At 44.0% G+C, this 1,152,757-nt stretch overlaps 18 protein-coding genes, 8 long non-coding RNA genes, 3 other non-coding genes and 1 pseudogene across 95 annotated transcripts; 15 read left to right on the top strand and 15 right to left on the bottom strand.

The window, feature by feature from the left end:
• Nucleotides 1–40,005: 40,005 nt before the first annotated feature.
• On the bottom strand, nt 40,006–46,795 carry LOC144302983 (uncharacterized). Its single transcript, XR_013370029.1, has 4 exons — nt 46,648–46,795; nt 46,049–46,156; nt 44,234–44,363; nt 40,006–41,456 (listed from the first exon to the last, which is right to left on the bottom strand). It is a non-coding gene; the product is annotated as an uncharacterized LOC144302983 (long non-coding RNA).
• A 10,357-nt stretch (nt 46,796–57,152) lies between these two features.
• Nucleotides 57,153–202,635, bottom strand: LOC144302980 (uncharacterized). 6 transcript variants are annotated; one of them, XR_013370019.1, is made up of 6 exons: nt 202,286–202,635; nt 202,011–202,155; nt 165,116–165,220; nt 135,608–138,056; nt 128,123–128,229; nt 121,722–121,811 (listed from the first exon to the last, which is right to left on the bottom strand). It is a non-coding gene; the product is annotated as an uncharacterized LOC144302980 (long non-coding RNA). The 6 variants fall into 6 exon arrangements; XR_013370018.1 differs by lacking the exon at nt 121,722–121,811 and having other exon boundaries at nt 128,042–128,229; XR_013370021.1 differs by lacking the exons at nt 121,722–121,811; nt 128,123–128,229; nt 135,608–138,056 and adding an exon at nt 57,153–57,936.
• On the top strand, nt 197,437–197,543 carry LOC144303681 (U6 spliceosomal RNA). The gene has a single exon (XR_013370661.1). It is a non-coding gene; the product is annotated as a U6 spliceosomal RNA (small nuclear RNA).
• Nucleotides 202,636–245,770: 43,135 nt separating the features above from the next.
• LOC144302984 (uncharacterized) lies at nt 245,771–252,099 on the bottom strand. The gene is made up of 3 exons (XR_013370030.1): nt 251,989–252,099; nt 251,314–251,545; nt 245,771–248,407 (listed from the first exon to the last, which is right to left on the bottom strand). It is a non-coding gene; the product is annotated as an uncharacterized LOC144302984 (long non-coding RNA).
• A 269-nt stretch (nt 252,100–252,368) lies between these two features.
• THBS1 (thrombospondin 1) lies at nt 252,369–269,113 on the top strand. Its single transcript, XM_077880573.1, has 22 exons — nt 252,369–252,482; nt 252,974–253,069; nt 253,324–253,883; nt 254,793–254,868; nt 255,176–255,375; nt 255,496–255,618; nt 256,772–256,865; nt 258,193–258,366; nt 258,667–258,843; nt 259,176–259,349; nt 259,615–259,742; nt 259,855–260,007; nt 260,580–260,798; nt 261,437–261,544; nt 262,017–262,176; nt 262,326–262,444; nt 264,412–264,646; nt 264,825–265,052; nt 265,251–265,522; nt 265,901–265,998; nt 266,102–266,241; nt 267,036–269,113. Exons 2-22 carry the CDS (start codon nt 253,003–253,005, stop codon nt 267,041–267,043), a joined length of 3,513 nt encoding a protein of 1,170 aa, XP_077736699.1. The 5' UTR covers nt 252,369–252,482; nt 252,974–253,002; the 3' UTR covers nt 267,044–269,113.
• Nucleotides 266,064–459,177, bottom strand: FSIP1 (fibrous sheath interacting protein 1). 12 transcript variants are annotated; one of them, XR_013370034.1, is made up of 17 exons: nt 458,995–459,176; nt 453,503–453,635; nt 446,941–447,118; nt 441,631–441,785; nt 440,198–440,291; nt 418,341–418,439; nt 415,235–415,359; nt 412,236–412,346; nt 407,272–407,430; nt 396,096–396,236; nt 279,709–280,213; nt 273,075–273,148; nt 270,816–270,898; nt 269,312–269,446; nt 269,119–269,178; nt 268,077–268,162; nt 266,064–266,222 (listed from the first exon to the last, which is right to left on the bottom strand). XR_013370034.1 is itself a non-coding variant. In XM_077880574.1 (12 exons), the coding sequence occupies exons 2-12, from the start codon at nt 453,626–453,628 to the stop codon at nt 273,141–273,143; spliced, it is 1,701 nt and encodes a 566-aa protein (XP_077736700.1). In that variant the 5' UTR covers nt 453,629–453,635; nt 458,995–459,176; the 3' UTR covers nt 271,184–273,140. The 12 variants fall into 12 exon arrangements, 2 of the variants coding, with proteins under 2 accessions (XP_077736700.1, XP_077736701.1); XR_013370033.1 differs by having other exon boundaries at nt 269,312–269,557; XR_013370032.1 differs by having other exon boundaries at nt 273,071–273,148.
• A 10,132-nt stretch (nt 459,178–469,309) lies between these two features.
• GPR176 (G protein-coupled receptor 176) lies at nt 469,310–601,969 on the bottom strand. Its single transcript, XM_077880582.1, has 3 exons — nt 600,947–601,969; nt 480,345–480,597; nt 469,310–475,027 (listed from the first exon to the last, which is right to left on the bottom strand). The coding sequence occupies exons 1-3, from the start codon at nt 601,116–601,118 to the stop codon at nt 473,905–473,907; spliced, it is 1,548 nt and encodes a 515-aa protein (XP_077736708.1). The 5' UTR covers nt 601,119–601,969; the 3' UTR covers nt 469,310–473,904.
• LOC144303682 (U6 spliceosomal RNA) lies at nt 505,485–505,591 on the bottom strand. The gene has a single exon (XR_013370662.1). It is a non-coding gene; the product is annotated as a U6 spliceosomal RNA (small nuclear RNA).
• LOC144302994 (uncharacterized) lies at nt 574,237–600,909 on the bottom strand. Its single transcript, XR_013370044.1, has 2 exons — nt 600,428–600,909; nt 574,237–576,579 (listed from the first exon to the last, which is right to left on the bottom strand). It is a non-coding gene; the product is annotated as an uncharacterized LOC144302994 (long non-coding RNA).
• Nucleotides 601,970–601,988: 19 nt separating the features above from the next.
• LOC144302993 (uncharacterized) lies at nt 601,989–618,846 on the top strand. The gene is made up of 3 exons (XR_013370043.1): nt 601,989–602,139; nt 602,379–610,530; nt 610,933–618,846. It is a non-coding gene; the product is annotated as an uncharacterized LOC144302993 (long non-coding RNA).
• On the top strand, nt 610,728–610,834 carry LOC144303685 (U6 spliceosomal RNA). The gene has a single exon (XR_013370665.1). It is a non-coding gene; the product is annotated as a U6 spliceosomal RNA (small nuclear RNA).
• A 16-nt stretch (nt 618,847–618,862) lies between the features above and the next one.
• LOC144302991 (ETS translocation variant 5 pseudogene) lies at nt 618,863–622,910 on the bottom strand (annotated as a pseudogene).
• A 2,800-nt stretch (nt 622,911–625,710) lies between these two features.
• EIF2AK4 (eukaryotic translation initiation factor 2 alpha kinase 4) lies at nt 625,711–729,163 on the top strand. 6 transcript variants are annotated; one of them, XM_077880576.1, is made up of 39 exons: nt 625,713–625,917; nt 641,207–641,319; nt 645,144–645,246; nt 648,266–648,418; nt 650,146–650,226; nt 651,418–651,566; nt 657,782–657,897; nt 661,358–661,515; nt 663,919–664,454; nt 670,092–670,198; nt 670,832–670,989; nt 674,493–674,941; nt 675,614–675,677; nt 677,695–677,778; nt 679,728–679,850; nt 681,877–681,981; nt 683,837–683,891; nt 684,957–685,036; nt 688,246–688,347; nt 690,237–690,290; nt 693,346–693,582; nt 694,868–694,940; nt 695,394–695,515; nt 698,030–698,079; nt 699,197–699,365; nt 700,685–700,801; nt 703,447–703,512; nt 705,986–706,156; nt 706,658–706,792; nt 710,513–710,620; nt 711,224–711,352; nt 712,776–712,862; nt 719,201–719,313; nt 722,637–722,695; nt 723,616–723,713; nt 725,087–725,155; nt 725,683–725,727; nt 728,321–728,439; nt 728,949–729,163. In XM_077880576.1, exons 1-39 carry the CDS (start codon nt 625,774–625,776, stop codon nt 729,004–729,006), a joined length of 4,959 nt encoding a protein of 1,652 aa, XP_077736702.1. In that variant the 5' UTR covers nt 625,713–625,773; the 3' UTR covers nt 729,007–729,163. The 6 variants fall into 6 exon arrangements, 5 of the variants coding, with proteins under 5 accessions (XP_077736704.1, XP_077736702.1, XP_077736703.1 ...); XM_077880577.1 differs by lacking the exon at nt 648,266–648,418; XR_013370042.1 differs by lacking the exons at nt 722,637–722,695; nt 725,683–725,727; nt 728,321–728,439; nt 728,949–729,163 and having other exon boundaries at nt 625,711–625,917; nt 725,087–725,138.
• A 6,662-nt stretch (nt 729,164–735,825) lies between these two features.
• Nucleotides 735,826–740,398, bottom strand: SRP14 (signal recognition particle 14). Of its 2 annotated transcripts, none has more exons than XM_077880583.1 (5): nt 740,246–740,397; nt 740,038–740,110; nt 739,420–739,532; nt 738,207–738,239; nt 735,826–737,745 (listed from the first exon to the last, which is right to left on the bottom strand). In XM_077880583.1, exons 1-5 carry the CDS (start codon nt 740,267–740,269, stop codon nt 737,656–737,658), a joined length of 333 nt encoding a protein of 110 aa, XP_077736709.1. In that variant the 5' UTR covers nt 740,270–740,397; the 3' UTR covers nt 735,826–737,655. The 2 variants fall into 2 exon arrangements, with proteins under 2 accessions (XP_077736709.1, XP_077736710.1); XM_077880584.1 differs by having other exon boundaries at nt 737,640–737,745; nt 739,343–739,532; nt 740,246–740,398.
• Nucleotides 740,399–782,322: 41,924 nt separating this feature from the next.
• Nucleotides 782,323–803,311, bottom strand: BMF (Bcl2 modifying factor). 6 transcript variants are annotated; one of them, XM_077880591.1, is made up of 6 exons: nt 803,202–803,311; nt 802,689–802,816; nt 800,757–800,863; nt 800,224–800,520; nt 798,580–798,740; nt 782,323–786,289 (listed from the first exon to the last, which is right to left on the bottom strand). In XM_077880591.1, exons 4-6 carry the CDS (start codon nt 800,513–800,515, stop codon nt 786,188–786,190), a joined length of 555 nt encoding a protein of 184 aa, XP_077736717.1. In that variant the 5' UTR covers nt 800,516–800,520; nt 800,757–800,863; nt 802,689–802,816; nt 803,202–803,311; the 3' UTR covers nt 782,323–786,187. The 6 variants fall into 6 exon arrangements, with proteins under 6 accessions (XP_077736717.1, XP_077736716.1, XP_077736712.1 ...); XM_077880590.1 differs by having other exon boundaries at nt 800,723–800,863; XM_077880586.1 differs by lacking the exon at nt 800,757–800,863.
• Nucleotides 803,312–803,479: 168 nt separating this feature from the next.
• On the top strand, nt 803,480–830,603 carry LOC144302996 (uncharacterized). 7 transcript variants are annotated; one of them, XR_013370049.1, is made up of 5 exons: nt 803,480–803,705; nt 804,219–804,340; nt 821,745–821,839; nt 825,387–825,522; nt 826,845–830,603. XR_013370049.1 is itself a non-coding variant. In XM_077880592.1 (3 exons), exons 1-3 carry the CDS (start codon nt 803,643–803,645, stop codon nt 807,797–807,799), a joined length of 309 nt encoding a protein of 102 aa, XP_077736718.1. In that variant the 5' UTR covers nt 803,480–803,642; the 3' UTR covers nt 807,800–812,960. The 7 variants fall into 7 exon arrangements, 1 of the variants encoding a protein (XP_077736718.1); XR_013370047.1 differs by having other exon boundaries at nt 803,480–804,340; XR_013370048.1 differs by lacking the exon at nt 821,745–821,839 and having other exon boundaries at nt 803,480–803,911.
• A 12,966-nt stretch (nt 830,604–843,569) lies between these two features.
• Nucleotides 843,570–891,680, top strand: BUB1B (BUB1 mitotic checkpoint serine/threonine kinase B). Of its 2 annotated transcripts, none has more exons than XM_077880593.1 (23): nt 843,570–843,835; nt 847,136–847,282; nt 851,877–851,936; nt 852,360–852,504; nt 855,410–855,606; nt 861,767–861,936; nt 863,445–863,659; nt 863,832–863,923; nt 870,313–870,542; nt 872,778–872,890; nt 874,465–874,580; nt 875,931–875,980; nt 877,100–877,160; nt 877,282–877,387; nt 879,084–879,358; nt 881,350–881,483; nt 881,773–881,916; nt 882,503–882,600; nt 884,504–884,653; nt 886,046–886,188; nt 888,148–888,319; nt 889,211–889,317; nt 891,131–891,680. In XM_077880593.1, exons 1-23 carry the CDS (start codon nt 843,801–843,803, stop codon nt 891,360–891,362), a joined length of 3,192 nt encoding a protein of 1,063 aa, XP_077736719.1. In that variant the 5' UTR covers nt 843,570–843,800; the 3' UTR covers nt 891,363–891,680. The 2 variants fall into 2 exon arrangements, with proteins under 2 accessions (XP_077736719.1, XP_077736721.1); XM_077880595.1 differs by having other exon boundaries at nt 881,776–881,916.
• An 8,280-nt stretch (nt 891,681–899,960) lies between these two features.
• LOC144302999 (uncharacterized) lies at nt 899,961–906,904 on the bottom strand. Its single transcript, XR_013370051.1, has 3 exons — nt 906,764–906,904; nt 903,886–903,961; nt 899,961–903,497 (listed from the first exon to the last, which is right to left on the bottom strand). It is a non-coding gene; the product is annotated as an uncharacterized LOC144302999 (long non-coding RNA).
• On the top strand, nt 905,645–943,041 carry PAK6 (p21 (RAC1) activated kinase 6). 7 transcript variants are annotated; one of them, XM_077880602.1, is made up of 11 exons: nt 905,645–906,382; nt 907,163–907,246; nt 918,694–918,808; nt 930,451–930,659; nt 931,512–932,165; nt 937,982–938,455; nt 938,558–938,691; nt 939,044–939,170; nt 939,266–939,391; nt 939,893–940,027; nt 941,420–943,041. In XM_077880602.1, the coding sequence occupies exons 4-11, from the start codon at nt 930,456–930,458 to the stop codon at nt 941,585–941,587; spliced, it is 2,022 nt and encodes a 673-aa protein (XP_077736728.1). In that variant the 5' UTR covers nt 905,645–906,382; nt 907,163–907,246; nt 918,694–918,808; nt 930,451–930,455; the 3' UTR covers nt 941,588–943,041. The 7 variants fall into 7 exon arrangements, with proteins under 7 accessions (XP_077736728.1, XP_077736726.1, XP_077736722.1 ...); XM_077880600.1 differs by having other exon boundaries at nt 905,648–906,382; nt 918,694–918,872; nt 937,958–938,455; XM_077880596.1 differs by having other exon boundaries at nt 905,650–906,382; nt 937,958–938,455.
• Nucleotides 943,042–943,947: 906 nt separating this feature from the next.
• ANKRD63 (ankyrin repeat domain 63) lies at nt 943,948–949,215 on the bottom strand. Its single transcript, XM_077880603.1, has one exon. It carries the CDS (start codon nt 948,005–948,007, stop codon nt 946,859–946,861), a length of 1,149 nt encoding a protein of 382 aa, XP_077736729.1. The 5' UTR covers nt 948,008–949,215; the 3' UTR covers nt 943,948–946,858.
• Nucleotides 949,216–952,987: 3,772 nt separating this feature from the next.
• PLCB2 (phospholipase C beta 2) lies at nt 952,988–973,909 on the bottom strand. Of its 7 annotated transcripts, none has more exons than XM_077880606.1 (33): nt 973,517–973,906; nt 969,811–969,888; nt 969,151–969,219; nt 968,367–968,507; nt 968,153–968,232; nt 968,013–968,066; nt 967,831–967,906; nt 964,825–964,925; nt 964,507–964,673; nt 964,274–964,420; nt 963,940–964,097; nt 963,396–963,478; nt 963,071–963,155; nt 962,329–962,491; nt 962,094–962,206; nt 961,889–961,985; nt 960,762–960,846; nt 960,499–960,623; nt 959,827–959,981; nt 959,115–959,279; nt 958,403–958,502; nt 957,778–957,882; nt 957,513–957,607; nt 957,305–957,380; nt 956,997–957,038; nt 956,652–956,874; nt 956,400–956,574; nt 956,170–956,246; nt 955,980–956,075; nt 955,411–955,468; nt 954,408–954,494; nt 953,880–954,056; nt 952,988–953,343 (listed from the first exon to the last, which is right to left on the bottom strand). In XM_077880606.1, the coding sequence occupies exons 1-33, from the start codon at nt 973,598–973,600 to the stop codon at nt 953,197–953,199; spliced, it is 3,684 nt and encodes a 1,227-aa protein (XP_077736732.1). In that variant the 5' UTR covers nt 973,601–973,906; the 3' UTR covers nt 952,988–953,196. The 7 variants fall into 7 exon arrangements, 6 of the variants coding, with proteins under 6 accessions (XP_077736732.1, XP_077736731.1, XP_077736730.1 ...); XM_077880605.1 differs by having other exon boundaries at nt 956,997–957,041; XM_077880604.1 differs by having other exon boundaries at nt 956,997–957,062.
• A 12,870-nt stretch (nt 973,910–986,779) lies between these two features.
• INAFM2 (InaF motif containing 2) lies at nt 986,780–990,359 on the top strand. The gene has a single exon (XM_077880616.1). The coding sequence runs from the start codon at nt 987,710–987,712 to the stop codon at nt 988,166–988,168; it is 459 nt and encodes a 152-aa protein (XP_077736742.1). The 5' UTR covers nt 986,780–987,709; the 3' UTR covers nt 988,169–990,359.
• A 4,620-nt stretch (nt 990,360–994,979) lies between these two features.
• On the bottom strand, nt 994,980–1,004,037 carry CCDC9B (coiled-coil domain containing 9B). 5 transcript variants are annotated; one of them, XM_077880615.1, is made up of 12 exons: nt 1,003,863–1,003,877; nt 1,002,941–1,003,054; nt 1,002,564–1,002,729; nt 1,002,340–1,002,458; nt 1,001,801–1,001,953; nt 1,001,585–1,001,710; nt 1,000,762–1,000,940; nt 1,000,405–1,000,487; nt 999,774–999,827; nt 999,573–999,672; nt 998,925–998,967; nt 994,980–998,841 (listed from the first exon to the last, which is right to left on the bottom strand). In XM_077880615.1, the coding sequence occupies exons 5-12, from the start codon at nt 1,001,891–1,001,893 to the stop codon at nt 998,302–998,304; spliced, it is 1,218 nt and encodes a 405-aa protein (XP_077736741.1). In that variant the 5' UTR covers nt 1,001,894–1,001,953; nt 1,002,340–1,002,458; nt 1,002,564–1,002,729; nt 1,002,941–1,003,054; nt 1,003,863–1,003,877; the 3' UTR covers nt 994,980–998,301. The 5 variants fall into 5 exon arrangements, with proteins under 5 accessions (XP_077736741.1, XP_077736737.1, XP_077736738.1 ...); XM_077880611.1 differs by lacking the exon at nt 1,002,340–1,002,458 and having other exon boundaries at nt 1,002,564–1,002,671; nt 1,003,863–1,004,037; XM_077880612.1 differs by lacking the exon at nt 1,002,340–1,002,458 and having other exon boundaries at nt 1,000,405–1,000,463; nt 1,002,564–1,002,671; nt 1,003,863–1,004,036.
• Nucleotides 1,004,038–1,013,284: 9,247 nt separating this feature from the next.
• Nucleotides 1,013,285–1,018,769, top strand: LOC144303007 (uncharacterized). The gene is made up of 3 exons (XR_013370057.1): nt 1,013,285–1,013,306; nt 1,015,434–1,015,481; nt 1,016,607–1,018,769. It is a non-coding gene; the product is annotated as an uncharacterized LOC144303007 (long non-coding RNA).
• Nucleotides 1,018,770–1,019,863: 1,094 nt separating this feature from the next.
• Nucleotides 1,019,864–1,037,140, top strand: DISP2 (dispatched RND transporter family member 2). Of its 3 annotated transcripts, none has more exons than XR_013370054.1 (10): nt 1,019,864–1,020,018; nt 1,020,177–1,020,678; nt 1,026,380–1,026,709; nt 1,026,992–1,027,021; nt 1,027,170–1,027,293; nt 1,027,579–1,027,694; nt 1,027,873–1,028,000; nt 1,028,329–1,028,426; nt 1,029,934–1,035,654; nt 1,035,987–1,037,140. XR_013370054.1 is itself a non-coding variant. In XM_077880617.1 (9 exons), exons 2-9 carry the CDS (start codon nt 1,020,554–1,020,556, stop codon nt 1,033,192–1,033,194), a joined length of 4,212 nt encoding a protein of 1,403 aa, XP_077736743.1. In that variant the 5' UTR covers nt 1,019,864–1,020,018; nt 1,020,177–1,020,553; the 3' UTR covers nt 1,033,195–1,037,140. The 3 variants fall into 3 exon arrangements, 1 of the variants encoding a protein (XP_077736743.1); XR_013370055.1 differs by having other exon boundaries at nt 1,029,934–1,033,488; XM_077880617.1 differs by having other exon boundaries at nt 1,029,934–1,037,140.
• A 6,932-nt stretch (nt 1,037,141–1,044,072) lies between these two features.
• KNSTRN (kinetochore localized astrin (SPAG5) binding protein) lies at nt 1,044,073–1,054,862 on the top strand. Of its 3 annotated transcripts, XM_077880618.1 has the most exons (9): nt 1,044,076–1,044,434; nt 1,044,623–1,044,717; nt 1,047,928–1,048,057; nt 1,048,980–1,049,027; nt 1,050,315–1,050,420; nt 1,050,637–1,050,730; nt 1,052,534–1,052,595; nt 1,053,351–1,053,425; nt 1,054,134–1,054,862. In XM_077880618.1, the coding sequence occupies exons 1-9, from the start codon at nt 1,044,226–1,044,228 to the stop codon at nt 1,054,263–1,054,265; spliced, it is 951 nt and encodes a 316-aa protein (XP_077736744.1). In that variant the 5' UTR covers nt 1,044,076–1,044,225; the 3' UTR covers nt 1,054,266–1,054,862. The 3 variants fall into 3 exon arrangements, with proteins under 3 accessions (XP_077736746.1, XP_077736745.1, XP_077736744.1); XM_077880619.1 differs by lacking the exon at nt 1,048,980–1,049,027 and having other exon boundaries at nt 1,044,075–1,044,434; XM_077880620.1 differs by lacking the exons at nt 1,052,534–1,052,595; nt 1,053,351–1,053,425; nt 1,054,134–1,054,862 and adding an exon at nt 1,051,677–1,051,837 and having other exon boundaries at nt 1,044,073–1,044,434.
• A 10,717-nt stretch (nt 1,054,863–1,065,579) lies between these two features.
• On the top strand, nt 1,065,580–1,076,100 carry IVD (isovaleryl-CoA dehydrogenase). 2 transcript variants are annotated; one of them, XM_077880621.1, is made up of 12 exons: nt 1,065,581–1,065,778; nt 1,066,816–1,066,905; nt 1,067,165–1,067,216; nt 1,069,240–1,069,409; nt 1,069,976–1,070,069; nt 1,070,289–1,070,425; nt 1,071,562–1,071,658; nt 1,073,456–1,073,549; nt 1,074,031–1,074,112; nt 1,074,547–1,074,651; nt 1,074,729–1,074,801; nt 1,075,459–1,076,100. In XM_077880621.1, the coding sequence occupies exons 1-12, from the start codon at nt 1,065,635–1,065,637 to the stop codon at nt 1,075,590–1,075,592; spliced, it is 1,272 nt and encodes a 423-aa protein (XP_077736747.1). In that variant the 5' UTR covers nt 1,065,581–1,065,634; the 3' UTR covers nt 1,075,593–1,076,100. The 2 variants fall into 2 exon arrangements, with proteins under 2 accessions (XP_077736748.1, XP_077736747.1); XM_077880622.1 differs by lacking the exons at nt 1,069,976–1,070,069; nt 1,070,289–1,070,425 and having other exon boundaries at nt 1,065,580–1,065,778.
• An 18,433-nt stretch (nt 1,076,101–1,094,533) lies between these two features.
• Nucleotides 1,094,534–1,120,031, top strand: BAHD1 (bromo adjacent homology domain containing 1). Of its 12 annotated transcripts, none has more exons than XM_077880626.1 (11): nt 1,095,881–1,096,034; nt 1,100,441–1,100,532; nt 1,102,476–1,102,516; nt 1,110,064–1,110,147; nt 1,110,475–1,110,707; nt 1,111,437–1,112,879; nt 1,114,639–1,115,021; nt 1,115,987–1,116,146; nt 1,116,545–1,116,621; nt 1,117,236–1,117,336; nt 1,117,763–1,120,031. In XM_077880626.1, exons 5-11 carry the CDS (start codon nt 1,110,635–1,110,637, stop codon nt 1,117,950–1,117,952), a joined length of 2,427 nt encoding a protein of 808 aa, XP_077736752.1. In that variant the 5' UTR covers nt 1,095,881–1,096,034; nt 1,100,441–1,100,532; nt 1,102,476–1,102,516; nt 1,110,064–1,110,147; nt 1,110,475–1,110,634; the 3' UTR covers nt 1,117,953–1,120,031. The 12 variants fall into 12 exon arrangements, with proteins under 12 accessions (XP_077736760.1, XP_077736751.1, XP_077736756.1 ...); XM_077880627.1 differs by having other exon boundaries at nt 1,110,491–1,110,707; XM_077880629.1 differs by having other exon boundaries at nt 1,110,523–1,110,707.
• A 707-nt stretch (nt 1,120,032–1,120,738) lies between these two features.
• Nucleotides 1,120,739–1,134,277, bottom strand: LOC144303013 (uncharacterized). The gene is made up of 4 exons (XR_013370060.1): nt 1,133,460–1,134,277; nt 1,126,402–1,126,511; nt 1,125,723–1,125,988; nt 1,120,739–1,121,698 (listed from the first exon to the last, which is right to left on the bottom strand). It is a non-coding gene; the product is annotated as an uncharacterized LOC144303013 (long non-coding RNA).
• Nucleotides 1,122,776–1,124,752, top strand: CHST14 (carbohydrate sulfotransferase 14). The gene has a single exon (XM_077880635.1). The coding sequence runs from the start codon at nt 1,122,824–1,122,826 to the stop codon at nt 1,123,952–1,123,954; it is 1,131 nt and encodes a 376-aa protein (XP_077736761.1). The 5' UTR covers nt 1,122,776–1,122,823; the 3' UTR covers nt 1,123,955–1,124,752.
• Nucleotides 1,134,278–1,152,757: the final 18,480 nt, after the last annotated feature.

The following is a 1,152,757-nucleotide window of genomic DNA, read 5'->3' on the forward strand; positions in this document are numbered from 1 at the left end:
TATTTCCAGGTTAAAAACAAAAACAGGACTCTATTTCCCAATCCTGCCCACCCCCTCCAATTTTCTAGGATAATGAAAAAGAGAAAAGCAAGGAATGAGTCAATTCTTGAGACCAATCAGGAAAAACCCTGATATCAGGCACTGTTTAGAGTTACTCAAGTACCTTTTACAGGTGGTCCTGAACAAAGACATGTGGAAAAGTCTCAGGAGACATGAGATCCTTTTTAGCTGCCAGCACAAGCTGGTTTCTGAAGGAGACAAGGCATATAACCAGGTAATGCTGAGTCGGCTGTGTCCAGGTGCCACAGTCCCTGGAAGAGGGTTCTCTAAGAATCCTGGGATTCTGAGGAGAGTTGTACCACAGCAAGAGGTAATTGGGGTGCAAGAGGTATAAACCGTAAGGTTCACAACCAGACCGACTTGACTCACTTTACTTCCTGTTGTCTCCTTCCCATTTCCTTCTTTTTTTTTTTTTTCCCATTTCCTTCTTCTTAAGCATGTGTCAGGACACCACTAGAACTGAAAATGCAGTACTTTCTATAGCTTCTCCTGCAGGGATAAATCTGTTATCCTATAAACTATGCTAATTTTTTAAGTCTTTTTCTGATGTCCCTGGGAATGCATGTTTCACTTTGTTACCTGTCTGGGAATTTTTGTTGTTGTTATTGTTGTTGTTGTTGTTGTTGTTGATGTTTTTGAATTTTTGTTGTTAAAGTGTTTGCAATTATCAGAAGAACAAAGGTCCCTTCCCCCTTAAAAAACCAGGTGATTAACAGTTGCACCTTTCATTCAGGCATATCAATCAGGAATGAAAGACTTAGGGACAGTAGAAGATACATAAAGTGGTGTTCTGAATATCCCCTTTAGAGAGCAATTCAGTGTCAAGGAAAAAGGAAATGAAGGGCCCCTAAAACCTGAGGCTCCAGATGGCAGGAGGAATAAATTGAGGGGAGAAATCTTAAAATTACTTAAGACTTTTTTACAGTTTCAAGGCTGCCTGGGTGGCTCAGTGGTTAGGGTTCAGACTCTTGATTTTGGCTCAGATCATGATCTCAGGGTCATGAGATCAAGCTCCACATCAGGTTCTGCACTCAGTGTAGAGTCTGCTTGAGATTCTTCCTCCCTCACCTTCTGTCCTTCCTCCCCTAAAATGAAATAAATACACCTTTTTCAAAAATGTATTTACAGCTTCCACTAAATATCAGAAGAAATTAATCTTTATTTTCTAAATAATAGTTAAGGATAAAAATTGTTGTCCCAAAAGCTAGTTCAGAAAATAGCCAGGGGGAACCCATAGTAGTGTGTGTGTGTGTGTGTGTGTGTGTGTGTGTGTGTGTGTGTGTAAAAGAAAAAAAGAAAGAGAGTGAAAAGCAAAGACCAGCATAAATCAGTAATTTATTTCCATGTCTAGTGTTTCACGCAACCCCCATTCCAAAGCGCCTTTTAAACATTTATGTAACTGACGAACCCATGATTAATTAGGAGTAAAGTTAACAAGCAGATTATTTATAGTCAAAAATCATTCATTACGGTGCCGCCACTTTCATTGCCCACCTAACTACACACAGAATTCGGCACAGTGAGAAAAGGAGGAGAGGGAGAGGAAGGAGCCAAGGAAGGAGTCTGAGAGGGCCTGAGCCTCCTGCTCAGCTCATTCCCCACTCCCATCTTTGAGAGCACAGTGCCTGTTACCCTGAGACAGCAGCTCAATCCCACAACAGCCTTTGTCATCTCCAGGAGTCTTTACGACCTAAATTATATTATTCATGGTTCTGGGAAATTTACCTCCTACTCTATGGTAATTTATTTCTCCACCAACTAAAGAAGGGATTTAAAAAAAATCACCTTCTCTCTCCTACCATTGATCAAGCTCCTCTTCCTCCTCTTCCTAACCCTTTGCTTAATTAACTTCAAATCTGCAGCTTGAAAGCGAAGCTGCATAGTGGCACGGGCTGGCAGGTGCGTGCCCGAGTGAGGTTAGATACTCAGCTTTGCCAAAGGGGCCACACTGCTGCTTAGGCATGCCGATGTTTAGGCGGCCTCTAAGGATAATTGTGTGGTGGATAGAACATTTGGTATCTATACCTTGTGGAGAATTAATTAAAAATATCTGATACAGTTTCAGAAAGTGTCCGGAGAGGATAAGGTCACTTCACAAATAAAGAGCCTGAGTTAAGACTACTGAAAAGTTGTCAGAGCTTATACATTAAATTCAATTGCCAAAAAAAAAAAAAAAAAAAAAAAAATTCAATTGCCAATAAATAAATACATGAATACATAAATAAGTAAATTTTTCAATTGCCATTTTAATCGAAATACTAATGGGACATTTATCTGTTTTTAAGAGCTGATTTGACAAAACTATTCTAAACTATACCTGGGAGAGTGAACTATCAAAGTATCCAAGAAATGATTTATTATTTTTTTAAATAATAAAATAAAGGTGGAAAATAGTATCAAGCAGAGAGAATTTATTTGTGTTATTAAACCATACTATAAAACAAATAATTAAAACAGTGTGGTGGAAATCTGAGAATAAACAGATAAATAGAACAAATATGAAGTTCAGAAACAAACACGGGTGCATATAAAACATGGTAAATGAAAGGGTCTCATATCAAATCAGAACAATGAATTATTTGAATGCTAGGCTAAATAATAAAAGGAAGGTATTAACTTGTTCCCTCATAAAAGATACCAGCTTAATTCCAGAAGTATTCAAGAACTAAGTACGAACAATAACACCATTTTTTAAATCTAGTAGAAAAAGATTATCAACATTTTTCTGATCTTGGGGCATAGAAGTTATGAATAAATAAATATTGTAAGGGTAAAACCAATAAAAGACAATACTGATAGATTTAACTACCTATAAAGCAAATTTCTTAATGTCAAAAATACCATCAACAAAATTAAAAACTTAATTAAAATTAAAACATGATTAAAAAATTAAAAATGGAAAATTCACTCACACACAAATAGTAACATAAAAGATATTCATGGCAGGAAAAAAAGATTTTCTTCAATTATACACCACTTAGAAATCAACAAAAAATATAATTAAAACCAAAAAATATGTTCAAAAGATATAATAAATAATATAATAAGCAGATAATTCGAAAAGAAAAACAGGACTGAATAACATATGAATTTTTACCCTTCTTAATAACAGATTTAAATTTAAGTAACAAAATACTGTATTTTCTCTACCACTTTGGCAATCATTGAAAGAAAGTATGCCAGTTAGTGTGCAAGGAAGTGGTGGCTTTAATCTACTGCTGGTAAAAAGTAAATATTTCCTACTTTCTAGAGGAATATAATGACAGAATGTATCCAAAGCCTTAAAAATGTGCATACTCTTTTAATCATAAAGTCCATCAGAGATATTTTCTAAGATTTATTTCAAGGATATTAATAGCATGTTATTTATGCTTCAAAAAATATAAAACAAAAAAAAGATTAAAGTAAATATTATAAAGTTACTTAAAATGATGCCACAGAATAACAGTGATATGAAAAAAAAGTTCATAAGATATGACTAAGTGTTAAGGCATATTTTAAAATAATACAGTTTTGGGGCACCTGGATGGCTCAGTGGTTGAGGATCTGCCTTCAGCTCAGGGCGTGGTCCGGGGTCCTGGGATCAAGTCCTACGTCAGGCTCCCCACAGGAAACCTGCTTCTCCCTCTGTCTATGTCTCTGCCTCTCTCTCTGTGTCTTTCATGAATAAATAAAATCTTTAGGAAATAATAAAATAAAATAATGCAGTTTTGATTTTGTAAACTCACACACACATACGTGTATACACATATGCAAACACAAACACATGACTAACTAGAAGGCTATCTCTCAAAATGCTACCAGTTGTTATCATTGAATGGTGGGATTACAGTAATTTTTATTTTCTTTCCCAAGCTTTTATGTGTTTATAAAAGCCAACAAATTGTATGTAAATTTAAGATGATGATTTTTTTATTGAAGAAAATGTTACTAAAATAGTAAAGACAAGGAGTAAAGTGATTAAAGTGGAATGAAGTACTTTATATCTCTGAGGAGATGTTTCTTTTCAAGACTAAAAATTATTCTTACAGTTTTTTAACTACATCCTTCTTAAATTCAAGCACCAAGACACAACTGGTTAGAAACAGTCACTGGCAATCTCTGATTTGAATTTAGTTGCTGGAAATACACACTTTAACACCTGGGAAAATAGGCAACTGTATTAGTGGATTTACTTTGTCTTATGGACTATGCCTAAATTGCTTGTTTAGCTCTTGGAAAGTTACTGGTAGGAGCAGAGGGAGGTTTAGAATTTAACAATGTGAATAGTATTTTTAAAAATTCTCTGGTTTATCTTCCCCCAAGGAGATGAGGAGAAAAAAAAACAAAACCGAAATCTTGGCGGCTCCAGGGCATTTTCTATAACGAGACACATATAACTCTCCTGGAATGAAATGGATATTTAATCCATTTTCCTTTCCTGTGCTTTTAGCCTACTGTAGCATCCAACTCTTAAAGCATTTCTACAGCCAGTTGTCAGCAATGGCACCAGACTTACCCTGGCCTGGAATGGCCTAAGGGGTGGCAAAGCAAAGGCCCTCAACTCCCAACCACTCCTCCACTTAGAAACAGATCAAGAAATATCCCCCAGAGATCCCAGGATTCTTTGAGAGCCATGTACCCTGGGGCAGGCCACTTCACATCCCCAGTCCTCAATTCCTCATCTGAAAAATAGGGATGATAAAGCCAAATTTATGGAGTTTCCATAAGGAATAAGTTTTACCAAAAGGATACAAATGGCTTGGGGAGAAGGCCCTACAAATGTACTGCTATTTCAGTGCTATGCTGAAAAAGCCATTGGTTTCAGCAGAATGAGAGTTGAGTCTTCACTGGGGCCGGGTATTGCCAGCACTCTCACGGGTCAGAGACTTGTGGGGGCACCTTTCTGCTTGACCATTGCAGCCACTAGATGGTGTTGACAAAGGGGACAAATAGGAAAAGAATGCTTCTTACCAAAACCAAAATCTAATGTAAATTGAGAAGGAGAGCAATCCATGCCTCCTCTGGTCTAAGTCCTTCGAAATCCCCTCTCAGAGAAATCATTGATGGCAGAAAGGTTTAAGTCCCTTATGTTATTCAAACTTGTACCACAAGCAGAATGTATTTTTCCATCAGCTGTTTCGTGGTAATTCTTCCTCCTCCTCTTGCACTTGCCCTCTCCTTGTGGGTGATACCTGAAATCCTGCCCTCCCTCCTCCTTCTCCATGCCCACTTCACTATTAACTTACTCCACTGCTTTCTACTTCTGCAGAGGAGCCTGCAAGACTAGTTAAAATGAGACGCTTAGAAACTAGCATAATCATCTCCACCGAAAAAAAAAAAATGAGAAAAGAAGGGAGAGGGTGCTCTTGGAAGATGTTTTGGGGAGTTTTCTGTCTGGGGGACTATCTTTACCACTTTAGGGGGTTTATAGAAATGTCTGATCAATGAATCTAAAATACTAAATCTCCGAGATTATGATTGTTTGCTATTTATGTAATCAAAAGGAAAATCTTACAGGAACATGTTCACAATGTTCCAAATGGCCACCACCAAAAAATACAGCTGTTCTTACTCCAAAGACTTTCTTTCACTACCACTTTTCCAAAGAAATGAGAAGAGTCAAAAGTTAACTATCTGCTTTTTTCAAATAAATTTAAATCCAGCAACATTTATTAAATCTTGATTAGACACATAGCATTTAGTCTAGCCAATACAGTGAAGACATAAGGAATAGGGCTCAAAATATAGGTTTTGGTGTTTGGTTTCCAATGTTGTTCCCATCATTTACTAGCTGTTTTAGTTTCTTAGGGTTGCAATAACACATGATCACAAACTGGGTGGCTTAAAACAGCAAATTATTTTCTCACGGTTCTGGAGACCAGAAATCAAGGTGTTGGCAAGGTTGGTTGCTTCTGGAGGCTAAGGAGAAATCTATTCCATGCCTTTCTCCTAGCTTCTGGTAGAGCCCAGCAATCTTTGACGTTGCTTGTTTTGTAAAGGTGTCACTCCAATCTCTGCCATATGGTCATGTCTGTGTGTCACAAATCTTCCTCTCCTTTCTTCCTTAAGGAGACCTATCATTGGATTTAGGGCCGACCCTAAATCCAGGATGATCTCATTTCAAAATCCTTACCTTAATGACACCTGCAAAGACCTTATTTCTAAATAAGGTCATATTCACAAGTACTGGGGATTAGGACTTGAACATACCTTTTGGGGACCACTATTCAACCCTCTATACCAGCTCTGTGACTTTGGGCAAGTTATATAAACTTTAAAAGTAAATTCTCCTGTTATTAAGGTGTTATTATTATTAATAATACTAATAATAACTATAGAATCATAATCAAGATTAAGTAAAGTATGTTTATAAAGTGCTTAGTGTATTGCTTGGTTCATATTGAACACTCGGTAATTATTAACTGCCAATGTTACAAGTAGGGCCATTATTTCACTATTAAGCACTCTGCAGGATTCAGTAGTGACAAAGCACAAATCTTTCTCCCACGAGTCTTATCATCCAGGAAAGGATGGATCAATGTGCATACATTGATTCCAGACTTGGCTCTTAACTTCTGTAAACCACAAAGTCCTCGATATTATTAAATACATGGTTGCCTCAGCCCTCTGAGATTGCAGGGGACAGGCTACAGGTTGATGCCTAGGTGATGATATAAAGACTGACCTCTTTTCCTTTCTAAATCAGCATGGTCTCCTATCTCATCTTCTAGAACCTATCAAGGGAACAGCAAGTAAAAGAAAAAAATGCTGTTGTTCTGGGAATTCTGAAAGGGTGCTCATTCTGAAGTTTTCTACACTGATGAATGAAGGATCGCTTAAAACCCCTGGTCAGAAAGGCCACCTGTGTGACACTCTGCAGACTCTGCGGGTACGGCAGAAGGCAAAAACTCTCCAATAATCTTCCTTCCTTGCCATGGTTTCCTTTTTTTTTTTTAATAAATTTATTTTTTATTGGTGTTCAAATTGCCAACATACAGAATAACACCCAGTGCTCATCCCGTCAAGTGCTCCCCTCAGTGCCCGCCACCCAGTCACCCCCACCCCACGCCCTCCTCCGCTTCCACCACCCCTAGTTCATTTCCCAGAGTGAGGAGTCTTCCATGTTCTGTCTCCCTTTCTGATATTTCCTACCCATTTCTTCTCCCTTCCCCTCTATTCCCTTTCACTATTATTTATATTCCCCAAATGAATGAGACCAAATAATGTTTATCCTTCTCTGATTGACTTATTTCACTTAGCATAATACCCTCCAGTTCCATCCATGTTGAAGCAAATGGTGGGTATTTGTCATTTCTAATGGCTGAGGAATATTCCATTGTCTACATAAACCACATCTTCTTTATCCATTCATCTTTCGATGGACTCCGAGGCTCCTTCCACAGTTTGGCTATTGTGGACATTGCTGCTATAAATATCGGGGTGCAGGTGTCCTGGTGTTTCACCGCATCTGTATCTTTGGGGTAAATCCCCAGCATTGCAATTGCTGGGTCGTAGGGCAGATCTATTTTTAACTCATTGAGGAACCTCCACACAGTTTTCCAGAGTGGCTGCACCAGTTCACATTCCCACCAACAGTGTAAGAGGGTTCCCTTTTCTCCGCATCCTCTCCAACATTTGTGGTTTCCTGCCTTGTTAATTTGCCCCATTCTCACCGGTGTGAGGTGGTATCTCATTGTGGTTTTGATTTGTATTTCCCTGATGGCAAGTGATGCAGAGCATTTTCTCATGTGCATGTTGGCCATGTCTATGTCTTCCTCTGTGAGATTTCTCTTCATGTCTTTTGCCCATTTCATGATTGGATTGTTTGTTTCTTTGGTGTTGAGTTTAAGAAGTTCTTTATAGATCTTGGAAACTAGCCCTTTATCTGATACGTCATTTGCAAATATCTTCTCCCATTCTGTAGGTTGTCTTTGAGTTTTGTTGACTGTATCCTTTGCTGTGCAAAAGCTTCTTATCTTGATGAAGTCCCAATAGTTCATTTTTGCTTTTGTTTCTTTTGCCTTCGTGGATGTATCTTACAGTAAGTTACTGTGGCCAAGTTCTAAAAGGGTGTTGCCTGTGTTCTCCTCTAGGATTTTGATGGAATCTTGTCTCACATTTAGATCTTTCATCCATTTTGAGTTTATCTTTGTGTATGGTGCAAGAGAGTGGTCTAGTTTCATTCTTCTGCATGTGGATGTCCAATTTTCCCAGCACCATTTATTGAAGAGACTGTCTTTCTTCCAGTGGATAGTCTTTCCTCCTTTATCGAATATTAGTTGACCATAAAGTTCAGGGTCCACTTCTGGGTTCTCTATCCTGTTCCATTGATCTATGTGTCTGTTTCTGTGCCAGTACCACACTGTCTTGATGACCACAGCTTTGTAGTACAACCTGAAATCTGGCATTGTGATGCCCCCAGATATGGTTTTCTTTTTTAAAATTCCCCTGGCTATTCGGGGTCTTTTCTGATTCTACACAAATCTTAAAATAATTTGTTCTAACTCTCTGATGAAAGTCCATGGTATTTTGATAGGGATTGCATTAAACGTGTAAATTGCCCTGGGTAACATTGACATTTTCACAATATTAATTCTGCCAATCCATGAGCATGGAATATTTTTCCATCTCTTTGTGTCTTCCTCAATTTCTTTCAGAAGTGTTCTATAGTTTTTAGGGTATAGATCCTTTACCTCTTTGGTGAGGTTTATTCCTAGGTATCTTATGCTTTGGGGTGCAATTGTAAATGGGATTGACTCCTTAATTTCTCTTTCTTCAGTCTCATTGTTAGTGTATAGAAATGCCACTGATTTCTGGGCATTGATTTTGTATCCTGCCACGCCACCAAATTGCTGTATGAGTTCTAGCAATCTTGGGGTGGAGACTTTTGGGTTTTCTATGTAGAGTATCATGTCATTGGCGAAGAGGGAGAGTTTGACTTCTTCTTTGCCAATTTGAATGCCTTTAATGTCTTTTTGTTGCCTGATTGCTGAGGCTAGGACTTCCAATACTATGTTGAATAGCAGTGGTGAGAGTGGACATCCCTGTCTGGTTCCTGATCTTAGGGGAAAGGCTCCCAGTGCTTCCCCATTGAGAATTAATATTGCTGTGTTGCCATGGTTTCCTATCACTCTTTCATACTTTGGGACAATAGAATGTATGAAGGTATAATCTAAAGCCTATATGCACAATTTATTCTTTCCACAATGTCAGCCACCACAAGTGGAAGTCAGCATTATCACAAAATAAGAAGGAATGTCAAAGGAATCAATTAACAACAAGTGGAGTATTAATGGATAGAATATCCACCGAGGTAATGGATTAGGCATACAGAAACACACGTATATACAAATGAGAAGAACTGTGTACAACAAAAAATTCTCACAATACCATGATTCTCAGTCGCTGAAAAAAAATGTGGAATTATTCTCAGTTGAATTTCCTTCTTAGTCTTAAATTTGTTCACTTATCTGTGGGACACAAATACCTAGCAGAAAAGTACAAGTTTCACCCAAATTAGTTAATGAGATATACACCCCAAATAACCGGTTGGTAAGAAAGTCCCAAATTTTCATTCCATTTATCAAGTAGTTTCATATATTTAGTAAAAATAATCAGATTTTATATAGACATGACCTTTAACATCTATATGTTAGTTAATTGTATGCCAAACCTTTGAGGATTAATTTAAATGAATCCTAATGAAAAGGGTAACAACACAAGCTTAACAAAATAAGGGGTTCGAACTGGGTGGGGAGGAAGTTTTTTGTTTGTTTAATTCTTAAACAACAACAACAACAAAAGCAAACAAATATATAAGAACAATAGGCTGACACGTTGTGAGCTTTTAAATTTTTTTAAGTAAAAGATCTTGGGAGGCAAAGAAAAGAAGTATTTTAATGCCTAAAATCCAAGGATGTGAAGAGAAGAGCATAAACCATTTCTTTGTTCAGATTTAGCTACACATTTTTTTGTGAAGGCTGCTCTATTTGGAGCTGACAGGGTGAATGAGAGGGCCTATTGGCCTGGTGGTTACATGATCCTATGCAAAATGCAGATGGCAATAGAAATCATTCCCCATATGCCCTGACTTGGATCATCCCCTGTGCTCTCTGCAGAAAAGGATTATTCTATCCAACTCTGTGGTCAGTGGTAAAACTATTTGTTGAACTATCCCAAAGTACAGAGTCTGTTCTATTGATGAATTGATGACTCAAGGGGTTAAACAAATGATTTGGTGTTTTCTTCCCATGAAAAAGAAAATGAATGATGAATTCAGATGAGGCCATTATGGAAATTGAAATCTGAGATGGTAATAGAATGAGGGACTCCAACCCTGGAGCGACAGAATCATGAAATCCAAAAGGAAATGATATTCTGGGATCCAATGACACAGCCAGAGATGGACTTGTCACAACTCATAGGTATGATGCCAAGCTTTGCCCTGGTGCTTAAGGAGAAAGAAAACCTTGGCTCTATGTTCCCTTTTGGAAAGTCACCCCAGCTGCACAGACATAGTTGTCAACTACTAAATCTTGTAGAAAATAAAACAGAAAAGGATCACTCCATTGATCTCCAATTAAATGCCACATGCATACCCAGAACCAACCTAAGTTGCGTGCAGCACTCTAAATATTCAAAAACTAAACACTAAAGCTATTTAACATACTTTTAAGGTGTTGGCCTCTTGGAAATCTTAGGGAATGTTATTACAAGAATCAAAATCAGAAACATATGTAGCATCCATCTTTTTTTTTTACCAGACTCAGAAGATTCCCAGAATCGTTGAAGAGCAGTAGCAGAGATGTGCAATGGAAAGCAAAATGAAGTAGCTCTGTTCATTTGTAGGTCTGGGATCTCTAAGAAGGGCAGAAGATCATAGATGATCAAGGCATAGATTTTCTCTCATCACACTCAACTGTCTTGCTAGGTTTTGAGTCTGGAGTACAAACATGAATTTCCATCAGTATCCATGAGATACTGTCATCAGGAGTATCCATGCCTCCACATAGAACTTCAGAGGATCACAGGCTTGCCACAGATCCCCTTTTATCCTAAAAAGTATAATGTCTTAGTAAGTGCAATGTCTAGGTCACCATGTATCAGTCTATTTCTCATACCCATTCTCACCAGAGAGTCCTTTTGACCTTTCCCTCATTTCTTCTAAGAGGGGTAAAGTTATAGAAATGTCTTTCCTTGGAGACTCTGGAAAATTAAGGGAAAAAAATAATTAGAAGTTAAATTAAATTAGAGAATATCCTTAGAAAGGATAAAGGACATGAAATACTTCACTACCAGGGATTTAAATGTCTCCAGGGATCAGTGAATCCCCAAATGAAATTTAAATCCAAGGCTACTTGACAATTCCATTTTTAAAATGTGATGATAGTTTACATCTTCGTCCACACTGAACATATGCCTTTTCGCTTCAAGGACTTTTTGGAAGAGAAGAGTGACACAAAATGCAACACGAACAAGGAATGAAAATTGCTTTGGACATTGTACTTTGGACATCCAAACCCAGGAGATGCCAGGCTCTGACACTCCATATTTCTTTCTTTGATCTGACTCTTCAAACACAATCCATGTCCTGGCAAATTTCCCTAGTGTCCCTGGTAAGCTTCAAAGTAAACCGCTGGTTGGCCCCAGTACCTCTACATTGGCTTTCCCTCATTGTTTTTATGTACAAAAAAGAAAGGAAAAAAGAAAAGAAAACTCAGTGGGCATTTTACATGTGTTTTTCATATTGTCCCTTAATCATTCAGTTTGAAAGTAAATGGAAGAGGAATGAGAAGTTGAAGTACTTGGGTTGGGGTGAGAGCTTCAGACTCTTAGAAGCCAACGTTAATGTGTAGGGCATTTAATATAGTTCTGGAACATCTGCAGGGCAGCTGTCTTATGTAGACCAGGTTCACAATAACCTTTCATTACATGTCACCACAGAATGAGAAACAGGCTTGTGGCTGTGAGTAGTGTGTATATGTGTGTATGTGTGCGTGTGCACACACACACGTGTGTGTAATTTGTAGGAAATCTAACTGATGTGGTTTAAATTGAAAACAATGACAAATAATTTGAACCTGTTTTAAAAATATGATTATGAACACCCCCCAGGGATATGCCAGGTAATTATTGAATTAATGACTCAGGAATGTTGTTTTTCTCTATATATGTTGAAAAACAGAAACTTAGTCAATTGTCTTCAAGACAACATAAAACAACTACATGATTCAAATATCCAACCAAGTTGGAATTGCTTGTCTTACCAGAAAGATGAGCCTTTCTGCATGCCTGCCCAGGGTCACATGGAACAACTCAGCAACTTTTATCTCCCTCAGTCTTGTTCTCATTGTGGGCAGAGGCTCTCCACTAAAGATCATATCTTGTGCTTTCATCCCTAGGTTCCTGCTGGGAGCCATAGAACTTGGATGCTTCTCCTAGTTCTCTCTTGCTGATCACATAGCAAAGACAGTGCCCCGTATACCTATCCTGTTTCAGAATGATCAGAACCTTTCTTTAACTGTGTTCTGTGGACATTTTCTATGAAAGTTAATTCTTATTCTGTGAGAAGATAATCTCATAGTCTGATAAGTGTGAGAAATACCAAATTAAACAAGATTCCTTACTATAGGACTTCTCAAAGCCTTTAATTTGCCAGTGTGTATTATGTATCCAGAAGGGATAAAGTAGGTTTGGTCCCATTGGATCTTTCCCTGGGGTTCAGAGAACACTTTTAAAATTCACAAAATTATCTTGTGTCTATTTTTTTTCCTACCACTCAAAATATTTGAAAGTTTGAGTCAGCCCTCCATAATGATAGGCAGTGAATTTTATTTGCCTCTATAAAGCATCCTTCATCCTCTACTTAAAGGACACTATGGAAAAAATGAGAAGAAAACAATTCACCTACTTTTGAGGAATCAGAAATATTAATACCTAACCTATTTCTGAAAATTTGCAACTCATTGCTATTTGTTCATGATGATTCTTTTTTTTTTTAAGATTCTATTTATTTATTCATGAGAGACACAGAGAGAGAGAGGCAGAGACACAGGCAGAGGGAGAAGCAGGCTCCATCACGGAGCCCGATGTGGGACTCCATCCCAGGACTCCAGGATCACGCCCTGAGCTGAAGGCAGGTGCCAAACCGCTGAGCCACCCAGGGATCCCCAATGATGATTCTTTTTGAAATTATTTTTATTCTTTCTTTCTCTTTTTTTCAAATGCTATAACTTGCTGTAATTAAAAAGTTCGAAAAATGTTTTTTGAAGGCTTTCCATTATCAGCTATGTCAAGAATGGCAGGGCATACCTAAGCAATGTCACCAAAATAAAAAGAAAAGATACAAATCTACTAAATACCTAGACTGTGAGTCAACTGGGATCTGAATGCCTTGAGTTGAACCAAGCAAGGGTGGAAATGACTAAAATAAAGGACATCCAGGCTACTGATAGTAAATTACAGCTGGGAATGAAATTAAACTCTTAAATTTAAGGAAAATTTGTTTTGGGATATGTTTCTGCGTGTGTGTGTGTGTGTGTGTTATTGTGTAAAGGGCATAGTCTTGGAGGTAAGATTTTCAATGGATAAAGATCCAAACAAGCTGGAAAATTTTAGTAAAATAAATGATGAGTGGAAAGTGCATCCAGATGGAAAAATAGAAAATTAAAATTAAATTTAAAAACAACCTAAGGGATCCAAAGGTCTGCAAAAGGAATATTCTATGACTGGAGAACATGTTTAAGACATACGTAACTTCATCACTATGCAGATTGTACAATATTTCTTATGCAGCCCCATAAATGTGCCCAAAGATAGCATTTTAAGCTACACAGAAAATACCAAAGCCCAGACATATTTCAATGCCAGTCCCTGGGCAGGCTGGCCTAAGGCAAGATATTCTGGAATACCTGGTTAGCTGGCAGACTTTCCTTGACTGCAGCATTTTGGGTCCAAACAAGCATTTATTTCAGCCTCTCTGATCCTTTCATATGGTAAAGAAGCAATTAAAGAATACTGGCTTTATTTTTTGAGGCATTGGTTTTGATAGACCTCAAAGGAAATGGAGGGGGATGAGAGGAGGGAAGGGGAGTAATGTGTTTCACAGCTTCAAATCAAACTGTTGGAAAAATGTCCAGAAAGCAATTCAAAGTGAAAATATTTGCTTTCTGGCTAAACAGCCAGTAGCTTTTTATTGCAAAATGGAAATAAACAGTGATGCTCATTTATACCAAAAAAGGGCAATCTACAAATAACCCAAATCCCAAAATAAAGGTATTGCCTAACAGACTAGGATATGATTCACTAAGGTCTTAACTTCAGTTTCCTAAATGGTTACAGCACATAGATTGGAGTGGGCTAGGGTTGTGATTAATAAAAAGTCTCAAACATTCTCTTCTGAGTCTAAACCCTAGAAGGCCATGGCCAATATGATCTGTGCTTTTCATTTTATTTATTGGACAAATGCTTTTTCTCCCTTACAGTACTCTGGGATGCCAAAACCTATGTCAAGGCCATATACACTGACAATAACAGTAGAAAGTCACACTGAAATGACCTTAAGTGAGAGATGTTCCTATGAAACTGTTCTATCTAATGGCCAATAACTTACAAAAAAGAGAGAGTGAAAAACAACTACAAAATTAATAAGGCTCCCAATAAGGAGATAGGAGTTGACCAAGAAAAAGAAAGGAATAATAATAGTATTCACTTATTCATTCATTTGATAATGTATTGACTACATACTGCACTGAGTATTGCAGATACAAAAAGAAGTAAAAAGTGATCACCTGGTGAGGAAGACAGGGGTCAACAGATAGATCACTGAAGATGCTCATGTGTAAACACAGATACTTACACCCAAATAGCAATTTCAAGGTTTCAGAGCATTCCAGCCACATTATCTCACTTGGTCCTCATCACATCCTTTCTATTAAAAGTCAGGCAGGCAATATATGAGAATACAAAGTAAGAAAGGTTGAGTTTTTTTCCAACCTAGTGCCAGTGAGGGTGAGAATTGAGACTTGAGCTCTGATCTTTTGTGACACCCTCTATCTATATAGAAAACTAGAAGTAAGTAAGAAGTCTTTCAGGTTTAATCACTCCAGCAATAACCGTCTCTCTCTATTCCATTCTCTTTAAGTTATCACTTGTCCATAAAGCTAAACTATGATGAGTGGAATGATCCCAGACTATCTTACCTATACGTTAGATGAAAGACTCTCAGAGCAAGCATATCCCTGTGAAGAATTAGTAACAATGACCAGTAGTAAAAACCCCATGAAGAATTTGGAAACCCAAATCTCAAACACTGCCTACAAATCCATCCACTGTAACCACATTTACTAAAAAGCTGTTATACTCCAAGTGCTCTTTTAGGCACAAGTGCTATAAGGCAGTGAAGACAGTCAAGCTGTGTACTTCCATGACGAGGAAACAATAATCAAGATGACAAATGAGTAAGACAATTGCGGTAACTATAAGTGCTTTCAAAAACAATAAAATGAAGGGATACGATGGAAAGTGAGGAGGGCAGGACAGGATGTTAGATCAGATGGTGAGGCAAGGCCTCACTGAGAAAACGACATTTGAGCTGAGATATGAAGCTTCCAGCTTATAATCTTGGACAGAGCACTTTAGCCAGAAGGAGTAGCAAAGGCAGAGGCTTGGGGTAGGAATGAGCCAGAAGCACAGCGTGGCAATCAAGGGGAAGCTGGCCTAAGGGGAGGTTAGAGGCCAGCTCTTGTAGGGCCCTGATGACTATGGTAAAAAGATGGGATTTCTTTTTTCTTAAATGCAATGGGAATCCACTAGAGAATTATAATTAGGGAAATAAAGTTATCTTTATTTCAGCAAGCTAATCAATGCAGTGAATCCCAGAACCTCCCAAAATAGGAAAAGATGCTCGTCAAGAAGCAGCTGGCATAGTATCTACGTGATAAATGGAAATGTGTCTGAATAACTTGCACAAGCAAGGTGGGATGCTCACAGGTGCCACTCTAATTACAGGGCCTTGCTATTTACTTCTGGATCCTGGAGGTTTACAATATGGTCCTTGTGTAAAAGACTTCAGGCAACCGTGAAGAGTAGGTCCAGGGGTGGCCGTCTTGGGTTTCGTCTGGCATTTATCACAGCCACAGTTACAGAGGCAAGCTTCTGAAGCTGAGTTAACACACAGCAGGAGCATCCAGGCATTGTGGCTGGAATTGCTTCTTCCATGTTGTCTCCCGGGAAACAGACTCGGTGACCCAGTCCTTTTCTTCATTTCTAATTTCCACGATCAATGGCCAGTGATTATCTAAATGGGATTTCTCAAGTATGTCTTCAGTGTATTGAGGATGAAATAGCAAGGATAAAGCATTTTTGAAGCATGAACTACCTTCCGTATGATAATCAACTATCTCACTTATTCAGCCTGTCATCTGTTACCCATAAGCAGTTCCATATGCATTGGTTTGTATTTGAGATACAAGACTGTTCAGCCGTAGCATCCATTTGGTAACAGCAGGCACATGTTTTAAACATGCTTAATGTTATTGCCCTATAATGTCTTGCCACAGAGCATTCCTTTCTAAGAGTACAATGCTCTTTGTGAATACCACCTCATTAATCCTGGGAGAGGCAGCGACAACCACTCGCCCCACATTTTACCAATAAGAAAACAGAACCACTGAGCAATTCAGAGTGAGCCAAGATGATGCGCAACTACTTAATGGCAGGACGGTGGATGAATTCCTGGTTCTACTTAAGCCAGTGCCTTTACATCCTGCCCCACCCACCCTAGACCAACATGTCAAGTACTAACAGATTAACTACCTAACATCCATCCTTAAACTTTATATCCTGGAGCCTTTCAATCCAGAATCTGTTCAGGGCACCACATTTACAGAAGCTACTTTCTTTATCAGGTAGGTTTCATTCCAATGAGGCTTGAGCTCTAGTTTCCAACCACATTCACAAACAATAGGCACAGTCATAAGGCTCTGAATTCAAGGCTATGGCCTCTCTTCAGCATTTTTGTGGCTGTCTTGGACACTCATAGGGCTCTGGATGGACCAGGCATGTTGACTTAGCATAAGTCTCAGCTTTTAAACTATTCAAAACAGCCCTGTAAAACTTAGAACTGGCCCATGACTTGGGTTGTTTTAATTAATGTTGGGTTTTTAATAAGTTCTGTTTGTTAGCATTTTGCAATTCCTGAATTCTGTTACTTTATGTCTCAAAATGAAGTTAAATTCTAAGAGATTCTTTCCAGCCTTGAATATCCTAAATATTACTGGGTTTTTTTTTTAAGATTTTATTTATTTAATCATGAGAGACACACAGAGAGGCAGAGACATAGACAGAAAGGGAAGCAGGCTCCCTGAGAGGAGCTTAATGTGGGACTCTATCCCAGGATCCCGGATAATGACTTGAGCCAAAGGCAGATGCTCAACCACTGAGCCACCACTGTGCTCCCTAAATATTATTGTTGATGCCTATGGTGCCACATTGTTAGTATGACTTTTTTCAGGTTTTAATCTCATAATGACAGCTATCTTTCATAGCTTGTGGAAAAGCAAAAGAAATTGCATGCAGAAGACATCTGATCTGAAATTATTTGGTGGGTTACTGTGAATCTGATATCTATGAGAAGCAAGCCACTTTCATGCATATTCCAATTATATGCAGGTTGTTTTTTCCATCATTTTGCAGCATTACCATATCTTTAACATAACTGTTATTTTTTCTTTTCAGTAAGAGGAACAAAGAATTAGAAATCCCTATGTTGGATAAAAGTGATGAAAACCAGTCAATTGGTCAAATAAATCTCCCTCTTGTTCTTCTCTTGTCCTCAAGAAATTAATATCTACAACATTTCTCAGTCTATCTAACCATTTGGGCCTATGAACAGACAAAAAAATTCATTAGTCCCTTATCACAGAAGTCCTATTAACATTGTTCCAAAGCCACAGGCATATCCTTATTTGAGTATTCCCTTTTTTGTGGTATTAATCATTAAACTTCAAAAGAACCACTTGATGCTAGTGCCTAAATTCTAGTACCTTAAGGCTGTGCACAAATGCTTACAAATGTTCAACCTTTTGCATGTACATACTCTTTGAAAATACTTAGGATTATCCTAAGCTAGGGAGACAGTAGACAGAATTGAGATGACCTTGATATAGTCTATATACATGTACTTCCTTACAGTAAAATTGAAGCAATAAAATTGGACTCTATACCGTGGTCTTCTTTCTTCAAAAGTCTTCGAATTTGTCAGTCCCAGAAGTACTACCTGCCTGTCATGTTGCCTAGAACACGGAATGATCATGACCAATATATGTTGACCTCAGAAGTCTCTTCATGGGAGGCCAGCTAACTGCGTTTGGGAAAAAGATTCATTTGAGGATGCAGGAATCCTCCTTCTGTCCTAACATTTTCCTCTTCCTATTCTACTTTCCACAAAACATTCAGGGTGTTCAGAGAGCTGAGTGTTAAAGGTGGTCATGCTCAGGTCTAGATTTACTCCCAGACAAAAGAGGGGTTTCCTAAAAACATTATAGATAAGAGCAGACCAAAATCTTATATCCACAATGGGTTATGAGTCTTACAATGTGACTTCCTGGGAAATCTATGATTTAAAGTCAGTCAAATATGTAAACAGCTGATATTAGAGACAATGGGAATTACGGTGAAAAAAACAGGGGTTAAGTCTCAATTCTACCACTTTCTAAATGTATGAATCTGGACAGGGCATGCATCTTGAATCTTACTTTCTTTGTGAAAAATACAAAGGAGTTACCTTCACAGAAATTTTACAAGAATTAAAGAGGATGAAATTCATGCACTAATCTAATCAATATTGCTAAACTCAATGATCAATTTTTAGTTTTCATCTACTTCATCTATTATCAGAATCTGATCTCATTGGCCCCCTCCTCATTCTTGAAATACTTTACTTTACCTCCTGAAAACCCCAGTGTCCTGGGTTATTGTTTTACTTTAGTTGGTTGATTCTTCTTAATCCTCTTTGCTGCTTCCTTCTCATCTTTCTGGTATTTTAATATTTAAGTGTTCCAGGGCTAAGGAGGAGGGATGCCCAGCACAAGTAGGTTTCCAGAGGATTAAAGTCAAGCTCCTCAAGCACTCAGAACAAGAAATGGGTCAAAATCAGCTCAGGTGTAGGTGAAAGGGTTGGCTGTCCTGTGTAGAGGATGAGACTCTGCCCATAGGTAGATGCATGCTGAGCTCCAAAGGTGAAAGGAGTGGGATGTGTCCATATGGTTTAAATTATAATTCTCACTCTAGACAATTTGACCTGCATGGATAAGTATCCTAGATCTGACCTCCATTCAATTAGGAAGTCTTAGATGCATGTTACTGCTCCAACCTGGAACCAACAATAACAACAACAAATATCTCAAAGATTCTCTCAGTGAAAGGATTTATGTCGAATTTACAGACCAAAAATTTGGGAACTGAGTTTGGAATTGGAGTGGTGGCCTGGGCAAGAGGGTAAGGCAGTTCAGTCTGAGGGCTCCTAAACTACATGTTCCTTGATGTGGAGCAATAAAGCTTGAACTCAAATGTGTTTTGGGCAGCAGAAATGGGGGTGAGGGGGAAGTAACTGGTTTGGGTACTAGATTTCTAATCAAAACATATTAATTCTTCTGACATACTATCCTTCTACTCTGACTTCCAGGAAGAACTCAGCTCTACAGGTTTTAAAACATTCCTGGAAAGCATTATCTCCATTTTAAATTCCAGATAAATAAAGTGCAAGAAAGTAACAGGTCCAACAATAATAAAGAAACTAATATTCCACTTACTTTATGCCTAACACTTGTGTGTGATTTACACATGCTGTCTCCATTGATTCCTATCATAATTGGAATACATTAGTAGGACTCCCATTTTATAATTAAGCAATCTGGGGTCAGAGAATAGTTAAGTCATTTGTCCAAGGTTGCTTGGCAAGTGGGTAGAACCAAAATGCCAACAGGCAACCTGATTCCATGAACCACAGACTTGCTTAATACAATGCTGCCTTGTGTCCTCAATAGCTAAAGCCCTGTGATCCCTGACAACCACTCTTGCCATTGCAATGATGATTAGTATGCTTCATTTAAATATATATATACACACTACAAAGAGACAGATATATCATTCCGTTAAAGATGTGTCCGCTATGACACAGTTGTCAGCCCTTTAAGATTTTCACACCACAAATCACACATTATATAACTATTACCAACCTAATCCCATAAAAGCCTGTTAAAGACCTGGCATTTCATCACTAAGCTGTCTCCAAGGATATCTCCAACAACTTACACCTTGTTCTAGGGCTGCATTTAACAACTGAAGTTATAAAAAATGGATAGCATGCAAACTATCCTTAAGTCTCTTTGTAATGCAACCAAACAAACATCGACTTGAGGGCTCCAGGACATTGGTTGAGAGCTATCGCCATTTGTTTTTGAGCTTCAAAGATTAATAGCTAAAGTGCTCACCATCGCAAGAGAACAAAAATACACACCAGCTGCTCAGCTTTGCCTAAGTCTATGGGCTCAAGATGAATAGAATTAGACTATTACAGTAATTAGGCCTCAGGCAAGCAAAAACCTAGCTCAACATTAAGAAGGTCCTACTAAAGGGCAGTACACCACCATGGACTTTTGGTATGGAAACATTTTGTAAGAGAGTAGTAGTATGTCACCAGCTGGGAAATGTTGACTGTCTTTTGGCTAGGTTTGAATTTCACTGCTCGATCTTGCCTCTGAATTTACTCTCCTTTCCACTAAGCATTTCTTGTTCCCTCCCCTCCATATTCAAAAATATGGATCTAATTTATCCTCCTCTAAGGCTTCTGCAAGTTAATATTCACCACCCCCTAATATAACAGAATACACTCACTCACACACATGCTCATTCACACACAGACACCCACACACTCATAAACCCATGCTTGCACTCAGATCTCATCTTGCCTTGAGGCTCCTCCTACAGACAAAATGATATATTCTCAGAGTGAGAAGATGCTGTGAGAAGGTTATCTAGACCAATTATCAGTGCGAGAAATGAATTTGCCTGTATCTCCATCCTTAAGTGTTCTTGGTATGCAGCCAACGTGGTCTACCTCCCCACCAAGCACAAGCTCTCAACAGATGAATATTCTTACATTCCCGTCATCTTAATTTTTCATGATCTTGTAAGCATCCAGCACAAAATAAATATTGCTTTTTTAAAGATGTTTTATTTATTTATTTGAGAGAGAGAACACTAGCAAGGGGAGGGGCAGAGGGAAAGGGAAAAGCAGGCTCCCCACCGAGTGTGGAGCCCCACTTAGGCTTGATTCCAGGACCCTGAGATCATGACCTGAGCCGAAGGCAAACACTTAACCAACGGAGCCACGCAGGTGTCCCCCAAATAAATATTTCTGCCTGACTGTTGATAAATGAAGGGAAGGATGACCAAGCCAAAGGTTTTGCTTGGTCGTCCTCCCCTGTTCCCCTGTGACCACCAAAGCCTCTCTCTGTACTTCCACTGAGCCATGCTTCGGCTAACCAGAACCACAGCTCTAAGTCCATCTATAAGAAAGTTGACATTAAAACATAAAAATGACAATAGGTTACACTGTTTCATGTTGGCCTAAACCCATGGTGAGGCAGTAGAGGGCACTAAGGATTTGTGCCTCTGACATTCTCAAATAAACACACAGGAAAGAGGAAGTGGTTAAGTCTTTCAGGTTTCCACTTTGTAGTGGGTATCTTCTCCATTCCTATTGCTGCCATAGTTCCCTCTTTAAATAGTCTCTCCACGGGTTTTGATTTTTTTAGTTAGTTTTTTTGTTTTACTACATCAAAGCTTTTCAAAAGCTAATAGTAATTATTGCAATTGTTGCAAAGGATTCAATAAATCAGATATTATTTTAAAAACAATGGTCATCAAAGCCAGAAGCTGGGAGCAGTCCTTGACCTCTAGGTTTAATTAGCTACCAGGTCCCAAAAATTATATTCCCACATTGTCTCTCAGATTCATTGCTTCTTATTCAGGACGGAAACCTACTCAGGAGCAAGAGTGCCCAGCTGAGGAAACTGATGAGGCTAACACCAGTTAATCCCTGAGGGCCAGAACAGGTGCCTCTGCATCTGCCCACAGGAAGGGGTGTTTTTCTCTACTATGCAAAATTGTCCTGCATGGAACAGCACAGACCTGCTCTAACCATCCTGACTATAACTGCCTTGTACCCAGCTCAGTTTTCACATGACCACTGTGATAGTCTCCTAACGCCTCTGGGATTGATTTGAATTGAGTATACACGTGCACTCACACACACACATATTCATAACAGGACAAATTATACACAAATTTACAAATATATCATCACCAAAATTCAAAGTAACCACATTACTTGAATGTAACCAGAATGCTTTTGCCCTGAAATTGAACCTCTTCTATTCTAACTAGGATACAGAATTAACATCTATGTTTAGGATCTCTCTAGTTTGGTACTAATCGGACCATGCCTCCATGCATTATGTGATGATTCAATATCCAACCACTTTTCCTCTATTAAAAGACCTCAAAAGTGTAATCCCTTGGCCTTTATTAAATTTACATTTATCCTTGCCTCATGCTGTGGCAACAGTTAATACTACTGAGAACCAATATGTCCAAATGTCTACTTGGACTTAAATAAATATTGTGACAGTACTCAGGTAATAAAATAATCATCCAAATAATACAAAATGTGCTTATATTTTTGAAATATAAGCAAAACTCACATTTGCCAATTTTAAAAATAAGAGTCCAAAGGGACAGACCACCATCACTTTTGAATTTTTATGTCAAATGACACCAAGTTAAAGTTAACTCTGTCCTTACAGATTTTAATATTAGCTGGTTACAAAAGGACTCAAGTTTGGAAAATACTACTTCTCATACCATGGCTTTGGGCTCTCCTATCAGTACCTAAGGGAGGGGATATATTCTCAATGGGAAATAAGTAACTATTATTTTTCATACTGTACAATATGTACTATTAGAAAATATCAAATGTCATGTAAAAACAAAACAATCTTACTGCTATTGTTGGGATATTCAAGAGGAAGTTCAGAAAACTATAGCCTGGGGGCTAAATCCATTCCATGCCTCTTTTTGTTTCTTTTATACTGCCAGAGAGCTAAGAATAGTTTTCAGATTATTTACGGATCATAAAAACGAAAAAATCATCTCTGTTGTTTATTCAACAGAGATGGTATTGTAGTTCACAAAGCCTAAAATATTTGCAATCTAGTGCTGCAGAGAAAAGGTTTTCCACCTCATGAACTAGATAACACCGTAATAAAGAAGATTGCTAATGAGATTGGATAGAACCAATTATTCAGGATTTCTCTGTTAATTCGTTGTTAAGAAGTTGTCATCAGAGGGATCCCTGGGTGGCGCAGTGGTTTAGCGCCTGCCTTTGGCCCAGGGCGCGATCCTGGAGATCCGGGATCGAATCCCACGTCAGGCTCCCGGTGCATGGAGCCTGCTTCTCCCTCTGCCTGTGTCTCTGCCTCTCTCTCTCTCACTGTGTGCCTATCATAAAAAAAAAAAAAAAAAAAAAAAAAAAAAAAAAAATTTGTCATCAGAAATAAGATGAAGGGAGAAATTTTACCATCTGTAAGTGTTTCTTTTTCTGGACCTCTACATAGTAAGTGTTCATCAGTGACTGTCTATATAGAACATCTGTGTCCAGACAAGTCTAGTGTGTGTAACTGGCCAGCATCTGATCAGACCAAAGACTTCATTTTCCCACAGCCTCCCTCCTTAACTGTTTGCCTCCATCCAATTCAAATTCTATCACTCAGACTGTTACTGAGGTCCAGTCCTATGAGACCTTGATTGACCTTCTGTTGACAATGTTACCTTGCTCCAGATCTGCTGCTCAGCACCGCTTCTCTGGCTCTGATCTCAACTCCCATTTGCAATCATTCTTGATTATGCTGTTTCAGAGCAAGGCACGCATGCATGGTATCACTGAGACTAGCCCATTCTTATGTGATAGTTCTTGCACTGTACAAAGCAGCTGATGAGCACCCATACTTGTAGAAAGCCAGAACTCTCTGAAATTGAACAATGAATGGGTGACCCAGGCTAGGAACACAGGCAAACTGGCAGTCTGCACAAAATCTTATTTACTTTGTATTTGGTTTTTGTTCCAGTTTGGCTAATTCATTTGATGGGAGACTTGGGTTTCTTTTTAGGTTGAAACTGAAAAAGATGATATGGATTTTGGGAATGTATTCAGGAACACTGGAGTTTGTTTTTTTTTTTTTTTTTAAATTTTTTTTTTTATTTATTTATGATAGGCACACAGTGAGAGAGAGAGAGGCAGAGACACAGGCAGAGGGAGAAGCAGGCTCCATGCACCGGGAGCCCGATGTGGGATTCGATCCCGGGTCTCCAGGATCGCGCCCTGGGCCAAAGGCAGGCGCCAAACCGCTGCGCCACCCAGGGATCCCCTTTTCTTTTCTTTTACAGAGAGACAGAATGTGTGTGCATGGTGGTAGGGGGTGGGCAGTGGGAGAGGGAGAGAGAGAATTTTAAGCAGGCCCCATACCAGCACATAGCTCTGCAAAGGGCTCAAACCCACAATCCTGAGATCAACAACATGAGCCAAAATCAAGAGTTGGATGTTTAACTGACTGAACCACCCAGGTGTCCCAGGGACACTGGAGTTGTAAGGCAATCTAAGGCAGTATCTCTTAACTGAGACCCAGGGATTCCCATCACAGAGTTCTCAGTATTTAGTCCAGTTCATTGAATCAGAATTATCTTGGGTGCTTGCTAAAATTCAGAATCTTAGGACCAATTCCCTAACATCTAATGAATCAGAATTTCTGAGAATGGGGTCCCAGGATTATTCCCATGTGTACTTAAGCTTCAGAACCAACCAATCCATGGCCAATGCATGGCATTCAGGGAATTTTTTTTAACCCACTGAAATTATCTGCAACGGTTTTCTGTGATGGTTCATATTACATTTTTGTAAAACTATCATATTACCCATAATAAAATTCTCAAAGCAGTTCATGGCTCAAAATGATTTTTAAAAAAAGAGTTTTAAATGGAAGTCTGGTTGATTTAGAATATCAAGCTGAAATTTCCCATAGACCCTTTCTTAGGCAACTGAAAAATCTTAGAAGGACAATTTTTGTCCTTGCTCATAGGCCAGGCAGCCCTTCACAGATGCAAGCAGCTCAGAGCCTCCAATATTTCTATTTTGTCCAATATTTCTATAAATAGGTAATTATGAAAGCAGCTTCAGTAAATTTTCTTTGAAATCAGATTTCCTCTGGGATACACCTGGGTCTGACCCTACTATTCTCTATTCTAGAATCATCTGCATTCAGTGAAAGTTTGTCCACATCTGGGAACCACAGAGTTCCTCAGAATACATAACAGGCCCCATCAGCTACTAATACATACAGAAAAACAGAGCTAGGTGGGGAAAATGTTTGATAGCTCAGCTCTCATCCAAGGTAATCAGGCCACCCACTACTTCCTTGCTCCAGTTCCTCTTTAGTGGAAAGGAATTTTTTTTTTAACATTTTTTTTTATTTGATAGAGAGCACACTAGGGGAAAGGGGTAGCAGAGGGAAGAGGGAGAGAGAGAATCTTAAGCAGACTTCACACTGAGCACCGAGCCCCCTGTGGGACTTGATCCCATGACCCTGAGATCACAAACTGGGCCAAAAACAAAAGGCAAATACCCAACCATCTTCACCACCCAAGTGCCCCAGGAATATTTTATTTTATTTTATTTATTTTATTTTATTTTTTTATTTATTTTATTTTATTTATTTTATTTTATTATTTCATTTCATTTCATTTCATTTCATTTCATTTCATTTCATTTCATTTCATTTCATTTCATTTTACCATCTTGGGATTCTGCACCCAACTCCAATGTATGGGCTTTTTTCTACACCATCAACCAATTCTTGGACACCAGCTGGGTATCCTACAATTCAACCCAATTCTGACACTATCTCCCTGGAGATAGCATCAGATCCCACAGATTAAGGGCTCAGTCCCACAAGACTGCTCCTCCTCTCCCACTTCAGAGGCCAGTCACTGTTACCTGTGCTTCTGACCAAAAGGCTATGAATCAAAGGCTCCAACACCCCTCCATGGGTTTGATTAATTTGCTAGAGTGGCTCACAGAACTCAGTTTACTTACTAGATTACAGGTTTATTAAGAAGAATGTAACTCAGGAACAGCCAGAGGGAAGAGCTGCACAGAGCAAGGTATGGGGGAAGGAAAAGCTTCCATGCTCTCTCCAGGCATCCTGCTCTCCCAGCATCTCCATGTATTTAACAACCTAGAAGGTCTAGGAACTCCTGTCCTTTTGGGTTTTTATGGAGGCTTCATTACATAGGCATGACTGGTTAAATCCTTAGCTATTGGTGATTGAATTCAATCTCTAGCCCCTTGCCCCTAGCTAGAAGTGGGATGGGGGTGGTAACGAAAGTTCCAACCCTCTAAACCCACTGTTGGTTTCCCTGGCAACTGGCACCCCTCCAGAGGATGTCACTTCGTTAACATAACAATAGACACCTTTATCACTCTCCTCACTGGAAAACTCCAGGGTCTTAGGAGCTCTGTGCCAGAACGAGGAGGGAGACTACGTATATATTCCTTATTTTAAATCACAATCACATGTCCTTACTCTACTAACCTACCAAAATTTAACAAAAATAACAGTATGAAAGTGAGAAGTTAGTAGCCACCTAAGTCCTTCATTTTATTAAGGAAGATAGTGAGGCTCAGAATGCTAAAGGGACCTGTGAAAAAAGTTCTTAGCTTGATAAAACTGCAAGGACTGTCAATCACATTATCTCACTGACCCTTCAAGATAAGATTCGCCAGGGAGAGACAGGCCGGCTGGTTTTAGTAGATTCTTTGGCTCTTAATCCGGTGTTTTTTTCCTTGGCTCAAAAAACTTGGCTCAAAAAAAGAGTGATAAATATGAAATTTCTTTGGGGGGAGAAAGGGAATTACAAATATAATGCACTGTTATGACTATCTCACCCATGATTCTGAATATGATTTTTGTTTACAAATGGAAGCAAAGAATCAGCCACATGGTGTAATAAACAGAACAACCAGGCTAATATTCGGAACTGCCCTACAGGTACCCATTTCTCAACAGGAAAGGACCTTTTCGTAGGCCCACCCTAAATGGAAATTGATTCAGTCATTCACGCACACAATTATCTAATCCAAGCAATTATCTAATCTTTTAAAACTTGATTTTTCATAACCAGTCTTCCTGTCCACAAACTTGCCTTAGAGAGAGAGCTTTTTATGATATTTGCTTGAGGTAATACTGAACTTTTTTCCAGAGTACTTTCACTGGGCAATGTCTATTGGTTGGAGAAGAATTGAGGCTGGGCTGGCATATAAAATAGTCCAAAAATTAAGAAATGCAGATAAATAAAATCTGACCTTACACATTCAAGAAAAACCTCTCATTCATTGAGAAGCTGAGAAGTTTATATTCTGGATTTAACATGTATATCAAAGGAACCATCTCTTTAAAGTCAAACAAGTCTGTTTTGAAGCCAAACAAAACTGAAAAAGGAAGAAAAGCCCTTGGCAAAATTCAAAATTCCAGCTACTCAAAATAGGATATTAACTTACTAGTGATGTGGGAAGCACTGAATATATTTACTTCTATCATCTTCCCATAAGGCTTTTCCACAAGTTGAGACTGGGGAATGTACATAGAAAAGAATAAAGCAAAATAAGCATAGAGACTATTGTCAGGTTTAATCCGATCCGTAGTGAAATGAAATAGAGAGGCCAGGCAAAAGTTGGTTGAACCAGGCTTTTAATGGGGTGCGCTCTCCGGGGAGGTTCCGTGGCCGCAGGGGAGCGCAAGCGGGCTTTTTAAGGGGGGAGGGGTAAGGGGTTGTGTGTGTGTATGGGGTGATAGGTATTAGGGCATATTACTGGTGGAATCGGTATGCTTATGCCCTTAATGGGGTCTGGGCATAGTACGGTTCAGGTTCCCTGCATAGGTCCTGTCTCCCCCTGATGACTGTCCCCAGGCGGTCTGCTGGTGATGGGAAACTTCTGAGGTGGGGGCAACAAGGTGGGGGGTCCGCTGCCGTTTTGTTGGTGCCTATGGATCCCCCTTGATCCCGCAGGCCCAACAACTATTAGTTGTATAAGCTCCATGAAGTTCTCAAACAGAGGCTGTAGGCCCTGCTTTCCAAGCCAGAGTGTGTCACTAGAGACAGTTACTATTAAAATGAAGTTGAATATTTGAGTTATTGAAAGGGTCCACTGTATATATTCTTCACTAATATCCTTAAAAATCTATACTTGTTTTGAGATGATTATGAGAAATCACTCCATTTCCCCATCCTCCTACTCTTCTTACAAATCTTCTTAAAATATACTTCACAAGACAAGCAAAATAAGATTTTGCTTATTTGAAAAGACAAAGATTTGAATGTCTCCCCTCTTCTGATATACCTGAGTTAAATATATCATTATGAAAAGTCAAAACTAATAACAGATTTGTGTGGCTCACAAATTTAATCCAAATCTAATCTATCCCTGAAAGCCTGCTCGTGAATTTATATAGTAGGATCACCCTACCTATGTTTCATTAATTTAAATAGGAAAATGCAGCTCACTTTGTTCTCAACTCTTCCAAAATCTAACCAATTTCCCCAAACATCACAAAAAACACTGTGTGATATCTACCTATAATTTGCCAATTGTCTAATTATTTGACACTTACTCTACTCCTTGATGGGTATTTTAATATGCCAGACCCAATAGTTCTGCATAGTTTTAGATATTATTAGATTTTCCTTCAACAATGCAACAAGCATGCACTCTGATATGAAGAAATTATCAAGCAACATAGTGAAGAAGGACAATGAATATAAATAACATTAGCAAGAGGAATTTTAAAAGCAAAGCAGTTTTAAAAATATCTGCTTCCCAACCAAAGAGTAGCCTGAGACAAGTTTGGCTAAGACGAGCTGCCCGATGGCAGGCAAAGGTGAGCAAGAACGTGCTGGTAAAAGAGAGAAACATGCGCGTTCCAGGTTGATCTGGATTCAAGAAACTTGGGGACTTCCCACTTCTCTAGGCACTCAGGTCTCCAGGAGTGGTGGCTGAAGACCATTGTCTGAAGGTCCAGATGCAGTAACGCATGATCCTTTCTGACCTTCCTAATGCATGCTGTTAGGTTTTTCCCAAATGAACGGCGGAGAAATTAGACAGCAGAGTCAGGCAGTAGGTTCGAGCGTGCTTTAATGGGGAGCGCTCCCAGCTGAGGTTCCGTGACTCGGAGGGGCTGGAGTCAGGGAAGTCATGTCCAGGCAAACCGCAGGGGGGTCTATAAAGAGTTTTCAGGGGGAAGATGGGGGCAGGGTGGCATTCTGATTAGGGCTAGGGTTACAGGTCTTTGTGTGCTAACTTAGGGTAGGGCGGCAAGGCGGCCTTATTGGGAGGTTGCTGGCCTGGGGTCGGCTGTTTTGAGGTCCCCCGTCTCACCAGCCCAACACATGCTCTTTTCTGGGGCTTTCAGGCTCAATACTTTCTTCCCAGGTTTGTCCATCTCCTTTTTAAAGGACATACTATTCAATAATATGAGAAGGTTGAAGGGGGCTCAGAACTATAGTATTCCATGTGTTTACAAACAGAGAAGAAATAAATACTGGTAAAACCAATCAATAAAATGTAAAAAGGGCTCCTGGGTGTCTCAGTCCCTTAAGAAGTGTCTGCCTTCCACTCGGGTCACGATTCCAGGGTCCTGGGATTGAGTCCCTTCATCAGGCTCCCTGTTCAGCAGGGAGTCTGCTTCTCCCTCTGCCCTTACCCTCTGCTTGTGATATCTCTCTCTCAAATAAATAAATAAATAAATAATAAAGGTTAAAAATAGGATAATGGATAAATATGCACATGTGTAAATAATCAGAAGTAAGTTGCTATACACTCTAGGAAAAAAGATTAACCCCAGAGACATCCATGTTTTTTCTAGACTAGTGAAGAGAATAGCCCCTCAAACCAGAAGGAGGACTCAGTCAATTAAATTTGACCCAGGTAACCAGAACACAAATGGTCTAAATGGCCCCCTTAAAACAACACAATAGGGGCACCTGGGTGGCTCAGTGGTTAAGTATCTGCCTTTGGCTCAGGTCATGATCCCAGAGTCCTGGGATCAAGTCCCACATCGGGCTCCCTGCAAGGATCCTGCTTTTCCCTCCACCTGTGTCTCTGTCTCAGTGTCTGTCATGAATAAATAGATTTTTTAAATACACACACACACACACACACACACACACACACAAAATAATGTAAGTAGGTATTATGGGCTGAATTGTGTCCCCTCACAATACTTATGTTGAAGTTCTAACCCCCACTACCTCAGAATATGACTGTATTTGTTGATAGGGTCTATAAAGGGGTAATTATGGTTAAATGAGGTCATTGGGTGAACTTTAATCCAATATGACCAGTGTCCTCATAAGGAGACTGGGACACAGACACAGAGGCATATGACCATGGGAAGACACAGCAATAAGGCAAACATCTATAAGCCAAAGAGAGAAGCATCAAAAAAAACACGACCTGTCAACACTTTGATCTCAGACTTCTAGCCTTCAGAAATATGAGAAACTAAATTTCTGTTGTTTAAACCACATAGTCTGTAGTATTTTGTTATGGCAGCCTAGCAAACTAATGCAGGAGGACAGTCAGTATTTCAACTATTGTAAATATAAAAATATTAGAGATTCCGAAAAATTGAAAGACTTGTCCAAGTTGATATAACATTTCAATGCAACAAATAGGATTAGGATACCAGTCTCAGTTCCTGGCTTTGTATTCTTTTCCCTACACCAGGACAAGGACACGTTACTTGCCTATGGCAGCTGTACAAATCAAATGTCTTAAAGAGTGGGTTCCACATTTATTTTCCAAGGTGAGAAATATTGAGCCATATATATTTCAGTTCTGTATCTGCCTATGGCAGGTTTATCTCTGGCATCAAGTGGCCTCTGAACTTGATTCAGTAGCAAAAGTCTGAAGGATCAAAAAGAGAGAGGATAAGGTTCCCTGTTACCTATAGCACCCCAGTGTTGTCAACAATAATTTTAATTAGTGCCTCATTAGTATAAAAAAGAGTTTAGGAAATCATATTAGAAAGGCTATTTTTAAATTTTGTTGCAGTGAGTCTCCACAGTTTTTATATCCCTTTCAGTTTTGGGACAGCATGAAAGGTGGGGCCAGATGTACCTTCTGGTCTTTTCTACCTTGAAAATCAATGATGGCAAGTCAGCAATAGAAATTGCAATTGTGAGGGGGCCTGAGTGGCACAGTTGGTTAAAGCTTCAACTCTTGGTTTCAGCTCAGCTCTTATCTCAGGGTCATAAGATTGAACCCCATATGAGGCTCTGAACTCAGCTCAGAGTCTGCTTGAGTTTCTATCTCCCTCTCTCTTCCCCTCACTCCTGCTCACTTGCTCTCTCTCTCAAATGAATAAATAAGTCTTTAATTAAAAAAAAGAAATTGTAATCATGGTTACATAATTTTCCTACTTAAAAGCCCACAGTGACTATCCACTGCCTGGAAGATGAAGTTCACAATTCCAAGTATGGGTACAGACAGCCTGCACAATCTGGCTCCCCCTGACACTCTGATCTCCATCTAGTCCCTGTATACTTCAAGCTGTTTGATATTTGAGAGTTCTCATTTCTCTGAGGATTCCAGGCACATCATATGTGCCTTCATTCATGATCTCCCCTCTGCCAGAAATGTGCCTTCATTATATTATGTGTCTGTCAGGGCCCTATTTATCTTTTATCTTTTTATTATTATTTTTTTTTATTGGTGTTCAATTTACTAACATACAGAATAACCCCCAGTGCCCGTCACCCATTCACTCCCACCCCCCGCCCTCCTCCCCTTCCAACACCCCTAGTTCGTTTCCCAGAGTTAGCAGTCTTTACGTTCTGTCTCCCTTTCTGATATTTCCCACACATTTCTTCCCCCTTCCCTTATATTCCCTTTCACTATTATTTATATTCCCCAAATGAATGAGAACATATAATGTTTGTCCTTCTCCGACTGGCTTACTTCACTCAGCATAATACCCTCCAGCCTATTTATCTTTTAAAAGCCCACTTCTTGGTCACCTCTTGGTCTTCCCCAAATTCCCCCTCTTCTTCCTACATAATTGATCCCCATCTCAGATAACCATACTTCTATTTTGAGACTTATCCCTTTACCCTGGGATTAATTTTTTATCTATATGGCTCAACCCACAATGCTGCTTCATGTAGACTATGATCTTTATGAAATGTGGGAGCACAGCTTATTCTTTTTTATATCCTCAACCCCACCACAGAACCTATGCTGCTTTTTTCCCTGAAATGCAGAGGCTCTAAAGCTCTTTTATTTGATTTTCAGTTCCTTCCATAATTGTTTTGAGAAGGAATTCCATTGGGATCCACAATTGGGGACCTTCACATATTGGTTCAACAAAAGTAGTCATTATTTAACCGTATCTCAAAAAATCAGAACAGTGGAAAACCAAAGTCATTCTGAGAGCTCCAGCTGAGTGAAGCACCAGTTAATATTAGTCAACTGGACCATGATAGGGAAAAGAAGCTCCTCCAGGCACTGAATATGAAGAAGGATGGCTAAGACTAAACTCTAGTCCAAGGGAACACTTGAATGTGTATCATGTGAGATCGCTAAGAAAGAATAGATACAGACAATTTTGTCTTCTGTGTTGACAGACTACAAAATATAAACAAATACAGAACTCCTGATTGCCAAGACAACCTCTAACCTATCCCTAAAGATCATGCCAGAGATACCCAAACCCTGAAGCAAGGAATTCAGCTGGGGGCCAAAGCTAAGCCAGAAATTAGGTGCCATTTGAATTCATGAGTGAAAAATGCAATGCTTTCTCCAGAGCATTTTTCACATAGTTTGTGACATGGTTCCTTAGCTTATGTTTTGCTTGTGTGACACAAACTTAGGGAAGAGCTCACCAGGGGCTTAATCATGGAGGGACACTTAGGAACATGCCTGCATATTTACTAACTTCCTGCCAAGTTGGGATTCCCAGCACCAAAAACAGGGCTCCAAGTGACTCATTCATCTAAAATAGAGCTCTTGGGATTTCCCATCAGATCACAGAGCCCCCAGCACTGCAGAGTTTAAGGATCGACCCTGATAGCATCACAGCTCTGACCCCAATCCCTTCCATGTGAAAAGCACTAATCAGGCTTTTTATGTCTCTCTCACTGGAATCTATTCCTATCTGTCCTCTCTCATCTAGTCTTTGAGAAGATACCAGAAAGGCAGCTGCATTTGCCCTGAGAAGAAGACATGCATAAATGTCAACTGAACGTTTGATAGAAGAGCTGAATTAAGGAGTCCTGGTATAGATGCAGAAAGACAGCTGGAAGGTGAAAGATACAGTCATCCAAGAGATTTGTAAAGACAAACTACTTACATTACAAAAAGTTACCAGAGCCTGGCATGGTCTATGGAGAGAGACATAACCCTGCCTAAATGGAGAACAGGTAAAGAGAAATCCCTTCTAAACCTTTTTCACTAAACACAGATGAACCGTAAGCTTGTCTATATTTTAAGTAACTCAGGTCATGGATATACAAAGCAGCTACCCCATACTGCCCATGTCTATAGCAGGGAACGGATTATTACTACTCTGAGGAGCCTAATTTTGATCGTAGTGGTGTTTGTATTACGTGAGTATACTCAAAAATTGTCCCGGAGAAAAAAGAAAATGTTTTCCATGTTTCTGATGCTGTGCTTTGCTCTTTTGGAATGAGTTTTATCAGCTGCTTTATAGCTGTGAGGAGACTAGTGTACTGCTTGCTATTCCAATATTAGCCGGTCCCCTCTCTTTGTTCTGAGTTGAGGAGATTCTGCATTCCACTGTTACTACTTATAAACAGCACGTCTCAACTCATATTCTGGGGGTGTCATTTAGGACAGAGCATCAGACCCATGGCCAATGCTGTAGGAACACATGATGTGGGATCCCTGGGTAGCTCAGCTGTTTAGCACCTACCTTTGGCCCAGGGTGTGATTCTGGAATCCTGGGATCAAGTCCTACATCAGACTCCCTGCATGGAGCCTGCTTCTCCCTCTGCCTGTATCTCTGCCTCTCTCTCTGTGTGTCTCTACGAATAAATAAATAAAAATCTTTAAAAAAAAAAAAAAAGAAACACATGATGTGTGCCAGTTATTCATGATATGAACATTATTATGAAACCCAAGAGAGACTATGTGTGTGCATGCACATGTGTGCACGGGTGTGTATGCATGCATGTGTATGCATGTGTTTGACCATTCCGAACAAGTAGCAGGTTTTGTTGTTGTTGCAATGAGTGTCTTAAACAAGGAAAAGGCTTTGGATGAAAACTAGCTATGTAGCCTTAGGCAAATTTCCTAACTTCTGTATGTTTGGTGCTTTCTTATATATGAAATGGCAATAACACCTTCTACCTTACAGGAATTGTGTTAAATTTAGGGATACTATATACATACAAAGTGTGGGGAACTTCAGAGAAGTTCAAAAAGTTAATTTTATTTTTATTATGCTTATTAAGTTATAAAACAACTGTTCTACACACTGGCTTTTTAAACCAATGTATGTCTTTAGAAACATCACAAGGAAACCATTCCTGATCTCAGGTTCTCTCCCATTCCTTGAGGAATTCTTTGATCAAAGGTTCAGGGAATCTCATTGTGAAGAGCAGAGGTAGGCTTCCAACAGCAAGGTGTCCCTGAGCCATTTATCGGTCAATGAGGTTTATAGTAATGAGATTTTTCTCAGGAAATAAAAACCAAAGGCTGGGTCTAGCAATACCTCTCCTTAAAAGGCAAAAGTAAACTCCTATAGACTTTCAATTATATAAAACTCTGAGGAGCGACTGGGTGGCTCAATGGGTTAAGAGTCTGATTTTTGGTTTCTGCTCAGGTCATGATCTCAGGGTCTTGAGATCAAGCCCTGAATTGGGCTCTATGCTCAATGAGGAGTCTGCTTGAGATTCTTTTCCCCTCCCTCTCCCTCTGCTCCTCTTCCCGACTTGTGCTTTCTCTCTCTCTCTGTTTTTCCCTCTCAGATACATACATACATACATACATACATATTTAAAATAAAATTAAAATTAAAGAGATGATATGTGTGTATTAGTAAGGGTTCTCCAGTGCAACAAAACTAATAGTATATGGACAGATACAAAAGAGGAGATTCTTTATGGGAATTGACTCATGTTATTATGGAGGCCAAGATGCCTACAATATCTGGTCTGTAAGCTGGCGAACCAGGAAAGCCTGTGGCATAATTCAGTCCCTGTCTGAAGGCCTGAGAACCAGGGGAATGATGCTAAAGACCCAAGAACCAGGAGTTTCCATGTGCAAGGATGGGAGAAGGTAGATGTCCCTGCTCAAAAAGAGAGAATTTTCCCTTCTTCTGCTGTGTTGTCCTATTTGGGCCCTCAATGGATTAGATGATGCCAGTCCACATTTGTGAGGGTGGATCTTCTTTATTCAATCAACTGACTCAAATGCTAATCTCTTTCAGAAACATCCTCACAGACAAACTCAGAAATAATGTTTTACCAGCTATCTGGCTATCACTTAGCCCAGTCAAGTTGGCACATAAAAATTAACCTTCATGACAGGAATACACTTAGCACCAATTGCATAATAAATGCTCATAATAAAAACAATTACTGACTATCATAATTGTTCGTAGAGCCATCTTTAGCCTCCAGTTCCAAACAGTTCAGTTTGTTGGCTACAAATTCCCAGCTGCTACCCTGGGTCTGACTGCAGATAAAGATCTCTTCTTTGGTTTCATTCTCTCTCTCTCTCTCTCTCTCTCTCTCTCTCTCTCTCTCTCTCTAAAGGTTAACGTAGGCTCTTGCTAAGATAAATAGCTCTTAGTGATCATAATACATCCAAGGAGCAGTAGACATAGGTGTCCAGATTAGGAAGGAAGCTTTTAAAAAGCCTTGAAAGACTTGATTAGATTATAATAAGGCAGGATGCCTGGGTGGCTCAGTGGTTGAATGTCTGCCTTCAGCTTGGGTCATGATCCCGGGGTCATGGGATCGAGTCCCACATCAGGCTCCCCATGGGGAGCCTGCTTCTCCCTCTGCCTATGTCTCTGCCTCTCTCTGTGTCTCTCATGAATAAATAAATCTTAAAAAAAAAAAAGATTATAATAAGGCAAAAACATTATTCAAAACTGAAATCTAAGTTTCTCTACCCCACTGGCTCCCCAGTCTTCAAACATTACTACATGTATAAACATTGTAGACTGACTGATGAATATGTTAAAATATCTGCCTCTACTTATACTGTTTAAGCTGTTGAATTATTTTGCTAATGCTTCAGAATAAAGCATTGATCCATGAAATTCTGTTTGATAATCTGAATATGACCAATGTTATAACCCCAAATCCAACAAGATATATCTGCTTTGTTCCTGAGGATGTATTCCCACATCAAAATGCCCAGTATTCACTTCTCACTTTTGTCTTCCTAAAATTCCTTCTTTGGTGGGCACAGCTGCTTTTCTGCATGCCCAAACCAGACTTTAAAGGACTGCTCTGTCTCTCAAAAAGCCAGCCTGGCTTCTCTTACTCCTCTCCCCTCATGCTTTGCATCTGCCTCCCATCAGGTGTATCCTTCCAGGAGAGCGGCTTGGAAAACTGTAGAGAATAAATGCCTTTGGTTGTATTACCTGCCAAGACAATCTGAATTTTACATTTGGAATACCTTTTCCAGACCCACCTTTTTTATGTACCACAAGGAATAATAATCGTTTTTGAGTCATGCAAAGAGTAATAATGTGAGAAATTTTTAAAATTTTATAAACAGAAAATTTTGTTAATGGGTGAATGTGTTCACAATCTTCCCCTCCTTTCCAGGTGGTGGTGATTTTTTTCCTCTAGCATTTTTTTTACTACACTTAATTCTACCTAACTTAAGTTAATTGGCCTTAGTCCACTGACAATAAGTTATTAAATAAAAATATTTTTATAAACTTTCATAAGTAATTTTTAAAAGCATGTTAAGCCCTGGTTCCCCTTTTGAAAATTCCGCTCCTCTCCTTTTTTCCTACCCATCTCATCAATGCCATTTCTATACTACATCGAAGGCTGCTTTCTTATTTACCTCCTTCCTCAAGAGAAGGGCAACCCCTCCTTACTGGAAGTCATACTAAATCTCTTCTTAGATCTTCAAGAATGAAATCAAATTCACTTACGAATGTTTCCTAAAGCTCCTTAGAGGAAAATTGTTTAATAAAATCACAACAATAATCTTGAAGTTCTATTTTTTAATCTTTCTTGAGGTTTGCACACTACTGGATTTCTCTCAGATGATGTCTTATCATGCTCTCTTCCCACATGCTGTATTATTTTGAAAGAACTCAGTTATTTAAAAAGAGAGAATGATAGGCAAGAGGACTGGATTTGAGCAAAGCACAAATCTAACCTCAGCCCTGAATCAACGAGTTATTGTCTCTGTTAGACTTAACTCATGCATCATTGCTAGGTGTTGGGGTGCTTTCATCCCCAGTCCCAGGGCAGCAGTTCATAATAAAAATATCTCTGCCAAGTAATATTGGTACACAGGGAAAAGTCAGGACAAGATGGGCATAGCCCCTACCTGGTGAGCAAAGTACTTTTTTGGCTTTGGTCTTACTGTATACAAAGTATGTCAAGAAAGTTATACCAACTTTCAAAACAGAAAAGAAAATATGTTGACATGGGTTTATGACATGACTACCAACTGCTGTGGAGGGGAGAAGTAACATTTCCAAGTTTAAATTTTTAACTGGTCCCCCTAGGAGATGTCAGATGACCAAGGACTGGAAAGGAACACAGGGAAAAGACAGTCTGTTCTGGCAGAAGAAAGAGAAAGGAGAATTCTAGGTACTCGCTCCAGATTTGGAAAAACAAGTCTTTAATACAGGGAGACAAAGGCATTTTAGTTTGCAACAGGGATTCATTCTCTCTTCCTCTCCCTCCCCACCTCACCATCAATGGGGGCTGTATACAGTTTCCCTCGCCTCAATCTGAGAACTCGCTTACAGTAAGTCACCTCATTTGACAATATAGTTACCTGGACGACTGAGGTATGGAAAACAGAGTTGAAGTTCAGATAAAGTTCCAACAGAGGTTCCCATTGTTCGCTCATTTAGTGTCCACCAGCATGCATGCAGCAGTTCAGATTACATACAGATTTCCATTCTAAATAAGCCCCTAATTAAAAATAAAACCTTCCTTCCATCTGCTCATAACTCTCACAAACTCCTTTTTCCCTTTGGGCTCAACCTTCTCGAGCTTGGTCCGTGCTCAAACGTAGATTACCCTGGGGTAAGGGTGGGAGAATGCACTTCTTTTACCACTGTGATTCTTTTTTTTAAAAAAATAGACTTTGAAAATGGGTAAAGTGAAAATAATAATAATAATTTCAGGTGCCTACTTGTTCACATTGAATGTTACCAGTTCAAAGGAACAAACAGCTGAAGAGCTGCACAAAACTCAAACAGGAAGACTCAAAACAGAGCTTGACGCAGATTCTATTGCATTCGTAATTGCAAAATGACAAGCAGGACTCAAAAGTGTGAAAAGGTCATTGCTCAATCTTACAGGGCTGCAGACCCCGTGTTTGATGTGGAATGGGGGAGTGGGTGAAAATTGTGGGGCAACTCAAAAAGGTGTAGGAGAAGCAGTTTTGTCCCATACTTAGAAGACTGTCTTTTAAATGGCCCTGAGATTGCAGAAATACAAATTTGCACAATACCACAATGACACATCTTGGTCTAGAGGGGTTTCCCCATTCCTTCTCTGCAATTTGTCAACTTTCTATGCAACTTGTTTAAAAAATATGAAAAACAACCTTTAAGATACAATTTCTAAAATCCTCTACTTTTCTCCTCTGTCCTCTCTACCCTAGCTCATCCCCAGAGTAGAACAAGACAAATATTCACAGTACAGGTAACTTCCTTTGTGGACATGTGACACCATACATATAAGCACAGAACAACTGGCCACAAAAATATTTCCACAGCATGGCATACACCTGCTTCTCCTTTTGTACTTCTCTCCCCAAGTTCAACCAGTTCACCTTTCCTCCTGGGAAAGTCCTACACATTCTGAGGATCCGGCAAGCTATCTTTTTATGCACTTAATTCGACAGTATGCTTAAGGTAATCTATGAGAGCAGTCCTCTGAGGAAGGGGATAAAGCAGGATTCCCTTAACTCAGTCCCTCAGACTCTCAGGGGCCAATGTTGGGCTCAGCATTGGATTCACTTTTAAGAGTAAAGCAACCATGTGTACTGGATGGAATGGCACCAGTTTCAGATGCCCCTGTCCCTGCAGGCCTCACTGGAGGTGACACTGCACTCTAACTTCCTGGAGTATGGCCCTTGATTTGGGACAAGGCTTAAACAGTGACATAGGATTTGTACATTACCAACCTGTGGCTAAAATGTCAATCCATTAAAACCAGTCTCGTCTTGGCCCCAAAGACCGTGAACCCGAACAGACTAGAGAAGATATATCCCTCATCTCTGAAAGTTTAGAATCTATCCCTTCTCTAGCATCAGCTGATCAAAAATAGTCACTGTACCCTCAAGAGAATAGATTGCAAGTACAAAGTATCTTTTGGGAAAAGCACTGATCTCCCCCACCTTGCGTTCTTGAAGTTGGTAATGCAATTATAGCATAGAGTCCTAGCTCATCCCAACCTCACTCAAGGATAGCAGATGAGTGTGAATGCTGCTTCCACTGCTTAGAGCAACCTGCACATCCAAACAGGTTCCATGGTAGACATGGTCAATGCCATAGTGAGGGAAAATGTGACAGCCAGGACTTCTCAACACATGCTTACTTTTGAAAGATAGTTTAAAAAGATAGTTAAAAAGATACTTAAAAGACACAGCTTACAGACCTATGGACTTATTAAACCAGAACCAAAGAGTAATGGCCCCAGAAAAGTCTTTATTTTTCAGTCATTCCATCAAAGAGTTGAGTTTTCAAAGGTCTTTGTGGGAAACTTACAATCTTTCAGTGGTTGGATTGGGATAAGTCTGTGTATGTGTGGGGAAAGGTGTTCTACATGAATGTTTAATGAAATGGATGTTGCTTAGATGAAATGGAGTTGATATTTATGTGTACCTATTATTTTCATTCAAATAAAAGAGATATAAGTACCAATTATCAAATATAATCTTTGAGTCTTTGCTAATCTATCTGACCTTCTTTTGGGCCAACTTGCCAACAGCCCTTTAGTCAAACTGGGCCTCAGTCATGCTGAGACTACTATAGCTATGCATAGCAGCCTTTGCTGACTCTTAGCTTTGGTATACACAGCATCCTGCTCCAAGACTTTATCCCTCATACCAGATCTAATCCTTTCTGCAAAACCCTGTTCAAGTCGAATTGTGGCAGGATCACTTCCCTAACTTTATAAGGTACAGATTAATAACAGTTACATGTGTTTCCTCCTATGGGATTTACAAAGTGGTTTCCCATGAAGGTCTGGCAAAGCAGTATGGCCCACTCACAACATATTTCACGTGTGAACTGTGTGACTATGCAACTCATTCTTGTTGTGATAATAGGTTAGAAGTTGAGGCATGAAATCATCCTTTTCTTTCCTTAGCAGTTGCTAATATAAATATGGTTACCATGGAGGGAAATATGGATGGGTGAAAGGCCACAGACTGAGGCTCCGTGCTTGCTGATTCCTTTTCTGGAATTAACTAGTTTTTGGACCTTGGACAAGTCACTTCCTCTCTGTGAGCTTTCATTTCTTTGTTATAACATGACATCAGGAATGTATGATGCCTCAGTCCCTACCAGCTCTAAAGTTCTATGGAGACATTTATTCATTCAGTCAGTCAGCCATTCCAGAAGCATTTACTGAGGACCATTGGAATGTCTGCTCCTGTGCTAGCATTCTGGAAATACAGCTAGGAAAAGACCAATACAGCAGTCTCTCTGATATTATGCTGCTTACAATCTAGGTGGCATCTAGTGGTTGCTAGCACACATGTAACAGATAATGACTCAAGCACAGCAGGCAGCCATTAAAATTCTCACTCATGTCAACTAGGAACCAGGAGGTTCTGAGCAGAGACAGCTCTCCCCCAAGTATGCATGCAAGATTCCAAGATTCTTCTACTTCGTGGCCCTGCCATATTCAATGCTCAGCTGTCCAGGTTGCCATGGTTATCTGCATGGAGCCATTGGATGAAGAAAGGCAAGTTGCCACAGGGAGCAGCGCTTCCTGCAGGAGGTACTTTGGGTCAGTTCGTGCAAATGTCACTGGTCACACAGTCACATGGTCTTCCCCTGCAGGGAAAACAGGGAAATGGGCCCTGGAATCTAGAAATCCAGTCATGTGCCTAGGAAGAAGAATAAACCATTTTCATAAACAGCTAACCAATGTCTGCTGGGAGGTAAGGAGAGAGGATAAAAGGAGAAGAAAAGGAGATTCTACAGCAGAATTCATGGAAGTCAGAATTCACAAAAAAGCAGAGAGAAAGGAAGAGAAAACAAAAACAAGAACAACTCAAAGCAATGACAGGACTCTGAGGGCTTTGTGGAGGCATCTCATGAGGCCCGCATCGCATGAATGGCAACAAAACAGGTGAATCTTTAGGAGGATAATGGATCCCCTGAGAATAGACAGTGACATACGGAAGCTGAGGACTGCAGGCCTCATGAGATGAATTAAAACCCATGAAATTAGCCCACATGATTTCCAACTGAGCTAAAATTTTCATAAAGAACTCTGCATTTCGGGATCCCTGGGTGGCGCAGCGGTTTGGCGCCTGCCTTTGGCCCAGGGCACGATCCTGGAGACCCGGGATCGAATCCCACATCAGGCTCCCGGTGCATGGAGCCTGCTTCTCCTTCTGCCTGTGTCTCTGCCTCTCTCTCTCTCTCTGTGACTATCATAAATAAATAAAAATTAAAAAAAAAAATTAAAAAAAAAAAAAGAACTCTGCATTTCTGCAGTCTTGCAAATTGGTGACTATATATGAGCTATATTCAGAGCTAGGCTGGATTTTTTTTTTCCCAATAGCATGATTTAAATGTTGGGAAATGCTGCATGAGAAATCTAGGTCGCCATGTTACTTCTAAACAATCAAAAGATATGGCAATAGTGGTTTTTCATTTTGAGTAGCAATAATCAGACAATTTTTGGTAAGTCACTGACCTCTTTAGACTAGTATGCTCTCTCCAAAGTCCTACAGCTTATTTCATTTTTGACCTGGTTATTTCATGACTGGAGTTATGCAGGCAATTGATTTCACAACCCCTAATGTAGAGTTAAACTCTTGCCAGTCAGAAATACAACGAGAAGAACTAATTTGAGGACTTGGTTATTTTCAGGGTCTAACAACAGCCCCTACAGAACATCGTATACATACCTTTACATGTATGTAGAATAGAAACATTAGAGTTTGTTTTGCTTTATGTTTACTTGCTTAAGCATCTATTTTCCTCAATGCATTGTGAGTCATTTTGAAAGCAAGGTTCAGAGTATCAGACCCATAGAATGTGCCCTGTTGAGGCTTTTGAAAGAGATCACAGTAAATTTATAACAAAAGGAATCATTTGAAATGAATTATAAAAAGGAAATACTGAGTGAGGGATTGAGGTGGCATCCCTGACTCGGGACAGACTCTACCATGATCCCAAAACCCCAGGGTAACTGATATCTCCGGATGTGTCCATGTGTGCCTTACAGAGAAGGGAAAAACGTATGAGGACTGGAGACAAGAAGTAGGAGAGAAATGGGGAAGAGAAGGGACGCTAAAAAGATTCAAGAGGCCATTGGCTCAAATGACCTTCCTTGGGCGATGTCCTGTCAGAACTGATCACTGTGGAAGCTGCAGTGAACAAGCCATGCCAGCATCACTCCTCCCATCGAGGTCCAGAGACCTAGAGAGTGGAGCAGCCAATGAAGTACCCCATGAGACCAGCCAACTGCACTGCCACCTGTTGGAAGAAGTCCCTCAAATGGTTTAGTGAACAGCTTCATTAGCCAGCATTTAATCTATATTGTAGGAGTTCAGGAAAGGTTGGACTGGGTTGAATGGAACTGAAAGGAACTGAATTGACATCACTGAGAGCACCTCAGGTAGCAGGACAGGGAAACATCCTGGCCCTCCTCAAGCACTACGCAGAGGGCTGCCCCCGCTGAAGGCTCCAGAACTATCAAAATCAATGGAGCACATAAACAAGTCTCATGGGGATGATTAATGCTTGCTGTGAGGATGCCAGGGGATAAATGAGGTGCCAACAATTCTTTAGTCAATTCTAATAGTTAACCATAAAGGGAGACAGGGGCTTCTGGCACAAGTTGCCCAGCCAGGCAGAGTGGGAAATGTTGGCAAGTTGGCTGGTAGGGGCAGACATGTCTGGGCACAAGGGTGTTAGCTTAGCCTACTAATATTTTTCTTGGACAGCAATGAAAGTCTTGCTGGAAATATCTTGCTATTCCCTCTTATGCTCACTCTTCTCTCTACTCTCCTAATTTAGGGGGAGAGTGGCAAAGTTGTTTTCTGAACTTTTCTGGGAAAACTAAAGTAGGGTTCTGGGCATTTTCAGGGGCTGAGAGTAACCTCATTCATCCGTTCAACCACTATAGATTTATTGACAATCTACTGTGTGCAAAGTGCCAGATGTAATGCAAGGAATAACAGAGACCTGGTAGTTTACTCTCTATTTGGAGGGAAAAGCAGTAAACAAGCAAATGTGTACATCATAACTAATTGTGGTAAGTGGTTCAAAGAATATGAACACAGTGCTCCAGTAGAAAATTGCAGACAGAACAATGACAGCTTAGTCAAAGAAAGCCTCTCAGAAGAAGATGAGTCCTAAAGGAAAAGAAGGATCTGGCCATGGGATGGAGAGCTAGGAAATATTGTTCCAGGTGAAGGGAATAGCATGAAAATTGTTCAGGTCTCTGAATGTCTAACGGGAGAAGTTAGAGCCAGGGTCAGATGTGCACATGTGAGAGGCACACAGACTGGCCTGAAAGAAATAGAAAGAAAATTAACTTGAGGCCTTTCTGTAGTTCTCAGGTGTGGGGGTCCACATGGGGTTCTAAGACTTACATAGAAACATAGAGCACACCAGAAGCATGATCGGCTCGAGTCTTGCTCACATAGGAAAGCTGCAGTGCTTGCCAAGCTGGACTCATGAACATCCATCCTGCATCAACCATCCATCCTACTCACATCATCCCTGTGAACCAGAGGATCAACACGGGTCAGAACCAGCCCCGCCAGAGGCAGCTGGGTGTAGGATTTTCTCTCTGCTCTTCACCATCCACATGCCAGCCAGGGAGTTTAAGATACCATCAGAAGAGCGCTTGCAGTGCCCTAGAACCAAGGTTCAAAGCTGGGGGAGGAAGCAGGCTTGGGCCGCGAGCAGAGGCACACCTATTCACAGCAGACCTAGGCGAGAGGCCTAGGATAAGAAGTTGGCTTAATAGCCAGGTAGTTTGTTATTGAGTCACAAGTTCACATAAGAAAAATATATGATTCCTAACAAAAACAGACATCCAGACAGGGAGGATGTTCTTTTCACAATGGACAAGATTCATCCTTTTGGTCTGGCAGCCTTCAGAGACATTGTTCTCACCATTTCCTTTACAGTCCAGAGTTGCTAAAGGGGGAGATTAATTTTTATTGCTATGATTATCTGCTAAGTGGATGCCCTCAGGCCCTGGATGTATGTTCCATTTTGTTCTGTTAAAAGTAAATAAATTTCCTGAAGGAAAATATACTGTGGCCAAAGTACCCCTATGTGGTAACTGTAGGCCAATAAATAACATCAGATGTATTGAAAAAGTGTCCAGGAAGCCCTTCTGAAGCAGGGGGTGGAGGGAAGGCAAGGGTGGGGGTTGCCTGACGAACACTCAATCATGTGTTTGTTTTGTTTGGCATTTCCTGAAAAAAGCACTGACTCTCTGGCAAATTTTGGCCATGAATTCAGCGTTATTCGTTTATCTAGCCCAAGTCCGGTCCTTAAACTTCTTCAACCTAGAGCTTTCAGTTCTTTCTGGTGCAACAGGTTTTGTTGCAGGAGACAAGGCTCCTCCCATGAGCCAGGTCTCACACACTTATGTCCACTCTATGTGGTTGCAAAGATGAGTTAAATCCAACCAGAACTCAATAGAAGCTCTCGGGCTGGGTCCGAACTGATTTGGCCCAGGTTATAACTCCAGTTATAACTCCAACTGTTCTGAGTCTACATATCTGTTTGACTATTTATTTATTTTTAGGAGTTATTCCTGCATAAGGGAGACCTTCTGACAATATTTCTGCATCTCAGTCAGAGTCAGTCAGAGTCATCTCAGTTGCCCCCACTCCTACCATCTCCGTGTGTGTCTGTGTGTGTCTGTGTGTGTGTGTGTGTGTTTATTTAAGCTAAAGGAAACCTTACCACCCAGGCCCAGCAGTGATGAGGTTGTGAAGCATGCATCTTTCATCCATAAAAAGCCTCCACACAGACTCAGGCAGAAATTTACCAAATGTTTGGCTAGGTCTCCCTGAGGTGGTGAAAACATGATTTTTCACAAACTTTAAGAGCAGTGCAAGACTTTCCACGAAGCGGTAACATAGCCCTGAACATGTCGGCATATGCAACTTTTCAAGCCCGAGCACCTGTTCTCTGCAATTCTAGACAGGACTAGAATGCAGCAGCGGGAGGACTCCGCAGTAAACGAAAGGGCCTCGAGCTCCTGGAGCCTTTCCTTCGTGGCAGGCAGCAACGGAGAAGTCCGACGCAGAAGGCGAAGCTTGAATCCACCCTTTGTGTCCATGGCTACATTAACTGGACTCACTAAAGAAGCTAGCTCCACAAAAACATTTAGATCAAAGCCCACTCTGTCACACTTTGACATGTTGCACATTACCCTCTCTTACCTAACCACGCTCAATTCTGGCGAAGGTCATGGGGAAGATGGTGATGGGCAAAGGCAATGGCCGAAACATTGGCTTGGCCTTTATGTTTGAGAGTTTCCGTGGTAATGGCTGCCAAGAAAAGGGCAAGTCTGTTATTCATTCCCTTTCCCTCAGGAAACTTCTTTGGTGAGTCCCGTGCAATTACTCATCCAATCAACAAACATTCGTTAACATGCCAGGCACCAAGCGTGAGGAGGACAGGATATGCCATGTCAGCAGCTGGGAATTTGGCCGTGGTGGTTTTCAAGCAGCCCCTTGAGCCAAGACTTGACACGGTTCTTCACTTCTCACATTTGGCCGTGACTGCCACCCTAGCCCAACACAAAAGTTGGGTCATCAACCTCCAGGGAGGAACCACACCATTTGCCCAACGGTGCAAGTGCAGTGAAGGACACACATGAAGACTGGATGGCATTTCATCATGGATGAAATGAAGGATGGCAACCTTCAGCTTGCCCCTTTCCATTGCCTTGGAAGAGGGGTGCTGCTTGCCCCCCTACTTCTCCCCACAGCCCCATCACTATACCCATTCACTACCCACGCAGGTTCTTGCCACTCACCTTTGCATATCTATTCCCTGTCTAAGCCTTCTTCCAGTAAGCTTCATGTCCAATGGTATTTCCCCTTTTCAACAAAAATGAAGGACACAGTGATTGTGACATGTTCTGAAGAGGCTTGCTTTACCAAGAAAATGGTGCAAACTGGGCACCCATGAGGAAATCAGAGTGAGTCACGCAGGGCTCTTAGCCTTTGCCTTGTGGGCTGTCGAAGTCAGCATTTTGCACAAGCCCAGGTGGCCCAGCTGAGGGCCCGACAGGGTCATTCCCTAAACATTAGCCAGAACAGGGTCAAACTGAATCCCACTGTCTTTGTTGGTATGACTTGAGGAAAATGACCAAATACTGACAGGATAAAGAATAAAGCCTATCATATCTTGTTTGACTATAGCAGGAAAGTAAACAATTCTTAGGAAAATAACTCCAACTCCTCTGCTTCAGCAAACATAAGAGAGAGAGAAGGAAATGGACCTTAGCAGCTCTCATCATTTTCGATATAATGCAAAGACTCACGACACCAATATCTACCCGATGGTACATGGCTGGATTGAAAATTTGGAAAATGAATAAGAAACAAACGAGAGTCACTGTCAACAACCTGGGAGTAACTTCAGGGGAGAGAAGCTAGTAGAAACTTCTGTTTCCACCTCGCACTAGATTGATCATGTTTTAAATACAGTTGTTAGTGATAAAGCAAAAGCAAAGAAACAGAGGTGAAGTTGGACCCTGCCAGGGAGTGAGGTGTGAGCCTTCAATGATGCTGTGACTCTGCCAGGACACAGCTTCCTCTCTTCTATAAGGCTAGTAAAAGCTCCCCCTCCTCCACGAAGCCCTCAAGGACTTCACTCACCCACACCCCCTCTTCTGAATTCCTACACCTAGTTTTTTTTACACCTCACACCATGAAGCATTTTCAGATTTTCTTTGACACTGTTCTCTAGATTTGACAGGTATATTTTCCTCTATCTCGTGACTTAAAACACAAAATCTACTTCATTTTATTTTTATCTTTTGGCTCTCCCACACAGCCTGGTTTGGAGCTGAACATATCAAAAGCATCTAGTGTTTTCTGGGTAGGTAATTTGGATAAGAGTTTTCCTAAGAACCACCACCCATGGAAGAACAAGAACAGTTGATGGCTTATTTCCATTAAATTGGGTGGGGAGGACGCAGGTAAGCACATCTGCTTGGACAGAGTTTTCTTTTAAGTTGAAGTCTTGAATAATATATCAAATCTGGCATTTCTTGGTGTTCTTCTTATGTCTCTTCTGTCACTCACCCATTACCAAAGCTCATGGTCTAAGCAGGTGACACATACAACAAATGGAGAGCACCCAAAAGTGAAGAGCCCATTTTCATCAAGCTCATAAATTCACACATCCAAATATGAATGGTTTTTCACCACACATTTGGTGCGTCCATTTTTCACCAAAGCTGGAGCCCATTTTGCTACTCTCAGGGATGAACACCGGCCCTTAGGGGGCAAATGTGGTCAGCCTCATCTAAGCAAAACCTTGTCTTTCGGACACGTGCCAGAGCTGCCAAGTCGTGGTTGCTTTTCTCATGCACATTTGCCTCAGCAGAAAAGGTTTGATCCTTTGGTAAGAAAGGGGAAAAAGTTATTTTTGCTGGAATTTTATGGCAGGGGCTCTAATCACTGAGGCTAGACATAGAGAGAGTGAGTGACTGTCCCATGTGACTGAGATTGATGGAGTTTCCAGAAACTTGGGAACTTCCACTCTACAACCAGGAAATTCCTCAGCAACTGGGGCTGAATACTGCCTAGATTCCAAAAGTCAACCTTCTCTGCTTCTAGATCCACTTCTTCCAATTCCACTGACCTGCTTAGTTACATGCAAACCTGAGACCAGGCGTGCCCAGCAAATTCTTGAATCCCTACCCCAATTTCCTTGGGATTGCCATCAGTATGTGCTCCTGGCCCAGTTGCTCTCTAGAGTCTATCCTTGGGCAACCTATCATTGCCTGGGGCTTCCTTCTGTCTCCCTAGACTTCATCCTCAAATGTGCATCTCAGTCGTGACCTTCACCCTCAGCTCTCTTCCACTCCAACTGTCCATCTCATGTCTTCATCCCCTACTCTGTTGGCTTCATAAGTTCCACAAAAACTACAGCAAACTCCATGTAACCTCTTCATCTACTTTTTTTCTTCCTTTGGCATCTCACATTTATGAAAATGGCTCTGCTTTCCTTCCAGACTTTCACCTAGACTTCAGATCCCCCTTTTCACAGCCTTCTTCCTCCAGGATGCCTCCCAAGACTAGCTGTATTCCAAAGCCTGTGAGTCGGCAGTTCTCCAGCCGACAGCCAGTCCTTTAATCACCGGGACCCCAGCCAGTGGAACTGTCTCCCCTTGCACTACATTTCTCCCCCCCTCCCAACTTAAACCCACCCAGTGCACTACCGTCACAGCTCCGATCAAGTCTCTCCTTTGTCATAATATGCTCAAGCCACACACACTCTACAGACCCCAAAGGGTACCCTGCTCATGGATCATCACCTGCCCCTGCAGAAAGTAATGTCTCTTGTGTCTGAACTCCTCGAGCACTTGACTCTTCCATATTCAATATGATTATCTCTATACATTTTTATCTCCCCTCTTAAACCAAAATCCCTGTGAGCAAAAATTTATCCCCATTTACAATAATAAATAAATAGATAAATAAAATCCAAGTAAGGTTTAACCTGAGGCTTAACTCCCTTGCATGGTTGCTCTTGTTTGACTTCCAAATACTTCACTTCCATCCATGTGTCGTATGGCCACTAGTCACCCAGAGGCAAAGCCATGAGAGCTGGGAGCAGCCACTCCCTTGCCTTACTCTCTTGCTTTACCATCAGAGCCTTATCGGGGCAGGCCAGCAGGGCTCAGCTAAAGGGACTTTACCCCTCACAGGATTGTGAAACAGAGATTCCTTTGAGGTGCAGCCTGAATTTTTTCCCTGCCTTCTGTCTTCACCTTCATAATTAGCACACTTTTCCAATGCAGGCCTGACACCACACTTCATCTTGCCCTCTCTCCACATCCCCTGGTTAGCTATGGCCCTGAGTTTGCCTGTTTCCCAAGAAACAAAGAAATGTGTTAAATTGTCTCAACATTTAATTATTTTATATAGGGAAATAAAAGAGTTGGCCTAAGGCATTGCTGCCTGGAGGAGGCATTTTTCCTTATTCTTGTCAATTCGCCCATCACAGAGTAAACATTCAGAGGTTCAGAGGAAGGGAGAATCTGAACCTGTCCTTGGCTCTTTGTTTTTCCCTCCTCAGCCCCTCTCCTCCCACACACTCCTGTTGTAGCATTTCCGAGTTTTGAATCTGAAGCCTCCAAACCCAGACATTATACGGCTGGTCTGCTTGGTCAGAAGAAATGCCTCTGCTGAGACGCCCCCAGGACCCTTTAAACAAAGGAACAGAGCTGCAGCCCTTACCACAGCTGCAGGGCAAGCTTAAGCCCACTCTGCAGCCATGCCCAGGTCTCCTTGCAGTAATCATACACTTCACTCTACATGTTGATCGAGCACTTACCACGTAGCTGCTCTGTGGCTACTGGCAATAACAGAGAGTGATATTCAAAACAACAGTCAGGAATGAGAGAGGCAGGGGCACGGTGTGGGCCCCAGGCAGAGTGCTGGAGCAGGGCTTTGAGAGGCACTGTTGTTGCTAGATTACTCCATTTGTTGCTAAATTGCAGGGATGTCCGAGGCTTAGGTGAGTGACCACAGCACCTGGGGGTGGGGTGGGGTGGTGAGGAGGGCCAGTTATTTATCTACTGGTATGGAATTATTCCAGCGGTTTAGTACCAGTGTAAGCCCACTGAATATGAGTCTTTGATACAGTAAAGTACAAAATAGAAGGGGACCTTTTTACCTCATGGATCTCACAGTAGAATGCAGGAAATGGATGGTACTGTGGTCTGAATGTTTGTATCATCCCAAAATTCATACACTGGGGCCCTAACCAAAGTTTCTGGTATTAGGAGGTAGGGTATTTGGGAGGTCATGAGAGGAGAACCCTTAGGGATGGGATTAGTGCTCCTATAAAAGAGACCTCACAGACTCCCTAGAACTTTCTACCATGTGAGGACACAGCCGGAAGTGTCTGACCAGGAAGAGGGCCCTAACCATGCCGGCAGGCTGATCTTGGACTTCTAGTCCAGAACTGTGAGCTATAAATGTATGTTGTTTATAAGAAACTCAGTCCGTGATATTTTGTTATAGCAGCCCAAATGGATTGAGACATTTAGTAATCAAATACGTACCAAAAAAATGTAAGAATCCAGTTGGGTTAAAAAGTACCAAATATAAAATTGTGTCTGTAAATAACATTACAAAGATAGGTATTCAATGCAGTGAGAGCATACAGTCGGAGAATTTGACCATTTCACATGGATCTGGGAAGGCTTCTCTGAGAAAGCAAGTGAATGAGGGAATATGAGAGGGTTCTGAACAGAGGGACAACATATCCAAAAGTCCTGTGGTGAGGATAATGGGAAGAAGGCAGATGTGGCTAAAGGCAAGAGAAGAAAAGAGACTAATTGAAGAGGAAGAAGGAAGGTAGATAGGTACCAATGTGGGCCTTGAGTTCCATCTACCCAAGAAAAATGGCATATAGAGATGCCTGGGTGGCTTAGTGGTTGAGCATCTGCCTTCAGCTCAGGGTGTGATCCCAGGGTCCTGGGATAGTGTCCTGCATCGGGCTCCCTGCAGGGAGCCTACTCCTCCCTCTGCCTGTGTCTCTGCCTCTTTCTGCATGTCTCTCATGAATGAATCAATAAAATCTTAAAAAAGAGAAAAGAATGGCATGTCAGTAAATGATTTAAAGCAGTGGGGTTTTCACGCTGACTGCTGCCTAGAAACTGGCTGGGCCTGGAGTAGGAGGTTGGCAGTAAACACCTCACTGGTTGACCCCAAGGACCTCAAAGGTCCTACATATGCAGGGTTTTCTGAGGGGCTCTCATCTCTCATCCCAGGAAGAAAGGACTTCTTTCTCTAAGGCAAGATTTCTAAAGACAGGTTTCCAAAGTGGTTACGCAGCTGAGAGAAAAGCACACGGTGATGTTAAAAAGACATGCTCTCACCTTTTCCTTAATGGTTATCAACTATACTTTATTAGTACACACCCTGACTGCCAAGTACCTGGCTAACCCTTGCTGCCCACTGCCGCCTCACCGTTCAGAATGAGTCAGTGAGGGAAGCATTATCATCTCCGTTGTACATCTGAGTGCATCCACACTCCTCGCCAAGGAATCAACAGCCCAGGATATAAGCCCAGGCCCTCCTGACTCCTGCACTTTGGCTCTTAACCCAGTAATGGTAATTAAATGTGAACCCATGGTTGGCTCCATGACATGTGTCAGGACTTCGGATCTTAACTACGATGCCATCTCGCCCAGAAGGAATACAATCTAATGGAAGAGAGGGTCATGCATTTACGTAGCCTAAGTAAGACAGCATGATGTGGGCTTTGACAACACACATTAAAACTTTCTGTGATATTTTTCTTCATGAGGGAGCAGTGATTTTCTGTTTCATATTGCATTCGGCCCAGCATCCTTAGGAGGCTCTTTCCTGACTGGCTTGTGTGTGCCAGGCGTTGTGCTAAGTGCCTTAACCACATTTGTGTAATGTAACCCGCAAAGCAAGTTCACCAGGAAGCTAACAATATTGTACTCGTTGTATAGGCTGAAAAACTGAGGCTCACATCAGCCAAGAAAAAAATCCCCGGGATCATAAAGAACTAAAATAGGACAAAGAACTCACGAAAGGGGAGCAGACTAATACCAAAGATTGGTAACTTTAGATCTCCACGAAACCAGAGCTAAGTTCTGAAATGGAAAACCAGCCCCAAGCTGATGCAAGACAGTGTTAAAACTAACCCTAAACACCCCAACCACAGGAGTCTGACTGCAAAACAGGTTAGCTTCCCAGAGGCAGGCTCTAGGGGCAAACTGTTCCTATTTCTTGGAGTTGTTTTGACATTAAAATGTGAAAGTTCTTAAAGTAAGGGGGGGGGGGTTAAGAGACTCCAAGGAATGTTAAAATAATCTGTGGCAAAACAGAGAAAGTTTAATATTCATTAAGGGGTTTTCATTTCAAATGATCGTTTTACCATACTGATGTCTGAATTGGGAGCAGAGAGAAGAGGAAGAAAGTCTTACTTAATCCCTTTCCTGAATTTGCCACGAAAATGCACAGCAAAGGTCCCCGGGGGTTTCAGGCTCCTTCTGTGAAAACTGGGGTCTGTGGCTGCGGAGACCCTCCCTGGGTCTTCCACCCACACCCCCGGGGGGGCCAAGCCGGCTTTGCCAGAAGTCAGTGCACCAACCCTTCCGTCTCTAGCTCTTACTTAGGGATCCCGTGCTTCTATCTTCTCCCAGAAGCCGAGTTTTGCCTGGATTATATCTTCATCATTGCATCTTTAAATCCAAAGAACAAATGTTGAACTTCAAAATCCTGGGAAATATCTGAAACCCAACCCAGCAAATCTCCACAAATTAAATAATGTTCAGGCTCAACTGTAAACTGCCATTTCCAAAAGTCAGAAGGGAGTGTGTGTCCAGGGAGCAGTCTGGAATGGACACTCTGTGTTCTGGCTTCCAGGATATACCTTGTTAGCAGGAGCCTTCAGGGCCCTTGGCCTTGGTGTGGGGGCGGGGCGGGCACTGGGAGCTTCTAAGCTGAAATCAATCTTTTCCTTCACTACCTTCAGAGCAGACTTTCTACTGGGTTCTTGGGAGGACACTCAACATGCTCAAAGGCTTGCCTGCCCTAAAATTTATTTATTCATTCATACACTTAATCATGAATTCTTCAACTATTTTTTTTACACACATATGCCAGCCATGAAGCTAGACACAGTGGTGGTACATCAGTGAACATGCAGTCTCCAGAACTTTAGCCTTCAGACTTATTCATTATGTCATTATTGCATCTGTACACATTGCCTAGGGGAAGGCTCATTAGCATACACTGCATCGCATCAGCGGATGTAACAGTGCCCCGGAAGCACTCCCTGGTTGACTGGTTTCACTGGGGGAGAACACTTGCAGAAGAGTTTTTGGAGAAGAGAAGAAAGGAGGAGAGAGAGGAGAGGCTCAACAGCCTAGAACAGGCCAGGACAGACTCAGCTAAGTCTGGCAAGGTTCTGGGACACCTGAGACCACTGTCACCAGGAAGGTGACGTCACCAAATCCAAGATGGGAAAAGAGAAATGAGGAGGAACTAGAGAATCCAGAAAACATATACGCCCTTAAAATTTTGCTGAAATGGAGAGGCCATATCCCTTGTTCACTCAAAAACACCAACTATGGAATGACAGGGTCCACGCTGGGCTCTGGAGGCTATAAAACACCCAAAGTAGGGGCGTGTGGGGGGTGCAGTCAGTTAAGCATCCAACTGAAGGTCCTGAGATCAAGCTCCAGGTGAGGCTCCACACTCAGCAGGAAGTTTGCTTGAGATTCTCTCTCTCTCCCGTCTGCCTCTCCTCCCCCCACCCTGGCAGGCATGTGCACACACTCCCTCTCTCTCAAATAATAAATAAAAATAAAAAGGGGGGATGGTTAGTTTCCAATACCCAGGGTGTTCACCACAAAGCAAGCTATCAGAGCCAGAAAAATGTAAATTACAAGAGAAGCAATTGATTAAAGTCTTCTTGCACTTGAGATAGTGCAATTCTTTTTCCTTTTTTTGCCTCAGATTCCCCCTGCTGCCCCCTCAACCCTCATGTGAACTCAATCTCCACACCTGTGCTGTTTTATTTGTAAAACATCTGCTTGGAAAACTGCCTGCAAGGGTTGTGTTCAAACTGACATTCATTCGTTTGTTTGTTTGTTTGTTTTTCTTATACTATCTTTGTCAAGTTTTGATAATCAAGTTTTGCTGGACTCATGGAAAAGGCTGACAAGTGTTCTGCGTTTTCTACTCTGGGAAGATTGTGATTCCATTACTCTCCCTTTTAGCCAGAAACGGATGTTCCTTTCTTTTCTTTTCCCATGCACACCTTACCTCTGACAGGAAAACATACTAAACTCTAAGAGGGGAAGGTAGCTGAGATAATACCAACTTCAAGGACCTAGAACACCCTCAAAATTTTAACACTTAACTTAGTAAAATGTGTACTCACTTTGCATTGTAAACCCTGCTTCCCTATTATTTATGTGTGAGCACACTTTTCCCTTTATATTAATGTGTGAACAGACTTAAAATATAACATTGTACTTTATTACAAGTATTGTTATATAGCTTTGCCAGACTTACCACCGTCTTTGACCAGTATACATGCCCTGGAGTTATGTGAGTTACACACACTATATTTAATCCTGCTCTAACGTATTCAAGCAGACCTTCAAAGTAAGCTAAGGGTATCCTGATTTATGTGTAGGAGCCAAAGTTTAATGCTGTATTCAGTATAAATGCTGGCTGATGCTCAGTTTCTAATGCAAATTAATCCTTTCGGGTACTGTTTCCATTGTTAATTTGCTTGGCAAGGACGTTTTCCTGGTTCTCTTCTATTAAAACAAAGTAAAGTTTAGGATACAGTTAATCACAGTACATGGCAGTGAATAAGTGACCAACAAACACTTGTTGAATTTATCAATAAAATAATGAATGACTGGATGGGGTGCCTGAGTGGCTCAGTCGGTTAAAGCATCTGACTCTTGATTTCGGCTCAAGTCATGATCTCAGGGTCATGAGATTGAGCCCTGCTTTCATCTTTACTAAGATTCTTTCTCTCCTTCTCCATCTTCCCCTCCTTCCTCTCTCTCTCTCTCTCTCTCTCTCTTTCTCTCTCAAATAAAATAAAATTAAATTAAATTAAAACAAAGAATGACTGGAAAGTTACCCATCCTCTAAAAGAAGAGTTGGCAAACTACAGTCCATGGACCATATCCAGCTCACTCTGATTGTCGAAGGAAATGTGTATTGGACACAACTACACCCATTTGTTTACATCTATTCTCTTTCAAAGTTCAATGTCTTCTGCTTTCAGGGTAGAATAGCTGCAACAGAAACCATATGGCCCCCACAAGCCTAAAATATTTACTATCTGGTCTTTTACAGGAAAAGTGTGCCAACCTCTGCTCTCACACACAATATTCACTAAATAATTAGAGAAGAGCCAGAATGCAATCTCCCTCCCCACCCCAGGAAGCTCTATGCACATGAGATCTCCTCCAGTTTACTGCCATAGGAATAAAGGATATGCCAGAGGTGAAGATGCTGGTGACAAAAATGACCCTGAATTTTCTCTTGAGGAGGTATAATCAAGTCTATTGTCAAAAGTCACAATGTGAAGGGCCAAGTCTCTGCAGCTGACACTCTTTTCTGAATCACCTGTATGGTTCAGCTTTTCTGTGTTTCCCCAGGGGTTTTGGTTAAGTCTTTTCCTGTATTTCCGGATTTTCACTGTCACTTTTTTTCAGTAATAAGATTTCACTGAACTCAAATAAAAGAGTGATTCAGCAAAGCAGATTAAGATGATAGTGACAATTCAATAGATGCCTGGACCATACGAAAGAGCTTCTTCTATGCAGCCATCCTAACTTCTCTCTTCTTAAAATGAAGAATCCCTGACTTTTGAGCCAAATTGGTCAGCAGTTCAAATGCAGCAGTGTGGAAATTCTACAATAGTGTAAGATGCTTCCAGAACATTTGTTTTCAATGCCCATTATACTTTCTCTCTATTAAGAAAGATACTCTTTTTAGTAAGAATTCTATTGTCCCTACTTTTTCATAACACTAAAGTATAATTTCCAGAAAGCCAGAAGTTACTATTTAAATATAAATGTGTAACAATGATATCCATTCTCTTCACATGATGTGGTACACACAGGATATCAAGATGTCATAAAAATCAAATTGTAAAATCTGAGTCTATTCTGAAAAAAAAGAAACAAAACAAAACAAAATAGTCTTGACAGATGATAACATATCACTCTCTGGTACATAACAAAACTTCCCAATTAACAAATCCCCTTTTTTGGGTTTGGCAAATGGTGTGGGTTTTTTTTTTTTTCCTGGTAATTCAATATAATGTTTTCCTAATCATCATGCTAAACTGAATGACAGATTTTTAGTAATATACTATATCATCGCAAAAGCCAATATACATAGGAGCCCAAAAATAGGGAATAACTAGGCATATGAATAGAGAATAATTGACAAAAAAATAATCCAGAGTCAGACAATATTATATATTAAGTATTCATTGTTTTCTAAAGACTATCTATTGGTGACCTAAGAAAAATCGCACAAATAAAGACTAACTAGCATATTTCATTTCAAGCAAACATGTATTATAATTCAGAGTTGTACAGATAAAGCAGTTTTATTTTTCTTTGAAAACCATTTCTTTTTAAAATGATTTACTATATTCTTTGTTGAGAAAAATAAACAACACTTATATATTTCTTTTTTATTCAATTCATAAAACTTTTCCTTTCACCTTTTTTGGATATTTTATGCATTAGGAAAAGTATACTTTAAAATTTCTTTGAACCCGCAGTTTCAGAGAAAGGAAAAAGAAAAAAATTAGAAAGAGTATTTACTTTTGCATATCGCAAGTCTGGCTCTTAGAACAAAAGGGAGTAATGGAAGAAACAGGGAGCCCTGATATAAGAGAAGGACTTCCTGGTTCCTGGACCTGGTGATCTTGAATAAATCTATTAAAATCTAAGCCTCAGGTGCTTGATCTGGACAAAAGAAATCATGACGCTGCCTATTTCACAGAACTCCCAAAGGTTTCATCTCCAAACACCATCATGATGGGGATTGGGATCTTAACATATGCATTTTGGGGAAACGAGGAATGAAAACATTCAGGCCATAGAAAATATTAAGAGGAAAAATTACCAAGTAGGCCTCCTGGGCCTTTCGAATCATACTTTACACTGTGATTTATTTCATTTATTATGCCTGAGGCTAACTCCAGCCTTAGGTAAAATGTCCAACATTGCTTAAATGCAAATACTCAGCTTATTTGACAATGTCCCTGTTTATTCTACAAAATTGACTTTATACAGAAACTTTGTAGTTCGGCTTCTTTGTGTTATAAAATTGGCCACAATGCAAAGGAACATTTTTATACATCAGTGGAAACGACAGAGTATAAACACGGAGGAAACAATTTAGTACACATGGAGAACAATTCAGGATTTTCCACAAAGATTTTAAATGCCCTCACCACTAGAGCCAGAGAGACACTTCTGGCAATTTCTCTTCTGGTACAATTTCTCTTCTGGCACAAGTATACTGCTTTCATTTTTCTCTTGGTCATCTTTCTGAATACAAAAATATTAATTGCAACATTATTTTAATAGCCAGGACTAGAAACAACATAATGATCTTCAGTAAATTAATAAGTACATTTTAATTTATTAATCATGGGTTAAATAAATTATATATGTTCAAACAACAGAATGCTCTGCAGCTTTTTAAAAATAATGTTGTACACTCAACACATACAGGGAATAGCCTCTAAGCTACTGGTAAGTGAAAGACAATACAGAATGTTGCACAGTATTCCACTATTTGGGGGAAAAAGATAATATGTGCACATGTGTTTGTGTATATGTATGTACTTATACACTAAGACCATCTCTGGAAGATTTACATAAGTAAGGGGTAATTAGATAAGCATATATAAATAAATAGTATACTAATTATAGAAGATGGATGGTCTGAGGCAGGCAACTGGGATGTGAGATCATATTTTACCATATACCCTTCTATTTATCTTGAATTTTGGTTCAGAAGCATATATTACTCAAAGAATGGCTTTCTGAAAATAAAATTGGCAAATGAGTCTTCCTATTACAGTTTCAGGTAACTTTATAGATTGTTAATGACTGGAACACTTGGAAAATTTCACAAATAATTAAAAAATTATATTACACCTTCTTTTTCAGAAAATCTAAATCGTAGCAGTTCTTGGTTTCCATGATGATTCTCTTTGTTTCCATTCTGGAACACTGATTACTTTAGAATATTTGAGCTTCCAGATTAGATTCCAAATTAGAATAGTTAAGCTTCCAGTTCATCTGCAATAGGCATTCGTGAACTTTCCAATGGTCATAAACCATTGAAAGGGATGGGCAAAATTTTGCCAAAGCTTGCACTAGTTCCAGGATGTGCAAGGACATCATAGAAAGGGGGTTCTCCCCAAAACTTGCTGAGATGACTACACAAAACAAATGAAGTTCAAATAATCTGGACAGACTCACAGAACCCGGTTAGGACTCAGTTCTCACTAAGACCAGAGGAAGGTCATGGCAAGAATTATGCATTCCCCATTTTGCCCCAGCCATGGAGGTATGCCAGCATTTTAATTGGGGACTAATGAGGAAAGAGGCAAAAGATAAATGCAGGATAGGTCAGAGTTAGGGATACTAACATCCTTGGGGCAAGAGACAGGGTGCCAAATCTCTGGGTCCCAGCCTCTGAGTCAAGACCACCTGGTTTGATGAGCAAAGAAAAACAGCAGAAATCTCTAGGTAATGGAGAATGAAATACAGGTCTCTGGGATAGACCATATCTGAAGCCATTTGTGGGGAGAGAATTTCAACCTAATTTAAATTCAGATCCTACCTATAGCTAAGTGACCCTGGGACAGGGTCCAGCTGCTGGAAAGAAGAGGATGCAGGGCACAGGCTGAGGTTAAGCTGCTTGCATGTAAACTTTGTTGACAGCTGCAGCTGCAGCATAGAGGAGGCAACTGTAAAAGGTGGAGGGGAGAAGCTGAACTTGGTGAGCTCAACCCAGACACGTGGCATGGAGAAGTCAAGTAGCAAGACTGAGCCCAGCCCTCAGTTATTAGGAGAGCAGTGTGAGTAATTACTAAGTCATGATCCCTAACTCTCTGCTCTTTTTTATAGTTTTATTTTTGTTTCTCAGAGAACTCAGTCTGATGTACTCCATCATTATTACTTGACTAATTACTCCAAACGAGTATCTCCAAACCTGTCCTTACACGCATTCTGCAGTACTTCTTTCCAAGGCTTGTTTGCTTTATCCTCAAACTATAAACTAGACATTGGCTATGGGATGTTCCACTGTCCTTTTATTTTTATATATATTTTTATTGAAGTTTGATTTGCCAACATATAGTATAACACCCAGTGCCCATCCCGTCAAGTGCCCCCCTCAGTGCCCATCACGCAGTCACCCCATCCCCCGCCCACCTCCCTTCCACCACCCTTGTTCGTTTCCCAGAGTTAGGAGTCTCTCATGTTTTGTCACCCTCTCTAATTCAATGTGTCTTAAGCCAAATGTGCTGTCTTACTTTCCCTCCCTGTCCTATCAACCACCCTGCTTCCCTTCTCCCCCAACTCCTCCGTTCTGTCACCTGCATCTCCATTCTAGCACGCAAGTTAAAAATCAGACAGCTGGTTTTTCTGCCATCATCTTAAAAACCCAGAATCACAAAGTTCACTTATTCATTCTGATATTATCTTGTATGTAACCTAGTGCCAAAGAATGTTGCGGGTACTATCTCTCCTTAGAAATACACATTCTCTGTCCATTCCTTCTTATTTCCACCACCACACACTCAAGATATTCATAACTTATATACTCATTTATTATAACAGCTCCATATCAGGCCTCCATGATTCTGATTTTACTCCTTCTAATCTCTTTTTATCTTTTTTTTAATAATAAATTTATTTTTTATTGGTGTTCATTTTGCCAACATACAGAATAACACCCAATGCCCATCCCGTCAAGTGCCCCCCTCAGTGCCCGTCACCAAGTCACCCCCACCCGCCCGCCCTCCTCCCCTTCCACCACCCCTAGTTCGTTTCCCAGAGTGAGGAGTCTTCATGTTCTGTCTCCCTTTCTGATATTTCCTACCCATTTCTTCGCCCTTCCCTTCTATTCCCTTTCACTATTATTCATATTCCCCAAATGAATGAGACCATATAATGTTTGTCCTTCTCCTAATCTCTTTTTATCTTTACATAAATTTTTAACCTGCCATTTCATGTAGCAAGTGAATTTTAATTGCCTCCCTCACTAGGCTGTAAGCTCTTTAAGGGCAGGCTCACCTACTATGGTATCCCCAGAGCCTATTTTGGTATCTGAAGTATAATAGCAACCAAAAAAATGTGTTCAATAAATTCTCAAAAATTCAATGTCTCCCTGTAATGGGTATAGCTCTGCTTTGTGTTCATTTGGCCAAAATTTGTCTCTTTCATCCTATTGTCCCATTTTGCCACTTGTTCTTCTGCATTCCTCAGACCCTTTTCCTCCTGGAGGAAACACCCATACTAACTCCCATCTTCACATGCTTCTCTCCAGTGTCTTTTGCCTGAAATGTCCCCCTTCCCTCTCACTCAGTAGGCCTTGACTCTGCACCTGGCTGTGGCAGCTTTTCCAAACAAAGAGAAGGAGTAGCAGAAGAATGATCACCATTCCCCACTCTGTCTCCCTGGAAGAGCATTCACTGACCCCTCTGTGCTCCCAGGGTCCATGAAAGAACATTCTCTTTTAGTCCTAAGGTTTTGGCAAGCAAGTCCAAGTCATCACCGATGTGAATGGAGTCACATGGCAGAAAGTAAAACCTGTCAGAGGCTATAAAGAGGTCCCTCGTTTAGCAAGGCCCCTGCAACACCCAAGTCCAGCAGGGCGGCTGGGGAAAGAGAGCAAGGAGGTTCACAGACTGTCAGATTTGCCAGAGGTTAATGAAAGGACACAAGCATTCAAGTGCTTCCTGCTTCCCCCAGCTGACATGCTCCAGGGGTAAAAATTGAGCATTTGGCAAACCTGATTTCTTGTCCTCAATGGCCTTTCAATTTCCTCTGTATTGTTACTTTCTGAAAAATAAAAAGGCTGAAACAGCCCTTTAGGGATAATACAGCCAAAGCTTCTGAGGTGAGTGAAACAGAGGGTAGAGGCAACCAGGCATTCTCAACATCCTTTACTTAAGGTCCAAGGGGGCAGTAGCCACATGCTGAATGGTTGCCTGTGTCCTGATTCCTTCAGCATCCCATGAATTCAGCTACAAGCCCACAGAATGTTCCCCTCTAGCATATTTGCCTTTCTGGTTCTCACTGGAATCCACCTGCTTCGAGCTCATTTCAGGCCCTTTTTATAAAGATCTAGATTTTCTTTTTTTTTTTTTTTTAAGATTTTATTTATTTATTCATGAGAGACTGAGAGAGAAAGAGAGAGACAGAGAGACAGAGACAGAGACAGAGACAGAGAGAGACACAGAGAGAGAGACAGGCAGAGACGCAGGCTCCATGCAGGGAGCCCGACGTGGGACTTGATCCGGGGACTCCAGGATCACGCCCTGGGCCAAAGGCGCTGAGCCACCCAGGGATCCCCAGATCTAGATTTTCTTATGCACCACCTGCCTCTGTAGACTTGGTCTTTTACATTTTTCATTTCTTTTTTAATAGCCAGTACTCTCTTTGACCTCATACCCTTACTTTCCTTTCCTTCTGGCATCTCCCACGCTCAGATCTGGCTACAAAAATTCCACATCTGGTGAAGACTACACAACAATGCAAATATATTTAATGCCACCAAACTGTACACTTAAAAATAGCTAACATGGAGGGAAAAAGACAAATACAAATATATGATCTCACTTACGTGTGAACTCTAAGAAAAACTAAACTCAGAGAGAGAATAGATTGGCAGTTACCAGATTCATGGAGTAGGGGGTGGGCAAAATACGTGAAAATGGTCAAGAGGCATAAACTTCTAAAAACAAGATACATAAGTCCCGGGATGTAATGAACAGTATGATGACTATAGTTAACAATACTGGATTATATATTTGAAAGTACTAAGATAGTAGATCTTAAAAGTTCTCATCCCACAAGCAAAAATTTTATAACTATGCAAAATGGTAGATACTCACAAAACTTATTGTCGTGATCATTTTGTAGCACATACATACATCAAATCATTATGTTGTACACCTAAAAAGTCAACGTTATACATCAAATTTATCTCAATTTAAATAAATAAGTAAAATTTTAAGTGTGCACAAAGAATAGTTAATGTGGTAAATTTTACAATTTTTTTTAGTTTTACAATTAAAAAAATAATCATCCCAAGTCCAGCCAATGCCTGCCCCCCCACCCCCACCCCAGCCCTGGAAGCAGAGGTCGCAGGCTGTGAAAGAATTCAGACTCTGGTAGAGAAGTCCACTAATTCAGTGGATATTCATTGACTGTCTACAACACGCTAAACAACACACTGAGAGCTAAGGATTCAGAGAAGACCGTGAAAGACATAGTAGTATCTTCATAAAGTTTCTATTCTAGCCTACCATACATTTTTGATGAAGCACAGAGAGGATGAGGAGGGAAATGAGGATAGATGGGAAGACAGAGGAATATTAAACAGAGTCCTCAGGCAGGACAACTGGTCCTAAAACAGTGGATGCAAGTGTCCCACCCATTGTCTCTCAGGCTCCCACCTATCTTCTCTCATCACAGGTTGATGACCCAGCAAACCAGATCTCTAGCTCTCAAGCATTTGCAACAAGGTGATGCCATCTGCACCCAATAGAAACTGCTGAGTCCCTGGTCTCAGGCCATAGCGCCAGAGAGAGCCAGCCCTCCCCTGTGGATGAGCAGTTTGCAAGCAGTACTATAATCAGCCATGGAGCTCAGCTGATGAGAGGCTAGAGGGTTGGGCCTTAGTACAGCACCAGAGTGTAGACACCCACCAACCACACAGCTTCTTTTAGCTGTGGATGGGAGGCAGTGAGTTAGGATTTGCTAGGTGGACAAATTCCCAGTAGCAACAGATGGACCCTGCCTTGACAATGGAATTCTAAAAGGCTTTGCCTTTTCCCATATTGTGTTTAACTCTGGCTCCAAGAGACTCTTCTCATGGCTATTTTCTGTAAACACACTCTCTGGACATCAGATTACTCACTTGTCCAGATGGAGGGTTGAGGGTGAACATATAAGAATACTATTAGCCTGTTTTGCCTGATAACAACAAAGACTGCTTCCCTAGAAGAGTGCTGTTGGAGGTCAGCCTGTCAGGATGGAAGAGAAAAACACATCCAATCTCCTGTATCATCAGTATCCATCAATATGAAACAACCACCCATGGGATAAGCACACGGGAAATTTAATTTGCAATGCCAAACAAGAGGCCAACATTACCTTTAATCACCTATTCAGCTTTTCATCCACTACTTCCACCTTTAAGACATGTGACAGAGGTCAAAGGTGAAAGGTACTGTCTCTCTTAAATTTCCTCTGACCCTCAAAACCTGTTTCTGAGTCTCAAATAGAAAATTTCTGGTTATAAAACAGAAAATTTCAAATGGAATGAGGTTCTAATTTCCAAACTAGCCTTCTTGAGATAGGAACATGTGGTGTGCTCTTCTGACATTGTTTTCTGACCCATTTTCCTTCAACTACAGAAATAAGCCAGAGACAAGACAAGCCCAGCCTTCCTGCTCTGTGTTTGGCCAGGGAACTGGTCATGCTGCTCCTGGTTGGATGGAGTTTGACAGATATTCAAACCAATTCACTCAACACTCGTAAGAAACTATCTTAAATGGAACTCAGAAAAGCCTTTCTAAAATCTATTATGTCCAAATGATTAATGCAGCAATGATTTTTAACACATAAGGTCACCAAACCTCTTGGCCCTCTATAAAAGTCGTGACAAAAAAATAATTATTATGGGTCTCCACCTACTTCAAGCAGATAATTTAGATATGGGAATTTTTCTATTGGCCTGGACTAGCATTCTTTTGTTAGCATAGTTGTAATAGGAAATTAAACTAAATGCAGAATCCTAAATAGCGTTTCATATGACAGGCAATCAGACACATAGAACAGTGAAAGGATAATGCACTTGAATCCAAGCCCTGCTTGCCCATTTCCCAGTTCCATAACCTTGGGCAAGTATTTCAACATCTCTATGCTTCAGCTTCTTTGCCTGTGGACCAATAACATCTTCCCAATACAGATTGGTCTTAAAGACACAACCACCAGATGCTATAAGTGAAAGCAATTTGGAAAACCTTAAAGCTCCATCCTAGTTTAAATATTATTACCATATGAAATGAATCCAAATGAATACATTCCTTAGTTGGCATACAATCTATCTGAGGTGGCATGAGTGAGGAAGACAAATTTATACAGATGTTTATCTCTATTTTGAGGCTCCTCGGCCTATACCTCTGCATCTAGATGATATTCACTGAAGCCCCATGCCACCAGCACTCTGGACGACACCAGCAAGATCTCAGGTTTTACCTGAAAAGTCAGCCAATCTCACCTGGAACCCACAGTGTGTCCCCCTTTAATCCTGCGATAGCATCTTACCTAACTACAGCCAACCTGACTTCTCCATTCCTCCTGCTTAGAAAGGGGCTGTGACTTTCTAAATGTCTTACGTCCTATACTACAGCTGGTACATGGTGTCTACTTTTTATGTTTTATGTTTGTGCTTTCATGATGACTAGGCATTGTTTCTCTCACCTAGCTCAGTGTCCTGATTTTTAATCGATTTTTATGTTTTTGCTTGTCTTGTCTTTTGGTCTCTTCACCGCTTTGTCTCTGTTTCTTAGTCTATCTCTCTATATCCATCTCTTTGTCTTTCTCTCGTGTAAACAAATAAATACACATGCTCATACACATGCACACACATGTTGATCCAATCCTTCAGTGTCCTGATCTTGTGTCTATGTTTTCCATGTAAAATTTCTGGCTTAACATCTGCCGAGCCACCATTCTCAATATGACATTCTTCAGTTCTTCCCACGTTTCAACTGAAGGCTCGGGGTTATCTTGATTGTTGTGTTATCTGCACAGAGTCACCACAAAGAAATTACTCACTTCTGGAAAGAGATGCCAAAACCCTAATTCAAAACCATCAAATGAGTAATTCCCAAAGCATCATTTCTCCTCCAAACCCAGAACATTTTAATTACCTTGAAATAAACAAAGAGCCTTGCAAGGCTAACTCAGATTATTTATTCAGAATCCTCCCTCTCCTATATGCTACAAATTTCCTCCTGCCTCCAGTTCTTCACAATCCCAGCCTTTGTTCACCCTACCCCTCCATGTGGTAAAGAACCTGTTGGCAAGGGGAGGTAAACTGTGCACTCATTACTATACCTAAATTGCCACGAGGGCCAATGTGAGCACAGAAATGAGCAATGACCCATCTCTTGCTTTAATTGTGCATTGGCTGGCCCCAAATGGTCAGGTTTCCTGCCTTAATTACACATTTAGTTATGATAAGGAGCAAAGAAAAGCAAACTGCTTAAAGGACTACAGCCGTACTCTCTCTACCAAGCAGTTTCTGCTGTCAGCATTGTAGTCCCACAAGCAAAACACACCTCCCTTGCCAGAGGAGGCAGATGACAACAGAGGCACAGGGGGCTGAAAACATCTCCATAGGCAGCAGCGAGGAAGGAAGACCTGCGGTTGGAGTGGTTCCCAAACAGGTATCCAGCTTAACTCCAAACTACCAGTTGCACACAGAAGACTTGCCCCTCCCACGGTGAGTGATGGGACCGTCCAGTCCCTATTGAGCCCTACTGCTCAGAAGCAAGTGAATATGGGAAGGTGACTGTGGAATGTCCACCAGTCAGATATGTACAAGTGAGGACATAACCCCTCTGTGCCATCGCAGTCCTCCTAACGTGCCAATGCCCTGAGATCAAATACACTTTTCCCATCCCCATTAAACTGGTCTGGCTCAGGGGACAATCAGGAATTTGGGCCCTTCATATTTCCAGCAATCAATAAGAAACTGTTCCAAATCTCATTTATAAAGACAAAACTCTCTCAACCAAAAGATTATCTTCAGTTTTGAAAATTTTTCTCAAGTTATCTCTCTTAATATTTCTTTCCTGGTCATCTTCTGATTCTTTCGGGATACATAGCTCTCTTAAGACATGTGGGGTGGGAGGGGGTGCTTTTCTCCACATCTCTCCATTTCCCTTCTCATATTGTAAATTTCTGTATCTCCCTTCCAGGACCTTCCTTCAGTTGTATCTTCTAACTCTTAACTTGCTTGTCACTCCTGTCTACCAGAACTGGGACAAGAGGGAGGCAAGCATGGTACCCTCGGGCACACAGTTTAAGTAAGGAGGTGCTCACTCTCCCAGGCTCCTGCAAGTTCAAGGTCTGCATCTGACAGTGCGTGCCTCTATAAACTGCCAAACTGTGCCGCACTCCCTCTCACCACCACACCCCATGTCCTCCCTTGAATTATCCCAGTCTTGGCCCAGATATCTAGTTTACAGTTTACCTTATCAGCTACAGTGTTGATTTCAAGGAGTATACTTTCCACTTTCAAGGTTTCTAGACTAATCTTAATACCTTACTATTCTTGATTAACACTCCTTTGTTCTCACTTCCTCTTTGCCTTACTTAATGATTACAAAGTACTTATTTAAATATTTTTATATAATAACCATTATTTTTATTCCTTATGTGTGAAATCTATAGATTACACAGAACTCTGTTTCTAGTGTGTAGAGTCAATATAGATTGTTGAGTCTAACTATCCTCATGACAGAAATTTTCCTTGTGTATCTTGTCATTTTTGTTTGGAAGCTTATCTTGCTTTGGAGTTTTTTCTGGTAGACTCCCCTGCACGTCCAGTGGTTTTAGGGTTGATGGACCCCGGCACTCCAGGTCAAGACGTATTTACCTTATTCCCAGCGTTTTGTTTGTTTGTTTGTTTTCTTTTTCAGGGGTTAGTTTTGGTTGCTGACTCATAAAGGAAAGAAGAAACCAGATAAAGAAGTCTCAAGCAATAGTATGGAAGAAAGGCAGAGTTAGGACAACATTTTTTTTTTTTAGGACAACATTTATAGAGGATCAGATGATCCTCTGATATTCCTTCCCGGTCTTGAATATTATCCATGACAGGGATCCCTGGGTGGCGCAGCGGTTTAGCGCCTGCCTTTGGCCCAGGGCGCGATCCTGGAGACCCGGGATCGAATCCCACGTCAGGCTCCCGGTGCATGGAGCCTGCTTCTCCCTCTGCCTGTGTCTCTGCCTCTCTCTCTCTCTCTCTGTATGACTATCATAAATAAATTTAAAAAAAAAAAAAATTAAAAAAAATATTATCCATGACAAATTCAGAGTTCAGGGTTAGGCAGCAGATTGTGGGATTAATGAAAGTGAAAATACTAGATTTGATTTTCACATTGGAAAGCAGGGGCCATAATTACATTAAATGTTGGCAAAAGTAAAACAGGTGTTAACACCCATTCTCCTGGATTCCATCATTTAGGAGCTTATAGAATTCAATGTTGTTAACTTTAAGAGGCAGGGACAGTTTTACGATTATGTTCCTCTCAGTGTGCTAAGAAATGACAGCGTAAGTGAAAGAAAGTTCATTACTTAATGTTGCGTACTGGTAATGCCACATTGAGGGCTATGGTTAGATGCAGCAGGGCCTGGTTCTCATCAAGATGTCTATTCTCCATCCCAGAATCACAAGCAAGCAGGATTGAGCAGTAGTTAGTAGAATTTTTTTCATGTCTACTGACTTAGATGAGCTGTAAACACTGATCTCAACTTTATCTGGGAAGTCTAGCTCAGATGTTCTGCCTTTTGTGGGATGAGAAAAGTCTTCATCATCAAATGACCTTTGAAGCTCAGCCTCCACTGTTTGTATATAGTATCTGTTTCTTAGGAGACAATTGCCTCTAGCCTCTGTTCCCCACTATAGGTTTCTGTTAGTTCCAAATCACTGGATCTTATCCTTTTATTTTTTAATGTGACTGTGTTTATCAAAAATAAAAGTAAAGAAACATAAATTTTTGTTTTTCTTTCTCTTTTTAAAAATGAGAAACAGGGGATGCCTGGGTGGCTCAGCGGTTGAGCTTCTGCCTTTGGCTCAGGGCATGATCCTGGAGTCCCGGGATCGAGTCCCACGTCGGGCTCCCTGCGTGGAGCCTGCTCCTCCCTCTGCTTATGTCTCTGCCTCTCTCTTTCTGTGTCTCTCATGAATAAATAAATAAAATCTTTTTTTAAAAATGAGAAATAGGGTAATTTTTCATAGGTGAGAGAGCAGATAATATCAACATGACAAGGAAAACTCTAGTTTATTGTGAGTGCTAACTTGTCATTGTAGGAGTAACTGAGTCCCAATCAAGTGTTTTGGTACAGCTATAGTCACAATCATGAAGGCTGATCCATCTGGACTCAGAGTATATAAACCTGAGTTTTTATCACTCTACTCTGTTAAGAGCCAAGGAGATTATGTATGTGCTCATTTTACCATCTTGATAAATCTAAATGCAAATGTTAACGTACAGATTTTATCTCAGGGAAAAATCTAAATTTTAGTTGGAAAGTTCTAGACTAATTTTGGTCTTAGAAATAAAGTCCTGCCTTCTTTCTGGAAGCCTGATGTAAGCCTTGCGATTCTAAGTTTGGGCTTTCTACAGGGGTAGGACCCACCTGTTCTCCTTTTCCATTACCATGCTCTATGTGATTTATAGTTGTTTTCACTCTTCCTCTGATTTATTGGCTGTGAAACTAGAGTATATTGGCCCATAGAGCTGAGCCGTGTTTGGCACTTGTAATTTTGTCAGGACCACGGTGTACCTATGTCAATTTCCTGCTTTTGATATTGGTTATCAATTTTCTCATGAAAGACTGTCATAAAAGTGAGTACCTTATCTAACAAAACATGTACAGACTCTATAAGCTGAAATCTATAAAATTCTGATGAAAGAAATCAAAGATCTAAATAAATGGAAAAATACATTGTGATCATGGATTAGACGATTCATTATAGTAAAGAGATCGATTCTCCCAAAATTATTTTATAGGTTTAATTCAATTCCTATCAAAATCCCAGCAAGATTTTTGTAGGAAAACTTATTCTGAAATTTATATGGGAAGGAAAAGAAACTAGAATGGCTAACTCAATTCTGAAAAAAAAAAAAAGAAATCATTGTACCTGATTTTAAAACTGTAGAAGTTAGAGTAATCTTTAATAGTTACATAGCTTAATAATAGCTGTTAATAATAATTAACATAAACATGGATAATTGAACAATATAGAGAACCAAGAAATTTGGTTGATTTTCTTTCCAATGATTCCCAGTGGTTAGCTTTTTTACAATGGTGCAAAAGCAGGTCAATGAAGGCTGGATAGTTTTTTCAACAAACTGTTGGGACCAATGAAAGCTAAAAATGAACCTTTTACAATAATTGATTCAAAATGGGTCATAGATTTAAATGAATAACATAAAACTATAAGCCTTTTTGAGGAAAACAATAAGATCTTCAGAAGCTAGGACTAGGTAAAGAGTTTCTACATGTAACATCAAAAGCACAATAAATAAAAGAAAAATTAATAAATTGGATGTCATCAAAATTCAAGCCATCTGTACTGTAAGAGACTCTAATTGGATAAGAAGACAAGCTAATGGGGGTCCCTGGATTGCTCAGCGGTTTGGCGCCTGCCTCTGGATCCTGGAGTCCGGGGATCGAGTCCCGCATCCTGCGTCGGGCTCCTGGCATGGAGCCTGCTTCTCCCTCTGCCTGTCTCTGCCTCTCTCTCTCTCTCTCTCGCTATGTCTATCATAAATAATAAATAAATATTTTTTAAAAAAAGAAGACAAGCTAACAACTGAGAGAAATATTTACAAACCATATAGCCATCAGAGAGCTAGTTTCTAGGACAAACTTGGTACACACAAACAACGGAATACTACTTAACAATAAAAAGGAACTCCTGATTCACAACTTGGATGGACCTCAAAGAGATACACAGAGCATGATTCAATTTGCATGACATTCTTGAAATTACAAAACTATAGAAATAGCAAACAGATTAGTGGTTGCCAGGGGGCATGGAGAGGACTCAAGGTGGGGGGGGGGGGGTTGCAAATACAAAGAAGAACTCCTTCTGTGGACATGGGAAGCTTATACAAATCTATCTGTGCAATAAAATGTCATAGAGCTACGTATGTACATGGACACACATATAAATGAGTGCAGATGTTTTAAAATGTGAAAACTGAGTACGTTTAGTCTAGTTAGCAGTAATGGACCTCTATCAATTTCATGCTTTTGATATCGTACTGGAGCTCTTTATGATGTGGCCATTAGATGACTGAAGGGTACACCAGGCTTTATTACATTTGTAGCTTTTGAGTCAAAATTAGGAGTTCAAAAAAATGAGTGGCTTAAAGCTACAATCATTATTTCTAGCACACCATTCTTACCAGCTGGCAGTTCAGGCTGGGATCAACTGAGCAGTTCTTCAGCTAGCCTCAGCTCCTGTTATTTATGTCTTGCAGTTAGCTGCCAGTCAGCTAAGCATGTCTGTTTCTGGGGTGTAGCTGGCTGGGTCGATGGTAGATATCTGTCATCCATCTGTCATTCATCTGTCTGTCATTCATCTCTCTTGTTGAGCGGGACAGCCTTGGCTTGCTTACATCGTGGTGGTACAGGGTTCCAAAAGCAGCAAGAGAGTAAGGTTCAGCGTGCAAGCTCCTTATACATCTCTGCATCTAGATGCTACAGTCCCATTCCGCAAAACAAATCCAACCCAAATTTCAAGGGTGGGGAACCAGACTCCAGCCATTGTGGGAGGAGATGTAAAATATTGTAGCTATTGTTCTTTGAACTTACTTTATACTTCAAAGGATCAGAGAGAGAAATTGACTCAGAAGGTCAACACTTCCGTTCTCCAATTTGCCAGAGACCGCTTCTCATATACATTCCCAATCCTTCTGAATAATAGTAAGTGCATGAAGAATAGAAATATTTTCTTAAAGCATCTTCAAGATGGAGCAGAAAATTTCCCAACCTCAGAGACTTAGTCCATAGATTCAAAACATGCTAGACTAAAACTATCTAGGTCAAGCCTAATCAAAGTGAGGCTAAGGAGAAGTGACTAAAAGGTCCTGGGAGAATAGGACTGTGTCTGATGTTTCTTGATACTTCTCATGGGCCCAAAGATCGACCGTGAATGTTCCTTCGATGTGGTTATTAAGACTGAAAAACACCAGTTATTAAGTCTGGCCCAATCACCATTGCCTCTCTACCAGGTAAACTTGTACAGGGCATTGTGTGGGGTGGGCAGGTCAGAGAACAGGAATCTTTTCCACAGGTGGGAATGTTGTTTGGGTTTTTCCTACTTTGTATTTCCTGTAATACATCAAAATATCTACCTGAGTAAGTCCCTGGCTTAGGCAAATTGTGAAACTGATGGCCTGTTGTAAATAGGGCTCAGGCCTCTCCAACTTGAGCCCAGAACCTAGAAATCCAGCAGCAAGCTGACCTGACAGCCAACAAGGCTGGGCCATCACCAGGCCTTTTCCCCTTGGGTCTTCAGGTTTGTCCAGAACTCAAAGTTCAACTCAGATGATATGAGACAAATTCTTAGCTGTACTAGGACCCTCCCCCCCCAAAAATAGGGGAAGATTCTTTTTTCAAGATTTTATGTATTTATTCATGAGAGACACACAGAGAGAGAGGCAAAAACACAGACAGAGGGAGAAGCGGGCTCCATGCAGGAAGCCCAATGTGGGACTCGATCCCAGGACTCCAGGATCACGCCCTGAGCCAAAGGCAGACACTCATCGGCTGAGCCACCCAGGCAACCCAGGGGAATATTTCTGATGGTGATGTATCACTTATTTTAAAAATTCCCTTTTCCGAATAAAGGGGAAAGGAGAAAAAATGAGTGGGAAATATCAGAAAGGGAGACAGAACATGAGACTCCTAACTCTGGGAAACGAACTAGGGGTGGTAGAAAGGGAGGTGGGCGGGGGTGGAGGTGACTGGGTGACAGGCACTGAGGGGGGGCACTTGATGGGATGAGCACTGGGTGTTATTCTATATATTGGCAAATTGAACACCAATAAAAAATAAATTTATTAAAAAAATAAAAAATAAAAAATAAAGGTGTATAATAATAACTGTAAAAAAAAATTCCCTTTTCCTTGGTAATTGTGTAAATGCTTTCACCCAAGTAAATGACTGTTTTATTCATTGGATACTAAGTTAGCCCAAGACTCTTTAAGAAAAAGCTTAAGTTTTAAGAAGAAATCCCTCTTCCTCAGAGCTGCAAAAATTCCAGGAATTTTCTGAGACTATAGAACAAGGTCTACACTAAAAACAAACAAAGAACCAACAAAAAATGTCTCCTATTAGGAGAAGAGTCTCTTCTGAGCAGCCCAATTTGTACTACGGTCTTCTTGGGCCTTCCAGACTTTACAGAATAAATGAGACTGATCTAGCCAGTGTGCACGAATGCCTTTCTAATGAATTGCACATCAGGCAGATCCCAATGTATAAATGACAGGCAGGGAGCCACTAAAAGAATAATACTCTACAAAGACAATTCCATGCCTCGTGACTTGAGATTTCATCAAAGGAATGAAAACAGTGCATATGAAGTTACTCTGGAAGATGGAGCTGGTCTGAAAGACTTTATTATAATATCCAACTCCTCGCTATTTATCAAATGTGTTGCTGTTTCTGAACAATTGCCCATTGCCTCATCCAAAGCATTTGTTACTAACATAAGTTTTATATCATCATTATAAAAGCATTATGATGATGATAATAATAATAATCTTATATAGAATTGAAGCTTTATGGCTTGTCTAGCATTTCTTATGCAATATTTTACTTGCTATCCCACAACAACCCAGTTCAATAGTCAGGATACTATTGTTAGCTGCATTTTATAAACAAGCAAACTGATGCTCAAACGTTGAAGGTTAGACACCTGCCAATGGTAGAGCCTGATCTGCCTCCTTTGTCTGATCTCCCACCATGCTGGAATTCAAGCAAAGGGGATATGTGTTGAAAAGCTATCTCAGATACCGAAATGGATAGCAACTACTCAAAACTGAGAATCAGAGGACCCAAGAGCCAACCTGAAGGAAATCCTACAGGCCAAATTTGGCACAATCTGAACACGAAAATAAATGATAGTGATAGATTATGACACAACGAACAAAATTAGAATCCATGTGTCCATTAATTAATCAAGTGGGGGGTTCAAAATTAGAATCCATGTGTCCATACTTTAATTAATCAAGTGGGGGGTTCAAGAGCTTTCAAGAGAAAGCTCTTCCTGACCATAGATTTCCAAGTAAGAACTTTGGAGGGATGATAGGGTGAAAAAAAAAAAACAAACAAAAAAAAAAAACAAATAAAAAGCATTAGTGTACTCTGAAACTAAGCAAGAGAAAGTTTTATGAGAAATAGGATATTTACATAGTACCAAAACATTTTTCCCACAAGTTACTTATTAATTACAACGGAAAAATAGTCACTTTACAGTTACTGGCAAGATACCACCCTTAAGCATGTGATCAAAGTTAATATCCCAGGACTGGGACACACTGACATCACTTTTCTCCTGATGTGTTGTACTGGGAAAGACATATCACTTCTATGGCATGCTGGTCAACAAAGTAAAACCTGAATCTAATCTGGACAAAAAATTAGCAAACTCAAGTTGAGGAGCACTTTCCAAATAGCTTGGGTACTCTTTAAAAATGTCAAGGTCAAGAATGACTGAGGAAATGTTCTGGAGCAAGAGTAACTAAAGACACATAACAATAAATGGCATGTGGAATCCTGGATTGAATCCTGGCTGGCTGGAAAAATTAGCTACTAAAGACATTATTGAGACAACTGATAATCTTGAATATGGATGATGGATTTTAGATTATAATATTGTGTCCATGTATTAAGTTTCCAGATTTTTATATTTATATTTTGCTTATGCAAAAGGCTGTCCTTTGTCTTAGGAAATAAATACTGAAGTATTCAGGGGAAAACACAATGTCTCCAACTTATTCTCAAATGGTACAGAATATGTGAGTATAAGTAAGCATTGGTTCTTGGAGAGCATAAAATTCTTAGATATTACGATGGTATAAACAGATATACAGTTTATCTATGGTCTTAAGATTTCATGATTAGAAAAGAAAATGTCTAAAATTTCTCCTGAGAGAATGATAATGAAAAAGAAAGGATTTGAGAAACACAGGAAGAGAGAGAGCAGCAGGGGGAAAGAGGGAGAGAAAGCAAAACAAATGTGGATCAGTGTAAAGGAAAGAGGAATAAGACTCCCTTTCTCTTAAGTTTAAAAATCTTCAAACTGAAAAGTTACAAGAAAAAAATATGTATTTTTAGAAATAAAGCATCAACAAAAAAGGTAGGAATAACATGCTGGCCCAAGGAAAGATCCACATAGCCATGCAAATGATTTTCACCATTGCTTCTCTATGACAATACATTGCATACTTGTCATTTACTCCCTCTGTTTCACGTGGTTTGGTGACTGTTTTATGTACCGTGATCTTGTCTTCTCACTGCTTGGAGACAATAGTGGCTTAACAAGGCCATTTGTTTTTTTTTAAGGAAAGGATTTTATATGGAAGAAGGTAACGTGCTTCATGAAGGAAAGAACAAAATAAAAGTTTCAACAATAGCAGGTAGGAGCCAAATTAGAATGCAAAAAATAAAATTTGAGAATAAAATAGTTGGGAATGTAAGTTTCTGAGTTGGTTGTGGAATATTCACTCACATAGACCTTGAATATATGAATAATATTTAAGAATATTAGCAGGCACACATCTATAGAAAGATAGTTCAAGGGTGTCTTAATCCACTAGAGCTGCTATAAATGAACAGTGCAGACTGGGTGGCTTATGAACAACAGAACTCTCTTTCTCACATTTCTGGGGGCTGAGAAGAGCAAGATTAAGGTCCTGGCAGATTCATCCTCTAGGGACAGCCTGACTTCACATTAATGGTGATGATGATCTTCTTGGGATGCCTGAGTGGCTCAGCTGTTGAGTGTCTGCCTTTGGCTCAGGGCATAATCCCAGGGTCTGGGATGGAGTCCTGAATCTTCAAGCTCCTTGCAGGGAGCCTGCTTCTCCCTCTGCCTATGTCTCTGCCTCTCTCTCTCTTTGTCTCTCATGAATAAATAAATAAAATCTTTTTAAAAAATGGTGTGCCTTCTTGCTGTGTCCTCACATAATAGAAGAGACAAGCTAACTCTGTGGGGCCTCTTTTATAAAAGTGCAGATCCCATGCACAAAGGGTCCACCCTCATAACCCAATCACCCCCAAAGGCCCCACCTCCCAACAACATCACTTTAGGAGTCAGAATTTCAACATATGAATTGGGGTTGGGGGGACACAGACATTCAAGCTATAGCAAAGGGCAAGAAGTTAGGTTGGAAGAGTCATTCATTTGTTGATACCCAGTGGGCTGGGCAGTTTGTTGTTTCAAAACTAAGCAAGACACAACTTCTGCCTTTAGTGAACTTGCCAACTAACGGAACGATTATTTTAGGATTTGCCTAAATCCTAGTATTTGTCAAATCCAGTATAATAGTACACTATCTTATATCACCTGTCCAGTCTTTACAACTTTACCTTAACAAACTGCTGTCATCACTGTAAAGACACCTGTATTTCCGTCCTTCTGCAGCTGTCACTCTACAGCTATCTTTGCAAACTATTTTCTAACCACTGGTGACAGCACAACACAAAAACAGGTAAGGAAGTTTGCATTCTTTCAGCAACTGGGATGCGAGGGTATGCTGAGATGGCAAACAGCCCCCCGCATCCCAGACCACACAACAGTCATATTACTAGTATCATCAGAGGACCTGCCTGAAGGCCCAAAGTGCAAACCTGACTCCATTGCTGCCATTTCCTGGCCATTGGATTCCCTCACTTGATTAATTAACTTAAAATTGCCTCTCGGTGGCAAGCCAGACTTCTGTTTCTAATTTCCTCCTGTGTTGAAAAGTAAATAGGTCCAACCACATTTTCAAGCCGTGCATGGGTCTTTTGTGCTTATAATAAACTAGTGTCCACTGGAAGGCATCTGGGCCACTGCCAAGGTGGGTATTCGATTTCTTTGTTGTCTCTCTGTATAACCTAGCTAACCACAATCCCTTTCCACTCTTCCTCAGCAATGTGCTTGAACTAGAGCCAAGAGCCCATCCTACAAAATGAATGAGTAGAAAAAAAAAAAAAAAAGAGGAAATAAAGAGGGAGCCACGGAAAAAAATGGGGTTTGTGACTGTTACCCATACATCACATTTTCTTTTTACATCTTTCTTTCACGACTACACAAAAACATGCAGATCCTGAATGCATAGTCATATGTAGGAATAGTTCACTCCAAGTGTTTCTCATTCTTTCCTCCCCACTCAAAAAGATTGTAGGATTATAAACACGAGGTAAATTTCTGGGATCCTATTCCTTGGGGTATAGGCCCTGAGTTTTGACTTTGGGGTTGGGGAGCTGGGGGCAAATGCCTAAAAGATTTGAATGACTACCCAAAGAAAAGCAGATGGCATCAGCAGGCCTGTGCCCAACACATGATTTGTTTAACTCCATGCCACTCACTTTCTCTCACAGCCCAGAAAAAAAGAATTAAAAATGAGCCTCTGCTCATTCAAGAGGTAAATTTTCCAGGACAAGTCTTCCCATATGGAAAGGATAATTGCACCAGGCCAGAGCATGTACGATGTAGAAGGGCTCAGGCTGTTTCACATTTTCTCTTCCAACAAGTTCCAAATGTTCTGGTGGACACTCTTCTCATCCTTCTCCCCATAAAATCCCTACTCTACTCCACACTGCAGATATTAATGCACTTTCTTCAAACCTCCAAATAGTGAAAATAGCATGAACATAGGCACAAAGGCAAAAAATATGAGGCCTGTCCTGGGAAGAGTAAGTAGTTCAAATAAAGAAACAATACAGAGGACTAGTATTAGCAAGTGAGAATGACCAGGAGCTTGGGGTCAGATATGTAAGCCATGAGCATGAGGCCAAAGAGTCTAAATTTTATTTGGTAATTGGAAAATATTAAAGATTAAAAGATAAAACCTTGGAAAATTAAACAGTTTAGAAGACAGTGCCACATCAAAAAAGAGATAGCCAAACAGGAGAATTAGTAGAATATAAATGCTTCACCTCAGGAATGAATTCCTGTGATTGTGATTGAACAATGGGAGCCAATCCATTGTGATTGAACAATGGGAGCCAAGCATAAGAGGACAAATTAGAAGCTTGTATGAATCTTTATCTGAGACAAAGATGCTCTTTAGTTCTTGGAAAGAGAGCAAACATTCTAAGAAAAATCATGTGACATGCCATTAAATAACAAAATGGGAAACATTTTCCACATTTTTTTTAAAGATTTTATTTATTTACTCATGAGAGACAGAGAGAGAGGTAGAGACATAGGCAGAGGAAGAAGCAGGCTCCTCACAGGGAGCTCGATGCAGAACTCAATCCTGCAACCCCGGGATCATGCCCTGAGTCAAAGACAGATGCTCAACCACTGAGCCACCCAGATGTCCCATCTTCCACATTTTAAAATCACAAACACAGATGAAAGGTCACATGGCTGCACAGTTCTTTCGTGTACATTTAATGCATACTCAGAATGGTAAAGCATAATTTAAAGAAGGTAGTTCTGTTGGGGACTCAGCTAATATGACTTACATATGTGATTTCTGATCTTCCTGTTCATCATAAAATGAACCTGAAATACCTGGAAGAGTGAACGAATAACATGTCTTTCAGACTCGTTCTATCTAATACCACTTGTTAGCCATCCATTAAGAAAAACGGTTAGAGTTTCTCCTTGGTGAGGGTTCCAAATTGGGTAATACACATCATTGATTCAGAGAACAACTCTGGTTTCGGATAGGGTGCCCATATATAAAATAAGTTTTCTCTAGGTTTACTCATGCTACACAATTATAATTATACATACCTCTTTCTTTCATTCCAAACTACCCCCAATTTAGGTGATAAATTATATGGTCAACCCTAGTTTTAAATATCTGATGAGGAGAAGGTAGATTGCCACATAACTATGTAAATTCAGAAGTGAAATTATCTTCTGACTTGGAATGCAATCCACCTTCATGAGCAATTTCTAAGATTTACTGAGGCTAAATTCATTAGAGTATCATATCTGTGAGCTCAGTGCTATGATTTATTGGACTCTGTCCTCATCCCCTAGCATAGCCCCATCACATCACAAGCATTGACTGAATGAATTAGTTGCTTATCGATAGACATGACATGGGACATAACTCTCCCTTCTTAGACAGCAACTAATACGACCACCACATCATATAAATTATTACACACATTTATAGTTTAGATGCTCTTCTTCTTTCTTTCCCCATTTCTACCCCAAAAATTAAGTAATGTCCAGCAATTTATAACCTCCTCTTCTAGCACACCTACTGGTGTCTACCAAAGCCATTCAACCTCCATAATTCAGTCCAACTCACCAAACTTAGAAGTTAAGCCTAGAGGATGTCACAGTGAACCCATTGAGAGTGTTATTTCCCAGAAAGCCAAAGCCTTCTATTTTTCATCCTGCCAAACCAGCAATATTTCCAACATGAAACATCCATAATGCAGGAAATTCCAGTTCTAGGACTCAGACATGAATAGCCCCAGCAATTATTGTTAAATAGCATGTGTCAAGAAGTAGTTTTTTTCCTGTTGGAGGTAAACAGTACAGCATGTACATTGTGGTCCACAGAGGCAATGAAAGCGTACTGTGTTATTAGGTCCTAAAGTGAAGTGCAAATCTAAAAACAGTCCTTTAAAAGGATTTTTTTAATCTCTGATTTTCCATGCAATTTAGAATCATATGAATGATTACTATGCTCATACTTCAGGAATTATTGAAGAAAGTTTGTCAATTACCTCTTTGGGACAAATTGTTTAAGGAGGGCTCAAGTCATTTAAGTTTAATATTTGGTACACTTTTTGAGGAAAAAATGAATTATCAGTCTGTGTTATCATCAAACAACCCTAAATTATCAGGATTACCATATGATTTCTATCCTTATCCATCTGAAAGGGCACTTTCAAGCCTGTGAAGATGCAACTATATTACAAGTAGCCAGCGACGTTATCAATGGAAATAGAATTACCTTGCAAGTAGCCAATAATATCATGTTTAAATTTCCTTGGTTAGGGACGCCTGGGTGGCTCAGCGGTTGAGCACCTGCCTTCCGCCCAGGGTGTGATCCTGGAGACCCGCATTGAGTCCCACGTCGGGCTCCCTGCATGGAGCCTGCTTCTCTCCCTCTGCCTTTGTCTCTGCCTCTCTCTGTGTGTGTCTTTCATGAATAAAAAATAAAATTTTTTTAAATGTCCTTGGTTAGAGACGAGTCGTTCTGAGTTAAAGAGGAAAATTTTGGGGGGAGGGGCAAGACGGCGGAAGAGTAGGGTCCCCAAATCACCTGTCCCCACCAAATTACCTAGAAAACCTTCAAATCATCCTGAAAATCTACGAATTCGGCCTGAGATTTAAAGAGAGAACAGCTGGAATGCTACAGTGAGAGGAGTTCGCGCTTCTATCAGGTAGGAAGACGGGGGAAAAGAAATAAAGAAACAAAAGGCCTCCAAGGGGGAGGGGCCCGCGAGGAGCCGGGCTGAGGCCGGGGCGAGAGTCCCCAGGACAGGAGAGCCCCGTCCCGGAGACGCAGGAGCTGCACCGACCTTCCCGGGCAGAAAGGGGCTCGCGGGGAGGTGGAGCAGGACCCAGGAGGGCGGGGGTGCCCTCGGGCTCCCGGGGACACTAACAGACACCTGCGCCCCGGGAGATGCGCCGAGCTCCCTAAGGGCTGCAGCGCGCACGGGGGACCCGGAGCAGCTCGGGGGGCTCGGGGGCGGCTCCGCGGAGGGGGCTGCGGGGGGAGCAGCTCGGGGTGGCTCGGGGGCGGCTCTGCGGAGGGGGCTGCGGGGTGGGAGCAGCTCGGGGGGGGGGCTCGGGGGCGGCTCCGCGGAGGGGGCTGCGCGGGGAGCAGCTCCGGGGGGCTCGGGGGCGGCTCCGCGGAGGGGGCTGCGGGGCGGGAGCAGCTCGGGGGGGCTCGGGGGCGGCTCACCGGTGGGGGCTGCGGGGCGGGAGCAGCTGGGGGGGCTCGGGGGCGGCTCCGCGGAGGGGGCTGCGGGGCGGGAGCAGCTCGGGGGGGCTCGGGGGCGGCTCCGCGGAGGGGGCTGCGGGGCGGGAGCAGCTCGGGGGGCTCGGGGGCGGCTCCGCGGAGGGGGCTGCGGGGCGGGAGCGCGAATCCACCAGCGCAGGCCCCGGAGCACAGGGCGCCGGGACACACCCAGGATCCGGCCTCCCCCGGGACAGGCAGAGGCCGGGAGGGCCCAGGACAGCGAGGACGCTCCTGCCCGGAGCTGAGCAGATCAGCGGCCCCGCCCCGGAGCCTCCAGGCCCTGCAGACAGAGTAGTTCTTGCAGGAGCTGAATCCAGGTTTCCAGAGCTGTGGGGTTGTTGCTCCTGGGGCCTCACCGGGTAAACAACCCCCACGGACCGCTGCACCAGGCAGGGGGCAGAGCAGCTCCCCCAAGTGCTAACACCTGAAAATCAGCACAACAGGCCCCTCCCCCAGAAGACCAGCTAGACGGACCAGTTCCAGGGGAAGTCAAGGGACTTAAAGTACACAGAATCAGAAGATACTCCCCAATGGGTTTTTTGTTTTTTTTTTTTTTTATAAATTTTTATTTATTTATGATAGTCACAGAGAGAGAGAGAGAGGCAGAGACACAGGCAGAGGGAGAAGCAGGCTCCATGCCCCGGGAGCCTGACGTGGGATTCGATACCGGGTCTCCAGGATCGCGCCCTGGGCCAAAGGCAGGCGCCAAACCGCTGCGCCACCCAGGGATCCCTCCAATGGGTTTTTTGTTTTTTGTTTTTTTGTTTTCTTTGTTTTGCTTTTTGATTTGTTTGCTTCCCCCACCCTTTTTTTCCCCCTTTCTTTTTCTTTCTCTTTTTCTTCTTTTTTTTCTTTTTTTCTTCCTTTTTTTTTTTCTCTTTCTCTTTTCTTTCCTTCTTTCTCTCCTCTCTTTTTCTCCTTTTCCCAATACAACTTGCTTTTTGGCCACTCTGCAGAGCAAAATGACTAGAAGGAAAACCTCACCTCAAAAGAAAGAATCAGAAGCAGTCCTCTCTCCCACAGAGTTACAAAATCTGGATTACAATTCAATGTCAGGAAGCCAATTCGGAAGCACTATTATACAGCTACTGGTGGCTCTAGAAAAAAGCATAAAGGACTCAAGAGACTTCATGACTGCAGAATTTAGAGCTAATCAGGCAGAAATTAAAAATCAATGGAATGAGATGCAATCCAAACTAGAAGTCCTAACGACGAGGGTTAACGAGGTGGAAGAATGAGTGACTGACATAGAAGACAAGTTGATAGCAAAGAGGGAAACTGAGGAAAAAAGAGACAAACAATTAAAAGACCATGAAGATAGATTAAGGGAAATAAATGACAGCCTGAGGAAGAAAAACCTACATTTAATTAGTGTTCCTGAGGGCGCCGAAAGGGACAGAGGGCCTGAATATGTATTTGAACAAATTCTAGCTGAAAACTTTCCTAATCTGGGAAGGGAAACAGGCATTCAGATCCAGGAAATAGAGAGATCCCCCCCTAAAATCAATAAAAACCGTTCAACACCTCGACATTTAATAGTGAAGCTTGCAAATTCCAAATATAAAGAGAAGATCCTTAAAGCAGCAAGAGACAAGAAATCCCTGACTTTTATGGGGAGGAGTATTAGGGTAACAGCAGACCTCTCCACAGAGACCTGGCAGGCCAGAAAGGGCTGGCAGGATATATTCAGGGTCCTAAATGAGAAGAACATGCAGCCAAGAATACTTTATCCAGCAAGGCTCTCATTCAAAATGGAAGGAGAGATAAAGAGCTCCAAGACAGGGAGGAACTGAAAGAATATGTGACCTCCAAACCAGCTCTGCAAGAAATTTTAAGGGGGACTCTTAAAATTCCCCTTTAAGAAGAAGTTCAGTGGAACAATCCACAAAAACAAGGACTGAATAGATATCATGATGACACTAAACTCATATCTCTCAATAGTAACTCTGAACGTGAATGGGCTTAATGACCCCATCAAAAGGCGCAGGGTTTCAGACTGGATAAAAAAGCAAGACCCATCTATTTGCTGTCTACAAGAGACTCATTTTAGACAGAAGGACACCTACAGCCTGAAAATAAAAGGTTGGAGAACCATTTACCATTCAAATGGTCCTCAAAAGAAAGCAGGGGTAGCCATACTTATATCGGATAAACTAAAATTTACCCTGAAGACTGTAGTGAGAGATGAAGAGGGACACTATCTCATACTTAAAGGATCTATCCAACAAGAGGACTCAACAATCCTCAATATATATGCCCCGAATGTGGGAGCTGCCAAATATATCAATTAATAACCAAAGTGAAGAAATACTTAGATAATAATACACTTACATTGGTGACTTCAATCTAGCTCTTTCTATACTTGATAGGTCTTCTAAGCACAACATCTCCAAAGAAACGAGAGCTTTAAATGATACACTGGACCAGATGGATTTCACAGATATCTACAGAACTTTACATCCAAACTCAACTGAATACACATTCTTCTCAAGTGCACATGGAACCTTCTCCAGAATAGACCACATACTGGGTCACAAATCAGTCTGAACCGATACCAAAAGATTGGGATCGTCCCCTGCATATTCTCAGACCATAACGCCTTGAAATTAGAACTAAATCACAACAAGAAGTTTGGAAGGACCTCAAACACGTGGAGGTTAAGGACCATCCTGCTAAAAGCTGAAAGGGTCAACCAGGAAATTAAGGAAGAATTAAAAAGATTCATGGAAACTAATGAGAATGAAGATACAACCATTCAAAATCTTTGGGATGCAGCAAAAGCAGTCCTGGGGGGGAAATACATCGCAATACAAGCATCCATTCAAAAACTGGAAAGAACTCAAATACAAAAGCTAACCTTACACATAAAGGAGCTAGGGAAAAAACAGCAGATAGATCCTACACCCAGGAGAAGAAGAGAGTTAATAAAGATTCGAGCAGAACTCAATGAAATCGAGACCAGAAGAACTGTGGAACAGATCAACAGAACCAGGAGTTGGTTCTTTGAAAGAATTAATAAGATAGATAAACCATTAGCCAGCCTTATTAAAAAGAAGAGAGAGAAGACTCAAATTAATAAAATCGTGAATGAGAAAGGAGAGATCACTACCAACACCAAGGAAATACAAATTTTTTAAAAACATATTATGAACAGCTATACGCCAATAAATTAGGCAATCTAGAAGAAATGGACGCATTCCTGGAAAGCCACAAACTACCAAAACTGGAACAGGAAGAAATAGAAAACCTGAACAGGCCAATAACCAGGGAGGAAATTGAAGCAGTCATCAAAAACCTCCCAAAACACAAGAGTCCAGGGCCAGATGGCTTCCCTGGGGAATTCTATCAAACGTTTAAAGAAGAAACCATACCTATTCTACTAAAGCTGTTTGGAAAGATAGAAAGAGATGGAGTACTTCCAAATTCGTTCTATGAGGCCAGCATCACCTTAATTCCAAAACCAGACAAAGACCCCACCAAAAAGGAGAATTACAGACCAATATCCCTGATGAACATGGATGCAAAAATTCTCAACAAGATACTAGCCAATAGGATCCAACAGCACATTAAGAAAATTATTCACCACGACCAAGTAGGATTTATCCCCGGGACACAAGGCTGGTTCAACACTCGTAAAACAATCAATGTGATTCATCATATCAGCAAGAGAAAAACCAAGAACCATATGATCCTTTCATTAGATGCAGAGAAAGCATTTGACAGAATACAGCATCCATTTCTGATCAAAACTCTTCAGAGTGCAGGGATAGAGGGAACATTCCTCAACATCTTAAAAGCCATCTACGAAAAGCCCACAGCAAATATCATTCTCAATGGGGAAGCACTGGGAGCCTTTCCCCTAAGATCAGGAACAAGACAGGGGTGTCCACTCTCACCACTGCTATTCAACATAGTACTGAAAGTCCTAGCCTCAGCAATCAGACAACAAAAAGACATTAAAGGCATTCAAATTGGCAAAGAAGAAGTCAAACTCTCCCTCTTCGCCGATGACATGATACTCTACATAGAAAACCCAAAAGTCTCCACCCCAAGATTGCTAGAACTCATACAGCAATTCGGTAGCGTGGCAGGATACAAAATCAATGCCCAGAAATCAGTGGCATTTCTATACACTAACAATGAGACTGAAGAAAGAGAAATTAAGGAGTCAATCCCATTTACAATTGCACCCCAAAGCATAAGATACCTAGGAATAAACCTCACCAAAGAGGTAAAGGATCTATACCCTAAAAACTATAGAACACTTCTGAAAGAAATTGAGGAAGACACAAAGAGATGGAAAAATATTCCATGCTCATGGATTGGAAGAATTAATATTGTGAAAATGTCAATGTTACCCAGGGCAATTTACACGTTTAATGCAATCCCTATCAAAATACCATGGACTTTCTTCAAAGAGTTAGAACAAATCATTTTAAGATTTGTGTGGAATCAGAAAAGACCCCGAATAGCCAGGGGAATTTTACAAAAGAAAACCATATCTGGGGGCATCACAATGCCAGATTTCAGGTTGTACTACAAAGCTGTGGTCATCAAGACAGTGTGGTACTGGCACAAAAACAGACACATAGATCAATGGAACAGGATAGAGAACCCAGAAGTGGACCCTGAACTTTATGGTCAACTAATATTCGATAAAGGAGGAAAGACTATCCATTGGAAGAAAGACAGTCTCTTCAATAAATGGTGCTGGGAAAATTGGACATCCACATGCAGAAGAATGAAACTAGACCACTGTCTTGCACCATACACAAAGTTAAACTCAAAATGGATGAAAGATCTAAATGTGAGACAAGATTCCATCAAAATCCTAGAGGAGAACACAGGCAACACCCTTTTTGAACTCAGCCAAAGTAACTTCTTGCAAGACATCCACGAAGGCAAAAGAAACAAAAGCAAAAATGAACTATTGGGACTTCATCAAGATAAGAAGCTTTTGCACAGCAAAGGATACAGTCAACAAAACTCAAAGACAACCTACAGAATGGGAGAAGATATTTGCAAATGACGTATCAGATAAAGGGCTAGTTTCCAAGATCTATAAAGAACTTCTTAAACTCAACACCAAAGAAACAAACAATCCAATCGTGAAATGGGCAAAAGACATGAACAGAAATCTCACAGAGGAAGACATAGACATGGCCAACATGCACATGAGAAAATGCTCTGCATCACTTGCCATCAGGGAAATACAAATCAAAACCACAATGAGATACCACCTCACACCAGTGAGAATGGGGAAAATTAAGAAGGCAGGAAACCACAAATGTTGGAGAGGATGCGGAGAAAAGGGAACCCTCTTACACTGTTGGTGGGAATGTGAACTGGTGCAGCCACTCTGGAGAACTGTGTGGAGGTTCCTCAAAGAGTTAAAAATAGACCTGCCCTACGACCCAGCAATTGCACTGCTGGGGATTTACCCCAAAGATACAGATGCAATGAAATGCAGGGACACTTGCACCCCGATGTTTATAGCAGCAATGGCCACAATAGCCAAGCTGTGGAAGGAGCCTCGGTGTCCATCGAAAGATGAGTGGATAAAGAAGATGTGGTTTATGTATACAAGGGAATATTCCTCAGCCATTAGAAATGACAAATACCCGCCATTTGCTTCAAAGTGGATGGAACTGGAGGGTATTATGCTGAGTGAAGTAAGTCAATCGGAGAAGGACAAACATTACATGGTCTCATTCATTTGGGGAATATAAATAATAGTGAAAGGGAATATAAGGGAAGGGAGAAGAAATGTGTGGGAAATATCAGAAAGGGAGACAGAACGTAAAGACTGCTAACTCTGGGAAACGAACTAGGGGTGGTAGAAGGGGAGGAGGGCGGGGGGTGGGAGTGAATGGGTGACGGGCACTGGGGGTTATTCTGTATGTTGGTAAATTGAACACCAATAAAAAATAAATTAAAAAAATAAAAAATAAAAAAAGGAAAATTTTTGGTAAAGCAAAAGAAGAAAAACCCCTTTGAATAGTGACTCTTTTTTTTTTTTTGCCCTTAATGCCTTGTATATAGTAAATACTAAGCATATGTTACAATGAATTTAAATTGATATTGGGTCATTCTTGCACTGGCCAGAAAGGGCGGGAGGGAGGGAGAGAGGGAGAGAGAGAGAGGGGTTGGGGGAGAGAATATGCTTGGTTTAGTGTCTGCCTGCTTTGCTTCATCACCATTTATGAGCTGATACATATTAAAGTTGCCTCTTCTATTGACTTTAGAGCCCACAGTAAATGAAAGGTTTTTTAAAGCAACTCTCATTTTAATAGCTTTTGTAGTAAACATGGTAGCTCTTTTGTGGGGTTGTCTTCTGCTTTTCCAATAGAGATAGGTTTTGCTAGCTGGGTTTGGGATAGATAGAATATTCATGCACACCTCTTTTTCTTTCAAGGAGTATTCATTGAAAGCCTAACATTTCACAGTACTATATTAAGTTTATTCGGGGTTCAGTGAAGAAACAAGTCACACCCTAAATTATGTAGGAAGATCGACATGTGTATACACATACCTAAAGAGTGGCAATCATATTTTATCTATTAAGAGGGATATTTATTAAAAGAAAAGTAGGAAAATTCCAAATAAGAAACGATTCATTCCATTAAGGGATATTGAAAGAGACTTACAGAATTGTCACTTTTGGAGGTAGCTCTTGAAAAATGACTGATCTTTTACTGGAATTTCAAATGGATTTCAAGCACCATGTGCAAAGCAGAGGAATACAACTACTTGTTGAATATTTAATTGGATTTCCTTGGTAATTATACATGCATGAGTGGTGAAGGAAAGTGAAACATTAAAAAAGCTAAGATTTCTAGTTTAGCCAAATAGATGTAAAATGGCAAAATTATGACTTGTCTTTTGTACAGTGAATTGAAATTATCTGTGGGATGGCCTGATGGAATTAAGTAGGTAATTAGAAACATGAGCCTAAAGAAATGAGAGAAATATACAGAGGTAAGATCTTAGAATTAGTTCAGTGCGATCCAATAAGATGATTCATGGAAAACTATAAAATCTCAGATTATGCCAAAATTTAATGGCTGAGGATATGGTGTGGGGAGAGAGGTGACGGAAAAGAGGCAGACAGAAAGATAGGAGAGCCAGGGAAGTTTCCTATCACAGAAACCAAGGGAGAGATGAATGTCTTTAGTGAGCTGGTCCTGGCAAATTACCAAATGTTGTAAAAATTTAATAAAAGGAGATACATATGATTCAATGTCATTAATGGAATACTGAACTAAACTTTCTAAGTGGTTCTGATATAATGAAGGATTTTTGTTGTTGTTCTAATTAGCCAGAAAGAAATAGGGCAAACATAAATAGTATCATTAGACTCACCAATATTATTTTGATGTCTTTTCAGACTTAATGAATATCTCACACTGTCTTCATTTAGGTCAAAAGCTGATCTGTAAATTGGGTGAAAATCTTTCCTAATATTAGGGATTTATTTATTTATTTTTGCTATAACTATAGGCTTGAACATTTTATTACTCTGCCATAAATGGAAATGAACTCTAAGTGTAGCAGTCTTTGGAGATTGAGAGTAGACACTCGTTTTGGAGTAAGCCTATCCTGAGTCATTAAGTCATAAAAGGAGAAGATTGGTACATCTAATCTCTGAGTGGCTTGGTCATCTTTTAGATGACGTTGCTAATATCTTGTCCTTTCTTGGCTGTAACAAGTTTTCATATTTGGAATATTATGTAGATGTTGGGATTTCACTCCTTAATTGATTAAATATGGAAAAAAATTGGAAAGCCTGTGTTCAACTGGAATTTATAAGACCTAAAGCTGCTTCGCAATGAGATGAGACCATATAGCAGAGGGAGGATACTTTTCCAAGCTTGTTAGCCATCTCCCTTTCAGTGTCTTCTTTAATTGTATTATTTATGTTCATTTTAGAGTTTGTGGTCTGAACTCAAAAACCATTTTAATAGTCAGTTAAAAATTAAAATGTGAAAGAATTCATGGAAAACAAATTTTTGCACAATCCTGTCAGCATCTAGAGAAAATATTTGGTTTTGTTAACTTTCTCCAACCTATGAAGTTGTCCCAAGAGACAAAAGAACAGTTGGGACTTGAATAGGAACTTTCTCCTGTCCAACTGACTGTGTGCTTGAATTCTTAATGGTTAAATTCATGATATTACCTCTGATACAAGCAAGTCTTGGGTGCTATGAGAAGGCTCCATAACCATTGGAATCATTTATCCCCCTATATTTCAATGTGTTTTTTGACATACAAATTATTTAAATTTTTTTTTCAAAAGAGAGTTAACTTTTGGGGTTTTGTTTTTAATTTTATTATATTGTAGTGAGAATATGTGGCCTGTTTAACATTGACTTTTGGAATTTTTTGAGATTTGCTTTGTGATCTAGAATATATTTGAGCTTTCTAAATGTTTTATGCCTACTTGAAAAGCGTATCTATTTTCTAAGTGTTGGAGGCTGTGTGTTCTAAATATATATGATAGATTTATCTTTCTAATTATGTTGTTTAATTCTTTTGTATCCTTACTATAATAGTGAGGATGGTTTAAGTTGTAGGAAAGGGCCTCACAATTAAAGTTTACTTCTGGCTCATGTTCATATCATCTTTATTGATGAATCAGGCTGACAGAGGATCCAACTCTGTACTTCCATGATTGCTACAGCAGAACAAAGAACTTCTGCAGTGTTTCACGCTAGCCTGGAAGCAATACATATTAACTTCTGAGCACACTGCATTGGCCAAGGCAAGTCAAATGACCAAAAAAGCCACACACAATTTCAAGGAGTTGGGAAAACATCTTCCTATAATGTACTATAAAGGGGGAAAATCAGATTTTGGTGAACAGCACTAATGACTATCACACTTTCTGATTTATTTTATCTGCTTTATTGATTACTGGGGAAAAAAAGGTTTAGATCTCCTATTATAATGATGGACCCATAAATATATCCCTTATGTTTTGACAGTATTTTGTTTATATAGTTGAAAGCTATGTTCTGAGGTGGCTATGTTAGAATTCTAATGTTTTCGAGGGAATTATGTAGGGGTCATCTTTGCCTTTTTTTAAAGATTTATTTATTGGAGAGAGAGAGAGAGAGAGCTCATGCATGCTTGCATGCATGAGGGGGATGGGTTGTAGGAGAGGGAGAGCATCTTAATCAGACTCCACACCGAAACCAAGAGTCCAAGGCTTAACCAACTGAGCCACCCAAGCACCCCTCATCTTTGCCTTTAAAAATGTTGTCTTAAATCCCATCTTATTTGTTATTAATAGTCACTCTTTGGAAAGCTTAGTAGTTGCCTGGTGTAGAGTTTCCTTCTCTTTATTTTCAATATTTTAAATTTTTGTCTTAGGTGTGTCTCGTAGTTAAAATTTTAATTTTAATTTTAAAAAATAGGAACACCTAGGCGGTTCAGTCAGTTCAGCAGCTGCCTTCAGCTCAGCTCATGATCTCGGGGTCCTGGGATTGAGCTCCACATTAGGCTCCCTGCTCAATGGGGAGTCTGCTTCTCCCTCTGTGCCTGCTCCCTGCACATGCCTTCCCTCTCTCCCTCTCAAATAAATAAATAAAATCTTTAAAAATATAAATTAAAAAAATTTTTAAGTGAATTTAAAAAATACAATATAGCTGGATTGTTTTACTGTCTTGACTTCTGCCTGAATTTCCAAAGAAATTCCCTCCCTCCCTTCCGCCCTTCTTCCCCTTCTGCCTTCCTATCTTTTTCTTCTTTGTCATGTTTTAGATTGAGATTTTTTTTTTCCTCTACAAATTCTTTTTTTTTTTTTTTTTTTTTTTTTTACACGTTGGGAAGTTATGTAGTATCTTAATCTTTTAGGGCTTACTCATTTTAACATACATATATGTTAACAAATACGAACTTAATTAGTCTCTTACCCTACTCTTGAATAAGGATCTCAAAATCTTACTAATCAAAGTTTAATTCAACAACCAGCAAAACTGACATATCTGGGAACTTGGAAAAAAATGAAAATTTCTGCCCCCACCCACTGATTTAAGAGCTGGATTTTTAGCAAGATCCTCCAGTGACTGGGTCATATTAGAGATTGAGAAGCTTTGCCTTAAAACATTAAATTCAAGTATAACCTTCCTAATTTATACACTTTTGATACCCAGAATTTAACTCCGTCTAGGTTTTTTTGTTTAATTTTTATTTATTTATGATAGTCACACACAGAGAGAGAGAGAGGCAGAGACATAGGCAGAGGGAGAAGCAGTCCATGCACTGGGAGCCCGACGTGGGATTCGATCCCGGGTCTCCAAGATCGCGCCCTGGGCCAAAGGCAGGCGCCAAACCGCTGCGCCACCCAGAGATCCCCTCTGTCTAGGTTTTTAACTCTACAAATCAGACTTCGCTGTAACTATTTTGTGCAGTTAATGCTTGCTTAGAGATACCCACAAATCTATCATTTTCTTTATTTAGCCATTCCTGCTTGTACATCAGACCTTTCTCAGATCCTTTCCTTCTTTCTTATATAGGTCTTTTAGAAGTTCCTTTTGTAAGCTACTATTGATAGTAAATTCAGCTTTTGTTCATTGGAAAATTTCTTTATTTTGCTTATGTTTAAAAAAATACCTTTAATAGATAACATTTTAAGGTCAGTATTTTTAATATATTGCTACTGTCATTTAACTCCTTTATTGTTGAGAAGTCAGCTAGAAGCTAATTGTCTTCCCTTGGTAGCAATCTCTCTGTCACTATGTCCCTCTCCTCTCTCTTTTCTCTTTCTCCTTTGAAAACCTTGTAATTTTATATATCTATACTAATGAAATATTTGAATCCCAAGGTTCAAGGAGCCTAATAGATTGTGTTCAGCATAGAACTAAATTATAATAAAAATACTACTTAATAAAACACATTGAATGCAACTAAAATACCTAGAGGCCTTCATTTTTTAAATCATTCTTAAAAACATATATATGAAAATAACACAGGCTAAAAATTAATGAGATAAAAATAAAACTTAGGTTGTAAAAATAACAGTAGAATAAAGTCCTTAGTTATTATTTATTATATCTCTGAACATGATCTTTCTTCCATTTTTTTGTTTCTGCAACTTCATTATATATGTGTATATTGACTATTCTAATCACTGTACCTCTTAAACTTTCAAATTCAAATCTTCCATCTTTTTGTTTGTGTGTATTTGCCTTCTAGGTTATCTTTCATATATGTCTTCTAGTTCACTAATTCTCTCCTCACTTATTTCTCCTGAATGGAATCTGTGGAGCACTGAAATTTTCAAATGCCCTTACAAAAAATATTAGCTCCAGAACTGGCCTGTTCTTCTGGTTCTTCATACTCCCATGTCATTTCTGTGCTATGTCTTCCTTTTATTTATGTCCCAATTAGCTATGATTTTGAGGAAAAAATTTTATTTTATCCAGATTTTTCTATTTCTATCCTGGGATAGATTTCTCTATAAATCTATTTCACTGTATTTCCAGAAATGGAAATCTGAATTTCTTTTACTTTATTTTACCTAGTATTTTGGGTATTTTTATACTTACTATGATATATTTTTGTTAGGTTTCCTCTCCTTGTGGGCAAAATTTATATCTGATTCATTTTGAAATCTCCAAATTAACTCATGTCCTTAAACAATGCTTGTTAAGTACTGCTTAATAAAACATATTGGATGCAACTAAAATGATATCCACGGAGCTTCATTGTTTTAAAATAACCTTTAAAAACATATATAATAAGATAGGTTAAAAATTAACGAGATAAGAATAAAACAAGTTATAAAGAATACAGTAGGATAAACTTGAAGAAAGTAGAAAGAGAATATGATAAACAGAAAATAATATAATAAAAACTAAACAGAAGAAACAGAGCCAAAAGTCACTTTTCAAAAAGAGTAAGATTGACAAACCTTTAACAAAACTAATCTAGTAAAATATAATGCAGAAATAAAATAAAATGGAAACCTAACTACTGATACCACATTGATTAAAAAGAAAAATACTGAGGTTCTTGTGCGGCTCAGTTGGTTAAGCTTCCACCTCTTGGTTTCAGCTCAGGTCATGATCTCATGGGTCATGAGAGCAAGCCCTTCAATGGGCTCCACACTCAGTGGGGAGTCTGCTTAAAGATTCTCTCTCTGCCCATCATAATTCTCTCTCTCTTAAATAAATAAATCTTTAAAAAAATAAAAAATAATTTGAGTAAGTACACACTCACATATTTGAAAACTGAGATGAACAAAAATACATTTTTAGAATATATATTATAAAAAGAAAATAAGAAATATGATAACTCCATAGCTTTTAAAGAAATTTATGAGTCTGAAAACATCTTGACTTATACATACTATAGAATTCCAATCATATAAAATTGAAAAACAGGCAGAACTAGTAATACATGGTGTTAGACATCAAGTATTTCTGACTTGAAATCTTGCTGTGAGAGGAATGGTGGGAACAGGCATGTCAGGGGCTTCCATGGCACTGGCAATGTTTTGTTTCTTGATCTGGGTGCTAAAGGATGGGTTCAGTTTGTGATCATTCATCAGCTCTATGCCTCCCTGCATGTATGTTATATTTGAGTAAACGGCACAAAACAAAATATTTACAAAAACAAAGTATTAGACCCACAGGATTTTAGAGAATTCTAGCAAATAGGAAGGAAAATGTAATTCTTATCCATACAAACATTTTCACGGAGTAGGAAAAGAGAGGCTACTCTCCCAAAATATTTTGTGAAGTGAGTAAAACCTTGATACCAACACAAGATAGGAGAGTAAAAGGAAGAAAAATTATATGCTAGTATTACCCACTAAAATAAATGTAAATATATCCTGAACTATAACATTAGAAAACCAAATGCTGGGTGCCTGGGTGGCTAAGCAGTGTCTGCCTTTGGCTCAGGGTGTGATCCCGGAGTCCCAGGTCCAGTCCCACATTGGGCTCCCTGTGGGGAGCCTGCTTCTCCCCCTGCCTATGTCTCTGCCTCTTTCATGAATAAATAAATAAAATCTTGGAAAAAAAAAAAGAAAAGAAAACCAAATGTTCAGAGTAAAAATAAGAATATGAATCACAACCAGTGGGGACGGCAAAGTTGAGTCAATGTTAGAAAATCTTTTAATAGGGGATCCCTGGGTGGCGCAGCGGTTTGGCGCCTGCCTTTGGCCCAGGGCGTGATCCTGGAGACCCGGGATCGAATCCCACATCGGGCTCCCGGTGCATGGAGCCTGCTTCTCCCTCTGCCTGTGTCTCTGCCTCTCTCTCTCTCTGTGACTATCATAAATAAATAAAAATTAAAAAAAAAAAAAAAAAAAGAAAATCTTTTAATATAGTTCACCATATTAATGGACTACAAAAGGGGGGGAAATTAAATAACTATTTTAATACAGACAGAAATTGCAATTGATAAAATTGATAAAATTGAATAGCAACTGTTCAAACTAAATTTCTTAGCTAATGATGAAAAGAAGGGAACTGTTTCAGTCCACTCAAAATTAGCACAAAAAGAAAGGAAACAAAATAGAACAAAAATCCTACCACAAAAAGATTACTCAATGATAAAATGTCTGAAATATCAGTACTTTTAAAATGGAGAACAAGGCAAGGATGCTCACTACCACCAATTCTGTACAACTTGGTATTCTATTAAGTAATAAGGCACACACATACAGTAAAAAGATTAGAAAAAAAATTGTTTACAAATAATATAGTTGTTTACATAGAAAATTCAAAATAATCTATGAAATAGTTAAAACTAATAAAAGAATTTAGGTAGGGTACCAGACATAAGATTAACATACAGAAATCAATTTCATTTCTACATACAGATACCAATATTTATGAAATGCCACTAAAAAGTATAGATAATATTTAAAACAACAAAACGTAAGGGATCCAGAAAATAAATCCAATAAAAATTTTGTAAGGACTTTATGTAGAGAAATATGAAACTTTATTGGAAGATGTTAAAGAAACCCAAAACAGGGCAGCCCGGGTGGCTTAGCGGTTCGGCGCCTGCCTTTGGCCCAGGGCCTGGTCCTGGAGACCCGGCATCGAGTCCCACGTCAGGCTCCCTGCATGGAGCCTGCTTCTCCCTCTGCCTGTGTCTCTGCCTCTCTCTCTCTCTCTCTGTGTGTGAGTGTATGTCTCTCGCGAATAAATAAAACCTTAAAAAAAAAAAAAAAACCCAAAACAGAAAGAATACAATCTTCACTAATTGTAAGGGTCACAATGATATAGATCCTTAAGTTGATATAAAGATTAAATGCATTTCTAGTTAAAATTCTAGCAAGCCTTTCATGATAGCTGACAAGTCTATCTAGTCATTGAAGTGCACAGCACCAAGAAGAGCCAAGATGCTCCTGGAGAAAAACCAAGTAGGAGACTTGCCCAGTCATGTATCGTGACTGATCATAATCTATAATTATTAAACAATGAGGCATTGGCTCATAGCTGTTTTTATAACACACATATAGGTAAGATAGCTCAGAAATAGACCCATGTATTTTTCCAACATAGATATGTAAACAAGGCTGGCAAGGCAGTTTAGGAGAGAAAGGATGGGTTAAATAGTAAATGATAGTAGACAATTGTTTATACATAAGGAAAATAAGTGAAAACAAATATCTGCTTCAAAGCATTGATTTTTAAAATTTGAGATAGATTAAGTATCTAAACATGAAAGACAAAAGTTTAAAACATTTTTTTTAAGAGTTTATTTATTCATTCATGAGAGACACAGAGAGAGAGAGAGGCAGAGACACAGGCAGAGGGAGAAGCAGGCTCCATGCAGGAAGCCCGATGTGGGACTCAATCCCAGAACTCCAGGATCATGCCCTGGGTCAAAGGCAGGCGCTAAACTGCTGAGCCACCCAGGGATCCCCAGTTTAAAATATTTAGAAGAAAGTACAAAAAAGAAGAAGAAGAGAGTACAGGAGAATATCTTTTGGACTTTTGGTATACAGAAGATTTCTCAAAAGGGATATAAAAAACACAAACCCTAACAGAAAAGAGAGGAAAATTCAATGACATAAAAGAACTTCTGTTAGTCAAAACATTCCCTAAAGAAAATAAAAAGAAAAACCAAAAAGTAGAAGGAATGCAGTTCCTTCATATGCAAGTGACAAGGAATTAGCATCCAGAATACATAAAGAATGACTACAAATCAATAAAAAGACAATCCAGTAGGAAAGAAAATTGCAGAAGATACAAATAGGCATTTTTCACAGAAAATATTAATGCTCTTTAAACATATAAAAAATGTTCAGGGATCCCTGGGTGGCGCAGCGGTTTGGCGCCTGCCTTTGGCCCAGGGCACGATCCTGGAGACCCGGGATCGAATCCCACGTCGGGCTCCCAGTGCATGGAGCCTGCTTCTCCCTCTGCCTATGTCTCTGCCTCTCTCTCTCTCTCTCTCTGTGTGTGTGTGTGTGTGACTATCATAAATAAATAAAAATTTAAAAAAATTTAAAAAAAATGTTCAGCCCCACTATTAATCAAATAAACACAAATGAAAATTATAATAAGATGCCTACCTCTTACCTATAAAAGTGGTAACAATTAAAAAGCCAAATAATACAAGATTTGGTGAAGATTTGGAGCAACAAGAGAACTCATAAAAACCTGGTGGGAGCAAAAATCAGGCAACCATTTTGGAAAAGCAATTTGAGTTCATTTAGTAAAATTTTGAAAACCTGTACCGTATGATGTGCCAATCCCACTCTGACTTATTCTTACTTATTTAGCCAGTAGCCATAGCAATCAACTCTGGCAACCCTGTAGAATCACCTGGCCACATCCTAAATAATTATGATTTAATCATTCTGAGGTAGGGCTCAGCCATTGGTAGCTTTTTAAAGCTCACTGGGTGGTTATGCTGTGTTTGATAATCACCTGAAGAACTTATTAAAACCCAGATCACTTGTTCCCACCCACAGAAACTCTTAACTCAGCAAGTCAGGAATGGAGACAAAATTCCTTGTCTGAGGGTCACAATTTGAGAACCAATACCCTCGAGAAATCCTTGACTATGTGCCCCAGGAGACATGCATGAAATGTTTCTAAGTAAAAATAGAAAAAGAAAGAAAGAAAGAAAGGAAAAGAGAAGAGAAGAGAAGAGAAGAGAAGAGAAGAGAAGAGAAGAGAAGAGAAGAGAAGAGAAGAGAAGAGAAGAGAAGAGAAGAAAAGAAGAAAGAAAAAGAAAAGAAAAGAAAGAAAAAGAAGAGAAAAGAAAAGAAAGAAAAAGAAAAGAAAAAGAAAAGAGAGAAAGAAAGAAAGGAAAGAGGGAGGGAGGGAGGGAGGGAGGAAGGAAGGAAGGCAGGAAGAAAGAAAAGAAATGATCCAAATGCCCATCAGAAGGTGAACAGACTAAAAAAGGTGTAATATTCAAGCAATAAAATATTCTATAGCAGGGGAAGTTGCACAAGTTTTCATGGCATAGCCCCATTCACTATTTTACCCCCCTCCACTAAGGAAACATTAATTACAGGAAAATGGAAGCATATTTTAGTGAATTAATAAGACATCAGGTTTTACAATGGCAAATTAAAAGTAAGTCCAGTCTTAAATTTTTATGAATTCATGGGAAAGCTTGAGATTTCAGCCATCATCAGCATGAGCTTTGATTTCTTACAAACATAATCTAAACTACTCCAGCCAGCCAGTTAGTGGGATTGCTATCATTTGAGTCACACAACAGATAACCATTGAAACTTGCTCTGTGCCCATCACTGTTTGAGGTCCTTTGGACACAGCAGAAAACAAGACTGGCTGCATTCTGGCAGAGGTCCCAGATAGTAATAGACAAGGAAAATATAGAATTGTAAGAAATGCTATGAGACGATGACATAAAAGGATTTGTTGGAGTGGATATTTGGTGGCTACTCTAGATACGGTGGTCAAGGAAGGCCTTTCATTGGAGGATGATTTTCCAACTCATTATCTCCTAAAGGCTATCTGTTCTAAAGCAACATTTAATAGGAGTAACTGAAGTATAGCCACCATGCCTCTGGGAACTAAAGTGGGTGAAAAAAGGAGAAAGGAGAGACATGTAAGTGTCTAGACATGTAAGTGTTAAGACATGTATGTTAAGACATGTAAGTGTTAAGAATGTAAGTGTATGAGATATCTTGCATTTTACATGGCTCCCCTCAAGCTTTGAATCTGTGCTAGAGGTATATCTCCATGCTAAACATTGTGACTACTGTGTCATTTTTTATTAAATAATATAAAGTTACTAGCACAGTACCAAACATAGAGAAAACATTCAATAAATGTTAACTGCCTTCCATGTAGCTTATAACTATTTTCCTTCTAATATTACTATAATGCTCTAAGTAAGTTGTAAGTTTCAAGAACATCCTATATTCTAAGTCAAGAAACAATGAATCGTGACAAAGGTTGGCATATTCCAGAAATGTAAGGTTAGAAAATATCCTTCAATGCTCTAATGTTCTAACTTAACTATCATTCAAACCATCAAATACTCTCTCAATTGTTACCCTAGAGACCTAATTCCCAATTCCCAACCCTCTGTGAGTCTTTGCGTGACCACAGTGCTAAGGCAGGTTAAAAATAGAGCTATGTATGAGTACATCAATTTCAGATTGAAGGTCAATGTCAATCCAGGTAATGACTAAAAAAGCTACCTAGAGACCCATTGTCTCTACTCAGCAGATTAAGATAATTCTAGTATCTCTTTACCAAATTGAAGGACTAGGCAGGGACTAAATGCTTGCCTGGCTCTTTGGGAAATTGTCCTTGGGTCTCCAAAGTTCTCTTCCAAAAGGAAGCTGTTTCTTTGCTAAAAGGAACACAGGGGGAGGATAAGAATAAAGGAGAGGCAGCCCTGAATAATGTTTTCAAGTTTGACTTATATTATGCAGGTTTCTCCCAGGCTCCCAGGCTCTATTCTGTATGCCTCTGTATGGCCTCTGCTGCCAAAACATGGCCTTAAAAGATACTCTCATGAAATGTCAAAGTTTTATTTTCTAAATCTATCTGGAAAATTGAGACTGCTTCTAAGTCCCCATTGTCCTAACAGATTATTGAATTGATGAATGCATGGCCAGCTGGGTGGGCGTTTAGAAGCTCCCACTCACACAGGCTTGGCAGGTTCATAAAAGATGAAGGAAAAACAAGGAGGGAGGAATATCCTGTTGATTGCTCCTGTTTTCAATGGAGAACTGACCTTGAGTTTGCCTTTTCATCAATGAGCGCAATGAGAGTAGTGTTCTGAGCCTTCAGTGTATCTATACTCCTGTTAACTGCCAGTGGAACCTGGTGGAGCTGCCTTCCATTCTTTGTCCAAGGAGGATTACCCTTACGGACTCATTATCATACTCAAAAGTATCCAAACTCTCCAAGACTATAACTCTATCCTATTATTCCCGTGAAATACTGTAATGGGATGAACTATGTCCCCCTAAAACTTATATGTTGAAGTCCTAAACCCTACTACCCTAGAGTGTGACTATATTTGGAGATAGAGCCTTTAAGGAGATAAATTAAAATGGGTCATTAGGATGAGCCTCACTCCCATGTGACTGGTGTCCTTAAGAAGAAGAGATTAGGACCCTGACAACACAGAGAGATGACCATGTGATGGATACAGTGAGAAGGTGGCCATCTACCAGTCAAAGGGAGAGACTGCTAACACATTGCTCTCAGATGTCTGGCCTCCAGAATTGTGAGAAAATAAATTTCTGTTGCTCAAGCTACCAGTCTGTGGCATTTTGTTGTAACAGCCTGAGCATACTAATACAGATATCCTCCGTTGTTTCTAGTACCCAAAGTATAAAATCCCTAGAAATCCCCTTCTGGCCTCAAGAGGAAAAGCAATGACATCAGAAAATCCAGAACCAGTGATACGTGCTGACTCTTGATTTTCAATAAGTGCTGATCCTTTTATTAGACAGGTTTTTGACTTGGGGTCCAAGTGAAACAGTCCACAGATACTTATTGAGCATCTAGGACACCACCAGGACACAAGTTCTATTCCTTTGGTAAGCCTCATGCATCGTAAAGTACACAGGCTTAGAGTCCAAATGACCCTCTTTTAAATTCCATTTCTGACACTTTACAGCTGTGTCAACTTGGGTAAGTTACTTCTCTGAATCTCAGTTTTCTCATCTGTAAATTTGGGATAATAATTCTTTGGATAGTACTTGAAGTTTTGTGAGGATTAAAAATGTTAACTCTAAAAATTTATCTAGTTCTTGGCAGAGGAGTTGGTATTCAATAAATGGTAGTTGTTATACTATTTATTATTATTTTAAGAGAACAATCCAGCACTAAGCTTGTCACCTGCAAAGGCCCAACATATATTAACCCTTAAACTCCTCTTTCCTTCAAGTAAGTTACATTTGAGAGTTCAAGAATCTTAATATACCTGACATGCAACCATAAACTTTGTAGACTCTTTTTGCTTTCATGCAAAATGACATTTTTGTTCCTTTTTTCCCAATCATTATACATTTGCTATTTTTTTCTTGCTTTACCATTTGCTTTGAAGCAGTTACCAGGCATTTTTGTCTTGTTCTCGATTTTAAACAGAATGGTGTTTTTAACATTTTGCCATTAAGTATCAAATGTTTTTTGCAGCCACTCTTAAACGGGTTCAGGAAATTTGCTTTCTTAGCTATACATTTTATCACGAATGGTTGTTGGATTTTATCAGATGTTTTTCTTACATGAAGGTGACCATATTTTTGTTTACTCTAAATTATACAATAGTGAATTACAATAATATTTTTTCTAATGTTCAATTCACCTTGTATCTAACTTGGTTATGATTTATTATATTTTGTTAATATATTTCCAGATTAAGCTTGCTAACATTTTCACTTAGCATTTTTATATCTATGTCCATGAGTGAAACTGCCATGTAATTTTTCCTTTCTTATCTGTCCTTATCTAGTTTTAACAACAGGTTTTTAGTCACTTCATGAAATAGAGAGTTTATTCCCCCTTTTACGCAACCTGAAATAAATGACCTATTCCTGGGATAATTGATAGAACTCACCTCTAAAATTATTGGGGCTGATGTTTTCTTTGTAGATTTTAAATAACTCATTCAATTCCTTTAATAGTTACAAGATCATTTAGACTGTGTAATCTCTTCTTAAGTCAGTTTTAATATACTATTCTTTTCTAGAAATTTATATATTCCATCTAATTTTTCTAATTTGATGTCATACAAGTCTACAGAATATTATCTTTTTAATAAATACAGAATCTGTGGTTATATTTCTTTTTTCATTCCATTTATTCTTTCTTTCTTCTATTCATCACATCTGTCAAAAGTTTGTCAATTTCATTAAGCTACACAACCCTTGTCTCCTGCCCTGGTAGGAATACATTGGTTCATTGTGGCATTCCTAGCACCTAGAATCATACCTGCCATTCAGTAAGTATTTGTTGAATGAAAAAAGTAATGCATAGAAAAAGCATAAAAGAGAATGTGGATAAAGACCAAGTTTTAACAAATCTCTGTAGCAGAAAACAGTGACAACAAAATGCATGGGTCTTTCTTTTAAGAAGGAAAAGTAAATAAGAGCTTAAGAGAATGTCCTTTATACTCTGTTTTATATCAGTTCTCAGTGTTTGCCTAATTCTGAACCCCTAGAGAGAAATATAGATCTTTAAAGATCTCAAACTCACAATAATTTCCTTACAAGTCCTAGTAGTTTTAGTGAAGGTAGCCTTATTTTAAACAATACATGGTAGGTTCTGGCATTAGAAACTTATGTAAGATCCTAAGTTTGCCAATTTTGTTTCACTGGTATAGACATTGGTCCTTATTTGATCTCATAATAAAACAGATGAACAAACAAAGAAAAAAGAGACAAATAAAGAGACCCCTAAGTATAGAGAACAAACAGATAGCTGCCAGAGGGAAAGTGGGAGAATGGGTGAAATAGATAAAGGGGATTACGAGTACACTTCTCTCGATGAGCACTGAGGGATGTATAGAATTGTTGAATAACTACATTGTACACCTGGAACTAATAAAATACTGCAGGTTAATTATACTGGGATAAAAAATATTAATATTATGACATGTAGTACTGATCCATCACTATTTTTCATTTGCTAAACTGACGTTGCTGACGTGCTGGAAATACAGGGGCCTCATAAATGCAAAGATGCAGAGGAAATGTTGAAAGAACAATGAGTTTTGCACACATTGCTTAATGTAGTCCTCATATCCTGGGTCATCAAATAGAGAAGTGTATGCCGCTCTTCTTATGTTCAGGAAGAACTCTCTAGTGATCATCTAACCTCTAACCTCTGCACCTCTGCTTCGAAACCACATTGGATAAGGAGCAATGAGAAAAGAAATCACAGTTTCCTGAACTTACCCCCCTACTCATTTAATCTTTATATTTAGTAGGAGTTTTCTAGCGCTGAGCAATCTAAGAATCTGATAGATAGCATGTTCCCATAGCTGTAGACAGGGTAACTTTGGAGGTTAGGTTGAGTATGTGCTGGTCCAAGTCAGGCTCTACAAATCCTAATAAATCTTTAGTCAAATTCTTTTACATTATTTACAAATCTCCCCCAAAGTACAATACTGAGAACAAACTTCAGGTAACAGTCCTTTAGCACTGGTATTAAGGCACCAAACTTAAAGGGTCCTTGTAAAGACTATGCCAGGTAATTTGACAGAGTGACTGTGAGGCAGCCTTGTGTGAGCACTTAGATTGAGGGAAATGAGCTAGAAGCAGCCCCATCGGTGCTAACAGTCTGAACCTGGCCCAGGGGGTGGCTTAAGTTGAAAGCCCTGACTCAGGTCAGACGTATAATGCAAGGTAGATGTGCATGGGCTATGAGTGGTAGCTGAAGATTCTATAGAAGAAAGTATAATATCCTGAAAAGATTTAGAGATTGAGTGCATTTTGGGGTGCCTGGATAGCTCAGTTGGTTAAGTGTCTGCCCTCGGCTCAGGTCATGATCCCAGAGTCCTGACTCCCAGGATCAAACCCTATGTCTGGCTCCCGCTCAGCAGGGAGTCTGCTGCTCCCTCTGCCTCTTCCCCAACTCATGCTCTTTCTCTCTCTCTCTCTCTCAAATAAATAAACAAAATATTTTTAAAAGATTGAGTGTATTTTTAAGTAGACTAAAAGGAATAATTTTTAAAAGTGTAAGTGCTAGAGACAAGTGTTCTGTGTTTGGAATGGTAGCTACACAAGGCTGTTTTGAGATACAACTATAGGCCAAACAAAACAGCTGCTCCAGTAACAGTTTTAGAAGGATAAGTGGTATAATGGTGTAAAGGGCAGTGGTCTGGAGTCCCAAAACCTGGATTCTAATCCTGACTCTATCATTAACTGGCTGTGTCTGGCCTGGGCTGTGGCCTATATTACCTTCTTTGGGTCTCAGGGGTTTTTGTCTGTAAAGTAGAAGACAAACTGAATGATCATAAGATGATTTCCTATTTGAAATGTCTATGTCTCCATTATCGGTGCTCCACCAAGACCAGGTCCCTGCACTCCAATGAGAACATCCTCTCAGGGAATCACAGAGCAGAATGACAAAGGCAGGGAAGGGAATGGGGGTTTTAGTGAATGGCAACTAGTTTAACAGGCTGGAGAACTGCACTGTAGCAAGACAAGACTGGAAAGGAGAATGTGGCCAGATCTGAAAATACTCAGTGTGAGCGGCAAACACCTGTGGCAAAAGATGGATCAGAGGATTTGAGCTCATCCTTTCAGACAAATGAAGTCTCTATATTGTGAATAGTGATATCATCCTATGTTTTTATACGGCAGTGGATTTCTACCCTTGTTGCCCATACTTAGTTGAATATATATATATATGTATACACATATATTCATTCATTCACTCATTCATTTAAATAGAGTGCCCAGGCCCCACTACTAGACACCGTGATCCAGTAGAACTGGGGGGAGGCTTGATATCAGAGTTTTTTGTAACCTCCGTGGTGATGCAGGTGCCTGATGAAAACCATTTGTACGGTGCTTTACAGTTTCCGCACCATTCAAAGAAAGACTTTCATCTTCACAGCCAATAAGGAAAGGGGGCCGGCCGGGTAAGTAGAATGATCACCATTCCACATGTGAGAAAACTGGGTCTCAAAGAAATTGTGGCTATCCAAATGACAAGTAGCAGAAATGAGATTCTCAGCCAACTCCCCGAGCCCAGGACCTTTTTCACTATAGCTCACCTGCCTAAAATGAGAGCAGGGGTAACTAAGAATGTATCCCCTAATCCAAGAAAATATCAGATCCAAGAAGAATGATGCGAGGTTAGTGAAAAGGTAAGTTCAGATCTGAAAGAAAAGTATTTCTTTGAATGTCATTAGGACATTCATGGACCTATTAACCTGAAAATGTGGTAGATGGTCATCAAGGGTTCTAAAGAGATCCCAATAAATGTGTAGATGAAGGATCCGCCCTCTTCACTATTTGAGAGCACCACAGCATCTTTTCATGCATTTGTTAGAGACCAAATGCCAGACTGGCTATCTTAGGTTCCTGACAGTCTACAAATTAGAGTCATATATTCAGAGTTTATGGGCTTATCTGCTTCATCCTCCAACTGAAAATTCAATGATCTGTGCCCTCAGAAAGAAGGTATAGCACACATTAGTGAAATACCCACAAGTCAGCTACAAAATATGAGGATGCAGGTTGATCCCATTACCACAGAACAGGGGCCCCTGAGTGACATCAAGCAAGCTACTTATTACACAGTTCACATAGGGAAGGAAACACAGTTACCAGAAGCCTGCAGTGTGGGAGGCCCTGCATGGGGCACTTTGCCTCTACCATGACAGCTTGTCCTCGCAGGAATCCCAAGAGGCTAATATTAAATACGCCCCTTTTCAGAGGTGAGGGAAGTCGGGCTCTGAGAGGCTAACCAAGGTGCGGGAGGTTACAGAGCTCCCCACGGCACAATCAAGATGTACCTATCTTCAAAGCTTGCCGTCTTCCCATTCTGTTATGTTTCTTCCAGCCTCCCAAAAGCTCAGAAACCCAATGCAGCATAACAAGCAACTAAGGAAGAAGACTTGCCCACGTAGGCTGGCTCCATCTTTAGGAAGCTGCATCTCAGTAGCTGCAGAGCTGCGTGGCTCACATCATTAGCAGCAGCACCCAGAGCTCTGGCAGGAAGACAGGGCACCTGATTTGCAGAGTCTGGGTGCATCTGATCCTGAAATTCACATTTAGGATGTTCATCAGGAAGCTGGGAGATTCCCTTTGCGTGGGGAATCCTGCCTCATTTAGTCACCCTGCTATTGCATAACAGGGCATTTCAAATAGCATGGCATGCTAACCGTCAAAATAATCAGAGTAAGAATGTTGGCAGCCAGATGGCTTTTAAATAATCAAAACTTCACTGCCTATTACAAAAGCCAGAGCTCATAGAACTTGCTGCCTTAAATTCTGCAGGGTGCTAAGGTCTAAGGAAATATGTAGCATTATACATACTATCCTGAAATACATCCCAAATGAGAGAGATGTAGTTGGCTCAGGGGATTGGGAGCCAAACCTTTCACGCCTTCACCTAAACACTGAGAAACCACCCATGAATGCACAGACTCGATAGCACCGCTTAATCCTGAATGAGCACCCCAAAGGAAGTAGACACATAAAGGATCAAATCACACAGAAACCACAACCACCTTTCCTAGTTCCTGCTGTGGAAATTGCCTTATTCTCACATTCCCCAGATTCTTCACCATCTTTCAACCCACTTATTTCCAGAAGGCAGTCCCTCTTCTTGGAATACATACCTGTCTCATTGTTTTGTGCCCTTGCTCAAAACCTTTGCATTGTTCTTAGACTAAAGTTAAACTCAGGACCATAACCAGCAACCCTCCTTCAGCCTGATGGAACCCACTAAGCTCTATTTTGTCCTTTTATGTTCCTGACCACACCTGCCTGCCTTGGGATCTTAACACATGCTATAGCTTCACCTGAATCACAACTTTCCTCCCACTCCGAGCCCACCACTTTCACTGGGCTAATTTCTTTTTGTTCATCAGTTCCACCTAAATGTCACTTTTTTAGATGTCCAAATTAAGCGTCCCTGTTATATTTTCTCACAGTACCCTATTGTTCTACCTGCAAAATAATGATAATTAGAATGTAATGATTAAATGTTTAGGTCTTTATGTTAAAGTCTGTTTTCCCTATAGAATGTCAGCTCCATAGCAACAGGAGAAAATGACCATCTGGTTCATCTGTCTATTCCTAAGTGCCTTCTACATTAATGTGTTCATTTGAGTTTGTTGAACAAATGAATGAACGTGGTTACCCATTCCCTGAAAGACTGTTTTCTAATAATCTAAGGATAATCCAAAGAAGTTTTCCTTCCAAACTGAGAGGGTGTCTCTGTGTGTCAAATTATCACTCCTAGGTCACAGGATGACCTATTGCATCTGAGCAGATCCTCCTTACCACTGCCAGTAAAGGCAAAGAAACTCTTCTGTGGTCATAGCAACTCCTCTGCAAGAGAACTCTCATGACACTAGCAGCAGGCTGGGTTATAAGCACAACATTCATGTCCTCAGCAAAGGACACTACATCACAAGTGGCGATGCCAAAATCCACTATTTCATAAATATTTGTTGCATTGGAATATGAGAGTTGAATAAGTCTTATGAAAAAGCCTCACACTTTATACTTCAGTTTAGTTCATAATGGAAATATGAACTATTTAAGAAAACAAGAAATCAAGAAAGTGATATTTCAAACTAAAATGTGATTTTTGTAATATGATGTCTTAAATGTTTGTGTTACAAAATTAATGAATATAATATCATAAATATGAATTACTCTTTTTTGTTCCATGTATAAGATTCTACATCAGGTTGGCTAAAAATGTTTAAACCATATTCTTGTTGGGGAGATGGATTTTCTTCCTTAAATTTGAGATTGCAACATATTTGTGCATGGCAGTTCTCAACCTAGAAATCAATAGCCATCCGAGTTACTATTTAAGGGAAGAGAAAAATTAAGATATTTGTACACATGAAAAAAGAAAGGTTTAGTTTATGATTTCAAATTTTGAAAACTGTTTTTCACATGGGTATGTGTATCTTTACCAAAGCATGTTTCATTTGTTGGTTAAGAGAATATCTTAGAATCTACCTCTAAACTCCTAAATCAAGAAACAGCACTCTGAGAGTTTTAGCCTCTTTTTATGGAGCAAAGAATTCTATTTCTGTCCCAGGAATCTAAAAAACTAGAGTATGATATAAGGGTGGGCAGTGTTACAAATAGGCTCCTAGCCCACAGATCTTTGCTCCGCCCACATTTCTAGGGATAACTGACAGAGTCTACAGATAAGATCACTGCCATGCAAACATGAAGAAACATCACTGAAATGTGAAAATAGCAAAAGCAAAGTTACCACTTTCTTCTTAGTATATATAGCAAAAGTATTTTCCAACCTGCAGTTAGTTGCCAGATGCTGAAACAATGAATAAAATGACAGGGAAAATGCAAGTAAGTGAAGAACAAGCACCAAAAGGAATTTAGACAGTGACCAAGCTGGGTATGTGAAAAACACCATCGCCCCAATCTTTAGTATATTCTAGTACCCAATGATCTAAGTGCAGATGAAGTAAAAAAAAATAAGATCAGTGCTTGTAACAATCCCAGAGTTAGAATTCATGCAGGAGACCATTAAATATATTAAGGGTGGGGGAAGAATAGGTTAAGCGACAAAAGAAAAAGATACATATGCCCACGTGCCCTGGCACACAGATATATACACACGCGTGGAGCAAACACACATGGGTGCCCAACACCTGCCTATAAACCTCCCCTGTTCAGCCCCCTCAGCACAGGTAGTTCAGACTCCCCTGTCCTCCCCAGGCAGCAATCATGCCTGAGTGTCTGCTACTCCAGGAAAGACGCCAGAGCCCCCTCCATCAGTATTCATGGAGGCATCATCCTTGTTAAGAACCTGCTGAGCACACACGTGCCTAACAGGGTCAGCTGTCAGACCCATCGAAATGACAGCAGTGATCAACACTTCAGGGGAGAGACCAGAAAGATACTGATCAGCACAGCTCTTTCTTCTCTCTCCCTTTCTCTCCCTCTCTCTCTGTCCCTATTGGATATATACATTTGAAGACCTGAAAAGTTTCGTTGTCTTTACTGGAATAATATATAACCCACTACAGTTTCTGGACTTACCAGAACAAGTTTTTATCAAATTCCTTATCTCTGGGCTTGTCTTCCACATAAAATATGAGTCACTCTTGGGATCAGACTCTTTAAGTTATACTTTTACCACAGTTTTCCTTCTACGAAACCATGCTTCTCATCCCCTCCAAGTTTGTCAGTCCAGGTGTCTTTGCTAGGTCTTGGATAGCCCTCACTTTACTTTGGTTGTCATGTCAGAGCTCTTGTATATATAAAGAAAAATTGACAATCCAGGGTGGAACCTGGCATCAACACCCCATTGGATGCGAAGAATTCAGAGCACAGGGGAAGCTGAGGTCTTATCCTTAGATGAGCCTGTTTTTTTCACTCTCAGTATAAACAACTGGTTGCTGCCCAAATTACTAATGGGATTATCTGCCATTCTACCACTGTGACTCAACATTTTTTAGCTCTAGAGTTTTTTCAATCTTAAAGGTACACTTTAAAAATGCAGTTTGTCTTAGGATGGACCACAGCTTTATTAGATCATAATTCAATGTTTACGGTGCAGAAAGGCCTGATACTGAAATAAGTAGGTCAAGACATAAATTGTGCTTCCCATTTTCTCCCAGTTGTGGTCAAAATTATGCCACCATTCATTGTGACAACTTGACTGAATTGCTTAACTATACCAAGCTCAATTTGGCCTTCTTACAGAAATGGAGATTTCAATCTCTTTACAATGTCACAGGATGATAAAATCTGTTCACTATACACATATAAAGTACCAAAGGTGATTTCAGAAAATATAAAACACGATTTTACTCTCTTTACCTTTTAAGTGTCATAAAAATAAAGGGTAATGATTACATTTACATTTACAGCAGAAGAGATGAATGTGAGGAAGAAAATGTTGGAGAAGATGTCCTTTATGTAGCATTTTAACTAAACATCTCGATTTCATAAGTAGTGAATATATTCTTATAAGCATAGCTCTCATACACTTAGAATCAGGCAGTCTTGGGGTCAAATTCCAGCACAAATCTGCTAGGAATGTGACCTTGGGCAAGTCTTTACTCTGTGACTCAGTTTCCTCACCTATCAAATGGGAATTAAACTAGCTTTTGGCAAGTCATAGGTGTTCCACCAACAGTAATAACATCTCCAAGAGTAAAATGTGTTGACCTTCTGAGAGTGGCTGGGAGTTACTGTGGCAGGATAGAGGGGAAAGCAAGCAGCCTCAAATGAAGATCCAGTCCTTAATACTCTTTGTTCAATTGCTCATCAAGCATTTATTAAGACCTACTGTGTGATAGGAATCATGCTGGAATATGAGTGCTCATCTTTAAGTAGAGGAGCACAACATGTACAATGAGTTAAGTGCCAGAAAGAGGGAGTCTGGGCTGTCTCTCAGAAAAAGCGGCACAAGAGCTGAACTGTGACTGTTGGACAAGAGCTGGCCAGGAGAGTCACAGAGATGAATTACATTCCAAGGATAAGGAATAGCCAGTACTAAGGAGTGGCTGCAGAAAGGGCACAGACACTGACACGATCTTACTCACATTTGGAAATTCTGGACTGAGTGCATTATCCAGTGTATAATAGGTGCTTGGTAATATGTGTGACGGAGAAGAGGAAGGAAAGGAAAGCTGTTCCAGGTGTGGAAGTAAGGTGAAGGAGGCAAAAGAACTGAAAGACTGATATGAATAATAATGAGGAGTGGAGGAATGAGCTGAGAGAAAAAGATCAACTATGCTCACCCAGAGCTGGTGGTGGTGTGGACGTAGCACTTGCCATGGAACCCAGATGCCTTCTCCGGGATCCTCATTTAGCCACTAGCTGTTAACATGGCCTTGAGTACGTCACCTCCACATCTCTCAATTCCAATATCTTCAGCAATAAAGCCAAGGATCTGAACCCACTGAGCTCTGAGATCTCTTCCAGTTCTGTGCCATTTAAAAAACACCTGTTGGGGCACCTAGGTGGCTCCATTAGTTAAGCATTCAACTCTTGATTTCAGCTCAGGTCATGATCTCAGAGTTGTGGGATCAAGCCCCATGTCAAGCTCCACACTTCCCATGGAGTCTGCTTGTCCCTCTCCCTCTGCTCTTCCCCTCTCTCTTTCTTTCTCTCTCTCTCTCTCTCTCAAATAAATAAATAAACAAACAAACAAATAAATAAATAAATAAATAAATAAATAAATAAATAAATAAATAAATAAAATCTTAAAGTTTTTTAACCTGTTAACTTTCTACTCAGTGCTGAGCCCTATACAATCCATTGAGTACTTAGATATTATACTGGTTTTCCTCCATTTGCTACTCCCTCATACTCAGATCTATCCTGTCACCTTTTTGCCCTACTCTGTACTCCAGAAATATAACTCCTACTGTGTGGCTAGGCACCCTTGTCTCTGGTTGTCCATGGCTCTCACTGTGTGAGAGGGAGGTTTCTAACCTTGTGGGAGGTTAGAAAGGGCAGAAGAGGGACACATGGGTGGTTAAGCATCTGCCTTTGGATCCCGGAATCCTGGGATCAAGTCTCGCATTGGGCTTCCCGCAGGGAGCCTGCTTCTCCCTCTGCTGGTGTCTCTGCCTCTCTCTGTGTGTCTCTCATGAATAAATAAATAATATCTTAAGAAGAAAAAAAAGGAAAGAAAGGGCAGGAGAAAGTTTGGGGCATTTCACCTCCTGCTCTCTCCTTATTTCCTCTCTGAGGGATGGCTATGATCACTTTTCTTCACTATTATAGCTCCTGTCTGGCAGTTCATCTTCTATGACTCCAGTCTGCTCTGAATTTCAGGAACACTATTTCTCCCCTTACTCCTCTTGGCCCAGAGATGCCAATGGCTTCTCAGATTTTTTAGTGCCTGAGTATCTCAAACTTCTTTAAACCTGCCTTCAATTACTCTGCATAGTCTCTTCACTAAGATTTCTTCGGTTAAACCACATGAGTAAAATTCTATTTGCAGTGAGCCCCTAACTGACACAAAGCTTAGAATGCAATTGAGGAGATGGATTATTAATATATCATTTGTACCAATATAAAGTACCATGGGAAAACTAAGGAGGAGGCAGTATGCAAAGCTGAAGAACAGAGGCTCGAGGGCTCAATGTCTGTAGAGTGACAGCTTCAGAGTTTGGATGCAAGAACTAACCATGGACACAGACATGGAAGGATGGACCAGAGGGATTTTATCATTGTTGTTGGCACTACTCCTATTGTATAGTAAGAATGATTTTCCAGACGTCTAGCCCAAAGGGAAGTAAAATCTATCATACTAGAATAAACAGCAGCACTGGGAATTTAAACATTTTGATTTTTGCTATTTTATGTAAGCTGATAATTTTCAGTGTATCAGCTAAGTGTGCAGATTCAGGAACTTGAAATATATGCAAGCTCTGTACAAAAAGATAAATTCTTTATTAAAAAGTTAGCTGGGAACCAGAGAGTAACCAAACCGACAGCTTCTACACCAAATACAATGAAATAACATCATGATTCCCCAGGGCGGGACGGCTCCTATCTCTCTCCACTGCCACTTAACACTATCACAGAGAAGACAGTAGCTTCCCTTGTGGTCTTCAAAGGACAGATGTTTTGCTGCCCTGCTATTGATATCACCAAGTTATAAGGAGAGTAAGAAGATGGACATTGCATCACAGAGCCAGCTGTAGCAAGCTAGCATACAAGGAGGGCTGGCAATGTGGAAATGAGGCCTCTGTTCTGCGTCATATTGGAGCAATCAGTCCAAGACCTTGTGGCCCTGTGACCTTTTTTCACTAAGACAGAATAGAGAACCTTATCAGAAATTCATTCACTTAAGTGAAATCATAGGTCATGAAAGAATCAAGACATTGTATAATAGAAATGCATTATATCAGAAATTCCTGATTTTAGATTTCAGTCAGGTTACTTACTCACTCTGAGCCTCAGTTTCTTCATCCATAAATCAGAGTTAGTAATACTTCATGTGCTAATCGAAAAGATTAAAGGGAAGTCATGTAAGCAAAAGAGTGCAGGATACGATGGAGTCGGCCTGCCATATGGTAGCTGTTATTCTGCTGGTATTACTACAATGTACTGGCCTCGGGCAATGTCTTAGAGGGCTAATTGGGGCTATGTCCAAGACATTTGAAATGGTCCAACATGATCCTCTCCATTTTCAATCTGGAGAACATTCAGGTAGCCTCACACTTCAGAACGCTTCAAGGAGTATTTTGAGGGAGCTGCAAAGTTGTAAGTATTCTAAAATCACATCTCACCCAGCAGGGCAAGTCAACAAGCTCCCCTCTTTTCTAGCTTGAAATGTCCATCATTAGTCATTCTTTGGGGCTAGGACAAATAGATGAGCAGTGATCAGACATCTTATACCTTTTCTACTAGCTAACTAGTGATTTCTCTCTCTCTCTCTCTCACTCTCTCACACACACACACACACACACACACACCATCCAGCTACCTGTTTACCCGTTTGTACAGAAATGATTAGGTGACAAATTCCACTTTCCCCAGACATTGTTCGGCCCTTGATATTGTTCCCAACCCTTTCACCCTCAGCTGTTCTCAGCACCTACGCAGCACCCACCTCACTGCTAGAGACTACCATGGCTCTTATGTCTCTGTGACGGAGTCCACACTCTCTCTCCTTCCACTGCGAATTCAGGAAGCCCATCCACTACCCCTAGCATTTGTTCTCTTACATAGCAGAAAGTATGCCAGCCTAGAGGCATCTGGGTGGTCAGTCAGTCAAAGCATGTAACTCTTGATCTTGGCTCAGGTCATGATCTCAGCATTGTAAGATTAAGCTGCATGTCAAGCTCCATGCTGGGCAGACAGTCTGCTTGAGGAGTCTCTTTCTCTCGTCCCTTGCCCCTCCCCCCTCTTTCTCTCTCTAAAAAATTTTTTAAAATTAAACAAAATTTTAAAAAGAAATAAAGTAGGAGCCTAAGGGAAGTAGAACCACAGGATAGGAATTAAAAAAAGAAGAAAACTGCTCCAGACTCAAAAAGGAAAGTCCTAGAGCTTCACAGTGAAATTAAACTGATGCAGTGGTTTGATCTGTCATTTTAATATGCTTAATGAGTTTACCACTCCAAAACAAAAAAAAAAAAAAAAAAAACCTGTACAATTAGACATCTTTATTGTCTGAAATGGAAAGTGAAAAATATTTTGAGAACTTGGGGGTGAAAGGAGACACTTTTGGGGAAAGGGTTTTTCATCAATGATATACATCCTCTCTCTATCAGGGGAGTTCCTTGTTTAACCTCTCCATAAAGTTGACCTTACCATGTGTAGAGTATTAATAGATACCTAAATCCATTGGTCTGTAGCTCATGCTAAAAATTATAAAATGCTATCCTGATTGGACTTTAAAAGCAGTTTAGTACTAAGTCATAATTCCTTGAATCTAACACCTGTGACTTATTTGTCTTTAACAGCATTGCCAGCCTGGTATATAACAGGTATTCAAGAGAGATTCATTAACTGAATGATGTGGTGGAGGAAGAGGCAAGCCACACCTAGGTGTCTTGAGACCCTCAGTCTCCTCCTCCATTGAGCTAGGTGTGCTACAGAAATCCAGGGACCTTGACATAAACAATTCTACATAAGCTCTTGCAAGCTGTATCTTGTTCCGGATAGGGAATCAGACCCATTCCAAAGTCACTGGGGGGAAACCCAGATACTCTAAGCAAGATAACCATGGAACTGCATGGAGCCTTCTCTAATTAGGTGAGCGTTAACCATTTGGGCAAACAGTTGGAAATAGGAGCTTCTTGAAAACTCAGAACAGATACCACATTGTGTTACTTACTTTGGGGTACCATATGCAAAGTGATATAAGTGCAAAGCCTGAAGATAGATAAAATGACACAGCAAGCCTTGAGCGTAGAGGAAGAAGAGCTTAAGAAGAGAAGGCAGTGGGGAACCTGGGTGGCTCAGTGGTTGAGCGTCTGCCTTTGGCTCAGGGCGTGATCCCGGAGTTCCGGGATGGACTCCCATATCGGGCTCCCTGTGAGAAGCCTGCTTCTCCCTCTGCCTATGTTTCTGCCTCTCTCTATGTGTCTCTCATGAATAAATAAATAAAATCTTTAAAAAAAAAAAAAAAGAAGAAGAGAAGGCAGTGGTAGAAGGAGGAAGAGATGGATAGGGCACTTCAGTGGAAAGAGTTTCAAAAAGGAATGAAGGAGCAATGACACAAAATGCAGCTAAAAAGTCAAAAACAATGTATACTCACAAGGAGTGACAAGATTTTTAATTTTTTTGGAGAATCTCAGGAAGTATTCAGAACTGAATTTGAGATCAAAAGACTTAGGCTCAAGATACACATAAAGTAATTTCTCTCTACATCATGCTTTCTGCTTACTTTTTTCTTCTCCCTTCTTCTTCTTGCTGTGTCCTTTTTGGCTCTTCTCTCCAGCATGACCCTTCAGTTCTTGCCCCTCCTGCCAAACACTTCATATTCTTGGTATTCCCAAAGAGAGTACATTTTCTTGTCACAATGCCCCCAGAAGTCCAGTCATCTCTAGCCAAGGAAGGTGGGCTCACAACATATGTAATTGGCTTCCCAACCACTCACTCATTCATGTGTATTTAGAAGGGAATATGAGCATAACAAGCCCAAGCCTAACTTTTACGGTGAAGACTCAACAAAACTTGACAGCATGATTTGGTAACAGGCTTCACTAGCATGGTTTCAGTTTTTTCCCTAGCAATTCTATAGAAAGCACTGAAGAAGAGAACATACAGATTAGAATGACACGTTTATGGACTAGTAAGCTGCCCCCTCCAGAAATTTAAGCATTCTAGAGAAGATATTATCCACTGTACTAAGTTTAAACCACTTAGACTGTAATTCAAAACCCTACACAATCTGATAACAGCCTACTTCTCCAGCATTTTCTCTCCCTAAGCATTCAGTCAATAATTCAACAAACATTTATCAAGCACTTACTCCATTCAGGCATTGTGCCAATCATTGCACCAAGCACCCACCAGCCAGGCCTTTTCCACTTAAACTTAATGCTTCCACTCCTTTGCTGACCCAGGTCCCCTCATCAGGAATGCCTGTGCCCTTCTGTGCAAGTATCTAAATCCTTCCATCAGAGCCAGTATGTTTGGCACACAGAAGCAGGGGCTTTGCAGTCTGCATTTGATTTAAATTCAGCTCCACCACTAACTATGTGATTTTGGGCAAGTTTATTCAACTCCCTATGCCTGTTTCCTCCTCTGTCTTATAGTGTTAATGTGATGAGTAAACATGTAAAAAGCACTAGGAGAAGGATGTAAAGGTATTTAGAACCATACCAGGAATTTGGTAAGTGTTCAACAAATGTTAAAAAGTTGTAGTAGTAGTTGTTGTATTTTAATGCCCAGATGAAGATGTACCTCCTTCATAGTACTTTCCATGATAACCCTAGTTCATGATCCAGACTCACGTGGTTCTTATCACATGTAATCTTGCACATGTCTTATATTTTTAAATAGATTAAAATCTCTTTAGATGCAGACTCTTACACATTTTTTAAAAGATTTTATTTATCTATTCGTGAGAGACACAGAGAGAGAGGCAGAGACACAGGCAGAGGGAGAAGGAGGATCCCCACAGGGAACCTAATGCAGGACTCAATCCCAGGGCACTGGGATCACGACCTGAGCCAAAAGCAGATGCTCAACCACTCAGCCACCTAGATGCTCCAGACTGTAACACATTTTTATATTCCCCCAACACACACAAGATATGATACATATCCTATATATGATATATATGGTAAGGGATATATACTTCTTATATCTATCATATCTATATATACACATATCATATCTATATATATATCATATGATGTATATATCCCATACTATTACTAGTATGTAATGATATATATATATGTATGTTAATCATTAATATATAAAGGATTAATTTAATGGACCTTAAAGAAAATTCTATGGAGAATGGCAAACCTTAGTTTTTCATTACCACTACATACTTATCTAAGCGTGTAGCTACCAAAATGGGAGGAAGGTAACCATAGAATCTCCTGTTTCTTTTTCGTTTTTCTTTTTTTAATTTAGAAAAAAATAAATGCAAGACTTGAACTCTGGACCCTGAGATTAAGACCTGAGCTGAAATCAAGTGTTGAACACTCAATTTACTGAGCCACCCAAGTGCCCCCAGAGTCTCCTTTTCAAAGGACCACCAATAATATCTCTGTTTTTTGTCAGTCTGGACTGGCTTAGATTCATTCCTTCCACAGGCTGGGGAATGGACTTAAATATTTATAATTCCACCAGTTCACCCCATCATAACACCTCCCGATCATCATGCCTCCAAAATGTGCTTTGTTAAGCCTAGCTGGGAGCCAGGCCAGGACCTTGTATCCCCAAACTTCACCCTCAGGCTTGTTGCTGGGACCAGCCGGGACTGGCCGGTTTCTGGTGAGACAATGTGCCATCGGCTGATGTGTTGACCATGCAATGAAGTGATCACCACTGCTTCCGAGGTAATCAGCAAAGAATGTCAGGAGGAAATGGCCCAAGGGAGTAGAAATGTTTTTGCTCTCTTCTATGGTAGTTTCGCAAGCCAGTGGACAAATGACAAGCTGGAAATAGCACACACTGAATATTAGTGATAGTACTGGGAAATGCTTTATTCTGCAAGCTGGACCATGTATCTGCCACCCTTGCTTGAGAGGAACCAATTCCTGAAACAGATAAGTTTCCCAGCATGGCTAACTAATTGAGTGACTATCTTTTTGCCTGCTTTTCCCCTCTTGCTGTTGGGAAATGAGGCATGCATGAACACAAAGGTGTGAGGAAGCCCTACTGATGTGAGGCACATCCTCTGTGGGGCAAAGACCCTGGGGTGGTAGTAGACACTGGACTCAACATAGTGGGCTTACCATTGTTTCTGCATCCACAGAACTAAAGGGGATAGACCTAACACCTCCATTCACTTGCGAGCTCTGTACCAACTCCAGGTGGACTGACATTAAAAAATAATATGCAGAATTTTATAAATTACATATTTCGTTTTGATAAACCGAACTACTGCAAAGCTAGTCCTACAACATCACATCGCCCCGCTTTGTGTCTATCTGTCACTGTCTCAAGTCTGTTTCTACAGAATAGTAGTTACACAAATTATTAATAGGAAATCACTGAAAGAAAGGGTTCAGAACTCAGATGAGTTTGGGAAACTCATATGAGTATGCTTCCTTCAGTGGGAGAGAAAGGAGGGGAAAGACAGTGCCATCCAGTGGTGACATGAACTCTGGGCTCACCCATAGGAGTGGGATGCATATACAGGCAAAGGCCACTAGTGGAATGTGCTGGAGTGGACTCCAAGAAGGATACTTCTTTTTGGTAACCTTGGGCACCCTGCAGGAATAACCCCCAACCCTCCATACTAAAATGCATTTCCAGTGCTATATGAAGCAAATCTAAAAGCTCCCAATAAACTCTTAAAACTATTTCCCAGGAAAACCCCAGGAATACAGGCCTTTCTAGAAGGCAATCTTAAAAGGAGGCTTAAAATTGTCTGCAAAAGCCTTGCAAAGAACAGTAACAGATGCAATATGATTGTATTGGGTGATGATTCAAAACCATCACCTACTTTTCTCCTCTAAGGTAGTTTTGTAAGTGAGAAGTTGGTCCCTAAATCCATCGGTTGAGAATGTCTTCATTGATTCCAGACACAACTGCATTATAGGTTCCCCTCCATTGAGTAATAACTCGGGGTATAAAGAATTCATTATCCAGGGAAAGTGCTGACTCTTTTGAATGGTATTGGGACATGCTCCCTTCCTCTTACCTTTTTAATTATCACTTTAATAAGAATCCAGTAGTCGGCCAAACTCCTCTGCTCAGGCAGGCCCAGAAATGCTCTAAAGAGCTGGGAGAAGAGTAGGAAAGGAGGGGGAGAAGACAACTTTTTCCCAAAGTGAATAATGATTCATGGCTCTGCTTCTTCATCATACCCCAACATACTCAAATGTCATGAACAAAATTCACCCCAATATTTAAGTCACTGTTGGGGCATTCATGAGACTTAAGGAAGGGCAGGGACCCTTCCAAGCAATTGGGAACTATCTGATGGATCGCTGCCACAACGCCCGTGGGCCTATGCTAACTCACTTGGTTAGTTTAACTAGAGATTTGGGCTGGAAGCTTCAAGAGTCAAGTTACAGTTCTTGCTCTGCCACTACCCAGCTGTGATAAAGGGCAATTTCCTTCATTCTTGGGTACTTCCATTTTCCAATCTATAAAATAAGAAGGTTTATACCAGATGATCTCATGGAGTCTTTTGGCTCTACTCCTAGCCACCAGACCATGCTCTGTGTAAAGAGGAACCACATCTTTCTTGTTTACCACTGTAAATCCAGCTCTGAGTACAGTTTCTAGAACATAATGGATGCTGAGTATTTTTGTTTTATTAAGGTGTAATTGACTGACAATATTGTATTAGTTTCAGGTGTATAACATAGTGACAATATTTACATACATTAGGAAATGTTCATCACAAAAAGTCGAGTTGCCATGTGTCACCACCATGCAAAGTTGTTATGATATTATTGACTATATTCCCTATGTTGTACTTTTTATCTCCATGTCTTATTGTTTTATAACTGGAAGTTTATACCTCCTGATCTCCTTCACCTAGTTTGTCCATCTCTTTACCCTCTCCCCTCTGGCAACCACAATTTTGTTCTCTGTACCTGAGAGTGTTTCTGTTTGTTCATTTGCTTTTTCAGACTCCACAAAAAGTGAAATCATATGGCATTTGTCTTCCTATGTCTGAATTTTCATTTAGCATAATACCACCTAGGTCCATCTATGTTGTCACAGATGACAAGATTTCATTATATATATATATATATATATATATATATATATATATATTTATAAAACGTAGATATTACATCTACTTTATTCACATATCAATATGTATGTATATATCATATATCAATATCATATCTATATCAATAGACAATAGGTTGCTTCCATATCTTGGCTATTGTGAATAAAGCTGTGATAAACATAGGGGTGTGTATGTCTTTTAAAATTAGTGTTTGCATTTTCTTCTAATAAACACCTATAAGTGGAATTGTTGGATCAAATCGTAGTTCTACTTTTCATTTTTTGAGGACCCTCCATACTGTTTTCCACTGGGGCTATACCAATTTATATTCCTACCAACAGTGCACAAGGATTCCCTTTTCTCCACATCTTTACCAACACTTATTATTTCTTGTCTTTTTGAAGACAGCCATTCTGACAGGTTTGAGGTGGTATCTCATTGTGATTTGCATTTCCCTGATGATGTTGAGCACCTTCTCACATGCCTGTTGGCCATCTGTGTGTCTTTGGGAAAATGTTTATTCAGGTCCTCTGCCCATTTCTTAATCAAATTGGGGGGGGGGGTGATACTGAATTGTAGGAATTCTTTATATATTTTGAATATCAACCCCTTATCAGATATATCATTTCCAAATATCTTCACCCATTCAGTAGGTTGTTTTTCATTTTGATGACAGTTTCTTACACCTTGCAAAAGTTTTTAGTCTGATATACTCCTGGATTTTTGGTTTGGGTTTTTTTTTGTTGTTTTGTTTTGGTTTTTTGCTTCTGTTGCCCTTACCTGAGGAGATGGATACCAAAAAAAAAAAAAAAAAAAAAATCACTAAGACTGATGTCAGAGAACTTACTGCCTATGTTTTCTTCTAGAAGTTTTAATTTTTTTTTAATTTATTTATGATAGTCACACGGAGAGAGAGAGAGAGAGGCAGAGACATAGGCAGAGGGAGAAGCAGGCTCCATGCACCGGGAGCCCAATGTGGGATTCGATCCCGGGTCTTCAGGATCGCGCCCTGGGCCAAAGGCAGGCGCCAAACCGCTGCGCCACCCAGGGATCCCTTCTAGAAGTTTTATAGCTTCAGGTATTCCACTGAAGTCCTCAATTCATTTCGAGTTTATTTTTGTGTATAGTATAAAAAAGAGGTCCAGTCTCATTCTTTTGCATATGGCTGTCCAGTTTCCCAGCACCATTAATTGAAGAGACTGTCTTTTCCTCAGTGTATATTCTTGCTTCCTTGCTTCTGTTCTACTGATCTATGTGTTGTTTTCGTGCCAGTACCACACTGATTTGATTACTACAGCTTTGTAGTATAGTTTGCAATCCAGGAGCATTATACCTTCACCTTTGTTCTTTCTTAAGATTGTTTGGGCTATTCAGGGTTTTGTGGTTCCATAAAAAGCTTAAGATTATTTGTTCTAGTTCTAGGCATTTAGAAAAATGCCATTGGTATTTTGATAGGAATTGCATTTAATCTATAGACTGCTTTGGAGTATAAATTTGCTGAATGTGTGAACACTCAAATAAAATGTGAAGTTCAATCCAAAATATGCAGCTCATTCATAAAATTCAAGACAATGCTCCTCTTTTCCCCCAATGACTAAGATCCCTTTCATTTTTGTCTCAATTTTTTAGATAAGATCTCAAATTGCCCTCATGCTAGATTTACTTAGCTGGTACATTAAAAACCACTGTGACCTACCAGAGGTAACATAAATCCTCCAACAAGGACTTTTAAAAAGAATCTAGTTAGGATCCCTGGGTGGCTCAATGGTTTGGCCCCTGCCTTTGGCCCAGGGCGTGATCCTGGAGTCCCGGGATCAAGTCCCGGATCGGGCTCCCTGCATGGAGCCTGCTTCTCCCTCTGCCTATGTCTGCCTCTCTCTCTGTGTGTCTCACATGAATGGATAAATAAAATCTTTTAAAAAAATACAGAATCTGGTTATAGTCTAATGTGCTAGACTTATTCACTGATGACAACATAAGTCACTGTGTGGAAAACACTGTCTAGTAATGACTTGTGATTAGAGTTTCACAGCATGAAGAATCATTCCATTAAAAAAAAAAAAAAAAAAAAAAACGTTACACAAAGGTTCTCAGCAGGATAAAAATAGACAGGGCTGGCCCAAGGAAAATTGTGAAGGTCAGGCATTTTTTCTATATTTCTAAAGTCCCCTTTCTAACCCCTTCTTTGAATTCAACAAAGGATTCATCATTTACCGTATTTGCAACTGCAAGCCTTTAATCTTTTATTGTGCAATTAAAGACATATGTTTAAAAGAATTTCAGCAATAGAAAACAGATGGAGAGATCTTTGGCAGAAGGGTTTGGTGGAAGTCAAGGAAGCACCTCTCATGCTCCACTACACCTAAAATTCATCTTCAACCTAAACTTTTGCTGTAGGAACTTGTCCACTGCATTGTGTTCTGGTATTGAAGTAGAATGGGAGGCAGAACACTTAACGAAAAGGAACAAGAAGATATCTTGTCTATTCCCATTTTCCTGCCACATCTGCCCAGAGTGATGGTCCAGGACGCACTCTGACTCAGCCCTCTCCCCTTCCTGAGGCCAGTACAATAGGGACAACCTTGTACCCTCATAAGAAGTCATGAGCTACTTTTCTCCTAACCTTGCCCCTGAAGCAACCTCAGTTTCTAGAGGTTCTTGGTCACTCAGTTCTTTTGAACTAACCACAATATGGTATAGGGACTCTGTTTTTCTGAACAAGATCCATGGACTGACTCATAATCTGAAAAGAACAAAAGAGACCTGCATCATAATATCAGAGATGCCCCAACAGGGAAGAATGCCAGGACACTTGGTGCATTAGGCTAGGGCACTGAACACAGGGCATTAAGATCGAGAACAAGAGAACCTGTTCTCCTTGTAAGACCTAGGGTCCATCTGAGTGTGATTATATTCATGGTAATGATGGTAACAATGAAAAAAAATATAGCACCAGAAAAAAACTATTCATAATAAGACCAATTCTTAATACTAGGGAACTAAACAATGGGAGAAGACAAGTTTTATTTTTACTATAAAATCCACACTAAAGGTAATCATTTTAATATTAAATATAACCATATATCCATGAAAGTATGGCCAAATACCAAGCAAATACAACAGAAGTCATATGTATCTTAATGTGATCAAATTTTATTATAATCCAATTAAGTGACAATGCTTAGCTGAACTGTTTAGTCTTCTTTGCTTGTGACTCATGGTTGTCAAATCTTACCTAAAGTAATAAAAGACAACCTTGTCTAAGAAACCTTGATATTATTTGATTTGTCTAAATCAACCTCCATATCCATACCCCCCCCCCGAGATATTCTATAAAACATACACTGCTTTATTTTAAATCTCTATTATTTTATGACTTGGTACTATATCCATATTTTAAAATAAAATTAAATGTATTGCTTCAGAATTTTTGAGGGGTTACAGTTTTCTTTGGTATGGGCAGTATAATGTAGTATTTCAGGAAATTAACAATATCATCAAGTCAACCTGAGTGTGAATACCACTTATAAAATGTGTGAACTTGTGCTAAGAGGTTACTTTACCTCTCCATGTCAGTGTGCTCTTCTATAAAATGGCTACAATAATTGCTATGACTCAATATTACCAACCCAGGGTATATAAGGTCTGAGGCTCATAGATTTTCACTCATCTGAGTGAAATCTCCTGTACAACTCTCTGACCACAGTTGTACAGATCATTCCTGCTTATTCTGACTTTTTGAAAATCAAAATGTGAGCGATAATGCTAAGGGAAGTCTAAATGTGTAACCAGGATATCAGATACAAGGAGTGTTTAAAAGGGAACAAAATTGTTCAAACTGCTTTACCTACGCTGGTCCAAACATGTGAAGACCAATTCTATTTCTGAAGATCTTAGTCTATCTAGGAGTTCTTTTAATTTATACAAAGTTAAGGAGTGTGCTCATTGATGTAGGTAAACTGTATCTCAGTTATTACAGTTTTTTTCCAGTTCTATTTATAATTATAGCTAATGATTCCAGTTCATGAGACTTGAAAGACTAGAAACTATGCATATATCAGTCAATTTTAAAAAAAATATCTGACATAATTATTATTTTTCCCCACTTTACCAATGTTGAAAATGGGGTTCAGAGATGCTAAATGATGTACCCAGGCTCACAAAGTAAGTAAGAGATTTCAGGCAATAGCAAACAAGTGCAATGCTATTTTGCAGAACAGTGGGACTGTCATATCAGTTCTGTATGACTATAATGGATTATCATTCCTATCAATGAAATTTGAATTACCAGTCTCCTTTGAAACAAAACTAGCAATTCATTAACTTACCCTATGGCAAAGGGTACTCATTAACAGAATGGGAAGAAAAATAACTAAAGATCACTACAAACAATAAAAGAAGTAAAATAGCAATGGTGATGGTGATGATGATGATGATGATGATGTAATGATAACAAGAAGAATAAGGAAAAATAAAGAAAAGCTAGTATTTCCTTAGACTTTTTCCAAGTGATTTTGTGGAATATCCTTCACTTAGAGTCCTCCAAAAAAGATAGATAAATGTGAAATATAAGATACTCATCTCCCAAGAATGGCAGCTGAAATATTCTGCTAGACAGTGAGCTCTCACAGGCTTCACAAATACAGGAGCAAACCATGTTCACTAATATGTTTCTCAATTTTGGCAAGCATGCAAATGTTTTATGGATGTGGTCATCAAAAAGTCATTGTTAATACAAGACCAAAATCCTGTGACCACTACAGCTTTGGTAACAAATCTCCTTCAGGACAATATCCTTTGCTGTCCAGTTTATGGAAAGTGATTGGTTTATGACTACTAAGTCTATCCTGAGATAAATTTAAAAGATGTTTTTCATACTGACCTTGAAATGAACTCATACTTTAATAAGCAAGGGCCAGGACCTGAAGCTCCTCCAAGATACTTCCAGTTCCATGAAATGCAATTACAACATATTCATTCAATAAACAATGATTATGTGCTGATGATTTGCCTAGGACTGTGCTCTTACTGGGCTCTATGCTGTCAAAGGTGCCAGTAAGTGAAAACATGGTCCCTGTCTACAAGGCAATTAAACATCATGGACTTCGAGCCATATGTTACTTATTGCCAACCCTCTCTGGACTCTCTGAGCCAAAGAGGACCCTCCAAAGCCTCACAGCGTCCTGGTAATGGTATTCATAGATGATAACCACTACTCTCGAATCTCTTCCACTCATCAGTTCTCCAACCCTAGTCCATTTGTATGAGCTCCCACCCCAGTAGGTACAAAGCTATATCATTCAGAGTTTTTTCTGAACTTCTCCTTTTAAGTTGGTTGTTCTGCCTCAAACCAGAACCCAGCTTTTCCCAGTGAACTATAGGGCAGGCACCAGGTTTTTGGCACATTTCTGAGCAGGAAATAGAAAAACAGAAAGGGATACAAAATAGTTGAACACCGTGGCTTATATCCCAGCACCACAGAACATTCTGTAGACTGTTCATAGCCATAGTCTGAGCTTCAAACAAAGGCTCTTCTGTGCTCTGTGAACACACCAGGCTTCCTTCTCAGGATCTTTGCATCTTTGCTCCCCTCTGCCTGGGACATTTCTTCTACTGCTTTCAATTCACTGTTCAAATTCCACCTTTTCAGAAATGCCTCCCTATCTAAAAGATTAAAACCTTCCCATCACCCTTTCTTCTCTACCATAATTTATTTTTTGTATAACCTATCATCACCAAAAAACAGACACAAACATTTGTTTGCTTATGGTCTGTCTCCTCCCACTGGACTATAACCTCCATGACGATAGGAGCTTCATATGCCTTTTGTTTTCTGTTTATTGCCTAGTTCCTGGCACTTAGGAAGCACTTAATCAGTATATATTGAGCTAAACCAAAGCAATGTATAAGACAAATCAAGACGTTTTTAAGCCCAAAGATCAATTACCTAAGCAAGGTGGCAAAATTATTTCTAAAAGCTGGCTTTGACCAACTAGATTATTCAAGACTTCTCTTTTCTTCTTGGCATCTTGCACCTTGCAACCCACCAGCAGAGTGTCAGGAAGAATTTGAGAGGGCTTATTGAAGGCTACAATTTGGATCCATATATCCAGGCTCAAGGTCAGACTGTGGTAAAACCACAGTCAGGCTGAGTGGCTGTTGACTCCACCACATTCCACAATTTTATCATAACCTAGAAATGGAGATTAACTGAGGGAGAGCCAATTAGCCAGGACACTCAATCGCTCTGACCACAACCTATTTTGAAAGTTAAATGTCTTATGGAATCTTGTTTTCTTGCTCTCAATTATCTAAAGCAGGGGCACAGGGAAGTTAAATGGTTTGCCCAACATCCCACAGTGTATCAGCCCAGTGTACTGGGCTTGGAAACCACTAGGTTTCCGTATTTCCTGCTTACCACCACTCTGAAACAGGGCACCATGCTGAAGCACACAGTAAGTTCAAGTCCTAATGCTGTAAGGCAGGACAAAGGAACCACACATATGTACACACACACACACACACACACACACATACACCCTGCATACTACAAGATGGATGCAGAGTTGACCTTCTCAAGTTTTCTACAAAGATGGCTGAATTTATAATTGGAAAGCTTTTTTAAGAACATCTTTTCAATGTTTACCGGTCTGGAAATACCACCAGGGAGCCCTGAGGGGACTAAATCTCTTGCTCTCCAATATCCCATGGTCCCAAAACAACCCACATAATTGTACACTTTTCACCCTTCACCCCCCCGCCAAGGCAGAAATGTCCCTTAAGAAATCTACTTCACCGATAACATAGAAATGATTGAAGTTGGTTTTATAACATTCCATAGCATCTTCCCTCAGAGAGCAAATTTCAGCCATTAGCACAACAGTCAGAAGATTAAAATGAACAGATAGTTGGAAAAGACTTGGAAACAACTGGGAAAAGGTAGGTGAATAATATATTTATACCATCTTCCTTCCCCCTCCATCTTCCTCCCATGACCTAGCAAATCTCTGATTACCAATTCTCCATTAGAGACCTCTCTATCACCCTCTCAACATCTTCAAACATCCATGTGACACACAAGCCAAACATCTCAATCCCATGGTTGATACTGATGCGCCCTTTATGTCCAATTAAAATCAGTACTTTTTACTTGGGTGGTTAAGAGTCCCTACAGTCTGGTCTTCCTCTATCATGGTGGTCCTCAAGAGGGGCCACTGTGTCTTCCAGGGTACATTTGGCCCTGTCTGGAGACATTTTTATTTGTCATAACTGGGGACATGCTACTGCTGAGGTTCAGGGTAGGCCATCCAAGAATGCCCCACTTCAGCATATAAATTATTTTGACTGAAGATAATTAAGGCCAAACAAACTCAAGAAAAGCTTTTTTACCTCACCTTTAACTGCCTAAAAGAATTTATATATCAGAAACAGGTAATCTATTTTTTACATGAAAAAAATTTTTCGGGGATCCCTGGGTGGTGCAGCGGTTTAGCGCCTGCCTTTGGCCCAGGGCGCGATCCTGGAGACCCGGGATCGAATCCCACGTCGGGCTCCCGGTGCATGGAGCCTGCTTCTCCCTCTGCCTATGTCTCTGCCTCTCTCTCTCTCCCTCCCTCTCTGTCGATCATGAATAAATAAATAAAAATATAAAAAAAAAAAAAAATTTTCTGGTTGCATGCAAACATTTGTTCTGCTCGTCTTCCTATAAATCATCTTCCCTGTTTTGAAGTCTCAGGCCCTTGACTTTTTCTCCTTAGCTCAGGATGGCATATGAACCTCAATTGCCTCCTGAGAACCTCTTATTTCTTTGTGGAGCTACTGTATGTATGTAATTAAATTTGGTTTTCTCCTGTTAAGCTATTTTATGTCAATTTAATTATTAGACCATCCAAAGAACCTATAAGGGATGAAGGGAAAAGTTTTCCTTTCCTATACTACCTTCTGTTATCTAATGAATCAGAGGCCAGGATGCTGCTGAACACCCTACAAAGCCCAGACCAGCTCGTTCAACAGAGTTATCCAGCCCAGTGTATCAGTAATACTGAGCTTGAAAAGCCTTGTGTAGCTCTATGGAGAAACTTCTACAACTTTCTCTCCACTTATTTTTTCACAGCCAACTCTTCAATAGATGACTTGCAATTCCCTAAACATTGCTCGTGTGCTCAAACCCTCAAGACCCCATGATGTTGTGATTTATAAGAAATATACTTTTGGTCTCTGATTCATTTCTGGCACAGAGTTCCTAAAACCCTTGGAATTTTCCACGTGGAGAGAGTGATAAAGGTTAATAGTGACTTTTGAAAAACACCTAAGGGGGGGGGGGGGTGTTGCTGGAACTGACCCTATGATTAGAGGTCCCACCTCTGACCTCCAGGAAGTGAGAGGGACTAAAGTTTGAATCAATCATCAATGGCCAATGATTTAATCAATCATGCCTATGTAATGAAGCTTTCATTAAAGCCCAGAATGAAGGGGTACAGAGAATTTCCAGGTTGGTGAACCAGAACACTTCTACTTGCTACCATGCCAAGCTCCAAACTCCTAGAGGACAGAAGTTCTTTTGCCCCATGTAGCAATTTATCTGGCTGTTGATTCTTATCTTTTAATATCTTTTGTAATCAATCAGTAATCTAGTGAGTGAATGGGTTTCTAAGTTCTGTGAGTTGCTAAGCAAATTAACTGAACCCAAGGAGGGGATCATGGGAAACTCTGATTTATAACCAGTTTGTCAGAAGTACAGGTAACAATTTGGACTTGAGATTGGCATCTGAAGTGGAGACAGTCTTATAGAACGGTGCCCTCATCTGTGGGATCTGATGCTGTCTCTGGGTAGATAGTGTCAGAATTGTGTGGAATTGTAGGACATTTAAGTGGTGTTACAGAGAATTGCTTAGCTGGGGAATGGGGAACCCTACACACACTGGAATTGGGAATCAGAATTTCACCCTCTCTGTGCTCTCTCTTCCCCTGTAAACCCTGGGGTCTTTTATTCAGCCACCACATTTCTATTTTTTCTCTAAGGTCCAGCTCCTCCTTGAAAATTTCCTGAATGGATATATTCTTTTCTTTTCAAACAATGGGTGTATTCTTGAGTGCTTTGGTATTCCTCTTTTACAAAACTTATCATATGTAATCTGGAATTATATACTGTAGGCTCCAAAAAATTAAAAACTTTGTCTTGTTTATTCAAGACTCTATCACCAGTGCCTACAGTGGTGCCTGGAGCATAGCAAGTGCTAAATAGCCTTTGATCATGTGAGGAATTACCTCTGCTCTAGACACTTCACTCCTGTCAGAATGAGGCTTTCTAGAATTAGAAACATCTCCAGTTCTTTTCTGAATCCTTACATTACCCTTTCTACCTAGAAGATGCTTAATAAATATTTGTTAAATGTCTGAATAAATACACATATAATAGGGTAGAAACATTAAATATTTAAATGCAAAAATAAATACAATGCAGATATTACTTAAATAGACAACTAATAAATAGGCAAAAATAAAACGGGGTTCAGGCTGTAGAAATTAAGTTTTGTGGGGAGGGACCTGAGTGGCATAGTTGGTTAAGCATCTGACTCTTGATTTTCACTCAAGTCTTGATCTCAGGGTTGTGATTTCAAGCCCCATGTTGGGCTCCATGCTGGATGTGGAGCCTACTTAAAAAAAAAAAAAAAAATTAAGTCCTAGGCGACAATTCACCATCTCAGCTTTTAATTATGTCAGAGAATTCATGTCACAAGTATGTCCCATTGTCTTACATTTCCTCATCTTTCAAAAGCACTGAAATGCACATTTAAATGTTAATTGCTCATCTGGAGAGCATATGTCAAAGAAAACACGCAAAGACAGGATGTGCCTTGGCTGACTATGCCCGAATAGAAATTAATACATTGCCTGAAACACGGATTTCAGCTTCTAGTGACACACCATAAACCTTTTGCAACACAGAGATGCTAACGTGTAGACTATGACCAAATTATCACAACGATAGTTAAGAATAGAAAAAACGATGGGAGACAGCAGTAAATTTGTGTCCCCTTAATAGAAATTTTACATTATAACTAACATATATAATGTGCTCATGTTTGTCAAAATTTTCACATATCCCATATCGAGTGAAGATGGAGAAGGACCCATTATAATTTCCTAGGGACTACTTTTTTTTTTTTTTTAAGATTTATTTATCTATTTTAGAGAGAGAGAGTGCATGTGCACTTGAGTGGGGTAGGGACAGAGAGAGAGACTCTCAAGTAGACTCCCTGCTGAGCGCGGAGGCTGATTTATGGCTCCATCTCCTGACACTGAGAGCATGACCCAAGCTGAAACCAAGAGTCATATGTCCAACCAACTGAACCACCCAGGTGCCCCTGGATCACATCTTTTTATTCTTGGTGTGGCATTTCAGAATTCCTTGTCTTTCTTTTTTTTCCAGACATACTGATTCCCTCATTTTTGCCGTTCTCATAAATTTTGACTTTTACCTCTTCCTCATCCTTCTATGGAATCCCTAGTTCTCTCCCAAACTGTGTAGATGGAAAGAAAGAAACTCAACAATTAGGACTTTCTATGTGTCAGACACCTTGCTAAGCACTTCACCTGCAATATCTTGTTCACTTCTTAAGAGAGCCCTAAAACCTAAGAGCTGTTATCAGCCCCATTGCCACGTTGGGAAATTGATGCTCAGAGAGTTCTAGGAAATTGTCCAAATCACACAGCTTAAGTGATTCTGAGTTTTTGAATTATTGTTATGCGGAGCCTCTGTGACAATTTTAAAATTCTTTGAATTCATTTGGTTTCTAGCAAGTATTAACTGGACACCAGGAATGAGCCTGGCTTTGTGATGATTTTGGAGAGAAAATGGAACTGACTAAGGCAAGTGGCCATTCCTTTTAAGCTTATAGTCTTTTGAAGGTAAATGTTAATCAAATTATCATAATAATGCATTCAAATTTACAAACCAGGAAAGGCTGCCCTGGTGAGATTTTTCCAGCTGATCTGAAGGATATATAGGAGTTAATCGGGAATGAGGAGCTGGGATGGAGAATGGAGTGGGAAGCATTTCAGAAAGAAAAAAGAGCCCCTACAGACGCTATAGGGGGAAGGAGCATGGCAAGGTCCACAACTCAAAGGGGCAGTGAGAGGGAGCACAGTGCAGGATGAGGCTACAGGGCAGATGGGGCCAGGTTTAGTTTGGGTGTCCCCACAAGCAGACTCTGAGATGAGGGTTGGGTTCAGGTAGTTTAGCAAGGAGGCATTCCAGAGAGCTCCTTGAGGAAGGGGGAGAAGGAGAAGGAAGAGAGGAATGCAAATAGGAGGGCAGTGATGAGCAGGTTTCTGCTGTGAGCTCTGTCCAACCAGGGACCTCAGAAAGACCATGTAGAACATACCTCAGATTTGTCCCTCTAAGGGGAAAGAAAGGTGGACCATTGATCCCCCAACTCCCACTGTTTCAAGGGGTGCTCCTGGAACCCTTACAGTGGCCCCCTGGAAAAGATAAAGCTGTTTGCATGCAGAGGAACTACCTTCCAGTGTAGAACATAGGTGGAGCGCAGTCAGCATCTGCTACAGGCCTTAGGGGACTTCACCTTGTAACCAATGGGGAGCTCTCAGCAGCCCTCACTGGAGGGAGGCAGGAACCTAATCAGATTTTGGTTTGGAGCATCAAGTCTGTCTGCAATGTGAACTGGTGGGAAGAAAGCGAAGGCGGTGCCAAGAGACAGCTAGGAAGGTTATTGAAGTGGCCCAGGGCAAGCTGCATAATTTGTAGGGACCCGTGTAAACTGATACTGTGAGGCTCCTTGTTCACAAAGCAGGATAAAAGTGCTTAGGCATTAAAATATTGAGCTATTTCTTTTTTCCTGCTCTCTACTTGTCCTGGTGTTGTGCTTTGCACTTGCTATTTATTAGCTGATGTTAGTGTTTATTGATTAAAACAGAGCAGAACTATGTACTATACCTGGTACATTTAGAAAGCAATTAAAAGAAAAAAGGTAGAATCACTAAGCTATTCAGAAATGCGCCCACCCCCCCCCACCCCCCCAGAACTCTTCTCTATTTGTCTCCTGAGGCTGGCACACAGAGGGGACATTCACCAGGGCAGGGGCCCCCATCTAAAGCTTAGCTCTACAAGGGCCGGGGTGGGGGGAGTTGATCTTGAGAAGGAGCCTATTACATTTTCCTCTAAGCAGCCTGGCAGCTGCACTTCTCCACACATGTCTTGCCTAGCCAGGGGACAGTATATATCTGAAAGGACCAAATCTTGACCCCACCCCCTAGTGAATAGGGTGAGGTTCAGGGAAAAGGAAAGCTGTCAGTCTCTGGATCTTCATTCTCACCTGTGTTTCCCTCTGAGAGATGAAGGAAAACAGGTAGATGTGAGGAGAGCATGAGATAGACCAACCAGCCCCTGAGAAAATCCAAACTGCTGAAGACTCTGATGGATATATCAAAAGAAAATTGCAAATCACAATCACATGCAGAATTGTTAGAGAATCTGCATTTGTAAGATAGCATTACTGTAAACCCCATTGGAATTTATTTTTCTAAGCCTAACAAGAGGAAGAATAGGCATGTGGATTCAAAGTCTCTCTCTTGTTATTTCTAATAATTGGCATCTGGCACTTTAGTCTGATTCAGGCCGGTGCCATAGGCTCCCACCAGAGTCTACATAAGTCAGATTCTAAAGCTGAATGAGGGCAGTCCCAGGAATTCTAGCAACTGTTCCTGAGTAACAATTCTTCTCACAGAAAGGGCACACCATACTATACAAAGCCCTCTTCCCATTCCGTATATCCTCTTCCAACCCCCAGCCACATTCTCATAAATTTAGACCTACCTTGCCCAAGAGACATAAGAAGGAAAGAATCAGATCACTTGCTAGATGAGTCTGAAAGTCACCAGAGTGGTTACAGGAGGTCACTGTGCCAAGAGGGCTCTGGGGAGGCAGACACTCACACTAGGAGGCAGGGTATCGGATGAGGAGATGGTACACTCTGTGGTGAGCTAACAAGTACCATCATGGCAATCAATCCTCCACTTTCTTTTCACAAAGAAATTGAAACCTAAAGATGTAATAGGGCTTGCACAGTCACAGAGCAGAGCCCTAGCTAGAGCTTGGGTAGCTTGTTTCAGGCCTGTTCTTTCCAATCCTACTTGCTGAGGGACCTACCAAAGATGCCACTGGAATCTAAGAAAAGCCACTGTGGGAAAGTCTGCTTTCAGGACCATGACACAGACAGCGGGACCCCCCCATTCTCTGGAGCAGGGCTCTAAATGCCTCTGTCCTCATTTCCATCACTCCCATAACCAATGCCAAATAACTCCCCTCGTGAACTCACTTTCTAATGCCAAGCTTGGACAAAAACCCAACTCCATTTGGCATGCTAACATGTAGGAGAAGTGGAGAAAAACTCACCTATAAAAACATGCTATGTGCATAGCAGTGATGGTGGAAGAGAAGTAAAAATAGTAACCAAAAAAAAATAAAATAGCTTTTCAGTTCAGCAAACATTGACCAAGCACCTAGAATAATCCAAGTGTGCTAGACACTGTGTGTGGAATGTTGGGAGGGTGGCATTTAAGATGGACTTATCTGGCTCTTGCCCTCAAGGAGCTCACCATTGTGGGGGGTGGAGATGAGACCATCTCTCTAAAAACTGTGCTATAGCTCATGGTGTGGAACTTGCTCAAATTGAAGCAAGAGGTCAAAGTGGCCTGGAACTCACTTTCATTACTTACACAAGCCAGCCACAAGAAAAAGTGCATTTCAGAAGCAAACCCCAAACACAAAAAAAATGTAAAAATGTCATGGGTGTGGTAATTGCTGGTGTTCTTTGATTTTTTTTTTCTGACTCTACTACACAGAATTTTGCTTCTTTCAGTTTGTTCAGTCCTGCTTGTAAATAACATCTGTCAACCATATGCCTTTCTGCATCATCAGCAACAGAGCTCTAATGCAGAGCCATATGCATGCGGCTGTAGTAGCTTTCTCAAGTCCTCCAGGCTCCCCCTCTTCCTTGCCCATTCTGGTCACTGTCCATGACTTGACCCAAATCATTCCTGTCACTTGGCAACAGGTGGCCTGCAGAGATCTGGCTTTCTGACATTGAGCTAGAGACCACCCTGAATCATCTAAGGAGGGAAACGAACAAGTGAAGGGACTGCCCCCCACCCAAGCTTTCCTGTGGTTAACCAAAACCTCAGTTATTTTTAAGTAACTACCAAAGTCTGCCCCATGTGTCATCATGATTTTGACACGTGCCACCACCTTTGACAAAGGCAGTGAATATGCAGCATGTTCTTTGGGAAGTGCTGTCTGCTCCTTTGACACTTGTCCCCCAATAAGAATCATGTAAGAGTAATAAGCATTTTAGGAGCTCACACAGAGATGGGCTTTCCCATAAGCAAGCAGACACAGAAGTGTCTTCCTTGTCATGTGCTATACTAAACCAGGAATTCCCGAATTCCAACCAGTCTCTACTTGGGACCAAAGAGCATTCCTAGCCACAGGCTGAGGAAAGACTTAGCAGAGCTATCCATCTTCATGGTCAAAACATAGGTTGACCCAGCTCATAAAACCATGATCCTAGAGATCCAGGCAGAGGAAAGATGGATCCTCTGTATGTTGAAACAGGAGCTACTTTTTCATGGCATTTGTAGTCAGCCTGACTCCCTGCCCCAGCCGCAAGAGAACCCCTGGAGCCGTGGATGTGCAGGTCTGCCAGGGGAAAAGGCAGACAATGTGATCCCCTCCAGAGTGCCCTAACCCTCATGCCCTAATCCCAGCTTGGCCTGCAGTTGCCGATGTCCTTCCCTGGGCTACTTATAGTTTTGACATATTTTCTGAGGACTTTTATCTCTCTGCTTTAGCATGAGTACACTTGTTTAAATGATATTATCTATTAAGTAAATGTTTATTCACATCTACCATGTTCCAGGCACTATTATAGGCACAAAAGATGATGTAACTGACCTTCTAGAGTTTATATTCTAATAGAGTGGCAGAGGATAAATAATTGCATAATAAAATAAATAATATAATAAAGAGTCCTCTGTGCAACATTTGACCCTTATTCACACATTTAAATCCTCAGGAAAATCGTCTGAGATAGGTATTATTAGTTTCACTTGACCAATAAAAAAAATTAAAGTTAAGATCACACAAGCCTAGAAGCGATAGCACTCAATTTTGAACCCATGTCTGTTTGACTCCAAAATCCATTATTGTTCCACTTCCTGTCTCTCCTCCTGCAGTAAGGGAGCACAGGACAAACCTCTAAACTTTATGGAGGGAGTTTATCTGAGTTCCAGTTGCTCAGCATTTTTAAACATCCAGCAGTGTTCCCAGCATGAAGGCAGTGATGCAAGATGATCATACTAGGTCTTAGGATAAGGAATGTGAATCTTCATTATGCTTTACATTATTTTTTTTTTCATTATGCTTTACATTATGTTCCCCTCTTTCATCCCAAATACCTACCTCCACCCACCTAAACATAGAACTGGAGACCAAGTTCTGATCTAAGCCCTTTTAGGATCTTCATGGCATGCATCAAATTCCCAGCCAATAGATGAAAATCCAGGAGCTCCTTTATAGGACCTGAGTTGCCCTCCTGGATACTAAATGGGAAAAAATAATCTTGCTTTTCCAATACTGCTGGCTTCCAAAACATACCAGGATGCCATAATGAATCATAGCAGACGCCCTCCATTGACTGGGTTGTTTACTAGTCCAGGGCATGGGTCCTTGGGTCCAGAGGCAGTAAATAAAATAGAAACATCACTGGACCTAAAATCAAAACATCTAGGTCAAAACCTATCTCTGCCACCTGCCACCGCTCGTGACATGGTCTTGAAAAAGCCTCCACGTTATAATGTGTTTTTTTTTAAAGTTAGATGTGGCTTTATATTTGAAATTTGTCTCATTAAAATTGAGACAAAGTATGTCTTATGGCTATTAATTAAACCTCTCTTATTTCTGGAAGGAAAACAAAAAGCCCTGCAAGATTGCTAGTGTGTTGGTGGTCCCCCAGAGTGAAGTCCCTTAAGTCCACATAAGGTAACAACTCCACCATGGATAATAGTCACCCAGAGATACTAGAAAATAATAAAGGAATCTTCCTCTTTAATGTCCAACTTTCCATGTAATTTACAATCTGTTGTTTAAGCGCTCTGTCCTTGTGGTGACATCATAGGCTCATCTTTACAATCATTTTATAAATGAACACACCGAGATTGAAAGGGTTAAAAAAAAAGTAGCAGGGGGACCGTGGACTGAATAGTCTCCATTTCTACAGATTGTGGAATCTAGACATTTAATACAACTTAAGAGGCATAGTATTTACCTCCTCAAAACCACAGAGTGTATGGAGCAGGAGGTGCAGGGAATGGAGACCCGTGGGAGAGGCAGGAAAGTGTTAAAGTACCAGTCGTGGAGAGGAAATGAAATAACCTGTCTACCTCCCTGACGCTTTCAAGAGCCTGTCTGGGGCCAGCGGCCTCAGGAAATGCCAAGGCTGTTTCGTGCCTTCACCTTTGGGCTGTTTTTTACTGCCATTCATTAAGGAGATCTTTTCCGTCAGCCTTATCATCTCCCTCTTGGCTCTTGGTCAGGTTGAGTCAGACCTGGAACACTTACTTTCACAAAGACTAACCAATCTTTTGTTTAGACACATATGTCTTCTACCAAAGCCATGCTGACCAGGGTCAAGGAAAAGGTCTGTAAAATCCCTGGTGTCTTGTACAGCCAGCAGGACATGACAGGCAGAGAGGGCTTGAGAGCAGGGAGACAGAATTGTGGGGAGCTGGGAAGAAGTTGACAGTATATAATGTGAGCAATTGGAAGCATTTTGAACCCTCTTTGTTTGAAAACTCTTAAGGGGACCAGTCTGGAGAGCATCCCTGAAAGTGTTGACAAATACAGACGTTGTTCATCCTGTTCCCTCTACCTGGATCACTTTCTGTTCTTCATCTCTGCTTCCTTTTCTCCTGGTCAATTTTCATTCATTCTTCAAATCTTATGCTACAACTCACCTCCTCAGGAAAGCCTTCTCCGGTCCTGCAGGCGAGGGCAGGTGGCCTCTATACACTCTTTATCACATCCCATCTCTTGCCAGTGTAGCACTCGCCAGCATCATAATGAAATCATAATGTGCATGGCTTTTGGAAAATGACCATACTCATTAGTCACTGGGCATTTTGTAAATTATCTCATAATTAACCTAATTGTAATTTTTAGACAGCAATATTACACAATGAAAATAATGTATGAAATTATTGTTAAATTAATAATGTGACCCTCACTAGTGTTTAAGCTCTTTGGGGGCAGGGACTGTTGGGGCCTGTATATCATTGGATTCCCAGAGCCTTACACTGTGACTGACACATAGGTGGGGGTCAAAATATGTGCTGAATACATAAATAAGTAAATGCATGAGATCATACCAAAGGCTCTGGTAATAAGTGAGAAAGCTCAAAGAGTAAAACATTCAGACAGAGAACAGTTTATCCCAGTGCAGGCAGGGCAAGCAATATCCTGATGCCTCTGTTTCAGCTGCTCAAGGGTTCCTGGGGTGGAATCTGCTGCCCATGTCATGTGTCCTCCCTGCACATAGAACTCCTCTTAAGCCTTATTCCATTCTTGCCTTTATGAGCAAGGAAAAAAGAAACTGGGAAGCCAGAGCCTTGGTTGTGCTGTACATTTCCCTTTTGAAAACAAAAAATGGTCTTTGCTCATTTCAGAGAAATTTGAAATTCATTTACATTTGAAAAATAGCTCATTGTGAGAGAAAAAGACTGTCAACCAGTGAATCAGACTATGGTTTTGGCAGTCTGATTCATCCTTCACAGAGTGCATGCTCTAATGCATTAGCTGTCTTTCCATGACGTTCATCACCAAACAAGTAAGATGATGTGTGTGTCTGTGTAGATCTGGTCCCCTCAGAGATGGCATTGGCTCAGGGAAGGGAGAGGTAGCCTCACTTTGTAATCCCAGTACCTATCATGGTGTCACAATAAATGCTGTTGAGATGACTAGATGCATCAAGTCAAGAGGTCCTGGAAGGGTCCTTTATTAAACCTAAAGTATCCTCCATCTGTCCCCCTCACGGGGCATAAATTCTTCCTTGGGGAGACACTTGCCAAAATGGCTTTCAGTAGCTCACTCTCTCGACATTCATTTTATCACAGCCCGGGTTCTCCCCAGCTTCCTCCCATGCTGCCTACCAGCTCAATAAGTCTGCTCTGTACTGCTCAGCACTATTTAGCCCTCTCACACTCTCCCTCTCCCCACTTGCTTTTCAGAAGGGTCTTGAAAGGAACATCTCCTCCAGACGGTGCTCCCTGCCACAGTTGTCTCAGATGACTGCATTTTCCTGGTCACAAAACATCCCCCATGTACAACATCTTCCTGGGCAAGCATTTATATAAAGATAGCAAACATGTTATGTGCACATTTCCATTAATAGATTGTCAAGAGTCAGCCTCTGGCGATCTTTCATGAGCTCAGTGGAAGTATTTAGTAGAATCTACATTAGAAGATGCTTTTTAAAATCTGTCAGTTTAATCAACATTCTTAGCCCATGCATCAATGTCATAGTAAGGAGATAGCCAAAAGCCTTGAGCACTGGTGACCTTAACCAATATCCTCCTGGTGCTGTGGTGATGTCCTTCCATTTTCAATACATCTTCACTTGATTCCAGCTCCATTTCTCTTGAATAGCCTCACTTATTTTAAGTCCTGGGTCTTTGGTATTTTGCACTGTTAATTATGTTTCCAAATAAATAGGCAAGCTGGGATTACTTAGACCAGTATCTGCAACCATTTGGAGTTATAGTTCAAAGATCAAGAAATGTAGAGGGGATCTTAGAAGAAATATATCAAGTTAGCCAAATATAGGCCAGATTCTATGAATAAACTCCTCTGGGAATACCACTCAGCACAGCGGCAGGACAGGGGCTAGTAGCTTACTAGCTGAAACCCTCCTTCTCTGGAAGAGTAACAACATGAAAAAGAAAAAGTATTCATCATGTGAACGGTCTGTGGCAGGAGTGGCCATCAGCATTAGAAGAGAAGTTTCTACTTTCCTTTATCAACACAACTCCTTTTAATGCCAACAATGTGCTCATCAGCTCTATTAACAAACCACCCTAGTACTCTACTTACCCACGTCATACCAGGCTTACCCTCCTCAAATATGATCACACTGAATGTTCAGAGGGAATCAGTTAAGTTCCTGTAATCTGGCCTCCCACCTCTAGAGAACATTGTGTGTGTTATCATTTCTCCCACCCTTTAAGGATGGAAAGTCAAGAGAATAGGTGGCCCCTCAGACAGATGACCTTCTGTGTACATTCCACAGTGTTCACCACATCATAAGGGGCAGGTGTTGTCCTTCATTCTTGTGATGTGTGCGGCAGCCAAGCACCTCCCAGCCAAAACAACTCATATGGTAGTGTCTCCATCTCGGTCTGGCTGTTGATTCTGAGGATGAATGAAAGGCGAAAAGGTGCATGGTGCATAAGAGAGCTCAGTAAAGGTGAGTTTGACTTTCCTGCCTTCAGCACATAGAGTCTCAGCAGCCCCCTTCCCACATAGGGACTAGTACAGAGTGATGCACTAGCTTGGCCATCGTCCACATACCCACAAGGAGGGGAGCCAATAGACAGGCATCAAGGGATTCAGGGAGGAGAACTGAGCAAACATCTCTTATGCACCATTATCGGACTGATATTGGCCATTTTATAGACACAAACACAATATTTAGAAGGATCTCAAGCAGGTTATATCTGCATTTTGCACATGAGGAAATCGTGATTTAGAGGAAGCAAGTTAACTTTTCATACAGATAGAATGTGAGTCTTTTTTTGTCAAAGTCTTTGTTTTTGCCCCTAAAACCTTACTGAAAAAAAAAAAAAAAAAGACTTTTTTTAACCTGTGTTCCAAACTCAAGGGCCTGGAGAACAACCAGATTGGAAGTTGATCGTTGACCCAAAACGTCTTCCAGACATTCTGACAGGCCATCAATATGTCACCACAAATGTCTAGGCTCCAGAAACTAATTTTAAAGTCCAAAGAAAAAATTGTCTTAGAAATATGCTAGTGATACAAAGGCAAAATAAAAACTAAAATCCTTTTCTTGATGCATTCTTAAAGTCTTTTTCTTTAATACAGAGTATGGGGGTAGTGAGAGAGAGAGAGAGAGAGAGAGAGAAGGAGGGAGGGAAGGGAAGAGAGTAAAGGGGAGAGAGAGAGAGAATGAGACAGAGAGAATGTTGAAAGGGACTTGAAATGTCAACATTCTCGGTAGTGTTGGGAACCCAAACACAACAGACTTAGGTCAGTGCCTAAGAACCAGAAAGGCCAACTGACGAGACAATAACCATAAACATGACCTCTTTTAAAATTGATGTTGCTCGTGTCCCTGGGAGAATACAAAACATAAAATCAAACAAAAACTATGGCTTGGCAATGATTCTGACTTTTAAGAGGATTAAATAAACGAGAGTTTGGGTCACAGAAAGCAATGGTCGTTCTTGGAGTTTCAGGAGCGGCAGGACACATTTTGAGATACTTTAGCAGGACTCAAGGAGAGCTGAAAGCTCATAAATTAAGTAGAAGAAAGTAGTTGACCTTGAACCAGTGAATACTTTGGGAGTGGAAACAAACACAAAAATAATCAGCATTCCTCTTTACTGGTGGAAAAGAAGCCAACCAACAGTGCTAGGTAGCTAGAGCATCGGGGTAAGAGTTTTATGCATATGCTCCCATTCTCCAAGTCCCTACTTGGAAGATGATGCCACTGGTTAGCAGCCTATGTAGAGGGTAGGTCCCTGCTGTGTGGGCTTAACTTCCCAGTTCACATCAGAGAATATCTTACCAGGACCGGGAACTCAGGGCCACAGAAGTGCCGCTGAGAAGCCATCCAAAGGCAACTTATGTTCCCTCACAGACTTGGCAAACTCTGAAGGTCACATCTCGATGTGACCTAAGGACTACAGCTTCCCCCATGAACTTTAATTCCCCTTTCCCCTGACTTCCTCCCACCAGTCTCAGCCCAGTTCAGTCCCCCACTTCAAAGAATTTCTTTTTTTAAAAGCAGCAAGGCTGATCCTTGTGGCCCCTCTGCCATATAAGGCTTAGGAGAGGAAAGGCGGGAAGAAAAGCACCTCAAGTATTTGCTGTGTTCACTTTCAAAGGGCACCCTGTTTGCAGAAGGGGTTATCTTGTGTCCACATACTTTGTTTTCCCTTGGTCTGAAGCAGGAATTTGATGAGGCGAGTCTGGGTCCCTTTCAGTACCACAGAGAGATGCTTTTCTGTGGGGACTTGTGACGAAATTAATTTTTTTAAAAATCATGTGCCCACAAGACTCATCTGTGAGAAGGGGGATGTCCAGAAGCACCCAGCTATTTTGGGTGGATTGAGGGATCAGAGAGTTCCAATTTTCTCTTCTAGGTACCAATGTAAAACAACAGAGAAAACCATGACAGTTCTCCTATATGATTAGGATACTGATCTACACAAACAATAGGAATAAGGCATCAAATCAAAAACCATGAGCCTCTTTTCTGTGAGGAAAATTCAGGACCTTCCATTCTTGTCCCCTTTTAACATACATGGAACAAGCACATAGAAAGCATTCAACGAAGACATTGAATTTCAATGAGCTGAAATCAAAGCACAGGCACACATTTTCAAGAGGAAAATAAACACTTCATTTCTCATTTGAAAACCACAGGGACACTTTACTACAAAGTATCTCAGAAAGGGCATACATAAATCCCCCAATATTATGGCACAGCTCTCTGGTTTTGCTAAATTCTCAATGGGTGTGCCTCTTTCCTGTCAGGACTTCTTAAATAAAAATGAAAGCACAAAAATGCCCAATCATCTCTGATTCTTCCCTTGTGAGGAAAAAGACCAACAAATAATCTTGAGCCCCTACTTTGAAGGGCATGTACTAACACTGTGATCTTAAAGGCACAGAAGATGCACACATCTTTGAACTCTTTCCTAGGTTTCGTGTCTTCTACACAACTACTAGAAGTGATCTTAAAATTAAAAATATAATTCTGTAAGAAAGAAATAAACCTAGGGGGTATGTGGGTGACTCTGTTGGTTAAGCAGCCTACTTCTCAATTTTGGCTCAGGTCATGATTTCATGGTTGTGAGATCGAGCCCTGAGTCAGGCTCCATGCTCAGCACAGAGTCTGCTTAAGACTCTCTCTCCCTCTCCTACTCCCTCCCTGCTTTCAAATAAATAAATATTTGAAAAAGAAAAAAAGAAAGAAATTTGTAATACAGGGGTTTCTTTGCCTTGAGCAAATCTAACATTCTTCCAAAATACTTCCACAGCACCTAGGATCCAAGATTCTCAGCCTATTCCCTTTCCTTGCTGGGACCTGTGAGCATTTACCTCACAGGGTCAGTATGGAGAGTTTACCTATTGGTAGACAAGACTTCTAATTTAATAGTAGTATCATTCCTGTTCAAGCAAAGAGCCAACTGAAATGTTAATATACGTTTAATAAGATTATTATCAATGCAACTGTCAACTAGTTTCGATTCAAAATAAGCAGAATACAAAAAGCAGTTAACCCTTTCAACAATCTTAGATACAACTTTCCTGAAAAGTGAACAATTTTAAAAGACCCTAAATCAGGGATCAACCAAGCTGCAGTCCACAGGCTAAATTCAGTCCACTACATTTTTTTGTGAATAAAGTTTCACTGGCGCACAGCCATGGCCATTCATTTACATATTTGTTGTCTATGGCTGCTTTCAACCTATAATAGCACAGCCAAGTAGCCGCAACAGAGACATTCCGGCCCCACAAAGCCAAAAACATTTACTGTCTGAACCTTTACAGTAATAGTTTGCCAACCTTTACCCTAAACTCTTTCACACAACTTTTTTCTTTTTTTTTTTTTTTAAGATTTATTTATTGATTTGAGAGAGAGAGAGAGAGAAAGCAGGTGCTCACAAGCAGGAGGAGAGGGGAGAGAGGATCTCAGGCAGACTCCCTGCTGAGCATAGAGCCCAACACAGGGCTTGATCCCCTGACCCCAAGATCACGACCTGAGCTGAAACCAAAAGTTGGATGCTTAACTGAGTGGGCCACCCAGGCACCCCTTACACAACTTATTCTCTAAGAAGTGGTCTCCACTTATTCATTTTTACCTGATATATCTTGTGCCAGAGGAGGGCTTAAATTACAACTGCTTTTTATAGAAACACAGAGAACATTTGATTTTCATACTCAAGAAAGACTTCTTATCTATTCTAATATCAGTATAGAGAACAATTTTAAAGGACAGCCTAAAATGTTTGCTCAGAAAGCATGACAAACTTTCTCCTGCCTACATATACTGTGTTGGATAAGGACCAGAGGGAGCTCAGAAGTAGCAAACATACGTGGAAAGACCATCATTGTTGACTACCAAATAGGCCCCTGGGCACAAGTGTGATCAGGTGTATGACAAGCCCCTGGAACAGCTAGCTACATAGAGCCAGATACCAGCCTTTACTGATTCCCTCTCACAGAACAGGTGCTACTTTGCTACTCAGACCCCAGCAACTGACATCTCATGGGCATGATTAGGATCAGGCTCACCTGCTGGAACAGAACCTAAACCACAAGGACTAAGTATAAGCTGGGCTCAAGGTATAAGCCCCTCCATGTCTGAGATCCAGACACCATCCATCCTGTTGCTCTGCCAGCCTTTGTCTATTGTCCTTTTTCCTGTGATCCCAGATGACCCTCGGCACACCGACATTCCACTCCCGGGTGTGGGCAGGGAAGAGGTGGAAGAGGCCAGAACTTAGTTACTTGGCCGTGAAGAGCTGCAAGAGAGGCTAGCATATCTAGTCTTTCATTCTGAGCTGCCACAGGCCCTGATGACATTCAAGCATTCCAGTGCCTGAAAGATGTGCAATCAGGGGACAATGAGCACTCTCTTCCACAATAGAGAAGTACTGCCCCAGGACGGATGAGTCTACCAAATCATTTCTTGAGGACAGATGTGAATTGGAAGAAGAAATAACAAATTCTCTAAAGGGAGAAAGAAGGCATGACCATATTTGGAAGAAATACTTAAAAGGAAGAGAATGGACCTAATGATAAATTTCCCCAAACCTCTCCTGGGACCAATGCTATCACACAGAGTTCGTTTCAAAATTCATACAGCCCCTAGGCTGGCTTCAAATCAAAGGTTGTGACCTTACTACTAAAATCCAGGTGTGTCTGGCCAGGGCTGTCAGCCATCATGTGATGTCCTGCTATGAGTCTGTAGTACAGAAGTGCCGGTTCAAGGCTGAACGACCAGGAAGCTCAATTCCAAAACCATCATATGGGGTAAAGCAAAGCTACTACCTCAGCCAAAACTCTCTGAGAGGCCCATCCAACCTGCAAACGGAAAACAACAGGAAAGAGGTAGGCAGACACCCCTCCACAGACCCAGGACTCAGTAAGTCTGCCCCAGATGAAAGAAAGGGGAAAAATGAATGCCAACATCTGTGACGAAGAGAGAGGTACAGGCTGACCCTGTCTTCCATTTATTTCAGGCCTCCTCCAAGCCACTGCTTGTCAGTTTGAAGGTTCACTTGTCAAGCCAAACACAGGCAGTGCTTAAACTGTACCAAAAAGAGAAAAGAAAACAGGAAAAAAAATCCAAATATGAAGTCCATCTTTGCCAAAGGGAGTTGCTCTGTCATTTGTGGCAAAAGGCACTGGTGCTACTGGTGCTATCCAAGTAGAAAAGAGAAAACAAACAATCCCATTAAAAAATGGGCAGAGGACGTGAATAGACATTTCTCCAAAGAAGGCATCCAGATGGCCGGCAGGTATATGAAAAGATGATCAACACCACTCACCATCAGGGAAATGCAAATCAAAACCACAATGAGATACCACCTCATACCTGTCAGATTGGCTATCTTGAAAAAGACAAGAAATAACAAGTGTTGGCAAAGATGTCAAGAAAAGAGTACCCCCATGCACTGTTGGTGGGAATGTAAACTGGTGCAGCCACTGTGGAAAACAGTATGGAGGTTCCTCAAAAAAGCTAAAAATAGAATTATCATCTGATCCATCACTTCCACTTCTGGGTATTTGTCTGAAGGAAGCAAAACCGCTATCTCAGATAAATCTGCACTCCTGTGTTCAATGTCACATTATTTATAATATCCAAGATATGGCAACAACCTGACCATCCATCAACGGATGAATAAATAAAGAATATGTGGTGTATATACACAATGGAACATTATTCAGCCATTAAAAAAGAAGAAAATCCTTCCATTTACAACAACATGGATGGACCTGGAGGGTATTATGCTAAGCAAAATAAGTCAAAGAAATACAAATACTGTATGATTTCTCTTATATGAGGAATTCCTATAAATCAAGAACATACTGAGAGTTGTCAGAGGCAGGGTGTCTGGGGTGGGAAGGGAAATGAGTGAAGGGGGTCAAATGTACAAAATGTTACAAGAGGAATGAGTTCTGGGGATATAATGTACCGCATGGTGACTACAGTTAACAATACTCTGTTGTATATTTTAAAGTTGCTAAGAGAGTAACTGTGTGAGGTGATGGACATTAACTAAACATGTGACCATCATTTCACAATATTTACATGCAGCTAATCACATATGCCTTAGGCTAATATAATGTTATATGTCAAGTATATCTCAATAAATCTGGGGGGAAGTTGAAGGAATAAAGGTAATATGGATTGAAAAAAATAAAAGAGAAAGAAATTTATCATCCAGCTATTCCCACCTTTTGCCACTTACAGAGAAGAGGCAAAGTTCATAGTTCCTGAAAGGAGATCCCTGCAGGTGGGAAAAGAAGAGGATGTAGTTAAGGCCTCTTCTTCTCAGGTGGCCTACACACCTTGCCTTGTCATGCTGGCTGCCTGAGTGGCTGCCATAGCTCACTGAGTGTGAGAGATGGTTGCATGAATCTTCATGACGCCCACAGCACTCATCAGCTGCTAAGCCAGAGAAGATGTTCAAGCCAGAGGAGGACTGCATTCATCAGCCAACAATCACAGAGAGGTCAGAACCAAGACTAGCCCTTTGTTAAGTCTTGAAGTTTGCTTTTAATTCCCTCTCAAGACTCCTTGGACCATCCTCTGCCCTCTGCATCCTTCACTGAGGAACCCCCAGACTGCTTATCAAGCACCCTGCCCACGCTGCCTGTACCAGCACTGTCCCAGTCTAGACTTCCCTCAACATCTCCTGCTTAAGATGTACTCTCTGTGCCTTTCATTTTACCACAAGAAAATTATCAGTGTTAGAAAGGAGCTGATAAAACATTTCTCTGAGTAACTCTTGGGTCAAAGAGGAAGTAAAATTTGCAGTTTTAGAGTTTTTAGGGAAAAAATGATATTGACAAAACAACATATTAAATGCATTAGTGTGCAGCCAAAGTTTATTTAGAGAAAACTGTGGTTTCATAAATGCCTTAAGCATTAAACAAGAAAGAATAAAAATAAATAAGCTGAGCAGAAAATGGGAGAAATATTAATAATCAACTCTAGGAAAGAGAAAAGGAACATAACTGTAGCTAAGAAAGATTAATATTACAAGGAAATACTGCAAACAATTTTAGGCTAACACATTTAAAAATGTCAATATATTAGAAAATTTTCTAGAACATTTGAATGGAAAGAAAATGACTCATCAAGTTATACTCAATTATATGCTAATTGATATTGGAAAAGAAAAAAAAAAGACAAAAAGAATACCTTGAAAAAAATCACCAGCCCTAAATGGTATATAATTCCTAAACTTGGGGGATTATCTCAGAAAATTGCAAAAGATGGAAGGCTTCTAATTTTAAAGTTAGTAGAAGCCTCTATTATTGTTCAGGAAATTCTCAGTTTCCTTTAGAGGTAATTTTGTTAAATTTGTTACAAGACTTCTCAGAAAAAGTAATTTTATATTATCTCAAGTTAATTTTTCTCCCTACACCTAAAGGTGTACTTTTGTCATTTCTAATGAATACTAGCCAGATTATAAAACTAAGAAATGTTTGTTTTACTCTTAAAAAGAAAAGTTGGTAGAAGCCTCATATCCAAAACCTGACACACACGGGCACACAGACACACTTATAGAGGTATAAACACAATGGCTATCCTATGCTACAGCTAAGTATTAAAAGAATAATTCAAAATGGCCAAGTAAATTAAACATTTAAGAATATATGAATTATTTAGTATTAGGAACTATATTAGTATCATTCATTAGTAAATCAAAGAAAGCAGATAACCATCTCAAGAGATGCCTTAAAGGACATTGGATTAAAAAAAAAACAAAAACAAAAACAAAAACAAAAACATACCTTTCATTCCTTCATTTAAAAATAATCGTAGTGAAGTCAGAAAGAAATATTTGGCTGGGGCACCTGCGTGGCACAGTCAGTTAGTTAATTGATAAGCTATCGATTCTTGGTTTCAGCTCCGGTCATAATCTCAGGACCTTGATCTCAGGGCCATGAGACTGAGCCTTCCATCAGACTCTATGTTCAGCACTGTGTCTTCTTGGCCTTCTCATGCTCTCTGCCCCTACCCATTGTGCACTCTCACTCTCTCTCTTATCTAAAATAAATAAATCTTTTTAAAAATATGTTGTTAAAATGATAATGATCATATCTATTGACAACCAATAATCACCTTTATACTTAAGGTTCAGAGACTGGAGACACTCACCTCAAGAATACGATAACCATGTCTTCTACCACCACTATTATTCTACTTTGTTATCAAAGCTGTGTTCTATGTAACTTGACAAAAAGAAATTATTGTAAAATAAGATACTAACGATACTACACGAGAAAGAAGAGAAAAGTAACATTTTTAGCAAAAGCTGTGATGATCCATTTGGAATATTCATGATAACCAACTGAAAGGACATTTGAACCAATGAGATTTCCTGAATTTGTCCTGTTAAAAAATAGAACAAATGAAATAGCCCCCTGATATAAGATAAAACTTAGGCAAGTCCATTAAAATAGTCATAAACTAAGAATAAATGCATCAGGAAACGTAAAGCATCTGTATTTCAAAGAAACAAAACTGTAAATTACCGAAGAGAATGAGCATGCATAAGCATGCATTATTCACAGATGGAGCAACTTAATGTCAAAGTCGTGCCAATTATTTATAAGCTGGTCTATAAATATTACACAATTCCACCCAAACCCTACCAAGTTTCTTCTTGCTGTTATTGTTTTTGAATTGTTCTTTGCTGCTTCTACTGTGGTTATTGTGTTGAATTTTAGTGAAAATGAAGTTCACTTGGGAAAAATACATGTGGTAACTAAGATAATTATGAAAGAAGAGCAATGAGGAAGAACCTCCACATGGTACAAACTACAGTTGTAATATTAAGGCAACATGAAGGTGCTACAGAGTGCAAGGTGCACAATATTGTTTAAGATACTGTTTTTATTCCCAAGGAGATTCCCATAGACATCAACAGGGAAATAGATGGAAAAATTCATGGGAAATAGGCATAGAAATGAATATTTGCTGAAATACTACTTATAATAAAAATATGAATACAAAGTGCTCCAGGGATGCAGGATGCAGTTTCCTACTCTCCCTCTGGGAGGTGGGGAAGTCCTGTGTAAGCTGGTCTATATTGGGGGCTTGGATGAAGAAGGGTGGCAGGGCTCAACCAAGCACATGGTGGGTGTGGTCTGAAAATAGGTCGCTTTGAAGAAAAAGCAGTAGGACTGTTAAGCGAGAACATAGCTCCCAGAGGGGACTCTGAAGGATATGGGGTGAGAATGGGAATCTGCAGTCAGATTGTGAAGGGATTTGAATATCCTTAGGATACAGGGATCCAAGGGTCTAAAATATTTTTTAGCAAATTTAGAGTCCCAAGCTCCATGCTCAGAAATTGTGATTTGCTTTGCTGTTGATTCAGAGTCACACCCAGGGTTTGAAAGCCACTATTGTAGGCCACGAGTAGCTACTGAAGAAAGAGCTGATGTGATTCTGGCTGTTTCAGAAAACTTACTCTGGCAGTTGTGTGAGAGTGTAAGACACTGGAAAACAATGGGAGAAACTAAGTCCCAGAGAGGGAAACATGCTTGTTTAAGCTGGCACCACAAGCTAATGTCGGAGTCCATCTTGTAGCATGAGTTCCCCAACTCCCAGTTTAGGAAGGGCCATATGGAATTTCTAAACGATCACAGGCAGCGTCTGAGGTTTGTCACATCCAGTAGGCAATGGTTACCTACTGACCTGGTAGGCAGAGCCTAACCACCTCTCACTGCAAAATAATCTTCATAAATATTTGAGATAGTAAACCATTTCTATAAAGAGGACAAGAAAGGGGGGAAAAGTTCAACATGAAAACACCTGGAGATTCTATTTGGCAGAATCATAATACACAGGATGCACAAAACAGGATTCCACAAAGTGATATAAAGAATTCACCTGTGTATTTTCACATAGGGCATGGGGTAAGAGGGATACAAATCTCCAAATTTGCTTTTTCCTTCCTTCTTCCTAGGACTTGGATCATTCAAATATTTGTGTGTGGGTGTGTGAGGGTGTGTGCACACGCATACACTTCACACACCTTTGAGATTCCTGATGTGATGAGAAAAGTGCTTCAGGTATCCAACACACCCTATTATCTTGGGCCTCCAACCTATACCCACTAATGATAATGGAGTGGAGATCACTACGATCTACTGCATTCAGTACTCAGTTTCATCCCAGGTATGCAGGACCTAAGGGAGATGTCACAATATTGAGAAGATGGTTTCTTTTCATTTGTTTTTAAATTTCTCTCAGATGAATCAGAAATGAAACTAAAAAGAAACTGTTTCATTGCTGACAAACTTGATATCCAGCTGCCTTGTCAAAAGTCAAGATTATGGCATGAAACTGTAGGAAAATAACAGTTAATATCATTTTTTTGGCAGAGGGGGAAATGGGAGAAGGAAAGAAAAGATAGGAAAGAGGGAGGAGAAAACAGGCTGCCTCTTTTGATAGCTCCCCCTTTACTATTCAACATTTAATAACTAAGCATTTCCCAAAATGATATCGATGGCAACAAAAAACAGGGCCAGAGAAAATATAAAGAACAGTGATCCCAAAATGACCCTAGACTTCAGCCCAAACTTGATCCCCCAAGCTCAGGTTCTCACTCCAGTGTGGTGGTTAATAACTCTACTCAGGATGTAGGATTAATGCCAATCTAGGTCTAGAAAAAAATGAAACCTCAAACATGCCACAAATCCCAGTCACTGGGAATCTGGGCCTATAATATCATGACAGGGAAGTGTCTCAAAAACACAGGATATGAGGGCCTCTGGGTTTGTGGAGACCCTAGTGAATAATACTCAGCTGAGTATTATTCTGACACGCAGATAGGCTCACACTCAGCTGAGGCTCTGTTACCCCATTTATCCAGTGGGGTCCCTGGTCTCCTCACCCTCTTCCTCAGAGATCCCCAAGGCCAGAAAGTATCAGGCATTCTTCTGCACACGGCCAGCCAGGCACATGATGCCACCATGACGATTTTAGTTCAACTAGAAAAAAGTAACTGAATAAGGTCCTTGACTTTTTAAAACCATTTCATAAAGGCAGAGCACCTGTCCCACTGTGCATGTCTTTCGCTCTTTCCTCAAAGTCTGCTTATTTGGACTCACTTTGGCTTTCCACACTTGGCTGTCATGCTCTTTAATGTTTCTGCTAATGATGCAATGTTTTCTGGATGGCAGGAGATGTGGGTTCAAATTCTGCCTCTACCACTTCCAAGTGTGTGACCCAGCTAGAATGAGTTACACAACCTCTTTAGGCATCCGTGTCCTCGTTTACAAAATAATAGCTGCCACACATGATCTTTTCCGAGGCTCAGATGAGATCACATGGGAAGCACTTCCATGCCTAACACCTGACAAGCGCTCACCTGTGAGTGTTATGAACATATACAAACGGTTTCCAAATCCTAACAGAATAATCACCTAGACTTTGTTGAAATGCAGATTCCTGGGTGTCAAACCCAAACACCTGATTCATTAGGTATGAGAGGCTCAGGCATCTTCCTTTTGAAGAACTATATCGGATGGTGCAGGCAGTCTATAGATAATATTCTGAAAACCCCTTTTGCAAGTGTTGCTTCCAACACAAATACCTCCCCACTGGCCCAAGCCCTGTGAGACCCTAAAGTATCCCTCTGAGGGAAGACAGCTTCCAACCTCAAAAAAATTGCTGAAGAGGTAAGAGCCCAGGAATTTTTGAGACTTTTTCTCCAAAGCCATCAGTGGCAGCTGGGAAAATGGCATCAGTTTTGTCCTCTTATCTCTCTTTACTTATTGAAGTTATTTTGTTCTGTTGCAGCTACTGGTTGCCAGGAGCCCAGCTTCATCCCAATCTGCCCATCATGTTGACATTTCAGGTCTCAGTGGAGAGGACGGTTCCTGCTTTCCCAGAGGACAGTGAGCCAAGAGCAGAGTGCCTTGTTCCAGCACTGGATGCACATTCCAATGGGAGCACCAAACTCCATTAAGACAGATCCTGAAAAAAAAAATAAAAATAAAAAAAAAATAATAAAAGGGAGCCTGGGTGGCTCAGTGGTTTAGCGCCGCCTTCTGCCCAGGGCATGATCCTGGAGACCGGGGATCGAGTCCCACGTCGGGCTCCTTGCATGGAGCCTGCTTCTCCCTCTGCCTGTGTCTCTGCCTTTCTCTCTCTCTCTGTCTCTCAAGAATAAATAAATAAAATAACTCTAAGGAGTTACTCAGGACCTATGCCTATGGAGATGGGCCTGATAACTCTACAGCCCAGGAAGTCTTCTGGAAATAGGAAGAATCCCAAGTACTTTTAATAATTAACAACCTTACAATGAGAGAGAACACACACCAAGAAGTAGGACATTTAACAGAAATATCAGAGAGGTTTTTCTGGTCATGTACATTCCACTGGAGAGTCAACTACTCTCTCACTAAGAAGGAATTCTCCCATCACTTCCTAATAGATAATACTTGACGGTCACTGTCATGATGAGCAACTGGAACTGATAAAAGTGGGTTGGAATGGGAAAGTATGAGAAATTACCAGACTCAAAGGAAAACTGAAAACAAAATCTCTTCTTTCTTTCTTAACACACACACACACACACACACACACACATGTCCTATGCTTCATGGACCTCTGCATCACTAATATATTTGATATCCTCCCCCCAAGAAGAACAAAGGGGTCCCAGCAATCTTTTTCTGCTCACAATCAAGTCAGGTCTTCTGCCATGAGACATGTCCTAATTTTCTTCTACTTCTTTTCCACTCAGGCCCATCTGTTGGGTTCTTCTGTATGTTCTTTGGCTCTTTGGTTTCCACAGAACACTGCAGCCACTTCTCTGGAAGACCACCTCCTCACTCTGAGCTCTGTTGGGGCCAAAATGTTGACATTCTAAAGTTTCCAAAGTGTGTCCTCTAGAGTCCTCAGTCCACCAAAGCCACTGTGTTCCATGCAGAAGAGGGACCTATACCTCTGTTCTGGACTCTCCTTACCCAGCTGATACCATCACAATATGGTTATGCAAAAATGTCTTACAGAGTTTCATGAAAGATTCAGTTTTCACCCTCCATCCCATTCTCCTGGACACAGACAGCACTCCATGAGAGGGTGGCCCAGGGGAAAAAAAAAAACAAAAAAACACATGATATGAATTGCCCAAAAGTCTCCTTCTCCCCTCTGATGGCCAATAGACTAAATCAAATGCTGTTTCTTCCTTTAGGATGAGTTTTCTCCCAGGACGTTCTTTCCGGCATTCATGCAAATACATTTCTGCAGGTTCTCCCCCACCAAGAATCCCAACATGTCCCTAAGGAGTAAACACAGCTTAAGATCAAGCTGGGATCTCCTCACACACAAACACAAATTTTTCCAGCTCCCTTGTTTCTCATCTGTTTTCTAAAGTTCTGCATCTGATCTCCATAAGTAAGAAAAAAATAAAAATATCTCTGATGTCTCCAAAGCCCATCATTTTAAAAGTGTGAATTAGTCAATGAAAGTCCAGGTGTTTAGAAATATGCTTTCTCATTTAAGTATTGAATATAAAGCTACCTTGATACAAAATTATGTTTGCCTTTGACCGTCCCCATCTCACCATTTTTGTGCCTTACTACTCACCCTGCCCTCGGCTCTCTGCCCATTAGATGGACCCTGTCCTGGCCTTCCTCTGCCCTAACCCAACAGTGACCTGGTCTCCAAATTTCCTGCCCCTAAAGACTCTTCAAAATGTACCTGTCTTGGATTCAACTCCCACAGGCCCTGAACTCCTACACTACACAGTCAATCCCTCACTGTGATCATCTATTGATGAACTAACCTTCTCAGTTTCCACAACTGAAGAGTGTTTTAGGAGCAACAGCTTAATCTCAAGGTCCTGGAGAGTGCAGCCTGACCAGAAGAGGGGATGGGGTGGAAGCTAAATCAGGAATGCTTTCCCTCTTGACTACCACTCTCCAAATAGTGATTGCCTGCCCTATTTTAATTTGATAACTTCCTTCTTATCCAGCAGTCTTTTATTAGAAGACAAGAAAAATAACCACTAAAACAAGCATTATATCATTGATCTCTCCAGAGAGCCCACAGAAATGGAGCTTTGTCCTCCTTTCTCCCCTGGCTCCAATATTTTCACTTTCATGGTCATTATGAAACAAAAAAATATTTAGCTCTGGCTTCCTGGAATCTTCTGTGTAACCAAATCTGTAGGTACGTGGGAGATGAAGGACCTTAGGGGAGTCTATATAAGCATATTCTCCAAAGAAGAGACATAAACTTCCTTATCCTTAACCCTAGAGCCAGGATTTTTTCCCCTCCACTAGACAAAGCCCATCACATCTGTCAGAGGTTTTCTGAGCTTTCCAGAGGAAGGCCTACACCAGCTAATGCTGACTCATTAGTGAGCCAAGCACCACACGTGGAAAACAGGGCTCATTTGTGACATGACAACACATAGAGGCAAAAGAAGAGAGTCCTGATTTTATAATAATGAGATAATTCTCATTAACATGCTTTCTTTCCATTTTTCAGTGACCAAGCATGCATGTCCTTCAACAACAGAATTATAGAATTTTTCAACCAGTATCACCCAAAAGAGCTTCTTAAGAACTCTTTAATAATATAACCAGAAAACATCTTCTTTATTTTCATGCCTCCTTTTCAAGAAACCGTGTAAAAAAAAAAAAAGTGATTTCTGTGGAACTTTAAGGCAATTCAGGACGGGGTGGAGATGCTTAAGGTTTTGAGCTATAGTAAGTTCTGACTGACTCTGTCTAAGCCTTCCGATCACTTGATTTATCTATCAAATGATGTGCCCAAAGTTCACAAGGGTCCTATCAAACCAAAACTGGAAGTTTCTTTAAGATGTCTAAAATTCTGAATAGGATGAGAGAAACCTCTAATTTATATCTCTGACCAATACCCTCCTTTTGCCCTACAGTCTTCATCTCATTTTTCCAACATATTAGCTCAGATGCAGTTTGTGAATAGCAAAAAATCCTAAATAAGAATGTATTAAACAAACAAAAAAAAAAGAATGTATTAAACAATATAAAAGTTGATTTATGTCTCAGTATAAGAGGTCTGGGGCAGAGCTATTTCTCCACAAGCTTAGACTCAAGTCCCTACTACATTGTTGCTCCTCTGTGCCTGGCCTCAACCTCATGGACCAAGATGGTGGCTGGTACATTCCAGGCAGGAGGGTGGAAGAAAGGATAATGAAGAGGTAGAGGCAAAGGGCTTCCACACTATCTCTTAAGTTTATCAGAAGCTTCTACGGGACATTTCTGCATATATCCCACCGAAAAGAATTTAGTAACATGGCCAAATCTAGATATGAGGGAGTCTAGGAAATGACATCACTATCCTAAAGGCCATGTATAGTCAAAAGTCAGAGGTTCTCTCACCATGGAAAAGAGAAGGGACTAGATATCAAGGATTACTAGCAGAGTCTTTGCCATTACCAATTAATATTATAATATTCAAATCACAATGAATTTTGGATTCAAAGATGAGGCTGGCTGAAATGCTGGCAGTAGATCAGAGGAGCCAGTAACAGACTCCATGATCAGAAAAAAATAGTACTCAAACACAGACCAAAATTGAAGCAGAGGTAAGACAGCACATGAGGGAAGGAAAAAAGCTCAGGATAATTAAGGATTGTTTAGAACCTACCAGATATTAAAATCTAAGTTCATGGGAATCAAAAGTTTGATAATAGTGTAGAGAAAGACAAATGAATCAATGGAACAGAATAGAGTCCAGAAATAGTGCCAGGTGTGTGTATATGAGGAAAGATGGATTATTCAGTAAATAGTATTGAAGACAAAGGGCTATCCATTTAAGAAAAATAGATCACCTCCTCCCATAACTTGGGTATTCTAGAAACAGTACCTGAAGCAAGACTTAGGTGGCTAATGGTTTTTGGAAGATGCAATTCTAAGAGAGTAAGGATGGAGGGAAAGAGAAGTGAGATATGGAAGAGTGGAAAGCCATTACAAGGTAATGGGTGCTGAGCTGGCTACTGCTTCATGAACAGACACAATCATACAGCCATGCAGGACATCCACAGACATGCTATATAAAAAACAGTGCCTCTGACCTGTCCATCAGAAGAACAAATAGAGTAAACACCTGCTGATTCCCTTCTGTCTCCTATTTCCAACTGGTCACAGTGTTCACGGATTTCCAATATCATGCCTCGTCTATTAGATGTCACAGTTTCTACTGAACAGATCCCAAATAATGATCCTATAAGCAGGACAATGTGTTGTTTTCAAGTTTACTTCTTTAGAGATTCGTAATGGAGTTTGACTGGCAGCCTTGAAAAAGAAAGTTGTTTGTATTGAATTTTACTTTGAATAACAATGGTAACTGGCCAAATGCAGTAAGAGATGCTAGAATTCACAAGGTTTGCCAAAGGACCCATTCCTTCACCTTCAATATCATGAAATTGAGCCAGTGAATGTTTTCTGGATATTCATTTCCATAGTAATTTTCTTCTCATTCCAGAAGCTGGGGGAGGGAGAGAGGGCAAAAGAGTTTTCCTCCCCCCAGGGCAGGATCACTCTCATCTTCTATTGAGAAATCCAGCTTCAGATCAGAAATATCCATCATCCTATGCTTATTGAGCAACAAGAGTGCGGAGGGTCTTATGCCAAACTCCAGGCACCAGGCACTGTTGAGTCTCGTGGTGAGATTCTAAATTCACCCAGCCTAGACATGCTTGTCTTCCAATTCTGGTCATGACTGACAAAAAGGAAAATAACTAGAGGAGCCAGAAATATGAAAATAATTTAGCACTTCTGAAAACTATTAGTTTGGGTTTGATTTCTATTTGAGACAAAAAGTCAGAATTTTATTTGATCTGAACATTATACCTAATAGTCCCTAGGTCCCAATAATAATGGCTAAGAAGAGTCCCCTTTAGGTTTCTCCCCTCTGCATGGGAGCTTCAAGAGGGAAGAGATTTTCTGTTTTGTTGACTGATCCATCCCAAGTGCCTAGAACAGTACCTATTACATAGTAAGTCAAAACAAGTAATTTAATAAGTAAACAAAACTGTGGTAAAATGTTCCCTTCTCTTCTCACTTGAACCTTCGGTGAACAAAATAATGATCTCTGATATGCTATCATTTTTTATATCTAGTTACCTTTTTGTGCGTTTGGGGCTACTGCAACAAAATTCTCCATTTGGAGAAAGGAGAAATCTATTGAATTAATTGATCCAGGTGTCTTTGATTTGCTAATATTTGGAATGCATCTCATGATTATTTTTCTACAGGAAGGTTTTAAACTGTGTCTTTACTTTTTAACAAGGTTCAATTTAAGAGCAAAACACAGTTTACATTTCTTAAATAAGCAAAGAAAGAATTCTGGCTAACTTGGGCAAGAAAAAAAGGAAATATATTGGAAAACTGCATGTAGCCTCCAAAATTAAAGGAAAAATTAAAAGAATAGAAATTAAGACAGCTCTGGAGATATAAGGAAAAGAATTAATGAATAGCATTTCAGGGTACATCTGCTTGAGGACAGTCGGCTACAACAGTCACACTATTCAATACTTGAACTCCAGGGAAAATGACTATGGAAGTGTGAAGCCCCTTAAGAGTTTCCTACCTAGGAGTGACTGGGTGGCTCAGTCGGTTGAGCATTTGCCTTCAGCTCAGGTCACGATCCCAGGGTCCTGGGATGGAGCCCTGTGTCGAGCTTAGGAATGGACCCCGAGAATATAAATAATAGTGAAAGGGAATATAAGGGAAGGGAGAAGAAGTGTGTGGGAAATATCAGAAAGGGAGACAGAACATAAAGACTCCTAACTCTGGGAAACGAACTAGGGGTGGTGGAAGAGGAGGAGTGCAGGAGGTGGGGGTGAATGGGTGACGGGCACTGAGGGGGGCACTTGACGGGATGAGCACTGGATGTTATTCTGTATGTTGGCAAATTGAACACCAATAAAAAATAAGTTTATTAAAAAAAAAAAAAGAAATGGACCCCAAGCAGGCAAAAGCTGATGTTTCTTACTACAGCCTTCACTAACCTGGTGACCCCATCAGTACATGGCCTACGATTAAAAAGCAAATTTCATTGTGAACTTTCCTCTACTCAAAGGGCACAACATAACTGCCTTTCATGAAGGTGAACTCTGATATCAGGTCTAAATAGCAACTAGGATAGTCTTTAGGAGACCAGAAAGATTAAAACAGTCCATGCTACAAAATGCACATACATTAATTCTAGTGTTGCATTCAAGAAGCTCCTTCCTGCCACAAAATGAAAACATTCTGAAATGTGAAAGCAAAGCACCTTATTTAAACAGCTAGAAGGTTCATTTTAAGAATGGATTTGACAATAGGAGCAGATTCATACATTCCCTTGCCAAAGACTTCTACTGGCCCATAGGAGTGTCTTCGGTATTTTCAAAGTACAGGAAGTTCCTGCTTTCTGTGGTGGCAACGAACTATAAAAATGGCTACGCAAGCTGAAACCATGCAAAGTGGTCTGAGTAATCAATGGGGAAAATTACAATTATTCCATGGCCTTTAAAAATTTCTCTCAAAACTTGAAAAGATTTGTTGGTTATAAATGTATAGAAAAATGGGGGAAATAGCAAAACTAATATTTATTAAATATATCATAACTTAGGGACGCCTGGGTGGCTCAGTGGTTGAGCATCTGCCTTTGGCTCAGGTTGTGATCCCGGGGTCCTGGGACAGAGTCCCACATCGGGTTCCCCACAGGGAGCCTGCTTCTCCCTCTGCCTATGTCTTTCCCGGTCTCTCACAAATGAATAAATAAAATCTTTAAAATATATATATCAGTGCAGCCCTGGTGGCGCAGTGGTTTAGCGCCACATGCAGCCCAGGGCGTGATCCTGGAGACCCTGGATCGAGTCCCACGTCAGGCTCCCTGCATGGAGCCTGCTTCTCTCTCTGCCTGTGTCTCTGCCTCTCTCTCTCTCTCTCTGTTTCTATGAATAAATAAATAAAATCTTTAAATAAATAAATAAATAAATAAATAAATAAATAAATAAATAAATAAATAAAATAGATTTATCATAACTTTAAAATTAGAAACATTGAAAATTAAAATATTTTCTTTACTTGTAAGAAGCAACTTATCAACAGGAGTTTGAACAGGAGTTTGAACAGGAGTTTGAACAGGTCTTGCTTTCTTTTTCCTCATAGTATAACTACAAAGTAAGGGTCTTATCTGTGCTTTGAAGTTGTCACACTCTTTTCTAATTTTGAGTCATCTTCCAACATTTTACCCTTTGTGCTTTGGTTTCAGTGTTGCAAAATACCTCCAAGAGTTCCTTTAACGTGAAGATTTTTTGCTGGCATCACTTCCTGTAGGTCATCTTCATGCTTTTTGTCTCAAATACTTTGTTCCTTTATGTTTGCAAGTTCATCTTCACTAAGTTCCTCTGGCTGCATTTCTAGAGTGTCTTAGAGGCAGGCTCAACAATCCATAGCCAGCTGTTCTTCTGTAACTCCATTATGGATACACATTTCACTTGCAGCATTATTGAATTTTGTTCTTTTCTGTCTTTTTATCTTTGTTAGCCAACAGTCTCCCTTCAGTGATTGATTTTTGTAAAGTGTCATTTCATGACCAAGTGACAAGGAGGCAACATGATTGGTCACTTATTGTGAAGTGCATCTGTTATTTACATAGTCCTCTATAAACTGAAAAGGTGGCAGCAACATTTGTACTTTATGCAAATACTCAATTAATACTATAACTGAAATTTGAACTGTGTGGTTGGGGGACTGGTGTGATTTAAGTAAACCATCATATCTGAAATCCATACATATCACAGTCATGCAGTGATGACTGCCTGTTCTGCAGAATATTCTGCTAAAAGCCATTTCGCAGGTCCTGAAATCTAGCATGTCGTCTTTGTTATCCTATTTTGGGTGAATTCTTAGGTGGGTAACCAAATATCATGTCCTATCAGTATTTGCTTATAACTATAATGAAGAGAGTTTATATCTGACAACTGAATTAGAAGTACCCAATAAATATGATTTTTTGGTCCTCTGCCAAATACATTAGATTTTTTTTTGATATGTTGATTTATTTTGTCTACAATGAAACAAGGTAATCCTTTGCTTGTATCTATAAGGTTGAAACTAGGGAAATACTTATTTATCCTTTAAGACTCAACTCAAATGTTAACCTCCTCCATGAGCCTTTCCTAGCACCATCTTACTTGTAAATCCCCAGGACATCCCATCCAGACCCATGTATGGCTCTCTCCACACTGTACTCTCAACTCTTGGGAGCATACAGGAGGCTCTTGAAAAATAAAGATTTCTTCTTTTTTATCATTATATCCCTGTACTTACTAGACATATTAGACACATAAATGTTTCTTAAATAAAGAAATATCTCAAACTCTTCCTCTAAAAACCATTTTTTGGGGGGGGCAGCCCCAATGGCCTAGTGGTTTGGCACTGCCTTCGGCCCGGGGTATGATCCTGGAGACTCGGGATAGAGTTCCACATTGGGCTCCCTGCGTGGAGCCTGCTTTTCCCTCTGCCTGTGTCTCTGCCTCTCTCTCTCTCTCTCTCTGTGTGTGTGTGTGTGTGTCTGTCATGAATAAATAAATAAAATCTTTAAAAAATAAAAATAAAAATAAATAAAAAGTTTTTTTTCCTAGTCAATAAAAGGATGCCCACTAATATGAGATCCTAATAGAAAGGCCCTAAAGGAATAGCTAGGAGATGCAGTCTAAAGTCCTAGCGTTTATAACCAGGAGCACCAGAACCCTGTCCCAGATTGGTTAGGATGAGTTGAAGGAAGCCCCAAAGATAGAATAACTCAAACAACCTACTATCTGCAAATGGCCTCTGCTGACTCAACATCGGCTTTGGTGTTTTCAGCCTTCTGAATCCATAATGGGTAACACATGTGGTGACAGAGTTATGAAAAAATATATCAGTCATATGGTTCAGTGTATAAATCTGAAGAAAATGCCTTTTAAATGAAATTGAGACAAACATGTCTTGCTCCTTTTGCAAAGTACAGAATGTTCCACATGGACTAATCAAACTTTATAGCACTACTATGCAACCTTCTACATTTCCTAACACAATGTCTCTCCCAGAATTGTTGCTTGTTGGAAAGTTGTCACATTTCTGAACCCTGCAGTTCTGTATTGTGTAGAATAGAATGTAAATACCACAGAATACATTTGACTGAGCTTCTAGGAAAGCATGACACAACGTACATAAATTCCACATTAGGCCTTTCTCTTCCAGACACACATGCAAATACACATAAATCAGAATCAAATGCAAGAAAGGATTTGGCTCATTGGTCATGTTACACAAAACTCTTCCCATTGAAGTGATTCTTTAATCTGAAGATTCCCACAAATATTTAATAAACTTCATCTGACAAAAGGGATCATTGTTGTTTTACAATAAAAAAAACTTAGTGAGGCTCTTGATCCAATTGTGGGATGGAACTAAGAACAAAATTAGGTCTCCTGAACCCCCAAATTTACTCTGATGTAAAAGTTACAAGAGAATCACAAAAAGCTACTCTAGGTCTTTATTGATAGTTGAGGGGAGTATACACATGTGTGTGTGCACATGCAGGCACATGTGTGGAGATGGAGGAAGAGGTATATACTACCACTTTGACATGACAGCCTCAGCTGAGCCACAGAGATGGCAGGGCGTGATGTGTGTGAGTGCGGGTGCAGTCCCCCAAGCCAAACTGAGCTAATGGGGGAGTGGCAGGCTTTATTGCTAGGCAATAAAGTTAACTAGTATTGTGAAGAGCTTCATATGTCTCATCTCAAGTATACAACCTAGATTTTACTTTATAAACAGTAGGACCTGCATCTCCAGATTTTGAAGGGGAAGTCATCTCAAGGTCTTGCTTTTTATTTGAAAGAGCACCATTCTGTAACAATAGGGCATGTACTTGGAATTCCTTGGTGGTGGTCTGGTTTGTTTGTTCGGTTTTTGTTTGTTTGTTTTTTGCTGGCAGAAGACTATGGTTCTGATCTGCCCTGCTGGCCTTGCACTCATAGACCTAGCCATGCAGCACACAAATGCAAGCCCAGGAGGTTAGAAAGGCAGGAATGCATCAATGGAAATAACTTTATACTAGATTCTTAACCTCATTTGGACTCAGTGGTTCTTATAGAAAGAGCAAAACTACCCAGGACTCCATCTATCCCACTAATTTCCATTTATCATTGCAAAGATCTCAACAGAAAAAAAAAAAAAAAAGATAAACGAAAAAATCAAAATGATAACAATATAAAAACTGCAAGACATAAACATATGTCCTTAAACCTTTTAATGTAATCATTAATACTAGAAGAGCAATACCTGGAAACCATGACCAATCAACTCAAAGTATCAAAGTATCACTGATAATGCACTGAGAACAAGGCAGCCTTTCCAAAAAACTGGAAATTTCAACTCCTTGTGGGTAGGTCCAGTGGAAGCTTTGCAAAATGTCAAATGTTCCATGTCAACAAGAATTCTTACATAATAGCATTTTGAATAGAAAATATCAGCAGCCCGTAACAGCTTGATTAATGTATAATTAGTAAAGAAGCCCTGAGACATAGGTAAAAATGAAAGGATTCTTAGTATATATGACCAATATAACATTTGTCAACAATTTTGGAAGAAAAAACTTGCATCTCTGTGTTAACCCATCAGGATAACCGGGCCAAACTTGAACACTATTTTAAACAACTGAGGGAAAGACTCCAACGGCAGCCTCCCCAAAACCACACAACAGGACTTCTGTCCTCACAGCTCTGAAAATTCAAGGGTGGTGGTGACTAGCTCTCAACACTTAGACTTCAGGCCAGCCTGGAAATGGAGGGCCTTGAATTGAACCCTGGAGCACTCAATCCTATCCTGTTGTTTGCCTTGATCCATAGTGAACTCATCATTGAATTCTTCTAGTATCTTCCTGAAGGGATGGACTGTGCCCCAAAAGCCCACTGCTCTGCACACCCCAGACAGAGAGGGAACGCGTAGGTGGAAGATAGGAAGTCACCAAGAATCTTACCTTGATAAGAAATGTGAGGTTTGAATTACCTTAAGCATATCAATGCCTTTTTTTTTCTATAGAAGCAAGGACTTAATTAAGGCTCCTTGGGATCTCTTTCAGGCTTCCTGTTTTATTGGTGATCATTTCAGTTGGTGTGGAATTTGTTACATCAGATCATCAATATCGAGCAAGATCTTTTTTTTCTCTCAATTTGTTTTCAAGTTAAGTCTGTTTAGTGGACAGTTTTTCTAGGTAACCAAAATAACCAAAGTACAATTCACTATGCTACAGCCATGGAAAGAACACAAAAGTAACACCAGGAGTGAAGACTCTGCCATCTTTCCCTGGAACACAGAGCTAGTGACATTGACAACACTGATCATACTAGCACTAATGACATGCAGGTGCCCTTCCAAGCCATCAGTTATTGCTGCACCCATTCTAACAGTCTTAAGATCAAACAGACTTCCTTGATAACCTAGAACTTCTGAGAATTAATTCTTGCAGCTTCTTGTGTGGGGTAGGGGTGGTGGGGGAGTTATGTGTATGGGAAGGTGATTGACAGCATGGGCTCTAGATCCAAATGGCCTAGATCCAATCAAGGCCAAGGTACTTAATACATCTGAGCCTCACACACTTGATCTCTAAAATAAAAGTATATACCTGGAGTTAACATGGGGGCTAAAAAGGCATTAAAATGATTGAAGTACTTGAAACAGGGCCAGGCATATAGTGTTTAGTAAACATTAACTACAGTGATGATAGTAAGACCGCACAATAGGCCTCATCACCAAGTACCTCTACCAACACACAGAATCGTGATAGAATTATGCAAATGAGAATGAAGGATCACTTATACCACTATATTGTGCAGTTCAGTATAAAGGGAATGGAGGTTATCACTTTTCCTTGCATATTTGTTGCTTTTGACCCCACAAAGAAAAGGCTTACAGACAGATGAGGGGTTCAGAAAGAACCATACCCCACAATGGTGTGTTCTCTCTCTCCCTCTCTCCCTCTCCCATTTCTTCTCCTCAGAATCCACTTGCTCACCCCCTATTCCTGCACTTATACCCAGGGAAACTCCAACCTTCCCCACAGGATGGGGATTTCCAGACTCAAGCCCTCAAGCTTGATCAGGAGGCAAATGGAGGCTTATCTCTGCCCACATATTGCCAAACCCAAAGGCAAAGGAGTATTCTGCTCCCAGGAGTGGGAAGAGAGCAGGTGCTCTCATTCCTGTCCACCCTTCCACTGAAAAGAGCTATGGTGAACTTCTCACTGGTTGTCTAAGAAGTATGCTGCCATGCTAAGGTAGGCAGTCTTTCTGGAGACCTCCTTCACCACTATTTCCCATCCCATATCATGAACGTAACTGTGAACATGATTCTGACCCTGATCTCTTAATGAACACTGGCTGACCATGACTCTCCCAGCCCTTTCAAAGTGAGGGAGGGAGGGAGGGAGAGGAAGAAGGAGAGAAGGTGGGAGAACAGTTCATTCTCAATTTATTCTTCCTCATCTCTGATCTCCAAAAAAACCTTCTATCCCAGAAAAGAAATGGAGCTCACAGAAGGTAAGTAACTGGCACAAGGTCACAAGCCTTGTAAACTGGTAAGCTTGAGGCTAAACCCTTTGTTCTCTCCTGTCTGACATTTAAGAGTGAAAGCAGAACCCATCAACTCTTACAAAAATGACTAAAATCTAATTGCCCCCAAATAGTTGGTTTCTCTTTGCAGACAGCCTTTAGGCATTGAATTGCTAGCACAGAAGACAGACATGGAGAAAGGCCCAAGCTGGGAAATTCTTCCAGCAGCTTTTCAAATCTCTTGGCCAAACACCATGAGCCCTGATCTGCATTATTCTTTCCCGGCGAGGTAACGCCAAAATATTTAGTCCCGGCATCATTCTGAGAATACCAATTTGTCCACTTCAACACAGCTGCCCTTTCCCAAGATTTATCTCTATTTCTACTTCCTTGAGTCAAACCTTAGGGCTCTTGCATCCTGAAAATGGCCATGTTCTGCCCACAGCCTGTCCACACCAAGAGTTTGGCGAAAGCCAGTGGAATATGCAGTAGCGAGTAAAATGTCCCCTTGTGACCTCAAGCTCCCTTCTTGGCTCTGAAATAAGCTCTGTTCCAGCCAGCAGCTACTCTTTTTTTATTTGCTCTTATAATTTCAAATTTTACATACAGTGAATTAACTCTTTACAATTGTGAGTTTTGGCAAATGCCTTCAGTCATGTAACCAGCACCAAAAACAGGATACCCCTAAAAAAAACTCCCTAGGAACACCCATTTGTGGCCACATCTTCCCCTTACCCTTAATCTGGCAACTACCAACTGCTCTCTGGCCCTATTTTACCTGTTCCAGATGTCACATAATTCAGCTACTAAAGGTCCACACCAAAAAAAAAGTTAACCCATTGATTAGAGTGATATATGGATTTATTTACCTCTAACCCTCACCACTGGGCCATTACTCTCCACTGGTAGCGTCAAACCTACTTCTGACTAAAAAAACTTCATTCTCATTTGCATAATTCTATCATGATTCTGTGTGTTGGTAGAGGTACTTGGTGATGAGGCCTATTGTGCGGTCTTACTATCATCACTGTAGTTAATGTTTACTAAACACTATATGCCTGGCCCTGTTTCAAGCACTTCAATCATTTTAATGCCTTTTTAGCCCCCATGTTAACTCCAGGTATATACTTTTACTTTTACTCTTTTTATTGCTGTACCAATCCAATCTATGAATGCCACACTATTTATCAGATTCACAAGTTGAAAAACATTTGGATGGTTTGCATTTTTTCAGGCTATTATGAATAAAGCTTCAATACAAATTAGCATACAGGTTTAATGTAAACCTGTTTTCATTTCCATTGTGTAATCACCTAGGAGTGATGACCATGTGATGCACATATGTTCAATTTTATAAGAAACTGACAAACTTTTTTCAGAGTGGCTATATTGTTTGGCATTTCTATAAGCAAATGTACGAGAGTTCCAGTTACTCCATATCTTCATCAGCACTTGGTATTGTCATGTTGGTTTTTTTTCTTTTTTCTCTCTCTCCTTTCTCTCCCAGTTCTCTCCTGAGAGCAGACCCATTTATGAGGCTGCCTATACAAAGATACTCCCATGAAAATGGTGGAGCTCCATGGACCCACATGAGACCACAGGCTTGGCAAGCTCATGGCAGTTCACAGGGTCAGGAACAACAGAGCTATCTGTTTGGCCTTAGCTAAAAAGAGGCAGGACACACCACAGGTTATGAAACTCGAAAATATCTAGGTTTGAAGCTCTCCCAACATATGAGGTTAGGGATATTCTCTTAAGCATCCTTATACTTGTCTATACCTAACACCATGCCATATTCCTAACATACACCTAAATAAATGCCTTCACTTTGGTCTCTATATTTATATATTTTTTATTTATAATGTTATATTTTATTTTCCACATTTTTCAGAGCATGTGGGCAGCCCCAGTCATGACTGCTGCATAAATGTACAATTTCAGTTGTAGGTATGGGCAGTAGTCCTTAGGTATACTCTATGTCCAGCTGGAGCCAAAGTAGAAAAGACCAGAATATACAACAAATTCTAAAATGGTGGTTACAAACTCTTGAGAAGTCATACATTTTTGAGAATCTTGTGGAAGTTCTAGACCTTATTGCTAGAAAAATGAAGAAATAATACACACACAAGAGAGAAAGAATCCTTGAAGTGTATCCATAGATCCTACTTAAGAACCACTAGCCAAAAAGATCCATTGTTCTAACAAATAGGAGGTCATTTCTCCCATTTTCCTGATCTTCTGGACTGAGGAAAGGGACCTGAGGACTGCTTAGTAGTGAAACCATGAGGATAACACTTAAATGTTATTATCAATCATATCAATTTCCTAAGGCCACCATAACAAAATACCAGATGAGGTGGCTTAAACAACAGAAATTTATTTTCTTACAATTCTAGGAGTCCAGGATCAAGCTGTTGGTGGGGCTTCTTCTAAGGCTTCCTCCTTTGCTTGTAGATGGCCACCTTTCTCCAGTGTCTTTACATTGTCTTCCCTCTGTGAATGCATGAAACATTCAAACAGTTTAAACATATAAGCATCACATCACAATTGCTACAGAGGTCTCAAAATATCATTTTTATGCATCCCTATTTTGAAATTATTAATCCAATGGTAGGTCATGTTATTTAATACATTAACAAAGGGCAAATATATGGCTATATTATATTTTTTAACAACTGTATTTCAATGAAAAAAGTCTCCCTTGCAATTCTACATAGTTTAAATTTTTTTTTATATTTTCCTGAGGACACTATAGGCTTCTTCAGCTACTAAAGGTCCACACCAAAAAAAAAGTTAACCCATTGATTAGAGTGATATATGGATTTATTTACCTCTAACCCTCACCACTGGGCCATTACTCTCCACTGGTAGCGTCAAACCTACTTCTGACTCTCAGTTCAAACGCTCTCTAAAGGGAAAATGAGAAGTTCAAGAGTTCATCAGCTTAACACAAGTTGATCTTAGTGCAAGTTCTGTTCTTGCCTTGAATTATGGGTTTCCTATAGCTAGATTACTGCCTGATCCCACAGTTCCTCTGTGACTCAAATCTTGCCTCGTACCACTGTCACTGAGCCTCTGCTGTGAAAAATCCAAAAGGCTTCCTGTAAACTCTGATAGCCAATGTTTCTAGCTTAATGAGTTTGAGAGACGTGTTTTGAGTATATTTTCTTCTATCAAAAGCTCTAATGTTGAATGGCTGCCAGGAGACAGCTCATGAGGCATCTTGGGTTGAATCATGAAATGCCAGCCAACTTTTCCCAATCTCCTTTACATCAGGAAATTTTCTAGTTGACCACATTCACGACAACACTGGCCCTTAATCACGTTCAGTACAAGTCTTCCAAAGAAGCTAAAGTTGTATGAAGGAGAGGTTCTAAAGAACCGCCATGTTTTCCATCTCAGGGTTTTTGAGGGACAGACTAATGTAACTCCTAGAAGGCAAGAGTGAGATGAGCTGTAAAATGACCTCCTAACTTCTGAAAAATTGTTAATGTGGCTCTGCATAATCAACACTAAGAAAATTACAATATTGCAATTTTGGCATAAACATGCCAGAGAAAAAATGAAAATAAATAACTCAGTTACCAGATAAAAAACCTGGAACTTAAAGCAAAAAAATGGAATGTCCACAAGGTCCTGATTTCCATATATAAAGACTTTTTTCAAACCACCAATTCTGAAGCTCTTCTTATCTATGAAAAGACTCTTTCTCAATAACATTTTAGTAAATCTTTGAAAGGTCCTGAGAAAATATGGTGCCAGGATGAAAACAAAGGGAGAGAATTTAGTATTGTGATCATAACAAAACCTGTTTGAGTCACAAAGAAGGCTTTTTGGACTTTAGTCCTCTCCAATAACCTCTCAAGGAACCAGAGTGTCACTAGATTAATATCTTGGATTATTGACTATTAAGAAGATGTGTCTGGGTTTTATATGTTTCCCCTTAAAAAATTCATATTTGGTTCCAAGAGAAATGACTACTATGTTCTTTTCTATAGAGTTCACGTAAATTTTAAAGATAAGAGTCATGCTAATAAATAAAATCTGCCCTATTGCAGAGTTAACTTGGCCCATTTCCATGAGGCATGCTAGAATTAGGCAGTATAGAATTTGAACATACAGCCCTTCATGTTTAGGGTTTACAAAGAGTCCTGCTTTTGCTTCCAGCTCCTTGGGAATTCTGATTCTACAAAGAAACCATTTCTAAATTTACCATTAAACAAGGTTATCAAGTAATACTGAAATGAAGTTCATTTTACTCACAATAGTACCTTTCCTTAGTTTCTAACTTCCTCACGAAGGCTACTCACATGCAAACCACACTGTTTCCCCTAGATAGACCCTTTTCTTTTGTTCAAGTACCACACTGGTAAATATGCTTGGAGTGAGCCATGGTAATGAATGAACTTTGTCCTGAAGTATTTCCAAGAAATAAACATGAATGCAGCCCTGAACAAACATATATACAGTAGAAAATTGCATCATCCACTGCCCCAGTTGAGGCCACCAACATCTCTTACACCGACCACAGCAACAAATTCCAAATATCCTCCCTCCCAGCGTCCAGACTGAAGTCCTTTTAACCCAACCTCTACATTATCACTAGATTGATCTCTCTAAAAATTCTGACCTTCCTTCCACATAACACATACTTAAAACTCTTTGTAGATTCCCCCAGTGCCTCAGAGAAGAATCACTCTCTCTGAGATCTGATTATCTGGCCCTGCCTCCTCTCTATAGCCTCACCCATGTCCGCTTGCTCCTTTGCACTCAGGACTCATCCACACTAAATCACTCTCAGATCCCAACGGATGCTTTGCTTTCTCTCTCTACAACTCTAGAAGCAATGTCTTTCCCCTGTCTTCTTACAGTGCCCTATACTTCTTTCCCCCTAGGGCTTTGCATCTTGATTCTTAACTCATGGACTGCAATAACAATAAAAGACAATAATTTTCTTTGTCATGTCCATCATTATATTCCCAGCACTTTGATTTAACCCACTAAAATGCAGTGGGTTATTAATAAATATTTTATTTAATCAATTGGCTGAGGAAATGAAAACAAAGCTCAATATACCAAGAGCTAAATGACAAGTCAAGTTTGTTGCAGGCAGGAGTTATCTTTTTTTTTTTTTAATTTTCCAATATATTGCTTGAGCTTCCATTTCATAATATAAGACAACAAGCCATTTACTAAATGTTCTAAGAAGCCAGTGACCAATATTTTGACATAGAGACCTCATAAGGGAAAGGACTGTATCTTTTCTCACTGTGCCAAAAGGCCTATCATAAAGTCTATTTGGAAAGAACATGAATGCTGCAATGACAGGGAAGTGTTCCAAGAGCTGGAGGGAAATATTTCCCTCTTTTCCAAATACCCTAATCCGGGATTCAGAATGATTTATGTCCTCAGATCTTAGATAGTAGTGAAGAAGTTAGCAACAATTTGTCATCTTTTGATTGTACCTGCTACCAGTTGATGGCTAAAATGAAAAGTTGAGGACTGTCTCTATGGATATCAGCACAGAATCCAGTTCAAACATTCCCAGACAGTTTGGGGGTTTGAGGAATAACTCACAGACACATAGTCTGGCCCAACCTCAGAAGCAAATTATTTATCAAAAGTAGAGGTTTCCAAGGAATATGCGTGTGTGTGGGCATGACTGTGGCATTGTTTATGTGTGCATGCAAGTATGTTGTGTACATCTGGGAGTATGTGTGTGATTTATTGAAGGCTTAAAAGTGACCTGAGATTCCTTAAACATACAATCAGGTTATACCACTCACAACTACACTAGGATGACTACTACACACACACACACACACACACACACACACACGCACCCCACATATATATATTTATACAGAAAATGGGGAGTCCATTTCATTAACTTTTAAATGACCTCTAACAACAACCCTGCAAGGTTGACACTATTTTCTCCATTTTACAGAAGATTAATCTGAACCCCTGAAAGCCTAAGATTCTTCAAAAAAGGAAGACAGGACTTGAAACTTGGTTATCCATTAGCTAAGATAGCTCTCCTTCTACCACACCTTACTTTCTCCTAAGATTATCACTCTCCTCTTACTGGTTACCAGAAATGTCGGTGAACGTCACTCTGCTTTACGATAAACCACTCTGATAAAAATGCTTCAATGATTATTTTTGAGACATCTGAGCTGAAAATGTACATATTTCACAGGACAAGGAATGTGCCAAAGTGTTATTGCACAATCAGAGTACTGCAAGCAACCAAGGAGGCCAAATGTGTGTTGGAAAAACTACAGATGTCATCTGGGAATGCTCAGAGCTTTGGGTTTTCTAGCTGAGACAGTCTGCTTCCACCGGAAACACAGACTTATAAGGCTAAACCAAGGCCATGACTTCCTCAGCTGAATCAACCTGACACACTGCCTGTTCCCTGAGCTCATGGGATTCCACTGGCTGAATGTCAGCCCCGTCATGGAAAGAACACCAGAGGCAGGGGGGACTGGATTGGTCCCCATCCTGAAATGGATCACAAACACCCACCTTGTCATAAAGCAGCTATGAGCCCTACAGTGGGAAGACAAGGGAGGTGACACACTGGGGTCAGGAGTGGGGATATTTAGGTTCCCTAGAGAAATTAGTCACCAAGTCTTATCCCTTCATCTCCATTTACAGGCACTTATTTGGGAGCAACAAGCTCTAAAAGGGTGAAAAACAAAGCCCCCATGCCCCTCCCCCCAGCATGTGCTTCAAGTTCACAGGAAGGATTCTTCTCATTTGCTTTGGGGCACACATGCTGCCTGTTACAGCTGCATCTTCCCATGGACAAATCACATGGTGAATGTTCCACAGAAGAACAGGGCTCCAGGGAACAAAATCAGCCATTTACGTGACTCGCTTCACTAGACCTGGTCCCATTATACCAAAACCCTAGGAAAAGAAAAGAAACTCAGTAGAAACCAGCTACATAAATCTGCACAGAGAAGACCTCTTGGTTCTGAAAAGTCACAATAACCAGTGGTTGTGAAATATTGAAAAGGCATGAGACTGCAAAGTTGAGCACGCAGGAATGCTTCAGAAAATGGAATGTTGACACTGTCGCCAAGTAACTTTCCCTCCAAGTATTGATTACTCTCTACAGATTATGGAAAATATTTGTCGGAGATGTTATTTCAACTGCTCTCATTCTCAGCTAGTGAGTATAGTAGAGCTATAGTGAACCATGTGTTCCTAATTTTCCCCCAGAAGTAAGTTATTGATATAGGAATGTTAAAGTGCTAGGGAGAGAACGAGGAAATTTTCATAAGGAGCCCAAATGACATTCTGAGGGTGAGAGGACTGCAAGCCCAACTCCTTGAGAGTCTCTGTAGAGGAGAATCGTCCGGATAGACTTGGGTAATCCCAACCAAGGCCCAGGACAAGAAGGAGATACTCCATTAATAGAAAATATCATGGTGGAAAGAGATTAAATAAGTGGACAGGTCTATACACCAAGATTGACCTCTTGAAGTAGTGGTTCTGGTTCTTTAAGGCTGTAACTATGAGAACTGATATAATGGGACCAGATCTAGCCCCACTAAGCACAAGCTGTATCCTAGGAAAGATGGATATAGGGGATTCTAAGAGAGCACAGACCAACTTTTGAGTGGAATGTTCTTGGGTCGGGAATATCAAAGAACCACTATGTCTGGGATAGCTGCTGGAAGAAGGAAATTTACCCCCTCCATTATCTTGCCTGCGTTAACTCATTTAGTTTGTATTTTCCTAAGGCAGAGGCCCAACACCATCTCTCCCCACTTGGTTGCCTGGTACCATATCATAGAACTACCAGCTTTAGGGGTTGGTTATGGTATCATGTAGCTTTCATGGTAGCCATGAAAATCTGCCTTGCACACCTCCTTCTATATAGAATGGAACTGAACCAGGGCCCTAACTTCTGCACTTTTAAGTCCCCTGCTGTTTGCATGATGACCCCACTTTCCAAGGGCTTCTCACTGCCAAGAATAGGGTGTGATGGGAGGACTACATCCTAGACTCCTTTGTTGGCTGACTCAAGCACAAAGACTTCCCAGGGGCTTTGCTGATGCTTCCTTAGGTTGCCTGGCAGTCTAGCCTGCTCCCTCTTAGCCTTCTCTCCTTATCCCCTTCACCGAGTTAGGCCTACATTGTGATCTGACTGCTAACCCAACCTTGTCTGGCTCCCTCTCTTGGTCCTTTCACATAGCATTTCCTTTAAGAAAATCCCTGCAACATTTAACACTATCTTGGTGTCTCTTCTCAAAGACTATGACTAACACAGGAGGAACGTCTGAATTGCACCTGCAGGAACAAAGTGGAAGGAGCTAGGATTGTCCCCCGGATATAAATCAGCACCCTGAAGATTTCTTGAGATAACCATAAGTATGGAAGCCAGGGAACTCTCTAAAGAGGTTCAAGATGATAAATTGTATCTGTGATGTTACCTTGTATGCAGCACTTTAAAATAAATACACACCCATTTTATACATTTATGCCAGAAGGGAAGCATCAAAGAAAAGGCCATTCCCTATTTCCATAACTGAAGACAAACCGGGAGCAGATATTGTGTACCATGTGATCACCTCCCAAAGGAACATTCAGAGTCTCCAGTTGTGACCTCCAAACACTGCTGGGTTTCCATGTGTGGGGAGTTCTGGACCTTCCTCCAGGTCTTATTGGCTGGACCCTATATCACCAAAGGCCTGATAATGTTCTCTAGGTGGTGCTACATCCAATACCAACCTGTAGGCCCTCCACATTCTGTCTGGCCTCATCAGGAGTAGAACGAGACCACTCTTTTCAGACGAGAGCTTTCTACCCAGTGCTAATCCACATATAATCGGTAGCAGAAATTTCATTCTTTCAAGTACTCATCATATGCCAGCCACTGTGCAAAGCATTTTACAGTTTATCTCATCCATTCATTTATTCATCCAACACATTTACTGAGTATACCTTCTATGTGCTATCACTCCCCAAAGAGAGAGCAAAACCTAAAAAGTCCCAGCCACATAAAACAGACATTCTAGTGAGGGAGAGAGACACAGTATAAAAAGAAAGCCAACATGGACATATGTTTTGAGCAATGATAACTACTGTAAAGAAAGCTAAAGCAGAGTGAGGTGCTAGGGAGGCATGGGCAAAAGGGTTGGGTGTGTATTACACAGAGTCAAAAGGAAAGCCCTTCTGAGGAAGCAATATAACACCAGAGACTGAAAAGAATTGGGAGCATTAGCTGGGTAATTGAGCAAAGAAGAATCCATCTCATCTCTTTCCATCCACACCACAAACCCATAAAACACAAGGCATTATCCCCCTATGAGAATAACCACCTTAGAGAGGTGATAGACTCAGCTAGATCTCTCTCCAAACCACTGTGGTTAACCTTATGCCACCATCAAGTGAATTCCAGAATCTTCCTGCTTATATTCTAACATCAGAGAGAAAGTCCAGGCTTTATGTCTAGCCTATACTCTCTGACACCATTTGTTATCTTTCCAATCTAACTGTTTGGGTACAGAGGAGCCACCTAAGAGACTACGCGAAGTAATGGCCATGCTGATTATGATCATCATCATCGTTATCATAATAGCTTTTTCTACCCAAAGGCCCAGTGGCTGGGGAAAGGGACAGTAACAGAGACCCCAAGAAGTTGCATTTCCTTACAATGCTTAAGCAGTGCTTAAGCACTCCCCTCCTGCGGGGAGGTTCTAAAATCAGCCTTCAGCAAGAAAAATTGTGACTCACTAGACACATTTATGTTGGTCTTGCTGCAGAGAAAATCCATCTCTCCTGGGTAATAATGGAGCCCCATAAATAGATTCTAAATTTCTGTGCATTCTCCAAAAATAAACCGGTAGAACTGGTAGTACTTTTACAATATCATAGAGAGACACATCATTATCTCTATTAGTCATTTGATTTTACCTTCTTCCCATTGCCTGCTTTATTTGCATCCCCAAGGAATCCAGAAGCCCATGTGATAATAAAGATTCAAGCCTATGTATCCATGGTTTCCCCAGCCCTGAGCAACCAGGATCCTCTTATTCTATTACCAGTAGACTTTGGAGGGCTTTCCTTAGTTTTTTCATGAGCAGACACTGTCACCAGTTTCATTTCTTGCAGATGATCAAAATATGTTTCACTAAGCTCTGTAATAATACAGTTGTTCACAGGGTGTGTCTATAAGATAATGAGCATTTCTGCCTAAGTCTTTTAGGCTAAGAGCTGACATAACCCTGAAGGCAGGGATCCTCTTGATTAACTTAATTCATATTGAACTGAACACAGCACTATCTTTAATAAAACCTTACTGCGAGTATTTTGACAGTTGGTGATTTTAAGCTCAACATGGTTTGGAAGTAGTATTTTTCCACTCAACAAATGGGGTATTTTTAATATACAAATTGAGATCCACATTCTGATAGACTTTCTATACTTTGGAAGCTTCATTTTCTTCCCAGTTCTCTGCTGCTGATAGTCAACCAAGTGATCAAGTTGAAAGCCTAACAAACATGGAGCATTATCACACATGAATGTGGGCAATTTATTTAATTAAAAAAGGGACAACTGTCCTTCAAGTCTCTGTCTCTTTGAGGCCTGATGAGCCTAGTAAACTCTGAGAGAAGGTTGAAGAAGCTGTAACACCTTTCCCTGTGCATAGATCTATTTCTCCTACTTTCAGGCTGATGGATTTTGATTGACCAGGTATTCTTAGATGTGCACTATGTTTGATATGGGCTTACAAAGTGGCCAGGCACTGATAAGAAATCCTCCTAGAGTTTCAAAGATAGACTGTATCTGATAAGGTAAAATAATGATTTGTCAGGCCAAATACAGTGTTTTTAGAATATACTTTATTAGATTCTATTGCATTTTTCCCTTTTTGAAAAAAAAATTGATAAACCAGACAAGCAAGAATTAACCTGTGAACAGGAACAGAAGAAATCCATATAGAGCAACCATTTTTTCCCTTGGTGGTCTCCTACTATTCTCAGTAGCCCAAACTGTGATGTTTCCCACTTTCTCCTGACTCCTGGTGTTTCTGACCTTGTCTTAGAAATCTCTGCTTAGCCCATGACCTCAGAATTGTCTCTCACAATTAGGAGGGAGAATAAAAGACAAATGGCATTGCATTCCCACCAAGCATCCACTGCTCAGTGTGGAGTTTGGAACGTGACAGCATCTTTGTGGGCAACTCTCTGGGTACTCCGTAAGCTGTCAATATCTTAAATGATGCCCATGACTGTGGGTGATAATCTGGATATGGTCTTAACGTGTAAAATACAGTGGGATTTCGAGACAATACCACTTAGTCTATATCTATATCCCAGGAAAGGAACAAATAGTTTACTAAGTTTCAATGCCAACTGACAATGGGAAATGTAATGAATTCTCCTAAACTTTGTTTCCACAAGCATTCCTATTAAGCAAACTCTTTCCTCTATTAATGGTTGTTTATAACTGGCTTATGATGATTTATGATTCCATGGCAGTAATATGCCTTTTAAAGCAAAAATAACAAGAGTTTAAAAAAAAAAAAAAAAGTTCTATGAGGAGGAAGTTCACTGTGTCTCTTATCATTTCAACTATGTAGTCATATAAATGTTTGTTCTTAGGGGCTTTCCAGAACACGGCCTTAGCTTCTGGTCTCCTTTTCCAATCCCAGGTACACTACTTGGCTCTGCTAAGGATCTGTAAGACAGTAGATGTGAATACAAGGAAACAAAATGTGGGTGAAATCAGGGTGAGTCACTGCCCAGAGAATCAGAAGACCTGGATTCTAATCTCAGCTCTGCTGTTCACTAGCTGCAAGGCTTGAGGCTACCTATTCAGTCATTATGAGCATTGGTTTCCCAATTTATAAAAAGAGGAGCCTGGTTTAGATGATCAGCTTGATTCTATACCAATGATAGAAGTGTTTGGGACATGTATCCACTTAAACAACTATTGCTCCTGGGTGGGCCTGTTGAGAACCCCATGGTGGAGCTACTGCTCACTGGATGGGGAGATGAGAAGCCCTGGAATTCCACTCTAAAGTAAATATTCTCAGCTCAGAGACCACTTCTGCACCTGTCCAGAGGGAAGAAACCAAACCCTTCTCTTAGGTTCTTGATAAAGCCTGTTTATCCCAAAAAGAGGGCATGTGTGGCAGTCTATTTCTGTACCCTTACTACCCGTCAAGTACTTTGCATATATTAAAGCCTTTCCCTTACTCTCAGGGCTATCTAGTTCTCAAACTCATGTGCACACTAAAGCAAGAACAGTAACCCAAGACTACTTCTTACTGCTGCTTCTTACATTAAAAAATCATCTGGTTTTGAGGTGTGCCTGAGTAGTTCCATTGGTTAACATTCAACTCTTGGTTTCAGCTCAGGTCATGATCTCATGGGTCATGAGGTCAAGCCCTGTTTCAGGCTCCACACTCAAAGGGGAGTCTGCTTGAGATTCTCTTCCTCTCTCAAATAAATAAATAAATAAATAAATAAATAAATAAATAAATAAATAAATATTTAAAAAATAATAACCTGCCTTTATCACATAACAAATATACATTTGTTAAAATACAGGTAGAAAAGAAATTTGTAATTCATTAACCCACCAGTCAGAGATAATCAGATTTTGTGTCTATTATTTCACAATTATGTGACTATAACAGATCCATATACATTTTTTTAAATGGGAGATTTCACCAATGGGATATCATTTAAACTGGATGTCCACATGCAAAACAATGACTTTGCACCTTCACATTATACATACAAGTTTGCAGAGACTGAAATTACAGATGCATGAAACATTTTCTCACTCTTTACTGGCCCACCCATCCTACCCAAACTACCAGGAATGTCACCTTCTCAATAAAGCCTCCCTTATTCCTGCCACATTCTGAAGTCTAATGGTAACTCCCTCCTTGATTGCTTCATTGTAGCTTGCACATACTTAACATCAATTACCTCACAGATTTAAATTTAAGATGGGAATATTTCCCAACAGCTTTTCCAGAATTTCTGCTACTTAGGCATTTTCTTTACATAAAATAAGTCATAAGTTTGTAGGAGGCCGTATTTACTTTATTCTTTTTCCCATCTAGTCACCACAATAGAATTTTTCACTCATCCTGGTAACACTATTCAGGCTCTGAATGACTACAGCAAATACTCATTTCACCACAGTATCAGAACAGTCAAACCATTGATCCTTTCCTTTAGCTTTAAACAGAATAATATTTGTCTACCAATTAGCTCTGATCGGCATCACAGTCATCACTACTTTTACTCTCTGGGCTCAGTAGAGCACCAGTTGTATCCAACAAGTATCCAACAAATGTAACAACAGTGGCTTCCAGCCAAGTGTGTAACTAAGATTTTTGTTAAGAATAGATTCCCTGGGGCACCTGGGTGGCTAATAGGATATTGTATGTCAATTTATACTTCAATCAAAAAAAATTTAAAATTTCTCCCCATGCACTGTATGCTCTGGCCTCCCCAGAAAGCTCATAGTCTCCTTAAGATAAGGCATATTTTCATTATCTGTGATTTTTCTTTTCACTATTTAACTTACCTAAAAGCTATCCCCACCTCACTTAGTCCACCTAACAAATTGCCAATGTTTTTCTGATAAAATATCTCAAGTGTTACTACTCACCCCTCTGATACTTTTTCCATCTATCCAAGGTCAAATGAAGCAGCCTTTCCTTCTGTGCCCCTGTATATTGCCTTAAGCTTATTTTCCTAAATCAATCGGTGGCCAAGACTCAAACCAAGTCTTCTGATTCCAAATCTTAAGATCTCTTTGCCACGCTATATTACTGGTAGAATCATGCTTTAGTTCAGAATTCTTAGTGGCTGGCCAGTGGTAGGTACTCGGTGAGTGTGCATTCCATAAATGAATGACAACGTATAGGTACCTTCTACTGTCCTCTTCACATTCCATTCTCCAAAGAAGAATTTACCAAGGAAGCTTGCCTTCTTAGATCCATCCAACTCAAGGGGTACTATGTACCATGTAATCATGCCCCAATTTAGGAATACCACAACTATGTTCCATGTAATTATGCTGGTCCTCCAATGAAGCTCATGATGCCTGTTTGGCCAGAGACAAGGGAAAGAAGAAAAAGAGAGTAGTATGTAATGTCCAGGGAGAAGCCTGGCCCAAAGAAACATTTCCATTTCAACTCCCTCTGAGTTTTCGAGCCCTACAGGGACCAGCAGCCAAGTCTGAGCTGAAAGCGTCACGTGTTTAGAAGACAGAAGCCAGGGTGCCATAGAAATATTAATACAGGGACAGATAGGACAAGCTGGCCCTAAGGAGAATTGCCAAGCCCAAGCTTTGGACCATGAGTCTACTCTCTGTCAAAGAAAAAAAAAAAGGAGAGAACAAAAAGAAAAAACAACTTCTTAATTTCAACTTTATAAAAAAAATAAAAATAAAAAACACTTCAAGAAGCAGAAAAAAAATCCTCCCAACTCACTGAATGCTGAGTAGAACATTGAGATACCAAACCTTCAGGAAAGAATGAATAAGCAATTCAAAAATGGGGTTTCCTGCCCTCAGCTTAGAGCCTGAAATTGTCCATTCTGCCAGCAGCATTCTGTCTGCCAAACTACCTGCACAGAAAGGTGCCATTTACGACTTCACATCCACCCAGGATGGCTACGGTACAAAACCCACACTCACAAGCTCCCCTCAAAGCCTAGATGGAAGAAGGAAAAAGCAAAGGAAATACTGTGGCAAGTCTTCTGGACTTTCGGAATTCTTCAAGCAAAGACATTGCCAAGATCTACTTGACAGGATGTATAGAGTTAATAAAGTGAGTGTTTGCAGAAATTCCAAATAGTTAAAAAAAAACTCACAGTTTCAAAAATCAGTATAGTTCGAATGTAGGGATAATCATGGTCTGCTGGAGCTGTGATATTATAGAATCTTGGGCTATTCTCACACTTGTGCATTTGGAATAGCGACTCTTAAGACTGGTTTGTTTAATGCAATATTGTTGTTCCATGATGGAAGATGCCAGCCAACAAGGACACAGAATGCTGCAGCCCAGGAAACAAGGTCAGAACTAGCTTTCATAGAATCCATTGTTGCTTTGATTATAAACTGTCTAGGACAGGACTAAGTGTCTTTAGGTCCCACACAATACCAGGCACACTGTAAATATTTTACAAGTTTGCTGTTGAGTTTCTTTTTTGTTAAGAAAAAAGGAACACTGGTGCTTAATTTGTTCCTTTCCACTAAAAAACATTCCACAAATCAAAGATGCACTAACATCTTGCTCATCCTTTTTCATATGACAGGAAAAAGTGGCATACATAGAAGTCAATGAATCCTCAATGTTAAAAGGAAAATTGTATCCCCTGTTCTAATATCATCATATGCCCAGTAAAGACCTCAAATGTGCACTCTCCTGAGTTTCCTGGATTGCCATGAATTAATACAGCATGGGCAGGAATTGCATTCTTTTAGCAAGTTTTTGAGCATGCCTACTGTGAGCTAGCCATGGTGCTTCATTGCAGCACCACAAATAGATAATGCTCCCTACTTTCAAAGGAATCATTAGGTGAACTTCATCCAGGTTGACCACTACTACCCTCATTCTGGCCCCCCAGGATTCTTGCCTTCTGCTCATTTCTATCTGATCTTACATATGCTTGATCTTCCCCTCCATGTTAATGTTTCTTGGATTTCTAAATCCAACCCTGATGTCTAACCTCTCACACCTTGTAGAAACCCAACCATTACAAATGGTTGTCCTACCATTGCTTCAAGCATGAACTGATCCAGGAATCCTTCTTCCCCAAGCAGCCCACCCAACCAAACTGGTTCACCTTCCTAATTGACCCCATTCCCTTCAATACTAGTTCCACTCTTTGTCTCTCAGACCTTCTTCCTACTTCTTCTTCAGCCCTTTATTCCTATCCTGTCACTGGGTCCTAGCACGTATTCTTTAGAATGGTTTTCTGTCTTTCTCAGCTTTCACCGTGTAGGTTTATGCTTCATTAGCTAACAAAGTGACTGGCCTCTCTGCTCATTCCAACTCATTTTTGTATAACCTTGCAAGATGTTTTTCAAGCATTAATCATTTTCCTATTCATAAAATTTGGTGGCTCTCTTTTGCCTGTCTTTTTTTTTTTTTTTATGATAATCACAGAGAGAGAGAGAGAGAGAGAGGCAGAGACACAGGCAGAGAGAGAAGCAGGCTCCATGACACAGGCAGAGAGAGAAGCAGGCTCCATGCACCGGGAGCCCGACGTGGGATTCGATCCCGGGTCTCCAGGATCGCGCCCTGGGCCAAAGGCAGGCGCCAAACCGCTGCAGCACCCAGGGATCCCTCTTTTGCCTGTCTTACCAAACTTACATTCCTTCATAACTTCCTATAGGCTGACCTTCCCCTAGCTATACCATCTTATTTTCAACAATCCTCCTTACCTTTGACTCTATTCTCATAAGGCTAATTCCCATCTTGATGCTTTTATTGAACCTGTCCTTCATTTCACCAAATCACAGCCATCATCCATGCACAATTCACTTAGTCAAATATTCACCAAGTACCTACTGTGTAATATACACTATGCTGGGCCCTATAAAGAGCAGAACTTAACAGTCACATTTCTTATATTCATGGACCTTACATCTACAGTTGGAACAATTAACCAACCTCCTGAGAAAATGCTTGATACTTTTCTCACACTTTATTCTGTTAAAAAAAAATAAACAAAAACAAAACCACTATGGTAAATAATTTTTAAGTATTTTTAAAAACAATGAAGTATTATAAATTTAATGTAGATTTTGTATCTAATCTGATTGAGAATGGATTTCTAAAAATTGGTAATATAAAAGATATGATAAAATATAAAACTTATTTTATATAGTCTCATTACCTCCCTCCATGAAAACTGATAAAACAAATCTGTTTAAAGATTTATCCATTACAGAATTTTCCTTTAAATATCTATGGTATTAGTATTAGGAGTTCAGTACTTAACTTAGGATTTTTTGTTTTGTGTGTGACAGCTTTGGTGCTCTGGACACTAATAGTCTTAACAGGGACATACAGCTTTTTCTTGTGTTTCTCCTGTAGTCCTCAGACTAAGCAGGGAGGAAGTCTCACAGGTATACCAGAGTAGATGAAACAGCATCCAGACTCAAAGGTTTATGCTTAAAAATAGATCTATATAATTTTGAATCTCATCCTCAATTATCTGAAAATTCTATCGGTAAGCTTTAACACAACACCCATCAACATTTTCAACTAAAAGAACATCTGACTCTTGAGATTGGCCTCCTTTTCAGGTCTTTCCTGCCCAGAGTCATGAACACAGCCAAAAAGAGCAGAAAGGCAATAGGTAATTAATATGTGAGCTAGATTATAGAGCATCATTTCTTTATATCTACAAACATTTTTATCATTTGGACCTCCAAAGAACTTGTCACCAGACATCATGTGGGCTTTTGGAGCCAAAATCTCCAGAAGTTTTTGACATGACTCTTAGTTTCTGACAACTATTTTTAGTGAAATAACATTGCCTTTACTTCTGTGACATTTCCCAGAACAGCAGTAAATCTGAGCTCAGACAGAAGGGAATTTTATTTTTATTTAAACTTTTTCCCAATGAGAGCCAACAGATGGCCCTATTATGTGCATACAAGTCCCAAGAAAAGGGATTGAGAGGGAGTCAGGTCATAATATGTTCTTCCTTAGGACAAAAGCTCACCTGGACTGGAAAATGGAAGCCAAAAAATATAAACAGGCTTGATTCTTAATTTCTAACTTTTTCTCAAAGAAATGGAAAGCCACCAATCCACTCTAAATGAAACAGAACATTACAAAAAGCCAGTTTCACCTCAACTACAGCCCCTGTATTTCTGATCCTTTCTTATAGCTACCAAGTACATTCTGGAAGGGCTGTTTAGATCCAAGCTAAAGTTACAAGGGCGTGAAAACTCTGGGAATTCTGACCATCCAAAATTCTGACACTATTCAAAATTTTCTCACATTTGTTCATTTGTTGCTCTTTAGTCATTTGCATACCTCTAGTTCCACAACCCTGAGGAACTGTTGTTTATAATGGAGTAAGCCACAGTGCAAACTGGTTTCAAACATTTCCTCAATAATCCAGAATTACAATCATGAAGTTGTTTTCTACAAATGTTGTCTATTAAACTCTGAGCTGAGTCTAGGAGTGATCGCTTTGAAATATAAATTGGGAAACTAAAACACAGAATCAGTGAGCTCTAGGGAAAGAGCAGAGGGTGAGCTCACTTGGGCCCAAGGGGCCATTATAGATTATGGACAAGCTGAAGCCATGGGAACCTGGGGTGGCAGAAGGAGGACAAGATGTACAGAGAAAACCAAGAACATCACAAATGAAAGACCTTCATTCCATGAAGCTGGCTGTACTTCAATGCTTACTCTTGGATTCCCAAAAGGACACTCTATGTCCTATAATCCCCCTACAATCTGTCCTATAAATCCTCCTTTCCATGGATTAAATGAGTATATCTGTTTAAAGCCAAAGAGCTAAAGCCAAAAATCATTGGTGTGTGACAGCTTTTGTGCTTCTATAAAGGAGACTTAAACACCCTTTGGAATAACGAAGGGGAACCCATTTCCCAATCCTGTATGGGACTAAACAGGTTTAGTACAACAAAAATGATTCTAAAAATTACTTGGCATGTTAAAAATAGATTACCAGGCACCTTCCCTGAGGATTCATTCTGACTCAGGCCCCAGAACATGCAGGTGACTCTCATGATCAGGCAAGTGTGGGTCACAGCAGATAAGGTGAATTCTGAGATCCTTTTCATCACAAAGACAACAAATTGGAACTAACCATTCCTTTACAGACAGCAGTAGTTTTAAGTGAACAGATGTGGAATCAAACACATATTTCTTGTCTTCAAGAAAAAGTCCTTTTCTGGAAGACACTAGACTAGGCCAATCAACAGAGGAAGCCTTAGAGACTGAGAAATAAAGCCAAAACATGTGTGTGTGTATGTGTGTGTGCACTTTCATCTAAATTTAGAGATTAGAACAAATTCTCTCAAAAAACATTCGAACTATGTCTGCAGTATATAATTAAATCCATATATCTCAGTAAATATATGGGTTCTACTCCCAATACACAAAACTGTATATTGCATAGTTAACAGGTTGCAGGGAGGTGCATAATTTATTTTAAATTAGACCAAGAAGAAAACAGAGCAACTATGGTCAGGAAGAGGATTTGAAAGTTAAGATACTGAAAGAGCAGTACAGACCATATTTAAGGAGTTCAATTCTACAAAGTTGCTGTGAAAAGTACTAAATCCACTTTCCAGGCACAGTGTGATCCAAATCCATAAGAAAGGCCTTGTGGGTCTTTGGAAGAACAGACCTAAGCTTCAGGTTTGATTTGGGCTTTTGCTCTGTTCAGCTTCTAGTTCTAATAGAAGCTACACACAATATGACTCCTTCTTAGAGGGCTAGCTCTCTTCTGAAAGTAATCTAACCCCTGCTTAGAATATAGGCCTGCAAGCCCCAGAAGCCCTGAGACAAGCAATGTTCCAATACAAGAGCTTCATACTTGAATCAGATGGTTATTAGTTGTGTGACCTTAGTGGGCACAGTCTGTTTTCATCTGAGAGTCATTTTTCTAATCTAAAGAGACTAAATGACATGAGATACTTTTTTTTTTTTTTTTGAGATACCTTTTAAAAGTGCCAGAAGAACCAAATCAGATAATATATGGAAAGCATTGCAGTATCTGACACAATAAATGTAGCCATCTGCATATTTAGGAGATTGTGCCAGAAGGGCCCACAGTGATCAATCAACCCAATGCTCTCATTGTGCAGATGAAGAAACCAAAATGGCTGGGCCAATAATTTGCCAACTCCTGAGTGACCAAATTTGGGCAAGACAGACTATCCAGTTAGTGTTCTAAGAAAACCACTCAGTTGTATTTGTTTGAGAACACTGTAACTCCAATAAGAATTAAATCAAAATTACAGCCTTTAAGATACTCATCTGAGATTGGAATTTATCATATTTTTGCGGAGTATTTTTTAAGGATATTCTCAGTTTTACATATTAGGGACAGCAAACTGCAAGTAGGTGCTCTTTAAAAACCTTTTCTTGGATGCCTAGGTGGCTTAGCGGTCGAGCATCTACCTTTGGCTCAGGGCATGATCCCGGGGTCCTGGGATCAAGTTCCACATCAAGTCCCACAGGGAGCCTGCTTCTCCCTCTGCCTATGTCTCTGACTCTCTCTCTGTGTCTCTCATGAATAAATAAATAAAATCTAAAAAAAAAAAAAAAAAAAACTCTTTTCCTTTTGTAAATAAAATTTGCTTTAAAAAAAGAAAACAACATAATACAAATATTGCTTAACCCCAGATGACAGGATAGAGAATGGTTGGCTATGGGAGTGGCAGCTACTTGACTGGAAGTAGTTAGAGCTCAGCTCACTGGAAAGTGACAGTAGGGCAGAGGTATGCCCGGTATGAAGAAGGCAACTACCATGCACACACATGGGTAGATGGGACAACAAGTGCGAGGTCAGGGAGGGTCAGAAAAGCACGACATATTTCAAGAGTCGTGAAGTATTCCAATATGGTCAAAACCAGCTGGAAATGGAAGAAAGGGGTGGGGTGATCCAGTATCACTAGGAACGTGAGAAGAGCTGCACCCAGTGTCTACACAAATGCATAATAGATGACCAAGATCAGAAATATTCTTTCAAAAGTCAGAGCCAAGGTTTGCAAGTCATCAGGTACAGCTCCCAGCAGGTGGTAGACCCTCAATAAATGGTGGTGGTTATTATATAATAAAAGTAATCTGTGTAAAATTCTTATCATAGTGCTTGGCACATGGTAAGCATTCGAAACCACCTTTAAAAAAAACACAAAATGTCACTATTAATAATATGTTTAATAGATAACTGTGCCTTTGTTAAATGAATGAGCAAACACACAACATAGTAACAAGCAGACTGAGCCAAGGAAAACCTTAGGTCCTATTTTTGCCTATTCCTCACACTTAACTATGGCAAAGTATTTTTCTGGAGTGGCAAAGGGAGGTTTTTGGAGAAATAATAGTTACTCTGTATTGAGGCACTCTGAGTAGTAGGGCCAAAATAGGGACAGGAAGCTGTGTGATTAAACTTTGCGCTATTCCAACTCTTGATTTTGGCTCAGGTCATGATCTCAGGGTGGTGAGATCAAACCCCATGTTGGGCTTGCACTCAGCACTGAGCCTGCTTAAATAAATAAATCTTAAAAATATATTAAAAAAAAAAAAAAAAGCTTTGTGCTCTTTGCTTAGTGCTTGATGGCTACATCCAACATTTCTTTCTCTTTTTTCTTTTAATTTAAATTCAATTAGGCAACAAATAGTACATCATTAGTTCTAGATTTAATTTTGTCGGGATCCCTGGGTGGCGCAGGGGTTTAGTGCCTGCCTTTGGCCCAGGGCGCGATCCTGGAGACCCGGGATCGAATCCCACGTCGGGCTCCCGGTGCATGGAGCCTATGTCTCTGCCTCTCTCTCTGTGACTATCATAAATAAATAAAAATTAAAAAAAAAAAGATTTAATTTTGTCTTAGGTGTGTCTCTTATTTAAAAAAAGAATGTCTGGGTGGCTCAGCAGGTTAAGTGAGCCTTTGGTTCAGGTCATGATCTCAGGATCCTGGGATCAAGCTCTGCATTAGACTCCCTGCTCAGGCGATCCTGCTTCTGCTCCTCCTCCCTGCTCATATATGCTCATGCGTGTTGGTGTGCACTCTCTCTCTCTCTAATAAATAAAAATCTTTAAAAAAAGAAAAAGAAAGACAAACCTCAAACTCAATGAGAAACCCCATTAGTTCTCAATGAGGGAACTAATGCTGGTTGTTGAACACCCATGTGTCACCACGTGCCACCCATGATCTCTGTCTTCTCACTTATTGCCAACAACTTTCAAAGGCAGACATTATCATCATTAGCGATTATATATGTGAGGAAACCACCACCCAAAGACAGGAAATCATTCTCCTGGAATCACACAATCAGTAGGTGACAAGGCAGGAATTTGAGGCTAGGCCTCTTATCGGTTCCGTGTCAGTGCCCTGAAAGCCAATCGTGGCTGCAGCACTGTCGGAGGGGATCCTAACACACCAGCCTCGTGCTTGTGCACTGGCAAAATTCTCACCCAGGAGCAGGCTGCCAGAGATCCCACAACTGCAGGGAAAAGCCTGGCCCTCTGGATACGATCAAAAGACAAACTCCATTTTCAAATTTCAGATTACAGGGTAAAAAATATTTTAATGACTTTAGCCCTGCAATATTTCAAGGATCCCTCTTCATCTCCAGAAAAACACAGACACTTCCAAATGTCTCCCTACGGAGAAAATAAACCTCTCACTCTTATTTCTCCCAAAAGAAACTCAATTTATTTTGGGGGCTGAGGGGGAATAATCTCTTTCATCAAAAGATTAGATTTAACTAATAGCCTTTGCTTTTTCCAGGTATTCTGTTAGTTAGTTAGGTTCCCAAGCAAGCAGGGAACACGGCCTCCCCCGAGGCACCATCCCAGAAGACTACTCTCCTCCAGATGGGGTCTATGCAGCCCCATCCAGCAAGCCCTGCTCTGGAGCAGGTGAGCCAGGGATCTCCCATCTGATGGAGAAGACAAACCAGCAGCTCTTATAATCTCACTTGAGGCCAGATGAAAAGAGGGCAGAAGACACAAGGATTCCAAAATCATAGCATGAGGCTCTTACTCAAAAGTCCAGTTTTAGCTAGATATAGTGGTTGCCAGGAGAGGCCCAGAAGGCTTAGACACATTACAAGTGGGAAGAGCAAAGGAAGACATAAGCCAGGCAAGGCCTGGTACCTCAGCCTAGAAGGTTTTATTTTCACTCAGGCTCATCAACAGAGTTGCAATTCTTCTCGAAGGCTTCTCAAGGGTCCTAGGTGTTACCTAAGAACAAATATCATGGCAACTTTACAAAGAGACTGAGATAAGAAAGAGACAGGCTCAGCACTTCTGGAGAGTTTTCTCAGGAAATAGGAAAAGAACTTAGTTTGAACCAATTCATTCGGTCTGGAGTCAGGAACTCGTGTTGGAAACTACTACTACTTATTGACCAGTAAAATGGGGTGAATGAAAATACCTACCTCATAAAGACATCGTTAGGATTAAATAAGGGAGTTTGGTAAGAGGGTACAGTCATCAGGGTCCCATCACGGGACAGAAACCAGACAACAGGGCTATGAGAAAAAGGAGCTTTAATATAAAGAATTAGCTATTTATAGGAGATCGGCTACTAAGAGAGAATAAAAGAGAACGCTAAAGAACATGCTAGTTCTACACAAGAGACCCTACAGAATTTAAGACCCAATTCCAACATGGGCTGGGAGGTGTTTCTCCACCACAAAGCAATTGATTCTTAATGAGTCCCCTGATTCAAATCAATTCTGACACTACCTATTTGGAGACAGCATGCAAATCCACAGGTCCGGGGCTCAGTCCTACAGGACTGTCACTCTCCCACTTCAGAGGCCAGTCAGAAGCCCAGGTTGTGACTTGTACTTCCAACCCCCTGGTTACAAATCAGAAGTTCTCACAACCCCCTTTTTGGGTTCAAATCATTTGTTAGAGTGACTCCTACAGCTCGGAGAAACATTTTACTTACCACATCACGAGTCCATCATAAAGGAAGGAACTCAGGAATAGCCAGAGAGAAGAGATGCAGTGGGCGAGGTATGAGGGCAGTGGATGGAGCTGCCATGCCCTCTGCAGGCACCCCACTCTCCCCTCTCCATGTCACCAGACCTGAGGCACTGTGAACCCCACACTTTTGGGGTTTTGCGGAGGCTTCATTACATAGGCACACTTGATTACCTCATCAGCCATCAGCTATCAATTCAGCTTCTCTCTCCACCCCAGGAACCAGGGAGTGGGGCTGAAAGTTCCAACTTATAGTCAATGTTGGTTGCCCTGGCAATCAGCCCCCTTCAAAAGTCTCCTTATTTTACCATAAACCCAGCTGTGGTGGAAAGAGGCTTGTGATGAGTAATAAGACTCCCACTTCACCTCTATGGTTGCAAATGAAGCGTTTTCAGGACCTGAGGACAAGAAAAGACCAAATACTCTGACAAAAGATGCTTCACTGCTCTTATCACTTGGGAAATTCCAAGAGTGTGGAGAGCTATGAGCCAGGAACCAGGGGTGATGACAAAATATAAATGAGTAACATATTTCAGTCGCCTGAATAACCCAACATACGTTTCTCATAAATCGTCATATTGCAGGATACAAGGAACAATCTTGGAAGAGAAGATGCTTTCCCCAGGCTGGGATACAGACTGCAGCCCACGGATGGCGAGGGCCGAGAAGCTGCCAGTCAGGACTGGTCAACAGACAGCAAACTCCAAGACAAGCACCTCCCTCCTGCCAAGGCGCCAACCACAGGCTGGAAGGTGAGCACCAAGGGGTGTCCAGGCTTTACTGGCCACTGCATTTCCTAGGAGTAGGCCCAAAATAGCATACCAGAACCAGGGGGGAAGGCCTCTGTGTCCCCTCTAGAGTTCTCTGACCAGCTGGAAAGGTAGACAGGCTCCAACATCATGGGCAGAACCATGAAGAATGGATTTGGAACTCAGGGGTAATAAACTGATAACTGGCACAGGGGTCTAGTTAGCACCCCTCTAATTACGTCACTCCCCCCAGAGACTCATTCGCCAAAGTAGGAAGGGCACACGGAGCAGATGAACACAATAGGCATCACCTAGACTTGTGGCGAGTTGCGCTCAGCGGCCCACCTTGCAGACAGATGCAGAGGGTTTAGAAAAGGCACTGATGCCCCTGGGAAGCTAGAACTTTCTGCCCCACATGCCAAGATCTGTGGGGCTCTCTCTCTCTCTTTCCCTGCTAAGCTCACACACACACTCAGGGAAAAGTTCCACAATGGTGTGGATCACCCTGGATCCTCTCCTAGGAGGCACCCAGGGCCAGGGCTGCAGGAGTGATGCTACTTTTAATCCCAGACCCAGAAGAGCATGGGCAGAAAAAGATGGGCTAAAGCACAATCTACTATCTGACCACCCCCCTCCCACCCCTGGCTGCCGGAGAGGATGCGGGAAGATGACTGAAGGACAGCTTTACACCATCCTTCCCCGGGCACAGAGAAGAGAACATGGACTCTCCTTGCAACCAGACAGAAAGGGAAATGCCCACAACTGTGTGAGGATCATATTAGGTGTGATAACATCTCAGAACAGCTGCAGAGGCTTCTTTTTAAAACAAGGTGAATTCTGATGATGTCAGCATCATCCAGCTTGCAACCCTCTCAAGGAGCTTTTGTGCTCCCCCCAGCTCCCACAGGGGGGGTGATGGAGTGTGTGACATGGCTTGGACAAAATCAAAGGAGGGATTGTACAGAGAAGGCCTTGGGGGGTCTCCTGTTCCCATTCCCAGTTGTGCCAAGGACAAGCCTGGGGGAGGCAGCAGCACCGGTGTGGGCCTTGAGTGGGAAGCCAAGTGGGGTGACATGGGAAGCAGCAATGACCCACCACCATTGGATGAACAGCCCAAGGACCAGAAGAGCTGGGAAAGGGTGATGTTTTGAAATAAAGCAGTGGGTCCTGTGTCCAGGAACTTCAAGGAAAAAACAAGGGGCCTCCTAGGTAGCAGGGTGACTGGCAGAGAAAGACCAGCACATTGTGGCTCTGTCTGTATGGCTGTCCTTTGGCCTGGAGGCCACCATTTCTCAGCTATGTTTCTGAGGCACTTCCAATTTTTTCCAAATGAACATTTCCCAAATATCCTGCCTGAAAGCTGCCCCTTGTCATGCAGCACATGGTTTCATTTCTCCGAGATGAGGCCACCGGAGAGCTGCCCAGGCCCATGGTGCCCACCTAACCTGGGAGAACCTGTCCTAACATTTGGTTGGAGTTTTTCAGAACTGCAAGTCTTCACGGCAAGATGGGCTGGGTCTTCCAGAGCCCGTGCCTTGCACTTACAAATGAGCAGCTCTAATCCAAATGAGGGGCCCAGAGCTCGGCGTGGTGACCGGACCCTTCCGAGCGCACACAGTGCTTCAGGGGGAAGAAGTGGCTCTGGCATGCCACCCTCCCTCCCCTCAGGCCTGGGCTTTCTCTGCATCTGACTCCAGATGCCAAACAAAACTTCCAGATATTAGTGCCCAGGTCACATTGGTTTTGTTTGTTTGTTTGTTTGTTTGTTTGTTTTGCACATCTGTTGAGTCAGTCCAACCAGGCGCTTAAGAAATGACTTCAGTTGGATGGGGCACAGGACAGGGGGTGTTAGGGTCATGTCCAGGGACAGGGTAAGGGATTAGAAAGAAGGTTAGGAGAGTAGCTCTTCAGTCTCACAGAACCAAAGCCAGTGTGTAGCTGTTTTCTATTTCTGTGTCACAAACTACCCTAAAAATGCTTACAATAATAACCACTTGATTCCATGCCTTTGCACCTAGGCAGGGAGTTTGGGCAAGGCTCAGTAGGTTTAACTCATCTCGGCCCCACGAGACTTTGGCTGATGCAGCTCAGTTGGAGCTGGAGGACCTACAATGGTCTCACTCTTGTGTCTGGGCCCCTGGTGCTGGCTGTTAGCTGGGGTGCCTCTTCTCTTTCTCTCTCTGGCAAAATAGCCTGGACTTCTACACTGGGTGGCTGGGTTCTGAGAGAAAAAGTGGGACCTGCAAGTGTTTCTAATATGGGCATTAATAGCTCATTCTTTCTGATTGCTCTTTCATCCATTCAAAGCACGAGTTTATGCCAAACTATAGAAAAATTAAATAGAAGGACAGCTGGCAATAACAAGCAGAACAGATTTGGTGTCAGACCTGGGATCAAATTCAGATTCACAGTTTATTACCCAGACGCCATGGAAAAGTCCTGAACCTCTCTGACCTTCACTTCCCTCACCTGGGCAGTACAACCACAGAGGGTTACTCTGAAGACCAACACGATAATGTAAGGAACACACCTGGGACATTGCCAAGCACAGCACTCAACAAACACGGAAGTGAGGGTAGGAGAGAAATGTTCTTACTTTATTGAAATCCACGGACACCAACTTAAGATTTACAAAGTCCATTCAGCAGTAATTCCAAGGATCTCCTGAAATCTGAGGGGAATCCTCACCCACCTTCAGAGCCACTCCTGCCAGAGTTATCAGCTGCAACATGGAGTTCTGGTGCAGATTTTAACACGTCTTTATATAGACTTGCTCCCCAAAGGCCAACTTTGGTGCCAGGTTTTATATGCAGGTCACCAGAATTTACATTACATCCCCTGATTCCGTGAAGTTTTCTTTTCTTTTTCTTTTCCTTAAAGAGAGAACATGAGCAGGCAAAGTGTAGAGGGAGAAGGAGAGGGAGAAACCCAAGCAGCTCCCCACCGAGGGCTCAATGTCACAACCCTGAGATCATGACCTGAGCCAAAATCAAGAATCAGACACAACAGAGTGAGCCACCCAGGTGCCCCAGTGAAGTTTCTCTTTAAACTTCCTTATTAAGGGGGGGCATCTGGGTGGCCTGCTTGAGGATTCTCTTTCCCTCTGCCCCTCTCAGCTTGCATAGTCTCTCTCTCTCTCTCTCTCTCTCTCACTAAAATAAATAAATAAAGGAGTGCCTGGGTGGCTCAGTCAGTTTAGCATCCGACTCTTGGTGTTGGCTCAGGTCATGATCTCAAGGTCACTGATCGAGCCCCACGCTGGGCTCTGCACTCAGTGCTGAGTCTACTTCAGATTCTCTTTCCCTCTCCCTTTCTCTCTCTCTCTCTCTCTCGTGAATAAATATTTTAAAACAGAAAAACATTTAAAAAATCATAAATAAATCTTTTTTAAAAATAAATAAACTTACTAATTAAGGAAGGAAGGAGGGTAGAGTAGGGCAGGGTTCAAAGAAAAATTTGTCGTGCAGCAGAATCAGGATTCAAACCAGATCTGTCTGATTTTATGGTTCACGCTCTTAAATACCAGACCATTTGCTTCTAGAGTCATATTCCCAAACAATTTACACATTTGTTTATACTTTGTGAACCAAAGTTTCCTCCCAACAACTCATTCACTGCCACTTTCCCCTCACCCAGTCACCCCCTTCCCCACCCCACCCCCAACACACACACAAATACAACACCAGTCCTCTCTCTCCCTGCCCAGGGAGGTAATTCAGCGCCTCACCATGTTGCTCAGAGCCCAGACTGGCTCTAATGGTAAGGATGCTTCCTTCTGCCTTCGGACTCTTCTCCCTTTCTCCAACCATGAGTGTGTTTGTTTCTGGAGTTCCATCTTTGACCCAGTCTTCTTCCCACTCTGTTGTCCCACCACTTGCATCTCTTGGCTCACACCTCCCCAGATTGATGGCCCAGGCGAGATCTGTCTCCTGGGCTTCAGGTTCTCCATCTTCAGCTGCTTTATCTCCACTGGTGGCCTCGGTCTAGTCACTGGATTGTTAGGTCCTCCAGGAGAAGAACCATGCCCCGTTTACCATCATGGATCCCTCAAGGCTTGCCATGATGAGAGGCATTTCATAGATTTTTTTTTTTTAATATGGTGTGTGGATAAGTGAGTGAATGAATAAATGTATTCAACTAAGGTCTGTTTAATGATTCACAAATTAAGGTGAAAAAGATCTTTAAAAGGAGAAGCCAAAAAAAATTTTTAAATAAATAAAAGGAGAAGCCATGCTGGCTTTATCTTCTCACCTAGAATAGAACATGCTGTATTCTGTAGGATAAAACAGATGTGCTAGAAAGTGGCATGGTCAAGTATGTTTGACAGACACCTGATTTTTAAAACTTAAGCAGGACATTTTAATCCTCTAATATGCTAAGTACAGTTCAAATGTCCAAAGGGAAATACTTTGCAGCATCTGTTAAGTGTACTTGGGTATATTTCTGTTTTGGGTCTGTTTAACACACACCAACTGTTCTGCCGACTGAGATTGCGTGGATAGCCAACTGGGGAAAATGATACCCTAGAACATTGGATTTTTTATTTAGTCACTGCTTATAAGAAAGTAATTTTAAAAACGAAACACTTTAATCCTAACCCGGTCCTAGTACTTAGGAGCTTTTGACCTTTTCTAAGAACAACTCAGTAGGTCTATTTAGACTGCTTGGACACAAAAGAGACTCAAGCTTAGCCTGGGATGGGTCACACCCCAGAGGGCTGGGGAAGAAACATGGATCTGCTTTAAGGTCACATGGGTTCTCTATCAACCCACTTGCTATGTGGAATATGGTTTCTTTTCCCTACTTCCCCAACCACAGTGACATTTTGGTCCTGAAGCCCACACACACTGGCTCTCAAGTATAGCTCCTCTCTGGGGCCTTGGGGTGGGAGCAACTCCTCACGCTTTAGCAGCTGCAGGAAACACTGAGTGACATCACCTCCCCCTACGCCAACAAGCCTCTACAAGGTCAAGCTTGGAGCAGCCATTTTAGACAGAAAACACACAGATAATCTCCCTTCTTTCCGCCCTGCAGAATGAGCTCACAACTCCGGGGAGTGCAGCTCTACATGTGTGCCAGGTGATGTCAGGATTAGTGTCCTGGCACTCCTGACACTCTGCAGGTGCTTTATTCATAGGACACCACCCAGCCCGTACCAGATGGCAGCGTGGGAGATGTACATCCAGCTATAGACCTTCCCTCACTTCAAGTTATAAGGCCTTTGGGGAACAGACTCGCCTATTTTCTTGGACTGGGTTGTATGGATGTTGGGCCAATCAGAATAGAATAGATACTGGAATAGGGTGGGGATGCATAAGAGCTTCTCTAGAGATTTCCCTAAAAAATAAAAATTCCTGGCAATTGCCTCTCACTTCTATCATCGACTATTATTCTCTGGGTCATGAAAATCCTGTGTTATGGGTCATATATAAGGATGGAGTGGGGCTTAAAGAAAGCTCCTTGGTTCACTGAAAGGTAAGCAGAGCTCTGTCAAACAGGAGAAAAGCCCCTGCAATGAGTCAGACCACCTGACTCCTAGCCTGAGCTCCCTGTTCCCCTCCTCTTCTAAAACCAAGAGGCAAAGAGGTTTCAAAATCAGCCTGTACTTTAGTTCCATAAAAAATGAGTTTTTCTGCTATGACTATTCTTCAGGCGCTGATACAGCTTGGCCTGACTATACCCCACTTGCTTATCAGAGATGGGAAATGGGCATGAATAAAACCAACATGTCTCTTTGGGTTCCTCAAAAGACAAAGTTCTAGTTTGATGCCCACATTTCCATTCCGTTCCATCATTTCCTCATTTGAATCTTTTTAGGGTTGAGCTTCTTCTATGTCAAGAGCCATATGTTTATCTGCCTGAAGCGTTGGGACACCCACGTGGGTACCACAGAAAGAGGTAAATGAAGGAGTCACATACACTTTGAATAGCAGTGCTTAATCTGATGACTGGAGCTGAAGTAGCTCATTCAAGAAAGAAAGGATACAGGGAAGAAAGGAAGGGTGAGAGAGAGAAGGCAAAGTGGAGGAAGAAAGGGAAGGAGAGACCCTGGGCTCGTCAGGAGCCCATTGGATTTTACTACTCAGTCAAGAAATATGAAACCTGGTTCCTCTGCCAATGAAAGAAAATGAAATGGGACACCTGGGTGGCTCAGCAGTTGAGCATCTGCCTTTGGCTCAGGGCATGATCCCGGGATTGAGTCCCACCTTGGGCTCCCTGCATGGAGCCTGCTTCTCCCTCTGCCTGTGTCTCTGCCTCTCTCTGTGTGTCTCTCATGAATAAATAAATAAAATCTAAAAGAGAGAGAGAGAAAAAGAATGAAACAAGCCTTCCTGTCACCCCCCACCCCACCCTGTGTCCTGCCCCACCAAGCCTCAAAACCAAGAACCAGGCAGCCATCTGGGCCTCAGCCAGATGGTCTGGGACGCAGGGGCCCTGCTCCCCATGTGGCTGCTCGTAGAGGTGCTCAGAGGATCCACTGTGGGCGTTCAGGCCATTCCTGCCTCTGGTCAGGACTGGCCCGCAGGAAACTGGTTCACTCCAAGGTCATTCTCTTCAGAATTCGATGAGCAATCCTCAGAAAAATGGAGGGGGATCCAAATATTGAGTCTTGACTCCAAAAACATGCCAGCAATTCATTTTCCTCTTGGGACTTAACATGTCCTTCAGGAAACTGCAAAGGAACAGAACTCCTAGTGACAGTTCCTACACGTGTGACCCTGTCCCCTCATGGCGAGCAAATGCCTGGGGGGGTGCAGAGGGAAGTGCCTGGACCTGAACAAAAGAGCTACAACTACCTGCTGTCAGCAGATGGCTCTTGGAAAACTGGGAAGAGCCAAAGTGAGAGTCTGAAGGCCTCACCCCCAGGTGTCATCATCTATCAGGACCCATCACACACAACCCTCCACCGGCCCATCCATGATGCAGATGTCCTGAAGCAAGTACAGCCCATGGCCTCATCTCATGAAGGCTCCAGGCTTCTCCCATACTTTTCTTGTCCCCAAGCAGAACTAACCGGCTCCATTCCTGGGAATTCATCCAACTGCTCACTTGAGAGGGCACTTGAGCAACCATTGCTGCCATGGAGTAAGTAGAGTATGGGCTTTGGAATCAGATGGCAAAGGTTCAAATCCCAGCTCTGCACTTGCTTGCTGGTAACCTTAGAAAAGTAACTTAAGTCCTCTGAGACTCAGCTTACCCGTGTTTGAAGTAGTGACAGCAATAACAAAGCTGTTATGAGAATCCAGTCGTGCTATCTCCTTGAGAGCAGAATCTGTGTTACCCAAGTGTTCAGCCTATAGTAAGCACTGAGTAAATATTTATTGAATACCTGCAAAACACTTGGCACAGCGTTTAGTGCATAGAAAGCTTCCATAATTGGATAGCAGTATCGTGCTTATTATTATTTTCTGCCTTTCCTCACTTAGAGGAGCTTATTTTGGCCACTGTATCAGTCAGGGTCCTGACAGGAAACAGATGGTGCATTCCAGTTGAGGAGAGCTTAATGAAGAAACCACTTGGAGGGGTAGGTGCAGGATTAAGGGAACCAGCAGGGAATGGTTAAGCATTTCAGAACTAGCAACCGCAGAAAGAATGCCATCTCCACTAAACCTGAAGGGTCAAGGAGGGGAGCTGCTACCAGAACCTTGAGAGAGCCATAGTTGAGAGGGCAGCTCCAGAGAAGCAAAAATCCTTCAGTGGAGGGGTGCGGCTCAAAGGGAGATAGGAGAATGAAAACCCCACCCTCTGCTCTCCTGCTGATGCCTCCCAATGGCCAAACCCAATGCTCCCTGATGAAGTCCACGCAGGCCAGCTTCCACAGAGCAGGGTGGCGTGAGGAGGGGGGGCAGGAATTGGTCCAGTGGTGTCAATGGAAGGCATCCAGTACACCCATGAAATCTCAAAAAGATTTATTCACTTCCATCTTTCCTAATCTACATAGGTTCTACAGCCGATTTATACTCTAAAAGACAAAATCTTTTCCCCCCAAAAAACTGAGGCCAACAGGAGAGTTTGAAATGTCACCTTGTATCTTTTCCTGTTTGGGGGAGTCTTGACATCTGGGGCCCACCTGTTCCATGGAGTTGACTCCACAGCTGTATCATGCTTTTGCTGTCCTTCCTCATACTATAAATTTCTGCATGTAAAATCTAGCAATGGGCTCACTGGGCTTTGAAAAAAAAATAATAAAGTGAAAAGCAAATTCAGGCATAAATAACCTAAGGTAAATTTATTTTTTAATGTTTGTAATACTTGGGTAATTTTTAAATTAAAACTAACTCCATTAATATATAACTATTTTTCATCTCACATTTAGAACAAATCCCAAATTTGCACTGCATACTGTATTTGTAACAAGACTTAAACATATCCTAGGCTGGAAGAACTAAAGTAGCTCACTTTTGAAAGGCTGATATATCCATGGCAGGGAATAAGTTGTGTGAACTTCTCAGAAGCCAGCTCTACAGAGACCACCCAGTCTTTCAGAGCCAACAGCATCCACTCTCCCAATACTGCACAGTTAGTGGGTGGAGGACATCCTGCTAACTGGCATCCAGTCCCTCTATCCAGCTGCTGCCAGGGGGGCCAAGGCCTTTACTGAACATGGAATACAGTGCTGGTATGTGAACACATGCTAGCCCTCTTCAGGGTGGGCTTCATCTGTTAAGTATAATGCAAAGATGCATACAGTGAGACACTAACAATCATACTAAAATGAAAGCACAAAAAAAAAAAAAAAAAGAAATGAAAGCACACCCACAGTGAGATTTGGCTAGTTCTTCATGGACCCTACTCCAATCTACTCACCTGGCCCTAACAAAACAGCAGTGTTTGCATATAATGGTGGCAATGAAGGTAACGATGGGGAGAACCAAGAATTATGTGGCATGTATTGTGTTGTAGAGACTACACAAAGTGCCTCACATAGGTTATCTCAACCCACCAAACCAGCATATGTTGTAGATTTTATTCTATAGACATGGGAAACAAAGCCAACTAATATTAAGTTACTTGCCCAAGATAACAAAGCTCGTGAGTGGAAGAGCTGGAATTGGAATTTAAGTAATCTAACTCCAGATTGTACTTTGAACCTTGGAGCCATTCTGCCTCTGATTCTGTCCCTTAATATTCACAGAAGGGAAAAAAAATTTGGAAGAACATGCACTTTTCAAGTTAAGAGTGGCTTTCTTCAGAGAGTGAAATAATGAGTGGATTTTTTCCCCCCACTTCCTACGTGTTTGCTCCTTTCCTGATTTTATTCAGGAATCAATACATTAATTTCTTAATGGTAAATATAAACTTTCTTTCAAAAGGCCAAATTAGATGTCTGGCTCCAGTATGAAAGGATGAGTCCCATATAGCCCATTGTCCCTTCAGGGTACTATTACAAACCCTGTGCAGAATAGAGACCCAAAAAAAGCCCACATATATATGGTCAACTGATTTTCAACAGAGGTGCCAAGGCAATTCAGTGAGGGAAGGATAGCCCTTCCAACAAATGGTACTGCATCAACCAGACACCTGCGGGAGAAAAAAAAGAAGACTGACCCTTAGCTCTCACTACACACATATAGTATCTTGGGATGGCTCATGGAGTTCCACGTAAAACCAAAAATTATAAAACTTCTAAGAGATGATAAAGGAGAATAACTTTGTGACCTTAGGGTAGACAAAGTTTTCCTAGATGGACAACTAAAAGAATGGGCCATTTAAAAAAAGTGTTTTGGGATCAATTCTACTTCATCACAATTAAAAACTTTTATTCTTTGAAAAGCACCATTAAGAAAACATACAAGTGGGGTACCTGCGTGGCTCAATTGGTTCAGTGGCTGCCTTTGGCTCAAGTCATGATCCCAGGGTCATGGGATCGAGTCCTGCATCAGGCTCCCTGCTCCATTGGCAGCCTGCTCCTCTCTCTCCACCACTTGTGCTCTCTCACACATGCTCTCTCTTTCTCTCTCCCTCAAATAAGGGAAAGAAAAGGAAAAGGAAAAAAGGAAAAGGAAAAGGAAAAGGAAAGGTACAAGCAAGCCACAAGCCAGGAGAAAATTTTCAAAGCATTTGTACCCAGAACGTATACAGGATTCTTAGAGCTCAGGATCCTCAGAGCTCAATAAAAAGAAGACAATCTATTTTCCTTCATGGGCAAAAATAAAATAGATACTTCAAAAGAGAGAAATATGAAAAACCAAAATCAAATACAGAAGATGCTCAGAATCATTAATCATCATGGAACTGTGAGTTAAAACCACAATGAGTGCTCGCTTTGGCAGCACATATACTAAAATTGGAATGATACAGAGAAGATTAGCATGGCCCCTGCGCAAGGATGACACGCAAATTCGTGAAGCATTCGATATTTAAAAAAAAAAAAAACAATGAGAGGTCACCACATACCCACTAGAATGGCTTACATTAAAAAGATTGACCATACCAAGTATTGGTGAGGATTAAAAGTAACTGGGACTCAAACTACCCATGGAAATATAAAATAATACTATGTTTTCTTCAAGGGCTAAATGTAAACCTACCATACCACACAGGTCTTCCACACCTAGGTACTGACCCAAGATAAGTGAGAATGTGCATGCACCTGAGGACTCGTACATGAATGTTCAGAGCTGCTTTATGTGCAATGACCAAAACTGGAAACAGTCCATCAACAGGTAAACTGAGAAATCATGGCCTATATATCCAATGAAATACTACTCAGCAATAAAATGGAGAATACTGACACACACAAAATATGGACAAATCCCAAACCACTTATGCTATGTAAAAGATAACAAACCCCCTCAAAGAAGAATAGGTGCCATATTGTTCCATTTACATAAATCCTAGAAGACCCAAATGAATCTGCAGTGACACAAAGCAGAGCAGGGGTTGCCTGGGAATGAGGGTGGAAGGAGGGAGGGATGATGGAAGGGCCAAGAGAACTTTTGGAACTGATAGAAATGTTTGTTGTCTTGACTGTGGTGACGGTTTCATGAACATATGTTTGTCAACAATCATCAAATTGCATGCCAGATACATGCAGTTTATCATACGTCTACAAAGCAGCTTTTTTTAAAAAATGCACCTTTTCTGCTGAGCTCCTGCTCATAAGATGGAGACAGCAGCGCCCTTCCTCCACAGCAGCCCCTGAACGGAATAGCACCATCTTGGCGCACCTCGCGGGCAGCCCCTTTTCATCTTGCTCTTTACCTTACAACTTGCCTTTCACGTTCGTAGAGCCCTTTGAATTTTTTTTTCTGAAGGTTTTACTGCAGTGTAGTTCCATATGTTCATTTAACTTACAAGAATTCAATCACAAACGTGAGGCAATAAAGAAAAGCAATTATGGTTTTTACAAGTAAGGAAACTGTGTACACAGCACAAGTGATTCCCTCCACCTTTCCATTCCATTAGTCTGAGAGGGGTGAAGAGGCAGTGCTCTTTCTCCAGATCGCCCGTACGTCTCTCATTTTAGGAGAATCTCCTCACTTGCAGTGAAATTCTGGCGTTTACAACACAGGTTTCTGTACAACACAGCCTCAAAATGCCAACCAACTGCTCCAGCTTACACTCAATGACCTGTCCCATAACTGGAGGGAATTCTAATTGTGTTGGCATGTCCCCAGTCATGAGGATAATCGCGCTATCCTTGACTTCCACCATAGGTGCTGACTTTTGAACCTCATGTAAGATGAAGCTTTGCTGTATCTTTTCCAGTTTTCAGAACAACCTCATGAAGTAGCTGGGGCAAGTATTATTATCACCATATGACAGAAGAGGAAACAGAGCCTGGGTGAGATTGTGACTTGCTAGTTACCCAGCCGATAAGGGACAGCCTCATTCCAAAAACCCACATCTTCAGACAGCAAGTGTGGGACTCCTTGAACCATATCACTCCTCCACATGTTACCATTGTGCTTATCAGGCAAAACTTATGGCCTAGATTTGCCCTTAGTCTCAAGAATTCTCACAGCAACTTAAGCTACTTTCACAGCATGAACAGAAGTTCCTGCTAATAGCTTCTAACTCTTTCTTAGTAGTGTCTTCCCTCTTAATTAAAAAGGAAATTATGTTCATCCGAGCACGGTGGCCTTGTGACTCTTACCTGCCTCTCATCATCAAAATTTAATTCACAACCAAGCTGTCAGCCAAGCTTTAGGAAGAAGAGACACAGATAAGACCAAACTCTGGTGATATGATTCCACAGACTCAGAGAGGCCATCATCCTGGCGGGCTCCCCAGTGTGCCCAGAGTTCAAGAGACAAGTTTACACTTGCCACTTGCCAGGCACTCCTTGGACATCAACATACATTTTGCCATCTGTACCCACACCAGCTGCAACACTTACCTTGCAAAGTGTGGCAAAGGTGACAGAGAATCTAGATGCCACCCAAATCTCCACTGATAGGGACATGGCACCAAACAAATCCAATTTAATTCCCAGGTGTCACCCAGATGAGAAGCTAAGAGACAGATTACCCCCAGACAGGATACACACACTGGAGGAAAAGAGAACATGCCGCGAGAGCTATACCTGCCATAGGGATGTGTTTCCTGCCATAATGGGTTTCCATCCTATAAAAAACAAACACAGGAGTGTAGCATGGCCAATTCACACACATGGCTTTGTGGGTTTGGTAACAGCCTCAATTACCCTGGCCTGAGGCCAGAGAGTTTCCATGAACCCCGATGTTTGGGTTGTGGTACTGATGCTCATACTCTCCCTCACTAAATGCAGCCGCAGCATGGAGGCTTCAAGAATCAGGGGAGATCAGGGTGCCTAAGCTCTCCCAGGTCATTGGACAGAAACACAAGGAGATGTGATGGTTAGGAGAGATGCAAGACACAGAATGCTAATTTCCCTTGTCAGCTCGCATACACAGCTCAGACGGAGAGAAGCTCAGTAACCTCAGGGTACAGGCAGTTTGGGTCCTTGCTTATAGAGTCTTGCCCACTAAGCACCAGGCCTGAGGCTCAGTCTGTGGATTTTGTTTGGTTGCATTGTTGTATCTTTAAATCAAGGAATCTTTTGGCCTATACCCCCAATGTCCTCCCTTCTGGCCCAGTAGCTAACCAGGACCATAACCAACAGGCCACTAATGTTCTGCAGATGAAGGAATGTCAGGAAACTAAACAAATTTGCTTTTCCCATTGCGTTCCTTCCCTTAAGGGAAGAAAGTAAGAGAGGAAGACTTAGAACTAAACTCAAAAATTTCCCAACAATGCGTATCTCACCAGCTCCTGCCAAGGATCTCCAGCTCTAAAAACGCTCCTCAGATCCCGAGTTCAGTACAGCTGTCTGTAGCTCCACTCTGTGCAGAGCTGCCGCTGCATTTTTCAGCTGTTTTTCAGGTGCCCAAAAGAGGCATGGAATAAAATGCAAAGCAGTCCCCCCTTGGTCAGGGGGGAAGAGCAGAGAAATGGAACACTGCTGTTTTTTTCTCAAAAGTGTTTAAAAAAAAAAAAAAAAAAAAAAAAGCCTTTCCCTAGAGCATAGACTGCTGAATTTCTTATGGGGCCTTGGATGCAGAAACTTTGGAGTGGTTCTCTGAATGGGGGTGATTGGCACCAGATCTGAACTGCTGAAGGCTATGCATCACTAAGAACTCCAGCCACTGGTAAAAGTAGTTCATGGTTAACTTCATTTTACCAAGAGCACTGCATTCTCCAAAGCTGAAAGCACTAAGTGTGTAGATGGAGAAAGTGAGGCACATAGCACAGCTTGGAGCCTGTTCCTTGCGATGTCAATCCCAGAGTCGAGACAAGACTCCCCGCCTTTCAGGCAGCCAAGCGAGGCTAACTCTCGAGCATCTTATCCCCAGCATCAGATTGAGAGGGAAAATATTCTATAACGGAACTTCTTGGTATTGGAGAGGTAAACTATTCATGATCCATTGCCTTGATCCGTTTTTATTTTAGTCCTCCTTTGCCACTTGCTAAGGCACACAGTTCAGTCCTGCTCCCTGATCCGAGACCCATCAACATGGGCTCTGTGAGGAGAGAGAGGCTGTCCCCCCAAGAGCAGCCTCACCTCCATGAGGCTTTATCAATCCCCATTCATCCTCATGTGGTAAATCAACTTGGAAGTGTGGCAGTCGGAGGGCTCATGAGTGTCGTAGAGCTGCCCGGTCAATTGCTTTCATTAGGTTTCATTATACTCTAGTTAGAAGTTCACATCTTCCTCATTATGGGTCCAGGCTAGACCAGTGTGGCACTTAGAAGGTGGGAGAGGCCCCAGGTGTCTCTCCGCAGCCTCTCCTACCAGCCAATAGCAGCAGTCAGAATTCCTCTCCCCGTGTCCACCTGCCGTTAGTGGCAGCAGTGATGAGCAGTTCCTCTTCCCCGGTGGCACTGTTCTTTGTCTTTCATCTGTCTGCTGTCTCAGGATACTCATTTAAAATTAGGGATTTTTGTCTTTCATCTGTCTGCTGTCTCAAGATACTCATTTAAAATTAGGGATAATTGGCAGGCATCGTTAAGTATGTGCACGTGTGTGTATACACGTGTTCAGTTTAATTTAGATCTTTAATTCTTGAGGAAAAAGGAATTTTTTGTAATTATAATCTGCAATTTATAAGTGGCACTTGGATTGTAGAAGGAATAGGTATAAGTCCAGGCACTTTGTACATTTATACCTGAGTCCCTGGGCCCCAAATACCTGAAAACTTTGGCCTCCCTTGGAGTTGGTCTCATAAGTAAATTGCCTTCATTTGATGAAATTATTCATATGTGACTATGGTGCAAGCCCAGATAGCTCAGTTGGTAGAGCGTCAGGCTTTTTTTAAAATGTGACGATGACCACATTGGTGAAAACAAACAAGAAAAAGAGCTACTTACCAATCCTCTCTGTGAGGAGGAGTCTAGTGCCTTTGAAGCAATAGCATTTCTTGCCGGGTTACAAAACCGCTTTTTGGCAAATTAGCTGCCATTCCAAATTATTTTAGATGGGTTCAATATTCACCTCCATGTCTGTTTCCAATGCCTAAATGAAAAGACATTTTGGTTCATGAGCCAGTGATTATAACAGCTAGAACGCTAAGTCAGGAAGAAAAAAATGGTATTATTACAGAGGTGGAGTATCTGACTTTTTCACGTCTTTAATTAATGCTTACATGTGTTTGGAGGCAAGAAACGGGCTTCTAGTCCGATTCCAGGGCCCACGCACACAGCCACTCCCCCTAACACATTCTTGCCTCATCAGGTTCTTCAAAAGCTGGTATCTGGTGAGGGGCAGGAAGGCGGAGGAGTAGGGAGCGCACCGCCCGGCCCCACCGGCTCACCGGGGGACTCGCAGGGCGCCCTGAGCCGCTACCAAGTCGACCTGGGGTCTGAAGAGAGAACGCCCGGGCCGCGGCGGAGAGGACGTCTGGCTGCTAACGGGACGGAAAGGCCGACAGCACGGAGGGCCCGGGCGGGGGAAGCCCCGAGGCCCCGAGGCCCGGAGGCGCTGGGCGGCGGCGAGCGCGAGCGCGGGGCCTGCGCGGGAAAGCCCCGCCCCGGAAGCGGAACTCGAAGCTCGGCGCCGGGACTTCCGGGCGGGAAAGCGCTGAGCAGGGGCCGCGGGCGGGAGCGCGGGCGGGACCTCGGGCGGGCGGGGAGCCTCCGGGCCTGGGGCCGCCCTGCGGGGAGGGCGCCCGCCCGGGGTCGGGGTCAAGGGCCGGAGCGCACAGCCCGCGGGGCCTGGGGAGACGCCGCTCGGGGATCCCGTGGTCCCCAGGCCGGGCGGGGAGGCCACGGGACACGGGGCCGGGGCCAGGCAGGGAGGGCGCGGGACGGGGAGGCCTCTCCCGCCGCGGGGACGGGGGGAGGCAGGAAGGGCCCTGGGCGCCGGGCCGCGGCCCCCCAGGCTGTGCAGAGCAGCACCCCCGTGCCGCCCCGGGAGCCCCTAGGCCCGTGGGGCCGGGAGCTGTGCTAGTTCCCCGGGCGGAGCTGACTCCAGAGCCGGAGACCTGGCCGCGGTGGGGCTGTTCCTCCTGGTTCCCCTGGTCACCGGGAGCGGCGGGGCCTCCGGGGAGGAGGCCTCAGGGGCAACAGCTCACCTGAGCCCGGCACCTGGGGCGGGGGGGCATCTCCCCAGGTGGACACACCTGAGAGTCAGCACAGCAGACCCTCCCCCAGAAGACCCGCTGGAAGGACGGGGAAGAGCAAGTTCTTGACCCCGCAGCACTGGAAAGCTCCAGGACCGAGGGAATGCCAAGGGAATATAGTATATAGAACTAGAGGGTCCTTTTTTCTTTTCTTTTTCTTTTTCCATTATGACTAGTTTTTATATCAAACTAAAAAATTCCAGTAAATTTTCTCTTTTCCCACCTTAACAATATTTCACACCTCTTCGTTTTTGTTTTGTTTTGTTTTGTTTCCTTTTTGACTTTCGTATTTCTACAATTACATGTCTTAGATATAGTTTTCACTTCCGGATTCCCTTCAATGTATTCAATTTAATTTGGGGAGATATACAAGATATGGGTATTTGTTTTGGGGGGGGTTTAGGCCTCATTTCCTTCCACAGTGGTGGAAATTGCTACCTTCTAAAACATGACCAACATGCACCCAGAACCAAGTGGAATACCGCACTCGTTCATTCTGTGAGATTCTATTCTCTCTTCATTCCCATTCTGCCCCCTGCTTTTATCTTATTTATGTTTTGGTGGTCAATGTTGGGGACTTCTACAAGTATTTCCGGTTTATATAAATTTAGAATTGGGCATCCTCTAACATACAGAACAAAATACACTCAGAAACAAGAGGCTCACCCTCTAGGACCCCTCAGGTAGACTACATTCTCCCTCCACTACAACTTTGTCACCACTACCATCTCTGATGCCTCCCCCTTTTTTCTTCTCCTTTTTTTCTTTTTTCTTCTTTTTTCCTCTTTACTTTTTCTTTTTTCTTTTTTTATTCTTCTTTGGGATTCTTGGCCTCTTAGTTTTTACTACTTTGTTTTAAAATTGGTTTTTACCTTTAGCGGTCTTTTATTTTGTTCTGATCTTTCTTTTCAATTTCTGGTCTCTGACCTCATCAGAATCATCTAAGGTGAAATTTACTTAGGTAGTGGTTGATATTCTGGACTCAGCCCACTCATACAGCCACTCTGCACTGAGCAAAATGACTAGAAGGAAGAACTCACCGCACAAAAAAAAAAGAATCAGAAACAGTTCTCTCTGCCACACAGTTACAGAATTTGGATTACAATTCGATGTCAGAAAGCCAATTCAGAAGCACAATTATAAAGCTACAGGTGGCTCTGGAAAAAAGCCTAAAGGATTCAAGAGACTTCATGACTGCAGAATTTAGATCTAATCAGGCCAAAATTAAAAATCAATTAAGGGGCACACCCGGTGGCGCAGTGGTTTAGCGCTGCCTGCAGCCCAGGGCATGATCCTGGAGACCCTGGATCGAGTCCCACGTCAGGCTCTCTGCATGGAGCCTGCTTCTCCCTCTGCCTGTGTCTCTGCCTCTCATTCTCTCTCTGTGTCTCTATAAATAAATAAATAAATAAAATCTTTTAAAAAAATAAAAATCAATTAAATGAGATGCAATCCAAACTGGAGGTCCTAACGATGAGGGTTAATGAGGTGAAAGAAACAGTGAGCGACATAGAAAACAAGTTGATGGCAAGGAAGGAAGCTAAGGAAAAAAGAGAAAAACAAAAGACCATGAGGAAAGGTTAAAGGAAATAAATGATAGCCTCAGAAGGAAAAATCTACATATAATTGGGGTTCCAGAGAGTGACAAGAGGGCACAGAGGACCAGAAAGCATATTTGAACAAATCATAGCTGAGACTTCCCTAATTTGGGGAAGGAAACAGGCATTCAGATCCAGGAGATAGAGAGGTCTCCCCCCAGAAATTAATAAAAACCATGCAACACCTCGACAATTAATAGTGAAACTTGCAAGTTCCAAAGATAAAGAGAAAATCCCCTTAAAGCAGTGAGAAACAAGAGATCCCTAGATTATATGGAGAGAAATACTAGATTAACAGCAGACCTCTCTACAGTGGCCTGACAGGCCAGAAAGGGCTGGCAGGATATATGCAGGGTCCTAAATGAGAAGAGCATGCAGCCAAGAATACTCTATCCAGCAAGGCTCTCATTCAGAATAGAAGGAGAGATAAAGAGCTTCCAGGATAGGCAGAAACTGAAAGAACATGTGACCACCAAACCAGCTCTGCAATAAATATTAAGGGGGACCCTGTAAAAGAAAGAGTAAGTCCAAAGAAATAATCCACAAAAACAGGGACTGAATAGGTATTATGATGACACTAAATCCATATCTTTCAATAGTTATTCTGAACATGAATGGGCTAAATGATCCCATCAAAAGACGCATGGTTTCAGACTGGATAAAAAAGCAAGACCCATCTATTTGCTGTCTACAAGAGACTCATTTTAGACCTAAAGACACTTCCAGCCTGAAATAAAAGGTTGAAGAACAATTTACCATTCAAATGGTCCTCAAAAGAAAGCTGAGGTAACAATCCTCATATCAGATAAATTAAAACTTATCCCAAAGACTGTACTAAGAGATGAAGAGGGACACTATATCATACTTAAAGGGTCTATCCAACCCAACAAGAATACCTAACAATCATGAATATTTATGCCCCTAATGTGGGAGCTGCAAAATATATCAATCAATTAATAACCAAAGTAAAGACATACTTAGATAATAATACACTAATAGTAGGAGACCTCAACATGGCACTTTCTGCAAATGACAGATCTTCTAAGCACAACATCACCAAAGAAACAAGAGCTTTAAATGATACACTGGACCAGATGGATTTCACAGATATATACAGAAATTTGCATCTGAATGCAACTGAATACATATTCTTCTCAAGTGCATATGAAACTTTCTCCAGAATAGACCACATACTGGGTCACAAATCAGGTCTCAACCGACACCAAAAGATTGGGATTGTCCCCTGCATATTTTCAGACCACAATTGAAACTGGAAACTTGAAACTGGAGCTTTGAAACTGGAACTCCATCACAAAAAGAAATTTGGAAGAAACTCAAACACGTGGAGGTTAAAGAGCATCCTGCTAAAAGATGAATGGGGGGATCCCTGGGTGGCACAGCAGCTTAGCGCCTGCCTTTGGCCCAGGGCGTGATCCTGGAGACCCGGGATCGAATCCCACATCAGGCTCCCGGTGCATGGAGCCTGCTTCTCCCTCTGCCTGTGTCTCTGCCTCTCTCTCTCTCTCTCTCTCTCTCTGTGTGTGACTATCATAAATAAATTTAAAAAAAAAAAAAATTAAAAAAAATTAAAAAATAAAAATAAAAATAAAAGATGAATGGGTCAACCAGGATATTAGAAAAGAATTAAAAAGATTCACGGAAACTAATGAAAATGAAGATACAACCATTCAAAATCTTTGGGATACAGCAAAAGCAGTTCTAAGAGGGAAATACATCGTAATACAAGCCTCCCTCAAAAACTTGGAAAAAAACCAAATACACAAGCTAACCCTACACCTAAAGGAACAGGAGAAAGAACAGCAAATAAAATCTACACCAAGCAGAAGAGACTTAATAAAGATTCGAGCAAAACTCAATAAAATAGAGACCAGAAGAACTGTAGAACAGATCAACAACACCAGAAGTTGGTTCTTTGAAAGAATAAGATAGATAAACCATTACCCACCCTTTTTAAAAAGAAAAGAGAAAAGACTCAAATTAATAAAATCACGAATGAAAGAGGAGAGATCATAACCAATACCAAGGAAATACAAACAATTTTGAAAACATATTATGAACATCTACATGCCAATAAATTAGGCAATCTAGAAGAAATGGATGCATTTCTGGAAAACCACAAACTACCAAAACTAGAACAGGAATAAATAGAAAACCTGAATAGGCCAATAACCAGGGAGGAAATTGAAGCAGTCATCAAAAACCTCCCAAGACGTAAAAGTCCAGGGCCAGACGGCTTCCCAGGGGAATTCTATCAAATGTTTAAAAAAGAAACAATACCTATTCTACTAAAGCTGTTCCGAAAGATAGAAAGGGATAGAATACTTCCAAACTCATTTTATGAGGCCAGCATCACCTTGATTCCAAAACCAGACAAAAATCTCACCAAAAAGGAGAATTATAGACCAATATCCCTGATGAACACAGATGCAAAAATTCTCAACAAGATACTAGCCAATAGGATCCAACAATACATTAAGAAGATTATTCACCATGACCAAGTGGGATTTATCCCCGGGATGCAAGGTTGGTTCAACATTCATAAAACAATCAACGTGCTAGATCATATCAACGAGAGAAAAAACAAGAACTATATTTTCCTCTCAATAGATGCAGAGAAAGCATTTGACAAAATACAGCATCCATTCCTGATCAAAAACTCTTCAGAGTAGGGATAGAGGGAACGTCCCTCAGCATCTTGAAAGCCACTTATGGGGCATCCCCGGTAGCTCAGCGGTTTAGCGCCGCCTTTGGCCCAGGGTGGGATCCTGGAGACCCGGGATCGAGTCCCACATTGGGCTCCCTGCATGGAGCCTGCTTCTCCCTCTGCCTGTGTCTCTGCCTCTCTTTCTCTTTCTCTTTCTCTTTCTCTTTCTCTCTCTCTCTCTCAGGAATAAATAAAATCTTTAAATAAAAATTTAAAAGCCATCTACAAAAAGCTCACAGCTAATATCATTCTCCATGGGGAAACACTGGGAGCCTTTCCCCTAAGATCAGGAACACAACAGTGATGTCCACTCTCACCACTGCTATTCGACATAGTACTAGAAGTGCTTGCCTCAGCAATCAGATGACAAAAAGAAATAAAAGGCATTCGAATTGGCAAAGAAGAAGTCAAACTCTCCCTCTTCACAGAGGACATGATACTGTACGTAGAAAATCCAAACGACTCCACCCTAAGATTGCCAGAATTTATACAACAATTCAGCAGTGTGGCAGGATACAAAATCAATGCCCAGAAATCAGTGGCATTTCTCTACACTAACAATGAGACTGAAGAAAGAGAAATTAAGGAGTCAATCCCATTTACAATTGCACCCAAAAGCATAGGATACCTAGGAATAAATCTAACCAAAGAGGTAAAGGATCTATACCCTAAAAACTACAGAACACTTCTGAAAGAAATTGAGGAAGACACAGAGAGATGGAAAAATATTCCATGCTCATGGATTGGAAGAATTAATATTGTGAAAGTGTCTATGCTACTCAGGGCAATTTACACATTCAATGCAATCCCTATCAAAATTCCATGGACTTTATTCAGAGAGTTGGAACATATCATCTTAAGATTTGTGTGGATTCAGAAAAGACCCCAAATAGCCAGGGGAATATTAAAAAAGAAAACCAGAGCCGGGGCATCACAATGCCGGATTTCAGGCTGTATTACAAAGCTGTGATCATCAACACGGTGTGGTACTGGCACAAAAACAGACACATAGATCAATGGAACCGAACAGAGAACCCAGAAATGGGCGTCAATTTTATGGTGAACTAATATTCGACAAAGCAGGAAAGACTATCCACTGGAAAAAGGACAGTGTCTTCATTAAATGATGCTGGGAAAATTGGACATCCACATGCAGAAGAATGAAACTAGACCATTCTCTTACACCAGACACAAAGATAAACTCAAAATGGATTAAAGATCTAAATGTGAGACAAGAATCCATCAAAATCCTAGAGAAGGACACAGGCAACACCTTTTTTTAACTTGGCCACAGCAACTTCTTGCAAGATACATCCATAAAGGCAAGAGAAACAAAAGCAAAAATGAACTACTGGGACTTAATCAGGATAAAAAGCTTCTGCACAGAAAAAAAAAAAAAAAAAAAGTCAACAAAAGTAAAAGACAACCTACAGAATGGAAGAAGATATTTGCAAATGACCTATCAGATAAAGTGCTAGTATTCAAGATCTATAAAAAACTTCTTAAACTCAACACCAAAGAAACAAACAATCCAATCGTGAAATGGGCAAAAGACATGAACAGAAATCTCACAGAGGAAGACATAGACATGGCCAACAAGCACATGAGAAAATGCTCTGCATCACTTGCCATCAGGGAAATACAAATCAAACCCACAATGAGATACCATCTCACAACAGTGAGAATGGGGATAATTAACAAGGCAGGAAACAACAAATGTTGGAGAGGATGTGGAGAAAGGGGAACCCTCTTGCACTGTTGGTGGGAATGTGAACTGGTGCAGCCACTCTGGAAAACTGTGTGGAGGTTCCTCAAAGAGTTAAAAATAGATCTGCCCTATGACCCAGCAATTATACTGCTGGGGATTTACCCCAAAGATACAAATGTAGTGAAATGCCGGGACACCTGCACCCCGATGTTTATAGCAGCAATGGCCACAATAGCCAAACTGTGGAAGGAGCCTCGGTGTCCATCGAAAGATGAATGGATAAAGAAGATGTGGTTTATGTATACAATGGAATATTCCTCAGCCATTAGAAATGACAAATACCCACCAATTGCTTCAACGTGGATGGAACTGGAGGGTATTATGCTGAGTGAAATGAGTCAATCGGAGAAGGACAAACATTATATGTTCTCATTCATTTGGGGAATATAAATAATAGTGAAAGGGAATAGAAGGGAAGGGAGAAGAAATGGGTAGGAAATATCAGAAAGGGAGACAGAACATAAAGACTCCTAACTCTGGAAAACAAACTAGGGGTGGTGGAAGGGGAGGAGGGCGGGGGGTGGGGGTGACTGGGTGACAGGCACTGAGGGGGGCACTTGACGGGATGAGCACTGGGTGTTATTCTGTATGTTGGCAAATTGAATACCAATAAAAAATAAATTTATTATTAAAAAAAAGAAGTTGTGGTCTATGTATACAATGGAATATTCCTCAGCCATTAGAAACAACAAATACCCACCATTTGCTTTGACATGGATGGAACTGGAAGGTATTATGCTGAGTGAAGTAAGTCAATTGGAGAAAGACAAACATTATATGGTTTCATTCATTCGGGGAATATAAAAAATAGTGAAAGGGAATAAAGGGGAAAGGAGAGAAAAGGAGTGGGAAACATCAGAGAGGGTGACAGAACATGAGAGACTCCTGACTCTGGGAAATGAACTATGGGTAGTGGAAAGGGAGGTGGGTGGGGGGGATGGGATGACTGGGTGACGGGCACTGAGGGAGGCACTTGATGGGATGAGCACATACACTATATGTTGACAAATTGAATTCCAATAAAAAAAAAATACCAAAAAATTTTAAAATTAAAAAATGGAATGGAAAGATTAAAAAAGTGGTATCCATCACTGTTTACTCTTTCTCATCATGGGAGACTATCATTTCAGAACCTCTATCAACAATAATAAATAATGCTTGTGCTCTCCTGTTTGCAGGACCTGCACTTAGACCCTGGAATGCAGGAGGAAGAAGACAGTCATGAGGGCCTTGGAGTCTTGGAGTCTATAAAACAGCTGTCCAAATAGGCAATGTGCAACACGAGGTAGGCTAAGCCCAGGGCACATGCATGGTTCAGGCAGAGGTCCTCCAAAGAGTACTGATGCCTCTAGAAGGCTTTCCAGAGGAAGCTTGTACTCTTAAAGCAGAAAGGGGCAGCGTTGGTGACAGTACAGCAGAGGACACCCATGATTGGGGCTGGTGGTTTGCTGATGTGAATAAAGGCAGTGGTTGGACAGTGCACAATGGATAGGGAAAGTCATGCAGACCCTTTCACTAGATTAGAGAATTTACAAAGGATGGACCCAGGAGGTGAAGGCAAGTGAAGTCACAGGCCACAGAAGTCTTGAAAGCCAGGTTTGTGGGCCCCAAGGATAAATCAGATGCCACTTTTATTAAACTTCCTTTGACCTTCTATCAACATTAATTCAGGAAGTCTTGGTAGACTGTTCCATGTCTTTGATTTTTTGTTTATTTTTGGTGTTTTTCACTGCCCAGAAGCTTTAACTTTAGGTCCCTACAGTTTGAGCTTGATATGGCTGACAAAGAGAAAAAGAAGAGATTACAGGTTGTGTAGTTGCTACTAAAGATTAGAACAGGAATTCCAGGGATCCCTGGGTGGCGCAGCGGTTTGGCGCCTGCCTTTGGCCCAGGGCGCGATCCTGGAGACCCAGGATCGAATCCCACATCGGGCTCCCGGTGCATGGAGCCTGCTTCTCCCTCTGCCTGTGTCTCTGCCTCTCTCTCTCTCTCTGTGTGACTATCATAAATAAATTAAAAAAAAAAAAATTAAAAAAAAAAAAAAAAAAAGAACAGGAATTCCAAAGCCTTACTCACATGATATAGCAATACTACAACTCTGAGAAACAGACAAATAAAGGACAGTAATTGAATACTTTTCTGGACCACATGAGACACTGATCCATCTCTGGCTCTATTTTTGGTCAGTGTTTTTCCTGAAAATCTGCTTTTTAATTGGTCCCTTTATTCTGATCCTGAGAGAAATATCCATGGATTAGGCACCTGCATTTTTGGTGCAAAAACAACTTATGTATATTTCCCAAAAATTGATAATTCACAAAATGCTTAGGTGTATCCCAATGGTGCCATTGATTGGCACCACAATCTCACAGGTAGGTAAGGACAGTCATTATTATCATCTCCATTTTATGGGTGAGATAGTTGAGCTTCAGATAGACCAAATGACTTGCTCAAGTCACCTACCTAGAATCAGGCTTACGTCTCAACCTCCTGGATCTAATGTCTCAATCAAAATCCCACTCTTTTCTCTATATAGCCTCTTGCTTCATATTTTGGCATTCATTTCTTTAAACTTCAAGAGTTTTGTGATCTTCCCCACATCACTTTTTAAGACCAGACCTACGCCAAAGAAGAAAATTTTATGCCCTATTCTTTGAGACGACCAATGATCAGAACTACTGTTTACTACTCTGAACATTGTGTTTTTAATTTTCCATGACACCCTTAGAATATAGGAACTGGTATCCATTCAACAAATGTTGAGTGACCAAGCTCAAATGAGCTAGTAATTGGCAAGGTGGGAATTCCAAAGACCTCAATTACACAAGCAGAAAACTGCCCCCAGTGGAGGTGGGAGATTGTGAGATAGTGAGTGTTAAGGTGTGATTTCTGGCTCGCCTGCATCAGAATCACAGAGAATGCCTGTGAAAACTTCAGATCCAGAATATCTGAAGGCTGACACGTAGGCCAGGGAATCTACATCTTCAAGGCTTTCTGGAAAATCTTTGCCAGTGCTAAAAGCTGGGAAACACTAGCAGGAGGCATGGTCAGGGAATGGTGTAGTATGACACAACGAATCAGGGAGGATGGAATATATGCAGGAGGTTGGGGAGACTCTGAAAGAGGTGGGAAGGAAAGAAGGAGCCTCAAGGTTTTCATGTATCAGGAAGAAAGACAAGCTTTGGTAGAGGAAAAAGATCATTAAATTGAGAGGCAATTGAGCTTTCAATCAACAAGCTCAATGCCTCATCTCATTTCTTCTGTCAAGGAAGGAGCCCCAGCTGGGAAGGCAGATCCTCTAACTCACTCTGTGACCCTGGGCTACTCACTACTCACTTGACATCTCATTTTGGCATCAGTAAAATTGAGTGGTGGGGCCACATGATTGCTAACACATCATCCGATGTCAAATTAGCTTTTCTGGAGGCCCATCCATCACTGGTCTTAGCATCATCCCCTTCTCCTCCAACAAGATTTGGCAGGAATGTTTTTGAAAGACTCAAAAGCCACAAAAGTCCTGTGAAGAGAACTAGCCTAAGGCCAGGTCTTAGTCGAAGAACCAGGGCTCTAACAGAATGGGCACCCCCTTAGATGGCCAGATGTGGCCACACGGTTGTCACATCTAAGGGCACCCAATGTCTGTCAGCCATTCCTGGAGAGAGTATTTCCAAAGTCCAGATTTCAATGGTACCCTGACTTTGATAAAGGCCTGAACACCCATTATGATAGGGAAGCTGATGTGTTATCACACTGTCACTTAGTATCCGTTAGGCCAGCTGCAGAAAGCTGGAGAAGTATTCCTTCAGCTGTAGAGACAAGCTGAGGCCAGGCCTGTGGGCCCGTCATCCTGCTTTAGAAATGAGAGAGGCCTGATCTGATAAAGCAAAACCTGGATTAAGTAGAAATGCTTTCTAAGCCAAAGCAATGATAATAATTTTCACTTTCATGGAGGAGCCTGGAACCATACAACCTCCTTGAAATGGAAAGAGAAATTGCCTTCCTAATCCCTTTGATATTACTTCATCCAACACACATGAAAGGCATCAATCTCAACCAGCAGGGTTTCCAAGGAGGTTTTATGATTCAGTATCCAGAGCACCCAGTACCGACAGGAGAGCAGACTACTAGAATTTGAAGAACTACTTTACTCACTTGGGATTAAAAAAAATAAAATAAAAAGGTTGATTCCTCCCAGATTAGTTCCTGAAGGCCACCATAACGAAATGCCACAAACTGGGTGGCTTAAACAACAGAAATTGATTTTTTTTTTTTCACAGTCTGGAAGTGAGAAGTCTGAGATCAAGGTGTCAGCAGTTTGGTTCTTTCTGAGGGAGGGGCTGTGAGGGGAAGATCTGTTCCAGGCCCCTCTGCCTGACTGCCAGATGGCTGCCTTCCCCCATGATGTCATGCCATCTCCCCTCTATATGTGTCTCTGTTCCAGATTTCCCACTCTTTATCCTTTTTCATCAGGACACCAGTCATATTGGATTAGGGTCCATCCCAGTGACCTCATTTTAACTTGATTACCTGTAAAGACCCAATCTCCAAATAAGGTGACAGGCTGAGGTACTGGGGAGCAGGACTCCAAAATATCTTTTTTGGCGGCAGATACAACTAAACCCGTAACACCTCTCACTTCACAAAAGATAGCTCCATGGTTCCACAGGAAGGAGAAGAACAGCAGGATTAATGTCCTTTCATGGACATGGCATCTGGGTTTAGGGTGCTGGGGGAGGAGCAAAAATCAAAGAGAGTAGGGTAGGCTCTGGGGGAAAAAAAAATCCAGTCAAGAAAGAAGGTCCTGTATAACCTAGTGAGGGAATGGAAGGTGCTGGGTTCTCAACAGAGTGTGATTTAATTAGCAAACTGCCAGAGCAATGAGCTTCATCAGCCGGCGATCCTAAAATGCTGGAAGGGTCAGCTGCAGTGCAGGCTATGCCCAAGGACCCCAGGACCAGACCCATCTATGATCTGGCTGCAGAAGGCAGAAGGGACCCAGGGGTCAGTGCAAGCCTACCTGCAGCTGAGGCATCCTCCTGATCCCTGTGAGGCCCACAGCCACCTTTCTGGAAAGGAGAAAAAGTAGGAGTAGAAATCTGAAAGACTGAGATTTTACCCAGAAGAAGTGTTTCCCCAAAGGTTACTGCTTTGATTTTTTTAAAGATGTTATTTATTTATTTATTTAAGACAGAGAGAGAGAGAGAGAGAGAGAGAGAGAGAGAATGATAGGGAGAAGCCAACTCCTTGCTGAGCAGGGAGCCCAATGTGGGGCTAGATCCCAGGACTCTAGGATCACGACCTGAGCTGAAGGCAAATGGTTAACCAACTGAGCCACCCAGGCACCCCAAAGGTGATTGTTTTAAACTAAAAGACATTTTTAAACCACAAGAGTCTTGGATGCTTTAATTGCCAAGTTGAAATACTAGGAAAGTTTTTTTTTTCACCAGCTGGATGAAGGTGCTGGAGCAAGATTAGATCCATTACAAAAAAATTAGAAACTGCGTTTTCTTTGCACATCCAATTAATAATATAAAATTGCTGGCTCCCATTCTTACTACAGAGGGGAAAGCAGTTACAGACTAAGTGAGGAAATTTGTGAGGAGCAGTTGAAAATCTAGCCCCCAAGCAGAGGTGAGGATGAAATCAAGAATGAGATAAGCACCCACAACAGGGAGATGAGCATGTAGGGCCTGGGAACATCTGCGCAGATGTTAGACATTGCTTCAGTGCACAGGAGACCACACCTTCCCTACATATTGTCTCAACTACTCTTCTGTGACTATATCAGCCCATCTCCCCCACCCCACCTCTCCTGTGAAATCCCAAGTCCACTGTGGGATTTCCTCCCCTCTCCTCCTACCTCCCAACCTGCCTTTGGATTTTCAGCATTCCCCATTAATCTGCATTCACCCTTTTTAAGAATACAATCCTAATTCATGCAAAACATCCATGTATTAAAGGCTTTCTCCAAAAGACTTTTTGGGACCAGTCCGTTGCTCTGGAAGGGAACTTTCTTTTAGCACGAGAGCTAAGCAGGCAATAGCTTTTGGGGAAATTATATTATCACGCTCTGATGATGGAGCTCATGCCAGGGTTCGGCAGAGAGCCCCAGGGGCCTGAAAAGCAAATGGAAGCCCACGGGCAAGTGGGCCAAGCGAACTGGGAGGCAGTCGTGAGTATCTAAGCTCCGCTCTGAAGACAGCGCCCAAGGGCACTCACCTCCCTGGACACTCACCTCCAAGGCGATGGAGCACAAAAAGCACCAACTCTCTCTACTTTGTTCTGTCTGATAATTTTCCCTCCCCTTCCTACTGAAGGCTGAAAATCGCCCTTAGCTAGTTCTGTGTCTGGCTTGCTCCTTTACAGCCTGCACTGTGTGGGCCTCCCCTATTTACAGGTGGAACCCGGGAGCCGAGGAGGATAGCCCCTGCCCGCGCTCCTGCCTCCTCCAGAGCACACAACCCTCCTCCCTCCAGACAGGGTCCTGCTGCGGGCTCCTCGGAGCAATGACTGACCGTCTGCAGCTTGGAGTCTTCTCTCCCTGCCAAAGCCCGCTGGTCTCTCGGGTAAACTGCACGGGGCTGGAGGGGCAGGGGGACGCGTCCGTGGGGTCAGCGTGTATCCGGCTAAGGCCCACCACCTCCCACCAGGCCTGAACTCAGGGCAGGAAAGTAGGAGGCGGGCATGTGCGTGAGAGCACCAGAGAGCCAGAGGACTGGAGGAGTGGAAGCCAAGGAGGGGCCCGGGGACAGTTTGCAGACAGCCTAGCCCCCCGTGTTGGATCTCAGTGTAGATGCCGCCACATTCATCCATCCCCTCCCTGGCCCGGAGGAGCAGCTCAAAGGGGGACAGCGGGCTTGTTCATCTCTGGCTCTCCGAGGCCTCGCCTTGCGCCGGGTGCTCCTCACCGCCAGGCGCCCTGCGCAGGGCCAATGCGCTCTGCCGACCAAGCAGCCAGCTCGGATGCCTCCGCCGCTGCGTGACCCCTCTCCACCTCGCCACCCCACCCCTACCTCATCTTACGCTTCACCTTGATTAGTGGGCTCTGCGGCTGAGGCCACCCGGGCTGAGGGAGCCCAGGGTTCTCACCCACAACATAAAGGATGGGGTCGAACCAGATTAGCACTCCAGGGCCTTCCAACACTGAAGTCCTAAGGTTGTAATGCTGAGAAAAGAGATTTGTCATCATCTATCCGCTTTCTTCAGGGTTTCTACTGAGTAAGCCGATGTGTTTTATGTTCCAGGGCCTCAAACACCCAGACCTGAGCGGTGGCAGAGGAAGCTTCCTCTCTTTCTCTCTCTCTCCCTCTCCCTCTCCCTCCTCCCCCTCACCCATACCCCCCCCCCCCCACCTCCCTGGGTTCTGCCTTTCCTTCAGGGCCCAGCAGAGGGACTGAGTCCTTCCAGAAGCTCTCAAGGCTCTTTCCACCTCTGCCTCTCCTACACCACTCAGCAGCAAGCACCTTAGCTTATTGCTACTGAGCCTTTAGCATCTTGCTATTCAAAGTATAGACCAGCAGCCTCAGTAAAACCAGGGAGTTGGTCAGAATAGAAATATAGGCTGTACCTCAGAACCACTAAATCAGAAGCCATAGTTCAATGGGACCAATTGCTCTGTATAGGAAAGTTTGAGAAGCACTGATTTATCAGACTGATTGTCAAAGTGGGTATAAATGGAATCACCTGGGGAGTCTTAACCAAAAAGTGACCCCAGGTCCCACTTCTCAAAATTCTGATTTAATTGGTGTGGGTGTGATGTGGGCACTGAGGGTCTCAGAGATCCCCCAGATGACTCTAAGGGAAGCACAGCTTGAGAACCACTGCTTTAGCATCTCTCCAGTTCCTTCATTCAATATCCAGCTATTGAACAAAACAGAAATCCCTCCTCATAATTAAGTTATAAACTGATTTTAAATTAATATTTGGTGCTCCTAATTCTAATGAGCCCCAAGATTATACCTCACATTATCTATGGCCATGGAGGATTAGGCAAGGGGACTCAGACACAGACTCAGCCCAGGAATGGACAGCTTTTCAACCACAGCCTGGAATCCTTTCAGAAGACAGAGTGAGGACTTGTCCTTTCATATCTGAACAGAAGGAGAATCAAGGGATGAATCAGGCCAATGACTAGCCTAAAGGGCTCATTGTTGTTCCTGGTTAATCTATAACTCCTTGCAAGAGGATCTGAGCTCTTTCCCTCCCCTTGGATCTAAGCCCAGTAGGTGATGCTCTTTGGATGAACACCCTTACCACCAGCAAACTCTAATCACCTGAGCATTGTCCAACCTGGGCCCCCTCCAAGAATGACAACACCAACTGGCAGGAGGTACAGATAGCTAGCCACCATCTTGAAGGAATAAGCCTGCAGAAGCTGGCCAGATGGACTCTGTTTACATCACATAAAAGTGCGAGGAGGAGGACATCTTGGGATTTTCTGAATGTGAATTTATTACTAGGCCAGAGGATTCCTCTCTTTTCTCAAGGAATGGGCTGCCTGACTAGGGCCTTTCCAGATTTTTAGACTTTAGTAGGCTTAATCCTTCGTATGGAAAACTGGCTTACATTGCAATCTGAGTAGTTTATAAAGAGAATTTGATGATCCCAAAATGGGTATCCAAAGGAAATAGAAATAAGAGATCTATCCCCTGTAATCTTTTAATCAGAGGCACCTGGGTGGCTCAGTCTGTAGAGCATCTGACTCTTGGTTTCAGTTCAGGTCATTATCTCAGGGTCCTGGGATTGAGCCCTGAGTGGTCAGGCTCTACACTCAGCAGGGAGTCTGCTTGAAAATTGTCTCCATCTGCCCCTCCCCATGAGCACCGCCCCCCCCCACACCCCCCCACACACACACACTCTCTCTCTCTTCTCTCAAATAAATAAATAAGTCTTTAAAAAAAATGTAGAGACACTCATCTGCCAGGTACACTTGGGTGGAAGAGACGCAATGCTTCGGAGCAGCTGTGTAACCATAAATAAGTTACCTCCAGGATTTGGGCCTCAATTTCCCCCATGCGTAGAATAGAAGGACTCAATTTGGATGACCTCTAACTTCCTATATATAAACATTTTATGTTCTTCTAAAGCCTAAAGCTTTCATTCCAAAGCCTTGCCATAACTGCTATGATCTCAAAATTTGATGACACAGTTCCTGATGGTTGGAGCTTTGTGCATATTCCCACTAACTAGAAAATTCTAGGTAAGCTATAAGAAGAGATAATGCAGGCAGGGTGAATTACTACCTGTCCTGATCAGAGATTTTTTAAGTTCTTGATTTATTCCATTTTATTAAGCAGCAAGGATGAATTAACTCTTTGAGCCCACTCCAATCAAGTTGTCACTTCCATCTCTCCACCAAAAATGCCCTTTTAAAGGTCACCAATAACTTGACATCGTAGAATGACTGACAGAGCTTATCTTCTTTCTACACCACTCAGTGGTATTCCTTGAAGTTGACCACTCCCTCATCCTTGAAATCTATTCTTCTGGCTTCCAGGACAATCCCCAACACGCATGCCTACTTTTCCTCCTGTCTCTCTGGCTGCTCCTACTTGGTCTCCTTCACTGGTTTCTCCCTGTCTCCCCAACCATTTGATGTTACAGTGCCCTTGCTCTTTCAGTCTCTTCTCTTTTTGTTCTATATCCACTCCCCTGGTGATCTCACCAGTCTTGTGACTTTAATACCACTAATGATTCCCAACATTACATCTCCAGCCCTGACCTCTCCCTGCTGTAGGATGCCAAGTAAGACTGCATGACCAGAAATGCTCTAGAGGAAGGGATTTATTTTTCTAATACAATGGGGGTAGAAGCCATCTTGAGGCTGGTTGTTTTTTGTTTTGTTTTGTTTTTAATTTCTAATTTATTTATTAGTGAGAGAGCACAAGCGGGGGGGAGTGGCAGAGGGAGAGGGAGAAGCAGGGTCCCAACTGAGCAGGGAGCCCCACTCGGAGCTCAACCCCAAGACCCTGGAATTATCGCCTGAGCAGAAGGCAGACACTTAACCAACTGAGCCACTCAGGCACCCTGAGGCTAGTTGGGTTTTTTAAGGCTTTCCTTTCAGAGAAAGATGGATACTTGCAGCTCATTTAAATAGGAAGTATGTTTTTCAAAGTCCTAGAAACTTATGAGGAACAAGACAATGGTCTAGAGAAAGTTGGTCTTGTCTCAGGCGCATTCATTCATTCATTCATTCAGTGCACAGGAAAAACATGCTCGTGAACCTAAGGGAACCATCCTTTTGGGAAGACGCCAAGAGACCTTGTCCTTGGGGTACCTCTGACTCAGCATTACAAAGAGGAAAGAATAGGATGCCTACCAACCAGTATTTCATGTTTGCCAAATGAGTGAATGAATGAAACAAAGAGGGCATAGTTCCATGCTGGCAAACAAACCAAAAAGCCCAGTAAAAGGCAGATGTTCAGCAATTACAATTTGAGCACCAAGCAAATGTAATCATCATGGTGCATTTGCATGGGATGCAAAGCTAAGGTCACATCCTTCCCCAGGCTGTGTCACAGAGGCCCTAAAATCCCTGCCCAAGAGTCCAAGTTTCTAGGGTCCATGGGCCAGGCTACCACACTCTGAGAGGCCGGAGCCAGCCCTCATTCTGTGCTACCTTCCCATTCCTCACCATGGGTGGCCCTTCAAACACACAGGCTTATTTGTCCCTTCTTGTCTGTATCTATATGATTTTTTTTTTTCATTTTCATTTGCAGCCTCTGAAAAACAAGGACAAGAGTGAGTGATCACAGAGCAAAGAGTCTGGGGACTCTTTCTCAGAAGCCCCTTTATGAAAGCGTTTCTAGTTCTTGCTTTCACAAGACTGGAGGAAGACAGGCAACCAGATATAACAGAGGGGCCACATTCTCAACAAGGCCAACCTTAGATTTGATGGCACTCCAATAAAGCTGTGGAGGCCGAGAAAATTAAGGCCATTCCACTTTGAGTTCAGCGTTATCACAAGTGCAGCCATCCCAGGCCCCTGTGAATAAGAGCTGAACTTTACCTTACTTCAGTTACAGGAAGTAAACAGCTTGCAGCTTAACGTCCTAGAAAGCCCCTATTAGAATGAGAACAGGGCCCAAGCCAAGGGCAGGAAGCCCCTATTAGAATGAGAACAGAGCTCAATGCCCTTGAAGGCCCCATATCAAAGTGTAAACAGAACTTGAGGAATTGCTGCAGCCCTTCTGGAGGTCTCCTAGACCAGCCCTTAAAACTAAGCTGAAACCGACCTCGGGGTCCAAGTCCCTGCTTGGTATACTTGGACCCAGGCTCGAGCTTGCAAATAAACCCTCGTGTGTTTGCATCGGTGTGGGCTCCTTGGTGGTTTCTTGGATTCACGATCTTGGGCACAACAAAGCCACAAAGCCATCACCTTTGGGTGGGTTTCTGAAACATGGAACTACCAGGATTTCAGTCAGTGGGCCTCCCAGTGCCCTGTCACCTGCCAAGCCACACGGTACAAAAAGGTGAAGAAGATGTCCAGTGAGACATATGTTCCCTCCAGTCAGTGCCTGAGCAGGTGTCTGCCCCCCCCACCCCCAGGCTGCCCTACTGTCGGCAGGAATTCGCAGAGGGCCTGCTCTCCCTTCTCTAGGCGGGCAGCACAGGGGAGCTCCCCACCCTGACCCGGCAGCTACACCAGGCCTTCCTCGCCTCCTGCTCCCCATGCTAAGATCCCATCAGAATAAAAGATGGTAAAGGCCCTTTCCAAATGGGACTGGCAAAGTTTGCCTTGATTTTTTTTTGTTTGTTTGTGTATCTGTTCTGTTTAACAACTGGGCTGCTGCATTTCCAGTTCCCCCTACTCCTATTTGGAAGTGGACACTAGACATTTTTCCCACTTGTGACCAAAGCTGCAGAAATATCAACCTGTTTTCAATTACCCTGTTGAATGTCGCATGGTTACCTCCCTTTTTGCATGGAAGGAAACAATAGCTAATGCTTTCCAAGTCTAGTGTGGCTCTTAGGCCCTCTGAAAGCAGCTGACATACATTCCAGCATGGGGTGGGTCCCCCCACAAAGGGTAATTGGGGATAGAGTGTGGGACCAGAGACAAGGGAGCAAACTAACAAGGCACCCACAGGGTTAGGATCCCTCCTTACAGGTGGGGATCACGGGTATCTGACATACCATGATGAAGGCATTCCAATCCTGAGTCCTCAGTGGCTGAAGAACAAAATGAGCCAGAGGGGCAAAGACTTCAAGCCATAACAAATAGCAGGGCAAACAAGTGGTTATGCAAACCTTTAGTATGTATAAACCTACCTGGAGGCTTATTAAAGCAAAGATCCCTGGGCTCAACTGCCTGCCTAGAGAAGGGAGCTAGTAGTTGACCACAATCTAGAGTGCAGAGGGTGCCAAGGAGACCAAGAAGAAGCTCCTAACGCAGGCAGAGCATCAGGGCTGAGTGATTTAAGGTCCTCATTATCTTTCCTGTTGGGCTCCTACTTCCAGCAGACCTGATCCTATATGAAAGCAGATGCTGGCACCCTGCTTGGTCTCATCACATCAGCTCTCACCTGCTTACACATTTTGGTACCTACATCTGGCTTCTTTCCCTGTTCTGACTCTTCTTGGCTTCTAACAGTCCATCCTCCCCAGTAAGGTCTTGCCAAGCTCTTGAATCTGACAATAGACACCACCCCAATGACGTTTGCTGCCCTCTCTCCCCACCCTCAATACAGTGGTGATTTGCAAACTCCCTTCAGCCATCCTGCCTTCGGCGAGCCTGGATAGGTAAACGTTCCCTGGCCCAGGTCGGCCCAGATCCTCGCATTCTTAGACCTTGCCATAGATTCCAGGAGCTCCACGGGATTTTTTCAGCTCCAGGGGAGAATTCACAGACTCCTGAAGGAATAGAGAAAGTGGATTGTGTATAGAAGGACAAAGGTGAGATGGCAGATAAGGGGTAGGTTTTAGACAGAAGGACCCACATTTTAAGGTCAGTGATAACATCCTGCCTTTCCATCAGAATATTTCCTAATCCCAACTACTTTGTTGGGAAGGGGAGACTGATTGTTTCCGGAGTCAAAGAAAGGCTTTGGTGTCAAGCACATTCTCCTGGCCAAGGAGATTCTCCTACATCTTGATGGAACTACTCCGGAAGGCACAACTGCAGCACAACTGAAATCGCAAGTCAAGCTGACGAAGTTGACCGTTAGTGGAAGAGCTTCATTTCCCTGAAAGGGCCAGAGATGGGCTGCAGGAGTCTTACTCTGACTGAGCTGCACTGGTAGCTCCAACACCTTTGGCATTTAGAACCAGTAGGAACTCTGAGGGATAGCCTCCACCCTCCCCCACATGATCCCCAACTGGCTTTGTGACCAAAGAACAAATCATGTCCCATGTAAAAACCTATCTACTAAACACTCCACTGCAGTACCACTGATATAAAACAAATTTGAAAAAAAAAAATGATGCTTTAGGGAATTTTGTAATTTATTTACTCTTATTCTCAATCTCCCTCTCTCTCTCTCTCTCTGTCTCTTGTTCTCTGTGTCTTTCTCTGTGTGTGTGTGTGTGTCTCTTTCTCTGCCCTCCCCCCCCTCTCTCACACACACACACACACACACACACACACACACATGCAACTCTAAACTGCTTAAGAGCAAGAACTCTTCCTGACCCAACATACGGTATGTTCTACAATGCCTGGAGAATACTTTGCACACAGTAGGCCTTCAAAACCTGTGCTAGTGAGCAGGATTCACTACATTAAAATAAGGACTGATATTGATCATCTTCCCCATAGGAGAATCCATGAAGGATGCTAAGTACAAGTATCTCCAGAGACCCTCTCATAAGAATGTCCATCTATCTTCACAGGCTCAAATTAATCACACAAAGGAACCGAAAAAGACTTTTCAAACCTTGTATCCCCCAATCATGCCTTTTCCTAAGTTTACATGGTAGTGGGCATCTATAGCCAATCAGTAGTCACTGGTCATAGTCTAACCACTGAAGATTTGGAGATTTGTAACCTAGACCTATAGTTTGATCGGAGAGGATGGTAGTAGTCAGACAAGTAAGGGTAAGCAAGAATTATCTGTTTTACCTATTCTATCAAACTGTAGAGAAGTTGTTCTTTGTTTTGCCAAGAACTTCTTAATTGGTAAAGACTTGCAGAGAGTGTTGATTTAGGGCCCCTTGCTATTTTACCATTCATGAGTCAAACAGCAGGTTCCCCCCCTCACTGAATATCAGCAAAGACTCTAGGAGAAGACTCACAGGTCTATGGCTCTGTCTTCTTTACATAAGGATGAGTGATCCCTGGAGACATTTTTCATCAGGGCTTGTCCACAGTTTGGGCCAATCCCATTGCATTCCAGATTCCTAAGGCTTAGCTGAAAATCTTATGGGAACAGAAAGCCCTCTAAGCAGGAGAGAACCAACATCCTCACCCTAAAATGTTATTGTCTTTCCTGGTAAATTATTCTTTGGTAGTTTGTTTTTTGCAAATAGAGAAATAGATTACTTTTCCCCGAAAAAAAATCATTTATTCAAAGTGTGTTGGAGTTTTAAAAAAAAGTTGTAAAGCCAGTCCTCTGATTCCTTCATTTTTTTGTGTCCCATAATCAAGTTGAGGAAACCAAATATCACATTTTCCCAGGGAGAAAAGTGCCTGCCATTTTGGTAAATCAGGTGTGATATGACCTCAGAGAGAGGAAAAAGTTGCCTTGTCTTGGGTTAAAGGCCACAGGGCCAAACATAAAAGAAACAAAGATTCTGCATTGTTGAGCTGAATGGCCACCCAAAAATCCCAAAAAATGAACTTTTAACTTTCTCAATGGAAAGACAATCACAAGAAGTTTGGCAGCTCATGGAGAAAGTTCCTTCGTGAATGTCTGACCTTAATGGCATTTCATCTTTATACAGAATTAACCCAGGAACTGAAAGATATGTGTCTTTTCCTGTTTTGTTTTAATGGCAGGCTCAGAATAGAGGGTACAGTTTTGCTTCTGTCTCTAGAGCTGTCCTTGCCTTGCCCTCCAAGGCCTACAGCCAGCCGAGCATTTTTGGCCAGACAGAAACATTCTCCAATCCCAAGAATGCCCAGGAACCAACAGACCTAGGTGGTTCCTAAGCTTATTTCCTGTATTCAGATTCTGGAGTGGAATCCCAGTTTGGCCTTGCTACAGACTGGAAGGTAGGAAAGGTGAGAAATTCTCTAAAATGTTTCCAAGTTTTCTACTTACTGGATAGACAACAAACCAATAACTTTGGAGGAGCTAGACTGCTGGCAGCTATTTTCCAAGAATTTCCAAAGAACTATGCGTGGCCTAAGGGAAGGAGGTAGCAGGGACAGAGCAATAAGGGAGGCACAGTAAAGAAATGATTTATTGGTGCCCTTGGCAATTTAAGGTCAGAGTGGACAGCACAGCTAAAATCTATCTTGCTACTGCACTAGGGAAATGAGCTGAGGATGGTGTCAATGAGAACTGCAAAGGACGGCAATCTCACTGGAGAAGCTGACTCTAGACAAAGGATATTGGTGCTGAGAAACTGCTCCAGCAGTTTGCCAGGTTATACGCTGTTTGTTTTCACCAGGACTGTGTGTGTGTGTGTGTGTGTGTGTGTGTGTGTGTACGCGCCTGCACGTGTGCATGTGTGCCTGCACATGAGAGAGTGAGAGAATGAGTAAGAGAGAGACAATGAGAGTAAGTAAGCTATCCTATTGGAGAAGAAGTGAAAGGGTTGAGGGGCGTGCCTGGATGGCTCGGTGGTAGGACATCATTTGCCTTTGGCTCAGGGCATGATCCTGGGGTCCTGAGATCAAGTCCTGCATCAGGCTCCTCATGGGGAGCCTGCTTTTCCCTCTGCCTGTGTCTCTGCCTCTCTCTGTGTGTGTCTCTCATGAATAAATAATTTTGGGGGGGGCAGCCTGGTTGGCTCAGTGGTTTAGTGCTGCCTTCGGCTCAGGTCGTGATCCTGGGGTCCCGGGATCAAGTTCCGCATCAGGCTCCCTGCATGGAGCCTGCTTCTCCTTCTGCCTGTGTCTCTGCCTCTCTCTCTCTGTCTCTCATGAATAAATAAATACAATCTTTAAAAAATAATAATAATAATTTTTTTTTAAATAAAAGGGGGTTGAGAGAGTTCTCTGTTCTAACTTAATTAAAGGAGGAAGACTCACTATAATATATCAGGAAAACAAGAAGTCAAACTTTTGAGAAGGCAAGGGGGAATCAAAACCAGAGATGAGACAGTGATGAATGAAAGCACAGAAGTAAAGTTCTTTCTTAGAGATACACAACTGACCTGAGCCCTATTCCCACTAAAGCTAATGTTCCTCCCTCACTTGAAGTCAATGCAAGAGTCTCTGCCTGGCAAGATAGCATGCTCTCTGTCAGGATCTAGCCCATCTCTCCTCCTGGCCACCAAAGAGTCAAGTTGCAACCTAACCTGGCCAGGAAAGGGCTAAATCTGCAATAGGAGGAAAAAGGCCAACCCCCCCAAAGGGGCTGCAGGTCCCAGACAACCCGTGGCAGCAGGAGTCAGTAAACTCTAACAGAGACTGGATCCTGAGAGAGTGGCATCAAGGAGAATGGAATATGAATTTGAACAAGAGAAAGCTACGAAAGCACTGTCTTTGACACAGGATTTATGAACCCTGGTGAGCGCCCATGCTGATGGGGTTGACAATCTGCTAGAATGGTTCTTGGAAACTAGATGAAAGCAAGAGGTCACAAGAAAGTAAAAGAGAATAGCCAGGCTACCATGATCTACTGGGGAAGAAGAGATCTAGGGCTCAAAGAGGCGGGCATGAGGTAGAGCACACAATGAGGCTGGAAAACCTCAGAGTGGATTATGTTCTGGTGGCCAGGAGGACACTGTATTCACCAGAGTGATGAGAAATGTACTGGGGGCAACGGCAGCAAGAAGCTTAACGGTGACTGTCCTCTGTAAGCTGGGCTGACCAGAGCAGATGCTGCTACGGAACTGGGCTCTCTGAAAGCAAGGGAGATGATAGGAAATAATAAACATAATAGAGGCCAAATAATAGCACTCACCTGACAGAAACGAGATGAGTTCAGTGATTGTCTGGAGCAGTAAAACGGGAGTGGCAGCCGGGATGCCAGGCACGGAGGGAGCTATGGAATGGTTGCTAGAACACGGAATCCCTAAGGGCAAGAAAGATGGGCTGTTGATGCAAATATTTCTCAAGCTGTATTGTTGAAAGAAACCAGGACTGGATGATCAGAAGGTGAAGGGCAACTGCCTAATAAAAGGCTATGATCTCTTGCCCAGTTTCCAGAGCTAAACCAGTTTTCAGATCTTCTACCGTTTGGCTGCAGGAAAGGCCAGGTACCCAAACAGAATACTCCTGCAATGCCACAGTGTGTGAGGTGCTAATGGCCTCAGTCTTCCCTAAGGGATCTTATGGCCATTTACTTAAGCCACCATGAAGCAAGGAAGAGGGAATGACTTAACATTTTGAAGCCTGATGGATAGAGTCATTCACCACTGTGACCATACCTATGTGGGGACCCCTGATGTCCAGTTGATCGGGGGAAGGAGGGAAAAAAGCCGAAATTTGTTCACAGATGGGTGGGCCTGATGATAAATGCACACCAGAAATGGACTTTAGTGTTCTAGGTCCCACTCACTATTAACCCTGAGAAAGAGTCGTGAGAGGACATCCTCCCAGTGAACTTCAGGAGATGTACCTGGTTACTCACTTTGTGAAACACATAAAGGCCTGTGAGCAGAGGTCAATAACTTGGCTGGTTGGTTAGTGACCTGAAAGGAGAAAGATTAAAAGATGAGGGACCGGGCAGTCTGGAGAAGAAGAATATGGAACCGGACATGAAGCACAGAGATTTCTGTATCTCATGTTAACGCCCACTGAAAAGCATTCACCGGGGATGAGGCACTTTGCAGTCAAGCAGACAGAATTGCTGGCCAGTAGATACCAGATAGCCTCCCTCTCTCATTAGCCACCCAGTGTTGGTACAACAGGCATATGCACAGAGTGGTCATGGTGACAGGGATGGAGGCTATGCATAAATCCAGCTTACAATAGAAGTTGACCTATCAACTGTTGGCTGCTGAATGTTCAGCTAGATGGACAGAGGTCATTGTCAAGCTCCTGGTACATAGAACCATTTTTCAAAGAGACCATCCAGCTACTTTGTGATGCACTAATTACACTGAACACTTTTCTACATGAGAGGGTCAGCAATCTATCTTAAATGAAATCAGCACATACTCAGGGTATGGATTTGCCTTTCCTGTCCATAGACCCTCAGTCAGGGTTTGCCTCACATTTAGTTCACTAACACAGGATCCCCCACAATATCCCATCATACCAAGGAGCTTACTTAAAACAAAGGAGGAACAGCAATGAGATCATGGGATCCAAAGGTCTTGTCACATACTATACTGCCCAGAAGCTTTAGATTGTATAGGGTGAAGATACAGACTTTTGAGGGTAAGACTGAAGCACATGACAGTTTATGCTTAAGGATGGGATATAATCCTTCAAGATGCAGTGAGCCCCCTTCATCAATGAGTAGTATATTAGTATTGTGTCCTCTCTGTATAGAATACGTGGTTCAGGATAAAAGTATGGTGGTCCCACTTAGCATACCACCCAATAATCTGCCCAGGGAATATATGTCCTCCATAAATTCCTGGCTCTGAGTATATAGAGATTCTGTCCCCAAGAACATAAATACTTCCACCAGGGGCACTGCAGGAATCCCACCAAACTTTAAGCTAAAGCTGCTACCTGGGTACTTTGGACTTCTTGTGCCAAGAGATCAACAGGTAAGGAAAGACACTGTCATCCTTGCAGGGGCAACTGACCCTGGTCATCAGAAGAAGGTTGGACTGTTGTTACACAATGAAGATAGAGAAGACTGTGTTTGGTAATGAGAGGGACCTCTGGGGCATCTCTTGGTAATCCCCTAAGCAACTGTAATGGTAAAAGGACAAGAGCATGAGTCATGGCTTGAGAAGAGCATGATGACCAGGAGCTCATCTCATTAGAGGACGAGGATCTGGGTCACCCACCAGGTTTCCCCCTGGACCAGCAGAACTTCTAGCTAAGGGGTGAGTCTACAATGGGTTGTAGAGGAAGGATTTGATGGAGTGCCAGGTGTCCCCAAGAACAGGTGCACCGATGAGCACTATAATTTCTCCCATTAAACTTCCTTTTGTTCATTTCCCTGGGAAAAGAGGTTGACCAGAATTCTAGAGCATCTGTTTCCAGATAGGCTGAATTCTTTATGAGAAACTGTAGATCCAAGAGATTCAAGGAGTGACTTCAGTGGAAGCTGTGATACACTTCCTGATTCCCCTCTTGGTGCTGAGGATTCATTCTCCCAGCTGCCAGAATCATCAGCTGCTGAAAGCTAGCAGTTGGGTCCTTCTCCAGGAATTGCCCTTGGCTAGAGGGAGATGCCTCACCTAAGGCCATGCCTGCTACCTCCCTGCAGGAGGCACCTGCAGCCATTGAATAATCAGCCCCTGTGCCTCAGTTTGGGACAATTCTAAAGGGACTTCCAAACTCAGATCTCCCCAGGATCAGCTGAGGTCATTGTTGTAATACATCATAGCTCAACTTCCTCTGCCCGGCCCTTCCCCTCACTCTTCCACAGATGTTGAGGGCACTCCCTAGTAAATTTCCTACACACAAATCTCTAGCTCAGAGTCTATTTCCTTGGAGCATGATCTGAAATACAATAGGCAAAAAAAAATCCTAAAAAACATTCACACACATTGACCCTGCGGCCTCACATCCAAGACAATCTAAGGAAATAATGAAACCAGAGTTTTGAGTTTGCTGTTGTGGCATTACTCTTTTAAAAACTCTGAAGCATATCAGTGTTCCATAAGAGGAGATAACTAAAATAATGATACAGAATTCTTCACAACCATGATAATTCATTTTTGAAACATATGTAGTGATGTGGGAAAGTATTCACAATATAACTTAAGTGAAAACAGCAGCATACAGAACTGTAAAACTATAAATGTCCACAAACATATCACTTAAAGAACTATAAAGTGTAAGAGAAATTCAATGACCCAGAGGTGACTGTATGCGGAAAATCCAAGAAAACAGTCAAATTTTGTTTGAGTAAAATTCTATCTCATAGCCAGACCGATTTTTAGATAAAATAAAATACAGTGAGATCTCTAGCACTGGATATTTCAAGAATGGCATAAATGACCGCTTGGCAAGCTCGATGTGGAGTGGAATTTAGTATTAATTTAAAATGTTAAGGTACCTTTCAGCCATCTGGAATTCCATTCCACAGCGGGTAAGTGTCTTGGAGATGTGTGGTTTTCGTCGGCTTTCCTTTGCTTTCTCTCGGTTTGCTTTGCTTTGCTTTGCTTGGTTTTTCTTAGTTAACAGCTTAACTCTCGAAGATGTCTGGTTTCTTTGGCTTACTTTGACAATTCAGGAGGAAGGAATTTACTTGTTCATTCCCACCTCAAAATCCTAAAATCCTCAGGCCTTTATCACAAGCATTAGAGAAAAAGAATTCAAATAAAGGAAACTCGCTAGATGACACCACCAAGAATTTCTAGGCAGCAGGAAGGAGTAACCCGGTCCTAATACTAAGGCGGAGGGAACGCTTTTTAAAAATAAGATTTTATATTTGGATTAACTAATGGTGATGCAAAGTTACACTCCATGTTCAGATCATCCCCTGTGCATATGCTCTGACTTTCAGCAGAGCCCAACCACCCACCAAAGCAGTTCAAAGAATCTGACCCTGTTCCACCGCCAAGCCCCCGATGTTTTCTAGGTCTGAAAAAAAAATCAAATGTTCCCATTTTCCCCGTTGCCTTACCCCCCACCCCAAGATAGTTCAAACACTTTAATGGACAATTTGAAGGCTTTTAAGGGGTGAGATTTAAGGCAGACACATCATGCCCCACCACTACTCCACACTTTTGTGAGGACAGACTCCATCCATGCTCCAAGAACAGATGTGCCCTTTGAGTGTCTTCTTTATGCCCTCAGTTCAGGGAGAAGTGCAGTGCCTGTTGCTGCCCTGCCCTTTCCAACCAAGGAGGTCCTCCTGGCCTGGCCATGGGTGAGGGGTCCCTCAAAACAAACAGGACCCACGATTCTGTGTTTTCAGTAAGACACCAAGGTGTACGGATGGACTCTCCTTCCCTCTTTACCTAGTGTTTCTCTGTAATGTGATTACAAGTCAAGAATATACCAAGGGGAACTTAAAAGGGACAAAGGGATCCTAAAGAGCCTGCATGATGACGCAAGAAAACTAACAGTAAGCAGTAAGGGTAGTACCAAGGATCTAATCCCTCTCCATTCTGTCTGTAGAACCAGGAAGATCTCTTTGCTGTAGGACCGTTAATCGCAGACAAGTCCATGTGGAACCAGAACATCTGTGTTTATTCAATAACTATTTTTAAAGCTCTTGCTCTACGTCAGGCGCTCTATTAGGTGCTAAAGATATGTAGACCTAGACGCTGCCCTCATGGAAATTATATTCTAGAGGCTCGGAAATGTATTAGGAGGTATCCTCCAAACCTGGCTGACCCAACTCTACTGTCAGACAGAGCAGTGCTACAGTTGATCCGTCCCTCAGATGTTCCCAGGAGTGCAGAGAAAGGGAAATCCCAGCCAGAAGCATCCTGAGGAAAGGATTACCCAGAGCAAGTCAGGAAAAATCTTCAAAGCTGTACCTGTTTCCCTCTCCATCGCCACCACCGCCACCAAGCAGGAAAAAAAAAAAAAAGATTCAACTGGAGAGAGATGTTCAATGTTCAGCCAGAGAAGTGCCGAAGCCTCAGCTGGAGCTAGGACAGCCCTGGGCCAAACTGCACAAGAGGCAAAGTTGTAACCGTCCCAACTTAACCTCATTATCGATCTCCCAGACGCTACGTCCACTGTCAGCTGCCTTCGAGATGCCCCACATCCTCCAATAAGCCCAGACATGCCATGAGACGGGTGTCTGATTAAAAATGCAAATGAGGTTTAACCTCACCAGGGATGCCTCAACAGCCTCTGGCCAATCTTCCACCCAGACCGGGCAGAAGTGGTGTAATGGAAAAAGCAAGGCTTCGGGGCCAGAGAGACTTGGTTCTCCGCCCTAGCTCCTCCACTTACTATCTGGTGACTGCAGGCAGGTTACTTAACCTCTTTGCAGCCTCCATGTTTGTGGCCATAAAAGGTAGATAACAATGCCTGTCCAAATACATTTGGGGACAAATTAAAATATAAACATGCTCTTCGCTCCTTATCCTATCCTCCCTCATCTTGTACAGGAAATCTATAGATCTCAGCAAAAATAAAAGAAAATACGTTTGAAAGAAATAGATTAAAAATAAAATCGGCATTGGCAGAAATCCCCCATCCTGAATAGGGCGTCCCATCTTTGGTTTGCCTTGGCTGGGAAGGGGGCAGTGCCCCGGTGCAAAGATCCAGGGGATTACCCTAGCAGGAGCCAGGCTTCTGGCCAAAACGTGTGCAAGAGGCCTATCAAGATTCTAATCCCACTAAGAAAGAGCATGAAAAACAAAGTGTATTCTAAATTGCTTCAAGAACTTCTTGGTTCAAATGGTCTGTCCTGGACATAATGAAGAGAGGAAAGATAGGACTTGGCTTTATTTGCAGAGGTGAGGTCATTGGGATTTGCTGCCTGTTACCTGGAAATACCTCCGGGCTGGCCTCCTCAGCCTGTGCTCGGTCCTGTCCGCTGGCTCTTCCCCGCACCACCGCCCGGCTTCTGTTGTCCTGCCTCTGCGCCACTCATGCTGCTCTTCCCTCCACCTGAAAAAGCCCTCGTTTCCTGTTGGCCCCTCATCTCCCCCTTATACACACTCTCCAGCTCAGACGGACCCTTCTGCAGTCAGGACAAGGTAATAGAAGCTAGAGCCCAGGGTGCATGTCTATGGACCAGGCAGGGGTCGCTAGAGCCAAACAAGGTGGTGCTGCGCACACTGCAGAGCTGGGACTTACTCTGGAATGTGGCTTTCAATTGCCCTTACAACCAATTCAGGAGCTTTAAAAAACATATAGGCAGCCAGAGCCCACCCCAAACCTACTAAATCAGAATATCCTGTGGGGAGGGGTGCCGGGGCATCTGTATCTTTAAAGGCCTCCACTTTAGATTCTAATGTGCAGCTCCGGCTAAAAACCACCGCTCTCAGATAAGGACTTTGCTATTTAAAAGAAATTGGATGCCCTGGTATCACTTCAAAGACTCTACAAATGGAGCTGATGGAAAATAACACAAAAAGCAGGTGTTGGACAACCTGAACATCTACAAATCAAAGAGGCAGAGTAATAGTTTGGCATGTTCAGAGACCCAGGTAAGAATTCAGTGGGAAAGGTCTCATGATGTCTCAGGGTCTATTGGCCAGCAGAGGGGTGGAAAGCAGTGGAAACTGAAAGTGTCTGGTCATTTGTCCTGAAATTAACCAGCACCTGTAGGTCTGAAATTAGCAAGGTAAAAAAGTCATTGCAAAAATGTAATTTGTAAATTTATCTAGGACAGTAGAATTCTCAGGCAATAAGCAAAAAGGCTTGCTTAAGGACAAAGAATGCAACAACCCGACAGCTCTTTTGTTGTTGTTGTTGTTGTTTTGGAAAGGGCAACCATATGATAGGAGGAAGGAAACACAGGCCTTTTGCAACATTTTATATATCAACTCCCACAATTTCAATTGCTGAAAGTGTTCAAATGGGCAGAGAGAACAATTCCCCTGCCTTGAATATTAACAAAAGATTCTGAAAGAAAGGTGAGAGTTTCTGGCAAGTCTCCAGAAAGAGCAGAGGTGACGAGCAGGGTGTCCTGGGATCAGTGCTTGCTCACTTTAGATTTCATTTTACCTTCTAGTCAGCACTGTAGACAAAAGAACGAAAGACCCCTGAAAGATAGCTGAAAACTTGTAAGTGAAGAAGTTGGCAAACCCAGGGAGAAGAGCAAATTGAGATTGATGATGAGCCCACAAGTTTCCACCTATGCACAAAACAGCAGAGAGCTGAGATTATTTATAAAAAGGCTAAACTGCTCATTGATCAGAGGGACATTAATCAGAACCCCTTCCTACCGCTGAAACGGAAGTACCCAGGCCACAGAAAATGTCTAAGCCGACAGAGGTAAGGGGGGCCAGCACCCTGGTGAGGGAGGCTCAGGCTGTAGGGAAGCCAGCAAGCCACCCCTGCCCACCCTTCTGACCCATCCTTCAGGGGTGCTTCAGCCACAGCCACGGCACGGACCAAGGCAAAGCACGCTGACTGTATTGATTGCCAGCCATGGATGGCTTCTTTCTAGAAAAATAAAAGATTACAAGAAAGGTCGAATAACCAAATGATCCACTGCAAGATCTTCCCAACCGTTGCCATACCTTGAACAGCGTGTGCCAACGGCCGAACTCTAGGAAGCTTTCGTACTTCTGCAGCAGCCTGATCTAAGAAGACCAAAGGGAGGGGGGATTGGCTAGGGAGAAGGGGACCTCAACAGCCAGCGTGTGCCGAAAGCCCTGCATCAGCCATGTGATTCACGTTGCTCCCATTTAACATGAACGCAGAGCTGTGAGGCAGGTGGGGAGGTTAAGCAGCTGCATGCAAAGACTCACAGGGCGAGGGCAACAAGCTGTGTGGAAGCGTGTCCTCTGAGCCCCAGCTCTGTGCCCTTTCCCTCTGCTGCCCGGTCACCCACGTTGTCTTTGAGAGGGCTCCTCCCCCATTTTATTCCTGGCCTCAATTCCACCTGCCTGCCTCTGCTTCTAGAGCCAAGCGCACTGACACGCAGCCAATGAGCATGCCTCTCCCTTATGGATCTATGTGGGGTTCCCACCAATCTCATGGCCGCTTGGCTCATTACCAAGCAAAGGAGGACAAAGGTCCCCTTCTTCTGGGAGTGCCTCTACTCCTTGGAAATGTTTCATGTGGAATTCAGTGGTTTCTGACTTCAGGTGAGCCAACTTCTGGCCCAAAGGGTCGAGAATCAGGCAGAAGGAAATGAAAAGCAGTCGTAGGGCAGTCAGGCATTTAAAAGGACATGGAGGGAAATGTAGGATCCCCCAGAAGGGCAGATGGCAGGGCAGTTAAGAGTGCAGACACTGGAGCATGGGTGTCTGGGTGTGAATCCTGGCTCCAGCATTTTTCTATGTGGGTTTGAGCGATTCTTTCTGCCTCAGTTTCCTCATCGGTAAAATGGGTTGTAAGGAGCATTCAGGGTGAAGCATTTAGAAATGCTCCATAGAGGCTGGAGAAACAAAAGTGGAGCAAAGACAAAGATGCTAGAAGTCTCAAAATACATTTGCAATATCCCTAGATGAAGAATTTTCATATACTTGCTCCCCTTGTTTACTTCTCCAGGGACTATGTCGTGTTCCTCCTGTTTTGTGTAGACCAATACATCACTCAAGTTGTTCTTGCAACTATTTATCCCAAGCGAAATATGAAATAACAAGCAGACAAAGCAGGCACTGCAGCTGGACGGCTGCTGGTGATGGGCCTCCTTGGACGGAAAGAAGAAAGGTGTTATGGCTGGGATGAAGGAGAGATTATCATGAAGCTGGATCCCAAAAAGTCCAATCAACATTTCTAGCAATTAAAGATGTTTCTTGCTGACTTTATATGAGTCTTTTCTATTTCGGACCACCAGGGCGAACTGAGAAGCAGCTGAGATATTGAAATTTTCTAACTAAACACGGGGTGCCTGCACCCAGGCCAAAAAACAGAAGAACAAATTCACATGAGCCCACCAGTCCCTCTTCTTAGCACACCCCCCATCATTCAAAAACCCTCTGTGGTGACAACGTTGCTGTTTCTGCCACCAAGGAGTGAGGACTGGAGGAGGGCCTGGCTTTCTGAAAGGGTTTCCCAGCACTCAGTTTCCAATATGAGCAATCAAAAAGGCAGGGAACAGGGAAATGATAATATGCACTGTTTTACTGCAGCCACTGGCCCCAAAGGCAGCATTGGATGCCATCTTTGGATTTCTTGAGATTTTCCAATATCTAGAACATAGTAGGTTCTCAAAACATATCTGCAGAATGAGAAAAAAAAATCAAAGAATGCATGGCTGGATCATTGAAACCTACTCCCAGAGGAAATGGTGGGAAAAAGCATTTGCTAAACAGAGCATGCAATGATGAGAGCCATCCCAGCATGGGAAAGAGAGAACCAGACTTGGCATCCAGCCTCTAAACTAGCGTATGAAAGGATTCCCCAAGGCTCTGGTTTAAAATGCAAATCCTAGAGCTCTACTCCCCAGGAATGGAGATTCTAGGATGGGGCCCAGGAATTTGCTTTTTTTTAAACAAGTTCCACAAGTGACGTCAATCCAGGCGGTCTGTGGTCTGTGTTCCTGAAGGAACAACTGCTCTGAGTCCCACTTCACTAATAGCCTTACTTTGAGCTTCTAAGGTGATCAGAGCGCTGGCCACCTTCTCCCCAGGAGAGATCCTTAGCCTCTCAAAAATGAGTGGATGCCACAGCCTCTAAGACCCAAATGCAGATAGAAATCTTCAGGCTGGGATGGCATGCAAACCCACTCATCAGCAAACAAGTCTCAGGTCAACTGGAAGAGGAGTTTCTGGTAGGGATGAGCGGGAAGAGAAGGAGAGTGACATTATTCGAACCACAGCCCCTGCCCCACTAACATTCCGGTCACATGAAGTAAGAGACTTCTGCATGAAAGCATGCGTCCCTGGGAGGGGAAATTCCTGGAAAACATAGAGGTTTTTATTGCTTCGTTTTAGAAAGACGACAGGGTCAATCCCTCCATTATTATAAAATATGGGTAAATTGAGAGCTCGATATCTTACAAAACACCATAAAAGTTTAATCTTATGTTATTAAAATTTTTTTAAATAAAAATTTTTAAAATAATTTTATGTTATTACTGGCTTAATTCTTAATGGCAGACTTTTTAAGAGGAGCAAAGTAATAAGAGGCATTCCTCTGAGTATAACTCTGACAGAGAGAGAGGGACTGTCAAGCTGAGAGATGTTCCACTGAAAAGCCGGCTGGTCTTGGAGGGTGTGTCTTTGCAGGCTCAAGTCTCAGACACACAAAACTCAGAGCTCAGGAACCAGCCCCTCCTTCACAGGACCAGGAGTTCAATGTCACCCCAGGTGTGTGTGAGGGAGAGAACCCAAACAGGACTGAGGAGGAACTGGTGAGCTAAACTCCCAACCTTAATCCTCTGAAGTGAAATGCAATCTGCTTACTGATCCAGGTGAAAAGACCAGAAGACAATGCCAAGGCCCTCACCTGGAAGCTGCTGGAATGCGGTCTGTCGGCATAGGGCTGTCCTCTCTGCAGCAACTCAATGCCCTTATTCCAGACCAAGACTCTTTTCTATTCTGCTCTACTAGCATTTGTTGAGTGCCTAACATATTCTGGGAAGTGTGGAGAACCAATCCCTTCAGCACAGTGTGTGTATATATACCCGAGCCGTGGTCAGCATCCTGCTTGAGATAAGAAAACACCCTTAAAGTAAATGATCGGAAATTCAAATAACAAGATCTGAAAGCACTAGTTACTTCAAAGGGAATTATATCCCAAAGTGTTTTTTGTTTTTTGTTGTTGTTGTTGTTGCTGTTTAGAGGTCCAACACATTTGTCCAAAGTTATCCGTCCTCGCCAGGTATGCAGTCCCCACATCATGAATTCATAGTGCAGGTAAAATTATACATATACAAAGAAAACGGGGAAAACATTTCTGCTGCCTGATTATAATTGACTTAACAACTAGGTATTGTAACTTCATAAAGTAGTTGTTTAAAACATCTGAAAGCTATCTTTAATGATGACAGACTCAGGAAATCATATTTCAGTAGAATTTGTGGTGAAAAAGAGGAGATTTTTTATTAAAAGGTAAGAGGAAACCTAGATTCAGAGGGACTTTAGATTATCTCGCATCCTTTAAAAAAATGACACTTTCTCTTGATAAAAAAAAAAAATAGTGCAGGTTGTAGAAACTTTGAAAATTTTGAAAAACACATTAAATACTAAAAGTATGGAAATCAGGGTGGCTCAGCAGTTGAGCATCTGCCTTTAGCTCAGGGCGTGATCCTGGTCTTGGGATTGAGTCCCACAGCAGGCTCCCTGCGAGGAGCCTGCTTCTCCCTCTGCCTGTGTCTCTGTCTTGCTCTGTGTCTCTCCTGAATAAATAAATAAAATCTTTAAAATAAAAAATGTAAAAGTAAAAAATATAGATTATGCATGGCCAACAGCATGCAACTGCTATTAACACTCCACTGTATTTCTGTGTTTTTTTATTCTAAACATATATGCATGTATTTTTTTTAGTAGATTTTTAGTTTTTATTTACAGAGAGAGAGAGAGAGGCAGAGACACAGGCAGAGGGAGAAGCAGGCTCCATGCACCGGGAGCCTGATGTGGGATTTGATCCCGGGTCTCCAGGATCGCGCCCTAGGCCAAAGGCAGGCGCCAAACCGCTGCGCCACCCAGGGATCCCTTGCATGTATTTTTTAATTGGAAGATACAAACATCTGCTTTTTCATTTTTTTACTATAACATTGTCCATTTTATCACAGCATCATCAACACCATATTTATTAGCTTTCTTCTTAAACCTAACAAGCTGATAAACAAAAAATTTTCTCATCTTAATGTTTACTTATTTGATGACTAGTGGGATTGGCCTTTGCTTTCCTTTGAATTAATGACTTGTATTTTTTCATATATAAATTATCTTCTGTGTCTTCTGCCGACTTTTCCTTTTCTTTTTTTTTTTTTAAGATTTATTTCAGAGAGAAATAAAGAGAGAAAGAGAAAAAGAGAGCATGCTCTCCACTGGTGAGGAGAGGCAGAGGGAGAGGAAGAGAATGTCAAGCAAACTCTCTAATGAGTGCAGAGAGCCTGATATGGAGCTCGATCCCACCACCCTGAGATCATGACCTGAGCCAAAATCAAGAGTAAAAATGCTTAACAGACTAAGCCACCCAGGCACCCTGGCCTACTTTCCTGCTAGAGTATTCATAGTTTTCTTGGAGTTGAAAAGATTATGAAGACATAATATCTCCTTGGTCATATATATGTTATATATTTATAATATATTTATTTATTATTTTTTCATTATCATTTAATTTTGACTTGGTTCATGGTGTTATTTCGTACTCAGAATCTTTTAATTGTGTGTAGTCAAAACTCCATATTTTCCTTTCCATTATCTCCCTGTTTTTACATACAGAAATTATTTCCCTACATGATATAACATCTAGGTTCATTTTTTTCAAATAAGTATTATTCAGTTTTTAGGGTTTGAAAAAAATAATGCACTTACATGATCACAGAGCCAAATTTATACATTTATGTCTGTACATACAAAGGTCTTGCCTCTACCTCTACCTTCCTCACCCCACCCACCCCCATTCTCTGTGGATATTCATTTTTACCAGTGTCCTATTTACATTTCCAGTGCTTCTTCTTGCACATTTTAAAACAATTATCTATTTAATCCTTCTGGAATTACTAAAGGGTATTGCATATTGAAAAAGATAGGGGTTTTTTCCAATAAAGTTTCTAACTGGTTATGATTGATGCCAAAATGTTGATTTCTGAACATTTATATTTTGAATATATTTATGTTGTTGAATTTTTAATAATTTTCAGTTTGTCCTCTTGGGTTTGTAGATAGGCAATCATACTGATAATGCCATCCTCTACTTCCAAATAGTATATTCTTATTCTAGTTCTTATTTGTTATATCAAAATAAATCACCACTTTTCTTTATAATAAATTTATAATTATAAATTACAACACTGCCTATGGTTTTTAATTTTAAGAATCGTTTCCAGCTCTCAAAGATAATGGCCAATGCCACGTCTGGAGTTTCTGTTATCATTTATATTAGGTAGGATGAGCTACATTATGTTGCGCTGTTGTATTAGTAATCAACCATGAAATCTTAGAAGCTTAGAACCATGAAAGTTTTTTTCTCACTGAGAGAAATCATCACCATGTATCATGAGAAGCTCAGTTCCATGAGAGCCAGACTCCAGGGCCCATTCCACTGGAAATCATACAATCAAATGTTGTCAGCTATTATTGCCCAGGCTAGGAAAAGGACAGGTGGAAAATTATGTGCTGGCTCCCACAGCCATCTGTCTGAAGGCACACACATCATTTCCAATCACTTTTTATTGGCCAAATTAAGTCATATAGCCATGGCTGTCTTCAAAAGAACATAGAAATTCTATCCTACCACTTGCCTAAAGGAAATCAACTTGGAAATATGAGCGGACAGCACCAAGAAACTACTATGTCAAGCTAAACACACACATCAATATACACATCCACAAATGTACATGAATAGGTTCTTCACCGTTGATGATAGTTTTTAACACATCTTGGGGTTTTGACAATGAAAAAAGTGACCCTTGTTGATTGTACTAACTAGATGATTTCTTTTAAGAGAGAGAATGTGAGTGGGGAGGAGCAGAGGGAGGAGAGAGAATCTTAAAGCAGGCTCTACACAGAGCCTGACACGGGACTAGATCTCACAACCCTGACATCATGATTGGAGTTGAAATCAAGAGCCGGATGCTCAACTGACTGAGCCACCCAGGTACCCCCTAACTACATGATTATTAATAGACTCTGTAATTCAATAATGCTATCCTTCCAATTCAGAGATTGAATTTTTTAAACTAATGAATTGTTGGGGCTTTGACTTCTTCCCTTTTCCTTAGTCTAAATTAATTAAAGTTTACTATGATTTTCTGATGGCTGATTTCCAGATTAGCTTCATAATCATGCACAGCATAGCTAGTAATTTAATTATAAATGCAAGTAACCCCTAAAAGACCATACTTTACTTTCAAATCTTACTGATTACAGAAAATTTGGGTAATCCATGCTCTAGGAAAGTCCTTACCTTATGACACTGATCAATAAAGAGATGGCCACATATTCATAAATATCAAGTAATTACTAAATATTTTGGCCTGGTAAATTATTTCTAATTGTGTCTAAAGTCAAAGGTATCATCAAATCTTTCCTCATTTGGGGCTAATTGCATTGCTTATATAAAACAACTGGTTACCAGGAAGAAAGTGGAGTCATTCAATCCTCACCACCCCAAACTGAACAGGATCTTTCATTTCCATGGCCTCCATCATGCCCATGTGGTTGGCATGCCTAAGACGTGAAATCACATAGAAATTCTCTTGTGAATCCCCAAAATATGTCAGTGAACCAAGAGCCTGCAAATATACAATTATAGTATTAAATCACTGATTAGGGACACAGAAAAACCGAGTATTTTTATAGCATACACTCCTTAAGGGATTTATCTATTGACATTAAAATCCCCAGTGGAGGGCAGCCCAGGTGGCTCAGCAGTTTAGCTCTGCCTTCAGCCCAGGGTGTGATCCTGAAGGCTCGGGATCCTGTCCCACATCAGGCTCCCTGCATGGAACTTGCTTCTCCCTCTGCTTATGTCTGTGCCTCTCTGTGTGTGTGTGTGTGTGTGTGTGTGTGTGTCTGTGTGTCTCATGAATAAATAAGTAATATCTTAAAAAAAGAAAAGAAAAAAGAAAATCCCAGTGGAAGTTCTTGTTCATGTGGAAGGTAGCAGCTGTGCTGGTAACATTTGTTAAGAACTTGCCATAACCCATACATTATGCTAAGCAAGTACTGTCCCCATCTTCTCATTTAAATTTCTCATCTGTCTTCTGAAATAGGAACTATTACCTTTATTTTAGCAGAAATAAGAGAGTAAATGTTCCAACCAAAGTCATATGGCAGGAAAACCTGTTGGGAGGGATTCCAATGTCATAAATAAAGTGTTGGTAGCTTGGACAAAGTCATGATACTGGAAATAAGGAGGGAATTTGAGATACACTTTGCAGCAACAGCCTTGCTGGTAGACTGAGTGTGACAGATGAAGAAGCAGCAGCAAATAAGAATGACTGCCAGGATGCTGGCTGGAGTACTATGATGATGGCACTTATTTACATGAGGAAGACCAGGAGAGAAATATGTGCTCCCCCACCCCCAGAAAACTTTGTAATCATACTTATAGCAATACATATAACACACACACATATCCATATTTACCTTTTTTAAACATGATCCTGGAGGAGAATGTTCTTTCACTTGCTGTTCTTCATAGTGTTCTATCACAGAAGACCCTCAATCAGGATTTTAAAGTTTGTTTGTGGTTGATGTTTTGATCCATTAAAGGAAAGCACACAGTGCAGAGGGAAAATTTAGCACCAAACCACCCTCAAGTGGCCCCACCCCTCCTCTGGTTTAGATTAGCCTTAGCTAAGTTAGCATTGTTTAAAATTGGCTATTCTTTGTTCTCCCTTGGAGCACATTTCTCACTTGCAACCAAGAACTACTCTTTGCCAGCCCAGAATTTGACTAAATCTGAACAAGTGGCCCATTTTGGATGACAATTCTGAGTGCATACTCCTCACTGTCATACGGTGTCTTTACTGATTTTTTTTCCTTCATTGTTTTCCTTCATTGGTGCTTTTGACTTGAGTCCAGAAATGTCTGGTTCATACCATTTTAATTTTATACCTTTTTATTTCATTTAATTTAAATTTTAGGAAATAATAGATATTTAAAAGAACAAGCATTTACAGGCAAACAATTAGAGGGCGGAATTGAACAGAGTATGGGATGACCATTTGAGAGTCATAACAAAAAGGGCCTAGAAAAGCCTTCCCAGTACGCTCTGCAGGGATGTTTGCCTGGGTTCCAATACATCATTTTGCTACTCATTTGCTACATCATTTCTTGACCACTCAAAATAAACCACCAAATCTGAGGGTATGATATATAATTAGTTGATATATAATTAATATATAACGGTATGTAATTATTTGATGCACCATAGATGTAAAACTATGCCCTGCCTTAATTTTCATGCATTTAAGATAGAATTAAGCAAAAGATAGAATTCTCTCTGGTATGTGAAGAAAAAAAGGAGCCAATCTAATCACAGGCATTAATAGCCTTCTAGAACCACACTTTAGATAGTATGTTTCCCAGGCAGCACAGGTGGCTCAGCAGTTTAGCGCTGCCTTCAGCCCAGGGCCTGATCCTGGAGACCTGGGACTGAGTCCCATGTCAGGTTCCCTGCATAGAGCCTGCTTCTCCCTCTGCCTGTGTCTCTGCCTCTCTCTCTGTGTCTCTCATGAATAAATAAATAAAATCTTTAAAAAAAAAAATAGATAGTATGTTCCCTGGAACAACAGTTCCTTGAGATATTAACAAGCATCCCAAAAGGGAAAAATGATCTGTGGTCCTGTGGGTAATGCCGGACTAAATAAATTTAAACAATATTCTTTACGTAGACTTCATATCTTTTACATGATGTTAATATGTATTCTGAATTTCCAATGTGATCTCAAACATGCATTTAGCTGTTTCCCAAATTTATTTAATTGTAGAATCTACGATTTGAGAAATGTTCTGTGGCACATATTTTGGGAATCTCTAATGAAAAAAAAAACATAAATAAGTGTTTTGTTGAAAAGACAACCTCATTTAAAATTAGTCAAAGGGAAGGCCACTATTTGGATCACAGGAAACTAAGACTCCATTTCGTCACTAATGTAAAGATTTGTCCTTGGAAGGGATTCTCAGTACCCATGAACACCTGTAGTAAATTGACCCTTCTACACTATCTCACTACCAACTATAATGAAACCAAGTCTTGAACCAAATTCTGCTTCACGTACAGATATTTATTAGGTGAATAGTTATCAATAGCCCTTACAGCGTGTTTGGTAATCTCAGAGAAGTCTCAGTTTTCTGCCTTTTAATTTTTTAAAAGATTTATTTATTTATTTTAGAGGTAGGGGTGGGGAGATGAGCAGAGGGAGAGAGAGAACCTCTGGCACACCCCCTGCTGAGCACAGAGCCCACAGTTCATGATCTCAGGGTCATGAGATTGATCCCTGAGTCTGGCTCTGCCCTCAGCCCAGAGTCTGCTTAAGATTCTCTCCCTGTCCTTCCCAATCTACCCCTACCCCTAATCATGTCTGCACATACTCTCTCTCTCAAATAAATAAAATATTTTTTAAAAAAAGAAAAGAAAATAAAAGAAAACACAGCTGGGTCTTTACTAGAGACACACCAGAGCCAAGATGTGCTACCTATACAACCTTTCACCTTGGCAGGGATCCCCCAGCCTCGGCAGTGATTCATCACAGGGTCATCTGGGCATGTCTTGCTCTGTCAATCTCTGTTTCAGACACACTCAGCTACACTTTAGATCAGCATCATAGTAGGTGACAGTGGAAACTTCCTTGGTTGGGGGCCCAAGAGAGGAACAAGATCCTCATGCCTGAACCTGGCCCACAAGTCTTCCCCAACCAGACCAGGCTGGCTGGGAGGAGGGCTGTCATTTTTTTTATGGATGTGATCTGGTAATTCACTCCTCTGTGTTTGCCATTTAGCCATAACTATGGCTGGAGGTTTTTTTTTCTTTGAGTTTTGTGTGTGTGTTTTAAACCTAAACTGTTCAAAGAAAATATGTGTTGTTCTTGGACCTCTGCAAAGCATGTTTTCTGAATTAGATGCATTTTCACAGAGAATTAGTCTTAAAACCCCTGTGAGCTTAAAAATAGACTAAGAACTAACTATTTCCTCTCTCTTTGGAATTTAAAGTGTTTTTGTGAGTGGGTATTGATTTGATTTTACTTTTGGGGGGTGGTGCAGAGGAGTAGCATAATTAAGATCAAGAAAAGAAAGAAAATAATTTTACTATTCCCCATACTGCCCAAACTTTGAGACTTACTTATGTTGATTAATAAAGCTTATTTGGAAATTCGTTCATTTATTCATCCACTCTTTCATTCACAAAAGTTGACTGTGTACCTACCAAGTTCAAGGCATTGTGGTAAGAGAAATATGCAGGAAGGAGCCTGGAGCATTTAAGAGCAGGATATTGATATACATACAAATTAAAGGTACCATGATTTGCGCTTCTGAGATATTTGACTAATTAAAGCTCAGGAAAAGTGGCATCTATGTTGGCAAAACTGCCAACAAAGAAGTTATCAGATAAAACAATCTGCAGTAATTTCATCAGCCAAGAAACTTCAATTCATTATACCCATCCAAGAAGAAAGTTAATTACGGCTTTGGCTGATTGCTCCCCTGGCTCTTTGTGTTATCTTAACACAGAAGGCAAGAGAAGGCAAGAAGGAGTTGAAAGAACAATCCTTTCAAAATACACTGGGGAAAATAAAAAATGCAGATGTTCCTCTCTGGGACCCTTGTGACTGGTCAGATCCTCTTACCCAGATCCTAAAAGGGCTTAGTGAAAGCAAAAATGTTAACTGTGAGTGTTGACACATTAATTGGCATTTCTTCTATATGGATCCAAGCCTTTCTGAACAGAGTCCTTCAAGATTCAGCTTTCACCCTGTAACCTCTGTACCCCTCAAGCCCCCACACACAACCAAGTCAGCAGGCACACTCACACATCATGCTTGTTCTCACAGCTCACCCCTCGCTATCAGCATGTATGTCTGTGGATCCCTCTTTCTCACAGGCCTGGTAGATATGCGGTGGATCTTTGGCACATAGTGGCACTCAAAAAATGACATATAATACATAGGTTATGAAATTTTCAGAGCATATATTTAAAGGAAAACATAAAAAAATACTCATTGTGCACATTAGAATAATAAACACTACATTAAAGGTGGTTTACAACTATAAACAGAAAAAAATCTGGCCAACAGTAAAAAGAAAAACATGATCTGTCTCACAGGGTACATGCAACCCACCACATCTTCCAAGAGGTCATTAGCCTAAAGATAACTCTAACCACTAAAAGTGTGGAGTCTATTTATTTTTAATAGTGGGGAGCATTTTAGAACAGGATGTTGACACGTATGCACACATGTCCATTGAAGGCACTGTGATTTGACATACTAAAATCTTGGGTCAATCGAAGCTTCAGTTGTTGGAGCTCACTCTTCAAATTTTGTAACACTGTCACATGTAGAAAATATGTGAGGTTATAATCAAAACTTGGTCAAGTTAATCTGAAACATTAGCTAGTATACATAATTATTATTGTGCTATACTGTAATGAGGTATCCGTTGTAAGCAATTCGTGTAGATTATTATAACAATTAGCATAGCTTTCCTTTCCCCCTTCTGGCTTCATTTTTTTCTCCACAGTCTGCAGAAGTGTCAATGTCTACAGGGTTCCTGACACTGTGCACTTAGCAATGCCTACCTCACATACACATAAGCATGGGCACCAAAGGACGAAAATCCTATGCCCCTTCCCCTAATGCTCTTTCACATGCCTGTCTCTGTTGTCACCTTGGAGAGTGCTCCCCACACTCTCTTCTTCTTCAGTTTCCCTCTTAAGCATCTCCTCCAGGGGCAGAGTCAAGATAGGTTGGACCTAAATTGTATATAGTGTAGGGAGTCTTATTTAAGAAAAATATTACAAAACCATGAGTTCAAAATTAGGTAAAAATGAATGTTTATTTGAAATGAGAACAGACACAGCAAACTGAAAAACACTTCAAGTAACAAATACCACAAACCACAAAATCCAGAAAAATTAACAGACTGTTTGTATTCCACACTTCTGTAACATTTTCCCACAGACTACCTTCTGGCTCCATACATTTAAAACTTTGTTTCTGCTCCACTACACACGTGTGTGCAGGGTCAGACACTATGGGACACATACCATGATGCCACCTCTAGCCCTATGCCTTCCTGTGAGGACACAGGTAGGCAATAGGAGTACTCATGCCACAATGGCTAGCAATTACTTCCCTACGTGGAGAAGTGACTGTGAACCATCCAAATATATCTTTCTACCGTGTCCCTTTAGCCAGATCCCCCCAAAAATGCCTGTGGTCACTTTAACTCTCCAACATGAGGAAAAGTATGACAGGGGCAAGTTGGAATGAAAAAGCCAGTGGAGTTATGGTTAAAGTATCTTACTTTTGTACATGTTACTGAACATTTGACCATGTGAACATATTGCTAGGGCCTCTCTAGGGCCTTGGAAAGAGGCTGGCACAGAAGGAGCTCCCGAAACTAAAGTTCCCTCAGCTTGTTAGTAAATCCATGTCTACCCTCCTCTCACGCCTCCTCCCATGGGTTCAACCCCCCACCGACCAGGGCCGACAAGACCCATGAGGCTTCAGGTGCTGAACACCATGACTTAGGGCAGGATGGACATACTGACAAGGGAAACAGAAAAAGGAAGCCATACAGATGCCCTCTGTCTTCAAATCTTGGGACAAGGAGTGATGGGGGCAGTGGTTAGGATTCTGATGAAAGTCGGGACTTCGAACTCAGGCAAGTGAACTTGAGGTCATTGAATAATGAACACTTAGCTCATAAAGAGAAGAAGAAGAGAAAATGAAAGAGGAGAAGGGAAGGGGAAGGAAGCAAAGAAGAAAGGGAGGAAGAGAAGAGAAAAACTAGAAGTTTCCTCCGTGTATATCTCTTCTCTGGGAAGCAGCCCTGTTTATCTTTGTGTCATAATACCATTTACAAACTTTCTTCAGCCTATACACTCATCCTCTTAAATTAGAGAGAGTGACAGTTCTCTTGGCTCCATTCTGCAAAATGCTGGTTGTCATGATCTCACTATTAAAAAAGGGAAAAGGGGGGGGGGACCACCTCCCAAGAGATTGTTATCACAACAAATGCCCAGTGGCCTGGCCATCTGGTCACTGTCCACATTCCCCGGTGGCATATGAGTTTTTCATCCAGACCTAAATTCGATGCCAATCTCCATGTCATCGTCGATCTTCAAAATTCTTCACACAATAGCTGGAGTTTTCTTTACATTTGCTTGCCTTACTTTGTTAAACGACTCTCGTAATTTTCTTCCAGAGAAAAAAAATAACAGAAAACTTGGAACAATTATCATTTATAAATGGGGGGCTTGAAGTAGCATGTTGAACCTCAGAAAAGTTGAATTCTTTAAGAAGAATGTATTTAATCAGCATCAGAAACAAACTCCCTCATGGAAATCCTGGAAACTCCGTTGTTTCAAAGCTTTGCAGTGTCATGGACTTCCTTACTGACAGGGACCCCTGAAGGTCACCTGATTCCAGAGTAACTACCATCATGCCACTGGTGAAGACAATCAGGAGACATTTCTCAACCCATCTCAGTAACATTCCAACATCATAATCCCCACTTTTAGGAAATCATGATTTCCAAAGATACTGCCATTCTTCCACATACTTTGTGAAAATAAATAGATCAACACCTTTACAGTCTCAACAAGAAAAACAAGGTACAGAATTAAGGCACATTCTATACCTCTGCAAGCTAACTTGTCTATACTTTTTCCAGCCCTTGAACCACCTGTTCAAAACTCCCATATCTAACCCAGGTAGTCCCTGGGCCTTTAAGTTGTGGGCGGAACAAACCAGCCATACTTATGAGTGCTCCTGAAGGACACTGAGATTGATAAAGTCTAAAAGTTGAATAGAAAATAAGGTCTGAGGACTAGTGCAAAACATGGTGACTACAGTGGATAATACCGTAAGACCTAACTGGCATTTGCTAAGAGACTGGAATATAAATGTTCTTACACACACAAGAAATGTTACTATGGAGACGCCTGGGTGACTTAGTGGCTGAGCGTCTGCCTTCGGCCCAAGGCGTGACCCCAGGGTCCTGGGATCCAGTCCCACATCTGGCTCCTGCGAGGAGTTTACTTCTCCCTCTGCCTGTGTCTCTGCCTCTCTCTGTGTCTCTCATGAACAAATAAAGTTAATCCTTTAAAAAAAAAAAAAAAAGAAAAGGAGAGGAAAGAAATGTTACCATGTGAGCTTACGGAGGGAACCCTTTCCCATTGTACATGTATATCAAATCAGCACACTGCACGTATATTTTCAACATCTGATGATCATCAACACCTTTCTTGCTAACTCTCCCCACTTCCATCTCTGGCAGGGCCCAGGCTGAGATCTCATTATCTCCTTTATCCTTCTGCTTGCCCCATGTCCTCGATTTCCAGGCAGGTCCATTTCCCAACTCCTTCACTGGGCATCAGCTACTCCTGGATAGGCCTTTCCTCTGTGAGGGCCCTGGGACTACATCTCAGCATCAAGTAGTGTTTGCTGCTGGAAAAAGGCACAGGAAGAGAGAAAATGGCTCAACTTCCCCAGAAAGCATTTGAATAACATATGTGAAGAGTTTTTAGTATATTTTATCCTACAGCCTAGTCTTCTTCCTCTTACCCTAAAAAAAGTCAGAAGAGGTTCCAGCAGAGTATGAGTGAAAAGGCAATCCAGGCAGATGAAAAAGAGCTGCATGAGTTGTGAGGTTTGTGGCTGGGAGTAACATGAAACAGCAACAAACTGGCTTAAATAATCAGCACAGATCCAGAGAAATCTGGAGGCATGATAGCCTTCAGGGTTGGTAGATTTAGCAACTTAAAAAAAAAAAAAAAAAAAAAAGTAGTCTCACATTCAGGTTGTTTCCAGGTCTCTGTTTTTCCTTCCTCCATATTGGTCTCTTGCTAAGTTTGGCTCCCCTAGTGGCCGACAGCACTTGTCAGCATTCTTGTTCACATCTGAATGGAGCCAGAGCGAGCCTGATTTCACAAGGCTTTTGCTTAAAAATAAGAAATTTTCCCAGAAGCCTTCGGCAAACTTCTCATTGGCCAGAATTGGATCACATGGCTATTTCAAATCAACCACTGTCTGGGAAGGAGGCGATAGTAGTGGAGAAAGTAGTTACCCTGAAGCCAACAGCTAGCTCTACCCCTTCTTACGGAGATGAATTTCCGGAGTGTACTTCTTCAGTCCTGTGGGGGAAGGGTGCACTGCTTGGGAGTCAGTCGCCCCGTGCACCCCAAGAGCTAAGGCATATACACATGAAATGGTATAGCTGGTTAGGGAAATAGTGAGTAGACTGATTCCTTTGCACCATAAATTCACTTGAGCATAATGGGACTTGGAAATTCAACTGGTAGAGCCAAGCTCTTCCCAAACCCAAACCTTTGGGACTTACAATATAGTCCTTATACATAACATAAAATTTGTTTTGAAGGGGGCACCTGGGTGGCTCAGTGCTTGAACATCTGCCTTTGGCTAGGGTTGTGATCCCAGAGTCCTGGGATGGAGCCCCCCCCATTGGGCTCCTCGCAGGGAGCCTGCTTCTCCCTCTGCTTCTCTGTGTCTGTCATGAATAAATAAAGAAAATCTTTTTTTTAAATTTCATTTTTAAAAACTAAATAAGAAAAAATGTAAGCTGGTGAGTTATATGGTAGAGACAAGCCATGTTTCAAGGTTTCACAGAAAGAAGAAACAATGCAACATAAAGCCCCTGGAGAACATCTCAGGAAGGAGAGGGATTGGTGTCCCATTGAAGGATGAGAGAAATCTACTGGTAACTTTCCTCTGGCTTTGCCCATCAAGGGAGCTGGACTGAAACAACACTGAGCTATGAGCTAGGGGAAATATTCAGAGGGAATGAATTTGTGATGTCTTCATTTTACAGATGCTATGATTTTGGTCTATTCTAAAATTTAACGATTTTTCGGTGCTGCTCACTTCGAAGAAATTTTCCACTGCTGACCATTTCCAATATATATTTTTTAAAATCCCTACACAAAATCACAGCCCACCTTGCTATTCTTTGCCAGATAAACAAAATTTTGTCTCAATTATCCTCCTCTCCTTAATCACATGTAATTTTCAAACTAGCTGTTACTGACAGTCCTTTCTTTCCTCCTATTTACTATCTCACATCCAATTAGGGGAACTCGGCAAAAGGAAATCCTATAGCAAAATGCCATATACCTTACAATTTAAATACATACTCCTTGAGGATAGCAACTTGGCAAAGAGAGAACTGGACCCTTTCCCTAGAAGACCCATCATTCGGGTCTGTGGCAGATCATTGGCCTGAAATCCCAGCATTTGTAAATACACACCCAAGAGGGACAAGATCCCTCCAATGAAAGGTATAGGTTTTCTTTCCCCCTTTTTTTCCATTCCTGCTTCTCTCATAGTTTCCCAGAGGTACTCAGGTTTCTGGGGGAATATTTTCAGCACACATTGAACTGACCAGCAGGTTTCTATCCCTGCCCCAATAGTCCCTCCACTGTGATCAGGCCTTTCGGCCCGAAAAACGGGAGTGCTATCACTTGGGGAAGGCCTTTGTGCTTGAGATAAATAACTCCTATGCCTCTGTCAGCTTTCTTTGACAAGATAGCTCTTCCCTGCCACCATACAGATCACCCTTCTATCTGTAAAGCACGTCAGAGGATAAAATTCTTTTCCTTGTTTCGTTAAAAGAAGCCAAGTTCCAAGAAAATCCAGAGGGATTCCCACAGTCCCTTTTTACCAAAAATAGGCGTATCCTGCTTTTTCGTGGGCCTCTTTGAAACCTTCCACCAGAGCTGATCCGTGTAAAACTAGCAAATTGGGTGAACGAGTAGGGAGCCATCAGCTGGCCGTCCCTCCAAAAACTGTTCCTAAGTACTTCATATTATGAAGAATTAAGAGCAAGTGGAAAGGAAAAAAATTGCCTTTCAAGGAGCACACAGGATGCTAGGGAAGAAGGAAGGAGTGGGACTTGTATGGCTGCTGACTCTGGAATCTTCAGATCTGTTTGGATGAGTCATTACCCATGACTTCTACAATAGGAATCTGATTTGACTAATCATTCGATAGAAACTTTTATTTCTGTCTCAGCATGTGAAATCTATCCGACTGTCAGGTTTCCTTATTGCTTGAGCAACAAAGCAACAAGTGTCCCAGGAACATACTTGTCATCTTCCAGAAGTACTCGGTGTATGTTGAGTAACTAGAAAGCGTTCATGCTGTAACCCACACACGTGCACCTTGTCACACAACACTCCCACACAAGAAGAGTGAAACTGCCCTTTGATGAAGGCAAACTCGTGGGTGTTTCCAGCAGTTAGGAGTCCTGCCAGGTGTGAGCTCAAAGAAGGAAGGTGAACCCGAGGGCTTCCCCTGCCCTGCCTGTGGCTGAGCTCCTTATTTGGTAAAGCTCCTACCTGCGTCCTGTGTCTCCGTCGGGGCCAGCCCGATGGCGCAGGACACAGCGGGGGAAGTGTGGCTGCTGACATCCCAGCCCTAAGAGATGAATGGAATTCCAGGCAGCTGGAGTCATGCTGGCTTGAGACAGTGGTTTGGAGACCAGACTTCCAATGACAGAAGCATTGAGCCGCCGCGCTCGTGGTAGTTGGTGCACCCACAGAAATGTAACCCACCCCTCGGTTTCGGGAGCTAAAAAAATGAAAAGAACGTTGAGGGAGGCAAAAAGGAAATAAGATGATAGGTGGAGGGTAATTTATTACTTGATGGGCCTGTTCTGTGAATAGTCTAAGACCCCAGAGCCAGATGCTTCCGCAAGTCCTCCAACCAGGAGTCACGTTAAGAAGCACGAGTGGGCACAGAAACTGTTTTTCAAGCCGCAAAGCCCGTTTTGGCTGCAGGGAGGTTCTAGGAGGCCGTTCCCTCCGGGGTCGCGGCCAGCAGGCGGCGGCCGGCGCGGGCCCCTCCATCCGAGTGCAAGACCGCCCCCAAGCGGCCAGCCGCGGAGGCGCCGTGCAGCGCGGGGGGCGGCGGCGGGGCCCTGGGCGCCGGGCGGCGGGGCCGCGAGCGGCGATCGCCCGCCGGGCGGAGGGAGGAGGGTCGCCCCGGCCGGAGCCCCAGCGGGTCCCATTTACCCCCGACGGGATCGTTGGGCTTCACCGACGGGCTCGGTCCCCGAGCGTCAGCCGCGGCCCAGGTGTTCCGGGAGACGGCTCTGCCCCAAAGTCCCGCCCCCGCCCCCGCCCCCGCCCGGGGGCTAAGGCCGGTGCCGGCTCCCGGGGCTCCCTCCCGCCTCCCGCGGCCCGAGCGCCGAGCGCCCGCGCGTCCAGGCGGCGTGGGCGGGCTCCTGGGGCAGGGACTCCGCCGCCCCCGCCCCCGCCCCCGCCCGCTCGCGCTACTCCGGCTGGAAAGGGAGGCTGCGGCGGCGGGGGGCGGAGACAGGGGCCCAGCCTGCCCCCCTCCCGCGGGCCCCGCCGCCTCCCATTGGCCGGAGGCAACCCCAGGAATGTGCGCGCGCCCTTAAAGGCGCACCGCCCCGCCGCCCCGCCAGCCACTGCCTCGAGCGGCCTCCCGCCCCGCGCCTCTCCGGACTCGGCGCCGCCCCGGCCCGCTGCACCCGAGCGCACAGGTGAGGCGCCCCGCTCAGCCGCCCTGAGCCGAGGCTTCGGCCCTCGGGGAGCCCGGGTCTCCCGGTGCCCGCCGCCCCGCGCCCCCGGGCTCCCCCCTCCGGCCGTGGGGTTCACACACCAGCTCGTCAGGAGCCCCCAGGACTTTCTTTCTCCCCACACCTCTCTCTGAGCGGTCGGGAGGGGAGTCTCGACTTCCCCGTGCCTCCCCGCGCCCCCAGACCGCGTCTCCTGCCCCCCCTCGACTTCCCCAGCCAGAGCCCCCAGTTGCTGGTCTTTGCCCCAGCGCCACCCGCCCCCGACTTTAAAACCCGTCCCCCCCCTCACTCTTTCTTCCTGATGCCCCGTCCAAAGTGAGTACCGTTGTCCCTCGTTCCGGCAGACGTGAGGCCAGAGGGGGATCCGCCAGGGCCCTGGCCCCAAGCCCGGCGCCCGGTTGTGCCCGCTCTCCCTGCGCGGCCGCTCTGACCCCGGGGTCTGCTTCCCGCTACAGGCTCCCGGCTGGGCACAAGCGGCTCCACCATGGGGCTGGCCTGGGCACTCGGCGTCCTGTTCCTGTTGCGTGTGTGCGCCTCCAGCCGCCTTCCAGGTGAGTCTAGGTAACACCTTCTGAGCGGGGAGGGCAGATGAGGAGGTGCCGGTTACCCCGAGGACACCCCCTCCCGTGCTCTCTTGTGCCAGCCTTCCCCCGGCGCCCTCGGGGACCATCAGCAGGCAGCTTCCCCCGACCACAGTGCGGATTCAGTTCTTCCAGTGGTTGCCCAGTTCTTGCCCTGCCCTTTTGCCCCGCACCCCCGGCCTCAGCCTAGTTGGCTCACTGTGTGCCCTGCTCCTGTTGAACAGAGTCTGGGGGAGACAACAGCGTGTTCGACATCTTTGAACTCACGGGGGCTGCCCGGAGGGGCTCTGGGCGCCGGCTGGTGAAGGGTCCTGACCCCTCCAGCCCAGCTTTCCGCATCGAGGATGCCAACCTGATCCCCCCCGTGCCTGATGACAAGTTCCAAGACCTAGTGGATGCTGTGCGCGCAGAGAAAGGCTTCCTTCTCCTGGCCTCCCTGAGGCAGATGAAGAAGACCCGAGGCACGCTGCTGGCCATAGAACGGAAAGACCACTCTGGCCAGGTCTTCAGCGTGGTCTCCAACGGCAGAGCCGGCACCCTGGACCTGAGCCTGACCGTGCAGGGCATGCAACACGTGGTGTCGGTGGAAGAAGCGCTGCTGGCCACCGGCCAGTGGAAGAGCATCACCCTGTTCGTGCAGGAGGACAGGGCCCAGCTGTACATTGACTGTGAGAAGATGGAGAACGCCGAGCTGGATGTCCCCATCCAGAGCATCTTCACCAGGGACCTGGCCAGCGTGGCCAGACTCCGCATCGCGAAAGGAGGGGTCAACGACAACTTCCAGGTGAGGCCTCTCCTCCCGTTCGTGGGTTCGTGGGGTCGGCTGCTGACCTGTCAGGAGGGCTGTAGCGGGGGAGGCAGGGATTTCCAGTACAGGAGATCCCGCCTTTGGACCAGAGCCGTGCTTCCCACGCCTCCAGGGGCACCAGAATCACCTGCAGGGCTTGGTGAAACGCGCGCTGCACCGCATCCCCAGAGGTTCAGATTCCGTGCCCCTGGGATGGGGCCTGATCATTTGCGTTTCTAACAAATTCCAGGTGAAGCTGCGGCTTCACAAGCTGCTGGGGCCTGTGTTCTGGGCGTGCCGTACTTTGAAGACCACTAAAGGAAACAAGTAGTTTTCCTATAAGCACCTGTTCAAGTCCTAAATACTCCTTATGCTCTCCTCAAGAAAAGAGCTTTTTTCAGATCGTTCTGCGAATTGTGATGTAGCTTGAAATGGATACGGAGAGCAGAATAAATACCACTTTGCCATTTGATTCCTCATGGGGTTGGAGCCAGTCTCAGGAGCCGGTCCCCAAAGGTTAAAATAGTGGCTATTTGCGGCTGCAGCTTCCTCCTTGCCTGGATGTCTAGGTTTTTGCCACTGTGGCTTTGAAACTCCCACATCTAGCTCTTTGACACTGGAGAGTGTCATTAAATCCTCTGTCCTTAGTATCCGATCCCATTTCCTGTGTACCCAAGTAGGCGGATAACGGATTTCTTTGTAAAGTACTCAAGACTTGGCGGACAACCCAATTAAGATTGTGAAGTTGTTTGGCAGTTGACGTTGGTGTGTTATTTTGACGTGGTGATCTTCAAAGGGAGCTCTTTTAAAATTTTAGAACTTCTGTTGTGCGCTTTTCCTGGAATAAACTGCACCCCCACCCCCACCCCCACCACTCTACAAGTAATGTGTGTCCTCTGCCCCCAGGGGGTGCTGCAGAACGTGAGGTTTGTCTTTGGAACCACACCAGAAGCCATTCTCAGAAACAAAGGCTGTTCCAGTTGTGAGTACTCTTCTATTTTTTTTTTGGGGGGGGGGGGTGTCATATGAGGACATTCAGGAGAGTCCACCTAAAACAAGCTGAGAACCTTAGGGAGTGGTAGTCATGCATAAATTACCCCAGGTAACCCCAAGTGACTTCAGAGTAATCCACACACATGCACCTGCTCCTTGTGTATCCTTCACCCCAGGTGTCCTATCTTTACAATTAGGAACTGTGGGGGCGGGGGAGGGAGAGACTGGCTTGTGAGAGCAGCTGTGTGAAGATCTGCCAATACTTTTCTCATCGTACTCCCTTTCTTTCTTGGCAGCGACCAACGTCCTCCTCACCCTCGATAACAATGTGGTAAATGGCTCCAGCCCCGCCATCCGCACTAACTACATCGGCCACAAGACTAAGGATCTGCAAGCCATCTGCGGCATCTCTTGTGATGAGCTATCCAGCATGGTTCTGGAGTTGAGGGGCCTGCGCACCATTGTGACCACACTTCAGGACAGCATCCGCAAAGTGGTCAGTGGCCTCGGCTCCCAGCCCTTGGGCACGAGCACCTGAAGGGGCATCACAGATGCCCCCCTGCCCCCAATGACAAAAAATGAAGACAGACACTAATGACCTTTCTCCCCCTTCCAGACTGAAGAGAACAAAGAACTGGCCATTGAGCTGAGGCGGCCTCCCCTCTGCTACCACAATGGAGTTCAGTACAGGAACAATGAGGAGTGGACCGTCGATAGTTGTACCGAGTGCCGCTGTCAGGTAAGGGCTCATTCCAGACTGAAATAGGAAGCGATGGCATGTGTTCAAAGCCCAACTCTATGGGCTAGACCCAGATGGCCGCACCAGCTCTTTCTATGCTCCATGGCCAAATACTGAAGTGGGGTTTGTTTTGTTTTCAAGATGTAATTGTGACGTCCATAGAATCTTGAGTTTTTCAAAGTCTTAATTATACCCTAGGCTAAGTATCTAAAGGAAAAAAATCTAAGACATTGGAGTCATTTACCCACTTTCGTTCAAAGGCTAAGTGTTGAATGTCAGTGAAATAAAACCTGGTCAGAACATTCCTTTTATCTCCCCAACCCTGACTCGTATTTAGCAATGACACTGGGATTCCCTTAATACAGTCGTGATTGTTCAAATCACTTAGCCCAACAGTGGTAGGACATTAACTGTCTACTTAGCTCAGATGGCACTGCTTGCAGTGTGTGTGTCCCTAGCACCCCAAAACCAGTGCCGGGAGACTGGGCAGTTTGCCTGATGTGCTGAACAAAGTCCAGTTTAAATGTAAAGCACAGATTGCTAGATTGGGGAGCCAATTTTATTTCCATTCTTCAACATGGTATAAAACCAGATCTATACACAAAGAAATGCTCACTGATCATTTCTCTATAGAGAACATTGTATTTTTTTTTTTAAAGACTTTATTTATTCATGAGAGAGAGAGGCAGAGACACAGGCAGAGGGAAAAGCAGGCTCCATACAGGGAGCCTGATGTGGGACTCGATCCCGGAACTCGGGGATCACGCCCTGAACCAAAGACAGACTCTCAATCAACTGCTGAGCCACCCAGGCATCCCTATAGACAACATTATAAAATTTAAAAGTCCCATGTAAGTTTTGAATTCATTTTCAGACACAGACTAAAAGATTTGACTCATGGTATTTGGTGGTTCCCTAGGGATAAATTCTTCATGTTGTCACTTCTACCACTTGGTAGCAATTAAAGAACTCTCCGAGGAAGGGAATGATGACTAGCACTAGAACTGTCTGCACAATATGGTGGCTGCACATAAGACGTATTAAACTCCTTCCACTGGAGCATTTACAGCCCGACTCGGTTTTATCTTGTAATTAAAATATTAGTCTATAAACTTCTGCTTGCAACATGCTTTGTAACCCCTTTCTCCTGCAGAACTCCGTTACCATCTGCAAGAAGGTGTCCTGCCCCATCATGCCCTGCTCCAACGCCACAGTTCCTGACGGAGAATGCTGCCCACGGTGTTGGCGTAAGTTCTTAAAACTGCATGACCATTCTTTAGTGACAAGGGTCAGTTCTCCATGAACACAAGACCGCTGGAACCCCACCCCCATTTCCATGGTGTGTTTTAACTCAGTTTCCTGCTGCAGCATCTGGTTAACTGATGACTTGGCTGCTCTATATAGGCAATAAAGATCTCACCCTAGCTTATCGATTTTGACTTGATGCTCAGAGGAAAGGAGAGACGAATTTGTAGCAGCAATAGCTCTAAATTGACTTTTAGAATTTGATGTCATGGCCTAGAGTTAAGAAAAATCTGCTCACCAGATAAATTGATGGTCCAACATGCAAGTGCTGCACTTAATTTAGGGCCTGAAAGTTGTATCCATTTTATCTGCATGAGCAAGAGGCCTAAGAATAACTGCAGTTTCAGGTATGGGGCACTGGCAGAAATAAGGCACTGTATTGTTCCATGGCACCCTATCCCCCGGTTTCTGTTGCCAGTATATAAATTCATCACTCTGCTGAGACGATAATGTAGTATATACAAGTCCTAAAAATGATTCAGCACAATTGAGATAAGAAATGAAGTGGGGAAGTAGCACTTCCCCTACCCCTCCACCCACCCCGACCCTTCCACGTAGCTGGTCACCAGCTCAGAATAAGCCGTCTCCTCCAGGGATCGTGTTGGTGATCTTGGCACTGTGATTATTGTGCACCTATTTGCTTCTCTTCAGCTTTCACTTCAGGTGTGGGCTAAAGAGAACAAAGCTAGGTGGAGACTAGTGGCGTCTTAAACTTGAATCGGGACTGTTAGGAAAACTTCCAGCTGCTGGCCAGAGAAACCAGTTCTCTGTCTTTGTCTGATACAGCTACATGTGATTGTAGTCCTGGGACCTAGGCAGATGGTAAACAAACCCCTTCTCTTGTGAAAATATGTACAGAGAAGGCCCCACATGCTAGGGTAAGAGGAGCTGCACACTGATTAACCTGATGACAGAGTTGGAGGCAGGGCCAACAGCAGCCTCGCTGCCTTCAGGCTTGTCTGCCAAACACGTGGTCTGGCTCCCTTGACAGTCCAAAGTGACTCCGAGCTGCCTACACATCTAGTACTCTTGGAAGCCTGAGACTGGAAATGCCTAGCAAGATCTCTTAGGTCAGGAAAGAGCACCTCATTGAAACACTGAGAAAGCCCTGGCCTGGTATTCCGTTACCCGGTGAGGGGATAAACCTGCGCTGGTGGCCTGAGACAGACATGGCTTTTAGCCCTCTGGCAAAGGAAGAAGGTCCTAGAGAGCACTAGCTAACCAACAGCTTGTCTTGATCACACACTAATGAACCCACTTCCTCTGCAGCCAGCGACTCTGCGGATGATGGCTGGTCCCCATGGTCCGAGTGGACCTCCTGCTCTGCGACATGTGGCAATGGAATCCAGCAGCGCGGGCGCTCCTGTGATAGTCTCAACAACCGATGCGAGGGCTCCTCTGTCCAGACGCGGACTTGCCACATTCAGGAGTGCGACAAGAGATGTGAGCACCCTGGCCGCATGGCAGTGTGGAGCACAGGCTTGTCCTCATCCAGACAGCATAGTGGCCAAGGATACGGTTTCTAGACTGCCAGAGTCTGAACCCCAGTTCTGCTCACCTGGGCACCCTTGAACCCAGTTTACCCCCCGCCCCCTGAGGCTCTTTCCTCAATTGCAAATTGGGGATGATAATAACTCTTCATAGGGCTCTTTTAAGGATTTCATTTAGGCAATGCATTTAAAGCAGTTAGCACAGAGTTTGACATGTGGCCAGCGCCCTATAACCGTCAGCTTTGTATTTTAGTTAAACAGGATGGCGGCTGGAGCCACTGGTCCCCGTGGTCATCTTGTTCCGTGACGTGTGGTGATGGTGTGATCACTAGAATTCGACTCTGCAATTCTCCTAGCCCCCAGATGAACGGGAAACCATGTGAAGGCGAAGCCCGGGAGACCAAGGCCTGCAAGAAAGACGCCTGCCCCAGTAAGTGAGAGCGTGCCACACTACCCGGGGCTGAGCAGCAGCTCCGCCCCGCCGGATGCCTGGCATCTGCGGCCTCTGGTTGGGTGGGTCATAAACGGGGGAAAGGTTACTTCCTAGGGAACAAGTAGAGGCCAAGTTCTGCATGCTCAGCAGCTTCTTTTAATAAAAAACAGAAAGGAAACCATCTTAACCTCTCCCTCCTCCCAGACCACCTCTTCGTGTGTCCGAGGAGCAGAGGTTTTCTTGAACAAATTTAGGAGTGTCTTCTAGGACAGATTGGAGTGTTTTGAAAATTGACCTTCACTTTTTACATGTGGTTCACTTGCTTGCAGTCAATGGAGGCTGGGGTCCCTGGTCACTGTGGGACATCTGTTCCGTTACCTGTGGAGGAGGGGTGCAGAAACGTAGCCGGCTCTGCAACAACCCCACACCCCAGTTTGGAGGCAAGGACTGTGTCGGTGATGCGACCGAAAACCAGATTTGCAACAAGCAGGACTGTCCAATTGGTGAGTCATGCAGCCCCAGGATAAAAGCACCCTTGGGAGTTTGTTTTTTCTTTGTTTAACTGAAATCCATGGTCAGCATTCAAGGCAGAAGCGCTCTGGCTCTGAATGGTCCTGAGTATTTGGGGTGCATTGTCCCTCTGGTATTTCCAAGTAGTCTCAACAAGTGACAGGTCCCATATATCCTATAAGGTTTCCCACTGTATTTTGTGATGTGTGCCAACAACAGCCACTTACACCAACCATTTGCCCGTCTCCCCGATCTCAGATGGATGCCTGTCCAATCCCTGCTTTGCTGGGGTCAAGTGTACTAGTTACCGTGATGGCAGCTGGAAATGTGGAACTTGCCCCCCGGGCTACAGCGGGAATGGCATCCAGTGCAAAGACGTGGATGAGGTAAGGAAGTGCTAGCTGAGTTACTGGGTCTTGGAAAGCAGTTCAGCTGTCCCTGTCACCTCCCAGGGTCCACGTATCTGATCATGGGGCCAACTGTTGTTTCTTCCCCCAGTGCAAAGAAGTCCCTGACGCCTGCTTCAACCACAACGGAGAGCACAGGTGCGAGAACACGGACCCCGGCTACAACTGCCTGCCCTGCCCACCACGCTTCACAGGCCCGCAGCCCTTCGGCCGCGGTGTAGAACATGCCACCGCCCACAAACAGGTAGACTGGCCTAGGCTGCCGGCCCAGAGTAGAGGGGGTGCCTCAGCTGAAACAGCCAGGAAAGGGAAACCTGTCCTTTCACAGCCTTCACAAAAACGGGGAGAGGGCTGAGCAGACAGCCTAGATTTTAGAATTGTTGTTTGTGTGTGTGTGTGTGTGTGTGTGTGTGTGTGTGTGTGTTAAGATTTTATTTATTCATGAAAGAGAGAGAGAGGCAGAGACACAGGCAGAGGGAGAAGCAGGCTCCATGCAGGGAGCCTGATGTGGGACTCAATCCTGGGACTCCAGGATCACACCCTGGGCCGAAGGCAGGTGCTCAACCACTGAGCCACCCAGGCGTCCCTGGGTTTTAGAATTGAATGAATCTGGGAGGGGGACAATAGCCTATCGTATTTGAAACTGCTGCTCTGGAATAAATCCTGAGCAGATGGGCTTGTTGTACATCCACAAGGGGAGAAGAGGGACAGAGGTACCCCACACTCCTTCTCATGGAGCCTCTGTCTTCTTGGGGATGAGTGGGACACAGGGACTCTTGAAGGCTCTACGTTAACATCAGGACATTGTGCCCTCAGGTGTGTAAGCCCCGGAACCCCTGCACAGATGGGACACATGACTGCAACAAGAATGCCAAGTGCAGCTACCTGGGCCACTACAGCGACCCTATGTATCGCTGCGAGTGTAAGCCCGGCTATGCGGGCAATGGCATCATCTGTGGGGAGGACACAGACCTGGACGGCTGGCCCAATGAGGACCTGGTGTGCGTGGCCAATGCCACCTACCACTGCAAAAAGGTAGAGCTGGCTTCCCTTCCATGCCTTCTGAGAGAAGGAACATAGCCCTAACCCCAGGAAGAGGCTGAGGAATTTATGCTTAAAATTAGGAAATGAATCAAAGATGAAATCACACAAAGGCAGAAAAAGGTTTTTTTTTTAAAAAAGACTATTTATTCATGAGAGACACAGGCAGAGGGAGAAGCAGGCTCCCTGCAGGGAGCCCGAGGTGGGACTTGATCCCAGGACCCCGGAATCATGACCTGAGCCAGAGGCAGACCCTCAACCACTGAGCCTCCAGGTGCCCCAAAAGAGCACAAAGTCTTAACATTAAATCCCTCGGTGCTACAAACAAGAATAGGGCAGGCCCTTTTGGCCGGTATGCTCCAGAGCTGGTTCTTTTCTCTGGAAAAATGTTCCTGGCTCTTCCAGATACCCACAGGGCAGGACTTATGCTCCCAGCAAGTACAAAGCACAGGGCATTCTTACAAATGACACATCCCCCAAGAAAATGCTTAATTTCTTGTCCTCCCATTAAAAACAATAAGGTGCTAGCAGGGAGTGCAGCATTCCTGGTCTGGATGCGGCGTCTGGGGGCCTGGGCTGAGCAAAGGACACACAGATAGCAGCCATCATGCATGCGCATCCTCTCTTTCCAGGATAACTGCCCCAACCTTCCCAACTCTGGGCAGGAAGACTATGACAAGGACGGGATTGGCGACGCCTGTGATGACGATGATGACAATGATAAAATCCCAGACGACAGGGTAAGGATGTGTCCTGGCCTCTTTCCTTCACCTCCTCTATGTAGCAGCAGGCTACAAGACTCCAAGACTCTGTCCAACTCAGAGCTACTTGGGGGTAGCTTGAACACCTAGATGCTACCGAGAGAAGATCTCAAATGAGGGTTTTGGTTTCCCATCACAACCTTCCCTCCCCCCAGGTTGACCAAGAAATTACAACATGTAAACAGATGATACTCTCTGCTCCCCAGATTGGTTTCATGTTCTAACCTAAATGGCAGTAAAATTCATTTTGAGCCTATGGAAAACTGGGGCGGTGCCCTTATTTACATTTCACTGACTTGTAAGCAACAGGAATCTATTTTTCATCCATCAGGGCCCTGGCTTTTAACTGGTACAGCGAGGATGAAGTAGAAAATGTTTTATATAACACAGATGCTTCGAGGCTTGAGCTGGTTTCATGGGCAGTATCCTAAAATGCTCCATTGCTTTGCAGGACAACTGTCCTTTCCATTACAACCCAGCCCAGTATGACTATGACAGAGATGATGTCGGAGACCGCTGTGACAACTGCCCCTACAACCACAACCCAGATCAGGCTGACACGGACAACAACGGGGAAGGAGATGCCTGCGCCGCAGACATCGATGGGGACGGTAAGGCGTTCCCTGACAGCATGGACCTGGTGGTGGTGACCACACTCTGCTCTCACCTGACCTTTCTCCAGCCCTGGCTATGGGGTGTGGTTTGTTGACACCCCAGAGGCTGGAGATTCCAGCCCTTACTAGTCACTTGTTCTCTGTAGGTATCCTCAATGAACGTGACAACTGTCAGTATGTCTACAACGTGGACCAGAGGGACACTGATATGGATGGGGTTGGAGATCAGTGTGACAACTGCCCCCTGGAACATAATCCAGATCAGGTAGGTGGACTCCATTGAGAATCTTCCAGTGGGTTACTGGAATAGCTCTTTCTAGGTCTTTTTTTTTTTTTTTTTTTTAAAGTTCAAATTATTTCATGACCAGGGCTCTCAGAGGTCTCAAAGCCAATTGCAGTATTTTCATGAGCATGAAATATATCATGGGAGCTCTTTGCATGAGAGCATCCCCTAGATAATTTCAGTCCTATAAGGGCTTACTCTGTGTGATCTGCCAAATTATATAATGCAGAAATCTGATAACTCTAGTAATATTAACCATTTCTAAGACTAAGATGAAAGGGAAATATCCTTAAGGAAAATCAATAACCATTTTCACAGCTAATGATAAAATCTGGTTGTAAGAAAACCTCAACTTAAGAATACCTCCAAAACCTAAAGAAACCTCCAAAACCTGTTTGTCATTCTTCAAAATTACTTGGCATTGCAAATCAATCGTTCTGTGTGAGGGAGTGCTACAAATAGACATTAGCCAGAACAGTTTCTGTGTCTGGAGCTATTTCTTTTCACATGTAATTGGCCATCATATTCCAGCAGTGTAAGTTAAGGCATTTCTTCTCTAAAATGCTTTGCTGTAAAAATTTGGGAGACCAGCTTTTTAAAAATGGAAGCTTTATAAGATCACAGAAATGATAAATACAGCTTTTTCCTCCTAACACTTGTTTTTGAGGTCTTGTTCTCATGAGGTCCTGGAAGACCAAAGGCAACAGGGTAACTAGCTGTGAGGCCATAATAGGAAAGTGTAATGCTCTGGGATAGCTTTGCTGAGCAGATGGCATCGAGGCCTCTATTTTCAGTTTGGGTCTTATCATAAATTTATTTAATATCATTCAGTCTCCATGGAGGTTTTGTTTCTCCGATTCTAATATTTATAACCAGGCATTATGTAAATCTTACTGGGAAGAAAAATTCCAATATGCATAAATAATCTCTGAGCATCCCATGCTCACTAAATATGAAAGTAGCAAGAAATAGTTTTGAAAAAACTTAGAATTTTGACTTTACCTGAACCAGCAAATAACCCTCACAGACTAGAGGTATAAAACTACCAAAAAAGTTTTATTATTTTTTTTTTATTTTTTATTTTTTTTAAGATTTTTTTTTTATTTTTTATTTATTCATGAGAGACACAGAGCGAGAGAGAGAGAGAGGGGGGCAGAGACACAGGCAGAGGGAAAGCAGGCCCCATGCAGGGAGCCTGATGTGGGACTCGATCCCGGGTCTCCAGGATCACACCCCGGGCTGCAGGCGGCACTAAACTGCTGCGCCACCAGGGCTGCCCACCAAAAAAGTTTTAATAAAAATCCTTGATCCCTGCCATACACGTGACCCAGGATATACAAAAAGCAGTGCCATGTTTTTCCATGATTCAATAACCTAGAGCAGAAGTGGACCTGTCAACAATTTTATAATTGAAACTTGCAATGGAAAATAAGAAAATGACCCAAAGAACTACATTTAATGTTTCAAAGCAAGCAGTTAACAGACTGAAATCTTAAAGTTTTGGTCTGTTAAAGTAAGGCACCTTAGTGATTAATTTAGAAAGCTTTATATTTAAAAACTCTGAATCTCTTTAAAAACTTAACATGAAAATCAAGGATCAAGAGAATTTTTTTTAAGATTTATTTTGGGGGGGGGGTGGGAAGGGAGTGGAAGGGGAAGAGGAAAAGGAAAGAATCCCAAAAAGACCACACACTGAGTGTGGAACCCAATGGGGGTTCAAGCCCAACACCCTGAGATCATGACCTGAACTGAAATTCAGAGCCAGGTGCTTAACTGACTGAGCCACCCAGGCACCCCAAGGATTAAGGAAATTTTACTACTACTCTTTCGGCAGGCGCCTACAGACCTGAAACCCCAGTGGCCATATCAAACACTGGAGAATCTTCCATAAGTCATCTTTAACATTAATGACCTATACTTCAGTTCATCTTCTTTTCTGTCTCTTTCAGCTTGACTCTGACTCAGACCGCATTGGAGATACCTGTGACAACAATCAGGATATTGATGAAGACGGCCACCAAAACAACCTGGACAACTGTCCCTATGTGCCCAATGCCAACCAAGCTGACCATGACAAAGATGGCAAGGGAGATGCCTGTGACCATGATGATGACAATGATGGCATTCCTGATGACAGGGACAACTGCAGACTTGTGCCCAATCCTGACCAGAAGGATTCCGATGGTGAGTCAGTGGAGCTACTTTTTAAGTGACTAACACCATGGCTCTCTGGATTGAGAATAAAAGCAAAACTAATCGTATTTGAGAAGATGAAGAGACTAGCTGCCAACTTTTAAAGATAGTGAATTTCTGACACCAAGAAGTTTTCAGAATTTCACTGAACTTACTTTTTTGACCTTAGGTGATGGTCGAGGGGATGCTTGCAAAGACGATTTTGACCATGACAATGTGCCAGACATTGATGACATCTGTCCTGAAAACATTGATATCAGCGAGACTGATTTCCGCAGATTCCAGATGATTCCTCTAGATCCCAAAGGGACATCCCAAAATGACCCTAACTGGGTGGTACGTCATCAGGGTAAAGAACTCGTCCAGACCGTCAACTGTGATCCTGGACTTGCTGTAGGTGAGTTAGCGAGTTCTCCATATGTGAAAGAGGCAAATCTAAAACCGAGCATTTACATGTATCCCTGAGGTACTAAGGATGTCTGGGAATGTGACAGAAGCTTCTAAAGGCTGCAGCTTAAAAAAAAAAAAAAAAAAAAAAAAAAAAAAAAAAATAAAGGCTGCAGCTTTTAACCTGGCTCTGGTCTCCTTTTCCTAGGTTATGATGAGTTCAATGCTGTGGACTTTAGTGGCACCTTCTTCATCAACACAGAGAGGGATGATGACTATGCTGGATTTGTGTTTGGCTACCAGTCTAGCAGCCGATTCTATGTGGTGATGTGGAAGCAAGTCACACAGTCCTACTGGGACACCAACCCCACTCGGGCTCAGGGATACTCTGGCCTTTCCGTGAAAGTCGTGAACTCTACCACCGGGCCAGGCGAGCACCTGCGGAATGCCCTGTGGCACACAGGAAACACCCCTGGCCAGGTAAGAACAAGGCCCCAAGAAAGGAAGAGTGGATAGGTGCTTGGCCAGCACTCCCAACTGGTGGTGGGGTTGAGGAGGTCTTAGGTCTCAAATGCCCAGCACCACCAACTACAGCAGTAAGTTCTGCATCTGAGAGGGGAGCTTGCTGTAACTTAGTTACCTTCAGCTCCGAAGACCACCTCAGCCTCTTCAAACACAATTTGCCCTCTTTCTGCCTTATGTGGACATTCAAGGGCACACTCAAATGAAAGCCCTTAGAAAAAAATGCAACATCACAGCCCTCTAATTGAGGTCCACTTGGTACCTTTCAAGTACTAGTTCTCCTAGAACAAAATCGAAATCTAGCTGGAGCCACGTTTCAACTTTTTCTTCCTTTAGGTGCGCACTCTGTGGCATGACCCTCGACACATAGGCTGGAAAGATTTCACTGCCTACAGATGGCGTCTCAGCCACCGGCCCAAGACGGGTTTCATTCGGTAAGATCACCCAGATTAGGTTTCACTTAGTCACACCAATGGGGAAGAAAGAGGAGACAAAAAAGCAGGGGTGTCATTAACAAGATTTTTCTTTCTCCTGCAGCGTGGTGATGTATGAAGGGAAGAAAATCATGGCTGATTCAGGACCCATCTATGACAAAACTTATGCTGGTGGTAGGCTAGGGTTGTTCGTCTTCTCTCAAGAAATGGTGTTCTTCTCTGACCTGAAATACGAATGCAGAGGTAGGAGCAACATTACTGTGAATGCACAGTTGACATCTCTCATTCAGTCATATTGAGTGTGCCAATAATGGAAGCACATCTGTTTAAAAGATGGTTTTAGAGACCAGGGTTATCAGTACTTTGCTATTGAAGACCATGAGAAGAACAAGGCCCATGAACTGTGGCTTACGAAATTCTCCCCCCTTGTTAACCTCAATTGGCTTAGCAGTCTCTCTGCCCGCATTCACAGTAGAAAGACAATCTACAGACCTAGTCCTGTACAGTTTGGACCACATGAAAACTACTTCAGGTTGACCTGATTCTGTGTCTTACATGCCACTTTAGCTCTATTCACACCACTAGCCCAAGAAGTCTTTCCCAGCATTTCCCTGTGTAGGAGGAGAAAGGAGTACTGCCTTCATTTTGGTGTGCTCAATTTGCACTACCAACCTTAGCTGCTTTTTGTTTTCTCTCTCTGTGGTTACATGAGCACTGAATCTAGCACAGACCTGATCTCCAATAAGTGCTTCATGTTTACCAGGCCAAGGACTGATGCCTTTAGGATGGTGGATTTCACTTAAGATTTAAATTATGATGTCATCTTTGTGAATTTTTTTTAACCTTGAAGCCTATAGAAAGCACAGTGTAAGCTCTGGAAGGTCAGGCTATAAACACATTAATATTTAATAAGTTGATCATCTTAAATTATACTTTGGGCACAATGAAAGTAGAGCTATATACTAAGGTTGATTTATTAACTGATAAAGCCAGTACTTTCATGAATTAATTGGCTTATATGTTTGTTTATTGAACAGATTCCTAATCAAACTGTTGATCAAAAGACTGATCCTAACTAATGCTGGTGTTGCACCTTCTGGAACCACGGGCTTAAGAAAACCCCCAGGATCACTCCTCCCTGCCTTTTCTCTGCTTGCATATCATTGTGGACACCTAGAATACGGGACTTGCCTCGAGACCATGCCATTTTCCAAATCAGACTCGGCAGGCAGCCTCTGAACGCGAAGAGAATCTTCCAAGAGCATGAACAGCTACCATGGTGTGCTTTTCAAAAAGCAAAAAAAAAAAAAAAAAAAAAGCATCCACTTGCTTGGGCTGGCAAGTGGCTATCCACTCCGTTCCTGTCAGAGTAGAGCGCTCTTGTGAGGCCCTCTTTGAGACGTGGACTCAAAAGCATTTTCAGGCATGTGAGAGAAGGGAGGACTCATTAGAATTGGCCAAACACCACCCTTGACAGACTCCCTCAGAAAGAGGGGGAGCAGGGGCCTGAGCCCGAAGTGGGGGGCGTGTCCCCAAAAGATGATTGTATGAAGAAAAGATGGAGGAGCTGTTACGTGTTCGGTACTAAATCATTTTCAGGGGATTGAAAGACTCTTGCTGGATTTCATGATGCTGACCCACGTTAGCTGACTAACCCACGTACATAGGCACTTAACTAGAAACAGGGAAGGGAGGGAAAGACTGGCTTCTGGACTTCCTCCTGGATCCCCATCCCTTACATGCCACCAGTAATGACCACAATAGGGAGTGAGAATTGAGCCAGTGGAAGTATGTGCTGGCTGCCCCTGCCTGGTTGTCAGGAAATTGTTGGTTTTATTCCACACGTAGCTCGTGCAGATGTAGCAGGAAAATCCGAAAACCTACCATCTCAGTGAGCACCAGGCTGCCTCCAAAGGGATAGGCAGCTGTGCTCATATTTTTATGGTTAGAAAGGCACAAAATTATCAACTAAAACATTCCTGATCTTTTTCCTGAGTGTCATGGAGTTTTCCAACTCTAAGACTTTTTTTTTTTTTTTTTTAACAATTAACAATATAAAATATTTATTTTTTACTTACTCTGGAGGATCTGTCTGAAAGACTATTCATGGAACAGGAAGAAGCGTAAGGACTATCCATATCAGCTTTGTTAGGAGTCTTCATGACTGTAAGATTGTAAATACAGATTATTTATTAACTCTGTTCTACCTGGAATCTAGGTTTCATATGGAAAATGTCTGACAGCAGGTAGTGGAGATTTATCAACCAATGTCTCATGAACGGCACAAGGAACATCAGAGCAAGATGCTCTTCACTTTGTGCTCAGAGTGAATGATTTGGGATCTTCTTTCTTTGTCAAGTGGAATGAGTTGTCTGTTTGCTAGTGTCTTTAAGTTTCAAAGAAAGCCACGAGGCCTTTCATAACTGTTTTACCCCATCTCTTGTGCCTATTTCCAGGGAGAAGAAAAGTATCTACACTTTTTTGTTTTTCCAAAAGAGAAAAAAAAAATAACAAAAGGTGAAACTTCTATACAAATATTACCTCATTTGTTGTGTGACTGAGTAAAGAATTTTTGGATCAAGCAGAAAGAGTTTAAGTGTCTTACAAACTTAAAGCTACTGTAGTACTTTAAAAAAAAAAAAAAAGTCAATGTTGTACATAGTATAAAAATTCTTTGCAGAAAAGTATTCCCAATAAGAAAATAGCATGGAAATGTTAAATACATTTTCTGAAAGTTGTTTTTTTCTATCTTATATACCATTGCTTTATTTTTATAAATTATTTTCTCATTGCCCTTGGAATAGATCTCAGATTGTGTAGATATGCTATTTAAATAATTTATCAGGAAATACTGCCTGTAGAGTTAGTATTTCTATTTTTATAAAATGTTTGCACACTGAATTGAAGAATTGTTGGGGTTTTTGTTTTTTGATTTGTTTTTTGCTTGTTACCCCCTCCCCCCAGTTTTTACTATTTGCCAATACCTTTTTCTAGGAATGTGCTTTTTTTTGTACACATTTTTATCCATTTTACATTCTAAAGCAGTGTAAGTTGTATATTACTGTTTCTTATGTACAAGGAACAACAATAAATCATATGGAAATTTATATTTATACTTACCGTATCCATGTTTATTTGTTCTCTGCTGGCTTTGTTAGGAGGTGTGGGTAAAGTCTATTCCTAAATCAATAAGAGCATACACAAGAACACATTACAAGAACTAGTAGTAACATTCCCAGTTCCTATATAATTGAAGACTGATTTGTTTAGGAAACACATTTGCTGGATTTGTGGAATAAGAACAAAACATTACCTGCCAGATGGGATGCCTGAGTGGCTCTCAGTAGGTTAGCCGTCTGACTCTTGATCTCGGCTCTGGTCTTAATCTGGGGGTCTTGGGTTCAAGCCCCTCGTGCTCCATGCTGGGTGTGGAGCCTCCTGAAGAGTCCTTTCCAAGATTTTTTTTTTTTTAAGATGTGGACCCCCCACCAGGATATTTTGTATTTTACTAAGGTAATCAAATGTCCTACTGAATCCTTTCCAAAGTACAGTTCTGTTTCTAAAAAGAACAGTGAAAATGGGAAAAAACACAGGAAGTGCACGCAATTCTCACAGCTACATTTTCTGACCCATGAATTACAGCGCTGGATGGGCAACACAGCTGCATGTTGTGGAGAAGCATGAGAAGTACTTGCTAAGGAGGGAGGAACCGTCCTTACAAAGTTGGGCCAAACTCTATAGACCTCACCTTTTAGAGAATGAATTCACCTTTGGTCAAAAACAGGACTAAAAAAGAATTCATAAGAAATCCCAAAGATACATATAAAGTATCAAATCAGTTTTTGCAGAGCAGACTAAAGCAGACCTTGAATTCTGGGTGAGCTAACAATGACTGTTGAATACTGACAGATTAATTTCCAGCTTTGATAACCGGTAGAATCAGAAATCCTAGGAGTAGGCTAAAGGTCAGGCTTTGGGGTCTAGTAAACACTAGAAATGACTGGTTAACAGACTCTTCTCGTTGATTTTTGTCTCTCATTCTAAAAATACTTCTCCATCTAAGGGAACATAACCACATATAAATATAAGTTTCCAAATCATTCCATGGTGCCCAGGTGAAGAAGCAAGAACTAGAAGGTATCAGAAAGGGTTACAGAGTTTGGAACACTGATTTGAAAGGCAACTCTTTGAAACAGAACCTCATTCTTTCTCAGAGGAGCACAACCAAAGCAAGTCTTGGGAGAGAATTCTAATTCACTTTGAAGTAGCAAACCTACAGTAACTGAGAAGATCCTGATTGGACCAAAAAAGTGTATAGAAACAGGAGCTTCTTTCCTAGGCATGTTCCAAGTTTACTCGGAGACTGACCTTCAAATCAGTAGGTTGAATTGAAATAAAGGGCTTGTTAAAAATGAAAATTATGCCATCAGGGTGATAGCTTTTTCCTGCTCCAAGAGTTTATTTACATGTGTTTGAGATTTGGACTGAAGGACAATAAACCTCAGGTCCTATGGGAATTTACAATAAAGCTGGTGCCAGTAGGTTTCTTGAGAAGTGATTAGCAGAAAAATCTCAAATTTTAAGATCCTGAAGATACTCTTTCCTACTTTTCTTTATCTTGTTCTGGGGCAAAGACTCAGGTCTAGAGGAAATCTTAAAAACAATGATTTTTAATAACACTTTCTCTCCCTTTCAGGGTTAAAAAAAACAACTCTGGAGCCTCCATGTTGAGTTATATTATACCCCTGAATTCACCCGATCTTGTCTGAATTATATGTATAACTTACCAATCCTTGTTAGAGGAACTTTCAATTTACCTGCTATGAAATGGTGTCCCCTCTTTCAATGGCAAAATCCATTACTCAAGATCATTCTGTCTTCCTCCCCTTCTCTTAAAATCCTATAACATAAAGGCTCACTATACCCCAAATACCATTTGCAGAAACACATTATAAAGCCATCTCTCTCATCTCCCACCCCCCACACACATACTTAAACACCGACTCCCCCCCACCCACCCACCCACACACACACACTCATATACCAGAAGCACACAAGTTTAGAAAGCTGACCTTCTTGAAAAGGGTGATGGGCCAAAATTGGCTCCTCTCTGTCATCGTTCCAAGTTCCCACCCAGGTCACCTCTCCCTTGACTCAAACCTTATAATGCACATGTCACTCCTAGGAGAGTCTAAAAGCATGACTTTAATTTCTGCCAGTACCCACACAACAAAATTCTTAGCATCAAGATAAGTTACAGTCACACATGGACATCAACATGAACCACAATTACTTTAATGTAAACTGAAAGGGGAGGCTCAAAAAAGAAATTGCCTGTTGATTCCTCTGAAAATAGTAAAAAATTCATTTTTTAAAGTCAAGGAAATGTGATATAAGCGATCATTAACATCATCCACTATCAGTAGATGAAAACATGTGAGCAAAAAATAATCATCTACATTCCTATCACTCCAAACTTCATTAAAGGCAGAACAATACAGCTCATTTCTTTTTCATCAGAAATAAATTGGACTTCTAGCTCTAGCCACCAATTCACTGGGGGGAAAAAGTGCTGACATAAAATTTTCTTGTGAATCCAATGAACTCGACAAAACTTTTAAAATAGAAATTTTCTTAAATAGCCAATCTTTATTTGCTGCATTCTAAGTTTCAGGGCACTCTGGAAAAAAATATCAGTATCTTCCCTTTGCCCCCTCTTTATGATATTTATGGCATTTTGATTAATGACCATGTATTTAAGGGTATCGTCCATCTATTACCAGTGTAGCATAAGCATGGCCAAAAAGAAGATTTAGAAGACTTCTTTATATGGTTCTTTCATAATAGTTGTATATTAAATTATTAACTAGAAGGTGGTTGTCTCTATGACATCTGTAAGTCTAATGTGGAGGAGCAGCAACAAATTATTTAATATTTTAATAATTATTTATTATTTATCCCCTCCAGCCTTCATGCTATTTAAAATTAGAGGGTTCACCATAGTATTCTCATTGGGAGACAGTAGGAGGTTTGTAACTGCAGTAGATATGTTTGCTTCCTCCTAAGCACTCCTTGCAACCGCTTACTTTTTACTATTATCCCTAGTTTCTACATGCTATTCCAGGGAGATTGACCCAACTCCCATCTAGGAAAGTAAGCATGACTCCTTGACTACACCAATCATCATAGTCCATCCTCTGGCCACAGAATTTGCGTCAGAGATGTGAATGTGATTAAACTGGTTCAATCAAAGTGAAGCATTGAACCTCTGCTCAAAATTCTGATGTATATATACTCTCTCCAATAGGATGATATATTTGCTGCATTCTGAAAGATGATAACTGATGATAAAAAAAAAATCAAGTAATTCAAACTCCTGTTTAAGCAAAGTATCATTGCTAATAAGAAAGCAGGGATCCCTGGGTGGCGCAGCGGTTTAGCGCCTGCCTTTGGCCCAGGGCGTGATCCTGGAGACCCGGGATCGAATCCCACGTCGGGCTCCCGGTGCATGGAGCCTGCTTCTCCCTCTGCCTGTGTCTCTGCCTCTCTCTCTCTCTCTCTCGCTCTCTCTCTGTGTGTGACTATCATGAATAAATAAAAATTAAAAAAAAAAAAAGAAAGCAAAGCCTATGCTAACATTGCTTTGTTGAGAAAATTATTTTTTTTCTATGGCAAGTTGTACTTACCAGGCATTAGAGAGGAGGAAAGCTAGAACATCAGGGCCCAAATAAGAATTCAGTGATTAAATCTGGAGTCCCAATGAAGTTGTAACACATAAAATCAAATACAAAGCCATAATAGCACTTCAACTAATTTTAACATAGCACACACATACATAAAATGGTGATTTCTGTAATGTATCCCTGATGTTACAAGATAAGCAATAAAACACAATTTTACCAGGAATTTCAATGGAGAAAGCCATTGACCAATTGTACCCCAAGTCTCAAAAATATCAAAGAAATATAATCCAGGAAGAGAATCCAAATATTAAAGTCAGTATTTGACCAGTGGTCTCCATAAATGCAGTCACTGAATATAAGGATTCAAAAAAAAATGAAATTTAATTTACCAACTTTCTTAAAAGCACACCCAGCAAATCTTTAAGATTCTTTCCATTCTTCCATCACATCTTCAGTCTCCTATTCATCTGCACATTGAAAACAATAACCAAAGTTGTAAAGCAATCAGAAATGTATGCATAATTAAGAAAAATTATTCAACCTACAGAACAGTAAGTCATTTTACACATGAGACAATAGCTGTTCTCATTTAATATTTGTTGGACACTCACCATGAGCTGTATACAAAGTTCACAAGAAAAAAACAAAAGAGAAGGGACCCACCTTCATTTAGCTTACAGCCAAGAAAGAACTTGCTAGGTTTTAAGAGCTAAAATAATTACGGATTTGGAGATGACACCAACCTGTGTTGGTCTCTGGCAAACTGGGATGATTGGTCACTGTAAATTGAAACTAAGAACAAAAAAGCCAAAGGGCAAATTAATTACCTAAAGCTTGCAGTAGTCTGGGTAAGTAGCAGGAGCCTGGAGCTAGAGGAGCCTGGAGCCTAGAGGAGCAGAGGGATGTTGGGTGTGCCTACTCACCAGCATTATCTGGTCTAGTGGTTGGGAGCATGGGCTTTGGCTGAGCCAGATCTGGCTTTGAATCCTTTGCTATTAGCAATGATCTGAGGCAAATTACTTAATCTCTGTCCTCCTCACCTTGGTTTCCTTATTGGTAAAATAAGATGGCTTTATTACTTCAATAAGGATCAAATGATATAAAAATGATTATGTCTGTGACTGGGTATGGTTGGCAGTAGTCCCTCCTTATCTGCTATTTCAGCCACCTGTGTTCTGCAGCCTTCCAGAAGCAGGTGATTCTCCTTTTGACTTGGGAGGTTAATAGTAGGCTAACACTATGTCACAATGCCTATGTCCTTCACCTTCATCCCCTCATGTAAGCGTTTTATCCCCTCACATCATCACAATGAGAAGTGTGAGTGTAGTACAAGACATTTTGAGAGAGACCAGGCTCACATAACTTTTATTACAGTAAATTATAATTGTTCTATTTTTTTTAGTATTTTTAATCTTTTACTGGATGCAATTTATATATATTATATATAACAATATATAAAAATTTATTTTGGGTCCTAATTTATAAAAATTAAACTTTGCCATAAGTATGCATGTATGGGAAAAATCATAGTATATATGGGGTTTGGTACTCTCCATGGTCTCAGGCATCCACTGAGGGTCTTGGAACATATTCCTTTTGGATGAGAGTGACTACTGTATTTAAGGTTAATCAGGAAATTTTCCATAAAAGCCTGGACTTCTGACTTTTCTGACAAATCAGCAGGTTCTTCCATCAGTGAGGAGAGCTGAGTAGCAGACATTCCCTTTGGAAGGGGCAGGTACCTCCAGGAGGACACAACCCCTGTCTGTTCCTCTCTGCTTCATGTGCCTGGCTCTTTGGAGCCATAGGATTTCCATCCCATGTTATAAGCCTTTGCTGCTTGGAGTGTGGCCCAAACACGGGCAGCTTGTTAGAAAACCTACTGACTCAGAGTTCGCACTTTAATAAAATCCCCCCAATGACACTTACTATGAACTTTGAGAAGCACTGTTACAAACCACAGAGTGTTATTCCTAACCAGAGAGAGCATCAGGATCATCTGGTGAGTTTTCTGCTTGTTTTTTTATACCTATATCTAAGGCCCTAGCCTGACTTACTGAAATTAGAATCCCTGGTGTGGAGCATTCAGTCTGATTAATACAAGCTACAAGATTGTGTTATACATATTTGAGAAGTATGGATTTCAGTATAGATGTGAGAAAGCTAACTATGTTATTCCATTGGGGTCCTCAGATGGAACAAGTTGTACCAACAATGACCACTGTATAATCTGAAAATACTTCAAGTTGAGATGCTACCCACCAAAACTTTATTTGCTTGTAACTTTTTCCGTTATTTTTAAATTTTAATTACAGTATAGTTAAACTGTTAAATTAGGTTCAGGTGTACAATACAGTGATTCACCATTGACTGTAACTTGAGGTGGTTGTAGGTGGATTAGCTTTTGTGAAGGACATAGCAGTTTTGAAGGGCTGTGTGTTAGTATAGGTCCTTCCTCGGACCACTTGAATAGTTTCAAAGGCACTAGATTGTTTTGAGAATGTTTTCTTTGTTGTAGTATAGACTTCCTGGTTTGTAGTGGAGTGCTGAGATTCTAAAATAGTAACACTATTAGCTACCTTTTCTTTCTTTCTTTCTTTCTTTCTTTCTTTCTTTCTTTCTTTCTTTCTTTCTTTCTTTCTTTCTTTCTTCTTTCTTTCTTTTTCTTTTCTTTTCCTTTCTTTCTTTTTTCCATTAAAAAATATGTTGGCTTGCTCTTAGGGAAATACTTAACTCATCATTGCTTTAATGGAGTTCTGTTTCCCTCAAACTGTGTGTGCCTTCAGGCTTCCTAGTTGTTATTTGTTAAATTACTTTTTCAAGGCTACTCATTGCTTTTCAGATGCTCCTTGTAACTAAACACCTCTCCAAATTTATTTGATCAAAATATCAGAGCTGCTATATGAGAAATTGCCAGTGTTCATTACCTCTTAATATAAAACTTTAGTATATAGTATGTTGATATTCAATGAACTTATCTTTTCAAGTTACTTTCAGCTAATTTTCTTCCATTTTGATTTGAGGTGGACTTTTCATGTAAATATGTGCCACTGATGGCACTCCCTAAAAAATACTACTTTATCATTTTGTTTAGTAGTGTGGACAATAGCATGTTGGAGAGTTTTGGTATTGCAATACATTATCTTTTTATCAGTTAATAAGAACTTATGATTCTATTGCTTCATTCAAATTGGGTAAAATGAGATCATGGCTCCTCCATTCCTCCATGCTATTGGTTCTACATGGATGGGTCTCCACAGGTGAGACCCGAAGATTTAAACCTCGGCCAGTGACTGGGTGTATCAGTTCACCTGGAGGACGCAGTATTGAGAAGACCATGTAACTGCCTACACAGTTCACAACTCCCTACATTTCATCAGCAATGAAGCCAACCTACTCGTTCTGCATTCGTCAGAATCCATCTATCTTTACATGGGTTCTGATCTGGGTGGGGAAGAGAAGACAGTATTTACCAATCCCCTAAAGCCCCAACAGTGAGTACAACACTGAATTTACTGGACCTTGGAGTTTTTTTGTTTTTTTTTGTTTTTTAAGGTTTTATTTGAGAGAGCTTGAGTGCATGAGCAGAGGGAGGGGCAAAGGGAGAGGGAGAAATAGACTCCCTACTGAGCAGGGTGCCTACGCAGGGCTCCATCCCAGGACCCTGAGATCATGACCTGAGCTGAAGGCAGACGCTTAACCAACTGAGCCCGTAAATTTACTGGACCTTGTATCCAGAAAGTCAAATATCAGTAGTTACCACTAAGCCTAAAGCACAAACTTTAATACAGCTGTGAGGCAGATCCTCCTTTTCCAATGCCACAATTTAGAACGGCCCTCAATATCATTCAGCTGGGTCCTCTTTTTGAAGTTTTATCTGACTCTGCCTTTTAAAAGTATTTTCATACTTGTAACAGACCTCAATTCATCAAGAAAAAGAAAAGTATGTATCAATAATATTTTCTATTGAAAGAGAAAATAACTGGTCTTTCTTAGTTCATTCCTGTCTACAGAAATCTACTCTGAATCACATTTACATGTATCTGCTTCCTAAGAAAGACCTAAATATAATGTAACGGCTGAACACACTGCAACTCCTCATTAAAGTTACATTTGTGAAGGGCTTTTTGCCAAGAAAGCTGGCTTGGCATTCCGTTTTAGTGTTCACTTTCGTAGAAAGCACATAATTACAATTTGTATTCAGAATAAAATTGATTAGCCAAGGATTTTCATCGTAAACACCGAGGTTAGTAAAATTAGAAACTCCAACCTCAGGTATGCTAACATGCACTCAAAACGAGATTGTAGAACCTGTTCCTTATAGTTTGTTATGCAATAATCAGAAAACAAAATCTAGCTCCCATATTCACTCTATGCCATCTTAGTCCACCACACTCACAAGGGTTGTTACACATTAGGGACTCCTGGTGCTTTCAAAGGCATGTTCTTCTGAAGTGATAGATAAGCTACACAGCTGCTTTCCATCAAGCCACAAGAAGTTCTAGTTCATTCCATCTTGTCATGTTCTACTCAGAGACAGATATACATCAGTGTGACACAAGGTCACATAGAAATAAAGTCATATTTTAGTGAAGTACTATTCTAAACCTCCGTACACACAGACTCCACTGGAATGAGCTCGCATATACAACAAATGGTCACATCCAATGTAAGTCTGCTTAGAGTAGACAAAAAGGAGATGCAGATACCTTCTCTGATAAAAATTCTTTAGCTACAAAGAAAATACACTGCGATTTTAGAGCAGAACAAAGTTTTCACAGTTTATTTTTTAAATGAAGATCCTTAGTGGGGGGAGGCAAAATGCACCCATCTAATCGAATTGCATGTTGTAAAAATGAACTCTGCTGGATACAAACTTCATAGCTTGTAAAATTTCATTTGAAAAAAGAAGAAAAGTTCCAAATCTTTATATAGCATGTGAGCCTTGAATAATTCTTAAGCAATACCACCTGCTTTCATTCATGATGTGAAGAATAAATGTGAACCACATTTTCAGCATATTATTTGAAAACTGGGTAAATTTTCATTTACTAAACAGGCACTTGGTTTAAGGCAGCACTTTGGGCATCACAGGAGATGCAATAACAAATCAAAAGATAGGATCTTTGTCCTTAAAAAAAAAATTACACAAGTATAAGGAAGAGAAGGGGCGCATGTGCACAACAACTTCAAGACAGGGTATGTGAAATGATCTGATGGGAGACCAATGTTCTAGGACATTCAGAGGAGAAATCAAGATTTTTAAAAAGGGAAGCGTGGAAGGTTACATTCAGAGAGATAGGGTTGGGAATCCAACTGCCACTGAAGGGGCACCTGAACATTCTTCAGGGAAAGAGGGTCAGGGCTGTCCAGGGGCAGAGGAAAGCACTGGAAATCCTGAGACCAGATTAGCTAACCTGAATAACATATAGAGGCTTAGTTAGAGAGCAATTAGGAAGATCGAACTCTGATTGTGGAGGCCTTGAATGGCCAGGGAAAGAATGTAGATCATATTCAGTAGGCAGTGGAGAGCGTCAGAAGTTTCTGAGGTGCAAGGTGTGGTCACCAAAGCTGTACTTTGGTGGAATTAGTTTAGCCGTGATCAGCAATGGCCGGAGGAGAGGAGAACCCAGTGGTGAGGAGGCCTGGTCCGAGGGCTATCACAGTGTCCAGCTGAGGCAGCAGGAAGAGCAAGGAAGGGATGGGCATGGGAGGCGCTGCAGGAGCACAGCAAACAATACCGAAGGGCGAAGGTGGGAAGCAAAAGAGGGAGAAGATACAAAGATGACTCAAATTTTGAGCCCAGGGTGACTGAAGAAACAGAAGGGAGAGGAAAATCTGAGTTAAAAGGAAAGATGAGGAAAACAGTTTGAGGCCATAACCACATGGAGCTAGCTATCTGGGAGGCAGTGAAAAATATGGGACTGAGGAGTTAGTTCAGAATTAATAGATTCTAGGTTTAATAAGTAGCATGGAGATAGTAATAGATCGACATAAATTTAGTAGACAATATAGAAAATAATCAATAGATCATTCAATAGAGTAATCTACCTTAGAGGAAAAGGTTCAGTCTACTTAAATAGACTTCTAACATAGGTAATTGAATATTTATGTCAAAAACTGTCCACAGTATGTCAAAAAATGTCCACCTGTACCATTGTACCACTGTAAAATGCAACACTGTATCCAGACAAAATACCGAGCATATACACACAGCTGGGATGAGAAGTTTGTATAGAAACTAATAAAATGGAGGGCAGCCCTGGTGGCTCAGCGGTTTAGCGCCGCCTTCAGTCCAGGGTGTGATCTTGGAGACCCGGGATCGGGTCCCACGTCTGGCTCCCTGCATGGAGCCTGCTTCTCCCTCTGCCTGTGTCTCTGCCTCTCTCTCTCTCTATGTCTCTCATGAATAAATAAGTAAAATCTTTAAAAATAATAATAATAAAATGTATTTCACATTTTACAAATTCATCCCATGGAATAAATGTCCATCCCTGAAATGTGGAAGTTAAAAGACTAAGCAAATCTATTCAAATTATTTGCATCTGTTGAAACTAATTTGTTTTATTCTGAAATCATAACTGTTTTCTGTATAACCATCAAGAATACGTATTAATTGGGATCCCTGGGTGGCGCAGCGGTTTAGCGCCTGCCTTTGGCCCAGGGCGTGATCCTGGAGACCCGGGATCGAATCCCACGTCGGGCTCCCGGTGCGTGGAGCCTGCTTCTCCCTCTGCCTGTGTCTCTGCCTCTCTCTCTCTGTGTGTGTGTGTGACTATCATAAATAAATAAAAATTAAAAAAAAGAATACGTATTAATTACCATTAGGAATAATGTATCTCATAAAAGTACTAATTTCAATCTTGCTCTCATACAAACACGGATAAATTGTCATGCTGCATGCTACTGACACCATCTGTGACCTACAAACATACCTCTTATCCTGCTCTACCTTAAACTATAACACATTTATATTGAGAGGCTGAGTAATAATTACACACCAACATATATATTCTCCAAGCCTTACCCATTTCTGGTTTCTCTGGAGGGCTGACTTTCAGATGTTGGTCTTCGGATGAAAGGCTCACATTTTTGCCATACAGTGGATCATCCAAGAAAGAGGGCCTTTTCAGTCTTCCAATGCCAAGGGTCTTCGACATAAAATAGTCTTTTGTGTCACAAATAACTTTGTCCTCAGAAAGTTGGAGGCATTTCAAATTCTCTGCTTCGATGACAAGAGTCCGGGATGTGAAATGCCCAGTCAAGGCTTTGGTGAGATAGTAGCCTGTACGTGTTTCACATTCCACATTCTCCAGCACATCTGCATCTTTCACCTCTGTGAATTTTGTTTCTAACCCATTTAGGAGCTCAGAAAGGATAGATCTGGAAAGACAGGGGACCTCCGGTGTTATATCCTCAATGTCTTCCTTTTCTCTTTCTGAAGAAAGTCTAGTCACAGACTTCTGTTTGAGTATGCATTCATCCAGAAGACACCTTAACTGTTCCTCAGAGAGAAGTGATGCTGAATCTAACTGATGAAACAAACCAAATGTTTCCATAGTCAATTGATGGAGTAAACACATATATTGTTGATAAGCTGCCAGTAATACAGTATAAATGCAAGTGCCAGGAAATCCCTTACACAAAATACCCAAATAGCAAAATCATTCATTTTAAAGGATCCAAAATGTCAGGAGAAATGCACAGAATCCCTAGAGAATCGCTTTAGAATCTACCATCCATACTGAAATTCTGGGGAAAGCCCCTTAGCACTGATGGAAATAAATTACTGCACCAAATCAATCACTAGTTAACTATACACGTGCAAGTGACATGAAATGGAGATAACAGAAAACCACCTTCAACTTTATAAGTCTTGGGAAATCAAGCAGGGAAGTAGGCAAACAGCCCATTGATAAATAGCTAGAAATCCTGCCATAATCTCCAGTAGGTGTTTCCCTGTTTTCCACCACTCCTCAGTGTGAACCCCATCACCCAGCAATTTCTTAAAAATCTGGAAAAATAAATCTCAGGCAAACAAGTCAGCCTACACCTGCCCCTGGGGATTTACCTCCCCTATGTCTGTCCACAGCTTTCAGTGGACAATACAACTGAAGACAGAAAAGGAAGGGCAAAGGGGTGGTGCATCCTGAGATGTGTAGTTACTTCAAAACTACAGATCTAGACAGACGCCAGGGGCATTCCAATAACGGTGCATTCTGGGAGGAGGACTTGATCACAGACATTTAATCTCTGCTTGTAGAGGCTAACAGGATTGAGCATTTCAACCAAGATCTTAAGGATTCAAAAACATTGTTTTCTTCCAGTGATGTCTCAGGAAATAAATCAAATGAAGGTATAGAGCTATGTTCCACAAGAACTCAACTGAATAGCATGCAACTTGAATTGCATCAATCTCAAAAGGAATGGAATTAAAATATATTGGAAAACACTGAAAATAATTTTTCCTTCTCTAAAGAATCAGCACCATTCCCGATTTATATAGTGGATCATTTAGGAAAACACTAATCCTCCTTTACAGGGGAATGCATTATCTAAGAACAAAAAGTCTCCATAAGAAAACCTAATCATGAATTGCTGCAAAGGCCTTAATTTCTACTTCAGTAAAGTAAAACAATGTGTTGTCCTACTTAGTAGGACCCAGTAAGAATTCACCAAAAATGTTCTGCATGTCTAAGGTATCAGGGAGGGAAGGTGTTATTGGAACAAGTATAGTTAATTCCTTATTATTGTGTAATGCTTCTAATGCAGCTAACAAAAAATAGTATGTAAAACAAATTTTTAAAATATAATTTGTTTTAAAACTATATTTAACTTCCATATATTAAAAACTAGTTTTCATGGTGGCAAGTGCCATTATGAGTTTGAGAATAAAGAGAAATTGGGAATATATTCTTAATAATTATCTAGGATTCAAACTTTAGGTAATTCACCCTGAGGTTAATATACATGCCAAAAAATAGGACTTGAATTAGATAGTAGCAAATCCTACTTTTAATCACATTTCAGGCATCCAGATGTGGCACTTTATCCACTATTAGGAGAACTCCCTTCAAAAACCTTGTCAACTAGAAAATGAAGGCAATCCTTGTACAGTAGTATTTAAAACACACTTTCAAAATCTGCTTTTTTTTTTTTTTTTAATTTTTATTTATTTATGATAGTCACACAGAGAGAGAGAGGCAGAGACACAGGCAGAGGGAGAAGCAGGCTCCATGCACCGGGAGCCCGACGTGGGATTCGATCCCGGGTCTCCAGGATCGCGCCCTGGGCCAAAGGCAGGCGCCAAACTGCTGCGCCACCCAGGGATCCCTCAAAATCTGCTTATATAAAACTGTTACATAAAAGTGCTTATAATGATTAGATAATCCCCTGAAACTTCAAAAGGATCCACTGAGTGTCATCTTCACAAAACATTCTCACCAAAGGCTTATCATATAAATTTCCAGACACTAGAAAAAATATTACTTCATACTGCAGAAGGAGGATGAAGGAGGTCTGGGGGAGAGGTTGGAGAGGAAGAGGATGTGGAAGATTGGTAGATTATCTGGTATATTTGACCACTTCCACAAACAATACTGATAAAATAGATGCTTTGTAGTTCTGATGATCTATTTGGCTACATACAGAAAATTAAATAAAAGGAAAAACAAAGCAATTACAGACTCTGGGGAAAACAAAAAGCTATACAAAAAGAAAGGAGTGGTAGTGTTTCAGAGAGGTAACAGAAAATTAAGCAAAAGAAAATAAGATAATTATTAACTTTAAACAAAAAGTTGTACAAGAAAGAATACCATAGCTGGCATTTGGGTGGCTCAGTCAGTTGAGCATCTGACTCTTGATTTTGGCTCAGGTCATAATCTCAGGGCTGTAGGATCAAGCCTCATATCAAGCTCAAGCACCGGGTGTGGAGCTTACTTGAGATTCTCTCTCTCCTTCTCCCTTTGTCCCAACCCCCACCCCTCTCTTAAAAGAATAATACCATAGGATTCTACTTTCTTTTGTTGTATATATATTTAAATGGTCATCATAATATAAATAGTGATGATGGAGGTAACCAAAAATTGTGATTTGACTATTGTGGAGAAATAAGAACAGAGAGAAGGGATGTTCAGAGTTAAAGCTAAATCTATTACAGGAAGCCAACATACAACTAAATAATAATACCACACTATTGTATTATTGTAAATTGATATAAAACAAATCAATTAAGATGGCAAGATATTAAACAATATAAAGGTAAAAAGTGAGAGAAAAGAGCTAAAGGAATTAAAAATGCTTGATTCTGGAGAGCAAAACTAAGGGGTGGGGAAGGATGGGACAAGGAGCTACCATTTTTGTTTAAAACCTTTTAACGCAACTTTTTCTTTATTACTATAGCAAAGGTTAAAATTAAAATATAAAAATAACTTAAATGTATTCAAGTTATTAAATAAAAATTAATTCAAAAATCAAAATCTGAAATAGTAAAATGAAATTTCTAACTGATTATATCTTTGGGCATCAGAAGCAAACTGAGGTTTTATAGAACCTGAAACTTTTAATCTTGCAGCAGGAAGAGAACACTTTTCTGTAAGAAAAAGAATACAGCATTACAAGTAGGAAATAGGTACACAAGTGAGTTTCTTTTTCTTAGAATGTGAGAAAGATCACAATAAATTACTGGAGCCTTGGAAAGTCAGGTCCATCTCTTACATTCTCTCTTTAGGTCATTTACCAGAAATGTTTATATAGAAATGTTTCCTGATTACAACCTAGCTTCCTCTCCTCGCTCAAGGCTCATACAAGTGAGGGGCCTGACGCCTAAGCTTCACTGGCTTCACAGTAAATCGAAGCCAATTTGGCTTCTGGGTGCTCCAAGATAAAACATAACACATTTGAGTCTGGGTGCTCCAAGATAAAACATAACACATTTGAGTCTGTGTGTACACGGAAATAAGCTCAACTACAATCACCCTGATCCTCTGGGGGAAGCAGCCTGATGGGAAAGAAAACACAGATGACTAGAACTTGGGCTTTGGTCCAAGCTTGTGTATGTCACCCAGGACCCATCTCCTTCAGCGCTGAAAGGAGGAATTGAGGAAGATGGTCTCCAAATTAACCTCTAGCCCTAAAATTGATTTTTGTGAAAAATAAAAGAAAGAATAAACGTTCTATTGACATTCAAGCATCCTTGACAGAATTTAGGAGAGCAATACAATAACAAAAAGACAACTTTTTTAAAGATTTTATTTATTTATTCATGAGAAACACAGAGAGAAGCAGAGACATAGGCAGAAGGAGAAGCAGGCTCCCTGCGGGGAGTCTGATGTGGGACTGGATCCCAAGACCCCAAGATCACGACCTGAGCCCAAGGCAGACACTCAACCACTGAGCTCAATTTCATGAGCCCCACAGCTGCCCTACAGAAAGAAACTTTTATTTCCTTAACTTCTTCACAATACTAATCCCAAACTCAAAAAATAACCAAAAATTGCCTGGTGTCAAGACATTATAAGTAAAAATGAACCAACTATATTAAACCTCCAAATTAAGTTAATTTAGCCACAGTGTTTTCTGGGTGGCAACACAGATCAGAGCCTTCACCATGAGCCGTCTTTCTCATCTTTTGATTCTCTGCAGAGACTTGCCCATGGTATAAACTCAGGAACTCACTGGTATGGGAATCGAGTGAATTAAGGTTGCTGGGTGGTTTGCAACTGCAAATACTACATTAACAGAATTTACAAATGCTTCACTAGACCAAACTAGGGTTCTATCCCAAACACCCCTAATGATCATTGATAGTTAAAGGACCATAACCCATACCCTTCATCCAAATTGCTTTGAAACTCCTGAGCTAATGAGCTCTGTAACTAAACGACTCACAGCAAGTACAGTCAAGTAACCATCTGTTCAAGTATTCACCTCAAAGTATTCATCTTTCATGCCAGTTCTAATTTTCCAGTATTTCATAAACAAGTTATTATTCATGCTATTCCTGTCTTTCACAAAATTCATCACAGTGCATCTCAGTCTTCATTTTTCCAGACCAGAACCCAATCTATTTACCCTCCTTCTATGAAAGCCCCTCTCTTCTCATCCTGATTTTACTAGCCCTTTTATGCACCTTCTTTCTTGTTTTAGCCAAAGCACACATATTCCATAGCCAGAGAGTAAATATATTGGATTTTCTCGATAGAACAAGAAGATACATATTGGATTTTCTCGATAAAACAAGAAGATAGAATACTTGTGGTGTTAGTTCTCACACACCTTGCTGGTCTTGTTGACACACCTGGTGAAGTCTTACAAAACAGTAACAGTTAGCAATTATTAGGCACCTACTCCGGGCCAGACACCACTCTATGAGTACAACATGTAGCATCTCTTTTCATCTTCACAACAAATCCAGGAGGTAGGTACTATAGTTATTCCTGTTTTATAGATGAAGAAAGTGAAGCACCAAGAAATTCAGTAACCTGTCCATGGTCACACAGCCAACTAAGTGGTAGACCCAGGATTTGAATCCACGTGGTCCAGGTCCAGAGCCCACGTGCCTCACTATTAGGCTACATAGCCTCTCACTGTAAATGAGTTCTCCCTCTACCACTCTCTAAGTATCCTTTTCCAAATGACATTCATTTTTCTGCCCATTCCCTCAGACATGAAAATTCTTCCCATAGAATATTTTACCTTACTTTGAATTTATTACCCAGACCAGCATAGTATCTTATACAAACTTACATAGTGACCTCTCTTTCAGCTAGGGAAAAAAAAAAAATGACAACCCTCAACTCCATTCCCAGAGTGCCCACTATTTACACTTCTCCACCCAGGTAAACACCAACTTGGTGTAGGAGCTAAATCTGATGAGGAGTGCAGCTTGTAATTGTGGGAGATGGATCATAGACTGAATTACCTCACCTTCACCCCTGCCTCTCCTCTGATGCTATATATATGGAGTTTCCCCAGCCATAAAAACTCCAGCTATTTGGACACTGAGTTTGTTGACAAGGCAATCAAGATTATGTCTCTGGGGCAGATCATTCGAAAGTCCACTATTCTAAATAAGCAGAACCAATCCTGCCTACTTTGATGTAAGCTTATGTCTGATATTGGGTTTTTGTGGAGGGTTTTTTTCCCTACAAATGCTGAGTTCCTAAGGACACACCCTCTAAAGCCAACATGATTATCACAAGTGAGAAAAGAGTGAAAAGTCAGAATGTCCGAAATGATTAACAACAAGAATATGGATGTAAATAGCTTTTTGATGACATCAAATTCTACTTCAAAATAAGTAAGTAGGAAATATTCCACCCTTTCCTTAATTGCCAAGATAAAAGTTTACAACTCTCTGTTGCAGCCACTGCTGGCAACACCTAAGTAGCAGTTTATTTTAATCAAGGTTTTTTTAGCCATGAGGAACAGAAATCCTTATCTAAAGAAAAGTCAGGCGATGATCTACTCCTTTAGCTTTCTCTTGTCTGGAAAACTCTCTCAGGCAGTAGAGACGATTTGGTCTTGGATCTAAGAAGTCATCTCATGGACACCAGCAAGCAAGAGATGAAGGATGGACAGAGATTTGGGGGTCTGGAGCTGGGAAGCCATGAGAACCTAAGTCATGTGCTCCACCTCTTACTGAGTCCCTGTGGTCTTAACTCCCTGCTGTCTGATGCATCCTTCCCTCAGCAAATGAGCTGTCTCTGCTTACTAATGCTTTCTTTCTGCTCCCCTTACCACCCCTGATTGCCTATGCATGAATTGACTCTGCTTCTAGCCAACATCACCTTAAAAGTCTAGCACCCACCAATGACTAGCAATGATCTCTACATCTGTGAGCTCATGTTTTCAAGCAAGATGACCTGGTTGGTCATTGACACAATGAAGGACCATCAGGATTAGTTTCAAGTGTTCATCACTGGTCCAGTCACCTATGGTGAGCATCACATGGTATGAACATGGTTGACGGGATATTTTTGGCAGGGCTGTGGGTAAGGGGGATTTCTCAAAGAAGGCGTGAGCAGAGCAGGAACCCCAAAATAAATCTACCACATGCACAGCATCAGAAAGGGACCTGACAAAAAAAAAAAAAAGAAAAGAAAGGGACCTGACACTGAATCAATGTGAGGTCATATGGCCAACTTCATTGATTAGCCATCCAAACTTCACCGATCCCATTTACTCTGAGTACTCACTGAATAATTAATTGAGAAGTAAAAGTAGGTAGCAGTACTTGTTGGAAAATATTCACCTGGGGATAGAATGGTAGGTTGGACTTCTACTTGGAATACAGAGTGGCACTCTCAAGCACTATCTACATACTCCCAACAGGCTCATGTGGCCTCAAAAGGTTCACATCACTTGCTGGGGCCCTTTGAGATTGAGCAAATCTAGAACTCATGGGGGTAAAATGATTGATGTTCCCTTTAATGTCTACATCCATAGTGCTAAATTTTCACAGAAGGAAAGGGCTTATTTGTCCTTCCTAGGTCCTTCCCTCCCTATTCTATTCTCCTACCTTCCTCTCTGACACTGAGGCTACCCCAGCCATATACAGGCCAGTCTGGCAGGTACAATGCTTTTAGGAGGCCACAGAAGGGACCACGGGTACAGAGAGCCAGGTAAGATCTGGCATATTTTTACCCAGAACAGTCAGAGGCTGTCTGGCCAGAGGAGAATCTGAACCCTAGTCAAAAGGGAAGCAAAGGTCATTGCCAGAGAAACTATGTAAAACATTAGGAATGAGGAGGGTTGAGGCAAGGCTGTAAACAGGAAAGTGAGTCAGCCCCCAGGTCAGAAGCTGGGAGGCTCTGTGGATAGAATAATACAGAGTGTGAAATAGGTCAAGGCAAGTGGCTCTGAGGTGAGAGTGTGAGTGATGGGGTGGTGTTGGAAGTCTGCTTTTATGTGGGGCCTGGCATATCAAAGTGGTCATGCAGAATAGGACATCGCCCTTGCTCAAGCCACTGATCATCCCCGAACAGCTGGGAGAGGCAGAGCCTGGAAGGTTTTGCCCAATGCGTTTGCCTGATGAAAGGCTGTTGTGCCCCAGAACATTCCGTAATGGTTCTTCTTAGCCCAGGTGCCAGAGCAGGTCTCCCTGGCATCAGGATTCCAGACTTCCAGTTTCCATCTCTGAGGATGAGACGGGTGGAATGCCAGCATGATCCCAGTGCATAAGGAAAGGGTGAGCACAGATGGGAAGAGCTAGACGCAGGAAATGGGATTCTCAATTCCTGCCATTTGTGAGGGGGCCAGGAACTGAGCTTTAGTTGGTGACCTAGTCAGAAGGGTGCAGATGTGCTCAAAGGAAAGCCAGACCAATTTCACTCCTCTGATTTCTAACAGGATGACTTGAAAAGGGGCTCTAATTTTTCTATTTGGTGGAAATGTTTCATCTGAGGGTTGCTGGCACTTGCTGTTTTACAGCAGTAGAGACAGTAAATCCGCTTGGATCAGATTCCCCCTGTTCTGAGCAAGTTGCTGGAATGGCCCTTTTGTCACATATCTACATCCTTGTCAGAAACAAGGCTGAGGTTCAAGGTCTGCAGCTGGATGGAAGGAGCCAGGTACCCCTGCACCCCATACTCCCAGCTTGGCCAGGAGGCTGCTGAAGACAAACACAGCAAGTTGGTACACAAAGAACTTTTTCTGATCACTTTTTCTGGTGGGCTGGACCACCTGCCCACCCTCCACCCTCTGGGGAGGTATATTCAGTACCTTCCTTAGAGTGCAACTAACTCCCCCTCTCAACTACGAAACATTGATGGTTTACTGGATAGTAACAATTATTAAAATCATTTACATGGTCTTCCCTACTCTCAATTTGAAAGGCTATTTTTATTATGTAGAGATTAGCTGGGTCAAGGGAGGCCATGATGGGGTCAGAAGTCAAAGAAGGCCATTAGCTATTTAAATGTTTTAACCCGGCCAGAGTCCAGATCAAGTCTCATCTTGATTTTGTAGGTCACCTGAAAGATGAATCAAGTTCGAAAAATTCAGTATAGGGGATCCCTGGGTGGCGCAGCGGTTTAGCGCCTGCCTTTGGCCCAGGGCGCGATCCTGGAGACCCGGGATCGAATCCCACGTCAGGCTCCCGGTGCATGGAGCCTGCTTCTCCCTCTGCCTGTGTCTCTGCCTCTCTCTCTCTCTCTCTGTGACTATCATAAATAAATGAAAAAAAATTTTTAAAAAATTAAAAAAACAATTCAGTATAATCAAAACCTAAAGAACCTCTGTATGCCCACAGGATTGCCCCTCTAGAAATTTAAGTACTTTTCTTGCCATCATCTTAGCTTGCCAATTGAAGACAAGGTGACCTTAGAACTCCGTCTCTGGTATCTTCAACAGGCATTTACTGGGCTGTGGTCACTATAGGACCACCCCCAACAGGGGCTCACTAAGGCCAGGTCAGAGGAAGATATCCAACAGGTGTTAAGGAAGATAAATGATCACCCAGTGCAGAAGGGCATGGAGGAGGCAATCTATTAGAGCTGAAACAAGGTAGAGATATGTCATGACCTAGAAGGTAGTATTTGGCCTCACAAGGCCTATTGATGGGTTGGCTAAGATCTCCAGCCTCTGACAGTGAGCACTTCTGGAGACATGGGCCCTCAGTACATGATCAATGCCACATTCATCAGCTGTTCCAAGGACAGCTCTTCCTCCTGCTGAGAGAAATGTCCCTCTGTTGTGGCATTATCTAGATCCTGTACCTCACCCCCAACCAGAGAGAACACTCAGCTGGATCCCACTCCCCCACATAAGAGATTACCCTCTGAGACATGCTCCACTCTAGGAACTGGAAAGGGAAACTGAATATTTCCTTTAGTAGACAAGAAGGCTCCTAGTAGCACAGACAAGCCCAGGAGCCAAGCTGCACTGACATTAAAATGTTCCAATGTGACAGGATCCAGTTTAACCATCACCCAGATCTGTGCACTTGCCTGCTGCTGGGCCAAGGGGACCTAACACAGCTCGTCCTGCCCCCACAGCTGCGGATCCAGATATCACCGCTGATGTCTATACCTCGGCCCCTGTGTCACTGATAAGCACATCACGCCCACCCCCCTCCCCCCGGCCTGCCATCCTTTCTGTTGCTGCTGAGGTGTGGGTTGGTAACCAGGTATGATGTGGTCAGCTGGTCACTCCTGGGCTTGTGCAAACTAGATGTACAAGTTGGCCCTTGAAGCAGACTTTGACCAAGAGGGGAGGGAAGCCAGTGAGCAGTGAGCCAGTGAGCAAGCCCTGTCTCCTCCTTCCTGGGAAGAATGGCTGTAAAATGTAGTCACCGTCAGGGATTTTCCCTGAAGATGTCCCATAAGATCAGACAAGAAATTATACTTGCTAGCAAACAGTAGCCAGATCAACCCTACACCTTCCATATTTATTTTCCCGCCTTCTTTGTCTCACCCCTTTCCCCCACTTCTTCTCTGGTGTTGCTCTCACGAGCTAAGTGACAGCAAAGAAGCTTTTGCCTCAGATTTTGCTGTTCCAGACTGAGACAGCCACAATGAGCAACAGCTCCAAGACCTGGTAGGGCTTCAGACACAGCAGCTGGAGCTGTCCCGGGCCAGGGGGCACAGGGCCAAGAGCTCCACCCCCAGCCTCTGCAAATTGGTCAAAGGCCCACAGGGCAATGCTAGCTGGGTAGAGGGACTGCAGAGCTAGGGCAAGCACTGGTAAGGCCGAAGGAGGGAAAGGGCTGCCTCAGGAGCCTTAGGGCTCAGGGCTTCGCAGAACAGCGGAGCACCCCCCACTTGCCCACCTCCCACCCCACCCCCACCCCCTGCCAAGAGGCAGGATCAACACAGAAAATCCCTTAGAGTCCTAGGGGGAAGGACATTTGCCCAGGGCAGCCAGAGGTAGCAGAGCTGGAGGGAGAATACGAACTGGAGCCACAGAGAGAAAGCCAAGGTCATGGCTTAGGTTTGAGTGTCAAGATAAACAGGAAAAAAAAAAAAAAAAACAAAGACAAAGACAAACACCGGATATAAAAGACGTGATGGTATGGCGTTCTGTACTAAGGCACGTCTATTACCAAAGCAAAGGGAGGCCTGCCTTGGTTCTGGGTGGGCAGAGAACAAGAGCACGCCTGGGACCTAAGGGAGTCAGACAGCAGCAGACCCCACTACATCAGCACCCACCAAGGGACCAAAGCAAAGGGCTAGGCCAGCAAACACAGGACGTGCCTCCGCAGCATAGCGGCCTCAGCAGCCTTTCTCCCTGTTGTTCCCCCACAGCCATCTGTGCTCTGGCTGGAAAAGTTCCCCACGTTAAGTGTTCTGTAGGCTAAATGCTATCATTTTAGGGGGAAAAAGACAGAGAGAGAGAGAAGCCTCCAGATGAAGAAGAACTAGTCTTAGCCACAGCATGTAGTAGTAGAGGGAGGCTGATGTGTCTAAGTTGGAATCCCAGGTCTCTCACCCCTTTGGACAAATCACTTAGCCTCCCAAAGCCTAGAATTTCTAAACTGTGAAAGGGAAACACTAAGGACTGGCTGGCTCCTCACCAGAGGTGAGGAATACCAACTAGCAACCTGCAGTGCATGTGAGAAACACGGGTGGGGCTGCTAGCGCCCTGCTGGTGCCCCATAAGCAGAAGTGCACGGCGTGCCAGGCCATCACCAGCAGCACCAGGCTGCAAGTGGGAAGCTGCTGGTAGCGGTGGCTGGATGGTGCCCCCAGGAGGTTAGAGCCTGGGGCCCACACATTCCAAGCTTGGAGGGTCCCCCTGGCCTGTGGGGAGCGGGGCATTGCAAATGATTGGACAACTAAAACCTGCGGGCAGTTGGCAAATCACCCTAGGCGCTGCAGGGGTTGGTGTGGGGGCTCCAGAGGCCATCAGGTGTGGGAGGGGGCCCCCAGGAAGGAAAGGTGGAACATGCATCTTCAGTCATCAGGGCAAGCAGGAAAGTTTACACTTCCAGGCAGACACTATTAAGTCATCAGTACAGGAAGGTACTGTGGTGACCAGAACAGTACCCAGAAAGGGGCTGGTTTCCAGACATGTTTATCTTTGCTTAAAATAATTAATGTCGGGGGGGGGGCACCTGGGTGGCTCAGTGGCTGTCTGCCTTTGGGTCAGGTCATGATCCCAGGTGCTGGGGTCAAGCCCCGCATCAGGATCCTTCTCCTTCTGCCTATGTCTCTGCCTCTCTCTGTTTCTCTCATGAATAAATTAAAAAATAATAATAATAAATAATGTCAGGGCTCAAGATGAGTCGTGAAGCCCAGGGAGGTAGGTGAACCAGGTTTGTCCCTTGCTTTGTGTGCAGGCACACACAGGACACTTGCCTTTTGCCAACCCCGGCTTTTTCTGCTCTCTTCCCTTGAGTACCCTAAGACCTCATGGTGCCCCATCAGCCCTCTCCACTTGAGCACACCTTCCTCAAAAAATATCCTCAATTCAAACCTTTTCAAAAGTCCTATTGCCCTCACATCCAAACTTACCTATCCTAAGATGCATTTCCTCATTCTTCTCCCTAAGACCAAGCAATGCAAGGGCACCATGTAACCCTCCCAAGGGACAAGCTCGCATTTTACAGGTGGGGCCTCTTCAAATCAGAATGACTTAATCAAAGGGGTGATTCTTAGAACGGGCATCTGGGCCTGTAGCAGGATGGTAGAAAGATATTTGAGAGATGCCGTTTGGAGCACCCTCAAGTCAGGTCACAAAGTTAGGCCTAGTCGAGTCCTACAAATGATGGGTCCTGTCAAATCTCATCAGATCTAATTTCCCTCTTGGGTGTGAATCTAGCGCCAGAGAGCTAACTCCACATTTAACTTGTTAATCAAGGAGAGCTTTTTCTGGTCACAAACAGGCGACCTGTAGCTTTTCCCAGGGTTGAGCAAGTGCTCCTGCAGCTTTATCCTGTCTAGACATGTATCTGAAACATCTAATTACCGCTGTACATTCTGTACAGCACACAAAGCCCAACGTTATTACATAAACATGAAGCTCTCTCTTTATATTGCTGCTCAGTGAACTGTCCTTTTACATTTGTCATTCTGAAAGTGAAGTCATGCTACCACCGACAATAAGGATCATATACTGTGGACAGTAACTTCCAAGTTTTGCTCTGACCCAAACTGTGGGAAGTTACATTCTCTAAAAGTCAAACAAAAAAGCCATTTAGTAAGTTGGATCCAAACTCAGAAAGATCTAAATAGTTTGATGCATCGTCTCTCTTGAATGATAAAACATTTAATTTTGCCTTCCACAGGGCAAGGGGCTTTCCTTTGGGAAAACAAAGGGATAACACTTTCCACTTCCTCTGCTGGTTATCAGCCCCGTGTCAGACAGGTGTACAGACCAGCCTTTGGTCCTTGGTCAGTGGCACTGGGGCCATGGAGTGGACAGGGTTTATAGTCCTCGACTATCCACCATATACCAGGAATGCCGACGTACATTATCCCATTTCATTCTCCCAGTTACCCAATGGGAGAAACTGGGAAATCACTCTTTACATTCAACAGATGAGGAAAATAAGGCTCAGAGAAATTAAATGTCTTTAGTGCAAGGCCCAGAGCTAATCAAAAAATTAAGCCAGAATATAAAGCTAGGGTTTTTCATACCCCTGTCTTCACGCAGCTGCCTAGAAGAGCTGACCATCTTCCATCTTCCAGGGGGAGCACTCTGGTGGCAGCATGGTACTGGGACATGCCCTCTCACACTCTATTCTACATCTGAAAATGCCATACAGCAGAGCAGCCTAATAGAACCACTTTCACTTCATAAACTCAAGGCAGGAGTGTGAACAAGAGGCCCTTTCCTGGGGGTCACAGCTGCCTTCTGCACCCCCAAACCTGGACTGCCAGGTCACATCAGCACAGCACCCTCTGTGTCTGCCTTCCCTGATGGATATAAGGTTTCTCGAGGCTGGGACCAGGTCTCCTCATCTCTGTGCCCCATGCCTATGGCACAAGATGGACACAGGCACAGGTTTGTTGGCTACATGAAACCTTCTTTCCGTGCTCCTCCACCTTCTACAGTGGCAACATGCTCCTGTAAATTCAACTCAGTGGTCTCACTCTGTCCCCTTAGTAGCCAGTGCTCCCAAAATATAGGCCAGTCCACTTCTCTCCCATGCATCCTATGCCCCCTGGACCCTGATCTCCCCATACAGCTTTGGAAGATAATGGTTTAATCAACTGATGGCTCTTCATTTATGATTTGGGCACACCAGAGAACAATTCTTTAACTCCTGAGAGTTTCTTAACCTTTCAGATTCCCAACAAGGATAGACAGACAAATTGGCTGAAGGGAAAAGATACTTCTTCTCCATATTGCTCTCCACAGGCAACAACTCACTGGTCCCAGAGGCAAAGACAATGCCAACAAGGATTGGTCCCTCCAAGCCTCCACCAACTTTGTGCCTACTGACTGAGGAAAAATGCTTCAGATTCACAAAAATTCCTGAGGGCAATAAAAAGCCTATATTCTAGGCTTTCTAAAAAGCCCTCCTATATTCTAGGCCTATCACTGTGACATTCACTGTAAGTCTGACACAGAGGTTTAATTTGGTCTGCCATGAAAATAGAACAAATAATCACAGCCGTTGATTGTGGTTAGGCTTAATTATGGAAACCAACTCGTGCACTTATATAGAGAGCTTCATAAGCATGCAGAAAACTATTTCTTTTCATAAGTATTTATAGGGAAAGAGCCTTCTCAAAAGATTCGTTAAATAGGTTTATTTCTTTGAGAAAGATAAAGAGAGCAAGGGTTAGAGGGTGGGGGCAGGGGCAGAGGGAGAAGGGGAGAGAATCACAAGCAGGGTCTCATGACCCTGAGATGATGACCTGAGCTGAAATCAAGAGTCAGATGCTTAAACTGCATGAGCCACCCAGGAGCCCCAAAAGGTTCTTTATTCATAGATAAATACTTCAAGTGAACAAGCCAAAATAGGGTCTCTACCTTTTCTGGGGCATGAATCATGGTCATGTCACATTAACATTGCCCCTTTTCATTTTCAGTGATGGCATAGAAGGAGCTCCAGCCTGTGCACCAGGTGGGGTGCTGAGTCACTTACTTATAATGGAATGTGGATGGTATCGAGACCAACAAGTACAGTCGGTGTTCAGCGCAGTGCATTGGAAACATCGTCTCATTGACTATGCTAAGATAGCTTGGATGAAGAAATTAGGGGAAAAAAAGCAGTAAAAACTTTAAATCTCTGTACTCTCTGATTTTATAATATAGCAAACACTATTTCTGGAAGTCAGACAGAATAATGAACAGCCTTTGTTTCCTTTTAATCAAATTTCAAATTAATGTTTTAACTTCAAGTATGCAAGGCACAAACACAACTTCCCCTAAATCACTTAATAATAATTTAAAGAGGACGGGCTGAAAAATACAAAATGCATAAAAATAGGAACACAGAGAGAAACAGAGTCAGATAAGCACTTCCATTTGCTGGATGTAAACTCCCTTACTAATGTCTGAAATCTTCCCTACCCAGACAACCCTCGTAAAATACCAAAACAATAGATTACACTTAATCCGGGTTTTTATAGTTACCAAAATGTGTTATTTAGCTGAATCCACTAATGAACCGAGCCAGTTGACATTGTCATCACTAACTTGTTACAATTAATGGTGCATTTAGAAATTACCATGCGTCTGTCATTCCACAGCATAATTAGTTATAACTAACTCATCATATTAAAATGAACAATTTATAACTGTGACGCCAGTGCAGATGAACATCTTTAAATGGTAGTAACTCTAATAAATATGTGAAATGGAAGGTTCATTGGGGATTTTAATACTGCTTCAAAACTGAAACCATAACACATGTACCTTCTAATTTACCTTAGCATGTGTTTCATATCTGAGTGCTAGGTATGAACATGTCAGATGCCAGGAGATCGCCTTCATATCTGCCGCAACTCTCAAGTTCATTGCCGCACACACCCTCTCCATTTCTCTCATTTTCTTTCCAATGCAATTTCTTAAAATGGTCTTCCTGTCATCAGATCCATCTGCTCCTATTGTCTTTTAAACCCACTCCAGACAGGACTTAGCCACTCAGCTGCACCAAAATTGCTCTTGTCCCAAGAACCCATGTCCTCCCCAGGCCTGCTTCCCCATCTCACAGGTCCCTAGCGACTTATCACAGATAGAGCTGACAACTCCTCACTGAGTTCCCAGATCACTGCCCCCTCCTGATTCTCTTTTTTCCTTCTTTTTTTAAAAAAAAAATTTATTTATTTATTCATGAGACACAGAAAGAGAGGTAGAGACACAGGAAGAGGGAGAAGCAGACATCCCACGGGACTTGAACCCAGGACCCAAGCCAAAGGCAGATACTCAACCACTGAGCCACCCAGGGGTCCCTCCCTCCTGATTTTCTCCCTTCCTCACTGGTTGCTACTTCAGAGGCTCCTCGGCCAATTTTTCCTCATTTCCCCAATTCCCCTACCTTGTGGAATGCCCCAGGGCCCAGTCCTTGAATCCATTCTCTCTTCTGCTTCTTGGTGATCTCACGTCCCTACAGAGTGTTGACTCCCAAACATATGGCTCCGGCTTGGACACCTCCTCGAACTTTAAACTCATATCCCACTTCCTATTTAACATGTCTACTCAGGTATGCAACATGCACCGGAAATTTAACACATCCAAAATCAAACCCATGATCTTACCCTTAACCCTGCTCCTCCCACGATCTTCATTTCAGTTAATAGCAACTCCAACTTTCCAGTTGCTTGGGGTGAGAAAGCTTGGAGTCATCCCTGCTTCCTTTCCTTCTCTCTCCCACCATATAGACACTGTATCTGAAAACCTTTTTTGTTCTACCTCAACATATATCCAGAATCTAATTCATTCCCCCTTCCTCCTTGCTTCCACCCTAATACATTCTCATTGTTCACCAGATTGCTGCGGGGCCTCTAAACTGTTCTTTCTGCCTCCCTTTGCTGCCCTACTGAGTTTCCTCCACCCAGGGTGATTTTATCAAAAATGGAAGTCCAATCATTGGCGGCTTTCCTGCTTAGAATCCTCCAGTGGTCCCCACCTCCCTTGGAGTAAAAGTCAAGCTCCTTTAGGAGTTGGGCTCCCCTACCACCTTCTGGTCCTTATCACCTACCTCCCTCATCATTTGCTCCCTCCCACCTTGCCTGCTGTCTTGCTGTCCCTTGAAGACAATGGGCATGCACCTGTCTTAAGGCCTTTGCCCTAGCTGTCCATCTTCCCGAAACACTCCAACTCAGATGTCTTGAGGACTCATTCTCTCTTTCAAGCATTGGTTCAAACGTCAGCTCACTGAGCCCTTCCCTGACCACAGCGTCCACTCAGATCTGCACTCCACATGTCCCTTCCCTGCTTGATTTCTCTCCCTACAGAGATTGCACTTGCGCCTTTCACATACTCCCTAATTCACTAATTCATTTGTTGCCTACCTCCTCCCATTAGAATGTAAGCTCCATGGGGCAGAGATTTTGACTAATCATTTCACTACTCCATCCCTGGAGCCTAAAAAAGCATTTTGACATAGCAGGAACTTAACAAAATACTTGTTCATGAATGAAATAAATACCTTTTCTCAGGGAGGTATGTGCTGCACGTGTATGCGTTCACGCCGTGGCTTAACATCCTTTTTTATCCTATGGTACAGTTTTATCTCCCATTTGGTGAGTAAAGTTTACACCATATGGGATCACTCTGTCTTGCTTTTGTCATAATAGCATCACCAACCAATATTCTTCTTTTGGACAGTCTAGTGTTTTAAAATTCCCTTTAAATGCCTTAGAGAAGGGATCCCTGGGTGGCACAGCAGTTTGGCGCCTGCCTTTGGCCCAGGGTGCGATCCTGGAGACCCAGGATCGAATCCCACGTCGGGCTCCCGGTGCATGAGCCTGCTTCTCCCTCTGCCTGTGCCTTTGCCTCTCTCTCTCTCTCTGTGACTATCATAAATAAATTTAAAAAAATTAAAAAAAATAAATGCCTTAGAGAAGAATATGTACATTCTTTAATCACCCAGGACAAGCCTTCTCTTTTTTGTCTTACTCTCATCCATTTCATACATTTTATGTACCCTTCCTGATCTCCGAAGGAATTTCACTTGGCGACACCTACATAGAGCATATTACAGATTTCATCAACTAGCCCCGTGTCCAAAATGCAACCTTCTACTTTAATTTATCCAGCAATTCCATTTTTTGCCCAGGAACCATGAATTTCTTAAGCTACTTTTCCCTTTATTCATTTTCATCACATTAGCATGTGACCCTTCAGGACTACTTCTCACGACAAAATAAATTATCTGCAACATGGTGAGCATTACTGTGTCAGAGGGAGGGACAGAGAATGGAACTTCGCTGTTGCATGGATGCCAGACCATCCAGACTGTCTCCTTCCTGCTAGCACACCGGTATCTTAAACCAGGACATCGGAGGTACCTGCTATATCCTACTCTCTGGATCCTATCAGCATGTCACAATACATGGGACTAGCATAGTGTCCTGAGTGATGGTCAACAAACCTATAGAAAAAATGGTGACATAGCGATGAAGTTATTCTGCTGCTCCTATCAGATAAAAGCAAACTGTATTCTCTGATTTGCCTAAGGGGGGTAAAGCATTTGTTGGATTTAAAAAATGCATAGCAAGTATCAAGGCATGTTTTGAGTTGCTCCAGTAAAGAGACTGTATCCTGAACAGAACAAGTGTCTACTAATTTCTGTGAGGTCTTAATATTCCCTTTTCCTCAGATACTCTAATAAATATGCTCAGGGCTCTTTTGCAAGGCTTTATCTAGCAAGTTCTTGACCTTGCTCCCATTTAAAAGATACTGGGCGTATGAACTAATCCTTGTCTGGGAATTAAATGAGGGGTTATGATTTCCTATTGTAATAGATAAAATCAAGCCTGTTTGCCAGAGGTAAAAATCAAGTAGCATAGCTAAGTGCCTATCTATTTCAATCACAGGGATCCCATTATCAATTGCTACTTCCCAAGACACCTGCTGGTCGTCCCAATTAAAATGGCCATCCTTCTGCCTATTATGGTAGCCATGCTGACTACCTTACCTTCTGATGGTAAGATGCTGCAACATAAATTCCATCATCCCAGGATCCTAATATCCCTAGCAAAATCAGAGAGCCCTGCTTCAACTTGAACATCTTCTATCAACACCACTGGCCTACAGAAATGGCCCCTTATCTTTTCCCAAAGATGTTATTGGGCCCTTCATCACTGTATCTCTCAAGCTTTTGTTGAGGAAATTTTCATCAAGAGTCTCTCAAGGGATGTAGTTAAAACATGGGGTTCAATACCCAAAGTACATCCCCTCCAACAATCTTATCTTCCTGAGTGTTTGAATTCCTTGCTCCTACAGTCTATAAAGGAATTTCTAGCATCTCCATGGGGCTTAAGTCCAAGTTTTGGTTCACCAATCAAGGAAACAAGTAGAATCAGTGTCACTTAGTCACACCTGTACAGTGAATCCATAACCTCTGATTAAGTGCTCCCATAAGAATAAATTCAACCCATCTAAAAATTTTATTTTTCTTTTTGGATATAGGATCTTCAAAGTCCATTCTCATGTGTTTCTGGATTTTTTTCAATATTAGTTGGCAAAATCTTGCAATTTTTTAGCACTTCCTAGCTCTGACTTTGTCATTGGCATTTTGAGGTATGCTGGCATGCTAGTTTAGTATTAGATCTGGGAAGGCGGCATATGGGGCCTAAAGAAAACTAACTTTGTCATGTAACTTCTTCAGGTAACACAAAATTCAGCCAAGACAAGAGTAACCTCATCAGAAAAGGCAAAGAGATTAGCAAGGGTGGCTTGATAATCCTGGGGACCGAGGGCACCCTAAATTTATCAAACCCTATCATACCCCTGCTCTAGATCTTGGGGTCCTACCCTTTGTCTCCAAATACCCAAACTTAAATATAAGGGACCTAGCTGTGAAGGTCCCTTATATTTAAGGGACTGACACTAATTTGGCAACCTACATTTGGCTTTTGATCTTTTCAACTCTGAATGACAATAGAGCTTTTTTTTTTTTTTTTTTTTTTAGTGCAGTCACAGCAAAGTCCCAAGTTTTTAATCCATGCTTAGAGAAAAAAAAATAGGGATCTGAGCTCACATTCTCTTTCTTGAAGCTGTCCAACACTGTCACATGCAGCTACCACATCATCCCAGTCCTTCAGATGCTCATCCTTTCACATTAATTATGGAAGCTCCCATTTAGTTCCCAAAATCCTCTTTCCTTCAATAAGCATTCATTCTAAAAGTTCACAGATGATTTATTCGCTTATTTGCCATTGGATGTTAATGGTATACAAGAGTCTCATCCTTTGCGTGACTGTATTTCTCACTACCTTCAGCTCCAACTAAGCCAGACAACCAATCCCAGACCCCCACCCCCCATTTCTCTATGTTTCCATTTCCTACAACCATTTCTGGTGCCAAGTTTCACACCAGTCAGTGTTCTTAGTTGCAAATAAATAGAAATCACAAAACCGAGACTGGCCACTTTAAGCAGAAATGAAATTAACTGAAATAATCTTGACTATTCTCATATAATCACTAAGAAAGCTAGAGAAGAACTTTGGAAAACAATCAGGAACAAGAGGAGGCTACCAACCATAACCAAATTCATGCTGCATGCATGGTTCAAGGCTGCAACTTCCCCTGGATCACTCAGCTACTGAGCTGAGGTACCTGACCAACATCACAGCACCAGAGACAGGATGCCATTGCTGGAACTGCTGCGTCAGGACACTGACATTTCTATCACCACTGCTCACACTGAGTGGATTCTCTACTCTCCGTGCTTCATTCCTTGGTTCAAAGTGGGTATGCCTGCTAGGCTAGCTCTAACAGGCATCCTGTGGCAAAGGCTGCTGGGAAACTGAAGACTGGGACTTCCCAGATCCCATGACGAGACAAGATCTGAATCCCACTAAGATTCACAAAGTCAGAAATTTCCCAAACAAAGGAAAAGGAATCATATGCGAAATAGATTAAAACAAACCAATAAAAAAATAACCCACATAGAAGTATCCCTGATAGGTATATTCTGTGTATCATTAGGAAACGTCATTACAATAAAAGAAAGGTAAATTTTTAAGTGATCCAAAGTTGGAAATTTCCCATGCTGAGGGGAAAGTAGTGTTGCAAAAGTTTCATTTGTTTGTGGGTGTTTGGCATCTATGAAGGAGAGGAATGCCTGATAACGAAGAAAAAGAAAGTTGGCAAAAAAGTCAAAGTTCCCTTGAGTTTAAGTATGCAAATTAGAGAATCTGGAAATAATACCCTTGATCCTTCATCCTTTTTACAGCTCTCAATAAGGCTGATTCATAAAAAGTATTTAAAATATCTGCTAGTATTTTCTCAAGAATGTTTTAAAAATTCCACAGGGAGCTACAGGAGAACATTTGCTATCAATTAGAATGGATTTGAACATCAAAGAAGAGAAAAATTCTTATAATATCTTGATTCCATACTTCCCTTTAAATGTGTCTACAGCACATTATAGCAGAGCACATTCAAGCAATTTGCCCTCCAAGAAGTGCAACTAAGAGGAGAAACAATGGAATACAACAAAGCAAAAATGGAGAAGCAGAAACCTAATGGTAGAAGGAGAAGAGGAAATATGCAACAGGGCAAACAAATTAGTGAGTACTTACATATTTCGCCACTGATGAGGAATAGCGGATTTCTTCTCCATATTAAGAAAACAAAAGATACAGAGGCTACAGAAATACACAGTGATCTCTCATCTTGAGCAGGAATGTATTCCTCCCTCTTGTTATAATCGCCTGAGCACTAAATAAGCACTTTAATTTATCTGCTCGTTAACATTTAAGTTATTTCACCCATTCAACTATGTGTGTTTAGATTACACATGTCATATAGCAGACAAAACATTTTATAAAAATGTAGTTAGATGGACCACAAGAAGAAGTGAAAGAGAAAAAAGGAGGCAGCAAGGAGACAAAGAGGGGAGTGAAAAGACTATACTTTTTACTATTTCCTCTGTAAGAGTGTGTGTGTGTGTGTGTGTGTGTGTGGTTTTGACCAGCAAATTTACTTCATTTCAATAGAGACCTTAAGCAACATAATTCTGTTATTTTTTTCTTATTTCTAAATATAAAAGTTAATGTCAGTTATTCACAACAGCCAAGATAGGGAAACAACCTAAGTATCCATAGATAGATGAATAGATAAAGAAAATATGGTATACAATGGGCTACTATTAAGCCAATAAAAAAAAAAAGGAAATCCTACCATTTGCAATAGTATGGATGCACCATGATGGCATTACGTTAAAGTGAAATCAGTCAGACAGAGGAACACAAATAGGGTGTGATCTCACTTAGATATGGAATCTAGAAAAGCCAAACCCATTGTTGGAGGAGGTAATCACAAGGACATGGCCACCAGTTGACCCTCGGGCTGGACCCAGGCAATATGTGGCCCTCACCCCCTTCCTACCTCCCCTCTTCTTGGAATGTATACTCTGTTCACTGTTCCCACAGTGGAGGCTGTTCAAGAACATAGCCTGGAGAGAGTAAGGTGTTATTGAGACCATCTGGACAGTATATGTGACTGAGCATAGTTAAGGCCTCTGTACAAATCTTAAAATTCTGAGAGATGGGCACAGATGACTTGTGGCTGCCCAAAACAAGCTTTGTACGTAAGTTCCCTTGCTTGTTAAAACTGGCACTCGCCAAACTAGAGTGACCTGCCTCTTTCTTTGCTCTCTCCCTGCCCTCTGGGTATGGGGCCCGGTTGCAGATCACACCCAGGGAGCTCCCAAGGTTACAAACCAACATTTACATGAAGAGTACAGTGGTGGTTGCCATGGGTCAGAAGGTTCGGAAGGGGTGAGGTGAATCTGGTCAAAGGGTACAAACTTTCAATTATAAGACAAATAAGTTCTGGGGCACCTGGGTGGCTCAGTGGTTGAACATCTGCCTTTGGCTCAGGTCATGATCCCCGGGGTCCTGGGATTGAGTCCCACATCAGGCTCCCTAGAGGGAGCCTGCTTCTCCCTCTGCCTCTATCTCAGCCCCCCTTTCTGTGTCTCTCATGAATAAATAAATAAAATCTTAAACAAAAAGAAAAATAAGTTCTTGGGATCCAATGTGCAGCGTTGTGACTATAGTTAGCAACACTATTAATACATACTTCAAAGTTGCTAAAAGAAGATCTAACTATGCAAGGTGAGGAACGCCTGGGTGGCTCAATCTGTTAAGTGTCTGCCTTCAGCTCAGGTCACGATCTCAGGGTCATGGGATTGAGCCCCACTTCGGGCTTCCCATTCAGCAGGAAGACTGTTTCTCCCTCTCCCTCCACCCCCACCTATTGTTCTCTCTCTCAGTCTCTCTCAAATAAATAAATAAAATCTTTTTTTAAAGATTTTTTATTTACTTATTCATAAGAGAGACACACACACACACACAGAGAGAGAGAGAGAGAGAGAGAGGCAGAGACACAGGCAAAGGGAGAAACAGGTTCCATGCAGGAGCCCGGGACTCCAGGATCATGACCTGGGCCGAAGGCAGGCTCTAAACCACTGAGCCACCCAGGCATCCCAAAATCTTTTTTTTAATGTAAAAAAATAATAATAGTAATCATGTGAGGTGGTAGTGATGCTAACTTTATTGTCATAATCATTGTACAATATACACATATATCAAATGATCACACTGCACACCTTAAACATACACATTATTGTGTGTCAATCATATGTCAAAAAAACTGCAGGGGGAGCTAATATCAGGGTAAGACCCAAAGCTACGTGTTGAGCAAAATGTAAAGATGTACCTTTAGATTTTATTTTTTTTTAATTTATTTTTTATTGGTGTTCAATTTACTAACATACAAAATAACCCCCAGTGCCGTCACCCATTAACTCCCACCCCCCGCCCTCCTCCCCTTCCACCACCCCTAGTTCGTTTCCCAGAGTTAGCAGTCTTTACGTTCTGTCTCCCTTTCTGATATTTCCCACACATTTCTTCTCCCTTCCCTTATATTCCCTTTCACTATTAGTCTCTAAAGTCAGAAAGATACTGTGAGGCAATACTGAAGAGAAAAAAAAAGAAGGGAAAGAAAAAGAAAAAAAAAAAAAGCAAATGCGTTCAGAATAGGAAGTTAAAAATCTACCAAATTTTCTTGGTTCCCAACTGATACCCAAGACCAAAGGGCACCACTTTGCTTTCTTCTGCAGCTGAAGCTGTCGTGGTTATTGCCAAAGCTTCAGACCTGTGGGGGCCCAGAGGGCTTGAAGAGGAATGACTCTCAGCACTGCAGGTGATAAAGCAGAGAAAGTGTTTTCCTTATTCCTCTGACAACAATATTTTCATGTTTTTGACACAGCCGTCCTAGATCCACTAGCAAGTGAAAAGAAATCAGGAAGACTACAGCTTCGTCTGTAACTAAACAAAGTTTCCATTAAAGGCAATGGACAAAAATGAATTCAAAGTTAGTACACAAAACTCTACAATTATGCTTTCCAGAAGGCTGGAGTCGGGCCCTGGGCACATATATTCTATACCAGAACTCTGCAACACCTTGAATATGCCAGGGTTTCTCATGGGCCTATGATTTTCTAATGTGTTTTCCTCCTACTAATCCTTCTGACACTTAGAGTATACAGCAGGGTGAGAGCACCTCTCCTGTTCGAAATCACAAATGCAAATAAGGACACATTGCAAAACGTTGTATATTCAACAGCATACTCTGGATACCAAGAGTGTCCTAAGGGATACACGGGGACTATTTTTTAATATAATTTCTCAGTTATTTATAAAGGGGGAAAAATAAGAAAGTTTGCAAGGAAGTAAAGACCAACTTCATTTAGTTATAAAGCAGTAGCTCCTAATTCTTCTCAAAATTAAAACAATGAACTGTTTTTTTCTCTCACTGGACTATAAAATACCACGTGGGCAACAGCCAAGTGTGCATTTTCATTATTGTAATTCTAGCACCCAGTAGGGTGTCCAACACAGAGAAGAGCTCCAAAAATATATGTTGATTGAATAAATGGATACTGAACATAAAAAATAATAATATTAATATTTAAGCATTGACTTCATCTACCTGCATTATGTATACTACAATATACTTAGTCCCCAGGTAATGTCAATTAAGAAATAGGCAGAGGTGAGAAACATGAGAAAATAAAAGAGACAAAAAGCAAAAAATGGACAGAAAGAAAAGTATCATTTGCCTTTGGAAAATCCTTCTGGCAGTTTATCCATTGATTGTGGTGCCTAGAAAACTTTAACTCATAGGTGCTCCTCCTTAAATGGAATAGCTACAGGAGACTCCAAGGAGATAATATAGTTCTGGACATAATCAATGGTCCCCTCCTCTGGCCTGTGATGCCCAATAACATTAAATGAAGTCTCATCTGGCTATGCAATTATTTTTCAGGACTGTGGTAATGACCTAGAATCAGAGAACCTCAGAGCCAGAAGGAAACACATGAACCATCTAATTCGACCCATTAATTCACAGATGAGGAATTTCCCAGGGGGTCTGAGTGTCTTGCCCCCATGCCCTGGCAGCAATGAAAACCGGAACCTTTGCTCTGTAGTGCAGCATCCTGAAGTCTTGCACAGACATGTTAGCTCACACTGGCCACAGTTTTAGTCATTCATTAAGAATTCAAGGCTTTTCAAACCACTTCTTGGTCTGAACCTGCCTCAATTTCCACTCTAATAGCAACCATTACCCAGTCATTCTCTACAGAACTCATGCTTTGATGGAGTCTCATTGCAATACCAGAATGCACACAGGATAGGTGGAAATAGTTCAACGGCAAATATTTAGATTTCCAGTCTCTCGTTTCCCACTCATGAGTTAGGCCATTTCCCCCTCTCCGGCATACTTTTTATCCTACAATTAGGCAAAATGTAATAGGTAAACTCATTAACTGTCTAAATGGTGATACCAGGCCCCCTTAAATTCAGCCAGTAGTGGCAGGAACCAAACGCTTGGAAGAAGAACAAGTGGCCAATTCCCACAACAGATGCTCATAGGAGTCTTTAAAAAATGGTACGAAATGAAAGCTACATGAGAGGAAATAAAGTTAGGAGAGCCTATGTATAAAACATTATCCTCCAAAATTCCTCTTTCTACCTGGCATTATAGAGAACCATTTGGATGTCATCCACTGGGGTACTGCAAAGAACACTAAATTGCACAGCGCTTTGAGTTTCTTAACCCCAAAAAGGCTTATGGATACAAATGATTCATTACTACAAATAAAGATCTATGAGACACCGGGAAATCCCTGGAGACAAAGATGTTTTCAATAGCCATAGAAAGTGTTATCAGCAAAGAAGAGAACACAAGTTACATACACAAAATTTTTCTAATTCAAACTGAAAATTTTGTAAATGCTTTTTAATTACCATTATTTTCCAGGGGTGCCTGGGTGGTTCAGTGGTTGAGTGTCTGCCTTTGGCTCAGGTCATGATCCTGTGGTCCTGAGATGGAGTCCCACACTGGGCTCCCCACAGGGAGCCTGCTTCTCTCTCTGCCTGTGTCTCTGCCTCTCTCTCTCTCTCTTTCTCTCTCTCTCTCTCTCTGTCTCTCATGAATAAATAAAATCTTTTAAAAAATAATAATTCATATTATTCTCCAGACAGAGGAAATCAGGAGCCTCTCTCCACAGTACACATCTCAACCGTCTAAGTTGTAGTATCAACATATTGCCCACCACCAGAACACAAAAGCAAAGTTCAAGCCCTCATTTTAGAATCAACACAGGTTGCTGATGACTGTCAATTGTACCAGTAGGTAAACACACAACTCCCCAGATGCCTGTCACCTGCCTCTCAATCATGTCATATATAGTTACCAGCTGTATAGCAGACAAAAAAAGTCCTCAAAACTCTTTATTGACTATAATAACCAGGGTTTATGGTATTTGAAATCAAATAAGCACTATGACTAATACCATAAAATATGATGTATAGAGATGATAGAAAACCATTGTGTTGTTCTATTTGACTTTCCAATGGAAGAACTATGAGTCATGGCTTCCAGTCTGTTTGCCACTACCATTTACATGATTGAGGACCGAGATCAGCTCTCCCTCCTACATTATGACAAAGGATTAAAACGGGAGCCCCACCACCCTTGTTCTAGGGCATACTGCAGCCAGCGAATGTAAAATAGGAAAAATCCAGAACTCTAAATAGATTGCCCAGCTGCTAGTGTAAATTTACAGCAGTCTGTAAGCCTTAATAATAGTCACCAAATTATTGAGCAGTCCTTTGATTACAGGGTGCTATAAAAATGCAAACTGCAGTCACAAGAAGAAGTTGTGGGTTGGGGCCTTTGAAATCAGCCTTCCTTTTTTGACTTCCCATTTGATATTTTGCTATACAGCCTCCAATTTTCATGTTATACTTGTCAGAGTTAGTGAAACTGAAAAGAGCATTAGGTACTATGACTCCATTAATATAATATCATCATTATCTAATATTGTAAGTACTCATGGTGCAGAAGCTGAATGCCATAGGACCAAATAACTTAGCTGCTGATCCCCCCTGCTCATTAAAATGAATACAGCAGGGATCCCTGGGTGGCGCAGCAGTTTGGCACCTGCCTTTGGCCCAGGGCACGATCCTGGAGACCCGGGATCAAATCCCACGTCGGGCTCCCGGTGCATGGAGCCTGCTTCTCCCTCTGCCTATGTCTCTGCCTCTCTCTCTCTCTCTCTCTCTGTGACTATCATAAATAAATAACAAATTAAAAAAACAAAAAACAAAAAAATGAATACAGCAATAAGCATTCTCACTAATTTTAATGAGACAGCTTAAAGCAGGCTCCCCTCCCCCAAACTCCATTTTTTATTTATTTTATGATTTTTAATTTTTTTTTTTTTTATTTATTTATGATAGTCACAGAGAGACAGAGAGAGAGGCAGAGACACAGGCAGAGGGAGAAGCAGGCTCCATGCACCGGGAACCCGATGTGGGATTTGATCCCGGGTCTCCGGGATCGCGCCCTGGGCCAAAGGCAGGCGCCAAACCGCTGCGCCACCCAGGGATCCCTATTTTATGATTTTTAATCTGCCTGTGGTCCAAGAAACCTATCCCTAGCCCAGAGTAACAGGCATTTCTTAATGACCTCTCCAGCAGGGCTCGTCCACATGAGTGGCTTCCTCCAGCTTGCTCATGGACTCGCAGACGGGGTGGCTTTCAACAGCCTCCTTCTACCTGAGGGTCTTTGTATTTCAGTGAATTCCTTAGTGACAGTGATCTAGGGAATCAAGAATGCTGCTTGGGGTAGGAATGCACACACATGTTTTCAGCTATTTTACATGCAGGCTTGCTGTGACTCAGCTTGCAAGTTCAAAGTTATAAAGCCATTTTTCATTTCTTGGGGGAAAATATCTCATTAAAAGTAAGAAAACTTTTAAAAAATCTAAAACTCCCTTTTTTAAGGGAGATATGAAATAAATGTTCAAAATGATTTAGATTTTTCTAACCCGTGGTAACAATCATGAAATGACACCCACTAAGATCCTCTGAGTGAATCTAAAATAAATAACATACAGGTTTATTCCTTTGATAAAATGCATAAATTGGTTGTATATTTTCATTGCACTTGTCAACCTTCACTGAGTCTATCTCTAAAATAACTCTGTACTATAATTTTTTTTTTTTGCAGATGTCTGGGAGAGAAAATAAAATTCCTCTAGTGGAGACGATTTCTTTACATAATTGATTTAGTCCTTAAAGTAGTTCATTTTTAGGTGGCAGTCATAAAGTTAAATCTATACATTAATATTTACACTTCTTGCCTTTGGAGAAAATGCTGGCAGTATAATTAATCCTTCACACCTGGGGTCAGAAATGTGGCAAAATAAGGTATCATTTTAGGCCCTGGCAGAAAAAGTTCAATTATAACATGGGAAAGAGAAGATGGGGGGGGGGGGAAAGACCAATATATGAAGTGACGGCTATTTTATTAGAGCAGTGGTTGTATGTGTAAAAAAATATTTAAAAAGCAAGTTGACAACAATGAAATCATAAGAATTTTGCTTTCTTCTTATGGATTTCAAAACTGAAGTCATTAGAAAATATCAAAACGATTCATTTATTTGTTTTGAGTATGGTTGAAATATGTTACATTAGTTTCAGGTGTACAACTTAGAATTTCAGCAAGTTTATACGTTACGCTATGTTCATCACAAATATAGCTATCATCTGTCCTATTATAGTATCACAGACTATAATATTCCTTATTCTCTGCTTTTTATTCCAGTGACCTACTCATTCCATAACTAGAGGCCTTAAAACTTTGAGTCCTTAAGTGTTGAAGGTAATTCTGGAAAATATTTGGCCACACAAACCCTAACTGGGCTTATTGTAGATGATATTCCAAAGTGGAGATGTCCAACTGGATTAATTTGGGCATTATCAAATACTGAGGTACCCAAAAGGAATGGTTTGAAAAAAGCTGATGCAAAAAGAAAAAAGAAAAAAAAAGGATAAGGAAACAGATAAACAAATAAATGACATAGCCTATTTTCTGATCAGAAACCAGCCTGCCCACTACCCGTGAGAGACTAAGTGATGCTTATCAGTCTCAAATTTGCCTGAATTTATTCTCGGACTTCTGGATGTATCTTGAAAAATCTGGACAATACTGCTTCTCACCTTTTATAAGACATTGTAGATGTTACCTACAAAAGTGGGAACACCAAGCCCAGCCCTTATTTCTGGATTTGCCTGCAATTGACTACATAATTCACAAAAGTGCTTTTGCAATTTACTCTTCCACATGAATACTCTTACATATGCAAGTTATTTAACTTGGATCTAAGCTCCAAAAACCAATGGTAGATTTTTCAACCTTCCAGTTTCACTTGGTATGATTGGAAAATTCTGCAGAGATAAGAAGTGTGCCATAAATTAAAATAAAGCCTGAAGGAGTAGAATGTAACTACATGGTTTACAAGCCTACAAAGGATCTAATGGCATGAAGTTTATGAGTAACCAACCTTGGTGACAGTGATCTTCCTCAGCTTAAACTCTCTATCACCTAGAATAATCTGCAAGCCATCCGATTACATCTGTAGACTTCTCAGCAGGCTGTTAGTACTTGAAAAACTCAATTTCTGAAATCTCCCTTTACACTTGACCCCTCCAAAGGCACCTCCTCCTAGATTTCATGCTTATCACTACTGAACTCGTTGGGAATGTCCGAAACACTTCCCCTCACTACAGAAAAGTACATTAACCTCCAGCCGCCCCGCCGGGCCTACCGTGCAGTGTCCCTATCAGTTAGGCTTGAGGGTTTAAAGCAACTGTTCCAGAGGTGATTAATGACTGGAAATGCGTAGCCCTTTTGTTTCCCTGAGGACAGGTCACCCCAGGCCCTCTGTTATTGCCACCAGTCAAAATGTCCTGCTGAACCAGCATATCACACATCCTCTTTCTAACAAGTACTCATTTATCAGTCATATCTGCCAAAATGATTCTTTTCGGGTGTGCATCTGAGACACAGGAAGAGAGACGTTTGTTTTCATTGCTTATGACTTGCTTTATGGCCTCCAAGAACTCCAGAGATATTTCGCAAAGTAGTTTCAAATTCAGAAACTGAGAAGAGTATTTCTACTGGAGCTGAAAAGCAGCATCTAGATCCAGAACCAAGAGTGTTCAAACCACTCGGAAAGGCACTGTGATTTACAAGCAAGCCCTGGAAAATGAACTCAGTGGAGAGGATGTTTTGAATATGTAACTAAAGGTATGACTATCTTATGTTAGCTTCTCTTTGGTCAGGAAACTCCTTTTAAAGGTCTGCCACCCTCAAAAGTTGAGAAAAATAAAATTATTTAATTCAAGTTTTTAAATTGCTTGTGTAAAATGGTATAATTCCACTTCTCATCCAGGCACCAGCGAGATGCATAATTATCAGGCAGATATATGCAAAAGAAGCTTTTCAGAACAAAGCTGCTGTTACAAGGTATGAGAACTGCCCTGTGGATGCATAATTTGGGATTTATTCTACATTGGATATGTGGTTTTGTCTCCCGGTAAGGGGTTTCAGATGTCTATCCCACCCCTTCCTGCCCTGGGCACACTACACCTTTACCCTTTCCACACCTTTCCACAGAACCCATTACTCCACTGGTCTGGGTTTTGGTGGTGTTTTCCAACAGTCTTAGCCATGGGACAATAATTTATAACTAAAATTTCAGAACAGTTGCTCAAAAACAATTATCACTTAAAGGCTGAAAATACACAAACACACCAGGAATGAAGTGAGATATATATATTTTTTTATTTTTTAAATAATGTTTTAAAAAGACTTTTTCTTTTTAATGTTTTAAATTTCAATTTTAAAATACACGTTTAAATGTCCTACCAATATCTACTACATAAGACATACAAAGACTGAACGAGTATATTGATTAAAAAATAATAATAATAATGAATGACATATAAAGTCTGAAATCCAAAAGTGAATTTATCATTACTGTATTTTACCCTTGAGTCAATTAAAAGTAAAAAGTCACTCCCATTAAATGCACACGAGAATCTATATAAACTTTTTATCCAAAACAAAAGGAGAGAAACTTGGCATTGTACCAAGCAGCCTGAAATTTCCTAGACAATTTTTATTGCCTTAATATAAAACATTTGCCATATGTTCACAGAGTTGATGGGTTCGTAATCCTCACTACAGTAGAGTGTTTTCATAATTTAGGTTTGATGTAGATCAGTGACTCTACAAATTAAATAATAGTCTTAGAGGGTGAGGTCTATATATACATCAAAAATTTTTAAGACTTTCCAGATGATTCTCATCTTCACTGGTTGCAAAGCACTGATACAGGCCAATGACTTCCAAGACTTTACCCTCTTAGGAAAAGACATGTGCAATGATTAAGAACCCAGGAGAAGTAAGCTCACAAATAGGAAATACTAATCATGTAAATACAATACACATATCTGCACACAAAAGTAAAAGTAGATGGAAAAGCACGGAATATACGATGTAGTAGGTGGTTTGGGTGGTTCGAGGAGACTTCCTAGGAAAGATACATTAGAAATTGAATTATAAAGGTCAATGGTCGGGTAGCCCCGGTGGCTCAGCGGTTTAGCGCTGCCTGCAGCCCAGGGTGTGATCCTGGAAACCCGGGATCGAGTCCCACATCAGGCTTCCTGCATGGAGCCTGCTTCTCCCTCTGCCTGTGTCTCTGCTTCTCTCTCTCCTCTCTCTGTGTATTCTCATGAATAAATAAATAAAATCTTAAAAAAAAAACTTTTTTTTTTTAATTTTTATTTATTTATGATAGTCACAGAGAGAGAGAGAGAGAGAGGCAGAGACACAGGCAGAGGGAGAAGCAGGCTCCATGCAACGGGAGCCTGACGTGGGATTCGATCCCGGGTCTCCAGAATCGTGCCCTGGGCCAAAGGCAGGCGCTAAACCAGTGCGCCACCCAGGGATCCCAAAAAAAAAACTTTAAAAAAATAAAAATAAAGGTCAATGGACAATGAACCACAGAATAAAGAGGCAGACATTTCAAGAAAAACCCTGAATACAATCTGAGGATTCAAGCCACAGAGCAATAGTGGCTAGAAGGTGTCTTACCTTTACATAATTGTTTTAAAAAGGAAGGCTATTTAAGACTGGAATTTTTCTGTAGGAAGTGTTTTTATTTTGGTTGACTTGGATAACTGTTTATAACTTGAAAATATTTCACCCCAGAGAGAACTGACCCCCCCTGCCTACCTTAAAAGTGAATGAAAGAGAACTAAGCAGAAAATAACCAATAACTCAACTATAAAATTCAGACAAGCACCGAAGCATCTGACTCAACACTATTTGTCTTTTTTTAAGAAGACGAATTATGTTACAAGCCCCAAGAGTTTTTAGCAGCAATACAATGTATAAAGAGAAATCACAAGCTCATTTATACAAACAGATTTCCAAGGGGAGAACACCAAAAACACGTGGAAAGCCAGCATCTAACCCCCTGCAGGAACTCTAGCTGGTGACATTTGCCCGACAGAATAATTTATCCTAAATTTCACAACCTGCAGAGCATAATAAAGGACAAATCTATCTTCGCAATAGACCATAGGTTTCTGAGTAAAACATAACTCCAGTTTCCTGTCTCCAAGTACATTTTTTCTACTTATAATATCCCTTTGTTTTTCAAGATGGTTGTGATGAATACTATAGCTTATTACTTATATTTTATTTTTTTAAGATTTTATAATTATTTATTCATGAGAGACACAGAGAGAGAGGCAGAGACATAGGCAAAGGGAGAAGCAGGCTCCCTATGGGGAGCCTGATGCGGGACTCAATCCCAGGACCTCAGGACCCCGGAATCACGACCTGAGCCAAAGGCAGGCGCTCAACCACTGAGCCACGCAGGCATCCCTATTACTTGTATTTTAAAAGGTCTGTTTTGGCTTTTACTTAGGCATGTGTAAAAACCGGAATGTGACTTACTTTCTACCCAGGGAGATTAGCGTTGCTTTCTGGGGCTCTTTGCTTCTCATTGTATTTTTGGTCTTTTCCATCCCAACCTGGCTCCACACTACTCTCAGCTTATTCTTCCAGGAAGAGAGTTACTACCACAGATAATTACATATTATGTGAACTACGTATGGCAGATAAGAAAGAGTTTAGCAAAAATCTGTTTGCTGAAATTCCTCTCTATGTCCTATTACTTCTGTATAGCCCAGCAAATATGGGTTTGCCAAAAATTTTTTCTCTTTCTTCAAATTGCTTTCCTTCCCTTTGAAATTCCCTTCTTGCCCTATCTTTGGAATCTCATGCACATGTGTATTCCCTGTATGTAATTACATTCGATTTTCTCTTTTTAATCTGTCTCATGTCAATTTAATTATAGACCAGCTGGAAGAACACTGAAGGGTATAGTAAAGGTGTTCCTCCTAATAGCTTCTTCAACTATGTTTCCATCTCTCCCAAGTTTTTCATTCCAATCAAGCCAGTATCCTAACTACCTTCCCTAGAAAGCATGTTATCACTCATACATTCATCTAAAAAACATTTACTGAGCCTCAAATGAGTGCCAGGTCTGGTGCTCATTCTTGGCCTCACACTTTAGTATATTCCTATTTCTATCTCTATATCCACAACTCACTCGCTTTAAAAGGCTGATTCAAGGGCCCCTCCTACACAAAGCTTTCCTCAGCTATGTGAACCGACCCCTGAGCTGCTTTATCCTCAGGAGCCCTAAATCAGCATCTTTCAATCTAAGTTCACATACCACTGTCTGAGGATACTTTCAGAGATTCCATTCCTCAAATCAAATTTGGAAACTCTGGTTTACACAAAGTTCACTTTGTTTCTCTACTATAGGGGGACGCCTGGGTGGCTTGAGCAGTTGAGCACCTGCCTATGGCCCGGGGCGTGATCCTGGAGTCCCAGGATCGAGTCCCACATTGGGCTCCCTGCATGGAGCCTGCTTCTGTCTCTGCCTCTCTGTGTCTCTCATAAATAAATAAATAAAATCTCAAAAAAAAAACAAAAAACTTAAAAAAAAAAAGGAATTCTCAGAGTGTTTAAAAAGCTAACATTAGTGGAGCACCTGGGTGGCTCAGTCTGTTGAGCATCAGACTCTTGATTTCAGCTCAGGTCATGGTCTCAGGGTCAGAGATCAAGCCATGCCTGGGGCTCCATGCTCAGCAGGGAGCCTGCTGGAGATTCTCTCTCTGCCTCTCCCTCCACTCCTTCCCCCACTTGCACACACTCTCTCTCCCCCTAATAAATAAATAAATCTTAAGAAAAAAAAAAACTAACATGAGTTGTGAATTCCTAAGAGGGGTATATAGTAATTAGCACTTCACAAACTTACTTGGGCATGGAGGATATTTTTTTACAGCTTAACTACTGATACCACAGGGAAATCTTCTTTGGGAGATGTTCACTGTTATCTAAAATTGGTACCACATGATTGTATTGGCTCTATAGTAGTCTCCTATTATCCTTCTGCCTTTTCTATATGTATTAATCCTTTTCTGGTATCCAAAATATTACATCCTTCTCCCTCATGACTAACAGCAAAAGGTTAAAGCATAAAATACTGTTTGTCTCAACTCTTGGTAAAAGTTTTCCAAGATGCATTAATTTATCTCCCTGAGTAAGTAACTAAATGAATAAATGAATATGGAATGACTGAGGAGATATGAAACAATAAAAAAAGACAACAGCACCACTCTTAAAAATGACCTGACACAGATGACCTCCCTGGGCCTTGCTGTCCTCATCTAAATAATAAGGAGAACATCACAGTTCTAATGGTTTAACTTCCATCTGTGTCATGATACCTTAAATAAGTATTCACTGTACAACTCTGTAAAAATAAGAGCAAAAATAATCAGATGTTAGACTGAATTCATCATTCCCACAACATTCTTAAGAAATCTTGTACTGCACTTCACTTTCTTTTAATTCTAATATTAACTTGTTTTCTTATTATTTCTCTCCTTTGAATAAAAACACTGTTAATTTAGGTTTCTTGTGATTTAGATTTGAGTTAACAGAAGTTTCACTGGACAAGGAATGGAATGTCTTGCAGCTGTAACAGTAAGAACACTCTTATGATCTTTAATTTATAATATACATTTCTGGCAATTGGTCAGATGGAGTTGTACAGGGCACTGGCCACGGGGAGAGGAACTCATTTAAGGGGGAGAGTGGGAATGTACCCATGAGAAACACTATAGTAACTCTCCATGTCTACTTATAGTTCAGGTTCTAGTATTTTAACAACTAAACAAACAGTTAATTTTAGAATTTAGGGGTTTCTAAATTAATGGATGTTAAATTTCTTATGCTTCAAGAGCCCATTTAAAAAAATCTCACCATGAATCTAAGATTCCAGAAATAATAACTGTTAAAACAATCTCTATTCCATTACTCTAATGAATTTTGCAATACTGATATAGTTTTCTCACAATGTTTAATGCAAAACGATAAACAACTCAAAATTTCATATTTTTCTTTCAACCATCTGTTAAAAATTAGGGATAAATATTACATTTAGTTTAAACCCTTATGAATGGAAAATGCATTCTTTCTTTCAAGAAGCTTTAATAATTCGACTTTGGGCAAGTTAACTTCTTTATACCTCAGTTTTTTTAATCTGTAAAGTGAGAATTATAATACTGCCTAACTCATAGGGTTGTCATGAATATTCAAGAAAATGATGTATTCAAAACACCTGATCAACATTGTTGTATTGTTATTGTTGTTTTTTAGTATGATTGCTATTATTGTTGCTTGATTCTTTTATGGAAGTATAGTTGGCATCTAATGTTACATTAGTTTCAGGTGTACAACTTAGTAATTTGACAACTCCATGTGTTATGCTATGCCCATCACATTTATTTTTGTTTGGTTGTGGTATTATTATTATTATTACTACTACTACTACTACTACTACCACCATTACAAAAAGAACAGTTAGAAAGGATTCTATAAGCTTCTTGAGATTTTATTACTTTGATTTGAAAGCCAAAATCCTTTTGCACTGTTCAAAATCAACCTATAAAAATAGATCCAATTTGGAAAAGCTCAGAAAATCTCTTTTGCCTTCAACAGTTTCCACCTCTCAACCAATCTGTCTCCCCTGGTCCATGTCATCCAAGAAGCTTAATACAATTAAATGGGGAAAGTAGAATGAAGTTGGATGATATGGGATTGAAACATTCAGCTCAATTCTTGATACACAGGATGGAGGATGAATTAAGGGGTGAAAGGGATCCTTTTCCTCTCCAGACAGGAGGCATCAATTGTACTCCCATAATGTGAATAAGCAGCTGTGTGACTGTGAGCAGGTCAAGACACTGCTAGACTAGATGACCTCCATGGTTTCTTTTCAACTCAGAGTCAGCCTCAAAGGCCACACTGTTGCTTTCAATAAAATAAAGTCAAGCCTAAAGGGGGGAAATCAACCTAAATATTTTTTTTAAAAAAAGAAGCACAGTCCTATTCAAGGAAGTATAACTCCATCTTGAAATGTACAATCTCAATTTGTTTGCTCAGAAAACTGCCTAATGGGGGCAGATTAAAATGCCACAAACTCACGCATTGGTTAAAAATTAATTCTTCACATTCACTGCACTGGGAGTTACAAACAAAGTGTTAGTTATATATGTTGAGCTGCCTCTACGTTTATGGAAGCAAATTCTACTCATAGAGGACCAAGGAATATTGAAATAGAAATTTGTTGTAGATTTTGCACATGCAGGTTAACAATCAAAAGATTTCATTTACCTAACCCTTTCTTCTCATTTTTTTTTCTTCTCATTTTTTAAAAAAATCTTGGATCCTACTTCTCTAAAAAGTCTCCCTTTCCACTGGATTTAATTTCAATAACTTCAGAAACCAAAGGAAAAATAAACTCTTCTATGAAACTGGTCACATATATTTTTTTCTAAGTCTTCAGCACATTTCATTTGTTATAACATCTAATAATTATTAACTAATGGAAGTTCCTCAAGCAGACACTATTCTCTTTTGGATTGGCTCAAACATAACTAACTTATTAACAACAAGAATTTATTAATCATTAAATGCATTTTTACTAGATATTTGGGGGGAACAAGTTTCCTTAGAGTCCCCACTCCCCATGATTTATAATAATTTAAGTAACCTGAATATAATATAGACTACAAATGCAATGGAGCTCAATATATTCCATTCTTTTTAACTTGATATGAAAAGCAGCATCCTAGGGGTTACTAAAAATGTTACAGAATTGAAAGTACAGTTTCTGGTCTCCAGAAGCTCACCTAGTAGAGGGTTCTAAATTTCACATTCTGAATATGAGGAATTGTACTTTTTCAATAATGTATTTTTATTTTTCTGTGTTTGGCGTATAGCTATCTCCATTTTTCCAATTTTCCCACTTCTGATTCAAATTGAATCTGGATATGTAGATTAATAAGATCACACTTATAAAACACTTGAAGATTCTTGAAAGGCATTTTAGAAGTCCAAGAATATATTTGGGAATGTCAAGAATGAATGTGCCTAGCGACCAGTAAATAAGGTATGTGTTTCCTATTGCTTTTTCCTCTCACTCATATTCATAAGAGGTTAAGTCTAACTAATGCTAAAGATTCCTATCACTAGAAGAGAGATTATAGAAACCAGTAAACTAATTAGTGTACTAGATAAGATCATCTGCCCTCCCTCAGCTGTTTAAGCCAAACTTCATAAGCATCCTGAGAAAGGAAAAGCTGTTCTCTCACATGCCCATGGGCCCAAGAAATGTTCTCAGAGTCACATAAATTGTCTGGAAGACATGTTTCTTAAGGTTAAACCAGAAGGACTGGTCTTGTCATTCATTAGATTAGAAAAATCATGACTTTGTCTTGTATTTGCTGCCCATGAAGGACAGAAAATTTCAAAAGAACATTAAATGAGAATACTGAATGCTTGAATTCCTACAACTGAAGAGAAACTTTAAATACATCATCTACAGAGAAAAACTGCTAGAGCCCCTTGAGATAAAATAAATCCAGTACAGTCTGCCCAGTTAGAGCTTCTTCAGAAGACAGCCCCTTCAGAAGCTATAAAAGAGGAGGCCAAAGCACATATTCTCTCAGATGTACAAGCATATTAATTTCCTCACCAGTCTCAGGAACTACAGGCTCACTGGGGCTAGTCCAAGAGGACCCCACATCAGTCAAGAAGATCTGTGACCAATTGCTCTCATGACTAATGGCCTAAACAGGGAACAAAATTCCATGGCCCGCAAGTATGGTAAATGATGAATGACAAGGAAAAAACTTGCCTATTCTGACCATGTAAATTCCTTTCCTTTAAAGGGAGGCTGAAAAAAAAAAAAAAAAAAAGGAGGCTGTTGGTCCAAAGGCTTAAAGGTGAATCACACTCACGTTCTGGAAAAAGACACGCTAGCTGATAAAAAGATGGTTTTTCTGACAATAAGTAAAAAACATCAAGACATTTATAATCATGTGCTATTACTTTAAGCTAACATTCTCTATTTCTCATCAGTTTAATCAATCAAAGTATATCAGGTACGGGAGTTTATAAAACTTAAAATACAGAAAAATCCCAAGGAAATTTCACTTCATCTGTGTTCCTCAAACTGAAGTTTTCCCTGCACCTGTTTTTCCTTGTTAGCAATATAAGAAGGAATACTATGTAAAAAGAGATTTAAGACATATATCACTGATTCTGTTATATGAGAACTTGCCCTTCTGGAAAAGAAATTTAAATTTACAGGGAATCTTTTTTTAAAGGTCTTCATGGATATATACCATATCCCTGCCCCAGCAGTCATTGACTTTTGGACTCCAAAATATTGAACTAGAAACATATTATATCAAAAGGGCATTTCTCTCCTAGAAATTTCTTCAGAAAAACATACCTCAAAATGTAACTCTTCTGCTCAGATACAATCACCCAACTAATTCTCCTGCTGCACTAACATCCCAACAAGACTGACAATTCATTCGTTCATCTCATTCATTCATTCATTCATTCAACAAACATTTGTTGAATGGCCACTACAAAACTCATGTTGTAAACATTTTATGGACTCTAAAAATCCTGTATTTGAAACTTAAAACCTGTGCAACCTCAAATAATTTTCTTAAGCTCTCAAGTTTCGGTCTCTTTGTCTCTAAAATACTAGTTGGTGGTATGTAATTACTTAAGAGCCAAGCTAGAAAAGCACCATCCTCCTTACTCAGATGGGAGGGGTGGTGGGCCAACCTAAAGGAAGGTTGATATATATGATAGATATGATACATATATATATCATAGTGGATATGGATCTTGCTGTGGATCTTTCCGCTGGTCCAAGAATATGATCACTCACTGGGACAATAAAAGCAACCATTTCTATTGCATATGGATATATGTAGGCCTAGACAGCGGCTGGCCTGATAGCCAGATGAAGAGGCCTCTGAAAGCATCAATCACAGCCAGTGTCCAGGTGAACCACACTCTGTTGCTGGAAGTTGTTCAAGAAGACAGTAAGACACAGAAATTGAGTATAATATGATAGGAGTGCCTAAAAAATCCCAGCCAGTTGTGGGAGTGAGTAGAAGATGGGGCTGTGGGGTTCTGTCCTCTTGGGCTATTGCTGCCGACATACTCCCAATTGGAAAAGTCATGTAATGTGGTACGCACTTAACCTCTGTATCAAAGGCAGAATTGTCGGGCAGCCTGGGTGGCTCAGCGGTTGAGTGTCTGCCTTTGGCCCAGGGCATGATCCCGGGGTCCAGGGATCAAGTCCCACATCAGGCTCCCTATATGGAGCCTGCTTCCTCCTCTGCCTGTGTCCCAATAAAAAATAAATTTAAAAAAACTTTCCCTATGAAGCCTCCCTTACTTACACAATTTTATAGCATGTAATTTTTAAAGGTCCTGTACCATTGTTAGACTGTATGCTAAAGCAAAAAACTATGTCTTATTTGTCTTCATGACTTCAGAAAGTATCCATGCCTACCATCTTGGAGGTATTCGATTTTCTACAGTGCTTAAGTAGTCCTGTTGAAGAATCCCCAGTGTGAAATCAGGGAATGTAGAGCCAATAGTGCTTGAGCTGCATTCAGAGGTAGTCCCTGATAATTCTCCTGCAGAAGCAGACTGAACCAACAAGGCTCAGTGTCACTTTTTATCTGGACTGCTCAAAATTTCTGGGGAAGCAGCATCCAGAACTTCCAAATTAAATAATTCATACTGCCTAGACAGCTAGACAGCTAGATCTCCTCTTTAGAAACCTAATATGTGATATTATGATTGGATAATAGGGAGCAAAAATGGGGGGGGGGGGCGGTGATGCATATGGGATGGATATTCTCCATTTGCCTTGAGAGATCCACTCTGCACCCTTCTCTATCTGCTACGTGCCCTGGGAGGCTGACTTAGATGGGTCTCCTTGACCTCTAGCTTCCTGTCAGATTAATCCAATAAAAGGTATCAGCAGGAGACTAAAGGGAAAGAAGAGTGAGATCATCTCCTCCCTACCAGGTCACCAGAGGTTGGCAGCATACTTCAGTAAAGGCTAGGGTCTTGCTGCGAAGTTCCTACCTTCTGGTTTCTGGTAGTTTCTCCCTCCCCTTATCCCTTCCTGGGAAACTGGGAAAACAGGAAGGTAACAGCTTCTCACAGTTGTTATCCCAGGCTGTGGCACCACCCTTTGCTGGTTTCACTCTGCTCCCCTAATATCTTGGTAAACAGTCCCCTTATTAAACTCTCTTCAATTATCTCATTTGAGAACTCATCTATTTCCTATAGGGACTCTACCTTTACCAACACTGAAAATGGAAATGCCTGTCTGGAAAGGGTTTAAGTGATTCAACTTCCTTCAACATTCACAAATGACAAATAATTACCTGTTAGTCTTACTTCCAATCCTTATCGTTTTCAAGTGTTTTAAGGTGGTGTGTGTGTGTGTGTGTGTGGCCAATATCTGACCACAAAATAAAACCCTAAAACATTTGAAAATGCAGAAAACATTAGCACTCCTCTTAGAATGAAGAATTACTTATTTCCCCCAATAAATTTATCTTCTATCATTTTGCTTCAAATTAAATTATTTAAAAGACCTAAGTATATAGACCAAATAGTGATGGGATGGAAACCAAGAAAGAATGTTAAACATGACTGGACAGTAGGTAAAATTTTATAATTTGTCACTGATAACCTGCATGCAATGGACACTAGCCAAAATATGCACAAGCACCTCTTCTCCTTAGTTGCTAAATACTCCTCCTAACACAAATGTAGTGCATATGAGGAAAATGAATTCAACACCATTGTCATGGGGACTCATGCATTAGAAAATATACAATCTATTAAAAAAGAAAATCAAGAAGACAATATAATTAAAAGATGATTCAGCCAACTCTAAATTTTTAAGTAATTTTTAATTTATATGAAGTCCAAATCCTAAATTTGCAGCAAACATACTAATATTAGAGAACAAAACAATTCCATTTAACTCAGTTGAAGTAATCTGACAGCATTCGAGAATACTTGTAAATGCCTATTACTCCTAATGTTTATTTAAAGATTTTGGTTTTTTGTTTATTTATTGGGGGGAGGGGCAGAGGGAGAAGGACAAGCAGACCCCCTACTGTGCATGGAGCCCCAACACAGGGCTCCATCTCACGACCCTGAGATCATGACCTGAGCCAAAATCAAGAGTCAGATGATTAACCCACTGAGCCACCCAGGTGCCCTTCCTAATATTTAAAAGGTAGTTGCCATGGAAAAAAGCAAAGGGGCTCAAGGATATTTCAGGAGCACAACTTATCATTTCTTTACTAAAACTTCAAGAATTTAGTTCATTAATCTTGCCATTCGCAATGACATGGGTGAAACTGGATGATATTATGCTAAGGGAAATAAGTTGATCGGAGAAAGATAATTATCATATGATTTCATTCATATTTAACAAAACAAAGGAGCATAGGGAAAGGGAGGGAAAAATAAAACAAGATGTAATGAGAGAGGGAGACAAACCCTAAGAGACTCTTAATCATAGGAAACAAACTGAGGGTTGCTGAAGAGAAGGGGGTTGGGGGGCTGGGGTAACTGGGTGATGACCATTAAGATAGGGACATAATGGAATGAGCACTGGGTATTATATAAGACTGATGAATCACTGAACTCTACCTCTGAGACTAATAATACTCTATATGTCAATTAATTGAGTATAAATTTTTTAAAATGGGAAAAAAAGAAAGTTCACAACTACATGAAAAATTCCTAAAACCATTAAATGTAGAATTACCATATAATCTAGCAGCTCCACTTCTAGGAATATGCCCAAAAGAACTGAAAGCAGAGATTCAACCAGACATTCATACACTCATGTTAATAGCACTATTATTCACAAAAGCTTAAAGGTGGAAGCAACCCAAGTGTCCATTACCTATCTATATACATACACACACATACATATATCATGTATATACACCCTACACATGTACGTATGTGTGTATCTACAGGATATATATACACTCCACACATATATATGCATACACACATGGGGTATAATACAATAGGGTATTATTCAGCCTTAAAAAAGAAGGAAATTCTGACACCTGCTATAACATGAATGAACCTTGGGTACATTAAAGACACTAAAGAAGTCAGACACAAAACAAATGTAATACACATTCACACTTATATGGGATACCTAGAGTAGTCAAATTCATAGAGATAGAAAAGAGAATGATGATTGCCAGGATCTGAAAGGAAGGGGATCTGGGGAGTTATGGTTTCATGGGTACTCGGTTTCAATTTGGGAAGAAGAAAAAGTTCCTAGATGGAGAGTGGTGATCACACAATAATGTGACTGTGTAATACCACGGAACCATACACTTCAAAAGGGCTAAATAAAATGTGAGATATTTAAAGTGTGCATCACGTTGATTGATATACGTTGTGAATGGATTCCCATCATCTGGTTAATTAATACACCCATCACCTCACATACCTTAAGATCTTATTCGTCAATTAGACCTCAATAAAGCTAAAAAATGTTTAAAATGCTAAATATTATGTATATTTTTAGCACTATAAAAAAAAGAAAAACAATGGGGGAGAGAATTTCTGTGTGAAGGGAAGGCTTGACATAGAGGAAGTATGCTAACCTGGCTATAAAGGTTGGGGGGCACTGGATAAACAGAAGTAGGAAAGGGGGAAGAGAGAAGGTGCCACAAGAGGCAGTGGGTCATTAGTCAGTGACTATCTTCGGGGACTCAGGACAGAATTATGTGATCACAGTAAGAAGTACAGAGACATGAGGCCGAAAGGGCGGCTGTGCACCTGCCCAGGGCTGTGAATGCCTGGCAAGAACATCTGCACCCAGAGGAAAGGAGGACATGAACAGGTTTGAACCCTAAACAGATGCCCTGTGAGCACCAAGTAGAAGAGCCTGGAACTCTGAGCAGGTGGAGGCTGAGAAGCCTGGGAAGAGTTTGTCACAACAGCTCAGGTAAGAGTACAGGGAAACCAGGGGCTTTAATAGCAGAATGTTGGACTTACCACCATGCTCCTCGGCCTCAAGTCTACTACATGGGCTGCTTGTAAATGATTCTTGAAATTTAATGATCATGATTGTCACGTTACTTAAATGTGTATGACGCAGAAGTAGGTCTAAATTCCCTATACCTACAGCTCCTTATGAAACTAAAAGCCAACACAAAGTAACAAACCTAGACAGTCTAGTTCTAAGGCTTATCTTCTTTCTGCCACTGGACACCTGAGAGTGCCCACATCCTCCCTGTGAACTTGCCTTAGGGCATGGCACATGGAGCAGAGGACCTGGTTCAGACTGGGACTCCGCTACTTCCTTAGCTGGGGACTTGGGCAGACTGCTTCATCACTGGGAACCTCAATTTCTCCATCTAGAAAGTATGCAAATTAACCTACTCACACGGTTTTTTTGAGAATCCAAAGAGAGATGTGGAAAGCACTCTGTTACCAAAGTATCTTTTAAATAAGTTCTCACTGTCACCATCCCGTGGATTTGTTTTAGTATGCAAAAAACGACCAAGATTTGCAGAATTAAGTGATACTTTTGTAAGTGCTGTGAACTATTAGGAGAAAATAATCAAAACTGACATTTTTCTGAGAAAGAGGTAATTACTTATTTGTAACTACCTATATTCAAGGGGTCATGTACTCATCCCTCTTATGCCCTCACTTACAAGGGAGAAGAAGCAGACAGGTTAAGGGCCCACTTGTATTAGGGACAAGGGCAAACCAAGCCCAGGCCTCCCGGATCCCAGATCTGTTCACCAGGACAGCACATGAATAATGCTGAGAAAAAGCAAACACGTGATCATAAAGAGTGTCACCTAGGACCCTTCCACAAACATCCCCTTCCCCACTCCACAATGGGTTAAAGTTGGGAAGGGTGGGGGGGGGTCAGAGAAGATTCCGCAATTTCCAGGGAAGGCAGAGAGAGTCACTGCACCTCAGGACCCTCTCTAATGATTTGAGTCACAGCTGATTCTTCATCCCAAAACCAAATGCAGAAGACAAAGAGTACCCTAACCAGGCCTGAATGCCAACTCATGCCTCTCACATTCCGATCTGCTACGCAGCATGATACGATGCCTGCCCACAAGTTCCCATTAACTCTCTTTTCCAGAACAATCTCACAAAGTTTATCATATTTATAACTCCATAAACACTGGCTTTGTCCCCCACTCTTTTTCAAAGATAATTCCTTTGAGAGCAGAGTTATGAGACCAACAAAATTGTGTAATTTCCAGAATCCTGTGAACTACTAGATGGTATGTTCCTCCATAGGGAGGAGGAGGAAGAGGAGGAGGAGGAGGAGGAGGAGGAGGAGGAGGAGGAAGAAGGAGGTGGGAGCGGTTGCGGGAGGAGGCGGGAGCAGTTGCGGGAGGAGGCGGGAGCGGCTGCGGGAGGAGGGACTGCGGCAGGGGCGCGCGGGTGCTGCGCGGCGGCTGTGTTTGGGGGGCGGTGGCATCCCATTGTCCTTGGGTCCTTGGGAGCAGACTGTTTCGTGGAGAAGAAAGAAGGAAAGACAGCGAATGTCTGAAGGCCCGGGAGGCAGGCCGCTCTCCGAGCTCAGTAAGCCTGAAGGCGTCCCGAGGCCATCCCGAGGCCATCCCGAGGCCATCCCGAGGCCACCCCGCAGTTTCCCGGCAGAGCTCGGCTGCAGAGGCCTTCCGGAGGGAAAGCCGTCCTCGCGCAGGAGGTAACTAGTCACAACGAAGAAGATCGGTCTTAACCCAACTCTGGGAAGCGGACGAGGGCGGGGGGAGGGGAGGAGGGCGAGGGCGGGGGGAGGGGAGGAGGGCGGGGGCGGGGGCAGCACGTGGCGGGCGGGACGAGCCCTGGGCGTCCTGCTCTATGTCGGCAAACAGAACTCCGATTAAAAAATCAAAGAAAAAAATAAAAATTAAAAAAAAAAGATCAGTCTTAAAACCTTTCGAAAATCTTGCAACTTAAAGAAGAAACGGATGCCATGGCCGTACAGCCAGCGTCGCTCGGCGTTGATTTCGGAAAAGAAGGTCCTCGTGTGGTGGCGGCCGCGGGAAGGACACGGCGGGCGGGACGGCAAAGGCGCGGGAGCAGCCGCCAGCGAGGGCCCAGCGCGCAGGCTCCAGCGACGGCGGGCGGGTCCCGGCCCCCGCAGCCCCGTCCGCCCCCGGCCCCGGCAGCCCCGTCCGCCCCCGGCCCCCGCGATGGCTCCGCAGCGCCGCGGCCTCTGCGCCCCCCAGACTCCGAGGAGACGCGCGGTGGGGGCCGGAAGGATTCTCGCGACCTCCACGACACGGTGGGCCGGGCCCGGAGCTCGGCGAGAGCCCGGCAGCTTCCCCCGGACGGACTGCGCCTGTGGCCCCCGCCGCCGCCCCCGCCCCCGCCCCCGCCGGGCCCCGGCGAGACCCGAGCGCCCCTGCGAGGACGGTCCTGCCCCGGGGAGGCCCTGCCCGCGCGAGTCGGCCCACGCCGCCCGCCTTCCCGTCGCCACCTCCAGCGCGGGCCGGTCGGGTGCCAAGGATCCGCGGCGGGCTCGGCGGCCCGGAGGACGCGCTGTCGCTTGGACTTTGGCCCCAGCCCCGCCGCTGGGGTCGCTAGAGCGGAGGACTCGGGCAGAGCAGCGGGCCCGGGCCGCGGGGGGACAAGCCTTGCAGAGGCGCTGCGGCCCCGGGACGCGGGAGGCTACTGGGGGCCGACCCCACGCTGCGAGGCAGGAGGGAGCGAATGCGCCCGAGGGCTCTTTCCTTGCTCGGGATAGTTCTGACGACCGTTACCTTGTAGGCTCGAGCTTCCGCTCCCACGGCCGGACCCTCCGCACGAGAACCGGACCCTCACATGGCAGGTTCAGCCTTTATGAGCCCCCAGATGGGGAAGGACACACGTCTGCAGTCGCTCTAACCGGGCATTCTATCCCGGACTCTGAAAACGGAGCGTTTGGTCACCCAGGATCCCGGGTGCCCGGATCTGCGCCCTCCCCGGTGCGGCCGGCCCGTCGGGTACCACGTTAGGCTGCTGCGTTCGCTGCAGCTCCTGCGCCGGGTGGTTCGGCGTCAGTACCGCAGGAGACACTCGGTTCAGAAACTGCCTTCGCCAAACAAAATGAGGATCACTTGCAGGAGAAGCACCACTGAGAGCTTAGGAGAACCCTGCATCTAGCACTTTGGGATTTAGAAAAAGACCTTGAAATACAGTCCACAAACTTTCATTGCTCTCAAAATCTTTTGCTGCCATACTTTCAGTCTTATGTGTAAAAGTAATCAATTTGTCTAGGGTCTAGGGGTGGGGAAACGTGTCAGCAAGGTGTCCTGGGTTTATTTTGGTTCTTTGAAAAGGAAAGTCTTGAGGTTTTGGAAGTGTGAATTATCTTTCATAAATGTGCAGAATAAATCACAATGTGAATTATCAGATTCTTCTTAAACACCCCCCCAAGTCCTTTGCTGCTATCCACTGTGATTTTTATGCATAAAGCACATTTCATGTGTATTCAACCCTAAGTTGAATGAAACTTACAGAATGAAGTTATGTCTCTTTAAACGGCCTATTTTCAAAGATCGTGTTGAATAAACACATACCCATATGATAAAATGCAGAATTTACACATACACTGAAAATGATTTTTAATCTCATACTTTAGAAAGATTTATTTAGAATTATGATTTGACATAATCTTGGGTATTGGAATGCAGATCTGCAACATATCTTTTAGGACGCTTATCTCTAAATTGTCTTTGCGGTTGTACTGTTTTTTGGTAGTGAAAGGTTGAAATTTTCTGTTGCCTTCATTTTCATCTTGTGGTTTGTCTCTTTAAAAATGGCCTTACATTTAAAAAAAAAAAAACATAAAGAAGTGTATACTACCCAAATTAATTAATTAATTTAAAAAATAAAAATACTAGGGTTTTTTTTTCCCTGTTTTGTACTTAAAAGCCAACTCTGAAAGACCATGAAAAAAAAAGCCTAAATAAAAGTACAGCTCTTTTATCTATGTATTTACTTAATGAAACCGTCTCTAAGAGGAGTCACCAGGTTTGGGCTTCCGGCTTCACTGGCCCCTCCCACAGACCTCACACTGATGGGGGACCAAATGGATCTTCCAGGCCCTGTAAAAAAGCCACTGCACTGATACTCAGAGTAGTGGCCGTGCCCTCTGGGGGGGCCTGAAAACACACATGATGGCTCTCACATCCGGCATCCAGGAGTGCCACGTGTTAAGTAGTAACAATTAGGGCCAGCTATGCCATCCCTGTTCACCAGTCACTCCATTCTCTTCTTCAACAGTGTGGCTGGTACAGTAATCCCTCAGTTAGCAGCTCTTCTCAGTGGAGAATCAGGTAGCATACTCTAGCAGTGGGGTGAGACCTGCAATAACTGGCATGGGTGCTAAATCCAAGAATGGGTTCTCTGCAATCTAGTGTAAGGGAGAGCACAGGGTATCTGCCAGAAGGAAGATGTAAAAGTGGTCTCTGAGACAACTGAAATGGAGCCGGTGGGAAATGAGAGGAGCTTAACACAAAATGCATTTCTTGATTTTTCTCAGCCACAAGGAAAAAAAGGAGAGTAAGTGGCAAAGCTTTCAAATACAACAGCAAACTTGAGAAAAATCAGTATCCCCTAGAAAGGATCAATTAATTGCATGTATAAACATAATTCCACCAACCTCTGAGAGCTCTTGTTACATATTTAAAGAATTCTTGTACTAAGATTAAGTAAAAGAAATTATACTTTGATAGAAGTACAATAACAAAACTATAATCCTTGGTTCTCCTGGGATGAGAAGTAACAAAAGAGATTCTTGGTAATAAAATCAAAAAGTAAAAAACCTGGATTTTCAAATCCAGAGTCAGTCCAGAAGTTCACAAGATGTTTATCGTGTGAGAAAGCTCACCTTTTTTCTTTAAAGATTTTATTTATTTATTCATGAGAGACACACGGGGAGAGAGAGAGAGAGAGAGAGGCAGAGGGAGAGGCAGGCTCCTCGCAGGGAGCCTGATGCGGGACTGGATCCCCGGACTCCAGGACTACACCCTGAGCCAGAGACAGACGGTCAACCACTGAGCCACCCAGGCAACCCGAGAAAGCTCATCTTAAGTGAAGAAACAGGGAGCAGTCACCTGAATCAGGATCAACTTCTTGGATGATCAACCAAGAAGTCTTCTATGTAGGTCAATCTCACATGAAGGATCTCATTGTCTTCAACTCAAAGAAGGGTGGTTTTGCAAAAGTGTTTTCACACACATCACAGTTGATCTACATTGTTACTATGTTGAGTTGATATTATGAGCAAAAAAGTATCAACAAAAGTAACTTATTTTTATTGTGTTAACTTCTGGCAAAAAAATCTTACCCTATTTTTTTCTGTTCTTGGAGAAAAATGTGCACACCTTTAATCTGGTAGCGAACTTCCTGTGTTTTGGGAGGCTTAAGTCATGGCTATAAAAATAGCAAATAAACTTTTACTCCACCATTCCTCCTTCTTGAAAGTAAAATAGCACAGTACTAAATTCCATTAATTCTTTCCTTTACTCATAAAACAAACACTTTGGGAGCACCAACAATGTGCCAGCAGTATGTTAATCCTAGGGGACATAAAAGTGAAGACAACCAAAGTCTCTGCCCTTTGATCATAAAATTAATACTAATACAAAATCATAGCCAGTAGACATTAGCTGAAGTGATTTTATCCAAGAGTATAAGAAAGTGCCAAAATTAAAGAATGTGGGGAAAAAGAAAGTTATCATTGAAAGAGATGACTAACTAAATTCACAAGAAAGACATTAGCAACAAAAAATTCTGAAAATGTCTATTAGGGTTTTGGCCACTCATCCAAGAATAGTGTATTTGTTTAGTAGAACTAATGATAGCACAAAAACCCTGGGACATAGATTAACTTAATTTGATAGTTGGCAAAAGAATATTGACTATGTACTTTGACATAAAATAAGATGTGTGGATACATTTCTACTCTTTGAATATTTAGGCTATGTTCTTCTGCTCCATTATTCAAAAAAAATGAGGAATCTGTTAACATTAGTTACCAAGATGCCTTTTAGGCAATGAGATCAATGCAAATTAACCAGTATTCTACTAGGGAATTTGATTCTTCTTTCAGCCTCATAGATGTCTATTCCTTTAATTGACAATAACTTATACAACCAAATGAATCTCCCTAAATTTATCTCTAATTCCAAAACAGGAATATCGCATTAAAATAAGTTTTAAGTTAGATATAGCAATACTGAGCTCATCCCAAATAATACTCAGCTCATCCCCCCCCAAAAAATCTTGCTTATATTTGACTGCTTCCTATTCAAAAGTTATATTAAAAGTCAACGAATTTGGGATCCCTGGGTGGCGCAGCGGTTTGGCGCCTGCCTTTGGCCCAGGGCGCGATCCTGGAGACCCAGGATTGAATCCCACGTCAGGCTCCCGGTGCATGGAGCCTGCTTCTCCCTCTGCCTGTGTCTCTGCCTCTCTCTCTCTCTCTCTCTCTGTGTGTGACTGTCATAAATAAATTAAAAAAATATTTAAAAAAAAGTCAACGAATTCCTCAAAAAGCTGAACACAAACTTGTCATATGACCCAGAAATTATATCTCTACATATACATAACAAAAGAACTGAAAATAAGTCCAAGCAAAAAAACAATGTTTATAGTGGCATTACTCAGGATAGCCAAAAAGTAGAAACAATCCAAATATCCATCACCTGATGAATAGCAAGATGTAGTACATCCATACAACAGAATATTATTTGGCCATAAAAAGGAATGGAGTCCTGACACATGCTACGAAATGGATGAACTGTGGAAACATTACACAAAGTGAAAGAAACCAAACACAAAAGACCACATATAATCTGATTCCATTTATATAAAATATCCCAACTATGTAAATCAATCCACAGAGACAGAAAGAGGAGTACTTGGGCAGGGAATGGTTGCTGACTGGTAATGTATATGAAATAAGAGAAATCTCTAGGTACCTGATGATGCTGAAGGATGCACAACTCTGAATATACTACAGACTACTGGATTGTACACTTTAAAAAGGTGAACTTTACGGTCTATGAATTAGAACTCAAAGCTGTTATTTTTTTTAAGCCAATGGCCTTCCAAATGCTTCCTGAAATTTGGTCTCAGTTTGCCTTATTTGCCACTAGTTCATTTCCTCCTATATGATAGATAAAAAATCACTTCATGAATAAATCTGAATGCTTTGTCAGTATATATAACACTATAACATTCTGATTCTGGAATTTTTACTGCAAGTTTACTTCCAAACTTGGAATGCCATAATGTATAAAAATTCATTGTCATTGGGTCCCGTTATTACAGCAAGAATCTAATCATGATTCTGGAATGTGTTCCAAATATGCAGTTTCTCTAAGACCAAAAATTATTTCAAAACATGTAATAAACATAATTTTACGTGTGACCTCCTGCTTCCATCTTCCCTCACCATCCCCACAGAACCTTCACGCATCTATGGGGGAAAAGAAAATTGGCCAACCCCCAACCAACTGCAAAGGGAAGAATGACCAGGCAGCTCCAAAATCAGGAGAGGAAAGGGAAAGAGAGAAGGCAAGCTTATTGTTTCTGCCTTGGCAACACAGCAGCAAGTAAATACCAGCACACTTTAATCCTCAGCTTTGGCCAATTAAATTGCAGCCCACCCTCCTTTGGGAAAACTGAAGAGAGAGTGAGATGGGGACAAAATTTCCTTAAGTTCCCTCCCTATCACTCAGCAGGAGAGAAAGGAAGAATAATCTGCCCCCCTGACAGAAGAAAACATGCAGTAAATAGCAGACATTTTTATATTTTCTTCACCCCATCCAACAAGCAAATGGAGCTCACTGTGGCCCTTTTAGTAACTTTCAAGAAATGTTAGTTGAACTCAGTGAAAAAAATCAACTCAGAAGAAGAAGAAGGAAGAGGAGGAGGAGAGAAGGAGGAGGAGGAGGAGGAGGAGAAGAAGAAGAAGAAAGTGAGAGGGGGGATAAAGGGACCATTGGGTATTTGTAATGTTATAATAGTTTTGATTGAATATAAGCCATGGTTTGATTTCTTGATTATAAGACTTAAAATCAGATTTCTTTTAGCAAAAAGTAACTTTTGGTATATTTTAGTAAAATTAATAGACTATCTAGTCTAAATGAAAAATGACTGATTGGGATGCCTGGGTGATGCAGTCCATTAAATGCCCAAGTCTTGATTGCGGTTCAGGTCATGATCTCAGACAGGCTCATGGAATCGAGCCCCACATCAGGCTCTGAGCTGGGCATGGAGTCTGCTTAAGATTCTCTCACTCCCTCTTCACTGCTTCCTACCCAGCTCATGCATGTGAGTTCTCTCTCTTTAAAAAAAAAAAGAAAAAAAAAAAGGGGGGGATGATAAAAGTCTTTAAAAGATACACTACATGAGTAACAACTGACTAGTTTAAAACAAAAGATTATTTAACTTAGAATAAAATTTTATTTATTCGAAATAAGAAAACTGAAAATTAGTCATATAGAAATTTTTAACAGCTGTCTCCTAAATCTCAGTGAATTTTCCTATGAGTAGACACCTTAATCCAGAAGCAATAATTAAGAAGATGAAGCACCTGGAGACCTACTGGCTTCTCTAGTGAAAAACATTCTAGATTGTTGGTATGCAGACTAGGGACCTCAGAATACTAAGGAGCTAACCGTTCGCCTTGGAATTTTTTCCTCCCATTTATTTTCTTAACAAACTTTCTTTCAACATGTAGAACAGGGGTACACTTCTAGTTAGGCTAGATCTCAGTGATGAGGTAGCTTTCTTTATACAATGGGTCTGGATAAATAACAGGGAAACTGAGCTTCTGCTACAAATTCTGAGTCTTCTGAGCTTAGTTTAGTTTATATAAAAATCGTCCACTGAAATCAATCACGTATTCTTTTACACAGTCTCATTACTTGGATATTTATCATTCCGGGATCTAATTACAAGATTACTCTGAGAACAATCTGAAAACATCCTTGCTAAACTCAAGCAAGCTCTCTTGTTAAAAATTTTTGATAAAATTAATTCTGCTCCAAACTTGGAAGATTCATAATGTGAAACAGAGATTCTTTACAGGCCTACTCTGGGTTGTCAAATCCCCTAAATACTATATAATATTAGAATATAATTCCGAATGGATTTTGTTCCCTCGCCTGAAGCTCCAAAGTGGTCTCTCTTTTTTTTTTTTTTTTCTGGGCAATGTTGGTGAAATTCATTTTTCCCAAGTTGCTGAAAATGTGACAATCTAGACTCCAAGTACTACGGGTTTGGTTACAAATGCCAGAACTAATTAACTTATTACCTCAGTCTTTCCCTCAAGTCACACACCAGAGAAAATTTGACTCTGTAAGAGATACAGCTTCCTAACCACAAATATTAATTTTTAGGTCATATCTATTAGAGTTCTGCCAGCTGGGAATCAATCTTTTTTTCCACTCAAATGCCTGGTTTTAACATTACTTAAGGATACAAAAATATTATTCAATCAGTCATTCAGGAGCCAGCTCTCCTGCATTCCATTAACACCTTCTAATACAGCATAAGCATTGTAAAGGTTATATTCTTGGACAAGCCAGAATGTCTTTGAAAAATTATTAGATCGCCCCCCAAAGGATACTGTAACCCAAATGAATGAGTCACAGGTCTACCTGGAAGAAGGGCAGTATCCTGTCTTCAGAAACATATTAAAAGGCTTTTTATTTAATGTTCAACTGCTTAACTCTCTTTTTGGCTAAAGTAGAGGGGGACAACAGTATTGTGAGAGGGATTGAAGGTCATTATTAAAAAGTCCTCAAGCAAAAAATTTAGCCATGTTGTGTCATTTTTATATTTTAATGAAGTTATACTGGCTAAAAGGACTCTAGATGTGTCATGCCCAGAAATAAGCTAATTAAGCCTAAAAAATTTAAGCTATGAATACAAAATTTAGAAGAATTGAGAACCCAGGACCTAAAAGGTTCTTTAGAAGATGAATTATCATGAGTATCTACCCAAAAAGGAGAAAAGATTTAGCAGGTAAGATATTCTGAAATAACAGATATTTTGGAAATTAAGGATATGCAGTCACATACCTTACAACTCTTTTCCCAATTAATTTGCATAATATTACTCAAAGATGAATAATGAGTTGGAGGCAGTGAAGTGTTCTCCAGCCTTCTACACTGAACAGTACTGGGAAATTAAATCAATTTCCTCAATTAGATGGGGATGATTATCTTAACATCCAGCACTAGGTTATAAGGTTAAGAAAAATTCATTAAGTGGTAGGAAAAATAAAATATAATTAATGCTTTGTATTTATTGACTTTCTTTAAAAGGTCCATTAATTGGTAATAAAATGCAAGTACTATGAAACAGCACTTAGAAAAGCAAAATAGGGATGCCTGGGTGGCTCAGTTGGTTAAGCACCTGACTCTTAATTTTAGCTCACATCATGAGTTCAGGGTTGTCAGATCTAGCCCCAGGTCTGACTCCACACAATGCAAGATGTGGAGCTGGTTTAGGATTTTTCTCCCTAGACCTCTTCCCCTCTCCCTCTCTAAAAAAAAAAACAATTCCTTGCTAACTGCAAATATAAACAAATCTGCTTAATGGCACTAAACAAGATACTATAAATCAAAATACAACCAAGAATTACTGTTTCATGTACTCTGTCCATTTTCTCACTAGTAAAAATAAACTTGTCCAGCAAAAATAAAAAATGACATCTTTAAAACATAATCTTAGAAGACATCCTTGTTAAACTCAAGCAAGCTCTCTTGTTAAAAATTTTTGATAAAATTAATTCTGCCCCAAACCTGAAAGATTCATGATGTGTAAAATAGACATTCCTTACAGGCCTACTCTGGGTTGTCAAATCCCCTAAATACTGTATAATAGTAGCTAAATTTAATCCAGCTCTGTCCCATTTGAAAATAAGTAAATCATGGAGCACCTCGGTGCCTCAGTCAGTTAAGCATCTGCCTTCAGCTCAGATCATGATCTCAGGATCCTGAGATCTGAACCCTGAGTAGCGTTCCCTGCTCAGTAGGAAATTCACTTCTCTCTCTCCCTCTGCCCCTACCCTGCCCCCTGGCTTCTGTGCTCTCTGTCTCTCTCTCTCTCTCTTTCTCAAATAAATAAAATATTAGGGCAGCCCTGGTGGCTCAGCGGTTTAGCGCCGCCTTCAGTCCAGGGCATGATCTTGGAGACCCGGGATCAGGTCCCACGTCTGGCTCCCTGCATGGAGCCTGCTTCTCCCTCTGCCTGTGTCTCTGCCTCTCTCTCTCTCTGTCTTTCATGAATAAATAAATAAAATCTTTTTAAAAATAAATAAATAAATAAATAAAATCTTTTAAAAAAAGAAAAGAAGTAATTATCACATTACTACAGCCATTAACATTCGTGCATAGTTTTTCAATAAGACTTCTACGTCCACTAACACACTGAATTTCTAAAGACACTACGAATAATTGATATCCCAACAGAAGCAATTTTTTCCTCAGGGAATATAATATGTATAAATTTAACTTATCATAGATACAAATAATCTCTATATCTATCTATGTGTTCATACCTAGGACAAATATATCCAACTCAATGCAATCAAATTGATATAGAGTAAAGGGAGGGTAATGAAAATGCACACTTAGGTCTCTATGGTAGCAGCAGTTATATTCAAACCAAACAATAGGAACTGTACTTGGCACACTCATAATACATCTTTATAATATAAGGTTAGGAATGAAAATGGACTAAACCATTTTCATTGAAGGTAACTTGAGCAGAAGTAACAATGTGCAATGTATTGGAAAAATAAGGTATAAAACAAAAGGGGTTGCAGAATTAATTTCCAGAATAAAACATTATCCAAAGGGAGATAAAAAGGAAGTAGGCAAAAGTCTTAAAGGGATAACTAGGTTTTAAGAATGTTTCTTCAGGCATTATTCAGTGATCCTACGCTCTATTTAGACTCTACTTCGCTGGCAAGAAAGGAATTTTATGGAGATAGATATTGTGCAATGGAATGTAACAAAGCATTGTTCAAAGGTATCGTCTATTAATTTCTGTCACTGATTTTGGATCCATTCCTACTGGTAACTAAAAGCTTTTTGAACTGAAAACATTAAAGGACTGTTAAAAGAAATAAATGCAAAAAAAAAAGAAAGAAAGAAAAGAAATGCAGAAGAGAGGCAGCCCTGAAATAAACATGCAGGGAGTGGGGGAGTCCCTTCACATTTAGACAGCATGGGCAGAAAGCAGATTTTTTTCATATTCCTAAAATTATATTATGCTTCAAAGTCTAAAAAACATTCAGCAATAACAGTCTTACCTAATGCCATTTGTCCCAATTAGAAAAGCTGGCTAATTAATTGACAATGTCATTGAAAAAGGGTGAGGCATAATTGTAATGCCAGCTTGCCGCCAAAGTCTTTACCCTTAAAAGGAATTAGAATTAAGAAATCTGTTCTAATTTTGGCTAAAGGAGAACATTTTGAAAGACTTATAAAACATTTGGGTTCCATCAGACCTATATAAAACTAGTCAAGAATCCATTGATTCAGCAAATTTATTTGCAATAAATCAAACCTTCAGTCCTAAGAGAACCCAGACATCAACCTGCAGCAAAGGAGCCAAATAGTAGTAGACTATGACTACAGGAAAATTTATTTTAGATTCATGATCGTTCACCCCAACACTGGCCAGAAATCTGGCTCTATGTCTCATATGTGTGCACTCTCATCCCAAACAACTATTTCACACCTGCTCTTCTCGCCTTCAGCCATTCCGGCACACAACTGACCCCAACCTCAGCTGATGACCTCACTCAATTTTGCAGGGGAAACAAAAGCCTTTAGATAAGAGCCCCCCTTTTTTTTTCTTTTGAGCATCGTTGGCACACGTTATATTAGTTTTAGGTGTGCAGCATAGTGATTTGACAAGTTTATACATTATGCTATGCTCACCCCAAGTGTGGCTACCATCTGTCACCATGCTATGCTATTTTACAGACCATTGACTGTATTCCCTATGCTGTGCCTTTTAATCTTCGTGACTTCATTCTCTAACTGGAAGCCTGTATCTCCCACTCCCTGTCACCCATTTTGCCCAGCCTCCCTACTTCCTTCCACTCTGGCAACCAATAGTTTGTTTTCTATATTTATAGGTCTGATTCTGCTTCTTGTTCGTTTATTTGTTTGGTTGTTTTTGTTTTCAGATTCCAGAGAAGAACTTTTGAAAGTCCCACCATCAGGTTACAAACCCTTGCACTGATTCCCATTGTTCTTTTCTCTCTCCTGTTACTAGGGAGAGAAGCCCTTCCTCCAACCAAGGATAAGCCCCCCACATGTGCTCTTGACCCTCCATGTGGCATCACTGACCCATCCAAGGAGAGAAAGTGCAGAGACAGCCAGAAATAACTTCCCTCCACTCTACCTTTAAAAATACTATTTGTCACAAGACACTACTTCCTATCACTAGTATATAAGTTCCATGGGAACAGAGATGTTGTCTTAGTTCACACTGGTTCTCCAACACATGATACAGTGCTGTCATGCAATAGGTGGGCAAAAAGAAATCCCCTGAAAATTACATCCTCTTCTCCTGACACTCCCATTGCCAGCACTATCAAGTAGCAAGATTCCCAATTATATCCAGGGAAAATTAACCACTCTCATAACATTTGTATCAATACAGGAGGAACTTGCAAAAAAATCTATTCTCCCTCATTTTGATTGTCATTCCAACACTATAAGACAGAGAGGAGACTGTCAAGAGCTATTAAGGGGAGAGAATGTGCCTTATTATTTACCACTTGAATTCTAAATCAATGCCTGAATGAATTCAGTAAGTTTCTTCAACTAATTTGGGGGAAAAGTCCAAAACTGCTTTATGGATTAATCCAATCATCTCATTTTTTCCACAAGAAATATATACAATAAAATATCTATTTAATGAATAACCAACAAATACTCTTTTTTTTTTTTCCTAAGTCATTTAGACATAAAGTTGACAAGTTCCACTTAATCTAATGGAAAGGTAATCTCAGGGCAGCCCAGGGGTGGCTCAGCGGTTTAGGCTGCCTTAGCCCAGGGTGTGATTCTGGAGATTGATTCCCCGTCGGCTCCCTGCATGGAACCTGCTTCTCCCTCTGCCTGTGTCTCTGCCTCTCTCTCTCTCTCTCTCTCTCTCTGTCTCTCATGAATAAATAAAATCTTTAAAAAAAAAAAAAAAAAAAGATAATCTCAGCCTGTATTGAAAACACCAAAAACTGAAAATGTTTCTCCCCCCAACATCATAGACCAAGGCCATAGTGAAGTCAATGAACTAACCTTTATCCTACTAACACCAAGAACTTTTATTTTCCACCAATCCATATCCTTAGATTTCAAGAGTTTTGCTATTATGGAGGTCATTGATCATTTTATTTTGTCTATAAACAAAAGCTAAGTAAAGTTTTAATTAATCAATTGCACTACATAAAACACGGGGTGGGGGAGGGAAGCAATTAACAAGAACAAACAAGACATTTTTCTGGGTCATACCACACAGGACTAAACAAAAGCCATTCTTAAAAACTAACCCCTTCGCAATACAATAGCTACTTTTCTGTGTTGATTCCTTCAAGATAATGATCATGAAAGAAAAACACCTAATTTCCTTTTTTCTTAAATTCTTGTGTTTCCCCAGAGAGGTTCCACTCACAACGTGGAAATTGATGCTCTTAGAAGAATCTCACATACTTATTAACCAGTAACTTAAAGATTAAATAAAATATCAGCAATTTGGAGCTTCTGGTTAATCATGAAAGGAATAAACAGTGAAGCAAGAAACACCATGTTAGTCAACTCTATCAATCTATTTTCTCCAAGTAAAAATCGTACACTGGGGACACCTGGGTGGCTCAGCGTTTGAGCATCTGCCTTCAGCTCAGGACATGATCCTGGGGTCCTGGGATCGGGTCCCACATCGGGCTGGAGTTGCATGGAGTTGATTCTCCCTCTGCCTCTATCTCTGCCTCTCTGGGTGTGTCTCTCATGAATAAATAAATAAAATCTTTTTTTAAAAATCATACACGGTATTGAAAAATAAAATAAGGTAAAGCAATGTCTCTGTGACTAAAAATCCAGCCAGCCTCATTTCTGGTACAGCTGACATATTGCAGAAGAACATGCCCAAAACTCAGACTAACATTATCTTACCATCTACAAGCCTGCAGTTCACAAGTAGTTTTAATATTGATAAAAAAGATAAGAAGAGGTTCCAAATAAAGTTACTCCTATTATGATTTCAATATTGTTATCTGCATGAAGAATTAGGAACTATTTTTTCAGTCCACGAGTCCTGGCATTCATATACAGGAACCACTGAGATGTCAAAGACACAACAATTAAGTGAAATTACCATTTGTTTTCTCTTATTCAAAGTGAAAATATGGAGAGCTTTATAAAGTAAATGTCTTTGAAATAAAACACAAAGAAAATGGCCATTTGGATCACACTATCAAAGTGAATGAAACACAAATATTCAAATTTTTCAAATCAAATATATAGTCCTCATTTTCAGTTCAAGATGCAATACTGAACTTCAGTCAATCATGTCTGATTTTTAGGATGCCTTTAGAATTGAAATCTAAGGCCACAACTAACAAAAAGCAAGTTACTTTGCTGCTTCGCAGCAGGATGCAGATTCTTTTTTCTAAGAAGAATTCCAGACATTCCATGTGTTTCCTATAAAAATAGAAGATGTCCATTTTAAAGTAGCCTGGCCTGAATTCATACCAGCATAAAATGGCCAAGAAATGCACTTATTATGAGAAGGTTTACATTTGCTCTCTCATAAGCAAACTACATATTTCCACTCTCCCTCCAGTCTCTTACTTATAAGACACTAGGCACTGTAAAAAGAGCTTTTGGTCCAAAGAAAAACATGAGATTAGGAGAGTTGATAGGAGAAAAAGTGGATGAAGGGCTTGATTCTCCCTCCCCCACAAATCAAGTCCTTGAAAAAAACAATTTGAGGGGAGCCCTGGTGGCTCAGTGGTTTAGCACCAACTTCAGTCCAGGGCATGATCTTGGAGACCCGGGATTGGGTCCCACATCAGGCTCCCTGCATGGGGAGCCTCTCTCTCTCTCTCTCTCTCTCTCTCTGTGTGTCTCTCATGAATAAATAAATAAATAAATCTTTAAAAAAAAAAACAATTTGAGTAATAATATCTGAAGACATCACATCTCGTAATTCAATGACTTGATAAAGAAAAATAATCTTTTAAATAAATCAAAGTACCATGATTTTTTTAACATTGAAACAATGGCATGCACTAAAATATAAAGCACATTAGGTTTAAAATAAAATAAAGTATATTACGTTTAAGCAATGGTAAGATTTGTTTTTAATTGTAGACATCAAGAGTAAAGGCCTCATTCCTAGTCTTTGTGGTAGCAAATGTATAGTTTAATTTAAGTGGAATTTACACTGGACCTATGTCCAAACTTAGATGGCTCTAACAGTGAGGTGGGAAATACAGGCTGAACAAAGGAGAATTATGGGAGGCTTTTAAGTCCTTTGTTCAAAAGGATTCAGTTCTACTCCATGGCAGGACGTGCTTGGCAGATGTGAGGCCAAACAGACCCAGTCATGGCCCTGCAGAGCTGCAGTCTGATGCAGGAAACAGACAATCACACACACTCAACATGTAATTACCTCTTGTGATCAATTCTAAGAGGGAGTATGAGAAGAAAGTAAGAGGGGGACCCAATCTTTTTTTTTTTAATTGGAGTTCAATTTGCCAACATATAGCATAACACCCAGTGCTCATCCCATCAAGTACCCCCCTCAGTGCCCATCACCCAGTCACCCCCACTCCCTGCCCACCTCCCTTTCCACCACCCCTTGTTCGTTTAGGGGGACCCAATCTAGTCTAGGGTTAGCAAAAGCTTTTCCAAAGGAAGTAAAATAGACACCAATGGCAGTTAACCAGTATAGAAGCAAAGAGGAAGAGCATTACAAGATGCGGAACCAGTGTGGGCAAAGGTCTGAATCTAGAGGTCCAAAGCCCACTGGGGGAGCTAGTGAAATAGAAAGGGAGTGGGGGAGGGGTATGGGTTTTGGAGTTGGGTTTGGAAATGTAAATAGTGAGAGATGAGATTGGCAGGCTCCAGGCAATAGTCAATGCCAAGTATTTTGGATTTTATGAAAGCCATGAGAAGTAGGAAAAAACAGAATTGAATTTCCATAAAGAATGGGTTGAAGGTAGGCCTACAGTAGACAGGTGGAAAATTGTTGCCAGCCTACAGCAATAACCCTAAGAAAATAATGGAGACTAACCCAAGAGGGTAGGAGTGGGAAACAGAGAAGTGCTGTCTTCAATGAGCTTGGATCTGGTACTTTCATTGACTGTCTATATTGAACCACATCATTAAAATTCAGAAAAGGCCTGGCCCATAAGCATTCCATGAATATTTGTTGATTTAGTCAATCTTTTTCATTCCATGCTCCTTCCTCAACTTTTTTTAAAAAGTTCCCATATCTGTTCAGAATGGCCCCGCATCACAGAAGCAACTTCTCTAGAAAAGTCTGTCAGTCATTTCCTAATATATTACTACAAAAAGTATAAGAGAGATACAAAAGGAAAATATAAGGGAGAAAAGCTCTCTCTGCCTTCAAGTTCAAATATTCATTTTTCTATCAACATTTTACAGTTTGACTTATTTTTATTTTAGTATTTAACATATTAGCATGTATGGTGTGTCCTGCTATGAACACCGTGTACTATGGGTTTTCATCCACACTGTTTAGTCAATGCATCAACTTTATTCCTCTCAAAAAAACAAAAAAAAAAAACAAAAAAAAACCTTCATTCCTCTCATTGACCAATGAGAACACTGAAGGTCAGAATGAATGAGAGACTTACCTGTCACAGAGCCAGAGAGAACACAAACTAAGAAGCCACGCCAGGTGGAATCTAAAACCTGTGCCTTGGGGCATGTGGGTGGTTCAGTGGTTGAGGGTCTGCCTTCAGCTCCGGGTGTGATCCCGGGGTCCCAAGATCGAGTCCCACATTGGGCTCCCCACAGGGACCCTGCTTCTCCCTCTGCCTATGTCTCTGCCCCTCTCTCTCTGTCTCTCTCATGAATAAAAAATAATAAATAAAACCTACACGCTTTATGGTAGTTTACCAAACTAATTGTTTTTTTAAGATTTTATTTCTTTATTCATGAGACACAGAGAGAAAGAGAGGCAGAGACACAGGCAGAGGGAGAAGCAAGCTTCCTGCAGGGAGCCCAATGTGGGACTCAATCCTGGGACCCCAGGATCACACCTTGAGCCAAAGGCAGATGCTCAACCACTGAGCTACCCAAGGCATCCCACCATACAAGTCTTGAACTATAATACCTTCCCCCTCACTTCTTCACATACACTGACACCCATTTAAGAATAATATAGCCATGGCAGCATGATGTCAGTTTGCCAAAGGCTGAGATAATAGGACACATAAGTTATTCTTCTTAACTTTGCTCAGAATTAACCACGAGATCTTAAGCAAACTATTTTGGCTCCATTTTTCATTGGTCAGATGAAGATAATGATATGAATATATAAGTATTATTGTTAGTAAGGATTAGGAGAGTCCCATGTGGTAGAGCTCAGTCCCCCCACCAAGAAAGACCTTCGGCCAGTGGACAGTCTCTAGCAGGCAGCTCTTCCATGGGCCTCAGCCACTGAGAGCCTCTTGCCTGAGGTCACATGTTCTCCAGGTTGACCTGCTTTGGTGACTGAGCAAGGTGGGGTGGAAAGGCCAGTTATTACAGCCAACATTGGACACCACTGCCTGGAAACCCTTGCTCCATACTTCCCTGTTGGGTCTGCAGAGGCTCACCAGGTCTGCAGGCAGTTCAGCTTCTCCCTCCACCCAAACATGCCTCCCCTTTTCCCTTTTATAGGTAATCGTTCCTAATAAACGTCTTGGATCCCAAACTCCATCTCCACACTACTTCTAGAGAATCCAAATTGCCTCAGTCTACTTACTTACTCTGGGAATGTTAACTGGGCCAATATAAAAGTTAACTTCATATTTGAAATGCCAAGAACTCAAGTCACTGTTGAGTAACTCGATTTGAAATTGTTCTAGTAATTAATAGAAGTATTCTTTATTTCACATTTTAAAGAAATCAAGTCCTAGTTGATACTTAAAAAAAAAAAATCTCAAGTGAATTTAAACGCCATGATTGAACATTTGACTTTTTATTCCAAATAACTTTGGAAGAACGTTACAAAGCTAAAAATAAAAGGACAAAGTTAAAGGACCATATCTAATAAGATGATCGTGTCATGCAGGGCCACAGCTGTAGCACCACTGTATGTACGTATGGCAGGGATTGACTATGTTACAAATAGATATTATTCTTTCCGAAACCAATAAAGAAGAGACCTTACAGCCTCTCTACTGTCTGCAAATCCAACTTACATATTTAAGACTTTAGAAGAAACATTTCCCTTCATGTCATATACGACATCAAAAAAGCAATAAAACATGTATTCTCATTATAGTAGGTTATTATTTCAGGTCATCATTCAAAGGACTTATCATTCTACACTTACAGAGCACGAACTTTCAACCTTATCCTGAAAAAAAGAAATCCAAATTTTAAAACAAAAATTAATAACATCAATAGGGTCACTGTTGTATATGCAATTAAAAGAATACCAGGGGATCCCAGGGTGGCACAGCGGTTTGGCGCCTGCCTTTGGCCCGGGGCGTGATCCTGGAGACCCGGGATCGAATCCCACGTCGGGCTCCCTGCATGGAGCCTGCTTCTCCCTCTGCCTGTGTCTCTGCCTCTCTGTCTCTCTGTGTGTGACTATCATGAATAAATTTAAAAAAAATCTTTAAAAAAAATAAATAAATAATAAAAGAATACCAAAAAAATACAATACTCAAGACATGTGTGATATCCTTCAGTTTAGTTTTCAATACATTACATAAAGCGGGTTCTATATAGTTGTTTGTCATCAATAAATAAACAACGCATTTTTGCCAGCAAAGCACATATATAAAACCAACAAGGGACAGAAGATCCGCTCATGAGTTACTGCCAAGGCTTTATGCAATTAGAGACATTTAATTTTAGTGCTCCTATTAGAGTGAAATCATCTCATTCTAGAAAAGTCATTTTTTCCAACCTTCCTGGAAACTGGAAATTCATACATTTCCCTGCTTGCTTGACTACAGCCAATGCTACAATTTTACTTTTACCTAAATTTGAAGCTAATGTTTAAACCCTGGAATTTTAAACCATCCAGGTAAAGTTAATTCTTACAACATTACATAGACGGCAGTGATATGAATGGAAATCAAACCTCTAAATATATGACCACTTAATTAGATATGCAGAGAAGCCAAAAGGTCCCCATATTCACTGCCCAGCATTTATTCATTCAAACACTATTTACTGAGCACTTATTATGTGCCAATCAGTGTCTAAGTGAGTAAATCTATTGCAATAGTAATTACCTTGCTTGGTAAACAAAAACAGAAACTCATGAAACAAATTTGACCCAAAAGCCCACATGTGAAAATGGCAGAAAATGTACTCCCATGTATGAGGAGTAAATTAAGGAACCATATATTAGATATAAACAAAAGAGTAGTGATTATTCTTCTCTTAATGGTGTACAAAGGTTAACTAACTGGTCAATTGGTTCAACTGGAATGTTGAACCCAACTTCTTTCATAGGCAGAAATAGCTGCCAGTTCTTGGTCAGCTGCTATGTTAGAAAGGCTGTCTGAATGGAAAGCCTAGTAGGGCTGACGTGTCACACTGCATGTTATTCAGTATGACCAATAAATTAAATACACCATAAATGCTGAATATTGAGGGGCACCTGGGTGGCTCAGTGGCTGAGCATCTGCCCCAGGTCGTGATCCCGGGGTCCTGGGATCGAGTCTTTGCATCAGTATCCCCACAAGGAAGCCTGCCTCTCCCTCTGCCTATGTCTCTGCCTCTCTCTATGTCTCTAATGAATAAATAAATAAAATCTTTTTTTAAAAAAAATACTGAATATCGAGAGATGCCAGAGAAATTCTTGGGATTCACAGGCTTCCAATTGTAAGCACTTCTGCGACATTTTTATAAACAGAATCTGAGAAGTTTGGTACTCTTTTTTTCATTTCAGACCTCAGTCATCCTCTTTACTAAATTCAAAACCAAGCCAAATACACACCACTTGAGCAAAAGGGAGTCTGCCAAAATAACACATTGACAAACTGACAGAAAAATGTCCCCTCCTGCAGAGAAATTTAGGTGTTGAAACAAATCAGGTTGATTCTTGTTTTTATTAATGTTTAATCATTTATAGGGCATACTTCATTTGCAATGAAAATACTTGTTCATCAAGTTGAAAGATGAATGATAATTGCTCTCTGAGCATTTTAATATTAACTGGATCAAAGTAAGGAACTAGTAAAAGGGCAAAAAATAAAATTTAACAATTCTGCCTAAAACTCGGGTCACTTTTTGGATGTACTAGAGAAGGAAAGAATTTTAAACAGGAACCTTTATTCTCTCACCATTTGATTAATTGTGTTTAATTAAATACTTGGTAAAAGTAGAAGAGTAAACTAACTTTTTAAGTTGAATTTCTTTTTCAAAAAATCAACTGTCTGTGTGGGATGAGGGAATCTGGGGTTCATTCTGTAAAGACTATGTTAATGTTTAATTTGGTTGTGTTTTAAAGAACCTGAAGGCTCCTGCAGACTGTTTTCATTCTATGCCACTACCCCACTCTTGGGCACAGCTACCAAATTTTAGTGCCACCTCCATAAAAGCCAAGGGAGTAAGTTTATTTTTCCCAAGGTTCAACAGAGATCTCTTGTGCTTAGTGTGAGGGCAGTGGATTCCTGCATTAATGCATATTTTTATTAAGCTCTCACTTTATTTCAGCATACTAGAGATATTTTCCAAAGTTTTCCAAACCCTCCAGTTTTCTGACTCAAAAATCCAGAATATAATCATGAATGCCACAGATCTAAATATTCCTTACCTAAAGTGAATAATGTAAAAATCTCTCAAACCTACCAATCTGAGCAATAAATCATCAATTCAACTTTTAATAGAAAATGGCCAGATAGCACCCAAAGTTTCCAGAGCATCGCTTGCATCTGTAGGGATCTGGCTTCCCCACGGGGCACAGAGAATCCAATTATTCAATCACCCAGCAGGTCCCACTGAGTTCTGGGCTCCACATACTTCCAAGTCCACACTCCAGAAAAATAGGAAGATGTAGAGACTCTCCAGAGAACAGCATCTGCACAGGAAGTGGTTTTGAGGGTTCTGGAGTCAAAGAGCCCAGGGAGCGCTCCTGGTCTGGCCAGTTACTAAACTGTGTGATATTGGACTAGTTATTGAACTTCTCTGAACCCCAGCTTCTTTGAAGGTCAAAGATCTGCTCTGCAAAATTGGGCTAGTCTCTAGTGAGATGCTGAGGGTAAGGCATTGTAGACTGCAGCCACTGCAGAGATGCTCCCCATACAGGCGTGATCACTGTTAATATTGTTCTCAGCGTTGAGATCGGCCCAAACACCTGCATCTACTACCTACTTGGAAAGGGTCTGGTTCTGAATAACAGGACTGCCTGTCTCTCCCCTCCTCCCTCCAGAAATAGTACAGACAGAATAGAAAATTCACTGGTTAGGGCGCCTGGGGGGCTCAGTCATTTAAGCATCTGCCTTTGGCTCAAGTCATGATCCCAGAGAACTGGGATCAAGTCCCACTTCAGGCCTCCTGCTGGGCAAAGAGTCTGCTTCTCCCTCTCCCTCTCCCTCTCCCTGGGCCCTCCCCTCCCCTCTTCTCTCCTCTGCTCCTGCGCACTCTCTCTCTCAAATAAATAAAATCTTTAAAATTCAATAAAAAGATAAACAAAATGCCAGTTCTTGGGTGCTACTAAAAAAAAAAATTGGTTAAAAAGTAAAGGCAAGGATATATTTATTGGTACTGTGGTTTTTTTCAGAACTTTGGGAATAAAACAACTGGTTTTAGCACACTCAAGGGAAAAATCCAGATCAGCAGTTTGACATTCCATCCAGTTACATAGAGATACAAGAATTAATTATATATGATGGTGATATGACAATCATGGTAATAATAATAGATGCATTATAACATAACCTGGGAGAAAATATGAGGCAAGTATTTCAGGTAACTGATGCTCCTCAAAGCTACAAACCTCATGCCACAACACTACTTGATAGGAAGAAATGGATGGGATGGGGTGGGATGGAAATTCATGGCATGTTCAACACAGAAGGGTGTGGTCTAAGGACCTAAAAGAAAGGGTGGGGCCCTCCAAACACTACAGAACATTCCACACAAAGTGTCAACCTAAAATGAGGGCCATTTAATCATCTAGTAACCTGGGAACTAAACAATGGAAAGCACAAAAGCACAAGATAATCACAAAACTTTTTACTCTTAGGGTGTGCAGACCCTATAGCACCTGCACCCCAATGTTTATAGTAGCCATGTCCACAATAACCAAAATATGGAAAGAGCCCAGATGTCCATCGACAGATGGATAAAGAAGATGTGGTGTATATATACAATGGAATATTACTCAGCCATCAAAAAATGAAATCTTGCCATTTACAACAATGTGGATGGAACTAGAAGGTATTATGCTAAGTGAAATAAGTCAACCAGAGAAAGACAATTATCATATGATTTCATTCATATGTGTAATCTAAGAAACAAAACAGAAGCACAGGGGAAGTGAGGGAAAAATAAAAGACAGAGTTGAGAGGGAGACAAACCATAAGAAACTCTTAATCATAGAAAACAAACTGGAGAGGAGGTGAATGGGGGGGATGGGGTAACTGGGTGATGGGCATTAAGGAGGGCAGATGATATAATAAGACTGATGAATCGCTAACCTCTACCTCTTAAATTAATAATACTCTATACGTTAACTAATTGAATTTAAATAAATTTTTTAAAAAATAAAAAATAAATTCTGAAACTTGAAAAAGAAGAACATCTGATAAAATCTGATGGAAATTCTTGATTAAAAAAAAACACTTAGGGATCCCTGGGTGGCACAGCGGTTTGGCGCCTGCCTTTGGCCCGGGGCACGATCCTGGAGACCCGGGATCGAATCCCACGTCGGGCTCCTGGCATGGAGCCTGGTTCTCCCTCTGCCTGTGTCTCTGCCTCTCTCTCTCTCTCTCTCTCTCTCTGTGTGTGACTATCATAAATAAATAAAAATCTTAAAAAATAAAAATAAAAAAAAAACACTTAGTAGATCAGGGATAGAGAAGGGAATATCCTTAACTTGATTTAATTTAAAAAAAAATAACCCTATAACTCCCATTACACTTAATGGGAAAACATTAAAAGCCTTTAAAATTAAGAACAAGAAAAGAATGCCCATTAACATCAATCCTAGTCAACATTGTCGTGGGGTTCTAAACAGTACAAGGAAAAAAATGAAAAATGATGGAAAAGAAGAAAATAAAAATGTCAACCATGGCTCTATACCTAGAGAGCACAAAAGAATCTACAAATAAGTTATTATTTCTTAAAAAGAGAGTTTAGCAAGATAGCCAGGTATAAGATCAATACACAAAAACTAATCACATTTCTATACACCAGCAGTAAGCAGCTAGAATATATTATTTAAAAGACATGATTTATAATAGCATTAAAAATGTCAAGCAACTAGGAATAAGTATTTTTTAAACAGATGCAAAATTCAAATATGGGACTTGTTTAAACTTTATTAAAAGATATTTAAAATTACCTGAATAGACTGAGAGATATACTGAGTTCATAACTAGGAAGACCTAATATCATAAAGATGACATTGTCTCCAAATCAATCTAAAAATTCAATACAATGCTAATCCAAATCCCAAAAGGGTTGTTTATGGAACTAAACAAGCTGATTTTTAAGTTCACGAGGAAGAACAAAGAGCAAAGAGCCAAGACATTCCTGAAAGAGGAGCAACAAGGGGAGCTGTGCCCTCTTGGATACCAGAACTGTTCCTGAAGTTGACTAGCAGACATTCAGGGCAGGGATAAACATACTGACCCACGGACTAGGAGAGGGCTCAGGAAAAAATCGCACACACATTATGACTTTAATACGTGACAGAGGTAGTACACTATATGATAAAAATGAAAAGTGAACCTCTATTTCACATCACACAAAAACTAATTCCAGATGCATCAGGACTTAAAATGCTAGAAGCAAAACATTAAAACTTTTCATGGAAAATATATTTTTTAATTCTTTCTGATCTTGACAGGAAAGGTTTTCTTTAAAAGTGTTCATTATAAAATATTAATAAATTTGACTCCATTTAAAGCAAGGACATCCTATAGTTAAAAGTAAGTCTAGAGAAGGTGAAAAAAGTTACAAACTGGGAGAGGATATTTCCCGTTCATATAAATGCCAAGGCATTAGTATCAAGAATATATATATTTCTTACAACTCCAAAAATTTAAAAATTTTAAATTTTAAAAACTAAAAGCTCCTATAATAGAAAGAAAAGCTAAATCAATGCAAGTTTTAAAACCAGGCCAAAAACATGAACAAGTCTCTTTTTTTTCTAAAGAAGAACTACATATGGCAGTAAGTATTGAATAAATATTTAACCTCATTCAGTGATCAGAGAAATGCAAATGAAGACCACTATAAACCCACATAATTAGCAACATTCAAAAGTCTGATAATATCAAGTGTTTAGAGAGAATATGGATGACAAGATTTCAAAATTTTGCTGGTAGGAATGTAAACTGGTACAATTGCTCTGGAAGACAGGACTGAATTATCTTACAAAGCTGAGCATTCCAGATACCCTATGACCTATCAATTCCACTCCAAAGTAGAAACCAGAGGAACTGTTATAGTATAGGAATGTTCATGGTAACAGCATTCATAAAAACAAGTGTCTGGAAATAACCCTCATGTCTACTTACAAGAAAATATGTAAATAAATTTAGGTCTATTCCCACTACAGAATGTTACATTGCCCTCAAAGAGTGCATTATTGATGCATACAAAAATATAGATAAACCTTGACAACATAATACTGGCTGAAGAATTAAGTGCCAAAAGACTACCAATACTAAGATATCCTTTTACCAAATATAAATTCAAATATAAAATTTAAGGATATATTGAACCAGGAGTCCACATTTTTCCATATCCACAAACCAAAACCACCCCTCTCTCAAAAAATGTATCCTAAAAGTATAAATTTTCAGAATTTCCATGGTATAATATGTAAAATGCTTCATTTATTTCATTTGACCAGTTAAAATTGTGAACTTCATCAAGATCAAATGAAATACAAATGTATAAACTTAAAAGTGTACAGTGGCGGGTATCACAACATCTCCCCCTTTTTTTTTTTTTAAGAGAGGAATTTTTTTTAAGATTTTTTATTTATTTATTCATGAGAGAGAGAGAGAGGCAGAGACACAGGCAGAGGGAGAAGCAGGCCCCCCGCAGGGAGCCCAACATGGGACTTGATCCTGGGACCCCAGGGTCACACCCTGGGCTGAAGGCGGCGCTATACCGCTGAGCCACCTGGGCTGCCCTCCCATTATTTTTTTTTCCTCCCATTATTTTTAGGAGTAGTTTGTTTGCTTATTTAAGTATGGAGATCATATTAGTAATGCATAAGCCAGAAAAATACTAGATATTTTATTGTGAAAAGGTATGTTTTGGAAAACACCTCAGTCACATAATTCATCTTGCCACACTTGGTACAGTGTCTATCTGTGGCCATTTTTGAGTGAAGAAGGAAGGCCATACATTTGCGTAGAGTTCATTTTTGAGCTCAGTAAGGAAATCTTTTTTAGCTCCCATATTAGAAGCCAGAGAAGCCTGGCAGCCCTCACATGTGGGAAACCTATTGAGCAGTGAATAGAATAATTATTCCCAAGGACTGAGTGTTCAGGGCATGGAAATGCAGCTCAGTACTCCATGAAAGCCACATCTGCCCTCCCAACCAACTTTCAAACAGACTAAAACTAGGCTTTTTCTTTTACACACCTTAATGTCATTAGTCTATTCTGATAAAAATAATTGCTTTTGATTGCCAGATATTTAATATACTAGTTACATGAATACAATCAATTAACCAAGGCTGTCCTGAAAACTGGAAAATCTGCTATTTCTGTCCGAATATTAAGCCAGTGCTTAATAGGTATTGGAGAATCTGCAAATTAAATTTAAGAGCATTACCATGAGTTTTTATCACCCAGGTTTTTAGGTTCCACTATTATATAGTGGAACCTAAAGGAATACACATAAAGTAAGGGTCTTTCTCCTTTAAAAAGGAGAACAAAATAGTGGTAAAATAGTTTTAAGCAATATGAGTTCAGTGTTCTTTATCAACTATTTCAAGTGTCAGGGTAGTGCTCTATTTGTCAGTGGCAGAAAGTAGCAAGATACTGGGAGAACACAGTAGGAAAGCCCCTCATAAAAGTACGGAAAAGAGAATGTTTGCAGCATTCTTTCTAGTAGTACAAAATCGAAATATTCAACAAAAAGGAAATTGGTAAAATGTGACATATCACACAATGTAACGTAGTACTAGGCAATTATTCTAGGCAATTATTTAAAAGCATATTTACAGGGACACCTGGGTGGCTCAGCAGGTTGAGCGTCTGCCTTTGGCTCAGGGTGTGATCTCAGAGTCCAGGGATCAAGTCCCGCATCGGGCTCCCTGCATGGAGCTTGCTTCTCCCTCTGCCTGTGTCTCTGCCTCTGTCTCTGTGTTCCTCATGAATAAATAAATAAAATCTTTAAAAAATAAAAATAAATAAAAATAAAAGCATATTTACAAAGTGTAATTACTGACAAGGGTAATTTTCATAATTTAACATATATAATGTTATGTACAATCAAAATAATCTAAACAAACAAAAACATATATATATATATATATACACATATATACCCAGATTCTGATTTATTACATAGGGATGCATGAGCACATTCATATACACAGAAAAAGAAATTGTAGAAAGAAAACACACCAAAATGTTAAAAGTAATTAACACAAGGGCACCTGGGTGGCTCAGTGGGTTAAGCATCTGACACTTGATCTCAGCTCAGGTCTTGATCTCAGGGTTGTGAGTTCAAGCCTGCCACTGGGCTTCATGCTGGGCATGGAGCCTACTTAAAAAAAAATAATAAAAAAGGAAAACATTTTAGAAAGTAGTTAACACATTTTGCTAATGAATACAATTTAGTAGTCTTTATATTTAAAAACTTACAAAAATAACTAAAATTATACTTAGCAAATGAATGTTAATAATTTAGTTAATAATAACATACTTTTTCTTGTGTGTGTTCTATCTGAAAGTTATCCAATAACCACCAAAAAGAAGCATTTGGTATTTAGTCTTATAAATCAGAAACAAGACATTCATAAGGAAGAGGAAAATATGTAAATACAGGTTAAACCCCACAAGAGCAACTCCACCAAAATGAACACATGCTTTAAAAATAACCATGCAAATAAAATATCTCATCGGAAAGGTAAATATTGGTGACCGTTTTGTTTGAAATATAGAATTCATATTTAAACTAATGATAACAGTGAAACACACTTTACAAAAATGCTCTAAAATCTTTAAAAATAATAAATATAGTTGTTTCCAAGTTTTGCTTTCTAAAAATATAAATTCTGCTACCAATTCTTATCAAGGGTGTGGGATTTTCCCTCTTTAATATTGTTTTATGTTATTGCTGCCCAAAGGCATTGACTACATCAGAACTCTGGACTCATCCAGTGGAAAGACTGCATCCTCACAGGAAGGCAATCTGAAATCATATAGCTGGGTCTGTCAACCTGTATAATCTGTCCACACCAGGCCATAAAAGCTATTAAAATTAAACAGTGGAGACCAGATTTGCTGGTAGGCTTTTAGGTTTTTCAATTCTTTTGTTGTTGTTGTTGTCTTTTTATATATATATACATTTAGAAGTCCTCAGTTTTATAAAGGTCTCAAAATAAATCAAAAGTGAGGATGGCTAGATCTTGTCTGGGTGTGAGACTATCCACATGCACAGATTCATTCCTCAGCCCAGGGTACTATGTCGTTCAGTGTCTTTGAATCTGTTTTTCTCCTTATAAAGTTAAAACAAGCTAAATAGACTGTCAGGAAATTTTAGGAAGTTCCACACTCAGCCAATATGAGGGCTTTAAGAAAGATGTAGAACACTTCAGCATAATTATTGCAGTAGCCTGGGAATCTAGGTAGGCTAAAAGCTAAGCAGCCAGGATCCCTGAATACCCTAAATCAAGTTTTAGAAACCAAATAGATCTGGACAAATATTGCAAGGCCTTGTACATTTTTCTGAACTAACATGGAGGAAAGAATGTCTGCCCCAAGTCACACCCAAATTTTGGCCATAGTCTCACCTACTATTCAGCTGGCACAACCATGAAATCTAATTTTAAAATAAGAGTTCCTCTATATCTGAGATGACACAGAGTTTGGTATAAAGATAACCTAATCAGACAGGCTACTTTACCACCATATGCAAGAATAACAGAAATCCCAAAAAGAACATTTATGTTAAAGCATTTTGACGATTAGTCAATGCTAAGAAATATTAATCTATTGAAGAGAACTAACCCAACAATGTCATCACAGGCAATGCCATCACAGGTGTTTCTCTGGCTATAAAATTTTCCATTTGTCACTGGCACAGCTTTTAACATTAATATTTGTAATAGGCACAAGTTACCAAAGCCATTACTTATCATAATGAACATTCAGCTTTTCCAAGTCTGAATCTTTCAGCATTCATCTGAATGTTTATAATCACGTAACTGAAGTCTACAGCACAGTAATCTGAAATAGTAAAACTCTTAAGCAAGTTTCCGTGGTACTCAACTAATTTCAATGAATACAGTGTACTTCTTCAAACAGGAAACTGGGGAATGTTAATAAAGCCCAGAATCCTAGATAATCAGGGGGTCTTAAACCATAAAAAAGCAATTTTAGTATAAAAGGAGTATAAATTTTTAGTATAGAATTTCAGTTCTTTATACAAAAGCTAATAAATATCTCGCAATCACTATCCCAAAGAATGAGTAAAAGATAGGGGCTCAGTGATTGAGCATCTGCCTCTGGCTCAAGTCCTGATCCCAGGGTCCCGGGATCAAGTCTTGCATCCGGCTCCCCACAAGGAGTCTGCTGCTCCTTCTGCCTATGTCTCTGCCTCTCTCTCATAAATAAATAAATAAATAATTAAATAAATAAATAAATAAATAAATCTTTTTTAAAAAATGAACGAGTAAAAGATAAAAATATAAAAAAATTTACAAAAGTGTCTGATAAATGCCCATATAAGAGGGCAGGAGGTACTTCTGAAAGAGGACATATGCAGGGACACCTGGGTGGTTCAGCCAGTTAAGCATCCAACTCTTGGTTTCGGCTCAGGCCATGATTTCATGGTTATGAGATTGAGTACTACACAGGACTCCTCGCTCAGTGTAGAGTCTGCTTGAGATTCTCTCCCTCTGCCTCCCCCTCTGCCTCTTTCTAAAGAAAACATGTATTTTTTTTTTTAAAGAGGACATATGCAGAATACCCGCCTTCCTCAGAGATAATGCTGTAGCTGCCATGACAGGGTGTAAGTCACCTCTCAATGTCTTTGACATGGTATCAATATTTTAGTGGGCCATATGGCCACTCAGCTAAAGGCTCATTTTCCAGCCTCCCTTACTGCTAGGAATGGCTATATAACTAAGTTTGGGCCAATAGGATGTGAGTATATATGCTATAATGCAAATTCTAGGTCATGATCTTCCCCTTGGCTTGAATACAGCTGAGATGGTGAGAGCTGCAGCAGCCATAATAAACCAGGAGATGGAAAATACATGAGCATCAAGATACAAAGAACCTGTGTCTCTGGTAACTATGGAACAACAGTCAGCCCTGGACCTTCCATCTAGACATACCTATGGTAGAGAAATAATAAACTCTATCTTGTTTGCACCATGATTTTTCAGGGTTTCGCTATAAACAGCCATCAATCATGAGTCAAAATAATTTAACAGCTAATATTTATTTAGCATTTACTATATATCAAATGCCATGCTAAGTGCTCTACATAATCTTTTATTTGCTCAAAACAACACTTTAAAGCAATTATTACTATCCCCAGAAACCCAGGCTTTAGCTGATGCCATGGCCAGATTGTGACCTACCATCCTCTACACTCTAAATTCCATTTGCCTGATATGAAGAGTGACCACGATCCTCTCCTACAAAGCATTCCAATAACACTGAGTTGTATGTCCCTTGCATTTGACTGGCATATCTTCAAGACTATGCAGAAGCAAAAATATATAATATTCTTATTGGTCTTGATAATGTTTTTTAATATGATACCTAAAGCATAAGCAACAAAATCAAAAATAAAACAAGTCAGACTACATCAAACTAAAAAGTTTCTGGGATGCCTGGGTGGCTCAGTGGTTTAGCACCTGCCTTCAGCCCAGGGCGTGATCCTGGAGTCCCAGGATCGAGTCCCACATCAGGCTCCCTGCATGGAGCCTGCTTCTCCCTCGGCCTGTGTCTCAGCCCCCCTCTCTCTCTCTCTCTCTCTGTGTGTGTCTCTCGTGAATAAATAAATAAAATCTTTTTTTAAAAAAGTTTCTGCACAGCAAAATAAACCACCCACAAAATAAAAGGACAATCTGCAGAATGGGAAGAAATATTTGCAAGCCACATGTGTGATAAGGGGTTAATATCCAAAATATACAAAAAATTCATACAACTCAATAGCAAAAAAAAAAAAAAAAAAAAAAAAAAAAACCAAATAACCCATTTTTTTTAAAAGTGGGCATTTTGGAGAATAGACAATTCTCCAAAGAAGGTATACAAAGAAAAAAAAAAGAAGAAGAAGGTATACAAAGGGCCAACAGGCACATGAAAAGATGCTCAACATCACTAGTCATTAGGGAAATGCAAATTTAAACCACAATGACCACAATGAGCTATCACCTCACACCGGTAAGAATGGCCATCATCAAAAAAGACAAGAGATAATAATTCTGGTGAGGATGTGGAGAAAAGGGAGCCACTGTGGAAAACAGTACAGAGGATCGTCAAAATTTAAAAATAGAGAACTATCATACCATCCAGCAACTCTACTTCTGAGAATATACCCAAAGGTAATGAAAACACTTCAGAAAGATATCTGCACTCCCATGTTCATAGCAGCATTATTTACAGTAGCTAAGATGTGGAAACAACCTAAATGCCCATCAATGGATGTATGGATAAATGTATATTATATTCCTGAAGTATATATAATAGATATATAATGGAATATATATAATATATATTCATTTATTCGTGGAATATTATTCAGCCATAAGAAATGAGGAAATCCTACCATTTGCCATAACACGGATGGACTTTGAAGGCCTTATGCTAAGAGAAGTAAGTCAGACACAGAAAAAACAAATACTCTATGATCTCACCTTTACGTGCAATCTAAAACAACAAACTCACAGAAACAAAGATCAGGTTTGTAGTTACCAGAAGTGGTGATGGAAAGGAGGAATTTGAGGAAGGTGGTCAAAAGGTACAAACTTCCAGATGAAAGATAAATAGGTACTAAGGTTGTAATATATAACATGATGACTGTGGCTAACACTGCTGTATAATATATAAGAGACTCATTAAGAAAGTAAATCCTAGGAGTTCTCATCACAAGGAAATTTTTGCTTTATTTTTTTCTTCTTTCTTCTCTTTTTATTGTAACTATATGAGAATATAGGATGTTAGATGAACCTAGTTTGGTAATCATTTCACAATGTAAGTCAAACCATCACACTGTACACCAGAAATTTATACAGCAATGTATGTCGATTATTTCTCAACAAAACTGGAAAAAGAAAACTATACGTGAAATGGTTAACAGTTTTTTGGGTTTTGGTTTCTGACTTTTGGGTTGCTTTTTTGTTTATTTGTTTTGGAAAGAGAACATTATGGAGGATCTTTGTTTTTCTACATTATATATTTTTTAAAAGTTTGAAAATTCTATAATGTTTTTTATAACCAGATAGTATTAGTACTACTTTTATTACCTGAAAAGACAGTAAAGATTTTTTTTAAAACATCCCAGGAATTTTCCTGTTTGGAATTTTATCATTTAAGAATATGTAATTTTGGGCAGCCCCGGTGGCCCAGCGGTTTAGTGCCGCCTTCAGCCAGGGTCGTGATCCTGGGGACCTGGAATCAAGTCCCACGTCAAGCTCCCTGCATGGAGCCTGCTTCTCCCTCTGCCTGTGTCTCTGCCTCTCTCTCTCTCTGTGTCCCTATGAATAAATAAATAAATAAAATCTTTAAAAAAAAAAAAAAAGAATATGTAATTTTAAGTTACAAAGAAAAAGGGCCAAAGTGCTAAAGAAAATATAATGATATTGACAAAATGATCAGACTTGTTAAAAATCTATTTTCAACCATATTATTTTAATATGGAACTACAGTAGTCTATAACACTAACTACAGTATAACATGGGAAGAGACTCAAGTGAAAGAAATCAGGCAAAAGAAAAATCAAGGTAAAAGAAATCAAATGAAAAGGATTCTAGATGTGTGCTCAGTGTACAAAATGCATGGATTAGAGATGGACTTAAAAAATTTTTCTGAGTTTCCTAGCAGACAGGGCAAAAAGGTGCTCATAATGTCCATCAGATCATAGGAAGTGAGCCATTAGAAGGAAGCACAGCTCATTTTAGTTCCAGAACCTACTGAGATGTTTCTCTGGTAAGTCCATAGCAGGAAGGTACTCTTTCATGTAATGAATTGTGTCTCCAAACACATAAAAGATTCTTAAACTTTGGGGCCCAGTTTCAAACACAAAAGTTTAATAATTTTAAGGCCAAAATTTAAATAACTTAGAAAGCTGAAAGACATGCATATTGCACAGAAGCTGAGTTAAAGTGGTCTCAATACAGTTGCTGGACTACTTTCCAACTACCTTCTCCTTTACATAAATGATATAGTGTAATTTACTTTCCATAATTTACTTTCATTGCAGATACTAATATCTTAAATATTAGTGACCCATTTTTAAATATGCAGCACTAAAATCATTATGGTCTGACATTTTTATATGCTTATAAAACACATTTTGTTCCAACTGTTTTTATTAGAAGAAATGTGGCCTGCTGAAAACCAAAACCCGCATATTTCACTTTGAAAAAAAAAAGGCAGCTGGAAATATAAAACCCCACACATTTGCTTTTAACACTGCTTAGGAACTAAAACCTAGAATGTGAACTTGACATCTATTAATGGTTTGTTCAAAGAAATTGAGACTATGTTTTAACACAAAGCAGCACTCTGAGCTCATGCCACAACCCATGGCATTCTCACTGCTCCACAGCAAGGGGGTGAGTGGGGTGGCCATGCATGCTGAGGCTCCCAGGATGAGGGCTTGCTTTCACAGGCATCTCTGTACTGTTGTGTCTTCAGACTCAAGAATACAGAAAGAACTTCTTTGGAATTTAGCCTCTGGGGAGGCAAGCGAATTATGTTAACCACATGCAAACATTTATATTACTCTCTGGTTTATTTCCATTACTTTCCCCAAAAAATTGCAATTTAAAAATCAGATCTTAGAAGACTACATATGACAAGAAATCCGTGGTATTTTTTTCTCTTTAAACCTCATGAAAGGACATAATTTGTGAAAACAATTATTTCACATTATTTAAATTATAGCACGCTAATCATAGATATATTTAAGTCAACATTTCTTTAAAAACAACGCATCCCCAACTCTCTTACTATAAATTAAATATGCCAAACACAAATGAAGGAAGATGTTCAGGAGTAACTCCAACATTTAGAAATCCCTGGTCAGGGACTTAGCTGCGGAAAAGGAATGAAGCTAAATATAAGTAGTAGATAAGAGGGCGTAGAGACAACATATAGTGGCAGCAAGGCATGATTGGTCTGAGTGGTTTCTTGGAAAACAGGTCAGCAGAAGCTAAAGGTTGGTTAACAGCCCAATCAGCCAACTGATTTCCAACACACGAGCCCAAACACAAGTCTATAAGTTATTTGCTAGTTGATCCCTTAGTACATGTTTCCAGTTGGAACTTCAAAACCTTACATGAACCACAACCAAGTGAGGTTTATTAGAAGAATGCAAGACTAGTTCAATATACAAAAACCAACCAATGTAATCTACCAGACTGGCATTATAAAGGGGGGAAAAACTCATAATCCTCTCAATTGATGCAGAAAAGCATTTCACAAAATTCAGCATTTATTCACAATAAAAACTCTGCAACATGGGAATAGAAGGGAACTTCTTCAACCTAATAACCTGCAGCTGACATCACATTTAACGGTGAAAAATTGAATGTTTTCCTCCCAAGATCAGACACAAAGCAAAAATGTCCACATCACCCCTACTCAACATTGTACTGGAAGTTCTAGCCAGTACAAGAAAAAAGGCAAAGAAAAGAAATAAAAGGCATACAGATTGGTAATAAATTAATAAAGCTAATCCCACCCACAGAAATACAAATGGCTATGGAGAAAATCCCAAGGAATCAGGAGGGAGAAAAAACTCCTAGAACATATAAGTGATTTCAGCAAGTTCATAGGATGAGTCAATATCTAAAAATTAATCCTATTTTGGGACGCCTGGGTGGCTCAGTGGTTGAGCGTCTGCCTTTGGCTCAGGGTGTGATCCCAGGGTCCCAGGAACGAGTCCCATATTGGGCTCCCTGCATGGAGCCTGCCTCTCTCTGTCTCTCATTAATAAGTTAATAAAATCTTTAAAAATTAAAAAAAAAGACCTAAATAAACAGAAAGGCATGCCAAGTTGATGGACTGGAAGATACAACATAATAAGATTCATAGGACCTTATGCAAAAAAAGTCATTTTTCTGTCTAATTAAAAACAAAATATCTTTAAAGACATATTTGACATAATTTATTATTAAGAAACTATTGCTAATTTTGTTAGGTGGATAATGGCATGGTGGTTACACTTCTAAAAATTGCTTATCAATTAGGATTTATACTAAAGTATTTATAGGGGCACCTGGGTAGTTCAGTGGTTGAATGTCTGCCTTTGGCTCAGGTGGTGACCCCAGGGTCCTTGGATCCAGTCCTGTATTAGGTTCCCCGCGGGGAGCCTGCTTCTCCCTCTGCCTGTGTCTCTGCCTCTCTCTTTCTGTGTCTCTCATGAATAAATAAATAAAATCTTTTTTAAAATTTTTAAAAATTCAGTATTTATGGGTGAAATGACTTTAGGTCTTAGATCTGCTTTAAAATAACCCTTATTGGGGTAGGGCCAGGAAGAAGAAGACTTGATAATTGTTGTAGTTAAAGATGGGTGACAGGTACTGGGTTTTCATTATAGTTTTCTGACTACATTGTTGTATGTGTCTGAAATGTTCTAAATAAATACTTTTTTAAAGTAAACTAAATAATAAGGTAAAAAATAATAACTAAATAATAATAATAAATTTAAAAATAAACCAAATATGATACAGACAGGATATTAAGGCACATGAAGAACACTATTTAAAAATTTGGGAATGGGCAGTCCGGGTGGCTCAATGGTTTAGCGCCACGTCCAGCCCAGGGTCTGACCTGGAGACCCAGGATCAAGTCCCACATCGGGCTCCCTGCATGGAGCCTGCTTCTTCCTCTGCCTGTGTCTTTGCCTCTCTCTCTCTCTCTTTCTCTCTCTCTCTCATGAATAAATGAAATCTTTTTTAAAAATAAATAAATAAATAAATAAAAGTTAGGGAACAGGGGCACCTGGGTAGCTCAGACAGTTAAAGTAGTCTCTCTTCAGCTCAGGTCATGATCCCAGAGACCTGGGATCCAGCCCAGCATTGGGCTCCCACTTGGTAGGAGCCTGCTTATACTCTCCCTCACACACACTCTCTCTCTCAAATAAATAAAATATTTTTAATAAATAAATAAATGTTAGAGAACAGAAACTATAGCTGTGCTTCTTGTCTGCCTCACTCACCACTGTAGCCCTAGAGCCAAACACAATGCCTGGCACACAGAACATGGGACGTGGTTCACAGATTGTTGGTGAATGAGAAACAAATGGTCAGCAAACAAAGGGTCAGCTTATTCTTTGTCCTCACCCCTACAGAAGTACAGAGCACCAAGAATCACAATGAATTATTTTCCTTAACTGAAATAGGGAAAGCTGGCTTAAATTTCTTTTTTGAAATGTTCAAAATCCAGATCTATCACTCATTCCTTCCTTTCCAAAATATCCCAGCCCGCACTGGTTTCTGTTTTGTGAACCCCTGTCATAAGTAGTCTTAATAATTTCTCGCTAAGTAAAAGACAGCGTTGAACTGTCCTCTTATGTATGGTGTCTAACCTCCAGCTCCCTCACCAGATGATGGGAATGAAAATGGCTCCTACGGACAGAGTCCTCACCACATATCCAAACACAGTTCTCAATGCTTTCCATTCAATCCTGCTGGGTCAGTTATCCTTACCTCCACTCACAGATGAAGGAACTAAGGCACAGAGAGGTCAAGTAACTTCTCCAAGGTCATACTACTAGTAAGAAACAGAGCAGAGGGGGGCGCCTGGGTGGCTCAGTGGGTAAAGCATCTGCCCTTGGCTCAGGTCATGATCTCAGAGTCATGATCACAGGGTCCTGGGATTGAGTCCCACCTCTGGCTTCCTGCTCAACAGGGAGTCTGCTTCTCCTTCTGCTCCCCACCCTTCCCTTTTCCCTAAGCCCCTTCCCCTCTCCCCTCCCCTCTGCTAGGGGCATGCTCTCTCTCAAATAAGTAAGTAAAATCTTAAGGAAAAAAAAGGAAAAGAAACAAAGCAGAAACTCAAACACAGGCAATTTATCTTCATAGTTGTCTCAACAGTGCCTCTTACAAGGGCCATGAAAACCCAGACTCCACCATACATATTTTTTTATTCTTCTTAGCAACTATCATCTGGCACAGTATTGGGCAGGCAGTTAGACACTTTACAATCTAAATGAGTGATGTGTTACCTGGGCTGTCTGCAAATTCAAAGAACACTTTAGGGAAAGTTTTTAGCTAAAGACTGCATTATTCTAAGGAGCGCTCCTGTAGTTTCTTCTTAATTTTACCATGAGAGTTTCCTAGACAAAAAAAATTATATATATATACACATATATATATTATATATATATAATATGTATGTGCACAATAAAAATGTTAGTACTTAGTCAAATGTGGAGATTCTTTATGTAATATTGCCCATAATGAACCCCAAAACAATACTAATAAAAATTCTCCTGTAGAAATGTATTTCATATTCTAGTTAAAGTCTAGTTAGTCTTTTCGTACTAAAGTTCCCCCATTCTTACCCCCTACACATACACACACACACACACACACACACATACATTCACACACACATAGGGGAAGCTTCAAAGACTTCTTGTCACTGAAGAGACAAAGTATACAATTCCCTCTGAGAATTTTGATCATTCTTAATATCTTTATGACTAAGTTTGTTTTGTAAAACGTCAACACTTGACACAATTCTGGATTACATGTGGTTTAAGGATTAAGAAATGATTATAGTCAGCTGTCTATGGCTCTGTCTAATTAAGGGTATGCTTGCTGAACATAGCTCACCTGAAAAAAAATTTTTGCCCGAAATATGCCCAAAATTTTGCTTTCCTATTGATCTTTTTCTTCGACACTGTCCTCCTAAAGAAAAATTAATCTTAAAAGAACAAGAAAAGCTTGTCATGAAATTTCACTGCACCTGGCCATCATCCAGACTTTAGACAGGTTCCACGATACACTCCAGATACTCTGCATGTCTTCTGTGTATTTACATGTGAACTCATTTCAGTGGAACAGTAAACTCGTAGCAAGATATGATTTTTAAGTTTAATTCAAATCCTTGCTGACATAATTAGCTAAAAATATTAGCAAAAAGGGATAACAAAAACCATCCAGCTAATAAAACTAATTTCAAATAACGAATATAAAGCAGAATGATTTTAGTGACCCTGAAGCAGAAGTAAAAACATTATCCTACCAATGACAACAATATGCTAATCACATTCCCCACTCATAGCTTACAAGGATCCTGCAGGAAGCCCCAATACTGCACGCAATCCACCACTGGTACCCAATTGCCACTGGCGAGAAAGAGAATAGGATGGGACCATGTGACCACTAGGTGGCATGTCCACACCATTTCTTTCATCTCTAAACCTTATCTCCTTTATTAGGGCTTTCTCAAAGCATTAGTAGTATAAAATTCAAAATGTAGGGGCCTCACTTTAACAACAAAACAAATTTAGAAAACATATTTTTAATAAAAAATGCTTCTTGTAACTTTCTCCATGAAATACTTTGGTATATAATCATCAAAGACTATCTCATCAAAACGTACCTATAAATTGGTCTTCTGTCTCCCTTTCTCTTTGGCAGTGTTATCAGTCCAATATGACAATAGAGACTTGGGATGAATGTATTTTCATTCTTTTCTGTCATAAATACCTTCTACACATGCACAACCAGAATCCCTTCTGACCCTCTCCCATGGAAGGTGGTTAACATATAAAGCTGTGTCTAACTGAAAAAATAAATAAATAAAACTCAATGGTAACCTCTAAAACTTCTCGAATCCCAGGGGATGATGGTAAATGCCAAGTAACCTTGCAGACAAGGTATAATGTGCATCATTTCTCCATCCATTTTAAATAAACAGTGTTAAGGGTTTTGCTTGTTTCTTTTAAGATTTATTTATTGTCTTGAGAGAGAGAGAGAGACAACAAGCAGAGGGAAAGGCAGAGGAACAGGGAGAGAGATAATCACAAGCAAACTCCTCACTGAACACAGAGCCCAACTCGGGCTTGATCTCATGACCTTGAGATCATGACTCTGAGATCATGACCTGAGCAGAAACCAAGAGTCAGATGCCCAACTGACTGAGCCACTCAGGCACCTTAACAGTATTAAGGTTTTTACAAACATTTTTAAACAGGCCTAGGCTATGACTTTGAAGCATTTACCAAAAAATTAGCAAATTTCCCAAGACTTGAGGGGCACCATTAGATTTAAAGGGGAAGTCTGGGTAATGGCCATTTTATTTGAAATTTTTAAAATTTTATTTGTTGTTGGCATGGTACAATTTACTTGTATTTATTTGCAAAATAATCACCTCAGTTCTGTCTATTTATTTAAAAAATACCACCTCAGTTTTGGATGCCTACTAGTAGGCTGGAACCCAAGGTAAGTCAAAAGGTATGTGTGGTTTCTCCTTGGAAATCGCAGTCTCTGCTTTGCCTACCCAACCTGTGTTCTTCTCTACTTTTCAGTCTCTTGCTCAATAACACCTCTTGCTACTGGCATTCAGTGCCCTTTCTCCTGTCTAAACAAATCAAAGCAAAGACCTAAAATCAGCCATTTCTGTTCTGAAGCAAATATGTGGTCTTTTGCAGAGTCAAGCCCTCCTTCCCATGTGGTCCCCTGAAACTTTGTTACTTGCCTCTCTTTTCACCCTTAATTCCTCTCACTGTCACTGTCTATACAAGAGGATCTCCTCCACCAGGATAAAAGTTTGTCATGAGAGAATACCAGGTCTTAATCTGCATCCCCATAACCTACTATGGTGTTTGTAAATAATAAGTTTTCCCCAAAATGCTTGTTTAATGGATGTATCCTCTTGCCTTGCCCGATTTGCATTTTAAGCCTCTTCTCTGTGGAAAGAAAACATTTACCTCCATTTGATGCAGGAGTTCTTAACTGGAGAGTTCAAGAGCAAGTTTCTATGTACATATATGCAAGCATTTTTCTAGGAAAAAGATTCACAGCTTTCATCAGATTCTTAAAGGGTCTCTAATTGCAAACATTTGGAATCAAACTCTGCTAAAGAACTTTAGGTATGAGGAATCAGAAAGCAGGTGAATTACTGGGCACAGGGAACCTTCCAGCATCCCCAGAACCATTTCCATAGGCAGCTACATACTCTGCTCATAGGTAATGTCTCCTAAATTGTCCATACTAAGAAAACTAGACCAGTTTGTTTCCAGGTTGTTGCAAACATTATTCAACAAGTAAGTACTTTAAAGAAACCACAGTATAGGGACTCCTGGATGGCTCAGTGGTTGAGCATCTACCTTTGGCTCAAGTCATGATCCTAAGGTCCTGAGATAGAGTCCTGCACTGGGCTCCCTGCAGGGAGCCTGCTTCTCCCTCTGTCTGTGTCTCTGCCTTTCTCTCTGTGTCTCTCATGAACAAATAAATAAGATCTTGAAAAGAAAAGAAGAAAAGAAGAGAAGAGAAGAGAAGAGAAGAAAAGAAAAAAAAAGAAAAGAAAAGAAACACACTATAGGCAGAAGATAAGGATTAGAACATACAGACCGCAAACTCATCAGAAAGATAAAGCCATACTGAAATCACATTATTTATAATAATAATAATAAAAAGATTAGTTCCTTAAATGTCCAAACAAATGGAATAAATCACCAATGCCCTCCAAGAGAAAAGGCTGGAAGGAAATGAAGCATCATTTGGGCACATTATAATTTTATTCCCACCATTTGTCTTCCAGGATGGGTTTTCTTAAGTCAATCATTTCTCATGTCTGAAATATTCTCTTCCACTCTCCCTTTAACAACACCTAAACCATCAGGCAAAACCAGCCTCATGGGTAGGAGGTCAGCCAGATGTCCTAGGCTTTAGGGTTCAATTCTGATGGTTTGGAATGCTGTCTCAGACAGTGTCAGAGACTCTTAAGGAAATGTTAGCTAAGAATTGAAGGGACCCATCAAAAAGACCTTTTGCCAACCAACACAAGGCACAAAGCCGGCGCACACCCAAATCCAAGCCTCAGAGAAACCTACCACGGCCTGGCGATGACAGGGCATGCTCATCACAGGAAAGGAAAAGGCAGCATAAAGCCAGACCACAAGAAAAGAGAAGAGTTACCCAAATCCTATGGGCACTTATTCCAGACCATCTCTGGCCAGAGCCCGGCCCCTGAATCTACCCACCTCTGGATAAGAAAGAGGAATGAAACAGAGAGAAAAAGAAATGGGGAGGGACATGGCCAGGCCCCTTCCCATTTCAGAGAAGTCACTTCGCCCACCTCCAGCCAGTAGAAGAAAGAAAGAGAAAATGGCATATATTCACATGTAATATCTTCACCCCTAGAAGATGTGGTCAAGTCAGCGTTTCAAAGTAGAAGCACATTCCTCCTTTTTGGAAATGGATTGTTAGATGGACCAGGGAAGAAGCCTTGGACTTAGGCTGGAGGACAAATCTAACTGGTGTGCTTTACAAGGTACTTGTGGTACTCGCCACAGACTTGGTTTCCACATCTCTTCTTGACTTCACAAAGCTAACAGAGCTTGCCATTTCCAGGCATGGGCCAGGTATCAGGTGTATTCATTCTCAAATGAATGAGACATAGTCCCTGTCCATAGCCTTATAGGAAAAACAGACATGTGGCTGAACAAGATGCACAAAGGCTGTGGCATTTGAATAAGTCTAGAAGGGTGAAAAGGTAAAATATGGGGGAGGAATATATATGCAAAGACTTGGCTGCCATGAAGAAGCTTTGTATGTTTGAGGAACAGCAGGTTGTTCGTGATGGTGGTGCATGGGCAGACTGGGAGCTGTTACAAGAAGTGGATTGGAAGAGAGGCTTTTACTAAGGAATGAAGGCCCATACATACCCAGCCAAGGAATGTGGATATTATTCTAAAGGTTGCAGGGCCATTATAACTGTGTAAAAAGGAGAGTGATATATCATATGCGGGGATCCCTGGGTGGCGCAGTGGTTTAGCGCCTGCCTTTGGCCCAGGGCGCGATCCTGGAGACCCGGGATCGAATCCCACGTCAGGCTCCCGGTGCATGGAGCCTGCTTCTCCCTCTGCCTGTGTCTCTGCCTCTCTCTCTCTCTCTGTGACTATCATAAATAAATAAAAATTAAAAAAAAAAAAAAAAAGATATATCATATGCGCATTCTAGAAAGACCACATTCTTGTAGCAGTGTGGAAATGGACTAGAGAGAGGGCTATAGGAGGGCCTGCTAGTTCGGGGAGGCAGGAAAGGCTGTGAAAGATACTGAAGAAGAATCTCCTGATAGGACTCCAATCATAACTGTGGAGTAAAAATAACAGTCCCATCTCTTATTTTTCCAATTTATGGTTTTTGAGGCCCCATTAGCCTATACTATTAGAAGCAATTCCAGTATCTTCCCCAGAAGCTACTTCCCCATCCCTACCCCAGACTGTTCAAAAACTTTGTGGTCTGTCTTACTTCCAAACACCAGGCTGAAAGAGAATGGAAAGTCTGATTCGTCTACAATGGGTCCACACTTCTGGCTGCCAACTCCTGCCACAGAGTTGCCATTTGTGTCCGCTGCTGCCATGAATCCTAGTGTACCAGATTCCCGCAGAGATTACAGCAGCACCTCACACCAGGGACCCTACTGTATTGCTGTTTTACCTTCACTTATGTATCTGTTAAAGGACCAGAGCTGTACCAGGGACCCAGGCACCATCAGCAGAACCTCCTCCATGGGCCTCCAGAGGCCCTAATGGTAAGCTTGGGTCACCAATTCAACTTCCCCCTTCCTCCATGATGAGTTTTCCTTTGGGGCCCTCAGAATTTTTCCTTCCAAGGGACCTCAGCTGGGGAAAAATCAATCCTTCAGGAAGGTTCTGGTAAAAGTGAGCCGAGAGAGACAAAAGGGTTATAGTCTGGTTTCCCTTTCCTCTCAGGGGGTTCCTTGGCTCCTCTACTGACCATCAGCAGTGCACACCAATGGATACTAACAGCAATGATTTTGTGCTACCACCAATTTCCTGTTGCTTTCCTACCAGAATAGAGGTTATTTATTTGCCTTATATTTGCATCATTAATAGGGTCCAGTCAAGTATTTAGGAAAAACACTTTTCCTAAATGTGACTTTCCACATCCATCTAAAGAGCAACGCACCTAGACATTTTACTCAACTTAAAAAAGAAAAGAGGAGATGCCAAATGTCTGCCCCTGCTCTGAGCCCATCAACAGGGCAGCACCTACATATAGGATGCCTTTGGACAAATTGGAAAAGGTGCTGGTCTCGGTGGAAGCAACCTCATTGAAGATGGTGGCCAGCAGAGCCATTTAGGTAAAAAGAACATTTCCCCTTCCTCAAGGTGAACTCAGCAGCCTGCCAGGGAGCACGACTCACCAAATGAGCACGGTGGATTTCAGCCCCTTCTCACCCCTTTGCCGGACACCTCTGGGCAGTTTACAATGACCCAGAAGCCCTGCCTGAAATTGCCAGGGCTGGGTATCCTTCTTCTGAGGTGAAGTGGCAGGATGAGTCTCTGACTTTGGCAAGGGGAGGTCCTTTCTACCAAGTCTCATCTATTAAAAGGAAGAAATCTCAGTGAAGTAAGATAAGGGGGCAGAAGGGATCATGGATCCACAGTATTTTCATGAGGGACTGGAAGTGGATGTGTCTCCCACCTGATTTGATGCTTACCAGCTCTACTTTGGAAAGAGAAAGTCTCTATAGTGCTCTCACCCACCCTGAATAGTTGGTTCTCAAGGAGAAGGGACGGCTGTCAGACTATCTTCCTCACAATTCTTTGAACAGGCTTAAAGCCCTGTGATATAGAGATATAGACATAGAGACATAGATATGGACATAAATATATAGATACACACACACACATATATATATATTATCGGCACGTTGGATATTTTTTGTTTTAAAGATTTATTTATTTATTTTAAATAGCAAGAGCGCACACAGGTGGGAAGGGCAGAGGGAGGAGAGAGAATCTGAAGCAGACTCCCAGCTGAGTGGGATCCCATCAAGGGCTCCATCCCAGGACCCTGAAATCATGACCGGAATTGAAACCAAGCGTCTCATGCTCAACCGACCTTGCCACCCAGGTGCCCTAAAGGCATGTTGTTTCAAGGAACTGGGATAGCAACTATTTGCCAGAGAGTGAAAAAAGAGGGTCTTCTTGTATGCTGTCAGTAAAATGTAAAATTTTGCAGAATGCTCATAAGTGGTCCTCTGTAAGTGCTTTAAATTATAGTGATTTTCTACAAAGTCTAATAAAAATATGACTAAAGAATGCTGACAGGAAAAGATAATTTAATCAAGAACTTCCTAAGTAGGTATGCTTAAATTAAGGATGAGGGGAAACTCCAGTCAATAAGCAACATGAAGTGTTGCTCCCTTAAAGGAAGATGAGACTTTCCTTCCAACACCAGCTGTGCTACCAACTGTGTGGCCTGCAGCAACCACCTCGTATTAATCTCTAAATTACCCATGTTGAGGGTTATTTAAACACAAAGTTTATATGGAAAATGCTTTGCAACTATAAACCACTATTCATCTGTATTATAATTACGTCCCTACAAATTGTGCTTATTAGTTCACATCCCAAATCTACCTAAGCATTAAACACTGTTTTACAAATTTTAAAAGGACATTATAAAGTTTTGAATTACACTTTGGCTAGAAAAAAAAAAGAGAGAGAGAGAGAGAGAGAGCTTTTGAGGAAAAAAAAATAATGCATCATCTACATCTTCAATTCCACATCCTAAATAAAAGGTTTAATCCCATCACATAATACAGCAAAGCCTGTTAACCTATAAAAGGAAAGCACTAAACCCTTAATTTAAGGACTAGTTACAACTGATTAAAGTAAGGATACTTATAATTTAGTGTGTAAGAATGTATGCTGAAATATAATTAGTGCCTATGAATTAAAGCAGGATGGCTTAGGCTAATTCATGGAAAGCTATTGGAGAGAAGACCCTGGGTTTAAAAAAAGAAAGAAAAAGAAAAGAATGATCCTTGTGTTTGCACAGCAGCTAAGCAGCTTAATGTTCCTCTAATCAATGTGAATGGAAAGAAAGGGGAGTTGGAGCCCTCTCCATCACTGGGGGGGCCCACCATGCCTGCCGGGCACCGCAGCCCTGGGGACAAGGGTGCGAGCAGAAGGGGCTGGGCTTTGTGCCTTCCGCTCACTTCCCAGCTTAATTGATATGGTAATTAGAGCTCTGCTGCCAGAAGGGAGAGCATCTGCCAAAAGTAAAGTCCTCACAATAACAAAACTGACATATGCTGTGATATTGCCCAAGTGCTGACTAAGGAAATTCTTTTATCTCCTTTTGAAGCCAGAAAGTACTATTCGTGTTATTACTAGCCGGGAATTTTTAACAGTCTTGCACCGACAGCAATTATTTAACACATGCACAAAACAATAGGGTTTCACATCACTTAATAAACCTTTGAGCTCGGTGCCTTCCAACACCCTCACTGGCTGGATTTTATGGTCTAGTAGCTCCCAAACAGCCAAGTACACATGCCACAAAAACAGTATAAAAATGATTTGAAACAACCTTTCTTTGTGCCCTTGCAGATCTATTAAATGAATGAGGCAAGCTCCGTGATCATGGGCTAATTAAAAGATTTGTCTGTCCCCTTTACTCTGTGCTGAGCTGCCGCAGTAAATCTCTGTGAAGGAATCAAGCTGAGTGCATGGCTGTTGACCCATCGCTACACCTAATTATTTTTTCAAAACATCTGCCAGAGTAAGACTTAAGTATTTTAGCAATCTATTTAAGATAGGGCTGTATGATTACCTTTTTAAGGAAAAAGAATGCATTCGTTCTAGTATTTCCATACCAACTCTGCTAAGCCGGAAACAGTATGGCACATACAAAGAAAATCAGAAGCACTGCCTTCCACTATTATCTAATTGTGGAGCTATGATCATGTAATGAGGGTAGAAGCCATATATGTTAAAATACTCTCCTGGAAGTCCGGAAATCTGGGTTACGGGCAAACCACCTAAGTTCCACCCATGTCTTGGGTATCCTAACAAAAGAGGTAGTGATGGTTACACCACCTACTCCCAAGGTTATCATGAGGTTCAGATGGATAGTCCAACTGCAGACATGAGCACTTTGCAAACTATGATCCACTATAAAAATAAAAGGAATGATGATGTTCTACAAATGATAGACTATGTGATCTTTTCATTTTGCACCCTGATTTAAGGATTGTAATATGTAGCCATCCTGGCCACTGAGCCCTTGTGACCTCACTCCATTGACTGTGAGTTATCATGGGGAGTTCCTTAACTCTGGGCCAAAAATACAGAAATCAGAATACCAAAGTTTTAAAAATTATGAAATTTGTATAAATATATGGCTTAAAATCGATGACTAAAAATCAGCAAGCATTATGAAACAAAGTCAACTTGTAAAAGATCCAAATTATACACACAAAATTTTTAATGCCTACATAAGCTCATGTCTTAATACATATTTAATGTGTGCAAGGTTTAAATTACACTCTGACCCATTTTTCAAAGGCATTTTTATTCAACTAATCAAAGAGTAATGTGAGTTAGGTACCATAGAAAATATTGTAATAAATATCTATTTTCTTAGACTATTTTGTAATAGAGACACACACTGTCAATGGGATTTACATTTTCCATACAAAATCATAGAACCATCGTGTTTAGAGCTCTTCATCTTGCTTTCATGTAGGTTATGCTTCTTCAACTTTTGAGAACCTCGGCTTCTGAAACTGCAAACAATGGCATTCCCACCCACTATTTGAAAAGGCTCTAGCTGCCTACTTGGAGTTAGTCCTTGGCCTCTACCTTAGGATACATTGTACTGGTTACATGTTTGGTATTCTCTGCCAACCGACCCTCCTGGCTACCAATTCCCCATTTGCATGTTTCCTTGTGGCATCCGGTACCCAACTGCTCCTCCTCTGCTGGTCTCACTCCACTCCTCTCTCTGAATACCAAAAGCTTTACCTGTTATGTTTTCTTTCCTATCCGCCAAACTATCAAATACCACCCTATATACTTTATCTTTTACAATCTGTAAATTATTGTTCCTGTACTCCCACTAGTCATATATTTATTTGTCTTGTGTCCCTACTTAAATTCTTAGAGACATGAATTTAACGTTACTATATTTCATAGTCAATATTACCACATTATTTTCATACCCAAGAGTATGACAGAGAGTGAAAACAATACTCGGTGGGTAGGTACACTTTTCCACATCATGGAAAGCCCTATTTTGAACAGATACTTCAAATCTTTTTTCCATCCTCAACTTTATTGAGATACGGGATCCCTGGATGGTGCAGCGGTTTAGCGTCTGCCTTTGGCCCAGGGCGTGATCCTGGAGACCTGGGATCGAATCCCACATCAGGCTCCCGGTGCATGGAGCCTGCTTATCCCTCTGCCTGTGTCTCTGCCTCTCTCTCTCTCTCTCTGTGTCTATCATAAATAAATAAAAATTAAAAAAAAACTTTATTGAGATACAATCGACATATAACATTATGTAATTGTAAGGTGTACAGCACATCAATTTGATATGCTTATGGTGTTCCAAAATGATTACCACCATAGCTCTAGTTGCCACTTGAAGCCCACCATATCACTCCATTGCTTTTTTGTAGTGAGAACACTCAACATTCAAGTACATGATACTGTATCCATATTGGGTAGAAAATATTTGAAACCTTAATACCTGTTAAAAGTCCAATGACTGCTAGATGTTGCTTTGAGTAACTCTCACAATTTTCCAAAGGATAATGTTAGAACATTGATGTTGATTTTGTGTGTTTTCATATAATGTAGGAACAGATTGAATAAAAATAAAAACTGAGTTTAATTCTCAGTTGTTAATATTAAATTAAAATATTAAAAGCAGACTCCCTCAAGAAAGTACAATCTTCTACGTTGTCATTGCTTATCTAAACCATAGATCAAAAGAAGTGTAGCTAAAAGAGATTAGCAGAAAACTTCAAAGCTAGTACCAGGCACTTTAGCAAGAACATAATTAGATGGTGATTTCCTTGACATTACTTACTCAAAACATACTCTAGAGATGATGCAGGGCTTAGACATGAAAGGATATAAATACTTTTGATGGATCATTTCAAGAAAAGAAAAGCAAGTTGCAACAGCCAACGTGTATTTCTCACAAATGATTCCATATGATAATAAGTTAAAAAAAACAGCACCTTGGAAATTTTTTAAATACTGGAAAACAGTAGGCAGAATTAACATTTTAGAAACAGTTAAATCTGCAACATATGTAACAAAGAGCATATCTTCTAAATATTTAAAGACAGCTTTTCAATTAAAACACCTTAATAAAAAAGTAAACAAGATACAAATAGACAATTCACCAATGAAGGAATATAAATCACCAATAATCACTTATTTAAAAACATGCCCAAATTCACTAGTAATAAAAAAATGCAAATTAGAGCAACAATATCATTTTTAAACTATGAGATTGGCAAACATTTTTAAATGATAATAATACTGATAGCACTCTGGAACAGTTGGTACAAGTATAACTTAAATATCTTTGGAAGGTAATCTGCCAATATATCGCTAAATTCTTTACACATACACTCTGACTTGGCAATTCCACTTAGGAATTTATCCAAAGAAAATAAAGTCAGCAAATGCATGGACAAGGATGCTCAATGCATTTTGCTTTACAATGAAAAAAACAGTAAACATAAGTAGAAACTCTTGAGTTCAGCTCAGGTAGTGATCTCAGGGTCATGAGATGGAGCCCCACATGGGGCTCTACGGTCAGTGAGGAGTCTGCTTGTCCCTCTCCCTCCCCTCTCCTACACTCTGGTGCTCTCTCTCTCAAATAAATAAATAAATACTTTTTTTAATGATGAGGTTGGGAAAAAAATTTTTAATAAAATGATGAGGTTGGTTACATACTTTATTAACATGAGGATTTGTGCATAATGTATTGTTAAACGAAAGAGCAGGCTATACAATGTATGTAGAATATGATCACAGTTTTATAAAAAAGACAAATAGAAGGGAAGGGTTGTGTATTGTAGTAGGAGGTATGAGTGTGTGGGGAGTGTGAATAGGAAAAATGTCAGGCAGAATAATGGACATGGGTTGACTATGGTTGTATTACAGGTCAACTTTCTTTTTTTTTAAGGTTTTATTTATTTATTCATGAGAGACACAGAGAGAGAGGCAGAGACATAGGCGGAGGGAGAAGCAGGCTCCATGCAGGAGCCCAATGCAGGACTCCAGGATCACAACCTGAGCCAAAGCTCAACCCCTGACCACCCAGGAGTCCCACACATCAACTTTCTAAGAAGTAACATTATGAGTGATTTTTCCTTTCTTCTTTATATTTTTCAGATTGCCTGAATACTCTAAAAAAGCCATTTTCACTATGAAACTAAATTTAAATCATAACCAAATATGCATAATTATTTCATAATCAGAGAAACCTTTAAACAAATTCTCCTTTATCTTCAGAGGCAGTCATATATTATTTCTAATTGGGCACAGGAGACCCCTCTGTCTTTTTGGTCTCTCTAGATAGACCAAAACAGCTAAAATTCCTGTAGCCAGGGCCAGACCCTTTAAAAATGTTCTCTAGTACTTCCAGTGAAGGTGGGAAGTGAAACATCAGACTGTTGCAACTGGTAAATAGAATATCTGATGCTGGCTTGCCAAAAATAAAGAATTAGATATCCTTCAGAATAACATCATTCATTAAATGAACTGGGATTAATAATAATCACATTAGCAAGTAACACCCAAAGAAAGATCGCTGAGATATTCTAATTCTAGAATCAAATGTAAACTGAGTTGGTATTAAGCTCAACAGCTATGCAAAATGAAGTAATAAAGTCCTTCCTGTGTTCCCCAAATTTGTCTTCACTCATTTTTCCCAATTTAAGGAAGAAAAAAGCCTGCAACAGCAGAATGGTAAAACAGGTTAACTAAATCCCCACCATCTTAGATAGACATCATGGGTAATTCCAAAAAGACACAAATAGTTTCCTACCCCTTAAAATACCCAAGAGGTAAAATTGAGAGTATTAGGTCTGTTTCCAAGATTACACATGTGGTTTCAATAAATCTTTTATTTCAATTTTCATTTCTTGGCCATCATTATTTTAGACACTATCTAACAACCCAGGTCGGACTCCCTTTAAAAATACAGTTGGACACTTTCCATAAGACTTTTTTCCTCCCAGTTGGAGTCTCCTAGAAATTTAGGAGACTATTTCTTCTACACTCTAAAAAATTAAAAAAAAAAATTAGAATTTTGATGAAAATTTTTACCTTTATTTTTCAGAATAAACCAATAGGGGCACCTGGGTGGCTCAGTGGGTTAAGCATCTATCTTCAACTCAGGTCATGATCTCAGGGTCCTGGGATCAAGCCTCATGTCTTGGTTCCCTGCTCAGTGGGGAGCCTGCTTCTCCTTCTCCCTCTGCCTCTGCCCCTGCTCATTCTCTCTCTCTTTCTCTCTCCCTCTCAGATAAATAAATCTTTAAAAACTAGAATAAACCAATATATCAGCACATAAATTACTCTGTTCTTTTCTGGAACTGCCCTGTCCCATACAGTAGTCATCAGCCACATAAACACCTCAACTAGCTAGTCTGGATCATAATTGTGCTCTAAGAGTAAAACACACATAGTATTTCAAAACTTATAATGTTTCATTAATAATTTTATATTGATTACACATAAAGGCTACAATATTTTGGATATATTGGGTTAAATATAATTTTGCTTGTTTCTTGTTACCTTTTTTAAATGACTATGATAAAATCCAAGTTACACAACTGGTTTGCATTGTATTTCTTTTACAGGGCTGGTCTACAATGTTAGTTCATCATTTCAGGATCCTTATTACAATTTCTATAACTCTGTACACACTCAATATTCTCTTTAAGTAATGGGTCTTCATCAGTGGCATTTTGCAGAAAGTTTGCCCCCTTCACCCACATTCTGTAAAATGCCTGTTGCTAATTACTCATTTTCCTGAAAAAAAAAAAAAATGACTTCTATGTTTACTGGAGGCTCCCCTGCTACATGAATCTGAGCATTCTGTACTCCTTACAGTCAGTGTCCTCCTCCCTTATGTCTGCCATGTACACGTTAGCAATGGGGAGGGGTGATAGTCTGCCTCTATAGATGCAAAGTATAACTTTCTTTGAGATGCAGACTCAACATCAAACAAGGCAGACAGACACATTAAAGTGCCAGGACAATTCCCAGCAAAACTCATTAATCTCCCCAGGGCAAATGTTAACCATTTAACACCTGACTGGAAGCTGGCTGCTGTATCAGTTAAAATTGCTTTCATAAAAAATTTTAAAACAAGAAACATATGACCTTCCTTACATGACCAACTTTAGTTTGTTACCCTAACTTAAGAAACAGGTCGAGGGGATCCCTGGGTGGCTCAGCGGTTTAGCGCCTGCCTTTGGCCCAGGCCCAGGGCGCAATCCTGGAGTCCCGGGATCGAGTCCCACATCAGGCTCCCAGCATGGAGCCTGCTTCTCCCTCTGCCTGTGTCTCTGCCTCTCTCTCTCTCTATGTCTATCATTAATTAATTAATTAATTAATTAATCTTTAAAAAAAAAGAAACAGGTCAGGAAAAATGCACAACATCACTAAGCATCAGGAAAACACAAATCAAAACCACATTATTTTTTTTTAATTTTTATTTATTTATGATAGCCACAGAGAGAGAGAGAGAGGCACAGAGACACAGGCAGAGGGATAAGCAGGCTCCATGCACCGGGAGCCCGATGTGGGATTCGATCCCGGGTCTCCAGGATCGCGCCCTGGGCCAAAGGCAGGCACCAAACCGCTGCGCCACCCAGGAATCCCCAAAACCACATTAGATGTCATCTTACACCTGTCAGGATGGCTAGTGTCAAAGGACAAAGAATAACAAGTGTGGTGAGGATGTGGAGAAAAGGTATCCCTCGTGCCCTGTAGGTGAAAATGCAAATTGGTGTAGCCACTGTGGAAAACAGTATGGAGGTTCCTCAAAAAATTAAAAATAAGGACACCTGGGGTGGTTCAGCAGTTAAGTATCTGCCTTCAGCTCGGGGCAGGATCCTGAGGTCCTGGGATCAAGTCCCGCATCGGGTTCCCTACATGGAGCCTGCTTCTCCCTCTGCCTATACCTCTGCCTCTCTCTGTGTGTTTCTCATGAATAAATAAATAAAATATTTTTAAAAAAATTAAAAATAGAATCACCATATGATTCAATAATGCCACTTCTGATTATTTTCCCAAAGACAGTGAAAACAATTTGAAAAGATATATATACTTCTATGTTTATTACAGTATTATTTACAATAGCCAAGATATAGAAGCAACCCAAGTGTCCAGTGATAGACAAATGAATAAAGAAGATGTGGTATATTGGGGTGTGTGTGTGTGTGTGTGTGTGTGTATATGGTATATTGATGTGTGTGTGTGTGTGTATATATAGTATATACATATGTGGTATATTGGTATGTGTGTATATATATATATATATATTTTTTTTTTTTACTCAACCATTAAAAAAATGAAATCTTACCATTTGTGACAATATGGATGGACCTAGAAGGTACTATGCTAAGTTAAATAAGTCAGACAAAGACAAATATCATGTGATCTTACTTATATGTGAAATCTAAAAAACAAAACAAATGAACAAGCAAGCAAACAAACAACCGGAAATAAACCTTTAATACAGAGAACAAATTGGTGGTTGCCAAAGGGTACGTGGAGGAAGGGATGGGCAAAATGGGCAAAGGGGAGTAGGAGGTACAGGTTTTTTCAATTGTGAAATGAGTAATCACAGGGATGAAAGGCATAGCATAGGGAATATAGCCAATGGTATTGTAATAGCATCATATGGTGACAGAGGGTAGCTACACTTAGTGTGGTGAACATAGCATGATATGTAGAGTTGCTGAATTGCTATGTCATACATCTGAAACTAACATTGTGTGTCAACTATACTTCACTCAAAGAAAGAAAAAGTAACAAACACACAAAGACATCAAAGGTAAGCAGACAAGGATGAGGTGGTGACTTTAGGATGGTATTACTGCCCCAGCTCCCTGAATCTCCTGCTTTGCCCTATGATCTCAAGATGTCTTCTACAGTGTCAGGCAACATTTCTTTACTACAACCAAGAAGAAGGTAAAGGATTAAGGCAAAAGGCATATGTAAGCATCTTTCTCTCTCTTTTCATAAGGACATGTCTGCTTCTATCCCACTGACCAGAATTGGTTCAGAGAGCCACCTCTTTGAAATAAGGATCTGGGATGGCAAGTATTCTTAACTAGGCACTCAGCTGTCCCAGAGTTTCATCAGTAAGGAAGATGGGTAAATAGATTTGGGGTAGGCCATTGGTAATGTTTACCATAGCTATATCTTCTATAACAAGTACAATTGCAATTCTTATACAGAGATTGAAAAAATACTAAAAAGATTGAGATTACAGAAAAATCCAACACAATCCACAATCTCAATGTAGGGTACAAAACTAGAAAAACAGAAGCCTTGAGAATATAATTTCTATTACATGAATCATCTCATTTTACTGAACTCTTACTTGTTTGGACAATCCTTATAAGCAACTTTCAGCATTATCTTTGTTGATAGTAAAAGTTTAGTCAATATACCAATAAAAACTTTTCTAAAAGCTCAGTTCAGGGAAGCCTGGGTGGTGACACAGTCAGCTGAACGTCCAACTCTTGGTTTCATTTGGGGTTGTGATCTCGGCATCTTGGGATAGAGCCCTGCTTCAGCCTCTGTGCTCAGTGTGGAGTCTCCTTGGGATTCTCTCTCTCCCTCTCCCTCTGCCCTTCCCACTCATCCTCTCTCTCTAAAGATAAATAACTCTTTAAACAAACAAACAAACAAACAAACATAAATAAATAAGCTCAGTTCATATCAAACAACTTCTCAGAAAACCTTATCAGTCTGCAGTAGCTTGCTATTAAATAGGAACATATTCTAATTTTACAATTTTATTTGCCTCTGTTTCCTTTTAGTCAAACTAGATAAAAGTGGGCTCTTGATAATAGAGCTTTGTCCTAAGTCACTTGTAAAATTCCAAACTCCCATCAGAATCTGATATTTATATCTCTATCTGAAGTGCTGTTACTGTGGTCACTGAACACCACTGTCTTTTTCCTCTTTACCACTAGAAAAGGTTTTTTAAAAATCAACATAGAAATGGTTTTTAACATCACCTAAGTGTTAAGGTCCATGTGATGCCAGGTTGAAACAAACAGAGCTATGTTGACTGTGGATGCTCAGCCAGCATCTAGAGGCACACACTAAGTGACACACTCCCAAACAAGAGCACTGCAGAAAGCCTGGTTCAAATTCTTGCTTCAGCAAAATTCAAGTTTCTAACATGTCATGTATCTTTGCGTGATTTGCATACAGTCAAAACTTTATATGATTTAGCCCTTAAATGCTGATTTTGTTTACTGTTCCCTAAAATGGTCCAAGCTTTCCCACATCTGGCCATCTTCCACAAAGTATCCTCTTTCTATAATGTCCTCTCCCACTACACAGAGTGAAGCCCTCCTCATTCCCCAAGCTTCAACTCAGCTTTCACATTTTCCACAAAGCCTTTCTGGATCCCTTCGCTACAATCATTCTCTACTTTGAACAAATATAGTACTTTCTCTGCACTTCTTGTCACCTGTCACTGGTTTTATTCTGCTTTATATTATCATATTTGTTTACTAGCCCTATACTCTCCAACAGATCAAAGGCTTAACTCTATACCCTACCTTTGAGAGAGAATTTTATAAATACTAAATACACAGAAATGTGTTTGCATTTAATTAAATCTGGATTTGTTTTTTCTATTTGACAAAAAGATTTAATATTGCAACATCAGAGACCACCATGGTTTTTTAAATCTGATTGTGAATTATGACCCTCAAAATAATAATTAGCCCATTGTTTTCCATTTGGACGTTCAGAGAAAACTATTAAAATATATCTGAATGGATGGCTTTGAGCAGGGAAGAGATTGCCCACAAATGTCCACACAAGGCATTCACTATTCTACTATGCAGCCCCTTGGCCCCCCTAAATTTAAGCAGCAGAATTCTGTAAAGCAAACTTTCTTGAGCTTCAGGAAAGAATCAACAGATTTCCTGAAACAAAGATTAGGACACAAGAATTCAGTGCCATTTCCAGGTGAGTTCCCATTTAAAATTTAGCTTTAAGCAGCAAGAAGTCTTAGAATAACTGGGATATTTCAGTGCTTGCTGATCAGAGCAATTGAAATGAAAGCTACCTTTGAAAATTGAAGCTGTGTGATTATAATATCTACATCTGCTTTGATTCTAATATGAGCTTAATTTCTGCCTAGAATCATCCCAAAGACATAATAATGGTTTGCTGGTGATGGGCAGTACACACACAGAGCACTATGGAGAGAAAGCTTTGGCTTCTATTAAATTGCCAACACCCTATTGTTTTTGACCGATGAAAAGTGACATTACATACAGTTCAAACTACTATTTTTTAAACTCTAGTATTTCATATTACTTTTAAATTATATTCTAGAAATGTTTGATTTGTAACAAAAAGAATATATAGTCCTTAAGGCAGTGAAAAAAATGGATCAGGGATTAAACGAACGAAAAGACAAGCCATGGAAGAAAATACTTAGAAATATATATCTCATAATGCACTTGTATCTAAAATGTACAAAGAACTCTTAAAAGTCAACAATGAGAAAACAATCCAACTTCCAAATGGGCAAAAGATCTAAACAGAAACCTTCGTAAAGAAAATATATGTATGTTAAATAAGCATTATATTCAACTTCATTTGTCAGTAGGCAATTGCAAATTAAAAAAACAATGAGTCATCACTATGAACCTATTAGAATGGCTAAAATCCAAAACAATGACAATGCCAAATGCTGACAAGGATGCAGACAACAGGACCTGTCATTTATTACTGGTGGGAATGCAAATAGCACAGCCACTTTGCAAGACAATTTGGCAATTTCTTACAAAGTTAAGCATAGGTTACCATCGGATTCAACAATCACACTCCTGGATATTTACCCAAATAAGCTGAAAATTTACATCCACATGAAAACCTGCACCCAAATGTTTATAGCAGCTTTATTCATAATTGCTAAAACCTAGAAGCAACTAAGATGAGCTTTAGTAGATATACATAGTACATCCATACAATGGAATATTTTTCAGCAATAAAAATAAATGGCTTATTAAGCCACAAAAAAATATGAATAAATCCTAAATACATTCTGCTGAGTATTGAAAGAAGCCAATCTGAAAATTCTGCATACAATATGATTTCAATTATGTGACATTCTGGAAATAATGAAAACAGCAAAAATATAGCATTCTGGAAAACTATGAAGATAGTTTTAAAAAAAATCAGTCATTGCCAGCAATTTATGGAAAGGAAGAAAGGAATGAATAGGGTGGAGCACAGAGGATTTTTAGAGAAATGAAAATATTATTCTGTATGATATGGTAATTATGGGTACTTGTCATACCTTTGTCAAAAGCCATAGAATGTACAATATAAAGAGTGAGCCCTAATGTAAACTATGGGCTTTAGTTAATAATAATGTATCAATATTGGTTCATGAGGTATAACAAAAGTACCAGGCAAAATGCTAATAACAGGGGAAATGGGAAAGTTAATGATGAGAGGGTATATGGAAATTCTCTGTACTTTTCGCTTAATTTTTTCTGTAAACCTAAAACTGCCCAAAAAATAATCTATTAAATTTTTAAAGGCTACACACCATACAATTCCAACTATATAACATTCTGGAAAAAGCAAAACCAAAGAGAAAAGACTGCTGGTTGGTAGGGGTTCAGAAGGATAAGAGGAGGAACGAAAGGTAGAACACAGGATTTGTAGGAAATGAAACTATTCTGTCTGCTGCTGTAATAGCAGAAATGTGACATCACATATTTGTTAAAATCTACAGAACTAGACGACACAAGAAGTGAACTCTAAAGTATAGGCATTAGTTCATGGTGTCGATAATGGTCATCAGTTGTAGCAAATGTACCACACTAATGCAAAATGTTATACTAGGGGTAACTGGGATAGATGTATAGAAATTCTGTACTTCTTGCACATTTTTTCCTGTAATCCTAGTACTCCCCTAAAAATTAAAGCCTATTTTTAAATTTTTTAATGTATCAGGGGCTTCTTTATTAAGTCTGGTATGTGTTTCAATTAAGAAACCGTTCAATGTAAAAATTTCAAGTCATAAGAGCTAACACTTTAAAAAGCTCCAGTTAAGAGAAGGCAGATAAACAGAAAAAAAAAAAAAAAAAAAAAAAGTCTGTCTTACTTGGAGAAAGATAACAGATATATTCTTGCAAATGTAGGCTCTATGTGATTATACTATATCTCTTTTTCTTTCATCTACCCTAAGGTTTGGAGGCAGACATGCTGTTCTAGAAAAGCCACATCACAATTTTTCTCTAGCTGATTTGAAGCTATTGATGATGTTCTCATTATAGGGTTGATGGAAAGCTTTAGAAAAGTTACAGAAAAATGAGAAGGGAAAATAAGGGTAAATGCCAAAATCCTGTACAGGGATCAGAGAAGGCCTAACTCCAAGAATTTCCACTTTCATTATATTTTCATTTCATTGGTTCCATTTCAAATCTTCCTTTGCCATCCTTTCAAAAGCGCCTTTTATTTCTTTAAATATGTTAAGCAGACTTATTTTACATTCTGAAAGTCTGTTCCAAACTGCAGTCTGTGGGGAACTGATTCTATAGTGTGTTTTTTCTATTAACTCTTGCCAGCGGTGGCTTATTTCCTTAGGCATTTGGGGAGAGGGGAGTTCTTTGCTGTGAATTTGTGGTGCTTATGCTCTATTTGTGGGAACTCTTTACTATCTAGATTTAAACCGTGTTCTTCCAGAGAGGTTTCTGTTTCCTCCGACCAGAAACCAGGAGTGCTGCCAACCTAAGACCACGGCCAACTACACTTTCAACTTTGAGGTTTTTTCAGACCCTGTAAGTAGTGTGAATTCAAATTCAAAACCTGCCTTCAAGGAGGCTTATCGTTAGGAATTTTCATGGGAGACCTTTTTTTCCATTCCACTCCTAACCAAAAGCAAAGACACCATCCCCTCTCCACAGGTTTCTTCTAGTTCATTCACTAAATTTTTAATAATTTGGTGAACCGACTCCATGTGGGAGTTCTGCTTTGACCTCCTCAGCCTCAGGCCCTGTCTCCTCAGCCCCCTACACAGGGTCTGTTGAGATCCAGGCTCTAGCCACTGAAGATCAACAGATACCTCAGGGACAGATGTGGGCTTTAGGGGTCACTTACCCCTCACTATCTTCTCATTTCTGTCCTTTTCCTGCCATACTTTATTACTTCAAAAACAAATACATCATCTGCCATATTTAGGTTTACTTTGCTAAGATGAGCTTCTCTAAATATCTAGGGTTTTTTGTTTTGTTTTGTTTTGTTTTTTACCCTAAAATTTGACTTTAATAAGGGAAAGAGGTTAGATACAACATTTGGAAAAGTTTAGGGCAACAGTGTTTGGAGGGCTCTGATGTGGAAATCATTGCATGTAAATTTTAGGCGATTGTGCTGATGCCCTCTGGCTGACTTTCCTGGGAAAGCCTTTGCCTCGTCCTTAGGTGGAGAAAAGAAGGGAGTGGGGTTTTGCTTTTTGGTATGAGGAAGGGAGCCCAGGAAGAGAAAAGTGGTCTGTCATTCCCTCCCCCCCCCCACCCCCCCCCCGCCAATACTCTAAGTATGAAACTATATATAATGTACAATCTCCGGCAGTATTTCTGTTTGTTTCAGCCTTTTCAGACTTGATGCCATGGCCATGGAAACACCAGTTCCACACAATAAATCTGGTTCTGGTCCCTGGCCTCCACACAGATCCCTTTGATCTCACATACATCAAACTCTCAGCTCCAGGTCCTTTTGTGTTTCTATTGCCTTGCACGTGTGTTCTTTGGCATGCCACAGAAAGATACATCTTGCTTTATTATATTATGCTGTTTTCTTAAATTTTCTATATGGTTGGAGCCAAGGTAAGTACAAACTTAGGTGAATACATGAACTTGACCAGAAATCAACATTGAATATGTTTTTAAAATAGAACTTTCAAGGGTGCCTGTGTGGCTTAGTCAGTTAAGTGTCTGCCTTCAGCTCAGGTCATGATTCTAGGGTTCTGGGATGCAGCTGCACCTTGGGCTACCTGCCCATTGAGGAGTCTGCCTCTCCCTTTGCCCTTCCCTCTGCTCAAGCTCTCTCTCTCTCTTTCTCTTCCACTCTCAAATAAATAATTCTTTTTAAAAAAATAAACAATAAAAATGAAATAGAATTTTCAGGTCAATTTTATAGACAGTTTTAGGAATCATATGTGTTTTTTTGTAAAACATTAGCATCTTGAGTCAGTGGCCAATGGTATCCTGTTAATAAGACAGAATGTTGACATGAGTTTTTTTAATTTTAGTATAATTAACATATAGCATAGTTTCATGTGTAAATATAGTGATTCTACAATTCTACACATTACTCAGTGCTCATCATGCTAAATGTACTCTTAATCCCCTTTATATATTTCACCCATTCCCCCACTCACCTCCCCTCTAGCAACCACCAGTTTGTTCTCCAGTTAAGAGTCTGTCTTTTTTATTGTCTCTTTTTCCATTGTTCATGTCTTGTTTCTTAAATTCTACATATGAGTGAAATCACATGGTATGTTTTTTTCTCACTGACTTACTTCACTTAGCATTACATCCTCTAGATCCATCCACGTTGTCACAAATTTGAGAGATCTCATTTTTCTTTAAGACCGAGTAATATTCCAGTGTGTGTGTGTGTGTGTGTGTGTGTGTGTGTGTGTGTGTATATATCTCTATGGACGAACACTTGGGTTGCTTCCATATCTTGGTACTGTAAATAATGCTGTAATAAACAGGGGAGCACATATCTTTTTGAATTAGTGTTTTCATTTTCTCTAAGTAAATACCTAGCAGTGGAATTACTGGATCATATGGTAGTTCTATTTTTAGTTTTTTGAGGAACCTCCATGCTATTTTCCACAGTAGCTACACCAATTTGCATTCCCACCAATAGTGCACAAGGGTTCAATTTTCTTTACTTCACCAATACTTGTTATTTCTTATGTTTTTTACTTTAGCCAACCTGATAGGTGTATAGAGAACAATAATTTAATAGATAAAGATCATCTTTATCCAGTTTACTAGAGATGGAGGTCTCTATAGTTCCCCATGATATACAGGAGCCAAAGAGCTAGAAACCAAAGACCAGGGCAGAACCCAGTGATGATATCAAGACATCACTATCTAGTAAGAACGTGGGTCCAGAAGCTACAAAGTAAAGGCAAAGAAGGGAGAAAACAGCCACATCTTGGTGACTGAGATCCAGGAGGTAGGGTGCTCAGATCCATGGGCTCAACATCAGCGATCAGAAACAGGCCTGCACTCAGCGCTCCTCCAAGTGTGGTCTGCTGGCCAGTGCTGGTCCTCAAACTGTCACAGGTCTGCTATGCAGTAAGAAGTTATGCCAGAGTTTAAATCAACTATTTCACCAAGCAAGCTTTTCCTGATGAAATAAGGAGTACATGCACTTACATTCTGGTAAAATTTCCTTACCCCCCCCCCCCCCCCCCCCCCCCCCGCCAATAACAAACAGTTGTTTGACTATCCACATTGAAATCACTGCTTTAGATAATCCCTGCTTTGGCCAGAGATGGCCTTAGATGGTAACAAGAAGTAGATCTAGGATCCTGAAGATCTGGGAAAAAACCAAAAACCTGACTGTAGCTTGTTAAGAAGAAACGAAAGGACTAAAGACTACATATGAACACAAGTAACATTCCCACTGGAATAAATTCAAGAATTTATTATACTAAACAATACTAAAAATGACCTTAAGTATTAGAAAAGAAATCAAACAGTATTACTACCACATGTTAACAACCAAATAATAGGCAATTTCAACCTCTAAAATTGTCAGAAGTTTTAATTATTTCTGCATTCTAATTTTATGTCAGTACACACTATACTGGCTAAATGTAGGGGGGGCATATTATAATCTTTACAATACTTACTTAACTTTATATAATTATACTTAAGTATATCCTTTAGTAAGATATTACTTATTTCTTGATATATGTACATGCTTTTGTTCCATGTAACCACATCCATGGCACATGGCTTCAACCAATGAACTTTGAAAATCAATTCAGAATGCAAAAGGTGAGGGATCCCTGGGTGGCGCAGCAGTTTGGCGCCTGCCTTTGGCCCAGGGCGCGATCCTGGAGACCCGGGATCGAATCCCACGTCGGGCTCCCCGGTGCATGGAGCCTGCTTCTCCCTCTGCCTATGTCTCTGCCTCTCTCTCTCTCTCTCTCTCTCTCTCTCTCTGTGACTATCATAAATAAATAAGAATTAAAAAATAAAATCTTAAAAAAAAAAAAAAAAAAGAATGCAAAAGGTGAGCTATGCTAAAGTCAAACTAGCCTCATTATCTATTACTAGAGACTCTGCTCAACAATAAAGGTTTTTAAAATCAGGAAATATTCTAGAACAGGTTTGCCACCAAAATTTTCATTTTTAAGATGATGTTCAAGACTTGCACAATACCCACAGCTCTGTAACAATATCAAGTCTTCATTATTATAGTACGTGTGCAGAATCATAGTCCAGAAGAAAATATCCTTAATAATTTTTATAATGTTTTTTATGCAGGCAGAATACAAGGTATATATACATATAACCTCTCATTCCAAAATATATTTGAGACTGAAATCTATTAATGCATTTTGTGTTTTTAAAGTGATGGTTGAAACAAAATAAGTTAATAAAAACACATCCAATTACCTTCAATATTTTATTTCCAAAGCAATAAAGCTAATTGTGCTTTTAATTTATTCTATAATATATTTTAATACAATACATAGTTGATAGCTTTAAAATAGTTACTAGCTCATTTACTCATTCTAGAATAATTCTCAAACACCAGCCATGTACCTGTAACTGCCACATACTATTTCACAACCATTAAATAGTACTATCCAGTTGCAAAAAATTTTATCAAGATTTCTGCATCAGATGATACAGAAATAGGTGCTTCCAAAAATTCTATGCTCAACTTTTTTCAAAATGTGTTTCTTTTTTATCTGATTTTGAGAATGGATAGTTCAAGGTTTGCTCCACTGTCAATATGCAACCCCCACTATCAAAATTTCACAACCAAATATCTTGCATCATTATTGCACACACCTGCCAACACCTACAGAAGGAAAAGTAAAGGCTGTAAACTCTACAGAAATAGCAATAATTTATGTGCCAATGTTATCATTATTATCATCCATCTTCCCAAAAGCTGTTACAAATGACAAAGAAAGACTAAGTAATTTCTGCAGTTCTGAACAATGACACCAAAGAGCGAGTATAATTACTTTTCCTTAGTAAGGAAAAGCCTTAGTTAATGCATAAATACCAAAAACACACATCTTCCAAGCCTTAGTTAATGCATAAATACCAAAAACACATATCTTCCGGTTTAACCACAAACATATCAGGTTTGTTTGGAGTTCCACTGTATTTGGGAAAGATGCGTAAATGGTTGGTAACAGTTTAAAGGCTTTAGAATGAAGCCCATGTTTGTCTGTGGCCCCAAACCTTCACTGAAAATTGGCTGATCAGAGCAGGTGTGCCTTAGAGCAGCTGGATGTAATGGAAAGCTCAAGTGTCAAGAGTTGGGGATTGGTACAAGTCTATCATTAACTAACTGTGAGTCTTGGAAAAATCATTTAGCTATTCAAGACTTTGGTTTCTAATCCATAGGACTGGCCCACGTGACCTGTAAGGACCCTTCAGCTCTCACATTCTATAATTCTGATTCTATGGCATGTTTAGTAATTGAAGGTAGACCCTCCACCATTCACTGAGCAGAAGAAACCCTCTAGTCTTCTGATTAGGGTCCATGTATTCTTATACTAGGTTAAACGGCAAGAGCATGTCGAAATAAGAATCAGAACACAAGGATTTATCATCTTTTGTGAACCACATTCTTATCCACAATGCTCAGCAACAAGGCTTAGAGTGCTAAACATTTTGATGCAATAATGACAATGCAGTTCACCAAACAAGGCCAAGCTCAGTGGTTTCCAGGAAACCGAAAAGAGAAAGAATGTGGAAAGAAATAGCAGAGACTTCAAATGATGAAAAAAATGAATGAAGTTCAAACTGAGAATCAAAAGAGACACAATAAAGACCTAAAAAGGGTGGTCAATGCATTTAGAATGATTGGAACCATGGAAAGCTTCTGCTAACAATACTAACAAAACATCTTTGAGAATATTTTATCACTAAAGCAGTTCATGAGATGAGATCAAATTGATGATTCTTTCTTGGAAAATGAAAAAACTAAAATTGAATTCTTCTGATTTGTGAAATCTAGATTATTATGCAACTTCATTAAAAGCATTTTTACCTAATTCTAGTAGTTAAAGATGTTCTTTATTTGAAAAATAATTCCCTTAGTCTTATTACCACAATGGAACACTCAATACCTCTGAAAAATTAAACTGAAAATGAATTATTACTTTATTTAAATTAGTCAAAAAGACTATTGCTACATTAAAGGGTTAAATTATATATAAATAAAACAATGAAATAATAAAATTACTTCAATTATGAATTTCTTTCTTTAGGAATAAAGGCAATTCAATAGAAAGTAAAAAATAATAGAACAAATAATAGAACTAAGCTATTAATATTTATAATCTATTTCCCCTCAGATTTTGTCAGTATATATACATATATATGTATATATGTATGTATGTGTTACATAGTTAGAGTTGATACTTACAATCTATCTAGAATTTTTATTTTTTGTTTTGGATCACACATTTCCAACTAAAAGTCCTTTATTGACAAAATCCATATACTTGTCATTTTTATTATCCTACCATAGTATGAAATGGGTAAGACTGTATAAATTGCTTTGACATTCTATTTGAGAGCATTTAAGTTCTTTCTTACTTTGTTCAGTTTGGTTTTCCTTGGCTGTTATTTCTTCATAAATATTCCTAGAAGTGGAATTATGCAGGTCAAAATAAAAATAATGTCACAGCCATGGCTATAACAATTGACCAATTGCTTTTCAGGGGAAAAATAACCAATTTAAAAAACTGCCAATATCGGGGATCCCTGGGTGGCGCAGCGGTTTGGCGCCTGCCTTTGGCCCAGGGCGCGATCCTGGGGACCCGGGATCGAGTCCCACGTCGGGCTCCCGGTGCATGGAGCCTGCTTCTCCCTCTGCCTGTGTCTCTGCCTCTCTCTCTCTCTCTCTGACTATCATAAATTAAAAAAAAAAAAAAAAAAAAAACTGCCAATATCTAGTTATTTACCCAAAAAATAAAAAAACACTAATTCAAAGGGATACATGCACCTCTATGTTTAAAGCAGCATTATTCACAACAGCCAAATTATGGAAACAGCCCAAGTGTCTACCAATAGAGGGATGGATAAAGAAGATGTGGTATGTATATATATGTATATGTATATGTATATGTATACACACACACACACACTGGGATATTATTCAGTCATAAAATAAAGAATGAAATCTTGCCATTTACAACAACATGGATGGATCTAGAGGGTATAATGCTAAGTGAAATAAGTCAGTCAGAGAAAGACAAATACCATATGATTTCACTCATATGTGGCATTTAAGAAACAAAACAAATAAACAAGAAAAAGAGAGAGAGAGAGAGAGAGAGAGAGAGAAACCAAGAAACAGGGTCTTAATTATTAAGAACAAACTGGTGGTTACTAGAGGGGTGGGGGGTGGAGTGATGGGCGAAATAGCTGATGGGGATTAAGGAGGATACTTGTGATGAACACCAGTTGTTGTATGAAAGTGTTAAATTACTACATTGCACACTTGAAACGAATACTTCACTGTATGTTAACTACACTGGAATTTAAATTTTTAAAAATTTTTTAACTAAAAAAATTTCTTCATCATAAAAATAAATAGCTAATAATTTGATAATGTTCAAATATTGCTGTCTCCACTTTCACACCACTCCCAATAGCATATAATTATATTGTATTTATCATTATCTTTGTTGGTCTGAATGTATATTGTGCCTAAAGATTATTTGAATATTAATTTTATTTTATTGTTTTTTAAAGATTTTATTTATTTATTTATTTATTTATTTATTTATTTATTTATTTATTTATTTATTTGAGACAGAGAAAGAGAGAGAGCACAGGTGGAGGGGAGGGCCAAAAGGAGAGGGAGAAGCAGACTCCTCACAGAGCAGGGAGCCTGAGTAGGGGCTCAATTCCAGGAATCAGGGATCACAACCCAGTTGGAAGGTAGATACAACCAACTGAGCCACCCATGTGCCCCTAACTATGAATTTTAATCTCTGGTAAGATTGAACATAATTCTTTATGATGACTCACTCTATTTTTGTAAGTGAATGAAGACAGTAATGATCCTTCATCTATATCAATGGTTTCCATATTTTGAAACATTGGTTCTACTTACAAATGCAACAACATGTATTTTATAGAAAGTCTGGATATAGAGAACAGTTATAAAAAGTGAATTTCCTTTTTTTGCTTCCCTATCCACGCCATCCCTACTAAAAGTAATCACTGTTTAAGATTTGTTATATATTGCCCCTGGATTTTTCTATAACTTGTTTTAAAAATAAAAATGGAATCCTATTGACTATTATCTTAAGCAACAGGATCTTTTCCCTGAATACTGTATCACAGACATCTTTCCAAGATATATAGATCTACCTCATTCTTTTAATAGCTGTCTGCTATTCTATTCTATTCTATGTTTATAATAATAAGTTGAGAAACCAGATTGAAAAAGGGCAAGGAGGTCCCTGCTAATACCTGAGGCAGCCATGTTATGTTTGTCTCCTTTCTCCATTTCAAGTATGGTCTCACAGTTACCACCAATTCTCTTGTTTCCATGGTCCTGCATTGCAATCACCCGACCTCTCCACACCCCTGTTTCAACTCTGGACCCATTTCCTCCATTCTTGGTGGACTGCCAAGGGAGGTTAGAGGAGACCCAAGCCCCACTGGCTGGCTCCGGGTCACAGCTAGGGTTTCCAACCTTAGCGGGGCTGTCTTCACTGTTCACCATTGCTTTTCTCTCCCCACTGTGTCTATTCCAATCCTTCCCCATCCTGTTTCAAGGCCCATCCCCATTCTGCCCTCTCATTCCAATCATATGGTTTGATCTCTAATCAAATGACTAGTTAGAGAACATGAAGGTATGACCTCTCTCACCTTCTCTTCAGCTCCAAACCTGCCTTTCTAGGCCTATACTTCTCTCCTTTCAACCATAATCAGTAAAAGGGCATCTTGATTCTTTTCTAAGCTTACCCCTCCATCTTCAATCTCATCCTCTCTGTTATATCCTTCCCTTGTTATCATAGAAACAACCATATGTAAGTTCCATCTTAATAATGTTAATAATAAAAATAACAATTATAAACATTTGTATAGCATTTAAAATGTGCCAAACTCTGTTCAATGCACTTTACATATATGTTAACTAATTTAATCTTCATAACAGGCTGTAAGGTAGGTAACTATAACTATCCCATTCTACCAATCAAAGAACTAAAGCAGAGAGGTCAAGAGACCTGTCTAAGGTCACACAGCTAGGAAGTACAGAGTTGAGATTCAAACCCAAGCAGGCTACTCCAGTGTCTGGCTCTTAACCACTATGTCCCATGTATAGAAGTTTACTTAACAGAACTACAACCCAGGGAGGTAATACAAGGCAGAGTAGGTTTCAAAGAGTGAATGGGCAGAGAAGCCTGTAGAGCACCTAAAACAACAGAAAGTGACTCTCTGAGCTAGACAGGAAAATCAGGGGATAAGTACCAGGGACATCATATGGCAAATGATGGAGAGGTCTGTGGGGTTTGTCTTGTGCTGTCTATTCTATGAATACAGCTATTTTTATTTTCTCTTGATTCTATCATCTCAAATTCTCTCCATACAAGTAGTTAGCTGGACAGAGGAACTCTTATAGTCAAAGCCAAAACTGCTAACCCCATGGGAACCAACCAGGCAAGAGATGAGTGACTCAGCACAATTCCTAACATGTGTGAAGAGCTCAAAGTGCAGCACCTTCACACATCTGCCGTACACAAGCTGCCTGCCTGTGCTGGAGGTGACCGAAACTATCCAGCCACTCTTTTGATACTTAAACCCTCTCTATTCACTCCAGCCTGGAAGATCTTGTCCCACACACACCAATCCCACTCAGATAATTTTAACTCTTCCTTAGTATTTACCATAAATTGTCTCTTCATGGCCTCCCAATCACCATGCTTTTCCTAAGCTAGCAAAGATTAAACTAATACTTCAAATGATAGTCCTTTAAATATCTTTGGAAAGGGAACATGGTGTGATTTTTCTGCCAAACCATCCCCTTCTTCCCCACAACACACACACACACACACCCCTCTTCTTTATCAAGCTAAATCAATACACTCAGTCCCACCAACAATCCTTCATATGACCTGGTTTTTTTTTTTTTTTTTTTTTTTTTTATTTATTTATGATACGCACACAGTGAGAGAGATAGGCAGAGACACAGGCAGAGGAAGAAGCAGGCTCCATGCACCGGGAGTCCGACGTGGGATTCGATCCCGGGTCTCCAGGATCGCGCCCTGGGCCAAAGGCAGGCGCCGAACCGCTGCGCCACCCAGGGATCCCCATATGACCTGGTTTTAAATCTCTTCCTCATTCTTGTCTCTCTACTATTCACATGAGATCCACTCTACTATCCAAATAAGATCTACTATCCATACAAGATCCTTACCTCTCCCATAATATATAGTATAGCAGATACATTATATTGCTGACTCATAGTGAGCAAATCCTAAAGATCTGTTTCACATATGCTACTTCTAGCAGCCATGGCTCATCTTTCCTCTATTTATGCAGTTGGTATTCATGACTCCTGTCTGCCCACTAAAGTTCATACTACTTTTGTGAGCCTCAATCTCATTTCATTATGTTACTCTCCCAAGCTCCTAATAGCTGGATCCACTGACACCAGCAATACCATTACCACCTTCAGACTAATCCAGATCCCACTTCCTCAATCAATCTTGAGCAAGGCAAATGTGCATTCACAGCCTCAGCCTACATCTGAAACACAGAATTAGGTCACTTTTCCAGGGGTACTTGGGTTGCTCAGTCAGTTAAGCATCTGCCTTTGGCTCAGGTCATGAGCTCCCATCGCATCAGTCTCCCTGCTTAGCAAGGAGTCTGCTTCTCCCTCAGCCCCTCACCACCCACCCCCACCCCACTTATGCTCACTCTCTCAAATAAATAAAATCTTTTTCTTAAAAAAGTCACTTTTCCAGCTTTTACTGACAAAAATCAACCCTGAATTCAGGTGGTTCCAGGACTAACCCTAAGGGCTCTTACATTGCCCCTTCCCCCACTCTTTCCCTAGTGCATCCCTAAAATTGAGTATGAATTTTATCCCTAAATCACCAATTCAAAGGCCACAGATTATTGCTTTCACCCAAATCATTGACCTTGAAACAATGTTCCATTGTAATAGGAAGAGTAAGACAAAACTGCAAAATTACCCATTTTCCGAGATATCATTCAGAAAACATATTCTTTGGTCTAAAGGTAGCAGGCTAATTTTTTTCTATATGTGAAAGACAATCTCACATTCTCCTAAAAAGTGTTACTGAACTTCCAAAAGTAACTTTCAATAGAATATTTAAATCAATTAATACCAAACAGATGGTAAGCACACATACTATGCTTCAGATACTACAAATAACATCATTTTTTACCAAAAATATGCCAACAATCACAGGCAAAAGTACAGAGGCCATCTAGCCCCTTCCTTGATTTCAAATAAGAAAACCAAGTCTCTAAGAGACTAAGTGACTTATTAAAGGTGACAGATCGGGATCCCTGGGTGGTGCAGCGGTTTGGCGCCTGCCTTTGGCCCAGGGCGTGATCCTGGAGACCCTGGATCGAATCCCACGTTGGGCTCCCGGTGCATGGAGCCTGCTTCTCCCTCTGCCTGTGTCTCTGCCTCTCTCTCTCTCTCTCTCTCTCTGTGACTATCATAAATAAATTTTTTTAAAAATTAAAAAAAATAAATAAATAAAGGTGACAGATCAGGCCACTGATAAGCTTGAAACAAGGACTCAGTCTTCCAGATTCCCAATCCATAGAAATCTTTAAGGTACAATGGGCTTTACAAAGTTTGAAACAGACACAGTATCTACCCTAAGAAGTACACACATATAGTAAGTACACCATGTGATCCATAGAACATTATGAAATGCTAAGCAATTAAGACATAAAGATGATACAGATCAACACTCATATGCCTTTACCAGTTTCTCCAAGTGTTGACTATAAAACAAAAAAGTTGTTAAAAGCTAATCATTTAATCCTCTCTCTTCTACTTAATAGCTACATAAGCTTGAGGAAGTTACTCAACCTTTATTTCTTCATCTGGCAAATAAGGATAGTAGTGTTTACCTCACACAGTGCTTACAAAGACTACATAAATTAGTAAATTACGAAGTACTTGGAATAGTACCTGCCACTGCAGGCACACACTGCTCTTCTTTACTTATGTGTTATTCTTTTCCACTTAGATAACAATCAACTCTTGATATTTATCATATCTCTGTAAGTCTAGCCAACTTTCACATGACACTGGAAAAAAAATATGAGATTTCCTAAAGGTTTTGAGTCAAAAATTAAATAACAGTAGAGACATGGGAGAAAATAATGGATACATGTCCAAGGCATAAGACAAATGTTCAGAAATCAGGAGAACTTGACACCTGGGTGGCTCAGTGGTTGAGCATCTGCCTTCAGCTCAGGTCATGATCCCGGGGTCCTGGGATCAAGTCCCACATCAGGCTCCCCACAGGGAGCCTGCTTCTCCCTCTGCCTGTGTCTCTGCCTCTCTCTGTGTGTCTCTAATGAATAAATAAATAAAATCTTAAAAAAAAATCATGAGAACTGAATATGGAGAATGACAGGCTTTGCCTGCTTTGGATGGACAGTTATGGGGCGAGAAATGTAACGGTTTTCAAAACCAGTCAAGCCACAGATATTTTATTTATCACATCAAGTTTGCAACACCCCATCACCACCACCACAACTATCACCAAGAGCCTCTTTACACTCCCTAACCATTCTTACTTCCTCTACTTCTTCCCCGTATTAACAGATTCAAGGAGAAAAAAAAAAAACCCAGAAAACAAAAATGTAGGTTTCCCTGAAATATAATCCCCATTTAATCTCCCATGAATTATAAAGAGAAGCACAATGCATTATTCCCCTTCCATCTGCTGCCTGACAAGCTTTAGGTAGACCTGGCTTATCTGGCTTATCTACACTCTGAGTCAGTGCTGCTATCCATGGCTGGCAAATGGTTAAGAGCAATTCAGCTGCACATGATCAGAAGGGGTGAAAAATCTTAGTGGGGATCAGTGTGCACTTTTGGAGAGCTCTAAAGGAGATCAGAATTTAATCAAAGTCACTTACCTGATGCTTACACCCATGCAACATCATATAAAATGGAATAATGAGAGAAGAGACTGACCAGGTTTAAGTGGCTAGACAGGAGGTGACAGGAGGGTGATAGAAGCAAGGACAAAAAGGAGAAGATTTTCAGAGCCATAAAGAACTGTGGCAAGATATGACAGCAAATTAGACATACTGGTTAAAACTTAATGAGGCTTGAAGATCACCCAAGATAATAGGATTTAGTAGGAGACAGAAAGTAGATACTGCTGGCAATTATGACAAGACCAGCCCTGGGAGAGAGGATGTAGGTAGAATCACAAGTTTAGCCTTGTCATATTTAATTTTAGGTAAAAGCCAAGAATCCAGTTGGAAGCATCCTCTGGGTAGCTGGAAAATCATAACATTATGGAGCATTTCTAGTAGGTTCAGAATATCAGCCAGCTCACAATTTCATTGATTTAAGAGCTTTCTCTCATTAGCAATAATATGTCTTTAAATGACAAGCACTTAAAAACATGAAATAGGCACAAGGAGGATTTAGAATGTATTAAAATTGAGTAACATTATATTATGAATTATGAACAAAAAGTGGGAGCATTTAAGCTGTAAGTTCAACATACAAAGATGATTTTACTGAGAATAACTACCAATTTTTTCCATTAAAAAAAAAAACATTGATGTCACTGTCAGGCAGTGAATATTAGGAGTATGGATCATTATTCTGACCTCAGGTAGTATTTCACGGGTTTATTATATAACATAAAGAAAGTACAATACTACTTTAAGTTCTATGAATCAAATTTTTAGCTTTTATTCAAATTCTCACTGACAAATCCCCATGTCAGTTTTCTTGACGGACTTAAATATAGAAGCAGTCATAAAACAGTCAAAGGAAACTGGAAACATTTTTTTAAGACAATCACTGCTTATAAAGTTGAAATAAAAAGACATACCACACTCTCCTTCAGCTTCCTTAGTTTATCATCTATCTCTCTCAGCCGGTTTTGCTGATCCCGTTGCTCTTTGGTGTTCCGAAGCACCTTTTCTCCTGGTGTTATTTCCATATTTCTATCATCAACATTAAGGTCAGGTTCCTAATTAAAAAAAAAAAATTCATGCACAGGCTGAAAATGTAGTATCCTACACCACTGCAAAGCGATTGAGCTTTGAAGACTGGTTTTGTTTCTCAAACAGTATTTCTTCCCTTCTGAATGACATTCATAATTCTCCAGATTCCTCCTGTTTGAGGGGGAAAGGTCCAACTGTACACGAAACAAGTAGGAAAATAAACTCAGTCATCCAGAAAGCAAGACATTAGAGTGAAAAGAACAGTGGCCAGGAAGCAGCATCTGGGCTCTGGTCGCCGCTCTGGACTTAAAGCTTAAGATCTTGGGCAAATCACGCTTTCTCTGGACTCCAAGTCTATCATATATAAATGACAAGAAAAAAGTCCTGCCTGTCCCTGCTATAAGAGACCAAGGTTTAATAGCAAACCGTACTTGGTAAAGTCAGGAGTTTTGAATCCTGGCTTTACCAGGTTCCTGACTAAGATAGCCATAGGGAAATCAGACCCTGTCTGAGTTTCAGTTTCATCATCTGCAAAATGATAATGATATCTAGTGCCTAACACATGTGAAAAGAATAAGAACTACAGGGGTGCCTGGGTAGCTCAGTGATTGAGCATCTGCCTTCAGCTTGGGGCATGGTCCCAGGGCCCTGGGATCAAGTCCCGCATCAGGCTCCCCTCAAGGAGCCTGTTTCTCCCTCAGCCTGGGTCTCTGCCTCTCTCTCTTTGTGTCTCTCATGAATAAATAAATAAAATCTTAAAAAGAAAAAAAAAAAGAATAAAAACTACATAGCGAAAGTTTATCAGCAATATTTGAAAGGACAGAACCATAATCTCCCAAAGTTAATATTATTTCTAAGTGATAAAAATGAGTATTTCTTGACAATTAAGTTGGCCTTATATCTCTAACTAAACTTCCCACTTCTCTCCCACAGATCTCCTACTCTGTGTTGCCAAGCAGGGGCCTGACACAAATGTCATGTTTGAAGTTGCTCAAACCAGAATCCTCCCCCATTCTCACACCTTACAGATGACTGGTTGCCAAGAAGAGTCACCATCTCATCTTCTAATAGCTCTTCATCGAGGCCCTCCTCTTTGTCACTCCCTCGTCATTCCCCTGAACCAGTGGTTTCCAAAGCCCCATGTGCTTCAGACTTAGCCACAGAGCCTGGGAACATCTTCAAAGGCCCCACCCCCACATTGGACATTCTGACTCAATGGGGGACCACCATTGAGTCAGACGGACCACCAGATGGACCAACCATCTGACCACCAGATGGACAACTACTTGAAAATTGGAGAACTGTCATCTTCAGCGACTGCTCAGGCCTCGTGACTGATCTGAGGACCACCAGCATCCCCATTCACTCCATCCTTTGCAAAGAAGCCACAGAGCAAGGTTCAAAGTCCTCAACCCCTCCTGCTCTGTGCCCTGGCTAGCTCTCCAGTCTTGTGTCCCATTGCTTGGGTCTCAGACCCAAAGGCACAGTGATATTCACTACTCCTAGTTTTCCCTGCCACTCCTTGCCTCTTTCCTCCAGCTCCTCCTGAAGACTCCTACTCTTTTATTTATTTTTTTTTTGACTCCTACTCTTTTAGAGCACAAGTTTATTTCCTATATAAAACATTCCCTAACATACTTAGGAAGGGCAATTTTTCTCTTGATCATGCCACATGTTCTCTTAGGGCATTGACCACACTGTCACTGCTCAGACAGGGATCATGGCTGATCCCATTCTGTATCACCATACAAACCATAATCCTGAAGCTGTATGGACACGGCTCAATGGACTATATGGCTGATCCTTAAGCAACATGAGTGTGTAATGCTTGGTCCACTTTCATGTGGATTATTTTTCAACAAATATAGTGCAGTACCATCAATGTATTTTCTCTTCCTTATGATTTCCTTTCCTCTATCTCACTTTAGTATAAGAATGCAGTATAAAAAACATAGGGCACCCGGGTAGCTCAGTGGTTGAGCATCTGCCTTTGGCTCAGGTCGTGATCCTGGGATCCGGAGATCGAATCCTGTATCAGGTTCCCCACAGGGAGCCTGCCTCTCCCTCTGCCTGTGTCTCTGCCTCTCTCTGTGTGTCCCTCATGAATAAATAAATAAAATATTTTTTTAAAAAAACTCTAAAAATTTTTTTTAAAAACAGCATTCAAAATATGTGTTAATTGGCTCTTTATGTTATTGGTGAGGCTTCCAGTCAATGGTAAACTATGGGTAATTAAGCTTATGAGAAGTCAAAAGTAACATACAGATCTTCAATTGCACAGGGGGTCGGTGCCCCTCACCCCTACATTATTCAAAGGTAAACTGTCATTTGGTTCTCAATTCTGATCACACTACTGTTTCGATGAAATTTATATAGTATCACATTCTAATGAGGAGACTATTAAAAGAGTATTTCAATTTCAAGAAATAATTCTTTTACATTTTGTACTCCCCAAAAGGGGACTCATTTCTGGTAGCTTCAATCTCTAGAAGCACCCAGAGGGTGAGTTATTATCAGAAATATTTTTAAGAAGGAAACCTAATGTTAGGCATTTGGAAAAGATGGCATGAAGGTCCTTCTGCAGCTTTCAGCATTTAGTATTTCATGAACTTTCATAGAGATATCCCTACTATGAAGTAGGATACACAGTGTCTTAGTCTGCCTGAGTTGCTAGTACAGAAGACCACACACTGGGGGGCTTATAAACAACAGAAACATAGTTCTGGGGGCTTGGAAATCTGGTATCAAGGCACTGGTAGACTTGGTGTCTGGTAAAGGCCTGCTTCCTGGTTCCTAGATGACCATCTTCTTGGCTATACCCTCACGTGGCAAGAAGGGACAGGGGAGCTCTTTGGGTCTCTTTTATAAGAGCACTAATCTCATTCATGAGTGCTCCCCCCTCATGACCTAATCACATTCCACAGTCCTGACCTCCAAATACCATCACATTGGGGATTAGATTTCAACATATTAATTTTGAGAGGACATAAACATTCACTCTATAAAATACAGAGAGATGAAAAATATCCAAACTGGATTTCATTTTAAAAGGAAATTTTTTTTAAAGGACAGCATTTTAATAATCTACAACTACGATTTTTTTTAATCTTCAAGTAGGCAAAAAAAAAAAAGGCACAGAAAGAAAATTTTTTCTAAATCAAACTTCATCAATATATTAAATTTTGCTTATTCAAACCACCATTAAGGCAATCCACAAACTGAGAGTAAAATATTATAACACACAAACCTATCAAAGGACTTGTATCCATAATATGTAAAGAACTCACAATAAAAATAAAATAAAGAAAAATAAAGAAATAAAATAAGGAAATAAATAAAATTTATTTTATAGTAATAAAATAAAGAAAAATAAATTCTAAAAAAACCCAACTAGCTTGAAAATTACTTGAGTAGATACTTCATAAAAGATATGTGAATGACAAGCACATGAAGAAGTCCTCAACATCATTAAATCATCAGGGAAATGTAAATTAAAATAGCAATCAGATAGCACTACACAGCCACAGAAATGGCCCAGGAAAAATTTTGTTAACACCAAATGTTGGAAAGGTGTGGACCAAGAGGGAATTCTCAGGTATTATTGGTGAAAGTATACAAAATGGTACAACCACTTTGGAAAATTGTTTGACAGTTTCTTAAAAAGTTCAATGTTGTCTACCCTGTGACCTGGCAATTCCACTTCTGTGAATCCATCTAAGAGAAATGAAAATATATGACTGAAGCCTTGTACACAAATGTTCATAGCAGCGTTATGCATATAGGCGAATGTCCATCAAGACAAGAATGATAAACTAACAAACTATGGACAGCACCTGACTCAAGCTAGGACAATTGGACTCTTTCTCCTTGACCTTTGCCTGTGGTTAGCTTTTTTTTTTTTTTTAAGATTTTATCTATATTTCATCAGAGACACAGAGAAAGAGGCAGAGACATAGGCAGAGGGAGAAGCAGGCTCCCTGCAGGACTCAATTCCAGGACCCTGGGATCATGCCCTGAGCTGAAGGCAGATGCACAACCACTGAGCCACCCAGGCATCCCAGTGATTAGCTTTAATCAATGTGAGGAGAAACTGGAAGGTGGGAGAAAAGAGGGCTTGCAGTATTTTTCCCCTTCTCCTCTCTGCTTTGGCATTATAGTTTGGGCAGCAATGTATCCCCAAGGTGGCCATCAGAAGAGTTTTCTTAGATTCAAGTGAGTATTCAAGCTCAAAGACAAAGGCCACACATGGAGAGAGTCTATTCAGAAGAATATAATACAGGAAACACGGCAGGGCAGTGTCAGGTATCCCTCTTCAATGAGAGTTTTTACTGCAGTCATGCCATGACAGTAGATGCGCAAGGGGCGAGGAAGCTACCCTGCTTAAAAGCTTCATATTTCATAAGAACATCATCTCTTGAAAATGGTCCCACAGGCATGCCCCCACAGGGTCCTGGCCAGTCTCAAGAATCACTGCACTTAGGAGACCCAAGGTATGGCTTCCCCACCACGCCTTTATTTATGATTCCCCCAATCCCGGGGTCATTTTGCTTTCTGACATCGTTAACATTGCGACTTTCATCAGATTGCCAGGGAAACAGGTAGTTAACCAGAGCTCAAATTCTCATGCTGAAGGGGGAAAGCTCGGTCAATGCTTTGCCCAGACCTTCTATGATTACAATTTTGGATGGCTGGTTCTTCTCCCACAGCTCTCCTTCTCCTGGTATACTGTGTGTGTGGTGTGGGTGTGGGTGTGTGTGTGCATGTGTGTTGCAAAGTAGACTGGAAGGAAATTCAACTTGATGGTAAAAATCTTGATTCTTTCATCTTATTTCTCTTAGAAGCTTTTGTATTTCCTACATTTTCTATAATAAACATGTATTAATTTCATAAGCAGAAGTCATATTTTATGAAACAAAACTATTATTCTACCAAGGCTATTTCTGTTCTGCTCTGACAACGTGACTCTCTCAAAGGTACTGGCCCAAAGGTTAAATTTTAGACCCAGTTCCACTGGTATAACCAGTTGTGTACTTCTGAGCAAGTCACTTTTGCTTTCTAGGTCTCAATCTCTTCCAAAAAACTTTCTTCCAACTGACATAGCTTATGAGTCTGTAATTCTCTAGTTAGACCCAAGGATATATAACATCCTTCCTCAGTTGTGGTCTGATCCATAACCATATAGTTCAAATATCTGAAGGACAGCATGCAATAGAATAGAGGCCAAGAGGAACCAAAAAAAGGTAATCACTGATTCTGGCAAAAATTCCCCCCTGGCATATTCAAGAAGCTGTGTGGTACCAGGAGAGGTTCTCTTGTCACATCAGAGTGCCAACCTTTACTGTTTTCTTTTTTTTTTTTAATTTTAATTTTTATTTATTTATGATAGTCACACACAGACAGAGAGAGAGAGGCAGAGACACAGACAGAGGGAGAAGCAGGCTCCATGCACCGGGAGCCCGACGTGGGACTCAATCCCAGGTCTCCAGGATCGAGCCCTGGGCCAAAGGCAGGCACCAAACCGGTGCGCCACCCAGGGATCCCCCAATCTTTACTGTTTTCACGATCATCAGGAAATGTCTTGATCTCCAGTGATAGAAATGTTTGAGCAGATTCTCTGACCAGCCATGTGGTGTCTGTATTTCTGAGGCATATGGGAATGCTTTTATTCAGTAAAAGTAAAAATCAGTTCAGTGAAAGCTCTCTAACATGCACAGAAAATCCAAGAAGCCACAAGAAGAGAAATGTCCCTGAGGTCAATAGATTTTTGTTGATTTGACTAACTGACTGCCAAGGGATTCTAAGTTCAACCTTAGAAAAATATCTATGGTGTTGACTGAGCCAACAGGGGTCTTTGAAGCTAACTAAATAGGAAAATACAAATCTGCCTAAATAAAGCCAGCTTTCCCCATGTTTTCAAACAAAAGCTATACTTTTCCAAAGGCGATTGCTAATTTCCGTCATCAGATGGGTCATTTGCCTGGCAATTTACAAGAAGCAGGGAAAAAAATCTTTCAGCCAAATTGTCTTCACCATTTTAGAATATTGCCATGAAACAAAAGAAACCTTGACTGCACAGGAGACTTAACATAGAAAAATAAAAAAATATAAATGAAACTTTAATCTGTAAAACAGAGGGGGCAAGAAGAATCCCCCAGATTTATTTGGGAATGCCTGACAGGTTAGCAATGACCTTTGAAGTAACTTCTTGTTTATCCCTCAATCCAAAAATCCATGTTCATATCACATACTTCTATAGTTTTTGGAAATGAGCCAATGGTCAATGAGATTTCTGTGCTGGTGACTAGCATACATAAAAAAATTCCCAGATTCCTGCCCTCAACCAGCATCAAGCAGACTATTTGATTGATTTTTTGACATCAAGCAGACTACATGGACATCATCAGAACTCTGCAAACCCCTGGATGGAACAATTAAACATCTTTCAGAATTACAAATCAAACAACATTTTATATTTTCTCAACTTTAGCTAATGTTGAAACAGGAAGAGACAAAAAAAACAGGTAATTGTTGCTGTCCGCAATAGTATGCTCTTGGTAAGAAAAAAGATGAATGCAACTACAGTTTTCATCAATCATATGTTTATTAATTTTTTGTTGGCCTCACCAAAATGGGTACAACTGAATCAACATTTTAAGAACAACAACAACAAAAAAAAATCAAATTAAGGGAGAACTTTATGTTCAGTTAAACCAACTGGGTTAAGAACAAAGAAATGCCTCTTGTCAATGAGGACAATTTGAAGACCCCCTTCCAACCAGGAAAAAGAAAAAAAACCTAACCAGGAACTGGTATTCTAGATTTAGTAAGACAGATTGCATGAGATGCAAATAAATTACATTTCTTTACAAGAGCCAAACTGGATAGAATTTATTATTGAATCCAGTTGCTAAAGACTTAAGAAACTAAATATGCACATAACTCCTATATCTTAGATATTTCTAGAGAAACCTGGAATCTAAGACAGCAACAACTAAGAAATATGGCAACTAAATTATAGAACATCACTCAATTTTATGGTGGGATTTACAATATGAGGAAAGAACTAACTGATTTGTTGGAGGGGCTAGGGGATGGATATGGAAAGGTATGCACAGTTAAACCACAGATCTTAAGGAAAAAATTGCTTCAATTAGTTCTCTCTTGCTAAGATGAAATGAAAATAAAAACCAGATGTAAAAACGGCACCCACGTGATATTATGCACATTACGGCAATAGTAGTAATATGCCATTCTTCCTTCTGAATGTGATCACATGCTTTGTTTTACACTAAGGAAATCAGATATGTAAAAGCCAAATTCTGCTTTTTCAAATATTGCCAGAAAGTTAAGAGCCAGACCAGGGTATCCTCCAAGAATACCCTAATCAGCAAGATCCAAAGGAAAAGAAGATTTCTCAACCGCTGCTTTCACAACAACTTCCTGAATCCTTGCCCCATATTTCTGGAGCCTCTCAAATTATTCTGACTCGAGTACATGTATCATCCTAGGCTCATGTGTCTACCGATTTAGCACCTCAGAGTTGCCATAGTCAGCAAGTCACAAAGTCTGCACTTTCAATTTGTTTGGGAAATTGTTTTCTTGACCAAAATTTTATAAATAAATAAAAAAGTCTCCAAAGGAATTTTTTTAAATATATCATGCCTTCAGCAAATAACCCTTCCTTTCGCTGTGAACCCTCCCAGCTGGCATGTTCTTTCTATACTTTTCATATGATCCAATGGCATACTGTGGTACTCCTTTCACTGGATGGTCAATCCACCACTTCTTCTCGGTTGACATCCCACCCTCAGGATGCTACAAGCCGCCTTAAGGTAGGAGATGAAGCCACACACCAGTCTGGACATTCAGTGTCACCTACCACAGCATCCCCCACAAAACAAGCAGGCATTCAAAGATGTTTTGATGTCTTGTGCAGGGCTGAGTGAGAGACTTAAATGCACACAGGAGGCTTGGGGCCTGCAACACGATATGGAGTCGTGGATACTGTGGCAAATTGGGGAATTGGTGCTCTGCAGAAACCAGCAGTTGCTACTCAGATCAATCCTGTAGTTTGCCAAGCAAGGATTCAGGTTTCCTGTTGCCAGATGCTCTAATTTCTCAAGAAAAACTAGAAATGTAGACATTTATGTGGATTCACCCAATTTTGAAATGCCAGCTCAAAAAATTGTAAATCCTATGTGAGCTAAAGGAAACCCCCATGGGAGTCAAATTTGCCCTGCAGGCTACCAATTCTCAACCTCCCGCTGTCTAATGGTGGCCTGCTCTGGGCCTCTGGCCCTTCCTGCTTCATTCACAGGTCCTCTTCCTCCTCCTGTCCCTCACCTGTGGAATTGGCCTTCCTTCACACTCCTTCTGGATGTGCTTTCTCTCTCTCCCCGGAAGCATCACAGCACTTTGCCTCTGTGGGGTTCTCTAGTGTGCTCATCTGTCTTTTTTTTTTTTTTTTTACCTGTGTTGTCTTTTACCACAGTTATCTACATATATTCTGTGCCTCCTATAAGGAAAGGTGTTCCTTAAGTCACTTATTATTATAATAATAACATCATTGGTTGAGTTTTGTCAGACACAGTGCTGAGCACTTTACGCAAATCGACTCATCCATCCTTTAAAAGAGCCCTGAAGAATGATGTTGTTATTACTACTGTACAGATAAGGAAATTTAGGGTTCAGGATGCTTCTAATGAATGCCCAAGGCCTCAGAGCTACTTAGTGGAAAAAGCCAGAACTCAAAGTGAGGCTTTTTGACTCCGCAGTTCTATATTCGCCTGACTTGTCTTTCAGTACTCTACAATTCCTACACAGTGAGCACTTGATTAATACTGCTGAACCAATTGCTGAAAAACGGAAATTCATATTCCACTTAAAAGACATTCTTTCATAAGGAGCGTAGAGAAAAATTACTGATGAGTTAATGGTTTGCAGAAGGGTTAAAAATAAAAATAATGTGGATATGCACTATGAATATTTGTGGTTCAGCAACAGATTGGAGCCCATTCATCAACTGCATAGATATGCAAGGCTTAACCAAGATACTTTTCAGTGGATTTATCCAAAAGGAATTCCAATCCAAAAATAATATCTGCAAAATAATTTGCCATGTTAGCATTTCTGGCCTGAAAATTCAATGCACAATGCTGGTTTTAGTTAGAAATGAGAAAACGCCAAGAGGAAATGGAACAAAAGCTCAAAAGTCATTTTTTTTTGCATGCAAGGAGCATTAATTATTTCTTTTCATCAACTATGATGTTACATTTCTGTTTCTGCATCCAACAAAAGTCCTAAAATGCAAGAGTCTCCAACCATATGTTATTTCACATAAAAATATATAATCTCAGTAAGTGACAACTAAGTAATATACTGGTTGGTTTTCCCTTTTAATATCTTTTAAATATTTTTCTGAACTATAAATGTGAACTCTGAAAATGTGACTTAAATGACAATGACAGGGTGCCTGCCTGGGTGGTTCAGTTGATTAAGCATCAGCTCAGGTCATGATCCCAGGGTCCTGGGATTGGGTTCCTCATCAGGCTCCCTGCTCAGTGCGGAGTCGGCTTCTCCCATTACCCTTCTGCCCCTGCTCATGATCTCTCTCTCTCTCAAATAAATAAATTAAATCTTTTAAAAATTGATAACAGAATATTACCATAGTCATTTTATTTAAGCCCTACTGGCTAAGCAAATCTCTAAATTCTCACTCGCTCCATAAAGAATAACATTTGACCATCATGAAAAAGATATTTCCTACCTTTAGGATCATTACTCAGCTTTGGGATCTCAGCTACCCTTGAAATCCAACAATGATAACAACAACAACAAAATCTGCTGTAACACAAAAAGAACAGAGTATCCCTGAACAATTTAATTCCCTGTCTTGGCTTCCACCTTTTGGGAAATGGCACCTGGTGACATAAATAAACTAGTGATGTAACTAGTGCCAAAGCCCTGGGGAACATCTTAACACTCCTCTTTTCCCTTGAAGCTGTTTCAACTAGCCCAAAACCAGATCCCTAACCTTCAATTAAAGACTCACTATAAAGCAGAATTACTACCTATAGAATACTTATTTTTAAATCTTTTTTAGAACCAAAAAAAAAAAAAATCACATGCATTTAAGATTGTACTGAAAATGATTTGGTGAAATGTCTTCAAAACCAGTAGAGGTCTGGTAACAAAAGACCAACCATTTTCTCTCTGGGTGAAAACCACTACTCAACTCCGAGCTAAATCCAATGAAGCATGGACAGGTGAAAAAGACAATTTTACTTCTACAAAGCTGTCATAACTCTTCTGTTTTTCCTTTTTTTTTTTTTAATTTTTTTTTAAATTTATTTATGATAGTCACACAGAGAGAGAGAGAGGCAGAGACACAGGCAGAGGGAGAAGCAGGCTCCACGCACCGGGAGCCCGACGTGGGATTCGATCCCGGGTCTCCAGGATCGCGCCCTGGGCCAAAGGCAGGCGCCAAACCGCTGCGCCACCCAGGGATCCCCTCTTCTGTTTTTCTAAACAGGTATTCTTTCATTTGAGAGAACTATCAAGAGAGGAAAATACATTTATTTCAAGTCCTCTGAGGAGAGAGGTCAACATAAGGAGCTTCACTGCTTAATGTTAAATGAGAAGAATCTGGCAGTGTAAGGAACAAGCAGCTGCCACTGCGGAGACCTAGAACAGAGGAATTAAGAAAAATAAGGCTCTTAAAGGACAAACGAGCACTCTATCAATTTTCTTCTCTATCCTGCCTCCTGTTCATGATCAAGAATTAGCTTAAATCATAAGAATATAATACCATTAAAATAAATATTTCCTAAGTGACCTCTCCCAGCAAATTATCAACTAACAGAAAAATGAAGAGGAAGTGAAGTCACCAAAGAAAAATACACACAATATACGCACTTCTGGAAACTACTATCACTACATTTATAATCATGGAAAAGGCATTTGGGAAGAAACTTCTTTAGTTAACAAGCAGATTGTCAAATTATGTGAACTCGTTTTAGCACACAAACCTGTACCGTCTGCGTGCTCTTAAATTAAACCTACCTGGTCACTCTGGTTTTCAAGTTTTGGAGAGAAGCTAGAACTTGTTGGTGAGGCTGCAGAAAGTTCTTGGAGCTTTGTGTCTATTTCAGCAAGCTGCTGGTGCTGGGTGATTGCAAGTGTGTATCCTTCTCCTGGGACCAGCCAGCCAGACTCATCACCCTAAGAGGAAACAAGCGTCACCAGGTCATTCCCATGCTATGTTTCTTGCAAAATATCCCTTCCAGACTGCTATGTCAATGCTCATCATACACACGTGCCAAAACAATACAGAAAACACAAAATTAACATTTGGATAGTGAAAGAAAAAAAGTAAAATAGTAAATAGTTTCCAGTCCAGTCCAACTCTTGATTTCAGCTCAGTCATGGTCTCAGGGTCCTAGGATCAAGCCCAGCATATCTCTCTCTCCCTCTGCCCCTCCCCCTACTCACACATGTGCACTCTCTCTAAAATAAATAGACCTTTAAAAAAAAAGAGAGAGAAGCAAAAGCCATAATCTAGAACAAAAATGATAAGCACCTCAACTAAGGAATATTTCCTAGGAATACAGAACATAGAACAGATTTCAGAGATACTTTTCTTTTTTTTTCAGAGATACTTAAGAAGTAGAATTTACAGAATCTAGAGATAATTTGATAGAAGAATGAAAGGAGGTGTAAGGATCAAAGATAAAAACCAAATTCTGGATATTGAGAACTAGAGGGGGATCCCTGGGTGGCGCAGCGGTTTGGCGCCTGCCTTTGGCCCAGGGTGCGATCCTGGAGACCCCGGATCGAATCCCACGTCAGGCTCCCGGTGCATGGAGCCTGCTTCTCCCTCTGCCTATGTCTCTGCCTCTCTCTCTCTCTCTCTATGTGACTATCATAAATAAATAAAATTAAAAAAAAAAAAAAAAAAAAAAGAGAACTAGAGGTATAGTAGTCCTATTGGCCAAACAAGGTAATACAGGAGACATAATAGGTTTGAGGAGGAAAATGATTAATTCTTTTGGAACCATTTGATATTCACAGAAACCCCTAGGATAGCCACAGATCAGTTCATGATCCCAGGGTCCCAGGATGGATCCCCACATCGGTCTCCTTGCTCAGTGGGAACCTTGCTTCTCCCTCTCCCTCTGCTGCTCCCCCTGCATGGACACTTTCTCCCTGTCAAATAAATAAATAAAATCTTAAAAAAAAAAAAAGAATATAGTTGATGGATCCCTTTCTCAAAGTGTTCCTACATTCTTCCCACCATACTTCCTGTCTTCCTCCTCTGAATCTATTCCAGCATGTGCCAGGAATTTATAGAATTTCTGTATGAAATGTCTATCCCTCATGCCAGATAATAAGAAAGGATCCTCTTTCTCCTTACAATACATTCAGAAAAAACTCTCAGCAAATATTAGTTTACAAAACAACAAAACTATAAAAATAAAAACAATCTCAAAAGAGGGCTGCACAGCTAGTAGCAGAAGACACATGGTTGAAAACTATGGAATGAGCTCATCTGAGCAAAATGACTTAAAAGATGAAGATTATGAGAAAAATATTATAAGACCCAGGAGAGAGGGACACCTGGGTGGCTCAGTGGTTAAGCATCTGCCTTCAGATCAGGTCATGATCCAAAGGTCCTGGGATTGAGTCCCATATCAGGATCCCCACGCAGAGCCTACTTCTCCCTCTGCCTCTCTGTGTCTCTCATTAATAAATAAATAAAATCTTAAAAAAAAAAAAAAAAAAGACAAGACCTAGAAGAGAGACCCAAGAGGTTCTATACCTACCTGTGGGCTTGTACACTGACTAACCTGATCTCCCTTTCCAACTTCCTTTCTCCTTGCTTCCTGTGCTATTAAAGTGAGAAAGCAAAATGCCTGAACCCCAGTCTTACTTGCAGTGATGTGTGAAATGAATGACCACATGACACAGCTGGGCTGACCAGTTGCAGGTGGAAGTCCCAGGAACACCACACACTCCCAAATGAAAAGCAAAGCCTCAGAGGAGTGTTCCCTTTCCCTTTACCCTTTCCCTCTTCTTTCCAGCTCCAAAATAGATACAATGCCTACAGAGAGAACAGCAATCTTGCAACCTAAAAACAAAACCATACTAAGAATACAGAACAGGAATAAAGAAAAACACTAGCTATTTGCACCTGGATTTCTTGTTACTGAAGCAAAATACACTCCTTACTTGTTTAAGCCACAGTTTATAAAGTGTTTTGTTACCTGCAGCCCATCACATTCCCCATCAATATCCCATTTTATAGGTAAGCCCAAAAGGAGAGAAAAGATGTCATGGAAACAAAGAACAAAGGAATAATAGAAGATCATTTTAAAAATTTTTTAATTTTTTTAATTTATTTATGATAGTCACAGAGAGAGAGAGAGGCAGAGACACAGGCAGAGGGAGAAGCAGGCTCCATACACCGGGAGCCCGACGTGGGATCCCATCCCGGGTCTCCAGGATCGCGCCCTGGGCCAAAGGCAGGCGCCAAACCGCTGCGCCACCCAGGGATCCCTAGAAGATCATTTTTAAACTAAGAAAGATTTGAGCCTTCAGATCAAAAGGCCTGACAAGGTCCATGCAATGATGTGGCTAAAAAATTGGCTACCACTGAGAAAGATTCCTAAAATACGAGAGGTATACCATATTGTTGTTGTTTTGAAGTATACCATTTTTAAAGGTAAAAACTTATAATATTTTGGGACCAACATTCTGGAGGGAGCAAAAAATGGAAGAAAGGTAAATAAAAGCCAAATACCAAAGATCAGTCCTTGTTAAGATATAAGATTTTAGAGAATAATCGTTGAAGTTGAAAAAAATGTACATTTTAATGTATTTTAAGAAACTGAAGGTTAGCAGCACTAGCTCAGATAGAGGATACTGAATTGAATCCTCAAACTATGAGAAGAAAAAGAGGTGAAGTTAAGAAAACCAAATAAATCTAATCAATGAAATACAAAATAAGATGTCAAAAAAAGGTCTAAACATTGTCAGTGGTCTTAATAAATATGAATAAATTAAATATCCTCATTAAGAGATTAAGAATAAGGAAATAATAACAAAAGATAAAGAAAAAAAAGACACAACAGCAACAACAAAAATCCAGCTATATGATCTTTGTAAACAATCTACCAAAAAATAAAATTATAGAAAAGAGTTTAAAATAAAGAGAGGGACAAGGCACAGACACTAACAAAAATAATACATAAAAGGCAACATTTAACAACAAAAATTCATTGTTACATCATTCCTAGGTACATAAGGAAGATTTACCATGCCATTGTGTGGTTACCCAGAGAATCAGTGGCTAGCAGTTTGCCTAATTTCATAATTAATAACAAAACCAGGGGCACTTGGCTTTTTATTTAAAAAAAATAAATCTTAAAAATAAATAAGTAAAAATAAATGTAAAAATTTAAAAATAAAAAGAATATTGCTGTAAGTTTAGTAAACAAGCGCAAATGATTATCTGACCTGCACATGCCCTATAAACACCCACACTTGTACTCTTCAGGGACCTGGATGCTCAAGCTTTAACTAGGCAGGGAGCAGGATGGTGTTTGTTAGGATTACTGAAGACTCCACCAAAAATACCCCGGAACCAGTTTAGAGATAATAAGAAATGTCCCAAATAAAAGAACAGAGAAACACATTTATATGTTGTCAGTAACGAAGCCTATTACATTGCAGTCCGAGGTTATGACTGTGATAGCTAATGAGCAGTCACTATTTTTTTTTTAGATTTTAGGGCAGCCCCGGTGGTGCAGCGGTTTAGCGCCGCCTGCAGCTCAGGGCATGATCCTGGAGACCCTGGATCGAGTCCCACGTCAGGCTCCCTGCATGGAGCCTGTTCCTCTGCCTGTGTCTCTGCCTCTCTCTCTCTAGCTGTGTCTCTATGAATAAATAAATAAAATCTTTTAAAAAAAAAGATTTTATTTATTTATTAGAGAGAGAGAGAGAGAGGCAGAAACACAGCTAGAGGGAGAAGCAGTCTCCACGCAGGAAGCCTGACTGGGACTGGATCCCAGGTCTCCAGGATCAGGCCCTGGGCTGAAGGCAGTGCTAAACCGCTGAGCCACCCAGGCTGCCCTGTGCAGTCACTCTTAAAGTGACATAAGATAATCCTCTGAGAGTCAATAATGAATTGACCAAGAATAAATCTGAAAAATTCAATAAACATAAGTTTGTAAAACAGGATTTTTTTCAAGTCAGAGAATATTGTCCCATAATTTAAAAAGTTACTGAAAATTTATGCTAATGGGTCAATAACATGACAAAAAATTAAAGTTAAGAAGCACAGAGGTCTCCCATCCAAATACTAACCTGGCCGTAACCCTGCTTAGCTTCTAAGATCAGACACGATTAGGCATGTTTTGCAGTGGTTGGAGCTAGAGAGTTTTATGCTAAGTGAAATAAATCAATAAGAAAAAGAAAAATACATATGATCTCACTCGTATGTGGAATTTAAGAAACAAAACAAATGAACATGGGGGAAGGAAAGAGAGAGGCAAACCATAAAACAGACTCTTAACAACAGAGAACAAACTGAGAGTTGATGGAGAGAGGTGGGGTTGGGGGCGGGTTAAATAGGTGATGAGGATTAAATCATGTGGTGTGATGAACACCGGGTGTTGTAAGCAAGTGATGAATCACTAAGTCCTACACCTGAAACTAATATTACACTATGTGTTAACTAACTGAAATTTATTTTTTTTAAATTTCTTGAAGATTTTATTTATTTATTCATGAGACACACAGAGAGAGGCAGAGACACAGGCAGAGGGAGAAGCAGGCTCCATGCAGGGAGCCGGATGTGGGACTCCAGGATCACGCCCCAGGGCTGAAGGTGACGCTAAACCACTGAGCCACCCCGGCTGCCCACTAACTGAAATTTAAATAAAAAAATTGAAACTACCAAAAAAAAAAAAAAAAAGAAGAAGAAGAAGAAGAAGTGTAGAGGTCATTGAATATCGGAGCTTACATACCTCAGGACAGGACAGCCCCGAATCTCCATCATCTAAGTCCTTTAAAAGTTCAATCAGCCTTTTCTTCTCTCTGTCAGTCATGACCACAGGCTTTCCTGAATTCTTGGCCAACTACGGAATGTATTAATAAAAAAGAGTTCATAGTTCAGGAACATAAAAATGAGACCTGAGACTTCTATAGCACAGATACAACAAGGTAAAATTTGTGAGATTAGGCATTTTTCATTTGCGAGGTAGTTTTCTTTTATGCCAAATTTTTGCTATAGGTCCATTCTCCAAGCAAAGATATTCCTGCTATAAGCAGGCTCTGGTGTAGCCATTTCCACAAACATTTTATATAAAATATAAAATAAAACAAACATGGGTTTTGCAAACTTTTCTTTATATAATATTTGTCAATGTAATAACATATTTGCTGAGATATTTGGAAGGAATCTTCTTGCCACTTCCTATGGGACATCTATCTAGTGAATGAAATTGCTTTTATTATTTTTTTAATCTGTGGCTTTGTTTTTAATTATTTTAAGCCTTATCACATAATTTGCAAATTTGTGCTGATGATATAGCTCCTCAATTTTAATCCTTCTAGTGTGTTGGTAAAAGCACCATTACCAATCATGCATATATGGTAATTCTACAGTTATGTTTTCAAAAAGCTGCTTAAAAGACAATCCTGAATTATGACTTTGTCTGACTTAGTAAAGAATTCACAAGCAAAGTATGCTACTGTATTCTTTTCACACTGAATTTTAAAACTGTCTGACCTTATAGATTATCTATAAAATGTGAGACATGTTAAATATTCTTGGTTTAATATTATACATAAACCACACGAAAATGCCTTTCATTGAGCAAAAGGCGATATTTTAGATGCAAGGAATTTTAAATAAATTGGCATAGTTAAGACCAAAAAGAGAAAGTGGACATTGCCAGCTTATCTTCAGCCCTTGCCTTTAACAGACTAACAAACACAATGTGAAACACGGCTGAAAAAAAAATAAAAATAAATTAAAAAACACAGCTGTGTCTTGCTGTTCTGTGACATAGTGAAGGGATTTCCTCAGTATGCAAATAAACATAGCAGTTATATAAATCTAAATATAAGCCCCATCGCCTACAGGTTTAGAGATGGCATTTTCCATCTCTGTGAAAAGTTGAATATTACCAATCGGTTCCAATCATATCTCTAGAAGGGGAACAGTGACAGCACGTGCTGAACCGGAATTACTATCAAAGTTCAAAAAATTGATCATGTGCATTTAACCACAGCCAATCTTATTTCAGGCAGGACTGTCTAAAAGATACATTCCATCAGCCATTCATGATTTGAATTTTGGTGTAGGAGATCAATTTAAATACAGTACACACACAAGAAGTCATGAGACATTTCCAGTTTGTAATAAACAAGGCAGTAGCCAACCACTGTGCCTTTGGAACCATCAAGTCTGTCCTCTCCACTGTCTTCTTAATACCAAGGAAGGTGGTTTTTTTCCAGGGAAGTACTTCTTGGGATTCTTGTTGTTCTTGTTGGCAACCAGGTAAGAAAATCCGGGGGCCTGACCTGTGTTTTGTCCAAATAGACCATGAAAATTTGGTCCAGTCTTGTGCCTCCCTCCTTCTCCCACCGTATGGGACTGGGCACACTTCTGAATAAAACGCTTCCTGTCCTTCTCACCATCACCCATTTCAAAATTGCTCTTTCGTCGCACGCAAAACGAAGGTGCCCACTTGCCAGCTGAATGTCCCATTCTCTCCTAAATAAACTTACTTTTAAATTTCAAGACTGTCATATTAGGGCTCTGAATAAAGATTCATCTGCTATTGTTAAAAGGAGAAAAGGGGGACACCTGGGTGGCTCAGCGGTTGAGCGTCTGCCTTCAGCTCAGGGTGTGATCCTGGAGGCCTGGGATCAAGTCCTACACATCGGGTTGCCTGCAGGAAGCCTGCTTCTCCTCTGCCTGTGTCTCTGCCTCTCTCTCTGTTTCTCTCATGAATAAATAAATAAAATCTTTTTGAAAAGAGAGAAAAGGGAAACCCATGGTGAGGCTACTACTACTGTCTGTGTCAGCAAGAACTCGGATATGGGAAAAACACTATTGCTCTTGGAAAAGTAAATAAATCAACATACAATGAGCCAGCACAGAGACAGATCAAATTGGAGGTTTCCTTCAGATCAGAGGAACTGGAAGAGAAAAAGCGAGAGTTTCAGAGGCCAGTCCTGGCAGTGGCACATTGACCCATGGATCCAATCTGCCTGGAAATGATGTCCAGCCGTGGAAGGAGCATCTGGCTTGAACTGCGAAGAATTATTTAACTCTCTCCTCTTGTGAATTAACTTCACTAACTCGTCTAGTAACTGCCAGAGTGGTTTGCCACTGCACCTACATTTCTTGCTATAAATTAATTAATCGACATTCTGATCTAATAGAGGAGCCCTTGGTTAGTCTGTCTAGAGGACACAGTCCGCCTGTAAGACCAAGGTTGAGACCCTAAGGCAGGGAGCTAATCAAGGCAAGAGATAAGTGAAAGGCTTCCTGGAGGCTCAGCTGGAGGGAGCAAGGGACAGACAACCAGTTGGCCTCTCCAGCTCTACCAGGAGCATTTTCCATGCAAATTTCTAAATGCACCACATATATAATCAGTCTCACTACTTTAAAAGGCCTATTTTACTAATAACACAATTTAAAATCTGGGAAACGTGTGAAACTATTATCTAAGCAAATGTTTTTCAAATTGCAGGAACCAGATTAGTTTCTGTGTAGTGAAATAAGTATACTGAATTACAGCTAGCATTTTTAAAAGAGGAGAATAAGATAGGATGGAATAAAAAATAGTGAATTACTGGTCCCTAAAACTTTTCTTTCAGTTATATATACTGTTTCAGTTACATATATATGTATTATGATCAAAAAAATATTTAAAGACACTAAACACAACTATTTTCATTTCCACAGCTCATTTAATCCCATGTTCTGATTTCTAAATTTTTAAGTACATACCTCAATGTTTCGCTTAATAAAATCTTGGCTGTGTTTACCCCTGAGCTCAATGTTTTCTGTATTTGAAAAAGGTTTCTTTTCTGCTTTGATTAATGACTCGTTTCCTTCCACATCATAAGTAAAATCTAATATTAAAAAAGTTCAAAAGTTTTCATAATTATGTGTCCATTACGATAAAATTTTAAATTAAAATTACATTAAGCATATAAAGCATACATTAAAATATATAAGCATACATTAAGATATAGAAGAAATAAAACATATATAGGGTAACTTCTAAATTCCAAATCCAGAATCCTAATATATATCATTTATTCTTATGGATAAAGATGTGATACACGCACACACGCACACGCACACACACACATGCTAGAATATTACTTGGCTGTAGAAAGAAAAAGATCTTGCCATTTGTGACAACCTGGATAAACCTAGAGGGTTTTATGCTAAGTGAAATAAGTCAAACTGAGAAAGATAAATACCATATGATTTCACTCATACGTGGAATCTAAAAAGCAAAACAGATGAACGAAAAGCAGAATCAGAGCTGTAAACACGGAGAGCAAAGTGATGGCTGCCAGAGGGAGAAGGGTGAGGAAATGGGTAAGATGGGCAAAGGGGAGTGGCAGATACAGGCTTCCAGTTATGGAATGAGTAAGCCGTGGGGATGTAAGGCACAGCACAGGAAAGAGAGTCAGTAGTATTATAACAGCATTGCATGGTGACAAAGGGCAGCTACACTGGTGGTGAGCATAGATTAATGTATAAACTTGTCAAATCACTATGTTATGTACCTGAAATTAGTGTCACACGTGTCAATTATACTCAAATAAAATGAATCAATACATTTATTTTAGTCTTTATATAAAACAAAACTTTCCCTAAAGACTAGAGTCATTTCCTGCTATTCCATTAATATGTTTTCACCCTCTCTGAACAGAAACTTTTTGTTCAAACCTGTCTTTTAAGCAAGGTCTGGGCATAAGTGTCCTGAATGTCTGACATCCTACCTGTGCAAACCCTTAGAGCTCATCTCAGTTTGTCATTTTTTCTCAACCTTTGAAAAAAATCGAGTCAACTTCTGAGTTGTTCAGACCCTGGATACTCAAAACAAGAGTAAGAAAAATACTTATGGACTCTTATTCCCTTTATTAAATATTTTGTTTTCACTGTAGTCACATTTAAAGCATTTAAAAAAAGATCATGTGAACGCATCTTTAAATCTCTAAAAACAGGCATAAAGAAGCGTCTTCTTAAAAGACAAGTGATGTCCACCCTACTAAACAGGATAAATTGCCACTTAAAAGTCCAAAAGGGGAAAATATCAGCTCAATCCAGAGAAGGTTTACTTAAAAGTCATCTTTGTTTTGGAAGAGAGTATGTCAATAAAGAGGATTAAGGGAGCTAATCAATTGGTATATTTATAGCTAGTTATCAAAGATTCAATACAAATTTAATAATTTAAAGAATATATTTTGATAATGATAGTTGGGAAGAACCAGGAAAAGGATAAGATCTCTGGATTTAAATTCTTTTCAAACAAAAATAAATTTGGGTAAGAAAAACGTTCCACTCAAATTTAACTTACAGGTTTCTAGGCAAACAAATCTGTGTTTTATAGTTAGAATCTTATTTCTTTAATCAGTGATGTTTTTTAATCAACTACCAATAGTTAAAGTATAAGTTACTTTTTTGGTGAGTGGCCTCCTTAGATATAAAATATGTAACTTTGTCCTATAAGCCAAGTTGTGTATATAGTCTTTTAAGTTGAAATATGAGGTTCTGGGCAACCCAGGTGGCTCAAGGGTTTAGCGCCACCTTTGGCCCAGGGTGTGATCCTGGAGACCCGGGATAGAGACCCGGATCGAGTCCCTCGGGCTCCCTGCGTGGGGCCTGCTTCTCTCTCTGCCTCTCTGTCTCTCATTCTCTCATTCTCTCATTCTCTCTCTTTCTCATGAATAAATAATATAATAAATAAATAAAATATTTAAAAAAAAGAAATATGAGGTTATTTGGTTATTTCTCAGGTTTAATCTGATTGGTAGTGAAATGAAATAGAGAGGCCAGGCAAAAGTTGGTCGAAACAGGCTTTTAATGGGGTGCGCTCTCCGGGGAGGTTCCGCGGCCGCAGGGGAGCGCAAGCGGGCTTTTTAAGGGGGGAGGGGTAAGGGGTTGTGTGTGTGTATGGGGTGATAGGTATTAGGGCATATTACTGGTGGAATCGGTATGCTTATGCCCTTAATGGGGTCTGGGCATAGTACGGTTCAGGTTTCCTGCATAGGTCCTGTCTCCCCTTGATGACTGTCCCCAGGCGGTCTGCTGGTGATGGGAAAGCTCTGAGGTGGGGGCAACAAGGTGGGGGGTCCACCCCCGTTTTTTTGGTGCCTCCCGATCCCCCTTGATCCCGCGGGCCCAACATTATTCATTCAGTTTAAGTTTCATATGCTCTTAAACAATACAACATTAGTGTAACTCAAATGTGTTCATGAATATATTTAAGATAGTTTTTTAAAAATATACTTTTAGTATATTGTAGTAAAAAACATTGAATTGTCTGGTCAGAACTCTTTCACTAGAAATGTCCTCTCCTCCACCTGGTGGTGATCAACAGAACAAGTTGCCATGTTCCCGTATTAACCCCAACCCTTGGTGAGTTGGATGGATTGGCTAGACCAGGGATAGGCATCTAACCCAAGTTGCATCAGTTGTTGTCTTCTTGCAATTTTGAAATGGAGTCTCCCTCTCAATAATTAATCACAGAATATGCTCTAGGGAATCAAAAAAGGAGTCTACCTCCAGGATTATTTCCATAAATTTTCTTTTTTGCTTAAGCTAGTTTTCTATTACTTGCAGCCAGCTTTTCCTTAACTCTTTGTTATATAAAACTTAAATATCCAAAACTAGGAAGAATAGTATAATAAACCCTCAACAACTAACTTCAACAGTGATGAACTCATGACCAGTCTTGTTTCATCTAGAACCTTAACTTGCTTTCACGAACTATCTCTGGATTAAATTACATCAAACCATTTCATCTGTTACTATTTCCGTATGGAGCTAGTATGTTCTTGTGACAATACGCAAAATCACACAAATTAAAACAAACCTTGATTGTCATTCTGTATATGGTTTTCATATTCTTCTGGAGGGACCTGAGTGTGAAACACTGAGTAAAACGTGTCTTCAAGCTCACAGTGAGTAGGATCTGTAGATTTAAAAAATCACTTGTTCAATACACAAAATAAGAAATCATCTACATGAACAATTGTTTAAAAAGAAGATCTAACATTCTCTGCAATATTCCTCAATCAACTCCACATACACATTTCTTAAGATGTCACTTCCAGGTAGAAATGACCATCATCTTTATTCATAGTAGCCACTGAAACCAACAGCAGAAAATCAAGAGTCAAAAAGCATTTCCCTAGGACTTCCATGCAAGGAGGATGTACAGGCGTGTGCTAAAATATCACATTAACTCTGGAGTTAATGTATCCAAATTCCAACATTCATAATACAGAGAATACGCTCACTGAATAACTTTGTATTTTTCTTTTTTCTTTTAGGTCCCCAAATAAAGATTTCAGATATATGGTTTAGTCATTAAGATAAAAGCATGTGTTTAAAAGAGAAAACCAGGAGACTTCAAGAAGTTAGCTTTGGGATAGCTTTGGGAATTATGCTCTTGGGCCAATACTCATAAAGAAATTAGGAAATTGTATTTTCAATTCTTCTTGTTTCACTGTAGTTTATTATTAGCTAATGTAGACACTGTATTTCTGCAAGAAACTGCTAACATAAACAAGTATCCTTTTTTTTTTTTTCCAAGTCTCTATGTCTCAACATGAGAGACTCTGCCAGGTTGTGGCACAGAAAGGTTTTTGCTTCAGAAACATGACAAGTCCTGAGGATATTAGCATCCACCACCTATCTCTGAAACAAACTTGGGGAGCACCTGGGTGGCTCAGTGGTTGAGTGTCTGTCTTTGGCTCAGGTCGTCACTCCGAGGTCCCGGGATCCGGTCCCGCATCAGGCTCCCTGCGAGGAGCCTGCTTCTCCCTCCACCTGTGTCTCTGCCTCTCCCTCTGTGTCTCTCATGAATAAGTAAATAAAATCTTTAAAAAAATAAAAGTAAAATAAATAAACAAACTTGATTCAAGCACCCTCTCAGAGATGATACAGGCAAAGGAAGTTGCCAGAAGATACATTGATGCCAACACACAGATAACACCGAATTCAAAACATACAGTTCCTGAGAGTAAAAAGAAATGTGTCAATTCCAATTCCCTAATTTGGAATTCATAACAATGTAGCATCATTGGGATTGACATTACAACTTTAATCCTGCACAATCTTTAATGAGTTAATCTAGCAAATTGGTGGTATAAGCCTTTTACTTTTGCATAAAAGACAAAGAGGTTTAAAGGCCTTTTGAAGTGGTAATATATTGATTTTTTATCCTCAAATTCCATTTTAATGGTAGTTTCACTCACTTTTACACTGAAGCACCTGGAAAGACACAAAAATATGAAAACTTGCAATACTAGAAACTGTTACAGCAAGGTGATATTTGGAGATAATTTTAACCTAAGGCTACAATTATTCTTGTGTCCCTGTGGCTCTTCACTCATGGTCTCGGCAGTACCCCGTACATTCAGTACCTCAGACAGAAGGTGGGCACAGTCCAGAGCCTTTGCATTGAGTTTAAAAAACAAGAGTTTTGAAAATCAGATACTCAATCACAGGAGCTTAACTACTCAAGAGAGAAAAAAAAAGGCATTTTCTGAGTTTCTGAAGTCCTCCTTTAGAAAACTCTTCCTTAGAGTAAAAAAAAACAACTGATTACTATAGAAGAAGTAATGGAATCAGAAAACAGTCATTGGGTTAACTGTCATAATGATAAATGATTCAGGTAAGAATCACCAATGAATGGTGAAAGTTTGAAGAATGACACAATAGCCTCAGAGTATCACCTCGCAAGATAACTTACCCAGTACAAAAGGAAACCTAGTAACTCTATAGCAGAAAAACCTGGTAGACACCACATTAACCAAGTGATTGAGGTCAACATCAGCAGTTACAGGACAATCGACATCATGCGCTTTCTGATAGGATTCACTGAGGACACAGCGGGATTCCTGCCAAAAATGTGTAACTGAATCTATTCTTGTGGAAATATAAACACACTCATGGGGGGGGTGGGGGAGGAGACAGTCTACAAAATATCAAGCGTATAGTCTTCAAAAATGCCAATGTCATAAAACCAAAAGAATGGCCAGAGACATGACAACTAAATGCAATACGTGAGCAGCGATTTTCTTTAGTTAAAAAGGATTTTAGTGGCACAATTGGCAAAATATGAATAAAGCCAGTAGATTGGACAATAGTATTGAATCAGTGCTAATTTCCTGACTTGAGCGAGCATGCAGATGTACATATGCATGTGTCCTTTTGTGAAAGGGGTAACAGAAGAGAGACACATCTATAGAGAGACAGACACAGAGACAGAGGAGGATGGGGTACCTGGTGGCTCAGAGGTTGAGTGTCTGCCTTTGGCTCAGGGTGTGATCCCAGGGTTCTGGGATCGAGTTCCACATAGGGCTCCCCACAGGGAGCCTGCTTCTCCCTCTGCCTGGGTCTCTGCCTCCTCTGTGTGTATCTCTCATGAATAAATAAATAAAATCTTTAAAAAAAAGAAAGAAAGAAAGAGAGGAGGATGTGCCAAAATGTTAACACTTGGAGAATCTGGACAAAGGGTTTTTGAAAATTCTTTGTGCTTTTCTTGAAACTTTAAGTCTGCAATTACATCAAAATTAAATTTAATAGGAAATTTTAAAAGATTCCTCTCCTCACTACAAATAATTATGGGGGGGTGGGGGTGGGGATCTCCTTTCAGAGCTCAAGAGCCAGAGTTTGAAGGGCTGAGCACATTACAAATAAGAGCCTTCAAAGAGAAAGATTGCTTTGATTTAAGTTGATTTAAGTTGTTTCATGATTTAAGTTGTTTCATGCCACCTAAGGACAAAATGAAAGCCCATCCCAGACAGTGGAGAAGGATCTAGAAGAGCATCAGAGGAAATGAATTTAAAGTAGACAAAAGTGACACAAGTGAGGCTGTCCCTGGTATGCATTCTCTTGGGACGTAGTTGAAATCCTAAAATTGGATAGAGACACCCCCCCACACACACACCAAAGAAAATGAGGAAACCCAGAGCAGAGTGCACTCTGCCTCACTGCACACCTGGAACTCTGAAAGGAGACTCCACACACAGTGCTCCACACTTACACATGACAGCTGCAAAGCAGCAATGGCAGTATGCCAGTAAGCCATGTTTAGAGGGAGAGAGGGCCTGAAATTCATTCTCTCTCACTCTTTCTTTCTCTCTCTCTCTCTCTCTCTCACACACACACACACACACGCACACACACACACACAGGCCACAGTTCCTCATGGCTGGCCTATGGCATGGCAGATCTAGAAGTTCTCATTCATCCCTGTGAACTAGATGAAGTCCTCCCCCAATGCATATCATTATGCCAACCAAAAATGCACGTATCCCAATGTCACCTACAACTGAGAACCGTTCTATTAGACTAGAATTTCAATTAATTCAAAATATTGGAGCAATATTAATAAATTTCTTTATTACCTTTTAAAATACAGGGCTTATAAAAAATTCTGGAGAACAAGGGAAAGGCATCATCATTTTCCAAAAAACTATTAGATCAATAAGGAAATAACACGATAACAACTTGTAGAGAATAGAGATAACACCACCTGCTAAAGAATGCACTTTAGAGATAAGGCTATATTCAGAAATAAATTCATAGCAATGATGCTTTTATCATACTGTTATAGACTGAGCTGTATCCCTCCAAAATGAATGTGTTGAAGCCCTAAGCTCCAGTGTGCCTGTATTTGAAGTCAGGCCTTTAAGGAGGTAGTTAAAGCTAAAAAGGGGAACGCCTGGGTGGCTCAGTGGTTGAGCATCTGCCTTTGGCTCAGGGCATGATCCTGGAGTCTGGGATTGAGTCCCACATTGGGCACATTGCGGGGAGCCTGCTTCTCCCTCTGCCTATGTCTCTGTCTCTCTCTGTGTGTCTCTCATGAATAAATAAATGAAATCTTTTTTAAAAAATAAAATAAATAAAGCTAAAAAGGTCCCTAGGTGGGGCCCTAATCTAATAGAACTTGTGGCCTTATAGGAAGAGGAAGAGACACCAGAGATAACTTTAATAATCCTTTCCCTACTTCCCTTGCACACAGAGAAAAGGTTATGAGGACATGGTGAAAAGGTGGACATCTGCAAGCTGGGAAGAGAGACCTCACCAAAAAATTAATTTTCCATCACCCTGATCTTAGACTTCTAACCTCCAGAACTGTGAGAAGATAAATTTCTGCTGTTTAAGCCACCCAACCTGTGGGATTTTTTATGGCAGCCCTAGCAGACTAACATACATATTTTAAGAAAATGAAATGAGCTTAACTAATTTAACTGAAGAAGCTAGAGAAAGCAGTAACAAGGTCAAGAAAAGAAATAATAAAGAAACAAGATAGAATCAGCAAAGACATTCAAAACTGGCTCTTGAAAGTATAAAAGGATCTAATAAAATCTTTAAAAAGATCTACAAGTGGGATTTTAAAAAGAGAAAACACTAATCATAATCGAGATAACATGTTTTTGATGAAAGAACACACAGATCACTGGAACAGAAGAGGGAGTTCACAAACAGACCTACAAAAATATAGTCAACTGATCTTTAACAAAAGAGCAAAGGCAATTTGTGGAGGCCGAGAAAATTACGGCCATTCCACTTTGAGTTCAGCGTTATCACAAGTGCAGCCATCCCAGGCCCCTGTGAATAAGAGCTGAACTTTACCTTCCTTCAATTACAGGAAGAAAACAGCTTGCAGCTTAACGTCCTAGAAAGCCCCTATTAGAATGAGAACAGGGCCCAAGCCAAGGGCAAGAAGCCCCTATTAGAATGAGAACAGAGCTCAACGCCCTTGAAAGCACCATATCAAAATGTAAACAGAACTTGAGAAATTCCTCCAGCCCTTCTGAAGATCCCCTAGACCAGCCTATAAAAACTAAGCTGAAACCCACCCCGGGGTCCAAGTCCCTGGTCCGCTGTGTCGCTGTGTCGGGTGTACTTGGACCCAAGCTCGAGCTTGTAAATCAACCCTCGTGTGTTTGCATCGGTGTCGGCTCCTTGGTGGTTTCTCGGATTCGCAATCTTGGGCACAACACAATTCAATGGAGACAGGATGATCTCTTTAACAAGGTGTTAGACTAACTGGATGTCCATATGCAAAAAAAAAAAAAAAAAAAAAGGAAGGGAGGGGAGGGGAGGGAAGGGAAGGGAAGGGAAGGGAAGGGGGAAAACAAACCTAGACAGAGAAACCTTACACTGTTCACAAATACTAATTCAACTAAACGTAAAATGCAAAACTATAAAACTTCTAAAAGGAAACATGGGGGCACCTGGGTGGCTCAGTCAGTTAAGCATCTGCCTTCAGCTCAGATCATGATCCCAGGGTCCTGGGATTGAGCCCCTTATGGGGCTCCCCACTCAGCAGCGAGTCTGCTGCTCCCTGCTTGTGCTCTCTCCAAATAAATAAATCTTAAAAAAAAAAAAGGGGGGGGGGGGAAGAAAACCTAGGAAAAAAAATCCATGTGATCTTGGGTTTGTTGATGAGTTTTCATATATAACACCAAAAGCATGATCCATGAAAGAACAAAATTGATATATTGAACTTTATTAAAATTAAAAATTTCTACTCTACAAAAAAATACTGTGAAGAGAAAAAGACAAACCATAGGCTACAAGGGAATATTTACAAAACACATATCTGATAGAGTATTTGTATCCAAAATATACAAAGCACTTAAAACTTAACAGTAAGAAAAAAACAATCCAATTTTTTTTAATAGGCAAAAGATCTGAACAGACAACTCACTAAAGAAAATATACAAATGAGCACCTGAAAAGATAGTCAACATCATTTGCCATTAGGGAAATGCAAACGCAAATTAAAACAACAATGAGAGGGGATCCCTGGGTGGCGCAGCGGTTTGGCGCCTGCCTTTGGCCCAGGGCGCAATCCTGGAGACCCGGGATCGAATCCCACGTCGGGCTCCCGGTGCATGGAGCCTGCTTCTCCCTCTGCCTGTGCCTCTGCCTCTCTCTCTCTCACTGTGTGCCTATCATAAATAAATAAATTAATTTAAAAAAATTAAAAAAAACAACAACAATGAGATACCACCATATACCTATTAGAATGGCTAAAATCCAGAAAACAATACCAATTGCTGCCAAGAATGCAAAGCAACAGGAACTCTCATTCTTTGCTGATGGGAACACAAAAACTGTAAGGCCAACCTAATAGGCAGTTTCTTACAAAGTGAAAACAGTCATACCATATGGTCTAGCAATCCTGCTCCTAGATATTCATCTAAGTAAACTGAAAATTTACATCCACAAAAAAACCTGCATACAATGTTTAGAGCAACTTTATTCATAATCACCAAAAACCAGGAGCACTCAAGATACCTCTCAATAGGTGAAGTTATAAACCAGCTGTGGTACATCCACAGAATGAAATATTATTCAGTGACAAAAAGAAAGCAGCTTCAAGTCCCAAAAAGACATTGATGAATCTTAAAGGCATATTGCTAAGTGAAAGAATCCAATCTGTATGATTCCAATTATATAACTTTCTGGAAAAGGCAGACTCTAGAGACAGTGAGAAAAAAAAAGAAAAAAAAGATCAGAAGTGTCTTATTTTTTTTTTTACTGTGTGGGGGGAGGAGGGAGAGTTGAATAGGAATTCACACGGGATTTTCACAGTGGAAAACTATTCTGTATGATACTGTAATGCTGGCTTCATGACACTATGCATTTTGGCAACCTATAGCTTCAAAACACAAAGAGTGAACCTTAATGCACGCAAGTTTTCAAAATATCATTTAGGATGTCAGAGGATCCCAGGATGGAATGCAGAATGTGACCATCTAACCATTTAACTGTATTACAAACGTCTGAAACAATCTCACTGAGGTGGGTAGAGGGAAAAAGTGTTTACCTTAAACTACCCATGGAAATGAGTGGAGTCTGGGGCAGCCTGGGTGGCTTAGCAGTTTAGCGCCGCCTGCAGCCCAGGGCATGATCCTGGAGACCCAGGATCGAATCCCATGTCAGGCTCCCTGCATGCAGCCTGCTTCTCCCTCTGCCTGTGTCTCTGCCTCTCTCTGTGTCTCTCATGAATAAATAAATAAAATCTTTAAAAAAAAAAAAAAAAAGGAAATGAATGGAGTCTGCAAGACTAAAGGCAGTAGAGACTGCACCTGAGCAGTGTACTCCAGTTGACCAAGCTGTCTCCTATAGGGGCACAGGTTAACAATTTTGATATCACCACTCATGGAGTGGAATTGAGCAAAAAGTGAATGGAGGGCCAATGGTGAGAGCCAGGTTTCTCACTGTTGGATGGAGAGTACAGATTAACAAGAGGAGGTGGTTAGAATGATTCAGGTGGTAATAGAATAAAATTTGAGACATCAGTATGAATCCATGTTTAGCTTAATATAGATACAGATGACTACACATAGAAATATTTATAGATGGCCTATATAACAGGTTAGTGTACCCGCAAATATATTCCTCCTCAGAGGGCCTAGAATCAATGACTCCCCAGTAGCAACAAGCATATCTAGCATCCAGATCTTGGTTTCTAATATCATAATCAGAGGAACCAGGCTCGCTGAAGAGACTACTGATTCTAGGACTCAAATAGGAAATATACAAGCTGGGGGGGCGGGATTAAAAAGGAAATACACAAGATGAGTCTGGTGCATCCTGTTGTATCGAAAGTAAGAAAGGGCTCAGCAACAACAAAATAAAATTTGCAATGTTGAAGGTACATCAAAGGGATGGGTGCTCAAGTCGGTTGAGCATCCAACTCTTGATTTCAGCTCAGGTTATGATCTCAGGGTTGTCAGGTGAAGCTCTCTCTCCCTTTGCCCTCACTTCTCTTAATAAAGAGAGAGAGAGAGAGAGAGAGAGATGGGAGTCAATTGAAAGAGCTCCCAATGATCAAAACTGGAAAAATTTGAGCAGCAAAATAAAGTGATATTAGATTACTATAATCCAATGTATAAAATAAATATCCACAAGTCTATATTAATATAAATATATGATTGAATAAATACATGGAAAAAACAGACAAATCTCCCAAGCAGAATAATTCAAAATAATTTATGTAAATACTCCACCTTCAAGGAGGTGAAGCATAACACCCCACATCCCAAGTATGGGCTGCACATAGTAACTTCCTTCCAAAGACAGGATGGAAAGGGGAAATTTTTTTTTAATTTATTCATGAGAGACACAGAGAGAGAGAGAGAGGCAGAGACACAGGCAGAGGGAAAGCAGGCTCCATGTAGGGAGCCCGATGTGGGACTCGATCCCGGGACTCCAGAATCACGCCGTGCCTGGGCCAAAGGCAGACGCGCAACCGCTGAGCCACCCAGACATCCTGAAAGGGGAAATTGAAGAACTTTACAGTGGAGAAATATGGCAAACACCTCAGGTGATCAGAGTTGACATCAACAATGATATGTTGATAGTATGATGTGATGAAATAGAAATGGCACTTTAACTCTGCAGTCTTCCTCCGAAGAACATACAACCCTAGTCAAATAATAAGTAAAACATGGATAAATAGTAATTGCCATAAATTCTACAAAATACTTAACAAGTACTCCTAACAACTGCCAAAGTCATCAAAAAAGGAAAGTCTGAGAAAGTGCACAGCCAAGAGTAGCCTAGGGAGACATGAAGACTAACATACTAATGTAATGTGGTATCCTAGATGGCACCCTGGAACAGAAAAAAAAAAAGGTAAAAACTAAAAGTCTGAATAAAGTGTGGGCTAATAATAATGGATCAATATTGGTTCATTAATTATAATTAATTATAACAAATGTACCATACTATGCTAATAATAGTGGAATAGGTTGCAGGTATATGGAAAATCATTGTACTATTGTCCTAGTTTCTCTGTAAATCTAAAACACTGTGCTTTAAAAAAAAGTTGACTTAAAAAAAACTTTTAGATTAAAAAGAGAGAAGGAAAACATGAATGAAATTATAAATAAGAAATGTAGCGTAATAAACAAAAAGGAAAATTAGGGATCCCTGGGTGGTGCAGCGGTTTGGTGCCTGCCTTTGGCCCAGGGTGCGATCCTGGAGACCCGAGATCAAATCCCACGTCGGGCTCCCGGTGCATGGAGCCTGCTTCTCCCTCTGCCTATGTCTCTGCCTCTCTCTCTCTCTCTCTGTGTGTGTGTGACTATCATAAATAAATAAAAATTTAAAAAAAAGGAAAATTATTCTTCTAAGATACTATATGAAATTTTATTAGTAAAATGCTAAATCTTGGTGAAATGAATACTTTGAAATCTCACTGACATGAGTGTATTGCCAGAATTGACTCAGAAGACCAGAAAACTGAAATATAATAGTAAATATGAAAGAAGTTAAGAAAAGAGTCAGAGAATTGCCTCCAAGAAATTATTTGAACCAGATGGTTTTTCCAGTGAAATCTTTCAAGTTTTTAGGGAACAGATAATCCCCATTTGTATAAACTATTTCAAAGAATAGAAATAAGTGAATAGCCAGCCCCAATCATTTTATGAAGTTAACATAGCCTAGCAAAGCATAAATACACACACTCCCAACCCCACCTATGCCATCAACATCGTAACATACATGCCATAGGCACACACATCACACACACACACAGAGCAAATCTCACTTATAAATATAGATGCAAAAATTTTGAGTAAATTCAGCCATTCAAATCTGGTACTAAATCAAAAGAATAATCCTTCATATCTAAGAAATATTGACCCAAGAAAATTCATTTAGTCTTTAAATATATTAATTTTAAAACATTAAAAAAAAAGTTTGTCAAGATACAAAAACTTTGATAGTTTAAATAGATAATGAGGGCAGCCCCAGTGGTATAGTGGTTTAGCACCGCCTTCAGCTTGGGGCGTGATCCTGGACACCTGGGATCAAGTCCCACATCGGACTCCCTGCATGGAGCCTGCTTCTCCCTCTGTCTGTGTCTCTCCCTCTCTCTCTCCCTCTCTGTGTCTCTCATGAATAAATAAATAAAATATTAAATAAATAAATAACGAAATGCATTCATAAATTTCAACACTAAATCTTTATGAAGTTCTCAGAATAGGAATAATTATTGAAAAGGACACAAAAATTAACATTATTTCCAGGTGATCATAAACTAACAAGACTCCAAGAAACATCTAAAGGTAATTAGAATCAACAAGACAATATAATGATAACTGAGGGCCAGAAGAGTTCAATGTTCCAACTCAAGCAGTCAGGCAGAGGCCAAATCCTCCCTTCTTCCATCTTCTGGTTCTATTCAGACCTTCAACAGATCAGATGATGCCCACCCACACTGGGGAGGGTAATGGACTCCATCCAATCCATCAATTCAAATGCTAGTCTCTCATGGAAACACCCTCAAAGACACATCCAGAAATAATGCTTACCCAGACATCTAGGCATCCCATGATCCAGTCAAGTTGATGCATAAAATTAACCATCACAAAGTCTGGATGGATAATGAAACCATCAGCCCAGGTTGAGAAAACATGCAGAAAGAGAAATAAATTTCAACAATGAAAAGTAAGGGAGAGGAGAACAGAGAAAAAAGGAGAGCCAGCAGGGAATAATGACACCCATAAAAATGTTACCAGTCTATGATCAGACAACTGTGCCAGATGCTACAGAGAGGTCAGGCAGGATAAAAGTTGGAAGTATGTCGCTAGCTTTAGAATTTAAGAGGACTACTGATGAAGTAGTTCCTGCAGTGTGAAAGGAGAAAACCCATACCACTAACAAGTTGAGAAGTAAATGGAAATTGACCAGGTAGCCACAGTAGGTGTGGAATATCCTCTCAAGAAGTCTGACCTTTAGGGATCCCCGGGTGGCGCAGCGCTTTAGCGCCTGCCTTTGGCCCAGAGCGTGATCCTGGAGACCCGGGATCAAATCCCACGTCAGGATCCCAGTGCATGGAGCCTGCTTCTCCTTCTGCCTATGTCTCTGCCTCTCCCCCCCCCTCTCTCTCTCTCTCTCTGACTATCATAAATTAAAAAAATAAAAAAAATAAAAAAGAAGTCTGACCTTTAAGAAGAGGGAAAGTGTGGGACGCCTGGGTGGCTCTGCAGTTGAGCATCTGCCTTCAGCTCAGGTCGTGATCCTGGGGTTCTGAGATCGAGTCCCATATCGGGCTCCCTGCAGGGGGCCTGCTTCTCCCTCTGCCTATGTCTCTGCCTCTCTCTCTCTCTGTGTCTCTCACAAATAAATAAAATCTGAAAAAAGAGAGAGAGAGAGAGAGAGAAAGGGAATGGTACCTGTTTGGAAGTAGGGTGAAGAACTGTGGAAGGAGATTTTATTTGTACGATTGGCTGGTTTGATGGCTCTCTCTGTTTTAGGGCCAGAAGATTCAAAGACAGCAAACTGAAGGGAAGGAAGAAGACAGAAGACAATAAGTAGGCACAGAATGATGGATGAGGTCAGGAGCCAGGGGCAGAGTAAAAGGGATGGATGTGCTCTAGGTAAGGCACAGAATGATGGATGGATCAGGATCCAGGGGCAGAGTGAAAGGGATGGGTTGTCATTGACCTTGGCCTTGGAGAGCAGCACCTTCCCTTAACCTAAGGTAAGAAGGATGGGGGATGGAAGAGAACAGAGTACAACTTAGAATAAGAAGGAAAGAATATGGGAAAGGATTCCCATCAAATTAGTTGTTTTCTCTGGCCAGTAAGCAGGCTGGAGTGAAGGACTTGTAGAAGACAGTAGAAGATTAAACACACAGTAAGCATTTGGAACAGCCACAGTGGAGAATGCAAAAGATACTGCTGGCGATTCTAGGACATAACAGAAGTTAAAAACCAAAAATCCTTAGCCCTACTGATAATTATAATTAAGTGATTTTCTTCCTCAATTCTCTGCAAACCAGGACTGCAAAAGACTACCATATTTTCTTTGAACATCCAATCTTAACAACATTCATGAGCAGAAATAGCACTGACCTGAATTTCACCAAGAAGCACTTCCAAAGAAGTATTTCAGATCGTTAAGATGTCACTGTGCTGTGTCATATGCACTAATAAATTTAGAGCCAGAAACACAGAAGTCAATATAACAAAGGAAAAAGGAATAACCTCCATCAAAAACAATGATGATGGGCAGCCCGGGTGGCTCAGCTGTTTAGTGCCTGCCTTTGGCCCAGGACATGATCCTGGAGACCTGGGATGGAGTCCCACATCGGGCTCCCTGCATGGAGCCTGCTTCTCCCTCTTTCTCTCTCTCTGTCTCTCATGAATAAATAATAAAATCTTAAAAAAAAAAACAAAAAACAAATACAATGATGATGAACAATTCTATCATTACATGTGTCTGCCTCTGAGAGTCCAGAATTCTGTCTTTATCGACCAGAGAAATGCTACAAACTAAGGAAAAAATTCTGGTATGGTAAGGAGTTTGGATTTTCATCAGATTTCTCTACAAAAACTTAAAAGCGGCCCCTCGAAAGTAGGGTGGAAAGACTTTTAAAATATTCCTAATGTCTCTAACAAGTGCAATATTGTTTACTTCAGCATCTCAATTTTTAAACTTGAGGTTATTAACTCTGGATTATAAAGTCAAAATGTGGTTAAAAAAATCAATTTAATGTGGTTTTTAATCTTTCTTGGTGTCAAGGCCCCACGTTTATAGCTACCAATAATACGAAATGTATCACTCAACAACCAGTATCTTCTCATTTGGCCTGCTGCTGCTTCTTTGTGATATTAGAGGGGCTAGGATGTATTTTGTGTTTTGGGAGCTGGTTGGAAATTGCCATTGTGCCACCAGCCCAAAGTCCCTCAAATTACTCTTCAATAAGAGGTTAAGCAAATGACTGAGGGACATAAGGAAGAATATTCATCCTGAGAATTTCTCACTTTTTCTTTTAAGTAAAAGAGGGAGGGGGGATATTTGGGTATATTTGTAGATAAGTGTTTAAAGTTCGAGTCTAAAAAAAAAATTTTTTAATCCAAATGAAGTTCAAGTCTAAGGAAGTCTGGCTCTAAATTCTTCCACTCTTTTAAAGTGCGTATTTTAACTAGATGCTGCCACCTACTGGATAATTTACAAGGGCTCTGTGCTCTCCTGGTAACAAAGAAAAAGTTACCATGGAGCGGAATGGGGCAAAAGATTTCTGTTTTCATCAGCCTTATAGAAACACTTTACTTTAAAACTTGTGGCTATAAGTAGGTTTGATCAAAATAATTGTTTGTTTCAACTTTATACTTTTAATTAAGAGGGGTAGCCAAAGTTCAGTGAATAACATGGGAAAGAAATTGATCTCAAAATGGAACAAATGCAAGTAGTTTCACACCATCTTACAATATGCAACTATGTTGTAATAGTAACATAGACTATTATGTTTAATAGTCTTTAAAATCACTGATGTGTGGTCAAATTGGGCTCTTACATTTCTATTCATTTCTTTTATACATACTGTGAAAATTTTCTGCTAATAATACCTTTCTTACACTACAGATTCCAAAAGTTTCCTCTTTTGGAATGAAGTAATGACTATTTTATGTAAAATGTAAAGAAAAAATGTGTAATTAGTCTAATAAAGTAGGCCAAAGTAAATACCTCCTTTGGTTTCTAAGATATTTAGAAATCAGGTATGTGTAACTGTTAAAAATATGCCTAGGATATAAAAAACCAGCAAGAAATTTCATTAAGGAATTTGCCTTCCACAAAAAATCCAGTCACCAGGACGCCTTGGGTGGCTCAGCGGTTAGGCATCTGCCTTTGGCTCAGGGCATGATCCTGGGGTCCTGGAATGGAGTCCCACATTGGGCTTCCTGCATGGAGCCTGCTTCTCCCTCTGCCTTCTGTCTCTGCCTCTCTCTCTCTTTCTGTCTCTCATGAATAAATAAATAAAATCTTAAAAAAAAAAAAAAAAAAAAAAGACCAGTCACCAAAAACCAAAAAGAATCTACTTAAATCTGAAGAACCAGGAACAAATGTAGTAACATCATCTTTTCACTGGGACACACTGGTCTAGCATGAGCTACAGACAGTAGCAAAAGTGAAAGTAATAGACATTTGGTTCACCTACCAGTATCTTTTATTCCCATTCCTTTTACACTGACCCTACTTTTGCACCCTATCTGCTCTGAGCACAATAAATGCTTCCAGTCATAATAATTGACTAAGAATTCAAAATCTAAAAATTGAAACTCTAACATGATAATGTTTAAGCCAGTGATTCTCCATGAGCACAGGTTTCCAGTCCTGAGAAACACCAGCTTTCAGTTCATGAAGTCCAACTACTTTCCATGCTGGAACATTAGTACTGATCTAACATTACTGCCAATGTCTGCAGGGCTTATGGCAGTCACGTGACTCCAAAGACACAACAGGGAGCTCTATAGGTTTAAGCCAAATATACACGGCACGAGCTTTAAAGTGAAATGTATTTGATAGTTCTGGCTTGATCATGAAGAAAAGGCAACTGAAAACAAAGATCTTGCCCTGTAGAGTCAAAAGTCAGGATTTAGCTCCAGCTTCCTTAAATACAGATGCTGAGCTACTGTAATATCCAGAATTATATTCCTGACATTGTCCATATTCTTTATTTGGAAGAACATATGCAGTGTTGGGTCTATGAAGGTACAGAATTACTGATAGAAATGAAAGAAAATATAAGAAATCAAGATAGATTATCTTCATACAACAACCTTCAGACATTTAAATTAATAAAATAGCATCTATAAGCTCTAAGTTTATTTTTTTAAATATATATTTACTTATTATTTATGATAGACAGAGAGAGAGAGGCAGAGACACAGGAGGAGGGAGAAGCAGGCTCCATGACAGGAGCCTGACGTGGGACTCGATCCCCGGACTCCAGGATCGTGCCCTGGGCCAAAGGCAGGCGCTAAACCGCTGAGCCACCCAGGGATCCCCTATAAGCTCTAAGTTTAGAGGTGCTTTGCAGTCTTTTTTCTTAAGTAGTATACTCACTGTTAAACATGAACTCTCAAAGAGAAAAACAGGCTTGAGAAAAGCACGTTATTGAAAAAAACTTTTTTTTTTAAGATTTTACCTATCTATTCATGAGAGAGAGAGAGAGAGAGAGGCAGAGACACAGGCAGAGGGAGAGGCAGGCTCCATGCAGGGAGCCTGACATGGGACTCGATCCTAGGACTCGATCCCAGGACTCCAGGATCACACCCTGAGCTGAAGACAGACACCCAACTGCTGGGCCACCCAGGCATCCTGCAAAAAACTTTTTGAAGAAGACAACATACCTGCCCTAATAAAGTGTATTACAAAGCTATAATAATTTTTTAAAAGTGCAATACTGATATCAGCACAGACAGAAATATTAATGGAAGAGAACAGAAAATTTGGAAAAAGACCCAATTAGTGGATGATAAAGTTAGCATTCAAATAAGTGAGGAAATGATAGATTATCCAATAAAAGATACTGAGATAACTAGTATTAAAATCAAAGACAAATGGAGACTGGGGCACCTGGGTGGTTTAGTGGGTTAAGTGGCCAACTTTTGATATTGGCTTAAGTCATGACCTCAGGGTCCTGAGATGGAGTGCTGGGTCAGGCTCCACACTCAGTGGAGAGTCTGCTTGAGATTCTCTTTTTCTATCCCGCCTTCCCCCACTCATGTCGTCTCTCTCTCTAAAATTTAAAAAAAAAAAAAAAGTTGCCTGGATAGCTCAGTGGGTTAAGCATCTGCTTTCAGCTCAGGTTATGATCCAAGGGTCCTGGGATTGAGTCCTGCATCAGGCTTCCTTGCTCGGCAGGGAATCTGCTTCTCTCTCTGCCCTTCCTCCCTGCTCATGATCTCTCTCTCTCTCTCAAATAAATAAAATATTTTTAAAAATGTTTTTAATTAAACTAAAAATCATGTGAGCAGACAAAACCAGTTCAGTCATACAAACAAAACTCAATTTAGCTTCTTTTGCAAGGCTAACTTGACCTGGGTCATCTCTTGCTTATGCCTCTTGAATTCATAAGCAAAACTTCAGTGTTTTCCAAAATTGATATGAAGTAACTGTTCTACTTTATAACAAAATACCCCTGAGCCTCATTCCATGTTTCAGTTTTAGCGTTCCCAGTTTGTAAGCTGCCTTTTTGATGTGTGCACAATAAACTTTTACTAATTACTATTTTGGTGATTCACTTGTTTTATTTCTGTTATTTGTGATCTCTTGATGCTAGCTGACAAACTGCGGGGAAGAAAACAAATCAATTCTCTATTGCATATATCACAAGAAAATGAGTTCCAAGTAGATTAATATTTTAATTTTTTTCAAAAAATAACTATACTAAAGGAAGACATGGGTACTTTTTTTTTTTTTTTAATTTATGATAGTTGCACAGAGAGAGAGAGAGGCAGAGACACAGGCAGAGGGAGAAGCAGGCTCCATGCACCGGGAGCCCGACGTGGGACTCGATCCCGGATCTCCAGGATCGCGCCCTGGGCCAAAGGCAGGCGCTAAACCGCTGCGCCACCCAGGGATCCCGGGTACATTTTTATATCATCTTATATTGAAAAAGATCTTTTTCAGCAGAGCAGCAATCAATGAAAAAAGTAAAGAAATAACTGATTTAGCTAAATAAAAAATATTAAGTTTGGGAGAGCAAGAAATACCACAAAACTAAATATAAGTTAGGAAAAAATGTTTTTAGTATTTGATAATAGTTAAAGAATTAGTACCCTTAATATGTAAAGTAGTCCCTCAAACCAATAAAAATGAGCACCTCATTTTTTAAAAGAACAAATTATTCACAAAATGGCTAAAAGAACAAATATTCAACGTCCTTAATTATCACAGTTACAAGTTATGACTCCATTTTAAATAAGTGAAGCTAGGGACGCCTGGGTGGCTCAGCAGTTAAGCATCTGCCTCCAGCTCAGGGCATGATCTCGGAGTCCCAGGATCGAGTCCCAGGATCGAGTCCCACATCAGGCTCCCTGCAGGGAGCCTGCTTCTCCCTCTGCCTGTGTCTCTGCCTCTCTCTGTCTCTGTGTCTCTCATGAATAAATAAATAAAATATTTAAAAATAAATATATATATGTGAAGTCATAAAACAATTATTAAATCCACTGATATTGTGGGTATAGGAAAACAATTCTCAAATAAAATACTTGAGGGGGTTCTAAATTGATATAACCTTTTCAAAAGTCAATATAGATAAAATTCTTTAAAATGTCAAGTCCTTTGACGGAGTAATTTCTCTTCAAAGATATACTCATTTCCTGTATCTAGTGTCACAAACCAACACAAACTTGGTCACTGAAAACAACAAAAATTTATTCTCTCACAGTTCTATAAGTCATTAGTCCAAAATCAAGGTTTCAAGTAGGGCCATACTCCCTCTGGGGGCTATCAATGAAATTTCATCCCTTGCCTCCTCCAATTTCTGGTGGCTGCCAGCATTCCTTGGCTCAAGGCCACATCATTCCAATCTCTGCCTCCTTCTTCACATGGCCTTCTCTTCTGTGTGCCTCTTCTCCCTCTGCCTCTCTTTTATGGGCATACATATGATGGCATTTAGAGCCCTCCTCCATATTCCAGAATTATCTCCTCATCTTAAAACCCTTAACTTACTCACATCTGCAAAGACCCTTTTTCCAAATAAAGTAAAATTGACAGTTTCTAGGGATTTGATGTGCACATCTCTTGGGAGGCCATTTTTTCAACCGGTTTTCCACCTAATTTTTCAATTACCAAAGAAGGTCACAATAGAATAATTAACCCAAGGATGTTACAGCATTATGTACAACTGGAAAAAAAATGAAAAACAAAGAAAATTATGTACAGCATTATGTACATACAGCATTATGTACAACTGGAAAAAAGCATTATGTACAACTGGAAAAAAAAATGAAAAACAAAGAAAATAACCTAAATAGTTAACAGCAGAATATTAGTTAAATAAATTATGGTACATCTATGTAAGGAATCATTAAAAATAATGCTGACAGAGCATAAGGAATATAGTCAATGATACTTTAATAGTGATATATCAGGACAGATGGTAGCTGTACTTGTGAAGAGAGCATAACGTATAAACTTGTTGAATGACTGTCATACACCTGAAACTAATGTAGCCTTGTGTGTCAACTATACTCACATTTTTCAAATTTTTTAAAATGCTGATGTAAACCGTACCAGTTATCTATTGCTACATGCAAAAGTCACCTAAAATGTAGTGCCATACAGTAATAATTACTGCAGGCAAGATCTACCAATGGATGCTAACCGTAGTGGACAAAAGTTTGAGGAGAAACAATATATTTACATAACCTTAAAGTATCTTGCCCGAGACATGTATAAATTATAAAAGGAAAATTAGTAACTTTCCAATAGAGAAACCTGGCAGACACCAACTTAACCAAGTTTTCAAGGTTACCATCGCCAGTAAGATGAGGCGTTAACTCATGACACCCTGCACGTGACTGAGTGAGAGCCCATAACTGCTGGAGTATTCTTGCCAAAATGCATCAAGGGAAAGCTTCACACAAACGTAAATTAAATGATATTTTACAAAATGGCTGACCAGTACTTTCCAAATGTGTCGAGATCATAAAAAACAGGGAAAGACTGAGAAATTATAACAAATTAGAAGAGACTAGGAAAATATGATAACCAAGGGTAAAATGGGATCCTGGGTTGGATACTAGAAAAGAAAAAAGGACATTAGTGGGAAAACTGGTGAGATTTTAAGAAGGCCCTAGATTAATTTAAATTTAATTAACAGTATTATACCAATATTAACTTCTTAGTGCTGATCATTGCAAAGTCCACCATTGAACAACACAGAAGTTAGGGATGCTGACTCCCCAGGTAGTCGAAAATCTGTGTGTAACATTTTTGATTCCCCAAAAACTTTACTAGTGGTCTGTTAACTAGAAGCCTTACCAAGAATGTAAACAGTTGATAAACATATTTTGTATTAAGTATTATATACTTAAATTTAAGTATTGTATTCTTAAATAGAGTACGCTGGAGAAAAACGTTGTTAAGAAAATCATAAGGGGGTGCCTGGATGGCTCAGGCAGTTAAGTTTCTGACTCTTGGTTTTTGTCAGGTCATGACCTCAGGGTTGTGAGATCAAGCCCTGCATTAGGTTCCATGCTCAGCACAGAGTGTGCTTCTGATTCTCTCTCCCTCTCCCTCCCTCTAGTGGCTCTCTCTCTCAAATAAGTAATAAATAAATCTTTAAAAAAAGAAAGAAAAGCATAAAGAAGAGACAGTGCATTACAGCATTGAAGGGTAAAAAAATCCGCGTGTAAGTGGGCCCATGAAGTTCAAATCCATGTCATTCAATGACCAACCATGCTATGGTTATACAAGTTGCTAACATTAGGGGAAACTGAATAATGTCCAAGGTTGCCCCTTCATCCACATGTCGGCATGTTAGTTTCCAAGGGCTACTGTCACCAATAACTATGGAATGGGTGGCTAAAAACATGTCTGGAAGTTAGACACCTGAAATCAAGATATCAACAAGGCCATGCTCCTCTGAAGTCTCTAGGGAAGAATCCTTCCATGCCTCTCCCTAGCTTCTGGTGGCTCCCAGCAATCCTTGGCATCCCTTGGCTTGTAACTGCATCGTCTCATCATTGCCTCTACCTTCACGTGACCTTCTTCCCTGTGTCATTGTGTCTCTGTGTCTGTGTTTTCTCCTCTTCTCCTCTCATAAGAAGACCAAACATTAGATTTAGGGCCCACCTAATCTACTGTGGCCTCATCTTAATTAACCACATCTGCAAAGATGCGATTTCTGAATAAGGCCACTTTCTGAGGCTCCAGGTAGATATGAATTCTAGTGGGACACTACTGAACTCACTACAGGTGGGAATCGGCCAGCATCACCCCCTCTGTGCAGCCCCTCCATATGGCTAGTTTGGACTTGCTCCTGGCAGGGCAGCCTCAGGGTAGTCTGACCCCTTCCAGGATGACTCACTTTCCTCCAAGGGAGCCTTCTAAGAAGAGAAGCAGAAACTGCCAGTCTATTTTAATGGCTAAGGCTGGAAATGGCATAGGATTGCTTCTGCTGCATTCTATCGGTCAAAGTAGTCCCAGCCCAGCCCAGACTGAAAATACAGGAAGAAACTAACCCTGTCCCTCAGTGAGGACTGGAATGAACATACATAGAAGGAGGGAACAGATGGAATCAGTTCCAAACATCTTGGAAACAAACCACCACACAGCGCTGCTCTTGCTGACAGCTAAAGGTACTTATGACATACAAATTAATAGAAAACAGATTACAAAACACCATATATATAATTTGATCTCTATTTTTTTTAATATATATGGATATTTACATAAAACAGTCTCAAAAGATAAAGAGAAAACAAAAATAACAATAATGATTATCTCTGCAAGAGTTGAGGTGATTTTTTTTCTTCCTGTTTACCAATATTTTCTTTTTTTTTTTTTTTTTTTTTTTTTTTAAAGATTTTATTTATTTATGATAGATAGAGAAAGAGAGAGAGAGAGGCAGAGACACAGGCAGAGGGAGAAGCAGGCTCCATGCACCGGGAGCCCGATGTGGGATTCGATCCCGGGTCTCCAGGATCGCGCCCTGGGCCAAAGGCAGGCGCCAAACCGCTGAGCCACCCAGGGATCCCCTTTTTTTTTTTTTTTTTTTTTTTAAAAGATTTTATTTATTTATGATAGATCCAATATTTTCGAATACAGATTACACATGTGTTATTTCAATAATAGAAGTATACAGTAAATGATTTATGATTTTAACAGGCAAATAGTTTTTTGTGTTTTAATTAGGTTATATGAATTGTAAATTTGTAAATCTATCAAGGAAAAACTCAGAAAGACTCTTTAAAAAAAAAAGTCCTTAGTCATAGAAAGGGCAACCCAGATAGGCACCCACCTTCTTGGGGAGAAACATTTCATGCATTCCAAACCCAAATCCTTCAGGCCCTAGCAGCTTCTGAGCTCTCAATGCTGGGTCTAGGAAGAAAGAAACCTAAAGGAATTTTGCTCATATCAAAGCTTGTGCTAAACAGCTGCAGGAATCTGAGTAGAACCCTGAGACGTTCACTTTCCAAAAGACAGATGGCTCCCAGGATTCTCAGAGAAATCAGAGGCCCTTGCTCAGAGCTGGTCTTACCCCTGAGCAATACTGATAACCACTTATGCGATGGAGGTTAAAGGATTTCCAAAGTGTCCTGCCAAAACATATCAAACTGCTTCCCAACCCCTAAAATTTTCACCACTATGTAAGTTAAAGATTACATGATTCCAAAATACTCCTGCAGATGAAGAAGGAGGAAGAGAAGATAAAGGAGGAGGACGAGGAGGAGGAGGAGGAAAAGAAGAATCATAAAGATATGTAAACACAAGGTTGGAAAGTAGAAACATGCACAGTTAATTGGCTGGTGTCAAAAGCAAGACTAAAAGAGAACAGGAAATAGGACAAATCAGTAATGGGTTTTTATTTAAACGGGTTGCAGAAGCCTGAGAGGGACACTCATGGGAGGATTCTAGGGAGTTAGGAGACTGTCTGCATAGACTGGGTGTCTAGAGGCAACTAAGAGGCATAAAAAGTAAAGACAAAGACACACTTTGTCTCTCTCCCAACTTTTCAATGCCCTGTTCCCCACATTCCTTGAGCAGATACAAACCCTAGAAGCCTCTGAAATTTACACGCAGAATACTTCCATATAATCTGATCTAATGTGATCATTTCCCCTAAAGTACTTTAGGCTCCGAGAAAAAGAAAAAATAGCTGAACTGGGAATTTTACTTTAATCCAAATAGTCTATGACTCTGAGATAAAAAACAAAGACAAATTTAACTCACTGGCAGTTCCTTCTGATGCAGCAGTCAAAGCTAGAAACTTTTTTGTATTTTCCATCTCCTCGTTATTTTGCAATGCTTCACTATTTTTTGCAGACTAATAAAAGAGAAACAAGTTTAAACATGGGGAAAAAAGACAACTATATTCATCGATATGTTTTAAAATTCCAACATGGATTCCAAATTGTGTACACACAAGCAAGAAGGTCATTTTTATTATTTTAATTAGGAAATCTATTAGTATTCCTGTTCCCACAAAATCCTAGGAATAAGTGTTCCCAAATAGAGTTGGAATGTATGTCTATTAAAACATAATAATTATCTTGCTTAAATCTTCTTCAGCTTCTGTTTAATATTTCTATAACTAGTGAGTAACCTAGAGGTACATCATCAATTAAGTTTCAGACATCTCAAGATTGATAATGTATTTCATTATGGGTCCAGTTACAATTCCTGTTTCCAAACAAGTAAAAATTTGCTTTGAGATGCAGTAAGAGTAAATGATAGACTTTTTCTGCTAAGATTTACACAAATAATTTCTCTAGTTTAAAGCACTGCATTTTGTATGGTGCTTTCTTTCTACCCTGTGATCTTCCTGGGAATCTTGCAAAAATGTATTCTAATTACTTCATTATTAATTCATATTATTGTCTAGGAAGTTTCCTGGAAGTCAATCAACTGATCAAGCAGGACTTTATCGAAAACAATCAATCTATTATTGCAATATTCCTTACTTTAAAAGTGCTCTCCTTTAAGGGGCAAAGTTCATATATGAGAAAGGCTATACATCAAGTCAGTGCAAACATCTGGTCAACTTCCACCTCTCAATACTACAGAGAATAAAAGGTCTGAGAAGGCCAAGGAAAGTTAACGGAGCATCAGAAATGTATTAAGATAGATGCAAATACAGCATGGTCACAGACCATAAGCAGTTTACAGTTTCTAAGAGTTCCTGACCAGCATATGAAACAGTGAACTCCTCACTACTTGGTCACAGAAGTTAACTCAAACAATAATGGTAACCAGGGGTTAAATGTTTGTATATTTATGTATTTATCTCCAAACTGTAAGCTTGCTGAAGAGAAAGCAGACATACATACTCAATATACACAGGTGCCACATTACTTTCTATTCCAGAGATAGAGGAACCCCAGCCTGACACTGGGAATAGAGATCTATTGCACTGTGGAAAACGAACATGCCAAACCAGTGCCTAAAACCTGGAATGCTGCAAGGTTACCTTGTCCAGTTCCAGAAAACTATCTACCTCCAGAAAACTGTCCTTATATGGGCATATACACACCACTGTCCTACTTCCTCCACAAAATAAATCAGTAAGGGCAGACCATGCTGATATGACCATGGTCCACACATTTCTTATTCATCTCGGAGGAAACTGTTTCTTCCATTTTAGTATATGGTTGGACAATTCTTACCTTAAGTTCTTCCCACAGCTTTATTCTCATGTCTAGACCTTGCTTCTTAATTTCTTTTTCTCTATATTGTCTCTTCACCAATATCTTATCAAGCCTCTTCATCTTCTGAATAGCATCTTGAAGTTGAGAATCTAATTCTTTTAATTCAGGTTCATCTATATTGTTTGAAAGTAGGAATGAGCTTAAAGTTTAGTACAACCATAAAGTTTTGTTTTGTGTTTACTATTTGTTCTTTCATTCAACACATGTTTATAGCTCATCAGAATAAGTAACATTGGTGTCATGTATCTTGATTTACAAAGTGCTTTCACATGTATTTTTTTTCCTATAATTATTGAACAACCCCATGAAATAGACATTTATCTCTGTTTTATGGTTGAAATAACTGGGTCTTTTCTTTTTTCCCTTTTTAATTTTTTTTATTTGAGCATAATTGACACACAATGTTACATTAGTTTCAGGTGTACAACATAGTGATTCAAAACTCTATAACATGCTATGCTCACTACAAGTATATCTACTATCCGTCACCATACAATGCTATTACAATACTGTTGACTGAAAAAAAAAAACACCATTAACTGAATTCCCTATTTTATTCTCATGATTTACTAATTGCATAGCTGGAAGCCTGTAATCTCTCACCCCTCTTCACTCATTTTGCCCATCCCCACTAATCCCTTTCTTTCTGACAACTATCACTTTGTTCTCTGAATGTATAGGTCTGCTTCTGCTTTTTTTTTATTTATTCATTTTTGTTTTTTAGATTCCACATATAAGTGAAATCATATGGTATTTGTCTTTCTCAGTCTGACTTATTTTAATTAGCATAATACCCTCTAGGTCCGTCCACACTGTCACAAATGACAAGATCTCATCTTTTTATGGTTGCCTAATAATCCATTGTGTGTGTGTGTGTGTGTGTGTGTGTAAATATATACCACATGGACACTTGAACTGCTTCCATATCTTGGCTATTATAAATAATACAATAATCATAGTGATGTGTATATCTTTTCAAATTAGTGTTTTCATTTCCTTTTGGTAATTCCAGTAGTGGAATTCCTGGGTAATATGGTATTTCTATTTTTAATTTTTTGAGAAACCTCTTTACTGTTTTCACAGTGTCTGTACCAATTCATATTCCTACCAACAGTTCACAAGGGTTCCTTTTTCTCCACATTCTTGCTAACATTGGAAATAACCAAATCCTTTCTTTTTTTTTTTTTAAAGATTTTATTTACTTATTCATGAGAGACAGTGAGAGAGAGACAGAGATACAGGCAGAGGGAGAAGCAGGCTCCCCATGGGGAGCCCGATGTGGGACTTGATCCCAGGACCCCAGGATCACAACCTGAGCGGAATGAAGGCAGATGCTCAACCACTGAGCCACTTAGGTCTCCCACGTCCTTTCAAACAGCTAAAAAATTATGGTATTGAACTTAGAAGTGGGTCTCATCTAGTTTTCAATCCCAAAATATTTCTCCTTCATTCTGCTATACCTTCTATTATTCACAACTAAAAAATAAGGAATAAGACAAAGACTCTATACTCAAGCTGCTTCAGACTAAAAGAGAGGCAGGTAGCTCTTTGTGAAACAGCAGTAAAATGTAGCATATCCAGACACCAAGTGGTTCCAACATACAAAAACAAATTCAGGAAAGTACTCCATGTAACTGGATACCTTTTATCTATGCCCTTCTCATCTGTTTTATTTTCTTGAAGTGCCTAAAAATGGATAATTGGTAGTAACTTATTTGAAATGAAGGACTCTTTAGAACTTTTTTTTTTAAAGATTTTATTTATTTATTCAAGAGAGACACAGAGAGAGAGAGAGAGAGAGAGAGAGGCAGAGACACAGGCAGAGGGAGAAGCCGACTCCATGCAGGGAGCTGGATGTGGGACTCGATCCTAGGTCTCCAGGATCATGTCCTGGACTGAAGGTGGCGCTAAACCGCTGAGCCACCAGGGCTGCCCTCTTTAGAACTTTCTTCCCTCAAGTTTTAACTTATGATTAATGATAATAGTAAGGAATAGCAGCTAACATTTATGGAGTTATCTGATAGGCACAGTGTTAAGTACTTTATAGGTATTATCCCATTTATTCCTAATCATAATCCTGTGAAGCAGTATAAGTACTATGTCCATTTTGGGATGCCTGTGTGGCTCAGCAGTTGGGTGTCTGCCTTCGGCTCAGGGCGTGATCCCAGGATCCCGGATCAAGTACCACATAGAGGAGCCCGCTTCTCCCGCTGCCTGTGTCTCTGTCTCTCTCTGTGTGTGTCTCTTATGAATAAATAAATAAATAAATCTTTAAAAAAATTATTGTCTCCATTTTACAAATTAGTAAACTGAGGCTAATTTGTAATGAACTACATATATGTCCAAGATGATATAACGAGTAAATGGCAGAGTCAGTTTCCACCCTGATCTGATTTGACACCCAAAACTCTCTACCTCCAGGAGATACATCCTCTGTGAAGTCTGATGAAAGATGACGATCTGGCAATGAGCATAAATGCTCAAATACTAAAGTCTCAGCCATTCCAGGTTAGATCATTAGGAATGGCATATTATGCTAAGAAAGGTCACATTTTGCAACTTTTTAAAATCCAAAGAGTCCAGTGTGTTTCTCCATAATGTATATCACTTCCTCTTAAGAAAAAGGTGATATTTCCAAAAGGAAATGAGATTATCCAAAAAAGAATACTAATCTTATTAATAAGGAGGCTCTGCAAACCTTAATGCTAACTTATTTCAAATATAACAATTTTTAGTTCTAGTTCCCAACTACCACCCTAGCACTCTTGGGCTCCATAGACATAGGTGGTCTATATGACAGGAACTCATGCATGAAGAAACTCATACAGTTCTGAAACAGCATAAAACAAGTAGGGTGTAAACTGGGCAACAGCAGAACGCCTGGGATGGTTCAGTGGGTGGGACATCTGACTCTCGATTTTGGCTCATGTCATGATCTCAGAGTCGTGAGATCGAATCCAGGAGTCAGTCTCTGTGCTCAGCACAGAGTCTGTTTGTCCCTCTCTGTCTGCTCTTCTCCTTACTTAGGCCCACACACCTGTGCTCTCTCTGTCTAAAATAAATAAATGAAAAAATAAAATAAAATAAAAAATAAAATAAATAAATGAGATCTTTAAACTGGGCCAACAGCTAATCTCAATTATAATGCCTCATGTCCTGAACACTGTAATCCTGAGTTACCTGGCCCAATCTTGAGAGCTAACCTGATCCCAAACATACTCTAAGTCAGTAGTTCCCTTTATAGCCTTAAAAATTTTTGAGAACCCAAAGTAACTTTTGTTTATGCTATACCTATTGACAATTACCATGTGAGAAATCAAAACTGAAAAATTAAGATTTATTTATTCATTTTAAAACAACAAATATGTTATAAGTAATCACATGTTAACATAAATAAAGCACCTTATGATAAATAACTATATATCCCAAAAAATTACTAAGAAGAATGGCATTATTTTAAATATTTAATATGTAGCTTAACACAAGACAGCTGGATTCTTCTATCTGCTTGTACAATCTATTGCAGTCTCTTATTTCAATTAGAGCAAAGAAGAAAATTTGGCCTCATAAAGACATGTACTTGAAAAGGGGAGGAGAAATGTAATAACCTTCTCAGATAATTGTTGATATCCTTCTTTGATACTACATCAAAAATCAGTAAGAGGGAGGTAGTTTCTTAAAAAATAGTTGTAATGTGAAATCTGTAACCATACCAGCAAGCTTTTTGTATTTGTTCTATTAAAATCCATGCATCTATCTTTCATGCTGAATGGATCTTTTACCCTGCCTTGGTCATTTGGAAAACAGTGGTTCACTGAATTATTCAATGTGTTGAAATATAAACACACTTCAGTAGACAATATTTTTTAAAATCACACTGGTTAATATTGTCATCAAATTGTATTAGAAAAGTCTAAGTATTGGAAAGCTGTCAATCCCACAATGGCATATACAAGTTTTCCAAAAATCTAATTTTCACTTGAAAGCCCAAATTTTATCATTGACCAAAGATACTGTCAATTATTTTCCTTGAAGTAACTGGCTCATTTCATTTTAAAAAATAATGGCTGTCAAATATCCAAGTCTGATTGATAATAGTTTGTCTGTCATTCTTTCACATAAGAATGGTGTTCCATTAAAAAATGGCTCATGGCATACAGGGTTGGGCGCAGGCACCCCAACCGGCACTGCAGGCCAAAAAAAAAAAAAGGTGGCCAGTTCAGTTCTCACCATAAACTATCATACAACCAGTTTCTCAACACAAACTTCACATTTTGGTTAACAGCAGAATTGCTTTATATATATGTATATATATATATATATATATACATATATATACATATATATATGCTAGGGTGGTAGTTGGGAACTAGAACTAAAAATTGTTATATTTGAAATAAGTTAGCATTAATATATGTATATATATATATATATATATATATCTCCCATTTACCTCACAGGCAATTATAAAGATTTATATTTGAAAATCAAGACTTAATAAGATTAGTAATTAGTAATTTTTACCCTACCATCAAGGGTGTTCTTGAGTGACAGTAGCTATTTCTTTCTTCTGCTAGAGCCTGGTCTTGAAGATCACAATGACTACTAGTACAATGTATTACATTGCCTTTATTCATGCCGAAGCACCACTAAGTTTACTCACCATTGCTTTTGTACAATCATTGCAAATGTCCATTCGGTAGGCAAAAAGGCAAATAGCACTATTTCAGTCTTATAATGAATTCTATTACTGATATATCAGTATTATGATAAAAGTAGTTTTAACTCTGCAAAATCCCTATAAGGGTCTCAGCAATCCCCCAGGGCTCTGCAGACCACATTTTGAGAAATGCTGTTCTAATTCACTCTGACCAGTATTAATATAATAACCAAGAAGAAAAGGGAATCTTTTAAGATCCAAAAGTTATTAAGATCAAATGGGATTATCCCTAAGAAGGCATTTATAAATTACAGGCTACATTTTATTGCATAATTTAGTCATCAAAAAGATCAATAAATCATGTCATAAAATACAGAAATATTTCCTACTTGATTAACATAAATGACAATTTTATGAAATGACAAATTGTATTATTTTTCTAAGTGTTTTTAAGGATTCGATATTATTCTAAACAAAAACTGGTGCTCAAAAAGGTATGCCTCTTTTTTAAACTAATATCTCTATTTAGCTGATAAAAAACATATGTAACTCTAATATGTTATCATATCTGTTATTGTCATTAGCCAATCACCTAGTGATGATCCTACCTGAACATTCAGAGGCTGTCTGATGTTGAACAAAGTTCAGATCTTCATCTGACTCTTCCTCCACCATTTTTGGTTTCTCATTTTCCCCTTTATCATCATTATTGTTTCTACTTTCCTCTGCATTACTGCTGTCTGAGTTGCTCTCTTTACCAAAGTTCAACTTGATTGCAGTATCAATCTAAAAATTATTTCCCAAGAAATCGCTTTCATAAATAATGTATTCTTTAAAACTTTACATTTCTAGACTAGTTTAATGCTAATGTAAGTATATGAGAGAACATATATACATAGACTAGCGTTAGGCTATTCTAGAAATGTTATACTTTTTAATTAAATATAATTGAACAACACAAATTTGGTAACATTTTGAATCAAAGAGATATGCCCCATTTTCCAGCAATTTCCAGCAATAACAGAAGGGTCCAGAATCAATCCCAAAAAGAAGCACTCCCTGCCAGCTCTGGAGATGAGGCATGATAGTGCCTGCTCCCCGACCTTACACTCGGACGGAGAGTCAAAGGTCTAGAGCTATGCTGTCCCATACAATGGCCACTAGCCACACGTGGCTATTGAAGAGTTGAAAAGTGAAGAGTCTGAATTAAGATATGCTTCTAATGAGATTCTTAAAGTCAGAACCATGTGCTTTGGTGATTATTTTTACGCTATTCACAGTTTTTCTGTTTCATTTTGGTTTCTCTTTCTATTTTAGCAATGCTTATTTTGAAAACACCAGTTTGGGGCAGCTGTATTTTCCTGAAAGAGAACAAGAAAAGACATCCTTGGCTGTATCAGGAAAAAAAAAAAAAAAAAAGCAGGGATCATAATGCCCTGAGAGCTGTGAGTGGCAGTGAGAGCCAGTCACAGTGGAAGTAAAAACAGCACAAGGGAGGGGCAAAACCTCAGAGACCTCAGAGAAAGAAGGAGAATCAGCCCCTTCTGGGAGGAATACTTTTTCCCTCCCAAAGGAGGAATCCAGCCCTTGGAGGGTTTTATGTTCTCTATGCATCCACGTGGCCAACTCTTGGCCACTGTAATCTGTGCCCCTAGTGAATCTCCAGGACAGAAAGTGGGTGGTGTGGAGAATTAAACTGCCAGAGAAACAGGACTACATGTGAGCATCTCTGTTCACCTGGACCAGGACATAAGTCCCAGTGGAACAAAGCTAAGTCAGTGATATAATAATCAGAGGCAACATTTACTGAGGAATTACTACTGGGCAGGCCTGTATTAAGGACTTTACACACTCTGCCCCTCATTTACTCTTCACAATGATGCTATGTATTGGCATCACTACCCTGATTTAACAAAGAAGAAAATACATCCAGTATTGAATGAAACCAGAGGAGGCCTAATTTATAAACAGGCAAAACAATGCCTCCTCTATGTAATCTTGGAGGTGTTAAAAACGGTTCCCTGTTCAAAAACACACTTCTGTGAAAGGCCGGGTTAAACCCTTAAATTCCGTAATACCCAGTAAATCCTTAAGGCTATATAGTTCTGTGAAAATGCTGAAATTGCTGGAAAAGATCACATGAGCCCTGTCGGTTATTTATATCTTGGCATAAATGAATTTGGCCAACTTTTCCCAGAGAATGGTTTTTATATAGGGGAATATAGAATATATAAAATGCTTAACTAGGGGCACCTGGGTGGCTCAGATGGTTGGGCTTCTGCCTTTGGCTCAGGTCATGATCTTAGGGTCCTGGGACGGAGCCCCATATCAGCAGGGAGTCTTTCTCCCTCTCTCTCTGTTTCTCTCCCTGCTTGTGTGTGTTCTCTCTCTCTCTCAAATGAATAAATTTAAGAAAAACATAACTAGATATTAGCAATAGATTTGGATAGTACATTTCAGGACACAAAAAGACCTTTCACATACATCATCCCATATGATCCTAACTCTTAGAATGAGCAGGAAGCAATAAAGCAGCAAGATGAAACTGGAGAACAAAAGGCAAACTTTGCCCATTTTATAATTTCACCCATACTTCCCCATTCCATTGGCACCAACCATCTTTAGTTTATTTGAAAATAAACTAAAAAGAGCTTCCAGAAATTAAAGATGTATCACTAAAGGTAAAAATTTAGTTGAATACCTGTATTCAACTAAAGGTAAAGGTAAGAAAGATAAAAGAGTAGATCTGACATAGTATAAGAAAGAATTCAAAAATGTTTTAAATATATGTTAAAATTTCCCCAGGATGGACCACAGAGAAAGAAATGAATAGGAAATATTAAAAAGAATATAAGAGACATAAAGGATAGAGGGAAAGTTTCAACACACATTTAATGACTTTCAGGATGATTCAAAAGGGAAAAAAGGAGGCAAAATTAGAAACGTTTGAAAAACACATGTTGAGAATGGCTGAGAATTTTCCAAAATAAACAAAACACACAAATCTTCAGATTAAAGAAGTTCTGGTCTCCAGAACGATAAGGTAATAAATCCATACACAGGTGAGTAACAGTAGATACCAAAGACAAAGAGAAAAAAATTAAAGCAACCAGGGAAAAATATCTAAATTAGACAACCCACACTGGAATGAATATCAAATTTACAAAACCTTCTCATTGGCAACAACAGAGGCTAAGTGCAAAAAAAACGTGAAACATGAGACTATAACACTTTCAGAAGAAAACATAAGAGAAAATCTTTGAAATCCTGGCTTAGACAAAGAGTTCTTGGATGCAAGAAAAAAACACAAGCCTCAAAAAATTTTTGACAAATTGCAGTTAATAAAATTTAAAATGTTTGCTCCTCAAAAGACATAGTTAAAAGAATGAAAAGTCAAGCTATAAACTAGGAAAAAATATTTGCACATCATATATCTGACACAAGATGATTCTATCTAGGATATAGAAAGAACTCTCAAAAGTTAACAATAAGAAAAAAAAATACAATTTTAAGAGTTATGAGAAAAACAATGAACACACACTTTCCAAAAGAGATTATGTGGATTACAAATAAGCACATGAAAACACATTCATCAATATTAGTCACCAGGGAATGATGAGTTAAAATGACAATGAGATACTACTATATACCTATTGGAATAGCTTTTTTAAAAAACTAACAATATCAACTTGTGGTGAGGATGCAAAGCAGCTGGAATGCTAATTTTTCTCACGAGAATAGAAAAGTTTTGCAGCTTCTTATAGTTAAACATACACTTACCATACAACCCAGCAATCAACTGCTAAGTATTTATCCAAGAAAAATAAAAACCTCCTCCCCCTCCCTCCCCAAATAATTCAGTATATAACTATTAATAGCAGCTTTATTCATAATCATCAAGACCTGCAAAAAATCCAAATGTTTCTTAACATGTGAATGGATAAACAAACTGTGGTACACCCACACAAAGGAACACTACTCATCAGTAAAAAGGAGAGAACTAGTGACACATAGAACAACAGAGGAGTCTCAAATGCATTGTGCCAACAGACAAAAGCCAGACTCAAATACTTTTTAACTCCATTCATCTGACTTTCTGGAAAAAGAAAAATAATGGTACCCAGAGAATCAGTGACTAACAGCTTGCCTAATTTCATAATTAATAACAAAACCAGGGGGCACCTGGGTGGCTCAGTGGTTTGAGTGTCTGCCTTTGGCTCAGGGCATGATCCTGGAGTCCCGGGTTCAAGCCCCATATGAGGCTCTCTGCATGGAGCCTGCTTCTCCCTCTGCCTGTCTCTACCTCTACGTATCTCATGAATAAATAAGTAAAAATCTTTAAAAGATATATTTAATATCATAAAGCTAGAAACTCTCTCCAAATTAATCTATAAAAGCAATTTCAGTCAAAACCCCAAGAGCAATTTCACAAGACTTGGAAGAACCAATCCAATACAAAAAGAACAAAAAGCCAAAACTAGCTAATACCATTCTAAAAAAGAATAAGATGGAGAAATCCCTCCTACCAAATATCCAGAATAATCACACAACTAACAAGAGTTTACACACACTAATGATGCAGGATTAAATGAAACAAAACAGAGACCTGAACTAGACATGGTATTTTAGCAAGCGACTGGCAGTTCTGGACACATGTTAGAATCATCCCATTAGATGCATCTGCACGAGATTTAGACTGCAGATGTGAAGTAGAAGCCATCTTCCCAAGCTCCTGATAGGAAATTGGCAGGAAATACCAAAGGCACTGGACCATTTTCTTATACCATACACAAAAATAGGCCCAAAATGGATGAAAGACCTAAATGGGAGACAGGAATCCATCAAAATCGTAGAAGAGGAGAACACAGGCAGCAACTTCTTTGACCTTGGCCACAGAGACTTCTTGCTAGAGACATCTCCAAAGGCTAGGGAAACAAGGGCAAAATTGAACTATTAGGATTTCATCAAGATAAAAGCTTTTGCATGACACAGGAAACAGTAGACAAAACCAAAAGACAATCTACAGAATGAGAGAAGATATTTGCAAATGTCTTATCAGATAACGGACTAGTATCCAAAATCTATAATGAACTTAACCAAACTCAACACTCAAAGAACAAATAATCTAATTAAGAAAAGGGCAGAAGACACGAATAGATATTTCTCCAAAGAAGACATGGAAATGGCCAATAGACACATGAAAAACTGCTTAACGTCATTCGGCATCAGGGAAATACAAATCAAAACCACAATGAGATGCCATCACACACCAGTCAGAAGGGCTAAAATTAACAAGTCAGGAAATGATGGATGTTGGCAAGGATGCGGAGGAAGGGGGACCCTCTAACACTGTTGGTGGGAATGCAAGCTGGTACAGCCACTCTGGAGAACAGTATGGAGGTTCCTCAATAAGTTGAAAATAGAGCTCCCCTATGACCCAGCAATTGCACTACTGGGTATTTACACCAAAGATACAAATGTAGTAATCCAAAGGAGCACCTGCCACCCCAATGTTAATAGTAGCAATGTCTACAATAGCCAAACTATGCAAAGAGCACAGATATCCATCAACAGATGGATGGATTAAGACGATGTGGCACATATATATATGTCTGGAATATTACTGGAATATTACTCAGCTATCAAAAAAATGAAATCTTGCCACTTGCAACAATATAGATGGAACTAGATAGTATTATGCTAAGTGAAATAAGTCAATCAGAGAAAGACAATTATCATATGATTTAGATTCCATTTAATTCCACTCATATGTGGAATTTAAGAAACAAAACAGAGGAGCATAGAGGAAAGGAGGGAAAATAAAACAAGACAAAATCAGAGAGGGAGACAAACTATAAGAGACTCTTAATCATAGGAAACAAACTGAGGGTCTCTGGAGGGAAGGAGGGTGAGACACGGGGTAACTGGGTGATGGGCATTAAGGAGGGATATAATAAGACTGATGAATTGCTGACCCCTACCTCTGAAACCGATAATATACTATATGTTAATTGAATTTAAATTTTAAAAAATATTTTGTTAAAAAAAAGAAATACCAAAGGGAGTCGTCTCTAGTATGTCTAGTCACCAGTATGTGGTTCTGAGGGACTTGTGGCAGTGTCAGGGAGCAGCAGCCTTTCTGATCTCTGGATTTTGGTCATGGAGGCATGACCTAGGAACCAACAATCCAGGGAAGTCCGCTCCCATGATTTCCTTTCCTGCTAGCCTTCCACTGATTTTTCAGAAGCTGAATTTCTGTATCCAATCTCTGCTGGAAATGCCTAGAGTGCTTTCTATTTCCTGCACCAAATCATAACAGACAAACACTCTGAGTTTTATAATGTATAATTTAGTCCATAAATCAAAAGAATAAATAAGTATGAGTTCATAAGCTAGCAACGATTTTTTTTTTACCATGAGTGAACTTGGTTTGCTACAAATTTTTGTTTGCTATAAGCTTAAAATAAGTAGTCCCATGTTGCAGATGAAAAAAAATGATTCCTGGGGTGCCTGGATAGCATTCAACTCTTGGGTTCAGCTCAGGTCATGATCTCAGGGTCATGCCCAGAGTCAGGCTCCCAAAATCAATAGAGAGTCTGCTTGAGATTCTCTCTCCTTCATCCTTTGCCCCTCCTGTTCATGCTCTCTCTCTCTCTCTCTCTCAAATAATCTTAAAAAGAAACAACTGATTCCTTAAAAAAATCAAGTTTAGATATTTTAGGAAAAGAAAAAGAGACTACTAAAGAACAGAAAAAGTCAGGCCAGGTAAGGTACCTACTAAATGTATACCACATGGTCTTTGACTCAAACTTTATTTTTAAAACTTTATTTTAAAACTACAGGACCTTTTTCATATTAAGAGTCAATGGTGGCATAATAAGTATTGGAATACAAAGATTTCTTATGAAAAATAAAGAGTTTACAAATGAGCATTAGCAAAGTACAACTATGAACAAATAGGTCACCCTCCTAAAAAAGAACAAAAGAGGGGGAGGAGGAGGTAAAGAAGGACACAGGATTTTCATATTAAATGACCTAAAGTAAAATCCCAAAAGAAATCCATGAGTGCTCCCAGAACATACCCTCTAAAGAGGATCCTTGAAGTGGGATGTTAACAACAGCCTAGAGCTCAGGAGAAGGACCTGAAATCACTTGTAAACAGCAAAGTACCTTGAAGGATGCTGGTTCCGGTGAGAGCACCTCCAAAGAAGTACTTGAATCTCTGCTCCCAGGATGTGTTCTTGAATTGGAGGCTGGTTTTGAAATTCCATCTAAGTTTCCCTTTATAATATCCATTGATATCCTGAAACAAACAAGAAATTAAAGCAAGTTATGACCTGTATGCCTACATGTTTCATCAGTGTTAATGTGCAATTAACTCAGAATCTTTGTTAATAAAGATTAGGTTGCTACCAAAGTCACACTTCATCAGTCTCGTTTCATCGAAAGACATCTGCGTCCAAGGATTATGTTACTGTAGGCAGAAAACATTCCTCCCAGGATGTTAGATTCGGAAAGTGGCTAAAAAAGAATGCAGAGTGATTGCTGCCTCAGTGGCTTCTTGTGCCTTCAGAAGAAACATTTACTGTGTCATTGGCCTGAGAAGACACTGGTGGAGCACCAAGCCTCTCAACCCAGATTCACTTCATCTACTTTCTTCCAGTTTTGCCTCCCATAATCTATCTAGCACTTCCTCTTCTAGCTCAGCTCTCAGCCTGGACTCTCCTCTCAGCTCTGACTTCTCCTCTCCTCCTTGGTGCCACATTTTCATGGATCACCCATTTGAGGTCACTACTCTTTTTCTATCCACCCTCCACTTTTTTTTTTTTTTAAGATTTTTATTTATTTATTCATGAGAGACACACAGAGAGAGAGAGAGAGAGGCAGAGACATAGGCAGAGGGAGAAGCAGGCTCCATGAAGGGAGCCCAATGCAGGATTTGATCCTGGGACTCCAGGATCATACACTGAGTCGAAGGCAGGCGCTCAACCACTGAGCCACCCAAGTGTCCCTTACCCCCAACTTTTAAAGCCCATGATTCTACTTCACCCACGGAAACAATAAAACAAATCCTACTTTCTCTGTGAGAGGACAGACCCTGATTATCCGGCCATGAGTTGCCAACTTCTATTTTTCCTGCGACCCCATCCACAGGCCTGTGACCACGCTGGCTCCCTAATTATTCCCTGTGCTGCTTTGCAAAGCAGGAATTATTAGGCAGGGTGGTTCCAATTCGTGGGAGAATTTGGGCATTATGGGTACTTGGATTCTTGCAAACTGTGCCCTTGATCAGGACTATTCCAGATCTGCTCAGTAATGTTGGGGTATCGTGCACGCTGAGAAAAGGGAAGAAATAAGGAGAATGCCAGATTGTGCCTTCTCGTATTTAGCTTTATATGTAAATGGATCTTCCAACAATCCTTCCCTAAATTTTACGATTTCCCTAAATTCCTATTGATTATGAATGAAACCATCTCTCTCATAATAGAAGGAGGAAAGGCAATTGCCCCTGGCCCCAGCGAGTGTAACAGTGTTCTTTTTTTTTTACCCTACAAAATGACTCATCCTTCTTTCTTTTTTTGAACAGCAGAGGCAGAGTCCAGGGAAGGTTTGGATACAGGAAGAAACACCAACGTGGACAACAGGTCGCTCCTCCAAGGCACACGCAGGGTAATATGATCTGGCCTCCAACCATTCAGTGTGCCAAAGCTGATGCTTCAGGGACCACTAGGTCAATTCTTTCCATCTTAGCAAATGAAAAAGGCATTGATCTCAACAGTATTCAAACTCTGCAAAAGGGTCTGGGCTCTGCTCGGGAAGGCGCTGACATTATTATTGTGCGATGACAGATTACCCTGGCCCATCACGTCACAATCAAAAAGCGTAAGTCATTGAAAGGCCAAGTGTCTTGTAAATGCCGTGAGCAGCCTGTTGAGGGAGACTTCTTGTAGCTCACAGAGGGAGCAATGAGATGGAAGCATCTGTAGAGCAGTATGCTTCCCCTTGTCGTAAGGGGAGAAGCAGCAGAGAGAACCATCAATGGCATGGAGCATCTAAAAGGCCCCCGAAATCTTTCCATTTGCTTTAGAAATAAAGCAAATGTTCTATTATGTTTGTTCCTGAAAATAATAGATTAATAAAATACAGTTCCCAGGGTGGGTGGGGATATAACTGACAATCTTATGACTCTACTTATGTAGAAAAAAGTACTAGATTAAGGGCATTGAATTAGGATCTCATAGATGTATTTGAATGTTTAAGGAGAAATCTCAATAGCCACATAGAAGTTCCACAAGAAAAATAAAGCTTTGTCAAAGAAAGTGACCAAATGATAATTACTTATAATTACAGAAGCACTAAATGTTGATTTAACTAAATACTGTGTATGTGGGGAGGAGTATATAATAGGAGAGGTAGTATAAAATATCCAATCTGTCATAATAGGAAATCAAAGAGAATGTCCAAAAATTGATAAAACCAAGCAATAGTAAAATAAGCATAATATTTATGAGTTCAGGATGGTTGCCTCTGGAGGGTGAGACTAGGAATTGCTTTTCTTCCATTGTAAATGTTAAAGTTTGACATTTTTTATTATGCTACTTTAATAAAAGTAAAACCTAATTTTTTAAATAATGAATAAATGTAAAATAAGAAATCTCCAAGGAACTGGAAGGAAATATAAAGATGATTTACATAAGTTAATGACTTTTTAAACACAACACCAAGAGCATAAACCAAAAAGGAAGACACTAATAGATTTGATCACATAACATTTAGTGTTCTTGAATGCCAATAAACAAGCAAAAAAGAACTCTAAATTAAATCAAAAGGCACCTGAGAAACCACGGAAAATATAAGCAACACAGATGATATACAAAAGGCTAATGAATTTACATATCTAAAGAAATCTTACCAATCTGTAAGAAAAAGAAACATTCCAATAGAAAACTGGCTAAGGGGATCCCTGGGTGGCGCAGGGGTTTGGCGCCTGCCTTTGGCCCAGGGCGCGATCCTGGAGACCCAGGATCGAGTCCCACATCAGGCTCCCGGTGCATGGAGCCTGCTTCTCCCTCTGCCTGTGTCTCTGCCTCTCTCTCTCTCTCTGTGACTATCATGAATAAATAAAAATTAAAAAAAAAAAAATTAAAAAAAAAAAAGAAAACTGGCTAAGGACATAAACAAGGAATTCAGAAAGGAAAGAAGAAGGGAAGCAAGGAAGAAAGAAAGGAAAGAAGGAAGGAAGGAAGGAAGGAAGGAAAGAAAGAAGAAAGAAAGAAAGAAAGAAAGAAAGAAAGAAAGAAAGAAAGAAAGAAAAAAAGAAAATATCTTGCTAAATGTCAATATCTTGCTAAAAAAAAAAGAAGTTCAATTCTTTAATTAAAGGAATATACACAAAGGGACCTGAGAGATGATCACAAATCAGGGAATAACAGAGATGGGTTCTTCTGGATTGGTGGGTTCATGGATATTTCTGGTCTTTTATTTTACCTTTTTGCTTATCTGTATTTTCTGATTTTCTACTAAGTATATCTTGAATTCATAATTAAATAATTTATTGTAGAAAAATGTCTACAATATATTAAAGTATATTTAAAAATAAAATCACCCAATATTCACCACTCTGACCTAAACATTGTTGGCATATTTCTTACCCATTTTTGCTCTATGTGTTTCCACCAAATTGCACTCACATATTTCACACTTAATATCACATGATGAAGCATTTGCTTATTGCAGTAAAGGTACTTCCAAAATAAAATATTATTTACTTCATGATATTCCATTAAACAGATATAAAAAAAATTAAAAATTAAAAAATAAAAACAGATGATATATGACCAGATTCTAAATCTTAACAAATCACTAACACATACCAACTTTTTATAACATTTACTACAAACATGATTAAATTTTTTTCTTAAGATTTTATTTATTTATTCATGAGAGACACAGAGAGAGGCAGAGACATAGGCAGAGGGAGAAGGAGGCTTCCTACAAGGAGCCCAATGTGGGACTTGACCCCAGGACCACGCCCTGAGCCAAAGGCAAACCCTCAACCACTGAGCCAGCCAGGCATCCCAAGGTTAAGCTTTTTCATACAGGCTTGTAAGAAATGCAATCACCATGGATCACTTAAAACCAAAATAGAGACATAAAACCAACATGGCTGCCATAATTTGGTATTTGGGAATGAAAGGAAGAATTGAAAGAAAATGAATCCTTGTCTGCTTAGTAATAACAAATAGCCAGACTTTTTTTTTTAGGTGGAATTGTATTTATTTTCATAATCTTAATGTTCAAAAGTTATTTTATGGTAGTTTTTTTAATTATTAATTTATGTAAGAAATACTTGTCCATGAGAAGCAGAAAGTCAAATAATATAGAAGAATAAAATTTTTAAAGTCAAAATTTCCAGGGTGCCTGGGTGCCTTAGTTGGCTGAATGTTAGCCTTGGTTTGCTCCAAGTCTGGCTCCCTAACTTGGGGAGTCGGCGTGAAGATTCTCTCCCTCTGTCTCTCAGGAGCGCAGTATGAATGCGCCTGCTCTAATAAATAAATCTTCAAAAAAAATTTTAAGTCAAAACTTCCCTCACTCCCAAGCCACTGTCAATAGACTTGGGGGATCTCACTTTTTTTAGGGATATGCAAGCCTTCGATCCTTCATACCTCCCTACTCCTCCCCAGCACACACACCAATGGCACACACAATTTTAAATTAACCTCTTTGTGTGAATCTTTGTTGTTATGCTTATATGCCCCGATGATAAACTATGCTGAGTCAAAGAAAACTTGCGTTTCAACCTTTGGGAGGACGCCACATTGCCCACCAAGAAGGTTGTACAAGATTACACTACTTCCAACAGGGTATGATGAAAGTGCCTCTGGGGTCATCTGGTTTTCATATCAAGCTGTTTTTGTTTTTTTTTTAAATCTACGATAGTCACACACACACACAGAGAGAGAGAGAGGCAGAGACACAGGCAGAGGGAGAAGCAGGCTCCATGCACCGGGAGCCCGACGTGGGATTCGATCCCGGGTCCCCAGGATCGCGCCCTGGGCCAAAGGCGGGCGCCAAACCGCTGCGCCACCCAGGGATCCCCAAAGCTGTTTCATCTCTGTCAATCTGGTGAGTGTCAAAGATATCTCTGAATCTAATTTGCATTTCTTTAATGATGAGAGAAGCCCAGTCTCCAGCCAAAAGTTTACTGGCCACCATTCCCCCACCCCCACCCCCACCCCGTGACGTGCCTATTCGCATCCTTTGCTATTTACATTCTATTTCAAATGACTGGCGGTTAATTTTTAATGTCCGTTTTAGATCTTAAGGGCCAGAAGACACAGGACAGTAGGAGTCCTCCATAGAGGTCCTAAGGTCGGGAATCTCGGCGATCGTCTCGGTGGAAGCGGACGCCTCTGTCCGCACGCGGCAGGCCTGCTCCCTCCCAGGCCCCGCCCCAGGCTGGGCCCGCCCCCTCCTGGCCCTGCCCCTTCACCCCGACAGCCGGTCTCCGGGCCCCGCAGCCTGACACGACTCCGCCCCGCCCACTCATTGGCCCCGCCCCTCCACCTGCCGGCCCGCGGGCGGTCCCTGACGCGACCCCGCCCCCTCCGCGGCAGGGCGCGCGGCGATCGAGGTGGGTCCGACCAGGTGCGGTGCCTTACCTTCCGGGCACAACTCCGGGAGGCAGTCACCGGTCGGCGGGTCACTGACGGGCGCAGAGCGTCACCGCCTGTCCCCCAAGGGGAGGGGTCTTTCCCGCCACCTCGGCTTCTCTGGAAGGGGAAGGGGCTGCGCGTCCAAAGCCCTCCTGCTTCCGGGAACGCTGTTCCCTTGGCAACCAGCACTACGCTTCCAGTCTCGCGATAAGAGAAAAGGGCTGTACCATGTGGCAATGAGGTGGGGGCCAGGGGCGGCGGGGAACGCTGTCCCCCCTCCCCAGAGCTGGGGCAGCCCTGCTGTCTCCTTGGTCTTCCTACGGTCCGTGTGGCCGGGGAGAGGGTTGTTCCTACTGGACCGAACTCCAGAGGAGGCTGTCTGGATGCCTACGTGGCTCTCTACCATTACTATGATGCTCTGTCGCTCTGGCATCCTCTCTGAGCTCGTTTCCTCCTCTGTAAAATGGGAATGATAATAATTCCTTCCCACAGATTGTTGTGCAGCTCAAAAAGAGTATATATTTGAAATTCTTTTTTTTTTTTTAATTTATTTATGATAGTCACACACACAGGGAGAGAGAGAGAGAGAGGCAGAGACACAGGCAGAGGGAGAAGCAGGCTCCATGCACCGGGAGCCCGACGTGGGATTCGATCCCGGGTCTCCAGGATCGCGCCCTGGGCCAAAGGCAGGCACCAAACCGCTGCGCCACCTAGGGATCCCTATATTTGAAGTTCTTGCTATGCTTTGGATTCCACGTAGATTTTTAAAAATATACCAATTTTGCAAGATTGGGCTACAGCCCAAAAGAGGAACGATTCTTATTTGCACTTTTCTCTTTTTATGGATTCTCTCATTCTTAGTGCATGAATACTGTTTCCACAGGTCTCCAAATTGATTTTCTTCATCCTCGGTACCATCAGATACTTGCTTACCCAGCCCCTGTAGCCACGTATTTTAGGTAGGAAGAATGTTGTATTCTTTTAAGTGTTTTCCAGTGAAGCAAATAGAGGTGAAGTGTGTTGCTCAGGCAACCACAGCTACAGTCTAAGGCAGTGCTGGGTTTAAAAACCCGGCCATAAATGTCATCCATATACAGCTAAATCCTGCATTTCTATCTCCAAGCCAGACCTCTCCCCTGAATTCCACTTTTATTTAACCAGCTATAAGATATGTCTACTTAGATGTAAGAAGCTAACATGTCAAGAAAAACCTTGAAACTAATATGTCAGAAACAAGCCCCTCTGCAGTCACCCCCGCTCCTAACTCCACCCTCCTATCTAGCTTAGTAAATGCTAACTCTGTCCTACCAGACTCAGAACCAGAAACCTTGAAAAACACCCTCAATTCCTCTTTCCCTCACACTCTCCAATCAATTTGATGTAAATCCTACCACCTTTACATTTAAAGTATATCCAGAATCTAACTGCCTCTCACCACCTCCTGCACTTCCATTCTGAACCATACTGCCATCATTCCTCACCTAGATTTTTGCAACAACTTCCTTCCTAACTGTTGCCTTCCTGGCCCCTACCACTTTCAAACAGCAGCCTGAATGATGCCTTCAAAACCAAAGTCAAGGGATACTGGAGTGGCTCAGTGGTTGAGTGTCTGCCTTTGGCTCAGGTGGTGGTCCTGGGGTCCTGGGATCGAGTCCCACATCTGGCTCCCCAGAGGGAGCCTGCTTCTCCCTCTGCCTATGTCTCTGCCTCTCTCTGTGTTTCTCATGAATAAATAAATAAAATCTTTAAAAAAAAAAAAAAACCATGTCACTCCTCGGCTCAGGACTCTCCATGGCTCCCCATATCCTGCCCTTATAATTCCCACAGATCCTAAATGACCAGGCCCTCTGTCTACTCTCAGACTTCCAGTCCTATCACCCTTTCCCTGGTAAACTTCACTCCAGCCTCACTGTCCTCCTTGTCAGTATTTCTGCTCCGGAATTTCTTCCTAGCATTGATAAGGAGATTTGTGTGTTTTTCTAAATTAAAAAAAAAAAAAAAGTTGAGAAAGCAGGGAAAAATGGAAAAAGCAATCTAATTCTTCTATGAGAATTAAACTTTATCAATCAACATAGAGATGTTACTGAAGAAATCCACTGATGTCAGATCAAAAACAAAAACAGGAAATGCTAACACTCTGTCAGAAGTGGAGGTCCACACTCTGGGAACCTGGATTGGAGCTCATGGGGGAGATGCAGTCACAATCTGACTGGTCAGTCTTGCTTGCAGCTGGTGCCAGGTTCTAAATGTGTTTTCCTGGCAGTGTCTGCTGCTAGCCCTGAGTTATTCTTGCAAATAAAATAAATATTAATAAATTGGTATTCATTATGTGCTTTATACAAATTATATGAGAGGCATTCCGAGAAATAACAAGTTTGACTCAAAAACGAGTCCTTAAATTGGCAATTTCCAACCTGGGATTCTGTGAAGTGCTGTTAACCTTGCATGAAGATTTGTATGTTACATTATTCAAATGGTACCCAGTGGTTTCCTCTGTGTTCTCCAGTATTTGAATATTTGCTATAGGCTACAGTTCTTGTAAATACCTACAAACACTTTTTTTTAAATATTTTATTTATTTATTCATGAGAGACACCGAGATAGAGAGGCAGAGACACAGGCAGAGGGAGAAGCAGGCTCCATGCAGGGAGCCTGATGTGGGACTCGATCCAGTCCCCAGGATCACCCCTGGACCGAACGTGGCACTAAACCTTTGGGCCACCGGGGCTGCCCCCTACAAACACTTTTTTGAAAGATTGAGGGGGCACCTGGGTGGCTCAGTTGGTTGAGCGCCTGACTCTTTGTTTTTGGTTCAGGTCGTGACTTCGCAGTTGTGAGGTGGAGCCCCGAGTTAGGCTCCACACACAGCGTGGAGTCTGCTTCAGATTCTCTCTCCCTCTGTCCCACCCGCCCCAAAACACACACACACACACACACACACACGCACACACACACATCTCTAAAATAAATAAATACATAAAATCTTTTAAAGAAATCATTCAGATTGTGTAACAAGAATATGAAGAAGATTGAAAATATTTTCAAAATAACTGCAGATTTGGAGAACTGCTGGCAGTTTTGATTTCTTGTTTCTGCATCCCAAGGATTACTACGTTGGGAATTTGGAAACGCTTACTCCTTGTTGTTCCCCCAAGATGGAATAATCCCCTACGAAAACACAAACCGCACCCCCCCCCCCCCAGTCCTCTGCTTCCTCTGCCAGGAATACAGTTGCCCCCCCCCCCCCCCCCCCCCCCCCCCCCCCCCCCCCCCCGGCTATCCGTATGGCTCACTTCCTCTCTTCCCTCAGGTGGGGCTTTCCTGACCACTCTGTATAAGATAATGATCCCCGGAGCGCCTGGTTGGCTCAGTGGGCTAAGCATCCAACTCTTGATTTTGGCTCAGGTCGTGATCTCAGAGTTGTGGGATCAAGCCCCTACTTAAGATTCTCTCTCCCTCTCCCCCAGCCCCCCTTCCTCTCTAAAAAAAAAAAAAAAAAAAAAAAAAAAGGAATTGAGTGATAATAATAATCCCTGTCTCCACCCTCCCTATCCTCTCTTCCCTTGACTCTGCTGCTCTCTCTCTCTCTCTTTTTTTTTTTTTTTCTTTTTTATGAGGAGGAGAGATGACATTATTTGGATTCTTTTTTTTTTTTTTTTTCATTATTTGGATTCTTTAAACTTAATAGCTGAGTTATCTTGAATAAATCTGTAAACTTTTCTGGGCAGTGATTTCCTCTTTTGAGAAATGTGGTTGGACTAGTTTTGCAGTTCTTAACTCCACTGCATTAGAATCACCTGGGGAGATTTCATAAAATACTGATCCTAGGGCTACATCTGAGAGCAAATGAACCTGAAATTCTAGGGCTTCTCAGACTTTAACATGCAGGTAAATCGACTGGGCTCTCGTTAAAATGCTGATTCAATGTGTCAGGGGGGACCCAAGATTCTGCCTCCGGCCCACCGGCCACTCTTGGAGTAGCTGAACACTGATAAACTCCGTAAGTCCGCACAATTCTAATATTCCATGAATCAAGGCTGCTCTTTCCATTTTTATTTTTGGTAACTAATGCTACCCATGAAGAAAATACATTTCAGATTTCGTCTGGATGTAGGGAGAGAAAACCAACTAAGAGAAATTGAGGCTATGATCTGTGCCTTTTCACTTTTTAAAACTGTTGGGCAGCCCGGGTGGCTCAGCGGTTTAGCGCCGCCTTCAGCCCAGGGCGTGACCCTGGAGACCCGGGATCGGGGATGGGGGATCGGGGATGGAGTCCCACACTGGGCTCCGGCGTGAGCCTGCCTCTCCCTCTGCCTGTGTCTCTGCCTCTCTCTCTGTGTCTCTCAGAAATAAATAAAATCTTAAAAAAAAAAAAAAAAAACCTGTTGCTTTTAAAATATAGACAGCAGAAGATACATAAAAAGCAATTGAAACGACAGTTCAGGTTCAATAGAAGCTTAGTGTCTCTTCCCTGTAATGTTACCAAACTAAGTGCCCATCAATGTCATTTTGCATGAAACTGATCTTGTTTTCTGTCATTCTCTTTTTGTGTATTGTTATCTTCCCTGAACTGCCAGAGATCTTATGTGCCTTGAGGGCAAATTTTAACAAATTGTATTTGTTGTGTATTAGCACACAATACAGTGCTTTGTTTTCGACTTCCTGAAATACTTGTGTTAACTGTTGCAGGTGACACCCTCAAGATAATTGATTTTCAGAGGCGTCAGTGAGCTCTGTATTTCACTCTGCTGTTTTCTGAAGTGTGTTGAAAAAGCCCAGACATATTCTAGAAAGTATTGTGCCCTTCAAAGTAATTCATAAAGATTTCTTCTAGAGTCAAGATATTTAAGTTAAAATGTCCCTGGTCTCATTCCAAGTTGGTGGCATATGGCAGTGTTGGTTTCAGAGTTGGTTTTTGTTTTAAATCTCTCTCTACTCTTGACCTTCCCCTGCTAAGTGGAGTCAGATTCGGATGAATGAAAGAGAGCCCACATTTTATTCCATCTGGCCCTAACTACCATTCCAGTTTTGTTGCCCCAATTTCCCTTTTCTTGCCATAAGCTTCTGCCAAATGTGACAGCACCCTAGGAGCAGAACCTCATAAGCCTTGTATTATAGATTCTCTGAACTAGACCAAATAGCCATTTATTTTGGAGGGCAGTTAAAAATGTGTGCCACTCGACAGCTCCCACATCCTGTGAGCCTACGGTGTAGTGTTATTAAAAAATAACATTTAGGGGCACCTGGGTGGCTCAGGTGGTTAAGTGGTTGCCTTTGGCTCAGGTCATGATCTCAGCGCCATGTCGGGCTCCCTGCTTAGTGGGGAGTCTGCTTCTCCCAATCCTCCCTGCTCATGCTCTCAAATAAATGAAATCTTAAAAAATAATAAATTTACTGAGTGTTTGGGACATGCCTTAAATGGATCATCTCACTTCACTCCATAACAGCCTATGAGGTGACACTAACCACAGAGCAGTTAAGTAGTTTGCCTGAGGTCACTCGGGAACTAACCGACTGTTTCCAACCCAGTTTCAAAGCCTGCGCTCTTCACCTCCTCTCTGGACTGAATTCAAGAAGAGTATCCACTAGATGGTGCTGATTGTCTTCTGTTAAAAACAAACCTCTCAAACTCACTTTCCTTGGATTTTAAGTGTACCAAAAAACCACTGAAAACAAATATCCTGTATGTTTGAACTGTGCTTGGATACATCTTTAAATAGCTATCTGAATTGGAAGAGTGAGAATTAAATCTTAAAAAAAAAAAAAAAAAAAAAAAACAGAGTGGAGAGGCACCTGGGTGGCTCAGCGGTGGAGCCTTCTGCTCAGGTCGTGATCCCGGGGTCCGGGGATCGAGTCCCACATCGGGCTCCCTGTGAGGAGCCTGCTTCTCCCTCTGCTTAAGTCTCTGCCTCTCTCTCTGTGTCTCTCATGTATAAATAAATAAAATATTTTTAAAAACAATGGATTTTTTAAAATATCCTAATGCATATTATAAATATATCAAATAACCGTTGGTGACTTTGAAAGACTGAAGTTCTCACACGTCTGTATTTATATAAAATCTACAGACTTTAAAAGAAGTTCATGTTTCATTTCATTTGCCCCCTTTATACCAACTGCACCCTCCCCCGCCCTTCCTGATCCTGCGTGGTCACAGTGCCATGCATGTAACCAAGAGGCATGAACAGGAAAGGAAATAAAGCCCTTAGAGACCAATAAAGCAAGTTCTGAAGCAGGTGACCTTATTTTTATTTAAAGTAAATTGTACTTTAAATCTAGTATGTGTTTAGTATTTTTTTTAGTGCTTTTTTTAGTACTTCAAAGTCATGAAATAAATCTGCTAAAAATGGCTTCTCAGATTTTGTTGTTCATCGAGATCATTTTGTGTGTCACTTACAATGTTCATTTTCATCCCCATTCCCTGACTTAGTAGATCTGGGGTCAAACACAGGAATCTGCATTTTAACAGACACCTGGGTGATTCTGGTGCAGTGGAACATGAAGCATGCTTTGAAAAAACACTAACTTAAAACTGTTTTAAAACGACACTTTAAAAATAACTGCCTGTGTCTCTGCCTCTCTCTCTGCATCTCTCATGAATAAATAAATCTTTTAAAAAATCTATTAGCCCAAATGTGTAATGATACCCCCTGAATTTTAAGTGAAAGGAGTTAGCCCAGGCATTGTCATGTGACCTTGTTTAACTTGTCCAAGCAATATGAATTTCAGCGTGGAAGGAGGAAAAAAAAAAAAAAAACTATGCCAAGAGTCTGAGGAGGCACATAAAAATCAACATACATACACACATCATGAGTGCAGCCTTACAATTATGACCCAGAACACTAGTAGAGGCTTGTTTCTTAAAAGATAGTAAAGTAAATAAAAAAATGAAGATATCTTCCAAAATCTGGAATGATTTTTTGGGGGGAGGGGTCATCTCAGATCTGGCCTTAAGAGATAAGCTCTGCCAAGTGAGTCATTCACCAGCAAGGGAGAAATATATTTCTCTTCTCAGAGAAGTCCCTCGTAGTAACTCTAGTTATAGTTTGGTCACCTGCAGCAATTCTGTATCTGTAAAGAATTAAAGCGTTGCCAGAACATTCTAGAGGCTAGCTGCAGTTTCCATTGCTGGATGCCAGTTGAGGTTACAGTGCTCTGCTCCCGGCATGTTGCCTGTGCCAGAGGAATGGATGAGACACTGCTTGTGGATAATAGGTGAAGAGAAGTTTAGCAATTTCTGTGCAGCAATCAAATCCTGGATTGAAACCCACTGTTTCTGAACACTGTCCAGCTACTCTTCTCTTTGATTCCAAACCATAACTCCTATTTTGAGCTAGGTCTCTGATCCTGTAGGCTTTGTGTTTTGTTTTTTTGTTGTTGCTATTTTATTTATAAATTTATCATTTATTTATTTTTAAATGTTATTTATTTATTTATTTATTTATTCATTCATTCATTCATTCATTCATTCATGAGAGATACAGAGAGAGGCAGAGACACAGGCAGAGGGAGAAGCAGGTTCCACACAGGGAGCCCAATGTGGGACTCCATCCCAGGATCCTGGGATTATACCCTGAAGCTGAAGGCAGACGCTCAACCGCTGAGCCACACAAGCGCCCCTTTTGTTGTTGTTTTAAATTGAGTCTCTGATCTATGTATAAAATGCATTTTTAGTATATGAATTATATAAAGCTTTATTATGATGTAAACCTTTATTTTAACATGATTTAAAAGTGATTCACACAGCATATTAGAAATGTATTCAAATCAAACTTCAAGGGTCTTAAGGAGCTACATAGAGAAATTCATTTTCTCGGGGTTAAGGTCTCGGAGATATAGAAATAGGTAAATAAGCACAGGGGGCTGTTCATCAGTCAGCAGCCAGGCTGCCATTCTCTATTTCTTAGCACCTCACTTCCTTCTAACACCTCTTTTTTCTTAGCTCAAATTCAAAGTAATGTTTCCAAGGTGTTTATTACACCAGGAACTACTCAATATTTTGATGACTATTAGCTTTCTTGTTAAACCTCTTTCTTCTTTGATCATTCAAACTCCTTATTTAACAGTTGATTTATTTTCCCTTCATTATCTCATAACAAACCAGAAAATTCTAATTTGGCTCAACATGTGTTATGTGATTCATACACTGACACCTAAAACCATCTTAAATTATACATCCCTGGTTTCTCATCAGGGCTATGCAAAGAGATGACCTGGGCCTGGTCTTTGGACCTCCCTCAACCTGTTTCTTCATCTAGTAAAAGGGCTGGATAAAGGCTTCCGAGCTTACGTCCGAGCTTACTTTCAGCTCTGAGACTCTGTGATCACCCAATTTAAGCAGGCTTGGCTCCCTCTGGAAACAACCTGCTCCAGTGTCAGACACCTGCTCAACAAGCTGAACAGCAGGATTTGCCTGTTTAGAAACATCTGGGCAATAGTAACAGTCATCAGTCTTGTCCTCTGCACTTTACAAGCAAAGAATAAAACAAAACAAAATGACAATAGGTGTGCCCTATTTTTATAGCATGATGCAACCAAATGAATTAGGTTTTATGAGCTCTGGGTTTGCATCCCCCTCTACTGTTGACTTCAGAAAGACAGGACCCTTCTTATCTGTAGGCTTCAATTTACCAGCCAGTCTATTAATTAGTTGGAAGCTAACTCCTGAGCATTTTTCCTTACTTTGTAGAAACAGAGACATTAGAATGTTCCTGAGATTCAAACATTTCACTGCAATTGTTAATAAAATGAGTTTTTTTTTTTTGAGTTTTTATTTCAAATAAAAACAGCTTTCCAATTTATACTGGAAGATGAAAGACAAATTGTCAGGTTCAGTTCACTTCTGTCATTAATTTTTTATGAAAGATTTTATTTATTTGAGAGAGAGAGAGAGCACTAAGCAGGGGGGAGTGGCAGGCAGAGAGAGAGGGAGAAGCACACTCCCCGCTGAGCAGGAAGCCTGATGTGGGGCTAAATCCCAAAACCCAGGATCAAGACCTGGGCTGAAGGTACTCAACCAACTGAGCCACCCAGGCACCCTACTTCCACCATCTACTAAATGCTCATTTATCTTACATATTTTGCTACAGATGACTTGGTATTTTTGTGAAAATTGCCAACTGTTTATTATGAATCTAGAGATTGTTACCTCGGGCCAAATTTGGGGGAATTTTGTATTCAGGTGGCATATTTGCATTCATGCATTAATTGCTCTACCTTTCACTGGTCACAGACTCTGAGTCAAATCCTCCAGCAAACTATTTCTGGGCAAGTGAGTTTTTCAGCCCTTCTCTAATCATGTCTAGTGATCTTGCAAGGGACAGGGGCTAGATGGTCACATGAGTCCCCTCCAACTCCTCATCCCTACTCATTTGAGAGAGTGTCAGCGGTGAGGGGGATTTCTGAGTGCCGAGGAGTAGTTACCTATCTGCAATAAGTAGCAGATAGGATAATGGGAAACCTTAGCTAGGAAAATATTTCTTCATCTCCTCAATTGCTATCTACTGAATTGTTTACATTTCAGCATGAAAAAGACATTTAAGAGCACTATTTCAACTTCCCGCATCTAGCTTATGGACTAGGCATTTTTAAAAATTATGAGTTCTGGTCCAAGGCTGTGAAAAAAAATCAATCTCCTAGGCCTCGATATCCCATGTTAAATTATAAGTAGACAACGATCCTCCATATTCGAAGTGCTATGACTATGTGAAGTAAATGAGCATTTAATGGAGAGAATTTCCTGAATGTAAAGAAACACCTTGTCAACCATCGAAGAAAATCGCTGAGGAAGTTGCACACACTTAGTGAAACAGAATTCACTTTCCATCAGCACTTCTTGTTAGCACGTGAGCATTACTCCGTCTCTTAAAAGGGCTTTCTTCTCTCCCCCAGGCCATCTAGAGGGCAGGAACCATATCTTAAGTACTTTATACTCGACTATAATAGCATTATGAAATACAGTAATATTTAGTGTTCTGAATGAATGAATCTTGTAAACATTTCAGATGCTTGCAGAAAACTAGTATCAAGTGTCCCTGCGGGAGCGTGGCCAATGGCTGAGAGTATTTGATGGTGATGACTCTTAAACTAAACGAAGGGTAACCTCGGTGCAGAAATTAACAAGGAGAACATGAGACAGAAGACGATGTCTGTGAATACTCTCAGCCGAATGATCTCAAACTTAGCATCCCATTAAGAGTTTCTTTTTTTTTTTTTTCCATTAAGAGTTTCTTAACGTTTAATCTGCACCAAATTACTCTACGGTGAAATGGGAAATCATGGAGCCAAAGGAAATTTGAGGAATAACACTGAGAAAAGCAGCTGTCAGGCATTAAGGGTTTTAATCCAGTCCCCAATACAGTTTAATAACATGTGCCAAGTGGGTATTCAAAAATAATCATGGTAACAGTGGATGATAATGATCATCAGTACTTTGGAGGGTGCAGTGAAAGAATGGGGCCTTAATGCCTTCTGTACTGTTTTCAGCTCTGTCTCTAACTTGCTTCATCTCTGAGAACTAATGACGTGGCCATCTGTGTCTCTAGTTCCCCAGCTGCAGAATAGAGATCATATCATTGCCTACAGAAAGTCTGTGGGCTGTGCTTTAATATCCTCCAGTGAAACATCATATACAAATACAAAGCAGGCAGTGAGAAGCCAAATGCTACCAAGGGAACAAACTTTAAGGCAGAGAGTATTATAAATTAAAACTAATTGAGACGTTCTAGATAATATTCTAATGTCTTGAAGCAGTTAATGCAAATGTACTTATATAGTGTTCACTTTAGATATTGTCTTTAGATATTTATCTTAAGATAAATTACAAATAAGCAAACAAATTCCAGAATAGTTGGATTCATTAAACTTAATATTTTTGTATAAATCTAAAATATTAGGTGGGTTCTACATTTTTTTTTATTTATTTATTCATAGAGACACACAGAGAGAGATTGGCAGAGACACAGGCAGAGGAAGAAGCAGGCTCCATGCAGGGAGCCCGATGTGGGACTCGATCCTGGGTCTCCAGGATCACACACCAGGCTGCAGGTGGCACTAAACCGCTGCACCACCAGGGCTGCCTAGGTTCTACATTTCTAAAGTAAATAAACTAGCATTACTTAAACTTGCTCCTAAAAAGTAGCAATCAGGGGCACCTGGGTGGCTCAGTGTTTGAGTGTCTGCCTTTGGCTCTGGGTATGATCCCAGAGTCCCGGGATCGAGTCCAGTATCAGGCACCCCATGGGGAGCCTGCTTCTTCCTCTGCCTATGTCTCTGCCTCTCTCTGTGTGTCTCTCACGAATAAACAAATAAGATCTTTAAAAAAAAAAAAAAGTAGCAATCAGGGGTGCCAGGGTGGCTCAGTCATTAACCAAGTTCCTGGGATCAAAGCCCAAATCAGGCCCCTGCTCAGTGGGGAGTTCTCTCACTCCCTCTGCTGTTCCCCTCATTTGTGCTCTCTGGTTCTCTTTGTCAAATAGATAAATAACATCTTTAAAAAAAAGTAGCAATCATTGTCAAAGGTATTTTATTAAATACACACAAAAAAAGAAAGAAGAAATATTACTTCTTGGTTACTGAGAAAAGATAGGAGGGAAATAGAATTCAAAACAGCCTATAACTGCCCAGTTCATAGAGCTGAACCAAAGGAATTATCTGAGTAAACTGACATTATTTGAGTGTATCAGCAGAAAGCCATTAGTTACTCTGAAAGCCTGAATTGTCTAATTTTCTCAATTCCCTTTAATGATGCTTATGGTTTCTTCTATTTTTCATTTGTTTAGTCTGATGGTGTGCTGCAAAATTCAGAAAAAAAATTTTTAAGATTTATTTTTATTTATTCATGAGAGACACAGAGAGAGGCAGAGACATAGGCAGAAGGAGAAGCAGGCTCCTCGCAGGGAGCCCAATGTGGGACTCGATCCCGGGACCCCGGGATCACGTCCTGAGCCAAAGACAGATGCTCAACTGCTAAGCCATCCAGGCGTCCCAAAATTCAGGTTTTTAAGTTGATTTGTATTTTTATCTATATATGTAGATTATTTTATTTTTTTTAAAAAAAGATTTTATTTATTTGAGACAGAGAGATAGCACAAGCAAGGGCACAGGGGGAGGCAGAGGGAGAGAGAAAGGAGAAGCAGACTCTGCTGAGAAGGGAGCATAAGGCAGGGCTTGATCCCAGGACCTCAGGTCATGACCTAAGCTGAAGGCAGATGCTTAACTGACTGAGCCACCCAAGTGCCTCACATGTAGATTGTTTTAAAATATAACAAAAAGGGCAGCCCCGGTGGCTCAGTGGTTTAGTGCTGCCTTTGGTCCGGGGTGTGATCCTGGAGACCCTGGATCGAGTCCCACATCAGGCTCCCTGCATGGAGCCTGCTTCTCCCTCTGCCTGTGTCTCTGTTTCCCTCTCTCTCTGTGTCTCACGAATAAATAAAAATCTTTAAAAAATAAAAATAAAATATAACAAAAAGGTTTAAAACAAACACACAAAGCAGTCAAGGACTTGCAATAATTCAGCCACAGTCACACATCTCCATATTCCAAAATATGTGTATTCTGTTTTGCATCATCCATTCTGGACATCATTGTATTGCATTGCATCCTGTCAGGGTAGATGCTCTCCTGCACAATCATCCCCCTACTTCTCCTCTACCTTCCTGATATTGCTATGATTTTGATTAAAACAACATTCAGCATTTACAGGAATATGCTCACTCGAGAGGGAACAGAAGAAACAACAACAACAAAAAAACCCATAGCTCATGCAACCTTTTTTGCGTTTGGAAATGGCTTTTCAGTTTTTTATTAAAATGGAATTCTTCAAAGACTATAGAAATACACCTGGCAATGACCTGTTAGAAGTCAACCATCTGCTTCAAACATACATAAGAAATAACTACCAAATTCCGCCTCACCAGAATGTATTAAGATGTACATAGATATTATCAGAACAACACCTAAGTGGCTACATTTGACAGATTCTTCTAAAGTGGACACAGTTTTCTGACAGATGATGTTTCCCCTGGAGGAAAGTTGTAACAATTGTGAAGGTTTTGAAAGATAAGCTTGAAGGGCCACAGTTAACTATCAGGGGGCATGGTGCTACAGATGGCATGCACAGAAGGCCTGGGAGGCCAGGAGAGAGGCGGTGGCAGGCCCCTGTGTGTGCCGAGAGCACACAATGCTGCCAAGGAGACACAACACGAAGAGGAAGGCTTTCCCTCTTCCAGGAAAGGGACCTTGGGCTCATATTCTGGAATCACAAGACACCACACCCAGGAGAGAAGAGCAAAAGGAAACTCCCTACACATAGTCTGAGCTTCCTCCAAAGGACAAGGAAGTGATCCATGAGGACCACTGCCCCTGGGAGGCGGAAGGAAGTTTGCCGGTGAGAACTCCCACTTTCATTCAAGCTCGCTCAGGGCACTGGATTGCCACCTCTGCCACCAACATACTATTAACAAGTACAACATGTCCCAGATAGAAGAGTGGAGCTGACACTTGATTTGCTGTCATTAAAAGTGAAGTGTCATCAACGGTTTGAATTTAGCCTGGTGGCATCCTCCCTAAAGTGGACTTGAATTGCCTGTGAGAGCACCCCACACACACACACCCAGGAGGCTAATCTGTTAAGAACACAGTCGTCCTCCCTCTTCCATTCTGACTCCTGCTAAAACTTTACCAGAAGAGAGGAAGTGAAGGGCTCATTGGGGCTGGGTCCTGCCTTGGCATTTTAAACTGGTTACATCTTTCTCCCTGTCCTGTTCCTCCTTTGTGTCCAAAAAGAGACTGAAAATGAGACTGGCCACACCCCGCTCTGGAGTCCTCTACGGAAGGAAGGCACCTTTCCCTCCTTTGGGCAGAAGCACCTTTCCTAATGAAGTATTTTTAGCTCGATGTTTCCAGAGGGCCTAGTTTACACTAACTCTGCATTTTTAAATTACCTTTTAATTCCAAAAATTTGCACAAGATACTTTTTTCAATATACTTCACTCCTACTGATTTGATATAGCCCCTTTCACATGAAATCAATGTTGAAGAGAAGAGACTACAGGGTTTGGACATTTCCTTCTTCTCTACCTCTTACCTTCTCTCTCTCATTAGTTGAAAATATGCAATTTAAGGGGGAAAGACATAGTAAAGCACTTGTAGTGTTTCCCAACCAACACTGCAGACACAGGTTCCTGAGGCTTTAGTGATGCCAGGAGAATGTCAGGATAATCCAGAGAATGTCAGGATTATCTCTCCTCCCTTACCCCGTGGCACATCTTTTGCCTTGTCTGTCAAATGGGGGTGGAATCGCCATTCTTTATCTATATCCCAGTGAAAGAGATGAAGGACTTCAGGAGAAACTGAGTCATACAATCAGGCCTCCCAGAGAAAAGGTGTCAAATGCCAAGTCCCTATCTTCCCTGAATATACAGATCAATACTAAACATTTTTAATATTTGTCATATTTGAGTCAATCGAACAGGCATTATTTTCTTTGTGGCCACACCACTCCATAATTATCTTGGGCTTCCCTTAGAGTGCCCGTACTCCCTTTGAGCTCAGAGACATTCTTCTCTCCCTGTACTCTCTGCTGGGCCCAGGAACCAAAGAGTCCTCAGAAAATGCCTATGGAGTACCCATTCCAAGACCTGTTCCACATGCCCAGCTTTTGTCTCCACAGAGAGGAATGCAAACTTTACTAAGGACACAGATCACTGAGATAAATATATATATATACTCCCTCAATAAAGAGGACACTTGATCTTACATAGATTTCCCTCTCATTCAAAAAGCATCAGGCCCACACAGGAGGAGTCAACCCATACTCAGTTGCAATAAGATCACATAAATCCTAGGGCCAGCCAGAGGGAAGGGAAGGCAGGAGCGTGGGAGCTCCCTGTTGCTTCCAGGGATTTACAATCCTTACTAGGAATCCACCTTTGGAAAAATGCTCACTTTATTGTTTCTGCTCATCTTCCGCTCCACCCTGCCTACCTTGGGCATCTTTGTCTGAATAAGCTCCTCTGGGGTGTTACCCAAGGGAGGAAGCAGCCGCTTCTTGCTGTTTCGGGTCTCTGAGAGCCACTGAGGAGGCAACTCAAAAGGCCCAAAGCCAAACTGCAGGGAATACTTGTCAGGCAATGATTCAGGTTCCACAGGGGCTGTTGGTACCACCTGGGATAGAGAGTCTACTGTGCCTAGGAGTGGTGTGGGAGGTGCAAACTGTGGCCCCTGCCCTCCCTCTGGGCAGGTACCAAGTATCTCCTTGGCCTGGAGGTCAGCTGAGCCAGTGTACTTGGCTTCACTCTCTTCCTCATCCTCTGTGGGCTTAAAGATCTGCTGCTGACCAATGTGGAACATCTCCAGGAGCTGGCTGCCCGAGCGCATGCTGGGCTCCAGGCTGGCCTCAGCCACCCCACTCCCTGCACTAACTACATTACGGCGACTGTACCGGTGGTGCAGTTGTACCAATGTCCCTACCAAGCATTTGCGGACAGACTTGTTCACAGTCAGAAAGAGCACAGGATTCGCCAACAGGGAGACCTTGGGCAGCCAAATGGCAGTGAGCAGCAGGAAGACAGATGTGTCAGGGACGTTGAGCACTGTCTGATAGACAACCAGGGTGGCATAGGGCACACTACATAAGATGAAGACCATCACCATGGAGAGCAGGGTGGCATGCAGCTCTGCCTCCCGCTGGGAGGCATAGGGGATAGAGATGGTATTCTGGGGGGTCCGAAGTGCTGCTATGATGACCTTCTTCTTCTGACTAGCACTCAGGGCCCGTCGGATCAGTATCAAGAAGAGGAAGACCACAGCCACAGGCACGATGACTGTAGTGATGTTGTAGATCAGAACATATAGCAGGTGGCCCAACGACTTGCTCCAGACTTCGGTGCAGGTGGACATGGCATAGATGTCAGCCACATCCGTCACTGCAAACACAGGAATGCTGGCCACCACTGCATGGGCCCAGATGTACATCACCAGTTCACGGGACCTGGCATCAGATATTTTTCTCTCCAATGGATAAAGGACGGAGTAATACCTGCAAAATGCACAAGTGAAATTCATTTCACAGGAGAATATATTGTTTAAATCAGGGGAATCTATATTACCAAAAGTAGGAGAGAAGAGGAAAAAATGAGTCAAGATCTTTTATTCTGTCTAAGACAGAGGGAATCACACTGGGGGAACTAGGAAGCCAGATCTTAGACTTTGCTGTACAATAGAAGCATTACTAAGGCCAAAAAACAAATAAACATAAAAGTAACGTTTCAAATGAGCAGAGAAGAGCCCTGTCATATGGGATTCTCAAGACTATCAGGAAAACCAGTATGTAATTTCATTTCTTTTTTTTTTTTTTGTAATTTCATTTCATAGCTAACTTTGTAAATATCGCCACCAGCATTAGATGCCAAGGAGTGCCCTCAATATAAAGGATGTCTCCACCTGCTGTAAAGACATCAATTTTCCAATTTAAGGGTAAAGGGTAACTTGTAAAAAAAAAATTTTACATGGGCTAGAGGAGCTTATTCAGTTTTCAAAGCCACTAGTAGAAAGAAGTTTGTCCACACACATATCTAAAGCAGACTCATGCAATCGTGCATGCATGGACATCATTAGCATTTACAGCTGCTCGAGGCAGAAGAACCCCATGTAAAGAACAGACTGTCCTTGCACAAAATCAATTCAACTGACAAAAAGTATGCCTGCTCCATAGCCATTGTTCCCATGATAATCACTTAATAACCCTCATGATTAAGAAGTCTAAAATGCCCGCATGATTAGATTTTTGTTAAAATCAGATCAGATATTTCTTCCTTCAAGCTTTCACTTGATTATTTTGTAATCAGAATTCCAAAAGCACCTGGTTTCAATATCACCAGTGACATAGGGAAACTGAGTAATTCTTCAGACCCTACGAGCTAAATCTGTCATGAAGGGGCTATCACTAGCCATCAGACCTATGGGGAGCATACACCTCCACGGTTGCTAAAGCTGGAGTCGACCTTACAATTCTATTAACATTCATTGCTCGTGGGGGCCAGAGAAATATGCATGCCTTCCTGTCACGAGGATCTCTGAGCACCACCAATGTGCCAGGTACGGCACCAGGTACCGCGTTACAAAGATGGAAAGACACACAATAATGTCTCTATAAACTCTGTGGGGGAAAAGGCATGCAAACGAGCAGTTATAACCAAGGAGATGATGGCTCTTCTAGAGGTATGCACAAAGGAGGGACAGGAAAAGGAGCACCTGGGAAAATGTCAACAGAAGATGGCACTGGGTGAAGTCTGGTAGGGAACAAGCTGAGGGAGAATGTTCCAGGCTGAGGGAGATGCAATATAAGCACAACATGACCATGGATGATCACGAATGGACGGAGCATGGTGAAATGTGTTCTAGATCTCTTTCTGGGAGGGAGAAAAAAGAGAAAAATAAGTGCAGAGGTTATGCATGCTCCTGATTTTTTTTTCTCTGAATATAGATGCACTTTTCTAATCACAACTTCTCAATCCAGTGCCCAGGTGCGGCATCCATGCATAAATACATTCCCATTGGTCAACTGACAGGTAACAAAACCACACTTCCACTGTGTGTTGGAAAAGCACACAGGCTTACTAGAAATCATTTGCTAATATTCATATCTCTAGAAGATGATGCAGGAAGTGGCCTCCCAATGAACTCACTGACTCAGAGCCAGGAAACAAGTATTCAAGAAAGTGAGAGAAAAAATTGTCTTCCCTTTGTCTTCATGGACACCACACTACACTTGCCAGTAACTTGTTTCCCTAAGTAATAAAATGGGATTTTTTTTTTTTTTTACTAGCCTTCTTTCTCTAACTAAAGGGCATATTTACTTTTTTTTTTTATGATAGTAAAAATACAATCGATTTTTGGCTGGAAAGAAAATAAGGATTTCTTATTGTTTACATGTTTTTCTTGTCTAAGACCAAGGGCCCAGAACAACCCACGAGGATGACTGCACCGCTTCAAGGTATAGTAACCAACAGTTCAGAAGAATGCATCCTCACTCTTGTTGCATCCTATTGTAAAAATCTTTAAGGATTCATAGCAGCCACTATTCACAAGAGCCAAAAAGTGGAGGGTACTTGGGTGGCTCAGTGGTTGAGTCTGCCTTTGGCTCAGGTCGTGATCTGGGGTCCTGTGATTGGGTCCCATATCAGGCTCCTCGTGGGGAGCCTACTTCTCCCTCTGCCTAGGATTCTGTCTCTCTGTGTCTCTCATGAATAACTAAAATCTTAAAAAAATAAATAAATAAAGAGCCAAAAAGTGGAAACAACCCAAATGTCTATCAACTAGTAAGTGGGCCAACAAAATATGGTACATCCATACAGTGGAATATTATTCAGCAATAAAAAAGAATGGAGCAAAATTTTAAGAGTAGATCCTAAGAGTTCTCATCACAAGAAAAAAAACATTTTTTTCTTCTTTTCATTTCTTTTTTCATATCTGCATGACACGATGGATGTTAAGTAAATTTACTCCAGTAATCCTTCCACAATATATGTAAGTCCAGTCATTTTGCTGTACACCTTAAATGTATATGTTACTATACATCAATTATATCTCAACAGAACTGGGGGAAAAAGGGATGAAACACTGATGCTCAGGCACGGATGAATCCAGAAATCATGAAGCTGAGTGAAAGAAGCCCGACATAAAAGAACACATTGCTTGATTCCACAAAATGAAATACCGCCCCCTCTCCCCAAAGCAAACATATACAGACAGAGAAGAGAGTAGATTAGTGGTTGCCTATGTCTGCAAGTGGGAAGGGGGAATGAATGTAAATGAGCAGGAGGTCTCTTTTTAGGGTGATGGAACTGTTCTAAAGATTGGTTGTGAAAAAAAAAAAAAGATTGGTTGTGGTAATGGCCACACAATGCTGTAATTATACTAAACTCCATTGGCTTATACACTTAAAATGGGTGAATTCTATGATATGTAAATAATATCTCCACAAAACTGCTGGAAAAAACTCTCAGGAAAGAAAAGTCCACAATGCAGACTGAAGACTAAAACTACTAAGCAGGTGGCACAAGGGGCATCAGAAGGACCCCTGCCACGAATGCACAATGGTTCAACACAACATGCATTAGGGCATCCCCCAGTGTGTAATTAGATTTTCCACTATGACTTTGCACTGTTAAGAGTCCAGTGCTGTGCAATGGCACTTTCTAGATTTTCAAAGGCCTCTTGCCAAGCACAAAAGAGACACACAAAATGGCATCACATAGAGCTTGTTGAAGGGCTTGAGTGATCCATATAATCCTTTTGAATGAAAATTAGTTGCCAACATTTAAAAACAATAAAATTCGGGGTGTCTGGCTAGCTCAGTGTGCGCCACTCTTGTTCTAGGGGTTCTGAGTTTGAGCCATCGCTTAAAAAAATAAAATCTTGGGGCACCTGGGTGGCTCAGTGGTTGAACATCTGCCTTTGGCTCAGAATGTGATCCGGGAGTCCTGGGATCGAGTCCTGTATCACACTCCCCATGGGAAGCCTAATTCTCCCTCTGCCTATGTCTCTGCCCCTCTCTGTCTCTATTAATAAATAATTTAAATAAACAAATAAAATAAAAATAAAATCTTTAAAAAATAAAACGGTGGGCAGCCTGGGTGGCTCAGCGGCTTAGCACCGCCTTCGGCCCAGCAGAGCATGACCCGGGATCGAGTCCCGCGTCGGGCTCCCTGCATGGAGCCTGCTTCTCCCTCTGCCTGTGTCTCTGCCTCTCTCTCCTCTCTGTATATTCTCATGAATAAATAAATAAAATCTTTAAAAAATAAATAAATAAAAAATAAAAATAAAATAAATGGTAAAACTCCAGATTTCTGATTTCTCTCCCAAGAAAACAGAAAGTCCTGCCTACTGAGTCTAAATACCTATAAAGTATTAGCTGCATCTGCTGAATTACTGACCCCTATGAACAGGAATGCAGACACAGAACTGCAATCCGGCCAGTAACACTTGGCTTTGTCACTTGCTTTGCCTGCCCCTGTAAATGGTGAATTTCTAGTGAGAAACTCCCAAAGAGCTAGAGTGGCTCGCAGCAAGATCTGATGGTGCAATGACTGCAGACAATATATCTAAGGAAAAATGCGCCAATTGAAAGGGAAACCTAGAGAAAGACAAACAAATATTGGTGCAGCTTATCCAAGCACAGATCATAAATAATTCATTTAATTTTTCTTACTGCTGAGGAAACAGGCTCAGAAAGGTTGAGCCACTTTGCCCTAAGCAACCCAGCACAAGAACAGAGGGTGGGTAGGGCTTAAAGCCAGCTTGAGGCTCCAGACTCCCCTCTCTTAACCCCAAAGTCAGTAACTCCTCCTAGTATGCTGGGGACTTTGTGTGACTCTATCCCTCCATGCAGATGACCCTGGGCAACTGATAAATTCAGAGTTGCAGGCCTGAGGCTGAAGTGACACTCCACAGATTGGTTCTGCAATCCATGCCCTCTGAGTTCATTAAGGTATTAAGTATGTTTTGAATGGATAGAGAGTTTTAAAATTCCAAATTCATCTAAAATCCAGTTAAATTTATCAATGGGGATAAAGGCAGAAGAGCCAGCACTTTCCCCTCGGCAACTTTTCCTCTCTGTAAATTTTGAAATCAAAAGTACTCATGGATGCAAAATACTCCTCAGCTCATTTGCTTATTTACTTCTATTCTCTAAAACGTATTATTATCTCAAACTGTATTCATTAAACGCTCACAACAAAAGAAGGCAGGAAGCTGCTGATTACTGAGATCTTTACTCCTGACTCCGATAAATTGGATCAAATTATGTATGATGGTAGCAGCTAAGATAGGATTCATTTCCAACTGAACATCCTTTAAAAGAGGATGGGAAGAGAAATATAAAGGCTTGGAAATCAATCCTCCAAAGGAATTCTGGTATTATCTTACCAGGTCCAACTGGGCTGTCCAATCATTTGTTAAATAACCACTGAATTGTTTCCTTGTTCTTCCAAAAATGTTTCATCCTACATCAAAAAGCACTAATTGCAGAATCATCAATCAGATCAGCAATCTATTACAAATTGCAATGCAAATACCACTAATTCCATCCAAGTTGAAGCTACTCCAGGATCCAGCCTGCCCCAGCAACCTCATGGTGTAATCCCCGCCCCAATACCACTTCTTTTCTCAAGGTCCTATTTTAGCCATGGCTGCCATGCAATCAACATGTCTTTTGTGAGGCATCTATTTCAGACATTCTCTATTGACCACAAAGCATTGTGTAGAAGACTATCTAGTCACCCTTTGCTTTGTGATGCTAATTTTTCAATGCACTTGAAATAAAAGAAGTCCAATCCCTGGCTACCTGATCTTACCTGTCCAAGGCAATGGCAGGGAAGCTGAGGATCGTCACAGAGCAGAAGACTTTGTGCAGAAATTTGACAACCTTGCAGAAGAGCATGGTGTAGATCCACCAGCAACAGTGAGGACTGGTGCTGAGGATGATGTCAAAGGGCACGCAGACCAGGCTGGCACAAATCCCGGAGCAGGCCAGGTTTTTAATGAACCTGTTGGTGACAGATTTGAACACGGTTGTGCGGCAAGTTGACCATAACACCATGAAGTTTCCTGGCCAGATGTGCAAATAAATAAATAAATAAATAAATAAATAAATAAATAAATAAAATTAAAAAGTTTTTAAAATTAAAAATAAAAAATTAAATGAAACAAAGAAAGAAGACAAAAAAGGAAAGAAAGGAACAGGTTAAAAAAGATCGAAAAACCACATTTGAGAGTTGATTTCAAAGGATTTCATGTAAATACTTCTGTATTATATTGTCAGTTTAAGTGAAATTATTAAATCACTTATGTGCTCATCATAAAGTCTAGAAGAATTTTTGATGGTGAGTTTTGTTGTTTAGTTTTAGACATAACAGTATTAGATGATGACTCAGTCTCATCTGAGTATGAAGAATTTGCTAGGTATTACTTGATCTCGGGCAGTCTACTCTTACCAAGTTTGCCAATGACCTTCACGTTGCCAAAACTCTGCAAGACAGATATGACGCAGGCCACATGTGTAATTAAAAATTTCTAGCAGCCATATTTTTCAAAAGTAAAAAGCAAGTGAAATTTTAAAAGTATACTTCATTTAACCCAATATATCACAAACTTCATCATTTCAACATATAATCACTACTTAATTTAAAAGTATTGATGAAATACTTATCATTCTTGTTTTTTGTCCTGTCTTTGAAATTTGGTGTGCATTTTTTAAATTGAAATATAATATGTTGTATAACATCAAATTCATTTTAGGTGTCCATAGTGCAGTTTGTTTTACACTTATTTTTAAAAGATTTTATTTATTTGAGAGAGAGAGAAAGCAGGAGTTGGAGGAGGGGCAAGGGAGAGAGAAGCAGACCCCCTACTGAGCAGGGAGCCTCATGCGGGGCTCAACCCCAAGACCCTGAGATCAGGACCTGAGCCAAAAGCAGATGCTTAACCAGCTGAGCCACCCAGGTACCCCTATTTTGTTTTACACTTACATGTTTCAATTTGTACTAGTCACATCTGGTATCCTTTTTTTTTTTTTTTTTTTAAGATTTATTTATTTATTTATGATAGACATAGAGAGAGAGAGGCAGAGACACAGGAGGAGGGAGAAGCAGGCTCCACACCGGGAGCCCGATGCAGGACTCAATCCTGGGACTCCAGGACCGCGCCCTGGGCCAAAGGCAGGCGCCAAACCGCTGAGCCACCCAGGGATCCCTACATCTGGTATCCTTAATAGCGACTTGAAGCTAGCAGCTAGAGTGTGAGATTGTAGTATTCTAGGCAGCAATGATGCAATGACACATCTTTGAGTATTCTCCTACTGGGGCTTCCACAGGCCTATAATCTCCTGGTTTTCCTCCTACCCTCCCACCCTCTCATGTCCTGGCTGCTCCTAGTCTTCCTTACTAAGGCCTTCTCTACCCTCTCTCTACAGCTGCTCTCTAGGCAAGATAACCCATTCAGGTGGCTCTTCATCTACATGCTGATGACTCCCATATTCTTGTCTGATGTTAGACCTCTCTTCAATTCCACAGTCCTATTTCCAACAAAATGCCTGATTCCCTTTCTCTCTTCATCTATTACCACCCCCTTGGTCCTCAAAAGTCTACACCATCTGGTGTCTACCTGCCTAATCTCACTCTTTTCTTCCCTGGGCTTGTTAGGCACCAGCCATTCTGGCCTTTCTTTCTATTCTCAAAATAGGATTAAAGTTGAACCTGTCCCAATGTCTTGGCACAAGTTTTTTTTATCCTGCCTAAAATCCTCCTCATATGTCTGGTTCCCTTTAAGTTAGTTTTTTTTTTTTTTTTTTTTTTTAAGATTTGTATTTATTTACTCATGAGAGACAAAGAAAGAGAGGCAGAAACATAGGTAGAGGGAGAAGCAGGTTCCCCGGGGGATCCCGACCTGAGCCAAAGGCAAACGCTCAACCACTGAGTCACCCAGGTGCCCCTAAGTTAGGTCTTAATGTAACTGCCACCGCCTCAGAAGGCCATCCTTAACCAGCTTTTTATTTTATTTTATTTTATTTTATTTTATTTTATTTTATTTTATTTTATTTTTTTATTTTTTAGCTTTTTATTTTAAATACTCACTGCTCCTCCCTCCATTATACTCTACTACAATATCCTGTTGGGGTCTTCATAGCTCTTACCATAATTACTAATTTGTTTACTTGTTTCCCTCCATTTCATGAGGACAAAAATCATGCCAATATTGTTTACTGTTACAGCTCCACTGCCTTGCTTGGTATCTGGCATAGAATAGGCAGTCAGTAAATATTTATTGAATAAATTGATTTGTAAAATCAGGAGACAAATGGTAAGCAAACATCTCTATGGTAAGATAACACCTTTTGTAGTATGTCCATCGTGTGAGAATATTCTAAGTTAGTAGTTCCCAAACCTCTCTGTGCATCGGAATGGCTATACCAGATATACTGAATCACAATTAATAGGTATAGGACTGGGAATCTGGACTTGATAACACATACCCCAGATACGGTTGGCCCCGGAGGAAAGTTCCAGAAACACTAGTTCTAAACAGAGGCTGTAGCCTCCTCAAGAGTCTCCCAGGATCCAAGTTTTCAGGTAGGCAGGGCAGCCTATTTTACTGGTAAAGCTTGTATCTGGTGAACCAGGTCCATTGGGTCAATCAGTCATGACCCAAGGACACGGCTACCTTCTGTGCACATGCTCAGAGAATGCACTCTAACGCACTGAGCCAACAGCTCAGCTTCACTTGGGATAGAGTCAGGGAGGAATAGCAGGGCTCAGACTGCAACCGGTCACCACAGGGAGCTGCCTCAGTGCCTCAGAGATTGATCTAACTTACTGTCAAGAGACTTTCTTCAAATATAAATATTCTACAGCCTACCTCTTATCTGCCAGGCAACGTAAAAAAAAAAAATTAGCCATGTGTTTAGGTAAGTAGGCCACCTGCTTCCAGGAAATTCCCTCCCAAACTTTTTTTTTTTTTTTTTTTCAAGATTTTTATTTATTTATCTGAGAGAGAGAAGAGGCACAGAGATCATGAGCAGGGAGCAGGGGGAGAAGCAGGCTCCCCACTGAGCAGGGTGCCCAAACCAGTGCTCTATCCTAGGACCCTGGGATCATGACCTGAGCCAAAGGCAGACGCCTAACCAACTGAGCCACCCAGGTGCCCCCCCCAACTTTCCTTACATTAGTATGTTGCCTTGGTGAGACGAAACCAGTAGTGTGAAGATATATACACTTATTCAGTGTAAGAGCTGTTGATACGATTACCAACACCTCAGGCCCCCTCAAGATTTTCTGTGACCAAGGGGAGAGACTGAGCAATAATGATGTATTTGAAGCTCTGGTGATTTGGATTTTTCCCCTGGCCTTTTCCCACTAAAGCACAGATTAGAATCTTGCTAAAGCATCTTTTCCTCACTTAAGGTTTACATAGAGGACCTAAACTCTGGTAACCATTCAACAATGAAATAGCCCACTTAAATCTGCCCTCCTGCTCAGTTGGTTAAGCATCACACACCTGATTTCAGCTCAGGCATGAGATCAAGCAATCAAGCCTGAGACGGGCTCGTGGTCAGTAGGGAGTCTGCTTGAGGCTCGTGTGCTCTAAATAAATACATAAGTAAATAAAATCTGAAAGGAGGAAAGGAAGGAAGGAAGGAAGGAAGGAAGGAAGGAAGGAAGGAAGGAAGGAAGGAAGGAAGGAAGGGAGGAAGGGAGGGAGGAATGGAGGGAGGGAGGGAGGGAGGGAGGGAGGAAGGAAGGAAAAAGAAAGAACAAAGAGAGAGAAAGAAGTCTACCACAGGAAGACAGAGTACATGTCAGTATCTTCAGTTGTCAAAATCAGGGTTGTTTCCAGCTTACTGGGAATTTCCCATTACAATCTTTCCTTTTTCTAAATCAAGATTTTTAGGATTTTTTTCTCTCTTATCATTGTTAATCTTCTTAGTTTGGTAGATTATGTTGAGTAAAACACTGTGAGTAACAAAGAGGAAAATTCATTACAAAAGAGGGGACAGGCTGTGGGCCAGGTTCTCTCAAGCATACAGTAGACTCTTTTGAAACTTAACTGAAGCTAACTTCCATCATTCCTCATACTCTACTCTCCTATCTTTCCCACTCTTTCTCAAGTGTGTCAGGCATACTGTTTTATTGTTGTTTTTTAATCATACATTTTATTGTTATGTTCACATTTGTGAAGGAGGAAACTTGTTTTCAATGAGTTATTATTGAAAAACCTGAGACTGCTATAATCATATTTTATCTCCACTTATTTACAAAACTGTAGGTGGCATCTGGAGCCTAATCCCTTTTGCTATTAAGAACCTGAAGCAAAAAAAAAAAAAAAAAGAACCTGAAGCTGAGAGGGACCTAGATGGCTCAGATGGTTAAGCCTCTGCCTTCGGCTCAGGTTATAATCCTGGGGTCCTGGGATCGAGCCCAGTTTGGGTTCCCTGCTCAGTAGGGAACCTGCTTCTCCCTCTCCTTCTGCTGCACCCCTTGCTTGTGCTCTCTCTCTCAGAAAGAAAGAAACTGAAGAAGCCTGTGTTCTTCCCATTTTCTAAACTATCTCTCTCCTCACTTAAAAACGGACTTATTTGATTCTAAGAACCTGAATTAGACCACAATATCAGAAGAGGAGCACAAACAAGGAATCTCTAATTGATCACACATAAGAAAAATAAATTCTCTCTCTTCTCTCTCTCTCACACACACACACTTACCAGCACATGAGCATACACATACACATTCATGCATGCATGTCCTCTATCATTCCTCTCAATCTAAAATACAAATAAAGACTTCTCTTTACAGCATATACTTGCTACTTAAAAATAATTGATGTTGAATAATTGATGTTGAAGATATGGACATGTCAATTAACTATGACTCATGGTGTTTGACAAACCTTGAAATAACCAGAAATTTTTTTCCAACTAAATTTTCCCTCTAAAAAATTTTGACTGTGGGATGCCTGGGTGGCTCAGTGGTTGGGCGTCTGCCTTCTACCCAGGGCATAATCCTGGAGTCCCGGGATCGGGTCCCACATTGGGCTTCCTGCATGGAGCCTGCTTCTCCCTCTGCCTGTGTCTCTGCCTCTCTCTCTCTCTCTCTCTCTCTCTGTGACTATCATAAATAAATAAATAAAAAAAATTAAAAAAAATAAATAGAAACTTGTTAAGGATCAAATAATGGAGATGTGAACAAGAAATAAAGCTTTCCCAAATTAAAAAAAAAAAAAAGAAGAAAAAAAAAAGAGAAAGAGAAGAGAGAGCACAAGCAGGAGGAGGGGTAGAAGAAGAAGACCCCCTGAAGAGCAAGGAGCCTGATGTGGGAAAGGATCCCGGACCACTGGATCATGACATGAGCCGAAGGCAGACACTTGACTGACTAAGCTACCCAGGTGTCCTGAGAAAAGTTTTTTTATATTTATCTTCACTTTAATCACTTTGAGAGTTCTTCATTTCTTCATGTATATCCAAGTTTCGGCCGGGTATCATGTTCCTCATGCCTAAAAAACTTAACATTTCTTGTAGAGGTCTGCTAGTAAGTAATTCTCTCAAAGTTTGTCTGAAAACATCTCTCTTTTTCCTTCACTTTTGAAAGATATGTTTCTGGATATAATTTTCTGAGTTGAGCAGGGTTTTTCTCCAGTACTTGACAAAAGTCACTTTATTGTCTTTTGGATTTTGTAGTTTCTGGTAATATGCCTGCCTTAAATCTTATATTTGTTCTTCTGCATGTTTTGTCTGTTTTCTCTAACTTCCTTCAAGATATTCTTTCTCTTTGGTTTTTAGCAGTTTGAATATGATGTGTCTAGAAATGTGTGTGTGTGTGTGTGTGTGTGTGTGTGTGTGTCTATACACCTGGTTAGGGCACTCTGATCTTCTTGGATCTATGGTTTGTTACCTTTTATTATCTTTGGAAAATTCCTGGCCAGTCAACAATTCTTCAAGTATTTCTGCTGCCCTATTCTCTCTCACTTCTCCTTCTGGGATTCTAATTACATGTAGTTTGGGTGGTAAACAGAATAATGCCCCACCACCAAAGATATCTATATACTAATTCCTATAACCTATGAATATATTAGGTTACATGACAAAGAGGAATTAAGGTTCCTGATCAGTTGACCTCAAGATAGGGAGATTATTCTGGATTATCAGAATAAAAATTCTCTCTCTAATAATTTCAATATCTGGATCATACCTGAGTTCAGATCTTTGATTCCTTATATCTCTTGACTGTGGGTTATTTTTCTTGCTTTTTATGTCTCATAATTTTAGCATGAAAGCTATATATCATCTTTTGGAGAGTAGATACTGGTAAATAGTATCTATAGGACATTTGGGTAGATATGCATACACAAATACACACGATACCAAAATACTATTTAGGTGACATTCTAGATCCCAGGCAATGGTCAGCAACCTCATTTAGTAGTCCCATAAATATACACAGGATTTACATAGGTAAAAATTGAGAAATAACATTTTTAAAAACAAATTTTATATTATTCTTATTATTGTTGTTATTATTATTTTAGAGGAAGGGGGGTACAGAGAGAATCTTAAGCAGACCTCACTCCCAGCGTGGAGCCTAATGTGAAGCTTGATCTCACCACCCTGAGATCACGACCTGAGCCAAAATCAAGTCAGCCACTTAGCCAACTGAGCCACCCAGGTACCCCAAGAAATAACATATTTGATAATTTTTTAAAGTGAGAAAACAGAAAAAGAAGATAAGGGGGAAAAGGAGGATGGAACACTGAGAAACATAATGTTTTAAAAAGATTTTATTTATTTATTCATCTCATACACACACACACACACACACACACACACACAGAGGCAGAGACATAGGCAGAGGGAGAAGCAGGCTCCATACTGGGAACCCAACGTGGGACTTGATCCTGGGTCTCCAGGATCACACCCTGGACCAAAGGCGTTGGTTGCTACCTTTGAGGTTGCACCTCAGGTTACTGCTGAGCCACCCAGGCTGCCCGAGAAACATAAATACTTTACGTGGAGTAGACACCTCCTATTACTACACCATGCCATAGATCTATGGTTCCTAAATCTTCATAATCATTAGGATCACCTGGGAAGCTTTTAAAATACAGATTCTGGGGGATCCCTGGGTGGCTTAGTAGTTTAGCGCCTGCCTTTGGCCCAGAGCATGATCCTGGAGTCCTGGGATTGAGTCCCACATTGGGCTCCTTGCATGGAGCCTGCTTCTCCCTCTGCCTGCATCTCTGCCTCTCTGTGTGTGTCTCTCATGAATAAATAAATAAAATCTTTAAAAAAATTTTTTTAAAAACTACAGATTCCTAGGTCTCAGCCCAACCAATGAGAATCCTGGAGGTCCTGGGAATCTTAATTTTATATGCTCAGTAGGAAATTCTGATGACAGCCAGAGAGCACTACCACAGCCACTCACTGTCAGCCTTCACCATACTGAGCATCTCAATGTACTCATTGTTTTGTTTTGTTTTTCCCCCAAATATAAAGAGAGCCCTTCCCCAGCACTGAAAGCAAAAACATGCCAAGTCACGTTGAGCTCTAATTATAATCTCTATGGAGCCCTGAGGAAATCCTTCTCTGGGCAGTGATCAGGGTTAGACTGCTGCTCAGCTTCTCAACATGGCCTGCAGACAGGATAAGCTACAGCTGCAAAAACAGCTTTTCCTACCAGAAGATAAATATAAGAAAGGATGACATCTTTGACCAATTTTTATTATCCTTGCTCATTGACTCACGACATCTTTCCCGGCTGCTCACCACCACTGGCAAAACAGAAAGGATAGACAGATTTTAATTAACTTTAATCCATTTATTTCCAGTTTTAAAAATGAGCTCACTTATGCAATAGCTATAAAGTACAGTGAGAGCATATATTTTGTTTTACAAAGAAGAGGAAAAAACTGAAAAATATGGTGACTAACTGAAAGCTGCATAGAGAAGAAAAGGCAGGATGAAACAAAAGAGAACAAAACGCAAGAATCTTGCTCTGAGGGCACAGTTTGATTACTGTGTAATACAATGTATATCTTGGCCGTTAGGACTGCTCTAATTATTTGAGAGGTCTAGAACTTTATAGCACCATTTTTGTTTGAGGTTGTTTTTTTTATTTCTCAAGAGAAACGCTTTATTGTTTCTTATAATTATTAAGGTAACACATAGTTAATTTTTAATTTAGACAATGAATAAATAAATAATAATTAAAGAAGAATAAACAAGAGAGTAAAAATAAATAATAAAAATAAATAAATAAATAAATAAATAAATAAATAAATAAATAAATAAATAAATAAAAAAGGAAAAAGTAAAATACCTACCTAGTGGTAATCATCTGTAAGCTTAAATCACTTATCCTTCCAAACCTCTTGTTATATATACAAACTTTTGTTTATGCCAGTGGGACCGATCTTTGCACAGTTTTTGTTGTTTTGTTTGTTTGTTAAGATTTTATTTGAGGGATCCCTGGGTGGCGCAGCGGTTTGACGCCTGCCTTTGGCCCAGGGCGCGATCCTGGAGACCCGGGATCGAATCCCATGTCGGGCTCCCGGAGCATGGAGCCTGCTTCTCCCTCTACCTGTGTCTCTGCCTCTCTCTCTCTCTCTCTCTCTCTGTGACTATCATAAATAAATAAAAAAATTAAAAAAAAAAAAAAAAGATTTTATTTGAGAGACAGAGAGCCAGAGAGCGCAAGAGCAGGGGGAGGGGCAGAAGGAGAGGGAGACAAGAAGACTCCTGCTGAGTGCCAAGACAACACAAGGCCTCAGCCAAAGTCAGATATATAACCAACTGAGCCACCCAGGAGCCCCTGAACATTGGTTTTTAACTAGATGCTGTCACCATATCAACAATCTATGACAGTAAATAAAAATAGATCTTTATCATTTTAACAGCTACGTAAAAGCAACAGTGCTTTTACAATTATACCCAAATTTATTCATCTTTGCATACTGGTGAGTTTTTTAAAGCTGTTTCCTATATATCTATCTCTATAGTATAATGCTGAGATCAACATCCTTATATATATAATTCTTTGGAAACTAAACTGATTATATACTAAGGACAAATTCCTAGAAGCAAAAATTTCTGAGTCAAAAGACTTACATATATATATATATATATATATATATATATATATATATATATATATTGCTAAATGAACCTCCACAAAAGGCATATGAGAGAGTTGGTTTCCCAACAAACTAAAAATTCTGCAGTCTCACTAAAATATTTGGAATTTGGCACGTTTCCTTAAACATAGGATTTATGTCTTCCTTCCTTCTTTTTTTTTTTTTTAAGATTTTATTTATTTATTCATGAGAAACACAGAGAAAGAGAGAGGCAGAGACACAGGCAGAGGGAGAAGCAGGCTCTATGCAGGAAGCCCGACATGGTAGTTAATCCCAGGTTCCCAGGATCACGCCTTGGGCTGAAGGCGGTGCTAAACCGCTGAGTCACCAGGGCTGCCTCCTGTCTTCCTTATTTCTAGAAAATTATCAACCACTGCCTTTTTGAATTTTGCCCTACTCTCTTTATTCTCTTCTTCTGGAACTCATATTGGACTTATATTTGGCCTCATTCTATTGGTTCTATTTCTTGACCTTTCATTCATATTTTCCATCAGTTCATCCTTTTCTGACAACTGGGTGATATTTCTCAAGTCTACCTTACATTTCATCAATTCATCTGAAAATAATCAAATCATACTTTTTTATAGCTTAAGTATTAAGCTTTTTGAAATTTGAATTTTGATCTATAACTAGTAGAAGTGTCTACCCCTGATTCCAATTATCCAGTTATTTTACCATGGTTCTGTTCCTTCTTTTATATATAATCATATTTTCAAATGCTTAATGTTTCTTTCATTTTGCTGTGTCTAGTTCTAGAAGTGTTAATTTTGCCATCACTGGGTTTGCTGGCTCTCTCTATGGTTTTCCTCATATGATTTTTAATATTCATTCATGAGCACATCATTTGTGGGGTTGTTTTTTCCTGGTAAGCTATATTCCCTGGTTATAGAAGTATTCCAAGTGGCTAGACAAGTATACATTAGTACTTTGCTGCCCTTTTGTATGCAAATAAAAGACAATATCGTTGAAGGTCCATTCTGAGAAAGCTTCAGTGTGTAGGGAAATTTTTATCCTGTGGAAAAGCAGGATATTTTAATGACTAAGAGCACAAGACCACAGACTCTGAAACCTTACTCCTGGATTCAAGTCCCACCTTTCCTATTTAGTAACTGTGTGATCATGGATGAATTAAATTTTCTCTGCCTCAGTTTCATCATGCTTAAAGCTGGCATAATAACAATGCCTACATTCTAGGGTCATTGTGAGGATTAAAGGAGACAATACAAGTAATATACATAAAGCACTGAGAACAGCGCTCTTGCCCATAACATATGCTAGGTAAGTGTGATATGTTATAGTTATCATTAGTTGCCCAAAGGAAAAGTCTGACAAACAGAGAAAGAATGAGAGGCTAGCCCAGAGGAAAGAAAAAAACCTGGAGCCATGTGTAAAGATGGAAGGGGACAGTTCACCAGAGGGACTTGGAAGTAATCAGAAGTGAGAAACAAAGTAGAACTGACTGGCCTCTGAGTTCCAAAAGGAAGAGTAGAGTGTACCAAGGAGGAAGCACTCAGATTTAACCCCTGGAGTTCTCTTGAGTGGTGCTGCTCTGGTGGAATCACAGGGGTCAGTATGAGTGCCTGATATCACATTGAAGCACCTGTAGCAAACTCAGAGGGGTATCCTCAGGCTTGTGGCACGCATAGCTTGTCTCCATTCTCCTCGCTGTCATCTGGATTCAGCGACTTCACTAAAACCTTGTCTCCCTGATGGGAGTAGAGCAGGGGTGGGGGGTAGGAGCCACCTCAAGATCTGCTACTTTGTAGACCACCCACCCTCCAATTGCATTGTACATAAGAGGTCCCAGATCAAGTATGTCTCTTCTCCAGATGGAGTCCTGCTCCTAGAATCCATCAAGCCTATACTAGAACACTCCAAATACACCACAGAAATCTTTCAGTAGAACACAAACATATCTTTTTTTTTTTTTTAAGATTTTATTTATTTCTTTGAGAGAGCAAATGAGCATGAACAGGGGGTACAGAGAAGGAGCAGAGGGAATGGGACAAGCAGACGCTTGTCCCACCCTGAGCACAGAGCCTGATGTGGAGCTTGATTCCAGGACCCTGAGATATGACCTGAGCTGAAATCAAGAGTTGGGAAGCTCAACAAACTGAGCCACCCAGGCGCCCCAATGATATATTTTAATAGAGCACCAGAGTGAATTAAAAACCACAAAGGGTCAAGAAATATCACAAAAGGAATCAATGATCTTGCCATGGTTTCATTAAGAAAAATTAAAAATCTCAAAAGTAATGGTGACTGCCTGATAATGCTTTAAATCTAGTAATTTAAACAGCTTGACATCAGGAAGACATTATTCAGGGCACAGGCTTTGGAGTCAGAAGACCTTTACCAACTATGTAATCATTGCTGAGTTATTTAACTTTGCTAAGCCACAGTTTCCTCATTTTTATAAATAGGGGTAGAAATAGTAATAACACTTAAATGGTTGTTATAAAGGCAAAATCCATAAAATGTTCTTAAGACAATGCTGGTAATCACTCAAATATTAGCCAATATTTTATTACAAACTGGTAGCTATATAATACCACAAGGTACTGAAGACCAAAAACAGAACCTAAGAAATTTGAGAATGAATTTTGTTTATACATAATCCACAAAAGAAAAAAAAAACATGAATTTGTGCAAACAGTAATTTATAGCAAGAATAAAAACATAGAAAATCCTAAAGACTCCACCAAAAAACTAGTAGAGGGAATAATGAATTCAGCAAAGTGGCAGGACACAAAATTAATAAACAGAATCAGTAGCATTTCTATATACTAGTAATGAAAAAGCAAAAAGATAAATTTTTAAAACCCCCATGTTCAATTGCACCAAAAAGAATAAGATACCCAGGAATAAATTTAACCAAAGAGGTGAAAGACCTGTGCTCTAAAAACTATAAAACACTGATGAAAGAAAATGAAAATGACACAAATAGAAAGACATCCCATGTTCATGAACTGGAAAAACAAATATTGTTAAAATCCCTATAGTCCAAAGTAATTTACACATTCAATGCAACCTCTATCAAAATACCAATAGCATTTTTCACAGAACTAGAAAAAATTAATACTGAAATTTGTATGGAACCACAAAACACTCCAAATAACCAAAGCAATCCTGAGAAAGAACAAAGCTAGAGGTATCACAATCTCAGATTCCAAGATATCCTACAAAGCTGCAATAATCAAAACAGTATATAGTAGAGGCACAAAAATAGACACATACATCAATAGAACAGAACAGACAGCCCAGAAATAAACCCATGCTTATATGATCAATTAATGACAAAGGAGGCAAGAATATACATGAGGAAAACACAGTCTCTTCAATAAATGGTGCTGGGAAAACTGGACAGCTACATGTAAAAAAAATGGGAGTAGACCACTTACTAACATCATACACAAAAATAAACTAAAAAAATATTAAAGACCTAAATGTGAGACCTGACACCATGAAGTCCTAGAAGAAAATATAGGCAGTAATTTCTCTAACATTGGCCACAGAACATTTTTCTAGATATGTCTCCTTTGGCGAGAAAAACAAAAGCAAAAATAAACTATTGACACTACATCAGAATGAAAAGCTTTTGCACAGCAAAGGAAACCATCAACAAAATAAAAGACAACATATTGAATGAATGGGAGAAGATCTTTGCAGATAATATATCCAATAAGGGGTTCACATCCAAAATACATAAAGAACTTATACTACTCAACACCAAAAACCCCACAAACAAACCATCTAAAAAATCCAACATCCAAATGGGCAACACATGAAAAGATGTTCAACATCTCTCACCATCAGGGAAATGCAAATCAAAACCACAACAAGATACTACTTTGCACCAATTAGAATGGCTAAAATTAAAAAGTCAAGAAATAACAAATGTTCATGAGGATGTGGAGAAAAAGAAAACCTCATACAGTGTTCATGGAAAGGTAACCTGGTACAGTTACTGTAGAAAACATTGTGGAGGTTCCTCAAAAAATTGAAAATAGAAATACCATTTGATCCAATAATTCCACTATTGTGTAATTACCCAAAGAAAATGAAAACATTAATTTGAAAAGATATATGCACCCCTATGTTTAATGCAGCATTATTTACAATAGCCAAGATATGGAAGCAACCTAAGTATCCATCAATAGAGAATGGAAAAGGAAAATGTGGTACATATGCTCATGCATGTGCATGCACACATACACACACACATACACACACACAATGGAATACTACACAGCCATAAAAATAGGAGATCCATAAAAATAGGAGATAACTTGGATGAACTGAGAGGATACTATCCTAAGCAAAATAATTTAGACTAAGGATGACAAATACCATACGGTTCCACTCAGAGTGGAACCTTTTTTTTTTTTTTTAAGATTTTATTTATTTATTCATGAGAGACACAGACAGGCAGACACATAAGCAGAGGGAGAAACAGGCTCCCTGCAGGGGGCCTGATACAGGACTTGATCCCAGGACCCCAGGATCACAACCTCAGCCAAAGGCAGATGCTCAACCACTGAGCCACCCAGGTGCTCCTCATAAGTGGTATCTTAAAAAAAAAAAAAAGAACAAACGAAAAGGGGAATCAGACCTATAAATACAGAGAACAAACTGATAGTTGCCAGAAAGGAAAGAGGGTGAAGTATTGGACAAAATGAGTGAATGGGAGAGGGAAGTGGAACAGGTTTCCAGTTATGGAATGAATAAGTCACAGGAATAAAAGGCATAGCATTAGGAATACAGTCAATGATATTGTACTAGCGATGTACGATGACAGATGGGTAGGTACACTTGTGGTGAGCACAGCATAATGAATAAACTAGTCAAATCACTAAGTTGTACACCTGAAGCTAATTAACATTGTCAACTATACTCAAATAAAAAATAAAAAATAAAATAAAATATACACATACTCTGATACAATTATCTCACTTGTGCAAATTCAATCTAAGAAATTCATTGAATAGAAAAGTTATATTCAAAAATATGTTAATTACAATATTTTTATAATAGCAAAGAGCAGGGAGGGTGCCTGGGTGGGCTCAGTTGGTTAAGCTTCTGCCTTCGGCTCAGGTCATGTTCCCAGGGTCCTGAGATGGAGTCCCACAATGGGCTCCCTGCTCAATGGGGAGCCTGCTTCTCCATCTTCCTCTGCTCCTCTCCCTGCTTGTGCTCTCTCTCACTCACTCTTTCTCAAGTAAATAAAAATCTTTAGAAAAAATATATATAGTGGCAAAGAGCTGGAAACCTAAAGTGTTCACTAAATAACAGCTATGTAGGGATCCCTGGGTGGCACAGCGGTTTGGCGCCTGCCTTTGGCCCAGGACATGATCCTGGAGACCCAGGATCGAATCCCACATCAGGCTCCTGGTGCATGGAGCCTGCTTCTCCCTCTGCCTATGTCTTTGCCTCTCTCTCTCTCTCTCTCTCTGTCTGTGACTATCATAAAAAAAAAAAAAAAAGCTATGTAAATTTATGATAAAACTTGATAAAATATTATAGGCATTAAAATAACTATTTAAAAGTTATATATATGCATAGAAATTCTTTATATTAAATATATCAGATGAAAATGAACAATAAATATCTGTATTACTATTAAAACAGGTAAAAAAACATATGTAGGGAAGTAGAAACAACTGAAAATTGTGTTAGGTTTTTAGCTGATTCTTTCTTTAATGTAATTATTGCTCGTTGTCCTCCTCTAAGACAAAGAAATGCTGACCAAAAGATTATTTATATCATTATGAAAAAAAAATCATTTAAATGCAATCTGGCCAAGGAATGTTACAAATAATAAAACAATGATTATAATTATACTTCATTATTTAAAACAAGAAAAAAGTTTTACAAACATACTGGTTACCCATTACTCACCATCTTTCATTAGGTATCCACTAAGCAGCCTTTGTGCATGGAGGCTCACAAGATGAGCAATTAAGGATTTTAATTAAAGGGGTGCCTGGCTGGCTCAGTGGGTTAAGCATCTGCCCTCAGCTCAGGTCATGATCTTCAGGTCCTGAGATCTAGCCCTGAGTTGGGCTCAGCTCTCTCAGCATGGAGTCAGCTTCCCCCCCTCCCTCTGCTGCTCTCCCTGCTGGTGTAGTCTGCTCCCCCCTCTCCCTCTGCTGCTCTCCCTGCTGGTGTAGGACTCTTCATTGTGGCTCAGGTCATGATTTCAGCATGGTGAAAGTGAGCCACAATGAGTGTGGAGCCTGCTTAAGATTTTCCCTTTCCTTCTTCCTCTGACCCTCCTCCCCCACCCCCCTAAAAAATTAGAAAGAAAAAAAGAATTTTAATTAAAATGGAAAAAAACTGTTTGATTTCTTACCACTATCACTATAAAGTCAAGTGATCCTGAATATCTGATGGTATTGCTTCATTTTATTTAGGTATGATTTGTACATAGTTTCATGATCTTGATTTTGCAGAACTGGTTTAAAAAAATTGCCAGAGAACAAGTTACTGTGAGAATGATGAATTAAGTCCATTTTAAAGAAGAGAAGAGGGGGCACCTGCATGGCTCCATTGGTTATGCATCTGCCCTCAGCTCAGGTCATGATCTCCAGGTCCTGAGATCCAGCCCTGAGTTGGGCTCGCCACTTAGCATGGAGTCAGCTTCCCCCTCTCTCTCTCCTGCTCCCCCTGATGGTGCTCTCTCTCTCTCTCTCTCAAATGAATAAATAAAATCTTAAAAAAAAAAAAAGAAAGAACAGAGGCACAAAAGTAACCGGATTCATTTTACCAAAAGCATTCAAGAGTTCCTTACTGCCATTAACAAAAAACAAATCCAAACTTCCCAACATCATATACTACCCTTTGATACCCTTAAGATATGATCTCTGGTTGCCCAACAGTTACTGCTCAAAGTTGCAGCATCATGATGGGATGGAATGAGCCTGGAAATCCATGTTTTTCTCTGAACCCTCAAATGTACTGCCCAAGCAAAACCTTTACAGGGAATTCCCCTTCCTAAGAAAGAGAGAACGAGCAAGGAAGAAGGAGGGAAAGCCCAGAGGGGAACAAAGTACTCCTCAGTGGAGAGAAGGCAAATGGTACCAGAGGGTTCAAAACAAGGCACTGTTAAGCATTGTGGGCCTGGTGGGAGGGGACACCAAGATGAAACGCCGAGTTTCTAAGTTCATACTTCCACAGGAAAGTTTAAATAGTTTCAAAAAGGATACTTTTAATTCTGACTTAAAAGAAAAAAAAAAACTTACTTTCTATAATCCCCATGGGTAAGTTTCCCAGCTACTCAGGAAGTCAGCACTGGCTGGTAATAAGTAATTTTTTTTTGTCACCAGTATCAGAATTATGGCCAACAAATATGTGAAAGAGAGGGACGCCTGGTGGTTCAGTGGTTGAGCCTCTGCCTTCAGCTCAGGGCGTGACCCTGGGGTCCTGGGATAGAGTCTCATATCCGGCTCCACTCAGGGAGCCTGCTTCTGCCTCTGCCTATGTCTCTGCCTCTCTCTCTCTGTGTCTCTCATGAATAAATAAAAAGTCTCTGTGTGCCTCTCATGAATAAACAAATAAAATCTTTTAAAAAATAAAACCCCAAACCATTAAAAAAAAAAAATCGTAAAAAAAAAAAAAAAGAATGTGAGGGAGAAACCAGCTTGTACCAGAGTGGTGGCTGGTGCTTTTCAATACAATTTGCTTTTCTTTTCTTTAAATTTATTTATTCATAGAGACAGAGAGAGAGAGAGAGGCAGAGACACAGGTAGAGGGAGAAGCAGGCTCCATGTAGGGAGCCTGATGTGGGACTCAATCCCAGGTCTCCAGGATCACGCCAGGGGCCGCAGGCGGCGCTAAACTGCTGCGCCACTGGGGCTGCCCTGCTTTTCTTCCCCATTTAAAAATGTGAGCATCTCCTTCACTAATGAAGAGTCAATTTGTGATTAAACCAGCTACTCTCTGCCCAACTCTACAATTTGTGATTAAACCAGCTAATGTCTGCCCAACTCTGTTTAAGCTAATCTCTATCAGCATGAAAAAATTATGTTACCTCAGTTACAATTAATTTGATTCCACAGTTTTTTCTGAAATGATACAGGAGGTTCAAATTAAGCAGGAATTGAATTAGCAGGAAGGAGCTATGCGGTAAGGTTATTAAAATTCATGATGAATTTTAAATAATTACGTTGAATGAAAAGTATCTTATGAAATATATATCCCCAATCTAACCTTGGATGATTTCTCCTTGGAATACTTGCTCACAATGAATAATTCAGATAAAATATTAACAAGATTCACTTTAGTAATACATAGGAATAGATTAAAAAAAAAAAAAACTTCAATGATAGCCTCTTCCAGTCAGCTCCTGTGAAGCCGCACAAAGGATTTTAGGTGAATCTACAACAAATACACATGGATTTCAGCAACAGGGGTACCCCAAAAGGTAAGGCAAACTGTAGAGCACATCAAGACAAAAAGATCCTAGGGGCTATCTTGCATTGGGGAGTCACAAAGCCACTGAAATAAGCTCACATCTCTTTCCTAACACATAGGAAGATACCACACAGATGCACAAGACAACAACAACAACAAAAAAAAAAACACAGACTCTGAACTTGGTAACTCTCCTTTCTTTGACTACTCAAATTCCTTCCATATAAACTGACTAGAAAATGTTCATACCTTCATGAGAAGGTATGATCTTTCTGATCTTTCACAGGATGTGCATTAACCACCCTGAAAGGTATATTATTCCCAAAAAAGCCAGGCCAAGAGTCTATCATTGGTCTCATATAACTGTGACACTGTCACAACCCTATAATAAGCCCAAGTTCCTTTTCCTCTTCCATAGGTATAACAAAGAAAACTTTCCAAGAAAAGGATGAAACAAATTATCTAATATCATTAAGCTTCTGCATCCAAACAAGGCATTCTTGATGAGGTGGAGGTGAGGTAGTTCATTGCCCTAAATATCTACTACACAGGCTATCTCACTAAAAAGTCCTTGCCTATATTAAGTTGCTCATGTAATCTATGAAGGCAGGGTCTACATCTTCCGTAAGCACTCATATTGCATTTGGCCTCGAGGGGTTATTTTTCCCCTAAAATACTATAATGTTATAAAGCCTGAAAAGAACTCCATCTGAAAATTCCATTGATCCTAATGAGCACCAATCACATTTTCATATCTAAGAGTTGCTTCATAAATACTTAAATAAATGAATAAATAAAAGCTTGAAGTTTGTTATTACTTTATCAGAATCACCAGAATCTTTTTTCCTGTGTACTGAATTTTGTAGGTTCACCTATTGATGGCAACTGCCTCTGACCAACAAGATATTTACTATCTTCCCATTGCCAACACACAGTATCAGAGAGCTAGGGAGAGATGCATTTGACAATGATACATCATGCTATACTATAATTAGTCTAGTGAACGCACACAGAATACTCATGCACTCTATTCTCTTAGAAGTGTGTTCCAGTAACTATAATTATGCAGTCTGAAAGAGAAAATTATGTTGGAAATATTTCCAAAGAACACAAGGGCAAGATAATTAGAGGACTAAGAATGGAAAGTGAGCTTGATTCTGCTTCAGTCCACGGGGACCCAGCATGTCTGATGTGAGATGGAGGAATAAGATTACGGAAATGGGAGTCTCTTACTCCTTATAATCTGGCACAATCTGACAATGACATTGATTAAAAGTTGAAAATTCCATTCCTTTTTCTGTAGCTGAATCTGGGAGGAGAGACAAGAGAAAGGGGGGAGGCTGGAGGATGAAGAGCAAGGAATGGTATTTTAATTCTAACAAATTTGGAGCCACTTTCCCACTACTGGAGAGGTTAAATGTGCTCTAAAGTAGACTTGCCATGTTCCCTTCACCACTTTCCCATCTCTGCGAAGGAGAAGGTCAACAACTGGGGGGGGGGGGGGGGGGGGGCGGGGGGCGCGTTGTAGAGTGAGGAGCTGGGACTAGGAGAGCCAGGGCAGCAGATGGGACAAAAGCTGGAAGTGGCCAGATCCAGGACAAGGTCATAAACAGCCAGGGCAAGGAAGGCTCTGTAAGGAAGTGATGGATCTTAAAGCCACAGAAACACTGAGAACAGATCACAAGGGGCATTGAAAAGATGAATTACTAAACACAGCCCATCAGGCCAACTGACAACATAAGAAAATGGAATACATGTTCAGACAAAATACTAGGAGCCAAGAGCTCCATAGGAAGGAAGGAGTAAAGTAAGAAAAAATTAGATTGGTACACAGGTAACAAGAAAGGAGCTTGATAACTAAGACCACCTCAGTCTTGACCCTGAACTTTGATGTGGTTCCTTGTGAGGCAACACAGAAAACTGTAGGCCATATTTAAAAGCCTTGCAGGTGTAACACGATCTTGGAAGTACTTGTAATGAGGTGCACATAGGTGGGCAAAAACATTACCTTTCAGGAAGTAAATCCTAACACTTTTTCTCCTTTCTTCTTCCATTTCCCTCAAGTAGTAAGGGGGGAGGAAGAAGAGAGCAAAACTCAAGAGTAAAATATTAGAGAATGATTTCAATTCTATTCATTTCTTTTTTTTCTTAATTTATATATTTATTTATGAGAGACACACAAGGAGAGGCAGAGGCATAGACAGAGGGAGAAGCATGCTCCCTGCAGTGAGTCTGATGCAGAACTCGATCCCAGGATCCTGGGATCACGATCTGAGCCAAAGGCAGATGCCCAACCGCTGAGCCACCCAGGCATCCCAACTCCATTCATTTCTCATGCTGAGCCCTATTTTGTATATGCATTTCCCAGTGACTATTTGAGGCAACCCAGGCCATCTGTGCTTGAATCTCCATTAGTCACATTGATGAAAAATGGACAAAAGATTGCTTGGCTTTGTATTATGTTCTAAGAATCCAAGAGTCATAATTATGGTGACTACACTGACACAGATAAACAGAGGAGAATTCTCCTAATATTTGAACATTTCATAAATAATCAGCTTCCAATTCTTGCATTTTCTCTTTAATTCTAATTGATTTAAATAACACTGAGCTATTTATTATGTAATTTTCCTGCTGATTCAAAATAAAATCAGCATGCATGCTATTAGCTTGTTTAAAACACTAAGATCAATGAGGAGATGTGACCTCTTATTTTCCCATTTATAAAACAAAAGACAGAGGAAAGATTTTTCTATTCTGTGAAATATTGATTTTCCATTTTGTGGGCTTGTAAATTACTGGCTTTCACAGTGCAATCAATGTCGCTGATTCTATGTGGATGAAATAAATAAGATAAAATATAAAATCTGTTTCATTAAGAAACAGATTAACTTTCATTAAGCCTCAGTTTCCTTTAGTCTTGCCCCTGACATTATTCTTATAATGGTACAAGCATGCAAATACCATGGATAAAGGCAGAATACTGGCCAGTAGTATTGGCCAACAAATTTTAATATTACCCCATGTAAGGAAACAAAGGTGAGCATATACACAATGATCAAGGAAACACTGACATACTACAACATTTAGAATTGTCATTTTTCTCCTTCCTAATACAAAGAAACAGAGAGTCAGACAAAATGAGGAGACAGAAAAATGTGTACCAGATGAAAGAATAGGACAAACCACAGCAGAAGAGCTAAATAAAATAGAGATAGGCCATATGACTGATAAAAAATTCAAAGTAATGGTACTCACTGAAGAGAGTGGAGAATCTCAGTGAGACTTTCAACAAAGAGAAAATATAAAAAAGAATTGGTCAGAGATGAAGAACCCAATAACTAAAATAAAAAATTAAAATAAAAAACTCACCAGAGGGACGCCTGGGTGGCTCAGTGGTTGGGCGCCTCCTTTCGGCCCAGGGCATGATCCTGGAGTCCTGGGATCAGGTCCCACATCAGGCTCCCTGCTGATGAAGGAGGAGCAGGAGCCTGCTTCTCCCTCTGCCTATGTCACTGCCTCTCTCTGTGTCTCTCATGAATAAATAAAATCTTAAAAAAAAAAAACCTCACTAGAGGGAATCAAAGACACATGCAGATTGGAAGTGAATGGATGGAAAAACATTTACTATGCAAATTAAAGATTAGAGGATGCAGAAGAATGGATCAGCAATCTGGAAAACAGGATAATGGAAAGTAACCAAGATGAGCATCAAAAAGAAAGAATAATAATAAAACATGAAAATAAGTTAAGGAAATTCAGTGACATCATCAAGCGTAGTAACATTTACATTAAAGGGATTCCAAAAGAAGAAGAAAGAAGGGGAAAGAAAAATTTTTTTAAGAAATAATTACTGAAAAATTACCTAATCTGAGGAAGGAAACAGATATCCAGATCCAGAAGGCACAGAGAGTTCTAAACAAAATTGACCAATGGAGGTCCACACCAAGACACATAATTAAAATAGCAAAAAGTAGTGATAAAGACAGAATTTAAAAGCAACAAGAGAAAAAAGGCCCGGAAAAATAATAACAGTTACATACAAGGGAAACCCCAGAAAACAATCAGCTGATTTTTCTTTCTTTCTTTCTTTTTTTTAAAAGATTTCATTTATTCATTCATGACAGAGAGAGAGGCAAAGATACAAGCAGAGGGAGAAGCAGGTTCCAAGCAAAGAGCCCGATGTGGGACTGGATCCTGGAACTCTGGGATCATGCCCTGAGCCAAAGGCAGACACTCAACTGCTGAACCACCCAGGGGTCCCTCAGCTGATTTTTCAACAGAAACTTTGTGGGCCAGAAAACAGTGCCATGATATATTCAAAGTACTAAAAGAAAAGAATCTGCAGCCAAGGATACTCTACCCAGCAAAGCTATCATTCAGAATAGAAGGAGAGACAGAGTTCCCTAGACAAAAGTCAAAGGAGTTCATCACTAAAACAGTCTTATAAGAAATGTTAAAGGTAATTTTTTGAGTGGAAAGAAAAGACCATAACTAAACATTAGAAAACTATGAAAGGAAAAAATTTCACAGATAACTGTAAACATACATTAAAAGTAGTAGTTAAAGCACTTACAAAACCAATATGGAAGGAAGTGAAAGCACAAAAGCAGTGAAATAACTGTATCTGTAAAAATCAGTCAAGGGATTCACAAAATAAAAATATATAAAATATGACATCATATATATAAAACACGACAGGAAGAGTAAAAATGTAGTGCTGTTACAATGTGTCCAAATTTAAGTTACCATCAACTTAATATAGACGGCTATACACAAAATGTTATATATGAACCTAATGACAATCACAAATCAAAAACCTATAGCACATACACATTCAAAAAAAAAGAGAAAAAGGAATCCAAGTATGATAATAAGAAAGCCATTCAACCACAAGGGAAGGGAGCAAGAGAAGAAAAAAGGTACAAAAAAGAACTACAGAAACAACCATAAAGCAAGTAACAAAATGGCAATATGTATACATCTATCAATAATTACTTTAAATGTAAATAAACTAAATGTTCCAATCAGAAGATACAGGGTAACTAAATGGGTATCTATATGCTGTCTAAAAGAGACTCACTTCAGGGATGCCTGGGTGGCTCAGTGGTTGAGCGTCTGCCTTCGGCTCAGGGTGTGATTCCCGAGTCCCGGGATCTAGTCCTGGGATCGAGTCCTGTATCAGGCTCCCTGCTTTTCCCTCTGCCCATGTCTCTGCCTTTCTGTGTCTCTCATGAATAAATCAAATAAAATCTTAAAAAAGAGAGAGAGACTCACTTCAGACCTAAAGACACATGCAGATCAGAAGTAAATGGATGGAAAAACATTTAACTATGCAAACTAAAGCGAAAAGAAAGTTGGGACAGCAATACTTCTATCAGACAAAATATACTTTATAACAAAGACTGTACCAAAAGGCAAAGAAGGACACTACATAATGATGAAAACAATTGTAAATGTCTATGCATCCAATATAAGAGCACATAAGCCAACTATTAACAGACATAAAGAAACTGACATCGGGCAGCAGCTAGGGAGGTGACTCTGTGCGGAGGGGGCTGCGTGGCCCCGGGAGCGTGATTCCAGTGGCACAGGCCCCGAAGCCCAGGGCGCCGGAGGACACAGCCCAGGATCCTCCCCTTGGGGAGGTGGAGGCTGGGAGGACACAGGACAGCGAGGAGGCTACTGCCCCCGGGTGGCCCCAAGCTGTGCAGATCAGTGCCCCCCACCCCCCGAGCCTCCAGGCCCCTACGGACTGGGAGACTTTGGTAGTTACTGTGGGAGCTGACTCCAGGGCTGGAAGGCTGGCCACCGCCACTGTTGTTCCTCCCTGTGTCACCTTGTGCACGGGATGAAGTGGGCTACCAGGGAACAGGGGCCTCACAGGATAAACAGCTCCCATTGAACTGTGCACCTGGCAGAGGGTGGGGCAGCTCCACCAGGTGCACACACTGAGAATCAGCACAGCAGCCCAGGAAGAGCAAGTTCTTAACCAAGCAGTGCTGGAAAGCTCCAGGGGAAGTCGAGGGATTTACCGTATATAGAATCAGGGGATACCCCTCCTTGTTTTTTGTTTGTCCCCCCCCCCCGCCCTTGTTTTCCTTCCCTTTTTCCTTCCTTTTTCCAGTACAATTGGTTTTTAGCCACTCTGCAATGAGCAAAATGACTAGAAGGAAGAACTCACCACAAAAGAAAGAATCAGAAACAGTCCTCTCTCCCACAGAATTACAGAATTTGGATTACAATTCGATGTCAGAAAGCCAATTCAGAAGCACAATTATAAAGCTACTGGTGGCTCTGGAAAAAAGCATAAAGGAATCAAGAGACTTCATGACTGCAGAATTTAGATCTAATCAGGCCGAAATTAAAAACAATTAAATGAGATGCAATCCAAACAGGAGGTCCTAACGACGAGCGTTAATGAGGTAGAAGAACGACTGAATGAAATAGAAGACAAGTTGATGGCAAGGAAGGAAGCTGAGGAAAAAAGAGAAAACAATTAAAAGATCATGAGGAAAGGTTAAGGGAAATAAATGACAGCCTAAGAAGGAAAAATCTACGTTTAACTGGGGTTCCAGAGGATGCTGAAAGGGACAGAGGACCAGAAAGTGTATTTGAACAAATCATAGCTGAGAAAGTTCCCTAACTTGAGGAGGGAAACAGGCATTCAGATCTAGGAGACAGAGAGGTACCCCCCTAAAATCAATAAAAACCGCTCAACACCCGGACATTTCATAGTGAAACTTGCAAATTCCAAAGATAAAGAGAAGATCCTTAAAGCAGCAAAAGGCAATAAATCCCTAACCTTTATGGGGAGAAGTATTAGGTTAATAGCAGACCTCTCCACAGAGACCTGGCAGGCCAGAAAGGGCTGGCAGGATATATGCAGGGTCCTAAATGAGAAGAATATGCAGCCAAGAATACTCTATCCAGCAAGGCTCTCACTCAGAATAGAAGGAGAGATAAAGAACTTCCAAGATAGGCAGAAACTGAAAGAATATGTGACCACCAAACCAGCTCTGCAAGAAATATTAAGGCGGACTCTATAAAAGAAAGAGGAAGTCCAAGGAAACAATCCACAAAAACAGGGACTGAATAGGTATTATGATGACACTAAATTCATATCTTTCAATAGTAACTCTGAACATGAATGGGCTTAATGATCCCATCAAAAGGCGCAGGGTTTCCGACTGGATAAAAAAGCAAGACCCATCTATTTGCTGTCTACAAGAGACTCATTTTTTTTTTTTTTTGAAATTTAGAAACAAATTTTATTTAAGATCTGAAATACAATTCCTAAAATATCAACTTCTCCAGAAAACCGTGGCTACACAATAATGCATTGTTTCTATCATGTTAGAACGTGCATTAGACTCAAATACAAAGACCATGAAACAAATCACCATAAAAATATGGAACACTTTACGAATTTGCATGTCATCTTTGCGCAGTGGCCATGCTAATCTTCTCTGTATTGTTCCAATTTTAGTATATGTGCTGCTGAAGCGAGCACCAAGAGACTCATTTTAGAACTAGGGACACCTACAGCCTGAAAATAAAAGGTTGGAGAACCATTTACCATTCAAATGATCCTCAAAAGAAAGCAGGGGTAGCCATCCTAATATCAGATAAATTAAAGTTTATCCCAAAGACTGTGGTAAGAGATAAAGAGGGACACCATATCATACTTAGAGGATCTATCCAAAAGGGAAGACCTAACAATTATGAATATTTATGCCCCTAATGTGGGAGATGCCAAGTATATCAATCAATTAATAACCAAAGTTAAGACATACTTAGGTAATAATACACTTATACTGGGAGACTTGAACACAGCGCTTTCTGCAATTGATAGATATTCTAAGCACAACATCTCCAAAGAAACAAGAGCTTTAAATGATACACTGGGCCAGATGGATTTCACAGATATTTACGGAACTTTACATCCAAACACAATTGAATACACATTCTTCTCAAGTGCACATGGAACTTTCTCCAGAATAGACCACATACTGGGTCACAAATCAGGTCTTAACCGATACCAAAAGATAGGGCTTGTCTCCTGCATATTTTCAGACCATAATGCTTTGAAACTAGAACTAAATCACAAGAAGAAATTTGGAAGAATTTCAAACACGTGGAGGTTAAAGACCATCCTGCTTAAAGATGAAAGGTCAACTAGGAAATTAGAGAATTTAAAAGATTCAGGGAAACTAATGAGAATGAAGATAAAATCATTCAAAATCTTTGGGATACAGCAAAAGCAGTCCTGAGTGGGAAATACATCGCAATACAAGCAAACTTGTATTAAAGAAACTGGAAAGAACTCAAATAGAAAAATCTAACATTGCACCTAAAGGAGCTGGAGAAGTAAGAGCAAATAAAACCTTCACCCAGCAGAAGAAGAGAGTTAATAAAGATTCAAGCAGAACTCAATGAAATAGAGACCAGAAGAACTGTGGAACAGATCAACAAAACCAGGAGTTGGTTCTTTGGAAGAATTAATAAGATAGATAAACCACTAGCCAGCCATTAGCCAGCCTTATTAAAAAGAAGAGAGAAAACACTCAAATTAATAAAATCATGAATGAAAAAGGAGAGATCACCAATACCAAGGAAATACAAGAGATTTAAGAAACTTATTATGAGCAGCTATATGCCAATACATTAGGCAATCTAGAAGAAATGGGCGCATTTCTGGAAAACCACAAGCAACCAAACTTGGAACAGGAAGAAATAGAAAACCTAAACAGGCCAATAACCAGGGAGGAAATTGAAGCAGGCATCAAAAACTTCCCAAGACACAAAAGTCCAGGGCCTGATGGCTTCCCAGGGGAATTCTATCAAACGTTTAAAAAAGAAACAATACCTATTCTACTAAAGCTGTTCGGAAAGATAGAAAGAGATGGAATACTTCCAAACTCGTTCTATGAGACCAGCATCACCCTAATTCCAAAACCAGACAAAGACCCCACCAAAAAGGAGAATTATAGACCAATATCCCTGATGAACACAGATGCAAAAATTCTCAACAAGATACTAGCCAATAGGATCCAATAGTACATTAAGAAGATTATTTACCATGACCAAGTGGGATTTATCCCTGGGATGCAAGGCTGGTTCAACACTTGTAAAGCAATCAATGTGATAGATCATATCAACAAGAGAAAAAACAAGGACCATATGATCCTCTCAATAGATGCAGAGAAAGCATTTGACAAAATACAGCATCCATTCCTGATCAAACTCTTCAGAGTGTAGGGATAGAGGGAACATTCCTCAGCATCTTAAAAGCCATCTATGAAAAGCCCACAGCAAATATCATTCTCAATGGGGAAACACTGAGAGCCTTTCCCCTAAGATCAGGAACATGACAGGGATGTCCACTCTCACCACTGCTATTCAACATAGCACTAGAAGTGCTCGCCTCAGCAATCAGGGAACAAAAGAAATAAGGCACTCAAATTGGCAAAGAAGAAGTCAAACTCTCCTTCTTCGCCGATGACATGATACTCTACATAGAAAACCCAAAAGACTCCACCCCAAGATTGCTAGAACTCATACAGCAATTTGGCAGTGTGTCAGGATACAAAATCAATGCCCAGAAGTCAGTGGCATTTCTATACACTAACAATGAGACTGAAGAAAGAGAAATTAAGGAGTCAATCCCATTTATAATTGCACCCCAAAGCATAAGATACCTAGGAATAAACCTAACCAAAGAGGTAAAGGATCTATACCTTAAAAACTACAGAACACTTCTGAAAGAAATTGAGGAAGACACAAAGAGATGGAAAAATATTCCATGCTCATGGATTGGCAGGATTAATATTGTGAAAATGTCAATGTTACCCAGGGCAATTTACACATTCAATGCAATCCCTATCAAAATTCCATGGACTTTATTCAGAGAGTTGAAACAAATCATCTTAAGATTTGTGTGGAATCAGAAAAGACCCCGAATAGCCAGGGGAATATTAAAAAAGAAAACCAGAGCTGGGGGCATCACAATGCCAGATTACCACAAAGCTGTGGTCATCAAGATGGTGTGGTACTGGCACAAAAACAGACACATAGATCAATGGAACAGAATAGAGAATCCAGAAGTGGACCCTAAACTTTATGGTCAACTAATATTTGACAAAGCAGGAAAGGCTATCCACTGGAAAAAAGACAGTCTCTTCAATAAATGGTGCTAGGAAAACTGGACATCCACATGCAGAAGAATGAAACTAGACCATTCTCTTACACCAGACACAAAGATAAACTCAAAATGGATGAAAGATCTAAATGTGAGACAAGAATCCATCAAAATCCTAGAGGAGAACACAGGCAACACCCTTTTTGAACTTGGCCACAGCAACTTCTTGCAAGATACATCCATGAAGGCAAGGGAAACAAAAGCAAAAAATGAATTATTGGGACTTCATCAAGATAAAAATCTTCTGCACAGCAAAAGAAATGGTCAACAAAACTCAAAGACAACCTACAGAATAGGAGAAGATATTTGCAAATGACGTATCAGATAAAGGGCTAGAATCCAAGATCTATAAAGAACTTATTAAACTCAACAGCAAAGAAACAAACAATCCAATCATGAAATGGGCAAAAGACATGAACAGAAATTTCACAGAGGAAAACACAGACATGGCCAACAAGCACATGAGAAAATGCTCTGCATCACTTGCCATCAGGGAAATACAAATCAAAACCACAATGAGATACCACCTCACACCCATGAGAATGGGGAAATTAACAAGACAGGAAACGACAAATGTTGGAGAGGATGTGGAGAAAGGGGAACCCTCTTGCACTGTTGGTGGGAATGTGAACTGGTGCAGCCACTCTGGGAAACTGTGTGGAGGTTCCTCAAAGAGTTAAAAATAGATCTGCCCTACGACCCAGCAATTGCACTGCTGGGGATTTACCCCAAAGATACAGATGCAGTGAAACGCCGGAACACCTGTATCCCAATGTTTATAGCAGCAATGTCCACAATAGCCAAACTGTGGAAGGAGCCTCGTTGTCCATTGAAAGATGAATGGATAAAGAAGATGTGGTCTATGTATACAATGGAATATTACTCAGCCATTAGAAACGACCACTACCCACCATTTGCTTCAATGTGGATGGAACTGGAGGGTATTATGCTGAGTGAAATAAGTCAATCGGAGAAGGACAAACATTATATGGTCTTCAATTGGGGAATATAAAAATTAGTGAAAAGGAATAAAAGGGAAAGGAGAGAAAATGAGTGAAAATACCAGTGAGGGTGACAAAACATGAGAGACACCTAACTCTGGGAAACGAACAAGGGGTAGTGGAAAGGGAGGTGGGCATGGGTTGGGGTGATTGGGTGATGGGCACCGAGAGAGGCATTTGGCAGGATGAGCACTGGGTGATATGCTATATGTTGGCAAATGGAACTCCAATAACAAAAATTTAAAAAAAAAAGAAATTGACAGTAATAGAATAATAGTATGGGACTTTTTTTTTTTTTAAGATTTTCTTTATTTATTCATGAGAGATACAGAGAAAGAGGTAGAGACATAGGCAGAGGGAGAAGCAGGCTCTCCACAGGGAACCCGATGCAGTACCTGATCCCAGGACCCCGGGACCACGACCTGAGCCAAAGGCAGGCACTCAACCACTGAGTCACCCATGTACCCAGTAAAGGACTTTAATACATTACTTACATAAATGGATAAATCATCCAGACAAAATCAACAAGAAAATAGTGGCTTTGAATGACACACTAAACCAGATGGATTTAAAAGATATATACAAAACATTCCATCCCAAAACAACAGAATACATTATTTTCAAGGGCACATGCAACATTCTCCAGGATAAATCACATGTTAGGCCCCAAAACAAGTATCCATAAATTCAAGAAAACTAAAATCATATTGTGCATCTTTTTTGACAACCATATGAAACTAGAAATCAGGGGATCCCTGGGTGGCTCAGCAGTTTGGCACCTGCCTTTGGCCCAGGGTGTGATCCTGGAGTCCCGGGATCGAGTCCCACATTGGGTTCCCTGCATGGAGCCTGCTTCTCCCTCTGCCTGTGGCTCTGCCCCTCTCTCTCTTTATGTCTCTCATGAATAAATAAATAAAATCTTAAAAAAAAAAAAAAAGAAACTAGAAATCACAAGAGAAAGTTTGGAATGAACACAAAAACATGGAAGCTAAATAACATGCTAGTAAGCAATGAATGTGTCATCATGAACTAAAAAAGGAAATTCAAAAGTACAGGAAGACAAGTGAAAATGAAAGCACAATAGTCCAGGGGTGCCTGGGTGGCTCAGTCAGTAGAGCATCTGACTTCAGCTCAGGTCCTGATCCCAGGGTCCTGGGATGGAACCCCTTGTTGGGCTCCCTGCTCACTGGGGAGTCTGCTTCTCCCTCTGCCCCTCCCCTAGCTCACTGCATGCTCTTGCTCTCTCTGTCTCAAATAAATAAAACCTTTAATAATAAAGGAAAGAAAACACAATAGTCCAAAATCTTTTGGATATAGCAAAATCAGCTCTAATGGAAGTTTATAGAAATACAGGTCTACCTAAAGGAAAAAAAAATCTCAAATAAACAATGTAAACTTACACCTAAAAGAGCTAGGAAAAAAAAAAGCCAGTAGAAGGAAGGGAATAATAAAAATTAGAGCAGAAATAAATAAAATAGAGACTTAAAAAAAGAGGAAAAGATCAATCAAACCAGAAGTTAATTCTTTGAAATAATCAACAAAATTGACTAACACTTAGCCACACTCATCAAGGAAAAAAGAGAGGACTCGAATAAATAAAATCAGAAATGAAGGAAAAGAAATAACAACTGACACCACAGAAATACAAAGGATTATAAACCAATATTATAAAAAATGATATGACAACAAACTGGACAACCTAGAAGAAATGGATAAATTTGTAGAAACATACAACCTTCCAAAACTGAATCAGGGAGAAATATAAAATTTGAACTGACTGATTATAGCAATGAAATTGAATCCGTAATCAAAAAACTCCTGAGTGCTTAATGGCTCAGTCAGTTAAGTGTCTGCCTTCAGCTCAGGTCGTGATTCTGGGGCCCTTGGATGGAGCCCCGCATCAGACTCCCTGTGGAGCCTGCCTCTCCATCTCCCTCAGCCTGCCTCTCCCCCTGTTTATGCTCTCTCTCTGTCATGTAAATAAACAAAATCTTTTAAAAATAGAAAAACCTCCCCATAACCAAAAGTCTAGGACCAGATGGTTTCACAGGTAAATTCTACCAAACATTCTTTTTTTTTAAGATTTTATTTATTTGAGATAGAGTGAGCATGAGAGAGCACAAGCAGAGTAGAGGGGTAGAAGCATAGAGACAGCATGCTCCCAGCAGAGCAGGAAGGCCAATGTGAAGCTTGATCCCAGGACCCCGAGATCATGACCTGAGTGGAAGGTCCATGCTTAACTCAATGAGCCATCCAGGCGCCCCTCTACCAAACATCCAATGAAGAATTAATACCTATTCTTCTCAAACTATTCCAAAAATAGAAGTGGAAGGAAAGCTTCCAAATTCATTCTACAAAATGAGCATTGCCCTGATACCAAAACCAGGTAAAGACACTATGAAAAAAAGAAAATTACATCTCTGCTATTATCTCTCCAAAACTATATGATTAGTCCAATACCTCTGATGAACATAGATGCAAAAATCCTCAACAAAATACCAACAAAATATTAGCAAACAGAATTCAATAATACATTAAAAAATATCACTCACCACAATCAAATAAGACTTATTCCAGGGATGCAAAGGTAGTTCAATATTCACAAATCAATCAACATGATACATCACATTAACAAGAGAAAAAACAAAAACTTTACAATCATTTCAACAAGATGCAGAAAAAGCATTTGACAAAGTACAGCATTCATTCACGACAAAAGCTCTCAACAAAGTGGGATTAGAGAAAACACATTTCAACATATAAAGGCCATATATGAAAAGTCCACAGCTAACATACTCAATGGTGAAAAACTGAGAGATTTTCCTCTAAGATCAGAAAAAAGACAAAGCCATCCACTCTCGCCACTTTTATGCAACATGGTACTGGAAGTCTCAGCCACAGCAATCAGAGAAGAAATACAAATAAAAGGCATCTAAATTGGTGAAGAAGTAAAACTGTCACTATTTGCAGATGATATGATACTATATATAAAAAAAATCCCTAAAGTCACCACCAAAAAACTACAAGAACTAAAATGAATTCATAAAGTCACAGGATACAAAATTAATACACAGAAATCTGTCGTATTTCTATACGCTAATAATGAAGTAGCATAAAGAGAAATTAAGAAAACAATCTCAGGGCAGCCCGGGTGGCGCAGCGGTTTGGCGCCACCTGCAGCCTAGGGCGTGATCCTGGAGACCCTGGATGGAGTCCCACGTCAGGCTCTCTGCATGGAGCCTGCTTCTCCCTCTGCTTGTGTCTCTGCCTCTCATTCTCTCTCTGTGTCTCTATAAATAAATAAACAAAATATTAAAAAAAAGAAAAGAAAAGAAAACAATCTCACCTACAATCGCACCAAAAAGAGTAAGATACCTGGGAATAAAATTAGCCAAGGAGATGAAAGACCTATACTCCGAAAACTACAAAACACTGATGAAAGTATGAACTGAAGGAACAAATATTGTTAAAATGTCCATACTACCCAAAGCAATCTACACATTCAATGCAATCCCAATGCATCTGCCTTTGGCTCAGGTCATGATCCCAGGGTCCTGGGATCAAGTCCCACATCGGGCTTCCTGCTCAGCGAGGAGTCTGCTTCTCCCTCTGCCTCTGCCACCATGTTCTCTCTCACTCACCCTCTCTCAAATGAATAAATAAAATATTTGTAAAAGAGAATATACAATGGGAAAACACAGCCTCTTCAATAAATGATGCTGGGAAAACAAGACAGCTATATGCAAAAGAATGGGAGTGGATAACTTACTAACACCATACACAAAAATAAACTCAAAAAATATTAAAGACCTAACTGTGAGACTTGACACCATGAAGTTCTAGAAGAAAACATAGGCAGTAATTTCTCTGACATTGGCTGCAGAACATTTTTCTAGATATGCCTCCTCTGGCAAGAAAAACAAAAGCAAAAATAAACTATTGACACTACATCAAAATGAAAAGCTTTTGCACAGCAAAGGAAACCATCAACAAAATAAAAGACAACCTACTGAATGGGAGAAGATCTTTGCAGATAATATATCCAAATAAGAGGTTCACATCCAAAATATATAAAGAACTTATACAACTCAACCCCCAAAAAAGCCACAAATCATACAAATGTCCAACAGACACATGAAAAGATGCTCAATATCACTCATCATCAGGGAAATGCAAATCAAAACCACAATGAGATATCACCTCACACTTGTCAGAATGGCTAAAATCAAAGGCAAGAAATAACAAGTGTTGACAAGGATATGGAGAAAAGGAAATACTTGCATGTGGTTGGTGGGAATGCAAATCATTGTAGTCACTGTAGAAAAGAGTACAGAGGATCCTCAAAACATTAAAAATAGAAATACCATATGATTCAGTAAGTTCACTACTGGGTATTTACTTAAATAAAATGAAACACTAATTCAAAAAGATACACACACCCCTATGTTTATTGCAGCATTTACAATAGTCAGGATATGGAAGCAATGCAAGTATCCATCCACAGATGAAGTAGATGAAGATGTGGCATATATATGATGGAATATACTCAGCCATAAAAAAGAATGAGATCTTTCCATCTGCAACAACATGGATGGATCTAGAGGGTATGATGCTAAGTGAAATAAGACCGGAAAAGTCAAATATCATATGATTTCACTCATATGTGGAACTTAAGAAACAAAACAAAGGAACAAGGGGGAAAAGAGGCATAAAAAAGGCTTTTAGATACAGAGAACAAACTGGTGGTTGCCAGAGGGGATATGGGTATAGAGGATGGGTGTAATAGATACAGGTGATTAAGAAGTACAAACTTCTAGTTACAAAATAAATGAGTCAACGGAGATGAAAAGTGCGGAATATGGTCTATAAGATGGTAATAATGTTGTTTGGTGACAGATGGTGGCTACATTTATGGTGATGAGCACTGAGTAATGCACAGAATTGTTGAATCATTATATTATACATCTGAAACTAATATAACATTGTGTTAATTATACTTTAATTAAGTAATAAGTTAAATATAATTGTCATTTTTCTAATGAAGAACTCTGAAATTCTTTAATAGGAGTAAGAAGGGGGTGCCTGGGTGGCTCAGTGGTTGAGCATCTGCCTTTGGCTCAGGTCGTGATCCTGGGGTCCTGGGATCAAGTCCCACATCAGTCCCCCCGCAGGGATCCTGCTTCTCCCTCTGCCTGTGTCTGCCTCTCTTTCTGTGTCTCTCATGAATAAATAAATACATCTTTAAACAAATAGGAGTAAGGAGGTAATCTAGAACACCAAATAGACCTTATATATTCATTTGGATGGAAAGAACCTGGGAGAGTTTCTCCTTTCCTTGTTTCCAGGTAAAACTCTAAGTTTTGTACAAAGAAAAGATATTTTTGCAAATCACTATGTCTTCTGAGAAAAGCACTATCCTAAGGCCCGCTATGGTAAGCAGCTTCTAAGATGACCAATGATCCCTGACTCCTAATAGTCACATCCCTGTGTAGGCTTCTTCCACAATGAATAGGGCCAACTTGTGTAAACAACTGGATGATAGCAGAAATGACAGTGAGACTTCCAAGGCTAGTTCATAAAAGACATTGCCACTTCCATCTTAATCTCTTCTGAATCACTTGTTCTGAGGAAAGCCAACTGACACATCTTAAGGAATCTCAAGCAGTCTTATGGAAAGATCCACATGGTGGGAAATGGAGGGCTCCTACCAATAGCCCTCTGAGTGAGCCAACTAGGAAGGAGATCTAGCAGCACTCAAGCTGTCAGGGGACTGCAGGTCTGTCCAATATCCTAGCTGTCACCTTATGAGAGACCTACAGCCAGAGACAGCCATCAAAGTTACTCCCAAATTCCTGGTCTACAGAAACTGTGAGATAACACGTTTTTGTTTTAAGTTACTATGTGTTCAGGTCCACCATTTAGATACATTGCACAGACTCTGCCCTGTTTCTTTTTTATTTTTTTATTTTTTTAATTTTTTAATTTTTTTTTATTTTTTATGATAGTCACAGAGAGAGAGAGGCAGAGACACAGGCAGAGGGAGAAGCAGGCTCCATGCACCGGGAGCCCGATGTGGGATTCGATCCCGGGTCTCCAGGATCGCGCCCTGGGCCAAAGGCAGGCGCCAAACCGCTGCACCACCCAGGGATCCCTGCCCTGTTTCTTAATCCACACAATGGAAATGATAAAATTTGCCTGGCTGCGCTACTGTAGTAAATAAAATAATGTATAAAAAGTGCCAACACTGCCTCATCCATAATGTTAAAACAACTTTAATGTTATGTTAATATCATTTTTAAAATATGTTAATATCATTTTAAAAAAGATTTATTTATTTGAGAGAGAGAGTGAGAGAGAGCATGAGTGGAGAGGAAAAAGGGAGAGGGAGAGGGAGAAGCAGACTCCCTGCTCTGAGTAGACACTGAACTGACTGAGCCACCAGGGTGCCCCATTAATATCATCATTTTTAAATGTTCTTTTACTGATCATCATGTAACTATAAATTTGTGAGACATTTCTAGAAGTCATAAAAGGCATCACAGTACTAAGCAACCAAATAACAATGTTTCTTCAGGGTGTTATATTCTTTAGCTTTTCTTTAAGAAATTAAAACAAAATAGGGATCCCTGGGTGGCACAGCAGTTTGGCGCCTGCCTTTGGCCCAGGGCACGATCCTGGAGACCCGGGGTCGAATCCCACGTCGGGCTCCCTGCATGGAGCCTGCTTCTCCCTCTGCCTGTGTCTCTGCCTCTCTCTCTCTCTGCGTGTGACTATCATGAATAAATAAATAAAATCGTTTTTTAAAAAAAGAAATTAAAACAAAATAAATCAAAATCCTTTAACTTTTCCCCCTAGATGCAGCTCTGTTAATTCCCAAGAGTAAATCTACTGTTTACTCTTTCTTTGACTTTTTCAGAAGAATAATGAACATCAAACCCTTCAAATTAATAGTGCTTAAAATAAGTTTATCAGCTTGCCATTTTTCCAACAATAGTTAAATTAAAGAAAGCAGGAAATGTAGCCACTCAATTAGCAAAATGCGATTTGCCCTGATAGAGCGGATCTCTGAAAGAACATAGAAGTTATAGTCAAGGTATATTGGAGACTAGAACTGTGCAATGGCAGTGGGGTATCTACCTTCACCTTATGGAATGACTAGCTCCATTATTCACAGGCCATGGACGTTAGGAACTGCCAGTAACACATGTCCAGAATACATTCCCCTGGATTTCCTTCTACTACTTTGGCCACTTCCCAGTATCTTTTGCTGGCTCCCTGGCTTCTCCTCCTACATCAGGGCTCAGTCTCAACCCTCTGCATGCCATCTTCTCCCTTAGACTATTTTAGACTACTGACCTTCTCTCCTAAGCTTTAATGGCTCTCCTATTTTTGCACCACCTCGCCTCTTATCCGAGTTTTAGTCCCAAATAGTCATATGTCCATCCAACACCTCTACTTAGGACTCTCATGAATATCACAGACTAAACATGTCCAAAACCAAACTTTTGACTTTCTTTCCCGATTTTCTCCCATCTCCAGTTTTACCTACCTCAGAAAAATAATCATTTTTAAAGCAATCAGGAACATCACTCCTCTTCTCAAAAACTTCCATTTCCTTCCTATTGTTCATAAAGATGAACTCAAAAGTCTAGCCTGCCCCACCACTGATTCCTGTGGGAATTAGAAAAGTCACCCCTTTGCTGTTACCTGTTACTTAATTGCAATAGATACAACACTAGGACTTGGAGTCAAAACTGCCCCCTTCAAGGAGTGCTATGAAAAAGGTGGTGTAGCAGCCCTTATGGACTCCCTGAAACTTCTCTTGAATCCCTGGAAACTTCAAAGCTCTCCTCTGCCTGGGGAACTTCCCAGGGCCGTCCTTCTGTCTTTTACCTCATCTTCTGTAAGTTTACCTCATTTTTCTGGTCTTCTTTAATAAGACCTTCCCTCACCAGGGCGCCTGGGTGACTCAATGGTTGAGCATCTGTCTTTGGCTCAGGGTGTGATCCTGGGGTCCTGGGATTGAGTCCCGTATCAGGCTTCCCACAGGGAGCCTGCTTCTCCCTCTGCCTATGTCTCTGCCTCCCTCTCTCTCTCTTTCTGTCTCTCATGAATAATTAAATTTCTTAAATCTTAAAAAAGCAAAAAACCTTCCCTTAACCACTACCACCTCTGATCTGAAGCAGACTCTCTGGGTATTTCTTGCTGTGTGTATTACTTCTTGTTTGCAGTATATATTACACTAATTAGTTAACCACATGTGCCAATCTCCACCAAATCACAAGCTTTAAGAGGGCAGGGATTGCATCTCTATTATATATTATTATTATATATACCCACCACGATAGCCCCAGTGCTCAGAGCAATACCTAGAAATCATAAATACTAATTATATATATATATATATGTTGACTGAAAAAAATAATATAGGGAAAAATGAATCAACATAAGGGATCATGTCTCAGTGGTTTTATGCTTTCTAGTCATGTAGGATCTTATTTGAACACCAAATTTGAGGGGAGCCTAGAAGTAACAATTGTAAGCTACACATCACAAGCTCTGCATTTCCTTCCTCTACCTCTCTGCTTTTACAAAATAGTTTTAGCTTATTTCTGAGGGTTTTTTCTTAACTAACACATATTCACTGTTACAAATTCAAATGATTCAGACAAGTATCAGAAGCAAGAAAAATCACCCGAAACCTACATGTCAAGATAAACATGGTTAATATTCTGGTCATCATCTTTTAATACATCTCTTCATGCATAAATACATAATTTTATGTAAATGGTATATCATTTGCAATTCTGTTCTTTTTTATGGACACCATCTTCGTATGTAACCAATGTGAATATACCTTTCTCCACTTTCATTAACTGTATATAAACATATACACTCTGTTTACAGACATATATAGTGCTTTGTCATTATTTCTTTTGTAAATATATCATTTATTTGATATATCTGCAATACACAGTGGAAAAATCCCCGTTCCATGATTTGAATATATTATAATTTATTCGGCCTTTGTCTTCCAAATGGGCATTCAGTAGCTTATGGGTTTTTGCCATTTTAAACAATATGCAATAAATATTGTTGTTCCTATATGCTTACTTCCTGGGGTTTTTCTTTCAGTGCCACTGATCTCTCCTTTCCACCAGCAATGCATATGGGGCCTCTTCTTCCAAAATTCCTTCCTGAGGCAGGTGCTATCACTTCTTATTGATTTGTGTCAATCATGGAGAATGACATTATATGAAGACCCAGAACGAGTAGTCCTTGTGCCATGTGCCTGTGCTTCATGGATGAAGCATCATATGCAGGGCATATACTTTTCAGAGTAGATTACTCTAAATTTCTGGAAGGTAATCCAGACAGTTTAGGGTTGAACACTGCTCTTGTCTGCCAGAAGCTCAGTAAACGAGCTGCTTGGGTCAGGCAGACCCTGCTACATCAGTGCTCTGTTTCCCAGGCCACATTCACTGCGCCTATGGGAGAAAACATCCCCAAGAGAGTGTCAGTATGCATTGCACTGGGGTGCCTACTTCACAGCATGCTCAATGAGAAGGAGGACAGAGTGGCAGGAGAGGGAAAAAGAAGGAACCCTAATGCCTCAGAGGAAAGCTATAATCACAACAAAAAAGTCCCCAGATCTGTAGTACAACCCTGGTCCAAAAGACATCCAATCTGAGCAAGCTGGAGCAGAGCAAGAGATGAGGCACTTGAGGGTGCAGGCTATAAACAGAGATGGAAGGTCACTTTTAGAAAAATCCATCCACTGTTCAGCAAAGGACATGGAGTGGGGTACACTTCTGGAAAAGGACTATGAGGTTTTCATAGTTTGAGTAATCACAGGACCCATGGGTGCTTATGAGCTAGAAAAACCTCAGGAAAGGAGGACCACAGAGGAAGATGGGCCAGGCTTTATCAGGAAGGTGTGGGAAAGGCTTGGAAGCTGCTGGCTCTGGGGAGTCCTTCACACTTCAAATGCTCCTCTCTCTCTCAATCCAATGAGCTACTGACTGGAAGGTCCTCCCCTCCTGCACAGGGTCCCATATGTTCAGCAAAGAGCAGGGGAAAGCCTAAACACAGCATCTACGCACACACTTTATCTACTCTTTCTTCTTCATTCCTGTAAAATTTCCTTTTTTTTTTCTCTTTTAAATTTGTTTATTTATTCATTCATGAGAGACACACAGAGAGAGGCAGAGAACAGGCAGAGGGAGAAGCAGGCTCCTCGCAGGGAGCCTGATGCAGGACTCGATCCCAGGACTCTGGGACCACACCCTGAGCTGAAGGCAGACACTTAAGTGCTGAGCCACTCAGGCATCCCATCCTGTAAACTTTCCAATGGCATTTACATGAAATCCATCTTTGTGATAGTTTTATTTAATTTATTTATTCATGATAGAGAGAGAGAGAGGCAGAGACACAGGCAGAGGGAGAAGCAGGCTCCACGCAAGGAGCCCGATGTGGGACTCGATCCCGGGTCTCCAGGATCACACCCTGGGCTGAAGGCGGCGCCAAACCGTTGAGCCACCCGGGCTGCCCCTAGGATAGTTTTAAATTCATACAGCATAGGTGAGCTTCTGTGATTAAAATCCACTGTGATCACTTAAGTTGCTTCTTCAGCTCTTGCCTGGAGGTGAGGCCAGTGAGGACTTGAAAGCAGGCCCCAAGGTGCCTTTAGGGTTAGTTTCCAAGGAAGAATCCTGACCACTGACCACGTGTATCCTCAGGGTATGGCAAAAATGCAGATTAGAATAAAAAGGAGAAAACCCTTTTCACTATTGTTTGGCAAAAATAAAACTTAAGCATATAAGATCCAGTATTAAAGGGTATGGAAATATAAACATCTTTACATGTTTTGAGTGGGCAAGTAGATTGCTAGAGATATCTAGTAAGCAACCTGCAATATTGTTAAATTCATGTACCTTGAGGAGTCTTATTTTTGTGAAACTATTGTACAAATAAGAATCAATATACAAGGCTATATGTTCAAATATCCTTGTTGACAGTGACCCCAAAATTGAAAACAATCCGAACATCCATCATGAGGATAAGTTGTGGCACATCTCAATAGGAACACAGAGAAATATGTGGAAAGGTACATCCTGGGCTGTCAATGTTGATTACCTCACGTAAAGTGGAATTAAGGGATGGCATAACAAATGTGTGCAATTTAAGTTGCTTTTAAACTAAAGAAGTGGGGCACTGGGGTGGTTCAGTCAGTGAAGCATCTGCCTTCGGCTCAGGTCATGATCCCGAAGTCCCAGGATTGAGCCCGGCATTGGGCTCCCTGCTCCACGGGGAGCGGAGAGGAGTCTGTTTGTCCCTCTCCCTCTGTTTTCTCTCAAATAAATTAAATTTTTTAAAAAAGAAGAAGGGCTGATGAGGCACAGGCACTTGCTGGCTTTGCCTGAGTCCAGTGCTATTTCGGGTGCCACTCAGGTCTCCCTGCTGGTTCTCTGAGGGTGAGCACAAGCCTTGAGTTAGCCCGCTGACAGCAACAGGGATTTTGAGGGTCACAGCTTCAGCTGAGAAAATAGCAGAGATCGAAGGTGCCAGACATGGTTTCTTGCAATTAACTCAGGGAACAGGACAAGTAATCAGAAAAGTGTGATTCTCCTCTGCTCCAATAAGATGTAAAGATCTGCTCTTGTTATAAAGAACCAGGTGAATCAATAAGGAGTTTAAAGACACATTGGCATGACTCATGGGCAAAAAATTTGCTGCCACCATGATGTGAACCTAGGGGCAGAGGCTCTTCAGCCCTGGATGAGTATACTGCAAAATGCCTTCCTGCACATTATATGTGGACCCGTTTGTCCAGGCTGGAGTAGCTAACATGTGAGCAGACACAGTGTGCTAACACTGAAAAGAGATACTACTTGCCAGCATTAAGGAGTATTAACTAACTGCCTGAGTCTTTATATGTATCATGTGAGCTTTACAGAACCCCATGAGATGGGCCCTTGAAACCCATTTTACAGATGAGGGCACTGAAAGGTTAAGTGATTTGCCCATGTTTATATAAATAACAAGTGGCAGAGCTGGAATTTAGCCCTAGGCTAAGTAGGAGACTGCAAAACCTAGGATGCCATCACTAAACCATATCACCACTGCAGGAAGAGACAACGCAGGGCAATGCAACCCTGTGGATGCAGAGAACAAGGACAAAGATGCGTCCTCGGAAAGTATTTCAACTTTGGCAGCTTGGATCTATGAAAAAGCATGGCATGAGTAAGAAAGCTATGAGATGAGAAAGAATGCCAAGGTTCCAGGTGGGATGTGCATACAGGAAGTAAGGAGTTTATAAGCATAACCAATAGTCTGAGGTAAAAATCTAGGAAAGATTTGTGGGGTGAGGTTACAGGCATCTTCAGGGAAAAGTACTCACCACAGGTGGCGGAGGGTGGGCTTAGGACACACTCAGTAAGGACTTAAGAGCCATATGCTGCTTGAAAGACTCTGATCAAAACTTAAAATGAGGGGTGCCAAGGTGGCTCAGTGAGTTAAGTATCTGACTTGGGCTCAGATCATGATCCTAAGGTCCCGGGATGGAGCCCTGCCCTGGGAATCCATACTCAGCAGGTCGTCTGCTTCTCCCTCTCCCACAGCAATCCCTGTTCCTGTGCTCTCTCTTTTTAAAAAATTAAAATAAGAATAGCTCCTTAAGCCAAATCTATATGATGGAATTCATGTTGACCACTTTCTCTGTCATAAAATGTATTTGCTTTCACTTTATTAGCACTGTCCCCAACCTTACATGAAAAAACTTGGCAACCTGGCTCCAACGTGAAGACTTTTTTCCTCATTTTTTAAAAGATTTTATTTATTTGTTTTTTTGTTTGAAAGAGTGAGAGTGCATAAGCAGGAGGAGGGGAAGAGGGACATGCACTGAGTACAGAGCCCCCTGAAGACTATAAATATCCTCCTCAAGGACAAAGCTGACCCATTCCTCTGTCCTTGTCTCTTCTCTGAGTAGAGGAAATTCTGCTGCCTACCACACCCAGCAATTGCACTCCAAGGATATACCCAAGAGAAATGAAAACACAGGTCTACACAAGAACTTGTACACAAATGTCCATAGCAGCCCTACTCAGAATAGCCAAAAAGTGGAAACAATCCAAATGTTCATCAGAAGAAAGTGTGCTCTGTCCACACAATGCAATATTATTCAGCCATAAAAGGAATGAAGTTTGGCACATACTATTATATGCATAAACCTCAAAAACATATGCTGCGAGAAGCAGCTAGTTACAAAAGAGCACATATTGTATGGTTCCATTTGTATGAAAAATCCAGAACAAGCAACTTCTTAGAGACAGACAGTAGCTTAGTGGTTGCCTAGGGCTGAAGGGAGAGGGGGCTGGGAGAAAAAACAGAGATGCCAGTGAGTACACGGTTTCTTTCTAGTGATAAAAATATTCTCAAATCAATTGTGATAATAGGTGTACAACTCTGTGAATATGCTAAAATTATATCTCAATAAAGCTGTTATTTAGGAAAAAACTGGTGAGTCAGCACATGTCTGAAGGTGTGGAGCACATAAATGAGGGAAGTCTTACTATGTATATCATTACATTTCCTTTAAAGGATGCTTTTAGTGACTTCTGCAAGAAATGTGGTCTCCGGAATGAGTCATAAAGACAGCTCGCTGGCACAGAAATGTGTCTGGCATCTCAGACATAGGCCTCAATTTCATTAACCACAGGAATCTGACATGGCTGCTTCGCTGCTCCCCAGAAGGCCATATGACAGGGCAGCAATTAAACGTAGGAAGTGCTTTGCTTTCCTAATATTATCTTTTCTTTCCCTCACTCACACATAGTCCTTATCTTTTTTTTTTTTTTTTTAAGATTTTACTTATTTATTCATGAGAGACATAGAGAGGCAGAGACACAGGCAGAGGGAGAAGCAGGCTCCCTGCAGGAAGCCCAATGTGGGACTCAATCCCAGGACCCCGGGCTCATGACCTGAGCCTAAGGGAGACGCTCAATCCAGGCGCCCCCCCCCATGATATATCTTAATAAAGCACCAGAGTGAATTAAAAACTCCACCACTGAATCACCTAGGTACCCAACAAAGTCCTTCTCTACTAACTCCCCTCCAGATATTATAGTGTCAGTACATTTTCACTGTGCCTCCTCCCCTCACAGTTCAGCAAACAGCTTATTCATTTTGCTGAGAGCAAGCTTGTTGTAATCCACTAATAACAAGTCACAGACATAATTAGAACCCCAAGCCTAGCACAGCTGATTCTCCTAACTAAAAAAAGAATTTATTATGAATATTTTTCATAAACTGATAGTTCTCAATTCACTGATTGACAAAAGGCTATAAAGTCAAGGCAAAACAAAAACATTATAATACAAAGATGTTTTATAAGGAGTCAACCAACTGTTCTCCATTTTCAGAGACCTGAACAAGAGAAAACAGGAAGGGACTGATTCAAAGATACTCTTTAAAAAGCAGAAAGGAATATTTTGTACTTCAGGATGATGAAGCCCCATAATAAGTTTCCAGGAACTTGGTTATGAAATCTCCCTTCCTAAAGGGTAGCATCACTGTATCCCTTAAGATTAGATAGGAAATCGGGATGCCTGGGTGGCTCAACAGTTGAGCACCTGCCTTCAGCCCAGAGTGTGATCCTGGAGTTCTGGGATTGATTCCCACATCAGGCTCCCTGCATGGAACCTGCTTCTCTCTCTGCTTCTCTCTCTCTGTCTCTTATGAATAAAAAAAAAAATCATAAAAAAAAGATTAGATAGGAAATCAAGACAAAGATGTCTTTCTGTCCCACATGAAAAACCAGGACAGGTTACAGGGGCTCTGCCTCACAAAATTCTCAACATCTTTCTAGCTCACTCTCTCATCATCCCATACACAGGGCCACCATCCTCACAGCCCAAGATGGCAACTAAAGCTCCCACCAAACATATCTGCATTTCACGCAGCAGGGCAGGAGGGATGAGGAAACTGACAAAAGGCAGCAACTGCTATCTTCTTTTCTATATGATTTGGATTTATTTCCCTCATTTAATTTTTCCATCAGCATGTGTCAACTGTTTTCAAGGAAAATTTCAGGGGGATGCCTGGATGGCTCAGTTATTGAGCGCCTGCCTTCAGCTTAGGTCATGATCCCAGGGTCCTGGGATTGAGTCCTGCATCAGATTCCCCCCAGGGAGCCTGCTTCTCCCTCTGCCTATGTCTCTGCCTCTCTCTGTCTCTCTTCTGAATAAATAAAATCTTAAAAAAAAAAAAAAATTCCAGGAAACTCTCATGTGACACTTTGCATTGGTTGTATGACCACACAGGTTGCCATGGGGACTATCTTTACTTCAGACACCCCAGCGCCCATCTAAAAATCAGGGTTTCTAGTGTGATGTAAAGAGTGGGAAAGGCTGCTGGAGAACATCGCACAGTCTCTGCCACTGTTATCAACACTCCTCTCTTTTACTCTGGGCAGACCCTTCACAAGGCTCTTTATTTATTTTTTAAGTAAGTTTCATGCCCACCGTGGGGCTTGAACTCACAACCCCAAGATCAGGAGTCCTTGCTCTACAAACTGAGCCAGCCATCTTCCCCAAGGCACTTCTTTTGATAAAATGTATAAAAACAGAGAAAAAATGGGATTTTTCACACTGTGCACACCCAGGCACGTTAAAGTTCCTCTCTGTCATCTAGACTTAGGGACACATTTTTATTTACCTTTATTCTCCTGCTTTAAGTTTGGGAAAGGATGCAATAATCCTGGCCGATCAACAGCCAGATTACCAAATAAGTACAGGATAAACAGCTAATAAATAAAACTATAAAAAGAAATAAGCAAAAAATTAAATGAATAAAGAAAACAATTCCTATTGCCAACAAGTCCCTACACTGAAGGCACACGTGAGACATCAAACAACCATGCTGAACCTGTTGGATTCCAGATGAACTCCTTGGCAGAACCAGCTCTTGCAGAGGATTTGTTTCCAACTGCAATAACCCAAGTAGGTGCAGACAATCAAACTCCAGGCACAGTGGAGAAAGTGGACTGTTCAGAACCTCTGTAGGTTTTTTTGTTTTTTAAAGATTTTATTTATTTATTCATGAGAGACAGGCAGAGACATAGGCATAGGGAGAAGCAGGCTCCGCAGGGAACCTGATGTGGGACTCGATCCCAGGACACCAGGATCATGCCCTGAGCCAAAGGCAGACGCTCAAACGCTGAGCCACCCAGGCATCCCTCCACTGTAGGTTTTAGATGAGTTTGATTTGCCTTAAACTAAGCTGTTTCAAATAATGTATCAAGTGTTTTTTTTTATATAATAAGTAAACAGATAAATTGTTATTAAAAAAAGACTTCTAGTAATTTTATTTTTGTTTTACTCAATAAACAGATTTTGTTTAATAATAATTAACAGTAAAATATATAACAAATATTTGATACCAGAGATAAATATGTATTCTCTTTTTAAATAGTACACACTACTTTTAAAAAATTTTTTTAATTGTATTTTAATTCCAGTGTAGTTAACCTACAGTGTTATATTAGTTTCAGGTGTATAATATAGTGATTAAACACTTCTATACATTACTCAGTGTTCATCATGATAAGTGTTCTCTTAATTGCTTTCACCTATTTCGCCCACCCCTATTCACCTCCCCTCTGATAGCCACCTGTTTTTTTTCTCTATAGTTAGGAGTCTTTTTTTTTTGTTTCTTTCTCCTCACTTTGTTCTGTTTCTTAAATTCCACATATAAGTGAAATCATATGGTATTTGTCTTTCTTTGGTTTATTTCACTTAGCATTATACTCTCTAGATCCATCCATGTTGTTGCAAATGGGACACTACTTTAAACAATAATATATGGGGGCGCCAGGGTGGTTCAGTTGGTTAAGTATCTTCCTTGGGCTCAAGTCATGATCCTGGAGTTCAGGGATCGAACCCCGCATCGGGATCCCTACTCAGTGGGGAGTCTGCTTCTTCCTTTCCCTCTTTTCCTGCCCCTGCTTGTGATAAATAAAATCTTTAAAAAGAAAAAAAGTAAACAACAATATATAATGATACCTAGATAGCCATTGTGGAATTATTTTATAAGTGTTATAAGATTATTACTTAAAAAAAAAAAAAAAGATTATTACTTAGTTTCTTACCAAAGTTCATTGAAGCAAGTATCTGTGAAATCATCCTAACCACATAGGCTAATTATGACAATGCATATATATCTGCCATGCTCTGCTAGAAAGGTGATAATCAGAGCCATCGGCTCCCCACCAGATCATGATACCCTCAGAATACATTTTTACCTATGTTGTCTCTTCTGTTGCTATGTGTAAATGTATGCTTATATCACCTAAGAATGGTGCTCCTGACTCTCTATAGAATACAGGACCTTAGACCACTCTGTATTAGGAGCACTCCAGTCCCACAGCCCCTGCCCAAGCCCCTTTGTTCAAATAAAGAAAAATTCAGAAACATAGAAATTTTAACCAGTGGCTTGAACACAGGGAGATAAAAAGAGGCAAATCTCTGGGAATCTAGGGGAAGAAGGAGGTCATCTCAGCCTAGAAGACTAGAGAAGATCCAATTTAAATGAAGAAGGCACCAGCAGATGTGGAATCAGAAGCCAAGGGGTGACATGGAAGAGGAAATAAACGTGGCTGTCACAGAGGCATCTAGACTTTTGAAAGCCTGTGTAAAATGTCCCCATTTGAATCCTAGAAAAACATGGGGTGGAGAGAAGATTTGGAAGAGGTCTGCTGTCCTGCAGGCAGGGAACAAAAGCTAGCACAAAATGGCCTCACCCATATGTATAAGGTAATTTATGATCAAGATAAAACACTGGTACTTCTGAATCATTATTTTTATTATCCTTGGTTTGGATCATTGTCAGACCAACTTAGAGATTCAATTTAATCCTGAATATTAATTGGCCTGTGGCCAGCCACTCCCACACCATATACCACTACCAACATGAAAGTTGTCATCAACCAAATCAGAACCTTCACAAGTCCCATGTCAGCCCCAGTTACAATGAATCAAAAAGCTACTCCCAGAATCACATTTTCCAAGTGAGTCCACATCTGGAGTTTGAACATACCAGCTGACTGACAGATCGATAGCACTCTCTGCCAGCACAAAAGATTATTACATAAACGTAGCTCTGCCTGACGTGGTGGGGAAAAAAGTCAAATTCCCAGCTAAGATGTCATCTGGACTTATACTGCAATAAATCTCTCCTTAGTGTAGACATTATTTTTAAAATACCAGATATCTAATGGCGGCAGGTGCAGCTAACAGGGGAAAAAAATGCTGACTTCAACCAAAAAATAGCTTAAAGATCTCCTGGGAATTGAGCCCAGTTTCAGAACACAGGGTAGCAACTGCTATCTTCTTTTCTCTGTGATTTGGACTCATTTCCCTCATTTAATTTTCCCGTCAATCGTAGGGGAGGCTTATAAAGCTGAGAGCAAAAGCTGTTAAACTGATGTAAAGATATTATTTAATCACTTTCCACCAAAGTTCTCTCTCTTTCCGCTCCAAGAGGTAGAAAGAATAGCATTAGTAAAGCATCGGGAGGATTGCTACTATTGCTCTTCTAAGTTCTACCCAGGCCTTAATGCCACACAACTAGCAGAATAAAAATATATAACAGAGGCCCTCCAAGATCCACATTTTGTTCATGACCCTTCTCACAAGAAGTAAAATCAGGAGCAGATGGCCCCTAATATCCTCCAGACATCACCTAAATAATATGGAGCAACAGGAGAGTGGTCCTCGAATATCAGGATCTAAAAATATTACATGAAGTGCTTCTAAAAATGTAGTTTCCTAGTCCCCTCCCTAAGCCTGCTGATTCACAATCTGTGGAGTCGGGCCCAAGAATCTGTATTTAATAAGCCCCCAGGTGATCTAGAAAAAGGTAGTTCCAAACCACACTCTGGGAAACACTGCTTTAAAACATGTATTTAACCTCAACCTGTATAATATAGCTGGCAGTTTAGCTACTCATCTACTCCAGCATCCAAAGCACAACTAGACAGTGCTCCCTAGTTCTCACCATAGACACCATAGACACCATAGACAGGATCAGACAGGGGCCCAAAAAATAGAGATCAAAGAATCTTCTTTCAAACTGTTCCTGGTAACCCAATGGAAGCCCCTCCACCTCATCTACCCCCACTGAAAAATAAAAACTTAGAGTGAGAATTTGGAACAAGAGCCTATAGGAGGGCAGCACAGGGGTCTCAGCGATTTAGCGCTGCCTTCAGCCCAGGGCCTGATCCTGGAGACCCAGGATTGAGTCTCGCATTGGGCTCCCTGCATGGAGCCTGCTTCTCCCTCTGCCTGTGTCTCTGTCTCTCTGTCTCTGTCTCTGTCTCTCTCTCTCTCTGCTTCTCTCATGAATAAATAAATAAAATCTTAAAAAAAAAAAAAGAGCCTATATGATACATAGATTCTGGCCCAGGAGGTACCTATATTTTTCCTTGGTTTGCTGCCTTAAGGAGAATATGCTCTAGCAAGCCCTCAGCAGTATAAAGCTTTGAAAAATTGAATTTGGACAGCCCAATGATGGTCTCAACCATATCAATGCCTTCTCAACATCTTCCCTCCCCAGATTCAACCAGGAGAGGTGCTGAGATGACTCTCAGATTCTTCTAAGGTAACCAACCATTCAAGTTGTCCCAGGACTGAGGAAGTTTATAGGATACAAGACTTTCATGGCTCCAAGTAGGAAAATCCTAGGCAAACTGAGATGAGTTGTTTCCCCAACTCTCCCTCAATTTTAACTGCTCCCCAAGGGCCAGCTCCACAGAGCATGCACATTAACAGCACTAGAAAGGCAACTCCTAAAAAAAAAAAAAAAAAAAAAAAAGGCAACTCCTAGGGGACCTTAGACAGAGAAGTCAGGCTTGGCCAGGCAAAGGCTTTCAGAGGAGAAGGAATTCTGGTCTGGTCAGGACACCATTTGCTGAGAGGCCACTTCTAGACCATGCCTAGGCTCACAAATTCTGATCCAAAAGTAGATAATTCATAACTCTGAAGTCTAACCAGAGAGCAGAGAGAGCTCACATCACAAGTCCTGGCTCTCATGTGAGTTTTAGTCTCCAGAATTGGAAGCAGAAACCCAATTATTAGAAGGAGGAAACCTGAGTTTCCCATTCATGGACTTGAAACTTACTTTACTTGCCAGGTAAGATCTAGAAGTTTGAGAAAACCTCACAAGTTAATATACACTGGAGATCATTTCCTACAGAGAAATGGAGGAGGAGAAAGATGCTACTCAATAATCTTAAGTGGCTTCAACCCTGGCCATGTACAGGAGTTCTCTTGAAGGCTGTGGGAACACTGAAGGCTGGGCCACACTCAGAGGCTTGGATTCAATTAGTCTGGGATGAAACCTAGGCTTTAAGATTTTTTTTAACATTCCCCTGGTGATCCCAACATGCAGCCAAGGTGGAAAAACCTCTGCTTCAGATAGAAAGTGAAGATCTCTTTGAGAAGGAGACATTTGAGCTGAGACCTTAGTGAACAGGAAGGAGCTGGGGAAAGAGCATCCAGAAAAGTGCAAGTCTCTGAGGCAAGAATGAGCTTAGTGTTCTTGGGGCAGAAACAATGTAAGCTCCAGGAGGCAGGAACCCTGTGCCTGGAACACTATGCCTAGACCAATGCCTGGAATATAAGAGAGAATACAGTAGACTTGTTGAGAAAATTAATTTTAAAAGGCCAGTCTGAAATAGTGTGAACAACAGGAAAAAAGGTCAACAGCAAAGGATAGAAAAGTAAGCATGGCAGGGTCGTGTTCTGTAGGCCATGGATGAGCCTCTATTTTGAGCACAATGGAGGTCCCTGGAGAGTTATAAACAGGAAAGTGACATGATTTAATTTCTTTTTTAACAAGATCACTCTGCACTTCTATTTCTGAGAAAATGGAGTACATATACTTTTCCCTATTCCTCTAAGTATAATTCAAAACCCTGTACATTATATATAAAACAAGCATGAGAAGACCAAAACTAGAGAAAAGGCAGATTGGCTAAGGACCATGGGACCCAGGGAACAATACAGTGGTAAATTCTCTGATTTTACATTTTGCCTCACATATCCCAGACTTGGAGCTGAAGAAGCCAGCAACCTGGAAACGTCAAGAGCACAGATTTAAAAAAACAAACAAAAAAGTCTGCTCCTGCACCTCTGAGCAAAAGACAAGTAAAGGAGTAGCCTAACAAGACAGAAAACTTTCAGACAATTGCTCCAGCCAAATGGACTGTGACTCCACTCACACCCACGCTGGAGAGGCCAAGTGGAGAACCCAGACCTCTAGCCTCACCAGGCTGTCATGGGGCACCCCACCTCCTCATCAGAATGGTGTCAGAGAAAGCATAGTAGAGTCAGGACTTTCACCACTGCCCAGCAGTATCAAGGCCCATGTCTCCCATGGGGTCTGCAGAGTCATACAGGGAGTATTAACACAGCATTTCTACTCATACCCAGGGAGGTATCAGTAAAGGCCTAGTGGAGAACCAGAACTACCACCCTACTGAACTCTGTCAGTGGGGAACCTGGCCGTCTACCATCGCCTGAAGTAATGAAGTGCCACCCTCTACTTTCCCTGTCACAGTAATGTCAGAAAGCACCAACAAAACAGAAGGGATAAAAAGATCCAGAGTTTCTGGGATCCCTGGGTGGCGCAGCGGTTTAGCGCCTGCCTTTGGCCCAGGGCCCGATCCTGGAGACCCGGGATCGAATCCCACATCGGGCTCCTGGTGCATGGAAACTGCTTCTCCCTCTGCCTATGTCTCTGCCTCTCTCTTTCTCTCTCTCTCTCTCTCTCTCTGTGACTATCATAAATAAATAAAAAAAAAATTAAAAAAAAAAAAAAGATCCAGAGTTTCAGAACATATTTCCCAAAATGTCCAAATGTCCAGGGTTTAACCAAAAATCATTCAGCATACCAAGAACCATGAAAATTTAAAACCAAATGAAAAAAGACAATCAGTAGATGTTAACAGCAACATGACATATGTTAGAATTATTTGACAAGCACTACAAAGCAGCCATTAGGGATCCCTGGGTGGCGCAGCGGTTTGGCGCCTGCCTTTGGACCAGGGTGCGATCCTGGAGACCCGAAATTGAGTCCCACGTCGGGCTCCCGGTGCATGAAGCCTGCTTCTCCCTCTGCCTGTGTCTCTGCCTCTCTGTCTCTCTCTGTGTGACTATCATGAATAAATAAATAAAATCTTTAAAAAAATAATAAAGCAGCCATTATAAAATGATCCAATAAGCAATTATGAACATTCTTAAAACAAATAATATAGAAAGTCTCAGCAAAGAAATAGAGATGTAAAGAAGAACCAAGTGGAGATTTCGGAAGTGAAAAATCAATAACCAAAATTTAAAATTCAATGAATGGGCTCAATACCATAATGAAGAGGAATAGAAGAAAGAAATAGTGAACTAAACATGGAACAAGAGAAATTACCCAATCTGAGCATAAGAGAGAAAATAGATTGCAAACAGTGGACCAAAGCTCAGAGATCTATAAAACTACAACAAAAGATCTAATATTCATGCCATTGAAATTCTGGAAGCAGAGGAAAATGACGGCAAGGCCAAATAAGTACTTGAATAAATAAAATTAAAATTAAATTGAAAATTTGTCAGATGTTGTAAAAGACATAAACCTACTGATTCAAGAAGCTGGGTAAACCCAAACGAGGATAATCTCAAAAAAGTCCACACAAAGACAATAGTCAACCTTCTGAAAACTAACAACAAGGACAAAAATCTTGAAAACAGTAAGCAAAAGAAAATGACATCAAACTTATAACAGAAAAACAATTAAAATGATAGTGAGTTTTCATCAGAAATCATGCAAGCCAGAAAGAAAGGGCATAATATTTTTCAAGTGCTGTTAGTAAAGTACTATGAAACTAGAATTGTATACCTAATGAAAATATTCTTCAGAAATGAAGGGCAAGCAGACCTACCTTGAAAGAATGTCTAAAGAAATTTCTCATGGCGCCCTGGTGGCTCAGTGGGTTAAGTGTCTGCCTTTGGCTCGGGTCAAGATCTCAGGGTCCTAGGATTGTCTAGCTCCCTGCTTCTTCCTCTCCCTCTGGATCCTCCACCTGCCACCAGTCATATGTGTTCTCTCTTTCTCTCTCAAATAAATAAACAAAAATCTTTTAAAAAAGAGAAATTTCTCTTAAAAATAAAATGATAAAAGGACGAATCTTAGAATATCAGAAAGAAAGAAAAATACAAAGGAAAAAGTAAAAGCACAGGAAAATACAATATATTTTTCTTCTGTTGATATTTCTAAAGTAAGTTTGATGCTTCAAGTAAAAATTATGACACTATCTGATACGTTTCTAAATATCTATAGAGGAGGGCAGCCTCGGTGGCCCAGCGGTTTAGCGCCACCTTCGACCCAGGGTGTGATCCTGGAGACCCAGGATCAAGTCCCACATCAGGCTCCCTACATGGAGTCTGCTTCTTCCTCTGCCTGCGTCTCTGCCTTTCTCTGTCTGTCATGAATAAATAAAATCTTAAAAATATATATCTATAGAGGAAACATTTATAAGGATTATATTATAAATGGGGAAGGGTAAAGGGAGACAAAATTTCTATACTATGAACTGGTAAAATGATGGCACCAGTAGACTATGATAAATTATGTATACATTATGTAATGCCTAAAGCAACCGTTAGAAAAGCTTTATAAAGGGGCACCTGGGGGATCCCTGGGTGGCTCAGCGGTTTGGTGCCTGCCTTTGGCCCAGGATGTGGTCCTGGAGTCCCGGGATCGAGTCCCACATCGGGCTCCCTGTATGGAGACTGCTTCTCCCTCCGCCTGTGTCTCTGCCTCTCTCTCTCTCTCTCTCTCTCTCTCTCGTCTCTCATGAATAAATAAATAAAATCTTTAAAAAAAATTTTTTAAAAAGGGGCACCTGGGTGGCTGTCTGTTAAGCACCTGCCTTTAGCTCAGGTCATGATTCCAGCATGCTAAGATCAAGCCCCAAGTCAGGCTCCCTGCTTAGCTGGGAGCCTACTTCTCCCTCTTCCTCTGCCTGCCACTCCCCTTGCTTGTGCTCACTCTCTCTCTCTCTGTCAGATAAGTATATAAAATTTTTAAAAAGAAAAGCTATACAAAGAATTACATTCAAAAACATTATAGATAAATAAAAATGGAATTCTAAAAAAAGATCAAGTAATCCATAGGAAAGCAGGAAAAAGATAAAGAAAAAAACTGATAGAACAAACAGAAAAGAAAAAATAAAATGGCAGACTAAGCCCTAATGTATCAATAATTACATTAAGTATAAATGGTCCAGGGGTAGCCCCGGTGGCACAGCGGTTTAGCGCCGCCTGCAGCCCAGGGCGTGATCCTGGAGACCCTGGATCGAGTCCCACGTCAGGTTCTCTGCATGGAGCCTGTTTCTCCCTCTGCCTGTGTCTCTGCCTCTCTCTCTCTCTGCATCTCTATGAATAAGTAAATAAAAAATCTTAAAAAAAAGTATAAATGGTCCAAATATACCAAATTAAAAGAGATTGCAGAGGGGATAAATATATATATATATATCCCAACTGTGTATCATGATAAATACAGTTATAAGTACAATTACAGTTGGAAATTTCAACACCTCCCTTTTAGTAACTGATAGAATTACAAGACAGAAAATCCACAAGGATATAAAAGCATTCAACAAACACCACCAACCAATAGGATCTAAGCAACATTTACAGAACACTCCATCTAACAATAGCTGAACACAAATTCTTTTCAAGTGCTCATGAAAATATATCAAGATAGACCATATTGGGGCACCTGGGTGGCTCAGTCATTTAAACATCCAACTCTTGATTTTAGCCCAGGTTATGATCTCAGGGTATTGGGATCCAGCCCCACAATGGCTCCACACTGGGCACAGATCTTTCTTAAGATTTGCTCTTCCTCTCCCTCTGCCCCTTCCTTGTCTGCTGTGAGCAAGCACATGCTCTCTCTCTTAAAAAAAAAAAAAAAAAAAAACATCCTGGCCATAAAAAAATCCTTCAATAAAATATTAAAAATTGAAATATACAGAGTATATTCTCCAACTACTGTGAAATCAAACTAGAAATCAATAAAAGAAAGATGAAAAAATCTCCAAATGCTTAAAAATTAAATAATACATTTCTTTTTTTTTTTATTATTTGACAGAGAGAAAGAGGAGAGCACAAGTAGGGGGAGCAGGAGAGGGGTAAGCAGGCTCCCCACTGAGCAGGGAGCCTGACACAGGGCTCCATCCCAGGATCCTGGGATCATGACCTAAGCCAAAGGGAGATGCTTAACCGACAGAGCCACCCAGGAACCCCTAAATAATATATTTCTAAATAGTCCTAATCCATGGGTCAAAAAGGGAGTCTCAAGGTAAATCAAAGAATGTGTTGAACTAAATGAAAATGAAAACACAATATATCAAGAGTTGGGCGAGACACAGCTAAGGCATCACTGAGAGAATATAGCACGGAGGTGCTTACAATAGAAAAGAGGAAAAGTCTCAGATTAATAATCTAAACTCCCAACTCAAGAACTAAAAAACAAGAGCAAAGTAAACCCAAAGCAAGAAGACAGGAAACCGTAAAGATAAGAGTAGAAATCAATAAAGCTACAACAGAAAAACAACAGAAAAATCAACAAAATTAAGAGCTGGTTCTTTTTTTTTTTTTTTTTTTTTTTTAAGAGCTGGTTCTTTAGGGTTTTTTGTTACTTTTTTTTCCTTTCCCCTCTGTTCATCTGTTGAAAAGAAAAAGAGAGAGGGAGGCAAACCATAAGAGACTCTTTTTTGTTTTATTAAGATTTTATTTATCTATTAGAGGGAGAGAGAGCACGAGGGCAGAGGGAGAGGGAGAAGCAGGCTCCCGCTGAGCAGGAAACAGGACAGGGAGCCAGACATCCCACAACCCCAGGATCACCACCCAATCTGAAGGCAGACAGATGCTTAACCAACTGAGCCACACAGGAACCTAAACACTCTTAATTATGGAGAACAAACTATGGAGGGTTGCTGGAGGGGAGGTTGGCAGGGGGGTGGGTTAAATGGCTGGTGGGCATTAAAGAGGGCACTTGTGGTGAGCACCTGGTGTTATATTTAAGTGATGAATCACTAAATTCTACTCCGAAAACTACTATTACACTATATGTTAACTACCTAGTATTTAAATAAAAACCTGAAACATTAAAAAATAAATAAACAAAAAAAAAAGAGCTGGTTCTTTGAAAGGATCGATAAAATTGACAAACTTCTAGCCAAGACTGACGAAATAAAAAGAGGGAAGGCAAAAGCTATAATATCAGAAAAAAAAAAAAAGCTATAATATCAGGAATGAAATAGGGGATATAAATACAGACCCTGTACACATCAAAAGCATAATAAGGAAATAACTCTGTCCTATAATTATTAAGGAAATTTAGTTGTATTTTAAAATTCCCCCAAAAAGAAATCTCCAGGCCCAGATAGTGTCACTGGAGAATTCTACCAAATGTGTAAAGAATTTTTTTTTAAGATTTTTATTTATTTATTCATGAGAGACACAGAGAGAGAGGCAGAGACACAGGCAGAGGGAGAAGCAGGCTCCATGCAGGGAGCCGGACGTGGAACTCAATCCCGGGACTCCAGGGTCACGCCCTGGGCTGAAAGCAGCCCTAAACCACTGAGCCACTCGGGCTGCCCAAATGTGTAAAGAATTAACACCAATTCTATACAATCTCTTCCAGAAGAGAAAGGAACACTTCACAATTAATTTTATGAAGCTATATTATCCTGATATCAAAATCCAAGAAAGTACAAGAGTACCTGAGTGGCTCAGTCAGTTGGTCAGCTGCCTTTAGCTTGGGTCATGATCTTGGGGTCCTGGGATCAAGCCCTGAATAGGCTCTGCACTCAGCCAGGAGTCTGCTCTTTCCTCTCTCTTGGCGGCTCCCCCTAAAATCTTAAGAAAAAAAAGGGATGGGGATGCCTGGGTGGCTCAGCAGTTGAGCCTCTGCCTTTGGCTCAGGGTGTGATCCTGGAGTTCCAGCATGGAGTCCCACATCGGGCTCCCTGCAGGGAGCCTGCTTCTCCCTCTGCCTGTCTCTGCCTCTCTCTGTATCTCTCATGAATAAATAAATAAAATATTTTTTAAAAAGTACAAAAAAAAACCCAACAGAGCAATATACCTCATAAATATATTCATATAAACACAAAAATCTATGATAAATATTAGCAAATAGAATTCACCAATATATAGAAATAATTAAACACCATTCCCAAAGGTGGTTCAACATTTGAAAATCAATCTAATCTCTATATTAAAACACACTAAAGAAAAAAGACCTTACTTCTATCAATCAGTACAGAAAAAACATGTGACAAATTTCAACACCCATTCATTATAAAAACTCTCACAAAAATGAAAACAAAGGAGAACTTCCTCGGCTTGATGAAGAACACTTGCCAAAAATCAACCACTAACATTATACTTAATGGCAAAAGGCTGAATGCTCTTCCTCTAAGCAGAAAAAATTCAAGGATGTCCCCACTATCATCGCTCTTTCAAAATAATGCTAGAAGTACTAGACAAACATATTGTATGATTCTACCTATGTAACATCCTTGAAAAGACAAAATTATGGAAATGGATAACAGATTAGTGATTGCTAGGGGTTACGTTAGGGATAGTGGTGGGAGGAAAGTAGGTGCTATCATAAAAGATCCTTTAGGGACGCCTGGGTGGCTCAGTGGTTGAGAGTCTGCCTTTGGCTCAGGGCGTGATCCTGGAGTCCCAGGATCAAGTCCCACATCGGGCTCCCTGCATGGAGCCTGCTTCTCCCTCTGCCTGTGTCTCTGCCTCTCTCTCTCTCTCTCTGTCTGTGTGTGTGTGTCTCTCTCTCATGAATAAATAAATAAAATCTTTAAAAAAAGAAAAACCTTCAGCATCTGGATATAAATAATTGCCCCTACAGATGAAGAGCTTTCAAGGTTCAACACAGGTGATGTTGCTTGGAATAACCAATGCAAAACCAATGAAGAAAACATAAATCTGAAAAGCCCAGAAAGAAAGAAGCACCGCTGAGTCAGTAATCCTTATTTCCATTATTTTCTCAAGAATCTGAATACCAGAACAAGACAGGGTTCCCTATTCTGAAGTCATGAACAATCTATTTCAAGCTAATTGCTGCCTTAAAACATTGTTTTCCCCTAGGTGTCCTTGTTTAGGCGTTTTCTTCTTGATTTCAGACACAGATGCATCACTTGGTGAAAGATAACTGGAAGACCTAAACCAAAAAGCAGATGATCATGGGGTATTAGAAAACTTATTTCCTCTGAGGCACAAGATGAGGGGCTGGCACTTAAATGCACACACCCCAAACTCAGTCTTCTTCTCTAAGGCGGTGCTTGGTTCTCATCCATAAACATTAACTCTTATTTTCCTTAGGAGTTTGAGTCAGTGGGCTGCAGCCCCTGGTTGCCATAGCAACTGCAATCTCACACACCAAAATGGTTTTCTCAGAACATAGACTAGGAGTAGTAGCACTTTTCTCTTTTTTGTGCCTATGTTTTAGCACATGAAGGATTTGGTGCCATTTCCAGTCATCTCTTTTGTCTCACATATGTTTTGTTTCTAAAATGTAACAGTGACTGAAGACTAAGACCAAGACCAGCTTTGTCCCTTCATTAGACCTTGTTTTTTTTTTTTTTAATTTTTTAATTTATTTATGATAGTCACAGAGAGAGAGAGAGAGAGAGGCAGAGACACAGGCAGAGGGAGAAGCAGGCTCCGTGCACCGGGAGCCCGACGTGGGATTCGATCCCGGGTCTCCAGGATCGCGCCCTGGGCCAAAGGCAGGCGCCAAACCGCTGCGCCACCAGGGATCCCTTCATTAAACCTTGTATCGTAATTGTTCTCTGAGCTGCTATCTGCCCTTAAACAGTCTCCTTTTGGTATGGTGGCCCAGTGGTATCACAAGGCCACTAATCAGATTCAGCTCACCAGGCCACAATAATCTACTGATATATCCTGAAGTAAGGGACATACATATTCCTTTACTCCATGCTATTAGTCTTCTGGTCTTATGTCTCCTGATGGCCCAGAAAAGGAAAAGAATGATGAAGCTGCTCAACTGTAATATTATGAAAAGTAGGGAAAAGAATCATGAAGGCAGTGATTTCTTGCTTGAGAACAGTTTCCAAATAGTGCTACAGTGCATATAAAGCACACATATTATACTCCCCCTCTCTCTCACCCTATGGAACACTGAAAATCTACCAGAGCCTGCTTTCCCTCTGAGCCCAGTGCAAGACTTCAGAATCCTTCTCAACATTGCACTCCAGGCAGCTCCTACCAATCAACTAGAGTTGGTAAGAGCATTGACATATATTCACCATCTGGGATAAGAATCTTAGCCAATGTTTTAAAAAGTCAAGTCCAGCACTCTGTTTGACTGTAGCAGTCAAAAGATAATCTTAAGATTTTATAAAAACAAGCTGGAAAGTAGTCCATTATTTTCTGGGTAACTCACTTGCAAGGTCAATTCGTCAACTATCAATTAATTCAAGCAGTTAAAAATCAAATATATTCTTTGATCTACCTTGAGATGACTCTTTGGTCCACAATTTAGAAATGTATTTGCTAATGCAAACAAATGATGAGGGAATCCTAGATGGGCCTGTAAGTTTTTTCCCTTGGCCAAATGGAAATCATATTCTTTTTTTTTTTAATTTTTATTTATTTATGATAGTCACAGAGAGAGAGAGAGAGGCAGAGACATAGGCAGAAGCAGGCTTCATGCACCGGTAGCCCAATGTGGGACTCGATCCCAGGTCTCCAGGATTGCGCCCTGGGCCAAAGGCAGGCACTAAACCACTGCGCCACCCAGGGATCCCCGGAAATCATATTCTTAACTCAACAAGCTACCCAGCAAGTACATACTGTATCAGATTTAAGTATCAGATAAAAAAAGTATACATATGTAATTAGCTCAAAACTATCATCACTAATGGAAAAACAACCTGGGATACATAGCTAAATGAGTCCATTAGGGGTTATCATCAAAAGGACAAAAGATAACAAGAGTTGGCTAGGTTATGAAGAAAAAGAGACTTTGTGCAAATTGGTTTACCCACTATGAAAAATATGTAGGCTCCTCAAAAAATTAAAAATAAAACTACTAGGGGCACCTGGGTGGCTTAGTTGGTGAAGCATCTGCCTTTGACTCAGGTCATGATCCCAGAGTCCTGGGATCAAGCCCCATAGGTCAGGCTCCCTGCCAAGCAGAGACCCTGCTTCTCCCTCTTCCTGCCATTCCCTCTGCTTGTACTTGTTTGCTTTCTCTGTCAAATAAATAAATACAATATTTTTTAAAGATTTTATTTATTTATTCATGAGAGACACAGAGAGAGGGAGGCAGAGACATAGGCAGTGGGAGAAGGAGGCTCCTAGCAGGAAGCCTGACATGGGACTAGATTGCAGGACCCCAGGATCAGGACCTGAGCCAAAGACAGATGTTCAATCACTGAGTCACCCAGGTGCCCAATAAGTAAAATCTTAAAAAAAAAAAAAAAAATAGAACTACTATATGATCCAGTAATTCCACCTCTGGGTATATGTGCAAAGGAATTGAAATAAAGATCTCGTAGAGATAACTGCACCCCCGTACTTATCTCAACATTACTCGCAATAACCAACATAGGGAAACAACTTAAGTGTCTGTCAACAGATGAATGGATAAAGAATATGCAGTATCTGGAAATACAATGAAATATTATTTGGCCATGAGAAAGAAAAGGAAATCCTGCCTTTGTGACAACATGGATGAAAGTTGAGGGAATTATGTTAAGTGAAATATGCAAACAGAGAAAGACAAATACTATATGATCTCACTTATATGTGGAATCTAAAAAAGTCCAACTAAGAAACAGGTAAAAGGGATCCCTAGGTGGCGCAGCGGTTTGGCGCCTGCCTTTGGCCCAGGGCACGATCCTGGAGACCCGGGATCGAATCCCACGTCGGGCTCCCTGCATGGAGCCTGCTTCTCCCTCTGCCTATGTCTCTGCCTCTCTCTCTCTCTCTCTCTCTCTCTGTGTGACTATCATAAATAAATAAAAATTAAAAAAAAAAAAAGAAACAGGTAAAAGAATGGTGGTCACCAGGGATTGGAGTGAGAGAAATGATGAGATGTGGGTCAAAGTACACAAACTTTCAGTTATAAGATTAATAAGTTCTGGGGATCTAATGTATAGCATAGTGATTATAGCTATTAATACTTTGTCATATTTTTGAATGCTAAGTCAGTAGACCTTAAATATTCTCACCAAAAAAGTATCTATGTAAAGGGACGGAGGGCTCAGCTAATACTATGGTGGTACTCATTTTACAATATATAAATGTATCGAATCAACACACCATACACCTTAAACTTACACAATATTATGTGTTAGTTATATCTCAATAAAGCTGAGATAGATAGATAGATAGATAGATAGATAGATAGATAGATAGATAGATAAGCAAGCCAGCCAGGGGGTCTTGGGTGGCTCAGACAGTTAAGGGTCTGCCTTCTACTCAAGTCATGATCCTGGGATCCTGGGATCCAGCTCTAAGTCAGGCTCCCTGGTCACCAGAGTCTGCCTCTCCCTCTGCCCTAACCCCTCACTTGTGCTTGCTCTCTTTCTCAAAAGTAAAAAAGTTAAAAACAAAACAAAACAAAACAAAAATAAGCCAGCCCATCAGGGACAGCGCTTGTCTGTCTTATTTACAACTGTATCTACAGTACCTGCAGCATATTGTAGGCACTTAAAAAAATGTCACCCTCACACCTATTAGGATAACTACTATCAAAACAAACAACCAAAGGGGAAAAAAAAAAAAGTGCTGGCAAGAATGTAAAGAAATTAGAACTTTTGAGGCACCTGGGTGACTCAGTCAGCTGAGCGTCTGACTCTTAGTTTCAGCTCAGGTCATCAGGTCATGAGGTCATGAGATCAAGCCCCAAGTCAGGCTCTGTGCTCAGCCACGGGAACCTGCTTGAGATTCTCTCCTTCTCCCTCTGCCTATTGCCTCCCTCATGTTCTCTCTCTCAAATTAAATAAATAAACGAAATTGGAACACTTTTGTACCACTGGTAGAAATGTAAAATGTTATAGTCACTATGGAAAACAATATGGAGTATCCTCAAAAAAATTAAAAAACAGAATTACCATATGATCTATCAATTCCACTTCTGAGTATATGTACAAAAGATTCAAAGCAGGGACTTGAAGACATATTTGCATGTTCAGACCATTCTTTTTTTTTTTTTTTTTTTCAGACCATTCTTCACAACAGGTAAGAGGTGGAAGCAACTCAAGTATCCATGAATGGGTAAACAAAATACAATATATTCATATAACTGAATATTATTCACCTTTAAAAGGGGGGAAAATCTGCCACATACTACAACATAGATGGATCTTGAGGACATTAGGCTACATGAAATAAGCTAGTCGCAAAAAGACCAATACTACCTGATTCCACTTATATGAAATATCTAAAGTAGTCAAATTCTTAGAAATAGAAGCCACAATGGTGGTTGCTAGGAGTTGAAGGGAGTGGGGAAATGGTTGTTGTTCAATGGGTATAGTTTCAGTTTTGCAAGATGAAAAAGTTATAAAGATCTGTTGTACAACAATATAAATATAGTTAACATACTGTACTGTGTGCTTAAAATTGACGACAGTGGTAAATTTTATGTTATGTGGATTTTAACCACAATAAAAAGAAAAGGCTTAAATAGATGGACCTACAGGGTATAATACTAAGTGAAATAAGTCAGTGTGTGGGGGATAGATGAAATAGATAAAGGGGATTAAGATGCACTTATCCTGACAAGCATTGAAAAATGTAGGGGGATCCCTCTGTGGCTCAGTGGTTTGGTGCCTGCCTTCAGCCCAGGGAGTGTTCCTGGAGTCCCAGGATCAAGTCCCAGGATCAAGTCCCAGGATCGAGTCCCACATTGGGCTCCCTGCGTGGAGCCTGCTTCTCCCTCTGCCTATGTCTCTGCCTCTCTCTCTCTGTCTCTCATGAATAAATAAATAAAATCTTAAGAAAAAAAAAACTGGCCACACAAGCCACTTTTATTAATTACTTAGACTTCAAGGTGATACTCCACTAAAAACACTAGAGGTAAAAAAATAATAATAATACACTAATTGATAAGTATGAATGAACAAACAATGGTGTGAACACATGCTTTTCATAGCTGCTGAGAGGTCATGCAAAAGATGTGGACAGGAAATTTTAAAATAAAGGCTTCGAGACCTGGAAAATGCAAGGATTTAGGCTGATGAGCTTCAGGTTGTCCTGAGCCAAGAAACAGCTCCTTCAGCATTGCCAAATGGGAAAACAGGCACATTTTCCTCCCCTGCCCGGGGCACTCCCCTTTACGCATTCTGTATATTCTCCTGCAGAGGACAACAGAAACAAGAGTGAATGCTTCGATCTCTAAGGAGAAATTGAGACCCAAGGGTGAAATCATACTGAATCACACACAGGGTCAATGGCAAATATTCCCAATCTGTTTTTTTTTTTTTTTTTTTTTCCTGCCTCCAGATTCTGTAATCTACAATTTGGAATGTCTGCTGGGAAATGACTTAATTTGCCATCATTTTCCGGTCACTGACTGCAATATAACGGGTTAAAATAAAGAACGGAGTAAAGGCCATAAAGAAGAAAGAGACGTGAGGGCTCAGAACACAGGCTGGCCCTAGCATGGACAAGAGAAGCTAACCTACACCTGCTTGTGAATGGGATTTTAGGACGATGCTCTGCTAGGTCAGCAGGAGCCTTGCCAACTGCTCTTCTATTAAGTATTTACACTGGTTTTTGTTTTGTTTTGTTTTGTTTTGTTTTTTTTACAATTTTCCCAGTGCTAGAACCACAGCTGCAAATAAAACATAAATTCTATTCTTTTATAAAAAATATTTTATTTATTTATTTGAGAGAGAGAGAGCATGAGAGAACACATGAGTTGGGGGAAGGGCAGAGGGAAAAGAGGGAGAAGTAGACTCCCCACTGAGCAGGGAGCCTAATGCAGGCCAATTCCTGAACTCTGAGATCACAATCTGAGTGGAAAGCAGATGCTTAACCAACTGAACCACCCAGAAGCCGCATAAATTCTATTCTTCATTATTATGATGCTGGGCACTTTTGAATATCCAGAAACACACTCCAATTAGAAAGCAGGAACCAGGTGGGCCCCCTAAAGGATTTGGCACCAATTACCCCAAAGAAGAGAAATTCTCCTAAGGGAAGTGCTGAGAGTGTCCTCACTGGGAACATTCTGTTCATCACGGCCCCAGTAAACCTCTGAAATGTCCCAGGAATTCCAACATTTTGGCAAACTATAATTAAATGAAGTCAATAAATGTTCTAGTCAGAAATTCTCCACTCTCCTTATCTAAGAAAAAAAAATCCACATAATCCTGACAGCTAGTAAAATCTGTCAACCATGATTTAATGTAGCCATAGCAATATTTTCAGGAACTACATAGTATAGCATTCCTTTACCCATAGTGTGAAGAACGTTTGAATATTTTAATTATGAAACTATATTCTGGTGTCAACATGGTAGAAACTGTACCTTTAACAAAGATTTGCAGAAGAAATCTCATTTTTAAAGATTGTGATAATCCTCACTTAACAACATTCTGCACCCTTTATGAGTGAGATAAACAGTGTGCCCAGCAGGGAATCTAACATCAGTTCACATCAAAGAGACATCAGTTAGCTGTCAGCTGGAGAGCTTCCAGGATTTCATCTAGAAATTTTTCATAAAAATGTTAAAGACAGGGGCACCTTGGTGGTGCAGTCGGCTATGTGTCAGATCAGACTCTTGGTTTCAGCTCAGGTCATGATCTCAGTGTTGTGAGACCAAGCCTGGCATCAGGCTCCACGCTCAGAGCAGAGTCTACTTAAGACTCTCCCTCTCCCTCTGCCCCTTCCCCATCTCTCTCTCTGTTAAATACATAAATACATCTTTTAAAAAAATGTTAAAGACATGTTTCACAAATGGTAACCACACCTCTAACCTTAGGATGATTGTTGCAGATTTTTATATTCAGTGTTAACTATCAGCCCAAATCCTGGGACTTTTAGCAAGACGGCTACTCAGATACCATAGATGAGGCCCTAGGACATTCTCCCTCAGTTCTAGGTAATGGTTTAGGATCCTCTTCTCCCTTGGCAACCCCTCAGAAACTTGCTGTTCCAGGGGCTTGGTTGTAGAACACACTGTTTGTGTCCCCCAAAATTGACATGTTGAAACCTAATCCCTAATCCCTAAAGTAATGGTACTTAGAAGTGGGGCCTTTGGGAGGTGATTGGGTGGTGAGCCCTCATGAATGGGATCAGGGCCATTATAAAAGAGATTCCTGTAAGGACACACTGAAAAGACAGGTGTCTATAAACTAGAAAGCAAGCCCTCATCAGATACCAAATCTGCTGTTGCCTTGATCTTGGACTTCCCCACCTCTAGAGCCATGAGAAATAAATTTCTGTTATTTATAAGCCACCCAGTGTATGGGGACACCTGGGTGGCTCAGCGGTTGAGGGTCTGCCTTTGGCTCAGGGTGTGATCTCGAAGTCCCAGGATCGAGTCCCACATCGGGCTCCCTACATGGAGCCTGCTTCTCCCTCTGCCTGTCTCTCTCTCTCTCGCTCTCAGTCTCTCTGCCTCTCATGAATAAATAAATAAAATCTTTAAACAAAAAAAAAAAAAAAAAAAGCCACCCAGTACACGGTATTTTGATATAGCAGCTTGAAAAAACTAAGACAGGCTGACTGACTGCTGACCCTCTTGGCTGACTTCCCATTTCTGGCCCTGCCTCTCCCTTTGCAGTGAGGATTCACTTCTCCTGGGTTGACTCTCAGTGTTTGGCACTTTTGAACAGCACTTATTGTTCCTAGCTCTTTGGATAACCCTATCCCTGCTCTTGGAAACACAGCTCCTAAACACAAAACAAAAGAAAAAAAGAAAGAAAGCGAGCGAGCTAGGGAGCTGATAATCTCCTTCAAGCACACACACAGTCTGAAACTATTTCCAGATTTCTACAGTTTTTGGTTTGGTTGGAAGTTTTTGTTCCATACTGTTTGAAAATAAATTTTCACTAGCAAAAATTAAAACCAAAGCTCAGAAACAAAAAAACAGACCCAAAATTTCAAGTTTTATCATTTAATTTGCTAAAGTATAAAAAGGTTTTTTCTGGGAATAAAAGGTAAGAACTTTCAAACATTTATCTTACCTGATGCAATAAGTGATGATGTTCTTCCTGTTAGGAAAAACAGGCTCACTGATGAGTTTGCTGGCATGTCAGCTGATTCATATAAATAAAAACCACAGAGGTAAAAATCATACAGATTCTAAGAATCCTTCCAAAAGTCAATGGACCACTACAATTAGTTGCAAGTCATACATTTGCAACAAGTCTACAAAACCCATTCATTAAAAAAAAACAAAACAAAAAAAAAAAAAATCTGCTCCTTGAGTAGATATAGCAGCTGTTGTGGTAAAATCATTCATATTTGCTTATGTTTATTCAGTACAAGAGAAGACACTGAAATCACTTTGTGATCATCAAACAAGAATTGATAACTTTTGCCATATCTGAATAAGATTCCTGATATCTATGTCTATTCCTGATAGGATATGAATAGTCCCAACTACCAAAATTTATTTTTAATCTTTGAAAATGCTGCCATTATTTACATTTTCAAGGATCCCTGAAAATTTTGAACCAAAACCTGAGCCAATGAAGAGACCATGCCTGCTCTTACCTATGACTCTTCAACATCAGAAAAACAATCCTCTTAAGTTAATGCAGAAATTTAATGTGAATCCAATAATAAAACCAGCAAACTCATTTTACTCTGGTATTTGGTAGGTTGGTTTTAAATTTCATTTGAAAAAAAATGAAATGAGCAGGGGTGCCTAGGTGATTCAGTCAGTTAAGCTTCTGCCTTTGGCTCAGGTCATGATCCTAGGGTCCTGGGATCAAGCCCCAAGTCTGGCTCCCTGTTCAGTGGGGAGTCTGCTTCTCCCTCTCCCTCTGCCCATCCTCTCTTTTTGTGTGTTTTCTCTCTCTCAAATAAACAAATAAAATCTTAAAAAAAAAAAGAAAGAAAGAAAGAAAGAAAGAAAGAAAAAAGTTAGCAATACAGAAAAATTAGGAAAACCCTAAAAAAGAGAAGAAATGTGAGGAAAAGAGTCCTATTGCTAGTAAAACAACCCATGAAGCTTCGTTGATTAAAGCAGTGGCACTAGATCCCCTGGGGAGCTCAGTCAGTTAAGTGTCTGATTCTTGGTTTAAGCTCAGGTCATGATCTCAGGGTCCTGGGATCAAGCTCAACGTAGGGTTCTGTGCTCAGCATGCATGGAGTCTGCTTGAGTTTCTTTCTCTCCCCCACTCTTGCTCCTCTCCCCTACACTTGCTCTCTCTCTCTAATAAATAAATAGATCTAAAAAAAATAAATAAATAAAGCCTGTTACTGAGCAGGAATAGATGAAAAAAGCCAATGAAATAGAAAGTAAAAAGATTAACCAAATACATTTGGAAATTTTATATGATAATGATGGCATCACAACTCACTGGCAAAAAAGAGAGTTTTTAATAACAGGGCTGGGTCAACACATGTGGGAAAGATCATTTTAGTTCCACACTTCACACCATACACTATAATAATTCTAAACAGGGTTGCCTGGGTGGCTCATGGGACTCCTGGATGGCTCAGCAGTTGAGTGTCTGTCTTTGCCTCAGAGTAGAATACCAGCACTGGGGATCGAGTCCCACATTGGACTCCTCGCAGGGAGCCTGCTTCTCTCTCTGTCTATGTCTGTGCCTTTCTCTCTGTGCCTCTCATGAATAAATAAATAAAATCTTAAAAAAAAAAATTCTAAACAGATCAGGCTTAAACGTAAAAAATGAAAGTATATAAGTCCTAGAAGAAAGAGTAGTGAGTTCTTTAGTAGTAAGAAACATTCAAAATCCAGAAACAAAGATAAGAATGATACATTTGACTACTTAAAATTTTTTGAAAATGAAACATCTTTATGACAAAAAAGAAAAACCATAAATGAAAAGAGAAATCACAAATTAGGAGAAAATATCTGTAATTCACACAAAAAGACTAATGTCTCTAACGTATAAAAAGTTCTTTTTTAAAGAAAGATTCTTATTATTTACTTGACAGAGAGAGAACACAAACATGCAGAGCAGCAGGGAGAGGGAGAAGCAAGGAACCAGATACGGGGCTCAATCCCAAAACCCTGTAATCATGACCTGAGCCGAAGGCAGACTTCAACTGACTGAGCAACCCAGGTGCCCTATAAAAAAGTTCTTAAAAACTGAGAAGGAAAAAGATCAAAACCCAATAGAAAAAAATGTGCCATCCTCTTCCCCAAAAACAAAGGCAGGCAGTTCAAAGGAAAAGAGTGGCAAATAGCCCTTAAAAACATGGGAAGAAAATAAATAAATAAATAAATAAATAAATAAATAAATAAATAAATACAAACATGGGAAGGATACTTAATCTCACAGTAAGAAATTAAAACAGCATTCGGATACCATTGCTCATCTAACACACTGACAACACACTGTGTTGGCAAAGCTGTAAAGAAATAGGCAAAAATTTTTTAAAGATTTATTTATTTATTGCAGAGAGAGTGTGTGCCCATGGATACATGAGCTAGCAGAGGCAGTGTAGGGGGGAAGTAGTGAGAGAATGTCAAGCAAACTCTCTGATGAGTGCAGAGCCCACAGAGGGGCTCAATCTCACAACCCTGAGATCATGACCTGAGCCCAAACCAAGAGTCAGGCATTCAACGGACTGAGCCACCCAGGCACTCTGAGAAATAAGCAATTTTGTACATTGCTGGTAAGCATGCAGAATTCCTTAAAACCTATGGAAGGATTATCTAACAAATTTATATATGCATTGGCAACATCTAACAAATTTACATATGCTTTACCATTTGACCTAACAACCCCACTTCTATAAATCTATCCAGTTATTCATTGCAGCATTATTTGTAATAGTAAAAGTTTGGAAACAAATGTCCACCAATAAGGGACCAATTGAATAAACCATGCCCACATAATGAAGTGAATCATTAAAAAGGATGAGAAAAATCTCTATGCTATGGAAGGGTTGTTTCCAACATATTTTGTTAAGTGATGAACAAAATGTAGAATATATAGAGTGTGCTACCTTTTACATAAGAAAGGATGAGAAATAAGAAATAAATAAGAAATATGTATATACATATTTGCTTATTTAAAAAAAAAACTGCCAGAAGGCTAACCCTGTGGGTTATGAAAAATGGATACCTACAAGGTATAGAAGGGAATGATGCAGAAAGGACAGAGTTTGGGCTTTTCTGGTTATCTCTCTTTATATAGTTCTCAATTTTAACAAATGTTCTACATATTTAACAAATAATCTTAAACATGGAAAGCAAACTATAATTGAATAAAACAGAAAAAAAACAAATGCAATTGTATTTCAAATTACTATTATAACCACACAGAAAAAAGAATAATTTCAAGTAACTTTTGAATACACTACTCTACAGCATATAGTCAGAGTCAAAAAAAAATCTCGGGGCACCATGGTGGCTCAGTTGGTTAAGCGTCTGACTCTTCATTTCAGCTCAGGTCATGATCTCAGGGTTGTGAAATCAAGCCTCTGCTTCAGATTCTCTCTCTCTCTCTCCCCCTTTCCCCCATCCTCCTCCCACCCTAAAAAAAATCTTAAACTTCATTGGCGTGTTGTCTAATTAAGTATATTCTTACTATACTCTGAAACTAATTTAAGTATTTTCAAGAAGAAAATAAGTAAACATATTAATGTCATTAGGAAACAAGATATCTCAGTAAGAGATAAAAATACAAAATCAGAACTTTGATCCTCTTATTCTGAAAAACATGTTATTTTCCTAAAATGTACTATTTTCAACGTACCATAAATGTGGCAAGAACCAAAACATTGAAATGTTTGAGGAAGGTGGTAAGTCTAGAAAGGGGGTATGTGGTGAGAATACAGTCAGGGTACCCATATTCTAAAACTAAGGGAACAAGAAGGAGCAGTAGGATCAGGCAAGGGAGATGAGATGTGTTTTAGGACCAAAAGAAAGGAAAGAATGAAAATCTAAGCAAGACAGAACAGTGAAAGAACTAATGAACATAAATAACATGTCGAACAGTCATGAGGAATCCAGAATCCAGGTAAAAGATTAGCTTTAGAAAGATGGTTCTCACTCTGAGAATGGAGAGAAAGGGGGTAGGTGAAGACAGGAAGTCCAGAACTTATTTGAAGGTGCTCACCCAGTTGACCCCAATCAGTCCCATTAGCTATGGGGCTAGATGTCCAGGGGGAGCCAAAGACAGGCGAACCTACCACCACCAGTACACTGTGTGTGGTTTAAGGGCTCTGCTAGAAGGTGCAATGGGACCACAGAAAAGGGGTATCAGACTCATGCCAGAGGTTTGAGGGTGAGGAGGAGGCAGAGAAGATGGGGAGATGTGACAGCATGTGATCAGACAAAGAGGTCTGGAAATGCATGAGACAGCAGGTCAGATGGGAGACAGGAGGTAGGCCAGATATCAAAGGCCTGAGGAGTTCAAACTCACTCTGGGGGCTGCAAAAGTCTGCTGAGGTTTTTAAGCAGCTGAGTGAAATAATCAGATGTGGATTTTAGAACAGTTGGAGAAAGAGCAAGATGGAAGGCACAGAAAGATAGCTAGCATCCCTTGGCGGAATGACTAAGGCAACCGAAAGAGATTCTAGAGTGTTCATGGAGTTGAACTGACAGAGGGAAAAGATTCAGAGAGAGGAGTGGAAGTAGGGCTAAGGCAGAGTGAAAGCTTGGACTGTTCTGATCATCATTTACAACCAGTGATGAGAACTGCCATCTGTGCTCAAGTAATTCTGGAATAGGAGACAATGTGGATGCCTGGGGGCACAATTTTGTATGAGCTTTGAAGTCTCTTCCAATCTTAATATTGGCTGGATTCCAGCTATTTGCTCAGGCTGACCCAACCAACACTTAAGTCATGATGCCACCCTCTGAGTGGATAAATGACATGTCTCTAGAAAAGTGGGTCAGGCTCTGAGGGCTAGAGACTGCTAAGCAAAAAGGAGGTTGGAAATGAATGAGTTGAGGTTCATACTAGCCCAGGAGAAAGCTAGAGAGGGAAGTTACTGGGAAAATGAGTCTAGGATAATGAACAGCCGCCCATCAATTAGCTTCTCCAGGCTCTGAATCTTTATCATCTTTTTGACAAATCTGGCTGTTGGTTAGGAGTAACTAACCAATGAGCGATAGGAACCTAGGCTGTCAAGGTTTCTTTTCAGCAAAAACAATCTGTAAATCAGCCTCAGAACAAACAGGCCCCAAAGCTGAGCATGGGAAAAGTGGTCAGAGGATTGTCACAGAACATACAAATACCTAATGGGAATTAACTACTTGAACATTTCACCAGAACTGGCACAACATAAATACTTCGGACTGAATGTGCCCCCCACCTCCTAAATCCATAAATTGAAGTCCTAATCCCCAATGTGACAGTATTAGGAGGTAGGGCCTTTAGGAAATACTTAGGTTTAGATCAGATCATAGGGTAGGATCTTCATGACAGGATTAGTGCCCTTTTAGGAAAAGGAAGATAGAGAAAATTTCTCCGTGTGTGTGCACTGAAGGCCATGGGTGCACACAGCAGCAAGGTGGCTGTCTACAATCTGAAAGAGGACCCTCACTGGGAATCGAGTCCACCAGCACTTTGAACTTCTGAGCCTCTGGAACTATGAGAAGTAAATATGCATTGTTGAAGCCATCCAGTTTGTGGTATTTTTGCTTCAGCAAAATAAGGGCTGAGCAAGCATCTTATTATGTAGGTCACTCTGAGCAGTTATGTACACAGTCAGTCTTTAAAACCACCTTTCCCGGCAGCCTGGGTGGCTCAGCAGTTCAGTGCCACCTTCAGCTCAGGTCGTGATCCTGGGGTCCCAGAATTGGGTCCCGCGTCAGGCTCCCTGCATGGAGCCTGCTTCTCCCTCTGCCTGTGTCTCTGCCTCTCTCTCTCAGTGTCTCTCATGAATAAATAAATAAAATCTTTAAAAAATAATAAATAAAAATTAAATAAATAAGTAAATAAAACTACTTTTCCAAGAGGCTTGCTGTGATTTTTTAATTGGACCTCTGTGGCTTTTCAAGACAGAGGCTTTATTTAGGACGTATAGCCTTAATCAGTACTAATATAAGCCCATTAATCCAGTGGTTACAATTAAATATGGGACTAGACCAAAATTTCAGTAACAAATCAGCTTGATGGTCCTCTGTATAGATTGTTAAATGCTGGACAGTGTGCATACCAGAAGGAGCAAGAGGTCCCAGGCTTGAGTTTCTCCCTCTTCAGACAGTTGGCCTTGACCTGAGTGACCTGTCTTCAGGCAAGTAACAGATTCAGCTTCATAATGCCCTCATAAAAAAAAAAATAAAAAAAAAAAATAAAAAAAATATAATGCCCTCATAAGAGGGTCTGACTACACCAGAAATGGGGAATGAGATTGCTACTGAAGTGTTCCTCAAATCAGTACTTAGTGCTACAAAACATTTTCTGAGACATCCAAGGTTCCAAAAATACTATGTATACACTCCTCTCTTTATTTCATGAAGTAGCTGCACTGTTTATTTTTGCAAGTTAAAAAAAAAAAAAAGGTCAAGAACTCTTTGACAAGCTTTTTATTTTTCTGTTTTACGGCCTATAATTTTACTTTAAGTAGGACTCTGTCAAGGGTATTTTGAAAAATACTTAGGTTTGGTGAAACTAAAAATACTCAATACCTTCCTCCATAAAATTATTTAAAGGGAAAATGAAGATCCTTTGATCTGGAGTCTCAGACACTCAGCAGTTCATCATACATGTGACGTCTGTGCCAAGTTTTAGAGAAGAAACAGCGCTGTCATGATGTCAACTTCTGGCAGATCTCTTGGCTCCCAAAGGTCCAGCCTTAAGCCATCAATCCTCCCAAACAGAAGCCACTTGTCACAAGCTATTTTGCAGAGTCTGCATGGCCAAACTATACTTCTCAGGCTTTTCTCCTCTCTCTTCCCTCGTCTTCACTACCCTCATTGTTTTTTCTTTTCCAATCCCTCCCTTCTTTTATTATTTATTTTGATTATCAAAATCAATTCTTGTTCAAAGGCCCACTGCCTTCCTGTAATGGCATAATATTAATCCTTCACCCCAATTACATTCAAGCATCAGAGATATTCCCCATCACCTCCTCCAACTTGTCTCCAAACAGTCTCAATGCATTGAAAAAAAAAGAAAAAGAAAGGATACATTGGAGATGTGTGATTAACAAACAGGTGGGGTGATGATGTTCCATTAGTGTATCTAGAACCTTGTGGGGCTATTAGGGGGCACAAGAGCTACTTAGGACCACTGTTAATAAAGTAACAAATCACCACACATTTAGCGGCTTAAAACAACACAAACTTATTCTTCAACAGCTCTAGAGAACAGAAGTCCAAAATCAGTTTCACTGGGCTACAACCAAGGTGTTAGCAGGTGGTTCCTTCAAAACCTCTACGGGAGAATAGTGCCTTTCTAGCATCTGGACGTTGCCTGCATTCTATGGCTCATGAATCTTTGCTCCTGTCACTCAACCTCTGGCTTCTATTGTCATATCTTCTCTGTAGTCAAATCCTTTCTGTCTTCCTAAACTGTGATTACATTTAGGTCCCATCCAGATAATTCCAGAAAATCTCCTCAACTTGAGATCCCAACTTAATCTCATCTGTAGAACCCTTTTGTTATAGAAGGTAACATTCAGAGACTCCCAGGATTAGGACGGGACTATTTCATTAGAGATCATATTTCTGCCCACCTCATGGGATTAAAATAACACCATCCATTTCTATTCCTTTCAAGAGAGGCAGCGAAGGGGAGTGACATCTTTTCGGGAATAATCATGAATCTGTTATTTGGAAAAATGATAAATTCCAGTACTTTCTTAATAACGAAATATTTGTGATATCTCATAACTTATTTTGATTTATCAGTGTGTTATCACCAAAACTAGAAAGCTAACAGAATGGAGAACTGGGGTGGTAGGCAGAATTCTAAAATGATTGCAACATTCCCCACTCCCAGTATACAGGACATGTGTAATCCTCTGCCTTTGGGTGTGGATGGGGCCTGTGGCTATGGTGGGATGTCATGTCCTTGACTGTTCACATAATGTAGAAGACCCGAGTCAGAGCCCACAGGCCTGAGATCCTCCTGCTGACCTTGAAGCAAGGTGCCATGTTGTGAGAGGGCCATGTCACTACAACCTGACAGCAGCCTCAAGCAGCTGAAAGTGACTCCCAGGTGACAGCCAGTAGGATAATGGGGACCCCTGTCCTATAACTATAAGAAAATAAATTCTGTCAATAACCCGAATGAGTGTGGAAGAGGACACCAAGCCCAGGATGAGATAATGGCCATAGCTGACATCTTGATTTTAGCCTGGTGACAACCTGGAGCAGAGGACCAAACTGCCCTGTGCCCAGACTCTCAACTCCTGAAAATTGTAAAATAGAAAAACGTGTCTGTTTTAAGCCACCGTGTTTGTGGCAATTTGTTCGGCAGTACTAGAAAACTAACAAAGTTGGCAAATAAGGAATTTGAACAGGCAACTAGTTACCTGAAAAGACTTTGGGAGGGTCAATAAACTATCTGGAATTACATGAAAAGTTGAGAGTGTTCATACAGACGTGCATTTTACTAACGAATGGGTCCAGAACTTGCAGCAGACTCTCAACAAGCCAGTGTCCCACACACATGAAGAACGCTACATCAGGGGTCTAATGAAGCAATCAAAAAAATAATTTTTTAGGGATCCCTGGGTGGCGCAGCGGTTTGGCGCCTGCCTTTGGCCCAGGGCGCAATCCTGGAGACCCGAGACTGAGTCCCACGTCGGGCTCCCGTTGCATGGAGCCTGCTTGTGTCTCTGCCTCTCTCTCTCTCTCTCTCTCTCTCTCTATCATAAATAAATAAAAATTTAAAAAAAATTTTTTTTAAGAGATTTATTTATTTATTTTAGAGGAGAAAGAGGGAGAGAGAATCTCAAGCAAACTCCCTGCTGAGTGTGGAGCCCAACATGGGGCTTGATTTCATGACCCAGAGATCATGAACTGAGCTGAAATCGAGTCAGATGCTTACCCGACTAGCCATCCAGAGGTCCCCAAAAATAATTTCTTGAGATGTTTCTTTTGAGGTCTACATCTGGCACAATAGCAAAGAGTAGGGATATTCTATAAAGAAAAAGCAGGGACTAAGAAATCATTCTTTACTCTTCCATCTCTTACTACAAAGGGTAAGGTGGAGAGTAGAGACATAGCAGTATATTTCATTGCAAGGTATTTCTGTAGGGGAAAATTCAGTATAGGGTCTCTCCCCCAGTGTAGATCTCACTGCCTTAAACAGTACCAGTACACCACAGGCAGTGCCCACCACATGCTAAAGTTACCTTCCTCAACTGTCATCTTGACCTCACACCCTCTTCCCTAACCCTCTACTGTGGTTTCCTGTTGCTCTATAGGTAAATGCTTCAAAACCCTTCTGCAAGCTTCCTGAACAAACTCAAGTCCTCTCCCTTCATCTCAGGAGTATCTACACAAACTCTTTTCCACGCATTCAGATGTCCAATGAATGCCTGGTGGAGTGACACCTTTTTATTACATGATTTCCTGTAGCAACAACAACAACAACAACAACAACAACAAAATTGCCTGCCTGGGAATTTAACCTATACTGCTTTGAATTCAAAGCACCTACTTTCATCTAATGTCAACACCATGCTATGTACTGATTCCTACTGAGTGATCTAAAAGCTAAAATGGAAAGACACTCATAAGTAAACCCTGGATTAGCACTGTAAATGAGACTGTGGTTAACTGGACAAGGGCTAATGAAGCTATAATTATTTCATCTAATTCTTTATTTCCTGAGCACTTGCAAATATGCAATCCCTGAATTAGGCCCTACAGAGAATACAAAGATTCTTAAAACAAGTTTGCTACATTCCCAAGGTTAGAATGTGAATAGTGGCAGGGGCATGAAAACCACCCAGTAAACTCTTTCAAGGCTGGAAGAAATTCGTTGTATAATAGAGATACAAACAACACTATGGGAGAGAGGAAAAAGTATGAAGTCTGCCTTGGTGGGCCTTGGAGAATGAGTAGATGAGGACAGATGGAATTTTCCCTCAAATTAAAGGAGAATGCAAAGGCAGAGGGAGCTGGAAGTGGATGGTACATGCAGAGAGGGTGAGGCATGTGAGAAGGGGGAGCATCAGCCGACACCTGGGCACGATAGGACATGGAGTCTAGTCCACAAGGCATAAGAATATCCAACTGTAAGAAGTCATAATAGACAAATTTTACGTAGGTACTGAAAAACCAGGAGGGGACTTTTATTGTGTTACTGTTGTTGCTACTGCTATTTTGTGTGTATGTTTAATCATAAGAGTTAAAGAATCTAAACAGTGCTTTAAGAAAGTAACTCTAGGGGATCCCTGGGTGGCTCAGCGGTTTAGTGCCTGCCTTCAGCCCAGGGCATGATCCTGGAGTCCTGGGATCAAGTCCCGCATCAGGCTCCTTGCATGGAGCTTGCTTCTCCCTCTGCCTGTGTCTCTTAGGAATTCATTACAGAGGTGCAAGTTCTGATAGCTGACTGATTCAACACTAAGCACAATACTTCAATACTTACTGTGCTTTGATCTCAAGACAATCTCACAATGTAGACATTAGTATTAATCTCATTTTCTGGTTGAGAAAGGTGAGGCTTTGAAAAGTTAAGTAACTTGTCCAAGGCCATAAAGCTAGTGGATACCAATACCAGGTTCCCAAATCAGGTCGGGTCCTAAGTCCAAGTTTTGCCTGCATTCTATCTCAGGTGACAAGGTCTGGACTAGGGCAGTGGCAGGTGATACAGGGAATATTTTGAGGGTAAAATCCATTGGACTTAATGTTGAATTAGATTTTAGAATGGGCAAGAGAAAGAAATCAAATATTGAAAGATTTCCAGTCCAGGTGTCTACAGGTGACAGTATCATAATGAAGATGACAGAATAAGACAGAAAGCTCCAACATTGGCTATAGCAAGTGCACAACTATTCAATCTGTGTCCTTGGTTTATACATTAGCACTTTTCTCTATAAGACATTGACCAGCCATGCACTAAAATTCTTCTTGTTAATGGATGTTTAGTGGAAGGTCTCCCTCTAAATAGACCAACCAGATGGGATGCACTGATACTTCTACTGGCACTCTGTGCCTGCACCACCACCACCAGCCAGCCAACCCCCACAAATGCTATTCAGTTTATTTACTGTTAATCTTATTATCTTCTTGGTCTTACTTTTGAGCAATCTAACCATTAACCATATCTTTATCACCAAGCAGAAATGTGCAAGGCCACATGGTAAAATGTAAACTGATATAATCCCCCCTGTTAATGGTTCTGAATAAAGATTTCCCAGGCCAGGTATTAAAACTACTGGGTAAAACTAGCCATGCTTTTCCCCAACCTCACAACATGAAGAACTCAAAACTTACTGTATAAAAATTAGGTACTGGGGCACCTGAGTGACTCAGTAGATTAAGTTTCCAACTCTGGTCATAAGACCGAGACCCGCCTGAAGCTCCATGCTAGGCATGAAGCCGGCTTAGGATTCCCTCTCTTCTTCTGCCCCTGCCCTCTGCTCATATGCATGCACACACACACACATTCTCTCTCTCTCTCTCAAAAAAAAAAAAAAAAAAAAGAACAACAAACCTTAGGTATCATGAGGTTTTCATAAGTCCCAAGTAATTTAAGTATGCAGTGTCTATATGTGCACCCAACAAACAGGTGTTTAATACTTCAATGCTTTAACACTGTTCACCTTCTTCTTTACTGATCTTCCTTACAACTGTTATCTTTTTCCAAAACACTTATCTATGGTAGAAATTATCAACTTCCCTTTTTAATGATTCCCCAAGAGTTGACAACGCCTAAGGCACTTACCAATGACTCCTGACATAAATGATTTGTTGAAAAAACCAGTCCTAAAGTGTGTGAAGCCATCCATTTTCACCAGACCAAGCCTTCTCCACACACTCTCTTAATTAGTATTAAGATAATTGGCATCTTTTTTTTTTTTTGGCATCTCTTTTTAATATAGACTGACCCCAACTTGAGTAACAAACCCCAAAGTTTTTTCATTTCTTCAATCATTTTTCTTCCATTTTTGCTGTGTATTGTTAACAGCAGTGGATGGATAGTGGTTTGCATGTCTGTTCATGTACAGTTTGTCCTTTGGGAACATGTTATCAGGTAAGTAATCTCTTGCTGCATGTAGAATTCATCATTATCTCTTCAAGTTGTTTTTTTTTTAATATATTTATTTATCTGAGAGAGAAAGAGGAGGGGCAGAGGGGCAGAGGGGCAGAGGGAGAGAGATAGTAGCAAGCAGACCCCCACTGAGCATGGAGCCCAACTGGGTCTCCATCTCACAACCTTGAGATCATGACCTGAGCCAAAATCAAGAGTCAGACATTCAACCGAGTCAGCCCATTTTGTGTTTTATCATCCTTACTCTCCCAAGAGCCAATAAGATTTGAAGTAATAGAATGCTCCTTTTTATCACTTTCATAGACACTACATGAAATTAATAATGTTCATAAACTCCTCAAAATTAAGTACAAGCCCAGCAAACATCAATCTACTGCAGACTAATAGTCTACCACAGACTTTAATTGAAAATGGAAGCAAGTACACAACCAATACCGCCATCTGTTGGTAGCAGGCAAAATTGGCTCGCATCTGTTAGGAATCATTGCCTTGTGTCCATCTGTCCCAAGTTAGGGGTTCTTTAAACTTTTAAATACAGGAGATGCTATCTTTCTTTTTGAAACTCACAAAAGTAAAAGCAACCATTTATGAAAACATTTTAGATCACCATGACAATATGAATTTCAATGTCTATTGTCTCTTTAGCTACAAAGGTGTCATAAAGCTGGTAAGATTTGTCTTCAGAGAAATGTGTCTTTGAGAATTCACACTAAATACATATTTTCATTATCACTTTTATTTTTTTAAGATTTTATATATTTATTCACGAGACACAGAGAGAGAGAGGCAGAGACACAGGCAGATAGAGAAGCAGGCTCCATGCAGGGAGCCCGCTGCAGGACTTGATCCCACAACCCCAGGATCCCGCCCTGAGCCCAAGGCAGACGCTCAACTGCTGAGCCACCCAGGCTTCCCTCATTATCACTCTTAGAGCTGAAATGTTAAAGACATTTCTGGAGAAATACACATGTTCTTACACACAAGCAAATTTGGCTCATTCATAAATTTTGGGTTTTTCAATGCTATATATCTGTAGATAGTACAGTATTAGGAAGACTACTAGATCAAGAATCAGCCACCAGATTCTCCTCCAGGCTGCCACTTTAAGACCTTAGTCAAATCTAGGAGCTTGGTTCTATGAGCTTGGCCAAATCCTGACTCTCAAAATTCATATATAAAATGGGATAATAGGGGGATCCCTGGGTGGCTCAGCGGTTTAGCGCCTGCCTTTGGCCCAGGGCGTGATCCCGGAGTCCCGGGATCGAGTCCCACGTCAGGCTCCCTGCATGGAGCCTGCTTCTCCCTCTGCCTGTGTCTCGCCTTTCTCTCTCTCTCTCTATCATGAACAAATAAATAAATAAATCTTTAAAAAAAAATAAATAAATAAAATAAAATAAAATGGGATAATAATGCTAACCCTCTTTATGTAATGGGTCTTTTGAAAAAAATGAAACAAAATAATACATATGAGGGGCGCCTGGGTGGTTCAGTTAAGCATCTGCCTTCGGCCTGGGTCATGACCTCAGAGTCCTGAGCCTGCAGGCTCCTTGCTCAGCAGAGAATCTGCTTCTCCCTCTCTCCCTTCCTCCTCCCAGCTAGCACTATCTCTCTCAAATAAATAAATAATGCCTTAGGAAAAAAAGCCTGTACTTAAAAAAAAAAAAAAAAAAGCATATGGGCACCTGGATGGCTCAGTGGTTGAGTGTCTGCCTTTGGCTTGGGTCATGATCCCAGAGTCCTGGGATCAAGTCCCACACAGGACACCGTGCAGGGAGCCTGCTTCTCCCTCTGTGTCTCTGTCTCTCTATGTCTCTCATGAATAAATAAATAAAATCTTAAAAAAAAAAAAAAAAGTACCTGGCAGTAGAATAAAAAAAAAAATTGCTGCAGCTTTCATACACCTATGACTCCTTTCATCGTTGCACTAACATGCATTTAAAATTGGTATTAAACATATAAAATAAGTAACAGATGCCACACTGCATTAAGGGGGGAATTTTAGGAATCTCTTTTCCCTTTGAACTTAGCAAATCTCATTGCTGGCATCCTCTTATACACAGAGAATTCAGGCCCAATGAAATTGGATTTCACACACCTTCTCTCTTATCTTCTAGAACACTAGATCAGTGTGGGCTGCAATTCTCAGATGTAGTCTCCTACCAATTATTCCAATGCTAGACGTATAATGTTAACAGTGTTAATATTTATGTTAGTGATGTTTATACTTTATTTTTTAAAGATTTTTATCTATTTAATCATGAGAGATACACACACAGAGAGAAAGAGAGAGAGAGAGAGAGAGAGAGGCAGAGACACAGGCAGAGGGAGAAGCAGGCTCCATGCCGGGAGCCTGACGCGGGACTTGATCCTGGACCTCCAGGATCACACCCCGGGCTGAAGGCGGCCCTAAACCGCTGAACCATTCAGGCTGCCCATATATACTTTCTCTTGCCATTGTTATAGAATGGACTACCCAGTATCTTATGAAAACTAGTATATATTTTTAGCTCATACTCTGGTAGGAAATATTTGCAGTGACCAAGTAGATACTCTAAGAATTAGCGGTCTACAATATCTTTTGTCCCCTTAAGGTGGTCTTAAAATCAGGGAGTGATGAGGGTGGAGGGGTGGATAGCTACTTCTGCTCATAATACAATTATCTTTTCCAGTTCCAAAGCCTAGGCTGCCATATCTGCTTGATTTCACTTTATCCTATTTTTTCTTAATAAAGCAATTAAAAGACTCACAAGAAAATCCAATTACTGAGCCTAGCAGCTCTGAGAACCCCTAACGGAAATCCATGTCAGTCCTTGATACTATTTATATTCTCTCCTCTTTAATTCTTTACCTTGTTGTCTCATTAGGCTTAGAGATGTCTCTTTTATCAAAGTTACTGTTGCCAGGAAACATAAGAACAAGATGGAGAACAAAAGCTTAAGAACCAAATAGGTTGCTCTCGCTTCTTCCCATCAATACAGATATGTTCAAGTAAACACCCCTGAACTCATGCTCATTTACTATCACGTTCACCCAGAATCATCAAATCCAAATGTAAGCACTAAACACAACAGATGCCTCATCAAATGTGAGCAAATACTTTTCTAAATGTCATTGCCCTTGGGGCGCCTGGGTGGCTCAGTCAGCTTGAGTCATGGTCCCAGGGTCCTGGAATCAAGCCCTACCTCGGGCTCCTTGCTCAGTTCAGAGTCTGCTTTTCCCTCTCCTCCCTGCTCTTGCTCTCTCACTATCTCCCACGCATATATACATACAGAAATATCATTGCCCTTTATCAAATTAGCACACACCTATGAATTAGGTCACAGATGTACCACCACCCAGGCTTCCTGGTACCCAACTCCATGCTCCTTCCACTACATGCAGAGTATTTCCTAAAAGGAGCGTCCAAACAAAGGAGACAGGTACATTTTCGTTCATCACATATAATTCTCGTCTTTAGTTATACAACCACTTAAAGCTCTTTGGATAAAAGAGCTCATCATTATACCAAGAACAGAATGAGACAAAAAGAAAATAACCAGAATGACAGTCAGGGAGGGTTGGCTGGCTGAAGAGCCTTTTTTGTTGTTAAGTCAGATGAGCAGAACATTCAAGAAATCTCTGTGTTTAGGCTCTAAGTACCACAGGTGGGATAATGATAGTAGGCAGTACTTGCTGTACATGTATGTGTCTATCCCTGAGAGGTGGTCCATCTTGTTGGAGACTACAGTGGGAGGTTACTGAGTGCTACAATGGTACCACAAGCACCACACCTGGTAGAAGAAACCTAGAGAACAAATGGGATCAACCTACTGAAGTACCAGGGACTTGGCACAAGAAATGCCATCTTATAGATAGCCGCTATTTTTGTAACCCTAGGTCTTTTAAACTGCGAAATGTCCCAATATCCAGGGTTTCAGGAAGTATATCCTAGACATTCACTTAACCCAGCTTTTTGGCTTCTGTACAATGCTTAGCAAGTGTCTAGGGCTCAAGAGAAACCGTTAACAGGATGTGATTTATGCCTTTATTAATCTACCCCTGAGCTTACTCAGGGCTGTGAGATTTTGGAGTGCATGAGCTCCCTCGCAGCCGCCAGCTTTTAATAAAGACTCATTAATTTGGCCTTCTGGCTATGGCGTCCATCTGTATAACTCCCTGCTCTAGATATAACACTACCATTTCAGAGACTATCTGGCTCAACCCTTCGCTTAAAAAGTGAAGAAAATTATGTCTTAAAAGATAAGTGGTTTGCCCAAGATGACAAGGCAGGTTAGAGGCAGAGGTAGGACTAAAACTCAGCCTTTTACTCCCTGTCCAGTGCAGAAACCCTGAACAATTACAGTGTTGCTTCAGGGAAAAGCCCACCTAACCTCATTCTGTGACGGCAGAATATGGTCACAGGAATCCCATATCCTTGGCTAGAACAAGTGATCAGTTGATTTTTAGATGTCTGTGGAACACTGAAAGCAACTTTTATCCCAAAAATATCTATTGAAATCTTGAGGCCAGTTAATTCTATCACATTTTTCATGTCCAAAATTGTACTCTTTTACATTCACTCCTACATTGTTCAGGGCTTCTTCTCCCTGACCTTGTTCTCCTCCTCTCCCTTCCTTTTCTTACCTCACACTGTATCCTTTGGAACTTCTATCCCATGATTAAGACCAAATTGACAATGTCCTAGCTGCTTCACAGACTCTTCCCTATAGCCCTGGGCCTTAACTAAAACCCAAGTGCCGTGCTTCCCTGTTAAATACTGTTCATTCTCCAATGCATTATATCTCAGGGTTGGGAACTGGGTCATCAGGTTCCTTACTTCCCATTCCTACATCTAGAATATTGTCCTTCTAAATTCATGTAAACCTTGGCTCCTTTAAAGCTCATGTTATCTGGCTATATATCTTTTCACTCCCTTTTTTTTTTCTTAAGATTTTAGGCATTTATTCATGAGAGGCAGAGACAGAGGCAGAGGGAGAAGCAGGTTCCCCGTGGGGATGTAAGACCTCGGACCCTGGGATCACTCCCTGAGCCAAAGGCAGACGCTCAACAGCTGAGCCACCCAGATGTCCCCACTCTCTCTGTTTCTGTAAGCTCCAAGCCTCTGGTAACTCCTTATCCACTGAAGATCTTAGTACTTTATTCATAAGCCTCCATCCGTCCCAGGCCTTACCATTATCTAGGATAATATCCAAGTCTCCTGTGGGTAACCAAACTCACAATGCCAGTACCTGTCAACTCCAATAAACTTGACCTTCACTTCACTCACACAGTGAATATCCTCAACCTGTCATCACTCCGAAGGAACTTCTCTGGCTAGGAAATCTTAAACTAACCACAACAGCTGAGAGGAGAAACATGCTCTACTTTTTAAACTCCCACTCACTTCTAAAACCACAGCAATCTACCCAATCACTCTTTTGAAACTGTTTTCTTCCAAGGTCATCATGTATTCCTCTTTGCCAATCCAAAGGACACTCACTATCTAATCTTTGCTGGGTTTGATGCCGTTAATTACTTCCTAGAAACTTTCTGCTCTCTTTGCTTCTGGGGCACTTCTCTACCAGTTCTCTTAGAGCTGTGACCATTCCTTCACTGTCTCCTTCATGTGACCCCTTAACTTGCTTTTTAAAATGCCAAGTGCCTAGGTGGCTCAGTCAGTTAAGCGTCTGCCTTCAGCTCAGATCATGATCCCAGGGTCCTGGGACTGAGTCTCCTATCAGGCTCCCTCCTCAGAGGTGAACTCATCCACACTTTCATGGATTGCTCATCTACTCTCAGGAGTTCTACATTTATACTCTCAAGGTTCTTATACCTAACTGGGTATTCAGCCACCTCAAATTCAACTTTAGCAAACTTAAAATCTTATCTCCTATATGCCCTACTTTATTCCACCTGCTTCTCCCCACCCCGCAAACTCAATCTTTCTTTATTGATAGCAGCACCACAGATAACCAGTCTAGAGAACTAATCATCATCCTGCAGTCCACCTTAACCCAATCTTCACCTCCCTGTCTGGTCAATTACCAAATCCTGACAATCCCATCTCCTGTATTTCTTGAATTTGCCACCCCTATGAATTTTTTCACCCCTATTCCCACAACTTGTTCTTAGCCCTCATCATAACTTACCTAGAATTCTGCAACAGCGCGCTACTTGGTCTCTCTGCCTATAAGCTTATCTCCACCAAATCCACCCTTCACAAAGTCAACAAAATGATTTACTAAAATACAAACCTACCTTTATCATGCCCTGTTTGAAGCTACTCTGTAGTTCCAAGACTCAGAGAACAAATTCTAAGCTTCATAACCAGCAGCATTAAGCCTTGTAGGATCTGGTCTCTGTCCACTCCTCTGGCCTCACCTTTCAACCCTCTCTGACCTATAATTTATGCTCCAGCCACTCTGAATTGCCTATGATTTCCATGTATCATGAGCTCCCACTGGAGTATCTCCAGCATTGTACTTAGCACAAAGAATTTTAACTCTTTGTTTATATTTCTGTCTTCCTCAATAGACTGTGAGCTGATTCCCTAAGGCAGGGTTGCGGGGCGGGGGTGGGGGTGGAGTATATATTGTTCATCATTATAACTCCAACATCTAACAAAGTGGTTGGTATATACTTAATATTCAATTAACGTTGAAAAATGAGTGGCCAGGCATATTTGGAAACTCCCTATTGAAATGCATGATGGGGCACCTGGGTGGCTCAGTCACTTAAGCATCAGACTTTGGCTCAAATCATGATCTCAGGCTTCTGGGATCAAGCCCCACATCAATCTCCCTGCTTAGCAGAGACTCTGCTTGTCCCTCTACCCTCCCCACTCATACTCTCCTCTCTCAAACACATAAACAAAATCTTTTAAAAATAGAAATAAATTTTAAAAATTAAAAGAATGAAAAGAATGACATACAGATGATAGCAACATGCATTATGAACATAGCATAATGATAAACTTGTCCAATCAATATGTTGTACACCTGAAACTAATATAACATTGTGTATCAACTATAATTCAAATAAATAAATGAATGAAAACATAAATATAAGGCATGACATATCTGTTTTGTTTTCTTTTATTACCAGTAAAAAATCAGTTTATTTGGAAATAGAAAATGGCAATCTGGGATAGGCAAGCAACAGCACCACCACAGGTAAGTCTGCAGAAGGAGAGGAGACTCTTCTATAGAGGAAAGCTGGGAGTCGGCAAGTTTGTTGTGAACTAAAAGTCCACTGGAATAAACTGAAGTCTGAGGTATAGTGGCTTCTCATTGGCTGGCTTGTCACAGTCTCTCCCGTATATAACGGTATAGGTCAGTATAGATAATCAGTTAAGTGGTCCAGTGGCAATTTGGCAGTTTAGAAGAAATCATTTTATTCCCCTATACCTTACAAATTTGAAATGTAAAATCTATTAGTATTTTTCATAGTAATTCTGCTATGTTCTTAATAGTTTTACATTTCACACCCACAATACTCTTAAAGGTAGTACTTGGTGCAGCTAATCCCTGCTAACATATTTTAATATCTCATGTGTTGCTGTTTGTTAATAAAATTTGCATTTTTCACTCTTACTAATGTCCCCTGTTCACACAAATGAACGGATGATTCAAAGGTGCTTGTTGAGGCCTGAAGCATGTAATTAAAATAGAAACAAAAATATTAGAACTCACAATAATATTCTAAATACAAAAGTAAATTTCATTCTAGTACAAGCAAAGAATGTGGATAGACAACAGGGATGATTTCACATCAGTGAAGGAGGTCCAATCGCCAAGGAAATCTAAGAATTAGATTACAATGGATAAAATTATTCTTTTATTTTTTTAATTTTTATTTACTTATTCATGAGAGACACAGAGAGAGGCAGAGACACAGGGCAAGACACAGGCAGAGGGAGAAGCAGGCTCCTTGCAGGGAGCCTGATGCAGAACTCGATTCCAGGACCCCAGGATCACAACCTGATCAAAGGCAGATGCTCAACCACTGAGCCACCCAGGTGCCCAAAATCATTCCATTTCTAAGCATGTTTCTGTCATAACCACTTACCAAAGACTGACTTGAATGAAAGAAATTCTACCTTTATGCCAAACCCCCACTGCTTTATTCACTAAAACAGATGACACACAACAGGCCTCCTGTGAATTTTTCAAGCATGGGGTTTGTTTGTTTTTTTTTTTTCAGCTTAACAGACATTACTTATCTGTTGGGAAGCACAGTTTATATTATTAAATTATTAAAATTTTTGACCTTTTAAAAAATGTACCTCAAATTATGGTCCTTCATACTAAAGCACGGTCTGTAGGTGCTAAAAGTTTGAGAAACATGATGGCATGTAAATAAATACTATGTACAATATTCTAATTGATCCATGGGCAATTTTCTTCTTCATGGCCTAAATGTCTGGAAGTATTCACCATATAATTATTTTCCTTTCTTGTCATGATCATCCCCACCTCTAATTCTTATCTATTTTTCTTACATAAGTAATATTAAGATCAATAAGATCTACACATAGTGGCAAGAGAAGAGAACATGTAATGGTTGCAAATTTCCTACGATAAACCTTTTCTCAGAAATATGGTTATTTACTGTTTAATGGATCTAGTAGAACTTGCTCATTGGAACTGCCTCAAATAAGGTAACAGATTTTTGCTTAAATATCATTCTGGACTACCATCTAGCGTTTAGAGGAGGAAATAAAAGAGGTCCAAAGACATTCTTCTCCCGGAAAGAGTTACTAGATCAGGTCTACAGAGCTGTCATGGGTCATAGGCAAATCCCTCAGGGCCCATCCCCTTAAGACAAGGAAGTCACACTAATATGCTGGCTCCTGACAGCTCTGGCTTTTGACAGAATTCTCCTTCAGCAAAGGACTGAACACCATGTGGATAATACCTGATTACTTCAAGGCACTACTTAGATAGAACATTTGTCAAGTTTCTGTATCTTTGCGTCTTGTAACTCCCAAAAATGTAAGCCTAGCAGAGATGGCAATCTCTCCGCATCTAAAAATTACCAACTGGACAGCCCCGGTGGCTCAGCGGTTTAGCGCCGCCTTCAGCCCAGGGTGTGATCCTGGGGTCCCTGGGTCGAGTCCCATGTTGGGCTCCCTGCGTGGAGTCTGCTTCTCCCTCTGCCTGTGTCTCTGCCTCTCCCTCTCTCTCTTTCTGTGTGTGTGTGTGTGTGTCTCTCATAAATAAATAAAATTAAAATATAATAAAATAATAAAATAAAATAAAATTACCAACTCTATATAATAAGTTGAGCTGTCCATTGGATTAGACTGTAATCAGTTACCATGTATAAGGACCACCTAACCAGCAATTTCTCAAAGTTGTACTTGACTTTATATAACAGATGTCCAACTACAACAGCTTAAACTAAGAAAGGTTATTTTTCTCATGCAACCTGAAGTCCAGAAGAGGACTGGGCCACTGCTCAAAAAACTCATGATGGCAAGGACCCAAATCTCTAGCTTCCTACTCTGTCATTTTTAGCACATACCTTGTGTCCTCATAGTTGCAAGATGGTTATTCCAGTTCTAGGATGGCATTCATACAGTAGACAGAAAGGGGAAAGGGCCAGGCCAAGGGCAAAGGTATACCTACCCCAGTCAAGGGTGTCCCTTTTTTCAGGAAAAAATGGCATTCCTGAGCTCCACTCTATTAATTTTCACTTACTACTTATTGGTCAGACCTTGGTGATATTGGCGTTCCTACCTCAAGCAAGTCTAGAAGGTATTTTTATCTGGGCATGGTGTTGTCCTAAACAAAATTAGGGTCCCTTAAGTAAAAAATAGTAAGAGGACAGATTCTGAGCAGGGAACAAGCAGTGGCTGCCAAATTTAAGTGTATTTTAGGTGTTTACTCAAGTTGCACAAGCCAAAAGCCACTGATCCAAATGTCAAACTGTCTACCAACTTTGGGGTTCTTTGGTTCTCTCCCCCAAGAAACTGCTCTAAGTTCCTAACACTTTACTGTCAAACTTACTCTTCATGACTAACTTATGTTACCCTACTCCGCCAAAAGAATTGATCATACCTTAGAGAGCATCACTTTTGTAACAAGCACAAAGCCTTTGAAAAGAAGATATAAAGAGTCACTGGCTTATCAACATTCTCTGAAGGAAACAAGCAAACACTCTAGCATTACTGTGTTTTGATGTTTCAACTGCTGATTCCACAAGAAATGTGTTTATGCTTTTAAAAGCCACCAATAGTCTCCAAACAAATCAGGTAAAAAGGAGGTAAGAAGGAAGAATGGGGATGCAATATAAAAACAAAACCAGGGCAGCCCCAGTGGCCCAGCAGTTTAGCACTGCCTTCAGCCCAGGGCCTGATCCTGGAGACCCGGGATCAAGTCCCACGTCTCAAGTCCTACGTCGGGCTCCCTGCATGGAGCCTGCTTCTCCCTCTGCCTGTGTCTCTGCCTCTCCCCGCCCCGTGTGTGTGTGTGTGTGTGTGTGTGTGTGTGTGTGTGTGTGTGTCATGAATGAGTACATTAAATATTTAAAAAATAAATAAAAAATAAAAATAAATAAAAAAATAAAACCATCCCCACCTCCTTGCTCATGAACACTTGCTCCAGCCCATTAGCAGAATCACCTGTAGGTCTCCAAAGTAAATTAAAGACAAGTCTTCCAATTAATTAACTGTGGCAAAATTATCACATCACTTGATAATTACAATGCACCTGGCCTCATAAGCACTGAGGGCAGTCCCCTGACCTAGGTTATTTAAATTAAGCACTGTCCCTCTCCTCTGGAATATGAGTGCTCAGTGACACAGAAAAAAACTGAGGAGGAAAACACAATTTCTCCAAATCTCGAATTGAAGAGATAATTCAATGCAATTTCCCTGCTTTCACAGGAGAACACTAAACAATATAGGTCTTTAGAAATAGGAATATTGGGTTTTGTCTGCCAAGAACTGTGAGACTCAGCAGAGAATTGTAAAAGAACACTTCCCTCCTGCTGGGAGGCAGCCTCTGAGAAGGAAAGAACACTCACCTATAAACGTCAAGACCTGGGGACTCACTGCAGCCCAACATGCCCAAAGAAATTACTTCATCCCCCACGCTCTCTTTTTTTTTTTTCCCCACTCTCATCTTAATGTTTACATCTATAAAAAGACAGCACTAGACTAAGTTAAAGATAATCTGTGTTTTTTTCCCTCAACAGTGGGCCAAATGGTCAAAAGCATCTAAGCATAGGGACTGAGTGATTTTTTAAATGTGACTGAGTTGACTGGAGAGGACGACAGCAAGTGGAGTAAGAGGGCCCTATTCCTGCCTCATCCCATGAACACAACTAGATGAACTATCAAATCATCCTAAATGCCCCAGAAACTGACCTGAAAACTGACAGAACAAACTCCACACCTAAAGGGAAGAAGAAGTCACATCAAAGAAGGTAGGAAGTGTGAAGACACAGCTTAGGGGAGAAGTGGAGGGTTAGTGCTGTGGAGGTGAGGGAACCCTGGTTGAGGAAAGAGGAGGGAGAGAGGGAGAAAGAAAGGAGAGAGAGAGAGAGGAGCATACACGGGGATGCACAAGAAGAACATTTCCCAAAGCCATTGCCTTGGAAAATGAGAAGGGCTGAATTTTGTGAGTTTTTGTAACCGGCAGAGCTTAAAACCTGGAATTTTAAAGGTCAGGAGGCTTGGATGGGATACAGCTTGGAGGCCACTGTACTGCTCATGGAGAAAGGTAAGGAAATAACCCAGTGCCAGACAGCATGGAAACAGTGATCTGAAAAATGTCTTGGGCACACAGTGGAGCAATTATTTGCTCTTCCCTTGGAGGCTGTCCCTGAGAGGCATCTTTCACAAAGATATCTCTCCAAGAACAAAGGAGAAAGCCAGGGCCATTTCTTCTCCTGCCCCTGGCATAAACAAAGAGCCAACTGCAGGAAGCAGCACAGAATCAACACTGGCTGCCAAACTTGCATACACTAAGCCCCAAACCCTTGCACTCCAGTGTTAATGCTTTTCTCACTCACACTTCAGTCCCAATGTAGCAGGCCCCACCTCCAAAAGGCAAGCACAAACCCCTGCCCACCCCACATCTCTCAACCAGGGCCTCAGTTCTGGTGGAAGTGGTATCAGGCCTCATTTCATAAGCAGACCAGAGCACACTAGTTAAAACAAGCCACTCGCAGGCCAGGGACCAAAAACTACCCACAGCAGACAAGGAGAGCCTCTGCAGATAACTGGCCTGAAGAACACAGTAGCCAAAACACAACATCAGAGCACATGCAGCACACACCAGAGACACTCCCTGAAGCACCATGCCCTGGGCACTACATGACATCTTCATAAGCCCATTACTTTCAGGGGGCGCCTGGGTGGCTCTGTGGTTGAGTGTCTGCCTTGGCTCAGGTCGTGATCCCTGGGTCCTGGGATCAAGTCCCACATCGGGCTCCCTGTAGGCAGCCTGCTTCTTCCTCCACCTATGTGTCTGCCTCTCTCTCTGTGTCTCTCATGAACAAATAAATAAGATCTTAAAAAAAAAAAGTAAGCCAAAGGGATCCCTGGGTGGCGCAGCGGTTTAGCGCCTGCCTTTGGCCCAGGGCGTGATCCTGGAGACCCGGGATCGAATCCCACGTCGGGCTCCCGGTGCATGGAGCCTGCTTCTCCCTCTGCCTGTGTCTCTGCCTCTCTCTCTGTCTGTGTGTGTGTGACTATCATAAATAAATAAAAATTAAAAAATAAAGAAAATAAAGCTCTTTTTAAAAAAAAAAGTAAGCCAGATTAAAGAACGAGATAACACTACAGCCAGAAATCTAAGTGAAGCAGATATAAGTAACATGCATGAGGAAGAATTTTAAGCAACAATCATAGAGATACTGGGCTTCAGAAAAGAAGACATGAGTGAGACCCTTACCACAATAATAAAAGAGTGAAGAAAAAGAAACAATCAGAGATGAAGAATGCAATAAACAAGATTAGAAACAGCTTTGATGCAATGAAGAGCAGGCTGGAAAAACTAGAGCAATGAATTATTGACCTAGAAGACAAAGTAATGGAAAATAACGAAGCTGAACAAAAGAGAGAAAGAAAATAGATTTAGACTTAGGGAACTCAGTGACTCCATCAAATGCAGTAACATTTGTATTATGGGAGTCCCAGAAGAATAAAACGGGGGGGGGGGGTAGAAATTTTATTTTGAGAATAGCAAAGGGGCACCATGGTGGCTCAGTCAGTTGGGTGTCTGCCTTCAGCTCAGTCTAGATCCTGGGGTCCTGGGATCGAGCCCTGAATCAGTCTCCTTGCCACAGCAGGGGTCTGTTTCTCCCTCTGCCCCTCCCCCAGTTCGTGCTCTCTTAACTCTCTCAAAAAAAAAAATAAATAAATAAAAGATTTTTTTAAAGCGGGGGTGGGGGGTGGGGGGGGCGGGGGTGTGTGTGTGAAGAAGTAATAGCAGAAAACTTCCCTAATCTGGGAAAGGAAACAGACATCCAGATCCAGGAGGCACAGAGAACTCCCATCAAAATCAATAAATGCAGGTCAGTATCAGGATATATTGTAATTAATTTGCAAAATACAGTGATAAGGAAAAAAATCTTAAAAGCAACAAGACAAAAGAAGTCTTTAACTGACAAGGAAAAGCCCATAAAGTTAGCTGGACATTTCTCAACAGAAACCTGACAAGAAAAAAAAAAGAAAAGAAAAAGAAAAAGAAACCTGACAAGCCAAAAGGGAGTGGCATGATATATTCAAGTGCTGAACAGTAAAAATCTGCAGCCAAGAATACTCTATCCAGCAAAGTTATCATTCAGAACAGAAGGAGAGATAAAGAGTTTCCTAGACAAACAAAACTAAAGGAGTTTGTGACCACTAAACCAGCCTTGCAAGAAATATTAAAGGGGATTCATTGAGTGGAAAGGAGACACCAAAAGTGACAAAGTCAAGAAAGGATCAGAGAAAAATCTCTAGAAATAATGACAAAACAAGTAATAAAATGGCAACAAATACTTATCAATAATTACTTTGAATGTAAACTGGACTAATGTTCCAAAAGACTAGAGTAACAGAATGGATAAAAAAAACAAGGCCCATCTATATGCTACCTACAAGAGACTCATTTTACACCTACAGACACCTGCAAATTGAAAGTGAGGGGATGGAGAAACATTTATCATGTAAATGGATGTCAAAAGGAAGCCAGAGTATCAATACTTATACCAGACAAACTAGACTTTAAAACAAATAGTTTGTAAATAGTTTGTAACTTTTAAACAAATAGTTTGTAACAAGAAAGCCACTATATAATCATAAGGGGGGCAATCCAACAAGAAGATATAGCAATTGTAAATATTTATGCAACCTACATGGAAGCACTTAAATATATAACAAACATAAAGGAACAAATTGATAATAATACAATAATACTTTAACACCCCACTTAAATCAATAGAAAATCAACAAGGCAATAATGGCTTTGAATGATACACTGGACCAGATGGACTTAACAGATATATTCAGAACATTCCAACCTAAAACAACAGAATATGCATTCTGTTCAAGTGCACATGGAACATGTTCCAAAATATATCCCATATTAGGCCACAAAACAGACTTCAACAAATACAAAAAGACTAAAGTCATACCATGCACCTTTTGCGACCACAACACTATACAATGAATGGGTCAAGCAGAAAATTAAAAAAAGAAATAAAAGAAATACATGTAAACAGATGAAAAGGAAACACAATAGTCCAAAACCCTTGGGATACAGCAAACACAGTCCTAAGAGGGAAGTTTAGAGCAATACAGGCCTACCTCAAGAAGCAAGAAAAATCTCAAACAACCTAACCTTACATCTAAAGGAGCTATTGAAAGAACATCAGACAAACCATAAAGCCAACAGAAGGAAATAAATAAAAGTGGGGTGTTAAACAAATAAATGACATAAAAACTAAAAAAAAAAAAAAAAAAAAAGCTTAAAAAAAAAAAACAAAAAAACAGATCAATGAAGCCAGGAGCTGTTTTTTTGAAAATATTAATAAAATTGATAAATTTCTAGCCAGAAACTTGGCATTTGCAACTATGTGGATGGAGCTAAAGAGCAGTATGCTTAAGTGAAATAAGTCAGCCAGAAAGAGACAAATACCATATTTCATTCATACGTGGAATTTAAGAAACAAAACAAATGAGCAAAGGGAAAATAAGAGAGACAGAGAGAGACAAATCAAAAACAGATTCTTAACTATAGAGAACAAATTGATGGTTACCAAGAGATAGGTGGGGGGATGGGTGAAATATGAGGGGGTAGTATAGGACCTTGACTCAAATTGCCCACAAACATTAAGAATGCTAAGATCTCAGGAAACTGAAATTGGAAACATCTGAATAGTTTTTAATAGGATATAAGTTCCATGAAGGCAAAGACTTCATGATTCACTCCTACATCCAAAGTACACAGCAGTGCTTGTCCATGGCAGGTGAACAAATGACATTAAAAAGAGCTACTCAGCATCTGCATGGACCTTCCATGGGCTGGGCATAAGGCACATCCCCTCAATCTTTCATTTACAATGGCAGGCAGAAGCCTACTCCCAGCTCAGGAAAGCCAAATGTACACATTTGTTTCCAACTCCACTTAGTTGGTAGCTTGACCACGGTGGGAGTATCTATACTATGAAAACTGGTAAACACAACAAACCAGGGTTTTTTCCCCAGAAAAAGCCAGTTAACATTTACCAGCACACCACCGCCTTTAAGACTTACAAGGTCTCAGTGCCTGGGTGGCTGAGTAGTTTAAGCATCTGCCTTTGGCTCAGGTCATGATCCTAGGGTCCTGGAATCAAGCCCTGCATCACGATCCCCACTCAGTGGGATGTCGGTTTCTCCTTCTCCCTCTGAACCTCCCCGCCCTTCTCATGATCTCGATTTCTCTCTCACTCTGTCTCAAATGAATAAATTTAAAAATCTTTAAAAAATGAAGAAAAAAAAAGACTTACAAGGTCTCTTTTCTGTGAATATAGAGGCAAAAAAAGAGTTAAGCTCAGTTTTCGGCAATTCCAAGGTGGAAAATAGAGCAGTATTTATCAACTTATTTTGTAAAAGTATCAATTCACACCAGTCTCTGATAAGGGGTTTTTGCAGGTCTCTATGCAGAAACCACAGTGAAACTGAACGGGCTCCTCTGTGATGACAGTCCCCATTTGCAGAAAGTTACAGTTAATGAAAGTTAACTGACCAAAGGCAAAAATCTGACAATAGAAGTGATCTGGTCCAGGATTTTTAGCTGTACTCAGCAGGAGGAATAGCAGAGAGAAGTTTTCTTACCTGTCTTGGTCCAGGATCAGAACCGACACATAGAATTTTAAATAATCTAGTGACAGGGACTCCTGGGTGGCTCAGCGGCTGAGCATCTGCCTTCAGCCCAGGGTGCGATCCTGGAGTCCTGGGATCGTGTCCCATGTCGGGCTCCCTGCAGGGAGCCAGCCTGCTTCTCCCTCTGACTATATCTCTGCCTCTCTCTCTCTCTCTCAATCTCTTTCATGAATAAATAAATAAAATCTTTTTAAAAAATTTATAGTTTTTATTTTCTTTTCAAACATTTTCATAGCATTTACTAGATGCAAGGCACTGGTCAATTTGCTTAGCAAGTATCTACTCATTATTCTAGCCACAAATACCACACATACAGCAATATTCAACATAACCCAGACAAAAGAAACCCTATTGACCCTTACCCTTCTGTTCATAAAAAAACAGAAACAAATCTATTCATGACCCACTTAATGGCTCTGGGCTTGTTATTAATGGTAAGAAACCTAAACTGGGACTGAGGTCCACCAGACCATGGATGGGCTTAACTTAACTGGACCTTCTTAGGGGCCCCAGACTACATTTGGCATATATGTCCCTTCAGGCTTACAACTGTGGAGTTTACTGAAAGACGACAGAACCCAAAGGAGAAAAAGCAATCAGTATTGCCACAGGCCTTCTCCTTTTTGAAGAGGTAGAAGGCTAAATTAGAAATCGTCCCCAGTTATGGAACAATGATAATAATAAGAAAACAAAACTACAAAGCTGGTTTTATTTATGTGTTCAGACATTACACCACTGATAAAATAAACTATCTTCCAAACCCTTAACTCAGTATAGACAATAAATAACAAAATCTTCTCATGAACTAATCTGCCAGGAGCATCTCCTCACACTATTTTTGAAACAAAATAGGCTAAACCACCAGAATGAGACTAAGATATATTAGGTAGAAGTTCTAAATCAAAGAGAAAACAATAGTCAACCTAGATCATTTAAGCTACAAGAGAGACTGATTCTCAAACAGCTTGAACTTTGGGATTCAAGCACATAAAACCATTATTTAGTTTTCTATCCAATCCAGAGTCTTTATCCTTCAACTGTATCAGAAAGTTAATCAGAATGTCTACTGAGCACATACTAGATGTACCAATGGACTAGGTGTCCCAGGAAAAAATAAAGTATAAAGCACACTCCTTGCCCTTAGAAGTGAGATTTACTGGGGCACCTGAGTGGTCCGACAGTTAAGCCTCCAACTCTTGATTTTGGCTCAGTTCATGATCTCAGGGTTGTGAGAATGAGCCCCACACTGGGCTTCTCACTCAGCTTGGAGCCTAAAGATTCTGTCTCCCTCTCCTTCTGCCCCTCTCCTCCCCCTCTCCCTATTGAAAAAGAGAGATTTACTTAGATGAAGAAAAAGAAGACCTTCCATGTAAGAATAACGGCACAGAGAGGGGAATTAAGGTTATGAAAGGTCAAGAAGCCCAATTTCTTTTTTGTTTTTAAGATTTTATTTATTTAAAAAAAATTTAAAAGAAAAAAAAGATTTTATTTATTTATTCATGAGAGACAGAGAGAGAGAGAGAGAGAGAGAGAGGCAGAGACAGGCAGAGAGAGAAGCAGGCTCCATGCAGGGAGCCGGATGTGGGACTCGATCCCGAGTCTCCAGGATCACGCCCTGCACTGAAGGCGGCGCTAAACCGCTGCACCACCCGGGCTGCCAAAGAAGCTCAATTTCTTACAGTAAAATATCATCTTCATAGGTAGGGTACAGTCAAGCAGAAAAGTTAAAACGAATCCAGTAGGCAAGGGGAACAGTTAAATAACACAACTTGATAAAGTTGTAGTTAGACAAGCTAGCAGGGTATGGGGAGGAAGGAGAGATGATGAGTTTCTATTTGAACTTGTGAATTTGCCATTGTAGTGAGTTAAGCCATGTTCCCCTAAAAAGGTACGGTCAAGTCCTAACCCCAGTTCTTCCTGGTGATGGAGGTGACCTTATTTAGAAACAGGATCTTTGCAGGTGTCATCAAGATATGATGAGGCCATACTGGATTAGAATGGGGCCTTGGGGGACCTGGGTGGCTCAGTGGTTGAGCATCTGCCTTAAGCTTGGGTTGTGATCCCAGGATCCTGAGATCGAGTCCCACATGGGACTCCCTGCAGGGAGCCTGCTTCTCTCTCTGCCTGTGTCTCTCATGAATAAATAAAATCTTTTTAAAAAATGGTAATTTTAATATATGAAATCAGGGAATAATGAAACCTCATGTCTGATGTTTTTCACTTTCACAGAGTTACTGCAGAGAACATGGCTGCATTAATTTCTTAGGGCTACCATAACAGATTACTACAAACTGGTTGAAAATAAGAGAAATTCCTTCTCTCATAGTTTAGGATGCCAGATGTCTAAAATCAAGGTGTTAATAGGGATGGTTCCTTCTGGAGGCCCTGAAGAGGACCCGGTCCGTGCCTCTCTTCTTCCTCGTGATGGCTTCCACATCCTTGGGATTTCTTGGTTTGTAGCAGCATCACTCCAGTTTCTGCCTCTGTCTTCCTACAGCCTTCTCTGTGTCTCTTCTGTCTGTGTCTGCTCCTAAAAAGGACACCAGTCATTGGATTTGAGGCCCTATTCTTTTTAAGATTTTATTTTTATTTATTTATGAGAGACACAGAGAGAGAGAGGCAGAGACATAGAGGGTGAAGCAGGCCACTATTACAAATGTACAAACAGCAGCACCTGGGTGGCTCAGTCAGTAAAGTATCTGACTCTTGGTTTTGGCTCAGGTCAGAATCTCAGGGTCATGGGATTGGCCTTCAGTTGGCTCAATGCTCAGCACTCAGCAGGGAGTCTGGTTGAGATTCTCTCTCTCTCTCCCCCACACCCTGTTCATGCTTGCAAATGCTCTCTAAAATAGATAAATCTTTAAAATAAATAAGTACAAACAAATAAAACTCTATACTACCCTTCCTCAGAAACTACCCCATGGAAAAAGATAGTTGGACAAAGATTTTTTTTTTAATTAAAAGATATTTATCACAGCACTTTAAACCAAGAAACACAGTAAGTGTTCCAAAAATACAAGAATGATTAAATGACTAAATAATCAAATACTGTATAATGTATGAAATGGTGCTTTCAAAGAATATTTAATTATATAAGCAAATGTTTGTTATATGAATATTCATTTTTTAAAGAGTTTTTTTTTGTTGTTTTTTTTTTTTTTATGATAGTCACAGAGAGAGAGAGAGAGAGGCAGAGACATAGGCAGAGGGAGAAGCAGGCTCCATGCACCGGGAGCCGGACATGGGATTTGATCCCGGGTCTCCAGGATCACGCCCTGGGCCAAAGGCAGGCGCTAAACTGCTGCGCCACCCAGGGATCCCATGAATATTCATTCTTCATAACTTTCTATGCTTTCAAAATTCTTAACTGTTTTACAATGAGAAAAAATATTTTATCTTTTTAAAAGATTTTATTTATCAGAAAGAGAGAACACAAGCAGGGTGAAGGACAGAGGGAAAAGGAGAAGCAGATTCCCTGCTGAGTGGGAAGCCTGATGCAGGGCTCAATCCCAGGATCCCAAAATCATGACCTGACCTGAAAGCAGATGCTTAACCGACTAAGCCATCCAGCCACCCCAAGAAAAAAAATATTTTAAAAATGCTAAAGCTGGGGGACGCATGGGTGGCTTTGGGGAAAAAAGGATAATAAAAGTTGGCACAAGGACAAAATGCTAGCAAGGCTGAACTAGGACTTACACATATGATTCTAGAGTCCTGTGGCCCACTACCCAATAGTGATCTTCTCTAGAGTCCCATTTTTATCCCAGGAACATTATTCTCAAAAGAGAAGAGAAACAGGTTTGCCATGGCCAAGTACTATTTCACAAAATAGACTATTATGACTATGTGCTTTCCTAATTTAAAATATTTCCTCGGGATCCCTGGGTGGCGCAGCGGTTTGGCGCCTGCCTTTGGCCCAGAGCGCGATCCTGGAGACCCGGGATCAAATCCCACGTCGGCTCCCGGTGCATGGAGCCTGCTTCTCCCTCTGCCTGTGTCTCTGCCTCTCTCTCTCTCTCTCTCTCTCTCTCTCTCTCTCTCTCTCACTGCGTGCCTATCATAAATAAATTTTAAAAAATTTTTTAAAAATTAATTAAAATAAAATATTTCCTCTAGGGACGCCTGGGGGTGCTCAGCGGTTTAGCGCCTCCCTTCAGCCCAGGGCGTGATCCCGGGAGGCTCCTTGCATGGAACCTGCTTCTCTCTCTGCCTGTGTCTCTACCTCTCTCTCTGCGTCTCTCATGAGTAAATAAATAAAATCTTTAAAAATAAATAAAATAAAATAAAATAAAATATTGCCTCTAGCTCTGGCTGTGGGCTCTTGGTTTTGTGGTGCAACCCACCAGACACACAGTTCAGTTTGAATAAATGTATTATACTAAAGGGCAACATAAACTGAGAGAATCATTACCCAGAGATAGGCTGGCCAGAAAATCAGTAAAAAGAATGGAGAACAGAACTCCCACTCAGACATTTCAGCTAGAATGGAATTCATCAACAGTCCCACATCCCTGGGAAAAGGAAAATATCAGCACATGCTATATATCCTTAATGAAGCTGACAATTCTTATTCTCTTTTGCACAGTCACAGAAACCTAGGACACAATGTGATCCAGTAGTCACAAAACCATGTTATAAAGAACAATTTCTTAAGAAAAGCAAAAAAAACCTTAAGAAGGTTATTTCCTTCATTTAATTTTAAATATTTCACATATTGTATTTGCTCCACACACATTTACAGAATACCTATTATGTATAAGGGATTAAGACTTATCTCTGAAACACACATTAAGATCATTTTGCAAATAAGGTTTCATTCAAATCTATTAGCACTTCAATCTCCACCTTTCACCATCCCTTCTCATATCTGCAAGTGTCATAGCAACGACATATCTGGTGGCAAATTGCATTTGTTGCCAGAGAGATCATGACCACAGCTATGGGAAATATTTTAAAATTGTATTAAAATTTTTTATCTGGAAAGAGCCTACTTTCTTTTGGACTTATTTCAAGTCCTGAGCCTCTATAGTTTGAATAACCAGCTAATAATCCATGAAATCCTCAGTGTTTACATCTTTTCAGGCAGCTCTCCATCTCTATTCTGTTACTGTCAAGTAACCCCAATTAGTTTTGTAACTTTCAAAAGGCCACTTCCTAAGCCAGCAAGTGACTCTGTCAGTCACTCTGCTCCCAAAGGTGGGCAAGATGTCAAAGTTCTGAATTATCATCTGAAAACCTTACCGTTCACACTGTCTCTGCAGACTACATCAGTGATTCTTATCAAATAAAACTTATCATTTTTATTTTATTGCTTCATTCCCATGAAGTATGTCAATGAATATTGTATAGGTTCAGCTGGACTAATTCACACAATAATAAGCTAATTAAAAGTATTTTTCACTTTTCATTTACAGAGTAATGATTAAGTATTCCCTTTTTTAAAAATAAGATTTATGGTGGAGTGCCTGGGTGGCTCAGTCAGTTAAGTGTCCAAGTCTTGATATCAGCTCAGGTCTTGATCTCATCAGGGTTGTGGGTTAGGGCTACACACTGGGCTCCATGCTGGGCAAGGAGCCTACTTTAAAGCAAATAAATAAGATTTAATGGTGACTTAACCAAGTGATTTTGTATCCTTAAAATTCTTCAGTACAACTGACCATCATCAGGTCAAGATAACACCTCCCTCCAATAATTCTACAGTTATAGCTGCAGACTAAAGGGGGAAACTATCAATATCCCTAATTTCAATCATTCATAAATCAAACAAGTAATAAACATAAATAGATATATTATCTTAAGTTTCTAACGAGAGAGAGAGTGAAAGGAATATCTGGAGAATGAGAGAAATTAGGTAATAAGGCAGGGAAGAGCTTTTATGGACAATGGAATAATAAAAGCTAAGGCAAAGAGACTGGAAACAGAATAATGTACCCTGGGAATCACAAGTAGATTGGAATTCTTGGAGTTTAAGATGAGTGAGCTAAAGAAGGAAACAAGAGCCAGGTGGTAGAATGTCACTATAACGAGCCAGAAGGAATAGGGAGCTAGCAAAGGGTTCCAAAGAGCAAAGTGGCATGATCAGAGTTGTTGATAGGAATAATCAGAAGACAAAATAGAATGAAATTCAAGACTATTCTCCCACAAAGCCTGACTGTGAACTGAAGGAAGAAAGGCAAAATAGGGCAAGAAATGCAAAAAGGAGGAGGCCAAGGAGCCAGTGGGAGCAAGAGACATTGAAGATAAAGGAATGAGGAAGATAACTGTTGCAGGATACAGATGCTGAGGAGTTTTTAAGTGTTGACATAAAAGACTTCCACCAGAGATCTCCTTCCTGCTCTAGAGGAACACTAAAATCCAGAATTCCTATCTAGAACACCAAGTCTTCTAGTTCCTACCTTTCCAATGTGAATAGCCTGAAGACCAAAAGCATCTAGTAGTTGGTCAGAAATGCAGAATCTCAGGACCCATCCCAGACCTCCTAAATCAGAATCTGCATTGTAACAAAACTCCCAGCAGATACACTTACATATTGAAGTGTGAGAAGCACTATTCCAGACCAATTCTGGAGAACTTTAGGAATTATGGAAAATAGAAAAGGAACCAGAAGACTGGAGACACAGAAAAGAGGAAGAAGAAAAATACAGCAAAACTTACATTGCTCAACCTACACTATAATTAATTACTGACAGGAAGGCCAGAGGTAATCACTAGGAGCCAGCACGGATCCATTAAGAATAAATCGTGTCGGATTCTCCTTATTTTCTTATATCAGTAAGCCTAAGTGATGTAGTAGACATAGTATATCTGGCTTTCTGTAAAATATCTGATGTCTCCAAATGTTTTTGGAAACAAGATAAAGAAACAATGACCTGGGTGTGAGTTCTAGCTAATAATTTAATTAAACAATTATTCCAGGGTGCTTGGGTGGCTCAGTGGTTGAGCATCTGCCTTAAGCTCAGGTCATGATCCTGGAGTCCCAGGATCGAGTCCCACATCGGGCTCCCTGCAAGGAGCCTGCCTCTCCTTCTGCCTGTGTCTCTGCCTCTCTCTCTCTCTCTGGGTCTCTCATGAATAAATAAATAAAATCTTTAAATAAATAAACAAACAATTATTCCAAATGGGTTTTGACTAGTAAATTATATTAACCTCAACTACTAGATCACTAGTAACAAGATCTCCAATCTTCTCTCCCTGTACCATTTAATATGTTTTTGAGGATTCAGATGGAAATACAATCGATACATAGTTAATACCATGGAAAGCAATAATGTTATATGGCATAATCAGGATCCTTCCCCCTCCCAAAATTAACAGATTGATACAAAGAACTAAAACATTTTAGTTAAATTTAGATAAATTAAAATGATGATAAAATTAAAGTACTAATCTGGGCTCCTAAATTGAATCAAAAAAGGATGATGAAAAAGAGTTATAACAGCAGTACATAAAATAAAAGCTTGGGAGTTGGGGCACCTTGGTTGAGCATCTGCCTTTGGCTCAGGGCATGATTCAGGTCCTGGGATTGAGTCCCACATCAGACTCCACACAGGGAATCTGCTTCTCACTCTGCCTATGTCTCTGCCTCTCTCTGTGTGTCTCCCATAAATAAATAAATAAAATCTTAAAAAAAAAAAAAAAAAGCTTGGGAGTTTTAGTAGATGCTAAATTCAACAAGTCAACATGTTGACATTAACATGAGGTCAACAGGATAATATGTGAGTTCAGTTCAACCTATATGCTGAACTCCTCAACACGAGACTCATGTTAAGATTAAAAAGGAGCAAATAAATAAATAAATAAACAAACAAACATTTTAAATTTTTTTAGAAAATACTAAAAAGGGGCAACAGAGATTTAAACTAGCTTTTGTGGGGATCCTTGGGTGGCTCAGCGGTTTAGCACCTGCCTTCGGCCCAGGGTGTGATCCTGGAGTCCCAGGATCAAGTCCCACGTCGGGCTCCCTGCATGGAGCCTGCTTCTCCCTCTGCCTGGGTCTCTGCCTCTCTCTCTCTCTCTCTCTCTCTCTCTCTGCCCCTGGGTCTCTCATGAATAAATAAATAAAATCTCTAAAAAATAAAAATAAAATAAGCTAGCTTTTGTATTCTGTAACTTGAGATAGTACATGAAGATCCCATAGTCAAAGTTAAAGATGCCTAATATTAACAATAAGAAGGCCTAATAAGCACACTAAATTGATTTGGAAAAATAAAAATAAAAAAAATAAATTGATTTGGAACATACTTTGATAGATGTCTACCTGCTCCCCTGTTGTTTGTATTCTAACAAGAGATTTGTGTGCTCAAGTAGTCACAATTCTTCCCAAAGCCAAATGGCCTTTAACTGGCCCTCTGATCACTCACTTGCCACTCTCTCAAACAAATAAATCTTAAAAAAGGAAAGAGGAAAAAAAAAAAAACGATGGGTAGAACTGATACTAATACTCCTCAAATTAAATTCCTACTTCCACCCCATCCCAACAACTCTCTGCAAGAATAAGTCTGAAGGCAATGCTATTATTATTCCCCTAGGAGTGGAAGAAATAAATCTAATGACCATAGCACTTAACCTTAAATAACTAGTCTTCTCCCTTCCATTCTCCTGACATCTATCCTCATTGCTTGACTCCCAGGGCTATAACCTAGGAGTGTGCATGATGCCCACCTGTCATCTCCACAGACTAAGAAGTCGGCCAGGCCATCCCTTTGAACAATGTGAAAGTGTGAAGCACCTGCATCAAAATCACAGAAAGTGTTCATTAAAAATATAGACTCCAAGACTCCATGTCAAACCCACCAAAAGGAAATTTCTAATGGCAAAACTCAGGAATCTGCATTTTTAACAAGTGATTTTATGCAAGCTTGGTTTAAGAATCTCTGCCTGGTGGGGTGCCTAAGTGGCTCAGTCAGTTAAGCATCTGACTCTTGATTTCAGCTCAGGTCATGATTTTGTGGTCCTGAGATTGAACGTGGCATGCAGCTCTGCACTCAGTGCAGAGTCAGCTTGTCCCTCTCCCACCCTCCACTTGCTCTTGTGCTAACAAATAAATTCTTAAAAAAAAAAAAAAAAAAAGAATCTCTGCCTCACAATAATCACAGAGAGGCAAAGTGATTTGCCAACAGTAAACCGACCACACAACAGCAGGGCCAGGTTAGAATCTACCCTTCCTAAGCACCTGGTGTGATCCTTACCAACTAGAGCCCACTGACTTGTTACTAACAAGAAAAATGACATAGTACTCTTTAGAGAAAAGTCCCATATACTCCTTTTTTGTTTTACTTAAGTCCCATGAAATCTTAACAATAATAGCAGCCCACAGAGAAACAGGCAGTTAACTCTCTCTAGTCTCTAATCAAGACCTTTATGTGTGGTTCATTTTAGGCCTTCTGGTAATTTGTAGAATCATTGCTATAAAGATTTGCAGCCTTGGGAGAAGGCCACAGAAACAACAGGACAAATAGAAAAGGTGCTATTCTCATCAATCAATGAGAAGGTCTGAAAACCAAAATTTGATTATTTTGTCTCTGCTTGAGTCTTGCTTGAACTCTGTGTTCCTGGAAATTAAATTCACACTTAGGTAGACTTCAAAGAGTTATTCTTTCCCTTCTATTTAACAGCCATTGGAAGTGTTTCTTGTCCTAAGAAACTGCACAGGAAGCCCCAACAAAATGTAGCTGTTAATTTTTTTAAAAATTTTATTTATCCATTCATGAGAGACAGAGAGAGAGAGAGAGAGAGAGAGAGAGGCAGAGACATAGGCAGAGGGAGAAGCAGGCTCCATGCAGGGAGCCTGATGTGGGACTCGATCTCTATACTCCAGGATCACGCCCTGGGCGGACACCCAACCACTGAGCTACCCAGGTGTCCCAAAATGTAGCTGTAATTAAAGGTGCAAATGAGCATACACTGGCAGCCTGGGTGGCTCAGCAATTTAGCGCCACCTTCAGCCCAGGATCTGATCCTGGAGACCCGGGATGGAGCCCCACATCTGGCTCCCTGCATGGAGCCTGCTTCTCCCTCTGCCCGTGTCTTGTCTCTGCCATTCTCTCCCTGTGTGTCTCTCATGAATTAAAAAATAAAATCTTTTTTTTTTTTAAAAAGTGCTTCATAAAGTTTAAGTAGGAAAAAAGTATTTCTTTTTTATTTAAGTATTTCTAAATAAACATACTATTTAGTCAACTGGAATCAGAAAATTTCTCCAAGGCATCGAGAGACAATAAATACCAAAGTAAGATGTCAGATCAAGATGCATATTCTTTTTTAAGATTTTACTTATTTGAGGGGATCCCTGGGTGGCGCAGCGGTTTAGCGCCTGCCTTTGGCCCAGGGCGCGATCCTGGAGACCCGGGATCAAATCCCACGTCGGGCTCCCGGTGCATGGAGCCTGCTTCTCCCTCTGCCTATGTCTCTGCCTCTCTCTCTCTCTCTCTCTCACTGTGTGCCTATCATAAATAAATAAAATTTTAAAAATTTTTAAAAAAAGGTTTTACTTATTTGAGAGAGTGAGAGAGAGAACGTGAGCAGGGAGCCCAACACAAGGCTTGATCCCAGGACCCTGGGATCATGACCTGAGCCAATGGCAGACACTTAACTGACTGAGCCACTCAGGCAACCCCAAAATGCATATTTTTCAAAGTTATGGTTAAATGCTTAGAATATCTGAACCTCTACTCATCCGGAATAGAAAGAGATTTGTGGGTGGTTACCAAGTCCTACCTACTCAGAAGAGAAAGGAGGGAGTGCCCATTTCTCCCCCACACCTAGTCAGTAAGGGGGTTTCAACAAGTCCATCCAGACAGCTTGATGTATATCCTTGCAATTGGGGTTTACAGTGCAACATGAAAAGTTCCTCTGAGAAACTTAAAGGGCTAGCAATGAGCTGATGAGCTACTCAAAGAGGCTATAGGAGGCGGCCTGCACTCCCAGAATTCATCACAGCCAAGGATATGTGTGTGTGTGCTTCCTTGTACCAGATATAGGCTAAGGAGTGAGATGGGGTGGCATGGGGTCATGCTGAGGCTTGTCCAAGAGGTCACCTGCAGCGGCAAACAGCCCTCAACATAGAGAAGCTGAGGTCCATCAGCATTCAGGGGACTAAGAACATAGTACACTACTAACCAAGACTATGGGAGGGCATCACCACCACCAAGGAACAGGTGACAATCCAGAAAGTATGGAGCCACTTACACCAGGATTAGTCTTTAAGGCCTTTTCTATCCCTCCATCCCTGTACCACCAAGCCCCATCTCAGCACCGATCCTGGAGGACCAAGTAACCTTGGCCAGAAGCTCAAAATGGTGAAGGAAGCCAACCAGACTCTCTTTCCCAACTTCAAACTTCTCCTAGGCAATAGGCCTAGACTGCAGATTGCGGGGAGAGAAGAATTTTTCATTTTCCATCAAGTTTGGAGCTTTGCCTCTTTCATCAGACTGCATCTTATATACTAAATTGAAAGTGTTTTGTGGCAAGAATAACCAGAAGTCATGGAGTTGCCCATGCTTTGATTCAAGGTCATACCAATATAATTAAAGCAAAAAGGAATAAACCATGGACATAGGCAACAATGTGGATGAAATCTCCAAGGAAGTATACTGGATGGAAAAAAAAAAAAATCCCCAGAGTTATATTCTATATTATTCTGCATTTCTGTAAAGCTCTTGAAATGATAAAATTATAGAAATAGAGATCAGATTAGTGATTGCCAAGAGTTAAGAAAAGGGTAGGAGTTGGAGGAAAGTGTACGTGGTTATGAAAAAGTAACAAGATGACCCTTGCAGGGATGTGTCTTGGTTATGTCAACATCCTGGTTATGATACCATACCCACCATGCACATATACCTCACCTGTACTGCGGAGGGAAACTGGGTAAAAGAGTATGCAACATGCCTGTGTTATTTTCTAAAACTGCACACGAATCTACAATTATCTCAAAATAAAACATTAAATTTTTACAAAGATGTGGAGGGCTGCCTTGGTGGCATAGTCATTTGAGCATCTGACTGTTGGTTTGAGCCCAGGGTCGTGAAAACAAGGCCCATGTCAGGCTCTGCACTGTGAGGAGTCGGCTTCAGATTCTCTCTCGCTCTGCTCTTCCCCTGCATGTGTACAATATGTACTCTCTCTCTAAAATACATAAATGAAATCTTTAAATAAATACATAAAAATTAAAAGGGGCTGAAAACTATGTATACACAAGTGGAGAGAACAAGTGATGACCAGCCAGTATCGGACTGATTCACATTATATCAGCTATAAGATGCTCTGAGTCTTTTGTCAAACTCACTGCATACAATTGTGCAAAAATCAGGGTTTTCAACCTACTATTTGCTCATTGCCTCAGTGTGGTAGGTTACCAGGGCTGTCATAAGAAAGTACCACAAACAGGATGGCTTAAAACAACAGAAATGTATTGTCTTGCAGTTATGAAAGCTAGAATTCTGAAGTAAAGGTGTTTGGCAGGACCGTGCGTGCTCCCACTGACACCTGTAGGGGAGCCTTCCTTGCCTTTTCCCCACTTCTAGTGGCTCTGCAGCGCTCCTCGACTTTGCAGCCCTGTAACCCCAATCTCTGTCTTCATCACATAGTGTTCTCCAGCACATATTGTGTCTCTGTCTTCATGTGGCCTTCTCAGGAGGACACCAGTCATATTGGATTAAGGATCCACTCCACCCCAGTACGACCTCATCTTAAGTAATTACATCTATAACAACCTTATTTCTAAATACAGTTAAATTCTGAGGTACCAGAGGTTAGGACTTTTACATCTTTCTTCTTTTTTTTCTTTTATGGGGACAGGCACACAATTCAACCCATAACACTTGGCTAGAGTGAAAATATTCTCTTTGTTGTTTTCAGACTTATTCAACATTCCCATGCCCACCAACTGAGCTTCCCAGATAGACCGGAGGACAGAGATTTTTCTTAACAGTTGGTAGAAACTCACGGGTACCACTCTGATCTCACACATACAGGAGCCATCTGTCTCAGTAGAAGCAGCCAAATGCCACCTGTAGCTCCTTGATGACAACACTGCCTTTTAGCCACTCTTCCCATACGCAGGGTCATGCCCCCAGCTGCTTCAAGCGATAATTTTGACTCTGTCAAGGATCTAAAAGCTTTTAAAAGCTAAAGTGACATTCCCACCACACTGGGCTGCCTGGTTCAAAATGCTGCCTTCATAGACTCACTCTTAAATCAGGCTATACCACCTGTCCTTGTAGACTTCCTATCAAGAAATTTGCTGTCCCTCCAAATATCTGGCTTTTCTGAGCACCCTCCAGGCTACTGGATATGATTATGTGTGTCTGAGTCCTGGCTGTGGACAAAATTCATATTCCTTTCCAGAAAGCTCCTGAGCTTCATGCAAATCAAGACAGTGGCTATTTAATTATTTGTTCTGTTATTTGTTCCCAAGCATTTCATTCAATTCACTAATCAATACTTACTGAGCACCAAAGACATACCAGGCACTGTTCTAGATGCTGGGGAACACCGCAATGAATGAAACAGTCTCTATCCTCATGACTCTGCATCCTTAATGGAGAGGGATAAGACATCAAACAAATGAGAGAATTCCTGGGGTTCTAACTACCACAGAAAATAAACAGGATGATATGATAAAAGTGGAGAGGAATCTACTCTAAGGAGCTGTCCTGGAGGAGGTGACATCTGAGCTGCAGTTTAAAGGATGAACACAAACCAATCACAGAAAATGCCTAGGGAAGAACATTGCAGGTCAGAAAACAGTAAAAACAACGGTCTTCAGTGGTATTAAAATTGACACATTAAAGAAACTGAAAGATGGTTTAGAAGCTGTGTGGGCTTTGCCCTTCTCCAACTTCTGCCACTTACTCCATGCCTTCTGCCTTTATATTATCTATTTAACTCAATAATGCCCACATGAGTCTGGCCCAGCTCCTTCCTTGCACTTGGATGCCTGGACTTCATGCTAGTAAAACTCCCGTTCTGCCCTCCACACCCTGGGCTTGGTCAGCTGAGGACATACGTTTCACCCCCACAGAAGAATTCTGCCTCAACGGTCCTGAGTTTAATGGCCATGGTGAGTTTGAAGCAGAAAACAGAGCAGTTCATTTCCTCAACCATGTATCTGCCAGATGTCTAGGACTTTGTCCACATCCTGCAAGTAACTGGTGAGGGCTGTTTCTCAGGACTCACCCACAGCCTTGCTCATGGACTTCCCAGAAGCTCTTTTAAACAACTCAGGACAGTGGAAGCCAGTTTATGACCCAAAGACTTTAACTCATCATCTCTTGGGAAGCTACATCTAACTATGGTGACATTTACCTCTTTTTTTTTTTTTAAGATTTTATTTATTTATTCACAAGAGATACACAGAGAAAGAGGTAGAGAGACAGGAAGAGGGAGAAGCAGGCTACATGCAGGGAGCCCGAAGCAGGATTCAATCCCAGGACTCTGGGATCACACCCTGAGCCAAGTCAGATGCTCAATCACTGAGCCACCCAGGCGTCCCAACATTTATTTACCTCTTCTAACACAGCTAGGGTTTTTTTTTTTTTTCTTTTTTTAAAAAAGATTTTATTGGGATGCCTCAGTGGCTAAGCAGCTGAGCACTTGCCTTTGGCCCAGGGCGTAATCTTGGAATCCCAGGATCAAGTCCCACATCGGGCTCCTTGCATGGAGCCTGCTTCTCCCTCTGCCTGTGTCTCTGCCTCTCATGAATAAATAAAATCTTAAAAAAAAAAAAAAAAAAGATTTTGTCAGAGAGAGCACAAGCAGGGGGAAGAGTAGGCAGAGGGAGAGGGAGAGAAGCAGGCTCCCCACTGAGCAAGGAGCCCAATGTGGGGCTTGATCCCAGGACCCTGGGATCATGATCCGAGCAGAAGGCAGATGCTTAAGCAACTCAGCCACTCAGTGCCCTACAGCTAGGTTTTTTTCTTGCTACTAAATCTTTTTATCAATTAATTACCAATAACTATATGTAAGTAACTTTTTTTTTTTTAAAGAGGCTTCATCAAGAGAAAAAGAGGGGCACCTGGGTGGCTCAGTGGTTGAGCATCTCCCAGGGTTCTGGGATTGAGTCCCGCATTGGGCTTCCCAAAGGGAGCCTACTTCTTCCTCTGCCTCTGTCACTACTTCTGTGTGTCTCTTAGGAATAAATAAAATCTTAAAAGAGAGAGAGAGAGAGAGAGAAAGAACTGGAGGTTAAATACTGATTTGGGATAGTTGTCACAATATTTCCTGGTCCAATAAAATCTCTGGGTTTCTGTCTCTGCACATGCACAGCCCTGAGTTTCAGCCTCCTTTCCATTCCTAGGCCTGAATACAGCCTTCTGCTACAGACCTCTTGCACTACCAGACTTATGGTCCTGCTCCTGCTCAAGTCCTCGGGCTCTGGGTTTCAGTCAGTCTGGGCATCAAACTTCTATTACATCCAGTCCTGCCTGGCTATGAGGGTGCTAATGAGTAAGTCACTATCCCTCTGATTTTGTTTTGTTAGCCCAAATGATGGATATGCTTGGTGAGAAAAATACTATATATATCAATCAGGGTATTTTTGCTGTGACAGGAACCTAAGTCATACAAGTTTAAGCAAAAAGAGACACTTCGGCTTTTTTCATTGTAATTGTAAAATACAGCTTCAGCACTTCCAGCGACTCATACAATATCAGGATGGTTTCTCTCTCTTCCTCTTCCCCTCTCCTTTCACCTTCACCCCTGCTTGTCTCTGCCCTCACTCTCTCCTAAACAGACAGCTCCTGGCTTCCTTTATCCCTGCTTAGCAGCTCCTTTGAAAAAAGGTTTTTCTACCAGCATCTCTATGTCAAGTACTTTGACCAAGCTTGGATCCCACAACCATCCTTGAACCAATCACTGAGGACAAGGAAATAGAATCCTGGGACCAGCAAAGCCTGGGTCATGGGTCCACTCCTCTCTCCCAGAGCAGAAGTGGGGCTCCAACAAGCACTATGAGGGACAGTCACATATGGAACCACATGAAGTATAAAGCAGCAGATACTAGTTTGATTCACTAAATATTCATTCCATAATCTTTCAACCACCTGCTACCCTCTGCTATAAAGCCTGGAAAAGCTAAAAATACTACTTTTCAGACAGCCTTGCAGTTGTGGTGCAGGCTTATGATCTATATTCTGTCCAGAAGATGTTCCCAAGAAAAGCAGAAATGATTTATGTGAGGTGGTGGCTGGGTGCAGTCATCAGGTTCTTATAAATTAAAAAAAAAAAAAAAGAAAAAAGACAGATGCTTTGGTGCTAGATCTGGGCCAGTTGTGCCCTAGGGTTCTAGAGTCTAATAGTCTATCAGTCTAGAGTCTAGTAGTGTATGACAATAGCTTCATGATTTCTGCTAGAACCAGGGGTATGACAGTGCACATTTCTTGAGTGTCCCTGGTTCCCAGACTCTGCCATAAATTCTGAAAGTAACCTAATACCCTGTAATAATAAATTTCCTTCTTCATAAACTGGCTAGTTTGGTATAAAGTAAAACACCTTACCTGCCGCATTATGCAAAAAAGTGCTCATGGTGTCCCACCATGAGAAAGCAAATATTTGCTCCCTGAGCCCTGTTCCCTCTCCTCTAATAAAAACATTAAATGACTCAGGGCACCGCACCTAGATGGCTCAGCCAGTTAAGCATCTGCCTTGGGCTCAGGTCAGGGTCCTGAGATCAAGCCATGCATGGGGCTCCTTGCTCTGCAGGAAACCTGCTTCTCCTTCTGCCTGCTGCTCCCTCTGCCTGTGCTTTCTTTCTGTCAAATAAATAAATAAAATCTTAAAAAAAAAAATTGAAAGATTCAGGATCCACTGTCTAGCTCTGGTCCACAAAATAAATGAAATCTTGAGCCTTTCTTATAAGTTACTGACTCCTAATAAAAACTTTATTGATTTGCAGCCCAGGTGGCTCAGTGGTTTAGCACCACCTTCAGTCCAGGGCATGATCCTGGAGACCCAGGATCGGGTCCCACCCAGGATCGGGTCCCACGTCGTGCTCCCTGCATGGAGCCTGCTTCTCCCTCTGCCTGTGTCTCTGCCTCTCTCTTTGTGTGTCTCTCTCATGAGTAAATAAATAAAATCCTTTAAAAAAAAAAAACAAGGGATCCCTGGGTGGCGCAGCGGTTTGGCACCTGCCTTTGGCCCAGGGCACGATCCTGGAGACCCGGGATCAAATCCCACGTCGGGCTCCCGGTGCATGGAGCCTGCTTCTCCCTCTGCCTATATCTCTGCCTCTCTCTCTCTCTGTCTCTGTATGTGACTATCATAAATAAATAAAAATTTAAAAAAAAGAAAAAAAAACTTTATTGATTTGCAACTTTATTGGCTTTTGCAATGCTGATACCTGAAAGCATGACACAATCTTTGAGGTTGGAACACTCATGTGAGACAACTGCTTTTTTCCCCAAAATGAACATGGTACTGTAAATATGGTAATATTGTGGTTGCCTTCTTTTAAATATCTGTTGTACAATTCAACTGGCAAACCAGTCCTTCTAAAACCTGAACTTCCTTGCAATCCAACTTTGCGAGTAAAATGTTTTCCTTTACTGAATGCTTCTGTAGCTGTCTTCTTTTGACAACAGGCTCTGTTGCTTGCAACTAAAATTCATGATGAATACATGATGAAGGGAGGCTAACCTGTGGTGTATAGGTCTTACAGAGGGAGGGTAATGCTTTAGGAGAATATGTTGAGAGAAAAAAGAAAAAAATACAAAAACAGAAAATGTCCCTACATCATTTCATAAGGTTCTTATGATTGAATGCTACAATGCGGTATGTTATACACTACAAAACCCAATGTAAATGTACTTTTTTAAAATTTTATTTATTTATTCATGAGAGACACAGAGAGAGAGAGAGAGAGAGGCAAAGACATAGGCCTAGAGAGAGAAGCAGGCTCCACTCAGGGAGCCCGATGTGGGACTCAATCCTGGGACTCCAGATTCATGCCCTGTGCAGAAGGCAGGCGCTCAACCGCTGAGCCACCCTGGCATCCCAACCCAATGTAAATGTAAGGCAAGAGGAATATTCTTTTTTTTTTTTTAAGATTTTATTTATTCATGAGAGACAGAGAAATCCCTATAGGGATCCTGATGTGGGACTCGATCCTGGGACTCCAAGATCACACCCTGAGCCAAAGGCGTCTAGATGCTCAACTGCTGAGCCACCCAGGCGTCCGAAGAGGAATATTCTTGACTGGTAATTACCACACTGGCAGGTAAGTCAAGGTACCTTTGTGACACAGGAAGCACCTATTTTCCATTAGCAAAACCTTCCTTGCCTTTCCTTGTTAGAGACCCCCTATGGAGACAGAACGTAAAGACTGCTAACTCTGGGATACGAACTAGGGGTGGTAGAAGGGGAGGAGGGCGGGGGGTGGGGGTGAATGGGTGACGGGCACTGGGGGTTATTCTGTATGTTAGTAAATTGAACACCAATAAAAAATAAATTAAAAAAAATAAAAATCTTAAAAAAATAAAATACTAACGTCCAAAACTGGACGCTGATCACCAAAAAAAAAAAAAAGAGACCCCCTATGAGTTCCCTAAATTGCCCACTTGAAGTCCTCCTAGACAAAGTGACCATTATTTGTAAATCAATACTACATACAGAGTTATGTGTCCATGCAATAGGCATTGACTAAACATCGCTGGCAAAAACTTCATGATCAACAGGCCAGCAACAGGCAGCAAGCACCAACAGGACAGAGGAAGTTTAAACTGGAAACCCAATTCAGTGTAGCTATCAGCTCTGGAAGATATGGGGGAGAATGGAATAAGGAGAATCAAATGTATTTGAACATTTTATTTTTATGCAAATATGACAAAATGTTAATATCTGTTATCTCTGAATTGTGAGTTTATGATAATTTTTTAATATTTTTTCTGTATTTTCAAAAATCCTCAAAAGAAGAGTCAGGCAGCCAGAGAGATTGTATGGGTTTCATGCTCTGTCTCTAACTTTATAATCTTGCCCCTTAGGAGGAAACTTTCATCAAAAATAATTTTTTTAAAAAAGCTGAATTCCAAAACTTTTAATACAGCATTATTAGAAATTTATTTAAAGTGTTAACGTGCTGGGATGCCTCGGTGGCTCAGCCGTTGAGCGTCTGCTTTTGGCTCAAGACATGATCCTGGATCCCCGGATCAGAGTCCCACATAAGGCCTTCTGAGGGGAGCCTGCTTCTCCCTCTGCCTGTGTCTCTGCCTCTCTCTCTCATTCTGTGTCTCTCATGACTAAATAAAATCTTTTAGATAGATAGATTAGATAGATAGATAGATAGATAGATAGATAGATAGATAGACAGATTCTTAACATTTTTTGGACAGACTTCCTAAACTTTCTTGAGCTCCCTTCCCACATTCCGCTTACTAACTTATTTTCCTTAATTTTCTAAGATATTCTTCCCCTAACCAGAGGCTATCATCCCATTAACTTTTGGTTATCTATCTCCTAGAATCCTATCTAGTAATCACTGCAACTTCTACTTCTATTTTTTTCTGCTTAATCTTGAACTTCGGATTCTGGCGACATGGCAGAAATCAGAAGACTGCTACAAATACCTAGAAGTGTTGGATAAAACAGAAGACATCTCTAAATGCACAACTAAAAAAATCAAAGGAAATTCCCAGGTGCCTGAAATGGAGATGGAGTGCCTGTACCAAGGAATGATTTTTAGACAAGGAAATGGGCCCTCACACCTAACTCTGAGTTCCAACACCCACACAGGCAATGAACTGCCCTTGAACCCACCTGAAGTGGATAGCTGGACTGGAAACCACTGCTAAAGCCAGAATCCTCAAAGTGTGGCCACCTCAATGAAAAAGAAGGCAAAAAAGTATCCTCTACCTCAGAGAGATGACAAGGAAATGTCTTTTCCTGTGGTTGAGGTCTTGGGCTAGTGATGACCCTATGACATCTGGCAAAAGCAAATATGAGGGGGTGCCTGGGTGGCTTAGTTGGTTAAGAGTCTGCCTTCAGCTTGGGTCATGATCCTGGAGTCCTGGAACAGAGCCCCATGTTATCAGGCTCCCCGCTCAGTGAGGAGTCTGCTTCTCCCTCTGCCCCTCCCTCCTGCTACTTCTCTCTCTCTTGCTCACTGTCCCTCCCTCTTTCAAATAAATAAAATCTTAAAAAATTTTTAAAGCAAATTTGAAATTGATCTGGAGGCCACTTCTACAGCCAAGATCTTACAGAATGCTTCAGAAAAGAGATGGACTCCCAATCAAAAGCTTAGAAATGGGGATCCCTGGGTGGCGCAGCGGTTTGGCGCCTGCCTTTGGCCCAGGGCGCGATCCTGGAGACCCGGGATCGAATCCCACTCGGGCTCCCGGTGCATGGAGCCTGCTTCTCCCTCTGCCTGTGTCTCTGCCTCTCTCTCTCTCACACTGCGTGCCTATCATTACTACTCAATTTAAAATAAAATTATTAAAAAAAAAAAGCTTAGAAACGAAAAAATAAAATAAAAAATAAAAAATAAAAAAGCTTAGAAAGGCACAAGGAAATGATCCACCACGAGAGACTCAGCAGTCACAATAAACATCTCAAGGTAACAATCTAAAACAGAATATTTAAAATCATGAAAAAAATAAAAGTGGGATTTTAAACCATAAAGAGGGCAGCCTGGGTGGTTCAGTGGTTTAGCGCCACCTTCAGCCCAGGGCCTGATCCTGGAGACCCAGGATCCAGTCCCACATCAGGTTCCCTGCATGGAGCCTGCTTCTCCCTCTGCCTGTGTCTCTGCCTGTGTCTCTGCCTCTCTCCCTCTCTCTCTGTGTCTCTCATGAATAAATAAAATCTTTAAAAAAAATAATAATAAAAAAATAAAATAAAATTAACATAAAGAAAAAAAAAAAAAACGAGACACTGGTACCAACTGAAACTACTCATTATGTGCCAGATGTGCTTACAACCCTCAACTTTTCTAAATGCATTATGTGCAATAAGCTTGCCTATATGATGTGACTGGAGCTTCCTAAAAGACCCATTCCCCGCCCCCATTTCTCATCATCATCTGTCAAGTACATGAAATGCTCAATTTAGTCACTCTTTTTGCTTAACAGTGAACTGCTTTAAAAAAAAAAAAAAAAGGGGAGAGGAGAGGAGCGCTTGGGTGGCTCAGTTAGTTAAGTGTCTGCCTTCAATCTGGGTCATGATCCCAGGGTCCTGCGATCGATCCTGACATTGGGCTTCCTGCTTCACTGGGAGCCTGCTTCTCCCTCTCCTCCCCTTTCATGTTCTCTCTCACTATCTGTATCTCTCAAATAAATAAATAAAATCTAAAAAAAAAAAAAGTTACCTTAAAGGTCAATATATTCATACATTTACATCCATTAATGTCTACATCTAAAATTATTCACTTATTTAGCTTTCCACCATGAGGGAATGGAATACAGATACTGTTAAATTTGGAAGAGAGAATTCAAGTAAGCAACTCAGAATAAGGTCACTAGGTACCCAAAGAACAATGAGAAAACACGAGGTATCTGAAAAGAGATGGAATGAATATAAGAACATAAAAACTCAGGCAGCCCAGGTGGCTCAGGAGTTCAGCACCGCTTTCAGCCCAGAGCACTCCCTGTGTGGAGCCTGCTTCTCCCTCTGCCTGTGTCTCTGTCTCTGCCTCTCTCTCTGTGTATGTGTGTGTGTCTCTCTCATGAATAAATAAACACAAATAAAATAAAATCTTTTAAAAAAAAAAAAGAATCTTGGGATCCCTGGGTGGCACAGCGGTTTAGCGCCTGCCTTTGGCCCAGGGCGCGATCCTGGAGACCCGGGATCGAATCCCACGTCGGGCTCCCAGTGCATGGAGCCTGCTTCTCCCTCTGCCTGTGTCTCTGCTTCTCTCTCTCTCTGTGTGACTATCATAAATAAATAAATAAATAAATAAATAAATAAATAAATAAATAAATAAATCTACATTTCCTATTTTTAAAAAAAAAAAAAAGAATCTTTTAAAATCTTTAAAAAAAGAATTTTTTTTCATCCAGCCAGTGTGGAAGTTTGTTGACAATAAAACCATTTTCACAACAACTTCCAGTCGCTGTCCAATCTAAATGGCTTTTTCAGAAAAATGACTACTAGAGAAACTCTTGGGCAAACTCAATAGAAGAGATACTTTCTCAGACTCTGGGCATCCCAGAGGAAAAACAGAGCCATGTCAACTTGTTCCTGTTTTGAGACAAATTTCCTCCCACTCTACAAAATCTCACCCAATAAACAGAGTATTTCTAGCTGAACCATGGATATTTGGAGCCAAACACTGGGAACCTTAAAAAAAAAAAAAAAAAAAAAAAAAAAAAAAAAGAACTAAAAATGAAAATTCCATACAATAAATTAGTTGCTTTGTATCCCAGCATCAAGAAGTTCTACTACTCTAACCTTAACTATCAACATATACAAGATTTTAATACCATGTAAATACTGCTCTGATTGGGAAGGGGGTCCTTGCAAAAGTTACATTTCTAATTGTAAGCAAAGGAATTCTGTATTTCAATAGCACAAGACCAAACACTAAGGCCCAGAGTAAAATAGGACCAGGTAAAGCAAAAATAAAACAGGGGCACCTGGCTGGCTCAGTCAGGAGAGCATATGATTCTACATCTTGAGGTCAGGAGTTTATGCCCCATGGTAGGTATAGGGATTACTAAAAAAAATAAAAAAAATAAAATAAAATAAAATAAAATAAAAAGGATTAAAAGAAATTTAAAAATTAAAGAAAAACAAAACAATGGATTGAAATTTAAATTTGTCTTCTTGCCCCAATGGGCTCATTGCTGTTGGGTCATTTGTAAAGGTGAAATTGTCATAAATATTTCTGGCCTTAGGGTTTTTTTAGATGACAGCAATTCCTGTTAAAAACAAGATTAATGTGGGACACCCAGGTGGCTCAGTGGTCAGCCTTTGGCTCAGGGCGTGATCCCATGGTCCTAGGATCGAGTCCCACATCAGGCTCCCTGCATGGAGTCTGCTTTTCCCTCTGCCTCTGACTCTCTCTCTGTGTCTCTCATGAATAAATAAATAAAATCTTTAAAAAAAAAAAAAAAGAAAAGAAAAGAATCTAGTGCCAGAATACATAAAGAATGCTTACAACTTGGAGTACTTGGGTGGCTCAGTCAGTTAAGCATCTGCCTTCAGCTCAGGTCATGATCCCAGGATCCTGGGATCAAGCTCCACATCAGGTTCTTTGCTTAGCATGGAGCCTGCTTCTCCCTCTCTCTCAAATAAATAAAATCTTTAAAAAATGCAAATCAAAACCATAATGAAATACCACTTAATGCCCACTATAGCATGACTATAATCAAAAAAATAAGGAACAAATGTTGGCAAAGATGCGGAGAAATTAGAACCTTCGTACATTGCTGGTGGGAATGTAAAATGATGCACCCATTTTGGAAAGTAGTCTGGCAATTCCTTAAAGAATAAACTTAAGAATTACTAAATGATCCAGAAATTTCACTCTTGCTATATACCCCCAAGAAATTAAAAGCATTATGTCCACACAAAAATTATACAAATGTTCAGAGTAGCATTACTCATTACACCCAAAAAGTGAAAACAACTTGTGTCCATCAACTGATGAATAAAGAAAAGGTGATACACCCGTAAAATAGAATATTATTAATAGAAAAGGCATAAAAAAATTCCACAACACAGATGAACTTTGAAACATTATACTAAGTAAAACAAGACAATTACAAAGAACCACATATTGTATGATTCCATACATATGAAACGTCCAGGATAAATCCACTGACACAGAAAGTAGATATATTATTAGTAGTTGCCTAGGGCTCATTCATCTTTATGCCTCTGAGAAAGTCTGTTTCCAGTTTATTTGTCAGGGTATTGGAGGGAAATGGGAAACAACTACTAACGGGTACATGGTTTCTTTTGGGGTGATAAAAAAAAGTTCTAGAGTTTGATAGTGGTAATCATTGCTTAGCTCTGTGAATATACTTAAAATCACTGAATTATATACTATAATTGGACGAATTGGGTAGTATAGGATTTTTATCTCAATAAAGCTACTATTTGGGATCCCTGGGTGGTGCAGCAGTTTAGCGCCTGCCTTTGGCCCAGGGTGCGATCCTGGAGAACTGGGATCGAATCCCACGTCGGGCTCCCGGTGCATGGAGCCTGCTTCTCCCTCTGCCTGTGTCTCTGCCTCTCTCTCTCTCTCTCTCTGTATGACTATCATAAATAAATAAAAAATTAAAAAAAAAAAAAAAATAAATAAATAAATAAATCTACTATTTTAAGCTTTTACGGTAAAATTTAATTTCCAGAAGGAATTAAAAAGTAGAAGGGTAAGGATGCCTGTGTGGCTCAGGTCATGATTCAGGGTCCTGGGACAGAGTCCAGCATCGGGCTTTTGCTCAGCAGGGAGCCTGCTTCTCCCTCTGCTTGCAGCTCCTCCTGCTTGTGCTTTCTCTCTCTGACAAATAAAGAAATAAAATATTTTTTAAAAAAGTGGAAAACTGTACATTAATTAAGGACTAGTAAGGAAAAGCATAGTGTTAGCAGAAGTATTTCATTCAGAAGGAAGTCAAATTGATTTCCTACACCTAACATACTACATTATAAAAGAATGAGGGGAATGCATACATTACATGGAAATCAAAGACAACAGGAGAGAGAATTTGAGTCAATACATTAGAAGAGTTATCAGAACAGGCTGATAACTATTAACCTCACTATTTCAAATTTCTTAGATCAATCCAAGACATCATATTCTTGATTTAGTCTACTTAGGTTTCCAGGTATACCAAAAAGCAGGTAAAATAAGGTTGTTGATACTACATTATTAATGGCTATAATTAGCCTTTTTTTTTTTTTTTATTCATGAGAGACACACAGAGAGAAAGAGGTAGAGACACAGGCAGAGGGAGAAACAGGCTCCATGCATGGAGCCCGATGCGGGACTCGATTCCAGGACCCCAGGATCATGCCTTGGGCTGAAGGCAGGTGCTAAACCTGATGAGCCACCCAGGAATCCCTATAATTAGCCATTTTTAACTAAAAATCATCCTGTATAATTATGACTCATAAGCACAAACTAGCATTAGCACTGTTTCTATCAAACATTTAACCAAGGAACTCCAAGAATTAGCCAGCTATTATCTGGTTAATCTCAACTACTTTCAAAAACACAAATGTATTTCTCTGTCAAACAAGTTCCAGAAACATTGTTGGTGCCGAGTGTGGTTTTGTGGAAAGACTTTACACAATCATGAGCAGGGATGCCTAGGTGACTCAGGCTTAGATTAAGCATCTGCCTTGGGCTCAAGTCAGGATCCCAGGGTCCTGGGATCAAGCCCCATGGCTCAGCAGGGAGCCTCTTCTCCCTCTCCCTCCTGCACCTGCTCTCTCTCTCTCAAATAAATAAAATCTTAAAAAAAAAAAAAAAACATGAGCAAAAATAGTGTTTATATATATATATATATATAATCTGTCAGATCAATTCAGTAACAGTTCCCCCCATTTCCTTTGAGAGGAATACTTCAATAATCACACCTCGAGGGATCAGGCCACAGACAAGATGGACCTCTATGTAGGTCATCAATGTCATAATATAGACCACTGGTGAGGAAAGATCATTTGTTGGCTATTGTCCACAATGCTCATTTTCTTTAAATAAGAACAAGTTCATTGATAAAAATCTCCTTAATGCCTCCAATGATGACAAGCACAGATGAGGGGGACAGGCAATTTATGAAGTGGGGAGCCTAGAGGTAACAAGTTTCATAACAGCCCCTTTCCAGTCTTTTTGATGTCATTTACCTTGATTTCCGTGGAAATTCACATGTATCTGTAAAAGAATCTATTCCTACTTTGAAATTTTAAGACTGCTCTTTTTTTTGAGAAAAGACCACTACCAGGGGAAGGGGCAGAGGGAGAGGGAGGAGCCCACTTCCCCCTCAGAGAGGAGCCTGAGACCAGCTCCTGGGACCAAGACCTGAGCTGAAGGCAGACGCTTAACCAACTGAGCCACCCAGGTGTCCCTTTTAAGACTGCTCTTGACCACAACATCACACATAATCCCATCTTTTTACATTAGCTTAAACGCCACATCAGAAAATTTACATTTGAAGGGGAGTCACGTATTTACAAGTAATATGGAACGTGTTCAACTAACCTCAACAGAAATGAGTATTGTTATCATTTATCATTTAAAGGGTACCTACCAGCAGCACAGGTAATTTTCAGGCTAGTGGATTTTTACTAAACGCTCATTTCAGTTCTTTGAACAAGTATACCTAAGTCTGTATATTTTTGTACTTCGAACAAAACACAGGTAGAGAAATAGGCTGTAGATTATTGTTTTGTTGGGGCTTTCTAAAAATATCAGATGGCAACAGAGAGTTTAACTCCACAGGATGGTTTACCAGCAAGCAGGTTGGTGATCCGAAGAAGCCGGCCATAAAATACGCGCAAAATAAGGCTCTTTGAAAATAACTGTGTATATACGGACTAGATGGGAGGGCAGAACACAACAGCCATCAGCAACAAAACGGACTCTGGTCCTCGCTGTGTCCACAGGAGCGGGGCCAGCGCTCCGCCCCGGCGCTCCAGGGGCGTGGAACGGGGGGCGGGGGGGAGGCACGACCCCATCCCGAAGCGCTCCGCGGGGCCGCCGCAGCCGCGGACCTCCTCCGGGACCAGGCGCGGTCCTCGGGCCGGACGAACCGCCGCCAGAACTCTCCTGCTGCCAGCCTAGGCGCTGGAGTGGACCTTCCCCGCTGAACTTCCCTGCAGTTACCTCGGCATTCTTAAGCCCCGCTACTGCCAGCCTGCCGGGCGACGCCACCGAAACCCACGGCGGCCCCGGGCCCCGAGCCCAAGCGCCCTCCGGGCCGGAGCGCCCGGGGAAGCGCGGCCGGGAGGCGCCCCCTCGGGCGGCTTACCGAGCAGCGAGCCTACGAAGATGACGACCTGCACGGCGGTGGTGAACTGGCGGTACAGCTGCGCCTCGCCGGACTCCCCGAGCGCGCTGCGGTTGGCGCCCGCAGCCTCGGCGCCCGACGCGTTGCGCGGCTCGCTGGCGATCCGGGAGACCCAGCTGCCGTTGTGCCCCATGGCGAGGCAGGGGTTCCGGCTCCTCGTCGCCCGCCCACCGCCGAGCCCGCCTGGGTCGCTCCCGCGCCGGCTGCGGCGGAACGCGCGGGCGCCGGCTGGAGTCCGGGAGAAGCCGGGGCACCGCGGGTCCCCTCACGTCTCCACATCGCCTGCCCCCGCGCCTAGCCGGCGAGGAGCGAGGGGCGCGAGGCTGCGCCCCGGGCCGGCTGCCACCCGGGTCCCCGTCAGCAGCCCCATGGAGGCTGCACGGGCTGAGCCGCCGCGCCGCGCCCGACCCTCCTCCCGGCTAGTCAGCGCCGCCAAGCCCACTCCGCAGCGATGGAAACGCCGGAGGCACCGGACAGTCGCGGAGGGCGCGCCCCGCTCCCGCCGCCCTCAGCCTCTCCTCCTGCCACCCCTCGCCTCAGAAGGAGGGGGACATCTGGCCGAGGCCGCTGGCCAATCCCGTGCTTGCTTCGAGGGGCTGGAGGGCGCTGCGAAGCCGGTGAAATGCGCGAGCCAAGCGACCGGGGCTCCGAGGGGACCCCGGCGTCCCCGACGGCACCCACACCTGGTCGGAACAGCCTCGCCCTCTGCGCCCGGCCGTCCCCCAGGACGCCGCCGCCGCCGTCTACTCCCGCCCAGCCCCTCGTCCCGGGCTCCGACCTCCCGCCCCGGGGTCAGCGGCAGGGACCCCGTTCTGCAGCCCCCTCGCCTCTGCACGGCCAAGCGCCCGCTTTCCTGGCCCTGCTCCCGCCTTGGCCGGCGGGAGCGACGCTGGCGGCCGCGCGGGGACAGGGGAGGACGCCCCCGGAGGGGCAGGGCACGGTCTGCGCACCGGCGGACTCCCGGCGCGCTCCAGGGGCAGGGGAGGGCGCGCTGCCCGCGGAGGGGGGGCGGTCACGTGACGCGCGCGGCTCCGCCCCTCACGCCGAGGGGGCCGCGGGGAGGGCGCCATTTTGGCCCTTCTGGGCGTGCCTTTCTCGGCTGGAGCGTGGGAGGCGCCGAGGATCCTGGTTTGGCGGCGCTGGATGTGTGCGAGGTGCTTCCTGGGTTTCACTTTATTTGTTCCTGTGGTTACTGCCCCTTATTTCTTCAGCGGAGAGAGGCTGCCTGAAAGGCTTGTAATTCCACTGCGCTGTCACCTGCGGCGGGGCTCCCAGTCCTAGGCTGCTCAGTGACGCCTTGGGTGTAGCTGAAGATGAAAGATAACATTGACGACGCTGGTGCATGGTTCCCTGGATGTTTTTACGGAGTATCTTTTTTTTTTTTTTTTTTAAGATTTTACGTGTTTGATAAAGAGGAAGCGGCAGGTAGAGGGAGAAGCGGACTCCCCGCTGAGCAGGGAGCCGGGGGCGGGACTCCATCCCAGGACCCCGGGATCGTGACCTGAGCTGAAGGCCGATGTTTGACCCACCGAGCCACCAGGTGCTCCAGGAGTCTCCTATCTATAAAGGTATACAGTATAGCCCAAGTCTGGTGGAATCCAAGGAAAGAATAGTTGGAGAGGGAGCTACTACTTCCTGCGACACGGTGCAAAAAGTCGGGAAGCTGGGATAACCAAGTGACCAAGAAATGGTAAAAGTGGGACTCCTGGGTGGCTCAGCGGTTGAGCGTCTGCCTTCGGCTCAGGTCGTGATCCCGGGATTCTGGATCGAGACCCACGTGGGGCCCCTGCACGGAGCCTGCTTCTCCCTCTGCATGTCTCTGCCCCCCTCTCTGTATCTCTCATGAATAAATAAATCTTAGAAAAAAGAAAGAAAGAAAGAAATGGTAAGAGTAGCTGAGTAGTAAAGCCGAGTGAATGTGTACTTCTGGAGAAAAGGAGAAACAAGATAGGAAAAGATGACTAAAGATTTGCTGTTTTGAAACTTTGGAAACTGGTTTCTTCTAATTGGGGAAGGACTTGAGAGAGAGCATTAACATACCGACTGATAGCATTAGGTCCCAAATTACTGACTTTATTGATTAGAATCACAGAATTTCTTGGGGCTCCTGGCTGCCTCAGTCAGCAAAGCATGGAACTCTTGGATCTTGGGGTTGTCAGTTTCAGCTGGTTGCGGAGATTACTTTAAAAAATAATTACCGGGGATCCCTGGGTGGCTCAGCGGTTTCGCGTCGCCTTTGGCCCAGGGCGCGGTCCTGGAGTCCCGGGATCGAGTCCCACGTCGGGCTCCCGGCATGGGCCTGCTTATCCCTCCTCCTGTGTCTCTGCCTCTCTCTCTCTCTCTATGTCTATCATGAATAAATAAATCTTAAAGAAAAATAAAAATAGAAAAAAAATAATTACCGAACTTCTTGATGATCACAAGGCTGATCCTGCTTCATTTCACTGTACAAGACATGAAGTTTTTTTAAAGACCAAAAAAGTCCTCCGTGGCTTGCACATGATTGGGTTCTCATAATATCTGCAGGTAATAATCGTCCATGTAAGCAGTTACTTTAAACATTTCAGAGGCCTTAAAAAGAGGAGAGGCACAAATGTAGTTTTGGAATGTTGGTGATGTTGGGATCCAGAGCCCACGGCCAAGAAAGAATTTTTAAGAGGTCTTTGGTGCAAAAAGGTGGTTTTGCTAAAGCATGGAAACAGGACCTGTGGGCTGCTGGCCCCAGATTATGAGGAGCGACTCATCTAGTACTTTGTGGTGGGGGGAAGTAAACGGAAGTTCCAAAAGGATTTTCTTACGCTAAAGAAGACTCACACAATACAAAGGCCTTGCTACAGTCAAACCAAAGTTGCTTTTCTCTTTAGCTTGCCATCAGCGTTAAGGAATGTTATACTTGGGCGGGCCGGTGGCGCAGCGGCTTAGCGCCACCTGCAGCCTGAAGTGTGATCCTGGAGACCTGGGATCGAGTCCCATGTCGAGCTCCCTGCATGGAACCTGCTTCTCCTTCTGCCTGTGTCTCTGCCTCTCTTTCTCTCTGTGTCTCTCATGAATAGATAAATAAAATCTTAAAAAAAAAAAAATAAGGAATGTTATACTCTCCTGCCTCAAGGATTTGTCAATGGGCTGCAGGTTATAAGGACATTTAATGTTTATCTACATTTCTTTTTGCCTTTGTTTCCCACATTAAAATTACTGATCAATTGAATTTTTTTAAAGCCGTTTCCAGTATTGAGTATTAAAATTCGTTCTTAGAGTCCAAACATGTTGTTCTTCAAGCCCCCTTGCACTATAATCATTACAAGACAAAATGTAATAGTCATTCAGCAACATCCAGCACATTCCTTTAGGAAAGGGTAAGGAAGAATGTGTAAATGAGTTGTTTAGTAGCAGTTGTAAAAATACATCTTTACCTGTCACTCTCTATTCAAAACTGCTAAGAGTTGGGATAAAGATGTAGGATAGAGTCACTTTTGTAGATGGAAAGATTTCAATGAAGCAAGAAAACTTGGAGCACCTGGGTTGCTCAGTGGTTGAGCGTCTGCCTTTGGCTCAGAGCATGATCCTGGAGTCCCGGGACTTCCAAATCGAGCTCCCTACATGGAGCCTACTCCTCCCTCTGCTTATGTTTCTGCCTCTCTCTGTGTGTGTCTCTCATGAATAAATAAATAAAATCTTTGAAGGAAGAAAAAAGAAAAAGCAAGAAAACTCTCATTTTTTTAATTCTGAGAAGATACCGGTAAATTTTCTACAGCCCCTAAATTGATACTATAACTAACCTGAGTTAGCTCCTTGGTGAGTCACAGATAGGAACTACACCAAGTGAGTTGCCACACAACGGAAACGTATTTGCAGCAAATTAGGAAATCATGGGGAATAACTAACTTCCAAAGCCAGGACTCCTGGAGCAAGGAAGAATGGTTCCTTTTATCTAGGGTTATGATGAATATTTAGATGAGAGCAGTGGGTATAAGATCTCGCAAGCACTTTAAGTAAACACACCTATGCATACTTTGTATGTTATGTAACAAGGCTTCTGCTCCTCACTGGGTTAGTATTAACCCAGTGTTGGTCACTCTGTGGATCCTATCATGGTGCATTTGCACAGGAATGAGTCAACGGTTAAGCTCAAACTCAAACTTTATTGCTTGAGGGATAGTTTTGGTTTTCATCACAGGATGCTATGCACGTAGAGTCTTGCCTGAGTTAAGAGGTAACTTGGGAAGAACTTGAAAACTGTAGGACAAGGCTGGTGGGTACAAGCAGGTGAGCAGTAAAGGTGAGGTCTTGGAATCTACCTGATGACAGTGTTAGTGTATAGGATTAGTTGAGTCAGGAATTAACTTGAAGGGTGCCTGAGTGGCTCAGTTGATCGAGCATGCAACTCTCAGTTGCAGCTCAGGTCATGATCTCAGGATCCTGAGGTTGGGCTCTGCACTCAGCGAGGAGCCTGCTTGTTCCTCTCTCTCTGCTCCTCTCTCTCTAAAAAATAAATAATCTTAAAAAAAAAAAAAAAGAAAAAGGAGCTAGCTTGGGACACCTGGCTGTCTCAATCGATGGAGCACGTGGAGCAAGCATTACAACTTGACGTTGTAAATTGGAGCCTAACGTTGGGTATAGATGATGAGGTAGAAGAAGGTAAACTGAGGACAAAGCACAAGCTGACACCCAACAACCACCCCCACTCCTAATTCTCTGGTGGAATAAGTGTGACATTCCTCCAGGAAACTCCCGTCTTAATGTTAATACTTTGCTAGAGGAAAAACCAACAGCTTGACAATAGCCAGGCGTCCAATAACCTGAGAGTCTTTAGCATATGAAAGTCCTTTTGGACACCTTCCTTTTTCCTTACCTCCCCTAACATCCAAGTATATAATCAGCCATTCTTCATAGCCCCAGTGCAGTAACTCTTTCTGCCCGTGGATCCTGCACTTCTGCTTTAATAAAATCACCTTTTTGCACCAAAGACATCTCAAGAATTCCTTCTTGGCCTTTGGCTCTGGACCTCACCAACATTCCAAAACTACATCATAGAGATGACTTAAAAACAAAATCTTTAAAAAAAAATCTGGGCAGCCTGGCTGGCTCAGCGGTTTAGCGCTGCTGTCAGCCCAAGGCCTGATCCTGGAGACCCAGGATCGAGTCCCACGTCAGGCTCCCTGCGTGGAGCCTGCTTCTCCCCCTGCCTAAGTCTCTGCCTCTCTCTCTCTCTCTCTGTCTCTCTCTGTCTCTCATGAATAAATAAAATCTTTTAAGAAAATAAAAAAAAAAGAATCTGCTGAGGTCACTATGATTCCCAGACTTGAGGATAGATTGCATCGTGAAAATATAAGACCAAGGACAGGAAGAGAGTAGCATGGCTCTTATGTCTGTGTGCTATGTGAAGTTTTCACCGAGTACAGGAGAATTTAAGATTGATATGAGATCAGATATGATTTAAATATATGTTAAGTGTCTATGGTAGTGTTATTTATTCTTATCTAGGCATTGCAAACTTAGTGGCCTAAACAACAGCTATCATTTAATTTGCTCACAGATACGCAATTTGGTCAAACATCAATGGGACAGGGATGCCTGGATGGCTCAATGGTTAAACGTCTGCCTTTGGCTCACAGCATGATGCTGGAGTCCCAGGATCCAGTCCCACATTGAGCACCCTGCATGGAGCCTGCTTCTCCTTCTGCCTATGTCTCTGTCTCTCCCTGTGTGTCTCTCATGAATAAATAAATAAGTCTTTAGGGGAAAAAAAAAGGATAAATGGGACACCTTGTCTGCACCACATGACATCAGCTGGGGCAGCTCAAAAATCAAGTCCAGAGTCTGAAATCTGAAGGCTTGCTCTTTCACATATCTGGCAGTTAATGCTACTAGCTGTTTGAACTTCAGCTGGAACTGAGCTGGAATACCTATAGGTGGTCCCTCCATGTGGCCACTTGGCTTCCTCACTGGCAGCTATGTTCCCAAAGTGAGCACTCCAAGAGAATTCCAAGAGGACAAGGTGTAGCTGGGGTGGTGGGGTACAAGAGCACCTGGCTCCAGGGATCCCGAACAAACCAGGTTTGGCCACTTGGCCACAGACCAAATCCGAAGGCAGAGAAATGAATGGTGATGAAACAAAAATGGAATTTATTTCAGTGAGGTGAACATTATGTTTGTGCTGCAGGTGGACAGTGGAGTTCAGGTCAATCGTTGTCTTAAAATCAATCACAGACGAGGTCATGCTGGCTCAGGGTAGATCCTATTGGATGCTCTGCCCTTAGGGTCTTTTGCCTGAGTTAAGAAATAAGCTAGAAAAGATAACTCATTTAGAAAGTTTGAAGTCAACACGAGGGTAGTTCCTCTTTCAAATGCAGAAATTGCCTAATTCTCAGAAGTCACAAAGCATCATTTCAACTATTTGTTGAAACAGTAAAAAAAATTTTAAAAAAAACCACATTTATGGAGAAAGGACACAGACTATACTTAATGGGAAAAGTATCAGTTATATTGTAAGAAGAGCATGTGGGATGAGAGATGTTATAGTCATTTAAGAAAAATATAATATGCTATAATGCCTATTTTACTTTTGTCCAAAAGAAAAAAATCTTCAAGAGGTCCCATTTTAGATTTTGTTTTTTTTTTCTGGAATTGAACCTGAGGAGGCAAAACAAACAAAAAAACAAATTAATTGGAGTCTGCTCCAATTACTTACTATGTACAGGTGTTAAATGTGTTTATGAGCTGGTTAATATTAATAATCAGGTACACAGCCATAGCTGAAGGCAGGTGGTAGCCACATTTATGTGCTAGCTCATTTTTACCCCTAAATTTGTAGAACTACAGTACAATCAGGTAGTGATGATGCAGGCTGGCTCAGTCTGAGGACCCAGAGGGTGTACTGCAGGACCAGCCAGGTTTCCTGAAGGATGGAAATCAAACACGAGCGGAGAGGAAGTGAGAGCAGAGTTTGTTGAAGATTTATGTATATATAGAGAGAAGATCAGATCGAATTTCTGGAGACTCAGAAAAGAAAGGAGAGAGACTCCTATCTTTGCTTGAGGTCTTTTTTTTTTTTTTTCTTTTTTTTAATTAAGGATAATGTTCTGCTGTATGTATTCTCCCAGCCATGCAGGCACTGGGTAAAACAAAGACGAGTGCTCAAGTGTCTTCCATAAGTCGCTTATGCCATGGAGCTAGGGGTCTTGGCATCAAGGTGTGGAGAGTCAGTGAACTTGGAAAACTTTGAAGATGACCTCACCCAGTCACCTTAGATGCTGTCTATTGTGCGGGAAGACTCCAAAGTAATCCTTAACTCCTTGACCTTTACAAGGAGGACATACAGTAAGGCATGTGTGAGGTGGGGTGCAGGTCCTAGCAAGAATAGAGGCAGCAAGGGGCACTTGGGTGGTGCAGTCTGTTGGATGTCTGACTCTTGCTTTCAGCTCAGGCACCGTGTTATGTGAGGCTGATTAGAATTCTCCCTCTCACTCTCTACCCTCCCCCTCATGGTCGGTCTCTCTCTCTCTCTCTCTAATAAATAAATCTAAAACAAAAAAGAAAAGAAAAGAGTAGAGATAGCCAAAAAAACAAATCCAATCTTTTATAGGGTCCTTCAATTTCCCTTTCTCAATGGGAAATGGAGTAGAAATTAAGTAACCTCTGGCTCTTAGAAAATGCTGTTACATGTAAGATTCCTCTCCCGTCATGAATTGTATAAGAAGGCATTCTCCCAATTTAAAAACACCTGTGTTCTTGGGGATCCCTGGGTGGCTCAGCGGTTTAGGGCCTGACTTTGGCCCAGGGCGTGATTTTGAAGTCCCAGGATCAAGTCCTGCATCAGGCTCCCTGCATGGAGTCTGCTTCTCCCTCTGCCTGTGTCTCTGCTTCTCTCTCCCTCTCTCTGTGTATCTCATGGATAAATAAATAAAATCTTTAAAGGAAAAAAAATTAAAAAATAAAAAAATAAAAACACCGGTGTTCCCAAACTATTTAAATCATTTTTTTAGCACTCAGGGGCCATTTTCCTATTGAAATAATAAACATGATGATAGAGTTCTCAGAGTGGAAGACAAAGGAGTGAGAGGCTCTGGGGATTAAGGAACCCCAGCAAGGTCCTACTTAGTCTTTAGGTCTACCTCCTTCAGTCTCCACAGTGTTTATAAGAGCTACTCTTCTTAAGCCAGTAATTCACCCATTTAACAACTGTTAAAACCTTTGTGCTGGGAAGGTAGGAATACAGTAGTGTGGAATAGAACAGATTCTCAAAGCTTTCTCCAATCACCTGGTCTTAATCATATACCAACTAGGATTTGCTTAGGGATTTTGCTTATTGTAACCATGGGAAAATCGATATGATATTTAATTTAACGTGTCAACTTGACTAAGCCACTTGGGTTGCTCAGATATTTGGGCAAATACCATTCGGGTTTTTCTACGAAGGTATTTTTGGATGAGATTAACATTTGAATCTGAAGACAGAGTAAAGAAGATTCCCTTTCTTGCCGTGGGCAGGTCTCATCCAATTAAATTCTGACTAAAACAAAAAGGTAATAGGTAATTTTTAAGAGCCTATTATCTTCTCTGTGTTTTTCTCTTATACTGCTGTGGTATAGTGACAGACAAAATTTGCATATAGGTACTAATAGCAAGTCTTTCAATATTTATAGACTATAATAGGATTCATCTTATGTTCAAAAGGAGTCCCAGATTCCAACTTTCTTGGGCATTTATTAAAGAGCAGGAGGGGACTTGGGTAGGGAGAAGAAGAAATGGAATAGGATTTAGGATAATTGCAAAGCCGAAGGTAAGGGGAAGTGAAGAGGAAGCCTGTGGTGTTTATTTCTCCCTTCTTTCCCTTCTTCATTGAGGGCCTCCTCCTTCTTCCTGTCCCCTACACCACACCCTCACATGTGTCTGTGTGGCCTCTTGAGTATTTTGCGTTGGTAAGCCCAAGCAGCAGCATGTTGAGGGAAGATGGGTCCTTATGGTCCCTGGCTACCTATCTGAAACAAGTGGTTCTATTTCCAAATGGTTATATCTAGGCCTATATAAGACACCAATAATGCAGATTTTTTTTTTTTATTTTTTAATTTATTTATGATAGTCACAGAGAGAGAGAGAGAGAGAGAGAGAGGCAGAGACATTGGCAGAGGGAGAAGCAGGCTCCATGCACCGGGAGCCCGACGTGGGATTTGATCCCGGGTCTCCAGGATCGCGCCTTGGGCCAAAGGCAGGCACCAAACTGCTGCGCCACCCAGGGATCCCAATAATGAAGATTTATTATGTGTATTATTAGCATTCAACAAAATCTTGTTCTCTTTTTCCAAATACACAGACTATTTTTCTCTGCTGCCCTTGCAAGTGGGCAGGGTCATGTGACTATTATGACTAACAATATGTGGGCAAAAGTGACAAATCATTTCTGGGCTGTGGCAGTGTAAAGCTGTTTGCAATTCTCAAGTCTCTGCTGCCCTGTCAGTGCCATAGGGAAGGTGCCTTGGGTTGAACTGGAAGAGCTAAAACATGGGCTCTGAAGTAGACTGTGTTTCTGCGTCACCATAGAAGACTGGGTAGGAAGAGGGAAGGGAGGGAAATCCTGGTGAGCCACCCAGACCTACAACAAATTTTGTATGAGCAAGAAATAAACCTCGATTGTACTAAACAACCAAGATTTTTGGAGCTGCTCATTATCACAGCATAAATGAGACTATCCTGCCAGATATAATTATGAAAACTGGGGCCTGTGTATTTAAGAAAGCACAGACTTCTGCTTGATTCGGCAGCACATACACTAAAATTGGACTGATACAGAAAAGATTAGCAGGGCTCCTGCACAAGGATGACACACAAATTCGTGAAGCACCCCATATTTAAAAAACAAAAACAAAAACACAGACTTTATTTTATTTCTGGGGAATGGAAGGTATTGAGTCAAGATTTTTTTTTTAACATTTTATTTATTTATTTGACAGAACAAAAGCAGGGGAAGCAGCCAGCAGAAGGAGAGGGAGAAGCAGACTCCCCGCTGAGCAAGGAGCCCTAGGATCATGACCCTGAGCTGAAGGCAGACACTTAACCTACTGAGCCACCCAGGCACCCCGAGTCAAGACTTTAAAAATCTTTATGTATATTGGTAGTGGCAATAAGAATATCCTAGATCCTAGTGAAATAAAATGGTGGCCGATAATAAAACCTCTGGGTATCTTTGAATTGAACAATTGGTTTTTTTCATCTCCAAAAATATACTGGCCTCTGATAAATTTATGTAATTTAAATGGCTTTTTTGGAGAGTACTTAAGCTTACTATAATCGATAACCTATTTCTTATTCCCTGGAAACCAGAGTGTCTCTTTATGTTGGCAAACCTACCAACTCCCTGAAGATAAAAGATTCTAGTATAGCAGGGGCAAGAGGACAGCATTAATGTTGGAGTCAGTTGAACCTGGGTTTGAATGCTTGCTCCACAATTTCTCTTTGGGACGGTGGACAGTTACATGACCTCTCTAAGTTGTTTCCTCTTCTGCCAAACGGGGATAAAAATGCCTATTTGGGGGGCATCTGGCTGGCTCAGTTGATAGAACATGTGGCTCTTGATCTCTGTCATAAATTCAGGCCCAACATATTAGGTGTAGAGATTAACTTTTTAAAAATGCCTATTTTGTAAGATTATTTTGAGGACAATAAATTACTTAAGTAATGAAAACCTCTAACAGTGGGGCACTTGGGTGGTTCAGTTGGCTAAGTGTCTGCCTTCCGCTCAGGTCATAATCCCAGGGTTGGAGGATCCAGCCCTGTGCAGGGCTCGCTGAGCACCAGAGTCTGCTTATCCCTCTCACTCTGCCCCTCCCTGCTCAAATAAATAAATAAAATCTTAAAAAAAAGAAAAAAGAAAAAAAGAAAGAAAACCTCTAACAGTATCTGGCACAATGTAGGAAATAGATGAAAGGTAACTATATAAGATCCATTTCTGTTTACACTTAAAGAAAACAAATATCAAAGGGGGAAAAGCTTTACCTTTCAAAAAAGAATTCTCTCTCTCTCTCTCCACACACACACACACACACACACACACACACACACACATATATATAAAGAATTTATTTATTTATTCATGAGAAACACAGAAAGAGGCAGAGACATAGACAGAGGGAGAAGCAGGCTCCATGCAGGGAGCCCAACGTGGGGACTCGATCCCAGGACTCCAGGATCATGCCCTGGGCAGAAGGCAGGCACTTAAACCGCTGAGCCACCCAGGCTGCCCTCTTTGTATATTTAAGTAAAATTCTGCCTAACAAGTGTATTTCAAAAAAATATAAGAACTGCTTAATTTGCAATTAGCAAAGGACAATGTGGCTTTTGGAAAATTTTACTTTAAGATTTAGAAGTCCGGAATTTAGAGGCACCTGGGTGGCTCAGTGATTGAATGTCGGCCTTCAGCTCAGGTCATGATCCTGGGGTCCTGGGATTGAGTCCTACATCAGGCTCCACACAGAGAGCCTGCTTCTCCCTCTGCCTCTGTCTCTGCTTCTCTCTCTCTCTGTGTGTCTCTCATGAATAAATAAATAAAATCTTAAAAAAAAAAATAGAAGTCCAGAATTTAGCTTTACATTATTGGGCTCAATATGTTTACTTTGTGGTTCTTGGTTTTTAGTATGCTAACTTACCATCAAAGCAATAATCTGTTTAAAAGATATTAACACAGTCTTCCCATGTATTCCAAATTATCTCAATATGTAGATTGGGAAATGGTTTCCTACTGATATGAATCTATGAATATATCACCTAATTTGGTTTCCCAATTAGTAAGTCTTTGCACCTATAAATTGTTATTAAATTCATCAAGAATATCTGGGAGGTGCAAGGTTTAATACTCCCCTCCCCCAGGTAGCCTCAATAGTCTCACACACAAGCACATAAACACAGTGGTCATAAAACAACCTTACTAGTTGTTTTTTTTTTGTTTGTTTGTTTGTTTGTTTTTTACGATTTATTTATTTATTTATTTATTAATGATAGACAGAGAGAGAGAGAGAGAGAGAGAGAGAGAGAGGCAGAGACACAGGAGGAGGGAGAAGCAGGCTCCATGCCGGGAGCCCGACGCGGGACTCGATACCGGGATTCCAGGATCACGCCCTGGGCCAAAGGCAGGGGCTAAACCGCTGAGCTACCCAGGGATCCCCCGCCCCCTTTTTTTTTTTTAAAGATTGTTATTTATTCATGAGAGAGAGAGAGAGAGAGAGAGACAGGCAGAGGGAGAAGCAGGCTCCACACAGGGAGCCCCACATGGGACTCGATCCCGGGACTCCAGGATCATGCCCTGGGCCAAAGGCAGGCACCAAACTGCTGAGCCAACCAGGGATCCCCCCTCAGGGATCCCCCTTACTAGTTTTTTAACAGAAAATATGCCAAAATGAAAATACCCTTGAGTATTACCATCTTTTTTTTTTTTTTTTTTTTTAAGATTTTATTTATTTATTCATGAGAGACAGAGAGAGATGCAGAGACATAGGCAGAGTGAGAAGCAGGCTCCCAATGGAGAACCCGATGCGGGACTCCATCCCAGGACTACCGGATCACGACCTGAGCCAAAGGCAGATGCTCAATCACTGAGCCACTTAGGCGTCCTGAGTATTACCCTCTTTAAAGGAATCACTTTGAGAAGCTGTTTAGCTATTGAAGAGTATTATGATTTCTCAACAGCTTTTTGTGATCCCAACAGCTTTTTGTGACTTCAGAAGCTGGTACATTCTTTCCTATATCCCTGATCATAATAAGGGAAAAGAAGCCTAGCTGAGGACAAAGCACGAGCTGACACCCCACAAATGACACCACTCCCCCCAGGAGAGATGAGTGTGACATTCCTCAGGCACTCTTGGCTGCCCTAAAAACCAAGGGAAAGGAAAAACAAATAGTTAGGGGCACCTGGGTAGCTCAGTGGTTGAGTGTCTGCCTTCTGCTCAGGTCCTGATCCTAGGGTCCTGGGATCAAGTCCCACATCGGGCTCCCCACAGGGAGCCTGCTTCTCCCTCTGCCTGTGTCTCTGCCTCTCTGTATATCTCTCATGAATAAATAAATAAAATCTTAAAAAAAAATAGTTAACTTATAGAGATTGTAGTCCTCTAGACATGAGTCTACCTCAGTTTACAAAATGCCTTAGTGATTTACAAGAAAAAAAGCATTCTTAACAATAACCTAACTTCCAGAAGGAAACTCCCATTTATCTTAATGTTAATGCTTATTAGAGGGAAAAACAACTCTACAGTGGCAAGGCCTCTAATATCTTGTAGGTCCTCCTTAGCACACAAAAAATCTTAAAATCTCCCTTTTCCCCTACCCCCAACTTCCAAGTACATTAGCTATCCCTTACAATCCCAGTGCAGCAGTTTTTTCTGCCCATGGGTACTGTCCCCATGCTTTAGTAAAACCACCATTTTGAACCAAAGATGTCTCAAGAATTCTTTCTTGGTTGTCAGCTCCAGACCTCACTCCACCTAACCTCACCTATATTCCAAAACTACATCAATAACAAATATGTCCTTTAAAAATAAATTTGATTTTTTTTTGAAAGACTAAAAGTTACCTAGGACCAATTCTGGTGAATTAAATGATCAGGATAGTAAAATCTTCTTTGCTAAAAGATGAGATATGACAATAAGATACTATGACTCACAGTCTGACTTGGAATTAATGGCACAACTTTGGAACAAAAGCATATACTTATTCCAGAATTTTTTCATTTTATTTTTTATTTTATTTTTTTTCCAGAACTAAAAAAAAAAAAAAAAAAAAAAAAATCTTATTCCAGAATTTAAAGGACAAGATTAATTTGGGTATGTGCAAATGCCCACAAATACCCACAATGTGCTGCAAAAGCCACTAAGTAATTTTAATTTCAGGGGCACCTGGGTGGCTCAGTTGGGTAAGTGACTTCAGCTCTGATCATGATCTCAGAGTCCTGGAATTGAGCCCTGAGTTGGGCTCCCTGTTCAGTGGGGAGCCTGCTTGTCCCTTTCTCTCTGCCCCTCCCCATGCTCATTCTCTCTCCCTCTCTCAAGTAAATAAATAAAATCTTTCTTTTAAAAAGTAGTTTTGGGGATCCCTAGAGGGCTCAGCGGTTTAGCACCGCCTTTAGCCAGAGAGTGATCCTGGAGTCCGGGGATTGAGTCCCACATCAGGCTCCCTGCATAGAGCCTGCTTCTCCCCTTTGCCTGTGTCTCTGCCTCTCTTTCTCTATTTCTCTCTCTTTCTCTGTCTGTCTCTCATGAATAAATAAATAAAGTCTATTAAAAAAAAAAGTAGTTTTTATGGGACGTCTGGGTGGCTCAGTCTGTTAAGCACCTGCCTTTGGCTCAGGTCATGATCCTGGGGTCCTGTGATCAGGTTGCTTCAGGCTCCCTGCTCAGTGGGGAATCTGCTTCTCCCTCTCCCCTGATTGTGTACGCTCTCTCTCTCTGAAATAAATAAAATCTTTAAAAATAAATAAGCAGTTTTTTTTTAAGATTTTATTTATTTATTCATAGAGACAGAGAGAGAGAGAGGCAGAGACACAGGCAGAGGGAGAAGCAGGCATCATACAGAGAACCTGACATGGGACTCAATCCAGGGTCTCCAGGATCAAGCCCTGGGCTGCAGGCGGCGCTAAACCGCTGTGCCACCAGGGCTGCCCAAGCAGTTTTTGTTTCATACTTTCTTGAACAGTAGGAGTTACATTATCTCTCCTGCTTCTGGCTGCCAGGCCACGAAGCAGCAAGAACAAATAAATGCCTTTACCTCCTAAATGGAGAGGAGAAAAAAGGCAGAGTAGAAAATGTATTCAAAGAAATAATGGCTGAAAAATTCCTGTATTTGGGAAAAATCTAGAGATTCAGAAAGCTTAGCGACTTATAAAGAAGATAAATCCAATGAAATCCACACCAAGACAAATCATAGTCAAACTTCGAGACATTAACGACCACCCCCCCACCCCATACACCGCGCCCCCAGCCAAAAAAAAAATCTCAAAAGTAGCCAAAGAGGGGAAAATTTCAAAGAGAAATACCACGTTACCTATAGGGTAAAAACAATGTGAATGATGGCGGATTTCTCATTGTTCTCATTGAAACCATGTGGACCAGAAGGAAGTGGGAAGACAGAAAGAAAAGAACTATTGACCCAGAATTCCTCATCTGGTGAAAATAATCTTCAGGAATGAAGGGAAAGGGGATTGTGGTTTTCAAATATAGGGTACAACAGCCAATCTGGGAGTTTTTTTCTTTGGAAGTTGAGGGTAAAGAGTAGGATCAGGAGATGAACTTTGGGGAAGCAGGGAGTATATAGGGGAGTTCCCCAACACTTGGGGAATTGATCTAAAGTTTTAGAGAGGGCTTGGAGAATAAGAAGAGCTTGGAGTATCTTGAAAAGTTCTTTGTAAACCCCCTAATACAAGGATACTCTTATCAGGCTGGATGCTCCAAGGTCTCAGAGGTTATTTCCCAGGGGCCACTTAATGGCCAGTCTTTCCTTAGCAAAGTACAGAGTTTGTATATCCCAAGCCTGCTGGGCTGATCCTTTATTTGAAATAGAGGAATCAAATGCCATGTGTGGACTTTGGATCTTGATGTGAGAAAAGCCACTGTAGGTCTCTCCTTTTCACCATCATCCTAGTTGTGTGTGGTTGACTGTTCCTTGCCATGTCTCCTCACAAGACTTTCAGAATGGAGTGATTCCTGGCCAAGAAACAAAAGCAGAATCATCCCATTCCCCAGCGGATTCAGATGAAAACTGGTAATAAAATCAGGTACAACTCCAAGAGGAGGCACTGGAGAAGAAATGAGCTGGGTCTATGAGGCATCGCACATCATAAGATAGCAAACATAATTGGCACACGTATTTAAGCTTCATGGAGATCACATGTTCCTTTCCTAACACTATGGAATCACCCTTCCTACCTGGCCAATAGATGTCTTATTAAGGAAATTATTTTCTCTGTTACTATGCCTTCTATACCAGTAGGTTGGTTCAGTAATAAATGTGAGACCTTTCAGCTGAAAAAAAAGAAAAGAAAAAAAGCCACTGTAAAACAAAACAACCTTTGTCTTTTAACAGCTTATTATGGTATAATTGACATACAATAAATTGCATATACTCAAATTGTACTGTTTGACAAATTTTGATATATGCATACATCTATGAACCATCACCACAATCAAAATAATGACCATATTTGTCAGCCCCAAGAGTTTCTTTTTTTCCCTCTGGAATCCCTTCCCCTGACCTATCTATTCTCCTTATCCCTTGGCCTATCTGTTCTCCTTATCCCAGCTGATCACTTATCTCCTATTACTAAGTTTGTATTCTTTATAATTTTATATAAATTTTATATAAAACATATATTAAGTTTATATTCTTTGAATTTTATATAATATGTACTCTTTTGTCTGGCTTCTTTCAGCATAATCACTTTGAGATTCATCTATTTTATTACTCCAGGGCTAGTGTATTTCTTTTTATTGCTGGATAGTATTTCATTGTATTGATATATCTCAATTTATTTTTACTTCAATTTTTTCATCACCTGTTGATAAGCATTTTGGATTGTTTCCAGTTTGGGGATTAAGGTGCCATGAACATCTGTATACATGTGGTTTCATTATTCTGGATTAAATACCTAAGAGTGAAATAGCTGTGTCATATGGTAGGTATATAGTTAACTTTTAAACTAAAACTAAATGATAGAATCTTAATGTAAAACCTAAAATTATAGAACGTCTTGAAGAAAACATAGAGGAACATCTTTGTGATTTTGGGTTAGGCAAAAATTTTTTGGATATAACAACAAAACATGATCCAGATTCATAGAAGGAAAAAAATGAGAAATTAAATTTCTTCAAAAGTAAGCAATACATGGGGGGAGAGGAGATTAAAAAAAAGTAAGAACTGTGCTCTTTGCAAAACACTGTTATGGGAATGAAAAGGCATGCCACAGACTGGGAGACAATCTTTATAAATCATACATCTGATAAAGGATTTACTTCCATAATATATAAGGGATTCTCAAGACTCAGTGATAAGAAAACAGATAACTCAATTTTTTAAATAGGCAGAAGATTTGAATAGACCAAAAATATATGAATGCCAAATAAGCACATGAAAAGATGCTCAGCATCATTAAACATTAGGAAAATGTAAATTAAGACCCAGTGAACTATTACTACACACCTATTACAGTGTTTAAAATATAAAGGACTGACAATACCAATTACTACAAGGATATACCTAGAACTCTCATAAACTGGTGGGAATATAAAATGGTACAAGCCCTTTGGGAGACAGTTTGTCAGGTTTTATCATGAAATTTTGACTTTGAAATATCTTCAAACTTACATAACAGTTTTAAGAATCATCCAAAGAACTTTCATATAATCCTTCAACTAAATTCCCCCATAGTCAACATTCTACATTTGACTTATCATAATCCCTCCTTCTATTTTCCAAATTATTTGGGAGCTAATTGCATATTCCTATTACCCCTTAAGACTACAGTGGAAATTTCCTATTAACAAGGACATTTCTCTAAATGAGAAATAAACAGTATAAACATTAAAATCAAGAAATGAACACTAATACAATACTGTTATCTAATCCACAGACACCATCATCTCCTCAAATCTTGCTGATTGCTTTTTTTTTTTTTTTAAGATTTTATTTATTTGACACAGAGAGAGAGAGCACAGCAGGCAAAGTGGCAGGCAGAGGGAGAGGGAGAAGCAGGCCTTCCGCTGAGCAGGGACCCTGATGTGGAGCTGAATCCCAGGACCCTGAGATCATGACCTGAGCCGAAGGCAGATGCTTAACCGACTGAGCCACATGGGCCCCCGTGATTGTTTTGATTCCATCATTTATATGTCCATAACCCAATACAGATTTTTTTTTTAAACTAAAAGCAAACTTCTTTATTGTACACAGTACAGAATATGACGCAGCTTGGCAGGATGCATACGGCCCTGAGCAGGGGAAAGTATTTCAAATCAACTGGCAGGTTAAAGCCTTTCTGCACTGTAGACTTTCCACACTCTGGAAAAGAAGCAAAAACAAAACAAAACAAAACAAAACAAAACCCCAAAACCATCCGGGAGGTGCATGAGTCCAATGGGAATGCAACGGTGATGCGCCATCCTGTGTCCTGTACCAGCACAGGTCCCGTGGTTACAGCAGGGGAAGAGGGGAGCTCAGGCTACAGAGGGTTATTTTCAAACTTGCTAAGACAGCATAAATCCATCAAAAAAAGAAAACCCAAACCAGGATAAGAAAGAAAAAAAACAAATCCTATACAGCATTTACAACAAATAGATCTCTAGCCAGCTGGGGATAAAATATGCATCTATATATAGACTATGTTTAGGTTAGAGAGCTATAAATATGGTCGGGAAAGAGTCCTTTGATTAGAGTACAATGCTAATTAAGGCCCAAGCTAGAGGTTCAATACCTTGGCGGGCTAATTAGCTTCCAATAGAGGAAAACCTCATGTTTTCATAGCTATAAAACGTACCCCTCAGCCCTATGAACCTCTTCACAGATGTGCCGCTGCTGGTCAAAGGGGGGGCTGGTGAAGACTGTAACGCACCCCCCTTGAGAGGCAAACAATTCAAAGCAGGTTTCTTCCCCTCACCGAGTCAGCATTGTCTTGTGCACATGAAGACCAGCAGTCAGGGTTAACTTGCCAAGTGCTGCGGGGAGCACGGAATCCTATCAGCGGAGCAATCCTATCAGCGGAGTGGGCAGCAAGGCATTACCACTTCTAAGGACTTCTCCATTTTGAGGCCAACTTTCACATAGCTTTAGCTGGGTGGTTTAAAACTTTTCTGATATAATACAGTAATCATAGTAAACTTTTTTTTTTTTTTTTTTAAGGTGGCAGGAAACTCAAATGCTAGCACTGTTTTACCTGTCAGGGTCACATGTACATCTCAAACCCTATTGAATCATATGCAGGGTTGAAAGTCCAAGAATTGAAGAAGAAAAAAAAAAAAAGGAAACGAAACAAATGTATGAAATGGAAATTGTCATCAGTCATGCCCGGGGAGAAATCCCCAGGGTTCCCGCCAGGTGGCCAGGTTTTGAATGGACATGACATGTATTATGTACATATGCTTTCCAGAGAGAGCATGTTAGAAAACACAAGGAACTATACACATAGAATCAAGTGGTGTGTCTGGGCTGCCCTGCACACCTCAAAAATGTACAACTCAGGTGCAAATGTTCCATCAGGCTGTCTGGTGCAGAAAGCACAAAGCAGGCAATAGAATGGGCTTGTGCACGGCTAAGGGGGCGCCCCCAGCAAAGCCCCTTTCAAGCTGCAGCGTCATCAGCCGGCACTGCCCTGCTTAGGACGCAGTGCACAGTTACCAAAAGGTTTGTGTGTTGGCTTTTTTTTTTTTTTTTTTTGCTTTAAATACCAAAACTACAAAAATCAGTTTATAAACTGGTTTTCCAAAACAACCACCAAAACAAAACAATCCCCCGAATCAAAGCAAAACAAAATACTGTCATAAGTGTAAATCACCCTTCTAAAATGAAAGCCATCCACACACACAGCTGTGTGACTGGGAAGAGAAAGGGGGCTTGTTCTACTTGGTGACCACATGGCTAGAAGGTTCCCAAGAGTCGCAATGGTTTAGTATTTGAGAACCATGGAGTGGGGAACAGCTGTTCTGACTTTCCCCCCTTCTTTCTAGACCGAGGGGAAACATCGCAGCTCGAGCTACAAGAGCTCTCCCAATTTGAAGATAGACTTTTTAACCCTTTACGGTCTGAGCCTTCCCAGCTTCTTAGCCTACTATTCTATGGGTCTGTCATTTCTGTTTCAATAAATTATGCAAATCAGAGCCCTTCTATGTAAAGGCAATTAGTAGCCCACGATCAATGCAGATTGTCACACACTCTGTCCTGGTTTGTGGGCACTACCCTGAACAAGGTATTGCTTTGCATATATATTGTCCATGGGAAGGAGGCTCCACCGCAATCTCTCCCCAGAAACCTTGTCAGGATCAGAAGCCGAGGCACCAGCCTTTTGGTGGTTTCTCTGCCCCTTCCCTGTTCCCACTCCCCAGCCAAGGTATCTGTCTTTGAGGGTGCCAATCCAGAGACGGCTTGGGTTCTCCAGATAATACTCAAAGGGCAAACTTTAGGAACAGCCAAAAACACAAACAAAACCACTGCCCTCGTTTACCTGAATGGGAACTGCTAGCTCTATCTAGGGTTTGGCCGCTCAGCCACTCGGACACTTAGTAAGCAAAGCCCTCGGCGTAGGCGAGGCTGCCGCAGCGGTCCAGGTCCAGGAGGTAGGCCGGGTTGTCTTCAAAGTGGGTCAGGGGCAGGGTATCCTCCTCAGTGAGGTGACACTCGGACTCTGCTTTCAGGAACGGACGCTGGTTGTCAGGGAAGACCATGGAGAAGAGGGCATCCGGGTCACACACAAACTTATAGACTATCACTCCCCGGCCACCTTCTGCATGATGCCCTTTTCATAGTAATAGCGTAGAGAATGGCTGAGCTTGTCATAGTTCATGGCTGGCCGGTTCTTTTGGATGCCCCAATGCCGAGCAACCTCCTCAGGTTCTATCAGCTTAAACTCCATGCCACGGCCCGTCCAGGCAATGAAGTGGGCATTGGCTGGGTCATCCAGCAGAGTAACCAGGAACTGCCACAGCTGAAGAGAACCTTGCCTCTGGTAAGGGGGCCCCTCCGGGTACATGGTGGGCTCTTGCTTGACTTTGCCTTCCAGTCTCTCAGGAACAACACAAGTGTAGTCAAAGTTCAACTGGGGATCTTTTTCATATGAAAAACCTTCATGGCTGCTGGAGAAATACCCCCCTCTGATATAGGACGACTGGCAGTTGGGCACTTCTGAATTAACATAGTAATCCCGGGGCTCCTGCTTGATTCCCATTGGTGACTGGAACCCATGTGTTGGGGGGCCTGGCATGCCTGGGACCCCATGTTCATAGAGTAGATCATGGTATTCTTGTTTGAATCTCTGAGGGGGTGGGGGAGTTGCAGGGACAATGGATTCTGACATTTGCCGGTGGTAATTGGGGCGATTATCTCCAGGAACTCCTGACTGAGGAGGGAAGGGGTGGCAGGGTTCAGACAGTTGTCTCTGAAATCTCTGTTCTGAGGGATACTGGTTTTCAGGCATCATCTTTGGCATCTGCAGGGGCTGATGTGGTGGCCAGGGGACCGCAAAGGTTTGCTGCTGTGGTCCAGGTTCCGGAAGCGAGTGGGGGGGAGGGCAGGGCCTGGTACTGGGCCAGCCGCGGGGGCGTGCGCGGGGTGGTGGGCACACTTGGCTGGGGCAGGGGTTAATGGCTTGAACCCGGAGAGAGGCTTCCTATCATAGGCACAATAGCTGTAGAGGCACTTTTCTCCATAGTTAGCGCCTAGAGCCTGCTCGTGGCTACAGGATGACAGCTCCGAGGAGAGGCTGTGCAGCTCCCGTTTGATCTTGGTTGGAAGTGGGGCACGAAGCACCAAGTTATCAGACTGGAAATCTGGGACAAACTGTTCATCATCAGGAACTTGTGCTTCAGCTAGCCAAGCCTCTTGAAGTTGACTGAGATCCTGAAACAACTCTTCAGAATCATGGGCCAGATCTGTGTCCAAAACTTCCTCTTTCTGTCAATCACAGGCCGCCCTCGACATTTCTCTGATGGAGATTTCCCTGGGACCATAAAAGGGACTTGCTGATCATAAAACCCATCCATGGTGCTTCCAGCGCCTCGAATATCACTTTGAAAGGTTTCAGCATTGAGTAATTTCTGGGGGGAGAGGGGTCCTCCTGAGGCAGCCGCTCTCCTCCGGTTGCAGTGGCCCCGGGGCGCAGGCGAGCTCACACACGTGTGCACCGGGCCTGGGCGCCTGGGAGAATGGCTGGGCCGAACCCCCAATACAGATTCTAATTTAAGACAAATGTTGAATTTTGAATACAGATGGGTATTAAATGATATTGAACAATTGTTACATTTTTTAAGCTATTATATCTGTGAAAAGTTTTTGCCTATTAGAGATAGATACTTAAGTATTTACCGAAAAAAAATGATGTTTGAGATTCTTTGAGATTCTTCCCTAGGGAGGTAGGGTGGAGGGTGAGAAATGAAATAAGACTGGCAAGATCTCTATAACTGTCGAAGTTGGATAATGAGTATAGGAGGATTTATTTATTTGTATTTATTTATTTGTTTATTTTTAAGTAGGCTCCATGCCCAATGTGGGGCTTCAACTCACCACCCTGAGATCCGGAGTCAGATACTCTACTGACTAAGCCACCCAGGCACTCCAAGTACTGAGGGTTTATTATAATTTATATATATGTATATATTTATATATATTTTATATAATATTTCTTCTACTTTGATATACGTTTCAAATTTTCTATAGTTTTTAAATAAACGGCAATGGAAGGACGCCTGGGTAGCTCAGCGATTAAGTGTCTGCCCTCCACTCAGGGTGTGATGTCGTTCCGGTGGTAGAGACCTGCATCAGGCTCCCTGCGAGGAGCCTGCTTCTCCTTCTGCCTATGTCTCTGCCTCTCTGTGTGTGTGTCTGTCTCTCATGTATAAATAAATAAATCTTTAAAAAAAAAACAAACCCTAGATCTAAAGCCAAATCAGCAACCCTCTCTGGTCCCCTCCCTCTTGGGGAGCTTTGTACTACTGTGCAATAGACGTTGTTTTGCTGCCCACCACTCTTCATCTGGTCTACGTCTTCATTCTTCCAAGTGGTGTGACCAAGGTGGGGCACTGAAGGAGAGGAAATCCTGTTACACTACATTTCCATGAAGAGAATTATGTTCCATGCCCAGTTTACTTAGTGTGAATTTAGGAGGTCTTTGTTATAATCCTGCCTCAGAGCATACTTTTTTTTCTTTTTTAAAAAATTTTATTTATTTACTCACGAAAGACACAGAGAGGGGGGCAGGCTCCATGCAGAGAGCCCGACGCAGGACTTGATCCTGCAACTCCAGGATCACACCCTGGGCCAAAGGCAGATGCTCAACCGCTGAGCCACCCAGGCGTCCCCAAGCATACTTTTCAAGTGACATTTCCTTCATCTATCTTTCCAACCCCTATACTGTGTGCTAAGTTATAATCACTTAAGTCACTTGCTGCCATCTATTCATTCAGTTCTGGCCCAAATAACACAAATATCTGGCCCAGGTAATGTGATAACACAAGTGCACTTGTTTGACCCAAGGCCTCTTCAAACCATTTTCTTTTGCTTTCGCTGGGATCCATTCTTTTTACAGTGATCTCTATCTAGGTGAACGGTGCTACTCTGCCCACATTGGCCCAAGCTAGTGAAGTGGAATTTGGGGTTCCTTTTCTCTCGACTTCCACATCATGTAGTCCATTTCTTCAATCTATCCACTTCACTCCATCCCATTACCACTAACTTGATTCAGACTACAATCATTTCTTCCCTGGATGACTTTAACAGCTCAAAAAACAGTCACTATCTTCATTCTTAATCCACTTAAAGCCATTTTTCCTATTGCAGCCAGAGTAGTTACTAAATCACAAATATGGTATCACTCCAATCATTAAAATCCTTCACCACACGCCCTGAGCCAAAGGCAGAGGCTCAACCGCTGAACCACCGAGGTGTCCCTAGATCAAGGGGTTTGGTTTTTATGGGCTTGTAGGTGGGGGCTGTTCTAAGCTGATTAACCCTCCCTGCACCTATCACCCAATCAGGCTTTTGTCATCTACCTACCACGTGGGAAAGGTGGAGGGCTCCTTCCAGAGTGGTGTAAAGTCCTTTTTTTTTTTTTTTTTTGGTGTAAAATCCTTTTAAGGGTGGTTTCCTTTGAGGGCAGGGGCCCCTTGTCTCTGCTTGCCTTTCTTCCAACCATCCTTCATTAGTAGCTCATAAAGATGCCTGAAGAAAAGACATTTTTCAGTTGAAATTGCATGCTGATAATGGAGACTCTTAAAGGTGGGAGGTAGGGACAAACGGTAGTTGAATCCATCCTTAAGGGGATGAGTTTGGGGGCACAAAGCTGTGGGGACGGGGAGTAAAGGTCACAATCTTTTTTCCTAGTAGTCTTGCGGGTAGTTTCAAGGTTAGACCCTAAGCGACCTGAAAACGCATCAAAGTCTGCCCTTTGAGTTCCCTCTTACTACCTGTGCTGGGGTAAAGAAGTTCCAGGCATTTCGTGAAAACAGCTGGCGTAAATAATTTTGACTGATTTAATTTCCCACGTTCCAGCAGATTTCTTTGCTCTAGCTCTCCTGCAGTAAGTAGGCAAAGCCAGACCACAGCCTCCTTCCTTGCTTCCTCCCTCCAGGCCCAGGTGGTCCCGCCGCCGGAGCCCAGTCAAGGCGCTCAGCTCCGCCTCTGGCCCCGTCCCCGGCGCGGAGCCCCGCCCACGGGCCGGTTTGGAGAGCGGAGTCCTGCCCCGGAGCCCGCCCCCGGCGCGCACGCAGCCCCGCCCCCGGCCCCGCCCCCGGCCCCGCCCCCGGCGCGGAGCCCCGCCCACGGGCCGGTCTGGAGAGCGGAGTCCTGCCCCGGAGCCCGCCCCCGGCGCGCACGCAGCCCCGCCCCCGGCCCCGCCCCCGGCCCCGCCCCGGCGCGGAGCCCCGCCCACGGGCCGGTCTGGAGAGCGGAGTCCTGCCCCGGAGCCCGCCCCCGGCGCGCACGCAGCCCCGCCCCCGGCCCCGCCCCCGGCGCGGAGCCCCGCCCGCGGGCCGGACTGGAGAGTGAAGCCCTGCCCCCGAGCCCGCCGGGTGCCCACCACCGCCACCGCAAGGCCGCCCGGCCTGGGCCGCCGCGTCGCCATGGCTGGGGGCCGTGGGGCCCCCGGGCGCGGCCGGGACGAGCCTCCGGAGAGCTACCCGCAGCGGCAGGAGCACGAGCTGCAGGCCCTGGAGGCCATCTACGGCGCCGACTTCCAGGACCTGCGGCCGGACGCGCGCAAATCGGTAGGAACGTGGCTGGTCCCCCGCGTGCTGGGTGGTGCGGCCCAGGCTTCCCTCTGCGCGCCTTTCCCCCGGCCAGGCCCGGCCCGGCCTTGCAGACGCCGAGCCAGCCGCACCTTTTGGGATTCCTCAGTCCCTTGGTCCCTCCCGATTCCACCCACGCTTACTTTTTGTCTTTGCACCGGCTCGGCAGGGTCTCCAGAGCTCCGACCTAGGCCGAATTTTCGCACCGCCTTTCTCCAGGCGCGCTCCTCTGCCTTACCTAACACTTCTCATTTCCACTGACACCTCCTGAACGTCCCTGCCTCCTTGGAATCTTGCCCCCTCCACCCCACAGCCCCCGAAAGCCCTTGAGTTTGATACAACAGCGCATCATAGAGATCGATTTTGGCAACTTTGTTCCGGTATCGCTTTGGGGGCGCTTGCACAGATCTTACTGGTCCCCCTATCCGCCCCCCCCCCCCGCCCTCTCCCCGATTTCAGCTCCTTTCGAGCCGCGCCCTCCCTGGTGTTCAGAACTATAAACCGTGTAAACCCCGCGGTGCTCCCCGGGCGTCCTCACTGTTTTCAGGCATGGAGGAACTTTAAGGCACTTACAGGGTGTAGAATACATTCATTTTAGCCATGATGGAGGAGTCCTCTGAGTTTAGACCTTTTAAGTGACATTTGTTTTAAAATCTTACTTTCCCTTTTGTCTGGGAGTAAAGGCTCATAAGTTGCTGATACTGGTGGTTTCTCCCTCATCCTTACTAATTATCTCTGAATAATATCATTAAAAGGTAGTATCTTCCTTCATCTGCTTATCATTCCCACATTTAAAAATATCTGCCTTGGGACCCCTGGGTGGCTCAGCGGTTGAGCGTGTGCCTTTGGCTCCGGGCGTGATCCTGGGATCCGGGATCGAGTCCCATATCGGGCTCCTTGCAGGGAGCCTGTTTCTCCCTCTGCCTGTGTTTCTGCCTCTCTCTGTGTCTCTCATGAATAAATAAAATCTAAAAAAAAAAAAAAAAAAAACCAAAAGAAACTATCTGCCTATATCCAGGATTTCCTTAACAGATAAGGATCTTCTGCAGCTGTCAGAGGTAAAAGTTCTCCCTCAAAGTACTTCTTCCTTCCTTAAATATTTATTGTTCCAGGCTTCAGCCCAGGGCAAAACAGAGCAAACCTCTTGCCCTCAGGGAGATTACTTTTCTAGAGCTTATTATACTACAATAATATGTCTTTCTGGTGATCAGAAAACTTCTGTCTTTCTGAACAGTGAGAACCAGGAAGTAGGCCCATTAAGCAGCTAAAACAGGAGTCACAAAGTGTACCCATGGACTCAAGGCAAAGTCTGTAAAGACCTCCTTCAGAGCCACTTTTATTGACTTTATACGTGCTTAGCTCTTCTAAGGCCACAGAAAGGAAGAAGGAGCTGCCGTGGGTAGGAATATCACTAATCCCAGAATTTACAGTCGGTGATCTTTCTCAACAAAGATAGAAGATTAACAAAAGCAAACAAAAACTATAAAAAACGGCAGAAGAATTCAAATAGCTGTCTGTGGCTCCCAGCACGCGGGGAGTAGCCTCATCACTTTCATAGGCTTCACAGGCTGCTAACTGCTGGCCATGAAGAATGAATCCGAGTGCGGTTGTTCAACAAGTACTTATTATCACCTGAGTGCCTGTCTTCAGGGAAAGGTTATGCAAGTCCACAGTCCTTTATTCAAAACCCTAGAGACCTGTTGGATTTCAAAATTCAGAAGTGTTCGTGTTCACGTCCATGTGTACATAGCCATACCTTACCTAATACCTCACTTGGTGTGGGGGTGATGGAGGCAGCATCCAGAATTAACCACAATGAAATATGAATGTCCAAATATTCACACTGACTGTAATAATAAAGGCTATGAATAGCCTCCTGTCCCGTCAGGCCAAATTTGCTGATAAATTCAGGCCAGAATTTATTTACCTGAATAAACTTCAGGCTACTTTGACTTCTTTTGGGGAATGTGTTAAAACATAGGTTTCAGTTTGCTCGCCTGTATAATATCCTATATAAATATCTAAATGTTTTGGGTGTGAATGCCAATAAATTATTTTACATACTAAAAAAATTTGGACACCCCTGAGTTAAAATTTAGTTTACTCTGGAGTTATACATGTATTATTAATTAGCTTGGCTTATTTTCTGTTTCTGCAAAGGGTCTGTTAATGTATAATTTGATACCTATTGTAAAGTTCCCTCCCAAAAGGGGCCCAGACTGCTTCTGTCTCTGGGCCAACATAGTGTATGAGAACCCTTGTTTTTCTACATCTTCACCAACATTGTAAATGGCAGGCTTTTTCATCTTTGCCAGTAGATGGATGTAACACTTGTTCCCCAGGGTGCCTGGGTGGCTCAGTAGTTGAGCATTTGCCTTTGGCTCAGGTCATGATCCTGGGGTCCTGGAATGAGTCCTGCATCAGGCTCCTCGCAGCAACCCTGCTTCTCCCTTTGCCTATGTCTCTGCCTCTCTGTCTCTCATGAATAAATAAATAAATAAATTAAAAAAAAAAAAAAAGGAACAGTTGTTCCCATTATATTGTCTATTTTCTACCTCCCCACGCCCCTGTAATCACTGTTGCCAACATGGGGCTTGAATGCACAACCCTGAGGTCAAGAGTAGCCTAGCCTGCTCCACCAATTGAGCCAGCCAGGCGCCCCATGTATTGTCTGTTTTCTTATTCATTTGTCAATTGTTTTTTGTTAAAAAAAAAAAATAGCAGTATGGATCATATGTTGCAAATGTTTTCCTCTATTTACCCATGTGCAATTTGATACTTATGTAATTTATGTAATTACAAAAAACTTTTAAGATAGTTAAATGACTGGGTTTTTTTTGTTTTATAGTCCCCCCTTATTTTTTCTAGAAAAGATTTCCCTACTCCAGTGTACTAAAAAATGAAGTCTTCGAAGTTTTCTTTTAATTCTTCATGACTTTGTTTTCAAGTGTTCATCAAATAAATACAGAAATAGCTTTTTAAATTTTTAAAAATATTTTATTTATTTATTCATGAGAGACAGAGACAGAGACAAAGGCAGAGGGAGAAGCAGGCTAGGGAGCCTGATGTGGGACTCAATCCCAGCACCCTGGGATCACCCCCTGAGCTGAAGACAGATGCTCAACTGCAGAGCCAGCCAGGCGTCCCCAGAAATAGCTTTTTAGTGAAAGTTCCATCTAAGTATACATCTAGGCTGCCTTCCACCCTCAGCTTATCAGTTAGACTAACACAAATGAGTTTTTTCAGTTTTCCCCCCTACTAATTTGAAACACACCTTTACATTATATGACACCATGCTAGCTTCATAAGGACAAGGTCCGTGTATTTGTTCATACCTACATGTCCCGTGCCTGGCGAAAAGCGCTCAAGATTTTTCTTTGCGTGAAATAATCCCCAGGTGTATTTGGATCTGTTGTTGACTTTTTTTTTGACTCTTTATTCTATTGCATTAATCTATTTAAACACTACCACCACATTGCTTTAGTAACGATAGATTTATAACAAGCATTATTTGATACTCATTGTGGTCACCATTTACTGACAGCATTTTCCTGACTGGTTTTACTCTAGTTTTTCCATATGAACTTTAGAATCACCTTGCCTGGTTCAAAAACTTATAGTGGCATTCTTAGTTGAATAACGTTACATATATTTAATTTGGAGAGAATTCAGATTCAGTATATTTTCATGTGTGTTCATTTATTTTTTATTTTTATTTTTTAAAGATTTTATTTATTTATTCATGACAGTCACACATAGAGAGAGGCAGAGACATAGAGGGAGAAGCAGGGTCCAAGCAGAGAGCCCGATGTGGGATTCGATCCTAGGTCTCCAGGATCGCACCCTGGGCCAAAGGCAAGGGCTAAACCGCTGCGCCACCCAGGGATCCCTCATTTATTTTTTTTATTGAAGTATAATTGACACACAGTTACATTAGTTTCAAGTGTACAACCTAATTCTCTACTTCTGTGCATTATGCCATGCTCACCACAAGTGTAGCTACCATCTGTTACCATATAACTATTATAATACCATTAACTATATTTCCTAAGCTGTACTTTTTTTTTTTTTTTTTTTTTTTAAGTAGGCTCCATGCTGGGCATGGAGCTCGACCTGGGGCTTGAACCCACGACCCTGAGATCAAGACCTGAGCTGAGGTCAAGAGTCAGGAAGCTTAACCGACTGAGCCACTCAGGCACCCCCTATGCTGTACTTTTGATCCTCTTTTATTCCTGTATTTCTTCCGTAGCTGGAAGCCTGTATCTCCTAATTCCTTTCACTCAGTCTGTCAATCCCCCCCTTCCCTCCACTCTGCCAACCATCAGTTTATTCTCTGTATTTATTAGTCTCTTACTGTTTTTTGTTTATTGTGTTGTTTTTTAGATTTCATATATAAGTCATCATATGGTTTTTGTCTTTGTACACTTATTTCACTTAGCATAATACCCTCTAGGTCATCCATGTTGTCACAAATGTCAAGATCTCATTCTTTTTTTGTGTCTGAGTAATATTCCATTGTACATATATATTACTTTTTTATCCATTCATCTATGGATGGACACTTGGGCTGTTTTCATATTTTGGCTACTGTAAATAATGCTGCAATAAACATAGGGGTGCATATATCTTTTCAAATTAGTGTTTTTATTTTCCTTGGGCAAATACCCTGTAGTGAAATTACTGGATCATATGGCATTTCTATTTTTTGTTTTTTTGAGGAACTTCAAACAATCCTGTTTTCTATAGTGGCTGCACCAGTTTGCATTCCCACCAACAGTGCACAAGAGTTTCCTTTTGGGGACACGTGGGTGACTCAGTTGGTTGAGCATCTGCCTTTGGGTCATGGTCCCAGGGTCTTGGGATTGAGTCCTGCATCAGGCGCCCGGCTCAGCAAGGAGCCTGCCCTCTCTCCTTGCTGATCCCCCCTCATATTCTTTCTTTTTCTCTCTGTGTTAAATAAATAAGTAAGTAAGTAAATAAATAAATAAAATCTTTAAAAAAGAAAGCGTTTCCTTTTTGCCACATTCTTGCCAACAGTTGTTATCACTCACCATTTTTATTTTAGACATTCTTACAGGTATGGGGTGATAACTTGTGTTTTTGATTTGCATTTCCCCAATGATTAGTGATGTTGAGCACCTTTTCATGTGTCTGTTGGCCATTTTTCTTTTTCTTTTTAAGTGGGCTTGGGCTAAGTGTGGGGCTTGGACTCACAACTCTGAGACCAAGACCTGAGCTGTGATCAAGAGTTGGATGCTTAACCAACTGATCCACTCAGGCACCCTATCCTTTTATATGTCTTTGGGAAAATGTCTACAGGTTCTCTGCCCATTTTTAATTGAATTATTTGTAGGTTTTTTGGTGTTGAGTTGTATAAGTTCTTTATATATTTCAGATATTAATTCATCTTCTCCCAGTCAGTAGGAGAAGGAAAAAAAAACTCTTTTTGTTTTGTTTCATTTTTCACTGTGCAAAAGCTTTTTTTAAAGATTTTATTTTGTTAAGTGATCTCTACCCAGCGTGGGGCTCAAACTCAAAACCCCCAAATCAAGAGTTGCATGCTCCAGCTCCACCAACTGAGCCAAGCAGGTGTCCCTGTGCAAAAGCTTTGTATTTTGATATAATCCCAATAGTTTATTTTTGCCTTTTTTTTTTTTAAGATTTCATTTTGAGATGCCTGGGTGGCTCAGCAGTTGAGCGTCTGCCTTTGGCTCAGGGTGTGATCCTGGGATCTGGGATCAAGTCCTGCATTGGGCTTCCTGCATGGATCCTGCTTCTCACTTTGCCTGTGTGTGTGTCTCTCTGTGTATGTGTCTCTCATGAATAAATAAATAAAATCTTTTAAAAAGATTTTATTTATTTGACAGAGAGCATGTACAAGCAGGGAGAGCAGCAGGCAGAGGGGTAGGGAGGAGACTCCCTGCTGAGCAGGGATCCCGATGCAGGGCTTAATCCCAGGACCCCAAGATCATGACCCAGGCTGAAGGCAGACACTTAATCGATAGAGCCACCCAGGCACTCCTTGTTTTTGTTTCCCTTGACTGAGGAGACATACCTAGAAAAATGTTGCTAAGGCTGATGTCAAAGCAATTACTGTCTGTTTTTCTTCCAAGAGTTTTATGGTTTCACGTGTTACATTTAGGCCTTTAATCTGTTTTCATGTATGTTTAAAGTAGAGCTTTAGGGATCCCTGGGTGGCGCAGCGGTTTGGCGCCTGCCTTTGGCCCAGGGCGCGATCCTGGAGACCCAGGATCGAGTCCCACATCAGGCTCCTGGTGCATGGAGCCTGCTTCTCCCTCTGCCTATGTCTCTGCCTCTCTCTCTGTATGACTATCATAAATAAAATAAAAAAATTTAAAAATTAAGTAGAGCTTTAGGTTATTAAATTATAACATTGCTTAAAAATTCTCTCCAACCTGACAGGCAAATACTTAAGATGAATGAATTTGGTGATTTTTTACAAAGTCAGTACAGAAAATACTCATTTTTAGAAAAGGAAATATGGGGGAAATCAGTGACTAAGGCTTTTTTTTTAAGATTTTTTTTTAAGGAGTTTATTTATTTATTCATGAGAGAGACAGAGAGAGAGAGAGAGAGAGAGGCAGAGACACAGGCAGAGGGAGAAGCAGGCTCCATGCAGGGAGCCCGACGTGGGACTCGATCCTGGGTCTTCAGGATCATGCCCTGGGCCGAAGGCAGGCGCCAAACCGCTGAGCCACCCAGGTATCCCCTTTTTTTAAGATTTTATTTATTTGATAGCACAAGCCAGGGTCAGGGGCAGAGGGAGAGGGAGAAGCAGACTTACTACTGAGTGGGGAGCCCGATGTGGAGCTCTATCCCAGGACCCTGGAATCATGCCTGAGCTGAGGGCAGACACTCAACTGATTGAGCCACTTAGGCTTCCTCAGTGATTAAGGCATTTAACATAAAATCAGAAAAGACAAATAATGTATAATTTCTCTTACATGGAGAATTTAAAAATATTTAAAAATAAGCCAAGCTCACAGATACAGAGAACAGATTGGAGTTTGCTTAGAGGAAGGAGGGAAGGATGGGTGGACAGTTTGTTGTTGTTGTTGTTGTTTTTAGGTTTAAATAAATCAAATTTTACGGGATCCCTGGGTGGCGCAGCGGTTTGGCGCCTGCCTTTGGCCCAGGGCGCGATCCTGGAGACCCGGGATCGAATCCCACATCGGGCTCCCGGTGCATGGAGCCTGCTTCTCCCTCTGCCTATAGGTCTCTGCCTCTCTCTCTCTCTCTCTCTCTCTGTGACTATCACAAATAAATAAAAATTAAAAAATAAATAAATAAATCAAATTTTAAAAACACATAAAATATAGAAGAGCATTACCTAATTTCCTTTTTCTGAGCTTTTACTATCATCTTTTTTACTTTTGACATCTTTACAGACTTAAAACCAGAAACTTACCCTGATTATCTTGCTTGACATGTTACTTTATTTCTAGATTTGTTCTGTTTTCCCACAGACTAATTTCTTTTCCCTTTACAGAATATGAGATCTACAGCCTGTGAGAAAGAGGCTGCATTGAGTCAAGTCTGGCCATCACAATTTAAGGAGGAAAATATTAACAGAATCCTAGGTAACAGTTCTAGGCCAAACACCTGAAAGTGGTTTGAATCATATTAACTTTTTATATATATAATTGTAATAAAAACATAGCACTAAATTTATCATCTTAACCATTCCTCAGTATACAGTTTACAGTGTTAAGCACTTTTATGTTGTTGTGCAACAGAAAACTGTTAATAGTTTTAATTGATTTCCCAAACCTTGTTCTCATCTACTGCTTATTTTGTAATCCAGTGAAATTTAATCATCGACTGCCATTAACCCTCATGCTTCAGCTTTGAAACCAAAAGGTTTGCTACTTTATGGCATCACTAACGAAATTTTCATTTTTTTTTTAAAGATTTTATTTATTCATGAAAGACAGAAAAAGTGGCCAGAGACATAGGCAGAGGGAGAAGCAGGCTCCCCTCGGAGAGCCTGATACTGGACTTGATCCCAGGACCTCGGGACCATAACCTGAGCTGAAGGCAGACTGCTCAACCACTGACCCAAGCCCCCCCAAAATTCTCAATTTTTAAGAGTCCTTATTTTTTACTCTAGTACTTTTAACAGTGAGACACATTCTTAAACCAGTTTATTTCATTGGGCCTGAGTATTATGAAGTGTCCAGAGAAAAGCAGCTTCAGACTGACCAGTAGGGATATCTGACAGCTGCTGGGGTCTTCCCTGGGAGGTGTGCATTGTGCTGGGAAGAGGTCCTCAAGTCAGCCTTCCAATCCTTTGAGGTATTTTAAGATTCTTGGGTTTTGTTTCTTGAAGATTCAGCGAATGTTTGTGTTGTTTCAATGAGTCCAAATGAGCATTACCTCTCTTACTTTTTAAAATTGAGTTTACATCACCTTTTCTCTTTTGTGTTATGTTTGAGGAGGAGTTTGGCTATTTTATAACAGTCCAAGAGAGTATCCAGCTTCATGATCCCAAGAAGAAGTACATATAGTTCATATCTTATTGTAGTAATCTATGACCCTCTCATCATTCTTTTTTTTTTTAATATTTTATTTATTCATGAGAGACACAGAGAGGGAGTCAGAGACACAGGAAGAGGGAGAAGCAGGCTCCCTGTGGGGAGCCTGATGTGGGATTTGATCCTAGGACCCCAGGATCACAACCTGAGCCAAAGGCAGACACTCAACCACTGAGCCACCAAGCATCCTTCCTCACCATTCTTTTTATGCTGCTTTCATATCACTTGCATTTCAGACTTCAAAAAAAATTTTTTTAATGTATATTTTGTAGTTTGTGTATTTTGTATCTGATACATTCTGCATTGTGTTTTCGTCTCCTTTAGTGATCTCAAAATGTCTTGGTTATGCCCTACTTTGTATGTACTTGCCTGTAGATAGGTATTCCAGGAATTCATTATTTCCTTTTACAGATTAAGTCAGAGAATTTTATCAATACTGTTCTAATGACCATTTGTCTTCTGAACACATGAAGGAGGCCCTACCCACTCCACTCCCCAGCACATCCTACCTGTTGACATCATTTTGAGTCAGGTCCTGTTCAACATCAGGGTTCCTTGAGTGCCCTAATGTGAACTAATGCATGATATCCTACACATGGCTTCCATTAAAGCCTCTTGTTGAGAAGCCCCTCAGTTTGCTCAAGGAAAGCCTGGCAAATATTCTACTCTTATCCCTAAAGTCACTATTTCTTGAGTGTTCTTTTTTTTCCCCAGTGTGCCTATATTAAGTTTGTATTAAGTTAGTATTAAGTTTGGCTACATATTATAGGAGACTTAACAACAGGAGAGCCTGGGGTGGCTCAGTGGTTGAGCATCTGCCTTCTGCTCAGGGTGTGAGCCCAGGAACTGGGATCGAGTCCCACATCGGGCTCTGTGCATGGAGCCTGCTTCTCCTTCTGCCTGTGTCTCTGCCTCTCTCTCTGTGTCTCTCATGAATAAATAAATAAAATCTTTAAATAAATAAATTAAGAAAATAAAAGAAACCCATAGAACAATTGAAAAAAAAAAGACAACAGAGTTCATTTTTTCTGCATGCAAAAGTCTGGAGTCTAGGGCTTTTGCTATATTGCTCTTCCACCATCCTCAGTGTGCCCTTTATGGTCCAATGTGGCTACCTGAACTCCAACTTTATATCTGCATTCCAGGCAACAGGAAGGAGAAAGGGATGAAGAAGTTGTGTTAGTTCTTTCATCTTTTTTATTCATTTATGAGAGAGAGAGAGTGTGTGTGCTTGCAAGAGTAAGCAGGGGGTAGGGAGAGGGACAATCAGACTCCATCCATGCTGGGCATGGAGCCTGACGCAGGGCTCCATCCTATGACCCCGAGATCACGATCTGAGCTGAAATCAAGAGTCAGATGCTCAATCGACTGTGTCACCCAGGTGCCCCTAGTACTTTACTCTTATTAGCCAGGAATTAACTCACTGGCCACAGTCACCTGCAAAGGTATTATATCCAGCTAAAAAATCAGGGGTTCTGTTGCCAAGAAGTAAGGGGAGAATGGATATTGGGGGAATAATTAATAGTCTGCTGAGAAATATCCTGAAGTTTATACACTATGGAGAAGAATATCATTCTGGTCCAGTTAAATTGTCAGCCAAAAATAAAGGCCTTGAAAGTAGCAGACACCTAGTTCTTCAGAGTGCTGTTCTTTGAGTTGCTTTCACTTCATACTCAGATCCAGACAAGTTGTTAGGTTCTTTTTTTTTTTTTTTAAGATTTTATTTATTTATTCATGAGCAACACAGAGAGACCGAGAGAGAGGCAGAGACACAAGCAGGCTCCATGCAGGGAGCCCGACGTGGGACTCGATCCCGGATCTCCAGGATCACGCCCCGGGCTGCAGGTGGCACCAAACCGCTGCGCTACCGGGGCTGCCCAGTTGTTAGGTTCTTGTCATTCCTCAGCGGCCTTGACTTTGTTCCTTCTTCCAAGTTACCATCACTGGGCTTATGCATCTCTTAAAGCTGCAACATTTATGCATCCAGGAATCTCTTCACTTTGCTTCAAAACTCCTTTCCTCGAAGGTTCTTTTGGTACGACCTGGGCTTGTTACTATTGTCACTTCTGCCCTGCTAGTGTTGATATGTTGTGGAAAAAACTGGAACGCTAGACCTACACGGTTTTACATGGCTGGTCCAGCCCAGGAGTGGTGGCAGGCTGCTTACTACTTCTTTATTTTTTTTTTAAAGATTTTATTTTATTTATTCATGAGAGACACAGAGAGAGAGGCAGAGACATAGGCAGAGGGAGAAGCAGGCTCCATGAAGGGAGCCTGATGTGGGACTCGATCCCAGGACTCCAGGATCACGACCTGAGCCAAAGCCGGATGCTTAACCACTGAGCCACCCAGGTGTCCCTTACTACTTCTTTAGACTCCAGTGTTCTGCTTACTGACGTTCCCCCTCATGGTCTCCAGACTGGCCTAGAGGCCTTCCCTGAGGCTTGTCAGCAATCCTTAACTGGATTCATTGTGTTTTATTAAGCATTCTCTTTAGTACAGAATATATTCAAAATATGTAATCCTCCAATAGGCCTCTTTTTTCTGAAGCTTGATCCTGTTCCCATGACTCTGGACATATAGTGAAGGGCTTTCTGTACCATTTCCCGTGAGAGCTGCTTACCTTCAGATGCGCTTTGCACTTCCCACATAAGGACAAAAGGGAATGTTAAACCAGATTTGCTGTCTTGCCACTGCAGGGATAACTCATTTCGTGTGGTGTATGTTATCTGTTACAAGTTCATTTCCATCCTGGGCCCAGGAAAGACCTATGCTTTGGTTTATATTCGTGGTTTCTACTTACATGGCGTGCTGATAATTTTAGGTCTACTTACATTTACATAATTCTTGCTCCTTGCAGCTATAGAGGACTGCTTTAACTTTGTTGCTTCAAAAACAAAAGATCTGCTATTAATTCCTGGGTGGTGTGCTTGCATTGTAACAGTTTGACTTAATCTTTTTCACATTGGGCTTATCTGGTCTTTAGGATTTTACTTGAAGAAAACCATCCGTATGGCGTTTCTCCTTATTTTCTTACCTTCTTCTTCCTTTTGCCTCTTTTAAACTCTCAGTCATTGTGGATTTTTTTTTTTTTAAGTTTTATTTATTCATGAGAGACAGAGACACAGGCAGAGGGAGAGGTAGGCTCCTGAATGGGAGCCCGATGTGGGACTTGATCCTGGGACCCTGGGATCACTCCCTGGGCCGAAGGCAGACACTCAGCCACTGAGCCACCCAGGCGCCCCTCATTGTGGATTTAGAACGGTATTCTCATTGTGTTTTTTTTTCTTTTAAGATTTATTTATTAGAGAGAGAGAGAAAGAGCATGAACGCCTGTGTACATGGGGAGGGGCAGAAAGAGGCAGAGAAATTTCTCAAGCATATTCTCTGCAGGGCTGTATCCCAGGACCCTGAGATCATGACCTGAGCTGAAATCAAGAATTGGTCACTCAATCCACTGAGCCACCCAGGTGCCCCATCATTGGTTGTTGTGAAAAAAAGTTTTCGCTGGTGGGCAATCAAGTGAGAAAATGAAAGGCAGAATAATTTATAAGTGAAGGTGTATTAGTATAAGATAATTTTTTTTAAGATTTTATTTATTTATGAGAGACACACACAGAGAGGCAGAGACATAAGCAGAGGGAGAAGCAGGATCCCTGCAGGGAGCCTGATGTGGGACTTGATCCAGGACCCTGGGATCAGGACCTGAGCCAAAGGCAGATGCTCAACCACTGAGCCACCCCGGTGCCCCTCTTTGAACCTCTTTACATGCTCTTCCCTCCTCTGGAATGCTCTGTCTCTCTGGCTTGTCTCAGCTTAAGCACAGTGTATGCAGATAGGTCTTCCCGATGACCAAGTCCAAGTATGTTCCCTCACCCCCACTGCCACTCATTCTCTAATGAGGGAGATAGGACTTGATTTTTGTCCTCTTAGAGTCTCTGGCCAGGTCTGAGAATTAAAGTGACACAGGGAGAATAGCATACAGATTTTTACCTGCACATTGGAAACCCCATAGGGAAATGAAGACCCAAAGAAATGGCCAGGCCTAACTGTTTACATGGTGTGTTGAACAAAAAGAAGCAATTGTTGAAAAGTAGCTAACATATGGGGAGGCTGAGGGAAAGGTAAGGGTTATTATACCAAGTTCTGTTTGTACAGAATTGTCTTGGCCTCGATGTTCTGTCTTTGATAAAAAGATTCTTTTGTTCATTCCAGTGTAGGAGTGCATCTTTCACATGGGTGTTTTATGTCCTGTTTTCAAGAAGGAAAGAGGAGGTCAGAAGGCCCTTTTTGCACCTTGTATTTTCAAGTACTCTTAACTCAAAATAATCCTTATAACAAAGTGGCATATTTTGTTGCGGCCAGTTCCATTACCCTTTGAGGCCGTCATGTCTTCTCTTTAGTAGCACTTTTTCTTTCTTTCTTTCTTTCTTTCTTTCTTTCTTTCTTTCTTTCTTTCTTTCTTTCTTTTTCTTTCTTTCTCTTTCTTTCTTCTTTCTTTCTTTCTTTCTTTCTTTCTTTCTTTCTTTCTTTCTTTCTTTCTCTTTCTTGATTCTATTTATTTATTTGACAGAGAGAGACAGAGGACACACAAGCAGGGGGGGTGGCAGGCAGAGGGAGAGGGAAAAGCAGGCTCCCTGCCCAGCAAGAAGACTGACGCGGGGCTTGATCTCAGGACCAACCCGGGACCCTGGGATCATGACATGAACCACTCAACTGACCAAGCCACTCAGGCGCACTTAGTAGCACTTTTTGAACTCAAACTTATGTGTTTATTGTTTGGACTGGAAGTTCCATGGCAGCTGGAACCACGCCTATTTTCTCACTTCACTGTGCTCACAGTTCCTGACAGCCCTGGGCCGTCACTGTGGGTATGAGGCATAAGCGTGAATGAGTGTGTGGAAGGCCTCTTGCTCATGGGACGTTTAACCACGTGCACAGAATTGTGCTTTCCTGGGGCCTTACCACGCTGCTTTGAGCAAGCATTAGGGTAAAGCCACTTGAAGACCGAGCTGATGTATTTTATATACATTGTTGATGAGAATTTTGTTTTTTGTATAATTCAGGGTACTGTGTGTTGTAAATACCTGTTAGAATTTAGTATTGCTCAGTATTTTTTTTTTTGCCACTAAAAAACTTTTTTAAAGATTTATTTACTTATTCATGAGAGACACAGAGAGAACGGCAGACACAGGCAGAGGGAGAAGCAGGCTTCCTGTGGGGAGCCTGATGTGGGACTCAATCCCAGGACCCCAGGATCACAACCTGAGAATTTTTGTCTTTTCCTTTTATGTGAAATGTAAAATAGTGTCACATTTCCCTTTTGGCTACCTGGATGTTCGAAGACAAAGTCAAGGCTCAGTCACAGCAGCTCAGGATGGGCACTCACTCAACAATGGAGTGGCTGATGAGGAAAACACAGGTTTGGGAGTCAAAGTTGGATCTGTGGGCAAGAAACTGAAACTTTTTTTTTTTAAGATTATATTTATTTATTTGAGAGAGAGCGAGAGCGTGCGCAAGAGTACACGAGCAGGGGGAGGGGCAGAGGCAGAGGGAGAGGGAGAAGCAGGCTCCACGCTAAGCAGGGAGCCCGATGCTCCCAGGACTCTGGGATCATGACCAGAACCGAAGGCAGACACTTAACTGACTGAGCCACCCAGATGCCCCAAAACTGAAACTTTCTGAGCTTGAACTACTTTATCTGTAAAATAGCCACAGTACCCACCCTTGCAGAGCTGGTAAAATGCCTGGACCATGAGAGTAAATACTTCTCTCAGCCTCCCTTCTCTCATGATGTATAATATAGATTATAATATAAACTGTCTCAAGCCCCTTTTGGAAAAAGCATATTTGATAAATTGAAGAACAATAAATGGGGTATTTAATGTTTGGTGAAAAGCAGTTGAGTGAGAGCATATCCGTATTTAGAAGAGGCATTAGATTTCCATGTTAAGGCTTTCACTTGTCATTGTCTCAGCATTCAAATTTCAACTGAAGTTTCCCCTGCTTAAAAGGCCCCTGACCCACCTGTCTGAAAATCTCCCTCAATGCTCTGTCCCATTACTCTGCCTGATTTTTTTTTTTTTTTTTTTTACAGCACTCATTATGGAGAATATTCACTTTTCTTCTCATGCGTATTGGCTCGTTGGGCCCATGTCTGTCCAAATTGACCCCTGTACTCCTAGCCTCTAGAAGGGTACCCATGCATAATCATGTGATTTGTACTCTGTAATGTGTGAATGAATAGAAGCCCGTGGAAGGCGTTGCTTTACTCCTTAGATAACTTTGAAAAAGAAAATGCAGTCTCTGTGGTGCAGGTTTTGTTTTTAAACTGTGCTTTAGGAGAAGACCAAATACCTGTATAAAAATGAAATTACATGTAATATTTAAAAAGTAGAACATTCAAGCTAAGATGCTGTTTATCTTATTTATTTATTTATTTATTATTAATTAATTAATTTATTTATTCATTCATTCATTCATGAGAGACACAGAGAGAGAGAGAGGCAGAGACACAGGCAGAGGGAGAAGCAGGCTCCCTGCAGGAAGCCCAATGCAGGACTTGATCCTGGGACTCCAGGATCCCGCCTTGAGCCAAAGGCAGACAGATGCTCAACTGCTGAGCCACCCAGGAGTCCCTGCTCTTTATACTAATTACTAATAATTGGCTCTTCAGCCAAGAAAAGGAAAAAGATTTTCTTCTGTTCTTTTAGGTCAACGAGCCCCCTGAAATCAACTTAGTTCTGTACCCTCAGGGCCTAACTGGTGAAGAAGTATACGTGCAAGTGGATTTGAGGGTTAAATGCCCACCAACCTACCCAGATGTGTGAGTACATTTATAAATACCTCCCATGTGATAGCACTTCTCTGTTTTGACAATATAGAAACAGATTGACATTAATGGTATTTTCTCTTTCCTGCCTCCATTCCACTTAAAATTTCATTTCCTATAACCTGTATTTCATTGAAACTACATCAACAGTAGGCATTTTCATGAATCTGTCTCATGTTAAGTCTGCTTATAGTTATAAAATAGTCACTTCAGATACTGATATTTACTCCATGACTAATTGTTTGCGTTCTCTAATGTGCTAATTTATGTTTAATTCCTCCTAAATTGGGAAGAGGAACAGTCTTAGAAGAAAAGGATAAAGGCATGAGGACTAGTAGAGTCCTTGTATTCTTAGTTGTGTCTTACTATTTTTTCTAGGGGGTGGGAGGGGCAGAAGGAGAGAATCCTTAAGGAGACTCCCCACCCAGTATAGAGCCTGACTTGGGGCTCAATCTCACAACCCTGAGATCAAGACCTGAACTGAGATCAAGACTTAATCGACTGAGCCACCCAGGTGCCCTTGTATACTTAGTGTTAAGCTATGGTTGGCATTAAGACTCAAAGTAGCTTTTTGGTGCTAATGGGAGTTTTATTTCCTAGAGGAAAAAGGAGATTTGAGTTACACTATTACCAGGGGCACTGCTGATGGGTCTCCATTGTGCAGGGCTGGCCCATGATGCATGGTGTGTGGCATCCCTAGCCCTAGCCAGTGATGTTAGGAGTGCTCTCCAAACTGAAACAACCATAAAACCCCACATATTTTCATATTCCCCCTTAAAGTGTACTGCCTCTGGATAAGAACCACTGGGAGAACAAAAGCATTGGCATTCAGTAGTCAAGTATTGTCTTTTTTTTTTTTTAATTTTTAAGATTTTATTTATTTATTCATGAGAGACACAGAGAGAGAGAGAGAGAGGCAGAGAACACAGGCAGAGAGAAGCAGGCTCCATGCAAAGAGCCTGATGTGGGACTCGATCCTAGGTCTCCAGGATCACACCCCTGGCTGACGGTGGCGCTAAACCGCTAAGCCACCGGGACTGCTCAAGTATTGTCTTTTTTTTCTTTTTTCAAGTATTGTCTTTTCAAAGTATATGTATATCCCATGTAATCTTTCCTCAGACATTCCACGTGGAAAGGCAGATGGGCTTGAATGATACTTTGTCATTTGAGCTAATTGTGCAGGGAACCAGCAAAGAAAAGTGGCAAATAAAAGGAAGCTGTGCCTTATAGAGTGGGTGGGAAATCTATGGAATTTGTTATCCTTTTTTTTTAAGTATTATTTATTTATTTATTCATGACAGAGAGAGAGAGAGGCAGAGACACAGGCAGAGGGAGAAGCAGGCTCCATGCAGGGAGCCTGACATGGGACTGGATCCCGGGTCTCCAGGATCACACCCTGGGCTGAAGGCGGCGCTAAACCGCTGAGCCACCTGGGCTGCCCTGGAATTTGTTATCCTAACAGCTGATAAAGAAGATGAAAATACGGATTGGCAAGATGAGTTTCTTTTTTTTTTTTTTAATTACAAAAAATTATATATATTTATTTGAGAGAGAGCACAAGTTGGGTGAAGGGCAGAGGGAGAATCAGACTCTCCGCTGGACAAGGAGCCCGATGAGATGTGGGGGCTCGATCCCAGGACTCTGGGATCATGACCTGAGCCAAAGGCAGACGCTTAACTGACTAACCCATCCAGGTGCCCCTTAAGATGAGTTTCTTGAATTTAGTGACCCTCCTTTGCCTCTAACACTGTGCTTAGAATAGATGTAGTAGGTATTGAGTATTTAATTAATGAATTGGTTAAAGGGTAATTAAATTTATGGAAGAAAAATAAGGCAGCACCTCTTTAGGTTTTATTCCCCCCCCCCCCCCCCAAATAGATGGTATCTATCCTGACAGCTGGAGGTCTAGCAATTCAATCAAGTTTTGACACAAACTAGCCATTGTTACTGCAGATCTCCTGGGTTAAGGGCTCATTTCCACAAAATTTCAAATGCCAGTTGCACATACCAGTATTTTTGATCACCTGGCCAAGAATATGTGGGCTCCTGCAACCCCCTCCTCAGGTTTGATCGTGTGTTAAAATAGCTTCTAGAACTCAGGAAGGCACTTTACTTAAAATTACCAGCTTACTATAAAGGTAAACAAAGGACCAGCCAAATAAAGAGCTGCGAAGGGAAGGAATGTGGTAAGAGGGGTGGAGTTTCTCTGCCCTCCACGTTGACAGGTAACCCCTGGGGGCACAGTCATCCCTGGTTGTAAACCACTTTGCTGGAGGACCATTCTGATAAACCTTGATGTGTCCAATTGATAAAAATATTATAGGATGATTAAAAAAAAAACATGGAAATTATTGTAAAAAGCTACAAAGTAGACATTATAATATCAGCGTATAAAATTATAAATTTTGTGACAATGGCATATAGAGAAAGCTGGACAGTTTTTAGTTTAATTAGTATTTATTATAGGTGGATTTTTCATCATTCTGTTAATCTTGCTATATAATGACTACTAAATTAAAAATAAATTACGTAAGCTTGACTTGGAGGAGCATTCTTATTCTTTGAGATGACATGGTACAGGAAAACTTTCTTTTTCTGCAAAATAGTCCTTAATGCCTCTGAGAGTCCTGGGTTAGATGGACCATACACAGACTCAGGGCTGTATGGCATTTTTGTTATTTTTCTCATATATATAAATTTCTTTCTGTCAGATTTCCATCTATCCAAGTAGATCATGATTGCAGTAATCTACCACACCAAAGCATTGAGAGATTATAGAGATGAGAATCATGAAGCCTTTTTGAAGTTAAAAATACCATCAGTTACTCAGAAATGCTTGGTAGGAAGTAGAGTCCTCATCTCTTCGGTAAAATTAAATGAAGCCTATTTGATGAATTGTTACTGGATATCTGTTGATTGGGAATCAAGGGGAACCTGAGGAGTGGCTGTGTACTTTGAATAGAGTGTTGAATGTCTGTTATGCTGGGCAGGGAGAACAGGAGCGTGCTCCGCATCTCTGTAATAGCAGAGTGTGCAGAGCACACCCAGGTAGATTCAGATATGAGTAAATGAGCAAGCATTTCCACCTCATTGACATCAGAAGGAGTGATGTGACACGGCACATGGTAGGAATGCTTGATGGATCACCGAGACTTCATTGTTTTTCTTTTCTTTAATATTTTATTTTATTTTTTAAGATTTTATTTATTCATGAGAGACCCAGAGAGAAAGGCAGAGACACAGGCAGAGGGAGAAGCAGGCTCCATGCAGGGAGCCCGATGTAGGACTCCATCCCAGGACCCTGGGATCACAACCTGAGCCGAAGGCAGACGCTCAACCAATGAGCCACCCAGGTGCCCTATGGTTTTATTTTTAAGTAATCTCTACACCCGGAATGGGGTTGGAACCCACAACCCTGAGGAGAAGAAGAGTCACATGCTCTACTGACTGAGCTACCCTGGTGCCCCATCTGAGGCTTCACCAGGCCTGGTTGTACTTGTCTTGCTTTATGCCGGAGCACACAAGTAAGCCCAGGGTACTTGGACTGTAAGAGCTGGGTTAATTGATGTTGTGGGGCAAGCTGGGATCAGCCTAGTAAGTCTGGTAATTCTCCCCTATGGGCCACAGGTGACTCCCACATCAAGCACTGTGTCCACAGAGTTGCTGGGATACAGTTGCAGTCCTTTGAGATGAAGGAAGATTTTGTTGGGGCATAGTGGCCTATATGAAATCCCTGTGCTCATTGCTTGGATCTAGCAAATATTAAGCAAAGAGGTCATACTTTTTGGAGTAACTCTTTTTTTCTCTTTCTTTTCCAGAGTCCCTGAAATAGAGTTAAAGAATGCCAAAGGTCTATCAAATGAAAGTGTTCATTTGTTAAAATCCCACCTAGAGAAAGTGGCCAAAAAACATTGTGGAGAGGTAAGATACATTCAACTGGAGTTGTAAGAGGATGGTAGAAATCTCATCCCAGTCACCAGTGTTTGCCTTTCTGCTTTTTGTTAGGCTTGGAGGCTTTTCTGTGGCAGCTCAAACCCAATTTTGACTAGAATGGTTTGTTTCCTATTGATATGTACAAAGGAGAACATTGTTAATGTACAGTTTTTATGAATGATGCATTGTAGAGTATCTATGGATGGTACCTTGGTTCTTCAGAATTTTTCTGAGAAGAGTCCATGTGAGTCCATTAAATAAATAAAAATCTTAAAAAAAAAAAAAAAAGGCAGGTGAACCTGGCCGTATGTTGGCACACTTTGGACTGGACATCCAAACCTGATTTTTTTTTTAAAGATTATTTATTCATGAGAGATGCAGAGGGAAAGGCAGAGACATTGGCAGTGAGAGAAATAGTTTCCCTGTGGGGAGCCCGATGTGGGACTGGATCACAGAACTCTAGGATCACGACCTGAGCTGAAGGCAGATGCTCAACCACTGAGCCACCCAGGTGCTCCCCTCGCATTCTCTCTTAAAAAGAAGAAGAAAAAAGTTGTTGTAAACATTTACCTATAGGTTTTTATGTGAGCATAATTTTTCCTTTTTCTGGGTTAAATGCCCAGGAGTGCAAGTTTCGATATATGAATGCTGCATTTCAATTTTGTAAGCAGCTGTCAAAGTTTTCCAGATTGGCTGTACCACCTTACATTCCCACCAGCAATATGTGAGTGATGCGAGTTCTCTGCATCCTTGCCAGCGTTTGGTGTTATCACTTTTTTATTTCAGCTGTGTTCTAATAGGTGTTGTGATGGTTGATTTTATTTGTCAACCTCGCTAGACCACGGTACCCAGATATTTGGACAAACATTGTTCTAGATGTTTCTCTGAAGGTATTTTTTAGATGAGGTTAACATTTATTTATTTAAAAAATTTTTTTTGAGGTTAACATTTTATTTATTTAAAAGATTATTTATTTATGCAGAGAGCCTGACGTGGGACTCGATCCAGGGTCTCCAGGATCACGCCCTAGGCTGCAGGCGACGCTAAACTGCTGTGCCACCAGGGCTGCCCGAGGTTAACATTTTAATCAGTAGACTTTGAGTTAAGTAAATTACCCTCCGTAATATGGATGGGCCTCATCCAATTGCTTGAGGGCTTTAACTGAAAAAGACTGGCTTTTCTGGAAGCAGGTCAGACCATACCTGCTGGGTCTCCTGCCTGTTGCTACCCCACAGATTTTGGACTTTTCAGCCTCTATAATAATTAATACTACTAATATTAATAATATAATAATTGTATAAGTCAATTTCTTAAAATCAGTCTCTTGCTGTACACACCTGTGTGCACGTGTACACACACACATACACACACAGACACCCGATCCTATTGGTTCTGCTTCTTTGGAAAATGCTGGCTAATACAGATATGTATCGTGAGGTGATAGTGGAATGTCTGTTATAAATAAATAGGTCAGGAGAAGCTTCTGATGAAGTCACATTTGAGTAGAGCACTGAGAGGAGCAGGACAAACAGCTGTATAGACATATAGGGAGAGAGGAATGAGAGCCAGTTTGGATAGTAGTTCTTATTTTCATCTAGTCTTTGTTCAGAAAATGCTAGTAATTTAAATTGATTGGCAAAAGAAAAACTCTCCACTGCTTGGCTCCTGTCCCCTTTCTGGTGTACAAGTGGTTTCTCTTTGATACAATAGAAACTGCCTACTTTCCCCAGCTTTTCTTAAAAGAGCTTTTCTTTTCGTTTCTTTATTTTTTTTTAACACTTTATTTATTTATTCATAAGACAGAGAGAGAGACAGAGACACAGGCAAAGGGAGAAACAGGCTCCATGCAAGGAGCCCGATGTGGGACTCGACCCCAGGACTCCAGGATTACGTCCTGAGCTGAAGGCAGGCGCTCAGGGTGAGCCACCCAGGCGTCCCTAAAAGAGCTTTTCTTCGAAGAATATGCCTCTTAGACTCTAGATTAGTATTTGTCAACTGTAAAGTGAAGTATATCCAGTGAATGCCACAGCCTCTGTTATAATAATAATTTTAAAAAAATACATTACTTCCCCCAATAATAACTGGTGTCCTGGCATTTACTCCTTGAGAGAAAGGTGAATGAACACCATGTGAACTAACTTTATATTGTGTACAGTGACTTTTATTACTAGTTATCACCCTTTTTTAAGTGCCTTAAGAAATAAGAATTTTTAAACTGCTCTACTGTAATTGAGGAAAAAGAAATGTCAGAGTGGTGGTCATCATCTGCAGAAAAAGCTTGACAGTCTTGACCTCTTTGGGGTTGGGACAGTGAATCAGTGTAGGGTCCCAGAAACCCTGGTTTTATGATTTTACCAGCCCAGATATGATTCATGACTCCTGGAGGTATGAGAAAGTGGCTCCTATGTTCACATAATGTCTGAGAGGGGGATATTTTTTCTTCTGGTAGTATCCATGAATGCTTCCCTAAGTGGAAATGGAATGCTTTCTTAGTATTGATCAGCCTCCTACTGGCCGGTTACTAGCAGGGAGATGATGTGGCGTTTTAAGTATTTGCCTCCATACCCCAAAGAATGTTTTTAGCATGCTGTATAGATGGATGAAAGCCCTCATGCTGGCAGTGATCCTTCTGCTATTGTTCTGTAGACAGGTTCTCTAGCTGGGAAAGTACTTTATTTTTATGCATTGTTAAATATTTTATCAGATTTATTTGTACAGAAAAATTTTATCAGATTTATTATACAGAAAATGCCAATAAATTGAATAGGACTGTAAAAGAAAAGTGAAGCTTTTTATTTATCTAGATAGTGATTTGTCTTGATAGCAGCACAATGAGGTGAGCCTGGAAAAGCTTTTTCCTGCTGTGATTGCATCATACACCTAATTTAGAACGTGTCATATCAAAGTGACCATCATCGTTGTAAGTGGGCCCCTGATTGCCTGCATGCTTGGGTTCCATCTTCCCATTATTTGACCGTTTGTGGTTGATTTTTCTCTATGCATTAAGGTGATGATATTTGAACTGGCCGACCATGTGCAGTCATTTCTCAGCGAGCATAACAAGCCCCCTCCCAAGTCTTTCCATGAGGAAATGCTGGAAAGGCGGGCTCAGGAGGAGCAGCGGAGGCTGTTGGAGGCCAAGCAGAAGGTAGAGCAGGAGGTGAGAGCCTTGTCACTACTGGTAACTGGGCCCAGACGACCGGGAGCTGCTATCAGTGTTTACTTCCATCTCTGCCTACACACTCATCTTTGTTTAGGCTGTGCTCAGCATTTGCTTCAAGAACTGGAGGTGTGAAGGAAAAAAAAAAACTGGAGATGTGTATGAGAGGAGCCCAAAGAGAAACAGAAATGTGACAAGTGGTTTCCTCCCCAACAAATATCTAGCTGCTTCTAGAACCCTCAGTCTAGTCCTGATCTTTAAAGAAAAGAAAAAAGTTCATTTAACCAAACGTCTTGTGGTCTTTCTGAGCTTGTAAAGCTGTGCAACAATTCACTGAGCTTTACAGGCTATTTTCTTCCCTCTTTTTTTTTTAATTAATTAATTAATTAATTTTAAAGATTTTATTTATTCATGAAGAACAGAGAGAGCGAAAGAGGCAGAGACACAGGCAGAGGGAGACGCAGGCTTTATGCAGGGAGCCCAATGTGGGACTCGATCCCGAGACCCCAGAATCACGCCCTGAGCCAAGGGCAGACACTCAACCGCTGAGCCACCCAGGCGTCCCAGATGTTACTGTTCTTGCAGTTACTTCCAGGGTTTTGTTACTATGCTTTTCTTAGGTTCTTGCTCTTGGTTCTGCTTTTTCTCCCCCTTCATTTTGTTCATCTTGTGCTCATGTTATCACCTCTTTGTGGCTGCCATTCATTTGTTACTTCTCATCTCCTATTTAATTGTGTAGCCTTGTTATTCTGTAGGGTTTAAAGTTCCATATTTTCATTGTTTCTAGGAAGGCACATTTTTATTAGTGACTATTTAGCTATCAATCTTGTTTTGGTATACTGTTTACCTTCAAGTTTTGAGTATTTTTTTCATTTTGTATTATTGCTAATGCAGTTTTTGGTGAGTCTCTTAATGGTTTTTATATCTACAACCTGGAATTTTAGGGGACTCATTAAAAAAAAAACCAACATACTATTTTTCCCAACCTAAATTCAGTCCCACTTGAGCAATAGTTACGTGAGTCAAATGGATGGAAATTAGAAAATTTAATGTTGAGAAAAGTAGAGAAAATAGCAAAAAGTCCGTGGCATGCAGGGATGGTTCCTGAGCCACTGCCACCCCAGGTCCAGGCACCAGGGACAGCTCAGCCTGCTTGCACCAAGTTGGTCCCACGCTCTAGCAGAGAGCAGACACTAGTACATGTTCTCTACAGATAGGCAGATGTTAAAGAGGAGGGGCTGGGAATAACAGGGAGGCCCATGGTGGTGCTGTAGTGAATGTTTCTCATGAAGAGTGGGGAGTCAGCACCCCTCCCCATACAGTCCTGAAACCTTACTAAAAGGAAGCAACAGTTGTATTAGAACGGATGAAACCGACATAACGACAGCTTGTTATAAGGTTCTGTGTATTCAGGCCTTTTAGGAAGGAGGGCTTGAATCATAGAAATGCAAAAGATGTTTTGGGGGGACGCCTGGGTGTCTCAGTGAGTTGGGTGTCTGACTCTTGATTTTGGCTCAGGTGATTCACTTGATTTTGGCTCAGGTCATACCCTTGCGATGGAGTGTATTTGTCATTCTCTCCCTCTGCTCCTCCCCCCTGCTCGTGCTCTTTCTCTCTCTCCCTTAAATAAAATCTTAAAAAGAAATGCAAAAGTTTTTGTGATTGTGGAATTTATATGTTGTCTGGGTTTCAGAGAATGGTATTTGATGCACTATCATTCATTTCAGCAACGTGAAATCCTTCATGAGATTCAAAGAAGGAAAGAAGAGATAAAAGAAGAGAGAAAAAGAAAAGAAATGGCTAAGCAGGTATACTATCAATTGTACCACACTAAAATAGTCTACATTTTGTGAAATATAAAATGTTTCTATTTCCATTGATAATGTTTTCCTCTCCTGTGTTACTATCAGTAGTAAAGCTGGAAATGAAGCACTAAAAAAAAAAAAAAATCCCCCAAATATCACTCATTGTGTATTCCAGATTGCCCAAAATGGAAGCAAGATTTAGAGTTGTATGTTATTTGAAGATGACGCGGGCTGATGGAATGACAGTAGTTTATCAAAAAAAAAATGAGTCAAGGGAGAGCAAAGATTGAAGCTTTGATAATTAACCCAGACTGGAATTCTTAGTATGTACTTGGAAAATACAACTATTTGTTCAACTGAAGAGTGAATGGAAATCATACAGATCCGCTGGAGATTGTATTCAGTAATGGAAAAGAAGGATCCAACAAGGCAGATATAAAAAGCAGTGGTAGAAAAGGATGAAGTCCTTTTTCCTATATTTTTCTTGAGTCCAACGCGGTCAACATAACAGTTACACATGTTTGGAGAACTCTAGAGAAAATTATACTCTTTTGTAGAATTATGGCATTTAACTCTAAGGGGTAATGGGTGGGTGTACATTGTGATGTCCAAGTAAGCAGCACCTGGCTTTAATTTAAAGCTTTGGTGTTTTTACTGCCAGCTCTTTGACCTTGACAGGTGACACTAAATGTGACTCATTTTCCTCATCCCTTAACATGAGACCGATGACTCCTCCCTTCCTTCTCATGTAGTTATTCCCACAGATAAATGTTCTGCCCTTTCTGAAAGTACAGAGCCATACATAAATGTAAGGTGATAGGACTGTTTCCATCAGCCCTGTCTTCCTCTGATCCCACCTGCCCACCAGCCACTTTATTCTCTCTTTGCATGCCTCTTCCTTGTCTTCTCCCTCTCTTGCTCTTCTTTCAACTTTTCACCCATCTTGTAAGATTCTAAGCATTTTCACTTAGAAAATTCACATTCTGGTGATATTATAACCTGGTCTTCAGTTCTTGAACCAATACACTCTGGACATTGAATTTTTAAAAGTTAAGTTCAACTTAATATTATTACACTTGAAAACATTCAGCTTAAATAAAATTTGCACTCTCTACTAAACTAATGACTATGTACCATGATTGTCTCCTATTTATGACTTGTATCTAAAGTCAATTTTACTTTTCTTTTTTCTAGGAGCGTTTGGAAATTGCTAGTTTGTCAAACCAAGATCAAAACTCTAGGAAAGACCCAGGAGGACACAGAATATCTGCCATTCTACATGGAGGCTCTCCTGACTTTGTAGGAAATGGTAAACATCGGACCAACTCCTCTGGAAGGTCTAGGTAAGTCCATGGGATTTCTGATTAGGAAAGATGAAGATTGTAGAAAAAACAACTTGTAGCAACATGTGATGGAATTTTCAAGTAATAGTTTTAGTAACTTTTTCAAAGGCTATAAATCTTAATAGTGTAAAAGAAGATTTTCATTTGTTCTAACTCAATCTGAGTATCCTTTTTTTAAATTTTAAGTTTTTTTTTTTTTTTTTTAAGATTTTATTTATTCATGAGAGACACAGAGAGAGGGGCAAAGACTTAGGCAGAAGGAGAAGCAGGCTCTTCACAGGGAACCCAATGTGGGACTCAATCACAGATCCGGGATCACACCCAGAGCCGAAAGCAGATGCTCAACCACTGAACCACCCAGGCGTCCCAGTCTGCAGCCTCTTTAACCGGGACAACTCTGATTTTCTTTTTCTGTGGGTTATAAGAAACCAGTAAAGCTTTATTTAACAAAAGGTTTCTGTTATTTAAAACAAAAGAACAGAAAACCAGGCACTATTCTAGTAGAACTTAAAGCCTTGATACTCAAGGGCCTGGCCTTTTCTTTTCTTTTATAAAGATTTTATTTTTAAGCAATCTTTGTATCCACTGTGGGGCCCTAGCTCACAACCCCAAGGTCAAGAATTGCATGCTCCACCAACTGAGCCTGCCAGGTGCCCCAAGGGCCAGGCCTTTTAGCCCAGTTTTTCTCCGATGAGTCATTGCTTTTGTGGAAGAACTTCATTTTCTGTGTCTTTCAAGTTGTCCTTTTTCCCCCTTGAAGGAATGACTTTTTAAAGAAAATCAAATAACATAAAACTAAACATTTTCAAGTATATAATTCAGTGTCAAATTGCCTTTTGTGAAGTACAGACACAGTCCTCCCTGATCCCTGTCTTCTTTCCAGGGGTGTTACACCTCATAACTGGGTACTTCGGACTTTTTAGGAGAAGCCAAAGTGGGAAGAAAAGTCTCTGTAAGGAGTTCATGGAAGAGAATCATTTCCCACAGATTCGCAGCCACCTTTTTTGCAGCTTACTAATGTGTAGCTTAGAGTCTAGGATGTATTACCTGTTTCCACCATCAAACAACATCAGGTCGTCTCCTAGCTTGTTTTCCCCCTTTTTTTTTTATAGCTTATTTATTTTTTTAAGATTTTATTTATTTATTCATGAGAGATACACACAGAGAGAGAGAGAGAGAGAGAGGCAGAGACATAGCCAGAGGGAGAAGCAGGCTCCATGCAGGAAGCCTGATGCGGGTCTCGATCCTGGGACTCCAGGATCATGCCCTGAGCCAAAGGCAGACGCTCAATCAGTGAGCCACCCAAGTGTCCCCTAGCTTGTTTTCCTGATCCTCAAACCAGTTAATGTAACTGCTGGCTGTTCATCCTTATAGAGAACAGATTCCGAAAGGTATAAGACATGGGATTCCCTGCACTCTCCCCAAAAAACTAGGGAACCACTGAAGTATATAAAGGACGTGGGTAGGAAAGGAGCGAATCCTTTTCTTTTTTCTTTTTTTAAAGATTTTATTTATTCATGAGAGACACAGAGAGAGAGGGGGGCAGAGACACAGGCAGAGGGAGAAGCAGGCTCCACGCAGGGAGCCCCACGTGGGACTCCATCCCAAGTCTCCAGGATCAGGCCCTGGGCTGAAGGTGGCGCTAAACCACTGAGCCACCAGGGCTGCCCAAAAGGAGTGAATCCTTGATAAATATTTCCAAACTTGTGATTCTCCATTGATCACTGTTTCTCTACTTGGTTCCTTGGAGGCATAGACTAGTTCACCTCAACTTAAGCAGTGTCGAGAATTCTTACTTTCTGTCCTCAATACTTCCCTGAGTTTGAAACTAAGGGATGAAGAGCTAGTTTTCTGTGGCATCTTGATGAATTAGACAGGAAGTTGAGGATATCTTCCATGTTTCAGGTGAGATTCTCCTTTTTTCATATCCTGGTCCAACCAACTACCCTATCAGTCATGTTGGCAGAACAGTCTTTTGGATGAGAGCCCAATTCTTAAGTCCCCCTTTGACAGATTGCCACCTCTCTTCTTGCTACTTGGCTTTTAAAAAAAACCACCTTTTCGGGGCACCTGGGTGGCACGGTTGGTTAAGTGTCTCTAACTCTTGGTTTCGGCTCAGGTAGTGATCTCAGGTTCTTGGGATTGAGCCTCACGTTGGGTCCTGTACTTCATGTGGAGTCTGTTGGAGATCATCTCCCTCTCCTTCTGCTCTCCCCATGCTTGCACTCACTCTTTCTCTGTCTCTCTAAAATAAATAAAATCTTTAAAAAAAATTCACCTTTTCTTGTTTTCAGGCATCAAGCTCCTAGGCACCTAATTTAGTTTTCTAAAATTGAATTATCTCTAATTCTCTGTCCCTTAGAAGATGTAGTTAATAATATTTGGCAGTTTTGTTTAAAACATCCTTTATCTTTGCATAACACAGCTACTTGGAAAAACTGATTGCATGGGTGATATTCCTAATAATATTGTAATCCCCTGTGAACATTCTGTAATCTCAAATAGACCCTTGATGATGAGACCACTGTTAATGCTTCTAAATTACATTTGTTTGCATTGGGATAGCTATTTATTATTTTTTTTCTTTATTTCCTTTTTTGGAGCTGGAGTGGGAGAAGGAGAGAGAGAATCTTTTTTTATTTTTAAAGATTTTATTTATTCATGAGAGACAGACACAGAGAGAGAGAGAGGAGGGCAGAGACACAGGCAGAGGGAGAAGCAGGGTTCATGCAAGGAGCCCGACGTGGGACTTGATCCTGAGTCTCCAGGATCAAGCCCTAGGCTGAGGGTGGTGCTAAACTGCTGAGCCACCCAGGCTGCCCCAAGAGAGAGAATCTTAAGCAGGCGCCACACCCAGTGCAGAGTCCAGTGGAGCCCAGCGTGGGGCTTGATCTCACAACCCTGAGATCATGAACTGAGCCAAAATCAAAGTCCAGTGCCTAACTGACTGAGCCACCCAGGTGTCCCCAGGGATGGTTATTTCTGATGCAGTTCAGAAGCTGTTTTACTCATAAATGAATTAGGTTCCTAAAGGTTGTTCTAAACTCAATTTTGGATGAGTCTAAAATAGACAATATGAGCACCCAATATATATACATCTCTTGGGTGAAAATAGGAAACATCAGTGGCACTGCCTTTTGCCTCTATTCCTTCTCAGACTTTATGAGATTTGCTTTTTATCCTTCAGAATGATTACCACTGTTATACATTCTATTCTATTTATACCACTTTTGTTGTTTTCTTGACACTTAAACTTTTAAAAGTCTCAATATTTCATTTATTTCACTCCTAATGATTCATCTTTTCCCTCTAAAACTTTTTTTTTAATATTTTATTTATTTATTCATTAGAGACACACAGAGAGAGGCAGAGACACAGGCAGAGGGAGAAGCAGGCTCCATGCAGGGAGCCTGATGTGGGACTCGATCCCAGGACTCCAGGATCATGCCCTGAGCCAAAGGCAGATGCCTAACCGCTGAGCCACCCAGGCATCCCTCACACTAAAACTCTTAACATTCTCATTGTTTGTACTTAACAGTCATGATAAAGTGATTAATATTCTAAAACACTTTTATTTTTTTTAAAAGATTTTATTTATTCATGAGAGACAGAGAGAGAGGCAGAGACCTAGGCAGAGGGAAAAGCAGGCTCCCCACAGGAAGCCCAATTCAGAATTCGATCCCAGGACTCTGGGATCACGGCCTGAGCCGAAAACAGATGCTCAAACATTGAGCCACCTAGGCATCCCTAAAACCCCTGTAAACCGAGCAGTGACACACTATAAATAACATAAAGATGACATAAGCTAAAATATCTATTAGCACCATCTTTTGGAAGGAGCAGAATGGATGTAGAGATGAATAATTTATGTTAATAAGCCTACCGTATCATTTTAACCTTTGCTTTTATGTTTTTCTCCGTAAGTTTCAGGGTGCCTTTGGTTTCAGAAAAAACTTTATTTTTTATTTTATTTTATTTTATTTTTTAAAAGATTTTATTTATTTATTCATGAGAGACAGAGAGAGAGAGAGGCAGAGACAGGCAGAGGGAGAAGCAGGCTCCATGCAGGGAGCCCGACATGGGACTTGATCCCGGGGCCCCAGGATCACACCCTGGGCTGAAGGCGGCACTAAACCACTGAGCCAGCCACCTGGGCTGCCCAACAAAAAACTTTACAAGTAGAAATTTAAACAGAACTACAGTATATTAGTCCTTCCCTGGTGTTTCAAATATGTAGACACGTGTGGTATGAGACAGTCAAATCATAATGGTTCTTGTCAGCAGTGTGGAAGAGGCTTGGGAGAGGGGAAGACGCTTAGGACTGGAGGTGGAGAGACCAGTTAATAATGGAGTATCACACGTGTCCAGGAGAAAGTTGGCAATGACCCAAATGGGGCAAGGGGAATTGGAGAGGAGAGGGTGGTGCTTGGGGGGTTAACTACACATAGGAGATCTAGTTGCTCAGGGAGGCTTGTGTGTTTCTGACTAGAGACAGAATGGATGACAGTGCCACCAACCAAAAGAAAAGAACCAAGGGGAAAAACCAGATTGAGAGTGGATAGGTTGGTGATGGTGATTTTACTGACATTGCAGTGGCATGAAGAGTAAAGAGAAGGCACAGAGGTGGAGACAAGCAAGTACAGAAGTTTGAAAATGAAAAGCAAGAGGAGGTGGGAGCACAAGATTGAGGAAGGGGAGTGTGCACCTGGGAGAGAGCCATAGTCTGAGGGGCGAACCAATGGAGGGTCAGACTGAATGTACAGGAGACGGGGACTAGCTCATGGACCAAGATCTCAGAGGAGACTGTTGGGAATGGAACAGTGGACTGGATTGCCATCCTCCTTCAGTCTGGGCAAAAGAAAGAATGGTACAGATGTCAAGAAATGTTACAGGCAGAACCGTAGAAGTGTGGGCTTCACTCTCCAGTGCTTCATGTTCTGAGCGAAAGTAGAAGGCAAGATCATGCTTAGTGAGGCTGCTTTCCAGAGATCAGTCCCTGTGGCTTATCAAAACCTTTCGTACAGGTGTCCAGGCCTGACTGTCAGCTCTCTCTGTATCCCTCTTCCCTGTAACCTCTGCCAATTTATTCATTTATATTATAATTATATTTATAATTCCCTGATTATTTTTGCATTATCATCTAGCTTCCCAGATCTTCTAACTCAGACAAAAAGCAAAAAATGAGGAAGAAGGGAGGACAGGGTAGGTTCTGAGCGTTGGGGAGAAGTCATAAAGGAGATTAGCAGAGCATATCTACCAAACACAAGACAACGAATGGGAACATACAATGTTTGGGGCTCAGCTGAAGACTAGGCATTTGTAGTGCTCCACATCCCCATTTGTAGCTTTCTCCAGACGTGCAGGTGCATGGGGATCCAGAGATATGGGATTGCTATGGGACCCAGCTAAATCACTGCTGTAGAACATCTGTGATGATGGAAATGTTTCCCTATCAGTGCTGTCCAGCAGGGTAGCCACCTAGTTACTTGTGGCTATTGAGTACTGAAATTTGGCTACTGCTGTTAAAGAGGTGATTTTTTTTTTTTTTTAAGATTTTATTTATTTATTCACGAGAGACACACAGAGAGAGGCAGAGACACAGGCAAAGGGAGAAGCAGCCTGATATGGGCCGTGGGGAGCCTGATATGGGACTCGATCCCAGGACCTGAGCCAAAGGCAGACAACCACTGAGCCATCCAGGTGCCCCAAAGAGCTGAATTTTTTTTTTAAAGATTTTATTTATGTATTCATGAGACAGAGAGAGAGAGAGAGAGGCAGAGGCAGAGACACAGGCAGAGGGAGAAGCAGGCTCCATGCAGGGAGCCCGATGTGGGACTCTGTCCCGGGTCTCCAGGATCATGCCCTGGGCTAAAGGTGGCGCTAAACCACTGAGCCACCCAGGCTGCTCAGAACTGAATTTTTAATTTCATTTTGATTAAATCTAAATAGCCACATGTGGCTAGTGGCTACCCTGTTGGACAGCACAGACGTAGATTTAGGGATCTGTAGAGTTCATATGGAGAGGACCTCAATAGAGTGGGGTGCTACTGATCCCATTAGCACTTGAACTCAGTTCCTAGTGGAGATAGATATTAGACAGTGAATGGGGTAGTAAACAGGAGAAAACAGAGGGGCAAGAATTTCCTGTGTTAATCTTTTTGTGTGTGTGTGTGTTAATCTTAAAAAAAAAATCATTGTCTAAATTTGTTTTGAAGGCGAGAACGTCAGTATTCTCTGTGTAGTAGTGAAGATTCTTCTGGCTCTTGTGAAGTCCTGTATTTCTCTATGGGTAGCCCTGATCAGCTCATGGTTTACAAAGGGAGGTGCATTGGTGAGTAAATTCGCTAAATTGATTTAAATTATTCTAGCGACAAAAGTTAATCATGGAAGGATGGGGTGGAACGGACACTGCATTGTCTGAAGCAGTGTGGTCCAGGGAAGGCTATCAACTCAGTAAGTCATTCTAGTTCCTGTTAGCTAATGACCAGAAAGAGAAAGTGCTTAGGTTTCCCCTTCCGTAAAATGGAAATTAAAACCTAAGCTCTTGGAAGTATTGTTAGCTTAAAGATCATTTAACATTTGTCATTATTATAATTCGTCAGGCTTTTTGAAACCAAAATGGTCGAAAATAAGAATCGCTAGAATTTTGCATCATGTGTATCAATTGCTGATAAAATATGTTTAATAAAATGACCAAGTGTAATTTTCTAAAGTTGATACCCATCTCAATAGCATTTTCCTGCTTGGCATTGCTGGCCAGGAAAACCAGCTTATTTATTTTCCATCTGTCTTACTTAGCAATTTTGTCTACTAAGGGCTATTTAGAATAAAGCTGGTTTAGCAATTTGTGATTTAGATTGTTTATGTTAAAGTCAAGTTTTCATTATTTACTTTTTGGCATAAGTGTACATCTTTTATCAGCCATTCAGATACAGCCACTACTTGGTGTAGGGGTCACTTGCATGTAGTGATTTTGACAATTTAATTTTCAATCGCATGAATATTCTTACCAAAGCTAACAGCCAAATTATCTATATGAATTTACTTTCTTTTTTTTTTAAATATACTTTATTCATTTATTCATGAGAGACACACAGAGAGAGAGGCAGAGACGCAGGCAGAGGGAGAAGCAGGGCTCCATCCAGGGAGCCCAATGTGGGACTCGATCCCGGGTCTCCAGGGTCATGGCCTGGGCTGAAGGGAGGCGCTAAACCGCTGGGCCACCCGGGCGTCCCTGAATTTACTTTCTTTTGGTGTCTTTTTCCTATGCCCTTTAAGGAGGGCAAATTAGCAGGGGAGTTACCAGGAGCAAGCAGCAGATAAAAGGGAGAACAAACCAGATATCTGAATAGTCTATGAACTGAACACTTAACCTTGGCTATCAGAAAGCAGCCTGAACTGTACAAGACCATGTGTACACAGAGTGTGCCCTATTCAGACAAAGCAACCATTTAAGCAGGTTCATGACCTTGGACCTGAGACTGTCCTTGACTTAGAGGCATTTCAGGCTCCCAAACTTAACATAAAACTCACTGCTTTCAATAATATGGAGAAACCAGGAAGGCAAATTAATCCAGATGCTTATTACCTTCGCTTAGTTTCTAATTCTCACTGGTACACATTAGACCAATTTACCTTAGTTAATGCCCTCATTAGGGGACACATTTGTAGTCAACATTTTTTAATAAAACCGTCATGTAAATTATTTATTAGCTTTCTCACAACAGGTCTGATTTTTAAAATATGTCCTGATTTTCTAGGAAATGTTTTATAAAAGCTGAACTAATTAACATTAGTTTTTCCACTTAAAGCTGTTAGAAGCAGAGAAAGCTGATGGATAAAGCACTATGGAGACCGTCTGTACAAATAATCATTAACACTTAATAGAGTTGCAGTCAGAAATCTTCTGGTAACATAATTCCTTCAGCCTCATTGCAATGTGTTCTTTTGTCCCTTTTATTATCCCCATCATGAAAAAGTGACAAGAGGGTGGTGATAAAAAATCACAATACAGAAACCCCTCCAGCCAGCAATTAGGAGATACCCACTGGGTTCCAATTGAGGAGATACATATTGCGAGATATTGTACTGTATGACGCACACATTTAATTAGGCTTTATGTAAATCACATCACATTCCATCCCATATTAAAATCATGTCTCTCCCAGGGTGTACTGCTTAAACCCCACGTTCCACAGGTTGCTTCCTTAGGTTGAAATATATTCATACATCAAGGAATATGTTTTTTTGCCTTAGGCTCAGAATGTCAGGAGTTGCTTATAACTAGCATAACTGATCATTTTAATTAAAATTTAAGTTGCCAGCATTTCTTTTTTAATTTGCCAGCATTTCTAATGAGGTTAAAAACTGCTTCTCTGTTAAAAAGTCTAGGTGAGCTAGTTCAGACACACTTCTCTAAAGTAGGTATTTTTTTTTTAAGATTTTGTTTATTCATGAGAGAGACACACACACACACACACACAGAGAGGCAGAGACACAGGCAGAGGGAGAAGCAGGTTCCACACAGGGAGCCCAGCAGGGGACTCTATCCCCCGTCTCCAGGTTCACGCCCTGGGCTGCAGGTGGCGCTAAACTGCTGTGCCACTGGGGCTGCCCTCTCTAAAGTAATTTTGCTAAGACTACTTTGTCTTATAAATACAGGTTACCTTGCATTTTTAAATGGAAAAAATAAGTACATCATTTCTTTGGAACTGTTTTTTTTTTCATTATGAAGACAATGTAGCATCATGGAAAACTATCTTTTTTTTTTTTTTTTTTTGAAAACTATCATTTATGTACTAAGGGAAAAAGACAAAATACTATATATCAGTGGTTTTCAGTTGGGAGTAGTTTTGTCCCCTGTGGGACATTTGTGGACCTATTTTCAATGGTTAAGACTAGGGTAGGGGTGCTACTGGCATCTAGTGGGTAGAGGCCAGGGATGCTGCTAAACACCTTGCAGTACACAAGTCCCCCCTTTTCAGCAAAAGAGTTAGTCTAAAATGTCCTGGTGTCAAGGGTAAGAAACCCTGTTATATATGCTATGATTTGGTAAATTAGAAAAAAAGTAGAGGGAAGTGGAAGAGAAAATGGTGATATTGTGGGTGGTACTTTTCTTCATTTCCAATTTTTTGGTAATTTTCTATCACAGTCTTTAATAAAAATTGGTGTTATAGAAATTTCACTCCTCCAGATATGAGTGGAAACCATATACCTATTATTAAATAAATATGTCTGTCTTTCTAGCTTCAAATTTAAACTCATTTCTGGTTCCTTCCCCCAAAACCAGTGGCCAGTTTATATTTGTTGCATATACTCGCATTTTATAAGATCATTGATATATTGAAGTTTCGAAATTGTTAAAACTTGTTTTTCCTATGCACAGTAATCTACCTTGGTGGAGTAATCTCAGTGGACTGCGCCTATTTCCAAATTCCTTTCATCACATTAGTTGGTCATTAGTCACATGAGGGTAGGCATGGTCATCAGAAGTGAACTGGTCATGAAAGTCATGTTGTGAATAATGGCTAGTAGAGGATAACACTGATCTGATGCTAAAATCTTATAGTCAATTATTGTCCATTTGTAAAAATTAATATTTAAGAGTTCAGAGTATGTTGTGAAATATTAAAAATTTGATTACAACAGAGTGTATATTATATGAAATCATTTTTTATAGTTTGCATGTGGTATCCACTGTTGAATGCATGAATGAAGATATAGCCCCTCTTTCTTGACCCCAGCAGAAAGTAGACCAGTGAGATTTCATCATATTTTCTTTCAATGTGCAGGCAGTGATGAGCAGCTTGGAAAATTAGTTTATAATGCTTTGGAAACGGCCACTGGCAACTTTGTGTCATTACATGAGTGGGTCCTTCGGTGGCAGAAAAAAATGGGCCCGTTCCTTACCAGTCAAGAGAAGGAGAAGATTGATAAGTGCAAAAAGCAGGTGGGCATCCCAGGGGCCCCCTGAGCAGAGGCCTCTCCCCTCTACCCCCTACCCCCCATGCCCAACTTGATGAGGTAGCAGAACAAAAGAGCTGGGCTTTTAACTGGAGGTGATGGTGGGGGACCTGCTTCTTTTCCAGAGTTTTCTCAGCCCCTTGTTGCCCCTTTCACCACACTCAGAACATGGTTATGACTTGTACGGCTTTTTCCTATACTCTTTTTCTGCCTTTCTGAGGGCATTAATAACCATCTCCAGCTGGAGCTAAATAATACTTCATTCTTGTGCTTTCTGCAATCTTTTTTTTAAGATTTTATTTATTTATTCATGAGAGACACACAGAGAGAGGCAGAGACACAGGCAGAGGGAGAAGCAGGCTCCATTCAGGGAGCCTGATGCGGGACTTGATACCGGGTCTCCAGGATCGCGCCCTGGGCCGAAGGCAGACACTCAACCACTGAGTCACCCAGGTGTCCCTCTGCAATCTTTTGAAGTCTTTGCAGCAGATCTGAATTTTAGGGGACTGGACAATTTTAACATTAGTTTATAATGCTGAATTTAAGGAGAATATTTAACATTGCATGTCACACAGTTACATAATAATGAGATCACAAACAGTAGGAAAGCATTATGTTTAGAAATATGTATTTCTGGTAGAAAAACTGGAAGTAAATATACTGAAATTGAAACGGTTTTTGTAGGATCCCTCGGTGGCTCAGTTGCTTAGCACCTGCCTTTGGCCCAGGGCATGATCCTGGAGTCCTGGGATCAAGTCCCACATAGGGCTCCCTGCAGGGACCCTGCTTCTCCCTCTGCCTATGTCTCTGCCTCTCTCTGTGTCTCTCATGAGTAAATAAATAAAATTTAAAAAGGGAGGGGTAGTGACCATATGAGCAATTTGTGGGGTTTTTTCTTTTGTGTTAGTACTTATTTTAAATGGTTGACATTGATTCTTTATGAACAGGAAAGACTTTCTTTTTCTTTCTTTCTTTCTTTCTTTCTTTCTTTCTTTCTTTCTTTCTTTCTTTTTCTTTCTTTCTTCTTTCTTTCTTTCTTTCTTTCTTTCTTTCTTTCTTTCTTTCTTTCTTTCTTTCTTTCTTTCTTTCTTTCTTTCTTTCTTTTCTTCTTTTAAATTATTTTTAAGTAATCCCTACACCCACCATGGGGCTTGAACCCACAATCTTGAGATCAAGAGTCGCACACTGCACCGACTGAGCCAGCCAGTCACACTAATCAGGAAAGGTTTGTGAAAAAAATTAGTTTTTTTTTTTTTTAAGATTTTATTTATTTATTCATGAGAGACACAGAGAAAGAGAGAGAGAGACAGAGACACAGGCAGAGGGAGAAGCAGGCTCCACGCAGGGAGCCCGACATGGGACTTGATCATGGGTCTCCAGGATCATGCCCTGGGCTGAAGGCAGCATTAAACCACTGAGCCACCTGAGCTGCCTTCTTTTTTTTTTTTTTTTTTTTTTTTCAAGATTTATTTATTTATTCATGAGAGACACACAGAGAGAGGCAGAGACATAGGCAGAGGGAGAGGCAGGCTCCGTGTGGGTAGCCCAATGCAGGACTCGATCCCAGGACCCTAGGATCATGACCTGAGCAAAAGGCAGACGCTCAACCACTGAGCCACTCAGTTGTCCCTCTTTTTTTCCCCCCTGCTGGCCTTATGGCAAAAGAAATTGCTTTTAAAAGCTGTTCATCTGAGCACCTGGGTTAAGTGTCTGACTCTAAACTCTGGTCTTGATCTCAGAGTCTTGTCTCCACATTGGGCATGGAGCCTATTTAAAAATGAGAGAGGGCAGCCCCGGTGGCTCAGCGGTTTAGCGCCACCTTCAGTCCGGGGTGTGATCCTGGGGGCCCGGGATCAAGTCCTACGTCAGGCTCCCTGCATGGAGCCTGCTTCTCCCTCTGCCTGTGTCTCTGCCTCTCTCTCTCTCTGTCTCTGTCTCTCTCCCCGCCTCCCTGTGTCCCTCACGAATAAATAAATAAAATCTTTTTTTTTAATTTTAAAAATTAAAAAATAAAAGAGAAGAGCGATTAATTTGGGGGGCTTAGTTGGTTAAACATCCTGGCTTTTGATCTCGGCTCAGGTCTAGATCTCAGGGTCATGAGTTCCAAGCCCTATGTTGGGCTCCACCCTGGTTGTGGTGCCTACTTTCAAAAAAACAAGTTGCTTGCGTATTTGTACATTAGATTTTGAGGTCACAGAAGTTGAGAATTAAATTGCTTTCATCTTTATAAAGTGTTAGGTTGGCCTTACAATTTCGGGGAGGATACAGTTCAGAAAATATCCCATCTCCTTTGAGAGTACATTTTCTATTAAATATTTAACTTGTGAAGTGAAACACCAGTTAATGCTGATCAATACAATATTATCTTAGTGGTGTTTTTCCTTACCAGATTCAAGGGGCAGAAACGGAATTCAACTCACTGGTAAAATTGAGCCATCCAAATGTAGTACGCTATTTTGCAATGAATCTCAAAGAGCAAGATGACTCCATCATGGTGGACATTTTATTGGAGCACATTAATGGGGTCTCCCTCTCTGCACATCTGAGCCACTCAGGCCCCATCCCTGTGTATCAACTCCGCAAGTACACAGCTCAGCTCTTGTCTGGCCTCGATTATTTGCACAGCAATGACGTGGTGCACAAGGTTCTGAATGCATCAAATGTCTTGGTGGATGCAGAGGGCAATGTCAAGATTACGGACTACAGCATTTCAAAGCGCCTAGCAGACATTTGCAAGGAGGATGTGTTTGAGCAGAGCCGAGTTAGTTTTAGTGACAGTGCCCTACCTTATAAAACGGGGAAGAAAGGGGATGTTTGGTGTCTTGGCCTTCTGCTGCTCTTCCTCAGCCAAGGACAAGAATGCGGAGAGTACCCTGTGACCATCCCTAGCGACTTACCAGCTGACTTCCAAGATTTTCTAAAGAAGTGAGTATCATTGAGAGTCTCTCTAATTGCTCTTTACTCCTGACCTTTTTAAAGATTTTATTTATTTGGGGGCGGGAGGGAATGAGCAAGGGAAGGGGCAGAGGGACAAACAGACTCCCCACTGAGCGCAGAGCCCACAATAGGGCTCTAACCCAGGCCCTCAGGATCCTGACCTGGGGTCCTGACCTGAGCCGAAGGCAGCCGCTTAACCGACTGAGCCCCCCAGGCGCCCCTCGTCCTGAACTTGTGATTGTGCTTGAATTTGCTCAGCATCTATGTGATATGTTTAAGCTGAAAAGTGAGGAACAGGATCGGAGTAAACATTCTTTGTTCTCCCAGCCCCTTTCCCAGCCACGTAGCTTGTTTTCTTGCTTAACATTTTCATTCCCTTACCTTGAATGTTGCCCTCCATTCACTAAGGCTTTAGGAAGATTTTCAAACTGCTTTTGAAGAGTGCCTAGTATATCCAGGAAGTTAACAGGGATTGCTCCAGGGACAGATGCCCAGGTATTCCACATGGAAGTTGCTCACTATATCCCTTAGCTGCTGGCTCCTAAGGGGTTGAAGACAAGGCCCCCTATCTAGAAAACAGCGTGAGGAACATCACAGTTCTGTGCCTTGTTCTTCGTAACCGTTCTTCATGAGCAGGGTCTCATTCAGCCAGGTCATTGAATGCAGTGACTTCCTCACACTGGCCATAGGATTTTCAACACTGGTAAATTCCAGGTATACATTTCCCTGCAGAGCCAAGTCCAGCTGCTTTGAGAGAGTTATTTATTGAAAGGTCCACCTAGGGCCTAATATGTTTATTCAGGTCCTTCCCTTCGGTGCTTTGCAGCTTAGCCCCTTCCTCACTGCTCTGTCCAAGCCAGACCTGGGTTCTCTTGGTTTCTCTGTCAAACAAAAAATAAGATCCCTTCAGAGTGGGTTTTTTCAGACACTTCCCTGGTCCAACCTTCCTGTGGAAGTTGAGCTGGACTGGTTTCTTTCCCTTTCTGCCGCTCTGTCTTTTCTCTCTCTTTCCCAGCCATTCACTTTTATCCACTCACTACTGTTCCCATCTGTCTCAATTGCCATTTGACCCAAGCTGTATCGTTACTTGTTACTTACTCATTACCTATTACAAAGATGAAAGTAGCTGCCCTTCTGTTTAAGATCGTTTCTGTGTACTGTAAAACAGAAGCAGACATGATGTTACGGAAAGAGGCCAGCTTTGATTCTTTATACTGTATTCCCTCCTGAAAGTATATAAATCATCTTAAGATTTCCGAAGGAACCTTTTGCAACTTCTCTTAAATGCAATAGAACTTTAAAAATATATATTTAAATGCACCCGGGGGATGACATAGGCTAAAATGACCTCAGTGGAAATATGGCGCTAGGACCCCTGATAGACAATGTCACCTTTTGCTTTCAGCCCTTCTTCACGGGTCAAGGGTGATTTAGCAAATTGCATTATGTATTAAAAAAACAACAACACAGGAAGGTTTAAGTGCGCGGTGTCTCTCACATTTTATAGCAAAATGACAGACTCAGAACTTTCCTAGTTTTCTCCTTAGAGAATCACTCACTCCTGTTGGTTTCGAACTTTAGATCAGCACTACTTCTTACTCTGTTTAACATGGTTGTCCTTTAGTTTTTTTTTGTTTTTTTTTTGTATATTCCTCTCTCATCCTAGACTGGTTTGATGGGCTTGGTGAAGGAGGAGCTGCCCTGTACTGTCCTTTACTGTTCAGCCCCAGTTAAACAAAGAAAAAAAAAATCATTCACCAACAACACTAGCATGGCAACATTTATTTCATTTGTAGTTGTCTTTTGATTTCTTGGTGAATATCCTCTGGAGGAAGATTTTGCTCTGTATCAATCGCCGTGATAGGAAAGAGCCCTGACTGGAGCCAGACAGCTGGAATTACACGAGATCGGATGCGTTTAGGGTGGTATGGCCGTAGCCTGGACAGCTGGATTTAGATCCTACCTTTACCCCTTCCCGGCTGAGTACTTAAATTTTTTTTTTTTTTTTTTTTTTATTTATTTATGATAGTCACAGAGAGAGAGAGAGAGAGGCAGAGACACAGGCAGAGGGAGAAGCAGGCTCCATGCACCGGGAGCCCGATGTGGGATTCGATCCCGGGTCTCCAGGATCGCGCCCCGGGCCAAAGGCAGGCGCCAAACCGCTGCGCCACCCAGGGATCCCCCGGCTGAGTACTTAAACTCTCTACCCTATGGTTTGTCCCTGTTAAAATGGATCATTTTAATTTAATACTTTTTTTTTTAAGATTTTATTTATTTATTCATGAGAGACACAGAGAGGCAGAGACAGGCAGAGGGAGAAGCAGGCTTCCCGCAGGGACCCCAATGCGGGACTCGATCCTGGGACTCCGGGATCATATCCTGTACCAAAGGCAGACGCCCAACCGCTGAGCCACCCAGGCGTCCCTAATTTAATACTTTGATTTTAATTTAGTAATTTAATATTAATAGCACTGTCTACATCCCAAGGTGGCTGTGAGGATAAGATGAGCTCACACACACCTGTAGAGTGGCCTTGCTGAGACAACGTTATCAACTCCGTCCTCAGTAGAGAGGACAGTGAATCTAACAGGGTGACTTTCCAGGCATTTCATCCTTTTTCAGAGATGAACCTAGTATTTGCCTGTGCTACTTAGAGCTACTATGATGCCAAAATGTTTGGCTCAGAAAATTTCATCTTTTTAACTGAGAATCCTGGTGGCTATAAAATCTCTTAAAGTTACAATTCATTCTAGGTAGGCTTTAAAATTTTCTTGATTACTGTCATAGTTGAGTTACAGGTGACAAGGGACTTGAGAAACCCAACAGGATGTGTCTAGGAATGTTCACTGTAGCAGTTTTTTGTACAAATGAAAAATTGGAAATAATCTAAATGTGCAACAGTAGAAGAATGTGTGTATCATGTGAATAAATTCTGGGAAGCTCAAAAAAGATCTTATTATAGTACTGGCTTGGAAGAAAGATCTCTAAGACATATGGTGTAATATTATGATTTATAATAAGAAAGATATATTTGGTCTTCATCCCTGTTGCAAGCAGGGAGCTCTTAAAACCATTGGAATTTTCTAAGCAGTAAGGTGTCTCTTCTTCTGTTAATGAGGTAAATTTTGGAACTGGCCTAAGGATCCGCTCTGAGAATCTAGGCTGGTAGCCCAGGGAACTGACCTGACAACCAACCATCGACTAGAGGTGTTGAGCTTCCTGATCTGTGGGGTGAACAGAAGGGCTAGACATTGAATCGATCACCAGTGGCCAATGATTGAATCAGTCGTGTGTGTGTGTAGTGAAGCCTCCATAAAGACTCCAAAAGGAGGGACACCTGGGTGGCTCAGTGGTTGAGTGGCTGCCTTCAGCTCAGGTTGTAATCCTGGGGTCCTCGGATCAAGTCCCACATCAGGCTCCCTGCAGGGAATCTGCTTCTCCCTCTGCCCGTGTCTCTGCTTCTCCCTCTGTGTCTGTCATGAATAAATAAATCTTTTTAAAAAAATCCAAAAGCATGGGCTTGGAGAGCTTGCAGGTTGGTGAACACATGAAGGTGCTGGGAGGGAGCCTTGGGCCGGCATGGAAGCTCTGTGCTTTTTTTTTTTTTAAGATTTATTTATTTATTCATTCAGAGAGAGCAAAGAGAGAGGCAGAGACACAGGCAGAGGGAGAAGCAGGCTCCATGCAGGGAGCCCGATGCGGGACTCGATCCTGGGTCTCCAGGATCACACCCCGGGCTACAGGCGGCGCTAAACCGCTGCGCCACCGGGGCTGCCCAGCTCTTGCTTTCTCCACACACCTCGCCCTATGCATTTCCTCTGTCTGGCTGTTCCTGAGTTATATCCTTTCATAAGAAACTGGTAATCCAGTAAATAAAATGTTTCTCAGTTCTGTGAAGCACTATAGCAGACTGATTGAATCCAAGGACGGGGTTGTTGAGATCTCTGATCTGTAGCTGGATGGTTGAAAGCACAGGTTGCCACTGGCATCTACAAAGGATTGGGGGCAGTCTTAAAGGAATGAGCCTTCAACCTGTGAGATCTGATGCTATCTCTGGGTAGATAATGTCAGAAATGAGTCGAATTATGATACCCAACTGGCGTTAGAGAATTGCTTGGTGGCTCCCCAACCCCCCCAACAGTGGAATTGGGTACAAAACGTTTTCCATGGTCAAATGAAAAAAGCAAGTTGAGAATAATATAGGATGATGTCATTAAAAAAAACAACATCCACAAAACAAAACTATATGTTATGTATTATTGTGTTAAATGCATAGAAAAAAGCCTGGAATGACAGACACTGAAGGGGAGTAGAGGAATTGGAGAGAGATGGGATTTTGGTCAAAGACTATCATAATCAGCAATGTTTTAATATTTGCATGGAGAAGATAAGCTTTTTTACTGATATAATTAAAATTAATCTTGGGCAGCCCGGGTGGCTCAGCAGTTTAGCGCTGCCTTCTGCCCAGGACGTGATCCTGGAGACCTGGGATCGAGTCACACATCGGGCTCCCTGCATGGAGCCTGCTGCTCCCTCTGCCTGTCTCTCTCTCGCTTGCTCTCTGTCTCTGTGTCTCTCATGAATAAATTAAATAAAATCTTTAAAAAAAAATTTAGATTAATCTTAAATTCAGAGGAAAAAAAACAGTGTCTTAGGCAAATGCTTTTATTGTGGTCTTGTCCATTTCAAAGTATGGAATTAAGAGTGCTTTGCATTTTGCGCTGACATAAAAAAATAAGATGTTACCTGTTAAGGAAGTTACTGCCGCCACTACATAGCTACAGGTGATATAGAATTCACAATGATGGTTGGTTCGTTTAAATATTGTTGAGAATAGGGTCAAGTGCTCCCAAGTGGTGCTCCTTGAGTCATTGTAATTAAAGCAAACAGATTAGTTAAAACAGTTGTTCTCAGACTTTATCATATTGAATTGAAATCACCTGGACAGCTTGATAAAGTGCAGATTACTGCCCAAACCACCAGAGCTGCTGGTCTACTAGGACAAGGTTGGAATAGAATTTGTAACAAATTCCCAGATAATACTGGTACTGATGCCACCCCATCTTTAGAACCCACTGGGTTAAAGGTGCGGTTTGTCTTCATTAAAAGACAAAAAATTATTTCTTAGACTATCAAACAATGTTCAAGGAATGAGAATTAAAAGAAAATACATGATAAAATGTGGGACTTTTTAAAAGTAGTCCTGAACCATTACCATGTTACTTCTTAGCAGGAACAGGCTCCGTCCAAAGTTTATCCTATTGGGCCCCAACCCTGCACCAGCTATCACGTTTGCTCTTCTTTTGGAAAGCTTTGTTTTTCACTGGTCCCTGGAGAGGTCTAGGTTAGAACTGAAGTATTTAGGAGGAAATTTACTTTACTTGTGGTATCTTGTAAAAAAAAATTGTTCCATGAGGTAAGTCTTGCTGCCTCTAGAGAATGTCTATTTTTTGATTCCCCACTTACAGCCAGACTGATGATCAGCATGCATTCACTTATGAGTACATTTTGGTATCATGTGTATTTACATTATTTCTATAAATAAAAAAGAAAATAAACTGTTGGACTAACGAGTTTAGTGATTATTTTCTGTGTTGCTGAGATTCTTTCTGCCCTCTCACTGAGGTGTGTTTGCTTGGATGACAAGGAAAGATGGAGTCCCCAGCAATTGTTGAAACACAGCTTTATCAATCCACAGCCGAAAATGTCTTTATTGGAACAGAGTCCTGACGGTAAGTCTGATACCACTCTTTTTTGAAACCCTGTTTGACATAAATTATTTTGAAAGGATGCAGAAACCCAAGACTGGAACGGCCTGCTTCCATCATTTATCTTTTGCATACTGAGCTGTACATAAATCCACTCATTGAATACATACTGTGCTTGTGCAACTGTTTTTGCTGTCCTGGTTTTTCCAGCCTCAACAGATCGAGTGTCCGTTGGGATAATCTCTCTCTCAGTGTTGGGTCCCCCTTCTTGTCCTGTCACCTTGTTGCCATGTAACTAGATTTCCCTATTGCTGCTCAAGGAGCAGACTAAGGAATCAATGGGTAGTAACTGTGTTGATAGCAGAGCTGGGGATGGGTCAGGAGACCCGGGTTTGGGTTCTGGCTCTATCAAGAAGTCATTCCCTCACCGTGGGTCTCACTCAGCCCCGCCCATAACCTGGGCTAGTGTATATCCCACCTACTTGAAGGAGAACGAGGTGAAGAAAAGTGTTGAAGGGTCTGTGCCAGGTAAGAGGTACTTTTTACCTAACTACGGGTTGGGTCCCCTTCTTCCAGCCCTGGCTTTGTTGTTGGGTTTTGCATCTCTTCCTGTTTTTCTAATGCTTCGCTTCCCTCTCTCATTTTGTTTTAACTCAGATTCTGGAGGACAAGATTATGTTGAGACTGTTATTCCTAGTAAGCAGCTACCCAGTGCAGCATTCTTCAGTGAGACACAGAGACAGTTTTCCCGGTATTTCATTGAGTTTGAAGAATTACAGCTTCTCGGCAAAGGAGCCTTCGGAGCTGTCATCAAGGTGTGGTTACAGAGTTGTGCCCAGGCCCTCTAGAGTCCTTCACTGTTCCCTCGCCGCAGACTTAGGGAGTTCTTTTTTCAGAGTGGGGAGAGAAGTAAATATGACCATTTGAAACTATGATCATCATCACCTTTGCAGAATGAAAGCCTTTACCTAAAGTTACACTGGACACATTAAGAACTCATCATTTCCTCCTCCCTCCCTTGATGCAGTGCATTACCGTGAAAACCACATGATTATACCAGCGCTTCAAGTGGAGCCAAGACCTCTACATGACCATTTTTCTGTGCTTTGGCTCAGAAAGAAAATTGTCCTTTTTATCCCATTTGCTTTCAGAGGTGTTGTAGATAAAAGGGCTGTGAGGTTAGAGCTGAGGTGGGATTCACTGCGAAATGGCCCTAGATGGTCTCAGTGGCTTTTATTTCCCATCTGTTACTGAGAGATAAAATTTGTGGTGCATTATGAAGATGTGCTGTTGTTAGGTCTTCCCTTCTGCATTCTGGTCTATTTGGGTGAACTTAGGATTACCTGCCTCTTGAGGTAGAGATTTCAGCTGTTCTTATGTAATTTAAGTATTTTGACTTTAGGAGACCCAGGCTAATATTGTATTATTAAAGCCACATAAGACATGTTATCTTTCACAAAATAAAATGGCCCATCATCAAGAAGGTATATGCCTGTTTAGGATTCTGAGAGTGTTATTAGGAAGGGTTACCAGTATTATTGTAGAAGGCCTTTTACAACAACCCCCAAAACAAAAAGTTTTTCTGTGGTAATCAGGGACAGAAGGACAATCTTAAGTTTTCCAAAAGGAAGTTACAGGATCATGGAAAATTTTCAACTTTTAAAAAAAGAATATTTTATTTATTTATTCATGAGAAACACAGAGAGAGAGGCAGAGAGGAGAAGCAGGCTCCATGCAGGGAGCCCAACATGGGATTCGATCCCAGGTCTCCAGGATCAGGCCCTGGACTGAAGGCAGTGCTAAACCGCTGAGCCACCCGGGCTGCCCTCAACTTTCTTCATAAAGTATAGACATGATCGTTAGGTGGTTAAATAGACCTACTGTGGGCAAATACTTAATTGGGTAATCCCAGTGCTCTACAGGGGAATGGATGATTGATGTATATATTATTCCTTTAACTCACTGTAATTTTGATCAAGTCCTTTAACTTGTTTGTATTTTAGATTATTGAACGTGATACATTGTTAAACTCCATTTCCTTACTAGTACTAAAAAATGATGAGTAGAGGGTACCTACTTAGTAGAGGGTGGCTTAGTTGGTTAAGCATCTGCCTTTGACTTGGGTCATGATCTCAGGGTCCTGGTATAGCGCTCCTTTTGGGGCTCCATGCTCACTGGGGAGCTTATTTCTCCCTCTCCCCTGCTTGCTGCTCCCCCTGCTTTTGCTCTCTCTCTGTCAAGTAAATAAAATCTTTAAAACAAAAAAAAGATGAGTAGGCTCATGTAATTAAAACGTGTAGTAATTTAAGCCCCAAAGTTTTTCTGTGGCTTTTTCCATCTGAGGCCACAGCCCTCACACTTCATCACTTTCCAGGTTAGGGTAGGCCATTCTGTTCAGTGATTTGGCATTTCATGAGCAGCTGGCCCCATTTGGTCCAGGCATCTTTCCATTTTAATAAGTGAATCCCTGGGAGTTTGCAGTGTAGCAAGCTCCACACCCCACTCAGTGACTCAAGGCATTTGTGATGTCTTCCAAGTCTCAAGGTTGAAGACCATGCCAAGACTTTCCACTGTCTTCTACTCTATTAATGGTATGGCAATAAAAGAACACAGGGCTATAGCTTTTTGGGGCACATTCCATATTTCAGGTTGTGTGCCAGTTGGCTCACAAACCTTGTCTTTCAATTTTGTGACATTGTTACAAAGTAAGTATTATCCGCATTTTTCAGGTGAGGAAACTGACCTTCAGAGAAGTTACATAATTTGCATAAGGTTACATACATGTAGTAAGAGAGGAGACCATCATTCAGATTTGTATGTGTTCTACTCAAAAGCATGTTCCTTGCCACTATTTCCACACAAAAATAACCTGAAACTCAATTTTATAATACTCCTTTCTCATTTTAATCGAAACCTATGAGAATGATGCTTTATTTTGTATTTTGTAATCAACTAGTTTGTCCCTCTGCCCATGGCCAAGTTGTTGCCTTTCATCACCTCAGCTGACCTGCACATTGGGTCCAGAATGTTCTAGTGAACAAAATTTTGTAAAAGTTAACTTCAGTCAATCCAGTGGCATCCTGCGACTGCCCAAGAGAGAAAATGTCTCTATGCAGGAGTTGGAGACTTTGGAACTTTCTCATGTATTTTTGTTTTTATTTTATTGTGTTCTTAATTGCATTGTTCTAGTCTTAAAACATACTGTCAATCATACATAAATCTTAGTAACAAACAGTAACAAAATCAGTGGGCAGTAATTGTGTTGCTACCGGTTTTGTTTCACTGGGCCCTTGCTAAGTACCTTACTCACCTCACATATTTCATCCTTACAGTCAGTCACCTCTGAGGTGAGGGGGGTGGCGTACATGCCACTCGTCTAGATGAGAAAAGTTTCAAAGAAGTTAAGTCATTTGTCCAAGTTTACGCTGTTTGGTAAGTCCAGAATTAGAATTTATTTTCGGATTAACATTTTTTTTTAGTTTAATTTTGGTTTAGTGACCTTAGGTATTAAAAAAAAAAAAAAAACTGTAGAGAAACTAAAATTGTGAAATCTTAGAGAAACAATCTGTAGAGAAACTAAAATTGTGAAACCTCTAAACCTGAGTTTAGAAAATAGTATTTGTTCTTAAAATTTTATTTATGTGAGAAAGAGAGACTGAGCATGAGCTGGCAGGACAGAGGGAGAAGGAGAGAATCTCAAGCAGACCCCACGCTGAGCATGGAGCCAGCACAGGGCTGGTTCTCACCACCCAGGTGTCCCCAAAATAATATTTTAAAATATTTTATTTATTCACAAGAGACACAGAGAGAAACAGAGACTAGGCAGAGGGAGAAGCAGGCTCCTCACAGGGATCCTGATGTGGAACTCGATCCCTAAACTGGGATCACGCCCTGAGCCAAAGGGAGATGCCCAACCACGGAGCCACCCAGGCATCCCCAAAATAATTTTTATTTATTTTTTATTTTTTAATTTTTTAAATTTTTTTTAATTTTTTTTTCCAAAATAATTTTTAAATGGGGTTAAAATAATAATTTCTTAGAACTGAGATGACATGTGATAGTGGAAAAGCAGAAATGTAATTGTCAGTGAAATTAATGATTCAAATGCAGGTCATGTTTTCGCCACGTCTCTTATTAAGCTAAATATACACGTAGTTTCAAGACTTCGTTCAGCTTAAGAGGTTGAAATATGTGGCACTCTACTGTAGCTGTTGGTTCTCATCCAGAACTCTGGGCTCCCCTTGGGAGGACATGGGGTCACAGAGTGGATGCGTGGCTGAGTGGCACCAGTTTCCCTCCTCTCCCTTCCCCGTGGCAGGTGCAGAACAAGCTGGATGGCTGCTGCTACGCGGTGAAGCGCATCCCCATCAATCCGGCCAGTAGGCATTTCCGCAGGATCAAGGGTGAGGTGACGCTGCTGTCGCGCCTGCACCACGAGAACATAGTGCGCTACTATAACGCCTGGATAGAGAGATACGAGCGGCCCGTGGGCCCGGGGATGCTGCCGCAGGACTCGGACTCATGGCCCCAGGCACCGGATGGGCGAGCTTTGTCCCAGCCGTCCCCAGGCAACGACAGCCCCGACGGCGACGGTGCCGGTAGCGTGGAGGCCGCCGCGCCACCGCCCATCCTCAGCTCGGTGGAGTGGAGCACATCTGGCGAGCGTTCGGCCAGCGCCCGCTTCCCCTCCGCCCGCCCAGGCTCCAGCAGCGAGGAGGACGACGACGACGACGACGAGCACGAGGGCGTCTTCTCCCAGCCCTTCCTGTAAGAGCGTCGGAGGGGGCACTGGGCCCATGCCCCGGAGAGGGGGTTCCTTGGGAGAGCCAGGCTGCCACTGTGTTGGCAAAGAGAAATGGGAGTTCAGAAAGTAACCCTATTGAGACCGGAGGTGTCAATTCCCTGTAGTCTTCAAAAGATCTCCAGAATCCAGCCCCGAAGAAAGGAAAAATAGAAATTCCTTTCCAGGGATCCCTGGGTGGCGCAGCGGTTTGGCGCCTGCCTTTGGCCCAGGGCGCGATCCTCGAGACCCGGGATCAAATCCCACATCGGGCTCCTGGTGCATGGAGCCTGCCTCTCCCTCTGCCTATGTCTCTGCCTCTCTCTCTCTCTATGACTATCATAAGTAAATAAAATTAAAAAAAAAAAAAAGAAATTCCTTTCCAAACCTCACCTTAGTACCATTGAGAGAAAGTTTTTTAAAGAGTATTCTTTTTTGTTTTGTTTTTTAAGGATTTTATTTATTTATTCATGAGAGACAGAGAGAGGCAGAGACATAGGCAGAGAGAGAAGCAGGCTCCATGCAGGGAGCCCCATCCGGGACTCGATCCCTGGACTCCAGGATCACGCCCCAGGCCCAAGGCAGACACTCAACCCCTGAGCCACCCAGGCATCCCGGGAATTTGATTTCTTTAGTATTTCTCTGTTTCTCTTTTTAAGACCTGCTTCAGATTCTGACAGTGATGTCATCTTTGAAGATGAGAACAGTAAGAGTCAGAATCAGGTAAGTAAATAGAAATTACACCATTTTATCATGGGTAGGCATGTAAGAAAACTAATGTTTGATGTTATAAACCTCAGATGGGATAGTAAAGCTTCACTCTGATATGCAAATCTGGAAACTGTCAATTTTAAAACATGATTGTTTAATTTTATGCTACACCTGTATTTATAGGCCTTAATTTGTCCACATAACCTAACATGCCTGCTTTTAGAAGAGAGGAGTAAATTGACATGCTGTTTTTTGTTTTATTTCTTGAAATAACCATTTAACAGAGGATTTGGAGAAACATTATGTGGCTGGGGATAGGCATTCAATTGAGTGATTGTAGAATTACAATCTATGTGACCAATTAATCTGGATTATTTATTCTTATAAACTGTCATCTAGAACAATGTTTTAACACTGAGCCATTATCTTGTAACAGGTTATGAAATCAGTTGAGGGCCACAACCAGCTTTATTTAAATTTTAGTGGTGTAGGGAAAGTGGAGAATGTGTATCACAATACAATCACAAGAAAGGTAAACAGGAAGGGTAAACTGTTGGTACAATGTGTCTCACATGAGTATATGAACTGGGTGTGATCTAAAATGCATTTCTTTGTATGGATGAAGGCTGGAAAAGTTGGAAAAACATTATTCCAGGTCTTGGATTCTGCTCAATTTGCTCTTCCCCTGCCTAGCCAGCAGAGCCCCTGAATGCTGGTGCGTGGCCCTGACCACTAGGACTCTCTGTTGTTGGTGCAAAGGAAACTTCTATGGTAGGACGTTGAGTGCCAGAATTTCATTTCCAGGAATAAATATAGAATTATAAGCAGTTATACAAGTGTATTGGTTGTAGATAAGGAAAAGTCTACATATAGGCCCTGTTAGATAGGCAGTTAAATTGATTTGAAGGAGGTTTGAATGCATTCCCCCCCTTCCAGCATTTTTTAGAGATAACTACCTTTTTTCATTAGAAGCACTTTCAATCAATCAATAAATAAAATTTTTAAAAAGCACCTTCAAGTCGTCTTGGCTTAAATTTATAAATTGTAACCTGTACTTCTTTGAATCTAGCATTAGTTCTGCATTTAATTATTATGGGAGCACCAAATTTATAATCCTGGTTTTGCTCAGTTAAGGGCAACATCCCACGGGCATTCTATTGATGAGTAGAAACCTCCAAGAGATTAACGGTTTTCTACAGATGATCCCCAGGGTATGTAAATGATTCAAGAGTCCAGCTTGATTATTTGCAGAACAGAAGTGCCTTTGTTTTCTTTGATAAAGGAAAAATGTTGAAAAATGCTTCCACAAACTGTAAAGCAGAAACCATCTCATGCTGTTTCATGCTTTTTCCTCAGTTGGTGCTTTTCCCCTGGGTGGTATTGGCGAGGGGGAGTATTTCAATACATTTATTGGAAGAATAAAAGACCCCTTTAATAAAAGGGACATGGATTACAAAACTAGCTGTAGGGGAAGAATAGACTAGCCCTGTGGAGAAGCAGTCTGCAGGATCAGTCACAGGCAGTGGCAGGTAGCATAGTCACAGGAAGTGGCAGGTAGCATAGCCCACAGTGTGCATTTTGGTAGTTTCATATTTAAGATGTTTTGGCTAAAGATTGATCTCTCATCTTCTGTTTCTGAAGAAGGGCTTTCCATTAAATCTGAAACCTTAAAATATCAGCTTGTATACATTCTGCCATTCTCAGCCATAGAAAGATCTCTGTGGTGAGAATGAATCAACTAGACTTGGAATCTTTCTGTAGATCGCACAACTGTAATATCTATTTCCTATTTCCCGCATCATTATTATATAGTGACTTGCCTGTGAACTACAGAGTAGATTCTGGTAACAGCACAATTGCCTTTTAGATACTGGAAGCATCTGAAGGACAGAGGTAGTGTTCTGCTGAGGCCTCCCCTCTAAGGAAACTGGATGTCCATGTGTGGTGGACAAATGACTTGAGGATGGTGATGATCATGTTCCATTTCAGCTCCCATTTTTTTAGTTCTCACGTGTTCCTCTTGGATTAGGAAGAAGACTGCAATGGGAAGAACAGTTGCCATGAAAGTGAGCCATCGACAACCACTGAAGCTGTGCACTACCTGTATATCCAGGTGAGGCCCTGGCACGAGTGCATCTTGGCAACACAGCAGCTCCCAGTGGTTGCTGGTGGGTGTGTTTCTGAAGGCTAAAGCAAAACAGTGGGCGAAGGGAGCTCGCCGGCACTGCCAAAGATTAATTGACTGGAGAGGATTACAGCATAGAGGCCATTCCCCCTAGCCTTGAACCCGTGTTTTCTGTACTGTAGCAGGAGATGGCCTAGGGCTGTACCAGTTCTCATCCTAGATCCCCCAGTCACAGCTGTGTGAGCTCAGACAAGTTTCTCCCACATTCTGTGCCTATCTAGCTATCCCAGTGACATGTGAAGAATAAGAGAAATAACATCTTTAAGGTAATTAGAACCATATCTGAGTTCTGTAAATGCTATACTGTGCACATTACAGACATTCCACTTTGTCTACCAAGTTGCATCGGGACAGGTAAGTGCGATGCCTCTGCATCCTTGCATGTGCAGAAGAAATACCAACATAGCTTTAGGCAAAGTACCTGAAGTTGTCCTGGAACCTCTGGGTGACAGAAAGCATAGGCACCCAGTGGGGCTTTCCTGAAAGGAAGCCTGCTCATATGCCTGAGGGACAGAGTCCTGGACATGGTGAACTCTGCCCATAGGGGGAAGATCACAGACCATCGAGGAACACTCTGCTCCTCCCCTCAAGCGAATAAAGCCATGGGTGTCATTATTAGTATTTTCATCACATCATTAAGTGTGAGATGCAGTACTATGTGCCAGAAGTGAAGCCTCAGACAAGTATAGTGTTTCAATTCTTTTTTTCAAATTTTGTTTATTTATTTGAGAGAGCACGGAGCAGGGGGTACAGAGGGAGAGGGAGAAGCAGACTCGCCGCTGAGCAGGGAGCCCAATGTAGGGCTCCAGGATCATGACCTGAGCAGATCCAGGACCCCAGGATCATGACCTGAGCAGAAGGTAGACGCTTAACCGACTAAGCCACCCAGGTGCCCCAAGGATAGTGTTTCAAAAGAGATTAATTAGGCGGTTGTTTTCCTGCACTTAGAGCTAGTTTTAAGTAATGTCATAACCTTTGTGGTACAACTCGCATACATGATAAAGCATTTGTCCCCTAAACCCCTCACTGTGTATGGACTCCGTGGCATCAGTCTCTAGACAGTTAGGAATCAGAAGTACATAGGAGAGGTATGTCCAGAGGTGTGGTAGGATCACAGTCTGGGAGTCACAGGCCCTCGTGGGGACTGGAGGATGAGTCAGAATCTGTGGGTGGTTATGCAGAGCATGAGGGGATGTTCCTCTCTTTAAAAACAGCAAAACCCTACTTCATGAGAAATGTCAATTCTGGCTCTGGTTTGAATAGGCCAGTTTCAAAATCAAATGCTACATGTTGATCTAAGATTTAAATGATACTGCATTGTTTTCTGATATATTAATATTTGAGAATCGGGTGAGAAAGAACTGTGTCCGGAATGTTTTGATATTTACAATATTTTGCTCTAGACTTGAAGGTCATTGTTGCTAATTCAAAGGACAAATGAGAAAGGCTAATGACATTGGAGTTTTAATTAGCCTTTCTTAGATAGTAGAATTTGGAAACAATCGTGTAAAACAAACTTTTACTCAATGCTGAGTTTTTTTCATTATATGAAAAGTAATGAAATTATTTATGACAGGGATTTTTAGACAAGTCTTATTTTTTAGTGAACAATAATAAGAAAAATTAAAATGGTTATGTTGGGGTGTTGAGATAATGCCTCTTTCCCCCCAATTTTTTAAAATACTGTTGGTTTCTTTTCTCCATTAAAAAAATGTAAGCCCTTCCTTTAACTACTTAAAATCCAGAGCACTTGTTTTAAAATGGAGGATCAAAAAAAAAAAATTAAAAAAAAAATGGAGGATCACATTAATTGCCATTGTCCTCGTTAATTGAAACCCTATGCCTTCAAATGCTACCTGGTTTGTTCTTGTCCCCAGATGGAGTACTGTGAGAAGAGTACTTTGCGTGACACCATTGACCAGGGGCTATATCAAGATACCATCAGACTCTGGAGGCTTTTTCGAGAGATTCTGGATGGATTAGCTTATATCCATGAAAAAGTAAGCGTTCTAACAGTTCATACCTGAAAACTGAATGTTTTTGTGAAACTTATGATAAAAAAAATACTGTGAGATTGGCAAAAAACAGAAACAGGGAAAATTATGGGTACGTTGAAATCTATTTTTATAGGTTAGACATGACAGAAGATTGTGTAAAGTATAAAAGAAGAATAGAAGTATCAAAGTTTAAAGAAAAATTGAAGGTTAGGACAGGGGTCAGCAAACTGTGGCCATGGTGTCAAATCTAAACTTTACCTGCTCTTATTCGACCCGTGAGGTAAGAATGGCCTTTACATTTTGTCTTGCTTTTTGAGTAGGCTCCACACCCAGTGTGGAGCCCAGTGCAGGGCTTGAACTCACAATCCTGAGGTCAAGACCTGAGCTGAGATCAAGAGTCAGATACTTAACCGACTGAACACCCAGGTGCCCAGCTTTTACATGTTTAAAGGATTGTAAAAAAAATCAAAAGATCAAAAAAAAAATCAAAAGATCATTTCATGACACATGAAAATTCTATGAAATTCAAATTTTAGTGTCCACAAATAAAGTTTTTTTGGAACAGGGCCATGCGTATTTATTTACATATTGCCTATTGCTGTGTTTGTGCCACAACCATGGGGTTGTGACAGAGAATGTACGGCCCATAAAGTATAAATACTTACCTAGCCCTTTAGAAAAAGAGTTCTCAACCTCTGGGTTAAGCAGAAATATTGCAACACGCATAGAATGCAAGGATGATTCCTTGAGTTGTTTAGAATAAAGTGAGTGTGATTAATATAGGCCCAGTTATTTGATTCTAATTGGCCTAGTGCTGTCCTTCCTAGGAACATGGAGAAACTAGAAAGTCATCTAGCAAGGGTAGAGATGAGACTGAGAACCATAGCTCACTATCTAGTAGAGAATGTTATTTTAGAAAGCTAGAAATTGTCACGACACTGTAAATGCTAATGGACCTGGCTTCAGGATGAAGCACTGCTTACATTTTAAAAATGGGATTGTCTAATGGATTAGGCAGTGTAAACATGTTTTTTCCCCTTTGCCTCAATTTTCTTTAACCTTAAAATGTTTATACTGTACTATAGTTATACTAAAAAACCAGGACTGTGATTTACATATGTCTAATTTATAAATGATTTGATGGAGTGAGATTTGCAGGATCAGAAGTAAAAATGAATTCTAATCATGGCCATTAGAACTGTTACAGTGATATCACCCAGGGTCCTAGAACCATGCCCCGCGTGCTCTCTTCCTCTACATCTCATTTGCTCAGCATCTGCTAATCATCTGCTGGGTGTCTGATGCTGTGCTACACCTAGAAATGCTGCCAGGCACGAGGGTATAGCAAATCCCATTCTTGTTCTTTTTTGAAGGAGCCAAAATTTACCTTCATATAATAGTGAAGAAATCATATAGTAAGATGTTTTTATTACATTTTAATTATTTCTTACGTTTTATTACCTGAAACAGTGAACATCTTATGGATGCCATTAGGTAGGAGAGAAAGCCAAGTTCACATAACAGCTAATAATTGAGCACTTACATGTGTGCTGGGGATACAAGTTGAATTAGAATCACTGTCAAAGGCTTCGTAGGTGAGTTGGCACTTGGAAGTGTTGGCACAGTTCAAATAAGTGGAGAAAACAAGAATTTTTGAGGCAGGGAAAATAGTGTGAAGAGAAGAATAGAAGAAGGCATGGAAATGGTGTGTGTCTCCCCAGCCAGATATGCAGCAGGGTTTTGTGATGCCACAGAGAGAGTTTGGGAACCTGGTGGGAGGGGGCTTTGGATGCCTCAGGCAACCAGTAGAATTTGACCTATCCAGGACCACCAGCAGGTAGACTGGGAGATGATGGCAAGGTCATGGCAGGACAGTTGGGAGACAGTGCAGAGACCAGACAGCCTGGACCAGTGTAGTCTGAGGGAGAAGACCTCAGCTGCTTCTCATCATTAGGTTGGCCTTTGAAATTAGGAAACAGGTAAACTATAAACTGTGCTTGGGAAACAGTTCTTTGCTCTCTTCCATCAGGGAATGATTCACCGGGATTTGAAGCCTGTCAACATTTTTTTGGATTCTGATGACCATGTAAAAATAGGTGATTTTGGTTTAGCGACAGACCATCTTGCCTTCACTGTGAGTATATTTCAGATTAAACTGTGCCTGAAAAATGGACCTGTGTGCCTTTTTTATCCTGTCTTCGTGATTATGAGTTGATTGAACTCTGCTCTGTAATCCTCAGGAAATTCTGCAACTCTTAAGGGGCGAACTACAAATGATCCTCTAGGTTTTGAAAGGGTGAATACATTTTAGTGAGGATGTTCCATTTGGGAGACGTAAAATTATTGGTTTGTGGATGATATATAGCAAAGGCATATAAGAGTTTATGAAATAATTTGGTAATTTGGTCTACCATGCCAGGTACTAGGCTAGATGCCATACCTTTTAGGGGCTTTTAGTTAGTTTAAGGAAATAAAGCTCAAAAAACACATGGAACACCAGAAGAACCAGTCCTAGATATCATGTAATTCAGAAGGTATTTGTTCTTCACAGCATTATTGAGTAGTTGTTTAACATGCCAAGCTAAAATAATGTGAAGTGAGAGAAATAGTGCTATACACAAAAGGAAAGAGAAAATTTACATATAGTTATGAGGACCCAGAAAGGCAGTATAAAGAAAGGAGCATATCAGATGGCCTTAAAGGATGGGTGGGAGCACAGCAGGCTGAGATTGAGGGTAGACTAGGGTAGGGGAGCCCAGAGAGAGAACAGCATAAGCAAAGGCCTGGGCTGAACAGACATATCTGGAGGCCTGCATGTTGTCTGGTTGGTTAAAACTATGAAGCATTAGGGGAGCAAAGATGTTGGAAAGTTGGGTAGTCTTGTGGGTGGCAAGGCCTTAAGTGCCAGGGGAAGCGTCTTATAAGCCGGAGTTATTAGGCACAAAATCTCTAGGACATGCAGTTAATTATAAGGGTGGTCAGAGATTTGGATCGATGTTAAGAATGATCATAGGGACAAAACTAGAAGGTGATGTTAAGAGTGAAAAGTGAGGAAATGGAAGGGGGCCAGTGATGGTGTGGTCCTGAGCAGAACAGCAGGGCATTTTGAAGAGTGAGTACTAAGACCAAGGAAGGGCCAGATGGTGGCAATCTTGATTCCCCAAACCGAATAATTTAACCTCCTATCTGGAGCTGTTAGTATAGTGAGTAGATAAAAGCGGAAGGCTGCTGAGGCCTCCTGACCAGGGCCAGAATCCTTTCCCTGCCATGTCCTTGTGACCTGCCCTTGGGCAGGTTAGTTAACCTCTCATGATGTCATCTCCTCGACCTGGCTCATGCTAAAACCTTGAGACTTGTTGACAGGATAAAATGAGAGTCCATAAAGCACCTGGAACAGCACATGCCGTTGAGAATGTTAGAGACGCTGTTGTGGATGGTGGTGCCTGTGATGGGATCCTGTGGAGTGACAGCGGGAGAATGGAGAAGGGTAGTGTGTGAGATGGTGCTGCCACACGGACAGCGGAGCAGGGCCAGCCACCTGGGAGGTCCTTGCCGTGACAGCAGGACAGAATTGGTGACTGGCCTCTAGGGAAGAGGAGTAGACACTGACCCACATAAGGGAACAACAGTGGGAAAGTTAGAAAAGTGGGCTTGTGGTTGTTGTCAGTATACCCTTAATCCTCCTCAGAAATAGATTTTGCTTTGGCATTTGCAAATGTGAAAATAAATTGGTTTCTCTTTGGGGGCTTTCTGCCTTAAAGAAGGAGTTCCTCAGTGACCTGCCCTCCTTCTCTGTCTTGATCTCAGGGGGTTTCCAGGGAGCCCTGCGTTAGCAGGCTAGGTCAACTAAAAATATATTACAGGGAAAGCATCAGTGTAGTTATTCTGCTTTCTGTGTGTGATTTTTCAGTCTTTATTTACTAACATTCCATTCCTGTGGAATAATAGAACATTTTAATAGTGATATTTGGCTGGCTTATATTTTTTAGGCTGACGGCAAGCAAGATGATACAGCAGATCACTTGATTAAATCAGACCCCTCAGGTAAATCCAGAAGACTGTATATTTAATTAGTGTATTGAAAAACAGAACACAAGATTTTCTTCCCTTATTCTCTCTCTCTCTCTCTCTCTTTCTCTTTTTACATGCAAAAGGCTGTGCAAATATAACATACCATCTGAGGAAATCAGATACATATATACCCATGAAACTATCACTTCGATCTATGTTTTTTGCTTTGTTTTGTTTTAAGAATTGTATTTATTCATGAGAGACACAGAGAGAAAGACAGAGACACAGGCAGAGGGATCACACTCTGACGAAGGCAGATGCTCAACCACTGAGCCTCCCAGGTGTCCCTCACCTTGATCTATGTTATAAACATATCCATAACTCCAAGTTTCTTCCTGCCCTCTTAATTACTATTACTTAATTTTGTGGTAAGAACACTCAACATAAGATCTGCTCTCTTAGGAAAATTTTAATGTGCCATCCAGTAAAAAATTTCATACCTGAAACCTGTTTTTCATCTGTAAAGATTTTATTCTAAATCAGATTACAAAAAAAAAAAAAAAATCAGATTACAATCACTGATTAACAAAATCATGAAAATGCTTCCCCCCTCCTTCTTCACTATATTAATTGTTCCTCGAAACGCCAAGAAATTAGAACTTCAGTTAGAATAATTGGCTCCCATGGATAGACAGTTACATTTGGACCCCATGTGGTAATGTGAGGTTACCTCATGATCTGGGATGTCTGGGGTCTTCTATCTGCACCGGCCCTCTGGAACAGCAAAGACCTCCTGTGTGGAATAGAGTCTGTGGCCATTCATGACTTCCGGGTAATCCCTCTGAAATGAAGGCTGCTGCTTCCTCCAAATGCAGTGAACGGTTAACAGATCATGCCTCACTCTTAAGAAACCTCCCCCCCCACCAACTTTTTCTTTTAAATAAATAAACATTTGCCTTACCTCTAAGTCTTATTAGAAAGCCTTCCAATAAATAAATAATAAATAAATAAATAAATAAATAAATAAATAAATAAATAAATAAATAAATAAATAAATAAATAAAAAAGAAAGCCTTCCCTCTGCTTTCTTCCATGCAGGTCATTTGACTGGGATGGTTGGTACTGCTTTATACGTAAGCCCAGAGGTCCAAGGAAGCAGCAGACCCACGTACAACCAGGTAAAGGGGAAGCTTTCTGGGGAGGAGAGGTCTCAAGAGTGAGACAGTAGTAAGAGCATCAAGATCACAGTATTTGGGGTAAGTTACCAACTGAAAAAGGAACATTCATTCCTTTGATACATATCTACTTGTATGTTGAGTTAACCACTCCACTGAAGCTGGCAGTGTTGCTGCTAAAGACCTTATAGTCCATCCATCCAAAGAGCATTTGCACCTACCTGCTCCTAGGCTAAGCCTCAGAAATACGGAGAACAGGATAGTTGACTAATAAGACAGGTGTCTTATTCCAGCCCTTGGGGACCTTAGCCTTTGATGGATGAAAAAGATGATAAGTGAACAAATAGTCACAAATTATTAAGAAAAGAAATGGACTCCAGTGACCAGAGAACAATAGGAGGCATCATCTTCAGATAAACTGAGCAGAGAAGGCTTCCCCAAGAGGATGGCTTTAAGGATAAAGAAGGGACAAGCCACATACATTGAGAGTGGAGAGGGGAAAAGGGTAAGCAGAAAAAATAGCATGCATAGAGAACTCTGTGTGAGCGCTCACTTGGCACATTTGAGACGATCCCGAAGCACGTCCATGCAGCTGCAGCCCAGTGAGCAGCAGGGGAGAGAGGCATGAAATGAAGCCGGAAAGGAAGACCAGGATCAAGTGATGCAGGGCCAGCTTAACCATGATGAGGAGTGTGTTCGGGGAGCCCACTGCAGGGTCTTGAGCAGGAGAGTCACTGCAGCTGCTGCTGAAGGCTTGGCAGGAGGCAGGTGGAGTGGCTGCTGGCTGGAAGCGGGTGGAGAAGTGTGCTCACAGGACACACGGTGGAGGGGAGTAGCCAGGCGTTCTCGACGGGGTGCTGCTGGGTGGGGGAAAGGAAGGGTGATAGAACAGTGCTCAGGGTTCTGCTGGAGCAGCTGGGAGCAGCAGGCTTATTGCCCAAGATGGAGAGGGGACAGCAGGAAAATTCCATTTGGGGGGCATGTTAATTGGAAATGGCCTGAGGACAGATCCAATAAGAGATGTCCAGTAGGTTACTGGAGACTCAGGAGTTGGGTTTAGAGGAAAGGTCAGAATCAGCGGCGTAAAACTGAGAGTCATCAGTGCGCAGATGGGATTTAAAGGCAGGAGACCAGTGGGACCACTTAGGGCAAGAGTATAGAGCTAAATTTCAAAACTTTATTAGGCAGTTCACATCAGAGCGCATTTTCAGCTTGCAGTGAAACCCAAGCCTGGGTTTTGTTTTTATTTTAAAAATGTTGTTTATTTATTTGTCACAGAGAGCACAAGCAGAGGGAGCAGCAGGGAGAGGGAGAGGGAGAAGCAGACTCCCCACTGAACAGGGAGCCTGATGTGGGACTTGATCCCAGGACCCTGAGATCATGACCGAGCCAAAAGCAGATGCTTACAGATTGAGCCACCCAGCTGCCCTGGGTTTTGGCTCTGACAAGGAGTGCTGGGCAGTGATAAAGAATTATCCAGGGATCCCTGGGTGGCGCAGCGGTTTGGCGCCTGCCTTTGGCCCAGGGCGTGATGCTGGAGACCCAGGATTGAATCCCATGTCGGGCTCCCGGTGCATGGAGCCTGCTTCTCCCTCTGCCTGTGTCTCTGCCTCTCTCTCTCTCTCTCTCTCTGTGTGTGTGTGTGTGTGACTATCATAAATAAATTTAAAAAAAAAAAAAAAAAAAAGAATTATCCAGACCACCAAATACCCAGCGGAAGTGAGGGTCAGGGGAGATGGGCATGCAAGCGCAGTGGGTGTGCAAAGGCACCTTTAGCACCACCTCTCTGAGTTCAGTTTGCAAAATGTAATGAAATCCACAGAGGCTCTATTAACCCTTTAGCCCAGCAGTTTCCCCGCCCCCCCTTTTTTTTTTTTTAACTTTTATTTATTTATGATAGGCACGCAGTGAGAGAGAGAGAGGCAGAGACACAGGCAGAGGGAGAAGCAGGCTCCATGCACCGGGAGCCTGACGTGGGATTCGATCCCGGGTATCCAGGACCGCGCCCCGGGCCAAAGGCAGGCGCCAAACCGCTGCGCCACCCAGGGATCCCAGTTTCCCCCTTTTGAAATTTACCCAGAGGAAACAACATCGTCCAAAAAGTTGACTATAAAAGGGGCTTGTCACAGCATTATTTAAAATGGTGAAAAATAACAGTGTTTAAAGATAAATGGTTAAATAAATAATGGGATTTCCATGTAATTGAATTCAATATGTCATGAAAATCATGTTTTAGGAGCCTGTTAGAAAAATGATACACTACTGAAAAATATTCTCGCCATCTTAAGGGAATGAAAGTTGCAAAACGTATGGTAGTTTTATAGTGTGTGCGTTGCATGCATTTAAACAACAGCAGGGAGGGTGTGCCCTGTCGGATATCAGTAGGATATATCCTTGAACAGTGGGATGGTGAGTGATTGCTGTTTTTCTTGGTGCTTTTATGTATGTTCCACATTTTCTTTAGCCAATGCTTAGGAAATGCCACAGCAAATGTGGTTTCTTTTGACTTGGAAGGTCACTGGTGATTGAGTCTCTCCTACTAATCCTTGAGGCCAAATTCATGCAAGACTTGCCCTTGAAAGTGGCTTGTGTGCCTATATGCGTTTGCCATGTAGAACCTGCCCATCAGGCATGCTGCCTCCTGCATATCATCACCACCCCCCTCTCCCGGCCGCTCCCTACCTGGGACTGTGCACCGACTTGCCCTTGCTCTTCTTGAATTGCACTTCTGTGTTCTGTTAGGATTAGTCACATGATCTTTCTGTTGTGCTGGTTTTCTGTCTCTTCATTGGTATGGCTTTGCAATCAGTAGTTGACCTCTGCTATCAACTGCAGATTTTGGTCTGCATTTCGCTTTTGAGTTGATTAGTAAAGATGCAAAGCAAAACAAGCAAATTCCTCTGACAGATCTCAGTTGTCTTCACTCTTTCATGATTACTCAGTGTTTGGCCAGTGATCTTCTAGGTCTGTGTATATAGCTAAGCCAGTGACCATGAATTTTCCAAGAAAATGTTGAGAAGTCATGCCAAATATTTTATCTCATCATCTGTACTTTATATTTATGATTTTTAAAAAATCAAGTTTTTTTCTAATGTGGCTTTCTTTTCCCTTATGCAAACTTTTTTCCAGTTAACAGTGCTTATCCTGTAATTCCCTGCTAAATGATACATTCATGTCAAGGCTATCTAAATAGAATTCCTTTTATTCCCTAGAAAGTGGATCTCTTCAGCCTGGGAATTATCTTCTTTGAGATGTCCTATCACCCCATGGTCACGGCCTCAGAAAGGATCTTTGTTCTCAACCAACTCAGAGATGTATGTATCAGATATTTTAATGCCTCAATTTCCAGAAACCCAAATCTTAGCATGGACATCAGAATTTAGTGCAGGGTATTTTTCTGGTATTTATAATATAAAAGAGGCAGTCTTACTATTACCTATATTTCTTTTTTCTTTTTCTTTTTTTTTAAGATTTTATTTATTCAGGGCAGCCCGGGTGGCTCAGCAGTTTAGCGTCACCTTCAGCCCAGGGCATGATCCTGGAGACCCGGGATCGAGTCCCGCGTCAGGTTTCCTGCATGGAGCCTGTTTCTCCTTCTGCCTGTGTCTCTGCCTCTCTCTTTCTCTCTCTCTCTGTGTCTCTCATGAATAAATAAATAAAATCTTTTAAAAAAAGATTTTATTTATTCATTTTAGAGAGAGAGTGTGTGTGTGCATGCGAGTACACATGAGGGGAGGGGCAAGGAGAGAGGGAGAGAAAGAATCTTTATGTGCAGTATGGAGCCTCACACAGGGCTTGATCTCACAACCCTGAGATCATGTCCTAAGCAGAAACCAAGAGTCGGACACTTAAACCAACTAAGCCACCCAGGCGCCCCTACTCTTGTTTTTTTTTTTTTAATTAGTTAATTAATTAATTTATTAAAAGATATATTATTTATTTGAGAGAGAGAGCATGAACCGGAGGCGCAGAGGGTGAAGGAGAAAGAATCTCAAGCAGACACTGAGTTGAGCATGGAGCCCAATGTGGGGCTTGATCCCACGACCTTGAGATGATGACTTGATCTGAAACCAAGAGCCAGGCACTTAACCAACTGAGCCACCCAGCTGTACCACCACTCTTGGTTTTAAAACAAAGGAGGGATCCCAAAATTTTGCAGATATAGTTGGAATAGTGTGGATAGGTTATAAGGATAATGGATATTTAGTTCTAGAAATTGAAGATTCCAACCAAGTGGACATGGTGTTGATGCCTAAAGAATATCCCCACGAGCAGAAGTTAAAAATGGTCTGAGGAAGGTAATCAGCCACTTGACTTTCTTTCCCAGTGAAATTTCCCTCTGTGTTCTTAGGATTAATTCTTGTCTCCTCAGTTATTGCCTAAACTAAAAGGGACTAATATTAACTGTGTGAGGCCAAGGATGCCCATTGCAGATGGCTTTCGGATGAAAGTGGAGAGTAAGGGTGACTTAGATTTGCATATTCATGAGCAAGAGATGCCCAAGTTCTTTTTTTCCTAAGCTATAATCCTCTACACCATAACTAAAAATACTCTTTTCAATATTTTTAAAAACTTGAATTATTTTACTGCCACTACAGCATGGACTGTGGTGTTCATAAAGGATGGAAATAAATGAAGTGATGACCATGCTCTTGCCTTGACTTGGAATGATGCTCTTAGAGGATCGTGTCCTTGATGAAAGTGCCTTACTTTAGTCTGAAATTCATGTCTGTTCCCTAATTTCATGAGTATCTAAACTGTAAACAAAACAAAACAAAACAAAAAACTGAGTGGTCAAGTTAATGTTATGATGGAGATCTTATTTACCAGAAAGGCAAGAGCTTTTCAGGAGGAAGAGGTTTCGGTATTAAATGTTTTTCTTTTGTTCTGTGCTGGTGCTTTCGTGGGGGTTTTTTGCCTCTTTCATGTGTGTCCTACTTTGTCCTCCTCTGAAACCATTCGATTTTGAAATACTTTGTCCTCAGATGAGGTGCTTTCTATCACCTCGGCTGTCATTGGGGTCAAATTTGTATTAAAATAACACGTGTCTACTTGGGACAAAAGCATTGGGTTTCAAGAAGGTATCACTTTGAGCCTTACCTTGTTTTATTTCCGTACTTGATTTTCTCACCTCTGGGGAATAAATGCTTTCACTGTGGCAGATGGCCAAGCACTTCCTGATTCGCATATTGTATTCTTTTAGCCCACTTCACCTAAGTTTCCAGAAGACTTCGATGATGGAGAGCATACAAAGCAGGTAAATTTCTGATGCTTTCATTATGGTGTCTTCACTCTTGGATTTTAATTACCATTTTTCTTCTTTTTCAATTAATTACCTTCTCCCGCTCATTCTCTTGTGTCCTGGGAACAGTGCGGGGAGGGGGGGGGATATCAAAAGATGAAATGCTTTAAAATGTTACTAGATTTGAAACATAAAAATGCCAAGGATTGGCACGGAAAATTAGCAAATTCCAGGGTTCTTCTGTGTGGCTCATTGTGCTTTTGAAGTACTGTTTGGAATCTTGGCTTAGCTGTTGGGGAAAAAAAAAGAGAGAATGCTTTTAGATTTCACTATTTTAGAAAAAGCTTGGAACTTTTTAAGAAAAGAATACAATTTAGAATGATAGATTTTTTTGATTTGTAGTTAAAGTAGCCCAGATTGTGAAGGGAAGACTAGACAGTCTGATGTTAACAGTTATTTTAAAGTAAAATACTTTCTCCTCTGTGCTAGAAATACCTGAGTAGGCATATACATAACTCACGTCATGGGTTATTTGGCACCCAGCTGATTTGAATGAATAATCATTAGTGTTTGTATATTGTGCGTCTGGTGTGCATTTCCTCTTAGCGCTTGGTGGTTTGTCATGGTGAAGCCTTCCGTGATTGATACCCCTGGCATGTGGAAGTTCCTGAGGCTGACTTTTCTTAGTGTAATCAAGGCAAAAATCCCTTATTTAAAGTCCTAATTTTGAGGACAGAAAGCTAGCTAGAGCATGGCATTAGTTTGCAATTTCTTGCTTATTGGTTATGGATCCACTTGGACGAGTCACTAACTTATCCAGACTTTAATTTTCCTCACCTGTCAAATAAAAAGATTAAGTACCCTTTATGTATTTATATTAGCACTAGCATCCTGTATCTTGGTAGTATTTAACACGACATTGATTTATGGCCAGAGGGACACGTCTGCCTTGGCTGTCCCATTAGGACCGTCAGGCAATCTGCTGCCTTACATTTCTGCTTCTTTTTGTTTGCTTTTTTTTTTTTTTAATTTAAAAAAATATTTTATTTATTCATGAGAGACAGAGAGAGAGGCAGAGACACAGGCTCTATGCAGGGAGGCCGATGTGGTACTCCATCCTGGGACTCCAGGATCACGACCCAAGCCAAAGGCAGACAGTCAATCGCTGAGCCACCCAGGTGCCCCCAGTGGGGGTCATTTGAACGAGTCATTTTGAACGATTTGATTTGAACGAGTCATTTCCTGTGTTTGCGGATATCATAAATAAATATTCATTTCGTAGCCTCTCCCTGTAACAAGGTCAGGCTCACTCAGTATTCCCACCTGTTGGCAGCCATGGGGTCTATTTTATTAAACTACAAACACAAGAGCAACTGTACAAACCATTTCTCTCGACGATGACTACTCAGCCTCTCACAGGTACATGCTCGAGACCCTTGCGTGGCTATGTCTGGGCTCAAATAACTGGCCCCCAGACCGCAGCCCCTAATATCTGCCCCCATATTACAGTCATTGCTTTTTGTTGTTGTTGTTTAAGATTTTTTTTTTTTTTTTTTTTTTAGTTATGATAGTCACACACAGAGAGAGAGAGAGAGAGAGAGAGAGAGAGAGGCAGACATAGGCAGAGGGAGAAGCAGGCTCCATGCACCAGGAGCCCGATGTGGGATTCAATCCCGGGTCTCCAGGAACGCGCCCTTAGCCAAAGGCAGGCGCTAAACCGCTGCGCCACCTAGGGATCCCAAGATTTTATTTATTTAACAGAGAGGGAGATCACAAGCGAGGGGAGCAGCAGAGGGAGAGGGAGAAATAAGCTCCTGGCTCAGCAGGACCCTGGGATCAGGACCGGAGCTGAAATCAAGAGTGGGACACTCAACGGACTGAGCCACCTGGGTGCCCCTACAGTCATTGCTCTTTATCTGAAAGGAGACAGCAATAGAAAGTGCTTATATTATGAATTTAACACGATTGTTACCCCACAAGATTGATGGAGCAGTATAATAAGGTTCATCTAAAAGTTGAGGCGTTTCTGATCCCAGGTATTCCTCTCTTTCTAAGTCCTTACAGTAAACAAGAGAATGAAGGACTCATGAAGAAACCATTCAAGGTTTTGTTTGTTTTCAAATAGTTCCTTGCTTAATAAGATGTAGTGGTTGTGAAGGTATGATAAGTGAGTAACGTAAATCAAGAGAATTCTAGGGAGTGGTTTTGTTTTGTTTTTTTAAAGATTTTATTTATTTATTTGACAGAGAGAGAGAGAGAGAGCACACAAATAGGGAGAGGGAGAAGCAGGCAGGGAGCCTGATGAAGAGCTTGATTCCAGGACCCTGGGATCATGACCTGAACCTAAGGCAGTTGCTTAACCAGCCGAACCACCCAGGCGCCCCCAGGGAGTGGTATTGATACAGATAACATAAATGGAGAAGAAAAAAATCAAAACAAGATGCAAGGATTCCAGCAGCTACTATGCATTATAATTTCTACTAAAATCAGGCATCCAGAGACATTTGTTTTATGTTCCTACACCCTTTTTGAGACCGTATTTTGTGTTTATAAGGCCTAAGTTCTGCTTCTTTGTTGTTGAATTGAAGGGTTTTTTTGGTTGGTTATACCAATAAAGTATAAAAAAGGGCCTGCCATTTATTTATTTATTTACTTGAGAGAGATCACATGCACGAAAGCGGGGGAGTGAGAGGGGCAGAGGGAGAGGGACAGACAGACTTGCCACTGAGTGCAGAGCCCACCGTGGGTCTCGATCTCAGGACCCCGAGATCATGACCTGAGCTGCAATAAAGAGTGCGACGCTCAACTGACTGAGGCACCCAGGTGCCCCAAGGTGTCCCCAGCTTTTAAGATACACTCATATTACACTGTTGCACAACTCTGTGGCCCTAATGAAGTGCGGGGGGAAGGTGACAGATTCAGAGATTTCAGAAATACCAATTAGAATGCATCAAGTAAGTGCAAGAAGGGTGGTTATCTTTTCTTTGCCCCAAACCAGCCACCAGCTTGTCAGAATTCTGGAGCATCATCTGTTGCATCGAGTCATCAGTGTGTCTGGGTTTCATTACAGAAATCTGTCATCTCCTGGCTGTTGAACCACGATCCCGCCAAGCGGCCCACAGCCACAGAGCTGCTCAAGAGTGAGCTGCTGCCCCCACCCCAGATGGAGGAGTCAGAGTTGCATGAGGTTCTGCACCACACCCTGGCCAACGTGGATGGGAAGGCCTACCGCACCATGATGGCCCAGATCTTCTCCCAGCGCGTCAGCCCAGCCATCGATTACACCTATGACAGCAACATGCCGAAGGTGGGCTTAAGCTGCGCTTCCAAAGGAGCTCAGCTTGGTTCATAGAAGGGTCAAGTCAGTTCCTTAGTTTTCATGGACTCCTTTAATGCCTCCAACGTAGGCGTTCATCTGAGGTCGGTGTATGTAGGGTGTGTGCATATACATTATTCTGGAAAGAGCCATGCTTTTGATCACTTAACTCTGAGGAGTTTCTGACCCACCCCCACCTCTCATCTGCCCAAGAGTCTAAGCAGCAATGCTTTTGGAGACTGAGCCCTGGCGGATCTAACCAGTTGAGATTCAGACCATGTGGTCAGTAACTCCCAGTGCTGGCTCCCCCTGGAGGTACACCTGGGAGGCCCTTGGTCCCTTCCAACACTCAGGCCCTACGTCTCATCTGGTGACTTGGAATCTCCAGGTGTAAGGCACCCTAAGAGTCTCTGTCTAAGAGCTCCTAGGTGGTTTCTGAAGCATAGCCAGTTTAGCAGCCTGCAACTTTTTCTTTTTTATTTTTCTTTTTCTCCTTTTCCTCCTTCCCTCTTTTCCTCTTTCCTCCCTCTCTCCTTTTTTTCTTTTCAAACAAAAACAGTCTGAAACAATATAGCAAAATTTTAAAATTTGAAAGTTGGAGGGATGGACAACTATTTGTTATATTCTTGGTATATTTCTGTATGCTTAAAATAATGGGGTAATTTTAAAAGAGTAGTGGAGAAAAGTAGTAGTAGGATTTGTGGAAGATCACTATAGTTATCAAGGGCCAAACCAGTTTTTGTTGGCTGGCAATATTAGAAAGATACTTACAGGATTGCAGGTGACCTTTTTATTTTTATCTTTTTCTTTGTTTCTAATTTTTTTTCAAGTGAAATGGTATTACCTGTATAATAAACAAATGAAAAGGAACACTCTTTAGAAAATATATAAATGCCATGTAACTTTCAAGAGGCCTCCTGTAGATCACCTTAGTGGGAGGAGGCCTGAGGCCATTAGATGTTTGATTGCTCCGTAGCATCCCTGAGAATCCTTGGGGAGACCGTGTGTATTTGACTAGCTCTCTCTGAAAGGCATATATTATATCAACATGGTGAAGAGTTTGGACTTTGAGCTTTAGGTAGCCTTCCTCAAGCAGGATGTATTGCCAGATGTGCCATTTTCTCCCTTCTCTGAGCATGTTCTAAAAGACACTCATTTGTTCTCTTTTATTGGTCTTGGGAATAGGTAATGTGATGCTTACTGCATGCTACAGGTGAATATTTCAGGGGATCCCTTTGATTTGGCTTTGATGACATGTTAATTGGTCATATTTTAGGGCTTTTCAATCCGTACATCCAAGATACAGCAACATGTGTGTGATACCATCGTCCGCATTTTTAAAAAACACGGTATGTCCTTTTTTTAAAAAAAAAAAATCATAGGCCTTCTCAAAGTGTTCTATTTCATCATTAGAAAGTACTGTCATAGGTTTGGGTGCAACCGCATTTTTATACCTTTAACTTGAGTTACAGGCACTTGACTTCAAGGCAAATGAAGCTTATTCAGTGAAATTTAAGCTTATTTTGAACACTCAGCTTATTGTGGAGAACATTTGAATATTATGATAATATTACAGCCTTGCTACTAAAGTACAGTTGGTTGGTGGAGTCAGAAATAAGGCTGGGTAACAAACAACCTCAGATGAACTGTCCATTAGTGGAATCCGAGAACTGAAGATTGCTTGTTGGTGATTTCAGCTGCCAGTAGCAGATGACTGAACCGTCAGTTGTATGTGCATTTTCAGTTGCCTCCTGGGAAAAATGAAAACTTGATGATTAGTTATTTTTTCTAACTTGGTATAGGAGCTGTCCAGTTGTGTACTCCACTACTGCTTCCCCAAAATAGGCAAATATACGAGCACAATGAAGCTGCCTTATTCATGGACCACAGCGGGATGCTGGTGATGCTTCCCTTTGACCTACGGGTGAGATTGGAAATGCTCTGGGGCCAGCCAGATGCCATGTCTGGGCCACCGGGGATGGGGAGGCATCTGTGTTATAGGATCACCCCTAGCGATCACTTTTTCCCCTTGGCTTATAGTCTTTTTTTTTTTTTTTTTTAATTTTTTACTAGAGAGAGAACACGTGGGGGGTGAGCAGAGGGAGAAGCAGACACTGAGCAGGGACCCCACGCAGGGCTCGATCTCAGGACCCTGAGATTGTGACCTGAGCTGAAGGCAGCTGCTCAACTGACTGAGACACCCATGCGCCCCTTGGCTTATATTCTAAATATCACCTTTGGGAAACATTCTCAAGGGAGTTATTGGGGTGAGAGCATTACTGGAGTTTAGTGAACGCCCAACCTTGTGTATGTCCACCTTGCTAACTGCAGAAGTACTTACAACCCTAGAAATCGGGCCCCGGCATTGCAGATGCCACATGTGCACCTCAGTGTTGAGCTCTGCCGAGTGACCGTAGCCACTTGACCTGGCCAACTTGGACAATGGATACGGTTTTTTTCTTTACCTGTTAGCTAGATTTTCACTAACTTCCTAATGTGTTAATGTCGATAACAATTCTACTGGCAGCAAGTGCCTCCGCTAACTGGGTGGGCTGAGTCTTGCTGGTGCTTGCTTGCTTCTGACCCCCAGGATTCCCTCTGACAGTGGCTCTGTGTTGGGTTATCCACTCACCTAGTGTCGGCTGCTAACAAGCCCGTCTGCAGCCCTGTGCATGCATAAGACAGACAAGAGTTTAATTCCCCTAGTGTACAGAAAGCACTGACAGGTGGAGAGATGGGCACAGGATATAACCAGGCAGTTCTCAGAGAGAAAATGTACGGGGCTGATAAACTTCTGAAATGATGTTCAGCCTCATGCATAATAAGAAAATGCGAAGCAAAGGTATCTCAACTTCACCCATGGGACTGATCAGGATATTTAAATTGCTATACTTAAAACTGACTAACATTAGGACACTAAGGTGCAGATTTTTTGTTAAGATTTTATTTATTTGGATCCCTGGCTGGCTCAGTGGTTTAGCGCCTGCCTTTGGCCCAGGGCATGATCCTGGAGTCCCGAGATCGAGTCCCACATCGGGCTCCCTGCATGGAGCCTGCTTCTCCCTCTGCCTTTGTCTCTGCCCCTCTCTCTTTCTATGTCTCTCATGAATAAATAAAATCTTAAAAAAAAGTTTATTCATTTATTCATGAGAGACACACAGAGAGAGGCAGAGGGAGAAACAGGCTCCCCACAGGGAGCCTGATGCAGGACTCGATCCCAGGACCCTGGGATCACCACCTGAGCCGAAAGCAGATGCTCAACTGCTGAGCCACCCAGGCATCCCTAGGTGCAGATTTTTTAAAAAAGATTTATTTGTTCATTTGAGAGAGAGAACATGCGAGTGCATGAGAGGGTAGGGTGGGGGTAGGGGCAGGGGAGAGGGGAGAGAATCTCAAGCAGACTTCTCTCTGAGCACAGAGGCCAACATGGGGCTCTGTCTCACGACCCCAAAATCATGACCTGAGCTGAAGTCAAGAGGTGGACACTTGACTGATGAACCACCCCAATGCCCCTAAAGTTAACATTTTTAAACATCAGCTCCCTTTTTCTGAGCTGACAGTAATTCCCCTCAGATCAAAAATGACTACCCTTTGAGAATTTGATCCATAGTTAATGTACAAAGTCAGACTTCTTGGGATAATCTAACAATGATTTTACAAGTTGTGGTTATGATTAGTGGCTGGGTAAGAATTTCACCTAGGATAGCATGGGAAAAATCACAGAATTCACCATAAGAGATAAGACCCATTTTGAATGCATTATCATAAATGGCACTTTAAAAAACATTTCAGATTTTTACATAATTCACATTATTTACAGTAGCTAAGATATGGAAACAGCCCATGTCCATGGATAATGAAGATGTAGTATATATACATACAATGGAATGTTACTCAGCCATAGAAAGAATGAAATCTTGCCATTTGCAACAACATGATGGAACTAGAGGGTTTTATGCTAAGTAAAATAAGCCTGAGGAAGATAAATATTGTATGATTTCACTTTTATGTGGAATCTGAAGAACAAAACAAAACAAAAAACCCAGACCTTAAATACAGAGAACACACTACTGATTGCCAGAGAGGCAGTGGGTGGGGAAATGGACAAAATAGATAAAGGGGAAAAAATTCACAGATAATTTGCACTGATTTTAATTTGGTGTAATAAAATTGGACAGAGCAGGGGATCCCTGGGTAGCTCAGCAGTTTAGCGCCTGCCTTCTGCCCAGGGCGTGATCCTGGAGTCCCGGGATTGAGTCCCATGTCGGGCTCCCTGCATGGAGCCTGCTTCTTCCTCTGTCTGTGTCTCTGCCTCTCTCTCTCTCTCTGTCTCTCATGAATAAATAAAATCTTTTAAAAAATAAATAAATAAAAATAAATTAAAACCAAGGAGTTGTTGGCACATTTCAACATTGATCTTTGAACCTTTGTTTTTCAGGTTCCTTTTGCAAGATATGTGGCAAGAAATAATATATTGAATTTGAAACGGTATGAAACAATGGGGGTTTCATTTGGTGGATGTGGGAGAGAAACTAAGGAAAAATGTTTTATCATTTGTGATCCTCACACAGCAAAGAATTTTGGGCTTGAAATAATGAGTTTGGAATATGGTCAAAATGCCCATCCACAGTACCCCTTTTTAGGGTGACAAAAACTCTCTGCCTTATTTATTTTAAAGTTTTTATTTATTTTGGAGAGAGAGCACAAGCAGGGGGAGTGGCAGGCAGAGGGAGATGGATAAGACTCCCCACAGAGCAGGGAGCCCGATGTGGGGCTCGATCCCAGGACCCTGGGATCATGACCTGAGCCAAAGGCAGACGCTCAACCACTGAGCCATCCAGGTGCCGGGCCTTCTCTTTAAAGGAGACATAGCTACTGGGGAGGTACCCTGAAGCTCTTGTGCTCTATCCTGTGCCCTCTAAACTTTCCAAGCAACATAACTAATTATTTTCACAAATGGTTGCTTGACAAAAACATCTGGCTGTTCTGGATCACAGATGGCCCCTTTTAAAAGTTAATTGGAGGGACAAATGGCCAACGGTCTCTGTGTGAAAACTGCCTACACAGGTAACTGAACAAAAACTGCTTGTAGAGACATGGAGTAAACCCAGCAGGAGTGCGGAACACTCCAGACCTCCAGGCACTTAGCAGTGGAAAAGGTTTTTCTGTACATTCATACCCCGCAGGGGTCAAACAGTGAGATCTTCATAAATTGGAGCAGTATTGTTGTCAGCGAGGCACCCTGCTTCAAAGCGCCTTTCGTCAAATGAAGTCAGAGTGCTTTATGTGCTTTAATTCTCTGCTGCAAGTGAACAATTAATTAATAGTCATAGTCCTAAGGTGTATCCCTCTAGAGAGTAAGTACTAAAGGTAAAATTATTTCTCGTGTGCAATTTCATCTCTATTTCATACATTAAAAAAAATGTAGTCCCCTAGTTTAATAGCAGTACCCCCATAGGAATTGGCACCCAAATCTGTCTTTAAGGTCCCTTGATCATACCACTGATTCATTTTCTCATATTTCTTTTTCTCTCGTTCAACAATCTCTTACACCTATTTGATTCCAGTAAGCAGTGACCTTTTACATCTGGGTTTCTCCCTCCAGTTACTGCATAGAACGTGTCTTCAGACCTCGCAAGTTAGACCGATTTCATCCCAAAGAACTTCTGGAATGTGCATTTGACATTGTTACGTCTACCACCAACAGCTCTCTGCCCACTGCTGAAGTCATCTACACGATCTGTGAGATCATCCAGGAGTTCCCGGCACTGCAGGTTACTTTCTCAAGTCTGACATTCTGGGGCCACCTGCTAGGGTCTGTGACCCAGGGAGGGTGGCAGGCAAGAGGGCTTGACTACAACAGAAGTGCCCCTCCATTAGTGCCAGCAGTGGGTCACGTTTGACTTAAATAACTGATAAGAATTTAATGAGGTTATTTTTGGGTTTATCTCAGGCTCTTCCCTCCGCCTTGACAGGAATGGGTTCTGTTTTCATCTGTTTTGGGGGAAGGGTGTTGTTGCTTGGCCCATTCTTCCAAAACACAAGAAATTAGCTAGAATTCCTACGATGCTTTTTAGTGTGTCCACCCAGTTCTGAACCCTCTGTGGCCCGTTCCTGCGCCCCACCCTGTCTCTTAGCTCCCCAGCTTCACTTTCCATCGAGCTGGCCTCCTTCCTCGCCAGTGGAGACTGCTGTCCTCAGGCCTTCTCTCTGGGTCCCACACCCGGGGCCGCTCACCCCCACCACCGTGCCAGTCACGGTGTTCCTTGTCTAGCAAGACTTGTCTTCCCAGCCACCGTTTGCGAGCCTTCTGTCCCGGAAGCCTGACTGCTCCCTCATCGATTGGCCAGCCACCTTTCCTTCTCCACCCTCACAGCCCTTGAGGTGAGACATCTCCTGCTCACTGAGGGCAGAGCCGATGTGTCCACTTTTCTGTGCACCCTGCTGCACACAGCTCAGTGCAAGCTCGCGAATCAGCTCAGGTGGACAAAAGTGATGACGGTGCTTCCACCAGCCTGTCCCTAAGTGTCGTTTGCTGTTGAACCAGGTCCTCTCCCATGCTGATACCTCTGTGATCTCCTCCAGGCTTTTCACCACAGCCGAGGACCAAAGTGTTTTATTTTTTTTTAATTTTGTAAAGATTTTATTTATTTATCTGAGAGGGAGAGCAAGCACAAAGTGTTTTTTTTTTTTAATTTTGTAAAGATTTTATTTATTTATCTGAGAGGGAGAGCAAGCCCCTAGAGGGAGGGGCAGAGGAGAAGCTGACCCTTCACTGAGCAAGGAGCCTGAGGCACAGCTTGATCCCAGAAACCTGGGTTCATGACCTGAGCCGAAGACAGACCCCCAACCAACCGAGCCACCCAGGCATCCTGACCAAAGTGTTTTAGAAGGATTTGATTCTATTACACTCTTTGATTATGACAATGTAAAAAGAATATTTGTGAAAATATAAGCCAGAAGGCAATATGCAAAAATTCAATCCTTCCGCGATCCCCAGCCTGAATGGTAAGTTGGTGGAATGATTCTGGATTTGATCATGTACCTGTCCTGCTTTTATAATTAAACTAATAATTTTTCATTCATATCCTAGGAAAGAAATTACAGTATTTACTTGAACCACACCATGTTATTGAAAGCAATCTTCTTACACTGTGGGATCCCAGAAGATAAACTCAGTCAAGTCTATGTTATTCTATATGATGCAGTGGTAAGCATTTAGTTACTTCCACTTGATACTGAAGCATAATGATAGTTAATAAGTATTTTCTTAGTGATGTAACCATAAGACTGAATTGGGAGTTTTATCTCCTTGCCTCTTTTCTCTAAAGTAACAATTGGGGACGCCTGGGTGGCTCAGTGGTTGAGCGTCTGCTTTGGCTCAGGGCATGATCCCAGGGTCCTGGGATCTAGTCCCAGAGGGAGCCTGCTTCTCCCTCTGCCTATGTCTCTGCCTCTCTGTGTCTCTTATGAATAAATAAATAAAATCTTAAAAAAAAAAAAAAAAAACAATTGGAGGGAATGATTGTATTAAGAATAAAAGGCTTATGCCTTCCACTTAATTCTTCCAATCCACCTATACTGATCAGTAAAGCCATTTATAGATTTGGTCATTTGGATTTTTGGTTGAATCGGGGGAGAATGGTTTAGACCTCAGGTAGAGCCTCATTCAATACCTCCTTCCTGGGGGGCTGGCCTAAGTTAACCACATCATAGTATTCATTGCTCTCTAGCTTGTGTGCAGAGCCTAGAGAGGAACCACTGAAATTTTTATTTATTTATTTTTTAAGATTTTATTTTTATTTATTAATAATAGACACACAGAGGGAGAGGCAGAGGCACAGGCCGAGGGAGAAGCAGGTTCCCTGTGAGGAGCCTGATGTGGAACTCGACCCCAGGATCCAGGATCACGACCTGAGCCAAAGGCAGACACTCAACCACTGAGCCAGTCAGGTGCCCCATCACTGAAAATTTTTGATAGTGTTAAGGTGCTGGGATGAAGGTGAATGCTTATCTTTTCTAATTTCTTTCTTTCTTTCTTTCTTTCTTTCTTTCTTTCTTTCTTTCTTTTCTTTTTTTTTTTTTTTTTTTTTTTAAATTTTTATTTATTTATGATAGTCACAGAGAGAGAGAGAGAGAGAGGCAGAGACACAGGCAGAGGGAGAAGCAGGCTCCATGCACCGGGAGCCTGACGTGGGATTCGATCCCGGGTCTCCAGGATCGCGCCCTGGGCCAAAGGCAGGCGCTAAACCACTGCGCCACCCAGGGATCCCCGTTTTCTTTTCTTTTCTTTCTTTTCTTTTCTTTCTTTCTCTTTTTTTCTTTCTTTCTTTCTTTCTTTCTTTCTTTCTTTCTTTCTTTCTTTCTTTCTTTCTTTCGAGATTTTATTTGAGAGTGAGAGAGAGAGAGAGCGAGAGCAAGTGAGAGCACAAGAGCAGAGGGAGGGCAGCCCCAGTGGCACAGTGGTTTAGCGCCGCCTGCAGCCCCGAGTGTGATCCTGGAGATCTGGAATCAAGTCGCAAATCAGGCTTCCTGCATGGAGCCTGCTTCTCCCTCTGCCTGTGTCTCTGCCTCTCTCTCTCTCTCTCTCTCCCTCTCTAAATAAATAAATAAATAAATAAATAAATAAATAAATAAATAAATAAATAAATAAATAAATAAAAAGAGCAGAGGGAGAGGGAAAAGCAGTCTGAGTAGAGACCACCCCCATGTGGGGCTCAATCCCAGGACCCTGGGATCATGACGTGAGCCGAAGGCAGATACTTAGAGGAGTGCCTAGGTGGCTCAGTTGGTTAATTTCTTTTCATATTAAATATTGTTTTTATAATAAATAAGAGGCATCATGAGATTTAATAACCTATAGAGTCATATAGTCCATGACTAAGTCAGAACAGACCGTGGATGTCTATGCTGGCTTACCATTTTCTATACACCGAAAAGCCTAAGTAGCCTTTCTCTCATGTGGCAGGTACACGTCAAGGGCTCTCATTTTACTGTTTCTCAGTGGTGCTTTTCCTCCAGAATTGCTGCTCCTTTTTGGCAGCAGCAGACACACTGTGTCAGTTGGATACTGGCAGGAACCCTAGGGATTGTGCAAGGGGGCTTCATGTCATCCAGTTCGTTTCTCAGTCAGAGCCTAACTGCCAGCCTGGGTGCAGTGCTCAGAGCCCGTCTGCACGTGGCTTGTGTTAGAGGAACACCGATCCTTTACTCCCTCGCTGTCCGAACAGAAACACCCTGGTTCGGCCTGTCCAGCCCTGGGCTGTCTCATCATTCAACAAGGGCAGCTTCTGCCTTTCATCTTCGATGTTGGGGATTTTCTTTCTTTCTTTTTCTTTTTTTTTTAAGATTTTATTTATTTATTCATGAGAGACACACACACACACAGAGGCAGAGTCACAGGCAGAGGGAGAAGCAGGCTCCATGCAGGGAGCCCGACATGGAGCTCGATCCCGGGTCTCCAGGATCACGCTGAAGGATCACACTGAAGGCGGCACTAAACTGCTGAGCCACCTGGACTGCCCTATGTTGGGAATTTTCATATTTTAAGATGCATGTGAGAGGTGCCTGGCTGGCTCCATCAGTAGAGCATGCAACTCTTGATCTCAGGGTTGTGAGCTCAGGCTCCACATTGGGTACTGAGATTACTTAAAATCTTTTAAAAAATTAAAAAGACAAATGTTAGTTTCATGTGAATTGGAAAAAAATTTTCTAACCACAGAATTAATCCATCCTTCATGATTTGGAGCAGTTTGTCCAATGTGGATGGTAGACTTGTCAGCATTAGCCTGGAGATTGCATCTCTTGTTTAGGGCCAAATTTGGTGACTCTCGTCCCCTTTCTCTTCCACATTAGACAGAAAAGCTGACAAGGAGAGAAGTGGAAGCCAAGTTTTGTAATCTGTCTCTGTCATCTAATAGTGTAAGTATCTTGTCATGATGCCATCATAGCTTTCTCTGTACCAGAAAGCGTCACCCCGTTTTTGAGGCGGTGTGGCAATGCTGCTCCCTGGCACCTCAGGACCGGTTTCCCCTGAGCGTTGATCGGGCCGTGGCAGCCTCTGGGATCAGGAGCAGAGGGCCCAGCGCTGTGATCAAAGCCTGCCTCTCCATGCCACTGGGCCCTGTGTGGTCAGCATCCTGCTCGGACTGTAAGGGCCGTGACTGGCAGAGCCTCCTCTAGTGGCTCTAGGACTCGTTATCCTCTTCTGAAATAGATCTATGGGACCAGAGCGGGGCACAGAGCTCTGCAGATCCATTTGAGTTTCCCCCATCACTGGCCCCCGATCTTCCAACACAGCAGAGTGGAATTAAAGCCTCTACTTTTCTGGTACATTTCCTACTCCTACACTCTTAGGTTTGACCCCAGCAGCAATGAGGAATCTCTCGTGCGGTAAACAGGTTTGTCATATTCTCTCAACAGGCATCAGGTTGGTCTCTGATGTTTGGCACGGTATCCCACACTCCATGGAGTCACTGAATAGCTGAAGACAGCAGGGATTTCTGACATTTTCCTGAATATTTATATAAGAAGAGGTACTTCTTTGAAACCTCCCCAGGATCCCTCTAGCTCTGGTTGGGTGCTCAATTACGTATCCTGTGATGATCAGCAAATTCACGTATAAAATAGATTAAAATACAGTGCAGAGGCGCTCATTCTTTTGGACACCTACAGTGTGGCGGGCACAGTGCTGAGCGTATAAAGGAGTCAGCTGAGGAGGCCACAGGCTGCTTTCAACTGAATCCATATTGCCCTTTAAAAAGCCACGGGGGCATCCATGCAGTATCTGTTTACCCTCGGCTCTCTAACAAAACGTGCACACACAGGCAGCAGCTCAGGGCAAGTAGCATACAGTTAGGTAGGGAGAGTAAACTAGATTACAGAGCCTAGGGATTCTAGAAATTAAACCAGGTTAAATTTTAGATGTTAAGTATTGGGGGAGATATTAATGGTACACAAAGTGACCAATGATACAGTATTTTAATATGAAGCACAGGATTTCCATAAGCCTCTAGACATGTACACAGCACATACCTATGAGCAGAAATAATCTCATATATAAATAGCATGGAATATCTGCTCAAGAAACTGCCGAGTCCAGTGATTGCTTACCTGAACGTTCAAGCCCAAAAGGTTCTTTGACTAATGTCACACTTCAAACATATTTCACACTTGCACATGGTAGCTGTGTCAGCTGCTCAGATGTCATCCTCTTCTTGTTAAACCTCTGGTTATTTGATGATCAGCATTCATTTGGAGTTGTACATTTGATTAGCTTAAAAATGGAAAAATCAGCACCTTGTAAAGGCATTTGGTATTCCCATTATTTAAAACTGGAACTCTAAGGATATTAGAAAAGGAAGTAGAAATATTACAAGCCAGTGTCTGGCCCAGTCTTTGGATTTCACGGATGGGGCACCTCAGGCCCAGTCACATGGAGTTTGTTGATGCCGAGGTGAGGACACAAATCTTGAGTTATTGATTCTAGTAGTAGTAGTAGTTTATTAATGGGGTAATTCAATGTTAAAATTTGAGAAGGAATAAGTTTTTAAGAAGAAAAACATTTAATATACTAAAGAAATTGAGATTATATTACTTTTTGGATTTTTAAAACATACATGTGGTTTATGATTATTATATGAAACTGGATTAAGCTGAGTCTTCATTCAGCTCTTAGTTTCCATGCACCAATTTATCATTGAACCAGGTTATGCTTGTAGAGTCTTAAAATAGCTATAATTGTATTTAACTCCCAGTAGCTACAGTGGAGATTGTCTTTCCAGTTTATGACCTTAGTTACTTCTTCCTCTACCTTCTGTGTGTCAGGGACTGGGTGACCCTGGCCTACAGATAACCTCTAGCCATTGCCCTCCTGTGGGAGCTGGGATGGAGGTGCGAGCCAGAGGGAGGGAAGGATCAGGAGGTTGTCTGTGGGAGGTGACACCCAAGTGGCACCCCAAGGCTCCAAACAGGACTTATTCAAGCAAAAGGAGGAGGCGAGGTTTCTGGCTTTTTCAGAGTAGAATTAGGAATAGTCAGACTTTTCCTGCATCATCTGCCTCCATCCCCCATTTCTGTGCCTGCAGTAACTGGAATTGATGACCACGAGGAAGGTGAAGAGGACAATTCTGGCTTGGAAACCTTGTAATGGCGGCTCAGCTAGTATTAGCTGGGAGAGTAAGTGCCCAGAGCACTTTTGTGAGATGCTTTTGAGTTCCTGGGAAGGATAATCCTCAGCCAGGTTCCCAGTAAAGGTTAAAATCGCCTCTGACCACAGAATTGCTCTTCGTGGAGGTGCAGGAGCTCTGCTGTGTCCCTTGTGTGTGGAGACCCCGTGCAGCGTGCGTCCTCCTTGCGTGGATTGGAAGCTAAATGTGCCTTGTTTGCTTTCCAGCTGTGTCGACTCTACAAATTCATTGAGCAGAAGGGAGATTTGCAAGATCTAACACCAGCAATAAATTCATTAATAAAACAGAAAACAGGTGTTGCCCAACTGGTGAAGTATGGCTTGAAAGACTTAGAGGAGATCATTGGGCTGTTGAAGAAACTCGGCATCAAGTTACAGGTTTGGCAACTGTTGGATTGTACCATGGATCTGTAGTGTTAGCGCAGGGGGAAGTGGGTTTTTTGGGCTAATGCTAGTAGGTGTTTCGTTCTTCCAGAATCCTGGTTTCTCCATTTTGGAATGTGTGATTTCTAGTGATAGTTGTGGCTTCAATCAGAATGTCCCTGGAAGTTTCATGATTCCTGTAGTACAGCAGGTCTGATGTCAGTTAACCTCCGTGAAGTGGTGATTTTTTTTTTCTTAAAATTTTATTTATTTATTCATGGGAAATACAGGCTCCCCATGGAGACCCTGATGTGGGACTCGATCCCAGGACCCTGAGATCATGACCTGAGCCAAAGGCAACCACTGAGCCACCCAGGTGCCCCAAAGTGGCGATTCTTGAAGAGAGCAGAGTTTCTCTTGCCTGGCAGGCTATACTTAGACATCTTCCTGATTGCTGTGATGCTACTGATGGAAAACCATGCCCCTGACATGTTTGTGTGGGATTGTACTTCACAGGTCTTGATCAACTTGGGCTTGGTTTACAAAGTACAGCAGCACAACGGAGTCATCTTCCAGTTTGTGGCGGTCATCAGACGGAGGCAAAGGGCTATTTCAGAAATCCTTGCAGCTGGAGGCAGATACGACCTGCTGGTGAGGGTTTGCCCTGTATTCGTTGATTTATTCTGGCTTAATCTCCTTTCTTTCTCACATTAGTATTTTTAAGTCTTCCAAACCTTCAGAAAAATTGAACCAGTGGTATAATTGAACACCTTCATGCCTTTTATCTAGGAATAAAATGTACCGGAACCACATTTGTAGTGTTTTTAACTTTTATTTTAAAATAGTTACAGGTTTACAGGAAAGTTTTATAGGTTTGCAAAAACAGTACAGAGGGATCTTGGGTACCTTTCACTGAGTTTCTGTGAATGGTTGAATCTGGCATAACTATAATAAAATATCAAAAGCAGGTCATGGACATTGGTTACACTGTACGTGTGTAACTCTGTACCATTCTGTCACGTGTGTGGAGTCCGTAACCAGCACCCCAATCAGGATTAAGAGCTCTTCTGTCGCCATATAGATACGTTGGTGCTGATATTTACTAGTTCAAGTGAAGTACAGAACCTTTACCTCTCTGGAAGTCCCTTTACCTGTCCCCCCATTTATAATATATAATTTTTCTTAAATGTTTCCTCTCCATACATTGAGATCCACATCAGACAGGGTTAGGCTTTTTGCTTCAACTGTCAAACTCTGAGAAATTCGAGAAGAAAGTCTGTGTTCTTAACCGAAATTTCTGATTTCTAATGGGAAATATGCTGTTATTTGAATTTTCCCTTATAGGAAAGTTGGTTTTCACTCAGTGCTTTTAAGACTTTTTTTTTCTTTGTCTTTAGTTTGAAATTTGATCATGATGTGTCTTGGCATGATTTTCTTTGGATTTACACTCTTTGGGGTTATCTCAGCTTCTTGAATCTGGAGGTTTATGCCTTTTTCCAGTGTGGGCTTCCACCAAGCCCCAGCAGGGTAGCATCGGAGATTAAATGGGAGCTAAGATTTTCATATCTGCCTGGGGTGGTGCAAACAGTGTCACTGGAGGCCAGGAACCAGAAGATTTCAGACCCTCGCCTCCACCCAAGTAGTAAGAGGCCCCAGAGTGGGCTGAATGGGAGGCAGCAACAAGGTTTTCTGTTGCATGCCCCCCCCGTCCCTCCCCCCAGTCCCATAAAGGCAGATTTCCAGCATATTATTCTAATAGCTCTTATGTCTCCCCTTCTTTTTGCTCTCTTTCTAGGACTTTGATGACAAAGTTTGGGTTTTTGTTATATCCCTGAGGTTCTGGGGCCTTTTGCCTTACAGTCTGTTTTCTCTCATCTTCAGATTGAATAGTTTCCACTGTTTCATCTTCAGTTTCATTGGTTATTTCCACTGGTTTCCCCCATTCTCTGTTGAGCCCATCCAGGTTTTTCATTCTTCTTCTTCTTTGCTGAGACTTCTTCTTCCTCCTCATCCTTCTTTCTTCCTCCTCCTCCTTCCTCTTCCTCTTCTTCCTCTTCTTCCTCCTCTTCCTCTTCTTCCTTTTTCTTCTTCTCCTTCCCTATTCGTAATACTTGTTGAAGGATTTTTTGGTGGTCATTTTAAAATCCTTGTCAGAGATTTCCAACACGTGTATCATCTTGTTTTTGGTGTCTGTTGATTGTCTTTCCTTACACATTTCTTGCTTCTTGCCATGGTGCATGATTTTCACTTTCCCCGGGATATTTTATATATTCTGTTACAAGACTCCGGAGCTGGGGATCCTTGGGTGGCTCAGCAGTTTAGCGCCTGCCTTTGGCCCAGGGCGCGATCCTGGAGTCCCAGGATCGAGTCCCACGTTGGGCTCCCGGCATGGAGCCTGCCTCTCCCTCTGCCTGTGTCTCTGCCTCTCTCTCTCTCTCTATGTCTATCATGCATAAATAAATAAAAATCTTTTAAAAATTAAAAAAAAAAAAGACTCCAGAGCTAAGCTAGGTCTTCTGGTTTAGCAGGCCTCCTCTGATAGCACAGCAGTAGTGGCAGTTGGTCGAGGGTCAAGATCTAGGTTCCTTACTGAGCTTGCTTCAGCATCCCTAGGGTGGGAGGGGTATCTTGTTAGTGATGCCACATTCCTCTACTGGGACTGTGTGGAGGGATGGGGAGGTAGCAGGAGACTCCTGGAGAGCAGAGGAAGTTCTAGCTTCCCACTCAGCCACCTCCAGCACCACCTCCACAGGGAGGGTGACCTCGTTACTGCTTGGGTGGAGGTGAGGGTCTGAAATCCTTCAGTTCCTGGCCTCCAGTGACACTGTTTAGGGGGCAGGTGTAATACCTCAGGCAGAAAAGAAAGTCCTGCCTCCCATTTAGTCATCTTTTGTCATGCCACCCTGCTGGGGCCTGGTGGAAGAGGGGGGCTGCTGACATCTGGGTGAATATGTGGGCCTCTGCTGGTAAGGGCAGGCCTATGCTTTTTCCTGTGGTGTTTGGCTAGAACATGACAGGTATTATATAAACACTTTTAGCCAGGTCGCCCCTTTCTTGATCTTTTTGCTAAAGAGAGCAGGTCTTCCTGGGGGCTTCTCATTGGTTCTCTTTGGCATTTCTGGGTTGTCACTGTACGTTATTCCTCAGATCCTGTGGTTCCCTAGCCAGTTTGTCACCCTTTCTTCACTTCATAGTCTTCTTATATTTGTTTTTTGTTTTGTTTTCAAAGATTTTACTTATTTATTCATGAGAGACGCAGAGAAAGAGGCAGAGACACAGGCAGAGGGAGAAGCAGGCTCCATGCAGGGAGCCGGATGTGGGACTCGATCCCAGGACCCCAGGATCACACCCTGAGCCAAAGGCAGACCCTCAACCACTGAGCCACCCAGGTGCCCCTTCTTACATTTGTTTTATAAGTAATGTCCAGGATTTTTAGCTGTACTCAACAGGAGGAATAGCAGAGAGAAGTATTCTTACCTGTCTTGGTCCAAAATCAGAACCGACATACATAGTTTTAAATTATCTAGTGACAAGAATGCCTGGAAGGCTCAGCGGCTAAGCATCTCCCTTCGGCCTAGGGCGTGATCCTGGAGACCCGGGACCGAGTCCCACATCGGGCTCCCTGCATGGAGCCTGCTTCTCCCTCTGCTGGTGTCTCTACCTCTCTCTGTGTGCGTCTCATGAATAAATAAATAAAATCTTTAAAAATTAATAAATAAATAGTCTAGTGACATACAGCAAGTAAAAAGAAACAGATGGAAAAAAAAAAAGAAAAGAAACAGATGGAATTTAATAATATATCTTATTTAACCCAAATACCCAAAACGTTTCAACATACAATCAAAAATTTCAAAATTTTTTAGCTATTTTACATTTTTCTAAGCCTTTGCAATCAGTGTATATTTAACCCAATATATCTCAAATACTATTTCAACGTGTAATCAGACATGTAAATATTATTAATGAGCTATTTTATATCCTCTTTGTTTCCACTTGGAGTCTTCGTAACCTCTATGTATTTTATAGACAGCTCATGTCAGTTTGGATTAGTCCTTTTTCAGATGCTCAATCCACATGTGTGGCTAAGTGGCTGCCATATTGAACAGTGTAGCTCTAGATTCAGCATTTGTTAGCATTTTCCTAAATTGGCATGTGTGCTTACTCCCATCCCTCCCTTCCCTTCCTTCTCTTCTCTTTCTCTCTCTCTCTCTCTCTCTCTCTCCTCCGACCCAGGTCCTCACACATACTTTTTTTTTTGGTTGAACCCTTTGATGATAAGTTGCTACCAAATGTGTGCCTTCCAGTCATTGCTTTGCCTGTGATTACAGTTTCTTTTCTATTTTATAAGCAGAGCTGTGCCTTTCTTCACAGATTCCCCAGTTTAGAGGACCGCAGGCTCTGGGACCAGTCCCGACTGCTGTTGGGGTCAGCATAGCCATAGACAAGATATCTGCAGCTATCCTCAACATGGAAGAACCTGTAAGTTCCAGTTTTGCTTTCCAGCAGGCTCTGGGCTGTCTTTCATTTTGTAGTTATTTATATGGAGCCTGGGTGTGGCAGTAGACTAAGGCTTCGGGAAGTTGCCTTTGCCACAATAGACAAGCCCACGACTTGGCATCAGTCCTTGCATCCTTAGCCTCTAGCTGGGGGACCTCAGACAGCTCATCACATTTTTTCCTGGCCTTGTTCCTCTTGTTTTTGATGCACTTTGATGCGTTGTAGCTGTCGAGAGACTAGCAAAGCCCCTTGTTCAGAAATCCTGCTGGACTCTACAGAGCTATAAATGGTTCTTTTTCCTTTTCATTTCAGACAAGATTAGCTTTCCCAGAGGAAAACAATATCTTCCTGATGGCTTAGAATAGCTGAAATAGTTTTCTGAAAAGACTAATATAAAAGCTTTTTGTCAGATTTTTTTGGTTTTGTTTTTTTTTACTATGTCATTTTGAAGCTAAGACTTCTATTGCTGTGCAGGATTTCAGGATGCCTGTCTTCACATGAGTGGTGCCTCCCTCCTGGTGCTGGTCTCACCGATATGCCCACAGTCTCGCTCCTCTAAACGTAACCACTCTGTTTCTGATCCAGGTTACAATAAGCTCTTGTGACCTCCTGATCGTAAGTGTTGGCCAGATGTCCATGTCCAGGGCCATCAACCTAACCCAGAAACTTTGGTCAGCAGGAATCACAGCACAGATCATGTACGACTGGTCACAGGTAAGGAAACAAAAAGTGCCCACAAGCAGAGTGTGTGTAGTCAGGGCTGCAACGGCAAATCGTCTGCTCCAGCCTCAGGGTAGAGTTCTCTTAGACTCTGCTTCTCTCTGGGTAGAGTTGCTTCCTGTGTTTCGGATTGCTACAGTAACAAAGTACCACAGGTTTAGTGGTTTAAAAGGATCTAGGCTTCTTATCTGGCATTTCTGGCATTCAGGAGTGTGACATCAGCTGCCCTCGGCTCAAATCAAGGTGTCTGCTAGGGCCCATTCTGTCTGGAGGCTTTAGGGGGAGAATCCATTCCCTTCCCGTTTCCGGCTCCCAGTGGCCTGCTGCATCCCTCCGTTCTAGTCCCTTCCTCCACTTTCACATTCAGCAGTCCTTTCAGGGCCAGGATCTAGCCTCCCACACTTCCCGAGCCACTCTGTGTCGGGTGTGGGGCTGTGTATCCTCAGACCTCCCACAGCAGGGTGCTCTGGGGATGGAAGTGAGGAAAGTGGCCACCCTGAACCCACCTGCTCTTCAAAAAGGGGGGCCCTTAGAGAGCGTCTCCACTGCCACCAACAGATCCCAGAAGGGCCTGCACTCCCAGGTGACTACCCACACTCAGGTGCCCAGGACATGAAGAGCCGCCTGGGAAAGCAGAGGCCCCACCCTCCCTCCTGCTCCTTTCACATCACCTGCCAACAGGATTCTGGACCTCCTGCCATCCCTGTGTGTGTGTGAGGAGGCTGAGCACCAATGTTAAGTCATTCAACAGAGCAGCATCCTCTTCCATTTGTTTCCTTGTTTTGAGAAACGCATCCTCACAGAAAGCGTGCCTTCAGTTCTGCACGGCGACAGACCCTGCAGGCGTCCTGCTCTGCCGTGTGGTGGCTTCCTGCTTTGCTTCTGCTGTGTACCATCCACTATTACTGTTGCCTTGGCTTTCCTCAAAGGCCTTTTTTTCTCTTTTTTTTTTTTTTTAAGATTTTATTTATTCATGAGAGACACAGGCAGAGGGAGAAGCAGGGTCCACGCAGGGAGCCTGACGCGGGACTTGACCCGGGGTCCCTAGGATCAGGCCCTGGGCCGAAGGCAGCGCTAAACCGCCAAGCCATGCGGCTGCCCCTCAGAGGCCTTTTCATGTATGTGTGTGTACTGTGTAATGTTTGGCACCTTCCATTGGGATTTGAAGCTTTTGAAGACCTCTTACTGTGTCCTGACCATGTTGATTGTCCATGGCCCCTTAGGACAGTAGTGAAAGTAAGGACCGCAAGGTCTTACTTCTCCTGTGAGTTCTTATTCTTCTGGCATAATATTTAGATCTCCTGAAGTTGGCATGTTTAGTAATTCACATTGAAAATATAGTCAAACACTGTCTCCTTGATTATCTGAAGCTGCCCTAAGCACTCTGTATTTATTTCATGTGCTGCATTTGTTTCAGTCCCAAGAAGAACTCCAGGAATACTGCAGATACCATGAAATCACCTACGTGGCCCTCGTCTCAGATAAAGGAGGAAGCTATGTCAAGGTACAGACCTAAGAACATCTTACACAATTCAGCGGTCAGATTTTCCAAACTCCATATTAACTGGGGAGCACCCAACTTCCCACTGTCCCCTGGCCTTGGGTGTGGGTGGAAATCTATTTGCTGGGCCTGTTTTCAGGGAAAGGCTATAGAATAAGAATCTGAATCCCAGCCCTTCCCTTCAAGCTTCAGAAATCAAAATAGGGGTGGTAGGTTTTTCCTACTTTTCTCTCTCTGTTCCCTTTCTCCATCTAAGAAAATAAGAATATAACTGTCCTGATACCTGCTGGTTAGCATATCCTGTGGCTGTTTCCTAACCAGTTTTATTTTACTCTGTTGCATTTCACTTACAAAGCTCATAAATATAACACCTTCTAACCTTGATTTCTATTTTTAAAGGGGAAAAAAAAAGTCAACATATTTTTCTCCTTACTTTTATGCCTTTGTTGCATTTTGATATCTGGGTAATGCTGGCCTCATAAATGATTTGAACAGTGTTCTCTGTTTCTAAAAGATTTTGTGTTCTGTTGATATTATTTCATGCTCAGCTGTTTGGTTAGATTTGCCAGTAAAGCCACAAGGGCCTAGACAGAGAGCAGTTCATGTTGTCTCTTTCTGAATAAGTGCGTTTTGGTAGTCAGTACATTTCCCAGCATGTTTGCATTTCATCTAAATTTTCAAATATTCTCTTTTATTATCTGTAGGATCTATAATGATAATGATAATCCCCTCTATCATTCCTGATAATTGGTCATTTATGTCTCCCTCCCGCTCCCTTTTTTTTTCCCCCTCTCCCTTTTTTTTAAATTTCACCACCTGGCTAGAAGTTTATCAATTTTTTTTATATTTTCAGAAAACCAGCTTTTGAGATCATTGATTTTTCTCTATTTCTTGTTCATCTGTTTTCTGTTTTATTGATTTCTATTCTTTTTTCCTTCATTCTGCTAATTTTGGATTTAGTTTATATTTTTTCTAGTTTCTTCAGGTAGAACTTTAGATGAGGGGTGGATAAATTACAGCCTGTAGGCCAAATCTGGCACACAGCCTATTTTTGTATGGCGTGGAGCTACAGGAAAAAAAAAAAAAACACTTTTTTTTTACATTCTTTGTTTAAAAAAAAAACAACAACTATGTGACAGTGTGTAGCCTGCAAAGCCTAAAATACTGTCTGAGCCTTTACAGAAAAAAAAATTGGCATCTGGCATGGACCACAGAAGTTAGACTTTACTTTTTGAAGTATAAGCATTTTTTTTTTTTTTTTAAAGATTTTATTATTGGGATCCCTGGGTGGCTCAGTGGTTTAGCGCCTGCCTGCCTTTGGCCCAGGGCATGATCCTGGAGTCCCAGGATTGAGTCTCGCATCAGGCTCCCGCATGGAGCCTGCTTCTCCCTCTGCCTGTGTCTCTGCCTCTCTCTCTGTATCTCATGAATAAATAAATAAAATCTTAAAAAGAAAAAGACTTTATTATTAATTTATTTATTTGACAGAGAGAGTGCGAGAGCATAAGCAGGGGGGCAGTGGCAGGCCAGGGGAGAGGGAGAAGCAAGGGGGCTCAATCCCAGGACTCCAAGATCATGACCTGAGCCAAAGGCAGATGCTTAACTGACTGAGCCACCAAGGCGCCCCAAGTATAAGCATCTAATGCTATAAATTTCACTCTAAGTACTACATTTGTTGCATCCCACACATTTTTATATGCAGTGCTTTCATTTTCAGTTAGTTCAGAATACTTTCTGGTTTCTTTGATTTCTTTGAGATTATTTAGAAATGTGTGGCTTAATTTCCAAATATTTGGGTATTTTTCAGCTGTCTTTAATGATTTCTAGTAATTTAATTCCTTTGTAATCAAAGAACATAACTGTATGGTTTTAGTCCTTTTAATTTTACTGAGTCGTGGTTTAAAGCAAAAAAATAATTGGCTGTTACTATGAATGTTTCATGTGTACTTGAATGTATATTCTGCATTATTAGGAGGAATGTTTGATAAATATCAGGTCACATTAGATGATGGTGTTTCCGAAGTCTTCTGTATCTTTACTAATCATTTTGTGTACTTGCTCAATCAATTACTGGGAGCGGAGTGTTGAAATATCTGGCTATCATTGAAGATTTATCTATTTCTCCTTTTAGTTCTATCCATTTTGCTTTGTACATTTTGAAGTTCTGTTATTTGATGAATACACATTTAAATTTTATATCCATTTGTTGAACTGACCCTCTTTATCATTATGAAATGTTCTTCTTTATCCCTGATAATATTTCTTGTTCTGAGTTTTTTTTATTAGTGTTTGCATGGCATGTCTGTTTCCATCCCATCTGTGTTTTCAAAGTGGGTTTCTTAGAGACGCTCAGTAGTTGAGTTTTGCTTTTTTGATCTAGTTTGACAATCTCCATCTTTTAATGGGAATGGTTAGACCACTTATATGCGATACAATTATTGAAAGGGGTTTAAATCTACCATTTTACCGTTTGTTTTCTAATTATTCCATCTGTTCTTTTTTCCATTTTTTTCTTTTCACGGCTTCTTTTTGCTTTTTTATTTTATTTTTTAAAGATTTTATTTATTTATGAGAGACACACACAGAGAGGCAGAGACACAGGCAGAGGGAGAAGCAGGCTCCCTGCAGGGAGCCCGATGTGGGACTCAATCCCAGGACCCTGGGATCACAACCTGAGCCAAAGGCAAACACTCAACCACTGAACCACCCAGGTGCCTCGCACGCCTCTTTCTAGATTCTAATATTGGTTTGCTGACCATTTACTCCTGTTTTGGTGAGAGTTTTTTTGGTGACTTCTTAGGACTTACAGTATATACCTTTAACTTAACACATTCTACCTTCAGAAAATATTATATGCCTTTCACATACAGTATAAGAACTGTACAACAGAATCCTTCCAGTTTCCTTCTCTCATTCTTTGTGTTATTGTTGCCAAATAATTTTGCATACATATGTTATAAACTTCACATACATTATTATTATTTCAGCTTTAATTAGTTATTTTTTAAAGAGGTTTTTAAAATAAGGGAGAAATGTCCTTTATATTCACCCACATATTTACCATCTCTGGTACTGTTGATTCTTTTGTGGAGGCAGACATCATTCTGATTCCATTTTCTTTCTGCCTAAAGAATTTCCTTTAGTATTTCTGGTCCATGCAAGGTCTGCTGGTCGTATTGGTCTGAGAAAGTCTTTATTCCACCTTCATTTTTTTTTTCTTTAGAGAAAGCATGAGCAAGGGGAGGCATAGATGGCGAGGGAGAGAATCTCAAGCAGACTCCCTGTTGAGCTTAGAGCCCATAACAGGCTCTGTCCTTCAACCTTGAAATCATGACCTGAGCTGAAACCAAGAGTCTGATGCCCAACCAACTGAGCTACCTGGGCACCCCTTTACCTTCATTTTTGAAAGATATTTTTGCTGGATATAAAATTCAAGATTTACTTTTTTTTTTTTTTGTACTTTGAAGATGTGCTTCATTGTCTTCAGACTATCATGATAGTAGTTTCTGTTAAAAGTCTGCTTTGATCCTCTGTATATGATCTTTCATTTCCTGACAGCTTGTAAGATTTTCTATTGTCACTGATTTTCTGCAGTTTGAATATGATGTACCTCAGTGTATAGAGATTAAAAATAGGATCTTTAAAAAAAAAGTCATTTTAAGGTGTTGCCTACTAATTCCATCACTTCTATCATTTCTTCTGGTTATGAGTCATATTTTCCTACCACTTTGCATGCCAATAATTTTTTATTGTTTGTTGGGCATTATGAAATTTACATTTCTAGGTGCTAGGTTTTATGTCCCTATAAATACTTTTGGGCTTTGTTCTGGAGTGTAGTAGGGTACTCACTTTGTTTGCCTTTTCTTGGAAAATAGTCCTCCACTGCTTGTTGTCTAATGTCTGAAAAACCATTGTTTTATGTATTTTGTCTGAATTTCTAATTATTTAAGGCAAGAAGGCAGTTCTTTCTTTTTCGCTCCTTTTTTTAAGATTTTATTTATTCAGGGCAGCCCTGGTGGCTCAGCGGTTTAGCGCCTTCCAAGGGCACGATCATGGAGCCACCGGATCAAGTCCCACGTCGGGCTCCCTACGTGCAGCTTGCTTCTCCCTCTGCCTGTGTCTCTGCCTCTCTCTCTCTCTCTGCGCCTCTCATGAATAAATAAATAAAATCTTAAAAAAAAATAGATTTTATTTATTCATGAGAGACACAGAGAGGCAGAGACATACATAGGCAGAGGGAGAAGCAGGCTTCCTACTGGGATCATGACCTGAGCCAAAGGCAGATGCTAAACCACTAAGCCACCCAGGTGCCCCAAGAAGGCAGTTCTTGTAGTAGTTTATCCTTTATGGAAAGATTTGAAGTCCCTATCACTAGTCTGCTTGTCAATCACAAAATAGTAAATGACCCTGAGAACTACTGATAGGCTTCTTCCAGAGCAGTGATTGTTCCTACAATATTACCAAGAGATGGCCATCAAGCCTCTGCTAGATAATTTGTTCTATAACACACAGCTATAATGATTAAAAATTTAAAAAGCCTGAATCAGTCTCCTTCCCAAAATTTACACTCCATGGTCTTACTTCTACTTCAGAGTAGTCAAAATAACAAGTTTAATCTTTCTTCCTTCTCTCAGCTACCTTCAGATAAATTCTAGGAGACCATTGCCATGCCATTCTGTCCTCTTTTCGGGTTTAAACATTCTGGTTACTTAAGCCATCCCTTACACCATGATTTCCCAAAGCCTTGACCCTCCTAGATAACCTCTTCTAGACATGCCTTGTCAATATCTGCTTTTAAATGAGATAGTAGAATTCTACAGAGCACACTAAGCATATTCTGATTAAATGAGAATGGTCTCTGACCTCCCTCAATCCAGATACCGTATGTCTCATCATACAGCTTACTAATGAGCTCTTAGCAACCATGTGGCTCTTTTGGCTTGTACTGAACTTACCAACTAAAGCCCATTGGCCTTTTCACCATTATCACCATGTCTGGCTGATTATCTACAATGAGGGCTTTAATTAGAGGACTTCATATTTATCTGCATTAAATGTGATCTTGTCCATTCTAGTACATTGTTCCAACCTATCTTTTGAATCTTGCATCATCTTCATATTTGAAAGGCAAGACATCACTTTATTCATCCATTCAGCAAATGCATTTTAAGCATGCATACTGTAGGAAGGATGGAATTTAAGATCCTAAAGCATACAGGGACATTTAAGCATCAGGCCCTGTTGCCAAGGATCCTATAATCTGGTAGGGAACACAACACATACATGCATGGTTATGAGTTAGAAAGTGCTAAATGCCATGACAGTCTTATAGAGCAAGTTCTCTGAGGGTTTATCAGCCTGGAAGATTACTTCAAAGATAGCAGGTAAGTCTTCAGGGTGGAGGTGCGATTTATGCTGGACCCTTGTGGATGGCCAGGATATAGGTGTGTGCTGAAAGGGACTTTTAAGCAGAAGGAATGGCAAAGGTAATGGTAATTCTTTGGAAAGCCTATTCCAAAGTTGGAGGGAGGGCAGCAGAGAACTATTCTGGTATTACCCTGAATAAGTCTACTTTGGGTGACGCAGAAGAATTGCAAAGAAGGGTACTTCAGCAGGAAAGAATGGTATTACTTAGATCATGGAGAGCAAAATGCCAACCAAGGAATTTGGACTTCATGTAGCAGCTATGTGGGGGAGCTAGCGTAGGCTTTGGACAGAAGGGAATATCAGAATGGTATGTGAAAAAAATAAATCTGTAGGGATATAGAGCATGGAATGGAGTGAGGGGAAAAATAGCAATGGAAGAATATAAGGCTGTCCTGGGCCACGGTTGGGTGCTGGCCATGGAGTGAAGATGAAAGGGCAAGTACCATAAAAGTGGATGACAGGACTTGGGTTTGGAATTGGGGAGGGTGGCTGTGGGAGCTGGTGACTGACCATGGGATGTTTAAGGGGAAGAATATGTGGAAAAATCAAATGAAATAGGAGTTGGTTAGTGCTGGCCCTTTTTTTTAATCCTATCATTAATGACAAGCTTTTCTAGTTTATACCAGGGTTTCTCAGCAGCCAGTGACATCTGAGGCCAGATAATTGTGGGGGTTGCTGTCCTGGGCACTCTAGGAAGTTGAACACCCCCCCCCCCAGGTCTCTACCCACGAGATACTGGTAGCACCCCCTATTGCCGTCACAACCAGAAAGGTCTCCAAACAATGCCAAATGTCCTGTGCTAAGCAAAATCGCCCCTGGTGGAGAACCACCAACCTAAACTGTTGACTTTGTTTTGCACTCTGATTCAGCCTGTTGGCTTCAGAAATTGATGGTTCTATTTCATTCTTTTTAAGGTTAAGTCTTTTGAGAAGGAAAGGCAAACAGAGAAACTTGTGCAGGAGTCTGATCTTATAGACCACGTTTTGCAGAAACTCAGAACTAAAGTCAGTGATGAAAGGACTATCAGGTAACAAAACCCCAGAAAACCTTAGCTGTGAACCTATAGGACTTCTTTATCTTAAAAATCAGTTTGATCCTTTGGGAAATAAAGATACATCAGGGTAACTTTTAATGGACCATTCTATTGCTTCTGAATAACACCAGTTTAAGTATATGCCCATGTATAAGACTAATCATAGTTGAAGTGTTTTTCAAAACATGTCAGAGAATATTTTATCAGTTTGAAAGGCCCAAGGAGCCAAAATTATCTTCTATGGCCTGTTCATCAGTAAATTTTGGTAGTGTTTTGTTAAAACATTTGAAAGATCTAATATATTCTGGGAAAAGATCTCATACTCATGATGGAAATGTAAATTGGTTCATCTCTTTAGGTAGTCATTTAATAAAGTAAGTTAAAATTGCCTTAAAACTAAAAATTAAAAAGAAATACCGAGTCACTCTACTTTCAGGAATTTATAGTAAAAATTATTCCATGGGGTACCTACAAAGATGTCTAGCAAGGTATTGTTTATAACAGTTCCAATCTTTTTGGTCCAGAACCTCTTTATACCCTTAAAAATTATTTGATGGCACCAAAGAGCTTTGTTTTATGTGGGTTATATCTATCAATCATTTGTTAGAAATTAAAAGAAACATTTTTAAAATATTTATTTTAAAATAACAATAAACCTGAGGCACCTGGATGGCTCAATCGGTTAAGCATTGGCCTTCAGTTCAGGTCATGATCTTGAGGTCCTGGAACTGAGCTCTGAGCTGGGCTCTCTGCACAGCAGGGTCTGCTTCTCCCTCTCCCTTGGCCCCTTCCTACACGCTCCCCCACCCCCGTCTTGTGCTCTCACAAATAAATGTAAAAATATTTAAAAAGATAGACACATTATATGCTAACCTAAATAGTGTATTTTTAAATAAAAAATAACTATTTTCCAAAACAAAATTTGAAAAAATAACACTTTAATAGAAAAAACTAGATTGTGACTACTTCTGCTTTCAATCTGTTGTGCTATCACCCATCATTTAGTCTCTGGAAAATTCCATTACACATATGTGAGAGAATAACCCAAAAAAGGTAGAGGCTTAGAAGAGGTTGGTTTTTTTGTTTTGTTTTTTTTGTTTTTTTTTTTTTTATCTATAAAAAAGATAAGTTAACATTTTAAAATTATGGTGAAAATTGTTTTGACCTTGCAGACCTGTGCAAGGATCTTAGGGACTTCAAGAGGTCCCTAGACCACAATTGGAGAATCTCTCACTTACAACATCTATTGGTAGAAGATTGTTTGGATTATAGTAAATACAATGAAATAGTGTGCAGTCTTTAAAAATGATGATTCCGGGGCACCTGGCTGGCTCTGTCACTAGAACACGTGACTTGATCTCAAGGTCATGAGTTCAAGTGCTACATTGGGCATAGAGTTTACTTAATAAGTTTTTTTGGTGGGATCCCTGGGTGGCTCAGCGGTTTAGAGCCTGCCTTTGGCCCAGGGCGCGATCCTGGAGTCCCGGGATCGAGTCCCACGTCGGGCTCCCGGCATGGAGCCTGCTTCTCCCTCCTCCTGTGTGTGTCTCTGCCTCTCTCTCTGTCTATCATAAATAAATAAATCTTTTTAAAAAAAAAGTGTTTTTTTTTTTCAAATTATGATTCTAATCTAAAAGCTCAATTTATTGACATGGAGAGATTTTCACAGAGAAGATGTATGATCCTATTTTTTCAACCAAAACACATAGCCTTGTCCCATTGTCTGGGATCATGTACCAAAAATTTTTTTTTAAATTATTTATTTATTTATTTATGATAGTCACACACACAGAGAGAGAGAGAGGCAGAGACACAGGCAGAGGGAGAAGCAGGCTCCATGCACCGGGAGCCTGACGTGGGATTCGATCCCGGGTCTCCAGGATCACGCCCTGGGCCAAAGGCAGGCGCCAAACCGCTGCGCCACCCAAGGATCCCCCATGTACCAAATTTTTAATTGCCGTTTTTTCTGGTTAGTGAGATTACAAAGGATCTTAATTTTCTGTAAATTTGTATAATTTTCTTATTTTTCCATAAATTTGTAACTTTTATATATATATGCTTATAATCAAAAATATGTTTTTAGGGATCCCTGGGTGGCGCAGCGGTTTAGCGCCTGCCTTTGGACCAGGGCGCGATCCTGGTGACCCGGGATCGAATCCCACGTCAGGCTCCTGGCATGGAGTCTGCTTCTCCCTCTGCCTATGTCTCTGCCTCTCTCTCTCTCTGTGTGACTACCATAAATATAAAAAAAAAAAAAAAAAGTTTTTATTTTTGGCTGTTTTTGTTTTGTTTTGGTTTATATCAGTGATTCTCAACCAAGGGACATTTTGCCCTCCAGGGGACATCTAGCACTGTTTGCAGACATTTCTGGTTGTTAGAACTGGGGGTGCCAGTATCTAGTACAGACCAGGGATGCTGCTAATCATCCTACAGTGCACATGACTGACCCCTCATGCCCCTATCCAAGAATTATCAGACCCAAAATGTTATTAGTGCCAAGAGTAAAAAACCGTGGCTTATATAAATAAACATTCTTACTTTCTTCTCCCTCCCTCAACCCTGGCTCCCTCCCATCTGCACCGAACTTGAATAGATTGACCGAGCTTGAACAGATTGTTAGGATTTTTCTGAGGAAATATAATGTTCTAGAAGTCACCAGTTATTAGGATTACTCATCTCCAACAAAGGTAGAGGTTCAAAAGAGAAAACATAAAATGCTCAACTAATTAATAGTACAGGTGAACATTATTAAGCCTAAAAGGCCCAGATGGGATTCGGTTTTAGCTAAGAAAAATTTAGACTCTTTCTTCCATGTGCATGATTACTTCCCTGTTTTCCCAAGATAGAGTGCTATTGTGTCTCTCAAAGGCTCTAAGCTAATTCTGTCTTTGAAAGAACATCCATTCACAGCTTTTGAAAGAATCTCCTTATTTACTAAATGCTCTCCTGTGGGTGATCACCAAGGTTGCTGCCCTAATAAAGGTGGGGCATGCTGTTGCTAATGTTTCCTTCTATTGTGAGGGGACGGAAAGAACACCCATTATAGTTCATTGAAATCAGCTTCTTATGTTGAGCCAGGATTTCAAACATAGCTGAATAAATCAAAATGTTGTCTTTAGGCATTTGTTAATTTGAAATGACATCCTTTGTAATTTTTACTTGCTCTTGAACCAAAAGCATAATTAAGTTCAATTTGTTTTCTTTTACTAATAACCAATATTTAATTTTTACACTTAATAGACAAAATAGCTCACTTTAAGTTATCTGTGTTGTTTTGCTTTGTTGACTGTTTTCTAATTGTTTTTGTTTGTTTTTAGAGAAGCTTCTGATAATCTCACAGTGCAAAATCTGAAGGGGTCCTTTTCTAATGCTTCAGGTATTGACTAATTATAATCTAAACATAATACTGCAATGTGGGTGTGTGCGCGTGTGTTTGCTATAAACACTTAACTGCTGTGGCTAACTCCTTGTTGTGTCAGAAATGTATCTGTAAAGTAACATATACAATTAATTGTACCAAATGGAATTTATTCCTATGCTTTGAAACCCACATCCTAGAAAATGACTAAGAGTTTGGTATTCCTCTGATCTTAATACATCTCTGTCTTCCTGTCTTATTTTCACAACTGGTTGAATTTCCCTGCAACTCTGTTGTACAGATAAAATACGATTCATTTTCCTAGAAATTTTCCTCACACAGAACACTGAAGAATAATATATTGAAATCCTTTGAGAAAGATCATGTATACGTTTTCTTTTCATGAAAGCCAAGAGGGAACAGTGGTAATAGGTTTTTAATTTCATCACATCTACCAGCCTTACTGAAAAAAGAAATGTCCCAGTTACAACCAGAAGAAGATATATTTGGCTTTCAACAGAACTGGGTCTTTTTGGTTTGTTTGTTAACATGGACTTTCTGCCACTGTCCTATTTCAAATACTTAGGAATTTAAAGTATTCGAGTTTGAGAGATAGTAAGTTTGATTTTTTTCCCACCTTAGATTCATGAAGTTTGGGTGACTTACAGAGCCTCTTTATGCCTGTGTCACTCCCCACCCCCAGCTGAAGAGAGGAGGCTGGGAGTGTTTACAGAAGCACTAAAACTTCGGGTTTTAGGGTGCTGACTTCCTCCAGGTGAAGTGCAGCTAGTTGCAGAGATGGAAAACACAGCCCGAAGAGAATCTAGCCCATAGAATCACACCACAGTGGATTCTACTAAGCATCTCTGCCATATCTGTGGTGTGTTACAGAAAGTGGGACCAGATAAGACCATAAATTCTGCAACTTTTTGTTCCAGGTTTGTTTGAAATCCACGGAGCAGCAGTTGTCCCCATTGTGAGCGTGATAGCCCCAGAGAAGCTGTCAGCCAGCACGAGGAGGCGTTATGAAACTCAGGTATGCACACTTTCCTCTGCTTTCTCATGTAAGCTAGAAAGGAGGAAGAAGACAGGAAAGGAAGATACGAAATGGTTTCCTGGAAATGGTTTTCTTTGCACTTCCTTAACTTGGCTTCTGAAAATTTCATCAACACAAAACATCTCTCTGGTGTTAGGATTCCATCCCATTTGTCCTCCAAAGAGGTGTCCATGTACATTACGGGCACCTAGAAGCACCAACTGTCAGAATTACTAGATCTAAACAAAGACTTTCCAATCTGGATCTAATGACAGATGGGGTTGGTTGGTTTTTGTTCTAAGTAACAAGCAGAAGACTTGGCGCAGGTTTCTCACTGTATACGTGTTTTTGGTATTTGCTGTATGTCTGATTCTGTGTAAAACTTAGAAGACATGTGGCATGGCCCTATCCTCAATAAGTTCATAACCCTAGAAGCATATGCATTCTACAGTTAGAGAACCATAGAAAAGAAGTAACAGAATGCTGAATTAGATACACTGAACATCAGTGCTGGACATAGGAACAGGTTGGAGATCAGTATCTGGGTGAATGATAGATGACAGCTTCCTAAAGGATCCCTGAAGGATTTAAATAGATGATAGGGAGGAAAGATGAGGGCAGTCCTCAGGCTAATGAGCTCAGTCAAGACATTGGCCTCACTTGGGAAGTGGAGGTTAGAGAGCAGTCATGATTTACAAATGTGATTAGAGGGGAGGGGCACCTGGGTGGCTCAGTTGGTAAGTGTCTGACTCTTGATTTCAGCTCAGATCATGATCTCAGGGTCGTGAGATCAAGCCCCCAGTTAGGCTTTATCTGCACTCAGTGTGGAGTCTGCTTCTCTTTCTCTCAGCCTCTTCCCCTGCTGGTGTTCGCTCTCTCAAATAAATAAATCTTTTTTTTTAATGTGATTAGATCAAAATACAGAAGATTAGGTTGCCTCATTTTTGTATGCACTCTTAGCGCTTTCTCAGTATTGTGGATGGCAACTCATTTTCACATCTTTCTGCTGTTCTCATCCCCTACCATATTTCAGTTCGATGTCATTGTTGTCACCTTCCCCTTTTTCCAAATTTAGCTTAATACCAAAATCCCCCTGCTTCCACATGCAGTTTCAATGCCCTGAGCTTCTAGGTGTCATTTCAAAATTAGAAAAAAATAAGTAGGTGGATTATTATCAAAACAGGCTATAAAATTTCATGTCTCCTGAGATCAGGAAAGGCTAGGCACACATTTTTCCAAATCCTTAGATAATTTTTGGGAGCCCTTTTATGCCTTAGTTTGTCACTCATTATTGTTTTCTAGAATAGGAAATGGCAAGAAAGATGATTTGTATTGACAGCTTCTGAATTCTGACAAGTCGTTTTCTTGTTTAGGTACAAACACGACTTCAGACCTCCCTTGCCAACTTACATCAGAAAAGCAATGAAATTGAAATTTTGGCTGTAAGTTGCTCTCTGTAACATCTTGAGAACTGCCTGTGTCCCTGTCATCAACATCATTTCCTTAGAGGTCAGGGCATTTTTGCTCCCTGTACACAGTATTGGGATGCAGGCCTTTGATCACTGCTGAGAACCACATATAATCTAAATATGTAAAAACGGGAGGAAGCAGAACGTTTTGTTTCTTTCTCCCTTTTTCTTCCTCTAAGAGACAGGGGGCAGGGGGAGTAAAAACAAAAATCCTCATTTTTCTAAAATGTTTCAGACCTTTGCCTCATTAAAAATAGAGTAGAGGCAGCAGCATCAAGCCTATGGGGTGCACCGTCTGAGGACTATTTGTTCACCAGTGCTGACATCTTACTGCTTCATGGTTCATTTGAGTGGGCTTTATTTTAATATAGCACAGTAGCGTCCCCGACTCTGTAAGCCCTATTCATGTTGCTCCATACAAAGTGACACCATTGTGACAAATGAGTATGTGCTACCTCAGGTTCCCTGACAAATGACATAACATTTTTGTGTATCAACAGGTGGATCTACCCAAAGAAACAATCTTACAGTTTTTATCGTTAGAGGTAAGCAAGATGAACTGCTATGCATTGTGGCCTTTAAAATTCCAAAGTTTGGGGTATCCCTGGGTGGCTCAGCGGTTTAGCGCCACCTTCAGTCCAGGGCATGATTCTGGAGTCTGGGAATCGAGTCCCACATCAGGCTCCCTGCATGGAGCCTGCTGCTCCCTCTGCTTGTGTCTCTGCCTCTCTCTGTGTCTCTCATGAATAAATAAATAAAATCTTTTTTTTTTAAATAAATAAAATCTTAATAAAATAAAATTCCAAAGTTTTGCTGTTAATTTGCCAAAACAAAATTGAAAATGGTATTATATTCTGATACTAGGTATTTTTTTGGCAGTTCTAGGAATTTAATAGCATTGTTCTTTTCATGTGACATATACATTACTTAAATCAGATTTTGAGAGAATCATTCTTTTCTAGTGACTTTCTTTTAAATTTCAGAGATATTATTTACTGTGTGTCAGGCTTTGGCAGGCCTTGCTCTAAGCATTTTTCAGATATTAACTCATTTAATCATAACAAGCTCAAGAGGTAGATACCATTATCCCCACTGTATAGATAAATAGAAGCAGAAGCATTTTACATTTTATGGAAAATGGAAGAAGAGATATTAAATGTCTTACTCAAGGTCAATCTACTAGTAATTAGCACAGCCAGGGTTTAAACCTAGGCAGACTAGGGGAATCTATTCCTAACCAGTATACAGGGCTGCCTCAGACCTTAATTTCAACTAAGGAAGCTTATATAGAACTGTATGGAAGATATTTTTGTAAAAATTAAGTTAGGTCATTATATATGTTTAAAATATTTTATGAGTAGCCAAAAAACAAATAATCCAATTTAAAAATGGGCAGAAGAGATGAACAGACATTACAGATGGCCAAAAGACATAAAAAGATGTTCAGCGTCACTCCTGATCAGGAAGATACAAATCAAAACTACAGTGAGGTTATCACCTCACACATGTCAGAATGGCTAAGATCAACAACACAAGAGACAACAAGTGTTGGAGAGAATGTGGAGAAATAGGAACCCTAGTATACTGTTGGTGGGAGCGCAAACTGGTGCAGCCACTGTAGAAAACAGTATGGAGGTTCCTCACAAAGTTAAAAATGGAGCTAGTCTACAATCCAGTAATTGCACTACTGGGTATTTACCCCAAAAATAGCAAACACTAATTCAAAGAAATACATGCACTACTATCTTTACAGAAGCATTATTTATAATAGCCGAATTAAATGTCCACTGATAAATAAAGATATGGGGTGTTTGTACACGTGTACACACACACACACAGAGAAAATTATGCAGTCATAAAAAAAGAATGAAGTTCTGCCATTTGCAACAACATGGATGGAGCTAGAGAGTAGAATGCTAAGTGGAATAAAGCTAGAGAAAGACAAATACCATATGATTTCACTCATGTGGAATTGAAGAAACAAAGCAAATGAGCAAAAGAAAAAAAAGATAAACCAAGAAACTCTTAACTACAGCCAACAAACTGATGGGTAAAATAGGTGATAAAGATTAAAAAAAGTACACTTCCCATGATGAGCGTGGAATAATGTACAGAACTGTTGAATTACTGTATTGTACACTTGAAGCTAATAATACTGTATGTTAACCATACTGGATTTAAAAAAAAATTTTTTTTAATGGGTAGTCCTAAAAATTTGAATTAGCATTCTTTTTTTTTTTTTTTTTTTTTTAATTTTATTTATTTATGATAGGCACACAGTGAGAGAGAGAGGGGGGCAGAGACACAGGCAGAGGGAGAAGCAGGCTCCATGCACCGGGAGCCCGACGTGGGATTCGATCCCGGGTCTCCAGGATCGCGCCCTGGGCCAAAGGCAGGCGCTAAACCACTGCGCCACCCAGGGATCCCCTGAATTAGCATTCTTAATAGCAAAGATAACAAACTATAATCACAGCTACAGGTGATTTTTTTTTTAAGCATCTTATTAAAGAATACCTTTTCTTTTTTTAAGATTTGATTTATTTATTTGACAGAGAGAGAGCACAAGCAGGGGGAGCAGCAGGGAGAGGGAGAAGCAAGCTCCCTGCTGAGCAGGGAGCCCGATGCAGGGCTCAATCCCAAGACCCTAGGATCATGACTGAGCCAAAGGCAGAGAGCTTAACTGACAACCACCCAAGGCACACCTAAAGAATACTTTTTTGTCTATCCAGAGTATTTAGTCAGAGTAAGTGAGATGAAGAAAAATTTCATATATTTTCTGTTGTCTTGTAAAGCAGCATATATATATCCCTGTACTGGCAGTTACAGCTTTATGATCCACTCAAATGGAGGCACACAGAGGTTTATTTACATTTTCTACACAATAAATTGGCAGAAATAACTACTAAAATCACAGTAGCACACTATGGTTACAGCATTGCTAATCAGGACCTAATAAGGAGTCTTGTTTTAAATAAAATTGTTGCTTCAAAGGAAGAACCCCAGCAGCCTCATCAGTTTTCTCTATAGCTGATTTTCTTAGTACACTTAACAATGGCATTGACATTTCATCAGTGACCCAAGAAAAGCCAGTTAACAAACACTAGTACTTGTTATTAAATCTTATCTATTTTTTCCTAGTGGGATGCTGATGAACAGGCATTTAACACAACTGTGAAGCAGCTGCTGTCACGCCTGCCAAAGCAGAGATACCTCAAATTAGTCTGTGATGAAATTTATAACATCAAAGTAGAGAAAAAGTAAGTGTTCACTGAGCTATTGCAAGTTGCAACATGGGTTAAAACTCGAGGGGTTTTTTAAAGTGACACATTGTCTTGTTGAGGTTTGGTGGCTAATAAGCCATTAAATTAGAATTGCACCAGATAACCAAGTAAATCTTGTTCAGGACTGTGAATCACAGTCATGATTTATCAATAACAAAACATAGCAGTGCCAGAAGTAATTATCCCACTTAAAATTTTCATCACCTAGGTAACTCCTAGGAATGTCTACATGAATGGGAATTGCTGTGACTGCTTTGCTGTATGTATGTAGGTTCTCACGTCAGAATGCCAATCATTCATGTCACCCGTGGTCCCCTTATGTAGAGCCTTACATACAGACCTATGCCAGTCAAAGCTTCTATAACATGTCATCTTTCTCAGTCACTAGTCTTCCATCTTTTTTTTTAAACAATACTCTTACAGTTAAATGTTCTAAAAATAATTTGTTAACCCCTTATATTGATCCTACTTTTTCTCTTTTGCAGGGTATCTGTGCTATTCCTGTATAGCTACAGAGATGACTACTACCGAATCTTATTTTAATCATAAAGAATAGTCATTATCTTGTTCTAAGATAGGAGCTTATACTATGAAATGTTGTACATTCATTGTAATTTTTACATTGTAAGAAGCTGTCCTACAAAGTTGAGCTTTGTAAGTTTTTCATGTGTAATATATAAATTTATCTTTTTGAATATAATGCTTTCATGTATCTGCTTTTAAGTTGCAAATCTGTTGACACCAAAGCTTTTGTGGAGCTAGAACACAACAGCCATGTTCTTCCCTTATTTCTAATTACTAAGCACATGAAAATGCCCAAACCACCCCAACATATCAACCCAAAAGGTCCCCATCAAGATACATAGTAATTAAAACAGCAGAAAATAGTAATAAAGAGAATTTTAAAAGCAGCAAGAGAAAACCATTACATACAAGGGAAACCCCATAAGCTATCAGCTAATTTTTCAGCAGAAACTTTCAGAAGGGTGTGCCATGATACATGCAAAGTACTGATAGAAAAAAAAACCTGCAGCCAAGAATACTGTATCCAGCAAGGCTATCATCCAGAGTAGAAGAAATAAAAAGTTTCTCAAACAAAAGTTAAAGGAATTCATGACCACTAAACCAGCCCTGTAAAAAGTTTTAAAGGGAACTCAATGGACAGGAAAAACTATTGTAGGCACAAGAAAAGTAGGAAGCACCAAAGCAATAAAATTAAGTATATCTGTAAAAATTAGTCAAGGGAGGAAAAAAAAAAAAAATTAGTCAAGGAAGTCACAAAAGGATATAAAATATGACACCATATACCTAGAATGTGGTGGGGAGAGGAGTAAAGAATGGGTTCAAATTTAAGTGATTATCAACTTAATGTAGATTGCTGTATGTGTAAGAGGTTTGTTACTAACGTAATGGTAACCACAAAGCAAAAACTGGTTAACAGATATACGAAAAATAGAGAAAAGAATATCACTAAGGAAAGCCTCCAAACCATGAGAGAAGAGAGAAAGAGAGGAAAGAAACAACTACAAAAACACCCATAAAATAAAACCATACATAAGGGACGCCTGGGTGGCTTGACTGAGCATCTGCCTTCAGCTCAGGGTGTAACCCTGGAGTCCCAGGATCAAGTCCTACGTTGGAGTCCCTGCAGAGAGCCTGCTTCTCCCTCTGCCTGTGTGTCTCTCATGAATAAACAAAAAAAATATTAAAAAAGAAAACAAAATATATTAGAAAAAAAGGGGGGGAACCCTTTTGCACTGTTGGTGGGAATGCGAACTGGTGCAGTTACTCTGAAAATAGTATGGAGGTTCCTCAAAGAGTTAAAAATAAAACTACACTATGACCCAACAATGGTACTACTAGGTGTTTATCCAAAGGATACAAAAATGCTGATTTGAAGGACCACACGCATCCCCATGTTTATAGCAGCACTATCAGCAATAGGCAAATTATGAAAAAGCTCAATTTTCCACTGACTGATAAATGGATAAAGAAGATGTGGTATATACAAACAGTGGAATATTACTCAGCCATCAAAAAGAATGAAATCTTGCCATTTGCAAAATGTGGACAGAACTAGAGTATATGATGCTAGGTGAAATCAGGCAAAGAAAGACAAATATGATTTCACTCATGTGGAATTTAAGAAACCAAACACATGAACATAGGGGGAAGGAGGGAAAAATAAGATAAAAACAGGGAGGCAAACGGTAAGTGACTTTCTTTTAAAATTTTTATTTACTTGAGAGTGAGAGAGAGAGAGCACAAGTCCAGGGAGAGGCAGAAACAGATTCCCTGCTGAACAGGGAGCCTGACGTCGTCGGGCTCAATCCCAGGACTCCAAGATCATGACCTGAGCGCCAAGGGCAGATGCTTAACCAACTGAGCCACCCAGGTGCCCCAAACCATAAGTCACTCTTAACCATAGAGAACAAAGTGAGGGTTGCTGGAGGGGAAGTGAGTGGGGTGATGGGCTAAACGGGTGATGGGGATTAAGGGGTTCACTTGTGATGAGCACTGAGTGTTATTTGTAAGTGATGAATCATTAAATTCTACTCCTGAAGCGAATTTTACATTAATATTTGTTAACTAACTTGAATTAAAAAAAAAAAAAAGATTTTATTTATTTATGAGAGACACAGAGAGAGAGGTAGGAAGCCCGATGTGGGACTCAATCCCAGGACTCTGGGATCACCACCTGTGCCAAAGGCAGATGCTGAACTGCTGAGCCACTCAGGCATCCCAACTAACTTGAATTTAAATAAAAATATGTAAAATAGCGTAAGTGCATACCTATCAATAATTATTTTGTAAATGGACTAAACACGCCCATCAAAAGACAAAGGGTGATAGAATGGATAAAAAAGCAAGGCCCATCTACATCCTGGCTCCAAGACACTCATTTCAGACCCAAAAACACCTGCAGACTGAAAGTGAAGGGATGGGAAAGTACTTATGCAAATGGAAGTGAAAAGAAAGCTGGGGGAGCCATCCTTGTATGAAACAAAATAAACTTTAAAACAAAGACCAGGGGATCCCTGGGTGGCGCAGCGGTTTGGCGCCTGCCTTTGGCCCAGGGCGCGATCCTGGAGACCCGGGATCGAATCCCACGTCGGGCTCCCGGTGCATGGAGCCTGCTTCTCCCTCTCCCTCTGCCTGTGTCTCTGCCTCTCTCTCTCTCTCTCTCACTGTGTGCCTATCATAAATAAATAAAAATAAAAAAATAAAAAATAAAAAAAACAGACCAGTAGGGCACCTGGGTTATATCTGGGTTATTGACTGTCTGACTCTTGGTTTTGGCTCAGATCGTGATCTCAGGGTCATTAGATGGAGCCCTGTGCTGGCCTCCGCACTCAGCATAATCTGCTTGGGATTCTCGCTCCCTCACTCTCCCCCTCCCCCCAACTCCACAGTCTGTTTCTCTCTCAAATTAATCTTTAAAAAAAAATTAAAAGATTGGGACGCCTGGGTGGCTTGGGTTGAGCATCTGCCTTCGGCTCAGGGCATGATCCCAGAGTCCCGGGATCGAGTCTCACAGCGGGATCCCTGCATGGAGCCTACTTCTCCCTCTGCCTATGTCTCTGCCTCTCTGTCTGTCATAGATATAGATAGATAGATAGATGATAGATAGATAGATAGATAGATAGATAGATAGATAGGGAAAGAAGAAAGAAAAGAAGAAAGAAAGAAAGAAAGAAAGAAAGAAAGAAAGAAAGAAAGAAAGAAAGAAAGAAAGAAAGAGAAAGAAAGAAAAAGAAAGAAAGAAAGAAAGAAAGAAAGAAAGAAAGAAAGAAAGAAAGAAAAAGAAAGAAAGAAAAAGAAAGAAAGAAAAGAAAGAAAAAGAAGAAAGAAAGAAAAAAAAGAAAGAAAAGAAAAAAGAAAAAAAAGAAAAGAAAAAAGAAAAAGGAAGGAAGAGAGAGAGAGAGAAAGAAAGAAAAAGAAAGAAAAAGAAAGAAAGAAAGAAAAAGAAAGAAAGAAAGAGAAAGAAGGAAGGAATAAATTAAGAAATTAAGAAAAAGACTGTAACAAGAGATGAAGGGCACTAAATAATAATAAAAAAGGGACAATCCAATAAGAGGATATAAGTATACATACACTTAACATGGAAGCTCTAAAAAATCAGGTAATAACAAAGGAAGGAATCAATAGTAATACATAAGAGTAGGGGACTTAACACCGCACTTATATTAACAGATAGATCATCCAAACAAAAAATCAACAAGGAAACTAGTTTTGAATGATACACTGGACAAGATGGATCTAATATATATTCAGAACATTCATTCCATCCTAGAACAGCAAAATACACATTCTGCTCAAGTGCACATAGAACACTCTCCAGAATAGATCACATATCAGGCCACAAAACAAGCCTCAACAAATAAGTTACACTATGCATCTTTTCCAACCACAGCACTATGAAACTAGAACTCAACTGTAAGAAAAAATCTAGAAAGAGCACAAATGGAAGTTAAAGAACATGGTACTCAAACAGTGAGTGGGTCAACCACAAAATCAAAAAGGAAATCAAAAAATAAATGAAGACAAATGAAATAAAAATATGGGGCACCTGGGTGGCTCAGGTCCTGATCCTGGGGTCCTAGGATCGAGTCCCACATCAGGATCCCCATAAGGAGCCTGCTTCTCCCTCTGCCTATGTCTCTGCCTCTGTCTCTCTCCTGGATAAATAAAACCTTTAAAAAAAAAAAAAAAGAAAATGGATAAAAACCTGTATGATCATTTCAACCAATACAGAAAAAGGAGTCAACAAAGTACAACATCTATTCATGATAAAAATCCTCTCAAACTAGGTTTAGAGGGAACATACTTCAACATAATAAAGGCCATATATGAAAAACCCACAGCTAACCTCACACTCAATGGTGAAAACCTGAGGACTTTTCCTCTAAGATCAGGAAAAAGACAAGGATGACTACACTCACCATTTTTATTCAACTTAGTACTAGAAGTCCCAGTCGCAGCAATCAGACAAAAAAAGAAATAAAAGGCATCCAGATTTGTAAGAAAGTAAAACTTTTTGTAAAAAAAAAAAAAAAAAGATTATATTGGAATGCCTGGGTAGCTTAGTAGTTGAGCATCTGCCTTCGACTCAGGGCATGATCCCGGGGTCCTGGGTTCGAGTCCCACATCAGGCTCCCTCCATGGAGCCTGCTGCTCCCTCTGCCTCTCTCATAAATAAATAAAATATTTTTTTAAAAAATGTATTAGGGCAGCCCCCGTGGCGCAGCGGTTTAGCACCACCTGCAGCCCAGGGCGTGATCCTGGAGACCCTGGATCAAGTCCCACGTCAGGCTCTCTGTATGATGCCTGTTTCTCCCTCTTCCTGTGTCTCTGCCTCTATCTCTATGAATAAATAAATAAAATCTTAAAAAAAAATGTATTAGAGAGAGAGCAGCATGCATTGGGGTTGGGGGGTAGGAGGGTGTGAGGGGAAGCAGAGGGAGAAGCAGACTTCCCGCTGAGCAGGGATCCCAATGTGAGGCTCAATTCCAGGACCCCAGAATCATGACCCGAGCCAAAGGCAGATACTTAACTGAATGAGCCACTCAGGTGCCCCAAGAAAGTAAAACTTTATTCACTACTTGCAGGTGTCACAATACTACTATATACAGAAACACCTAAAGACTCCAACAAAAGACTACTAGAACTGATGAATTCAGTAAGGTTGTAGGATACAAAATCAATATACAGAAATCCACTGCATTTCGATATACTAACAATGAAGTAGCAAAAAGACTAAGAAAACAATCCCATTTACAACTGCACCAAAAATAACAAAAATACCTAGGAATAAAGGAGGTGAAAGATACCAAGGAGGTGAAAGAAACTGAAGATGACACAAATGGAAAATATTCCATGGATTGAAGAACAAATATTGTTAAGATGTCCACACAACCCAAAGCAATCTACAGATTTTTTTTTAAAGATTTTATTTATTTACTCATGATAGACACAGAGAGAGAGAGACAGAGACACAGGCAGAGGGAGAAGCAGGCTCTATGCAGGGAGCCCGATGTGGGACTCGATCCCGAGTCTCCAGGATCACGCCCTGGGCCGAAGACAGGTGCTTAAACCGCTGAGCCACCCAGGCTGCCCTACAGATTTTTTTAAAGATTTTATTTATTTATTCATGAGAGACGGGGGGGGGGGGGGGGGGGGTGCAGAGACACAGGAAGAGGGAGAAGCAGGCTCCATGTAGGGAGCCCAACGTGGGACTCGATCCCGGGTCTCCAGGATCAGGCCCTGGGCCGAAGGTGGCGCTATATCCCTGAGTCACCCAGGCTGCCCGCAACCTACAGATTTAATGCCATCTCTATCAAAATACCAACATTCTTCACAGAACTAGAACAAATAATTCTAAAATCTGTATGGAACCACAAAAGACCCCAAAATAACCGAAGCAATTATGAAAAAGAACAAAAAATCTGGACGTACCACAATCCAGATTACTACAACTTTGTAAATTGTTACTTTGTCACTACAACTTTGTAAGTTGTACATATAGTACAGACAGTATAGACAATGGAACAGAACAGAGCCCAGAAATAAACCCGTTATTATATATTCATTTGATCTTTGACAAAGGAGGCAAGAAAATGCAATGGAAAAAAGTCTCTTTCAACAAATAGTGGTGAGAAAAGTGGACCCCTTACCTACACAATACACAAAAATAAACTCAAAATGGATTAAGGACTTTAACTGTGAGACTAGAAACCACAAAAGTCCGAGATGCGAGCACTAATAATTATTCTGACATATATGATAGCAACATTTTTCTAGATTTGTTTCCTGAAGCAAAGGAAACAAACGCAAAAAACTATTGGGACTACACCAAAATAAAAAGCTTCTGCACAGCCAAGGTAACAATAAAACTAAAAGACAACCTATGGAATGGGAGAAGATATTTGTAAATGACATATCATATATAGGGTTAGTATCCAAAATATGTAAAGAACTTCTATAACTCAACAACAATCCAAATAAAAATGGGCATTAGACATGAACATACATTTCTCCAAAGATAACATACATATGGAGAATAGACACATTAAAAATGCTCAACATCACTCATCAGGGAAATGCAAATTAAAACCACAATGAGATATATATCACCTGTGACCTGTTGGAATGGCTAAAATCAAAAACATAAGAAGTAAGTGTTGGCAATGATGTGGAGAAAAAGGAACCCTCAGTGCACTGTTGGTGGAAACACAAACTGGGACAGCCAATGTGGAAAACAGTATGAAGATTCCTGAAAAAACTAAAAGAACTGCCATATGATCCAGTAATTTCACTACTGGGAATTTACCCAAAGAATACAAAAACACTATTTCAAAAAGATACATGCACCCCTAGGTTTATTGCAGCATTATTTACAACAGCCAAATTATGGAAGCAGACCAAGTTTCCATCAATAGATGAGTGGATAAAGAAATGGTGTAAATATACATGGTAGAATATTACTGTGCCATAAAATGAATGAAATCCTACCGTTTGCAACAACATGGATGGAGCTAGAAAGTATAATGCTAATTGAAATAGGTCAGGGAAAGACATATACCAAATGATTACACTTCCATGTGGAATTTAAGAAACTGAAAAAAAAAAAAAACTATAGGAAACATACTGATAGTTTCTAGAGGGGAGGTTGGTGGGGAGATGGGTAAAATAGCTGAAGGGGATTAAAAATTCCCTTATCCTGGGATGCCGGGGTGGCTCAGTGGTTGAGCGTCTGCCTTCAGCTCGGGGCGTGATCCTGGGGTTCGGGAATTGAGTCCCACATTAGACTCCTTACAGGAAGCCTGCTTCTCCCTTTGCCTATGTCTCTGCCTCTCTGTGTCTCATGAATAAATAAAATCTTTTAAAAAATAAAAATTCCCTTTTCCTGATGAGCAATGAGTAATGTATAGAATTCCTAAAACACTATCTTGTACACCTGAAACTAATGTAACATTGTATGTTAACTATACTGGAATTTAAAAATTTTTTATGCAATATTAAAAAAAAATCTAATAGAGATTGCCTAATAACCCATCTTGCAACCTGCTCTCTTAAAAAAAAGCAAATATTCTTTTTCCCCTACCCCAGAAAGAAAATGTCCAAACCAAAGTGCTTAAAGAAATACAGTATCAGGTGTATCTGAGTGGCTCAGTCAGTGGGGCATCTGCCTTCAGCTTGGGTCATGATCTCAGGGTACTGGGATCAAGCCCTGCATCAGGCTTCCTGCTCAGCAGGGATCCTGCTTCTCCCTCTCCCTCTACCATTCCCCCTGCTTGTGCTCATCTGTCAAATGAATAAATCTTTTAAAAATATACATAGTATCATTTTTAACTTGGAATCATTATTCCTGCTGATTCGGTGAATCATTATTCCTGCTGATTCGGTAACGTGCTTATCCTTAAGGTGATTAAGCAAAGTCTCAATTAGCTATGAGAACTCATTCAAATTTGCTAAAGGAATGAGGATGTTAAATATACAGCCAGTTGAGAAGAATACCCATGAGATAACACAAGTTTTTTATAATACTGTCAGGTTGGTTTTTTTTTTTTTATTTTATTTATTTGAGACAGAGAAAGAGAACAAGAGTGGAGGGAGGGGGACAGGGAGATGCAGAGAATCTCAGGCAGACTCTGTGCTAAGCACAGAACCCAACGTGAGGCTCAACCTTACAACCCTGAAATCACAACGTGAGCAGAAACTAAGAGTCAGATGCTCAGGTGACTGAGCTACCCAGGCATCCCCAAACTGTCAGGTTTTAATACCAATAACCTAGAACACATGGGTAAAGCCCATTCATAAATGTAACACTCAGAATTAGTAATTATTGCCAGAAACTATTAATAGGGACTAGAAAAAATAAATGAGATGGTCAGTGCAGATAAATACAGGTTTAATGATCCATTGTTCTTCACACAGATAACTACAGAGACTTTATGATCCCAGGATATATAACCATGCAACACAAACCAATCAACCAATTCTAAAATAAACTTGGCTTCTTACAACTATCCTGTAAACACTGCAGCCCTTGTTCCATCCAAAATGAGCCTCCTCTCACATGAAAAGTCATCACAGGGGAATGAGAAACCTAGCTTTGTGGCCAAAAGGAAAAACCAAAGGAAAAACAGTATCTGGGTGGTGAACTGGTGAGAGCAGGATATGCGGTGCCCTTCACTGTGCCGCTTTGCTCTTCTTACTCTTGCTCTTTTTGTCCCTCTTCTTCAGTCCATCCATGTTAGCTCTCAATAGGTTTGAGTAAGCCTATAAAAAACACACAGCACGGAACTTAGTGGGAAGGGTTTCAAACTGGTGGAGCAGCTGTCCCCATTTCCATAATGAATTTAGGGTAGTCAATATCAGAAAGCCCACCTATCCGATAAAGCAATCATACCATGGAACACTTGTGTCCTATAGAAAATAGTATAAGAGGAAAACACATTCTTGCACATTATAGCAGCTTCTGACACTTTTTAAGCAAAAAGGGAAAACTGCAGGCAACTTCCTGTTCAACTATACTATAGATAGAACACATCTGAAGTCAAACGCAAAATCTACCTAAAAAAACTAAAAAGGAAGACAATACTAGCATTGAAAGTGAAAGACCCTGGTAGCTTTTACTTAAAGTATCAGCAAAACATAAGAAATATCATTCTTAACCCAGTATTCAATTTTGTGCTTACTCTTGCCCTGAGAAAGGTGTATAGAGAACACCACAAACTCACCATCTGAAACTTGTTTACTTCTTTGGAGCTCACCTGGAAAAGGAAAAGAAAAGAAAGTGTACTGTTATTACCCATATAGGAATCCTCTGTCTCACCCCAGGCAATAACTCAAAAGGCTCATTAAAACAACATCATCTTTAAAATGTATCTTTCCAACTTTAGGGGTCATAATACCAAACAGTTATTCTTCTGCTCCACTTTGAGGAAGAAGCAAAGCAGCTCTGCACTTTTTTTCCACATGAGAATTGTACCAAGAAGGGAAAAAGGCAGAAGGGGGGGTGGCTACTAAAGAAGTGAAGTTTCTCACGTCTGACACTTCTTACACACATGGCACTGACTTTCTCCCTGGATTCTAGAGATATCAGAGAACTTCATTTTAATCTTTTGTGCAAGATACATTTAAACTACTCCCTTCTCATCTTATTTGAAACCTACTTTCCATTAATCCAGGTCTATTTAAGCCGAACACAAGCTACCACAAGAGAAATTCTACTTCTCAAGATTCCTAAGGTTTTCACATTTCATGATACCCAAGTTTATTTTTTAAAACCACATGAGTTTACTTTACTATAAAAGACCTCTCAAGATAACTGTAAAGCGAGACTCATCAACTAATTACGGTCTACATTCTCATGAATGTCCTATCCTGATGTGATTAAAGAGCAGTCCTGTTCTGCCCCAGCAAAGTAAAAAAGTACATTCAGAATCCAGGAAGCCTGTTGCTTTGCCCTTCTCCACCGTGAAAGGGAACAGTGGGACTGTTGACTAAATCCGTATTCTCTCTGTAGGTTAGTAGCAAGCCTAACATACAGCTACATGTTTGCTATGTCAACCACAAATACAAGTGATTTGTCAGCTTACAAGTAAGATCATCTGGTACCAAGACACTGACACTGAAGGCCCGCCGTGTAAGGGAATTAAAAATCAAATATTTATGCCAAGTGCTCCTTCCAGCGCCACTATGAGTAAGAACCAATATGCTAATTTTATTTCCATGAGCTTCAGTAGAACCAACAAGTACTTCTTCAATTTGATTTTGCTCTTGAATTTCCTACTACTAGGGCAATAAAAAGTGGCCCTGATCCCAAGAAACAGCTGCACGCTTACTAGCCTTTATTTAAAACAAAAACAAAAACCTGGTTCAGATATGCCCATCTTCAGTTAAGTTCAAGTCTTCTAACTCCAAAATTGTACTGTCGGGAATCCAACTCACCACGGTGCTGATCTTCTTTTTCCCATCAGTAGCTCTTAACAGACACTTGTTGTCTGAGGGCTCAAAGCCCTCTACAGAACCTTTCCTTGGAATGGGTTTAGTTCGACCATCATCTGCATGAAAAATACATCCTGATGAACACAGCCACAAACGTAAACTGGTCGACAAAAAGTTATTAGGCAGGGAAAGGGATACGAAGACGATACCCAATTTACCCCCACTGCCCTAGATCTGTTCACTACATCAAGTTTGGCCAGACCTTGGGAAACTACCTGCCACTTCCACGACGGGAACGTAGTTACAGCAAAGCCGATTGGCTCTCACTTATGGTGGCAGGGTTTGGGATCCTTGCCGCCCGCCCAAAAAAGCCCTCTCTCGTTGGGGCATACTGTAACCAGACGTAGCTTGGCTGGCTAAGTGCTGAGGGTCGCCCGCGCCGCAATCCCTAATGCTCCCGTCCCGCAGCCCAGAATATGCCCAGTACAGGAGGAGGAAGGCAGGGCAAGGCGGGGACGCGCGGCACACAGACTCCGCCCACGGCTCCAGACCCTGGGTGCCCCGGGGCACCGCTCGGCCTCCCAGCTTCCCTCTGGCCTTGCCGCGTCGACGGCTGCTTACACTTCTTCAGGGTGATGAACACGCTGCCCGACAAGCGGCACTTCTGGAAGAGTCTGGTCAGCTCCGTCAGGAACTGGAACGGAAGCCGGGCCCCGTTAGGCAGCCCCGAATCCTCGTCAAGTCCCACTCCCTCCCGCGGCAGGAGGCAGAGGCCCCCAGCTAAGCCCCGGACTACAGCCGTCCCTCAGCCGGCCAGCTCCGGCTTTACCTGCTCGCTCTCCAGCAGCACCATCCCGGCGCCGCTGGCTCCCAGGCGTCAGCATAAGGCTCCAGCGCCTGGAGCCGGAAGCTTCGCCGCAGCTGGGCGGGACTTCCGCTGTTAGATTTCCACTCTCTCCCACCAATCCCTGCCTCCGCCCTCTCGTCGCCCTCCGCCCGCGCCTGCGCTCTGGGACGCCGCCTCCTTCCCGGGAGCGGAACCGGCCACCGAGGCCTCGGGCGGTCTGGGATTTCAGCGGCGAGGCGCTCTCTCACCCGGGTCAGCGTGAGGGAGCGACGGAGTGCGAAAGATGGCTTTGGTGGAGACCTGTCGTTTTGTACATTCAGCTGTGTGTTGGGTAAATTACCTAACAGCCCAGCGCTTCCGTCTCCTCAGCTTGTAACAACCGGATCCAGTTCACAGCGTGGTTGTGAAGAGGAATAGGGCCTGGCACGAAGAAAGTGCTCGGAAAGCATTAGCTCTCTTTGTTATCACTGTTGTTTGCTTTCTCACTGTAAGTTCCCAAGGCTGTCCTCTAACCCTCCCTCTGTCTACGCTGACCAGGCTAGGTACTCTAAGTAAAGGCCGACCCCAGCTCTAGCAAGAGGGACGGGAGCCGACTTAGTTTCATCTCTGGATTCAGACGGGAGACCAGCATCCCAGGCCCCGCTCTGCCAGCAGCCAACTTGAACCCTAGATCTTCTGTGAAGTCAAGCATTTAATCATGCAAGGGGTTTTTACTGAGGGCCTCTTTGCCTGGGCACAGACACCGTGGTAGGAGTTGGGGATACAGCAGGATAAGTGAAGTTCCCTGGTTTCCTGGAGCTTGGGTTAAAGGAAAAGGCAGGAAGTAGGAATAACTTGAGATAAGGATGAGTGCTGTGAAAACAACAGGGTGATACAAATGAGAGGTTGGGGTCAGGGAAATCTCTTAGAGGAGAACTCTGAGCCAAAAGCTAGAAGGACCAGCCATTCAAAGATCTGGGGACAGGCAATGGCTAGAACAAAGGCCCAGAAGAGGAAACCGTTTTCCCTAGGTCCACAGGGAGGAATGAAGGACTATGGAGAGCTTGGAGAGAGAGCAGGTGACCAGCTCATAAAGGGCCTATAGCCATGGTAAATTAGGATTTTGTTCCAAACACAAACAGAAGCTTCTTGTTAAGGAAGTTTTAAAGAGGACAGTGACAATCTAATTTACATTTTAAAAGCCGTCCCCCTCCATCTGTGGTGTGGAGAATGCACTGTAGAATGACAAGGCAGGAAATGGGGAGACCAAACAGAGGGCTGTATTAGCTTCCTATTGCTAATCACCACAAACCTAATGCCTTAAAACAACATGACTTTGTTCTTTTACACGGCTGGAGGTCAGAAAGCTAAAATCAATGTGTCTGTAGGGTTGCACTGTGTCTGGAAGCTTCAGGGTAGAATCTGTTTCATTGTCCTACCAGAAGCCACCTTCATTCCTTGGCTTGTGGCCTCTTCTTTGCATCCTTACAGCCTCTTCCTTCCAGTACATCTTCTACTACTTACTCTGATCCTACTGCTTCCCTCTTATATGGACCTTGTGATTTCACTGGGCCTTTCTAGATAATCTCCCCCATCTCAAGATCCTTACTTTAATCACATCTGCAAAGTCCTTTAAACATGTAAGATCACATATTCATAGATTCCCAGTATTGGAACATAGACATCTTTGCTGAGCGGGAGGGGATACCACAGAGATTACTGCCAAAGTCCAGGTGCTAGCAAGTTTGCAATCAGACTAGGGTATATTTTGAAAGACTCCTGCACAATTGGATGTGAACATTTACAAGGAAAAAGAAATCGAGAATGACCCAAAGGTTCTTGAGTTGAACAACTGGGTGGATGGTGGTGCTATCTACTAGGATAGGAAAGACCGGGGAAGTAAAAAGTTTTGTAAGAAGATGAAAAGTTTTGTTTTAGTCCTGTTATATCTGAAATGCATATTACATGTTCTTTTAGGGTTCCCAGATTCAAGTCCAATGTCAGCAGGGCAGTGAGAAGGTGCCACATGCATAACACCAAGCAATTCTGATACTATCTACCCAAAGATAGTATCAGAATCCATAGGTTAAAGGTACAGTTCTGTAAGACTGCCCCCTGACCTCCCAGTGCAGGTGTTAGTCACTAGCCCAGAGGTACCAATGACCTCCACCTTAGATTTGATTAATTTGCTATAGCAGCAGGTCAAGGAACTCAGGAAAACACAGTTATCAATTTGTTAAAGGCTATGATAAATGTTAATAACAAGACTTTTTCACTTTTATGGCTCTGAGGTGTTTTCAGGAACTGTGGATGAAGACCAAATATATCTGAGAAGTATATTCTGGTCATCTGAATGACCAAATATATTTCTTCTATATCATTGCATTGTACATGTCCAAGTGGAACTATCAAATAAGCAGCTGAATATACAAGTTTGGAGCTCAGCAAAGAAATAAAAGTTATGCATAAAAATTGAGGAGTCATCTTCATATGTCATAAGACTAGAACCAACAGGAACAGTCTGGTGAATACCCCTCCTATAGGCTTGCCAGCACAGGACCACTCTGTGATGACCAACACTGTGAATTGCCTCTAAAAAGCCCTGGGCCTTGGTATCACTGGCTCAGAAGTCAAAGTCCTAGTTGGGAGCTCCAGTTTGGCCAACCTTAGGTCTATGCTTGAGCCCAAGTCTTGGGGACAGGTGAGAGAGTGTCTCTTTGACCCTTATATTTTCCTTGCTTTTCAACAAGACCTGCACAATGGGGGATTACAAATAGGCTCAGATTCCAGAGAACCAAAAGCCAGTGTAGGTTTACTACACAAAATCAATAGTCTAGGGTGAGAATTGGGAAAAGGGTGTCGGACATTTGAAAGAAAGTGTGAGGGATCCCTGGGTGGCGCAGCGGTTTGGCGCCTGCCTTTGGCCCAGGGCGCGATCCTGGAGACCCGGGATCGAATCCCACGTCAGGCTCCCGGTGCATGGAGCCTGCTTCTCCCTCTGCCTATGTCTCTGCCTCTCTCTCTCTCTGTGTGACTATCATAAATAAAAAAAATAAAAAAAAAAAATTTGAAAGAAAGTGTGAAATCATCAGAGAGTGAACATATTTGAGATGTGTTTCATATTACCAGAGAATATGAGGGCCTACCTGATATTTGTGTCATGAGTTTAGGTGGAACCAGCCACAGTGCTATGTTGGCCTAAATGATGATTACTGTGCTCTGAACTTCTATCATCCATTAAACATTGAGCAATGTTCTGTAGAGCCATGAGGTTAGTGCTAGGAGCACCGGGGTGAAGGAAATAGCCCTGCCCTTAAGGAGCATTGCCGGCCACTATTCATCTGGGGCCTCATCAGGATTAGCCTTCAGTGTGGACATGTCTCACTCTCAGTCACACCTCAGTTCCACTCAAGAGCCAATAGTCATGCCAGTCATCCTGCATGACACCTCAAGCCTGTCCCATGATAGAACAAATCACTCCAGTAATAGAAATACCCAAGTCTACCAGGTTTAGCATCACACTTGGTTAAGTACAATTCAACTACCGACAGAATTCTTTGGGCTCTATTTTTCTGTGGGAAGTGACCAAGAGCACCTCTTCTGAAGTCCAGTGGGTCTGGGTTCAGATCCTGCCTCTGCTTCCTATTAATTGTGTGACCTCAGGTACCTCTCAAGTTTCCAAATCTGCATCAGCAAAGATGACAATCATAATATTTACTCATAGATGTTGTAAAGGTTTTATAAAATACTAAATTCAAACTCCTTAGATTTGTTCTGTTTTATATGGTAAAGACACAAACATTTAAAATAATTGAAATAAAAGAAAAATTCAATTCTTCAGTCTTTCTAGCCACATTTCAAGGATTCAATAGCCACATGTGGCTTGGATAGTGCAGATACAGGGCATTTCTATTATCATCGATTGTATTGGACAGCACTACAGACTATGTCAATAGCATTGATGCTGGCAGAATGAATGCTCAATAACAGTAATAAACAACAGTGTTATTGCTTATAGACCAGCCACCTACCATCATTTGGACAGCACTATCATAATTTCTGCCATTATCCTAATATCACCTATATTATTAGATAAAATTTTTCTTTTTTTTTTTTAAAGATTTTATTTATTTATTCATGAGACACACACACACACACACAGAGGCAGAGACACAGGCAGAGGGAGAAGCAGGCTCCATGCAGAGAGCCCGATGTGGGACTTAATCCCAGGACTCCAGGATCACGTCCTGGGCCGAAGGCAGGAGCTAAACCATTGAGCCACCCAGGGATCCCCCATAAAATTTTTCTTTAAGCTGACTCATACTTAAACAGACTTATATTTTATTTATAAATGGAAAACCAGGGCTGCCCCGGTGGCTTAGTGGTTTAGTACCGCCTTCAGCCCGGGGCATGATCCTGGAGACGCGGGATCGAGTCCCAGGTCAGGCTCCCTGCATGAAGCCTGCTTCTCCCTCTGCTTGTGTCTCTGCCTCTCTGTGTGTGTGTCTCTCATGAATAAATAAATAAAATCTTAAAAAATAAATAAATAAATGGAAAACCAATATCATTAAATAATAAAAGGAATTGGGATGCTTGGATGGCTCAGCTGTTGAGCATCTGCCTTTGGCTCAGGGTGTGATCCCAGATTCCCGGGATCAAGTCCCACATCAGGCTCCCCGCATGGAGCCTGCTTCTCCCTTTACCTGTGTCTCTCACTGTCTCTGTCTCTCATGAATAAATAAATATCTTTTAAAAAACCTGTTATAAAAATAGTAATAGGGATCCCTGGGTGGCGCAGCAGTTTGGCGCCTGCCTTTGGCCTAGGGCGCGATCCTGGAGACCCGGGATCGAATCCCACATCGGGCTCCCGGTGCATGGAGCCTGCTTCTCCCTCTGCCTATGTCTCTGCCTCTCTCTCTCTCTCTCTCTCTCTCTCTCTCTGTGACTATCATAAATAATAAATAAAAGAAAAAAATTTAAAAAAATAAAAAAAATAGTAATAAAAGGAATCACAAATATAAGTGCTATGAAAAAAACAACATAGCTAAATCTAAAATTTTTAGGTTAAAAATTTTAAAACCATAAAAGCAATAATTGCTTTTATATTGCAATAAAAGCAAATCACTTTACAAAAATATATATCTGAAAAGAAATTTCTCAATGAGAAAAAAAAATGGAACTTTATGACCAATCAGGAATGAAGTTAGCCTAGTGAACAATGAAATTAAGAGACTATGTCAATAAGATATGGTTAAATTTTAATGTTTTCAAGCACCCCAAATCCTACCTTGCGATGAAGTTGGTTTCTGGCCGTTGGAGCAGAGGAGTATGTGAGGCAGGGAGCTGGGTCACCGCCTCCAAGTCATGCAGCCAGGCACCTTCCTGCTCCTTCTCTGTCACCCCCCAGGACAACTGGGGAATAATAATAGTTCCAAATCCCCTCCAGCAAAGGCCCAAGCAGCACCAAGAGCAGCACAGAGACCCCTAGCACAGAACACCAGCATCTACTTGACCAGCCTTAGCTGCTATGGAAAACCTGGAGAGAAAAATCTGTGCTGCTCAGCAGTGTAGGGGCCTAAGGGCCTGAAGAAGGGTCTGTCCTGCTTGTTCCACCTAAGATCATCTTTCCCAAATGCTCTGATCACGTGTCCCTTCCTCAGACAGACTACAATTTTATTTATTGGTTTTTATATAGGGTTAGGGTTTGAAGTAGGGTCAAGGGTCTTATTTAGGTTAAAGTTGATTCATTTACAGATGCAGTTACTCAATGCAATTAAGCTTTAGGGTGCCTGGAATGTAGAGTAAGGGTGATAAACACAGATGCCATGTTCTGGCTGTCTGTGTTTGAATTCCAACTCTATCTCTTCTTGTCTAAGTGACTGGAGGCAGATTACATGACCCCTGTTAAAAAATAATAATAAAAAAAGTGAAGTCATGACTCTCACACATAATCAAGATCTATTTACCTTATTATTTTTAGAGAGAGAGAGCACTTTTGTGTACAAGTGGCGGGGGTGGGGATAGGCCCAGAGGGAAGGGGAGAGAGAGAATCTCAGAGTCCCCACTGAGTGGGGAGACCAGCGTGGGGCTCCAACTCATTCCCTGAGATCATGACCTGCGCCGAAATCAAGAGTTGGCAACCCCAACTGAGCCACACAAGTGCCCCTATTAACCTTATTGTTAATGAAGGAACCACATAGATAGTGTAACCCATTCAAAGGAGATTCCAACGAGCAGACATATTTATAGAACAGAAATATGAGGGAGGCCTGGGTGGCTCAGTAGTTGAATGTCTGCCTTTGGCTCAGGTCATGATCCCAGAGCCCTGGATCGAGTCCTGCATCAGACTCTCTGCATGGAGCTGCTTCTCCCTCTGCCTGTGTCTCTGCCTCTCTCTGGGTCTCTCGTGAATAAATAAATCTTTTTAAAAAAAGAAAAAAGGTCAGCTCAGGATCAGGGAAGGAAAGAGCAGATTGTGAACATGCAGCAGGGATTGACACTGGGTGGGTTTGGGTTCAGGGTGACAGGAATGAGGCCCTAAGGCCTAGATCCCCCAGAATCTGGTGGAAGTGGTTAGCCCCGGTGGAAGCACCTTAGAGATGGCTATAATGGTAGCCGGAGGGAGATGAGGGTGTGTCCTGCGAGTCTGTGTGTCCAGCAAATATCCTCCCTGTAGCCATGGCAGTCATACTCCCTGGACCAAATCCAACCAGATGCTTGGAGCTACCATTCTTTTATTGTTTCCTGTCTGTCAATCAACAAGGTTCACTATGTATCTTCTTGAGACAACACTGGGCCCCAGGGACTTCTGCCTCTGCTTGCGCCACTCCAGTGAAGCCCTGGATCTAGTGTCCTGGAGAGACAGCATGAGAGCACTAAATGGGGGGGTCAGGGACCTGGGTCAGCCATGGGTCCCTTACTTTGTGTGGGACCTTGAGCAAGTTACTTCTCTTCAGCTTCATCTGCATAGTACATACCCCAAAGGGTTGTTTTCTGGTTTTGGTGAGGGAATTCATGTAAAAGGCTGACTCAGTAAGCACCCATAATATGTATTTAAAATCTTTGTCACCATTAGTCAAGGACTTAGACTAGATTGCTCTGGTCACTTCCACTTCCAAAATTATGAGTGCTACTGCTTTTCTCCAGAGAGCTCGAGGGAAGTTTCCAGAGCCCACGAATGTCAGCAGCTAGCACTGGCCTTTCCCTTACTCACAGTGAGGTAGAAGTAGGTGGCGCAGCCACACCATTCCTCCAGGTGGGCATCTCAGGGACGAGTGCCCCACTGGGCCCTGCATGCAGCGGCAATTTGGGGCCAGCAGGGGACGCCCTGACCTTGTCAGATAAGCACAGCTGCTGGCCCGACCAGCCTTCCCAGTGCTGGTCCCACCACCTCAGACCCTAAGCACATCCAAGCCTGCCATTTTTTTCAAAATCACTTCTGCTGAGGCTATAGGTTTTGGAGTAATGGATACGAACTTTCATCAATCATTGAACAGGAACTACTAAAATCAGCACCCACTTGTGCCAGGCACTAGTCTAGGTGCTGGGGTCATGGGACAGACGGAGCTCTGCCTTAAGGGAGGGATTCTTTTTTTCTCAGGTAATAGCTCACTTCTCTGTGTTGAGAATTTACTAGGTGCTTAAAATATATTCTCTCTAGAGCCCTCATAATAATCCTGTGAGGTGAGCATTGTTTTATGTTCCTTTTCTGGCTGGAATGAAATGACGTGCCTTGGTCACATGCTAATAAGAGGTGGAATGCAGATTTCAATCTGGGCCGGTTGCCTTCAGAGCCTCCCACCTGGCTCCTCAGTCTCTGTGCAGAAGAACAGGCAAATGAGCACAGCCTGAAGGCAGCCCCTTGGAGACCACGCCTTTCAGATGTCCAAAGAGGTGCTGGGAAGCAGGTGGGAGATGGCAAGAGGGAGGGAGATTGGAATTGGAGCCAACTTTTGGCAGAGTAAAAAAACCTGGGACTCTACTCTCTACCTCTCACCGTTCCCTCCTTCCTTGTTGGCATGTGTCCATGTCCCAAACCTCGTCTTGATCGCACCCTACCCCACCACCACATGTACTGGCAAAATCCTACCTTCTGCTCCTCCATCCCTGGATTCTAGGCCCAACACAGCATCTTCCAGCTCTCTCTGAAGGAAAGTCACTTCTTTGATCCCTATGGGCCTCCATTTCCTCAACTGTAAAATGGGAATACCTTCCTCCTGCTGCTATGATGGGGTAAAATGAGATCATGTATATAATAGCCCTTCATAAGTGAGAAAGCATGGTAGGAGGGCTGGGTTTCATCATTATTTCCCCCTTCTACTCGGGCAGCGTCCTGAGTACAAATACTCAGTACTCTAAAACACCCTTCCTTCTACCCCCACCAAAACCCCAGTCTTGGGGCATCTGGATGGCTCAGTGGTTGAGTGTCTGCCTTCAGCTCAGGTCGTGATCCCAGGGTCCTGGGATCAAGTCCCACATAGGGCTCCCTGTATGGAGCCTGCTTCTCCCTCTGCCTATGTCTCTGCCTTTGTGTGTGTGTGTGTCTCTCATGAATAAATAAATGAAATCTTTAAAAACAAAACATAACAAAACAAACCCAGTCTGTCACTGACCTCAGCCAGCCATGCAGAGGCAACCCATCTGGTGACTTAATCATGCTAACAGGTTCATGACAAATGGTTACATATGTGCTCCATTTTTGGAAGAAACTTAGGCAACATTAAATAAAAACTCTAGTGGTGGGATTTCAGGTGCTGGGATTTGGGGGACATACAAAGGAACTCCCGATACCCTATAGACTATACCCCCTTGGTCCATGTGCCTGGAAGGTCTGCTGTGTACAGAATCCGATGGTGGCATTCATGAAGCAGTGATCTTTAACAGGTTCTCCTCTTCTCGTCAATAATTTCCTTCCTTGCTGAACCTCAGGAAAGAGAGGGACACCACTTCCCATACTACACCAGGGGAAACCGAGACCAAGAACAGCAGGTATGGTTATCACTCAATCTGTTCAAGCCAGGCTTCTTCCTCCTCTTACTTTCATGGGTTTAGTCGTGGGAGTAGCCCCTTCATTCACAATGATTAGGGTCCCAACATTTGAACTTCCTGCCTTGGAAGTCAAGGACAGATAACGATACAGCAAGAGTTTCTGCACAAATTACCCAGGTGTCCTAACTCCCAAAAGTAACAGATGCTGTTCATCTCTTGGCCTCTGCCATCATTCATCCTTGATTGTCCAGGGAAGCCCACTCCACTGCTCTGAAAGGCCAACAGATGCAGATTTATATAGGGAAACCCAGACAAACACAATGAACACACTCCCCATCAGTTCTTTTTTATTTCCCCCATCAGTTCTGAGCCAAGTCCTGCTAATGACATCGATGAATCACTGACTTTAGTGAGTCACAATGTCAAACTGCAAGAGGTTCCAAGATCTTTCTAGTCCAACCCATTACCATCCAGTTATTCACAAGTAAGAAAACTGACTAAGGCCCAGATAGGGCGGGTGGCTCACCCATGGTCACCAAGCCTGATAATGGCAAAGTAGAGGCTGGAAGCCCTGAGCCCAGAACCCTGCACTTTGCACTGCCCTTGATACCCCTCTGAATGCCTCATGGAGCTGGGACAGAAGGCAGAAGGAAGGCATGGGTCCCTCATGACTAGCCAAGGGCAGCTCAGGTTGTCTCCTGGCAGAGGGGCTCAGTGTCAGCCTAGGCTGTCCCTTGGGAAGCGAAGAGCCTAGGGCCCATCCTCAGACCCCCAGCACCAGGCCTCAGATTAAAGGCCATAGGAGGCAGCTTCCTGCTTGGTCTCCATCCAAGGTCATTTCACAATGGGGGGAAGAGCGCTGGGCTGAGAGTCCCGGATGACTGCTCATCCCACCCCTACCTCAGCCCCTCTTTGACCGCCTGGGGAGAATAAACCAGACCCCTTGTGAAATTTGAGGTGAAGGGAGACTGAGACTGGAGAGCCCCCACTGGTAGTATTCTGGGAGTGGTGACTTGGAGTGGGGCACCCGGACCACCTGGCGCCCACCCCTTTCTCTTCTCCCATGCACCTGTGAGCAGTCACACTGGGGAAAGTCTTTGTAGGGCAGGAGGTGCTTCATTCAGGCCAGCCCCATAACCCTCTCCTCGTTAGTCAGAGGGGAACCTGGAAGCAAGCTGGGAAAGACACAAGTCCTTGGTCAGCTTCCTCCAATGAGGCATCATGACTAACAGGTAGAAAATCCCGGGGTGGGGAACCCAAGTCGTCGTCCTCCTCCTCCTGCCCTAATCTGGGGTGACTGCAATTCAGGTAGCCTGACGGTAGGGTCAGCTCGGAGCTCAGCTTTATAAAGGGATCTTGTTTGAAGAAGGAGGCAGTGGTTAGGGACCCCAATTCTCCTGTCTTTAAGTCTTAAAGAGAGACAAAACAAACCCAGGTAAAATCTCAAACCACAGAACAAGGTAGCATGAGGTTGGGGCCCATGTTCTCTATGCTGGACGGTCAAATCTGGCTGGTGGGAAGGCAGGGGGGAGTCTCTTGGGGGCCCAGAGGATGGGGAGCATGGGTCTGTGGAGATGCTGGGAAAGGCCTCCACAACAGGGAAGGGAAGGCCAAGGCGGGAAGGCACATGTACATTCAAGGGACAGGACCCTGTTGGCCCAGTAATGAGCCTGGAACTGTGCCTGGCTATGAGCACCTTCCTCTGTGCTCTCACTCCCTGAACACGGTCTTTCTCTGTATCTGTAGGATGGTGCTGGCCTACTGAGGGGGCAGGTGACCACATGGAGAGGGAGGGGGGTTGCTGAGGAGCTCAGCCCCGCCTCAAGGAGCCCTCTGACAACAGGAAGCAGCTGCAGCAGGCTCCAGGGCTGTGCTGGTGTCTTGTCACTCTCCTTCCACGCCGGTTGCAGCCTCTGCAGAACAAACTGTTCTTTGAGAAGCTCTGGGGACAGAGGGCCCACACCTGCTCCCCAGGTCGGTTTGGACAAGCCCCCATCCGCCCAGGCTGGGAGCCCACTGGAGCCCTGTTACAGCTCAGCAGCCCCCCTCACCTCCCGCCTGCCTCCTCCTACTCTGTAGCCCTGCTGCAGTTCACTGAGGCAACAAAACCCAAAACAGGAGCTTTGTGGGGGGTCAGTGAGGGGGAGCAGGATTGATTCTTAATAAGGATCTCATCCTGGCAGGGGTGCCTGGGTGACTCAGTTGGTTGGCATCTGGCTTCAGCTCAGGTCATGAACCCAGGGTCCTAGGATTAAGCCTTGCACCAGACAACCTGCTCAGGAACAGGGGGTAAAGGGTGGGGGTGGGGGATCTGCTTCTCCTCTCCCTCTGCCTCACCTCCCTGCTCATGCTCTCTCTCTCTCTCTCTCTCTCTCAAGTAAAAAAAAGGACCTCATCCTGGGACTTCCAATTATATCTCTAAAATTAAGACCTAAGAAACCAAAATTAATGAGGACCTAAACTCTGGGTCCCCAACTCTGAACTGAGTGTCTGTGGAAAGAATATTGCCTAAGAGTCAAAACTGAATTCTAATCTTAATCCCACCATTTTGTGTGACCATCGACCATCACTGGCCCCTGGCTGGACTTCAGTGTCCTCCTTGTAACATGGGGAGCTGGAACTGGTGAGCTCTGAGGTCCTTCCTGTTTTAAAATGTGAGAATCTGGCGCCCCGAGGCAGCTGTGTGCTTGCTGTAGTGATTGGGTGGGGCTTGGGGAGCTAGGACAGATGCTAGGACCAGATGCCAATTGAGGCCTGCAGAGAATGGAACTGGATACAGTTGAGGACCTGAGCTGGGATGGGCTTGGTTCCCCAGATCCCCATGATAAAGAAACGTGGGTCTGTTAGACTGAGAATACCTCAAGAAGAGCTAATTTTATTTTATTTTTTAAAGTATTATTTATTTATTTGACAGAGAGAGAGAGAGAGCACAAGCAGGGGGAGCAGCAGGCACAGGCAGAGGGAGAAGCAGGCTCCTCCCTGAGCAGGGAGCCCCATGCGGGGCTGGATCCCAGGAACCTGAGGTCATGACCCGAGCCGAAGGCAGATGCTTAACCGACTGAGCCCCCCCACCCCGCCCCGATGAAGAGCTAACTTTATGGAGGATTCCCCAATGCTTGATGAAGGGCTAGAATCCTTCCAGATAGTTTGAGTTCATTCCTCATCCCCGATTTGGAAGGAATTGGGAGAAGGAACACACTTGAGAGCAGAGGGTGGGGTGCGGGGACAGCAGGGAGGAAAGAGCCCAGCCTGTGCAATGCTCTCCCCCACATATGTGGCTTCTTAAAATTCCTTCAACTGGGGATCCATCCTTTCAGGCCATGGTAACAGCTAAATCTTGCCACCCACGTTTAAATTCTCATGATGGTATAGTTGGTCAGAGCCTACCTTTCTCGGGCCCAGGGTATGCTGGGAGAGGCTTCACGAGGTGGTGGGGACCAAACATCAGAGAAGCCAGGCCGTTTCTGAGACCTCTAGGCCCGCTGCCTCAGACCAGCTCCCTGTGGCAGCAACATGGCAGAGGCCTTGGCCTTCCTAAACGTATCCAGTGCACTCTCTGGCCTTCCACACTTACCTCCCAGGCCCCGGCTGCCCCTGAGAGGAAGAGGCGGGCTTGGCTCCCAGCGACCTGCTACCTGCCCAGCTTCCAGCGGGTCACACGGCTCTCTGGCCTCCCACCCGATTTCCTAAGTGGCTGAGGTGAAAGAGGCTCCGTCTGAGGCTGTTGAAAAAGGAATCGCAGACCTAGGCTCTAGGAGGCAGCTTCAGCCCAGGGGGGAGCATGTGGAGTGGAAGGGAGGAGGCAAGGCTGTGGGAGAGGGGAACACGCCAGGCTCTAGGGGCTTTAACCTACCTACAAAGCCACGCGCTGCCAAGACCAATGCTGGCAAACACGCAAAGGGAGAGGGGAGGAGGCCGAGCCAAGAGCTTGTGTGGTGCTTCTCAACTGCGCCCAGAGCAACGTAGGCATGGGCTTGGCACGCTCCCCAACGTGTGCCTGTGCCCGCGTGCCCATGGGTCCCCGTACACGCACGTGGGCATACACACGACAAGAAAGCGTGTGTTGTGGCCTTGGGTGTGTGCACTGGCAATCACAAGAGAGAAGATGTCCAAACTCTATATTCACCAGCAAGGCCCACGATACTGGGAGCTCGAGAGCCAGAGCCTCCTGCTGCCCGGCCCTTGCTCATACCGAGACGTGGCTTTTCACAGAAACGGGGGAAGGAGAGAGGCGGAGAGTCCTGCAGTGGAGGCTTCGTCTTCCAGGACGGCTTGGCCAGGCTAGCAGCCTTCCTCCCTGCAGGGCAACCCTCTCCTAGCAGCCAGGGAGCGTTTGAGCCACCCCTTAGCCTGACGTACTCGCCAAGCACCACCTCCAGATACTAGCTGTCTAGCAGGAAGCGGGGACTCCTGCCTACAAGGGTGGCCTTCAGGCCACAGCACCTCCAGGACCAAGTCGTGAAGGCGGTGGGCTCTGAAGGAAAGAAAAGGTTTGGAAAAACAAAGGCTCCTAGACTAGTGGATGTGGAAGCCAGGACAACATTCCAGGCGAGAGGAGGGGTTAGGAGTGCCTGTGATTTATAGGGAAGGTTATAAGGAGGCCGCTTTTGTTATACTGACGCATCTGACACCAACCGGGTGTCCCGCAATCTGGCTCAGTGTCTGTCATGACACTAACCACTCCGAATGAGTGTCAGATCCCTTAAGTTAAAGGGCAGAGTCCCCAAGACTACTCTCACCTCAGATGCCAGACCCCACCCCTGCCAGTGGGGTCCCTGGGCTAGGCACACTTTTGTAGGACATGGCTACAAATTCAGGGTTCCCACTACCCCACCTCATGTCTGATAATTTGCTGGAATGACTCACAGAACTCATGAAAAGTGCTTCCCTTGTCATCAGAGTTTTATTATAAAATACAACTCTGTAACCGCCAAAGGAAAGAGACCCATAGGGAAGATCTCGTGGAATCGAGTATGTCCTTTAGCCAGCACAGCAATGTGTCACCAACCAGGAAGCTCCCTGGGTTTCAGTGTCCAGAGTTGTTTTTTTTTTTTTTAAAGATTGTATTTATTTATTTATGAGAGACACAGAGAGAGGCAGAGACACAGGCAGAGGGAGAAGCAGGCTCCCCACAGGGTGCCCGAAGCGGGACTCGACCCCAGGACCCCAGGATCACGGCCTGAGTTGAAGGCAGACGCTCAACCACTGAGCCACCCAGGAGTCCCAATGCATCCAGAGTTTTTATATGGGGTTTCCTTCTACAGGCGTGATTAATAAAATCATTGACTGTAATGAACTCCAGGTGCAGTCCCATCCTCTCTCTGGAGGTCAGAGGTCATGGGTGGGGTAGGGGTGAAATCTCTAACCCTCCAAACACACCTTCCCAGCCTTTTGACTGCCTTTCCGGGCAGGCCAGCCCCTCCCTCCAAACTGTCTAGGAGCCCACCGTGAGTCATCTCACTAGCACAAACAGGTACAGCAAAAAGGGCTCGTTATTAATAACAAAAGACATTCCTATTACTCAGGAAATAACAAGGGTTTTTGAAGCTCTGTGCCAGGAAAGGGGGACAAAGACCAAATATATTTTTTTATTATACCACAGTTATAATGGACTATTCCTGTAGGGCAAATAAAGAGGAGCTGAGGATGGAGAGATAGGAAGCAGCAAGTTTATAAGGTCAGAAATTGATGGGTAAGAGAAGGTGGAACCGCTCCCTCCCTCCTAAGGAAGTGAAGACTGAGGCAAAGCAGGAGAGACAATTCCCTGACTATTTTATTTTTTATTCCCTGACTTTTTAAAAAAAGATTTTATTTATTTATTCATGAGATACACACACACACACACACAGAGGCAGAGGCAGAGACACAGGCAGAGGGAGAAGCAGGCTCCATGCAGGGAGCCCGATGTGGGACCCGATCCTGGGACTCGATCCTGGGACTCGATTCTGGGACTCCAGGATTACGCCCTGGGCCAAAGGAAGACGCTCAACCGCTGAACCACCCAGGGATCCCTATTCCCTGACTTTAGAATCGTGATAGAATCTTTCATCTTATTTAATAAATATGGTTAATTTACCCCGAGGTGTTTCGTTAAGAAGGAAGAGGCATCCCCTATGACTTAGGTCTACCTTCCCTCAATTTAGCCTATTGTCCTTCTGCCCAGTTCAAATACCACCTCGTTCTGGAAGGCTTCCTTGATTACCCCAGTGGGCTCTGAATTCCAAACACCCTTTGGATCAAGTCAGTCCCTTCTGCCCTGTGTTGTGACTCAATTCTCATCTCCCCAATTTGTTGTTGTTGGTTTTTTTTTAAGATTTTATTTATTTATTCATAGAGACACACAGAGAGAGAGGCAGAGACACAGGCAGAGGGAGAAGCAGGCTCCATGCAGGAGCCTGACGTGGGACTCTATCCCGGGTCTCCAAGATCACACCCTGGGCTGCAGGCGGCGCTAAACCGCTGTGCCACCGGGGCTGCCCTCATCTCCCCATTTGATCCTAAGCACCTTGCCTTACCCCCCTCCACTTCAACCCGCACTGTGTGTTCTGTATAACATCGGCGAGCTCTCTGTAGAATTTCACTGTTGTCACGGATCTTCTGTCCCTGAAGAACTTGGTGCCTTCCCTTGAAGAGCCCTGTCTCTCTGAATAGAGCATGACTGTTTATCTATTCCCCCAGACTGTGAGCTCCTCCCCACCAAGGACATGCCTCTTCATTCCAAGCCTTAGCACAGCCTTCAAGTACTGGGCGCTCAGACATGTGTGCAGAATGAATTCACTTCTCCTAGAAAATGTTACCTCTCTCACATTTAGGAAAAACAAGAGAGTAGGAGGATGAGTTAGACCAGGAAGGGGGGGTGGTGCTTGAAACAAAGGTAGAGCCGGCCCTTCCCACAGGATCGTGTGCCTCCTGGGCCTCTTGCCAGTAGACTGCTCTTGCTGGGTACTGGACCAACCTGGACAAGCAGGTGGGCAGCATTAAGTACCACTTGAACCTCTAGGGACAGGCATAGCTATAAGGAGTCCTTCTGGGAACCATGTGGAAGCTTTCTCCTTGAACGGCTTCCAGCCCTGCTTCCCCAGAGCAGTGTCCCAGCCCTGGTTTACTGGACACTAATGGTTACCACTAGGAGCCCCGGGCTGTGTGGGAGCAGACCTGCTCAGCCACCAGCCCCTCATCTGCGGCCAGGCTAAGGATCCTTAAGGCAGCCCTAGGAGAGCTCCCCAGGGGGCAGACCTGGGGCCTGTGGGGGTGTTGTGAACCATGCTCTGAGGATGAGGCTCCCCTTCACCTCTCCCCATGGGGTCCCAAGACATGGGAAGCCAGATAGGAAAAGGGACACGATACCTGTTTCTCAGTGGCCTCTGAAGCTGGCCCAGAATATCAGTGATGGTGCCTTGACCTCTCTCTGCAGGCTTCAGGAACTCTCAGGCAGAGGTTTTTCACTCATATCCTCACAAGTTCTTGGACTTTTGTGTGGTCGTGTATCTACCCCAGGCTCCTGATCCTGGTAGCTGGCCTCCTTGGGAAGCCACAGATTGGGAATGGAAGGAATGGAGAAGGCCTGCTCCCAAGAAATGGTTAATCCTCTCCCCTTCCCCCAGGCCCCTTGCACCTGCAGGCTGCGGTGTGTGGTTTCCCACAGCTGCAGCTGGCTCTGCAGCAGCCCCCTCCCTTGGAGGGAACCTGAGAGGCCCCTGGCCTGAGGCGCCTGGGAGGGGCTCCTCACCCGGGGTCAGGCTGCTGGGGGTGACATGGGGGGTTCTTGCAGCCCTCTGACCTGGATCTGCCACAGGGAGTGCTCTGCTTCAGTGACCAAACATGGGAGGGATCTGCTGGGCTTTCTGCTGAAGCCGATGGCAGGGACTTGGTCTGGGAGGTGCCCAAGACCCTCTCCACAGGGCCTTTCAGCCTCTCCTTTGCTCCAGTTCCCCTGACTTCTGGAAGAAGCTGATGGCCTCTTTAGTGTGGGACTGACATTCCCCCTGGGGGAGGGGAGGAGCAGAGCTCCCGAAGGAAAGGGTGAGTTGAGTATGAGAGGTGAGAGGGAAGACAGGAAGGAAGGGGAGGAAGTGAGATTTGGCAGAGCCAGGCCTCTGCTGGTCAAAACAGCCTTGAACCCACCATGCTAGGACTCTGGCCGTCTCTGTTCTCTGTCTAGCCTAGGAAAGGGTAGGCTGCCACAGAGCCTGGGCTGATACACCGTTGACCTCTGGGCCAGACAGATGTGCTCAAGGGACATCTCTGACCACTACTCATGAGGCAATGAAGCAAAATATATAGGAGCTTTCCTACTAGGACATTTCCCCAGGACTAGTGAGGAGGGTCCTGAGGCTCAGCCATAGCCTGCCCAACTGCCCAGTGCCCCACCCTCAGCCTCTGGCCATGCATCCTGATCCCAGGGGGACATCTGGCTCATGCCATATGGAGCACTCCACCCCAGGTAACAGCTGAGGGTTGTTCACTTCGGTCCAGAGCCAAAGCTTAAGAGATGGAAGAATGGGAAAGTAGGAATCTGATAGGCACAGGCGGTGACAGGGCCCAGGGCTCTGGCTTATCTCATATCCAGCTCCAGCCAAATTGCTTCAATTCAACACTTTCCCTGTGAGGCCCAGTGGCCTCTGGTTCAAGGCTTCGGTGGCCTCCAGCCTGCAGAAAAAGCTCAGCTCCCCATCAGAGACAACTCCCCCACCCAGGATGGAAAGAGGGAGGGTGATCTGGCCAAGAAAGCTTGAAAGGAAACAGAGCTACCCATCTGCAGAAACCCCTAAGTCAGATGTGAGGAGGAGGGGGAGAGAGGGCCCAGCACGAGCCCGGATTTAGTCCTCAGTCCCCTATCTCAGGAAGAGGCCTGCTGCAAGGTGGCAGCCAGGCCCAGAGGAGCTAAGGGTACATGTTGGGCAAACTTTGCTCTTGGCTCCCTCATAACCTGACACTCCTAAGGGGGTATAACCACTGCCAAGCACCCATGCCAGTGCCAGGAGGCCATTGTGAATTCCGGACTTGTGTTTGGCCGATTTGCTGCAGTGCCACGTGGCCAAAAGCAGGGAGTTCTGGTTTGGAATCAGATGCCCACAACAGTTTGCCCTCAGGCATATGGAGGAAAAAACGCCCTGTAAGAAAACTCTGAGCTGAACAGAGGGAGCTCGTATAAGAAGGCCCAAGATGAGGTGATCTTGCCTATACTGGGTTATTTACTTATGCTTTCATGGCTGTCATGCCACTATATTCAGCCTTTATTCTTTATGGGGGTCCAGGCCCCACGTGTCAAGAACATTCCAGAAAATCTGTTGTTGGGAGAACTATGGCACACATCTGGAGTGTTTGCCACCTTCTGAATTCTGACTTAAACAGCATTGCTTTTCACCTTGCTCAGATTCATCCATTTTGACCTTCTCCTACCTGTAGGGACCCTTGGCCAAGACCAAAATGCTCCATTATTAACTTAGGGCTCTTTCTAGTCATGCATTCATTTTGTATTTCTGTTGTGTGCCAGCTGTTGGGCTGCTGCTGGGAACACAGTGATGAATAAATGAGGCTCGTCCCTGGTGAGCTCACATCACAGCCAATATCATGGGAGGTGACTATTGGCACCCTAACATGACTACTGAGCACTTTCAATTTCTTCGAAAAAAAAAAAAAAAAGATCTCAAAGTCCTTAGAAAATGAGAACCCGTCAAATAGGACTCTGATTCTTTCAATATGTGTTTATGTATATACTTTAAAGTATGTAATGCAGTCACATTTTTCCAAAGTAAAAATGATGTAAAAATTTCAGTGAGAAGTCTTCCTTCTAATTTTTCCCTAACAGTTCCCATTCCCCATAAAAAAATTTGCATATCCTTCCATTATTTCTTTACGTAAATATACTATCTTAGTCTTTCTCTTTACTATTCAATAAGAAGGTAGATTATGATTGTATAACCATGGTGTTTCTTGATAATATGTTGGCAACAAGGTAAGGAAAAAGCCAAGTCCAGAGCAGGAGCCCAGAGCACTCAGCTTGGCCAACGATCACGCACAGATAGCTAAGGACTGGGTGCCCCAGACCATGGTGTTTTATTTGTGTGGTAGTAGTTACTCCCACAGTGGATAAGAAGGGTACTCTTCCCTAGGGGAGCAAGAGACTCCAGGAAGAGAATCCCAGTGGACAACCTGAGGGAAGTGAGTTTAGTTGGTGTGTGTGCATGGGGAGGGACAGTATACATGAGCGAGGACCACAATATCCAGCAGAAAAAGAATAAATGTAAACTCTAGCATAGTGGGGTTTCATTAGACCTAGGGGACAACTTATAACTTTGAAGGTGTCTCATGAGTTTTAGTGAGTGGAAGGAATTGTGGAATTCCCAGAAGCATTATTCAATCACTTGTGCCACAAATGCCCAACACCCACTGTGTGCCAGCGCTGTTCTAGGGTGCTGAGGAAAGAAGCACGAACAGGACAAAATCCCTGCACTCTGGAGATGTAAAAGAGGGTAAAGCCAGTAAACAAGTAAATAAACATTTCAGGGGCACCTGGATGGCTCACTTTGTTAAGCCTCTGACTCTTGGTTTCTGTTCAGGTCATGATCTCAGGGTTATGGAATAGATCCCTGCATTGGGCTCCTCACTCAGCAGGGGAGTCTGCTCGAGGATTCTCTCTCTCTCTCCCTCTCCCCCCTCCCCCTGCATGCTCTCTCTCTCTCTAAAATAAATAAATAAATAAATAAATAAATAAATAAATAAATAAATAAATAAATATTAAATAAATAAACATTCAGATAGTAAAGGTAAGGGGTAGGAATGGATGAGGTTGAAAAAAGGGAAGTGACATTTGGGCAAACATCTGAATCATGAGCAGCCCATCACAGATCTGAGAAAGATATTTCAGGGCAAAGGCAAGGCAAGTGTTGAAGTCCCGAGGGTGAAGGAGTGAGGCCTGCCTGCAACACACTTAGCAAGGACAGAGGAGGTGGATCAGGAGAGGTAGGCAGCAAGCCGAGAAGCCTCAGGTGAGCACCAGACCACAGCAAAGAGTTTGGGTCTTAACCTAAGAATAACAAGAAAAAGAAACTGGTCACAAAGACCCATATTGCATGATTTATTTATGTGAAATGTCCAAAATAGTATATTTACAGTGATAGAAAGTAGATTAGTCTCTAAAGTAGATTAGCCCAGGGCTGGTAAGGTTGAGAGGGAATGGATGGTGAATACTAATGGATACAGGGTTTTGGGTGGGGGTGATGAAAATGTTCTAAAATTGATTATAGTAATGGTCACATAATCCTGTGAATAAACTAAAAAAACCATTGAATTGTACCTTAAATGGATGAATTGTATGGTATGTGAATTATCTTAATAAAGCCATTATTTAAAAATAATAATGGGAAGGAGTACCTGGGTGGGTCAGTCAGTTGAGCATCCAACTCTTGATCTCAATTCAGGTCTTGATCTCAGAGTTGTGAGTTCAAGCCTGGAACTGGGCTCCATGCTGGGTGTATAGCCTACTTAAAAACAAACAAATAAATAAATACAAATATAAATGATGATGGGGAGCTAGCGGAGGGCTGCTTTAATGAGGGAGTAACGTTGTCATTCAATTTCTTGTGAGGGAGCAAGAACAGAGATGGGAGACAGTTGGGAGGCCACTGCAGTGGGGCAGCCAGAGGTGCTGGTGACTTGGCCTGGGCTGGTTGACAGAAGTTAATGAGGAGATCAGACTGGGATATATTTTGAAGCTGTGGTTAGATGATAAATTGGATATGAGAGATGAGGGAGAAAGATGAATCCAGGCCATTCAACCACAGTGGAGAAGATTGGAAGAAAAGTTGGGTGCAAATGTGGCTGGGTGGCTGAATAAGATGATATGACACCGACCTGTGGATGTGCTGACAAAGGAGGCTGTTGGTGACTTGGACGAGTGTAGTTTCAATGCAGTGGCAGAGGAGACAAAAGCTTAGCTGGGGTGGGCTAAATAGCAATGGAAGTGAGGACAGGAGGAGGAAGGAAATGGGGCAGGAGCTAAAGAGAGTCAAAGGAGAGCTTTGAGAGCTGACAGCAGGTTTATACACTGAGGGCAAAGATCTGATAGAAAGGGGCAGCCCAGTAGCATGGGGGGGGGGGGGGAGCACCTGGGTGGCTCAGTCAGTTAAGCGGCTGCCCTCAGCTCAAGTCATGATCCCAGAGTCCTGGGGTTAAGATCCTGGATTTGAGCCCTGTATTGCATAGGGCTCCCTGCTCAGCAGGGAGTCTGCTTCTCCCTCTCCCTCTGCTGCCGCTCCCCCTGCTTGAGAGCACTCTCTCTCTCTGTTAAATAAATAAAGTCTTTAAAAAAGAAAAGAAAAGAAAAGAAGGAAGGCGGGGACGAGGGTACAGATGCAGTGACAGTGAGAAGACAGGCACTTTTCATACGGTTGCATCTATTTCCTTAACGAAATCAGAAGTGAGGTCATTAGCTAACAGTGGGGAACAAGGAGGAGGTGTTGAGGCTTGGAAAACAGAGAAGAAGATGTGAAACACTCATCTGGAAAGTGGGGCAGTGAATTTAGTAGAGAAACACAATAGGATCTCTGGGCAAGCTGAGTGCCCACTTGAGGTTTGTGGTCAGAAATGTAAAGTGTGGCTAGTCAGCTTGGCTGAGAATTTTCCCCAGTGATGTTCAGTTACTGGGTGCAGGTGCAGTGTAGGTAGGGCTTTGGGGTTAAGCAAGGTCAAGGTGTGTCAGGAGAGTCCAACTGAAGGGAAAGGGCCAAGAGGGGAAGGCTCGTGCCAAGGGGCAATACCATCACAGGCCACAGAATCAAGCTGGGGAGGGAGGCTCACAAGGTGATAGAGCCCAGACATGGAAAGAAGGTGAGCTCAGGAATGGAAGTCCCAAAGGGACTAAAGCATGGAGTGGAGACCATTGAGTAAATGAACTAAAACACAAGAGGTGGTAGTGAGAGAGTGAGGATTCAGCAGTGCCCCATTCTAGGCTATGGCCATAGGAGTGGGTGACAGGGGAGGGAAGAAGTCTGGTGGAAGAAAGGTGGCCAGAGACCACGCACAAGTGGTATAGGTGTTGGGTGGGTCATCCATGTAGCTGATCTTCCTGTTTACCATTTCTAAGACAGCTCCTTCATCCTCTGCCACCATTCCTTCACCTGCCTCTTTTCCTTTCATAGCACATCTCTACCTTCCATTATATTATGCGCCATTTATTCATTTAATTATCTTTGCTTCTGTGGGAATGTAGGAAACTCCAGGCCCAGGACATTTTCTCTCTGGTTTACTCCTATATCCTCAATTCTAAGAACAGGACCTGCTGCACTGAACAAGTGCTGGGCAATATTTCTTGAGTGAAAGAATGAATGTTAACATCTTGAAAAATAGTGAAGGAGTGGTGATGGAGAGGAAGACCGTGAGCCAAGCACTAGAATATTCTATGAATGAGTGGGAATGGTCTGGATGATGGTAAATGTCCATAGTTAGAAGGGGTGGTGGCTGATTTGATCTGATGGCATGGCATTTGAAGAAGATGGAGTCTTAAAAGTAGGAGGAAGAAGGAGAAAAATCCTAGACACAGCCATCAGGAGTAAGGAGGACAACTTCTCACCTCCAGGCACACTGATATGAGAGATACAGGAGAAGACACAGACGCCACAGAAAGTGGCTGCAAGGAAATTGTGTTTTGAGGATCAGGGATCTGTTAGAGCAAGAAGGTGAAAAAATTTTCAGAGCAAAGGTTGAATATATGGGGAGATTTGGCTGATAACAAACTATGAGTTCCAGGAAGTAAAATGAAAGGATTTGGGGCATAGGGTCAGATTAGGGGATTACAGAGTTATATGGGAGTGAGAGTCTGGAGGATGAAGATTACCAAGATTTTCAGGCTGCTTGTGGTGATGGGGACACAAGAACTGCAAAGCATGATGCGATTATGATTATCCTGATGGTCCTTCAAGGGAAGGTGGGCAAACAGATCTCTTCCTAGCCTCTTCCTCCAGGACAGGCCCTTGGGAGGTAGTGAGGCAGCCATGGTGGGTTGGGGGAGAGGAAGTCTTGCCAGACATCAACTGTTCAGAATGCGAGGTGAGTGGGCATGGACTATTGGAAGGAAAGCTAAGTGGGCACTCAAGAGGCTATGTTATCATCCCAAACTTTCTCACAAGAACTTACATAACCTTGGGCATAATGGACATCATTTTCCTTATTTATGGAAAGGAGAGGAGGTCCCTCCTACCTGTGAAAATCTTGGTCTTTCTCTCCTCTTCCTGACCTCCTGTCTCAGCCTCCCCACCACTTAGCCAAAGCTTAATTCTTCTTAGGCCCTCGCTTTATTTTTTTTTTAAAGATTTATTTATTCATTCATTCAGAGAGAGTGAAGAGAGAAGCAGAGACACAGGCGGAGGGAGAAGCAGGCTCCATGCAGGAAGCCTGATGTGGGACTCGATCCCGGGTCCCCAGGATCACACCCTGGGCTGCAAGCGGCGCTAAACCGCTGCGCCACCGGGGCTGCCCAGGCCCTCGCTTTATATTAATCACACTCCTGCTATCCGGACAGCTGGGACACAGCCAAGATCTACCCACCTTCCATCCCTAATTCCAAATGCTCCTTGCACTGCCCCATGCTGCTTTAACCCAAGCAATCAAGGGAGTTAGGCATGCCCTCCCTTGGGCATTGAAGTGAACCTCAGGCATAAGTAAGGAGAGGAAATTTTCCACAGGCAATGGGAAAGACTCTAGCAGGACAAGCGACAAAGCCATAGACTGACATGGAGAGCCTCCCCAGGCCCTCTACAAGGGAGCAAAGCCAGCAGCCATGGCTCAGGGATGAGCTGTTCACTATTTAGCAGCTCTGTGAGCCTGGGGTGGGCCCAAGGAACCAGCCCGCACAAGGTCTTGGCCAGGGGCTTGATTTGAAGCCTGGATGTGGGGGATTAGATTCTCATTCAGGTTTCACCAACAGCAAGTATGTGATCCTACTTGGTCCTCTGGGAAGGGATAGTAATCACTACCTTGCTTATCTTACTTATTGGAAACGTGAGATCGTAAATGCCAATGTTCACTGAACACTCGATGCATGTTAGGCATTAAGTAATCGTCACAACAACCTAGAGTAGAGCCTCTAAATTAGGCTCTACTATGGTCCCCCTACTATGTAAAAAGGCAACAGAGGGATAGAACATCTAGGTAACTTGCCTAAAGTCCTACAGCCAGTAAGTGACAGAGTGAGGATCTTAACCTCGAAATCAAATATTATAGATTTATTGTCATTTAGGCCCCTCAACAACCCATGAAGTAGGGACTATTGTCCATTTTACAAGTAAGAGAAAAGGGCTCAGAGCAGTTGAATTATGCACCCAGGATCGCAGGGCTGACTGGCTGACTGGCGATCAGTTGAACCCAGGCCCAACTCCAAAACTGATTCTCTTCTCACCGGGCCATACCACCCCCAGCAATGTGCACCAGGATGAGTCTTGGGGCTGCCCTGTGCAAGGCCCCAGCTACGAACATGGGAGAAGAAATGACAGTCTAACTCTGGGCAGGTTCTGGAGGTTTGAGGAGGCAGCTGGCTGGACGCTGGCAGGAAGTATTTTGCTGAGATACATCTCCATCACTCCAGAGCTCAGGCAGTGAGCTCGAAACTCCCCCAGAAGAAGTGGATTTTCTGATACACGGAAGAGTGAGACCTGCCCATGTCTCTGTCTTCCATGAGAGCTAGGCTGAATAAGTAGCTGCATACATTCCAGCTTCTTCTGGAAACTTCTGGTGAGGATTAGCTTCCCCATTTCTCAGGTTGGATAACTGAGGATCGGAGGGGTAGATTCCTTCAATCAGTCTTTTCCTGGTGTCTTGCCTGTGATGTGAGGCAGGAGGTGTGGACAGAGATGGGTCAGGCAGTTAGGAGAATTGCAGGTCAGGAGAGGAGATGTGCCCAGTCCAGAGCCTCCCATTGCCTGGTAAGTCTGCACCGATGGTGGTGAAGCTACCATGGCCAGCCATGTGCTTTGGGGACTTAAAACCACTCACACTGAAAATCTAGGGGCTCCATCTTCATCTTGTGGCTGCACCACCATACTCTGCTGCCCAGGTCCACCCATAACACAGATACAGTATGTGCTCAATAAATGCTAATTAGCCCCATAAGGGGCTCAGAAAAGGCTTTGGAGAACGTGGGGGTGGTGTTTTACTTGGGCCGTGAAGGGGATTTAGTTGGTGCAGAGATGGGAGAGAGGCTGAGGAAAGAGCCTGAGCAAGGCTGCCGGGGACGTTGGCAGGAGAGGAGAGTAGACCATAACTGAGAGTTCCCGAGGCTTTTACCTCTGGGGACCCGGTAAAACATGGGCAAGACTTCGACTTCTCTTGTGCTGAGGACCACACTCTGCTCCACAGGTCTTATCCCTGGCGTGGAGCTGCACCAGGCCAGAGGGAGCACCTTTTACAAACTGCCACCAAGGCATTGGGAGAGGCTGACAAGGGCCTAGCTTGATGATCTGACTCATCCCATGCGTCGCGGTGACCACACGCAGTGCTTTAGGGCCATCTGCAATGCTGGGAGGGTTCTCTAGCTATGCCGGACAACGTAGTAGCACTAGCTGGCTGTGGCTCTCAAGAACTTGAAATTTGATGAGTGAGACTCGGGTTTGAATTTTACGTTTGATTTGACTTTAATGAGTTCGAACAGCCACGTGTGGCTAGTAGTTACTGTTTTGGGCAGTGTGGGTACACATTCCTGCTGGGCCATGCTCTGTTAACTCCATAAGAGATTGACTGTGCCTGGTTTTGCTTATGGGCTTCTCCTCAGCACCTGCACACAGCCTGCAGCATGATTGGCACTCTATTAATTAAAAGCTGCCAGAAAAACCAATGAGTGAATTCTGTTTCTCTTGCTGCTCTATAATCTCTTCAAGAGCAGACACTGTCTTCGTGCCCCCCCCCCACCTCCCCGCCGCCCACTGCAAAGATTTTATGTATTTATTTGGGAGGGAGAGAAACCGTGAGCAGAGGGGGAGGGCTGAGGGAGAGGGAGAAGTAGGCTTCCCCACTGTGCAGGGAGCCTAATGTGGGGCTTTATCCCAGGACTCTGGGATCATGACCTGAGCTGAAATGAAGAGTCTGACGCTTAATCAACTGAGCCACCCAGGCGCCCCGAGACGGTCTTTTTTGTGTGTGGGAAAAACAGCATAACATAAAATTTTCCATCTTTACCATTTTTTAAAGGCATAGTTCAGTCATGTTAACTATGTTCAAAGTACTGTACAACAGGAGATTGTATATGTCATTTTTTGTGTTCTCAGAACCTAGCACGGTGCCTGGCACAGAATCTTAGTAAAAATGGGCTGGAAGATGGTAGAGTATCATGCTTTCAAAAGGGCCAGAAGGAAGGTTCCAGGATCATCTCCTACCCTTCTACCACATGTGCCTTGGGGCTTTGAGAGCAACCCTCAGTGAAAGCTCTTAGGGCACCGGGTTCCAGAGAAGGTTCATGAGGCAATCCACAGGGCTAGGGAATAAAATAAACTTTATTTTATTTAATTTATATATTTGTGTTTGCAAAATCTCAAAGTTTAAACCACACAATATGTCGGTTGACAGTGGTACATGTATAGGACTTATACAAATACACGGGAGGGACCCTTCTCAAAATTTTGCCACGCGTGGTTGGAAACTACCTTGCAAGGACCCTGAGAGAGGCAAATATTTCTAACTCGGATGAACAGGGTCTCTCCCAGCCTCTAGCTGTTTTCCTCCCTTAGTTCAGGGGACCCTCAATAAATGGTAATGATGCACAGTAGGTTGCAGGTATGAGCTGGAGGAAGGGCAGTTAGCTCTGCTAAGGGCAGTCTGAGGGCTGTGAAAAATTGGAACAGTGACCACAGGCATCAGTGTATTTAAATCATGCTGGTTTTTTAGCTCTCTCCTAGCAGAGGAATCAAAATGTAAGTTCTGGGCCTAAAGTAAACTTTTAGTCTTACTCATAAAATAAGGGTGTCATACATACCCCAGGATTTGTGACTCAAGATAGTTTGGAGAGAATCCTTTTTTTTTTTTTTTTTTTTAATTCAGACAGAGAGAGAGAGAGAGAGAGGCAGAGACACAGGCAGAGGGAGAAGCAGGCTCCATGCAGGAAGCCTGACGTGGGACTCGATCCTGGGTCTTCAGGATCACACCCTGGGCTGCAGGCGGCGCTAAACCGCTGCGCCACTGGGGCTGCCCAAGAATCTATTTTCTGATCACCCACCCCAGGAGTTGTGATTCAAGATAGTTTGGAGAGAATCCATTTTCTGATCATCCATTCCCTATGCTTTTTCCTAAAAGTGATCTTCCTACAAAGGCGCCTAAAGGATATGATGAAGCATATCCTAAGATGAGGCATACCCTTTCACACCCCAGGGAAACAGCTTTCCAAGAGAAAGCTGCCCCTCCCATTCATTGCGACCCCACTGGGGCACTGCATTGTGGAACAGGTATAAAACCTTGAGGGGCTCTAAGAATGGGGTAACAAGTCTTTTTGCAAGTCAGGTGGTTTCCAATTCTTTGCTTTCAACAAAATGGAAGGAGATGCTAATCACATTATCAGAGGATAATTTAAAAAGATGTAATAATGAGGCATATAATTTGGAAGTTCAAAGAATCAAATGGCATTTCATAATAAAACTCATCAGTTTTCATGTATTATGTATTTGTTTGCTTATGTGAACAAGGTTTCTCAGTATCTAAATCTATCATGAGAATGAAATAGACTCGGAACCTGCAGTCTAGCAGTAAATAATCAACGTCCACATATATGAGGATTAATGTGGAAGAGAACCTGCCCCTCCCATCTCATCGAAAGATGCGTTTCTGATAAAAGTTTACTTTTATGTGTAATAGTTGTCACATTTGACAATTATTTGCACTGTTCTGAACAGAATATTAATCATTGTAACAACTAAAATCAAAACCAAAATTGCTAAAAAGAAAAAAAAAAAACCAAAATTGCTAATACAGCTTTATGAAAAAAAGGAAGTTTTAACTTAATCATTTTTATTGATTTTTACTCAATAAAAGATTCCCAATCATAAAAAATGTATTACGTTTGGAGAAAATCCGTAAGAGAGTGGAATGGAAATATAAGCTCATGGAAGGAAGTAAATTTCCAGCTGTTAAAGAGTTAGAATGTTTCTCTATTTTTTAAATGGATAATGGAGGCTCTATCAAATTGCTATAATATTCAGATTCCATTGGACATTTCAAAGAGATATGAAAAATCTTTATTTTCAAATATCAACATCCATTTTTCCTTGAATTTTTGTAATGGCTGTCATATAGGATACATAGTCAAATAAAGGCACATAGAAGGGGGAAAAAACTCTTATGTTTATAAGATGCTAGAAAGCATATCCTTTGGAACTATTTAAAAGTTGTGATGAAAAGTTAAGTGCCAACTTAAAAACATACAAGAGGGTATGTAACGTTAAAAATTTTTGTAGAGGATTATGAAGGCCACTCTGTGGGAGTTAAGGATTCCGTGTCTACTGCCTCTGTCCCGGGGCTGCCTTTACTGGGAATCTTTGATGTGGCTTTAAAAAAAAAAAAAAAAAAAAAAGCCCCCTCCCCGTGTGCCCTGCCCTGGGGCTCTGGAGGCCGCAGTCCAGGCCGCTGGCCCCGCCCCGGAGCGCCCCTCCCCCGCTGCCCCCTGCCCTCCTCCTCCTCCTCCTCCTCCTCCTCCCAGCCCCGCCGTCCAGCCCCAGCCCCGAGTAAATAAACCACGTAAATAAACCACCGGGCAGGGACCCAGACAATGGGTCTTGGCGAGGAGTTAATGGGCTGGGCCTCTGGCGTTAGCCGAGTGTGACCGGAGCTGGCAGGGGGCCTGGCCTGGCGCCAGCATCGATTCCGACCAGACGGAGCCAGGGCGACTTGGCACGGGCAGGCCCCGCAGCTGGCAGATTCAGTCACCCTGGCTGCGAGGGCAGGAGGCCTGCCCGGGGCCCGCTGCCACCCGCTGGCCGCACTCCTGCCGCTGGCTGCCGTCGTCCCCGCGGGGAAGGGCCTCCCGTTGGGGCCCCAGACCCTCAGCCCTGACCTTTGGTCCTCCCCAGCCGACTGTCCCTGATAGGGCCTCTTCCTGTTCCAGGCTGCTCTGTGGCCCCAGAGACTGGGGGTGGGCCTGACAGTGAGGCTGGGGGATGGGGCAGGGGCAGGGAGTGAGGGAGGTGGCTAAGCTTGGCTGGCATCTGTCAGCAGGAAGAGCAGGTGAGACGGGCCTCGTTTCTGCCCTTCAGATTGGGGCCCCGGTGGGCCTTTCTTTCCCTGTCCCTCAAAACCTCTTCGGGGCCACTGGCTCTGGTCCACCTCAGCGAAGCCGCCCTGACGAAGGAGTGGAAAGGAATGTCGGGAGAGCCAACCTGAGGGCTCTCCTAAGTCTCTCTGCTAGAAGCTGTTCATGTTGCTGATAGAAGCAGGGCTCGGGGCAGCCCTGGTGGCTCAGCGGTTTAGGCCTGGGTTGTGATCCTGGAGATCGAGTCCCACGTTGGGCTCCCTGCATGGAGCCTGCTTCTCCCTCTGCCTGTGTCTCTGTCCCTCTGCCCCCCCCCCTGTCTCTCATGAATAAATAAATAAAATCTTAAAAAAAAAAAAAAGCAGGGCTTGGCTGGATAGAGAGGATATTCTTTGCTTTTTTTTTTTACGTCGTCTAGCTCCCAGACTCTCCTCGGCCACTCTCCCCTTGGCAGTGAAATGTAGTAGCAGCGCACGTGTCTTCTCAAGTCAGCATCTCATCCTATCCTGAGAAGATCCATGGTCTTGCTGAGCAAAGGTTTTGCTGATTTGGCCTGATACTAGCATCTCCAGATTGTAGGGGATGGTCAGTGCGTCTCTCCTCAGAGAAGTCCTGCTGAGGAGACAAAAAACCCTGACCACATGCTCAGAGTGACGGTCCCTGTTCCTTGAGGTGCAGAGCTGCAGGTGGAGGGGTGCATGCCATCTGAGGAAGCAGATCTCATCCCACCTCACCTCCCTGCCCAGAGAGGGACATTGAAACAGACTCCGGGAGAGTAGAAGACAAGCAGCTCTTTGTCACACCATCTCTAGTCCTGTTCCCCGGGCTCCCTCCTTGAGCTCTAGGACCAGATATTTCACTTTTTCATGAGCTGTGTTCTCGGCAGGAGTTTGCTATATGGAATAATTGACCACCTGAAGGTGGGGAGACTATGTGGCCCACCAAGTGACACCGGCTCTAACCATCCTGGGGAGTTGTGGTCTTCGAACTGTGAGAGAAGACATGGTGACAAGTCACAGACAAAATGGGTCTGGACTAGGGATGAGCAATGTCCAGACATTTTGGACAAAAGGAGGAATGGGGAGAAGGATGACCTTTCTATAAAAGAAATGTGGCCATTTGATGGAGAAATAAAAATACACACAATTCTTTTTTCCTCCACTACACTTACTTTTTTAGTGTCCTTTAAGGACCTACAAAAATCACTTAGGTCGTTTAGGAACATAAAATGTGCTATGCATAACTTGGCTCATAAAATTGTCACCTTTGTTATATGGATTTAGAGATGTGAAGGCCTGTTAAAAAGTTAAAAACGTGTTGTTAATGGAGAGTCTTTATTTTTCCCCATATTTTTTAAAACCAAAAGACTCCTGAGGGAGTGTGATTTCTTCCCCCCCTACTCCTGGCCTTCATGTCTACAGCCTGGACTCATCTTTGGGGTGGCTGTTTACACAGGACCTTGCAGCTCTTCCACACTGGATACCTCACGCCCAGGCTGGCTTTGTGGGCCTGCAACCTGAGCCAGCCACCTAAGGCCCTGTCCTTAAAAGGCCCTGCACTTGGTTTAATACCTGTTGTTGCCATCTTTATAAATTCTTCATAATTTTTGACGGGAGTCCTGCATTTTCATTTTGCACTGTGTCCCACAAATGACTTACAGCATTCTACTCACAGGACCCCCACCCCCAGTCCCCCTGCAGGCCAATTGCTGATCTTTCTGGTGCTGGTCCCTCTGGGTCGTGCCTGGGACTTACTGGCACAGTCTTTCCAGGGCCCAGGATGGCCTTTGTCCTTGCTTAACTGCCCTTCCTCTCTGCAGGCCCCTGTGTTCTTCAACTGGTCCCTTGCCTGATCCTCCCTGGTTCCCTTGGGAAGCTCATTAGTTTATCACATTCATCTTTGCTCTAGCTCTGGGGACTGCCGGGAATTCTACAACACCACTACCCAGCCTGTTTCTGCTGTGGGGTCGGTCCCAGCACCCAGGTTTGTGCCTCCCTGCAGCTGGTGTTCCCCTCCAGAAGCTATCCCTCACACAGGGTGGGAAACCTTCAAAGGAGCCATGCCTTCCTGGTTGCTACATCACATCCTGGTCCAGTCTGATGGTGTTTTTGCAATTCTCCTGTCAGCTCGGTGGGTGAAGTTCAAAGAAACTGTCTTCCTTTCTGACTTCCTCTCCAGACAGAGCAGCTTTCTCTCAGCTGCTCCCCTGCCCCACCTCTCTCTCGAGGAAATTGGTGTCTTTCCTTTTCCTTCCCCACACCAGAAAAAGTTCCTGAGGGTTATCCTGAAAACAGGTGGGGGGAGCATCTGAAGTATGAGGGTGGTCAGAAATCAGCCACCCCCTGGCTGTGGGATCTCTTTGCCAATGCCCTGTGTGGAGTTAGATTCTCAGAGGCTTTCCCGAGGGAGATGCTCAGAAAGAGAGGGGCTAGAAGAACATTAGCATCTCTCACTAGAACACCTGTGTCACCAGTTCTGAAAGAAGGTGATGGATTGTTCACAACATGCTTCCGGGCACACTTCCTAGCAGCTGGTGACAAAGGGGAACTTGCCCCACCTGTTGCCTTCTTGCGTGTGACGCTTGGCTGCTGAGGGTATTCCCTGGGAAGAACCTTGGATCCCAGGGGTGTTGGAAGGGGCCTTTGAGCTGAGAGGATGGGTCAGTCACTCCTGGCCCAAATCAGGAGTTCTCCAGTTCTCCCAAGGCATTAGCATTGCTCAGCACTCTACTTGATCAATTCTAACCACCCTGCAAAACCGAATGTAGTGCTCATAAAAGTATACAGACACAGTTACGTAGGCCGTCGATTAAAATGAGTAAACAGGACCTGGGCGGGGGAAGGGGAGTAGAAGTGCCAGGCCAGACGTAACCACATAGTGCAGGAGAGCCTTCCAGGCCCAAGGGTAGGCTAAGAGGTCCAAGTCTTCCCTGGACTGACACTGATCTGCACTGATGCCAGCCAGAGGTAAACTGCACACCGTCCCTGGATCTGGGGATCTGACTAAATAGGTAAGACCATTCGCTCCGAGGCAGCCCGGGTGGCTCAGCGGTTTAGCGCTGCCTTTAGCCCAGGGCTTGATCCTGGAGACCTGGGATCGAGTCCCACATGGGGCTCCCTGCATGGAGCCTGCTTCTGTTTCTGCCTCTCTCTCTCTCTCTCTCTCTCTCTCTCTATTTCTGTGTCTCTCATGAATAAATAAATAAAATCTTAAAAAACAAAAAAAGACCATACGCTCTGAAAAGTGAAATTCCAAAAGATTAGAGGGGGATGGTTTCCACGGAGGTCCCAAAGCAGAAGCCCTGTGGAGAAGGCTCAAGTGGCAGCCTCTGGAGAAAGGGGGAAGGCACCCCAGAGCAGGAGAAGGGCAGAGTTGTAAATGAGGGCAGTCAGCAAAAATGACTTCTTGCCCAGCAAAAGGGAAGAGGAATAAGGATGGAAATTTCCACTAAGTGAGACTGTCAATATGCAGAGCAGGAAGTCACACCATCAGAATCAAAGTGATTCACTTGGAGTCTAGTGATAAGAGAAGGAAAGAAATCAAGTAAGTGGAAAAATTGCAACCACCTTAGTCAATCATGTGACCCAACAGTACATGGGACTTCCCTTGCAGAACTGATACAGATGGACTTGGAATACCCTTTGTGGCCAAAGATGGTTAGCTGTCCACCAATTCTGCACCCTTCCGTAGCGTGCAGGTGATCCTGGGAAGTGCCGACCCACACAGGGACTATATTCCCCAGGTCCCCTTGCATTAAGCAAGGTCCCACGTCTCTAGGACCCACTAATGGAAAAAGAATGGGGATGGTGGGTATCATTTCCAAGCAGACGTGGTTAAGAAGCACAGGTGCCTTCTCTATCCTCTTTTTCCCCCATCTGTAATGGCTCTGAAGGTACATGCTGAGGTTGGCCAAGTGACAAACTAGAAGGAACCTAGATCCCTGAATCACCATGTTGAAGGCCACCCACCAAACATCCACATTAGACAGATGTGTGAGTGAGAAAGAAACTTCTTTTGTGTTAAACCTTTGAGACTTTAAGGGGTTTCTAATATAGCAGTTATCATTCCTTCCATCTCTGACCCAGAATTAGCACTGGTAGGAAGGTTCCTAAAAAATCATCAGAGACAAAGATTTATAGAACCTAAGAACAATAAGCAAAATCTTAAATGGCTATAATCATGGTGAATGTTGCACAGACCTCTGAAGTATGGGATGGGCAGTGGCCCACAGCAGAGGGAGGATAGATTGGGCAGTTGCACAGTAATGCAAATATCCATTGTTGTCATGGGAATAAGAAAGACTAGTAGTTGAGGAAAAAATAAGAAAACTGATCAATAAGCTCCGTGTTTAACAAGTGTGTAAACCGAACCATCTGTACAAACTTTTGGCAGAGGTTGGTGAATAGATCCTGGCATGAAATACTTTGTTAATTATGATTGAAGGTAATCAGCACTTTTTCCTAAGAAATCCTTTGATGTGGGATTAAGTTGCCACAATCTCTTTTATCATTCCTATCTAGATTTCTCCAGCCCCAGTACCCTAATACTAGTGTTTTCTGAAGCTTTTTCTTCTTTTCTGGAGTTGATCCTCTTCATCATCCTGTGTGGCCGCAGGCAGTAATGGTAATACTAGAAAGGTAAGTTCTAGTACTAGTAGTTATGTTTAAAATATACTATATTTGTATTTTGCTTATCCTTTCAAACTATTTTCATATACACTTTCACTATTTTGCATCTTGGAATCCCTACTTCAAAGTTGGTGTCCTTTGGACTGGTGACTCTCACACACACACCAGAGTTGATTTTCAAGGTTCTTTCTTTTCTTGTTTTCTTTTTTTGTTTAAATAGTGATTTCCAATATGAGAACACAAAAAAAGGGGGAAAAAAGAAAAAGCTGTCCTCCCTGGTAACTATGTTAGCCAGGATAGGGCAGGGTATACTGCAGTAATAAAGTAACTCTGAAATTCCAGTGGACACAAAAAGGATTCATTTCTCTCTCATGTAGGGTGTTCATTCCAGGTTGGCCAGGAGCTCTAACCCCACGTAGTCCGCAGAGACTTGAGGTGACACATTATACCGTGCTGTAGCTGTGCTCTCTGGAGCAAGGTGCCTCCTCAGTCACTGAACACAGAAAGAGAGAATTAAGGATGGTTCAAGGGCACTTTCTGCCCCAGCCTGGAGGTGACACGCATCATTTCTGCTTGTGTGTATTTCATCGCTCATTCATAGTTCGTTGTCACGTGGCCCACCTAATATGCAGGGCTAAATACAATGTTTTGCAAGCCCCACTGTTTCTGCCGTAGTTACATCTTCTCTCATCCCAATCCATGATTTCCTCCTGCCCATTTTGCTGCTTATCTTTATATATGTACAATAATCTACCTTTCTGAGAGGGCACTAGGAAGGACAGGCGTAGCAAATTCGTACTGTCGTTTCCTCCTGCCATGCCCAGCAGACATTGCTCGTTGGTCATGGCCCTCTTTTCTGCTAAGCCTAGATTGAGCATCAGAATCCTTCTTAACACAGCTGGCTGCCAGTTTCTCCCACTCATCACTGCAGATGAAACATATTTGCCATTCCCTACCTAGAGAATTTCACTGACCCTGAGGACGGGGACTAGGCTGTGGAACTGCTGGCTTGGCCCCACCTCCACTGCCTGATCGGGAGCCTCTAATGTTAACAGGATTTTTGAGCTCTGGTATTTTCCCTTCGACTTCTACCACTTTGATCGGGGTAAGAACAATCAGAGGAAACTTGACTTCCTTCGCAGCCAACACAGGCTACCACACAGACTGAACAAAAAGGAATCTTCAGGGAAAAACAGAAATGCAAGTCCTCCTGACCCAAAATTTTGAAACAGATCAATCCAGACCTCCTCTCCAGCAGAGATCTAGGTTCACAGGTTACTGCCCTAAACCAAGGAACGGAATCTTTCTTTCATTCACATTTTCAGTAGCAGGCAGCAAAGAGAATATCCTTCATGAAAATATCCTCCTTAAGGGTTAAACCCAGTAGGATCTCAATAAGAAAATCCAGACCATTTTCCCCCTCAGCGGTGAAAACTCTGCTCACCATTTTCTGTTTATTTCGAGCTTTATCCTGAGTGTCCCAGTCTCTGGTAAGAGACACTCTAGAGACTAAAGAAGTTGGGGCCGGCTGCTGGCTTCCTTGTGTGTGTGTGCATGTGCGTGTGTGTGTGTGTGTGTTTTTCCTGTAAGTCGTTTCCCAAAACTCCTTCAAGTCTTCACGTTATACAAAGTGGAGATTTGTTCTCTTGCACCAACAGTCAAGAAGTCTCCCCCCCCCCTCCACCGGCAGAAGTTTTCACTACTGTTGCTGTTTGCAATTGGCTCTGCAGACGTAAACAGGGTCATCTGGGGCCAAAGAGGGTGGGTGTTTAGTTTTAAAGCTCTGGGGTTAAGAGTGAAAGCATGTGACTCCAGCCTGGCCAGAAACAGAGAAGCCTTTGTGTGCAAGGAGCCAGGGATTGGCAGTCCCGAGGCTGCACACGGGGGAGCGGGCGCGCGCGCTGACACAGGTTTCAAGGGTCTGAGAGGAGACCCCTGGAGAGAGGCCACCTCTTTGTGTCAGGCTCCGAGGCTTGGGTCTTCCGTGGGGGAGCTTCTGTACGTGGCTCACGGTGGAGCAAAGAACTTCAAAAAAAAAAAAAAAAAAAAAAAAAAGAGCTTCCGTGGCTTGCAAAAAAGGATAGCGTACTCCTGTAGCCAGGGTTGGGATGAGGCAGGACAAAGCTACTGGAAGAGAGAGCACCGTTCCTCCATTCGAGGGGGAGTTTTTGTTTTTGTTTTAAAGATTTTTAATTTATTTATTCATATGAGAGAGAGAGAGAGAGAGAGAGAGAGATGCAGAGACACAGGCAGAGGGAGAAGCAGGCTCCTTGCAGGGAGCCCGATGTGGGACTCGATCCCGGGTCTCCAGGACCACGCCCTGGACAGAAGGCGGCGCCAAACCGCTGAGACCCCGGGGCTGCCGAGGGGGAGTTTTGATAGACCGCCAAAGAGACCTTCCTTGGAGTCCTAACTCTAAACCCTGCCGGCTGTTCCTGTGCGAGCGCTCCCCGAGGCCCCTCCCCTTCTCATCCCCGAGGGCTTGGGGGGCGGGAGAAGAGAGCAGGGCAGCCTAGACCACATCTCCCCTGCCTGGCCCTCTTCGGGAAGGGGAGGGCTGTGGCTGGCAGAGCGGTGCCAGAGGGAAGCTGGCAGGCTGCTGACTCAGCCCACCCTGGCTGCATGCACCCTCAGGCCCCGATGGCCACTGGCGGCACCCTTCACCGGAGTGCTGGCGACCCACAGACGTTTGGTGAGCTTGGGGTCTGCTCATGGCCAACCGAGTAAGGCAGGTGGTCCTCTGCCTGGCCCACCGTGCTGGACGGCTCACGGCCCACCTGTCGCAGTGCCAGGGTGCCCTTCCCCCAATCCTGCCCCTGCCCCCAGATTGCTGCTTTGAATCTTACCGAAGTGAGCAAGGCAAGTTTCTTGAAAGTCTCCAGAATCTGATTTGCAGGCTTTGGCTGGGGAAGAAAAAGGAAACAAGGTTGATTTTGCCCCTTAAAGCCTGGGCCCCTCCTCCTGAGGAGTTCAGAAATAAATATGTCGGTGGATAGCCTGGGTTGCTGAACATCACAGTGAAACTCATCTCATTCCTCTGTTATTCTGCTCTCCTTCCTTCTACAAAGATTTCTGAGCTTCTCACAAATGCCAAGGATACAGTGGTGAATGAGACAGACCTGCTCCTGACACGAGGAAGAAGCCTGTAGTCTATGTAGATGTGCAAAGAGTCATTCACACACTAATGCCCATTGGTGGTCAAGAAGATACTGATGGTATTAATGGGTAAGCGGTGATTGCCAATTGTGAGGTGGCCCTGATGGAATGAAATCCAGTCTTCTGGGTGGATTTCAGGTTCTCCTGTCAATGAAATGTCACCAGCTCTCCTCTACATTTCAAGGAGGGATGACTGGAGTTATGTATCTGGAATAGCAATAAGCAGCAGCATATTGAGGCAGTACCAAGCCCTAGAGCTCAAGCAAGGGGTTCACTGACCCAAGGCTTGATCTATCAGACTCGGGGGCTCATGGATTTTTCTGTGGTCATTTGTTTAAAGCAGTACCCAGCCCACTTGAGCCTGCGTCTTTGTGTGTACAGTATCTGTGAAGTGTGTACTCCATGCTCAAGGGCACTTGGCAAATGTAATGATGTGTTAGAAATGAGGTTGCCACCAGGCACTGAACCCTCTCCACTTCAAAGATAGAATCACTGAGCAGAACCCTGGGCTCACTCAGGTGAAAAACAAGAACCTTTTATCTGGGGTGCACAGAGCTCCCAGGCCTTTGCCCTTGACAGCTTCTGGGTCTTCCATAGCCACAGGCCATGTTCTCCTTCACCTTCAACCTCTGATTGCTTCCTACCAGCTCATTCAGCACAAATATCCAAGTCAGAAGCCCCTTTTCTCCCTGAGTTTATAGAAAGGCACCTGGCTCATCATCCTCCCTCGCTGGGTAAGCTAGAAGGGTTGCAAAGACACCACTGTCCTACATGGTCTATGCAAGGGTGAACAGAGCAGGAGGGAGAGGGGACTTCTTGTGGTATAAGCAGAGTCAGGGACAGAATGAGGAAGTTTTTGCCCTACTGTCCTTTTGACTGTCTTTTGCAATGAAACTATAGTCCTGGGACACCTGGGTGGCTCAGCGGTTGAACACCTGCCTTTGGCTCAGGGCGTGATCCTGGAGTCCCGGGATTCGGTCCCACATCAGGCTCCCGGCATGGAGCCTGCTTCTCCCTTTGCCTATGTCTCTGCCTTTCTCTCTCTGTGTCTGTCATGAATAAATAAATAAAATCCTAAAAAAAAAAAAAAAAAGAAACTATAGTCCTTAAACCTGGAAACCAAGTGACAGATAAAGGAACTCCCTAAATTTCCTGAAACCTTAAATTCTTGAGTCTGTATATATTGTGTCATCTCCTGAGGAGAGGATTCTTATATAGGTTCAGCAGAATTTCAAAAGAGCTCAAGACCCAACAAAGAAACCACTAAATAAAATGCTGGGTGGGTCGTAGATAACGCAATCTGGCCCTAACCCAATTTACAGATGAGGAAGGACGCCAAGGACCAGAGAGGCGAAGTTGTGTCCCTGCCCAAAGTCATTGAGGCAGTTAGGGACAGAGTCAGCTTAAAAACCTAGTCTCCTGGGACACCTAGGTGGCTCAGCGGTTGAGCATCTGCCTTGGGCTCTGGGTGTGATCTCAGGTCAGGGATCCAGTCCTGCACTGGGCTCCCTGCATGGAGCCTGCTTCTCCCTCTGCCTATGTCTCTGCCTCTCTCTGTGTGTCTCTCCCAAATAAATAAATAAAATCTTTTAAAAATAAAAAATAAAAACCTAGTCTCCTGGATCCTAGTCAGGTAGAGTTTCCACTGCCTCATAGCAACTGGATTTCTTTTAAGACAAAATTTTGAGGGCAGAGATAACATGGCCTGTTTTTTTTTTAATCTGTGCATGGGCTTGGAGTGGTGTCTCACTCATGGTGAGGGGCTCAGGCAGTACCACGGACTCTCTCAGCAGATCTTGCCCTCTCTTGGGTGCAGGGCTTGACGTTTGTTCAAACGCGAGTGACAGATCCACCTCAGGGTAGCCTGGAGCCAGAAACCTTTGAACAGCAGCAAAAGCAGCAGCTGGACAGGACACCACTTCCATCACTTACTCTCCTCCGCCTCTTCAGGGCATTTCCAATTCTAATTCTACACCAAGTCTGCCCATGTAGGAGGGCAAAAACTTCTCCTGGGAAGTAGGGGTTAAAGGGCTGGGTAGCTGGGTCAAGTGGTCCACTTGAGTCTCATTTTCCACGGGAACTGGCTCTAAATACCTCCTGTAAGGCAAAAATCACACAAAGGAGAAAATGCCCTTGGAAATCCATTTAGACACCCCTGAGGTGCAACAAGCGGACACATCACTTCTCAGGAAATTCCAGCCAGCCAGCTTCTCCTTCAGGTTGGAAGAGAGTTCTGTTGCCTTCGTTGAGCAACAGAGGAAACCACTGACATTCAGGGCTATCTTGGACCAGAAAAATTTATCTTGGAGTGTGATAAGATGCTGGTGTGATATGAGGCCAGGAAAGGACTGTCATGGGTGTTGCCATGACACACTCAGTCCAGGCACATGTTCACCGAGTGGAGGGCACTCTATCACTATGTGTATTTATTTCCCTTTCTCCCACTCCCCACTGCTGAGCGTGGACAGTTGACTTCACGTCAATTAAATGGGTGCTCCAGGATCCGGGAATCCCCACCTTAGTATTAGCCTCTCAACACGCAGCCACCTTGGGTGTAGAAGCCCTAACCCACAGAAACTGTGAAATAATAAGTGTTAGTGGTGTTACGCTGCAAAAGGTTGGGATGAGTTGTTGTGCAGAACACAAACACAAGAATACAAACAGAATACTAATAACAAGCGAGTAGCTAGAGAGGCAGGCTAAGGAATGTGGACTTGATCCATTAGGGCGACTTTTCCAGCGGGGAGTGATGGGTTTGGGTTTTTTAGGAAGTTCTCCTGGTGGTGAGGGATGTGCTTCGGGAGGGCCGAGGCTGGCAAAGAGACCAGTTAGGGGCCTCTGCAGTTGTTGAGGCAAAAAGATGTATACTAAGACAATGTGGCAGAGGTAGTAAGAGGATTGGTACAAAAGACTTTTCTTTTCTAAAGATTTTTTATTTGTTCAGTTGAGAGAGAGACAGGGAGAGTACAAGCAGGAGGAGGGGCAGAGGGAGAGAGAGAAGCAGACTCCTCCCTGAGCAGGGAGCCTGACGTGGGGCTTGATCCCAGGACCCTGAGATCATGACATGAGCTGAAGGCAGATGCTTAACCGACTGAGCCACCCAGATGCCCTGCAAGAGATCTTTCTAAGTATGAATGCTCAGAGCTTATGGGTCAGCTGCCTACAGATCATAAGAATAAAAGCAATAATATTATTTTTTTGTTTTGTTTTTTAAAGATTTTATTTATTTATTCATGAGAGACACAGAGAGAGAGAGGCAGAGACACAGGCAGGGGGAGAAGCAGGTTCCACGCAGGGAGCCTGACATGGGACTCGATCCCAGGTCTCTGGGATCCAGCCCTGGGCTGAAGGTGGCACCAAACCGTTGAGCCACCGGGGCTGCCCAAAAGCAATAATATTATTAATAATAGTCACAACTAACATTTATGGAAAACTTCTTATGTATCAAGTGCTACTGCAAGCCCCCTACATGCATTCACACATTTAATGCTCACAGCAACCTTCCTTATGAGATAAGTACTATTCTCCTTTTGCAGATGAGGAAACCGAGGCACAGAGAGACTCTATGACCCGCCCAATGCCACTTCGCTGGCAAGCCACAGAGCCTGGGTTCAAACTTAGGGGGCTGTGCCTTTAACATCTCAAGGGAGTTCCTCTGGAGGGATCAGAGAGAGAGAGGGAGGGAGAAGGTGGGACATGGGTGAGCTTTGAGGTTTCTAGCCACCGCCACCGAGCACAGCCTTACCCAAAGTAGCAGCGGATGACTTGAAAGGCATTACTCTCACCAATCACCTACTAATTCCCTGTGTATCTCCTAGGAGCCTCTTAATGGGCTCGACTGCAACCCAGCACGTGCAATGTACAATAACATCCGGATGTGGCACCAGGCCCCGCTTCTACCACACTCCAGTAAAAATAAATCTCTCTGTCCAAATATAGACTGGTCAAAAGTGCCATGTTTTACAGGATAGGAGGCAGTTCTTTGGCATTAAAAATAGACAAGTTTTGGCTTCCCTGAAGATCTGGGCAAGAGCACTACTATTTCCAGATGGAAACCTAGGTGGATGGGGTAACTGACTCAGCTATTTAAAGAGCCCAAATAGAAAATTATATCCCCTCTCTGGGCCTCAGTTTACTGATCCATAAAATGAAAAGGTAAGGCATGACAATTGACATGAAAGCTCCCACTGTCTCTGAGGGCAGGAACTGGAGTCCAAAGCTGACCCTCAGAGAGCTGAAGGCCTTCTAAATCATGGGGCCCCTGCACAGATAAGGTCAGCTGGCCCTTAGACCCTCCTCTCACTGCATAAGACCAGAAGTGTTTTTTTTTTTTTCTGAGGATTTTCAGAATTCTGTCAAGGGCTTTATTTATTTATTTTTTTAAAGATATTATTTATCTATTCATGAGAGACACAGAGAGAGAGAAAGCCAGATACACAGGCAGAGGGAGAGGCAGGCTCCATTCAGGGAGCCCGATGTGGGACTCGACCCCAGGATTCCAGGATCACACCCTGGGCCCAAGGCAGACGCTCAACTGCTGAGCCACCCAGGCATCCCAAGGGCTTTAAATTATCCTTTTGAGTCAGACACCTCGTTGATCCACAGAGCAAGGCAGGCCAGCAGTCCCCCTACAAGGAGCATACCTCCCGAGATGCTACCCTGATAAAAGGAAGCCACAGCCCAGCCAGACACCAGAGGGGATGGTGGGCAGTGGAGGCTGCCACTGCAGAGTGCCATCACCCTTCCCCTGTTATTCTGCAGAAGGCAAGGCTGACATACACATGGAAGAGCTGGAGGCTCAGAGAGGTGGCACAACTTGCTTAAGGTCATTCAGCTGGGGGAGGCTGGGACTGGATCCAAATCCAGGTCTGGGATCCAAAGCCCCTGTCTTTCCACCTCCTGGGGCCTCTCCCATGAGAGGGAGGTCAGCATGGCTCTTCTCCACTCCTGGGGGGAAAGGACGTCCTAACAAAAGCCGGGAGCCTGGGGGTAGCTCAGGAGAGCAGCCAGAAAGAAGTCAGGAGACTCGATTTCCCCAACCGACCCCCTGAATTTTCATCACACCTTGAAAAAGAGGGGCCGGCTTTGCTTCAAATGGTTTTATTAAAAATTGTACCAATTGATAGGGGGAAAATATACACACACATATACGCATGTGAAGAACATGAAGCCAAATATTCTGTACAGGTAAAAAAAACAATGGGTCCCTGTTCCCCTCCCTCTCTTTCTCTCTCTCCCAGAGGCAGGGTGCCTAGAACCCAGGGACAAGTAACCCAGGCTGAACAAAATGCTACATTCTCACTGGGTCTCTCCCTGCCAGCCCCTGTGGACCCGGGGATGGGGCAGCCGGGGTGGGGGGGGGGTGGGGGGGTGCGACGCTCACAGAGCGGGGAGAGGGGCCGCCACTCAGGCAGGGAGTGGGGCAGCAAGGCTGGTGCCCCTAACCAAGAGCTCAGCTTGTGTTATTCCCTCAAAGCTTGAAGTCCCCACCAGCTGAGGTACCCCCTGCCCACAGGGGACCCAGGAGGCTTCGGGGGCTCCTAAGTGATCCCCTTCCTAGACCAGGTCCAGCTAAGGTCCAGCCTCCCACCAAAGATCTGCAGCTTCTTGCAGCCCAGACTGAACGTTGATTCCCAGAAGCCCCACAGAGCCGTGGAGGCAGGAGTCTGTGTTCTCGCTGCTTTCCACTGTCCATACCCCGTCTTCATCAAGTCCACCAAATGACACAAGCTCGCCAGCTCTCTGTGTGCTCCTCTGCCGACTGGGGCAGGCGCAGTGGCTCCCTATCCCCCAATGGAGGTCAAGGCAGGACCATCCCAAACAACCCCCCCAAAATTCCATGCCCAGGCTGGAGCCACCTTGGGATGAGGCTGGGCCTCTGGGGCCAGTGAGACGAGTCAGCTGGGCCCCTCTGAGTGCTTGGAGCATGCCTGACACGTAAGCTCTGGACACAGACCCACACCCCTCAGGGCTCGGGGAGGTCACTGGGAGGTGATTTTTCTCTCCCTCGCACTGAGCAGGAAAAGGCCACAGGGACAGCTCTCCAGCAGCCCAACTTCGAAGCAGGCAAAGGCAGAGAGGCCAGGCCAGGTCCTCCAACTCACTTAGGGAGTCAGATGTCTGGCCTGGGTGGGGTTCTCTCCCTCATTCTGTCTATCCGCTTTCAGAAACTCTACGGTTCTGAATCAGAAGGGCCTGTCTTGACCCTGAATATCAGGCTTCCTCCCTCCAGGGCTTTTCTATAATGAGAGTGAGGTTTCCAGCCCCTCTCTCCCCTCACCCTCAGCAAACCACAAAAACTCCACAAGTCTTCAGCTGGTTACAGGTCAGGAGCCAGGTCAGAGTCTCCCTCCCTCCAAATCGGATTCTCCTCCCCCTAACTAGAGACAGCCAAGCTCCCTGGGGTGGGGGATGGGGAAAGGGGGCCCAGAGGGAGGGATGCATCTCCTGAGGCTGGACCTGAGGAATGTTCAGACCAACTCACCAGGCAGAGGGGGAAGGGGCCAGTCTAGATTACTAGGCCAATTAAAAACAGCCAGCCAGGAGGAACCGCTCTCCTTCCTGGGGCCATTTACCTCCCGGGTGTTTTTGGGGGGAAGGGCGAAGGAGGGGGTTTTAAATTTTGCCCCAGCTTGCTTAGGGTAGTGAGTGAGTTCCTGGCCTCCCATAAGACAGAGGCAGTGCAGTCGGACTGCCCTCCCCTGGCCTCAGGCTCCATGTTCAGGTGGGCTTGTCAAACTCTGGGCTCAGTTCTCAGAGCAGGCCACAGGACATCCTGCCCGGGGCCTGGCAAGATCTCCGAAGCTGGTGGCTTTGCCTCAGCACTGGGGCCCCAGACCATTTATTCGTTCTCTCACTCAGCTCAGCAGGGAAGTCCGCTAAGAGGGGTTCAATGAGGCTGGCAGAAATAATCCTGGTTTTCTTGTGTGCTGCTCAAGCAGACACCAGCAGCCTGCCTGTCACTGCCTTGGTCCAGAAGAGGGAAAACAATGTCCAATGCACATTCTAAAATGCTGTGGAGACACACAAAGAAGGCTGGATTTCACAATGGTCAGCGTGTCCCCGAGTTGGTCTTCACCTGTTCCCTGGGTTCCTTCTGGTAAGCAGGAACCCATCTTCTTAGCAGACAAACCATGGTACACACCCTGAGAACAGAATTCTAGCCAAGAAGAGGTAATACCTCCAGAACATCCAAGCAGAACAAAACAAAGGCTAATATACAGTTTGAGGTCCTTCACCTCAGGGCTGCTGTGAGCCCATATGGCACCTTTGTGCAAATTAGGAACGACACCCCTTCCTCTGAACAGACGTAGCCTAAGACGAGGGCATATAGCCTAGTGGGCAGAGTATGAGCTGGATTTTAGCTTCCATTATCTTCTTCTGCAGGTGCCCTTGTGCAGTGCACAACCTGCCCAACTGTACATCCAGTAGATTAATGCTTCCTGCAGACCTCCTCTCTGTAGAACCGTAGGAGCTTGTTGGGCTTCTTCAGGTTTGAGAGTCTATGTGGACTCCTCCAATTTCCTTGGGTAGCCCTGAGGTCTTCTCTGCCCAGGAAGCCATCTTTACTTTGGGCCTTGCTTCATGTTAGCACCAATGTTATCTTTTCTTACATATGCAAAAAGTATAATTTAATTTCTACATGTCTAGTTAACAGATTCCCTGTGTCTTTTCAGATTCCCCGCATCTGCTATCAGAGCTGCCAGCCTGGCTGCTTTAAATTCTCTCCATGAGTGCCACAGCAGGGAGAAAAGGGAAGTTCAGAGGCAGCTGCAATCCTGCTGAGCTCCAGAGCACGATATTCCCGGGACTAGCTGGAAGCTGAAGGAAGACAGGAAACATGTACCCAAATTTGACAAATTTGACGGCTCCACACTCTAATCATTGCCTGTGATTCTAAAAGACATGCTTCAGCTGACAAAGCCACAGTGCTGGCTTCTTCCTGTATCCCACTAGGTGTGAAAAAGGAATGGGGTTAAGCGGGAGGAGGTATGTCGTTTCCAAGGAAACCAAGGGGTCTGGGTTCCTCTAGGGCTGACTCTCACAGGTGGGATGGCCACCACACTTCCCAGCCCCATGTCATCCTGCAGTCCGTTGGCTGGGTCTTTTGAAAGAAGAGCTGACAAAGGCACAAGCTGCTGGCTATGGCATGGCCATTGGCTCTTTGGCTCATCCGTGGCTGACACCCAGTGTATCCCAGGCAGCCAGAGGTGGCAAGGGTTCTGCACCTCAGGACCAATCCCGGGGCCTCTGAGTGGGAGCAAGTAAGACTTGAGGCCTACCCGGAAGTTTGGTTCATTTTGCGGCATGTTTGAGGGGTCCTTGGAGAAACCCAACCCTCCCTGAGGTCTGCTGGAGATGACAGGGGCTGGGCAAGAATCCCTGAGCCCTTGAGGCAGGCAATGACTGGGCCAAAGGAGAACCCAGATATGGAGCTGGCTGACTGGCCTAGTGGAAGTTGCCACGCTCAGCTGGAAAGCCCCTGGCCAAGGCCCTGGGGGATTAAAGCAGTGTGACTGTCAGATCTCGGGCCATCCATGGTGGAAGGCTGATAGTGCGGGTGGAACCAGGAGTCTCATCCAATCTCCTATGTCTTCAGCGAGCTCCTGGGAGAAACTACAGTCCACTCGCCGGAGCACATCACTACCTGGTCATCTTCAACAACCGCTCAAGAAACACTCGACGTGTCAGAGCCCTCGGGAGGTCCCACATCACAGACACATCAGCCTCCACTTCAACAGTGTTTGACAAAGGCCCTTACTCCTGGTCGAGGTCCTGAACAGGGAACGATATCCCGCTTGGGTATGTCTTATGTACACAGAGAGACACTTTTAAAATGCAAACGCAAAAAAACAGCAATGAATACACTTCATAAGACACGGTGTCAGTCCTCTCGATGCCAACCAACGTCCTTCCTGTGGTGCCCTGAACGAAGAGGGCAGCCCAGCCTCACCTGGGACCTGCCCCATTCCTGTTCTCATCTGCATTCAAAGCCAGGTTGTGCAGGAAGAGGAGAATCTGCCACCACACTCGATTTTGGTTTTGCTGGTGCTGAAAGGGAAAAAAAAATGTGATTCCTAAACATAGCCTGTAGCCTTGACGACTCCTGACTCCTTATCATTCCCAATAAAAGTTCAGATCGATGTGTCTAGGGGCAACACTTTAATCCTATCAGGACAGCAAACTGGGGGATGGGGGGGTCAGGGGGGTAGGGGAGGGGTGAGAAGAGTGGTGAAGAGGAGGAGATGAGTTCTCCAAAAAACAATTGCAGTTTTAACATTAAAAAGAAAAGACCCGGCTCTTTATGCACTGTGCACAAGAGGATTAAACGTTTTCCCCTGCTTGCAGGATTTTCCAGAGTTTAGCCAAGTGCTGCTTTTAATCAGATTGGCTCCTGAGCCCCTCAAACCTCAGCTGCATGAACAACAAACTTTCTTCAGAAAGAAAGAGAAGAAGTGCCCCCCTCTCTTCCCCAACTCCAAAGTAACACAGAGAACAAGGGGGGAAGGGGGGGAGCCTCCATCTGCAAGTGATTTGACACTGTGAAGGTCAAAGGGTTAATCTTCAATTTAAACCACACTGCTGAGGCAGCAAAAATCTGATTTCATCCAGTGCAAACACGCACGCACACACATGCACACACACAGACACACACACACACAGACGCATACGCTTGTACGCCCGCCCTCTCTCCCTTCCCAGCATCTCCAGCTCAGTGCTGCCCTTTTTATAGCTGCTCTTGACAGTAAGCCATAAATAATCCCTCTTGGAGCGCTTTCCTACTGACTGGGGCCAATTAAACGTTAAGCAAGAACATACTTGAAAACAAAACAAAAACAAAGAATGCACACTACTCTCTGGAGGTTATCCCAGGTCCTACTGTCAGGCAGGGAAGCTGGGGGCAAAGGTCAGGGGTCAGAAGCTCACAGGCTTGGGGCTGCTGCCACACCCACACAGGTACCATTTCCCGGGGGCCAGCAGAGGCTCCGAGGGGAGTGGGGTGCTGGAAGAGGTGGCCTTTGTCCTCTCTTTGTCTGCCAGGGCAGGAGGACGGGATGCGGGCCCTCTCCACCCGGTCCTCGGTGCAGAGGGGAATGAAAAGCTAGTGTGCAGGAAGAAGCCAGCACGGGCTGGACCGGGGTCACTGGCAGGGCCCCGCAGTGAGTGTGGCCATGTGAAGGGACAGCAGGGCCGGGGCCCTTCTCGGGCTGTCTTTAACCACTGCCTGGGCCCCTATGTCTCAGATGATGAGGACAAGGTAAGTCAGTGGCAGAATGGAAAGTGAGCCCGGGTGTCCCGCGCCCACACCCTTGGAGCTTTGTGGGCAGGGTTGGCCCTGGCCTCCTGGACTTTCCCCCAGGCCCTGTGCAGGTTTCAGGCCCCCCCCCCCCCACCTCCACTGGCCTTGGACCACAAAATTAAGAGAGGTGACCTGTGGACTGCAGCCGACCTCAGGGCCCTGCCGAGGCAAGTGAACCCCACGCTCGTCTGGGGCCACAGTGTGCCCCTTGCCCCTGAGGAGGGGAGGCTGGAAAACCATCCAGGAAGCCGGAGTTAGGGCTCCTGCCAGGAGGGGAAATCAGGGTGTGCCACAGAGGAGTCCTGGCAGACTGCAGCGGGAGACTGATGGCTTCCTTGTGTTTTGTAAACAAAGATGAGTAAAAAGAGGAAACACAGCCGGCTTAACAAAATCTGGTTAGAGTGAAGCAGCGTGAAAACAGCCTCAGCTGCAAAACCTGAAGGGTCGGGCCTGCCTGCAGCAGCTGGCAGGGCACCCCGCCTCCTGCTTCCCGCCCCCAGCTGCTGCCCGGGACAGGTGCAAAGGTCATGTGGCGGAACAGGAGGAAAATCCAGGAAAAGACTGGTCCCCAGAGACGCCTGTCTGCTGGAATTCCAAGTCTCCTCAGGTGCCTGTTTGAAAAGGCCAAGTAACAATAACAGCCACAATCATGACAAGAATAGTAGCACTGAGTGTGTCAGGCTCTGAGTCTTCTACAAAGTGTGAAGACTTTGCTGGTCCGTGGACCAGCAGTCTCAGCACCACCTGGGAGCTTACTAGAAATGTAGATCTACTGACTCAGAATGTGCATTTTTAACAAGATCCCCACATGACTTGGAGACTCCATTAAACTCCTTTGGCCCTTCTCGACAATCCTGTGAGATTGTTACATATCATTATCCCCATTTTACAGACAAGAATGTTGAGAGTTCAAGAACTTGGCCACATGGCTACTAAGTGGCAGGGACTGAATGGAATCCAGACCACCTGGCCCTAGAGCAATGTCTTTACCCATTATCATTATTCTCTGGGCACCACCACACAACTTTCTTTATGCCAAAGCAGACCCTTTCTTCTCCTCTTCTCTAAATCCTATCAAAATAGCTCAATGGCCAAGGAAGGGAGATCACAATTCTATGTTGTGGGGCCTGGGCCAATCCCATTTCTGTATGCCTCAGTTTTTTTCCCCAAATGCCCCTAATGGGGGCTGCCTGGGTAACTTCCGGGGCCCTGAGGTATCTGGGGATGAGGGCAATGCAGCACCCTCAGTCCCATCATTTGGGGGTGTTGGGGGACCCAGAAGCAGCTATGGGCCAGAGCGTGCTGTCAGAGAGGAAGGCCGAGGTCTTGCTGGGAGACATAGGCATGCCTAGGTGCAGAGGCAGGGCCACAGACCCACCGCTGGAAAGAACCTGAGTCCCAAGCCTCTGCCTGTGACAGGCCTCAGGGTACAAGGCACTTTGGGCGGTGGGTGGCTCCCTGGGCCAGGACTCAGAGGACCTGGCTGTAGGCGGGAGATTCCCACCAGCTTGTCTGCGAGTCCTCACTTCCCTTGTAAGAGAAATGTAAGCATGGTATTAGATCAGCAGTTCCCAAACCTGACTGTGTCACAGAATCCACTGAGGTGCTGTTAGAAATACAGAGTCCCAGGGTTCCACCCAGGCCAACTGGGTCAGAATCCCCAGGGAAGCAGTCCAGGAATTTGTACATTGAACAAACTCTCTGGGTGACATTTTTTATTTTTTTATTCTATTTATTTAATTATTTTTAAGCTTTTGACTCTTTAAGTAATCTCTACACCTAACACGGGGCTCGAACTCACAACTCTGAGGCCCATGCTCCACTGACCAGGCCCACTAGGTGCCCTAGGGCAACGTTTTTTAAATCAGAAGTAACATTGTATATTTTAGTCATCAAAGTAATACATGTTAACTGTAGAAAAATTGGAAAATACAAGAGGTGAGACGGAAGAAAATAAAATCACTTGTGCTCTTGCAGCCTAGAAGAAAACACTTCATTTTTTTTTTTTTTTTTTTTTTTCCAGTCTCTTTCAATCTCTTCTCATCAGAATAATGACTTGGCCAAGCCAGAGGTAAATCCTGCCCAGGTGGTTCTGAGGCAGCCAGGCCACAGACCAGCATTTGGAAACCACTGAGGTGCTTTCCGATTCTGAGGTTTGGGATGTGAAGTTTGTCATCCACAATTACCCTCAGGATTACAATTCCGAGCTCCAACAGCTGAATCCAGCCAGCCTCTCGGAGGGTCCGGGTGGGCCGGGAGACCAGGCTGCCTCGTACTGAGTTAAGCTGGCTGCATGGCAGCTGAGAGAGCAGTAAGAGCAGGGCCTGGTAACCAGTCCATGGCCTCAGTCGTCCTTTCTCTGGGCACAAGAAGATGCCACACAAATTCCACTTAGCCTTCTCTTGCCACAGGGCAATCCCTGAAAGGCCCTCTTCTGAAAAGAAACCAAGCTGCATCTCACCAAAATTATCAAAGAATGCCCTGATCATGAAGAAACCAAGCACTTAACAAAACTATCAAAGAATGTCCTGATCAATAACAAATACAATATTAAAAAAAAAAAAATTACACAAAAGGGCCTGACCAGAAAGGAAAGAGAAAGGACATGAAGGGAGGCCAGTGAGAAAAACAGTAAGGAGGAAGGAAATCGACAGTCACTGAACAGGATGAGGTACACAAAGACACCACAATGCCAGAGAACATGGGTCCTTCCAGCAGAAGGTATGGAGGAGCAGGGAAGAAGGAAGGGGAACCAGGAAAGAGTAGGCTTGGCCTCTCATGCTCATGGTACAGCATGGAACGCAGCACCCGAGATCAGTGAGTGCAAACCTTCAGAGCAGGACCTTCCTCTCCCAGAGTTAGCTAGAGTACCCTTCCAAGTCCAGAAACCTGCAAGAAGTGGGGGTTCTAAGAAGGCACAGTCAAGGTGGGCGCTTAGGGATTGGAGATGGAGGCACAAGGGATGGGGAGCTGCTGGGGATTGAAGTTTCCACTTGATTTTAGCCAAAAGGCCGAGAAGTGATTGGGATTGAAGTTTCCACCAGAAGACCTCAAACTGAGAGTTTAGAGGGACAGAGGAGAGGAAAAAAAAGAGAGGTGAATGCCCTGTGGGAAAGGGATCCAACCTGGTGGATAAAAATATCCTCTTCAGTTAAGACAGCATAGGCAGGTACTAGAGACCCAGGGCTCTTCTTTGACGGTCCCACTTCCTTGCTGTGGTCAGGGGATGAAGGCAATCAGCTGACAAGGGTTCAAGTCACCCCCACTGGGCACACAGTAGGTACTTAACAAATGCACACTGGACCGACTACAGAAAAGTCAGCCTTGCAAGATAACCCACTTGTCTGAGGCCGGGAACAAGTGATGTCTGGCCAGGTCTAAAGATGTACTTGATGTGATAGTATCAGCCTCTTGCCTAGGGAGAGGCCCAACTAGTAAAAGGCTTTTCTTCTTCTTCTTCTGTTTTTTTTTTTTTTTTTTTTTTTTAAAGAGCTGGCTGTGGTGTCTGACAAGGTTGGATTACACAAATCAAACTGTCCCATGTGGCCTCTGCCCTAAGCACAGTGTTCCCTCTCCTTCCCCCAGATAAGAATCTCCCTCTGCCTCTCTCCCTTTGGATCCAATTCACACCCTCTGGGCGCTTTGTGTGTCACCAGTATTCCAGATGCTTCAGCAAAAGCTAATTCACCCCCGAAGGACTAGAGGAAAGAACACCCATATACTGTGGCCCTGCTCGAAAAGAACCCTGCCAATTTTACCAAACAGACAGCGATTCATAGTATCTTATACTGAGAGATAAGATCCAATCTACCCATTTCTTCTTCCTAAAGATCTGGAACACAGGAAGGACACATATTATCAATCCCATTTTACAGATGGGGAAACAAAGGCTCAGAAACATCCCTCCAAGCAAATTAGTTGGCAGGGACTGGGGGTGGGCGGTGGGGTTATTCAGACCCCTGTCTTCTAACTCCATAGCTATGTTATTCTGCTAAAATATTACAGTGTATTTATTCACACTGTGGAAAGTAGTACTAACTTTTCAAAGAGAATCACCACTGAACTGCTCCCCTAGTATGTTTAAAGACATTGTTTCCAGATCATTAACTATTTAGTAAGGATGCTGTGGACCAGAAAAACATAAACCTTCCAGAGGCAGAGCAAACTGAAGATCAAACAGAAATAAAGCTAAAAACTGCTCTGAAAGGATGACTTCAGGTCATGTTCTGAAACCACACTTGGTTTCTTTAAAATGCAGAATTTCGCATACCCTGTTTTACAGGGAGAAACATTCTCTTCCAAGTGATGTTTTCCTACCTCTCCCCTGTCTCCATGCTGCTCTAAACCCACCCTGGCGGAGGCTGAGCGGGGCAGCCTTGCCACCAAGAACAGGAATAGAGATAAGAGAGACTTCAGGAAAATTCGACTTGGAAGAAATTGAGGAGATGTTTTTGTTCAATTCAGCAAGCTTTTATCAAGCCCCCAACTGGGGCAAAGGCTTATGAAAGGCACAAAGATGAGCGAGATGTAAACTGCCCTCGATTATTCTATAATGTGAGCAGAAGAAAACAAAAGCATAGAAGTAAGTTTTATGGGAGGCAGAGCCAGGTCAGGGCAGTAAGTGGGTGCTCCTTCATGCTCTTGTTTGCCAGGAGGTGCCTGGAAGCAGTGATGGGTGGTGGGAAGACTACAGTCTTAGGACTGATCAGATCTGTATGGCTCCCAGCACAGCCACTGACAGCATAACTTGGGCGCGCTGGGCTGTCTCCCTTCTCTGAACCTGTTTTCTATAAAACAGCGATGATCGGGTCCAGAAGTAGGAGGTGGCTGTGTGATCAAACAAGAAAAATACACATAAAGCGATGGGCCTGGTGACAAGAGGGAGCAGCTCACTCCCCATGGAGGACAAGGAAAACCTGGGCCTCCCTTAACCTCCCCGACACCTCCCTCAACATCCTCTTCCTCAGAGAGGTCCAGGGGTGGAGGAGTGCTATCTTCTAAACAGACTGTTGCAGTCCTGGGGAAATCCCTGACTTTTCATTCTGAGACGGGCCAAGGTAGCTAGAGGCGGCTGGGCTCAGAAATCCAGGCTGCCAGGCTGACCAAGGGATTCTGAAACCCACAGGGCAGCCCCTTGGGCCCAGTGGCCCACTGCCCTAAGAATGCTTCTGACCCAGACGGCCGGAGTAACAGGCAACGTGGCAAAACGGAAAAAGAAAAAAATAACTCCTTGCCAAGAGCTTCCTCAGTGCAGCCAGTAGTGCTAACAGGACGTTGAAGCCACACCACCCTGGCAACACCAATCACTTCTCCAGGGAAGAAGGGGTAGCCTGGAGCCACTGGTTCTCAGTGGAAGACAGGAGGGTTTCCTCTATGCAACTGCAGGCCACTGGCTTCAGCTGTGTGTGTGTGGGGAGGGGGGAATGGGGGAGGGAATAGAGATGGGGGAGGGGATAGGGCTGTGTCCACCACCCAGATCCCCAGAGCCTTTGGGGCCCCTACCTATCCTCCCACAGAGATGGCTCTGGCTCCCTCAGCCTGAGAACTGCTTCATCAAACTATCAGACAACTTAAGAACTCAAGAAAAAAACCTGCTGTGGGTGCTCCAGGCATAAGTAAGGGACAGAGGACGGAGGACTGCCAGATGTGCTGTGGGTCTACAAGACTGTGGAAAAGGAACCCTAGAGCTCTGGCTCCCAAACTGGAGCCTTAGCAGCTGGCTGTTCTCAGCCTGTCTGAGGCCAGTTCCCTAGGCAGGACAAGGCAAGCTAAGTATGGAAGAAGGCTGGACCCTCCTCTTCGCCACATACACTGACTGTTCTCGTTCTGGTCATGGAACATGCCCTCTTGGTTGCCAGACGTGATCAAAAGGCAAACTAGACATTTTTCTTCATCCTTCTTTTCTAGTACCTCTCCGAGCCCCTCCTCCCATCACCCCCTTCACCCTTAAGGGGGAAAAAAAAGCCAACTCCCATCCCCAAGGCCCAGCTTGGTGGGGAGGGAATGAACTATCCGGAACTATAAGGCCCTTCTCCTGGAAGAGAGAGTAGTCAGGTGCAGAGTTGTGTGGGGAACTCGGCCTCTAGTCAGCCACGCTGATGACTCAGAAGCTAAATATAGTGAGCGATATAAACAGAGCCAGCCACAGAGCAAACACAGGGCCCCGAAGCCCCGGCCTGGCTCTCACGCACAGCAGCCCTCCCCAGTAACACCCCCCCCCCTCCCCAACCTCCCCCAGCCCCCAGCCCTCTCCTAGGTAGACCTCCCACTGCTGGAACAGAGGCTGGCTCCACAGGGACCGGCTCACTCTAAGGTGAAGCCCTGGGGCTCCTACTCAGGGCTGCCACATCTAGGGCCTGAACAACCTCATTAGCCACAGTCTGAGCACCCCCAAAACCACTTAGCAACAAGGAAGGCATCTCAAAGGGTCAGGTAGCAGCAGTCAAGGGCCCCTGAACAAAGGATCCAGGCTGTTGGCAGATGTAAACACCACTCTGGGTACGACTTCCAAGCGAGCTCCCCAAGAACTATAAAGACAGGCCCAAGCAAAATCCTACAATCATCTTTTGGCACGTTTCCCAAAATGTTAAACTGCCCACACCTTAATAGTTATAGGTACTACAATCTCCAACGGGCTTTCACATCTGTTCTGCTAAGTAAGCATTAGAAATCGAGGTGCAGAAGTTAAATGATTTGTCTATGGACAGAAAGCTTGTGACAGAGGGAGGATTTGAACCTGAGTCTACCTTTAAGTATAGGATCCTTTCTGGAATATTGCAATTAAGATAGTTTTTAGTGAGTGTCTGACATTTTCTTCAGATTTCATTTTTCAGAAAGTCTAATTACTGTTCAGGGAATTTCCAAATTTGACTATTCTGAATGAAGCCACTCCTGGTCCAACTGAAAAAGCCATTTCCAACTCAAAGAATTCCAATGTTCTTGTGGTTTTACTCACTCAATGGTCTACAGCGGCTTTTTTTTTTTTTTGATTCTTTGCTTTTTAACATTGCCCAGAAATACCCCCCATAAATTTCAAGGTGGTGCCACTGGGATAGGAGACTTTCCTAAGAGGAGGAGGACAGAAGCTACTGCCCATTCTTAGGCCCATGCTGGAGAAGACTGTGGCAGGTGGAATAGAATGAAAGTAGAACCCACATCTTCTGACCCCAGCAGCTCATGAACACAGTGAGGAAGCTAACCTGTACCTCCTCCTCCCTGCAAAAGCTGGACAGACACAGAAATACCAAGGTAACTTCACAGAGCCTGAGTCAAGGTAAGCCATGGCAAGCACATCACCAGACATCTGCTGCAGAGGAACAAAGAGGAGAACCTTCCAGGGGCATCTGGGTGGCTCAGTCAGTTGAATGTCCAACTCTTGGTTTCAGCTCAGGTCATGGTCTTGGGTCATGAGATTGAGTCCCATATCAGGCTCAGTGCTCACCAGGAAGTCTGCTTGTACCTCTCCCTCTACCCCTACACACACACACACATACTCTCTCTCTCTCTCTATCTAAAATAAAGAAATAAAATCTTAAAAAAAAAAAAAAAAAGAGGGGAACATTCTACTCCTGACCCAAAGGAAGGTGGGGCATTTGATTGGGTTTGGAAAGGCTTTTACCTCCAATCACCTAGCATTCAACTCTCCTGTTGCTTTGGAGACCCAAACTGCTGACAAAAAGCGCCTTACTGACAGTGATCTTCTGCCTTCAAATCTTTGCCCTTCCATCCAGAGGAGCCACCCTGAACAGATCACACAGGTAACCAGGCTAGATGCCCACCCCACATGCTCCCTAGGATGTATGTTGGGAGGGCTTATGGCCAGCAAAAACTGAGATCCAACATCCAGTGGAACTTGCAACCTTTTGAATCTGGGGTTAAGTTGATGCACTCAATTTGCCAAAATGCCATGCTGCAACACACTACCCCATCATTGTACCTCCCAGCCCCTCTGCTCCACATCTCCTAGGAAGAAGTATTCCCCTGATACACAAATAGAATAACTAAGGTCTGTAACTGGGGACCAAAAGTGGCAACTCACACTCCCTACAGGACTCAGGGACCAATGGCCGTTGTCTGGCCCTGGGACACCATCCCAGATCTGAGGAGAAAGGAGATGGCTAAGCCCTCCCAACACCTTACTGCCTTACTTGGGTTGTATTTCTGTCACTCTCTAAACTCAACCTATGACAATGGGGGATGGCCATCATTTCTTTGTGGAGAAATGTACAAGGCCGAGGTCCACAACTGAACAGCTTGAACACAAATTTCTCTATGCAGGGCAGGTGGAGGGGAGCTCAGGGGAAGCAGCTCTGCTAAGGGATCAGCCTGATGGGAGGCGTGGGAAATGTACTGTGAACTGACAAGAACAAATGTGAGGGACGATCAGGCTTACAGACAAAAGGAAACAAGCATTAACAAGTACCTACTGTGTACCTGGAGCTTTCATTGGTATTTTCTCACTTAATCGTCACAATACAATTCTGTGGTATTAGCTCTAATTTACAGAAGAGGACGATGTGGACTTGGCAACGTCAAGTGCCTTCCTGATGGCTAGTAGGTGGTAGAACGGGTATTCAAATCTGGACCTTCTTGACCTTGGATTCAAAGCCTAGAGACTGGGGATCCCTGGGTGGCGCGGCGGTTTGGTGCCTGCCTATGGCCCAGGGCGCGATCCTGAAGACCCGGGATCGAATCCCACGTCGGGCTCCCGGTGCATGGAGCCTGCTTCTCCCTCTGCCTGTGTCACTGCCTCTCTCTCTCTCTGACTATCATAAATAAATAAATTAAAAAAAAAAAAAAAAAAAAGCCTAGAGACTTAATCCTAAACCACTTCCTAGTACTTCAGTTTCTCTGCCTGCAAAGGAAGGGAATAGGGAAAGAAAATTATCCTAGCCTTTCCTGTAGGAGCTCCCAGAGAAGGTCCGTGAGTGGGGTTAGAGGGAAAGACGGGCTTAAAAGCAAGAGGATTCCACAGACAAAAATGTTTGGTTCTCTGTAATGGAAAATTTGGGAAAACCAGCTCTGGCCTAGAAAGGCTTAGCTGACCAGCCTCCTGCTACTATGAGGTCAGAATAGACAGCAGCCAGGGGGCCAAGGGACACAGGGACCTCAGGTGCCAGTATGGGGTCAAGTGCAGAGCAGGGGAGATTTGTCTATGGTTCTCCTCTGGCTCTGCTGCTTGCTCCTCCTCCCAGGCCAGGGTGGCTCTGGCTGATAGCTGAAAGATACCCTCAAGGAGGCAGCCCTGACCTGGGGGAAGCGATGCCAAGCAGCAAAGAGCAGGATCAAACCTTGGAATGAAGACTCTCCTCCTTTTCAGGACTGAGTCATGAAGAAAGGGCCCTGGGCTATGTTCTAGTCCTGTCCTCACAGCCTGCTCCCAAGCCTACAGGGGCTCACCAATGCATGGGAAACAACTGTTGAGAGAGATTAGGTCTACCGGGAATGAGAAAGGCTGCCTTCCAGACAGTCCTCTAGATGAATCTAGGAGACCCCGAGCCACCGTGTGTCCTCCGGCAGCTCCAGCACTGGGACTGGGAGCTGGGAACTGGTCTCAGCCCTAGGCCTGTATAACCAGGCAAGAGTGAATGGGCAGGAAGGAGGCCAAGAAACGGAAATCAAGAATCAGAGTGAGTCCACACATGGACCTAAGGCGAGACTCGAAGCCAAGTTTCCAGAAAACAATCAAAGGAGGGACTAGGAACTGGAGCCTGGGGCCAGAAGCTAGGCTGCCTTATTACCTAAGCATAGGGCCACCTTCTCTTCCCGATTAATAGGGGCTGGGAGACCCACCCAGGGACGAGGTCTAGCCCCCGATTTCCCTCAGAACTCCTCGGCAGAAGGCACTGACCATATCTAACCCTGATGGTCTGTTCTCAGGAGACCAAAAGACAACTTCTCTCTCCCCTGGGGCTGGCAACGGATTGGCCCTGAAGTCAAACCTACTGTGATCACCTGGTGTCACCCATCTCGACTCCCGGGTCTGCCCAATCATGATGGAATTCTCTTGATTCGGGCCACACACACGCGCGCGCGCGCACACACACACACACACACACACACACACACACACACTGCCCGCCAGGACGGCCCCAGAGGTAGGGAATGTGTTCAGTTCCAGGTGGCGGGCCTTTGCTCCCCTGGCGGCTGTACCAGCCCCATTCAGCCCTGGGCTCCCTCCCGCCCCGTCCCGCCCCGTCCGCCCCGGGCAGCCGTCCAGAGGGCCAGCCTGGGAGGAAGGGTTAAGTGCCTGGGGGCCGGCCCAGACCGAGGCCGGGCCGGGCGCCTCCAGCCCGCGGCACGGAGGGCTCCTGCAGCACGAGCCCGCCAGCCGCCGCCTTTGTTGACGGACTCGGCCACATGCTCGGCTGACACGCGATGCTCCGCCCCGGCGGGGCTGGTGCCAGGCTGCCGGCCAAGCGCGGGCCGCCCGTCTGGAGAGACTCTCCGAGGTCCGCTCTCCAGAGTCCCGGGTCCCGGTTCCCAGACAGAGACAATGAGGAGCAGCCTCCCCAGCTGGAAAGTGTCAGGTTACAACCGGTTCCACCACTTTCCCCCACTCAGGCCCATCCCTCGGCGGCCTCGGTTACCCGGCTCCCACGGCACCTCAGCCCGGCGCCCCCCACCCCCCAACTGGCCGGTTTCAAAGCGGCTCCCTGGGAATCTTCCCCTGAGGTCCACGAGGGCCGATCTCCCCACCTGGCCTCGGGCAGACGCGGTGTGGCAGATGAGGCTGCGGAAGCCACCCATTCCCCAGGAGAGATCGGGGCTTTCCTGCCCCAGGTGGGACGAACCGCTCTTAGAAGCCTGAGCCCAGAGGCGGCAGGTAACCCACTTGGAGCTCTGAGAGGGCAGGAGTGCTCGGACAGTTGGGCCCACCCAGTTCACCGGAACCACAGCAGCCCAGGCCAAGACCCCGGGACCATGCCCTTGGGGCCCCGGCAGACACGGAGTGGCTGAGGCAGGTCCTGGTCCACCCCCACCCCCCAGCCCCAGCAGACTCTCCTCCCGCCCCAGCCCAGCTCCCAGCTCCCGTGCCTACTTGCTGCATATGAAGCCGATGGAACTGGTCTGCAATGCACTGAAGCTTTCGGGCAATCTGTACCTCTGCTCGATGTTGCCACTGCCCTTCCGGGGGCTGCTCGAGGAGAGGCAAGCCTGCAGGGAAACTGGCAGGGAGAGGGAGCCGGTAGCCAGCGTTGCCTGCGAAGACAGAGGGCCCACATCTCAGCGTTCTCCACAACTCCACTATCCACCCCGAGGTGCCTGACGCTCCCTGCTGAGACCTGGGGCCGAGGCCTTCATCGGGGCACTCTGCCAGGTTTGGACAGACAGATCTGCTGGCTGCCCAGGCGTCTAAAAGCTGCCGTTCAGAGAACGGGAGGGAATGGTCCCAGCCTTCCCTGTAGTTCTCCATTCACAGGCAGTGCCAGGGTACAAGTAGTATGTGTGGGTGAACCTGCCAGCCTTCTGTCTTTATTTACCAAGCTATGCTTGACCACAATTTATTTTTCATGCAGTAGCAGGTTGAAGCTCTTCTCTGGAAAAGCACCGGAGGCAGCTCTCCAGAGTTCCTGGGTTGAGCAAAGCAAGGCAGAGAAAGAGAAAACCAAAATGTGCCTTCACTTTTTCCTCTGGCTGGGCCCAGGTCCCACAGCTCGGGACAATGGTACTAAAACTAGGGAGAGCAAACTCTTCAGACCCACTGGATAGCCAAGTTCCTCTCTGGAGGAGCCCCAGGCCAGACCGCAAGAGCTAGAGACCAGCGCTGCACCCTACCCCAGTGCTGGCAGTCGAGCTGCCGCTAGGGGTGCCTGCCTGCCTGCCTTCTTCCTCTGTTCCTTCTTCCCTGCCGGCCTTATCCATCTCCTCAAACTCCAAAAAGAACTGCAGGGCAGCTCCCTCTGGGAATAACTGCAGCGTCTTCTCAATATGCTCCATCAGACATAGCAAGTTCGCCTCCAAGCCCTTCCCCTCCCTCCATAAGCTATTGTGCTAAAAGAAGAAAGCAGACTAAGTGTCTAACCCTGTCCCTTTGCCAGAGGAGGGCATGTTACTCATAAAGCAAACCATTTAAGCCCACAAATGAAGGGGTCTTGTCTGATTGAGCCTTGGAAACAGCCCCTCTACTGGCATCGAGCCCCGGCAGGCCCAACCTCTTTCTCTAGTTCCCCTTCCAAGCACAGAAAGTCCCAAGTGACACCTTCTGCCTTCAGGAATCTTCCCCTCCCAGAAAGGGCCGGGTTTTTCCCTTCAGTGTCAACAGCGATTCACACAGATCTCCCAACCTTCACTGGGGCCACATTGGCCAATTTACAAAAGGCATATCACTCCCAGGACACAAAAGGCTGGGCCACTCAACGGGCCACAGGATGTAAAACTCAAGGCCCAGGTACCACTCTCCTATCCTTTGGGACCCAAAGGATCCACAGACCCAAGGATCCCTGCAGAAACGGACAAAAAGGCAGAAATGATGGCAGGCATAGCAATTTGCCCTTCTCAGTGCCTAAGGAGCACAGGTGAAGAGCAATGACAAGCAGAGAAGCAGAATGACAAGAATCGAGGAATCAATAGCCCCTGCTGTTCAATTTGGGGAAGGAAATAACAAAGTGCACGTTTGGGGAGGGGAAGTCCCCTCTTTTCCCCCAGTCTCTATGGGAGGAGTCCTGAGGCTAAGAGCACTCACCATAAAAGAGTCGCTGGGGCTCTTCGGTCACCCCACAAGGCAGCATGACACCCTGACTTGGGGAGGCCGGACTGAGGGTCTGGGTGGCCTTGTCTTCCTGGCTGGTGGGTCGAAGCCCAGGGCCACAGCAGTGGGTGAGAGGGAAGAGATGCAGACGGCTGAGGGGGCAGTCCAGCTGGCTCTGGGCAAACAGGTCAGCAGAGAGCAAGCTCCCAGGCTGGGTCCCCGGCTCCCCATCCTCTGGCTGGAACACATCATCCTCCAGCTCCTCCACACACTGAGGCGGCTCCATCTCCCCTGTTAGAGCACAATGCAGGCCTCTGGGATGCTGCTTCTACCCAGGCCAAAGCTGAGGGATTCCCCTCCCCTTTTTTCTTTCCTGCTTCCCCTTCTTATTTGGGTGAGTAGGGCCAGGTACTGATGACAGACAACTGGTGATAAAGTACTACCAAGGATGACACCCGCCCCAAAGGCTGAGGACAGCCTCACTGCTCCATACCTCTTCCCTGGGCCTTCTGGGAGCCACCCCCCACCTTGGTCTTTTCTCCTGACCCAGGCTGGTTCCGGTCATGAAGTCTGACTGCTATTGACTCTGAGCACTAGCAGGGGTATGATCAACGGCTACAAGCATGCAGGACACCTGGGGAAATGTCAACAAGACCAGACCCTGTGAGTGGCTATGGGAGGGCAGAGGGTGCTGGGACTGGCTGTACACACAGTGCTCGCTCGCTCTCTCTCTCTCTCACACACACACACTCACTCACTCACTGCCCTGAGGAGTAACCACCAAGCTCTCATTTCAGTCTGAACTGAGCTCCAGGCTCAGCAGCAAAAACAAAAGCCAGCAACTCTAGGGCAGCCAGGTTCCCTCCAAACCTGTTAAGCCCCGCCCAGCTGCCGATCTACCCTAGTCTCCACCCCCTGCTTGCTCAACACAACAAACAGGCTCCACGGTGTGGTAAGAGTGGGTCCTGGGAGAGAGGGCAGAAAGACCCAAGTGAGTCATTGGCCTCCCAACAGAGCAGAGCCATCTGCCCACCACAGCTTGGCCTAGAGGGTAGGTCCAACATCCAGCAATGTGGCCAGCCTCCCCCAGCTCAGCCTACTCACTCCTCCATGACTTTAATCTTCTTTGCCCACAGTCTACCTACCATTCCTGTCGGCACCGAACCTGAGATTGGTCTAACCCTCCTTACAGAAGGAAGTGAAATTCAGCCCTCTTTTTGTGACCTCACTCACTGTCTCTGTACTACTCAGGTTGTTGATAGGAGTTTCTTGGTAATAAAGAAGTTCCTCTTGCTCCACCTGATGGTTCTTGGAAATCTGAGCTTGGAGCCACCCAGCATCTTGAGCTCCCAACTCAGCCCCCTACATACACACACATACACCAGGAACTTGTTAGGGTCCCTGGGGCAGCCAGAAGCAACAACTACCTGAATGGTTTGGGATTCAGAGGGATACTGTTTGTCACTGCCAGATTCAATTAGAGATCCCCTGGGAATTTTGTCTCCCAGTCTCTTTCTTGCCTTTGAAGAACAAGCCAAATGGTCTGTAGGCTGGTAAGATACTTAAAGGAATCTCACTTAAATTCAGAAACTTGGCTTTCCAAAATGCAAGCTCTCTCCGAGGCGCTTGCTTCAACCTTCCCTCCATCCCCCAACCAGTCCATGAGCTACTATGACCCTATCTTTGCCCTCTTCCCTGGTGAGTGAGGAGATGCCAGCTTGGATGGCAAAACAGGCACATGGTGTTCTTTAGAAAGTGTTTCCCAAAGGAGGGTAGGAGATCTTCAGCTTATCAGCAACAGGAAACAAAGTTTCTTGCTGAAAGGACCAAGTACTGTCTTGCCAGTCACCTGGCAGGGGCTCTTCTCCAGCCTTTCAGCCTTCTCTCTGCAGACTGGCAATCCCAGGCTAAGAGGGGGCCCTCCAAAGCTAATCACAAGCAGGAGTCATTGTCTTGGGTTTTCCTTTGAAGCCAGTCACCTCCCCCTCCCCCACCCAGCAAGGCCCCAAAGTTCAACCCTTGCCTGGACTGGACTGTCGGGGAAATGCAGCCATAGGGTGTGTCTCTGCAAGCCCTGGGGACCCTACCCATTCTCCACAAGAACTGCAGGTGGCTCCTCTGTACGTGGGAGCCTCCCGAGGGGTGCTGGGCAAAGTCAAGTGTAAACTGGGATATGGTAAAGAGACCCTCTGCTCTCTTCGCCTGAGCTGAGGAGGTGATGTCCAAACTGGTAGGAGGAGCACACTTCTTGAGCGCACTGCCTGGGAAGGTTTTATTCCTAGCAAAGGGGAACCAAAGCCCGCTTTGGAACCATCTCAGCCCCGAAGGGCTGTAAGAGGGATGCTGAACTTAAGACTCCTCCTCCTAGGAGAATAGCCAGGCACTCGGAGGTTCCGTAGGAGTTAAAATCTGGGAACGCACACATACATGCGTACACACCCACACGACACACAGCAGACCTGGGTGACTCCAGGAGAGAGTCTCGGCCTCCGAGTCGTGATGCCAGGGCTCCGCGCCAGGGTCCAGCGTGACGAGCACTCGGGGGCTTGGCGCCCAGAGTCAATTGGGAAGGAGGGAAAGAGCCCAGCTGTTAAGGAGAGGAGCCTTCAGACTCCGCAGGGAGGCTGGACGCCCCCCCACCCCCTGTCCTACCCCCGAGTCAGATCCAGAGGCCGGGCCGTTCTCGGGAGCCCAGGGCTGCTCAGCAGTGAACCGCAGCTTCCCCTGCCCACCTGGACCCAACTCCCTGCTGTCTGAAATGCTACTGCCCCCAAGTTCCCTCGCGGAGCAGCGCACCTAGATAAGGGTCCTGCACCGCGTTCCCGCACCCCGGCGCTCCAGTCCTCCATGGTCCCCCCACACGCCCGCAGCCCAACCCTTCCCGGGCCCCCATGCGCAGCTCGACTCCTCGCCCCACTTCCCGCCGAGGTGCGATCCAACTCCGCCCGGCCCCCGGCCGCCCGCGCGCTCACCGGGCTGCGGCGGGTGGCGGGCGGCGCGGGCAAGGGCGGCGGCGGCAGCCGGCGGGCCGGCGCGGGAGGAGGCCGCCGTGCACCGCGCGGTATTGTTTCCAAAATACGCCCGCTCGGGGCATCCCGCAAACAGCTGATGAGGCCCCGCCTCCGGCGCGTCACGCCCCCGGCGGCCAATGGCGAGCGGAGCCCCGAGTCCCGGGCTGGGCGGCTGCCAGGGACCGTCACGAATGTACCAACCTTCCCTTGGAAACACTGCAAGGGGCCGAGCGAAATTCCGGCTCCCGTCAGAAACGCAATCGGAGAGCCGTAGTCGGCGCAGATTGCGATCCCGAGCGCAAGCCCGGGAAGGACCGGAAAGGCCCTGGTCCTCTCCATTAGAAGGGAGAGAGGGGGCGCCAAAATGACTTTGTCTTCTCTTTCTCGGGAATGGTCTGAATAATGACGGAGCGTCCAGAAAGGGAGAAGAGGAGGACGCAGCGGGCGCCGTCCGTCGAGGGCAAGGTGCGTGTCCTCGTGGACCCCGGCCTGGTGGCAAAGCGCCCTCCCGCCTGCCTAGCCCGGCGGAAAGAAACTCCAGGCGCGAATCTTCGGGAAGCATGCGGACACCTGCGTCTGGCACTGTTACTACTGAGTGACATTCAGATCTAACACATCCAGAGGGACCCTCAGGTCCTCTTCTTGAGGGGGCGTGGACACCTACAAAATAAGTATGTAGCCGAGGAGAGGGGAGATCGAGAATGCAGGGGCTGCTTGAGCAGTTGACACACATCCTGTTTATGGCAGCATCCAGAGATGGGGTTTGTGCTGCCAAGAAGATTATGTGTCCTGTGGATCTCCTGCTATCCATAAGGAAGTCCCCAGGCCACTTCACAAACATTCATTGAATACCTGCATTGTGCCAAATACTGGATTAGGAGCCAAAACCCTGTGCCTGTCCTCAGGGAGCTTACAGTTTATTCAGGAGAGGAAGATTCGAAAATTATGGAATGTGACATGAAATGTGTTAATTTTTAGGGACAAGGACTGCTGGAAGCTGCAGAAAAATTCAGGACACAAAACACTGGGGAAAGCTTCAGGAAGATGGCTTTTGAGTTGCGCCTTGAAGAATGGGGAGATTTTTCGATAAGGAAAACCAGGTAAAGTACCCTAAGCCCACGGCAGCAGAATAAAATGCTGAATTGGAGAATCTGTCCTGGGAGCAGAGAAGGCTGAAGGAGGGGTCATTGGTTGCATCCCAGGATTTGGGAAAGGGTGGTCATGGACAGATAGATTCAGGTCAGAGTACATAGGTGTCCATGCAATGCTAGGCTGGAGAATCTGTACTGGAGGCAAAAGGGAGCCACCAAAGATTTTTTTATAGAAGATGAGTGACTTGGGGGCACCTGTGTGACTCAGTGGTTGAGCATCTGCCTTCAGCTCAGGTAATCATCCCAGGATCTTGGGATCCAGTTCCCCATCAGGCTCCTCGCAGGGAGCCTGCTTCTCCCTCTGCCTATGTCTCTGCCTCTCTCTATGTGTCTCTCATCAATACATAAATAAAATCTTAAAAAAAAAAAAAAAAAGAAGGAAGAGGAACACCTGGGTGGTTCAGTGGTTGAGTGTCTGCCTTTGGCTCAGGTCGCGATCCCAGGCTCTTGGGTTCGAGTCCTGCATCGAGTTCCCCGCAGGGAGACTGCTTCTCCCTCTGCCTATATCTCTGCCTCTGTGTGTCTCTCATGAATAAATAAAATCCTTAAAAAAAGAAAAAGAGAAGAAGAAGAAGAAGAAGAAGAAGAAAAAGAAGAAGAAGAAGAGGAGGAAGGAGAGTAACTTAACTAAGGCTGCATTTTAAGAAAGATAAAAGAAGCCAAAATCAGTGAGAGAGAGCCAGTCACTGCAATAGACTGGGTGGTCGATGATGGGCCTGACCCCAGGGATAGTCGGGATGGACAGTCCTCTGACCACCAAGTTGCTCTCTCTGGTTGTAAACTCAGGCAGATTTAAGTTTAGTGGCGCTGGAATGCTTAGCCCAGAGGAGCCTGAAGTCTCCTTGTACCTTTTTCCTACCCATTCTTCCCTGAGCTCCCTCAAAGCATACCTGAAAGAGAGCCAACCAGGCATATTGAGGGCTGTGGTTGCTAGAGCAGGAAAACACTATCTCCAAAGTCCAGAGAAAAGAGAAAAGGGAAAAAAGATGAGGGTCAAGGTTGGCCAGCAGCCCAATCCTCCAGGAGTTGACGGATGTTCAGAAAGAGGTGCTGGAGCCAAAAGGAGGTATATTACTTTACCAGGAGGCTTGGCTAAGAGGGAGTGTCACCTGGTCAGGGTGACCTAGCATTCATGCCACATGTGGGTAAATTAGGAAACCAAGCCCAGCTTCCATGCAGGGCACTGGGGAGCCCTTGCCACATTCACCACGCACAGACCTCTTTCCCCTCCTTCCTTCTATCCTTCTCTTCTTAATGGCTTTCCACCTGGGCCAATGTCTCAAGCTGGCCAGTAATGACCATGTGTATTACTTAGGATCAGGAATGGAACTGAAGGACTCAGCAGCTCTGAACCTGTCTTCTCAGGCATCATAGGCCCTGAGAGGAAGAGGTCATACTAATTCCCCTTATCTCTTCACCTACTCCACTCCCCAACCCTTGCTCCAAGCTGCTACTGCTCTGTCTGCTTCATCACAGCAGATTTGGGGCCACAAGGCAAGGAAGATGGTAGAGCAGGATTTTTATCTGGGATCCATGTACTTGCCAGACTCACCAGGGTGTCCTTAGCTGTAGGGTCTATGAACCCCTGAAATTGGCTAAATTGTATATGTGGGCTCACACAAACATTTTGAGGGGTGGTTCCATAGCTTACAACAGTTTCCCAAAAGGGCCTATGGCCCTATAAGAAGTTAAAAATAACCAATGTAGGGGAGTAGGGCTGAGAGCAAAAGGGATCACCTAAGTGGATCTGGGTAGTTTGCAAGATGGGAGGAGGGTCACACCATCTAGTGTCATCTCTTCTAAGACCTCTCTCCCAGGCCTTCCCAGCCCCTCTCTCAGACTGGTTCTGAAGGACACCCAGTGGCTTGGCCTCCTGTGCTCTCAGCCCCTAAGGTCAAGCAGCAGGGGCCCAGCCTTCTGAGCTGCAGAGACCAGAAAAGATTGTCAGGGATAAAGGGGTCAGGGAGGTCAGGAGCCTCACTCCCCACCTCTCATCACTGTCAAAGCAGACTCCTCCCTCTATACCGTTCCTTCCCTGCCAGTGCAGGGCAGACTCAGCAGTGTCAGGACCTGCTTGGCTGGAGATCTGAGGCTCTGAACCCCTGACCACAGTAATGCCTTGGTTACCGCCAGCCACAGCTATCTATTTTGGAGAATTTCCTCTCTCTCTCTTTCTCTTCCCACCTCTGTACCAGTTTGTTTTCTCCTTATGATGGCTCTAGAAGGAAGGTCCCCAGAGAAAGGCATAGTTGCTCTGAAAGGCACCAGCATGGAGGCCTGATATGGAGTCAGACCCTCCTAACAATCTGGAAGGGATGCAAATAGTTAAAAGGAGGCTGCTTTCAACAGAAGAGAAAACCCAGCTCCCTATAGAAAGCAGGCAGCGGCCCTCTCCATTGTTTCACCTGGCTATAGGATTTCTCTCTGAGACAAGGAATGGGCTCTAAAACTCTGGTAACTGGATCACTGGGAAGGGAGGGTTTAAAAAAAAAAAAAACCAGCTGACAGCTGAATAATAGGAATTACCAGGCAGGCTGCCCTGGGGTTGCTGAGGTTTGTAACTCAACCCCCAGGGAGGGGTTAGATTGGAAATTGATTTATGGGTAGGGTGGGGGTCTTGGTGGAGGAGTCCATAATGCTCGACCCCCTTGCCTCTTAACTCCCTCCAGGAAGGATCATGTCCCTAAGAAAGACCAGGAACCTGGAAGATTTGAGCGTCCTTCCCTTGCTAGTATTGCTCTAACGGAATGAATTTATCTCCTAGAGCATCATTCCATCTGTCTGCAAAGGAATAGTCGCTTTCTTCTGAGTTGCAGTGTGTGTGTGTGTGTGTGTGTGTGTGAGAGAGAGAGAGAGAGAGAGAGAGAGAGAGAGAATATACTCAAATAGACAGATTGGTTTCTGCTAATTGGGTAAGCAAGTAGAGAGACTTGATTTCCCAGTCAATGAGCTCATTGCTTGCCAGTCACTGGTTCAGTGGGATGCAAATAGAAAAAGCAGGTGCTAAAGAGAAAACATTTGGAGCCCCAGACCTGGGTGGAAAGGAAAATGCAGAGTGAGACTGCCATGCGAAAGCCCAGTGGAACCTAAAAGACAAGGTGAAGTCCAGGATCCTATGACTTATGATATTCAGCACACATTCAGTTTCAGTTTTCAGTGAATGAATAAATATACACTTCCAAATTTTAAAAATATGAATAGTTTCATGTTGAGGAGAGGGGAAAAAAGACCCTACAGTAGAGGATTTCCATAAATGTCCTCTCCACATTGTGTTTGTCACTTAGGGTGGCTGGCCTTACTGAGTCTCTTCTCACCAGTGGAGCCTCCTCCAAGAAGACAAAGGTGATGCTGCCAAGTCTTTGGAACCCTCAGACCACCCTCCTCCTGGCTTGGGACCTGATGGAATGACCTCTCTGGAGACACATTTATAGGAAAATAATAAGCATGGCCCTCAGGGCAGTGTCCTCAGCTCCCCTCTCCCCCGCCCCCTCCCCAGCCAAGGGCCCAACATTCCCAGCCCACAGAAAAGAAGTAGCCTTAATCCTGCCAAGGAATGGAGAAATCCAATCAAAATACTCTCCTTTTACTCTACTTCACCCAGGACACAGCCATTTTCCTGGGCAAAGGTATAGTGTACATCAGTGCATACTTCTCCTTGGGAATTTCAGGGAAACCTCAGATACGTTCAACTGAGGCTAGAGATGATCGATTGCTATCGGGGAAACCTGCCTCCTGGAAGAGCTGGGGAGCAGTCCTTTATGGGTCTGGATCTTCCCAGGTGTTTTTTTGTTTTGTTTTTTAAGGTTTTATATATTTATTCACGAGAGACACACACACACACAGAGAAGGGGGCAGAGACACAGGCAGAGGGAGAAGCAGGCTCCATGCAGGGAACCCAATGCAGGACTTGATCCGGGTAGTCCACGAACATGCCCTGAGCCAAAGACAGACACGCTTAACCGCTGAGCCACCCAGGTGTCCCCCTCCCAGGTTTTGAATCTGGTGCTCAAGAGGATCAGGACCAAGAAGATGAGTTGGATCATCTATTTCCCAGCCAACCTCTGAGTGCCTACTGTCCTGGCATGGGAGAGGGTCACTATCTGGCAATGATGGAGGGGCTTAATCTCCCAGGTGTGAGTTCATCAAACATTAACTAAGCGTCTGCAGAGTGCTAGGCCGCATGCCAAAGGCTGGAAGTACAGATATCCCTGGGGGATCCTTGAGCATATCCACACCATTTTCCCCCAAACACGAACTCTCATATGCACATCTCAAAGAGAAACTGGGGACAGGGGCACCTGGGTGGCTCAGTCAGTTAAGCGTCTGCCTTTGGCTCAGGTCATGATCCCAGGGTCCTGGGTTCGAGCCACATATCAAGCTCCCTGCTCAGCATGGAATCTGCTTCTCCCTCTCCCACTGCCTGCCACTCCCTCTGCTTGTTCTCTCTCTCTCCTGTCAAATCAATAGAATCCTTAAAAAAAGAAGAAAGCCACTGGGGACAGGGGGAAGGCTTGTCAGGGAGAGCTGAAACTAAACAAGCTAAGGGTAAACACATTTCCTAGGGAGGCTGAGCCTCCCCCAAAGCAGTCCTGCCTTTCCTCGCACAGGGATATCCTGCAAATGTCTGAAGCCCCAATTCTCCCCTGTTCCCAAGGCTTATTATCCATCATCAGGTCAAGTAGAAAGACATCAGGAGATCTGGGTTCAATTCCCAGCTCTGCCATCAACAGGTGCCCTTCCACCATATTTATGTCCTCGTCCCGACAGATTCAGAGGTGGCACTCCTTGGGCAACCAGGCTGGCGTGGCAGACCTTAAGACTTTGGGGGACAGCGCCAGCCTCTTATCCCAATTCTGCCAAAGGTCCCTGGGTTATAATCAAAACAACTCCCACCTATGTCAAGCGCCTATTGAATGCTAGAACCGAGACAAAAGGCAGCTCATTTAATCCTCACCAACCCCAAGAGGGAGCTATCACCATTGGGGCCATTTTAGACTCAAGGAAACCAAGGTCACTTCTCCAAAGAGGCAAATAGCAACAGGGCCATGATTTGAGGCCGATCTGCATGTGACGTAAAAGCCAGGGCTCACATCCCCTACATCTACTGCCTTAAAGGCACACCCAGTCCCTCCCCCATGGACAGAATTCACTCCCCTTCCCCCATCAATAACACACTGTCCCCTGTGCCCCCAGAACAGGAAGGCCAAGTCTGAGGCAGCCTAGCGAGGTAAATTCCAGCCTCTCTCAGTTGCTACCACTCCCACCACCACCACCACCTGCGGCAGAAGCGATTGCATCACCCGCAGGAAGCGGTCCAGCAGCCCGGCATCAGCCCTGGGTCACATTTTCGGTTCCTGCTTCTATCCTTGCCTACGCTGAGCACGCTGCCTTATCTTTACCCCTCCCTGGCCCCTGTGGGTCCAGGCTGACGTGCGTGCCTGGATAAGGGACTGTGGTCTGCTGCTTGGGTGGGATTTGTACAGGACCAACGGGAGCCCCGAGTCTCTTTCCTGAAGGCTGCCAGAGGCGGGAGGGTGGGTCAGGCTGAGGGAGCTTTGCCAGCCAGAGAAGATCAACCAGTCAGGGAAACCGTGGGCACAGAGAATAAGTCCTCTTGGGTGCAGGAGACAGGTCCCAGGCAGCCGCCATCACCCCGCACCTGCTTTTTGAGGATGGATACTTGCAAGTCTGGGCCAGGATGCCTCAGAGCCTGCCAACACTGCAGGATGTCTGTTGTGGTGTCTCAAGCCCAGTAGATTGGCAGCCACGTTGCACTTGGCTTTGCTTCCCTTCCTACGTCACCATGAAATCTTCTGGAACTGAGGATAGATCTTCACCCCTGTAGTTCTGCTCCTGCAGATCCTGGACTTCCTGTCCTTCTCGGCCAACTTCCTTCTCCCTCTCCCCCGTGTAGCACTGTCTCCTTAATTTCCTTAATCTCTCTTCCTACCCTGGTTTCCTCCTGCATTTGCCACCTCTGTCTGGCCTCTCTGATCCAAAGCAACAACCATCAGCTCGAAAGAGGGACTCATAAAATGTTCAACGTCTTAGAAGTCACCCTGTGTAGAGAGGCTGCTTCCTTTCATGTTATCGTCCCCATTTGAAAACGGTTTGTTGGAGTCTGAGTGACGTTTTTTTTTTTTTTTTTAAAGATTTTATTTATTTCTTCATGAGACACACACACACAGAGGGGGAGAGACAGAGAGAGAGAGAGAGAGAGAGAGAGAGAGAGAGAAGCACAGACACAGGCAGAGGGAGAAGCAGGTTCCACGCAGGGAGCCCGACGTGGGACTCGATCCTGGGTCTCCAGGATCATGCCCTGGGCTGAAGGCGGCGCTAAACCGCTGAGCCACCCGGGCTGCCTTGAGTGACGTTTTAAATGGCTCTGTGAATGGGGTTGTCACTGTCTCTTCACCCAGAGACAGAGAGGGAGAGAGAGAGAGAGAGCATATGCTAAATCAGTGACCTCTATGTAGGTCTCTCCAGCTCTCAGATGCTCTTTGTACCACTAACCTGACTTAACTCCTTGGCAGGGGTTAGGGCACCTGAAACAATGGTTTAGATAAATATCAAGTTGTTCTTTTGGGACCAGCCCGGCCTTAAATCACCAATACTGGTTTACTTTGTTTAAAAAAATATGTCAAACTGCAACGTGAAACTGGGTAATGATAGGGTCAGTCAGTCAGTCTCTCTTCTGAGGCTTCAGGATCACTAAACCTGCTCTAGATGTAATAAACCTCTAAGAAATGGAGGACCTCAACCCTGACTGAGCTCTCCCCCGAAAGCAGACCAGGTTATGGAGCCTATTCCAGGTTTCATAGACTCCTAAGCATTATCTGAGGCTATGTAAAGTCTTGATGGAGAAACTAAATATTAGGATCAATCCTGGACTTCACAGCTGGAGAAAAAAATAAAAAATTCCCTGATGCTTTAGAATATAATCAATTTTTCAATCCTAACCCCTTTCATGAAACAGACTTCTGTATAAGCCATGACATAATTCTTATTAACCTCAGTGAGAAACTATTTCCCCAGCTTCTATCAGCTCTGAGACAGGGTCATAGATTATGAACTTCACTGTGCCTTTGGACTAGGTAAACTCTCAGAGGGGAGGGAAAAAAAGAATCTTGATGTGGCTTTGGGTTTAGAATGTAGTTCTCTGAAAAGCAGTCTGTAGTCTACCAGTTTCCTTGTCTGTGGGAAGGAAGTTTTTGTTTAAATGTTTATCAGCCAAATATTCCTTGAAGGCAGAGACCTTCTGTATTCCATTTCTTTGGTACTGAAAAAAAGAGTGTGGGCCATTATCTTTGAGATGTGATTTCTAAAAAATAATTTAGCATTACGTTTGGGGGATGTTGTTTCATTTGAACTCTTTGGGTTCTTTGGCAATGGGGATTTCTTCCTATTTCCACATGCCCCAATAAGTTTAACTGAAATCATGATTACTTCTTCTCTGAAAAGAAACGATTTACTTTACATTAGTATTCATTGAGCACATACCTATGTGCCCCAAACCATAATAGGAGTATTAAGGAAGCCATGAGGTATAAGACACATTTCCTGCCTACCGTTACTACTGCCTGCCATATAATTATGCTAACCAATTTAAAATGCACCCATTTAAAGTGTACAAACTAAGAGTTTGTAAAATATTTCCAGAGTTTTGTAACCATCGACAACATTTTAGAGCATCTTTAGCACCCTAAAAAGAAATCCTATATCCTTTAGCAGTCACTCTCCATTTCCCCCCAAGCCCTCCCCAGTCCAAGTAACCACCAATCCACTTTCTATCTCTATAGATTTGCCTATTCTGGCCATTTCATTTACATGCTATGAATCATATACTATATTTTCTTTTGTAACTGACTCCTTTCATTTAATGTTTTCCAGATTCATCCATGTAGTAGAGTGTATTAGTACTGCATTCCTTTTTATGGGTGAACAGTGTTCCATTGTATGGATATATCACCTTTTGTTTATCTGTCCATTGGTTGATGGACATTGGGGTTGTTTCCATTTGGGGGCTATTGTGAATAGTGCTGCCACAAACATCGGTGTAGAAGTTTTTTTTTTTTAACACCTGTTTCCCGTGCTTTTGAGTACACCCCTAGTTGTGGAATTGCTGGGTCAAATGGTAACTCTGTGTTTAATCTTTTAAAAAATCATTGTGTGTTTGATCTGTATTTACCTAATGACAAATGCTGTTAGGTATATTTTCATGGCTTATTGGTCATTTGTATATCTTCTTTGGAGAAATGTCTATTCAAATCCTTTGCTCACTTTGCAATTAGGTTATATGTCTTTTTATTGTTGAGTTGTAAGAATTCTTTATATATATTGGATACAGTCCATTATCAAAATACATGATTTTTAAAAAAGATTTTATTTATTTATTCATGAGAGACACAGAAAGAGAGGCAGAGACACAGGCAGAGGGAGAAGCAGGATCCATGCAAGAAATCCGATGTGGGACCCGATTCAGGGAATCTGGGATCAGGCTCTGAGCCAAAGGCAGACACCCAAATGCTGAGCCACCCAGGCATCCCTCAAAATACATGATTTGCAAATACTTTCTATTCTATTAGTTGTCTTTTTATTTGTTATCTTGATGATACCATTTGCAGCACAAAAGTTTTTAAATTTTGATGTGGTTAAATTTGTCTATTCTTTTTTTTTTTTTTTTAAGATTTTATGTATTTATTTGACAGAGCGAGCACAAGCAGGAATAGCAGAGGGAGAGGGAGAAGCAGGCTCGAGGGAGCCCAAAGAGGGGCTCCATCCCAGGACCTCAGGATCATGACCCGAGCCAAAGGCAGACACTTAACTGACTGAGCCACCCAGATGCCCCTGTCTATTCCTTTTATGTCATTTATGCTTTTAGTATCATATATAAGAAAGCATTACATAACTCAAGGTCACAAAGATTCACTCATATGTTTTCTTCTGAGAATTTTATAGTTTTATCTCTTATATTTAGGCTTCATTTTTAGCTAATTTTTGCATATGGTATAAAGAAAGAGTTCAAATTTGTTCTTTTGTGTGTGAATATCCAGTGGTCCTAGGCCTCTTTATTGAAAAGACCATTCTTTCCCCTCATTGGATAGTCTTGGCAGACTTGTCGAAAATCAATTGATCATATGTTTGAGGGTTTATTTCCAGGCTCTCAATTATATTTCTTTCATCTATATGTCTATCCTTTATACCAGTACCACACTGTCTCGATTATTGTAGCTGTACAGTAACTTTTGAAATTGGGAAGTGTGACTCCTCCAAGTTTATTCTTATTTTTCAAGATCATTTAGATAATCTTGGTTCCTTGCATTTCCATGTGAATTTAAGGATCTCTCTGCCAATTTGTGAAAAAAAAAAAAAAAAAAAGCGCCAGCTGAGGCTTTAATTTGGATTATATCGAATCTATAAATCAATTAGGGAGTATTACCATCTTAGCAAAATTAAATCTTTCAGTTCATGAATATGGGATGTCTTTCCATGTATTATTTTCCTTTTTTTTTAAAAAAAAAAGATTTTATTTATTTATTTGATAGAGAGAACGAGAGAAAGAGAGAGAGACAGAGAGAGAGAGCACACTAGGCACAGTGGCAGGCAGAGGGAGAGGGAGAAGCAGGCTCCCCGATGAGAAGAAAGCCCATTGCGGAGCTTGATCCCAGGACCCTGAGATCATGACCTAAGGCAGACGCTTAACCAACTGAGCCACTCAGGTATCCCCATGCATTATCTTCTTTAACCTCTTTTAATAATGTCCTACAGTTTGACATCTTGCATAACTGTCAAAATTTCTTCCTAAGTGCTTTATTCTTTTTGGTGCTACTGCAAACATAAATATTTTATTTTTAAATTGTTCATTACTTGTATATTGAAATACAATTAATTTTTGTACATTGATCTTGTATTCTACTCTTTTGCTGCATTCATTTATTAATCTCGTAGGAGTTTCCCTCCCCCCCCCTTTATTTTTCAGGATTCATTAGGCTTTTCTACATACAAAATCAGGTCATCTGACAAAGAGATGAAGTCTTACTTCTTCCTTTCTAATCTGTATACCTCTTAATTCTTTTTTTGGCCTAACTTCCTTGTATAATGAACATCCAGTACAATGTTGCATAGAGGTGACAAACATGAGCTCCTTATCTTATCCCTGATCCCAAGGAAAAAGCTTTCAGTCTTTCACTATTAAGTATGGCATTAGCCATAGGGTTTTTGTAGATGTCCTCTATCAGGTTGGGGAAGTTCCTTCCTATTCCTAGATTATTGAGTGTTTTTATCATGAAAACATGTTGGATTTTGTCAAGTGCTTTTTTTTGGGGGGGGGGGATCTCTATGGAGATGATTATGTGATTTTGTCCTTTATTTTATTGCTAATGGGTATTATTCTATTAATTGATTTTATATGCTGAACCAACCTTGCAATCTTGGGACAAATTCCACTTCATGTATAATCTGTTATGTGTTGCTGATAACAGTTTGCTGATCTTTTGTTGTCTGGTAGTCTTGATCTTTGAATTGTAGTTAGGAGGTACAATTAACACAGAAGTAGGAATAGATGACATTAATGCAAACAGTATATAGCAAAGTACTATAAGGTACAGGCAACTGGTGCTGTTCACATATGAAGTAGTAAAATAAATTATTCTTAAATAAGAAATAAAATAAAATAAATATTTGTTGTGCATCAACTATGTGCTAGGTATTGTGATTTGGGGAAATAAAATCTGTGGAGGCCAAGAGGTCTTTCCCCTCCATTCTAGCCAGTATCCCCAAGTCATCAAGACACCCCCCCCCCAAACACTTCTCTACTCCACTTACACCCAGGGGGCATTGAAAAAGGATCCAGGACTTCTTGGGGATTTAATTAGATGGCCAGACATCTATGGCTCAGTTAAGAAGCCAGAATAACAGGATAAGAACAGGGCTACACAGCCAGACGAATAGGGATTCAAATACCAGCATTGGCATCTGCTGGTGATTTGGGAATAGTATATTAACTTCTCTGAACTTAGTTATATCACCTGTTAGGTGGAAATAATTATAGTACCCTCTCTTTGTGGTCACTGGGGAGTAAAAATTGTGATACACTGTACAAATCACCTAGTAGAGTTCTTTAGAACATAGTAAGTAGATGCTCAACAAATCAACACAGATTACTATGTGTTTAGCTGTGTGACAACCATAGGATAGGGAAATAAAGTCCAGAAGAAGAATGAAAAAGACATTGATCAAATTTTCAGAACGTGCAGATTCTAGTTGGGGATTCAAATCTAGCACATACAAAATAACTGTAGCATTATAAAAATAGCATATAATTTGCCTAAAAATCGTATCATACAGAATATGATTACTATAGGAATAAATGAAACTATAATATATAAATGCTTGACACCAAAACTCCTGACATAGAGTAAGTACTTGATAAATGGTAGTAGTTATTATTAATGGTTCCCTTTGCTTTAGGAGTGTCTCAAACAGTGGTTTTCAAAGTATGGTCCCTGGTCCAGCATTACCTGGAACTTGTTTGAAATGCAAATTCTTGATCTCCCTGATGATCTACCGAGTTAGAAACTTAGAGTGGGGCTCAGCAATCTGTGTTTTCATAAACCCTCCAGGTAATTTGGATGCAGTGATTCTATTTTTTATTTTTTAATTTATTTATGAGAGATACAGAGAGAGAGATAGAAGCAGAGACACAGGCAGAGGGAGAAGCAGGTTCCATGCAGGGAACCTGATGTGGGACTCGATCCTGAGACCCCAGGATCATGCCCTGGGCCGAAGGCAGGCACTTAACCGCTGAGCCACCCAGGGATCCCTGGATGCAGTGATTCTAAATATTAGCTGCACATTAAAATTACCTAGGGAGCTTAAAAAAGATTCTGATGTCCACACTCCACTCAAGACAGATTAGAATCTTGAGGGATGCGATACAGGCCTTCATTGTTGTTTTTGTTTTTGGGGGGTTTTTTTGGAGGGAGAGAGAGAGAGAGAGAGAGAGAGATTGTACAAGCAAGGGGTGGAGAGGACAGAGGGAGAGAGAGAAATTTTCATGGAAAAGCTTAATGCCCAGGGTGGAGCCCAATGTGGGACTCAATCTCACAACTCTGAGATCATGACCTGAGCCAAAATCAAGAGTCGAGTACTTCACTGACTGAGCCACCTGAGTGCCTCAGGGTGGCTTAGAATTTTTTAAAGATCCTCAGGTTATTCAAATGTACATCTGAGGTTTCGTACTTTATCTCTAGGTAGAGCTTTGCATTAATAAGCAGAGAAGATTCATACTTTAAAATTAATAAATTGAACACACGGGGGGTCTCATGTCACCCAAATCTTCTACTTATTCATGAAACAAAGAAGATCTTGGTCAACTGCAATCATGCACCCTGGAGCCTGATCCAGACAGTTCCCAAATGCAGCCTGTCCATCACATATATGCTGGCTACACTCTGCTCTACACTCTGGCATATCTTTAGTGCCTTCAAAGTCCAGGACGATTTCTCAGGCAGAAAGAGAACTTGGTGTAGAGTTTAGCAAAGCATGGAAGTAAAATGGAAGCCAGGGTAACCTAGGACCCATGTGCCATCCTATATAAGTGGCTGTACAAAATGAGGCCTCTGGAAGTAGTAGATTTTCACCTCTAACCTAGGCTGCAATTAGAGTGAAGATCCACCAGGCTCTTCAGTTGGGCTTGCTGGGAAAGCAGAAGCTTCCTCTGCTATAGGCTATTTTAGGGAAGTAGGTAGTAGTGAAAGAAGGGTGAGGTTTGGAATCCTTAGAGAAATCCTGCTGTGCCCCTTGTAAATTAGTTAACTTATTAGAGTTCGAGTTTCTTCATCTGTTTATAAAAAATGGAGATTAAACAAGATGACAAACATGCAAATTCTTAGCATGTTGCCAACCACATAGATGCTCAGGAAATGTTTGTTTCCCTTCCCTTTCCCAGAAAAGGGAAGGAGTGGCAGGGGTGTGATCGGTCAGCTGTCCGAGTCTCCTCTGTGACCCCCCAGAACCACCAGGGTCCCAGTGACTCAGTATCTGTGTCTTTTAGAGCTATTGCTAATTAAGAACAGAATAAGATTTACATGTTAAATATTTCTCTGAAAATTCCCTAGCTGAGGCTGTAGCAAACTTGTGGCTTAACCCACTTTCAATTATAATCTACATTCCCAGTACATAACTTAGAACTTCAAATAACAGAACAGAAAGTTTATTTTAATTCTATAATCGTTAATGTAAAAAATAATACGACAGTCTTGTGATCCTATTTCTTCACAGGGAGGACAGTGCCTCGCAGGCTGTTCCCATTCCCATGAGCGGTTAGGCTTTCTTCTGGGCTTTCATTTTTAGATTCAGGTTCACATTTCTCCATTCTCTAACAGAGTCTAGGGTTGAATTTCTAAAAGAAAGAAGAAAAGGAAGTAGAGGGAAAAATAAACTGTTTTCTTAAAAAAAAAGAAATGGTTCCATCTCTTAAATGCCCCCAGCCCACATAAATATCCACATGATCCCTACATTCCCAGCCCAGAAATCTGAACAAAAATTAAACCAGGACTCTTGGGATAGTCTCATATGTTTCATGTATTTCCATACATTTGCATACACTTAGAAGTAAACATGCACAATGAATTAATTACAGTGCTCGGTGGTAATTACAATCAACCCCAGGATTAAAAACTGGCCTGTGGGAAACAGGTGACATGAACACAGGACAGCCATGCTGCTGGCCAGAAGCAGCTACTGCTCTGCGGAGGACCAGAATCCCGGTGCAACAGAGACCTAGCATCCTCCCTTGATCCCTTGACCTTCCCAACTTTTCCCTTTCCACCCCCTCCAGATCCAGATCTAACTGCCCTTCCTGCTTCTCCCTTCAGATCCAGGGGAAGCCATGGCTCAGTGACTCCCTCCTGAAAGCACTGAGTTAAGGCAGGCCTGAGTCCCACAGGAGTCTCTGGCTGCAGGGAGCTCCCCAGTGTGGAAAGAGGGGGCACCCTATAGGCATGCCCACCACCCAAGAATATCTGCACAGCAGCTAGAGTGGGACAGACATGCAGGGGCATGCCAGCAGCATGGAGCCTTGTAAGGAAATCACCAGGGAGGCAGGCAGAAGCATAGATTTGGGAGTGTGGGGGAATCTGGCTTTGATCCATGACATGGGCCTTTACAGCACATCATTGAAGCTCCCCACTGTTTTCCCAGAGCTGCAGAGCCCTTTCTTCTCTGGGCATTGCTGACCAGTCTGGCTCCTGGAAAAAGTCAGAAAGTATGTTCTGAAGTTTGGATTTCCACTGGCTCTCTGCATCTAATAGGCTAACACTTAGAACTCTGCCTCCAGAAGCTGGGCAGTGCCTGGAAGAAGTGGGAGGGGACAGCATGTAGGGCAGTATCCACAGCTGGGCTGTTCTTCCCTTGGGTTACAAGCAAATCTAGGCTGCCCTGAACTCTGGTACCAAATTCTACTTTCAAGGAGCTCAGTGCCATTAAACCCTTGGGTTACCTGGTCTCCCAAGGGCAAAACCCTATGGGCAAGGTCTATAGATCCTGTGTGATCCTCAGGCCAGCACCACCCACATGGCATTGCTATAGTCGCCTTCTCTCTTCACACGATTGTCCACACTTGGGCCAAGATGACAGCTGCCAATATGGAGTGGTTTGGAAAGGGTTCATATACCTCTGGGTTCCCACAGCTTGCCCTGAGGCCTGCATGTCCCCAGTTAGAATTCTTTTGGAGTAAGAAGAAGGCCCTGTTAAGATCAGCTATTGATTGGAGAAAGGGTTTGTGGCCCCTCCTACAGGAGGTGCTCACGCTTCTCTGGCAGAGCATTCAGCCACAACCTCTCCCTAAGGACCAAGAGGTTTTTCCTCCTGTGACCAAAGCCATGGACCCAATCTCTTTTATTGCCCTTCATTCTCCACTCTTGCTAGGCATTTCACACAGCACATTTTCAGCTGACCATCATGGGAAAAACTGCTTCAGTGGAGTGTATTTCCTAAGTGATTAAGTACAATAAAACCTACTAAAGAGGACAGTTACAGGTGCAATTAAGAGAATTAGAGGTGTATAATCTCTTATCTGAAATCCCAAAGCTCCAAAACCTAAAAAAGGAAAAACAAAAACAAAACAAAACAAAAACCTAAGAACAGGGATCCCTGGGTGGCGCCGCGGTTTGGCGCCTGCCTTTGGCCCAGGGCGCGATCCTGGAGACCCGGGATCGAATCCCACGTCGCGCTCCCGGTGCATGGAGCCTGCTTCTCCCTCTGCCTATGTCTCTGCCTCTCTCTCTCTCTCTCTCTCTCTGTGTGACTATCATAAATAAATAAAAATTTTAAAAAAATTAAAAAAAAAACAAAACAAAAACCTAAGAACAAAACATAAAAGCAAAAAAATACCACATGTATAACATATTTGGCATCAAAGCTATTAAAATGATTTGAAGTTATTCATGATTTCTATCTCATTTAGGGTGATTATTACTATATATTTCTGCCAAATTAGTATTTATTTATGGAGTGCTGGCCCAGACCCTGCTGGAAGTGGTAGCAAAATACATGGTATGTGACCCATATTATCTGGATCCAAGGATTCAGATAAGGAATTGGGAACATGTATAGTATGCTATTACGGGTGAAGAATAAACCATACCAAGGTATGAATAGCATTGCTCAGGAGATTATTTAGACTATGTTGAGAAAGTAGGCTATGACTCAGACCTGCTGAATTTGAATCCTAGTTTTACCATTTAGCAGCTGTGTGACCTTGTAAACATTGCCCAATCTCTCTATTCCTCCTGTTATGAACTGAATTGTTTCCACCCCAAAATTTCTGCTTTGAGGTCCTAACTCCCAGCACCTCAGAATATGAGTGTATGGGGACACCTGGGTGGCTCAGTAGTTAAGCGTCTGCCTTCAGCTCAGAGCGTGATCCTGAGGTCCTAGGATGGAGTCCCACATCGGGCTCTCCATGGGGGTCCTGCTTCTCCTTCTGCTTACGTTTCTGCCTCTGTCTGTGTACCTCTCATGAATAAATAAATAAAATCTTTTTTTAAAAAAAGAATATGACTGTATGTGGAAAGAGGTAGTTAAATCAAAATGAGGTCATATGGGTAGTTTCTGATCCCATCTGACTGGTATCCCATAAAAAAGAGGGGATTAAGGCATACAGAAGACACTGGGGATGCATGTGTGCAAAGAAAAAGCCATCTGCAAGCCAAAGAGAAAGGCCTCAGGGGGAACCAAACTGTTTGACAGCCAGTTAGTTGCCTGACTGACACTGATCTTTGACTTCCAACCTCTAAGAGTGTGAGCCACTCAGTCTGTGGCATTTTGTATAGCAGACCTAGCAGACTAATACACCTCCCTTTTGTGGATGTTAATAATAGAACCTAACTGTAAGGGTTGTTGTGAGGATTGAATGAGCAAGAATATAAGAATAAAGTCCAATGACTGGCAGAGTAAGCACTCAATAAAAATTGGCTATTAATATGCTGAAACAAAGATTTACTTTTGTTTACTCACTGACTTATATTTAAAAGAATCACATTTACTCACTGACTTATTTAAAAAAAAAAAGTATAAGCCTAGCCATTTCCCTTCCCTGAACTGCAGACCAAAGGCCTACTCAGCATTTCTATTTGGATGGCTAAAGGGTACTTCCCACAAACCTGCTCCTCCTCAGTCTTCCCACCGCAACCAGAAACTCCATCCTTCTGATCTCTCAGGCAAAGACACCTTGGGGTCATCCTCAATTCCTCTTTTTCTCACATTTCACAACCAATCTGTCAGTAAACCCCATTGGATGTGCCTTCAAAATGTATCCAAATTTTGACACTTCCACTACATCACTGCTACCCCAAGTTAGCATTATCCTTGCCTGGATTAGTGCTACAACTGGCCTCCCTATCGCCTCTCTTGCCCGTTAGAGTCTATTCTCGTCCCAGCAGCCAGAGCTGCTGTTATCACCCATACCAGATGGTGTCATTCCCCTGCTCAAGACCATCCAATCAGGGCAGCCCTGGTGGCGCAGCGGTTTAGCGCCGCCTTCGGCCCGGGGCGTGATCCTGGAGACCCTGGATGGAGTCCCACGTCTGGCTCTCTGCTTGGAGCCTGCTTCTCCCTCTGCCCCTCTCTCTCTTTTTCTCTCGCTCTCTCTGTTGAATAAATAAAATATTTTTTAAAAAAAAGACCATCCAATCGTTTCTCATCTCACTCAAAGTAAAAGCCAAAGTTTGTTGTGGCCTATGAGAGTGAGAATAATTGACTCCTGATCATCTCTGGATTGTATCTCCTCCTCTCCTTCACTCTGCTCCACCCAAATCAATCTCCTTGCTATTCCTCTAACCTGTATTTCAAGAAATACTAAAGGAAGTACTTCAGACTGAAGACAAATGACTGTCAATTGGAAAGTAAGATCTACCAGAAGGAATGAAGAGCACCACTGGCAAACATGTGGGTAAATAGAAACAATTATTTTCTTAATTTATGTAAGACAATTGACTATTTAAATATAAGTAATAATCATGTATTATGAGATTTTTTTAATACACACAGCTAAAGTAGATGATAATCATAGCCAAAGGATGGGAAAGGGTGATTGGAGGTAGAATGTTCTAAGTCTCTCACATTATTTGTAAAATGATATAATGTAGATCCAAAGTAGACTATATGAAGTTAAAGATGCTCATTGTAATCCCTACAGCAATCATTAAAGATAAAACAGACATCTAGCTACAAAGTGAAAGAGGCAACAAAATGGGATACTGTGAAGTAATCAATCCAGAAGAAAGCATAAAGGGAGGACCAAAGAAACAATGAACATATGGACTAATAAAAATTAAGAGCAAAATGAGAGACACGAGCCTAACCATATCAATAATTGCATTAATTAAAAATGGACTAAGCATGCTAAGGCAGAACTTGTCAAACTAGTCTACAAAGTAAGATGTAACTAGTTTGTTTATAAGAAATGTACTTTAAGGGATCCCTGGGTGGCGCAGCGGTTTGGCGCCTGCCTTTGGCCCAGGGCACAATCCCGGAGACCCGGGATCGAATCCCACATCGGGTTCCCGGTGCATGGAGCCTGCTTCTCCCTCTGCCTGTGTCTCTGCCTCTCTCTCTCTATCTCTCTGTGACTATCATAAATAAAAAATAAATAAATAAAAAAAAAAAGAAATGTACTTTAAATAGTGAATGAAGTAAAGGCCATGACAGTAAAAGGATGTAAAAAGAGATTTTACACAAACAGTAATCAGACTAAGCTCATTGTATTAATATCAAACAAAATAAACTTTATTTTTAAAAAGATTTTATTTATTATTTATTTGAAAGAGGGAGAGAGAGACAGAGAGATAAAGTGTGCATGCACAAACGGGAAGGGAGAGGAAGAAGGAGAAGCAGACTTCCTGTTGAGCAGGGAGCATGATGAAGGGCTTGATCTCCGACCCAGAGATCACCACCTGAGCCAAAGGCAGACGCTTAACATATTGAGCCACCCAGGCAGCCCCAAAATAGACTTTAGGACAAGGAACATTCCCAAAGGTAAGGAGGAAGATTTCAGAAAGATTTCAGAAACATGAAAGAATCAGAGTGCCTAGGTGGCGCAGTACTGAGTCTGCTTAAGACTCTCTCTGCCCCTCTCTGCTCCTTTGTGTGCAGGCACGCTTTCTCTCTCTCAAAAATAAATATATAGGGGCACCTGGGTGGCTCAGTTAGTTAAACGCCTGCTTTTGGCTTGGGTCATGATCCCAGGGCCCTGGGATTTAGCCCAACTTTGGCATCACATCCAGACTTCCTACTCAGTGGGGAGCCTGCTTCTTCCTCTCCCTTTGCCCCCGCCCCTTACTCATGCTTTCACTCACTTTCTCTCTCTCTCTCTCCCAAGTGAATGAATCTTTTAAAAATCTTTAAAATAATATAAATCTTAAAAAAGATAAAAGGATCAATTCATCAAAAGAAATAACTATCCTAAATGTACATGCACCTAATAATAGAGCCTCGAAACACAGGAAGCAAAAGTTGACAGAACTAAAGGGACAAATAAACAATCCTTAATTATAGTAGATTTTAACACTCAGTAGAACCAATAGACAAAAGTTCAGTAAGGATGTAGAAAATTTGAACAATACTATCAACCAACCTAATCTGACATTTATTGATCACTGTACCAGTAGCTTTAGAAGATAGATTCTTTTTTTAAAAAAATATTTTATTTATTTATTCATGAGAGACAGAGAGAGAGAGAGAGAGAGAGAGGCAGAGACACAGGCAGAGGGAGAAGCAGGTTCCATGCAGGGAGCCCAATGTGGGACTGGATCCCAGGACCTCAGGATCATGACCTGAGCTCAAGGCAGACACTTAACCGCTGAGCCACCCAGGGGTCTCATGATAGATTCTTTTCAAGTATACATGGAACATTCATCAAGATTATCCATATGCTGGGTCCCTAATATCTGGACACGCTAAGAACCTTTGTACTTTATTTCTCCCTACCACTGGAATCATTTTCCCTTCTACTATACACATGGCTTATTTCCTCACAACGTTGTCTTTACTCAAACATCACTTTTGTAGGGGTCCTCCCCTGACTATCATATTTTATTTTGTACCACTTCTCAAGAGAAGCTCCTACTTTCCTATTTCATGGTCTCAGGGCTGTTATCTATCCTTACATGCCAGATCTGAGTGTGCTTACTCTTCCCTGGCTTGAGTTTGAGGCCTGAGACCTCTGGAAGGTGTTGTCCAAACACTGCAGCTGGTCAAGAGCAGTAGCAAAAACAGGTGCCAGATGCTTTATCATGGCCCTTTCTACTTACTAGAAAGCCACAACTAGTGTGGAATATGTAATGAAGAGTTCAGGTGTCACTGAGGACTTGACCATGCAGCCAGGAGAACTAAAGAGTAAACAAGGAGAAGGTAGATAATGGATGGAGGCTAGAAAAGAGGAGAAGGGCTGCCATCTTTATAAATTATTACCATGTAATTGAGGTCCCCTACCTCTGGGGGCTATTGGCCCTCCATCTCTCTCCTCCTCTGCTGGCATCTATTAGAGGCAAAAGACAAAGCGACCAGATCCAAACAGGTTCCCAAGGCAACATGCCAGGGCCTGTCCTTCTTGGACAATGGCTTCAGTTGAGCTGGGAGAAATGGGTGAAATCCACATAGTCCCTACCCTGAAGAGCTTATGGCTTAACTGGGATGGCAAAACAAACCCACAAAACATGTCATTCAAAAGTGCATTGTTGGGATCCCTGGGTGGCGCAGTGGTTTAGCGCCTGCCTTTGGCCCAGAGCGCGATCCTGGAGACCTGGGATCAAATCCCACATCGGGCTCCCGGTGCATGGAGCCTGCTTCTCCCTCTGCCTATGTCTCTGCGCCCCTTTCTCTCTCTCTGTGACTATCATAAATAAAAAAAAAAAAAAAAAAAAAAGTGCATTGTCTCCAACCATCCATCCATACACATGCCCACGTCCTGGCCCAAGCCAACATTTAAAGAGTGCTGTGCTGGGTGCCTAGAACAGTGCTGCTCAAACCTTAATGAATTGCCTGGACTTCATATTACAATACAAACCACACTCTGATTAGCAAGGCTGTAGAGGATTCAAAGATGAAAAAGACAAGGCTCCTGCCCTCATTTTACTTAAAATCCAGACAATATAGCATTAGAGAGAATGGGAGAAGTGCCATAAGAGAGGCACAGCTGAGAAGACAGCAGAGAAATGATTTCATTGATTTCAACCAAAAAAAGTGCAAGATTATGATAGATATTAAACCTCAAGCTACTAGGCAGATTTAATGTCTAAGGGCATTTGGCAAGATAGATAGCTGGGGTAGACAGAAACTCAGAGGAGTATGAATGATACCAACTTCTCTATGACCCAGATGAATATGGTGTTGGTGAATATGCTGTTGACCCAGGTGAATATGCCCATTCTGATGGAAATTGCTGGAGGGGAAGACAGCACCATGGTGTCATGGCCATGTGTATGTTTTCCCATAGATAAAGACGGCCCAGGATCCGCTGCAAGAAGCTTCCAGGAAATCAGTGAGAAGTATGTCAGGAGAAGGTGTATGAGGACCCAGATATGGACCCTTCCTGTAAAAGGAAATGCAAGCAGAGAGGACAGGGAGCCAGTGTGAGTATAACTCATTCTGGGTTAGTCTTGAATTTCTGTCATTTCTAAGCACAGAGCCGTGCTTGCTTCTTTGAAATTGGGCCTGCTTTGAGGGGTGCAGATTTTGGTACAACCTTAAGTCTAACCCCCACTATGGTGATGCAAGGCTAAGTCTGACATCAGGCTAATCACTCAGTATCTGTGCAGGGCAGGAACCATCACTGAATCATGGGATTTTAGGGCTGTAAGTTCCTTCCTCAGACCCAATACCTCCCCTTTAACACCAAACTCACAATGAGGACACATACTTTCTGAAATAGCCCACACTTCTTCCCTTTCCCTGGAGCTGAGACTCCCTCTATGAGGATGGCTCCACAGGTCCCAGAGAATCCTCCCTGGACCCTGCAACAAAGCATGAAGAATGAAGAGAAAAGAGGCCTGTCCTCTACCTGAGGTGGAGGGTCAGGGGTGTGGAGGTCTGGGTTGTCCACCTTGGAGCTGTTATCAGGGGACAGTTGCAGGATTGCTTGGTGATTTAGCCTCTAGAGGCAGATGCTTGGTGATTTAGCCTCTAGAGGCAGAACAAGCAGGAAGGCCCACTACTTGGTTGCTGAGAACAGTGGCAATTAACCTTGACTGTTAACACACAGGATGGGTGGCCAGTGTGTTTGTGGGGGGAGGTCCGGTTGGCACCACCCCCAGTTAGGAAGGCATGTGCCCGATTTGTGTAGGACAGCCTCAGCACATAATATATAACTGCTATGCAGGCAAAATTATTAAAAGTACCCATCACTACTACTGTTTTAGACAGTAATTTCTGTGGTCACCTGGTATAGCTCCTAGTCTCTGACAGCAAAGGCTGAAGGGTGGGGTTCCTGAGCCCCTGCCCTGGCCCCTTGGAGCCTTCCTTCTCTGCCCCTGCTCCATCCTGATTGTTCTGGACACACTTCTAGTACCCAGCACCAGAAAGAGTAGGGGTCTGGGCTTGAGACCCTGTGGGGAGCCTGGAAGGCTCAACCTGGCCTCCAGACAGAAGGGTAGAGAGAGGGCCAGGAAGCACTCTTGAGCTGATCCAAGGTGGAAGACAACACTGAGTTCCAGCCAGAGCTGTCCTGAAGCAGACAAAGCCCCTTGCTGGGGAGGAGCAGGGCTTGGGACTGGGCACTGATGTCCTGGATAGTTGCACATGGAATTAGACTTTTCCCTCCTGGGTGGGCCAAGAGACAGCAGGGGCTGTATAGTGGAGAACCAAGGAGCCAGGACACTATACCAAGCCAAGGTAATTAATTAATGATAATTATAACTACAATCACACTATCCATTAACTACTTATGTCATTGCAGGTTGACTTCTTATACGTGGGGACTGGCTCCAGCATAATTCACCAATAGTCCACTGAGGATGTCACATTCCAAGGAATTACATGCCAGACTTGTCTTCCCATGGGGCTCAATCTGGGCCTTTGCCTCTGAAGGAGTCATATTTTCCTCCTTCCATGACGGCTGATTCAACTCCCTCCTCCCTCTCATGACCCTGATTCAACTCTCTCTTCCCTTTCTCCATTATCACACGCTGCTCCCCAAGGTAGGAGGCAAACTCCATCCAAGCTCCAAATGTTCCTAGGGCCCAGGCATCCAGAAGGTTCCTGGGCTTCAGGGAGGGACATCTCCACAGCAGGTGTGATGGAGCCAGAGCTAAAGGGTTTAGGGGTTAGCTAAGGGGGTGAGGCCTGGGGATGGTGCCTCTGCTCAGCTGAAAAGCCCTTCATTTAGCTCCTGGCAAGTAATTAACAAGAGGCCCGAGCAGGCAAGCACCCCGAGGACTGTGCTCCTGAGAACTTTGTGGAGCAGAGCCACCATGCCTACCCTTAAGCAGTCACTTAAGAAAGCGGTAGCCTCTATCCTGTTCAAACCATGCTTATTTTGAATATCTGCCCACCACAACCAAACCTAATCCTGATTGTTACAAGTATGTTAAGACTCCTGTTCACACTCCACTTATTTCCCCAAATGATTTGAGACAACTTATCGTAAATGATAAATAAATGATGGGAGCAAGCAAGCAAGGATAAGAAAATAAGAGGCATAAAATAAAAATGGGGTGACAGAGTTTCCAGAAAAGGTGCATTGAATAAATTACTGTAGCTGCATGCAACATTTCACATCTAACTTCCTGGCAGCCAAGTCAAATAAGGGATACCTGGTGACTTAATGTACCTCTCATTATCAGTGTGGGTGGTCAGGAGAACAAGGCTGTATCAGGGCTACCTCTGGCAAACTCTTTGTTTTCAATAGCGGATTCCACAACAAGGAAGTAAATTAAAAACGTTCATTGGAAGGTTGCCTGGCTGGCTCAGTCAGTAGAGTATGTGACTTTTGATTTCTGGGTTGTGAGTTTGCACCCCACACTGGGTGTAGAGATTGCTTGAAAATGAAATCTTGGGGTGCCTGGGTGACTCAGTCAGTTAAGTGTCTGATTCTTGCTTTCAGCTCAGGTTATGATCTCAGGGTGATGGGATTGAGCCATGTGGTGGGGCTCTGCCCTCAACGGGAAGTCTGCTTTCCCTCTCCCACTGCCTCTCCCCCTGCTTTCTTTCTCTCTCTCTCTCTCTCTCTCCACCAAAATAAATAAATGAATCTTGAAAAAATAAAATCTTGAAAAAAAACCAACCAAACAAATCTGCATTGGACGGTGTGCTACCTATAGCCCCCTTGTCCCATCTCATTCTCTCTCTCCTCTTTTCTGGGAGTCCTAGAGGGACTACATCAACTTGTGCTCATGGTCTCTGACTTCCAGTTGGTTTGGCTATTGGGAGGCCCTAGGTAGGGGGTCACAAGATGGAAAGAGAGAGATACGTTGGAAGATTTTTTCATCAGTGGTGTCAGTCCCTTTATCTTCAGCCTCATGTCTGGTCAGGCTCTTTCAGTGGTGTAATTCTCGATGGGTTCCAGGGACAACTCCAATCCTTTATCCCATCAGAAGCAGGTGTAACAGGGACATCTGTGTGGCTCAGTGGTCGAGCTTCTGCCTTTGGCTCAGGTCCTGATCCCAGGATCCTGCACTGAGCTCCCTGTGGGGAGCCTGCTTCTCCCTCTGCCTGTGTCTCTGCCTCTCTCTATGTTTCTCATGAATAAATAAATAAAATCTTAAAAGAAGAAGAAGAAGAAGAAGAAGGGATAGCAGCTTCCCACTTTTGCTAGTCCCTGAGTACTTCACCATCTTTTATTGGTCCCCTTTAAGCCTGTCCCTGCCCTTGTACATTATCCCTCCATGAAATCTCACTTACAGTGTGTCACTGGTTTCTGCTAAGGACCCTGACTGATTAACAGAGAGGACAGGATGATGTCTCTGTTAGGAATGAATTCTGCTGCAAGTAACAGGAAGCCTGACAAATAGTGGCTTAAACAAGACAGGGCTTGTTTTTTCTTCTTCTTCACATAATGAGAAGTCTTGGGGTAGCAGTGCCAGGTTGGTTAGACAATTTTTTTTTTTTCCTTTTTTAATGAAACCATCCATTTTCTTTTATTTCACCTCTCCTGAGCAAAAATAAAACAGAAAGTTATGCTCTTTACATTTTTCTTTTTTTAAAAGATTTTATTTATTTATTTTAGAGAGAAGGTGTGAGAGCACTAGTTGGCGGGGGAGGGGCAGTGGGAGAGGGAGAAGCAGATACTGAGTTGAGTAGGGAGCCTGGGAGCTCCATCCCAGGACCCTGAGATCATGACTGGAGCTGAAGGCAGACACTTAACCTACTGAGCCACCCAGGCGCCCCTCTTTACATTTTTCTTAAATCCAACAAAACTGTTAATAGGGTGAAGAGTCAACATACAAAGTAGTCAATGAAAATTATAGGAAGCCACTCTAAAAATATTAGTACAAATCCATTTGTGATTCACATTCTTGAGAACAAATGACTGGTGAAACTCAAAGATCAGTTCTTCATTCACCTTCAGCTTCCTGGCATCCATAGTAAGGTTAGAATTTTGGGGAGCTGATTGATGATCATGAGATGTGATAATATGGTCCCCCTTGGAATGGCACATTCATCAGCTTTCCCAAGATGGCTGCTTTTCCTTAGAACTGTTCTCCCTCCCAGGACAAACTGTGCAATGATGCACACAGCCAGATTCTTCCTGCCTTTCCATTCTGCTTTCCCTTAGCATATCGGCTTTTATCTCCTGCTTTCACTTCATGGTCACAAGAGGCTGCCCAGATCCAGATGTCACATCTCTCTCTAAGTTAGGAAGCAAGGCAAAAAGGGCCAGGCCAACTGTGTGTTTTTACCACCTCCATCCTCTCTAGACTTCTTTTTGGGTCACAGCCAGATCATATGGCCACTGTCAGATACAAGGGAAGCTGAGAGACTGGGGAAAAGAATTATTATGTGTTGAGAAATTTGTGAGCCACTGCTTGAGACAGGACACATCACCATTGCAGGAAATCATCTTGTTAGCAAAGGACAGCAAGAAGTGTTGGTGTTGGGTAAACCACGAATACTGCCGGCTACAGTGAAGTTATTGGCCTGGGATGCCCCTGCGCCCAAGGTGACTGTGAATAGGTAACTGAGGCTGACAGTATAGTGTTTGTGGTGAAAGATGAGGATGGGGATGGAAGGGAGTTAAAAATCCACTGTCCATAAGACAGTCTGGGGCTCTCCCTTCGGTGAGAGTCGTGGGGAGAAGCCCTGGACACAGTCAGAAAACTGCTCTGGGAAGTTCTCCACAGCCCCTCAGAGCTTCTCCCCGCCTCCATGGGGCCAAGCTGTACACAGTACTTCTGTGCAGTCACTGACTCCACCATACGTACTGTAGTTTCCTTTCCCACCCAGCTGTCTTCCCCCACTTGACAGGGGATGATTTGGGACAAGAGTCTCATCTTATTTATGACCCCACTGCCCGGTTAGTGCCTGGCATGCAATAGCCAATGCTCAATAAAGATGTGTTGTTGGCAGGACGCCTGGGTGGCTCAGTGGTTGAGCATCTGCCTTTGGCTCAGGTTGTGATCTTGGGGTCCTGGGATCGAGTACTGCACCAGGATCCTGTCAGGGAGTCTGCTTCTCCTTCTGCCTATGTCTCTGCCTCTCTCCCTCTCTCCCTCTCTCTCTCTCTCTCTCTCTCTCTCTCTCTCTCTCTGGTCTCTCATGAATAAATAAAAAATATATTTAAAAAAATAAATACATAAAAATAAAAATATGCCAACTTAAAAAAAAAACAGAATTTGTTGGCTGAATGATGAAGTGAAAGATTGAAATAGAAGCACGGGAGTGGGGTGGTGCTCTGAGTCTTGCCCCCAGGATGCCATGTGACCTTGGGCAAATAAATTCTCTGAACCTTGGTTCCTCACCTGTCAACTGAGGGAGCTGCCCTGGAAGATCTCCAAGACTTCTCATTCTGACATTTGCTGATTTTTAACTCCCACCACAGAAGAAGGCCTACCTCTGGACTTGTTTCTTTGGATCAAGACATTAGCTATCCAGGTATCTCCCATCAAAATGCACAGACACTACAAGGGGGAGGTTATCAGTATAAAAAGCCCACTGGCATTCCTGAGGAAAATTCTCTGGTGTTTACAATTCCCTGCTCTCAGAGAGAAGTGTCTGGGGACAGGTGCACAGGAGAGATAAGTTTTGATATAGATAGGAAAGAAAGTCTGAAACGGTGTATACTGTCCAGGTACCCTGGGACTAGTTTAGATCCTGAGAGAAATAGGGGGCAAGGAGCCTGGATAACTGAAATATTGGGGACAAAAAGACAGTGGGGAATTGTGGGGACACAGAAAGCCACCAGAGGGCAGCCCCAGTGGCTCAGCGGTTTAGCGCCGCCTGCAGCCTGGGGCGTGATCCTGGAGACCCGGGATCCAGTCCCACATCGGGCTCCCTGCATGGAGCCTGCTTCTGCCTCTGCCTGTGTCTCTGCCTCTCTCTCTGTGTGTGTCTCTATGAATAAATAAATGAAATCTAAGAAAGAAAGAAAGAAAGAAAGAAAGAAAGAAAGAAAGAAAGAAAGAAAGAAAGAAAGCCACCAGAGAAAATGTCAATTGCCTCTGTCTGCCTAGCAGATAGAGCACAAGGAGTCAAGCTGTGGATCGCAGCGGGACACAGTGGCGGGAATGGGCCTGATGGGAGGCCCCTCTGGGCAGCTGGTGGTCGTGATGCTGCCTGGAGCCATTGGCCTTCCACTGTGACAGCCCATGGGACTGTCCTCAGGGTCCTTTGCATGGCCTAAGCTGAACAGAAGAGGGAAGGGCCTATCTTCCATGCCTGCCAGATCCCCCTCCACAATGCCTGTGTGCAGAGTCAGACCCGATGCAAGTGGCATTCTTCCCAGGGCACCGACTTTTGTCTTTTTGCATAACCTGTCATGTTCTCTCCCCCTCACAGATATTTTTGCCCTGAGTATAACAGCATTACTTTATTATTAATCACTCACCCTAAGTAATTAGCTTTTTTTTAACCCCAGATACATTGGATTAACCACAATCCTTGGTCTATGGGGACATGGTCTCGGCCAAGACTCAGAGCACCACCCCACTCCCATGCCTCTCTTCTTTGATCCAGGCATGGCCCACCTTTGTGGTTGTTTGTGTTTAGTTAATTATTTATTTCAAAATAATCTAAGATGCACCCGCGGGGGTGCTGGGTGGTTCAGTTGGTTAAGAGTCTGCCTTCGCCTCAGGTCATGATGCCAGGGCCCTGGGATGGAGCCCCACATCGGGCTCTCTGCTCAGCGGGGAGTCTACTTCTCCTTACCACTCTCCCTCTGTGCTGTCAAATAAATTAAAAAAAAAAAAAGCACCCATGAACACTCAGGATTAGAACTAAAATATGGACAGAGCCATGTCTACCTATGAGTTCCTCATATATCCTATTGCTTCTCCTTGCCACCCCACTACCCACCATTGATTTTCTAAAATTTGATTTCCAGGGCTTATAAAGTATCACAACTACTACAAGAGTTTCTTCTCTGGGAGCACACCTAGTCCTGATTTCTAACTGGCTGGACATGTTCATGCTCAGAGAGGCCTGAGCCTCAGTCAGTGACATGTGTTCACGGCATTGTGACCGGGGTGACCAACTTGCAGTGAAGTCACATTGCGCACAAATATTTTTCGCATTGTTTTAAAATTTTACCTAAGTCGGGGTTTCTTAACCTTGGCACTACTGACATTTTGGTCTGGATCATTCTTTGTCATGAGGGGCCATGCTGTCTGTTGTAGGATGTCTAGCAGCATACCTCTACCCACTAGATGCCAGCAGCACCCCTGCCCCTGCCCACCTGGTTGTGACAGTCAAAAATGTCTCCTAGGGGAGGAGACAAAAATCACTCCTACTGAAAGCCATCAATCTAAGCAAATATTTGGCAATATCAGTTCAACAAATTTTGTGGATCAAATGTCCTAAGAGAACATGCATGCACATTTGTGCTGTCCACCTGCCTTGCTATGCAACCTGGGGTCCTGAAGCAGCAAATGGAGCACCTGGGAGTTCATTAGAAAGGCAGAATCTCAGGCCAAACCTCAGTTCTGCTGCATCAAGATCTGCATTTCAACAGGATCCCCAGGTGATTCATGAAGTTTGAGGGGCTCTGCTGCAGAGACTACACGAATTCTGCTTCTCTGAAAAACAGTGGGCCCAGACGCAGTGTTTCTCAGTGGGGGAAGTCACTGCCATTTTGGGTGGGATGATCCATTGTTGTGTGGGTTTGTCCCATGCTTTGCAGAACATCCCTGCCCCATCCCTACTAAATGGCTATAGTGCTCCCCATCCTCTAAACAACTCAGAAATACTCTCATCCTCCAGATGCCCTCTGGGGAGGGGAGCAGGAGAGTGTTTTCTACAGTGAGAGCATTTTGTCTGATGGTAGGGGTGCCTCAGTCTGCAGACACATCCAGGAGGCAAGGAAAGATGCAGAAGTGGAAACAGCACTGTGCCCTTCACATCCTCAAGGTGGGAGGGCTTTGGTGCCAAGTGATGACCACTGGCCACCCTGGACAATGGGAACAGGTCAGAGCTGGGCACAGCAAGGAGGGAAGCAAGGGAACCCTCTGGGAGAGACAGGAGCTGTGACCTGCAGCCAACCGATTAGACCAGCTGGGACAGTTCCCTGGTCCTGGCAGCCTTGATGGATGGTCTTCTCAGGATAGAGCACGTGAGTGAAAACAGCTTGGCATCTGAGAGGCATGTCTGAGGTGCTGAAGGGAATGCATCCAGGTGGGATTAGGGAGGTACCCATTTTGTGCCCTGCCTGCCCTTTTCTCACCTGGGACTATCTTCTGGCTTTCCCGGAGCTGAGAGAATAGGTGGCTCCATGCATAGCTGGGAAGTTTGACACCCCAGAGGGGAGAGAGCCAGCTTCCAGGCTGCAGCTGGACACTGCCCTACAGTGGGAACAGAAGGTGCTGGGCTTACCCTTCAACCTTGGTTTGCCAGGCACGGTGAGTCAGGGCCTTCTCGGCCAGTTCTCACACCTCCCCCAAGCTCCTACCATCATGACTCCCAGCAGCCCCACAGACACCCAGAACACTCACTCTCTTGCCAATCCGCATTAAACCTGCTGTTCCTTCTATCTAGAACGCCCTTCTTTTCTTTCTTTTTTTCTTTATTTCTTCTTTTCTTTCTTTCTTCTTTCTTTTTTTTTTAAAGATTTTATTTATTTATTTATTCATGAGAGACACAGAGAGAGGGAGAGAGAGGCAGAGACACAGGCAGAGGGAGAAGCAGGCTCCATATGGAGAGCCCGATGTGGGACTCAGTCTCGGTTTCCAGGATCACACCCTGGGCTGAAGGCGGTGCTAAACCACTGAGCCACCTGGGCTGCCCAAGCCCTTCTTTTCCTTCCAGTAACTCCTAGTCGTTTTCCAAGATGCCTCATGGAAGCACTTTCTGACTTCCCCTTCTCTCAGCAACCAGGCTCAGGTGGGGTGTGGGGGCTGCAATGTCTTTTCAGCTCCCCTAGCTCCAGGCCCACATTCAGTTATAGCTCAGAAGCTGCCATGCTATAGACCATTTTTGTTGGGCGCAGGACTTGTGCTCTTTTTCTTTTTTAAAAGATTTTATTTATTTATTCATGAAAGACCCAGAGACAGGCAGAGACAGAGGCAGGGGGAGAAGCACACTCCCTGCAAGGAGCCCCATGCAGGAGGGATCTCAAGATCCTAGGATCGCAACCTGAGCCAAAGGCAGACCCTCAACCACTGAGCCACCCAGGTGTCCCTTTTTCCCCCCTATTTATATCCCTGGTGTCCGGCACAGTACCTGACACAGAAGAGTCAATAAATGTTTGTTGAGCGAATTCAGGACATTTGAGAGCGCTTGGTCTAATGAGGTCATGGGTTCGCTATTCTCCTTTGTTCCTTTCCGCCAGTTTTTCAGTTAACCAGTGTTTATGGAGCACCTGCCTTGGGCCAGGTCCTGAGAATCTGATGAGGAGCAGGAACTGCCACCTCCTGCTTTAGGGTTACATTCCAGGAAGGGACTCTGTGGAGCTGTGGGAGGCAGAGCCTTGGGCTGCCATGAGGAGTCAGCAAATCCATCTCTTTGTTCGCAGTTGAGGAGGAACCTGCAACCCATAGATTAGAGGAATCAACCTCCCTCAGACCTGCCTGTGTGGTGGGGTCATCCCCGTGACAGCCCATTGGACGGTTAATACCATCCACTGTCTGTCCATTCGTGCCGTCCATCACCCAGCAGGCAGAAGCCAGCCTCTCAAATGCTGCGGGTCCCCCCATGAAAACGCAGCTGGCACCTGTCCCTGCTCCTGCTCTCATGATGCTCACCACTGTCTCTAACTCCTCATGGGGAGCCTGCATGGAAACTCAGAAACGGGATCGGGCTAGTCCACTTCAGTCTTTTGGTTCTTCAGGGAAGATGTGTTTTTTTCTGACTTGGCCTGTCTCAGGGCATCTTCTCCCTGCTTCAGTTTAGGAGCCTGTGCTGAAAGAAAGGCATTGAAACTTGCCAGAGGCAATGTGTCTGAAGACCTCTGGAGAAGGGAAGCTACTGTGGTTCTGTCCTGGCCCAAAAGACTGGGTTTCTCATCAATGGCAAATTCAACCCTAGCATTGAGCCTCTGATTCTGATATGGGAAAAGTTCCTCTAAATTTGGTCAGGAAGGGTCCCAAATTCAGGTTTCCCACTGGCATTAAGGCTCAGAATTGTTTTATTTTTGTTTATTTATTCATTCATTGATGAGAGACACAGAGAGAGAGGCAGAGACATAGGCAGAGGGAGAAGTAGTCTCCCTGCAGGAAGCCCGATGCAGGACTTGATCCCAGGACCCTGGGATCATGCCCTGAGCCAAAGGCAGATGCTCAACCACTGAGTACCCAGGCATCCCTCAGAATTAAGAAAAGAAGAATGTTGGCCAATCCTGGGGAGGACCCGTATCATCAGACAAGGTCAAAAAAGAAAGGCTGGGACAGAGAAAGGTAGAGGTGGGAACAGAGGCCAAATAGCTTGTCACCTCATTTAATTCTTCTCTGAATCATCCTACTTCTAGCCATGGTCAGCTTCTAACGGTGCGATTCAAACATTTCCATGTTAGCTCCCACATTTAGCCAAACTAAGCTGTTTCCAAACATCCCATCCTATCCCAGCCCGCGGGTCGCTGACCTCTGGCCTCTCCCTGGAAGAGCAGTGCAGAGCACTGGGCCTCTCAGAATGTCAGAAGCAAACTTTCTACCATCTGCACTGGGCCCCAGGAGATAACATCTGAGAGAGGGAGTAAGGAAGCCTGGCTGGCAGAGAAGCAATGGGAGCACTGGCATACCCACCCCCAGCCACCCCTTCTCCCTGTCAGTTTTCCCATGTTGCTTGGCCCTGCCAAGAACCATCTCAATTGTTGTTCACCTATCATGGGATCACCACCTCCTCAAATAAGGAGAGACAGCCACAGCCACAAGTGATGAAGACTCTACTGGTTCTTCCATAAAACTGCCAGGCCCAGGACCACAGCAAGCCTACTCCGTGCTTTCTATGAATTAGAAAAAGGAGGCCTCTCTGAGCAGAAGAACTTTTAGAAGTGCCTCCTCTGAGTGAGCAATGCAGGAAAAAAATGTCCCATTTGTGCCTCTGAACTGGCACTCTTGGGCATGGCATAGTTTGTACAACTGTATATGTGGCCCTGATTCAGCCCCCCTGATTCAGCCTCCCCTAGGTGATCTGGGTATTTTGCAGAGCTCTTGTGCTCACCAATGAGTCTTCCCCACGGTCACCACCCAGTTTCTGCCACGTTCTTCCTTTCCTGCTTCATTTCCCTAGTTGATGGCTCTACCTCTGAGGGCCACTGGAGGATATTTCACCCTGCTGAGAGGATGTGGATGTCCAGGCCTGAGTTACCCCCTCCCTCCTCCACCCCAGTGTTCTCAGAATGGCCAATCTTTGAGACACTGGAGCGTGGCTATGTCATCAGCACTTGGGAAATGATGGCAGTGCTCTGTCTATAAGTCCGGGAATCCCTAGGATCAGGTCAGGGAAGGGTTACTGTCCAGGATGAATATCTAGTGGCTCTCCCCATTCCAGTTCCCTCTGAGCCCATGGGCAACACTCCTGCTTCCACAGTTCCTCTTACTCAAAGGCAAACCAGACTGCCTGCCAGGGGCCCCACCCAACAGTTTTGGGGAAATATATCACACACTGGAGTGAACAGAGGCTCCCATATGATGCTGGGTAACCCTGAATTTGGCCCTCCCCCAGAATGTGGCAGCCAGAAGCTGAAGTTTATTAAACATTAGAATTAAATTGTTTAGGGGATCCCTGGGTGGCTGAGCGGTTTAGCACCTGCATTTGGCCCAGGGCATAATCCTGGAGACCCGGGATCAAGTCCCACGTAGGGCTTCTGCATGGAGCCTGCTTCTCTCTCTGCCTATGTCTCTGCCCCTCTCTCTCTCTGTGTGTGTGTGTGTGTGTGTCTCTCATGAAAAAATAAAATCTTTTAAAAAAATTTAATTGAAAAAAAATTAAATTGTTTAATTTTGAGCTGAGGCTTGTGGCACCCAGAGCAGTGACCTTGAAGCAAGAAGGTGACGTTCAGATCTATTCTCATGGATGACTCTCATCATCACTTTACTTCCTTGAGTTTGGATCACCTCATGTGTAAATTGAGCATAGTGATGAATATTTGGGAACTCTCAGGTTCTCTAAGACCTTCCTGGAGCACAGAACTCTAGTGAAGATAACGCCAGTGCAAAACAGCCCAAAAGTGTACTTCTTATTAGCTACATAGATTATTCATTCATTCATTCATTCATTCATTCATTTTTAACTTAAAAAATTATTATTGAAATATACTTAACATATGTTGTATTCATTTCAGGTGTACAACATAATGATTAGACAACTCTGTACACTGAACAATGCTCACCATGATAAATTATTATCTGCCACGTTTCACTTCTTGATAGTAGATAACCAGCAGAATACATAGCTTATTTAGCTCTGCATCTTACCTGTTTCTTTTCTTTTTTTTTTTTTTTAAGATTTTATTTTTTATTTACGAAAGACATAGAGAGAGAGGCAGAGACACAGGCAGAGGGAGAAGCAGGCTCCCTGTGGAGAGCCCAATATGGGACTGGATCCCAGGACCCCAGGATCACACCCTGAGCCAAAAGCAGACAGACATTCAACCAGTGGGCCACCCAAGTACCCCTTACCATGTTTCTTAACAGCCCTGCCATATGATTACTTCTGTTCTCAGTTTATGGTCCATTCTGACCTTTTTTTTTTTTCTGCCAGATGCAGGAAGTTGAAAACTGGTATTGCCTCGTTTGGCATACATATTTTTTGCATAAATCAGTGTGAAAATTCTGAGGTAGGCCATTTCCAGTGGTTTGAGAAGACCCATGAAAAGTATGGTACTTATGCAGAAAAGCAGAAACATAGTTCAGAAAAGAGTTTCCTGGGATCCCTGGGCCCTGGGTGGCTCAGCGGTTTGGCGCCTGCTTTTGGCTGGGGGCGTGATCCTGGAGTCCCAGGATTAAGTCCTGCATCGGGCTCCCTGCATGGAGCCTGCTTCTTCCTCTGCCTGTGTCTGCCTCTCTCTCTCTGTGTGTGTCTCTCATGAATAAATAAATAAAATCTTAAAAAAAAAAAAAAAAGAGTTTCCATGGAATTGGAGAGAGAGAAGTCCAGTTTCTTGGAGGGTTCCCTCATACCCTGTCAGCAACAGCTACTGTGAGATGCAACTGGGTAGCAGCAGGAGTCCCCCGAGCCCTGGGCTACTGAATCTTTTCACCCTTCACCTCCCTTTCTCCTGCAAACACAAGATGGTTTGGATTATTAGGCCTCCTCACTGGTTCTACCTCGAGACACCTCATCACTGGTAAAGACAAGATGCAGCTGCTGCCCTGATTGGCTGATCTGTTGCTGGGGTGGAGGCCAGCATGGTGACACTGCTTTCCTAGATGTGGTCTCCTTCAGGCCCCGAAGATACACACCCCCATTCAGTTTCTCTTGATCTTCCTCCCACCCTTAGATAGTCCCTCCTTCCTCTTGTGGTTGCACAGTAAACAATCAGGCCATCCAAGGGTTCCCTGGAGACCCAAGGGTTTTCATCTTTGCTGTAGTTAACCTGCTAAAGTAGGATTTCATATCATCCATGGAAACAAAGTTGGGGGAAATCAGCCTTTGATAATCAAGCGCACACACATCTCCACAAGACCAAGGAAAAGATCATAGATTTTCTGGCAACAAAATCCCTTTAACAGTCACTAATACAGATAAGTATGGCTTTGTATGTAAAGCAAATGTGTAAAAACACGGGGCTTATTAGTCCTAAATGTTACCTGTGGCCACTGTGCTTGGAATTCCACCATTAAGATTTATTCCTTTTTGAATTTTCTTCTCCTGGGGCTGGCCATTAGAATACAAAGAGCTCAAAAATCTGTTCTGAAAGATGTGTGAAAAGTGTGGTCAAATGATTTCAGAGACACCAACATGTTCTAGAACCTCCTGTGATAGGTCCCTAAAGATGTCCATGTCCTAATCCATGGAACCTGTGGAGAAAGGGACTTGGCAGATGTGATGAACATTCGGGACTTTGAGATAGAAAGGTTAGCCTGGATTACCTGGTTGGGTCCTATATAATTACATGAGCCCTTAAAAGCAGAGAGATTTCCCTGTGATCAGTGAAAGAGATGTGGTGACAGAAGCCAAATCAGACAGAGACTGTGTTGCTAGCTTTGAAGATGAAGGAAGGAGGCCACAAATGAAGGAATACTTGTGAATGCTTCTAAAAATTGGGGAAAAAACAAATTCTCCCAAGGACTTCCAGAAACAACACAGTTCTACCAACACCATGTTCTTGTTTTTATTTTTAAAGATTTAATTTTATTTATTCATGACAGACACAGAGAGAGAAAGAGAGAGAGAGGCAGAGACACAGGCAGAGGGAGAAGTGGGCTCCATACAGGGAGCCCGATGCAGGACTGGATCCCAGGACCCCAGGATCACGCCGGAAACCAAAGGCAGACGTGCAACCACTCAGCCATCCAGGTGCCTCCTTACCAACACCATGTTTAACCCAGTGTGGCTTGAATTAAACTTCTGACCTACCAAACTGGTAAGATGATAAACCTGTGTTGTTTTAAGCTACCAAGTTTGTGGTATTTTGTGATGGCAGCAATAGAAAACTAAAATACTCCTTCCCTTAGAGCTTCATAGTGTGCTTTGGCATATTAAAGACTTGAGGGGGCCTTTAGATAAAGATACCCACTTAAGTCAGCATTTCAAGAACTTATTTGAAAACCAAACCTTTATTGCCCTGTAACATCTACTAGCATCTTAGAACGTGATGTGGAAAACACCGCAGTAAAGCATGAACTGTCATTAACATCTTCGGTGACTTAGTTCCTGTTTTGAATGTGATAGCTAGGTGAGAGAGAGCAGCACACAGTAGAGGCAAGTTTAGATGGGCCGACATGGAGGTGGAAAGGGGTAAGCCCTGGGTGCAGGAAGTCAGTGGAGAGAGTGGGGAATGGAGAGGAAGTGGACACATACCAGAGAAAAACATTAGCCACGACACAGCCTGTGTGGCTGTGCTCAATACTTTGTGCCTGATCTTCCCTACCTTTCAACTTGACCACCTTCTCTACGAAATTTGCCCTGACCTCCTCCTCTCCCCCAGGCCTGGGCTGGAAGGTCCTCCTATGTGCCTCCAGGGCCCCCTGTGTTTATTTACCTCTGGCTGTGGCAGCATGGCACTGAAATTGCCTGTTTGTTTGTCTGTCTCTCCCACCAACCTGAAGTTACTAGAGCACAAGAGCTGTGTCTGGTTCACGGTGCACATCTTTCTGTGTCCCTCCCATGCTTGGCACATTGAAGTACTCAGGCCGAGCCTCTGTCTTAACCTCTTTGTTCTTTTCTTTTCTTTTCTTTCCTTTTTTTTTTTTAAGATTTTATTTGTTTATTCACGAGAGATACACAGAGAGTAGCAGAGATATAAGCAGAGGGAGAAGCAGGCTCCCTCTGGGGAGCCGGATGCAGGACTCGATCCCTGGACCCCGGAATCATGGCCTGAGCCAAAGGCAGACGCTCCCCCTCTGAGTTACCCAGGAGTCCCATCTTTTTTTTTTTTTTTTAAGATTTTTATTTATTTGTAAGAGAGAGAGAGCACACGAGTGGGGAGGGGCAGAGGGGGAAGGAGAAAGAGTCTGAAACACAGTCCACACTGAGCATAGAGTCCGACGTGGGCCTCGATCCCACGACCATGAGATCGTGATCTGAGCCAAAATTAAGAGTCAGATGCTTTACTGACTGAGCCACCCAGGTGCCCCTGTCTTACCCTTTTTGGATCAGAAATGTATATGAGCTTAATCCTGACTTTCTTTATAATCAGTGGGTGCTAATGAGGCCCACATCACCGCTCGGCCACAGTCCAGCCCAAGAACTCATGTTCCCAGTAAGACCATACAGCGCGCCTTCTGTCACTTTTTTTTTTTTTTTGGTCACATCTTTTTAAGAAACCTGTCTCCCTTCTCTGGTGACAAAAGCAGAGTTTAGCCTGAATGCATTCCATGTTGTAGCACAGTTTGTGGAGCACCCAGCTGACTAGGCAAAAGCCAGGTTGAAATCAAAAGAACAAATGCTACATTTTCCAAGATAGTTCATAGGATGCAATCAAAATTAAGGAGCTGTGGATGTGAACAGGACACCCTGGGGGAAGGAAATGAGGGTCTAGGTCAGTACTGGTGTGAGGTGAGAGATAAAATGAGCCAGAGAGTGTGACACCTGGATAGCTCAGCAGTTTAGCACCTGCCATCAGCCCAGGGCGTGATCCTGGAGTCCCAGAATCGGGATCGAGTCCAACACTGGGGTCCCTGCGAGGAGCCTGCTTCTCCCTCTGTCTCTCTCACTGCATCTCTCATGAATAAATACATAAAAATTTAAAAAATAAATAAATTCAAAAATAAATAAATAAATACTAAATAAATAAATAAGTGAGCCAGAGAGAGAATCCCACATATTACCTCTCCTATAATATAGGAGGTCTTCCTGGATATAAAGGATTCAGAAGTAAAGAGAAACCAAAATTTCCTGTGGGGAACTACTCCTTCCCCTCTTTTCTCCCAAGATGAAACACATGACTTGGGTCTGAAGGATTAGAGCCCTGAATCTGCTAGTTCCAGTGACTGGGGAGAAATGGCAAATGAAAGTGACTTCTGAGTCTGAACTTTGAACCTGGAAGGACAAAGTCCTGCAGCTGTTTACTCAGTGGAGAATGACAACCAACTAACACAAAGACAAGCAGAGGTGAGAAATGGGGAGGGTCCCAGTCCTGGTGATACCACATGAGTCCTGGGCTAAGTATCACCTGAAGTCTTTTATATATGAGCCAATAAACTCCCTTTTCTGAGGAAGTCAGTTTGAGTTGGATTGCCATTCCACTGCAATCAAGAATCCTGATGATGTGGAAGAAAGAGCTTACACAGTATGAAAACATGGTGGAGGGGCACCCAGCTGGCTCAGTCGGTAAAGCCTGCAACTCTTGATCTCAGGGTTGTAAATTCAAGCCCCACGTTGAGGGTAGAGATTACTTAAAAATAAAATCTTAAGGGCAGCCCGGGTGGCTCAGCGGTTTAGTGCCGCCTTCAGCCCAGGGCATGATCCTGGAGTCCCAGGATCGAATCTTGCATCGGGCTCCTTGCATGAAGCCTGCTTCTTACCTGTGTCTCTGCCTCTGTGTGTGTCTCTCGTGAGTAAATAAATACAATCTTAAAAAATAAAAATCTTTAAAAAAATAAAATCTTTAAAAAATGGTGGAGAAATCTGAGAATTGAGAGATAAGAAGTAGTAAATACCTACCCCCAGCTCCCCTCTCTGGGCTACCTCTCACTCTCCTCTTCCCCCCAAGTTCAAGAGAGGAGAATTCCCTTGTACCTGGGTTTGTTCAAAAGACTGCTCCCCTGGCTACAACTGAGCCCACTATATTTTCTTCCTCAAGAAACTGGAACTGGGACTGAGTGCCCCTGGAGGCTGGTGTCCTGAAGCGGAAAAGACGCCAAACCCTGGGAACCGATTCATAGCTGTATTTTCTGCCTGTGGACTGGGCAGGAGAAAGGAAATACCTCACACTATAGATGAGAAATTTAAAGTTCAGAGACTACGTGGCTTTGCCTAAGGTTGTACATTTGGTACGATTTTCACAGAACTGGGGTCCAGTTTTTCTGAATTCACAAGTTAGGCAGGAAACAGTGGGTCAGAGTGTCCTAAGAACTCTGGACTCTTGAGCAACTCGAGGCAGACAGCAAAGGGTGATCAGTCTGGCCAGCCATCCAAGAAGAGTCAAGCCAAGTGCAAGCACTCAAAGATAACTCTCTATGTTCAAAACAGCAAAGAAATTCTAGTGCTTGCGGTGTCCCTCCCTCGGTTCAGAGACTGGCCCTAATTTAAAAGAGCTCTTGCAGAGAATTGACCCCGCCTCAACCGGGGCGTACTGGGCAGCCACAAACTCCCGGGAAACTACAACTCCCATTATGCATCACGACAGTGGGGACTAAACCCCGAGATAAACTACAAGCCCCAGAATGCCTTGGGGGGGGTGGAGAGAGCGCGCGAGAGCGAGAGAGAGCGAGAGAGACGCGAGTACAAAGGGGCGGAGGGGCGTGTTCACGTCCGACGCGCGGGACCGTTAAATTTGAAACTTGGAGGGTTGGAGGTGGCTGGTTTGCCAAGGAGTCAGGGGCAAACCTTTGTCTCTCTGGTCGCTTCGTTATCTTTAAGGGCAGGTAGCAGAAGAAAGCTCAGGCGGTCTGCGGCCCTGAAGAAAGGTCTGCGGCAGGACGAGGGCTCCAACCGGGAATGCAGGATGGCGGCGATGAAGAAGGAAGGGGATGCTCTGAGGTAGGTACGCAAGAAGAGCTGCGGGGAGCTGTGCCCGCGAGACCCGAACGTTTAGCCGGCGACAGAGGCTCGGCTCAGATCAGTCCAGAGGAACACTGTCGGGAGAAGAGAAGCCCGGCCGGGGTCCCCTTCCTGCTGGAGTCCCACGCAAGGGGTGGAGGTGAAGACGGGGTTAGCATCGAATTCAGTGGGGTGAGGGCACGTGAGAACCCGGATTGCACGCAGCTTCAAAGCAAAGGAGGCTTTGCGACCCCGATAGTGCAAAGAATTTGGAATTTGTAATGTGATCTGTGAATCTCAGCTCAGCCATTTGGGAACTCTTTGACCTTGGACCTAATATGGAAAATGCTGGTGGGGGGGGGGGCATGGGGTAACTGAGTGATGGGCATTAAAGAGGGCACTTGATGTAATGAGCACTGGGTGTTATATGGAACTGATGAGTCACTAAACCCTACCCCTGCAATCACTAATACGATATATGTTAATTAAATTGAATTTAAATTAAAATTTTTTTGAAAAGAACATAGCGGAGATATAGTAAGTTACTACTTAAGTATTGAAATCATGATATAATCAGTAATCTCGTAAATAAAATCACAGTTTTCTTTTTTTAAAAATATAGAAAATGTTGATAAATTAAAACTATGTGGAAAGTGACTGCCTCCAAATAAGTGCCAAGCAAATGGTAGGTCCTTCCATGTCAGTGGTATAATTAGAAATATAAAAAGCCCTTCTCTGCCTGTGTGCTGCTTTTCTTTATATAAATACATATCAGTTCTTCTAGGTTGGAGTTCCATATATATTATACATTTTCTTTAATATTTTATTTATTTATTTGAAAGAGAAAGAGCTGTGAGCATGAGAGGGGGGAGGAGCAGAGGGACAAGCAGACTCCCCGCTGAGGGGGAATCCTGGGGGGGGATCCATCCTAGGACCCTGAGATCATGGTCTGAGCCAAGTCAGATGCCTAACCTACTAAGTTACCCAGGTGCCCTGAGGTATACGTTTTCACTATGGGGTACACAAAACTTAGATAAATGCCATGTGGAGAACTCTTTAGCTTATGCAACAAATATTCATTGACCACCTACTAAGCACTAGATATGGCAAATGAACAAAAGACGCAAAAATCCCTGCCCTTGTGAAATTTAAGATCTGGGGTGGGAGCAACAGACAATAAACAAGATCAATAAACTAAAAGTGAGATGGTCGGTATGAAAAGAACTAAAACGATGGGGAGTAGGAGGATTGGTGCAATTTTAGATAGTTTTGAACAGGAGGCCTCACTGAGAAGGTGTCATTTGGGTGAAGACTTGAAGGAAACTCAAGACTAGTCATGCACATATCTGGGGGAAGTACAGAGATTTGAGGGTGAGAGTTGGGGGAGGGAGCTGCACCTGGCAAGTTGCTGGAGCCAAGTGAACCAGAAGAGTAAAAGGAAGTGAAGGATGAGGTAAAGGTGAGGATGCAGACAATGTAAGGACTTGGCTTCTACTCTGTTTGAAAGTCAGTGGAAGGTTTTGAGCAGAGGAAAGACATGATCTGACATGCGTTTAAATAGAATCACTAGCTGCAGTGTTGAAAAGACTAAGGCAGAAAAGGATAAAAGCAGGAATACCAGTTATAAGGTTATTGAAATAATCCAGGCAAGAGAAGATGGTAGCTTGAGTGAGGCAAGAAACAGTGGAGATAGGGACGCCTGGGTGGCTTGATGTGATCCCGTGGTCTGGTGATGAGTCCCACATTGGGCTCCCAGCATGGAGCCTGCTTCTTCCCCTGCCTCTGTCTTTGCCTCTCTGTGTGTGTGTGTTTCTCATAAATGAATAAATAAAATCTTAAAAATAAAAGAAAAAAAAACAGTGGAGATGATAAAAGATTAATTTCTGAATCTAAAAAAAAAATTCTGAGTCTATTTTGGAGGTAGACCCAACAGGATTTGCCAAGTGACTGGGTGGTGGGGGGGATAGTGAGAGAGGTGTCAAGATTGGCACTGAGATTTCTGGCTTGAGCAACTGGAAAAACAAAATTGCCATTTATTTGAGAGGAAGGAAGACTAGGAGGAGCAGGTCTGGAAGGAGGCAAGAGGGAGGAGCAAGATGGGAGGGGAGCAGTCACAGCTCAGTTTGGGACATTAGCTGAGGTAGTTTAATTGCTATTTCAAGATTAAGAGAAGAAATTCAGATGAACTCAGCAAACATTTATTAGGTGCTTACTCATGTCAGATCTTATATTAGACCTTGGGGATGTGAAAATAAATGACCAAGGCCCTTATATTTATAAGATCCACACAATATAGTTAAAAAGATGTGAGTAGTTACAACCTAAATTATTATTCACTTACAGTTTACTTTCTTGAAAGTTTTCAGCTCTCATCTAGCTTGCTTTCACTTTATTTTGAAGATTATTGCCTGTCTCTTTCTCTGTTTTAAGCCCAGAGATACTGTTTCTCAGCCAGAAGTAGGCTTCTATCTGACAATTGCAGAGCTCTAAAGTTCAGAGCACATGCCCCATATGGTGCTTGCCTCCAAAAAACTTGTGAGAATTTCCCCATCAATAGGCTTGATAGAAATGGGAAAACCAGTTGTGACCAGTAAATTGTACTTTTTCTGCTTCTGCTCTGTGCTACCTATATACACATATAAATTTCAGTTTTAAGTCATCACTTGAAACATGGGATATTAGTCTGACAAACTATTTGCTAATATTTTTAAAGATTTTATTTATTTGCTTATTTGAGAGAGAGAGTTCAAGCACACAAGTAGGGGGAGGAGCAGAGGGAGAGGGACGAGCAGACTCCATGCTGAGTGCAGAGCCCAGAGCCCAATGTGGGGTCTCCATCCCACAACCCTGAGATCACAACCTGAGCTGAAATCAAGAGTTGGATACTTAACCAACTGAGCCACCCAGGTGCCCCCACTTTGTTAATTTTAAACTAAATGAGCTGATGGATTTAATGGTAAACCTAGAACTGCTTTTTATCGACCTTACCAAATTTATGATTTTTTCTCTGTCTTTTCTTCCTGCCTTGAACTTTATTCTTATAACTGTCCATATTACCCTAGTTGCATTCTCTCTTCTGTTAGGCAATACAATAGCCATAAACTTGGAAACCAGGTCACCAAAATGCTGAGACACCTGGGAGTATGTGAACGCTACTAACATACCCACCCACCACATTCTGCCCAAAAATCATGAATAATCACTTTTGAAAACATTTACAATAATCTAGTGATATAATAATATGTATAAGTATATATATACATGTAAGTATAAAATTTACTTTTGTTTCTCTTTTCACAGTGGAGCCATGTTGTTGGAGGGAGATGAGTGGGAGCTGAGTAAAGAAAATGTCCAGCCATTAAGGCAGGGGCGGATAATGTCCACACTTCAGGGAGCATTGGCACAGCAAGAATCTGCCTCTAACACTACTCTTCAGCAACAGAAACGGTATGTAGGATGGTGGGATGTCAACCTGTCATCATTCATCCCCAGCTATGGTTGGTAATGTAGATGTGGATCTTTGCAGATTGGCATAAGAAGTACTTTTCAAAAATTGATAGTGTGAGAATCTGTTCCCCACTTGCTTTTCATCATACAGCAGCTGCCTAAAGATCTCCTTGAGTATGCTTAAGAATAAGAGCTATAGGATTTCATTTCATTATGGAGCAACCAGACTCTCGTATCAGTAGAAACAGATCTCAGGGGACAATAAGAAGCAAAGTAAAGCAAGTGTCATGTTAAATAATATTTATCAAAAGTATTATGTCATGCTGGATCCCTAAATAGGACTAACTCTTTAATAGTAATAACTTAAAGAAATTGCTTCCTTGGATTCTGAGTACCAAGGAAGAAAGGATCTGCTATCTTGTATGTTTACTCAATTTTTAACTTTCTAGGAAAGCATTTTCCAGAATATGCCAAAAAGAAATTGTGATCTCCAAAGAAAATATAAACCTAAGAAATTAAATTTATACTAGAAAGTTTCTCATGAATGATTCAGTGAAGTCTGGAAAAAGAAAGCTGAAAAATAGTATAGTTGGCCCTTAAACAACCCAGGGGTTAACCAGGTTAACCAGGTTGGCACAGGGTGCCAACCCCCTGTGCAGTAGAAAATCCACATGTAACTTTTGACTCCCCAAAAATTTAAATCTTAAAAGCCTATGGTTGACTGGAAACCTTACTGATAATATAAACAGTTAACACATATGTTGTATGTTATATGTATCATGTACTGTATTCTTACAATAAAGTGAGCTACAGAAATGGAAATGTTGTTAAGAAAATCATAAAGAGAAAATATAACTTAGGGTACTGTACACTATGTACTGGGGGAAAAAAAAATCCACGTATAAGTAGACCCATGTTGTTCAAACCCATGTTGTTCAAGGGTCAACTGTATTATGTTATTTAAGTGGACCTGCAGAACTTGCTTTCCTTTGACTAACACGTTTTGATAAATATACTTTTTTTCAAAAACGTGAACTACAGCATCTGTTTCTACCTTTAATCTCAAAAAAATTTCACCATCATAGGCAAATCATCAAAACTTTGGGTTGTAATGTAATGAATATCCTCATCCATCTCATTGGATCTTTAAAAGCATTGAGTTTTATTTTAAAGATGGTGATGTTCTATTCTTAATTCTTCTTCCTGGTTTCTGTGACATTATACTAGTGTTTCCACTTTTCTTTTTTTTTTAAGATTTTATTTATTTATTCAGAGAGAGAGAGAGAGAGAGAGAGAGAGAGGCAGAGACACAAGGCAGAGGGAGAAGCAGGCTCCATGCAGGGAGCCTGCCCTGGGACTCAATCCCCAGACTCCAGGATCACATGCTGGGCTGAAGGTGGCGCTGAACCCCTGAGCCACCTGAGATGCCCCCAGACAAATTTCAAAATCATCTTGTCAGTTTCTAGAAAAGAGGTTTGTGAGATTTTGGTTGGATTACATTATATATATAGATATATTTAAGGATTACTGGTTTTTATCAGTAGTGTCTTAGATTTTTTCACCATTTCTGCAGGTAATCCCCTCATTATCTCATGCTTAAATCACTATATTAGCTTCATAGTTGTGGTTCATTTTCTAATTTATTTTATTCATAAATATTATTCAGTTGATCTTTTTGATATCTTTAATTACCATATTCAACATACTCTCCAATTAAAGAATCAGTAGTGGCTGAGCAGATGGAACCCAAAGTCTTTATTTTTAATTTAAAATTTTTAAAGTAATCTCTACACCTAACGTGGAGCTTGAACTCAGAACCCTGAGATAAAGAGTCATACGCCCTACTGAGTGAACCAGCCAGGTGCCCAAAGTCTTTAAATTTACATCAAAACATGAGCTGCGGGCAGCCCCGGTGGCTCAGCAGTTTAGCGACGCCTTCAGCCCAGGGTGTGATCCTGGAGACCAAGGATCAAGTCCCACATCGGACTCCTTGCATGGAGCCTGCTTCTCCCTCTGTGTCTCTGCCTCTTTCTCTCTGTGTGTGTCTCATGAATAAATAAAAATCTTTAAAAAAAAAAAGAAAAAAACATGAGCTGCTTCTCCAGTAGGCATTCTAACATAGTGTTAGACTACTACTGACCTCCTGACAGTATGTCAGAAGGAAGATCATCTGCTCCTGGACCACAGTTTTGTATGTTTGTATGTATGTATGTATAGCATAGCAAGGTTAGTACCTTACTATGCCTATCTCCCTTTATTCATAATACTAACTGTATCTTACAGCTATATTTCCTCTGGATAAACTCCCACTTTTACAACTTTATTCAATGCTGATTTCTTGGAAATCTTGAAAAACTCCATACTTCTTTCAAATTTTGTGGTTCTTTCAGAATTCCACCTTCTGACACCACTTCTGTGATACCTCCTTTTGACCTATCAAAGCCTTTAACTATCCATTCTTGGCAATTGTTATATATACTATACTGCTTTGTATTGTTAATTTTCCCTTTTTATACTTTGTCTTTCTTATTAGAGTATAAATTCCTTTGTGTCAGAAACTATTTTATAATTCTTTGTATTAAATATAACCTTGGGGATGTCTGGGTGGCTCAGTGGTTGAGCGTCTGCCTTTGGCTCAGGGCCTGATCCCAGATTCCTGGGATCAAGTCCCACTTCAGGTTCCTTGCATGGAGTCTGCTTCTCCACCTGTGTCTCTGCCTCTCTTTCTGTGTCTCTTATGAATAAATAAATAAATCTTTAAAAAATATATAACCCTTTATACAGTTTTTATTGATGAAACATTTATCTCAATTGTGGTTTATTACTAAGTACTTCCCCTGTATTCGAACTGGTCAATCTTAACTTTTTTTTTTTTTTTTTTTAATTTATTTATGATAGTCACAGAGAGAGAGAGAGAGAGAGAGAGAGAGAGAGAGGCAGAGACACAGGCAGAGGGAGAAGCAGGCTCCATGCACCGGGAGCCCGACGTGGGATTCAATCCCAGGTCTCCAGGATCGCGCCCTGGGCCAAAGGCAGGCGCCAAACCGCTGCGCCACCCAGGGATCCCTCAATCTTAACTTAATCTTAGCGTGCCTTTCCCAGCATTTTACAAAATCAAATTTCACGCATTCTTTGAAGCACTCCCCAAAGTATATATGGTATTACTCTTCTCTGACTAATGTTACCCATGGAATTTTACTTTAAAATTCTTATTTCTATCCATTTGTGTGTATGTGTTTCATTTGTTCAACCCTATCATATGCATATAAAACAGTAGCTATCATTTATTGAGTACTTATTATGTCTAAACACTTTATACTAAGAGTAATTAACCTAATAAAATAGGTTCTACGGTAGTCCCACTTGATTTGTGGTTTCATTTTCCTCAGTTTCACTTACCTGCTGTCAGCTGTGGTCCAGGAACAGATGATCCTCCTTCTCACATATTGTCAGGAGATTAGTAGTAGTCATTAGAATGCTTACATCAGGGATGCCTGGGTGGCTCAGCGATTAAGTATCTGCCTTCGGCTCAGGGCGTGATCCTGGAGTCCCAGGATTGAGTCCCACATCGGGCTCTCTGCATGGAGTTTGCTTCTCCCTCTGCCTAGGTCTCTGCCTCTCTCTCACTCTGTGTATCTCATGAATAAATAAATAAAATCTTAAAAAAAAAAAAAAAAGAATGCTTACATCATTTGCCTTACTTCATCCCATCATGTAGGCATTATACCATCTCACATCATCACAAGAAGATGAAAGATGAGTACAGTATAGTAAAAGAGAGAGACCATATTTACATAACTCTTAATATAGTATATTGTTACATTTGTTCTATTTTGTTATTGTTGTTAATCCCTTACTATGCCTAATTTATAAATTGAACTTTATCCTAGGTATGTATGTACAGGAATAAAATGCAGTATATATAGGTTTCCAAAGTATCCTCAACTACAGGCATCCACTGGGGGTCTTGGAAAGTATCCCCCTGCAGAAAAAGGGGGAGATTTCTGTACTATTATTCCCATTTTACAGATGAGGAGACTGAAAACTATTTATTTTTTTAAAGATTTATTTATTTGAGACAGAGAGCACAAGCAGGGGGAGTGGCAGATGGAGAGGGAGAAGCAGGCTCCCTGCTGAGCAAGGAGCCCAAAGTGGGGCTTGATCCTAGGACAGCAGGATCATGACCTGAGCCAAAGGCAGACACTCAACCAAATGAGCCATCCAGGTGCTCCTGATAACAGAATTTAAATAGTGTGTCTAATGTCACTCTGCTAGTGATTAGTGGAGCTGCTAATTTGAACGTGGGGAGTCTTGTTCCAGAGCTTTAAACTGCTGTGTAATTCTGTTTTTCTATATGTTGTCTTGGAATTTGTTTATCTAATTGCCCCATGTTTTATCCTTCCTGTTATATTATCAGGGAGAATCTTGGTTATTTCTATTTTTCTTGCTGTTTAACAAACTCTCAACCTCTAGTGCGATTAAAAAGTGATTAAAGTGATATTAAACACTTAAAAATGAATAAAAATGGAGGGGACACTTGTTTTTTGGCTGTTATCACCATTGCTTATGCTAACATTTTCTGTTTAAATTTCAGGGCATTTGAATCTGAAATTCGATTTTACACTGGAAATGACCCTCTGGATGTTTGGGATAGGTGGGTTTTTTTACTTCACAAGGGCACTAAGAAACAACAGATGAGTCCTTAAGGCCATGTTTCTCCAGTTAGGGTGTACAGAACAGTGTGTCAGAGTATAAGTGGTATCTTGTGGACCTGGAGAGACAGAGTAATTATAATGTTTCTTCCTGAGGTGTTCAAGACTGAAGAAATTTCAAATTTGTGGCATACAACTGAGAGCTACACCCTTTTATCCCCATTCCCATTATTTCCCAGAGGCACATGTTAGCAATATTTGGAAAAGTTTGAAGGATATAGCTTAGGAGATGTGATTGAGGGCCTCTAAATAAACACACTTTGAATACATTAGTTATTTCTGCTTAAGAAAGTCACGAATGGGTCTTGGTGCAAGAATAAAAGTACACATTAAACTTTAAAATTATTTTTTCCCTTTCTTTTCAGGTATATTAACTGGACAGAGCAGAACTATCCTCAGGGTGGGAAAGAGAGTAATATGTCAACATTATTAGAAAGAGCTGTTGAAGCACTACAAGGAGAAAAACGATACTATAATGATCCCCGATTTCTTAGTCTCTGGCTTAAATTGGTAAGTCTTTCTCAAGTGCTGCCTGAGTTTAAAATATTAAGTCAAGAGATTTTCTCCAGAGCTATCTGGTATGCACCAAAAAAATGGCAAAGCCTGAGCCATTTTTTAGTTGATACTAAACATTTAATACATCCTCAATATTTGTTAAATACGTTCTATTTAAAGATAGATTTTAATGTAAGGGTGTTTTTTTTACCTCTTACAAGTGATCATAAGGCCTGTACACCTCTTTATGGGAGCAGTGGATTATTTATTTCAAATATAATTGAGCCATGCAACTGTCTTCAGGGAAGATGTGTAGGAGCCAGGACATGGCAGTAGTATGATTGTTTGGGGAAAAGATTTTGTAGGTGATTTTGGTCTCCCTTTGTCCCCTTTCTGAGAATGAAAAGGTAATGTTTTTTATGCAGTATATTGCTACATCCAAAAATATTTGCCTGATCACTTTATATATGTCATTTGACATGTAGTTCTTTTATTTCTAGTACACTCTTGAGGATTTTTTTAATGAAAACATCTTCAAATAAGATAATGACGGGTTTCCTAGATATTAATTTTTTTGCTTTTATCCTAAAAGATATTAGAAAAACTAAGTGATAAATATTCAGAATTTCAGATAATAGATAATGAATAACTAGATAATTATAAAAATAAATAATTTTTATTAAAAGTAAAAAATGAACTATAAAAAAGACTATTATAATAGGTTAGATAATTCTAAATAATAGAATATTTACAATAACTGTTATATTGACATTTGAAATTGATAAAATTTCTGGCTAAAATGTATCTCTTGAGGAAAGCTTATCTTAAACTTCAAATATCACTAATAAAAGAAATTAGGTGAATCCAGAAGGCATAATCTATCTTGGTTTCTATAGGGCGTTTGACATATCTTGTCATCATTATTGATAAGTTAGAGAAATTATCTTAGGAGTATTACTGACAGGAGTTTGTGACAAAGGATGGTACCCAAAGAATGCTAAACAGATTTGTTAGCATGGAGCCGATGGTCCTTTATGGCATACTAATGGATTTTGTTCTTCGTTCCATCGTATATAATATTCTTATGCTATATGATGTTCTTATATGTGATTTACTATAAGTCTGGACTGGATAAATCTCTAAAGTAACTCTTAATCCCAGAATTCTATGATTATATTTAATTGGAGCTAAAAGTAACAATTAATTGGAATAATTTTTATGTTCACAAATGTTAACCTGGTGCCACTACTGAAGAGTAATGATTTTATCATAACATAGAAAGCATAGTCTAGACCAGTGCTATGGAAGAATGGTCTGCAGACTATTCAAGATAAGTATAAAGTTCAGAGCAAGCATTTAGAAGTTTTGTTAACAAATTTGACATTGCCACAACATTCAAACACATCATCGTTTTTCTGATAACTTCTGTTTTTATTGTATTTTTTAAAAATACCGGTCAATAATAGAATGGAAACTTTAAACACACACCACCAAAACTGGCCCCTTTACCACAGGCAATCTGAGAAACGCTAGTCTAGACAACCCTCAGGTTCAAATGATAAGCCTGAGAATGATCAGCAATAACCTGAATTTTGTAGATAGTGAACAAGGTGCATATTAAACTATTTTGCTGAGTTTTTTTTTTTTTTCTTTCTTTATGGAATGGTCAAGAGGAGTAGCAATTGGGATCCTCACATACTTTCTTTGCTCTGCAGAAAAATTTCTCTGTTCTAAGAGTTATTTTTATAAGGGATAACTAAGTCTAAGGAAAAAATTGTTCTTAGGAAATATCCAGGATTTTTTTTTTCAAGATTTTATTTATTTATTCATGAGAGACACACAGAGAAAGGGAGGCAGAGACCCAGGCAGAGGGAGAAGCAGGCTCCATGCAGGGAGCCCGATGTGGGACTCTGATCCGGCTATCCAGAATCAGGCCCCGAGCTGAAGGCAGACACTCAACCACTGAGCCACCCAGGCGTCCCTATTTGTTACTTTTTAACATAGTTCTACTTCTAGAAATTTATCTTAAGAGAGTAATATGAAACGTGAAAGGTTGCATGCATGAAGATATTTGTTACAGAATTACTTGTAATTGGGCAAAGTAGAGGCTGTATAGCCAGAAAATAAGGGAATGGCTAAATGAGGGAAGATTACTAGATGGAACATTATTTATCAAAAAATAATAAAGAATAAGTAGCAGCATGGAAAACTGAACAATAAACTGTTATATGGAATAAAGACAAATTTTCTTATGATTAAAACTTTATAAAATAATGAAAACCCTTTTATCCTTTGTAAAATGATATATGTTCCTTTGTTTCCTTAAGGAAAATACATATATCTGACCATTATGGATGTGGAATTTTTATTGACATCTTTTCTATCTTCTTACTACTAGGATTATCTACATTATTATAGCTGGTCCTAAAAGATCCCTTCTAAAATACAGATTTGACCATGTCGTTCCTTTGCTTATAGCTCTCCCATCCCAATATACCTTGACTATCAGGTAGATTTAAGATTATCTTGCCATTTAAGACCTATCACACCTTCTTTTCCAAGCTTCTGTCTTGTCTTCTTCCTTACAAACTTTTAGTTTCTGTCTTTGCTTATACCATTTTCTCTGTCTAGAATGCCCTTCCTTTCCCATACTCTACCAGATATAAGTCTGTTTCTCCTTAAAGGCCACACTCAAATGTCATACCTTTTTGAGGTCTTTCCTTCTCATCTCTTTTTCTTACAAATTAATCTCTTCTGTCTACTTTTTAGGTCTTCCCAGTATAACATTGTATTACAATAGATTTATATTTTTTCAATGCAGAAAGAAACTACATATAATAACTCCAGTGATTGTTTGGCACATAAAAGACAGTAAGTGAATAGAAATTGGTCAAATGTTAACACTTCTAATTTGTTACAGGGGCATTTATGCAATGAGCCTTTGGACATGTACAGTTATTTACACAGTCAAGGGATTGGTGTTTCACTTGCTCAGTTCTATATCTCATGGGCTGAAGAATATGAAGCTAGAGAAAACTTTAAGAAAGCAGATAAGATATTTCAGGAAGGGATTCAACAGAAGGCTGAACCACTGGAGCGACTACAGTCACAGCACCGGTAAACTTCTCTGGATCTTGTCTTAACTCTTTAAAACAAATAGATAGAAATAGTTGGTTTTGCATCTGAATAAAATGCTCTCCATGAATTGGCAGGTTTATTTAGTTACTATTTAATTTTTTAAAAGATCTACTTAAGTATTTTTGTAGTAAAATGTAAAAAATCTAAAAAATCTAGTAAAATCTGTAGTAAATCTACAAAAAATAGTAAAATCTAAAAAAAAAAAAAGTAGGGATCCCTGGGTGGCTCAGCGGTTTAACACCTGCCTTTGGCCCAGGGCGCGATCCTGGAGTCCCGGGATCGAATCCCACGTTGGGCTCCCGGTGCATGGAGCCTGCTTCTCCCTCCTCCTGTGTCTCTGCCTCTCTCTCTCTCTCTCTCTCTCTCTCTCTCTGTCTACGTCTATCATAAATAAATAAATAAATAAATAAATAAATAAATAAATAAATCTTTTTTTTTTAATAAATAAATCTTTAAAAAAAAAAGGTAAAATCTACTCTTTGATGTACAGTTCTCAGTTTTTGCAAATGCATAGAGACATGTAATCATTACCATGATCAATATATATAATCATACCATCACTCCATAGAATTTCCTTAGGCTCTTTCCCTTTGTAGTTCAACACTTATTCTCATTCCCAAACCCTTTTCTATAATATCATATCTATGACGTCATACAGTATGTAGCCTTTTGAGTCTGCTTTCATTTAGCATAATGCATTTTGGTTGTTAAATTGGTTCTATTTTAAAGATGGATATTATATATATATTCTGAATACAAGTCTTTTGTCAGATATGTGACTTGTAAATCTTTTCTCCCAGTTTAACTGTGGTCTATTTGTTCTCTTAACAGTGTGTTTTTTTTTTGTTTTTTTTTTTTTTTTTTTTTTTTAATTTTTATTTATTTATGATAGTCACAGAGAGAGAGAGAGAGGCAGAGACATAGGCAGAGGGAGAAGCAGGCTCCATGCACCGGGAGCCTGATGTGGGATTCGATCCGGGGTCTCCAGGATCGCGCCCTGGGCCAAAGGCAGGCGCCAAACCACTGCGCCACGCAGGGATCCCAACAGTGTGTTTTATAGAACAAAAATTTTTAATTTCAAAGAAGTCTCACTTATCATTTGTATTTTGTATGGATCATGTTTTGTTATGTTTGAGAACTCTGTTTAGCAAACATTTTATCCTAGGTTTTCCTCTTGAAATTTACAAAATATTTTTTGAGTATAGTTGATACATATTACATTAGTTTTAGGTGTATAACATAGTGATTCGACAAGTTTTTGTTTTTGTTTTTTGATTCGACGAGTTTATATATTGTGCTGTGCTTACTGCAAGTATAGCTACCATCTGTCACCATACAAAGCTGTTACAATATCAATGATTATATTTCTTATGCTTTACCTTTTATTCCCATGACTTATTCATTCTATAGCTTGAACCCTGTGTCTCCCTATCCTTTTCACCCATTTGCCCAGTACACCCACCCCTGTCCACTCTGGCAACCCATCCTCATCCCCTCTGGCAACCATTAGTTCTCTGTATTTATAGGTCTTATTCTGCATTTTGTTTTGTTTTGTTTTTTTTCTTTTAGATTTAAATATGAGTGAAATCCTATGTTATTTGTCTTTCTCAGTCTGATTTATTTCACTTCAGGTAATATGCTCTAGGTACATCCATGTTGTCACCAATGGCACCATCTCATGCTTTTTATGGCTGTATAATATTCCTTGGTCATAAATATACAATGTCTTCTTTATTTATCTGTTGATAGACAGGTTGCTTCTTTTTTTTTTCCCTTTTAGATTATTTATTTATTTATTTGAGAGCACGCACTCAAGTGCAGGGAGGGGCAGAAGGAGAGAGAGAAAGAGCATGTACACACAAGTGAGGGGAGGGGTGGAGGGAGAGAGAGAGAGCACACACAAGTGGGGGGGCGGGAAGCAGAGGGAGAGGGAAAAGCAGACCCCCGGCTGTGAAGGGAGCCCAACAAGGGGCTCAATCCCAGGACCCTGGGGTCAGACCCAAGCCAAAAGCAATCATTTAACTGAGTGAGCCACCCAGACACCCCAACACTTAGGTTGCTTCTGTATCTTACCTATTGTAAACAATGCTGCAATAAACATAAGTGTGTATATATCTTTTTGAGTTAATGTTTTTGTTTCCTTTGGGTAAATACCCAGTAGTGAAACTACTGGATTATATGGTATTTCTATGTTTAATTTTGAAAAAAAAAATTTAAATTTTATTAAGTTGTTTTATGGTCTAGAATACGGTTTGTCATTGATAAATATTCCATGGACACTTGATGTATTTTCTGTTGCTTAGGGGTGGAAGGTTTTTTTTAAATGTTATTTAGGTCAATTTGATGGGTAGTCTGTTCTGGTCTTCTGTTTCCTTGCTGATTTTCTGTGTACTTATTCTATCAGTTACTGAGGGAGGAATTTTCAAGTCCTATTTATTATGAATTTGTCTATTTCTTCTCTAAGTCCCTTTTGTTTCGCTTTATATATTTTGAAGTTCTGAAGCATACACATTTAGAATTGATCCTTATCATTATATAATGTCATCTTTATCCCTGTTCATACACATTTGAAATCTTCTAGGTCTGATATTAATACAGCCACTCTGGCTTTCTTTTGTGTATATGATATATCTTTTTCCCCTTTTTTTTTTTTTTTAATTTTTAAACGGTTTTAGAGTTGTATGACCATTACCACGATCTAATTTTGGAGCATATTTAACACCCAAAATGGGATCCCTGGGTGGCGCAGCGGTTTGGCGCCTGCCTTTGGCCCAGGGCGCGATCCTGAAGACCCGGGATCGAATCCCACGTTGGGCTCCCGGTGCATGGAGCCTGCTTCTCCCTCTGCCCGTGTCTCTGCCTCTCTCTCTCTCTCTCTCTCTCTCTCTCTGTGACTATCATAAATAAATAAAAAAAAAAAAAAAAAAAAAAACCCAAAATGAACCCCATATTCATTAGCAGTCATTCCTACTCACCCACTTCCAGGCAACCACTTATCTACTTTCTCTTTCTAGATTTGCCTATTCTGGGCTTTGCACATAAATGGAATCCTACCTTATGTGGTCTTTTGTGACTGGCTTCTTTCACTTAGCATACTGTTTCGAAGGTTCATTCAAGTATGTTCATCATTGATGAATATAGTTGTGTCATATATTAGTGTTTCATTCCTTTCTGTTGCTCAATAATATGCCATTCTATGGATATGCCACATTTTGTTTATCTATTCATCAATTAATGAGCACTTAGGTTGTGCCCATTTTTTGGCTATTGTGAAATAATGCTGCTGCAAACATTCATGATACAGGCTTTTGTATGGATTTTCTTTCATTTTTATCCTATGTCTTTATATTTAAAGTGAGTTTCTTATACACAGCAAATAGTTGGGTCTTGTTTTTTCCTCAGCTCTCACAGTATCTGTTTTTAAATGGTGTATTTAGAACATTTACTTTAATTATTGATTGTCCTGGATTTAGATCTGTTATTTTCTAATTTCTTTTTTTTTTTTCTTCTAATTTATTTTCAATTTGTTCTTTATCTTTTGTTTCTCTGTTGTCCCTTTCCTGCCTTCTTTTGGATTTTCTGAATATTCTATAGTAATTCATTTTAATTTAATTTAATTTATTGGCTTTTTTTGTCTGTTACTATTTTTTTTTAGTTGTTGCCTAGGGCATATTATAAACAGACCTGACCTTTCACAGTCTACTTAGAGTTGATATTTCACCACTTTGAGTAAAATATAGAAGCTTTATAACCATATAGATCCCTTGATCTTCCCTATTTTTTTGGTATACTTGTGATATGTATTACATCTACATACATTGAAAACCCCACCAGACAATGTTATAAATCAGCCTTACATATTTTTTTTCAGCCTTACATATTTTTTTTTTCAGCCTTACATATTTTAGAGAACTTTGAAGGAAAATGGTCTCCTCCATTTCTCCTCTAGTATAATTTCCCTTGAACCTAAAGAGGTTTGTTTAGCCATTCATTTAGAGGGAGCCTACGGCAAATAAATTCCCTTGTTTTTTTCTTTATCCAAGAATGTTTTCATTTCATCCTCATTCCTGAAAGATATTTTAACTGGATGTAGAATCCTGGGTCAATGGTTCTTTTCTTTCAGTACTTTAAAGATGTTGTTGCACTGTCTTCTGGAATCATGATTTCTGTGAGAATGGTTCCTTCCTTCTCTGTATGTAATGTGTTGATTTTCTCTGAGTGCAGTTAACATTTTTTTCTTTAACATTGATATTCAGAAATTTATTATGATGTGCCTAGGTGTGATTACTTTTGCATTTAAGCCATTTGCTTGCTGAGCTTTTTGAACATGTAAATTTATACCTTTCACAAAATTTGAGATGTTTTCAGCCATTAATTTCTGCACCTTTATCTCTTTTTTCTGGGACTTGAGTTACACATATGTTAGACCTTTTGATATTGTTCCATAGGTCCCTGAAGCTCCTTTTTATTCTTTTGTTTTTGTTTTAAATTTTTTAACCTTTCTTCTTTCTCTTCTTCAGAGTAGCTAGTTTTGTTGATTTGTCTTCAGGTTAATTTACTTTTTCCTTAGCTATCTCTATTCTGATGGTGAGTTCATCCAGTAAATTTTTTATTTCAGATAATGTGTTTTTCAGGTCTGTTTTCCATTATAGTTTTTGTGTCTCTGCTGAGAACTTCTGTCTTTCTATTCATTTCACATATTTTTACCTTTATCTCTTGGAGTGTCATTATAATGCCTACTTTTAAATCTCTGTCTGAAAATTCCCAATACCTAGGTCATCTTGATATTGATATGTGTTGATTACCTTTTTCTTTGAGAACTGATGATGTTCTCCTGGTTCTTTGTCTGTCATGTAATTTTGGATTATATCCTGGACATTTATCCTGATACTATGTTATTAGACTCTGAGTTCTGTTGGTTGATATTCTCTAGGGAATGTTGATATTTTTGTCTTAGTAGGTAACTGACCTTCAGATATCACAAGTTCTTTCTCATGTGGATAGTGGTTCCAACAGCAGTTCAGTTTTCAAGACCTTTGGGTCTATCCCATGTGTAGGCTGCTCAAGGGTTAGTCTAGGACTTGGGCAATAGTTTATATCATAGTTTAGTTCTCAAAGCCTTTTCTGCGCTGCTTTGGACCTGCCCTCTGAGTGCATAGCTTACGAGTGAGTCCAGGACTTGTGCCAATTCATGTAGAGAAGTAGGAGATCCCCTTCTTCAGCTCATCTTCTCCAGTATCTCTCCCACATTCATTGGCCCTCAGAGTCCCCTTTTCCCAGTACTTTGGCCAGAAAGATGAGGTTTTAGCTTCCCACACCATCATTGCAACAATTTAAAACCACAAGAGAAAAGAGAAGAAAAAAAAAAAAAAACAGGAAACAACCCTGTGTGGGTTGTTTCTTCAAGTTTGACTCCTCTCTACAGTCCACTTGCTTTTGTTTACTTTTCAGAGGCCTCAGTTGCTTTTTTTGTATTTTGTTTAGAGTTTTTCATTTTACCCAGTGAGAAAGAGGCTATCGTGGGCTTGCTCTGTCTTGGCTAGCACTTGCAATTTATTCTGGTTTTTTACCCTTTTGATAATATGTGAAGCTTTGGTAGCAGCACAGGAAGTTTAATCTTTAAACTCTTGCCAGCTTTGCTAAAGTAAAATGTCATGTGGGATACAGCTTCATTTCATACGGTTTGGGAAAAAATGATATGAGGGTGAGCAACATGCATATAGAGAGAACAAGAGACACAGTAATAAAATAGATATGGCAAGACATTAACAGTTGGTGAATCTAGGTGAAAAAATATACGGGTGCTCATTTACTCTTTCAATTATTTTGTAAGTTTAAAAAATTGATGGGAAACTCTAATCTTAATAAATTCTTAGTCACCCTGATCTGATCCTCAGATCAGCCTAGTGGTGCTCTTCAGACTATGCTAATTGGTCAAACTTGGACTTTTAAGGAAGAAGAGTCATCCTATTCCAAATTTTCTCTGATGTCAAGGTAGCTTTCTTTATTCCTGAGAGAATAAACACTTTCTTTGGGCTATTTCTCTATATTTCCTCTACCTTGTTTTAACAAATTAGAAATTTTGTTTCTAGTGAGTAGTGTTCATCTCCCCAAAAGTTGATTGTCCTCTTACTGTTAGACAATTCCAAGCTCGAGTGTCCCGGCAAACTGTGTTGGCACTTGAGAAAGAAGAGGAGGAAGAAGTTTCTGGACCTTCTGTACCCCAGAGAAGCACACTGGCTGAACTAAAAAGCAAAGGGAAAAAGACAGCAAGAGCTCCAATCAGCCGTGTAGGAGGTGCCCTCAAGGGTAAGTTTGTTAAGTGTTATTATGGGAAGCTCTTAGTCTCAGGTGGTAGGCAAATTATGTAGAGATAATGTATAAATACATTATCTCAGTGGACACTGTCCTAGTTTTCTTTTTTTTTTCTAGTTTTCTGAATACTAGGTAGCAAAAAGAAGTCTTCAGAGAGCTGAGGTTACAGTATGCAGTAAAAGCAAAAGATGTCAGCAATTTTGTGTCTTAATTAAGAAAAGTTTAATATATAAGAAACATCAAGAGTTTCTGAGTTTGAGTTGTTAGTCGAAAGAAGATATGCAATAATATAGCTTCATATTGTCAAAGTAAAGCTTACATGTACCAAAGCCTGAGAGAATATATTAATGTGATCTTCAGCTTTTTGGTGTCAGAAATTAGACTCTGTATACCTAAAGATGATCAATGATAAGCAATTTTTTAAAATTTCTTTTTAAATTTACTATGTTTAGGGAAGTTTTAGGTTCAGAGCAAGATTGAACAGAAAGTACAGAGAGCAATAAGCTTTTACTAACTATATTTATACCAGTTAGACATACAAAACAGAATTTTAAACAATTTCTGATTCCTTTTATGTTATCAACTTACCAGTATTCAAAATGTTGGGCAGCCCGGGTGGCTCAGCAGTTTAGCACCGCCTTCAGCCCAGGGTGTGATCCTGGAGACCTGGGATCGAGTACCACATCGGGCTCCCTGCGTGGAGCCTGCTTCTCCCTCTGCCTCTGATTTTTATTTATTTAAATAAGTAAAAATCTTTAAAAAAAAAAAAAAAAAAAAAAAAACACAAAATGTTACTTGCAGATCCTAGAATTAGGGTATAAAGAGCATATAGACCTAAAGAATATTTCATCCAAATCATAATGAAACTTGATTGTAGTAAGGAGCCCTACTACAGAGAACACCCCTAATAAATGAACTGATCTGTCTTCTTTAGATTCAGCACATTTCAGCTGATTTCCATTAAAAGAAAAATTTTAAATTGACAAATGAAGATTTAGGTTAGTGTAGTCTCTGAGAAAGCTAGACAATGTTAGAATGATGACTGAAGGAAGATGCAGAATATTTTTTTAACATCTGTAAGTAAAAGATTAGAGGTGAGGGAAAGGAGGGAGAGTATAAGTAACAAACAGAATGGATTAAAAAGTTACTAATTTGATTCATGTGAGGTTTTTAAACTATTACTTAAAAAAATCTCTGTTTCTATGGTAGTATGATTTGATTTTAGGAAAAGTTAGATATACCTTATCTGGCATCTCAGTTGATAATTAAAGCTTTTTTTTTTTTTAAAGATTTTATTTATTTATTCATGAGAGACACAGAGAGAGAGAGGCAGAGATACAGGCAGAGGGAGAAGCAGGCTCTATGTGGGAAGCCCAATGTAGGACTTGATCCCAGGACTCTGGGAATCACACCCTGAGCCAAAGGCAGATGCCAACTGCTGAGCCACCCAGGCGTCCTGATAATTACAAATTTCACATAAAGTTTTAATATTTTTCTCCTAGCTTCAAACCAGAACAGAAGACTCCAAAATCCAGTTCCTCAACAGATGCAAAGTAATTCCAGAATTACTATTTTTGATGAAAATGCTGATGAGGCTTCTGGAGCAGAGTTGTTTAAGCCTACAGTTCAGCCATGGATAGCACCCCCTGTGTCCAGAGCCAAAGAAAATGAGCTGCAGGCAGGCCCTTGGAACACAGGCAGGCCTTTGGAATACCGGGTAAGGACTCTTAGATGCAGTCTTCTTGCCGACTTAACAAAGACTTCAGATTTAGAGTAGAGGAGTATTTTTAGTATCTCTTTTCATTCTTCCTGAATGATTAGGCATGGTCTTCATAGATTGTGTCAGAATATATAACTGTGGTAATTTTCATTTTCTTCTTCATTGCCAGCCTCATGGTGGTACAGCTTCTGTGACCACTGTACCCTCTCTGCTTCCCAGTTTTACTCCATATGTTGAAGAAACTGCACAACAGCCAGTTATGTGAGTTTGATTTCCTGATATTCTGAGGTGGGAATTATTAAGAGTATGCAAAAACACCTATCCTGGTTCCCAAAGGCATTTTCTTCTTTATGGGAATGAAAGTAACCAAATTGTGGTTTTTTAATGTCTGTGTTCTTTAGAGTATGTTATGGCTGAAAGACCATTTGGTAATATTCCTATTGAGACATAAACTTCATAGGTTTATATTTACATTGCTGTAGTCAAAGATAATCATTTTGATTTGAGTGAAATATCTACCTTTATTATTATTATTTTTTTAAGATTTTATTTATTTGAGAGAGAGATACAGAGAGCACAAGAGAGAGAGCATGAGCAGTAGGGGAGGGGCAGAGGGAGAAGGAGAAGCAGACTCCCTGGTGAGCAGGGAGCCTGATGTGGAGCTGGCTGCCAGGACCCCAGGACCATGACCTGAGCCAAAGGCAGATGCTTAACAGATGGAGCCACCCAGGTACCCTGTTCTACCTTTGTTATTGACAGTAATTAGAAATTATGATAGTTTTTCCTCTTACACTGCTCTTTCCTTCTGGATGTCTTTTTCTTCCTAATCCTCAGTATTTGTTTTATAAGAAAAAGAATGATAGGTGATACTTAGATCATCAAGCAGTGTGAGATTTAGTTTAATACATAGCAGTGTAGAGCATATAAACTAGGGTCAGATTCTGTGTCCTAGTGCCAGAGTTTTCTCATAACTAACCTATAACCCCTCATCACTATATGCCAGGTACTATGGTAATGCAAAAATAAGATTTGTAGCAAAAAAATTCTGCCTAACAAAAGCTCAATACAAGGGAGGCTATTATTAAGAAAATTCAAGGAGAGGTACCTGGCTAGTATCAGGGTCATGAGATCAGCTGAGCACAGTCTGAGATTCTTCCTCTCCCTCTGCCCCTCTCCACAATGCTCTCTTTCTCTCTCAAACAGATGAATAAATCTTTTAAAAACATGGAAAGAAAAGAAGAAAATCCTATGAACCTGTACAAGGGATTACCTGAAGAAATTGATAGCACACATTTGTGGATGTTTAATTTTTTAATGTTTCAAATCACTTTTGGATTCAACTCTGTCAAAATAAATATGGTATAGAAAATGTTGAATTTTATTTTTATTTAAACTCTTCTTCAGGGCACCTAGGTGGCTTAGTTAGTTAAGCATCTGCCTTCTGCTTAGGTCATGATCCTGGGGTCCTGGGATCGAGCCCTGCATCAGGCTCCCTGCTCAGCAGGGAGTTTGCTTCCCTTCTCCCTCCCCCTGTTAATGCTCTCTCTCCTCTCATTCTGTCTCTCAAATAAATTAATTCTTTAAAAAAATAAAAGTCTTCTTCATGACTGTCTTATTTGACCTCTCTGCAACATTTTTCTTTAGTTTATATTTTTCTTTTTTTTTTTTTTTTTTAAGATTTTATTTTTGAGAGTGAGAGAGATAGCCAGAGAGAGCTGAAGCAGAGGGGAGAGGGAATAGCAGGCTCCCTACTGAGCAGGGAGCATGACGTGGCTCTCAATTCCAGGACCCTGGGGTCATGACCTGAACGGAAGGCAGATGCTTAACTGACTGAGCCACCCAGGCATGCCTTGTTTGTTTTTCTTAATGATATGTTCCAGGAGCTCTTCCTCTTCAGGTTAAGATAAAAGATTAAGATAAAAGATTCAGCTAAAATCTGTAATAAGAGTTGCAGATTTTTCCCCCTAATTTGTTACTTGATTTTGATCTTGTTTAGTGGTAACCATTACAAATATATTTCTTATTCTTATATAGATTTAACAGTCTTCTTTATGATTTCTGTGTCTCCATTGTTCTTTGCTGGGATTAATACAACCTGCCTAATCTTTCTACTTCTAGTATTATTTATCCCTTTTATTCTTTATGCTGTCACAAGTCTACATTGCAAATCTCATTGTTTCATTTTCCTGATCAGAATTCCTTGACAGCTCCGTGTAACCTTTGGGATGAAACCAAAACTCCTTAAGTTATAAAACCATTCTTTATTTGGCCTCTGCTAACGTCTCCAATTTCCTCCCCTGCATATAGTCAAACCAGACCGTTTGCAAGTTCCTGAACTTATCAAGAGCAGCTACCCTTTGGATGTTTGGGTTGTTTTTACTTTTTGGCTAATTTTGAATAACGCTTCTGTGAACATTTGTATATGAGTTTGGGTTTTTTGGGGTTTTTTGTTTTGTTTTGTTTTGTTTTTTGGTGGACATATGTTTTCATTTCCTATGGGTATATACCTAGGAAGGGAATTGCTGAGTCATTAAGTAACTCCATGTTTAACATTTTCAGGAACTGTCACACTGTTTTCCACAGAGGCTGCACCATTTTCCAGTCCCAATTTGCCATAATGAATGAGGGCTCCATTTTCTCTACATCCTCACCAACACTTATTATTATTCACTTTCTTTTGGTTTTGGTTTTTTGGTTATTGCCATCCTAGTGGGTGTGAGGTGGTATCTCATTATGGTTTGGGTTTGCCTTTTTTTAATGATGAATGATATTGAACATCTTTTCATGGGCTTATTGGCCATTTGTATGTCTTTGGAGAATTGCCTATTCAAATCTTTTGCCTGTTTTTCAATTGGATTATTTGTCTATTTTTTAAAAGATTTTATTTGTTTATTTGAGAGAGAGTGTGAGCATGAGTGGAGAGAGAGGCAGAGGGAGGAAGAAGGAGAAAATTTCAAGTGGATTCTGTGCTGACATCTGAGGCTGTCACGGGGCTTGATCCCATGACCCTGAGATCACAACCTTAGCTGAAATCGAGTCGGTTGCCCAACCCACTGAGCCACCCAGGCACCCCTATCTTTTTATTTTTGAGTTGTAAGAATTTATATATTCTGAGTACAAGTTCCTTATCAGATATATGATTTGCAGATTTTTTCCCATTCTGTCAGTTGTCTTTTCACTTTCTTTGTTTTTCTTTTCACTTTCTTGATGTTGTCTTTTGAACCCCAAAAGGTTTAAAAATTTTGATGAAGTGCAATTTATATATATTTTTTCTTTTGTTTCTTATATTTTTGGTGTTCTATCCAAGAAGGCTTTGCCTAACCCAAGATCATGAAGATTTACTCCTGTGTTTTCTTCTGAAAGCTTTATAGTTCTAGCTCTTAGCTCTTACATTTATATCTGTGATCCATTCTTAGCTAATGTTTTGTGTATGACATAAGGAAGGAGTCCAACTTCATTCTTCTGCATGTGGATATGCAGTTGTTGGGAAAAACTTCTTTCCTCATTAGATGATCTTGATACTCCTTTTTCTTTCTTTATTTTTTTTTTTTCAGAGAGGGAATGGGGATAGGCAGAGCAACAGAGAGAATCTCAAGCAGGCCTGTGCCCAGTGCAGAGCCTGATGTGGGCCCCAGTCTCACAACCCCAAGATCATGACCTGAGCCAAAATCAAGAATCAGACACTTAACTAAGCCACCAGGTGCCCCAAATGGTCTTGGTATTCTTGTTAAAAATCAACTGACCACCATAATGTATGCATTTAACTTTGAGACTTTTCTCTTGATCTATATGTGTATCCTTATGCCATATCCTTGATTACTGTAGATTTGTTGCAACTTTTGAAATCTAGAAGTTTGAGTCTCCCATCTTGGTTCTTCTTTTTAAAGATTATTTTGACCATTCTGGTCCCTATGCAATTCCATCTGAATTTTAGGATCATCTTGGTAATTTCTGCAAAATAACCAGCTAGGATTGTGTTACAGATTGTGCTCTGAATTTGTTGATCAATTTAATGAATAATGCCATCTCTGATCCATGGACATAGAATATCTTTTATTTGTATCTTCTTTAGTTTCTTTCAACAGTGTTTCATAGTTTTCAGAACACAAGTTTTGCACTTTAAAAAAAATGAAAAAAAAAAAATAAAAAAATTTTAAAAATGAGATGTTATTTTTTTAAGCTATTTCAGGTTTATAGAAAAATTGTACAGAAAGTACAGTGTTCCCATATACTTCCTCCTCCCCAACCCTGTATACAGTTCTCCCTATTAACATCTTGCATCAGTGTGGTTCATTTGTTGTAATTGATATACCAATATTGATCCGTTATTAACCCATGTTCATAATTTACATTAGGGTTTTATAGTTCTATCAGTTTTTCATGTGTCCATCATTACAGTGTCACATAAAATAGTTTCAGTGCCCTAAAACTTTCTTCTGTTCCACCTGTTCCTTTATCCTTTCCTCGAATCCCTGGCAACCACCGATCTTTATATTGTCTTTAGAGTTCTACCTTCTCCAGAAGTCCTGTAGTTGGAAATAAACAGTAAGCAAGCTTTTCAGACTAGCTTTTCTTAGTAATATGCATTCAAGGTTTCTTTGTGTCTTTTTGTGGCTTGATAGCTCATTTATTTTTAGTACTGAATGATATTTCATTGTGTAGATGTTTATTTATGGGAGAACATCTTGGTTGCTTCCAATTTTGGAAATTATGAATAAAGTTGCTATAAACACTTGTGCACAGGGCTTTATGTGGACGTAAGTTTTCAACTCATATAGCTGGATTTTAGTGTAAAACTAAGTTTAGCTTTGTGAGAAAGTGCCAAACTCTATTCCAAGGTGGCTGTACCATTTGGATTCATTCATACCTCCACATCCTTGTCAACATTTGGTGTTGTCAATATTTTAGATTTTAACATTCTAATAGTTGTGTGTTGGTATCTCCTTGTTTTAATTTGTAATTTCTTGATAACATATGATATTGAGTATCTTTTATATGCTTATTTGCCTTCTGTATATCTTCTTTGGTGTCTGTCCGTACTTCTTTTTCAAAACTTTATTCTGAAGTACTTGATTCTTTTTGGTGCTACTGTAAATAGAAATGTTTTCCTAATTTCCTTTTCAGATTATTCATTTCAAGTGTATCAAATACAATTGATTTTTATATATTGATTTCCTATCGTACTTCTTCGGTGAACTCACTATTAGCCCTAATAGTTTTTATAGATTCTTAGGATTTTCTTTTTTTTTTTTTTTTTTGGATTTTCTATATATAAGATCATGTTATCTGCAAATAGAGATATTTGCCACCTGGATGGTTTGTTTCTTCTTTAATTTATGCTTTATTTCTTTTTTTTTTCCTAATTGCCCTGGCTGGAAATTCCAGTACAGTTTTGAATAGAAGTGGCAAGAATGGACATTCTTATCTTGTTCCTGATCTTAGGAGAGAAACATTCAGCCTTTCATCATTAAGTATAATGTTTGTGTGGCATTTTTGTAGATATCCTTTATCTGGCTGACCAAGTTGAAGAAGCCTTTTAAGTATGTAGATGCTTGAACCCTATCATTAAAGGTTCCGATTTAGTGGATCTGGGGTAGTGACCAAATGTCTTTTTTTTTTTTTTTTTTTAAGATTTTATATATTTGTTTTTCTATTTTTTTATTTTTTTTAATTTTTTTTATTTGTTTAGAGAGAATATGAGTAGGCAGCGAGGCAGAGGGAGAGAGTGAGAGAGAGAGAGAGAAAGAGAATCTCAAACAGACTCCACACTGAGTGTGGAGCCAGATGTGGGTCTCCATCTCAGGATCCTGAGATCATGACCTGAGCTGAAATCAAGAATCAGATGCTTAACTGAATAAACCAGGTGCCCTGGGACCAGATATCTTGAGTTGTAAAAAGGCACATAAGAAAATACAAGATAGGGGCTCCTGGGTGGCTCAATTGGTTAAGCATCTGCCTTTGGCTCAGGTCACGATCCCAGAGTCCTGGGGTCAAGCCTCCCTGCTCAGCAGGAAACCCAATACTCCTCCCTCTGCTGCTCCTCATGCTTGTGCTCTCTCTCTCTCTCTCTCTCTCTCTGCCAAATAAATAAGTAAAATTAAAAAAAAAAATAGAAAAGATACATAAGTGATTCTGTCCATAGCCAGGATTGAGAATATCTGCCTTATTTTGGTTGAAGTACTTCATGCTTCACTCTTTTTGAACCTGTATTATCACTCTCACTCTTTCCCCTCAGCTGAGAACCTTGAACTTTACATCATCACCTCCTCACTCTAATTGTTTTTAGTGATAAATAGTAGAAAATGGACTATATTACATAGGTTAATTTTCATATACTAGGTTTGATTAACATGATATTCAGATTTATTTCACCTATAAGGAATATAAGCTATCTGATGACCCTAACTTATGGCTAATTTCCTTCCTCATCATAACTGAGTAGTACTCAGAACATAATTATTGATAATCCATGTAAATTATTTTTTAGCCTCTTTTCTCAATCTTTTTTTTTTTTGAAATAAATTATACATAGTCTTTTTTTTTAATTATACATAGTCTTAATAGTGACATTGTCCCTGTGTTCTGTCAAAACATGTAAGAAATAATTCATTTGACCCGTATAATGAATAATAGTTATTTTGCTTCTTTAGGACACCATGTAAAATTGAACCTAGTATAAACCATATTCTAAGCACTAGAAAGCCTGGAAAGGAAGAAGGAGATCTCCTGCAAAGAGTTCAGAGCCATCAGCAAGAGTCTCAGGAGAAGAAAGAGAAGATGATGTATTGTAAGGAGAAGATTTATGCAGGAGTGGGGGAGTTCTCCTTTGAAGAGATCCGGGCTGAAGTTTTCCGGAAGAAATTAAAAGCGCGAAGGGAAGGTAATGTGTATTGATCTAGTTCATAGCAAAATTTCTTGGGAATTGGGATCCCTGGGTGGCGCAGCGGTTTGGCGCCTGCCTTTGGCCCAGGGCGCGATCCTGGAGACCCGGAATCGAATCCCACGTCGGGCTCCTGGTGCATGGAGCCTGCTTCTCCCTCTGCCTATGTCTCTGCCTCTCTTTCTCTCTCTGTGACTATCATAAATAAATAAATAAAACTTAAAAAAAATATTAAAAAAAAAAATTTCTTGGGAATTGTAATCTTCATCACTACCCATTATCTTCTCAAGCATTCCCTCAATTTCAGTGAAGCAGCTCTGATCATGGTCACCAGAAACCTCCTTTTTGCCAAATCTAGTGGCCATTTATCAGTCTGGATCTTTTTTGACCTCTTGGCTTCATTTGACGCCATTGATGAAATACTTGTTTGTGAAATGCTTCTCTTGGCTTTTTCCTTGGTGTGTATTCCCTCTCAGTCTCCTTCAATGCTATTTTCATCAAAGACCTCTTCCTGAGGCCCAGGATAGAGTCCTGGAATATTCCAATTATCTTTTCTTTCTACAACTATCAGTAGGTAATGGATTAAATACTGTTTACAAGCTGAGAACTCTCAAATTTGTATCTCTATTTCTGACATTTCACCTGAACTCCAGGCTAATATTCAGTTACCTGTATCTATTGGCTATTCCAATAGATGTTTTAAACTCAACATAGCCATAACAGATTCACTGATTTCTGCCAAAAGCCACACCCTAACACATACACACACCACAGGCCTCCCCATTTCAGTAAAAGGGAACACCATGCACCCAGTTGGTTTAAGCCAAAAAAAAAAAAAAAACGATGAAATCATCTATGATCTCTCTTTCTGTACCATTCCCCTACATCTAATGAATAAGCCTATCAACTGTACTACCAAAAAAATTCCCAAATCTTTCATTTATCACCATTCTTATTATTAATCCAAACCACCATCTTTTAGGTAGACTACTACAGTTAGACTTTCTGCTTTAAGTCTGGCCTTATCAGTCCATTTTACTAATAGCAGATGATCTTTATAAAAAGTCCAAGTCCTATCATTACTTTACTTAAAATTCTTCAATGTTTTCTCATTGTCTTACCATGCAGTACAAACTCTTATCCATACATGACTTGGCTCCTGCCTACTTCTCCAACCTCATCTTTTACTTTTCTCCCTCTTACTATTCTATAATCATGCTAGCCTTCTCTGGAATCCTTTAACACAGTGATCTTATTCCTGCATTAAGGCCTTTGCACCAACTTTGGCCTAGAATCTTTCCCCAGATCTTTTTTTTTTTTTTTTAAGATTTTATTTATTTATTTATTTATTTGTTTGTTTGTTTGTTTGTTTATTTATTTATTTAAAGACACAGAGAGGCAGAGACTTAGGCAGAGGGAGAAGCAGGCTCCCTGCAGGAAGCCCAATGTGGGACTCAATCCCGGGATTCCAGGAACACGCCCTGAGCCGAAGGCAGATGCTCTACCGCTGAGCCACCCACGTGTCCTATTTCCCCAGATCTTTATATGACTGGCTTCTTGTCATTCAGGTTACAACTTTATGAACCTCACTCTCTTAAAATGATCTTCCCTGCTTACTGGTCTTTAGTAGCTCCTGACCTCCATCCTACTCAGTCACACCTTCTTATATCACCTATTTTATGTTATTTAATTTTTAACAGTGATTTTCTTTTCTTTTTTTTTTTTTTAAGAGTTTATTTATTTATTCATGAGAGACCCAGAAAGAGAAAGAGGCAGAGACACAGGCAGAGGGAGGAGCAGGCTCCATGCAGGGACCCTGACGTGGGACTCGATCCCAGGTCTCCAGGATCATGCCCTGGACTAAAGGTGGCACTAAACCACTGGGCCACCGGGGCTGCCCTGATTTTCTTATTAATTTGTGTGTGTGTGTGTGTGTATGTGTGTGTCCCAAATTGAATGTTAGTGTCACATGACCAAGGACTTTGTATTATGCACCACTGAAACGTAAATGCTTTGAATTGTGCATAGCACATCATAGATATTCTGGTTCTTATTGACTAAATAAATAAAAGAATAGAGACCTAGAGCTCAAGCAGAGGACTTTGCTTCGTTTATATTATTCTCATCTGTAATATTAGCATGTTTGTTGAGGCCATGGGCTGCAAAGACAGTTTTTGACAGAATAAATTGCTATTAGGAGTAATGAAATGCATCAGCCAACCTTACCATTTCTAGCTGAGCTACTGACCAGTGCAGAGAAGAGAGCAGAAATGCAGAAACAGATTGAAGAGATGGAGAAGAAGCTAAAAGAAATTCAGACTACTCAGCGAGAAAGAATGGGTGATAAGGTAATTTCTCTCCTTTTTAAATTTTTTTTTTATTAAATTTTTAAAAAAATTTTTTTATTTATTTATGATAGTTAGAGAGAGAGAGAGAGGCAGAGACACAGGCAGAGGGAGAAGCAAGCTCCGTGCACCGGGAGCCCTACGTGGGATTCGATCCCGGGTCTCCAGGATCGCGCCCTGGGCCAAAGGCAGGCGCCAAACCGCTGCGCCACCCAGGGATCCCCTTTTTAAATTTTTTTAATTTAAAAATTAAATTTTAATTTAATTTAAAATTAAAAGAAAAATATTTTTAAAGAGAGATTTTATTTATTCATGAGAGACACAAAGAGAAGCAGAGACACGGGCAGAGGGAGAAGCAGGCTCCCTGCAGGGAGCCCGATGTGGGACTCGATCCCAGGACCCCAGGATCACGCCCTGAGCACATGCCACCCAGGCGCCCGTCTCCTTTTTTAAAAATATGTATTTATTTATTTTAGGGAGAGCATGCACAAGCAGGGAGAGGGGCAGAGGGTGAAGGAGAAGAGAAACAGACTCCTCACTGAGCACAGAGCCCATATAGGGCTCAATCTCACAACCCTGAAACCATGACCTGAGCTGAAACCAAGAGTCAGACGTTTAACCAACTGCACCAGCCACGAGCCCCTATTTCTCTTTTTTTAATACAGGAAACTACACTTACTGAAACAAATTTAAACAATATAAAAGCATAGAGGATAAAAGTCCTCCAAAACCCCATTCAGATTTCTGGTAGTTTCATAGCTATTAGCAACAAAGTCCAACAGGAAAGTAACTTAACAGGGGACCTTGTTGTGCCCAAGATTGCGAATCTGAGAAACCACCAAGGAGCCTACACCGATGCAAACACACGAGGGTTTATTTACAAGCTCGAACTTGGGTCCAAGCATACGCGACACAGCGGAGCAGGGACTTGGACCCTGAAACTAAGAGGGGTAGCAGCTTTATAGGGACCAGTGGCCACTGGGATATGCAGAAAGTTGCACAGTCATGTCGGTCCACACGCAGGTGGCCTATTGAATTACATTTTACTCTAAAGTATCCTTTTGAACTGACCTATTACTGAGCCGATTAGGGTGTGCCCTGAGGCTTGACTAGGGCGGGGCAGCACCCTAAGCAATAAGCAGATCAGCACAAGGCCGGTGCAGCACAAAATGGAGTCAGTCCTGCTCTTGCTTGTCCAGGGGTAGGGGATTTTTGTTAAATTTCCTGGGTCCCACAACCTCAATTGGAACTTGTCTCACTAGAAGTGATGTAATTTATTGACTTCTTAGTTAGGCTCTAAGCTATTGTTTTGTAACTTCTGGATTTCAGCTTTTTATTCTAGTCATGTTCCATTGAAATGGGGTTACCCAAAGAAATTGGTATATGCTTGGCACTGCTCCATTGAATACAACAGAAACTAGTAATGTAAATTATTGAATAGATATTTTATATGGTTTTATGTGATTAGTGAGTATCTAGGGGAAGAGTATGATAAATGTAATTTTAAAACTAAAGCTTGAAAATAGAATTTTCTAGATTTAAGAGACACATCGATTTTGTTTATTTAATGCAAATAGCAAGAAGAGAAGATGCCAACAAAGGAGACAGCTGAACTACAAATTGCCTCGGAGTCTCAGGAAATACCAGGAATGGCCCTATCCGGTTCTGTTTTTCCAGTAAACTCTTGTGCCAGGTAGGACCACAGTGGTAAAAGAGATGATGCTTATAGAAGGGCATTTAGAACCAACCTTTGACTCTAGTGATTTGAAGTCTTTTATTAATATCAAGACATAATGTTTGCAAGTCTCTGTCACAACACAAGTTCTGATGCTGATGAGGGAAGACTTTTTTCTGTTTAAAAAAATACATGTTTCTTATAGAAACAATCAAATATAATTTTTAAATTAAAAAAAAAAATTTTTTTAAGTAGGCTCCACACCCAGCATGGTGCCAACACAGGGCTTGAACTCATGACCCTGAGATCAAGACCTGAGCTGAGATCAAGAGTTGGTTGGATGCTTAACTGACTGAGCCACCCAGGCATCCCTCAAACATAATTTTTTATTATTTATTTTTATTTTTATTTTTATTTTTTAAAAATATTTCATTTATTTATTCATGAGAAACAGAGAGAGAGAGAGAGAGAGGCAGAGTCACAGGCAGAGACACAGGCAGAGGGAGAAGCAGGCTCCATGCAGGGAGCCCGATGTGGGACTCAGTCCTGGGACTTCAGGATCATGTCCTGGGCCAAAGGCAGGCACCAAACCACTGAGCCACCCAGGGATCCCAAATATAATTTTTTAAAGAGAAAATCACCCATGTCTACAACCTAGAGATTATTGCTATTAACATAAGTATATCCTTATGTGTTCTATTTTTTGTCTTATTTGATAAAAATGAGAGTTTACCATCTTGTAATCTGCTTATACTGTTAATATTATAACATCTATTATCAAGTATACTTCTATAACAATTTTAATGACTGAAATTCTATTAAAGAATTTGGATCAACAGTACTAGAATATTTTCTTTTTTTTGTTAAAGATTTTATTTATTGATTGATTTACTTACTTATTTATGAGATAGCAAGAGGGAGCACAAGCAGTGGGGAGAGGGAGAAACAGGCTCTAGATTCAGGGCTTGATCCCAGGACCCTGAGATCATGACCTGAGCCAAAGCAGACACTTAACCAACTGAGCTACTCAGGCACCCCTGTACTAGATAGAGTATTTTCTTCTTCTTCTTTTTTTTTTTTTTTAAGATTTTATTTATTCATGAGAGACACAGAGAGAGAGGCAGAGACACAGGCAGAGGGAGAAGCGGGCTCCATGCAGGCAGCCCAATGCGGGACTTGATCCCAGGACTCCAGGATCATGCCCTGGGCTGAAGGCAGACGCCAAACCGCTGAGCCACCCAGGCATCCCTGAGTATTTTCTTTATCTTAGAGTGAAGATTATATTTAATGAAAAAACATCTTGGACTTTTAAGAAATAATTCTTTTTGTGGGTACTTAGGACATATTTTAAAATAAGTTTCTTTCTAGGGAGACTTCACTTGCAGAAAACATTTGGCAAGAACAACCTCATTCTAAAGGTGAGCTGTATTTGGCAATGTCATGAAAAACTTACCAAACAAACACATTATATAATATGTGATAAATATTTTTCTTAATTAATGTAAAGGTAGTTACAAGAAGACAAAGGAGAACTAAGATAATACTGTGTCTTTGAATCATGGAATTCAGTTATAAGCATATGATTTGAGATAGGAGAGACATTTAAAAGAGTGTTTTTTGTTTTTGTAAGATTCCTCAGTGCTTTAAAATGTTTAATTTAAATGAAAATTTAAATTTATATTAACTACCAAATATTATCTTCCACCTTAGTGGTGTATACCGAGCTAAACCTATTACTAGTATCCAGTAGCTAAAAAAATGTTTTTTTGGAAAAAAATGTTTAAAACTAAATCTATATATACTCAAATTTATTCTCTCTTCACTTAAAAATAAGTTAAAAGTGCTAAAAACATGAATATCTACCTATTAATAGTTTAAAATAAATTAAATAGAATCTGATTAAACTTCTAACTCTAACCACCAATTTATAGAAAGTACAAAGCCTGGAGGAACAAGTTAAACAACACAGGAGGATATAATTGGCAAAAATTCCAGCATTATGGGGCAAACAACCCAGTTTCTTCAATAGAAAACTAAAACAACAAACCCTATAGAATCTAAATGGTTTAGGAGGTATTTCAACCAGTCACAGTATATGAATCTGTATTCCCAATTCAAACTTGCTAAATAATTTTGGTAAAAGGTGAATCTTGTAATTGATATATGATATTCAGAAATTATTAATCCTTATAGGTATGGTTATGTTTTGAAGATTATGCTTTTTTGAAAGATCCTCTTTTATAAATACATACTGAAATATTTACAAATGAAATGATGTGTCTTAGATTTGCTTTAAAATAATTTGAAGTTGGGTTGGGTTTGAAAGTAGTGATAGTGGTGGGGAATAAAGATGAAACGCAATCATCCATGTTTAGATAACTGATATTAAATGATCTCTACTTTTATATCTTTGAAATTGTTCATTATAAAAAACAGGTTACCTTTCTGCTTCCAAACAGTACAAAATACTAAATGATGATATCTTAAAGAATAGGCATTTACTCTTAAAAGCATAAATCTGTTTTCTTTTTTTATAGGTCCCAGTGTGCCTTTCTACATTTTTGATGAATTTCTTCTTTCAGAAAAAGAAAATACCAGGTTTGAAGTTTTGTTTTGATACAAAAGTCTTCTATTACTGTAAATGAGGATGCGTTAAGGGTTACTATTATCTATGTGAACAGAAAAATAAATTGTTAAATGGGATATGTTTTTTTTGCAGTCCTCCTGCAGCTCCCCCACAGGTTTTAGCCCAACGAAGACCCTTTGCAATTCTCAAAACTTCAGAAAGCATCAACTCCAATGAGGATGTATCTCCAGATGTTTGTGTAAGAAACAGTATTCCTAAGTTAATATAAGCAGACTAGTGAATTGTTTCATTCAATTCTCACAAAGTTAGGGTTAAACTAAAATCACTAGCTTAAAATTTAAACACTTGAAAAGATGCTTAATGTCATTAGTCAGAGCATGGAAAGATACTACGTCACGTACACTGGTGATAGCTATAATCAAAGAAAATAACAAGTGATGAGAATGTAGAGAAATGAGGACCCTCATACAATGCTGGTAGGAATATAAAATTGTGCAGCCACTTTGGAAAACAGCTTGGTAGTTCCTCAAAATGTTCAACATTGAGTTACCATTTATCTCTGACCTAGCAATTATCTCCAAGGTATATATCCAAGATAATTAAAAACATGTTTAAATTTAAAAAATTGTACATGAATGTTCATAGCAACATTATTTATAATAGCTAAAATATACTAGCAAATATGCTATAATTTCATTTGTTATAAAACCTTATTTATTTATGTATTTATGTATTAACTTATTAAGTAGGCTCCATACCCAACATGGAGCTTGAACTCAAGACCCCAAGACCAAGAGTCATGTGCTCCACCAACTGAGCCAGCCAGATGGCTCTAAAACCCTTTTCAAGTGTATGCACTTAAGTGTATATAACCTACCAGGTAATATGTGTATGGTAACAACAGTTGCCTCTGGGGAGTAGTAATTGGAGTAGAGAGGGGGGTCAAGTATGGGAGGGAGACTTTTTCACAATATAGCCTTTTCAACTAGCTGACTTTTTAAACCATGTACATGTATTACTTTGAATGACAAAGGGGGCCACCTGGGTGGCTTATTTGGTTAAGCATCTGACTCTTAGTTTCGGCTGAGGTCATGATCTCAGGGTCCTGGGGTCCAGCCCTGTGTCAGGCTCCACACCCATTGGGGAGTCTGCTTGAGATTTTCCCTCTCCCTCTGCACTTCCCCTGCTCCAGCACTCACTCACTCACTCACTCTAAATCAATCAATCAATCAATCTTTGAAAGGCAAAGGAATATTTTAAATATTTTCCTTTTTTTTTAACTTTATACTTTGTATTCCATATTTTCTACTGTGACCATGAATTATCTTTAAGAAATAAAATAAAAATTCAACATTTGGCATAGAAGAAGACTTAAAAGCTAGGAGGATAGCAGATTATCAGATCATTTTTCTAGGCTAAAGCCAGAAGAAAAATAGTATTATTCCACTAACTCTTAGATGAAATTGGATGGGGGAAAAAACATTGTCCAGTATTTTTCCTTTGTGTGGAGAATCCTCACAGTGTTTTGTTTTTTTATAACATACAGTCTGCTGTTTTCTTGATATAAAACCTTTTTCCGGGACGCCTGGGTGGCTCAGTGGTTGGGCGTCTGCCTTCCACCCAGAGCGTGATCTGCAGTCCTGGGATCAAGTCCCACATCGGGCTCCCTGCATGGAGCCTGCTTCTCCCTCTGCCTCTGTCTCTGCCTCTTTCTCTCTGTGTTTCTCATGAATAAATAAATAAAAGCTTAAAAAAAAAACAAAACTTTTTCCCCAGATTTTACCATGTGCTTTTTTATATTATCTTTTCTAGAGATTCTAATACGCTGTGTTGAAAATCACTTATCTGATGTCTGTCTCTCTAAGTAAAAAAGATAGTCCCTCCATGTGCTCACTGAAATATTTCAGCTAAACTTTATGGGGTTTTTATTTCAGGATGAATTTACAGGAATTGAGCCCTTGAGTGAGGATGCTATTATCACAGGTTTCAGGAATGTAACTATATGTCCTAACCCAGAAGACACCTGTGACTTCGCTAGAGCAGCTCGTTTTGTATCCACTCCTTTTCATGAGATAATGTCCTTGAAGGATCTCCCTTCTGATCCTGAGAGACTGCTGCAGGAGGAGGATCTAGATGTGAAGATCTCTGAGGACCAGCAGACTGCTTATGGCACCATCTACAATCCAGCTCTCAGCATCAAGAAACTCAGGTGATTGATTGTAGGTTGCATAAACCAGATTGAGTGATCTCGTATTCTGTGCGTGCTTGTCAGTTAGAGTGATCATTTATCAAGCTCTCACTAACTGCCAGATACTGTGTTAAGTGCTTTACATGACAGTAGGACTCCCCCTGATAAAGTGGTGGTGGGCTTTGGTAATTGATTTGAATATGAGGGTTAGAATAAGTAAATTTTGATGGTTCTGAGACTGAAAGCCCCAGGAGGATTCTGATGTCTTTGAGAAAACTTGGCAAAGTATACCTACCTAATGGAGAGACAGGAAGCATTTTGTTTTTCCTTTAATATTAAGTTCTAAATAATGGGAGAATAGCTTGACACTAACTTTAGATAGGCAACTGGAAATGTACTTTTTAAAAAGTATCTTTTAGGGGCACCTGGGTGGCTCAGTTGGTTAAGCATCGGACTCTTGATTGCGGCTCAGGTCATGATCTCAGGGTTGTGAGATTAAGCCCTGCGTTGGGCTCTGTGCTTAGTGTAGAGTCTACCTGAGATTCTCTCTCTCCCTCTGCCCCTCTTCCTGTTCTTGCTGTCTCTCTCTCTCTCTCTCAAATAAATAAATAAATAAATAAATATTTTTTTTTAAAGTATCTTTTAATGGAGAGGTGGAAATGAATAAAGAATGGTATAGGGATCCCTGGGTGGCGCAGCGGTTTGGCGCCTGCCTTTGGCCCAGGGCGCGATTCTGGAGACCCAGGATCAAATCCCACGTCGGGCTCCCGGTGCATGGAGCCTGCTTCTCCCTCTGCTATGTCTCTGCCTCTCTCTCTCTCTCTCTCTGTGACTATCATAAATAAATAAAAATTTTTTAAAAAATTAAAAAAAAAAAAAAAGAATGGTATGAAGGGGGATGCCTGGGTGGCTCAGTGGTTGAGCGTCTGCCTTTGGCTCAGGTTGTGATCCTAGTCTGGGGATCAAGTCCCACATTGGGCTCCCCACAGGGAGCCTGCTTCTCCCTCTGCCTGTGTCTGCGTCTCTCTGTGTGTCTCTCATGAATTTAAAAAAAAAAAGAAAAAAAATGGTATGGAGGAATGGCATAGAGAGTCAAAGACTAAGCCTTATGATCTATCTATCTATTTATCTATCTTTCTTATTTATTTATTTATTTATTTAAGACTTATTTATTCATGAGAGACACAGAGAGGCAGAGACACAGGCAGAGGGAGAAGCAGACTCCCTGCAGGGAGCCCGATATGGAACTTGATCCCAAGACCCCGGGATCATGACCTGAGCCAAAGGCAGACGCTTAACCACTGAGCTACCCAGGTGCCCTGATCTATCTATATTTAAAAGTTAGCTAATTTAAACAAACAATTTTGGTTTTAGTAATATTCTTTAATTTGCCAATTTGTGCTTTTAAAACTACATTTTCAAATTGTTGTCCAACAAACTTTCTATCACCTTTGCTAGCATGTATTCACCTTGAGTGATTTGGGTTTCCCTTTATTTTTGAAAAAAATTTGTTTTTAAGATTTTATCCATCCATTTGACATAGCAAGAGAGCATAAGCAGGGGGAGCGGCAGGGAGAGGGAGAAGCAGACTCCCTGCTGGGCAGGGAGCCCGATGCAGGGTTTGGTCCCTGAACCCCAGGATCATGACCCGAGCAGAAGGCAGATGCTTAACCAACTGAGCCATCCAGGCGTCCCAACCTTTTCTTAATAAAAAAAAGTCTATAGAAGAGATAAACAAGAAACAAGTATCTTAGTGTTTCTCAGTAGTTTAGAATAGACGTAGATTAGGCATTTGCTGTAGATTAGATAAATAAAGCATAATTTAGAAAATCTAATGCTGAGCATTGCTTATCAACCAGGGTGGATAAAGTCATCTAAATTCTGATTATGAATCTGTATTTCAGGAAAATAATGGACTTTGAAAATTAGACTAATGAATATTAAATAAAATAACAAAGGTAAGGTCATATCTATTCTCCCTATGAGGACTGACTCATTTGTGGTTCTTTCAGCCCAATTATTGAAGACAGCCGTGAAGCCACACACTCCTCAGGGTTCTCTGGGTCTTCTGCCTCAGTTACAAGTTCTTCCTCCATCAAATGTCTTCAAATTCCTGAAAAACTGGAGCTTACTAATGAAACTTCAGGTAACTTCCTGCATACCACTTGTAAGCAAACCTCTACCATGTCTAGTGAACACTTACTTATCTCAGCAAACTGAGCTATATGTTTTTCTCTGTAGAAAAGTTGCCATAAATTGTGAAATTTCTAGAATGAATCAGTATTAAGTGAACACATAAAGACCTGAGTTAGATGAGTGGTGTTAGGTTAGCTCTGTTGATTGTGCAAATACTGTGTTTTTTCTTCTCCCTTTTATAACACCCATATTAGGGTTTGTGGGTAATGGGTTTTGTTTTTCAACCTTTTCCCCCTCAGCAGACAACCCTACTCAGTCACCTTGGTGTCCACAGTATCGCAGACAACTACTAAACTCTCTCTTGGAGCTGAGGGCCTCTGCAGAGTTTTTTATAGAAGATAAACCAATGCCTAATTTGGAAATAGAAAAGGAAATTGAATTGAGTAAGTATCAATTGAACACACGGTGTTTTTTTATAGGACAGAATACAAGTTAAGTGATTATTTGTACTTGAGCTTAATTCTTGAGCACAGTAAATATTTTTAGATTATAAGAAACAGCATTATAGGGTCACCTGGCTGGCTCAGTCAGTAGAGCATGTGACTCTTGATCTCAGGGTTGTAAGTTTGAACCCCACATTAGGAGTAGAGTTTACTTAATTAAAACAAAAAACAAACTCAGTATAAAAAAAAGGAAGAAAAGTATATTCTCAGTATAAGAAAAGGAAGAAAGAAACAGCATTATAAAAAAAAAAAAAAAGAAACAGCATTACAGAGATTGACACAGTAAGTTCATGTCCCAGTAACAATATGGATTCTGTCTTCCCCTCTTTAACTTTTAACAAATGATTTTGAAAAGTATTGTAACTGGCTGCTGATTGGCAAATATAAAGTACTATTAGCCCTTAAACCGGGAAGTAAAAGCTAAGGCGCTATACATACTCAGTGATTTTTATTTTATTTATTTATATTTATTTATTTATTTTTTCATACTCAGTGATTTTTAAGTCGAATCAAACCTTCTTTACAGGTAATGAAGATTATTGCATTAAACAATACCTAATATGTGAAGATTACAAGTTATTCTGGGTGACACCAAGAAACTCTGCAGAGTTAACCATAATAAAGGTGGGACTGATTCTTTGTCATTTCAATTACCTTGTAAAAAAAATAATGTGGGTTGAAGCCGTAACCATGCCCCGTGGTACTGCCAAATCCTATGAATAGTCCGTAAGTTTCCTGATGGAAAAGTCGGTAAGACATAAAAAAAATCACTCAGCATATGTGCCAGGATCAGATATCAAAAATGAGAGGCAGTTGTGTAAATCTCCTCTTTTTTCCAAACTAAATATTCTATCCATTCTGTCTTTTTTGAGGAAATATCCTGAAATTTTCTGGCCTGCTCCAATCTGGACAAATTATATTCTGGGCTTGACATTGACACACACACACAGTATGACTTTGACATTAACATTCACCATTATCCTAGAGAATCACATTACCTCTTTTTTATATTGGATGCCCTGTAATATTGGCTCCCATTTTTATTTCTTTTTCTTTTTTTTTTTTTTTTAAGATTTTATTTATTTATTTATTCATAAGAGACAGAGAGAGAGACAGAGACACAGGCAGAGGGAGAAGCACGCTCCATGCTGGAGCCCGAGGCGGGACTCGATCCCAGGATCACGCCCTGGGCTGAAGGTGGCACTAAACAACTGAGCCACCCGGGCTGCCCCATTTTTATTTCTTTTTTGGTTTAAATCTCCTGAGAAAAGGATGCATGGAACATAAATTTGAAAACTTTCATGTCAGAAAATTTTTTATCCCTCATCTTTACTTGATTGGTAGTTTGGCTGGATATTAGAATTCTAGATTCAAAACTTTTCTTCCTTAGAATTTTTTTTTTTAAGATTTTATTTATTTATTCATGAGAGACACACACAGCGAGAGAAAGAGAGGCAGAGACACAAGGCAGAAGGAGAAGCAGGCTCCATGCAGGGAGCCTGACGTGGGACTCTATCCCGGGTCTCTAGGATCACGCCCTGGGCCGAAGGCGGTGCTAAACCGCTGAGCCATCTGGGCTGCCTCAGAATTTTCTTCTTTATGACATTTTGCTCTTCATTTCAAAGATGAAATGTTCTTTATTTCTCTGAGTATATTTATGATGTTTTAAATATTTTTCTCCTTGCATATCTGTTTCCTTTTGTCTGTTTTGAACTGTTTTCTTCAAGTCTTTGACACTCTATTCATATTTAAGTGTGGGACTCTGAAAGCTAATTGAAAGCTCTGTGTATATAGGACCTTGACAGCTGTTGGGCCTCACTGTAAGAAGATCTTGCTTGGCCATTCAATAAAATGCTTAAATCCTTGAGGTCTTTTTCTTTGACCTAATCAGATCCTTCAGAGAAAACTTCTAATATCCTGCCTGGAGCTTGTAATCCTGGCTACTAGCTTCTGAAAGCTGAATGGGAAAATTAGTCTGGAGAGTGTGTGGGCTGACAGGTACATCTTAGCATTTAATTCCCCCTGCCCTCTTAACAGTGTCTAGTGACCTCTAGCCCAGAGCTCTCCTGTGTTATGCTCTCTAGGGGTAAACTTTTGGTTTACAGGAGAGGCAGTTATTAGGCTGGGCTTTAGGAGTAGCAGGGGAATGTGTGTTTAACTTCCTCATTAATAGAGTTCAACCACACCTGTGTTCGCTCCATCTCTACCCTTACTTCTCTAGGTATTTGGTGCCATCAGTTTTATACTGTGGGGAGATGATCCTGTAGCATAAATTTGGTTGTTCTCAGCTTTCTCCACTGCTAGAATCAGCTTTCCTCGAGTCTAAGTGGATTGTTAACTCTTACTGTCCTCTTTTCAGCTTCTGGAATTTGTTGCTGCTGTGTTTTTTATTAGAGAATTATGACTTTTAAAACATTCCTTTACTATTATTTCTGTTGGGGTATCACAAAGGCTAGAGGGAATGTTTTTAATCTATCAACCATAACCAGAGATTCTAATAGCTCTTATTTTTTAAAATTTCTTACAGGTATCATCTGAACCTGTCCCATGGGACTTTTATATCAACTTCAAGTTAAAGGAACGTTTAAAGGAGGAATATGATCATTTGTGCAGCTGTTACCAATACCAAGATGGTTGTATTGTTTGGCACCAATATATAAACTGCTTCACGCTTCAGGTTTGAATAATATGAAGGCATATCATTTAAAGTCCTTAAGTAGAGATTTGTGCTCCATTTAGCAAAGGAAGTTAGTGCAAAATTCCTGTTAATCTTCTAGAAATAGACCAATTAAACTATAAACTAAAAACATTGATCATTTTCCTTTCCCAAGTTGTTTTGATCAAAAACTTTTAACTTATTATGTCAATTGTCTTTTCTTTTTTTTTAAAGATTTATTTATTTACATAATCTCTACACACGATATGGGGCTCAAACTCATGACCCTGAGACCAAGAGTCACACACTCTACTGACTGAGCCAGCTGGGCACCCCTATTATGTCAATTTCAAACATAGACAAAAACCAGAATTATCCAATGACCTGCTCATTTAACTATGATCATTATCAGCTCATGGCCACTCTTATTTTAAATTCCTGGTGTGATAATTCCAATATTCTTTCTATGTTTGGTTTTGATACTTGCTCTATGTCTTCCAAATTATATTTTTGCCTTTTAGTGTGTCGTATAATTTTTCTTTACTTTTTTATTTTTTTAAGATTTGTCTATTTCAGAGAGAGCACACCAAGGAGAGGGAGGAGCAGAGGGGGAGGAAGTAGAACAGACTCCATGCTGAGCACAGAGTCCAACTCAGGGCTTGATCCTAAGACCCTGAGATCATGACCCCAGCCAAAGCCAAGAGTTGGTCGCTCAACTGACTGAGCTACCCAGGAACCCCTGGAATGTTCTTAAGAAAGTTTTGTTGGGATCCCTGGGTGGCGCAGCGGTTTAGCGCCTGCCTTTGGCCCAGGGCCCGATCCTGGAGACCCGGGATCGAATCCCACGTCAGGCTCCCGGTGCATGGAGCCTGCTTCTCCCTCTGCCTATGTCTCTGCCTCTCTCTCTCTCTCTCTCTGTGTGTGACTATCATAAATAAATGGAAAAAAAAATTAAAAAAAAAAAAGTTTTGTTGAGGGAGGTGGGTGGGGGATGGGGTAACTGGGTGACAGGCACTAAGGAGGGCACTTGATGAGATGAGTGCTAGGTGTTACACTATATATTGGCAAATTGAATTTAAATATTTTTTTTAGAAAAGGTTTGTTGCATATTTTGATGGTAATATAAAATCTCTAAAATGGTTGGAATGAGGGTATTTTGAAACTGCCATTTATAGAGCACCTATTATGGGCCTAGCTAATCCTTGAAGTTCTAAATCCATTATTTCATTAAATCCTTATAGTCTTATAGGAGAGCAATGTTGTTAGAAATGGGACAAAGACCCAACCTATGAAAGAGCCCACATCCTGGTAGAGAACAACGAGGAGTACAAAGCAGCAGATGGCAAGGTACTGAGTGTAAGTACAGTCACCCCAACTTAAGAAATAGTGAATTTTCTGTCCTTTTGTTTCCAGGATCTTCTTCAACACGGTGAACTTATTACCCATGAAATAATAGTGTTGGTTATTTATAACCTTTTGACAATAGTGGAGAAATTACACAGAGCAGAAATAGTCCATGGTGACTTGAGTCCAAGGAGTCTGATTCTTAGAAACGGGTTGGTCCTTTTCATTCTCTTATAATTCTGTCAACTTTCTCTTAAAATATGAATAGTTTCCATTTTCTTTTGCCTCTTGTTAAATATCATATTGAGGAACACTGTATGTTAAAGTATTTGCTATATAAAAGTCAGTAATCAAGGGGAATAGTTTAAAAGAATTTTAAAAAATACGTTGAGGAAATAGAAAAAAAACTAACCACTCTGAGTATTGTGATGATTCCTGGCAAGAAGAGATATAAAATATGAATATTTGGAGGAATGTGAAGTAGAATGTGTAGTCTTTCTTTGAGTGGGGCTAGTGCAGATTTAGTGAGGTTCTAGCAATATGGAGGCACTACTCAGTTTAAAAACTGAAGTCAGGCCAAATTGAAGTAACTGCTGAGAGAAGTGGCTAAACCAGAGAGCAAATGCACACTATGCCAAGGAAAGTGGCTTAGTGTTCAAATTAAACTCAGTTTAGCTGTCAGATTCAAGGGGTGAACACAGGAGCAGGAAATACATAGTTTTATGATGGCCACAAATGTTATATTTTGTGCTAAGGAAAAATGGGAGCAATTGTAAATTTTAAAGAAAATATATCATTCTGTGCTGTATGTGATGGGATTAGTCAAAACCTATATTTAAAATCATGGCATCTATCACTGATACTAATCAAGGATTTGAGGGAACTGAGGAAAGCAGAGACAAAAGGAAAACAAAAATAATTCATTCTTTTCTCACATAAAGTTATATGTTTGTTTTTATTATTTTTTTAATTTTTTAAAAGATTTATGTATTTATTTATTCATGATAGACACAGAGAGAGAGAGAGAGAGGCAGACATAGGCAGAGGGAGAAGCAGGCTTCATGCAGGGAGCCTGACATGGGACTCGATCTTGGGTCTCCCGGATCACGCCCTGGGCTGAAGTCGGCACTAAACTGCTGAGCCACCTGGGCTGTTCTTTTTTTTTTGTTTTTTGTTTTTCAATTTAAATTCAGTTAGTTAACATTGTATTATTTATTTCAGAGGTGAGGTCAGTGATTCACTGATCTTATATAATACCCAGTGCTCATTACATCACCTGCCCTCCATTATATGTCTCTTTGGAGAGTAGCTTTATCATATGGAATAGATAAACCCAAGGAAAATATAATTTTTTTTTTATTTATGATAGTCACAGAGAGAGAGAGAGAGAGAGGCAGAGACACAGGCAGAGGGATAGGCAGGTTCCATGCACCGAGAGCCCGACGTGGGACTCGATCCCGGGTCTCCAGGATCGCGCCCTGGGCCAAAGGCAGGCGCCAAACCGCTGCGCCACCCAGGGATCCCGGAAAATATAATTAATAGTGAATTAGTATTACTAGGTTTTCTTTTGTTTGTTTTGGGGAGGTTAGTAAATAACAGTTGGAATTATAACTAAGAGTAAGAGATAATATGGTGTTAGTTTAATAAAAACAGAATAGTGTACAGTATAGGTGGCAGCTTTCTCAAAAACAAGCGTATGTTGTTTCAGTTAAACTCTGAGAAAGAGGAATCTGAATGACACTTGGAAAGCCTAATCTATCGTAGTGAACAGGAAAGGCTATGACTGTAAAAGCTTAAATTTCTTCCATAATTCTCATCAGTGTGTAAATCATTGCTACTGTGTTAATGTGTCTAGGCTTAGACTCTACTTCCAGTACTTATTTTCTATAAAAAATATAATATGATAAATGTTCTGTGGTGGCTATACATAATGGTTTAGATTGTGTCACTAGACTAATCTCAACATTCCCCACTTAGGTGGACACTGCCACTGCTCTTACAGGAGCATTTTCATAGCTGACCACTGGAGGGAGCTGTTGGCATAGCTAAGACACACCTGCAGTCTTTTTTTGTTGTTTTTTCTCTTTCTTTTTTTTTTTTTTTAAAGAGCGGCTCTGCAGCTTCTTTCATGGCCTATTTTTATTATCTCTTTCTCTTAAACCTGGGCTTAGAATCTACGATCTCTATGATTATAATAAGAACGATCAAGCTTTGAAGATAGTGGACTTTTCCTACAGTGTCGACCTTAGGGCGCAGCTAGATGTTTTTATCCTCAGCGGCTTTCGGACTGTACAAATCCTGGAAGGACAAAAGATCCTGGCCAACTGTTCTTCTCCCTACCAGGTAAGTGTAAAACCAGCATGAGCAAATATGGAGAGGGTTTCTTAATCTCTCTCTCATATGGATAAGCCTCGAAAGCTGGTATTTACTGATAATTGTCTCCCCTGGAATAGATGACCTAGTTTTCAAATATCACCAAGTCAAGCAAAATGTACTACCATTTTTCTGTCACAACATTGAAGACTATACACATACACGTGTGGACACGTGGCTAACTCAGTAACCTAAGTGTCAGGGCCATTTCTGTCACTAATCTGTGTGGTCTTTTATAAGTAATTTTCTGTAATCTTTGCAAAATAAGGATAACAATCTGCTCTGTGTATATCAGATTTGTGAGGATTAAATGAAATAATGTATATAAAAGATATTACAAGTGTAAAGTGCTTTATATGGTAGCATTATATACAAAATCCCTTCTGACTCATCTCTGGACATTTGGCATTTGCTGATTGAATATGTAGCATGAACTTGAACTGGCCATGTGGACCATGTAGATCACAGGTAGAGTCCATGTACATTTAGTAGGTCTACAAATTTGAATTTGACAGGTCAGATATTTTTGTTCTTCAGGATAATTTTGTTCACATCTTTAGGTGATGTGAACCTAATCTTTTAGGTTCTTAAGGGTACTTCCGAGAGTTAGTTTTATTGATCACTTCTTTAGGGAGCTTCTCCTTTTACGTTCTTTTGTTCTTAAGGATACTTCTGAGAGTTAGTTCTATTGATCACTGCTTTAGGGAGCTTCTCCTTTTATGTTAGGGTAGGGAACAGTCTATTAAAATGTATGTTAAAATAAACTTAGATAATCTAATAACTTTCAACTTTCTACATAAATAAATTGCCATGATAGTAACAGAGGTTTATTTTAGCTGATGGTGCTTTTTGTGATTTCAGGTAGATCTGTTTGGTATAGCAGATTTAGCACATTTACTGTTGTTCAAGGAACATCTACAGGTCTTCTGGGATGGGTCCCTCTGGAGACTTAGCCAAAATCTTTCTGAGTAAGTATTGGTGATTCCAGGGTCTTTGCCTGTCCAGATAATTTTCTTTTTCTCTTGAGTGCCCTCTACTTGGGCAGCCTTAGTTTTCTTAGTCCAGATGCCATGATTCCATTGATTTCAATGGTTTTCATCAGAGCATCAATGGAGCAGCTAGTGCAGAACAAAGGAATTGCTAATTAAAAATAAGAATTAAACTACTCAGACTCCAGGACAACATTCTGTACCTAGATGTGTCATATTGACTGTAACTATAGTATGGAAGCCTCTCATTCTAGAAGTGTTAATAGGACCATTTGTACAAATAATTTTATAATCAATTGATAGTAGTCTTCTTTTTAATATTTTATTTATTTATTCATGAGAGAGAGAGAGGCAGAGACACAGGCAGAAGGAGAAGCAGGCTCCATGCAGGGAGCCTGACATGGGACTCTCGATCCTGGGACTCTAGGACCATGCCCTGGGCCAAAGGCAGGCGCTAAACCACTGAGCCACCCAGGGATCCCAATTGATAGTAGTCTTATACCTCTTTTTAATAGCTATTGTTATCAAAGTTAATAAGCATCTCTTGAATAAAATTAAAATTTCAAAATTATATACTAATTTTAGGCTATTTATTTAATGAATGGATAGAACCAAAGCAGAGAACTGAATCTCCTTGGAGAAGTAAATGCTGTCTTAATAAGGCTGCTTGGTCTCAGAACCTTAGAATTCCCTCAAGCCTACTCATAAAACTTATTAAATATCCCATGTGCCACTTTAGCTTATCATAGCTAGAATAAGCTTACCACTCTATCACTTACCAGTATATTCTTTGGCTTGAAGAAAAAAAAACCACTGTTGAGAATTTAACACCCTTTCTCTATTCCCCCTACTTCCAACAAATGAATTATATTTTTTCTTTATTTAATTCAGAGTTTGGCCAGTCTTATTTTTCTCTAAAACATACTTTAAAAATAGGCTTTAGGGACGCCTGGGCGGCTCAGTGGTCAAGCATCTGCCTTCGGCTCAGGTCATGATTCCAGAGTCCCGGGATCAAGTTCTGCATCGGGCTCCCTGCATGGAACCTGCTTCTCCCTCTGCCTGTGTTTCTGCCTCTCTCTCTCTCTCTCTCTCTCTGTATCTCTCATGAATAGATAAATAAAAATTTTTTAAAAAATAAGAAATACGCTTGAAATATAATGTAAGACCTATAGGATAAATTCAGGTATCTCCAGGTGGTTATGGTCCTAGGTGGGTCTAACCCAAACAGAAACAGGTAAGGTCACTGGGGTTCCCTAACAACCCTGCCTTAAACAATAATAGAAGCTTCTCTGGTTAAAAAAAAAAATTTAAAGTTAAACATTGTAGACTTAAGCAGTAGTTACTTCAGTCAAGCTTAGGATCCTTGGAGTATTATGAAGATGATAAAACTCTGGACAGGAGGAAAATAACTGCACTCTAATGACCTAGACATTAGGAAAGTTAGAGGAGGGGAAGAAAATTCGCTTTTCTTCTTTTTGTAGAGCAGTGCTGCATCTTAGCACACAGCGGAAATTTATAGATTCAGATCAGAGATTGTCTCTTTCCATGCATTGTATTAATGGCTTTCCCCACTCCAGAGGTGTCTCTCTCTCTCTTTCTCTTTTTTTTTTTTTTGTTGTTGTTGTTGTTGTTGTTGTTCTACCCTGGCTTTGAAAGCACTACTTGAATGAACTTTAACCTTAGAGTTCTAGGTATTACCTTAAATCATTTAGTGCATAAATGTATCTCCAATTTAAATACAGAATTCTTTTTTATGTTTAATTTTGATGGAAATGGTTTTATATATTTTTAGGCTAAAAGATGGTGAATTGTGGAATAAACTCTTTGTGCGGATTCTGAATGCCAGTGATGAGTCCACAGTGTCTGTTCTGAGGGAACTTGGAACAGCAATGAGTGGGGTGTTTGACACCACATTCCAAAATCACCTGAACAAAGCCTTATGGAAGGTAGGGAAGTTAATCAGTCCTGGGGCTTTGCTCTTCCAGCAGGAAGGGCAAACAGATCTCTCACAGATTCCTACCTAAAACTGATGGTTGTATTGTGGAGCACTGGACCTGTGTATGCTATAATTTAATTCAGGACATGTTTAGATACAGTACCAATACATTTCTACTTTTTACTAAAGGAATATTTCTAGGTAACTGGCATTTTCTACATAGCACTGTGCCTTATCTAACTAACAAGAACTGTTTTATTCTCAGTGGACTCTATATGAATGGGTACCTTGTTGTCTTTTAATACATTTATCTCCACTTTTTCCTGTACATTTTTCTTTTGTAATTTTGGACATGTACCCTTATGATCATTATGTATTTTTAAGTAATAAAATAGTATTTGTTAAATTTGTGCTTCTAACATCTCATGTACTTTTTGTCAACTAAGATAATAAACGGCCTGATTTCACAGACAGGAGCTTTTTACCGTGGAATTATATATTTACTAGGCATCGAACTGCCATGATAGAATCATAACAAGTCAAAATAGCCAACCATTCCTCACCTTCCATTTAAGTGGCCTGGATTTAAAAGTAGATAAAATGATTTTTACAAGGCCAAATTTTCTTAAATTTCAAGTGGCAACATTGTTTTGATTCTATTTTTGTTTTCATTTTTTTATCCACCAAACCTTTTGGTCTATTTATATAATCTCGTGGTGCTGTGGCTACTAGGTCTCTTGATTAGGACCGTGGCTGTTAGGAAGAAAAAGGTTTTGAATGGAGTCTAGCAACCTTTCAGAAATGGAACAATCACCATTCTGTTACCTACAGAATGACTTGGTGAGGTGAGCATTAATGAAGGAATGGAAGGAAATTTTGTTGATTGGAAGATTTGAAGAGCTAGAGGCCAGAATAAAAAGATAACTTAGAAGCATGTAATAGGGATCCCTGGGTGGCACAGCGGTTTGGCACCTGCCTTTGGCCCAGGGCATAACCTGGAGACCCGGGATCGAATCCCACGTCGGGCTCCCGGTGCATGGAGCCTGCTTCTCCCTCTGCCTGTGTCTCTGCCTCTCTCTCTCTGTGTGTGTGTGTGTGTGACTATCATAAATAAAAATTAAAAAAAAAAAAAAAGCATGTAATAATTGGGGAGAGGCTAGATCTAGATGAAGTATTGGACCCCCAAACAGAAACATGAATTATACCTGGCTTTGGGCATAGGGAAGAAAACTGGAAGATGGAGGCAATGATGATCTATTTCATATCTAAATATCAGAATTCTCAACTGTGCCTGCCTCCTTGCTGGTGCCTTTTTTTTTTTTTTTCTTTACTTTAGTTGTCACTGTTACTGCTCTAAGATTGCTGGAAAGCAGAAAATTCTAAGTATATCTCAACTAAAAATATTTAAGCATATATAGTTAGTTGAAGCACTGAAATATAACTTGAATCTGAAAGATAATCAACTTAGGAATTTTTGTTCTTAACCAAAATAAAACTTTTCAAACATTTTCATGTTTGCTTCTCATAGAACTGATGATGTAAAATTATATATCTGTATCTTCTATGTAACTAAGCCCTTCTTCCTCTCTGCTCTCCTCATTTCTCAATCCTTCCTCTGTTTTAACACATAAAATCATTAGTCTTAGGATGGACAGTAAATTTAGATTCTTTCTTAACATAGGCTTAACTACCATTTAGTGACTTCTTCAAGAACCTTGGCAGCAAAGCTGAAAAACCAAAGCTTTGTCTCCGAAAGTCCTCTCTGAGGGAAGGGAAAAGTATCTGAGGAAGTCCCTTTATTAGAGAACTTGCAATTGTTTTGCCACCTCTCCCTCCGTTTCCCCATCCCCTCCAACCCTGGCTCTTCTTTGTAGAGGGAAGAGAACAGTTAGGACCTATGATGTCTTCGTTCTCTCTTTGCCTGGTCATAAAACCATAAAGTGGGCACGTTCCCATTTCCCTTGTATTTTATACTTGTTTGTCTTGGAAGAAGGAAGCCTCTGTTTTTTGGCAGAAACTTCACATGGTTCTTATTTCTTGTTTCACTAAGACAAAAGTAGCATAACAATGGACCTAGTGGGGGAAACAGCTGAAAAGACAGGATTTCTATTTTTTGTTTGAAAAGACACCATAGAATATATAATGCCTTACCATTCACACAGTATGCATCCACTAAGCTTCTACCACTGTTAGAGCCCTCATCTTCCTGTGCTGGTTAACAAGAAACCTTCCACCCAATGCAAAGTGCTCTAACTGATGCCAAACCTGAATCTGGAAATAAAAAGGTTTTCCTGGGATCCCTGGGTGGCTCAGCGGTTGAGCGCCTGCCTTCAGCCCAGGGCATGATCCTGGAGACCTGGGATCAAGTCCCACATCAGGCTCCCTGCATGAAGCCTGCTTCTCTCGCTCTGCCTGTGTCTCTGCCTCTCTCTCTCTGTGTGTCTCTCATGAATAAATAAATAAAATCTTTAAAAAAAAAAAAAAAAAAGGTTTTCCTATAGCAGTAGGACTTTAGACTGTTAGTTGAGCTATTATCACAAGATAGATAAGAAAGCCTTCCAAATTGTTAGCACAGGGCTCTTTGCAATGACTCTTGAGGTAGTTTAAGCTAAAGCCTTTAAGCAAGGATACCAAAGAAAGGCTTCTTTTCTGTTGCATCGGAAAATAGGGAATTCTTCCTCCAACTGCACTAACTTTTTCTAACATGCCAAAATTTGCTCCGTCTGGCTCCTAAAATTAAGACTTCCCTAGTGAGGAAGATGTTTGTTGAGTTTTTGTTTTGTTTTGTCTTGTTTTTAGATTTGTATTTAAGAGAGAGAGAAAGCACAAGCAGGGGGGGGAATGGCAGAAGGAGAGGGAGAAGCAGGCTTCCCACTGAGCAAGGAACCCAACGCAGAGCTTGATCCCAGGACCCCGAGATCATGACCTGAGCTGAAGGCAGATGTTCAACCAACTGAGCCAGCCAGGTGCCCCAGGAAGATGTATTTTTTAAAAAATTTTTAATATAGCAAACTTCAACTTTAATGAGGTCCTTGCTTCCACCAAAGACAGAAGAAGCTATAAAGGTGGCATTTCAAATCAGTTTGGGAAAAACTGATGTTCAAACAGTGGGTTGGAGTTTGAACTCAGTCTTCAATGCCACCACTAGTGCATACCTTTGTGCAAATTAGAAAAATTCCTCTAGTGGATTCTGTACTTTCCTGTGCACTGTAGCCTTGCTGGATTTCAGCCCCCACTTAGCCTGTCAGCCTGGTTCCCTTGTGCAATGGATCCGTTGCACAGCCATATGCAGTAGTCTTGCCTGTTTCACTGCTTATCTGCAAAACCACTTTAGATAGATCAAAAATATTAATGTAAGAAAATGAAAATGTAAAATAGTAGGAACACCTGGGGAACACAGTCGGTTAAGCACCTGACTCTTGGTTTTGGCTCAGGTCATGATCTCAGGGTCGTGAGATAGAGCCTCCATTGAATACCAGACGCATGCAGTCAGCACAGAGTCTGCTTGAGAACGTGTCTCCCTCTCCCCTGCCCCTCCTGTTCGTTCTCTCTCTCTCTAAAATAAATACGTCTTTAAAATATATATATAAAATACTAGATGACTTTGTAATGTTCTGTTGTGATGTAAGAAACCAAGATAGAGGCAAGAAGATTATAATTTATTACTATAGTAGATAAAACCCAAAATCTATTATGGCTACCTATCCCTCCCTCCAAAAGAAAAAGTGAAACTAGGGAAAATTACTTGCAACATATATTTGCATCATCTTTCATTTGTGTCACCTCAGAGTCTCATAACTGATCTCGCTGCTTCCCCATCCACTTCCAGTCGTAACAGAACCCTTACTACAGCCTGTAAGATATTACTGGTCTGCCCTACCACTCCCTGACCTCTTCTCGGACTCTCCTTTTCCTCACTCACTCTTCCCTAGACTGTCTACTTCCTTGCTGCTCCCTAACCACACCAACTGGTTTCTCTCTTCATGGCTTTTTCGCTTGCCATTTCTTCTGCCTGTATCTTCATATAGATTACTCCCTTACTTTCCTTCAGGTATTCTCCTAAATCTCCACCTTACCAGAGAGAGAGGTCTTCTTCCCTGGCCGTTCTGTACACAACAGCATCCCCCGCCACACACACTGCTGTCACTCTTTACCCTGCTTTGTTTTTTCCAAAGCACCTGTCACAACCTTGTGTGTGTGTGTGTGTGATTTTTTTTTTTTTTTCTGTATCCCACTACTAGAATATAGCTTCCTTAAGGACAGGAATTTACTTTGTTTCCTGTTTTAACCCCAGTGTCTGAATGAGTAAAATATGACAAAGAACTATTTAACCCTAAAGTACAAACTCTTTAAAAATTTTTGAAAACAATAGAAATAGACAAAGGACATGAATAATCCACTAAAAACATTTTAATGGCCAATTTACCTGAGATGTTCACCCTTCATTCCTAATTAAATAAAATGTAAAATAAACCTGAAATTTTTATCATTCACATAGGAAATAGTTGAAAATTGTGTTTGTAACAGTGAGGGGAAGCAGGTACTCATATATTACTTATATTATTAGCTGGAGTGCAAATTGTACATTATTAGAAGGTGATTTGGCAGTATTTATTAAACTTAAATATTCTCTCCAGCTGAGAAATTTTTCTAAGAATTTATCTTAAAGAAACATTGGCACAGGTACTCAAAAGCACCATTTGTATTGTCGTCTTCCCTGCTTCCAAGGCTCTTTAGTCCCAAAGGGAAGATCAGTATGACAGACCCCAGGAAAACGAGAGTCCTGGAATCAGTGCAGAGGTGCCATCGGACCATTTTTGTAGACTACAGGGGTGCTGTGACACAGGTGCTGAGAGCCAGTCTTCCCATTTGGCACAAGCCCATAGAGATAGCAGAACGTACATTAGGCTTAAACTCCAGAAGTTTTTAGTTTAGGTTAAAAACAAAAAAGAAGCTGAAGAGAAAACCTTTGGGGACAGCAATAGGAGTGGGGAGAGACAACAATGAAGGCGTTTACTTTTCAATTTGTGCATTTCTGGACCTTTTGAATTTCCTGACCATGTCTATGGATTACTTTTTTCTCTTTTTTGTCTATTGTCTAAGAAATGATGGGCCATGGTTTTATGATCTTTCCTTTATATTAAAAAATAAAAAGCCTAATAACTTAGTTTTAGTTTTAAAACAATAAAACTTGTTTTATTTTTTCCCAAATGGAAAATTTGGGAAGCTTTATCATCCAAATGATCAAAGCAATATTAATTTGGAATTAAAATGAGAGACTGAAGGGCACCTGGGTGGATCAGTTGGGTGAGTGGCGGTCTTCAGCTCAGGTCATGATCCCAGGGTCCTGGGATTGACCTCCGAATTGGGTTCCCTGCTCAGTGTGGAGCCTGCTTCTCCCTTTCCCTCTGTACCTCCCCCCTGCTCAAGCTCGCTTGCTCTCTCTCTCTCTCCCTCCCTCCCTCCCTGTCTTTCTCATAAATCTTTTAAAAATATGAGAGAGGGCAAGACTGGGTGGCTCAGCGGCTTAGTGCCGGCTTTAGCCCAGGGCCTGATCCTAGAGACCCGGGATCGAGTCCCACATCAGGCTCCCTGCGTGGAGCCTGCTTCTCTCTCTCTCTCTCTCTCTGTGTCTCTCATAAATAAATAAATAAATAAATAAATAAATAAATAAATAAATAAAATGAAAATAATTTTAAATCATTGAAGATAATATATCTAAACTATCTTTATATGCTGAAATATCATATATATTCAAATGTTTTGTAATTTTCTATTTGATATATACATTCCAAAATTACCATCTTCCTTATAATTTCCTATGTCTGTGAACAACAGATTGAATTACATAAAACTTGATTTTTTCCAAAACAAAATAAGCATTTTATGGCTTTTGTATAAAAACTTGAGTTAAAAAAAAAAAAAAACTTGAGTTTTTACAAACTGACATTGTATGATTAAGAAAGGAACAGACAGACCATGATGAACTTAGGCTAAACTTCTACAAATCTATACCATTTTTTCTATCAAAGCCTACCACTACTGATAATCCTGCTTCTTAGAGGCTCCTTTGGCAGATTTCCAGCTGCTGAACAGTATTGTCCCATAAGTTCAAATTGGCCTCTCCATGGGAAAGGAGTGGTTGCTCAAACTGCTGGTTTTCAAATCCCTTGTGAACAAAGGATTATGTGTCTATTACTTTTATATACTTCCAGAGATTAACACATAGTTGTCAAAAATAAATCATGAATTAAAATGTTGGAAAATAATAGCTACAAGTTCGAGAACTAGTTACATTGGATCCTTGGTGAGGGGAGATAAAATCTATCCTAGGCTCTAGATGTGCATGGAATCATAACCTCACTTTCTAGTGTGTCACTTTATGTATGTTTCTGTAACCTTCTATTGTAATTGACTGCTGACCTTACATTGTGAAACACTTCATTGTCCTCTTTACTCCTTTCAAAATTAAATATTATTTCCACAAGTGCAGTTGTTCCATTGGAATGTGTGCTTCACATCCATTTGCAAGTTATGTAAATCAGTATATGCTGATTAATCTTACTGGCCTGGTCATGTGATGTATTTTTATTTAATTGCTTCAGTCCTGCAATTAGCAAAAAAGAATGGCATTTCATAAAAACAAATACCCATTCAAATCTGCGAACAAAAAGATGAATATATACATTCATTTGTTTGCTTATGCATTTTTTCAAACAAAATCTAAATATCTGGTAATATTAGAATAAAGTGATAAAAACATTGAAAAGGGGACACATGAAGCTTCAGTTAGATTGGCTCATTCAAGGAAATGAGATCGCTAAGGATAAACGTGTGTGTGGTACAGTGAGTCAAGGAATCCCAGCAAATCGAGGGGGTTAGACAAGCAGAAATAAGAGCGAGGCAGAGTAGATGAAAGTCAGCTAGCGTTGCTGGGAGATACCTTCCGTGTCCACTGGACTCCATCACTGAACAGAGGGAAGCCACTCCCACTTGCTGAGGACTCCCCTAGACAGGCACCTCCTAACATGTAGTATCCTAACATGTAGACCCGTGGTTGAGGTTCCATGGTATAGCCACTAGAGGCTGCCCTATAGCTCCTACTTGTACCATTTCCCTGCTGCAGTACTATTAGCTGCCTTGGACAGGCACGTGTACAGGCCTTACCTCTCTCACTCAGATGAGCTCTTTGGGACAAGATCTGTGGGGGGGTGGTTTATACCTTAGTTATAATTTGCACGTAGTGCTGATATTATTATAGGGGGTCAATTGCACAGGCCCAGGGCCTGCTAGAACCTTCTCAATATTGAGGTGGCTCCCTGCCTGTGGTGCCAACTCAAATACTAGTATGGTGGTTAGAAATGCTGCCTCTAGAGCTAGAACCCCTGAGCTTGAATCCTGGCTCTGTGGCACTGAACAAGTTACTTACCCTTTCTGAAATAGTGTCCTTTATAAAATGAGGATAGCGTGCTTGAGTGCCTATCTTACAGAATATTGTGAACTAAGGTTTTCAGTACAGATAACTTGCAGATACCTATGTTGATTTAGTTCTAACGTTACTTGAACAGTTTAAAATTCTCTGGAATCCTCTCAAGTACTTTGGGATCCTAGCTAGTTGATCACTACCTTTACTATCTTTTGAGTTAATTTATAATGTAACATGTAGCCAAATCTGTAACATGATAAAGGTAAGTGAAAGAAGCATGGTGTTCTATAATCTAAAGATAAGGAGGAAGGAGTTGTTTCTGTTGGAGGTGACCTTCAGGAAACCAAATCTTTGTCCTTAAGACAGTCTCAGGATTGGCCACGCACCAAGCTGTCAGGAAGGTCCGTCTGGTCCCCAGTCTTAGTCCACAAGGGCATTTCAGCCTGAAGGGTCTTCTCTGGCTTATGGCTTCTGCTGCTTCTGTGCCGTGTTCAAAGTACAGGAACCCTTAAAAGGCTACCTCTGGTCCGTTTGTTCTGATGCATCAGGCAGGATTGTGCTGCTCTCAGTTGTGGGCAATAGGATGCAGATTTCCTTCACCTCTAGCCACTGACAGATGTGGCTCACTCCCCTCCCCCTCTCCTCCACCAGGAGAAAGACTGTCCAGCTTAGGGAGCAGGGCCTATTCACCCCACTTAAGGCTAAGACATTTAGTCTCTCTCTGACACTTCTTGCTAGAGGTTTTTGGAACAATTTCTGTTTTATGCTCCACTGTCTCCCTCTCCTGAGCCAATACGTAAAAGATGACCACTTGCTTAATAGGAAAAAGAAAAAGGGGAACACAGGGAGCCCTATAAACTCAATTCCAGAACTAGAAAGCTTGGGCTCAAGCCCTAGGTCTTCTCCTTACTGGCTGTTAGAGCCGGGCAGGTCAGTCTGCCATCTAGAAACTACTGCCAATGGCTCCTACCCCCAGGGGCCGTTGTGAGAGTTAAAAACTAGATGTGGCTGCTTAGCATGAAAGTTCTTTGGCTCATAGCAAGCCGCAGATTCCTCTGTCTCCCCAGCAGACCCCAGAGCTGGATGCACAGGAGGCAGTTGGAGCTCTCATAATCCACTGTGGAGTCTAAGCCAAGATGGAGACATCTGACATTCTTATTCACTTAGGCCTGCAGCTGCAACCTGTTGATGCCCATTTTATTCTTTGTTGAAATGTGTTCATTTACCCCTCTAGGGCAGCAAATAATCTCTTGGAATGTGTCAAAGAAGATTAGCCAAGAAGTATTTATTAAGCTGTGCTGGGGTTCCATATTAATGACAGGCGCCACAGAGGGCATAAAGAAATGTAAGGATGCTCACTCCCTTCAGGGAGTTTATAATTTAGTTAGAGGAACAGTTACAGGTTAAAACCAACAGATGTAGAGAGAAATAAGTCAAAGGACATTTCAAGGTAAGCGACCACAGGTCAAAGGAGTGGAGCAGATGTGTTTTAAGACACTTGGAGGAAGTGAGGGCCAGACCAGGCTGGGATTGCATGGCATGGCAGGGATTGGAGCTGGTTTGTATTAGGTAGTTTTCAGCTATAAAAGTCAGAAAACAACCCAAAATTTCATAAAGGGTAAGAATATCTGTTATCTCACATATGATAAGCCTGGAGCTCAGAACATATGGAGGGCCCAAATTTCTATTCCACCATCTTCAGCATGTTGGCTTTTGTCCTCAGGCCTGTCACCTTATGAAACCCAGTTGGTGACAACAGTTCCCAGATCAACAACTTAGAACAGCACAAGAAAACTTTGCCCAGAAACCCTCTCAGCAAACTTAGTCTTGTCCACATAGAGGATACCTAGGGCCTAAACCAGCCCCTGGCAAAAGGAAGAGAATTAAGAAGATTGGTTCAAACTAATCAAGATTCGCTCCTGGGGCTGGGACTGGGCAGGGCCCCTTCCTCCAGCACACAGGTATGAAAGTGTACATCCAAATAAATTGGGTTTCTTCCACCAATTAAAGAGAGAGATGGACTCAGAGAGGCAACCAATGGTGTGTGCCACATGGGTGGTGTTGGTTCCTTGGTCCAAAAGGAAGCATTTGGTAGCAAATAGCATTCTGGACTCTGAAACAGATTGCCAGGGTTCCAAGCCCTGCCCTGTCACTTAGTAACCTGAGCAAGTAGGTTAAATTCAGGAGGCCTTAGTTTTCTCATCTCTGAAATGAGATAATAGGTCCAACCTAGAGTGTAAACTTCATGAGGACAGCGACTTGTCTTGTTCACTGAGCTACCCTCAGCACTTAGCACAGAGCTTTGCACCTAGCAGGTACTCAATAGGTATTTGTTGAATGGATTCATAAATTAGATTGTTGTGAGGATTAAATGAGTTAAAGTACAGTGCATAGCCTATAAATTGTGCCCAAGAAAATATACTTTGAGCTACATTTTAGAGACACTGGGAACCCTTCTCCACACGTGTCTTTTTGCTGCTTTGTTTCACATGGGCTGCCAGATTTATCACTGAACCCTTGCTCACGCAGAAGTTGACATGTGTCAAGAAGGCTCTGCTCCTGGTGAACTGGGGCTAGGACAACAAAGGCCCATCACATCCTCTGCCGGAAAGAGGAAAACACTTGTGAGTCCAGTACTTGGGACTCTGCAGGTTGCAGCTCTGACCGGTTTCTGAGCCGACCTTCACATTGTTAACTCCTCGGGGGTCAACCCCCTGAACCCCACCCTGCTGGGACCAGCTCAACTCATTCTGAGTGGAGGAATGCCTGTTTCACTCTGACAGAAAGATTTGTTTCCACTCCATCTCAAGTCCAGTCTCGGCCAGCCCCACCCATAGAGGCTGCCCCCAGGAAATGCTCACCCTGTTTCTCCCGGGGGGGGGGGGGGGGGGGGGGGGGGGGAAGCTCATGCAGGGAAACAGCAGAGCCCCTAGCCACTTGGATCACTCCTAAACCTTTTGAGATTCTGATCTGTCGTCCCCTCCCTCCTGTCCCCGGTAGCATTTTAAGGGCATAATGGCAAGAAGGGAAGACAATAAAAATGCCTACCTTAGGACCTCTGACCCTGCTGACCCTGGCCTTGTCTCTGGTCTATCTCCCTCCGACCATGCCCCATCACCCTCTCTTCTTGCGCCCCCTGCTTGAACCAGAGGCAGGGGCACTGTGGGGCTGGAGGCGTGGAGGATGCTAAACCAGTTTCTCAGGAATAATCCCTGTCTTCCCTCAGACTTCACTTTGGTCCCTTGGCCTCCTCCCAGCTTTCCATGCCCACTGGTATCCGGGTAGGTTCTGCAGCCCAGACTGGACTATTGGAAGGCCTCACCACTCCCTCTTCACTTTTAGGCAGCATTGATCAAGGCCAGAGGGTCAGTGGCCAGGCAGCAAGGCTGTTAGCCAACAGCAATATTAACTACCCAGCCCCCCTCCACCTCCCTCCCCCACCCCCAGGCCTTTCCAATTTGCTTTTGTTGAGGAAAAGAGCTCCTGAGAAATTCCCTAATCTGCAACCCAGCAGGCATTCCTACTCCATGGAACACGGTGGAGAAAATCCCCCTGCCAGCTGTCTTCCACACACCTTGCCCAGCCCCCAGGGTTCCTCATCACCCTGGGCTCCCTGCCCCACCCACCCTCACAGGATGGATGGAGAAGTGGGGCCAGGGAGAGGGCACCAAAGGGACCCAGAGCGTCCCTATCTGACCAGGCCCTCAACTTCCTTCCCACTAAGGATCTCTAGGACTTGACCTTTCTTTACTTGACTATCCTCCCCTTTGCTTAACCTAACCAATACCATGAAGGCAGGCAGATATCCTGGAAACCTCTGCTTCCCGGGCACCCCATCTGCCATGTAGGAAGCCCTTTGGGAAAATCTGTTGAGAGTGGGCCTCTGCCTCTGGTCTGGTTCTCCTCGAGGCCCAAGACTTAGGAGCACCTCTAAAGAGAGGCCTCCCCAGAGTGCAGGAGACACAGGCCCCCAGTGGCAACACTTGCTCATTAATCCAAGCGCTTCCCCGTAGGGGTTGAAGGTGGGAAGAATTTGTCCCTCCCTTCCTGGCCCTGCAGCAGAGGTGTTGACAAGTGTAGGCAGGTAGAGACAGGCCCACACAGCCATTAGGAAGGTCTTCGTAAAGCTCCCTGCATACCACTCAGCATGACGGGAAGTGTGAGGAAGATCCTAAATATCTAGAAAAAGTTGTCTGTAAAAAGGAAATTTTTTTTTTTTTTTTTGTAAAAAGGAATTTTTACCATACCCTAGAACCCTCGATTTTGTTTCTGAAACTTTTCATTCTTTGGGAAAACCTGGGAAGCCTTAGTTCATAAAAATTTTAGGACTCTGCTGTTACATGGCCTGAGTACATCGCCACTGGTTTCTTCAAACCATGCAGTGGGACATTGCTGATGTAAGCCATCACTCCAGCGGAACCTGACTGAACCGACATGAGGCAAGTTACCTTTGAGGCAATATCTCCATTTTCAAGAACAAAAGAATAGAGTGAAAAACTGCTACTAAGAAATTGTAAGGACACCCTCTTGGCAGATTTGCCAATGCTGCAATTCCCAGGGAGCCGAGATTCAAAGGCAGAGAGTCCCCTGGTGACAGCACCCGCCGCCGCCACTGCCTTTGACTGAATTACAGAGACGTCACACACTCAGAGCCGGAGCCAGGACGGGCCTGTGTGGGCAGCAAAGGGAACAATCCGAGCCTATGAGCAGGGAAAGCTGAGTTCCAGTCATGACTGCCTCTGTTTCCTCTGCGGCTCTGCTGAGTCACTTCATCTCTCGGGGCTGCAGCTTTCATACCTGTAGAAGGGGGCACAGGGCTGGTGATCCTAGAGTCCCTCTCAGCTCCACGATTCACTGTATTCTAAGTAAGGATGGCCAGAGCATAGAAACTCCTCACGCGTTCATTCCACCCGGATTACGTGAGTGTTTACTATGTGCTCAGCACCAGGCTGGGCTTCCTGCCCCGGAGAGCTCGGAGCCTGCTGGAACCAGCAGACACGTGACTCTGCTGGGATAAAGAAGGGCAAAGGGCACACCCACTGGCCCAGGGATATCTGGGCATCTGCCCACCTGTCCCTGCAATGGGCAGCCACACTTGGGAGGGTTTCTTTCAATGGTCCACAGGTCCCGCTTGCCCTTGTACAACCTATGCGAGAGATGGATCTGAGTTGGCAGGCATCCTCACCAAATCAAGAAGTCACGCAACATGATGGAGTAGAGGCACAGGTCTCCGTTTGTGCAGGCCATCCATTTTCAGAAGCCTATAAAGACAAAAATAAAAGAGTTGAGAACTACTGATTTATCATGCTCAGGAATTGAATAGAAAAAAACAGCAAAGGTGCTTGTTTTGAGCATCAGCTGGATTTTGATCCCCCAGTACCCGTTCCCCCTCAATAACAGCACCCTTCTTTTGTTCCCCACATCATGTGTGGCAACAGAAGGGCTGTGCCCAGGATACCCTCCCCTCCGCACATGACCTGAGCCTGCCAGCCACTTTCCTTGTTCTTGCAGCAAATGGCAGAGGTGTGCTCGGTGGGGCACGTGGTAGGGGCACCTTCCCACCAGGGGTGGCTACAGTATCCTGTTGCCTAGAGCGCTGGCTTCTGCCCTGGACTTGATTCTTCAGGCTTCTCATCAGTGCTAGGACTTAATTACCTGACAGCCATCAAAAAATTCCTTTCCTTCTCAGGATGGAGCTGGAGTGGGTCCCATGGCTGGTAGTTGGAGGACCTAATGGAAATCTTCATGCTCAATGACATGAGGTCCAATGTTGTGCACTTCAACCAAAATGTCTGTGTGCAGCTTGAGACCTTAGCTCCAGAGGTGACTGGGGGTCATGGTTTTGGAAGATAAACCTGCCCCCATGTGGTGGGTAGATAATAGTGATGAAAGTAGAGAAAAAGATTGTTTACTGAGCTCTCAGGACGAGCCGTCCCTGTGCCAGGAGCTTTGTTTGTTTAATTCCCGCAACCCTATGAGGCAGGTGAAATCATCCCGATTTTGTGGACGAGGCAATGGAACTCAGCTGGTTAAATCACATGCCAGAGGTCACTTGGTTGATGACCAACAGAGTGGGGATGCGAACTCAGGACGGTGAAAACTCAGAACTTGGGCTTTTAACCAGACACCACACTGCTACACTGTGGAGGATTTATGGAAGAGTTCTCACAAAGAATCCGACCAGCCCAGTGCCACCTTGGATATAAGGGTCAAGGGGAGTGGGAAGAGCCAAAGAGTGCAGCAGTCTCCATCTGGTTGCCAGCAACAGTGGGGCCACTCATCGGGGACACTACCTGCAGCAGGGCAGCCAGACGAGGGCTCTGGGTGAGCACGTCCAGGTTGACAGCCAAAGCCACGGAGAAGGTGGTGTTTCAGAGAGCGTGGCAAGAGAGGAGCAGGGGGCCAAGACTGGGGGGCTTGGGGATCCCATAGTTGGACACTGGGAGGAGAAGAGATGCTAGGGGAGGAGACAGACAGCCTCAGAAGCCAGGGCATTTTGGAAGGCCAGGCTTCACCTGGTGCACTCAGGGGAGCTGGCCCATGGGTGCCCAGGGGAGCACCCCTTCCTGTTTCTAAAGGGTCTGGCTGAGTGGCTGGCTTCTGGCCCCTGCCACCCCAGGGAGCTGGTGCCCATGCTCCACAGCACCAGCTGCGACCCCAAAAGGGGAGTTGGGCCCAGCTGCAGCCAGGGCCTACCCGTCCTGTCCTGAGGGGCAGGGAGCCAGGGTGGGGGTGGGGGTGGCCTGGGTTCTGCGGGCTGGGGGAGGCTTCCACGGAGCCTGGCAGGCAGCCCTTCCCTTCCCTCCCTCTCAGTCAAGGAAGGCAGGGAAAAATGTGTTTTTATAAATAGCTCCAGCCCCAGCTGATTTGTAAATTCAGTGGGTTTTTTTGTGTCAATGACATCACCCTCCTCCCCATAGCAACCCCCGACGATATCAAAATTGCCAAGCAACGTTGGAGCAGCTCCGTGCCCCAAACGAGCAGGTCGTTGCCTGAGGATTTAATGGAGAAATCCCAAAGTGAGCCTGGGTGCGTGGTGGAGGAGGGGCACGCTGCGGCTGGGAAGGCAGCCGGAGCTCGCTTGCGCCTGTGTGCAGCCTGCCAGGCAGCCCTGGGCCTGCTGGCGCTCCTCGGCCAAGGCCACGCTCCCTTTGACAGCGCTGCTGTCGACAGATGGGGGAGGGCACTGCTCCCTGCCTGATGTGCCAGGAGCTGGGAGCAGCCATCCAGGTGACTAAGCCAGCCCACTGGCACTGAGTCACCTGCTGGCCCCCAGATTCCTTCCTCCCTTTTCGCATCCGATTATTTTGGGAGCTGGAAACTCGGAGCTGCACCTGGGGCCCGCCCCTTCCAGTCCTTCCCTCTCTACCCTGGGCTCTAAGGAAGATGGGACCTATCAGGAATCCGCTGCCTCCCCCTAAGGATATGGAAGATGCTGTGGGGGCCCGAGGTTCCAGGAGAGAGATGCTGGCCGGCGAAGTGCAATAGCAGATATGGTGATCAGGCTGCTGTGTCCTCTGGAGGTGTCAGGAGAGAAGGGGAGCCGGGTCCGTGCTAACTGGAGTTCTCCTGGGCTGGCTTTGAACTCCCCTCCCGCAGGATATTGCAGTGAATGAGTGGCTTCTAGGGTCAGAGTGGCATTTGGAGAGCAAGGCTGGATTGGCTGAGGCTGGCCTGTGCAGGTAGGTGGCTCTGCGCTGGGTGTGTGTGTGTGTGTATGAGGGTGTGCATGTCATCCCCTCCCCCTCCTGCTGAGGACAGAGAGCTGGGGACGGAGGACTTGGCAGCAGTTAGTCCTAACTGACTCCAGACCCTCCCAGACCCTAAGATGGGTGCTTCGGAAAAGGGACTCCAAGCGCCTGGCTAAACAGGACGAGGAGCAGCTCCAGCTCAGGCCCAGACCCTCTATGAGGCCACAGGACAGAGACACGGGAGGGTTTCAGGTAGGGGATGGCCGAGAGGGGTAGGCCAAGGACGGAGGCCCACCTGCCGGCACGCCAGACACCGCCCTGGCTGCCCCCCTCTTCTGACAGCCCCAGGGAACTAAGGAGACAGCCTCCTACCAACGAATTCTGTCATCCGACCATGCAGTGCCAGTCAGCACCGAAGCGTGTCCTCTGCGAGCCCACAGGGACGCATTCCCGGAGGAGGGCGCTGGCCAGGACGCGGCCTCCCGGGCTCGGGCCCGCCGGGGCCGCCGCTCGGCCTGGGCCCACGGAGCATGCTCCAGTGTGTCAGGCAGCGGGGCGTGGGCCACCTCCCGCGCCTCCCCCAGAGGGCTGGCAGGCTCGGGCCACACCGGTGAGGGAGCTGCCAGGGGAGCAAGGCTCTGCGCCCACAGGCAGGACACCAAGACGACACCAACCAGGAGCCTTCGGGAGAAGCGGCTAAGCAAGGAAAGCACTGAGGTTTTCTTCCTCCTTTCCTTTCTCTCTTTTTTTTTTTTTTTTTTTTGCCTGAAGGGAGTGCCTCTTCCTGGGCTAGAAACGAGCACCGGCCTGCAGTGAGTGAGGAGCCGCACCCCCAGCGCCCCAAGAGTGGCCACGGTAAGGTCCCTGCGGCCAGGGGGCCGGGGCCGGGCCGGGGCCGGGGCCGGGGTTCGGGCCCTGCGGGCGGGGCTGGGGCGCCAAAGCGTCCAGGCTCAGGGGCGGAGGCCGCGGGCTCCGGGACGAGGAGCCCCACACCCCACGCCCCACCCGGGCCTGCTGCTGCCTTCCCAGGTTGATTTTGAAACAGCCTGGTGCAAGCTGGCTTCTGGCTTCCCGGGTGGAGGAAGAAATGCTTGTTTCTACCGTTCCTGCCTTTACCTCCCTCCCTCTTGCTGGGCCAGGCTGGTGTGGTGCCACCGGGACGCCCCTCAGGGAGGCCCCGCTCACCCCCACCACCTCTCTGGGACACTCCACTCAACTATTCATCCCACAGATATTTATGGAGCACCACTGGGACCCAGCTCCCTGGCACGCCCTCATGCAGAGTTTGACCTGGCGGAGATTCTGACTCTGAAACTTGGCGGGAGGTCCGGTTCAGGGGACCGCCTGGCTGGGCACCATTGCTTCTCACAGGCCCCAGGCTCCCCAGCTCTGCTGCAGGGTTCAGGACACGCTTGGCTCCAGGAGGGTCATGCCCACTGGGCTCGGGGCTTAAAGTGCTGGGGCTCCATGAAGAAGCCAGGCGAATCCAGCGCATGCTGTTTGGTCTTTCCCTGGTGTCACACAGCAAGGCTGGAGGGTCTTTCCCTAAGCTGGTTCTGGTGGGAACTGGGTACCAGGAGTAGAGGATGGACTCAGGGCTGCCCGACCCCACGGAGGCTCATCTAGCTAGGGATAAGGCCTTGGGGCCGAGCAAGGGGGCCCCTCTGCAGCTTAGGAGGGGGCCTTGAAGCTGAAAAGCTCTGTGCACTTGAGAATGGGTGCAAGGTGGTAGTGTGGGGGCTGTACAGACCTTTTGGGCTCCCAAAGACAGACTGATTCTTTATGAGCTGAGCTCTCTGGAATGTGCCAGGCACAGGGAAGGTGCAGGTGGATCTGGGGGTCTCTAGCCACAGTAAAGCTCACTCAGCACAATACCCAAGGATGAGAGGGGGGTGCCCTCTGTCCTGGAGAAGCACACTGGACTTAAGTCCAGATGAACTGCCAGTGTCTCCCAATCAATTAAGCCCCATACCTGGCTCTATGAGGAAAATGACCCAGCAGTGGAGGTATTTGCCTCCTTGCAAAAGGTGACTCCAAGCCTAGGGGGTCTCCCATGTATGCAGAGCTGAGCAGCTGCTGATACCCATGCTCAGCTGGCAGAGGTTATGGAGTGCCAGACAAACAGCAGGCCAGCTGCCTGGGCTAAGAGGAAGCAGAGAGTAGAAGCCAGGGCACAGGTGGCATGGGGGGGCAGGAAGAGGAGAGGTTGCCTGGGGTTTCGAGAGGGCTCAGGGAGGGCTCTGAATGGCTGCTTTCTTATACCTACCCATGTCCATGGGAGGGGCTGGCAGGAGAGAGCTGGAGACACTGAGAGACGGTCCCAGAGATGCTTCTAACACACTGTGTCCTGGGTGCAGAAGGCAGGGAGGACTGTCCTGTGGCCCGAAGCAGAACCATTCCTGTAGGATACCCTGGACACCATAAGTGGGAAGGCCCAGGACTCAGGACCGACTCAGGCAGTAGGAAGGTTGCTAGCCAACCTCCTGAACAGGCATTCGGCAGCCTGACCCTCAAAGAAGTGAGTTAGCCAACAAGTTGGGAGAGAACATGGAAAAGGAAACTTTCGAGGCAGAAAGAGCTCTCGACTACCTGGCGCTGCCAAGGGAAGCACACTGACCAGAAGCTGCCCCCTCATGAGCTCTGCCTGAGGGCCCACTCAAGGCTAAGGTGAGAAGTAGGAGACGTGAGATAAAGGGAAACTTGTCTGTTCTTGGCAAGACGTGGGCTCCAGGCAGCACTTGGAGGTGGCAATTGGCACCTAGTTCTGCTCTCTCACTTGCAGGGGTTGCCTGATGACTAAGTACAAAACACAGGTGGCAGAGACGGGGTGGGGGGAAAGTGCTGATAAATGAAGGAACGAGCCCTTCCCCTGGAGAGCTTACAGCTCTTCCCCAGAGGAGTAGAAAAGGGAGCCGAGCTTGGAGCCAACCCCACCAGAGACCAGCTGAGCTACAGAGCTTTGATCGGCAACAGGGTGGTGATGTTCCTTTGCCCACCTCAGGCCCCCACCACCTCCAAGAAGCTGTGAGCCATGACCCATCCAGTCCAGATAATTTATAAATTTAGACCAATACTGGGAGATGGATCTTAAAGTAGAACCTAACAAAGATGGATAAAAACAGATTAGTTGAGAATGGAAAGCAAAGGAAGAAGCCGTTGGAACAGCGATGGGCAGAGGATGCATGCTCAAGGAGGTATACAAATGCAAGAGGGAGAATGGAGAATGCTGGGAAGGAATGGGAAGGAATGCCATACCAGCTCCAGTTTTTCCTGAATGGCAAATTGTCAGCCACTGAGTTTCTCCTAGAAATGACTTGAGTCTGTTGAGAGTTTCCTTCTCCATCTGGGGTCTAGTTTCAGGTCTTGAGGACTTAAAACAGGCTGACAGGAAAGGAATCAAGAGGCCTGCTCCGACTCCTTTGTGGGTCTGAAATTCTGTCACGTGGTGGCCCTGATTCATTGAGGAACTGCGTACTCACGAGCCCCACTTGAAGCACAAACTTGGAGGGGCTGCATGCAGGGGGCCAGACCCAAGACCACAGGGGACCCCTTGATTGCTCTGGCAAGTGACTTAGAAATGCCCAGGAACCATAAGGTTCAGACTCAGAGACTTTATGCTTTTTCTGCTGAAGTTATCTGTTCTACAGATTTAGGAAAGGTAATCCCAGGTTCTGTCCACCGCAAAGAGTAAAGTATGTCCCAGAACATGGCATACTTTCATATGCTGGGGGGAGTTAGCATGCAAAAAATGGGTTCCAGTTTCCCCATAACTGCACAGACCCACATTAGCCCAAGCAAAGAGACACCCATGCTGGCCAGCAATTTCTATAAAACCTCATTACAACACATCAGGCAGTGCAGAGACCCAGGTCTTTATAGGAGGGGAGGCAATGACCTTTTTCCTACACCTGTGGATCTTCTGTGGCAACCTTCCCCCCTCCCTGCCCCCCTCGTGCTGCCTCAGTCAGCAACTGCTGGCATCTTTCTGCTTGGCTCTGGTTTACCCAAGTCACAAAGCACTCAGGCCCCTGGGCCGCTGGCTTAGGAGGTGGAGGCAGATCTGTGTTCTCTCTCACACTAAGGCTAATCAGGACTCAGAGAGGGGGTACCTCTAGGTGCTCAGAGAAGCAGATCCAGAAAGCTCAGGTCAGCTAGTGAGTTGCTCTGGTTTCTGAACCCCTTGTGTCAGGGACCCAGCCCACTCCACCTCTACCCTCAGGGCAAATAGCAACCAGCCAGTCACCTTTACTCAAGGTAAGTAAAGGTGCTGCCTGTTGCCTGCCTGCCTGCCTGCCCCAGCTCCTGAAGGCTGCAGGAGCAGTGGCAGGCAGAGTTAAAACCGGGAGGACTGGTTCTCTGGTTCAGCTTCCTGGCCTGGAGCCTCCAGCCTCCATTTTCTTTCTTTTAGCTTCAAATGAGGAAGGGCACAGAGAGTGGAGGGAGCCAGGGGACCATCTATTCCACAGCCCCACGTGCATCCCAAGCAGAGTTCGGGGTCAGTGAGGTGGGGTGCAGAGGAGGAAAGGACTGCCCCCAAAAGAAGCTCGCCACTTTGGATTGCCGTAGCACATTCGAGCCCAGAGGAGTCTCTAAGAATGTTTAATCAAGCCCCATAATTTTATAGTGGGAAGCAGAGGCCCAGGGAAGGAAAGTGTGTCCTGAGATCACACAGCTAACTGGGGGCAGAGCCTTGGTTTCAGGCCTTGGGGGTCTGCACCTCCCAGTCCTATACTCCCTCACTGCCCACGCTGCCTTTTTTGTTAGCAGCAACATCAAATGTGTCCCCCAAGCATGGGCAGGCAAAAGCTGCAAGGTAACCTGATGGCTTGGAGGGGACAGCCTGGCCCCATACACTAGGAGGCCAGACAGGTCCTGATGCTCCTCTGTGCCTCCTGCCCTAACAGGGGCCTGGCTCTGTACTAGCGCCACCCCGGCCCCACCCTGTCCTGCCCTTGTATCTTGCCCAACATGCAGCCCCAGTTCAGCCCATGTTCATTCATCAGTGTCCCCCAAGGAGAGGCTTTGCCCCCCCACCCCCCAGCCCAGGATACTCTCCAATAAACAGATCCAGCTAATTTGTAAATGGATTGACTTATGTTCTCCTTGTCCCAGGAAGCATTTTACATTTTAACCATAAAGCTGGCAGTGCCTTAAGCCAAAGAAGAAAGTAATGATGACTATATCTAGGAATGAAAGAGAGATTCCAGGGCAGAAGTCAGAGGAGACACACAGGAGCCCCTTCACTTCTGGTGGTCTTTTCACCAGTATATACCATGACCCCAGGCAGGAAATTAAATAGCCAAGGGCCACCACCAGAGGTTAGATCCCAGAAGCAGGAGGCTTGCTGCCTGTCAGCTGTCACCCTGTCACCAGGCCCAAGCTGGACAAGAAGACTTATTTTCCACTATAGTGGGTCTTGGTATGTCTGGGATCCAGAAAGGTGGTGTCCCATGCCCTGGAGAGGGATGGAGCCAGGCTCAGAGGCAGGAATGCAAGGCCAGGAGTGAGCGTGCATACAGAACTCCTGTGGAGGAGAGGATGGAGAGACAGGAAAACTGCCCCCACCCATGATCCCAGCAAAGGCCACTGTGCCACTAGTGGACACAGCAGTGCACACCAGCACCCTGCCATGGAAGTGTTCACACATAGATTCCACAGGCCACCGTCCCCAGGGTAGTCAAGATGTGGACCAGCGACTAAGGAAGGAAAGACCCCCAGGAGGGATGGCAGTAGCTGCCTGGGCCCCTCCAGGCCCCTCTACACATAGGCCAGCCCAGCCAAGTGGCCGTTGGACAGGCCATGCCGTCCAACACTGACTCATGGCAGGTGAAGGGAGTTCTGGGAGCATTATAGTCAATGTTCCCAAGAGGCCACACTGCCCAGAGTGTGTGAACTTTGTGCATTTAGAGCTAAGATGTTGTCCCCCCAGAGGGTTGTGGACGGGGCTAAGGCAACCAACATCATGTTTCCTCAGACTCCTCCGGTCTGTCCTCTCACCTGATCGGGCACAGGCCCTCTGCTCCCCCCACTCACCTGTCCTTCCTGAAGCCAGGCCCTGGGATCCAGGGCACAGGTGCCAGTCACAGCCCTGAGCCTACCTTAGACAAAAAGGGACAAAACTGCTAGAGGCTCAGAAGAGATAAAAAGGGACAATGAAGGGTTTCCATTCAAGCAGCTTCCAGCTATTCATTCCGCTAGCAAAAATGCCAGCCAGAGAACTGAACTGCCAGCAACAGACATTTGGATGGAACTTTGGAGCCCATTAAGAGCAAGGGCTGCAAAGTGATCCTAGTGAGAAGATATTAAATGAATTCATCATATCTCTAAAATGAGTGTCCTTGGAACATAGGTAGCTCTTTCTGTGTCCAGCCCTCCCCAAGGTAGTTCAGCACCCCCATGAAACTGGGAAGAGGGCTGCAGCCTTCTCTGTCCCTGCTTCGGCCCCCTTGAACTGGGTGGACGGTGGCCTCTGCATCTGAGTGCTTGTTCACATCACCAGGCCCCTTGAGGACTGTCAGGCAAGCTCAGCCTCCAGTGTCAGTTTGCATTTGGAGAGGACAGGCCCGTGTATTCCCATCGGCATAGGAAACCTAGTACAGATGCAGAACTTGAGAAAAAAAAAAAACAGTACAGGTAGAGAGAGCCTGGAGGCTTCTGGATGTGGTTCACCTCTGCTAAGGTTCAGGATGGCACAAGGACACATCTGTCCAGCAGCTGGCCCGGTGAATCCGATAGGCTTTTCCCAAACACCTAACTGGGCCCAGACACTGCTGCCACCTGGGGCTAGGGTTCTCTATGGGATCTGTAGTGGATAGACCTATTGGGTTGACACAGTAGCAAGTTCTCCTGGAAGAACCCTGGGATTCGCCCCTGTGGCACTCACACTGAGCTCTGGTGCTCCCTGTAGCAGCTGCGTGCCTGCATGACATGGGGAGAGGAGCTTCTGCCTTGGACCCTCCCAATGAGGGCCAAGGGTCAAGAGCCTCTCACCCTGTCTGGGGCTGCAGGTCCTCAGGACTCCGGTACCCCAGTGCTCTAGCCCATCATCCCATCACCTTCCCAAGAGAAAGGGACACAGTTTCCCCTGTCATACACATCAAGATTGACACTGAGACACCCTGGAAGCCTAGAGAGGCAGAGGGCTCCAACCCTACAAGAACCCATGGTCTCTGTAACAAGACTGCCTATGTCTCTCCTGCCTAAGGGCCCCCAAGGGCTGGGCATCATTGGTTCCCTCCATTCATACTCCCAAACCCTCAGAGGTTCGCACCTGCCTCTCAGCCCCAACAGCAGAAATATACGGGCAGTCCCATCAGGTGAGGGGCACTGGCCCAGGCTGCCCCTTGAGCAGGAAGGGACAGATATTGGGCACCCTGGAAGAGAGGGAGAGGAAGGGGTCTTTTCCCAGGTATGCCTCTCTCCTAGTGCTGCAGGGTGAGTGTGCAGCTGCCCCTCCTGGAGCCCAGGCTCCAGGAGCTCCTCCAGCCAAGTAGTAGTAGGTGTGTCAGCACCCACTGCCTCAGCAGGGCTGCATGTAGGCCCCATAGCACCAGGCCTAGGCTAGGTCTGTGAAGGACAGATGCAGGGACTTTAGGCAGGGTGCTGGCTTATGACTGGGAAAATCTAGCACCTGGCTCCCAGCAGGGGACTCAGTGACAGGGTGGAAGAAACTGAGGCTCCCCTGCCCCCATGCACCCAGGGCCATGTGGGGGTCTTCATGCCCTCCTCAGAAATGGAAGAGGGAGGGCACCTGGGTGGCTCAGTGGTTTAGAGTCTGCTTTCTGCTCAGGTCGTGATCCTGGGGTCCTGAGATCAGTCCTACATCAGGCTCCTGCAGGAAGCCTGCTTCTCCCTCTGCCTGTGTCTCTGCCTCTCTCTCTCTCTGACTCTCATGAATAGATAAATAAATCTTTAAAAAAAATAAAAAAAAGAAATATGGAAGGGATATTCCCTATATATACTTTGTGTCACATGACCCACCCTTCTTTGGTGGTGGTCAGAGTTGGCACAAGGAGGCCAGTGTTCCCCCACCAACTGTTCACTGGGACTTGACCCCACACGGTCATCTTGTATCAGACAGTTCTTGGAACCAGGGACCTCTGAGCAGCATAGATAAGAGAACAAGGTGGGGGCAGATACACTTGGGTTGAAACTCTGGCTCCGCCACTCAATAACTATAAAACCTTAAGCTAGCTCCTTGACCACTGTAAGCCTGTTTCCTTGTCTGTAAAGTGAGAATATGACAATATAGTACTCTGTGCCGGGGCTGCTATGGGGACTTAAGTGAGATATGTGTAAATATGCCCTAACTGGCCAGCACAATTATTTCTAATACTAGTGGAGAGCAGACTTACCCAGACGAAGGAGCCCTGGAAGGAGAAAGTGAGCCTGTCAGCAGTTCTTGTTCCCTAGGAAGATTCTCAAGTCACAGAGCAGAAAGGTACGGGAAAGGATAATGTGTTTTTGTTTCAAAACCACAAGTAGATCCATATCTTTCCTCTTTGGCCCTAACCTGGGCTCTCAGCCCTGGCTGTTGGCGCTCAGATGTTACAACAGGCTCCAACAGCCAAAGGCTAAGAGACAGCTGGCTGGGAAACACTCGCCCTGCTCCCTGTGCCTGACCTGTTGCCCTCTCAGACAGTACTGCTTGGCCAATGCCCCAGAGCTGGAAGGGCTCCAGCAGCATTGTCCATGGTGAAATGTCAGTTCTCGGTGTCCCTGTATACAGCTTCTGTCCAATTTGTAGAATGGGAGCGCATGGACAAGAAGAAGGCCTATACCAGCCACCAGGGCTTTTCAAATAAGGGTGTGCTTAGTCCCTTTCCCTGGGCTCGGCAATGCCACCTGGGAACAGGGCCAGAGGGAGGCACATGGCTCTGGCCCCCAGACTGTTTCCTGCCACTGCCTGGGCAAGGCTGAGTCGGGCATGGATCAGAGGATGGGGCGCAGGGCGGTGGGGACAGGGAGGGGATTCACATACCGGAATTAATCATTCAGGTCCCATTCTGCACATCCCAGTCATCCCAATTTGCAGACGGTCATCCAAGCCAGTGCGGCAGATTCATCTGTAGATGCAACTGAAGTGCAGAAACTTGCATTTGGGATGGCCCGAGAGGTCCCTTAGTGTTATCTAGTATCCGGGACGGGAACCTTTTCTCTAGCGTATCTGAGTTCTTAACAGCTCTTAGTGATGGGGGATTCATTAGCTCCCAGATCAGCTATATTTGGGAATCTCTGCCTCTCTTATGGACCCAAACCCCATCTCTGCTCCCACAGTCTCCTAGACTCACTCCTACAGGGTGAGGATGCATGGGACCTGACTAGTAGCCTTTCCAGGACACCCAAGCCTGGATTCAAACCAAATTAAATACTAGTTCAATTCTGATAATATTATAATGATCACACTTTATTGTAGTTCAACAGTTCAAAAATACGGCTTGGAGTTCTGGTTTTGGTATATAAGTTATTTGTTTTTTTTTTTTTACAAGTTACTTATTTTTTTAAGTATTCCTTGTTTTTTTTTAATATTTATTTATTCATGAGAGACAGAGAGAGAGAGAGAGAGAGAGAGAGGCAGAGAGAGAAGCAGGCTCCGTGCAGGGAGCCTGATGTGGGGACTCGATCCTGGGTCTGCAGGGATCAGGCCCCGGACTGAGCCGAGCCACCCGGGCTGCCCTAAAAGTTACTTATATTAAAAGAAAATAACTCCTGTGTGCATCTGTGAGTCAGTAAAAAATAATTTAGGGTGTTGATTCAGGTTCAACAACGTAATGCAGTTCATTCTAATTTTGTTCATGGTTCATTTAAAATCCTCAACAACCAGTTTCCTGAAGCCTCCCATCCAGCACAACCTGCTTCCAGTAGCCAGCATTTAGCCAGTGCTCCTACATCCCTAGGTAGCTACTCTGTGGGGAAAGCCATACGCACCAGCTGCCCCCGCCCAACCACATGACCCCCTCAGCCTAGGCTCAGTAGGCAGCTTCCTGGGGGGCCACAGGAGGTCAGGCCTCAGTGTGGCCCTGTCAGAGGAAACAGAGAGAATCCTCTTGGGAAAGATGCAAAGAGGGGGAGGGGAGACAGGGGACAAGAGCAGGAGCAGAGACTAAATATAAGTGCGTGGAGTGAGCAGCAGGGCGACCTGAAGTTAGCTGCTCAGCTTCCATGCCACTAACCCAGGGCTCACCTATGACGGTATCTCCCCTGATGCTCTGACACCCACCACCGTACTTTCCTGGGAGGGTGGTGGGTTGGGGGGGTGGGCTGCAGTGTGGCCAGAAAGGGTGCAGGTGTTCAGGGCTGGTGAATTCCCATTAGCCACCTTAGCTTGGTTTGGCAGGAGCCTATAGTAAATCATGCAAAAGCAATAGAGCCCATATGCAAAATGCTTTATCTATAAATTGCATTGATAGATCTAAAGAATCAGTGAACAAAAATGATACATGGCAATAATAAACTAAATAACTAAAGTTTGAGGCACCCAACAATGACAAAAACTGCAGCACTGTCCTCAGTCCCCACTGTGACATTGGTAGTCATCCAGCCACTGCTTGAGGGCAGCTATTTGAGGTCTAGATATACTGAATTTCCAAGCCAGGGTCAGATATAGCCGTCTCTGGGGCCCGAGTCTAGGACAGCAAGGGTCTCCTCACTTCCTTACTTTTTTTAAATTTTATTTGTTTATTCATGAGAGAGAGAGAGAGGCAGAGACACATGCCTGGAGGGAGAAGCAGGCTCCATGCAGGGAGCCCAATGTGGGACTCGATCCTGGCACTCCAGGATCACGCTGTGGGCTGAAGGCAAGCACTAAACTGCTGAGCCACCCATGGATCCCCTGTTCACTTCCTTATTTAGGGAAGAGACAGCCAGGTGGTCCTGCTTCTCCCCACAACATACATACTTGATGATTGAGAAGCAGCAGGGCAAAGGGCAACCAGGAGTCGGCCACTCTGAATGGCCATCCCAGGCCAGGGCAGTGCTGGGGACACATAGGGATCCCAGCTCTATAATCAGAGCCACTCTCTGGGAGTGCAGGGCTCCTGGAAGCTTTCTTTCTCTGAAAGGTCCCCTTGAGGGCGGGGTGGGCCATAATCCAGAGGCGGAAGTTCTCAGAACTGAGCAGGGTCTGACAAGAGAGTTGGAATGTCTTTAAATCCCGGCTTTCCTGCCTGCTTACGGAACCACCACCCCCAGTCTTAGGGCCTTGTCCAGATGGGACAGATAGGCCAAGATGCCCGGTTTGGGGACTCCAGGTGAGGCTCCCAAAGGTGTGTAGGTGGGTGCGCGCAGACCCGCTGCACCTCTAGTATCTGGGAGGAGTCGGCTCTGCGGCCTCTAGTTGCGCATCCGCGATGAAAATTAATGAGTCAATCACACAGCAAGGCGCCGAGGGCAGTCCAGGTCCGGCCTGTGCGGCCGTCCAGGGGTCCAGGGGCCGTGGGCCACCGGCAGGTCGCAGCGGGCGGACCGGCATCCGGGCCGGCCGGGGCCAGAGCCGAGCGACTGGAGGAGAAGGGCGGGCGGGCGGGCGGTGCGCCCCGCGGGCTCAGAGGCTCGGCCGCGGCCCCTGCCCCTGCCCCCGGGCTCCGTGTTCGCCGCGACCTACCTGAGGCCACACCCTGAAGTCAAACTCGCGGCCAGGTGAGGCCGGCGCAGCGCAGGCTGGTGAGCGCGGCCCTGCTCGGCGAGCCCGGCGCCGGGGTCCCTCCCGCGGAGGGCGGGCCCGGCTCCCGCGGCCTCTCGGGGCTCTCCGGGGACTGCCCGCCGCGCAGGTGGGTGCCCGGGCAGCGGGAGGCCGGCCACCCCTCCCCCGGGCCGGGGCCGGGACGCGGGGCCGGGACGCGGGGCCCGGGGTCGGCCGGCGCGGGCCCTTCCCCCGGGTCCCCTTCCCCGAAGTCCGCGCTGCGGGCGCCCCGTGCACCGGGCGCGGCGGCGGGGACGGCGCGGGGCGGAGCGGCCGTGAGCGCGGGGCCGGAGCCGAGCCCGGCGGCTGGGCGCCCCCCCCCCCCCGACCTCCGCGTGCGCGCCGGCGCTTCCGGCCGGGCCGCGGGGCTGCAGGGGCGCGGGGCGGGGTGCGGGGCGGGGGCGCGGGGCTGCAGGGGCGGGGCGCGGCGCGGCGCGGGGCGGGGGGGGGGGCTTCGCGTCCCGGGGGGCGCCCGCCGCCCCTCCTCCCCGGGACCGGAGCCGGCGGCCCTGGCGGGAGGCGGGCCTGGGGGCGCTCCGAGTCTGGACTCGGGCCAGCCGCAGAATCCACCGAGACACACACTCCATTTGTCACAATGAATTTCTGATCTGTTTCCACCCAGGCCTCAGGACTGGCGGGGAAGGTCCCCCGTCTCCCCTCTCCTCGGTGCCCGAGAGCTCTGCCCACTGAACGGTGAGGAGGCAGGAGGAAGAGGAGGCGAGGAAGGCGGCCGGGAGGTGAGTGAGGAAGCCTCAGCCCCCGGGAAGGTGTCCAGGAGCCTCCTCGAGACCTGAGACCTCGGTGAGGGGCAGGCTGGAGGGGGCAGCGGGCAGGCAGGTGGCCCTCCGGGACGTTCTGGGTACTGTCAGGCAGGGGCCCTTACAGGTGCCGTCTCGCAGGCCTCGCCGGCTGTACCTTGTAATTCCCACCAGCCCAGCCCACAGCAGGCGGCAGCTCTTCCGACGCCCTGCCTGCCCCGGCCCGGCCCGGCCTCTGCTGTCATCAGCTGTGATGCCCGTCTGGGGCAAGGTAGTGTCACTGAGGCTGGTGCCCTGAATTCTTGCTTGGGAGAGAGGCTCCCAGACAGGAAGGGCAGTGAACTGGTCGTGTCTGTGCTGAACAGGTCAGGAGGCAGCCCCAGGCACTGATGCTGTTTGGCACATCCCAGCCTGCTCGCTCATTCCCCAGATCCCCAACCTGCTAAAATGGATCCAGCTTTTCCCACCCCCGACGAGTGGCATCCTGCCTGGGATGTATAGATGCTGCTAGGAACACCAAGGGCTAAGACATGAAGAGCTCCCTGGGGTGTGGGCTGTGTTTTCTGTGTCTTGTCCTATTCTGGTCTGTTTCTGGGCTCCCCTGATGTATTTTCCTAGGTCGGGGAAAAGAGGAGGGTCCAGTCTACATCTGTGTTCGGGTCTTTGGGAACTGGTGTAGCACATACTATAATACTGCCCAGTTCTCCTCAGGCCATACGTAGGACAGTAGCTGAGAACACATTTGGAATCAGAAAGAATTGGGTTCAAATTCTGACTTTGCCTTTTTTGCCACAAGCAAGTTATTTTACTTCTCTTCAAACTTAAATGTCCTCACCTATAAAACGGGGTGACTGGGCCTTCCTCATAGTATAATTGTGAGAAGTCACAGTGATAAATAATAAATGTCGAACATCCCTGGCCGTTAGCCACCTCCCCAACCTCTAGTTATTGCTTTGGAAAGGTTAAACTACCTGAGCCCTGAGTTCTCTTGGAGAACTTTGAGGATCATCTGGCTCTGTGGCAGGAGATTGTGGTGGCGGGTAGGGGGGAGGCAGTGGTTGTTAGAGCAAGCCATGAGAATAAAGTAAAGGCAGAGGGTCCGTGCAGGGCAGGGAGTGAGGTGGCCCGGGGAAGGGGCCATTTCTGAAAGAGGATCCAGCTTTGGAGGCAGAGACAGCAGCCTGTTCTGTACATGTCACATGTGCTCACATGTCCATGGGAGACCTTGGACACACTGTTGCCACAGGGCTGCCTAGGACAGAGTCAGCCTATGGCTTGAGGCTTCCAGTCCTAGCTCTGCCCTCAGTGGCTTTGTGATCTGGGGCAAGTCCTTCTCTGGGCACCAGGCATGTTAGAGAAGCTTGGAGGCAGAGACACTGGATTACCATCTCAGACGGTGTTTCTCTCTGAGCCTCGGTTTCTTCACCTGTAAAACAGAGCTCATAATATCTAGCTTGTAGAATTGTGACCATAAAATGCAATAGTAAGAAATACCTAGCACACCGTCTGACACGTGCTCTGCACTTTATACCTGTCTGTGTGTATGTTCCCTTTCTGGTCTCCCCTTCCCTCTCCCCAGCCACCTGCATCTTTAAGATACATCCAGTGAAGCAGCTTTGACCCATCTCACAATATTGTGAGCCTAAAGTGAAGAGTGACTAGCATAATAACTAGCATAAACAGAGATACAGAAAGTTAAGAGCTATAAAACATAATCTTTTTGTGTTATTGGGGGACTTAATCCTGTGACAAGGGACTTTAGAGGTTCTGTCCAGCCATTCTCTAAGGACTCTGTGATGAGGACTCAGGCCTCTGCATGTAAAGGCTGCTGAAAATCTGGGATAGTGAAGAGGTGCCCGGGTCACAGCCCTTTCAGGAAGGCCATTCTTTACTTTTCCCTTGGCGATAACCCCGTGCCCAGGAAAGCCCAATGCTGTGGATTCTAAGTACAGTGAACTGAGGTCAGAGGGCTGCTCTGGCTTGAGCCGCTGCTGGACCACAGCACTGCATTAGTAGGCAGGCCTGAGTCAATATTGACCTTCCTGGCTGGCCAGCCTGGCTCTTTGGCCTCTCATTCAACTGGAGTGTTGACACAAGAGATTGAATGAGCTTTATTATCATATTCTTTTCAACAACAGCCCCATTATCTCTACCCTGGGGATTCACTGGGACCTGTAGTGTGGGAATAGTGACAAGGGCAGGGGACCCAGGTATTTTGGCTTATGTGCATAATGCCCTCCGCCCTGCATACTCAGCTTCTCTCTGGGCCTGTCCAGTGGGACAGCAAAACCTCAAGGTACTGCTCAGCATCCTGGAGACACTCCGTGCCTCAGCACGGTGGCTCTGGGCAGATCTCACTGAGCCTTTGAGCAGTGGCAGTGAGGGGCACAGCCTGGGTCTAGGACCCATCCACCCTGCAGGTGACAGTTGGGGAGACAAGGTAATGAAACTCTCTTCAGGCCCCTCCTCCTGGTGAGACTTCAGGAACCAGGAAATGGTGCTGGGATGCCACCTCTCCTGACTCCTGTCATGTGAAGAGGGGTAGATGGCAGGCCCAGCCCCCTGCTAGCAGCTGAGGGAGGATAGAGATCTGCTCCACACAAAGGATGAGGTACAAGGGGACAGAAGGACAGGGCAGGGGCCACAGGATGGGGGAGGAGCTCCCCATCACCGAACATATTCTTGCAGACCACAGGAGCAGGCCACAGACACGTCCCTGGCAGAAATACCACTGAGTTACTGAAAGTTGGCCAGGGACAGAGGGATGGCCAGACCCCCTGAGCAAGTCCCATAGCACATGCATCACCATCTCTTCTGGCAGGTGGCACAGATCAGGGTGGTGTCTAGCAACCATCCATTTGGAAAAGCAAGCCCAACTGCCTGAGACCAGGGATTTTGTTTTCATTACCACAGTCCCTCAAACTCGGAGCAGAGTTAATATACAATAAATGAATGTATTGAATCAATGAGTGACTAGCATAATTCTATATTTAAACAAACTCCAGAAAGTAAAATTTGAGAAAAATATTCCTGGCCAAATCAGAATACCCCAGTGAAAGGCTGGCTTCTGTCTACGATATTCTCAACCAGGGGACCAGTGAGGCCCGTCATTCTTCACAGAAGGATGTGTAGGATGACAGTTCCCAAAGTGGGTTACAAAGAGGTCAGACAACCTAGCTACAGATCTCTGGGTGGAAGGTCCCAGCCCTAGAGATAACATGGTCCTTTTTAGGCCACTCTGTGCCTGGATGTGGTCAGAAGTGGAGGTACCTTTCTAGGTGCCATAGAACTCTGGGTCTCAGGGGGCCTGGGGGGCTCAGTCACTTAAGCATCTAACTCTTGATCTCAGCTCAGGTCTTGATCTCAGGGTCATAAGTTCAAGCCCCACATTGGGCTCCATGCTGGGTGTGGAGCCTATTTACAAAAAGAATAATAGAAGAACTGAGGGGCTTGCCTCTACCCCAGCATCATGATTCTAGAATAGTTCCTTTCCCAAGGCATCATGAACAGGCCTGAGAATGAGACAGGGTGTGGTGGTGGAGGGAGACAGATGCCTGTCGCAGCATTCACATCAGCTCAGATAGACACAGGTCTTCCCCTTCTTTGCTGCTTTCCTTGGGCAAATGATTCGATATTTGTGAGCACAGGTTTCCTCATCTGCATAATGGGTACATTAATAGCCCTGCCTTATAGGCTTGTGGTGAGGAGATCCTTTATGGGACTTGATCAGGCCAGAGCCCTAGTGCCTACACTAAGCACCCTGAGTGGTGATTGCACGAGTGAGTATTTACTAAAAATGCCTCAAATAGCCCCTTTGAACTAGAGCAGGTACTGTTTCTCTCCTCATGTACCCAGAGAAGCTGGCAGAGGAAAATGAGTCCATTTCCTTGTTACCACTGGAAATGCTGCAGCCTAGAAAGGAGAGTGGGCTGAAGTCACCAGCAGGAACTAGGAACCCCACAGTCTGGGCCACAGTAAGCCGGTGCTCAGTTGTGATAAGCCGGCGCTGAGCCTCCCTCAGAGGAAGCCCATGTGTCTCTTCATTCTGGCTGACTAGCACTTGGAGTCGGGCCCGTGGTGCCTCATTTCCCAGTCACCCAGATATGGAAGGGAATCCCACCAGCCTCGTTCCTAAAAACTTACCCATATCTCAGGACTGACACAACCAACCAAATCCTGCTCCCTTCAGAGTAAACTGCTAACTCCTCTGGACTCACTTTCCGGAAGCCACCTTCCTAGCCTGCAGCCCACTCTTGCGGATCCCTTCAGTGGGCTACAAGTCCTTCCTTGGACAGGGATTTGATGTGTGGAAATAGCCAGAACCCACTCGGAGCTGGGTGTGGAAGGTAAGGTGGGTGACTCTGTCGGATACCACCACTGCTGATGAAACAGCTTGGTGGCCCTGGCGCTCCAGCCCCTGGCAGATAGATGTCTCCTCCCCCAGAGAAGCAGTTTGAGAGGGTAACCCACTCTCACTGTGGCTGTTCTGCTTCTTCCCATTGTGGACTCTAGACCAGCCTTGCCACGGGGAGCCCACCACCCAACGTGCTTGTAGTCATGGAACAGGAGCATCAGCCACACAGCTCTGCCCAGCACTCCCTGAGCCAAGCCTGCAGGTTGCCCAGCTTTAGGCTGAGACTCCACCAAGGGGCTGTGGGTCTGTGCCAGACAAAATACACTCCTGCTGCTCCTGCAGCTTTTCTCACATATGCCAGGTCCTGATGTCACGGCCATCAACACGAGCTCGTTGGAACATCTTACCCACCTCTTGCAGGGCAAAAACAAAACCCAATTCCAAACAAAACAAGGGTCAGCCTACAAGTCAGCACAACCCCAATCTCCTCTGGCCTCTGACTCACAGATGAGCACAGGAAAAAAACAAGCAATCTTGAGGGAGCTGGCCCTGGCCCACCCCTTCTCCACACTCCCATGAGTCTACTCAGGCTGCTCAGCCTCATGCCTGTTTATAGAGACCCTCAGGAAAGAGATGAACAACCAGCCCAACTCCCTCAGAATGAGCATGGTGGACAGAGCAGGGGCTCTGGAACCAAATGTAGGTTCAGACCCCCAACTCAGTCGTTTCCTGATTCTGTTCCCTTGGGCAAGTTATTTAAGCTCTCTGAGCCTCCTCTAGAATCATGGGTAATAATAGTAATTCCTACCTCCCAGGGTTGGTGAGAAAATTAAACTCATTGATCCTTGGAAAGAGCCTAGCACATTCCCTTTCTGGCTCCTACTCCTCTGACATGACAGCCTACCCACCAGTGACGCCAGACCTGTGGCTCCCTGAACTCTCCCACCAGCTCCACCCTCAGGTTTACTGGGTGTGGCAGTATTTCCTCCAGAAAGCCTCTGCCAGGAACTGACGGGCTCCCCATCTGCCAGGCTCTGGCTTGGAGGAAGCAGTCTCAGCGGGAGCTGTGCCTGGGGAGCTTCCTTTTCAAACTGGTTTAGACAGGGCTCTTCCCTCCTGGTGCCAGGCATCCTCCTCTGGTCTAGTTGGGCCAGCCCATGGCCAGCAGGTGATGTCTGCAGCCATTCAGAAGAGGGAAGTTCAAAGCATTCCTCAATCACAAAGATGGATCTCGGCCTAAGAAAGAACCCTCAGCATCCCCCTCCCCTGCACCGGGATGAGGTGTCTGACAGGAGAGGCTGGGGCAGCAGAGGGGAGGGCTGCCTATGCTGGTGCTCTGCTTCTGCCCATCTCTACTTCAGAGTGTCAGGTCCATGTGATTTCCATCAGTCTAGGCAGACAGAAAGGCAGAGACTGGCTCTTGGAGGGAAAATCCTCTTCCTCCTTCCTCCTCGCTCCTCCCTCCTCAGGGTATCTTCTTTAAGGAAGGCTCCCCTACGAAGTGGATCAAGTGTGGATGCAAAGAGGTGTAGATACTAGGATGGCAACTTTAGGGGCTAGCATGGGCTGATTTACTACTACGGCCTCATGGCTGATGTAGCAACTACCTTCCCTCAGCCCCTAGGCCCTTGGGCTTGGGTCAGAGGTAGAAAACCGGGCTGGAAAATGGAGACCTAGAAACAGCAAGACAAGGCCTCTAATCTGGGCAGGTGACATGCTCCAAGGACACAGGCCCCATTGCCAGAGAGATGCAGAATGTCTGTGTCTCAGGGGTTTCACACCCAATGATTTGGCAACATTGGACGCCTGAGTGGGTGAGTGTGTCTCTTAGAAATTCAGTCCTCATGATCACTCTTTATTCTAAAATGTTTGGTTTTCATTAGAAAGAAATTCTAGAGCGTCAGCTGGGTGGCCCAGCTGGTTAAGCGTCCAGCTCTTGGTTTCAGCTCAGGTCATGATCTCAGGGTCCTGGGTTGGAGCCCTCCTCCGGGCTCCACATTCAAGATGGAGTCTGCTTGTCTCTCTCCCTCTGCTCCTCCCCCTGCTCACGTGCACCCTCTCTCTCATTTTGTCTTTAAAGTAAATTAATAAAATCCTAAAAAGAAAGATGGAAAGAAATAGAAAATAAAGAGAGAGACAGAAAGAAAAAAAGATCCTAGAAAGAATAGGAATTCCCTATTCCTAACCTTTGCCATCAAGAATTCTGCTTTGGGGCGCCTGGGTGGCTCAGTTGAATGTCTGCCTTCAGTTTGGGTTGTGATCCCGGGGTCCTGGGATGGAGCCCCACATTGTTGGGTTCCCTGCTGGGTGGGGAGCCGGTTTCTCCCTCTCCCTCTGCTGCACCCCCTGTTTGTGCTCTTTCTCTGTTAAATAAATACATAAAATCTTTTTAAAAAAATTCTACTTTGGACAAAGGGAACATCTTGCTAGTTTAATTTATCCCTGGGACCCACATGTGTGGACGTTTTGCCCCAGCACGTCATGGGTTCCAGGAGAGCCCACCAAACTTGGGCCCCTACGTAGTCACTCCCATTGGACCTGCAGCAGGCGGCAGCCAGACTGTGGGTTTCCCCCTCTTCCATCCCCCCATCACTGCCTCCAGCTTAAGATTTTACCTTTCACATTTAGATCTGATTAATTTGGGGTATGGCATGAATTCATTTTTCAGGATTCTTTTTTTCTCCATATGGATATCTAATTGTTTCAGCTACATTTTCTGAAAAGATCATCTGTTCCCTACCATATTGCAGTGTCACCTTTGTCATAAATTAAGTGACCTTATATGACTGGATCTATTTCTGGATTCTCTCTTCTGTTCCACTGGGCTATTTGTCAATCCTTGTGCCAGTTCCACACTATATAAGTTATTATACTGTTAAAATAAATCTTGGTATCTAGTAGTGTAATCATTCAACCTTGTTCTTCAAGATTATCTTTACATTCCCGATTCTTTATGTTTCTCTCTGCATTTTGGAATCAGTTTGTCAGTTTCTACCAAAAGAAATATGCTGAGACTTTTAAAAAAAATTGTTTATTCATGAGAGACACAGAGATAAGGTGGAGACACAGGCAGAGAGAAAAGCAGGCTCCCCACAGGGAGCCCAATATGGGACTCAATCCAGAACTCTGGGATCACACCCTGAGCTGAAGGCAGATGCTCAACTGCTAAGCCACCCAGGTGTCCCTATGCTGGGATTTTGATTGAGAATGAAACAAACCTGTAGGTTGATTTGGAAATAGTTGGTATCTTTATATCACTGAGTCTTCCAATCTGTGAGCATTCTTTAATTTTTTTAATAATGTTTTATATTTCTCAATGTAGGGACCTTGCATATCTTTGATTAGATTTATTCCTAGGTATTTGACATTTTTAATGTAAAATGGTAAATGGTGTCTGAAAGGCTGTTTCCCTGGTAACACTTCTGACAGCAAATGAGAAGGGTTTTTTTCCTTCCTGAGGCCATTTCTCCAACTTTCAGATACCAACTGGATATTCAACAATTCAATTCAATTCTAACACTACCTGGAGGCAGCATGGACCCCACAGGCTCTGTCCCACAAGCCATCCTCCACTGTGGATGCCAGTTGTGAGTCTTGGGCCCCCCATACTTCTGACCAACTGGCTATAAGTTGAGGGTTTCCATGAGCCCCTCTTCAGGTTCTATAATTTGCTAGAACGGCTCATGGAACTCATCTGTTATAAAAGGTACAACCCAGGCACAGCCATGTGGAAGAGATGCATAGGGAAAGGTATGGGGTAGGAGGCACAGAGCTCCTTCTATGCCCTGTCAGCCTTGATGTGTGCACCAACCCAGAAGCTCCCTGAATCCTGTGGTTTAGGGGTTTTTATGGAGGCTTCATTGAGTAGGCATGATTGATTAAATCATTGACCGTTGATGATTAACTCAATCTCCAGCCCCACTCCTTCCCCAGAGGTGGGGCAGGGCCGAAAGTTTGAACATTCTTTGCATTTGGGATTTCAAGGGTGTTAGGAGTCTATGCCAGGAACAGGAAACTAAGACCAAATATCTATTTCCCATTGTACCACAGAATCTTTAAAAAACAAAACAAAACTTTTTTAAAGATTTGATTTATTTATTCATGAGAGAATGCAGAGACACAGGCAGAGGGAGAAGCAGGTTCCCCGCAAGGAGCCCGATGTGGCACTCGATCCCAGGATCCTGGAATCACACCCTGAGCCTAAGGCAGGCGCTCAACTATTGAACCACCCAGGTGCCCCTAAAACATTTTTTTTTTCTATCTGTTTGTTGTTGGTCTGAAGAAATACAACTGATTTTTTTTCTTTATATTGACCTTGAACCAAGGACCTTCTAAATTCACTTATCTAATTCCAACAATTTGTATGCAGATCTTTCTCAATTTTCTGTGGACACAATCATGTTGTCCCAGGCAGTGTGGGACTCACCACATTTTGGATGAGTCTCAGCAGCCTCTCTTTAGGGGGGTGGATTTCCCATTAGCTGAGTGACTGGCTCTGATTCTGACCATACTCCTCACTCCTCCAAAACCTGAGCTCAGTTCATTGCTTCCAGTAGCTCCGGACCCTCACTGCCACAACCCTGGGCCCTAGGACTCTGTGGTGTCCTTTTTCCTCAGGCTTTTCCTGCTGCCTCTGGGAAAAAACTTGTTATCAGGAAGGGACCCAGGAGGGGGATCCCAGAGCCATTTTACCATTTGCTAAAGATGCTGTTCTCACAATTCCTGCAGAAAAAGCTGGGCACTCAGGTAGGGCGGAGGGAGCTGGGGAGAGGGATGTTCGGGGGTAAAAGTATTAGCTCACTCTTCTGCAGCTCTAGGGGATGTCCCTGCACCTGCAAAAAAGTATGAGTTCACTCAAGAGAGTGAGGTAGGGAGGGTGGAACGATCAGTGAAGCTAATCTTAGGGACAGAGTCTATCTGTGAGGCCATAAAGACAGGACTACAGAATGAAGACTCTTGAGAGGCAAACACTGAGAGGGAGGAAGATGTTTTACCAAATTGCAAAGCATCTACATAATGGAGAGGTGGTAAAGTGCCCAGGTCCCCCAAATTAGGTGTGGCCCCTCGACCAGCGAATCTGAGAGGAAAGGTATGGGGCCTCTCTCCTGGATTTGCATCTCCGCACATCCCGATGTCTGCAGGCTCCTGAGCTTGGAAACAGGTGCAAAGAGAAGCAATGTGGCAAGAGAATCAGCGCCCCCCCCAACCCCCCGCTGCCCTTGCACTGGGGGGTCTGCTCACTTAAGCCTCCCAAAGCCTGTAAGGCACCCTTTATTAACCCTGTGTTATAAATGAAGAGCCCCGAGGCACAAATCACATATTAGCTTGCTCAGAGCCTCCCCAGACTAGCGGGAGACTCCCTATAATTCACCTGCAACTCAGCAAGTATATTTCATTCCAAAGGCCTTGGTCCTTGGGGGTCCTGCACATGTGGATTTGCAAACAGGAAGCATTTGGTAGACTCCCAACATCAAGGCCCCATAAGCGGCTGACATTCCAAGAAGTGTGATGTGGATTCAGATTGATTTCACACGTGCTGAATTCCTTGTGGAAAAGCTGTGGCTAAAAAAAAAAGAAAAGAAAAGAAAAGCTGTGGCTGTTCCAGGAGCCCTATCTTCTATCTTTCCACCAGCTACTGCCCATGTCTGTGACCTCCTCCAGAACCTGCTAAGGTGACCAGGAAAATGCTGTTTCCAGAGCAGGAACCAAAAGAGAATGCCATGGCTCTGCCTGTACTCCAGATCATTGGGGTTTTGTTCTGGTAGTTTATGTACAAGAACTTGTATTTACTACAAACAAAAACAAAACAAAACAAGAAAGCAGGGGTGCCTGGGTGGCTCAGCTAGTTCAACTTCTGACTCTTGATTTCAGCTCAGGCCATGATCTCAGAATCCTGAGATCAAGCCCCGAGTCAGGCTTTGTGTTGAATGTGAAGCCTGCTTCAGATTTTCTCTCTCCTTTTCCCTCTGCCCCTCCTTGCTCACATTCTTTCTCTCTCTCTCTCAAATAAATAAACAACAAAAAGAAAACAGCACCACACCACCAAAACTTTGGATAGATGGAGGATCCAAGCATTCAGTTCAAGAAACATACCTGTTTCTTGAAACCTAGAAGTGACCTTTCCTGGTGACATTAGAGCCCATTGAGTGTATTTACCATGATAAAGAAAAAAAATTAAAAACAAAATCCAAAAAAACCATGGAGCTGTTTTGAGCTGCTTCCGTTACAAAAGCATTCAAGTGAGCACTCCCAACCGGTCTTCCATCAACATGTATGTGGTCCTGGCCCAGGACTCCCCGAAGGCAAGCTGGAGTCCGCCACCAGGGTTTCCAGCCCCGCCCCCCCATCTCAAATCTGCATGCCCATGTCACTGGTAGCTGTTGACATTGCTCACAGGGCCTTAGGCAAAGTCCAGATTAGCAAGGGCAGGGATAGAGGTTTGGCTGCAGGTGATGTTTTGCACAGAGTTCTGACATTCAAGGGAAAAGAGCCCAAAGTGGGGAGGCGCTTTCTTCCTTGGGGAGACTTACCCCTACACAGCTGTCCCCATCCACACCAGATGTGTCCTTGACTCAGGACCTTTCTAGAATTGGGGCAAAGCACTTGGTGACCAAGTGGGCCCTTTCGGGGGTTCTTGGTCCTGTGATACGCGGTCCCAGACTGCAGACTAGTAACATGTTGGCTTTTTATGAATGTTGTTTATCACAGAAACAGGTTTTCTATTGTTGAACCATCCTGAGACAAACCTGAGTTAAACAAAAACTTTAACATGCTGTTGGATTCCATTTACTAGTTTTGTTTAGGATCTTCATTTTTGTTCATAGTGAGACGGGTTCAAATTTTCTTTTTCTTCTACTATTTTTATCTTTATTTTTGTCAAGGTCACACTTGCTTCATAAAACGAATTTGCCTGCTTGCTTCCCTCTTTCCCCTTTTTAAGTTATCTGACAGTGGAATGGTATTTGTAATGGGCTTTGGATCCTATAAAAACACACCCCCAGGTCTGCCTGCTGGGCAGGAGACTTGGCATAGACAAGACAGACATCTCTTTTCCTTGTTTATAGTCTGTGTTGGCTTATTTCTGGCCTTTTTGTTGTTTCTGGGACCACTTTGCTTCCCTGAGGAAGTAGGGATGAGAGGTGAGGGGAAGCCCTGGGCTGGAGGGAGGGAGCCCTGCGCAGAGATGGGGGGTGGGCAGCACCCACTGCAGCCACCTATGCTCCCACAAAGCCCCTCCCTGGAGCTCGGCCTGACCCTCCCCACACAGGCACCATGTTCCGAAAGAAAAAGAAGAAACGCCCGGAGATCTCAGCCCCGCAGAACTTCCAGCACCGCGTCCATACCTCCTTCGACCCCAAAGAAGGCAAGTTCGTGGGCCTCCCCCCACAATGGCAGAACATCCTGGACACACTGCGGCGCCCCAAGCCTGTGGTGGACCCTTCTCGCATTACGAGGGTGCAGCTCCAACCCATGAAGGTGAGGCGGGCAGCGGCGGCAGGGCTTGGGCCGAGCCTCTCCCACCCACAGAACACCAAGCCTGGCAAAACCACAGAGGCACCTGGAGGAACCGCCCAATTACCAGCTATCAATTAACTGGCTGTTTTCATTCCCCGCTAATGAGCCTCACCCAGGGTGGTGATGCCATTTCCAGGGTGGAGGAGCCTGGGGAGCCCCTCTCCGGAGGCTGGTAGGTTTGCCAGATTCAGCAAATAAAGTTACAGGATGCCCAGTAAACTTTGAATTTCAGGCAACAACAAATAATCCTTTGCTAATCAGGGCGTCCTATGCAATATTTGGACTCGCAGCCTCTATGGGGCTGGGGCTCCCAGACTAGAGCTAGCTGTGTGGGCCAAGAGGGGTTGGAGTGAGAGGCCTGCTGGGGTTTGAAGGCCACGAAGCCAGGATATGTGGAGGAGAGCCTTGGACTACTTGCTGCCTCCTCGGGAGCTCCGTACGTCTCCCTTAAGCACAGACAGAGCTAGAGAATGACAGCAGGCCCCAGGCGAGGTCTGGCCACCTCCCTGTGCCCCCTCAGCAACCTCAAGTTCAGCTGCCCATACCATTTGACGTGCTTACCTCTCGTCTGCCCTGCCAGACTGCAAACCCCATAACAACAGGCTTTCTCCTTGTATCTCTGCACGCCCACCCCACCCCCACACCGGCCTGACCTGCTGTGGGCAAAATTAAGGAACAGCTGGATGACACAGCAAGCGAGGTCCTCAGGTGTTCCTCCCCTAGGGCACCCTAGAGGCTTTCTGACCTGGTCCGGGGCCTCCCCTCCCTGCCATGAGCAGGCTGCTCGCTCAAGCTCTTCTTTCTCCCCTACAGACAGTGGTGCGGGGCAGCTCGGTGCCTACGGATGGCTACATCTCAGGGCTGCTCAACGACATCCAGAAGCTGTCGGTCATCAGCTCCAACACCCTGCGTGGCCGCAGCCCCACCAGCCGGCGGCGGGCACAGTCCCTGGGGCTGCTGGGGGATGAGCACTGGGCCACGGACCCGGACATGTACCTGCAGAGCCCCCAGTCTGAGCACACTGACCCCCATGGCCTCTACCTCAGCTGCAACGGGGGCACACCAGCAGGCCGCAGGCAGATGCCGTGGCCAGAGCCACAGAGCCCAAGGGTCCTACCCAATGGGCTGGCCACCAAGGCACATTCGCTAGGCCCCACAGAGTTCCAGGGTGCCACACAGCGCTGCCTGCAGCTGGGTGCCTGCCTACAGAGCTCCCCACCTGGCACCTCACCCCCCACAGCCACCAGTAGGCGTGGGACCAAGGCTCCTAGGCATGGTTCCGAGGAGGCCCGGCCGCAGTCCTGCCTGGTGGGCTCAGCAACAGGCAGGCCGGGTGGGGAGGGCAGCCCCAGCCCTAAGACCCAGGAGAGTACCCTTAAGCGCAGGCTGTTCCGAAGCATGTTCCTGTCTACTCCTGCCACGGCCCCTGCAAGCAGCAGCAAGCCAGGCCCTCCCTCCCAGAGCAAGGTAGGTTGGGCTGGGGCCACCCTCTGGGGCCCTTCTCAGCAGGGCGGGGAGCCTGGCCTTCCCCACTTACAGGGCCGGGGCTAGGGAGAGCGCAAGGGAACAGAATGATCAGGAAACCAGCTCAGCTGCAGCTGAGGATTCTACCCTGAACCAGATGAGCGCTGGTCTTCCAGAGGCATAGCACGGGGCAGTCAGAGGTTGCAGGCCATCCGTTTTCTGTGGGGCCTCGAGGGCTTTCAGTACACCCCTGTTTACACTCCTGCCCTCTGGAGTATGTCTAGGTGGACCACACTGGGGAGCAGACAACTTTTAACAGTAAGCACAGACCTTCTCCTGGTCCTGGTGCCCAGCAACCTCCACCCAGGCCCCAGCAGAGATAGATGCTCCAGTACTGGGCGGGGGCTCGGCCTCCCTCTCCTCAGAGCTTCTTTCTGCCCCCACCCCTCTCTTGCCCCAGTGCTCTCCTGAGTTTGAGCAGTGGCTCCCTGGACTGCTTACCCCTAAGGCGTCAGAAACATTCATGCTAACCCCTTCTCCAGAGAAGAGGATTTTTCCCTTCCTACCTACCTACTCCTTCTCCCCAACCCCCCACCCCCTGGCCTTTTTTTTTTTTTTTTTTTTTTAAGATTTATTTATTTGAGAAAGAGTGCAAGCGTGGGAAGGAGAGGAGGGAAAGAGACAAAGAAACTTTAGCAGACTCCTCGATGAGCTCAGAGTCCAATGTGGGGCTTGATTTCATGGCCCCGAGACAGTGACCTGAGCTGAAATCAAGAGTCAGGGACTCAACCGACAGAGCCACCCAGGCGCCCACCCCCCACCTCCCCTTTTCTTTAGTGGTTGCTTTGTTTAACATTTCTGCAATGATTTATTCTGGAGTTCATGTGCCATGTGAAAAGCTAGACAATTGAGTATGCGTGGGCCTGGGAGTAGCAGGAAAGCCAACTTTTGGCATGTGTGGCAGCCTCGAGTGCACAGATTTTTCTTGTGAAACAGGAAACAGTGAAGGGAGCTCTAATGGTGACATTTCTTGGCAGGCAGAGAATGTTTTTGTTTCTTACATGCCCTGTGACAGCACCATTCCTTTCTCATTTGGCAGATGAGAAGGTAGACTCAGAGAGGGTAGGACAACCCCCAGGTGTTGAGAATGAGTCAGGGAAGGAAGCAGTGAAAGGGCCCTCAGGGTTCCCGCCTCTTGCTCCCCAAAACTTTCTGATCATGGCATCTCTAGCTCCTTCTTGAGGGGCAGGCAGAAATGAGCTTATGCTACAGCGCGAGGGTAGGAAATCAGACCTAAGAAACATCAGGTGACAGTAACACGTGTGACAGAGCTCCCCTCCCTGGAGGTCTTTCAGAGCAAGCCTGGCTCCTCCCCATCAGCTGTGCATGAGTGTGGTCCAGCCTCAAATTGGGTGGAGAGTTTGGGGAGTGGCCTGGACCCTGGACCTTTCTAAGTCACTGCCAGACCAAGGCATCCAGAGAAGGTTCTGGGGTTTGTGCACTCACTGGGATGAAGGACATGGGCTGGGCTCCCCTGTGGAGTGGGGCGTTGGGGACTGAACAAATGAGATGTGGCCAGCTGTGTCTGTGAGCTGAGAGGTCTCTGGAAGGCCATGCTCCTGGAGAGACACTTCCTTGGAAAGAAAGGTGGAAACAGGACAGTGCATACTGCCCAGGAGGTAAGAACTAGAACTTGATCTCTCTCTGGCCTCTTGGGAATCCTGTGGCAGAGCCTTGGGGATTTGGAAAAAGGAGGTGTCAACATAGGACTAGGCACTGACCTGAGTGGTCCTGAGCTCCTGCCAGCATCCCATGGCAGGGAACAGGCTGTCCAGGCAACCTCTGTCAGTTGGTCCATCCTGCGTACTTTACCCAGTATCTACTGTAGGCCACCGTAGCTGGGTGTCCAGTGGAAGCAGGTGCTAGTCGTCTGGGGCGTGGAGATACCACAGTTCCAAATCCAAGGGAGTGATATCCTTCTCGGCATCTTGGGCATATATTTCTAGATTAATACCTTCAAGCCAGGCCTCTCTAAGGCAGGGCTGACAGTTCCTGTGAGCTGCTGTGGTCCAGGGCTTCTCAACTCCTGCACTATTGACATTTGGATCAGATAATCCTTGGTTGTGGGGCCTGTCCTGTGCCTTGTAGGCTATGTTTAGCATCTCTGGCCTCTTCCCACTAGATGCTAGTAGTAGCTGGGACAACCAAAAATCCACCCCCGCTCCCCAGACATTGCCAAATGTCCCTTGGGGGTTTAAAATCAGCCCCAGTTGAGAACCACTGCACCCAGCTTCCTACTCCACTCCCACAGCTCCAGGAACCACCAGACCAAACCAGCAGCCAGCTGCCTGCACCTCAGCACATCCCAGGGGCTGGCTCAGCAGCAACTACAGCAGCTGTCCGAGCATGGGTACCCCAGGAGGTCAAGCCACCAATTGTCACAAGAGGCACTAGGAGGGTGTGCGGCTCTAGGGCTTTTGTACTCAGCCCCAGGAAGCTTAGACCTGCAGTTAGTTACTCACTTTGGCTGAATAGCAAAAGACCTCGGACCCTGACTGAGGGTAGGGAGGCCAAAGAGTTAAGACAGGAATTTGGAGGGTTCAGAAGTGGTTCCACTTAGAGGCAGAAAGGCTAAATCAGAAGACCCCAACAATCAGCAAACCTTGGTTAAACACCTACTGTGTACCCTGTACTCTGTTACATGCCGAGGGGCTCCAGGAGGACCACAGCACAGGGGTGCGGGGTCAGGCTGACCAGAGCTGAAGTCAGCCTTGCTCCTTACCACTTAATGACTCTGGGCAAGTTATTTAACCTCTCTGAGTCTGTTTCCTTATCTACAAATACAGATAATAATAGCACCCGGGGAATAAAAACAACCCAAAGGTTAGGAGAATTAAATGAGATCATGTATTTAAGGCCCTCGTCAAAGTGGTACACCCTCAGTAAATGGCTTTATGATTTTTTAAAAATACTATGACATGGCCTTTGCCTCTGAGGCACTTAGATGACAGCTGCCCAAGCCCACAGCTGGAGAGCCTGGCCCTGTCACCATGGCCCAGGAAGGGAAAATGGGGCATCATTGTACCTCCACGCACGGCTCTTCTGGTGGCTTCCCACCCAAGAAGACATCTCAATCACACAAGGAACTCCAGAGCCCATAACAATTCCATCTCTTGTTCCCCTTTCTCTGTCTTGGTATGGCTTAAGATGGTTCCTCTGGTCCTTTCTCGTGGCGACAGTAAGTGAAAGCTCCCTTCTTGTGGAGACAGGTGGCAAGGCCAACGGGACGCTCAGGACCTGAACCTGCTAAGGAGAAGACCAAGCCCAGGCCCACTGCCCTGGGATCCCACATCCCAGGCCACACTGGAGCTGGGCTCTCGGCTGGATCCCTGCCCTTTGCCACCCACCTGCTCACCCACCGACTGGGCCCTTGGTCCCTGAGCTCAGCCAGCACCTGCTGCAGTCTCCACAGGGGCCTTACCAGTGGAGGGGGAGCAAATTCCTCCTTGGCCCCTCCGCATGGCCTGTCCTCGCCTCCCCTGCCACACATGCCAGCTCAACCATGGAGCAGAGCCAGCCTGTATAGGAGGCCAGGAGGGGAAGAGAATCATTTTATGGTCTGCCTTAGAAATCCAGGAGGAGAAAGGTCGAGGGGTCATTAGAGCAACCTCAAGAGCGGCTCTAGGTGCTTCTAGGCCCCCAGGTTCTGTCCAGCCCCACCTGGATGCACAGAGAGCATGTTTTCTGCAGGCCATGCCTTGCGGACCAGCAGGCATATTTTTCCAGGGCCTTGGGGGCTGCCTTGGCGATTGCTGATTGTGTGACAGAGGAAGTGGACTCTGGCAGGTGGCGTCTTGCAAAGCCTCTGCTCCTGGGAGTGGCCTCCCAGTCTCAGTGGTGGCCCTGCTCCCTCCACCCCCAGCCACAGCCTCCCTGAAGCCATTTGTCCAGAGCTGCTCCCAATGTGGCCCACAGTCCTCCTACAGCCAAGCCCAGGGGCTTGTTAAAATGCAAAGTCACTGCTCTAGGGACTCAGCCAAAGCAGGAATCTGCATTTTATCCAGCTCCCCAGATCACTGTGCACTTAGAGAGGAGATGGGCTCAGAGAGGGTGAGTTGCCCACAGTTCATGGCTGGTCAGAGCTGAGCAGGGCCGGAACCTAGGTTGTGACCGCACCCAGTCCAGAGATCCCGCCGCTCCACTTCATAGTGGGGAAACATGGGTGAGGGTCAGGGCTGGTGAAGACATGGGAGGGTCTGTTTACTGTCCAGATGTGCTCACCAGGCAGGATGCAATAATTGCGGTGGTGCTGGGAGGCTTCCCTGGCTCCTTCCCTGTGAAGGCTGAGCCAGAGCCAGGCATAGCCTGCCAGAGGCTGGTGCACACTGCAGGGTGGGCAGGCGGGGGGTGAGGGGGTGGGGTGCAGAGTCTGCCATGGCTTAGCTCTCTGCTGTCAGGGGCACTTGGAGCTCCCCTCTAGGCAAGATCCGTCACTGAGTAAGCTGGGGTGCATACCCCAAAGCCTGGGGAGAGGGTGCCGAAGAGGTTGGCAAGTCTCTGCTGAGCCTGGTAGGGTCCAGGGCCCAGACTTGGGGTCCCTCAGCCCAAGCTGAGTGCTTGAGATTTCTTGGGGGTTGATGCAGTTTTGGGGATCTGCACCAGGACCCCGTGGGCAACTGGACAGCTGCCATATGATGGGTCCTGAGATGTTCTGAGAAGTTCTCCGCAGCCCCTCAAGTGTCCTTCATTAGGTTACTTATGGCCTTTTCCAGGTGCCCCTTTTAAAATCATACAATCCCTGGGAAGAATTACATTGCACTTGCACATGGCCAGTTCCTCAGAGAGAAGGTCCCCAAGGGTAGAACCCTTTCCTTCTGGGCTGGCAGGAGGGCTGGGACCCTGAAAGGCAAGGAGCCTCAGAGGCTTCCAGGGCTGGGTGTGGGCTCACTGAGGCCCAATCTGCCACTCCTTCCACCTTCCCTTCCCCTCCTGCAAGAGGCCATAAGGATAGCCCACTGCCTTCCCTTCTACGTAGGGGTCATCAGCCAGGATTGGGAATAAGTAGAGAGGCTGCTCTGGGGAGCCCCTAGGAAACCTCCCTAACCCTGGCCCCAGGGCTTGGGTTAGGCTGGAGCTACCCTCCTAATTTGAGATCTCTCTGGCACCAGGTCCCCAGCCCAGGCAATATACCTAAGGACCCCCAGATGGTAACATGGCTCTGTGGTCCTCTGTTGGGGACATACCCTCACAGCAGAGACTCGATGACTCCCTACTTGTCAAGCACAAGCAGGCTATCAGACCCCTCGCTGTGGCTTTCCTGCCCTGTGCTGTGAGTCAGTCAGAGATGCCCCACTGCCCAGGGCCCCTTCCACCCACGTGGGGCCTCGGGTGAGAGCACCCCAGGGATGAAGAATGCCTCTGACCCAGATTCCCCACACAGCCTGGCAGTACAGAGGGAAGACAGCCTCTCGGTGGCCTCCCTGGGGTCTGGCTGTCAATTACCCAGGAAGAAATACCCAGCAGAGGACACCCCAGGGACTCTGCTTTCTGCAGCTTTCTGCAGTGGATGTAAAGAGCTGCTGTTTGGACTGCTCACCTGGGAACACTGGGGGCTGGGTTTCTGAGAAGGAACTTTGGCTTCGGCTCCACTTGAAAATCCTTGCCCATAGCACCTCCCCTATTTGGTCTGACGCCCTGCTAGACCTGCCCCTGTCCAGAGGTCACCCCCTGCTTCTGTAAAGGTCGCTCTAAATGCTCCCACAGCCAAACCCTTGTCTGTTTTTTCCTCCCTGTAGCCTAACTCCTCTTTCCGACCACAGCAGAAAGACCCTCCACCAAGCCTGGTGGCCAAGGCCCAGTCCTTGCCCTCAGACCAACCCATGGGGACCTTCAGCCCTCTGACCAGCCAGGATACCAGCAGCCCCCAGAAGTCCCTCCGCACAGTCCCAGTGGCTGGCCCACCCCCAGGCCGGTCTTCCCCTGCGGGCTCCCCACGCACCAGGCAAGCCCAGATCAGCACCAGCAACCTGTACCTGCCCCAGGACCCCGCGGTGGCCAAGGGTGCCCTGGCTGGCGAGGACACAGGTGTTGTGACACACGAGCAGTTCAAGGCTGCACTCAGGATGGTGGTGGACCAAGGTGACCCTCGGATGCTGCTGGACAGCTATGTGAAGATTGGTGAGGGCTCCACAGGCATCGTCTGCCTGGCCCGAGAGAAGCACTCAGGCCGCCAGGTGGCCGTCAAGATGATGGACCTCAGGAAGCAGCAGCGCAGGGAGCTGCTCTTTAACGAGGTGGGAGAGGAGAGCAGGACGTGATGGGGTGCTTAGGATGAGCATCTGGGAACAGGGTGGTGGACTGTACCCAGCACTCAGGCACCCCCGTCTGCCCCCCAGGTGGTGATCATGCGAGACTACCAGCACCTCAACGTGGTGGAGATGTACAAGAGCTACCTGGTGGGCGAGGAGCTGTGGGTGCTTATGGAGTTCCTGCAAGGCGGGGCCCTTACTGACATCGTCTCCCAAGTCAGGTGGGCAGCTGGGAGGGCTGGGCTCTGAGAGCTGGCTGTCCCCATCGCTGTCCTGGCAGGGGGATTGGGCAGCCTCAGGCCAAGAAAACTTGGGTTGCTTGTCACATCATTGCGAGCACGCCCTGTCCATTCGGGTTAGCAGGCCCAGGAGGTTCAGAGGAGTGGGATGGGCTCTCCATCCTAGGTTCAGGCCCATTTCCACTAAGACTCTGGCCTGACGGGACCCTGCACATGCTGCCCAGGAGCTGCAGAGCCCAGGACCAGGGACACCTAATCTGCCTAGCCCAGCTACCTTGCAGCCCTGCCAAAGCTAACATTTTCTTCTGTCTGTGGCCCGGCCTTCCCTGTCTAGGCTGAACGAGGAGCAGATCGCCACCGTGTGTGAGGCTGTGCTGCAGGCCCTGGCGTACCTGCATGCCCAGGGTGTCATCCACCGGGACATTAAGAGTGACTCCATCCTCCTGACCCTCGATGGCAGGGTAGGTCCCTCCCCCTGCTCCTGTGCTCCTGGCTTAGCTCCTGCTCCTGCTCCTAGCTCACCACTCCTTGTTCCCCACCCTCATCTCAACCGCAGGTGAAACTCTCGGACTTTGGATTCTGTGCTCAGATCAGCAAAGATGTCCCTAAGAGGAAGTCCCTGGTAGGAACCCCCTACTGGATGGCTCCTGAGGTGATCTCCAGGTCTCTGTATGCGACTGAGGTAACTGGTCCTTCCATCCCAGAGCTCCTGTTTGGAGAAGTTCCTCTCAGAAACATTCATCTCCTGTGACCTCCCCCCTTCCCTGAAATAATCCTGATTTTTCAGATACCCACTTAATCGACACCCTACCCCCACTTCCCATTGTGCCCTGCCCACTCTTGGATGGGTCTGCCCTAGCTTGTGACTTTGCTGCCACAAACCATTCCCCAAAATCCCCCACCTGCAGCTCACAGGCAAGGTGGGGTATGGCCACCTTGGGTATGGCCCTGTGTGACAGCCATTCCCAGGGAATGGCTGACAGCTATGTCCCTGCAGTCAGTGGGCATTCCTGTAGGAAGTACAGGAATTCCTGTAGGAAGTGCCTTGATCACAAGGCAGGTGGTCAGGGGAGGCCAACTCACCAGTGACAGCTGGGACCAACTGCTCCCATCCCCCTGCAACACACTGCCACCAAGGGGCCATACTCTGGCCAGTGGCATCAGGGACAGTCTCTTCCTACAGGTGGATATCTGGTCTCTGGGCATCATGGTGATCGAGATGGTGGACGGGGAGCCACCCTACTTCAGCGACTCCCCAGTTCAGGCCATGAAGAGGCTCCGGGACAGCCCCCCACCCAGGCTGAAAAACTCTCACAAGGTTAGTCAGTGCACAAGGTGGACCCCCTTCTTCCTGAGGCTTTGAGGACCGAAGCTCCCAGGCCCACTCCCTCCCTTCCACAGAAGTCAAAGGCTCCCAGAAAGGCTCCCCTTTCTCCGCACAAAACCTGCACTTGGCTGAGAAGCTACATCTACACCCAGGCTCCTGTGTCCACTCAGACCAATTTCCACTTGCAGACAACTGACAGGAGCCTGAGAGAAGGGAAAGCAAGGCTGTCAGGAATCCCTGACTTCTGGGGAGGAATCTAGAGAAGCTAATTGTGCAGGAATCTTCCATTCCCTCTGTTAAGGGAGCCATACCGTGGCATAGTGCCAGTCGGCCACAGCACAACCTGACCACATGTGAGCCACAGGTTTTCCCTTAAAACCAGTGTGTGCGTGTTTGTGTGTGTGTGTGTGTATACACACATGCACTCTTAACCCTTTTCCGCCAAATCCACCCAAACCCATATAGACCTTACCAGGGGACACCCCCTGCTGGTGGCCAGGTCAGGGCGGGGTGGGGGGGGATGGCACTGCCATCTGGTGGCCAGAGTGAGAAATGTCCCAGAAGCTGGAAACCCAGTCCCTAAACGATAAAATGGTTCTGTGGTTCCAACACAGCTGGATGGGAGAACAGTCAGGAAACACCTTCTGAGACAACTGGTCCTTGGGGCTTGCACTGCCAGCCCCAGGATTAACACATAGGGGAGATTTCCAACTGGCTAATTCCCCAGAGGATGTAGCCTTTTGGAAAGCCCCAGACTTAGCTTTATCCCAAGATATTGGCTCAAAATGAACCAAGATAAGCTTTTGATTTAGAGACTCTACAGCTTAGAACATTAAAGAAAGTTACCTCCTCATCAGGTCCCTCCCACTCTCTTCTTTTCTATTTTTCAAAATACTTCATCCCTGACCTCTTCTTTATCTTCACTAAAGACAGGGCAAGCATATTTTATCATCAACTGACCCACTGGGCAGCTAAGAAAACGGAGGTCTAGAGAAAATTGCAATTTGTCGAAGATGAGGGCTATACCCAGGACTGGATCACTAGTACCAGTCCCATGCCCCTTCCACAGAGCCACAGAGCCACAGAGCCTAAAGGCCCAGAGCCTTGAGCAGCGGGGTGAAGGATGGGCTCCCCAGGAGCCGGGAATCTTACTTCCACCCCTCAGCAGCACCCCCAAGGGGCGAACTAGCCACTTTTCCCCAGACTGATGCCAAGTCTCTTCACCTACCTGATAATCCAAAAAGTACTGAGCCTGGGAGCTGCAGGGAAGTAAGAAACAAGAGAACTCAAGACTTCCACGTGATGGTGGGGCCAGGCAGACAAATCACCCCAAAAGTGACTTGCACGCCATGGCTTCCTCTCAGTGCTGCTCTGTCTCCGCAGGTCTCCCCAGTGCTCCGAGACTTCCTGGAACGGATGCTGGTGCGGGACCCCCAGGAGAGAGCCACGGCTCAGGAGCTCTTGGACCACCCTTTCCTGCTGCAGACGGGGCTGCCCGAGTGCCTGGTGCCCCTGATCCAGCTCTACCGCAAGCAGACCTCCACCTGCTGAGCCCACCCCCAGAGGGCTGCACCCGCCACCTATGCCCACAAGCAGGAGACACTGGGCAGCCAGCCTGCCGGCAGGGCCTACCTGCCTCATTCTCTCAGTATTCTCTCCAAAGATTGAATGTGAAACCCCACCCACCCCCTCCTGCCCTTCAGCCCACTGGGCCAGGCCGGACCTGCCCCTTGGTCTCTCTCCCTCCCAAGAGGGTGCCCAGTTGCCTTTGGGATGATGGAGACCCCTTCTACAGGATGACCCTTTGTTATTTGCACAGGGATATTTCTAAGAAACGTGAAGACCAGCACTCCTGGCCACCGTGGCCAACACAGCAGAAAAGGCTGCTGCAGTTTTTTTTTTTTAAGGTTGTTGTACACTAGCATCCCAGGCCACCCAAGAGGGTAGACTGCCTGTCTTCACCAGGATACTTGCTGTTCTCAGTTCCAACTCTAAACCCTGGGGTCTTGAGAGGGCCACAGGGAAGGCTTCTATTGCCTGAAGCTGTCTTCCTCCCTCGTGTCTGACTTCCTGAAGGTACAGTCCGACCTGCACCTATTTCCCAGCCCACCTGCACTGACTCACTGTCCCTGCATAGCCCGCCCTGAACTGTGAACAGCCTGATCGCGGGCCAGGGAAGGAGGAGGAGCATTTTTCTGGGTGTAAGAGGAAGAACAGAGCTGGTGGTAAATGTGGTCTCACTTTATAGGATGAAGAGACCATCATGTGTGTGTGCGTGCGTGCGTGCGTGTGTGAGAGTGTAAGTGGAGGATGGTCACCCCGATAGCCTGGCTCCCTCCAGGTCACCCACAGCCAGCTTCAGTAAGGCTTTCCCATCCTTTCTGCCACTAAGTTCTCCTCCGAAGGGACCTGCTTTCTTGGCCTGGCTTCGCACCTCCTGAGTCCCTTGTCTCTACCTGACCCGAGAGGAGATCTGCATTGAGTCTAATGTATCCCAGGGCCTTGGCAGATTTCCAGGTTTCTCCTGTAGTGTTGAGTCTGAGGGCCAGAGACAGGAATGGTGAGGGACAAACTTTGTTTTATCTGTAAGCTTCATCTCAGTAGCCAGGTCATTGAGGACTGGTTCTTTTCAAACTCTTGGTCTGGGGGAGGTGAACCACCTCCTGGAGTCCCATCCTGTCAAGAAATGGGCCCTTCCTTCGTGCAAACCATCTGCCCTAGCTGCCTCTTCAGACCCCCGTGTCCTTGTCCCCTTCCCTCCCCACCTTCAGGGATGTTGCCAGTCAGGGAATCCAGGGAAGAACTCCAGGTGTCAGGACCCTATCTAGATAATATTTTTAGATTCCTCTGCTCCCTAGTGGCCTGCTTTGGGGCCAAAAAAAAAAAAAAAAATTGCAAGGACTTTTTTAAAGGGTCAGAGTTTTAAAAACAAAAGCATCTTCCCTAGAAACTTTTGTGAATTGTTTGCACTTGTGCCTGTTTTAAATTAAACTGAGTGTTCAAAACCTCTGGGCTGTTGTCTCTGAGAATGGAGCCAGGCCATCTTCAAGCTGGATGCCCTGTAGTGGGGGTGTCTGGTGTGACCCCCCAACCCCCAGCAGTCACTCAAGTCCACAAAAAAACCAACTCCCTGGTGGCATGTGGGCCCAGGAGGGCAGATAAGGAGGGAAACAGGAAGTGAAAGGCCCTTGGGACTGAGAGAGCTGAGAAAGAGCCAGAGCTCTCCTTCCCAGGGGAGAAGAACCCAGCCAGGAAAGGCAGGGCCATGTGCTATGCTTGCTGGTACCACCGGGGCTCTGGGGGCAGCCACCCAGGCTGATGACCACTTTCTGCATTGGTGTCTCCCTTTTCCCTTTTGCTTCTCACTCCAAGGAAAGTCAGAGGCTCCCCTCTCCAAGTTGTCCATAGAAAGTGGCCTGAGCTGCTTCCGTGAGAAAGCAGTCTCTTTTTCGGTTCTCAGAACTGAGCGGTTGTGAAGGAGCAGTGCAATGGCTGGAAATCAAGAGATCTTGGTTCTAGCCCTGTGGGTAGGGGAGATGGAGGGCATTCGCTTTAAACTTCTAGCTCTGACACTGATTCCAGCACTTCCTTCCTGAGAATTCATCCTCCCACCAGCCCAGGGTTCACCGAAATCTCTCCACCAACATCCAGGAGTCCTGCAGACCTTCTCCTGCTCCCCACAGCAGTGCCACCCAGACAGCCACCCTAGGCTGAGGGTCCCAGTCCCACCAACTCAGTGGGAAGCGGTACCCAAGTCCTTCCCGCAGGGGACAGCCACAGTGCACAGTGGGACAGGCAAAGATGGAGGCTGATGGAAGGCAGAAGCTTTGCAGGAAGGTAGCACACCCTTCTGCCACTCGAAAGGGAGCCTAGAATCAGGAACAGTTGGTAAGGCAAAGAGAGGCCAGGTCTTGCAACTGAATAATACTGGATTTATTAACTATTCTTCCGAGTTCTAATAGTCCTTCCGCCACACAGTGTCAGTCCAAAAGCAGGCATGTATGTCATTTAGCCTCCCGCACAGACTAGTTCTGAGCTTGATGTTGGGGTACTGAGATCCAGTGGCCTGCGTGAATCTTCACAATGATGAAAGCAAACAAACAAGAGTTGGAAAAGAAAACCGTTAGGACAGTCTCTTCTAAAGAGGAGTGAGCTAGGGAAGACCCCAGCCTCAAAGCCCGGGGGCTGACAATGAAAAAGAAGTGCAGGGGAGCAAAACGCGGTGACCTGTGCAAGTTCTGCACACAAATGGGCCTAGTAAGAATTCTGCAAGAACAGCAAGTCAGTCAAACACAATTCAGTGCAGACAGGAAAGATCTGCTGTGGTTTTTAAGAAACACTGCTTTCAACCACCAAGCCCTTGGCAACTCAATGGAGAGGAGCCCTCCTCGTGGTTGTTTACTCGCTATGGAAGGCCCTGGGGAGATGAGGGGGTTGGGGTGTCACTGAACCAGAAAGCCACAGGTGAGCAACGTTTGAAAGATGACAGCACCTTCTACCTAATGTTCAACCCAGACCTCACCGGCGCCCTGAAGAAGCCAAATACTTTTATCCCTACACCATTAAAAACTCCGTGAAAATTAAACACAGAAAGGGAGTAAGTGAGCAAGCAGGGGTCAGGAAAAAAAGAGAGTTTGTACTTGGGATGTCCAATTATCCCCCATCCCACCCCCAGATCCTCTCCCTCGGGCTTTTCAGGTGCTTCTGTATTGTCCACCCACCACCCAGACAGTGGGACTGACCAGAGGCAAATGTGTGGGGAGGAAGGTGTAGAGGGAGGGCAAAACACCCTCAAAACGAAAGCAAACTTCATCAGAAGGGGTCAGTGCAGATCCCAGGTTTCAGAAACTATAAACAAGGGGTTGGAAACTCCTGTTTCTCAGAACAGAGCAGGTGCTCTCTGGACATGGGAGCCTTAACTTGGAAGATCTTGGGGCTCCTGCCACTCCAAGTCCGAGCGATCTGTTCATTGTCCCTCACTCCACTGCGGGGAAATGACTTCAAGTATCCGGATTTGACATACTACAAGGGGAAAAGGATTCCGTGGGCAAATGCACAAGGGAGGGAGAAGTACGCGGCTCAACTCCGAGCCAGGGCGCCGCGACGAAAGCGCGGCGCTGCCACCAGGGGGCACCAGAGATCACGTCCGGCGCTGGGCCGGGGGAGGGCGCGGCCTCGGCGGCCTCAAGAGTCGCGAAGGTGTCCCCTCCGTCCGCGAAGGCTACAGATCGACGTCTTGCAAAGGCCCCACCTCGGACGGGGCGGGGGGTCGCAGAAAGAGCCCCCAAGCGCCGGCCACCCCGCGGGCTCCCGGGGCACGTGCGCGCCAGGCCCGCGCCGACCCCCTCCGCCCCCAGGCCCGCCCGGAGCGCGGGGAGGGGCGGGCGCCGAGGTGGGACCGGGCCGGGGAAGGGCCTTCAACCGCCCCCGGCGGCTGCCTCGGGCTCGCTCGTCTGCCCGCTACGGAAGCGAAGCGGGGCCGGGCCAGGGGCCCTTGGGCTCGACCTCCGGCTCCGGCGTGCGCCCGGCCCTCCGTCAGCCGCCCAGCGGGAAGCAGGAAGCCTTCACCAGCCCCTTCCAGCTTTCGCAGGAGTTTGATGTAATTTAAACCCGGACCTGCGGCTCGTGTGGGCTTCCCGACTCCCGCGCGCCGCTAACGTGGCAAACACTTCAGTCAATTATCCCCCTCGCAGAGCTTCTATTTAAAGAGACATTGTCAGGTTCTTAAGCCTCGGATCAGACCCGCTGCTTTTCTGCTTCTTATACAAAGACTCGAAAACACGAGTTCTCTGAGGATTGGAAGGAATACAATTAAACCAAGCCTCCGCAACCATTCCACCCTGCGGGAGCACCCACGTGCGGACGGGGGAGCTGGGGGGGGCGGGGGCGGGGGCGGGCCAAGTCCCTTCCATTTCAGGCCTCTAAGAGGGAGAAGAAATAAGGCTGGGCCCCGAGAGGCCGGCGAGACCTCAAAGATAAAATTCAAACGCAGCTGAGCTGAATGAAGCTCGGCTCAGGGGCCAGGAGCTGGGGTCGGTAGGGGTTGGTGTAGGGCAATGACCCCACATCCATGTGAAGTTGAAAACTGGGTCCGCCAGAGGCAGAGAGAGCTGGAAGTACCCAGAAGCTGTTTCAGGGAACAACCAGCCTTCCACACCAGGGCCTCTGCTACCCCTAAGTATGCTCTCATCTTATTGAGGCAGAGTTTCTCCCCAGAAAAATATAACCTCCAGATTCCTTGCTAATCAGCCCTCCTGTCCAGAAGGGCTCAAAGGCTGGTCTCCTTGCTCTCCTTCTCCAACACTTAACAGGAAGGGAGGCTTCAGCCCAGTGGCCTGCAGCATTAAGGTCCACATCGCTAGGCAGAGGGGACTGGCTAGGCCTTCGTTCTACAGTCAACTCTTCTGCTGCCTGGCTGCCAGGGTGTGGGGAGCTGGGTGTAAGGAGGCGGTGACCTGGCAGGAGTCCGCAAGACTCAGAACTGAGCCTTAGGGCTCAGAGTAGGGAGTGTCTGTCTTGCTGGCTGCAAGGCTGCAGCTTATGGAACCCATCTTCCGCTCCTCCCCTCCAGGACTGGAAAGGTAGGCTGTAGGGAAGGTGAGAGACCTAGGCAGGGAATACCAACAAGCACAAAAAAGAAATAAAATAGGGGTTCTTTTCAGGGAGAGGGTGGGTTATGATCTCCCCTTGGCAGTGGGGACAGGTTCTGGGATCACAGGCCAGGAAACTGCCAGGAAAATGAGGGACCTGGAAAAAAAAAAAGAAATCCCAGTGGAGGAGAGAGGGCAGAGCAGGGGGAGCAGGGCTTAACCTGGACGCTGTTTACCGCTGAGCGTGCAGCACCACGGCCTCCGTGCCCGCCTGCCAAGGCTGAGGCCCCGGCACCGAGTGGGGCAGAGCGTTGGCCTCTGACTCCGGGCCGCTCTCGGGCCCTGATGCCTCCCCGACCAGGCTGGGGATGTCTGGAGCTGTGGAGCGGCGGCGCAAACCCAAACGGCCAGAGCCAGGGCCGCCCTCCGGGTGGGGGCTAAGGCCAATGGGGGCTTGCACTAAGGTCGGAGGCGCTCCCTCCAGCACCTCCTGCGAACGCCACCTCCCGGTCCCCGAAGACTGGGGCGAGTGTGGTCGGGCCATCAGGGCTCCCGCCCGCAGCCGAGCCGCCTCCTCCTCGGTTACTGCCCCCAGCGCCAGGCTCATGCTCCGGCCCAGCTCAGGCCTCTCGCTGCCCTGTGCTCGGTGCCGGCCCGAGCCCTTGCCCCCTGACCCAGCGTCGCCGCCGTGACCGTGGCCGCCGGCCGCTCGCGCAAAGCGCGCCAGGAGAGGCCGAGGTAAGCGGCGGGGGCTGGGCCGTCGGCGCTCGGGGCTGGGCGCGGGGGCCGGACGGCCCGGGGGGCTGTCGGAGTTGGAACCCCGGGCCGCGGCGGCGGCGGCTGCGCGGCCCCAGGGCCCGGTGAGGGCTTGCACGCAGGTCCCGTGGCCGCGGGCGGCTGCCAGCTGCAGCGCCGTGAGACCCGCTCGGTTGGTGCGGTCGAGGCGCAGGCCGAGGCGGCGGAAGGAGCGCACCAGGAACTCGAGCACCGCCCCGTGGCCGCACGCCGCCGCCCACATCACTGGGCTGTTGCCCGCGGAGTCGGCCGCCTCGGGGTCGCCGCTGAACTGCACCAATAGCTGCACCGCGTCCAGGTGGCCACGCTCGCAAGCCAGGCTGAGTGCCGTGCGGCCGCGCTCGTCCCGCAGGTTCACGGCCGCACCTTGCTCCAGCAGTAGCCGCACGAAGCGCGAGCGCAGCGCGGGGTCCGGCAGCCCCACGGCTACCATGAGCGGCGTGCGGCCCTGCTCTGCGCGGCAGTCGATGATGCTGCGGTCCAGCGCATCCAACACAAAGCGGGCCAGGTGCACCTTGCCCGCCTGCATGGCCTCCAGGAAGGTGCGCGTACCCGCTCGGGGGCACAGGTCCTTGGGCTTGAGCATGGCCCCGGCCGCCGCTCCCAGGCGGCCCGGCAGCTCCGCACGGGGGCGCCCCTGGTTCCCGCGCCCCGCGGGGCTCTGGTGTGGCTCCCTCCGCGCGTGGGCGGCTGCAGCCGAGGGTCCCGACGTTCCCACTCCTGTGCCCCCGCGGCTCCCGCTTCCCCGCCGCGCCTGGGCCGCGCGCCTGGCGTCTCGCAGCTCCTTCCCTGGGCTTCCCGCCCGAAGGTGTAGGTCGCTCGCTACTCTGAGCTGGGCGCCCGGCCCGCCACGCTCTGCCCCTCGGGTCTGTCCCGCTGTGTTCCGCGCGTCCGGCGCCCTCCGTCCCTTGTGGCTTGGAGCCGCGCCACTCACCCGCACCCGGGGCGGCCCCCGCTCCCCTGATAAGCCGGTGGCGCCCGCCGAGCGCGCCTGCCTCCAGCCCTGGCGGGGCGCGCCGCTCCTCAAGCTGCTGGCGCCGCTCCTCCGCCTCCTCCCCGCTCGCGGGGGCCGGGCCACGCCGGGGCGCTTGCTCCTTACTTGGGGGGCTCAGCGGCGCGGGAGCCGCCGCCCGCCTGCGTAGCTGGCTTTATAGCCTCGGGGGTCTCCATGGCGATGGCTGCCCTGGAAGCCAGCTGAGCCGTCAGGGCAGGAACGCACGGGGCGGGAGAGACCGCCCCTGACCCCCACCCCTCCGTGGGCCACGAAGTCGGGGAGCGGCTCCTCCTCCGCGCTCCCCTGGGGCTGCGGCGGCGGTTGCGGGGCGGGGGCGCGGCTGCTCGCTGGGGGCCACATGCACCAGGCCAGGCCAATCCCAAAGTCACAGTCGTCTCTTCCCGTCCTCCCGCCCTCCGCCCCTACCGGAGTCGGTGCCCTCGGCTCCTTAGAAACTTAGGACCTGGGGCCCGTCGGGGAAGACGAAGGACCCCCCCCCCCCCGCCGCCCCGCGGTCCAGGTGGAAGCAATCGGGCCCCGTGAGCGCCGAAGTGGACCATGAGCGAGCGGGGAGGTGGCGGCGAAGGGCGAACCGGAGCAATTGGCGGGGGCGGGGGTGCCCGTGCTGCGCGCAGGGCGGGGGGCGCCTGTGCCGGCTGCGAACTGCCACTCGAAGTGTAGCGAGTCACGCACTCACACACCATTGTTCCTCCCGCACACGCTCGCTCGCGCGGGGGTGGGGGAGCGTGCGCCCTGCAATCTCCGACGTCTCCAGCCCGACCACGCGCCCGAGCGCCAGCTCCCGGCGGCTGACGGGCAGGCGGAGCGGAGACGCGGCGGCCGGGGCGGGCGCCTGGGGATCCGGGGACGCTGCAGCCGCGTCAGCGCCCCCGCCCCGCCGCCTCGCGGCCAGCCACCCCCCCGGACATGTGAGCGCCCTACGCGCAAGGCTCCCCTGTGGCGCTGGTCACAGAAGCACCCCCTGACCGCCGGGCTCTGATTTCGACTACTGGCTGACCCCTCGGGAAGGGAAGGAGAAGAGAGCCCGAGTCACAAGGGCGTGGAGAAACCACCGCACCCCCTCTGCCTCCTGAAGTGCTCGGCCTCGGTGGAGGTGTTGGGGGGATCAGGGCTCCGGGGCTTGGGGCAGAGGAGGGTAGGTGTACAGGGGTGGAATGAATACTTGTAAAGTGTAAAGAAGTCAATCCGTTCTCAACGACAGAATTTACTGAGACTTCGTGAGCCAGGTACTGTGTTCCCAGGTGTAGGAAATACAGAAGTTCAGTTCCAGGTAGCAGAGACCTTCCTCTCAAGCAGAATGACAAGACCAGGACAAAAAAAAAAAAAGAGTAGAGGCTACCGAGTGCTGAATACATCTGCTAAATAGAAAACCAAGCCAGTGCGTGCAGGAAAAGGTGGAGTTGGGGGTGGGGGGTTGGGCTCCAGGATAGTCTGAAACTAGGACTTCTGAGGTGGTCTTCAAGGATGTGGGGGATCTGGCTGCTTTGGAAAGAAGGAGAACATTCCAGACAGGGTTACTGAGGCAAGGACATGGAAGCAAGAAAAACTTCTAGGGGATAGTACTGAGGGCTGCTCTACCAAGTACCTTCGTATGGACAGCAGGAAATAAGGGAAATAATGAAGGTGTCCCGGGCCTGGGCAGGGCCGCCATGAGATGCTCTGCAGCAGGAACTGCTGGGGGGAAAGTTCTGGGCAAGGAGAGGATTTGTCTCTGGGAAGGAGACAGTGGGCCCAGATGGATGAGGAGGAGCAAAGTGCACACAGGGCCCTGCACTCCAGGCTTCTAGGCTTCAGGGATGCCTACCTGGCATCCTGGGCCCAGCCGTGGAGCAGGGGTTCCCACTTCTCTCCGTTCTGGGGGGCACATGTAATGGAGACCTGTATATACTGTCAAGCACAGATCCCCTTTATCTTTTTTGCATTCCTTAATCCCCCTGCTCTGCCAGGTTTTTCTCATGGTGTCACAGAAAGGGCACAGCGTTTGACCTCGGAGTTAAGTCCCAGTTCGGAGGCATTTACCAGAGTGTGGCTCCAGGCCTGCACAGTCTTGTCTTCAAGATGAAGCCAACAATACTAGCCCTGCCTGCTTTCGGCAAGATCAAGCTAGAGAGTGTCAGAGAAAGAGCTGCATGGTTATTCAGAGTGTAGAAAGCCCAATCTCACCCCCCACCCCAGACATGGGGGCCCCACCTGGGGTGTCACCTGGAGGTGGGTATAGACTCTCCCACCTCAGTAAGGATGCGGGAAAGCTCTCCCTCTACTCAGCAGAAGAAAGGCTTTCCTTCCCTTCATGACTCAATTTCCCTTTTCTGCAGCATGAGGGAAATTGCTTTCTTCCCTTCTTTCTGTTTCCAGAGTAAGAGGAGGTAACCGTGCAATCTGTGTGTGGCAGGCCAGCCTGACAAGCCGGATGGTGACACACCCCAGGTGGAGGAGAGAAGCAGTGGGAACATGGAATGGACACCTGCTAGGTCCAAAAGAACTGTGGCCTCTCCTCCATGTGAGCTTCTCTGGGACAAGTCTGCCTCATCTGTGTCCCTGTTCCTGGGGTGGATGGAGACAGTTCCAGGGAAGCAGAGGAGCTGGCACAGGTCCCTGTCAGGGAGCGCCAGGCTGGCTACTCTATAGACACAGCAGCCAGAGCATTCGCACCCCCTGGCATCGCCAACCCAGCCAGGCCCATGGCGGGATGGGGGGATAGTGCCACGTTTCAGGCCCTGGAGCCTTTGCTCTGACTTTTCTGTAGGCTCAGTATGTTCTGAACAGAAAAGAAATAGCAAAACTGAAAGAAAAAAAAAAAAAAGCTGAGCATGTGCTGCAGAGCAGGAGGCCCCTACAGCCGGAATTAGAAGCTGTCGCTTAGGGAGCTGAAGGCTGACAGGAGATGGAGCTGAGGCAGGGAGCAGGCAGGCGCCCGGCACTCCCCTCCCCTCCACCTGCTGAGCCTCTCCCCTTGCAGGCCCCAGGCTGGCAAAAAGGCTTTGTCCCAGGGGTGCTAGGCTCAGGTCTGCAGTCTGTCACTCTGTCTGCAGCTGGCCCCCTCCTGGACCCCCTTCTTTCCTCCTCCAGTGTCACCAGCCCCCTCAACCTGTCACGTTGCACCAGCTCAGCAGGGCTGGGCCTGGTGGCACATGGCTGGGAATTCCAGAGAGCTGAGGGGGGGGGGGTGCAGGGGGGTGTTGAGTCAGCAGGGGACTCTGGTATCTGAGTCAGGGACTGAGAAGCTGGGCAGAGACCCTTCTCTTGATGTTAAAAGGTGGAACTGAGGCACAATGAATGGATAGGGAAGCTTGGCCCAGCCCCACAGGTAAGACAGCAGGAATTCACCTACTGGGGCCCTCGGGGAGGGCATTAACTCCTCTGCACATCCCCTGCAGCTGGAGGGTAACTCATCTCCAGCATGTTCCCAGCGGGCAGAACACAGGGAGATGGGGAACTGGGCCTGACCTCCTGAGAAGCCCCCAACCTGCTGTGCAGAGGCCTCTCCAGGAGACAGGACCGCATGTCTAGCCCGCTTCTGGGCTTCCCCGCTCCACAAGGGGGGCCCAAAGACTGCCCGGCCCGGCTGAGAGGCTATGGGAGGGCAGTCTCTCCTTCCTTTCAGCAGTCATTGGGAAAAGCTGGGGACTGCCCAGTGGGCTCTCTTTGGCATATGCCCATGTACCTGGGCCACTGAATTCCTCTAGCTTGGATCCTCATCCCTGCATGGTTCATGCCCCTGGGTCAGCAGGGAGATGGGGCAGTTGAGTGCCCAGTAGGAGGGCTAAAGACAGGGCACTGCTCTGGCGTATGAATATCCCACCCTTGGCTGCATCCAGTGTGACTGCAAGCCGGGCACCTCAATGACAGGCCTTACTGCTGTGAATGAGCAGGACTCCTAGTCTCAACCTGCAACCAGGGAATGCTAGGATCCCAGAGGTCAGGCCCCCAGGGGGATGGAGGGCAGTGGTTCTGTTTATTTTCTGAAGGCACAGGTGCTCGGAACTAATGGCATTTGTTATAACTCTGAAAAGAAAACAACCTCTTCCCAGAATCAATCCCCGCCTGGCCTCTCCCAAGCCAGTGGCTCTTCCCATCTGGGATCTGGGGCTATGGCCATAGGTGCAGTGAACAGCTGTCCACAAACCCCTTTAGAGCAAGTGTTGGGTTCAACCATAACCACCTAAGAATCTGACCACTCTCAGTCTGCCTAAAGGGGCCCAGGTGGCCTGGAGGTTCACAGCTCCCAAGAGGGAGGGGGGCCCCTTGCACTAGGCTCTTCTGCTGCAGCCCTGAAGGTGGAGACAAGGAAGGGCCACTTATGGGTGGGGGGTGGAGAAGAGGGATGACCTCATTTTCCAGTGGTTGTGGCATCAGGGTAGGCAGAAGAGGAAGTGAATCCCCTTCATGCCCAGAAGCAGGGCCATCACTGGGCTTTGGAAGGGACCTCATCCTGGGCTTCAGCAGCCAGGTTTTTTTTTTTTTTTCTCCCCAGGCCATTTCATTTCAGGAGCATACTACCCCCTGCCCCCCATTTCTTAGCTGTAGAACAGAGGTCAGGCTTAGGCAGGAAACATTGGGACAAGGCTCTTCTTTAGTAGGTATAAGAAAGAGAAAAATAAATAAATCTCAAAGTCAGGAAAGAAAATGATGCTGACCTTGTAAAGCAGCCTGAGTGGGGATACATACTAGGAAGTAACACCGCCCCCCCCCCGCCCAGACCTAGGAGAGTGCCTCAAAGGCCTTCCTTAGCCCTCCTACTAGCCAGAAGCCCAGTCCTCTCAGTGGTCAGACAGCTGAGGCAGCTTTTCCAGGTCAGGCTCCCATCCCCCACAGGCAGGAGGCCAGGGAAGCAACCTCGTCCTGGGATCCTGGAAGCAGCCGTCCCCAGGAAGCTTGGACAGAGTGCCGGGTTCTGTATTAGGGAACTGACAAGGAGGCCAGCTCAGGACAGGTCTGAGACGGGACCTCACAGCAGGAAGGTTTGGTGTTTGATCCTGCTTGAACTAGGGGTGCTAGAATGGAGGTTCCAGGCAGCTAGACCTAGCCCTCCAGGTGAGGACAGAGTCCAGAGTGGGGCACCCCTAGTTGCACACTAGGGAAGGTAGAGTGAGGCCAGGACCCCATTTCCTGCCTCCAGTCCATATCCTTTTGCCCTCAACAAATATGTGACACTTATTCAGAGGCAGAGAAGAAGGATGAGGAGTAGGAAGTCAGATTGGAGAGGACCTCTAAACCTCAAATGGGCCCCTGCCCTGATGCTACCTGGTTCCTGCCTCCTCCTCTAGCCTGGCTGTTGAGGAGGGGGCTCCGGAGTCCAAGAGAGCCCCAGCTTCCCACATCCTTCGAATGCCAGGGCCTCTCCTCGGGGGGGTATGGAGCCACATCCCAGAGAAGAGTGAATGTCCTTACAGAATGTCCCAGAGAGATGAGGGCATCAGAGGCGGCTCTCCTGGGCACCTGCCTTTGCTGCGAGTGGGTCCTGCTCACACAGCTCCCGGAAGGCCTCACAGGGCCTCTCAGGCATGTCCTTGGCCTCAGAGGGGAAGCAGCCCCTAAGGCAGGCCCTCACGGACTCCTTCACCTCGGCCTCCAAGCCCTTCATCCTGGCCTCGTACTCTGCCAGAGCCTCCTGCTGGAACTGTGGGTACAGCAAGACCACCGCCTGGTTCAGGAGGGGCCAGCTGCCCACTCTCCCTCCCCTGGACAGTCAAACAAGGAGATGCCCCATGTGTTCAGAGCTCCCAGGAGACCGAGGTGGGAGGTGAGGGGTAGTGGAGGCCATCGGGGAGCCTCTCAGGGAACGGTGTGCCAACCAAGCAGAGGGATCTGTAGAGCTGCTTCCCCTTAAAGGGCCTCAGGACCCCCTGGGAACCGGGCCTGCAGCCCACCAGTGAGGGCTGAGTCCCCTTCCTGCCCCCACCCATCTCCCGACTGGAGGCTCCAAGGGTGGGCCAACTCTGCTGGCCGCCAGGGTGGTAGTCTCTGTCACCTGCTTTTCCATCTCCCGGATCTGTTCCAAGCAGGCTGCCTGCTTCTCCTCCAGCTTCTCCTGGTGCTTCTCCAGGCTCTCTGTCATCTGGGTAGGAGTGAAAGGCAGGGAATCAGGGCAGCACAGACGGGCAGCCTGGCTTGGAATGCAGCTACAATCCCAGGTAACCAGCTGTAAGACTTTGGGTGAATTTGTTAACCTTCAAACAGTTCTTTTAAATTTATTGTTAAGGGATGCCTGGGTGGCTTAGTGGTTGAGCATCTGTCTTTGGCCCAGGGTGTGATCCTGGAGTCCCGGGATCAAGTCCCACAACAGGCTCCCCACATGGAGCCTACTTCTCTCTCTATGTCTCTGCCTGCCTCTCTCTGTCTCTTGTGAATAAATAAATAAAATCTTAAAAAATACATAAATTTATTGTTAATAGTCCCAGGGAGGAACGCCTGGGTGGCTCAGTGGTTGAGCATCTACCTTCAGCTCAGGTCATGATCCCAGAGTCCTGGGATCGAGTCCCACATCGGGCTCCCTGCATGGAGCCTGCTTCTCGCTCTGCCTGTGTCTCTTCCTCTCTCTGTGCATCTCATGAATAAATAAAATCTTAAAAAAAATACTCCAAGGGTAACTTTAGGTCCATTCTCAGCAGGGCTCTCCTTCCTCTTCTGACACCTTGGAGCTTCAGGAAGCCCCCTCCCTCCCAGCCACCCACACCAATCCCATCCTTCCCTGTCCAGCTAGTCCCTATCACTTCCATCCAGTGCAGCTGGCCTGAGACAGATCCCTTTGGGCTGGTACTCTAACCTCCACACAAAGACCAGGACCCTGGGAAAGCTTGGGGGTTCCTCCTCCCCTTCATTGCCTCTTCCCATCCCTGGCTGCATGGACCACTCTTGACTGCACACCTCCTAAAGGCAATGTAAAGGCCTGGGGCCACCCCTTCCCTCCTATGTAGGGTGTGAGCAAGTGTGTTTGAGTGTGTGTGTGTATGAAGGATTCAGCTCTTACACACCTGCTTAATGACTTGCACCACCTCCTGGATGTGGGAGTTGTTAATCTCTCTCTTCAGCCTGTTGGGGTGATCAGAGTTTCAGAGAGGGCAGGAGGCCCCTATAAAGGGTTGGGTAAGACCAGGTCTCTTCAGGGTGTAGACAAAATGAGAACTCCACCATAGGGGTAGAATCAGCTAGCCGGGATAAATCATAAGGAACCAAGGAGGAGGTGAGGGGCTACTGGGAGCTCCAGGGGCTGTCTGAGGAGAGGGACTCCTCACTAAAACACACTGTCCTTCACGGCAGGCAGGGGGGAAGCTGGTGTCCCAAGGTTTCACCTCTCTGTGTGTATGACTTGTTTTCCCTGAAATTCTCCTCTCTGCTCAAAGGGTGATGGCTTCTGTGTTTTCCCAAAGGACACTCTGATCAGAGGCAACAGAAATGGGATTAACTTTCCAGAGCCAGGGGACAGGCACATCTCTGGAAAGTGAGTCAGGATCCACTTGCAGGGAGGTCCCTTCCCACCTGGAATGGTCCCTGCTCAGACCCACCCTTCAGTCTGAGTCCTGGGCCTCCCTCCAGGGCTCACCTTTCCTGAGCCATCTTGTCTGAGGTGACTTTGACCATGGCCTGAATCCGCTCCAGCCTCTTGGCTTCCAGCTTTTTCTTTATCTCTTTAGTGTCACTGCAGAGAGACAGGTATCAGGAAGATGTTCTGTGGGGCCGGAGCCCTCCTGGGAGGTGAGAGTCAGGCATGGGTGGGAGGCAATGGTCCGTACGTCTCCAAGGTCTCCTTGAGGGTCTTCAGCTCTGCAGCCTGCTTCTCTCTGGCCAGCTCCATCATCTTGGCGATTTGCTGTGGGGTGGGGGTGGGGGTGGGGGTGGGGGTGGGGGTGCAAGTGCAGGGACAGACTTAGCTGGAGAAGCCCTTTGCCCAGAGTTTGCCGGGGAGGGGGGAGGGCCGTTGGCTGGGTTGGGGTCCCCGGGGGTCCCCCCCCCCCCCCCGCACCTCAGCCACGTGCTGCTCCTTGCGCTTCAGGATGCACTCGTACTGCTCCTCGCCCTGCTGCAGCAACTCCAGCTCCAGCCGGTCCTTCAGCTCGCGCGCACGCGCGTCCGCGCCCTCGGGGCCCTCGCGGTCCTCCTGGGGCGCGGCCCCGGCGGCCTCGTCGCAGGGCGAAGTCCTGCGGAGGCCACGTGCGGGCAGGCGCTGAGCCCCCGGCCCCCCCCGCCCGCGCCGCGGAGGGCCCGCCGCCCGTACCTCTTCTTGCGGGAGCCCTTCCCGGGGCCGAGCCTGCGGCCCCCGCAGCCCCCCGCGCCCGGCGGCCCCAGCCCGGCCAGCTGCGCCGCGCCCCTCTGCAGCAGCTCCTCCCGGCGCCGCGCGCCGCGCCGCTCCAGGTCCCGCAGCTCCTTCTCGTGCCGCCGCTGCAGCTTCACGACGCCCTTCAGCTCCTGCAGCTCCTCCGGGCTGGCGGTCTGCGGCTCTGCGGAGGCCGGAGCCGGAGCCGGAGCCGGGGTGAGGTGCGCCGCCGCCAAGGAGCCCCCCAGGAGGCCCGGACCCTCCCCGGGCTCCTTCCCAAGATCCCTCGGACTCGCCAGGCCTTACCCGCAGCTTCTTTGGCGGCCTCCTCCCCGGCCCTGGCCCGGGCTGCTGCAAGAGCCACAGGGTGGGCTGACAGGTGCCCGGAGGTGGGTGTGGGGGGGGCGGTTGGGGTGCCGGGTTCTGGCCGGCTCCTCCCCGCCCCCTGGGGAGGTGGCACTACGGGCCCCCTGCAGCACACTTTCCCAGCGCTAAGGCTTCCTGCAAAGTCACTCCCATCCCAGGTGAAAGTCTGTTCTGGGGAGACGGTCCTGTGGGTACCACTGGAAAGGTCGAGGCCCTTCCAGTCCGTGGGAGGACCCTGTAGTGCATACCTGCAGATCCGTTGCTCACTGGGGCCAATGGCCCATTGACCTGGCCGGCAACTGGACTCCCAGGGGGGAAGGGTTTCTGTGTAGGGAGAGCGGATTAGGAACAAGGCTCCAAGGGCTCTGTCCCGGTCTGGTCTCTCAGCCTAGGTCCCTGCCCCCTCCCTCATCTTCCCTCTGAGAGGGCAGAGCTACTGGACCAGGTAACACAGACCTCAGGCAGAGCTCCCATGGCTTCCTTGAGCTTCATAGACTTCTTATCGTGGGCACTGAAGAACTTGATGGGATTGGCAAGAGCCACGGTGAGATCTGGGTGCATAGGGGCATCACAGGGCCTGGTATGTCCCGTGCCAGGAAGCCTCCCCCATCCTCATCTATTGCAGGATACGCTGTCCTGCCCCACTCTGGGGGCTGGCTTCCAGAGAGAGAGGGGGAATGGACCTGGGTTCCCAGGTCCCAGCATACTGTGGGCCACCTACCTGCCCAGGTGTCAGGTACATAGTCCTTCATCTCCAAGAAGACAAAAAGCGCAGGCATGGTAAGGGGCATGTTGCTCTCGCTGTGCAGGCACAGATGGTGGTAGCCTGTTGGGCATAACAGGTGGGCAGTAAGCCATGCCTGTCGCCACCCAGTACTGCACAAGAGCAGCCTGGTACTTAAGACCTTTGACTTTGGAATCTGAGAGGCCAGAGTCTGAGTCTGGTTCTGCACCTTCCTGGTTGTGTGACCTTGGGCAGTTTACTTTAAATCTCTGAGATTTTCCTTAGCTGTGAAATGAAGTGAATGGGGTCTACCTCATATGGTTATTGTTAGGATTAACTGAGAATGTGTTATAAGCCCATCACTCATTTTAAGTGCCCAGTTTATCAGTTACGTGGGAAATTGCCCCAGTAGTTCCAGAAAATTACAGACATTCTCTTAGGTGGGCAGAGGCCCTACCTCTGTCAGTTTCCTATTCTTGCCACACTCCATAGGCTAACATGAGAGGGTTAGGTAAGCTCTCAGGGCCACCTCCCTAAAGCTGCTCTACCCTCTGGACAGCCTCCTAACACTGACCTTCATCTCAGATCAGCTAGCAACAGCACAGAACGACTCCATCCTTACCAGAATTCAGGGCATTAATGGGGATGATGCGGTGTCCAAGAAATTTGTTGCCTTCCTCCATTACAGCCACCCTGAGAGAGGCCAGCTCAGGCATCAAGATCTAGGGAGAGTTCGGGACAGGACAAGCTGGGACGGGGAGAGGGTGACCAAGCTACCCACCTCCCTGGCTTCAGAAGTCTTAGCATCAGTGTGAAAACGTGGCAAGTGTTACCAGATTTGGTGAGGACAGAGGGCACACTCTAGGCCACACACATAGGCATCCTCTTAGCTCATGCCTTGGCTGGTCCACACGGGAGAGAAGGGTTGGCTATGCAGCCCAGGGCTCGGGGGTCCTGGTGCAGACAGCCCTTGACAGCCTTACCAATGAGTATCCAGTCAGGGCAAAAGACCTTCTGGACTGGGACTCTGTACCCTAAACTGGGTGTTCCATAGGACTCTGTACCCTGGACTGGGAGTTCACATTTCTACTTTTCGTCTTAAGATGAACACACATGCACGTTTGCATGTACACACATATACACGGATGCACACATAAAACTTGCTCTCCAAGTAAATTTCTACAAATGTGGATTTTGGACTCTTAAAAATCAGAAGGGTAGAGAGAGGAGGAGGATCAAGGAAGTCCCTTTCTTTAGTTCCTCTTTTCTGTGAGTAGAGGCCAAGAAGTAGGGACGGACCGGACCGTAGCCCCTGCCCTGCCCTAGCTTCCCACCTTCTCAAAGACAAAAGGCTCTTCCTTCCAGACAGGATTGATGGAGTTGGCACTGGGTGACAGCCTGGTGCGATAGCGCCTCTTGGGGTCCCCAGGAAGGCCAAAGAGTTCCACTTCCACATAGGTGCGCACACTGCGTTCAGACAGGAACTGCCCAGAGATCACCTGGGGGTGGGGACCCATGGGAGGCTGGCATCAGCTCTCCCACCCAAGCTCTTCCCTCCCACCTGGAGCCTCTAGCTCCTGTAGCTGAAGCATCCATTCTTGGGTACTATGGAGAGCCCCATCCAGCTGAGGCTGTGTGGCGCAGGGGTTACAGCTAAGCCCTTGGCCACTGGGTGCTTCCAGCATTCAGGGAAGAGGTGTGGGCCTCCCCACCTCACTCCCTAAGCAAAGAAGGAATAGAGCCCTCCCCTCTCCTCCCCTCCCCTCCCCTAGGGCCTGGGGCTCCTGCAGGCCCCTCACTGCCTATTCTTCTCCCCTCCCCCACCCCAGCCTCAGCCCTTCCCCTTGGTTTCCATGGGGACCAAGAGGCAGCCTCCAGTGCCGAGGAGGAGGCAGTTTCCAAGGCAACTTGCTACTGCACGAACTGACTTGGGCTGAAGTTTTCAGGATATCAGGGGAGGGGGTTGGGAGTGCGGGAGTAGAGCGCCTGTGTCTCTCTCCTCACGACCCCAGCCCTCGCAGCCACTTGTCCACCCCAGGGCCTTGCCGTAATGGACAGGGTGGTGGCTACCACCACGTCAATGCGATCCACCGAGAAGGGGTTGAACTGCTTGTCTGGGCGGCGCATGAACTCATGCTTGAGGAGGTAACCACTCTGCCCATTGAACTCGAACAGCGCCATGTTCTGCTGCATGGGCAGGTCTGGAGGGACAAGAGCACACAGTGAGGACGGTGCAGCCCCAGGTCTGCACCCGGCCTCTATTTCCCACACCCCTCAGCCTCTCCTGTCTTGTGAATGGGGAGCTCGGCTGGACTGTGAGGATGACGATCTCTCATGACCCAGCCTCCTTCCAGAGGGTGTCTCATCTCTCAGGAAGGCTCTGCAACCTGGAGTTAGTGGGAGCTAAGCCACAACTGGGCCAGGATCACAGAGGGGGTTGAGGCTGGGGTTCCCACAGGCCCATTCCGGCAAAGCAGCCAGAACCCAAGCCAGCACACTGGCGTCTTCACGTGCATACTGGTGCACGTGCAGTCGTATGGGCATGAGCTAATGCATTTATATCCCTAACCGCTCACATGCCCACACGGGCTCCCACAGCCTAGAGGAACATCAGGACACCGGTCTGCTCTAAAGACAACCCCCCACCCCAGGAATGAGGTGAAGGTGGGAGAGGCAGGGCGCAGGGGAAGGTTCTTAGGGGCCTAGGAGTACCCTCACCCATAGTCTGGAAGTTGAGGGCAACCATCTGGCAACCAGCATTCCAGAACATCTGGGGCATGTAGTTGGAGGAGTCCATGCGGGTGCCCTTAGGGTAAATGCGGCTCATCTGGCGCTTGTTGTAGCTGCTCCAGAGTTTAGGAGCTGGCCCAAGGCCACCCACACCAGGAGGACCCCATAGCTCCCTCTGTGAGCCCTGTCCCCAGGCCTTCCCCATCCCTCCACCCCATCCGGGACCCTGGCTATGGAGGCCTCAAGGATACTCCACAAACTTCACTGAGGCCTTGGAGAGCAGGTCATAAGCCTTGAGCTCTGTGAAGGACGAGATGACATAACTTCGGTTCTTCTCTGTGTGGGCGAGAAAAGGCAGAGGGTCCACGTCAGGCTGGCCGCCCTCCCTCTGGGGAGGCTCCCTCCAGAACGGCGATCCCTCCAACCTAGCACTTCCACTGAGGCTCAAGGGTGTAAGGGGCCAAGCTGGTGTGCAGATCTGTGTGAGTCATGGCATGCTGGGAGGTCAGGGTCTGTGCAGGAGACATGCCCAGGGATGGGCCATGTGCCACGGTCCTGGAGAGGGAGGGACACATGCCCTGGATGGCACAGAGGAAAGGAGCCCAGGGCGTTAGGAACACACTGTAATATGCAGAGAGTGAGCACATGAGCTATGGCTGAACATGAGGGGTGGGGGTAGGGCTGGGAGGTAGACACGGAGTCAGAGAGGCCATGGGTGGGCACAGGTGGGGCTGCGGACTGTGGGTGCAGGGATGAGGAGTCAGTGTTGTAGAGGTATACGCTGCACAAGCATGTGTAGGAAGCGGTATTCACATTGGGAGGGGCACGCACAGATGGGAAGAGCGCAGTGTGTGTGTGTCAGGAGGTGAAGGTCAGTAGCATGGCTGTGTACAGAAAGGGAAGGGTGCAAGGGGCAGATGTGCACTGACCAGTTTTCTCTGCCTGTTGCCCTTCCCAGGAGTTCTCATGCCCAGCGGGGCCGGGGCTCCTGGGCTTGGACCAACCCAAGACACCATTCAGCTCTGGGAGCCACAGAACCTGTAGGAGGCTACAGGAGCCCCAGGCCAACAGGGCTGAGATGGCCTGGCATAAGTGGCCGAGCTGTCACCGACACAGTCCAGAGCATTCTGGTTGGTGCCAAGTTCCTCAGTACAGCACCGGGAACCTGGGAGCCACTGCCACTTAAGCCCTTTGCCTGACTCCTGTGCCGGCTATTTATAGATAGGGCCCAGAGGCCAAGGAAGGGGGGACCCCCTCCTCCTTGCCCCCCCCCCCCCCATCAAGCTGCTCAGCTGTCAGGACATAGTTCTTAAGGGCCTTCTCCCGAATCGAGCACAACTGCCAGCTTACAACATTCCCCCACCCCGAGCTCACTCACGGGCAGAGAGCTCGAAGGAGATGAATTTGGTGGGTTGGATGTAATTCACGAGGCTGGACATCTCCTCGTAGGCTGTCACCTCCAGGCCCGCCGTGCCCTGGAGAGGAGAGGGGAGGGCAGTACAGAACCCAGGGAGGTGGCCCACACCCGCGCCTGGGGGCTCTGCAGTGGAGACAGCAGAAGGGGCTTGGGGCTGCCTACACACCTCATCCGACTGCATCTTCTTGATCTCTTCCTCATCCAGGTTTCCCGACTCCTCCTCCTCCTCTTCCTCCACCTCTTCCTCCTCCAGCTCTTCCCCTTCCTCACCAGGCCACACTGCCACACACATTCCATCAGTGCTGGGACTGGGGCCCCTACACATCCCCTCTGGGCCCAGCCCCTCTCTCCCCCTCTAGGTGCTCCCCGACTGTGACCCTTCCCCTCCCAGGCTGACTCACCTGTGCCCTCACCCACAGAGGCATTAGGTGGGCAGTTGCCCTCAGCGTCCCCACCGGATTCCTTGCTGGGGGCTGCTGGGCCAGAAAACTGGTTCTTTTTGTTCTTGATGAGGATCTTGCCTCGGAGATCCTCAGGGCTAGGCAGAGGGATGCCTGGTTTCAGCTGTGGGAGAGAGGAGAGGGTCAGGACCATGTCCACACCTTCAGGGTGAAGCCTCAGCTCCTTCACACTGAGCTAGGCTCCATCTGACCTGCACGCTTCTTCAGCCTCACCTCCCACGAGTCTTCCCATCATGTGCTGCGCTCCTGCCCGACCCAAGTTATCCAGTTTCTCAGACAACACTCATCTCCCTCACCTGCCTAGAATGCCCTTTCCCTACTCTCACCAAGATAAATACGGTTTCCCCTCAGATTTCAGCTTGTCACCCCTTCCTCCAGGAATCCTTCTCTGATCCCCAAGTACTCCCATAGAAGCCACTGATTGCAATGGCCCGGTTACTTGTCTGTCTCTCCACTAAAAGTAAGCAACCTTTTGGGGGGCTGGGACTGTGTCCTTGTCATTAATATACCCCCAAAGGCCAGCATAGTGTCTGACACATGGTAAATAATAGGATCCTGGCCCCACAGTCCTCCCAGGTAAATCCCAACATCCTCAGGGACATCTGCCTCCTTAACTTGGCTCCCACATGGCTCCAGGCCCCCAGCCTGCAGGCCCAGATGTGCCACATCAAAGTCCACTCACTGGGAACTTTTCCAAGGGCTCTGTGAGCAGCATATCCCCAAACATCATCCGGCAGTACTCAGCCATCTTGGCCTGTTGGCGGGGTCTGTAGGGAGCAGGAGTGGGGTAGGATCCAGCAGCTCCACCCCCCTCTTGTCCATCCTTTTGGGCCCCTGACCTGGGTCAGGGACATAGGCAGGAGGACCTGGGGTGCCCAGGAGCTTGTGTCGAGACCCAAGAGAGAGCCAGAGGGCATGACTACAATCAGGGAGGGCAGGGGGAGGGCAGCTGGAAGCAGGAGGTGGGGGCAGAGGGGAGAATGAGGCTGAACAGGTGTGATACGCACGAGTCCACATGGTTTTCAAATGACAGGATGACAGGATAGGGGGAGGTCTTAAAGGCACTTTCTGCAATGGCTTCAATGGCTTCCTGGAAAAGAAGGGGGTCCCAGGTGGAGAGATCCAACATTTCTCACCCTGCCCTCAGGGGTTCCCCTCTCTACTCCCCAATTTCATTTATTTATTTTTTTAATTTTTATTTATTTATGATAGTCACACAGAGAGAGAGAGGCAGAGACACAGGCAGAGGGAGAAGCAGGCTCCATGCAGGGAGCCCAACGTGGGATTCGATCCCGGGTCTCCAGGATCGCGCCCTGGGCCAAAGGCAGGCGCCAAACCGCTGCGCCACCCAGGGATCCCTACTCCCCAATTTCAATACACATAGAACTGGAGGGCCACTGTTACTGCTGTCTCCTCTGGTCCCCTCTAGTCCCCTCACTGGTCTGAGGCCTCCAACCATCCCTCCTTTCTGTTTCACCCGCTCCCCCAATCCCTGAGCCCAGGGCCCTGACATAGTGCCACTGCCACCAGCTTCCACACACCCAGTCTTACCTTGAAATAGATGTCTGTGGTCATGGTGAAGCCATGGGTGATGATGGGCTCCTCGTCAGGGGGCTTGCCCTTCCAGCAGTCCAGCTCCACACAGCGGCAGCCAGCCAGCAGCACCTGGCGGTACATCTCCGCCGAGGAGAGGCCAGAGAACTGGCCGGCTGAGCCAGAGAGGAGGGGAGAGGCAGGGGCACGCTCAAAGCCAGTCCCGCTCGCCCCAGCCCGCTCCAACAGTCTGTCCTTCCACAGCCCCTGGGCAAGCCATGTGAGGGATGGATTCAGGGAGGAGGAGCAGCCACCAGAAGAGGAGAGGTCCCATTGAGGTCACCCTGGTCACCTGTCAGGTAGGTGTTGTGTGAGGAGTTGATGAAGTAATGGTTGAGTGGCTGTGTCATGTCGTGGTGGAGTAGCAGCTTGTCCTGGGACAGGACGCTGTTCTCTGGGCCGCACAGAAACCACACCATGCCCTCAGGTGATAGCTGGCCTGGGGAGCAAGGGACAGCTGTCAGGACCGCAGCCCCCGCAGAGTGAGTCAGGCCCATGGAGAGGAGGGGCTCCCCTAGTCCTCACCCCTCTGCACGTTGATGCCACTGGGTTCATACTTGTCGATGAGGCCCCGCACCTGGTCAGGCCGCGCAGGTGGAAACAGCAAGGAGTTGAGACGGGGGTCCCTCTGTTTCTGGTTGATGAATTTGGTCAGATGCTCCTTGGTCATGTAGGGTTTGGCCTTGGCATGGCTGCAGGCCAGAGAGGGAACAGGTCTATAGCTCCTGGGCTGGGGACCACGGACAACTGCCTTCTCCAGAGAAGCCATCTAATCCCCAGCATGGCAAGTGGGATTTTAGCCACTAGCCCTTCCCCATGCCCAGCCCAGCCGAGGAAGCTCACTAAGAAGTGAAGATCTCGTCTATTTCTGGCCGAGGACAGAGGTTCATGAGGAAACTCTTGTAGACAGATTCTGGGAAGTCCTCAGGATTGATGGCATCATTCTGGGGGGACAGAATGATCATTCCTGCACTCACCTTCTCAGCGCTAAGAACCTCCAAAGAGGCCCAGCCCTGTGCAAGGGAGCCTGTCAGAGGGAGGGCTCAGGGCAGGCAGAGCAGCATCAAGTATACTCCCGAGCACCCACTTTTCAACATGCTGGTTGCTGAGCAGAGCACATGCTTAGCTGGTTTGCCTCACGCCTGAACCTGGACACTGGCTTAGTCTGTTGGCTGGAGCAGGATTGGAACTAGGAATGACCAGAGCAGGGAGGAGGAGAGGTTTGAAGCAAGCGGTGCTGCTGCCAGAGCAGTGGGCTTGCTTGCTTTCTTTTTCTTTCTTTCTTTCTTTCTTTCTTTCTTTCTTTCTTTCTTTCTTTCAGTGGCGGATAAATTTTCCAAAAGAGGCAACTTGAATAAAAACAATGCACCTAACAGCAGAGCCCCCAGATGAACAAGCTAAAACTGACAGAACCAAAGGGATAAATAGGCAATTCAACCCTAATAGCTACAGACCCTAAACAGCATAAGGAACAGCAACAAATAAGATAAACTGGACTTCATTCAAAAATTAAAAACTTTTATGTTTGAAGGGTACCATCAAGAAAGTGAAAAGATAATCCACAAAATAAAGGAAAATATTTGCAAATCAAATATCCAGGAAGGGGCAATTCAACAGTAAAGAGGCAGATAACCCAAAGGAAAGACAGGCAGGAGATTTGAATAGACATTTCTTCAAAGAAGATATGCAAATGACCGATAAACACATGAAAAGATGCTCAATCTCATTAGTCATTTGGGAAATAAATGCAAATCAAAACCACAATGAGATACCACTTCACTCCCATAGGATGAGTCCAGTTTTATTTTATTTTTTTAAAGTTTTTTTATTTATTTATGATAGTCACAGAGAGAGAGAGAGAGAGAGGCAGAGACACAGGCAGAGGGAGAAGCAGGCTCCATGCACGGGGAGCCCGACGTGGGATTCGATCCTGGGTCTCCAGGATCGCGCCCTGGGCCAAAGGCAGGCGCCAAACCGGCTGCACCACTCAGGGATCCCGAGTCCAGTTTTAAAAAGACAGACAATAACAAGTGTCAGTGAGGACACTGGAAACTTCGTACATTGCTGGGATGATTGTATAATGGTCAGTCACTTTGGAAAACAGTTTGGCAATTCCTCAAAAATTTTAAATACAGAGTTGCCACATGACCTAAATAGTCTACCTCTAGGTGTAGAGAATGAAAACATATGTACACAAGGCTTGTACACAAGGCTTGTAGTGGTATTATTCAAAATGCCAAAAAGTGGAAACAACCCAGATGTTATTAGCTGATGGACACAGAAGCAAAAGGTGGTATACCTGAACATTGGGATATTACTCAACAGTAAAAAGGCGCAAAGTGCTAATAAGTGCTACAAAATGGAAGAACCTTGAAACCCTTATGCTAAATGACTGAAGCCTGATGTCAAAGGTCACATATTATATGATGTCCAGATTAGGCAACTTTATAGAAATAGAAACTGCCAGTAGATTAGTGGTCTCCAGGGATTCTGTGCCTTTGTGTTCCATCCCAGAAAAACCCATTAAACGTCTTCCAGGATCATACTGAAGGTCAACATCAGTCTTTATCTGGAGCAGAGTCTGAACAAGAGAGCCAGATTGTACCTCCCTAAGACTGGGTCTTAGACCCATCTGCTCCAAGCAAAGATGGTTCAATGACTCCTCCTGGGACATAAGGAGAGCCAACAATGAGGATTTGGCCAGGGTGGGAGCTCAGGAGACAGGAGCCCATTCCTACCCTCTTTCCAGCCCCACACTTGCATTCCTGTGACTGATGGCATCAAGGAGTCACCAGCTCCGTTGAGCCGTGACTTGAGGGGGAGTAGTCTTCCCGGGGCCCATGTGAACAGGTGACCAATGAGGTCTGACTTTTATTTACTTATTACATTACCAATTCTTATCAGGAGACAAAACTCCATGAGGTGCAGGTGGTGCCCTATAGGAAAGCTCTGGCCAAGGGGACGCAAGGGTCTGAGATCCACTCCCCTAGCCTGGCACAAACACTGGGCTTGGGGCTGCATCTACCCAGAGGGCTCCTTTTCGTGATCTGTATAAAGCCCCTTGCGGATGACCCTACATACAACTTCTCATTAAAAATTACTTAATCAAAAGAATAAAATAAAATAAAAATTACTTAATCAGGGATGCCTCGGTGGCTCAGTGGTTGAGCGTCTGCCTTCACTCAGGTCATGATCCTGGAGACCCGGGATCAAGTCCCATATCGAGCTCCTTGCATGGAGCCTGCTTCTCCCTCTGCCTGTGTCTCTGCCTCTGTGTGTGTGTGTCTCTCACGAGTAAATAAATAAAATCTTTTAAAAAATTACTTAATCAGAGGGGGGAAAATCATGTTTTCATGTGTTGAGCTAAAGGCTATGTCCTGGCAGCTTCTACTCTTGGTCAGAGGCAACATCCCACACACGTTCTGCAGAACGAACCCCTTCCCCACATTTCAGATCCCTGGAGGTTGCCTCCATCCCTGCTGACCTTATCTTGCTCCTCTAGGCCAGAACATTCACTCTCAGCTTTCATTCCAAGACCACCACAATGAGCATGCACCCATCCTGGCTGCTTGCCCTAAACACAGTCCACCATCCACTGCCTCCCAGGGAGTAGAAGTAGGTGGTATAGACCAACCTGTTCTGGACTCAGGCACCTCATCCCCACCCCCCTGGATCTATCTCTGTGCCTAGTATCAGAAACCAGTGCTCAAGGGTTAACTGGCTTTTTAGGCTGTTGGCCGTGCTGTGCTATCATTCCTGCCCCCCGCCCCTAACTGGGCCTGGCCACGCTGGCCTTTTGTCCCAGCCAGCTCAGATGAGGGGGTGAGCCAAGCCAGGAGAACCACTCACCTTGCCTTTTGGGAGGTGGCAGGCACTGAGGGCAGCTTCTACCCGCTTGCGGTCAGCAGGAAACATCTGGAAAAAACTGAAGGAGCAGAGAAAGCCACCAGGCAGACAGAGGAGTCAGACCCAGAGAGGGAAGGCTTTGAGGAGCTGGATGGAAGTGCAGGAAGAGAGTTAACAAAACTCACTTTTTCACAGGAATCTTCCCTTCGGGGTTGAGCTGCATCTTGAGTTTCACCAGGCTGGTGAGGGCCGAAAGCAGCTTGTTAAGGCCCCGAGGCTGGCACACTGAGCCCCGCACCCTAAGACTGGGCAGGCAGGCACTTACATTTTGTCCAAGAAGGTGCTGCGGGAAGCATTGGCCGTCAGTGGGTGCTTGGCCAGAGCCAGCACGTCTTCAGCCCAGTTCTGCAGGACCCCGGAGCATGGCAGTCAGACCCCTGAGCACTCAGGTGCCCCCGCCCCCTGCAGCCCAGGCCTGTCCCGTTGGAAGCCCAGGCTACCCCAGGAGCCCAGCCGCAGGCCCTGCGCCCCAGGTGTACCTTGCCCACATTCTCCTTGTAGGAGACAAAGTTGTGGAAGGTGAGGTCCACCATGTCAGGGCCAGATACCACGGTGAGTGTCTTTAGCAGGAAGTTGTTGTCAGGAAAGTCCATGTTGAAGACCTCTCGGAGCTTCTGGCTCTGCAGCAAGCGGTGACATAGTATCAGAAGTGTGCCCCAATTCCTGCCCACTGTGGCTTGCCCTGTCCCTCCCCACTGCACTAGAACTGTGGCCACCTAGGGGGAATCCCATCCACATGGGAGTGGGGAGCCACAGGCCTCAGCATCTTCCCACCCCTGAGTCCAGGGGCTGAAGTGGGGATGGAGGGCCCACAGGAAGAGATTAACCCAGCATGCAGCCTGAGAGTTCTTTGTATTTTGTTTGCCATTTTTCATTTGAAAATGGATTCTTAGCTTCCAGTCTCATGGAATCCTGCTTCCCATCAATCCCTTCCTCTAGTTTTCCTACCAGCATTAGACAAATAGAAGCAAACGAGATGGGGTGGGGGATGTGCACAAGCAACACTCTCAGATTGTCTGGGGTGCTCTCCGGGCAGGACCTGGCCACATGATATCTCTGTTCATGGTTTCCTGGTACCAAGAGCTCTGACAAGCTCAGGAGCAGCCACATCCCTTCCTCAACTCAGGGAGAAGGCCCTATTGCCCAGCCTGGGAAAGCTTCCCCTCGCTCCAGAGATCAGGCTCCCCACCTCCACAGGGACTTCTGCCCTCCCCATGGAGCTTGTGCCTGTGCTGAGCCTGGGCTGCCACTGGGCCTACCTACCTTGGGTATCTTGGCAAACTTCCCAAAGCGGGTATCCCTGATGCTGGTGATATCTAGAAACTCCGTCTCCTGGAGGGTGCCCAGCAGGAGCAAAGAAGGGATGAGAAAAGTCAACCAAAAATGAAGAGGAGAGAAGAGGGAACTTCCAGCACCCCTTCACATCTTGGCCAACTGCCTTCTGTAGATGCCAGCACTACCTGGGGTAGCCTGGACCCCAACCTTCCCTTCCCCCCATCAGGTTCTCCCTATTCGTGGTGAACCTGTTCCCTTCCTCTGTCCATCCCTCCCCTGGCCACTCAGGAGCTGTGGCCTGTGGTCTTGCCCTCACTATCCTGGACTCTCCCCAAGTTCCCCTTCCCTTCCCTGTATCCAGGTGCTGAGACCCTTCTTGATCTCTCTGAGCCTTCACGTTTCCCAGTACCACAGGTAGAGAATCAGCTTCCAGTGGCAGTGCTTTTTCCTCTCTCTCCCCAAGGGATGCAAGCATCCTCCCTCCCAAGGCAAATAGCTGCCGCCCACAGGAAAGCCCCCAGAACCACCCCTCCAGGTCATTCCCTACTCCACAGGCATTTACACCTCCACCTCTGCACTATCAAAAGGCTGCTCTCATTCAGTGGATCAGCAGGAGCTCCAGGCTGTGGTAAGTAGGGGCTGCCTCACCTTACTCTGATATGTCCAATATAAGTAGTAGCCCTTGGGATCCACACGAAGGATAACCGGAGAAGCTATCGTGGTTTCCTATGGACAGAGGTGGTCAAAAGAAAAACAAACAAACAAACAAACAAAAAAGACAAATAAACGGAAAAAAAAAAAAAAGATAGAAGGGGTCAGCTCTCTGCGCTGAGACTTCAGACCAAACTTCCCTGGCCCAGGCTAGGCCAGGGGTTTCAGAGCTCACCATCTCCCTGGGAGGTGGCTGGCCAGGGAATCTGCAGGTGTATTCTTTGTTCTCCAGAGCTATGGGTTAGGCACAAGCCTTAAAACCTCCAAATCAGGGTTGGGGAGGAGTAGAGAATTAGAGACAGAATTTCTGAAAGAGAGGAGGCTTCTCCTCTGAAACCCCAAACAGAGGTTCTCCCTCTAGACCCCAAAGAGGGTCTTGGTCCCCACCTCTCCCTGTTTTCAAGGGCCACAGCTTAGCCAAAGGGGTAGAATGTCTCTTGGCAAGACAAGAGTGCCACCACCCCGGAAAACTGACCAGCAAGGTGAGAGCTAAGAGCCCAACTCCTGTGCATCCAGGCCTTATACAATGCACCTGCTATCTAGCTTCCCACGTGCCCCATCCTCCCCTCCACAAACCACTCCCCAGCCAACCCATCCAAGTGTCCCATAGGCACCAAGCTCATTCCCACCTCCGAGCCTAAGAATCCCACTCTCCCCTGCCTGAAATACCTTCAAAGAGCAAGTCTCTCCTCTTCTGAAAAGCTTTCCCTGAAACATGCTACAACAGTGTGTATGTGGTTTGCACAGCAAGGAGCCCATCCAGAAAACCCCCAAGGGCTTATAGACTCCAGAGAAACAAGCCTGTGCTGTAGCATAAGCTGGACCATAAGCTTATATGCTAGACCATGAGCTCAGTGCTCCATGTTTGCTGAAGAAATCAGTGAATGATCAACGAACTCGCTTCTAAATTCTTGTTCCACTCACAGAGCAGAGGCTATCTTTCATTCTGATGGTCTTCATATGCATATAAAACAAGATCATAAAATTGAAGTTTCCAACGAGGCATGGTAGTTGCTGCACACAAACCAGACCAAGTGCAGAATTTACAAAGGAAATGGTCAAAAGAAAGGTTCTCAGGCCAGGGATAGTTAGAGTATGGGACAAAAAACACTTTGTGAGGAGGCTAATTTTAGAGAAAGCAGTGTTGGAGCTCCACTCCCTTTCTTCCTCAAGGAAGGGTTGGCAGTGCCTGACCCCTCACTTTTTTTTTAAAGATTTATTTATTTCTTTATTTATGAGAGAGCTTGAGTATGTGCATGTGAGTGCAAGCAGGGGGAGGAGCAGAGGGAGGAGAGAAGCAGACTCCCCACTGAATGTGGAGTCCTACATGGGGCTCCATCTCAAGATCCTGAGATGATGACCTGAGCCAAAATCAACAGTCAGATGCCCACCCATCTGAGCCACCCAGGGGCCCCCTGGCCCCTCACTTTAAGCCTAGTGAGGGATTTCAACTGTACTTAGAAAGCTTTGGTCACCCCTGCAGTTGTGGGGCAAAGTAGACTGGGGTCTGACTCTTGCCCAGGAAACTGGGTGTCAGAGGTACTGAGACCCTGGTTGTGCTAGATGAGGCCAAATCCCAGGTTCCCTTCAGGCAGTGAACACAAGAGTATGTGCTGGGGTCCAGAGTGGGCCTATGAGAAAGAAAGAGTCCAAAGCCACAGGAAATTGAAGGTCATAAATGGATTTCAAGGGGCTGAAGAAATAATTTTGAGTGACCTTCTGAAACAGAGATGGAAGAAGGATCCTTATGTAAGGGATCACTAGCTCAGTGGGGGAGTCTCTCCCCACTTTAAGGAGAATCATCAAAAATGTCCACCAGAGAAAGAATAAGCCTAACCTTCTACCAACCTCTGAAAGCATGAGGCAGTTGGTGATAGCAACTGTTCAGTTCGGAACTTGGTACCCCCCCCCACCTCCCTCCCCGCACCCCATGGTGGGGAGGCCTTGGAGGAAGATCAGGGAACCCTGCTGCAGGCCTTTGCAGAGCACCTATAGCCTGCCTAAAACCATTCCTAAAAGGAGGAGGGCAGAAGGTGCCATAAGATTTGAGCTTTGAATTATAACTGGCTTCTGAAATAAGACTGGGTTTCATGAGGTAAGATGACCATAGCATGATTGTCTATGACCCAAGAGCAAATGGAATGTCTTGTGACTGGCTGAGTTTCCTTCCATGGGCAGAAGAGCTTCTCCCACCAAATATGTTGTAAAGGGACCATGGGAGGCAAAATTAAGCTGGGAGTTGGTGACATCTTTTGCATTGTGCTTATTCAACATGACATGACATACCCACATCATCTGCCAACTGGGCAAAGCGATTCTGAGCAGAGCCCTGTCTCAAGGGTACATGTGCCCCATGACAAGGCTTAGGAGCTTCCTGCTCCTGGAGGTCAGGATTCTCAGGACATGCCGTGCCCTGTCTCAGGGTGGGGAGTGGGGCAACCAACTACACAGGTACTGGCCTGCACAGAAAGCCATACAGCATGCCCCCACCCCTAATGACCCTCCATCCAATCAGGTTACACACACTTCCCAGAGGAACTGAGAGAGGCCACTTCATTTTTCATTCTGAGCCACTTCCCTCCTTCCACACTCTCCTGGGACATGTCACCACCATGCCACATCGCCCACACCACTCCTAGGGAAGCAGAAAGCGTCTAACCAGGGGCCTCCTACCCATAGTCATGGCAACCACATTACTCAGCCTCGTGCAGCCCAGAATGGCCAAGAGCCCCAGGGTGCCTTAACTCACAGACCCAGAATTCCCTCATACCACCTGGAAGGAGGATGGGCAGCCCTAAAGACCTCCTCTCCCCCAGAGACTTCCAATTCCCTTGCTGGGACCAGCCCACTGTGATTCCGTTAATGCAGCCTCACAAAAGGCCTTAGATGGCTCATTTCCCTGCCCAAGAGAATCCCTGACTTATCACAAAACAACATTTTCAGGAGTGAGGAGGACCAGAGTCTGGGAAGCAGGCCCCAGTCTGAGAAGGAACAGACAGTAGAGACAGAGAGGTACAGAGCAAAACAGCAGCTTCCCCGTTTCCTTGCAGACAGACGGGTGGCTGGGAGCTCAGCTGAAAGAAGCTAGCAGAAGCAGAAGTCAATCAGTTCCTTCCTAGGCCCGGGAGCAGAGGCCTCCAGCTCTCACTTAGGGTTCCCCCACCTTTTCTGGCCACCCCACAGCAGCTCAGGGGAGAGTGGGACCTCCCTGGGCTAGGGCAGAGCCCTATGGGGAAGAGCAAGAGTGGGGGCATCTGTGCTAGGAGTTAGGGACCTTCTGGCACTGTCACAACTCCAGGGCACTTTCCTCCCACTAATGCTGAGATCAGGATCCCCCTACCCTTGTCTTGGTGGTTTGGGGGACCACAGACCCAAACCCAAAGAAATTCCCTTCTGTGACCACGCAGGCAGCTCATCCTCTTGTCCCATCCAGACGCAGAGCCCGAGCCCCAGCAGTCCAGGGACGTGCAGTCAGGGGCACACACCCCCCCCCCAGGTTTGTTTATCCAGGCTGTTGTATCAGCTGCCTGGCCAAGCCTCACAGGCGCCTGGTCCCAGCAGACATAAACCAACCCAGCACCCCCTAACAGCAGGGCCCCCACCACCCCAGCGCCCCAGCAGCCCACACCCCTGCCCCACTCACATCGTCCCATTTGATGAAGCGCTCCCCTTGGCTCAGATAAGCCTCCACCTTGGGGGGCAGCAGGACAGGGCTGAGCAGAGACATGGTGCTACGCGGCCCTCTCTGGAGAGGCTGGACAGGCGGAGGAAGGAAGGAGGGCGGCTGGAGGAGAGCCAAGCGGGCTCACATGGCACCCGCCGAGGGCCCGGAAGTCTGGACACTCTTCTAGCCCACGGCTGCCAGTGGCCAGCGGAGCCCAGGGCTTTGGCCAGAGGCCCATCTGCCTTTTAAATCAGGCTCCTCCCACCTGCCTTCAGTGGGGGGCTGTGGTCACTGCCTGTGTCGGGGAGGTTAGGCTCCCTCCGCAAAGCCCCCGCCCTCACCCCTTGTGCCTCAGCACTTCCTGCTCAGGGCTTCCTTTTCTGTGCTCTTCAGGACTGAGGGGCGGGTCCTGAGGCCTGAGGCCTGGTCACCTTGGAGCTGGGGTAGGCAGGCAGGGTGGGAGTTCAGCCCCAGGGGTGATCTCTGGTCAGATGAAGCTGAAGGGCTGGAGAAAGAACAATATGGGGGCCACATGGGGATGCTGTCGCCCAGGCTGGGCCTGAGGGGAGGGTGCAAGGAGCTCCCCAGGGGAAGGGACTGCCCCAGAGGTGGACTCTAAAGAATAGGAGTCTCTTCCAGAGGCTGAGGAGGCTGGGACCACTCTGGACAGGGGAGTTGAAGGTGAGGAGGGCCCAGCTGGGGCGTTTTGAATAAGCAAAGTTTGCTGAACACCCAGCTCTTCTTTCTCAATGCTTCCTCCCATGGAAATGAGGTACAGTGAGGCAATCACGCCTCTCACCTGCTGCCATGCATGATTCCTCTCGGCCCTGTGGGCCTGGCGGAGGCCTGGAACCGCCACAGACCAGACATTACTCCACACACAGTAACCCTTGGCCACCAGCCTCCCCTGCACTCCTTTGCCAAGCTGTCTCCTCTGCTCTATGCCCAGGGCCCTGGGTGAGAACACAGGGAGCAGGAGGCCACTTAGAGAAGCCTCAACTCTGGCTGCCTTCTCAGGGCGCATGAACCCAACACTGACCAGGCTCAGGGAGCTCAGTCCCTGCCTTAATCAGCCAGCCACTTCCTCTTGCCTAACCTGCTCCTCTTTATCACCCTTTTTACCTTAGCTGGGGGAGCAGAGAGCTCAGCCTAGGACTTCCTTCCCCTCTTGGGGCCTGCCTTTCTGCCCTAGGGCCCAACTACGTGACCCTCACCCATGCCCTATAACTGCCTCTGCTGGCCAGTCTGGGCCAGAGCAGGAGAACAGGGGCCCCTGAAGGCTAGAGCTAGGGGGATTTCCTAGGACAAAAATACCCCGCAGATAAGCAATTCCAAGACCAGTAGGGTGGATCCTGTAACGAGACCTGACAGCCTGTGGAAGAGCTCTGGAACTCCTCCATGCTTTCATGCCCTCTGCCATCAGGACTCATCCATCTGTCCCCTCCCTCCAAGCCTTCTGTCTCTCATCTCTCCACCCCACCCTCCTTCCAGCCCTGTGCCCCTCTGGGGGCCCCTCTGGGGCCCCTGGCCTTCTCTCCCTGGGATCAGGTTCCCTCTTGGTCTGTTTGAATGGATTTTGCAAGGGAAATCCTTGCCCTTTCCCAAAGACTCTGCACACCTGTCACCTGCAGCTATCCCTGGAGCTGCACCCAAGTCCCACCCTCTTGTCTGCCTGAAAGGTAATCCTCTCCCTCTCCCTCAGGCTGGGGAGGGACAAGAGAGAGGCTCCTCTTGTGTCATGGGATTGGGCATGCCACAAGGAAGGCAGAGATTTCTGTACTCATTACTCTGATCCTTTCACTGTTGGGCTCTGAAGGGCAAGGCTCTAATCCATAGGATAAAGCCTCACCCATCTTTGCCCAGTGATGGCCTGGACCCAGTTCTCGAGACCCCCAATTGTAGCTTCAGTGGGGCCTGTACTTTCCTCCCCACGCCCTACCTAGCAGCCCTCAGAATGCAAGAAATCCATGTAGCAAGGGGAGCCAGGAAAACCTTCAGCAAAGAGGACATTTTTTCTTTTAAAAAATACACTTAGGTTTCTTAAAACGTGAAATGACCAAGAAAAATATTGTGTAAATAATAGTGGCGTGGATATGAAGAAAATCAGGGCAGTCACAAAAATAACCAGTTTAGGAAATGTGGCTCCTGGGTGATTGAGCCCAGTAGCAGGCGCCCGACACTGTCTGCCCATCCCAGCCCCAGGGCAGAAGGTAGAAGGGCGCGGATGCCCCCTGGTGGGCACACTGGAAAGCACGTGCCTCCTAGGGAAAGGCTTGGGGATCCAGGAAAGCGGATTCTCAGGGAAGTCACTGGTGAGCCTGTGTCGTGGGCGATCCATGGAGACGTGTTCGCTGCAGAGTTTGGCATGCGTGAGCTTTGGCGATAAGAACTTCTATTCAACGTACCGCTTCCCAAGGAGATGCTGGCACCTAGAACCCAGGAGGCAGGTCTGGATTCTCTTGCTCACTTGTCAGTTTTGTGTGGGGACCTTGTGCTGTGGTTTCCTAGAGAAGATTAATAGTGGAAGTTGCACTCTGATCTGCAGGTTATAGCAAACAGGAGAATCAAGTTAGAATGGCAGAGTTTGGGAGTCTGAGGGCACACTATGGTGCATCTTGGGCCAATGGTGAGCTACTTTTGGAATGAAGATGCCTTGGCTGTTGTATCCTCTGAGTTGTGTTTCCCAGACTGGCATAGGGAGCTACACTCATGAACCTAGCCACTGACAAGCTGGTTTATCTTGTGATACTTAACCTTCCTGCCCCTCTACTTTCCCACCTATAAAATGGGGATCAGGATACCTCAAATGGTTGTTGCAAGGATTCAGTGATACACTGTATGTAAAGTACTTAATATGGTGCCTGCACATGAGCTTAATAGCATGATGATCATTATTTATTACTATTACTAATTAGCAGACACTGGCAAGGGAAATACAGTTCTTATTACTTCCTCTTCAGTATATATGCCATTCTTTCCACAACAAGTATCTTCACACTCTTGCTTTTTAGATCGCTTTTTCTTTTTTTCCTCAGCAGTTTGTGTGGATCGGGGGCTGACGTACCTTTCCAGGGCAGGCTGAGTTAGGGATGCTCTTGGTTGTAGACTCAAAGCAGGTGGCCCGAACTCATGAAATCATGAGCATGAGGACTCTGCTCATGGACAAGTGCCAGCCTCCCAAAACCTTTAATCACCCCAGCCCCACAACTGATGAGGCAGTGAGAGTGAGGACCACAAGCTGTCTACCAGTCCAGCTGCGTGCCCAGCTGTGGCTGCAGATCCAGCCACCCTCTGCACACTGAGAGGTGGGTGTGAATGGAGGCACAGATAAGGCCGAGAGGTGAGTGCTGGCGCTCTGGTCCCTTGGGGAAGAGAGGAGAGACTGTCAAGAGTTCTCTGCAAAAGCCCAGGGGGAAGACATGGTCTGTCCTCCCATGCCAAGCCCTTCTAGAATTGTAGAAGGAACCATCTGGGACTTAAAATAAGTCCATGGGATGCCTGGGTAGCTCAGTGGTTGAGCATCTGCCTTCAGCTCAGGTCATGATCCTGGGGTCATGGAATCAAGTTCCGCATCCGACTCTCTGTGGGGAGCCTGCTTTTCCCTCTGCCTATGTCTCTGCCTCTGTGTGTGTGTGTCTCATGAATAAATAAATCAATCTTAAAAAAAATAAAAATAAAAAATAAAATAAATTAAGTCCCATGTGGGTTTCCTTTTTTTGTTTTTTTTTTTTTTGTTAAGAGAGGAGAGGGGCAGAAAGAAAGGGAGAAAGAATATATACATATATTCATATATATAAATTAAATATAAATATGTACATATATTTAATTTAAAATACATATTTATTTATTTGAGAGAGACACCATGTATGGGGGTGGGGTGGGCAATAGGGCAAGAAGGGAGGGAGAGGAAGTGGGAAAGAATCTCAAGCACACTCCATGCTGAGCCCATCATAGGGCTGGATCCCACGACCTATGGGATCATGACCTGAGCCAAAATCAAGAGTCCTATGCTTAACTGAGTCACACAGGTAACTCATGTGTGTTTCCCTTTGAAGTGCCATCAAACTTACCTGAAGGTATAGCTGAGTGAGCCCTGGACCCATCCTCAAAAACCCAGATTTTAGTCTCTACGGGCGCAAAGTTTTGCTGTGAGATCCTGGCAAGTTATTACCTGAGTTCCCTCATCTATTAAGCTTCTGATTATTTCTAAGATTCCTTCCAACTCTAAAAATCTTTATCTTTCTAATCAGAAGGGCCAACCTCGTCACTTTTGTCTCCTGCCTTTCCTCTGAGAGGTGATAAACCTAGAGATGAGAGCCAAAAATGGCAAGGGAGATTGGCTTCTACCCCGGCAAGGTGTTCTTGGACGCAGTATTCATATTCTCTGCCTCTGTTTATCTATCTGTGAAATAGACTGGCTTTTCTAAGAGTAAAGGAAATAAGTTAGATGCCCTTCTCCAGGTGGGTGTGGTGCACTGCACCTAAGGAATGCTCTCTCAGAGCTGGCTTTGTCCTTCCTCCTGTGCTGGTCCACCTTTTTATCAGGGCCTGGGTAAAGCCTCAGTGACCAAGCCCCTCACCTTTGTGAATAACAGGAAGCCAGTGAGGACAGGGAATATGTTGGCAGACACACCCAGGATCCCCAAACATCCTAACCTGCTGGAGCAACAGCCTGAACCTCACAAGGTAAAATGAACAGGGCTTAACTGAGAGATCTGGGCTTGGCTCCAAGGCACCATCTGTACAAGGACAGGGTGGGGAAGTGGCGGCTTAGCAGAAGCACGTGTGAATAAAACTGAGGGTTTGCGCTGACAGCCAACTCCATCTGAGTCAAATGAAAAGGCTGCTAACTAAGCGGACAGACTCTCAGGCTGCGAAATTCAAGTACTGAGCCCGGTGATCCTCCATCTTGATATCAGAATTGCCTGGAAAGCTCTGGGAACACCGGGAAACTGGCTGCATCCAGACCCTCTGGGTCTGGACCTGGGATGGGTGGATGGGGAGACTCAGGCCATTCTCATTCTTGGCATGCATGTCAGATCACCAACTTCTGTTCAGGTTGTTTCATCATGGGGAAACGCACAAGCAGGAGAACATTTTGCAAAGGGCAGCGAGGCTGTACGAAGCACACAACACGCTGTGAGAACTGCTAGATAACACGACCATGACATCCTCAGCAACCAGCAGAGAAGACACAGATGGTCCACGAGGTCCCCCTTCAGATGATTAGACTTGTCCTCTGGGTTCCTAAAAGTTAGAGTCTTAGGTGACCTCATGAAACATTATGAGACAGATTTGCTTGCAGGAAGTTTGCAACACAGTACACCTGAGGGAGTGAAGGAATCAGGATTGGGGGTGGGGAGGCAGTGGGTAGAAACTGGTCAACGATGTAGTCACAACAAAGGACTCTCCTACAAAGGAGGTTTAGGGTTCACAGGCAAGTTGAGATGGCCCCAAGGAGGGCAAGAGGACTGGTCCTTTGAACCCCCTACATTGGCCAGACTATCCCTAGGAAGGGCTCATGACGTCAGGCAAGGCACTTCCCTTTGGTGGTTTAAGGAATTCCCTGGGGAGGGATCCCTGGGTAGCTCAGCCTGCGTGGTCCTGGGGTCCCAGGATCCAGTACTGCATCGGGCTCCCTACATGGAGCCTGCTTCTCCCTCTGCCTCTCTCTCTCTGTGTCCTTCATAAATAAATAAATAAAATATTAAAAAATAAATAAAAAAGAATTCCCTGGGGAGAGACTCATCTCTCAGCCATCAGCAGCTAGCACTTCTGGTAACGTGTGGGGATAAGCTTCTTTGTCCCAAAGGCAGGATCTGGGTAGTGCACCATAGCAACCATCGCAATCCCCACTTTGCAGGACTCAGACCTACTTGCCTCATCTGCTTGCTCTCCATGGAATCACCCCTCCAGGACTCTGATGATTGCTTTCCCTGGGAAACTTACAAGAAGGTAAGTGGAATATAGTCCCCACAACTGCAGCTTGTTTTGGTGACATAACTGATATTCAGTGTCCCCCACTCCCCAACCATTACTCATTCTAGATTCTCTTTATCGTCAACTTGTACGTCTACAGGTCTAGTTGGCTTACATGGTAAAATGACTCAGATCCTCAATCCTAAGGAATATGAGCCCCTAACCACCATATCCCTCTCAAACCATGCCACTGCATTTGTCCACTTACTATCAAAACTGGGCAAGTGTGTATCAAGAGGTACCCTAGTGGATGACCTGGGTGCCAAACATATTCTATCCTGATCCCATGGTGGCAGCAAACCTAAATCTTCCAAAGGATCAGGGTCAAATACCTCTACAAGGATATGATTCTTTTTTTTTTTTTTTCATACTGTCTTTTGGTCTTCTGTTCTTCTGTTTGAAGAACAGAAAGCAGCCACACTTAAAGTTTACGAGATTCTTGTTCTGTCCCTTGGTGGAAGTGTTTACATCTGGGAACCAGATTCTCTATACCTGGAGAGCCTGAAACTAGGAATAGGAACCACAAATTCCCCCAAAAGGGTCACTGGGAGTGATATTAACTAGGATTATTCCTATTTTCACATCTTGTCTTCTGGCCCTTGGTTTCACACCCATTTGGCAATAGAATTATATTATAGTTATTGAATAGGGTGCACACTTCATCCTGGAGCATGGTGTCCCATCATCTCTAAAATGGTCCTTCAGCTGCACCTTTGAAAGGCTATTCTTTTACTCTATCAGCTCTATTCACAAGTGGGTGGCAAAATATGTGATAGTTCCAGAAGATTCCATGATCTTTTGCCCACTCTTGATCTGATACGATGGTATATGAGAGTCCATGTCAGTAAATGAAATACTCTTTAAGCCCTCAGGGAGTGGAGCTGATTGAAGCCTTTAGCAGGAAAGAGAAATCCATATCCAGAATATTTGCTGATTCAAGTCAAGATTAATCACCAACCTTCCAGAGAAGAGCAGGTCCAGTGTCATCAACTTGTTACCAAGTGGCTTGTTGGCCATCAGTTGCTGGCAGGTTGAACATTTGGTAGCCACAATTGTTAGCTAAGCTTTGGTGAGTGGGAGACCATTCTGTTGGGCCTACCCCTGCCACCATATACAATATGCCTATGTGTAGCCTCCATCTGTGCCAACATGGCCACTTTATTTATGTGCTCATTGTGCCAATGTGAGTGGTTGATGACAGAGGCTGGCAAACATCAGCTAAGCCAAGTCATTCTATCTACTTGGTTATTTAGTGTCTCCTCTGGTGGAGGCTCTCAGATGGACATTAACATGCAATATATAGGGACGACTGGGTGGCTCAGTGGTTGAGTGGTTGAGTGCCTGCCTTCGGCCCAGGGCGTGATCCTGGAATCCCAGGATCATCGGGCTCCCTGCATGGAGCTTGCTTCTCCCTCTGCCTGCGTCTCTGCCTCTCTCTCTCTGTGCGTCTCTCATGAATAAATAAATAAATAACATCTTTTTTAAAAAATGCAATGTGTAGATCTTCACATTGTGCTCATTCTCATAAATACATCTACATGCCTCTCCCCAAGACCTTCTTGTTCCCAATTCCCCAATATTGCTTTTTCTAGGCCTTTAACCAACATTTGCTACAGCCTGTGAGCCTATACATATTTTTACCCAGGGGCCACTCTTCTAGGGAGTCATGATGATGATTCAGGTCCCCAGATATCAATATAATTCAGATAGTGCATGCCCTTAAAATGTTTGGCCATTTCACCTCCCCCCCCCCCCCCCCCAGTGTACAGTAACCCAAGTAAATGGCCATGGGTCCCATTGAGGAAGGACTAGTGAAGCCATTGCTATATTGCCATAGTATTCCAAAAGCCTTCCTCCTAGGGACCTAACCTCTCCTTTAGTCAGCAGTTTCTAGATTTAAAAATTGAATCAGATCTGGAAACTGCACAAGGTATTGTGACTTTATACTGGAACAACTGCCATCAATCTCCTGGCCTTTCATTCTTGATTTCTTTTCATTGTACAGCTCAGGAATTTTGTGTGTCGTCTGCAGATCTTTGGAGGTTCTGATGCCATTTCAGAGATTTCATAAGGTCAAAACTGCCTAGACATTTGCACTGATGATGCAAAAGCAATGGTGGATAAATCTGCTGGAACTTTAACAAACCAAGGCAGTGGTGCCAACTGTTCCAGTAGTTCATAGTAAAGACAGAATGAAGAAAGAAAGGAAACAAAGAGAGTATGGAGGGAGGGGAAAAGGTCAATTCACTTCAGAGTATCCTTAATGAAGCAAAAAAAATTGCTAAAATTGATTAAATCATGACCCTTAAATACATGTCTTTTAAATATCCTCTGTGATTGGGGAATCTGGCTGTCTCCATGCAGTGTGCAACTCTTGACCTTGGAGTTGTGAGTTCAAGCTCCTCATGGGGTGGAGAGATTACTTAAAAATAAAAAAATCTATTAAGGGTGCCTGGGTGGCTTAGTCGGTTATGTATCCAACTCTTGATCTCAGCGCAGGTCTTGATCTCAGGGTCCTGAGTTCAAGCCTCACATTGGGCTCCACACTGGGCACAGAACCTACTTAAAAACTAAACAAAAAAAAATTGAAAAAATAAATATAAACAGACAATATTAGATGGAAAGTACTATACTGCACACCCAAGTATAATGGGTCTGTCTTATGAACCACTGTGCCACTGAGTTATCAGCTGAACTATTTTTTTCATGGAATACCATTTTCACTTGCAAGAATAACTGATAGAAAAACTATGGTTATTAAGATGTGGCTATTTGGCAGATGTTTTATCTAATTCAAAATAAGTAAGCCTGTCACTTTGGGGAAAACAATGAATAGTATTTGTGACTAATTTTAAAATTTGAACTTTCTGTGAAAATTAGAACTTTAGAAAATTTATATGCACTATCATGAGTTTGACAGATTCCAATAAACTTTTTCTGATATTAACAAATATAATTTTTAATATTGTATAATGAAATTGTATCAATATTTGAAAGATCTGTGTAATCCAACGAGCCATTATTTTCCAAATGACCAAAGCAGGATGTTATAAAACTATACAAGGGTACAAGAGCCATTCATAGTGCAGGGCAGATTAACAGACTTTAATGTGAATGAGTTCATTGATATAGTTTTATATTCTACAGTACAACTACCATTTAAGAAAATACTACTTGTTGAGTTTTGGTGTAATCTCAAATTATGTGAAAAGGCTATTAAAATGCTTCTGTCTTTCTCAATTCCATATCTGGGTCAGGCCAGATTTTCTTCATATATTTTAACCAAAACAACATATTGCCAATAGAAATAGATATGAGAATCCAGCTGTCTTCCATAAAACCACTTTTTAAAGATTTGCCAAAGTGTGAAAAAAGCTACTCTTTCAACTAACTTTTTTTCTTTCCTAAATAGTTCTTTTTCATAAAAATATACTCTTGATGTTAACATATAATGGGCTAATTGTTTTTTAATTAATTGATAAGCATTTTATAAATTTCTCAGTCTTAGAACATGAGAGACTCCTAACTCTGGGAAACGAACAAGGGGTAGTGGAAAGGGAAGTGGGCGGGGGGTTGGGGTGACTGGGTGACGGGCACTGAGGGGGGCACTTGACGGGATGAGCACTGGGTGATACACTATATGTTGGCAAATTGAACTCCAATAAAAAAAAAGAAAAAAAGAAAAAAATTTTTCTCAGTCTTATTTCTAATATGGTAAATGTTGATAGATATAGCCCCTATAAACAAAAGCTCTTTGGAGACATTGGTTTTCAAGAGTGCAAAGTGCTCTTGAGACCAGAAAGTTCGAGAACCACTGGCATAGGTTGAGCAAAACCATTACTGGCGGCCCATCTAGTTTGCCCTAGGGATGCTATGTTCTATTCACTGTCTGCCTAGCTCTACTGTCAGGACCTTCCATTGCCAGTCCAACTTGCTGCTCATCACAGTGGTTGCACCAGCCTCTGGATTCTATTATCTCATGGTCCTATCGTCCTCATGGCTATCAAAGAGCCAGTGCTGTAATGACCTCTGCTGTCAGCCCTGGCCTGGAGAGGACAGCCAAATGAAGTTCCTCCCAGTGCATTCCTCTTTGCTTTGATAACCAGAGTTAAAAAAAAAAAAAAAAGATAACCAGAGTATCCTCTGGGCCTTCCTACAGGACTGAAGTGGGTTTCTGGCCTTACATAGAGGACTGATCATATAGCAGGCTCATTTCCCTGAACTTTTCGAACCCTTCTTCCATCTTCTGCTATGGCAATTCTGGCATTTTCATTTCACTTGACTGGCCATTGCCTTTCCCCTGTCTCCCAGGATCTTTGTCAGGGTATTAAATCCTATATCAGGGATCCCTGGGTGGCGCAGCGGTTTGGCGCCTGCCTTTGGCCCAGGGCGCGATCCTGGAGACCGGGATCGAATCCCACGTCGGGCTCCCGGTGCATGGAGCCTGCTTCTCCCTCTGCCTGTGTCTCTGCCTCTCTCTCTCGCTCTCTGTGTGTGACTATCATAAATAATAAATAAAAATTAAAAAAAAAATAAATCCTATATCACCTGAGAGTGCTCCCATATCAATACACTCTCCTTTTTTTCTTAACTTAATATTCAGGTTCAGCTCCCCATTGATCCAGCCTATACCTCCTCTCCGGGCTCCTACCAGTACATGTTGATTACTTTTGTAGCTCCTTGCAGGTATAGCCCTCTTCCTTTCCTAGTAGGTCCCTAAACATCTCTGGTTGGGTTTTGTTGCAAGTTGACGCTTACTTATTGGTCTTGTAGGCCAAAAGAGAGAGGCAGCTTCCTTTGGCATCTGAGAGCAATTCCCAGGGACACTGGAAGCTGTGAGCCATCAGTAGCCAACACTCCTGGCAGCTAGAAGAAGGAGGAGTGCTTCCACCCTGATCTGAGGGTACCCTCACTACAGAGACACATTTCAGCTCCACCTATGAGGCAGAGTAGAGCAGGGATCAGAGAACCTAAGGCCCTAGAGTCAGAATGACTCAAGTTTGAAGTCTATCTAGCTATGTGACCTTGAGCAAGTTACTTAGCTTTCTTTGGGGCTCTTTCTTCACTTTGAAGATGGAGATAAGTAGTCACTACCTGATAGATTGTCGTGAGACAAATGAGATGAAGCATATAAGGGCTTAATTTGGAGCCAGCACATAATAAGAGCAAGGATGTTGCTACTGTTATAATAAGTCAAAACGTTCCAGAGCTGGAAAGGCTGCTTTATAGAGCAGAAAGTAAGGTACACCATCATGGCTATCTCTGGATAGCTGTCGCTGGACAGGGATCCACAGAGATGTTGTGGAGGAGGTCTTAGGCCCCTTGGGGGTATTAACAAAAGATGACCTGTGGGGCCTATTCTGTCCCCAAGCTGCCTTGATTTTCTGATTTCTTTGTCTCTACTTACCCTTGGGTTGGGGAGAGGCATTTAGAGGAGCATTTCACTTTCAGGCCACTAGGGGGCCACTGGGTTGCCTGCAACAGGAATACACTAATGGTTTCTTAATGGCTCAGGCACCAGGGAGATCAGACTCCATTATATCTGAAAGCATTTTGAGTTCCTAGGGTAAAAGACACTATGTAAATCCAGATAATAAATAGGGTTTATTGATGACAGGTTAAAGAATCTGGCACTGTTTAGTTTGGAGAAGAACAGGGTGAGACGAATTCAGTAAGGGCTTTAAGTATATTTATTCCTTAGCATGGAAAAGAGTGACATGCTGTTCATCTACCCCACTGGGAACCAAGCAAGAAGAAAGAAGTTTACTTAATATGGAGTACACTCAAAGAAAGAGGATGGAAGGAGGCTTTGGGTTGGCCTTACCTGGAATCTTTCAAAATAATTCACCTTGGTATAGTTGATCTGATCAGTTCTGTCAGGAAGACCAAAAAGCAGGGGAGAGAAGAGAGGACAACATCCAGAGACAATTCAGAGATTTTAACTTAACAGGCCACCCTGGGAGCAGGATGGGGAAGGAGTAGTTGTTTTTTCCCCATCAGTGCACAAAAGGCAATTAACATTCCAAATTTTGGATGTCCTTAAAATTTCTCAGAAGTACAAAGGCAGGCTAGGGTATTCCTGGAAATCGCATCCAGTTGACTACTGCTAGTGGCAGACTCACACTTGGATCTCAGAAATGAGAGAGAAAGGCTGGGTTATAGGCCCCTGGTTTAAGCAGCTGATCGACACCCTCAGCTCTGGCAGCCAGCTGATTTCTGTTTGGCTGAGGTAGCAGAGCAGCAGTGCTGGGGAGGAGCTCCCTTGTAAAGGGACAGGTGTCTAGAAGGCAAAGATTTGGGGCATCAGGGTGGCTCAGTGGCTGAGTGTCTGCCTCTGGCTCAGGTTGTGATCCCGGGGGTCCTGGGATGGAGCCCCACGGTGGGCTCCTTGCTCAGTGGGGAGTCTGCTTCTCCCACTGCCTATGTCTCTGCCTCTCTCTATGCGTGTGTATCGTGAATAAATAAGTAAAATCTTTAAAAGAAAAAATAGAAGGCAAAGATTCTTGTGGAGGAGGGGAAATGGGAAGGGCAGAGAGGGTCCTGTCCCACAGAGTCAGGGGTCACGATCACACGTGAAGGGGGAAGGGGCCGGCACACACAGGATCCCATCACCACCACAGCCCTCTCCCCCACCCCCCAGGCACAGTCTCTCACATACCCACTAAGACATCCAGGCAGCACACACCCCCCAGCTCCGGGAACACAGGGAGTAGAATTCAGGGAGGAGGGAACCATAAATTCCGGAAAGCCTTCTACAGAGGGAGTGGGGAGAACAGAAGGCAAGAGAGAGGAGGGCAGAAGGGCAGGAAGGCACAGGGGAAAGCGGCTGCCACGAGGGAGGACCCACCTCATAAGGGAAGGCGGAGAGGAGGAACAACAGCCCAGACTCTGAGGCCCAGAGGGAATCCGAGAAGGGGAGAGGTCCGAGAGCCACCAGTTCAGTGCAGTTCCTGACCCAAAAACCCAAAGCTGGAAGTCGGAAGCCCCGACCTGCTGCGCGCTTCAGGACTACGGTGGAAGGCGAGTCTGGAGAGCCCAGCTCAGCGCGTGGCTCTGCCCCAGAAACTTTGAAAGGTCTGCGCAGCGTGACCCGGACTCTAAGAGAATAAGGAAGGGAGTCGGGAAGATTTCAGCAGAGCCCCGAAGGCCAGCCGGGCCGGGGCGGGGGCCGGGGCGGGGGCCGGGGGCGGGGCGGGGCGGCGGTGGTGAAGGGGCGCGACCGGCTGTCAGCAGAGCGAGGGAGGGTTCCAGGCTCCTTAGCTGCCGGTGCGGGATGAGGGCCCGGCCCACTGGGAGGGAAGGGGCCCACGAGACCCGCTCGGAAGGTACGTGGAGCGGGGCGAGGACACGCGAGGACACGCGCGCGTCACCACCCCCACTTCGGGGGTATACTAAGGCCTGCGGGCCGCAGCCGCCGCTGCTATTGCACCGGTCACTTCGGACAGTCGGGAGCGGAGGACAGAGGCGCCAGAGTTGACAGCTCCTGGCTCCGACCGCCCGGCCCCGCCCCCTTTCCCGTTCCGCGCCCCGCCCCGAACCGCGCCGTTCCCCTTTTAAAGAAGCCCCCGGGGCTCCCACCCCGCCGCGCCAGCCCGCGCGGGGCTGCGGCGCCGTTGCCCTTTTAAGAACCGGCCTCCTTTAACTCTCTCCTAACGGGGCGTCCCGGCGGAGCTCGCGGCGCCCGACAGAAGCCCGCCTCCCCGCGCGGCATTTCCGGACCCCGGCGTCGCCCTTTTAAGAGGCAGCCCCTAGCAGCGCTCCCCCCGCCCCCTGTTGCCGGCGCGCGAGGTGGGGGAGCCCTGCTGGAGCGGAGCGCGCCGTCCGCGCGGCCACTGGAGACCGGGCGGCCGGCGGCCGGGCAGGCGGCGGCGGCGGCGGCGGCAGCGGCGGCAGCGGCGGCGGATGGGGACGCGGAGCCGGGCGGCTGTGGCGGCCGTGGCTGTGGCGGCGGCGGGGAAGCAGCTGACGGGCCGGCGGCGGCGGCGGCGCTGGCGGCAGTGACTGGTCCAGGCCCCGGCGGCGGCTGCAGCGCCGCGGTGGAGGGCTGCGGGCGGGCGGCGTGAGGAGCGGCGGCGGAGCGCGGAGCTGCCGGGAGCGGAGGGCGCCGGGCCGCCCCTTGTCCAGTCCTCGCAGGCCGCCAGGCCCCCTCCAGCCGGGGCCGTGGAGCACCGGGGCAAAGGCCGGGGCCCCCCCATGAAGGAGCGCGACGCGGCCCCGGCCGAGCGGGGCAAGCCGGCCACCTACACCGGGGACAAGAAGGCGAAGATGGCGGCCAAGACCAACAAGAAGTGGGTCCGGCTCGCCACCGTGTTCGCCTACGTGCTCTCCGTGTCGCTGGCCGCCATCGTGCTCGCCGTCTACTACAGCCTCATCTGGCAGCCGGTGGGCGCCGGGACCTCGGGGGGAGCCGCCGGCCCGCCCCCCGGCGGCTCCAACGCCACCGGCCCGTCCGGGACTTCGGGGGCGGCGGCCGGGCCCAATGCCACCGGCTCGTCCCGCCGCGAGGCACCGCGCGACGCGCCCCCGCTGCAGGCGGCGCGGCCCGTGGCCCCCGAGCCCCCTGCCGACAGCCCCCTGGCCGGGCCGCTGGGGCGGCCGCGGGGGCCGGAGGAGGACGAGGAGGAAGCGGCGGCGGCGCCGGGGAGCCGTTGAACCCCTGCGCGCCGGGGGCGGCCAGGAACCGTTCTCCCCTCCCCAAGCCCGGAGGCAGGACTTTGCAGCAGGACGCGCGGGGAGCCCGCGGGAGCGACCCCCTCGGGAGTGAACGCCCTCCCTCCCCGCGACGGTCGCCAGCTCGCCCCGGGAGCGAGTGGCCTGCAGCCGGTTCTTCAGCCCAGGGACCACGATTCGGCGGGGCTGGGTGGGGAGTTTGGGGTTTGGTCTTCCCAGGACCGTGCTGCGCCAGGGCCCGGAGCCATAAAGGGAATGGGGGGAGGGGTGGGGAGATCCCAGCTCCGAACCCTTTTTCGCCGCTAGCTCTTGTGTATCCTACGTGCAGGAGTGACTCGGGCTTTCCCCCAAGATTCAGGGGAAGGAGGGAGCTATAGGGGCTCTTTAATAAGCTGAAGCTCTCGCAAGGAGGGCACCAAAAGTAGTGGAGCTCAGGTACGTCAACCTAGTTGCAGTGGCCACAGATGCATTTAATTTATAGATCCCTGTATATAGTTGTTGACATATGCACTAGAAGCTATAATTACACAGAACTATATGTATCCTCCCACAACCCTGGGTAGCTACCCACTGATGGGGTCATGCAAGGGCTATTTGCTGGCCCCCAAAGTGCAGCTAGCCAGAAGGGCACAAACACTGTTGTTTTCATCACCCACTCTGTTCCTCCTATTTCAGAAAGATAGGTTTGTGACCCAAAAGAGTATAATCATCCTGAGACTTGAAAGGATAGTGGAAAACCTTAGAAGAAGTAGAAGCAGTTTAGGGAGAGTGGAGAACAAACTAATCGCCTCCTCTTCCCACCCTGGTGCCCCCTCGGAAGAGGCTTCCTGTTGCAGCCCTAAGTATCTGGAAATGGGCCAGGGAAGAAGGAAGGGAAAGAGCAGTGCCTCTGTGCTTCAATCCTTGGCCTTCTCTCCTCACAGAGTTCTTGTAGGAAGAACAAGCTTTTGTAAGTAGAGTGGCTCACAAGTGTTTTTATTTTATTTTCTGCTCCTCGAGACCTCGTCTTGTTCCAGTAATCAATCACCCTTGCCTTCCCTCTTTCCTGAGCCTGCAGTGACTGCGTAGCCCTGCAATTAGGGCGAAATCTGATGTGAAACCAGAGCTTTGAGCACATTTTCTGGTTTTGCATTGTATTAGAGAACCCGAAAGGCTAAAAAGTGGGCTTCAAACTCAGGATTGTGCTTTGATAGCCTGTTAATAGACCAGCCGTGGGAAAGTTGCATTGGTTTATCTTTACCTCTCTTGATAATGATAAATCCTACTTATATGCAGCCTATACTTTGATTGAGAGGAGAAACACCAAGGGAAGTGACATCTGTATAGTTCTGGGACAGCAAGAATTATACATCCTCAATTTGGATTCCATTTCCTTCTGCCACTTGCTTTTAGGCAATTGAGTGTGGGTAGTGACAAGATATCAAACCCCTTAGTGTTTCCTTTTTGGGAAATTAGGCACCTAAAAAAAAAAAGACAAAAACTTACCCACCTGAGTCCTAAAACAGTTTGTGTCCAGTTTTCTGGCCTACACTCTAGTTAGCTCTGACCCAAGTTTACAGGACAACAAGTCTTGCTTTAAGCCATGTTCTGTTGTGGGCAAGATAACAGCAGCTAAGCTGTCAGCCTAGGAGCCGGCTGGTAGCACCCTCAAGATGTCTTGGCTGGAGGAGATTTCTGAGTAGCTGATGTGACTTTGGTCATTAGGAAGCCTTTGAGGCCTTTTTAAATTTTTGATGGGGGCCTGGGGGTGGGGAAGAAACATAAAATGCCACTTTATAACTTCAATGATAGCCTGTAATTTATATTTATTGTGTGAATTTTTAGTCCTATATTTTAATAATTTGTAAATTGATCTTATTCCAAGAATCCTTTGAACTTGCAGGAGGACATCTGGGAATCCAGTCCCCTGCCCCCATCCCTGCATCCTGGACTGTCTAATCCACTTTGGGATGGATCACAGAGTCTAGAGAGACCACTCATAGGTCCAACTGCTGGCCTCCTGACTCTAAAGCCTTCACTGGAATTGGGACATTAGCTCCAGCTCTAGCTGTCAACATGACCAGAGACATTATTTATAATTCAGCCATTTAAATATACCTGTCCTCAAAAAGTCCTGTATATTTTTTAAAAGTTTTATTTTTCAGGTGAACAAAAATACATTCTAAGAACTCTACATATGCCTGTGTAAGTTGACCATTTCTCTTTCGTACTCCTTGGGGAAAGAGTGGAGGTTGGAAGAAGAGATGGTCCAAGATGTGGTGGTTAGATGTTGATGAATAGGTGTAGGAGGAAAAAGCAATTGCCCTGATGTTCTCTGTGCCTGATGGCTTAACTGAATTGATTAGTGAAGAGTGGTAGGAATGCATCTTAGTCGAGAAGCAATCTTGGGGTCAGATGAACAGTGATACCTAGCTCAGTCACCTTTTACCAACCTTTAAAAACCTCTGAAAGGTTCTGCTCTGAAGGGTCTCTGAGCAGATGCCTAGCTGGGGAAGCTAAGGGACCAGCAAGCATACATATTAAGAATTACTACCAAAAGAAAAAGAATTAGTACAAACACTGAGCTGGCTGAGAGCTGAGGTGAGGATGAGCCACCTGATAAGCATCACCGTTCTCCCTGTTAAACCTTCAGCGCCTAGATAGTTCGAGAAGTACTAACGCTGGGAGGGTCGGGAGGGTCGCACTGATGTGCCTGCAGTGGTTGGTCAGAGCTTTGTCTACAGTGGAGCAGGCAAGAGAGCCAAATGGCTGAGAGAAGGTGTAGGTTGCTTCAAAGGTAAGGCCTTTTCTCCCCCTAAAGCAAACAATAAAAGACATGTGGGTGAAAAGCAAAATATAAGGGATTAGTTATGCCTCAAAATACATGGCACACGGTTGAGCTGAGCTCATTATTAGACAATGCTGCCCAATACAAAGCAGAGTGAGAAGCCAGTGTCAGTGGGGCCCCCTGAGGCCTGCACTTCTCCAGAGCTGTTGGGGGCTAGCTTCTGTGCTTTTACATCACCTTGTAGTCTGCAGGGGAGCATGGAAAAAGTCCGCCCTTCTTTTATTTTCCTCTTCAGCCTACACAATGGCTTTCTGTGAGAGGGCTTGGTAAGGCAGAACAGAAGGGAAGTGAAAGAGTTTCCAAGGTTCTTCTAGTCAGCCCCCCCTTTTGTATAGATGGTGACATGTGGCTTTTGCAGTTGCACACGGCTTCACACACTGGACCCATACAGTGTGTGTAGCAAAAGCCTGTTGGCCAGAACAGGGCTGGGGTGGTGGGGAGCAGGGGTCAGAACAGCTTTATTTTCATGGGTTAGAAATTAGCTGCAAAATTGTCCATCAGCAAGGAGAGGTCTGCAAAAGGGGGTTACTTTCCTTGAACTGCTTTGAACCTGGATTGCCAGGATCATTTCTAGGTGTTTACTTCTATTAGACATTACTGTGTGCACTCACTCCCAGGCAGCCTGAGTTTGAAGGAGGAGATAATCCTCTCTTGTGAAGTTTTGGAGGGTAAAGGATCAGGAGTCTGCTAAGCTGTTTAGACTTGAGTCTGTGTTGGAATCATTTCTTTCCCCCATGATGCTGAGGTGCAGAGAAGTAGTTCTCTGAAGTTTCAAGCATAAAAAATACTTTTCTTCCTAACAGCTCTAGATTTCTGCACAGTATGAGACTACAGCTTGGGAAGCTTTTCTGTCTACCTTGTTTTTCAGTTTTCACTAGGGAATTCTAAGATACTGTGTTCTTCAGTTGAGTATTTATATCCTGTTTTGAAATGCTGAGTGGAGTGCATCTACTTGTTTCTACATATTTTTTAAGGGGAACTGAAAGGTCAGGTCCCAAGCTTTAGGGCTACCACAGCTATTTAAAAGGGGTAATAATTGTCCTCCCCTTCCTGTTGGCAGAGAATGGAGGTATTTCTGGAATTGCAATGCAATAACAAAAAGGGCCACAGCTGTATGCGTTTTCTTTTTCTTGGCTCCCTCAGTAGAGGGAAGGACCATAGTGGCTTTGCTCATTTCACAGGACCAGTGCTAAGCTCAGTGCCTGGCACATTGTAGTAGGTGCTTAGAGTTTGTTGATCATTGGGTTGATCATTGTGTTAGAATTGGCCCTAGTGGCAATGTGGTGTCACAGTTGTAATCCACTTGTGTTCCCACATCTTTTACGTGATGATCTAGCCTGTGGGTTTCTGCTGCCGGAAAACCTGTATCAGGCTCTTTGTTCCCTCCAATAGCTAATTTAAAAAACATACATACTTTTTATCACACACCCAGACTCTTCCAGGCTTTCTATCCTAAATACAGATAAAGCCATGGCTCCAAATATATACTGTGTACAAGAGCCACCTGGTCAGTAAGGAGCACCTGGGTCAGACCAGTTTCCATATAAGCATTCTATAAACATTTGTTAAACTACTACTGAGAGACTAGAAAATTCCCAAACAATTCTTGACCTCAAGAAATTTAGTCATGCCAACAAGAATCAATCTTTGTTACTGCCTGGTTTTCTTAACTTCAATAAATCTGCTTTTAGAGTAGCTTATCAGTTAAACAGAAATATGGTTCTAACTTTCCTAGAATATCTTCCATAAACCACTACCATTAATTCAAAAACAATTTATTTAGTGCCTCCAGTGTGCCAACTGGGACTTAAAAGTCCCCAAACCAACTTGTCCAGAAAAGCAACTGCCTGGATTACCAAGGAATTCCTTTTTTTTTTTTTTTTTTTTAAGATTTTATTTATTTATTCATGAGGGACACACACACACAGAGGTAGAAAGACACGGGCAAAGGGAGAAGCAGGCTCCATGCAGGGAGCCCGATGTGGGACTTGATCCCGGGTCTCCAGGATCAGGCCCTGGGCCTAAGGCAGCGCTAAACTGCTGAGCCACCCCGGCTGCCCTACCAAGGAATTCCTTTTAAATATACCTCTTTCTGCTACCTTGGTGTTCAGAGTCCTGAGTTGAGGTCTCTGCCCAGCTTGTGACTTGGAGGCCACCTCAGCTCCCTGCTGTGTGGGCAGCTCACAGCATGGAGAGGACCTGGGGAGTGGGGGGCGGGGAGGCAGTGTACTCTTATAAGAGACCCTGAACTGGAAAATAGGAAACTGAGAGACCCAGTAACGACACTGGTTCCAGCCTTGGCCTGGCTTTTGTTCTCTTAACCAAATGGGAATTCATGAGACCAGCTGGAGGTAATAGATGTGACAGGGCTTGGAGATCTTGGGAATAAAAGTACAATACATACAAAGGAGGTAATATATTTTCAAGTGAGCATCTGTCCCTCTGGGCAAATTGATGCCTGGAAAAAAACGTGAAAGGGCAGGTAGTAGACATTACACCCTGTGCCCAGACTATCAGTGTCAGCATCACCTGGGAGCTTGTTAGAAATGCCATGTGTTGGGCCCCATCCCAGTCTAACTGAAGGAGAGATTCAGAGGGTGAAGCCCAGACTAGCTTCCGGGTGATTCTGACACTAAAAATCTGAGAACCATTGGCCCAGACTTTCCCTCTGATTCTGTAACTTAGGGTTTAGGTATTTCCGTTTTGATAGATGGCTACAAGGTGACTTTTGACCTTTTTTCTTGGTTGAGGCCAGCTGCCCTGCTGGAGAGAAAGGAAACACAGTATCCCCAGAGTTTGTAAGAAAAAGGGAAAAAGTCTGCATGATTGGGATTTTTTTTTTTAAGGTGCCTGGAGAACTTGTCCTAGAGAGCTCGTGAAGGAGGCAGGCCTGGAAGAGTCCTCTCTCCTCCCACAGAGGTACTGTTGTGTTTGCTTCACCTCCTGCCCTGAGGCCTACTGCTTCTCCAGTCAGTCCTTAAAAGGAGCAGTGGGTGCCACATTTGTTCTTTCTAGTGCCAGGTCTGTGCTATTTCACTTCACTGGCGTCAAGTAGATGCTTAATGAGAGGCTGTGACGTCGGCCAGCAGACTTGAGAGAAAGCAGCCCCAGTCTGTGCTTCCTGCAGCTCCTCTCCCTGCTTTCCCCGCTTCTGGTTCTCCCCTCAGTGAGGCTGTGGTCACCCTGGGGCAGTCCTCACTCACAAAAAGCTGCTTGCTGGGGTCTGATAAGTGGCCGGAGAGGCAGAGTGAAGTAAGATCTTTAGTTTCTCCTATTTCCTTGACAATCCCCCTCCTTCCCAACCTAGTCTCCAAAATAAGAAGAGATAGATAGCCACATGGGGAATTTTGCCATTTCCTTTGTGGGTTTTTTGGGGGGCGGGAGTGAGGAGGTGGTGCTAGTACCATCCTTTCCTGTTATTCCTGTCCCTGAGGCCAGGGTTGGGGCTGGAGTTGACTGGTGGTCAAACCCTCTGAACTTGTGCCTTGTTAGATAGCTGGGAGTCCCAGTTATGTGTTCCTTGACCATAAGAAAATACAGTCATGCTGTTCCTTGGGGTGAAAAAAACCTTCACTCTGGGAGGCATAGAGCAAACCCAACAAGGGAGTTTTGATTCTGGGGAAAATAATAAGCAAAGACTGTGGTAGGAGTTCAGGAGATTGCCACTGATGTAAAAAGAAGAAAAGAGGAAATGCTGAGCTGTGAAAGTTGGTGTGCAGAGTTAAGGGAAATGCTTAGAACATCCTTATGATCCAGCCAGCAGGTGAAGGCAAAGACCCCAGTAAGAGCAGGGTCACTTCCTGGGGCTCTTAACTCCAGTCAATTCCCCCAGGCAAATGAAGCTCACTGCCCTGGAAGGCTGAGTAAACCTTACAAACCATCCCTTGTTTCCTTGACGTGTACCCACCCCAGTGAAGGTGAGACTGGAAGAGGAGGTAAAGGAGAAAATGGCAACAGTAGACAAGATCAAACCAAATAGCTACTTCATTTATTTGACACATACTGAGCGCGCCAGGCTGCTATGCATGGAGCACCTACTCCATGGGCCAGCTGTGTTTTGCATACTCTTAGGTTTAATGCTCTTGACAACCAACCCTTCAGGGTTGTTAGTGGCCCCGTTTCGCAGAAAAGAAAACTGAGGCTTTGGAGGTTAAACTTGACCAGCTGGCTGATGACAGACCTAGATTAAAAGTCAGTCTGTTGAATTCCAAGGCCCACATTTGTTCCACTCTACCGCACTGCCAGTCCTCAAAAAACATACCTCCCTTGCAATATGGTGTGCTGCCCACCTCTGTCAGGACAGGGCTGTCCCCTGCCCCTTCTGTCCTCCTTGTTAGGAGGCCTGAAGTAAAGCTGCCACCTCCCTACCGCTCTGCAGGCATCTTCCTTCTCCAGTCCTCCAGCTCTGTGCCTGGGTTCCTGATTGCTCTGTCTCATGAAGACCTTCCCATTTTTGAGGAGAGTCTTGTCAGTTGGTTGGAAAGGAGAAAGGCATCTAAGAGGAAGTCTCTCAGCCAGGCCTTTAAACAGAGGAGCCTGGAATTGCTACATATAGGCTTCCATGACCCTGAGGTTTGTGGAGGGATGTCTATGCTTCCCTCCTGCTCCATAGCTGGTTCCAGCCTCGGGGGGAGAGATGACCACCATAGCTGCTGGTTCCCTTATCCTGAGGAAGGGCTCCTTTTTTTGAGAAAAGCTCAATGATACTTGCCTAGCACTAGGGTCTTCCTACAGTGAAGATGTCCTGGGCCAGTCTCTGTACTCTCCAACCCCTAGTGACTCCCAGGATGTCCTTTTTCCTGACATCCTTCTGGGTGTTACCTTCAAGGAGAGACGCCCCATTCCTCAATAGCCCTTCACAAGGCAACTTTCTGTCCTGCATAGGTCCTGTTGTGAGGACTGAACTGTGATGCCCGAATTCTATATTCCCATCCCATAGTCAAACATATACTCTCTAATGAGGGCCCATCTGTACAGTTGGTAGCACTGGGGGGTTTAGGAGAAGTTTGTGAATCTTAGAATTCAAATTCTTGATCATGATCAGTTTTGGAGACATCTGAATTCAAGGGCTTTGCCTAAATCTGCTCTTTCCCAACTCCATCCTTTGGGAGTCATAGGTCAAGTCCAGGGTCATGCTCTAAATGCATATGTGTATGACTGGAGGGCAAGGGGGAAACTTGAGCTTAGAGTCATCCATCCTTACCTATTCTTGCCTCACAAGGGTCTTCTTCCCACATGCCTAAGAATATTCCCAAGCCTTTTCAAAATTCCTCTAATCAGTCCCACACCAACATCTTCCACTTCCTTCACCTCCTCCCATTCCCAACCAACTTCCTCACTCCCCACTACAGGAAGCTCACTACCCACTCACTGGCCTCTCAGGCATCTTCCCAGGTGTCTCAGCTTCCCACCCAACTCTGAAGCCAGGAAGCTTCCACTGGGTGGGGGCAGGGGCAGCCATCCCCGGGGGGTAAGGGGGGATTCCCGACTTGCCAGCAATGAGTCCTTAGAGTCTAGAGTCAGTCTGCCCCTACCTCTCCATACATTCTAGTCCAAACCCTTACTACTCAACCTGTGGTCCAGGAACTAGCAACATAGATATCACCAGGAGCCTATTAGAAATGCACATTTCTGGGTCTACCACAGACCTACTGAATTAGAATCCGCATTACTCTGCACCTTAATATGTGAGAAGCAATCTATTCGGCTGAAAAGATACCCCTCCTCAGGCTTCCTGAGTAGAGGGGGTGGAGCAGGAGCCAGTGAGAAAGCCCCAGCTGTGACCCCACAGTTCAGCCCTCACTTTGAGAGTGGAGGACCCCTGGGGATGATCATCTAGACACTCCCCAGAGAAGCCAGAGAGACTGGTGAGGCCTGGGACCCTCAGCAGAGAGGAACAGCCACTGCAGGGCCAAAGAGAAGGGGAGCAGTGGGGGCCACTTGGGGAGACCCAGGCAGGAGCTTGGGGGCAAAGGGCACACGTGGTGAGAAAGGAAGGGGCACCTGCCTTTTCAAGCAGAGGTGAGCTTGTTCTCTTCGGGCTCCTACCACCATCCCCAGCTCCTATCAGAGAGTGGCTTCTGCCGTGTAGCCTGGGTCTGCTGGATGACTGGGTTTCTCCCTCCCTCTTGCTGGCAGAGTCACCATCGCCCACCAGCTGCGCTGCTGCTAGTGGGTGCTCAGGAAATGTTTGTTGAATTGAGAGGAAGCCACAGCTTGTGTGGAGTCTGAATAATTCACCAGCCGTGGGCCTGGTTGGGGGTGGGTGGGGGGAACAGAGACCAAGTAGGAAGGCAGAGTCCCGAAGTTGTCAGTTTCTCTGTCCCTTGTCTGAGTCCCTGCTTTTGAACGGGGTGGTGCAAGGGAGGTGGTGGAGAGGAGGAAGGAGGAGACACAGGAAATGGCCCTGGGCTGTGGGGCTCCCCTTCCCCCCTACCTTGATGCTGTCTTGATGCTACACCTGATGCCTGAACTGGGTGTGGGGGAGGCTATCCCCAATGATGAGCTCTCCTCCCACACTATGGGGAGAAGAGCCATTCCTCTTCCCACCCAACCCCACGCCATTTCAGTGAGGAGGCCTGTCCAGGGACCCTGTCTTCTGCAGAGGAGACCTGAGCTCTGCTCTTCTGTCCCCAGCTCTGTCCTACCTGCTGTGGCCTCCCTTTCTTCAGAAAGAAGGAAAGAGCAGAAAGAAGGAAAGGCCTTAGCCTCCTCTTCCACATAGGTGGGAGGCTGTCAGCGGATGACTGAGATTCCCCTGGTTTGGCCATTCTTTGAGTATGGCCAGGCTGTGAGACATCCAGGTGCCAGGCAGAAGCATGGGAAGGGCCCCAAGCCTGGGCTGGTCCAGCTGTGGAGGTGGCCTGCACCTGAGAAGGCAAAACCACAGCTGGAAAGAGAAGCTATGCCTTAGGGGTGACAGGCCAAGAGAGGAGAGCCAGGTTCTGAGTGCTTCTAAGCCTTGCTTTCTCATGGCAGCGAAGCTTGTGGCCTGGGTAGCAGTAGACCCAGGGCAGGGCTAGACAGCTTCAGGGACCAGATGTGGCATGAGAATACACCAGGAGCTTTACCTGCAGGTGAAAACACACCTATGGAAGGGATGTGCCCAGGGATGTGCACATGAGGTGCCCTCATAATGTCACCCCCCGCCCCCGGAGAGTTTGCCCAACTGCTCAGCCAGACTGCCACAAGCCACCAGCATCCGAACACCCATTACACTCTAGAGTCCTGCCTGCATTCTTCCCTCCTCCTCTCCACAGCCTGGTCCCTTGGCCCACAGGAGCTTTGCTCAGCATCTTCCCGCAGGACCAGGCCCTCCTGTCCTGCTTCTTGCTCTTCCTGTGCCCCTTGCCCTTTGGCCCATTCCCCTGGGGGGCCTGCTTCGTGGTGCCAAGCCCTGCTGGGCCCCAGCCTTGCCACACCTGTCTTCTCTGAGCTCTGGGGGCCCTGCTCCTCCTTGCGGCTCCGAACAAGTCTGTAGTTCCAGCTCAGCCTGGGGGTCATTCCACCCCGGGAGCTGCTTGGAACCATCCAGTGAGGACACAGGGTTCTCCTGGGCCCCAGGCCTCGGAGAGAGCGCACGTACACTCTCCCTGGACCCAGGGCTACTGGCCCCTCCTAGAGAAAGGTCAAGGGGAACCAAGTCAGAGTGTTGTGGAGAGCCAGGGACCAGACTGGCTGCAGAGGCTCCTGACTCCCTCTTTGGCTCCCCGGGGGGTACTGGGGCTGGGCTGGCTGCTGGGGCGCTTTTGGCTCCGCCCAGCTCCATCCTGCTCTGCTTCTGGGAATGTCCCTCCTTGCTCCGAGTCTTTCTTGTACTTTGGCTTCTCTGAAACAAGAGATTGGCCCTGTTGGCTGGGGAATTCAGAGCTCATGTCCCTAGCCCACCCCGTCCTAATCCCAAGCACCCACCTCCTGGTTCTCCAGCTCCTCCTTGTCTTCCTTTGTTTCCCACCTGTAGAAACACAGCGCATGGCAGGCCCTACTCCTACCCACCCCACCTCAGGTCAGTTGCTCTGTAGCTGTGGCCCGTGCTCCCAGGAGCAGCCAGGGCCCAAGGGTCTCGGAAGAGCCTCAGAGCCAGAGCAGTGCTCTGGGATGCTCCCCTTCTGGCCCGACCTGTTCCGCAAATCCAGCCACTTCCTCTGAACACCACCCACTCTAGCCCCATCCCAGGTCTACAGCTGCTGTTTATGGCCAAGCCTACAGCACCTCGAGTTCCAGGGGGACTCTGGACGTGTCCCTGCCTGCACAGCCTGGGAAAGGCACGCCCGGTTTCCCGGGGCGGGGGGGGGGGGGGGGGGGGGGGGGGGGGGCAACTGCTGTAATTACTGCCGGCCTCCCTGGGCACCAGGCTCTCGCGCTGCTGCCTTTGCTGCCCGCCTCTCCCCAAACCTCATTAACCTGCTTCCAAGCAGCCCTCAGGCAGAAGGCAGCAGCCCCAGGGGCCGGAGCAGAAACCCCGACCAGTGCGGGTCCCAACCTCCCAGGGGCAAGGGAGGTCCAGGAAATCAGGTAGCCCAGGGGCTTCCCCTGATTCTGCCCCCTGCCACCTGTTACCTGCGGGCCCTGCCAGTCAGCCTCTCTGTCCCCTGGGCTTTGCTTCGTGTGGCCGAGACCGCTGAGGGTCTGCTGGGTGGCCCACCCTGAGTAGTACCACCTGCAAGAGATGGTCCATGAATCAAGGAGAGAAGAGGGCCATGGCAGCCCGGCTCCTGCATTGGCTCACGCGACCCTGCTCCTCTTCCTCTCCCAACTCACCTTTGCCATCAAGACACAGTGGTGGGGGCTGTGACCTCCGGTGGCTCCTGGGGCCTAAGTGAGGCAAAGTAAGTGGAGAAAGAGTAGGGTGATAAAGGATCTAAAGCAGTAACACTAGTTCTTCCAGGATTGGGAAGCTGTCAGTCTTCCTCTTGGTCCAGGTGTGGGTTTTCTGACTCCCAAAGATGCCTGGTCTTGGGGTCAAGAGAGCTGGGTCCCTGTGCTCCCTTTGGCATTCCTGGTTGGTAGCTGGCTGAGTCTCTCCAGCCCCAGGTTCCTCGTGTGTAAAATTAGGACACTGGCAATTCTGAAAGCTCTTTTCCTACAACAGGTCGGGGGCAGGGAAACCAGAGCTTTCACCCGGGAGGCACCAACTTCGAAGGATCCCAGTGCAGACTTCCTTGTGAGCCTCCTCCCCAGACCTTCTGGGGTCAGAACCCAGTGTAGGAGCTCTGGGTTTGGAGGGTGGGAAGGTGCCCTGGCTCTGATAATGGAGGAGAGGAAGGAAGATGTTATTCCCTGCCTCCTTCCAGCTCCAAAAATAAGAGGCACAGCAAGAGACAGAGAAAGGAGAGGGAGCATTGTGAGAAAAGCCAAGGAGGGGCAGGGAGTGAGGTGGGTATTGGCTCACCCCTGGTGCTGCCCACCCTGGCCAGGCCTTCTTCTCGAGGCTTGCTGGGGTCCTGTAGCCTATGGAGCCAGAGAGTCAGGCTGCTGTGGGGTGGACACGAGCTACAGCCAGACCCACACAGCCACTGCCTCCCCCAGCCCCAACCCCAGAACTGACGGCAGCAAAATGAAGGCAGACCCAAGAAAATGGGGATCCCAGTGCCCACCCTGAGCCCAAGGCCCAACCAGGGGGCCCAGGCAGACCCTTCACCACCCTGGGGAAGGTCCCACAAGCCCTCCAAGAAGCATCCTATGGTTAGTCCTACACCAAGCCCTGTAAGCATGTCAGTCCAACAAGCTGCCCGGCCCTGCCACCCACGTGGGCTTGGCCTTGTCCAGGTCCCATGGGCGGCGCCAGTCACCCTGTGCATCTCTGTGCCTGGCCACACGAGCCAGGTCAATCTGTTCCCGCTCCTGTTTCCACTGGGCATAGTCCCAGCCCACCTCCAAGGGTCCCTCCACCGGGACCAGGCCTGGACTCTGGGGCTCTCGAGCACCCTGCAAGGAGAAGACACTCAGCACCATGGGGTAGAAGCAGCAGGCAGCCCTGGTTTTGGGGCGGAAATCTGGATACTATCAACACCCTCCTCTCAAGGTTTTGCTGTCCCCAACTAAAAATGAAATTCATTCCATCTCTAACATGTCAGTTGCCATAGGCACGGTTTCCATCCACTTGTTAGCTCTGTCTTTTCGGCAAGTTACTTAACCTCTCTGTGTATCACTTCCTCATCTGTACGATGGGGCCTGTCCACTGGGGTGTTGCAGGGGTGTGTGCACAGCCCTAGAGGGGAGCGGCTTCGAGCTGCTGTGATCGAGAGCCAGGACTAGGGGCTGCTGCCACCTAGAGGTCACACCTGGCACACAGCCAGTCGTCCAGCAGCCTCCAGGCCCACCCCAAGGTCCCCACATGTTGCTATCCGGAGATCCAGTTAAGGTAAGGGGCTGACCTCCGGCCTACCCTATGAGGGTAAGGCCCACCCAGCGTGGAGGCTGGCCCAGAGAAAGGAAGAAGGGGTGGGAATTCTCGCTGGTGCTGCCTGGACCACGTCCCCACAGATGGGGGATATAGGTGACTCAGCTTCTCCGCCTCCCCCAAATGGTGACTGCCACTTTCACGTCCCCATCCCCTCTTGAAGATGTACTTTCCGTGCAGAATCCGAGCTGACGGCCATCTGCAGAGAGGGAGTCCGGCCCAAGCCCCTTCCACGGGACCCTCCTGCCCCCTGGTTCCTTGCTCTGGTGGGCTTCGCACTTACGATCCGCTTGGCCTGGGGGCAGGGGAAGGGTGGGCAGTGTGGCACAGCCGGGTAAGAAGAGGCTGCCAGCCTGATACCTGGGCTTCCCCCTACCCTGCTCACCTCAGCTTTGTTTTCCATGGTCACAGCCAGCTCCACCCACTCCCCCAAGCAGAAAGTACCAGTGTGGTCCTCCACCCCCTCATCCTCAAGCATTTCACTGGCTGCTCCAGGTCTGAGGGATCTTGCCCAGTTCCGGCTGACCACCCGCTTCTCCTGCAGAACGAGATGCCATGTCTCAGACCACGTGGGCCACGCTGAGCAGGAGCTGGGACTGAGTCCTTTGGGGAGGTTCCCCAGGCTGGGTTCCATCTCTGGCCCTCCCTGGAATGCTCATAGAGGAGCTGACTCCACGGGGCATTCACATGCCAGTAGCATTAGGTTATCCGGGGCCTGGGGCCACCCAGGGGCCCAAGATGCCACAACAGCCCGTCATCTCAGAGCTGAAAATCCAGAGCACTCAGACAATGCAGCTTTGTCCTTCAGATACTGCTCCTGGCATTCAGCCCCCCTCCTCTGTCCCTCTGGGGTTTGGGGTTTAGGAGTGGCCTGTGATTTGGTGCATGGGTGCCGGGCTGGGGTGCCCTAACTTTCACATTCACCTGGAGAAGGGTATGAGGAAGGTTGTCTTTGGTGGCCTTGCAGCTGTGGCCCTTGGGGGTCAGGGGGCAGCAGTGGGCTGGGCTGTATAAGGCTGGGAACTGAAGGGTAAGCCTCAGAACTGTAAGTGGAGGAAACAGAGGAGCAGGAGCACTTGTCCTCCTCTGACACGGGCTGGGCCTCCACCTCCTTGCCACCCCACCCTATTTCCCTGGGTGGGGCTTACGCCGGGAACCTGGCTGATAGTGACAATGAGGCCATCAGGTCGGAGGAATTCCGGTGTGGTCACGGCCATGCCCCCCTGCTCCGCCTGCCGACGGTCCTCTTGGATCTCCTGCGGGAGGGCCCGGGGTCAGCACAGGCCATGGCCCCCCAGACGCACACAGACAGGCCTACACAGAGAGACACCGATGGGACACCAGGGGGCAGAGGCACCGCATCAGAGTCCCCAGGATGCTCACGGAGTTTCTGAGTCGGCCCACAGCACTGTAACCCGGCCCCTGGCCGAGGGCCTGCGGGGAAAGACCGCCACGCAGCGGTCTGTGGGTCAGACGGGGAGGGCCACCCGGTCGGTCCTCCCAGCCCCCGTCACGGCCCACTCACCTGGTACCTTCGTAGTAAGGCTTGGTTCTTCTTTCGGAGGGCAACTATCCTCCGATCCAGCTCGGCATCCTTCTCCTCCTGCCTGTTCATAGGTGACTCGGCACCGTGAGGCCCCTGCAGACGGCAGGGTTCCCAAGCTCCTGACTGCTGGCCGGCCCGTCCCTTATCCGGCCCCTAACGTTCACATTCACCTGAGAAGCACGTTCTTACCGCGAACAGACCCCAGCCCCAGAGCTAGGCTTGCGAGGGGAGATGGCACATGGCAGGCCCCAAGTCCCCACCCTCCTAGCTTGTCTGCCTGTCTCTCTGCTGCCTCAGGGGCTCAGGTCAGGGCCTTATACCCAGGCCTGCAGCTCCCAGCAGTGGCTGCCCCTCCCCCGGGCTCCCCAGGGAGCGCCACTGCTGAGCAGAGCCTGGAACAAGAGTTATAAATGGCTCTGGCAGCGGAACCTGCCGTGACTGGGAAGTTGCCAGGGGATTCGGGAGGTCGGGGTGGGAGCGGGGAGAGCCGTTTGGCTCCCAGGCCCAGAACCACAGTAAAGAGAGGCCCCTGCTCTGTCCCAGGCTCCCAGGCCCTGGGCCCTACTCCCCAGGCTTGAGCCCGGCCTGTGGCCTGTGGGAAAGGGCCGCTCCCCGAGCCCAGCCTCTCGGGGCAGGAGAGAGCCAGTTCCTCCGGCAGGCCCAGTCCGGAGCCACCCTAAGGAAGCCGAGCCTCTGCCCTGGGAGCCCCGTCTCTCTCCCTGTCTGGCTGCTGGGCCTCCGTTGTAGCCACACGCCCCTGCCCAGCCCCCCACCGGCCTAGGCACAGGCCTCTTCCTCCCAGGCCCAGCTGTTCCCAGCTGCCCCCAGAGTGTGACTGCCTGGTGTCCCAGCCTCCTCCCAGCCCCAAGAAGCCCCCCACCAGAGGTGAGGTGCCACTCACAGCTGAGTGCATGGCAACAGTGGGCACCGAGAGAATTCCAGAGCAGCCCCAGGGGAGCCAGAGCAGGAGGGAAGCTGGAGCCGCAGAGCCACGGGAGCCGGAGCCGGAGCCGGAGCCGGGCCTCTGCTGGCCTCTCCCTGCCGGCTTCGCTGCTCAGCACACGAGATCATGTTGTGATTACAAAAGACTCCTCTGGGCTCCGAGCCAGGAATGCGCGCCGCCGCCCCCACCCATCCACTCTCAGAGGGCAAGGACCAGGGCACTGGCCCTGCCCAGCACCTCTCCCTGTCCTGCCCCAGTGTCCCCAGAGGCACAGGCAAGAACCTCTCTCTGTTGGCTTGAGCCCACACAGGGGGCCAGACTGCCCCAGGCCCTGCCTTCTCTGAGCCCCTAGGCCTAGCAGAGCCCCAGCCTGGACCGACCTGCAGATGGACAGGCAGCCAGCATGTGCCTCTGTCCGTCCCATTGAGCCATCGGCCATCCCAGTCTGAGGGCCCCCACCTCACATGAGCCTCCCCTTACTGTGCTCATCAGCTCTGGTTTACATAATTTGAAGGGATCAAAAAGCCCACCACCCCTCCCCCCAAGGCCACCAAATCCAACTACGTATCTGAAATAACACCATTAGTCATTCCTTTAGGTTGAACGTTGTCTTCCCTGTATTTTAAAGAACAGCCCCTCCTGAGAGGCTCGGCTGTTCGAGTCTTTCCTTGGTGTGGGGAGCTGAGCCTTCCTGCATGACACGTGCAGAGTTGGGCCAACAGGCTCCCCACTCAGGGTCCTACTTCTGGGCCCTTCCTGGCATTGCTCTCTGGGACTGGCCTTTCAGCCTCTCCCACCCTCAGAAAAGAAGCAGACTTTCTCAGGAAAATGTCTCCCCAAATCAGCTGAGGCTGCTCCCTCTGCCCAAGAGAGCAGCTTGCCTGGCAGTCCCACTCTTGGAGCCTCCATGAGCTGGGGCTTGTGGTGCTGGGGGGCCAGGTGGTCTCTGTATCAGGGCTACCTGTGGTCTCTTTCAATAGCTTTAGGGCCCCAACCTCCAAGCCCTAAAGGGAGAGTCAGAGGTTCCTACATCCCCCATGTCCCTGATTGGCCAGGCCTGTTTCCTTAATTCCATGCTGTGTCGCCAAAGCAGAAAGCCCTGCTGCCCTCTATCCTACCCAGCCCAGCCCAGTCAGCCAGAGTTTCAATCTCTGCTCCCTATGAATCATCTCTTCCTGCCCCCCTCCCATCCTAACCATGGGGAGCCACTTTCCTGGTACCTTCACACGGTACCCTGACCCCACACCCAATATCCTCAGCCCCAGAGTCCCCATCCTGCTTGGAAATGCCACCACATTCTCTCTTCCTTTCCTGTCGGATGTTCCCACTGAGTCAGACTCCCAGCAATGGTGACGTACTCAGGATCCTCTCCTGAGTGTCTCTCTCTCTCTCTCTCTCTCTGCCTTTCGGTCCTTCTCCCACCCTCTCAGAGTACTGCCTTGAACAGGCTGCTGAGTTCCAACCTAGCTCCCGAAGGCCAGAGGCGGGGCCCCGGTGGGGTGACAGCCCAGCTTCCCACCACCTGCCCCACACCTTGGGGCCTGCCCAGCACCAGCCTGGGATGGGGAGATGCACCTGCTGAGACCTAATGTTCTGTGTCACCTTTGGAACCCAGGCTCCCACACCAGGTCAGGAGCAGTGGAGCATAGTTAGAGGAGGCTACAGGGGCTAGCTAGGCCAGATCACTCATGCCCCTCACTCCTGTTCCCAGCCAGAGTCCGGGCAGGACAGCAGCAGGGGAGCCGGAGGTGTAGGTAACAATCCAGCTACCCCTCTGGAAGGGCCTGCAGAGAGAGACTCTCCTATCCTAACCCAGTGGCAAAGGCCTCAGGGCCCATCAGGCTGCAGGCCCACGTGCTGTGATAGGACACACCACTGACCAGATAGGGCCTCCCGGTCACTAGCCCTGTGCTTCCCAGGTGTTACACATGTCATACCTCAAAGCATCCTTTCCATTCTCCTATATTCTCCTGAGTCCAAGGTGTGTTTATCTGCTCCTCCACAGGACTGAGGCTCTCTGAGAACAGAAATGGTGTGCCAAGTGCCTCCGGATCCCTAGGGCCTGGCCCCGGGCCCTTATAAACCACAGGCAATCCCTCAGCGCTTGCAGAGCAAATACGGAGTGAATAAGCCATGCTGTCCTGTGGAGGGCCATCGGGATCCCATGCATTTGCTCTGACCGCCTTTCTCGGCCCAGAACACAGGGGCTCTGAGTGAGGCCACAGGCGGTGAAGGCCCCTGGCCTGGGCAGGTAGGGGAGACCGGGCCTCGGTTGCTCCGCGCCGCCACTAGAGGACAGCAGAGTCACAAGGCCTGATGAGGTGGGGGTGCTCTTCCACTTCTTCCCTCTGGCTTCCCAGCTCCTCTCCCTGGAGTCTCTATAATCCCCAGGCCGGAGACTCCTGACTGTGCCACACTAGGAAGCCCCGCACTTGTAGAAGCTTTATTTTATTGATGAGGAGGCCCAGAGAGGTAACACCATCTGCCCAGGCCACATAGCCTTTTGTGTCACACATGAGACCAGAAGCCAAGGCACCTGCCATCCAACGAAGCACTCTCCTGCCCCCCACCCCCAGGCTGCCCCCCCAAAACGCTGTTTCCACAGAAACTTCACCCCGTGCCCTGGTCCTCTCTGCTGAGGTGAGCCTGTTGTCCTTGCACCCCAGCCATAGGTCCTGATCACACATCTTTTCCCTGGCGGGTCCCCCACCCTCTCAGGTAGCCTGCCAGCTGGGCCCACAGCCCCACACCTGGAGTGGGCCATAGTTGAGGTTTTTGTTTGTTTGTTCAAGATTTTATTTATTTATTTGAGAGTGAGAGAGCTGGTGCATGCACAAGCAGAGGGAGGGGGAAGCAGGCTCCCCGCTGAGCAGGCAGCCTGATGTGGGCCTCCATTCCAGGGCCCTGGGATCATGAGCTGAGCTGAAGGCAGACGCCCAACTGACTGAGGCACCCAGGCGCCCCTGGAGTGGACCATATTCAGATGGTATTTGTGGTCTGTGGTCCATAGAACCAGAGCCCATCCTGAAGACAAGATGGCTACGTGTCTGGAGATTGTCACTGAGGAGGAAAGAGGAGAAAGGCCTGCAAGGAAGGGACCATCTGGACCACACACCGAGACTGGGGGCACAGACCCGACAGAGGCCTCACTCATGGGCCTTGTTCACTGCTTCCAGAATGGCTACCCTGTCCATGGCTGACTAACAACATACAAGCGCTCCAGCCTTTGCCCTTCCTCAGCCTTGTCATAGCTGAGGCAGAGAGGGATGGGAGAATCCAAATTAACTTCCCCCTCACTGGCTGTACGGCTTTAGGTAAGTCCCTTAGCTCTCTGGTCCTCCTCTGTAGGATGAGGTGTACATACCCCTCCCAGCCAATGGCAGATGAAATGAAGTAACGTGTAACATCCATATCTGGAGCAATGTGTGACCTGGAGTAAGGTTTAATTAGTTTTCTTCTTTCCTCAGGTAACCATGATAGCTACCTTCTGGATGCTACCACTACAGCATCCTTTGAGGGGCCCCAAAGGCTGCCTCTTGTCATCCTGCTGGGATCTGGACACACTGAAGCCTTCTGAACTTCTTCCTTTTTTTTTTTAAGATTGTATGTATTTATTCATGAGAGACACTGAGAGAGAGACACGGGCAGAGGGAGAAGCAGGCTCCATGCAGAGAGCCCAATATAGGACCTGATCCTGGGACTCCAGGATTATGCCCTGGGCTGAAGGCAGGCGCTAAATCGCTGAGGCACCCAGACATCCACCCTCTGAACTTCTGAAGCCCACTTGAGACCTGGTGTGCAGATGCTGAGGCACCCCCCAGCATCCTCTCTGAGCCTCCCTTCATGTGGACCCCTGCCCACAAAGCCTCCAAGGCCAGGTTCCTGCCCCACCCTCTGCAGGGAGTACTCCCCTCCCATGTCTGCCCCCTCTGAAGTCCCAGACTCTGGCTGCCATCTCTGGCCAGCTAGCTGCCCTGTGCTTCACCTGCCTTTCTTCCAGCAGGAGAACAAAAAGGCCCAGTTCCAGGTTCACATCCCAGTGCCCAGGAACCATTCCTGGCTGGAGCTGAACCCTCAGAGGTCACCGGGGCCACCTTCCCAGCTCTGGGTGTGTGGATGCATATTGAGGAGGATGGGCAAGGCTGGATTGCTTGAGCACCCAGAAAATAGGCAGGCAACCCTCCAAATGGGAAAGGTCAAGAGGGTGGCTTAAAGACTCCTGGGTTTCCTCTCCTGCAAAGCCAACCCCATCAGGGCCATTCCTGGCTCAAGAAGTTGCTGTCCTGACTCCTACTGACCGGAGGTCTGTGTGCCAGCCTCTCAGGGCAGGCCAGGCCTACACGTGGGTGGGGAGGACTCAGAGTACATGAGGTAGGGCAGGAGGGACAAGCCCTGGCCAGGCTCCAGCCACTGGGGACAGTCTGGGCCTCACCTCTTCCAAGAACACACATGCCAGAGCAGGGTGGAGCTGAAGACCTTTGAGGCAGAAGGAAGCAGAAGGGAGGCTGCTCTGGGGTCCCACTCCTCCTCTGCTTTCCAGGACACACCCAAGGCTGGGATACTACCAGCTTCCCAGCTCCTGGCCCAGCCCTGAGAGATGAGCCCTCATGTGGAATGAACCCCTGGGGTCTCCCTTGTTTGGGGCGGGGGAGTGGGGGCTCCTGTGGTGAGGGCAAAGGTGACTCACTGTGTTCTCCCAGGACCCACCCCTCCCCCCACTCCCAGAGCTGCCCACAACCAGAAGCCGAGTGAGTGACCTAAGAGGTGAGGGCCCAGACGGCACCTCGGAGGCACTTGCCGACACCAGGCTGCATTAGCCTGAGGCCAGGGCAGCACAGGGCTCAGGCCCACCATAGAGTTTTCCAGCTGAGCTTCAAGGGGATAAGCAATACTCAGCAAGGGGATGGTCGTGAGAGGGCATTCTGTAGATGCATCCCTGGAAGAGCCAGTGGCACGAGCAATGGGGTGTGTTCAGATCCTGGAGGGAGGGGTCTGGGCCAGACAGAGCAGTGGGGGTCCAGGGAAGAGTGAGCAGGGCAGGGGGCCCGGGAGCATTAACATGGGGTCGGGTGCAGTGGAGATGGGGTGGCGGGCTGGGGGCCCAGACAGCATCAGAGACTCAGGCCTACGGGTCTTCATGAATGTGGGGAGCAGGCCAGGTTTGCCCACATGCACCCAGGGGGCTCTCTCCTCTGGGCAGGCAGGGAGGCTGGAATGCTGGCACAGGACGGGCAGGCTCTGTCCCCTACTTGACACTCATCTCAGGGGCCTCCCGAGGAGGGAAGGTGTGCATGGGCTCATACCCTCTAGGCACAGGGAAAACGTCTGTCATGGTTTTGAGGGGTAGAAAGAAGGATGGAGGGATCCCTGGGTGGCTCAGCGATTGAGTGCCTGCCTTCGGCTCAGGGCATGATCCCGGGGTCCTGGGATGGAGTCCCACATTGGGCTCCCTGAATGGAGCCTGCTTCTCCCTCTGCCTGTGTCTCTGCCTCTCTCTGTGTCTGTCATGAATAAAAAAATAAAATCTTTAAACAAAAAAAAAAAAAAAGGAAAGGAGGAAGGAAGGAAGGAAGGAAGGAAGGAAGGAAGGAAGGAAGGAAGGAAGGAAGCCTAACAGGAGGCAGAGGGATTGATGAGAGCTGGCCTATCCCACCGAGAAGAGGGAAGGGCCTTTGGCACAGCCAGGGGTGGCATGCCCCTTCTCCAGCCTGGCAGCTTCAAGACAGGAAAGAATAACCTGGGTGGAAGAGAACATGTTGAAATGCCTGGGATACTATGGTCCCAGCAGGGAAAAGGAAACAGCTCTGGGTGGAGGGAAAAGCAGGGTGACCAACTGACCTGGCTTGCCTGGCCTGGTCTCGTTTTAGCACCCAAAGTCCTGAGTCCAGAACACCCCTCCATCCCAGGCAAACTTGAATGTTTGCTCATCTTAGAGGAAGAAGTATTGCAAGAAGCTGGAGCAGAGAGGTAATTTCTCAAGAGCCCCTCAGTAAAATACTCAGTGATGCCAGAAGCCAAAAATGGTGATGTGTCCGGCGGGAAGGTCCAAGTGTGAGCAAGGGCAGGAATGGTGCGGCCATGGAGTCCACAGGTCATCGGTGCTGATACTAACAATAATAAGAACACTGTGTTTGGGCACGCGGTTGGCTCAGTTGGTTAAGCATCAAACTTTTAATTTTAGCTCAGGTCATGACCAAGCCCTGTGTTGGGCTCTGCACTGGGTGTGGAGCCTGCTTAGGATTCTCTCTTTCCCCCTCTCTCTGCACCCCCTCCAAGCACAATCACACGTGTAGGGGAAGGGGCATGTGCTTGCTCGTGTTCTCTCTTAAAAAAAAAAAAAAGACACATGAACTTATATACAACCCTGGCAAAGGCCTCACACCTGTGATATCATTTGATCTCATCAACTTTGAAATCTGTGAAATAACTAGAGCAGGTGTTGTTAGCTTCTTTTTGGAGATCAGGGTCAGTGACCAGCCCCAGAGTCTCTGTGGTGGGGTGGGGGTGGGGGTCTCCTCCCCACTGCACCTGCACTGCATCACTGAGGCTGATGCCCAGCCCTGCACACTCTCTCTGGTGCATGCCCAGCACCAGCCACCTTTGCCCTGTTGCCCTGAGAAACCTGTCCACACAAACGGTGTAAAGATGCCTGGCTCTCCTGCTTCCCTCTCTACCCACAGGGAAGCCCAGGAGCAGGGCACCTTGCTGGCTCTGCTGCCAGGGATTCTGGGTCACAGCAAGTGACATCCTGCCTTCTCGGCCTTCACTGACAGCACCCTCCCTGAGACCCTCCACCCACAACCTACTGCTAAGGGAGATTCCCTTCCTCCATTCTCCTCCCTGAGCCCAGCTGCTACCCCCAGAAATGTCTCCTCTTGCTCCTCAGAGTCCTTTCTTCTCCACTTGTAACTTTCTGGCAGGGAAGATCACCTCTCTCAGCCAGACAGTAAGGCCAAGCACTCGGTGAACATTCACCCTCTCTAAGGGATCATACCCAAGGGAAGAGGGGACACACTCATGGTTGAGGCTCTGCTCACCCACATATTAGGGTTGGGCAGGAGAGAATCCATGCACATTATACTCTGCTATAAATTCACCCTGCCGTGGCCACCACTGCTATGGGCCTCCCCACCTGCTACAGGCCTCCTGCACCCCCTGCTCTGGCCACTCTGACAATCCTAGGTTCTCTGTCCATCCCATCAAGACAGGTCCACCACCTTCTTCTGCCCACAGCCTCCCACAGCCTGCCTTTAGGACTTGGATCTGATCTCAGACCCTGACTCCGGAGACGTTGAGAACAGAATCTGGAGCCCAGGGCTCTGGGCCCCCTCTGCACTCCTCAGCCCTTGCAACCCCATGGCGGGGGGGGGGGGGGTCCCTGAGGATACAGGCCTTCTCCTTTCACCTTCCTGCCAAAGGCTGGGGGGGTGGGGGTCATACCATCAGGGTCCCCGAATGGGAAAAGGTGGATTCCCAGAAGAATAGGGCTTACAGGGCTATGGAGGCGGGAGCATGGGTGGATGCAGGCAGTGCCATTCCCTCATGGGCTGGAGGGTGGGACACTGCAGGCACTACAACTCTGTCAACTTCCTGGGACTCCCTGCCCTCTGTGCCCTGGCGCCCTGAAGGCGCACAATTGTGCGCGTGATAGATTAATAACCCCCCACCTTCTCAAAGCCCTTTGCCCATGATGCTACCAGAGCAGGCTGGAATTTCTCTGAAGAGCATTCCAGAAAAGCAGGGAGAAGAGGCCCAGGCTCTGGATCAGGCGGTCCTGAATGGGCCTAACTATACATTGCCTGGGTGACTTCAGGCAAGTTTCTTAATTTCTCTGAGTCCTGGCTTTTTTTTTAATCTCATAAAAGAGGGGGAAATAAGAACACCTTTCTCCAGGAGCTGATATGAGATCATTGATAGTGTAAAGGCACCTGACACAGAAATATTTTCCTTTCTTGTCCACGATAGAAATAAAGGAGAATCACTTTTTCCTTCTCTCCATTTTCCAAATCAGTTTCTTTTTTTTATTTTTAAGATTTCTTTATGTGAGAAAGAAGCTCCTGAGCAAGTGAGGGAGGGCTGGGGGGGAGGGGCAGAGGCAGAGGGAGAAAATCTCAGATTCCCCACTGAGTACAGAGCCCACCAACATGGGGGCTTGATCTCATGACCCTGAGATCACCCTGAGATTGTGAACAGAGTTGAAATCAAGAGTAACCCATTGAGCCACCCAGGCACGCCTCAAATCATTTTCTTTCTTTTTTTTTTTTTTTTAAATAAGATTTTATTTACTTACTTGACAAAAAGAGCGTGTACACAGGGCAGGGAGTGCAGAGGGAGAGGGAGAAGCAGGCTCCCCACTGAGCAGGGAGCCTGATGTGGGGCTGGATCCCAGGACCCCAGAATCACGACCCGAGCTGAAGGCACTTAACCAATTTAACACTTAACCAACTAAACCACCCAGGCGCCCCTCAAATCATTTTCTGGTCTGGTTATGTTACTTCTGTTTTTACAGCTCTTAACAGAGACCAAATTGACATACCATAAACTGCACAAATAGTGCAATTTATTACATGCCATGTGTATACTCCATGAAACCATCACCACAATCAAGATAACGAATATACTCATCAAAACCCAGAGTGTCCTCGTGTCTCTTCTAATGGCTTCTTCTAGCTCCTCCCAATTCCTACCACATTATCCCCATGCAACCACTGATCTGATGTTGTTCACATTAACTAGAATTTTACATTTTAGAACTTTCTAGACATAATTATACACGGTATATTCCTTTTTTTAAAAGACTTTATTTATTTATTCATAGAGACAGAGAGAGAGAGAGGCAGAGACACAGGCAGAGGGAAAAAGCAGGCCCCATGCACCGGGAGCCCAACGTGGGACTCGATCCCCGGTCTCCAGGATCACGCCCTGGGCCAAAGGCAGGCGCCAAACCGCTGCGCCACCCAGGGATCCCCTTTTCTTTCTTTTTAAATCGGACATGTTACTTTTTAAAAATGAATGTAATGCAGTTCAGGTGCAGCCAGCCCAGCCAGGCTCTTTATCGGGAGGCCTGGCGACAGCAGGCTTCAGTTTTGCCAGCACTGGGAGCCCAACGGTTGCCTGCGAGGCTTGGGACCCTCCTTGGTTTTATGGCACCTCCTTCCCAGCCGGTTGGGGTAAAGGGTTGTTCCCCCTTCCCCCAAACCTGCTCCCTGCCCCTCACCCCCACACATCCTGCTTCCAGCTGCATTTTGCCCAGATAAAGGTTAGCCCATCCCCCCTGTTCCTCCACACCCTCTGCCCATGCCCCTCCCGGTGTACCCATCTCGCCCCTCCCCACCCTATACAAATACACCTGAGGGCAGACAGAGACTCCAACTTCTTCGGCTCCTTGCTCTGTGCTCTCAGGTAAGGCTCTGCTGCCAGGCCCGGGGACAGGGGCTCTCTGTGCAGGTGTGTTGTAGGTGTGTGTGGTTGTGCTTTCTCTATGTGTGCATGTGTACTGAATTCGAATCTATGCCTCTGTTTCTGCTTGTGTGGGTGTCATCCACCTGTGTGTGTTGCTTGAGCCTCTCATGAGCACGGTGTGGGTCTAAGTGCCATGTGCCCGTGGATCTGCACACGCACCTGCCCGCCTGCCCTGCCACCACTGCAGGCCATGCCCCGGTGCCTCTGCCAGGCCAGGCAGAGGGGCTCCCTGAGGGCCAAAGGGATCCAGGTGCGCAGGATCCTCTTCAGAGGGACCTTCACGCCAGCTCCTGCCCTTCAAGCGCCTTGGCCCGAATTGGGGAGAGAAAGTCCAAGGCTCGTCTTGTTTTTCCTGATTGAGATTTAATTGACAGAACATAATATTAGTTTCAGGTGTCCAGCAGTTTATACCTTTTGACCCCCCTGCACCCATTTTGCACCTCCACCCACCATCACCCTCTCCAGCCACCTGCCACTGGTCAGTTTTCTGTGTGTATGAGCTTGGGGACTTTTGAGGGGTTTTTGTTTGTTTTAGGGTTGTTTGTTTTTGTTTTTTGTTTTTTTTTTTAGATTCCACTTATAAGTGAGATCATATGGTATTTGTCTTTCTCTGATTTTCTTTGAATAAATACCCAGAAGTGGAACTGCTGGATCATGTGGTAGTTCTATTTTTAATTTTTGGAGGAACCTCCCTACTGTTTGCCGTAGTGGCTGCACCAGTTCACATTTCTACCAATAGTACATGATGGTTTCCTTCTCTCCACATCCTCACCAACACTGGTTATTTCTTTTTGAGAATAGCCATTCTGACAGGTGTTAAGTGACAACCTCATCATGATTTTGATTTGCATTTCCCTGATAATGAGGGTTGTTCAGCATCTTTTCATGTACCTGTTGGCCATCTGTATGCCTTTCTTGAAAAAATGTCTACTCAGATCTGCTCATTTTTTAACTGGCTTGGATTTTTCCTCCTTCTTCCAACTTAACCAGGCTTAAGCTTTTCTTTATCACCCCCTTCCCTAACCCCAGCCTCAAGGATCTCTTCCAGACTCATTGCTCACTAGGGGAAAGATCAGGGGCCAGGAAGGACCATTGGCATAGCTCAGAGGCTGACCTCAGCTGAACATTTGTGGTACAAATAGAAGCCAACAAAAATGGGTGACTCAAGAGGTGCAAGGGGTTGAGTCTGTTGTATTAGGGATGTGTGTGTGTATGATCATTTGTGCTTGCACATTCAACAACCATGTGAGTGCCAGGGAGCCCTGATGTCAGGCATTTAGTCCTTTTGTCATATACTATAGTCTGACTTAGGAGTCAGAAAAAAAACGAATGTATTATATGTGCACAGGGTCCATTCTGGGTTGTTCATTGTGACCTATGTGCCAGCCCCAAGCAAGACAAAGCCAGCCTTGGCACCAAGGCACATCAGCAGCTCCATCCAATGAGAGTACACTTGTTGGAGAATGGCAAACTGGCTCAGGCCCCAAGCCTCCCACCAAGTTCCAACTCTAGTGGGAGGAGGTAGGAACAGGCAGCTAGGGCCCTGGAAGGCTTTCAGTTCACTTGTGCTGAATCCCCCAGAGGCCCTTACAACCCCAACCTGCTCTTCTCTGTTCTGGGTACACTGTTCTCTCCAAGGCTCCCTTCCCTCCTTTATCCCAGGTGTCTACACAGGGATAAGAATCTATAGGGACTGGGTACCATGGTCTGGCACGTGGTAGGCATATGTGAATAATTAACATGACCGACATTGACCAAGGAGAATTGAGTTATATACATGATTGTGAGTTAGGGGTGGTCCAGGGGGTCAAATATGAGGGTGTGGGATTCAGGGGCCAGTGCATGATACTCTTCATGTCCCCCTCTAGTCACCATTTGGGTGAACCCACTGTGTCAACACCCATGTCTGGCACCTACTCAGTGCCCAGCTCCATACTGGGTACCCAGCTAAGTCAGAGGGGGCACTTTTATTCCTTGAAGGGGCTATTTGTATACATCCCTTGGAGGGAAGAAGGAGAGACGGAGGTTTAGATTACAGCAAACTAAACTTGACCTGTTGAACCACAGGTGTTCCTTTTGTCACTCCCTGTGCTTGGCTGATAAACGTGGATCCAGGTAAGTGCTGTGGCTGGGAGGCTGTGGGGTGAAGAAGGAAGGAGAGAGGTGAGGGCAGAGGCAATCAGTCAGCCATATCTACTGCATGCCAAGAATGTGTGTTTGTGTGAAGGTCTGGAGGGTTCTGAAAGGAAAACAATTTCTTATATTTTACGCAATACTTTACAGTTTAGGAAACATGCTCATACATCCTTCATCTCACTAGATCTTCACTTCAGGAGTAAAACAGACAGGTGCTTCTCCCATTGTATACATGAGGCCCAGGGAAATTAAGGGTCATGCTCAGGATAGGGCTGTGGAGATATGGAAGGTCTGGAGCTCAGAACTCAGCTCTTGCCAGCTATGCCCTTGGCTCCCTTCAAAAGGAACAAAAGACTATTCTGGGCCTCAAGAAATAGAAATATCATTAAGGAGATGATTCCCACCAATGGATCACTTCAGAACAGCCAGGACCACTCAGATTGGTTACTGCAGAATGAACCCACTGGACCCATAGAGGGCAAGCAGAGCGGCAGGATGGCCCAACATAAGCATACTTTCTGCAGGAAGGCACACAGAACGGAGCAAGAAAGATGTCCAAGTGGCAGAAGACATGAGCAAAGGCTGAGCTGAGACCAGAAGGTCATAAGCAGGAACCCACAAAGAGCTGAGGGTCTGAGCAGACATTGGGTTGGAAAAAGTAGGATTTGGGGAAGGGGGTGGATGGGGAGGCAGGGCGGGGCCCGTCTGGAGGTGGAAGCAAAAGAACCAGAATTCGATTCACCACTGTGGAGTGCCTCCCTTAGTGTCATGGAATTTGGTCAAGGTTGAGAGGGCAGACAGCTAGCTGCCAGCCTGGGGATAAGAACCCTCACTCCTTCACTGTACCCTGGAAGTCTCAGCCAGCTCTTGTCCAAACAGGGTTGCACAACTAAGCTTTGTACTGACTTTCCATATATCTGTATCTGTTGTTGAGAGAAGGAATGATTGTCAGGCCGGTGACCAAGTCTGAGGAGCCTCTGCAGGGCTTGGCCGTGGGGGTGGGGCAGGGTTTGGTGGCCACAAAATCGGCACCAGGGACAGGACAAGTATCTCACTGCAGAACCAAATGACCAAAGCTGCTTTTTCTCCTTTCCTCTCCCACAGGTCCAAAGGTAGGAAAGCTCTCCAGCTGCCTCCCCTTTCTCCGCCCCCAACTGCCAACTGCTGTGTCCTCCACAGCTCCAGCCCCCTTCCTAGACCTTCAGGCAGCAGCAGTGACCTTCCTGAAATGGAAAGTAGGGAGCAGGGTTGGTCATCAGCCCCATGGGCAGGCAGGCAGGGGCGCGACAGTGCTCCTCCACCCCCTGCCGGCTGCAGCCTTCTCCTGGGCTCCTCTCCTGTTTTCCCATCTGTCTCTCCCATTTCCTCACATCCCCTCCCTGTCTCAGCCTCTCTCCCGCTGCTTCCCCGCCTGTTCCATGCTTCTCTGCTTTCCTGGCTACCCCCACAGCCTATCTGGATGGTTGGCTTGCTCCCAAACCCCAACCACATTGCAGGCCCCAATGACCTGCCTCTGCTAGAGAAGGGAGGCTGCTCACCCCCCTTCCTCCATTGGCTACCACCAGCAGACCTGACTCCTAGACCTGGAACTAGCCCCACCATAAAAAGAGTCGTTGAAGGAAAGGTGGGCAGGATGGGAGGTGGCTGTTTGCAGGCATCACGGAGCCTGGATGCGGAAGGGGCTGCTCTGACACAGTCACAGTAAGGCCTCTGAGCCCTCCAGCCTGACTCTTCCTTTCCCATGCCAAGCCTTTATTGGGGCCTAGAAGGCAGAAGCTGAGGGGTTGGGGCGATCCCGATCCCTGCTCCCTCAGGGCTGCCCCAGTGCCCCAGCACCAGAAGCAAGGTGGTTGGTGTCTCCTCTTCCCTGGGCCTGTGGCAAGAGACAAAGAAATTCCTCTGGCCTTGGGGCCTCAGGAATTGTTCCAGCAAAGACAGAAGATTAAGCCACACTCTTTCGGCCTCTCTGACTGAGGCAGGAAAGCCTTGATTTTACTATTTTTATTCTTCCTGGTTTCTTGAGTCTAGCACCTGCTCAGGGACAGGCATGGGCTCCCACATGCTCCTACTATCACGTATACACAAGCACGCACATACACCTACATGCATGTATGTGTGCAAAGCAGGCATGTGTGTGTACCCACCCATGCACGTGTACATAACACAACTATTTGTATGGAAATGAGCATACACCCTTGTACCTACACACACACACTCTCCCTCCTATAAGGAACATGCACATCTTCACCTTGCTACCTCCTACTTTTAGTCTCCTCCCACTCTTGAGCTACCTCCTTTGTCCTCCTCCTCCTACCCCTCTCCTCCTCCCCATCCCCCTCTCCTCCTCTTCTTCCTCAGCTCCTACATTCTCCCCTAACCCTGCCTCTTGTCGCCTCCTTGCTCCTAGCTCTCAGTGAGCTCCTTCACAGCCTCCCCCAGCCCTACCCTCACTTGTGAGTAGTTAGCCTGCAGTTCCTAGCCTGGCAAAATCTCTAATGACTCTGTAAGGGTTCCTGGGTGAGAAAAAGGAGAAGAAAACATAATTCTGTTCCTTAGTTACAGATGAAATAAACCAGAGTTCAGGGAGTAGGAGTCCTATCTTGGCTCAAGGAATGGAAACCAGTGAATCTAGGTTCTTCCACTTTTGTCTGCTTAGTGCTCTAGCTTTATCACTTGCTATCCCTGCCTCCCAGCTCTCCACCACCATCCCCTGCTAGTGCCCAGGAATCCAGACTCCTCTATAATAGAAGGTGAAAGGAAGGGAGTGAAAGAAGGAAGTTGATCTCAGGCAAGACTGGCACTGACCTCTTACTCTAACATTGTTCATTTGGCTTTCCACAGGGTGGCCATGGCCCAGGGCATGGTCCTGGGGGGCACCACCCGCCAGGGCCCGGTGGGCACCCCCCTGGCCATGGCCCAGGGCATGGTCCTGGGGGGCACCACCCGCCAGGGCCCGGTGGGCACCCCCCTGGCCATGGTCCAGGGCCCTGTGCACCCCCACCCGGCCATGGCCCAGAGCCCTGTGTGCCCCAACCTCGCCCACCTCACTAAGGAAGCAGAAGAAAGAGGACACAAGAATGGGGAGCCTGCTGACCTGTCATGGGGCCTGACCAGAATCTTCTCTTCCTAATAAATAGCCTCTTAGAGGCCATGTTTTACCCTTAAAGAGCCTGTCTTCCTTCATATCCAACTTGGTACCCAGGGGGCCTGATGGTCTCTGAGTTCCTTAGTTATAAAATATAAATGCTCAGCCAGGCATTCTCAGAAGCTTGACTCAAGTGGTGCCCATAGCATATGGTTATAATAAGACCACCACTCCTTTCCTTTTCACCTCTCCCATCAAACAGCCTCAACTGTGTCCTTATCACTTTAACCCCATCATATATACCTGGACCCAATGGGCCTTCCAAGGTTCCGTCTAGATGCCTCACTCTATAGATCAAAAGCCTTCAATGGATCCTAACTCTCCAGACGTATTTCTCATCATTCCCTAAAAAGAGGCACTGAACTTTTCAGCCTCTTTAGCTTTGCTATTTCACCACCACCACCACCACCCCCTTCCCCACCCAGATCAAGAATACCTTCCCTCTCAGCCAGCTAAAGCTCTACCATCAATAATGAAGAGTTCCCTAAAGCCCATTTAGGAAGAGAGAGGTCCTCTGTGTACACTGCCCCCACCCTGTAGTTTGCATCAACCACCACACAGGCCTGATCACAGCCTACTCAGTCAGCATCAATCTATTGGCTGGCCTTTTGTATCTTCAGTCAAACTGAAGCCTCAGCCCAACAGCCAAAGCTACTGCAGGCAGGCCCACCACTCCTACACCTTCCTCTAGATTTTCCCATCTAGTGACCTATGCCTTGCATAGAGTGATATTTGCGCATACAGTGATATTAGGGATACCTATATTCTAAATGCTTGTCGGTTCTGACTCTTCCCAGCCCCATCCCTCAGCCATGGCACCTCCCTGCACATACAGCCAGCCTGCTTGCTGTGAAACCCCTTCCATGCAAATCCTACATCAGGAACCCTCTCCACTTCTCAACTCCCAGTCGTCTCACCCTACCCATATCTATTCTCGCCCTCTAGCCAGGCCTGTTCCAGGCCCATCACCCACTCCCCTTCCCCACAGCCGTTCCCTGATGATAGAGCAACAAGTTTTCTTTTTTTTTTTTAATATTTATTTATTTATGATAGTCACATCACACAGAGAGAGAGAGGCAGAGACACAGGCAGAAGGAGAAGCAGGCTCCATGCACCGGGAGCCCGATGTGGGATTCGATCCCGGGTCTCCAGGATCACGCCCTGGGCCAAAGGCAGGCGCTAAACCGCTGCGCCACCCAGGGATCCCAGCAACAAGTTTTCTAAAGTGAGTGGCTATTGGGTACCTCCCAGGCTGAAGAGGGATAGAACTGTGAATTCTCTCTCTTCCCACAGCCCATACACCACGCTTGAATAAAAGAAGCCAGGCTCCAAAGCGGACGGGTACAAACCCAGGTCCAGGTCCAGACAAATGTGAGGACAGACCCAACTTGAACAGTGTCTAGTCCCATTGGGGAGGAGGAGGTTGCTGGGCAAAGCTGAGGGAAATGTGGGACTTAGGTCGCCCGACCTCTCAACCCTTGCTCCCTGCACAGTGAAGTGCCGGTGTGGAAGTTTCTCCCTCTTTCCAGCTGGAAGAGCGCGTTTCAAGCAGCGAGGCTCTCTGCACGGTGCCTGGAGTCGCACTTCCTGGTCTCTTACGGGAAGATCGACGTCCCCCTGGGAAAGGCCAGCCAGACTCCTAACAGCAGCTCTCGGACCCGGCCTGCGTAGAGGGGCCCACCACTACCAACCCCACACCACTACCAACCCCACCGTCTCGAAGACCGCAAGCCTCCAGCGCTGGGCGTCCGCGCCGCAGGGAGCCTCTGTCCCCGCCCCCCGGTGCCGCGCCCATTGGCTGGGCCCCTCGTCGGCCACGCCCAGCGATCTGTCCGACGCATGCGCGGGAGCCCGCCGCCGCCGCCGCTTCAGCACCAGCGCCCGGACAGCGGCGCCGCCCACGGGCATGGACGCGGGTAGCGGCAGCAGCAGCGGCGGTCCGGCTCCCGGTCCGGCTCCCGGCCCGGGTCCGGAAGGGGAGCAGCGGCCCAAGGGGGAGCCCTTGGCCTCAGACGGCAGCTCCCCGGACAGGTAGGGCGGACGGCTCCGCAGACCCAGCTCGCAGACCCTGCCAGCACCCGCGCCCCAGGTATCCCCGTAGCCGCCATATGTCTCCCTCATTCATTCCCCAGCCCCTCCCAGAGCTCCTGCCAGCGCCTCCGAGCTACCGGCCCCCTGACCACGCCCGCATTCTACCGGGTCAGTTTTCTCTCCCCCTGATACCCCCTACTGTCAGTCCCCACCACCCTCACCGCCCCAGTACCTGCCCCACTCACTGTTCCTACCTTACTTCTTAAGACCCGGGGTCGGGGGTGGGGAGTTCCTCCGGTTCCTCCTCCTGAGCCCCTCCCTCTAGGCCCTGCCCCCGCATCTTCTCAGGAAGCCCCAAGCCCGCGGCGACCTCAGTCTGAGTTCCAGCTTGTCAGTGTGCTCAAAGGTGCGCGGACGGCATGGACGGGAGGATCCCCAAGGTGTGTGTCCTGGGGAGGGCAGGCACTTGCCGCCACGCCAGGGACTGTCTTTGTCCATCACCGTCCCTCTCCAGTCAACCTCCATGGCCGGCTGCGCACGTGTCGGCTTGAGTCCCCGCATGTGGCAGCTATGGGCACTCGCTAGAAGTGCAAGGGTGGGCTGGCTCTGAGGCTCAGGCTGCAGTCAGTACCATCCCTGAAGGAGTTCCAGGCTGGCAGGACCGGAGGAGCACCTCACTCAGGGCCCAGATCTTGGTGCCTCTCCTCCACCTTCCTCCATATGTGTGAGGGAACAGCCCAGCCAGGTAGCAATATGGCGCAATTTCTGTGCCCCGCCTGGTCTGCCACCCTCAGAATCCCTCCCCTGACATGACACTGCCTCTCCCTCTCCTGCCTGGACTGAAATAAGAGGCTTTCTTTGGGGGCAAGAAAGCAGAGATGAACATATCTCTACAGTGCCCCAGTTGTAATGTACATTCTATACCTCAGACCAAAGAGGAGGCCCCACAAGTAGAGAAAAATGTTTTCTTCCCTCTATTGTTAACACATCGGTCTGGATAGAGTTAGCCAGACTCTGTCACTCTGAAAGGCACAGAGCTTTCTTCAAGGGAGTGAGACACAGGATGGATGCATTCCCTGGACCAGAGGGCTACCTGGGTCTACTGACTGACCAAAGAGCAAGGGATGAGCAAGGCAGGGACAGGACAGGGCAGAGTAGGAGCTTGGGACCAGGAATATCCCTAGAAGGAGATGGAGAGTCCTTTGCTGCCTTGGATATTTCATCAGGGATATGCCTTGTCTGGTCTGACCATTTCCCCTGCACATGGGGGTCATTCTTGGGAACAGGAACCACTTGCTCTCCTTCAGCAGCTCTCTGGGACCTCTGGCTTCTCTATGGACTTCTCCAGAGACCCTGGACACTAATCAGGCAAAGGTAGACAGTTCAAATCAAGAAATATAAATATGTTCCTGCTGAGCTAAGTAATACTCCGGGGACAGATAGTGAATAGAACAGTGAATGGAACCCACATGGTTCTTTACTAATTGATTGACTCCAGCGCAATTTGAAATAGTTCATTCTCTGGTTTTTAAAATTATCTTTTTATTTTCCTAGTGGCATGAAATGCTCCCTCATCTGTCTTGGCCTCTCTGTGGAATCACATGGATGTCCATATTGCTATGTGTCTGTGGCCCTGGGGTGCAGTTAAGGCACATGTACATTTACCTCTCATGGGTCTCCCAGTGGGGGCTCTGTGTCTGGGGCCCTGTCAGCCAGACCCTGGCTGCTTTAGCTTTGGCCACTTGAGGAAACCTGTGTCACCACTTTCCATCCCCCTGCTTGCCTGCCCCAGTCACTTGGGTTATAGACCAGCCTAAGTTCCTCACACTTGTCAGAGCCATAGAACTGAAGGGGTAAGAATGAAAGCCCCCTGGGAAGAAAGCAAGACCTGGGGTGTTTAATTTGTATTATTATTATGTCTCCTGAGAACAGAGGGCAGCAGGAGCTGGCAGGAGAAAGCTTTTATTCTCAAAAGAGTTTAGCTCTTCTCCTTGGTGGTGGTGGTGGGGGGGGGGGGCGGGGGTTGAGACAAAGGCCCAATTTCACAGCAGCTGGGATGTGGAAGGTTTCAAATTCTGCCACATTGACAATGTTGGGCACCATCAAGAAGGATGAGATTTGGGAGCAACTGATCTTAGGTCCCTGGAGAAGGATAAGAGGGGTTGAAAAGAAGGGGCTGGGGCCAGGGAGACCCCAGTAGAAGCAAACCAATGGTAAAAGGCTGTAATCCTTGTTGAACAGAAGCCAGCTAAAGAACAGCGTAGGCTTATGAGCTTTGGTGGACTGGTTAAGGGGGTGCTTTTTTTTCTCCTCCAGCACCCCCATAGTGCTAGCTACCCTTAATGGAAAAAAAAAAAAAAAAAGCAGTCCAAGTGGAGCAGGTGAGGAGCCTGGCTCCTAAGCAAAGCCCAGTACTCAGTCAGTGCTCTAAGGCCATGAGTAGCTGGAATAGACACCCTGGCTGCTCCACCCTCCTGACCCCTGGAATGCAGGCTTTGCTTCAAAGAAGTAGACCAATGGGTGTCTGGCTGGCTGGTCAGTGGAGCATGCGACTCTTGGTCTCAGGGTTGTGAATTTGAGCCCCACCTTGGGTGTAGAGATTACTTAAAAAATAAAATCCTGGGGCACCTAGGTGGCTCAGTCAGTTAAGTATCCAACTCTTGATCTCAGCTCAGGTCTTGACCTCAGGATGGTGAGTTCAAGCCCCATGTTGGGCTCCACACCCTACTTTAAAAAATAAATATTTAATTAAATAATTAAATCTTGGGGTGCCTGTGTGACTCAGCCAGTTAAGCATCCAATTCTTGATTTCTGCTCAGTTCATGACCTCAAGGTTGTAAGATCAAGCCCTGCATGGGGCTCAGTAGGCAGGGAGCCTACTTAAGATTCTCTCTCTCCCTCTTCCTCTGCCCCTCTCTTCCCACCATGCTCATTCTCTCTCTCTCTCTCAAAATAAAATGAAATAAAATATCTAAAAATAATAAATCAATAAAGGACAGACCAAGACTAATGGGTCATTTTCATGTCTTCAGGATAACCCAGACCAAGAGTGGTGCCCAGCGTGTGTAGGTGCTCAAAAAAGACCTGCAGAACAAAAACCTTAAAGAAGTAAATGTCCACACTTATGCACATAAACCCAGACCATTCATATAGCTTTTCTTCAGCCCATGGGGATGGGCCAATAAGGTATTTTATTTGCCAGGACACTGGTTGCTATATCAAATTTATGGGTCATCTGAGGTTTTGCTTTTTTTTTTTAAGATTTTATTTATTTATTCATGAGAGACACAGAGAGAGAAAGAGAGAGAAGCAGGCTCCACGCAGGGAGCCCGATGTGGGACTCGATCCCGGGACTCGAAGATCACACCCTGAGCCAAAAGCAGGTGCTTAACTGCTGAGCCACCCAGGAGTCCCTGAGGTCTTGCTTTAGAACAACTTTGGTCAAATTCCTATTTTTCTAAATGTTGAGTTAATTAAAAAATAAGTATCAGTGATTTAAATCATGAGTTCAAATTCTGATGCAGCTTTTGAATAAAAGAAAGTATTTATAATTATATATGTAGTGAGATTCTCAAGGTGTGAGAAGTTCTAAAATGGAGATCTATTATCTGAGGTGCCTAGAGAGGTCAAATTGTAAATATAAATATACTTCTTTTTTTTTTTTTAAGATTTTACTTATTTATTCATGAGAGAGAGATAGGCAGAGACACAGGCAGAGGGAGAAGCAGGCCCCATGCAGGGAGCCTGATGTGGGACTCAGTTCCGGGTCTCCAGGATCATTCCCTGGGCTGAAGGCCACCCGGGGCCACCCTAAATATACTTCTTAAACTACATGCTCCCTGTAGCACTGAGTGCAAGAACAGGCAGGAAAGCAAATGTGTCTTCCACATTCCAGGCTCCATGGCAGGCATGTCATGTATGTTAAACCAGTTAATTCCTGTACCAAACCTGAGAAGAGGCATGATCATTATACTCTTACTCAATAGACAAGGATACCAGCACTCCAAGAATTGTGTGTCTTTCCCAAGGCCCCAGAGCTACAGGATAATAGAGCCAGGAGCCCACCTCCCCATTTTGCTCTCAGCATAAGGGTCATTTCTTCCCACACTGCTATGCCACCAGCCATCCTTCTGGGAGGAAGAGGAAGAGCTGCCTATTCTTTCCAGTTCCTCTACTCAGTTTCTGGGCAAAAACCAGCCTCTCTGGACAATGTCTACCTCACACCATGGCTGGGGGGCCCCTGGGTGGCTCAGTGGTTGAGTGTCTGCCTTTGGCTCAGGTTGTGATCCCAGGATCCTGGGATCAAGTCCTGCATCAGGCTCCTCGCAAGGAACCTGCTTCTCCCTCTGCCTGTGTCTCTGCCTCTCTCAGGAACTTGGTTCTATGGCCATCTACTCCTGTCCTAGGTATGGCAATCCTGCCCCTGAGTGGGACTCCGCCTCCCCCACCCCACCCCCGCCGCACCCAAGGAGTGAGGCTGGGTTCATGCACTGAATACTGCCCTCATGAGTAATTTTGAAAGAAGTATCTATTGCCAACTCCTCTTTGGCAAGTTCTTTTGGGGTCCCGACTCCCTCTCCCAGCTCTGCACACTCTTGCAAAGCAAGACCTTCTGCCCCATGGCCCAAGGGTGGTGGAAGGGCAGAACTTGCTTCCGCTAAACCTTCCCTGACTACCCTCACCCCTGTCAAAGTTGGGCCTTCCTCTGGGCTCCTTCAGCCCTCTGTGACTTCCTGTCTCACAACACTCAACATGCAGGACTGTTGTCAACATCTCCCACCTACTATGAGTGCCTAGAAGACAAAGATGAAACTTACTCATCCCAGCGCCACCATTAGTAGCCCATCTAGTGCTCAGTAGTCACCCAACAAACATTCCTTGGGCACCTTCTGAGTGCAGGGCACTGTTCAAGGCACTAGGGCTACAGAGGTGAACAAAGGCATGGGGCCCTGCTCTCCCAGAGCTCACATTCCACACAAGAAGCAGACAGTAAACATGACCACTGTATAATGTCCGGTTGTGGCAAATGCTGTGAAGAAATACGAAGCAGGGTAGCAGGGTAGAGAGCTGGCAGGTGCTTATTTAGAAAGGGTAGCCAGGGAAGGCTTCTCTTAGAAGAAGGTGGTAGTTGAACTGAGACTAAAGGGAGGCTGTGAGCCATGCAGTTATCTTGGGGGAAAGCATGCTGAGGTGACAGAGGAGAAAGTTCAAAGGCTCTAAGGTGGGAACAAGATTGCCGGAGGCACTCAACAAACATCTGCCATGAGAATGAGCAGGGGATAGCCCCAGAAAGAGCTCAAGACTGCAAGTCAGACTGGGTTTAAGGCCCCGCTCTTCATGTCTTGCTGAACCTATTTTCACATCTATAGAACAAGGAAAGTATTTCCCCTGTAGGGTTTTTGCGAGGAGTACATAAGATCACATATGTAAAAGCACAGTGTCTGGCATGTAGCAGGCTGCCAATATTGTTTTCAGAGCATATGGACAGATGAGGGAAGGAGACAATGGTGCCGAGAGGTAGGGCTGGGAATGGATCGCTAGAGGCTGCACCCTCCTCACCTCTTCCCCAGGACTAATAAGCCAAACAACCCTGAGTCCCCCTGCCCCGTCTCTTGTCTCAGCCTACTGAACAATGCTGGGGCATGAGGTGGCCCACCCCCACCCCCTCTAACCCCATCACCCTTGTCTCCTCTCTCCCCAGGTCCCAGAGCAAGGCCGTGGCCTCTGAGGCAAGCCCAGAGAAAAGCTGCTGCCCCCACAGTGGCCCCCTTGAGGACCCTTCTAGTTCTTCAGAACCCCCACCAGCAACTTCCACCCTCCAGCCTGTGCGCCCGACCAGCCCCTTGGCCCCTGCACACTTCACCTATCCCCGGGCACCACAGGAATACCGGGGGGACAGTTCCCTGCCGGGGCTTGGGGACCGGGCAGCTCTCTGTTCCCATGGCTCTAGCCTCAGTCCTTCCCCAGCCCCCTCACAGCGAGATGGGGCCTGGAAGCCACCATCTGTGCAGCACCATGTGGTCAGCGTCAGGTAAGGAGGGGTCCCGCAGCCTGCAAACTCCCACTGGAAGATGAGGCCGGGCTTAAAAGTGGGGTGAGCCCCCCCGGCTCTGGACTCCTTCATTAAAAGGCAGCCCAGGATGTCCCATGCCTCTGATGGAGGAGGCAGCCTGGATGGAAGAGGCAGTAAGGGTTGGAGCTTGGGAGTAGAACAGCCTGAAAGCGTTAGTACCATTTTCCTCAGTCCCCACACCCTACCACCCATCCTACAAGAGGGCTCTGACAAGCAAGTGTCTTTTCTTCCCTTCCACAGGCAGGAACGGGCCTTCCGGATGCCAAAGAGGTAGGCCTGGGCCTTCTGTGGCCCCCTAGGCGTGACTAGGCTGGTGCCAAGTTTGGCCCTATCACCCCTTTTTGGTGACTCCGAAGCTCACCACACCCTGCTACCACACCTAATACCAATTCCTGTGGCTTCTCTTCCTCTTTCCCAGCTATTCCCAGCTGATTGCCGAGTGGCCAGTGGCTGTGCTGCTGCTGTGTCTGGCTGTCATCCTCCTCTGCACGTTAGCCGGACTGTTGGGGGACCGGCTGCCTGACTTCTCTAAGCCCTTGCTGGTAAGAGGCTAAGGGGAGGGACAGGGACCCCCATGCCTGGCCACCTCAGCTCTGTCTGGGGCAGAAAGTTGGAGCAACCCAGATGGAGATGGGAAGGCAATGGTGGGCTCTTGACCCCTAGAGAGCATTACAGAGATAATATAGAGGTAATGCTCTCGTCCAACAATCCAGAAAGGTGGGCTGGCCTTCCCTGCTCCAGGGACCCAAAGGGGCAGAGCCAAGAAGGGCCAGATGGAGCAATCCTCCTTCTGCCCACCTGATCTTCTCTGTCCTCCCCTCCTGCAGGGATTTGAGCCTCGAGACACAGACGTTGGGCGCAAGCTAGTAGTCTGGAGAGCACTGCAAACCCTCACAGGCCCCAGGAAGCTGCTTTCTCTCTCTCCAGACCTTGAGCAGAACAGGTAGTGGGTTTCCATCTTTCCACAGTTGAAGGGAAAGGGGGAGAGAGATAGGGCATTGGGTGACCTCCCCAGATGCAGATTAGAGGGATTTGCTGAGGTCCCCTGGGAAGTGGTGTCTGACCTCCTCTGAGCCCCCATCCCTTGATGGTGCCTGGCATAGCTTTTCTCTCTACCTCAGCTCAAACCTCCATACCACTCTGAGCCCCACACCCTGGAGCAGTGCCCAGGAGGGCTTAATCCGGCCTCGAAGAATGGTGGAGCCCTTGGAGGACAGAGGGCAGGACAGCTTCTTCTGTGGCCCACCTGGTAAGCTGCAACCGGCCAGTTCCTGCCTTTAATGGTGGTCCCCATCACACCTACTAGAACAGAGGGGCCCAGGAGAACAAATCTGGGCAGACAGAAAAGGAAGGAGGCCGCTGGCCATGTTCAAGCCAAGAAAGTTGGGTTACAGTTGGGAGGCTAAGGTAGGTCTCGGGGGCTGGGTTGGGGGCAGGGCCCCAGATAGGGCAGCTAGGCACACCTTTCAGACCTCTGGGGATCTGAATGAACCTCATATGGCCCTGGGTAAGCAACTTCCCTCTGGTGGGCCCAGGACCTGATGCCAAAGAACTGAACTCTGGGGGGTGTGTTGCAGAGAAGAGCTATGCACAGCTGGTGTTCATGTCCACCTCAGCGGGCAGCCTATGGAACCTGCACGCCATCCATTCCATGTGTCGAATGGAACAGGACCAGGTGAGCTGATGGAGGGGGAGGTGCTAGGGGTTGGGAGGGGCAGGGGCCATAAGGACCTCAGGGACCTAATCCCAGGAAATACAGCTGAGCCAGGACTGCCAGGGTGGACTGGGAAAAGAGTATTCCCTGCTTAGAAAATTATTCCAACCCTGTTGAAAGGCTCCAGACTGGGGTGGGGAAAAAAGAGTCACTGTCTTTAGAAAAGCCTAGACATAGCCAAGACACAGAGACTATGCAGAGCCTGGGATTTTCAAAATGTCCTGAAAAGGAGCCTCAAGAGCTGTTGAGGAGGCCCCACCCCCAGGCCCCCAGGTTCCATCAACCCAAGCAGTGCCAATCCCATCATGCTAACTGGAGAGCCATACAGCATAACATCTGAAGGAAGGTTTGCTGTGAAAAACAGTGTAAACAGCACGGAGTAGCCCCAGGCACTCCACACAAGTGTATCTGAAGTACCAAGACACTGGTTAGGAACATGTGTCCTGGAGTCAGATTCCTGAATTCAAGTCCCGTTCTTTTTTTTTTTTTTTTTTTTTTTTAAGATTTTATTGTTTATTTGAGAGAGAGCAGGGGTAGGACCAGAGGGAGAGGGACAAGCAGACTCCATGCTGAGCACAGAGCCCCACATGGAGGGGCTCAATCCCAGGACCCCAAGATCACAACTGAGCCAAAATCAAGAGTTGGACACTTAACCGAATGAGCCACCCAGGCACCCCAAGGCCAGTTCTAATACTCCCTAGCTGTGTGACGACTACAGGCATGTTCCTTAATGTCTCAATGCCTCGGGCTTTGTATATACAAAATACAGAAAATAATGGTACTTTTCTCATAAGGATGTTGTGACAATTAAACAAGATAGAACTTGCCATAATGACTGGCAATAGAAATCTCTCAATAAATGTTGCTATTGTCAGCATGATCTCAGGCCCAAGACCATAGAGCCAGTTGGTAGTGAAACAGAGCCTCTGATTCCCAGGCCAGTGCCCTCCAGAACTGTACCAGCTGTTGTAATGTGTTATGTCAACAGCAGGTGGGACAGAAAAGAAGGCATGAGGTCCGAAAAAGAAATAACCCTGTCCCTCAGAGGGTTTAAGCAGACCAGTGGACAGAAGGAGGGGGCAAAGGCTTGGCACCGGCCCTGACCCTGGAATGTTTTGGCTTCCACTTTTCCCACTGTTTGTTTCCAGTTCCTTGGACCCCTGACCCATCTGTGGCCGACACTTCCACTTCCACTCCCGGCTCAGGCAGTGCAGAATTGGGGTGCATGACCTGCAGGGGACTTAGGGCAGGACCTCAGGCAGTATTCCTGAGGCTCCTCTCTGGTAGAGTCAAGATGTAGCCAGGAACCAAATGCAGCTCTGAGACACACCATTTCTGCGGGACGATCAAGATGCCTCTCTGCCTCGGCCCTATAACCTGACAGGAGGTGAGAGGGCCTTGGACAGGGCTGTGGAAGCTGGGCCCCTGCCTTGCCCCTGAGCTCTCTCCTGCTGTGTGTGCCATACAGATCCGCTCCCATACCCACTTTGGGGCTCTGTGCCAGCGTACGGAAGCCAACAAGTGCTGCCCCAGCTGGTCCCTGGGCAACTATGTGGCCGTGCTCTCCAACCGCTCCTCCTGCCTGGACACAACTCAAGCGGATGCAGCCCGAACACTGGCCCTTCTGCGGGCCTGTGCCACCTACTACCACCGCGGTGCCCTGGTGCCCTCTTGTCTGGGCCCTGGGCAGGACAAACCCCCACACTGTGTCCAGGTTCCCACCAAGTGCTCCCGGAACAGTGCCATCTACCAACTCCTGCACTTTCTGTTGGACAGGGACTTCCTGAGTCCCCAGACGGCTGACTACCAGGTGCCCTCCCTCAAGTACAGCCTGCTCTTCCTGCCCACTCCGAAGGGTGCCTCCATGATGGGCATCTACCTGGACCGCCTGGCCACCCCCTGGGGGCTCTCTGACAATTACACATCCATCACTGGCATGGACCTGGGCCTCAAGCAGGAGCTGCTGAGGCACTACCTGGCCCAGGACACAGTGTACCCCTTGCTGGCCCTGGCTGCCATCTTCCTCAGCATCGCCCTCTACTTGCGCTCCCTCTTCCTCACACTCATGGTGCTGCTGGGGGTGCTGGGCTCCCTGCTGGTTGCCTTCTTCCTCTACCGAGTGGCCTTCCGCATGGCCTACTTCCCCTTCGTCAATCTGGCAGCCTTCGTCCTGCTCAGCAGCGTGTGCGCCAACCACACCCTCATCTTCTTCGACCTGTGGCGCCTCAGCAAGAGCCAGCTGCCCTCTGGGGGACTGGCCCAGCGGGTGGGCCGCACCATGCACCACTTCGGCTACCTGCTGCTGGTCTCGGGCCTAACCACAGCGGCGGCCTTCTATGCCAGCTACCTGAGCCGCCTGCCAGCCGTGCGCTGCTTCGCCCTCTACATGGGCACGGCCGTGCTGGCGCACCTGGCGCTCACGCTCGCCTGGCTGCCAGCCTCCGCCGTGCTCCACGAGCGCTACCTGGCACGCGGCTGTGCGTCCCGGGCGCAGGGCCAGCGGGGAGGCAGCGCCCCCCGGCGACTAGCGCTGGCCCTGCAGCGGCGGCTCCGAGGCCTTCGGCGGGCGGCGGCCAGCACCTCGCGCCTGCTCTTCCAGCGCCTCCTGCCCTGTGGGGTCATCAAGTTCCGCTACATCTGGATCTGCTGGTTCGCCGCGCTGGCGGCAGGGGGCGCCTACATCGCCGGCGTCAGCCCCCGCCTGCGGCTGCCCACCCTGCCGCCGCCCCGCGGCCAGGTCTTCCGGCCCAGCCACCCCTTTGAGCGCTTCGACGCTGAGTACCGCCAGCAGTTCCTGTTCGAGCGGCTGCCTCAGGGCGAGGGCGGCCACATGCCCGTGGTGCTGGTGTGGGGCATCCTGCCCGTGGACACCGGCGACCCGCTGGACCCTCGCAGCAACAGCTCCCTGGTGAGCGACCCTGCCTTCTCGGCGAGCGGTCCCGAGGCCCAGCGCTGGCTGCTGGCACTCTGCCACGCGGCCCGGAACCAGAGCTTCTTTGGAGCCCAGCCGGAGGGCTGGCCCACGCTGTGCTTCATGGAGGCCCTCCAGCGCTGGGTGGAGAGCCCGGGTTGTGCCCGCCTGGGGCCTGGCCTCTGCTGTGGCCACTCGGGCTTCCCTTGGGCACCCCAGCTTTTCCTGCACTGCCTCAAGATGATGGCTCTGGAGCAAGGCCCCAACAACACCCGAGACCTAGGACCCCGCTTCGATACCCACGGCAGCCTGGCTGCCCTGGTTCTGCAGTTCCAGACTAACTTCCAGTACAGTCCAGACTACAGCCAGACCCATCATTTCTACACTGAGGTCAGCCACTGGCTGGCAGCGGAGCTGGGGAGGGCACCTCCCGGCCTCCACCGAGGTTGGTTTACCAGCCATCTGGAGCTGTACAGCCTGCAGCACAGCCTGAGCACAGAACCTGCTGTGGTGCTGGGCCTGGCTCTGGCGCTGGCCTTTGCCACGCTGCTGCTGGGCACCTGGAACGTTCCACTTAGCCTGTTCTCCGTGGCAGCAGTGGCAGGCACCGTACTGCTCACAGTAGGGCTCCTGGTTCTCCTGGAATGGCAGCTCAACACTGCGGAAGCCCTCTTTCTCTCTGCTTCTGTGGGCCTCTCAGTAGACTTCACCGTCAACTACTGTATCTCTTATCACCTGTGCCCGCACCCTGATCGCCTGAGCCGCGTGGCCTTCTCACTGCGCCAGACCAGCTGTGCCACAGCAGTAGGGGCTGCAGCCCTGTTTGCGGCCGGTGTGCTCATGCTGCCCGCAACAGTGCTGCTCTATCGCAAGCTGGGCATTGTCATTATGATGGTCAAGTGTGTCAGCTGCGGCTTTGCCAGCTTCTTCTTCCAATCTCTGTGCTGTTTCTTTGGGCCAGAGAAGAACTGTGGGCAGATCCTCTGGCCTTGCGCCCACCTGCCATGGGATGCTGGAACTGGGGAGCCAAGTGGGGAGAAGGCTGGCCGCCCACGATCAGGGCCAGTGGGAGGGGCGCCGGGATCCTGCTCAGAACAGTACGAGCTACAGCCCCTTGCCCGGCGCCGGAGCCCCAGCTTTGACACCAGCACGGCCACTAGCAAACTGTCCCACCGGCCCTCAGTACTCTCAGAGGATCTACAGCTGCATGATGGCCCCTGCTGCCCCCGGCCCCCACTGGCCCCGGCCTCCCCAAGGGAGCTGTTCCTGGACCACCAGGCAGTCTTCAGCCAGTGCCCAGCCCTGCAGACCTCCTCTCCCTATAAGCAGGCTGGCCCCAGCCCCAAAACCCAAGGCAGGAAGGATTCCCCAATGCAGAAAGCTGAGCCTGTGCAGGCCTCACCAGAAGCTTCCACCCACTCTCCCAAACCCAAGGCTGTGGAGCCTCCCGATTGCCTCTGCTCCTCAGCCAGCACCCTGGAGGGGCTCAGTGTCTCTGATGAGACCTGCCTGAGCACCTCTGAGCCCAGCGCCCGAGTACCAGATTCTGTGGGTGCCTCCCCAGATGACCTGGATGAAACTGAGCAAACAGTACCCGAGCGGGGCCAGCTGAATGGGAAGCGGGACACCCTATGGCTGGCACTGAGGGAGACCGTGTACGACCCATCACTGCCTGCCTCCCACCAGAGCAGCTCATCCTGGAAGGGCCGTGGGGCACCAGGAGATGGCAGCCCTGTGGTGCTGCCCAACAGCCAGCCAGATCTGCCAGATGTTTGGCTCCGCAGGCCCAGCACCCACACTTCAGGCTACAGTAGCTGAGGGAGGCCGGATTAGGGCACAGAGCCGGTCAGAGGTGACCAGGCAGCCCAGACTGGAGCGGAATGGCATGCATCTCCCCACGTCGGCATGGAGAGGTTTCACCTCCGACCTGTGGATTTTAAACCCTGCCACATGTTTCAGCCTCGGTCCAGGCTGCTGCTTACTCTCCACACCCAGAGGATTCAGTGGGGAGGATCTTTGGAGAGAAATGTCACAAGCTCACGTCTCGTGGCTTGCTGAGGTCTCATCTGTCCCTGTAATGCCAACCAGGACCTCTTGGAGGGGGAAGGCCAGGTGTGTAGCTCCAGGTATTAGGGGTAGGCTGACCTGGCCCCCACGCCAACTGGGAGTAAGGAACCCAGTCCTTGGGACCCTGCCAGGGCACCTCTCCAACCAAAACAGCCCTGAGGAAACTCAGGAGCCTCCGGGACCTCACACCTTTCAGGGGCTCTTTATCAGGACACTTCCTTCTCTTTGGGGGTGCTTCTCTGGGCCAGGATTAGGCCGAGGCCTCTTTCCTGAATGGCCCTACCCCATCACGCTCCCCAGTCTGACCAGAAATTTATCAAGGCTGGGCCGAGATGACTGCTGGGAATGAAGCAGGGGGAGGAGGGCCAGGCCTCAGAGTATCTCTAAATTGCAGGATAGTCCCTCACAGGGAGCCCCTCTGGCACAGGAAGAGTGCTCCCTCCTGTAAACAAACAATAAGAATCCTTTATATCCTGCACCTCTTAGTTTACAGAATTCTTTACTTGCATACCCATTGTCCCCTTGGACTCTCACCATTCACTACGGGGCAGCCTGCAATTAGCCAGGCCCTTATGCCCATAATTCATAGGTCAAGTCATTGAGAATAAGTAAGGTTAAATGATTTACCCACAGTCACAGAGCTTGTAAATGGGAGAGCAGGTTTCCTGGCTCCCTCCACCACTAGAACTCCCACTCTCCTGGCTACCTGCCCAAGGGACATTGCCTGTGGCTAACCTGCTGGTTCATCTCACCGGTGTCTCTGAGTACACTCCTACCCTTCCTCTCTTCAGATCTCCATCTCCAGACAGAGCTATACTCTGAGCAAGCCAGGAGTTGCTCTGCATCTGCTTTGTGCTTCCCTCCAGATCCACTGAGAACCTACCCACACTGGGGCATCATGGCTGATCTGATTTCCCAGGTTCAGGGCCAGGGGCATGCTTCTTCCATAGCCAGGGTATGGAGAGCCTCTTCCAGGAGAGGCACTGAAGGCAGAAGAGGTCCAACAGAATTCACTGAAGGCAGGAATTCAGGCCTGCCCTTTTGGGGAGTGTGTGAGTCTAAAACTATTCCCCAGGTCAGGGTCCCCAACTTCCTATGGACAAGTCTGTGGAGGTACTCGGCGGACCAACAGGTGACTCTTCCTCCCCAAAGCAGAGTCTCTCTGCAAGGTTTTATGCCATGTCAGAGCTCATGGCACTTGGAACAAGTTTAAACAGCCACTCTGATATGGTAGTACAAGGAGACAGAGGCACGGAAAGAACATTGAACATCTGCCCTCAGGGAGCTCCCACTCTATCTGGGGAAACAGCTCACACATATACACAGGGTCAGATGGGTCACTGATGGCACCATGCAGTGTGGGCAGAGGGCCAAATGCCTGTCACCATCAGAACTGCTGGAGGTCAAGTACCCAGGATGGGGAACCAGGAAGGCTTCCTGGAGGGGAGACAGCTTGAGCTTGCCTTCAGAAGTACAAGTGTCTCAGACTGTACCTCTGTGATCATTCATTCTAACAGTTTTCAAACTTGGTAGCCTTGGGACCCTTTCTTCAAAGAACCCTTGTGTGAAAACACAGTATATAAAACAGATTAAAAGCAGCTACTCTGGTGGGTGCCAGGTAAGGGTATACAGAGCCAGCTCAGCCTCACTTTCTACTATGCCTCACGGGGGCCCTGGGGAACCCCTCAAGTTCCTGGCAGCTCCACAGAATGTGGTGTGAAAACCACTGATCCAGGCCATTTTACAGATGAGGATCACAGAGGGAAAGGGATTTTTCTAGGGCCAAATAGTCTGTGACCAAGCTGGAGGCAAATTAAGAGGTGTTTTTGTTCTTTTTTTTTTTTTTTTTCTATATTGTTGAGACCTACCTCCCGCTCAAGTAGCCCCTGAGAAGTGGAGCAGAAACCCCAATGACACAGAGCTAAGACCACGGGCAGGAATGACAGGATACATCGGCTCCTTTACAGGTTAAGAAAATCAAACCCCTGACACCAGAAAGCAGAAGCAGTGACTAGGACTTAACTTGGACCTCTCCCCTGGGAGGTCTGCTGGGACTCTATCTTCATGTCTAAGTAGTTCCACCTCTCTGGCCTGGGGCTGCTCATCAGGGTCTTGGCTTCTCTACACCATGGACCATGTCCTTCTGTACCGCACAGCCAGGCCGAAAGAGCCTTGGTCTCATCTGGGACAGTCAGCCAGAGGGCGGACAAGGTGAGCCCTTCTTCCTGAGCATGAGCAGAAGTCTGGCCTTGACTCAAAAGAGAGACCAGAATCTTAGCTGCTTCTGAGCAGCTCACCAAGGCTCTTCTGCCCTGTATTGTGGGAGGGCAACAGGGGCCTGGACCACAAAAACCTGCTCCTCCACACCCTCTTTTGTGTCCTGCAAAGGGAGACATGTCATCTGGGACTGGAGCTTCAACACTTTCCCTGGACACAATCACCGAAATAAAAGAGAGAGTACATAGGGGTGGGTAGGGCAGGCATCAGGGATTTGGGTACACCCGAGGATCCTACTCAGAGATTTCTGGGTCCCATTCTTGCAGGTGACAGCCACAAAACCCTCATCAGGAAGACAGATGAGCCAGAGTAGCTGAGGTACTGACTGGATTTGTTCTGCATATCACTGGGCCCAAAAGACTGGAAGAACCCAGTGGTAATCTAAAACATCGCCTCACAGCTAGAGTGGCCCATACCAACAACAGGCAACCCATATCTATGGATCATCCAGCCTGTCTCGCTGGCCCCAATTTTGGAAAGCAGGATTGAAAACATTTCCAAACTCCTGTGAGTTCCAGCAGACCTATTCACTTTATTATTATCATTGGTGGTTCCAATGAGTATATGGCTGAGAAGCATGCTGAGGCAGGGGAAAACCAGTTAAAGCATTCACATATGCTCTGAATTCAAGGAACAGTCTCTTAACACTGAGACACTTTAAAATAGAACTACGTTAATACCCATTTGGGACTTAAGGTCATTTCCTTTATTTGTATCACAGATCCTTGAACTCACACTCAGAGTATGAGTACGTGTGCTGTACGTTTTTAAAATGTAACTTGGTATACTTTGTTACTATGGGAAAACGCATCCTTCCACAGCTGTGGCGCTTTGTTGACTGGCAGACTCTTGGATTTTAACTAGCACATGGCATATCTGATGCTATGATATTTAGGCAATATCCTAGCTTGAGCCTGATTCTGTCAGAGACATCTCACAAGAGATTTACAAACCAAACTTCCTCAGCCCCATCTAACTCATTCCATTCTTCTCCCATTGCATGACAGGAAAGGGAGGCAGGTGGGAGGTATCAGGAAAGAAGATTCATTGATTTACAACCTTCATCCGTTTATCTGGAGAGTTTCCGATCTTTTCTTCCATGGTGGCCTTATCTCAGCCTTTGATAATACATGTAGGCAATGACAAGCTCTCTGACACCCCATGCCATCCATCAAGATGCCATTTGCTGGGGGATAGAAAATACAGGCATTCTTCATCCTTTCCACCCACACTCTTGTTCGCAGGGACAATGATAACTCAAGGTCTGGAAGTGTTTATGCTTAAGAGAAGAAATTGTAACTCAGTTTAGTGGGAAGATGAGAAACAAAAGAAAGCCATTATGTGTTATGTAAATGATTGGTTGTCCAAAGCCACTCTGCTGAAAAGCCCTGGAAGGACCTTGATAAAATTATAATCACTATCAGGCCTCTGTGTGATTATTCAATTCTGTGCCTTTTTCATTTAAGAATTCAAATTCAAGGGGTACCTGGGTGGCTCAGTTGTTGCCCATCTGCCTTTGGCTCAAGTCATGATCCCAGGACCCTGAGACTGAGCCCCACATGAGGTTCCCTGCTCACACGGAGCTTGCTTCTCCCTCTCCTCCCTGCTTGTGCTCTCTCTCACTATCTCTCTCTCACACACAAATAAATAAATAAAATAATTTATTTATTTATTTATTTATTTATTTATTTATTTATTTATTTATGAGAGACACACAGAGAGAGAGAGAGAGAGAGAGAAAGAGAGAGAGGCAGAGACACAGGCAGAGGGAGAAGCAGGCTCCATGCAGGGAGCCTGATGTGGGACTCGATGCCGGGACTCCAGGATCACACCCTGAGCCAAAGGCAGATGCTCAACCGCTGAGCCACCCAGGCGTCCCCAAACAAATAAAATCTTGAAAGAAAGAAAGAAAGAAAGAAAGAAAGAAAGAAAGAAAGAAAGAAAGAAAGAAAGAAAGAAAGAAAGAGAAAGAAAGAAAGAAAGAAAGAAAGAAAGAAAGAAAGAAAGAAAGAAAGAAAGATAGATTAGAATTCAAATTCAAGAATGAGGGATCCCTGGGTGGCGCAGCGGTTTGGCGCCTGCCTTTGGCCCAGGGCGCGATCATAGAGACCGGGGATCGAATCCCACATCGGGCTCCCGGTGCATGGGAGCCTGCTTCTCCCTCTGCCTATGTCTCTGCCTCTCTCTCTCTTTCTCTCTCTGTGACTATCATAAATAAATAAATAATTAAAAAAAAAAAAAAAAAAACAAGAATGAAAGGTTGGGCAGCCCGGGTGGCTCGGCAGTTTAGCGCCGCCTTTAGCCTGATCCTGGAGACCCAGGATTGAGTCCCAGGTCGGGCTCCCTGTATGGACCCTGCTTCTCCCTCTGCCTGTGTCTCTGCCTGTGTGTGTGTGTGTGTGTGTGTGTGTGTGTGTGTGCCTCATGAATAAATAAATAAAATCTTAAAAAAAAAAAGAGTGAAAGGTTGAACAGGATGCATATTAATCACATTTGTTTGAACTGAAAGATGGCACCAGACTTTTCTGATAGACAGTCAATCTGGAGGGGCATCTGGGTGGCTCAGTCAGTTAAGCATCTGCCTTCGGCTCAAGTCATGATCCCAGAGTCCTGGGATCAAGCCTCACATCCAGCTCTTGGTTCCTCAGGGAGTTGGCTTTTCCCTTTCCCTCTGCCTGCCACTCGCCCTGTTTGTGCTCTCTCTCTGTCAAACAAATAAATAAAATCATAAGAAAGAAAGATAGAAAGAAAGAATAAAGAGAGGAAGAAAGAAAAAGAAAGAAAGTCAATTAGGGGCAGTCTGGGTGGTTCAGTCAGTTGAGCATCTGACTCCTGATTTCTTCTGGGGTCATGAGCTCCTGGTCCTAGGATCAACCTGGTACAGCTCCATGCCCAGGCAGGAGTCTGCTTAAGATTCTCTCTCTCTCCCTTTCCTCTGCTCCTTTCCACTTCTCTTTCTCTCTCTCTCTCAAATAAATAAAGCTTTAAAAAAAAAAGACAATCTGATTTGGCTGTGGGTATAGAGGTCTATCCTATGGCTTTGCATGTAAGATACATGGTGGGCATTTTCCAAAAATGGAATGATTTAAATCTGCAGCTCCATGGTTTGAACAAAAATACATTCAAAGTACATATACAACTTCCACTTGCAGACAAGATGGAGTAGCAGGGACCAGATTTACCCTCCTTCCTGAAACAATCAACTAAACATAAAAACTATGAAATGACAGTTTTCAAGATGGTGGACATCAGATAACAAAGGACAGTGATCTCTGAGAGACAAGAAACAAATGAGGTAAGCCCTATGATTGCTTCAGCTTACTGCTTAAGAGAGTTTCTAGGACACACAGTGGGGGTGGGGGAGAACCCAAGCAGGGCCATGCAGACTCCCTGAACTGAAGAAGATAGCTCAGAGTTTGTGGCAACCCAAACTAAAGTGCTCAGAACAGACTGCTGGAGAGAAAAAAGGTGCATAGAGAATTCTGGAGATCTGTAAAGAGCCGCCCTTGACTATTCAGCAGAGCATTACTCATCATGTAAATGTGAGGAAATTACTTGAGGTTAAGGAAAGAACCATCCAAAATGATTAGGGGGAATAGTAGCCAATATTCATAGAGGACTAGAATATTGTCTGTTCCCATCAGCCAGACTGGAAAACTTCATAATTTGTGGGGATTGGTTGGAGTTCTCAGAAGGGTCTTGCCTCAGTGGTGAGGACACACTAGTCCCAGTTTATTTATTTGTTTCTTACCCCTAATTTAAACACTGTTCATCCCACCTAATACATTTTAAAAGTAAGACCTGGAGGGATCAAACTGTTTCTAAGTAATGTAACTGCATCTCACAATAAGCCTCAAGAATGTTTACAGGAATACAAAAATAATCAGCATGCAAAAACATAAAAAGTCTAATAAAAAAATTACTAGTCATGCAAAGATGCAGAAAAATATGAACTACAGTGAGAAGGAAAACCAATCAACACCAACCCAGAACTGACACCTATGTAAGAATTAGCAGATAAAGACATTATTATAGCTGTATTCCATATGTTCATATAGCTAAGTAGAGACTTGGAAGATTTTTTTTTTTAATATACAAATTTAACTTGCAGAGATGAAAACATATGTCTGAGATAAAAAACAAAATCACTGGATGGAATTAACAACAGTTTAGACACTGAAGAAAAATATTAGTGAACTTGAAGACATGGCAATAGAAATTGTCCAAACTGAAACACCAAAAGAAAAGAATTTTAGAAATGAATAAAGAGGTACACAATATATAATAGGTAGAAAATTCATCCTTTACAAATATTTAAAACTATGAAAAAATATAGGCATCAACTAAAAATGGGCAGGAGGGTACACTGTCTTTGGTTCTTTAAATTATTTGTGGAGGTACGTGAACAAAAAGACGATTTTGAAAATGCTACTCCAGCTTCCCCCTTTCTGTATGACTTTGCTTCTTTGATCACCCCCCTCCCACTGAAGCATCCTTTTTATCCTCTCATTCCAGTTAGCACATGTATCCACTAGTAGCTCCACCTTTGAGAAAACCCTTCCTTGACCCCCACAACCTACCTCCACAGTTACTGCCCAGTTGCTCTACTCCATTCACAAAGTTTCTAATGTCTACACCTGTCATCTTTGCTTCCTCAATTCTCATGGATGCTTTAACCCACTCCAGTGTGGCTTCCACTCAGACCTAACCCCTACACCAGAATTCCCTTTGCTGTATTTGCCAATGACTTATTTACTGGTTATTTTCAATAGTTTACCACTCCCTCCTTCAGCAGTTTACCACTTCTTCCTCCTTGGCTTCTAAAATACCACCCTTTTTTTGTTGTCTTCTCGCCTCTCTGGCACCTCTTTATCAGGTTTCTTGGCTGGCATCTCATCACTGAAACTTATAAATGCTGCTACCCCTATCCCTGGCTCTCTGTACACTCTGTACAATTCTTCCCTTGGTGATCTCATCCAATATCTTAGCTTTTTTTTTTTTTTTTTTTTTTTAATACATCCATATACCCATGACTCCCAAGAGTATATCTCCAACCCAGAGTCCCCTCTGGGCTCAAAGCCTGTATTCCAAACTGACTACTTGACTGCTCCACATAAATATCTGAGAGGCATTTCAAGTTTACCATGTTAAAACTAAGCTCTCAATCTCCCAGGAACAAAAATAGTGACTATCCACACAGTTATTCAAACCTAGGAATTCTCCTTAGATTTCCTTCTTGGGGTGCCTGGGTGGCTCAGTTGAGCACTCAACTCTGGGTTTCAGCTGGGGTCTCAAGGGTTGTGGGATCCGGTCCTGCTTGGGACACCTTGATCAGCAGGGAGTCCACGTGGCGATTCTCTCCCTTTGCCATTCTCCCCATTTGTGCACTCTAACGTACTCTAAAATAAATATTCTGGGATCCCTGGGTGGCGCAGCGGTTTGGCGCCTGCCTCTGGCCCAGGGCGCGATCCTGGAGACCCGAGATTGAATCCCACATCGGGCTCCCAGTGCATGGAGCCTGCTTCTCCCTCTGCCTGTGTCTCTGCCTCTCTCTCTTTCTCTCTGTGTGACTATCATAAATAAATAAAAAAAATAATAATAATAAAAAAATAAAATAAATAATCTTTTAACAACAAAAAAATTTTTTTTTACAAAATCTAAGTACTCTAAAATAAATAATCTTTTTACAAAAATTTTTTTACAAAAATTTTCTGGGACACCTGGGTGGTTCAGTAAGTTTAACATCTCCCTTCAGCTCGGGTCATGATCCCAGGGTCCTGGGATCAAGCCCCAAGACTGGCTCCCTGCTCAGTGGGGAGCCTGCTTCTCCCTCTCCCACTCCCCTTGGTTGTTGTCTCTCTCTCTGTGTCAAATAAATAAATAAAATCTTAAAAAAAAAAATTCCTTCTCCCTTTCCCCTCCTCCCATATCCAGTCCAACATGGTCCCGAGATTCTACCTCAAAAAACTGTCTTAAGGGATCCCTGGGTGGCGCAGCGGTTTAGCGCCTGCCTTTGGCCCAGGGCGCAATCCTGGAGACCGGGGATCGAATCCCACGTCGGGCTCCCGGTGCATGGAGCCTGCTTCTCCCTCTGCCTGTGTCTCTGCCTCTCTCTCTCTCTCTCTGTGTGACTATCATAAATTTAAAAAAAAAAAAAAAACTGTCTTAAATGTGTCTGCTTCTCTTCTATCTTTGTGGAGTCTAAATGGGGTGTCTGTCCAATCAGATGGGGGCCCCAAAATGTGGGGCAATCAGGTGAAAGCTGGGATCCATCTGAGGCAGAACAAAAAAGATAGAAGTTTATTAAATATAATGCAAGGGAGCCACAGGCAGGAGAGCAGAGGAGAGGTTGTCCACTGGCCGCAGTGGGCAGGGGTTGTCTTTAAAGGGAAAGAAAAGAGGCGTGACGAGTACTGAAGCTTCCCTTTTTCAGTAACTGCCTAGTTGTAAGTAGCCCATTGGTCAGTTAGGGTCTATGGAGATTTCCAGGTGGGTCACCTGATGGGTCCATCTGTATTCAGCTGGGTGGTGTGTCTGCATGTCATTGCTCAAGCTTGTTTGCCTAAAAGTGGCCTCTACACTCTAAGCACTCTCATAGCCAAGCGACCATCATCTCTAATGTGTAGCCTCCCAGTATCTCCCAGTAGCCTTCCAACTAATCTCCCTAGTTTTGCCCCTACCCCTCCTTAATCTATTTTCCATGAATTAGTCAGAGTGAGCTTTTTAAAATATAAATTGAATAACACTCTTCTGCTCTAGAATTCCAATGACTTCCTGCTACTCTTGAGATAAAATCTAATCCCTTCATCTTTGGCCTTCCAACCTTGCCTCATCTCCAGCTTTATCTGTACCACTTTCCTCCCACCTTTCATTCTCAGCTAGTCATTCCTGCTTTGGGACTTTGCATTTTCTCTCTCTCCTCCATTGTTTATCTGATTAACTCCCACTCATCTTTTCTTTATTTAAGGATTGTATGTATTTATTTGAGAGAGAGAGCTTGGGAGAGCAAGCACTGGGGAGGGGTAGAGGGAGAAGCAGGCTTCCCACTGAGCAGGGATGTGGGAATCGATCCCAGGACCCTGGGACCAAGACCCCAGCTGAAGGCACCCCAAACTCCCACTCATCTTTTATTAATCAAACATCACCTTAGATGTTTTCCCTAACTATCCAATTTCAACTAAATTTTCCCCGTTTTTCATAGCACAATTTTGCTTTTCCTTCATCGTTTTACTACAGTTGGTAAATACATATTTATTTGAGGGTTTTTTCCCATTTAATTGAGACGTAACTAATAAGTTTGTGTGGTTGTTTACATTTCCTAGATTGTAAATTCCACGAGGGAAGAGGCAAAGTCTGTCTGATATTTATTGCCCCTCCCCCAATCCTTCCTCTTGTAGGAGTGGTCTGGCACAGGGCAGGTGCTCAATAACTGAGTGAAATGAAGGAGTGCATTAAGTGCTTGAGTACCCTTGCTCTATTCTCTAGTAGCAGCTCTGAATCTCTGCTTAAAATCTGGATTAAGTGCTGGTGCACCTGACTGGCTCAGCTGGTAGAATGTGGGACTCGATCTCCCAGTTGTAAATCCAAGCCCCTCCTAGGTCACAAAGCTTACATTAAAAAATAATAAGGGCACCTGGGTGGCTCAGTGGTTGAGTGGTTGCCTTTGGCTCAGGTCCTGATCCCTGAGTTCTGGTATTAGTCCTGCATTGGGCTCTTTAAATCTTTAAAAAAATCTTTTTAAAAATTAAATAAATAAAAATAAAATCTGGGTGTTACTAAAGTTAGGACTGGGGTGCCTGGCTGGCTCAGTCAGCCAGTTATGCCTCTGACTGATTTTCAGCTCAGGTCATGATCCCAGGGTGGTGGCATCAAGCCCCGCCTAGGGCTCCGCGCTCATGTAGGACTGAGCTGGATATTCTCCCTCCGTCTCTCCCCTTCTCCCTGCTCACACGCTTTCTGTCTCCATCTCAAATAAATGCATCTTTAAAGTCAGGACTGAGGGTAAGTGTGACGGGTATTTCGACCCTTTTATTTTTTTGAAGACTTTATTTATTCATTCATGAGAGACTCAGATAGAGAGAGGTAGAGGGAGAAGCAGACTCCACGCAGGGAGCCCGATGTGGGACTCGATCTCGGGCCTCCCGGATCAGGCCCTGGGCCGAAGGCAGGCGCTAAACCGCTGAGCCACCCAGGCATCCCTATTTTGACCCTTTTAAAACCTCACTTGCTCCTCTCCACATGCCCATCTAAATACTCTTATGCTCTTGCCAATCAAGCATCATGCAAAATCCCTGACAATCACAGACCAAATAAAGAGGATTGTGACATAGACTCTAAACGTGACTGCGTGTGTGTCTCAAGCCCGGAATATGACTCATATTCTGGCTCATAGCTCCTTTCAGACCAACAAGGTGCACCACTCCCCTCCCTGCCCAGACCTGGGGCCTCCGACACCCACAGCCTAGAAGCCCGGGCTTTCGCCTCGGCTCTGCTCTGCCGTACAGCATGGCAGCCCCTCAAGGCGTGGCCCACAGCACCACGCGCCGTACAACATGGCCGCCTACGGGGCGCGCTCAGAGTCCCCTCCCGCCCAATCACCGGAAGTTTCCATTTGAAAGCGCGGCGGCAGCCCGGGTAGCTGGTGCGGCAGTTACCGCGCAGCGTCCTTTGAACCAGGGCGACGAGGGCAGCGGTCAGGAGCTGCAGGCGCCTGGGTTCGGCTCCCCTGGGGCGAGGGACGGGCTGGATGTCGGGGGCGCGCGGGATGGACCGGGAATGGAGAATTTTCTTTCGCCCGACTTCTTCCCCGGGCCGGGACAGGCCAGGTCGCGCTCTCCGGGGCCCTCCGCCTACTCGGGCCCCCTGACCCACCAGAGGGTAACATTCACCTTGCACCTTCCAGGGCCCAGCCGTGCCGCCTCGTTACGATGACCAGCGTGGTTAAGACCATATACACCCTGCAGCCTCCCGCTGTGCAGAGCGGCGGCCTGCCGTCAGGTGGGTGCCCTCGCCGCCCTGCGGACCGGCCGGGGCGGGCAGGCTGGGGAGTACGAGGGCTCAGGTCGGGGGCCGGGAAAGGGGGGCGCCGGCAGGGGACGGGCATTCCATAGGCTCTGACAACCTGCTGACTCCCCTAGAACCGGGCTATCTATCTAGGTTTATGATGGGGGCTGGGGAAGGGCCCTGTGGAAGGATTTTAGACCTGCCCTCCCTCTTTCGTCCTCCCAAACCTAATCGTGCTGCATTCACTAATTAGATTCAAGTTGCTGATTGTTCCACAATATTATTTCCTCAAGTTAGGAATCCCTTTTTAAACAATTGCCCGTTTTATTTTCAGATCTGGGCTATCTGGAGGGACTGGGTTTGTTGTCAGGGAGAAGGGAGGAGAGTCATTTGAGAAGCCTCATTCTTAGAGAGAGGCACTACGGTTCGCACCGTGTCTCTCATAAGGTAAACTATATCAAAACATCAAAAAATGTTTGTTGGGTGAAGGGAGAGAGAGGGGCCAAGCTTAGCCACAGTTTTCCACAACCTTGGGAATAGAAATAGGATTAAAAGCAATATCTGATTGCTTTGCCATCTTGCTTTGTGTGTTACTGGGCTTGTGGTTGAAAGTAATCTCCTAGGCTCTGCGGTTATGGAGCTGCCTAATCTGGAGAGCAGAGCACAAAATAAGCTACAAACATCAGAACCTGTGTGGGAGTTTTTGAAGGAGCTATTTAAGACCTCTTCCCAGGGGACTCTTCCCAGGTGGTTGGTGCAGTAGCTGGATTGATCTGTGAAGTGAACAGGCTTTTCTCCAAAGGCTTATAGTTTTGTTTTTTAAACTTACCTGGCCTAAGAACATCTGGCATGGGAGCTGGGGCCAGGCCCCTTGCCCTCCCTTTGCCTTGGAAGGCATTGCCCTTCCTTGGGTGGAGAGTGATTGGCTCTCCCCAGCCAAGTTAGAAGTTTTTATCTCAGCTTTCTCTCTCTGTCCCAGCTTTATGATCATATATAATCTCAGTAGTTGAATATTTTAAGGCTGTCGCCCAGGTTTTTTTTTTTTGACTATATAACATACATATGTAAAATGAATTGAAAGTTAGAAAGTGTAGACCTTGACCAACCATCCAGTTCTCCTTAGCATTTCTTATTTCAAGAAGACAGTCTTTGTTAAATCCTAAGTTTTTCCTATAATGAAGTCCTTAGGCTCTAGCAAGTACAGATTATTAGAACTGATTCCAGTCAATGAAGAGGGGTAATGTTTTTTTAAGATTTTATTTATTCATGAGAGAGAGAGAGAGAGAGAGAGAGGCAGAGACATAGGCAGAGGGAGAAGCAGGCTCCCTGTGGGGAGCCCAATGTGGGACTCCATCCCGGGACCTCAGGATCATGACCTGAGCCAAAGGCAGGCACACAACCACTGAGCCACCCAGGTGTCCCTTGAAGAAAGGTAATTTTAATCAACTTATTGTTAACACCTTCTCCTTGGGGTAGCCATGTATGACTTACTAATACTTGAAAGAGGAGGTAACTGTGTTCCCCCCAACATTATTTTTTACTTCAGACAGAGACCTGGGGTGCCTGGCTGGCTCACTTGGTAAAGCACGTGACTCCTAAACACCAGGTTGTGAGTTCAAGCCCTATGTTGGATGTGAGGCCTACTTTAAAAAATAAAATAAATAGATTAAAAAAAAAACAAACATGCTTACTTCAGACAGAGACCTCAAAAAGAACCCTTCCAAAAAAAAAAAAAAAAAAAAGAACCCTTCCAATATTGCTTTGTGGGTAAGAGAACAGAAAAATAGGGTTTAAGTCCCCAGTGAGTGTACCTATAAATGAAACAATTTGTTAGCCTGAGAAATCATATTTATTCCAAACTGCTGTGTAGCTAAAGTCATCAGAATAAAATCTGTGTCAAATACAGATACAAAATTTCCTGATCCCTGTGATCCAGTCAATGCTTTGTACCGCATTTCTTCAATCTGATTTAATCATTCCAGCTCTTAGTTTAGGCCAAGCTGAAGGATGAACAAAGTGAACGTTTAAACTGGGAAACCCATGGGAGTGGTTTGGGGTGGCCAATGGAGGAGCGGTACATGACTCCAGAACAAGTTCCTTGAATTTGCCATGGAATATACATGGTAGAAAGACAGTGTGGTAGAGGGCTGGCATAAGGACTAGGGAAGAAGAGTGTCCTGGCAGGGCCATTTCTCAGCTTATCTGGCAGTTACCCTAGCAAGATCAAAACAGAATGCCAAATAGGGAAGCTCTGGACTTAATAACAAACAAATTAAAAGGGCTGGCAGTAAAGGCAATCAGCGTGGAAAAGGGAAAGAAAAAAAAAGGCAAGGAAAGAAGACTAGAGGAGATGATTTAGAAATGGTCTGCGAAGTAACCCGGGGAGCTGTGAAGCATTCCATTTACTCAACAAGTGGGTGCTGAACCGCTGTGACTCTGCCAGATACTCTGCGAGGCACTGGGGACACAAAGACATCTCTTAGGTATTTAGGGAGACTGTCCAGTCAAAATAACTTAACAGTTAAAAGAGGACCTGTGGGCAGCCCTGGTGGCTCAGCGGTTTAGTGCTGCCTTCAGCCTGGGGTGTGATCCTAGAGACCCGGATTGAGTCCCACGTCGGGCTCCCTGCATGGAGCCTGCTTCTCCCTCTGCATGTGTCTCTGCCTCTCTCTCTCTGTCATGAATGAATGAATGAATGAATGAATAAATAAATAAAATCTTTAAAAAAAAAAAAAAAAGGAGAACCTTGCAGCAGCTTGAGTGCAGCCTTGGAAAGGGTGTGGAGTGCCTGGTGCCAGAATGCGAGGACCTTCGCCTGGTGGGTGGGTTCCGGTGGGTTCCAGTGGGTTCCGCTGCTGCTGAAGAAGGACTCCAGCTGGGTGCTGCCCTGCTGATGGCCATGCTGCCTCCCATTTAGCTCTCTGCTTGTACCAACATTCACTTTCCCACCTATACCCACCTGGCCATTCAGTTTTCTGAATCCTCAAGTTCTCAGCTATCCTCAAATATATTGCACCATCATTTTTGAAGAATTTTGGTTTCCATCTCCAATTAGGCTAGAAGCCGTGTTCTTCTGAATGAGTCTTCACAAACTGAGATGGGCCAGCGTGAAAGTACAGGGTTCTGACAACCCTGAACGGAACGGTTAGTTGCAGCAGTTGGGTCACAATGCTTGAGATTTCACCCACTTGTTTTCCTTTGCAGACACACAAACTCGAGCCACTTCTAAGAGCCTCTTACCTGTTAAATCCAAAGAAGTGGATGCTTCCAGATTTCATTCAGGAGGTTCAGAAAATGATGTTACAAAAATCGTCAAGCCAAGACGAGAGAATGGGTGAGAGATTGTTGGTATCCGAGGAGAACATCTTACTAGAAATTGCTCATTGTCAGGTTTAGAAAATAGGAGTCTTGAGAGCACAGGGCAGCCCGAGTCAGTTGTGTGTCAGAACCCTCTGTGTTGACCAGTTCTGAAGAGGCCTAGCGAGGGTCAAGATAACAGGGACTTTCTTCTCTCACCTCTTGCTCTGAGTGTGCAAATGGCAGTATTAAGGCCAAACACCAGCCCTACTTGGTGGTCAGGGTGGATGGGGCTGCCCGTTAGCTTAGATTGCCAGTCTGAGCGTAGTCCTGCCCAAGCTAGTGTGTGTCCCTCTACTCAGTTCCCTTGTGAGCCAGGTTGACATGAGATAGCCACACCATTGTGAGGAGCAGCAGGTCTGTCGGGTGGTTGAGGTGGGTCAGGAGTTGGAGTCCATTCCCTATTAAGCCTTTTTCAACAGTCCTAGGCTGAGACAAAAGGGCATAGGCTCTCAGAGCTTCTCAGGCTGTTTGCATTGTATGTAATCCCTGTTTTTTTCCTCAGAAGACCAGGCTCTTTGTTCTGCCTTGTTCATAACACACGTACAACAATGCTACAAGTGTCTGATTTCTTTGTTGTTGTTTTGTTTTTTAAAGATTTGATTAAAAAAAAAAAAGATTTGATTTATTCATGAAAGAGAGAGGGAGGCGGAGACATGGGCAGAGGGAGATGCAGGCTCCCTGCAGGGAGCCCGATGCATGACTCCGGGATCATGCCCTGAGCCATAGGCCTATGCTCAACCACTGAGCCACCCAGGCGCCCCTCTTTGTTGTTTTTTTTTAAACATCGTATTAGCTTCAGATGTACAACATAATGATTAGGTATTTGTATCTATGGCAAAATGATCACTGCAGTAAGACTAGTGAACATCCTGATTTCTTTGTTACTGCTTCTCTAGGCAGGTCAAAGCTGCAGACCCTGCCATCAGGAGGAACATCAGAAAGAGGTGAGCATCAAGGTGAATGAGAGTTGGCCACCATTTTAAGGTGGTGGATCTCAGTCCTGGTTGTGCCTCACACTCACTCGTGGGTTTGTTTCATGTGTTACAGTCTGGGTACCACCCCAAGAAATCTGAGTGGAATTTTCAGGGGTGAGGCACAGCCAGGTTCGAGAACCACTGTCAGGGCAAGGATCAGTGATGCTCCCATCTTGAGAACCAGACAAGAGCTTTTTGGGCTCCATGCCAGGACCACTGTTAATTGGAAACCAAACCCAGCTTGGGGCCATCAATAGAATGTGAGCCTTCAGGTTAGGAGGCACTGTGTGGTCAGTGACTCTGAGATGGTGGTGGTTGTGGTGGTGGCAGAAATCCTGGGGAAGGATCCATCTCTGTTTGAGGCTAGCTTGGATGTTCTGTAGTTCTGAGGACAGAAATAATGCAAGCTGGAAAGTTTATAGAAATAGGTTCTAATCTCAAATCTATCATTTGGGCATGTGTTAAAAGATTGATTTTAGAGAGCACGGGGGAGGAGCAGAGGGAGAAAGAATCTCAAGCAGACTCCTCGCTGAGCACGGAGCCCCAGTGGGGCTCAATCTCAGGACCCTGAGCTGAAATCAAGAGTCAGGCACTTTACCAACTGAGCCACCCAGGTACCCTCAGCATGCAACTTTTAATCTCCAAGTTCAAAGTTCAAGACCCACTTTGGGTGTAGAGATGACTTAAAAAATAAAATCTTAAAAAAAAAAAAAAGTCCTGAAGATAAAGTACTATTCAAGAAAGACTCTGAGGGCACTGAAAAGAAGGTTTAATATTGATGATGATAATGACTATTATTTATTAAGTATTTACTATGATGTGTCAATAGCTGTACTAAGAATTATACAGGTATTCTCTTATTTTTCACAATAGTGATATTATGCAATGTATTATCCTAATTCTAGAAATGAGGCAACAAAGCCTCAAAGAGGTTATGTGACTTACTGAGGGTCCTGTACCACTATATAATGAAGCCAAGATTTGAACCCCTGTGTGTATGACCCCACAAGTCATTTTCTTTTTTTTTTTTTTTTTTTAAAGATTTTATTTATTTATTCATAGACACAGAGAGAGAAAGGCAGAGACACAGACACAGCAGGTTCCATGCAGGGAGCCCGATGTGGGACTTGATCCCGGGTCACCAGGATCACACCCCAGGCTGCAGGCAGCGCCAAACCGCTGCGCCACCAGGGCTGCCCCCACAAGTCATTTTCTTAACACCTCCACCTCTTCTTATAAGCACACTTACCATTACAGCTACAAACCGCTGAGTAAGCAGAAATCAGAGGAAGAGCTCAAGGATAAGAATCAGCTCTTAGAGGCCGTCAACAAGCAGCTACACCAGAAGTTGACTGAAACTCAGGTAAGAGACCTGCCGGACCTCTGTCACCCCTGCACTAGGTAATGCGTGGAATCCCGAGGGATGGCCCCGTGGGTGGAAGAAGACTGTATTGCCTGGTGCCCGGAGGGAGGAAGAGAAGATGCCAGGCTTGGGCCATGGCAGTACAAGGAGCAAGGGCGGGAAAGACCACCCGTGCAGAGCGGGACCAGCCTGATTGTCTGCATGGCACCTCACTAGGGAGAACTGAAAGACCTGACTCAAAAGGTGGAGCTGCTGGAGAAGTTTCAGGATAACTGTTTGGCAATTTTGGAGAGCAAGGGCCTCAACCCAGGTAAGAGATGGGACACAGTTGCCTTTGGAGGAGGAGTCAGTGCACTTGCCATTTCCTGGGGTGATTGTGGACGGTGTGTCAGGATTCCAGCATCCCATTAGCTGACCGGTTTAGTGCAAGGGTTGCTTAGCACAGCCCTGAAGATTTGGAGGATCTTTTAGTTCTTTTTTTAAGATTTAATTTTACTATTTTTAAAAGATTTTATTTATCTGAGAGAGCAAAAGAGCATAAGCAGGGAGTGGGGAGAGGGAGAAGCAGACTCACCAGCTGAGCAGGGAGCCTGCCTGATGTGGAGCCCATGGGATCATGACCTCAGCCGAAGGCAGACACTTAACTGACTGAGCCGCCCAGGTGCCCCTAAGATTGATTGATTGATTTTTAAGATTTTATTTATTCATTCATAGACACAGAGAGAGAGGGACAGAGACACAGACAGAGGGAGAAGCAGGCTCCATGCAGGGAGCCCATGTGGGACTCGATCCTGGGTCTCCAGGATCACACCCCGGGCTGCAGGCGGCACCAAACCGCTGCGCCACCAGGGCTGCCCCCTAAGATTTATTTTTAAGTAATCTCTGCACCCAACCTGGGGCTCAAACTCACAACCTCAAGATCAAGAGTCACAAGCTCTACTGACTGAGCCAGCCAGGGGCCCCTGGAGGAGCTTTTCTTTGTTCCCTTGTGATGTTGACTTTAAGCAACAGAATTTCAGTTATTGTGGAGGGAGGATTATCTCCTATCTGAACATTTTATGCCATTCATTTGGTGCCACCAAGTATCATCTTGCAAATAGACCAGAAATCTTTTATTTCTTTCAAGGCAGAGAGCAAATACTAACTTTCCCAGATGGGAAAAGACAGATATGATATTGTTTCAAGGGCTCCTAAACCTGGTTCGTCAGCAGACTCATAATGGTTAAATGTGATTTCTATCCTGACCCTGTCCCTAGAGAGCAGAGTTTGTAGCAAAGAGAGGAGTAGAAGAAGTAATTGCCCAAAGACTGTACAAGAGCTTCAGACTGAGGTGAGGAGCCTGAAAATACCCAGGAAGGAACCCAGGCCTCTTTGAATTCAGAAACACTGACTTCGAATGCTGCTGATTAACCTGTGATTTTAGGATATATTCTTTATAGTCACCATATACGTTTTTGTATGATTTTAATTTACAATGCATATGCACTAATTTTACCAAAAATAACTTTTTTAAGCCCAAAAGCTTTAAAAAGTTTTTTGTCGGGCTTCTGGGTTGTTCATTTGGTTAAGCGTCAGACTCTTGATTTGGCTCAGCTCATGATCTCAGGTTGGTGGGATTGAACCGTGCGTGTCTCAGGCTCCTGGGGTCAAGCCCCGTGTCAGGCTCCATGTTTAGCAGGGAGTCTGCTTAAGGTTCTCCCTCTCCTTCTCCCTCTGCCCCTCACCTCACTCCACATGTACACGTGCTCTCTCTCCTCTCTAAAATTAAATAAATGTTTAAAAAACTTTAAAAAATAAAAATAATTGTTTGTATTATAAACAAACCCAAAAAGTCCAACCTATACATTTCCTTTGGACACATTTCCTGCTAAGCTAAAGAGAAAGCAGAATGAACTTTTGACCGTATCCAAAGCTAGAGAGGAGGGAGGTAAAATAAAGCTCTGAGGGAAGGTGTAGGTGCCCCTGCCAAGGTGAAAACTTAGGAGAAAGTCAAGGACCAGACTCTTTGAGAAGTTTCCCTCATGAATATTCCTGTTCTTGTCTTTGGAGAGGTTTTTAGTTTTTGTCTTAGGTGCAGTTCCCTAAGCAAGGCTGACTTTGTCATTTGCATCAGTTTTAGGCAGTGAGACCTCAGCATCACAGCAAGAAGCCACCACGGATCATACAGACTCTATGGTGAGGGTGTGGGTGTGAGTGGGGGAGAGCTAAGTGACCATGGGGCTCTGCCCAACCAAGGTCTCTGCCATGTGCTCAGCAAAGTCCAGGAAGCAGCCTTTGTTTTCCATGATAGTGGGAGAAAGCAGTGGATGTGTACTCAAAATAGCATACTTTACTTGGAAGGCGACTTTGTGCTTACAGATATGAGTGGGTCTCAGTTAAAAATATGCTACGTTAAGACACATGATAAGATGGACCTGTATAGAGAACTTTCTGGCTTTTCAGTTCTCTACCAAATTTCTCCCCTTGCCCATTTACTGAGAACCGCACGATGGAAAGATCCAGCCTGAATTAAATTCAGCTTCTCTTTGGTTCGCTCCCCAAAGTGGGAAGGTAGTTGTTTGATATTGTCTTTGAGCTTTTATGGCCTCTTCCCCAGAAAGGTCAGTTGTCATCTTAGGATCCTAGACTAACTATGGAAGCCCTCCTCTGACCCCACAGGCTAGCAGTCACCTCTTCGATGGCTGCTTTGCCCACATTGCCTATGTAACTAGAGCACATGCACGTGGGGTGGTCTGTCCATCCTGTGGACTCCAGGGGTGCCTAGTAGCCCAGCACGTGTGGGATGCTCAGTGAACGCCTGACTGAACAGAAGGGTTGTTGGTGATCATCTAATTAACATTTGTTTCTTATGAAGAAGTTAGGTTAGTTTATATGAGGAAAGTTTTCACATATCTGTAAAGATTTGTTACTGTGTTGTACTTTACTCTCAGTTGCTGTTAGAAACATTGCAAGATGAGCTGAAGCTTTTTAATGAAACAGCCAAAAAGCAGATGGAGGAGTTACAGGTGAGAGGCAGATGTCATCCTGAGGCAGGATAACCATTTCCTGCCACAGGGGGTGGGTCTCTGGAGGACTTTTTCTTAACCAATTTATTTCTTTTTGATAAACTACTTTGTAATAATAGATTTATGGGAGCATTACAAAGATAATGGAGTTCAGTGCCCTTAATATTAACATCATGCACTATTGTAGTCTATTTGTCAAAATTAAAAAACCAACATGGATGCATTACTATTAACTAAATTCCCAGACTTCAGTTGATTACTGATTTTCTGTTCCAAAGACTCACCTCTACAGAGCTTGAGGCAATATGCAAAACGCTAAATTGCTCAAAGTAGGAGGTGGGCGTGTGTGTGTGTGTGTGTGTGTGTGTGTGTGTGTAAGCTATGCTTTGGAAACCTGATATCTCAAGGAAACCTATAATAGGAAACTGGATTCTTGAGTCTGGACTGCTTTCGATTGCTTGGAAGAATCATGGGACAGGGCACGGAATCCTAGAGAATTTCATGGCTCCTGTTTAGATATAGGAGTTTGTAGTAGAGACCATTCCTAAACCCAGCACAGATGAACAGATCTAAGATAGAAAATCTCACGTCTGTTGGCATTCAAGTAGTCTTTCTCAAGGGAAGAGAAGCATAATGTCCTGAAATGGTGTTGCCTTTCATGTGAATCAAAGTTTTGTGGGTGTTCTTTTTGAATGTCTTTCCATGCAGGCCTTAAAAGTAAAGTTGAAGATTAAAGAAGAAGAGAGGGCCCGGTTCCTAGAACAGCAGACATTATGTAACAGTCAAGTAAATGATTTTACAGCAGCCCTAGAGGAAATGGAGCAGCTATTAGAAATGTGATAAAAAGCAAGTGACCAGATGGCTCCCCCAGGGGAAGCCACTTAGGACATCTGCTTCTTGGCCATGACCTTCTAGGACTCACCATCCCCAGAATGGAAGCATTTTCTGCGTAGGATTAAGGACAGTTTAGGCAAGCGTGCGCCACCCTTAGACTGGTGGGCTCTCCTGAACCTCACACATACATTATCGAGGCTGGCAAGAGGGGCCCCCAAAAGCTTGGATCAGCCTTCTAGGCCACAAAGCAGCATGCCATTAGAATCAGGAGACTAAACCAACGCCAGCCAGAGGATCCCAAAGGTCATGTTCAGATGTGTAAGAAGAAAACCTTAATTGTACAGTGGAGCACAGAGGCTCTACAGGAGACATCACTGAGAAGCCATGCTGTCCCCTTGAACTTGGAACACATTCTGTCTCATCCTGGTTGGGCTCTATACCTCATTGTAAATTAATGAACAAGAAGTTACTTGAAATGGCTTAATAAATGGGGGTGAAGGTATAGATAGCAATAACACCTACCTGAAATAATACACCTTGGAGCTTTTAATCTAAATCACTTTTTTGTAAGTGCTACTTGTAAAATAAATATTTCTGTAACTATCCTGACTATAACATTAAGAAATGAAAATAAGCCTTTTAACTGAAAAATATCCATTGAACGCTCTTGACCTGATCTAGTTGAGAAGTTCAAAACCTCAATCTAACCCAGAATTTTTTCTTCTACTTAAGTTCTCTGTCACCAGTCCTGCTGTCTTCCAGGAGCAGTAGCTGGTCTTCTGAGGTTGTCCCCTATTGACAGCAGTGGGTGCCAGACTCCATCCCCCAGGCGTGTGTCACTAGTTGCCTGTGTCCTCCCTATATTCTTGAGCCTGGTTTTCTGCTGCAATGTGCACAGCCAATCCTGGCCCATGTCCTAGGTCAGCTGAAGTCCATGGCAGGCTTCCCCTCAGCTTTACCAAAGGCATGGCTCTGTTTCATTTCTTCGTTCATCCAGGCAGACTTTGGCTATCTTCCCTTTTTTTTTTTTTTTAAGGTTTTTATTTATTCATGAGAGAGAGAGAGAGAGGCAGAGACCTAGGCAGAGAGAGAAGCAAGCTCCATGCAGGGAGCCCAATCTGGGACTCAATCCCGAGACTCAAGGATCACGCCCTGGGCCAAAAGCAGGTGCTAAACTGCTGAGCCACCCAGGCTTCCCGCCCCCCAGCCCCCCTTAAGCATTGAGACTACCACCCAATCGGGCCAAGTAACACCCCCACCCTGACTTTCAGGGCTAAATTTCTTTGCCTTCACACACAAACCTTCGCATAGTTGGTTATAGCCCAGAAATTATCGGAGAAACCCAGTTACATAATTCTCACCAGTGACAATGGCTGAATATTTTCTTCTACTCATTTTCAGCATGTTTATAGCTTAAAAGGTTATTTACTCAAATGAATCTGTAATTGGCATTTCTGGCCAAAAAAAGAAAAAGTTCTACTTCCTTCTTGGAAGGAGAGGGGAAGAACTCAGCTGTGGGATCTTGACCTCCTTGCCAGGCTTCCCTCGTTAACAACTGGGAATGTAACTCTCAATGCCTGTTACCCATTTTTCCCAGTGCGGAAACCCTGCTCTCTAGTGGCCTGGGCTCCCAAGGGGCCTTTGCCTCACGGTTCTTTGTACCACCAGCTGATATTTGTGCACTCTTGCCTTCTCCCTCCTCCGACCTCTCCAGCTCCATCTGCCTTTTGTACATGTGTTCTGGGCACTTAATCTGATACCGAGGCCAGATGAACTCATGTTCTATAAACTCAACAAATGGTGATCTGTACCCTCCACTTTGCCAGATGCTGTAGGAAACTTTAATGTAGCATGGCACTCTTTTTTTTTTTTTTTTTTTAAGATTTTATATATTCATGAGAGACACAGGCAGAGGGAGAAGCAGGCTCCATGCAGGGAGCCCGATGTGGGACTTCATCCTGGGACACCGGGATCATGCCCTGAACTGAAGGCAGATGCTCAACCGCTGAGCCACCCAGGCATCCCTAGCATGGCATTTTTTTTTAAATTTTTATTTATTTATGATAGTCACAGAGAGAGAGAGGCAGAGACACAGGCAGAGGGAGAAGCAGGCTCCATGCACCGGGAGCCTGATGTGGGACTCGATCCCGGGTCTCCAGGATCGCGCCCTAGGCCAAAGGCAGGCGCCAAACCGCTGCGCCACCCAGGGGTCCCTAGCATGGCATTCTTAATCTCAAAGATGCTTGTAGTCTATTTGGCAAAACAATGTGCAGGTGATATAAGTTCAATAACACAGCAACACTTGATTAACAGTGGGTTGTGCGTGTGACATAGTTGTGTCCTCTAGTAATTAACTCTGGACTAGTTTGGTTGGGGAAGGTTTGAAAAGGGGCGAGACTGGAGCTTGAAGGAAGAGCAATTTGAAGAAGCTGGCTAGATAGTTGAGAACTTTCCACGTTGGTGAGCACATGGAGGTTTGGGGAGAGAGAGGAACAAGCTCAGGCCGAGGCAGCTTCCTTTCCCTTCCCCTCTGCAGCTCCTCTGCCTGACTGTTCCTGAATTACAGCCTGTGTGGTAAACTGATAATCTCGTAAGTAAACTGTTTCTTGAGGCACCTTTGTGGCTCAGTGGTTGAGCATCTGCCTCCAGCTCAGAGAGTGATCCCAGGGTCCTGGGATTGAGTCCCACATCGGGCTCCCTGCAGGGAGCCTACTTCTCCCTCTATGTCTCTGCTTCTGTGGGTCTCTCATGAATAATTAAAATCTCTTTTAAAAAATAAAATGTTTCTCTGAGCCTGTGAGCTGCTCTAGCAAATTAAACCCAAGGAGGGGGTATCATTGGAACCTCCAGGGAGAAAATAAAATCATTTAATGCTTCAGAATAAAAAGCTGAGGGGATATACAGATGAGTCTTGGGAAAGTAAGGGGAACTGGGGCTTGTTTGGAGGTTCAGGGTGAGAGGGGACTATACCTGACACTTGACGGGGCACTTGCGCTATGCCAATACATGGTGTATGTGTCATATAGAGGCATATACACAAAACTCCTTGCTGCACTTTTCAGGTAATCCTCATTAACCACCACAAGGTTAGCACTATTATCTCTTTTTTACAGCCAGGGAAAATAGGCTCAGAAGTTAAGTGGATTTACCCAAGGTCAAACAACAAACAAATATTGGAGAAAGATTTGAGCCAGGAATAGCAGGGGTGGAAGGTACTTGGTGTTAGAAGTCTTGAAGATCCTTGAAGTCCAGGCTAAGAAATGTGGGTTTTTATCATCTAGGCCAGAGCTTAACGAACTTTCTCAGTTCACGATGCAGCCCCAGTTAGTGTCTCCATAACATAACCCCCAAAGAAGTAACTAATGGTTCTATTTTAAGTGGTTAGATCCAACAATTAGTAGGTATTTGAAAAAATAATACACATAAATCTAAAGGAAAAAACTTTCGTTTTTAAAGAACTACGATTATTCACTAATGGAATTGTCTACATAAAATGAACAAACTTTTTAGAATCTCTACAAGTAAGAAGGAGGGGTGCCTGGGTGGCTCAGTAGGTTAAACTGCCACCTCTTGATTTCAGCTCAGGTCATGATCTCAGGGTTGTGAGGCCAAGCCCTATTTTGGGCTCAGGGCTCAGCACAGTCTGCTTGTCTCTCCTTCCCCATCTGTGCTCTATGCCCCCACCCCTGCCACCATCCCCACTAAAAAATAAAAGGAGTTTTATTAGAGCCCAAGTTAAGACAGCTACCTGGGAAAATATGCTCTTGAAGAAAGTGTTCTGGAGAATGAACTGCTTATTTGTTAAAGATTTTTTATTCATTTGAGAGAGCCCATGCAAGCAACAGCAGGAGAGCAAGGGCAGGTGGGAGGGAGGAGGGTCAGAGAGAGAGAAGGGAAGGAGAGGAGGAGATTCTTCCCTGAGCAGGGAGCCAACATGGGGCTCAATCCTGAGGGGATCGTGACCTGATTCAAAGGCAGACAACCAGCTGAGCCACCCAGGCACCCGGAGAATGAACAGTTTTTACAGTGTTATCCTTTTTTACATCTTGTAAAAGCTGAAAAGATTATGGATTTTTTTAAAGGTTTGAGAGAGCAGGGGGAGAGGCAGAGGGAGAGAATCTCCAGCAGTCTCCCTGCAGAGCCTGAGGCAGGGCTCAATCCCACAACCCTGAGATCATGACCTGAGCCGAAATCAAGAGTTGGACACTTGATCAACTGAGCAAGCCTCAGGCACCCCAAAAGATTATAAATTAACATATAGGCGGGAATCACAGGTTTTACTGTCAAGGAATGCAAGGAGTAGGTACATTAATCAAGACCTTTTTCTTTTTTTTCTTTAGAGAGCGCAAGAGAGTGAGAGATCACGAGTAGCAGGGAGAGGCAGCAGGCCTTGATCCCAGGACCCTGGGACCTTGAGCTGAGCCAAAGGCAGACACTTAACCAACTGAGATGTTTTTCCTCTAGGCTACAGATGTACAGTGTACACTTGGTGGGCTGTAAGTTAGGCTTTTGGTTTATATCAAGTTTATGTACATGCTGATTTAGAAATCTAAATTTCTAAATGGCTTCCCTTATATATCAGGCTTTTAGGGGAGTTTTTCCTCTCACCAGAACGTTAGGCATTGCTTAACTTCTCAAACCTTGGAATCAAATAGGACACCACCACCTTCAAGGCAATAAGGAATCGCTGACAAATTTTCAGCAGGCAGTCACCAAAATGTTTTAGAAAAATGAATGTAGCCTTGGTATTAAAGATGGATGACAGGATTGAGAGAGTGGCATCAAGGACATCAGGAAAACAAAAATTAAATGTTAGGGCCATGACAGCAATGGAGTAAGGGAAGATTTGAAACACAAGAAAACTATAGGAATTATAGTTGACCCTTGAACAAAGCAGAGGTAAAGGACACTGACCCCTCTCCCAGCGATACAGTTGAAAATCTGCAGGTAACTTCTTTTTTAATTCTGTTAGAATTTTTATTAGGTGAGCTTTAGTTATTTTTAAGTAATCTCTACACCCAGTATGGGGCTCGAATTCATGACCCTGAGGTCAAGAGTTGCATGTTCTACTGACTAAGCCAGCCAGGAGCCCTAAATATCTGCATATAACTTGATCCCCCCCAAACCTTGATCTTACCAATAACATAGTCAGCCAACACCTATCTTGTATGTTATAGGTATTATATACTGTATTCTCGAAGTAAGCTAGAGAAAAAGTTATTAAGAAACTCATAGGGCGGCCCAGGTGGCTCAGCGGTTTAGCGCCACCTTCAGCCCAGAGCACGATCCTGGAGACCCTGGATCGAGTCCCACGTCAGGCTCCCTGCGTGGAGCCTGTTTCTCCCTCTGCCCTTGTGCCTGTGTCTCTGCCTCTCTGTGTCTCTCATGAGTAAATAAATAAAATCTTAAAAAAAAAAAAAAAGAAAAAATCATAAGGAGGGACACCTGGGTGGCTCAGCAGTTGAATGTCTGTTTAGCTCAGGGTGTGCTCCGGAGGTCCTGGGATCAAGTCCTGCATCAGGCTCCCCACAGGAAGCCTCCTTCTCCCTCTGCCTGTGTCTCTCATGAATAAGTAAAATCTTTAATAAGAAAAAAAAGAAAGAAAATCATAAGGAAAAAATACATTTACAGTACCACACTGCATTGAAAAGTCTGCATATAAGTGGCCTCATGCGGTTCAAACCCATATTTTTCAAGGGCCAACTGTAATTGATGGCACAAATTATAGGGGGAAGAAACCTACATACTTGGGGGTTTTGAGCAAGGGTAGCAGAATAATTGGTTATAAAATTAGGATGTTAAGACCGGCTTACAGCCCATTCCTAGCCAGATGGGTGTGGGTTGGAATCCCAGCCCACCCACTAAAATCTGGTCTTTGGCAAATTACTTCCCCTTTCTCATTTTGTTGTGCCCAAGACTGAGAATCCAAGAAACCACCAAGGAGCCGACACACCGATGCAAGCGCACGAGGGTTTATTTGCAAGCTCGAGCTTGGATCCAAGTATACCCGACACAGTGGAGCAGGGACTTGGACCCTGAAGTGGGTTACAGCTGGATTTTTTATGGGCTGGTCTAGGGGATTTTCAGAGGAGGTGGAGGAATTTCTCAAGTTCTGTTTACATTCTGATATGGGGCTTTCAAGGGCATTGAGCTCTGTTCTCATTCTAATATGGGACTTTCTACCACGGGTGTGGGCTCTGTTGTCTTTCTGATAAGGGATTCCCTGAGGAGGTACATTCTGCAGTTTTTCCTGTAAAGTTCAGCTCTTATTCACAGGGGCCTAAGATGGCTGTACTTGTGCTAATGCTAAACTTGAGGTGGAATGGCTTGATTTTTCTCGGCCTCCACAATTTCTTACCAATAAAATGAAATAATACCTGTCTTGCTGGATTGTTAAAAGCGCTGGTTTTACCAGGTCTTTGCAAGCCTCAGATAATCAACTTCCTTCTCAAATGGGAACTCTCACCTCACTCTTGGCATCAAATTACAACCGGTAAAAAAATAAATAAAGCTAGGGGATCCTTGGGTGGCTCAGCGGTTTAGTGCCTGCCTGGTCCAGGGTGTGATCCTGGAGTACCAGGATCGGGTCCTACGGGCTCTCTGCATGGAGCCTGCTTCTCCCTCTGCCTATGTCTCTGCCTCTCTCTCTCTCTCTCTGTGTCTCTCATGAATAAATAAATAAAATATTAAAAAAAAAACTAAAGCACCCACATTCATCCCCTCCAGCTATCATCTATCATCTATATTCTGTCTATGGTCAGATTTTTTAAAATTTTATTTATTTTGAGAGAGAAAATGTGCAGGCTCGGGGAGGAGCAAGGAAGAGAGAGAGAGAGAGAATCTCCAGCAGATTCCCGGGCTATAAGCATGGAGCCCCGTGCGGGTCTCAATCTTACAGCCCTGAGCTGAAATCAAGTGTTGGACACTAAACCACCTAAGCCACCGAGGTGTGCCCCCCCCTTTTAAAAGATTTTATTTTTAAGTAATCTCTACACCCAACATGGGGTTTGAACTCACAACCCAGAGATCAATTACGTGCTCCACTGACTGAGCCAGCCAGACACCTCCACAGTCAAATTTCCAATTTCTCATTGTCCTTTTTCAAACTGGCTTAAGGACAAAAACAATTATATGAATTAGCTAAAGTACCTGAATACCTGAGGTCGGTCATCTCCTTCACAGAAACAGAGAGTAGAATAGAGGTAACCAGGGGCTGCGTGGGGGAGCAAAGGAGGAGTTATGGTTTTTTTTTTTGTTTGTTTTTGTTTTTTTAATTTTTATTTATTTATGATAGTCACACAGAGAGAGAGAGAGAGGCAGAGACACAGGCAGAGGGAGAAGCAGGCTCCATGCACCGGGAGCCTGACGTGGGATTCGATCCCGGGTCTCCAGGATCGTGCCCTGGGCCAAAGGCAGGCGCTAAACCGCTGCGCCACCCAGGGATCCCAGGAGTTATGGTTTGATGAGTACACTGGCACAACGAAAAAGTCCTGAAGATTGATAGTGGTGATGAAGGCACAGCATTGTGCATATACTTAATGCCACTGAATTGTACACTTAAATATGGTTAAGATGGCAAATTTTGTTATGTATATTTTACTTTTTTTTTTTTTAAGATATTATTTATTCATGAGAGACACAGAGAAAGAGAGGCAGGCTCCATGCAGAGAGCCTGATGAGGGACTTGATCCCAGGACTCCAGGATCACGCCCTGGGACCAAGGCAGACGCTCAACTGCTGAGCCACCCATGAGTCCCTACTTTTTTTTTAAGATTTTATTTGACACTAAGAGATAAAGCACAAGGTACACCACAGAGGGAGAGGGAGAAGCAGGCCGTGCTGAGCAGGGAGCTTGATTCCAGGACCCTGGATCATGACCTAAGCAGAAAGCAGATGCTTAACCAATTGAGCTACTGCCTTTGCCTCAGGTTGTGATCTCGGGGTCCCACAGGCTTCTCTCTCTGCCTGTGTTTCTGCATCTCTCACAAATAAAATTTATAAAGTGTATTGAGGCTTCACAAAGTATACTAACCTTAAATATACACGTCAATAAATTACTGCTCCCCTCCAGAAAGGAGCACTATTCTGACAAAATCACCCTCTATGGGTATTACCTTTTCTTGAATTTTATATAAACGGAATTGTCCATCTCATCAATGTAAAATGTATTGCCATAAATTGCTCATAATGTCCTTTTTTAAAATCTATAGGATCTAAAGGCGATCTTCTTTTACATTCTTCATATCAGTAATTTGTAATTTTTTTATCAGTCTTGTTAGTGGTTTATCAATTTTATGTTGATTTTCTCTGTTGTACATCTTTTTCATAATTTCTATTCATATTCATTTCCCTCTATAGTTGGGGTTTTAATTTACTGGGGTTTAAATCTAAAATTATTTAATTTATAGTTGGGGTTCTTTTTCTACTTTCTTAAAATAGGAATTTCAATAGGAATTGAAAATTCATTTCAATTTTTCTCTTTTCCAGTGTATGCCTTAAAACTATTAAATTTCCCTCTATTAAAGGGTTTAGCAAATCCATTTGGGACCTGTTTGTTTTTAGCATCTCTAAGGGTCAGATAGCCATATCCCACTGGCTTTGCTTTGTCACATTTTTTTTTAAAGAATTTATCTATTCATGAGAGACAGAGAGACGCAGAGACACAGAAGCAGGCTCCATGCAGGGAGCCCGATGCAGGACTTGATCCCTCGATCCCAGGTCTCCAAGATCACACCCCAGGCTGACGGCAGCGCTAAACCACTGAGCCACCCAGGCTGCCCAACTTTGTCACATTTTCATTATTTATCCTTCCAGTCAAAGTATTTTCTAAATTCCATTGTGATTTCTTCTTTTACCTATGGATGATCTGGTTTATCTCATTACTCTGCTAAAAAAGTTTTCACTAAGGTCACCAATGACTTGCCTGTGGGCAAATCTGCTGGACTATTTCAGTTTCAAAGGAGCTGAGGACACCATTAACTACCTCCTAGAAGTTTGGGATCTTGGCTCTGTTAGTGGCCTAAAGTCTAGGGGAGACATTCTACCCCTTTGGCTGAGGTGTGACTCTTGAAAACAGGGTAAAGTGGGGGCCAGGACCCTGCTTGGGGTCTATAAGGAAAACTTCTATTTGGGGTTTAAAGGGGAAAACTTTTCTCCACCTAGGGGAGACCCATCATATGTGAAACAGTGGGGTGACAAAGCATCTCAGTCTGGACAAGCTCAGAGTCTAGATTTCGTCTTAGCTGTGTTTAGACCTTGGACTAATGGGGTGCTGTAAGAAGAAACAAATGATTGTCATCAGGTATGCAATTTCCTTTATTCTTCATTAAAAAAAATTCAACAGAATACATCTGAAGATCTAACTGGCTTTATTAATTAGTTCATGAATCAGGCAGCATGTCACCTAGCAAGAAGGGAGCTACAAGTACGAAATGGGAGGATTTTGTAGGAAGGAAGGTGAAGCATGGAAGTCACTAGCAAAAGATTGTTCCAGGCAAAGTCATCTTTCCTTAGGGGGAAGGGCATGGATTACTTCTTCCCTTGGGCGTGAGGGGGGCGCAGTGGGTGGGAATGAGAGGATCCGAGTGAGTGACAGATTACCTCACTGCTGCTGACCAGAAAATTCCAAATTGATTGGTTTAAAACTTTACTCCTGGAGAAATGGAAACTACAATTAAGTCTTGATTTGTTGTCCTGGGAGGAAGTGACCCCACCATGGCCTATGGCTTCCTTTTTAGCCCTCCTCTAACAGCCTTGCAGTGGGTGGTATTGGTGATCTTGTTCCCACTTTCTTTTCAGGCAGGGCTTCATCCCAGGACTCAGGGCACTCAATTTACCTTGAAATGACCTATTCAGGGCATTGGCCCAACACAAGAGGAGGAAAATAGCCAAGGGGGATAGAAGCTTAATTCCATCAGCTCTCCCTTCCCTGGTTAAATAACAAAAGTTCAACTAAGTCAATTTTAAAGATCTAATTGGCTTTATTAAGCAGTGTGACTCTGGCAGTGTATTTGGCAATAGAAAGGAGCACCCTCAGGGTGCAGAAAAGGTTTTTAAAGGTAGCAAAGGTGATTGCCTGGGTGGGTCAGTTGTTGAGCACCTGCCTTTGGCTCAGGTCATGACCCTGGGGGTCCTGGAATTGGGTCTTGCATCCAGCTCCCCGCAGGGAGCCTGCTTCTCCCTCTGCCTGTGTCTCTCATGAGTAAGTAAAATCTTAAAAATAAATAAACAAATAGGGATCCCTGGGTGGTGCAGCGGTTCGGCGCCTGCCTTTGGCCCAGGGCGCGATCCTGGGGACCCGGGATCGAATCCCACGTCGGGCTCCCGGTGCATGGAGCCTGCTTCTCCCTCTGCCTGTGTCTCTGCCTCTCTCTCTCTCTCTGTGTGACTATCATAAATAAATAAAAAATTAAAAAGGTTGATTTATTTATAATAAATAAATAAATAAGTAAATAAATAAAGGAGGCAAAGGAATAGAAAAAAGAAATTATTAGCAAAGAATTGATTGTTTCAGGCAAGGTCTATCCCAAGGGGAACACACAAGGCTGGAGGGTACCAATAAATTTCCCAGTGCTGACAGGAAATTCCCCTGTTGAGTGGTTAAAGGTTACATTCATGGGGCGATGAAACTAGTTAGGTGGGTAAAGTTAAGTCTTGGTTAAGTCTTAAGTGGCTCTACTCCGGCTCTGTGGTTGTCCTTTAGACACTTGTAACAGACTCCACCCCCAAAAAGTCCTGATGTTATTCTCGTACCTTAAAAGATTTTGGAAGACAGCAGCAACTCTTTCCAGTAGAATTCCAGAACCAATGAACCCTGTTAAATAATAGGGCAAATTTTACTGGCTTCTAACAGTGCATATCAGAGCCAGGGCTACTTACCCAAACTTAGCTATCGCAGACTTGCTGTAAAGATTTATTTCCGAGCACTGGGCATCTGGGGAGTTTTCCCAAGCTGTTTTGACGCTTCCCTGCCCGCAGAGATCGGCTTCTGCAGGTAGGGACTGCCACGTCAACGCAGAGGAGATACGGTTCCCCCTCGTCCCCGCTCTTCTACTTGGAAAAAGGTCTCAAATCGGGAAGATCCCAGCGGGGCGGCTCCACCGCGCCCGCCCCCGCCCCCGCCCTGCCCCGCGGGGCTTCGGGGCTCGGCCGGTCACCGCTGATTGGCTCGCGTGGCGCCGAGGCAGCGCGGCCTCCCGCGGGCGGCGGAGGGTGATAGGCTGCCGGGGCCCACCCCCTCGCCGCCCGGTGGGCCCGCGCCGGCCGGGATTGGTGGAGCCCGCGGGGCGGGTCGTCGCCGCGGGTGGCAGTTGCCTGCGCCGCCGCCGCCGCCGCCGCCGCCGCCGCAGGCCCTGCCGCTCCCGTGCGAGGCCGAGATGGCGACTTCGGCTTGGCTCCTGGGACGGCGCGCGGCGCGCTGGAGGCTGCGGGCGCCGCTCGGCAGCCTGACGTCCCGGCGGGCCCACTCCCTCCTGCCCGTGGACGATGCGATCAACGGGCTAAGCGCCGAGCAGAAGCAGGTAGGGAGCCGATGCCCTTCCGGGCCCGAGGCCTGCTGGCCGGCCGCGGAGCCCCGCGCGGCCGCGGGTCGCCCCGGACCCCCCGCCTGGGGAGCGCGGGCCCGTCTCAGCGCCGTGCGAACCGCAAAGCCGAGCTGCCGGCTCAGATACGGAGTCAGGCACCGAAGGCTCCCCGGAGGCCGATGGTGCTTGGGTGGAGGATCGGCAGGGCCACCGGCACGCGGTGGAGAGACCTCGAGTCCGAGGCCCGCTTACACCTGAACACTGGCTAGACTCTGGTTCCCAAGCCTGGGTAGGCATCAGCACCCGGGAATCTTTCTCGGATACACACTTCGGGGGCTTTGAGGTGCGCAGTGTAATCTGCTATGGTTCTTCAGCCCATTGCACCAAAGCACAAAGTTGAGCAGTAACGTGAAAGGTTATTTATTAAGAGATGAAGCTGAAGACGGGAGACTGTTCACTTGGCTGCTGGCACAGACTTCCCTTGAGCCTCCAGAAGCTCCAAAATCCATTTGGGTTGCAGGCAGTAGTAAACAGGGCTCTCACCTCGGAGGGAAAGGTCAAATCCTAGCTCAGACTTCTGCCAGGAGTTTCTTTGAGTAACCCTTTGCAACACAAAGTCTCAGGGGCAGAAAGCCTGGCATGTGCCAAAAATTGAAGAGGCTATGGCTGGAGCACAGTGAGTTGAAGAAAGGTAGTGGAGAAGGCCGGGAGAGTTGGTAAGGGTCAGCTCACACAGGGCCTTATAGGCCTGAGTAAGGAGCTTATCTTATAAGCACAGAGAAAAGCCATGGAATGATTTTATGTACGGGAGTGACATTTTGAAAAAAACTCAAGCTGTCTAAACTGAGGACCTTAAAAGAAAGATAGTTTCTAAGGAAGTATCAACTGGTACAGCCCATGAGTTTCAATCTGGTGCTGTTTGGTGGGGTTACTTAAGGCCTGTTTTCCTGAATGTGCCCTCAGGAGTGGAAATGCTGTTCTTAGTGGCAGCAAGGTACTGTTTCCTTGGCATCGGTCCACCTCTCTCCCTCTAGCTTCGTCAGACCATGGCTAAGTTTCTTCAGGAGCACCTAGCCCCCCAGGCCCAGGAGATTGATCACTTCAATGAATTCAAGAACCTTCGAGTGAGTCATGATGCCCATGCGGGGGGAGGGGTGGGGGGGTGGCTGCCGAGTGACCAGGGGGCAGTTTGGGGGCCTGGCTAGGCTGGGCTGGGAGCTATACCGCTGCCTGGAAGAGCTCACAGTCTTCTGGTAAATGAAGCCACCCTAACAGCGCAGCCCCTTTCCGAGAAGCATTTGGCTCTCCTTCCAGATGTGCCAAACACCTGTGACTGGCTGCCTTCTCACTGAGCTCACTATACTCACTCCTTTCTGTTGGCAGGAGTTTTGGAAGCAGCTGGGAAACCTGGGTGTCTTAGGTATCACTGCCCCTGGTGAGTACAGTTTCCTTCCCTAATGAGAACTGTTTCCAAAAGAAACAGGAAAGGAGGGGAGTGTGCTCAAACTCAGGACTACCTCTTGGACCCGAGAAAGCACCCATTGACTGTCAGCCCAGAGAAGAGTACACATCCAGAAGGCAAAGGTTGTGGGCAGTGTGGTTCACTTGGTGAGAATCACTTAGACTCTTGAATTCTGCATGTTTAATAAGCAACCCTGGGTGATTTGGGGAGGTTAGAAACTTCGTTATCATGCACCTGCCTTGCACCATCTCCTCTCAGTTTAGCCCTACTAGTAGCGTCTAGGCAGGACCACTCAGGACAGGTATGTCCTCTGCCCATAGCTAGCCCTGGAGCTCATTTGAGAGCAGATGGTGATATGGGGGAGAGTGATGCCTGTGTGAGTCTCCAGGTGAGGTGGCCAGATGATGCGTTTAATAGGCCCTCTCCCAGGGCCTGCCCATTGTCTTCTATGGGTCTCAATACTTGTTTCCAGGGGGAGAAGACAGGGAGCTGGTAGGCTTTGGTTTGGATGTTGGCCGCTGGAGGAGAGGCTCAGCCTGGCTTGCAGAGCCCAGTAATGAAATAAGTCTATGGCGGCGCCTGGGTGGCTCAGTTAAGCATCTGCTTTTGGCTCAGGTCATGATCCCAGGGTCAAGCCCCACACCAGGGTCCCTGCTCAGCTGAGAGCCTGCTTCTTCCTCTCCCCCTCCCTGCCACTTGTGCTTGCGCTCTCGCTCTTTGTGTGTCCAGCCTGCCAAGGCCTGGACAGCCCATGCTACTTCAGCTCATATTCATGTATTGGAATAGAGGTGGGACAGAGTGTTCTTCTGTCTCCCCTCACCACTTGGAGACAGTTCCTCAGATCTGAGCTGATTCGAGAGTCATGGTAAAATGAAATGATTTAAAAAGTTAGACCATCTTGATGGAAAATGATAGGGGGAAGCACCACTGGGAACCCCCAAACCAGACTTCCTTCCACTGTGTTTGGGGGTTTATGAGCCCCCAAAGAAAGCCAGTTCTGGTGAGTTCCGGTCTCCCCTTGGTTTTCCTGGTGGCTGTTTCCAGTGTCACCCACCTGTGGGCTTACCTTCCTGGAGTTGCAGGGGTTGGGCTGACCTTTCCTTAGAGCCTAAGATGAGCCTGACTTTTCAGTCAGGGTAAACATGTGGAGAGTCTTGTTTGATTTCAAAATTGTTTTTTGTTTTTTTTTTTTTTAATCTCCATACCTATCATGGGGCTTGAACTCATAACCTCAAGATTGAGTTGCCAATGGAGTCAGCCAGACATTCCGTGTACAAGGAGTCTTAACCAGGATTTACCCAAAAGGCAAGGCTGGGGGTAAATGATCCAGGACATTGATTTTGGGTCTGTTGACAAGGAAAAGCCACATTAATTGGTGAGGAGCTCTGAAATTCACTATCTGTGGCACTCCTGTCCCCTCTTAACTGGCCTTGCCTTTAAAAAAAAAAAAAAAAAAAAAAAACTTTTTAAAGACATTATCAACATACAACATCGCATAAGCTTAAAGAGTTCAACATGTTGATTTGTTAGCCCTGCTTTGTTAGGTCCAAACATCTATGCTATGAAAATCTCCCCTTCCTCAGTCACCTGGCATCCCTTGCTTGGTGTCTCTGTCCTTAGGGCTCTGACCCTCCCTCTTTGTGCTTCTTGGTTAACCCCAGGTCCTCTTTCATTTATTCATCTGCCTGTGCACTTCTGTGGCTCTCTGAACAGTGGGTGCTCAGGCTCTCTTGTCTTCAGTGAGAGATCTGTCCCGGATAACGCGGGCATTGCAATGACTTCTGCACCACACTTCAGCTGACCAGAGGCAACACACAAAGCCAGTTCTGTGAGCTTGTGAAAACAGAGCAACGGCATCAGCCTATTGACCATGCTAGGGGGTAACTTGGAATAGGTGCTACAAGGGGGTTTCTTTGCTGCCAATAAACATTGCTGTGAATGTCCCAATTTAATTTGGGCTGCCTTTTCCACTCTGCTGCACCACTTCCACTCCCAGCTCAGTACGGCGGCTCCGGCCTCGGCTACTTGGAACAAGTGCTGGTGATGGAGGAGATCTCCCGAGTTTCTGCAGCAGTGGGGCTCAGCTATGGTGCTCACTCCAACCTCTGCCTTAACCAAATTGTGCGCAATGGAAATGAGGCCCAGAAGGAAAAGTACCTCCCCAAGGTGAGGAAATATCAAGGGAGAAACACGCCAGTGTCAGGGCAACCAGCAATCCTGAGGCGGTCTCCCAGGTTGGGAAGGACTGGTTAGACTTGCTTTCTATGGCATGCTGCCCTCAACCAGATAAGGCTAGGAAGGGTCAAGGATTTGCTTTAAAATAATTCAGTCAGGGCAGCCCTGGTGGCTCAGCAGTTTAGCGCCGCCTTCAGCCCAGGGCCTGATCCTGGAGACCTGGGATCGAGTTCTGCGTCGGGCTCCCCGCATGGAGCCTGCTTCTCCCTCTGCCTGTGTCTCTGCCTCTCTCTCTCTCTCATGAATAAATAAATAAAATCTTTAAAAAAAAAAAAAAAAAGAAATGAAAGATGAGGACTTGCTTCCCTTGCAAAGGAAATGGGAAAGGAGAGATACTTTCAGCCTCACAGATAGTGGGCTTCTGTTCCAGGACTTGACCAATACCCGGTCTGAGACAAGTTTGAAGGGATGTCATGTGAACAGGTGAGAAGCAAGGTCAGTGAGCTCCCGTAGGGCACTTCTGAAGTCATAACCAGCCCTTGCGGTTTCCCTTGCAGCTGATCAGCGGTGAGTACATCGGAGCCCTGGCCATGAGTGAGCCCAATGCTGGCTCTGATGTTGTCTCTATGAAACTGAAAGCAGAGAAGAAAGGTAAGGTTCCTCTCGCGACTTGGGAGCTTTTGGATTGGGAGCTGAAATGGACAAAAGGACAGATCTCAGGATGAGGGAGCAATCAGTGGGGGTGGTCTCTGCTGAGTTTCCAGAGCTGTTGCCCCACTGGGCAGCCTCCTGCTCAGCAGCAGATCCGTGAATTGACTGGTTGAGACAGGCCAACCTGGCTTGACCAAGTAGCCAACTTCTTGTCCTTAGGTGATTACTACATCCTAAATGGAAACAAGTTTTGGATTACTAATGGCCCTGATGCTGACATCCTTATCATCTATGCTAAGACAGATCTGGCTGTTGTGCCAGCCTCTCGTGGCATCACAGCCTTTATTGTGGAGAAGGTGAGTGGAGGGCAGTGCCCGGGGGGAGGCTTCTGTCTCCTGACGCCAGTACCAGAGACGGCTCTCCTCAGCTGGTTGCAGACACAATCAAGTGTGTGTTCTGACAAGGTTCCCAGAGGTAGGGGTGAGGTAGAGAAGCTGACTGAAAGGAGGGTGGCCTAATTGGAGCCCAAGAAGGATGAGTCGGGTCTGAGGATGGTGGAGCCACACAGAGGTCCAGGGAGATGCGGGCAAGAAGGAGGCAACCAGATTTGAAAACTGAGATGTCATTAGTGGCCTTAGGGAGAGCGGCTGTGGAAACCGCCTGTGAGTAGGGATGCCGAGGGCTGGGGGTGGTGGATGAAGACCTCAGCAAAGCAGGGGGAGATAGAGCAGGAGTTGGAATGAAGAGGTGGACAATTGATTTTTTGTTTTGAAGAACAGGAGAAAATGGAGCAAATTATTTGGTAGAGAGAAAGTGGAATAGGAGAGTGAGGCATGAGGGAACAAGTGAGTAAAACCCTATAGGGAGCTATGGGACAGATAGGGCTTGGTGAGGGTGATGGAGGAGGAGCCATCTGCCTCAGGACTGTGAGGTGTGAGGGCTTGGAATCATGGGGTTGGGGCAGTTGGGAGAGAATTCTTTTTTTTTTTAAGATTTTGTTTATTCATGAGAGATACAGAGAGAGGCAGAGACATAGGCAGAGGGAGAAACAGACTCCATGCAGGGAGCCTGATATGAGACTCGATCCCTGGACTCCAGGATCATGACCTGCGCCTAAGGCAGACACTCAACTCCTTTGCCACTCAGGCATCCCAGTTGGGAGAGAATTCTAAGAACAAATGTCATATAGGTTTATAATACCCTCTGTGGAGAGAGGGGCCTAACCAAGACTGGAGGATGATTTCACTGAGAAAGAACTGCTCCCGTGAGAAATGGGGAGATCACACTTAGTGGCAGAGGAGAGTGGAGGGTTAGGGCTGGAGTTTCCAGGAGTGGGGTGGTCATACAGAGTGGGGGCCCTGGGAGTAGTACACAGTGTATTGTGCAAATTCAGGGACTGGATGGGAAGGTGGGTGTTTCCCAAGGGTCTGTGTTTTACCAGCCCCCTTTGGAGACTGGTCTGTAATCAGGGTCCCCTTTTTTCCCTGTAAAGAATATGCCTGGCTTTAGCACCTCCAAGAAGCTGGACAAACTGGGGATGAGGGGCTCTAACACCTGTGAGCTAATCTTTGAAGACTGCAAGGTTCCTGGTGAGTCTCTGAGAACGAGCAAGCCCCTGTCTGACCCCTTCATAAGCTGACAAGGCCTATCTCTGGGCAAGAGAAGCTCACCATTGTTAGCTTACGATGACATGCGTCTAGACGGTGGGCTTCCCTCCACCACCGTTGCCTGCTGGCCCCTGTATGTGGGCCTCGGGCTGCTGAGCAGCTGTCCTTCTGGCCAGAGCTGTGTGCCTGACTGCGGCTGTCACGAAGGGTGCTATTTCCTATGTGACTGATACACCGTGCCTGGGGTAGTATGCCAGTATCTGGAATAGATGGGTAAGATGTGCCCTCACCCTCTAATGTCCTCCAGACTTCCTTGTTTCTGCGTTTCCCTGGATAGCCCACGTGAGATATTCATTAATGATGCAAAACAACCACTCAGATAAACTGATGGAAGCCAGATTCAGTGAAGACAAGGCAATTCAATTTGAGTATTTTTGCAATTAGACAAAGGGCATAGATTTGATGACCAGCTAGGTTTGCTCTGTGCTTCAGCCGTAGACCTTCCCTCTCCCATGACCCAGGACCCCAGAACAGTATGCTTTGGTTACAAGGAACATCTGCAGGGGGTGGGACTGCAGGGGGTGGGATCAGTGCGGATCCTTGTTATCAGGAAACAACCGCCATTGTTAGGCAGGTCAGTGGTCCATGCTGTCCTGAATTTCCTGCTCACACCTCCCAAGGCCATCCAGTGCCCTGGCTTCCGGGTGGGGAGGTGCTCAGCAGATTCTGTAAGTAGCACTGAATGACTCATCTCTTAGACAAAGACTGTTCCACAGACCACTCTTGTCAGGGGTGGGGGCCAGTGAGATTGGAGCAGAGAGCAGATCCAGCCTGGGGAATAGTACTTCTCTGTCTCTTTTAAGGGCTTGGGTAAAAAGAACTAGGGAGGGGTTGTATGGCTTCTAGACCAAATTAACTTTTTTTTTTTTTTTTTTTTAAGATTTTATTTATTTATTCATGAGATTGAGAGAGAGAGGCAGAGACACAGGCAGAGGGAGAAGCAGGCTCCATGTGGGGAGCCTGACATGGGACTCGATCCTGGGTCTCCAGGATCAGGCCCTGGGCTGAAGGCAGCACCACACCGCTGAGCCACCCAGGCTGCCCCCAAATTAGCTTTTCTTTCCCATCCAAAGCAGTCGAGGAAGAGAAAGGGAACATTTATTTGAGAGAAAGAGCTCGAGCATGAGCGGGGAGGGGCAGACTCAGACTCTCCCCCTGAACAGGGAGCCTGACCCAACACTGCTCCGGATAGCAGGACCCGGAGATCATGACCTGAGCCAAAGACAGACATTTAACCGCCTGAGCCCCCTAAGCGCCCCCTAGCAAGCTCTAATTGTGACTGTAAGTAGTAAATTCCATCCTTTTCTCTCACTCAGAACCCTGGTTGGAGGTCAGAGGTCAGGTGACATTTTAGTGCCTGTGTGAAAGCCACGGTACCAAACCTGGCAGCTTTTTTTTTTTTTTGGCAGCTTTTATAAAAATGAGTGAGCACCTGGGTGGCTCAGTCAGTTAATCCTTCACCTTCAGCTCAGGTCATGATTCTGGGATCCTGGGATGGAGCCCTGCATCGGGCTCTCCGCTCTGTGGGGAGCCTGCTTCTCCCTCTCCCTCTGCCTACTGTTCTCCCTGGTTGTGCTCTTGCACATGCTCACTCGCGCTCTCTCTTTCTCTGTCAAGTAAATAAAATCTTAAATATATATATATATATATATATAAATTTTTTAAAGTAAGGAGGCTGTGACCAGCCCTCTTCCCCCTGACTGGTGCTTTTCCTGGCAGCTGCCAACATCCTGGGCCATCTAAGTAAGGGCGTCTACGTGCTGATGAGTGGGCTGGACCTGGAACGGCTCGTGCTGTCTGGTGGGCCCCTTGGGTGAGTGTGAGGCTTGGGGGGAGCTGGGTGTTTGGTGTCCTTGGCAGGTGGTGCCATCTACAGCCTTCCCCTTGGGGGCCAATGGGAACTACTTCCTGGGAGCTGTACCTTCTTTCTTGGAGACAAAATGAACAAACCTCCTCTCAAATGTACGTCCTTCACAATGAAGGGAAATATTATTAGCCAAAAGGCCTGAGGAGCAATAGTGCTTGATTACTCAGGATGAAGCAGGGCACCCAAGCTCTAAGACCTGTCTGCACAGGAGTCCTGCCACTCCATCTGATGTCAGGGAAAGGGGCACAAGTCCTGGGCAGTCAGTGCAGCGACCGAGCAGGGGTGACAAGAGTCCTCATGTTCCCTTTCTGTTCCCCGGGACCCTGTTCCTTGCCATGCCAAGCTGTATGCCCCCAAGCCTTCCCACACTGGCATTTTGCCACCCCAGCTGGCAATGCGGGTACAGTGCCTTTCTCTTCCCTGGCAGGCTCATGCAGGCCGTCCTCGACCACACCATACCCTACCTACACACAAGGGAAGCCTTTGGCCAGAAGATCGGCCACTTCCAGGTGAGTCGAAATCTTTGGCTGAAATGGACTTTTTCATCGGGTTCAAATGTTCTTTAACAAACAAGCCAGGTATTTAACATCTTTTGCCACCAAAATGAGTCTGAATGCCTGGGCACGTGGGCTTCCTCGGCATGCCACCTGGCTTTGGGATTTAGCGGGAAGGCGATCACATGGCGGCTCGCTCCCGACACGCGAAGGCACTAGACGTTGCAAGGCTGAATGGCAAGGCGCACAGGTTGTGGGCAGGCACCGGGGAAGGGAGCAGTGTTCTAGTCACGAGGGCACTCTGGGCAAGTCCAGTCCCCTCTCCGTGCCCCGCATCACCGGGCCTGGCTAGCAGGTTGCTAGCGCTAACCAGCTTTTGGTGACCAGGGGGAGTGTCTGAGAGGAATGTGGCTCCAGCATGTTGACTTGTGACCTCCCCTCGCACCCAGCTGATGCAGGGGAAGATGGCCGACATGTACACCCGCCTCATGGCGTGCCGGCAGTATGTCTACAACGTCGCCAAGGCCTGTGATCAAGGCCACTGCACTGCCAAGGTAAAGGCCAGCCGTTGGGACTCCCTGCCCGCGCGGTGCCGGCGGGGCCCTGGCTGACCCAGAGCCCCCTCCCACAGGACTGCGCGGGGGTGATTCTTTACTCAGCTGAGTGCGCCACACGGGTTGCCCTGGATGGCATTCAGTGCTTCGGTGAGTGGCCCCACTCCCTGCTCCCAGCACGGGCGGTTTCCTCTTCCCTCCTCTCTCTGCCTCTGCTCACTGCAGCAGGGCTGGCACCTTCAGGCTCCTTCTCCCCAGCTACTAGCAGGACATGTTAAAGCAAATGAGAAAAGCGCTGGAAGCCACGAGGCAGGAAGCTGCTCCTGCCTTCAGTGGTGCCTCCCTCTCACACTGCCTGCCCGGTCCTGTGAACACTGGGAGACGGGGAAGGAGGGATGGTGGGACAGCCTCGTGTCAGCGCTGCACAGAGGTCAAGAGCACAGACTTGAGCCAGGAGGCCTAGGTTTGAGCCCCAGCCCAACCACCAACTGGCTTTGTAAATTATGCTGATTACCTAAACCTTCCTGGGCCTGGCATCCAGTGAGCTCAATGCAGTATCTTCTTGTCCTCCTTCCCGGGTCTGCCAGTGGCTGTCTCCATCTCTGCCTGGTGTCCTCAGCTCTCTGAGTGGCCCTCCAGCTCCTTGTCTCTGCTCCCACAGCCTCCCCTCTCGCCACTATTTGCTGCATCTCTCTCATCAGTCTCTCCCCCTCTGGCCTGTTCCTGTACACTTGGCTTTCTGTTGGCTTTCCTCACTGCCCATCACCTCCTGTTGCCCTTTCTTCTCTGCTCAAACCCTGGCTGCAGGTGCCAATGGCTACATCAACGACTTTCCCATGGGCCGCTTTCTGCGAGATGCCAAGCTGTATGAGATTGGGGCTGGGACCAGTGAGGTGAGGCGACTGGTCATCGGCAGGGCCTTCAACGCAGACTTCCACTAACCCCAGGACCCTTCACCCCCTTTCTCAGCACCTAGAGGCCTTTCTTTGGGAGTAGAGATACAGCAGCTCTTCTGCTGCCCAGCTGCACTTGTGTCAGCCCTTGGCCTCTGCATGAGGTTGAGGTCTCTACTACGGCTGGCAAGTGCTGTGGGCCTCAGAGCCTGCCCCCCGAGATGCTGCAAGTTGAAGGCGGGCCTGGGGGAAAGGGAGCAACACTTCCAGTCACAACTTCTGGTCTGAAGATACTGTAGGACATTAATGGGAGTTGTGGTGCGTGGAGGGCCTACCTGAAAAGTGTTCCATGGGTTCAGATGAACTCAGCAAGGGATGCCTGGGTGGCTCAACAGTTGAGCGAGTATCTGCTTTCAGCTCAGGGCATGATCCCGGACTCCCGGGATCGAGTCCCACATCGGGCACCCTGTGAGTAGCCTGCTTCTTCCTCTGCCAGTGTCTCTGCCTCTCTCTCTGTATCTCTCATGAATAAATAAATACAATCTAAAAAAACAAATGGACTCAGCAAGAACCATACTGGCTTTTCTGGGGCTTGCTGGGAAGGCTTTGTGACTCTAACTCCTGAGCACTCCACTTCCCTGGGTGAGCACTAGTGGCTGGCAGGCAGCCACCTTTTTTTTTTTTTTTTTGGCTATGTCTCTGGCAGGGAGCCCAGTACATCAGAAGCACTGCCCCTCTACATGTATTTGAACCTGGTAGCCTCTTTTTTCTAGGGGGAAGAAAAAAAAAAAACCCAAACCTAGCCTTTGTTTCTGCTGATTTCTAGAGGCATGAGCTCCCAATAGTTTAAGAGCATGCACCCACTCAGCAGCCGTTCTCCCATTCCCCCAGGGCTTCATTTGTGAGAACTGAAACCCTACCACGTGGGGGTGGAGCTGCAGGGATAGGCACCTCAGAACACCTATGCGACCCAGAGGCAGAGGTCTGTGCTTGTGAGGGATCGGCTCGGGGCCAGGCCAGCCTCCTTGGCAGCAGCTCTGAGCCCTTCAGCACTGCCCTGCCACCACCACCATCCAGTCCTGGCTAGATGACAGCCTACAGCTGACTGGGCAGCTGGCCTGGTTGGCAGCTCCACTCCAGCCAAGGCTGCCCGTGTACATTTCTCTGGATGCCCTATGGCTAGTTTTGTTATGACAGCTCGGTGGCTGCTGCCGTTTTGTATTAAACATTAGGAAGCAAATCTATCTGCTTCCAAACTGGTGTTTTGGGGGGGAGAAGCAATCTACCTGCTACTGCCTCCTATCTGGCACTAGCCATGTGTCTTTGGAGAATGGCTTGTCCAGGTCCTACTCCTGCCCTCCTGCCAGCTCATTGGTGATGCCAGACAAAGAGATAGCATCTGTCTTTAGGAGAGAAGAGGTTTCAAACTCTCCCAGATCTCCCAGTGTTTTTTTAAAGGAAAGAGGGAGCCCAGAGAGTTAAGAGTCTTAGAGCTAGAAGGAAGTTTACACATTTCTGGACACCGTCCCCTTGGTTTTTAAAAAAGACCAATACAGGGGCGCCTGGGTGGTTCAGTCAGTTAAGCATCCAACTCTTGGTTTCAGCTCAGGGTCATGCGATTGGGCTCCATGCTCAGTGGAGCCCTGCTCTAGATTCTTTCCCTCCTTTCCCCCCACCCTCTGCTCCTCCACCTGCTTACACACCCTCTCACATAAATAAAACAAACTCTTACAAGACCAAGACAATTTGATTTTCCCAAGGTTGGAACTGGAGCTAGGATCCAGATCAGCAGAAATGAGAATGCCAGCCTGGAGCCCCACTGCACAGTCAAGAGTGGAATGGGTTAGGGTTGTTCCAATGTATCTAAATTCCCTAAAAGAACTGGTTTTCTTGGCTCTCAGCCCAGGGGTGCCTTTCTGACTTTTGGTCCTGGCCTGTAGCCAAGTGCTATTCCAGCCTGAAGCTTGAGACAGGTGGGAGTTCTCTCCTTACCAATCCCAGCCCAGTTCTCTGCTGTGGGGGAAACCCAGGGTTTGTCCCTTTACTTCCCCACCCTGTCCCCTGCTATGGTGGAGATAAATGTGGCCAAAACAATGATCTTGCTGGGTTTAAAGTGTAGCTGGAACAAGCAGCTTGGAGACCTTCAGAATGTGACAGATTGGAGTGTTTCCTCCAATCAATGTGGGTTACAGAGCCCTGCCACCAACTCCAGGAGACTGTGATTGTTCTCCTGATGCTATGTATGTGAAATAGAAAAGGAACATTTTAAGATAAAAACCCCAGAAATATAAGAGTATAGCCTGAGTCATGAATGGAAGAGGAAAGGGCACTCTACTTTGGTTCTTGGAGTTTTGGGTTTACATGCACTCTAACGACAGCGCCAGCTGCCAGCACGAGTGCTTCCTGGGGCTGCTTCTAACTCCACTGCAATTGTAGGCAGGTTCCACTATCAGCCCAGCCCCCCTGTTGACTGCCATCCCATTCACTGTTTTCCTGCTGTTTGCCCTGTGCCATGGCTACAGAAGCTGAGAATGAATGGTTCTCCAAGTGTGTCCCTGGGCACACTATCAGAATTTGGCAACCCATAAAATGCCAATGCAGATTCCTTGATCAACCGCAGACCTAATCACACCCCCAGGGGGCAACGCTTTAGAATAACTGACCTGGGACCTATAGAGGGCACTTCCCCCAGAGACCTGAATCCTAATTCTAGTCTCATCTGGTAATAACAAGTCTTACCTGTGTAGCACTTGCAAGCCTGGATTTGATATATTAGCTGCTTGGTCTTCGCCACAGCCGGGTGCGGGAGACGATGCCGCGCAGGGCCACCTTCCAGGAGACAGATTAGGTGAGTGGCCCAGGGACACAACCCAGAGCAGAGCCCGCCGTGCCCAGACGCGAGGCGGAGCCAGAGCGGTGCCAACGCGGCGTGGGAGGTGGGGTCGGGAAACCCTCTTTTTATTTGGCTGCCGCCGCCCAGCCTGCCCCGCCCCCCGCCGGCAGAGCCGGGACCCAGATCCCACGTGGCGGCCAGTCGCGACCCCCGGGGAGGGCAGGCCGGGTGAGCTCCCTGCGGCCGAGGGACCGCGCGGGGCAGGGCGCCGCGGGGACTCGGGCTGGGTCTCGGGCGCGGTTCCGCGGGGCCTGCGTGGAACTCGCCTGACCTCCGCCGGCCGCTCGCGGGGTTGCAGGGCGCAGAGTCGCTGCTCCGAATAGGCGGGGAGCTCGGGACCACCGGCTCCCGGTCTCAGATTTCAGGGTCCGCAGGGCTCATTGTCTTTGTTTGTTTTGGTTTAGTTTTGCCAAATGAGGACAGGAGGGAGCGAGGGAGAAGCTTGCGATCCTCTATCTTGTATCGTTTTGTTAAAAAAAAAAAAAAGCCACTTTCAGCCATTTAAAAAAGGAGAAACGGAAACTCAGAACAAGAGCCAGCGCTGCTTTTCTTATTTTGAAAATTTTGTATATGTTTTATGCTTATGAGTTTTAAAATATGATAGTTTAACATGTTTATTTTATTTTCATATCTCCCCTTCCCCCACGCCCCCTGCCCAGCCCTTCTCCTCCCAGGGTGAGACCACTCTTGAATCTTTAAGAGATTTTTTTTGGCAGTGCACTTTATACCTCTAAGTGATGTGCTTCTTTATTGATTTAACTGCAAACACTTCTAAGGATAGTTCTTCCGTATGCATACATTTAACTTATAAACCGCTCATTACATGCCTGTGTTTTCCTCAATTCCTCGGGCCAGTCCTGTCCACAAGCCAGCATTTAGGAATCCTGGGATCAAAAGGTGCAGAGTCCCATTCACATTCCTTGCTGGCCTCTGCCCACACCTAGTGCACCTTGGTACCAGGAGCCCAGAGCTACACTCATTCTGGACTGGAGCCCTCTTTTCACTCTGCTCCACCTGGTGGCTCTGCAGGGAGCTGGTGTCTCCTACACCCACCACCCATCAGACAGAAATAACCTATTTTTGGATCCACAGCAACCTGACAATTTGTCTGCCTTCCTCCAATCCATATCCCTCAACCCTTCCTCTAACATGAGCCAGAGTGAAGTATCCAGCTCCCGCCAAATCCTTTAGTGGATCTTAGCACCTATAAAAATCTAAGGTTTTACAAGGCAAATAGGACTCTGATACCTCTGCTGTCCCCTCAAGCTGCTTCTCCCCATCCCTGCTGAGTCCTTGCGTTTTGGTAGCAAATAGTCCTCGGGTGTTGTTCCTTACCTCTGTGCCTTTTCCCAGCTAGTCCCTCTGCAAAAGATGTCCTTCACCTTGCTCTCCTTGTTTTCCTCATCCCCAAAGTCTCAGTTCAGGGTTTGAATGTTCCTTTGCATTAGGCTAAGAACTTAAGGGCCAGGATCGTGATGCAACTGCCTATATTCACCATCCAGCAGCTAATAATAGGTACATAATAGGTGTGCAACAAATGTTTATTGAAAGAGTGGATAAGCAGTCATGTGATACTTAGCTCACACTTTTCTGGTACCGTATTATTTGTGTATATGATTGCCTGAGTATACTGTAAGATTTTGAGGTCAAAGACCATTTCTCACTCATCTGAACCCTCCCAGCAGCACCCAGTGCTCACAGTAAGTGCTCCATGGCTATGTTCATGCTGAATGAGTGAAACAACAGGTGGGCCAGAGCCCTGGCCTAATCCCCAGAGTTGGCACAAAGAGCAGAGCCAGCCGGCCTCGCCTGGCCCTGCTTTCCCCAGGCCTTCTCACCCTGGAGTAGCCAGGGCCCAGCTGTGGACAGGAGGCCCTCACCCCCATATTCCTCTGACCCACTCAGAAACAGAGAAGAACTGCACTGAGGGACCCTGGCCCCTCCTCTGGCAGCTGAGGACAAGAATGGGGATTGGATGCAGAAAAGAGGCAGAGTTAAGCACGCACCACCCTTTTTTTTTCCTCTTGTGTAAAATGTATGATCTATACAGAAGAGTGTGTGACATGCATAAATGCAGTGTAAAGAACAATAATAAAACAAACTCCTGTGTACCCAGCCCCCAGGTCAATGAATATTCCAAGTACCTTAGAAGCCCCTGACATATTCTCCCCAAAGGAGCCACCATCCTTGAGTTAATGACAATCCTCTCCCCCCTTCACACCGTTTTTTTATGGTTTCCTACCTCTATGTATATCCCTAAGCAATATTGTTTAGATCGCCTTTTGTGTGTGTGTATTTTTTTTTAACTTTCTACAATTAGTCCTATTCTAAATATATTCTATGTCTTCCTTCTTTGGCTTATCATTGTATGGTTTTTAAGGATTCATTCATGTTAATAAGTGGAGCTGTAATTTGGTCAAATTTTTTCCTTGTATAGCATTCCATTGTGTGAAAATACTACAAGTTAATTATCCATTCTAGTGCTGACGGACATTTGGGTTGTTTCCAGTTTGGGGCTACTCTAAAACATTCTGTGTCTTCTGGTTTGTGTGTGCAAGAATCTCTCTAGGTATGTTCCCAGGAGTGGGATTTCTCTGTTGTAGTAGGGTATGCCATGTGATTAGTTTTACTAGGTAATTCCAAACTGTTTTCCAAAGTCCTGTGACTATATTTTTTAAATCAGTGCCACCAGTAGTGACCTGGGGCAGAGGTCACATGTCAGCCCCAGGGGCAACCAACTCCTCGAGCTTATTATTTTCAGCAAGGGGAAGAAGTCGGCAAAAAATGTACATCCCTGTTTCCCTGCCCAGACCCATAAACCACATGCTTAATAAACCTTTATACAAGCTAAGAGCCAGGCCTAGGAGATAGCACTGAGTTAGCACACATCAGCCTCAGAAACAGTTATGTTTCCACTTCCTCTGCCAAGCCACCTGACACAGCTTTGCCCCAAAAGACATGGGAGAATGAGGGCCAGATAGGCAGGTGGGAGTTTTCTTGAAGAGAGGAACAATATTCCAGGCCTAGGGATATCTCGGGCCCTACACAGGCAGTATCTTCCCTCCTCAGAAGAGGGCAGTGGATCAGTAGGCCAAGTACAAGTACGCAGGGCTGTCCTTGCCAGCAGCAGAGGGAGGGAAGGAAGAAAGAAGATGAAGGCCATGCCTGGAACCACAGAGATAAACACCGCTCCAACCAAACCTGTGCCCTCGTGCCCATCTGGGGCCAAACACAGGTGTGCACACACCACATAGACATGCGCACAGCCACACACATGGAGAGACAGGCTGTTAGACACGCTGCAGGAGCAGAGGCAAGGAGCGTCAGCTTGCAGCTGCCCTCGGAAGATAAGCCCAGCACTGGGGGCCACCTACCTGGCCTGCCTGGAGAGCCCCTGTGGCACATCAGCCTGGGCTCTCTGACGGGCATGTTCTGCAAAGCAGAGTGTTTGCAGAACCACCTGGGAGCCCCACCCCAAAAGCTTGCTCCACTTATGGGAATGGGGTTGCCAAGTCTCTTAGTCCATACCTGAGCCCTGTCTGATGCTGCCAGGCTGAGCAGGGCTGGCTATGCAGTAGGTCCCCCTTTACTTGTCGAAGTAAAATTGTTTAATTTTATTGAATAAAACTTAAAATAGTGGAGGCATTTTAAGGAGGGGGCACCTTAGGCCATAGAGCATGTGACTCTTGATTTCGGGTTGTGAGTTTGAGCCTCACACTGGGTGTAGAGATTACTTAAAATTAGAATCTTAAAGAAAAAAAAAGTGTGCATGAGATAAAATAGGGGAAGGAAGAGTCTGAAAGGATAACAGGCTTATGGAGGTGAGACTTGCTGTCGTTCTTCATCTTTGGTATGCAACCTGCCCAGTCCTTCCTTCCTTCCTCACTGTCCAGATCCCACTGCTGGTCCAGAGTGGAAGGGTGGGGTTGCAGCCACTGCAAGATTGCTAATTAAGGCTGAAGGTTGGGGATCCCTGGGTGGCTCAGTGGTTTAGCACCTGCCTTCAGCCCAGGGCGTGATCCTAGAGTCCTGGGATCAAGTCCCACATCAGGCTCCCTGCCTGCTTCTCCCTCTGCCTGTGTCTCTGCCTGTCTCTCTCTCTCTCTCTCTCTCTCTCTGATGAATAAATAAATAAAATCTTAAAAAACAAAACAAAACAAAACGCTGAAGGTATGTGAATTTCGTATAACTGCAGTTGCCTGGGAGAGCAGGGATCTGCTCCCTGTGCTGAGACCATTTCCAAAACCAGAGCTGGCGACAGTTCCAACAAAAGAATCCCCACCCAGCTACTCAGACCCAGCAAGGGCCAGCCCCTCTCCCACCTCCCAGGTGACCCTCGCAAAATATACTCTGGGGTCTGGCAAAGCTGAGAAGGAAAGGATGGGAAAGAGCTTGGCCTTTGGGATCTCCACCTCCCGGGGTATACCACCTCCCCGGGAGGCTGCCTGGCTCCAGAGTGAAGAAAGGTAAAGTCTCCCTGGAAAGCAAGTGGGACCTTCCTTAGTCTTCTTCTGTGTGGGCTTCCCAGGTGCTTGAAACCCTGCCACATACATCCCTGTGCCCCCTTCCCTGACCCCTGGGAGCCTGTTAGAGAGCTCCTTGCTGCAGTTTTTCTGCTCTCCACCTGATCACCCACCCGCACCTCCAAAGGGGCTGGAGCCTTTTGTTCTGGACTCCTGAGCCCTGAAGTGAGCCATGGAGTGGGGTGCAAGAGCCCCTGGAGTGTGGAGTCTTGTCAACAGGCAACAAGACAATCTCCAAGAGAGGCTGTTAGCCCTTCCCAAGGAAGGGTCAGACAGGGAAACACTGGCTTCTCAGAGTTAGCTCTGAGGCACCTCTGTCACTAACAGGTAGCCTTCCCTATGCCATATTCTGCATTCCTTAAACTTCTATGTCCTCTGCTCCAAGGCTGGAAGCCCCAAGTAGCCCCTCCTGTGGACTCAACCATCTTTGCTTCCCCACAAGGTCCTCTGATAAGCCCCTTCCCTCCACCCACTCCACCCCCAGCCTGCTCCTCTCACCAAGAACAATCACCCAATTCATTTCCATGCTGCCTCCTGGAAACTTCATCTCTCTGCACCTCAGAGTCTCCGAGGGTTACCTGGGGCCCATCACCAGTCCTCAGTCAATAGATGGACCTCCTGCCCCCCAGCCTCCATTCTTCCAGCCGGTACATACCCCAGGCTCAGCCTGCTTGAGTGACCTGCCTCTTCACCCACCAATCCCCAGTTTCGTTAAGAACAACCGGCATTTGGGACGCCTGGGTGGCTCAGCGGTTGAGCTTCCGTCTTTGGCTCAGGGCATGATCCCGGGGTCCCAGGATCGGGTCCCACATTGGGCTCCCTTCAGGGAGCCTGCTTCTCCCTCTGCCCGTGTCTCTGCCTCTCTCTGTGTGTGTCTTTCATGGATAAATAAATAAAATCTTAAAAAAAAACAACAACTGGCATTTAGGCTGGGTGGCTCAGTAGGCTAAGTGCCTGACTTCAGCTCAGGTCATGATCTGGGGTCCTGGGATCAAGGTGTATCAGGCTCCCTGCTCAGCAGGGAATCTGCTTCTCCCTCAGCCCCTCTCTCCCCCACCCCCACTTGTGCTCTCTCTCTCTCCCAAATAAATTAAAAAAATATTTTAAAAAACAAAAGAACTGGCATTTACTGAGTGGCCACTGTGTGCTGGGTGGTACCTTTACCCCCAAATCAATTGTGGGGCCAAAGGAGCTTACAAATCAGTTGAGGAGGTAGACATAAAACATTTCCATCACTCCAATTTTATATTTATTTATTTATTTATTTATTTTAAGATTCTTAAATTTAAATAAATAAATAAATAAATAAATAAATAAATAAATAAAAGATTTTTAAATTTATTCATGAGAGACACAGAGAGCAAGAGGCAGAGACATAGGCAGAGGGAGAAGCAGGTTCCCCACAAGGAGCCCGATGTGGGACTTGATCCTGGACGCCGGGATCATACCCTGAGCCAAAGGCAGACACTCAACCACTGAGCCACCCAGGCATCCCATATTTATTTATTTATTTATTAAAGATTTTATTAATCCATTCATGAGAGACACAGAGACAGAGGCAGAGACACAGGCAGAGGGAGAAGCAGGCTCACTGCTGGGATCCCGATGTGGGACTCAATCCCAGGACCCCGGATCACAACCTGAGCCAAAGGCAGATGCTCAACTGTTGAGCCACCCAGGCGTCCCACTCTACCAATCAATTTTAACGGTTTCTATTCTTTAAGACCCAGGGCTAAAAAATAATAATAATAATAAATAAATAAAAATAAAAATAAAAAAGACCCAGGGCTGAGCACTGCTCACCCAAACATTACCTGTCCCTAGCTTGGTGCTATACCCTCCCCCCCCATGAAGCCTGACTAAATAGAGGTGCCCATCCAATAAATACTTGCATAATGAATGCCTGCCCTGTGGGCTGCAGGAGGGGACCACCTCTCTTCCTGTTGCCCTCCACCAAGCTTATCTAAGTGAAATCAGATTTAACTGAAACAAAGGGCAGACTTGCAGGGGGTGGGACAGAATGGGCAGTGGAAATCCCAAGGCTTTGCCTTGAACTAAACTCTCCCATTCTTAGGGGCCACAGACTCTAGCTTCTTGGAGAAGCCATCTGGAGTGCCAGAGCCAGAACTGTGACTTTCACATCTCCAGACTTCAGAGTCTACCCTGTCAGAACCATAACTATTATAATCCAGTCACTGAATTAATCAAGTCAGTACACTTTATAGTAAAAATATACACAAAGCACAAAACCCACAAACAGTGAAGACTCACAAGCCAAGGTAATATCATAATTGGTCCCGAAAACAGGGAAACTGGGCTGGGAGGAGTGAGTCTTGGGGCAGCAGGCAGGGCCAGGCACACAGTGTGGCTACCAGAGGCAGTCCGCAAAAATGGTACAAAAGTCCAGTGCCGTGGCCACCTGGCAAAGGCAAAGGCTCAATACTCTGTGGGCACCTGGCCAGGCTGTCGGAAAACAATGGGACCCAAAGCAGACATGGTCCTTCCTCTAGCCTAGTTGGAGAGAGAAGCCTCACCCAGGAACCACTGACTTGCTCAGCCAGGCTTGGCAGAGAGGGAGCATCTCCGGTTCAGGAGTGTGATCTGGGGGAGGAGGGGTTGGGATCAGAGAGCTTCTCCCCTGGGGCAAGCCTGTGTGGTAGTTTGTGGGTTCCAGATTCAGATCTTTATCCTGACAGCCAGCCTCAGAAGGGCTTAAGTAGGAGAATGAGGGCAGCGGTTTAGTGCGCCTGCAGCCTGGGGTGTGATCCTGGAGACCCGGGATCGAGTCCCACATTGGGCTTCCTGCATGGAGCCTGCTTCTCCCTCTGCCTGTGTCTCTGCCTCTCTCTTCACTCTCTCTGAATTAATGAATAAATAAATCTTTTAAAAAAAACAGTAGGAGAATGATATGATGCAGTCTGTTTTGGAAATATCCTCTGATTGTTGCACAGAAAACAGACATGGAGTAGGGGGAGGCTGTGGTCCCCGGAGAGGGGAGCAGGAAGAGCAGGAAGTCGTAGAAGTGCTGGTAAATGACAGTCAGGCTGCAATGATGGACTGGCAACGGGTGGTGGCTGGCAAGGGAAACGGAGGCACCGAGGAAGACTGGAATATTCCTGGCTTTGGAAACTGGGTGGGAGGTGCTGCCTTTACCCCAAAATCAAAACACTGGGAGAACACCACTGCCTGTAGCTGGAAGTTGGTTATAGTGTGTCTGATGTTCCTAAAAGACCACGTTGTTATTTCAGTGTCAAAATGAGTGCAGAGGGCAAGGAAAGGGTACTTTTGATGAGGCTTTGCAAAAGGAATATTCTTTTTACAAAGAAATATGACAATATACTCGCAACATTTTGCCCCCAATCTAATAGTGAGATGAATGTTACTCACCGCAATGTCATGTGTAAAATCCAAATGAGTTGCTAACAGACATTTGGAAAACATAATAGAGAATTGTTTGGGGAAGCTCGTTTAGGAACAAGTGATAGAGGAACAATTACAAGTGACAAGGCTGGGATCTGAACCCTGGTTCTACTACTTATTAACTGTGTGATTCTGGACAAGTTACTGAACTTCTCTATGCCTCTGTTTTCTCATCAGTAAAATGGGAATAATAATGGAACCTACTTCATGAGACCAGCAGAGGATTAAATGAGAGGATATAAAGAACTCAATACAGTGCCTGGCTCATGGAATCTCTCTAGAATGTTACCTATTACCACAGAACACATTCCAAAGGAGAGAAACAAATGAAAAAGCCAATTGCTGCCTTTCCCATATGCGTCTGAATAACGAAAAGTTGCCCATGTAACTAAGTGTGAATTTCACAAATGCCTTTGTAAGATTTTTTTAAATAGAGTAATAGTCACGAATTGGGAAAAATATTTGTCGGATCTCGTTCCTGACTTTTGCTGTCATCTGCCTGGCCAACTATTGTCTGATCCGGTCTTGCTTGAGTCACAGACCCTTTGCCAGGTTCCTCAGTTTCAGAGGGCCCTCTGGAGTGGAAGGTTTCCGAGGTCAGAGCAATGTTATTAGCATCGCCTCTAGTTCCCACTAGTGCCTGAACGGTGCTAAGCTTGAGTAGTGCTGTATGTAGTTAGTTAACACAGTACTTGTGACCCAGAGTGTAATTCGGGGACCTCTCCAGGGAGTGTCTCTGTTGGGGCAAGAACTGGTTGTGGCTCTTGGGGGTTCACTAAGGTTGAGGGAAGATAGCAAAACAGCTACAGGTGACTCTCCCTCTGCTCTTGGCTTTGGAAGACTAGAGTGTAAGTGGCTGTGACTGGAAGCCTGAAGGAGACGGGGCCACCTTGCCTTGGGGAATGTGATTAAGGTTCCCCAGGGAAAGCTTTCCAAACGCAGAGAATGGCTGGGGTCACAGAGCCCTGGTGTTGGGACAGTGTAGTGGGTAAGCCCTATGGAGAGAGGCTGGTCCCTCCTTTAGACCCAGCAAAGGAAGGCATCCAGCCTGGCTGAAGCCAGAGCGGGACACGCTGTGGCTGGGTGGACAGAATACAGCCACAGGTATGACATAGTAGGGACTCCACATGGGAGATGGGGTACAAACAGGGGTTGCAGGACTGGATTCGAATATGGTAACTGGGCAGACTGCAGGAATGGCCCAACAGAGGCATGATGAAGTAAATTCACAACTGCTAATGCTTTGGAGGTGTTCACTACACCCGGAGAGGGGAGGGCACTATTGTAAGCACTCTGCAGGTTTTAGGAAGTTGTAGAGAACCAGGACTTCTATTCAGGAAGTCTGGCTAAAGAGTTTTTATTCTTAACCACTATACTATGTGAAATGTAGAAAGAGTAAAGGTTTTAGACCTACAAAGGGTTAGACCTCTGTTTAACCTTTAGGCTAACTGCTGTACTTAAAAAAGCAAAGGTCTGGAGTCACTCCAAACCTGTGTGATCTTGAAAAGTTAACTTAGACTCACCAGGTCTCAGTTTCCACGTTCGTTTGTAAATTTGAGCATAATATTTTCCTAATAGGGTTGTTGAGGGTAAATAAAGAAACAGGTGTCAAGTGCCTGCCCAAGCCTTCTGTTTAAGATCCCTGACCTTGGAAGCTCTCAGATCCGGGATTCCTCCTCATTCCAGGTGTCTGTAGGTCTAAGTTGAAGGAACTACAGTGGGTGCACCCCCCAGACACACTTCTAGTCCACAGCCCATGGGGTTCCTCATGGGGGGGTTTCCCTTAAAATATTCCCATTTGATATCTGAGCAGACAAACATCAGGAAGCTGAGGTCTCAAGCAAACCACATCCAGAACATCTCAGACATTATGCTTCTTGGAATGGTTTTTCCTTCTCCATCAATGTATTTATTCAGTTACTAGTTACTAATCATTCACTGTTCAAACTCATCAAACATTATTAGGTACCCACTATTTGCAGGACATTATGCCAGGCTCTGGGGAGTAATCATTTGGAGAAGCTCAAAGATTCTAGAGCATGTTGGACATCCCTTTTCATCTCCCGGCTGGGTCTGTGGCTTCTGCACCTGGGGCAATAATAAAGGTGTTATTAGAGATGGCCTGTGAGACTGTAACAAGGCTCTCCAAGTAGGTCCAAGGAAGGCAGACCCTCCAAAGCCTTGGACCAGAACACCCATCCGTGTCTCTACGGCCACAACACAAGGATCACAAGACTGAAAACCTTCGGGGATAAGGCAGGTCTTACAAGTGGCTGGACAGGGCCAGGCAGACCCATGGCAAACCAAAACTAAAGATGGCACTTGCTACTTGGCACCTGCCTACTGTTGCAAGCAGAGATGTGGGCCAAGGGTAGCCAGGTTTTCTGATTTTTCAAGGGAAAACTAGACATCTGAATTTTCATTTTAAATCTCAAGAAATTTCAGCATTGGCTCCTAATTTTAATCTTTTTGAAAGCCTTGTGAGATAAGAACTTGTCAAACCGGGGCACCTGGCTGGTTCAGTCAGAGGAGCGTGAGACTCTTGATCTCAGGGTTGTGAGTTTGAGCACCACACTGGGTGTAGGGATTACTTAAGTAAACGAATAATTTTAAAAAAAGAACTTATCAAACAGAACTTGTCTGCCTGCTGAATTTTGTTCAAAGATTGACAGTTTAGGATTCTTGGGTTGGTCTGGAAGGACAGTGGTAGAGGGTTGTGTGTCCTCAGGCTAGGTTTTGAGGAACCTAGAATGCCATCCTTCCTTGGGTCCAGGGATATGCTAGACATATAGGAAGCCATAAAGAGGAAGATGAAACCATAGTCATGCCCACCAGGGGTCTATAGTCTCATCAGAGAGACCCAGGCAAAGCAGCAGATAGTTAGGAAGACGGTGTAGAATCCCCCATGAATTCAGTGTGAACCCCTTGGGAATTCAGGGAGCAAAGTGGACCAGAGCTTCAGGAGACCTTTACAGAAAGGCTTGAGTGTTGGAGAGTCCAGGTTGCCGCAGGAACAAATATGAATGGGTACTACCTTTGCTAGAGACCCCAAAGAAAATCTAGAGTTTGCTTCCAAATGTAGGAAAGGGCTCTCTGGAAAGGGCGGGGCTGTTGTATGAGATTTCACTGACACACCCACACCCTGTCCTACTCACTTGGCAACCCAAATTGTGGTGTGGTCAAATGGAAACAGGTAAGCAAGAAGCAGGGCAAGGTTCTCCAGGCTCAGAGAGACCAGTAGCAGTGGGACCAGGGAATCTGACCCTGACCTGAGTCAGGCAGGCTGGGGTTTAAGTCTGCCTGTGTGACCGGGGACAGACATTATGTGCTCTAAGCCACGGTTTTCAAATCTGTGAGATGGTGACAGTAATCATGCCGACCTTTTGGGACTGAGATAAGGGCAGGACCAGGTCCCAAAATTCAAATGTTGAGTCTGATGCCAGCCCAAGAGCCCCACTGAGGGACATTTGCCAGAGTATATGGTTTTTATCACCAAAGTCCACCACCTGAGAATTCTAGTCCCAAGTGAGATGCGGAAAGAGCACCTGGAGGGGAAAAGTGGTCCCCATGTTTGCCAATTCCTTTCCTGTCGCTGCTCCAGGAAATAGCACTTATTCTGGGAGGGGAGAACTCTCTGGGAGAGAGGAGTTGGAGATATTGGGGCCCCTCAACCCTTGTGGGGGGGAGAGAAGCTAGAGTCTCTGCGGGGCAGTGAGAGCAGTGCTGAGGGAGGATTCTTCCCCAAAGGTGGATCCTTTACCGCCCAACCCGGACCTGAAAGGGAGGGTAGAGACCCAAGGTTAAACTTCCTCCCGAGATGCCAGAGGACTGCTGTGTGAGGTGCAGCATCCCCCCCATGAGCCACACTGCGCTGCTCCCCTCAACCCACCTCCCCAGATTCCTGTCGGGTAGAGATCTGTCCAGTACCCCCAAGTGCCTTCGGAACGAAGCTCCCCGACAAGGCTTCCAAGCCTGGGTGGCCCCAGCCGCTCGCCAGTCACGCACCCAGCCTCGGCCCCTACCGCACAGCTCGGTGCCTTTGCTGAAGCCAGCACCCCGCCCCCACGGCAGGTCTGCGGGAGGAATGCCCGCTCCTTCAAAAAGACCGCGCACGGCTTAGCCCTTTCTGGAAACTTCTCGGACCTCACCCCGGCCCCGCACCCAGGGGCAGACCGTGGCACCCTTCCCTTCGCTTCCTCTGCAGCCATTACGTGGTGTCGTGAAGTTCTGTTTGTCACGCGGTCTTCTGTCTACTTGTCCCTCGATCCCCTACGCGGTCCAGCCCCCCGACTGGAAGCTTCTTGAGAGCAGGCAGAGTCTTGTCGCGGTAAGCCAAGGGCTGGCCCTTCCGCCGGGGGCATTCCGGCCACCCCGGAAGGGACGGGGACGGCGAGCAGGGCGGGGGCGCCGGCCAGTGGGCGGCGGGATGCACCAGCGAGCGCCGCGGACCGGGCGGCCTTTCCGAGCCCGCGGGGGCGGGGGCGGGGGCGGGGGCGGGGGCGGGGGCGAGGTTAGCCTCTCGGCCGCCGCGGGAGGCTCCCACCGAAGCCAGCCCATCCGGCCCCGCTCCCGCGCTCGCAGCCCGTGCCCACCCAGCCAGGTGATCTCGAACCTTCTCCCTCTCACACCCCAACAACAAACAACCCTCGCGCTCTCCCTCCGGAGAAAGGAGGTGGAGCCTGACCTCAGCCGGAGGCTGCAGCAGCTGCCGGAGGGGGGGTGGGGGTGGGGGGAAGGCCTCGGAGCTCCAGCCCTTGGGGGGAGCCTCTCCTTCGGGGAGTGGCAGCCGAGGGGGCCTTGGCGAGTTCCCAAGCGCCTGGGGAAGCCCTCCCTTGGCAGCCTCGACCCTCCACGGGCGAAAGGAGGAGGGGCAGAAGGGGTGGCTTCAATGAGTGCCTGCTTCCGACTCTGACCCTCTGTGGGTTTGGAGTGCCCTCGGACCCTTGTGCCCCCCATTCACACCCACCCTCCTTCGAACCCTGAAGCCCCAAGGGTAGGGTGAGACTGGGTGCCGAGGAAGCAGGAGGGAGAGGATGCAGCTCTGCTGGGCTCCCGGGAGCCGAGGTGTGCCCATCCCCCACTCCCTTGGCTGGTGGGGGGAGGGCGCAGGGGGTGAGACGGACCCCAGGGAGGAGCCCTAGGGCAGGAACAAGGCTGAAATGGGACGCAGTCTGCAATTGCTGGGGCTGTGGTAGAGGCTGAGAGGGCACCCCAAGGGGAAGGCCAGGGGCCCCAAAGAGGGTAGGAGTCAGGAGTCGGGAGAGAAAAGGAGAATGCAGCTTTTTCGGGGAGAGGCAGCCTGCTAAGACTTCCCCTGCCAGCAATCTGGAGGCTTGCACTGGACAGATGGGGGTTTTGGACACAGCACCATGGACATGTGTTCCCCAAAGTCTGAGTGCACGTTGCCCCCCTTGTTCCATCTTACCAGAGACTGGGTCCACGGAGGCCCCCACCTCACCTTGACCTCCCCCCAGGCTGTGGCAGTGAGTGCCATTAGAGGAGAGAGGGCTCCAGTTCTCTGCTTGGCAGTTAATAGCTGGCTCCTTGGTGGTAGGAGGGGGCCTTGCCCCTCCAGTTCAGAGTCACAGGGAGAGTACGTCTGCCTCCCCCATCTCTAGGGAAAGGAGCCCCAGCAGGTAAACACCAAACAGACGCCTGCACTTGGATTTGCTTGGGGGCAAATAATTTCTGGAGATCCCTTTAAGGAGAGGGTTCCGATCCCTTTAAGAGGGAGTGGGTCAGATAAAAGGACTATGAAAGTCCAGCTTTCTTTATTTCCCCCACCCGGGCAAGGGCAAGGGGGGGGGGGTTCCTATGGTGGGGGAGGGGGCCAGTGCTGCTGCCCAATTTAATTGGTGTCCTGGTCTCCCCCCAGGAGCTGTGCCCTCCAGTTAGTCCGTTGGGGCTGAGGGGCCAGGTGGCTCAGTAAGTGTTCCTGGGACCTGAAGTTCAGACACTTTAGGGGCAGGGGAGCAGCTGCCCTGCTCCCAGGAGAGAGGGGACCAGGGCATGGAATGGAGGAAGGGGAAAGTGGATACTGCCATCACTGCAAGGACTTCGCTGCCCTGCTGAGGTGCTCTGCTCGGTGCCAGGTAGCTGGAACCGAGGGCAGGCGGTCTGCAGGGACTGCGGCGGGCGGTGGGGGAGGTGCCCGGCGGCTGGACTGGAGATGAGGGAGCAGCCAGTCTGTCCCGGCTGTCAGTCTGGTCGTGCATGGTGGGGGAGGGGTGTGCAGCATGTTTTCTCTCGGCCCAGGATGTTTTCCTCTCTGCATCTCCCTCTCTCTGTTCTCCTGCTCTGAGGCAGTTAACCCTTCCTGATGGGTCTGGAAGCATCTGGGTAGAGGGAGGGCCCCTTGCCTGGAGGTACAGAGAGGTGGTCCAGGAGACCTGATGGTTCCATTCCTTGTCCCTGGACCAAGCAGCGGGTCCTTTTCAATGAGGGACGTCTGGGCTGCTGGGTGTGCTGGGGTGAGGAAAGGGGATGGGGCCCAGGCATTGGCACAACTGTCTTGGTGGAGTGGGTGGGAGCGGCACTCACTCAGGAAAGGTTAGAGGAGCTGAAGGAGGGTTATAAGAGGAAGAGGTGGAGGCCTTTCCAGGTGTGGAAGGGCTCTGGACTGGGAAAGGAGGCCCAGGTGAAGAGGTCGCGGCAAGTGGGGTGGAGGGAGAGAGGAGAGGCCAAAAGGTCCCTTAGGGGGACAGGCAGGGGGTGCAGCCCGTGCCTGGCCTCTTGGTTGCTGGTTTGTTCGCCTGCCGGGAACTGGGGTAGATCAGTGGGCTGGCACAGGAGGAACACCAAGTGCCTTTAGCCAGCCAGTGACTGCGAACTGTAGCCCACTCAGTCAAAGCCTCCTGGGGCAAAGGAGTCACCCACAGGGGGAGGCTCTGAGAGTAGAACTCCTCCAGCTGCTGGGCAGGCAGGGCAGGTGGGCATGGGCTCTCAGGACCACTCAGCCTCCTCTCTAGTCAGTGTTCCTTTCTCTCCCTCCCACCAGGACCCCAAATAAAGACAACTCTCCCCACCCCACCCCCATCCCAGAGTCAATGGAGCTTCACTCCTGGATACTAGGGGGAAAGTCCAGTCCTCCAACCTCACCCTGCAACCACTTCCTAGGCCGAGCAATGGACTTCCTGCCACTTGGGTCTCCTTCCCTGGGAGTAGGTACATTTCTCTTCTGACCCTTTTGGCCTCCATCCCTGCCCATTAGTGGGCACGAAGCCAAGGTCAGCACAGGCTGGGCTGCTGACAGAAGCCCTGTCCCCTCTTCTGCTCTGGCTTGAGGCTGCCAGAATGGCATGGCTCAGCTCCAGCCACCACTGCTGCTGTTACCCTCTACCACTCATCTCTGATGAGGGGTGGGACACATCAGCCCACAAGGCCGACTAGGACAGCGAGAAGGGACATTTTGGGAGGGGGGGATAGGACTGGCCTGGTGGTGGCAGGGGAACTGCTAGGAATCTTTGTCCTGGGAGGCTCAGGGAGGGGAGGAACCTTTTAGTGTCCTACTTTTATAGGTTTGGGGAATTTGCTTTCCCTAAGGGTGGGAGGTAGGAGAAGTAAGGGCACTTGTCTTAGGAGAAGCTGGCCCTTTGAGAAGTTTCCATGCCACACGGTCTTAGCTTTCAGCTTTCATTCACACACTTCCCCTGTGGGGTGACCAGGTTCTTTAAACGTGTTTCCAAACACAGCTTGGACTGTCTGGGCCCCCTTGACAGCTCTGGAGGCAGATGGGGAAACCATCTTTTAGAGTTCTATTTCCCCCCGCCGCAGAGGCTAGCAGCCCTGATCGTCTTAAAGGCTGCCTTTCTGAGTGCTGGAGTCTCAAGGTCCAGGAACGGCTAGGCAGCATGTGTGGTGCAGGAGGAGCCCCTCAGCCACACCGGGAGGCTGGCTTTCTCTACCCGCTCAAACAGCCTCAGCACTCAGGGTGCTTCTCTCTGCCAGAGGCCGTCCTCGGCCCAGCCCCTCCCCGGGCTGCTCCCAGCGCTCTGGTGACTTGACACTACCCTTTTTGCTGCTGCTCCTTTTACCTCCCAAAGCTCCCCTCCCCCGCCTGAATTGGGAATGAGGCTTTGTTCTGGGGTGGACTCAGCATTTCTCAAGAACCTACTATGTGCACAGCCAGTGCTTATTGAAGTGAAGCCCTCTGCCGACTGAGGCGACACAAGCTGCCCAAGACGCGGCCCCTTCCCGCACCTCCCAGGGACCTCCCACACCTCCGTGTGACCTCAGCCCGTTGTGCCCACCCACCCCGCTGACCCCGCGAGCGTGCTTGGGCTTGGAAAGGCACGTCTGTGGGTGTGAGACGGAGCCACAGCATTCGGTGACTCGGAGGAAGCCAGGTAAGTGTCCACGCTTGGTCCCATCCTGGCTTGGGGACGCCAGGGAGGGAGTCCAGCCGGGGCTGTCAGGCTGCCCGCCCCTTCCCCCCTCCCCCGGAGAGCTCAGATGTTGCCCGCGGTGGTGGAAGAGGGTGTGTGGGTGTCAAGGACTCACAGACCAGGCTCTGCTGTCAGCTGGGAATGGATGAGGGTTCCACACTCTGCTTCGGAGAAAGGTGAATTAGGAGCTGGAGTGGGGGGCGGTAGGTGAAGGGGAGAAAGAGGAAAAAGAGATGCGGGTGAGGGGTTACCGAGCTAGGACCGACCTTGCTTGAAAGGAAAGGAGACGTGGCAGGCAGGGAAGTCGGAAAGATGAGGCAAGGGCGGGAGGGGCTTCTCAGCAGTCGGGGCCCTTTCGCTGGAGTCTGGGGCCCTTTCTGCAGGAAAGGGGGGTTGTCCTCGCTTGATTTTTTTCGGCTGGTCTTCCCGAGGCTTTGCCCTGGAGGCAGCAGCCGCTGGCGAGGGTGGGGTGTTTCTCGGCCCGCAGTTTTCTACAGTGGGTGCTAAGGAGAAGGGGGTAAGGGGATGTAGAGGGGTGACGGCCAGGGCGGGGGCGATATAAAATTTCTCGGGGGGGGGTAGCAGCTGGGGGATAGGGGCTCCAGGGTCGGGTCACCATGGGATATCGGCTCGGGCTCTGCAACCGAAGAGAAAATCCAAGAAGCCGGCAAAGAAAACCACCCCCCGCCACCACCCTTGGCACCGTACCCCTCCCCCCAGGCCCCACCACTCCCCGCACCGCCTCCCCCGGCCGCCTCGTGCTGCCCCCTGCGTTGGGACGACCGACCCACGGTTCTGATTGGTCGGAGACCGGGAGGGGGAGCCGAGGGCCGGATTGGCTGGCGGGGCCAGCGCAGGGCGGGGCGGCTGATTGGCGGAGCTGGCCGAGGGGCGCGCCGCTGATTGGCTGGGGACGAGGAAGCAGGAAGGAGGGCGGCGGAGGCTCCGCTCTCGGGGAGTTTGTGGGGGAACCGCGAGCGGCGTAGCGGATCCCGGAGCCCGGCCCCCGCCGCCCGCCCGTCCGGCTGCCTGCCCCGCCCGTCCGGCCCCCGCCGTCCGCCCGCCCCGGCCAGGCGCTCCCGCCCCCCCGACGGCCCCGCCCGGCCGCGGCCCCCGCTCCGCCCGCCCGGCCCCGGCCCCCAGGAGGAGGCGCTGACGCAGCAGCGTGGAGCCCGGGAATTGAGCGCCCCCGGGGGGTTCCAGCCGCCGGATTCCAGCCCGGCCGGGGCCTGCGGGCGCCCAGAGCCGCGCCGTCCGCGCCGCTGTCCGGGTGAGCTAGGGGCCGGGGTCGAGGAGGGGGGGCGGAAAGGGACAAGCAGGCGCGAGGGAGCGAGCAAGGGAGGCAGACGAGTGGAGGGGAGAGGACCGGCCGCCCGTCAGCGCGCCCCACCGAGCGCGCCGCGCCGCCGCCCCCGCCAGCCCGGGAAGGGACGGACGGACGGACGACGCGAAGCAGGTGCGGCCGCTCGCTTGCTCGCGCCGCCTCCCTCCCCCGGGTCCGGCGCCACGGTCCCGCCATCGGGGAGCGCCGCGCGCCTCGAGGTGACAGCCCCCGGGGGCCGCTCGCCTCTTAGGCTGGGGGCGGGGTGGGTGGCGGCCGCAGGGTGGCAGCTCGGCCGGGCGGCGGCGGCGCGGGCGTCCCGGGCCGCGGAGGGCGGGAGGACGCCGGTCGTTTCCTCGCCGCGGTGGAGCGGGCTCGCCTCCGAATGCGCGGGCGGCAGGCCCCCGCCCCCCCCCCGCCGCGCCCCCTCCCCCATCGCGGTCCCCGAGGCAAGGGGCCGCGGCCGGGGGCGGCGCCGCGGGATCGCCCGCCCAGGGTGGGGGGCGCCCTCCCGCGCTGGGAGCTGACCGGTGATTGCTGATGGGGGGCTGGGGCCGGGGGCCACACTGGGGCCGGGGGTAGTGTAGACCCGACCCTGTCGGCCTGGGAGGAAGGGAGGCGCGGAAGACGGAAGGTAACCGGTTCGAGAAGCGAGTGTGGGCCGCGGGAGGCCCGGCGGAGACCGTGCGGAGCGGCGGCCGAGTCCGAGGTGGGGCGGGGGGATCGAAGTTGTCAGACCGCCTCCAAGTGACAGCGGGACCCCGTGTTCGCGGCCCGGCCTGGCCTGGCCCTGCCCGCCTCTCCGCCTCTCCGCCGGGGCCGGGGGCCAGGTCAGGTCGGGCCCGAGGGGCCCGCTCCGCGGTGAAGCGCCGGACAAAGGCGGCGCCTGAGCGGGCGCAGGTGGTGGCGTCGGGGAGGGGAGCAGGTCCGAGCCACCCACCCCGAGGGGCGGGCGGCAGGGCCGGACTCTGCCCCAGGGATTGCGGGGGCCAGGGTGCCCGCCGGGAGAAGCTGCGGCAGTGGTTCACGGCTCCAGCCGCGCATCGCCTGCGGGTTCTGGGAAGAGTGGGGTCGACCCGGCTGGAGCAGAGGGGCAGAGGTGGGGTTGTGCACGCGGTGGGCCTGGCCGGTGGCGACCCGGTTAGGCAACAGTCTGGTGAGACACTCTAGAGCCTGCTAGGAATGAGGGGTTTCAGCAAGCAGAGTGTGCCCATGGACAGAGGATTAGTCCCACCTGGGACATCTAGTCGCCCATTGTCGACAGTCTCAAGAGGGCAGAAGACTGGTGGGATTTGGCTGACTGGTAGAAGATGCCCCCCTAAAACGTGCCCCAGCAACCCATCCACAACTGTTTTCAGCACTTTTCTTTAGCCAAGAAGGTACTCACAAAGGGTAATGAGAAGCTGGAGTTTATAAACCCAGGCAGGAATTTAATGATTAAATGAAAAGGTTCTTGGTCTTTTCCCTTTGTGCCATCTGAGATACTTTTTCCTACCACCCTCTCTACTCCCATGTCTTCTGAAAAAAAGGAGGAAAGGGCCCTAGAGGGAGCACATGTCCTGGAGGGACACAACTGTCCTTGGCTAGCTAGAGGACACTTGGGAACCGGTGGCGTAAGCTCTTGAGTGCCTGTCCCCACCAGTGATCGGTTCTGAGCTGGATGCTGTTTTCCATTTGTCAGAACCTACTCAGAACTAACTCTCTGGGCGCCTCATGGGACTGTATACGTATTTGAAGAGTTGGGATCGCAAAGACCGGGGGAGACAGACTGTTTCCAATGTTGACTTTTGCCAAGATTCTGGGTTCAAGTCCCACCTCCGGTAGCTGTTTGGTTGGTTAGGAGCTGCTCCTGGCTAGGGTTGGCTGTAATCCCACCCTGGGAAAGCTACATATTAGCCTTGCTTAGTAAGGGCGTGGAGTTAATTCACGGCCCCACACATCCCCGACCCCATCCTCAGAAGGGTCTAGACCCCAGCCTGGGTGGAGTTGAGGCTTGTGGGAAAGGGAGGTATTATCTCATGCAGGAGACTAACGTTTGTTCTGAGAGGATTTAATTGTATGTCTAAGATTCAGAGAATGATGAAGAATTTCAGGGCCTTCTTGCCTCCTTTAGGGCTACACAGTATGTGATTTCTTTTGGAGGCAGTCAGAAGGAGGTGACCTGGTGAGCACTGGAGTATAAGGGGGAGTTGCCAGAACAGTGTTGCCCACCTTGACAGGCTCTTCGTCTGTTCAGGTGCTTGGGAGGGTTTGCTCTGGAGAGTTTACTTCATTGAAGAGTTGGTCTGGTTTTCCTATCTCCTTCCTTTCTGTTGCTCTGCTGTCCCCAAGGCAGGCCTGTGTTGTCCTGGCCGCCTTTTCCCTCCTGCTTCCTCTGGCCCTTCTGATCTAGTCTGTACACAGCTGCTGGATCATTCTTCCTAAAGCACTCCGTCTCCTATGTCATTCCCTTGTCCACACACTTTCTGTGGTTCTTTTCTTCCTGCAGTCTGACCCTAGACAGATCCCCCATGGTTCTCCTCTAGCCATGCAGGCTTTCCCCCAGCCACCCCAGGCACAATTACCTCCCCGCATCTTTGCTTTTGCTGGTTTCTCCCATTGTCCCTAGTGAGGTGCCTCTTGCCTTCCTCTCTTCCCACCTGAATCCTAGTTGTCATTGTTTTGCTGTCACTCAGGCTACTCCAGGGCAACACTGCTTGCCTCTGAGATTGTGAGTCTGTACTTTTTAACATGATGTCTTCTTTTTTTCTTTTTCTTTTTTTTTCGGATTTTATTTATTTGACAGAGAGTAAGCACGAGCAGGGTGAGCAGTGGTCAGAGAGAGAGGGAGAAACAGGTCCCCCGCTCAGTGAGATGCGGGGCTCCATCCCAAGACCCTAGAATCATGACCTGAACTGAAGGCAGATGCTTAACTAACAGTTTCCCAGGCACCTCAACATGGTGTCTTCTTGAGTGGTTTTATAGGTTGGAAGTTTCTTAAAGGCAGGGACAGTGTGAGTGTTAAACCTGTGTGTTGGGTGGCGGGGGGAGAATATTTTAGGACTTCTGGTATATTGCTCTGCATGTTGTTTTTGTTGAATGAATAAATGCAGTTGGCTGATTGGGAACAGGGGAAACCTTCCCTTCTTCCAAAGAAATGCTCAATATGGAGTCCTTGGTGGTTTCCAACCTTTTCTGTCAAAGGCATATAGATAGGGCATGTTTGGGGTGCCTTAGTGTGGGGAACAAATAAAACTTAGCTGTTGTTTCTGACACTCCGGCTGGTGGAGAGTCTGTCCTGTGGATTGCTCATATGACACCATATAGACGTGAATTGGAAAAGGGCTGTAATCCTGTTTTCTTCCTACCCCACCAGGCCATTCTCTCCACCCGGCTTTGCTGCTCTTATGCAATTTTCCTTGTTGTCCATGCTAAATGAATCCATATGTTTGATCTCTTCTCAATCCTGGGTGTAAATGAGGGAGAAAACACGGTTTTGAGAACAGAAAAAAAAGATTCCTGGGTCTGGCCCTTGGACCGGACTTATCCGACTGGCGTTGGAAGAGGTGTTTATCGCTGACATCAGAGGCACTATCAGCCCCACGCCGGACCCATCAGAAGGGAAAGTCATGATCCCAGCTCTCTTGGAACTTCCGTTTTTGTTTACCATCAAACCTTGGACCATGAGGGAAATGGGAAAGAACTGGTGACTGGTTTGAGTCTAGACAGTGAAAAAAATAAATTCTGCATCCATCCCCTTTCCCCCAAACCTCCCTTTTGTGCCCCAGTTTGATGATTAATGGGCCAGCATTTCCCTTCCAAGCGGGAAGGCCACCCCTCACAGTTGCCATGGCAATGCAGACCGCTCCCGTCAATTAAAAAAAATCCCTACTACTTCTCCCTCCTTGCTTCTACCGAAGCAGGAGACTGGCTACCTCCGAATGCATCTCCTGGGCTCTCTCCTCAACTGCGCAGGCTGTTTTGCTGTGCGTCCTAGAACACAGTCCTTCAACACAGTTCTTCCTCTTTTCCGGGGTTTGCCTGAGTTTCATTACCCTGAGCCAGTCGTGCTCTTCTTGGATCCAACAGGCCCTGGAAGCCATCTGTGAAGCAGCAGAGAAAATGACTGTTTTATTCATCTGTAATGTAGAAGGAGCCCTCATCTTTTTTTGGGGGGGGGGTGTTAAAAAATCCCCTCCATACCTCTTCTCTCTGTGGTACGCAGAGGTTTAAGTTGGGGATGGTTTTGACATCCACAAAGAAAGTTTCGGTAACCCTGGAAGGAATTCAGCCTCCCAGTACACGTACTTCACATTGAAGTTGTATGGAGATTTTCAGTTTATTGATTTTCATCTCTCCCCACCTCTCTCTCCCAGAATTCGGGTGGCCTTGTGTGTTTTCATTTTATCTGTCCTTATTCCTCTTGGCCTTGCTTCAGCAACATCTGGCCTCAGCGCCCTGTCGCAAGGTGAGTCATTAAAGAAAAAAAAATCTTAAGGGAAAAAAAGTCTCTGGAGTTGAGAGGTAGTCTGTGTTGAACTAAGGCTGCCAGCTGAAGCTGCTGGGTTTATGGAGCATTATATGAACAGCCCCAACATTAAAGGGCCTCCTTTTTATGAATGGGTTGTGAAGAATGTAAATAAAGCAGCATCTCTCAATGGGGAAGCATTTTACATAAGCAGTGCTACCCTGGCCCAAGTATTTATGGGAATTTGCTAGCACAGTCTGGCAAGACTCACTTCCTTTGTGAACTTGCCATTATACTGGAGACTTTGGAGGGACAAGAGAGTGCTTCCACAATTGAGGGCAGCCCCATCACTCCTGCTCTGGGGGGTCCATGCCCTTGACTCGATGAGCCGGCTCATGGCTAGAGTGCTTGTTAACTTTGAAAAAGACAGAAGATCCAGAGATGGTTCAAGAGCTCATGAAAATTAGAAACCCAACCTCCTGATGCCCTGGGCCCTGACATTCTGCAGCTCCTCACCCTCTGGGCTGTGTCGACCTCCCCAGGTCAGGGGTCCAGGGAGATCCTGGTGGATGAAATCCTGCCTGGTTTTATGGGAGGCACCTAACTGGAATAAAATGGGCCGGTTTGAATTTCAGCTCCTTTATGTTTCCCCCTGCTCATGTCCTGGTACTACCACTAATGAGCAGTAAACTGGCTAATGGGTGGAGGAGGCCTGCTCCGAGTCAGCTGGCTGGACAAGCCCCCTCAGCTGCACTGAGGGCTCCAGTCTCCCCCTCGGCTTTGCCCAGCTGAGCTGAGCTCTGCAGCAGCAGGCACTGGGCTTCCAGTGGGGAGGGTGGGGGATTGGTGCCTTGTGCCTTGCCCTAGGTGATGTGCTATAGAAGCTCAGGACCAGAGGACTGTGGGTTTGGTGAGCAGGCCTCGGGATGGAGTCATATCCAGGACTTTGTATTATGTCCTGGGAAGGATTTTCGTCCAGATTCCATTTTTCCCAGTGGGAAACACCTGCAGAGGATGGTTGGTTATCCACCTGACTCCGGGTCCTACAAAAACACAAAAACGTTGTCCTTGAGATCCTTGGCAGGCCTGATCCAACAGGAATAAAAGAATGGGTTTGTGTCGGAGGTTTTCTGAGATTTGAAATGGGAATTTTTTCCAAGGCACTGTGACCAAGTTACCTGAACGGAAAAATAAGTGACTCCTCTTAGTAAACAGGATCAATGCCAGGCAGGAACTTGGCGTCTACTTCTTTTTTTCTCATTTCCTTTTCTTTTCCAGTGGATTTGGGGGTGGCAAGGTGCTTTGACCCCCCTGCCCTGGGTTATGGTGGTAGGTAGGACCTTAAGGTATGCTTCCGCTTTTTGTGACCCCAGGATCTCACCTGGAGTGGTGGGGGCCGCTCCTCCTTCCTTTCCATCTCTGCTGCCTGTTTGCTGTCCCCCCACACCATGGGGCTCTCAGTTTCCTGCCTTCAGAGGAGAGGAGTGGTGCCCACTTGGGCCCTTCTTCCAGCAGAAACCTCCCTAAGATGGGATAGGGGGAGGGAGGGAGATTCAGTTTGTTAATCACATTCCCACCTGGCCACAGGTGAATTATTAGGGTTTGGAGGATTTTTGCAGAAATCACGGGAAAGGTGTTAGGGTGCTGTTTCATGCCAGAAGGGAAGATGGAGTCACATTCCTACCAGAGTCAGAGCTGGCAGGCCCTCCTCAAGCGAGGGGTGTCTCCTGCCCTGTGCCCAGAGGGCTTCACACAGATTGGACAAAATGTAGAAAAGAATTATAAAGTGGGTTAAATGATTAAAAGAGATGATCTTCAGAGAAAACTGAAAGGACTTAGATTTACTCAGCCCGAAGAGAGGTAGCCATGGGGCAGTTAATACATCTTTGAATGTTAAGGTGGCTGTTCAGAGTGTGCTGACCAAATTTTAATCTTTATTGCAGTTTCGGGCAGGAGGAAGATTTCATCTGGTTCAAGAGATGTGGTGAGATGCGGGGTAGTGGAGTCTATAGTCTTCTCTTTTGGATTTATTGTAAAAACCAAGACAACATATCTTCGAAGCCTTTACCCCTTTCCAGGATATGAAATGGGTTTTTCTCCAAAGCACATGTGCAAGTTGATTGGGGCCTTGGGCAGACTTTGCTGTAGGAACAATTTGTAAAATTATATGTATGTTCTCTGGCCGGCCCACCGATGCCATTTAATTGGAGTACAGCTTCAGTTCCTTTGTGGCAAAAAAATCAGGAAAAATGAATAAGATGTTAATACCAATAATTAAAACAACACAGAAAAGCGAAATGGTCTGTGCAAGTTGATCTGGAATGTTAGTCTGTGAGCCGGCAGCTGTCCCGTGTTGCAGAGGGGGTGTGGGCTTTGGGACTGACACCAGATGCCCTGCCTCTGCTGTCCACAGCACAGGAGGGTGGCCAAGTTCTTTTACCTCTCGGTACCTGTTTCTCCTCGTTGGGAGGAGATGGTAACAACCCCCTGGTGAGGCTATTGCGAGGATAAATGAGAGTGAATGTTATGTGTTCAGGGTGGTGCTGGGCACGCAGTGAGTGCTTGACAAACATTAGCCATCCTGTTAGACTAGAAGCCTCTGTGGTGAATCAGGAATTCCCTACCCTGCACACTTAAGAGATTCGGAGACTGATAATGCTAACTCTGGTTCTTTGCTGCTGAGTTCGCCTGAATATCCCTGACGTTCGTCTTGATACCAGGGTGCCTCTAAGTACCGCCCTTGCTTGCTTAATGCTTTGGGTTAAGAAGTGGAATATTTTCCTGAGATACAGCTGGGCAAGTTGGGGGAGAGAGAGAAGAGGATGGTAGTGGAAGAGGGTTGTGTTATGTAAATAGGAGAGATTTCCCCAAAGTAGCCCTATTGAACTGTTGATTACACTGAAGAGGCCACGTGGGCTCCTGGGAGTAGGGGAGCATTGGTGGGGGGGGGGGGGGGTCAGAGTTCCCAAGTGATGCCATCAGTCCAGAGTAGAAATGTTAAATGGGGTGGAGCAGGTGGGCAACCAGATCTTTGTTCATTCAACAAGCTCTTATTAAGCCCTGCGGGTGAGATTTCGTGGTAAGGCCAGCAGAGCCCACCTGTCCCCATGGAGTTTGCATCCTAATGAAGGTGGCACTAATCACTTAGTTAATTAGTTACCTATAAGGTATTTGTGTTAGGTCTCAGGAACTCTTGGAGGGTTTGCCTAGTGGTTCTGCTAGCGTTGGGAAGGGCTGGTCTTGGGTCTTGTTCCTTGTAGCTGGCTCATTCAGGAGGTTAGCACTCTGTTGGGGAGTAGGAGGGCAGGGCTCCCAGGTTGGCCCAGCCAGCCAGTTACCTCTGTTCAGGACGAGAGATAGCACGTCCAGTCTTGGTGGACCATCTTAGAAATCCAAGTTGTTGGTTCCCGGAGTGTCCCAGTGGTTGAACGAACACCTGTGCTTTGCCCTTCTGAGTAGGTGCCTGGGGCAGGCTGGGGAGCTGTTGTCTTTTTTGAAAATTGTATATCAAAAGCATGACATTTTCTCTTGGTTTGCTGAGGGCCTGTTGCTGGGCTTTGGGGTGCCCCGGCTCAATTGCTGTGTTATTTCTCCCACACCGTTAACTGCCCAGAGCAGATGAGTCCTGCTTCAGGTATAGATCTGCTTCTCGCCCAATCTGGGCGCTGTAGGGTCTGGGAGGGGTAGGTCTCAGGGAGACCTAGCCTGGAATCCTCTTGTCCCTCCGGCTGGAGTGAGCCTCCACAGAGCCAAGGAAGGAGAGTCTGGGAACGGTTGTACTTATCTCCTGCCTCAGGACTTGGACTTTTTTTTTAAAGATTTTATTTATTCATGAGAGACACAGAGAGAGAGAGGCAGAGACATAAGCAAAGGGAGAAGCAGGCTCCTCACAGGGAGCTGGATGTGGGACTCGATCCCGGGATGCCTTGAGCCAAAGACATGCTCAACCGCTGAACCACCCAGGTGTCCCAGGACTTGGACTCTTTGTTCCTTCTTCCTACATCTAAACATTTATGAAGCAAAGTTCTTGGCCCTCAGTATGTGTCCGAGAGAAGAGCTGGCTCACGTCTGCCCTCTGAAGTTGCTGTGGAGCTGCAGTGCTCCATACCAGGCTCTGGACAGGACACCCTGTTAGAGTCTGTGTCACATTGTCTCGGCTTCCTTCCTACCCATCCAAGCTCCAGTTTCCTAGTCTGTCTTAAGTTTTTTTTTCAGCATTTGGCCTAATACTTGACATATTGGAGGAGGGAGGAGAATGAGCTCCTATTGAACACCTCTTGTTACCCCGGGTATTCTGCTAGGCACTTAGGCACTTTGCACACGTTCTCGTTTAACTTGATCCTCACGACAACCCAGCTGTGTAGACGAGGATACCAAGGCTCAGAGCAGTTCAAGCTGTTAACCAAGCCCACTTAGGATTAGCAGTAGCACCAAGTGGCTTCTAGCCCCAGCAGGTCTCACATCTGCTGTGTCAGGCTGTGGTGAGAGGGCAGCAAATGTTGGCTGAATGAGCAAGGTCACAGGAGATGCTGTGTGCCTGGCAGTGAGCAGCAGGTGCTCTGGCTTAGCCGACCACCACCGGTAGATTCAGGTCTCCCTGGTGCACCAGGGCTGGGTGGGAGGACAAGGCCGGGGAAGGCAGATGACCCGGGGTAGCCACATGTGCCTTAAAGGAAACCCTCCGGAGACTAGTTTTGCATTGCATGCGATTCCCTTCTAATTTCTCAGGTTAGAGTTTCTCAAAGCAGAGCACCATGATGTGAGTAACACAGTGCCTCTGCCCGCTGTCCTAGCTCAGTGGTCCACATGTGTATGCTGACTTCTAGATCGTAGGGGTACACCTCTCTGTCAGCCCCTACCTGCAGGGGCACTGGCAGTTTCTAGGGAAGAGATTCCACTAGCTCTACTGTTACCTATATTCCTGTACTTAATTGCAATTCTCATATAAAATTGGAGAGTCCGTTCATAGTTGGACTCAAAACTCTCCTACCTCCCCCCTGAGATTTGTATTCTTTTACTGTTACAAGAGGCAGGGTGTTTGGCTTTGTGTCTGAAGCCAGAAGTAAGTGGGGGTTCTGGATATTTGGGTGCAGCTCTGGGCCTGTGTGGCCCTCCTGCCAGGATGGTCAAAGTAGACAGGTATAGCCAGGACGGGGTCCGGGTGCCGGGCTGGGTTGGCCAAGGTCCCAGACCCAACGTGAGGTGGGTGTGAACCTTCGCTGCACAGCTGCTGTGGGCTCCTGGGAGCCTTTGGTGTGAAGTGTGAGTAGCAGGTGGTCTGACAGGCCATTGATAGGCTTGGTGCCTTCCAGGGTGGACCCAGCTCCTCAGATGGCCACCAGACCCGAAGGCAATCTATATAACAAGCTGTTTCCAGATGGATCAAGCCAGTTCCCTCTGGTGGGGTGGGTGCTTCCTGCCCAAGTGTCCCAGGATCCCAGCCTGACTGCACAGTGAGTCCGGTGCCCGCAGCAGATGGGGCTGAACAGGCATCGGCGGGGGGGCACGGTGGGGCCAGCGGCCCAGGCCACCGCTTTCTCTTCGGGTCAGCACCTGGGGGGCTTGGGTGCTCTGCTCTCTCTGGGTGCTCGTATGAAGCAGCAGTCAGATGGCAGGAGCTGGCAAAACTTGCCACCTGGCCGCATCCCCTGGGCCTTTCACCATCCAGTTGAGCATTTCCCAGAGGCCTGGAGCCTTGTTTAGGGTTTGCTGGGACAGTTTCTGCCCCTGTCTCCTCACTGCTGTAAGGAGGAGCTCCCCCCACCCAGTGTCTCCATCTTTCTCTGGGGTTGACACTTGGGTGTCTTTGGCAGAATAGAAGCAGAGCAGAGTTCAGGTGCAGGCTGGGTTTTCAGATTTCTCACGGCCTCGATAGCTTCGGCTCCTGGTGTGGGGAACTCCCCAAGCCAAGGGCAGACTGCTCTCTGTCCGTGGGTCTGGAAGGCGGGGTTGGGGGATACGCTGGCCTGCCTGCTTCCTACCCCACTGGGCTCCTGCACAGAGACTAATGTCATCCTCACCACTACCCTTAAGGTTCCTTCTGATGTATCCATTTTATTATTTATTTATTTTTAAAAAAGATTTTATTCATTTATTCATGAGAGAGACAGAGAGAGAGGCAGAGACACAAGCAGAGGGAGAAGCAGGCTCCATGCAGGGAGCTCGACATAGGACTCGATCCCGGGTCTCCAGGATCACACCCTAGGCTGAAGGCGGTGCTAAACCGCTGAACCAGCTCGGCACCCCTGATGTATCCATTTTAGATGAGGAATCTGAAGTTCAGGGAAGTAAAGTAAGTTGCTTACCAGGGGCAGAGCTGGCATGCAAATCGAGGTCTGCCTCCCTCGAAGGTTTGCTCCTTTCCAGTTTACCAGCCATAGGGGATTCAAGAGATACCAGCGTGACTGAACCTGGATTTATCCTGAGTTTTGGCAGCTTCACTTGTTTCTTCGTGAAGTAATACCAACTGCACTTAAATGAACAGGAGCCTGCCTTTGTGCTCTTGCTGCATTTCTTCTCTTATAGGAGATTTAAGAAACTCCGTGCTCATGAAAACCTGTTATTCCTTTGGGGGAGGTTATGCCAAGAGAGAGTGCAAAGGAAGGCAGTGCTTAACTCAGTATCAATTGTGTGACTTTGGGTATAATTTGGAGGGAAGTGGCTCGGGTCAGGGCACTTGTGGACCCTCACCCAGGTGACCACTTAGCCTACCTTTGCCTAAGACCCCCCCTGAACACTTTCCTCCTGTGAAAAATAATCCCAAAAGCCTGAAAAGCAGAACTTAAAGCACAATGGGTAAGAGAGGTTTCAGGAAGGGTAGTGGGCAGAGTCCTGGGTCCTGACTGGGTGTACCGCCTACAGCTGAGTAAGGTGTGTGTGTGGGGGGGAACTGTGGCCGGTGACTTCCTGTCCTGGGCCAGGCCGTCTCTGCTGGCAGGAGTGATCTGGGCTTGACCTGCTGGTTTTCCCTGCAGTGGTGCCCGCAGCCCACACTCCCCAGGCCTCTGACTCTCCCTTGCACAACAGCACCTTGAGTGTGCTGAGAGAGAGAGAGAGAGAGAGAGAGAGAGAGAGAGGTGCATGAGGCCGCTGCAGCTGGAGGGCAAAAGCCAAGTCCTCCCTCCCTTTCTGCTTCTGTGAGGAGGACTCCTAGCCCTGGACAGATATGAGTTTGGGGTATTGACAATTTGACTGGGCCTTTGATGGCCTGTTTACTGTCTTTAAGGTACACTTTGTGATTTTGGTTTCAACCTGTGGTTTGCTAGGTCTTTGGCATGGAGGACACTGGCCACTCTCCTTCATGGCAGCTGGCTGTTCTCTGATCAAAGCTGGGGACAGGGATCCCTGGGTGGCGCAGCGGTTTGGCGCCTGCCTTTGGCCTAGGGCACGATCCTGGAGACCCAGGATCGATTCCCACGTCGGGCTCCCGGTGCATGGAGCCTGCTTCTCTCTGCCTGTGTCTCTGCCTCTCTTTCTCTCTCTGTGACTATCATAAATAAATAAAAATTAAAAAAAATATTAAAAAAAAAAAAAAGCTGGGGACAGTCAGACTGGTTTTCTTCAGTAGTGCTAGCTTGACACAGTCTAGGTGAGCAATAATATGCCCTGGGGAGGCCCTCCTAGGAACCTTCTCTCAAGGGGACCTAGACTATCTATGCCTGGGAGGGCAAGGCTACCTGAAGAGAAGGGTGGCGCTGAGAGAGCCCAGGCACCCTTGTCTCTTGGCAGTGGTTGGAAGTTCTTGGTCTAGCTGGTGGGTGGGGACGGAACAGCAGGAGGATTGGCAGAGCTGAAAGGGGAGCCACTCGTCCTGCTTTCCCAGGCTTTTCTGCCCCCCCCCCCCAGCTGGGCCACCCCTGCAGGTTAGAGGGGAGCCCCCTCCACCCAGCCCCACCCCAGGGAAAAGCTGCAGCTGAAGTTCTCACAAGTCCGGCTTCAAAGCATGACTCATACCCGCTCTCCTCAGATGGGAGTGCAGCGAGGCAGGCGGCAGACCCCAGCCTCTCCTCAGGATGGTGAGTGACATTGCTGCCTTAGGCACCACATGAAAGCTAAGAGTTCCTTTGCTGGTGACAAGGGATTTGGTGGATTCAAGAGAAACTAGCAGGAGGCTCTTATGCTTGATTTGGAAATGTGACTTGCACCCTGTGATTTAGAGGCTTCCTGGGATCCGAGGACAGTAGGTGTCCTTGAGGGACTGCAGAGCTGAATGGGAGGTGACAGGATAAGACACCATAAGGAACATATCCCTGAGTTCTGGGGACAGGCTCCCCTCCCAACCTCTCCCTTCTAGGATCTTCTGACTGTTGGGGTGGGGGCGAGTATCTCAGGGTCTACCCTTGTAGCTGGTCCACCAGCAGACTCGGGGTGGGGGGGTGTTGCAGTGATGACGATGACGACGGGACCATTGGGACAGGCCAGCCATCTCTTCGCTAAGAGCTCCTTTGCTTGCCAGGCTTGTGGGCACCTCCCTGAGCTCACTCTTTCCCATCTGGCCCCTCCTTGCTCCGTACTTGGTATCCATGTCCTTAAAGGCCATAAGCCCAGGTGACCTCAGCCTTGGCCCCCAGCCATTCCCAGGCCTGACTCCTCTGGTAACTTGGGGCCTGTTGAGGGGCTTCGGTGCTCACTCAGCTGTGAGGTCTGTTCCCAAATCCTGAATCCTCTGTCTCCGACTCCAGGCTCTTCGGGGGTGGGGGAGGGCTGGGCCTCAGCTTTCCTAGGAGATGCAGATGTGCCTTTTGTTGGGGCTTGTCCAGCACAGAGGTGCCCCGCGTTTGAGAAGGGGGTCTGTGGATTGCAAGCAGCCAGGATGCTTTGGAGAGTGAGAGGAGGCATCGCTAATAAGCCTGCTGAGCTACCAGGGTTGGAGCAGCCACCCTGATTGGAAGCGGAGGTGGGGGTGTTAGGGAGCCTGGCAGACTCCTGGGGTTCTTTAGGACCCTCCCGGCTGTGCTTCGGCTTCCGGGGGGAGGAATGGGTTTGCTTCCTGGGCCTCTGTCTCGCCCCAGCCCGCTCTCTGGGCAGCAGCAGGGCCCCGCACGTGGTCAGAGCAACGCCTGGCACCCTGCCTCCCTTTTCCAGTTTTCCGAGTCCTTTCTGGGCCTGACACCCACGATGCCCTCAGCCTGGTTTTCCGAGCACTCTTTCTCAACTAGTACAGCATGTGTGTGGAGAGAAGGTACCCAGTGACCCCGGCCACTGGCTCAAGGCCACGGGAGCCAGCTAGGGAGGGCTCAGGAATGCCTGGGAGCCTTCAGGCTTGGGGCTTTCAGGGTTAAATCCTGGCCCAGCGGGGACTGCTCCCAGCCTCTGGGAGAGGGAGGATGAATAACAATAGCGGTGGGGAAATCTCACTGGAAAGCCTGGGCCTGCGGGGTGGGGAGGGGTTGCAGGGTGCCTGGGAGGGCAGAGCCTTGTCTGGCACCTTATTTGGCAGCACCTTGCTTTGGGTTGGGGAGTGAACAGCTCGGTTGGTCGTCCCTGACCACTGACACTGACACTGACACCCCCCACCCCCAACCCCGCCAGTTCTTCACTGCCTTGCCCATGCCAGCCTCCAGGACACAGCCCAGCTCTGGCCTCTCATTCGGGAAGGGGCCTACGCTGCCCCAGGTATGTTGGGGGCAGGGGAGTATTTGCCGAGCAAAGTGAGGGGATGCCACTTTGCCGGTCTGGTCATGGGCATTTTCTCTCCAGGGTTTGGGCTTTCTGCCGCTCCCACCCCCGACCCTGTCCTCCTCTCTTCCTGGCATCTTGCCTACCAGGAGGGAGACCAGAGAAATAGGGCAGGACTAGTAAGGCAGCCCCAGTTTGGTTTGCCTCTTAGTTCTTCTCTTTAATACTTGATTTCCCTAACTCATAGAGGCCGGGGGGGGGGGGGGGGTCATATGTGTGTTGTCATGTGGGGCTCCTACCCAGGAATGCTCACCCTTGCCTTAGGGACATCCTTCTCTAGGCACAGACACAGATTGGGCCGCCCTTCCCCAGGATCTGAACCAAAGTGGGGCTGGCTCGTGGGGCTGCCTGAGACCTCTCCTGACCGTGGACTCCTCAAAGCCAGGCCTTCCGTTCAGGGGACTTTTTCAGCAAGATCCCGGTTATGGCCATCCTGCTCTACATGCCTGGGGGGTGTCCCCACCGGCTGGACTTTGCTTTCCTCCACAGCCCAGCAGGCAGGTTCCTCACCTTAGCTCCTGTCCATGTCCTTATCTTCCTGTGGCCAATCTCAGAAGCCCCAAGGTGGGGGAAGGTTTGATAATATTTTTGAAGGAACAGATGGGCTCCCACACCCAAGCCCCGTCCTGGCTTAATGTCTTTCAGAGCTTCTTGCTTTTTTTTTTTTTTTTTTTTTAAGGCTTTATTTATTTATTCATGAGAAAAACCAGGCAGACACAGGCAGAGGGATAAGCATGCTCCCTGTGGGGAGCTTGATGTGGGACTTGATCCCAGGACCCCAGGATCATGACCTGAGCTGAAGGCAGATGCTCAACCACTGAGCCACCCAGGTGCCCCTCAGAGCCTTTTCCTGACCTGCGATAAGTAGTGGGACAAGGACAGGTAGAGAGAACTGACAACTTTGCCCCCAGTGCCTTCTGTCTTCTGATCCTGGAGTCTGCAGCCTTCCATAGGCACTAGAAGGGCTTACTTAGTTCAAAGCAGGACCCTAGGCTAAAAAGAAGAGTGGGCAGCCAGTCCTCACACAGCTGTTGGTAGACTGACCCCACTGGACCTTTGCACTCTGGAAGAGGGGTCTTGGGAGAATCCGGGCTGTGGATGGGATGAGTGAGGCAAGGCCAAAGTGACTGAAGGGGGCGGTGACAGTGGATGGGCTGCAGAAGAGCAGAGAGCAGGCAGGGCAGGTCACGGTGGGCTTCTCTCATTGCCTGCCTTCTGCCCCGCAGATTGGGAGTACTCCATGACACACACACGGAGGAAGTCCCTTCCCATGCTGAGTTCGGGCCCCACTGGCCGCCGGGAGCCCCTGCAGATGGAAGGAAGCAATATGGAGCAGGGGGCAGAGAGTGTGGAAGCAGGCATGCCCGAGAGCCCAGGACACCTCACAGGGCGCCGCAAGAACTACCCGCTGCGGAAGCGCCCCCTGGTTCCTGAGAAGCCCAAGGCCTGCAAAGTGCTGCTGACCCGCCTGGAGAATGTGGCTGGCCCACGGAGTGCAGATGAGGCTGATGAGCTGCCCCCTGACCTGCCCAAGCCCCCGAGCCCAGCCCCATCTGGTGAGGACACTGGCCTTACCCAGCCCCGCAAGAGGCGCCTGGCCTCCCTCAATGCAGAGGCCCTCAATAACCTGCTGCTGGAGCGGGAGGATGCCAGCAGCCTGGTGGGCACCCGTCGCAGTCGGGGCGACCCTCACCGCAGCCGGGACCGTGACCGAGCCGCTGGGGGCTGGTCCTCCTCCAAGAAACGGCCCCGGCTAGGGGACCTTGGAGGAGGAAGTCGGGACCTGTCCCCAGAGCCAGCACCTGATGATGGTGCCCGTCGAGACGGTGACCCAGCACCCAAGAGACTGGCCAGCCTGAATGCAGCTGCCTTCCTGAAGCTGAGCCAGGAGCGGGAGCTACCCTTGAGGCCACCTCGTGCCCACCCAGAAGCAGATGGGCGTTCTGCAGAACCACCAGCGCTGAGGGCTCCGAGGCCAAAGTGGGCTAATAATAAGGTCCATGGGAAGAACTATCCCAAGGCCCGGCAGGGGCCTGGCTCTGGGGAGGCGGTGGGCCCACTTGGCTGGCAGAGGCACCCTGAGGAGCCATGGCCATCTGCCACCCCTCGTGGGCCAGCCAGCCAGCCACCTTACCAGCCACTGAGCAAGGCTCTGGAAAGCCCCTTAGGGCTCCGCCCCCACCTGCCCCTGCTGATGGGTGGGCAGGCAGCCTTGAAGCCAGAGCCTGGGCGCCCAGGCGAGGAGTCACCTGCCCCCAAGCAGGAACTGCACCAGCCTTCTTTCCCTGCACCCCAGCTGTCCCCGCTGCCGATGCCTGGCAACCCTGCCCACTACAGTGGCCTGTGTGGTCGGCCTGAGCTCACTGCACTGGGCAGCTTCTACGTGTATTGCAGCCAAGATGGGCTGCAGTGTGGAGGCTATGCCCCCTGCCCCATGCTTCCCGAGGGCAAGTTGTCCTCAGTGGCTGCACCTAACGAGGGGCTCCTCTTGGCACCAAGCTCAGTGCCTGCAGGCACCCCTTTCCAGCACCCTCCCTGGGGCTCTCGCTACTGCTCTAGCGAGGACACTGGAGTGAATGGATACAGCATCTGTGAAATGTTGCCCCCATCTCTTACCCACATTGGCACTACCTGTGGCGGCTGCCCCTACAAAATGCCTTTTGCAGCAGGTAAATGTTCCTAGGTGTGGGATCTCCCAGGGAGTCAGCTGTGGTGTCCCAGGAGGCTGGGCCATGGATTGGGGTGGGGTTCCTTGAGGTCTAGCTACTATGTGGGAGGTAGGGGGCTCCAAGAAGGGAGGACTCCCCCTGGTTTCATGCTGTGTCCAGCTCTTAACTCTGCTCTGTCTCCACCATGTATGGAGGTTTCTTGGCCTGGCACTTAGGTAACATTGTGACAGTGGCCAGGGCAGGGGAACCACCTCTCCCTCCCCATCGGGATACCCGTTCTCATACTCTTGAGTAGCAAGTTAGATATTGAAAATAGGGCTTTTGCCAAGTTACTCCTATAATTCTCTGCCTTCCTCAAGGAGAGCTAGAATTCTGCTTTCCAGGAGCCCATTTCATCTGCACTCTGGCATAGTTCAGTGGTCCTGGGAAGGGTGGTGGGTACCAGGCCCTGTAGGTGGTGCCAGCTGCAGTAGGACTGCTTCACCCTCCCCATACATGCCTTGAAAGAGAGGTAGTACCCAGATGTAGCATCATCTGCTAGGGGCAAACAGTGGGCACACACTAAGAACAGACAGAGTACCCTGGCACAGACAGGATGCTAACAGGGCCTGTGGCTTTGGTGTCTACCTTCCTAGCAAGGCCCAGACACCTGAGAGGCTTGCACTGCAGCCCATGAGACACCCCCATGATGATCTCTTCCCCCTAAACTGTTAGGAGTGTCCTCTCATGCCTCTCCAGCCTCCATCCCTGGTGCCTGGGTAGAAATGAGGTGATCAGAGCCATCCTGTCTGGCAGGTCTGCCCTGCTGCTGATGAAGTGAGAGGCTAGGCCTTACCAGAGCTCTCCCTGCCACCACCCCACAACCTCCTTGTAGGGGTCTATAAAACAACTTTATAGACCAGTTGACTGGCCAGACTGGTTGTTTCAGGTTTGGGCATGAGTTGGAGCTCTAAGAAATGAGATCAGGCTTTTGCTTGGGCTTTTCCTTCTTTTTTGTACCACTCTCCCACATCTAGACACCTAATCCAGAGGACCCAAGACCCTAACCCCTTGCCCTGGAACACCAGTAAGCACCATGTGCCAGGTATTATTCTGAGTGCTTTACATATGGGAGGCCACATGGCATGTAATTGAGTACAGATTCTGGAGCCAGACTGCCTGGAGTGAAGTGTTCTCCCCCACTTCCTTAGACATGTGACCATGGGATAAGCCGGTAACTGCTCTGTGTCTCGGTTTTCTTGATTACAGAATGGTGGTAATGGTACTTACCACATAGGGTTGATGTAGGGATGAAATGAGTTAATCCATTGATAAAAACATCTAGGACACCATATGTGCTATTTGCCTCTCCTCCTCCTATTGCAAGGCCCTAGGAGGCAGCGTGACTTGCCTGAGGTCCCACAGCCAGTGAGTGGCAGGTCTGGGATCCATATCATGGGCTGACTCTGGCTCCCCTTGTTCCTAAGCATTGTGGAAGCCCTGGAGAAGATTAAGTCAGAGCTAGAGACACTGTTCCCGTTACCTCCCCTTCTTTCAGGCTAGAAGGGGGAGATGGAGAGGGCTGTGGCCAGTCTCCAGGGTCAAGAAACCCCTAGCCAGTCAGCCTGACAATCCACCTTAAAGGCCTCTGACTCCACTTGCTCAGGGACCTTTGGGTTGACACTCAGAATTAAGACAGGAGTGGGCTCTGAAAGCAGGGAGCCCAGCGGGGTTACTGCTTGTCCTTACCTGCCCTAATCCCCTCTCTCCTTTTTCCCAGAAGGCTGCAGGTCCCTAGGCCAGCTGGAATTTCCTCTCCCAGAAGCTGGCCACCCTGCCTCACCTGCCCACCCCCTCCTGGGATGCCCTGTGCCCAGCGTGCCACCTGCAGCAGAGCCTGTCCCCCATCTTCAGACACCCACCTCGGAGCCCCAGACCGTAGCCCGCGCATGCCCTCAGAGCGCCAAGCCTCCTAGCGGCTCCAAGTCAGGTCTACGCACAGGCTCCAGCTGTAGGCACACCGCGAGGAGCAAGGCCGCCTGCAGGCCCAGCCACCCCAAGCAGCCACGTGTCCAGCGCCCGCGCCCACGCCGCCGTCGCCGTCGCCGCACTAATGGCTGGGTGCCCGTCGGTGCTGCATGTGAGAAGGCGGTCTATGTCTTGGTGAGTGCTAGCTGATGGGAGAAGGGAGGGATGGCACTGGGGACATAGGACTTGCTGTGAGGGAATCCCAGGAACCCTTGGCTCTAGCCTGAGAGGTGACAAGGGGTCCTGCTCACTTAGACTCCGGGAACTGATCGTGCTGGCCCAGCCTGCTCCCCCAGCTCCCGCTGCCGATCCTGTATCGCGTGTCTCGGGGAGGGGAGGGGTACACAGTCTGTCACACCTGCTGGCCCCCATCTCTGTCGGTGACTCTCAGGGAAGCCATCTGAAGTGTCTTTATCCCTCCTCCCCGATCATATGGTCTCTTGTTCTAGATTATAAAATGGTGGGCTTTCATGAAGGTTTTTTGGATAAGCATGTATAGGGAAAATTGGGATAGGCAGAGAAAATGAGCGATACAGGAACATCTGGGTTGATGAAACAAGTATTGACTAAACTTTATCAAGCACTTCTAAGGTGCTTTGATCCTCACTGCTACCCTGTGAGGTGCATATCCCATGTTCTATACTCATTTCACAGATGGGGAAACTGAGGCATAGTAGTAGATTAAGTAATTTGCCCAGGGCCGTACCACTTAGCAGTGGAGGTTTAAGGGTCAAATCCAAACTGCCCCAATAGGAAGTTTGAGAACCTTCTAGATGCTGGGGCTTGGAGCAAGAGAACCGGCTGTTGGGGTCTGGTGGTCATTGCACAGCCCCAGGGGCTTTAGGCCACTTTCCCACCTGTATTCCGATTTTTTTGTCTTTTCTCCAACCATGGGGAGCTCCCGTTCTTATCCTGCCCCTGAAAGCCAGGATGAGGGAGAAGAGGCCACAATGGAAACTACTTTTGCAATTTCCCATCCTCAGTAGTTCATCTGCCCTGAGGAGAGCACAGAGAGAATGTCTTTTGCTCCCTCCCTCCTTCCTCCCCTCCTCACTCTGAACCTGGCCCCCATCAGCCTGTCTGCATCATTGGTTTGTTAGGATGAACCAGAACCAGCCATCCGAAAGAGCTACCAGGCGGTGGAGCGGCATGGAGAGACGATCCGAGTCCGGGACACCGTCCTCCTCAAGTCAGGCCCACGAAAGACGTCCACACCTTATGTGGCCAAGATCTCTGCCCTCTGGGAGAACCCTGAATCAGGTACCCCCTGCCCAGAGTCTGACCTGGCACTAGTCTCTTCCTGCTGTTGGCACAGAGTCTGCTTTCCACTCAGCCGGCATCTGTCTACTGCTTAGGGCTGCAGATGGCCCTGTGGTTTGGGTTGGATCAGCTCTTTAACCTTTCCAGCCACCAGCACCTGGGCACCTGTCCCCCTACCTCACCTGTCAGTACCTTTTCCCCTTTCTGCCTCCATACCTGAGAGCATTTCAGACTCCGGCTTGGTCTGAGGCAGGGGATGTGAGTGGCTGGAGCCTGGAGGATTGGCCCAAGTATGGAAGTTGGATGATACTCCACGGCAGGTAGCCCAGCCTTCCTGCCTGTCTAAGTAACTCCGAGGTCGCCAGCTCAAGCCTTGACTGCTTCTCTTGTTGCCCTAGGAGAACTGATGATGAGCCTCTTGTGGTATTACAGACCAGAGCACTTACAGGGAGGCCGCAGTCCCAGCATGCACGAGGTGAGTTGCCTGGCAAGTGTGTCCAGGAGAGAGAAGTGGTGGCCCCACGAACATGGTTTGGAGAAGCAGCCATGCATGGGCAGTCAAGTCATAGTCATCTCAGATGCCACAGACCAGCCTGGGTCTTAGCCGATTTTCCCAGCACTGCCCCAATGTATGTTTCAAAGGGAATAGTAACCTTTTTCTTAAAAGGAGGGAGGAGAGAAAAGACTCCGGGCACCCCTGGGCACTCTATCAAGCAGTGCGTTAGGAGAGGTAGTATTATCCGGTGTGGTCACTCCGTCCCCACCGGGGCTCCCTTTTACTTTGTTTCCCTTGCTGGGCTTTCCGTCTCCTCAGGAGATGGGCACCAGTACCCCTCTCCTCCCCTGGAATGGGTTGCTGGAGCAGGCCCTTGGCTTTTCCCAAGTAGTATGGGACTGGGCGGGGTGTCCTGGGGTGGGCACTGGGTGAGGAGCAGATAGGCTGAAATTCCTGGGATACTCCCTGGCTTTCTGGGCACTAGCTGGAGTTCTCTCAGGTCAGGACTCCCAGCAGAAGAGCTAATGTCTGCCTTGCTTCTGGAGTTATGTGCTGCCAGCCCTGGTACCAACGTTCTCCTCTCTTTCCTTGAGCCTTTGCAGAATGAAGTCTTTGCGTCAAGACATCAGGACCAGAACAGTGTGGCCTGCATTGAGGAGAAGTGCTACGTGCTGACCTTTGCTGAGTACTGCAGGTGGGTGGTGCCCTGTGCCTCTGGCTAGCCTCTCCCCTTAGACTCCCCAGGGCTGTTTAGGGGCTGCTTGAGATTCCCAAAAGGATCTCATTCGCAGGGCCTGACCTCCCAGAACATTCTTCCTCACTGCCGCCTTTCACCATTCTAATGTTTGTAGGAGAATGAATTGTCCCTCCTCTGAAGCAGAGAGGTTGGGGCAGCGTTTGGGGGTGGTCACGGTATGGATCTCAGAACCTTCGAGGAGAATCGGCAGGTGTGGGGAGGGAGGTCCCAGCAGACGTGCTCCCCCAGGACAGGTGTGGAGGCAGCAGCAGCCCCCGTAGGGGTGGGAGGGGATGCCTCAGCGCTCTGGGCAGGGTGGGGAAGGAATTGATCTTCCTGCAAAGCTGGCTGTGGTAAAAACAGCAAATGGTGTTGTCCCTGCAGATTCTGTGCCATGGCCAAGCGCCGAGGCGAGGGCCTCCCGAGCCGAAAGACAGCACTGGTGCCCCCCTCTGCAGACTACTCTACCCCGCCACACCGCACGGTGCCCGAGGACACGGACCCTGAGCTGGTGTTTCTTTGCCGCCATGTCTATGACTTCCGCCATGGCCGCATCCTCAAGAACCCTCAGTAGCCTCCTCAGGCCCGCCCGGGGGCGGGGGAGGGGGGGATTGGGGCAGGGGTACTGCTTGAAGCACAGCACTTGGTTAAGGGGCCACAGGGGTTGAGGCTGCTGGCCTGTGGTTCTCTTGGGGGGAGGGCAGGGACCCCTCTGGGGACTGGGCCCCTGGGGAGGGAAGGGGAGGCCAGGGTATAAGGAAAGTGTCGCAGCGCTCAGCTTGGCCTGGGTGCCTCTCTCTGGTGGCCCTGGTGGAGACTTGAAGAAGCAGTCTTCCCTGAGGCTGGGCCTGGCCTGAGGAGGATGGGGCCCAGGGGCGGGGTGGGGGGGGAGTCCTTCAGGAATAAGGCCCACCAGGCTCCTCTTTAGCCTCCCCTGGGCCCTTCGAGGGGGGAGTGGGAGCCAGCTTTACCTCACCCACTGTGACCCGCTGCTTCCCCATCAGCCTGGGACCAGGCTCTCCCGGATTCTAGCACAGCTCCGAGCTCCTTCCTTTGAGGAATAGAGAGCCCAGAGTCTGGCTTCCAGAGCATAGACTCTCTTTCTAGACTCGGGGCCTTTCCCTGGCTTCCTCCTCTGCCCCTGTAGTAGCCCCTAGTGCTGGGACAAGTTACCCAGTGCTGACAGTCATGGGTGTGGCCCGCTTGTGGGAGTCAGCTTCCTGTCGGCCTTCTGGTGAGGGCCATCCAGCAGGTCTGGCTTCACAGAAGCTAACTGGTCAACAGGGGGTTAGTTGGGTCTGGGAGGGCAGAAGGGAGCTGGGAGGGGGTGGGGGGCAGGGGGCAAGGAAAATTTGCTACCTGATTTATTGAAGACTTTTCCTCTTGCCTTACACTTGGAGGTTCTAGGAAACCTCTTGCAGAACTTCATACATGACTCTTCAAGCCACACCCACCTGAAATCAAACCAAAGGAGTGCTGTGGCTCCCCTGGCCCTGCCACCCCTTACCCTAGTCTTTTGTAGATTGCACTAATTTACATCCCTGCGAGAATCAACACTGTATCAGTCCACAGACCTGCTGAGCTGCAGCCACTCACTCTAGGAGCTAAGGACCTGCATTTTCTGTTTGTTCCTGTTGCCCAGGGGCCCTGTTCTCACTAATGCTGCTCCCCAGAGTAGGTTAGGAGGCTGGGCCCCCTGTTGTCCTTGCTGGGGGACCAGGCCCTAACCCCCCCCCCCAGGGGGCCCTCTGTGAGGGGGCTGGAGCAGCCTGGTTCTTTCCTATTTGTACCAAAGAGGAGCACGGTAGGGATGGGGAGAGGAGCACAGTGTGGTTTGGGCCCTACTATGAGCACCTCCACAGGGGAGGGGGGGCAGGAGCCTAGGAGGGCAGCACTCCTCCTCCTCCTCCCCCACCTAGGAAGGGGCAGGCACAGACCCAGCTCCAGCTAAGGAGGTGACAACCGGGTGAGGACAGTTGGGCTGGGTCTGGAGGTGGAGGTGAAAGCATCCTGAGCATTTGATGCATTTCCAGCATCCCCAGGCCCTGTGGGATCCCTGAGAAGACGGGGCTGCTCCGGATTGGTCATTGGGCTTGGGGGAGGCCTGGAGGCTTCAGAGGTGAATTTACATGTGGAAAGCCCAATCCCAAACCGGAGGGGAAAGGGCTGGGGTGCCCTTGTATTGAATAAGCTGTTTGGAGGAAGGCGTGGGGCAGTAAAAGAGGTTGGCAGAGTGGCCGTGGGGGCTCTGAAGAGCCAGCCTGGGAGCCTGCTTATTCCCAGGGTGCTGGGCCCTGGCTGCCAAGGAGCCCAGCCTCACTCAGCAGGAGAGGAGATGAAGGCCCCTCCTCCCCGGAGGCGGGGTCTGCTGCCCAGTACTTACATGCTTTTGGAATCTCTTAGATGTGGAAATATTTTTTCGAACCTGAAAATGCAGCTGGTAGAATTTCAATGGAAGCATAATTCATGTAAAATATATTTTAGTTGATATTTTGTAAAATGCACTTTTTGTGTGTGTCGACCCTGGTTTCTCAGATCTGTATTTCAGTGTTTACAAGGGAGGGAGGACCTTTCCTCACCTCCCTTTTGACAGAGATTAGTACTTCTTTAAGAAAAAAATAAATTTGAAAAATTGTATTGATTTAGAAAAGGATTGTTTCCTGTGTGTCCTGTCATCTTTGTGGGGGGGGGTTGGGGTGTGTGCAGAGGGGTCACTATTTTGGGGATCCCTCTTAACCCTTGTAGTGGAGGGGCTGGCTGAGGCCAATAAACAAAGTGGGCAGGAAAACAGGGAGAGCGCAAACGGAGGAAAGGAGACAGAGCAGATGAGAACTTGGGGTGGACTTCTTGGCATCATGGTGGCCAGAGTTACCTGCTTGTACAATGTGAAATCCCTGGTTTGCCAGCCTTCACCTCAGGTAGGTGTGTGGTGAAGATAGCACCTCTTCACCTTGGGTCATGTCCTCGGGGGGTCGGCCAGCAGAAACTGTCCCAGGGCCTTTGTGTCTTGTGTCACTCCTTGCCAAGGGACTGAAAGTCCTCATGGGCCAAGGGTTTGTGACTGCCTGTATCTTGGTTCAGCCCAGTCTCAGGGTTGACCATACTCCGTGTAGAGCAAGCGTTATGGCCATGGGGGTTCGTGGGAGGCAGGATGGAGCTGCCCCACCCTCTTCATTTTGGTATGGACATCTGGGCTGGTGCATTTCAGTAGAGGATATTAGCGGCACAGACACTGCCACAGACTTAACTATAGCCCTGCCATTACAAGAGTCCCATGAGGTGGATAGTGCCCTATCATTTTTTTTTTTAAAGATTGCTTCAGTGTTTTGTTTTTTAAGGATTTTATTTTATTTACTCACAAGAGATACAGAGCGAGAGAGAGAGAGAGAGAGAGAGAGGCAGAGGCACAGGCAGAGGGGGAAGCAGGCTCCATGCAGGGAGCCCCACATGGGACTCGATCCTGGGTCTCCAGGATCACGCCTGGGCTGCAGGCGGTGCTAAACCGCTGCGCCATCGGGGCTGCCCGGTGCCCTATCATTTTACAGATAGGAAACTGGTGTGGAGACAAGCACCTCGCCCAGGGACTCCCCACAAACCAAGTGGCCATTCCTGTACTCAGACTACTTTGCTGTGACTGCTATCACAGAAGACTCTTCAGAGGAATGAGCGTCAGCCCAAATTATCAAAAAGTTTTCAAAGGTTTTTTCCCCCCTCTTCTAGTATAAAAAACATTTATTGTTTTAAAAAACCGATTCCAGTGAAAAATAATCCCAATGCCAGAAATCTACATTCGGTGCTATTGGAAACAAGGAAGCACTTCAGTGAAGGCTGAACCTGAGGCCAACTTAGAAATCAGTGGATGAAAAAAAATTTTTTTAAATCCGTGGGTGGTGCATCCTCAGATGCACCCCAGCAATCAGGCAGTGAGCTGTTGGGAGCCTACTGAGAAGCGAAGCCACCAGTGCACTCACAACGCTAAGGATTGGGGGCCATCCGGCAAGCTTCATCTCATTCCCCTGGACCCTTCATGCTTCTGAAATCATCTGATCAGCGGCACCTCCGTTCTCCCATTGAACTCCGAGCCTCTGGCATCTACTCAGCCCATTCCATTCAGCCCTTCAATACTATAACCTGGGATCAGCTGCTTCCTCCCAACCATTTCACGTTTGTCCATTAATCTCCAAGAGGCGGTGATTAGGAGTGTGGGTTTTAAAATCAGACTGACCCATATAGAGTCTCAGCTTCGCAGAGCCTCTCCATTTCCTCAGCTGTGCCTTGGGAACGCCGGTAGTACTTGCCTCCCCAGGGCAACTCTGACAACTGAAAGAGAATACCAAACACTGAGCAGGCACCTGCCTGGTGAATGTGGAGCCTGATCGCATCACTACTCCCCACACATCCGTAACAGGATGAAATCTGGAGCCTTTGCCAGTGCCCAGTTCAGGTGGGGAAAGGCTGGCCACTGCTGTCCTAGGCGTTCCCGGATCCGCCCGGTGCCACTGACTGCGCGTTTGGCTCCAGGCAGGCAGATTCTGCGGCTCTGTGCCGCTCCTCACCCTTCGGGATGTGTCCTGATCACTCTTGTGACCACCAGGCACCCACTCGCCATAGGCCCCTCACCAGAGTGTCCCAGTCATCCCACCTCTCCAGGCCTAGGGGAAGAAAGACAGGAGGGGAGAAGACTCCACTCCCAGGCATTGAAGCATTACCCAGCCGACCAACAGGGCATCCGGCAGGTACTGCTAAACCCAACGGTCACCATGGAGATGAGCCACTGGTCAATGCTTGACAGCCTCGCTCCTCTCGACGGGAGTGGCCGGGGGCGCACACTGGGGACTCCGCTTCCTGCGAGGGGCAAGGAAGGCTTCCCCGAAAGCCTGGAGGAAGGACCCGCGGCTGGAGGAAGGTCTCAGGCCAGAGCGCAGGTCCCGCGTCCGACTCCCCGAGGGCACGCGCCGCGCGAGCGGGGGACCCGGGCCTGCGCCCCCCGCCTTCCGGGCCTCGGCAGCTTTTGTCTCCGCAGCCCGGAGCACCAGGGCGGCCCTCGCTCCAGCGCCCTCTCCCGGGGGGGTCCGCACGCGCCTCCCTCGCCCGCCCGGGGCAGGGGCGCCGGCCTCTCTCCCCGCCCCCGGCCTGGGCCCGCCCCCGCGCCTGTGTCACGGCGGGGCCGGGGGCGGGGAGCGCCGGGCGGGACATCCGGCCACCGTCCCTCGCCGCCCGCCGCCCGCCGCCCGCCCGCCGCCCGCCCGCTCCGGCGCCGCAGCCCGGGAGCTGGCCGCCTCCGCGCGCGCCGGGGCCTCCCGCCTCCCGCCCCCCTCCCCGGGGCCGTCCCCGCCGCTGCGGGCCCCAGCCCCCCGCCCCCGCTCCCGCCCCCAGCACGGGGCCCGCCTCCCCGGCGGCCCGCAGGTCGGCAGGGCCGGCGCAGGCCCCCGCCCCGGGAGCACCATGTTCCCCCGCCCGCTGGCCCCCCTGGCGGCCCCAAATGGCGCCGAGCCCCTGGGCCGCGCGCTGAGGCGGGCCCCGCTGGGCAGGGCCCGCGCCGGGCTGGGGGCGCCGCCGCTGCTGCTGCCGTCCATGCTGATGTTCGCGGTGATCGTGGCCTCCAGCGGGCTGCTGCTCATGATCGAGAGGGGCATCCTGGCCGAGGTGAAGCCGCTCCCCCTGCACCCCCCCAGCCGCGAGGCCGCGGCCTGGCGCCGGGCCCTCCCCAGGCCCGGGCCGCTGCCCCTGGAGCCCGGGGACTCGGACTGGCAGGTGAGGCAGGACGTCCGGAACCGCACCCTGCGGGCGGTGTGCGGCCAGCCGGGCATGCCCCGGGACCCGTGGGACCTGCCGGTGGGGCAGCGGCGCACCTTGCTGCGCCACATCCTCGTGAGCGACCGCTACCGCTTTCTGTACTGCTACGTCCCCAAGGTGGCCTGCTCCAACTGGAAGCGGGTGCTGAAGGTGCTGGCGGGCGCCCTGGACAGCGTGGACGTCCGCCTCAAGATGGACCACCGCAGCGACCTGGTGTTCCTGGCCGACCTGCGGCCCGAGGAGATCCGCCACCGCCTACAGCACTACTTCAAGTTCCTGTTCGTGCGCGAGCCCCTGGAGCGCCTCCTCTCCGCCTACCGCAACAAGTTCGGCGAAATCCGAGAGTACCAGCAGCGCTACGGGGCCGAGATCGTGAGGCGGTACCGGGCGGGAGCAGGGCCCAGCCCCGCGGGGGACGATGTCACCTTCCCCGAGTTCCTGAGGTACCTGGCGGACGAGGACCCCGAGCGGATGAATGAGCATTGGATGCCCGTGTACCACCTGTGCCAGCCTTGTGCGGTGCACTATGACTTTGTAGGCTCCTACGAGCGGCTGGAGGCCGACGCCAACCAGGTGCTGGAGTGGGTGCGGGCGCCGCCCCAGGTCCGGTTCCCAGCTCGCCAGGCCTGGTACCGGCCGGCCAGCCCGGAAAGTCTGCACTACCACCTGTGCAGTGCCCCACGGGCCCTCCTGCAGGATGTGCTGCCTAAGTATATCCTAGACTTCTCCCTCTTTGCCTACCCGCTGCCTAATGTTACCAGGGAGGCCTGTCACCAGTGACCGTGGTATGGGCCAGCAGCTGTTGGGGACTGATTTCGACAATGCCAGCTGCCTCCCATTTAGAGAAACCCTGGCTCTGGGGACTTGGGGCTTCTCCAGATGCCTGGATGGCAAGGACTGCCCTCGGAAGTTTCTGGTCCAGGGTGAGTGCTCACAGTGGCTCGGAGTGCAGGGTTGGACAGGAGGCCTGGTGCTCCCCACTGATGAGATTTCTTAGGGGCCATGTGACCCTTCTTGCCCTGCCAGGGGCCAGACACCAGTTTGCCAGTAAAGTAACACATCTGTTCCAAAGACTGGCTCCAGGTCCCTGGCTGCCGGGACTGTGCCGTCCACCACTTGGTCTACCTTAACCTGTGGCCAAACCTACAGGTCACACCAGTCAGAAGAATGACCAGAGCCCGGGTCCTGGGCTCTGATCACCCATTCATCCACTCCCTGTGCCTCAGGGCTGGAGTCAGCATTTGTGCCTTACAAATGGCTTTTGTGCCTTTTTGCTTCAGACTCAAAATTTCCTTTGCTTTCCAGGCTCTTTCCGTTTTTCCAAGGAAAGGAAAACTGAGGGCCCTTGCCTGGTAGCTCCAGGACCTGGCCCTGCACGCATCCAAAGACCCCATGTGCCCAGCTTTTTGGGGGCTCTGGGCACCTCCTCCCTTCCCCCAAGGCCAGGACTGTGGCTGGTGTATCTGGCTGCCTCTTTTCTGACTCATTTATTTAAAATTTGTACTTTCTGATGGAATCCTTGTGAAGGCTTTGTTTTCCAAATTGCAGAATTTTTAATAAAATTGTTTTGTATACAAAGCCAGCATCTGAAATTCTCCCTCTGAGCTCCTGTGTGTCCAGTTTCTCCATGATGCCTATGTCCCCAGGTCAGGAAAGGGAGCTTGCAGGTAGAGAAAGTCACACCAAGTGTAAGTTGCTTGGCCCAGTCTAGTGGGCCATTTCCAGGGAGCCTTTGAGGGCCTCCCATAGGCCATACCAGATCACAAACTCAGCTTCTGGGATGCCACCGAAGGACAAGTCCCATTAGGACAAACCCCATATATTGAGCACCACCCCTACATGGATTATTCCCGGAAGAAGGGGGTAGGTATGAGACATTGGCTTCTCCTCTTAGGCAGGAATACTTCTTGACTCAGGAAGCCCCAGATGAAAAAGGGGATTGAGGCGAGAGCCAGGGGAGGTTATTCTTGGCACTGAGAATTACACAGAAGGCAAGGAGTTGAGCGAGGGGCAGGGCTTACTGACTTAGGTCCAGAGGAGGTTGTGGACGATGTAGGAGGAATACAGTCTGAGCAGTAGAGGACAGGCCTCCATGTGACCTGTTCTCCAGTGCTGTCCAGGACAAGGGCCCGGGACCACCGGGGCATGGAGAATAGGTGGCTGGGCCCGCCCTGCCCATGTGAGAGCTGCAAGGCCAGAGCTGGCCCTTCCTTGTTAGTCCTATTTCATAACCCCCGGTGGGAACTGGTATACCTCAGGGACCTGAGGCAGTGGTGAGAAGTGCCAGGGGGAGGGAGGAAGGTAGGGAGGTGAGGAGGGTCCCTTTGCAGGTATCCCTTATATCTAGCCTTGCAATTGGCCCGACTGTAGAGGAGAAATCAGGGGATGGCGATTCTATGGGCTCTCATAGTTCTCTGCCATGACTCACCGGGAGGCCTTTACTTGATTCCCTGGCTAGATGAGATGCCCCTCTTTGGAGGCCCCTTGGCTCTGGGACTTCACCTCTGATAGCATTTACTTGCTCTGTTGTAACTGCCTGGTTACTTACCAGTCTCCCCCACTGAGAATGTGATTGTGTGAATTTGAGACTGTGTCTCATTCCTTTGACATTCCCCGAACCTCGCCCAGGGGGCTGGCATGCAGTAGGCATGTAGATGGCCAGGCAGAACCAAGGTGTACGTCTTGCTGCAGGCCAGAGAACGCTGTGCTTGGAGTCATCCAGACCCGTCAGGTGCCAGCTCCACTCCCCCAGTGCCTGCCCACCTCGCTGAGCCTCCCCATGCTCCACTGGATCACTGCAACAATAGCAGAGGCCTGTGAGGATGAATGAAGACAAAATGAGTAAGAGGACCCATCCTATGGCCAAATGGATGTTCTTTGAAATGCTAATTGAATACCCAATCCCCCAGAGGCCTGTGGGAACAGGGGAGAAGCCAGGATGCGGTGTCCATTCAGCCCTGGAGACTGGAGCTGTCTCTGGGCAGAGCCCCTCTGACCTGTGGGTTCATGTCCCCTGCCAACTGGTCAGTCCTGGTGGATCCTTCTCTGAGCTTCCAGCCTGTCAGGAGCCCCCTTCTCTCCCTAGCTGCTTCCCCCATCGGCTTGGAACTGCCACTCCAGACCTACAGCAGCTACTCAGTCCCCTAACCAGGGCCTGTGGTGGAGCAGGTGGGTGGGTGGGGGCAACAGAGACCCAGAGAATGCCCCCCACCAACTGTTGTGCGCACCTTATTTAAATCTCACCGGAGACCAATAGCAGAGGGGTCATCCTGCTGTTATACAGACAGGGAAACTGGGACAGAGAGAGTAAGTATCTTGCCCAAAGTCCAACCGAGGTCTGTGCTTCCCACATTCCAGGAGAGAGAGGTTGCAGATGGTGGGAATGGGGAGAAGAGGGAATAGGAAGGTTAAGAAAGATGAAGGGTGGATCGGGTTGTATTTGGGGGCATTTGCACACATTCTCCCTCCACAGTTCTTTCATCCCCTCATTTTCAGAGAATCCAATTCAGTCCAGCTGACATTTACTGGGCCCTGCCCCAGAGGAGTGGGGGTCAAAGGAAGCCCTTGATGTGGTTAACTTACTGGCGACTCTCCTCCCAGGCAGAAAAGGGTGTCAGGCCACAGAGCATCCTGACGGCCAGAACTGGACCCCCGTGGTGTGGGCCAGAGGGTCTGAGGTGAAAGGGGAAGGGCCTGCTAAGGACAAATTGTCACCTGCCACCCTTTTTCCCTGGAGACAGCCCTGAGGGACTTAATTTGTCATCTACCCTTCTTTTCGGAGGAAAGAGGACTTCTTTTTTTATTTTTTATTTATTTTTAAAGATTTTATTTATTCATGAGAGACAGAGAGAGAGAGAAGCAGGCTCTGTACAGGGATCCCAACATGGGACTCCATCCCAGGACACCAGGATCACGCTCTGGGTTGAAGGCAGGCGCCAAACCGCTGAGCCACCCAGGGATCACCACCCCCCCTTTTAAGATTTTATTTATTTATTCGTGAGAGATAGAGAGATACAGAGACACAGCCAGAGGGAGGAGAAGCAGGTCCTCCATGTCCAATGCAGAACCCTACCCCAGGAATCCGGGGTCACACCCTGAGCCAAAAGCAGATGCTCAACAGCTGAGCCACCCAGGCGTAAGAAAGAGGACTTCTTAAAAGGAGGTGCCAGAGAATTGTAGGTGGTCCAAGTGGCCTGCCTCGTACTAGGCACCCAGACTGGTGCAAGGGGTACATGGCAAGCTCTAGGCCACCAGGGGTGGGGCAGAGGCATCCGCAGAACTGGACACCTGGACTGTGTCTTCTTGAAGTCCCTCATGTCTTTGGGCCCTGCCCTCATCCCCACACAGAGCTACTGCCACTGCCTGGCGCCTGTGAGGACAGGGTCCCCTTTCAGACTGGCTCCAACCTGTGCAATCTAGTTCTCCTGGGCACAGTGGATGAGACTGGCAGTTTAACTCCTCTCCCTGGCCAAGGGCCAAACAGAGGGAAGGGGAGGAGCCCACAGGGGCTGGCCTTCCAGGCTTGGGCACTGACTCCACCCCAGGCTCCAGTTCTGGTCCCTTTGTCATTCAATCTCATGCTACTGCCCAGAAATCACCTTAATTTCTGCAGTCCCCTCCCCTTCTCTTCCTCTCACCCCCTTCCCCTCCCTCCAGGAGAGTCCCACCACACAGACCACCCTGCAGGAGCCACACGGTCCCAATGGAGCAGCTGACCCTCCCCTAACCCTGCCCCACCCCCAACACAGAACCCTCACCTTTTCCCAGGGTCGCAGGGAGGGGGTCAAACCTGCAGGCCCCTTCCCAGGGTGGATCCAGTAATTTTTTCCCCTGAACCAGTCCCTGCCTGCTTTCAAGCAACAGAGGAGGCCTGCTTTCTCTTCCTAAAGGAAAATACAAATAGTTAACAAAGCTACTCTGATTTGAAGCACCTGTGTCAGGACTTCATCCTTAAAAACCCAGCAAGGTAAGTCTAATTATTCTCATTTTATAGATCAGGAAACTCTCCCAAAGAGATAGTGGGGTCAGGATTAAAAACAGCTCCATGTAGCGTGTGCCCCTCCAAAAGCGAACATCAATCGGAAGTTCTCTGGCTTGTTGCATCTGCTATGAACATCGTGTTCATTTTCTTGGATATTTTGGATTGGATTTCTTGGATTTCTTCTCCAACCTTCTTTCCCCGTGTTCTACAAGTGATTCTACCCACAGGTCCCTCTGGCTGTTATAAAATTCTCAAGATTTGCCCACCCTGAGAATCAGCTTTTGAGTGGTGCTGGACCCAGACTGCAATATACTAGACTTTCTGTTCAGGGTTCAGGTCCTCTGAGCAGCAGGTGTCAAGACAGAAATAGACATGCAAGAGATTTCTAGGAGAAAAATAGCTGTGCAGGATAAAGGGGGAAGGAGCAAGAGGAAGCAGGAAGAACCTGGCACCTGTGAAAGGAGAGAGGGAAGGAAGATTGGGTGGGGGGTCTCCAATTACAGTGAAGCTCTAAGGAAGTCCCCACAAGGCCAGTGGGGAATCCTGAAAGATGCAGCAGCTGGTGGTTTTACACTTCTCACAGCAGGTTCCCTGGAAGGGAGATGTGAGCGGGGCACCTCTGTGGCTGCCACATGGCCCAACTTGGCTACTCTGACCTATGGGTATTGTTCCCCTTTGGTTCTGTGATGACCTTTTCAACAACCAGAAAATAGCTGTTGGCCTAGCAAGAGCCTGTAGATGGCTGGAGGATCCTGGACTGAAGCTCCACCCCGTGGCCTTTCCCTGGCTTTGGAGCAGGACCACTGCCACTGCTTTTCATTTGGGCTTTGGAAGATGTGTACCATCAGCACGCCCAAACGCCCATGTGGTCCTTTTCAGGATATTTTCTCTGCAGTTTACCCAATTCGCTTCAGGCTCTGATTGTCTTTGGTCTGTGTCATTGTCATTAACTGGGTGGATATTGATACTCACCCTCACCTAGCTTCCATCTTGCACAGGCTCGCAACCTTTCAGCTAAGAACAGATTCACCCACACGCTGAGTCTGCATGCTGGCACCCTATTCTAGGCTTCCTCCCAGTGTGATCATCCAACTGGGCTTGAACTCAAGGGGCAAAGTTGCCCTACAGGGAGCTTCCAGGGATCCACATGCCCAGCAGTATCACGTCTTCTGTAACATCCCCCAACTGAGTGCTTTAGCTTATTACTTACTGCCTGGTTCTGGACCCAACCACATAGAGTATCCAGCTTCAGTCCTGATTGTGCCATGGTGAGGGGACAAGAAGGGCCAAGGTCAGGCCAGGTCATCCCCTGCTCCTCAACCCTCCAGCAGAAAAGTTGTGCCAGTCTCAGCCTTTGGGTGGGGTTTAATGGGGCAGAAAGACCTGAGGGGCTTCAGGAGCTGGGAAAGGAGGAGCCTGTTACATCACTTCTGTCCCTGGCCCAGCAGTGCCCCCAGACCTGCTAGGCTGCCACCTTGTAGTGTTTGCAGAGAGAGGGAACCAGGTACTTACCCTCCCCACGGAGAGGGAAGTTATCAAGCCTCCACTGGATCGTTTCTCTGTCCTCAGCCCTGGAGAGACTGAGCTGCCCCTGGGACCCCCACCAGAACCCCAGGGGTAGCAGAGTCCCAAGAGTCCAAGCACTGTGGCCAGAGAGGCCATGAGAGCAGAGGAGTCCATGGGAGCTGGACATCTGGCTGGCCCCTGAGGCAAAGGGCCACAGATTGCCTCAAGGAAAGCACTTGAGGCAGGCCCAGAAACAGTAGATTTGGCTGGGCAGGGATGTGGGAGATGGGGCAAGGCCTTCTGGTTGAGTAGCTAAGTCAAATTGGGGTCAGCTGACCCCTGACAATTCTGGCATGCTTCCTCATCCCACAATGAGAAGCTGTAATGAGAGTCTCCCACAGAAGCTGCTAGATGCAGTGGAAGGCCAGTCCCCTGCAAGGGGGGGTGTCTCCTGCTACCTGGGTACAAGTACTGCGTACAGTAATAAAAAGAGAGCTGTTCTGATCGATGAAAGAGAGAGGTGGCCTAACTAAAGCAGGAAAGGCAGGAAGGGGGCAACCCGGGTGGCCCAGCGGTTTGCCTTTAGCCCAGGGCGTGATCTTGGAGTCCCGGTATCCAGTCCCACAGAGGGCTCCCTGCAGGGGGCCTGCTTCTCCCTCTGCCTGTCTCTGCCTCTCTCTGTGTCTCTCTCATGAATAAATAAATAAAATCTTAAAAAGAAAAAGAAAGGCAGGAGGGAAGAGCCAGCCCCCAGGCAACTTCTAGTGAAGAGTCTTTGATTTTTGTGCCCCTTGACTACCCTCAGCCCAAGCACCCGCAGAGAAAAAAATGAAAAGATGGAGAGCTGGGGAAGCGATGGTCACAGAGGAGAAGCGCAACAAGGAGGGACTCATAGTCCCACCTCGGGTGACTGGTGCTCCCTGAGGCTTTTCACAGCTACCGACCAGGTAGCCTCCACCACCATCTCTGAAGTCCCATGGTCCCTAGTACACCCTCCTAGCACTTTTCAACCCATGGTGTTGTCTATCCCTGCCTTGTAGACTGGGGGTTTCCCAAAGGCAAAGGCCAGGACTTGTTTTGCTTTGTATTTGGTATATCATAGGTACTCAAAAAAGGTTGAATTAGTGAAAAATCAGATGATTGGATGGATGATTACAGGGATGGGTAGATGGATGGAATGATGGATGGATGGATAGGTGTATGTGTGGGTGAGTGCTTGTGTGCTTATGTGTGAATGGAAGGATGGATGGCTAGATAGATAAGTAGTCGGATGGATAGATGGATGTAGGTGTGTGTCAGTGAATTTGCATGTGTATGTATGTGAATGGAAGGACAGATGGAGGTACAAAGTTGGATAGATGGACAGATGAATGGACTGACATGTAGGTGGGTGGATTGGTGGATGACTGAGTGCGTGGATGGATGGATAGGAGTGAGTGTGTGTGTGTGTACATATGTGAATGGAAGGATGAATAAGTAGGTGGATATGTGGGTGGGTGGATGGATGGATGGATGGTTGGGTAGATGGTTGGATGGGTGGATCAGTGAATGAGAGAGTACATGGACAGATAGATGGGTAAATGGTAGTAAGGGGAATAAAGGAAAAGGAACTTCTGCAGAAAAAGAAATCAGAAATCACAATGGACATCTGGCAGTTAGCAAATTGCTTCTTAAAAAGGAGGAGCCTGGAGGGAAGGAGAGATATTCCACAAAGGAAGTTAAGAGCAGGGGTTTGGGAAGTGGAGGAAGTGTCCCAGACAGAGCTGGAATGTCTGCTAGTGCGGAGCAGGAGAGAAGGGGTGTCACCTGGACTGGTGGTAACACAGCCAGGTAAGAGAGAGATGTCCTGAAAGGTGGAACCAAGAGAGGGGCCAGGCGGTGAGGAGTGGGAATCCCACAAAAGGCAGACTTCCAACAATCAAATGCCTTCACTAAAGCAGAGCTAGAAGGGGGCTGCATTCCTGTGTACTAACCCATCCAGGCTGCCTAGAGGAAGCGGCTCTCAGCCGCCAGTGGTTATTGGGAAGGGAGTCCTTGAGGTATTAAGGATGATGAAGAACCCAATTCCTGCATTCCAGTCCAGGCTCTGCCACAAGCCTCTGATGACCTTGCTAAGTCCCTTCTCTGAGTCTCAGTTTTTTCACCTGTCACCTTCACTACCCTAAAAGGACTTTCCATGGCATCAAACTCTGCACAGACAGAACGCTGGAGAACAGCAGGGGGTGAGAGCTTGGAAGTCAGGAGGCCCTACATTCAGAAACTTGCTCTCTTGCCCAGACACTTACTAGTTGGGCCAACCCAACAAGTCTCTATGCCTTTCTGAGCCTGTTTCCCCACAAATGAAAGGAGCAAAATAACAACTATCCCGAAGAGTTGTAGTGAGGTTTCAAAATTAGTCACAGAACATGGCTGGCACTCAATCAATGGAAGCTAATATTACATAGAAGGGCTTCATCGGGCTGCTGATGCAATCGGGCAGCCAGGGCCAGGACGTAGGCTGGGTCTCCCAGAGGAAGGAGCACCTCCTTTTCATTCTCACAAAACTACCATCTGCTTTTCAAGGTCTATCCCTGGAAGGCAGCCTCCAGCAAGCCTGGGATTAAAAGTATCATTTCTGGCTCTAATCTCTTACCTTCCACAGAGAAGACCTCTGCAGGCCCGGCTCTGAATATGGCCCATCACCCAGGCTGGGTGGGCCCAGACATCCTCCTCCCAGAGTGTGAGCGAAGGAGCGCCCTCTCTGTGTCGGGAACACTGTCATTGGCCCCTGAGGGACCAAGCAGAGCCTGGGAGGCTCCAGCAAGGCCCCAGCATCATCTTGTGCCAGTCATTCCACTGTGCTATAGCCACACTCTGGTTTGAGAAATCATCCCCACGTAGATGTAAAAGTTAGGTAATAAGAAGCTATCATTCATGAACTGCTCTTTCTGCCAGACCATGTAGGAAGAGATGTCTAAATACCTTCTCCCTTATTTTTTAGTTTGAAAATGTTTAAACCTACATAAAAGTTGTGAACATGGTACATTGAACACCCATAGACACAGATTCATCAGTTGGTATTTTGCCACATTTGTTTTATGTCTCTGTGTATGTATGTTCTACTGAACCATTCCAGAATGGATTACAGACACCCCAATGCTTCACCCCCAAAATATGTTATCATTGGTCTTCTAAGGAAAAGAACATCCTGCTATGAAACCCAATATATAATCAAATCGAAGACATTTTACAGTAATATGACAGTATAGGGCTCCTGGGTAGCTCAATCAGGTAAGAATCTATCTTAAGCTCAGGTCCTGATCCCAGGGTCCTGGATCGAACCCCACATCAGGCTCTCTACTTGGCAGGGAATCCGCTTCTCCCTCTCCCTCTGTCCTCTTCACTCATACTCTCTCTCTCTCTCAAATAAATAAATAAATAAAATCATTTAAAAAAATACAACAGTATAGGTCTATGTTCAAATTTTCCAGTTGTTCAGATAATTTCATGACTCTTAATTTTTTAAATCCAATCAAGGATCATGCCTGTCTTTAGTTGTCATGACTCTTTAGTCAGTCCTTAGTCTCCTTTCATCAAAAACAGTTTCTGGGATCCCTGGGTGCCTCAGCAGTTTAGCGCCTGCCTTCGGCCCAGGATGTGATCCTGGGGTCCCAGGATCGAGTCCCACAATGGGCTCCTAGCTACATGGAGCCTGTTTCTCCCTCTGCCTGTGTCTCTGCCTCTCTCTCTCTCTGTGACTCTCATGAATAAATAAATAAATAAAATCTTAAAAAAAAAAAACAAAAAACAGTTTCTCACCTTTTTTTCCTCTGGTCTTCCAAGCCTTTGACATTTTGAAGCATTCAAAACAGTGGTTTGCAGAATGTCCCTCAATTTGGATTTTTTTTTTCAATTTGGATTTTCTGATGGTTTCCTTGTGGTTAGGTTCAGGTTGATCTGCATGTTTGACCTTTTTCTTGGCTCTCTGATGGATTTTACTACTCTATTTTCCAGAAATGGAGTCTGAGGCTCAGAGAGGGCTGTCACGCAGCTACTGAGGCTGACCCAGACTGATGCAGAGTGCTCAGGGCTCGGTCTGGGCTCACACTCCACACTGCCAGGAGTAGCTGTGAAGTCTTCTCGGGTGGGTTCTTTTTTTTTTTTTTTTTTAAGATTTTAAACTATTATTTATCTATTTATTCATGAGAAACACAGAGACGTAGAGACGCAGAGACAGGCAGAGGGAAAGGCAGGTTCCCCACGGGGAGCCTGATGCAGGGCTCATTCCCAGGACCCAACATCATAACCTGAGCTGAAGGCAGACGCTCAACCACTGAGCCATCCAGGCACCCCCTCAGGTGGATTCTTAGGATAGATTTGTTCTCAGTTCCCTTTTGCACCTTGGCCATGAATAGACAGCAGATTTTGACAGGAGTTGGTAAAGGGAGAAGTATAGCCCAGAGAAGGGGGCATCTCCAACAGATTCTGCAGTGAGCTCTGGCCTCCGAGTCAGCCATGGTGAGAACCTTCCAAAGTTCCTTTAGGCTGGTTATTTTTTCCCTTAGGCTCTTTTAGAAATTTGACTTTTTCTGCCTCCTTCTAGACCTCCAGGGGAAGTAATGCATCACATCTCTCTCTCTCTCATGCACCACATGCCACGTACACCAAGGGTGTAACAATCTTCTGGAGACCATCATCAGTGAATTCTGTCCTGTTGCCTAGCAACCAACCCTAGGGCATTTCAACCCTTCCCAGCCAGAGGGTAGGTAGAGAGGGCAATCATGGGACTGGCTGGGTATCTCTTACTCTGGAGGTCTCCTGGCCCTGCTTCCTTATGCCTAGTTGCCTAACAACCAAAAGGGTTCTGGTGCTCTGGGGAGTCCCCCACCCCCCGGCACATACCCCCCCATAGAGGATGAGTAGACTGTCTTTAGGGCCTTCCCTCCTGGCTTGAGAGCCACACAGGTACACTACAGAATGCAGGACTCTTCCCCGGGAGGGGTTCCCAGGTTCCAGAGAACTAAGAGGAGGACACCTACCTCACCCTGCAGTGAGTCTTTGAAGGGAAAAGGGTATCAGGTAAAGATCCAGGTAAGAGCGTCACTCTGCCAGGACAGTTCAGCTTCTTGTGGCACAGTGTTACAGAGGTACAGAGACCTACTGACCCTACAGTTTTGGGTTTGGGTCCTGACTGTGTGCCTCTGTGGAAGGAGACAGATGGATGATGCATGTACTGCAGCAGCTCCTTAAACATCCAAGCCCACAGTTAATCTTGAATATGTGTGCATAACTTTGATAGTTTGATTTGAGTAAGATTTAGGTCAAGGGTCCTTGCCTGAGGTCCTCAGGACCCCTTAGGGGTCTGTGAGGAAAAGTTACATATTTATTTTCATAAACCTCTTCTGAAATGCATGAAATATTTTATGAGATATTGTAAATTCATCATTTTATGAAGTGGTAAAATCGGTGACTTTGTCATAGAAATCATAGATATTTTCATATCACTTCACAGTCATTGAAGATATTACAACCCATCGATTATACTCATCACTACTTAGAAATTACAAGTTATTAGACCTGCCATTAGATCCTTAATGTGTTCATGAAGAAGGATAAATCATGATCACAGTTCTATTTTTTAATATTTTGATAACTAAATGTCAACATAATTGGTTTCCTCTGCAATCCTTTCCATTTTTTAAATACAAAACCTTGTTCTGTGGCTTCACCAGCTCCAAAGGGAGCTGCAGTACAAAAAAAAGTTAAAAGCCAAAGGTTTAGGCTGTGGAAGTTTTGTCAAACTAAGACCCAAGGAAATATTCTAGGGAGTCTTCTCATTTTGAATGTTCAATGTTGATGGTAACGTAAACAAATTATTGTATAGTATCCCTAAGAGTTTGAACAACTTGCTTTAGAATCGAGTACTGCCACACCAACCATATCAGCTTCTGAGTTTGCATTTATAGCAGAGATGATGCCAAGCAGCTCCACCCAAATTGTTCATTCTGATTAGAAAAGAACAGAGATGGGCTCTGTTGGTGGAGCAGGCCTCTCCTGACCTTGGGGATGAGTTCAAGCCCCATTTTCGGTGTAGAGCTTACATTTTAAAAAGGAGCGCCTGGGTGGCTCAGTCAGTTGAGCATCCAACTGTTGATCTCAGCTTGGGTCTTGATCTCGGGGTCGTGAGTTCAAGCCCCTTATTGGGCTCCACACCTAGTGCTTTAAAACATAATAATAATAATAAAAAACAGAGACAGATGAAATGTGGAAATGGTGACAACACCAAAAAGAAGAGAAGAAAAGTGGCAGGGACATTAGTAGGACAAAGAGTCCTGAACTAAAGAACCTGCACCCCAGAAGTCAGCAGCAAAATCAGGTGGACAGAATTGGGCCACAGCAACACAGTATCATTTATCCCATAAAATTAATGCTTTCAGTTTGGATTGTTTGATGATTTTGTTTGAACTTGTAATTTTGTTTTGGTTTTTGCAGTAGGATAATAATTATTAGCGGAAGTGTCATTAGCTTCATGTTGAGTAGTAAGTTGCCATCAAAGATCTGGGCATTTTTTCTTCTCCTTTAACTGGGGTCCATTTCTCAAGGGTATGAAATACCAGGCTCCGGCATTCACTGATAGCTCTTCATGTTTCCTTCTCTATTTTACCTTTCTTTTGAAGAATGACTGAGTTGGGGTCTTAAGCTTAGAATGACTCTGTTCCAGAGGCTTCCCAGATACAGGTTGATATAGCAAATTACCTAGTAATTTCTGCGGCGTCAAGCACACGTAATGATTCCTTGATTTGTCCAAAGTCACTTTCCCACATTGTGAGGACTGAAGCAGTTGGGCAGTTTTATTCCATGAGCATTTTTGACCGTGTTTGACTTTCTCAAGGTAGAGTTTCCTTGTGATGTAAGCACTGATCATGAAGTGGGGGACCCGACTGTCATGAAGTCAAGGGGAGAGGCCAGGCTGAACATATGGTGGGCAATAAAAGATTCGTCCTTTCCTAATCTACTCTGGAAAGCATTTAATCATGTTTTCTACAGTTCTATTGATCAATTGAAAGATATTCTAAATATGCTATATTTTTTTCCTTGTAGCAGGGCCTGAAAATTAGAAAACCTACAAAGTTTCACGGGATCCAACTTTTAAATATTTTTATTTATTTATTTATTCATGAGAGACACACAGAGAGGGGCAGAGACATAGGCAGAGGGAGAAGCAGACTCCTTGTAGGGAGCCTGATGCGGGACTCCGTCTCAAGATCCCGGGATCATGCCCTGAGCTGAAGGCAGATGCTCAACTGCTGAGCCACCCAGGTGTCCCACATAGGATCCAACTTTAAAGTCTGTCTCAAAAGAGTCAAAAGTAGTGATTAACTTCAACCCTCTCGAGGATCAAATATTAAGCAATTTACCAGTAATGCTGTTTTATTTTATTTTATTATTATTACTTTAAAATATTTATTTATTTGACAGAGAGAGTGAGCCTGAGCAGCGTTGGGGGAAGAGCAGAGGGAGAGGGAGAAGCTCAATCCCCACTGAGCAAGGAGTCCAATACCAGGCTACATCCCAGGACCCCAGGACCTCAGGACCCCAGGGCCATGACCCAAGCCAAAGGCAGATGCTTAACTGAGCTACCCAGACACCCCAGTGTTGGTGTTTTAAAATAGTGTGCATCTATCGTTGGAGTCCCATTCAATGTGGCAAACATCATTCCCAGAACTAAAGGCCCCTTCTCCATTTGAGAGTCCCAGCTGCTCACATTGTCCCTCCACTGCTGTGGGGGCTTTTCCAGTTGTCCTGGTGACCTCACTCTGTGTTTCCAGGCTACTCAACAGCTTGTGGAGTGGCAGCCGGCCTTGGACAGTGAGTGCCCTTGCCCTCAGCTGTGCCCTTCCTCGGGGCAGCTTCCCTTGGCCCTGCCTCTCCCACCCTCTGGGTGAGTACTCAACACTGCTGTGACCTTACTCACAAATCGGCTCCCTGGTCACCACACCTGACCCCTCGAATGTGGAATAGTTTATTTTCCAGCATTCAGCCCCTGAAGTGTGCAGAAAGCTCAGTTTTACATTCCTTTTCTAGAAAGAACTTGGAAAATTAGTGTCTTAGGGCCTGGCTGGGGAATACTGCTTGAGGAACGTCACTGAGAACAGCATCAGAAGAGATTCCTAGGGGCATCTGGGTGGCTCGATGGTTGAGCATCTGCCTTTGGCTCCTGTCATGATCCCAGGGTTCTGGGATCAAGTCCCATACTGAGCTTCCTACGGGGAGCCTGCTTCTCCCTCTGCCTATGTCTCTGCCTCTCTTTCTGTGTCTCTCATGAATAAATAAATAAAACCTTAAAAAAAAAAAGGAAAAGATTCCTAGACAAGGAGTGCTTTTTGTGTCTCTGTGTGGTAAAAGACACATGACATAAATTTACCATCTTTTTAACAATTTTTTAAGTGTACTATACGATGCTGTTAACTAGATGCACATTGTTGTCCAACAGATCTCAAAAACTTTTTTATCTTGCCTGACTGCAACCAAACCCATTAAACTATAACTCCCTATTTCCCTTTCCTCAACTTCTGGCAACCACTATTCTACTTTCTGTTTCTAGGAGTTTGACTACTTTAGATACTTCATATAAGTGCAGTCATGCAGTAGTTGTCTTTTTGTGGCTGGCTTATTTACTTAGCATAATGTTCTCAAGGTTCACCCATGTTGCAGCACATGCCAGGATTTCCTTCTTTTTTAAAGCCAAATAATAGTGCATTGTATGTATATACCACACTTTGTTTATCTATTCATCCCTGCATACAGTTGCTTCCACATTTTGGCTATTGTGAGTAATGCTACAATGGACATGGATGTGCAAATATCTCTTCAAGATTCTGTTTTAAATTATTTTTGGATATATACCTAGAAGTAGGATTGCTAAATCATATGGTGGTTCTATTTATTTTTTTATTTTTTATTTTTTTAAGATTTTATTTATTCATGAGAGACACACAGAGAGACAGGCAGAGACATGGGCAGAGGGGGAGAAGCAGACTCCCTTTGGGGAGCCTGATGCAGGACTTCAACCTGGACCCCAGGATCACAACCTGACCCAAAGGCAGACACTCAACCACTGAGCCACCCAGGCACCCCATTTTTATTTTATTTTATTTTATTTTATTTTATTTTATTTTATTTTATTTTATTTTATTTTATTATTTTTTAAAAGATTTTATTTATTCATTTATGAGATACACAGAGAGAGGGAGAGAGAGGCAGAGACACAGGCAGAGGGAGAAGCAGGCTCCATTCAGGAAGCCCGAAGTGGGACTCGATCCCAGGTCTCTAGGATCACGCCCTGGGCTGAAGGCAGGCGCCAAACCCCTGAGCCACCCAGAGATCCCCCCATTTTTATTTTTTGAGGAACATCTACACTGTTTCCGATCATCATTTTACCATCCCACCAACAGTGTGCAAGGGCTCCAACATCTCCATATGCTCACCAACACTTGTTTTCTGTTTCGTTTTTGTTTTATTTTTTTATAGTGGCCATCCTAATGGGTATGAGGTTACATTCTCATTGTGGTTTTGATTTGCACTTCTTGGATGATTAATGATGTTGAGCATCTTTGCATATGCTTGTTGGCCATTTATATATCATCTTTGGAGAAATGTCTATGCAAGTCCTTTATTCATTTTTAAATTGGGTTATTTATTTTTTTGTTGTTGAATTGTAGAAATTCCTTATGTATTCTGAATATTAACCCCTTGTCAGATATATGCTTTGCAAATATTTTCTCCCCTTCCATAGGTTGCCTTTTTCCTCTGTTGATTGTTTCCTTTGTTGCACAGAAGTTTTTTAATTGATATAGTCCCATTTGTCTATTTTTTCTTTTTGTTTCATTTCGTTTTACTTTGCCTGTGCTTTTGGTGTTGTATCCAAGAAATTATGGCCTGTCCAGTATCATGAAGTTTTCCCCTTATGTTTCCTTCTAGATGTATAGCTTCAGGTCTTATATTAGGTCTCTAATCCATTTTGAGTTCATTCTTGTAGATGGTATAAAGTAAGAACCCATTCATTTTCCATGTGGTTATCCAGTTTTTCCAACAGTTGAAAGAATATCCTTTATCCACTGTGTTGTCTTGGCACCCTTGTTAAAAATCAGTTAAGCGTAGATGTGAGGGTTTATTTTTGGGCTTTTGATTCTGCTCCATTGGTCTATAATATGTCTTTTTGTCCATACCATATCATTTTCATTACTGTTATTTTGTAACAGGTTTGGAAATCAGGAAGTGTGAGGCCTCCAAGCTTTGTTATTCTTTGTCAAGACTGTTTTGGTTGTTTAGGGTCCTTTGAGATTCCACATCAATTTTAGGATTTTTTTTTCTATTCCTGCAAAAAAAAAAAAAATGCCATTTCTAGAACAGAGATTCTTAACCTGTGGTTTCAAAATCTCTGGATGGCACTTGGGGTTCTGGAACTGTGTGTGACTGCCTCTGAGCATTTTTTGTCTGGTCTCTGCTCAGACATCTGAGGGTTTTCAGGAGCATGCAGATTGGGCTCCTCATCACTTGTTCCACAAAAGTCAAGAGTGATCTCTATGCAGTCGATTTGTCATGATACAAGGAGAAACCACACAGAGGCATAAAATCCAAAGGAACTCATGGAATACAAATCTGGCCTTCCTGGGGACTCCTGGGTGGCTCAGCGGTTAGTGCCTGCCTTCTGCCCAGGGTGTGATTCTGGAGTCCCAGGATCAAGTCCCACATCGGGCTCCCTGCGTGGAGCCTGCTTCTCCCTTTGCCTGTGTCTCTGCCTCTCTCTCTTTCATGAATAAATAAATAAAATCTTAAACAAACTAGCAAATCTAGCCTTATTTGTTAATTAATATTGTTACTGATTTTTTAGTTACCCATGACTGACACTTTGGGGAAGATAATTGCCGTCCCAGTCTATACTTTGAAGGCTTTGTTACAAAGAGCCACATTCCATTAACTGATTATAGCTATAAGAGGGTTTTTTTTTTTTTTTTTTTTTTGCCCTAAAATGGATGTCTGCTTTTCTCAGAACCTGGCCTCTTTTTCTGTTTGGGTCTCTGCTGACCTATCTTCTCAGACTTCAAGCGTGCAGTGCTTAAAGGACAAATGTTATTTTTTATTTTCTCTGCCTCATTGTATTAGGTATGGAAGTTTGGTGATGAAGTTGTTACTGTGCAAGTTTCCTGCAGGTGTGCAAGCAAGTTGGAGGGCACCTTCACAATGCGTAGACACATTGTGTTCAGCAGTTTGTATTCTTTTTTTTTTTTTTTAAGATTTTATTTATTTATTCATGAGAGACACAGGGAAAGAGAGAGAGGCAGAGACAGGCAGAGGGAGAAGCAGGCTCGTTGCAGAAAGCCAGATGTGGGACTCGATCCCAGGTCTCCAGGATCATGCCCTGGGCTGAAGACGGTGCTAAGCCGCTGAGCCACCAGGATTGTTCTTTTTAAGACTTTATTTTTAAGTAATCTCTACACCCAACCTAGGGCTCGAACTCATGACCATGCTCACAACCCCAAGATCAAGAGTCATACCCTTTACCAGCTGAGCCAGCTAGGTGCCCTAGCAGCTTGTATTCGTAAGCATAATGGGACAACACATTTTCACAATAATTGTTAATGTAATTAATGTTAATGAGACTGCTATGGGCTGAATATTTGTATCCTCTCAAATTCATTTGTTGAAACTTTAATCCCCAATGTAACAGTATTAGTAAGGGGGAGGGGGACTCTGGGAGGTAATTAGGTTCAGTTGACTTTTTTTTTTTTCAGATGACATTTTGAGGGTGGAGCCCCCAGAATGGTATTTAGCGTCTTATAAGAAGAGGAAGAGACTAGAGCTCGCTCTCTCTCTCCATGTGCCCACACAGTGAGAAGGCAGCCATGTGCAAACCAGGAACTGCCAGCAGACACTGGATCTCCCAGCATCTTGACCTTGGACTTCCCAGCCTCCAGAACTGTGAGAAATGAAAGCTTGTTGTTTAAGCCACCAGTCTATGGTTTTCTATTATTGAAGCCCGAACCGACAAAGACAGAGACTCTTACTAATAAAAACACAAGTCAAATAGCAAGATCTTATACTTTATTTTTCATAATTCAAGGCATCCCTTTTGTCCTGGAATCTACCATCTGAATTACAAACTTGAAGGTTCTGTTTTGATCCAGCAGGGTAAATCTGCCCTCTTTTGAAGACTCCCTCCTCTATCTTTCCCCCCTTTGACTAGAATGGGTATGACTTTGTCCACATTCCCCTGCTCTCTTTTTTTTTTTTTTTTTTAATTTTTATTTATTTATGATAGTCACAGAGAGAGAGAGACAGAGAGGCAGAGACACAGGCAGAGGGAGAAGCAGGCTCCATGCACCGGGAGCCCGATGTGGGATTCGATCCCGGGTCTCCAGGATCGTGCCCTGGGCCAAAGGCAGGCGCCAAACCACTGCGCCACCCAGGGATCCCTCCCCTGCTCTCTTGAACCTCCCTTTTACTCAGGCGTCTGAGGTATTTGGCCGTACAGAGTGGGCTGTCACTATTATCTCTGGTCAGGAAAGCATCCATTTGTGCCCTGCTCATGAGTGAGCACCTACCTGGGGCCAGGACCATGCTGCCATTTCCCCAGCGGAATACCAGTCACATTTAGGTGTGATAAAAAGACTCATGAAAAGTTTTGGTGGTCAAATACGGTCGGGAAATCCAGAGTTACACTGAATTTTTTTTATTTAAAAAATTTTTTTAAAGATTTTATTTATTTATTCATGAGAGACATACAGAGAGAAGCAGAGACATAGGCAGAGGGAGAAGCAGGCTCCCCACAGACAGCCCGATGTGGGACTTGATCCCTGGACTCCAGGATCATGCCCCAGGCCGAAGGCAGATGCTCAACTACTGAGCCACCCAGGCATCCTGTACACTGAGTTTTAAAGATCACTGTGGGACTTTTTTTCCTGATATTTAATGTGTCCGGTAGATTTGAATGGAAGGTGGAGATAGTGGAACTGCTCTTCCAAACTCATTTGACTCCATAATCCCTTTTTTTCCCCCACAGATATGAGTCCACTTTGGGAAAGACAAATCTGTAGGAGGCTCAAACCAGCTCCTAAATCAGCTTTGCTATTTTGACTGTCTCCTGTAGATAAACACATGTACTAAATGTTCCCATCTACTTCTAATTTCTAGAAATAGCAGAAATTAGTAGGTATAATTCAGGTAGAAAGATGGGTGGTGGGTATGTGAGTATCTTATTCCTCTTTGAACTATACGTATATTTTATGTATACTCTTTTATATATACATTTTGTCAAAAATTATTTTTCTCTTGCTTTCATACTAAGTGTCATAGCTTTTATAATCCTCTTACCATTGTTTGTTGACTCTAGAAATGGGGAAATGAGCTTCCTGACATTTTAAATTACAGTAAGCAAGTCTAAAAATTGGTCAGAACAGGTTTATTCTTTTCTCACTTATCTACTATTTTAAATCTGTTTTCTTCAAAGCACACAGAGAGGGAATGTGAAGCTTGGAATGACTGTAAATATCACTTGGTTGAACTATGTGCCACAGAGTGGAAAATGTCACTTTTTAAGGGTCACTGTGTAAGCCCCTGTTCTTCCCCAAATATCCAGCATAGTGTTTTAGGGCACAGGTTGGAAATCAAGGAGCTCTGTATTAAAATTCCCATTTCATTACTCATCTCTATGACAGTGGGTAACTGAGTTGCTTTGAGAAACTTCAGTTTCCAGATCTGTAGAATGGAATTTGCTTGAAGATTTAGATGGGGTAATGCATGTAATGCTCTATAAATTGCAGCCATACATATGAAGTACAAACCAGTACCATTTCTGGGTCCAGCCTTGTGAACTAGCAGGCAGAAAGGGGGCAGCAAAAAGTCTTCCTTCTCTCTACATTTGGGATGGCTAATTTTATGTGTCAACTTACCTGGGCCATGCGGTATCCAGATATTTCATCAAACATTGTTCTGAGTGTTTGGGGATGAGAATAACAATCAAATCAGTAGACAGAGTAAAGCAGATTGCTCTCACTAATGTGAGGGTCTCATCAAATCAGTTAAGTCCTGAACAGGAAAAAAAAAAAGGTCAACTCTCCTGAGAGTAAGGGGGAACTCCTCCTTCCTGACTACCTTGATCTGGCACATTGGTCTTTTCCTGCCTTTGGACTTGAACTAAAACATTGGCTCCTCTTGAGTCTGGAGCCTGCTAGCTTTGAACTGAAACTACACCTATCAGCTCTCCTGGGTCCCCAGCTTGCCAACTGTACATCTTGGGGCTTCTCAGGTTCCATAATTGCTTGAGCCAATTCCTTCTAATAAACACACACACACACACACACACCCTGTTGGTTCTATTTCTCTGGAGAACTGTGACAAATATAATTTTGGTAGCTATTCATAAAAATTCACAATTAAGGCAATCAAAATGACCAGAAAACATCAAAATAAAAGCTGGTGTGAGAATTTTATTTTTTAAAAGATTTTATTTATTTATTCATGAGAGACACAGAGACAGAGACAGAGAGAGTCAGAGACACAGGCAGATGGAGAAGCAGGCTCCATGCAGGTAGTCTGATGTGGGACTCAATCTCGGGACTCCAGGATCAATGCCCTGGGCGGAAGGCAGGCACTAAATCGCTGAGCCACCCAGGGATCCCCCTGGTGTGAGAATTAAATACACAGTTCCTCCTAGAGCTAAGATCGAAGGTTCTAAGTGTAAAAATAGAGAAAATATAGAGTGCAAAGACCACATGCTTGTATAACGTAGCTATAGCACAATTATAAAAATGGGGAGAGAATGAGAATAGCAAATGCAAAAATTTTAACTGTCCTCAGCAATTGTATCAGCGGTGGCAGTATTTTTTTTTTTTAATTTTTTTTTTTATTTATTTATGATAGTCACAGAGAGAGAGAGAGAGAGGCAGAGACACAGGCAGAGGGAGAAGCAGGCTCCATGCACCGGGAGCCCGACGTGGGAATCGATCCCGGGTCTCCAGGATCGCGCCCTGGGCCAAAGGCAGGCGCCAAACCGCTGCGCCACCCAGGGATCCCAGCGGTGGCAGTATTAATATTATTCTGAAACTATTGTGTGTGTGTGTGTGTGTGTGTGTGTGTGTGGAAGGGGGTTAAAGCTGATTATTAATAATGTGATATTCTAATTTTGTCCTGCCCTGTGTCTTTGAGAGCCAGGCTTCTTGGAGTGGAAGAAAAGAGATACAGATGTAATGTAGAAGAGGTTAAGTGAAAACCCTGTAGTCTTGCATTCTTTTCAGCTGACTTTCCTTATACCTGTAGCCTTTATGTTCTCACACCCAGCAGGGCAAGGACTTCTAGAAGTTTCCTCTTGCCTGGAATGGCTCTTCCTTCTTCCTCCTCAGTCTTCACCTCCAACAGCCCATGTTTGTAACACACGAAAATACCCACTGGCTAGAAGTGTTTGAACACCTTTTACTAACCACTGTATGATGAAGTAGAGAAAACAGATCTGGAGAAAGAAAAGCAAGAAGCTGCCCCATAGAGAAGGGGTACCTCTGATCTCTGATAACTTTCTTATCCTTGGCTCCACTTCCCTCCTGAGGCCTGCCTGCAGTTCTGTCCTGAGCTCTGTGTATCCTTCTATATTTCCCTTTCCTGCTTAAGCGTGAGAACTTGTTTTCACCTGTCAATTTGGAAAGAGTCTGCCTAATTCTTTCTAAAGTATACACAGTAATGAAGTTCCCTAAGATTAAAACAAACAGGGCAGCCCCAGTGGTCCAGCGTTTTGGCGCCATCTGAAGCTCGGGGTGTGATCCTGGCGACCCAGGATCGAGTCCCACATCCGGCTTCCTGTATGGAGCCTGCTTCCCCCTCTGCCTATGTCTCTGCCTCTCTCTCTCTCTCTGTCTCTCATGAATAAATAAATAAAATCTTAAAAAATAAAACATTAAAAAAATAGAACAAACAAAAAAGCCCCTTAGTCCTGAATTTGAATTGGAAGTATCACTAGGAATTCATGAGGTATTTTATATTTATCTGTTCATTGTTCTCTTGATTGAACTAGCCATCCTAGCTCTGTCAACTGAAGAGGGCTAGAAATAATGACTAACCCCGTAGCAATGAGTATCTGTAGTATCTAGATTCCAGTCTTGAAATGGCATCTTCCACGAAAAGAAACCAGGGCTTCAGGATGCCTGGGTGGCTCAGCGGTTGAGCATCTTGCCTTCAGTTCAGGGCATAATCCTAGGGTCCAGGATTGAGTCCTGCATCAGGCTTCCTGCAGGGAGCCTGCTTTTCCTCTGCCTATGTCTCTGCCTCTCTCTGTGTCTCTCATGAATAAACAAATAAAATCTTAAAAAAAAAAAAAGAAAGAAAGAAAGAAAGAAAGAAAGAAAGAAAGAAAGAAAGAAAGAAAAGAAACTCAGGCTTCTTGGCTAAATGGTTGATTACAGATGTGGGCTAGGCAATGTACAATATGAGTCTGGACATTTTGCTTTACTTGATAGCAAGGAAGTAATCAAGGATTACTGATAATGAGGTCAAAAGATTCAGGAGCCAACTTAAAAAAGTTTTTATTTCAAAAAGGGTAATAATTGTAACTGATTAAAACCATTAGCTGTGTTCAAATTTATGAATTCACCCTGCTACTCAAGAGCCAGTCATCTTCAGAAAAAGATAGCCATTATCTTCAAAATTGGTAAATAAAAAGAAAGAATCAAGCATTGATTTTTGCCTTTCTATTGAACTTTTCCACTGGCTAATCAAATAGTAGACGAAATGAAGCATTTTTAAAAATAAAGTGCTTCAATTAATAAAAAAAAAAAAACATAGAATATCATCATTTTGCAACCCCCAGTGAAAATAGATCTAGGCACTGATCCTCAACAGATGCAAACATCACAAAACCTGACATGACCAGCTCCCAATTTGCGAGAAATAGAGAGGAGATAGGAACATCTTGAACTTCGGCTTGGGGAGTTGGGAGGATATGCAAGCAAAGCCCTAAAACCCCAACAAAAGTGGCTGACATTTATTAGATGCTACTACATGCCAGGTGCTGCCCTGGCTTTCCACCTATGATCTCGCTCAAATTTCGTAACAGCCCCACAGAGCAGATACACTTATCATGCTTAATTTATAGATAAGGAAAGTGAGACATGGAGAGGTTTAGTAATTTGCCCACGGTCACACAGCTAGCAAACATGAGCTGGAATTTGAACTCTGGCCATCTGGCTCCAACATAAACACTAGGTTATGTTGCCTCTTATTTTTTTTAATATTACTTATTTATTCAAGATAGACAGAGAGAGAGAGAGAGAGAGAGAGAGACAGGCAGAGAGAGAAGCAGGCTCCATGCAGGGAGCCCGATGCAGGACTCGATCCCGGGACTCCAGGATCACGCCCCCAGCCAAAGGCAGGCGCTAAACCACTGAGCCACCCAGGGATCCCCTATGTTGCCTCTTATTAAATAAACTTTTTTTTCTTAAGAAATCGAAGTTTAAGATAATAGTGGTAAGTCCATGCATACATAAACACATGGAAACTTTTAAGATTCTAAATGTTATTTAAGAAGACGTGCACATGCTAAAACCATAATATTAAACTAGGGATAGAAAAGTTCAGTGGAGGGGGTGCCTGGGTGGCTCAGCAGTTGAGCGCCTGCCTTTGGCCCAGGGCATGATTCTGGAGTCCCAGGATCCAGTCCCACCTGCACAGAGCCTGCTTCTCCCTCGGTCTGTGTGTCTGCCTCTCTCTGTGTGTCTCTCGTGAATAAATGGGTAAAACCTTATTTTATTTATTTATTTATTTATTTATTTATTTATTTATTTATTTATTTATTTATTTATGAGAGACAGAGGCAGAGAGAGAAGCAGGCTTCATGCAGGGAACCTGATGCGGATTTGATCCCGGGTCTCCAGGATTTATTCATGTGGAGCATGATCATGGATCAGGCCCTGGGCCGAGGGCAGGTGCTAAACCACTGAGACACCCAGGGATCCCAGACAAGATCTTTTAAAAAAAAAAGAAAAGAAAAGTTCAGCAGAGTCCTGGTTTGGTCCCCACCAATTATCACCTTGATTCTCTCACAAAGTGAAGGCGGCAGACAGAGTTGATTCTTCTGAGCATATGCTCCAAAAAAACGTGTCTTGCAACACATTTTAAGGTCCTGTGTTGACATGGTAGTTGTCAAGATTGATGAAAAGACGTTGGAGGCACCTGTGTGCAAACAAGTGTCTAATGCCTGCAGAGGGGGCAGCCAGAAAGTGGCACCTATTTGACCTCCCACTATCTGACAACCTCAAGCATGGTGTCCAAGAGAGTAAAGAACCCTCTCCCGTCCCTGGCTGTTTCTCTCCCTTCCCTCCTGGTCAGACCTAGCCCTGAGCTAAAGCCCAGATGTGCACTCTGTCTGCCGTGCATGGACAGACAGACACCCACCCCTTCCGACAGCACCCCTTGGCTTTTGTGTTCGGGTCTTTGTCCCATTCTCCTTCAGGCCCAATCAACTTTTTTTGCAGCATCACTTACATTTGAAGGTGAATTTAAATCTCCAAATTACTGGAGATCCCTGGGTGGCTCAGAGGTTTAGCACCTGCCTTTGGCAGGGGGCGTGATCCTGGAGTCCCAGGATCAAGTCCCGCATCGGGCTCCCTGCATGGAGCCTGCTTCTCCCCCTCTGCTTGTGTCTCTGCCTCTCTCTCTCTCTCTATGTCTATCATGAATAAATAAAAGTTTTTAAAAAAATCTCCAAATTACCACTAACAGGACCTTATGCATTTACATTTTGTCTCCAACTCCAGTTAGAAGATTCCTGACTTGCACAGTGGGGGAATTTTGTGATTATAATTTGTCACTGTTGCCACCTTCCTCCCAGGGGTCTTTTTCCAGTCACTCTATATTCACCCAGAAGATTGCCTTCTTCCCCTGGTAATGGGTAACTCCACCAGGAGACCTGGGGTCCTCCACTTGGGTGTCCTGCCCAGGCTCACCTACCTCATTCTCCTCCTCCAAAGACATAGAGACATCAGTATTTATTAGAGTGAATTGTGGTGCCAATGAGTGAATTTGGCAGCTCTGGTGTCTTTCTTAAACCCAAGGAGGAGCTCTGGCATGAGGAGAAACAAGCACCAGATGTCTAACATAGATAACTTTCGCTGTCAAATAACTGTCTCTGAAAACTCTTCCCCCTAATATATGCACAGTCTATGAATAAATATGTTTCAAGTGTGCCCCAAGCCGTTTTTAAGCACCAACGCTCTCGGTGTATAGCATCTCTGCTGTCAATATGATGTGCTGTAGAGATACTTGCCTTACTGAATGCCAGTTTGAAAGTTTCAAACATTCTCTGTTCTCTGACATGTAGTTCAACTTTTCAGGATCTGCTTCTCTCCAGGTAAAAAGAGTAAAATAGAAAGAGGGGTACTAGCCACTGAAACGGAGCTGTTGGGTATCAGATATTAGGGGATTCAGGGCATATGCACAAAGATCCAAAAAAAATGTGCTATTGCTCTTCAGCGCCAAATGAGTGTTGTTAATGTTTTTAAATGGGTCTAAATGTCTGAAGTATTGGGATCCCAAATGACTGAAATATTCCTCTGCCTTCGACTTTGGGTATCAGGATGGAGGGTGTTAGTGTGTGTTTCAGTCTCAGAGTCCCTGGTCCCTTGTAGTTTCCATTTGTGAGAGTCAGAATGAATGTTACATACCTGTGTTTCCATAGCAGACCCTTCCTCTTGGTTTTAAGGTGGCCTTGATGCTATTCGAAGTGTCAGAGGCAATGGTGGGGATATCTGGGTGCTGATACATGCCGTGAGTCAGGAATTCTGATGTGCACATCCATCACTGTGATTAGTCTCTTTCCCTGTCACTTCCTGTTTCTAGCAGATCAACAGGCTAAAAACACTCCTGTGTCGGTAATTGTTTACCAAACCATCTGCACATACAGATCATGCTGTTTAAGTTTACAGACGCATATCCAAAATGAAGAGCATTTGTCTTGTTGCTGCCATAATATATGTAGCAATCCCACCAGAATCAATGCTCCACAGATTCATTAAGGGGGGCACTAGTTTTGCTAGTATGTGGATTTCCCATTGACAAATGATGGCTCTCTTTTGATTGAAATATGGGACTTGCTTCAGGGAATCCTAATGCACAGGTTTCAACATCACAATTGCATGTTCTAACAGAATAATCAAGCTTCTAGAAAGAGTTGTGTATATTTGCTGTCTCCATTTCCTAACTTTCTACTTGTACCTCACCATCACTCCACAGAAACATCTTTCCCCTGGGTCAAGATCTAGTGACCTCTGACTCACTAGATCCAGTGGGCATCTTCAGCTTCATTCTTGACCTCCAAGAATGTATTCAATGACCTCCAAGCAGCATTCAATCCTGTGGACCACTCTCTCCTTCCTGAAACACCCTTCTCCCTTAGCTTTCTGGACAACCCCTCTACTGGTGCTCTTCTCACTCACTGATCCTACTGCTTTGGCTCATTGCGGGCTCATCTCCATTCAGCCATTGAATGTTGAGGCTCTTCAAGGTCTTTCCTGGGCCCCTTTCTGTCTTCCTGTGGCTTTCTTCCCCAGCCCAATGTCAAGTGCCATATATGGCAATGTTCTCATACATAGATCTCTAGCCCAGCTGCTAATTAACACCACCAACTCAAAATGTCCAAAACTCATGTTTTTTCCTCAAGAAAAAGGAGACGAGAGAAAAGGAAAGGAGGAGAAGAGAAGGGAAAGGAAGAGAAGGAGAAAGAAGGGGAAGTGAAGAGGGAAGGGAAAAACAAGCAAACCTAACTTTTTATGCTCTATCCCTGTCACAGTGAACATGACCACCATTCATCCAGGTCCACAGGCCACATACCTGGAAATTTTATTTAATACCTTTTTCTCCCCAAGTCCAGATTCTACTCAATCACCAATCTGTCCCTTTTGCCTACAAAATGCCTCTACCTCTCTCTATCACTACTCCATCACTCTAGTGCCAAAGCAAGGGGACAACTATCATTATTTTGTGCCTAGGATGATTGCTATAGCCTCCTCTCTCCCCAAACCATCATCGCTTCATTCCAAACCCACTTTGCTTACATCCTTCAATAGCTTTTCCCTGTTCTTTTTTTTTTTTAAGATTTTATTTATTTATTCATAGAGACACACAGAGAGAGAGGCAGAGATACAGGCTGAGGGAGAAGCAGGCTCCGCGCAGGGAGCCTGACGTGGGACTCGTCCAGGGTCTCCAGGATCACGCCCTGGACTGCAGGCGGCGCTAAACCGCTGTGCCACTGGGGCTGCCCGCTTTTCCCTGTTCTTAAGATAAAGACCCACATCCCCAACACAGCCTTAGGTCCTGTGTGGGCCAGCTCCCGTCCTCCTCTCTGACCTCCATTTCCTAGAACACTGTCCCAGCTCCTTAATTTAATTACTCTTGCTTCCCTGCCTACCACAGGACCTCTACACATACTATTCCATCTGTCTGAAATGTTCTCCTTCTTCCACCTCCACTCTACTTTGCCTGGTTAATTCCTCTTCATCATTCAGATCTTCTCAATTGTCACTTCCTCAGGAGAGCAGCCTCCTTGACCCCCTACAGTAGATCAGTTGGCCCATCATAAGCTCCCACAATGAAAAAAAAAAAAAAAGCTCCCACAATGAGATATACCTCATCTTTATGGCTCTCTTGTCTGTGCGTGATTACATATCTATTAGTGCAATTATTTCATTAATAGCTGCTTTCCCCATTAGCCAGTGAATTTCATGAGGATAGGGACTGTGTCTCATTCTACTTACTTTTCTACCCTCGGTTTAGCCTTGGAGTCTTACCTATTAAAAATACTGAAAATATTAAACTATTTAATCATAAGAGTGGCTTTTAAAATTTTGCTTTAAGAAAGTATTTAATGGGCTTTTATTTACATTTGCTTAAATGACCATAAGTGTAAAGGTTCCCTACTCTTGCTTCTTTGGATAGGTTTTCAGTTGCGGTAGAGCTACAAAAATGAAGGAATAGTGGGCACCCAAAGAGTCAGAGGCTATAGTAAATGATGTTTGTGATATCCCAGATCTTATTTAAACTCTGAATGTGCCAGGTGGTTATTGTATCTGTCGCTTATCAGTGCTGCTAGAAATGTCCCCTGAGAGAATACCACTTGTTTCAAGGGATCGTAAGCTGTGCTACCCACACATACCCCCCAATTGTGGACATTTTAGGGGCTTTATCATCATGTTATCACAATCCCACAATCTGGAGGTCAGCCAAGGGCATAAAAAATGCAATGATCTCCAGCAGCCAGCCCCCAACACACTGATGTCACTGGATGAGACCTAGCACCCCAAGCCCACCCTCTCCACTGGATTGATGCCACTTGCTTATGCTCAGCTGAAGCTGCCCTCTTTGTTCTTGCCTTTCCCATCTGCCACTCTCTGTAGCTGCCATTCCCTTACTGCTCCACCCATTGAGTGCTCAGAGACCAGGGCCATTACCCCAGTCATTGTGACATTCAACTGCAGCTGCCATCTCCTATCAATTCAGGGGGTGGGGTGGAGATTTCCTCCATCATCACCAAGCCTATCTCTCTCGAGTCTAGGCCAAATCCTGAACAGTCTGGCTTGTGAGTGGGATACTAGCTCATTTCCCTGGTTGCTGTCCTGTAGCTCAGCCCTCTCTAACCTGCCCACCCAGCTTGCTTCTCTCAGAAGTTTGGGGCAACATTTTTCTACCTTTCTTAGGAGCACTGATTTTGGAGCCCCCAGAGCCTAACCCTGAATCCCCATATATCTCTGCCATTTTCCCAGGATGGAGTGGGCCATCAGACAACAAAGGTTCTTTTTTTTTTTTTTTTTTTTTTAGATTTATTTATTTATTCATTCAAAGAGAGCGAAGAGAGAGGCAGAGACACAGGCAGAGGGAGAAGCAGGCTCCATGCAGGGAGTCCAGTGTGGGACTCAATCCTGGGTCTCCAGGATCACACCCCGGGTTGCAGGCGGCGCCAAACCGCTGCGCCACCGGGGCTGCCCAACAACAAAGGTTCTTGATAGCCAGACCTGGCTATCTAGGTCTTATACTAGACCCTGAGGTGACCCCAGAATAATCCTCGCTACATTTTCCCTCCT

The sequence above is a fragment of the Canis aureus genome, chromosome 32 (genome assembly GCF_053574225.1).
Source record: "Canis aureus isolate CA01 chromosome 32, VMU_Caureus_v.1.0, whole genome shotgun sequence".
NCBI classification, from domain to species: Eukaryota; Metazoa; Chordata; class Mammalia; order Carnivora; family Canidae; genus Canis; species Canis aureus.

Excerpts from the sequence above, each read along its gene's own strand:
- IVD (XM_077880621.1), top strand. The coding sequence starts at position 1,065,635 with ATGGCGACTTCGGCTTGGCTCCTGGGACGGCGCGCGGCGCGCTGGAGG. Across the intron at positions 1,070,426-1,071,561 it reads CAGCCTTTATTGTGGAGAAG|AATATGCCTGGCTTTAGCAC; the intron begins GTGAGTGGAGGG and ends TTCCCTGTAAAG. Across the intron at positions 1,074,113-1,074,546 it reads AGAAGATCGGCCACTTCCAG|CTGATGCAGGGGAAGATGGC; the intron begins GTGAGTCGAAAT and ends CCTCGCACCCAG.
- ANKRD63 (XM_077880603.1), bottom strand. The coding sequence starts at position 948,007 with ATGCTCAAGCCCAAGGACCTGTGCCCCCGAGCGGGTACGCGCACCTTC.
- CHST14 (XM_077880635.1), top strand. The coding sequence starts at position 1,122,824 with ATGTTCCCCCGCCCGCTGGCCCCCCTGGCGGCCCCAAATGGCGCCGAG.
- PLCB2 (XM_077880604.1), bottom strand. The coding sequence starts at position 973,600 with ATGTCTCTGCTCAGCCCTGTCCTGCTGCCCCCCAAGGTGGAGGCTTAT. Across the intron at positions 957,063-957,304 it reads AGTGAGCAACGGATCTGCAG|CCCACCCTGTGGCTCTTGCA; the intron begins GTATGCACTACA and ends GGCACCTGTCAG. Across the intron at positions 956,076-956,169 it reads CTCAAGGAGACCTTGGAGAC|TGACACTAAAGAGATAAAGA; the intron begins GTACGGACCATT and ends GTCTCTCTGCAG.
- GPR176 (XM_077880582.1), bottom strand. The coding sequence starts at position 601,118 with ATGGGGCACAACGGCAGCTGGGTCTCCCGGATCGCCAGCGAGCCGCGC. Across the intron at positions 480,598-600,946 it reads CTTCGTAGGCTCGCTGCTCG|GAAACTTCATGGTGTTATGG; the intron begins GTAAGCCGCCCG and ends ACATCTGGCCAG. Across the intron at positions 475,028-480,344 it reads CCTGCCATTGCCTTGGACAG|GTATTACTCCGTCCTTTATC; the intron begins GTAAGATCAGGT and ends TGCATTTTGCAG.
- DISP2 (XM_077880617.1), top strand. The coding sequence starts at position 1,020,554 with ATGGACGCGGGTAGCGGCAGCAGCAGCGGCGGTCCGGCTCCCGGTCCG. Across the intron at positions 1,028,001-1,028,328 it reads CTTCTTCTGTGGCCCACCTG|AGAAGAGCTATGCACAGCTG; the intron begins GTAAGCTGCAAC and ends GGTGTGTTGCAG. Across the intron at positions 1,028,427-1,029,933 it reads GTCGAATGGAACAGGACCAG|ATCCGCTCCCATACCCACTT; the intron begins GTGAGCTGATGG and ends TGTGCCATACAG.
- THBS1 (XM_077880573.1), top strand. The coding sequence starts at position 253,003 with ATGGGGCTGGCCTGGGCACTCGGCGTCCTGTTCCTGTTGCGTGTGTGC. Across the intron at positions 258,844-259,175 it reads CAAGAAAGACGCCTGCCCCA|TCAATGGAGGCTGGGGTCCC; the intron begins GTAAGTGAGAGC and ends ACTTGCTTGCAG. Across the intron at positions 262,177-262,325 it reads CGCAGACATCGATGGGGACG|GTATCCTCAATGAACGTGAC; the intron begins GTAAGGCGTTCC and ends TGTTCTCTGTAG.
- LOC144302996 (XM_077880592.1), top strand. The coding sequence starts at position 803,643 with ATGACGGAGCGTCCAGAAAGGGAGAAGAGGAGGACGCAGCGGGCGCCG. Across the intron at positions 803,706-804,218 it reads CGCCGTCCGTCGAGGGCAAG|GGACAAGGACTGCTGGAAGC; the intron begins GTGCGTGTCCTC and ends GTTAATTTTTAG. Across the intron at positions 804,341-807,675 it reads TTTTCGATAAGGAAAACCAG|GGTGGCTGGCCTTACTGAGT; the intron begins GTAAAGTACCCT and ends TTTGTCACTTAG.
- CCDC9B (XM_077880611.1), bottom strand. Across the intron at positions 1,001,711-1,001,800 it reads CCATGGAAAACAAAGCTGAG|GCCAAGCGGATCGTAAGTGC; the intron begins GTGAGCAGGGTA and ends CCCTGCCCCCAG. Across the intron at positions 999,673-999,773 it reads ACTGTGTCTTGATGGCAAAG|GTGGTACTACTCAGGGTGGG; the intron begins GTGAGTTGGGAG and ends CATCTCTTGCAG.
- PAK6 (XM_077880600.1), top strand. The coding sequence starts at position 930,456 with ATGTTCCGAAAGAAAAAGAAGAAACGCCCGGAGATCTCAGCCCCGCAG. Across the intron at positions 939,392-939,892 it reads GGTCTCTGTATGCGACTGAG|GTGGATATCTGGTCTCTGGG; the intron begins GTAACTGGTCCT and ends CTCTTCCTACAG. Across the intron at positions 940,028-941,419 it reads GGCTGAAAAACTCTCACAAG|GTCTCCCCAGTGCTCCGAGA; the intron begins GTTAGTCAGTGC and ends CTGTCTCCGCAG.
- BAHD1 (XM_077880625.1), top strand. The coding sequence starts at position 1,094,832 with ATGTTGCCCGCGGTGGTGGAAGAGGGTGTGTGGGTGTCAAGGACTCAC. Across the intron at positions 1,115,022-1,115,986 it reads AGAAGGCGGTCTATGTCTTG|GATGAACCAGAACCAGCCAT; the intron begins GTGAGTGCTAGC and ends TTGGTTTGTTAG. Across the intron at positions 1,117,337-1,117,762 it reads ACCTTTGCTGAGTACTGCAG|ATTCTGTGCCATGGCCAAGC; the intron begins GTGGGTGGTGCC and ends TTGTCCCTGCAG.
- KNSTRN (XM_077880618.1), top strand. The coding sequence starts at position 1,044,226 with ATGGCAGCCCCTCAAGGCGTGGCCCACAGCACCACGCGCCGTACAACA. Across the intron at positions 1,044,718-1,047,927 it reads GAGCGGCGGCCTGCCGTCAG|ACACACAAACTCGAGCCACT; the intron begins GTGGGTGCCCTC and ends TTTCCTTTGCAG. Across the intron at positions 1,053,426-1,054,133 it reads AGCAGATGGAGGAGTTACAG|GCCTTAAAAGTAAAGTTGAA; the intron begins GTGAGAGGCAGA and ends CTTTCCATGCAG.
- FSIP1 (XM_077880574.1), bottom strand. The coding sequence starts at position 453,628 with ATGGATATTATAAAGGGAAACTTAGATGGAATTTCAAAACCAGCCTCC. Across the intron at positions 412,347-415,234 it reads TTATTAAGCGAAACATTGAG|TTGGCCAAGAATTCAGGAAA; the intron begins GTATGTACTTAA and ends TACATTCCGTAG. Across the intron at positions 407,431-412,235 it reads CGGGGCTGTCCTGTCCTGAG|GGTGATGAGTCTGGCTGGCT; the intron begins GTATGTAAGCTC and ends GTTTCCTCTTAG.
- BUB1B (XM_077880593.1), top strand. The coding sequence starts at position 843,801 with ATGGCGGCGATGAAGAAGGAAGGGGATGCTCTGAG. Across the intron at positions 870,543-872,777 it reads ATTAAAAGCGCGAAGGGAAG|CTGAGCTACTGACCAGTGCA; the intron begins GTAATGTGTATT and ends TACCATTTCTAG. Across the intron at positions 884,654-886,045 it reads TAAACTGCTTCACGCTTCAG|GATCTTCTTCAACACGGTGA; the intron begins GTTTGAATAATA and ends TTTTGTTTCCAG.
- INAFM2 (XM_077880616.1), top strand. The coding sequence starts at position 987,710 with ATGAAGGAGCGCGACGCGGCCCCGGCCGAGCGGGGCAAGCCGGCCACC.
- BMF (XM_077880586.1), bottom strand. The coding sequence starts at position 800,515 with ATGGAGCCGCCTCAGTGTGTGGAGGAGCTGGAGGATGATGTGTTCCAG. Across the intron at positions 798,741-800,223 it reads GCCCCAGCGACTCTTTTATG|GCAACGCTGGCTACCGGCTC; the intron begins GTGAGTGCTCTT and ends CTGTCTTCGCAG. Across the intron at positions 786,290-798,579 it reads ATCGGCTTCATATGCAGCAA|CACCAGCAAAACCAAAATCG; the intron begins GTAGGCACGGGA and ends TTTCCCTTTCAG.
- SRP14 (XM_077880583.1), bottom strand. The coding sequence starts at position 740,269 with ATGGTGCTGCTGGAGAGCGAGCAG. Across the intron at positions 739,533-740,037 it reads GTTCATCACCCTGAAGAAGT|ATGATGGTCGAACTAAACCC; the intron begins GTAAGCAGCCGT and ends TTTTTCATGCAG. Across the intron at positions 737,746-738,206 it reads AAGTAAACAAGTTTCAGATG|GCTTACTCAAACCTATTGAG; the intron begins GTGAGTTTGTGG and ends TGTTTTTTATAG.
- EIF2AK4 (XM_077880576.1), top strand. The coding sequence starts at position 625,774 with ATGGCTGGGGGCCGTGGGGCCCCCGGGCGCGGCCGGGACGAGCCTCCG. Across the intron at positions 645,247-648,265 it reads CCAAAAAACATTGTGGAGAG|GTGATGATATTTGAACTGGC; the intron begins GTAAGATACATT and ends CTATGCATTAAG. Across the intron at positions 700,802-703,446 it reads TTATTCTATATGATGCAGTG|ACAGAAAAGCTGACAAGGAG; the intron begins GTAAGCATTTAG and ends CTTCCACATTAG.